This window comes from Ornithodoros turicata, chromosome 2 (assembly GCF_037126465.1).
Source record: "Ornithodoros turicata isolate Travis chromosome 2, ASM3712646v1, whole genome shotgun sequence".
Taxonomy (NCBI): Eukaryota; Metazoa; Arthropoda; class Arachnida; order Ixodida; family Argasidae; genus Ornithodoros; species Ornithodoros turicata.
Genome location: NC_088202.1, coordinates 34,681,263 through 35,666,612, shown reverse-complemented (window position 1 = coordinate 35,666,612; position 985,350 = coordinate 34,681,263). Strand labels below are relative to the sequence as shown.

The following is a 985,350-nucleotide window of genomic DNA, read 5'->3' as shown; positions in this document are numbered from 1 at the left end:
CGACACTATTAAATACTGCGAGAAAGTATTTTTTTTTATTGAAGAGTGAATTGTGATTCGTGATTGGTTTAAAGCAGTCACAAATAGTTTACGAGACACCTAATTAGTCTGATCTAATTAATCAATTATTTAGGCACAGTGAAAAAAATTGTTGCGAATATACGACACTCAACTGCTAACAGCGTTCGGTAGTTTTATTTGCGAGGATCGGTGCGTCATTGATTAGCTCTTAATGCATGTTGGTTTATGACACCGTACGTATGCAGCTACCTGAGCCCCCAATGTTTGTTTGTTGTTTTGTTTCGGGAGTAGCAGAACTAGTCAGGAGACAAGTTCAATTTCTCCCTGGTTTTCTTTTAAATAATCAGTCAATCACCATCAATCAAAACTTACTCTCAAGTTCCGTTGCGTCTTCTTTAGTGATTGTTCTATCCACAACGTCTGGCGCAGGACCACACGTCCTGCAAGAAATCACGGATGAGTTTAGAAAAATTGCCACGGCATCGGAAGGTGCAGCAAGAAGAATGATTCGAATGAAGGACTTGGGTGTGGACGTCTTTGTGTGGAGTGTTTCATTAGCTTGAGGGAGAGTAAATACACCGAGACATAAATTGAGTCAAAAACAGGAAAATCCGGCGATCCGACGAAGGCTGCTTGAATCGACTTGTATACGATGAACCCTCGTTAATGTGACCCCCGATAATCTAGCATACTCGCTTTACGACCATACTCCTGGGGAACAACGCAGTGAAACCTCTGGAAATGCCCCCATTAATATGATAATTCCGCATTATGACCAAAATTTTCGGGAACGACCATGGTCATAATAAGGAGCGTTCATTATATAGAGTCAACACCCCACTTATGAATCTCCGATTTACGGGTACCCTCGTTTCATACCTCCTGGTACATGCTGGGACGAGACATCCCCCTTGTATTTCAACCTCGTTTTGTGACAGCCTCGATGCTCGAACCGTTTGTGAAGAGCATTTGGGGGGAACCAACGGACGAATCCTAAGCATTTTTGTTAACCTTAATTCGTGAAGGGATTAAGTTTCCACATGGAGGTCAACAACGCGGTCGTGCTGGGGGCAGGATTGGTTATAGAACTGCTACATCAATGCTGCTTTTACCAATTCTGAGTCCCTCTATCTGACGGGAAGAGTGATTCACGTGTCTACAATAACATTAATTAGTCAGATGTAGATGTAGATGCAGTCAGCATTCCTCCTCTTTTAGCCTTTGTCACCTAACTAATCCTGTAAATCTCTCATCCTGGATCATCTCATCGCTCATATTTGTAGATAGCTTTTAACTACCGCACTCACTTGTTATCGTCCTCCTCCTCCCTCTCTCATCATCATCTCCCACACACTAACCATAGTTCTGGCGCTCTTTGGTCTTTGCCGCCTTTGTGCCATTAAACACATAATCTCTCTCTCTCTCTCTCCCCTTTATCGCCTCTTTCCCCTACAACAGTTTGATCCGTGAACGTACTATAATAAACCTTTCTGGCTCCGAGTCGTTTGTGTCGTTGAGTCGTTTGTCTATGGATTATTTGGAAAGAAATATTCCTTGCCCTACGCTGGAACATGACGTACCTTTCGCTTGCGTGTCTCTTGCTCTCTGTTGCAACGGGAAGAAAAAAATCATGGTACAGTAAGACTGCGCAAGCTTCCGTGTATTGAAGACAGAATTCATGAAAGGAGATTGAATATATCACGACTTACGCGAGTTGCTGTGGAAGCCCTTCTGCGTCCAGAGCCTCACTGAGACGACGACAACGAAGGCGAGCAGTGCGAAGCCTAAGACGACCGTCAGGAGCACAGCCAACACGGGACTGAAGTTCGACTGCCAGCCTGTTTCTGCAGAAACAGATAGCGTGCACAACGTATGACCTCGAAAGTTAGACATTTTCCGTTTTGACCAGTCCATTTTACTATCCCTATAAACTATTTCTGCTGTTCCTTGTACTAATTATTGAGCCTGCTCCTGTGATCCAACCAGTTCTGACTTCCTTGAGCGATTCAGGTCTAGCGAACAGCCTCTGAACTCCAGTCGTGCAATCTCATTCTTCCAGTGCCCCACTCTCACCCTCAACGCATTAACCTCATGCTTTACTTTTAAAGTCATCTTCTGTGATGTATCTCATCATTCTTTCACCATTTATTAGTCGTCTTTTTTTGTCATCTTTGACCTTAATCTAGCTTATCATTCTTTCATCCTTTGTTAGTCTATCCTTTATTTCCCAATTCATTTTCTTTTCTTCTTATTTATTTCTTGTTTCTTAATTTTCTTTCTTTATTTATTTCTCATTTCTTTCTTTCCGGAATAGCAAGTCGGCGTCCCATTTGGCTGACCTTTCCCGTTTTTTTCCCTTTTCGTCTGATACATATACCCCCCCCCCCTGTTCCTGTTAAAAATTGATTGAAGGGGCTCTGTTTAAAGGACGCTCCTGCGAATAACGTGTTGCTCTTGTCATATACCAGCCTTGAGGTAGTTAATGTGCCTTAAATTATAGAGAAGGACACATACTGGTCCTCGTTGGACTTACATTCATAATATTTACCCAGAATCGCAGTAGACAGCATCATGGGGTCACGTGTATCTTACCTGTACCCTGCCTTAGTATGCTCTCTGCGGCAGCTGGTAACCTGCCAGCAGTTAAGAGCACAGGTGGGCTCCTGCCCTTGGCGTTTGCAGCGTAGACCACCAGCACGAAGTCGGTGCCAGCTGGAAGATCGACTACCTGCAGCGAACAACCATGATGGTGTCCTGTCAGTGAACTTATACTCAAAAGTGTCCTGCTAACATCCTGAAAATACGTTAGATATTTTGGCGCCGGACTCTACAACGACAAATGTGTGCACGCGTAGAACTCAAGGGGCACGCCATAAAAACGCGTCGATCCAGTATATATATCGTAATTGTTTAACACTGAAAATCCTCAGTTTTTACAGTAATGCAGATAGTGGGTGTCTCTTCTTGTTAGTGCGTCCCCAAAATCTGATCTGTTTGCGCATTCATTCGTGTACACTTACAACCTTGCATGGCCGACGAGAAGGACCACCATGCCCCAGTAAACCACCGATGTCCCATGGACGTCCTGAAAAGATCCCGAAGTCCTGATCCGCGAAAAATGTCCCAATGATGTAAATAAGACGTCATTCGAAACGTCCTAGCGTTGTCTAGCCAGGATGTATTTTAATGATATCGCTGGGACTTCGAAATGGCGTCCCGATCGGATGTCGATTTAGAAGTAGAATACAAACATACTTTCGATGCTCATTATATTTTTGTATCCTTATGATAACGTTCAACAGCGTGCAGCAAGAAACTAAAACAGTGACACTAATTTTTATCCGTGTTACCGAAGTGGCAACACACAAAAATTATTCATCTGAATTTACAAAGAAACTCCCGACATGGTCCGAGCTTTGCAGATGTACCAGAGTATCTAGCTTCTGTTTCCTTTTACTGTAGTGCTAATAAAGGTAGTTGGGAAGGCCGAGAAGACCTCGATATCTCTTGCAATATCTCCATGTAGAACGGAACACACACAACTACATCTCCAGATGTGCTTCCCTGCCGGAACGAGAAGACATAACATCATTGAATTGTCGCCACAATTCCAACGAGATCCAAAGACAAATCAGACAGTCAATTCGTTCATTATGTAGCCGTCAGGTACAAGTTCCTCACTGACAGAATCAGGGTTTTTAAAGAGAAGCTATACCTTCGCGACATCATGTTCCACTATGTTGTGTGGCGAAGACCGTACCCACGGAATAAAGAAGCAATTCAATGAATTGGCTTAAGGGATATAAATGCTAAACGCTGATTTCCACTTGATTTAATGTAATCCAACATGTTTTGTACACACTGCACCAGTTCAAAGAATGCGAAACCAATTGAAGGAATTGGCCTAGAGTATCAATAAAACAACAACTTTATTTCTAAGGTTAATAATGAGGAGTTGCGTCGCTAGTGTGGATACCCGAGCCCACTGGCATAAAATGCGATGAAATGTGCCCCTTCACCATAAGGATCGAAGTCCTGACGTGTCTAAAAAGACCAAAAAAGCTCTCATCACAGAGTGTTGATGGGCTGGATTTCACCAGGGGCCAAGCAATTTTCATAGAGATAGAAAGGGTGAAATTCCAACTGACTAAGGATCTGAGAGAGCGCGGTTCGGGAAGGTTGGTAGCATGGACAAATAAGAAGAATGTGCCCAGGTCCCCTACGGCACCGTAGTGACATCATCAGTCAGAATAGATCAGATATGTATAGAGATTCCAACTGAGCACTGCACATGCCACTTGAGGTGGCGGTTGATACCGCGGCGTCTTTTAGCCATCCAGTGATGGTTTAACCCCATCAGAGTGACATCGCGGTGTTTCGCGATGGGTTCCCGTGTCTAATATCTTGGCCTGCAGCGGCGATATCGGGATGCTGTTTCTTGTGACGAATTTCCCTTCCATCCCCCTACGCGTGCACCTTGCGGCTTGTGGGCGGTTGTCCAGATATTTGAAAATTCTAGGCAACCGTCGGTGCTTCTGACACCTTCAAAGTCTTGTAAATCCCGCCCGGACTGTTGGATCGAGACCAAAATTCAGGTCCGAACGGGCCTGGATTAGCTGTGTGATCGCGCAAATCACACAGGAACTGATCTGTAGTGGTTTCGAACTCGTAGGCGGAGACGCGTTAGTAAAATTCGTTTTTCCGAACTTCAGTGCCCTTGTTGGAAAGAAGTTCGCCTCGGACAGGGTTCATACTTGGAGAACCCACTGTTCTCGACGCGGAGCACGTGATAAAATTCACCGCGTCTCTCTAAATTTAGCAGTTCTCGAGTTAGAGGATTCCGCGTTCACACTCCTCCCAATACATGGGACCAGCGGCTTCCCCGCCCCCCCCCCAAAAAAAAAGCCTTCCCGTTGCTGCCACATGGTCATGTTTGCCTTCGTTATGAAGGTCTCAATGTCCTCTTTCCAACAGCGTTTGTCCCGCAGGCGCGCGATGTTCCGTTCTCCCGATATCGGCTTAAGAGCATGACGAGCTGCGAGGCTGGCTAGAGCCACCCTGAAACGCTTCCCACTTTTCGGTGTCGTAAGTCGATTACCCGATGTCCGATTTAGTCGAAATTTTGTGTGCGCGTGCTCTGTTCCCTGCTCTACAACTTTCCAATTGAGACCAGCCGTCGATTTCCAGTGGTTAAGACGTCATTCTCGAAATTCCTGACACCGACCACCGTTCACCGATTTTTGTCCCTGTCTTCAGGCTTGAAGCCCACGGCGGATCCGACTTCCTTTTAATGGGCACACGCACTCGACATGGGAAACGCGTAGAAACTTGCCGCATCTTTCTATCCCTCTCGGTTCTCGAGTTAGAACACCGTGGCAACGGCGGTTCTCTGATACATGGGCCTGGGGCATTTTTTTCGATATCGGGTTCTTGCTGGCGTAGGAAGGTGATTGAGATGTGTTTTTGAAGAGGAAAACGTCCTCTTTCCGATAGCGTTGGTCCCGTCTTCGCGCGACTTTCCGTCCCCTTGCTACATTCCGAGAAGCGCCTGGCGCTGGGGCATGGCCTGGCGGGCAGGTGGCCTTCCTGCCGTTTCTGCGCTGCGGGCGGCGTCCATTTCGCTTGCAAGCTTCATTGCGTTCGCACGCCTTTTTCTGGCTCCCGTTGTCTCGCGTTCCGTCGTTGCTCTGGTGCCCTGGACTGCTGTGAATGTGTTTTTATGCCCTACTAGTGTTGCCTGGGGGTGCTTTTATGTGTGCACCCTGGAAGGTAGGTCCAGAAGCCTTGCGATTTCTTATATTAAAGGTTAGTTCTATGTTTGTACGATTCGTGCAACTTTTGTTTGGTATCATTCCTAGCGTGTGGGTTCTATTACTTTATGCTAGCAGTGTGATTTGTGAGCCCTTTTGATGTGAGTGATGTGAGCCCTTTTGATTCATATTACCCTATGATTTATCTTTCAGCTAAGTGTACTCGTGACCCTACCAGCACTTTTCAAGGTGAAGATGCAACATCGTCAGTGGCCCCGTTACTAACGTCTGATCTATGAATTTCAGATACTTTCGACGTATTCATTGCGGTGATCAACGCGGTTGGGACAGCACACTCACGACGTGGGAAGGTCACAGAAATGTTGAAAGACATCAGGTAAGTTACGCTAAAGTGCGTTTCAGAGCTCTTCAGTGACTTGTGTTTACTGCGAAACAGATTGGGCATACGCTTCACCCGTGCAACTTCGTCATGTGCTCCACGGCTTTACGGCTGTGCCACTGTATGTAAAAAATGCTGAGTGATTTTAATAAAGAATTTGCAGGGAAGTACAATGTGTCGCACCTTGTTGACTCTTTTACAGATGTGTGGAAACGTCGTAGCGGATGAATGTGAATTATGGATCTCCAAGTGGCGTCGCCCGCGTCATTTTCAAGATTTTACCCGTTTTGAAGGTACGTAGTGAATGTGCGAGGCATTCACGTTCCTACTACGTGGTAATCCATTCGTTTCCCGTCTTCGCGGGCAATAGGGCTGTTGATAGGGAGAATGTTAGGCTACTGCAGACCGCAACCATAGGCGCTGTGTCTAAAGGTATGCGTATACGTCGATGCGTACTTCACAGTGACATTTTGCTGTAGCAGTGTTTTTGAAATTACATTTCTTGCAGGTTAAGCTCACATGACGCGGCAGGGAAGGGAGTCCGTGGCGAAAAGTGAATATAGCCGAAGTTGGATAGCGTTAATGTTTGCGCACGAAAGGCAAGCTGGACACATCGCAAATCTCCAGTTGTACGAAACACAGTGCAGCATGGTCGTCGGTTATGCCAGTGCTTCAACATATGTTTCAGCGTCGCCCTTCGGACATTGCGGGCATATACCTTTAAGTTTTTCCCCTTGTGGACCGATGCTGTGTGTGTTCATGGACATCATGTTTTCAAAGACATGTAAGTTCTCAATAATAATGAAAAAAAATGCTGGTCATGTTACGCTGTGATATAATACCTGGTGAGGTAATACGATGCTATGACGCTCAGTTTCATACGAAATAAAGTTTTTGATCTAATGTTGCTTGTTTGTGCCACTGATACGCACTGCTGTGCGGTGTTGATGTAATGTTCAGAGAACGCCAGTAAGCCTGGCTAAGGCACGGGAAGAAGGTCCACTAGAGGTCCGTAAAAGGTCGTCATTGACGTACTATGGACTTCCTTGGGACGTGCGGATGTTATTTTGGCAGTTCTGAGTACGTCCCAAGTATGTCAAAATTATGTTTCAGGATGTCCTCAGGATGTCTTCATCGTCCTGAGGGTAACATCATGTAGACGTCCTTGGGACATCGGTGGTTTACTGGGGCCCTACGTGACATTCCTAACCCTCCTCACAACCCTAACGGTAACGTTCCCAGAGCTCCCAGTATAGTGTTAAGTGCTGTACTCATGCAGGAAGCGGCACACCACTCAAACGGCAGGGCGGCGTCTGAGCTAAAAACTGACACCTTTTCGGTTGCCCGTAGACGCCCAAGGAGTATGAAGGTGAAATGAATGTCTCAGATTTTCAAAAATCACCTTGTTCGAGGTGAAGTCAGTTGCAATATAGCATATGCTGAAGGGCGCTACTTAAGAGGGCACCAGCAAACTCCTAAGGTAATGTCCTAATTAACTTTCAGTAATTAACTTCTTCATTATAAAAGCCCCCAGATGTCCAAAAAAGGTGTCCCAATGAGAACATCTGTTCCTTTCGGTGACCTGATATCGTAGCTGTTTTCAGAACAAAAACACGTTCGGTAGATCGTCCGCAATAAATTCGTTAAACAACACCTTTTTTTCTTCTTTATTTTGTTCATTGCGCATCTTCGGAGACGCGTCTTTCCTTCACCCCAATGTGAGAGGGTGAAGGAGCTCATGCGTTGAAGATGCCGCCACAGTACCGCCTCATGCATCGAAGATGAGCTTTAACTTGCGGCTGTGGCGTCGCTCATGATCTCAGTTGTCTCGCGACGTATACTCCCAATTATAATATTTAACTTGGCGAAAAAACAAAAACACATGTATCGGGTTACGCTATCGGAACTGCCCTTATCTTGTGTTGCATTTTTTGTTAATCTTTTTCCATGACACAAGAGGCGACAGCGTGCTCTTTCACCCTCTCACATTGGGAGCAAAGGAAAGACGGGTCTCTGAAGATGCGCAATGAGCAAAATAAAGGGGGAAAAATTGTGTTTTTTCACGAATTTTTCTTCGGACGATCTACTGAACGGATTTTTGTTCTGAAAATGGGTACGATATCAGGTCACCGATGTGAAAAGACGTTCTCGTCGCGACAAGTTCGTAGCTTGTATTATTAAAAGGTAAATGAAAGATTTTTAGGTAATTCATCGTTTGACGGTCGAGCAACATATGGCCAAGGACGTCCGCCGGCCCAGAGATTATAGAAGTTAAAACAGCATGTCTATAGCCCTTATAGTTTTTTTATGAAAAATGTGTATCGCCTAAAAGAAGACTGTATATCTGTGGCACAAGTATTATTTCTTGTGTGCTGCTGAACGAAGGCGCATTTATTTTACCGTGTTGTCCCTAACAAAATACTCACTTTTTTAAAACGACACATGGTACGTCGCCTTCGTACCAATGAAAAACTTTGCATGTACGGAGAATTTTTACTGCATATTTCGAAGCTTTTCAGTCCATAGGTGCATGCATATTTCGTGTGTTTTTAGTGCGTATTTATCCCGGCACATTATTTTCGCTGCCTTGACCACAGCTTTGCTCTTCATACATTGGTATTCAAGATAAAAAAAATTACTCACCTGAAAAGCAGGGAGAGACCCACTAAGGTTCGCCCTACTTCGACCGCCTCCGCTGTCTTGCAATTCCAACACAAAATGCTGTCTTAATCCACCGTGATGTCCTTCACGGCACAGTATAAAGAAGGAGTCCTCTGTCTGGTTAGAAACGACACAGTCGGAGGGCGACTCCGGTGGTCCAGCGGGCACCAGGACGAACACGCACGACTGCTTCTGGATCCCCACGGAGTTGCGAGCCCAGCAGGCTAATGCACCGTAGTCGGCTTCAGAGCGTGCAACCATCGTGGCAAAAGATCGGACGCCGGCCGACGAGTGTGGTGGAACTTCGGTTGCCGAGCTGTTGAGCCGCCATTCGAAGGCAACGGTTGCTGGGTCAGCGCTCACTTCGCAGCTCACCTGGACGAAAATAATGCGTAGAAATGCACATATTGCTCAAGTAAATACAGTTTATTTTGCAAAGAGCATACACTGAGCAGAAAGAAATAATCAATACATCTCTACATGTACAGGGTTCGCCAAGATAAACTTCGGGGTTTGTAACGGAGATAAAACAAATAAGAACAGTGTCGGAAAGCTAAAGTAGGTGTTAGAGGATGTATTATGCCCCAAAATTTTATGTCGATACTGCCATTTGGCCCGTTCCTCTGCGGATAAATCGTGAAAATTAGAAAACCGCCGCTGCTTAGTCGGCTATACCTGTGTTTCAGCTCCTTTCCGTCAGATGGCGAAACGGTCGAACGCGGCGTTGCAGACGACATCGAAATCTGAACAAGTGGAACTGAATGCAGAATCGTACTCTGCAACGCCGCGTTCGACCGTTTCGCCATCTGACGGAAAGAAGCGGAAACACAGGTATAGCCGTTTAGGTAGCGGCGATTTTTTAATTTTCACGATTTATCCACAGAGAAACGGACAAAGCGGCATTGTCGACATAAAATTTTGGGGCATAATACGTCTTCTAACATGTTGCACATTGGCTTTCCGACACTGTTCTAATTTGTTTTATCTTCGTTACAAACCCCGAAGTTTATCTTGGCGAACCCTGTACATACCACGTAGTATAAGTCTGATCACTCACTGTGTCTAGACAAAGCATATGCCTGACTGTGCCTTGCACTCACCACAGGGAGCTTGGAGCACAGGGAGCTTGCGTTCGTTGGCCACCTCACGTCTTGTATTTTCTCAGAGAAGATGACACATGACACTCCTGTTTTCCATGCAGGTCGCGACATACACCCCCTTCCCACCGTACGTTCGGAATTTTCCTATCCTGTTTCTCTTCAAGTTCCTCCTAAGTTTTTTTTAAATGAAACATCTAATTAATAGTAATCAAAACATCACGGTCATCACTCATACCTGCAAACATTCGCGACGTGCAGTCCGATTGGCGTTTCACAGTTCGTTCTTGCCCCTACGCCGTTTACGTCTTCTTGGAGTCAAAACCCTTCCAGGAAATCGACAATGTGTTGCACAGAAACCACTGTCATCGCATTGTCTTACAAAGCGCACTAAAACACACGCAAATACTGCACAGAAGAGGGGTACACCATCCTTGCGTCGGCAACGGAACGGAAGACAAAACCAACTTGCCGCGAAGCGTCCAACTTTCCAACTGCCACCTGCCAGTCTCGCCTCTCTCCCTCTCCTCTCTCTCTCGGCTCTCGCCGAGCCGCCGTGGCTTCTTCACATTGCATCAGCCTCTGCAATTACCTTTTCTTCTTTTTTTCGTTGTCTTTCTTCTAGTTATTTAGTTTAATTTTTGTTGTTGTTGAGATGTATTTTTTGACATTTCTCTGGTACTTAATATGTTATGATATTCATGCACCTTTAGATGAGAATATGTGCACGAATTCGAGTTACAGGGATATAGCGTCTTCAATTCATCCCGGTGAAGATTCGCGTAGTTCTAGGGGCAGGTGTCAAAATTACAGTGACTCAGTGGTACTGGCTTCAAGGCTTCAAAGTGGGAACTTTACAACTTCACAACACTTCCAATATCAAGTGGGACGGTGCAACACTGGAGCCAGACCCCCCCAAAGGAACCTGGCTTCAAGTGGGTTGGTAGGTTGTGCTCCCAGGATGGACACACAGTGGACCAGGCATCCCACTCTAAATACCACAATGGGACCTGACTTCAAGTGGGATGGCTGGACGGGGCCCAGCGTGGAGGCACACTGGAACCACTCATGTTACCCAAACATCCACAATGGGACCTGACTTCAAGTGGGATGGCAAGCTGGGGCTCAGCCTGGCGGCCCACTGGAACCACTCATGCTACCCAAGGATCCACAATGGGACCTGAGTATGCCACTCTGGAACTGGCTGGGACCGTCCTGAACCCAACTGGAACAACTGTGGTGCCAGTCTGGGACCATCCTAGATTTTTGCCTGGGTACGAGACATGGCCGAGATATTTTACAGTCGTCATACGTCTAAAAGCAGGTCACATGTCGACCACATTTAGACTTGCATCACAAATTTATGCAACCATTTTCACAGGAGCTATAACACAGCGTCGCCTCTGTGCTCTGCGAAAAATTATCAAAGTAGTTTGTTTTTGCTGCTGTCATTACAGAGCGACTACAAACCGTGTGTCTTGCAACAGTGAGGTTCAACGTGATTAAATTCAATTGTTATTTGCACTGACCCCATAAACAACCTAGTCTGAGTAATGTTAAAGATCGTTAGAAGCAGGCAAAAGAAAATACAACAGCACAAGACTGCTGCAATGAGACGAAAATATAAGTGCGAAGTAGCCGTCGGCGCGAGTTTGGAAACTGCGTCCGCAGAGGGCGCCGCTAGCGGCGCAACTTGAGGGCGCAGGCGCAACTGTAAGTGTTCAAACTTGTTCGCCGCCTCCGGTTTGTTTTCAGCTCATGCTGGCTACAGAACTGTTTCAAAGTTTAGAAAGTTTATTTCTTGCCCAGCGTTGCGCGTATGCTTTCTTGCAATCTTGAGGTCAACCAGACAGTTCCGGCATCCTGTCCAGTACAGAGAACGATGGCATTAAGCGTAACAACGAGCGCTGTTGTAGCGTCCCTTTGTTGTCTGGACTTCAGCATGGGTGAGTTTTCTTACTTTCTCGTCCTGCGCTTTCAAGGTTGTGCCTGCTTGTGTCCACAATCACATGGGGTAGAGCTGTGGAGCACAGCTAGCTGAATGGCGTTTCCTTTCTCTGCAGAATGTGGTTGCACATGAGTGACGAACAATATGGAGATGCGGGACAGCACCTGTGTGTGTTCAGATTCAATCGTTTTGGATACGTTGTTGGCGTGAGTGCCTGTTGGTTTCATGTGTTTATTATTTTTATGATTGATTTTAGAGTCATGGAAAGAAGGTGGCGAATACAACGCCTGTCCTTTGAGCCATTTGTCGGCGCTTCAGCTCAGCTAGAGCTACGATCTCATTTTAGGTAGACAAAAACCATTACCTTTTCAGTCCTGACAGTGCAGTTGTTCAATATCCCCTTCTTTGTATGTGCCCGCTAACCTGACGTTGTCTGCTCTCACTACTCTGTGCAGTTGTCACTAATCTGTGCTGTCTGTGTTGAATTATGGGTCCAGTGAACATTTTCCCAGAGGCAACATAGTTAAGATTGCTGCATTTGCTTTCAAAACAGTGCGCACTTTGAGCAGTTCTTTTATTTGATAGCCGCACACATTATGTTAGTGTGTGTACCTCTTGGTTTTATGTCTTTATTATTTTTATAGGTGCTTGCAGACCCATGGATTGGACTTGACGAATACAACGCCTGTCCTGTGAGTCATTTATTGGCACATCAGCTTAGCTTCAGCTACAATCACATTTCAGGTAAACTAAAACCGGAAATATGTTCTAAATGACAAAACATATATGTTTCTCTTCCAGATCCATCTGGGCAGCAATGTTTTTGTGCCCTGCGAGAGATTCTCATGGATCCTGAAGTCAAAGACCGACGCAATGTTCTGCAAAGATATGCCCAAGGCTCTCTGGGATGTGTCAGTGTTGGTGAACAGAAGTGTTACTCGCACAATGTGCCCCTGATACGCCAAAGAAGGTGCCACTGCGGGGGCTGGCCTGAGCCCACATAAGCTCGATGCTATTTCAAGTAAGTGTGAGAACCCAACGAAACTCATTGTAATAAGCACCAACTCATTGCAGAGCAATGCCTTGGACCCCGCAGCACTTTGTCTTCTTGAAAGGGGAAAGGTGAGCAGTTAGGCAGTGGAAAATTTAACCGGCTGCGCATTAATGAGGTTGTGCGGTAACCATGATTCGTCATCATAATGCTGTTACGATGACCTGAGAATCGTTGCCATTGTGCCATATATGCATTTGTGACAGCCATCACAGACAGTGCTAAAACTGGCAAACTGTGCCGTTTTTTCTCTCTCTCTGGCGTTTTCTCTCTTTCTGTCAGTGCCAGAAAAACTAAAATTATGCAGGTGAATAGTACCCTGGGCGTGAAACCAGATGAAGGAGCTTCATTGTCTCCGCGGATAATTTTCTCACATTAAAAAAACAGCGACGATGCAGAAATCAGATTTCATGGAAGCTTTGTCTAACAATAATCCGGCGTATACATCGCGAGACAACTACGATCATGAGTGATGCCACAGTGGTCGGTCTGCGCATAAATTTTGCCTCTTGCATATCACAAGTAGCCTGGACTGTTTCTGTGTATTTTTCGTTTTACAGTTTGAATTTAATTTTGTAACTTTTTAATTGCGATGATTAAAGCAAAGCTGTCAATACAGCTGTTGTACACGATGACATGAGACAGTGAATGCCACTACCTCCAACTCTACCATTTACGAGGCCTTTTTTTTCTGTCGGTTTTGAAGAAATACGCGTGGGGTTCTTAAAGTACCGCATGATATGGCATTCGCCACACAACAAGCGAGCCTGCCGGCAGCGCTGTGTTTCCTCCGCTTTACACATGAATACTGTAGGTCGGCTGCTCTGTCAGCACATAAGGTACCCTTTCGTATTTGTGTTGTTTCATGAATGGCTGGTTCGCTTGTCCTGGGACGAAGCCAGGTGACAGGATACTTTTTTAGTCTGCATTTTTGCAGCCAGAAACAACGGTTTGTAAATGTCAGAAAGTTGGAAGCAGTAGTATAGATTCGAGCCCCACAACGACATCCTTTTTCTAATCTCGTTCTAGGAATTTCTAATCCAGGTCAAGCCAGGTCTAATCCAGGCTCCACCACTTCATGGTGATCCATCCAATTTCTATGTGATTGGCTACCATTAATTGACACAACATCTGCTCACTCGCTCGTAGACACCAAAATGATCTATTCTATTCAATTCTAAGTCGGCTCATAGGCTTCCAAATCGCTCACCTGTCTATTGGTCCGGGGGGGGGGGGGGGGGTCACTTCCATCCATTTCTAAAACCTAGTGATTGGCTTGTTGGCTGCCTGTCATACATGCTCGATAGACTCATTTGTCATTTCCACACTCTAGTTACTCTGTCACACACCTTCAACTGCATATTGCTTCATAATTCCAGCTGCATCATAGACAACCGCTCATTGATCAATCCCATTCATTTCTAGGCCAGCTCACAATTCCTTCCAAATTGTTTATTGGTCCGGTGGGGCATTCTTTTTAGCCTGGGGCGACTCTCGGCAATGGTTGGGACACAAAAACATGGTAAATAGTTTTCAATGTTTATTGAGTACATCATGGCAGTCTCAGATATATTGTAGTTTTTCCTGGGGACACATCCATGCACGCTGTACATCTCCACTAACATCCATAGTGTTCTTCACATAGGTACTATGTGGATCACCCAGGCACTCATCCCTCTCTGTTCATGACCCAGAGGCAAACCACAGGAGAGAACAGCATGTGACAGAAGCATTAAATCTCTTCCTGCACATCTTCTGAAGCAAAAAAGAACATTATGAGCTTCACTATTTATATCACCCACTTAAACGTACCGTACTCGTAGCTTCCATAAGGATAGGAGTCGATGTCATTGCACAGGTATCTCTTGTCGTCGTATGCCATCAGACTTCTTTTGACATTTCTGATGGTGTACATACACTGCTTCTTTCCAACGATTGATACTTGTTCATTCGATACGCTCATGTGATTGAACAAGGTATCGCAGTACGTCTCATGGAGGAGGTGCTTGCGTACAATATTCTTTTTGACCCCTTTAGCTCTTGCAATTTGCCTTCCTCCAGCTAATTTGATGGAGTACATTTTAGCTTTCAAACACTACGGTCCTCAATAGGTACACTACCAGTTTCGCATTTGAATGCCCCAAGCCTTTCACGATTCTTTTCACTGTACAGTGGATGATCCCGATCGAAGGAAGACAAATCTAAGTGGTCGTCGGCAATCGCTCGTACCTGATCTTCGTAGTCTTTGCAGAACAGGCCGAGGATCAGAGAATCCGTGTCAAAGTAACAGGTAATCACCGGACAAGTGAGCTTATTCAGCAAGGTTTCGTAGTAGAATGAGTACATGGTTAATTTACTCAGTTCCAAAATCGTAAACCCAATCTGGAGCGCGAAATCGCATCACACTTTTCTTTTGCGCATTTCGTACATGACACAATCCGGGGACAAAATTTCCATCCTCACACATTCCGCCCGACTCCCTAGGCGACTCGCCGTCTCCTCATCGAAGGCTACTCGAATATCCCGCATGTTAAATTTATTTAAAAGTGTTCTCCCAAAGACTGCATTATTTGAGAGTTTGTAGAAGTTTTTTTCAAATGTCGTGCCCGAGGCAACACGTCTGGCAACATTGTCCTCGATGTAGGGACGCAGGAATGGCGCCTGGCGAAATTTTAGAATTCTGTGAATTTTTGTCACCCTCATGCCTAATCTACAATAGAGTGCGAGCAGCGCGTAATGAACGACGTACTCGACTTTGTCCTTGCACATAAGCAACAGCTTTTTGCGGTTAGCAGGGTGATACATTAATTCTTCGAGAAGCCCTCGCTGTAAATGGCGAGAGCCATTCCTTTGGGACGATTGCCTTGTCAGGAGCCAGGGGAAAGTACCGTGTCAGTGCGTGGATAGATTTTGGATACTCCAAGTCACATACATACACATAGCCAACGTCTGAATCAGTGGGGTGACGCGTAAAATCCACGGAGCTAAAATCCTCGACCCATTCGAAATCACCAACGGGGAGGTGCCTTATCATACTGAATCCGTAAAGATTGTTGCAATCTATCTATGATATGTACACCTCCTCTTTATCGGGATCATAGCCTCTACACAGAGGGTTGTTAGCCCACAAATGTCGCCTGACAGAGCCCGCCTCTAACGCCCGATTCGATGGTTCTGTACATGTCGTCATCGATGACTAACTCCAATTTTGCCTACGTGTAATTTAGAGCTCATAGCCACGAATAGGATGCCAGAGAAACACAATGAAGCAATTCTAATCCACGTGCGCTGTAGCACAGACGTCAGAAGTGCTGCATCACGTCCGCATGTAATAGGGCATCCGTTTTCAAGTACAGTGCATCTCTAAAATTTGAGCACCCAAAATGTTCAAATACGAGCAACGCATACTGGTAGTCTTCCTCACTTATATCCTCCCCCATGAGATTGTTTCGAAAGGAGGATTTTTCTGGCAAGGCCACTTCATCGTACACTGTGAAAAAACTGACATGGCTGTACGGGAATACACGTTTACGAAGTAAAATTTTGTAGTCGTTTTCAAATGCCTGCTTCAAACATTGGAATGCCTCTGCACCACCCATGGATTTGACGGTTTCCACGATCTCCCCCAGCGACGAATTTAGATATTGCATGGTATATCTCTAAACAGGAAGGTGCCAATTTCGAACAAACGAATTTTTTCCATGGGGCTGGCCACAATGAAGGGAGGTCGCTTCCACCCAAGAATGTGAAATTCCCGCAGCAGCCCGGCCAAATCGTAGGACAAATTGTGTACCATGATCGGCAATTTTTCCCTCATCGTGCACGCGACGTTACAGGGGTTACACAATGTCGCGATATAATTTGTCTCGCCCGCACTACAATGCTTTGAATGGTCGTGATGCCGGACACGGGGTAGATCTTCGGTAAACTCCTGTTTACAGTAGGCACAATGGGTAGCAGCTCTGTGCTCAGCGCATTGCAGCGCATTGGTCATCATTCAGCACCATTGCGGCGGGGCAAGCGTTCAGGGCGATCATCTCATCCCGCTTTTCTATCAATGCTCTCACGCACTGCCTCGCAGCATCTTCCCCATGGTGTGTCCTGATGCGCATCACCTTTGAGTCGTGGGTGCGCACAAGCACAGCACAGAAGCTAGAGGTAATGTGACGTTGCATGTCAACACCACTGGGTGCGAGTACGCTCTCCGTGTCTAACGCAACGACGTAGTTCTACTGCTGCATGTTCTGTATTTTAGTAAATTCTGCAAAATTTTCTCCGGGTTCACAAAATTCTAATAGGATTTCGTTCACGTCAGCGCAAAGGCGTCGATGTTTCACCATGCTCTTTTCCTCATTAAAAGAGAGAGTGCAACGTTCGCATACGAAACGCGTGTTCTTTCTCGTCAACAAACGCTCGAGGGACTTAATTCCGAAAAAATGCTCATCTACCTGTAATGAGTGAATTTTCTTTTCGCTTTCCAGTTTTGGGGGTCGTGACACGTGCACTCCCTGGTCGACGTACGCGTACACGTACACAGATACCTTATTTTTCTCTTCGAATTCGTCCAGGTCAGAGAATGATACAGGGAAGCGGCTTGGCCACCAGTAATCTGCTGCATAATTTTCACATTTTTTCCACGAATTCCTTTCCTGTGGATGCAGGAGAGCGAGTGTATTGTATTTAAAACATTCACCCTCCTTGCGTGCTGGTAAATGGATATTCGTTAACACGTTCCTGCGTTTAGCCAAATTTGTGGCAAGTACCCTCTCACATCCAAACTTTTTGGTTTTCACAGTGGGAATACACATTTGAACTTTTTGGACGTCAGTGGATACAAACCCACTACCCTCACGCTGGTAATTTTCAATGTGCCCGGTGGACTCCTGAATCACGTCCATCAAAGTATTTGCGATAGCTCCGTCGCTGTGGACTTCGCGAGCAAGCGCCATAAAATGAGCTATGTGTGCGGTTATATCCTCTCGATTTTCTTTGATCATTAGAACGTGAGAACAAATGCAAAATCTAAAGGGTATTCTTTGCGCTCGCAAAATAGCAATTATATTGTGGACGTGGTTCATTAAATATTGTCGCAAGTCTTCTACTCCATGATAGTGAACAGATGGCAATAGCACAAACGCTTTGACGATACCTCGAAATGTGCTATCAGTTTGAAAGAAAGGCAGGAAGGAAATGTCCACACAGGGATCTGATCGCTCTACATGAGCATGCAATGTGCCAGGTGAAATGTCTGGAGAAGATGGTGAATTCTCTTCCAATGGCTCATCATCACCGATATCATGAGGATCAAAAAAGCAGAACACGCATCTAGGCACTGAAAAAAAAAGAAGAAACACTAAGAAAACGTGCACCACAGAGCATGATGAAAAATACTTACTTTTGAAGCGAGCTCCGCACACTCCCGAAGCGATGCGAAGACTGCTGCCTCTTTACACATCCTCCCCACTTATATAGCGGCGACCTCGCTGCATGCCCCAACATGCACGGGTGCGAGGAGTCGTCATAGCCTAAAAATAACTTGCTCTGCATGTTCAATGTCGCAGCTTGCCCTTGGCTTCACGTAATGCTCCGTCCGCCTACACCATTGCGCACCTGAGTGCAAAGTTCGCTCTTATCACATGTCATTCCGATATGCAAGTTGCTTCCATGAGCAGGCACACAACCATCCCTTTATGTTCACAGTGGCTGTGAACTTTCAATAATATTACTTAAATGAAACAAATTGCAGTGAAATGCAGATTCATCTCAGACAGGAATTTCCACCCTCAGCGTTAAACCCTCAGATACCATCATTTCTACTCGAATAGCAAAATAGTTACAATACAAAATAGTTAGCAAAATAGGTACACAAATTTCCTTAGGTGAGCAGGGAAAAGGCTTAAGACCTCAGGTCACCACACATCGTTACGCGGCTAGCACAACATGACACCAACAAGAAACTAGCAGCGGGAAGAACTGCAACACTGCTAAACATGATGATGTCACAAATCAGAAAAAAAGCACACGCATGCACGCACAGAGCACAACGCATTAAACACACGGAGCGCTCAGGAATAATCGTAGCGTTACCGCACATCGCTACGAAGCTCAACGTCTAACACAAGACGACAGCAACAAGATATTAGCGAAGGGTAAAAATTGCAACACTACTGAACAAGTCCAGACATGCGACATCGCATACAAAACACTGCTCATCGGAGAAAACTAAGCCTGCGGCGGATCATCATAGAGCATACACAACTTCATTTTTCTATTTCGCGTAAACTAAACGCGGTCTGCTTGGAAAACGACGTACAAATTTTCTTAGGGAGCAGAGAAATATGGAAATTTCTACTCCGTGCTCAGATACCAGCATTTCTGCTCAAAAACCTGCAAAATTAAGCACTGCTTACTTCATCGAACACCCAACAAAATCAAACAAACAACCCCACTTCTACTGATAGAACACTATTCAGCTTTTATGCAGGAGGCTTTCTTCTACATAAAAGTAGAGAAAATAAGAAAAGAGCAGCGAAAAATTACACGTACTTTTGCTTGAATAGCTATAACTGCGAAATAAAAAGAAAAATCGAAGCACATGCTAATAAACGGAGAAAAAGGCACTCATTTCTGCTATCAGATAATTATTGCATAATGCTACATACACAGTCGCGTTGTCCCTGTGTAAAGAAAGCACAGGACAAGGGTACACAAATCGAATTGGGAAAATCACTTCTACTCGCGCAGCATAATACGATATACGCTGATTTTTTTTTACGGGCGAAAATTGCAATAAGAAGCCACTGCTATGGAAGTGCAACAACCCTTATTTTTAAACCAACATTTCATGCAATACCACATAAATTTATCACTCGAGTCGCACGAAAAGGCATACACAATGTACTTACTGGTTAAGTGGGGTCACAGTTGCACACACACACACACACACAACACAGACACAACGAGCGACAGTGAAGAATAAGAAATTACACCCACTTCTGCTCGAATAGCAAAGTGTCAAGCATGACAAAGCACATTTTCTATCACCAGAAAATTATTGAACAGAATAATACAATATTCGCAAAAATTAAGCTTGTGTGGCAAACACACAACCTGAGGAACACACCCATTCACATCTGCTTTCTGAATTTGTTATACAGGCGTGAGCGATTCGATAAGAATATAAAGCACGCTGCTTGAAGAAAGCATGTATCATGTGTAGCTCAGTCTACTCTATTGAAAATGCGATAAACCTTATTTTTCAAACAAAAAAATCACAGTCTGCATAATATACGGCAATATCGGCAATATCACTGAAGTCAAACACATTGAACTTACTTGTCAAGTGGGGTCCCAGCTGCACAAACGTGCACGCACACTCACACATTTCTAGTGCCTCACAACAAGCAAAAACACAAGGTCTATTCACAGCCACATCAATTCATATTATTCCTCACGTCAATAATTATCCAACCATCGTCAAAACGGGGAACACGCATATGCCAATGCGAAACAATAGACCTTCCCGCCGGATGTAATACGATATCGCTAGTCGACCGTCCCAAAGCAAAAAAGAAACACAGCATCTCAGGAATGCATGTTGCCTATACATCCAAGAACAGCGTGCAGCAATTATAATACAGAATGGGATTCATTTCTTTGTACTTTTGTTTGCTTGCATATAAATATTTCACAAGAAATATTACAGAGTGTAAAAGCAGAACAGCATTCACTACACCCTGTAGCTCTTATCATTTTTAAACAAACCAGTTTTCATATGTTCATAACCACACTACCATTCACTAAATAGGGGAGTCACTAACGATTCAAATAAGATAAAATATCATTCCATCATCATTGATAGCAAACTTCACGCAAGAATAAGCAACTGCTGCGCGTCGTATTTTTCTGATAAGAAACACCAAATAGACTCAATCTCGCCGTGTTAAACACCAACAGCAACTTTGTATTTATTTTGGTCGTTTCCAGCAGCTCATTACTTTGTGCGAGTCATCAAAAATTAAAAATTTATGATCTGCTGCTGTTAAAGTGATAAAACAGTGCCCTCGAAACGCGCCAACACGTGAGCCGCATCGGGCCCGTTCACGCAGTTAGCACACGCTTGACGCAATGACGCGCGCTCCGTTATCGTTTCCCTGTGCGGGTTTATCACTTTAACAGCAGCAGATCAGAAATTTCTAATTTTTGATGAATATCCATTTACCAGCACGCAAGGAGGGTGAATGTTTTAAATACAATACACTCTCTCTCCTGCATCCACAGGAAAGGAATTCGTGAAAAAAATGTGAAAATTATGCAGCAGATTACTGGTGGCCAATCCGCTTCCCTGTTTCATTCTCTGATCTGGATGAATTTGAAGTCCAAAACGAGATATCCGTGTATGTTTACGCCTATGTCGATCAGGGAGTGCACGTGTCGCGACCCGCAAAACTGGAATTCGAAAAGAAAATGCATCTTTTGGAGGTTGATGAGCATTTTTTTGGAATAAAGTCACTCGAACACTTGTTGACAACAAGAAGTAACCATTTTGTATGCGAATGCTGCACACGCTCTTTCGTGAAGGAAGACAGCATGGCGAAACATCGACGCCTTTGCACGGACGTAAATGAAATCCTGTTGGAATTTTGCGAGCCGGGAAAAAATTTTGCGGAGTTTACTAAAATACAGTAGATGCAGCAGTACAACTACGTCGTTGCGTTGGACACTGAGAGCGTACTTGCACCCAGTGGTGTTGGCATGCAACGTCACATTACCTCTAGCTTCTGTGCTGTGCTTGTGCGTACCCATGATTCAAAGGTGATGCGCATTAGAGCACACCATGGGGAAGATGCGGCAAAGCAGTGTGTGAAGGTGCTCATGGAAATGCGTGATGAAATGATTGCCTTGAACGCCTGCCCCGCTGCAATGGTGCTGAGCGATGAACAACAGGCCAAGCACAGAGCTGCCACCCACTGTGCATATTGTAAACGGGAATTCGCGAAAGACCTACCTCGTGTCCGGCATCATGATCATTCGAAGCATTGTACTGCGGGTGAGACAAATTATATCGCGACACTGTGCAACCCCTGTAACGTCGCGTGCACTACCAGAGAAAAATTGCCGATCATGGTCCACAATTTGTCCTACGATTTGGCCGGGCTGCTGCAGGAATTTCACATTCTTGGGTGGAAGCGACCTCCCTTCATTGTGGCCAGCTCCATGAAAAAAATTTGTTCGTTCGAAATTGGTACCTTCCTCTTCAGAGATACCATGCAGTACCTAAATTCGTCGTTGGGGGAGCTCGTAGAAACCCTCAAATCCATGGGGGGTGCCGTGGCATTCCAATGCTTGAAGCAGGTATTTGGAAAGGACTACGAAATTTTACTTCGTAAAGGTGTATTCCCATACAGCTATGTCAGTTCTTTCGCAGTGTATGATGAATTGACCTTGCCAGAAAAATCCTCCTTTAGAAACGATCTCATAGGGGAGGATATAAGTGAGGAGGACAATGCGCCCTAAATTACACGCAGGCAAAATTGGAATTGATCACCGAAGAGGCCATGTACAGAACCATCGAATCGGGCATTAGAGGCGGGCTCTGTCAGGCGAGCAGGCGTCATTTGCGGGCTAACAACCCTCTGTGTAGTGGCTATGATCCCGATAAAGAGGAGGTGTACATATCATACATAGATTGCAACAATCTTTACGGATTTAGTATGATAAAGCACCTCCTCGTCGGTGATTTCGAATGGGTCGAGGATTTTAGCTCCGTGGATTTTATGCGTCACCCCACGGATTCAGACGTGGAGTACGTGTACGTATGTGACTTGGAGTATCCAAAATCTATCCACACTCTAACGAGGTACTTCCCCCTGGCTCCCGAGAAGGCAGTAGTACTAAGGAATGGCTCTCGCCATTCCAGCGAGGGCTTCTCGAAGAATTAATGTATGAGCCTGCTAACACCAAAAGCTGTTGCTTATGTGCAAGGACAAAGTCGAGTACGTCGTTCATTACGCGGTGCTCGCACTCTATTGTAGATTAGGCATGAGGGTGACAAAAATTCACAGAATTCTAAAATTTCGCCAGGCGCCATTCCTGCGTCCCTACATCGAGGACAATGTTGCCAGACGTGTTGCCTCGGGCACGACATTTGAAAAAAACTTCTACAAACTCTCAAATAATGCAGTCTTTGGGAGAACACTTTTAAATAAATTTAACATGCGGGATATTCGAGTAGCCTTTGATGAGGAGACGCCGAGTCGCCTAGGGAGTCGGGCGGAATGTGTGAGGATGGAAATTTTGTCCCCGGATTGTGTCATGTACGAAATGCGCAAAAGAAAAGTGTGATGCGATTTCGCGCTCCAGATTGGGTTTACGATTTTGGAACTGAGTAAATTAACCATGTACTCATTCTACTACGAAACCTTGCTGAATAAGCTCACTTGTCCGGTGATTACCTGTTACTTTGACACGGATTCTCTGATCCTCGGCCTGTTCTGCAAAGACTACGAAGATCAGGTACGAGCGATTGCCGACGACCACTTAGATTTGTCTTCCTTCGATCGGGATCATCCACTGTACAGTGAAAAGAATCGTGAAAGGCTTGGGGCATTCAAATGCGAAACTGGTAGTGTACCTATTGAGGACGTAGTGTTTGAAAGCTAAAATGTACTCCATCAAATTAGCTGGAGGAAGGCAAATTGCAAGAGCTAAAGGGGTCAAAAAGAATATTGTACGCAAGCACCTCCTCCATGAGACGTACTGCGATACCTTGTTCAATCACATGAGCGTATCGAATGAACAAGTATCAATCGTTGGAAAGAAGCAGTGTATGTACACCATCAGAAATGTCAAAAGAAGTCTGATGGCATACGACGACAAGAGATACCTGTGCAATGACATCGACTCCTATCCTTATGGAAGCTACGAGTACGGTACGTTTAAGTGGGTGATATAAATAGTGAAGCTCATAATGTTCTTTTTTGCTTCAGAAGATGTGCAGGAAGAGATTTAATGCTTCTGTCACATGCTGTTCTCTCCTGTGGTTTGCCTCTGGGTCATGAACAGAGAGGGATGAGTGCCTGGGTGATCCACATAGTACCTATGTGAAGAACACTATGGATGTTAGTGGAGATGTACAGCGTGCATGGATGTGTCCCCAGGAAAAACTACAATATATCTGAGACTGCCATGATGTACTCAATAAACATTGAAAACTATTTACCATATTTTTGTGTCCCAACCATTGCCGAGAGTCGCCCCAGGCTAAAAAGAATGCCCCCCCCGGACCAATAAGCAATTTGGAAGGAATTGTGAGCTGGCCTAGAAATGAATGGGATTTAATCAATGAGCGGTTGTCTATGATGCAGCTGGAATTATGAAGCAATATGCAGTTGAAGGTGTGTGACAGAGTAACTAGAGTGTGGAAATGACAAATGAGTCTATCGAGCATGTATGACAGGCAGCCAACAAGCCAATCACTAGGTTTTAGAAATGGATGGAAGTGACCCCCCCCCCCCCCCGGACCAATAGACAGGTGAGCGATTTGGAAGCCTATGAGCCGACTTAGAATTGAATAGAATAGATCATTTTGGTGTCTACGAGCGAGTGAGCAGATGTTGTGTCAATTAATGGTAGCCAATCACATAGAAATTAGATGGATCACCATGAAGGGGTGGAGCTGTGACCAACCAACCAGAGGACTTAGAAGTGGCTTGACCTGGATTAGAATTGGGTGGTTGATTAGAAATTCCTAGAAATTGATTAGAAAAAAGAGCGATTTGGAAGCCTATGAGCCAACTTAGAATTGAATAGAATAGATAATTTTGGTGTCTATGTACGAGTGAGCAAGTGTGGCAATGAAGAGTAGCCAATCACATAGAAATTGGATGGATCACCATGAAGTGGTGGAGCCTGGATTAGACCAGGCTTGACCTGGATTAGAAATGGGTGGTGGATTAGAAATTCCTAGAACTGGATTAGAAAAAGCATGTCGTCGTGCGTAACGGCGCTATACTACTGGAAGCTACGACATTCGTTGTCTCGTGTCATGATCTACAACTTAACCATTGACATATTGGCACCTTTGCTGAAATAATTGTAATTAAAAAGTTTGAGAATTACTTTCAGTTAGTTAATGAAGTTTCCAGCTAACCATGCACATCCGAGGCGTGCTGATATATCAAATGGTACCTCATGGTCACAGAACTCGCACAGTCGAGGCACGACGGCGTCGGTCTTGATTGCGATTTTTAGCACTACTTTTCCGGTTTTCTATTGAACGACCCTTGTAACATCATTGGATTCTGAAAACCTTCTTGTGACATGTAATATTGCCCATTCTGTGTTCCCAATGACAGATGCATTCAACCGCCATGTGGAGGTCAGGCCCTCGGCAGAAGTGCCACCACAGACACGGGCCAAGCAAGTGAGGAAGTGGCGAACAGCCTTCATCGCCCAAGCCTTCGTAACCTTAGTCCAGTACTAGTCCAGCCAAGCACCACCTTCATAGTTTTACCTGTTTTAATAGCTAATAAACACATACTCTCATTATATTGGCATTCCCTGCATTCATTTGGGGTCATTGTGCTCCAGCTGGGGGTCATTAGCTTATAGGGCCCTGTGAGGAATGAGCTCATAGCATCTATGAGAAAAGCTCACAGGTGTGCTCATACCTAATCCCTATGAGCAAAGCTCATAGCTGCTCATATGGCATCCCTATGAGCGAAGCTCATAGCTGCTCATAGATCAACCCAATGAGCAAAGCTCATAGCTGCTCATACTATAAACACAAATATAATTTTTTGTGAGCAATCTCATATGTGCCATTTTTCAGCAGGGTGCCCCGCCGCAATGGTGCTGAATGAGGAGCAACGGGACCAGCACAGAGCTGCCACCCACTGCGCGTACTGTAAACGGGAGTTCGCGCAAGATCTACCCCGTGTCTGGCATCACGACCATTCCAAGCGTTGTACTGCCGGCAAAACAAATTACATCTCCCAAGAAGACACACGGTCCTCAAACTGTCATCACGTTCTCGTCCGTGATGGGATGAACAGAGGAGGTCCACAGACTGTCATCATAGGACCATCCAGTGATTGTCATTTGTGTACATCCTGCGGTTATCAACCGGAACAGGAGAAGAAAATTATTTTAATGCTGGGTTGTAAATTTCGATGCCTGCTAACAGTAATCAAGTTCCCGGATTATTTATCATTCCTAAATGCTACCAAAGAAGGAATGCTCATGCATAAATTGCAAAACAATTACAGACAAAAAATATAAAATGTAAACAGATACAGAGGTGCAAATACAGATTGTCGGATTTTAAAGGAATCCATCCATGTACTGGGCTTGACGTGCAGTGAAATATAGTTTGCAAGCTTGCTAGACCTTTCAATGCGGTCTTGTTGCATGAGTGTCCGCGAAGGGTCCCTGGCGGGACGTTGCACGGAGCATGTTATTTTGGAAGAGACAAAAATTGATAGTGTTTCACTGCCCAAGCTTCAGTTACGATGCATGCCTCAAACCAAAGCAGTAAGAAACACCGACATTACCTGATAGCGATTTAATACTCCAAGGAATTTCTCACTTCATTGTTGGTTATGTGCAAAATCAAGTAAACGTAGTTACCTCCCTCTTCATTTTGACTGTGATGCGAAGAGGACTCCTGAATTTGCGGAAGGTTGGAAGACAAGCAGCAAGTTGTATCTGTTCTGTCTTGAAAAGCAGCATGTGCCTTTCTAAGTGGAGTTGCTGGTCTTAGTGGCCTAAGGGCCTTTTACGTATCTCTGTTTTTGCTTTTTAAACTGTGTCACTCATTGTTCGTGATGAGGAATACGCTGAACGAATAAAAATAAGAAACCACGAATGAGAAGCTGGTGACCGAGGTTCTAAATATATAAAAAACACACCCGCACTGACTGGGTGCTGCAAATGTGCCCTCACTTCTCAAAATAAATAGTTCACAAGGTATCCGATTGTGCTCCTGAAACCATACCAGCAGTGTCCTTGGGGGATTTGCTGAGGAAGTTCTGAGGATGATACGCGGAGTCTCATTCCCAGACAGAACAAATCGGTCCCACAGATGTCCCACGGACGTCTTAAATTGGATATTAGGACATCCTGCGGAACGGGTCTAGCGGGACAAAAGACGTCCCACGGACACCGTTTTGTCAGCTCCTCGATCATCCCAGTGACTTCCTACGACGGTCCCATTTGAAAATGCGGGATGCGTGACGGACGACGGACGGAAGTACCCTTTCATGTTGGAATTGAAATGATTTGTTTATTTTTAATCACTATATGAATTAAATCACTATAAAGGACAGAAGTGGTTTATTTTTACGTACGATACATATACAAGGCACTTGTGTTGCAATGACGCTTGCACCCCGCAGCAGTACCGCCCATGAGAACATGTGCTACAATATACAGGTGGACAATTGTTGAAAAGTTATGTCCAGTCTCAAGCAGCACACAAAATGAATTTGTCGAATGTCTGTACAGCACACAGAAGTAACGTTATGAATTCAGCCTAACCTAAGCCTTAAACGTTTCAGGGAAATGCATCGCGCAATGACAACACGACAAAGTTGTCGGTGGCGTAAGTCGAGGGGCCTGCCTATGGGTGTCACGGCATGTTCCTGGGCAGATTTTACAAGTAATTGTTAAGATATTTTACCTCGAACACTTGTGGGACCATGATATAAAAACATGCAAATTCTCATTCGGCAGCCCATACGCTACATTTTTACACGAGTTGTAAATCTGATTCGAAAATTGCCGTTTTACAAAAATCATGAGGACAGTCACTCACACAGTTATACTGTTATGCATAGAGGACATAGGATATAGGCACACGAATATTTTACAACCCCGTAACACGCCAAATTAGGGCAAACTCCACAGTATACCGAACAAGTAATCATAACAGGCAATGTTTGAATGGGCCTTTTCTCAGAGCGTGGGAGCTCTCAGACAAGTGACAGAACGACATACAGCAGAACTATATTCCCAGAGCACATATGTCACATATTTTTGCGGTCCCACACACAGAAATATGCATAGAATGTTCAGTAATGAAGTAAATTATAATAAACTGCAAATTCTACCTCAACGTATCCCAAACTGAATCTGTGAAAAGTATAATGTGAGCTGACTCAGAACGAATGGAAAAATCGTAGCACTTCCAAATGCTGAAATCCTGATATTATGCTAGATCATAAACATGCTCTTCAATCCCTTGAATGAGACAAAAACACTTTACGGAAAATTAAATGCTTAATGTATGCTAAACCCTAAGCATCAATTCCCCAACACCCAAAATTACTCGATCGAAAGTGTTTTGTAAATTCGTCAGAAATAAGGATGTTGGTAGGGGGCAAAACAATTGGAGTAGTCAACATGCAAGGCACATGTTCCTCTGTACACACACACCCACAGACAAACGAGCATGTTGTGAAACAGTCTTTTCAATTTGTGCAGCTTGATGCTTCCTTGTAGGGAACTCATTGAATCTTTCGCAACAGGTGTTCTGATGCATCCTATAAACCACGACTTGATTGCTTCTACGTTGCGTTCAACTTTGTGCAGGAATCGTGTCGTCATGCCAGGTAAAGCAACCTAAACATCAAAGGAAAGTTGACAGCGCTTGAGATTGAACATTTATTGTTGGTACATTGAGCTTCAAAGAACATGCATGCTAATCAGATTATCAAATCTGAAGCACATGCACTTATATTCCTCCAAAGTGGTAGATTGGAACATAATAAACTTACTCAGTGTGCCAAAATTTCAGTTTTTCTTGTGTTGCTTCCGATGGGAAGAGTCGTTTGCTTCAACTATGTCGGCGGCGTCACAACTGTACGCAAGGTGAGACGAGACCCAAGATACATCCTTGAAAGAAGATTCACACAAATCACATTAAGAAAACTAAAACACACTTATATTCCTCCAAGGTGAAATGTTAGTATCTAACTTAGTTATACAGCGTTACTCAAATAATGCCACGATGTCTGGTTTTCATGTATGCCTGTTGACGTGAAGAATGAGCAGACGCTGTTTGACATGAGCTCTAAAATCATTCTGCAGTACCCTTAAATCATGCGTCTCAAGAGCCGTGCAGTATGATCTTCCGATAGAAGAAATTCAAGGAAAATCGAAGCAAGTAAAAGATGCACACCAGCATGAAGTTCAGCATAACTGACATTAAAAACAGCAACTGATGGTGTAAGGCAGGCCACTTAAGCAGGCGCTAAGAATAAATTTGACCACCACAAAGCATTACACCAAACTGATCTTACCTTAGCAGTTTCGAGGTATGCCCTTTTCATTGTGGTTGAAGCTTCGCACTGCAGACAGATGACCTGACAAGGGAGAGTCACTCGTGTGGCATGAAATCAGTCAAACGGCGCATGGATGCTAGCGGGAAAACAACTCACCTGAATTATCAGACTGAAAAGCGGATTCCGGAACACATCGGTTCAAAATCGGAACATTCAAAATCAGGCTGTCCAATCAACATTTCCACGGCAGACGCAGAGACCGCTTCACCATCGCACCTCAAACCCATTCAAACAGCACGGGCGGTTGGTCTAGATTTAGCAGAACAAACCAAGCACAAGTTTCGTACCCACGATATTTGCGAATGCGAAACTTGTGCAAAGACACATAGTAATAATATTTATTCGTATTCCAGCATGCCGTATTGCAAAATAAATTAAGAAATGGCAAGAAACTGAATCTAGCCATCTACCTACACAATTTCCATTTCGAAACTACACACAGATTACGCACATGCAACGACCGTTGCGACCACGTGACACAGCGCAGGTGCATCCGTTTCCAGTCCTGGACGGATCATCGCCGGACAGCTTGAGCACAGCCATTTGAATGGGGATCGAGATATTCACATCCGTATGGGACTTCCCTAGGACATTTGCCAAGGATGCGGACATAAATGATCGATTTGGGAATATTATGGGACACGATGTTCTGTCTGGGATTCTAACATTTTTTTGACAAATTGAGGACCATTCGGGGACGTCCTAGGGATACCATTCCTATCCCTGAGTGACATCCCTGGGATAGCCTGGGGAGGTCAGTGTATTCTTGGGGAACGCGATGCTGTGCAACTCCTGTAACGTGTTGTGCACGACGAGAGAAAAACTGCCCATCAAGGTGCACAATCTGGCCTACGATTTGGCCGGACTGCTGCGGAATTTGACCTTCTCAGGTGGAAGCGAGCTCCCTTCATCATGGCCAGTTCCATGGAAAAGATTCGATCGTTCGAAATTGGCACCTTCCTATACAGAGATACCATGCAGTACCTAAATTTGTCGCTGGGAGAGCTCGCGAAAACCGTCAAATCCATGGGGGCCGCAGAGGCATTCCAATGCCTGAAGCAGGTATTTGGACACGACTACGAACTTTTGCTTCATAAAGGTGTATTCCCCGACAAGCCACGTTAGCTCTTTCGCAGTGTACGACGAATTGGCTCTGCCGGCAAAATCTGCATTTCAAAACGATTTGACGGGGGAGGATATAAGCGATGAAGACTATCAGTACGTGCTGCACGTATTTGAACATTTGGATGCTCGAATCTGCGGGATTATAATCCAATGTACCTGAAAACGGATGCCCTATTACATGCTGACGTACTGCAGCACTTCAGACGTCTGTGCTACGACGTGCGCGGATTACAATTGCTTCATTGCGTTTCTCTCGCATCCTATTCGTGGCAATGTGCTCTAAATTACACGCAGGCAAAATTGGAACTGATCATCGACGAGTACATGTACCGCACCATCGAATCGGGTGTTAGAGGCGCGCTCTGTCAGACAAGCAGGTGTCATTTACGGGGTAACAAGCCCCACACCCCACAGATTCGGACGTGGGATACATTTACGTGTGCGACTTGAAGTATCCAAAATCTATCCACGCGTTGACGCGGTACTTCCCCCTGCCTCCCGAGAAGGCGGTCGTCCCGAAGGAATGGCTCTCACCATTCCAGCGAGGGCTCCTCGAAGAGTTAATGTATCAGCCCGCGAACAGCAAAAAGCTGCTGCTCACGTGCAAGGACAAGGTCGAGTACGCCGTTCATTACGCGCTGCTCGCGCTCTATTGTAGATTGGGCATGCTGGTGACGAAAATTTATATAGTTCTAAAATTTCGTCAACCACCATTCCTGCGTCCCTACACCGAGGACAATGTTGCCATACGCGTCGCCTCAAGCACGACGTTCGAGAAAAAATTCTATAAAATCTCAAATTATGCGGTCTTCGGGAGAACGCTACTAAATAAATTTAATAAGTGGGATATTCAAGTAGCCTTCGATGAGGAGACGGCGAGTCGCCTCGGGAGGCGGGCGGAATGTGTGCGAATGGAAATTTTGTCCCCCAATTGCGTCATGTACGAAATGTGCAAACGAAAAGTGCAATGCGATTTCCCCCTGTAGATTGGCTTCACGATTTTAGAACTGTACTCGGTACTACTGTACTTGTTAGTACTGTACTGTACTGTACTGTACTGTACTGTACTGTTAAAGGTCAGCTACGCCGATTTCCCGATGTGTTGAAACGGTTGTGATATGCAGAACGAGCACATCCAACTGCCCCCAAAACGCCCCAGTAAACCACCGATGTCCCATGGACGTCCTGAAAAGATCCCGAAGTCCTGATCCGCGAAAAATGTCCCAATGATGTAAATAAGACGTCATTCGAAACGTCCTAGCGTTGTCTAGCCAGGATGCATTTTAATGATATCGCTGGGACTTCGAAATGGCGTCCCGATCGGATGTTGATTTAGAAGTAGAATACAAACATACTTTCGATGCTCATTATATTTTTGTATCCTTATGATAACGTTCAACAGCGTGCAGCAAGAAACTAAAACAGTGACACTATTTTTTATCCGTGTTACCGAAGTGGCAACACACAAAAATTATTCATCTCAATTTACAAAGAAACTCCCGACATAGTCCGAGCTTAGCAGATGTACCACAGTATCTAGCTTCTGTTTCCTTTTACTGTAGTGCTAATAAAGGTAGTTGGGAAGGCCGAGAAGACCTCGATATCTCTTGCAATATCTCCATGTAGAACGGAACACACACAACTACATCTCCAGATGTGCTTCCCTGCCGGAACGAGAAGACATAACATCATTGAATTGTCGCCACAATTCCAACGAGATCCAAAGACAAATCAGACAGTCAATTCGTTCATTATGTAGCCGTCAGGTACAAGTTCCTCACTGACAGAATCAGGGTTTTTGAAGAGAAGCTATACTTTCGCGACATCATGTTCCACTATGTTGTGTGGCGAAGACCGTACCCACGGAATAAAGAAGCAATTCAATGAATTGGCTTAATGGATATCAATGCTAAACGCTGATCTCCACTTGATTTAATGTAATCCAACATGTTTTGTACACACTGCACCAGTTCAAAGAATGCGAAACCAATTGAAGGAATTTGCCTAGAGTATCAATAAAACAACAACTTTATTTCTAAGGTTAATAATGAGGAGTTACGTCGCTAGTGTGGATACCCGAGCCCACTGGCATAAAATGCGATGAAATGTGCCCCTTCACCATAAGGATCGAAGTCCTGATGTGTCTAAAAAGACCAAAAGAGCTCTCATCACAGAGTGTTGATGGGCTGGATTTCACCAGGGGCCAAGCAATTTTCATAGAGATAGGAAGGGTGAAATTCCAACTGACTAAGGATCTGAGAGAGCGCGGTTCGGGAAGGTTGGTAGCATGGACAAATAAGAAGAATGTGCCCAGGTCCCCTACGGCACCGTAGTGACATCATCGGTCAGAATAGATCAGATATGCATAGAGATTCCAACTGAGCACTGCACATGCCACTGTAGGTGGCGGTTGATACCGCGGCGTCTTTTAGCCATCCAGTGATGGTTTAACCCCATCAGAGTGACATCGCGGTGTTTCGCGATGGGTTCCCGCGTCTAATATCTTGGCCTGCAGCGGCGATATCGGGATGCTGTTTCTTGTGACGAATTTCCCTTCCATCCCCATACGCGTGCACCTTGCGGCTTGTGAGAAATGCTGGCGGTTGTCCAGATATTTGAAAATTCTAGACAACCGTCGGTGCGTCTGACACCTTCAAAGTCTTGTAAATCCCGCCCGGACTGTTGGATCGAGACCAAAATTCAGGTCCGAACGGGCCTGGATTAGCTGTGTGATCGCGCAAATCACACAGGAACTGATCTGTAGTGGTATCGAACTCGTAGGCGGAGACGCGTTAGTAAAATTCGTTTTTCCGAACTTCAGTGCCCTTGTTGGAAAGAAGTTCGCCTCGGACAGGGTTCATACTTGGAGAACCCACTGTTCTCGACGCGGAGCACGTGATAAAATTCACCGCGTCTCTCTAAATTTAGCAGTTCTCGAGTTAGAGGATTCCGCGTTCACACTCCTCCCAATACATGGGACCAGCGGCTCCCCCCCCCCCCCCCCAAAAAAAAAGCCTTCCCGTTGCTGCCACATGGTCACGTTTGCCTTCGTTATGAAGGTCTCAATGTGCTCTTTCCAACAGCGTTTGTCCCGCAGGCGCGCGATGTTCCGTTCTCCCGATATCGGCTTAAGAGCGTGACGAGCTGCGAGGCTGGCTAGAGCCCAGGTCCCCCAAACTCACCTCGGAAAAGCGTGCAACGAAGAAGGCCGCCACTAGATACCCCACTGTTGCCGTTCCGGATCACTTCAGCGCGCTAAGTTTAGCGGCAAAATGTTTTTGTTGTTTCTGCGAATGAGTCTAGTCTTTATATGTGCAAATAAAACGCGTATAACAACTTTCTCTGTCGTGTTTCACTTTTTGGTCCCGTTTTTAAACGTGTTGAGCGATCGGAAGGATCTAGTGCACGGCTGCGTGCATCACATAGCGTACCTGTCGTACCAGGCGCCGCAGGCGCTGCAGTCGTCCATTTCTCCTTCGGTGACTTGGCCTGGCTTGAATTGTGCTTCAACTGGATCTTTAGCGCGCTACAATCCACGCAAGCCAACGTCTGGTAACAATGGGGTATCTAAGGGCGGCCTCCGGCATTGCACGCATCGGGATAGGAACAAATACATGGGAAAATGGCGACCTTGGGGGACCTGCTAGAGCCACCCTGAAACGCTTCCCACTTTTCGGTGTCGTAAGTCGATTACCCGATGTCCGATTTAGTCGAAATTTTGTGTGCGCGTGCTCTGTTCCCTGCTCTACAACTTTCCAATTGAGACCAGCCGTCGATTTCCAGTGGTTAAGACGTCATTCTCGAAATTCCTGACACCGACCACCGTTCACCGATTTTTGTCCCTGTCTTCAGGCTTGAAGCCCACGGCGGATCCGACTTCCTTTTAATGGGCACACGCACTCGACATGGGAAACGCGTAGAAACTTGCCGCATCTTTCTATCCCTCTCGGTTCTCGAGTTAGAACACCGTGGCAACGGCGGTTCTCTGATACATGGGCCTGGGGCATTTTTTTCGATATCGGGTTCTTGCTGGCGTAGGAAGGTGATTGAGATGTGTTTTTGAAGAGGAAAACGTCCTCTTTCCGATAGCGTTGGTCCCGTCTTCGCGCGACTTTCCGTCCCCTTGCTACATTCCGAGAAGCGCCTGGCGCTGGGGCATGGCCTGGCGGGCAGGTGGCCTTCCTGCCGTTTCTGCGCTGCGGGCGGCGTCCATTTCGCTTGCAAGCTTCATTGCGTTCGCACGCCTTTTTCTGGCTCCCGTTGTCTCGCGTTCCGTCGTTGCTCTGGTGCCCTGGACTGCTGTGAATGTGTTTTTATGCCCTACTAGTGTTGCCTGGGGGTGCTTTTATGTGTGCACCCTGGAAGGTAGGTCCAGAAGCCTTGCGATTTCTTATATTAAAGGTTAGTTCTATGTTTGTACGATTCGTGCAACTTTTGTTTGGTATCATTCCTAGCGTGTGGGTTCTATTACTTTATGCTAGCAGTGTGATTTGTGAGCCCTTTTGATGTGAGTGATGTGAGCCCTTTTGATTCATATTACCCTATGATTTATCTTTCAGCTAAGTGTACTCGTGACCCTACCAGCACTTTTCAAGGTGAAGATGCAACATCGTCAGTGGCCCCGTTACTAACGTCTGATCTATGAATTTCAGATACTTTCGACGTATTCATTGCGGTGATCAACGCGGTTGGGACAGCACACTCACGACGTGGGAAGGTCACAGAAATGTTGAAAGACATCAGGTAAGTTACGCTAAAGTGCGTTTCAGAGCTCTTCAGTGACTTGTGTTTACTGCGAAACAGATTGGGCATACGCTTCACCCGTGCAACTTCGTCATGTGCTCCACGGCTTTACGGCTGTGCCACTGTATGTAAAAAATGCTGAGTGATTTTAATAAAGAATTTGCAGGGAAGTACAATGTGTCGCACCTTGTTGACTCTTTTACAGATGTGTGGAAACGTCGTAGCGGATGAATGTGAATTATGGATCTCCAAGTGGCGTCCCCCGCGTCATTTTCAAGATTTTACCCGTTTTGAAGGTACGTGGTGAATGTGCGAGGCATTCACGTTCCTACTACGTGGTTATCCATGCGTTTCCCGTCTTCGCAGGCAATAGGGCTGTTGATAGGGAGAATGCTAGGCTACTGCAGACTGCAACCATAGGCGCTGTGTCTAAAGGTATGCGTATACGTCGATGCGTACTTCACAGTGACATTTTGCTGTAGCAGTGTTTTTGAAATTACATTTCTTGCAGGTTAAGCTCACATGACGCGGCAGGGAAGGGAGTCCGTGGCGAAAAGTGAATATAGCCGAAGTTGGATAGCGTTAATTTTTGCGCACGAAAGGCAAGCTGGACACATCGCAAATCTCCAGTTGTACGAAACACAGTGCAGCATGGTCGTCGGTTATGCCAGTGCTTCAACATATGTTTCGGCGTCGCACTTCGGAGATTGCGGGCGTATACCTAAGTTTTTCCCCTTGTGGACCGATGCTGTGTGTGTTCATGGACATCATGTTTTCAAAGACATGTAAGTTCTCAATAATAATGCGAAAAAAATGCTGGTCATGTTACGCTGTGATATAATACCTGGTGAGGTAATACGATGCTATGACGCTCAGTTTCATACGAAATAAAGTGTTTGATCTAATGTTGCTTGTTTGTGCCACTGATACACACTGCTGTGCGGTGTTGATGTAATGTTCAGAGAACGCCAGTAAGCCTGGCTAAGGCACGTTAAAAAGGTCCACTAGAGGTCCGTAAAAGGTCGTCATTGACGTACTATGGACTTCCTTGGGACGTGCGCGGATGTTATTTTGGCAGTTCTGAGTACGTCCCAAGTATGTCAAAATTATGTTTCAGGATGTCCTCAGGATGTCTTCATCGTCCTGAGGGTAACATCATGTAGACGTCCTTGGGACATCGGTGGTTTACTGGGGCACCTTCGTTTCTCAATTTTGTCTTCCTATTACGAAAATTAATTCATCAAAGAAACCAAAACAAGCCATGGGCGCAGCCATTTTTGTGACGTAGATGGGATAAACCTGCTCCACCTACGTAGATAGAGAATCGTGCGTCCGATTGGATGAAAGCTGAGGCTTTCTCTGACTTCCCTGGCGTCTTCTCCCGTTTGCGAGGAAATGCAGTTATGGCCGCCGGCTACGATGAGCGTTTCGTCCGAGGTAATCCCGAGAACTATTGAACGATGGAAACAACAACCGCGAACTCACCTCAGCATCATTTTCGGCATGAAATTGTGATTCTGTGCTCGAGAACTTCGCAGTTCAACCGTTCAGCGGCCATTAACGTCAACCCGCTTGCTGCTTTTACTACTAGTGCAGGAATGGGAGCGATTGAGCAACAACGTGAGACTTGGTGATCGTTTGAGGATATACCTGCAGAGGACTGGTCTTCAAAGAAAGAAGGCCGTATTTCTGCCCATGCACATCGTGCGATTGCCAGGCTTGTTACACGAGATACATATATTGTGCAGCATCATAGCGCGACTGCAATGAACGACGTAGGAATGTATCGTGACCACTCGAACTGCATTCGTTGAACCATTCGTCGGTTATATGAAAGTGCTCATTAGAGTTGCCCCGCACAAAAAGTGTTGGATGTAGTTTTGTAGTGTGTTGTTTATCTCGTAGAGCGCATCGCGGCATGTAGGTCGAGAGCCCTTCTACGTATTTCTTGCATGTTTACTTGAGTGTGCGCATTGTTCTATACCACACAGGCCATATTTCATTCATAATAGTTTCGCAAATAAACACGTACGGGTCGATCTCATATTGCTTTTAAGTTAGGCATAGTGTCTTCAGATCAGCGTATGTGTATCCTGTTTGCTGGGCCCAACAGATGTTATTAAGGGAGTGCAACATTTCCCACTTCTTGAACCATGCTAACATTGCCAGAATAAGGAACATTACACTGTGCTGTATATTCCACACTCAGTTGTCTCGCGACGTAAACCCCCAATTATTATATTGGGTACTCCACATGTTCAACCAGTCAGCACTTCCCATATCCTATTTTTTTAAACATGTGCTTAAAATTGCACAACTGCCACTCAAGTAACTTTGCGACCAAATTAGTCACTGACAAAAGGCATATGTACTTTATCACAAATTTAATAACCTTGGTGGAAATGGTTGATGGTGTCCTCTGCCTTGTACAGTGCACTTAATAGAAAAATACATAATAGTTCAAATGTTTACCTTTTCCACAAAAGCCCTGTCAAAGCTGAAAGACTTATCAAAATGGGGAAGCGGGCTTGCTTGTCCAGAGAAACACATATGAAACTGCAGTGCTCAACGTAAATAACTGCATGCTCAGCAACTAAGGCTGGTGATGCCGAAGACCTAATATTTCTAGGTTAAAAGGAACAAGGGAGAAAAGACCACTGCGGCGTATTAATGTTGTTTCAAAAGTATAACACCACAAAATTTGTGAGAGTCAGTTGGTGTATTTAGTTATGTTGGTCACCTCCTGCACCAATTTTTAATAAGATTCAAATGCGTTGCTACCAACCAGGACCTAAGCCTGACCTATGATATAATAATAATAGTATCTATCTCTGACCTATATGGACCTTCACCACTAGTTTGGTCTAGGTTTCACACGTGGCTTCTAGTGAAATTCGAAGCTGCTCTGTAGAGCTGACAGGAGACTTGCAGAGTAGATAATTTTTTATTTATATTTTCCAAAGAACATGTAAAAAACAATGTGCTGTACCAACTGTATTCAAAGAAATACAAATATACTTTGTTTTAGCTATGTGCATATTAGCAGATTACAGGTGACCGATGACACACAATGGGCGTCAAGGGTGAGAACACAAGAATACTACCACTGCAGGCACTGTCCTGAAATTCTAAGTCACCATTTGTCAGAAAGCAATGACCACGCACAGCCTAAGGATCATATTGAGCTCCTTCCATTATTCTTTTTATTTATTTATTTATTTATTTATTTATTTATTTAAATACCCTCAGGGCTTGCGCGTTACAGAGGGGAGTGGTAGGTAGAATAAATGGGTTACAGAAGCGAAAACAATCGAACAAACAAAACTGAGTACAAAATATAACAATGATGTCAAAACAACGAAGATGATTACAATGCAATAAAATCACTAATGACACTTTTGAACTGAGCAATGGGCGAGATTGACGTTAGTGAACCGGGGAGGTTGTTCCAGTCGACGGCAGTACGGTAGAAAAATGAGTCAGCGTGAGTCTTGGTTGAACAAGATGGAATGTGGACCTTTTGACGATGGTCAGTGCGGTTTGATATGTACGCGGGCGGAAAAATAAAGCGAGATCGCAAGCTATCGTTATGGTAGTAAATTTTATGGAACAGGCACAGACGGGAAATTTTTCGTCTGGAAGCTAGGTTAGTAAGCTGCAGGTTACGTTTCATGGAGGTTACGCTGGCTGTGCGTTGGTAGTTGCCAAATATGAAGCGGGCAGCCCTGTTCTGAATGGTTTCAATGGCCTGAACAAGGACTGATGAACCTGGATCCCAGACCGAAACAGCATATTCAAGCTTCGGACGGACAATGGATGTGTACAAGGATAACTTCAGATGCTGAGGTGCCTGATGAAAGGTGCGCCTAAGATAACCCAAAGTACGGTTAGCGTTGCTTACAACATACTCGACATGTGCTTTCCAAGACAAATCAGATGAGATGAAGACGCCCAGGTATTTGTAGGAAAGAACCAAATCTAATGTAAAGTTATCAAGAGTGTACGACTGGCAGTGTCCACGGACTCGTGTTATTCTCATGTGTTTACATTTGTTAATATTGAGTTCCATGCTCCAAGTGTGGCACCATGTTAATATGTTATTAAGATCAGACTGAAGAAGCAGGGCATCAGACTCCTGTAAAATTTATTTGTATAGAACACAATCATCGGCGAATAGACAAATAGACGATGACGAAATACACTGCGGCAGGTCGTTAATGTAGATTAGGAAAAGGAGAGGACCAAGCACGGAACCCTGGGGCACACCAGATAGTACGGGAGCTAGACAAGAATCAGCGTCGTTAATGGTTACGTATTGGCTCCTATCAGAAAGGAAGCAATGCAGCCAGGACAGTACGTTAGTATCAATGTTGAGTGCACCGAGTTTATGAAGTAGGAGACGGTGCGATACTTTATCAAATGCCTTCGAGAAGTCAAGGAATATGCAGTCGGTCTGGGACCCTTGGTCAAGAACAAAGCTTAAGTCGTGCACGAATGACACCAGTTGAGTTTCGCAGGAAAATGATTTCCGAAATCCATGTTGACTATGATGAAAGAAAGAGTTGGATTCGAGGAACTGTACCAAGTGGGAATATATGACATGCTCAAGAACTTTGCATGAGATGCTGGTAAGAGATATTGGACGATAATTGGCTGGGGAGTGTTTGTCACCGGATTTGTGAAGGGGAACTACCTTTCCAGTTTTCCAGTCGCTCGGAAGACAACCATCTTCTAATGACTGCTTGTAAATCATAGATAACATTAATGAAGAATAACAAGAAGTATTTTTTAGGAACTTTGAATTAATACCATCTGCACCGGAACTTGATGACAGCCTTAACGACTCGATGACCGTTTTAATCCCGTAGGGATCAATGGCAATGGGTTCCATGACAACGTGATTCGAAGTAGGAATGTGAGGTAGGACGGTTATTGCAGTGTGAGAAAACACACCACAAAAAACATTATTAAACACATCTGCACACTCAAGGGGAGGGATTGGCTCGTCGGATGAGTCGATTAAGGTTATGCAGGAGTTGCGCTGCTGATGGTTATTAACTGTATTCCAGAACTGTTTCAAGTTATTTTTAAGCATGTCTGGCAATGAGACGGAAAAAAAGTGTGCCTTAGCTTCCTTAATGGCGTTTTTGTACTGAGAAGCGGTCTCATGATATCTACTCCATTTGGTGGCGCATTGGGACGCTTTGGCCGCTTTGAAAAGTCGCTTCTTCCTATTACAGAGTCGATTAATATGTCTGGTGTACCACGGAAGCTTTGAGTTGGAATGTATGTATACGAGAGGAATGTGTTTGTTGATGAGTTCTAAAGCTTTGGCTTTGAATAGTGACCAGTTATGCTCAACAGAGCGAGAAGTGAAATCCGTGATAAATGTATCCAGGAAAACACTGAGCTCATTGTTAATATCTGTGAAGTTAGCTCTGTTGTAATTCCTGATGGGCTTCATCCTTGACACGCGCTTTTGTATTGGAATGTTAATAAAGAAGTGAATAACGGAGTGATCACTAATCCCATCTATGCAAGATAAATTAGTGACAAGTTCAGGTGCAGATGTCAGAACAAGGTCAATGATATTTGCACTTGTGGATGTTATTCTTGTCGGGCAGTGTACAAGCTGATAAAGATTGAAATCGTGACACATGTTTACAAATGCATTCAATTGCACAGGCGACTGAGCTGCCTGGGGCACGACATCAAGCCAGTTAATATTCGGGTAATTAAAGTCACCCACTAAGAGCATAGGACATCCGGGAAATCTATTCACGAGGACATTTAACGCATCGTGCAACTCATTGACAAAGGTTGAGGCCGAAGATGGAGGACGATAACACACTCCAAGTAAGATACGTTTGAAATTATGGGTTACAGAAACCCATATCATTTCAAGGTCTGTGGGGAAGCTAATTATCGAGGATACAATCCCTTCAGCAACAGCTATAAGTACGCCCCCACCTGCTCTAAGACCTCTGTCTGCACGATATACATTGTAACGTTTGTGACACAGAAACAATTCATGACTAGACACTTTGGCTGACAGCCATGTTTCAGTTAAAAACACGAAATCAGCATCACATGAATCAATCAAAGAAGAAAGTTCATCGCGATGCTTCAACAACGATCTAGTATTAGTGTAAACAACAGAGATATTGGCATGAGAGGAATGCTATGCAGTGCTTTGCTTAGAGTTAACGCCGTCAGGCAGCAACGGGCACTGGCCTACACGATTACCTTCAACTGGGGGAGGATTATGAGTATTGGAAACAGGCTGACCCGAAGTGGTTGTAAAAGCGTGAAGCTCCTGGATACAATTGTTATGACTATCATAACGATAAGAATGATTGTTCACGAACAATGTATTATACCTAAGCTTAAAAGGTGTTCCCATTGACTTGCCATATTCTATTAACTTTTTCCGTGCAAGTCTTGTGGCCGCACAGAAGTCTTCGGATATTGAAATGTCGGTCGACTTCAGCTTAGCCTTAGCCTGCAGAACCAACTCGCGTGTCTTGTAAGAAGAGAACTTTGCTATGATGGGACGTGATTTAACTGATTTGAACGCACCGATTCTATGCACTCGTTGAAAGGCGTCAATTGTGACGGCAAGGCCGAGCTTTTCAGATAGCACTGCAAGCACCTTCTCTTCTGATTGTATCCATGTTTCCAACGAGCTATCAGGAATCCCGTGGAAGATCAGATTATCACGCCTGGAGCGATCTTCAAGGTCGTCAAGCCGGGACCACAAGCGAATGTTTTGTTTCTGTAGTGTACAGAGTTTGTCTTGGATAGTATGTATAGAGGATGCCGTGTTCTCGACAGCAGTTAGCCTTGAACTCAATTCTGAAATTTGAGACGAGATATCGACCTGCGTTTTCTGTACTGAAGCAACAGCCTCCAGCACATCAGTCTGTGTTTTTTGTACTGACTGTACCGTTGCTAGAAGCTGGGCCTGACCGGATTCCAACGAACCAGATCGTGTGCTAAGGTTTTGTACTAACTCCAAAATCGTGTCAATTTGCTTTGTCTGGTCTTGCCTAGTATTTGGACCTGGGTTAAGTTCAACATTGCCGGACAATATAAGGAGACGTGGCACACAATCATAGACAAGGGCAATCAGGCATACGAGTAGCTGGTAAATAACACTGAGGCACTCGTTGAGCGTACGATACAGAGCATGTGGGCAAGGCAGCTCCAAAAGTAATCTGTTGCTAGTTTTTTTAGCAAGGAATGGGTACACGGTTCTCACCTGTGTGAAGAGCAGAAAATGGTTTAGCGTAACCCACATAACGGAGCTGCAATGCCCACTGCCGTCTTCAGACACTCCCGCGCTTTTAAGAGGAAGGCGGAGGGTAAACAAATCCATTGTTGCCTGAGTCGGCGACGTGGTTCCACCAAATGGGATGCTCAGCGGCGCATACGACGGCGTTGGATGGGTTGGCGTTCCAGTCGTCGATGTGTTCCAAAGGTGTAGCTTGTCGGAGACATCAGGCGTCGACAAAGGAACGAACTGTGTGAAGAGCAGAAAATGGTTTAGCGTAACCCACATAACGGAGCTGCAATGCCCACTGCCGTCTTCAGACACTCCCGCGCTTTTAAGAGGAAGGCGGAGGGTAAACAAATCCATTGTTGCCTGAGTCGGCGACGTGGTTCCACCAAATGGGATGCTCAGCGGCGCATACGACGGCTTTGGATGGGTTGGCGTTCCAGTCGTCGATGTGTTCCAAAGGTGTAGCTTGTCGGAGACATCAGGCGTCCACAAAGGAACGAACTGTGTGAAGAGCAGAAAATGGTTTAGCGTAACCCACATAACGGAGCTGCAATGCCCACTCTTGACTCTTGCCCACTCTTATTGACAGCATGTTGGCTGCCATCCAGTCCATGAAAGTGACCCTTATCGTTGAAAGAACGGTTCAACAGCAAGCGAGCTGGTGATAGTGTCCATGATGGCGAGACCTGAAGAGGAGATACAAGAAGGGACATAAACACGCTATGTTGAGACATTGTGTATGTCCCTTCTTATCCCTCGTCTCGGGGTTTTTCGCTATGGACCTTCATGATGTTTCCTTCGTCAAACTTTACATATTTTTATGTAGAATTGTGAAGGTACAGCCAGGCGCTGTTAGCAAATCATACAGTACTTTTCTTGAATCAAGAATCCATAGAAGGTACACAGTCATCTTCAGCATTGCACACATCTATGGGACATGTTAATCACTTTGGAATGTCACAGACATGCCATGGAGGCCGGACATGATTAGTGCTGCTGAACAGACAACTATTTTTCATAGTTGAGGCATAAAAAGCAGTTTTGTCACCTGCATGTTGAGACAGATGTATCTCTACATACTTTGCCATGACACAAATATATGAAGCAACAAATGTAACCTCTACGTTATTATGGTTATTAGTCAACACTGCCAAGAATGTGGGAACACAGTCTTGTACCACCTACACTCTTCAAAATGACCTTCACACACACACATTGTAGGTCAACGAGACTCCAGAATGATGTCCTCTCCCTCCCCATTAGCTGAAAACATTTTTCTACAACATTGCATAAGGGGAAGTTAGTACAAGAAACGCACACATTCCTTTTTTGAGCAAATCGGTATTCAGAGCGTTACCATACTGTGGTAGGCCTGCAGTGCATTACGCGGTACAGCACACAGTAAAAAAATTCACCGTAGAACATGTCCCCCATTCTAATGACAGTCTTCTCCAGTTTTTCAAACTGCCATTTCCCATAGAGCTTTATGGTATGACACAGTATTTCTTAATCTTTACTGTAGTTTACTGGTTGTAGCAGAAAAAAGACACCACGCAAGCCATAAGTGCTATACGGAAACAGTACATGCTGCTCTCTAGCAGTTGTTCGTGTTTAGACATGGTATGGTGCATGCAGGGTAAATTCCATGTTTAAAATATCCAAACGTGAACAACTGTTAGATTACATGATGTAGAATGCTCTATAGTACAGTAAAACCTCCAAAGTCTGACACCTCCCTACCTCGGACAACTCCCCATGATTTCATTGCGCGGGCAGGCTCCCATTGAAACTACATGGGGACAAAATTCTTTATGTAGGACAACTCCCTATCTTGGAAGTAGGATAGGGTTTTCCCTGCAAAGTCGGACAAAACCCTGGCCAAATTACCTCAATATCGGCCCATCTTTGCACCAAAAAGACCCAAAATCAGCCAGTGGCCTTGACTTTTGCCCCTTTTTTCCCCTATACTGGTCTCAGCATTTTGCTGCTTTAGTTTTTAGAGTCCAAAAACAAGTGCTGTCAGTCTACATTGTAATTCTTTATGTGAACACTTGTCTTCAGTTTGTCTAGAGCCTTTGAACGAGCACTGCACCAAAGCTATGAGAAGTGGGCTGAAGCTTCAGAGACAAGTCCTTGCTGCTCGAAAAGCTGCAGAGGTAATGCCATTGAGTAGAATCTGAACAGAATTGAATATACTAAAATCAGTAATACTTATCAGTAAAGAGTGAGTTGGTAGAGGTACCACTACCAGGCACCACCACCAGGTACCACTAAGGACCTTAAATTGAAGAAGGGGGACATTTCTCACAGCTGTGATCTCTTCCATTTTTTGTTGCCGTCATATTCTGTAACTCGGACACCTCTATAAGTAGGAGACGCTTCGGATGCACCGCGGGTGTCCAACATAGGAAGGTTTCACTGTATTTATGTTCCGTGTCATGTGACCACAAACAATATATGCTTTTGCTCATGCTGCACAGCACAGGCGAATTGAGCTGCATGTGAGGATAAGAACATGAAACCCGGGGCGCGGAGGAAAAGGCATGACTTTACGGTCTCTGTGTCAGTTGTTTCATGTTGTAATTGCGTACCACCTCGCCTGTACCTGAGAATAGGTTTGATGCATTGTACACGCACCATAGACATGCAGTATGTGGTGTGTTGTGATAGTAATGCCACTGCCAATTGAAGAATAATGCTCCAGGTGGATTGTTTCGGTACAATCTTGAACTATGCATACCAAGGGGTAGGGCATCTGCGTGACAGGTTTACCTGGAAGTAAGAATGTAAATGTTAGCTGAAGTCATTGAATAATTAACATTATCAATATACTGCTGCAGATGATACAAACAACAGCACACAAGATGCTCCGATATGTTCTGCAGGAATGTCTCTGTACTCACAATATTAGTACAGCAGCTACAGAAAGGCATAAAACAAGTTTTTGTATACATGATACCACTTGAATGCAACAAAATCTTCTGCTGCACTGCCAGAACACCACGGCGGACAGATTTACCTTACTTCACCTGAGAAAAAGAATGTACTGTTGCACACATGAAACTGCTTGAACTGCCCTTGAGCACTCTGGAAGAACACCTTATTTGTGACCAAAATACAACAGCTGAGCCAACACTGAATTTACAGTATACCTTACTCAAAATACACAAGATGTGCTGCCGTGCATATGATACGATGCTTAAATGTACTCTAAAAGCACTGGCTCCTCAGGCATGGTTGCTCTAAGCTAGCGAGCAACAGCAAGGGTATACGAACACAAGAAGTCGAGCACAAGTGATGGAATGCACTTGAATAATCAGAAACTGAAATGTCTCAGTACCAGGTGTCACTGTTCAGTCAACAAAAACAGATGAACTTTGAAGGGGCGTCTGGTTGGCACTAGTGACAGCCTTCAGCTTGAAACCCAGACGGTGATAGTTGAGACGTGGAGTGCAAGCTTTTCGGTGGTGCCAGAATGCCTGCGAAATCATTTAACAAATAAGGCAATTCCAAATCTCTACTGAGAATACACCCGCTGGGGCGTAATCTCTAAAGGATGAAGCAGTAACTGACACATAGCGTATTTTTCTCTTCTACGTGATGCAATTTGCACCGCATGACTGACTTGTCTAACATTACGCGTCTTACCTTTATCTGCTGCCTAGTTCTGCCCCTGCAATCTCCTGCTGCAGATAAGGTTGGCACAGCATCCGGAACGAGACATCTTCGGCTTCTTGTGAAACAAGTTGCGCATTGCTTCCGTAACATTCGTATGAGCCAGATGAACAGATCAAAGACTGCTTTCGAAGGTGGCACCCAGTCGGAGTTGTAACCGATTGTTGCAGTCAATAGATTTCTCTTTCACCTTTCGGAAAATTGTGGTTTGAAACATTGGAACTGCATGCTGAAGTGTTCTTGCAGACGGGAGCAAAACGCTCACGCATTCTCGGCACGCAGCACAGAACACGAATCACACCAGGAAGTCTGTACTGGCCTAGCAAATGCTTTGCAGTCGAAGGAAGCAAAACTCACGTTCCTCGTGGGTTTAGTAAAGTCCAGAAATATACTGGCTCCCTAATAGCGAACTGTTTATCACTTCCCCAATGTGAATCTGCGCAGCAGATGGCTCGGCAGAAGAAACTGGCCGGCTTGGCGGAAGAAACCAAGCCAAAAGTCATGCCAAGCCGGAGCGCGGGCAGACCACGAATGTGTCGTCGACACAGGGTTTGCGGGCCACAAGGCGGGATGTCAGTGAAACTAAAAATTCACTTTTTCGAAAAACAGCGAGAAGTTTGGGATAACTATTTTGCATACATAATCAGTGTTCCCTTATGAACACATCATGTGAGTACCATTCCATTCTGTAACGCTCGAAAATCGGCGTAGCTGAGCTTTAACCATGTACTCGTTCCACTATGAAACTCTGCTGAGTTAGCTCACTTGTCCGGTGATTACCTGCTACTTTGACACGGATTCCCTGATCCTCGGTCTATTCTGTAAGGACTACGAAGATCAGTTACGTGCGATTGCCGACGAACATTTAGGCTTGTCTTCCTTCAATCGGGATCATCCACTGTACAGCGAGAGGAATCGCGATAGGCTTGGCGTGTTGAAAAGTGAAACGGGTGGTATACCTATAGAGGAAGTAATATGCTTGAAACCCAAAATGTATTAGCCAGGGGAAAAGAGATAGCAAGAGCTAAAGGGGTCAAAAAGAACATTGAGCGCAAACACCTCCTCCATGATACGTACCACGATACCCTATTCAAGCACACTAGCGTATCGCACGAACAGGTGTCAATAGTGGGAAAGAAACAGCACATGTACACCATCAGAAATGTGAAAAAAAGTCTGATGGCGTACGACGACAAACGATATCTCTACAATGACGTGGACTCCTACCCGTACGGAAGCTGCAAATATGGTGAGCTCAAGTGGATGACGTAAATAGCAGGATTTCACCTGGCGTTCTTTCTCCCGCACAGATAATGCAGTGGATGAGAAGGAGTACCGTCATTTGGACTGCGTCACTGGAAAGATGTGGTAACTCGTTCTCTTCACACTGGCGCTGGACGCCGGCAACTGTACCGTGAGCATCACGCGCGAGAAGGGTAAGCACACGTATGCGCACGAATGCGCAGGCGACATCTTGGCCATCAGAGAGTGGCACGTGGTACCTATGCGATCCGGCATTAACCTGGACAGGAACGCTACTGGATCGCTGCGCACATGGCTTCACTCGCTGGACATAAGTGACAGCTACGAAGATATCCAGTGCACGTGGAAGTGCCAACCCACGGAGGACGAAATTTTTCTTAGCTGCTTTCCCGGAGACGTCTACATGATCTGTCACTTTCGCGGAACCACGCCCAGCATCAAAGGAATCAATCTCTCCAAGACTGCCATACTTTTCCTCAAACATGTACTCAATAGACGCTGAAATGTATTTTTTTCTGTCTATCTGAGATAAAGCCGCAGTGGGGACGCTGCTGAGCGCGCCATCTGACGGGCATTCGCGAAGGCTATGTTCAGCGGGCTAATCAGCCAATCAGTGGGCTTAGAACAGGCCAATCGGTAGGCATAGATTGACGACGACCAATTAGAGGGCTTAGAAAGTATGGAGAATGTGGAGACTGAGAGTGATGACCAGGCTTAGAATGGACCAAGCAGCAGAGCCATTTAATTAGCATAAAGGGGTGGAGCTGTGCTCAGCGATCCACATGCACCAATCAGCGTAAAGTGGGCGGAGCCAAGTTATTAGCATAAAGGGGCGGAGCTACGGCCAACCAATCAATGATCACTAGGCTTATCACGGGCCATTCAGTGTGAAGTGGGCAGAGCCAAGCCAACTAATTAGCATAAAGGAGCGGAGCTATGTTAAACCAATCGACGAACAGTAGGCTTAGAATGGGCATGAGAATGGTCATTAGTGTGGGCGTGAAGTGGGCGGAGCTAATGGCGGCCAATCAGATGGCTTAGAATTGGCTTGTGTTGGATTAGAACTGGATTACGGCTTAGAATTTGATTAGAATTGGATTCTCCTGGATTAGAGAAAACTCTTGGCTATAGGACATATAGTTCGGGGTGTCTCATTATATTTTGCGTGAGCACCGTCTTACCACACATGGACGCGCCGGCGATGAGAATGTGAGTGGGGTGCTGGAACTGCATGCGCATCGCGGAATAACTCGAGCAGACTGTGTAGTGAGGTGTGATGCATCTTTATTTTCATCCATAGCTCCTAGCATGATTGATGATCGTCTCCAGGACTTCCTGGCTCAGAATTGGCTTGTGTTAGATTAAAACTGGATTGTGTTGGATTAGAACTGGATTACGCCTTAGAATTGGATTAGAATTGGATTCTCTTGGATTAGAGAAATATCTTGGCTATAAGACATACAATTATACTACTCCTGTTCACTTCCCAGTTGCTCCCAGTCCAACCAACTTGAACTGGTACCGCAAGTGCCCAGCTGCCACCAGCCCAGGTTGAACTGGTACCAGTTTACGTTCCATTTGCCACCAGTTTGGTACCAGTTGACCACCAGTTGGTGCAAACTGGGAATGAGCTGGTACCAGTTGACTTCCCAGCTCATTTTTTTGCCTAGGTACTAACGGTACTTTTTTCATTCCCATTTTTTTCGTTCATTCTCGTGTTTCAGATCTTCCACACCACGATGTTCTCGAACCAGCATAGCGCGCCACAGTAATACTCATTGCCCCCGAAAGCCGGCGAATCTCTTAGTTGAAATGCACAGTTACTGCACAACGGAAAGGTTGGGAGATTCACGTGCTTTCCGGGGCCGTGCTTTCCGACTGCTCAGATTGAGTCACTGTCCAGGCACACACTACAATTACATGTTGCAATTGAATGTATATTTACTTGTGCCTTTTCAACTTTCCAGAAACCTTAAGCTACTGGGACTCAAAATAAAATATTGATCCATCGTAAGAACATCTCAAATACTCTGTTGGACGATTCAAAATGTCCACAATACAGTCAAGCAAGGGACCAATCATACATAAAATATAATCTATTCCATTTCACTCTGTAGTTCCTCAACTGCTCTAATTGCGTTATAGTTACGGTACATATACTTTAGAATATGTGCAATGTTTGACTACAAATAAACTCCATTTTTGCATTGCACTTCCTTGGATCTGTCTTTGTGGTGAACAGTGATCCTGCAAAGGGGCACCGGTTACATACCACTACCAGCGAAGCTGTGTCCCAGCAGGGACAACTCCAAGTGGCATTTCAACCGGTCCCAGCTGAACGATGAGGTTTGAAACCAGTCCCAGTCGAGACTGCGACCAGTTAGGAGCCAGTTGGGCCAACTGGTACCGGTTGAGACTGGGACCGGCCAGAAACCATTTGGGGTCAACTGGTACCAGTTGATCAAACTGGTCCCTGTTTGATAACACAGTTCACCCAGTCCCAGTTGAGACTGGGACCGGCCAGAAACCCGTTGATCAAACTGGTCCCTGTTTGACAACACAGTTCACCCAGTCCCAGTTGCAACCAGACCAGTTCAACTGGGACTGGGTAAACTATGTTATCGAACAGGGACCAGTTCGATCAACTGGTACCTGTTGGCCCAACTGGGACCGCTGCAGATGAGTTTCTGTAGGCATGGTTGTTGTTAATGCTTACTGTTCACATTTACGACGTGCTCAACACCGAATACCTCATAAAACACAAATTCTTGCGTGAAACATATCCTTAGCAAACAATAAGTCCTTTGACGGAAGGAAATACGGCCAGCCCATCGCGTCCGTAGACCACGAAATGCAGAGTAAATCAAAATCGCTTGAAAGCGCGAAGCTGCTTTTAATAATAATAGTAATGGTAATGAAGGACACGAGTTGAAACAAGGTAAAACGGAACATTATACCACCCAGTCTTTTACATTGATAATTCGTGCAAACAAATAGAGCAACAAAGGGGACAGCTTCCAAATATCACAGTCACACTTCACAACAAACTTGCTCTGTTGTCAGATGTCAACACGTAAGTATAATTGCAACGCCATGCAACCACTAGACACGTTCCATTGGTGACGGTGATACAACCAATAGAACGTTGCAGTGAATCCCTAGAGGCCCACGTATCTCGGTGGTGGGTGCTTGTGTTCCTTAACGGCCACCGAGCAGAAGACGATTACATTCGACGAAAAGGTACAGCTCACATGTCATATCTGCCAGCGCAAGTGTAGCAAACGATTCACACACAAAAAGCTGTTCATTACAGCGTGTTATCCGAACGCCTGCAGCGAAGAGAAACGTAATGCTTCGGTCCTCAGACGCGACCAGAGACCTTGTGACCTTTATGGGGTGACCCCCTTTGTTTTGTTTAGTAGACTGTATGTCTTGTTTTGGGATGGGGGAATGTGGGGTGATATGGCTCCGCACTGTTTTGAGCACGGCACATGTTATCGCAAGCGCTCGATAACTGTTTTGCACTCGGCGTTGTAATCCGAGAATTGAGTGTTCATAAGCGTGCCTTATCAGATGATCTAGACGAAATGCTCCAAACTGGTGCAGTTCAAAGGTCTTATATTCCCTGGGCATGCAATGCTACTGTGTTTTCAACGCTTGATTATAGTAGAGGGTTTTTGCAAATCGAAGTTGCCCCGGAGGATGTCCCGAAGACAGCCTTTACCTGTCATAGGGGTTTGAGTTTGTACGGATGCCGTTCGGTCTGTCCCGCCAGTTTCCAACGGCTAATGGATACCGTATGGGGAGATGCGAAGTATAATTTCGCAATGGCGTACATGGATGATGTCGTAGTGTTTTCCAGAATTTTTCAGGAACACTTCCAACACCTGTCAGTTGCCCTTGCAAAGACGCGACAGGCAGAACTGACTGTCACCATGAGTAGAGTGCAGGCGGTAATTTCAGCCTCCCCTCAAGGATCTAGACCAGGATTCCGATTCCTGACCAGCTTCTACCCGCTACAGTCTGCGCTCTCGTAGGCGACGCATGTAGCAGTCACTTTTCCGGTCACTAGCCCCTGGTGCTCCTAATTTTACACAGTATATCCTCTTCACGTGGGAGCTTTGTATTCACGGCAACCCGCATTGTGTATTGCACAAGGCCTTACGACCTCGTCGGCTGGGAGTGCTCTCCTGACTTTGTATGCATTTTTCAATTCTTTTAGAACAGTCTCAACGCCGCAAGATGAGGACCCGAGGAGGGGGCAGCAGCGCCCCAGTACATCGTCGGATTCCAGATCTGCCCGCCAGAGTGTCCGCACTCATTCCGTCGCCACTTGGACGGTAGTAGCTGACCACCGACCCGTCTCATGGCTTTCTCGGTCGAAATGGGCCGCTCAACCTCGACCGCTGAGAGGTGCCCGGTCTGAAGATGTCCCGCTGCCCTTTCGAGCATTAACCCTCGAGGAACGTCATCCAGCAGATCCACCCCTCCCTCTGACGGAGGAAGAGCGCCGGATTGTTTGCCCGGCTTGTGGTGTACCAGAGATACATCGTAGCGCACTCCGGAGAGGTTCACTCTATCGAGAGTAGACTGAAGCAGAAAGAACTCTCATGTCTACAGCGTCCGATGTGGCAACTGGCAACTGCAGTGGACGTATTACGAAGACTCCGGCCAGACCTGTTAAGAGACCAGGGTGTTCTCCCCCGCCAGGTGGATGATGTCGTCTTGAATATACCCGATGACTTCTAAAGAACTTTCATGAACTCTGGCCCCCCTTTGTTTTGTTTAGCAGACTGTATGTCTTGTTTTGGGGTGGGGGAATGTGGGGTGACATGGCTCCGCACTGTTTTGAGCACGTGTTGTGCCGCACGCACATGTTATCGCAAGCGCCCGATAACTGTTTTGCACTCGATACGCTCGAGAGGGCGTGGTAGACATCCTTAAAAGCCAGAGGTGACTGGGGAATGGGCTCTTCTCTGTCGGCGGTGCGGTGAGGGACGGTGACAGATGCATGTCTGGTAGGAAATAAACCTTTGTTCTTTGTTTGTTATTGCATTTTGTTGTTGGTAATTTAAATAATAATGCTGCGAGTGCACGAACTTGTACTTCTTCTGCCATGATGGGAGCGCTTGCCCAATGTTTTTGTATGGAGTCAGAAGCCAGGGCAGGAGCGGGTACGCAGAGTCACCTAAAATGTACCAGCCTTGACACAGGCCATGGAAAAATGCTACGTGAATGGTCTAAAAGTCTTTGCTTGTCGAACAGGGATAAATTTGAACGGAGAGACCTTACCAGCACACTTCCTGGAAGCATCTGCGAAAAAAAAGCTGTTCCTCAGGATTCGAGCGTCATGCGCGGAGCCAGGGAAGCCAACGAACACATCCAAGAATTTCATTTGATGATCGCAGATTCCCTCTAGTACCACTGAATGGTACTTCTTCCGGTTGAAGTACGAGTCAGGTGACTTACGGGGCTTTTTGACTTCAATGTGGGAGCCATCTACGCAGCCGATGACGTTTGGTATCGCAGGACCCTTCGTCACCTTCTCCTGAAACCCTTCTTGAATAAGTGCGCGACGCTCTTCATCGGGCCAAGCAATAACGGTGCTGCTAATATGCTGCAGAAAGTTGAGCACACGAATCACGCTAGTGTGGACTACCGACTCAGTCGTATTAAACTTGTCAGCAATCTTTCAGATGGGGTCCTGAAATCCCAGGTAGGATAATGTCATAAGCATTGCCTTCTCGGCAGGTACCCCCGCGGCCGGCCTCGCTGCGTCTTGGGATAGTACGACGAAGCCTCAAATATTTGTGAGATACGTTGCACGAGGTCGAGTGACAAGCGAAACATCCGCCTGTACTCATAATTCATGTAACGAGGAACCACATTTTCGTAGCATAACGGGATCCTCGTCCGATTGTATCGCGTTACAACGTCGGTCGCTGCTGCAACAACGAACACTTCAGTCTCTTCCGAGTCAAACAACTCGATTGCAATTGCGGAATGATCCACCATATCTAATGGAAGCAACACCACAAGTTACTTCGCCGATTGCGTCAATAGCAGACGACGTAGCAGACGACATCTGCTCTTTTGCATTCTTTTCATGCCACGAGGTGACTGCACCATTCGAGAACCTTTTTTCGTGTCCCCTACTCCATCAGGGAAACGGGGGAAACAGGTCTGTACTGTTCTTATTGAAAAGAATGCAGCTACTGTTCCGCCAAGAAAATGAGCATCGTTGAATAAACAATAAACAAAATTTGGGGCTCTGCTACGCTGCCCGTGCTGGTGCTCCCGCGTCATAGTCAACGTCGGCCACGTGCAGCGGTATGTCATTCCCAGCGGTCGAATTGTTGTTGCTAGTGACGACACACTCGATGAGAGATGGCAGCACTGCGCTGCCCATTCTGAAGCGGCGTACTCCACGGATGACCATACCTGACAAAAACTCCTTTTGCCGAGTCAACGGTTTAACATAGATGAAATCTTTTTGTTGGTTTTGGTTCTTGATATGTTTTTCGAGTGCGTGATCGAGCCAGATTTTCGATTTTGGGCGGCTCTATTTTCTAAGCGAGCGGAATCTCGAAATATAGCTTTTCCAAAACCTTTCGACGACGATATAAAAATTTCTGAGTCTAAAACGCAAAATTTGCTTCGATCAGGCACTAGATCTAAGCATCCTCTTCCATTTAAAAGCAGTTGCACGGAGATCAATCATTTTCGCGGCGCTACGGCAGTTGAAAAATATATGGGGATTCCCATAGAGCGTCGGTGGTGATGCAATGCCTTAAAGGCGTTGTCGTTGTACCGGACAGTCTCTTCTGAGTCACTCCGATAAGGCCTGCTTCACACGACCGTTCGTCGTCCGTGTGCTTCAAAAACAGAACCTAAGGGCATTCGATCCCCATAGGTTCCAATGGGTCAGTTTTGCCTCTGTTAAAAACACGGACGCGAAAAACGTACGTGTGAAACAGGTCTAAGTCGTACCGCTCGACTACGACATGGTGGCGACGGTTGGTGATCGCTAATCGTCCTCACTACTACAATTGCGGACACACAGCGGGACAGCTCGAGGAAGCCCACCACTTTTCTGCAGCTGTATGGTCATGTTCGGCGATAGAACTCCCGAAACAACTTCCACGTCGATGGAATCTTCGCCGAGCTTCAATCCATTCGCAATCAAACTCCCTGACATATTCGATTTCAGACACCCTGACGCTTGGAAACGATGGTTCGTCAGGTGGGAACGCTACCGAGGTATTTACGGATGCACAAACAAGATACTGACACGCAAATTAACACGTTCCTTTATGTGATGGGAAGCAAAGCGGAAGAAGTCCTGATTTCGATGTGGATCACCGATGAAGAAGCGAAAGACTACAGCAAGCTGACCGCGAGCTTCGAACGTCCCTTTGTCCAAATACAGAATGTTATCTACGAGCGCGACCGGTTGAATAAGCGGCACCAAATAGAACATGATGCCGTAGAAGAATTTGTGACCGAACTGCACCGGCTGGTGGAAACCTGTGAGTTTGGCAGCTTGAAGGATGAATTCATCCGAATCCGGCTAGTCGTCGGATTACGAGGCAAGAAGTTGAGCGAAAGACTTCAGCTGGACTCTGGCCTGACTCTAGAAAAAGCAGTGAACACGGCTCGGAATTCGGAGGCCGGCAAGGGACAACGGTCGACCATCCGCGAGGGTTTGGCCCGCGCACTCCTTCTACTGACAGTACGAGACTGGACGCGGCGACGTCTACGCAACACCCTGGTCAACGCGTGAGACGCCATCGCGACGCGCGGAACCACGCAACGCGGGCGGTCACAATGCTCAGGCACAGCACACTCCTTGCCGATGGTGTGGCTCTCTACAAACACATGAGAGGGCACAATCCCCATCCCGCGGCAAGCAATGTAACCGCTGCAAGCAGCTTGGACACTTCGGTGCGGTTTGCCTGTCAGTCAAGACAGACAACCAAGCGAGACAGCCGCGACGCAAATTTTCCAGTCGGTGACAGAGTCAGAATTCAAAGTCAGTTGTAGAGGAAGTTTTCCTTGGCGACCTGCGGGACACATCATCCAGCGACCCCTGGTTCATTACGGCCCAAGTTGATGGAACGAACGTCACGTCACGGACACTGGCGCTGATGTGACAGCTGTACCAAAATCAGCTCTGCCCCATTGCATCCTCACGTCTTTGCAACAGTCTACAAAGGAGCTCTATGGACCCGCAAGGTCCTCTATTGACACCATAGGTCGGTTGGAAATCAACATCACATGAAACGGACAGACAATACGGAAGCAAATATTTGTCATCCGAGGTCTAAGTGACGCCCTTCTGGGTTGACCAGCTATACGGACGCTCAACGTACTGCCACAAATCCTCACGGTAGATGAATGCCCATCAGGCGACCAAGTAGCGTCCAAGTATAAAGATCTCTTCGGACAATTAGGACACATGAAGGCGGTCTATGGAACCAAGCTAATACCTGGTGCTACACAACATGCGGTCAATTATCCGAGACGAGTACCTATTCCGCTCCTACCAAGCATGCAGGCCGAACTAAGACGCATGGAAGATATTGGCGTCATCGAGAAAGTAGGCCACTCCACAGAATGGTGCGCGCCAATGGTCGTGCCGAAAAGAAAGACGGGAAGCTACCCATCCGCGTCGACTACGCGGAGCTCAATAACCAGATCATACATAAGCGACTCATCATGCCGACGGTTGAGGAGAACCTCAGCAGTATTAGATGGGCGAAACTCTTCAGCAAGCCAGACGGAAACGCGGGCTATTGGCAAGCGCCTCTCACAACGGAAAGCTCTGAGCTTGCCACGCTTATCACCCCACTTGGGCGATATCAGTTTCTGCGTCTACCATTCGGAATCTCAACAGCGCCTGAGTTCTTCCATCCTTATTTACGTTCCCGTAGAACCTCAACCGGGAGTTCACCAGCTTCAGCCAGTACTTGCCGAGTTTCAGCCATTCTTAGAACTCCGAGGCAGCGACGAAGGCTTCGAGCAAACAGGGACCGAAGGGCATTTAATGATGTTGTTGATATCTTGTGCAGAATAGGAAGGCTGTAAAGCACAGTCGCCCTCACCAACGCCGCGTGAACTGCGAGCAGGGAACGCTGATCACAGCCCCATCCTGAGCCAGAAAGATGTTGAATTGCAGGGAGCCATCGCTGCACTTTAGTTTCAAGTGCCCGTATTCACCAGTCACACTTAGCCACTGGTTTAGTGGCGTCTGGTTTAAGTTGATCACGTGATATTTCCGGCTCTGAAGCCTTTGACCATAACGCATGCGCATTATTCACATTGTCACGGGATGGTTGAGGGGTTGAGGGGAGGGAGAAATTAGCAGACGACGGAAGGGCCGCGAAGAGGAAGATGCCCGGTGTTTTTTTTTTTTTTTTTTTGCTATGAGGTTGATAAAGAAAAGTTCAGGTGGCGCTGCTACAGGTGGTGTGTGGGTAGCCGGTGGTTAAGCCTGCCTTTGTGTTTGTTCATATGATCGCTAAAACAATGTACAAAGAGCGCGTTTGCCAAGTTATTGAAGAGGCAGGAGTACGTATTCTCGTGGAAGCGATCGTTGTACTTTTGTCAGTGTTCGGTCGTCGATTGTGGTTGCGTATAATAACTGCACCTCCATGGACCATGGCTTGTTTATCGTTTGTTGTGCGGCCTGTGTGGTGAATTGCAACGATCAAGATAGCCTTTCGATTGCTGGGGCATGTCAGCAGCGTGTTTTTACGCTTTCAAGCCTGGTGTCATGAGCGTAGCGTGTGTGCAGGCGCATCATCACGGTAGGCTGCCTGTAAGTAAACAGCAATACCATTGATGCAAGGGTGGCCATATCCTGCATCGGACTCCTACACGCATAACTTTTATATGGTTATGGTTTCAAGAAATTGACGTAGTACTTTACTAGGTGTCTAAATCGGCAACGCATTAAAGCATCGCTTCGCTGGCTGCGTTTGTTCTGGCGCACGACGGAAAACGAGCGGTGCAGTCCTGTTTACATCCGCGTCCTGTGTGTGTCTCTGTTAGCGCTGTTTTCGTTGTGTTACCCAGGGTGCCCCTGCCTGTGAGTTGTGTGGAAGTTGCCAGTGTCGTGACCTCCTGTCCTTCTATCAGTGCGGTGCTATGGTTAATTGTGACGTCCTTTATCTGCGTATCTCTGCATATAACATTCCTGTACAAATCATCAAGCACTGAATTGATTTATTCTGTTCAGCTAACAAAGACTGGCTGTGCTGTGACTGTCACTTGCTGGAACTTAATATAATGGGAATGTACACACTTGGCCTACAGCCATACATTGAGCGCACTTGACATCACAGATGCCATATCTGCAAAAATAAAAGGGCACACTTTAGTATCGTTACAATAGATCCGAGCCATTCAGAATTTGTGGTTTATTGAGACCACCATACACAAAACACAAACAATCTTCTCTTTGCTGTTAAAATGGATAAAATATCTCGTACAGAAGGTCTTATTTTTCTCAATAATGGTGTTTCAAGGGTGGAGCAAACATACAATGGACAAAGGCAAACACATACAACAACAGCTGCAACATCAGCTACAAGCCAATCCGTACTGCGATTTGCATTGCGCTTGCTTGTTCAGAGTCATATATTATTGAGGAAACACTTTTACATACCTGGACAGGGACTTGTGTATTTTTCTGCGCTCATTCTTTATGAGCTCCTCTCTTGACTTCATCCTGGCATTGTAAACAACCTCACTTCCATTATCATGGCACCATTACATGCCAAACAATCACCACCACCAATGCCTAAAAACTCCCCACAGCTTATGCCCTGCTATAATATGCCAGCTGAGACTTTCAATTTAGGCTTTTCGTTCAGGAAGAATTTCTATGGTGATGCAGTTGCAGTTACCACTTCACTTTGACACAGATAGCTGAACTTTGACAGTAAAATCACGCGAGAGGCCCGTGTGACCTCTGCTTCTCCTTTGGCAAGGCTGCTCTGAGAACTGCCACTGTTCAATTGTGCAAATTAAGGTATTGCACGATTACATAGCATCTCTATACAGCGTTCTTGAGAATTTTCTTTTTTAGCTTTTAAGTCACGCTATAGTTCTCTGACTGTTCCCAGTTTTCTACACTGTCCTGTATTGCAGACATCCCGAAATACAGATGGTAAAGCTCTGAAAAATTTGTGCATGTGCCCCATGCATTTGTGCACTGCGTAGTTACGCAGTTATAAACCGCACAACTGTGTGCTGAGAGATTGTGCTATTTCTTGAGAAACAACACCGTGGAATATCAAAGCAAACAGCAACACTGATCATTGTCTGCTAGCTTTCTGTATTGATATATATTGGACAGTAAGTGGAAGGCTGCAATGGAGAAATGAATGCAATGCAAATAAGCTCATATAAAGAAAAGAATGAAACTTGAAATCAGATGCATCTTATCTACAATGTGCTGCAATTACTTTTTAGGAAATACAGGATTGTATATGTTTCTTCCACATTTTCTGTTATCTTTTGAGGCACTTTGGCAGTTGTAACTTTGCAAAAGCCGACATATTCATTCAGCTATATCAGCACAAAGCTATACAACCAGACAGTATATTAGTGAACGTGGAGTACTGCATCATCAAGGACAAAGTCTGGGAGCAGAAATGTGGGACATTGCTTAATATGCAGAAAAATAACATAGATGTTTTTGCATGGCTGACCACCTAACTTCAATAGCCAGTGATGAACATGCGATGTCTTCAGCTGGTGTATTCTGGAAATTAATAGGTGACGTATGGGGAGGGGGGATGTTTTGCAAGTTAACAGCACCCAACAGCAATAACAGTTTCACAGATTTGGGGCAAACACATCTATGTTGGCACACATGAAGGGTATATAGTTATTTCATTACACTTTATTGAACTTTATGTACCCATAAGGGTGCATTACAAAAAAAAATGTGGGAGGGGGCAGGGTTACAAAAAGAAACAGGGGCAGAGGTAGTGCGAAACTCCTCTTTAGAAGAAAGGAAAAATTCTGCATACACAACCACAATATTCCTGAAGCAGTGGTTTCTACACTTACAATTACATGTTTCTCGTGGATTTAAGCAGGGTTAGTCACGTCCCACCACATATCTGTACGACAATTAGTTTTCTTCACGTATTGCATTGAAGAACTGCTTTCCTGAAACGAACTAAATAAGAAGGTGTAACATATGTCACAGGCATTTTGTGCCGGTTATCCAGTAAAACTAGTATGCTTGAGGCGCCACACATTCTCCTGGTGATGATGTGAAGGAAGGAAGCTTCAATCTTTCGAAATGTAAATGAGTGCCGTAGTCTCTTGCATTGTCACAGCATCTAGGCACTCTTTCCTGTGGGCTTTCGAGTGACATATTCATACATATTAGAATCATTTGTAATGATGCTGATAACAACACCCTTAATTACATCAGAATTTTGTGACGCTAGTATGCCCATATTGCGTCCATCCTTCATTCACTGGTGTGCATTTAGGGGTGGAGTGTGAGTCAAGGTAGAGGTGAGCTAGTACGCAATGGGAGTACTACCTGTTCCTATCAGGTAATATACAGGACATGTCAAAATGGAAGAACCGTGGGCACTTAGCACGTACCTGTACTGGTGTAAGGAGAACGAAGTTGCAACATAATTGAAAGTACAGTGAAGTGAAGTGTATATTAGAAGTGGCCATTGGTTTGGTTCATGCAGTATTACTACAATTTCTACTATTCTATACTTATTGCTCGAACTTAGCGAACTTAGCGTAGCTTAGAATTGCTGAACGTTGCAGGAACGTCCCTGTGATGTTATCTACCAGATATTTGGATAAATATGGGACATTGTATGGTTCTTCGTTTAACTGGCTAGTTTGAGTAAATATTGCGTTTATTAATGTTTCCAGAGTCAAATTACACACTTATGCACTAAATGACATTCATGTCTGTGTCTCTTCCTGGCGTCTGTTGCGATTAGATTCGTCACGACGAGATGTACTTCTGAACTGCAAGCATAAAGTTCGGTAGTTTTATACTAATAGCGTCAGGAAATATATGCGATACATACAAGGTGTTCATTTGCATCCGCTACATATTTTTCACAGAGGTACGACAGCAGCATAGACATCGTTTTTGCAATTCAGTTTAACGGCCAGGCGGACATCCTCTCGAAGAAAGCATGTAACTACGGGATGGCTAATTATCTAGAATTAATTGCCTGTCTAGCTAGAAACTTTAGGCAAAAAAAAGTTTGTTAATACATACCTTTCGCATTGGGCAGCACAAACTAAAAAACACAAATAAAACTCCGATGGTGTGAGATATGGTGGGCCATCGAGCACACTTAAAAACTGATGAAAGAGCGGATCCCAATGAATAAAGGTTAATGAACGGACAGGTATTGGTATGTACCTTTTCTCAGGCTGAGCAGTACAAATATGAAACCGGTAAGACAATGTGAGACTGGAGCACGTTTCAAAACTGAAAAAAAGGAGGGGCTATGCATGAATGAAGGTTAACGGATAGACAGATATTGATATGTACCTTTCTTAAGTTGACAGAAGAAAAAAAAAACTAGCGCTGGACCCTGATATATAGCATATGCCTCGAGCACTCTCAAGAACTGGAAATAAAATGGCTACATTAATAAAGAAACTGAATGAACAGGTATCAATACATACCTTTTGCATTCAGCAGCAAAAAAAAAAAAAAAACACAACTAAAACAAACTCTGGTGGCGTGAGACATAGTGGGCCATAGAGCACTCTTACAACTTGGGAGAGATCTGCATTCATGCTGTTGATTGTGCCTGGACCCTTCTAGGAACACTACAAGGATGTTAAGTGTAGTTGACAAAGAAATGAGGTCACGATTTAAACATACCTTGCTCTTTCTGCCCTGTCCCTCGCATGGCGTAGCCACTCTTTTATCTGGTGCTCTACTTCGTACCGTGTAGTTTTGACAAATTTTTTGTGAGAGTGAATGGTACCTGAAATTTTAACAAAATCACAAAGACACACATTATCATAAAATCAAGCCCGAAGGGAAAGCAATACAAACAACAAAAATAACAAGGTGGCAGAACCGGATACATTCCAAACTGATATTTGAACATTTCCTGAAGCCCTTAGCTGGCGAGTAGCAGGAGACAGGAGCAAGACATTATATAATGATGAAACCAAGACATGAAACCAAGTATGCTTACGCAGGATGAGTTTTGGCAGGTTTAGGTCTCGCAAGTGTAATTTACCCTTTCTTCCTTCCCAACTGTACTGGCGTCCCAGTTCATTGCTGAGAACATACGACATTATCCTGCGAACTGCAACTTTTGTGGAGTTTCCCCCGAGCAGTGAAAGCTCCAGGATCTATAAGAATATAATTATTATTATTATTATAGGGCAATGTTGAGCTAATGTACCAGACAAAGGGACCGAACAATTTTTTCTTGTAATTATGCCTAGTGCTCAATGTATTTTAAAGTGAAATAGTCACTCACTAACTGCTTCTCACGGTCTGGTGTTAGCTGCCCTTCAAACGTTTCGAATTCTTCTACAGAGCTGAGCGGGTTCTCTAGCAGCTTGGGAGCCTCAGTGAGGGAGTTTTGAAGAGGCATTAGGCTTGACAAGAGTTCCCCCTGTTGTTGTATCGCAAGGCGAAGTATATTGAAGTTCTTGAGCACCTGGTGCTGAAATTCTAAATACAGAACTAAATCAACTTCATATTACAAACAATGGAAGCCGAAAATGGTGTTCAAACCGAGATGTGGTTATACTTTGTCATCAAAATGCTCGACAGAGAAAAGGTTGTGTGTGTACCGTAGGATGGCATTGGCTGCTGTGCTCTGGGCACTTGCACAAGTGATGCACCTGCTAAAAGAAGAAAGTTATCAGAACCACCCAGATATGAGTTTTTTAAATCCATGGTAGAGTATCGTGCAAGCCATAGCATTACCAGCTGCCGTAGAATCCTGGAGACCTGTCAAAATAAAACTAGATGACTTACAAAGATTGCAAGCTGTATGTCGTCCCCACCTAGTTCAAACTGCCTCTCTTACATACCTTTGTGACTGCCGGTCACGTCCGCAGATACACCTGGTGAAGAAGGATTACAATACAATTAAAAGGTGAATGAATATAACTGAAGATGCACATATGACACAAACACATGAAACTGTAATGGATTTGAAAACTGAGTATCAGCCAGTGCAGAAAAAGTGCTCATCGCACCTTCATCAGACATACTTGATCTGCAAGACTGCACATCATCTATGTGGAGAAAATCAATGTTTGTATTAGTATTTCGCAAACAAAGGACTGCAAGGTATATTCAAACACAGAGACTTATGCAAATATAGATAAAGGGCCCACCTTGCCCGTCAAGCTGCACTGAACGTGTGCTCTCTACCTCGGTACTTATAGCTCGTTGACCTGTGATAGGGACAGGCAGGTATATGCTTGCCATTGAACCGATAGCAGGAAATACCTACTTGAAAACCTTAATGGAGCTGACTCATCAGTGAAAGACGACTGTCTGGATGGACACCTAGAGTCAAGCTGCTTGCCTGCAAAACACAGTGCGTTGTAACTTGTAAGGGTAACATATTTCGACGGCTGCATAGGTACAGTACCTGACTGTCTCTCACGGGAATTTGTGTGACACGGAGAATTAGAACACCCATCTGTGAGAGTTTGCTTTGCTGTAATTTACATAACAGCCGTCATGATTCCAGAGTGTCTGACAACGTGCCTGACCAAGTGCGAGCTGAATTACCTGCAATCTTTCTGCTGTGTGCAGAAGTGTCCAAAGGAACAGCAACAGGCAGCTTTCCTGTGATTTAAACTTGAAATCGCATCATTGGAGTTGGGCACCACAGTAATGAACACGGAAATGACTTACTTAGAAATTAATTTCTCTAAACCATATTGGCCTCGCAGTAACCAATTCTTGTTACAGTACGCACATACCTTTGGCTGCAAAATTCTGTGGGACAGGCGGAAAATCATAGTCGTCATCATCATCACTGTACACCATTCTTGGACGCCTGATTCGCTTGGGGGGCAATCTGCTCTCGTTCAAGTCCGAATGATATTCTGCAGCGGGCAGCATCTTGCGTGCTTCTCCCCAGCTCACTAAATGATATCAAATATGCCTTAAATGTGTATTTATGCACACAGCAAATATTTACTGTGCAAGACCAGCTTACTGAATAGCCCTTTAACTTGAATTTCGATGTCGTCAGAATCTTCACCAGGAGGCAATCCTTTCTTTACTTTCTTATCAACGATGTGAGTGGGCAGGTTTGGCCACTTGCAAGTGTTTCCATGGATCCAAGAAACTGGTACAATCCCCACCTCGTCACGGTCAAGGAAATGAACTATTGCGAACGACATCTATAACAGATGTGAGTATGTAAGGAGATCTTGTTTGAAATGCGGTACAGAACAGGCGCGGAACAATTACAACTTGGCTGGCAGGTTACAGAACCCTAGTATAAATGCACCATTGGCATTGCAACCATTTCTTGCTTGAAGGGCAATACAAGTATTTTTGTCACATTTTCTAGTGGCCATACCCTTAAAACTGGGCTTCGAGACACGACCTGAGTGCCTATTAGAGATGATGAAAACGGTTTGTGAAACAGATCACGCTTTTGTGCCAATTTGTGCCCTATCACACACATCTTCTCGGACTCCCGCATTGTAGCAAAGTTTTTTATATCAATCATGTCACCGTTCACCATACAGAAGCTGTCGGGGCCGCTTGTTGTGAGAGTGAACTGATTTGTCGTGAACTGATCATACTGTGGCAGGGTGCATAATGGATGAAGTGGGCCTCGGTTGTGTGAACTGCTAGGGCCCACTTTCTTGGGCTTCAAGGACGTTTTGATCACAGTCTGCTGATTTTCACTAAATCTGTTGTACAGCTGTGCAAGCGTTGATGATGGCTTTCTGAGTAGCTTTTTGAGGGTCTGCATGTTGTTTTCAAATGCAAATGCACTAAATGAATCAAGAGGACCATGATTCTTCGCATCATCTGCCAGATGTAGGAGACCGTGGACATTATAAGACACCAAATGGTCTCCATACAGCTCAGCAAACATCTGCACAAAATGCGACATCAATGTGGAGGCGTACTCATTCTGGGTGCGGCACAGTTCACGGTTCATGAGGATCGTAGATGCACAGTGTAGTGTTAGAAAGTTCAGATAGTGGGGCTGTTGAAGAATACCCTCAAGGACGACAGGCCCTGTGTACAACAGGAAAAGACGAAACTCTGTCGCCTTCCATCTTTCCACCTCGTCAACTCCTCGTGGTTTCCGGGAAAATTCTCTTGGGATGTTTTTTTGTAGCGCAATGCTTTTAGCTGTTAGAGTATTCCTCTCAGTCGGGCCAAGTCTTACATCTAATGGCCCAGAAACCCAAAGTGAAATTAATTTTTTGACCACACCAAGACAAAGAAGGTGCATATAGTCTCGAGCAGTGTTTCCCAAAGTGTGGTCCGCGGACCCCTGGGGGTCCGCGAGAGTGTCCGTGGGGGTCCGCGACCTTCTCTCACATTTCAGTGAGGATTTTCGTCCCCACAAACACGCGCTCATACATGCTGCCCGATTTCCAAACACCCAGAACTTCAAAAATTGATACAAGCATGCTTCACCGGCTAGCTTCTAATTTCTGATAGAAAAGTCTTGCAATGCACGTTTGTCCGCGTCATACACATACAAACAAGAAGAAGAAACCAGTCCGGAATCGTTTCTGAAGCTGTATCGAAAGCGCGCAGCAGCTGACGAGGTTGCTGGTTATGCACTGGCTAGCATGGGAAATACAGCGCGTCATATCGTTTTGCTTCGAGTTCGAACTGACTGAGAGTGTTCCTGTGTTTAGCGCATTTTATATTTGGCAACCTGCGGACCTCTTGCAGCGATGGTGGCACTACAGTTAATACCTCGCACTGAACGCGGCGTTGGAAGTCAACTTCGCTTCTGTCTAGACAGTCACTTGACCATGTTTATGCTTGCACAAATGTAATTTCCTTCCTTGTTATACCATGTCGCGCATATTAAACGCGGTCTGCAATGCAGTGTCCACAGCGCGTATCCCGGTATATTTGTGTGTGTGTGTGGGGGGGGGGGGGGTCCGTGAATTGGTTCTCATCGCTTCCGGGGGTCCATCACCGCCAAAAGTTTGGGAAACGCTGGTCTAGAGGTGCTGTCGTTATGATGTCAATAGGAAGGTCTGTTAGTATGGATACTCCGCGATGATGATCAGGGTCTTCTTGGTTGCGAAAGCTGTCATCCGTTCTCAACGATGCTGCTTCAGTGGAAAAGTATAACCTATTCACATCGTACTTTCCTTCATCCGTACACTTTGCACAGCCAGAAAAACCGGTGTGGCCTTTCGTGCAGTAAATGTACGAACGTGCGGGGGCGTCACAAATCATGCTGTCAAAGAGGATGTGTATCGTCGAGCCACGTACAGTGATTCCATCAGAAAGCAAGATGACCAGCTCATCGACAAATTTTTGAAGATAGTCGTTCGGACAGGACGGTTTTGAGGTGCCAGCGTAAGCCCCGACAACAAACGGTGGCACATCACACAATTCTTTGATTTTGCATTGGATTGGCCATAATTCCAATTTCGAGCTTTTAGAAAGTGGAAGCCCATCTACATTAAACATCAGAGACACCTGGTCTGGGATGTCAGCTGAAGTTTCAAATATATTTTTGATGCATTCAGCCAAACCAAAGTGGCAGTATTCGCCAGGTGGCATTTCAGTTATGTGTTTTGTGCTGCCTCTTGGGGTTTTTAAAAGGGTGCGTGCGTCACTCGGAAGTTCTCGAAAACAAACATGCTGCCGGAGAATTTTCAGAAGATTTGACACGGAGGTGTGGGGAATGTTGTCGCTGGCGGCCCATGTTCTTAAACTCGCAGACAAATCGCAGCAGCTTAGATTGTCCGTCGGTTCACTACTAGATCCATTAGTGCTGTCTGATAAATCGTCCCGATGAATTATCCCTGTCATCTCGACATTGTCTGTAGTCTGTGAAATTTCCGACACAATTTCTCGGGTTGCTGGTTCTTGCACGTCGTTGCTGTAGCTGCAGCTCGGCACCGGTTCAGAGCTCTCATAACGACGAGAAGTATGCGGCTTTTCACATAAACTTTCAGTTTCCATATGTTCTGGCTCCTCGCGTAGCACTGAAATTGCTCCACGGGCTTCTGCGGAAGCCCTGCGGTGCAGGTACTTTTGCTTGTACTTCGGCATTAGCGTTAGGGTTAACTTACATGTGCACGACCGAAGCCGCGAGCGCTATACGTAACAACAGTCCCAAATAAACGTTTGCAAAGAAACTACAAACCAATATTTACATGTGATCTGTCGTCGCTCATGATGCCGCAGGACAAGAAACACACACACGAGCAAAAACAGCGGGCGAAACCGCCTACGCGTGAAGCACCATGTTGAGCACAAACTCGGATACGGATATGGAATTGGATAGCGCTCGACGGACACCTGGCGGTCTCTTTGTTTCCGCCCAAACACATTAATGAAAATGGGCTGAATAAAATGGGAGTTCTTACCCAGCCCTCAGAAACAAAATATATGAACGTATTTCTTCAAGGAGAAACGGCATTCTTAAAAAAAAAAGCATTTAACGAGAAGGCTGTGACAGGCTAAAACCTTGGACTACATTCTGCCACTTCACGCGATCTCACCTTGTGACCTCTGTTCATTGCTCTGTCCAACATGATTATCAATGAACCGAAATCAAGTCATAACAGGTTTGAACACGTGAAAAATATGTATATTGTCTTATAGAAAAATGTTCTGTTTTGTACGTCTCCCAGAGCTCCCCGGGATGTAACAAACGGGATAAATCTCAATGTCACATTTTGGATATACCTGGGACATCTCCTAGACGTACAGGACGTTCGCGACGTTCGCGACATTTGTGGGACGTCTCCCGGATATTCCTGGTTTACTGGGAGGTGGAAGAAGAGCATTACCAATAACAACAGGTCCCTGTGATATACATATATTTCACGGTACTGGTAATTGTGTTACTGGTTCTCTTTGCATTGGCTCAGACACACCCTACATGTCCGTCCATCACAGTTCCCTTTTTCATGGTCTCTATTTGTTCATTATGTGTAACAGATACCATTTCCGATATTCAATCATTCTTCATGTCCAATGTACAGCAGTAATTTCAACTGTTCAGTGTTGGTACTTCCTGTGAAGTAAGAGTGTCAGCTAGTGGTTCTGCTTTTCATGCTAAACTGTCCAATAGAATTTCGCTCTGTTGCACTATCAATGCATTGGAGTTGTGTCTCCATGCACAATGTAGTAAATATTTCTTTTTTCCATAGCATGTGGCATGGGACAAACATCTGTACTTCACAACTAATAGTTGATATCCTTAATAATAATAATAATCCTTGTGGAAATGCGTAACAAGTTTTATTGATTTAATGCAAAGAAACAACTCACAAGCATGAGGTACAGGCACAGCTGTGCCCATAACAAATAATTTGGAAGAAAAGAGAGAAAGTGTTGGGCATACACAGTGCTGCTCACACAATGAATGGGAACACTGTGTGAATCATGGTCATGGGCTTGTATTGGCAGTAATCGCATCCCAGAAATATGTTGCTTTGATAACGTCTGCAACTACGTCACTTGTGTTTTGTCTCTTGCGGTGGCAGTCTACAAAGCCACATCTACTGTTAGCAGATGATAAATGTGAGCATAAAAGCAAGTAGCTGTCACCTTGAATATTTTCTAATATTACGATACATCATCATTGCAGAAATGTTGGTTGTTGGCGTATTTGCCCTCCCCGTCTGGTGTGGTGTGTTGGAAGCGGTAGAGCACACAGTTTAGCTACACATGTACTTACATGTGCGTCCTTATAAAATTTTGAGACCTTCACTTCTCTGTGGATTTTCTCCTGAACCGGCAAGGTGAAACCTGCTCACAATTTTGCACGCAGCATCTGCACACACCTGACAGTGGTATCGACACCATGACTACATGGGCTGCTTGACACTCTAGTGTTGTGTTTATATGCCCCCGTGAAGGCTCTCATTTGTCCATACAAATTCGTCGACACAAAACACTGCTCACAATATTTCCTTGTGCAGGATATTTCTACCGGTACTTTTATCGAATAACCAAGTGTGATATCCTAAAGACACGCTTTTTTGTCAAAACTTCTCCCAGTCGACATATACAGCAGCACCCTGCATTGAAGCCGATAAGCATAGCCAGATCTCACCAGCACAAAATTGTGCCAAGAAACATGCTCATAGTGATTTCCAAAAAACATTAGTGCTTTCATAATGACAGAACACAATAGTGCTTTCCTATGGGGTTGCATCTTTCTGGGCAAGCAAATCAAGCTTCCAAGGGGATCTAGAGCTTCCTCCATATGGTGCCCTTTCCAGAGTCAGATCTGAAATATTGTACCTTGTTAATGCACTGGGACATCCAACATATAACTCCAGGTACCCTCTCAATGCCACTATTTTGGAATGTCACTCATAGCATTTCAAAGGCGAGCTACGTGCTTGATATTTGTGCCTTTACATGCTGGGTAACATGTACCATACTCCGCTGTATAGCTGTGAGCACATGGAGGTATAACTGCTCCATGGAACCTCCCCTCCCTCTTGTGACCTCCGTTTAGTTTAGAAAACAAACATGATGGATGCATTTTTAACAGGAAACACTTAACGGTAATCTAGGAACACAAAGCTCGTTCACAAGTACCGGCGATCACTGTAGTGTGCAGCAAGTCGTTAAATGTATCAATCAGAACCAGCAACGGCAGCACAGTACGAACTATTGTTAGTGATGTATAACAGAGGCACTAGGGGCTGTATTAAAAGTACCACGCACAATCAGCGTTGTTTTTGTTGCTGAAGGTAACAGCTGTTTGTGCACGACCTCCTGTCAGCTTTGGATCGGAAAGTGCCTTGTGTCTAGTTGCCAATGTTGACATCACTAACTTTGACGATGTTGGTCCTAAATTAGGAGAGCGGATTTCAAAATCTCACTTCATACCGATCGTTAGCTTTCAACTCACTGGTGGGTTTATTACTTCACTTACTTCGCTCACCTGTTCCTCACAACGTTCTTTTTGCTTAATTTGCGCAATTTCGACTTGAAAACTATTGAAAACTTGAAAACAGCGTCCAGCAAAAACTATTTTTGGGTTGTTTCTCGAAAGGCTCATTCACAGCTGCTCCGCGGTAGACCGGCTTTAAACTACCCCCACCCCTAGTTTAAATCAGTCCTATTCAAATACATGGGAGTTAGACAATCGCTAGGCCGCCGGGTTTACGTCGTGTGAACGGCGAACGAAGTGAGACGTTGAGGGCAAATATTGATTGAAGTGCAACAACATTCGCCTTACGAACATTTCTAGTAGCTTTACAAGTCGAAACTTACCTGTATTTCGCCGAAACATTTCCGGCGAAGCGTAGATTAGGCCTATGCGTTGTGCACACAAACTCCATGGAGGCCGCCATGGGCCTCACGGTAGCCGGGTTAGACCAGCGGGGTGGTTGTTCGTGATTGGCGGACGAAGTACTCACGTGATCAACTTAAACAAGACGTCACTAAACCAGTGGCTAAGTGGGACTGGTGAATACGGGCAAAGGTGTTTAATGTGGCGAACCCAGCGTAAGTCCGAGTCGATTACCACACCAAGGAAGCGGTGGAAGCGTACCGGCTCGAGCTTCTTGGCACCAACCCAAAGAGGGAAATTGGTCATAGCTTTGCGCGTGAAAGGGAGCTCGACGCATTTTTCGGGTGAAAAGTCCATCCCAAGGTGCGTGAGGTACGTATGTCCATTATTAGACGCACTTCCTACGTTTGCGTGCTCACATTCCCCGTCACCCGATCCTCAGGAAAATCCGATACCGCCCTGAAAGCGACTTCTATCGAGTGGCGCAGAGGACACGCCAGACTCTCACTGGCTTCATAGCTAAGGACATTATACCGCCGGAAGCCCCCTGGTCTCTGCCGGTACCGCCGACTTTCGTAAGCCTTCCGAACCTTCTGGAAAGAAGAGATCAGTTCCCCCTTCAAGTCATCCGAGCCCATTTCCATGCTCTGGTAGACGAGAATTTTTCTACGTTTACGGCAGCCTATACAGATGGCGCATCCCGCAACAACAAGTCCGCCTCAGCATTCGTCATACCATCCGAAGGCGATCTGCAAGGACGACGCCTTTCACATCCAACCTCCTCAACAGCTGCGGAACTCTATGCCATCTTTTTCTTTCTACAACACATCGCTGATTTTACCCCGCGGGAATGGGCAGTCTTCACAGGCTCCAAATCTGCACTTCAAGCTATTGAAAATTCCGGCATACGAGGGCCATCCGCACCCTAGTCACAGATACGTTAATGGCTTACCACACTGTCTACGCAGCAGGCCACAGGCTAGTTCTCCAGTGGGTTCCAGCCTATTGTGGTGTCGTGGGGAACGAGCAGGCCGACAGCGCCGCAGAAGCAGCACTCTCGTATCGGAAACGGACCAATATTGTTCTGCTGAGAGGAGACCGCCGTTCCATTCTGCGACGCCTCGTGACACCCCTGGCTTCCCGCGAATGGACAACAGACATTCTCCCCCCATCTATGTTGAGCAGAGTTGATCCAACGCTCGCTTTCCGCGTGCCACGAAACACCTCTCGTCAAGATGCTGCATCAATTCACCGAATGCGACTCGATGTGGCCTTTACAGCTCAGAGGCGTTACCGCTTGAGACAAGTTGACTCTCCCCCCTGCTCCCACTGTGTTGCTCTTGAGGATCTGGAGCACATTCTTCTTCATTGGCCCCACTACCAACCTTCCCGAACCGCACTCTCCGAGTCTCTTAGTCAGCTGGACTCTCGCCCCTTCTCCCTATCGAAATTGCTTGGTCCCTTGGTATCGAAATTGCTTGGCCCAATCCAGCGCAGCAACGATCTGCGCTCAAAGCTCTTTTGATATTTCTGGACACCATCGGACTTCGATCGTTATTGTGAAGGGGCTCATTATTTTATTCCCCACCTCCCCACCCGCAATGGGGTAGAGTATCGCCTCTGGCGATGAACCTCCCCACTTTCAATTTTAAAAGTTGTTGTTGTTATCCTTATTCCCGGCAATGACGAAGCTGAGCACGATCGACGCCTGAACGCCGTGCTCAGTAGGTTGAAGAAAGCCGGTGTTACACTCAACCCCAAAAAGTACCAGTTCCGCAAAACGAGCATACCTTTTCTTGGACACATTCTCAACAACTACGGTATATCATCTGACTCAGAGGAAACTGAAGCAGTCAGAAAAATGTTGCCGAACTGCGTCCATTTTTCGGCATGATAAATCACCTGATGAATTTCCTACCTGGCCTAGCGGAAAAGACGAAACCGTTAAGGGACCTTCTCTCGTCAGACGCAGCCTGGATGCGGAGCCCTCAGCAACAGGAAGCTTTCGAAAGCATCAAAGACGGGTTGTCAAGAGCTCCGGTCCTCACATATTACTCGCCGAACGGACCGCCCACGCTGTCAGTCGACGCATCGTCTTATGGCCTAGGGGTGGTGCTCCTTCAAGAAGACTGGGATGGATACCATCGTCCTGTAGCGTACACACCTTGAGCACTAAGCAAGACTTTTTCTTCGTGTTAGCGCCGCGAAGCAACTGTGGCTATGAGCGGCGCACAGGCGTGGACAGATTCAGAGAGGAGAGCAGGAAGGAGTGGGGGACGGGGGGTTAGTATGCGTCCTGGGCCATCTTCAGGGGGAACTGTGCCGACATTCGTCTGGAAAGTCTTCGGAAAACCCAGGGAAAACCTCAGACAGCACAGCCGGTGACAGGAATCGAATCCGTGTCACCTCCCAATCTCAGCGTGGAAAGCGATCATCCTAAACACTATGCCACGGGAGCTGGTCTAAGCAAGACAGAACAGCGTTACCCGCAGGTGCAGAAGGAAGCTCTTGCAAGCAATCTTGGACTACGCTTTCATGTGCAGACTGACCACAAACTTCTAGTCCCAATTTTTTCCACATAGAGGCTCGATGAACTTACTCCTCTCCTGCAGTACCTACGGTTACACGCGCTGGAATACAATTTTTCCATCTCACACGTACCGGAAAAAACGGGTCTTCACAGCTGATGTGCTCTCCAGGAATCCTGTAATGTGAAACGGGGACACGGATGCATACCTCCCATGTGCAATTGAAGAGTACGAGGCTCTCACAATCGACCTCCTACCTGCTTAAGCCAACATGCTAGAACGTATCAGGAAAGCCTCAGCACAGGACAAGGCTCTAACGCTCATCGCCGAGTACTACACGACGCACTGGCCTCCAAATACATTTCGCTCTTCAGAGCGTCGGAAGCTCGCGAGCTCTCCTACTAAGGGGAGGACAACTTGTCATTCCAGCAACCATAAGACACAAGGTGATGGCGAGTCTACACACGGGACATCGCGGCGCCACAAGAAGCCGCGCGAGAGCTAGAGAAGCTGCGTGGTGGCCAGGCATCAGTGAACATCTTCAAGACTTTATCAAACGGTGTCCCACTTGCCAGATGTACAGAAGACCAGGTATAAAGCCCCTGATGCAGACACCCCTCGTGGAGCGGCCGAGGACGGTAGTGTGCATGGACCTCTTCTACGCAAATCGACAGGACTATCTCGTCGTCGTAGATTATTTTTCAAAGTTTTTTTTTAAATCTCGCACCTCAAGGCGACAACAGTCGCGGACACCATTGCAGAATTACGAACAATGTTCGCTCGCTATGGCATGCCGGAAATCGTCCAATTAGACAACGGGCCACAGTTTACTTCGGCTGAATTCAAACGGTTTCTTGCGACGCCTGGCTCTACACAGGTTACTTCAAGCCCATACTACCCCCAAAGCAACGGGCAGGCACAACGGCCGTATAGACAACGAAATCTTTCATAGCCAAGTCACCGGATATTCATATTCGGATATTCAAGTATTACTGGCTCATCGAACAACGATACGAACAGGAACAACGCATCCGCGCGGCGGCCTACAATCAACGACGCAGGGCGACGGACCGACCTCGCCTACAGAACAACGCAGCTGTGCGGATCTTTGCTGGCGCCGCAGCACATGGCAGAGTTTATAGTCAAGGGCCTACACCAAGGTCATACATGGTCCAGGCTCCTTCAGGACTTACCAGAAGAACGACGAACATCTTCAGGAGGGGCGGCGGCAACAAAGACAATGCCTTCGAGTCCCAATGGAAATAAAAAAACTAACAACGTAGTACGTACGCGACTGTACGTACTTACGAACTGTAAAAGCGCCTGAGCGCTACAGTTGCAAACACTTGTAATACTATGCGTTTTAGTTATTCTTACTTGATAGTATTATTTGCTATACTGCAAAGAGTCATTCTGTGAACACATGTAAAAGTACGGGTTCACACAAAAATGGGGGAAGTGTCGTGCAAGGATGATGACGACAAAGAGAGGAGTGTGGGTTTTGGTAGCGCGAACTACATGGCGCGAGCTTGGATTAGCGAGCTTGGCGAGCTACAAGCGAGCTTGGAACATTAAAGGAGCATGAAAGTGACCCCCAAAATATTTTTTTTCCGCTGCGACGTCTTCTCCAACGAATAAGATGAGCTCCGGCGAAAGAACAATGAGCGCAGGTAACTCACAGAGCGCGCGGAAGGCTCTGTTCCGCGCACCTTTCAAAAACACTCTCCACATCCAAAGAGGGCATCGGCGAAGCAGAAGACGTCGTGACGTATCACAGGCTCCGGCACGTGACCAGTGACGGCACAGCTCAAGCATCTGTAAGCGTCGCGTGATCGGAGAAGAAAAAACTAAGAAAAAAAGGCCCTAATGAGTTTCTACGTCACGCGGGGCTCATGTCTCCTGTCCGCGACTGCTTTTTCCGACTGTCTTTTGTATATTTTATTGCGCAGTGACAATACGCAGCAAAGCGAAAATATTTTGCGTGGTGACTCCTTGTGGGCAGCTTCAGCGATGAAGCAGGGTTTCGAGTCATGTTAAATGTCACTTCCATGCTCCTTTAAACGTGTTATCGTTGTACCGGGGAGTCGCTTCTGAGTCACTCCTATGGGTCGTACCGCTCGACCACGACAGAAATAATGAGCCCCTTCACAATAAGGATCGAAGTCATATGATATCCAGAAACGTGAAGAGAGTTTTGAGGGCAGAGCGTTGGCGGGCTGGATGTGGCCAGGGACCAAGCAATTTTGCGAGAGAGGGGGGCAAGAGTCTAGCTCGTGAAGTGATCCGGAGGGTATGCTTCGGTATGGTTGGTAGAGTGGGCAATGGAGAAGAATGTGCTCTAGACATTCTACAGCACCGCACTGACTGCAGTGAAGAGAGTCAACTTGCCTCAAACGGTAACGCCAGTACGCTGTGAAAGCCACACGATCCGCATTCGATGTACTAATCCAAGTGGAAATTGCCGACTGCCAACCATCGGCCAGTGGTCGGTTTTTCGTCGGCAAGCGACTAAGTCGGCCACCGCACCTTGGACCAACGTCGGTCTGATGTCGCTCACTGTGGTGGTTGCTGAACGATGTTGGGCCGAGAATGTTGTGCGACGTTTTGCGCGCGTGCTATTGAGAGTTCGGCATAATAAAGACGGGCCAATGTCAGCCCTACGCTGGGCAAACAAACCCGAAAACAATGCATCTGCTTCTTGAAACAAACAGATAGAAAAAACACTTTGACGGTTGGCAAAAAGTTGGATGACAGTTGGCCAACGACTCTTTCGGCCAGCCAACGTTGGCGCAATGTTGCATAGTGATAGGCAGAGCGAGGATTGGCGAGCCTCCGACTAGGGGGAGATGTACCAAGAAACGATCTCGTTCACCAAGCACTTGCCAAGCACGGCTCGGTTGGCTAGCCAAGCTCTTGCCAAGCTTGGTTCAATCTCGGTATGTTGCCTTGGAGAGAGGGAAACGCGGAATGGTGTAGCACTGCATAAGTTCAACTTTCGATTGGCCAAGTGATTGTCTCAAAGCAAAAGCAGTAAGAAACAGAGACATTACCTTCATGGTGAGGTAATACGACAAGCAATTCCTCATTTCAGTGTTGTTTGTGTACGCGTCAAATTAAACTTAGACACCTCACCCTTCATTTTGACTCACACGTGAGCAGGACTCTCGATTTTGTGCAAGCTCGCGAGACAAACCTATGTATACTATCTGCTGCTCTTCCTCAGGAAAGAAATGCAATTTGTTTTCTTTATTGTGAGCTGTTTGATTCTTGTGATCCCGGGCATATACGAGCTTTTATGATTCTCCCCCTACGCCGTTGCCCTACGCCGCGAGACAATTGAGTATGAATACGAGCGACGCCACAGGACTGCTGTGGCCTAACGTGACACAATGCAGGCTGGTAATGCTTGGCAAGTCATTGACCAGGGTACAGATCCGTATCAAGAAACAAGCTTGTTGGCCGATGCACCAACCAAGGCCGAGTAAGACAACATAGCTATTGACAAACTTGGCCCAACCTTTTTTGCAAGCACGGTCCAACGACTTTTAAGTCGGAAGCACACGTCGGCCCGACATTTTGCCGACGTTGTTTTTCTCCTTGGGAGGCAGCCAAAGCTGCATGGTGCGGCGCGCTGCTTAATAATTGGGCCATGCATTTTTTGGCACGGGACGTGGCTGGCCCATGCACAGGTGTTGTTCCATGGGTCAGTGTAGGGCCCACTTTTACCCAATCGGTAGCCAAGCTTGGTTCCTTATCGGCCAGACATCGGCCCTACATCTGTCAGGTCGGCCCTCTACATTGGCCCGAGCTTGTGCCGGCTAAGTCGGCCCGAGTGAGTCCATTGTCAATCCCCAACCTTGGCCCAAGCTTTTTTTTTGCAAGCTTGGCCCGACAGCTTTTAGGTTGGAAGAACACGTCGGCCCGCATTTTGCCGACGTTGTTTTTCCCGCTGGGAATGCGGCATCTTGACGAGAGATACGTCGAGGCATGTGGAAACCGAGCACTGGATCAACTCTGATCAGCATGGCTGGGGGGAGAATGGCAGCGGTCCATTGGCGGGTAGCCAGAGGAGTCACGAGGTGTCGAAGTACGGACAGACTATCTCCTCTCAGCAGCGCAATACGCGCCATCTCCGAGACGAGAGAGCTGCTTCTGCGGCGCTGTCGGCCTGTTCATTGCCTTCGATACCGCAATGGGCTGGAAACCAGTGGAGAAACAGCCTGTGCCCTGCTACGTAAACAAGTTTATAATCCATTAACACATCCGACCAGCAGTGCGGATGAGCCTCGGATGCCAGGATTTTCAATTGCTGGCAGCGCAGATGTTGAGTCATTGAATACGACCCAATCCCATGGGGTAAAGTGAACGATGTGCTGCAGAAAATAAAGTATGGCATAGAGTTCCGCAGCTGTGGATGAGGTTTGATGCGAAAGGCGACGTCCTTCCACTACGCCTTCGGATGGGATGAAGAATGCCGACGTGGACTTGACGTTTCGAGATGCGCCATCGTTGTATGCTGCGGCAGAGGTAGAAAAATTCGCGCCTGCCAGAGCAATGGGCTAAAAATGGGCTCGAAGGACTTGAAGGGGAACCTGATCTCTGCAATCCTGGAGGTCCGGGAAACGTGCGAAGGTGGGTTACACAGGCAGAGACCAGGGGGCGTTCGGCGGTGTGACGTCCTTAGCTATGAAGCCATTGAGACCCTGGCGTGTCCTCTGCGCTGCGCAATGGAAATAACTTTCAGGACGGTATCGAATTTTCCTGAGGAGTGGGAGACAGGAAACGTGCGCACGCAAACGTACACTCAGAGAAAAATCTATACCTTTAGAGGTATAGATGGCCTGCTCAATAACTTAGCCCTTCTTGGGTATTATTTTATACCCCGCTTACAGGTATAAAAAAATAGTCCTTAACGAAGGGCTATATGCCATACCTTTAGGGGTACAGCTCTATACCCCTCTGACGGCCTGCACGGGTACCATCAAGGAATTAAATCAGACCTAGGCATAGGTATGGGCATATACCTGCAAGGTATATTAAATAGTCCTTGCAGAGGGTGCCTATGAAGAACTTGAGGTATAAAAATATCCCTCTTCTAAGGTACAGGCATATACCACTAAGGGCCAAAAATATACCAGCAGGGTATTAAAACACACCTAGGCATAGGTATAGGCGTATACCTGCAAGGGATATAAGATAGTGGTGCTTCAGGGTGCTCATGAAGAACTCCAGGTATGAAAATACTCCCCTTCTAAGGTACAGGCGTATATTACGAGGGGTCAAAAACACGCCTTCACATAGGTTTACATGAGGTATATATATGTTCAGTTTATATGCCCTCGCAAAGGGGTACACCATTCCTCAAAGTGCAGAAGTTATATCCTCAGGGTTCAGATAAAACACCCTGTGATAAAATGCCCCTGAAGGTATGCATCTGTACCCTATAATTTCCTAACAACGTGCCTTCCGGACACTGGAGAATGACCTGCATAGAAAATCTTAGAAAAAAAATGTATAAATGCAGAAGTGTGTCCCCCAAGTTAACACATGCACTCAATGACAGAGGCATGAAATAAAGCAAACTAAACAACTTTTAGTTTACAGTTCTCCTTTTTATTTACCTTCTGTTCACGTAATGTTTGAAAAAATTAATGTATTCGAGACACCTAAGTCGCGGCTTTGTCTCCTGTAGTCCCACTAGGGCCCTCTCAATAAACGTCATAGTGTTCACCACTTTCTTCGGGTACACAATGTTAAAAATCCAAAATGCAGCAAACAGCGCTGCAAGAGCATGGACGGTCCCCTCGCATGAGCAAACAGGTAGACGATCCACGCAGAGTTGAAGGCCTCCATCTGTCGTTCGGATTATGGGGTGAAGTGGAAGGCTCTCACTCTGCAACAAGGATGAAATAAATAACTTGCAGTAACACCAATACAGTGACACCACAGGAAGATGATGCCAGCAATGTTTTCTATATCGTGATTCCTCTTTAAAATGGTGCGTACCGTTGTAAACAGCCCGTCCATCACCTCCCCACAGCATCCGACGATTTCACTTAGTGCCAGCGATGGTTCGACTGAAAGTGACAGGTTATGTTATGGCATGGTTATTATGGTATGTTAGCCCCTAGTTTCCTGCTGCGGATGCTGGAAATCTCTGCAGAAAGCTGAACAAACAAATCAATTGTTCTGTGTGGATATTCATGACAGCAGCAGGTCTAGGTAGGCTCAGAAGACATAAAAAGTTCGCTTTGAAGGATAACAAACACAAACAGCTGTCTACATTGAATGTAAACACTTGCCTGTGGCAGCAGCAACCAAATGCTGGGGCTCTCCATGCTCTTCGGCTAAAGAGAGAACCCTGTTAAGGCCATCAGTTAGAAGATGGACCAGGTTCCTTTCATAAAGCACCTCGAATTCCAGGAGAAGCTGCAATGGGACGGTCATAGTCAGCACTTGCATAAAGACATGTTCAAGTGCTCGGTCAAAAGATAAAAATTCTAACCGCTGCATCATTCTTCAGAAATGGATATATCTGGAAGGCTTCTTCAACTGTCAAGGTCTTCAAGTGTTCGTGACGTGCCTTCGCAGTGATGGCTAGCCTCTCTTTGTAGATTTCTCCCTCCGAAGGGGATGATGCTACCAGCCACTGCTCGTGCACTCTTCGGCTCTGCTCAGTTTCTCCTGGCGCATCGAGGTGGTCTAGCCTCTGGAAAGGCGAAGGAGTGATATGAATAACTTATGGTGCCATGACACTTGCTGTGATAAATGAATAGCATAGATACAGTGGTTAGTGGCTACCTGCTCAAAGCTCATACCTGCAGCCGAACCACTTTTGCAGCTGGTTCATCGGTGCTCTTTCTTGCTGGCTTTGACTTCTGACGGTGCTTCAGCCTTATGTCCGCTACGCCGTCAATGGTGGGATCCAGCTTTGTTCTTTCATTCTTGAATTTCCGTCGTAGACCCTCCTTCCATGATTGCTAAGAAAATAGACAGCAATAAGATACTTCCTGCATAGTGTGCAAAACACAACATGATTGACGTAAATTGCAATAAATTTACATGTACTGCAGCTACTAAAAGTGCATACCCCTCCGTGCCCAATGGAATCCGTAAGGTGCGGGAACTTCATTAGTAGGAGGTCTACTGCTCTGTCGTAGAGACGTGAGGATGGAAACCTGAGGGAAATATTGAATATGCACTGAATGTACAGTGAACTCAAACTGCACACCTGAACATAAGCAGAGCTCAAATGTACGACAAGCAATGAATAAGCTTTGTTTTAGCATGCCAGTGCAGTGGAGAAAGCTATGACAAATGAGAAGAAATTACAAATATGACACTGCATGATGAGAATCTACAAAATGTCTACCTATAAGAAGCACACACTTGTCCACCTTTCATCGGTTGGGTAAATTTTGACAAAGATGACATACCAAGCAATTTTCACACAAGCCTGGAACAGCTCTGAGACGATAAATCGTCTCAATTTCCCACTGATGGGGATCCCCTTCTCTAGAAACCTTGCCTGGTAACCAAAGGTGGGCAGCACAAATTTCTTGTAGTCGTCACTGTCCTTAAGCGGGGTGTCCGCTGACTCAAGGGCTGGTTGACGCCTACAAAAATTAATGATTGAGCAAACTGACACACACACACAAAAAAAGAACAAAACCTAACATCCAGACCCATATGTCCCAGCGAGGACAGCAATGTGTAAACTTACTGTTCTGGATCTGGTGAAGGTGTGAGACACCCCAAGTCAGTGTGGTTGTCCTCATAAGCTCTCTCAGTTTCCAAAGGGGCCTATAATCCATGTGCGTGCAAATGCTATGAGCTTTCCTTCCTTAGCGAAGTTGCACAAAACCAGAGAGACGAATGAGAAATTTCAATTCACCATGGTACTCTGTGGGTTCCTGACGATTTTGATTTTTGCGGCATTTGGGATGGTGTCTTCGTTTTCCAGGTCGATAAAATCTTGCAAATCCTGGTCAAATATCTGTTAAAAACAAAAAGTGCAGTTAGACAACAACGGCCAATGGCTTGCGTGTTATATTCAGAGGACTTGTGCATGTAGGGCTGTGCAATTTTACAAGGGGGAGTCTATCTGTCCGTAAGCAGTTCACTGATCAGCGTAGCCGTCAAAGATAACTTCCTGATAGCATTATCGCCACATCTGCACGAGCTCCGTGCGCTTTTCAGTGAACTGCTGAATGTACGAAAGCAGGCGCACACCGGCATGGTATTGCCGATGGCAAACTACTGTATGTCAGCCCTCGGGATTGCGATTTTCACATTCTATTTCCAGTGCATTTAACAGTCTTACGGGATAAAGATACCCGGCACTTTCCATGTTGGTCAGACAATGTTAGGTTAACTGGGCGCCAACAATAAATGATAAAATAAACGATAGTAATGCTATCCGGTGACATGGGGAGGCGCAAATTGACCAGCTCAATTCGAAATATTAGTTTTAGGGCATGTGAGATGTGGTAAACATTACGGTTTCCAATGGAAAAAGCGCTCCAACGTTACATGGCGGCTGGACTCACGACGGCTTTACTAAAGTGGGCTGCAAAACTCTTCCCCCGATCAACGCTGGGCTTGCGTCTACTGGGAAAATCTGGGCGCTAGGGCTATGGCTGTAGATCATACATGCCTGCTCCACAAATAGAAGGCCTATACATTAAGATCTGCGGACGCTACAACCGTGCACGAGAGCTTATACGAACTGTTCATTTTATCACCGTGCAGCGCTCCGAAATCTCTGAACAAAGAGAATGCCCATCGAACGTCGATTGCTCTCACCAAATTAAGGCACATCTAGCCACTAAACGTGACAAAAACGAATTGCCAGGAATATGAGAGAAACACAACCACTCGCGGCGATGATCGGAATACCCCTCCAGGTGGACAGTACACCATAGACCTAGTTGGGCTACCTCTCCCACTGTCTTAGTATCGGAAAGGACCCTGAGGAACCGAGCACACTGACTAGTATCGCCGATACATCTAGCTGCACTTCCACTGATCGAAGATAAAAGAGCATAAACGCAGGCTAGCTGGTAGAATAGCGAGCGAAGTTACTACGCGTTTTTTTTTTTCATCAGAAAACATCAATGCTACAAAACTTACCATGAATTTACAGTCATAAATATCAATTTCCTCTTCCACCTTCCTCCTCAAGTCCTGGAATGTTGGGCTCGTCAACTTCACTTTCCTTCTTCCGTCATTGGGCAAAATAACGAGACAAAATATTGGCTGTGATGTTGCGGAAATATTTTCAACCGGGCCGGCCATCACTGCTTCTGTAACTGCGCCTCGAGACGACACACTGAGCTGCTAACCCTTTTATTGAGGTCGAAGAACAGTATCCCAAGCTGTAATTCCCCACGTGGTAGTCCGAAAGGGGGTCAACCGGCAAGAACCGCTCCCGTTTCCAAGAACCAGCCTTAGTCAACCTCCCCTTCTGCCCTATTCACCACACGATACAAAGACAGCCAAGACGTGTCGGCGCCAAGAACGCTGTTCATTGCCCAGCCATGGGTCACTGTTCGTGCTCGTTGCTTTTTGTCTCTAAGTGACCGGATTCCAAACAGCACTTCACCGTGAGGCGGGATCGCTTTCGAGGAAACAATGGACGCCATACTCCTGCACACTTCTGGAATAAACTGCAGAGGCTATGGCTGTCACACACAGTTACTGTTCGTCGTGTCACCAATACAGTTCTTTAGGGATGAAAAAGGCTTCACTGCCTCTTCAAGAATGTTAAATACCGACCGGCAAGCTTTACTGTGGTAGCCTTAAATTCGTTAAAAGCGAACTCAGCAATTTATTCAAGCTTGAAATTCAAAGTACGAAATACCGTAAAGCCGTAGGACCAAAAGATCGTAAAAGTAAGACACTGAGAGGTAATAGGACCGAGTGATCGAAGTACCGAAATTCTAACTGACCCGCAGGACAACTCCGAAACATTTGATAGAAAACCATTTGGCCGAAAGCCATTTGGTTGAAGCGGTGGTTGTAGTTTGATGGAATTATTTCCAGCTTTTATTGGTACGTCTTGCATTCTCTGTGGGCGCTGAGGTTCTGGGTAATGTAATCAATGCAAGCATTAAGCCAGGCGGTTTCGTTATCAACACGCTTTCTTTCGTCAAAACGTGGTCAATGTTAAAATTATAAAGATAAAGCTCTGGGCGACAGGTTTTAGCTTTGCATTCCTTTTGACTAAACGTCTTTGCAACAAAGGGCGTCAGTCAAACGGCATTTGATCAAATGATCTTCGATCAAACGTCTTCGTCGCAGGGGCGTTCGATCAACGCGGGACTTTAAGCTAACTTACTTTCAGCCATAGCGAAAGCCTGTGCAATTTGGGGCGCGGACAGAAGCTCACCTGACCCGCAAAAACCCGACAAAAGCGTGGAGATGCCTGCGAATTTATGTGAATCGAAGTGGAAATAATAAAAATAATACTCGGTACTTGATACTAAATTTCAATCACTTTTTACGTTTATATTAACGCTTTGGGTGTTTCCGACGCGAGATAACTGAGATCAGTTAGGCTGCATTCGTAAATGCTGCAAGGTAATTGCAACAAGCTTGCAACTATATTTTGGGCTAATAAATGTGGGCATTTTCCTTTTTTTTTCGCACATTCGACTGAAGAACCTCTAAACAGACATATAAAAGTAGCCATGTGTCAAGAAATACCTGCCTGTTACGTGAAGGGACCTATAAATCATCCAGCGCCTTGTAACTGGAAAACACTCTAAGAAAAAAAAAAGTAATAAAAAAGAAATGGATAACACTTGTTTCGGTGTAAACCCTTGTCACGGAGATCACTGTTTTAAACAGCAATAGTAATTCTTTGTAAGCGAGGAAAAAAGAAAAAAAGAAGGTCGAGCAGTGTTGCGTGCAGACCTTTTCAATATCGAAACAGATCGAAAACAAAGCTCTGTCACTGCCCTGTCGTACTGCACCTTTCTTCGGCCACTGCCTATAAATAAGCCGCACAGTGCATTCACGCGCTTCGGGATTTTTATCAAATTCTAGGCGCAGTTCCGTGACGAGGAACCACAAAGCTCAGTATCTCCCAACACCCGCTTATTAAAAAGTTAAGTAACGCAATCTAGTTTGCTGGTTTTGCACCACGCGGATACTAACCACTTGCCCTAAAACGTCCACAGCACCAACCATGTACGAAAACTGGACTGTCACTTTTGATATGTCTAATGATAAATGTTCACAAAGAAAAGGACACCCCGGCTCCTTTCTTGTAAACGATACGTAGAATGAGTGTTCCGGATGAAGCAGGACAGATTCGACCGAATAGCGTTCGACCGAACAGCATCTGCGCAATAAACAAAGTGTGAAGCATTTTTACTCCCTGAATGGGGTTGAAATGACACTGTTTCGCGGGCATGAAGGTACGGAAATGAGCTTCATGCCGCCATTCCGAGGAATTGAAAGGAATGGAGTTGGAACAATTTTCCCACCCCTCGTTATCCCCTCGTTATGGAATGAACTGGGATTGGTCAGCCCACTCCCCAGCTCTGGTCTGCACTGTCAAAACACTAAAGTGATGTTAGCAAGTGCCGTCTGGAATCTTCAGACATAGTACAAACTGATTACAATGACCCATGAACAGACTTTCATAAAAAATAAACACTCTACCCGCCACTGAACCCAAAAGTTCTTCCGTCGCCTTTGAAAGCACGAACTGTGATTGCACTGACTTAGAGTATTCTGTCCCAGCACAGAGTGTTGTATTTCGAGTTGAAGCCGACCAATAGAGCGTAATCAACCAAAGTCAACATAAATTGGTCAGTGAATTACTGACAAAAAAGAAAGAAGCTGGGCATAATTCTGGCCAACGTAATTACTGGCCTCGTACCGCCAGCTACAACTGTTCAATTGAAAGCTCCCCTGTAGTCCCCATAGTCATAAAGCTACACAATTAATTGTGGTGGTGGTGATGGTGAAAGGGCTTGCCGTTGTACAATTAATTGTACAATTAATGCACACAGTTGCACAACAAATAAGAATATAAAAAGCCAGGCGGACTTTTGGCCGCTGTGGAAGTCGTCTTCTTTTCTTGGAGATATTTCTTTCGATGGCATTTCTTCCTTCTTTTCGTTTCCCCCCTTTCCGTTTGACTACAAGGGACTGCACACAGCCTTGGAACTTACAATGACCTTGTTTGGGACAACGGGTCGCTGACCGGGGATGGTAAATCCCCGTGGTCATTGTGCGGTTAGCGGAACAGCGTGTAACGGGGCATTCCACGTGGTTTCGGCTTGCCAAGGTCTGTTGTATTCTGTTCATGGCGAGATGGTGTGCCCGAAGGTAGCACTTCTATCAAAGGATCTGACTGGTGACGTCACTATGTTTTTACTTTGACCTGCATCTATGTCTTCCAACGACAACGTAAGTATATCGACAACTGCTTTTTCTTGCGGCCCTGTGATTTAGTGTGCGCTTAGGCACATCTTGGTTAGTAATCTGCGGATTTTACGGTTGGGTTCCGCTGACGCGCGCGTGGGACTGCGCCGTGCATAGCCATTTGCTGTTCGAGCGCACTACGTTGGGCATATGGCATCATTATTTAAAATATTCTGGAACCGGACATATGGCCTCTTCGTTCTTGCGTCCACGTGTACTTTAGCGTTGGAGCTGCCGTGCAGGAACAACGCCCCAAGGGAGTCGCACTATGGCATGCAACTGCTTGGTCGTTACTTCGGTGCCATAATGCGACTGTCAGTGCGAAGAAAATTATATGACGCGGGTAAAAAAAACATTGCGCTGGCGCTCACTTTGTACGGTTTATGAAACTCAATTTGTGTTTGAGGATGCCCCATATTATGTACACGTGTTTCTGCATGTATACCTGACAATACCACTATTTTGTTTCCACAGGTTGCCGTATATGCCTGTACGAAATGTAAATGGAGAGTCACATCTATTAAGTACCTCTTCCGCCATTTTGGCTCCCAGCACATCAGCGAAGAAGGGTGGAATTGCAACCTTGACGCATGTACAGCAAGCTTCAAGTCCTACTGGTTATTCAGCAAACATGCAAGAAGAGACCACAAGCACTTCTTCGATAGTCGCACAGACAGGAGTCCATCACCTGACCAAGGCCAGCAGGAAAGCTCTCCACCAGAAAATGTCACTGGAACAAGCACCAGTTGTGATGTGAACACTGAAGTTGCCGACCAAACCGACAACGACAGTGACCAAGGTGTGTGCAATGCAGTTGATCAGCTGTCGTTTCTTCTCCTTAAATGGAAAGAAGGCCGACAGATCCCGGAATGTACACTGAATGACATATCACAGGACCTGATCGAATACCTCAAGATGTTCAAGAATCGAATTGCTCATATAGATGAGAAGTCGCTGAAGATCATTTCAAGCAGGCACGAGCGCGAAAGCCACTGGAAAAGAAACTTCGGATATGTGGAACCATGTTCTGTGAAGCTTTCACCGATTGCACAAGTATCTGAAGGAGCAAGTTATGAATACATCCCTATCCTTGAGGTAATTCAGTTTCTTTCTGGAACACATGTGGTTGTCTATGAAAGTGATTTCAGAGACGAGCCACACCTCCTAAGAGATATCGGTGATGGACAGTTTTTCAAAGAGCATCCAGTGTTTGGGAGGAATACAGCTGACCCAAAGATTGCAATTCATCTATACTTCGACGAGTTTGAAGTATGCAACCCCATAGGAAGCAGAAGAGGGAAACACAAGATCTTGGCTGGTTATATGACACTTCTGACAAAGTCTGTTCACGAGCGATCAAAGGTGACGGATAAGCATCTGGTACTCCTAGTGAAAAGTAGCGCCGTCCACGATCATGGCCTGAAGGAAGTACTGCAGCCCTTACTGAAAGACCTTGGGAAGTTGGAAGCTGAAGGTGTCCTTGTTAATGGAAGGACTGTCCTGGGATCAGTGGTGTGTGTCACAGGTGATAACCTGTCGGCTCACCAAATTGGCGGATTTCGCCAGTGTTTTTCGAGTGGCTTGATATGCAGATGTTGCATGGCGGACAAGTCGGACATTAATGAGAAGTGGGAAGAAAATGATTTTACACTGCGAACAACATCTGCACATGCTCGTCAGGTACGTCTGATTGAATGCGACACCAGTCTCTCAAGTACATACGGCATCACTTCTTCAAGCTGCATGGCACAGCTGCCTTCTTTTGACGCAACAAAGTCACTGCCACCTGACACCATGCACGACATGCATGAAGGCGTAATCCCTCTTGTGTTGAAACACGTTATTAAGACCTTAATAACTGATGGCTTCTTTACATTGAAACTACTGAACGAGAGATTGCGCTCCTTCCCTTTTCAAGGCAATGAGAAAAAGTCCAAGCCGGCACCCCTCACACGACAAGTGATATTTGGCAAGTACTCGATAAAAGGGTCAGCCTCAGAAGTCGGGTGCCTCTTCCGCATGTTTTCACTTCTTGTTGGTGACCTCATTCCAGACAGCAGCAAAGCATACGAAGTGTACCTTCTGCTTAGAACAATAGTGGACATAGTTGAAGCACCCCAAGTGACGGTTGACGTGCTGCCATTCCTGCAGGTCCACATAAGCGACTTCTACAGCCTATTCAGACAAGTGTTCCCCGATGTGCGCGTTACGCCAAAAATGCATTACATGATACACTATCCTAGGCTTTTTCTTTTGTATGGTCCACTGACGCGTCTCTCATCAATCAGGTTTGAAGCTAAACACCAGTTTTTCAAGCGCCTAGCAAGAAAAACGCAGAACTTCATCAATATCTGTCGCACGCTCAGCATTCGTCATCAAATGCATCAAACATATCACCTTTATGCCTGTAAGGAACACACTACAACCAATGGCTGTGTTCAAGTGGCTGTGGAGAGGTTGCCACAGGAACTCCAGACAGAGCTCGCTGAACGCAACGTGACATGCGCGGACATAAGCACAGTGCAGTCACTGACAGTGTCCAGGCAGACATATAACGTGGGTACTGTTCTTCCTGTGACTGTGTTCGACGATGACCTGCCTGTATTTGCAGAGATTGAAATGATCATTTTGTGTGAGAACAAGCATTATCTGCTGTGCACTTTACTAAGAACTGTGTGCTTTGATGAGCATTTCCACGCCTTTCATGTGGAATACACCGACGATAGTATTTTCCTGGACAACTTCAAATGCAAGGAAGATTTCCCCGACTCGTTGTATTTGCATAAAGTCTGCAACAAAGTATATATCAACCCAGCGCACTGCATGTTCACTGGCAGAGACCGGTCCGTGTGTGATGAACAATGAACTGTATCACAAAGTGTTCTTCTGTGTTTTCGGCGTTTCGGTGGTGTTCTGTACATGCATAAAATAACCCCCCCTCCCTTTGACTTCGTGGCACTAATCAAAGGGTGATGTAAATAAATATGTACTGTCTGACAGTGTCTTAATGCCTAACAGTTACCTCCGAGCGGCTTTGAGGAGACGGTAGGCGAGACCATCACTTTCAATTCTCACCGAAGGGTCCTACTGGAGTGTGAATTACGCAGCAAGTTGTTGAGCAACATGGGGGAGGGGGAGGAACACGGGAGTATGATGTACACGTACACACCTAAAAAAAAGTTCCACGCTAACGTACATCGAAATACACGACCAACAACAACGAGCAACCGCGATCAACAAAATCGGATTGACACCTGCGGGATTTGTGGAACCGACCAGTTGACGCCATCGCTCACGTGGTCAAACGCCCATCTGACCTGAAAAATCGCTTACAGGTTGATCCTGCGTGGCTTTGTCGATGCCGATAAGACATCACATCTGACTTCGCTGGCCGTTGTAGAGTATACTCTTCCGTAGGTAACAGTGGAGACGTGGTGCTTGCTGGGCGACGAATTTTCAGCACAGAGGAAACGAGTTTCAGGAAGGATGACTTCGCTTTGTCATTTCACCCTCTTAATTCGTATTTACTTCAGTAGCAGGTAGCAGTTCAGTATTAAACTGATCTCCTTGGTAACGCGTCGTGTCAAACATTATATTTTGTGCGGAATCTCGGGTCCGAAGCGTACTGTTCGGTGGTTTTCTCTTTTAATTAATTTATATTATTTTGTGTGCGCGCATGAGCTTTTTATCTTCTTCCTTTTTTCACCTTGTGCCTGAGTTGTCGTTGAAGTAAAAAGTCAACCGGCTAAAGTCGCCGACGTGTCCACAAGCGTCCTGAATGCACACAGTATGGTTGACTGACGTTGTAAATTCCGAATAGACAGACTTGTCATGTAAATCACGGATATACACTTCGCAAGTAGAATATACAGAGAACTGCAGAGACAACATTAACATTGACAGCTGGAAAATGAACTTTTAGTTACTTTTAGTAGCCGGAGGTATAAGTAGATAGTTTATACCTTCTCCATACCCTTGTAAGGTATGGAGCTAGATCAAAGGGTATAAAAAAGGTGCATCGGACCCTGACTGTACCTTTTTCATACCCTACTGCTCGGAGAGAGGTATAACTGGGCATGCCGTACCTTTTTAATACCTTCCAAGGGTATAAACCTACTAAGGGAGGTCTAAAAAGGGTATGTTGACCCTTTAGTAGACCTCATTCATACCTTTTTTTCTAACAGTGTAGGAAGTGTCGAGCCGTTTCACGCTCACGAAAGACCTCCACCGGGAGTTCACCAGCTTCAGCTAGGACTTGCCGTGTTTCAGTCATTCTTGGAACTCCAAGGCAGTGACGAAGAGTGCGGAGAAATAGGGTCCGAAGGGTGTTTAACGACGTTGTACAAACCCTGTGCAAGATTGGAAGGCTCTAAAGCACAGTCGCCCTCACCAAAGCCGCGTGAACGGCTCGAAGGGAGCGTTGATTACAGTCCCATCCTAAGCCAGAAAGATGTTGAATTGCGGGAAGCCATCGTTGCACTTTGGTTTCAAGGTGCTTAATGCGGCGCGCTGAGCGCAGGTTGGAGTCCAGGACCACACCAGGGAAGCGATGGGAACGTACAGGCACGAGCTTCTTTGCACCAACTCAAAAAGGGGAATTTCTCATAGCCTTGTGAGTGAAAGGGAGCTCAACGTACTTTTCGGGCGAAGGTCCAACCCAAGTCACGTGACGTACAGATGGACATTATTTAAGGATAGCTGAAAACGGCGCTGAATGGCTGATCGTGGCTTGACTACTGTCCAAAAGGCAACGTCATCGGCATACACAGAGACTGCTACTTTGCGAGGAATTATCGGTTTTAGGCCAGCCGTTACCACATTGAGGAGTGTAGGACTCAGAATGCTTCCTTGGGGCAGGTCTTGATGAACAGGGTGCTTCGGGCTTTGGACGTGGGATGTGCGGACAACGACAGTTCGGTCCGTAAAGAAATCGTAGAGCCAGCTCAACAGTCGACCAGATACTCCAAAAAATCTCAAGGCGGAGGTAGCGGATTAGCGTATTGCCTCTTCGGCGGTTTCCCTCAGAGGATTTAAATGTAGATGTTTGTGCCTAAGATGTTTTTGAAGGATCCTGAAATCCCTGAATCACGTCAGATTCCATTTTGCTGCTGCAGCTCTGAAGCTTGTGGGAAAATGCAGTAAACAAACATATGCCATGTGCTGCCCACAGTACGGGCAAAGTGCTTCTGTGTTTGTGGAACAGTGGTTTATAGCGCCGTTCTCAAGGATTCGTCGGGGTCGTCGACTTTTTGATGAATGTTTCAGTGATTCGATAATTTATTTGCTGATTTCTTGAACTTGGTGTAGCGTAGTATTCTGCGGGGGAGCTACTGAAGGACAAAATTTACATTTACCATCAACGATAACGCCATCAGGAACGCTGGTTCAAGAAACATTTCCCCAAACAAATGCGGGCTGTCGTTAAAAAAGAGGAAAGGTATACATTCAGTAAAATAAAATATTATTTCACATCACTCAGATTCTGGTAATGTTTTCTAGTTGTGGATGCTATATATATATGTATGTCAGGGGGCAAAAAAAAAAAAAAACTCGAATCATCATATGTATGGACATTATTTCAATTATCTACGTACCTCAGTCAGACTGCCTTCAATTCATCTGATCTGTTGTTACAATATATGGGCATACAACTGACATAGCATGAAAGACTACATACTCTCCATTTGGTCACAATATATTCAAACAAACTTAATGTGGTCCATTCGTGCATAGTTTCCGAAAATTGTTACAGAATTCATTTTTATTACCTCTGTATGATGATTTCCAAACAGATTGTACTCGCTGCTTCACACATGTGTGATGGAAAGTAAGAGAATAAGGAATTTCCTTCATGTATGAGAGTCATCCAACAAATAAGCTTCCCTGCTGTGAAAACAAAAAAAAAAAACTAATACATCTATAGCATAACATTGAAGGAATTTATGTTGATTAGAGCTCAAATTTACTCCCTAATATAGTCACCTTATTTAGCTTAACAGTTTTGGTATTGTGATACCAAGTTTTCGATACGTTGTCTGTGCCATGCTATGTCCTGTTTACGAAGTGAAGTATTCACTTTTCATTTCACCTGATCAATTTGTATTTCATGATTACTTGCGAATTGGCGACTGCCAATGGTTACTTTGAGAGGGAGAGGGAACAGTATCTGGGGCAAATTTCCATTGAAGTAGGGAGCATCACCTTGAGCATGAGGAGAACGAAGCATACAGGAAGCTCACGAAAAGGAGGCTCATGTTTGTGAGCCTCCTTCATAGTTCATTCTCCTCATGGTCAAGGTGATGCTTCCTACTTCAACATTACACAAGCAGCTTGTGTACTTATTCTCCCTTTGGCAAATTTACACATGAATTTCTGAACAAATCCCGAGTCTTCCAAGGGCAGTGCAGACAGCGTTGACGTGGTACGCTACACCCTTTCCAATCCTGTGCGTTTTTGTTGAAGCTTACCCAGGATCTCACAGTACATCTTTGCATTTACTGTGGTTGTGCGTGTGAGTAATCTACAAGTTGGATGGGCTCCCCCCGCCACCGCAAGGTGATGCTAATCCACCAAAGTGATGTCGCCAGTAAGTGACTTGACGTCAGAAGCGACCAATAGGCAGGCAGGATTGTGACATCACTCCGCAGTCGACGTGAAGGCCAGGCTGGACAAGGCTACTCCACCCCCTGACTGTCGCTAATACACGAGTTCAGAAAATCCTAGTGCTCTTTGGGCACGCATTGCATCCTGGGCGCTTGCTGAGCGGGGGAACGATGTCTAACACTTTACGTTTCGCTTTCGCTGACCCTGACACGTCGTGGACAATGGACCGGTAGGGGAGAAATCGGAACAGTTTGGAGGTCACCCGTTTCTTTCGTATTAGTAAACACCCACAGCTCAAAGCGACGCTAAGCACTCTGGAATTTTCTGAACTCGTCTATTAGAGAGAACACCGCGATTGTAAGACGGGTATATAAGCTCGCCCCTTTCTGTATGTTTTTGTCTCCTCACCACGCTGTAACAAACACCGTCACCTCGTTCTCCTCCTTCCTGCTCCGATGGCCAAGCTACCACTCAGAGGGTCCTGACCTGGCGTCCGCAACAAGAGTCAGCCACCAAGGCCGGTTCACGGACAACTTGAACAACACAATTATGTGAACTCTGCCATCAAGTAATTCAGTTTCCTGTATATGTTTTGTAACAACTGAACTTCAGTTTTGTAAGCATGAAGGCTAAGCTTAGAACCGCCTCCAGCAACTTCGAGCAGATTCGAAATGCAACCATGGGGGGGACTCAGCCAAAATCACCACAGGTGAAACTATGGGGGCAGACAGGAGGCGCTCTAAGCTATAATAAAAACCACATACGTCGCAGATATCCACGTCACACTGTTCACATTGTAATTTTGTCTATACGGACTGTGATGAAAGTAAGGGAAAGTAAGGATGATTCACCTTCCTCGTTATGGTGTCACTGCTGTCGTAAATGTACTGGACGTGTGTCGTAGTACTTCCAGTGATCACGAAGTCAGAGATGAAATCCTCATTTTTGGCCGTCAAACCTGAAGCACATGTCTGCAAAGAACTGCACGTCGTGATACATTACTTACGCCCACGAGCAAGTACAGGTTGGGACAAAAGTTGACAGAACACGCGCGAGAGGTACTTTTTCTTCGGTGTGACACCCTGGCGGCTGCCGGAAGCGAGTGAGGTCACTGTTTCGGAGGGGTGGAAGGGTGCGCTGTTTGCGACACGCAGTGGCAGTTGCGGTATCTCTGATGTGCCTACGAAGTGGAAGCCACCGCTCTACCGCTGTGTGTCGCTAACAGCGCACCCTTCCACCCCTCCGAAACAGTGAACTCAACCTCTTCCTGCGCGCGCTGGGGTGTCGCACCGAAGAAAAAGTACGCCTCTCGCGTGTTCCGTAAACTTTTCTCCCAGGCTCAACTATCGAGTAAAAACTTGTACCTCTGCAAAACTACTCATAGTAGCGCTCAATGGCTTTATGTCCTGTTGAGTGACGCTATCAGTTTTCTTCATCTGGAAAGTCTGGACGCCCATGGTTAGACTCAGCATGAACGTTGCGTTGGTAGAAAAAGCAGTTGGATTGACAGAGTTAATAACGTCAATCTGCAATCAAGCGGAAGAAAATTAAGGTATACACCACTGTCGTGCCCACGCAATGAAAAAGTGTAGAATAACACAATTATGCACCGTGATCAATTCATCTTCGTCTAGAACATTAAACCATATTTCGTTTGTTAAAATTTGTCGTCATATTTGTTCAAAAATAAAAGCACAAGTCGGTCTATTGCTCTCCTTAAATTCCTACGGCGAACATCTGCAGATGTTGCGCAGGCTTTTGCACCATACTAAGCGCAAAAGCATATCGGATTAGAATAAATATTTCAAGAGGAAGTCATTTAAACACATTGTTATTTATAGCTATTTTCCATTCCAGTCATGTTATGTGGCTACGCGAAGGATTCCGAAAAAGAAAAACAACAACAACATGGCTAATAGTATGTTACTGTCCAGGGAGTCTTGGCTGAAGAGGTGAACAACTAACAACTTTAGTTTGAGAAGGAGGTTCATCGCCAGAGGCTATACTCTACCTCATTGCTGGTGGGGATGTGGGGAATAAAATATGGAGCCCCTTCACAATAACGAACGAAGTCCGATGGTGTCCAGAAATGTCAAAAGAGATTTGAGCGCAGATCGTTGCTGGGCTGGATTGGGCCAGGGACCAAGCAATTTCGATAGGGAGAAGGGGCGAGAGTCCAGCTGACTAAGGGACTCGGAGAGTGCGGTTTAAGGTGTATATTAGTAATACACAGTTGTGACATGCAATAAAGACAGTAAAAAACATTGGCCAGTAAAGTGTTCGGCGAGTGCTTTGGGGAGTTTGTTGGAGGTCTCGGTTTTGTGTCCGGTGGGGCGGTTGTTCATTTGTTGGCCTGTTTCACCAAAGTATTGCATAGAGCAGTCGCCGCATTAAATCGCTGCAGTATATGACATTCGAGCTTGTGCATGTGAATGCGTGATTGACAAAGTGGGTGTAACTGCTCGCAGTGCCTTTCATGGAGTTAGCGTGTTGAACGTGCTTGCATGTTTTGCAGCGCGGGAGGTTGCAGGGGCGTGTTCCACTGTACTAGGCGAATTGCTGATTTTGGCGCTCACCAAGGAGTCTGCTAGGTTTTGTGCGCGTCGGTGTGTCACCTGTATTGGATGAATGAATATATTCCCAAGTGGGTCATTGCTTTGGGGGAAGGGCTCGTGTTTCCGTATAGGAATGGCTTTGATGTTTGGAAGTGCGTTGGAATGTCTTGTGATGAAGCCTATTTGGCTCGATGTTTCGGAATCTCGTTTCGATCGAGTGTGAGTGCCTTGCGACTGAATTCGGAAAAGAAGGGAGTCTGGGTAGTCTCTTTGGGCAAGTGTGCTGCAGAGTTCGTCAAGCTTCTCAGCATAATCTGTGTCGTTTCAACAAACTCTGCACAGTCCTACGCTCTGCCCATTAGCAATTCCAACCTTACAGCGGCGCGGGTGGTGACTCTTAAAGTGAAGTCATTGTGGTTTGTCAGTTGGCTTCTTTGTGCAGGGTTGTAGTGAGGTTGCCGTTGTCTGGTAATATTGTGGACTTGAGTGTTGTGATGTGAACTTTATAGTGTTATGCGCGGTGTTTAGTAGATCTACAACCCTTTGAAATTCATGTTATCGCTGTTCCCATGTTATAAATATATTTGTTTGTTTATTTATTGTATGTACGTCAAAGGATGTATCGAAGGTACAGAGTGGGTTTTAATGCCAGGGCGTTAAGAACTTTCTATAGACCCCATGAAGATATAAGTGTGTGCGGCAGGTGTGCCCATACTTCTACCACGTACTTGAAGGTAGTATTCGCCATTGATCTCGAAGTAGTTCGGTCTAAGGAACAAGTCCATTAGAGCGAGGATGGTTTCCGTGTCTTTTCTGGTGTTTGCTGTAGAAAGGGTATTGCAGAGGGCTGTGATTCCGTCGTTGTGTGGGATGTTAGTATGCAGTGAAGACACATGTAGCGTGGCGAGTATTGTGTCCCTAATAAATGTCCGCGTGTTATTTATATCTGTTATTATTCTGAGGAGGTGTGGTGTCTCTTCTACATGGGATGGCAGTGTTGTCGGAATATGATTTAGATAGTGGTCCAGGAATTTCGAGAGCTTTCTGCTGGTGTGTTGTTATTAGAAACAATAGGCCCGCTGGGGATATCAGCCGTATAGGGCTCGTTGGCGTGTGTACCCTGTGGATCTTGGGAAGTAAATAGAAACGACCTGCGCCAGTGTTTGATGGGTGAGGTATTTCAGGTCAACACGTGTGATGAGCTTTCGTTGGTGGAGGTCCTCTATGGTATGGGTTATAACCTCACTGTACTCCCTTGTTGGGTCGTGGTCCAGTTTGAGGTAGTGTTGCCTATTGCTGAGTTGCCTATCAGCCTCAGAAATATATTTATCTGTGGGCCAGACAACGATACTCCCACCCTTATCTGCGGGCTTAATAATGATATGATCTCTGTCAGCTAGCGTTTTGATGACGTCACGCTGTGTTTTAGTCACGTTGTGGCCACGCGAGCTTTGGGAAATACCGCGGATGATGTCATTGCTTACTTCTTTAATGTACAGGTCTAGTGCGGGATCTCGGCCGTGATTTGGTGTCAAGTTGACGGTAGTCGGAGGTCGTTATTTTCTTGTGTTGTGTCAGCGAAAAACTCTCTATGGAGTAGTCGTCTCGCAAAATCCGCTATGTCCTTGTGTATTTCGTATTCGTTAACAGAATTGAGTGTAGGGCAGAATGTTAGCTCCCTGGGGGGGGGGGGGGGGTTAGTAGTTCGTCGCTGGATAGTGAGCGTGATATATATATAACGGTGCGTTTTCACGAGGTGGCTCAGTGATGGTGCGGAGAGCTGTAATTGTGGTGGTGAATTTTTTATCGGCTTCTGCGTGTGCTGTGTTAGTGAGTCCGGTATTTGTGTCGTTGTCGGAATTAGGATTTCGAAGTTTCGATTGTTCCTTGTTGGCTAGCTCACGGTTGAGCTGTTGGATGTGTAGTTCGAGAGTGTTTGCCTCCGCGTTGGTGAGACTGATATTGTTTATGTGAGCCTGGATCGTAGCGAGTTGCGCGTGGCTCCATTCCATTAATATTTCTAGAAACGTAGAAAAGCTGTGTTGCTAAGGGCTGATCTCCACTCAATTGATTTGTAGCATTTTTCAACAATTCAGATGCCATGACAACCTTTTTTAGAGGTGCAAGTACGAGTGCACCTTTCAGGCTCATGCTGGGTGCTGCATTTTGCATTTCATTTTTGTGTGTTTGTGTCTTTTGTTCTTTTTGCTTTCCTCAAGTACCTTGGTTTACTAGAAGGGTGCAATCTGTTACGCTTGCGGAAAGGCTGTCACACGCGCGGCCTGTCTTGGACTTTCGCGAGATCTTCGAGGGCAGAGAACTAAAAGCGGCATTCCGTATTGCGTGGGCCTAGGCCGTGCCTTTTTTTTTTCCTATGGTTAGCTGGTTTTGAAGGCCTAACTGTCTGCCTATTTTCATGGCTTTTGGTGCCTAAATTTCCGGGCCCTAGTGATTATACCTACACTACCAAAGAGAATTAGTAAAGTGCACCTGCATAAATTCATTTTTGGTTTGCAACAAATAAAATGTCCACATGCAATGCTACCCCGAACGCAGCGGACCATTTTCCTGAGATGTGGCGCCCTCTCGAATGTCGTCTGCTACTGGCTGAAAACAAATGCACGTGAGGAGCGCTGCGGTTTCTGTGTCTTTAGTTCCAGCATACGTGCATTAACTTTTTGAGTATCCATCTTAGGCTTTGAGGCCTATTCCTGCTGCTTCTCCCTGTACAAACTGTAAGTGTCCGTTTGATGTATGCAACATGACCCACGAGCAAACCGTGTCCATGTCATTCCATGCCAGACCAATAAACTGTGCACAACTGTTTTGAAGAAGAGGAAGAAGAAGATGCTTGCGCTTGTTGAGTGCAGTGCAGTCATCCACCACTAAAGCTATTCGTTATCGTTCCCGGGTCCTTTCATACATTTCTGGTGCCGAGAAGCGTAGCCTCACTTATTGACGGAAGCAATCCAGGAACGGGAAAATGGTGTACAGCAGCGTTAACGCAGTAATGACTACGGCTGTTTTCAGCAGTCGTTTCAGCTATGGTTCCATTGTTTTCAGCCAGAAGAGCAGACGACGCGGGATGCGCATGCGCACAGCGATCGCGTGAAAATGGCGGATAGGCCTCTAAGCTGCACCCTAGTAGACGCCATTCGCACCTTGGTTTAACTGAACGAACGTCCCTTGGTGACATCTGCGATTACAATGGCGGTGGTGGTGGTGCTTTCCTTCCCAGCTCGCCGAACGTTCTTGACCTTCCCCCTCGCAAATAATCCGCTTATCTCCATTCGGCCAACTGAGATTCGGCAGATTGGGCTGTGACCAAACGCAACTGGTTTCTTTTCTCAACGACCTTCATTCTGTCTTGGACCGTGGGTCTATAACAGACTGCATATTCATCGATATGTCGAAAGCCTTCGACAAGGTCAACCACTTGCATCTCCTCCACAAGCTAAGCACACTCAACATTGATAGCAATGTCCTGGCCTGGATTCGGGGTTTCCTAACGAACCGCCACCAGTACGTTATCGCTAACAATGCCACATCTAACCACGTTCCTGTTTTATCTGGTGTACCACAAGGGTCTGTACTTGGTCCTTTGCTCTTTCTTATCTACATTAACGACCTTCCTAAATCGTTTTCCTGCTCCGTTCGCCTCTACGCCGATGACTGTGTAATATACCAGGAAATAACTAGCGCCTCTGACTCTCTCTGCCTACAATCCGATCTTCATAAATTATCAAGCTGGTGTTCTACTTGGCACATGGAAATAAATTTAGAAAAATGTAAGCACCTCAGGGTGGCTCGTAGTAACAACACTTGTCCGTCGTACACAATCGATAACATCGAAGTAGAAAGGGTTTCCTCTTACAAATACTTAGGCGTGTATGTAACAACTAACCTGTCATGGGGCCACCACATCGAATACATTACTAATAACGCCACACGCACTTTGGGCTACATTAGACGTAATTTCAGCCTCGCACCAATTAATATAAAACTCACACTTTATCGAACATTAGTACTTCCGAAACTGGAATATGCCGCCTCTGTGTGGGACCCTGGACAATCATCGCTCATTGATCAACTGGAAAGACTGCAAAGCCGTGCTGCTCGTTTTATTCTCGGTAACTATACTCGCACAGCCAGTGTGACCCTGATGAAGTCAACTCTTAATCTATCCCCCTTATCACATCGCCGTCAAACAGCTCGTCTGTGCTTGTTCCACAAAATATATTACCACAATCAAGCTTTAAAACGTTTATTACTTACAAGTCCATCGTACACATCATCGAGAGTGGATCATCGACAAAAGGTCGGCGTCCCCTTTCGCGCTAAGAAAACCTATTTTGACTCATTTGTACCAAAGACATCACAACAATGGAACCATCTTCCTAGTCATATCACCTCCATCACTGACAGCGCACAGTTTAGAAAATCGCTGTTTGATCACTTAAATGTAACATAACCTGCATACCGGGTTTCCAGTAGAGTAGTGGTGATATTTGTTCATTCAGTATTATTGTTAATTCTTTTCTTCTCTTTTTTTTTTCTTTTATTGAACTTGTTTCTGTTCCACTAGTGTTTACCAGCTTTGTATTATCCTGCTCCCCTCTTTAATGCTGTAAAGCCCAGAGGGTACTCAAATAAATAAAATAAATAAATAAATAAATAAATGCAAATTCTTCGTGCTTCAACTACATAATGCTGAATTTGGGACGACGTGAAGGGTATAGCACGCGGCTCGGAAAGACAGCAGTACACAGGCAACGCGTTAATATTTCATCACGTTCTAGAATAGTAGCAGCAGTAATAAATTAGTAAAATGACTTAAAAGTGTTAATTGTTTCAACAGAACATTGGATATACGCAGCACATACTGATCCCTACGCCGTAACCATGTTTACCAGTGTGCGCAAGGTAGCGTATAATGCAATTACGAATGGCCAATGTTTATCTTGTTCCGTGAGTTTCACGAACTCCATACATATAACCACTCTCCTCACGCTTAATGAATAGATTTTTCCAAGTCCGATGACAGATCACTTAGAATTCTCGAAGCCACGGCGTACAAAACTACAGCCATTGCAGGCGTGTCATCTACTCAGTTGCGAACAGTTCCGCCGATGAGTTGCGCCGTAGGTAGAACGTCGAGCTGTCCTCTGGCGAAGTGCACGGGTCCTTATTCCAGCGGTGAAGCACCTGTTTTTAGCTTTTTTAACGGTGTGGAAGTTACTGCCCGGGTGTAGGAAAAAATGGTCCCGCAGGATCCCGCGCGCAAAAATAAAATATAAAAAGGGCAGATCAGCCGACCGAGTGCTGCCATTCGCTCTCACCATTTCTTGAAATTGAGAGATGTAGGTTTTTTTTGTTGTTGTTAATGAATAACAAACTCTGCACGCCATTCAATGAGTAACATGAAAGTGACATCACCCGGTGCACTAGTTCGCTAGCGATACCGTTGCGCTGCATACTAATGTTTTCTAATTTTGGTCACACTTGAGTCTTGCAGTTGTCCTCTGAATGTATTTTTGTCTCGATGTTTACGAACAATGACATCTGTACGCACTTTCACTCATTGTGTCATTTGGCTTTGCAACTCCGCTTCTGCTGGAGATGCGGTTCACCAACATAGAAGAAGAAATGTCCCCGACAAAAATGTCCCCCGGAAAAAATGTCCCCTCGAGAAATATCCACTTGTGGTGCGCGTGGAATTTTTGCGAAATCCCCGGTTGCGATATTGCTAATATTGAAGTCCTCGGGTTCAAAATAAATACTAAAATTCCTAACCACTTACTAAGTGTTTTTACTTGGGAAGCTCGACATACTTTCACTTACGATTTCTCGTAGAGAATACACTGCAATCAGTTGTCCCGTTCGTTGATACAACGTGCACACATGGCTGGGATATTCTTATTTTGTTTCTGTCTTCTTATAATAAGAAGTATATCCTGCGCGACGTCGTACTGACTGATGTGCAATCAGAACGCCAGGATTTTGCGACTGTTGATTTTAGGACTGAGGGAATTAACGTCTCCCTAGTATTTTTCTTCATCAACATCAACATAGGAGCGGGACGTACTTTTTTCTGTACCAGCTCGCGTAGAGTAGCGGTTTGGATTATCGCCTTACACGTCGAGACTGGGAGGTGACACGGGTTCGAATCCTGTCACTAGGTGTGCTCTCTGAGGTTCTCCTTGGGTTTTCCGTCGGACTTACCTGACGAATGTCGCCACACTTAGCCCTGAAGTCGGCCCAGGACGCATACTAACTCCCTGTCACCCTCCCTCCTGCTGTCCTGTGAACGCCTGTACACAACAACAGTTGCTTCGCGGCGCTAACACGGAAAAACATTTTCTCTGCTAATTAGCACAAATGTGAAGTGTCAGAGAAAGTAGTACGTCGTCCAGTTTCAACAAATCAGGAGGGAAGGTTTCATTCGGAATGGCCAGCAGCATGTCTTTTTTCGAAGTGTGCAGATCGACGTGCAGGGTGATGTGTAAAAAGGAAAATAAAATGTGTGTATGGGGGGGAAGCAACAAAATTGACAGGAAAAAATGTATTTCAATATGTCTAGCCGTGTCACATCTCGGGAGCCCCATGACTGTACAGTCCGCTTTGTATAGCAAGACACAACGAAGTAAATTCACCAAAACTGACCCACAGCGACTCCCTAGGCAAAGAAATGCTATGTGTGAGTAGTCATTTTAAAATGGAATTTGGAATTCAATTTAAAATGGAATAACCGTAATAGGATACATATATACAACATATATTGGAATACAAACATGTACGGTATATGTATGCGTAAGTACAGCGCTTACTCGTTTTGTGTCCTCCATGTGCCGGCGTTATATGTGCAGCTTCGAGCCTATTCAAATATATTTGGTTTAATAGAAGCATCAATTCGATTTGGAATTCGAACATTGAATTCCATATTTGATTCGCAAATTGAATAGGATATACAATTACTCACTTCGGTGCTCAAAAACCCAAAGATTCACTCCGTCCTGGTAAGAAGTCAACGTCCGAAGTCGACCAGTCCACGCGTACCAAAAGTGAATTTTCCTCATTTTTTCTGGGGACATTTCTTCCACGGAACATTTTTTCCGGGGGCATTTCTTCCGGGGACATTTTTTCCGGGGACATTTCTTCCTGGACCTGTCCAGAAGGTCCAAATGGTCATATGGCCGAAATGGTCACATGACCCGAGAAAGGCATCGGATTGACCTGTGAGGTCATGGAACCGCAAACAACAGAAGTGTATTTCCCCATTCAACTAGGCCAACCCCAACCCTCCGTCACCTGAAAGAAAGGCTTCGGTTGCCTCAGGGTCCCAAAACTTGCAGTGATAAAAGTACCGTATCTTTCTGTGTATAGGCGCCGTTATACATTAAAAAATTATCTGAAGAAGTCCAGCGCGTCATCTAATATTATCATATGCGCGTCATTATCCTGCGCAGGACTTTTTCAGGGAACTTCTTTTTTAGTTCAGATACCCTTTTCTTCTCTGGCGCGTTCCGCATTTAATGAATATTGCTCATATGAGCAAAGTAAATGTCTTGGTCACTCCTAGTCTTCCCTCCAGGATTTCGGGCCATATGACCATTTGGGCCATATGACTATTTTGGCTTTCTGGGCATTTCGGCCTTCTGGACAACTTACCCTGCCCTGTTCATTTGACCCAAATGCTCAAAAGGCCCAAAATGTTTTCGGGTATTATGAACATTTGGGCGTTCTGATCACTTGGGCCATATGAGATGATACCAGATCCGGAAACGATGATTCCCCTATCCAGAAAAGTGTCAACGTCCTCTCTCAATGGCACTTTCTGGCGTTTGCACTGTTCGGGAAGAAGGTGTCCATTTGTATTGAGTGACAAAAGTCGCCCACTCCCAGAGCATTCTATTCCTTTTGCCCCGGGTGCCCACTGTAAACATCAGTTACAATGCGTATGTCAGTGTTCCATCTGTGGCTAACTTACGGGACGGTTCATGATAACATATTAGGCGGAGAATTTCTATTTCTTTTCACGTCATAAAGGACCTTTTGGCAACGCATTTGATAAATCTGGCTTAATCAAACATTTTAGACATATTCATATTGAATGTTTAATATTATTCGATTGATGAAAATGATTTTAAGTAAGAAACTGGTATGGAATGAACTTGTAGTGTTCTGAGGATTGTATTTGAATCCGTTCTTGATTGTCACACCAAAGGCCGTCATTGTTGTGCCTTATCCGTCATCTTCTATGAGCCCCGTCGACGCAGTACAGTTGATAGATTTTCACGTGAGCATTGTGACCGTGAACACCAAGTGAAGGGTAAAGGACCTCGTGCACGACAAATAGAATGACTTGTATATAGACGAGAGCGACAACAACCAAAGCCTCTGTACATGGCAAGGGTAGAGAGGAGGCTTTCCAATAACACCAAGGAGAGACACCAGTAAGCTTTCTTATTTACGTTGTCCGTAGTGCGCCGCAACAAGTTGTGTGATGTCGTGTATACTATCCACTCGGTGTTCCCTGTTACGCTTCGTTCCCTGTTACTCGGATGCTTCAAATGGAGAACTGTGAGATTCCGGGATGAGGTGCACTGCCATGATTAAGCCGCTGTTGCTAGGCACGAACAAAATAAAATTGGGAGCAGAGTACTCAAATACTTGAAAAGCTCCTACTTAAAGTCTATTTAATAAATGTGCATGACACTTCAGCGTAACTCCCAGGCAATCAATTGAATACTGAGTGCGTGAATAAGAGTCGAAATGCAGGCCAAAAACAGGTGAAGCATGATGAAAAATGAAACCTCGAGGCAGAGGAGCACACAAGCAAACACAATGAATTCTCGGGGACAACTGAGTCTTCTATTCAAGGACAGGGATACATTTTCTGCTGCTCTACGAACAAGAGAGACAGGGGAGAGACGATAACGAAAGATGGAGGTCAGTTCGCTGTCCACTGGCGTTGTGTGCAAGAACTAAAGGCACTTTGAGCGGAGGATGTGTAGTCATTCTCTCACCCTCAAAATAAATTTAAAAAAAAAGCTGAAGAAAGGATGTTGCGCCCGTGGCCACCCACGGCTTAGCCGTGTGTCACTCTCACTTGAAAGGGTAGACGCTACAAATAAAGATTCGTGGATGAGAAGCTCAAGTGTGATGCAAAACACTACCCGGCGTCAACGCGAAATGGACGGACGGTGGACATAAGTCAGAAAACAAGACGTCACTTAAACTCTTGAACGAAAAGTGACTGAAAACTGTGTTGATGCAAATTAGTCTTCGTAACCACTAACTGCTTGTGATGCAGCTCGCACTAACTGCTCGATGGACGTCGTCATCTGTCACACCCTTTTCCCCGGAATGAGGCAGGCGGACTGGTGAAACATGATGAAAAATTGAAACGTCGTGACGAAGGAACACAGGCTGGTCATAAACACAATATGTTTGTGATCGTCTGTGTCTTCCTTCGTCCCAGAATTCCAATTTGTCGTGGTTTTCGGGAAATACCGGAACGTAATTTTTACACATCTTAGAAAGGAGCACACGACAAGCCCGAAGAATTTGCCGCCAATGCAGTTAGGCAGAGGGCTCTGTAACACACAATAAACAGACATGTACATGCACAGAAACAATAACCGACATGTCCACACACAACATTGCCCTTGCGCTGAAATACCTGGTTCCACTCAACAGATATCAATACCATCCGGAATGACCAAAAAGTCTGCTAGGATACACTGCAAAAGGCCCGCCAGCCGCCGAAGTAAAAAAAAAATATATATATATATATATATATTTTATCCGGATGCCCCAACACCTCGGGGCTTCACGAACAACCTCCGAGTTCGGGGAACACCAACACAAATGAAAAAAGAGAGACAGAGCAAGAGATAAAGTTGGCCAAGATACACGACAAAAAAATTCGTCAGCCGCCATATCAGAAAACATCCCCAATAATTTGGCAACACTGGCCACGGGTCACATACAGACAGACAACCTACTTCCGGTGTAGCGAAATCCTCGTTCACAGTTCTAGCCCTGGCTAGCCCCAAGCGCGATGAGCGCACTATTTTTCGCGGCGGACTTAGAGTAGTCGGCTGCCCACCAATCAGGGACGGTGTATTTTAAAAGATTTATTTCGAAGCGTTTATTCTTCAAAGTTTATTTTTCGGAGTTTATTGCGTTTACCGAATAAGTTCATCCGGTCTGTTTGTCGTGCTTCGGACAGGGCGTCTTTTACTAGACTGGGTGGAAAATTACGATTAACGAAGGTCTGCTCTAATTCCGCGAGGTTTTTGTTTAGAACATCGTCGTCCGAGCAGATCCTCCTGTATCGGAGTGCCTGGCTATAAGGAATGGCGAGTTTAGTATGGCGCGGGTGGCAACTGTTAAAGGAAAGGTACTGCTGAGCCTCAGTTGGCTTTCGGTACAGGCCGGTGGAAAAACCCTTCTCGGTTAAGGTTACTTTTACATCTAGGAAATTAACAGTCAAAAAGCGATAAAAACCGGGCTGTTTGGTGGTACATCTAAAAGCGATAAAACCCCGGTGCAGGGGACACAAAGAGACAACACAGACGAAGCACTGACTGACAAACAACTTTAATGGCAGGGACACATCTTAAATACACCAACTGCACACCCGACCCCTAGTGGCAGCCAAGGCCGTCATGCTGTAATCACAAATTATCACAAAGTTATCAAAAAGATATCACGCAAACAAGGCACCAGGTAAACGCCCCCCCGAAACAGGATTCGCGTTAGTTATCAATGGATTGCTGGATTGTATCCGTTACCAACACGGAAGGCACGCTAATGCAACTATCTCCAGCCTGTTTTATCAACAAGGCTTCCTTATAAAGAAGAACACCTAACTTATGACTTTTAAACATCACTTTTGTGTTTTTGAACAGCGGCTCGCACCCGGAACAGGTTCTTAAAGGTGCTGTCACACTGGACCGACACGACACCGACACTGACACGGCGCCGACGCCCACGGAAGACAGACGTTGTCACCATACATTGTATTGCCAAGCACACCTGTCACACTGCGCCGACGGACAGCGGCAGTCGCAAGTCGACAAAATGTCGCTTCAGTGTGACAGATTTCGATAACAAAATCGGCAGGCAGACAGTGTCTGACGACATGTCAACAGCAGTTTGATCGTTGCTCAAAAATGCGATGACCAACATACGACATCCACTGCGCGAAAAGATAATATTTTTTGAAAAATCCATGTTGTGGGTGTTGCGATTATTATTTAAACAATCAGCACTTCTGACGGAGGTGTGTTCGCGAAAACCGTTGTCTTTTGGAAAGCTTTCGCTGCGCGCGTCGTGTTGCCCCTCAGCTGTGGAGTTCACAACAGAAGATGAGAAAACGTTGATATCTACAATGGAGACAAAGCATGAGATTCTCGTAGCATCCCATACTTTTTCGTCGCACGAGCCACTTCCTACTCCACAATGATCGTGGCTTTTTACTAGTTTCATCGTCGTCGTCCGAGTCGAGCGCAAGATAAAACGCCACGGCGCACCATAGCCTGGGCGCACATTCCCATACGCTTCTGCTGTGCAGGACGCCATCTTCGAACAAAGTGGTGGCGGCAGTAGCGATGTTGCTGTCGTTCAGTGTGACAGGTATGTTTGTCAGCGGCGGGTGCCGACAGCGTCCAGCCGTGGCGGCCGGCAGACAGACAGACGCGTCGCCCGTCTTTGGTCTGTGCAGTGTGACAGGTGCAAGGACACCGTGTCTTTCGATGTCGGCATACAAATTTTGTCGGCTGTCGGTCCAGTGTGACAGCACCTTAAGTGTTCCGCCAGCTTACCATACCCCTTTCCTCTCGAAGCTCTATGTTCCATCAGACGTACGTTAACACAGCGTTTAGTTTGACCAATATACTGGCGCCCACAAGACAAGGGAATTGAATAAACAATGCAAACAGTGCAAGTCACAAAAGGATCTACGTGTTTTACATGACAACCCCCAGTGCTTCGTCTGTGTTGTCTCTTTGTGTCCCCTGCACCGGGGTTTTATCGCTTTTAGAATTAACAGTCGTTGCCGAGAAGGAGTGGGTGAACTTCATGGCGGGGTGTACCAGGTTGAAATCGCGAATGAATCCTGTGAGATCTTCTTCGGAGTGTGGCCAAACCATGAATATGTCGTCCAGGAAGCGTTTGTATAGACTAGGTTTTTTGTCGCGCACGGCTAGAAATTTTTCCTCTAGTGCACCCATGAAAATATTTGCGTACGTTGGTGCCATCTTAGTCCCCATAGCTGTGCCATTTATTTGTAGATAGTGGCGGCCGTCAAATTCGAGGTTATTATTTTTGAGGATCAAGTTGAGTAGAGTTGGTAATACAGATGGGTCAAACGCGCGATCGGAGTACTTCAGATACGCCGCCTCCGCTGCTAGCACGCCATCCTCATGTGAGATGTTAGTGTAAAGGGAGCGTCTAGCGTTACAAGCAAGCTTGCATTGGGTGGTTCACATTTGCTAAGTACTTCGAGGAAATGGTTGGTGTCCTTAGTATATCAGGGTAATCGGGGAGGTATATCTTTAAGGAGGTGGTCAACGAAGCTAGAAATTTTCTCCGTGGCGGTGCCGATTGAGGAAACTATAGGTCGCCCTGGGTTTCCTGGTTTATGGATTTTCGGTAGCATGTAGAACCTGCCTGGTTTAGGATTGTGGGGGGGGGGGGGGGGGCTAGAAATTCATATAGGCAGGAGTCGATTATTTCACGCGCTTTTAGGGATTTTAGGGTTTTGATGATTTCGGCAGCTATCTTATTTGTTGGATCACTGTCAAACGGCTCATAGAACGTGTTACAGCCCAGTTGTCGGAAGCCCTCGTTAAGGTAGTCCTGTTTGTTCATCACTACGATTGCCCCTCCCTTGTCTGCCCTTCCGCCGAAACGTAGACTTCCCCAGACCCTTAGTTTAAACGCCAGCTTAATAAATAACTTTCCCCCACTCCATACTTCCGTCTCTGGTGTCTTTTCTCCCCTATATATATATATATATATATATATATTAGAAGCTTAGGAGGGCGGTTGACCACGAGAATGAAATAAGCAGGAAAAATCAGAAGACGACAAAGAGCTTACAGGAAAACACAAAGGGGAGTTTATTAACACATATAGGGATACGGGTCGAGGTTTCGGCAGTCAGCGCTGCCTTCGACGGGACTGGGGTTTGGTGACAAGAACAAGCTTTATATATGGGAGAGGGTTATGTACAAGGGAAAGAGAGCAGCGCATGCGCTTTTGTCATGACTAACACAGGTTTGTGACTAAGTGAAAGGGGAATGACCGGGTCTGTGCAGCAGGACCTTGAGGAAATACCCGTGAGCCTGAAAAAGAGACAAAAGAGCGTACCCAAGCAGCACAATGTACTGAAAGTCGGGTGCAACAGGGGTGGACGGTATGTGTCTTATCAGTGTTCTTTAGTTTCACGAGTTTGTTCAAGGCCTTCCACCTACCCGTCCACCCCTATTGCACTCGACTTTCAGTACATTTTGCTGCTTGGGTATGTATTGTGCTGGATTAGGAATGCAGGTTGCGAATAGTAGAAAGGATTCCTGGATCTTCGTTTATCTGACACTGGAATTTATGAATGAGATAAGATTCGCGCTGTTCCCTGAGCCGCTGGGAAGGAAAGCCTGACTGCAGGATGAAAATAGATATATTTGTGACTGAGTGTCCTGGTTTACTGAAATGGCGCGACACTGGCAGATTAGGTTTCTTCGCGACGTCAGATTTGAGGTTATTGAATCGCGTTCTAAATGACGTAGCTGTCTGTCCGATATATTGGGCGTTGCATTCATTGCATTGAAGAAGATAGACAATATTGGAAGAATTACAGTTAAAGTCGCCATTAATGTTGACTCGATAATTAGAATTGGTACTTTCTGCAGAGTTAGCGGCTTGCATTGATTTACAAATTTGGCATCTACTTGCATTACAAGGGTGGCAACCAATGTTATTTTCAGGAAGTTTGTTAATTTTGGCATTTACTAGTCTGTCTTGGATGTTCCGCGCTCGGCGATAACTTACGCGCGGTGGCTGTGAGAATATTTCCTTCATGCGATCAGATTGTAAAAGAATTGTGTAGTGGCGGTTGAGTACCCGGCTAATGTTAGGAACGCTGCCACTGAATGTGACAGTGAGATTTACTGCAGAATTTCCATTGGCTCGAGGAGATCTTTGGAGCAATTGTTGGCGATCAGTGGATCTTGCTCTCGCTATAGCGTCTTTAACAAGTTTGTCCGGGTATTCACGATCAATGAAGGTTTGTTCTAGTCGTTGGTGATCGTTGTCTAGTTCGGCATCGTTAGTGCATATTCTGCGGAAGCGCAATGCCTGACTATAAGGTATGGCTAACTTAGTATGCCTTGGATGGCAACTTACATTATTGGATGGCAACTTACAGTACTTATCGTTCGGCGATAAGTACTGCTGAGCATCTGTAGGCTTCCGGTATAAGTTGGTTGAGATACCGCCGTTTTGTAACTTGACACCCACATCCAAGAAGGTAACAGTGGAGGCGGAGTAGTGGGAGGTAAATTGAATGTTAGGGTGAATTTGGTTGAACCGGTTCATGAACGTGAGAAGGTCGCTTTCAGAATGAGGCCATATGATAAAATTATCATCTAAAAATCTCTTGTACACAAGTGGTTTCAATACAGAACATTTGAGAAATGTTTCCTCCAGGGATGCCATGAAGATATTTGCATAGTTGGGGGCCATTCTCGTGCCCATAGCTGTCCCGTTAACTTGCAGATAATGCTTGTTATCAAATTCAAAGTTATTGGAGCTCAAAATAAGTGTTAGCAGTTCGGTGAGGACAGTCGGATCATACGGCTGGTCAGGTTGATTTTTGTATGCTGAAACGGCCGCCGCTATACCATCTGCGTGGGGAATATTAGTGTAAAGGGACGTGACGTCTAACGTTGCCAAGAGACAGCTTGAGGGAACGGTTACTTGCGATACAGTTTGAAGGAAATGGTTGGTATCTTTGACGTAGGAAGGTAATTTAGGGGGGATAGATTTAAGAACGTGATCGACGAAGGATGATATATTTTCTGTAGCGGTACCGTTACTGGACACAATTGGTCTTCCGGGATTGCCTGGTTTATGTATCTTAGGGAGCATGTAAAATCGGCCTGGTTTAGGGTCTTTGCACATTTACACAGCCATTGCGCATTGCGTTCATGGTTCAGGGGGAAGGTTGATGTTTTGTGGATTTCTTGACAGCTGTCAAGATAAGGACGACGGCGGTTGTAGGATCGGTAAGATGAGGGTACATACCACAAGTTCGATGTTTCCCCGAGAGCGAATGTGGTCGATGAGTTGCACATAGCGACGGATGGCCATGTCGGGATCGGTGTCCGGCATGTCATTCGTCCCACAGTGCCATCCGTCGCTATGTGCAACTCATCGACCACATTCGCTCTCGGGGAAACATCGAACTTGTGGTATGTACCCTCATCTTACCCAGATCCTACAACCGCCGTCATCCTTATCTTGACAGGCGACGCGAATTCCAGTGCAATACCCGGGCGTTTGCGTTCAACCAACGACTGATGACCCTGTGCCGAAGTGCCCGTGACCTGTATTTCCTGGACCATGGTTTCCACCGACAGCCCCCAACCAGAGTCCTTGCAGCTGACGGCCTCCACCCCAGTTTCGAAGGAGTCACCCCTATCGCCCACCGACTGCGGTCCCTGGTACCCCGGCTGCTCCGTCGCCTACCGACACGTACAGCAAGTACTGGAACGCCGGACCCCGTATGGCCGACACTCCAGGAGGCTGCAGCATGGACACAACGAAGCACACGTGCCGAGAAATCGTCACGATCCAAGCATCAGGATTGACTAGCCGGTGAGTCAGTACCAATTCACTCCCCACAAATTGTCAGCAGTCGCACTGAGGCGTTCTTTAAACTCAGAAAAATTGCGGATAAAGTTGCACGCTACACCTCCCATCGTGACACTTTGGATACTTATCATGGAAACGACAGGATTCCGCGTGGACTAGAAATCCACAAAACATCAACCTTCCCCCTGAACCATGAACGAAATGTGCAATGCCTGTCCATTCTTAACAAAGCATCTTTAGACCTAACTAAAATTCTAATTTCTCGCTGCCAAGATACTATCCAGTCTCTATCCGAAGACGCCGACGCCATTAACAGCACTACCCCGTTGTCACATTCTCATAGGTCAGAGTTAGACAAATTCCTCCAAAAGAAAAACATCCACCTGAAGCTCCGAAAGCAAAAGAAATTATTTAGAGACAAAATCGAGTGCCCTCCAACTCATAATAGTTCCACAGATTCGGCACCCCCTAATCCCGAAGCCCGTAGCAATACTTCACAACTACGTCCACATACCCCGTTAGACAGCAACAGCCAGCTTGCCCCCGACATCCCCACACTAACCAAATGTAGCGTAGTGAACCTTTCTTCTCGTGACCTTACACCCGCGGAAATCTCTCTCCTGGAGAAGGGATTATCGTTTTGTCCCAATAGCAGTAAAATCGATGAATATCAGCTACATCTGGATCTTGACAACTTTGCGCGGCGACTACGCCTTACGGAATACTTCTACGACAAACCGCAATCAAATCTAAATCCCGAACCGAGATAAAAGTCTTCATATGTATATCAAAGCTGTTCAGAAAGATATTCTCAGTACTTATGCAAACTCAACCAATCGGAAATTCCGGCACAATCTTACGAAAGCAGAACAGCAAAGCTTGTCCGCGCTAGAAAGCAACGAAGGTATCATCATCAAACAGGCTGATAAAGGAGGTGCCATAGTCGTAATGGATAAGCAAGCTTATGTGGCGGAAGGACTCCGTCAACTTAATTGTGCAGACTTTTACAAACCTCTCGAATCCGACCCCACCAATGAAATTGCCGCAGATATATGTAAAACACTAAAACGGTTAAAGGCCACTAAGAAAATTGGCGATGCGCTCTACGAATACTTACTTCCTAAAGACCCTAAACCAGGCCGATTTTACATGCTCCCTAAGATACATAAACCAGGCAATCCCGGAAGACCAATTGTGTCCAGTAACGGTACCGCTACAGAAAATATATCGTCCTTCGTCGATCACGTTCTTAAATCTATCCCCCCTAAATTACCTTCCTACGTCAAAGATACCAACCATTTCCTTCAAACTGTATCGCAAGTAGCCGTTCCCTCAAGCTGTCTCTTGGCAACGTTAGACGTCACGTCCCTTTACACTAATATTCCCCACGCAGATGGTATAGCAGCGGCCGTTTCAGCATACAAAAATCAACATGACCAGCCGTATGATCTGACTGTCCTCACCGAACTGCTAACATTTATTTTGAGCTCCAATAACTTTGAATTGATAACAAGCATTATCTGCAAGTTAACGGGACAGCTATGGGCACGAGAATGGCCCCCAACTATGCAAATATCTTCATGGCATCCCTGGAGGAAACATTTCTCAAATGTTCCGTATTGAAACCACTTTTGTACAAGAGATTTTTAGATTATATTTTTACCATATGGCCTCATTCTGAAAGCGACCTTCTCACGTTCATCAACCGGTTCAACCAAATTCACCCTAACATTCAATTTACCTCCCACTACTCCGCCTCCACTGTTACCTTCTTGGATGTGGATGTCAAGTTACAAAACGGCGGTATCTCAACCAACTTATACCGGAAGCCAACAGATGCTCAGCAGTACTTATCGTTCCGCAGTTGCCATCCAAGGCATACTAAGTTAGCCATACCTTATAGTCAGGCATTGCGCTACCGCAGAATATGCACTAACGATGCCGAACTAGACAACCATCTCCAACGACTAGAACAAACCTTCATTGATCGTGAATACCCGGACAAACTTGTTAAAGACGCTATAGCCAGAGCAAGATCCACAGATCGCCAACAATTGCTCCAAAGATCTCCTCGAGCCAATGGAAATTCTGCAGTAAATCTCACTGTCACATTCAGTGGCAGCGTTCCTAACATTAGCCGGGTACTCAACCGCCACTACACAATTCTTTCACAATCTGATCGCATGAAGGAAATATTCTCACAGCCACCGCGCGTAAGTTATTGCCGAGCGCGGAACATCCAAGATAGACTAGTAATGCCAAAATTAACATACTTCCAGAAAATAACATTGGTTGCCACCCTTGTAATGCAAGTAGATGCCAAATTTGTAAATCAATGCAAGCCGCTAACTCTGCAGAAAGTACCAATTCTAATTATCGGGTCAACATTAATGGCGACTTTAACTGTATTGTCTATCTTCTTCAATGCAATGAATGCAACGCCCAATATATCGGACAGACAGCTACGTCATTTAGAACGCGATTCAATAACCACAAATCTGACGTCGCGAAGAAACCTAATCTGCCAGTGTCGCGCCATTTCAGTAAACCTGGACACTCAGTCACCAATATATCTATTTTCATCCTGCAGTCAGGCTTTCCTTCCCAGCGGCTCAGGGAACAGCGCGAATCTTATCTCATTCATAAATTCCAGTGTCAGATAAACGAAGATCCAGGAATCCTTTCTACTATTCGCAACCTGCATTCCTAATCCAGCACAGTACATACGCTCTTTTGTCTCTTTTTCAGGCTCACGGGTATTTCCTCAAGGTCCTGCTGCACAGACCCGGTCATTCCCCTTTCACTTAGTCACAAACCTGTGTTAGTCATGACAAAAGCGCATGCGCTGCTCTCTTTCCCTTGTACATAACCCTCTCCCATATATAAAGCTTGTTCTTGTTACCAAACCCCAGTCCCGTCGAAGGCAGCGCTGACTGCCGAAACGTCGACCCCTATCCTTATATGTGTTAATAAACTCCCCTTTGTGTTTTCCTGTAAGCTCTTTGTCGTCTTCTGATTTTTCCTGCTTATAAGTCCCAAACGTCGCCATACCAGCATTGGACAGCTGTTTCGGCCTTATTGGGCCTTCATCAGCAATGCGGAGGTGGGCGACGTTTGAGCGAGTGGCGTGGAACGTGGAAAGTGGAACGTGATGTCCTATAACATATGTATATATAAACATATGTTGAACGTGCAGCCAAAGAGCGTATGCTATTTTTCTTCATTTAATACTTTACTGGCTTCGCACTGGGCTTTCAGAGGTGAGTCACTCACCCTGACGGGAGGACATCACGTTCCACGTGACCTTCTGACGCCACTCGCTCAAACGTCGCCCACCTCTGCATTGCTGATGAAGGCCCAATAAGGCCGAAACAGCTGTCCAATGGTGGTGTGGCGACTTTTGGGACTTATAAACATATGTTCAACGTGCAGCCAAAGAGCGTATGCTATTTTTCTTCATTATATATATATATATATATATATATTGTAACGTTCCTTCTCGAAGGAACCCAATAGTCCAAACTGTGTCCTCTTCTTTCTTCCTCGTGACCCCACCCTCTCGTCCTCCTCATTGGCACCTTACATATATAAAATGAAAAAAATAGCCGGAGCTCTTTGGCTGCACGTATAGCATATGTTTGTAACTCAAACGTCGCCATACCAGTACTGGACAGCTGTTTCGGCCTTGTTGGGCCTCATTTTTCATTTTATACTTCACTGGCTTTGCACTGGGCTTTCAGTGAGTGAGTTATCTCACCCTGACGGGAGGAATCACGTGTTACGTGACCTTCTGATGCCATCCACTCAAACGCTGCCTGCCTGCGTACTGTTGATGAGGCCCAACAAGGCCGAAACAGCTGTCCAGTACTGGTATGGCGACGTTTGTGTTACGTATATTACGAATTACGTATATTTTCTGTAGTCTTCGATAGATAGTTTGGTCAGAATCAATTATCATCTATCACTCTCGCCACCTCTGGGTTAGTGGGAGCGGACAATTGCTCACCCCGTTCCATTTTACCATGAGGCCACCCTGGCAGTTTCATAATTTATTTTCATCTTTTCCACTGTGTAAAGCAGTGAATAATAAAGCGTTTTCAATCAATTTTCAAGGCAATAGACTGTCAAATAGCAAAGTTATCGCGCGGAAACACCAGCATTTTCTTGTGACGCAATTGTGTGTGACTCAGCGCTACAGTAACAATAAGGAACGACTAATGGGGTAACTAATATAGGAAGAGAATCTTTCTGTCAACTTCGCGCTACACCACACTACCTCAAGCATGCATTTGAGGAAATGGGGTTCCGGAAAAAGTCCCTGGTTGCGTGGGCGGAAATAATGGTCCCACGGGGTTCCGTGCACCGGAAAATACAGGAGCGCCGTTGTGAACAGCTGAGGAAACGTATCATAGCCGGTCATGTCTATCATTCGCCCTCATTATTTGTTGAAATTGAGAGACATTTTTCTAATTAACACAGATGTTAATGAACAGTAAAAGCTCCATGCCATTGAACGAAGGATACAAAGGCATCGTCATCAATCACATTAGACCCCCTAGCTATGGAGTAGCGTTCCACTCCTAGAGTGGAAAACCTCCCCACTTCATCGTCAGAATATATTTGTTGTTGTTTGTTGAAAGGGTACTGTTGTTTGTAATGTTTGTGTGTTCTTGTAGTGCATGAAGATTACAAATCCAGAAGTCAATTCACGGAAGTCCGTTTTAATGAACTCCAGACGAAAATTAATCCCCAGCGTAGGCAACGTGTGATCTAAGCTGCGACATCAGAAGGAAAAACGTGCCCAGCACACTTTATCATCACTCCTTCATGCGTTCCTGGACCATTTTATCCTACACCCTAGTGTGAAAACATTGAGGAGAATGACGACCTCCAGCATGGAAAGCGACGGACGACACGGAACATCTAGGTAAATTGTAGCAAGATAAGATAAGCTGATAAGGAAATTTAAAGATTACGCCCGTTTCATGCCGAATAATTATTTCGCATATAGTGGATACCATGTGTATAGGTATAGGAGAAAATGGTCCAGAAAAAAAATGTTATTGAACTATTCTGGTGACCGTTTCATGCTCGACGCCGTTAGCCATAAAACAATTTATCGTTTCTCTTAGATGTCCGTTTATCATTGTTCACTTATATCCAGAACAAAGGTGATATGTCAAACCACTGACCTATTTTCAATCGTGGCATCTGACGGTTACGGTAAATCCCGATTCAATTCCATTAATGCCCCTGCGAATTAATTTTTATCGGAATGAAGTTCACCAGGGTGCGGACAATCGCTCATCGGACAAGAGCTCACGACATGGTAAGCTTAACGATATCGCTCACACTTTTACCGACTGCGACTCTGTTCTTACTGCCATGGCTTTTTTTTTCTGTGGGGGGGGGGCATATATTCTTCGACAATTTTTTCTTACGTCCATATGCCAGACATCAAATAGGAAGGATGTGTGATATTGTAGCAGAAGTTGTAAACAAAAATGTTTTGCCGTCTATTTACGTCCTCTGCCCGATTATGACCGTTTCCAATAAAGGATAAATAACAAACGGTTCATTCAATCAATTAATGATTAATGTAATCAATTAATCATCATTCAATGAATTAATGCACCACACTTTTTCAGTGAATACACAGCAGTTGGCTTTGCGAACGCCGTCTGTCTGCAAAATGTTTTCCTGTTGGAATTCTCAGCCAAAGCATGTATCAGCTGGTCAATATAATTTTATAGAAATAAGCGCGGCGAACGAAACGTAACACTTTGAGTTTGCGTGCTGGTGTCGAAAAACTCCGACATGGAAAGCTTAGGAAAGCTAAGATAACATCAACCCCAAAAGTCAGTAGCTGCAGTCCACAAAGAGACAATGAAGAAGAATTCGCCTTGGTTGGACCTACCTTTTTTTCCTTTAGCTTAAACCTTGACCGGTTACATCCCATTTCGCCTATTCCCATTTTGCCTAACCCGGATTATCGGATTAAAGAGGTGGGAGGGGTAACAGCCGTTAGGCGAAATGGACTGCCGTGCAATCTCATTAGGCAAAACGGGACTGTCGGCAAGTGGGCGTTACTTACACGCTCCGACCCGATGATGACGTGTGCAAGAAATGAATGTGCTCGTCGGACAACTACCTTACGTCGTCCGAAACAAAGACCCTTTACATTTGCAAATATAAGGTGTAAATATAATGTACAAATATAACAAAAACATTTTACAAACATTTTACATAGTGACTCCTGATGGACAGCATGACGAATGAAACAAGGCTTCGAGCCATGTTCAGTGTCACCTGAGCGATGTTAAATATGGAAACTGGTGTCACTATAGTCGTGTTTAATTTAACTCTTTTTTTTTTCTTTCGTGTTAGCGCCGCGAAGCTATGAGCGACGGCGAGGTGGCTATGAGCGAGATGTTGCTATGTGGAGATGAGAGGTGGTTATGCGCGACGTACAGATGAGAACAGATGGAGAGAGGACAGCAGGAAGGAGTGGGGGGATAGGGGGTTAATATGCGTCTTGGGCAGACTTCACGGGGAACTGTGCCGGTATTCGTCTCGAAAGTCTTCGGAAAACCCAGGGAAAACCTCAGACAGCACAACCGGTGGTAGGATTCGAACCCACCGCCTCCCAGTTAGCGCGACACCACCGAGCGAGACGCCTTAACCCACGTTCAACCTAACTACCGTATTTTCCGGTGTATAACGCGCGCGTTATTCGGTAAAAAGGTGCTCTGAAGAGGGCCTGCGCATTATCTAACGGTGGGAGTTATACACGGAAATATTTTCTGACAGGAATTCCTTTTCTGGTCGGTGTCGTACAAATTCTAGTCTCCTCCAGGGTGTGCTGTGAATTTCTCCCAAATCACTTAGGGTCAATTGAAAAAGCCGGCGTAGGGCGTTGGAATTAATAAAAAGTTGTGATGCTACTTAAGAATGTCATTGAGCAGTCAATAATTCAGAATGGCGAACGGGACATGATGTCGTACCTCGATGCCGTGGGACATCTAATGCATATTGAGTAGAGCTGCAAATTTGGAAGAATTTTGAAGTGCAGAAAACAAAGCTGCCCTTTTAATTAACAAAATGTAAATAAAAACTATGTTTTCACTCTTGCACAGTCTATATTTGTGAACCAACAGATGAGGGAATAAACCCTAGTGTAATATGAATTATCAATACAGGCCTCATGCTTCAGTGAAACCAACAAGGTTGCATGTAAAGTTATATGAAGATTCGAAATTGACTTTTGGCAGCATGCCAGAGGACCGCCTTCTTTCTTACGTAACACGGATTAGTAGGCGAAGTGGGACTGTCTGCAGCATACATTAGGCCAAATGGGAGCCCCTGCAGTTCGAGGTCGGTGAACCTGCTAAGGGATGGCGAGATAATCTGCTAAGAAGCATTAGGCAAAATGGGAATAGGCGAAATGGGAAGACACGAGTTGACCTTGGCAACCCACACAAGACGGGAGATTCCTGCACCTCAATAGTCAAGAAGGTCACACGTGTTTATGGAACTACACAATTCCGTGGAGAAGTAACTCGTAACAGGGGTATTGGTTAGAGCTTTCACTTGCTGAGACCCGGATGTTTGTGTGGCGCCATCTACATGCGACAAAGTCGTGAATCGGAGATGACTCCTCGGTGATATCCCCTCTTAACTAATTCTTCAACCATGCCCAGCACGGATTCCGAAGGACCTTCTCGTGCGAAACACAGTTAATATCATTTGCACACCTCAGTTCTGTCTTTGACAAGAGGATCCCAGACCAACTGTTTATTTCTGATTTCAAAACAGCATTCGATAAAGATTGCATCATCTCATCCTTCACAAATGTAGTGTACTCAACATCGACCATAGTGTATTAATTCATTCTTTCATTTTTTTTTCTAGCTTCATTCTTTTCGATCAGGTCGCAGTCAACACGTAACAGTTAATGGTACACAGTCTAACGCTGCTGCGCCTGTCTTGTCCGGTATGTACCAGGGTTCCGTACTTGGTCCTCTGCTATTCTTAATATATATTAACGACCTCCCACAATGTGTTTCATCATCGAGTATTCGATTATTTGCTAATGACTGTGTTGTTTATAAAAATATATTCTGTGCCACATGCCGTACGCCTTCAGGCAGATGTTACTAACATACTAACATGAAATATGGAATACACATAGAATATGGAACTGAACATTAACAAATGCGCGCATATTAGGACTTCACGAAGCTTCGAATGACATCACTCATACACACTGAGTAATATTACGTCACAACGGATACCACATTATAAATATCTTATCTCGGCTGTCTTTATATAGTTCGACTTATCATGGAAAACACGCGGTGATTACCTATTGAAAGCCAGGGTAGAGTATCGCCCCTGGCGATGAAATTCCCCATCCATCAACTTACAGTAAAATTGTTGTTGTTGCTGTTGAGATCGGCAGAGATGCGGTTTTTGCAATTCAGTTACACGTCGCGGCAGCTGTCAAAGACCTATGTAACTACTAAGTGACTAATGAATTACCTAAAATTAGCTAATGAACACTTTAATTAGGGGCCTTTAAAGTGTGAGACAATCCTCGATTAAAGTAATTCCACCTTCTGAAAACCCTGAAGGGAGAGCGTACCCTGAAATATCAGTTGCCGAATATCGCTGTGCAAACGAGGCGAACGCTATCTATGAAAGCTAAGCTCCAGTTATCTAACCTCGCAGAGTACGCCGAAAAATTTCCCGCCTGTGCCCGTTTGAGCAAGTACACTACCACAACGGTTCGCTGCGAACTGATCTACTCCTTCTCCCATGTACACCTCCCACCGCACTAGTCATCGTCAGAAAGTACAAGTTCCACATTCATCTAGTAAAAAAAAATCATTTTTTCATTCATTGCAAGGTGATCTAATGATTCGAACCGCCTCCCGGTTTCATCACATCAATTTGATGGACTAATTTCGAAGTGCCATTTGTGAGTATGTAACTGAAGTGTGGTTCTCATGGAAGTTGCCAAGACCGTTAGAGTCCGTCATTCATCGCCTGCTACTCAACGTCCTGTTCGGAGCAGCATTCCTTCATAAGATAGGTGTCGTTGGATCGCCGAACTGTTCAACTTGCAGTACTGTGGAGAACACAGGGGTGGCATCCAATGTATTGCTTCGTAGACGAAAGCGTGCTGGGCGAACGCAATGCATCCTGGACAGGTCCTGGTCGCACGTCACAGCAAATGTCAAGGCACACGTGATCTTAAAGATGGCGGCACCCGTGATGGGCGGCCAAACCGTTTATAAACAATGCGGTTGGTGTTTCTGGACGACGTTTTGGATGTTTTTCGATCACGGTAATTATTTTTATCCGATAATCTCGCAGTAAAACGCGCAGTTTTACACATAAAGCCTCGTATTGTTGACAACTTCCAAAGATGTGGTGACGACCGCCCGTTAAGACTTACCGAGCCGATGCGATGTACTTAAACTAAGGTGAAATGGGCTACCATGTTGCGGAAGAAGCACCGCATAGTTTACGCTGGCAAAATACGGTCATCTCCTGGTGTTAGACGGAAAATATGTCGGTAAGCGACAAAACGTCATATAAACAAAGTCACATGACCTCAAAATGACGTTTTCTATGACGTGCGACCAGCACAAGATGGCAGTTATGCCAAAAGCACCCGCTTGAGGATAGTTACAACAATGGCGGGTTAGTGTCATCCTTGTGGTGGAGAACATGGAGCACGGTCTGGTCACGTGCCCACGCTTCGACTCTAGTCGGCGAACAGTGAAGGACGCCCTTGCTGAATTTGGCAACCGATCTTTTAGTGCTGAGAAGCTACTGGGGAGCTGGCCATAGCAGCACCAACAACCTGCGCTGTGTGTCCTGGCAAACTACCTCAAGGACATACGTGTCGAAAAAATCTTTTAAATTATTCAGCGCTTTCACACATCAAGCGTCATGGAACAGCTGGTCGCACCAGGGTGACCTAAGTTTCCTTTTTTTTTCGTTCTTTTTCTATGTTTGTTATTTGTATTCCGATTTGGTAACCCGTTATGACTATTACTGACGTTATTACTATGTTTTATACTATGTATATATAACGCACAAGCCACCCCCTTCTGTAACGCTACTGCACTGAGGGTAAATAAAATTAAATAAAATGTCTCGAGGCGAGCCTATTTTGTGCCGTACATAATGGGCACAAAATAGGCTCCGCCTCTCGTTTTCAACAAATGGGGGGCGAGAACGTTGTCATTCGGGATGATGGTTGGCTAGGAGCGTGCTATGTGGTGAAGTTCATTTTTAAGATTGTGGGTTTGGCACCGGCTGTGCTGTTTCAGGTTTTCCCTCGGTTTTCCGAAGACTTTCCAGACTGATGTTGGCACAGTTCCCCTGAAGTCGGCCCGGGACACATACTAACCCCCCATGTCCCCCACTCCTTCCTGCTCTCCTCTCTCTCCATCTGTCCACATCTGTACGCTACTCATAGTCACAGTTGCTTCGCAGCACTAACACGGAATTTAAAAAAAAACACTGGTTAAGCACACAATCTTGTTGCATGACTAGCCCACTGGTTGTGGAATACATATGGATGCCTCTATCTAGTCTTTTCGGGTGCTTCTAATCACAAGACGTCATTCTCCCTCCTCCACTGACACCAAAAACTTGTTAAATAAGACGTATCAATTCACACAGACTGTTTATTTTGCAACAGGGGTCACCGTTGGATATTATTATCGCAAGGTTGATGAAGTTATTCCCACGCACGAGAGGGAGAAACACATTTGTAGATCAAGAAATTAACATCTTTCATAACCATTACATGCAGTATCGTAGCCAGAAAAATAGTTGGGGGGGGAGGGAGGGTCTATGGGGACTTTACATGGGGTAGGAGGTGTTTCCCTCTCCCAGATGCACTACCAAAGGTACAATTTTGGGGGTGTTGTACCCCCCCCCCCCCCAATCTGGCTATGCCCATGGTTGTATGTCAGTGAAACGTACAAATGTCAGACATGCGCAGTGGAGCCAAAATGTAGCCTGCTTCCGGAGATGCCCCCAAGTTGGAGAATGGAGTATAAAACAATTAAGAAAAACATGGCACTTACCAACATAGTCAATGCTTATAAAATTTATTCCAGAAATTTACACTGTAATTGGCACCGCTCCCAAATTTTGCTCTGTATAGTGACACGATTTGTGAAACGCCAGAACTTTGCTTGAGGCATTACTGATGCACAATTGTGTCGTGTAACATATAGAAAACTTTCACTAATACCTCTCAATTAGTACAGTTCTTCTAATAATTTGAATCACTTGTTTTCTGAAGCACATCATGCAGAAGTTCCAGGATAACAGGATATTGGCCTAGGAGTTTCCAGCATGATCACTGTCGAGCTTGATTTGTGTGCAAGTACAGTTTATTTTAATGTAGGGGCAAACAACACCACTTTCATGCAACACTTTGCTTAAAATTATGCATCATTCCCTAAAACATCTGACTGGGCTTGTTGTTATACATACGCGAATTTAGACAAATACACACGATTAGCACACTATCCGCAATACATCATTTACTTTACATAGCTGCTAGACATCCAATGACAGTTGGTATCTTTACGGATGCTTCACCTCAAACGTGAGATAGGCTCCGAACAACATCATACAGTTTCTGTAAGAGTTATACAATTAATTAGGCGTCCTGGTTATTTTTAGACACACACAAGATTATCAGGATTTCTTTAAACTGTTCTTGATCACACTAAAAGACGATAAGTGTAATGTCAAAAAAGAATGGCAGAATAAATGTGGTGCGTTACCGTTAGGAAGAAAATTGATCAGCCTTTTTTAATGTAGCAACCAGTTAGTGATGACTGGTTCTCAGTGAACCCATGCCAAGACCAAGAAAGATTTTCATGAAAAAAGGCTCCAAGAGATGGATATTTTGGCCACGTTGTGGGAACTTTCCATTATACTTTGTTCCAGACAGTCATTCCCTCTTGTGGGAGAGTCAATATTTTGAGTACTTTCTGTTTATTTACTGTTGATTTCCTTTGAGCGACATACAGGCAATTCATTCATTTGCCCTTGTGATAAGCGTAACACTTCAGTGCCATTTATGTGTAACAGGAGAGACATTCACCGTAAAATTATTCATCGCAGCATTCCATACGTGGCGTGTACCCTGTTTATTGAGGTGTTTTTATTAGAGCCAGAGTATCTCCACCAGTGGTGTAGCCACGTGGGGCCTAGGGTGGGCTAGAGCCCCCCCACCTGCCACGAGTGGCAGTGGAGTGGAGTTTTGCGGTGTGCATGAGTATGTGTGTGTTGTCGCACCCAGGATCAGCGGGGAGAGGGGAGGATGAGGGTAAGTGGGGCGAGTTTTCATATCGAGCCCCCCCCCCCCAACCTTGGAGGTCTGGCTACGCGACTGATCTCCACCCAGGTTATAAGAAGAAAGTGTTGTCAGTAGTAATAGGTCTTGTCCAGGCTACAAGGGGTCCAAACTACAGGATTCCTGCCCCTGAGCCCTGCGCGTATTTTTCCCTGCGCGGCGCCAGTGCGGAGGGTTGTCCGCGCGCTTATCGGTGAGGGGAGGGCTGCGTGCGCGTTTACCCTCTCACATTTTTCAGCCTGGGCCAACTTCTTTCGTCAGTTTTCAATCTGCGCCGACTTTTTTCGCGACTTTTTCCCGTGCGCGGCAGGCGGCGCTCGGGTGGAGGGCTGCTGCGGTGGGTGGAGCGTGGCCGGAGGGTTGTGTGCGTGCTTACCCGTTCAGCCTGGGCCGACTTCTTTCATGATTTTTCAATCTGTGCCGAATTGAATCGCAATTTTTTTCCAGCTACAGCAGGTGTGCAGTAGGCGATTTACATGCAAAGGATAGCCATACACAAAAGTACAAGTGAAAATATATTTATTAATGTCATTAGTGTCAGGAATTAGGTTATGACTCAGTGTGAAGGAGAAAAACTCAGCCAAAAAATCTGATGCAATAGCATTGAAGGGGTATTTTATTAGTGATAATCACGCAAGTTTTCAATTAAGCAGAAGGAGTAGCACATTTTATTCAAAGAAAATATTTTTAATCAATACGATTACAATCAAATTAAAAGTTTTATTATAAAAAGTCTAACATGACCAACCATAGCGGAGTTTTAATTACAATGTTCTGATATGTAGCTTCATGCGCAACAGCTAGTATTCCATTATGACACATTTAATCAAAGAATATATTTTTAATCAATATGATTACAACCAAAATTAAAAGTTTTATTATAAAAAGTCTAATATTCCTATACGTGAGAACCATCAGTGCAATAGCGGGAAGTTCTGACAGATGTATGTGAACAGCAGAGAACCTGGGAGACCATGGGACACGAACACAAGAGGAAATAAAATCTATAACAATACATTGGTTAATCAAAACAACAGAGGAGGAGACTATCATTTTAAATATCATAAAATCATTATCCTGACTTCCACAATATATTTTTCGTTCTAAGACACACCACAAACCTTACTTTGGTTTATGAATTCAATACAGAAAATACATTAAAAAATGAACTTCACTGCGTAGAGCGCTCATAGTCAACAACCAGAACAAAGAACGACACGAACACAAGAGGAAATAAAATCTATACCAATACAAAGAAGATATTCCACTTCACCACATAGCACACTACTTGCCAACAAACAGAATAAAGAATGACAAGAACACAAGAGGAAATAAAATCTATACCACTACAAAGAAGATATTCCACTTCACCACATAGCACGCTCCTAGCCAACAACCAGATCTAATGATATCTACCCTGATTTGTTGAAGACGGGTGCCGATAGATGTATGGAAGACCGCGGAATACGAACGACAAGAACACAGGAGGAAATAAAATCTACACCACTACAAAGAAGTTATTCTTAATCAAAACAACATAGTAATCTATCATTCAAAAATCAGAAGAAAAAATCAAACTCATCAGAAAATTAATATTCCTATATGTGAGAACCATCAGTGCAATAGCGGGAAGTTCTGACAGATGTACGTGAACAGCAGAGAACCTGGAAGACCATGGGACACGAACACAAGAGGAAATAAAATCTATAACAATACATTGGTTAATCAAAACAACAGAGGAGGAGACTATCATTTTAAATATCATAAAATCATCCTCGTGACTTCCCCATACAATTTTCATTCTAAGAGACACTACAAACCTTACTTTGTTTTATGAATTCAACACAGAAAATATATTAAAAAATGAACTTCACTGCGTAGCACGCTCCTAGCCAACAATCAGCTCTAATAATATCTGCACTGATTTGTTGAAGACGGGAGGCGTACACCTGACAATTATGAACATTTTCGAGCGCAATAGGGAAGATTATTCCAACATTACACAATTAATCAATTTCTTATTAAGTAAACAGCATAGACATACGGAAATAATGAGAAAAACGATCAACAGCTAATAGAGAACCAAAACACATCACATAAACAACAGACACATGCAGGAAAATAAATGAAAAATAATCTATCAAAACAATCAACATGCACGGATGAATGGCAGAGAAACACTTTGAACAGCACATGATGAATAATTTAATACAGCACAGAGCTAACGCTGAATAGCAGAGAAACAATCTAAACGGCGCATCTGCCAACGTGTAAACAACAGACAGGAAAATATTACTGAAACAGATAATAGAGAGCCAAAATCCAACACGTAAACAAGAGGTACACAAAGGATAAATAGTTGAAGAACAATCTAACAAAACAAGAAACATGCACGGATGAATAGCAGAGAAACACTCTAAACGGTGCATCTACCAACGGTAAACAACAGACACATGCAGGAAAATAATTGAAAAAGAATCAATCAAAACGATAAACATGCACGAATGAATAGCAGAGAAAGGCTTTGAACGATGCATCTGCCAACATGTAAACAACACACAGGAAAATAATAGCAAACATTACAATTTGAAATAATATATCTTTTGAACTATCATAAAATCAACCTTGCGAGCTAACAATATCCTACTCAGGCACTTACCTTGACAGAGGTATCCAAACAAGCACCACAGCTTTACAATAATTACAACCAGACTCGAGACATGGTGGGGTCACTCTCTCCCTCTATGCAGACCGGTGGGGTCACTCTCTCCATCTATACAGCCCAAAAAGCGGGGAGCCTGTTGTCAATCTGCGAGGTGGAGAAATCCTCTCTCTTTTTCAAATTCTTTCCTCCAAAAAGGAAATATTCTTAGGACCGGTGTACAGAGGCGAAATTTTTCATTGATCGCAAATACACATTGGAATTATTCGATTCTAAAGAACACAATAAGAATTCTATAAGAAAAAAAAATCTAAGAATAGACTTTCTAAGCAAACGAGAAAATATTATCGGTGCAAACAATACTCAACGAGAAACGTTGCATTTAATGTATTTCAGATCAGACACAACTATTAGGCAATCATTATTCTCAACTCACAAAATATCAATCGAGTGAAAGTCAAGTTTATTCAGTGATAGAAACAATACTAATTCAAAAACGAGAAACAAATTTAATTACATCGTTTTATGTTAACTTTGCAATACACGCAGAAGTCGCAAACAACTCATCTGAAATGCAAATTATATTGTTTGCTGCTGCGGAAATCAACGCACACAACATTCCCAACTAGTAGAATATTTTTATTAATATCAATCGAGTGACCACCTGACACAAAGTCAAAAGCAGTAATTAATTTAGGCAAACATTTTTCATAATCACACAGCGCAAATATACATCACAGAAACACGTCTTTTTCATTCAGTTCCCACTAGTGGAAACGAAGTGAGAGAGTTCCCGTACACATTCGGTTAAGGTTACGCCCGCAGGGAGTAGGGGAATCCAAACAATGGTCTCGGTATACAAAGCCATAAAATCGCTCCTACAAGTCAAGTGAGGGAAGGAGGGGCTCTAGCGTTGTCTTGTACATAGAATCACTGAGAGCAAACATTTTTCCTTTACACATCACATCTTTTTTGTAAATTGACTTTCATAATTCTAACGGCAGGTGGAACATTATGAACCAGATAATAAAATTTTCATCAATAAAATTAGCACCAATATGATTTAATTAAATGTCGAGGCGCACTACAAAACAGAACAGACAACTGATATACATTGAAGAGATGGACAGATTTTGTACTCGTTACCATTCGTCATGGGAGGACCTGATAAAAAGTTGCTTCGAAAAGGAGGAGCCGCGAAACGATTCATTTATCGCTGCATTTCAATACGTCCTAGACATGGTCGTATTCGGAGATATGGTGCAAATTATGGAATTCAAGATGCGAGAACTTGTATGCCGAATCTACAATAGTTATAAAAATATTTGCACGTCATCGTCGGAAGGACCACTTGGGCTGATGGTGGAGTTTTTGAGGTTCGCTAACGAAGAGTTGAAATACACTAGACCAAACGTAATTGTAATCATTGCAATGGGCATTGCATTAATCAAGAAAGCAATCAGATCAAATTATCATATACAAGCAGTCTATATCGCACGATTCATTACGGATTTGTTGAAATTACACCTAACGGTTGAAATGGAAAGTACATAAAAACATCTTATCACGTGGTATATTCCACCCTAGAACCTCTACACATTTATTTTATTCTACCAGTCAAGGATGTCAAATGAACAGAAGTTCAATATTGTCGTGCAAGGTCTGATGTATTATCAGCTATTGAAACTCAACAAACATATCAATTGCGGTGGACCACCAGACGATTTTCATCTAATACTCTCTTGTACGCCATTCAAGAATCTTCATACAAAGAAAGGAAGCATCAATAAGAGATTGTGCAAGTTTGTCGCAACAAAGTGCAAGTTGTTGAAGCAATACAAACACGGCGACAGCATATCACCCGCATTAATCAACGCTGGATTCAAGCGCCCAATAATCAGAATAAATTACTTGATGTCTTCGGAATTCATCAAGCAAGACAACAAACACAAACTTCAGAGTTTGGAATAGAATTGTAATTTATCGAAATAAACAAGTGTCTCATTGAAATAATAATTGTATTCTTTGTCATCATTGTAATGTATTCTACACAGCGCAACGAAAGCAGATTTTGATTAGATTGCTAAGGAGACACTACGTACAAGGATCTTCGCATAGAATCAGCGCTGGCAATCAAAGAGATTTTTACACGACCACACTCTATACAACACCGACGCCCGAAGGAAAGAATTGTAGAAGAATCGATAATAGAAATTTAGAGGCATGTTACATCAATATTTGCTTACAAAGAGGATCACTAATATTTTGCGAAAGCTTATTTTACGAATTAAATTGCACAGTGTATATATTTTCTCAAACTATTGGACAGTTGACAATACTATATTGAAAGGAATCTATTATCAAATGATGCGAAGGTGGAGTCTACAATTCTAATCATCATAACATGCGGCACACAATTCCAATAAGATTTTGGGAGAATCGAATCACACAACTGTCATCAGAAATGTTTAATTGCTATACAATGAAGATGAGCACTATGCATAAGATATGTAATTATAATAAGTAAATATTCCTATTGCAAACTTAACCAAAGTGCTCTCAGTGATTCTATGTACAAGACAACGCTAGAGCCCCTCCTTCCCTCACTTGACTTGTAGGAGCGATTTTATGGCTTTGTATACCGAGACCATTGTTTGGATTCCCCTACTCCCTGCGGGCGTAACCTCAACCGAATGTGTACGGGAACTCTCTCACTTCGTTTCCACTAGTGGGAACTGAATGAAAAAGACGTGTTTCTGTGATGTATATTTGCGCTGTGTGATTATGAAAAATGTTTGCCTAAATTAATTACTGCTCTTGACTTTGTTTCAGGTGGTCACTCGATTGATATTAATAAAAATATTCTACTAGTTGGGAATGTTGTGTGCGTTGATTTCCGCTGTAGCAAACAATATAATTTGCATTTCAGATGAGTTGTTTGCGACTTCTGCGTGTATTGCAAAGTTAACATAAAACGATGTAATTAAATTTGTTTCTCGTTTCGAATTAGTATTGTTTCTATCACTGAATAAACTTGACTTTCACTCGATTGATATTTTGTGAGTTGAGAATAATGATTGCCTAATAGTTGTGTCTGATCTGAAATACATTAAATGCAACGTTTCTCGTTGAGTATTGTTTGCACCGATAATATTTTCTCGTTTGCTTAGAAAGTCTATTCTTAGATTTTTTTTTATAGAATTCTTATTGTGTTCTTTAGAATCGAATAATTCCAATGTGTATTTGCGATCAATGAAAAATTTCGCCTCTGTACACCGGTCCTAAGAATATTTCCTTTTTGGAGGAAAGAATTGAAAAAGAGAGAGGATTTCCCCACCTCGCAGATTGACAACAGGCTCCCCGCTTTTTGGGCTGTATAGATGGAGAGAGTGACCCCACCGGTCTGCATAGAGGGAGAGAGTGACCCCAACATGTCTCCAGTCTGGTTGTAATTATTGTAAAGCTGTGGTGCTTGTTTGGATACCTCTGTCAAGGTAAGTGCCTGAGTAGGATATTGTTAGCTCGCAAGGTTGATTTTATGATAGTTCAAAAGATATATTATTTCAAATTGTAATGTTTGCTATTATTTTCCTGTGTGTTGTTTACATGTTGGCAGATGCATCGTTCAAAGCCTTTCTCTGCTATTCATTCGTGCATGTTTATCGTTTTGATTGATTCTTTTTCAATTATTTTCCTGCATGTGTCTGTTGTTTACCGTTGGTAGATGCACCGTTTAGAGTGTTTCTCTGCTATTCATCCGTGCATGTTTCTTGTTTTGTTAGATTGTTCTTCAACTATTTATCCTTTGTGTACCTCTTGTTTACGTGTTGGATTTTGGCTCTCTATTATCTGTTTCAGTAATATTTTCCTGTCTGTTGCTTACACGTTGGCAGATGCGCCGTTTAGATTGTTTCTCTGCTATTCAGCGTTAGCTCTGTGCTGTATTAAATTATTCATCATGTGCTGTTCAAAGTGTTTCTCTGCCATTCATCCGTGCATGTTGATTGTTTTGATAGATTATTTTTCATTTATTTTCCTGCATGTGTCTGTTGTTTATGTGATGTGTTTTGGTTCTTTATTAGCTGTTGATCGTTTTTCTCATTATTTCCGTATGTCTATGCTGTTTACTTAATAAGAAATTGATTAATTGTGTAATGTTGGAATAATCTTCCCTATTGCACTCGAAAATGTTCATAATTGTCAGGTGTACGCCTCCCGTCTTCAACAAATCAGTGCAGATATTATTAGAGCTGATTGTTGGCTAGGAGCGTGCTACGCAGTGAAGTTCATTTTTTAATATATTTTCTGTGTTGAATTCATAAAACAAAGTAAGGTTTGTAGTGTCTCTTAGAATGAAAATTGTATGGGGAAGTCACGAGGATGATTTTATGATATTTAAAATGATAGACTACTTTCTACTGATGAATTTCTTAAAAGTAGAAAAGTTCTTCTTAAAAGTAGAAAAATACACTAAAAAACAGATAGACTACTCCTTCAATGCTATTGCATCAGATTTTTTGGCTGAGTTTTTCTCCTTCACACTGAGTCATAACCTAATTCCTGACACTAATGACTTTAATAAATATATTTTCACTTGTACTTTTGTGTATGGCTATCCTTTGCATGTAAATCGCCTACTGCACACCTGCGGTAGCTGGAAAAAAATTGCGATTCAATTCGGCACTGATTGAAAAATCATGAAAGAAGTCGGCCCAGGCTGAACGGGTAAGCGCGCACACAACCCTCCGGCCACGCTCCACCCACCGCAGCAGCCCTCCACCCGAGCGCCGCCTGCCGCACACGGGAAAAAGTCGCGAAAAATGTCGGCGCAGATTGAAAAATGACGAAAGAAGTTGGCCCAGGCTGAAAAATGTGAGAGGGTAAACGCGCACGCAGCCCTCCCCTCACCGATAAGCGCGCGGACAACCCTCCGCACTGGCGCCGCGCAGGGAAAAATACGCGCAGGGCTCAGGGGCAGGAACCCTGTAGTTTGGACCCCTTGTAGCCTGGACAAGACCTATTACTACTGTTGTCACAGAAAATGTTTGTTTGCGAGCAACGAAAGGTTCTTCTAAAACACCTTTTGGATTGATTGTCACGTCTGAGGTGATCATGAGCAACAAAAAGGTTTAATTGGAGAGGTGATGTTGAGGCTGTTGGCGAGACTTGGGACGAGAGTGGGCAGGTTTAGCTGGTGCTTCACATAGCACAGTATATCAACATATGCGAGGTGACATTATTTCACAATGGTGAAATCCTAGTTCCATCACAGCCTGTCCTGACAGCTCCTGTGCCCGCCCTGAATCGCATATTGCTTTGAAGGTTTTTGTGCACTCATGGTTTTTAATTTGTGTGTGCATTTCGCATTCGAAACAAATTGCATTTTTTGTATATCTAGTTGTGGCTTGCTCAACAGCCCAGTTTGCTAACAAGCAGGTGGGCACTAGCTGCAACTTTAAAAAAGAACAGGGTATATTTGGTCACTCTATATCACGAAAATCTTAAGAAAAAGTACCTTCTATGTTACCGCAGCCAGAGTGTACACCAACCCGGTACGTACTTGTAATAAAGCCCCTTGAATCTCATCGGACTTAGTTTGGTGTTATTAGATGATGTAACAGGCCCTGTGCAACCGGGTGGACTCATGCAAAACTGATAAACAGCATCTTGCCAGTAATTTAGAGCAGATCTCTTAGAGTGACACCACCAGAAAATTTTACGATCGTGCAGCCACTCCATGCACTATAAAATCGGACTGGAATCTAGCACGATTTCCTGTCCTGTAAAAAGGCACGAGCGTTTTGCAAAGCCATCACAGTGCTCTCCGATGTTACCTCCGTGCAAAGCGGTATCGTGTTGTTCTAGAAATGGTGGCGCACATAAGCGATACCCAATGTCATCCTCTAATTACAAACGTCCACAGATTCACAGAGGTGACAGGAAAGGTTCCGAACAAACCGCATCAAGACACTAAAGAATCAGGGATATTCTCTGGATTTGCGTCTCGGGCGGTGGCACTCATATTTGAAGCTTTTCTGACTTTTTTGGCTTTTCTGGCAGACAAGGTGTTGCAAGATTTTTGGGGGTGCTGGGAAAATCCCTGCTAAACACACTCCTCGGAGTCAGCCCCGGACGTACGTGTGGAACGCGAACGGAATCCGAAACAAAAGCAAACGGACAATGTTGCCAACGCCTTTCGGAAAACCGTCGTATATCGCAAACAGTGGCAAACGGAATGATAGATGCTATCAGGGGTGGATTTGGGGTAGGGGGGTGGTCCTGATGTCCAGACTCAGACACAGAAGGACGACACACGTAGGTTCTCAGACACAGCAATAAATTTATTGGTTCATCTCAACTTAAAAGCTAAAAATCTTCGAAGGGGTGCGAGAGCAATAGAAGACGCATCGCTAACTACGTTTCCCCTGGTGGCCATCTCCAAGGATTCCCGAAACAACCTTCGGTGTGCGTAGGGTTCCCACGCAAGCACTGTAGTGTCCTTGGAGCAAGGCTGGCAACATTTACAATCCCGTAAATGATGTACCAGTTCCGAAGACCCGGCCATTCTTTCAACATTTGCTGCATGTTCCCTAATCCGGTCATTGAGGCACTGGCGCGTCTGGCCAACGTACACAAAGCCGCACTCAAGGGGAATAGAATACACAACCTTCTGCTTGCAAGGAACAAAAGGCTTCCTGTGCCTCACGCCACAAGATTCAGATTTAGATCTGAAGGGAGTCGAACGACTTAATTTAAAGGCATTGGAAAAAACAACTTTGATATTATAGTATTTAGCGACAGCAAGAATGTTGTGAGCAACTGCTTGAAAATAGGGAATTACAACTACATTACGAGAATTTCCATCATTCCGTGGTCTACACTGTGAACTTTCAAGCAATTTCATGGCCCTCTTCCCTTGTTTCTTCAGACTCCTCTCCTTCAATTTCTGCCGTTACATAGACGGCAGGACCCCCCGCCCCTCAGAAAAATCCTGGATCCCCCTCTGGATGCTATGATAGTTCCAAGAAAGCTTCCTCTGGTGCTTATACACATGCACACGCAAAAGAACTCTTGTGCAATCATGCTGTGCAACATGCTATCGCATCCGGAAACAACTGATACGGATAATGTTCGTCACCGCTCCACAGTCTGCTTGGTGAAGTTTGTCTTCCGAGAAACAGCTCACGTATGACAGCATGATATTACATAAACTATATATGGTACTGTTTGTGCCACGGTTGTCTGAAATCAGCACCCCGTGGTTTATCCCATCTCAAATCTCGAGATGTTACAACACCATTTACTTCGAGTAAGAAACACGTGCAGCATATGGTCCAGCTTTAAATACAATACTGGAACAACATATTCGAGGGCAATTAAGGAAATATGTGCTGCAGAACTACTGACAGGCGATTTCAGACAACCCTGTCGCGAGCAGTACACATGAACTCATAACTGATGTGAGGATGATTTTCATTTTCTTCTCTCTTCAGTGCAGTCTGTGATTGCTACATTGTCAAAAATATGAACCGAATGCATTGAGTCCTTCTTTACGACTTATTTCTGAAAGCTTGTAGTCCAAATCTCACATCACTCCACACTTAGGAAGTTTGGAATTACAAATTCACAGATATTTAGGTAATTTTTTTACAAGCAAAAGTTTTTTTTTTTCATTTCGCACGAATAAAGCGCGGGTGCTTATTCTGTGTGGGCATATCTCATCTTCAGTCGGATATAATTCGACCTACAAAACACATGTGAGGGTGTACGTTATGTGCCAGAAATATTCCCATTCAAGACGTGGAAAATATATGCACTGCGACCTATCTGTGTTGCGGCTAATACGCGTGCAAGGTGAGAAAGGCAAAGTGAAGGTTAAAAAGCTTTGGATCATATACATTTGCTGAGGTTAGCTAACTTTGGTTAGGTTAGGTCAGGTTGGGTTAGACAGAGTTGGGGTTCTGGCACCTCCAGGTACGCAATCGGTGGTGCCGGCTGCGGACTCTGCCGAGCTCCCTCCCGAGCAAACATGGCGACTGCTAGTTTTGAGCGTCTTCCCCGCGACACCGCGGGGCGGCTGGGGTAATGGTAATGATAGTGGAATGTTACTGTAGTGAACAGATTTATTTTATTTTATTTTTTAAGAACACACCAGACTAGACTGCGGGAGTCCCGGCTCCGATTGGGAATTGTCGGGGAAGTTTTCAAGGTTGTGAATGCTTTGTTGTTACTATCGCATCTGATCGTCGTCGTCGTCGTCTTTGTGATGTATGCGTAGTCATTATTGTTTACACCGCATTTCCCGGCCGCCTGGAACTTCTTCAAATGGCCTCATACGTGTAATTGTACACGGAATCAATTACGACTTTACTTTATTCCCTTCCACCAGCAATGGGGTAGGGTATCGCCCCTGACGATTAAACTCTCCCATAACCATCAACATCAAATAAAGTGGTAGTGTTACCTGAAAGCGCAATGGAAATAACTCGCTTTCGAAGCGGTATAGCGTTGATGACGGGATACGTGAAATGGGCTAATACTAACCCACTTGGGGCGAATGAGTAAAATTTGTTGAAGCTAAGCCTTATGTCTGGATACTTGTTCCTAAATTTTCTGTAGGCTTCGCGGATTGAACAAGTCACGTACCTCTTAGCTTTTGTGAGTTTCTGGCCTCCTCCTTTAACGTGCAATGCATCTCTTGATCTTGGCTCTGAACTGTGCAGTCCAGCACATCCACCGTATAAAAGCTGGTTTGCTCTCGCCAAATCATCTTCCTTCAGAGCACTGCGCTCGTACGGGTCAGGCAATGCCCACACATCTTTTTACCGCGACCAACTTCTGGGACTTCTTAATCATGTACCGGGTTGCCTCAGGAACGATTGATTGGACGTCGCGCTCTGACATCGATGCAGGAAGAAGCGTAAGAATTTAGCACCGCTGTTGCAGTGACTTACTTGCTCGGTAGGCCATCCTAATATTTCCCAACAACACTGGGCACTTGCTATTCGATGTGCCGGGAATGGAAACGTCGAACGCTGCTTCAATCCGTGGACGTGCCTTGACACCTAGAGCTTCCGAAATTCGCAGTTCTTTCTTTTGCCTTGCGACGTTACTAAATCGATTGATTTCATCAATCGCTTCGTCTTCCGTTGAAAGCAGATAATCTTTTGTGCTGGTGGTTGGATGACGTGGACGTTGGAGGGTTTGTTGTGATTCACATAACCTATGGAGTTCACAAAGCAGTTTTGGCACAGCATATCTGATTCCAAGATGTCACCTGCACCTTCGGCACCTAGTACAGGATTCAGGGCGTCAACACCAATCGAGTCACGCACTGGAAGTCCTTAGTACGGCTTTTTCTTCTTGTTGTGCTTGTGCAAATAGTCTGCACAGTAGACAGACGTTTGCTGCTCTGGGCCAGAACTCATTCTCACGCGGAAACGTCAGGACTACAAGGCGAGTCTGAAACAGCCGCGGCAAGAACTTGGACGGTGACAATTTAGGCGCCGTCATTCACATGGATCACCGCTTGGTCCAGTCTTGACCAATTTTGGCGACCGACCGATGTCTGTCAAAACCTCAGTCAAGGCCAGCTTTAGCTTGGTGCCTTTGAACACAAAAGCAGCGGCTCTTGGAAGCCGCCAATGAGCAGTCATCACCAGTTGGTCCAAAAAGGTTGGCCTGTGAGAAAGCTTTAGACATAAGACTTCCCACGGTCTTGAGGAAACACGTACTCTGATGACATGTACCGTTGGTGTCAGCGACTCGGATTAGAGCCATAACCGCGTTTTTAACTTGATTTCACTGAATCGCGTCCTCCCGTGGCGACCGTAACGCCGACCCAGCTGCGGGAGAGTACCGCCTAGGGGCAGCGCGCGTGCACACTGTCACTTTAAAAAATCTTAGCGTCACCGACAAGCAAATACGAATCTCAATTTTTTTTCTGTGTGTTAGGAAAGGGTTTCTGCGCAACATATAAAAAACTCGCGAGCAACTTTTTGATGGCCATTTTTTGCTAGCGCCGGCCGAAATACAGCTAAATCGCGATACCGCCTGTGGGATTATTACAAGCTTCTTCTAGCAGATTAATTCTAGCACAATGAAAATGTATAAACAGGTAGGGCATGCAACGACGAAACGAATGGTGTAGGTTTCGTTACTCTCTGATAAACAGCGTCAGTACAGGAAGGCTCCGAAAAAACGGCGTTTTTCGCGTTTTCTTGAGACTTTGGCATTCTTTTACGAACAAGTTTCAGCTACCAATGGGTAAGAAGAAGAAAGTGTTCTGTCCATGTAGTAGTGAGCAGGTGAAAAAAATTGTGGCTCTTAGAACAGCATAGTTCTCAATTGAGAAGCCCGCAAAGTAACCCGAAACGATTGGGTCACATTCCGACCAGTTTCTTCTCCCACTCTCCCTCGAAAATGGCTGAAGGTTGGGGCTTAAATATAGGCGCATTGTGCATTATTTCCCGTCCCCTGAAATATTATAATATATTTTTTCAAAAAAATTCGAGATGGTCAGGTTCCTTGCTTGGTCGAAATTCGCTGGAATTAGCCGCAAATAAAGTAATATCACACACTGCTGAGCTTGCACAGCTTAACTCTGGCGAACAGGAAACTGTTCTGAAAGCTTCTGTTTCAATCAGTATGAAATCATAACGCTTGCAATCATAGGCTTGCAATAACTTGTTCACTTTGTTGTACTAATGCATCGGTAACCCGACTTTGAGCACAACTTCGTCAAAGCATTTTCGATCAAGGCCTCTTCACTAACTTATGATGACATGCTTTGAATGCTTTGTCTGAGAAGTTCTCTGACAAGCTTTCTATTTGGTTTCCCATACCCTCAGCATAACCCAATCATCAAGGTGATATGCCGAAACCTTAGCTTCACATCAAGAGGGAAACTCTTTCGTGACCACAAACACTACAGCAGAAACACACATGAAACATTGCAAATCTATCAGGCTCCATTTAACATGCCTAGAACTCCCACTCTTCCTTTTGTGTAGTAACGGATAGCGCCAGCTTTCATCTAATCCACAATCGAGATATTTGGCCAGAGGGCTATTTGTCCCGTGTATTTTGTGACAGAATTCCTTCACTGGAGGCTAAGTGCTACTACTTTATCTGTACATTCGGCATGACTAACATGTTTTCTGTATATTATCAGAATGCTAGAGGTCTGCGCACAAGGCAGAGAGTATTCTCAGCTAGCCTGTGGCTTCCAGTTACGATATTACCTGGATTACCGAAACTTGGTTGCATTCACATTTTCTTAGTTCCGCTTATTTTGTAACGAATATCAGGTCTTCCGACGTGACAGAGATTATGGGTCATTGGGTCTACAAATTTGTGGGGGTGTCCTTATCGCTGCCATGCATCTGTTCCTGCCTTCCGACGGTACCACCTCGAAAGTAACCACTAGAGCTCAGATTCCTAGGCAATTGCCATATTTTGTTTGTGCGGTTGTAATAGTGCCTTATCAATACAGGAGCACGAACTGGGTACTGAGGAACCTTCTGTATCGATTTGATAGTGCCTATAAATGCCTATTCCAGCATTAGTGCCTATGTTGGCAAAGATGCCTAAAAACTCCGATTACACATCGAAAAATGCCTTTAACAGCTCTAAGGCGGTGGCGAAACTCCATTGGCCAGGTGAAATTGACATTGGTCACGTCGCATATCCTTTTGAAGCCATCGATCGCTTGAAAGGCGCGAGTATCTCAAAGGTGCTGAAATGTAAAGCTGATAATTGAGAATCTGTTACTCTATACAGTTGCTCGTTCTTTCTCTGCCTTCTAGCATTGTGTGGTTTCGCACGTCGTAATTGTAAAATATAGGCATGTTTTGTAACGGTGTTGTCGGGTGTGGGGTAAATGAGGGGTGTGACGAACGACGGGACGCACAGCACAGGCCCGGTACGATCCCTACAGTTTTGCAGCATGAGGAAGCTGAACTCCTTGCGGGCAGTCAGGGCCAGAGTGGAGTTTCTAGTCCACTATAGCCATAGGTACACGAGCGAAAGTGACACCATGTCTAGTGTAAGCAGACTTGATCCCACATATTTGCCTGCTAGTGCGAGTCTTGTGGTAATGCTGAAAACGAAATGTAGAAGGTGAAGCTTCAAAGCTTCTAGGACTAAGAAATTTGCGCGTTAGACTAAAACCTCCGATGCTCCAAGCCCATCTCGCATAGCCCCAGTACACTGCCCGTGACAAGCCCTTCTGAGAAGTGTCGTTAAACGGGTGGCAATGACTAGAAGCCTTGTGACCACAGTAGGATGGATAAGCTTTGCGTTTTGTGCAGCAAAAATGTTAGAGAAATAGTCACAACTCTCACGAAAGAAGGAAGTCACTGTGCTTTGGTGTGTTTATCCTTTCTCTGTGTTCCAGCCTCAGAACATCAATTTCCACAACTCTCATTTATCATATTGTTCTTGCAGATGTAACTTATTTATTCACGTTGGTTTTGCACCTTCAGAGCTACAGATGAAAAAAATAAATTTATGGTCCCTAAATGTTTTTTTTTTTGCGCCTTTTATAGGTGCCAAAAAACAAGTTTTTTTTCGTGCTTAAAAATCCGGGCTCTAGTAATCACAAGTCTGTTTGCGTCAAAATACCAAGGCTCAACTGGCGAACTAAGGCTCAAGGTCTCCTATCTCCTTGAGTTTCTCCATTACCATAGCCTTGTCCTGTCAAATATATTTAAGAACTGCTCCTCCAACACACTGGATTTGGTAATTCGCAACTTTCATATGAAACACATAATAACCATTTCAATGGTGAAAGAAGGAAGTCACTGAAAAGCTAGCCAGCTGTAGTGGTTGGTTTGTCCCTTCCGATGACGCAGCTTTGGAAGTAGCTGGGGACGCATGTTAGCTTAGCTCAATCGATAAGAGCCCTGGACCGGTAATCCAGAAGATGTGGGTCCGAATCCTACAGGTAGCTAACCTTTTCAGTGACTTCATCATTAATTTCTTAGGCACAGGAGGTTTTGTATGTATTTGCCCTTTCTGTCTGTTCCAGCCTCAGAACATCAATTCCCATCACAACTACTTCAACCGCATTAGTTGAGCCTGACAAATATCACCCACGCTTGATGACTATTTTTCTCCTTACCGCTAATCGACGATATCCAGAGGTCAGAAACGGCTATGAGTACAGTAGGGGCGACTACTTACAGCTGTGCAGATTTTATGCCAACGCTGACTCGTCTTCAGTAACAAATGCTGATGACATTAATATTGCCACAGCTAATCTTACCAGCTTAGTTCTTGATGGCGTCGACAGATTTATTCCAAAATGTAAAGTCAAATTGAGAAGATAACCTTACTGGTACCCTCATGCGCACTTACCCTCATGCGCAGAAAGCTTCATTTTCACTACAAATATGTCACCATGGGCAGTTCCTTCTGGCACAATAAATTTTCAGTTGTTCGTCGTCAGATAAAAAGCTTATATAGACGGGATGATTTCTGTAGAGGGTTCCCTTAATAGAAATCCTACACTCTAAGAAAAAAAGGTTGAAAACGGGTAGAAGCGCAACAGTTCTCCCCGACCTATTTTCTCTCTACCGACTGCAGGTTGAAGTTGTGCTGTTTCTACCCTTTTACTCAACTCTCTCCCCCTAACGGTAGAACCACTGTGGCAATCTTGTCACTATTAGGGTTCAAGTGACTCTTTTTTCTTTTTGTGTGTTTCGTAGCAGGGTCACTAATGGAAGTGTAAATGGAGTCACCCAAGCGACGAGAATAGTTGAGGTTTACTAATCCTGCGCACAAAGGCGTTTGGTCCAGCTTCGAGGTCACTGTTCAAGAGATTAGCCAGAGCGATCAAACACGGAGTGTCTGCGCTTGCGCGGAATCGCTGATTGTGTAAAAGGGGTCAGTATATAGACGAACGCTGGAAGTGACAGACTGTCTGTTTGCACGTGGACATTGCTGCACCGAAGGCCATGCGTGCGGCCTAATGGCTATGCTGAGTCGGGTATTCGCATCTCCGTGGTGGAAGGTGTTATCGGTTCAGCTGCAATGGTATGAACATAAGCAAGGTGGAGTTAGGACAGAATCAGGTGAGTAATTTTGATATTCAAGATTTTTCATCCCGAGCGTCTCATATGCAGTGATCAAATGTGTTTTGCGCATTGCGTGTTCGGGTTGATCGGCATGTCGTCTGACACTTTTTCAGCATCCTATGAAACTGCAACATGAGCAAATGCGTTTGTGTAATACACGCAGGTCACCATGACAACTTTAGCACGGCACCTTATCAGCGCCCGCCGGATGTAATTACAGGATCCACTTCGAAAATGAAGAAACGGAGCCATAACATACGGTGAGCCACTGTTTGATGGGAGAAGGCACTCATCGCTCGAGTCATGGTTTTTTAGATGTGCTCTGTGTTATTTAATTTTTTTTTCTTAACTTTTGTCCACTGCCGGGACAGCCTTCTTCGTTTTGCATGCATATTTCTGAGGGAATCACACATGTAAACATATTTCTGAGGAGTGAAACATGTACCGTCGTTATTATTTGTCGCTTATCTTAAATGCTCTATTAATGCCATTTACATTTCAGTAGAAATCATCCGTCCTGCCACGTGTTCCTCCGGGCAGATATTACACACCGAGCGAATATTTGTGTGTATTTAGAGCGACACAGTAGTGTGAAATGTCAAGCCCTCAGAAGTTATCCCGATGCCCTTGTTATGGTGCATGCATGTGGAATTTATGTGCAAGACAGTCTATGCAAGTGCTGTGCAGTCTGATGGATGAAACAATGGAGTCGTCTGTGTTGTGTCGTGTTTTCTTTCGTGTCTCCGTGCTTAGGCTTCTTCAATATGGATGTACCTTTCGCATTGGTAAGCGCAAGTGTACGATTCCAATTGTGACGTGGTAATAAAATGCTGTGACCAGTAACAGTTGTTTACGTATATATTCTATCTCATCCACACAAATACTATATGTCAAGTTCTTCTCAAAAGGGCAGACGTCCTTCATGAAAGGCGGAGTAAATATTTCCGTACAAGGTCTAAACGCTCCGTCATTACGGGTAGAGATATGCCACCGGTAGGCACAGCACGAATAATAGCAGAGATTCTTACCATTTCGGGTAAAAAATTATCTTCCAATAAGGGAGAACAGTTCTACTCACGGTAGAACTATCTTCCGGGAAGGGTGGAATATTTAGCGCCAATTATGGGCAGATATTTCTCATCCTTGGGGTAGAGGTGTCTCCCATATGGAGAGAAAAGATAGACCCCCCCAGAGGAATAACAGTTAACCATGTAGGGGCAGAATTTTGCCACTAACAGGGTAGAATTCTCTTCACACTCAGGGGTAGACCTGTTCCACCAGTGTGGTAGAAATGAAGGGGTAGAAGTGTTTCTACCCCTCACTTTCTACCCCAAAAGGGTTGAGAATCTGTAACAACACACTTCTACCCCAAAAGGTAGAAAATTACACCTTTTTTTCTTAGAGTGTAAAATGTTCTGGAGATATGTTAAAATCATGTCGCCTGATACCTGTTGTATGTGTCTGTTAGAAGGCAACGCCCCTGTGACTCACTCCATTGAAGTTGTCAATGCATTTGTTAAGCAGTTTGCTGAAGTGGTTTGAACAAAGCAAAACTCCCCTTGCAATTGTGCAAAGTTTACATCCAGCATTCCGACAACTTATTTTACACTGTCACACATTTACATAACTGAGTCAGATGTTTATTTTGCTATAGAAGACCTGAAAGGTAACAGAAGTTGTGACTTCAGTAAGATACCCAACTTCATTGTGAAAGGTCGTGCTTCAGTGTTTGCTCCCATACTAGCAACTATATTTGATACGTCTCTTAGACAATGTGTGTTCCCATCGTTATGGAAAAGAATACATGAATCTGGGTCGCACCAATTCTTCGGCACACTATCGGCTGATATCGCTATTTTCGTTTCTCGAAGTTCTTCGAAAAGATAACATTCATCCACCTTTCGTCGTTTTTTAAATCTTTGCTGTGAGCTACCCAGCATGGCTTTACTTCTGGTAGAGCAGTAGAAACAAACTTGGTCACTTTCCTTAATTATATGGGACAAAGAGTAGCATCGGGCTTACTATTTCTTTTGATTTTTTAGAGGGCTTCAATTCGGCTTGTCACCCATTGTTATTATGTACATTATCACACTATGGTATTAGTAATCGACTTTGCTCATGGTTTGCCTCTTATCTCTCTGACAGATTGAATGTTGTTCGTGTCAACGGTTATTCATGCTCTTACAATGTATCCGCAGGTGTACCACAGGGGTCTTACCTAGGTCCCCTACCTTTTAACACCTTTGTGAATGACCTGCCAACTTGTGTGAAAAATTCAAATGTTCTTCAATAAGCAGATGACCTGAAGCTGTTGAGAGAAATTAGATGATAATTAGAGATTATATATTGCTCCAGGATCATATTACTTCTCTTATTGAAGGGTGCTATAATAACTTACTCATGCTTAATGATGGTAAGACACTATGATTTCATTCACAAGAAAAAATAATTGGATTACCCACAAGTACTATCTTTCGACTTAACAATTGTACGTGTCGATGTTACTTGTGATCTCAGCGTTCATCTTGAACACCCCTTATCTTTTGTTCACCATGTCAACAAAATAACATCTGCAGCGATGAGAAACTTTGGTCTTATTGCCCGCATTTCTAAATTATTCTGGAGTCCTTCTTGCTTCTTACGTCTGTACATCACTTTGGTTGTGCCACATCTAGAATTTGCTTGTACCGCATGGAATTCTTTAGACTTGACAAGACAGCAAGCGATCGAAAAAGTGCAGTAACTTTTCATCAGATTGTTCTATGATAGACAAATTGGCGTTTCAGCTTATTACAACTTTCATCACCTGCTACGAAAATTAGGTTCGCCAACATTATTATCTCGTTGAGCTATTCATGATCTTTTGTTCCTGCACACAGTACATAGTTCATTCCCTCCTTGATTGTACCTATCGGTTATCGTCCCTTTCTTTCCATGTGCCGTCAAAGGTGCTATGTCATTCCCCTATTTTTTACACCGCTACACACAGTGACTATAGTCCATTAACATGCCTAATGCCTAATTTCAATCACCTTTATCATCAGGACGGTGTCAGCATTTTTATGCCCTGTAGCTTATTTTATATAGTGCTGCAAAACCTATTGTTTAGCTGTGTGTTATATGATGTTTCTAATGTTCATTATTTTGTTTTAGGTCATTGTGCACCATTAGGTAGACCTTTATAGGTTGTTAATGGGCACTTTATAAAAATAAACTTGAAACTTAGAATGAGACACAAGAACTGGTTCACCAATGAAATTCGCAACAGCATGGCGCGTGCTAGGTTGATGTCTTTTGGAAGTGAAGATCCAATAACTTAGTAAGCACATAATACATTCTCTTCATCTGGAAAATGAGCAGCATACAAGCTGTGTATGTGTGTCCTCTTTTCTGCATTCCTTCCAGTTTCTGATAAACACCAAGGAGGGGAACCCGAGACAGGGATGAAGAGACGACACAACAAATTCTCAAACACAGCAAAAAACGTTAATGCAACTGTGCCCTATATATCCAAAAACCTCCGTTTTGTGCTGTGTTGGTGGGAATTTGCTGTGTCGTCTCTTCCCATCCCTGTCTCGGGTTCCCCTCCTTGATCACGCACCAGCTTGTCAGCGCTTTGTCTCTTCTATTGATCATCTGATAAACACCCAGTGTGAAAACCTGTTGTTCGTATTGTCTTTCCCAGCCATGATCAGTTCATGAGTTCTGGCTGACAACTTCATGAAATTTGGTGTGAAGAAGTATGAGTTTACATACATGATGATATTATAATTTGGTGTGATGTGAGAACACAAGATGGACACTCATCATTTTGGGTAATGTGCACATGGTGCGCATGAATCCAAGTAAAAGATAACTAATGGTTGTAGTATACATTGATATATTTTTTAGATAATGTTAATACAGCATAAGTGCAGGCAAGCTGGTGGATAAATCCCATACTCAGAGAAGCCTGGGATTGGGCACTAGTAAGAGCGATACACACGAACTGGGAGCTCAAGAGCCCCGTGTGAGTGTCTGCTATTCTTCCTAGTGCCCAAGCTCAGGCTTCTTCAACTTTAAATATGTGCACTTTTGATGACTAGCAAATAGTTGCACATGTTACAGAAGCAATAAGATGGAAACAACGGTCTAGTGGGGGAAGGGATGCCCCAACCGTGTGCTTGTCTCGTGTCTATCATGGTGACCACTGGGGTGATTGGCAAAATGCAGGACAGTGTTGGACTCAGTACTTCTGCCTCAAAACCAGCCTTCTGCATTTTTCTCCTCTTTTGTCTTTTTTTCTGTTTGCATTGATAAATCTCACAAAACCGTGGTTCAGGTTTCTGAGGAAAGCAGTTGGAAACGCAGAATACTTGCATATCTTCCTGGATAATAGAGAGTGGTCCAACTTCAAATGGCATACATTGCCAACTTACACCAGCTTTTGGCCCACCAGCCCTCCCTTATATTGAAACCGGAATTTTACACTAAAATGTGCCTTTTCCCCTTAAAACATAACTCGTTAAAGTATGACGTCTACTATAAAATGAGGCTACCATAAAGCAGCCTGAAACCACCATCAGTTTACACGGGACATTTTTTTCCTCCCATGCCAGCTGGGACATTGTCTTTGGTGCCATTCTTTTCGGGACCCTTTTTCCTGGAGCAAGTTTTTCTCTAACCTAGGTCGTGCAGCACCTAGGGTTTGGGAGCTTGTATGAGTAAAGCATTAAGACCCCGACCAGGCAGGACAGAAGGCCCGTGCCGAATGAGGAGTGAGAGAGGGCACGTAAAATGCTAATGGGGAGTTTTAGTACATCGGCACATTCCTAAGCTTGGATTTGATAGCTTCTGTTATCATATCGTTTTCATTCAAATATTCCCTAATAACCGTGTATGAGGACGGGTGGATTTACGGGGGGGGGATGTCCTGACCCCACCCTCAATTTCTGTTGTTACACAGAGTTTCAATTGACCTTGGTTGTGCAATAGCATGTTGTGCAAGGCAGGACCCCCCCCCCCCCCCCCGAAAAATCCTGGATCCGCTACTGTACGAGGATACTAAGCAACAATGAATAGCACAGCGACGGTGAAGTCAGTCATTTCTGTAGAGCATTCGTCTGCATGTGTATAGCACCTATTCAGTATTGGGGGTGGTGCTTCAAAATGAAAGAAAGAAAACTGGGAAGGATATTTGATACTAACAGATGTAAATGCAGCAAGTGACACACATGAAAGGAAGAACTGTGTGAGCATCCCCTTTATAGAGATGAAGAATGAACAGCTCTTGTTCGTATGTGTTCAGCAAGAATAGACGTTTTTGTCTTCGCAAATTCCTGTCTGTGAGTTACTGATGACACCTTAACAAAGCTGGTATTTTAGAGTGTGTGTGTTCCTTCTTCATTTCATGTGGATGTGTCACTAGATGTGTTTCCATTTGTTACTGTAACATACCAACTACCCTGTTTCAGCACTTCAAGCTATTGGAAAGTAATTACAAGAAGCAGTTCTCCTTGTGAACTAATAAGGACTTCTGATGCCATTCTCAAATTCAAACAACTCAGGGAAAAGAGGTGCCGAAACCAAGAAGTGAACAGATCAGAAGAACCAGGTTCGATTCCTGGCGTCAGCACCTCTTTTCCCTGAGGTGTTTGAATTTGCGAATGGCATAAGAAAGCTTTATTAGTTCACAAGATGAACTGCTTTTTGAAATTACTATCCAATAGCATGAAGTGCTGAAGCAGGGCAGTTGGTATGTCATAGTAACAAACATAAATGCAGCAGGTTTCAATAACTTGTGACAATCAAAGAAACGCTGCAAGTGCTTTAAGATTAGCATTTCCACAATCTTGCTTAGGACCAGAAGAATAGCTATAGGTCTGTAGTTCTGAACTCCTTGTTTAGCACCTTTATGTATATAGGTATGACGCTTACTATTTTTAACTCTGAGCGATACACCGTAGCCTCAAACATTTTGTTGACAAGGTTACCATGGGTTGTGAGAGGAGGCTAAAGGAACTTCCTGACAAATTCAGTTGAGATCGGATCGAAGTGGACGGAACGTGTTTTTTTAGTTCGTTAATTAGCTGCTCAATTTCGTGGGGATCTGTAGGAGCAAGAAAAAAGTGTTAGGTATGTTCTAGTTTGATCATAAGGGTTCGGCTCCGAAAGGCAACTATAGTGGTTCAAACCTGCTATTTCTAACAGTTCGGTCCATGAACGAGCTCAATAACATGAACTTGCCTACATTGGAATGATCCACATTATGTCTACTGCACTACATTTGTTTGTTATACTTAATTTTGTATTATGGACTGAGGCAGGGGATTGCAATGCTTATGACAGATTTTTGGGATGGTTTATGTGGGCACTGTAGTTCTAAGAATGTGCACAAGTAAATCAGGCGTTCTCCTCCTACCACGTATGGTATCATTACTTCCACTGAGAAGTTGAGAACAGGCACTGTACCATTATCTGACACTTTGCATATATTTTAACAGTAAGTGAAAGACGTGCACCCTGCTTTCATAGCAAATAGCAAGCATAACTTCAACCCTTTAAACTTGCGCTAGCATTACTATAACATGTAACCCTCATCTTGCGAAGTAATTGCTCCTGACCGTATTAAATGATGATGCCCTGCTCATGAAACATCAAGTGGCAACCACTGCCACCACCTGCTCAAAATCAGCAAAGCCATCACCTGTGAATGAAGAGAATGTAGAAGGCGGCATAGACTACATATGTCAGTCTGACGAAGTAATCGCTTACAACGACATTCGCCAGTACCACTTTGTTAAAAAACTGATGATGTATATGCCCTTTTGTAACACTATGAATGTTTCTGAGTAGCCACAAAGATTGTGTTCTTCAGATTGCAGTTGTCGGTCTCACTGGAGCATGTGTTACCGGCAAAGTATTCTGTTGAATACCAAGAGAGATGTTTCATAGAACAAATCGATCGCGTGACCTGATGTAATGCAGACATAGTGCAGAAATTCTTGCGATTAAAACTGCACCAGAGTGCTCAGTCCTCTGCATTGAATCTGCGTTTTCCAAACAACAAATGGACCACCTACGTTTAATGTTTTAACATAGCAATTTGTTGCAAGCGCCCACGTCTTGGCACTCGACAACCATGCGTTTTGAAAGCCTCTGCAAAGTGTAAAATGCCTTAGACTTGGGAGTGGTCAAAAAGAAAACAAACAGATGTTGGGGACCACCTGCACTCTGAGCATGCAGGGAATGGCTTATTACATTAATTCCATGCCATTGTGTTTGCGTGTCAGAATGTCTACAGTTTGTGTAACTAAGCAGACCAAGCTGTTAGCGAAGTAAGAATCTATCGCAGGCATCGCTGCTTCTCTAAATACAGGTATCAGATGACAACGGAGGCGCACCGGCCGACGCACGAGAGAGAGAGAACCACAAGACACGAACGAAAGCGGACGCGTGGCCGCACGGAGAGTTTCATCCTATATCTAATACGTAACCTACCAAATAAAGTTCAGTTATCCCGTTACGTATTCACCGTGACTACGGTACTCACAACTGACACCACACAACACACTGCATCAAACTGTGCACAAATCCGATCATGAGACTAAACAAGTGAACGGCATGTGTCTCTTTCTTCTTGAAAATAATGATTCAAAATAAAGATCGCGGTGTGGTAATCCAATTCTCTCTTCAACCGTCACCAGCGCAGGCAGCATAACATGAAACTCCACGTAACATCGGCATTTTCCGAGGCGCTGTTACATACTTCGGGTTTACGCAGCAGCACAGGTACACAATATCACACGATATCCGAATCCGATCGGGCACAGCGATGCCTTCCTTGCTCCTTCCTTCAATGATAATTTATGATGAGATTCATTCAGAACAAGTAAACACCTAAACATTTGGCAATGTGGCCCACGGCTTTATCGGCTTTCTTGCATGATGACAAGCACACTAGAGAAAACACGGTGTACGTGCAGTTGTTTCATGGTACGCAGCATATTTTGGACCGAAAACCAGAAGAAAAAAATGCACCTAAAGTGGCACGTCTGATCAGTCAACACAAAACTCACAAGACATTTGGAACTATTTTCTGCCGCGGGTGTGGCACTGTCACAAGGATCATCCGGGTTGGGCCAAGCCACGACGAATGGAAGTTGAGAACTATTTTTCAGAGTGGACAACGGCACCCCCGTTTGCTGCTATACCACTTGACTACAGCGACCAATCAAATCGGGTGGATTCTGAACAGTTCATTTTTAACGATATATTGTTAACCGTAATTTATTGTTAAAAATGGATAGTTACGCGGTTTATTTTTAATGGTGGATTCTTAAGCGTATATTCTGGGCGTTTTATTTTTAACGGTGGATACCTACGCGATCATTCTTCAGCGTTTATTTTTAACGGTTTCAAATAGGTTATACCCCTTGTAGGGCACGGAATTTCAGAATTTGCCCTAGGCTTCTTTTGTATACCCTCCAAACTTTAATCATAAAATAACTGAGAACAATTTCAAAATTCCGAGCCCCACATGTTACAGATCTTGTAGCCCCCTCTCCAGTAAGACCACTCGCATTAAAGTCTGACCGCTGGTTACAGAGAAAAAAGCTTCAAATATGCGCCATACGGAACGCATGTGGGAAGAGGGAGCTGGCATGACCTCTTAAAGCCGGCATGACCCGCGCGAGCAACTCGCGTACTGATTGTTCCAACGTGCTCCAGCCCTTTGTGCATTTTACATGGCACGAGGAACTACATCGGAGATATTACTACAGACAAACTGAACCATTCCAACTTTATTAAGCCTCGCCGAAATGAGCCGATCAGCGCGTCTTGCCCAAGGCGGTCGCCACTTCTATTAGCCTGTCAAAGGAGCGTGACTTCTTGCAGAAGTTTACTGGGTCGTCAAGTTCAACGTCGAAGATGGCCCAGCCTCGCTTTACTTTTATCGCTTTCTTCCCTATCTCTGCTTTCGCGAGGTTACCCTGGAAAAGAAAGGCGACTGTATAGGCTAGGATTACAAAGCGCGTAATCAGTCGTATTTTTTTTTTTCGAAACATACATCGGCCCATGCACACCAGTGTTGCGGATTTGGCCGCTCAAATCGGATTTAAATCAAATCCGCATTTTTTCTGAAGGTAGTAAATCAAATTCAAATCAAGTCGGGATTTAATTTTGACACGTTAAATCAAATCCTTTTAAATCTGTATTTGTTTTTCCGGACCTAAATCAAATCCACTTTTAAATCCGGATTTATCGAATCTTTTGACAAATCCGGGAGCCAAAATTCGTGCAGTAGCATTACTAGACCTATTACCGTGTCTACAAATTGCTAATACTGCACGTATTCACTAAACAACGCTTAAATAACAGCGTGACGTGGCACAAAGAGCAATAAATTTCGTCTGATTGACGAGGATATAAAGGGCCAACCTATCAATCCGCTGGCCGAAATTTTATTCATATTTTAGGACATTTTTTTTAGTTTAGAAAGACAGTTTCGGTTACGCCTGCTCGGCGTGTACGAGACTATCAGTCACCACGTATCAGCCTGTGTCAGGGGCGGATCCAGACGCTCGGTTTGGGAGGGGGGGCGGTTTCTCTGTGGGAGCGCGTAGGGGGGGAGGGGGAGAGGGAAATTCAATGTATACACTGACGTTTTGAGGGGGCCATTGGGGGGAGCTATTTGACGAGTTGCTTCTACTTACAGGCGTCTGCTCGCTCTACCACAGGAGCTATATAAATGATATCTATACCATTCGATAGAGAATGAGTTACCAGTTCTAATGAATCTACCTTCAATGGAATGCGTGTACTCGCCCATGAACAATAAAAGTTCGAAATCGTACATTTTTTACCGGAAGTGCTGTGTTCGAGAATTTTTTCGTAGCGCCCCTTTAAAGTAGGAGTCACGGGACTTTTTCCGCATGCTGTCTTGAACCCATAGTTTTTATCAGCCAAATTTGAAGGATGTGGTAAAAAAAGAAGCGCGTTGCTATGAGGTCAAATTTGGGAAAAAATTCGAACCAACATTCGCCGCCGCAACCTTCCGCCTCTCCATATCGGAAACGATTCATCAGATGGAGGTCGAAATTGTTGCATTTGTCACCAATCGAGATGCTATCTAACATATTTTTTTAATGGAAATTAAAAATTGACAATTTCCCACCCTTGTCGATTTAAAATGGAACTACCCAAGAGTGGACAGAAGGCGATCGCACTGTGTCACCTCTAGCGTTCGCACGCCCCGTGCGGGCAACGGGCATGCCGAGCGTGCTCCCTCTTAAAGGTTGAAGACGCGTAGCCATTTCCGATCGTTGGGATCATTGAATGTGGATGTTGTTTTTCACGCGCGACCAGCCGCCGTACGATTAGCTGGAAGCTAACGCCGGCCGCGTTTTGGAGGGCATGAGTACTTCCCTCAGAGCTATGCAGTCCCGAGCATTGCCCGAGCCCAGAGCTGCGTCGGCCTGCAGTGTGATAGCATTAGATTCCTCCTCACGAAAAAAAAAAAAAAAAACTCGTCCTCCGTCATTTAATTCCCCGTTTGCTCAGACGGCTCTCCTCGCCGGCGCGTAGCCGACAGCTGGCCACTCCGCCGCGCGGAATTGCGCAATGCCAGTGGGAGAGGGGCGCAAAGGGAAGCCCAACGAAAATACATGTAATGAATGAATGATGGCAGTTGAGTTGAAAGCATCCAGAAAGAAAATAGTAAAACTTTATCGAAAATCAGCCCCACTTTCTGTTGCATTGCCAACACGTAAGTCGTTAAGTACCCTTAAATTTTTGTGTTGCACCAAAATAGTGATACTGATAAAGGTGTACTGAATCGTAGATGACTGGCTCACTCTGGGAGGGGCGGTGCACAACTCCCATCTCCATCATCACGTATCGTGTTGGTGTTGACTCGGGCTTCACGGGGCATGAACAGTGTGGAATTGGTAGGTATGGTACACCTTCCCAAAAGCGGATTTTGGGTTAGGAACCTCCTCGTCATTTAGCACCAGGCGAACACGCCTGAGTGAAGGAATTCCTATCGCGGGCCTAGGCTCAGCTACGCCCCAAAACACACGCCTGCGTCGATTTCTACCATCAGTACTCAAAAGACCACAGGTCATTGGCTACTCAACCTGGGGGTCACAATTAAATGGATCGTTAATAAATCGTGGGAAATGTTACGAATGCTTATACTAAACATGTAGCCCATGGGTCTATTTTAATGCTGACGTTTCGGGGCTTTGTAAAAATTTTCCTCGCGTAGTACAGACTGTTGTAATCACGGAAAAAAACAAAAGGTATGCGAGGAAGAGGGGCACATCTTGCCATGATTGCCTTGCCTTCCCGAAATTACGAAATAATAGGATGTGATATATTTATTATTCGTTTTTACTTTGTTTTGACGTGAATGCGTGTACCTATATGCGTTCAATATGATGGCGAAGACTAAGAGTTTCGCGACATGATTTGGCAAGCTTGAAACGGGTCGTGCTTGAAGACTCAGCTAGAGGTCCACGGGAAAGGTGCCGTCCAATCGGCAGAATAAGGTTAACTGCGTTGAAAGAACTGCACCTGGTGTTCCCTCGGTGCGGTGAGGGGAAGTGATTGGAACAAAACGGCTACTCCTGTCGGGGAGAGGACGCCGCTAGTGTGTGTGCAGATTTCAGACAAGGTCACATCAATTCGCGTAGAATGCGAAACGGCGCCTCGCTCAATTTCATATCCATGCATCTTGTGAGGGAGCTCCACGGAGCGAAATCCACGCGCAAATCCGCTGAAACAGGGGCGATTCAGTCCAAATCATTCGTGGAAAATGCGATTGAATTCAAATCCAGATCATACGTGGAATATGCGATTGAATCCAAATCCAAATCATTAGTGGAAAATGCGATTCAATCCAAGTCCAAATCCTGCCCATATTTTTTTGTGCAAATCAAATCGCAAATCAAATCCGCCAGCCCTCCGGTGGATTTAAATCCGGATTTAAATCAAATCCGTGGATTCAAATCCGCAACACTGATGCACACTGTGTGTGTAGCATGCGATATCGTACCATAAACACGTAATCGCATTACCGTATTTCAAGTATCCTCCCAGAACCGGCTGAGCGTGAAAAGCACTTATGTCACACTTTCTTTCCTCCGACAGAAACTTTGCTCTCAGCTACAATACTGTTAGTGGGGCACTAAACTGGAAAAATGTCTGCCCGCCCCCCTCCCGTATGGAAGATGGCATTACGATGGCATGGCGACTCATTCATTTAGTACGTCAGTGATTTACGTGTGAATGCAGTTTACCGATGTTCCTGTTCTCTCGTCTTCAACAAGGGCGACAATACAGATCGTCCTCTCACAGGACTCCTCAAGAGATCAAAATAAGGGAGGAAAACTAGAATATGGGATTACAAATCGCATATCCGGCCGCACAAGATGCGCAATCCTGGTGCGCCGCAAGAGAGCTTTCATTTTCGCGGGTCAGGCTCCCTTCGGGTACAAGACTAGAACATCACGCCTACTGGTCATTACAGAGCGGTTTATAGAAAGAGTTTAGCCATTAGGAAGAGCCTAACTTGAAACGCGTCATGCGGCGTGACGGCTGAAAGAACTCTCTCGCCGTGCTTTATAGACGACCTGCGCCCCTACGACATTGACTACGTAACGCAGCCGCGGAAACCATGCTGATGGGCATTATGAGCTATGAACTATCAGCCGACGCGTTTTTCCCGCTCCTTGCCCACCACAGCAAAATATAACCTCGGACCAGTACTCTCGTGACGTCACATATTTGTAAACAGAGGGTCGTCCATAGGTGACCGGCACTTTCTCAGTATCAAGTGAAAAGGATTGAGGGCCAGTTGTCACTTGGCGACGTCCGAAGCGGCGTCGTGAGCGGGCGGCGGAAATAGACGCGCATTTCCGGAGTCGGGAGAGGAGAGACGTCGAGTAAAAAAAAAACTGCCATGCCGAACTTCTTTCACGACGTCGGCAAGAGCTGCCGAGAACGACAGCTGGCGACCAATAAGGTGACACAGAAAGGCCACGCCTCCTAATTTTTCGTCTGCTTTAGACGACGGAATGCCACTGTGGTGGGAACATGAAAGTCGTGCGCGCTCACAGGGTGGCGGAAATGCGCCTCTACTTCCGCCGCCTGCTCACGACACCGCGTCGGGCGTCGCCAAGTGAGAATTGGCTCTGACTTTCGTATTTACGCTAGCAGGCGACGCACGCTATGGGTGCTGGAGGTGGATGTGCCTTACTCTAGAAACATCTTTAGAAAGCGGTGAAGCGCGACTGTCAGAACCTGACTAATAGTCTGTATTTTTCTGTATGTGTACATAAACTAATTTACCGACAGTAAGCACGCACGCAATGCATTGAGTATAACGACTGCAACAAGGAAACTTCAACCGTGCGTCACGTGTGTAAGGAGAGATTTTCAGCTGCAGCTGAAAATAGAAACATCTCAAAAATTCCTTTTTGATATTGTTGGTTTCATATTCTTCCATACATTCATATCTAGGAGAAGTACGCAGCATTACCGTGCCAATTCCTGGCATTGTAGTGCTGAAGGGAATAGTCAGCCCTTCACAGCACCGCAACAGCCATCCATGCGGATTCAGATGCGACTGGGAAACCAATTTTAAACACGCAGCGATCACAAAGCACCTTGCCTATATCGGAACCTGTGAGGAGCTTGACTCAGAAGCGAGGACACTGACGTCATTTCCGCACAAAATTATGCGGGGCGTTGTTGACGATGGAAGGAGTGTAGATACGTGCGTAGTTCGTCCATCGAAATTCCTTCGTCCTTGAATTCTTTCAGTTTGGCTACGAAGCCCCTCATATCACAGGCGCCTGTGGGACACAAGCTGGCGATTCCGGTAGATTACATTGAGCAGGACAAAAGCCCGTATCGACCAGCTGGCGGACCGCATCAAAATGTCGCCCATCCGGATGGATTCCGCTTGGATTCAGGATATTTGGGCGGTGCAACGGCGATTCTGTCGTCAAAACATATTCCACCCACAAGGCGGCAAAATATTAGAGAATAACCACACTCTCTGTATAAACGGCTCTTTAGTAGTAGCTAGTTAGATAGTAGCCTCGTTTACATGAACTTGACAGGAACGGGTCGAATTGACTAGCAGGTTCAGTCGAACAGTCGAACCCGATCGGACTCTGTTTACTTGAACTCGCTCCAATCGGAGGCAATCGCAGCGGCGCCTAGCGGGTCGAGCGCCCAGTGTAGTCCGAGCGTATTGAGTCGTGTCAACCTACCACCAGTTGTCGGGTTGACTCGACTCGACGCGACACGGGGTCAACATGACCCGACAGGCATTTACATGAGCGAGTCGAACCCGAAAACCGGAAAACTCTTTTGTCGAGTTCATGTAATCGCGGCTAGTGAGACGCGCACCCTCTTTTCTTTCTTCTTTGCAATTGGATTCTGCGCCGGCCGTCTCGCGTCTCGACCGCTCGTCTTCGCTGGCAGACCATTGTTGGCCGCCAATAAAATGTGCCCCGCTGGCCTGACGTCACGAACAGTAACCGGTATCAGGGGATCGTCGCCACTGGGCTCATTCTTGTAAACTAATGTTCTCAGCAAATTTTCACTTCCCAACAGAAATACTTTATGTGACAGTTCCTGAACGTGGTATATTCGTATGATGCGGCGAAAACAGTTATACAGGGCGCTTTTTATCATTTACAGATTTGTTTATAAAAGAGCCACCAGAGCAGCATAAACGTCGTTTTTGCAGCTGAGTTGTACGACCAGGCGGACACCCTGTCGAAAGTATGTAACTGCAATATCACTAATTACTTAAAATTCACTAATTAACCCTATTTCCTTACCAAAGCAAGATTGCGGGATAGGAGACAATACTCCTCGAAAGCCACTCCGTGTTAAAAAAACAAAAACAAAAAAACTCTGAGATGCCCATGTTCTTTCAAATCCATTGCCGAATTTCGCTACGCAAATGAGCCGAAACCGAAACCGCGGTGACCACTTGGAGCACAGCGCTCATTCCACGTTCGAAGGTCACGTGTTGTGGAGCGATGGAGATGATTGAAGAAAGTGCTGATCTGGCCGCCAGATCAACCACTCTACGATCCAGATACGGTGAAGGTGATGGGCTGCTGAGGCGCGCGATTTTCGTTTCGGCTCATTTGCATAGCGAAATTCCGCGATGGATGTTTCACGGCACGCGCTCGATTCTGGATTTTGAAAAGATAAAATGGCTTTTAATGAGGACTATCTTCCATTCTGCTATCTCGCTTTTTCATGAAGGTCCCTAATTAAACAGCTACTTAAATGAATTTCTTATTTTACTTTACTTATTTACTTACTTATGCTGAAATTAGTACGCACAGTTGTAGTACCTATGTGTGCGTCATTCGCTAGACTCATTCCTTTATGTAAGACTACGTCTGATCTCCCAAGTAATGCCGGAATGCACAACAAAGAGTACACGAAGAGGAGCTCCAGGAGTAAGGAATGTATTTACCATGACCTACTGTTACAGAGTAGGCCTATAGTCTTTTTGTCTTCCCTATTACAGGGTGTTTCGTTTAACTCGAACCCCACCTTAAAACGATCACGGCTCATTGCATCACAACGAAAGCAACTGCATAGTATTACTATTTTTGTTTATTGTTTATTGTCTATTTTGTTTATTGTCTATTGTGTATTTATGAGTATTTTTGTACCGCAATTAATTAATTAGTGGAAATTAATTTTATAACTTTCTAGTTACGAGGATTACAACGAAGGTGTCAGTTGTGAAGTTGTAGGCGCTGCCATCAGAAAACGAATCCAGTGGCTTGCAACGCTCGAGCTCTAACAACTAGTTTTTTCCCGGGTCTGCGCGGCGTCGTGAGCGGGCGGCGGAAGTAGAGGCGCATTTCCGCCGCCCTGTCAGCGCGCACGATTTTCATGTTCCCACCCCAGTGGCATTCCGTCGTCTAAAGCAGACGAAAAATCAGGAGGCGTGGCCTTTCTTTGTCACCTAATTGGTCGCCAGCTGTCGTTCTCGGCAGCTCTCGCCGACGTTGTGAAAGAAGTTCGGCATGGCAGTTTTTTTGGCTCGACGTCTCTCCTCTCCCGACTCCGGAAATGCGCGTCCATTTCCGCCGCCCGCTCACGACGCCGCGTCGGGCGTCGCCAAGTGAGGACTGGCCCTTACCACGTTCAACTGCATCAACAGTTGCATCATTCATCACTCAACTGCATCAACAGTTGCAGCAAGGAGACTTCGAAAACCGGTTGCACTATGCTAACTGGCTTTTGCGCACTGCCGGTCAGAACCCGCAATTTTTGAGTAACGTCATCTGGACGGACGAGGTAAACTTCTCCCGGGACGCGCAGGTGAACCTGCACAACGCTCATTATTGGAGTACCACCAATCCCCATTGGCTTCGCAAGTCCCATCATCAATACAAATGGTCCCTCAACGTCTGGTGCGGCATTTGCGACGGGACCCTCATTGAACCCGTCTTCCTTGATGGGACATTGACCGCGGACAGATACCTAAACGAGGTTCTTCAGGGTCCCGTGAAAGAGTTCTACTCCAACCTCCCAATCGCGCGATATGGCCAGCTGTGGTTTCAGCACGATGGCGCTCCCACACACAGCTCCAGCCCAGCTCGCGCCTATCTCGACCACGCATTTCCTAACCAGTGAGTGGGAAGGTTCGGACCAGTGCCATGGCCTGCCAGGTCCCCATTGTTTCTGTTATGTTGGAATACATGTGCGAAATGCAGGCTCACGTTGTTCTATCTTAAAATAAGTTGTCATTAAAATAAGTTACACCAAAAAGAGGCAATTACTTTTATCTTGCTCTTTTCTGTTTTCCCTGTGCAGCACTTAGGGGAAGCATCATACCCGCTGGCTCTTCGCTGGAATAAAGCATTGCTTGTGCCACAAACCATTTTACAGAGAGTGACTGTAACTGAGTAAATGCGTAACCGTTAAAAGAGCGGCTGAACAAATGCCACCCGCGACAGCTCTTCCTGGTGTTTTCTGGTTTTCTTGCTGTTTTTTTTTCTTTTTGTAAACGCATTGCTACAGGTTCAAGGTGCTTCCGTGCAAAGATAACCTTCCCTGTCGCATACTTCACGGCGAAAGAATGAAAAAAGAGGAAGAAATCAAACAAACAATGAAAAGACAAAGCGCCGCGTTGTCATGGTCAGCGTGCCTCCTGATAGTCTAGCAGATACCCCAAGCAGCAAAATGTACTGAAAGTCGAGTGCAATAGGGGTGGACGGGTAGGTGGAAGGCAGTGAACAGACCCGTGAAACTAAAGAATATGGATAAGACACATACCGTCCACCCCTATTGCACTCGACTTTCAGTACATTTCGCTGCTTGGGACGGCACCATGCAAGGGTCGAATGAATCGCATATCTCCTTGTTCGTCAAGTGGACATGGAAGGGCTCTCTGATGGAGCGCTCTTTTGACGCGACGGAAAGATACACCGTTCAAGTGTCGGAAGTTCGGGCCCATTTCTACAGACTCGGGAAAAAAACGAGTCGTTAGAGCTCGAGTGTTGTAAGCCACTGGATTCGTTTTCTCATGGCTGCGCCTACAACTTCACAATTGACATATTCGTTGTACTCCTCGTAACTAGAAAGTTAATCAAGAAAGAAAATTAAGAAAGAAAGAATTAAGTTAGAAAGAAAATTAATTTACACTAATTAATTAATTACGGTACAAAAATACTCTGAAACACTTTAGGCTACTAGTAATACTATGCAGTTGGTTTCGTTGTGGTGCAATGAGCCGTTATTTTTTTAAGGTGGGGTTCGAGTTAAATGAAACACCCTGTATAGTAGTAGGTCATCATGGTGTTTTAAAGTAGCACAGAAGTCGTTTTTAACACCCTGTTTCTTCCTATAAAACTGTTAAGTACGCCAGTAAGATGCACCAGGCAAAGTAATTCACACCGTGCACAGAGTCATAATTATCGCAGAAATTGAATTTAAAATATGCCGCAAAAAGCGACCGTGCGCAACGGTGGTGAAGAGCAGTACCAGCCTGTGATCTGCCTGGAACCTTGCGCTGACGGTATAAGGAGAACGCTCGCTGATTGGTCTAGAGAAATGTCTGCTACTCGGCTGTTCGGGGTTCTGAAAAAGCCTTTCTCCTGGCTCGGTAATGATTCGGCCCCTCCTATTCCCAATTCTCCGGGAGAACTGGCAAAACTGGTTTAATTGCGGTAAAGGGACAACGCGCTGATCCCCACTGACCGGCGAACCAGAACGAGTTCTCCTTATAATGTCATCGGTGACCTGGCATCATACCTTCTCATTCTCGTTATACCTGGAGTGGCGAGCTAAGGGTGAACGCACGGAGCCATGTTTATGTGAGTTTTTTTTTTCTGGGAAACAAATTGCACACATCAAAACCTTTCGCGCTATTCGGTAAAATGACACACACACTTTCATCAGACATTTTAATCTGAATTTATTTTTGATGGCCCTCTGTACTCCTTTAAACGATGGGGCTAAACGACGTCGCCAGCCCAGTTGGTCCGGCTCCCGCAGGTCAGGATGGCAACACGGCCCTGAAGAGGTACCGCCTTTAAACGCGATTGGCGGAGTGCCCAAAAACGCAGCCAGTTCTTCTTCTTCTTCTTTCTTTCTTTTCTTTTTTTTTTCGGGAGTACCGATGGGTCTCATCATCGGTCAGCTCTGCAGATCGATTTACGAAGTCCTAGAGCGACACGTTCGACATTCGGAACTTCCGCTGCCACCGAATGTTTTGCACGTTCGTGAACGCACTCTCCGTGAATTTCTTCGCAAAATGTTCTTATGAATTATTCGGGAACATCAATGCCACCCTGCGCCTTGACAGTGACATGACAAGCATTAGTGAGAATAGTTGCGATAGGACAATTTAGTTGAACCTTGATGCTTTTGTTTCTTGCAATGTGTCGCGCCCCGATATCCGAGCGTTCACAATCCGAGATCTCAAAATCGAGAATGCCAGCATTCCGAATACCGCTCCACTTGTTATGTAAACATTGCAGCGACTGAAGCCTTACAGTGGTGGGCACCGGCCACCCTTGGAACTATCCTCGTGTTCTGGGGTATATGCGACCACATGTGTTTGTTTTGCCTCCAGTGGGCAGATCACATGACAGTGAATACATTTCCCGGGGAAATCTATTGCAGTGTCCACGCTTATACCTGCGAGATCTGAGAATGACAGTGTTTCAAAACAGGGTATCATTGATATGCACACTCTAGGGAAGATTCGGTTTGTCTGGGTAGAAGCGCTGGAACAACACAGACGGGAGCGACATCGGTTACTTTCTGGTTAGGCCATTTCTGAGATTTTGAACCTGTGGATTCTTAACCGTGGGGTTTTGGAATACAGTTAAAACCGCCCGTTTAACCGTTTGTACACGATACCAAGCACGTGCCAAGCTAAGGCGGCTAAGCGAACCTTGACAAGTGACACCCTCACGAAGAACCATTACCCTGACAGTTTCGTTAGAAACAGTTTTTGGAACGTCCTTCGATAACACAGCGGAAAGGCCTCCCCTGAAAAGATCGTATGTATTTCGTACGTCCGCGGACTGTGAGAGTCTGTACGAAGGATGTTAAAACCACTTGGCATCACAACAGCGTTACAACCAAACCAAACATTACGAAACATGCTTTGCCATCCCAAAAACCCTGTGCCCCTCACTTGCCAATCATGTTTTCTTTTAATTCCGTGTTAGCGCCGCGAAGCAACTGTGGCTATGAGCAGCTTACGGACATGGACACATCGAGAGAGGACAGCAGGAAGGAGTGGGGGACAGGGGGGGGGGGTTAGTATGCGTTCTGGGCTGACTTCAGGGGGAACTGTGCCGACATGCGTCTGGAAAGTCTTCGGAAAACCCAGGGAAAACCTAAGACAGCACAGCCGGTGACAGGATTAGAACCCGTGTCACCTCTCAGTCTCTGCCTGGAAAGCGATCACCCTAACCACTATGCCACGGTAGCTGGTCCAATCATGTGTTGCATACAAGATAGAGTGTGAATATTGTGACGCATGCGACATAGGGAAACAGGAATAAAAAAAGCCACTATAGGATGAAACAGCACAACGCCCAGATCAAGAATCCGCTTGCCGAGAACTGAGCCACCGAGGCATGACCTGTACTATAGCTTCATATGCAAAGATTTGCACGAGTAGTCCGCCGTCTGCCTGCTTTTCTTGTTAGTCGGTGCCGCAATGGACGGCAATTTTTGCATTTGCTTTCGAGCGAGTGCTAGAAAAGAAAAGGCGGCTGCGTAATCAAATATGACAAAGAAAACAGCGTACCAGATCTGTTAAACGAGTTATACAGGGTGTCCCAGAAAACGTTTCATTGAATTATAATAAAAAAACTACGCCACCTAGAATCATGCGGTCAACGGCACTTGTTCTTATTAGGTTTTTGCCACCTTGTAAAGTTAGTGTCATGTACCCCAAGTTTAATTATGCAAATATTTGGGAACTGAACTCAGAAATTTGCCAAGGGAAGGTCACTTTTTTACCCCACCAATATGAAGAGCGTGCCGAATTCACTCAAATTCATGATAATTGGCAGTGATATTCACGAGCTATCCCATCGGAAAAATAGCCGAATATCATGCTTTTCGGAGCACCGGACCATAACGCGCGATGTCTTTCTGAGCGCAATCGCTCGCAGTCCGACGAAAGGAGGTTCTGAAGCCAGCCCACAGAGTGATAGTAGAAAAAGTAACAGTTCCTAAAATTGGGAGAGGGAAAGTATTATCCCAGCGAAAGTCGGACGTGATAAGCCATGCCTGCGTTATCTCTTTCTGCGATGCCGGTGTGGGCTGGGTTTCCAACCTCCTTTCGTCGGACTGACACAGATTGCGCTGAAAAATTCATCGTGCGCTATTCTGTGCGACCTCCGTAGAGCATGATGTTCGGCTATTTTTTCCGATGGGATAGCTCCTGAATATCCCTGTCAATTATCATTAATTTGAGTAAATTAGACACGCTCTTCACATTGGTGGGGTAAAAAAGTGACCTTTACTAGGCAAATTTCCGACTTAAGCTCGCAAAAATTTACATACTTAAACTTACGTCACACGACATTCACATGAGGAGGTGGCGAAAACCCAGTAAGAACAAATACCGTTGACCACATGACTCTAGGTGGTGTAGTTTTTTTATTATAATTCAATGACACGTTTTCTGGGACACCCTGTACACATATACACGAGTGTTGAATTCAAGTAATGTCCCAGTTTCACCAACGCTGGCTAACTTGGAACCGAAGTCAAGGGTTGCTAAACCTTCAAGTTAGCCTTATTTTCTTTTTATAAACGTTAATTTCAGGGAGCGTTCCAGTCTGAGGTGGGGCAAGAGGAGTTCGAGAAGAAGATCTGCACGCACATTACAGTCAGCAAATGTCAAATGGAGGAAGAGCTACATCATGGCGCATTACTTCCCCAATGAAGGTGACTGTAATCTTTATCACTGTCATAATACAGGTAAAAGCGAACGCCTTCAAGCAGGTAACGAAAACAATTTTGGTACCCTGGGCTTGGACATATGTGACCACCAGTGGCACGCTTCTCTTCAAGCAACTTCGCGCAGATTCGAAATGCAGCCATTGGGGAGGGGGGGGGGGGGGGGCTCAGTCAATATCACCACAGTTCAAACTATGGGGGCAGACAGGAGGCGCTCTAAACTATAATGAAGACCACACACCTCGCTGATATCCCCGTCACACTGCAATTTTATCTATACAGACTGGGATAAAAGTAAGGATGATTTACCTTCGTCTTTATGGTTTCACTGCTGTCGTAAATGTACTGGACGTGTGTCGTAGTACTTCCAGTGATCATGAAGTGAGAGTTCGGATCCTCAGTTTTGGCCGTCAAACCTGAAGCACATGTCTGCAAAGAACTGCATGTCGTGATACACTACCTACGCCCACGAGCAAGTACAGGTTGGGACAAAAGTTCACGGAACACGCGAGCGACGTAGTTTTTCTTCGGTGCGATACCCTGGTGGCTGCCGGAAGCGGGTGAGTACACAGTTTCGGAGGGGTGGAAGGGTGCGCTCTTAGCGACACACAGTGCTGTGGCAGAGCAGAGCTGTGGCTTCCACTTCGCAGGCACGCCAAAGCGATACCCTCTTCCGGCGGCCGCTGGGGTGTCGCACCGAAGAAAAAGTACGCCGCTCGCGTGTTCCGTGAACTTTTGTGCCAACCTCAACTATCGAGTAAAAAGTTGTACCTCTGCAAAGGTGCTCATAGTAGCGCTCAATGGCTTTATGTTCAGCTGAGTGACGCCATCAGTTTTCTTCATCTGGAAAGTCTGGACGCCCATGGTTAGACTCAGCATGACTGTTGCGTTGGTAGAAAAAGCAGTTGGACTGAGAGCGCCAATGGCGTTCATCTGTAAGCAAGCGGAAGGAAATTAAGGTATACGCCACTGTCGTACCCACGCAATGAAAAAGTGGAAAATAAGGCAAATATGCACCGTCATGAATTCATCCTCCTCTAGAACCTTAAAACGCTTGCCTCATAAATGTTCCCGTAGCTTTTCTGTGATTTGTGTGATTATTAGGGCCCGAAATTTTAGGCACGTGCCTATAGTTAAATTCTAATAGTCGTCTAAATGCGACATTTTTGGGGGTTGCGTGCCTTTTTATCGAGTCTATTGATTTGTAGCATTTTTGAACAATTTAGATGCCATGACAGCCTTTTTAGAGGTGCAAGTACAAGTGCGCCTTTCAGACTGAGTGCTGCATTTTGCTTTTCATTTCTGCGTGTTTGTGCCTTTTCTTTTTTTTTTTCGTTTGCTTTCCTCAAGCACCGTGGTTTGCTTGAACGGTGTAATCTGGTACGCTTGCGGAAAGGCTGTCACACACGTGGCCTTTCTTGGACTTTCGCGAGATCTTCGAGGGCAGAGAACTAAAAGTTGTATTCGCTATTGCGTGGGCCTAGGCCGCCTCAGCATTCGTGTAGAAGTCAAACCTTCTGCTGTACCGTAGCCTTTTTCCCTGGATAGTGTATTCTGAAGCACCAACAAAGTAAAAGAGCGCACCAAATTTACGCGCCTATTTTTCCATTTTATTGCCTATTTAGCTGGCTTGGGGAGCCTCACTGCCGGCTTATTTTCGTGGCTTTTGGTGCCTAGTAGTGAAGTGCGCCTTCATAAATTTATTTTTGGTTTGCAACAAATAATATGAACCCATGCGATGGTACCTCGAACGCAGCAGAACTGAAGTGCGCACGACAGGCCTCTAAGCTGCACCCTACTAGACGCCCTCCGCACATTGGTTTAAGTGAATGAACGTCACTTGGTGACATCCGCGATCACAATGGTGGTGGTGGTGGTAGTGGTGGTGGTGGTGGTGTGGGGCGGTCCTGTAACTCGTGACGTAACCTGGCGCGGCCGAAGCGCAGTAAGAGTAGGAAACGAATTTTAATTTTGGTGGCCAGTGAGAGCTTATGGCTGCTCGTGGGTTTGCTGAGTGCTGACACCTGCGATGACATCGGGCCGGGGTTATGGCTGCTTTCTACGACCGTTTCTGTGAATTTGATTGCGCAACGTCAATTCTCCCCACAGGGGAAACTTTGTGGGTGGTGCCTCCTGGTAGGTTGACTTGACTAAAGGTGCAGGGATTTGAGGCATGCCACTTCATTGCTCCTCTTAAGCGGCACACAAGCTATCAGTGCTGTGATCATAACTTTCTGCGTAGCCCTAGTACCAACACGTGGAAATAATTGCACTGTGCGCCTTTGTCAGGCAGTGCAAGTATGTTGCCGCAAAGAGGCACGCATAAAATACTTCATCGCGATAGGTGGCTGACATCTGGTAAACGACACCACAGGGCTAACTCGGTTTCACGTCTGAACTGACGAGGGGCGGAGCACCCGTCAAGGAGAGCACACGTGTCCCAGGACGGCGCCCACCACGGAGAGGTGCTTCTGTGACTCCCGTTCACCCATGCTCAATCGCTCCTCGCTCGTCGAAAGCCCAAAGTGATTGTGCTAGGCAAATAACGGAGTAAACCTTGCTCTGTGACTGATTAACTTTGTGAGCATATGAACAGAGTGAGAAGTAGTAAGTGTCGTTCCTCCTCAGCTGAGTCCTTGTAATTCTATACTGTAGTTGCGTTTATGCCAGTGAGGATAGTACAACCGGTAGTATGCCTATTTCTCTCACCGCATTAGATAGGGTCACTAACTACATCAGAATGCGCCCTTCTTAGGGTATCTGAATACATGGATGTACATGCTCACTAGCGTACACCCTGAATCGTGAGAATTTGAGAAACGCATAATGTACGCCAGGATCCTTATGCCCAGTTCGCACTTGATGACGCCCGACGCGACGTCGCTTGCAAGCGGCACAAGTAGACGCGCATACCCCCTCCCTCTAAAAAAAAAAAGCTGAAGGACGATTAACATAATTAATGAGGCGGAAATGCGTTAGCATTAGGCGTATTCTCTTACGTATATATTTTTTGCGTTCACAGCTGACCCACCACCCGGCCATTACGTACTACCCAGCGCTATCCACCTCTATCCACCCATATAACTATCACTAACTGTTACCACCACTACCACTCACTACACAGTCACAACAGTGACGCAAGTCTCCTTCCTCTCGGCGAGTTCATTCGCTGCGGTGCTGGAGAGGGCGGTCTTCCTAGCAGTGCGCATGCGCGGCACGCGGGTATGAGAAGGGAAATGGAGGGGAGAGGTTTTCTCCGACGCTTCACACATATGTCAGACGGTCACGATTTTCGAACTTCGGGGTTCTATTCCTTACGCATTAAAATCCTCTGTTTCGGCGTCATGACGTCGTCGCATAGCCTCGGCTTTCTTTCGGCGACGCTCTTGTGACCGGTCATCTACACCGCTCGTAGAAGGGACCACATCCATTTTAAAAATCTCGCACGCACACAATCATGCAGCTACAGATGTCCGAACGTGCCCAGGAGGGAAAGGCAAACTGGAGAGCGAATTTTTGACACACGCCAACCTCTCCTGCTCTTCCGCGTAACGCCCTTTCCACCCTTTGTACACCGACGGACGACGTCGGGTTGACGTTCACATGACCACTCTAATGCTAACACATTAAAACGTTCGATATGCCGAACTTTGTCCATGGCGTTTTGCGGGGTTCGCGAGACCAATGTTGTCTTGGCCAATGAGGTGACATATCCAAACCACGTGTTCTCGTTTTTCGTCTGTTTGATTTTCGCCGTAGCCGCGACAGCTTTTTCGCATTACGTACTTTGATTCCCTTTTTGAGTTCAACGTGATGAGATGCAGAAGCATCGAGCTGAGGTGGGATGCGTATGTGGAGAATCCACAGAGCACATTAAAATGAGAGCGGACCGAGGAAATATCCTGAAGAATCTCGTCAAGCGCAAGACATAGCGGCAAGCCTTCCGTGGTGAGAACAAGAAAAGCGTGCTCTTCCAACGTCCCTCGACGTCAGCATTCACGTCGCGTCGAGCGTCACCGAGTGAGAACTGGACATTATCGAACAGTTCACTGCCGATTTCTGGTACAGGGAGGACGAGAAGAAAGGACGACCAAGAAAACGATCCGAGCGTCCGCCCATTCATCAAGCTACTATTCCACAGAAAATCTCTGGATCGTAGTCTTCGTTACCATGAAACGTTTCTCGGGTGTGTGTGTGTGTGTGTGGGGGGGGGGGGGGGGCTTTGGGGATTCAAACCCCGCGAAGTCCTACCTTTCGTAGTACATGTGGGAGAGGTAAACGAGAAGGGAAGTCATCCTCACCTATGTACAGTCCCCATAGAACCCTTCCTGAAATATTTTTTTCCGCGTAGGGCACTCAGCAGCGGCTAATCAACTTCATGCAAGCTGAATTTGACTCGTACATATTATCTACGAAATCCTATTGATTGCAAAATGGGCCCTGAGGTCGCATCCAGCTTACTGCGGTGCAGTCTGCGCCCCCACTTACAACTTGTGTAAAGCTCTGATGTTGAGAATCCCAGGTAATTCTTTTCAATACCGGGATATCGGGATTGAGATAAAACAAAGACAGCGCGCCTACACAACATTTGTACAGTAGCTCCAACGTTTCCCTTGTGGGTATTATTTGTGTGTGCGTGGCTCCTCAGAACTCTGTCTCTACATTCCAATCAAAACATTCGTGGAAACTTCGTACTTTCCCTTGTGTTTTGGCATACGGCGAGTACTCGGGGGGAATTTTTTTACGTCCTCAAATAGAAGGAGAAAGTAGTTTTTTGCGCAGTCGTCACGTGTTGCGCCGCGGGATTTATTAATGCGGCAGCATAACCCGCTGGCGGCACTCCATAGAATTTCAGATCGTGCAACTGCGCGACTGTGAGACGAGGAGTGCCTCGGGCACCGGGCGTGTTCGCTATTGGTGGTTACCACGAGATAGCTGCTGGCATTGGAATGCTACGTTATATTACATCTTGCAAGCGCAACTACCAAGACGGGAAGGAGACGTCTTGCTTCGTCGGGGCGTGGACCTGCCGATATGAACAAACGGTCGTTCTCGGACTTTCCCATGCTTATGGCCGTTGTCTACACCTTGGAGCAAATTCTGTTAGGTCTGTCATCATCCTCGCAGTTTCCATGTGAATGCTCCAGATCAATCAGTCAATGGTCGTCAAAATATAATGCAAACAATTTTGGGTGATTTATGCATAATTCACTCAATATGCCTCGCACCGGCCCGATAATCGACTTTGAGTAATTCGGGTCGGTGGATCTTATTTCTTCACGCCACACCCCTTATTCTCAAGTCCTCAAATCCTCCCAAGCATTACATCATAACTCATTGCAGTTGTGCTCCTACATTTGAGTCATATCTGCAAACCATTAAGCGCAATTTAAAATTATCCTCGTATTTTCCTAGCAGTTCAACTATTACTATCGCCCGCGTTCCTCCTCGTTGGATAGTGGGCGAAACCAGGCTTCGGCACACGAAACTGAATCATCGAAGCCTCAAAACCTGGCAAGAGAGAAGGAATGAAGGGCTCTCGCTGCTTAATGTTGAAGGGAAAAGCTGGCTGCCGAAACTGCAGGTGGCATATTTGCGACGTGAATGCTTCGTGTTGGGTTTAGGGAGACGTCTGTGTACGCGTTCCGTACAGACCCCAAAGTTATCACTATTTCGCTACGTCTCCTGCACTAAGCGCACAATCCACATTCGGCACGCAATAAGTAAACCACAGTTGATTCTTCTAATCAGGTCAAGCACTGGTGTGCGCGTATCATCGGTTTGTTTCGCACATCCAGCGCGGATAGCAAACGCTACAGACATTACGCATCATATGCTTACCATGGAAGCGTATACATAGGTTGTGCTTGTCCAAATGCTGGCACCTGATGTTCCGGTCATTGCAGTGACGTTCCAACTACTTATGTGAGTATGAAGCACAATGATGTCGTACCCTTTGCTGAAAGTAGTCGCACACAAACAAAATTAAACACCATTAAAATTTACAAACTTCTTGAATAGTAGACCATCTTTGAATCTACACAGTGCAGTCCAAATGAGCTGTGTATACTACTTTATATGTTCCATCATAAATTTCTGAACAGGCTCCCGCTGAATGGTCAGTCCTTGTGTTCTCTCGTCCGTTGCTTTTTCGCTGTTCCCATTACTCGAATCGTCTGTCCTTAGTCCGTCCACACGTTGTCCGTCACACGTGTCCGGACTGTTTGTAACTCTTTCGCGGCCTTCCACGTTAGTATTGACGTTTGCACCAGTCGTAAGGACTTCTTATACAGATCGAGTGTCTGTTGAATGATTTATATTTTTTTATTAAAAAAAAGCTAGGGGAGCAGCATAGATGCCGTCCGTTATTGCGGTTGAGTTACATGTAGGGTAACCGGTTTTCGAAAAATATTTTTTGCTAAATTCAGGATCCCATGAAGATCCCATTCGGTTGAGTTTGGGTATAAAATTTCTGATGTGATATGATACAGAAAAAATCGGGTTCATGAGGCTTGTTATACATATCACAAATGTAAAAAGAAAACAGCCTTTAAACTACGGAATAACACTGTCTGCGACAGAACAAGGACTGTTTTAAAATGTCTATGGCAATTCGAACGTGCATTGAGTTGAATAGCAATTCAAGTCTGCATGGTGACGAAAACCTGTACATTGATTGAAGCACAAGTTCGCTTAGCGTGACCCTGTTACAAGTCTTACATGAGAAGCGCTTTCGTTTCCGCATCAAAGTGGGACAAATGAGCGTCGTATTTCCGTTACGCTGGGCGATTCAGCGGCAGTTCTGCTTATTTTGGCACCTTGTTCCTTTTTTTTTTTTCGGAACTACCTAAGTTGCTACTAATTGCTCGGCGCCGGGCGTTCTTTCGGCCGCGGGGCGGTACTGCCATCCATACGGCTCTGAGCCATCCTGAACGGGCGCGACACACACGGAACTGTTAGAAACCACGTATGTCGCAGCGGTTTTCGGACGATTTTTCGATGCGCGCTCGCGCTCGGCGTGTGTGTGATCTCAGAAAACCCAGTTTTTTAACACGAGCGCAGACTCTGTGCTGATATCTGGCGACTACTGCTATTCGCGCGCGCGCGTCACTCGCTCAGTCGGCGTCCGATGCGTTTCCGGTGGTTTTCCGCGGGCGTTTCTTCGCCGCGCGTACAAGGCCACGGCGTACACGCAACGTTTTGACACTGGGGAAAGTGCGACCAATGCGTTTCGCCCTCACGGCTGCGGTGTCAACTCCCTCCGTCGGTGATCCCTCCCTCTCTTCCACTATCGCAGTCGTGCGCCGTCGTTCCGCACCGTGTAACAAAGGACCCCGGTTCGGGTTGAAATCCGTTTTACCCGAATCACTACTTCTGCCATTCGGGTGGTAACTTGAGGGAAGAATCGGCTAATACCCGATTCTAATATGCCATGCGGACATGACCAGATGATGACCAGTTACTTTAAATTGATTAATTTGCTCTTTCATTAAGGAATTTCGGGCAAAAGCGAGTGAGCAGGATGAGAAATCATCCTGGTTGAAAGCCATTCTACCTTTTAAAAATCTCAAAAACGAGCGCGCGCCTCGGCAGGGCATGCCCTTTCACAGTCCATTTGTACCTGTTATTTGGAACACAGTCATAATTTTTAAAGAACATTATCTCCTAATTTAGCTATGCAAATGAGATGAAACTGCGCGCCTCAAGCGCGCATGACGTTCGCCGACCAAGGCCTGACTGGGCCGCAAAGCAGCTGACCAGCAGGTCAGCACCTGCCACAAAGCCCTCCATCGCTTCAAAGCACGTGGCTCCTGAGGTGGAAGGAGCGCAGTCCTCCCTGCGCTTCTGATACGCGCGGTTTTGGTTTCATCCGCATTCGGTTTCATTCTGCAGAGCACATTTCGACGGCTGAAATTGCGACGCACGTGCCCGTTCCAGAATTTTTAAGAAATGTAATGGCTTTCAGCGAGGATTCTCTCGTACGTATATCTCGCTTTTGCTCGAAATCTCTTAACTAAAGAGTTGATTAATAAAGTTTAGGTATTTATTCATCTTGTAGCTACGTACTTTCTTCGGGGGGATGGCAACCTGGCCGACAGGCTCAACTAGAAAAACGACATCTATGCTGTTCTTGTAGCGTTTTGTATAAAGAATTTGTAGAGTATGAAAGCAACAACAACTCAGTATAATGTTCTCGTGTGTTGCTGTGAGGGTTAGTGGTCTTTAACCTCCTAGTCCATCGTATGGTATGCTTGATATTATGTCCATTATGTAAAAGCCTGAGTCTGGGCTCACAGAGGGTCGAACAAGCCTTCCGTCTTCGAGGTCTTCCACCAGCTTGCTGCATATACGCCATCTTGTCAGTTGATATTATGTGTTGCTGGTATATGCAGGTTCTTGTTTTTACCTCTGTTATCGTTCTCTTGAGTGTAAGGTTGTTGTACAACCTGTTAGGCTCGAGCTGCTGGAAGGCATCTCAGGAAAAGAATAAAAGGAAAGCTTTTCGTGTTAACACCCGCTCATAATTACGATGCAAGAAATTTTTCATGCCGTACCCTCATAATAAGCAGGTACAATGAATGCACAATTCTAAAAATAGGCCTTTCAATATCCCTCCTCCTTGACGAAGTTGACGAATTTCTCGATGTTACGACTGTCCGCAAGGTAAGTAGAGACAGAGCCCTACGTCAAACTTGCGAAAATTGAAGCTCCGCCTTGTTAAAAAATGTAGCAAATAAACACGAAACCATGCTACAGAGCAAACACTGGAAGCACCGTGGCACAATTTGCCTGTCACGCGGAGGTACACACCAAAGCTAAGACAACTCACACAACTATACTACACCGCTGTATTCTCAAGACACGGGTCTCTACGATAAGCAGAAGAATGTGTTGCTTACGTTCCCAAGCAGCACAATGTACTGAAATTCGAGTGCAATGGGGGTGGCTGGTATGTGTCTTATCAATGTTCTTTAGTTTGTCGGGTCAGTTCAAGGCCTTCCACCTACCCGTCCACCCCCATTGCACTCGACTATCAGCACATTGTCCTGGTTGGGTTATTTCAAGTTCAACCACGTTCGTCACATGTTCGAAATCTCAGCTACTGGATAGATACTCTGCTCGGCACTGATAACTAATCTCCTGTTTTCGTGACCACGCTCCGATAAGCACTCGACTATCGGGAAACAACAATGGACCGGCCTATTACCACTTTGGAGGTTGTCGGGTGCTGTCATGGTATGGCTTGTTGACAACACGCGTAAGAAGAACGGCTCAAACGCAAAGAAAGAAGACTTTTTATCGTTTCTTTTTTTGATTGCGTGTTAGCGCCGCGAAGCAACTGCGGCTATGAGCGGTGTACAGAGGTGGACAGACGGAGATAGGATAGCAGGAAAGAGTGAGGGACAGGGGGAGCGTAGAAATAAATTACGTGGCCATTTGGCAGCTGTCAATTATGTAAAAGACAGACAGGTAACGTTAACATGGGTATATCTCTGTCCTGCTATTGCAGCAGTCTACATCCACACTAAACACATGAGCGTAGAAATAAATTACGTGGCCATTTGGAAGCTGTCAATTATGTAAAAGACAGACAGGTAACGTTAACATGGGTATATCTCTGTCCTGCTATTGCAGCTGTCTACATCCACACTGCACACATGAGCGTAGAAATAAAAATCAACAACAGGCAATACTGCAGGGTGCACATATAAAATTGCATAGACACAGCAGACTGATGGATTAATTACTCCATCCCAATTTTGTCCCTCTCAGGTTTGCCATTATGAAGTACAATTACAGTGTTATGCTGGTACTCTGGCTAACATCACACATGAACCAGAAGAGCACATTTATATCTATATGAGGAAGGCAGCACAGCGGATATCATACATTGAATGGTGAATACAGTGTATATGGTGTGGCAACTACACAAAATTTCATTTGACCACTGATCATATTGCTTGGAGAAGGAGAAGACGTGGCAGAGACAATGCAGGGTCTGCCACAACTCCAGGGACTGCATACACGCGAAAACTGGAACGCCAGCAGCAGTACGATTATGAACAGCATACATATAAGCATAGTGCTTTATTCTTTTTTGCAGATAATCGACAGCTGCCAAATGGCCACATAATTGATTTCTACGCTCATGTGTTCTATGTGGATGTAGACTGCTGCAATAGCAGGACAGAGATATACACATGTTAACGTTACTTGTCTGTCTTTTACATAATCGACAGCTGCCAAATGGCCACATAATCTATTTCTACACTCATGTGTTCAGTGAGGATATAGACGTTACGTTGACATTATATATATTAGTGCATCACGGTGATAGTGTCAATATCATTTACTGTCCTGCTTTAACATTAAACATCAGTGTATGTATGCTTTGTCGCATACTACCTCTGAAGCTGCAATTTTAACTTCAAGTAAACCACAGCAGCCAGTGATGGCCATACAAAGTTTTGTTTTCGCCTGTAGAGCAAGCATCTGATACTGAAGCATGCGTACAATGGTAAGACACTTACAATCAGAAATAGTTAGAACACAAAGTGTATTAACATTTGTAGTCCACATTCTTTATTGTTGTACTCAACTAATCTTTACATCCGCTATATGTGTGCAATTTGCTAATAAATAGTGTATATCCACATATAAACACTGATACCTAGTGTGCAAACACCCACCTCCAACACATCTTTTTTTGGAGCCAGACATTGTGCACTGTGCGGGTATGTTCAGAGGTTCCTATCATGACACCTGAGAATAGTCATCATGACCTATGACTAAAGAGTGCACTATTCGCACAAGCGACCTTGGAGTTCTGGGAGGGCCACGACCCCTTTGCCCCCCTTCTCGGTATACCCATGCCCCTGGCTAACTATACTAGGTAGTCATCAAAAATAAGACTATAAGAATGTGACCTTGTGTACCACTTTTGTGCCACCATGATATGGGTAATAGTGCTTGCAAGATTACATTAGAAATATTTTTTACAGAGAAGTACTACTCCTATCCAAAGGAAACTTTCTGTAAGCCTATGTTCCACTATTTCTGTCATATGCTCTTTACTAAATGACATGTACTTTCATTGCTGTTCTTAATTATGTCAATGGGTGAAGCACCATGCCGACGAAGTGATTTCACAGAATTGTAATGCATGATGTGCTGTTTGCCAATGTTGCGGATTTGGCCGCTCAAATCGGATTTAAATAAAATCCGCATTTTTTCTGAAGGTAGTAAATCAAATCCAAATCAAGCCCGGATTGAAATCAAATCCAAATCAAGCCCGGATTTAATTTTGACACGTTAAATCAAATCCTTTTAAATCGGGATTTGTTTTTCCGGACCTAAATCAAATCCACTTTTAAATCCGGATTTATCGAATCTTTTGACAAATCCGGGAGCCAAAATTCGTGCAGTAGCATTACTACACCTATAACCGTGTCTACAAATTACTAATACTGCACGTGTTCACTAAACAACGCTTAAATAACAGCGTGACGTGGCACAAAGAGCAATAAATTTCGTCTGATTGACGACGATATAAAGGGCCAACCTATCAATCCGCTGGCCGAAATTTTATTCATATTTTAGGACAAATTTTTTAGTTTAGAAAGACAGTTTCGGTTACGCCTGCTCGGCGTGTACGAGACTATCAGTCACCACGTATCAGCCTGTGTCAGGGGCGGATCCAGACGCTCGGTTTGGGAGGGGGGGCGGTTTGTTTGTGGGAGCGCGTAGTGGGGGAGGGGGGAGAGGGAAATTCAATGTATACACTGACGTTTTGGGGGGGCGATTGGGGGGAGCTATTTGGCGAGTTGCTTCTACTTACAGGCGTCTGCTCGCTCTACCACAGGAGCTATATAAATGATATCTATACCATTCGATAGAGAATGAGCTACCAGTTCTAATGAATCTACCTTCAATGGAATGCGTGTACTCGCTCATGAACAATAAAAGTTCGAAATCGTACATTTTTTACCGGAAGTGCTGTGTTCGAGAATTTTTTCGTAGCGCCCCTTTAAAGTAGGAGTCACGGGACTTTTTCCGCATGCTGCACCCATAGTTTTTATCAGCCGAATTTGAAGGATGTGGTAAAAAAAGAAGCGCGTTGCTATGAGGTCAAAGTTGGGAAAAAATTCGAACCAACATTCGCCGCCGCAACCTTCCGCCTCTCCATATCGGAAACGGTTCATCGGATGGAGGTCGAAATTGTTGCATTTGTCATCAATCGAGATGCTATCTAACATATATTTTTTTTATGGAAATTAAAAATTGTCAATTTCCCACCCTTGTCGATTTAAAATGGAACTACCCAAGAGTGGACAGAAGGCGATCGCACTGTGTCACCTCTAGCGTTCGTACGCCCCGTGCGGGCAACGGGCATGCCGAGCGTGCTCCCTCTTAAAGGTTGAAGACGCGTAGCCATTTCCGATCGTTGGGATCATTGAATGTGGATGTTGTATTTCACGCGCGACCAGCCGCCGTACGATTAGCTGGAAGCTAACACCGGCCGCGTTTTGGAGGGCATGAGTACTTCCCTCAGAGCTATGCAGTCCCGAGCATTGCCCGAGCCCAGAGCTGCGTCGGCCTGCAGTGTGATCGCATTAGATTCCGCCTCACGAAAAAAAAAAAAAAAAAACTAGTCCTCCGTCATTTAATTCCCCGTTTGCTCAGACGGCTCTCCTCGCCGGCGCGTAGCAGACAGCTGGCCACTCCGCCGCGCGGAATTGCGCAATGCCAGTGGGAGAGGGGCGCAAAGGGAAGCCCAACGAAAATACATGTAATGAATGAATGATGGCAGTTGAGTTGAAAGCATCCAGAAAGAAAATAGTAAAACTTTATCGAAAATCAGCCCCACATTCTGTTGCATTGCCAACACGTAATTCGTTAAGTACCCTTAAATTTTTGTGTTGCACCAAAATAGAAAAAAGTGATACTGATAAAAGTGTACTGAATCGTAGATGACTGGATCACTCTGGGAGGGGCGGTGCACAACTCCCATCTCCATCATCACGTATCGTGTTGGTGTTGACTCGGGCTTCACGGGGCATGAACAGTGTGGAGTTGGTAGGTATGGTACACCTTCCCAAAAGCGGATTTTTGGTCAGGAACCTCCTCGTCATTTAGCACCAGGCGAACACGCCTGAGTGAAGGAATTCCTATCGCGGGCCTAGGCTCAGCTACGCCCCAAAACACACGCCTGCGTCGATTTCTACCATCAGTACTCAAAAGACCACAGGTCATTGGCTACTTAACCTGGGGGTCACAATTAAATGGATCGTTAATAAATCGTGGGACATGTTACGAATACCTATACTAAACATGTAGCCCATGGGTCTATTTTAATGCTGACGTTTCGGGGCTTTGTAAAAATTTTCCTCGCGTAGTACAGACTGTTGTAATCACGAAAAAAAAAAAAAAAAAAAGGTATGCGAGGAAGAGGGGCACATCTTGCCATGATTGTCCGTGGGAGTAGGAAAGGCTTTCCTTCCCGAAATTACGAAATAATATGATGTGATATATTTATTATTCGTTTTTACTTTGTTTTGACGTGAATGCATGTACCTATATGCGTTCAATATTATGGCGAAGACCAAGAGTTTCGCGACATGATTTGGCAAGCTTGAAACGGGTCGTGCTTGAAGACACAGCTAGAGGTCCACGGGAAAGGTGCCGTCCAATCGGCAGAATAACGTTAACTGCGTTCAAAGAACTGCACCTGGTCTTCCCTCGGTGCGGTGAGGGGAAGTGATTGGAACAAAACGGCTACTCCTGTCGGGGAGAGGACGCCGCTAGTGTGTGTGCAGATTTCAGACAAGGTCACATCAATTCGCGTAGAATGCGAAACGGCGCTTCGCTCAATTTCACATCCATGCATCTTGTGAGGGAGCTCCACGGAGCGAAATCCACGCGCAAATCCGCTGAAACAGGGGCGATTCAATCCAAATCATTCGTGGAATATGCGATTGAATCCAAATCCAAATCATTAGTGGAAAATGCGATTGAATCCAAATCCAAATCATTAGTGGAAAATGCGATTCAATCCAAGTCCAAATCCTGTCCATATTTTTTTGCGCAAATCAAATCGCAAATCAAATCCGCCAGCCCTCCGGTGGATTTAAATCCGGATTGAAATCAAATCCGTGGATTCAAATCCGCAACACTGCTGTTTGCAGGCAGGGCTATTCAAGCTGTTGAAAGTAATGATGATTACGATGGTTTAGCATTTAGTTGTGCAATGACAATGGAAGCCAAATTGTTCACAATGCCAGCTTGCAAATGCACCCTCTTGCAAGTGATGGGAAAGGGTCTTATTCCTGGCACATTGTTTGAGAGGACGCTGTCATATTGGGGATGCTGCCGCTTTCACGCACACTCATTCACCTTGTACTTTACTGATTCTATCATTTACTCATTTACCTATATGGTGTATAGATAGATGTACTTATGCTTTGTTCTCTGCAAAATAGTCATTCTGTGTGCGTAATGTGGAGACAGTACATATGCGTTCCCAAAGCTGGTGAAACAGTTATTGTCATTTCTGTGCATGACTCGTTGTAAATGCTACCAAAAGCTAGCGGCTTGCGGGGTTGTACTTGCGTGCATCAGGGCGGCTGGGTTAAGTCAATAATTGTATGTGTGTGCTATCTGTAACACTGAATGACACCATTAAAGTAGCAAAAATTGCGATCAAGGGACATTGCACGCCAGCCACCTTATGTACAGTGTAATATTATTATTCTGTGTAATAATATATCCTGACAAGAGTGCGGAACAACTCTAACATCTGTTCGTGTCATCTGATAACGTTTTAAGCTGTGCATATTTTTCACAATGCATACGAATACAAAAAAAGTTCATGCTTTGAGAAAGAGGAAAAAAAGAGGGTAATGACGCAATGTTCCGGAGTAATATTACACATAACAAAAGCCAAAATATCAGAAAAAAAAAGAACGCCTCCAACTACACCAAATAAAAGCTACCCCACCTTTGTGGGGTAGCTTTATTTGGGTGTTGTTTTTGCTGTTGTGGGGTGACGATCTAAACCCGACGTCACTAAACCGATGGTTTAAGTCGGTTGGTGAATACGGGTATTTGTCTTCTTAAGGTACAACAAACGCATTTTCATCGTGTGATCCCGCGATGAACAATCCTTAATTGCGTTTTACGAGCATTTTAACTCCGTACATCAGGCCATCAGGCCATGTAACCTTTCTCACGCATCAATGAACTTTCTAGACGTACGTGACTGTCTTTATACACTCTAGTAAGCTGATCACGAATCTATACAAGAAACCCACTGACAAACGCCAGCACCTTCATTTTAACAGCTACCATCCTAAAACTCAGAAAAGGAGAATCCCAAGGAGAAATGGTCAACTCACATGTCTAAAACGCATACACCCTAACCCAAAAGATTTTGAGGCATGCGCTGAAGAAATGCCGGACGATTCTAGAAAACGAAATTACCCTCACAAACTTATACAGGGTGCTTCAGTTAAATCCCCGGGCTAAATAATTCGTGAACCGGTGCACCAATCGAAGAACTTTTTTTCACAAGTATCTGTCCGATACCACCTACAAGCTGCGCACCGTGTGAGTGAGTGGGGGTGCTCATTATTTAAATAAAAATTCAAATGAGTTTTGTGAAAAAACGTAACTTCTAAAGCAGGGCGCTATCAGCATTAAAATGGGTACTACACCTTTTGGGACCTTCAGTGGACACCTTTTAGAGAAAAATCTGCCACCGAAGCGGGTCATTTGTTGCAGTAATTAGTTGGTTTCGGTTTACGTATTTTTGTCGCGGCTGGTCGCGGCGAAGCGCAAAAGGACGTAATTCGTTGGTGTAATACATTGGTGTAACGACGTAATTCATTTTTGGATAAGGGAGTGAAAAAGCGTCCTTTTGCGCTTCACCGCGACCAACCGCGACAAAATATGTAAACCGAAACCAACTCATTACTGCAACAAACGACCGCTTCGGTGGCAGATTTTTCTCTAATAGGTGTCCACTGAAGGTCCCAAAAGATTGATTGATTGATTGATTGATGTGTTTAATGGCACAAAGGCAACAAAGAGGTAGTACCCATTTTAATGCGGACAGTGCCCTGCTTTAGAAGTTTTGTTTTTTTACGAAACTCATTTGAATTTTTATTTAAATAATGAGCGCCTGCCACTCATTCACACGGTGCGCAGCTTGTAGGCGGTATCGGATAGATACTTGTAAAAAAGAAAGTTCTCCGATCCCTTACAAAAATACGTATTTACTTTCAATTGAGAGTCAATTGACCAAAGTCAACCTTGGTCTTCCAAATGTCAATTGACTGTCAATAGAAATGTGATTGACTTTTCACTCACTTCCTATTGATAATTGGCCAGTGTTTTTTAATTGCATGTCAATTGACTTTTATCAATTGACTTTGAGCACTCATCTTATTGACTCTTCTGTGCTCCTGTTGAAATGTTTGGCCAGTGCTTTTTAATTGCATTTCTATTGACTTTTTTTAACTGAACGCACCTTCAGGTATTATGCTCACTCGAGGGTGCTGAATGAAGCACATCAAAAGCAAAATCTGGTTGTACACATTTTTATTTGGCAGCCCAGTTAAACTAGATTTCATAATGAGCTTGTTGTTGAATTCATGACGTGACCCATACGCTGGAGAACCCTTGGGTGTCGCTGACTTTGCACCTGCGCTTTCAGCTGGCACAGCGAACATTGCACAGATATACCCTGAAACAAACATAACAGACATCACTATATGCAATTCTTACCAAGAAGAAGTTAGGCAAAGAAAAACAAACAAAACCAATTTTGCGAGTGGTCAGGGTCGAAAAATTGGCACTGCATGGAGATTGTTCTAAGTTGAAATCAGGTGTGAAGTAGAGACGTGATGTCTACTGCTGCTGGTTTTATATGTTGCCCATCTGAGTGCTGAACTGAACTATGAACTATAACCAACTTCCCCGTTTTATCCCACTGGTGATCTGTAGCACTGCTGCATTTTTAATACGTTTGACCGAAAAGCAACAGTAGAAAATGAGGGATTTGTGGCTCATAATTTCTATGCTTCCGCCACTTTTTCGATGGACGTTTGCTTCGATTGAGCCAGCCGGGTGACAAATTGAACTTTATCTACATACAGTTTCTGCACAACAGAGTGGAAATTAATTCCCACAGCACCCTCACGGGAAAACCACCTCTTATCCTTATAAATGGGGCGGCACCTATCACCGCTCACATGATATGGTATAAAATTGGAGAACACCACATGCATTACCTTGTCTACCTGTGCCACTGCAGGACAACTCTGCATGGAGCTGCAGCACATGCAATCTTGTTCACAACACATAATCTTCTCAGCCGCAGCACCACCCACGTAGCATCTGTAACATTAACAGGAAGATGAAAAGGTATAAGACGCGAAAGACACATTTTTGTCAGCCAAAATAACTGAAGTGAACTCAAAAACAAATGCAAGCAAGCACATGGTAAAGCAGCCCACACTTACAAAACTGTGACCTGTTGATATCTTTGCAGTCAACGTAAAGCACACACATAAAGTAAAGAAAAACAAAAGAAATCGCACTTAACATATAAAACAGTAAAGTTAGTTCATGAATGAAAAGAAGCTGTCACTGCGCAACAGTGGAGTCAATCGGTTAAAAGAACATGTCACAACACTTGACGGTGTCATGGTATATACCCCATAGATAAGACACATACCGCACATTACAAGCCTCCGTAAGCTGTGCGTGGAGTTGCTGAGTTGTTGAACAGCAATCACGCAACAAACAGCGAGAGGAAAAGTATAGCGTACAACGACATCTACGCAACAATTACTTCAGCTGCTACGAAAGAACAAAGTACGCTTAAGAAAGCAACTTAGGAATTACTTACGATCTTTACGGGGTCGACCTCGATCCATGTGCATTGGCACTGTTCCTCTTCTTCGTCACTTGCTTTTCAGTTCTCACGTGTTAATCGCGTACGCGGCCTCATGTACGCACGACAAAACCACGCAAACGGAACGTCGTCGATATGTCGACCTTGACGAAAACCACGATAAACACACCAAACCAAAGATGGACGACGCAACATGACCAAACAAGACCACCTTCCCGCCGCCCGACCGGCTCGCTTTGGGCAACAGTGTTGCCAGACTTCATTTGCTATACGATGCGAGTTGTTGAAAAAAAGAAAAATACATACATTGCTATTTTGACTGTCGCTTCACAATATGATATAATTACATGTGCGATATAATTACATGTACAAGGGGACCGTACGCTGTCAAAGGAAAATAGTTCTTAATTTTAATCTCGTTTTCCTCGCTTTGAAACCTTCGAATGTTCAAAAACGTAACTGGTTTCGGTTTCGTTGTCGCCATGTGCACACTTCATGATTCATTCAGACATATGGTGTCGCATGAAGCATATATGTCTGGCAGAATACACAAGGCGAAAATTTCTTTAATTCAGTGTGTTGTTAGTGTGCCAAATTATTGCTCACATGTTTGCGTTTCATTGGCTCCCGTACGCGTCGCAGTCGTGCGTTGTCATTCTAGGTTAGGCTGTTGGTACTCGCTCATAACATAAACCGCACAAGCAGTGGTTCTCTAATCTAAACCAAACGGTTTTTGTTCTTCACTTCAAATGCCACGAAGGACGAATGGTCGCATTAAATGGAATTCCCGATGTACAATGCTACAGCGCTCTCAAAATTGTGCTGATAAATGCGACACGTGCTCGACTCCTGGAGCTCACCAGCGAATTCAATCGGCAATGTTTTTTCGTCCGGAAGTGGCTATAGCTCTCCCAGTTGTCGGGAGCACGTGGATCTGATAACTGAAACAAAATCCATCCTGTTTATGTGTGCAATGCATTGCACATGTTTAATTCTTTGATGCATGCGAACGAATAAAATCATATGACTATTGCATTGGTACACCACTAAGCAGGTAGACACAAAAATACGAAAGAATCTGTTTCAAATGAAATAGGATCACTTAATTAAAAATGATATATTTAGGAACACCTCAATTGACTGCTTATTGCCCTTTGTCAATAGAAATTCTGTCAAAATATAGCAAGTAACATGGTGTCAATAGGAATTCTGTCAAAATATTATCAATAACATGTCAATTGACTTTAAGCGGCCAATGTCATTTAGAAGTCAACGAAGGTAGAAAGTCAATACGGTCAATATGAAATCAATTAATTGTCAATTAGAAGTCAATTTTCATTTTTGTAAGGGATTGGTGCACCCGTTCGCGAATTTAGCCCGGGGATTTAACTGAAACACCCGGTATATGCTCTCCACGTGCAATCTCTAGATCGGGATAAATTACTTTCACATGAACCGCAGAAGCAACAAAATGCTTTATCCTTTGTTACCACCAATAACAGAGCACTGAGTATAGCGCAGGATCCATCTTATCCCGCCATCTCAACATACTTCAGAGCGACGACAGATTTAAAATAATTTTTCCTGCTTCCCACAATATCACATTCCGTCGATCACGTAACATTCGTAACTTACTAGTTTCATCGCGTCTATCGCGACCTGGATGTTCCCGTCGTGGTACGTAACAAACGCTGCGAAACATGACATTTCATCAATCCATGTACATCTATCTTTAGCACATCAAATTCGTTTATTTTCAAAATCTGACAGCTGTTGCACTGCCACCCTTTGCTACCTTATTAAGCGTAGTAAATGCTGTATTCAATATATTGAGAAAACCTCGAAAACCCCGAGAAGAAAGGGGTGCTGACAATTGCTCACCAAAAACTGCTGAGGCCGGACAATTGCTCACCGCCTCTTTCACCGCAGTTATGTTGTGATTTTATTTCGCGTTTATTGCGCTGATATACGTGACTTTGTTATGCTAGCTGAATTTCTTTTTTAGCTTTTTAAGCTGCTTGAAATAGATCTAGGAAAACCACCAGTGAAGAGGGTGAGGCGAGAGGTCGTCCACTTGCAGGCACGCCTGAAGCGTCTTTGTCGGGACTACCTGCGTCCATCGGGCGTTCCTATAGGATTTTTTCCAAGGGGGGAAGGAAGTTGCTCCAGCTTGGGGGCAAAGGGTACAACCACTCACCTCTTTTCCTGGAGACGGACGCTGCGGACTGTGCGGGTGTTCACAGGTTCATAATATTACGACATCTGAGAGAAATCATGGCCTATGAATAAAGAGTGCACAATTTCCACAAGGACCTTGTCCTCCTCATGCTACGCCCATGCCTGCGTCACCAGTATCTTCCAAGACACAAGCCGTGGGGAGATGCATCTGCTTCTGAAGCCATTACGATGACGAAAATAAACACCATGTGTTTTCAAAAACAGCACGTGTCTTTGGGAGCATAGCTTTCTTTGTCCACGAGGAAGGTCTAGAACTCTTAGCAGGTAAGCAGAACTCGCAAGACGGCAAGGAAGCAGGAGAGCTGGTGACGCCATAATTAAAAACCAGAGACACATAAAGAAGACGTCGTGTTGTGCCCGTGTCGTTTATGTGTCCCTCGGGAGGCGTGTTGTCAGGAAGCGTTCAACCTTAGAGAGCTAAAAAAGAAGTTTAGCTGACATAAAAGAACTCAAGTATATGATCGCCATAAACGAGAAATAAAATCACATCACATAAAAACGCGAATAGAAAAAATAGAATCACATATGAGTGCGGTGAGAGAGAGGGTGAGCAATTTTCAAGCTTCAGCAGTTTTTTGATGAGCACTTGTCCGGTGAGCAACTGTTCGGTGAACAATTGTACGGTGAGCAATTGTCCAGGATCCGAGGGAAAAGCTTTACGGCCATAAATCAGATATTGGTAATAACCATCCTACACCCGTTTCTACGCATTTTAACCTTCCTGGACACGCTTTAAGTACTGGCCTCAAACTTGCATCCTTGAATCCGGTTATAACAGCGACATGAAAACATCAATATCGCGGATCCTTGTTGATCACAAAATTCCAGTCTCTGAAGCCGCACCGTTTGAACACCCACGCAGGCCAACTACAATTATTTAACCTGTACACTATAAAAACAGAACTTCACAGCATAGCACGTTGTGCGCCAACCATTGCCACGAATGATAGGGTTATTGCTTCTGATTCAAAGAGAGAGGAGTACGCCTTTTTTTGTGGTAATTTGTGTAGATACTCTCACAAATATTTTTCTCATAAAAAATAAAATAAAATAATGATAAACACACGCACAAAATTAAAAAAAATTCTTGCATTATTTTCTCCTTCACGTTCTCACAGCCCACTGGTGACCTTTGTGCTCCGCACCTCTGTCCTCATTCCGTCGCCATAACCCCTTTTTATCCTTTATTACTGGAACATCACCTACATGCGTTCTCGCTTGCTGTGTAAATCTCTTGGGCTCGTGTTATGTTGCACTTCTGAGGCCCCTGCTTTTTGTATTGATGTTGTTTTGATTTTTACCTGTATTTATATCTTTTCCATCACCCTGTCACCGTTTCGTACAGAGACTCCCCGTCAACTGTATATATGGAAATACCATCAAAAGGCCGAATATCATAACGCCAAATTGTCACGAGGCCGAAAGCTGAGACGCTGGAAAATCACAAGGCCGAGCAATCAGAAAGGCGAACGTCAAAAGGCCGAAAATCAGAACACGAACAATCAGAAGGCCCAAAATAAAAACGCTAAAGAGACATAAGACCCAGGGCGAGCACCCCAGTGAATGACCTCTGAAGGGGATTGTTCCTTTGATAAGATTATAAAAGGAACAATCCTCTTGTGGGATTGAAGTTTTGTGGCTCTTGTGTTAGAAATCAAATAATTGTAATGCACAGCATTTGGTGCTCGGAAATAGACTGGCTGAGAAAAGAACAACAATAAAGAACAAAAGCAATAACCTATAACATGTTCACTACATAAGGACAGTGCCTCCTGTGTGAATGCCAGTGAATAACATGTAATAAATTGCAGAGCAGATGGTGCTTCTCTACATTTGGTGACCCGAACGTGATTGCCCCCGAGTGCAATAAACACATACAATAACACAGTGTTTCATATGTCTACTTTTCCTTTTTCCTTTCCCGTCAGTGATCCAAAGTACATTATACGTCGGTACGTTATAGTATATAAGTACGTTATACGTCAAAGTACTTCGGAGAAATGATTTATTTCGTGATTAATTCCAAACAAGTCTATCCTGCTAAATTAGTAGAGCTAATTATTTTTTTATCGCAGTTGAAATAACAGTTTTCGTACCTTGGGTTCCTTATTTTTCGGCCTTTCGATAATCTGGTTCTCTGACTTTTCGGCCTTCTGAGAGTTCAGTATTTTGATTTTTCAGCCTTCTGGTTTTCGCCCTTGTGATTGTTCGATGTTTTGATTTCCTTGTTTACCAAGTGCAAATAAGTAAGTGACTCCTACCGTTTAATATCAGGCCTTCATTTTAATACTACTGTAGAACATATACTGATCAGAACTGTGCGCCGTTGATCTGTGACAGATCGAAGTCTTGCATAGGTAACCGCCAATATTTCAGACACGGGGCAGGCGGCTACTCTCGCCTTTGCCTCGATATACAGGATGTAAATTTTTGCCAACTGAACTCGGAAATTTGCCAAGCAAGTGGTACTTTTTTACCCCACGATTGTGAGGTTAAAACATCAGGAGGTGGCAAAATCCTAGTAAGAACAAATGCCGTTGACCCATTTTTCTAGGTGCTGTAGTTTTTTTATTACAATTCAATGGCTTGTTACGCTATATGTGCGAAAGAGGTGAGACAGCATAATTTGAAGCCTTCACCTCGACAACAATGGAGAGTGTACATAAGCGCGGATATTCTCGAGCGCTCGAGTGATTTTTGTGCATGGCAAGTCAGTCTGTATGGGTATGTCTGCGGCTAATCTGGACCGCTTGGAATTCTTCAACCAGCGCCGGGAATTGCACGGCGCTGGACTCGAAACATCTCGAATCTCGAAACAGCATTAAGCTTGTCAGTTCTTAAGAGTGGTACTGCTCATACTACTTGTTGCTATATACCGTCTTACTCTTTAACAGCTTGAATCCAGGAACCGAAGCTCGGTGCCAGGCCGTATTTTCCTCGAATTCCAATGACAACGGAACCATAGTCCGGGTTCTTGCTCTTCTGTACCGCTTTGAATCTCTGCAAGTACAGTGGCAGTATAGTATTGAATGAATGGGAGATGGTGACATGTGGTTGATGTATGAATTGTCTACATTCAAATTGAAATGATGGAGCTATAAAAGAACCAGTCATTGAACAATGTATCTCGTAAACGCGCGTAAAAATACGACGTTAGGTAGTAGTTGGGCTACCACCCTAGGGTTTTTCCGTACGTCTCGCACGGAAGACTGAAACGACAGACATCGGTTGACAAGTGCGCATTTATTTCGCAGATATATTACAATGACCTCTCACAAAGAACAGAACACGTAACAGCTAGCACATCAGAGTTACAATCGAGACACACTACACTCACTTAACTCGGGGCGAGGGCAACTGAAGTAAGTTACGTAAGTCATGCTACTCACAAATGTCAAATCTATTAGAGCACTTCCAAACGTAGTCGGCGGTAACTCAAACCGAACTCTCTGATCATATACTCCAAGAGCGATGTACTCTAATATACATCATGCACCCGTCTACAGATTGTCCCAAATTGTGGCGTGGAGTGCTGTGCCGTAGTGCTGTATAGACGAATCGACTCTAACTTCACATTTCTGGAAAGTCAAACGAGACAGATGCAGTCAGCAAGACGACAAGAGTGAATCAGACTTCTGACAGCGATCTTCAAACACGTGCCGCACACGCTGGGGCTGAGGGGGAGGCCGACGCAGTCTTTTTTTTTTTTGTTGTTGTTGTTGTTGTTGTTGCTTTCAGTCTTTCAGAGACCAGGGATCATGAGGCGGAGGGGTGGAGCCGGGTTGGGTCCTCACCCCCTTCGTCATGTAATTTCTCATTGAGAGTTTGTGTAACGAAAGTGACAGTTTTCGTGCCTGTCGGCTTTCCAGGAAGCCACTCTTCCTCGGCGCAGATTTTAAAGGGACTATGAAACGATTTTTTTCTTCGTTTCGTTTGAAAGAAGACATTTTTCTGAGTCTAGAACCGAAATTTTACTTTCGTCGCGCGAGCGGATTTCTCGGGAGTGAATTTAAACGGAGCGGCGAAGGGACAGGTGGGAGTAAGTCGCCATCTTCCCATGCATTTCTCCCTATTCAGCGCGTCAAACGGCGGTGGCAGCCATCAGACGTCCCACAGTTATTAGCACAGAAATATCTCTCCCCATACCTGGCGCAAAGTATAAAGTGTCTGGGCACACTGTGCCTAAAGTTGGATGATTGTTTGGATCCAAGTGGATTACAAACTCAATCCAAGCCATCCAACTGGCAACTTGTCCAAGCCAAGCCTAAATGATCCCAATGTCAACAGGAAGCACTGCGAAGGCGAAGATAATGCGAAATCGTCGGTTTGTGAATTGAGGAAACGTATTTTTCGAAGTTCTTGATCTACAATATGCTTCACAGTTTTGTGAAATTGGTGATTTGTGGCTTCCGGGCTTCAAGCCTTGTTTACGTCGTCGCGAGTAGTGTTGGCGGTGCTGTGGCCTTTACATTTGCGTGCCATTTACCACTTCTACCATGAACGATGACCTGCGTTCGTTTTTGTGAATTCGTTTCAAGTTTAGCGAAGTGAAGTACGCAGCATATGGATCATCGTGCTAGCTGCATCATGCAGTTAAATTATTAACAGATGCATCAAGTTCTTTGCATCGAATGAACTGCGCATGTTGACGATACTTGGCACAGAGCTCTGTAGGTCGATGTGCGATATCACAATCTGCCGTGATTCAGGCAGAATAGCTATTCGAATGCACGAAGTAGAGGGAAACGTGTAGGTGAATGAGAGAACAACACACAACTTTGTTGCATCAAAGAAAATATGTTTATTAATGCGAGTCACGATTTCATTAGAGAACAGTACAGTAAAATTAAGCTGTTTCACGGGGTAGTCAACAGACATGTAGCTGCTGCTGCCAAGGAGCATGTAAAAGCGTAGTTGTGGATGAGATGCTGTTCTACAGCGCTACGTCTGAGCAAACTGTACTTGCGTCTGTCTTTTTTTTTAAGTATGCTCCCGAAAAAAGGGAAGAAAAATGTGGAGGTACAGTCTTTCAGTTTCCCATCTGTAAATCATTGTGACATCAGGTGCTGCTGATGCATTTGGGTATTATAAGCTTCGTAATTTTTCTCTCTTCTCTGTGCAACTTGACCTCAGGTAAAGGAAGTCAAATATACAGTTGTCACAATTAATGGTCACAAATGCTGAATGTTGTGATATCAAACGTGCCTTGCATAGTTTATTTTTGCACTAAAATAATTTTACATCATACATATGCATTCATATTGCCACTAATTAGTAGATATGATACATGATTGGAGTTCAGACAGAGATCATGTTCAACCAAAATTGGAGCTCAACTGATTAGGGGTAATAATCAGTAGGAGATGAGTTTAACTTGGAAATCTCAGACCGTAAATATAATGTTGTAGGTAAACAGGCTGTTCGACACAGGTACACCTCTATATTAAAAGAATGGATGGTGATCATGAGTGGTCTACTTTATTATGTCGAATACATTTAACACACAGTTTGTGAATGGTCAATATTCCTGCAAAATATTATAATTAATTGAGATTCATAAAGCGAGTCTTATAATTTTACAATAAATAAGGAAATGGGTTTTGTTTAAAAGGGCCCTTTTAAACACTGTTATTAAAATAAAGGAATTCGTGAATTTCATCAATCAAGAGATGATTCTATTTTGTTTCAGTGAAAATACAATTGCATTGACTTTCTCTGTAACAAGCTGTGACTGTATTACACAGGGGCATTCACCACGCCACGCTGCACTGTCAGTGTCGGTACTCCCCATATAAAAGAGATGATCGACTGAGCAGACACGATGTAGAACATGTTGTAGCACATAGCTTCTTGATGTAGACAGTCGTAGTGCCCGCGCACTTTGCTGGAGATTCTTCCTTGGTTTTGGTATAATTGCACAAAATTTAAGCAATAGTTTTGTGGTTAGTACATGAATTTTAGTCATGTAACATGTGCTAGATGAATATATGCCTCACACAAACTATCTGGTCACCCTTTTTTTGCTTTTAAAAATTACATTTATGCAACAATCATGTACTTTTAATTAGCAAAAAGTACGCTGCAAGCAAACTTTCAACTGAATGGCCCAAGTGAAGCCGTTCCTGTGTCATGGCTTCATGGCAAATGCTTGAAGAGGTTTGCATCTGAGACACACTTTGCTGTTGGTTTACTCTTGCATGACCTGCACACAAGCACAAGCAGGATAAAATTAAGAAAATTCACAGAGAAGTACAGAGGCACACTGACACTAAAAGGAATGAAACAGTGTAAGCTCCATCACCTGAACATGTATACTTTGTTGACCTGGTGCCGAAACGCTAGGGCATGCACCAGGCTAAAGTACAGATCGACTGTGTCCACCATAAAAGGAGCATTGCTGAAAATGAGTGGAGCACATGAGGTCGTGTTTGCAGTCAGTGTAGGATTTCACATTCACTTCCTCAAGTCGCTGAACCCATTTCGAATATATCGTTCCGTATGTTGTTGTGGGAGCCTGTGAAGGTGACAAATTTTCATTAACAATGTTACAGAAACGAGAGAAGTAGTGCCCTCTTTATGTTTATGTAGCATAATACACCTTCAAATGTGTCGGAAAAAGCTATGGGATCTCCAGCTGCAGGTGCATGCATCCCCAGAGCCTTCGTGGAGCTGTTAATGGGATGGTGCAGCATCTGCTTGCCGTATTCCCAGAGTGAAAATATCTGAGTGCTTGTATTATCTTGAGGAAAATACAAGGTGCTCCTATACGTGTGTGTACTTGTATCTGAAATGCAATTATTTTCTTAGTAACTTGCACTGCTTCTTTCGGTACCTTTTCTCAGATGGTGAAACAAAGACATGGCAGATGGGATCAAACAAGTATAAGTAACTGGGATAAGGTGGGTGCTAAACGGCATGCTACCTTGCGGCATGTGCCCTCTAGTCAATGCTGTGTTAGTATAATATTTCTGATGTTGAAATTTATAGGTTTGGGTGAATGTTACAAATATAAAGCAATGTTTGTACATATTGTCACTCTGATGTACAAAGCTGCACGGCCAGGGAAAGACAAACTTAATTCACTCAAAAACATAGTGGAAGAATTTCACACACATGAAAGTAGGAAAAGCAGGCTACTTACTTTAGGAAAGATGCTCCTGATCCACCCTCTCTGCACTGAGTGCAGTTCTCTTTTATGCATTTATTGGGCAACAACAATAACAACTTTATTTTAAGATTATGAATGGGGAGTTCGATCCCCAGAGGCCAATGGGGAGTTTCATGTTTATGTAGCTGACTTCCGAAACAGAGCGTCGAAGCTCTCGGATTTCGGCTCCATTTAAAGGCATCGGTAACCACGATATCTTTGAAATCGCCAATAAACTCACTAATTAAAGACACGTTCACGCGTTTTATGACTCGACAGGTTTGACAACCACGGAATAGAAACCGAAATCTAAGTAGGCTCGAGTTAGAAAGCTCAGAGGTGGAGGCCAGTCTAAAACAATACATCGGAACAATAAAACACACAAGGTATGACCCCACTCTAGGTTTAATCGCTTTTTATCACGTTTCACACGTCTTTGTTTGGTACACACAGTGACAAAACGACAAACATGGACCAAAACCATTGTTCAGATTTCCTCCGCCAAAACTAGCGGGCTCCGCCAGTTCTGGCCTGGCAACACGGGGACGCCTAATGGCGGCTTCCGTAGTTTGACGGCAGTTTTGGATGAGCTCCGGTGACCTGCGAAGGGAGGACAGCTGGCGCCGCGCCGTGACGAGCTGCCGAGCGGAGACACAACGGGTAAAGTCCAGTTCTCACATACGACAACGGCGCACGGCAACAGCAACGGTGACGTGCCGTTGCCGCCGCCGTGCGTGTCGCCGTCGGTCCGCCTCGCCGTGCTGCCGTGTTCACGTGATGTCGAACATCACGAGCCGCGGCGAGCAAAGACGGATTTCCACGTGTTCTCCTTGTACGTGTTCTCTCTGTATCCTTAAAATCAGGATGCGACAAATCATACAAATAAGGAAACCTTCTCACAAGTTCAATTAATTTCTCGGCATCAAGCTGAGAAGCCGCCATCTTCATTGGTGCGGGCCGTTCATTGGTTGGATGTGATGTGGGCGGGACCACGGCACGGCAGAAGTTGAGCATGGCTCAACTTCCTTTTGCCGTGAGACGGCGGCCAGAACGGCGCCATTACGGCGTCGGAACGACACAATTTGCCGTGCCGTTCGCCGTTGCCGTGCGCCGTTGTCGTATGTGAGAACTAGGCTTAACTTGACGTGACCACGGCCGGCTCAGCAACACGTCATCGTGACGTGTTGCCGAGCCGAGGAATCCCGCCAGGAGGATGCGCCGTAGGATCCCGCGTATGCGTTCATCGGGAGTGGAAATCTCCATGACAGCAGCTTTCGCGCGATCGGCAGATTTCGGCAGTGGCGGCAGCCACAGCGCGAGCTCGCGGCATTACTTGCCATTGTGCAACACCGGTGACGTAACGGGGAACCGAAGAGCGGTTCGTACAGTTACACCATCGGCAGGGAAATATGCGCGGGAGAGGAGGAACGCGGAAGAGACATTTCCAGCGCGCGCTCCTCGCAGACTGGAGCGATTTCGTCCGGAAAAATTTGTGGCATATTAGTTTCTCTGCGGGAAGAACAGTTTCCATCGAAAAAAAGTATGGGGGTTCGGGAAATTTCACAGTCCCTTTAAAGACGAATTCACGCCAAAAGACATGCTACGGGCGAAGGTGCCATAGCCGCAGCCCAGTCTACAGGGTGTCCCAGAAAACGTGTCATTGAATTATAATAAAAAGACTACACCACCTAGAGTCATGCGGTCAATGGCATTTGCTCTTAGAGGGTTTTTGCCAACTCCTCATGTGAATGTCGTGTAACGTAAGTTTAATTATGTAAATTTTTGCGAGCTTAAGTCAGAAATTTGCCAAGTAAATGTCACTTTTTTACCCCACTAGTGTGAAGAGCTAGTCAAATTTAGTCAAATTAATGGTAATTGACAGGGATATTCAGGAGCTATCCTATCGGGTTCCACCCAGGCAAAAATCTAGAGTGGGACCAGCCCAAAGTGGTTTTTGAGGCTGGTCCCCACTCCCAGGTGGTCCCAGTAGGGAACCACTCTGGGATGGGGACTGCTTGGGACCTGGAACCAGTCAGGAAGTGGGACCACTTGACGGATGGGATTTCAGTGGGACCCGTCTTGGCCCCGATCTGAACCCAGGCAAAAACCTGGAGTGGGACCACTTAGTGACTGGGACCAGTTGAAAGTGGAACCAGCTTCACGATGGTCCCACTTGAAGTGGAACCAGCGGAATTGATCCAGTGGTCCCCTCTGCTAAGTGGTCCGGGATCCGGCCACTTAGCAGCTGGGACCACTGAATACATTAACGAAAATAATGCGTAGAAATGCACATATTACTCAAGTAAATACAGTTTATTTTGCTGAAAGCATACACTGAGCAGAAAGAAATAATCAATACATCTCTTCATGTACATACTACGTAGTATAAGCCTGATCACTCACTGTGTCTAGACAAAGCATATGCCTGACTGTGCCATGCACTCACGGACCACAGGGAGCTTGCGTTCGTTGGCCATCTCACATCTTGTATTTTCTCAGAGAAGATGACACATCACACTCCTGTTTTCCATACAGGTCGCGACATACACCCCCTTCCCACCGTACGTTCGGAATCTTCTTATCCTGTTTCTCTTCAAGTTCCTCTTAAGTTTCTTAAATGAAACATCTAATTAATAGTAATCAAAACATCACGGTCATCACTCATACCTGCAAACATTCGCAACGTGCAGTCCGATTGGCGTTTCACAGTGCGTTCTTGCCCCTACGCCGTTTACGTCTTCTTGGAGTCAAAACTCTTCCAGGAAATCGACAGTGTGTTGCACAGAAACCACTGTCATCGTATTGTCTTAGAAAACGCACTAAAACACACGCAAATACTGCACAGGAGGGAGGTACACCATCCTTGCGACGGCAACGGAAGACAAAACCAACTTGCCGCGACGCGTCCAAGTTCTTCCAACTGCCACCTGCCAGTCTCGCCTCTCGCCCTCTCCTCTCTCTCTCGGCTCTCGCCGAGCCGCCGTGGCTTCTGCACATTGATTGCATCAGCCTCTAAAATTACCTTTTCTTCTTTTTTTCGTTGTCTTTCTTCTAGTTATTTAGTTTAATTTTTGTTGTTGTTGAGATGTATTTTTTGACATTTCTCTGCTACTTAATATGTTATGATATTCATGCACCTTCAGATGAGAATATGTGCACGAATTGGAGTTACAGGGATATATCGTCTTCAATTCATCCCAGCGAAGATTCGCGTAGTTCTAGGGTAGGTGTCAAAATTACAGTGACTCAGTGGTACTGGCTTCAAGGCTTCAAAGTGGTTTCCAATATGAAGTGGGACGGTGCCACACTGGAGCCAGACCCCCCAAAGTTACCTGGCTTCAAGTGGGTTGGTAGGTTGTGCTCTCAGGATGGACACACAGTGGACCAGGCATCCCACTCTAAATACCACAATGGGACCTGACTTCAAGTGGGATGGCTGGACGGGGCCCAGCGTGGAGGCACACTGGAACCACTCATGCTACCCAAGCATCCACAATGGGACCTGACTTCAAGTGGGATGGCAAGCTGGGGCCCAGCCTGGCGGCCCACTGGAACCACTCATGCTACCCAAGGATCCACAATGGGACCTGAGTATGCCACTCTGGAACTGGCTGGGACCGTCCTGAACCCAACTGGAACAACTGTGGTGCCAGTCTGGGACCATCCTAGATTTTTGCCTGGGCAGCTATGGTGGACACCTGCTATATTATGAACGCCGACATCGCCATTCTCCTGCAGGGCTGCCTTGGTCGTGAAATCGGAGGGTTGAAAAATTACGATCGACGAACAAGTACCTCGTGGATGTGTTGTGTTTCTTCGTCTGTGTGTGTTCCAGCCTCAGAACCGTAGAATCGTGAAATCAGAACCTGATTGTGTACTTTCCTGCGTGTGGTTTTCCTTGGGAGCCTACGTTCTGATAAATGCAGGGAACAGGTACTGGACAAACTCTCAAAATGCCTTTCTGCAAATAAGCGGCATATGAATGTGAAACTGTTTGTTTGTAACCATTCTCTCTCGGATGAATAACTTAAGTCAGCAATGGTGCCTTCATTTTTTGTAACCAGCATACGGTAATCTCAAAGTGTAACGAAATAAGATTCTAATTTGAGGAACATCCACATTGATTCGCGCGCCTTCCTAGACAACGGTTTGCCATGCAAAAGCTGCAAGAGATGTATCTAGACATAATATTTCAAGCATTTTGTTTTCACAGGTCTTTGAATACCCTGGAACCTAAGAATGCCATCTTCAGGTCTTAAAAAGAGTGAAATTTTCTCACATATATTTTTGCAGCTTTTTTATTCGCGTGGATATGCAGTGGAAATTCTGGTTATCAGATGTCGGAACTGAAGAAAACCAAGATCAATAAGCAACTGAAATCAGAAATGTGAGAAATGAATGGCACCCTCTGTTGTATTTGTTTGCCTTCTTTTCTCTCTTATGATCTTCACATTCAGAAATCCCCAAGTACGTTTATTAAGAGATCACTCTTTATGCTAAGTACCCACGCCAAGAAGAGATCTAAAATTTATGGTAACAGCTACTTCATTGTATGCAATGGTACCCTTGCACCTATTTTTACAGCTTATAAATATTGTGCTGAAATATGAAATCGCTATAAAACTTGTATCCAGTGCGACATTACATTAAATGTGCTGGTTGCAGTTCCGCAGCGTTGTTTCTCCCTCCTCGCGCTAAATGGTCACGAGCATACTTTTGAAAACTATAGCGGCACATAGGGAAACCGACGTTGCCTTTTCACCGACCTTCTATTTCCAATAATTAAACGCGACCTAATTAGTACATCCACTTGGGTGTAGAACATGTTGTCATCCTTTATAACTGCAAAAATATGATTTCTCCAAGAATAAAAAAAAAATCAGTCCATGGACGCGCTATATGCACCGTGCCTCCTACAAATTAACCAGTGGCTGCTGAAAATATACAGTTATTTGTGTTTTATGTGATGTATGGCCCACATTTTCTTTTTGACCAGGTATGCCAGTGCGAGAGCTCCTACCCCAGACTAGCTAATCCCGCCTCTTTGTCCTCCATGCGGTCACATACATGTTACATTACAAGGAAGCTAGCTGGTACTACCAGATCCAAACAGGTGACTTAACATGAACACAATCAAATAGCAGAGTGAATAACAACCACCTTTATTGACTTATCTTGCTTCGTCGATGGCGACTGAAGGTGGCATATTTCTTTCCTGACATTTTTTTTCATTGACTTGCTCCAGCTAAAAGCAGAAGCCATACATTGAGCAACAGGGCGTAATAAAAGCCTCCACAAGCATGACTTTACCTGTTTGGCATAAATGCTTTGTGCCGTGATAAAGGTAAAGGATCGCAGTACCATTTAGCAGCTAGCTGTAGCTTTTTTTTCAGTTTTCCCCATCAAATATGATTTGAAGAAATAAACATTCAATTCAATTAAATTTAAGAAGTTGGCACCTATAGGGCTATATTGCAGTCTCCTATTGCGTGCAGATGTTCTGACGCCTGCAGAGCTGTAAGCTGTTGTTCCGGGTGAAAGAAAGCTTGAAGACTGCATATGTTGTGGCTCACTGCCAAAGCCATACGGTTGGGGAAGAAATTACTGGACATAAAGCACAGTGAAGCATGCTCCACCCAGGCCATAAGGAGGTACTAATACTATACTAATAATAGTACTAATAATAATAGTAAGAGTGGGCTCTGCGGTTCCGAAATGTGGGTCTCGACTAATGCTTCCCTACTGTTCACGCAGATGCTGAGTACATTGCTGCTATCGCAACAGCCGGCACCCGACCCAATTTCCAGTCAGGTTCTACAGGACATCATCAGTCCCGGAAACAAGTTCGGTGATTTCAACGATGATCCACGTGCCACCCCACACAGTACACCGATTACTGTCGTCGATCTTCGCCGCGGAACGGCAGCACTGAATGCCAACAGATTTCATAAAGGACTCAGCCACCACACAGCGCATAGTGGGCTCTGCGGTTCCGAAATGTGGGTCTCGACTAATGCTTCCCTACTGTTCACGCAGATGCTCAGTACATTGCTGCTATCGCAACAGCCGGCACCCGACCCAATTTCCAGTCAGGTTCTACAGGACATCATCAGTCCCGGAAACAAGTTCGGTGATTTCAACGATGATCCACGTGCCACCCCACACAGTACACCGATTACTGTCGTCGATCTTCGCCGCGGAACGGCAGCACTGAATGCCAACAGATTTCATAAAGGACTCAGCCACCACACAGCGCATAGTGGGCTCTGCGGTTCCGAAATGTGGGTCTCGACTAATGCTTCCCTACTGTTCACGCAGGTGAGAAGGCCACTTTTAGAATCCTCCCGTAAAACAAGTGACAGATGCTTTCTGGAGCTGCAGTGCCCACATTGCCTTCTGTCGCTTATACAGTGCGTGGCTTACATAAGGTGTATCACTGGTCTATCTTCTGTCGAGTGTGTTAACTTGATAGAACAAATGCTAATGTGTTCCGGTGACGTTGAGTCGAATCCTGGCCCTCCTAAGAGGGTCGACAGTGATAACGAGATATTACTGGCACTTCGCAATCTTCAAGAAGGACAGACTATGCTGCTCAATGAACTGAAAAACCTTCAAAGTTCACAGAAAGTAACTGACACCGCCATTAAAACACTGACCGAAAAGGTCACCACTATAGAATCAGAATTAACTTCCCTGAAGCCAATTGTTAACGAGGTTCACAGCCTCCAAAGAACAACTTCTAGTATAAATTCAAGACTTGAAACACTCGTATCTCGCGCAAACGATCTCGAGGACAGGTCTCGTCGGGATAACCTGATATACTACGGATTCGACGATAACGCGGGTGAATCCTGGCGTGATTCTGAACAACTGGTTATAGATGCCTGCTCCACCCACCTGTCAATACAGCTGGAGCCGAACAACATTGAGCGTGCGCATCGCATTGGGAAATTTAACCCATCAAAAAAGCGTCCCATTATCGTGAAGTTCTCCTCCTACAAAACGAAGCAAGAAATCCTCAAACATTGCTCCGGCTTCAGAGAAACAAACGTGTCTGTTTCTGAAGATTTCTCTGCAGCTGTTCGCTCGTCGAGGAAACATCTACTTGCCTTCGCTAGGTCCCAAAACGCCCCCTTCAAACTACGGTATGATAAATTGATTGTCAATGAAAAATGCTACAAGTACGACCCGACATTATCCCAAGTCAAGGAAGTGCAAAGATAACTCTACCCGACAAGCTCCAGGGAACGCACAAAATTATCATTTCTAGTTTCTAACGTCAGGAGCCTTATCCCAAAGCGAGATAGCTTGTGTGATGAAATCATGTCATCTCAATGCAATATCATTGCTTTGTGCGAAACGTGGTTAACCCCGGATGTAACAGATAATGAACTCCTTCCGAATGTTCCCGGCTTTGTATTCTACAGAAACGATCGCATTTCCCGGCGAGGAGGGGGTGTCCTTCTCGCAGTTAGAGACTGTTTGCACTCTCATATCGTGAACATTTCACTTGATCTTGAACTGTTGTGGGTGTGCGTTCAGGGCTGCTTTTCACGTTTATTAATTGGTGTCTGCTATCGGCCACCAAACTTCGTAAATTTTAGTTCCTTCTTGCACAGTGCTCTAGACATGGTCACCCAGCGATACCCCAACGACAAGATTGTGCTGGTTGGCGACTTTAACTACCCGGGTATCGACTGGTCATCCATGAGCTCTTCTTGTCGCGAAGAGCGTGACTTTCTTGACTTATGCTCCACTTTTTGTTTAAGCCAGGTTGTGCATTCTCCAACGAGAATAACCACAACAACTAACAATACTCTGGATCTCATTCTGACGACTGACCCAGAACTTTTCGATTCCGTATTTACATCACCGTGTCCTCTTAGTGACCATCTTACTGTTTGTGCAGATATGCAGTTCGAACACCCTCCACCTAAGAAAAAATGTAAAGTAATTAAGTTGTACAACAAAGCAAACTTTGACGTCATTAACGCTACATTGGCCTCGTGTTTAACGGAATTCACTGAACGATCTATGCACCGAACAGCGGAGGAGAGCTGGTCAGTCTTCAAGGAGCTATTGAATGGCCTGGTGACTGCTCATGTACCATCGATCACTATATCACACAATCCATCAGCACCGTGGTTCAACCTATCAACTAGGCGGTTAATTAACAAGAAGAAGCGTCTTTTCCGCAGAATTCGTCACGACCCGAACCCTGATCGCCTGGCCGCTTACCGCGCATGTGCAAAGCTATGCTCCTTCGCGATTAAGAAAGCGAAAAAGGACTTTTACGCGGACACCTTACCCAGAATGATGACACAAAATCCACGGAAGTTTTGGAACGTGTTAAATCCGGCTACCACTCAAACAATTCAGTTAAGTGACGATGAAGGCAACAGCCTTCCCGAGAATACCATCAGTGAAATATTTAATGAAAGCTTCGCAACTGTGTTTATCTCGAGTAATATCCGTGAAAATCGTCCTGTCCAAGAAATCATCCTACCGCCAATGAACGAAATCTCAATCTCAGCAAACGGGATCGCTAAGATAATTGACGGTCTCAAAATATCTTCGGCTTGTGGATTTGACGGTATAAACGCCAAAGTACTGAAAAGTACAAAAAGGATATCTAGCGAGTTTCTGGCAGTCATTTTTTCGCAATCGCTCTTGTCCAGCATTGTCCCTCTAGACTGGCGCTTGGGGAGAGTTGTGCCAATTTTTAAAGGAGGGGACCGTAGTGAACCATTGAATTACAGACCCATTTCTCTGACAAGTGTTCCTTCCAAAATTCTTGAACACATAATCTATTCAAATCTTTCTTCCTTCTTGGAAGCCCATTCTTTCTTTTATCAACACCAACACGGATTCCGTAAGAAATACTCTTGTGAAACCCAACTTGCCAGCTTCGTTCATGACCTACAAACAGGCCTGGATAATAGGGTGGAGACAGACGCTATCTTCCTCGACCTCAAAAAGGCGTTCGACAAGGTATCTCACACGGGTCTTCTTTATAAGTTATCTCGTTTAAACCTTCCCCCATCTCTCTTAACCTGGATCGAACAGTTCCTATCCTGCCGTAAACAAGCCACGATAGTTAACGGTACCTTATCATCCTTCTGTTCTGTCACGTCGGGTGTCCCTCAGGGCACCGTTCTCGGTCCGTTATTATTCCTCATATACATTAACGACCTCCCCACCAACATCACTTCAAAAATTCGGCTTTTCGCAGACGACTGTGTGGTGTACCGAGCAATATCGAGTATATCAGACCAGGTCATATTACAACGCGATCTTAACTTAATTGGTGAATGGTGCAAAGTCTGGCAAATGGAACTCAGCTTGCCGAAGTGCGTATTTGTTCGTTTCACCCGTTCCGCACAACCTGTAACTGTTACCTACTCTATATCCAATCATTCTCTTTTCCCTTCCACATCATGCAAGTACCTGGGCCTTACCTTTTCATCTAACCTTTCATGGAAGGACCATATCTTAGCCATCTGTAAGAGGGCCAATTGCTCACTTGCTTTCCTTCGACGCAACATAAGACAAGCGCCCTCAAATGTTAAAATAATTGCATATAACACTCTGGTTCGACCTCAGTTGGAGTATGCAGCCTCGATATGGGATCCCCATCAGTCATATTTGGAAACACTTGTTGAGTCAGTCCAGAACCGGTGCGTCCGCTTCATCCTATCGGACTATTCCATTCAATCAAGTGTGTCCTTAATGAAACTTAATCTAGGTCTTCCCTCTTTGACATTAAGGAGGAAGTACCTTCGGATCTGCTTATTCCACAAATTCTTCTACACTACATCCCTGAGTCAGCTATACATCATTCGGGCCCGGTATATTTCTCATCGCACCGATCACAGTCTGAAAGTATCACGTACTATCTCTCGCACCGAGTCCCTCAGACACTCTTTCATACCGCTCGCCGAAACCGAGTGGAACACACTCCCACAGAACATTGTTGACATCGCAGATCCCCTAACCTTCCGCAGGCATTTACTTTCCCATTTGTTTCATTAATAACTCTGTTGTCACATAGACCTCCTTCCCTAGGTCTACTGCGTCCAGTGTACCATCGTTATTGCATTGAATTACTATTGTTATTATTGTTATAATTCTTGTTTCTTCTCCTTTTAAACAAATAGTGTGCAAAGGCTGTTGTTAGTTTTTTTCTTTATCGTCTACCCATGTAATGACCCTTTGTGGTCCCTTGGGTTTTGGAATAATAAATAAAATAAAATAATACTTTGAGCCACCTTCTGTTAATGCAGCAAAAACACCTATTTCCACTGAAAGAAAGGCTGTGGGCTTTTTTCCTGTTGTGGGAGAAGGGCACACGAGATCATAATAAATGGTTCCCAAAAGCTGTTGCGTCGCATTCTGACATGATCTGAGCCAATATGGTCAGCTGATGCAATAAGATCTACAGAAAACACATGCCAGCAGATTTTAAACATGCTATAGGAGAGGGTCTGTCCTTCAAATGATGAGATTTGTTCACTTTCCATATAACTTGACGTATGTGAAAACAATCATAAATGTTGACAAAGCTGTTATGAAGCAGCGACTGCAACTAATCTGTAGAACTGGGCAGAACAGTACACTCTAAAATCGGTACCTTATAACGTACCTTATATCGAGCTGTACCTGGTGAATATCAGGTACATCAGTGCTTTTCCGTAGTTGCTTTAAGAGGTACTGGGCTAGACAAAGGATCTCGCTTCGAATGTATGAGGTACAAGCATATCTATGGGGTACACGGTCAGTTTATGAGGTACCGTGACTTGTACCGTATAAAGCAGTACCTCTTGCGCAAAATCTTATTGTGCTTTTCGCTGCTTTCAGTACTTCTTGCGTTCAAGTAACGCCCCAAAGGGTTCGATGCAGTCAGAAAATCCATGTACATCGCGTGGACTCGGAGATAAAGATTAGCTGTTGATTTACAACTATGATTGTTTCATTCACGGCAGATGATAAAACGTTTCCTGTCAATGTCGTCAGCTAAAGAGCCTCAACCGTGGTAATTTTGTTTAAATTGTCTGCGTTTATTTCACTTTCAAGTATATTACGAACACAAGCTAGACAATGAGCAAGGGAAATGCCGTTCTGTATATGTGATGTTTATTGCTTATTGGGTATTTACATTGATAAAATAGAAAGAGACTGAAGTCTCTCCGTGTGTTCGTGAAGGAGGCAGGTTTTATTTTGGCCGACATGAAAAGTAAAAGAAAAAGAACATTCCGGAACAGATAAGCTGTCGACGAACCGACGAGCCACACCTTGCAGTGGTTTCATGGGGTCAGGCGGATCAGCTTCTTATTTTTTGTTTATCTTGCCTCATATCTAGCGAATCGAACCTTTGATACCCACGGAAGGTTATATATAAGTGCAGCCGCGTCCCCGTGTGAAGGTTATTTGTGATCAGGAAGCCGCCGTCTTCGCACGGTTAAGTTGGCCGGTTAAGGGACATGGAAAGGCCGGGAAGGTGTACCTGCTCATGGTAAGTTGCTCTTTAACGTTGTTCATTTCCGCTACAACTACGTGTATGTCGTTTCCCAAAGCGTGCATGTGTAGGGTAAGCGTAGTGAACGGTAGCTTGCCAGAGTACGTGTGCGATTGTGTTGAGGGTTGTAACAACCTAGAAGCATTCCACGTCAGTGTATTATTTCAGGCTTGTCTAGTGCTGAAGGTTATCGTCCCAGTTGTAGCGCTGAAATATATTTCGATGTAGATACAGTGGCGCGTACACTTGCCTTAACCAGCGGAGCGCGTGTCATCGGGCGCTGATAGGGAGCTAGAAGCGAGGTTGGGATGATCCACTATCCCCTTGAAGGGAGGGTCGGTACGCACAGCGGATGAGTTCGCATTTCGACATCTCCGTGGATCATCCCAACCTCGCTTCCAGCTGCCTATCAGCGCTCCGCTGGTTAAGACAAGTCTGCGCGCCACTGTACCTCCCGTCAGTCAATTAACGAACACTACTTCCCCATGGCGTGGCCACCTCCAATGGATTCTTTTGAATCCAGCGGCTAAGGCGTCCGCTCGTTGGTGGTAACCAAGGTCGTGCTGAAGACTGGGAGGTAGTGGGTTCGAATCCTACCTCCGGCTGTGCTGTCTGGGGTTTCCCCTGGGTTTTCCGAATGCTTTCCAGACGAATGTCGGCACAGCTACCCCTGAAGTCGGCCCAGGACTCATACTAATCCCCCTGTCCCCCACTCCTTCCTGCTGTCCGTCTGTCCACATCTGTACGCCGCTCATAGCCACAGTTGCTTCGCGGCGCTAAGACGCAATAAAAAAACATATTTCGAATCCAGCTCTCCGGGTAAGAAATAAAATTATAATTCTATACTGGAGCGAAATCTGATCGCCTTGATACATTGCTTTGCTGGAAAATCAGGCACCAAGAGTAGCCAGTCGGCAAAACACCCATGGGTCGGAATGATGTTTTCACTTAACGGCGTAGCGATGTAGTTTGTCATGTTAGTAATGTAGTTTGTCAACACTAATTATTCATGCGATCGAAATAAATCAAGCGCAGTGATCGGCTCTGCTGTGCTGTTACTGCTCAAGCCGACAGTGTAGTTTTATTTCTAATATGTAAACTTCATTTCTCAGCTGATACTGGAATTCGACGTCAGATTCCGCAAAAGCTTTGATCATGCAATGGTGGAGATGACCAACATCCTGGCGGCTTTTTCAGCCACGAAGGAAAAGGAAGACGTTCGTCGATGTGGACGTGTTCTTACGTAAAAAAAAGAAAGAAAATCAGTATGACCTGACATCAACTGTATGTGTACTGCTTCCGTTGTTTGACACAATCCTTTTGGAAGGCACAAACACGAACTAATTGCGGCGTTCCTCTCCAGACCGTCCCCGAAGAGGTAGTGTCTCCGGGACCGAAACTCTTTTTCGGGCAGGAGAGTCTTGTGTGGTGTAGTGACGGAGAGGCTGTGCAGCTGGAACCGTCGGGAATGCTTGAGTTTGCGCTGCTCTGCTGCTTCACAGTTTACTACGTAAAAAACGTGACATACCCAGCTGCTTTTGCCCACTTGTTAGGCCTGCTGCATATATATGTTGTGGCCGACAACGAATTCCCGAAGCCGTACAGAAAGCCACGGCTTTCGCAGCTGCTGAAATCGCTGAAGGTCAAATAAAGAGCGGTTCAGTATTTAGATTGCCTTTTGTCTTTGTCCCGCATGTGCTTGCAACACGTTGGTCACCTCCGCGTATGTTACAGATTCACACTTCGGCGAGTGTATATTACCACTACTGATACCAAAGTGTAAACGCACAATACATGATGCGCGTCGTGAATTTTGCTGTGCGTGCGATAAGTCACGTATTGATTATGTCACCATAAACATGTTCCTCTCCGTTGTGTGTGGACTGTATACTTCTTGGACAACTGTACCGTTCTTAGGCAACTGTATTCCTTAGACGGGCGTACCGCTTAGACGGGCGTACCGCTTAGACGGGCGTACCGCTTAGACGGGCGTACCGCTTAGACGGGCGTACCGCTTAGACGGGCGTACCGCTTAGACGGGCGTACCGCTTAGACGGGCGTACCGCTTAGACGGGCGTACCTCTTAGACGGGCGTACCTCTTAGACGGGCGTACCTCTTAGACGGGCGTACCTCTTAGACGGGCGTACCTCTTAGACGGGCGTACCTCTTAGACGGGCGTACCTCTTAGACGGGCGTACCTCTTAGACGGGCGTACCTCTTAGACGGGCGTACCTCTTAGACGGCTGTATCCCTTAGACGATTGTACCCTCTACATTACCTCTACCTACATCTACCTCTACATCCTAATTTCCATAATTCACTAAGATATAATTTTTTGTAATGAAGCCGTTTTTGTTTGTTGCGAGAAAAAGAAAGAGCAGAATTGCTGTCAATCTTTCTTCATGTTCATTTTAGATATGAGATGAATCATTCATATCTGCATGCTTCAAATTATTATCCACAGAGGTGACATTTGCTTGAGTTTGAGAAACAAACAAGCACAAGCAAACGTACCTCTTTTTGCAGTGCGCCGCTTCAGGTTTTCGATTACGGAGACACCTCGCTCACACTATTCTACTTTCCTTATTATCCGTAGGGGTGCCAGAAGTCTTTCACGGCAAGGGGGAGCGAGCACTAACCTAACCCAACCCATCCTAACCTAACCTAACCTGGGGGCTTAATCGTTTCACACGTTCAGCTTAACGGCACGAGACAGCTGAACGAGTCGTTCAGGCTAACGAAACGAGCAACTTTATCGATGCTTTGCTGTGGTCACAATCTGTGCTCCTCGTGAAGCTTCTTTGCGGTTATTGTGCACGTTGCGGGCGCTCACGCGTTGTGATGTCATCGCCTTGAGCGAAGAGCAAGCTGGCAGCGAGGCTGCATTTTCTCCGACCAATAGGACTGTTTCATTTGTTCCGATAGCTCGTATTCTCGTGCTCTCATACATGCTCGTTGCGTTCCAATGTTCGTTTCGCATGCGCTTTCATCGTCTTCTTTTTCTTTCCGTCTCAATATATGGCTCGCTAGTCGTATGAAAATAATAAACAAGTACGTCACTGTAAGGATAATCGTCGGGCAATACGCAAAAAACTTGTAAATCGTTTTCCTGCCCTGACGATGATGTCGGGAGAGAATGGTCTTAAGTATGATACGAGAAGTAGTGTGTGCTTAGTACCAGGGCACATGGGAGTCTTGAGACGAGAAAGGGAAGACGTAGTGGTATCAGAAGTATCAAAAGAAGAAAGAGTAGGAGGCTGCGCGTTCTCCTCAACGTATACACTTATTTCATTAACTTTATGTATTTTTTTCCGTCAAGCATGGAAGTACAACGCGCAGCCTTACTGTCAGGCTTCATAAACAGTAGACTTTAAATACATTCACAGTGCAACGTTTTTGTAGTGAGCTTGAACAGAACGTTAGTGAACTGTATTAATTTCGTGTTAGCAACGCGAAGCAAGAGAATGTTATGGAACTATTTAAGACAATCGACCTCAGGAAATGTACAGAATCCTTTGCTCTTCACGTTCATTACAACATCAACACTATGTCCGCAATGTACTATTAAAGAGAACAATTCGAAAACTGCTATAGGCATCCATTTCGCCTTTGTTGTTCATCACAACACCCATAGCTACCAAGAGTGAAGTACACGGTCGCAAGTCCTCACAAACCGTTCGGAGAGCGTTGCTTGGCGGACGGAAGAACTTTACAAAATCTGTCTCGTCCAGTTGAAAGGCACCCTGACACCATCACGTCCATGGGGCACAGTTAGCCGCTTGTGTGATCGCCCAAGCGAAGAATCCTTACGCAATCTTTGTTTGGCAGCTTCAACGTCAGCGAGTCGTTTAGAAATAACGAAACGAAGAAACTTATCGACGCTCTGCTGTGGCACAATCTCTGCTCCTCGTTCAGCCTCTTCGTTAAGGCTATCGTGCCCGTTACGAGGCCTTGCGTGTTGTGATATCACCGCCCCGAACGAACTACAGCTGCCGGCGAGGCCGCAATGTTTTCGACCAATGAGGTTGTTTAATTTTGTTTGGATAGCTCGCATGGTTTGTCTATGGCTTGTCGTTGCCACTTCTTCGCGTCTTCTTTCTCGTCTTCATCTGCATCTTCTCGAGAATATCTCACACCCCTCAGGTAGCCACTGATGGAAATACGATGAAAGGATGATGTAAATACGATGATGATGGCAGAGCATGTCATTTTGTACACGGTCGTGGAACAATACATGTTCGTTTCTGCAGAAATTCCGCTTCTGCAAATCTCCAAATAAAGATGTTTCACACTCTAACGAGTGGCTAGACCCACTCGTTAGGCAAACGATCTCATTCGATCGGAACTGGACCGAGAGATTACGCCCCTGTCATTTTAACGAATAGAGCGCGTCATACACCACGTGCTCGAGCTCCCGATTGCCTCGCACTTAGATCATGAGCCATGTAGGCGATGAAGTCTGTGAGCACGTGAACACATTCGTTAGGCAGACGACGCCGTCGGTCGTTACGCGTGCAAGAGATTACGCCCTTGTCCCGTTAACGAAAAAAGCGCGTCACGTGAAACATGTCACGTGTTCGTGTTAACGAGAGCTCCGCCCCTCGTTGGCTCGCGAGCGATGGAAGTGATTAAGCACCCTGGAGGAGAGCACTGCGGGATATGGAGTTGGAGATTGAGAAGGGCGGCATGTACAAAAATAGGATCCACTAGCAATGACTCGTCCAAGATGGAAAGCATTGCTGCACGTTAGCTCGGTTCCCAAGTGTTTGTGCGCTGAACTGAACTTGCATTTTTGTAAAAAAAAGTTTTAGGGAGACAGTTTCATTGGTTTTGTCGCATATTGCGTTCACTTCATCTGCTTTCTCTTTTCCCCAATTGGTGTAACCCCCGCTTGGACTATTGCGGCCTCCCTAAAGGTTCATGTGTCCGTTTTGGAAACACTGAGGTATACTAATATTGTTTCATACGTGTCACATTTTAGTGTACTGCAGCCAGCTTCACTGTTTGACTGATAATTTGCACGGTTACTTTAATATTGTTTGAATAGCTTTTATCTGATACTGTTCCATTAAATAGGATAGGAATCCATTATGGTTTAGAATTATTTTTCCTTTACGACGTTCCCACACTAATCTTGGTGAAAAGTTCTGTCTCATTAAATTCCTTTTGAGTTGTATTTCACACTGAATGTGAGAATGAGAAAATGTATGCTTCACATGTTCTCAGCATCCTCTACAGCAACCGCTGTTGGGCTAAAAATCCAGACACTACACACGAAAAAAGAAAGAAAGAAAAAGTAGAACAGACGACGGCAGAAGAACCGATAAGACAACATGATTGGGACTGTGTTATGCTGTAAATTTGTTTTGTGTGTGTCTCGGGTTCTGCATTTTCGTGAACGTGTGCCATGTTGCCGGCACCCTTGCCCCTCTTGTCACAAAAAGAGCTTCAGACCTAAAAATGCAGGTTGTGAGAGGCACATAAACACTGCTTACATTGCTAACCTGTCTGTAACAAGGCATGTGACAGGATTGCTAAATTAAAATTTAATAATATAAAAATGAGGCTGAAATACATAATTCCAATAGAAAGGAGATTAAACTTTGGAATAATAGGTAAATGTAAAGCACTCAAGTGTTGGCATTCTTCTGATGTGTATGATGTACTGCTGTATTTAACCCATGACATGTATGTTGTCAAACATTGTAACTCCTTGCATTCAACATCAATGTGCTATACCTATTCCATCTAAGCGACTCGTCTTTACACAGACACTTAGCACACCATTTTGGCACAAGATTTGATGTCTCTGCTTGTTGGATATATCAAGCAAATATTGTGCCAAAATTGTGTTACCTATATGACATGCTGCATCTGCTGAGATACGTTACGGGAGAGAAAGACTCATGTAGCGATTAAAGGAAGTGCATACGAGTACATATTCTTCGCAGACAAGTTGTTCCAAAGTATAATTATGTTCAGGTTGAATTTGCAAAGCATTAGTCATCTCATAACAAAGTGATGAAAGAAACTAGTGAGAAATGAAAGCCGCAAGCACTGTTTATTTATTTATTTATGATTGCACCTCAAGTGCCCTAGCCGGGCGTTACATGAGGGGGAACAAACTCACACATGAACATAAAAGAACATGCTAAATGTAGATAAGAGCAAGGACTTGCGGTAGTGGCGGCAAGATCAAAAACCAAACACAACAACCAGATCAAAAACCAAAGTATGTAGACAACCTGCTATGAAATAGAACAGCGTCAGAGACTGAGACTGGGTGAGGTCATTCCAAGCTGCAATAGTATGGGGAAAATAAGAATACAAAAAATAAGAAGTGTGACACGTTATGGGCATTACTTTACATGAATGATCACACCTGGCTGAGATATAATGAACAGGGGCAACAAAGGAGGGACGGATAGAAGAGTTGTAATATAATTTATGAAAAAGACAGAGACAAAAGAAAGTTCTACGAAGCGAGAGCAGAGGCAAATGAATTGACGACTACTTAACTACGTCGATGTAATAAAACGAGTGGCAGGGTTTTGGACAGATTCAAGGAGATTCATAAGGCTAGTTTGGTGGGGGTTCCAGATGGCCGAGGCATATTCTAGTTTGGACCTGACTAATGTTTTGTAAGCAAGTAATCTGACATCGGTCGGTGCATGTTTTAGATTGCGTCGAAGATAACCGAGCTTGCGGTTAGCATCATTCACGACATTGTGTATGTGGTCAGCACAGGAGAGGTTAGTTGAAAAATGAAGACCCAGATATTTGTAACAGTAAGAAGAGGGAACGGGAGTGTGTGCAATGTGGTATTGGAACGTTAAGGGTTTTTTAGAGCGAGAAAGAGGAAGATGATGGCACTTTGCAGAGTTCAGGGGAAGAAGCCAGAAGAAGCTGGTCATGGCCATGTTCACAATGGGCAATATGGCGGGCTATGGGCAATGACGCGTTTCACTTTCAGTACCGCAGACCGACTATGCTCAATGAGTCGTTTGCAGTATTTATGATTGATGTAAGCCAAGGCAACTACAGATGAATTTTGCAGAGTATGCAATGATGTCTTTTGCAAACAAGACAGACCTCAATATATTCCCTTGTAAGTTTGATGCTACTAATAATTGAGTTGAGGGTTTCAGGTATTTAGGTGCGCACCTCTCTTCCGATCTTTAGTGGAAATCACACATTAGTTACGTGTCTTCTAAGGCTCTTAAAAAGATTGTCTTCTTGAAGTGCACATGAAAACTACCTTTGGCAGACACTACGCTGCTGGCATATAAACCCTTGTACAAAGTCACTTTGGAACGGTATGGAAATGGTTCAGTTGAAGGCTGTTAGGTTTATCACTAAACAGTATGCTGAGGATCAGCTTAGAGGATCCATACTTTGTCCTCCCAGGATCCTCTTCACTATGCTGTGCACATCTGAATATTGTTCTGCTCAGGTATCAACGTTTTTAAGTACAACTTTTTGCCTTCCACAATTGCCACACAGAATGCTATTGGTGATGGAAACAGGGAACATACTTTGAACAAATCTTCGCGGATTGCTCGCTCCTGCCATAGCCATAATAATGGCTACAGTATGTATAAATAAGTGTGTAAAAGGCTGAACGAACAGGCAACACATATTGTCATGTTGTGGTCTGGGTATGGCGAATGGGCACGAAATAAGTACTGTTTCACAAATTGCGGGTTGAATCATACCCCAGGACAGCTGCAGAAGTTGCACAGGAAACACAGGGAGCTTAAGAAAATGGACAGAACTGCACAGAAGTATGTGGGCTTCATATCCTGCTGCATCAGTAGATCTTTTCCGGTTGGTAACGAAATGACATCATACTATTCAACAGCGCCACCAATTTGGTACAGCTGAGCTACGCTCAAAGCTAGGGGCGGACGAGGGCGCGCCTAAAAGGCACCTTGAGGGTATTACGGTGGTCTCTGAAAGAGCACACGACTTCCGGTCCTACATTTCTTTCAAGGGGAAGCAGCGAATAAGTGCCCATTCGTGGAACCCACCCGTACCGGCAGTCGGCAGCTGCTCTCCTACTGTGCTAAACTTTGTCTTCTGTCACTACAGAACGCATTGGCAATACGTATATTGGAAAGGCAGGCAGCTAGCAACTTCCCCGCAAGGACCACTGATAACGGCACAGATTCACGTTTTTTCTGCACAAGCCTCGGACCGGTTTGCCCAGCATGGTGTTAGAAGCGCCCACCGTCTGGAAGACTGCGGCAGTCGGCAGCTGCTCTCCTACTGTGCTAAACTTTGTCTTCTGTCACTACAGGTACGATATATAGTCAGTATTGCTAATTACATCTTGTTACGCTGCTGGCTGCCAAAATGGACACCAAACTGCCTGATATTTGCATGCAATGTCGTGAAGCGTTTTCTGAAAATGATAGCTTTATTACTTGCATTTCATGCGAAATGAGCTACCATGTTGGAACACAATGCTCGGGAACCCGTGAGTCTGTACTTCGCAGTAAACAATTCAAAGAGAACTGGAAGTGTCGCACGTGCAGACTGAGCTTAGAACGTAGTGGTAAAGTTGCAGAACCCAATGAAACCATGATTACTGTTTCCACAAGTGTACTTGAAGATATAAACCGTAAGCTAACGGATTTGCTACCTATAAAACGGCAGCTATCTGACGTCGAGCATAGTGTCACTGAGCTGTTGGAAATAAAAAAGAAGGTAGATGATCTCCTAAGCATTAAGGACACTGAGCATGAGATTCAGAACGCTGTTGATTTTCTGTCTACACAATACGATAAGGTCCTTCTGGATGTTAAAAACAATGAAAGAAAACTTACCAGAATAGAGAAGGACTCGAAAACCATTGAAGAAAAGGTGTCTAACCAAACGAAAGAGATAGAACAACTAAAGGGCCTCTTGAACAGCGAAGAACAGTATAACAGACTGCTGAATCTTGAAATTCACGGGGTTCCACCAAAACAAAATGAAGATCTGATGACCGTTCTATGCGACCTGGCTGCAACACTAAAAATAAGTCCTCCAACAGAAAATCATGTACAGGCCATACATCGTTTGCCTGGTCGTGGAAACAAAATACCTATCATAATTGTCCGCTTTGTGAATAGAAGGATGAAGGAAAACTGGCTACGTAACAAAACATCCCTAAATGAGGCCAAGAAATATGGTAAAATCCCCCATACCGTGTTCCTGAACGAGAACTTGACCGGAGTAAATAGACATATGTTCTGGAGAGCAAGAGGATTAGCGAGGAAAGAGGCTACAAATATGCATGGGTGAACAATGGTAAAATCCCAATCCGTAAAGGAGATGGCCACCCAGTGTTACATATTGCCTCTGAAAGTGATCTGAGCTCTGTCGCATAAGTGCGATGTATGTGGCACATATATGTACTTCTTTTTCTTTTACCTTCTATGTTTTTAACTCCAGACGAGTTCAGTCGCACGATTAACAAACATGATAAGTTATCGATTTTTCAACTGAACACGCAAAGCGCCAGGTCAAAAAATGACAAGCTACATACCCTTTTTGACAGCCTGGCATGTATCTTCGATGTCATAATGTTAACCGAAACGTGGCATACAGACAGTGCTGAAATGTTCACACCTATTGGATATAAACATTTCTTTGTTAATCGCCTAACACGGCGAGGTGGTGGAGTAGCAGTTTTAATTAAAGATTGTTCGAATGCGAAATAATGAATGACTTTACCTGTAATAATGATATTGAAATACTGGTTATCAAATGTAATCGCGATATTTTCACCGTAGTTTATCGTCCGCCCTCGGGAGATTACCCAACTTTCCTTGGTGTAACAGAGACCCTACTTCAAATGTGTACTGATAATATGTATAATCTATATATGGGTGGTGACTTCAATATTGATATCATGGATAAAAACAAACAAACTTGTGACTTTGTTACATTACTACAATCCTACAATTGTTGCAATCTAGTCACACACCCAACACGGGTAACAGCCAACTCTTCCAGTCTCCTTGACCTCCTCATCACAACCAAATTCCTGATGACATCACCGCTGGAGTCATATGTAGTGACATAAGTGATCACATGCCAACTTTCATGCTTGCCAAACGGATAAATCAAAAACAAAAGATAACGCATTACTACATCACACAAAAGATCGGCGATATTGAACTGTGTAGTTTTCGAGCACAACTGCTAAGCGTTGGCTGGAACTCTGTGTTTGCCTTCCACTTCTGCTGACGAAGCATACGACAACTTTATGTCAATACTTTTGCCGATTTATCATAGTAACTTTCCTACACAGCGCATAAAGCTTTCCTCGCGCGCGCGGAAACCTTGGATTACGCCAGCACTGCTCCACAATGATACGTAGGCAGAACAGGTTATGCAAAAAGTTTGTAAAAACAAGAGATCTTGAATTGTTTCGTCCTACAAATATATCGTAAAGCGTCAGCCGTGCTGTTTAACAGGCCAGGCAGAATATTACCATCATCGATTCTCTAATGCGAACTCAGCTATGGTCTGGAAAGAACTGCGTACGTTATGAATCCTGGAGATAGGATGAGTGATATTGCTTATTAATGGGTTCTGTGAAGAAAAAATTCCAGAGAATTCAACATTTTTTTTTGCAACTTGACACAATCTATGAATTTGACGCCACTACGTTCTCAATATCCATTAGAAAATAACGTTACCGAGTCTTTATTTGTCTCCACCAACGTGCGAAAGCGAAGTATTGTCAACATGTTTTGAATTTGAAAAATAGTAACGCACGCGATTTGACAACGTGCAGCTTAAACCTATAAATTTGTCATTGATATCATTACTCACGCCTTGACGCACATATATATAACTTGGCTTTAAGCACTGGAACGTTCCGAAAATATGCAAATTGCCAAGGTTACCGTTATTCATAAAAAAGGTGACATGAATGTTTTGTCCAAATATAGACCTATCTCGATACTACCCGTCTTGTCTAAGCCCATTAGAACGCATAATTTTCACTAGGGTGACGTCGTTCATGGATAAACACGCATGTATTACAAGTTCACAACACGGATTTCGTAAACACCGATCCACTGAAACAGCTCTATTAACAATAAAGGAAAACCTCTTAAGAAATTTTGAATCCAAATTATACACATTAGGCATCCTTGTGGACTTTTCTATAGCCTTCGACTTGGTAGACCACTCCTTGCTCCTGTACAAGATGCCGCACTACGGTATTCGTGGGCCAGCTCCGTCTGTTCGTTCAAATAAAGGAAAACCGGTCCACAACACGTAAGCTAAGTACAGGAGTCCCACAAGGCAGCATTTCGGGCCAATGCTATTTAATATATACATAAATGACATTGTGACCACTGGCACTAATACTCAATATGTAATATATGCAGACGACACAAGTCTTTTTATTTCGCATCGTAACATTTCTGAGTTAAATATACTTGCTAACGAGTCCATAACTGCACTTTGTACATGGTCAAGAAATAACAGTATGATCATCAACCCCAGTAAAACCAAAGCAGTGTTATTCAGGCCCAAAAACAAAACTTGCCATGCCACCTTAACAATCAGTATGAATAACAATGTTATCAATTTATCCAGGTCTGTAAAAATTCTTGGTGTAACGTTTTCCGACACATTAACATGGAATGATCACGTAATGGAAGTGAGAATTAAAATATCAAAGGCGATCGGTGTCTTGACGAAGAATCGCTCCTACCTCCCTACATCAGTGAAGCTATTGATATATAGTTTCTAGTTATGTCACATCTTAATTATTGTCACCTAGTTTGGGGTAACACAACGTGGACAAATACACAGATGCTACTTCTGCTGCAAAAGAGCTATTCGCGCAGTTGCAAATGTTCCGTATGTGCCCACACAGACAACCTCTTTTCCAAATTCAACATACTAAAAATGTCACAACTTTACCCGTTCATGGTCTGTAAATTTTACCAAAGAGCATTAAAATATAACAATGAATATTTTCTTTCCCTGGCGAACCTAATGAAATGCGCCCATATTTATCCCACTCGTGAAGCCAACAAATGGATAATACCCTCTTATCGCACGTCCTACGGCACACAATCATTAACTGTAACACTTCCTACTATCCTCAATGAACTACAACAAGTCAACATGGTCCTGGAGGCTAACCCCGTGTCACTGAATCAATTAAAAACTTACTTCCTGGCCAAACAATAGATTGAACATATTAACTTATGTATAATGTCGCAAATGTTATGATCCTTATATCTGGGTATGGCATCGTTGTCCCTGCAATGTATTTTTCTTTTTTCATAGTGCATTCTAGTCGAATATCTGTTAGGTATTTTGTGCTGTGCGCATCGTATTGTTTTATTGCATTGTATTTCTTCTTTTTTTTCCTTTCTTTCTTTTCTCTGTACGTAGTGCTCCTCTATGCTTTCCTTGTTTCTGTGCATCCGCAACTCTCCATTGCAACTGCCGCATTGTCACTGGGGTCCTTGGCCTCTGTCAAGCAGCTTTGCTGCTTTTTGCCAGGCCCTCAGTATTCATGTATTTTTTGCATGAGTAAATAAAAAAACATCAGAAAAACATCAGACCTTCTAATTTGTTTTAGTTTCAGTCTGTCTACCAACGTCATCATGACATTTATATTCTGTTGAGCTTCTTACGTGTTGTCCGGGACATGTATGTGGGTAGGTATACATAGACATGCAAAGATTTTTTTTTTTTATTATTAACCTTTTTGTAGTTTGAATCCTTTGAAAAAACATTGCACAGCACCAGAACACAAAGGCTACATTATGACCCAGTTTCACCAACCTTTTCAGTATCTGAACTAAGATGAACGGTCGTTAAACTCTCTGCTTCACTGAAGGAGTTATTATTACTGAAACATTCACCACATCACCGATGGAAAAAGAGAAGTGTGTGTTCAGTTCAAGAATTAGCAACCCTTGATCTTGGTTCAGTCAACCAGAGTTCGTGAAACCGGGCCTGCGGAAGTCACCGAAACATTCATCACATCACCAACCAAAGTTTGTAAAAAGAATTGAGTGCTAGCATGAAATTTTGGCAATTGTGAGTAGCATTTTAACTGCTGCCTATGTAGCTGCGCCATAATTACAACTAATTCAGAAAAAGTACTACAAAGTTTGAAGGTACTCTACTCTATCTTCCTCTGCATGGTACTAAAAACTGTGATAATTCCAAGTGCTCATTGTTTGGCCCAGATTTTGTAACAGATTTATTAGCCATTTGTGTTCCTATTTGTGGTACTGTTGCAAACTAGCCACTTCACCGACATACCAGCATTTCTAGGTTACACAGAACATGTAGTTATAAGAGTGGTTTAAACCACCTAGCAGAAGTTGCAGATGCTGTTCAGTAACGTTATAGGAAATGGAGTTAATCGTTCCAACATCAACTTTATTTTGAGATGGAGAGGGAGTTTCGTCGCCAGGGGCGATACTCTACCCCGTAGCTGCTGGTGGTGTGAGGAAGTATAATGTCCCATGTGGTCCAAAATTCTCAAAAAGCTTGGAGGGCAGGCATTCGTGGGCTCGGATTAGCCATAGGCCAAACAATTTTAGAGAGGGGCAGGAGTCCAGATTATTAAGAGATCTGAAAATGGCAGTTTGGAAAGCTCGGTAGTGTGGGCAATGACGAAGAATATGCTCTGGGTCTTCTACAGCACTACAGTGACAGCATCTGAGGCAGTCAACAATCAAGTTCCTCAGGTGGTAATGCCACTGAGCTGTAAATGCCCCATTGAGTCACAGTCCATGAGTCACAGTGTACCATCTTGGCGAGAAGTGTTTTGTGGCATCCAGAAACTAAGCTCTGGGTCAACATTTCTCATATAGACGGGAGGAAAATGTCAGTTGTCCATTGACAGGAAGACAATTTGTACAATCCATTGATCTGTGGTCAACGAGATCTACTTTCTACATGACCAGTAACAGTCCTTTGCTATCTTTCACTGTGATCTAATTAAACACCTCCCTCCTATGACGGTATTCCCGGCACAGTTTTGCCCTGCTCAACCACTTTTCGCGGCTCTTATCAAACTAACATTAGCGGTTGTTTGTAGGCTGAGGCCGAGGAAAGCAAGAGACGTTAACATGATGTTTACGTGATTACCGTCGTGACGAATGGTTGACACAGCAGCTTTGCGGTACGTTTTATATGTTGCTCATCCTGAACATTTTTCAGAACCCGATTTCCTGTCCAAAACAGCTACGACTGCATTAATGTCACTTCACCCATGAATTCCTTCATGAGTTGCACGCGTGTTAGCACACCAAGTCCTTACACTTCTGAAAAATACTTGACGAAACCGGCAGAAGAAACATACTTTATTAGAGCTTGCAGTGATTATCCTTTCTATGCAGCACATCCGCAACACCATACGAACCATACTGCTCCATTTTCTCAGATAGCCTCGTTCCCAATGGTAGCCGAACGGCCTAACCGCTGAAGCGTTGTTTTCCTATAGTATTTATACGCGTAGTTATTTACGCCTATAACTTAATTAAATTATTGAATAATTGAGAGATACATGTTGAATACGACACAGAATTGCATAAAGACTCGTTACTCTGGAGTGTGATCCTCTTAAACACCAATTTTTTCACGTGAAACCATGCTTGACACTGGACTGCATAGACCCAATGTTATTTATTTTGACCGCGTGAATTTCAAAGGGATGAATTTTGCAGGGTTGATTTCTTAGCGTGGATTTCAAAAGTTTTGTTATTAAGAGTAGTGTTATTAAGAGTAGTTGTTATTAACAGGGTACACCCTCTGCTAGTGAATATAAACACCCTGTATGTAAGTGAACGAGGACTGTCACTTCGTGATCTCGGCGTGCCCGAGCGGGAGGCCAATCGGGTTACTCGTAACCGGTATTGCAGTAGCAGATAGCGCGGTGTGTTGCCATTGTGCAATCAGTTTACAAAACACAAAGCAGCTATCTGCGCAATCTTCTCGCGTCTGCTACTGCATGTAAACACCCTGATGTAAGTGAACGAGGACTGTCACTTCGTAATCTTAGCGTGCCTGATCGGGGGCCCAATCGGGTTATTCGTAGCCGGTATTGCAGTAGCAGACCGCGTGGTGTATTGCCATTGCGCAATCAGTTTACAAAACAGAAAGCAGCCACTGGTGCAATCTTCTCCCATCTGCTACTGCATATAAACACCCTGTATGTAAGCGAACGAGGACTGTCACTTTGTGATCTCCGCGGGCCGAATTGAGTTACTCGTGGCCGGTATTGCAGTAGCAGATCGCGCGGTGTATTGCTATTGCGCAATCAGTTTACAAAAACAGAAAGCAGCCATTGGTGCAATCTTCTCGCGTCTGCTACTGCATGTAAACACCCTGTATGTAAGTCAACGAGGACTGTACTTCGTAATCTTGGCGTGCCCGATCGGGGGCCCAATCGGGTTATTCGTAACCGGTATTGCAGTAGCAGATCGCGTGGTGTATTGCCATTGCGCAATCAGTTACAACAAAGAAAAGCAGCCCATTCGTGCAATCCTCTCCTGTCTGCTAACTCGGCACCCTGTATGTAAGCGAACGAGGACTGCCACTTTGTGATCCTTCGCGGGCCCCAATGGAGTTACTCGTGGCCGGTATTGCCGTAGCAGATCGCGTGTTGCTTTGCTATTGCGCAATCAGTTTACAAAAACAGAAAGCAGCCATTGGTGCAATCTTCTCCGTCTGCTACTGCATATAAACATCCTCTATGTAAGCGAACAAGGACTGTCACTTCGTGATCTTGGAGTGCCTGATCGGGGGCCCAATTGGGTTATTCGTAACCGGTATTGCAGTAGCAGATCGCGTGGTGTATTGCCATTGCGCAATCTGTTTACAAAAACACAAAGCAGCCATTGGTGTATCTTCTCCCGTCTGCTACTGCATATAAAACACCCTATATGTAAGCGAACGAGGACTGTCACTTTGTGATCTTCGCGGGCTCAATGGAGTTACTCGTGGCCGGTATTGCAGTAGCAGAGCGCGTGGTGTATTGCTATTGCGCAATCTGTTTACAAAAACAGAAATCAGCCATTGGTGCAATCATCTGGCGTCTGCTACTGCATACAATCAACCTGTTTGTATGTGACTGAGAGGCCAATCGGGTTACTCGTGAGTCGTGACCGGTTGCAGTGGCAGAACGCCAGCCAGAGCCATCTACTGCTCCCCTCGCAGGCCTCATACGACCTAGATCGGATGACGTCAAGCGAGAAGATTGCGAAGATTCTTTTTTTTTTTTTTTTTTTTTTACTGATTTGGCAATGGCAATATAGAGCAGAATGAAAATGTCTCGGGGTAAACTAGTAGATGAATAAAGCAGAATTTCGGGCCACTTTCTGGCTCCTTTAAAGGAGGTGAGTACTCCTATCTGCAGGTATTGAGTTACGGGTGTAACAGGTGTAATATTGTTCTGCTACGCTTCGTAATTCTATGTACAAGATCTCGTTCAACTCTTCTTCTCCTTCATAACGGTGCAATGTTAATACAAGAACGCACTTTTTCAGATACTGGCACCTAAACGTACTGCCATCCAGGTACCTCTATCGATTGTTACGTCATTTGCAAGAATTGTAGCATCCAATCAGACTCCAACGCGGTGGTACGCATAAGGTCGTTTGCTCCAGGTGTAGACCACTTGCTCACGTTGAAAAATAGTGGCGGACCGACCGACCGCGGAACCGAGCGAGGAAACCATGATCGCATTGGTTGGATACCGACCTATCAGATTCCTCTATACAAAAGGTGTCACGGCCATTTTTTGGCCAGAAATGTTCTGGGAAGACTTCAGGGAAAACTCTGTTACACCCGTTTTACTGCCACAAATCTACGAGGCACCTGGAAAATGCAGAGGACGTGTTCAAAGTATGAAGAATAAGTAGCGCGTACACTCTTAAACCCGTACCTTTTATTGTAACTTTTAGAAACATGTAACTTCTATATAGACGTAGATTTCGAGATTTCTTATAGATTACATCACTGTAACGTATATTTAGAGGTTAAAAGCGACCAAAGTCATGTCTTTACAACACGAATAGAAGTTACATCTCGGAAAAAACAAAAACAGCTTGTTGTAACTTATAAATGTACCCTCTATAGAGGGTACAACTACTTGGTTACAACAAGCTTGGTTACAACAAAGCTGTTTTTGTTTTTCCGATATGTAACTTCTATTCGTGTTGTAAAGACATGACTTTGGTCGCTTTTAACCTCTAAATATACGTTACAGTGGTGTAACCTATAAGAAATCTCGAAATCTACGTCTATAATGAAGTTACATGTTTCTAAAGGTTACAATAAAAGGTACGGGTTTAAGAGTGTACTCCGCACTGTAACTTCTAAGCGAAATCTCCAACGATAATTTCTTTGTTAGTTTCTTATCGTTTGTTTTCCTTCTGTTTTGCAGCATAATGCCGCGTTTCAGCCTCCCATTCGAGACGACAGTTGGGAATCTACGCTGTTATTTTTTATCTGTTTCAGCGTCATCTATACGTCGACTACGTGTTATCAATGCTGTATGAACACCGATTATAAGTTCGCAGTCTGGGATACTGATAGTATGTTTCTTTCTAAAGGGTGGAAAACCATTGTCGATGCCGCAACCACCAAGATTTCCGATTTCGCTGCGTAGCCGAGCATCTGTTTGAATCAGTGGTTTTCCTCGCGTTTATCATAGTATCGTCAGGAACAACGGAAAAGCTAGATGTCTCTAGCAAACCAGGATATTTTCGGTGTTCTCAGGGGAAGGTGTAGTGAGTGCGAAGATTGCAAAGAATATATAACCGAAAACGAACGTCACCACCGCAGCCCTAATTCACACACTTCATACACTGGGTAAGTGTACGTTTTGTGCTAGGTACGTGCGTTATTTTGATAGCAAGAGCTCTTAGCGCATGTTTGTTGTGATTATGGCAAGCGTTTTGCGGTCCTGCATATGAACGCCACTTACGCTTGCTACTTTTCTGCTCTTACTTGGTCGCCAAGTCAATACACCGGCGTGCATTTTGCGAGCTGCGGATATATACATCGAGATATATAATTCGCAGCTTCCTACTTGTTGTATTCTTACGATATTCTAAGACTCAATCGCGGAGTGAACGCCTTCCTGCATTTATGCTGCTTTGTACAGCTCCCCGCAACCTTAACTTCAACGCCGCTTCGCGTGGCGGAGCAGGAGGAGAGACATCCTAGTGGGATTCAGCTGAACTATTGGGAGAGCGCGTTTCGGGCTGTTCCACTCGCGTGTAGGGGTGTTTGGTTGTTGCTCAAACGCCTCGAAGGCAGGCGGGGGTTGCTTTCTGAAGACGCTGTTATCGGGATGGCGATTGTTTGTGTTGCTTGTGTGAGATGTACGCTGGGTGATATTGGTAATATCGGCGATATTCGAGGCATGGCCGCCGTTGACAGATAAGAATGATTATGTGCACCCGAATGGACTAACAATGATGCTGTATCAACTCGAGACGAAATAAATAAAGTAGAAATCATGTCAGCCGTATTAGGTGCGAGTATTCATCTCCGCATTATGACATAGGGCACCGAAACGGCAATTGAAACAGGACAACTTGTGCATTTTCATGTCGCTACACCTGCGAGTGTTCTTGACACAGTACATCCTTGCGTAAAGAGGATCCGCATAGATATAACCTGTAGTCTGCGTAAACTGCTATAACGTTTAACATACGACTTCAGAGAGAAAAGTAACACATTCAGTTCCAAAGGACTTGAAGCTCTTTACCCGGCGACGGCTGAATGCCCCAAACTGCTGGGCAGCATCTCAAGGCATGGGTTAGTTCCGGGGCAGTTCGAATATGTGCAAGGATGTATTGACCGTCAAGAACACTTGCAAATGTTGCGACATGAAAAGGAAAGGCACAAGTTGTCCTGTTTCAACTGCCACCTACTACGGCTGACTTCATTTCATTCTTTTCTGACTCAAATAAATGTGTGATGTGCTTCTATCCTCGTTCCACCTTGTTATCATCAGCAATGGTGTAGAGCATCGCCACTCAAGGAGATGAAATTTCACAATCACAAAATAAAGTTGTTTTATCCTCGTTTATTTCGTCTCGAGTTGATACAGCATCATTGCTGACCCATTCGGAATGCACACAATCATTCTTAGATGTCAACGCGGCCATGCCTCGAATATCGCCGAGATTACCGACATGATCGAGCATATATCTCACATAAGCAACACAAACAATCGCAATCCCGATAACAGCGTCTTCGGAAAGCAACGCCCGCCTGCCTTCGAGGCGTTTGAGCACTAACGGACACCCCTACACGCGAGTGGAACAGTCAGAAACGCGCTCTCCCAATAGTTCAACTGAATCCCACTAGGGTGTTTCTCCTCGTTCTCCGCCACGCGAAGCGGCGTTCAAGTTAAGGTTGCGGGGAGCTGTACCTTGTGCTTTGTACGGATTTGAATGGTTCCGCAAATGTTACTCTCATTGCCCAAACTTTTGTTCCCAGGATCCCACATGCAGGTTCACATACCGTCACAGCGCAATGCAGTACCTCACAAACTCGTCCCAACAGAGCGCCTCCAACGCTGATAACGCAGTAATGTAGTGTCTCCTGCGTTACTGTACACTCATATTCCTCAAGGTTGTGTGCGTTTTATGCAATACTGTATTGCCATTTGCGCTCGCCTCTGCAACACGAATGTGGAATAAATTTTTTTCTGCTGCAATTCTCCATTTCGTTGGGTCTGTTCAGCTTAGCAAACATAGGTCAGTTGATTTGACTCGCTGGCTTCCTCGCAGTTTTATGCATTGCTTCTCACTTAGAAGATAGTTCTTGTTTCCACATACATGGTAAAGCGACCATGGTTTCTCCTCACATCAGAATCGCACTTGTGCGCAATGTGTCACCTCTCGACAGACTTCTGTTTTTGTAATATACATATGTTCAAGATCTCCTTTTCTGCTGGTTCATTTTGGTACCTTGGTGTGTTCTGTAAATGTCTGTCCATATCCCACGCACAGAGTGTTTATTTTTATTCGCATCACACCAGCGCTCATTTGACAGGTGGGTTATGTTAATTTTCGCAAACTAACCCATCCGTAGTTACAAACATTTCCGACATTTCCTGACGCATGTGTTTGTAACTACGGATCGATTAATTAGCAAAAATTCACATAACCCACCTGCCAAATGAGCGCTACTTTGTTGCGAATAAAAATGAACATCCTGTATAAAAAGCCGCACGTTGGCGTAACCTTTACGGGCAGGTGCTGGATTGAAGGCCGTAACCTCTAATTAGTGGGTTTCCTTGTAACTTTTATAAAAGGTACTGCTCAGAGGGTACCTGGTAGCTTCTGAAATAGAGGGTAAAATATTGCGATTTTTTACCCTTTACTAAAGGGTACCGAGCTAAGAGTGTATAAAGTACCGCGAGGTAATATGCACAAACAAGCTCACGTTACTTTAACTACCGTATTAATTCGAGCGGATGTGACGTCTACAAGTATGTTCCCCGACTCGAAGTCGACTGCAAATAATTGATCAGGAGCGATTTTGGCTCAATCAGCAAAGCAGCAAACAGTTTGCCGCGGAACCAAAGGAAGAGCGACAGGAAAATAGAAGGAATCCTGTAAACTGACATGAACCTCGGTTTTCGTGTTTTTTGTTTTTTTTTTTTCAATTTTCAGCGTTCCATACCATAGCCCAGAGCAAACTAGGATTCAGTATCAATTCAAGTACCTGCAATAGGTTGATCACCGATTGGTCAGGTTGGAGGGTGACACTGAGAAGACCATAGTGCTTGATATTGGCGTCGTAGAGTGCCGAGAGCTCAGCGTCGGTGTTGAAAGTTGTTCCACATCGGTGGCATATCTGCATGTTCACAAGAAAGATACTGGGGCATGATTTTCACACGAAAAAAGTGCACGCAGTCCACACGAATGGCATTGCAATGGGTTGTCTTTCTTTGGGATCGGTTCGGGGGCCCTCCTCTAGAGGGAGAGCATAGCTTACGAGAACATGGTCGCGGTATGCGTGACAAAAGTGATCTTTACCACGTATCACTCCACGTCGATTTGTTCCTCGGCGACACCCACGACACCACTCTCGGGCTCTACATTCCTTGAGTGAACGCTACTCTTCAACTTGGCAGAATTATTTGGGAACGTCGTGATACTGTCAGAGCCCTCTACTGGCACCATGCGAGTTGTATGCTAAATGAAAATGATATGCAGCCAATAGAAAGAGATGCTCGATCGCGGCGCATCATGGTTAGCGTTAGGTTAGGTTATCAACATCATCGTATTATCAGCATTAGTGGGTGACAAAAATGTACTGTTATACTTGAAACTCAGTCGTTGGGTGTCCCCATGGTGATGTCATTACAGGTGTGGTAGAAATTGACATTACAAACCCCTGGATATACATTCACACAAATAGTACGTGTGCAACACGCAGTGCGGTCCACAAGATGACTGTCACTCTCGCGAGTCAGGAAAGCTGCTTCCCTCGTCCGCCGCGCTGTGTCACCATATTTTATCTAATAGTGAGGCGTCGCGCCTCCTTATTCGTCGTATCTTTCTGCTGTTGTGTGTTGCGACGCCCGACCCGCGTTTCCACTGGTCGTTCTCGGTAGCGGACGACTCTCGGCAGCCAACAATGAGTCCTCTACTGACATGACGTCATCACCCACGAGTAGTAGTTGGGCGAGAGAGCCGCGGCAGCGCTTATATTTGGAGATCCAATTTTCTCAGGTCATGCACGCTTCCAAAATGAAATATTGTGCGTGACAGTTCAAGATAGTAAGCTCATAACACGCGTTAAAAAAAGAAAAGAAACATGTGCTCAAAATGTCTAACCTGCTACATTAAAACATGCTCAGAAATGATTTTCAGCTCGGGTAGCGGGGTGGTGGTCATCTGGTGAGAACGTTGATTGGGTAGACCGGAAGGAAGCAGGCTTCTGCGACGCAGCGTAGGGTACCCAGTTGCCCCGAACCCCACATTCACAAGCGAGGAAGAAAGGTTCAAAATTTCGCGCTAGCATCGAAAGTACATTTCACTCGATTGATTATGAACACGGTGTTTTATCGTGGTACCGCCTCACACCCACTGGAGGACAATCCCGTGGTCAGCAAATATAAGAGCGGTACACACAACTCTTTCATATCCTAGCTCATGCTCATCAGGCAGGTAATCCCCACGCGTTAGCCGACATCATGGTTATGGAAAAAGTGCCACACAGAGGAGTTCTCGTGATTACTCTGCAAAGCATTGTGTGAGCATGAGCCTGATGACAAAAAGAGGGACGATAAATAGATAGCTTCTCTTGTGTTGGAAACTATCGAGCGTCTTCATTAGTTAATGTCATTTTACCTGAGGAGTTTCGTGGCGCTTGCCGAAGAAGCGAGATAGGAAGAATATTAAGGAGAGGTTCTATACCGTTATCAAGAATGCTTGTTGAGAAAAGATAAATATTATGGTGATACCGAAATCGTTTTGTGCGAGCATAGCACAGATGGCACAGTGTTCATGTTTCATGGTGCCTGGAAGAAGTTCACGGGAGGACGTATGACTCGACAAGGTGAACAGGTGGTAATAAATTGTTTTGGTTTTCTCGAGGAGCAAGATACACAGGGTGTTTCTTTTTATCTGCAAAAACTTTCAGGAAAATGGGAATTGGCTTAGGACGCATTTACTTGTGTCATTGGATTGCTCGACGGGCTGCTACTAGTCAACCGTATTTTTATCTCAAATGGGTGACTAATTAATATAGAAATTTCAATCAACATTGTAATTATTGACTCTAGGAAGCACATTGCAATTGCGATATTACAGCCTAATCCCCACATGATCCTCTAAAACCACTGATGAAGCACAGAAGTAATCACAGCTCGCGCACAGACCTAACTATTTTAGCTCTGCCCTGTGCTACAAAGCGCAAGTGATCGGCAAAAGAGCGACAGTGACGTCGATATCTCAGTCCTGAATTGACGTCACAGAAAAACGTCATATGCGATTCAGGCACTCTCTTATCGCGGTATGTTTCACGATCTTTGCTGTGTTTTTCTTTTTGCTTTCTTTTGTTGGTTCATGTGGTCGCAGTCGCTTGCCGTATCACTCCTTTCATTCTGCTGCACACGGTACGATGATCCCCCTTCAACGGTACAATAATCCCTGATATCTAGTGGTGATGCACAAAGCTCCTTGGCAAGCAAAAACGAAAAACAAAGCCAATCGCGTATGACATTTTTCTGTGACGTTAAGTGAGGGCGGAGATATCGACGTCACTGTCGCTCGTTTGCCGATCACTTCCGCTTTGCAGCAGACGACAGAGCTAAAATAGTTATGTCTGTGGCGCGAGCTGTGATTACTTTTGTGCTTCATCAGTGGTTCGAGCGTATCATGTGGAGATTAGGCTTTAATATCGCAATTCATATGTGGTCCCTAAAGTCAATAATTAGAAGGTTGATTAAAACATCTCTGTTAATTAGTTCCCTAAGTGAGATAAAAGTACGGTTGCCTACCGGCAGCCAGGTCGAGTAATCCAACGACAAAAGTAAAAGCGTGAAATGAAAAACGTTCTTATGAAAATTTGTTACAGATAAAAAGAAACACCCTGTATAGCACGATATGGTGGTGCACCTTTCGTGAATGGTGACGAAACTCCTCATTGATCATCTTACAATAAAGTTGTTACCTTTCATGAACGGAAATTCCAAATCTGGTCTGGCCATATTTCGGGTCGAGGGCCATCTTCTTGAAGAAGTTGAACGGAGTTGTCAAGATGCCCTGAACTCGTTGCGAGGCGTCTTTAAAATTCTGGCAGTAGACATGTGTGAAGAAGATTAAATTACAGGTGTTTGGCGGTGGATATTCGTAGCTGGCCACTGCCTTGCTCAATGTGCACAGGATGGGCGTGTCTGGCAGAGGGGCTTGCGTTGGTGCTGTTGCTGCGATGGAAACAACAGTGCACTCAACATGGCTTACTGGACATGCAGCTTCCGGAGATCTGTACATTGGAATGGATCAGGAAGAGAAAGCGAATTTGTCATTGCGTCAGACGCCCGCATGACATGACTGCATAGTCTTTTTATTTTTACGCGTACAGTCATGGGAGCTTCAGTGGGACGACTGATTGTACGTCTTCATTCAGCATGGTTTGTCCTTGCTTGACGCGAAAACGTAAGCCGCAAAACAGATCTGTGAAGAGTGAAGGCAGGCGTACTGAACAGGAGGCTTGGAGGAGCAGCATTTTGTTACCGCAAAGCCGCTTCCGAGGACGTTATCCACGGGGTCAAGGGGAAGAAGCAAAATGTAACACAGGACACACAGTGGCCCCAATTAATTGGCATTACGTGAGTAAGGTAAGAGGTGCGAGAAGTGCGAATTGACGTCGACCGATACTGTCACGCTTTGAGGACCGCAGAGTCATTAGGATTACGACATCGGTGGTGCGCGCTCCTGGAACGAATTTAGAGTTATTGAGGTATAGAGCCAAGAAAAGTCTAGTATGTTTCAACATTTTGGCATTCATTACGTTCTTGAATGACTGATGCAATAACTGGCCACGTTGCCGTCGATGCGACATCTTCGCGGTCTGCCCCGTACGCCTGGGTGCCATCGCACGTTAAGAGACACTCAGGACTAACCAGCGCGGTGGCGTGACACACTAGACGAGAACCAGCAAGCTGACATAGCGCAGAGGAATTCCCCTATCGGGTCTCGCTTATTATACCACTGGAGTTGTTCCTGGATTCTTCACTGTACGTAGACATGTTCTCAAGCACAGGTGCCAATTTCCAATGATATAAACTGTCAATTTTAACTGTAAGGCAACTCCAGGGTTCCGAATACAATAACATTGTTGCTCTTTCAGTTTAAGTTGCGTGTGAGTTGCATGCCGTGTCGGGAGCTGCTGAGAGTGAAATTTTACTTCTTCGTGTATGTAAATACTACGCATTTACAAAAGAGCTACCAAAGTATGCCATATTTATATTCCTGTCAGTTACCTGGTATTGTAAAGGTGCTGAGAAGTACAACGTGAGGTACTGCAAAGTTAACCTCCGCGCTCAAGGAGGGTTTCACAATGCCCCTAGCGCGCCAGCACGGATGTCGGGAGGGCTATAGCCGCACTGCCATCGCTTGTCGTTATATGAAGCCCACGCCTCTATGACTGCCGGTCATATGCGCCGACATGATGTCGACATACTAAGACCTTTTTTGGGCTACTTGGTTCAGGGCAAGAAGAGCAGAACCACTTCCTTTCTGTATTACTCTCCGCCTGCGCTCTTCTTAACCCCTTTACACAGACACAGAGATGCATTTATTCTCGGCCACTTAGCGTTTTCTATACAATGGACTTTCAACAGGGAACGGTAATGATAACCGAAACAGAAAAGGTGTATTACCGAAATTGGAGATGGTGGCGATAATGGAAGGGGAAACTCATACCACAGTCCTCCATTACCGGAAACAGAAAGGGAACAAAAATTGTGTTTCGGTGTTGGATTCAGGTAATGGTTATTCCTGTCGTGCCATGACATTTGAGTGACTTTTCATTTTATTTTGGTATTTTTTGATGACTCCATCCCTGCAATGCTCTAAATACTACACGAGAGCATGGAAACAAAGCGCATAGTGGATCTCGAGGGTGTTTCGCTTACTTACCTACACGTCCCAGCAAGACATGAACATGAGATTTATACAATGTAGACTCCACGCACTCTACTCCACCATAGCACGAGGACGAAAGTCTGCGATTTTTATTTTTTTTATTTTTGTTTTTATTTCACCGCGGCTATGGCAGTACTGTTTACTAGTGAGAGCGTCCGCCTATGAATATGGCATTGGATGAAGGTCACGCCCATCTTGAGCTGCTGGACTCAAAGTGACTGAAGAAAGAAGACTGACTGAAGAAGGAAGACATGTTCCTACGATGTTTTTTTTAATATTGCATGATGCGCGCATCCCAAAGAAGTAAAATTACCTTTGTAGTGTGTATACGTGACACCGAAGCAGCACTTTAGCAAAACAGGGTGTTGGGCGAGTCGGACGGGCTGTCATCCCGCAGCTCCGTAACAGCGGTTCCTTTACCGGAAACGACATTGAAAGGCTGGAATGGGGAACGGATAGCCGAAACCGAACTGCAGCAGTAACAAAATTGGAAACGGTAACGAAAATAAAATTGGTCAGTTACCCTTCCCTGCTTTCAAATCCATACAGGCACATACAAACCGTTGAATTTAAATCGTTGCGGGACAGCTACTACGCACCTGAAACAAGTAAAAAGTTCACCAACTGAAAGCACTAGCAAATTGTGCACACCTCAAAAGGTTTTACTGGCTAGCTTTCGCGCGCGGTCTGCGCTTCATCTGGTACAGCACATTTAAATTGTGCAGAAATGTATCGTGGACACGACTAAGAGAGGGGGAACAGGGGGAGAGAGTGAGGGGAACATTCTGAACTGGTATCATAGTCAGACCCGCAGACAAAGGGGGAGGAATTTTCTTTGGAATGGGCTCACGGGCATCTCCAAATTATGCAAATTTATTTATTGGTATTTGAGAAACAGCACTTGGAGTCTTTTGGAGTGCATCCCTTGATTTACGAGGTTACCCACGCCCATTAATTTCAAACCCTCTTCAGAAAGCAACACCGACAGAGGGTCGCTCCTACACTCAACCCTCAAAACTAAATGCTCCACGTTAATCTTTTCCACACGTTACTGCAAGTCCCTTAATAACTGCAGGTGAATCTTCAACCATCATATCAACACCCTTCATGCGGATAATAAATTAAGACGTCTTCCCGCAAGTACCTACTGTGGTATTTCGTCGTCAAAGCAACGTCCGCAATTTACTTGTTTCTCCGCACGCACACGAGCTCCTCCCAGGATGTACTTCTTGCGGCAAAACACGTTGCCAACTTGTAAATTCATATTTCCCTGCTCCGTAGTTCACAGTAATGCTAGTAATTTCACATTTAAAATTAGACACTCTTTAAATTGTGACACATACAACATATGTTAAATCACATTTTGCAAAAAATGTCATGTGCAATGTGTAGGGGAATCCTCCAGTTCCATATGTGAGATATTTTACAGCTACAAGGAAGATATAATACACAAGCGGCCAACTCCTGTTTCTACGCATTTTAATTTCGTTGAACATGATTTTAACACAGACCTAAATATAATCATTTTAGAGTCTGGTTTTACAAATGACTTGAAACGCTAGAGCTGAAAACGTTTCTTTATAGCAAAGTTTCACTTGCCTCAACACTTTCAACTCCCCATTGCCTCAATATCTATGTAGGTCCCCTACACCATATAATACAGCATGAGCTATGCTGTGCGCCCTCTGGTCCAACAGCTAGATTAGATTAACCCACTTGTCAGCATCAGCAAATGTGCTTCTGTGAAGTCCTTAGAATCAACCTAACCCCATCTCCCTAGTATAATAAAGGGGTATCACGTGACGCAGACGTGACGGCAGTGCCTGCTCCTGCGCCATGTTGACGTCCAGCTCAGCGTAGACCATGGCGTAGACCCAATTGCCACCAGCCCTGCATGCGCTTGTTTTCGTGTGCACGCCGCAGTTACCCTCGCCACATATGGCTGCAGAATTGTCATATAGCGGTTCATCAGCGTATTTAGCTGGCCTATGTGACGCGGATAAGGGGTTGTGTGGCGTCAATCCGTTGTACTTGACGTACACGAATGTGATGAGAATGTCGATCTTTGACCACGTGTTGACATGTGTGACATCTACGACTTTCTCGTTTTGAGAACAAGTTTTGTGACTCGAGAACAGCTCAAGTCATACAAGCCATTAGGGGATAACAATTATGTAACCAGCGAATGGGTGAAAGAGCCTATATAGCTTGTAAGTAAAATTTACTGGCTTTGCACTGGGCTTTCACTGGTGAGTCTCTCACCCTGACGGGAGGGCATCACTTTCTACGTGACCTTCCCACGCCACCCACTCAAAACGTTGCTCTCCTGCGCACTGCTGAAGAGGCTCAAGAAGGCCGAACAAGCTGCCCAGTGGCCGTATGGTGACGTTTGGCACTTTCAAACACATGTTCTACGTGCAGCAAAACAGCTTGGGCTACGTTCACCCCTGTGTATGTACTTTACTCGCTTTGCACTGGGGCTTCAGTGATGAGTCTGTCACCCTGACGGGAGGACATCACGTTCGACGTGATCTTCTTAGCCACCCCGTCAAACGTTACCCACCTGCGCACTGCTGAAGAGGCCCAAAAACGCCGAAACAGCTGTCCAGTGCCGGTATGGCGACCGAACGTGGAACGTGCAAACACATGTTCTACGTGCAGCCAAAGAGCTTCGGATACTTCCTCCTTTATATGTACTTCACTGGCTTTGCACTGGACTTTCAGTGGTGCGTCCCTCACCATGACGGGAGGATATCACGTTCCAGGTGACCTTCTGACGACACCCACTCAAACGTTCTGGTGTGGGAACGTTTAAGACATGTAAACACATGTTCTACGTGCAGCCAAAGAGGTTCGGCTACTTTCCCTGTATATGCCCTTTACTGGCGCTTTGCACTGGGCTTTCAGTAGCGAGTCACCCTGACGGGAGGATATTACGTTCCCCGTGAACATCTGATGCGACGAGCCGCCACTTCAGAGCAGGCTGACAACACCTTCCTTCTACATCACCCCATCTCACCCACTCAAACGTTGCCCATTGGCGCACTGCTGAAGAGGCCCAAGAAGGTCGAAACAGCTGTCAGTTCTGGTGTGGCAACGTTTGGGATTTGTAAGCACATGTTTTCGTCTACTGCTTCGTCTTCACTGCTTCGTCTATTTTCCCCCATGCATGTGTACTTAACTGGCTTTGCACTGGGCTTTCAGTGGCGGGTCTTTCACCCTGACGGATATCACGTTCCACGTGACTCTCGAACTGAGTCACGTTCACATATACATTGGTATTTTTAACTTCGCATAGGTTTCTTTGCTCATTCGACCCCACGGTATGTATGGTCCTGACACTCATGTAATTGTCATGTTGGCATTTGTCAGCTGCCGGAGAGACTACGGTCTGCTAGGATTGCAGAAGAAGACTTTAGGAACCGGCTATTGATCAAAGTCAAGTAAAGTGTCCGATCTACATAATAAATGTGCTGTCTTTCTACTACAAAGCTATCTTCCCCCAATTTCCTATTTGCGTAAGCGAGATTTCCATGTTGTATCATTTTCATATCCAACAAAAGTATCACGTTACTGTTTTAACAACGGTAACTGACTACACAAAATTGTATTCAGACTACTCGAAAAGTTTATGGTTCGAAAATGCAATGAAGTAATCATAAATAACTCGAAAAATACTTGATTAGTAACGCTACTGATTGTGCCGCGTTATGCCTGGTTCACACCGCAACTTCTCTCCTTAATTGGAGTTACTTGTTTCGGCAACGTGCTTTCAACGAAGGTAGCCACGTTGGAAAAGCTACGGCGACAGCTCAGCAGGCTGCGCTTGCGCGGTTCGCCTTCCCTGCACCAGTCATTAGATAGCTGCATAGCTCGAGGCAGACATGTACAAAATATCACACCAAAGTATTTAAAATAAGATACCAAATACTGAGAGCCGATTGTAATTAAAATACAGCTAAATATACTTGAAAACAAAATTATTTAAAATAAAGGACCAAACACTCCAAAAAGCACTTAAACAACAATACATTCACGATATATTTAAAGGGATATACTTCGCAAGGATTCGAACAAAAATTAGGCGAGCATCATGCCGAACACGAACCACCCCCCGGTACCGAATACAACATTTGCATTCATTTTGCGCGAGCAATTAGTTCGTTAATGATGACAATAGCAAACTGACACCGAAATGTGAAGAGCAGAAAACTCCATACTACGGCGGTTCATCCGGAGGAGGATATCGTGACGTCACCCTGCATTGTCGCCTGCTTCGCAACCTGAATTCCCCTTGCCGGATACCAGATGATGTTAGCAGAGTTATCAGTATGTTGCTTTCAGTGCCCTCTGGCTTCACAAAGGCGAAGCGCTCGCTTCCTAATAAATTAGTTTCAATAAAATCTGCGCAGTTTCGGAACGAGATATTTTGTACACATGTTCCTGACATCACAAAGGTTACGGATATACTACAACCTGTGGGGACCATGGTAGTAACATTGCTTACCGATAGATGGCGCTGGTGTGGCAACCGGTGTAACAGAAGTTACGTTATGGAAAAGAGGGCGTATCTGATACAGAAACATAGAAAAGGACGAAAGCTGCGGGAAGTCGGGAATGTGGCCTTGGGCATGGGCGAGAGCTGTACCTGCAGCACAGGCTGCAGTTGTGCTCTGGATATGTTTTGATGGAAGACGACGAAAGCAGCGCTTCGTGCACCTTCCTGGCCTGGCGGTTCCTGTTATTCTGTGCAGACACTTCATCATCCGACAGAAATTGGTGCTGGACCTCCCAATAGAGGATACGCTTACCACGGATCGTCAGGATTTTTCCCTTTCGCCGTGGCACAGGACAGCAGTTCAGCTAAGCAAGCTGCAGAGACGTCCGCCGAACCGTCCCCGCTCCCGACTGTCTTGGGGTCATTCCATGGTCCTGAGGAGGAGTGCCTTCAGCTTGAACAAGTACTGCGGCAGTTTAACGGTGTCTTCACGGAGAAACCCGGTAAGTCGTCTGTGTTACAGCATAGCATAGACACGGGTAACGCTAGACCCTGGCGTTGTAATCCGAGACCATTGAGTGTGCATAAGCGTGCTTTGTTAGACGCTGATCTTGATGAAATGCTCCAAACCGGTGCAGTTCAAAGGTCCCAGAGCCTTTGGGCATTTCCTGTTGACCTGGCTCCGAAACGTGATGGTACGGCTAGGTTATCTGTCGACTACCGTCGACTTAACGCAGTAACTGTAAGGGACTCTTACCCCTTTCCGTCCATCGAGTCTATTATGTATTCCCTGGGCAACGCTAGTGTTTTCACGCTTGATTGTAGTAGAGGGTTTTTGCAAATTCAAGTTGCCCCGGAGGATGTCACGAAAACAGCCCTTACCTGTCATAGGGGCTTGTTTGAGTTTGTACGGATGCCTTTCGGTCTCTCTCACTCTCCCGCCAGTTTCCAACGGCTAATGGATACCGTATTGGGAGATGCGAAGTATAACTTCGCGATGGCGTACATGGATGATGTCGTAGTGTTTTCCAGAAACTTTCAGGAACACTTGGAACACCTGTCAATCGTCCTTGCAGGGATGAAGTAGGCGGGGCTAACCATGAACCCCCGCAAGGTGCAGCTCGCATCGCCTAGGATCAGCCTTCTCGGCTTCATGGTGGACGGAGGAAATATCAGTCCTAGCGATGTCAAGCTAAAAGCGATCATGGAGTACCCGGTTCCCGGTAACGTAAGGGCCTTGCAGCATTTCTTCGGTATGGTTGGCTTCTACAGACAATTCATTCCTAATTGAACTGAGTTAGCCCAGCCGCTTAACCAGTTGTTGCGCAATGATACACCCTGGCAGTGGGGAGAGGAGCAGGAACGATCATTTCGAGCTCTTTCGCACGCAATCGCTAATACGGCCAGGCTGCATTTGCTTGACCTGAACAAACCATTTGTTGTGCAAACAGATGCTAGCGATTATCGTGTTGGCGCAGTTCTCTTGCAAGAGCATGGCGCTATCTGTCCAGTGGCTTTTGAAAGTCGCACGTTGAATCCGGCAGAACGGAACTACTCCGTCACGGAAAACGAATGCTTGGCGATCATCTTCGCTCTCAGGAAGTTTGATCTTTACCTGGACGGCACCACTTTCACCGTCCCGACTGACCTCCAGGCACTTTCTTGGCTGCAGCGGCTCCATAGCCCGTCTGGACGACTTGCCCGGTAGGCCCTGACGAGGCTACTCCTTCAACGTGTAGTACAGGCGGGGCTCTACGAACGTGGCAGCAGACGCACTTTCCCGTGCACCTCTACCGAAGGGGGGAGAGGAAGGCACTGAGGCGCCTTCTCAACTCCTGGCAGCAGCACAAGTGGCACGAGACGTGTCTTCGTCTTGGGGCATGGTCGTGAGCAGAGAGCGGACGGCCTTTGTCAACGGGTGTCTCAATGGTTAGCTGAGCAGGACTCGGCAGGCACCGGAACGACTGACGGACGGCACGACTCCTATCTGCTGGGCGAGGATGGCATCCAGTTCAGATACATACCCCAGGCGGATGACGATGACGGCTCAACCCCATTCAGAGTCGTGGTGCCACGAAGTTGCGAAAGTGTTTTATACGTTACTTTCATGATTCGGCCTTGGCAGGTCACAGCAGTGGCAGGAAAACTTATGAAAAGTTGTGTCGTGTTGCGACATGGCCAGGAATGAGGCAGGATGTAACTAAGTACGTTCGCACTTGTCCCGTATGCCAGAGAGCAAAACGTCGTGGTGGTTTACCCCCTGGGCGCTTACAGCCTGTTCAGAGCAATAGACCCTGACAGATAGTTGCTTGTGATGTGATGGGGCCATTTCCCCGTAGTCCTAGAGGTAACCAGCATTTGTTTGTGGTTACTGATCACTTCACGAAATGGGTTGAGCTGTTTCCTCTCAGGACACTGACTTCTCAGAGAGTGTGGGAAAAACTACTCGACACCTTTTGCCTGTTCGGGTTTCCCGCACAGCTGATCACCGACAACGCAACCTACTTTACAAGTAAGGTGTTCTCAGATTCTTGCGCTGTCTTAGGCATTCAGCACAAGAAGACTTCCCTCAGGCTAACGTTACCGAACGTGTTAATGGAAACCTGAAAATGATGTTGGTTGCTCTCACTAGCCAGCACCACCGTGATTGGATCTTTGCCCCGCTAAACTGGCGTTCGCTGCACGGACAACAGTAAACAGATCTACAGGCTTCACCCCGGCCTTCCTGAACTTAGGACGAGAGGCACCCTTTCCAGTGGAGAATGCTCTATGCCTCCGGGATGGCAGTACCCAGCCTCCTTATTCAAGTTTTGCTGAGGACCTCCGGAGTCGACTGGACGTTGCAGCTCGGACGGCTCCGAAGAATCTGTACGTCGCACGGTTGGACCAGGTTCGCCAGTACAACCGTGGACGTCGGAACCTCACCTACAGCGTCGGTGACCTCGTCCTTCGACGGACTCACCCACGCGGCTTTGCAGCTTCACTCGCAGATAGGTGGGATGGCCCCTTCGAGGTAAGAGCGTGCTCCTCCGGCCTGACTTACAGGCTTCGTCGCTGTGACACGGGCGAAGAAACTGGGCCAGTACATATCTCGGACCTGACTTACCACCTCCGAGACCCCGAGGGCGAAGAAGCAGACGATCAGCTTCTTCCTCAAAACCTGGACCAGCATTCCGGACCTTCCAGTGGCTACAACTTGCGCCCCCCATACGGCGCACGTAGCCCCTCTATCTGCGTGTCTAGAATATAGAGCTTGCAATTTAGTGTGGTTCTTTTTCGTGTGATTCTCGTTTCCACGGTCTCCCACGATAGTTTTGTGAAGGGCCTTTCAGGCTGTCATGGATAGGAGTTGCCTCCTGGCCCTTTTTCCCTTTTCAGCTTTTTTTTTAGAAATGTCACAAAGGCCGAAAAGATCACGGGTTGGAGCGGCCCTTCGGCCCAAGCTGCCAGCAACAGCAACGTAATCAGAAGTGGGTCCGGACCGGAACCGACGTCGCCACTCCGTAGCAACCTGGACAGTTGTCTCTGAGGGCAGGCCAGTTTCATGGGCGTCCCGGTCCAAGTGGACTTCGCAGCCAAGGCCTCTACGTGGAGCAAACCCAGAGCAGGTGCCCCCGCCCTTTCGCGGACTGACCTTGGAGTCTCGACACGCAACCGATCCTCCGTTGCCTCTTTCCGAAGAAGAGAAGAGACTGTTGGTGCCCGACTTGCTTGGTCCCCGAAGTTAACCGCAGCGCCCATCGACGCGATGCTCTTGATGGGGAGAAAACGGAAGCTGCACGAGCTTCAAAAGCAGCGAACTCTGACGTCGATGTAGCCCTCGCAGTCTAATGACGCCACCGACCAGAACTTTTGCGCGAACACAGGCAAGCTGGCGGACCTGCTGCTCCGGCAGACGACGTAGTGATCGACATGCTGGACCTTCTGTAAACGGACTTCCTGTGAACTGTTTCATTTGTGGAGGGGGGGAAGTGTGGGGACCATGGACACCGCGTCGTCTCTCAAGAGTCTGACGTTTCTAATTGGGCTGTGTGTCTTTGTTGATTCCTTTTGCTTACGGACGCTGCATCCCGTCAGTTGAGGATGCTTCAAAGCCGCAATCATTTTACTTATGGGAAGAACATGTTGTACTGTGAACTCCCGTACTTTGTAGTCCTGATGAGAGTTTAAAATTCACAATGGAGGTCGTATGAGACACACCGTCGCATCATCTCCCCCTCACCTCCGCATACATATAAGCATCGTGGCAGCAATACTTAAAAGCGGTGATCCTAGTACTCAAAGTACCGAGTACTTAAGTACTACTTTAAATCAGGGTGTCGAACCGCAAAAAATACGGGTTCGGTTCGGGTTCGGGTTCGCGTTGTTTTGATTTCGTTCCGGTTCAGTTCCGGTTCGGCCAGGCCAGAAATCGAACCGGTTCGCAAACCGGTTCGCAGCCCCGAACCGGTTCAACGCTTCCGTTATATATGTTCCATAAAACTGCTTTTATCAGGAAATGCGTGGCTAATAGCATACTGCTGTTGTCTGCATTGGCGTCTCTAGCGGTGAGGCAGCCCTTTAGTGAGAGAAATGAGAAATGGATGAACACTTATTGCAACTAGAGTTCACGCTGTTGAAGCGGTGTAGTCCTGCTACTTTGTTCCCAAAATATCTTTTTTCACACGCACAGTGCCAGCAAGATACACTTAAAGGAAGCCTAATAAGATGGACAGCGTAACATAGACGACAGTACTTGCCGGCACACTGCCTTCGCAGCGTGAATCGATCTGAAACCGTACTGAAGCATGTCGAAAATAAGCCTGCAAGCCTTACTCTGTCCGAGCTCACAGCAGTGTACTTGTTAATCCACAACACAACGGCAATGTGTCACGACGACACAACTGTGCTACCAATAAGCAGAACCACATTTACTTTTCAAAGCACGACCAATCAAACAGGCACCGTTCTGCGTACGCTCCTTCTCCAGTTCTCATGTTTCTGACTTGTTTAATTTGTGCTGCTCACGTGTAAAGGGAAATCTTGGGCGCTTATTTGATGACATATTCGTCCTGTAGAGCTATATAACTGGCCTACTCCATTCGTGTTTCATTCGTCCGCGTGGCACCTGGTCTCTGAAGAGTAGAAGCCGCACCGCGTGCGTGGGGCGCTAGCCGCGGCACTCACAAGGACAACTACGCTTCAACATGTTAAAAAGACGCTGAAAGTATACTTACTATACGTCGTCGTCTGACTGCTAGGTGAACATTTCTGAAATTTATGATATAGGCGCGTGATGATGATACCAATGTGTCTTCGTTCGGGGATAGAGAGGAACTCTCATGCTGACTTCTTTTATGTCCGAACCGTTTTGTTGCGAACCGGTTACCGCTATTATTTTTTACGGTTCTGCTCCGGTTCGGGTTCAACAGTGTCATGAAAATTTCGGTTCCGGTTCGGGTTCGGTTCCGGCAAAAATAACGGTTCGGGTACGGTTTTCGGTTCGGGTTCGGGTTCGGTTCGACACCCTGCTTTAAATACATTCCCAGTCGACACACATGGTGCATGGAATACAAATTTAACGTTGAGTATGTTTGTAGATTGTGGAAGGAAATGTTCAAACCTCAGATTTACGTAGGTTACACGTTAAATTTCAACGTGTTCAAAGCGGGAACGTTACCGCTCCGCTGATTATCTGTACAAAAATTACACCACAAGGAATGTGGATCGCACAACGATAGTTTTACATCCGAATTTCGTGTGGGAAATGTACTCATCAAAACAACGTTCATTTCTTGTAGGTGAGTCAACAGCCTATTCGTTTCTACAAGGCATATTCTCTGCTGACAGAGCAACAGCAAAGAGTGGAAAGTTAGCTCTGCGCTAATCCTCTGTACAAAAATTGCACCACAAGGAATATGAATTGCACAACGACAGTTTGACATCCGAATTTTGCGTGGAAAATCTATCCGTCAAAACAACGCTGACTTCTTATAGGTGAGTCAAGAGCATATATGTATGCGTTTATACAATGCATATTCCTTGCTAGCAGAGCCACAGCAAAAAGTGGAACGTCACCTGTAGCTGATTCTCTGTACACAAATTACACCACCATATTCGTTCCTGACAGAGCAACAGCAGAGGGGGAAAGTTTGCGTTACGCTGATTGTTTGTAAAAAAAATTACACCACAAGGAATGTGGATTGCACAACGGTAGTTTTACATCCGAATTTTCGCGTGGCAAATGTACCCATCAAAACAACGTTGATTTCTTATAGTGAGTCAACAGCATTTTTGTATGAGTTCTACAACGCATATTCTTGCTGACAGACTAACAGCAAAGAGTGGAACGATAGGTATACTCTGATCCTTTGTACGTAAATTACACCAGAAGGCATGCGGATTGCACAACGATAGTTTTATGTCCGAATTTCGCGTGGCAAAGTATCCATGAAAACAACGTTGATTTCTTATAGGTAAGTCAACAGCATATTTGTATGCGTTTCTAGAATGCATATTCCTTGCTGACAAAGCAAAAGGACCACAAGGAATGTGGATTCCACAGCGCTAGTTTTATATCCGAATTTCGCGCGGCAAATGTACTCATCAAAAGTATTCATCAAAACAAAGTTGATTTCTTATAGGTGAGTCAACAGCTTATTTCGCATGCGTTTCTATATCGCATATTCCTTGCTGACAGAGCAACAGAAAGAGTCAAACGATAGCTCTACGCTGATTCTTTGTACCAAAATTTACATCATAAGGATGTGGATTGAACAATATAGTTTGACACAAGAATGAATGAATTTCGCGTGGCAATGTACCCATCAATACAACGTTGATTTCTTATAGGTGAGTCAACGGCATATGCGTTCTACAAGGCATATTCCTTGCTGACCGAGCACATCAAAAAGGGAACGTTAGCGCTACTCTGATTCACTGCACAAGAATACACCACAAGGAATGTGGATTGCACAACATACCTTTACATCGGAATTTCGCGTGGCAAGTGTACCCATGAAAACCACGTTGATTTCTTAAAGGTGAGTCAACAGATATTCGTATGCATACAAACGCATATTCCTTGCTGACAGAGGAACAGCAAAGAGGGAACGTGAGCGATCCGCTGATTATTTGTACAAAATTACACCACAAGGAATGTGGATTGCGCAACGATAGTTTTACACCAATTTTGTCCCATGTGTAGTACACGTTTGCTTTACGTCAATAGCATATGGTGTATGTTGTCCCAACGTGAGCCGTGTTCAATATCGTTTTGGAACATTTCGAAGTTTGAAAGAGTGAACGTGGCTCTGTGAACAGTCACAGGATTGCCTGCGTTATTTACGCATTGGTCAAGAGTCGTCGTCATACCTCTGAGTGATCGTGGACATTCTGACGAGGCCAATTTTGTCAAGAAAACCGGAAAATCGCCACAAAAACACCGTAAACTTCACGCAGAAAATGCGCTTGCAATGGACAAAGTTAACGTTCAATGATGGGTTAGAATGCCAAATTAATATCGGAAATGTCGTCCCGAAACCACATTAAACATACATGGGAACATACCAGCGCAGAAGAGCTTGGGTATTTGGCCTGATTTCCTCAGGCTTCGTAGTCAATCGCGATGTCGCTGGCTCAACGTTATTGAGTGTCGTATCTGTCGTCCTGTATTATCGTTCCAATATATATTTAAACGCAACCATTTATCATATTCAGGGACGAGCGAGGAGCATGTCGTAGTGAATGTTGTCGTAGTGAATGTTTGGTATCACCAGAGGTTCTATTCTAATCTGTTGATTTTGATACTGTATGACAGTTTCAATCCATGAGTAGTAAGACGTTTTCCGTCAGTCATATCCTGCACTTGGACTGGTTTCCTCTTGCAATACGTGAGCTATCAACCACAGTTTGATTAATAACTGTATAATGGATGTTCTACTCATGGGGCAGACTGGTGACCCTCGTTTATTAGTTTGAAGTGTTGCCGTCTGCTATTGACTCCTCATCGCAGGTACGAGAGCAGCTGGTTACAACGTTCACTTTGTTACGTTTCGGAAGGGAAAGCTGTACTGCAGTGGCAGCAGGTCCTCGTCGTGACGTCCGTTCTTCCATCTTACTGTCTTTGTTCCGTCCGAGTTGGCAATGCCCGATGTCGACTTCTGCTTTCGCTGATCAACTGACACGTTCTGAAATACGTCAAGGATACGTTGAACAGTTGTTGGCCCTTATCTTGCACTTGTTTTTGAACCTCCTTCGAAAGGCCGTGCACAATCAGAAATGACGCGACGACCCTGGCATCAAGGGTTTAGGAATATGCAGAAGCATCCCCTTTTCATAAGAATCTCCATGAGTGGACCTCCTTGTACTTGAAGAAGATAGCTTTGTCCTAATTTGAACAGGGTTTTCACGAAATGATCGGAGAGAAAGTTCGTCCTCGAGATGTGCCAGGATTCTTGAGATTGAGCGTAGCTTTCTACACACTTTTCTACAACTCCGACGAGAAAAAAACCATGTTCTTTAGTTTTGTCATCATCTTTCACCCAGTGGTTCTTTTCGCATGCGCATTCGTAGAACGTTATCCACGCTACAGGGTAGATGTAGTCCCGCCGAACGGATCCGCTTCACTAGTTCGAACCGTGGTTTACTGGTACCAGCTGCTCCTACGATCCCACTAAAAAACTTTTCGCTGGACATCTAAGAATTGAAGTAAGGTATTCCCAATGTCCGATGTGGCTGTAGTGCTGCTCGTGCATAATTTCGAGGGGTAATTGACAGACATGTTGTAGTCGCATATCGTCATATTGACCTTTATGGAAGCCTTCTTCCGGAGGTTCTCAACAGTGGCGTTACACTATTCGATATGCAGTTAACGATTTCTGTTGTGCTTACGGACGTCGGTAGATCCACCATTTCCTGATCATGTAGGACCTGTGTATCCTGTGGTGTTACTTCGAGTTCCACCCACATATTGATCCTGTCGGCTACGCCAATTGTAAAGTATCTCCATGCAACAAGGGAGACAGACTCAGACAGTCAGTCAGTCATCATCCTCTGTATTTCCTAGCTCTAAAACGGAACCCCAAACCCTTAGCGCCCCCTGTCATCCTCCTCGGGCCCCACAACTGTGTTATGGGTCACACAATTCCGCTTATAGTTTGGAATCCAGGATCCAAGTTTAATGTCCCGCTTTTGTAGTTCTATTGGGCTGCCTGACTCTTGAGCAAGGTGGAGAGGCAAGGGAATTGTTTTTGTAACGCGGGGCAACGCAGGTCAGCATCTGCATGCACAAAGTGCTTAGTGTTCTCTGCAATGTGCTTGGGTAGGTCAGTCAAGGGAATACCTGCAGGAAGGGTGTCAGGGGAACATCTTCAGGGATGGGAGTCGAGGGACACCCTTACAAGGGAGTGGTCTAAATCGGCCATATGTGTGACGCGCGGGACAATTCCCAAGCGAGTTCCATGATCCCTTTTTTCTGAGAGTGTACGCCACCTCCTGGTCGATTGGATCGAAGCCATGACAGCATCATTGCATGTCATACCTGAGCATCTGTATTGTATGGAGGGGCCCGTGCTGTGCTATGATTCTATCGAGTGCGGGAGCTCACTGTCTTCTCGCTCCCCATGCACCCACGTTCTATTTCTACGCATAAGGGATCATAGATAACGCGACCCGCACAAGGTATCCAAGTAGTTACAAATGTAGTCAACTACATCCTAGTAGTTGCAAAGTAGTTCTAACTAGTACAGCTGTGACATAGTTACACTAGCAGTTTGACTACAATTTGACGCAGGTGTTAGAAGTTACAGCACATCTCTGAATTTAATTACTTTTGCGGATACTTTACCCAAAAATACTTGCGTACTTTTCACGCCATAATAAGGAAAGAAGGAGAAGAAAAATTCCACAGTTTCGTTTGCTTAGGACCACGAATTCTCAGTATCGTATCGCTCTCTTCTCATTCCGAGAGGAAACCGAACGAAATCAATGTCATTGATGTACACAGCGGTGACATATACGTCAGAGAACATTGAGTGAAAGCTCGGAAGCCAGCCAGGCGGCCGAAAGGCCGCATCGAAGGCGCTTGGTTTGCTACATCTAATCGCGGCGTGCAAGAGACGCTGCTTGCATAAACTTCAGGCTGGCAGATTCGCCGCCAAAGTTGCCCAAAATTCTCGATGGCAGGTTTTTGGAACTTGTTAGCCAGGATCCTGGTGAGACGAAGTTTACTGTCAGGTTCAAGCAGTGTGCGCCAGCCAAATGTCCTCTATGCAGGGCAGTTCGGAGACACTTCTAACCTTAGATAACACCTAAAGGCAAGTGATCCGTGTTTTCTTGATCACGTAGACTGTTCATTCTGGAAATAAGCAAAGTTACACTTCTGTGTAAACATGGCACTCGCTGTGCACCTAGGAACTGCCTCAATGCGGTTCTACCACCTGAAGCAGCGAGTCTCGCGCCATGTTACTTTGGTACTTGTATACATAATTCGTGGCGTGGAATCTGACGGAGGGCATTGTGATGTTTGGCATGCGCTGTAGCATGTGGTACACATATTTTATAGACCTTGCGTCTTCTTCGGCTCCAATTCCGGCGTCGGGCTGCCTGCAGGTACATACATTCACGTAACTGCATTTTTGCAGAGGCTTCACCCGTTCGCGCACATACACAACGCTTCTGAAAAGGGGCATCATATAGACGGATCGCAACCCAAGTTACAAGATTGTATGCTGTCCTCGAAGAAGTGCAGCAAGGATGACGTAAATGAGCTAATCACATTGTTTGTGTAATCACAAGGGGATACTTCCGTTGTCCATAGTAGACCAGGACTATACTTCAAATAGCTCGTGATCGGTCGCTGCACTTCCGCGAATGTCATGACGGGAGGACACTGTCCTCGAGAATAGAAAACAACACGAAAGGATGATACTGGGCATGAAATTGAGCATTGAGGAGACACCTACGGTCTGTACTATAGCGGATATATTGTCTGCAAGCCAGTAAAAGCTTCCTGGGTGCCACGGTACACTGGCTACCTGAGGAAATGGAAAGGAAGGTCGTGCGCAATTGCATGTCGACACTAAATGGCTCGCACACCGATAGGATATCCGATATGCTGGCCCAGATAAACCACGACTTTTTCGGCGATTAGCACAACATGAAGGTAGTTTACACAGTCCACAGACAACGCATCGAATTTTGTGAAGTATTTTAGAGATGCTCATACGAAGGAGAAGGGAAACGCAATGTTAAGGACTGCAGGATGAAAGTTCTGAAGGTGACTACGATTGAAGACGTACATGGTATTCACGGATAGACTCTGTTCTCTCTTTTCTGGGACAGGACGCGTCGTGGTGCTCCCGCAGCATATTCGTTGTGCGGTGCACACTGAACCTGGTAGCAACCACTGACACCAAGAAATTCCTTCAGACCGACAAAAGTGCATGTAGGAAACTTGATCGATCCGCGATGGGTAAATGTTCCAGGCTTTGGTCGCTATATAACCACAGCGCCCTTGCATCGGACAACATCGAGGAACTCGTGAACCTGTCACTAAAACCACCTGTCGAGACAAGATGGAACTCTACTTTCGATGCTATCTCAAGGCTGTTGGATCCCAGAGTGCGCTCTCAACTGTCTGAGATAATGAGCCGTCTGAAAATACAAAATTTCACAATGTTTGAGATGGAAGTCCCTGAGGAATTCGCATAAGTATCTCTACCTCTTGCTGCTATCATTGATGTACTGCAATGAGAGGTCGAATGCTACTTAGCAAATCTCATGACAGCTGTTCGGCAAGTCCGCATGACAACAAAAGCATTGGTGCCGCAACTGAAACACCCCAAGAATATCGCGAACGTTATACGCTACGACAGTACGTCTCTGCGCATGAGAGAAGAATGTTGCAGGAAGCACGTGACAAAGCGTATATCCACTCAGAAGGCAGCAATAAGGGGTATTCCCATGACGGGCCACAGCACTATGGTGAAAAAGATGAAGCAACGTGGACCTCACGTGCAGTCGTTGTGGTACCTGATTTGAGAACGATCCAATGAGACCGTTCTACGTGTATGAGGGAAAGGGAAAAACTGAGGGACTGCACGAAAGGCTGACCTACCTTGATACGTATTATCGCAGGCCTAGCAAAGAGGTTCAGCAGCTTAATTAACACTGACCACCACACTGGGAATCCTGACACATCGGATGCTGTTGCCTTGAGGACCATATCTTCTCAAACGGCAAAGCAGAACAGACGTTTTCTTTCTTTCTTTCCTTTTTTTTCTTTTTGAGTTGACACACCAACGGTTGTCTCCTGACCCAAAGCAACTATGTGTCTCTCGCTTGCATGCAATACCTACAGGAGCCATCAGGAGATCTCACGCAGTTGAACGTCTTTAGTGAGATTAAACGGCTTTTTTCGGAACATCATCTGCATACTGCCTTCGAGAGTTCCAGTCGAGCATCTCTTCTCCAACGCAACGTTAGTGCAGACGCCACGACGGATTGCCTGAAGGACAAGACTTTCGAAATGATCTTGCTGCAAAAGCATACGCTGGGTTCTTGTGCGGCATGCGCAAGTAACGTGGCCCACATTTACATACGGTGGTCTTTATATAACTTATTGCGTTTCTGTGACAATCTTTAGGGGTTACGCTCTCTGCGGCATTAGGTGACCTTGGGAGTGCTTTAAATATTTTGTCAGTTCTAGTCAGCGGTACATTATTGTGAGTTATCGATCGTTCCGAGTTGTTCTTGCCCGTTATGCATGTTTGTTCGTTGCTGTGTGCTCAGCCTGGTAGGTGCAACTGAAGTGGAGAAAGCCCTCAATTAATATTTGTATTCGTAATCGTACGTCTCCCTTGTGGAGCCTTCATAACAGAAAATGTCGGCTTTACGCGCATTTCCCCTTTGTGCTCCGTCAACACTACGCCACTGAACGCCGCGAACGACGGGAATGCCAGACAACTTGGCTCGTCCATACAGCAATCCGCGATAGCCGGTAAAACCGCTAAGGGCGCCGAAGAATGCGACGCGAGAGTTGAAACTGCTTCTACTTTTGTCGTGAGCGCCGGGAAAGTTGCGAGTGTGGGCCACATAGCGCGCCCCGCGAGCGAGAACGTTGGGAAGGAAGAGCAGCGGCGAGGACAAGAGCAAGAGGCTTGCTACTAAGAGTAGCAAGCCACTTGACTGAGGCTGACAACTCTTGCCCCCTACAAAGAAGAAGAAGACAACAAACGTGGCGGATGCACAGCCTGGTCTACGAAATGATGATCATGGTTCGAATGCAGCGCTAAATGTTGTACGACAGCAAACGCAAGAGGAGCAGAAACGAGGTTATGAAGAACGCATCATAGGAACAGCTGAGAAAGGACGAGGAAATAAGTGTGTCGACTGTGTGGATACATGTGTAGACGACTGCAGTCTGCTGCTCGCAGCGGCGTCGCTTTTCAGGTTGCTGTATAAAGCCCAATAACTACGTGTCTGGCAATTGTGATCTTGATTGTGATCACAACGATATTATACGTATTACACATGCGGAGCTTGAGTACAGTTCGAAGAATGAAAGGGATCAGTTTTTGAAGCAGAGGACGGTAGTGCCAGCGGTGTCGGCATTCCCGGCATTAAAAGCCGTAAAAACGGTGAAGGTGTTCCACGCGTTCGCGGCTTTCGATGATGTAGTGTGGACGTAGCATTACACCGTATATTGTTGTGCTATGTTACCTTGAAATGTCTTTAATGACTGCATCAAAACTTCAGATAGCTGTCAGTTGCTGATAACGGACAGTATCGTCGATAAGCACGACAATGCGTGTAACCACTTACGTGCAATAAAATAGGTTCAATTATAGTTCATTTCGTTTCTTGTGCATCAAGTGCAGCCTACGTGCCTATACCTTAGGGTGTCAATAATTGCGCCACACTGCCCTCAGGAGGCAGGACACAGTAAAATCAGCGTCAGTTTCAAACTCCATTGGGGGGAGCAAGAAATATGTACGTTTACGAAAAATGGAGCTTCTGCTTTTGGCAGGTGGTGTAATGTTCTGAAACGACTGCATATGAAGCCATACCTCACCTAGAGGAACGATTGATACGCAATACAGTAAATATAGCGCGTATTATTTACTTTATCGGTACTTTGAAATACGTTTCCGAGTACTTGGTACGAGTGGTTGGTCGAAACCGGAACTGAACCGGAACCGAAAACCGCAAAAAAAAAAACGTTATTTTTTGCCGAACCGAACCGTAAAGATTTTTTCTCTCCCCTTGAGCGAACCGGAACTGAACAAAAAATATGATACGGTAACCGGTTCGCCAGACGGTAAAAACGCCTATACCTTCCCACTTGACTGCCGGGCACCAGCTGCCTGCATCGCTACGAATCTTGCCGAATTCATAGAGCGGACAAAATGATTAATCAAGAAGTTGTGAATCCATGCACCTCCTGCTGCCTCACCTCCAAAAATTTCACGACATCCCTGCACATTTTCGTGACTCGAGGTGTAAAAAACAAGATGTGCTACACGACAGCCACACTTTCCATTGTTGGCTCGGCGGCTTCCTTCCGTTCAGCGTCGCAGTGTGAAGGCGACGTAAATTTTGATAGTTCACAGTGACATCCACAAGTAACGCGAACCACTAGCGACCATGGGAAAGAAGTTGGAGCATGGAGGAAGGAAACACGGGAGCGCCCTCCCGCCCTCTTTTCAACGGGGAGCAGCGTGCCGGCCTGCGCATGGGACTCTGGGATACTCCTATCTACCACGTGGCCGTTCTCTTCTCTTTTTGTTTAGAAAGTGGCGATTGCCCTTTGCAATGAAGTTCAATGGTATGATGTACACCATTTCCCAGCACTTTTCGGTACAGAAAGGATGATCTGCTGTGAACTGCATGGTTGTTTGTCCCTATGAAGTGTAGAGGCGAGGGAGTAAGTGGGAGGAAGGAGGAGTAAGTCATCGCCGAAACCTGATATTACCTCTCTCACGTGCGGTACACTGACTAGCACAACACACGTAAACCGGTTCGAACCGATTAATATCTGTTCAGAGCGTTATTTTGGCTGCGCTGAACCAGACCCCGAACCGTACCGATAACCTTGAACCGGAACTTGAACCGAACCCCCCAAAATAACGGTTCCGTGCCCTGCTAGGTACTGTGGATGACGATGAAGACGTGCCTATGCTGGCGCGCGCCACTGCGCCTGTCAACCAGTTCTACCGGAACCGTTCTACCGTGAGGCCACGATCATCTGCCCACTGGGACATTCCATCATCGCCGGTCAGGACTCGTGTGGAGGAACTCCATCCCCCTCACATTTGGTGACATAAACAAAGCACACCACGTTCGATGAAATTCGGTCCAGTACCATCCCAAGTTTCCGCAAGACCGCATTCGAAGCCATATCTGAAGGTGAGGTGCACCGTTCTACCGAGGAACAGCTAACCGACGACGTCAATTCACCGCGGCTCACTCAACGTACTTCATCGCAACGCCCAGCCGCCCAACACCATGGTTCGCTTATCAACCTAGCTCACGTCGCCATGGCCTCGCACTCTGCGTTACGTCGGCACTCGCTTCGAGATGGCACTCCTCGGGCTTCCACCAGCGTCACCTTCACGAGCACCATGCTCCCGTACCGGTCGCGGTACACCGGGTGACCGCACTGCCCCATCCGCATTGCAAGAACCCTGCCCGCCTTGCCTTCCCACCACGCTTCGATACAGGTTGCTAGGTTGCTGGCAGCTCATCCAATTGCGATCAACAGGCTCCGGGACCAACGTTCCACCGAGGACCCGCACGGAAGCCACTGAGTTCTACTCTCGGTCTCCCCCTGCTTCACGATGGTCCTCCCCGGCACTCTCCTTAGCGAAAACACTACGAGCTCAGTGCTCACGAACCGGTCGTGGTTCTGTCGCCCCACTCTCTTGATTACTTCGGGCTACCTGCCTGCACTCCGCGTCGGCCTGTCCTTGGAACCCGCCTGGCCTTTGACGTGCCTTTGCTGGCGCGCGCCATTGCGCATGCTAACCAATTCTACCGGTACCGTCCTAGCGTGAGGCCACGACCACCGGCCCACTGGGACATTCCATCATCGCCGGTCAGGACTCGTGTGAGGGAGGGAACCCCATCTCCTCCACAGTACTTTACTTTGAGTACATTTCTACTCAAGTAGTTTTACTGTACTTCAACTAAAAATGATGTGATGTACTTGGCACTTTACTGTGCAGTACAACTATAGATACTTTACCCATTATTGCTTAAAGCAACGCGCTCGGCATAGCACCATCCACGAACTCTTAATTGGGCCTTTTACCAACCTAAAGCGTGGAACCATGAAACTCGATATTTGCAAGCATTACGCCTTGCCCCATCCTACAGTTGCAACACACGCCATTATCCTGCTCTGTTCTCAAGGCTCTCTTCGCCTTTTTGGACGCCACAGGACCTCGATCCTTATTGTAACGGGACCCATTCCCCGCTTCACCTCCAGCAATGGGGTAGAGTATCGCCCCCGGCGATGAAACTCCCCACCCATCATCCTGAAATAAAGTTGTTGTTGTTTTATCCTGCCTTTCTCGCCATCAAAAACCATTAAACTCGCCTGATGATTTGATCCTACATCTTAATATGTCGTCGGGCTAAACAGGGACGCCCGTAGGACAACCTCATTTACCATATGCGGCCATCAGCGACCGAGAGAGAGAGAGAGAGGGGGGGGGCACGTCGTCTTCCGTTTATGCTTGACAAAACACTCCGCGTGGAGGCGGCGAACTGTGGCAATACGCCCCCCACTATCCCAAGTGCATTCCCTCGTAAGCTTTTATTGAAGAACGTCTATAGGAAGCTCATGCATATACGAAAAACGAAATAAACAAGAAGGGAATAATTTATCTTACACTCTTAAAAAAGGGTGCACTTTAACTCCTTTTTTTGCCACATGTATAACACCCTTTTGGAGAGAACAATTACTCTCAAAAAGGGAGTCTCCTCACGCCCACAAGGGAGTAGCATAACACCTTTCTCCCTACTGGAGAGTAATATTACTCTCCGGCAGGGAGGTGTTATGCTACTCCCTTGAGGGAGTGAGGAGACACCCCTAGCTGTTGTCGGTGCTCTCCCGGCAGCGTATTTCGAAACCCTGACCGATACAGAAGAGCGGCGGCGGCGGCAGCAGAAAACTCCGAAAACCCGATGCGTTTGCTGTACGGACGCCGACGCCGACGGTGGCTATTTGTAAATTGTACGCATCGCCCACAGGGCAGGGCGGAGGGTGGTGAAATGTACTGGAGAACAAGGTTAGGTTGGAACACGCACGTAATTTTGAAGTTCTTTACTATGTGTTTGGATTACAAGCAAGGGTGGGTCGAATTTGACTACCCCTTGGTCTGTAGATGAGACGGAACGTTACGAAGTTATAGTTGAAACCAGACAGATATTCGGAGAATGTGTTACGCCATATAAAGCAAGAGGGCAACAACTGTTAATTTGAACGTTCGGAAACTGTCACACAAGGAACAGTATGTCCTGTCGCACTGTTAATGTCAATGTCATTCTTTCCCTGTCTGATTTAGTATGTGCATCGACCCACATTCGAAGCACATCAAAACAGTCTCTTGCGTCAAAACAGTTGTCATTTAGGAGCCTCCACTGATAATTCATATGCTGTGAGTAAACAGCGTGCGTAGAATTGATCCACTGTACTGAACTGTCAATACGATGTGTCATGCTATGTGTTGTTTTAGTGTGTAATGCTAAGGCTGAGACATACACTGAAGGCAGGAACACAAACAGGCTATCTGTATTTCAATGCAAAAGTGAAGACCTTGTTGTACTTACTATATCTCCATACAGATAATAAGTACTTACAAATGTCAGCACACACTAGTAGACAGGTCCCAATAGTATTATACTCTAGGGATTTTTTGTAAATTTTGTTATATTTTGGAACATCAACAACCGCAACAAACTTGCAGGCGAGTCAATCGAACGACAGATGTGGCGTGAGTTGTATTGAAGGAAAATGATATTGTGTCAAATAAAGAATAATGTAATGATTGGATATTTGTAATAAAGAGACAGAAATTGTAATCGAGCAGCATCGCTTTGGGTGAGACTGACTTTGAGGGCTGGCTGTCGCTGCATCGAGCTCTTCTTCGGAGTGGGCATAGAGGACCTAGTCAGGAAACAAGTGTGTGTTGTTCACACTCGAGACATGTATTTCAATCGAAACTGTCAAATTAATTCTGTATGTCTTAAGCTGGGTTGCACTAGTGCAGATTAGACCTCCGTAAACTTGAGAGTGCAGTGCCATGGACTGTGCAGGCAATGGCTCATTTGTATGTGCTCGCTAATTGAATGAAAATTCTAACATTTAAATTTTACTAGTGACACTTTTGGAATGTCTGTTTTACGTATCGGAACCTTCAGTGAAAAATATTTAAAGAAAACTGTGTTGGCAATTGGTGATTTTTTCAAGTTATCGGTTGGTTACAGTTTACACATTTTTTGTACAGAGCAGTGTCCAAAGCTCTCTTACTCAGCTCACTTGACGTATCCATCGCATGTTCATTTGTCTGTCACACAAACAGGGGTGACAAAGGATAAGACAGCGTTCACACAGGCCGACGTTCTGCAGCAACTGCACATTCATGACCGACTCAAATTGGAGGGAATCTGTCACCAAACGAAACCTTCAGAAATTGGTTGTGCATTGGCAAGTCAGCGAGAGGAGCATTGTCACATGACTTATGCCCTCACTTCGAATGGTGATGCAATTTTATTTGTGTCATAGTGCCGTACTACTATTATTAGATTGCATTGGTTACGAATTGTGCAGGTGTAGCTGAAAAATAGTTCTTAAAAGGTCAAAGCCGCAGAAGCATCCCAGTTGGCATTTCTTAAGAGAATGTTGTTCTCTTGGTGAAATAAGATGATGTGAGATTGTTTGTCTGCGGAGCTGCCTAGTTGGTACTTGTGTATACGCAGATGGCACCGCCTCGAAGTTGGTCTGTTGGTCTCTGTGAACACTGCTTAAGGAACAGCCACAAGGCATGCTTTGGAATCCTTCTCTACCTGACTTGTAAACAGCAATGGCTATGATGTCATTCCGCAGGTGAGACAGCACGTTTGCATCATGAGACGACACGAGTGCTGTGCACCAGTTCGGTAGAGAAGACCACCCTACCAGAGAAGACCTACCACAGGCTGACCCACGCAAATCGTGCAAATCCGAGGAGAAAAAATATATATATATATATATATATATATATAGCGGGGGGGGGGGGGGTCCAGCGGGACGATCACAAAAGTTATTGCAGTTACCGCGTCTAACCAGCATAGTTGAATACTTTTGAAACTATGAGCTTTTCGAGCTACTTGAAATCTCGTGAGGCGGCCTCACAGTTCATGACACCCCATATATAAACTCATTATTAAACGTTCAAATATTCTGTATTTTCATCTCTCATCTCGCTGTGTGCGCAAGCATGAGTTTGTGGGCGTACCCAGGATCAGCGGAGGAGGGGGGATTTTTTTTTTTTATGTATCGAGCCCCCTCTACCTTGGAGGTCTGGCTACGCCACTGGAGAAGACGAATGAAAAGCGAAGTGTATCTTCCATGTGACCCTTAATTTCCGCCCCCTATGTGTGAACCACGCGGATGAACACACAACTGACAGCAGCCAAAGAGCACATTTGTACAATGCTTCACGCAAGAAATATGTAAACAGAATCCAACTAATAACTTGAAAAAGTCACTTAGTGTCAATGCAGTTCGTTCTCAGAATATTTTTTGCTGGAGGTACTGGCCCACTTGCACGAAACTTCTGCTAGGATGCTAACCTTGAGGCATTTCCGTGACACAGCTCTGGCAGTGCATTTCGCTTATAGGAAAGTTTATGTCAGTAGCATGTGACACAAGCACTAGCAAGCCTGCGCCAAAGGGAATTCCTCAAGGTTAGGACCCTAGCAGAAGTCTAGTGCAAGCAGGCCCAGGTACTTACCCAAAAGTGTTCAAAGTAAAATTCACAAGTTATGATATTTATTTAATTAGTGAGCATATGCAAATAAGCTACTCACTGCACAACTCATCTTTAGCGATAAGAAAGCTCTCGAATAGCACCAACTGTTTATGAATTCAGTTGTTGTTTATGAACTCAGGCTGCAGCCTCATACTCCCACATTTCATCAGTGTATGAGCAATGTGTCAGTAAATAAAAAAAAACTGAGACTGGGGACCTTCACGAAAGAAGTCCAAAAGAAATGGGACGTGGACAACAAACGGAGTAACAATTAAATGGGGTGTTTACACTTTGGCAGTTTATTCCATGTAGCAGCTGCAGTTTTTGAAATCTAATCTGCAATATTGTAAATTGTGGTAAGCAGACTTCTGGTAGGACTCACAGGATGTGAGGCCATATTTAGGTATGTTTGGTATCAGAGGGGTAGTGATTCTATTAGTAAATATATTGATGACACATAACAGAACCTTCTCATTTAATAGACGCTACCTGTAGTAATCAAAATGCATGTAAATCCTGTAAAAATATGCCTTATGAAAGAATATAAGGTGCCCTGTCTAATGCTTATGTACGAAAAGGGGGGCCATTCCCCCAAAGCCCTGAGATCAAGAGAAAGTCTTCTCCTGCACCCACCTTCCAACACCTGCATACATACAGACATACATTATATCAATGTAAACAAAGGGGTTGTGTTCATAGGCCTGGTGGTTATGATGTTTTCATTGTCATCACGCATGCTTGTGTTTGATCAAAAGTTTACTGCATTGAAAAGACAGAGCTTTTGTTAAAAACCCTACACCACTTGTTTTTCTTTGGTTTGTCTTTCCTTTTCTTTCTTTCCTGGGAATAGGAAGCCGCCATAGCAGAGGCTAACCTTTCCCTACTATTTTTTAATATAATAAACATACCCCCCCCCACACACACACACACCACTATCCCTTGCTTTTACGAAAAGTGTGCTTTGTAGCCTGTATGATGGATGAGACCTGCGCTGGGTATCTGCAACCACGTATAAGACTATGCAGTATAATAATAAAACATAATAGTATATAATTAGTTATATATATTAATATTAGTTTAACAATAATAGTATAATAATAAAACAAATATAACAGAGCATGTGTGGGCTTGATCATTTCACTCAACAAAATGGTTGCTGTGGCTGCAAGACATGAGCTTTATTAAACACAATTGTGTTACAACATTGTGTTTCTTCATCTGTCTTTCAGATAGTATAGCAAAGACAAGTGCTACTGGTCTTAGAAGCAGGAAGCATGACCATAACAAACAAACAATAATGTATTTTTATGTATTTGTCCTTTCTATGTGTTCCAGCCTCAGAACATTAATTCTCTCATGTTCAACAGTTGCCACTTGTGTCGATACCGTCGTATGAATGTGTGTATGAGTGAGCAAAAATGTAAGAGTGAAAGAAGGATGAGTGAGAGAGAGTAGTTGATGTGTCCCTTCAGATGACGCACCCTTGGAAGTCGCTGGGGAGGTGTGTTAGCTTAGCTCAATTGGTAGAGCCCTGGACCGGTAATCCAGAAGATGTGGGTTCGAGTCCTACAGCTCACTAGCCTTTTCAGTGACTTCCATCAATAATGTGGTTGCATGACAATAACTTGACCTACAATCACTGATAGAACAGCATAAATGCAGGCAAGCTGGTGGACAAACTGCATGGCAACAACCCTGAGCAATGGGCAAATGTTGAAGACAACACGAAAAGACTGCATCCTGTCATGTTGTTTTCAGAGTACGCCATTGATGAGGCCTGTTTACCACAAAGCATGACCTACAAGATTTGCAGAACAGTCTGCGTAAACTTCTAAAATACTTTTTTTGCGGTTTCAAAAAATGGTGCAGTACAAAAGCAATTGCCAAAGTTCATCAAGCATCACATTGCTCTGCCCTGAGGGCATAAATAAACAAATCAGAAGGAAGCAGCATAACGAAGCAAAACGAATGGACTGGCCCTGCATGCAACTTTTTCATATGTGCATAATTGCAAGACGTTGTGTAGAACACCAAATTACAGTAGACTCATTAATTCAAACCCCAGGTCATTACATATTTTTGTTCAAATTGTCATAAATTACTCCAAATATATGATGCAGCTCACATTTTTTAGCCTTTCCTCTAAAGAAGCACTATTACGAGTGGGGACACAAGAAAGCAGGCATAAGTTAATAACTGCAGAGATATTCAAAAGAAGCATGTCGATGGTTACTAGCTTAACACGTCAGTCCTCAAAACTAAATGTCTGATGTCAGCTAAAGCCCAACCAGTAAGGGTGCCTTCTTTAGTAGACAGGCATCTGGAGGTGAGCATTATGTTCAAAGGAGGGTGTCTCAAGAGGTGGCGTCAGCAACATGCGGAAGCCATCTTCTGCCAGTAGGAGGGTTTCACAAGGGAATGAAAAATGTTGATTAGGCAAAAATGCCGTTCAGTTAATAAGCTTTTCAATACACTGAAAACTGTGAGCTAAACATGGAGGTGACATGAAGTATGCAAAAGTATGAATTATCGTAGCTCGAGGTAATGAGAGAACACCTACATTAAAATGTAGCAGGTACCAGACAAGTTTTTGTCGGTTGTTTGAGGTCTATCTTATTAACTGCAGTGAACTTGCCTGGGCTATGCTTGTATGGCATTAGCACCATACATCATAAAACGCAATATATTTACCCTTTCTTGTGCAACGATGGCCCGCTTAAAGACACGTCCTGAAGCTCACTAACACAACTGTTACCTGATAGCCATACACATGCCAGTACTGTACATGTTCATCGCATTGCCCTTGGTGGTTTGTTTTTTTTTTGTTTGCCTTTCTTTGCTGGGAATAGCAACCCGCCATGGCGCAAGCTAACCTTTCCCTCCTATTTTTTTTTACATAATAAAGATACCTCCCCCCCCCCCCCTGGTGACCTTTTACGACTAACCAATAGATGTTTTTGTGTTGTTGAGGCTGTGTGTTCCTCGAGTTTCCCCCTACAATCTGACGTTATAGCAGTGAGTGGGACCAGAATTCATCAAAACCATGCTCTTAAGCACAGAAAAATCAACACTTTTCAAAAGAAAATCTCATCGATTTAAAGCTTTCTGGCAGGTGTTTACACAGCCTTTAGGAAAACCAAAAAGTTGTAACTCTAGCGATATGGTGCTACCATAATTGATATGTTGTTTGTGCACAGCAAACTGAAATATTAAAAGGCCATTATTAGCGGCAAAACATGGGGAATACAGTTGTAATGTTTTTGTATTACACGGAATTACGGACTTCACTGATGACGTCCAACTGCAACGACATGCATGAAGCCCAAGCAAGTAATTTATCCTGCAACATGTGGGGGTTTCGTGGAAACGACATTGCTGTGTGACATTGCAAGTATTACTCTAGTGACATGAATAAATAATCCCTTTTGTTTGCTTGTAATGAAAAAAAAAGGAGAAATTGAACTTGTCTCCCGACTTGTTCTGCTGCTCCTAACATAAATTCTCATCCCCCCCCCACTCCCTAAGAATACTGCTCATGTGCTCTGCTCGCAAGTTTGCTATTCACTATGCACATGGTCGCTGTTCAGAAGTCCACTAGTCATACGTTCACTAGCAGTCCACTATTCACAATTATCCCAGGATCATGCACAGAGAATCCTAAAAGGTTGTATCCATCCCACAGCTCTGAACACAAGTGCCTCCAAGGCAGCATCCCTAGTGTTCGGTGCCCAAAGTCCCAATACCTTCACTATATTGAAGGCACTGCTGTCTAGTCGAGCCCTTTTTGTTTCATAACCTGGCAGTGCATGTTACTGTTTTACAGAGCTGCAGTGCCTTTGCATTTGTGAGCAACATGTTGTACTTAAAGCTTAATTTATGTACATACATACGTACAGCATGTGATGGTGTGGGTATGATCAAGATTGGGTCAAGTGGGTGCAAACACTGGCACTGTATTTTTTTTTAGTTAACCCACTCTCCCTTACCTTGATCAGTAAACATGTGAACCTAGACAACTTCCCATTCCCATCTTGGTTTGATAAGTTAACAAGTTTCTAAGTTTGCTAGATACCCCCTTGTAGAAACCATTGTATGACAGCTTTCCTAAATAGTAAAAACAAGAGCAATGTGTCATGTGTTAGTTGCCAAAACAGAGGGCTCCCAGTAATACCCAGCCAGCAGTGGCCCCAGCGAAACATGAAAAGCAAGTTGTAAGCATCTCATGACCATGTCAAATACATCTTGTCACTATTCCTTCCTTGTCCAAATTCACTTAGACATGTTTTTCTGGAGCTACAATTCTAGTTATGACTGGTAATGCTCAATGGTTGTCTCCAATGAACAATTCCGTGGTGAATCTGGTATGTGAATGAGGTATTGCATAAACAGGTGACGGGTGAAACCGATGATCTTTCGTCCTGAAGTGATAACCACTTTTGTCTCTTTGTCCATTACCATCACAGTCATGAGCAGAGATGAGAGTTGACCATGAGACACAGAGACTATCATAGCCATGGGATACAGAGTGAAAAATAAAATCAGATAATATAATTTACACCACAAATGGCGATTTCAATATTCCTCATGGAACGTGCAATTGCTAAGTCACAAAGTTACCAAAGTAATGTCTTGTTGAGCTGCGTAGTAATGAAGTAATCTAAAACAAGTAACGTAACTAATACGTGCGTTCAGTTCGTGCAGTTCAAATGAGAAAACAAACATTTCAGGAATAAATGTGTGATAAAATTGGTCAGTTCTGGTTGGGTGATATCAAGTGAGACACAAGTAGCTATACCTAAATGTTCCAACTCGAAGCATCCCTTCTCTCTCCAGAAAACAAACAATGTGAATGCCATTCCTCATCATAACATGACCAATGCAGTGATACTGACTTCATTATTGTTTTTGCTTTTACTGGTAGCTTTTGTAGAAGTATGCTTTTCATTCATTTTAGTCTTGCTATTTTGGTGCACTTGCCTCTTTAGGTATGCATGTGTATATTATGCATAATGTTTTCTCAAGTTCAGGCCACAGTTCCCTGTTAGCAGTCAGAAAAACTGAATAAAGGACAAAATATAGCAATATAAAAACCTGTGCACATTCTTTGTCATGCTGTGTACATTTATCCACAACATTTAGTAATGAAAGGCAAGTGTAGTCGACTTTTTGCCAACATGTAACCACAAAAGTAAGCTGTATCAACACTATGGTCATAAAAGCTTATAAATATTGGTACAGAAAGATATGTGAAGTGCACTGAAATGCACCATAAATACAGCCTGATTACGTGTTATACCCGATTCCACCCCAGAGTCTGAAGAGTTCGTGTTAAACCAAGTATCGCCCTGAATTCAATCACGTTTCAATCGTGAACTAAACTGGGTGCACATTATTTGGATTTGACGCTCAAGACCACTACATGCAACTTTCTCTGCGAGAGAAAAAAAACAAAAGGAATATAACCTGAAAACGTCAGAGTGACTCTAGTCGGAACCACACACACAGTCTTTGTGCACGCACTACGCACAGACTTCAGTACGGCGCCTTTGCTTTTGCAGATTCACTTCAAACTTCTCTACACGCCGCAAGGACCCATTTTCAGTTTCTGTCCCACTTTTACATTCGAACATTTTCAACTTCCATGCCGTGTATTAATGGCAACGACCACCCAAATAGCAGCACAACATCGCTCACATACACTGAAAACACCGACTCTCTGCGGACTCACGCTTTCAAACACAAGGAGCATAAATGTTGGAAGAACTTGCGCGTTACTTAACGCGTAATCTCAAGGCACGTCAACCAGCAAGCCAAATCTATCTGTTTCTTTTCGCTCAACCCATCTGTCCCAACCCAACACCACAAAACGTAACACCGCCTACAGCCGCCATTATGTCAGCAGCGTCCTGCGCCAACGCGATGCATCGGCATCGGGTTTTCAGGGTTTTCTGCCGCCGCCGCCGCCGCTCTTCTGTATCGGTCAGGGTTTCGAAATACGCCTCCCGGCATAGTACACGTAAAAAAAGCGGAACGAAAATACTACACAATCCCTCAGATTTGCTAAAGGAGCCACTGAAGCAGTTTCTCGCGGGTGAAGTGTGTCGGTTAGTGGTACTTGTATCGCTGACAAAAAGCGGGAAGAACGTCACAGCTGCTCCACTTCGTTTTGTGCTAGTAGGCAGTGTGAGACTCTCCCCGGAGTCTCCCGGCTCGTGCTACCCGCTGGCGCACTGCTGTCATGTCCGAATTTTTTTCCGTGGAACCTGCGGGTTAACCCAGCGCGCGCTCACACTTATGACATAGTGGTCTCATTTTGGTGTCATGCCGATTAGAGTTTGAAAACCAAAATATTTAATAAGCTTGGTTCTGTTAATGATTTTAGGTTTCTTGCTTTTTTCTTCTTACATGTATCAGCAGTGGATATTATGGAGCCCACTGGGATGATATTCAGGAACAAGACTCAATGAGGGCCAATCAGTCACCAATGGTTTCAATATGACACCAATGCCAAGGGTTCCCATTCTACGAATACACGTCAGCCGGTTGATTCACACGGGAAGAGGTGTCTGAGAGCGACACCTATCCGATTCTTTCGGAGGTGCCAATGCACAAAGTTATCTAAATAGCATTCTGCATAAGAAAATATTGCAAGAAACGTTGAAATCGTACGGGGTGGCGTTGGTGGCGGAATCGGTGGCTGACTATCACTGCTGGAGGCACCACCACCGCTAACGTCATAGGGAACGTCAGGTGAACTCTCGTTGCCGCCGTCATCATCGCTGTCACTGGATCCTCCTCCACCTGAAAAACATAACTGTATGATGAAACTGTCATTCAAGCACATTAGTTCAAGGATGTGTTGCCACATGGATTGTTTGATCATTATCATTTTTATGAACGTGGATTACAACAGATGTTGAACTGCAATTCATTTTCTGACCACTACATTACTGGCAACGCTAAACAGCGGAGGACGTCATCGTCTGTTTCGAGTTGGTTCGGCAAACATGCTCTATGTCATCTTGCACCTCATGCTTGGTTCGCTCAGACGTACCCAAGACAGTTCGATCCCGAGCCTATATGGTTCACCCCTGGAAATCGAGCACAGAGCTGACATCGTATATATTAACTCTATCGTCAGCCAGTAAGTGATCGTATACTATTTATCCTCCTCAACTTCATATTATTCGATCCCCCACCTTGTTCGTAACGAAATTTCGCCAGGAGTTGTGTTCATATGAACAGCTCTCGCGTTCATTGATTTAGCAGAATTTCACTACTTAGAAGCCTGTCAGTCAGTTCGGTTAGAGGAACGTCAGTTTTAGCACGTTCCCGTGATAGCTTTCCTGGGGCATCAGCTCCGTCAAAAAGTTGGGCCCTAGGGACAACGGGAGACCGCGTGGTGGCGCCCGTGATCGGAACCCGTTAGAATATTCCGCTCGGGCCAGTCATGGGAGCGGCAGATGCAGTGGTGTTTTTGCGCTTTCAAAACATCTACGAGAAAATATTTGTTGCGACGGGCGCCTGCTATGGTACATCAATATATCGAAAGATCGTTTTCGTTCGACTTTATTTTCGCTGAAGCTGCTGCCGATCACTTCGAGTGGCACAGGACGTATTGTCCGCGAGCTCCTACCTTCCAACCCTCAAACTGAGATTCTAGCACCGTTTATGTGCATAGGACACGGTGGTAAGGTGATCTGTACTTTATTTAGCGGGTACAGGACCTTCTACAGTTAATCGCGGACACTTACTGCGCCCATGACGGCGTAACTGATGCGACGGCCGATCGCAATCACACCGTCTCTTTCACGTGGTACGGGGCGTGGTACCAGATGGCTTACTCTCAATTGTTGCCGCTAAACTGATGAAGACAAAAGTACAGTGTCTAAAAGGATCTCGACTGACTCAGACATGTCACGAAATTTAACCGCGTGTCCTTGTCGTTCATCTCTTGTTTTAGTCATCTCGTGTCGACCTCATTTCTTTTTGGAGACTGAAAGGAACCGCCAGGTAGTCCACATGCTGCCGTGCATCAATCTCGAGCAGCCTTTTTTATCCAGCCATGCTAAACAAGTTTAATAATGGGTACTTTATTTAGCGCGTAAAGGACTTTCTACAGTTAATCGCATACAGTTACATGACCGCTTAGTATTTGAAGCGATCGGTCGATCGCGATTACACTATTATTACACCAGTTAACATCCCTTTGCGAAAAGCCCCAGTTCCTTGTGAAATTTTCTTTAAGATTCTGTCCATAAAAGCATAGAGTTCGTTGTTGGTGTTGACGGCATACGCTTTCTTTTTACCGGGCTGTTTCGCTGGGATCGTAGTCTGACGGAACGGCTTCTAGGTATCGGCGTGCTCAGATACGACGGCAGCCGTCGAATATGCGCGGCACTGTATCTTCTCGAAGCTTTGGCTTTCCACACTTGTGCAGTACTTTATCGCCGTTGATGACGAGTTCGTCATGCCACACGACGTCGCTGTGGTCAAAGTGCTTCTCGCAGACACGTGTGCCAAGAGAGTTAACACTGAACTGCCCACCATCAATGCAAAGAACGGCACGTTTCCACTTCTCACGCTTGTCAGCATACGCAGGAAACGCGAACATGTATATCTTGCCACCTCACGGGTACTCAGAGTGACATTTCGTAACACGGCGTGTTTCTGGCATGCTGCTAGCAAACAGTGATTACGCTACAACAGCCAAAACACGTGTGCTGCAATGAGAGAGAGAGAATGAGAGGAGACGCAAGCGTTTCTCTCCCGCGTTCCGATGACAGCGCCACCACGCGGGCGCTCCTGTCCCTGGGCAAAGCTTCCCCATAGAGTTACGGAGAAGCTGCGTGACCAGGAAGCTCTCAAGGGACCGTGGTTTACGACTCCCCATGCAGCTCCCTTGCTTACCACTCGCACTCCCTTGCCATACCACTCCCTTGGACTTGGACCCCACGGACTTCGATCGTTATTGTGAAGAGGCTCGTTATTTTATTCCCCACATTCCACCAGCAAAGGGGTAGAGCATCGTCTCTGACGATGAACCTTCCCACTCTCCAAAGTCAAAATAAAGTTGTTGTTGCACTCCCTTGATGACGGAAATGATAGCCGATCGCGCTATAGACGATCCTCTGTTTACAAACATGTGACGCAACGAGAAGATCGGTTCGAGGCTATGTTTTGCTGTGGTGGGCAAGAAGGGGGAAAATGCATCGGCTGATAGGCTGATAAGTTGACAGGTACCCACCCAGGCAGCACAATGTACTGAAAGTCGAGTGCAACAGGGGTGGACGGGTAGGTGGAAGGCCTTGAACACACTCGTTAAACTAAAGGACATTGATAAGACACATACCGTTCACCCCTATTGCACTCGACTTTCAGTACATTGTGCTGCTTGGGCACCAGCATGCTTTGCGCAGCGTCGAAACGTAATCGATGACGTAGGGGCGCAGGTAGTCTATAGCAAAGAGTGCTATGCGACACGATAATCACGATATTTCATTACACTTCTGGCGTATCGCATAGATTTGCCGTTGCCGATAAGCAGCTCCAATGTATGTCGCCGCTGTTTTTCACACGTTTTATCTAATAGCGAATTCAGCTGATCGTTTTCGTCAAGAGTAATGGTGTACAGGTGTGGGTTCAGCCTAGAAACGAACGAAGAGGGAACGGAAGAACCAATGAAACGAGAAGCACATTGGATCTACCCAAAATTTCGTTCTTCGGGGGATAGGGGCTGGGTGGGTCGGTGTTGGGCTCCGCAAGCGGGTGTATGTAAATGCTTTGACCAATATTGTGCAATCTCAAAATTTTAGGGGGTCTCCTCCAGATTTTGCCGGGTGTTTTGAGGGTATAGGGGGTCTGGATAAATCACTGCCTACAAGTCCACAAGTGCAACTTTTTGTGCACGAAAACGACCAGCCAAATTCGCTATATTATTGCCAATATTGTCTCGTCCTCTTATCTTGTGCCGTTTCAATGTGGTCCTACTCCGAACTCAGGGTCATGTCTACAATAACAATCGTCATCTCAATGCAGATGACACTTTTCTCTGCCTTTGCCCTAGACCTGCTTTTCCCGTAGACGCAATGTGAAGCTTTCGTCAGCTCCAGAGCGCATCAACAGACGCCAGTAGCACTGTTAGGGGTGATATGATAACAATCTGATAATAATATGATAACAATCAAAATTTCAAGTTTTATTATAAAAGGTCTGAGATGTGACCACCATCATTGCAATAGCGGGATTTTAATTTCAGTTACAGGTACCGATAGGTGTATGTAATTAATTGTGCACAACAGATACCCACCATGGGACACATAGAGGGACGACACGAACACAAGAGGAAATAAAATCTATAACAAAGGACACTAGAGTTAGTTAAAGAAGATAATCTTAACCAATACAATTACAATCAAAATACAAGTCTTATTCTAACAAATCTGAGTCGCGATCAGTATTATTGCAACACATAATTTCCTCATTATCGTGTTTCTTATTAAGTGTTTTAAGGAATTTCGACCACAACATGGAATTTAAGTTGCATATGTTTTGTTCCAACATTACACAGCTCTTAATTAATCAATTTCTCATATAGTGAATAGCATAGATGTAAGGAAATAATGAGAAACAACACGATCAACAGCTGGCATTTATAGAGAGCCAAACCTACGCATCATCCAACACGTAAACAACAGATACATGCAGGAGAATAATAGCGAAACAATCTATCAAAACGAGAAACATTACAAATTTAATACTGTGACTAGCACAGGCTTAACGCTGAAGAACAGAGGAGCACTGTAAGCGGCACGTTCTTGAACACTTAAACAAGACAGGAGAATAATCTATCAATTTAACTACCATAAAATCATCCTCGCGACTTAATCTAATCGAACACTATACAATTTTCATTCTAACAGACACTACAAACCTTATTTTGTTTTATGAATCCAACACAGAAAATAGATATGTTGAAAATGTACTTCACCACAGAGCACGCTCCTAGCCAACAACCATCTCGAATGATATCGTTATCTGCCCTGATTTCTTGAAGACGGGAGGCGTACGACCTGTTTTGTGACACTTATGAACATTTCGAGCACAATAGGGAATCTAAGTTGCATATGTTTTGTTCCAACATTACAAAACTTTTAATTAATCAATTTCTTATTAAGTGTATAGCGTAGACGCAAGGAAATAATGAGAAACAATATAACACGATCAACAGCTAGCATTAATAAAGAGCCAAACCTGCGCATTATCCAACACGTTAACAACAGATACATGCAGGAAAATAATAGCGAAACAATCTATCAAACGAGAACATACAAATTTATAACTTCCAACTGTACCTAGCGCAGACTTAAACGCGGGAGAACAGAGGATGCGGCGGATTCTCCAACACGTAAACAAAAGAGGAAAATAATCTATCATTTGACCATCATGAAATCAGCTTTGTGACTTAATCTAATCGAACACTATACAATTTTCATTTAAACGAACGCTCGAAAACCTTACATTGATGGAGGCATCCAACACACAGAAAATAGGCATTTTACAACGAGAGAGGATCTCGGTTTTCACTCTTTTGCTCAAAGCCGGGAGACTTTATCTCTCGATCTATACGACCAAAGCCAAGCAACTGCACATGCTTTATCACTCTAAGGGTTGGGGATAGATCACTATTCCTTCTCAAACAGGATGCTTTCAGGTCAGATAAGTAGTAGAAAGGTGATATATTTTATGTACAATTACCGCAAATAGACGTTGGCATTATTCGGGAGGGGGGGGGGGGAGCGGGATCACTATCTTTTCACATTCGTTATTTTCCTTGAAAACGGAAGTCTGCTTCAAAGTGTATGACAGGTCGGCTAGTTTGTACAGAGGCGATATTTTTTTATTGAACATGTAGAGAAAGTTTAAATTATTCAATGAAAGAAACAATACTCAATCAAAGACGAGAAACAAATTTAATTACTTCAATTTTTTGTAATATCTTGCAACACAAAATTATATATAGATGAACCACACAGAAACAACATATGTGAAATGCAACTCAGAAATATTAGGCATTCCCAACTCAGAGATTATTTTTACTAATGTCAATCAAGTGAACAATTGAAACAAATGCAAGACAATAGTTATTTCAGGAAGTTATGGGGGGGAGGCTTCTAGCGCTAATATCTTTTTGTAAATGAATTTCCATAATTCTCACGGCAACACTAGCGGGATATTAAAAACGTTCCAAACCAGATAACAACAAATTTTTAAACAATAAAATGAGCATAGATATGCTTTTAATTAAGTGTAGAGGCACACTTGAAAATGGAACAGAAAATTGCTCTACACTGAAGAGGTGGATAGATTTTGTACTCGCTACCATAAGTCATGGGAAGATGTGATAAGAAACTGCTTCGATAAAGAAGAGCGCGCGAAACGATTCCACTATCAATGCATTTCAATACGTCCTAGACATGGTCGCATTCGGAGATATGGTACAAACTACAGAACTGAAGGTGAGAAACCTTGTAGGCTGAATCTACAATAGTTATAGAAATATTTGCACGTCAAAATCGGAAGGGCCACTGGGATTGATGGTCGAGTTTTTTAGGTTGGCTAACGAAGAATTGAAATACACTAGACCATATGTAATTGTATACAATTACATATGGTCTAGTGTATTTCAATTCTAGTGTATAATCATTGGAATGGGCATTGCATTCATCAAGAAAGCAGTGAGATCAAATTATCATATACAAGCTGTCTCCATCGCGCGATTCATTATGGCTTTGTTGTAATTACATATTATACATAAATACGATTGACATGGAAAGTACATAAAAAATCTTGTCACGTGATATATTCCACTACCACGGCTACGCAATTATTTTCTTCTACCAGTTCTTGCAATGATGTCGAATGAGCAGGAGTTCAATATTGTTGTACGAGGTCTAATGTATGATCACTTATTGAAACTCAATAATTACATCAACTGCAGTGGACCACCGGACGACTTTCATCTAATACTCTCTCGTACGCCATTCAAGAATCCTCATACAAAGAAAGGAAACATCAATAAGAGTTCGTCGCAACGAAGTGAAAGTTACTGAAGCGATACAAATACCTGCTGACAACGTATCGATTGCATTAATCAACGCTGATTCAAGCGACCCATAATAAGACATACTATATGATGCATTCCCCAATTCATCAATCAAGACATAAAACAAAACTTCAGAGTTTGAGAATAGGACAATTGTAATTTATCGAAATGAACAAGTGTATAACTGAAACAATAAATGTAATCTTTGTCATCACTATAATGACCATCGCTCAACGAAAACGATTGATTGCCATTGTAATGCTTAGATTGAGAACAATGATTGCTAAGGAAACGAATATTCCACACTATTTGCAATAATCCTCACATGAATCAGCGCTGACAATCGAATAGGTTTTACTCGAGTACACTCTGTACAACTTCATCATCCGAAGGGTAGAACTGCAGGAGAAGGATCGGTCATTGAAATTTAGAGGCATGATACAATCCAATCTACTAATTTTTGCGAAGCTCATCAATATTTTGTCAATTAAATTGCCAGTGTGTATAATTTCTCAAACAGCTGACTATGCTCTCTTATTCATGAGCAACGACAAATGTATAATGAAAGTACGGTCTATAACATATTTTGACCATACGTGTTGAAAGGAACCTTATTATCAAATGCTGCGATGCAAATGGAGGATACAAGCCATAACGCGCAGGTCGAGCCTGCATTTCTAATCACGTAATCCTACTAAACACAGGGCACAACACAAACGCAATCAGATTTTGGAGAAGCGAATCACACAACTGTCATCAGAAATGATGTAACCAATACACAATGAGGATGAGCACTATACATAAGCACAATGGAGAATGTAATCTCAATTTTAGTAAGCAAATATTTCGTTTTTCAAACTTAGCCATTAAAAGCAGCACGGGTCACACATAAATGTAAATCCAATTCACAAAATGTACCTGAGCATAACAGGCACTACAAATGGGACGGGCATACTTTAATTTTGTAGGTTTTTTGCTCATAATGAGGTAAAAAAAACGTGAACTCCACACTAAAGAGAATTTTCTGGTTTAAATTTTCAGAGTTAAAACCTTACACTCTTTCTTACATTTTTTAAAGATATAGATTAAAAAGTTGTCTCTATAGTCACACTTCCTATACAAGATATTTGATTGTGTGAGTGCTAAACTTTATCGATTCACTTCCAGGAGATGTGGAGACCACCACACATCAGATAGTGATTAATTAAAATTTGAACGGGTGTTGCAATCTACGATCTGAGTTGTAGAATGTGTAATTTTACAATATGCAAGCTTTAGCTCGCACACTTTGACAAGTACCCTTTCGCGATGACAGAGAATTTCAATCGAAGGGATTGAAATTTTCTACATACACTGCAACGCAATCCGGATTCTCTATGCCATGGAGATTAATAATTACGAATATTTTTCGAATAAAATTTACTGAAAACTCGAAGAAAGGATCATCTGCGTCGTCGAAGACGTTTCGACAACACGCTGGGGGCGACGTTTTCGCAGACCCCGTTCCCGAAACGGAACGCGATTCTGCGCCGACGGCGTTTAGCGGTACCCGCAGCGAGCGTGTTGCTTTTTCCGGAAACGGGTTCGTGGACGGGGATGATCCTTTCTTCGAGTTTTAAGTAAATTTCATTCGAAAAATATTCGTAATTATTGATCTTCGTGGCATTAGAGAATCCACATTGCGTTGTAGTGTATATAGAAATTTTCAATATCTTCGATTGAAATTCTCTGTCATCGCTTAAGAGTGCTTGTCAAAGTGTGCGAGCTAAAGCTTGCATATTGTGAAATTACACATTCTACAACTCAGATCGTAAATTGCAACACCCGTTCAATTTTAATTAAACACTTACCGATGTGTGGTAGTCTCCACTTCTCCTGGAAGTGAATCGATAAATTTTAGCATTTAAGCCACAATCAAATATCTTGTATAGGATGTGTGACATTATGGACAACTTTTAATGTGTATCTTTAAAAAATGTACGAGTGTACAGGTTCGACTTTTGAACATTTAAACAAGAAAATGATCTTTAGATGTGGATTTTACGTTTTACCTCATTATGAGCTAAAAACCTACAAAATTAAAGTATGCCCTTTCCACTTGTAGTGCCTGTATGCTGATCGTTTTTTTTTTCAGTATGGCTACGGGAAACCTCCGGTACATATTGTGGATTGATCTACGTTTATGTGTGACCCGTGCTGCTTGTATTTGCTAAGTTTGCAAAACGAACATTTGCTTATTATAATAAGATTACATATTGATTGAATTTGTGTGCCGTGTGTTACGAAGATTACGTCATTAGAAATGTAGACTGTACTGCGCGTCATGCTTGTAATATCCTCCATTTGCATCCCAGCATTTGATAATAGAATTCCTTTCAATTATATTTTCAAAGGATGTTATAGACGTACTTTTCAATTATATATTTGTCGTTGTCATGAATAAGAGAGCTAGTCCAGCAGTTTGAGAAATATACACACTGTGCACTTTAATTCACACAATATGATAATATTTCGCAAAAGATTAGTGATCCTCTTCTGTAAACAAAAATTGATGTATCATGTATGATGTATTCTTCTCCAGCAATTTTATCCTTCCGATGTTGAAGTTGTACGAGTGTAGTCGGGTAAAAACCTATTTGATTGTCAGCGCTGGTTCCGTGTGAGGATCCTTGTACATAGTAATATGCGTTACCTTAGCAATCATTGTTCTCAAACTAGCCATGCTAAATACAGTCTGTTTGTTTTCCGTTGCGACGCATTGAATTCATTATATTGACGACAAAGATTGCAGTTATATTTCAGTTATACACTTGTTTATTTCGATAAAGTACAATTGTCCTATTGAGAATGCGTCATCTAGTTGATGTCTTAGTATGGGTAGCTTGAATCCAGCCCGTTGATTAATGCAATCGATACGTTTTCGGCGTATTTGTACTGATGTATTAGTTGTGTCTGTTGATTTGCTTTGTAGGAAATTTTTAAAATATTTCTCGCTTGCTTAGAAAATGACTGCCTGAAATAAATATTGTCTTGTGTTTGTTTCAATTGTTCATTCGATTGACATTAGTAAAAATAATCTCCTGAGTTGCGAATGCCTCATATTTCTGAGTTGCATTTCACATATGTTGTTTCTGTGTGTTTATCAATATAGAACTTTCTGTTGCAAGATATTACAAAAAAATGATGTAACTAAATTTGTTTCTCGTTTTGTCATCTATCTTGTCTCTCTGTCATCCACTTTGAAGGAAGACTTCCGTTTCAAGAAAGACGTGAAAAGATAGCGACGTCGCGAATAATGCCAACAGCTATTTGCGATGATTGTACAATAAAATATATCGCCTTTGTACTACCTTATCTGACTTTGAGAGCATCCTGTTTGCTGAAAGAAGGATGTGATAGTGATGTACCTACAAACCCTTGGAGATAAAGCATGCGCAGTTGTTGGCTTTGGTCTTGCTTGGCTTTGATCGTATAAATAGAGAGATAAAGTCTGCCGGCTTTGAGGAAAAGAGTGAAAACCGAGAGCCCTCTCTCATTGTACCATACCTATTTTCTGTGTGTTGGATGCCTGCATCCAGGTACGGTTTCTAGCGTTCGTTAGAATGACAACTCTATTCGCTGCGAGATCGACCTAATAGGGTGGCGAAACTGTCGCCCTACTAGTGTGGATAACACGTGGGCCGATGTTCGGAATTGGTAGTTCTTTTTCCGTAATTCTAGTAGTATATCACCGGAAGATCACTGGTACGATACTGTCCGGTTCTCCCAATGCTCCACTTACTGCAGTAAACGCTGAATAAACGTATAAAAGCAGACGACGCGTCCACACAATGGTAGTTCAACGTTTCTCCGCAGCGTGCCGACACTGGTCGATCTCGGAGCGAATAGGGTCAATTAGATTAAGTCACGAAGATGTTTTTATAATGGTTCAAATGATAGATAATTTTCCTCTGTTTGTTTACGTGTTGGAGAATGCGCCGGTTAGAGTGTTCCTCTGTTCTTAGAGTTAAGTCTGTGCTAGTCACTGTTGGAAGTTATTAAAATTGTAGTGTTTCTGGTTTTGATAGATTGTTTCGCTATTAATTTCCTGCATGTATCTGTTGTTTATGTGTTGGATTATGTGGTTTCACTCTCTATTAATGCTAGCTGTTGATTGTGTTATGTTGTTTCTCATTATTTCCTTACGTCTATTGCTATCACTAATAAGAAATTGATTGATTAAAAGGTGTGTAATGTTGGAACAAAACATATGCAACTTAGATTTCCTATTGTGCTCGAAATGTTCATAACTGTCACAAAACAGGCGTACCGCCTCCGGCTTCAACAAATCAGGGCAGATAACGCTATTATTCGAGATTGCTGCTGGGCTAGGAGCGTGCTATGCGGTGAAGTTCATTTTTAACCCTATCTATTTGCTGTGTTGGATTCATAAAACAAAGTAAGGGTTTGTAAGTGTCTGTTAGTATGAAAATTGTATAGTGTTTGATTACATTAGTCACGAGGATGATTTTATGATAGTTAAAATGATACATTATTCTCCTCTGTTGTTACGTGTTGGAGAACGTGCCGCTTAGAGTGTTTCTCTGTTCTTCAGCGTTAAGCCTGTGCTAGTCACCGGCTATCTAAATTTGTAATGTTTCTCGTTTTGATAGATTGTTCCGCTATTATTTTCCCCGCGTGTATGTGTTGTTTACGTGTTGGATGATGCAACAGGTTCGGCTCTCTATTAATGCTAGCTGTCATCGTGTTGTTTCTCATATTGCCTTACGTCTATGCAGTCCACTTAATAGGAAATTGATTAATAAAAGTTGGGTTAATGTTGGAACAAAACATATCAAAACCTTAGATTCCATGTAGTGCTTGAAATTCCTTAAAACACTTCATCAGAAACATGATAATGAGGTAACCGCCATCAACTGATGTTGGTGTTTCAAGTTTATTTCGCTTTTGCGGCTCCTTCTTCCTTGTTTTCATGGCTTGTTTCGGTTTCATACCGTTATTGTCCTGGTGACTGTGATATCGGTAAGCACAGGTTTCGCTCACACTGCTGGGAGATACGAGTTGGTTATGACGGTTACGATGGGCTCTATCTTACTACCAGGAAGCTGACTCAGAGATTATCGCCGCTGCTGGCAAGTCAAAGTGTGAGCGGTTTATGAGTGATCGTAGAAAGCGCAGGTATGTGACATCGGATTTGAGTTCATAATTGTGTTTACATTTGTAGAGTGTGCAAATAGAGCCCTATACATGGTGGGCTCCCGAAGTGTTTTTCAGCGTTGTTGGCCGTTACAAATTTGTTCGTGTGGTAATTACTTGTCAGTGGTATTTCAGGACAGAAGGCGATGCGTGTATAAAAGGCAGATGTTGTGCAACGGGCGAGCTGTACACAGAATGTAACGTAAGTTTTCTCTTAGATGTTCGAATTGTCTTTTGCGTTGTTTGTGTTGATTGTTGTTGTCTCTGATTTATTTTCAACGTGTTTTCAGCGTTTAATTTGTAATGTTGTTGTTGACTGGGTCTTTAGTGTTGCAATAATACTGATCGAGACTCAGATGTGTTATAATGAAACTTGTAATTTGATTGTAATTGTATTTATTAAGATTACCTCCTTTAACTTTAAGTGTAGTGTGCATTGTTAAATATTTTATTTCCTCTTGTGTTCGTGTCGTCCCTCTATGTGTCCCCATGGTCTTCCAGGGCTCTGTTGTGCACAATTACATACATCTGCCGGCACTTGTAATTACAATCCCGCTATTGCAATGATGGTGGTCAAGTATAAGAACTTTTTTATAATACAACTTGTAATTTTGATTGTTATCATATTGATTAAGAATGCTTTCTTTGATAAAAGTCAACGTCTGTCTCTCGTTTTGATAGAGCAATGGTTCGCTCTTATTTCCCATAACATGTAGGAGGATACGTCGGTTTGGTTCTCTATTAGTGCTAGATATTGATTGCGTTGTGTTGATTCGAATTATTTCCTTATGTCTGCGCTATTCACGTTATAAAAACTGATTAATTAAATTGGTGTCATGTTGGAATAAGGCATAACTTAGCTTCTCTATTGTGCTACAAATTACTTACATCTATCAGAACTTGTAATTGAAATTAAAACTCCATTGTTGCCATGATGGTGCTCACATATAGGAATATTAGAGTTTATAACAAAACCTGTAATTTTGATTGTAATCGTATTGATTAAGAATATATTCTTTGATGAAATGCGCTATTCCATTTTAATGCTTGTTTATTGAAAAAAATCTGTGCATGATTACGTTTAACAGAAAATATATTGTGTTTGATTCTTTCTGTGTGATACCTCTTCAATGCTATTGTACCATACCTGTAATACGTATATTCTTTATTATGTGTTATGTATTGTATCGTGTTTCTTCTGCTTCAGGTTTTTCGGCTGGGTTTTTTCCCTTCACCTGATTGGCATCACAATTGGCACAATTTTCAGCACTATTTGCATTACAACTGGCAGTATTATAATTGGCTTTAATAAATATATTTCAGGTTGTACTTTGTGTCTATGGCTCTCTTTGCATGTATATGCAAGCTCTAAGCGCGCGAAAAACCCTCCGTAGCCCGCCACGCGCGGTAACAAAATGGGGACTGAAGTCGACCCAGGGGTCAATGAAGGCGTCTACCAGTGATCCCCCCTACCATATGATCCCTAACAGTACTACTGATGCTTTACACTCTCTAAATACACCCGATTCACTCCACATGAGGTTCTGACTATTCAATTGCAGAAGAAAGTTACTTGAATCCGGCAGTATAGGAGGCTGCTTCGAGAGGAGGCTGAAAACTACCGCGCGAAAACTCCTGTCTAGAAAAAATGATTGCTTGATTATTTGCAGTTTTTAACGACGACATCCATTACCCCTGTCAGACGGGCGCACTTACGACCTTAACGGTTACGACCTTAAGTACATACTGCTATTAACTGCTTGCAAGATGGTCAGCAATACGGCCTTCGCGACAAAACTGAGACGCAAGGGCAAGGGAGTTCCCACAAGACAGTTTAGGACGTTCCCTCGACACTGCAAAGACCACGTCACCAAACCAAAGCATGAGCAGTATGGCGCAAATTTCGTTCAATTCGAAATGAAATGCTTTAACGAGGCGTAATGTTCTGTCAACGTGTTTGCGTACAGCGCCTTGAGTTTTTCTGATGCACTTTTGCACTTCCCTTTTTTCGGTCACCTGTGTTTGTAGTGATATCGTCGAACTTCTGCACACGGCACCACTCCGTGTCGTCTACATCCGTTCAACGGCGCATTCAACGATCGCAAATGTGCTTATCGGTGTAGACATCATCGACAAAACGCCTTCACGGATACTGTGTGGCAGACGCCTATAGGTATGAAGGCCGTTTTCCACTTCAATGCCTTAAAGGACGTATGTGTGCCCGCCTGACATATGTATATGAGTGCCGTAAGCCAAAAGCGTCATTCACGGCGCATTTGTGCAACCGTGTGCCCTGAAAATCATATTTGATTGCAGTCCTCTTTACGGGCAGTAGATAGTTTTATTAGGCCGTTTTTGGGTCTCCGATACGAAGACCGGAACGAGCAAAACTTTAGTGGATGCAACGAAATGGATGGCAATAACAGAACTCCTCAACAGCGTAACACTGAAAGGCTTCGCGGGTCGAGATTTGCCATGCGGGAGCACTACGACGACAATTAACCGTACCGCCTGCTTCCATGAAGGAATTGCCTCAGGACGAGAGTCGCCGGTATTTCGAACAAAGACTGTTCCAAATATCGGCGGCTCTCGTCCTGAGGCAGTTCCCTTCATACTTCCTTACCGCTTCGCTGCATTCTACCCGTCTACGCCTGCTTCCATGGTGTGCGTCAACAGCGTCAGTCTCGCGTATCGTGTACAATACTGGGGCGTTGAAGAGTTGTTTACTAAAACTCACAAGTGATCAGTGTAGTCAGTACGGTATGGATCACACCGGTGCGGGATCTCTTTGCGTCACTCCCTTTCCCCAATAATGGAACCCTTCCGTAATGGTTCCATGGTTCCAATAATGGAACGCTTTCCATACCATGCGGTACACAATAAACAGCAGTATTATGCCGCCGTAGAAGAAAAATCGTGCTCGTCTAGAGCTGCTCATGTTGTTTTCGGTGCCATCGCCCCAAGGAGAAAGATTGCAAATGGCGGCACTGGTGCGGCGCGTCACCTCCTTCCGTCGCTTCACATCCTGCGGACCGCTCCCCTCGCACCCCTCTAGTGACATCATTGGTAATGACCAAGGCGTCCTAGCTGAGCTGAGCGATAATTCTGATTACAGAAAGAGTTACGGTGGCTATTTTCTTATATTTCTCCTGAGGGTGGTATTTTGACACACTTCGAAGTATGCCTGCCGCATTTCCGTGTGCAAATTCGATATGTCTTCGTCACCGAACGGCCTCGTGAAGAGAAACTAGGCAGTTGTAGCGTGACTCACCAAAAGCGCCCGTTGCGTATGCATGCCTCCGCCGCCAACCGCCATAAGAGCGATGCCAAGCACCAGTAACACTATCATCTTCTTCTTGTCGTCACCGCTGTAAAAAAACGGAAGTGAAAGATGAGATACTAAACAGCAGTCATGCGCGCCACTTTCGAAACAGAACCACGTAAGAGGCCTGCAAACAATGATACCGTTTTCACGTCAGATTTGAAGCGCCGTGATCTCGCGACCATGCCGTAAAAGAGTACATCCCCCATTTTCAGTGCAAAGAGTAGCATACCAATCGGATTTATGTTTACGTTACGCAGTGTTGTGCAGTTCCGTTTCCAAAGTGGTGGAGATTAGCGAATGTTCCGCATAACTGTGCACCTTACCCTCCTCCTTCTGAAATGGTGATGACATAAGTTTCACTAGACAGCATAAGAGGTGGCGTTGCACAGCTACGACACGGTTCATTGAGGAGTCACATGATGTGCGCACTTCCTTTACCAAACCACTTCTATTGCAAAATAATAATAACAATGAAAATGTCGAACAGAGTGAGTCGTGCAGTATTTTACTCGTTACTGTAACACACTGTTTTTCACGACTAATACACGGAAGAAACCTCAGATTGAAGCCTTCTGACCACTTGCGAATCTCAGAAAGTACAGGGCGGGCGCAGAAAAAGTAGCGCCACATTTTCGCACAAGCGCTTTCCCTGCATACCGTACGAACTTCCGGCGGAGCACGTAGACGCATTTAAGCGATTAAAATCAAGGAACAAATCGCAATAACCAAACTCCGCGCAAAACAAAAAAAGAAAAGATTAAAGCCACGCGAACTTTACTCCGCGTATTTCAGTGGGACATTGCAGTGTAGCACAGTTGCTTCGCCGAAACGGAACGAAATCTGACACACCTAGCGGTAGCTAGAAGTAACAGTGGCGTGACCACCATATTGCTTCTGCATAGGAAATTCGGGATGCACTGCGAGCAAAGCCTGTATAGATAATTTTTTTGTTACTAAGTTTTTTTGGTTGATTTTCATCACATAAATGCGTCGTCGTGCGCCACGGGAAGTTCATACACAGTAAGCAGGGAACGCGGGACGTGAGTAAATGCGGGACCACTTTATCTGCACCCACCCTGTATGTCTTATTTGCGATTGCGCGGTCCGCGCCATGTTACATATTGACATAGAGTGTCATAAGCCGGCGAAACGACATCACTACCGAAGACGCTTCCTGGACATGCTAGGCGCGCGGAACCCGAGATCGCGGGCAATAAAATTCGAGGGACAAGGGTAAAATCCCGGTTTCAGTATCGAAAACTCCATTGTAACGCAAATCCTCGCACGCATGACGCTGCATAACATTCATCACAGATATAATCGAAGAACTTACGAGCCCCAGTGTCTCCGCCGCCCATGCTCCACATTCCTGCAGAATAGAGTTAGCAGTTTCAGACAGATTACGTGGTACATGTAAAGAAAAAAAAATACTGTAAAAATCTTGCTTACCGAAGACCGAGGACATCTCTGACATGCCAGACATCTCAGCTAATGGAAAGTAAACAAAGTTTTATGAAAGCTCATTTTGTAGGCCAGCGGACATGTGATTAGCACCTAGACAAAGCAGCGGATTGGAGGTGTAGAAAAGCGTGAAATATGGCGTACATAGAGTAGGCCCATTTGCGGAGATTCGGAAATCGTACGTTGGCCTACACTACAAAACAAGAACTTTACTTTATAACAAGCTCAGCGCCAGTTTCGATATACGTTAGTTGCATATTTGTATGGTAACTGATGTAGATAACTTGAGTTCCGTATCTCAAAATACTTTTGCGAGTAACTTGGTATATTGCGATTACTCTCAAGGGCCAGTATTTAGTAATCGAATTTAATACTTTTTCAATAACTTATACTCATTTTCCAAGCTACTTTGAAGACCTCTCTGTGCGTGACACGGAGTCCGAGCGAAAGATTCTCTTTTGTCTCGGCAATGCGCTTTGTGCTCTGTACAACATGCTTCAGTGTCCCAGATGTCCCGGACATCCACGTGCCTCTTAGGAAGGGGCAGTGCCGTGTGTTAAAAAGGAGTCTGGCCACTATTGAGGCTCCACGCACTTGTTCAGGTATCTAGAATTCAGGTATCTATCTATCAGGTATCTAGTTCTGGAGAACACCCAACTTGTGGAGCGCCGAGATCCTCAAGGACCGACGGATAACATGTCGCGAACTGGCTCAGAAAGACGGACCTTTCTGTGGACACGTTGACATCATCAATGGACACCTCCAGTTTCGGAAAGCCGGGTCTCATCACCAAGGAGTCCTCCTCCTACAGGACAATGCACGCTGGCATACCGCGCATGTCACGACCGCACCTTACAGGAACTTGGCTGGGAGTTGCTGCCACTCCTCCTTACAGTCCAGACCTCGCCCCTGCGATTTCCATCTCTTCGTGCCACTGAAGGTCGTCCCTTGGGGGCCGCCACTTCAGCTGCGACGACCAGGTCAAGAATGCGGTCCGATCATGGCTGCTACGCACCGGTAAGGATTTCTACGCTGCTGGCATTCAAGCCCTCGTGAAACGCTGGGACAAGTGCGTTAGTGCAGCTGGAGATCACGTTGAAAAATAAAACTAATTTCTCGCCTGTAAGTTCATTTTACTTTGCGAAAAATGAAAAGTCCCGGTTTGACTTGAACGCCCCTCGTACATCACCCTTATTTAGTGTGTGCCACCATTTTGGAGAAACTTGATGGATTTGGATTGAAACGGATATCACTGGTGACAGACCAAAACGACGGATTTTGCGCCCACTTTTATCAACGCCATCAGCACGGCAGGAGGCAACGCTGGCAAGACTCAGAATTACAGAAATGGTTGCTGGCGGAAGTCATTGGGCAGGAGAGCGGTAGAACCACTTCTTCATTTGCAGACGGCTGCCGGTATGCTCTTTTAATTTTATCACGTAATTAGATTGAATCAAAAATGCGAAAAGATGTATGTGTGAATAAAATTCAACGATATAATGCAAAATCTTACGAATCAGGTGCGTCTTTCTTGCATTTTTCTTGGATCGCAGTCTTCACTAGGCCTAACGATAGCGATGAAACATCTCATTTTCGCGTAAATAATGATGCCTGAACGAAACTTGAAGCTGACTTTGCAGGTGCGTACATGAGGACATATACTCACAGTATGAAATTGAAGTATTCTTTCAAAGAATTCTGTCACGACATCTCCGCTTTGCGTTCCAAGCACCATCCTCTATTTTCGAGAAATTTTGGTGTCATGGCGGCCCAATGGAAAACGGCAACCAATGAAATGCGCTCAAGTTTGATTGACAGGCCGAGCCTCTTTCTTGGGATCCTCCTAATGACTAGACTCCCTTTTAATACACGGCACTGGGAAGGGGTAGCGTGCAGAGCCTCGGGTACGGGAGCATGCATGAGGCGGTTGACACAAGGGGAAAGAACCCAGGTTAGCTCGTACATAGTTGAGCGATGGGAAACGTGGAACTTTGCTGTGTTTGAGAATCTACGTTGTGTCTGTCTTTTATTGCCTATGGGAACCGGAGATCTTTCGGTTTCCATCGCTCAACTACGCATTGATGAGGCTTGTTGTCGTGAAGGGTATGCGGATAAACCATGGGGACACCTATCAGGCAAGATAGAAGCCCGAGCCGAGAGTCGCAGCGGGAGAGGGCAAGTGAAGTATTAATATAGTGATTAGGTTAATTAAAGCAAAGACAAGGAGAAAAATGCCAAGATATTGTCGTTTCTGTAGGGCATTCGTTCGCACCTGTAGAGTGCCTGTTCAGTATTCGGGTAATATATAACGAGAAACAAACAAAAGAGAAAATACGGGGGAGCCTACAGGATTATAATTTTGAAAAGCGGGTGTTCCTGCGAGCTAATAAACATTTTTCGTAGTGCCATTCTCAACCTCACCCTCTTCGTATTTCTTTGATACTGATTTCCAATGTGACGTCGTCAAAGTATCTAGACAGTAACAATTTATTTTCGAGAGTATTTAATACTCTGTGTTAAATCCTTTCACTATTGGGTATTTGGTACTCTACTCAGCTATTTTTTCAGTACAAGTCTGATTAATTGCCATAAAGGAATGCGCGCAAAAAAGGAGCACGTATGAGTCAGCGTAAACGTTGGCGTAGCGGATAGTACGTGGTGAAGTCCTGTTTTTAAATGAAAACAAGCGTCTCAACAACTTGGCCAAATATTGGCTGCATATGGGCAACACTGGCCCAATATTAGTCCAGCATTGCACATAACCAGCCAATATCGGGCAGCGATATTGCGCTGCTTCGGCTTAATTATTTGGTTATTGGCTTTGACTTGGATTTGGATTATGGGCTGCTTTTGCGTCAACATTTTATTTTTTAATTCTGTGTTAGTGCCGCGAAGCAATCTATCAAGGCTATCAACGGCGTACAGTCGTGGACAGACGGAGACAGGACAGAATGAAGGAATGGGGGCCAGGTGATTAGTATGTGTCCTGCGGGACATCAGAGGGAGTCGTACGTGTGGTAAGTCTGCCGAAAAATCGAGGGAATACGTCGGACATGACTGCTGAAGCGGGGATGCGAACCCGTGGCATCTCCCAGTCTCGGCACTGAAGGCGACCATCCAAACTACCACGTCACGCATGCTGGTAACATTTTAATGAGAAGAAGCGTAAGGCGAAGAATTTAGTTCTCTCGTGCTTTCCAATGTCTCATTAATCAATCTATCTATTGGGAGGCTCTTTCCTTTGTTGCAACGCTGGAAGGGGTAGCGTCAGGAGCACGCAACAGCCCAATGTCAGCAAAGTACAAGAATAAGGTAGTCAAAGACTGCAGTGCATTGTACATGAGTGCTCGAACGCCGTGGTGCTAACGTTTAGGCAATGCCTACCTCCCAGCTTGTTCCGCCGGACACGTCGTCGCGGCGCGAGTGGTGACGTCGACAAACGAGCGAGTTTTGTGCTTTATGGTTCAACCTCCAGGGGAACAAGGAAACACAAGAAAGAACCGAATGCTAAAAAAGCACTGGCAGGCGAGAAAGGCGCCGTTTGGACATCGTCACCATACTGGATGACATGATGATAAGTTCCCTCGAGAATGCTTCGAAGGGGCTGGAGGTCCCCAATGTCCGCACAGAAGACGTCATCGCGTCATCAAGTTGGAAGTAGGCTTTATACACATTCTGAGATTGCACAGTGCTGGACAAAATTTTACGAAACACGCGAATAGTGTATTTCCTTTCTCTTCGGATCGACACCATAGAAGCTGGCGGAAGCGTTACTTTGTTCTGTGCGCACGTGGCGACCCAACGCGGTAGCTTTGCGCCGTGTATTGGATCCAAACGCAATGCTACCGCGGTAGGTTGCTATGTGCGCACTCTTCCATGCCTCTGAACGAGTCAACTTGCTCGCTTCTGCCCGCGGCTTGGGTGCCGCTACGAAGCGAAAATACGCCGTGCGCGCGTTCCGTAAGGTTTTGTCCAACACTGTACGTACTTACGTGCTTACGTACTTAAACACACAGGTGTTTGGCTGTTTTCTTTCTCTTTTTTTTCTTCCGGCAATTCAGTTACCTGTCCAGCAATCCTTCCCCGATAAGGCTACACGGGCCATGTGAGAAACAGTCCACACTGAGCTGTTCGGAGCTACGGTGGATGTCACGCATCTGACCTACGGCCAGGCAGTTCGCATTTGTCTCGCGTGCAATTGCCGTTTGCAAAAGTGCGCACTTCTGCATTCAATGCACCTTTGGCGATACCAGGGCTAGAAAGATTGGAGAGCATCACGCGTATCCTCTCTAACATGTCACATGACACGTTCCCAGGTTTTAGCAGTGGTTCAACTATGACTATGGCTAGTAACGCCAGTATTAGTGGCTACTGCGGGCGAATTTTGCTGGGCTTGCTTTTTCACTTTCTGCGCAGGGAGCACGTCTCTGGCGTACAGCTGTTGCAAGATCAAGTAAGGTGACAGCCTCGCTGTAGCTTTCTCTTCTGCCAGACGCCTCTAACACGGAAATGATGTATTGCTGCGCTATTCTAAGGAAATTGACGATCGTTGTGCCGCATACATAACGTTGACACAAGAACTATGTCCCTCGCACGGACATCATCTGTCAAGAACTGTGCGCTTCGTGCGAAGCTTGATTACATAGCTCATCCTACTTACTCATGGCTGCTGGCGGTCACTGGGTGGCGGTCACTGTCGGAGAACTAGAAACTCGTCGGCCCTGTATTCCTTCCTCTTCTTCTTCTACTTCTTTGTGGTGGCAATAGGCACCATGGCAATGGGGGTTCGGATGAGATGGAGGGTATTACGGCTCCTTCTTCTTCCTCACAGACGCTGTGGCCGTGATCCTTGGTCAGGATATTGTCAAGAGTTATACGGGACAATGTAGAATGCACCCTAAGACAAAAACTGGTAGTAGTTGCTACTTTCAAGGTAGTAATTTGTTGTCACAACTCTTACTAGCATGTTAGTAATGGAAGGTAGTAATGCCCAGGTAGAAACTGCACTTACTGCTTCTTGGTTACTACCTTTGGACAGAGTGTAGCAAACGCTACTAGTTTGCATTTACTACACATCTAGCAAATAATTGCAACCTTGCGTTTGCTTCAAGGGCAGCAAATTATTACTATTTTAGCTTTGTTAGACGAGTAGCAAGTGTGTGCTATGTCACACTTCCTAGAAGGGTAGGAAATTGGTACTATCACTGTGAACTGAAAAACACCCTTGGTGTAAATGACTTGCCCTATAACTCACATCGCTTTTTACACCGTATGGTGTAAAGGTGTTGTGACAGTTGGTTTCCAGCTTTCCCAGATGAATACGAAAAACTATTCTATTACCCGACATCATCCCATATTCAAGTTTTCAGGTCCATGATGTGAGCAGGTACGGAGAAAAAACGGCCCAAAAAGCGCACATTGGTGACGTCACACAGGAGCAGCGAGGGAAGACGCGCGCCTCCCACACCAAATGGGGGAGAGGGGGTCCGTGAGGTCACACCGTGGATCGTCGTTTTTGGCTGCACCTATTTTCCAAACCAATCTAGCGAGAGGAAAAATTATTTTTTTCACGGTGTTCTCATATCAGTACGATGCATGTTAGACCAGAAAGCGCGGTCAGCCTTATTGCAACGTAAAAACACCATTTTCTACACCAGTGTTCATTGAAGGGGTGTCAAAAGAAGAGACAGGTGTAAACGCATAAAAAACACCCTTTTTGATACATCACTTGGTGTAATAAAGAGTGTAATTTCTCATACACCTTTTTTAGCACTCTTTTTGCGTCCTTTCGTTAACTTTATGGAATTAAAAAAGGTGTATTTGCTTAAAAAACCTTTTTTTAACCCAGAACGGGCGTTTTTGAATTTTACTGTGTACTTTATCGTTAACTAGAAGAGTAGCAAATATTTAGTACCTTATATTTTACTAGAAGCGCAGCAAATGTTTACTACCTCACATTTCCTAGACCAGCACGAAATGCTGCTACTTTGGATTTACTACATCTGCGATTAGGGAGTAGGGGAAAAACTTTAGAATTATGTGCCCGTTGGCAATGCTAGAGAAAGGCACGTATATTACATATAAATACATTGACGATAGACTAGTCAAGGCTATGCTGGACAATGAACAATAAGTATATTACATCACAGTAAATATATTAAAAAAGGTTTATGAATGAGGTTCTCATGTAAAACGTATGTTGAACGAGTCCATGAGGTGCTCACTTTTAGCCAAGTCATAGCACCACACTGTTTGTACAACCAACCATATTTTAGCACCAGTCAGCACACAGAGGGCCTGCGGGGACAGCTTACTCCCGTTGATATAGGTGTGTAGCGCCACCGCCATCTAACGATGGTCACGCTCCTCGAAGACGACTTCTCTCTCGAGCATTCAGTTCTTTTCGGGCAGTGCCGAAGTGGCACCGCGCATTAAACACAGTTTTTCCCTTCCTGTCGGAGTCTCACATCTCCAGTGACCCGGACGGCAAACGCCCTGCTTTTTCTCACCGCTTCGAGTGCCAACGCTTCGCTCCGGCCTGACTACTACTGCTACTGAACTTGGTATTAAAGGAGCAGTCTAGAGGCCCACAACTTTTTTTCTGTTTTTGGTCAGTATGGAATGTTAGGCGGCCGAAAACAGTTTTCCCACAATTACTGCAACCGTAGCTAAATTGGGACGCCTGCAATAGCTCCCCGAACCTCCCGCGCGCGAAACACCCTCCTTCGCCTTCACGATAGGCACGTGATGAGCGCCACCACACACGTCACTATGTGACGCAAGTGGTGAGGACGCTCCTCATTGGACTTGGGATCACATGATCGAGGTGAGCAACATCGCCCAGGCCGGAGCGTCTGCTACCGCTGGGGAGACGCCATGCGTTCTCCGGCTTCGTGATGTCCGAAACGGAGGGTTTGAAGGCTGTCAACGACACAACCACGATTTTTTGGGACCGCAGGCACCACGGGAAGAACGAGTGGTGCAGCCCGAAATTAACTGCGTTTGTACAGCAAAAACCCGTGCTTCTCGACAGTGTGCAGCCTGTCCGACAGTTTTCACCGCGCAGTTGGTTCAGTGGCTAACAGGTGGCGCCACAATGCCGCTTCCACAATACCGCTTCGCAATAGCTTTCTGCTGCTGTGAATTCTGAGATTGCACAGAAGCCACGGATATATTACTCTTGTGATCGTAATCTTATTTTCTCAGGCTGCGCATATGCTTCTTCTTTTAAAGAAAACGTGATATAAATCATATAAATAATAGAAGTCAACAATAAGCAGCTAGCAATGTTCGTAGCAGACGGTTTTTCCTACGAACGAATGAGGGGCTCTCTACCACGAACGTCACACTAGAGTGGGTGTGGTCTGCTGTTGGAGCGCTCCGGCCTGTCACCGCGGCAGCGATTTTCCAAATTAATTGCACCGTGGTGATACAACTTTGGACAGAAATATTTGTGGGAATGCTTTTCACATACTGCTTTACAAGATGACAGCCAGTTTTGGGCCATGTAGATACCACTTTAATGCTCCTTTAACACTCCGATTCAGCACCAACCAGAGCAGGCCAGCCCAGGTCGGCCCCCTTGCCAACCACTTCCTTACCTTCCGTAGAAGGAACTCTGTCCTTGCGTCTACCACGTGATTCGGCTTACGCCCCGGAGCTGTGGTTCGCCCAGGCCGATGCTCAATTTTTCGCCCGAAACATTTCGTCCCAGATTACCAAGTACGGATATGTCCTTGGGGCTTTGCCTGCCGATACCGCGGCGGAGACCCGTGATATTATTCTCCAACCACCCTCGACAAGCCCTACGACACCCTCAAGACAGAATTAATCGCCCGAACAACTATGTCTTCCCAACGTCGCTTGCAGCAGCTTCTCACCAAGAAGAGCTCCGGCGACCAGAAGCCAACCCAACTTCTTCGACGGATGCGAGCTATAGTTAACGGCGCAACTCTAGATTCATCGCTTCTCCAAGAACTGTTTCTGCAACGTCTGCCCGCGGAAGCACGCCGCATCCTTGCTGCGGCAGGCAAGCACTTCCTTAGGCGAACTCGCCAAGCTTGCTGACCGTATACTTGACCACTCGCCGGCGGCATCGGCTACCATCGCCTCCCTTGACCACACGCCTCCTCCTGCGCGACCTGCACCGACCTCTCTGGCATACCTGCTGCAATGGCAGCCATCATTGCAACGATACAGAACATGAACGCCGTCATGGCGAGTCTCACGGCAATGGTGGCTGGCATTTCCACCCACAGCAGGTCCCCCTCTCCCGTCGGTCGCCAAGATAACCGACGGCGCCGTTACTTCAGCCGTCGCAGTTTCCCCTCACCCGGACACTCGCAGGAACAGCCCGTTTTGCTGATATCACTTTAACTTCGGCGGCAGAGCTCAGAAGTGCAAGCCCCCGTGCACCTGGCCGGGAAACGGCCCAATCAGCAAGTGAGGGCGGCAGCAGCTGGTGTTTCGGGAACGCGCCTGTTCTTTATTCCGGACAAGATTAGCAACGCAAGATTTCTAGTCGACACTGGAGCGGACGTCAGTATCGTGCCTCCAGAGTCCCCTCACCGATTACGTCCCGACTCCACTTTCAGCTTGCAGGGGGTCAATTCCTCACCAATACATGCTATGGCCCACGATCGCTCACCTTGAATCCTCGGCCTTCGCAGAACCTTTCAGTGGCTCTTCATCGTTGCCGACGTTCCCCACCCTCTTGGCGCGGATTTTCTGCGGCACGCCAGTGTCGCCTGTGATACTTGTCGACGTGAAGCGCCAGCGGCCGGTCGACACCGTCACCGGTTTGAAGTCCCAAGGCGTCTCAACCACATTGAAAACCTGTCAGTTCGACCTTTCTCCGCCCCTCTACTTCTCCCAATTTCCTAGCCATTCTGGACGAGTTCCCGGAGATCACACGTCCTCCACCTCCGGATGCTCCAGCGCGCCATTCGATTACTCACCACATACTCACCAAAGGTCCGCCAGTTCACGCCCGTCCCCGGGTTCTCCCTCGCGAGCGTATGGCTATCGCACGTCGGGAGTTTGACCACATGCTTGCCCTCGTATCGACCGACCTTCCAGCAGTCCATGGGCATCGGCCTTGCATATGGTCCCGAAGAAGGATCCGGGGGACTGGCGACCTTCCGGCAATTATAGAGCTCTTAACGCCATAACCATCCCCGACCACTACCCGGTGCCGCATATCGAGGAGTTCACCTCCCATCTCCATGGTGCCACTACGTTCTCAAAGGTCGACCTCGTAAAGGCCTATCATCAGATTCCGGTCGAGCCTGCGGACATCCCGAAGACTGCCATTACAACACCTTTCGGCCTCTTCAAGTATGTCCGCATGCCATTGGCCTCTGGAACGCGGCCCAGAGCTTCCAGCGCTTCATCGACTAGGGTTGTTAGAGATTTACCACACTGTTTCGCATACATCGACGACATCCTGGTCGCGAGTTCATCGCCCGAGGAGCACGAACCACATCTGCATCAACTATTCTATCGTCTCCAGGAATTCGTGTGGTCATAAATGCTGCCAAATGCGAGTTCGGCCTGCACAGCATATATTTTCTTGGTCATCACATCAACTCGGAAGGGATCACGCCACTCCGCACGAAGGTCCAAGCTATTGACGATTTTCCGCAGCCACAAACTCATCGCAAACTCCGCCAATTCCTCGGGTTGATCAATTCTATCGAAGATTCCTTCCTGGCTGTGCACGTCTACTTGCCCCACTATTCGACCTCCTTTCTGGCACCAATCGTTCCAGTAAAACACTCGTGTGGACAGCTGAGGCTGAGCAAGCGTTTCATCACGTAAAAAGATGTTGTCCGAAGCTACGCTGCTCGCCCCATCCTATCCCGAACGCACCGACGTACCTCGTGGTTGACGCCTCAAGTGTGGCAGTAGGCGCAGCCCTACATCAAGTCGACGATCAAGGCCAGCCCATTGACTTGTTTCTCTCACAAGCTCAACGGCTGCGGAGAAACGGTACAGCACTTTCGGCCGCGAGCTGCTCGCCGTCTACCTAACCATAGGCACTTCCGCCATTTCCTCGAGGGACGACTCGCGACATCTCACGACATCTCGCTTTCATCAGCGAGTTTACCACCGACGTTCGCCACATTTCTGGCCAATCCAACCAAGTAGCTGATGCGTTGTCGCGTCTCGATATATCGGCGGTCATCTCATCTCCACCTCCAGCCATTGACTATGCTGCCCTTGCTCTGGCACAGGCTGACGATCCGTAACTACAGCAACTCTGCGCGACGCCGAACAACCTAACCATCAAAACGATCCCATTGCCTGTCGGCGCTCAACCCCTCCTCTGTGACACTTCAACGGGAACGCCCTGACCATATGTCCCTCAGGCATTTCGACGCCATGTCTTAGACGCGTTCCACTGCCTCGCCCACCCCGGTATACGTGCTACGCACCGTCTTATCTCCACCCGTTTCCTGTGGCCCAGTATGCAGAGGGACGTACGTCACTGAACCCGCACATGTCTTGCATGCCAGCGAGCCAAAGTGCACCGTCATACGTCGTCGCCCTCCACTGCTTTCCCCGTATCCGAAGCCCGTTTCCGGCACATCGACATCGACCTCGTCGGTTCCCTTCCACCTTCTTCGGGCAACACCTACCTTCTAACATGTGTTGACTGGTTTTCCCGATGACCCGAAGCTTATCCCATCCCCGACATCACCGCCTCTACTGTCTGTGTTGCATTTCTCACCACATGGGTCTCCCGGTTCGGTGCGCCAGCCACTATCATCACTGACCGCGGTGGCCAATTTACTTCCCGCCTTTTCGCCGCGATATGCAGATTCCTGGGAGCACGACACGTCTCACCACTGCATATCATCCCTGCTCTAACGGGCTCGTGGAGAGGCCCCATAGACAGCTCAAGGCAGCCCTGAATACCTCTGAGTTTCCAGAACGTTGGTCCGAGCACTTGCTCCTGGTTCTGCTTGGCATCCGCAGCGCCATCAAAGTCTGTGGTGTTTCCGCAGCAGATTTGCTGTACGGCGGCCCCCTTCGTCTTCCATGTGAATTCTTTGCTCCCGGCGAAAGTCAGCCCCTGCCCGATCCACAAGATTTTGCCACCCGGCTCTCCTCATTTTGTACCACCCTGCGGGCGCTGTCTTACCGATCCTCATCCAATCGTCGCATCTTTGTGCACCCGGACCTGGCAACGACGTCACATGTTTTCGTACGCCAACGCGCCATCGTCAGCCCCTTACAACGGCCCCTACCTTGTCCAAAGTCGCCGTCCGAAGTCCCTCACCCTCCTCATCAACGGGCGCTCCGATGTGGTTTCAACGGATCGCATTAAGCCCGCGTACATGAACATTGTCTCCCTCAGCGCTTTCGGCCCCCGTCTCTTCGGTCCCCTGCCCCGTCACCCCGGTTTCGTCAACAACTCGCAGGGTCCACTGCGACTCGAAACCACCTCCCTCCCTCCACCTTTAGATGGAACAGCACGTCTCAGCAGCGTGTGTGCTCGCTCTTTGTGCTTCCAGAGGGAGGGGTGGGGAGCCTGTAGCGCCACCGCCATCTAACGATGGTCACGCTCATCGAAGACTACTTCTTCTCTCTCGAGCTTTTTCGGGCAGTGCCGAACCCAATGGGAAAAACAAGGTCGGTGTGAAATCGGGCCAATGCATCAGCTGATGTCAAAAGTTGTCGGCCCAACTTCCTCAAAAGTGCTTGGGCCGAGAATGGATTTTGACATTGGCCTCACCCGGCCCAACTTGCTGTTACCAACATTGGGCCACCACACAGTGCCGACCTAGATGACATGGGGCCACAGTGAAGCCAGTCTAGACCCAACAGTGGGTAAAAGTAGGGCTGCTGTTGGCTGAGCACTGGCATAGAGCCAGTTTTACTAATGGGCCAAGCACGGGCCAAGCATGGGCCAAGCACGGGCCATGTGGGAGGCTTTTGCAGAAAACGTTAAACCAGATTGCTATATTTATTTAGCTTACCTTCCATAACTGTAATTAAGTAACTATACTAACAGCCACCCAATTCTAGAGCAGGTAAAGTCAGTGAAAGGACCAGAATGAAAGAAACTGACATATTTATTTCGGCAACACGTGTACATTGAACCTTGCAGATGAACTTATTGAAAACATTTTTACCTGATTTGTCGCTTTGTACTCTTTATACTTGACTAGGCTTGACAAGGTGCAGAACATGAGTAGCAGCACAGCACAGATAATTAATCCGCAGAGTCGTAATCTTGAGCTGGTGCACCTTTGAACGTTCGTCGCTGATTTCTACCACCTTCCCTGTCTTGGGCGCCAACCAGCCACTTCTTTATCACAGCAGTCACATCTCTTAGCGTCGCTGTTCGGTAGTGAGTTTTGAGACAGCCTGCAAATTTTAGAGAAGATTATTTTATTTTACTTGTTCATTTTATGTATCTCCAATTCATTTTCTTCCTTTCTTTTTTTCTCTTACAACACACTGATGTTAGCACATAAATGACTTCACAATCTATAGTATATGCAACTGCTCAAAACTCTGACGACCTTATGAATGATTCTTGACAACTGTGTGAGACAAAAATGTTCAGCAAGCAAAATGCTGCTTCAATAATAGCATATTTGGCTGGTCAGTTTCCTGCTGCAAATCAGAGCAGACAAGAGCAGCCTCGACTACAAGCCCGAGCATAGAGAACTACAGAGAAGTGAAGCACGACATCTCTTTGAAGAGGAGTGATAACTGGGATATCATACAATGCTTTTTTGCTATTCTTGATAACAACTCACATCCTTTGAGCTTCAGTCGAACCATCGAACCACAAGTGGGAACTCCGTGGACAACAAAGAAAATTAGACCTGGTACAGTGATATTGCTAGAAATCCACTATCTAAGTAAGCAACAGGCACTGGTAACCTTGCCTATAATTATCTGGAGCATTGCTCAGCACAGCAACGTCAATGTTATTTTACTGGAACCCTAGAAAATATCTTGACAGCTCTGACAGTAATGCTCATGAGTGTCCTCAGAGATCCAGCTTGCAGGCACATGATCAAATAGTCAAATGCTTGTTGTGGGAGCACTCTAAAGCTATATGAAAAGGTCAGTTGAACATGATGAAGCAGGTCTTACCCTTCGACCCATAACAAATATGCAATCTAAATGTTCATACTCATTATCATCTTGATCACACTTTCCAGCTTCTCAAAGGGCTCTTTGAGTCCACGGGATCCCTTCCACCTGAATGCAAGGGCTGCGCTCTTTGTCATCAGGTGTCGTAGTATGGTACGGACATTGTCTTGGATATCAGTTCCCCCGAATTTTGTGAAGTAGGCGACCTGGAACAATAAAGCAAAGAATCGTCGCTCAAAGTGGTCACAACAAAAATGAAGTACTTACCATCTTTTCAAAATTTCCCTCTTGTAATATGTAGGTGTCTAGCTGGATGACCTCCTCAGCTGTCGTTGCAGGAAGTGATGGGCAGTCATCCGGTATCCTAACCTGGTGCAATGATGTTGTGGAGGACAAGAGTGCCCTCAGATTCTTGACTTCTGTCATCAGACGCATCTGGTTTTCAAAGACCTTCTTCTCAAAACCTGTGAAATGTACAGAATATGACCACAGTCTGAGTACAGTCTTTGTAAATGTGGAACTGACGTCCCCATTAAAACTTCAAAACTTACCCAAAAATCGTGCAGACAGATCAATGACACGTCGTTCCAAAGGAATGGAGACACCTAAATATAAATAAAAACAATTAAATAAATAACATAGGTTAAATTGCATGTTGGACATAAAATATGCGGTTCCTGTAATGGTGACCCTTTAACGCAGGTTTCATAGTCAAAGCACATTTGAACAACCAAAATAACACTAACCGATAGTACAGCCACGCTCTTCAGCACTTACACGACCAGACATGACATGACGATGGATGCCACCTTGCTCACCTAAAATAAAAAATGAAGCAAATCTTGTGCGGAAGCGAATCTTGTGCGGAAGCAATTGTGATATGCATTAACTGCAGGATCACGGTATAGTATGCCTGTATGCCTCGAAACAACACAAGAAACTGGACATTCACTATGTACTGATCTGTATGAGCTTTTTTTGTGACACATAATCTGATTAAGGGCTGCACAAAGTCATATTACTACTAGAAAAAGTCAACTAAAGCGAAAGCATTGGGTCAAAGCCACCCAAATATCCCAAGCAGTTGCTACTTCTAGATTAGCTCACGAGGATTTTTTCCCACAAACTGTTCAGATCCCACACACACAATGCCACTGAATTTATCACTTCGCAGTCAAGTTCTGAAAATACCTTCCAAGCACTGCACGTCACTTCGTGCGGGAAATGTCTTCCTCTGTGAAGCATCCCCAGGAGCCTCTGAAATCAGACGTAGGCTTTAGCACCAGTGTTTATCATCATCTATATGGTTCCCCAATTATGTCTGTGCTCACAGGACCACCAATCTCTGTAAATATAACCTCACTGTTCTGTGATGGGTGGGTCACTCTGCTTCCATGAAGTGCCTGCATCGAGCGCTGCAGTCGTTCCCTTGCAGACACCATTGACCGATCTCTGCTTGTCGGTTTTATCGGCGTGTTTGAGAGCGATATGTCATCGCTGTCGCTGTCTAATATGACCCTCTTGCGAATCCTTCGCCCACGTCTTTCTGCTTCAGAGTCTTAGTTGAGATGTGATGTATCCAGTGCATAGGGTAGACATTCCTGGGCTCGTTCATATGCTTCTGCATGTCAAAGCAAGACAAATGATAGAAAGCAGCAATGGAGAGCTAGAAGAAATGCTAAGAATTCAGTCTTGTGCTTACGGTGTAGTGATGTGTGCTTGAGGAAGCAAAATCAACAGAGTTTATTTATTAGCAATCGCGAGAGCATATTAAAACCTGCAACTTCACATTATGTAACTTTATATTTTCATATACATAAATATTTTCATATACATAAAGTATACATATAAAGTATTCGGGTTGTGTATGACAAGATATATATATAAATATTTTACAGACACGCTACTTACTTTTCGTCGCCACTATCCGTGCGGTATATGCTGTCCATTCATCTCGGTCAAAGGGCACTGCTTTCTTGATCATTTTTGTAATCTCCATCTTTGATACTGACTGTGGCCAGTAGCAGTAGCAGTCATCACCATCTCTTGTTACCCAGTTTTCAGGGACAACATATGTACTCCCTTCTGTTGTGAACTCGGCGATATGATAACTAACAGGAAGAGGTAATTTTGTTCAATATAAGATAGCTAGTTCCTTACAAAGAAATTAGTTGGGTATAGACACTTGCTTGATGCGTTGCTAAAATATGAAAACCACTACTGTATATAAGTAGATAGAAACCAAGATTGCTCGGTGGAACGTCAGCGAGTATAATGAAATCTGAAAACATGGTTCACACACAAAGGTCCTTCTTGCACACGGCAACATTCAAAGCCTACACATCAGAGGAGGTGAATCAGAGGAAAGAAAACCCTCGAGGCCTTAAGTGGCAGCAACATTCCTTTGCAAATGATATCGTTAAAAGGAAACACATCAAGCCCGTTAGTCTTGTGGGACACTCGAAAAATTGACAACAACGATGACTTGCAAGGTTGTGTATAGAAGTCACTCTGAATCATGCATTGGTGGCCTACAATTAGAGTGTCTCTGCCAAGAGAAAGAAAGTTAGAAACAGTGACTATTCGGTTTCCTGTTAGCAGAACGCAGTTGTCTGGACGCTCACTGCTCAATATGCTGTTCTTCCACCTGGCTTTCCTGAACTGCTTCCAGGTTACAAAAGACAAGGCTGGTCCTTTAGCATGCACTGAAGAAAGAACAATGCCAGATGCTACTGTTTCATCTTTGCTTCGGGAAGAATGCTCATAACCACGCTCTCTCTCGCAGAGTCTACCATAAAGCTGTTCCAGGGGCTTGTTCCCAGTTCTGACTAAGCGTTTCAAATCCTTCAAATAATTCTCAAATGGAAATCAGCTGTAATTGTCGAGGCACCCGAACTCCTTGCAATCACGGGACAAGTGAATGAGAGAGTGTATATTGTACACAAGTGACTGTTTTCCATACAAAGACCTGCAGTCTATAACAAATGTCCGAAGCAATGTGTCCGCATAGTCAATGTGTCCCATCATGGAAGGACACGACCAGATAGTGATGGCAACGTGTAAATATAGAAAATGCTTGTACCGGGAGGGATCTAGAACTGAGCACCTATATTCTATATATTTCCAGCACCTGAGGACACTCAGAACTTTGACGCTCTGGCAGCAAGGGAAGTCCTATTGCGCCACCGTGGGGAACTGAAAAGGAATAGACTGATGCATGCCATGCGCTTGTGATGGGCCATCACTGCGCATGTGTCGTGTTTTTGTTTTGTTTTTGACTCATCTAAGATAGCACGCTAATACTGGTGTTCAACTCAAAAAGGAGAGGAGATAAGATAGACGGACGCACAGGGGTCATGCTCCGCACCCCCTCCACCAGACAATGTAATTCATCGTACTCACTCTGCTTCTGAAATCACTGTTCAGACTAGCCGCATGACACTACGACGCAAGCAGAAAGAGCCCACCCCCCCTACTGACTGCGCATGCACTCTCTCTCCTGAAGTGCTATTGCGTCTCCTTGTCTTCATCTCTGTATGCACCTGCTGGACTAAACTCTTTTCTTTGAGCTGGACATGACTATTGTGAAGAAATTTCAACCAGAGTCACTGTGTACAAAGTCGCAATCCTAACTGTTCAGGCATGATAGTTGGCGTTATGTGTGTTTTTATTGTTCTGTAGACTCATGTTATAATTCAAATATTAGAAGGACACGTTGAACTTGGTGCATCCTGTGTACTTATTTATTTTCTCTTTTACAGTGACGCAAGGCAGCTCGTAAAAACTCATCTTTTCAAGGGTGCATTCCTTCTTTTGTCTGTATTTTTGTCGCCCTTCTCTTCTCCCTTTCTGCTTCTTTCTCATGTTGCAATGAACTGCGATAATAAAATCAAAAAATTGTTTTCAAACAGTTAATTATAAACTAAAAAGTACTTAAAGAACGGAAAATATAAATATTTTTAACTATCTTTTAATTATTTTGGAACCAGCGGCATGGCCGAGTGGGCTAAGGCGTCCGCTAGTTGGTGGTAACCAAGGTCGTGCTGAAGACTGGGAGGTGGTGGGTTCGAATCCTACCGCCGGCTCTGCTGTCTGAGGTTTGAGGCTTGTCTGAGGTCCTTGTAGCGATTGTCATGCACAGGAATCAGTTGAAGTAGGTTACCTGTAATGACAAAAATTAGACCAGTGTTCGACCAGAGCGGTGTCAAAATTCGAAAATTCCAGGTGAAGTACAGTACACAATAGAATATAGATATAGAATATAGATGAAGTGCTGCCAATAATTTCCCATTAGTCATATTCTGCCGTATGTTGCAGCCACAATACCAAATATGAACTAAATAGTCAAAGCAAATGCCAAAGCTGGCCTACTGTTGAAAAAGTACTATGTGTGCTCTACACACAACGCCATATTTCTTTAGTTATTTTCGCATTGTTTTCGTTGGGCCTCTTGGGCGCTATCTGTGTAGGACTTCGTGTTGCTGTAAAAAGAAAGTGAGGTTCGCGTGGCAATTTTCGAAGTTCAACTTACTAAAAATAAATTTCCTGCAATTAAAAATTGCCCAAAGCCTTCCTCGATAGTGGCAATGTGTCCAGAACTGGTAATTACCGAAAGTCCGGCAAATGCTCCAGCGCCTACATCGCCAGTTCTAATTTTTTTATCACTTTACATGAAACACCCTGTATATGCACTAGATATTAAAACATAAATGTGTACTGCAGCACACACAAACTACTAGCGTGACCTCCGAAGGTGCATATTAACTGCAGTAAGCCTAATTGGGTGCTCCAACTCTAGCCAAACTTTACCTACTCCTAAAATGAATAATTCAAACATTTATCTAATTGACTAACTCCCGATACCGTACAGCTCCAGTTGTAGGATCCAATGCCAGTAACCTAGGGGCAGTGATGAATGTACCTAAAATAAATAATTTTATCTTTATCTCCAAATAAATATCTGTATTCAGTAAAAACCCTCTATATTAACCTAATGTAAGCATGTTTACGCATAATCTTTGTATGCGCCTTTATGTTCATTATGGCAGAGGTTGCACGATGGCTCAGATAGGTGTATAAATATTCCACATATCTTGGAGACCCACCCACCCCTTCTCAGCAAAATAGACCTACAGCACAAAGAACTGCTACCAACTTCTTGATGACTCCATCTGTCTTCTCTCTTAGCAGTGATGGCAGGAAGCAGAACAAGCACTGACCAGGGCACCTAATGCGATGGGCAAATTACAATGCGACTAAATATGTGACACACCTGTATTATTCAATAAATTGAGATTTTGCAGTGTCATAGCTTCAACACAGAGCCACTGCTTTCTGACCAGCAGACACCTTCATAAATGACCACAGCAGAAGGTGTACCACTGGGGAGAAGCAGGTATTCACATGGTTCTGGTGTACCGAAGAATTATCTGAACTGCAAGAGTAGAAAGGTGATCGATGAGGATTACATATGCATCTAAGTTCTGCAAATCAGGTGCAAGGACAACAGCAACAAAACCATGGCTCCAGCACTCTCCTCGGTGCACTTATGGGTGTTGGCACACGCTTACTAGTGCTTCCATTTCAAAGCGCAAGGAGCTGGAAAAAGACAGATGCTTAACGGTCAGATATGCGATTTTGAAGTGCCGCAGAACTGAGCGATACTCGCGCTGTGTGTTCATTGCCTAACACTGAATATGTGTGCGAAATATCTTGCTCCAACTGTTCGTAGTTTTTTAGAAAACAGTTTTTTAGTTTCCCACGCCCGGCCGTCAGACCGTCGGCAAACCCTGCGCACGGTCGCACCGACGTCACTGCTCTCGGTTTATCTGTCTTTGGCTTGGCATTGACTCTTGGTATGGCCCGCTTGGCTTCTTTCGTTTCGTCCTCTGTGCATCGTACATAAGCGAACCAGCTGTTATGTTAGTGCTAAGCCGGAAACAAAGCGTGTGAATATTTTTTTTGGCACGGCGTCGTTTGGAAAGTGCACTTCCTTGTTCTGACCTTGCCTTTTATGGGCTGAGCGATATGCCACGGCGAAGTTTGTCGAAGATGCGACGGTGCTACGTGCTACGCTGTTAGAACAATTCATCGGAGCATTCAAGTGTTACCTTTTATAAGCTGCCAAAAGACCAAGCAGTGCGAAGCTCTTGGCTGACAGTGGTGCCTGCTAATTTCCACTGCAAGGATTTCGTCAACGAATGTTATCATAGGTTACGCGCGACTCCAGAGGCAATTTGGAATATCGGCACGAAATCGTCCGGATGAAAATCTGAGGTGCCCGCCGGCACAACATTTTGAACGTGCACGGAGGATCAAGGCAAAAACGAGAGCAAAAAAGGTAAGTCGAGGTTCAGATACAAAAAATAGCAAGGCCTAATGAATCGATTGTGCAGCTGTCCTACTGCGCTTACTCTGATAAACCACGATTAAGAACACAATAGTATTGATAATCTAACTTCTGAATTGTCACAGGTGCACGCTGAAGGCGAAATGAAGCATGATCTGGCTTGCATCTGGTGCATGAAGAAATTGCTGGCACGTTAGTTGCAGTCTACCTCCACCAACAGGTACGACAGTGTGATGTTATAATTTGAGTATTCACCTATGTTCAACTTTTCATGTGCACTCGCATGCAGACATCTTGACACACTTTTAAATCTGCCCTCAAAGGTTACAACCTGTGCTTTCAGGGTGGAAAACAAAGGTCGCCATTCCGATTAGCTGCTATCTCCCAGTTCAAGCACTTTTGCTGTCTGGACACTGGTTCCTGTGGATGGGCTGTTACAAGCTTCACTGTCTGATATATAAGGTACGTTACATTAGTTCAGTTAATTTGTCTTTTGCACATTTTCATTACTGTTAGTTGATTACTGTTGGACATACAATCCTTTGACACACAGAGCTGATGTCGCCTCTGATAACGTTTTAGAATTTTCAGTGTCATCAACGTCCATTGATGGAAGGTGCCTTTACTATCTGTGAACCTTTAATTGAAGAACAGCCCAGAATTCATGTTAACATTGTCTACTCTGATTATTTCACTGTCTGTGTTCTGAGAGCTTAGAAAAATCGAAACTATTTATTTGTCACAACTTCACACTGGATGTGGTACTGGCTTGACATGTAAGCTAAAATACCTGGATTCTACAATAATTGTGTTGAACTTGGTGCATTACCGTGGGCAATGCCACATTCACTACATTTTTAGTGGGTCTGGTGCACAAATACTGTGTGCATACTGCATACATACATACTGTTTGATAGGCAAAAATACCTGAGCAGTGCTGTGTAGTCTTTTATACCCAAAGTCCATACTCTTACTGCAAAGTCACAGTACGTAGACCAGCAATGTGCAGGTATGCTGCGATAGAGATTCACAACAGAAAGAAGACTGTTGAGAGCATCGAAATTTTAATCGGACGAGACTTTCGAGCACAAGGCTGCTCTTGTTAATGTCTACATGAAGTTACAAACTCCCAGAATATATAAAACATGTTGTAATGTGAGAGCGAGGGTTGCTACAGACATAAAAATAATTACACAATCATATATAATAAAATAAAAAGGGGGTACAACTCCCCCTCAACTCAACTCGACACTCAATAACTCTACTTATTCTCTACCTTACAACATGTCATATATTCTGGAATTTTGTAACTTGATGTTAGACCTCAAGAAGTACAGCCTTCTGTGCGAAAGTCTTCTGTCTGTTGTGCACAATCATTATTCAGTAAATACGACTATCCATTTCTTGTCATAAATGCTTTTCTTTCTTTTTCTGCAGGAGATGAGCATCCATAAGGACACATGGCAGAAAGGGAGTCTCTTTGAGATGACAAACCCTCATCACCTCATGAGGATACAATGCTTGACGAATGATTCTCAAGCACATCGAAACTTCAACAAATAATTCATGAAAAAGTCAGTCAGTGCTAGCACCAGGAACTGAACGTGAACTATTTGCCTATCTGTTAATGTTGTGGCGTGTGTTGCGTTTTTCTCTTTGTGTGTTCCAGACTCAGAACAGTTAATTTGGATCAGGTCAGGTACGTTTCATTGAGACATGGCAAACATAAAGTGGTGTTTCTCAACACAACTTAATAGTGGCCTTCATGCATTACTTCTACGGCCATTAAGCGTGAATGGCAAGCTGCACATTATGCATGATGTAAAACCCCAAGACTAGGGAACACGAAGGGACAGACACAAACACGTCCCTTTGTGTTCCCTAGTCTCGGGGTTTTACATATGCATCATCTTCACCAGCTCGCTTGCTTCCTAGCCATTTGTTCTGCACATTATGTTCACTCTACTTTTATCGTGTGCTATATAATCTTGTTCAAGTTCTGTCAAACGACGTGTAATGCTATCAAAAAATTCAGTACACTGTTTATGTGGGTTGAATGGTAGCGCATAAATGCAGAAAGGGAACTGTCATGTTATGGAAAGTGTTTACGTACTTGTAGATTTAACTACTAATTTTATTGGTTAGCTTTCGCCGGCATATGATGTCAAGCCATGTTATATTAATTTGGAACATGTCTTCTTAGTAGCCAGAGCAGCTGACACATTGAGAACATAGCCCGTGTGTGTCTGTCTTTTCCACCGCAGCCCTTGGGTTTCCTCCCTGATGCTACACATGTCAGGGATAGGTTTCAGAACCGGTAGTTCCGCCAAGTGTGAATTACTTTTCAGGGGATCATCACGCTGGCAGATGAAACTTATCGTTTAAATTATTTGCAGGACAGGAATTGCGTAGCTTCACACAAATACTACTACTACGACGTAAGAGTGGTTTCAAATCTAGCTTTTTTGTGTTCCTGACATTATCGCACAAGATGTAGTATCCACTATGATCCTTTATATGAGGGGTATGTACAGTGCAATCAACAGATGCTATTTACAAATCTGTGTTTTCTACTGTGTTGAAATGGGTAGTTTGTATCTGAGAGCATATAGGAAACACAGGCAGCCAAGGACAGACTTTGATGCCCTCGAGAAACATGGCAACACATTGCAGGGATTCTGGATGCTGCATAAATTTCCAGAACACACAGCTCAAGGCAGCGGTTAAATAACAAGTGGTTAGAGAAATACAAGACAGTTGCACGTGTAAGCAGTCTGCTGTTGGATTTGCTTCTGTCTGAGATACGTTATCTCAAAGGGAACGCACGGACACACTCCGAATGATACTAGGGCTGCCTGTGAAATAGAATGAGGAGAGAGGAAGATATATAACCCTTTTTCTTGTCTGTTATCTATTGGTTATATTGTCATTTGCTTAGCAGCATATATGTGAATATTCCAGAGTCTGCTTATAAATATATCATTGAGAGCTAGCAGCCGCACCTTAGATTGTCTCATCCTGTCCTTGGCTGCTTATGTTTCACTATGGCCATGTTTGCTATTGCAAAAACAGAAAACAAAAAAAGACAATAGAAAAACACGAAAAGAGCGACCTAAAAACCTGCCTGTTCTAGCGCTCACATGGAGGGCAATGCAATGAGGTAACATGTTTCCATTCATGAACTAGTGCAAGTATACATATCACATTGCAACCGAATATTCAGATTTTTCTTTAAGTACTTTGTTTTTTTAGCTTTGTTTGCACTGTCTATTATTGGAGCTTTATGTGATTCCCCTCTTGAGATACTTTAAGATTGCTGATGCTGTGCAGTTTGTTAATTTTGAAACTGTACTGTTCTGAGGTACAAAAAAGAGAATTGTCATATCTGCATTTTGTACATAGGAATAATTTGTAAGTACTTTCCTTGTTGACATTAATGTTAGCACCAGGTCACAACATTGTTTATTGATGCAAAAATGTAAATAAATAATTTATTTGCTTGCCAAACAATGCACAAATGTCTTCTTTTCTAGTGAGATATCCCTGTTCACCAGACATAAATGTGGAGAAGTTAAAGGAGCACAATGATGGTAGAGTCTAGCGTTGCTTTTTGCCACTTCACATATATTCACTGTTATTCGTGTGCACATGTAGGAATAGGAAGGTAGAGCATGTGCATAAAAAATTTCGTATGGCAGCCACACATAGTGTTCAGAAGATTAATTAGAAGATGTCCAAGCATATATAATTGTGCTTCATGTGCATGAGTATGCTACGGATTGCTTCCATGAAGCCTTTTTATTTAATTTTTATAAATTCTTTTATAAATGTTATTTTTTATTTTATTAAATTCATGTTACATATTGTATACTTATATTTTATTTTCATTATAAGTTAAAAACTCAAGTTACCACGGCCCCGTAAGAGTGCCCTTTGCAAATGTTTGGTAACGTGTCCTCTAAATGTAAAGGCAAATGGCAATCGAGAATGCTGCAGACAAGGTTGCAACTTACATATTGCTTAGCATGTCCTACATACAAAGTGATTTGTACAATAATTCCTGAGCACGAGAATTAATTCCGAGGCTGGCCCAGTGATGTCACCCAGGACGACAAGTCACATAATTGCCTCTAACACTTTTACAACCCCATGGGCTGAGTGTGAATTGAAAGAGCACTCTACAGAAGGATAATGTGCATCTGATTTCTAGTATCTATGCTATGCCCTAACTCTTCAGACACCACATTTCAAAAAACACCATTTCTAAGTGGCAATATGTGCTCTGGTACTGCTTTTGCGTCTGCATAGTGTGCAACCACAAGGGCTTCTGGAGCTTTTGTGTACATGTTTTTGTGCGACGGTGCTCATTACAAACAATATCCAATGTTAGACATAAAACGCAGTAGTTTGTTAGCGGCCACACAAACGCAGCGGACATGGGAGTGTGTATTCAAAGAAAGCTTCTGGAAAAATGCACGGATCCCGCAAAAAGTTTAAAATGTGATTTGTATTTCGTTTTACGTCTCTCGTCGTTACATACCATCGTCGACGCTGTTGCACATTGATAAATCGCACGTAAAACATGTCCCATAGGAGTATGCGGTTTCTCAAATACATAGCACAATTTTTTCCTGCAGGAATAAAACGCTGTCGGCATTTTCTTGCTAACACGGCTGTCGAAACGTCAGTCTCTACAATGGGCAAGTGCTGTAACGGGGCTAACGCAGACGCGACTTGATACAAATTGTACGTGCTCACAAAACACAAACGACGAATTCCAGTCACAACATCGCACAGAGGTTTGTTGCGAATGAGTTCGCAGCTGCTGCACTGTTTACTTATCGCGGACGGTGAACCCGGCTGTCCACCATCTTCAAGCACAAATACGTGAAGCCGCTAGAAGCCGTAGCTGAAATCCACTGACAAGTACGAATGCGCGTACACGTCACAATGCCAGTTCGGTGCATCTACGTCATAAAAAATGGCTGCGCCCAAGTGTGTTTCGGAATGAATTACTATTTTTTTGACATGGACTGTACCGATCTGAGAGTATGAAGGTGCATTTTGGGGAGAGCTGGATGTGGGCTTTCAGAATATCACAACCGTTTCGACTATTTGGGATATCGGCATAGCTGACCTTTAACGCATGAAAGATATAAAACGCAATCTCAGCTGATGCTGTGTTCTGAAGTACAGCTCAGATGAAGCTGTATACTGCGCAGAAATACATGCTTCACACACACACACAAAAAAGAAAAGCTTTCCATAAGAACAAAACCTGCACAACAATCATAACATAACTAGCAACTGCATTATATAAAAATCAGACATTATGTGAAAATTCCGTCTGCGTTGAACTGCACAAATTCCCCAACCAGTCTGCCTTTCACCTGAATAATGGAAAAGCAGACCACAGGCAGACGAGCACATTCGAAAAACGAGGGAGAAAAAACAACTGATTTGTATGCTCAATTACACAGCAACATGCAGGCAGACGCGACACTGTTTGAAGATCTTCTAAGAATGTGCGTTTGTACGATCGACTTTTGCGTGTACCCTTGGACACACACTCTTCCTCAGACAGCACAACTGTCCCTGTATTCATTGTGCAAAGAAGCGCAGAAAACGCATGCAATACAACGAAATCAGAGATCCATTTACCTGTATCAGCAGTTTGTCCGTTACGGTATCAAAAGCTGGAGCCCCGTAAGTGCTGACTTCACGTCATCTGCACGGTGATCGCCTCCCACTGAGATTTTGCTTCGTCGACTACTTGTATTTCACAAACACAGTGACACTCCCCATGCAGCACAATGTACTGAACGTCGAGTGCAATAGGGGTGGACGGTGTGTGTCTTATCAATGTTCTTTAGTTGCACGAGCCTGTTCAAGGCCTTCCACCTACCCGTCCACCCTTATTGCACTCGACTTTCAGTACAGTGTGCTGCTTGGGTCGTTCTATCCTCACGCAAACGTCCCCACGAAAATGATGAACGAGAAGTTACAAAACTACAAAGACCAAGTGCAAGCACCCTCGCTTGTTTCTGCATGTTTCAAATCCGTTTGACGGGATCCAAAATGAGGAGCGGCAAATCCCGGAACAATCATGGTTTATACATGGCACATTATCGGAACAAATTTTTCACCTATGCGTTTTACTGCCATGCGAGCTGCCGTTTCACGCAGTCTCACGTTTTGAGGGCACTGCTAGCGGCTCCCACGGGGTCCACCCAACGTTACTAGATACTGTCAGTTATCAAACTCCGCTGGCGTACACGTCGCCCCTCCGTGGCGCGCCGGCTGAGAGGCACGCGCAACAGTGTTTGCCCGGTTGCAGTGCGTCCTGCTTTGTTTTGAACTGTGTGTGTGGAAATGTGTTGAACCAAATGTGCGAATGTGGTTAAACGGTTAAACATTGTTTCGGATAGGAGAGATCCCGCATTGTTTTGTGAATGGCTGCAGAAGTGGTAATGAGCCTGCTAGAACTGCAGCGACAAAAAGACACTTTTTCAAACCTCCGACTGACCCTGTACGTCTGAAAGAGTGGCAACGGCGATTCCAAGATTGATAAGGTACTTTCGAGCACATGTGTTGTCCTGTAATGTGCATTTGCGAAGGATACATTGTTAAAGATTTTGTGCATCAATGTCGGTGATGACTTGGTTGTCATACCACGCGACAAGTGGGCTTTGAAAGACGGAGCTGTCCCCCGTATCTTTCCTAACTGCCCGAAATACCTGCCGAAGGCCAGCACGGAAACGCAAGGCGCCTGCAGTGCGACAACCCCTTCAGTGCAAGCGGCAAAAGAGGCAGTGTCAAAATGATCAAGAAAATACGTCACCTGACGCTGACAATTACGACGCTTCGAGTTTCGTGGGTTTACAGGGCTGCATCTCTATTTGTTGAACTTTCGGTCATAGAGCAATCAGGTAGACGGGCTACAAGGTCGGTTGGTGGACGTAGTGGACTCATCTGTTGTGGTGTACCACTTGGAGCTGAAGAACACCCTTTGTGTCAAGAAGGCGGTGTTGTTGTTGAAGGACCTTAGCTTTTCTATTTGTGCTGACGGCTGACTAGTGCCACCATGTGTCTACACTATCAACTCGACTGTGGAAATCAAGACTCTTGCAGATCTGAAGTCCTTTCTCTGCTATGTGGAAAAGCTGAAATTGTGCAGGGGGATCTCAGCAAAGCAGTACCCAGATTCACATCGTCATCTGTGGCAACCACTGATGGGAACACATGGCGACGCAATACCTGTACAACATTGACAATGAACACCACCTGCTGTGAATGTAGAACCTCGAACCAAACTCTTCTTGCAAGGTGTGAAGAAACAAGACCAGAAGGGCAGCCAAAAAGAGTAAGCAGAAGTCATTACGCCGAAGAGCCATTCGGGCTACCACGAAAAGAGAGAAGGTGAAGCAAGAGCTGGCTGCCATGAAGAAACAACTTTCTACTGTCAGTGAGGCAAATATAACGAGCGTGCTCAATGTTCTTCCACAAAAGCAACACTCTTGTTCAAGACTGCATTGATGGCTGCAAAAGCTAAATCCGAAAATGGAGACGGTACGACGAGGAATGGATGATGACATGTCTCCTTTTGCAGATATCAAGTCCAAAGGCCTACACTCTGATTTCTGACATGCAGGTGCTGCCGCTTTCAACGAGGGCTCGTCTTTGTCAAATAATCAGTGGCATTCCATGCAAATATGGTTAAAATGAAATTGCACTGAAGAGCATCAAGGAGCATTTCCATGGAAAGAACCATCTGAGGAGATGTGGTGTGCTACTTCTCGACGAGGATTAAGCTTAAGCAGTCTGTTGCCTTCAACAAAGTGTCGTATCAAATGGATGACTTGTTGACTATGGTGACGTCAGTGACACCGCTACAGATAGGCTTGCTGACCACGCACTAGTTCTTATGTTTGTGCCACTTTTTGAGGACTGGGTGCAGCCCATTGCAAGTTTTGCCACGAGAGGAGCAGCTCCTGGGGATGTCCTTTCCAAACTCTTAATAAGTGCAGTGCTGGAACTCCACAAGAACAATGGCCCAGTGCTTGCCATCATCATTGATGGGGCTGGCAACAATCGATCAATGTGGACCAAGCTAGGAATATCCGGAAAGCTGGACTCAGTGTGCCACTACATCGAACACCCGTTAGAGCCTTCACAGAAGATGTACTTCATGTGTGACGTTCCGCAAATCATAAAGTGCATAAGGAATCACCTAAAGAAGTCACTTACGGCATGGTATGACGAAATGATCCATGTGCTCTGAATTTATCACGTAATTTCTGCTTACTTTTCATTACAGGCTGGTGATCATCAGATAAACTTCCAATATTATGAGAGGATAGAGAGGTAGCAAGCGAGCTGGTGGTATAGATCCATAACTTAAAAAAACCCGAGACTAGGGGACAAAAAACGACAAACACAGACAAGGTCTCAAACACAGCTGAAAGTTCACATTGCAACATTGTTAACCCCAGAAACGTTCCACTGTCGTCAAGTACATCGAATATTTTGTCTAAAGGACCAAAATTTTGTTTAAATTTAAGGCCGTCAAAGCTTGATGTTGCCGCGTGCATTTTCAAAGTTTCCTCTCGCTTTGAAATGACCCGAAAGATCATCTGCCTTTTGTAGCAGAGCTATGAGACGGTTGTCCCAATGTGTTGATTCAGGCTTCCCTGCAACGAAACGAGGTACCTTGCCCATAACAACCATTCAAAATGAACTTCGGATGAAAGGATTACATCTATTGCAAACGGACAAATCATCAAAGTTTGCTGTCCTACCTGTGAGCCTTTTGAATCCTAAAAAGACGGATGCGGTTGTGAAATTGCTTAAGCCGTTCCCAGGCAATTTTGCAGAAATCAAAACTGGCGATTTGTTCAATGCTCATGGAAAATGATATGAGTGCTATCTGTAAGGCTATACGTTCGCTTCCCGTTCGAACCCTTTCGGTCAAGTTTTTGTTGAAAGATCACAAAGGTTTGATATGCCTCTGAGAATTGTCGTAAATGAGAACCACACTTGGCAAAAAGTTGTATCTTCTTTCATTAAGAACTGTCTCTCCTCAATTTACGAACCTAGCCCACTTGTCTTGAAAAATTCTGAGAGTCTTCTTGAGGCCCGGCATCTTTTCACGGTAAAAAATGTCACGCATTGTCCCTGGATATTAAGGATCTGTATTATTCTCTCCGAGCTGATACTCTGTTAAACCGTGTAAGAGATTTTTAGAGTGTAACCTGGTGCGTTTCAGTCAAAAAGCGGGTAATTCTGTCTCGGATTTTCTTCGAGTTCTAGAATTGTATCTTAAATCAACTGCTTATAAGTATTGATGGAGAATGTTTACCCCAGAAGACGGGGCTCTGTATTGGTTCTTCTATTGCACCGGTATTGTCAGAAATTACCTGCGTGCTGTTGATACTGCTGTATTGTCATTTATTTCAACTGTTTCCACTGCTCTCTTCTTGTAAGAAGGTTTGTCGATGATTTGTTGCGGTTGTTCAAACGAAGAGTCCATCATTTCTGACTGTGAACGTGTTATCAGGTCTGTCGCTCCCGAACTAGATTTTACTGTTGAGTACCCCATGAATGGAGAGCTACAGTTTTTGGCTGTACGACTTTTGTTCAGCCCTTATCTTTGCTGGAACTATGGCAAAATAGTTCCTAACCTATCCTGTCTGCTAGTAGTTGCCACTCAAAAACTGTCAAGTTTGGAGTCATCGCCGGGTTACTGTCAAATGCTCGTGAAAAAGTCTTGTGTTCACCAGTTACAATCTTCTCTGTGCCACCAACTGTCTCGGTTGAGGGACGCGGGCTACTCCCATTGTAAGATTTTTCATGGTCTAATGACACTTGGAAACAAGCTTTTTTCCGTTTCCCTAAAAGAAAATAATGTTACTGGTCATCGTGTCGTAATTCCGTATCTTCATAAATTTCTCATAACCTGCTTTTGTTGGCGAAGAAATTTGATGTGAACCTTGTATTTAGAAATGATTTTCGTTTAGACTCGTTGACCACCTTTTGAAAAAGTTGAAGCTTCGTGTAAAACCCACAGAACTATGTATGTGAACTGTCGTTCTAATATTGTATATCAGATACCTCTGGAATGTGGTTTTTGTTATATCGGCCAAAGTAAACGCTGCCTAAATGATCGCTTGCGGGAGCATGCCCTCAAAGTAAAAGAATAACGATTGTTCTTCCAATTGGTAAAACACCTACAACTCTGTAGAGGCTGTGCGCCCAGATGGCATGAAACCTTTGTAATGTCCAGGGGAAAGTGACCTCACAAAAGGCTTATGAAGGAAACGCTGTCCATTATCTCTGCTGGAACTGTGTCAGCAAAGCCTTCCTGACCTTCCCGTTGGTTTTGGGGACGTTCTTACGTTACTCCTCACCCTTCATTCTCACCCACTTGAGCCCTTATATGTTTGTGTCTGTTAAGTAAACTTTCAGCTGTGTTTGAGACCTTGTCTGTGTTTGTCGTTTTTGTCCCCTAGTCTCGGGTTTTTAAGTTATGGTTCCAATATTATATCACACTTACGAAACAGAGAAGGATAAGCATATGCGGGTTGTGCCAAAGCTGACAAGAGAGCATGTCGCTCCTGACAATCTTCGTAAAATGAGTGTCAGGCTCGCTACTCAGGTACGGCCTGTGTGTGGAAGGGATATCTTTGTTTTTATGTCTGAGAAGAGATGGTTCTGATTTTACTTTTTTTTTTTCACCAGCTGGTTAGCCATGGGACATCAATTGGCCTCAGGGTGTACAGAGAAGCCGAGGTTCGAGGGATGCAAGATTCTGAACATACAGAAATATTTAAAAGTTGTTAAATGACCTCTTTGATGCATTAAACATCAAACCCCATCAAGAGGAGTCAGACATGAGTCAAGGGAAATACAGGTGTACCACCGTGTCCTTCCTCTGTGCTGCTGTGGTATTTAAAAGCATGTCAACATTTTTCTGTCAATGAGCTTTGTCAGTCATGCTACAATGACCTTTTTCAGGTAATTAAAGATTTCTTGGACTTGCTCAACAAAACAGAACAAAACTCAGTCCAGAAGAACCTGAAGCTTTTTGCGTCAAACAAACCACAGAGTCCTTGCGGGTCACACTCTTATCTACGCTAGACATCATCAAGTACCTACTAGATGAAGGTACCAGCTATGTCTGGACGGCCAAGCTGAATCAAGATACTTTGGAGGTGAGAACATACTGCCATTCGTGTATTACAGTCAATTCACTACATTGCAATGACACTGGAATCTTTTCTAGCGACATTTCGGATTGGTTGCGTTCATTCGGAGGCGACGAGTCACATCCCCACAGTGGTGAACTTCACACAAATATTTCGTTTGCTCAGCTGTACACGCCCATCAAGACAGCTCTACGTGGCAGTGTGCAAGGTGCCCCAAGCAATGTTCTTGTTCACATTCAAGATACACTGAGACAACGAAGGCAACGTGTCGCACACAGCAATCATCTTTGCATCACTTCATTGAAGCTCAATTGTTGGAGATTGTGTCAGATGTCAGCGATTCTTCTGTCCGAGAGACGACGACCATGCATATGCCAAAGGAAACATTGAGGGCAGTGTTGTGCGGGTACATAATCCATAAATTATCGATGGCCAGAAAGCATGTGACGAATGTATTCGGGATATTAGCTGTGCAGTTCCAGTAGTTACATGTGATACATACTCCACAGCTTACAGAAGCTTCAAGGAAGGTTGCTTAAATCATCCACCTGCAAAAATGTTGGATGTAGTGATAATTGTAACCAGCACTGTTTCCGGCACCTCTATGATGAATGTGGCCCTTGTGCAGACCTCTTCTGGAAAGTGTTGACAACCTCGAGCAGCACAATCATTCCGCCTCGGCTGTGTCCAGCAGCATGTCGTCATTTACGTGTGAGATACTCACCTTCTTTTTAATAACCCGCATGCATTTCTATAACGAGAGATGTCAGTGGGACGCCTAGAGAGTAGCGAAAAGGCTGCTGTTGCCACAAAGAAAGTTCGTCTCCTGTAGAGTCTCCGTTAAATCCATGAATTGATCCATGCCATTTGTTATCACGATAGGAAATTGCTCATGTCTCGCAAAGTAAGTACAAATAAGTAAAAAAAAAACCATGTTACTGGACACCACTAGTTCTGTGTTCTTCAGTGACCACCTGATCAGTGGGACGATTTCAGAATCTCTGTTTAGAAAACTCAAAACTAGAGATGGGACAAATCCTGAATTTTCCAAGTACGAATCCAAGGTTCTGTGAGTCCACGATCTTATGAATTTTAAATCATTCTTATGAATTTTGAAAAGCCAGGGGCAACACTTGTACTGAAAAGTGTTTTGAAGCAGAAGTTTATATATTTGTTTAATGAAAACAAATTAAATAATAGTTTGCTTTCAGAAGAGAACATACCCTTATGCTTCTCCTTAAATGAAATATATTTAATGTGCTGTTCATCTACTACAGGGAATACATAAACTCATGAGTCTGAATTCTTTCCATAAAACTGAAGAAATGATCAAAAGCAAAAAAATTAGTTTTAAACATTACTTTTAAACATGAGTTCCTGCCTGAACTCACAGTCTAGAGCAATGTAAGAAAACAAACAAAAAATGTAGCTGAAAATAAATTACTGCAGATTTTTGTTCAAAAAACACCACCATTCTCACTTGCTCTGGATCTAGCTTATGTGTTTTCTTATCACACCTCTATCTATGGCAGATCTATACACCTGATGTGCTGAAGAGCCTTTCTGACATTACTGTCGAGGTGGTGTGATCAGGTACTTTGTCGACAGTTTCCTCAAATCGAACGTTTTTGGCGCCAATCAATTTGTAAGCAATCTGGCTCTCCGCGGACTCTTGAGGCGCCAATATTGAGAAGAAACAAACAAACGCGCTTCGTGGATTCGATTCGCCGTTTTGGCCACTGGGATTCGTATACCTGAACCTCGAATCCCTGCCTAGGATTCGCCGATTGGGTTGACCCATCCTTACTGAAAACTAAACTGCGGGAGGGTGGATGACGCAACACTCGTCCTCGTCTTGTTTTTCGCTCTGTTTAGTACTGAAGCAGTCTTCTTCGTGTGTACAAGGCTCACTGCCGAAATCAACTAAAAAGGTACGCCGAATTAACACAACAGGTAAGACGTGCACAGGTGGGATGGGGGACAGGCGCCCGTCCAGTCTACGTCTCTCCGGTGCTCACCTAACATGTTACGCTGGATTCCCTACCTTCAACCAACTAGCTCGACATCATGTCCCGCTAATTTACATGTCCTCGAGTCAATTTGTCAGACTGTGGAACACGGTTGCCGTGCAATGGAATGGGCTGACACAATGGCGTTATCTGCGCCCAAGCGAACACGCGGCAAAACGGCAGAATTTCGAGCAAACAACGAGCGCAGCGCATCTCTTGAGCGGCAACGGAAGGGGGTCACGTTTCCTCTGGCGATCCAAGCAGAGTTTGGCAACTTACAGTATCTAGTAACGTTGGGTCCACTCTCCTCTCGTTCTCGCACGCAACAGATTCCGCTCGAAGGAGTGCGAGAAGGAAGGGGGAGTCATTGCCAGAGAAGCGGCGACTTGGGGGGTCAGGCGAGGTCTCATCGCGACTCCCCTTTTTTCTTAGAGTGTAGCAACATGCAGTGCTTTTCAATTTTCCTCACAGCTGCAGCCGGGATTGTGAACACATTGCGGAGCTCTCCTGCCTAGAGTCCAGGACCAGGAATTTTCATTTCGTGTGACAAGGTATATTACACCCATTAACATACTGAATCATAACCTGTCCTCAATATGTAGGTATTATACAAGTTCTTAGGTATGGGATTGCAGTTTTGTAATTTAACTATGTGATATGCGTAAGTTCCAGTGTGCTGTTTCTCTGTTGAATAAATTTCTGATAAAACTGGTACACAGTACGTTCGGTGCCATACAGCAATTCGTGACTACCTGTGCACATGGTTGTTATGTAGTCACGTACTGAGAATGCGACTTCGGTCAAACCGTTGCGTCCTTCAAAACCCTGCATACATCACAAGCGCTCCACTTCACGAGGCTGCTTATAAACAGGGTGTTTAATTTTATGCAATACTACAAATGCAGTTTTTGCAGGTGTAAGCAAATATTTTGTGTGAGGTAGTATAGACGTGGAAGCAGATCTTTTGTGTGAGATAACATAGAACTGCCAAACAGCTACTTAATTAAAATGCATTAAATAGATTTACATAACTACATTGATAAATTACATTGGGGCTTTTTAGCTGCACCGAGATCAGCAGAATGTGAGGCAATTCTTGTTCATAGGACCACGTCACGTGCACTATTTATGGTGCGATTTTTCTTTACAATGCCGAAGCAAGGGAAAACTGTAAAGAAGTGCAGGTACTACACTACAAGTTCTTTTTGAGAGCCAAGTGCTTCGACTAAAATTTGCACCTGATTGGTGTAACAGCTGACTGCTGTCCAGATACGTAGAAATGCCGTTGGGAGTTAAACTGCAATCAGCTCGATCAAGCAGTCATTTCAAATTTTGGCAAATTTCATCACAACACAAGACTATTTGATATACGTGGTGGTTATACTTCCATGTTGTGTACGTATTCGACTGAGCCCATTACATTACAAGGGCTGCCTCCCCTTATGCTGTCATGGATTTGCCGAAAACGTTTGAATGAGAAAATATTGATGAATTTTCATTTCACATCTAGTGGTTTGGTATATATATATATATATATATTAAATATATTAAATATATACATTAAATTGCAAGTCTGCTTGGACGTAGAATCCACCTGGAAACACTGCAACAATGCTCTCATCATAGGTTTTAAATGAACCGCTGTACCGAAGGAAAATAATCCTGTTTTTTGCATGTTTTGTATCATCCATGTTTGTGTTTTCATTTTAAAATGCGTGCAGTATGCAGCTCACTTTTTGTATTTTTGTTTCCTATAGCACCAAGAGCGGATGTTTATCCTGTCTAGAAAGTCATGTCTAGACTTGAGCTAATATTTGTGAATATAGGTTGCAATCGTTGTAATTTTTATGTATGTACATGCGCTTTGTCTTTTCAGGACAGACACGTGGAAGATAACCTTTTGCATCAGATACTCAACTGAAGAGGAGTCTCTCCTCGTTGCTCTCAATGGAACCAAAAGTAGTATAAATACAAAGCTTGTTCCTCATATGCCTGTTTTGTGTGCTTGCATGCAACATTTATGGTGCTCAAAGCACACGACACCCCTCGAAAGGAATTCTAAAGAAAAGCGATAGAAACTCTCGCATTAGTAGGTCATTAGAGTTTCTATAGAATTACGGTGGCCAATATTCCGTAAGAACGCAGTAGGGACACGTCGAGATCTTATGAGAATTTCTATAGACGTATTGGATTTTACATTCCAGCGTATTGCATTTTACAATTCTCGACTCTAGACTGACTGTAACCTGCCTGGGCTCACACCTTGCTAGGGCACTTTCTATGTCATTGGCACCTTGGGAGCCATACATCCTGGAGGTCCTGAGCAGCAGTGGTGGTACTGGTAATATGAGAGAGAGAGAGAGAGAGAGAGAGAGATTGAGATTATGGGTTTAATGGCAAAAGGCAACAAAGGCCATAGAGCACCAAAACTACGGTGAGTATGTGAGAGACGATTATGGGAGAGATGATGACGTGAGAGAGAGAGTGTGTGTGGTAGTTAAAAGCTATCTACAGGTATGAGCGATGAGATAGACCAGGATAAGAGAGAGAGGAGGATGACGATCACAAGTGAGTATGGCAGTTAACAGCTATCTACAAGTGTGAGCGATCAGGTGATCCACGATAAGATATTTACATGAGGAGTTCGGTGATATTGGATAAAAGCGGAGCAATACTTAACATCTACATCTGACTAACTAACCCACACATGGTCAAAAATTGGATGACATTATTAAACGTCACAAGAGGAGTGTCACCGAGTAGACGGGCTGGGTGGAGTGGGACATGGTATCTGTAGAATGCGGTGAAATGCTGTTGGCGTTGGTGTTTGAAGTCAAGGCAGGATGCCAGTACGTCCAAGACAGTCAAGCTGTCACCGCAGACAGGGGCGATGGCTATCGCGTTGCTTACTGCAGATTCAGACCTGCTGCATTACAGGAACTTATATGCACACAGCTCAGGAAATTGGCTCTGTAACTCTGTAACAGTAAGGAGGCTCACGCGTGAGGAGGTGGGCTCGTCTGCTCTAGATCATGTGATTGTAGTTTTACCTTGTCCCTGTTACAAAACGAGTAGTCCTCGGAGGGGTGTGCGTAGCACCGGAACTGTTCGTCCTATACAGTAATACGCACAAAAGGAAGACAGCCTGTAAGAGCAGACGAAACACTAAAGCGGCCACGCAGCGAGGAGTAAACAGACACCTTGCCTCTAGACGCACAGTGTCCACAGAGCTCCCAAAATCTGTTTTCTTGAAAGTGACTAGAACGTGTTGGACGTTGTACTGTCCGTTCTTTCCTGTGACTGATATTATTTCCCTCCTATCCTTACGCTCGGCCAGGCACTGAATGCGGTCCCCATCACACGCGGACATGCTGGCAACACTTGCAACAAAACACACAGGCGCTCGTTCGAGGAACACAGGAATAACTGCGTTATGCGTTATCACCGCAAATAAGCTTAGCGCGCACGCCGACGGTGAACCTTGATTGATTCAGCCTGTCATGATGACTCAAGGGGCTAGATTTTGAACTTTTCGCTAAATCGTAACGTTTGCTAAACGCTCGTGCTCCCCGGTTGACGGCCAATGCGCGTGACGGAATGGGCGCGTAAATTTTGAAAAATAGCTATAACGATCGCTATGTGCAGAGCAAGATTGAGCCCAAGATCGCATGAAACATTTTCTATTTCGTTTGATAACGGTCGTTATTATGTGGCACTTTTCGTATTTCTCGCGCTTTCTTTTTTAGTGTATACGTGAGGCGTACGTTCCTCGATCCAATTATTGCGGTGGGTCTTTCTCACTTTTTCCGTTTTTACTTCCGTGTTAGCGCCGCGATGCAACAGTGGCTATGAGCGGCGTACAAATGTTGACAGATGGAGAGAGGAGAGCAGGGAGGGGAGGAGGAGAGCGGGGTTAGTATGCGTCCTGGGCCGACTTCGGGGGAACTGTGCCGACATTAGTCTGGAAAGTCTACGGGAAAACCGAGGGAAAATCCCAGACAGCAAAGCGGGTACGGGGATTCGAACCCGCGTCACCTGGGTGGCCCCGGGTAACCTGACAACAGACGGCGACTATTAATGTCATCTACATCTTCATACAATCATACATAAAATAATCTGGAAGAGAACCTAATATTAATAAGAACATCGAACATTCAATAATGCATACATAGAGAGATGAATGCTGAGTCTGAAAAAAGATAGCTGCCATTAATACCAGACACTGTAACAGGACCATATAACTATATACTCACATTCCGGGGGGGGTGGTGGAACCCACCAATTATCTAAAAGAGAGTTGCAATTGTAGAGGAATACCAAACATTGTAGCAAGACCACATAGCTATACTCACATTCCGATGGTGGTGGTACCCATCGGTTATCTAAAATATAGATGCAATTAATATCAAACAGTTTAACAGGACAGTATACAGGGTGTTTGCTGTAACGTGTCCACAAATTATTTTTTAAGCGAGCGATAAAAGAAAAGCAAGTGGTACTTTTCCGCTACTTGAGTAAGAAACAGGTACTGCTTCATTAGCAGTGATGGACAGTACTTGAAGTACCAAGTACTCAAGTAGTACATTTCTGTGTACTTGTACTTTACTTTAAGTACATTTTAAGTCGTGTACTTTGTACCGTACTTCAAGTACTTTTTTCCGAGTACGTCCATCAACTACTCAACTACCCAAACTTGGACTCCAGACAAAAAATCACAAAAGAGTATATAGAAACCCACCCTACTAAAAGCGCTAAAATGACAACAAGAAAACGAAAACACACAGATAGTGCCAAATTCATCATCTCGCAATAAAGTTGTTGTTGTTGCACACGGATAGCGCTGTCTGTGTGTTTTCGTCTTCGTGCCGTCATTTTAGCGCTTTTAGTGGGATGCAGTACCAAGAGTCCCAGTCTGACATTTTACCAAAAAAGATTTTTGTGCTGTTAAAGAACACATTTGTTGAAGCAAATTTATTGTTGAGATGCTTGAAATGTTGAAAAAGTATCAACGCTTCTATGATTATGTAAAACGAATGGAATGCAAAGACGCACACATTATGACACCGCAACCGGCAGCACAATGATTTGGTCAATTGTCCTTTGAGTTCGCCCAATGCAGGGTTCCATGCTTTTTTATATTGTTTCCTTCATTGGCAATTAATAATCATTTTATATCACAATTTGTGATTGCATTACATGCACTGAACACACTGAAATACACACATGCTTTCATTTTTACATTTTACATGTTTTTAATTGGTCACATGAATTACATTGCTGCAGGTCACAGTCGTATAAAAGTGATGACTTACACTGTGCTTCATCCTTTTTTACTTTCTTTATATTCTTTTTTTAAACATCTTGTATTTCAAAAAGCAGCATGGAATGCCCAGAAATATATAATCTCCGTTGGCTTGTACTTTCCTTTCCCATGAAATTTCCTAGCCTGTTATAGCAGAAGATTAGTACCGGAACACAACACTAGGCGGGTGATCTTGGATTAGTCAGGATATAATACATAATCACAGCACAACTGACTGAGTACCTCTCTACATGTAACTGCAAATTATGTCATCTGATGAAGTTCATATTCACAGGTTAGCACTTAACCTAGAACTTTATGGCTTTAGAGCATTTGTCAAGAATGCTTGATAAAGTTTTGCCCAAAAAGCAAGACACAGATACAGTACTAAACAGTGAAATGCAAAGTGATACAAATTAAATTCGCAATGTACTTGATGAATACGTGAAGTACTTTGCCTAGTACTTTGTACTTTACTTGAAGTACATTTGGAATTGGGTACTTTGTACTGTACTTGAAGTACTAATGACGCCAGATACTTGGTACTTTACTTTAAAGGGTCTCTGACCAGAACCTGGTCAATCTCTTTGTTTGTATGGATAACGAACCTACATGGTGCCTCCAAGTTACAACCGAAACGTTTCGTCTCTGCGGAGCCGCCAACTTTTCCAAACAAGGAGCCGAAAAGCGGTTTCGATTTCTGCTCTCAACTCATGCGATCAGCGCAAAACTCTAGCTATTATGCAGTGGTTGTCCCATGTGTATGACGTCAAACGCCCGCGACGTTTATTGGTGGAAAGTCCACACCGGAAGTTCGGTTGCTTTCCGCAACTTCCGTATTATTTTTCTTTTTTTTTTATAATTAGGTGTTTACGTCGCGAGACAACTGAGATCATGAGCGACGCCAGAGCGGTCGGTCTGTGGATTACTTTTGCCCACCTGAGGGTTCTTTAACGTGCGATGAAAGCTCACCACACGGCACCCCGTATTTAACGTCCCTCGCGGAAGACGGCGTGTCTAAGCAACTTGTACCCTGCCTCCAAGTTGCTGGCGTCCTCGGCCGGATTCGCACCCGCGATCTCGGGATCAGAAGGCGAACATGCTACCGACTGAGCCACCGAGGCCGGTAACTTCCGTATTGCAGGGGGCTTTTTCAATATGGACGTGGGAGCACAGCGGAGTCAACAAGTCAGCTTTTCAGCTACCTTTTAGCAGCTGAGAGGGGCTTACTACGTGCAGCAGTGTTTGGAGGCCTTGTTTTCGAAATGTTGAGCCGCGAATCGACTTCAGCATGAAGAGGTAGTTCCAACGACTGTTAGATCAGCATCCATCATGATGGAGCACATGAACAGTTTGTGTGAATATCGTGCTTGACGGCGCTATGTAAAGGGGCCGGAGTGTGGTACATGCATAACAATGGCGAAAGAAGTCGAGTGCTTATGTTGCAAGGAGCTGCTCTTAAAGTAGCACATTTAGAACTTCAAGGTCAGCACGAACCCAGCGCTCATATTCACAAGTAAGAAGCGTGTCTCATTGCTGGTTGGTTTCAATCATGCTGGTTGGTTTCAATACAGAATAATCGAGGCTTTGCCTTTTCCACAAGCTCTATCATTATGACATTCAATCGTTTCCCTACATCACACCAGCTTACTCCATCTCTCCACGCATTGACCACCATCTCAAGGTATCACGTTTCCGCTGCAGAACGACGGCGTTTTCTAACTCATTCTTTCCCATGACATGCGTTGATTGGAATAACCTCCACATCGATGTCACCTCTCAGCTTCCCACGATTGCTTCCGCAGTTTTTCGTAATAATGTTCATTCTTTACGTCACATATCGGTTATTGCATTAATTCGCACATTTTTCGTTCGTTTGTTCTGATATGTTGTTCTGATATATATGTTCGCTTGTTCAGATATGTTGTTATATGTTACAGACTATGTACTTTTTATTGCCTATTTGCTATTGTATCGATATGCTTTTTCTGTTGCCACCTTTGCCACACTCCCATGTAATGCCCCCTGGGCCTTTGGGATTCATAAATGGAATGAAATGAATTATTCTCAACTTTTCGTTATGGTTCGTCACTTATTCAGAAAGAGTGCAGCTGAATTAATACTCGGCGTCCTACTGGCTTTAGCTTTGTTCAAAGCTTGCGTGTCTCACACAGGAAATAGATACACTACATACCAAAAGTTCGTGAGATGGGTGTTGCACAAACTTGAAAAAAAAAGGAGAGAATCGTTATACCAGTCTGCGCGGTGAACAGGATACGCAAAGCCTTTCACATAGTAACTACCACATGCTTTAAATACCCAAGATACTAGGTGTAAGTACCCCCTACGGGGGTGCCCTTGCAATTTCACCTGTAGACACATGTCGGTAATGATTATAATAATGACACCCCTCCCCAACTTTTTTCAACACCCCTCCATGCTTGGGATTCTGGATAAACCACTGTGTTCATCCCTGGCAGAAAGCACCATCTCATCAGCCTGCTCCGCCTGGTAAGAATTACATTGAGCTCTCAATTCCACCGCCGACACAAATCAAATCCTGTTCTGACACATCCTTTTGTCCACCCATTCAGTCAGTATGTCGTAAGGCTTTGTATGTATTTGTCCCTTCTATGTTGTTCCAGCCTCAGAACATCAGTTCTCTCATGTTCACACACAATACTCGCTAAGCTAGATGTGACATCACTGTATACTAATATCCTACACAACGACGGAATCACAACCCTCTGCCAATACCCTTTCTACAACAAACACCAGAAAAGGTACGGAAACCATCCTCGCTCTAATGGACTTGGTCCTTAAACTAAACTACTTCGAGTTCAATGGGGAATACTACCTACAAGTACACGGTACAAGTATGGACATACCAGTTGCACCCACATACGTAAATGTCTTCATGAGGTTCCTAGAGAACAAACTTCTTAGCGCCCTCGCATTAAAACCCACTATGCACCTTCGATACATTGACGATATACTTATAACATGGGAACACGGGGAAGATGAATTTGAAAAATTTGTAGATCTACTGAACACCGCGCATAGCACTATATCACAACACTCGACTCACTCAATCAACTTTCTCGACACCATAATATCACTAGACAACGGCAACTTCACCACAACCCTGTACAAAAAGCCAACTGACAAACAGCAATACCTTAACTTCAAAAGCCATCACCCGCGTCACTGTAAGGTTGGAATTCCTAATGGGCAGAGTGTAAGACTGTGCAGAATTTGTTCAGACAACATAGATTATGCCGAGAAGCTTGATGAACTCTGCAGCAGCCCAAAGGGACTATCCAGACTCCCTCCTAACCGAATTTCGTCGCAAGGCACTCACACTCGATCGAAACGAGGCACTAGAACACCGAAAAGATCCTGACGCGTGCTAAATAAGCTTCATCACAAGATATTCCAACGCACTTCCAAACATCAAAGTCATTCTACGGAAGCACGAGCCCCTCCTCCAAAGCAGTGACCTACTTAGCAATATATTTTTACTCGTCCAATACAGGTGACATACTGACGCGCAAAAAACCTAGCAGACTCCTTGGTCAATGCCAATATCAGCAAAACGAAAACCCAGTACACTGGAACACGCCCCTGCAACCTCCCGCGCTGCAAAACATGCAAGCACGTTCAACACGCTAGCTACATCAAAAGCACTGCGAGCAATTACACTTGCCCCGTTAACCAACGCATTCACATGTACAAGCTCCAGTGTCATATACTGCATTGAATGCGGCAACTGCTCTATGCAATACATTGGTGAAACCGGCCAACAAATGAACAACCGCGTTACCGGACACAGAACCGACACGTCCAACAAACTCCCCAAAGCAGTCGCCGAACACTTTAACGTTCCTGGTCACAACTTTGATAACATTAAACTGTACATTCTAGAAACCGGGTTCAAATCCACACGTGACAGACGTGATAGGGAGTCTTAAAGTTCAACGCTCTTCACCCGTTCGGTATCAACAAATCAGAAGGCACCCTAGAAACACTTCACAAATAAAATATGCTCAGACCTTTCCCCTTTATCATCTGTTATGTTCTGCACGGCCACTGCTTTTTGCTTCCTTTATTGCACGCCGCAACTTTGTATTGTAGAATAGATATATATTAAAAAATGCTTTGCTAGCTTTGGAGTTTTTCCCCATGTAACCACTAACCTCCATACCTTTCGGAATGCTTGCCAATTCCTGCCTGTTGTCCCGTTTCGTCCCCGTGTACGTGAACCTCTCATTTCTGTAACCAGTTAGGAGCCTAGATCACTTCGTTCACATAATCCCCTCCACACTCTAACAAAGCGGCCATTCACTCCGGCCGGAAAAGCCCATACGGACCCGGGCTGTTGACCCACAATTCGCATGAAACTTTAACACGTCACCTTCATGCACTATTTGTTACCTCCGTTCATGTGACCAAGTGCGTTCTTCATCCCTCCATCCATTGTTTTTGTTACTAAAACTTCGTCCAGTAATGCAAGCTTAATTGTTTGCCGAGTAGTTATGTTCCTAGGGGAAACGAAACGTTAAAACTATTTCGACAAGCGTTCTAAATTTTAAGCGTTTAATCCGTTTAAATACCATGCCAATGATGAGGATGGTGCCCAGAAGAAGAACAGTCTCTGTTCGAAATATTGGCAGCTCCTGTCTTGAGGCTACTCCATTCAAGTATTTTAATGATCGTTATGTGGAAGTAAATCAGACTGTTACGCAGGCTACCCTGTGTGTGACCTCCGGTTCCTGGTCTCAGTCCTCCAGAAGTGCTCACTACACAAGTTGACTATCAAAGACCTCAGTCTTCCTTTTGTGTTCAAAGTGCGCACCCAGTTCGAGTAGGATGTAGACCTTGAGGAACCAAGCTTTGTATCTTGGGCTGCTCAGATAGGAATGTTGTAGTCAAAGATGATGTAACATGAAATGTGGTTCATATAGTTTATTGTGGCACTCAGAAGTAGTATAGATTCGAGCCCCACAACAGCCACTTTTTTCTAATCTAGTTGTAGGAATTTCTAATCCACCACCCATTTCTAATCCAGGTCAAGCCAGGTCTAATCCAGGCTCCACCCCTTCATGGTGATCCATCTAATTCCTATGTGATTGGCTGCCCTTCATTCCCACATTTGCTCACTTGCTCATAGACACCAAAATTATCTATTCTATTCAATTCTAGGTCAGCTCATAGGCTTCCAAATCACTCTTTTTTCTAATCCAGTTCTAGGAATTTCTAATCCACTACCCAATTCTAATCCAGGTCAAGCCACTTCTAAGTCCTCTGGTTGGTTGGTCACAGCTCCATGCCTTCACGCTGATTGACCGATCCAGGCTCCACCCCTTCATGGTGATCAATCTAATTTCTATGTGATTGGCTACCCTTCATTGCCACAACATCTGCTCACTCGCTCGTAGACACAAAAATGATCTATTCTGTGCAATTCTAAGTCTGGTCATAGGCTTCCAAATCGCTCACCTGTCTATTGGTCCGGGGGTGGTCACTTTCATTCATTTCTAAAACCCAGTGATTGGCTAGTGATTGACCTATTGGCTGCCTCTCATACATGCTCGATAGACTCATTTGTCACTTCCACTCTCTAGTTACTCGGTCACATGCTTTCAACTGCATATTGCTTCATAATTTCAACCGCAACATAGACAACCGCTCGTGGGTCAATTCCATTCATTTCTGGGCAAGCTCACAGGCCCCCCAAATTGCATATTCGCTTGGGATGTTTTCTAGTTAAGCCAGGACAATGCTTCGGAACAGTAGAGACATAGAAAAACACGGGAAATAGTTTTCAACATTTATTAAACACATCATGGCATTCTCAGAGAGATTGTAGCTCTCTCTGGGGCACATTTCCGCCCGCATCCATGGCGTTTTTCGCATAGGTACCATGTGGATCACCCAGGCATTCGTCCTTCTCCATCCAGGGCTCAGTCCCAGACCGCACGCGAGAACAGCATGTCACAGAAGTATCAGTTCTCTTCCTGCACATCTTCTGGAGCGAAAAAAGAACATTATGAGCTTCACTATTTATATCATACATTTAAACTTACCATATTCACAGCTTCCGTAAGGGTAGGATTCGAAGTCATTGCAGAGATATCGCTTCTCGTCATATGCCATCAGACTTCTTTTGACGTTTCTGATGGTGTACATGCACTGTTTCTTTCCAACTATTGACACTTGCTCATTCAATACGCTCGTGTGGTTGGATAAGGTATCACAGTATTTCCCATGGAGGAGGTGCTTGCGTACAATATTTTTCTTGCTTTTTCTTGCTCCCTTTAGCTCTTGCAATTTGCTTTTCTCCAGCTAGTTTGATGGAGTACATTTTAGCTTTCAAACATATTACTTCTTCGATAGGTACACTACCAGTTTCGCTTGTGAAAGCCTCAAGTCTCCCATGAGTCTTTAACTGTACAGTGGATGATACCGGTCGAAGGAAGACAAATTTAAGTGGTAGTCGGCGATCGCTCTTAACTGATCTTCATAGTCCTTGCAGAATAGGCCGAGTATAAGAGAATCCGTGTCAAAGTAACAGGTAATCACTGGACAAGTGAGCTTAGTCAAGAGGGTTTCGTAGTAGAAAGAGTACATGGTTAATTTACTCAGTTCCAAAACCGTAAACCCAATCTGGAGAGGGAAATCGCATCGCACTTTTCTTTTGCACATTTCGTACACGACACAATCCGGGGACAAAATTTCCATCCGCACGCATTCCGCACGACTCCCGAGGCGGCTCGCCTTCTCCTCATCGAAGGATACTCGAATGTCCCGCATGTTAAATTTATTTAAAAGCGTTCTTCCGAATACCGCATTATTTCAGAGTTTATAGAAACTTTTTTCGGACCTCGTGCTCGAGGCAACGCGTCTGGCAACATTGTCCTCGATGTAGGGACGCAGGAATGGTGCCTGGCGAAATGTTAGAATTCTGTGAATTTTCGTCACTCTCATACCCAATCTACAATAGAGTGCGAGCAGCGCGTAATGAACGACGTACTCGACCTTGTCCTTGCACGTGAGCAGCAGCTTTTTGCTGCTAGCTGGTTGATACATTTTTTCTTCGAGAAGCCCTCGCTGGAACGGCGAGAGCCAATCCTTCGGGGCGACCGTCTTCTCAGGAGCCAGGGGAAAGTACCGTGTCAGTGCGTTGATAGATTTTGGATACTCCAAGTCACATACATACACGTAGCCAATGTCTGAATCAGTGGGGTGACGCATAAAATCTACGGAGCTAAAATCCTCGACCCATTCGAAATCACCAACTCGGAGGTGCTTTATCATACTGAATCCGTCAAGATTGTTGCAATCTATGTGTGATATGGGTACACCTCCTCTTTATCAGGATCATAGCCGCTACACAGAGGGTTGTTGGCACGTAAATGACGTCTGCTCGCCTGACAGAGTCCGCCTCTAACGCCCGAATCGATGGTTCTGTACATGTCCTCGTTGATGATTAGTTCCAATTTTGCCTGCGTGTAATTTAGAGCACATAGCCACGAATAGGATGCCAGAGAAACACAATAAAGCAATTCCAATCTGTGTGCGCTGTAGCACAGACGGCGGAAGTGCTGCATCACGTCCGCATGTAATAGGGCATCCGTTTTCAGGTACAATGCGTTATAATCCTGTAAACTCGAACACCCAAAATCTTCAAATACATGCAGAGCGTACTGGTAGTCTTCATCACTTATATCTTTCCCAGTTAGATCGTTTCGAAAGGCGGATTTTTCTGGTAGGGCCAATTCATCGTACACTGCGAAAGAACTAATATAGCTGTACGGGAATACACCTTTACGAAGCAAAATTTCGTAGTCGTCTCCAAATACCTGCTTAAGGCATTGGTATGCCTCTGCGCCCCCCATGCATTTGACAGTTTCCACAAGCTCCCCCAGCGACGAATTTAGGTACTTCATGGTATCTCTGGAGAGGAAGGTGCCAATTTTGAATGAACGAATTTTTTCCATGGAGCTGGCTACAATGAAGGGAGGTCGCTTCCACCCGAGAATGTGAAATTTCCGCAGCAGCCTGGCCAAATAGTAGGACAAATTGTGTACCATGATCGGCAATTTTTCCCTCATCGTGCACGCGACGTTACAGGGTTTACACAATGTCGCGATATAATTTGTCTCGACCGCACTACAATGCTTTGAATGGTCGTGATGCCAGACATGGGGTAGATCTTCAGTAAACTCCTGTTTACAGTACGCACAGTGGGTAGCAGCTCTGTGCTCAGCGCATTGCTCATCATTCAGCACCATTGCGGCGGCGCAAGCGTTCAGGGCGATCATCTCATCCCGTATTTCGATCAATGCTCACGCACTGGCTCGCAGCATCTTCCCCATGGTGCGTCTTGATGCGCAACACCCCTTGAGTCGTGGGTACGCACGAGCACGGCACAAAAGCTAGAGGTGATGTGACGCTGCATGCCATCACCACTGGGCGCAAGTACGCTCTCCGAGTCCAGCGCGACAACGTAGTTGTACTGTTGCATGTACTGTATTTTAGTAAATTCTACAAAATTTTCTCCTGGGTTTACAAAATTCTAATAGGATTTTCCTCATTTTCTTTTCCTCATTAAAAGAGCGAGTGCAACGTTCGCATACGAAACGCGTGTTCTTTCTCGTCAACAAACGCTCGAGGGACTTAATTCTGAAAAAATGCTCACCAACCTCCAATAAGTGAATTTTCTTTTCGCTTTCCAGTTTTGGGGGTCGTGACACGTGCACTCCCTGATCGACGTACACGTACACAGATATCCTATTTTTCTCTTCGAACTCGTCCAGATCAGCGAATGAAACAGGGAAGTGAATAGGCCACCAGTACTCTGTTGCATAATTTTCATATTTTTTCCATCGATTCCTTTCCTGTGGGTGCAAGAGGGCGAGCGTATTGTATTTAAAGCACTCGCCCTCATTACACTCTGGTAAAGGGACATTCGTTAGGACATTCCTACGACTAGCCAAATTAGTGGGCAGTACCCCATTGCACCCGAATTTTTTAGTTTTCACAGAGGAAATACACATTTGAACTTTTTGGATGTCAGTGGATACAAACCCAACACCCTCCCGCTAGTAATTTTCAATGCGCCCGGTGGACTCCTGAATCACGTCCACCGAAGTATTTGCGATAGCTCTGTCGCTGTGGACTTAACGAGCAAGCGCCATAAAATGAGCTATGTGTGCGGTTATATCCCCTCGATTTTCTTTCATCGTTAGGACGTCTGAACAAATGCAAAACCTAAAGGGTGTCCTTTGCGCTCGCAAAATAGCAATTATAATGTGGAGGTTCTTCATTAAATATTGTCGCAAGTCCTCTACTCCCTGATCGTGAACAGATGCCAATAGCACAAACGCTTTGACGATACCTCAAAATGCGCTATCAGTTTGAAAGACTCCTGGCCTCCTCACTTGGCCTCCTCAATTCCATTCGTAGGAGGAATAATCTCTACAAGAAGTTAAAAAGATACCCTCATGACAATAACCTTAAGAATCGATACAAGAATTTTTCAAATAATTTAACCACTCTTCTTAGGGTCGCTAAAAGGGAATATTACTTTGGTGAAATTGAAAAATATAAAAGCGACCCCAGGAAAAGTTGGAGGGTCATCAATAATTTTCTAGGCAGAAATAAGGCACATGCTTTCCACCCCGAAATGTCCTCGGGTGAAAATCTTTTAAAAGGTGACAGTGAAATCGCCAACGCTTTCAGTATCCATTTCACTACAACACCCAGTCAGACTTGCGCAACTTCGCCATTTGTACCTCTGAGTAGGCGTCATCATTCTTTCTACTTGCGACCCACGTCCCCTGAGGAGGTAGCAAACGTGATATCAGATCTGCGTAATACCGCTCCTGGTCTTGATGGTATTTGCTCGAGTCACATCAAACTTGTAAAGCACACTCTTGCTCCCGTATTAGCACACATTTTTAACCTCATGTTTAAGACCGGCACTTTCCCTACTCCTTTAAAACTTGCTAGAATTACACCAGTCTACAAAAAAGGCAAGCCCACCCTTATCGATAACTATCGTCCCATTGCCATCCTGCCATTTTTTAGCAAGGTCTTCGAGAAACTTCTTGTGATTCGTCTCAATAATTACATTGAGAAGTTCAATCTGCTCACGCCGAGCCAGTTTGGATTTAGGCGCCACTCGTCCACTGAATATGCTGTACTTGAACTTACTAACAAGATCAGAGGTGCAATCGACTCGGGCCAAGTGACCGCAGCTGTTCTCATCGATTTAAGCAAGGCATTCGACACTATTGACCATACCATTCTTTTGTCTAAATTAAATAGCTATGGCATTTGTGGTCCTGCTTACACACTTATATCTAACTATCTGTCCAATCGCTCGCAGGTGGTTAAAATTAATGATGCGTTGTCTTCACCCGTAACAACTAATAGAGGTGTTCCCCAGGGCTCTATTCTAGGTCCCCTACTGTTTTTACTATATGTTAATGACTTACCTAGCTCCACCATTCACTCACAGTGCATTTTGTACGCTGATGACACCGCCATCTTCTTAGCTGAAAATGACATTAACTCATTGCAGGCTAAACTAAATGAGGACCTTACTAATGTTGTTGACTGGTGCCGCACCAACAAGCTAACTATTAATAATAAAAAAACTGAATTCATTCTCTTCCATAGCCCTCAGAGGAAACTACCGCTACTGCCAACTTTAACGCTAAATGGTAGCTCTCTTTTACCTACTGGCAAGGTAACGTTCCTGGGAGTAACGCTAGATACCCATTTGAAGTTCACATCACACATCTCAAACATATGTCGTCGTGCGGCTTACGGCCTTCATGCGTTATCCAAGGTCAAATATTTTTTTCCACTCCATACACTTGTGTCATTATATTACGCTTTCATACATTCCCATCTCTCTTACTGCATCACATCATGGGGATCCACATATATCTCTCATCTCTCGTCTCTAAACCGCTTACAAAGAAGAGCTATTCGCATCATTACATTCACTCCCACAGTATGCAGCAGTCGCCACCTCTTCATATCACTGCGTATTTTGCCACTCATGCAGCTGTTTCATTTCCGCGTTCTACTGCTTCTGTACAAGCATTTGTCAGGTGTCTTCAACAATCAGTGTCTTGCAGTAGTCGTTCCATCTAGATCACCTCGCTCCGGTAATTTTCTCCTGCCACGCACAACAACCAACTACGGGAAGCAAACATTCACCTTCGTTGCTGCCAAACTATGGAACGCCTTGCCCGATAACCTAAAGTCAGTACGTTCGTTCCATCGTTTTCGGATCATCTTAAGGAACCATTTCATGAATTAGTTACTCATATTCATACACATTCTTTTCATGCATGCTTTTTCAACTATTTGTCTGTTTTCTGCCATGGGTTTTTTCGCCTACGCTGTTCACCTTCATAAACGTCACAATTTTGCTCAATCTCAGTTGTTTTTATTTCTTATATTTATTTAATTTGTTTGTTCTTCTTTTTCTTTTGTGCGTATTGTGCTTTGTCCCATACTGTATTGGATACCTTGTTCTGATGTTGTCGCCACATATGATATGATATTCAGATTGTTTCCGGGAGGCCCCACCTCTAGCTATGCTACGGGGCCCCCACTGTGTACTATGTATTGCAAATATTACTAATAAAATTGAATTGAATTGAATTGAAAAAAAAAAAAGAAAGGTAGGAAGGAAATGTCCAAACAAAAAGATGTGATCGCTCGACGTGAGCATGCAATGTGCCAGGTGAAATGTCTGAAGAAGATGGTGAATTCTCTTCCAATGGCTCATCATCCCCTATATCATGAGGACCAAAAAAGCAGAACACGCATCTAGGCACTGAAAAAAAAGAAGAAACACTAAGAAAACGTGTACCACAGAGCGTGGCTGAAAAATACTTACTTTTGAAGCGAGCTCCGCACACTCCCGAAGCGATGCGAAGACTGCTGCCTCTTTACACATCCTCCCCACTTATATAGCGGCGACCTCGCTGCGTGCCCCAACATGCACGGGTGCGGGGAGTCGTCATACCCTAAAAATAACTTGCTCTGCATGTTCAAGGTCGCAGCTTGCCCTTTTCTTTATGTAACGCTACCTCCGTCTATGTCACTGCCGCACCTGAGCGCAAAGTTCGCTCTCATCACATGTCATTCCAATATGTAAGTTGCTTCCATGAGCAGGCACACAACCATTCCTTTTCTGTTGACAGTGGCTGCGGAATTTCAATAATAGTAATTAAATGAAACAAACCGCAGTGAAATGCAGATATCTCAGACAGGAATTTCTACCCTCAGCGTTAAACCCTCAGATACCAGCATTTCTTCTCGAATAGCAAAATAGCTAGGACTTAAAAAATTAAATACATGCTAACAAACTATCATCAACTGACAAAGACACCCATTCCTGCTATCAGATAATTATTGCATAATGCTACATACAGTTGCATTGTCCCTGCGTAAAGAAGGCACAGGACAGGGATACACAAATTTCCTTAAGTGAGCAGGGAAAAGGCTTAAGACCTAAGGAATAATCGGAGAATCACCGCTTATCGCTATACGCGGCTAGCACAACATGACAGCAACAAGATATTAGCGAAGGGTAAAATTTGCAAGACACTGAACAAGTCCAGACATGCGACATCGCATACAAAGTACTGCTCATCGGGGAAAAGGCCTAAGCCTGCGACAGAAAATTATATAGAGCATGCACAACTCCATTTTTCTATTTCGCGTAAACTAAACGCGATTTGCTCGGAAAACGATGTATAAAGTTTATTAGGGAGCAGAGAAATATACGAATTTCTACTCCGTGCTCAGATACCAGCATTTCTGCTCAAAAACCCATGACTGCAAAATTAAGCACTGCTTACTTCATCAAGTTATCGAACACCCAACAAAATCAAACAAACAAACAACCCCACTTCCACTGATAGAATTCTATTCAGCTTTTACCAGGAGGCTTTCTTCTGCGTAGAAGTAGAAAATAAGAAAAGAGCAGCGAAAATTACACGCACTTTTCCTCGCATAGCTATAAGAGAAAAAAATATAATAACGAGGCACACGCTAATAAACTGTGACAAAGACACCCATTTCTGCTATTAGATAATTATTGCATAATGCTAACTACTCATTTGCATTGTCCCTGCGTGAAGAAAGCACAGGAAAAGGACACACAATTTATCTTAAGCGAGTAGGGAAAGTCACTTCTACTCGGACAGCTTAATACCATAAAGTCTGAATTTTTGCAAAGAAAACAAAGCTTGAACAGCGCCACGAACGTGACAGATACTAACAAACAACAGCAGGACGGACGTCGAACACTCATAAAATACCCCGTCCAAAACAAAGACTTCACCAGGTTCGCGAGGCAATTCCATTAAACACGTTCATCCAATCCAACAGATAGCAATGCAAACGCGTCTACCCTTATTTTTTTAAACCACTATTTCACGCAATAGTACATAAATGTATCACTCGTGTCACACGAAAAGGCAAACAGATAGCACTTACTTGTCAAGTGGGGTCCCAGCGCGTGCATTTTGACATTCTCACACTCACAAACACAAAGTCTGTTTTCACAACCACATAAATCCATATTATTCCTCAGGTCAATAATTATCCTACCATCGTCAAAAGACGGCACAGACATTTATGCGTACGCAAAGGTCTTCGTTCCGGATGTAATAGGATATCGTCACCCGGCCGACGCTAGCCCAAAAACGAAAGGAATGCATAGTAGATGGGTAGAAATCCAGCGAACCGGTAGAGATGTAGGAAGGGAGTTGCCTCAGGACAGAAGCCGCCGATATTTCGAACAGAGACTGTTCTTCTTCTGGGCACCGTCCTCATCATTGGCATGGTATTTAAAGGGTTAGGTGTGACGTGTTTAAAGGTTCATGCGAATTGTGGGTCAACAGCCCGGAGGGAAGAAAGGTCCGTACACGAAGAAAACGGTGACGTGCTTCTGCGCAGCGATCATTATACAGGAGTGAATTCACTTTAATTTTTGCTTTTATTTCCTTGCACCCTTATCATTTTTAAACCAAACCACTTAGCATGTGTTCATAGGTCCTCACTAAATAGGTGAGCCGATAATGACTCACAATAAAATCAAATAAAATAATCATTCCAGCATCGCTGGCTGCAAGCTTGGGTACCCAACAGAGCAGCGCGCTCCTATCAACATGCCTTGGGCTGACCTTACACACCCGAAGCCTTTTTTGAATACATTCTGCTGGCGCTGGAATAAAAGATTTACCGCGAGGGTACTACAATGTCAGCTCTGCTTCTGTTTAAGTGATAAAACAGTGCGCCCGAACCGCGCCCCACGCGAGCCGCGCGCGAGCCCGTTCTCGCGGTTTGGACACGCGACGCGCGCGATTCCCCGAGTGAGCGCACTGTTTTCTTCAGTAGTGTCTTGCAAATGTTACCCTTCGCTAATATCTTGTTGCTGTCATGTTGTGCTAGCCGCGTATAGCGATAAGCGGTGATTCTCCGATTATTCCTGAGCGGTTCGACTTAAACCCTTTCCCTACTCACTTAGAAATTTGTGTATCCCTGTGCTGTGTTCTCTTTACGCAAGGGCAATGCGACTGTGTATGTGGCATTATGCAAGAATTATCAGGTGGCAGAAATGGGTGTCTTTTTCTCAGTTTATTAGCGTGCGCTACGATTTCTTGCAGTTACAGCTAGTGGGGAAGAAATGCTGTGTAATTTTTCGCGGTTCTTTTCTTCTTTCGCTGCTTTTACTCAGAATGAAGGTGAGGGGGAAAAGTCAGCATCCAGGTAGAGCAGGAGAAAGCCGCTCGGCAGAGGAGAGTTCATGAGAATGAAATTTGTTTGTTGTTTGTTATATGTTGTTGAGTGTCAATATTCCCTTTGCTTGATATGTTGATGGAGTAAGCTTCATGCAGTTATAAGTAGTTGTGCAGAAATGGTGGTAAGTGAGCGTGGAGGAGAAATTCCTATAAAGCACGTCTCCTTGTGCATTCCTGAGCTGCAGTCTGAGTGTGCATGCTTTTTTCTTGATTTGTGACGTCATCATGGCATGTATGAACTTGTTTCGCAGTGTTGCAATTTTACCCGCCGCTATTATCTTGTTGTTTTCTTGTGTTAGCCGCGTAGCGATGACCGGTGACTCTCCTATTATTCCTGAGGTCTTAAGCCTTTCCCCTTCTCGCTTAAAGATTTGTGTGCCCTTGTCTTGTGCTTTCTTTGCGACAATGCGGCTGTGTATGTAGCTTTGGGACAATGCGGCTGTGTATGTAGCATTAAGCAAGAATTATCTGATAGCAGAAATGGGTGTCTTTTTCTTAGTTTATTAGCATATGCTTCTGTTTTTGAAGACAAGCAGAAGTGCGCACAATTTTTGCTGCTCTTTCCTCAAATCACTGCTTTTGCGCAGAAGAAAGTCGCATGGTACAGCTGAGAAGTGTGTTTCTCGGCTTGTTTGTTGTCGGTATGTTCGGTATGTTGAAGAAGTATGCTGTTATAGGGGGGGGTATCCGTGCAGAAATGCTTGCATCTGAGCGCAGGATAGGAATTCCTGAAGCATGGCACCCTCAGTGTAAATTAATTATTTTGGATGTGAGTCTGCTTCACTGCATGACAAGGCTGAAAATGGGTAGAGAGAAAAAAATGGAGCGCTTCATTAATAACGATCCAAGTAATAGGGTAATTATAGTTTCCATAGAAAGTAGAATTTTAATAGGCTACTAAAATTATAGTTTTGTGATAGTCCTTCTAAACTGCAATGCAATAATCATTAATATAGTATAGGAATGCCATCATGTTCCCGTAAAGGTGTCTAGTCCTCCTTCGAGCTCGAATAGAACTTTGTCCCCAGGCTTTCACGCTTTTTTGCTCGCAGGTGTCGCCTCAGACAACGAATGTATGAACATAAAAAGGGTCATGTATTACATAAGCCTGGTGATGATGTTGAGTGGTGTCACTTATTATTTTAAAAGAGCAGTAGTAGTTTACTGATGATGTGATTCTAGTGACCATGATGAGCCTTTGTGGGTGAAAATCGTTAACATGCACGGCACTTTTTGTTGAATTTTAAAGTAAGAATGAATATAATTAAGAGTAGGACAAAGGAAATACTCTTGCGATTCAATAAATAATATGAGTCTTTGTCTTTGCCGCTGTCTTCTTCAGACAGGATGCGATGACGTCACGCAGTCTGTACAATGCATTGACCGTTACGAGAAAAAAGTGTAGCAATAGAAAAATGGTGTGTATTGCCCTGGACTGATTTATGATGAGCACTGTTTTTGAATAAGAGTAGTGCGTGTGCTTAGAAATAGTCTTATGCTAGTTTTCTTCTTTGTTCAAGTGTTTCTTTTCGCTTTTCCCCCCTTGTTGTCTGACAAACATGCACTGACATGCCTGGGCCTGTTCTGACATGCTTTCCTTCTACATGTAGTTTTCTTTTTTTAAAGAAACATTCTTGACGATGTCGATAGTGCTGCCCTGAATGGGAATAGTGCTAGAACAATTCTTAATAGTTTTGCGATTCATTTAGTTCAGAGAGTAACCGCTGTTAGATATATTTACACAATGTGTTGTCTAGTTTCGTTTTCGTGTTCGTCTGACGTATGCTCACGTGTTTGTTCACTTTCATCTTGCGCACACTGCGTGTCTCGCGTAACACGCTTTTCCTTTACTTTTTCCCTTTTCCTTCACGAGTAAAGTTGTTCCTTGTTCGACTCTTGCTGTGGCCTCTGTCTACTCATACCTGCGCAGCGCTAACAGGTTATGGGCCCAGGACGCAAGTGAAGACGACAGGCCAGGACGCAAGTGAAGACGACACGTCAGGATGCAAGAGAAGACGACAGTTCAGGACGTAAGTGAAGAGGACCGTCCAGGACGCAAGTGAAGATAGCGACCGAAGCCCGAAGCGACGTTAGCGAAGCCAGACGCCAGGAACACAGAAGTAGTGCCTGGGACGACAAAGCGATTCTGAGCGACGCATACCGAGACGGGGCGACAGTCAAACCAGAGAAGATTCAGCAGTCATGGCTTTCAGCGACGAATTCAAGATCACGAAACTGAATTCAGAGAACTACCATGCGTGGTCGATTAGGACGAAAGCTGCACTCGTACAAAAGAATTGCTGGGAAGCAGTGGATCCTGGATACTCCGGCTCAGAAATGACAGACGAGGAGAGGAAACACAATAACAAGGCCCTCACTTTCCTATTCCTCGTGGTAGAGGACAGTTCCCAGACAACACGAAACTTTATTCGGACGTCGTAAAAATGTCCCAAAGTCCCAGGTCCCAGAAGTTGCGTTCCTGGGACGTGTCCCTTGTACAACGCAGCTCTACTTGTTGTTTTTCTTTGCCAAGGAAGCCCAAGAAATGTTAGTCGGAGTGCGAAGCAGCGCGAGCTCCTCTCCCTCTCGCAAGTTGTTGAGAGAAAGAGGGAAAGAGCAGATGGTCTGATGGTAGTGAGGCCGTGAGGCGTCCGCGCGACAACGGACAACGGATCCCTGATGCCATTTGGTTTGATTGAGTTTCCATCGCATTTCCGAGCAGAATACGAAGCACCGCTGCGGTCGACATCAATCTTCTCTGTGATGTTTACGTTTGTGGTATTACTTCCTGGTGTCTGCTCACGTTATGAGGACGAGTACAGACGTGTGTGTTGCTGAAACTGATCTTTGAAAGTGGCGGGAAGGCAAATTTCCGTTGGCATGTTCTCCATGTTGGCAGTGCGTGTGCCGGCCTATAGCTTGTGAGGTACAGGCGAGAGCAGGATGGCGAGTAAGGTATGTAGCCGATTCCTACATTCGAATTCCTTAAATGTGAAATTATGTACTGTTGTTTGATTAGCAATGATCTGGTCGCTCTAAACAAAATTGTTTGTCCGACTCGGCGCGTGTATGAGCTTGTGTGAGACGGCGCTTGGTTGATAGGACAAGATTCCTGGAATGTGCAACACATAAATTAGGAATGGATTTTGCAAATATTGAGTACGTTTTTGCTTTGTTTCCAGGCTGCTTGACAGAAGGTCAGGGTGCTTCTTCAATGATGCCACCCTTGAAGTTCAGCAAGCGTTCAAGCAAGTTCAGCATGGTTGCACAGTGCAGGTTGCACCACGCACGACAAGTTACTGGGGGAGTGCAACACACAGTGAATCTGAAGGAGGACAGTGATGATTGTTGTATGCATCGGATATTTTTTCGTATTACTTTCTGATGGGGATTTAGTGATGCAATATTTATTGTGTGTGTTTACAGTAGTGATCTGTGATGAAGTAGGCCAATAGCAAGCTACGATGCTTGATGCAACCCTGGTTTTATACTCTGGTAAGTGCAGTGACGTTTCTGGGAGAGGGACGGTTGGGCTATCGCACTCCCCAAAAAACAACAACATTAGTTTATGCATTGCATTTCCATTTCTCCCCTCCCCACTACGCGCTCCGACAAAGGGTCCACCCTCTCTCCTAGCCAATGGTCTGGATCCGCCACTGCCTTAGCTATTGAATTTGTCACTGTTATTATACATGTAAACTCGTTTGGGGAACTAATAAAGGACAAGCGTTGATTATGTCGGAACAAGTGAGCATTTTCTGGTGTTTGATGACCGTAATCTCTTCAACAAGGTTCCTCTCATTCAGCATCGATCAGCACATGTCCTGATCGATGCTGTTTGAAAACCTCTACCATGTTGAACGCTGTAATAACAATAAGGCTAGCACCTCTGCAAAGCTGACGTGCTGTCCAGGGATGCTCGCTTCGAGTGAATGCATAACGTCCCAATAAGGACTCCTAGAAGTCCAGTAGAAATCACAATGGACGTCCCTGTAACATTTAAGCGACATCCATCGGAGTTTCATAAAGACGTGTTTCGGACTTTTATTGAACCAAACTCGCACATCGCTCGGACGTCCTCAACATCCGCAGAGGGACGTCCCAAAGACATTCCTCGGATCATTTTGTGTTATCTGGGTTATCTGGACGACATTGGCACTTGCACAACCGCGAAGGAAGCGTGGGAAATCCTTCGGGAAATTCACACGAAATACGGATTGCTGCACGTCCTACAACTCCTGCGAGATTTTGTGAATGTCCAGAAGAAAGACGATGAACCGATGAAGGAGTACCTGAGCCGCTTGATGGACCTACATCGCAAGTTGACTAACGGTGGATACGGATTCACTGATAAAGAGGTTGCGCTTGTCATGCTGATGGGACTGCCGGAATCTTACGGAGCCCTCATCCTCAAGTTGGAGCAGGACGAAGCCACACTCACCGCTAAGGAAGTAAAGGCAAGACTCTTGGTCGAGGAAAAACGCAAGAAACGTCGAGATGAAGGGCAGACGACGGAGAGTGATGGTACAGCAAGAGCTTTGTTCACCAAACGGGAAGCTGAGAGTCAGTACAAGTCAGTAGGCGACAACATGTCCAACATGTCTGAAGGGAAACCGTCCTCTCGAGGCCGTGGAATGAAGAGTTTTCAAAAAGTAAGATACGATATTGGAAGACGACGTGTGAGATGCTTCGCCTGCGGGAAACTGGGACACATTGCCAAACACTGTGAAGAGGTTGATGACGACGCCACACCGCAGAAATCAACACGATGACGACAAGCGAAAAAGGTGACTCACGCATCATTATCGGTGTCAGATACAAGATCTGGGAGTCATGCTGTTTGGTACATGGACAGCGGAGCTACAGACCATATGACATCAAATAGGACGAAATTCGTGGAGTTCCAGCCATATAAATCTACTGTACACACAGCGAATCAAGACGTAATGAAAGTCCTCGGACTTGGCGAGGTGAAATTCCAACTAAAAGAAGAGTACGGTGGGAATTTCTTAACCCTCAAGGACGTGCTGTACGTACCCGAGCTAGACAGCAACATCCTATCTGTAGGGAAAATTGAGGAACTTAATTTCAAAGTAACATTCCACAATGGAAAAGCAGAAGTGCGACGGAGCAACGGTGAGACCATCTTATCGGCAACAAGGTCGGGAAGATTATACACGGTAGAAGAGTTGTGCTCGTCATCGAGGCTATCGAAACGTGGTTGTACTGCAGATGCATCGTTGTGGCACCATCGACTCGGCCATCTCCACCTGGATGCCGTATACCAGCTCTGTCCAGAAAGCTTCAGGAGCGATGAAGGAAGATGCTCGACGTGTGTGGAAGGCAAGCTCAGGAGAAGTAGTTTTCCGAGCAGTGACGTCACAGTGAGAGCTACAGCGCCGTTAGAACTGATCCATTCAGACGTGGGGAGTGTGACACCAACTTCGAAAGGAGGTTCGAAGTATTTCGTAACTTTTATTGATGATTACTCCAGATACCCCATGAAAAGGAAGAACGAAGTCCTTAAAAAGTTTGATGAGTATAGACGGATGGTGGAAAATCTTCACGGCACTACCATCAAGACCCTTCGAAGCGACAACGGTGGCGAATATGTTGGAGAAGACTTCAAACAATACCTGATGAAATACGGGATAACACGACAGTTAACAGTGCCTGGGACACCGCAACAGAACGGTATAGCTGAGAGATACAACCAAACGCTGATGGACATGACGAGATGTCTGTTGATTGAGTCCGGCCTGACTAAAACACTTTGGGCAGATGCGCTCGATACAGCAGCGCACATACGTAACAAGTGTCCTTCAAAAGCCGTCAACCATCAAGTGCCGGAAACACTATGGCTCAACCGAGAGGCCAAAATAGACTACCTCAGAGTCTATGGATGTCGAGCTTGGGCAGTACAGCGGAGACAACACAGAAAGACGAAGTTGGACCCCTTCTTGGACGGATTCCTCCTTGGATTGGACGAGCTCCTAAAGAACGAAGGCATGACAAGGACAAAAGCAGAACCCTGCGTTTACTTTTGTGAAGACCTCATTATAGGTGTGTATGTGGACGACATACTCATCCTAGCGAAGACGGAGAGGAAAATTGAGGACTTTAAGCAGAAACTGCGAAGTGCATTCGAAGTAAAGGACCTTGGTGAAGCGAGCCACATACTATCTATGAGAATCAGAAGAAATGAAGACGGAAGCCTGATCCTGGACCAAACGAAGTATGCTGAGGAGCTCGTGGAAACCTTTGGCATGAAAGATGCGAGGGGAGCTTCGTCACCACTAGATCCAGGAATGAAGTACAGAAAGCGTGTGATGACGTCGAGGCAGCGAATGCATTGTCTCATCAGTACCGTCAAGCGATTGGAGGGCTACTTTATTTAGCTGGAGGGACGAGACCTGACTTGGCATTCGCAGCGTCATATATGAGTCAGTTTAATGTGAAGCCTACCAAACAGCATTGGAGCGGATTGAAGCACATGCTACGCTATCTCAAACAAACGAAAGACGTCGCGTTGACGTTTTCAAAGACTGGGAAGCAAATTCAAGCCTTCTGCGACGCAGACTGGGCGACTGATTGTGTTGACAGACGTTCTTTCAGTGGCTACGTTTTTACGCTAGCAGGTGCAGCGGTATCCTGGAGTAGCAAAAAGCAGACGTCAACCACACTGTCAACAGTCGAAGCGGAGTATATCGCAATGTGCCACGCAACTAAAGAGGTCTTGTGGTTGCAACATTTTATGAAGGAAGTGGGAGCGAGTGAATTCATCGGTGAGCCACATACCCTCTTCGTTGACAATCAGGGTGCAATTGCGGTTGGAAATAATCAAGTGGTATCCGAACGCAACAAGCATATAGAGTTGCGACACTTCTTTCTCCGTGAGAAGATCGAGACTGGACAATTGAAACTCCAGTACATCAGAACATCGGAAAATTATGCGGACATCATGACCAAGGCTCTGAACGGGAACAAGACACGCCGGCATTGTGAGAGTCTGGGTCTTCATAAACATCAGACTCCGATACCATTGACAAGGGTTTTTGCGACGACACATTGAGGGAGGGTGTTAGATATACACAATGTGTTGTCTAGTTTCGTTTTCGTGTTCGTCTGACGTATGCTCACGTGTTTGTTCACTTTCATCTTGCGCACACTGCGTGTCTCGCGTAACACGCTTTTCCTTTACTTTTTCCCTTTTCCTTCACAAGTAAAGTCGTTCCTTGTTCGACTCTTGCTGTGGCCTCTGTCTACTCATACCTGCGCAGCGCTAACAACCGCGAGGGGGACAGGTATGTAACTTTATTCAGGAGGAACAAAGCGTCATTATTCAGTTAGCAGCCTGGCCCTCGGATCGGATGGACATGTCTTGCTGAACCATTATTTTTTTCCTGTACAGTAAGACTTTGGGAACGAAATGCTTAATTCCTACAATCTCCTCTCATGTATGGTGTTTTTCTGCAATAGTTCCCAGCAGTCGTACGATTTCTCCTGATATGCCCCGACATGCATGCTTTCCTTTGTTGACAGACGCTTTGTATTTTTTTCTTTTTTTGCAAGGAACATTCTTGTCTTGACGATGTCGACAGTGCTGCCCTGAATGGGAATAGCGCTATTCTTAATATATTTATGGTTAAATTAGTCCAGAAATCAACCGCAAGAGGGACAGATGCATGACTTTATAGAGGAGAAAAAGCATTACGATTCAGTTCCGTGCCTGGCTGTCGGATGGAGTAGACACATCGTTCTGCGCTCCTTGTTACTCGTACTCTGTGTTGATTTGTTGAGTGCCTAGTCCTCTTATTAGCCATTGATGGAGTTACGTGTTAGGGTATTTTGTTGTTTTGCAAGTCTCATTTAGTAAGACTTTGGAATTCCTACGATTAGTTTTCATGCATGGTGCTCTTCTGCAATAGTTTCCTATGCAATCGTTATAGAAGAATAAAGGAATTAATCTTGGGATAGTGATTCAATAAAATAGGTCCTCTGTCTAGAGCGTACGCATCCTTGAGCCACGCAGCTGCATGATGACGTCATGCCATGGCTTCATTGCAGATTGACTTTGTCCAGTTGTGTCGACCGTGTGAGAAAAAAAAAAACGGTGTAGCCTTGGGACAATGGGATGACGTCACGACCAATGAGCAACGCAAGAAGAGAGCGCAGGAATGCTCTTCTCTCTTAGCCTCTCGCAGGTGGTCGCCGCAGAGGGCGCTAAGAGCACGCGCATGTGTAGCAGACGCGGCGTTTCGCCTCTGTCAGTTGCTCGCTGGCGGTCGCGGAGAGCAGACGTGCACTAGGTTGCTCCGCAGTCCCCGCGCTCGCTCAGTTTCTGCCTGCCTCTCGGATGGAGCAGTAGCATCGGGCTGCGCTCCTGTTGTGGTGGGTTGATTTGTTGTGTAACTAATTCTTTCGCCAACTTTGTCCCCGCTTTGTTTGCGATTTTCATGCTGGTGCACGTTGGGTGCTGGTTGCTGTTGTCCAGGCATCCCCGCCATTTTCTATCTTCTTCTGCCTTGGGAACGGGAGTAGCGCTGGCGTGATTCTTAATAATTTTGTCATGAGATTAGTTGGCAAAGTAACCGCTACAGGGTGCAGCTGCAGGGCTTTATACGGGAGAAAAAAACCATTACAAGTCAGTTCTCTGCCTGGCTGTCGGATGGAGCAGTCGCATCGTTCTGCGCTCCCCGTGACTGCTGTTGTGGTGGGCTCATTTGTTGTGTAACTAATTCTTTTTATTGTTAGGTATTGATGGTTTGCATATTTACTCATGCTTTCCCAGCCTCTGTATTACGAGTGTTTTTCTCCTCGCATGTCCAGAGCTGTCCTAACCTGCCCAGAATTTCATGATGACGCCACAGCTGACGTCACAAGATGTCCGGAACTTGTGGTCATAGCTGCGATGCTTTGCAACCTGCCTCTGTGCTCTGTCGCCCGGCGATGGGCAGCGACCGTTACGTACCGCTTTCTTCTAGATGGCGTCGTTGATATTAAACTAAACTCCTTCTCTCCACTCTATCTCTATCTATTTTTGCTTTTTTATGACCACGGCTATCCGGAAACGCACAGGGTGGTCTGGACACGAGTTAGATGCTCCCCAATTAGTGTGATGACTCATTGGACGATGCTGATTAATGTGGAGGGTCCCAATTAGCTCTAATTGCTAATTAAACGTGTCCAGGAGCCTTGTAGCGTTTCCGGATAGTCGTGGTCATTCATTACTACCCTCAGATAATATCTTCATAATATGTCTGCAGAGATTGTTTCAAAATAGCATATGTGATGCAGCGTCATACATTATTAGGCTTCTGGGAAAAATCCGATCCACCTCACACAGACAGCAGCCTTTGTAATGGTGTCTGACACATTTTTAGCAACCACTGTTTTAAAATATACATAAAAAATGCTCCTATGAAAGTATCACGAAGTTCTTTACCTCATTTGTTTACTTTAAAAACCCTTGTGAAGGGATTTACATGAAGCGGGGAGGTTTGTGTCCAAAAAAGACATACCAAAATGATGTACACAAAAATACAGAAAATTAGTTCACTGACTTCAAAGAAGTTCATTCGATCTGAAAATGATCATAGCACTTGGAAATAAATGACGATATGTTTTGTTCTGATGCTATGTGGCCAGGAAGGTCGTTCCAATTTGACACCATCAGCTGGTGCGGAGAGTAGAGGAATTTTTTTGTTTGTGTAGGTGGAGCAAGTACTTTGTGCGGGTCATCAAGTCTTGGGAGAAACTTGTGAGGGGATTGACAGTAAGTGGGGTGGGGAGGAGGGTGACCATAATATAACTTATGAAAGAATGCCGGGCTTGATACCTTTCATCTGGTAATCAAAGGAGTAAGAAAGAGCTGGGCTTTAACGGCTGAGACGCTGAAAAAAGGTTGATTATCACGAGCAACAAACCGTGTTCTGTACAAATTCTACTTTGTCGATTAAGAGATGTTGGGATGGGTTCCAGATTGCAGAGGCATATTCCACTTCTTTTGAACATGGCAGTTGGTGGTCTGAGACTGGAACACATAGAAAGGACAAATACATACAAAGCATCAAGTGCCTAAGAAATGAATGATTAAAGAAGGCAGTCACTGGAAAAGTTAGCCAGTAGTAGGACTTGAACCCACATCTTCTGTATTACCGATCCAGGGCTCTTACCAATTCAACTAAGCTAACACGCCTCTCCAGTGACTTCCAAGGGTGGGGATGTACCCTAGGAATAGGTTTATGGGCAGGAGAACATTAGTTACTGTTATTATACAGGCATAGCTCTCTGTCCAGTATGATCACCGAAGAGCACATTTGCAGGAACTCACAGGCACAAAACTTGCATAATAAATATGTAGTAGCCTCATACAGCTATTATATATAATAACTAGGACATGGAACTCCAATAGCAGATGGTCTGGCAGTACAACACAGGTAATCTTGCCATCACTATATATTTCCCAAAATGCTGAAAATAAATCGATAGAATTACTGTAATGAACTGCTGAATATTTCACCTCAGATATATTTTTAGCACTCTGTCTTTCATGTTTCAAAATATACATGCATCAAAGCTGCAGAAGGTTGCGTGTGTAAGTAGAGTCACACATCTCATGTGCAACAGGCAGGTCTAAGTTGTGTTGAGATGTGTCAAGTCCTTACACGTGCTCACCACCTGAAGATTCGTTTGAAGGGAACAAATAACTTTTTGTTAGTAACAACTTCATGCTACATACCACATTTATAAACGAAATTGGTCCCGTACCTGACGGACAACTGTCATGACCATCGCCAGATCTCTTCCTCTCCTGTTTCTTACACTTTCATGAAGTCATCACCCTAAAATTGTAAAAAAAAGCGATATATAATTTTATGAGGATCTCATTTCATAGAAAATTAAATAAGGCTACCAGACACTAAAGGCGTCAGCCTGATGAGGTGCCTAGCACCAATACAGTGTGCTACAGCTGAGATATTACCACTACGAGAATACAGCAAGTAGTATAGAGCCGTTACGTACAACAGCCACTTTTTTCTAATCCAGTTGTAGAAATTTCTAATCCACCACCCATTTCTAATCCAGGTCAGCCGTGTCCGTGTCCAATAAGCTGTGCACGAATGTTTTGATGAAGAGGAAGAAGAAGACTCTTGCGCTTGTTGAGTGCAGTTCAGTCATAGTGCAGTGATCCAGCACTAAAGCTATTCGTTATCGTTCTTGGGTCCTTTCATACCTTTCTGGTGCCGAGCAGCATAGCCTCGCTCATTGATGGAAGCAATCAAGGAACGGGAAAATGGTGTATAGCAGCGTTAACGTAGTAATTGCTACGGCTGTTTTCAGCAATGGTTTCAGCTATGGTTCCATTGTTTTCAACCAGAAGAGCAGACGACGCGGGATGCGCATGCGCACAGCGATCGCGTGAAAATGGCAGATTGAGGATGATATGAATGATGCCGATAGTGGTAAGCTTTGTTTCGCCCCCTCAAGTTCATTTTCTTAAGAATGTTGTCGTTCTCAGTGTTCATGACGAGTCCAGTCTTCTTCTTTGACGATGGTAAAGAAATAGCGAATATGAAAAGTGAGAAGTGCTTAAAGTTCCTCTCTTTGCAGCACCTGAATCACCGTCACCGTGTTGTATGTATTAGTGACATTTCATGGATTTGATGTTAACAGGCGAATTTCATTTCAGACGATTCTCTTGGTGAGAGTGATAACATAAGTATGTACCAGCATATGAGTTTGATTTGATGATATTAAGTGAAACTATCTTTTAGATAATAGGTGGGTACCACCACTGCTGGAAAGTCAGTATAGTTGTACAGGGTGTTTGCTCTAACGTGTCCAGAAATTTTATTTAAAGCGGGCGATAAAAAGAGAAACGAGAGCTACTTTTCAGCTACTTGATTAAGGTACAGGTGCTACTATTGAACAGTCATGGGCAAAGTACCTCAAACTTATACTTAAAGGGTCTCTGAAGGGTCTCTGTTGGAGAGACTTTTCCGCAGAGGCTACCGATAGAATACACAAAAGCAACTTCACATACGAATATGTATCCTCAACACCTCACAGTTTTTGTGAACTCGAATTTTGAACATCACGGTTCACGCCGACGCTGGCACACCTAGCGTCAAACCAAGAAAATGTACGCATATATAGAAAACTCATCTGGTCATCCCATTGGAATGACGTCAATCGCCCATGCAATCAGCGCGCAGAATGCCGTCACGTGATGCCGCAGCACTACAACAACAACTTTCAGCAATAACCAACATTCTTACGCCGATATACTGTTGTCACAATGTGTGAAAATAAAAAGTATGTATATGCTGCGTATGCTGCGTATGTATGTACTGCGATAATCCAATTAGCGACTTCCGTGGAAAGCGGAACTGGCTACGAGGCCACGAGCTACGACGACTTTCGGAATCCGGCGCGCTGTTTCCCAGCGTTAGTGTAGTAGTGTGTGTATTTCCAAGTTTTTCTTTATTTATATCTTTTGGGACAACGACCAATTTATCGAGGTACACAGACTTCATTTGACGTGCCTCGGTTGTGTCGTCAAAGCGCGATTTCTCGGCCACGCATTCAGTTCCGTACAATACTGCGCGTTCAACCACAGTGACAGGTATGGTTGGCAGCGGGTTTCGACAATCGTGTTTGAAGAATGCAGACTATGAGACGGACCCCTCATTTTGTGTACAAAGGACCTCCGCCTACAGCAGTCCGCAGTGCTTTCCTTGAATCTATCTTCCAAGGCTGTTGCATCTGGACGTGACAAGGTTAGTGTCTTCTGTATAATTTATATAGTGTTTACTCTCCTTCTGAGAATTACGTTGTGGCATGCAGATGTTAGGAGAGCATTTACGCAACGAAGAAAATAAGGATTAAAGAAAATTGAAGTTTACGCACTAAATCAAAAGATATACTGTACATTCCGAGTGTTGTTCAGAATGCAGCCATGCCAATGCAGTAACATCCACATTACGTAAAATGAAGCTGTGTATTGCGCATCTAGGTGCAACATTTTAATTGTCACAGCAATGTGCACCAATGTAGTTCATGACTTCCTTGGACAAGATGTAGAACCAAATGTTGGAAATACAAAGGCAGGGATCAGGCACAAGTTTTCTTCTATTTGTTTTCCTTATAATATGCAGGATACTGCCCATAGTAAAGAAGGGCTCTGGATTCTAAACCAACGGTCTTGAAATCCTTAGTTTACCTCAAGCTGTACTATTGTTGTCTAATCTGGGGAAACGCCACAGAGGGGAACTACGAGAAAATTGCAGTGCACAAAAAAAAAAAGCCTGGTGTACGACAACCATGTCTACAGGTTGAATGTGCTGGACCCTCATTGCAAAGAGCTTCACCAGGGGTGCCACTACAATCCATCCATCCATCCAACCCCTCAGCTCCTTCAAGACATGCAAAATACAGTAGACAATGTGTTCACTTGGAAATCAGACACTTACACAAACTTGCCTTGCAAATTCAGGATCTTTTAGCGCCAACCCAAACACTTGCCATTACGGTATGAAACCCATCACTGTACCACCTTACAAGGTCCCACTGCTACGGACCAACTACGGAAATCAGCAGAAACCGTTTCCTTTCCAAACAATTTTTTTCAGCCGATTGAAAATGGCCTTCCTGTGTCCAGTTTCAAAACCACAAACTTGTTGAAGTGTTATTAGAGACAGGCCACTCTGTTATGTATTTGTGTGTGAAAATGTGCACAGGTCGGTGCAATTGTGTATTTTATTTATGTGGTTGTGATTTGCTGTAGTAGTATAGAGCCGTTACGTACAACAGCCACTTTTTTCTAATCCAGTTGTAGAAATTTCTAATCCACCACCCATTTCTAATCCAGGTCAAGCCAGGTCTAATCCAGGCTCCACCCCTTCATGGTGATCCACCCAATTTCTATGTGATTGGCTACCCTTCATTGCCACATCTGCTCACTCGCTCATAAACACCAAAATTATCTATTCTATTCAATTCTAAGTTGGCTCATAGGCTTCCAAATTGCTCTTTTTTCTAATCCAGTTCTAGGAATTTATAATCCACCGCCCATTTCTAATCCAGGTCAAGCCACTTCTAAACCCTCTAGTTGGCTGGTCACAGCTCCACCCCTTCATGGTGATCCATTCAATTTCTGCATGATTGGCTACCATTCATTGCCACAACATCTGCTCACTTGCTCGTAGACACCAAAATGATCTATTCTATTCAATTCTAAGTCGGCTCATAGGTTTCTAAATCGCTCACCTGTCTATTGGTCTGGGGGTGGTCACTTTCATTCATTTCTAAAACCTAGTGATTGACTCAGGATCCTATTGGCTGCCTCCAATACATGTTCGATAGACTCATTGGTCATTCCTACTCACAGGTTATGCGGTCACACGCTTTCAACTGCATATTGCTTCATAATTCCAGCTGCATGATAGACAACCACTCATTGATCAATCCCATTCATTTTTAGGCCAGCTCACAGTTCCCCCAAATTGCTTATTCATCCGGGAGGCCTTCTTTTTTAGCCTGAGTGACTCTCGGCAATGGTTGGGACACAAAAACATGGTAATTAGTTTTCAATGTTTATTGAGTACATCATGGCAGTCTCGGAGATATTGTAGTTCTCCCTGGGGACACATCCATGCACGCTGTACATCTCCGCTCGCATCCATGGCATTTTTCGCATAAGAACCATGTGGATCACCCAGGCACTCGTCCTTCTCTGTCCATGACCCAGAGGCAAACCGTAGGAGAGAACAGTATGTGACAGAAGCATTAATTCTCTTCCTGCACATCTTCTGAAGAGATGAAAGAACATTATGAGCTTCACTTAAACTTACCATATTCGTAGCTTCCATAAGGATAGGAGTCGACGTCATTGCACAGGTATCTCTTGTCGTCGTATGCCATCAGACTTCTTTTGACATTTCTGATGGTGTACATACACTGCTTCTTTCCAACGATCGATACTTGTTCGTTCGATACGCTCGTGTGATTGAACAAGGTATCGTAGTATGTCTCATGGAGGAGGTGCTTGCGTACAATATTCTTTTTGACCCCTTTAGCTCTTGCAATTTGCTTTCCTCCAGCTAATTTGACGGAATACATTTTAGCTTTCAAACATACTACTTCCTCAATAGGTACACTACCAGTTTCGCTTTTGAATGCCCCAAGTCTTCCACGATTCTTTTCACTGTACAGTGGATGATCCCGATCAAAAGAAGACAGATCTAAGTGGTCGTCGGCGATCGCTCGTAACTGATCTTCGTAGTCCTTGCAGAATAGGCCGAGGATCAAAGAATCCGTGTCAAAGTAGCAGGTAATCACCGGACAAGTGAGCTTGCTCAAGAGGGTTTCGTAGTAGAATGAGTACATGGTTAATATACTGAGTTCTAAAATCGTAAACCCAATTTGGAGTGGGAAATCGCATCGCACTTTTCTTTTGCGCATTTCGTACATGACACAATCTGAGGACAAAATTTCCATCCGCACGCATTCTGCCCGACTCCCGAGGCGACTCATCGTCTCCTCATCGAAGGCTACTCGAATATCACGCATGTTAAATTTATTTAAAAGTGTTCTCCCAAAGACTGCATTATTTGAGAGTTTGTAGAAGTTTTTTTCGAAACTCGTACACGAGGCAACGCGTCTGGCAACATTGTCCTCGATGTAGGGACGCAGGAATGGTGCTTGATGAAATTTTAGAATTCGGTGAATTTTCGTCACCCTCATGCCCAATCTACAATAGAGTGCGAGCAACGCGTAATGAACGACGTACTCGACCTTGTCCTTGCACGTGAGCAACAGCTTTTTGCTGTTAGCAGGCTGATACATTAATTCTTCGAGAAGCCCTCGCTGGAATGGCGAGAGCCATTCTTTTGGGACGACTGCCTTCTCGGGAGCCAGGGGGAAGTACCTCGTTAGAGCGTGGATAGATTTTGGATACTCCAAGTCACATACGTACACATACCCCACCTCCGAATCCGTGGGGTGACGCATAAAATCCACGGAGCTAAAATCCTCGACCCATTCGAAATCACCGACAGGGAGGTGCTTTATCATACTAAATCCGTAAAGATTGTTGCAATCTATGTATGATATGTACACCTCCTCTTTATCAGGATCATAGCCGCTACACAGAGGGTTATTGGCACGCAAATGACGCCTGCTCGCCTGACAGAGCCCGCCTCTAACGCCCGATTCGATGGTTCTGTACATGTCCTCATCGGTAATCAATTCCAATTTTGCATTCGTATAATTTAACGCGCATTGCCACGAATAGGATGCCAGAGAAACGCAATGAAGCAATTCCAATCCGCGTGCGCTGTAGCACAGGCGTCGGAAGTGCTGCATTGTCTGCATGTAAGAGGGCATCCATCTTCAGGTACAACGTGTTATAATCCCGTAAACTCGAGCACCCAAAATGTTCAAATACATGCACAGCGTACTGGTAGTCCTCGTCGCTTACATCTTCCCCAGTTAGATCATTTCGAAAAGCGGATTTTTCTGGGAGACTCAACTCGTCGTACACTGCAAAAGAACTAAGGTAACTGTAAGGGAACACACCTTTACGAAGCAAAATTTTGTAGTCGTCTCCAAATACCTGCTTCAAGCATTGGAGCGCCTCTGCACCACCCATGGATTTGACGGTTTCCACAAGCTCCCCAAGTGATGAATTTAGGTACTGCATGGTATCTCTGAAGAGGAAGGTACCAATTTCAAACGAACGGATTTTTTCCATGGAGCTGGCCACAATGAAGGGAGGTCGCTTCCACCCGAGAACGTGAAATTCCCGTAACAGTCCAGCCAAATCATAAGACAAATTGTGGACCATGATCGGCAATTTTTCTCTTGTAGTGCACGCGACGTTACAGGGGTTGCACAGTGTCGTGATATAATTTGTCTCACCCGCAGTACAATGCTTCGAATGATCATGATGCCGGACACGAGGTAGGTCTTTCGCGAATTCCCGTTTACAGTATGCACAGTGGGTGGCAGCTCTGTGCTTGGCTTGTTGTTCGTCGCTCAGCACCATTGCAGCGGGGCAGGCGCTCAAGGCAATCATTTCATACGCATTTCATGAGCGCCTTCACACACTGCTTTGCCGCATCTTCGCCATGGTGTGTTCTAATACGCATCACCTTTGAGTCGTGGGTACGCACGAGCACAGCACAGAAGCTAGAGGTTATGTGATGTTGCATGCCAACACCACTGGGTGCGAGTACGCTCTCAGTGTCCAACGCAACGACGTAGTTGTACTGCTGCATGTACTGTATTTTAGTAAACTCTACAAAATTTTTTCGCGTTTCGCAAAATTCCAACAGGATTTCGTTCACATCCGTGCAAAGGCGTCGATGTTTTGCCATGCTCTCTTCCTTCACGAAAGAGCGTGTACAGCGTTCGCATACGAAATGGTTACTTCTTGTTGTCAACAAGCGTTCGAGGGACTTAATTCCAAAAAAATGCTCATCTACTTCCAACAAGTGAATTTTCTTTTCCCATTCTAGTTTTGGGGGTCGCGACACATGTACTCCCTGATCGACGTACGCGTACACGTAGACGGAAATCTTGTTTTGGTTTTCGAATTCGTCAAGATCAGAGAAGGATACAGGGAAGTGACTAGGCCACCAGTACTCTGTTGCATAATTTTCATATTTTTTCCATCGGTTCCTTTCCTGCGGGTGCAAGAGGGCGAGCGTATTGTATTTAAAGCACTCGCCCTCCTTACGCTCTGGTAAAGGGACATTCGTTAACACGTTTCTGCGTTTAGCCAAATTTGTGGGAAGTACCCCATTGCACCCGAATTTTTTAGTTTTCACAGCGGAAATACACATTTGAATTTTTTGCACGTCAGTGGATACAAACCCACTACCCTCGCGCTGGTAATTTTCAACGCGCCCAGTGGACTCCTGAATCACATCCATCAAAGTATTTACGATAGCTCCATCGCTGTGGACTTCGCGAGCAAGCGCCATAAAATGAGCTATGTGTGCGGTTACATCCCCTCGATTTTCTTTCATCATTAGAACGTCAGAACAAATGCAAAACCTAAAGGGTATTCTTTGCGATCGCAAAATAGCAATTATATTGTGGAGGTGGTTCATTAAATATTGTCGCAAGTCCTCTACTCCCTGATCGTGAACAGATGCCAATAGCACAAACGCTTTGACGATACCTCGAAATGCGCTATCAGTTTGAAAGAAAGGCAGGAAGGAAATGTCCACATAGGGATGTGATCGCTCAACGTGAGCATGCAATGTGCCAGGTGAAATGTCTGGAGAAGATGGTGAATTCTCTTCCAATGGCTCATCATCCCCGATATCATGAGGATCAAAAAAGCAGAACACGCATCTAGGCACTGAAAAAAAAGAAGAAACACTAAGAAAACGTGCACCACAGAGCGTGGATGAAAAATACTTAGTTTTGAAGCGAGCTCCGCACACTCCCGAAGCGATGCGAAGACTGCTGCCTCTTTACACATCCTCCCCACTTATATAGCGGCGACCTCGCTGCATGCCCCAACATGCACGGGCGCGAGGAGTCCTCATAGCCTAAAAATAAACTTGCTCTGCATGTTCAAGGTCGCAGCTTGCCCTTGGCTTCACGTAATGCTCCGTCCGCCTACACCATTGCCGCACCTAAGCGCAAAGTTCGCTCTCATCACATGGCATTCCGATATGCAAGTTGCTTCCATGAGCAGGCACACAACCATCCCTTTTTATTCACAGTGGCTGTGGAATTTCAATAATATTACTTAAATGAAACAAATTGCAGTGAAATGCAGATTCATCTCAGACAGGAATTTCTACCCGCAGCATTAAGCCCTCAGATACCAGCATTTCTGCTCGAATAGCAAACTACCTATGACTTCAAAAATTAAAGCTAACAAACTACTGTCAACTGACAAAACATCCATTTCTCCTATCAGATAATTATTGCATAATTCTACATACAGTCGCATTGTCCCTGCGTAAAGAAACCACAGGACAAGGGTACACAAATTCACTTAAGCGATGAGGGAAAAGGCTTAAGACCACAGGTCACCACACATCGCCACGCGGCTAGCACAACATGACACCAACAACATACTAGAAGCGGGAAGAACTGCAACACTGCTAAACAAGTCCAGACATGCCACGATGACGTCACAAACCAAGAAAAAAGCACACACGCGCGCGCACACAGCAGCTCAGGAATGCACCAGGAGAGGTGCTTTATTGGAATTTCTACTCCTGGCTCAGACACCAATATTTCTGCTCAAATACCCATAACTGCAAGATTAAGTACTGCTTACTTCATTGAGCACCCAACAAAATCAAACAAACAAACGAAAACAAACAAACAAACAAAAACAAACAAACCCACTTTCCGTGATAGAACACTATTCAGCTTTACCAAGTGATTTTCTTCTGCTTTAGCAGTGAAAGAAAAAAAGAGCCATGAAAAATTACACGTACTTTTGCTTGAATAGCTATAACTGCAAAAAAAAAAAAAAAAGAAAGAAACCGAAGCACATGCTAATAAACGGAGAAAAAGGCACTCATGTCTGGTATCTGATAGTGCCACATACACAGACGCATTGTCGCAAAGAAAGCACAGGACAGGGATACACAAATTTCCTTAGGTGAGCAGGGAAAAGGCTTAAGACCTCAGGAATAATAGCAGAGTCACCGGACATCGCTACGCGGCTAACACAAGATAACAACAACAAGATAATAGCGGCAGGTAAAATTGCAACACTGCTAAACAAGCCCCAACATGCCATGATGACGTCACAAACCAGGAAAAAAGCACACACGCGCGCGGTGCCCCCCACGCATATGCCCCCACGGGGAAACGATAACGGAGCGCGCGTCATCGCGTCAAGCGTGTCCTAACTGCGTGAACGGGCCGGGATGCGGCTCACGTGGGGGTACACTGTTTTGTCACTTTAACAGCAGCAGATCAGAAATTTTTAATTTTTGATGACTCGCACAAAGTAATGAGCTGCTGGAAACGACAAAAATAAATACAAAATACAAAAAAATCGTTGCTGTTTGTGTTTAACGCGGCGAGATTTGGTGTTTCTTATAAGAAAAATACGACGCGCAGCACTTGCTTATTCTTGCGTGAAGTTTGCAATCAATGATGATGGAATGATATTTTATCTTATTTGAATCATTAGGGACTCCCCTATTTAGTGAATGGTAGTGTGGTTATGAAAACTGGTTTGTTTAAAAATGATAAGAGCTACAGGGTGTAGCGAATGCTGTTCTCCTTTTACACTCTGTAATATTTCTTGTGAAATATTTATATGCAAGCAAACAAAAGTACAAAGAAATGAACCTCATTCTGTGTTATAATTGCTGCACGCTGTTCTTGGATGTATAGGCAACATGCATTCCTGAGATGCTGTGTTTCTTTTTCTGCTTTGGGACGGTCGACTGGCGATATCGTATTACATCCGGCGCGAAGGCCTATTGTTTCGCATTGGCATATGCTTGTTCCCCGTTTTGATGATGGCTGGATAATTATTGACGTGAGGAATAATATGAATTTATGTGGCTGTGAATAGACCTTGGGTTTTTACTCGTTGTGAGACACTAAAAATGTGTGAGTGTGCGTGCGCATTTGTGCAGCTGGGACCCCACTTGACAAGTAAGTTCAATGTGTTTGACTTCGGTGATATTGCCGATATTGCCGTATATTATGCCGACTGTGATTTTTTTTTTTTTTGAAAAATGAGGTTTATCGTATTTTCAATAGAGTAGACCGCGCTGCACATGATATATGCTTTCTCCAAGCAGCGTGCTTTATATTCTTATCGAATCGCTCACGCCTGTATAACAAATTCAGGAAGCAGATGTGATGTGATGTGATGTGTTATAGCTATTCAAGCAAAAGTACGTGTAATTTTTCATGGCTTTTTTTTCCTTTCACTGCTAAAGCAGAAGAAAATCACTTGGTAAAGCTGAATAGTGTTCTATCACGGAAAGTGGGTTTGTTTGTTTTTTGTTTGTTTGTTTGTTTGTTAGATTTTGTTGGGTGCTCGATGAAGTAAGCAGTGCTTAATCTTGCAGTTATGGGTATTTGAGCAGAAATGTTGGTGTCTGAGCCAGGAGTAGAAATTCCAATAAAGCACCTCTCCTTGTGCATTCCTGAGCTGCTGTGTGCGCGCGCGTGTGTGCTTTTTTCCTGGTTTGTGACGTCATCATGGCATGTTGGGGCTTGTTTAGCAGTGTTGCAATTTTACCCGCTGCTATTATCTTGTTGTTGTTATCGTGTGTTAGCCGCGTAGCGATGTCCGGTGACTCTGCTATTATTCCTGAGGTCTTAAGCCTTTTCCCTGCTCACCTAAGGAAATTTGTGTATCCCTGTCCTGTGCTTTCTTTGCGACAATGCGTCTGTGTATGTGGCACTATCAGATACCAGACATGAGTGCCTTTTTCTCCGTTTATTAGCATGTGCTTCGGTTTCTTTCTTTCTTTTTTTTTTGCAGTTATAGCTATTCAAGCAAAAGTACGTGTAATTTTTCATGGCTCTTTTTTTCTTTCACTGCTAAAGCAGAAGAAATTCACTTGGTAAAGCTGAATAGTGTTCTATCACGGAAAGTGGGTTTGTTTGTTTTTGTTTGTTTGTTTGATTTTGTTGGGTGCTCAATGAAGTAAGCAGTACTTAATCTTGCAGTTATGGGTATTTGAGCAGAAATATTGGTGTCTGAGCCAGGAGTAGAAATTCCAATAAAGCACCTCTCCTTGTGCATTCCTGAGCTGCTGTGTGCGCGCGCGTGTGTGCTTTTTTCTTGGTTTGTGACGTCATCGTGGCATGTCTGGACTTGTTTAGCAGTGTTGCAGTTCTTCCCGCTTCTAGTATGTTGTTGGTGTCATGTTGTGCTAGCCGCGTGGCGATGTGTGGTGACCTGTGGTCTTAAGCCTTTTCCCTCATCGCTTGAGTGAATTTGTGTACCCTTGTCCTGTGGTTTCTTTACGCTGGGACAATGCGACTGTATGTAGAATTATGCAATAATTATCTGATAGGAGAAATGGATGTTTTGTCAGTTGACAGTAGTTTGTTAGCTTTAATTTTTGAAGTCATAGGTAGTTTGCTATTCGGGCAGAAATGCTGGTATCTGAGGGCCTAATGCTGCGGGTAGAAATTCCTGTCTGAGATGAATCTGCATTTCACTACAATTTGTTTCATTTAAGTAATATTATTGATATAAATTCCACAGCCACTGTGAATAAAAAGGGATGGTTGTGTGCCTGCTCATGGAAGCAACTTGCATATCGGAATGACATGTGATGAGAGCGAACTTTGCGCTCAGGTGCGGCAATGGTGTAGGCGGACGGAGCATTACGTGAAGCCAAGGGCAAGCTGCGACCTTGAACATGCAGAGCAAGTTTATTTCTAGGCTATGAGGACTCCTCGCGCCCGTGCATGTTGGGGCATGCAGCGAGGTCGCCGCTATATAAGTGGGGAGGATGTGTAAAGAGGCAGCAGTCTTCGCATCGCTTCGGGAGTGTGCGGAGCTCGCTTCAAAAGTAAGTAATTTTCATCCACGCTCTGTGGTGCACGTTTTCTTAGTGTTTCTTCTTTTTTTTTCAGTGCCTAGATGCGTGTTCTGCTTTTTTGATCCTCATGATATTGGGGATGATGAGCCATTGGAAGAGAATTCAACATCTTCTCCAGACATTTCACCTGGCACATTGCATGCTCACGTTGAGCGATCACATCCCTATGTGGACATTTCCTTCCTGCCTTTCTTTCAAACTGATAGCGCATTTCAAGGTATCGTCAAAGCGTATCGTCAAAGCGAACGCTGTACACGCTCTTTCGTGAAGGAAGAGAGCATGGCGAAACATCGACGCCTTTGCACGGATGTGAACGAAATCCTGTTGGAATTTTGCGAGCCGGGAAAAAAATTTGTAGAGTTTACTAAAATACAGTACATGCAGCAGTACAACTACGTCGTTGCGTTGGACACTGAGAGCGTACTCGCACCCAGTGGTGTTGGCATGCAACATCACATTACCTCTAGCTTCTGTGCTGAGCTCTTGCGTACCCACGACTCAAAGGTGATGCGTATTAGAACACACCATGGGGAAGATGCGGCAAAGCAGTGTGTGAAGGCGCTCATGGAAATGCGTGATGAAATGATTGCCTTGAACGCCTGCCCCGCTGCAATGGTGCTGAGCGACGAACAACAAGCCAAGCACAGAGCTGCCACCCACTGTGCATACTGTAAACGGGAATTCGCGAAAGACCTACCTCGTGTCCGGCATCATGATCATTCGAAGCATTGTACTGCGGGTGAGACAAATTATATCGCGACACTGTGCAACCCCTGTAACGTCGCGTGCACTACCAGAGAAAAATTGCCGATCATGGTCCACAATTTGTCTTATGATTTGGCTGGACTGTTACAGGAATTTCACGTTCTCGGGTGGAAGCGACCTCCCTTCATTGTGGCCAGCTCCATGGAAAAAATCCGTTCGTTTGAAATTGGTACCTTCCTCTTCAGAGATACCATGCAGTACCTAAATTCATCACTTGGGGAGCTTGTGGAAACCGTCAAATCCATGGGGGGTGCAGAGGCGTTCCAATGCTTGAAGCAGGTATTTGGAGACGACTACAAAATTTTGCTTCGTAAAGGTGTGTTCCCTTACAGTTACCTTAGTTCTTTTGCAGTGTACGACGAGTTGAGTCTCCCAGAAAAATCCGCTTTTCGAAATGATCTAACTGGGGAAGATGTAAGCGACGAGGACTACCAGTACGCTGTGCATGTATTTGAACATTTTGGGTGCTCGAGTTTACGGGATTATAACACGTTGTACCTGAAGACGGATGCCCTCTTACATGCAGACATAATGCAGCACTTGTGACGCCTGTGCTACACCGCACGCGGATTGGAATTGCTTCATTGCGTTTCTCTGGCATCCTATTCGTGGCAATGCGCGTTAAATTATACGAATGCAAAATTGGAATTGATTACCGATGAGGAAATGTACAGAACCATCGAATCGGGCGTTAGAGGCGGGCTCTGTCAGGCGAGCAGGCGTCATTTGCGTGCCAATAACCCTCGGTGTAGCGGCTATGATCCTGACAAAGAGGAGGTGTACATATCATACATAGATTGCAACAATCTTTACGGATTTAGTATGATAAAGCACCTCCCTGTCGGTGATTTCGAATGGGTCGAGGATTTTAGCTCCGTGGATTTTATGCGTCACTCCACGGATTCGGAGGTGGGGTATGTGTACATATGTGACTTGGAGTATCCAAAATCTATCCACGCTCTAACGAGGTACTTCCCCCTGGCTCCCTAGAAGGCAGTCGTCCCAAAGGAATGGCTCTCGCCATTCCAGCGAGGGCTTCTCGAAGAATTAATGTATCAGCCTGCTAACAGCAAAAAGCTGTTGCTCACGTACAAGGACAAGGTCGAGTACGTCGTTCATTACGCGTTGCTCGCACTCTATTGTAGATTGGGCATGAGGGTGACGAAATTCACCGAATTCTAAAATTTCGTCAAGCACCATTCCTGCGTCAATACATCGAGGACAATGTTGCCAGACGCGTTGCCTCGTGCACGACTTTCGAAAAAAACTTCTACAAACTCTCAAATAATGCAGTCTTTGGGAGAACACTTTTAAATAAATTTAACATGCGTGATATTCGAGTAGCCTTCGATGAGGAGACGGCGAGTCGCCTCGGGAGTCGGGCAGAATGCGTGGGGATGGAAATTTTGTCCTCAGATTGTGTCATGTACGAAATGCGCAAAAGAAAAGTGCGATGCGATTTCCCACTCCAAATTGGGTTTACGATTTTAGAACTCAGTAAATTAACCATGTACTCATTCTACTACGAAACCCTCTTGAGCAAGCTCACTTGTCCGGTGATTACCTGCTACTTTGACACGGATTCTTTGATCCTCGGCCTATTCTGCAAGGACTACGAAGATCAGTTACGAGCGATCGCCGACGACCACTTAGATCTGTCTTCTTTTGATCGGGATCATCCACTGTACAGTGAAAAGAATCGTGGAAGACTTGGGGCATTCAAAAGCGAAACTGGTAGTGTACCTATTGAGGAAGTAGTATGTTTGAAAGCTAAAATGTATTCCGTCAAATTAGCTGGAGGAAAGCAAATTGCAAGAGCTAAAGGGGTCAAAAAGAATATTGTACGCAAGCACCTCCTCCATGAGACATACTACGAAACCTTGTTCAATCACACGAGCGTATCGAACGAACAAGTATCGATCGTTGGAAAGAAGCAGTGTATGTACACCATCAGAAATGTCAAAAGAAGTCTGATGGCATACGACGACAAGAGATACCTGTGCAATGACGTCGACTCCTATCCTTATGGAAGCTACGAATATGGTAAGTTTAAGTGAAGCTCATAATGTTCTTTCATCTCTTCAGAAGATGTGCAGGAAGAGAATTAATGCTTCTGTCACATACTGTTCTCTCCTACGGTTTGCCTCTGGGTCATGGACAGAGAAGGACGAGTGCCTGGGTGATCCACATGGTTCTTATGCGAAAAATACCATGGATGCGAGCGGAGATGTACAGCGTGCATGGATGTGTCCCCAGGGAGAACTACAATATCTCCGAGACTGCCATGATGTACTCAACAAGCATTGAAAACTAATTACCATGTTTTTGTGTCCCAACCATTGCCGAGAGTCACTCAGGCTAAAAAAGAAGGCCTCCCGGATGAATAAGCAATTTGGGGGAACTGTGAGCTGGCCTAAAAATGAATGGGATTGATCAATGAGTGGTTGTCTATCATGCAGCTGGAATTATGAAGCAATATGCAGTTGAAAGCGTGTGACCACGTAACCTGTGAGTAGGAATGACCAATGAGTCTATCGAACATGTATGGGAGGCAGCCAATAGGATCCTGAGTCAATCACTAGGTTTTAGAAATGAATGAAAGTGACCACCCCCAGACCAATAGACAGGTGAGCGATTTAGAAACCTATGAGCCGACTTAGAATTGAATAGAATAGATCATTTTGGTGTCTACGAGCAAGTGAGCAGATGTTGTGGCAATGAATGGTAGCCAATCATGCAGAAATTGAATGGATCACCATGAAGGGGTGGAGCTGTGACCAGCCAACTAGAGGGTTTAGAAGTGGCTTGACCTGGATTAGAAATGGGCGGTGGATTATAAATTCCTAGAACTGGATTAGAAAAAAGAGCAATTTGGAAGCCTATGAGCCAACTTAGAATTGAATAGAATAGATAATTTTGGTGTTTATGAGCGAGTGAGCAGATGTGGCAATGAAGGGTAGCCAATCACATAGAAATTGGGTGGATCACCATGAAAGGGTGGAGCCTGGATTAGACCTGGCTTGACCTGGATTAGAAATGGGTGGTGGATTAGAAATTTCTACAACTGGATTAGAAAAAAGTGGCTGTTGTACGTAACGGCTCTATACGACTACAGCAAATCACAACCACATAAATAAAATACACAATTGCACCGAGCTGTGCACATTTTCACACACAAATACATAACAGAGTGGCCTGTCTCTAATAACACTTCAACAAGTTTGTGGTTTTGAAACTGGACACAGGAAGGCCATTTTCAATCGGCTGAAAAAAATTGTTTGGAAAGGAAACGGTTTCTGCTGATTTCCGTAGTTGGTCCGTAGCAGTGGAACCTTGTAAGGTGGTACAGTGATGGGTTTCATACCGTAATGGCAAGTGTTTGGGTTGGCGCTAAAAGATCCTGAATTTGCAAGGCAATTTTGTGTAAGTGTCTGATTTCCAAGTGAACACTTTGTCTACTGTATTTTGCATGTCTTGAAGGAGCTGAGGGGTTGGATGGATGGATGGATTGTAGTGGCACCCCTGGTGAAGCTCTTTGCAATGAGGGTCCAGCACATTCAACCTGTAGACATGGTTGTCGTACACCAGGCTTTTTTTTTGTGCACTGCAATTTTCTCGTAGTTCCCCTCTGTGGCGTTTCCCCAGATTAGACAACAATAGTACAACTTGAGGTAAACTAAGGATTTCAACACCGTTGGTTTAGAATCCAGAGCCCTTCTTTACTATGGGCAGTATCCTGCATATTATAAGGAAAACAAATAGAAGAAAACTTGTGCCTGATCCCTGCCTTTGTATTTCCAACATTTGGTTCTACATCTTGTCCAAGGAAGTCATGAACTACATTGGTGCACATTGCTGTGACAATTAAAATGTTGCACCTAGATGCGCAATACACAGCTTCATTTTACGTAATGTGGATGTTACTGCATTGGCATGGCTGCATTCTGAACAACACTCGGAATGTACAGTATATCTTTTGATTTAGTGCGTAAACTTCAATTTTCTTTAATCCTTATTTTCTTCGTTGCATAAATGCTCTCCTAACATCTGCATGCCGCAACGTAATTCTCAGAAGGAGAGTAAACACTATATAAATTATACAGAAGACACTAACCTTGTCACGTCCAGATGCAACAGCCTTGGAAGATAGATTCAAGGAAAGCACTGCGGACTGCTGTAGGCGGAGGTCCTTTGTACACAAAATGAGGGGTCCGTCTCATAGTCTGCATTCTTCAAACACGATTGTCAAAACCCGCTGCCAACCATACCTGTCACTGTGGTTGAACGCGCAGTATCGTACGGAACTGAATGCGTGGCCGAGAAATCTCGCTTTGACGACACAACCGAGGCATGTCAAATGAATCTGTGTACCTCGATAAATTGGTCGTTGTCCCAAAAGATATAAATAAAGAAAAACTTGGAAATACACACACTACTACACTAACGCTGGGAAACAGCGCGCCGGATTCCGAAAGTCGTCGTAGCTCGTGGCCTCGTAGCCACTTCCGCTTTCCACGGAAGTCGCTAATTGGATTATCGCAGTACATACATACGCAGCATATACATACTTTTTATTTTCACACATTGTGACAACAGTATATCGGCGTAAGAATGTTGGTTATTGCTGAAAGTTGTTGTTGTAGTGCTGCGGCATCACGTGACGGCATTCTGCGCGCTGATTGCATGGGCGATTGACGTCATTCCAATGGGATGACCAGATGAGTTTTCTATATATGCGTACGTTTTCTTGGTTTGACGCTAGGTGTGACAGCGTCGGCGTGAACCGCGATGTTCAAAATTCGAGTTCACAAAAACTGCGAGGTGTTGAGGATGCATATTCGTATGTGAAGTTGCTTTTGTGTATTCTATCGGTAGCCTCTGCGGAAAAGTCTCTCCAACAGAGACCCTTCAGAGACCCTTTAAGTATAAGTTTGAGGTACTTTGCCCATGACTGTTCAATAGTAGCACCTGTAGCTGAAAAGTAGCGCTCGTTTCTCTTTTTATCGCCCACTTTAAATAAAATTTCTGGACACGTTAGAGCAAACACCCTGTACAACTATACTCACTTTCCAGCAGTGGTGGTACCCACCTATTATCTAAAAGATAGTTTCACTTAATATCATCAAATCAAACTCATATGCTGGTACATACTTATGTTATCACTCTCACCAAGAGAATCGTCTGAAATGAAATTCGCCTGTTAACATCAAATCCATGAAATGTCACTAATACATACAACACGGTGACGGTGATTCAGGTGCTGCAAAGAGAGGAACTTTAAGAACTTCTCACTTTTCATATTCGCTATTTCTTTACCATCGTCAAAGAAGAAGACTGGACTCGTCATGAACACTGAGAACGACAACATTCTTAAGAAAACGAACTTGAGGGGGCGAAACAAAGCTTACCACTATCGGCATCATTCATATCATCCTCAATCTGCCATTTTCACGCGATCGCTGTGCGCATGCGCATCCCGCGTCGTCTGCTCTTCTGGTTGAAAACAATGGAACCATAGCTGAAACCACTGCTGAAAACAGCCGTAGCAATTACTACGTTAACGCTGCTATACACCATTTTCCCGTTCCTTGATTGCTTCCATCAATGAGTGAGGCTATGCTGCTCGGCACCAGAAACGTATGAAAGGACCCAAGAACGATAACGAATAGCTTTAGTGCTGGATCACTGCACTATGACTGAACCGCACTCAACAAGCGCAAGAGTTTTCTTCTTACTCTTCATCAAAACATTCGTGCACAGCTTATTGGACACGGACACGGTTCGCTCCAGGGTCATGTGCCGGCTGTGCTGTCTGGGGTTTTTCCTGGGTTTTCCTCAGACGCTTTCAGACATATGTCGGCACAGTTCCCTTAGAAGTCGGCCCATGACGCACATTCCCCCAGGGCGTGAGTCGTGACGTTGCCCACATACGTGAGGCCGACAACGGCAAGCCCTATCACCATCACCACCACCACCATCACCACCGTTGCATACAACAAACGGACACTTACACGTTGTACAGGGAGAAGCAGCAGGAATAGGCCTCGAAGCCTAAGATGGATACTCGAAAAGTGAATGCACGAAGTATGCTGGAACGAAAGACACAGAAAACCACAGCGCTCCTCACGTGCATTTGTTTTCAGCCAGTAGCAGACGACATTCGAGAGGGCGCCACATCTCAGGAAAATGGTCCCTCAATTTGAAGAGATGAACTCGAGAAAAGTGTGAAAGACAACTTTCTTAAGAAAACAATCTATAAGGTAAAGAACCACAAAAACTTACCAGTATCATTCGACATCTTGGATTGAAGTCGAGTGGTGCTCTAGGAACCAAATCTTCATCTTTAAAGATGGCACATCCTCATTCCCAGACAACACAGTGACGTCCAGCGGACGTCCAGTGGATATCCATGCGGGAAATGTGGGATATCCCGAGGATGTAAACAACGAGATTTGGCCGAGGCAGACCACCACTTAGGGACGACACAAACATGTAAGCCTTACACGCCCGGAAATCAACGAATGGCTCATTGTACAGGGTCATGGGAAAACGGCGTGCTGGTGTGGTGTAGTGACAGCATATTTGACCGGAAATCAGAAGACCCAGGTTCGATTCCTGGCGTCAGCGCCTCTTTTCCCTGAGTTGTTGCATCCCGAGGATATCCCACCATATCCCGCGGAGGTCCGTGGGACATCCCGGTGACTCCCAAAAGGCGTCCCACGGCAATTCTATGGGTATTCGTGTGGGACGTATCATAGACATGATATGGACCTGTTGGGATATGCGTACTATATGGCGGGTGTTCAGCGTTGGCGTTGAAGCGTGTCGAGACGGTGTCCGGATCGTGGGAAATGAGAAGTTATCACAGAATAGCCACAGTTGCTTAGCGGCGCTAACACGGAATTAAAAAAAATATACATCACACAAGGAGGCTGCTTAATTCACATTGCCATGACTTCTTTATTGGAAGTAAGGTGCAATATGTTACATATACAATATGACTAGAAACAAGTGACTCTGATTTGTCACTAATAAAGCATTCTTACTTCCCTCAAAAGCCAACAATTGTAATGCTAGGACGGGAGCTTGCACAGCTTGCTCAAGTTCACAAAGCCTAACCCAATTACAGAAACGACAAATGCGACGAAGTTCGTAACATGAAACGGAAGTCTCATATACTCACATATTCGCTCTAGTTAAGTATGAAGTCGTTTTCAAAAGAAATATAAAGGTTTTATGTATGCTTGAAAAATATCACATGAATGAGCATAGTAATATCTTACACACAAAAACAACTGGAAACTAACATGGAAAACCTATGAACAACTACTGCATGAAAGAAGCGCACGTGAGTCCTTGCATTACAAATGATGAATTTTCCAAACTGCAGAAGACCAACAAATTGCGAGTTTCAAGCAAAACGTTGTTGGCGAAAAATAAACACTTTGTAACCATATGACATGAACAAGATAATGCAGTCTCAATCATAGCTCGCTGACGCAGAAAGAAAGCGAAAAAGTATACACTGTAAACAGCGGTAGCAAGAACCCAAAAGCCTAACGTTTCTACTTGCATTATAAATGATTACTTCTCTTTAATGAATGACACCAAACTTAAAATCTAAAGCAAAAAGTTCTTTCCAGAAAAGTAAATGCTCTTAAAAATGTGACATGAATAAGTTAATACTGCTTCAACCATTGTAAGTGGCACACAAAACAACTGCAACAAAAAAGAAAAAGTCTCACGTAACTAAACACATTCTAAACAATGACTTTCCATTTAGTGAAGGGCAGCAGGACTAATTGTTCTGAGCAAAATGTTACAAGCAATACAATTGATCTACATGATTATTCCTACAAAAATCAGTCTTTGCCAAAAGGGGAAATACTCTTACTTTCGGTCAACGTGATATTGTATAACACAAAACTGCACGGAATGCTGTAAGGGATAAAAAGACAGCGGTTTCACAGGTATTCACCCTGTGAAACCTATTTTCTTCAAAAATATACCTATTTAAAAATAAAATAAAAATTCACCTATTTTTTCATTCAGACACCGACAGCTGTTCGTGGCCCTGCGATCCGCGAGCATGTGGCCCCTGTCACCAGAAAATTCGACAGTTGTGCTGGGATGAAGCGGATGGCTTCTGCGGCTCATCACGTGCTATATATGTGTATAATAATATCTGCTTTCTCCAAACCGAATAGGTTCCCTTAAGGATTGTATAATATGATAGTCACGCTTTCTGTTGCTCGGCACTATTTATTCTTTATTTATTCTGCAGTGTTCTGTAATAATCGTGTAGATTTACTTGCATTCAAATGTTGCTTCTTGTTTATATGTTTACCGTGTCAATAAATTTGTACATGTGAATTCCTTCGTCTTCTGGATTTTCATTTTCTGCTTCCCGATAATATTAGCAGATGGCCAGGCGAAGCGCTCGGAACAGGGGGGGAGGGAGATAATTCGAGTGAGAGAGTGTGGAGAGGGCACGCAGCGCACATGCGCAGTTCGATCAGCCAGCGCGCGCTTTTTGGCGCCGTTTTCCGGCTACTTTGTCGTGATTCGTTACGGATGATCACGTGGTCAAGGGGGGGCGGTGGTTTTCGTGGCGAAACTGTGGAAGCTACAGCTGCACTCCACTGCTAAAACCTGGTATTATCAAAACCAGTTAACATCTGTACAGAGATTGGAGCTTCCTTCAAATACCCATCAACAGGACATTGCAGGGATTTTGGCCCCATAATGTGATGCCACGTCACAGACCCTATGTGTAGGTGTCATGCAAACAGATGTGCCGCTCGTTATTAACCAGCCAATTACCAGTAATTTTCACTGTGTATCCAACAGACAACAATCAAACACCTAAAGTTGCATTTTTCCGTTTTTTTTAGCTTTTGTTCACACAATAAGCACTAGGTATCACAATCTTTTCCGGGCATACTTCGCGGCGCTCTCGAAATAATGGGGCCGTCATGCTATCACAACTGGCGATGTACACCTCGAAGCAGAGTTAACTGGAACGCCGCATCGACCAGCGGAGCACGAGGGGAGCCACCCTGGCGGCGTCTAGTAGAAATAAAGGGCGAGGGGGTTTTGACATTTCCATTCTAGCCGGAGGGGTGTCCGCTGTGGCGTGCTGAAGAGTGCGCAATCGGGCGGGCGTTATCAACGCTGCGCTCGTTTGTTTTGGGCGACCGTGTCTGAGGGATTGCGAAGAATCAATGATATCCCGATGGCGCGCGGCAGGTTAGCACGTGCGAACCAGTCGTCTCTCACCTCTGCTAAACTTCCAATATTAAAAGTAAGGTCAAGTGATCTAGATGAGGAAAATTTTCAGAAAAATAATTGACGTGGGGGAAAAGCTATGAAACTGCGATTTACGAAAGGTGGGAGAGGCAAATTTGGGGAACGTGCAGTCGAGGTAGGGGCGAGCCTCTGGTGACAAAAATTGAAGTCAGGACAAAGGTCATGGTGAATTTGTCTAGCTCTGATCATCATTCACTACACAAATAATAGAAAACCTTCACGGTGACTCCCTGCACTGTGTGCCAGCATGCACACAAAAACTTTTGTGTGTACTAATTGGCTGTTCTTCCTAGAAACTCCCAGAAACGCGATATGCTACACCATAGCATTGTCTTGTTATTATTTAAAAACCCATAACGATGGTTTCGCGATTACCATCGTTAATTATTTCAAGCCTCTTCGCATCCTCTATTCTGAGCACAGTAAATTTTCCGAAAGAGAGAAGTTGTTATTCATTTCATTCGATCACGCAATGAGCGTTTCGGATGACGCTTGCCCATGCGCCATCCTGTTTCCAGGCGCGTGCCATGACATCGATTCTCCGCATTATCTCAGACACAATCGCCCAAAACAAAACACAAACAGGCGCAGCGTTGATAACGCCAGCTTGATCGGTCACTGTTCGGAACACCACAGCGAACACCCCTCCGACTGGAATGAAAATGTCGAAACGCCCTCTGCCTTTATTTCTGCTAACGGCCGCCAGGGTGGCTCCCCTCTTGCTCCGCCGGTTGAAGCTGCGTTCCAGTTAACTCTGCTTCGAGCTGTACCTTTCGAACTAATTCTTGGCAACTCTAAAATGAACGCGGCACTGAGTGAACGTTCCTGCTACTGATGTCATGGTGAACAGCCAACGCGATGATACTTGTTTTTCATATATAATTCAGCTGTCATACCCTCACCGTTAACGCAAGAAGAAACAGTGTGCACATACGTTGACTTTGCTCAGGCTTAGTGGGAATTATACGCTGTACGATATGCGAACTGCGAGAGACGCTACATCATTAATGAAAATCCCTACAGACCACGCTTCTAAGTCGAGGAATTCTCATATGGCTTATAGATTCCGGCGATTCTTTGACACATCTGACATCTTCCTCTCCCAGAACCTCATATCCTTCCGACTACTACAGAATTGAATAAACAACATATTGTTTTCTGTCTACTATAGTAGACAGCAAATAACTGAAATGGTGACTTATCTGAGGAAACGCGTCCGCTCCGCGCTTCGCGTTCAACAAAAAATGTGTTGGATTGGATTCACCAAGCGGGCCAAGGCCAAGCGGCCAAAGCCGGCTTAGCGCGACGACAAGGCCGCCATACAAACAGGTCGTTCCCAACAACGCCGACATCAATCTGGGCCACTGAACGAGCGCCACTGCCTGCACACGCGGCCAACTGGGGAAACCGCGAAGCTTTGAGGCCTGTGTTGTATATGTTGGCCTAGCTTTAGCGCATGAACAGTAGGAAGGTCGGGGTCGCGCTTTTCTACGACATGGGGGCGCTATGTCACTATGCTATACTGAAATAAACGACAGGGGGAAAAGGAGGGGAAAGCGTGGCGCATAGGTGTAAACGTGTATTAGAATTAATGTGATGTGGTGATATTCCGTTCAATGTGGAATAACCTGTATGAGCATAGATTGCGAAACACAGGTGGGTGAAGCTGCCTTAAATCAGCGTCAAACAGCGGAGGCTGCCATCTTGTGGAACGCAGTTGCCAGACCTGGAAACCCGAAGTTCGCCCGTTACGGCGGCACAAAAAGACGCTGTTGTCTTGTTGTCATATTTGCTTAACCAAACGAACTTATTGAAAAATGATGCAGTAAACAGGTAAAAAATAGTAAGAACTAACCCATGTTGTCTCTGACATTCTTAACGATTGTTGTAACGCTTGCATTGTACCGCATGCACAAGATAGAATGACAGTTTCGGTTTCGTGGTTGCGGGTTTTGGCGTGCTACATATCTATCATATGCAGGCACATCTGGAACTACATGTTGAGCAAAAATCTTTCTGAAATGTTTTTGATATATTTGCAAAGGAGGGGGAGTGTGGAATGTTAAACACTCCGCATTACAATACTGCTAAGGGTGAAACCTAATTGATAAATGCAGACGTCCAAAGATCACGAAATGTGACCACACCTCGATTGCATAATCCTGATGTAAATCCTCCATGGACGAGAGGGGAAGGCATAGTAAAAAACAAAAAAAAACAAAAAAACAGAAGTCATCTACCAAAATGTTACAGATCAATGGCTTGGCTCTTCCTCTTTTCTTCTATCGTGATTACTCAAGCAGCTCAAAGGTACAGTAGTGACGAACTCTCACAGCACACTGGTGAGTAACCTGCCCTCTTCCTGCACCAAAACCAGTAGCCTACACTAAGCATATATTGGTATGATGGTTGACCACAGTGGGAACAGTATACTTCTGCTTATGGAAAGCAGTCTCAATATAGTTTATCCCTCTTTATTGGAGAAAATCTTCTTCACTGCAATGAGCATACATACAGGCAAAGCGCATATGTTGCTTTGCAACCACTTGCACCTGAGCATTTTAAATCTTCGCATAGAGATAACGCTTTGGAAGTGCACAAGTGAGATATTTTACTGAAGGCACAGTGCACGTGATTTCAAAGTTCCTCGGAACGACGAGTCATTGAGGAACAGGTAACGATCATGGCACATGACAGAGCTCAGGCCAGATGTGTTGTACACGTTCACACAAACAAATTTTACTTCAAAACAATAAGTAGTTACGTCCAGCAATGTAATGCCACTATGTGTGCACACATTTTGTGTACGCAATGACGGTGTTCCACATTTCACTTCTATCAAGCATGAAGTGTTTGTGTGGAAAAGGCAACAAGCATATGGGTGGGTGAATATGAATTTTGCAGGAATTAGTAACGTGTAATACAAACCATTTACTTATCTTTTACTGCTGCACAGATTTCTTAATTGTATGCATGCCTCGACTCATGTGAAAGCTAAGCAAACAAATTTTGTTAAGAAATCTATAATCAGTGATCTACAACAAAGTAAACTTCATTTGTGCAGATGCCTTGTGAACGTAATGACTGTTTCACATCTTACGTCTAATATAGTTAAAAACGATAAAACTCCCTGTGCAGGAGGACGAGAACGGAACACAAAAAAGACGAGGACACCACACTGAACTGCCAACCAAGGAATTTTTAGTTTGGGAAACGAAACCTTAAATACATAAGGAGTACTCCTCTCTCCCTTTATTTCCTCTCGTGTTGGACTTTCTGTTTACACCATCATCTCTCGCACACACAACCGTTATCATTAAGTGGTCGACATGAATGCTGATATGTTTCAGGAAAGATAAATACAGGGGTACCAGCGTTTTGATCTCATGCGCCTCTCGAAAGAAGAGGCTAACTTGTTTTTCCCACCTGAACAAAATTTTTGTTTTTTTTGGAATTCTACCTGACATCCCACACATGCCAATAAGTGGTCCCGCAACGCACCGTATCTATTAGAGGTATTAGTTGAACGTTCTTTTAAACGAGTGTTCATGCACCTTTCAATTCAAAACAATTAAAAAACCCTTAGTGCTGTTTCAACCAGCCCAAACACTCGCTCTGTTTATGCACCTTGATGATTGCCCGATATATACCTTATCACACTTTAGTAGTACAGAGTAAAGTATATGAATATGGCATTCTGTAAATTTCTTTCCGTTCTGACCAACCAGGCAGAGTTTTAACCGTTTTTCATGTTATATCTCGTCAATGAGGCTTTCTGTTAATTCGTATGAACCACCAACCAATCTCTTTTTCATGTTACGTCAATATTATTGCATATGTGGAGAACTGAAAGGTTTATGGTATGCGTGAAAATGAATGTCAGCAGATTGGACTGTGGAAAAGGTATTTATGATACAGCTAAGCACACACCGTCCTGAAGCCCCTTTCTTTGAGTGTGGAGGGGGATGAGACAGTTACATAAACAAGTGCATGAAAGCAGTTCCACTTCCAAACCAGACTTTTAAGAGGAAAGTTACATGAAGGTTGAAATTGGTAGTCAACGAACAGGAAGCGGAAAGGGTGGTCTCGGAATTAAAGAAGGTTATTTCCCGGGATCGCGAGGGTTGTGTCTCCGTGTCGGACAAACCCATCAGTCCCTCATCCGTTTACGAACTCATCACTTATTTGTTTCAACGTAAGACGGGAAAGAAACCTTCCTGGTTCCCCAAAGTCTCAAAACTATTGCGCGTGATTTCTCTGCCCAAATCTCGCGAGCCTCAGCACCAGCAGCAAACCTCCATTGTGTGGACGACCTATGGAGGGATATGAGAAACCAGAGTGTGGTTTGGGGGGAGTGAACCACTATAGAAAAGCACGTCACATGAGCAGAAAGAAGGCTCTCGCCATTCTCAAAAAGCTGGACGCCTACACGCTACACCATCCAGTGAGAAGAAAGTTTAATAGGAGATGCATCATCACGCTCAAGATCAACAACATGGGGCAAATGGATCTCGCCGACTTTTCAAAATACAAGAGGTTCAACGGCGGCTGCCAGTACATTCTCGTGGCGATCGATTCCCTCTCCCGCTTTCTGCGCACCCTCCCGCTAAAGACGACGTCCCCCGCCGAAATGAAAAGGGCCATGATAAGACTTTTTCGGGCCTGCACACATCTTTTGCGGCAGAGGAGGGAAATTCTACAACAAGATTGTCAAGGAGTACCTGTCACGGAAGAAGGTCCACATGTATTCCACTTTCTCTCCCGTAATCAAGGCATCGCAGGCGGAACGGGTTATACGCACTTTACGCGACAGAATAGTTCGCTATGTTAGAGTAACCAGAAAATACCACTTCGTTTCCGTGCTTCCAAAGATCGCGTGCGACTACAACAACACCAAACACAGGACTTTGGGCATCAGCCCATCTGAAGTCACACCCGAAAACGAATTGGAGCTCTCCAATAACATAAATGGGAAGCCCGTCGTACCCTCCGTGAAAAGTGGGGGATAAAGTGAAAGTCCTACTATACAGGAAAGGTTTTCATAAGAGCTCGAAAGGGAGTTGGTCACCTCAGATTTTTACCGTCTCCCGCCTGAGAGACACCTCCCCTCCCGCCGTGCACCTGGAAGATTATCGTGGAAAGGAAGTAGACGAAGCTTTCTACCTCTGAGGTTCTCGTCGTAACCCGAGACGCCAATCAGCCTTGGCCAGTAACGAAAGTGCTGAGAAAGAAGAAAGTGAACGGTCAGAGCTTCTCATTGGTTCAATGGTTCGGTTACGACAAAGAACGCGACAGTTGGGTTCCGAGCGGCGACGTGGTCAAGATTGGGAACTGACGTCAGACATCTACGTCCACGTCCTCTGAAACACCAGCATAGGTAAGTTACCTCGAATAAACTCAACGCCTTCACGGTACCTTTCGATAGTCCGCTTCAGCTCTTGAATCGCTATAAAGTCGGTCTGATGGATCACAAGCAACGATTTTTGCGAGGCTGGACGGCTCGCTAGAATTCGAGGATAATGTCTACTCTCTGAAAATGCTGAAAGGGTTGCATGTACCAGAACCTTTTTAACGTGCTGCAGTTCACACCCGTCGAGGGACATGGAGTACGCTACGCGTCTCTCTCGCCGTAGCGCGCCAATTTTCTTTCACGATCAAGACGAAAATCCCTCTATCTTGAAAGTACATCTGCCTCCCGGCTATTATGCAACGCCGCAAGCACTCCTGGATGCGATTAACCAGCGCGTAGGCGAACGCACGCGCTTCAGCTGCGACAGAGCCGAACACAAATGTAAAATTCGGCTTTCCGAGGGCACCACCACCTTAAGACTTTCCGAGTACCTTGCCGTGCTTTTGGGCTTCGAATCACGCATCTTGTTCACGGCGGAGGAACCGCGAGCACCGTCGAGGTACTCCTCGAACCCCCGTTTCACCACATAATCGCCCACATGGATATTGCGGAACCCACATACGTGGGGAGCAGGAAAAAAACGATATTAAAAATACTACCCTTTTGTTACGAGAAAGTCAAGCACGTCGTCACCTACACGTTAGACAACATCCAGTATTTTAACCTGTCTGAATTCGAAATTCCCTCAGTGACGATTGTGCTCGCGGACGAAACGGGAAGACGTTTGCCATTGCAGTCCAAAGGCAGAACCAATTTAACGTTGCATTTCAAATATGTACCATAACTTCCCCCAAATAATTCCCGTGTACACGTGACCCCTACCCCTACCCGCTACGACCGATTTAAAACGAACGGGTTTCTTCTCTGTTTCAACTTGGACGTGGACAAGGGTTCTTCTCCTTCGCATTTGAACGCGTGGCAAAAAAGAAACGTTCGCCTGCAATTACGCTTCGCTAAAGCCCTTCCACACGCGGTCACCGTCCTCTTGAGTTGAAGAAAGCGCGGACAGCACTGGGTGCTCTATCTGGAAAACTACGACGGGTCCGCCGTGTTTTTCGACAGTTACGGACTTCCCCCATCGACGCAAACCTTCAAAAAACTTTACTAGTGGACAAGTATAGCGATAAGTGTATTTAATCGCCTTTTCTGCCTTACTGCAGGCGTTTTTTGTATTTACGTAGCCACGCGCATGTCGAAACGCTAACTCTTGAAAAATTGTGTATCCATGTTTTCCTGTAACCTCTAAAAGAATGACGAAACAATAAAATGTCTCCTCTGAGCGAACTCGCTTCGTAAAATGTTCTGTTTATATTGTCACGACATACACAACACGCTTGCGAGACGATCTTCCAACGTGCTGACCCGACGCTCGTTGCCCGTCACCGTGACGTCGAGGGATGTGCGGAGAAGCTAGTACCGGCGGACGAGGGGTCGGTTGAAACCCGCGTTGATGAGACACGGGTCGACTGCCTCTCCTCGTCTATACTTTTCGAACAGCACGAGCTTGTAATCTACGAAGTGCTTCCTTTTCTTTGCAATCTTCCCACTGAAGGTGAAGAGACGTAAGGGTATCGTCTTGAGAATCGAGAGAAAGTCACCCTCGCAGCTATCGACGTGAATATAATCGTGTAATCGCAGCAAGTCCCGATACATTCACGTTTGATCAAAGGTTGCTAACCTCAGCTCAGGAGTCGTGACTGCGACGAAATGAGAGTACACACAACCTTTTTGTATTTCTCGTGAGAGGTTACACATGAATTAGGCTCCAGCTTTGATTTCGTAGCCGGGAAGACAGCCCAAATGCGGACGAAGGCTCGAGTCTAGCCAATGGCTGGGGTTTCTTGACCAGAGTCCACCGCAACGACAGGTGGCCAGCTGATCGCCGATTTGCAAAAAGAAGGTCTTCTGAGGAGGCTTGAAGGTAAGGACCAGGGATAGATCTCCCGTCAGTAGCCATTCGTAATCTGCACGAAAGGAGCGTGAGAAACACGCGTTTTTAAAACGCAACGCACACGTACAATCTTCTTCAGTCACAGAGTGACACTGATGGTCCATCTTCTCCATCTTTCTTCAATAGTCGAAGTCCTTCACACCGTACGTCGAACGGTACTGTCCGATAGCCAAGAAACGGGCGAATCAATCGGTCCGTCCAGTTCTTTTGCTACGAAAAAAGTGTGTCTGGTTATAGAACGTATTAAAAATAACGAGGAAGCGTACCTTTAGACCAAAATCCGCCGCAGTTGGTGCAGAAGAAGTGGGCGCTGCCAATCTCCCGAAATATGTGCGGGAAAACACCGAATTCACGTGCAGCAAAAGTGTTGTAAACTGGAAACGAAACTCTTCAAACATTTCGACGACGATGACGACATAGGTATTACTTACGAGGATCTACCAAGCTGAGCATGATGGCACGAGAATGACGACCAAACGTTCGCTTTGAACGTTTATAGTAAAACTTTTCCTCTCACTCTCTATGACGTCCTTGAACGTGTTTGAACAGACATGAACCCGAAATACAAAACGAAATGGACATGAACCCCAATACGAAAACGTCATGCTGCACGAATTAGACTAGTAGTTAGTGTATCGTGTCCAGTGTAGGAGGTTCCTGGGTTGGAATCCCACTCTGGGTCTTGTCGTCGTCATATACAAGTCGGCCCAGAACCCACCAGAGTGTTAGCTAGATGTTAGTGTAATGTTTTGCTCAATGTCGATGGTATATCATTGTCATATGCAACATCGCAAAGACAAAGGCGCGAAAGACGGAAGGCGGGGTGAGCAAAGTAGAGGCGACACCGTCGCAATGCGAGGAGAAGGAGAGTGGTGTAGGTGCTATAAAAGGTGCTCTGGTTCTATGACAATTGATCGAAAGGCCATGTGGGGCATTCATCCATCCACGTGAACACACACAGGGACTCACGGAGTCCCTCCGTCACGGAGAGACGATTCCTTCCTTTTTTTGTCACAGATGAGGCATTTGACGGAATGGCAACTAGGTTCTCTGTTCCCCACACGACGACAACGTCGACGATTTGCGACTCTATCTACCGAGCATTGCCCCAGTAATCACGCGCGCCCTCGAAGTATCCCATGCCTTTCAAATTTTGTCTGTGCTCGAAGGTGCTCATGGTTAAGGACGGCGCCGATGGGTTGACTTCTCATCTCCTTCACGTGAACCTGCACTTGAGAGTGGTTCATAACCGCCAAGAAATCGAAGACGCGATAAATGCTGCCGTCGCAGAGTCCTCGCAACGTGTAGAAAACTATGCGAGAAAAGGGTCTAATTTCACCTCAAACGACGTGCAGTGTGTCGACTTAAAACTAATGCGTTTGAAACCGAAGCGAATTGGGTGCACGATCGAGCTTCCAGAAAAAGTTGAAAAGAAAAACGAGGACTCTCACAAACGTCAAACTCCCACCGAATCACGAAAACGAGTGTTTCAAGTATAGTGTGCTGGCATTGTTGCATCCGCTGAGGGGCAAACCAAACGATTATCCCAGATACCGCAAATATATGAATCCTTCGAATCCAGAGACGCGCGTAACGTACTGGCCGCCTTGCTACCCAGTCACTTATGAAGGCATTATCCTGTGGGAAAGAAAAAACAAAATCTTCGTCTACATCTATGTGTTCGACGAGCAGACGAGTTCGATATCTACAGGACGGGTTCCCTGCGCGCTCTATAAAGATAAAGTCCATCTGCTCGAGGTTAGAGAGCATTTCTATGGAATCAGAAAATTTAGCACTTTCATGGGACGAAGTGACTACTTTTATTGCGAGAAATGCACGAGCGGTTATGGGACTAGAGGGGCATTGGAGCAGCACGAACGTCTGTGTTGAGACGTAAACGAAGTAATTCTCGAGATGCCAAAAGCGGGGAGAGCGTCTCCCTCAACAAGATACAGTACATGCATTCCTATCCCTATTTCGCGGTGTTGGACATGCAGAGCGTCTTGGAAAAGGACGCGCTCGTTAAGGACCGTACTGCATCGCTGTAGTGAGAAGTTGAGACGGAAAAATACTAGGCCTATTTGGGACCCACCGCGGCAGAGAAATGCTTGCCCTCGCTCAAGGGATTTAGCGATCAAATCGATAGGTTGAACCGTTGTCCCGCGCCGTTCGTCATGAGTATGGAAGACCACTTTCGACACGAGAGCACAATGCACTGCGAATTTTGTGGAATCGAATTGAACCGACATACGCGAAAGGTGCCACATCACGACCACACTCGCTTCGTTGAGCCCGGTTCTTCGAATTTGTGTCGAAGAACTTGTCGTGTGCGTGCACAACCTGCAACAGGATTTGAGCCGCTTCTCCGTCACATGCACGTTCTAAACCTGGGCGAGCCGCGGATCTTAGCTTCGAGTATAGAAAAGATAAGAGGGTTCAACATTGGCGATCTCCATTTCCGCGATACCACGCAGTTTTTCAACCTCTTCTTGTCTAACCTGGTAGAAACCCTGCTCGCCAACGGCGGCGAGGGCGCGTTTCATTGTACCCGTCAAATGTACGGTGACCGTTTCCGGCGCCTCCTCAGGAAGGGCATTTATCCGTACACGTTCGTCGACAGTTTCGAAGCCTACTATTTGCCCGCACTACAGCCAAAGGAAGCTTTCAAAAGTGACCTGAACGACCAAGAGATCACGGACGAGGACTATCAGTACGCCCTCGACATTTTCGAATTGTTCGAATGTAAGAACCTCGGCGGTTACACGCGTCTCTACGTCACGCTCGACGCCTGTCAGCTCTGCGACGTCGTGCTGTATTTCAGGAAGATTGCGCTAGAGACGGATAGGTTAGATATCCTACGTACCGTGTCCCTCGCTAGCTACGCGTGGGGCAGCGCTCTGAAGCTCACCAACGTCAAACCCGAGCTCATGAGCGATCGCGAGATGTACGAAACGATCGAGAAGGGAATCAGGGGAGGCATTTGTAACAGCTTCCACAGATACTGTCTCGCTAATCACGAGGGGTGCGACGATTACGGTCCTCAGCAAGAAAAGACTTTTATCCAGTACCTCGACGTGAATAATTTGTACCCGTACGTGATGACTTTCCATCTCCCGACAGGTGGTTTTGAGTGTGTCGATTCTTCGAGGTGGAGCGAGATCGATTTTCTCAACATTCCTCACGATTCGGAAGTGGGTTACACGTACGTGGTAGAATTGTCGTATACCGAAGAACTGCACGCGCTCACCAGAGATTTTCCCCTGGCACCCGAACACAGGTGCGTGGACGAGAACTAACTCTTCCCCTACCAGCAACACTTGAAACACGTGTTGGCACTGAACGCCCCTCCCACACAGGAACTCTTGCTGACGTGCTACGACAAAGAACGCTACGTCGTTCATTATGCATTGCTCGCTCTGTATGTGAGGTTGGGCATGAAAATAAAACGTGTTCACAGCATCCTCTTGTTCCACCAAGACAACTTTTTGCGAACCTTCGTGCAGAGAAACGTCGCGTTGAGGAATGCCGCGACCACGAAATTCGAGTGACTTCTCTACAAAACCATGTCAAACAGTACGTTCGGTAAGTCGATACAAAATGTGAGACGTATGAAGAGGTACGCTATACCCCAACGACAAAGAAAGCGCACTCCGAAAAGCTAGCCCCGTCGACAATCAGCATTTTCTCATTCTGAGTGACAAGTGCACCTTGTACTAAATGAAACAGCATCGCATCAAATGTACGCACCCCCTTTACGTGGGCTCTGCCATTCTAGAGATATCCAAAGCCCGAATGTACAGCTTAATCTACGAGTCGCTCTTTTCTCTTTGACGTGCCCAGTGCAATTGATCTATAGCAATACGGACAGCATATTTTTTTCTCTCACGTGTGAAAGCCTGGAAGACCAGCTGATCAAAATTGAGGAAGACTTAGATCTGTCCTCCTATCCAGTGGACCACCCATTTTTCAACGACCAGCACGTGAATCAGATGGGGTACTTCAAAGACGAGACGGGAGGCGGCGTTATTCAGGAAGTCGTAGCTATCCGGGCCAAAATGTACAGCATTCTCTTGGCTGGGACACACAAACAGACCGCGAGAGCAAAAGGAGTTAAGAAAGACGTGGTGAGGAAACATTTATTGCACGAAGTGTAGCGAGATTTTCTGTTCGATGAAAAGACAGTCTCTCAGAAGTAGTGCACCATCCAGAGTATAAAGCAAACCATGTACACCAGTTCGAGACTCAAGAAGAGCTTGGTCCCCTACGACGACAAGCGCTATCTCGTGGATGCCGTGCACTCCTTCCCTTACGGAAGCAGCGAATACGGTAAGCTTTCCTAGTGTTTTGACGCGTATCGGATTACGATAGTGCTCTCTCTCTTTCTGTAACATCGGAAAACCCGGAAGAAAGCCCGAGAGCGTCGTCGTCAGGCATCGAGTGACCGTGGAACAAAGAGCAAGTCCTTCGTGCACGCCCATATAATCGAGAATAAAAGTTCTAGTCGAGATATGCTTCTCTCTCTCTCTTTCTCTCGCAGACAGGACAAGCGCGGGTCATCGTGGCAGTGTGGTAGCGGAATGGGTGTACGAAAAGAATGTCCATTCCGTCATCGTGCTGGTACCGTGACCCGCGCAATGACGACGCTGCGATGAAGATTCCCCATAGCTTTTCTGACACACCTGATCTCCTCATAATATTCTGTTCGTGAGATTAGGCAAGACAGGGAGGGTGCAGGCATCTGTCGACCAACTCTTTTATATGTACTCAATAAAGATGTTTCAGTGAAAGAAAACACACAGTCTCATCATAGTTATTCAAACTGTTTAATGCGTCGATTTTTTTTTAATGTCGATAACCAAACGGGATTTCAATAAGTTGGTGACAAAGTTCACGATGTAGACTGCTTGCAAATGTCGCTGCTTCCGCAGGGCGTACTTAATATGAGTGATGGCACGAGTGAGAAGGTCCACGATGTCTGCAGCGATGTAGTTGAATTAAGCGTTGACCAGGCTCACGAATCCGCTCATCAGTCCCAGGGGTTTGTCCGGAACCATTTTACAGACGTTCTTGTAATGGGCGTAGATCCGACGCACCATTTCCTGCAGCGGCCCCGGCGAGATCTCTCCTATATTGTCAAAGCCTACCATGTCTATCACGTAGCGAAAAGCAGTGATGACGAGCTCGTTGCGGGGACTTTCGCTGTTGAAACATTCCTTCTCCACTTCTTCCCAAGAAGCGTGGGTGCGTGAACAATTTTGTAACAAGTGGTAGCTGAACATCTTCACGTATTGATGACGCGAGCGCAGTGCGCGCTGCCTTTATACAGATAAACGCGCGCAAAGAAACGTGAGCGAAACCAAAACGAAGAAGCCACCCTTTACCGCTAGGAGCGCGCGCGCAGCCGGAGGAGCAGAGAGCCGCAACCGAAACCACCCGCTGGCGGGCGGGCGGCGCAGAGGGCGCTAGGAGCGCGCGCGCGCATGCATAGCTGCGGCGGCGCGGCGCCCCAGTCAGTTGCTCGCTGGGTGTCGCGGAGAGCAGACGTGCGCTCGGTTGCTCCGCAATCCCCGCGCCCGCTCAGTTTCTGCCTGGCTCTCGGATGAAGCAGTCGCACCGTCGCGCGGCGGAAAAGGTGAGTGATTTGCCGCGTTGTTATACCGCGCTCCTTTTCTCGCATGTTTGCCGTGCCCCCGTGTTTAGACTTGTTTAGCGGTGACCAACGAGTGATTTGCCGTTGTTTGACCGGGCTCGTGTTAAGCCTTTCCTCGCCGTACGCTCATGTTTAGACTTGTTTGGCAGTGAGCAAGCCTTTTGTTCGTGTTGACGCATGTTTAGCGGTGTGTGCCCAGTGGTTCCCGCCTTGTGTTATCTGCATAGTGTTGTGACGCTGTGGTTAGGCATAACCGACCGTCCCCCTAAGCCTTTTCCCTGATGTGTACTGGTTTCTCTGTGCTGTTTAGCTGAGTGGTTAGACCTTTCCTCTCGCATGCCTAGACTTGTTTAGCAGTGTTGCCATTTTCACCTGCCGCTAGTATCTTGTTGTTCTCTGTCTTTCTTGCATAGAGCTATGATGGTGGCGCCATCTGGTGTGATACGATGCAACTAAGTGGCCACCTGTCGTCGATCTCTGCAACTGCCCGTCGCCAACTACCAACCATGGCGGGCTCTGGTCACTCGGACGTTTCGGAGCGGTTTCTTGGCCACGGCGTCGTTGCTTTTCGAATAAATTCTTTGACGACATAGACACGAGATAGATGCTCCCCAATTAGTGTAATGACTCCCTGGAGGGTGCTGATTAATGTGGGGGGTCCATATAAGCTCTAATTGCTAATTAAATCGTGCTTAGACGAAGTTGTGAGTTGGTTGCAGTCTGTGTCCAGTCCAAGCTACTTACGTACACAACCGATTGAGTACTAAGGAAAACGCGACCAATAGGAAAAGTGCACATCCTTTCCATCGTATTCCCTTTCAACATCCCCCTCACAGTCGACGATGGAAGAAGTGCTACGCGGTCTCTGAGGATGATGGTATGTATAGAAAGTTTTCCACATTTTTCCCTCTCTCAAAATGCGATTCTTTGTTCAGATTCTGATTCTCTTCTGACGGGGGACCTTCTGCTTGCCAAGCGATTGAAGACACCGCCCAGAACTTTCTCTATACAATATGATGAGCATCTGAGACGCTGTCGTTGTGGGGGATTGTGGTCATCGAATCCAGCTAACTGGCTAGACAATAATATCCGACTACATCTCGGTTGCCTTCCAAGCTCGGATCGATCATGAAGCCCGATGACGATTAAATGGTTGATGTACAATGATTTGATGAAATTAAACTCCTATCTGAACTGCAATGGACCAGAGCACGATTTTCGTCTCATTATGCAAACGCTCCCGTCTCCGATGCGGACGAAACGGGAGTCGGAGGTCGATTAGTCGGAGGCTCCAACGTTTCGTCGCCGTCGAGTGTGACTTGTTGCGGCGGTAACGTCAAGGTCACAATATCTCTCCAACCGTACGAACGCCAGACTCAAGCGACCAATCATTCGCAACTTTTACATCCAACACTTGGAATACATCGCGCGTCGCAAGAGAGACATTGTACATTGAAGAAATAAAATGAGACATTTTTTTTTCTAAACGAGGTATTCCTCTTCAATCATTTTTATTATATTGAGGTCATTGTGTACAAGGTTATTGTCAAACAAAGACACAATGCTTTTGAGTTGGTAATTCTTATAAAGGCGGGAAGCAAAGAAACAAACAAAAAGTCCAAAGTGTGAGCTGTAAATGCCTTGAATGCATTCCTCACAATACTGGTGAACAGGTAGATCGAGCAGCTGTTCTTCAATCGTTGGTAGACCAAAGCCGTCCACATAGATGTACTTGTCACTCCTATCTCTCTTGTACAATAGCCAGTGTTTTCCGAGACCATCATGTGCGTGTGTATTGATAACTATAAACCCTTCTTTTGTTAAACATGGTACCATATCAATTGCGACAGTCCCGCGATACATATGCAAAGTTTCATGGTTCAGAGACAACAATAATTCCAGATCAAACACATTCATACTTAGTCCACTCGAACAACAAGATCACATCTACTGATAAAATCTTGGGTGTTTCACTAATAAGTATAACCGACACTGCAGAAGGTGATGGCTTAGCAAACCTCATGTCGATCCTGCAATTGCCCTTGCGCAATGGATTAAAATAGGGACACTCAAGTTCCAATGCCTGATAAACGAATATTTTTATATTTTTCGTAACTTACATTTTTTTTTCATTCAGCGAATACAAGAATTCATAGTAGCTTGCTCTAGACAGACAGTCATAGGATAGTTGTTTCCTGTATCCATTTACTGATAGTGTTACAAAACTAAATTAAAATGTTCGAAACACTCGACTTGTAATCACCCTGATAAGCCTCGGTGCGAGCTAGATATAGAGTAAGTTGATCAGGAATTCTACCTGGGATTAAGTTTTCAAAGATTGCATCATGAATGCTTGGTGAAAGCGAGCAGATTTTACTTTCTAGTCCCCGCATGATGTAACATGCTGAGGATAGTCTATGGGCTTTGTGGTGTGCAGTAAACTTGAGTTGCGAACTTTGACTATGCGTGCTACAAGTGCCGCGCTGTGAATTTTCAATTGATGCTGATGAGTTTTATTGGTGCCAGTTAGCAATTTAAAGCGATCTGTATTAAGTAGGGCAGTCACTCGAACCCCGACACCACATAACAAAAGCCTCCCTTGGTTTGTGAGGTCTGTGTTAACTTTCATGACAATTTCAAATAGATTCCCGCCACTTGTCCAAGAAATGCGCAACTTGGCATCTCTAGCGAGTGGATCATTTGCTGCATGTTCTGCTGTGTCATATGCATACGTTGCACTATCATCCAAAGTCCTCTGCAGATGAGTATTCGTATGAAGTGGGGTATCAATCATACATCTATAGGAGTGCAGACAGTTACTGCTCACAAGACGTTGATTCATGTCAATAGTTACATATTTACCTGATCGAAAAAATCATCAAGACTCCATGAGAAGTTCTAATGGTCCACTAGAATATTTTGATGGACCATCAAAACAGCTTGTCATCACATTAACAACTCCTAGTGGCTGTTATAGGTCCGACAAATGCTGTCCCAGAGCCCGTCAGGTGGGCCGAATGACCCATCAAAAAGGCGTTATTGTACCGCAGGGCCCCTGATGGCCTAACAAAGGGTATCTAACTGCCCATCAGGTGTGCTTAGTGGTTCCACGGAAGAACCGAATGGTACGTCAACGAGGCTCTGCGGTAGAACATATGATGCCACATTGTAGATCAGGTGCCCCTAACTGGACATCAGAGATATGGAAGAGTATATAATCGCCAAACCACTCCACGCAGGACGCCGTAAAGGACAGAACAGCAAAAGCTAAAACGGAACCTGCGTCGTGTCCTGATCATGTCCTTTAGTGTTTCCTTGTGTCGAAATTTCTAACTGTTATATAAAATGAGCAACGCTGTAGCCGACGTTCTTCCAGCATTCAATATGGCAGCTCGCATTATCCTGACAGGCCGATAGACCTCCGACAGTCAGGCTACTATTTTGTGATGTAGTCTTATTACGACTCGGAATATTCAAGATTCAGTCGTTTGTGATATGTCACCCCCATAAGACTTGCCTAAACTGATCAGCTCTCAGAGACTCAAGCTGCAAATGCCCCAGCGTATAAAGGCGATTGAGTTTCGCGCGACGCTCGCAGCTTATAACAGTTATTAAAAGCGAAAAAAAAAACCCGTGCCGGAAAACAAGCAAAAGGACGACACAACCCACAGCACAGACTGACGAACAAGATGTTTATTGACAGACCTGTTTCTTAAATAACCTAAGCGAGCAAAGCCCTCTTCTGCAAGGTTCCCCTTTTACACCCTCAAGTCTGCCTAGTAACTCTATCTTCTCGAAAGTACAGTACTTATCAAGAGTCCCTCCTGTTATCAACTCCTAAGTCCTGTACTTTCGAAAAGATAAAGGCAGTAGGCATGCTTAAAGGTGCAAAGGGGTAACCTTGCAGAAGAGGGCGTTGCTGGCTCAGGTTATCTTAGAGGCAAGTCCAAGGTAAATTTACCCAGGTAGCGAAGGCGGGGAAAAAAAAACCAAATCTGACCCGGCAACACTGTCATCTCCGTCACTCGAGCGATCCTGGGTGTTGGTTGCACAGGTACGGTCGTAAACAAAAAATATTTACGACGCGCGCATGGGTCTAGTATAAACTAATAGTTTATACATAATTCAAGTATAGGAAAAGCTATATCTGTTGCACAACTAGTACACATATACGAAATCATCTACCACCTGAGTAAGTTTCCGTATCCTGCTCCACTGCGCATGTGTAGCAGTACGCTCGTTTGTCCGTGCATTCCAAGGTAAATTTACCCAGCGAGCGAAAACGAGGAAAAAAAAACAAATCTGACCCGGCAACACTGTCATCTCCGTTATTCGAGCGATCCTGGTTGTTGGTAGCACAGGTACGGTCGTAAACAAAAAATATTTACGACGCGCGCATGGGTCTTGTATAAACTAATAGTTTATTCAAAATTCAAGTATAGGAAAAGCTATCTGTTGCACCACTAGTACACATATACGAAATCATCTACCACCTGAGTACGTTTCCGTATCCTGCTCCAATGCGCATGTGTAGCAGTACGCTGGTTTGTCCGTGCATTCTTTTATCCGTGCCGTGTACCCGTGCATTCTAATGCGGAGTTCGTACACTTTTTGAATTAAACAGGAAGCAACGTTCACATTTCGAAGCTGTAGGCCAAGATTAACACGTGTGAACAGATGAGTGCTATGCATCCCGTGTTGCTGGCCCCGAGAAAAAAAAGGTTTCGTCATGGCAAGACCGACCATGATAGCGTGAGTGTTAGCGAATCAGCTGTGCACCAACGATATCATGTTTGTTGCAACGGACCCATTATGACCACTCGTTGAAGAAATACAAACAGCTAATCACTACGTGTACGTGTAGGTCTAGGTTAGGAATGGACATTAAGCAGAACTTCCTGTTTATTTGTGGTTATCACATACCCTTCGTCAAAACCTGTGATAACTCTATGTATTTCGAACTGATATGTGTCATCAAACCTGATGTGATTTATTCTTCTCTGTTCTCGTCTGGTATTGCTGTTCTGGGTGACTAGTATGGTTCGGTAAGGAAAATGGGAAGGGTATACAACGCAAACGAAGTACGCGAATGCAAACGTGCCATGGCTAATTATGCACTATTTATTATTCATGCTGCTGACGTCACACGTGACGTCATTTATTTACAAAAGTAGTAGTCCGCGCAACGGATGGATAGCGCTGACAGTCTCTATCATGGCGCCATCTGAAGACGCATGGCCCTATGGGAGTTTCGCTACCTGTTTATCTACCTTGGCAAGTCTGTCAATAACAATCTTGTTCGTCAGTCTGCGCTGTGTGTTGTGTCGTTCTTTTGTATGTTTTCCGGCCCGGGGCTTTTATCGCTTGTAAAGTATGAAATACCGAAGATCCAAATTTTTTACCATTTTCTAGGGATGTGCCCACCGAATCCTCGAATCCTAAGCAGGAATTCGAGATTAGTGAATCCGAATCCCATTGCCCAAAACAACAAATCGAATCTTTCGAATCTACCGACCACGTTTTTTCGTTTCTTTTTTAAAATCGGAGCTTCTAAGCCTCATTGGCTGGCAGCCCCCGGGGCTCGCAAAAACCACAACATAAAGCTCCGATATTCAAGGTTTCTTAGTTTCATGGAGGGAATTCAAACTCCCGAGCTTATGTATCTCGTGTAGTCAATGAACAACATGTAAATAAGTTACACTTGGGAAGAAGTATATGTCCAGACAGCACAAGATGTTGCAAATGTGTTGCACATGGGTTTGGGTGCTGCCTCAGCGGCGAAACATCCCACTACATCATCATTACTTATTTGTGTTTGTTGTTGTTGCAAACGTGTTGCATCAATGTTACCTCAACGTTGAAGTGTTGCAGCGATGTTCCATGCCGACATTCGTCGTTGTAGCAATATACTTGTTTCAGTGTTCATGCTATGTCTCAAAGTTTGCGTAAAGTTACCATTGCGATGATGTTACTGACCGATAAAAAGGACAGCCAGGTACTCAGAACACAGGAGTAAAAACCGGCACTGGTGCACTTGAAAAGGGGGGAAAAGGGGAAAACTATACTTAACGTTTCGAGCGGACGCTCTTCATCAGAAAAAAGGGGGAACAGGAAGCTAGTGCCGGAGGATGTTAAACATACTGCATGTTACTGAAGCAATGTTGAATATGTTAGAATATGGTGTTTATATTGTTGATGCAATGTTTTGCCAGCATTGTCAATGCTGTGTTGCAATTGCATTACTTCCAAAACGCTTAATCAGCAACGCAAATTGAACGTTTGTGAAATATCTTTATTTCAATGTTTTTGCCGTATTTCAGAACATGGGTAGAGGTAACAGTGTGACTGTGTTTCCGAAGCAATGTGCGTGTGCTACACTGAAGAAATGTCGCAGTTGCATTGCTGATGTGGTGTTTGGCAATCAGTTTTAATCCAATGTCGCAATAGCATTGCTCCCAAAACAGTGCGTCGGCGACCTAATCTATTTTAAAGGGTGCGTAGAGCTAACAGTGTGATTCTCTTGCGAGAGCAATATTGTACATCATACATTGAGGAAACGTCGCAGTTACAATGTGTAATAGAAATTATTACCCTAGGTAACGCCTGAAACATTGCAGCAAGATCGAAACAAACATATTGCACCTTTTGCATGCATCATTGCTGAGGCACTCGCTCCGAGTGCCCCAGTAACACAACATCTGTACTCCGTACAACCTTGTTATATGTGTAATTCCCACCGTAAACAATGAATGAAATCTTCGGAACTTCCCGTGACGTTCACTCGTCATTTATCAGGTTGTTTTAGACGACCTGTTCAAATGTTGCGGCAACGTTCATGCACAAATGGAATGTTACCACAATGCCTCAAGTTCAATGTTGGTGCAGCAGTTTGAGACGATGCATTTTAGAAACGTTACGATTATGTTGCTCAGGCAATGTTTCACGTGCTGCTGTGAGGGAACATTACAGTTAGTGTGACATATTCTGTAAGAGCACTGCGGACGCACTATCGGAGTTGACTATGAACAAAAGGATCGACACGAGAACAACATAATCTCAAAGAAAATTAATCTGACTGGGAACTTACAATTACAACTTCTTATTAATGAACTTATTCATTAGAATTCATTCTCACGCACATGTGAATGCGCGCTGACCCTCGATATGGCGTTCTTCGATGGCGTCAGTGCGACCACAGCCGACAACCTCGCGTGGCATAGTGGTTAGAATGATCGCCTACCCTGTAAAGACTGGGAGGTAACAGGTGTTCGAATCCTGGCTGTGCTGTCAGCGGTTTCCCGAGGGCTTCCCGGTAGCGAAATTCCGTAACGTAGGCTAGTTTACGCATAGGAGAATGCGCGCACGCCTATTGGTTGGCACCGCGGCAGCACGAAAACCTGCGGCGGCCAGAAACGGATGGAGAGTTGCCATCGCTCCATCGCGGCCAGCATGGCTGCCAGTACTTGTTTACACACTGCAATAGGAAATGAAGTATTGAGACGGGAAGGTGCAAGGAGCAAAGAAAGCGAGAGATGAATAGTGAAAAGTGTGATCTCCTAGTACAGTGTTTCAATTGTGGAAGTTTTGTGGTCAGCCCTCGTTCCGTGCGGGGTTCCGTGTTGTTTGGCGTGTGTGTGTGTGTGTGTGTGTGTGTTTGACATAAGCCGTTGCACAAGTACGGTGGAAGAATTCAGTATTGCTTGGCTGCACCTAAGTGTACATAAACTCGACGGCCACTCAAGATGCACGCAGTAGAAGCCTCAAATTCGTTTTGTTTTCATAATTGCGCTTCTCGCTTGTGGGTACCGTTATTACTGCAGGTTGTGCAACCACATTTCAGCTGTGTTCCATACATTTGCTGAGATAATTTAAGTGTTCTGTTATTCTTGCGTCTGAAAGGGTCTTGTCGCTTAATGAGCATCCTGAAGAGCTTGGATTCACAAAAGATACGACAGTGTCAGGCAGTGGTCTTTTTTACTTTGAAGAAGACAAAAGCAGTGTCAAATAAGATCATATGTACAAATGCGTGACACAAATGACTACCAAACATATCCTTCTGCAATCATTCTACCAGTGCATGCTCTTACGTTACGTCTTAAAGTCGTGGACATATTTCCCAAATGATCCACTTACCGTTCTTCAAGATTTGTAACACAGTACTCTCTCTAAATACATAGATACTATGACAAATGGTTGTTGCTGTGGCACGCGCCTATACTGTCGTCCAGGGGATGGTTTAGGGGTCGACACCCTCAAATCATGCCCTTGGTAGTGCATTTGGGAGAGGAAAACGAAGGGGGTCCTGCTCCCCCATGTAAAGCCCCCTTAGAAGCTGCCCTCCCGAAATATTTTCTGGCTACCATCACGTCAGCAAACTACAATCTATTCGGGAAGGAAGTGGTACCCCATGGTCACGGGCGTACGGAGAGGGAGGCCATGCCCCCCTGGAACTGCAAGATCGCTTGTAAAAATTGTGCACTCTTAGTCACAGGTTGTAATGTTTATTCTCAGATGCCATGATAGGAACCTCTGAACGCCCAATGTCTGTCTCCAGAAAAAGGGGTGTTCGGAGGGTTGCACTCTTGCTCCACTTGGAAAAAACCCTGGTAACGTCAATGCCCATGGTTAATGCCTAATTTCAAAGCGGTCACACCCTATGGACTAATTTGTAGACCACTGGATGTGCTAGACGTTAAATTTATATTTCTACTTCCTTGACACATGTGCCTGTAGAAATTGGCAAGACTCAGTGTGCCGTGTGTGCCTTTGATTGGCAAGTCTCAGTCTACAGCAACAGACTCTTCTGGCACCTAATACAGGCATTTTAATTTAGTTCGGGTGGTTGGAAGTCCTGAGCACTTTATTTTATATTATTATTTTCTAAATAATTGGTGATTATATGGCAAAATAACTTGTTACCCAATTAACCTCTTTTGAAAGTGTTGGAGTATTATTATGAAAGCAACGTTACACACTTCCTCCCACACACGTTTTTCCTATTTAAGCTTGAAACCTCGTTCATTTTACCGAACACGAATAATTGAACCTCTTTATGCAATAAGGGGATAAGTCGAAAGATACCAAACCGAGATAATGGGCCTGATCCGATTGTCCGTCCGTCATCTGCTCAGACTCCCCACATTACCGTGGTATACACCCTTCTCCCTTTCTGACCACGAATGTTCCTCTGTGTTGTTAAAAAAAAAAACACGCTAAACTCCTTTGCTGGAGCGAAACCTGCATTTTCCTGTATCGTCAAAGCAAGGCTACTGAATGGTGTGTCGCTACTCTTCGCATACTAGGTCCCCACTAGCACATGCTTCTTCAGCGCTCGCACCAGAAACCTTCCCGAACCACCCTCTCAGGGTCTCTTAATCAGCCGAACTCTCGCCCCATCACATTGTCAATATTTCTTGGTCCATGGCCACATACAGCACACCAGAGTTCCGCATTCAAAGCATTTCTGACCTTTTTTGGCATCATAGGACTTCAGTACTCACTGTTAGGTGACTCATTATGATATTTTACCACACCACCACAGTCAACGGGTTTGAGTATCACCCCTGGTGATGAAACTCCCCAACCATAATCACCAAATAAACTAGTTGTTGGGTACACACTAGCACAAATTGTACAATACACATTCAGAGTACATGAGGGTACCAGGGCAGTTTTCTTCCTTATATGCACCTATACGCCTATACGTAGTCTCAAGCGTTGGAACATGCATCACCACGACTCCATCATCATGGACAGGAGTGAGACAAGCTCTCTCAAAACCGATGCGCAACGTTTCACACTGCAAACGAATTATGCAGGGTAGAATATATGCGACGGCATTGTGTGAGGTGCAATAAGTGTATAAATCTTCAGCAATAGAATGTTCCAGTATTCATGAATACCGAAAAGTCACAGAAGCAACGTTCCTCCCCATACCGATGTGGGAAACTCGGTAAGATATTCAAGGACTGCAGCCCAGAAGTAAAGTGCTGCCGTTTTAATATGAAGTGCCGCAGCAGCATTGAAAATTGAGCGCACCGCAGCATCATTCTATGGTTACAGATACTGTAGACCTTCACTGAACAAGAGAACAAATTACTTGACTGCAGTAGAACGTGGCCAAAAATTAAGGCAGTATACTTGCAAGACCAAACTATCACGCCAAATCAGCATTGGGTTGTCTTCACAAGCATATGCAAGCTATCTGCCATGCTAGAATGCCTAGAACAATAATGTTATTTGCCATAGCAGCTGTTGCTACACCAGCTAATCCTAAATGCTATCCGCACCCACCGCACTATCTGCACACTCCGTCCGTGACACCTTGTGGTCAATTCAATTTACTTCGATTAATCCTTCCACATTAATGATTTGTGCCACAAACATTGCCAGGAAAATATTTATTGTAAATATTGTCACGTAAAAGGGTTGTAAACAGAAGATATAATTGGGACATGTTCGGATTGGAAGCAGTGTCAGTACGGATCATTTGTGTTGAGGACAAAGCATCTTCAAATTCAACGTATGTTACGAATGCCTTTCTTTCCAACTTGTTATGACGACGCCCAACGATGGCTGGATGACTGCACTAAACGTACATCTACCTCGCGGATTATTAGCACGGTGAAGAGATCTGAACGGTGAGTTCTTTGCACCTTCGGGTAGTTCTGCTGTTTCAATCTGTTCATTGCTTACCCACCTCCTGAAAGCAATACCATAGGGTAGGGGTTTAGGTATGATGCTGATTGATGATATGGGGTCTTGAGGTGCATATAGTCATCTTAGCCCATATTATGCTGGACACTAGTAGATAGAATAATCATGGAACAAGACTACATTGGCAATATGCAATCTTAAATGTGTATAACTTGCTCAACAAGGAGTTCAGGTTCTCATGAGGTATATTTGTTGATGTTATTGCAAGACAGTGCACTCGCACGTTACATAGCTAACATACAACATGCTATTTATTGTTCATTTGTTCCACCTTTGTTGTCAAACCAGGTTGCTTCCTTAGAGGCACGGCTGTGTTCGAGGCCATACGCCTACATGAAAGTAAGCTGGAGATGTAAAACAATGCCCATGAACTGCTTGCAAGTGCAGCTGCTAACCCAACGCAGAGAACAGTGTACCACTGGTATGAACAGTGGTGAAAGGATGCATATGGCGATGACAGAGAGGCCATTCAGAAGCTGAAGGAAAGACTTCTTTATACAGACAAGATGGTAGCCCCTGTCATGCTTATTTTAGTTTATGTTAAGTTATTTTAGTTGTTAACATATTTTTAAACCTAGTATGTAATAATGCTACATATCATGGTTAGCGATGTTGAATAGGAAGCACAGAATGTGTTAAAAATAGTTTGAGGTACACCGACTTGGAAGGGGTACACCGGGTACACCGACATGTTGCTTTTTATCGCGTATACATCCGTTAATTGCACACTGAGGTAGTTCGGATAAAAATATTAGATAAATTTCATTTGGAAGTATGCCCATTGTACAAAGGTTCATCATCTGCAGCAAAAAAAAAAAAAAGAAATATTAAACTTGACCACCCCCCTGCGTCATGCGGCATTGCCTTGCCTGGCTCCTTCACCCCAAGTATGCTGCCAAGCGCACACGGGAGCAGCCCAAACAGATTTACATTGCCTGCAAAAACATTTGGTACAAATTAACTTTCGACGCTTGAGGTATTCACAAGAATGGCCTTCTGCGGCAGCAAAGTACACAAGGAGCACTGGAGACCAGGATGTACTTCAGCAACGATGGGTCTTCACCTATTATATTTAGCTCACTTCAACTGGAGGCGACACCAGCCTGTTGAGCTGGTTCCTCATATCATAATTTTTATTTTTACCAAGGGTTTAGGGGGTACAGGCAAAAAGCTACGCACTGTAGCTTGGCGGGGCCTGACCCTTCATTTACTTCACTTGGACAGTTCGAGGCTTCTCTTATTTTTTTCTTTTGTGGCAGGGGAAAGAGTTAAGTTGTTGTGCTTTCCCTGTTTATTTCACACACATTATTGCCTTGCACCGTAGAGTCTGTGTTAGTAAGCACCGTTTCCGTCATCGCTTAAACTAATTATGGTCATTCAATGGCTCGCCAGTGTCCAATGTCACCTAAGTACATCCGTAGGCCCAGTGGTCCTGTTGAACTGCGCCGCAGAATTAGGCTGTTCTCGTGAGAACATGAAGTTTGAAGGTCAATTTCTACAAGTTGTTTCTGAAGAAGGCAAATCGGGTAGTGGTGCTCCAGTGTGTTTGGAGGAAGCAGCGACGATGCGTTGTGGGCTGAAGCAGCCTTGCGGGGCAACGCCGGATGTGTGTGACGGTGGTCAAGTTCTAAAAGTCTTTCACTGCAAAAACAGTCTTTTTATGAAACGTTGTGGAAAAAATAATCAAGGTATGTACTATGAAATGTAATTGTCTCATATTTTATCAGAACCACCCCCTTGTGCAATTGACGGCTGACTAAGTGTCAAAACGCAATATATGTGAACTTCCATTTTTTTTTCCCCACATACTTTTCCAAATATGCGCGCTTCAAAACATTTATATCATGTTCTGTGCCGCCTAGGCAAGAGTGCTAAACAATTTGAGTGGCTCTGAAAAAAACTGCGGAGTTCCATAAAAATTCAAAGATTTCTTTAATTTTATTTTTGTCAGGGCATAAACTATCGATCAGCCACCGATCACAAAGTGTCGATCAACCTTCAGTACATATGGCACGAAAGTGTTATGCTTTGTCACCACTCAGAAGAGATCTGATTAGAATTTGCAAAAAAAAAAAGAGCTATTTTGTTAGATTTTTTTTTCAACAGGTAGGTCACATGTCCCTTCGCAAATCTTCAAGAAGCGGCCACAACGCAATTTTCTTTTTGTAAGCGGGAGAGCATTGGCTGCATGGGAACAATCAACCACAATTTATTTGAAATAAGTCAGGGACAGTCTAGCGCAACATCTGGGACATGGAATGAACCAGGACATAAAGATAGAATGCAAGCGAGTCAGTACAGCCTTGGAGGAGGCAATATTACCCTAAGTTTGGGATGTGCGGAGACGGAGAAGAGACTTAGAGGGAGACAGGACTCCCGTCTGCATCTGTTGTCCTCCGTCTCTGTACATTGATTCGAGGTAATATTGCCTCCTTTAAGACTTTTGTACCTCCGCCAGTTAATGGTGATCATACTAGTAAATATGTAACACCACTGTCTTCTTAGTTTCTGCATGAAGAGCCTGTTGATGTTTCCGTTGTTTCAACGTGATTTTACTTATTTGTAGGCGCCTCAACCCTTCATGACAGCTGCTGAAAAAGCAGATCTTCATATCATCTGGCCAAAAGTGAGCCAGATACTTTGCCACCTCCATGTGGCTCAGGCAGAGTGGCACTGGCTAAAATCTACGAAGGATGTACGCCCAGAACAGCAGAGGGAGCTGATATCAGCATTCAAAACGATTTGTTGATAAAGTGTGACTACAACCACTTTTGCGTGTAGCAGTGAGCTCGGGCTCATTCCTACACGTCACCGATTATACTAGCTAAGCTGGTCAAAGTTGTACAAAGATGTCTGGGAGCACACAAAAATCACATTTATGACAGGGCTAACAGCTCCCCAGGGCCATTAAAAATTGGACAAATTGCAACCCAATTCGAATGCTGACGTTTGCCATGCTACTCTCTATTTTGTCTGGGTTATTCGTGTAAAGATACCACCCTTTATTTGGTAGTCCTCCGTTCTCAATTTTGTGTTTCGTTTTAACTTCAAATTCACGATGTGCACTACTCAGATACAGATGTGAAGACCTCTATCAGGAAAGGTCTGCCATTAAAGCTAATGGCTGCTCAATCCCACTTTGGTCTATCAATTAGAAACCCATAAATGTTTTAGGAAACTGCAAAAATGCTGTACAGTAAGGACTTGCGTGACTCATTATATGCCTTGATTATTCGTTCATTTCCATTTAAAAATATTCATATTCAATTTGTATTTCATTTCAACTTGAAAATCACTATTCGTGCCACCCTATTTTCGAATTGTGTCAAGGTTTCGCAGCTCAGTCTAAAATCCACAACAGTGCTTCTAGTTGCAGTGGTGCATGCCTGTCCCCTACTCACAGTTGCGGCTGCCATTGCTAATGATGACCTAAGTCTGAAACTAAGTCTGAAACTGCGAAATTGCGGTAAAGCCTCTGCGTTCGACCATTACAATTGAACAGGAGCCAATATGGCAGCATACACGGCAAGAGTGGTGTGCAGCGCGTTTTTGCATATGCACTCTTTTTCCAACAACAAATTCATAGAAACAAGTCCAACTTCCTACTCCTGACAATGAAAACATGGCTAGGAAGCAAGCGAGCTGGTGAAGATGATGCATCCTGTAAAACCCCCGAGACTAGGGAACACGAAGGGATAGACACAACACGAAGTCGAAGTCGAGACTTTGTGTTGTGTCTGTCCCTTCGTGGAACACGAAGGGACAGACACTTCGTGTTCCCATTGCTACTCCTATTTGAGTGGATCGGCAGAGCGACAGGAGCAAAAGAAAAAGTAAACGAAGTAGAGCAATGCTTTTCCAGAAAAAAAAAAGACTCTCGTACAATTATCTTGTACAGTTGCTTTGCCATATACAATTTTTTATGTTACCGTCAAATGCCATTTACAGTGGATGATCCATTTCAGATTGTGTATGCTGACACTGCAGATGGTTTGGAAAAAGCCAAGGGAAGAGTGCCAAGCATTGTTCCAGGATTGCTACAGAGTATGTGTGCAAGCATTCTTGCAAAATGAACATCAGTGGGTGATGCTCTTTCGAAAAAGCATCTTAATGCCAGGCGCAACATGTACAAAATAATGCGCAAAAGTATTTAAAGTGAGATGCTAAATATGCAGCATAAAAAGCATTTAAAATAGAGTACAAAATACTCAAAACTGAAAGTAATTTGAGTAAAGCACTAAATACTCAAGTATTTAAGATACTATTTAAAGTGCCTTAGCATTAGCAGCAAGTGAAACGCTTATTCTGGCTGATGTGGCCGTACAACTGAAAGGAATAAACTTTATCTGCCATACTTAAGCACAATGTGTATTTCCAAGGTCTTTGTGTCAAGTAATGTTTTGTGTGTTTTGGTGAGCTGAAGTAAACTTTGGTGATATATCCTGACCCAAAACTTTGTAACCCTCCTGTATGGCAGCTTGGGTCTGAGGCGTATTTACTGCTTTGGTGACTAAGGAAACAAGTGCTGGGATTATCTTGTACCTAATCCCGTGGGGATTCACCTTGGAATATGAATAGGAACAGTTTTCTGATGAAGGGGTTGGGCTTTTGACGAGCAAGGCGAAGAATGGGACCAGCTTATTGTACAGGAGGAATGACACACGCGCGAATTTCCAAAAACAAAGAATGAAAAACATGGGGAAATTCCAGTGAGCTGAAAATCTGGACAATGCAGGGAAGTTTGCGGGAAACGGCATGTCCAGGAAGGAGCGTTTAGGGTACTGAGTAGCAAATAGTAAAAAAAGTATTTGAAATGCTTTAAAAATACTTGTCAAGAAAAGTATTGCGTAGAGTATCAAAGTACAGAAAAAGTATACTGTATTTTGAGCACGTACGTAAGTCTGCGCTAGGCTGTAACTTTGCTAATGCTGACATGGCAGATAGGTTGGAAAGAGCTAAGCCATGCGCGTGTTCAAGCGTTCTTGCAAAATGAACAGCTGTGGGTGATGCTCTTTCAAAACGCCTTAAAACCATCCTAATGCGAGGCCATAACACCAACAATTTTGTCAATTTTCTGTCATGCCAATCCACGACAGAAAATTTGACAGAAAAATCCAAATACATATTTATTGTACGTTCGGCAGAGGGAGTGTTATGTGAAAGGAATAAGATGGGAAGGATATTGTGGTGAGCTGTGCAAACTCAAACATTCATTCTGCTTGAAATAAGGGTGAGCAGGCAAGCGAGCTGGTGAAGGTTCGACGAAGGCATACCTTGAGCTTGAGAGAACGATAACACACGAAGAAGTAGACAAGACGAGTTTGAGTTTGAGTTTGACCCTCGTCTTGTCTACTTATTCGTGTGTTATCGTTCCCTCAAGCTCAAGGTATGCATTCGTCGATTAATTCTGCAGGAGTCAAAACATTGAAATGCACTTGAATCTTACTATTACAGATACCAAAAGGGGGCAGACTTATGTGAAAACACAGTATGCCACATTAAAGATTCATAGCAGCTTGTGCCTTGTGAAAACTTCGCTGTGCATTGCCACCTATCAATGCAAAACCACAACATTCAGCTTTGTTTGCATGAGCTGCAGGTTCTTGCTCCCAAATAATCTGAAAATGTACACATAGTGTGTACCCGTGCAGTATGAGATAATCATTCGGCTTCAAGATGTGTAACTAGCAGTTTTGAGAAAAGCTGCTAAAAATGTGCAAATTACAGTAAGCTGCATTATCTGATGCAGAAAAGTAAGTTTCAGTTGCTGTACAGTCACTCGCAAAATTACCAAATGGCTCATGGTAACTGGACAAGTACTACAGCTTGCAGTTTCAGGTCACAAGCTCACACAAGAACACACCGCAAAAGAAACAATGCTGCATAGGTTACCACAACTAAAGGCAGCTGTGAATTTTATTATTACAGGCAGATCCCCCTTCAATCAACATGACATACGCATGGTAATTTTTCGTATATCGGCTCTTGGATGCACACAGACGACAGAACTAAACAAGGAACCGTCGAGTACTAGACTCTTCCATCCAGATACAGGGAAGGGACACATCACCACTCCCTTCCGCCCCCTCCCCTTTATTTGGAGGGGGTGCCAAGCTTGAAATATTGCTCGCCAAACCGCACAAATTGACTACAACCTTTCAATCGTCGACTGACGACGCAAGAATAACAGCACACTTAAATTCTACTTCAATTCTCTCGCCAAATGTACGGGACACTGTCGAAATGAAAATAGTAGTTGCCCTTCATGTTTGGCTATACGGAATACTTTGCCCTCGTTCAGAATCCCATCACAGCACCAAGTTCCTGGTGGTTCTACTACCTGCGTCAACAGAGGCCAGAAGCGAGAAGTGCAATTAGGAAAACGCAACGAATTTCAGAATTTCTTGCGTGCTGAGCGGCCGTTGAGTTTACTGACACTTGGGTGCATCTACTGATCGTGCTTGGTCCATACGAACCTAAACACGCACACACCAAACAACACGAAACCCCATACGGAACCAAGGCTGGCCACAGAACTTTCACCACTGCAACACTCCACTACAAGTTCATCTACCACTTTATTTGCTCCTTGCACCTGCCCTTCGCAATAATTCAGTTAGCACTCAGTAAACACACACTGGGCGCCATGTCGACCTCGGTAGCGGCTGCGTCCGTTTCTGGCTCCCGCAGGTTTTCAGGCTGCCGCAGCTCCAACCAATAGCGATGCAGCGCATTCTCCTATGCGAAAACTAGCTTACGTTACGGAATTTCGCTTCCCAGTAGGCGTTCCAGACGAATGTCGGTACCATTGCCCTGAAGTCTGCTCAGGAGCAGGACGATTACTGAATATGTAAGCACACTGCGCTCACTTGCACATATATTTATTTATTTATTCATTTTACCCCAAGGGCCCTTACGGGCATTACATGGGGGGTGGGAAAAACAGTTAGTTACAGTACACAGACAACAGGAAAAGAATTACAGTATACATACAGTTACAATTGAGAAATCAATACAGTATATAAGATATAAATAAAATGCAGAACATTTACATGATGAAAGTGAAGATAAAAATAGAAAGAGGAAAATGAAGACATAATACAAAAGAGTTAGTACACCAATAAACAACCCGAACATACTTAATACATAATAAATAATACATAATAAATTTGCAAGTAATCTAACAGAGAGAAAAAATAAAACAGAAAAAATCAGTTTAGCGGACGTATAATGTTCAAAAATGACTGGTGGTCATGAGTGGTGGCTATGTGTCCTGGGAGATCATTCCAAATAACTATGGTGGAGCAAAAGAATGACTTCGAGAATGCGTTTGTATTACAGTGAACACGTGTGATTTTATTAGTGTGGTCTAGACGGGGGAATATGATACCGGCACGAACGATTGGGGATTGATCTGTGGGTATGGTATGGAAGAATCGATGAAGGAGGGACAACTTTGAAATGGTACGACGATGTGCTAAGGTCGAGAGGTTGAGTTCAGCTTTCAGTGCAGATACTGATGTTGTGGTGCAGTAATTGTTGAATATGAATCGTGTTGCCCGGTTTTGTATGCGTTCAAGATTATCAATGAGGGATGTTTGGGCGGGATCCCATATTGCGGAGGCGTATTCCAGTTTTGGGCGAGTGAGAGTGAGATATGCTAGATGTTTTAAGTGAGGAGGTGTCTGCTTTAATGTTCGACGGATGAAGCCAAGTGAGCGATTAGCGTTCGAGATTATGTAGTCAATGTGTGTATTCCATGACATGTTTACTGAAAGATGAACGCCAAGATATTTGTAAGAATCTGCTCGTGGCAGAATGAAGTTATCGATTGTGTATGAAAATGGGGGAAGGGTGCAGAGTCGTTGACGTGTGAAGGAGACAATGTTACATTTGTTGATGTTCAAGGGCATTTGCCATACTGCGCACCATTCTTCTATTAGCGTTAAGTCATTTTGTAATGTTGAGTGGTCCAAAGCAGAAGCGATTTTACGATAAATGACGCAGTCGTCTGCAAAGAGTCGGACGGTTGATGTTAGACCACTAGGTAAGTCATTGATATAGATGAGGAACATCAGAGGACCGAGAACAGAGCCCTGCGGTATGCCGGATGTTACTGGGATTTCGGGAGAGTGGAAAATGTTACAGGAAACAAAGAGCGACCGTTTTGTAAGAAATGATTCCATCCACCGGAGGACATCATAATCCAGATTTAGAATGGAGAGCTTATACAGAAGTTTGTTATGAGGGACCATGTCGAATGCTTTTCGAAAATCTAAGAATGCAGCGTCCGTTCTATAGTTAGTGTCTGCATGAGAAAGAATATCATGAACAAAACAAGCTAGCTGCGTTTCACAAGAGAAGTTTTTCCTGAATCCATGTTGCAAAGGGTAGAAGAAATTATTATTTTCAAGAAATTTAATGATGTTAGAGTATATAATGTGCTCAAAAATTTTACATGATATGCAGGTAATGGAAATAGGACGATAGTTTTGTGCAAGTTCCGTGTCACCTGACTTGTGTACTGGGATGACCATGGCTGTTTTCCAGTCACTCGGCAGGGTGGAGAGATGAAGAGATTGCCTGAATATGCAACACAGAATTTCACTTGATATTAGTCTAGTGTTGTATAATAACTTGGAGTTAATTCCATCTGGTCCAGGAGACGATGACAGCTTCATGTTTTCTATTACTTTACAAATGCCATGTGAACTAATGTCTATGCGAGACATCGATGCAGTAAAAGGCATTGATAAGTGCGGATGAATGCTTGAGCTGTCAGCACTGAAGACAGATGAGAAGAAGGAAGCAAATTCGGAAGCACTGAGATTATCCGGCAGAACAGTCCCGGAAGAATCCGTTAATATGATGTGATGAGATTTCGGTGGTGACAGAATGTTCCAAAATTTCTTGGTGTTGTTTTGCAACAATTTGGGAAGGTCGTGGCTGTAGAATTTTTGTTTGGCACTTTTGACGGAACGGCTATAATCACGGGTACAATCACGAAACGCGGTCCATGCGTTATCGTCATTAGTTAATTTTGCTCGTCTATAGAGGCGTTTCTTCCTATTGAGAAGCGTCTTAAGACGTTTTGAGAACCATGGGTTGCAGTGAAATGATTTTATTTGTATTTTTGGGATGTGGGTATCAACTAGTTGCATGACACAATCGCGGAACAGACGCCAATTATCATCAACTGTGCGTAATGTGTAGTTTAGGAAGTGGTTTTCATATAAAGACATGAGGCCCTCATTAATTGCTTAGAAGTTAGCTCGATTGCATGCATAAATGGTCTTGACGGCAGAAGTACGTGAGGGAGGTCGAGTTGTGGTTATATCAAAGGTGATGTTTTTATGATCGCTAAGACCATCAGTAATGTGTACAGATGATATATGATCCGGGTGAGATGTCAAGATAAGATCGAGGATGGAGTTAGTCGTTGATGTTATTCGTGTTGGTTGCGAGATTACTTGTGTCAGGTTGAACATTAATGACAAATCAATAAACTGCGCTTCCTGTGAGAACTGTGAAGCAGTGCAGCTACTGGTATTCCAGTTAATAGACGGATAATTAAAATCGCCCATCAAGAAGATGCGATTTGTGCGGTATTGCGAGTTGAGTTCAAGCAAATCCCTGCATAAACTGCCGTGGAAGGTAGTGTCATCTATGTCAGGGGGTCGGTAACAAATTCCAAATATGGTAGACGGGAAGACACGAGATAGCGTTATCCACACTATTTCAAAAGTGTTTTGAGTGTTAGCAAGAACCGGGTACAGATAATCCTTTGCCGCAATGAGGACACCTCCTCCTTTTTTGTGGGATCGGTCTTTGCGGAAAATAGTGTAGCCGGGAAAATGTGCCGAGAGTTCTCCGTTCGATATGGCATCAGTTAACCATGTCTCGGTTAGAGCGAAAATATCAGATGAACTGGCGTGAGCAAAAGCACTCAAATCATCAATCTTTGATAGAATGCTTCGGATGTTAGTATACATCCGAAGTATGTCAGTATACTGATATATGTGAGGATGCCGTAGACTTTGGTGAATTTACAAGTGGACAGTTGGATTCTAGCTATCGCGTACATTCTTTCACACAGTCGGCATTGGCATCATAATAATACGACTTCGACCCAATGAACAGCTTGTCGTGTCGTAACTTAAAGCTCATGTTCTGGCCCTTTCCAAAGTGCATGAGTCGCCGACGTGCTGTACGCGTGGTCGATGAGAAGTCATTGGCGACACTAAGGCCAGATCCGTTTAGTTTTTGTCCCGACGATATAACGCTTTCCTTTAGTTTGAAGGAGCGAAACTTTGCTATAATTGGTCGTTGTCTATCAACAGTAAATTTTCCAATGCGGTGGACTCGATCGAAATCATCCGCGGTACACTGAATGCCTAATTTGTTCACACATATGTCAACTATTTTTGATTCGCTTTCTGTCCAAGATTCAGTAGCAGAATCTGCTATACCATAGAACACAGCGTTATCTCTGCGGGATCTGTCCTCCAGGTCGTTTAGCCGGATATTTATGGTCGACACATGTGCAGCGGTTTGAGCGTTATGTGAACGGAGCTCTTCCACGTCGGACTGAAGTCTTTCAAGGAGATCAAACTGCGTGTCCTTAATCGAAGATATTTCGTCTTCGACAAGGCTTAATTTGTTTGAAAGGACAGATATAGCGTTGTCTGTAGATTGTTGATTTGCCTGTAGTGCTTTTACTTCTGACATCAATGTTGTTACATTCCCATCTAATTTGGTTAGGATATCAAGAGCACGGCTAAGTTGTTCCTCCTGTGATTTTGTCATGGGACCCGGGTTTTGTTCTACATCGCCGGATAACAGAAGCAGTAGAAATAGGTTGTGGATATTGCGTACAGAACTCAGGAAATCTATGATTTGTGGGAAGGGCAGCAGCAGAAGACACACATCATCAGAACTGTAACAAGAAGTGCCTTTGGCACCTACCTGTAAGATAGCAACAAAGCGGTAAGGCAACAGTCTTCGGCTGCTGCCGCCGTTCCCACTGGCGAAGAAGTCCTGAGGTTGCTGTTTTGTAGTTGTCACTGTTGACGTTGTGAACACGTGGCTTGGAAGGTGTTGACGAATTAGCAGTGTAGTTGAAGGAATGCCGGGACTTCTTTGCAAGAAACCAGCATTGTCTCCAGGGGACACAGGGCACTCGCGGAGAAATCCAAGGCAAATAGGCGCGAAACTGGTCGTTGCAGATGCATCGTAGACGGTACGGCTTGAAGATAACAGCAGCTGTAAGATAGCAACAAAGCGGTAAGGCAACATTCTTCGGCTGCTGCCGCCGTTCCCACTGGCGAAGAAGTCCTGAGGTTGCTGTTTTGTAGTTGTCACTGTTGACGATGTGAACACGTGGCTTGGAAGGTGTTGACGAATTAGCAGTGTAGTTGAAGGAATGCCAGGACTTCTTTGCAAGAAACCAGCATTGTCTCCAGGGGAGACAGGGCACTCGCGGAGAAATCCAAGGCAAATAGGCGCGAAACTGTTCGTTGCAGATGCATCGTAGACGGTACTGCTTGAAGGTAACAGCAGCTGTAAGATAGCAACAAAGCGGTAAGGCAACATTCTTCGGCTGCTGCCGCCGTTCCCACATATATCACCAAGACTATAGTGTTGCTCCGGTGCTGCTTTTGTAACGTTGCTACACTGTACAATAACTGGTCATTGGCAATGTTGCATCAACATTGCAATATCACGTTTCTTGAAGTGTTGCTTCTGTAATATTGTTTAATATTGTTGCAAAATAACGAGCAATGTCGCATCAGCATTGCAATGTCATATTTTTCCAACGTTATTTCAATAACATTGATGCAGCATAACGAAAGCGGCCATTCGCAACATAGCATCAATATTGCATGGCAGTATTGGTGCGATGTCACTGGAAGAATTAGTGCTGACTGAGTGGATATGTCTTCTCCCGCAATTTGTTTTTGATTAAACAAAGCTATCACATTCTGCTTCAAAACACTTTTCAGTCGAAGAGTTTTTTCCCTGGCTTTTTAAACTCTTTTCGATTCGAAAGATTCGAAAGATCGAAGGATTCGAAAGATTCGAGATTCGTACGTTTCGTGGATTCGCAGAACCTTCCTTGGATTCGCATTCGAATTCGAGAAATTCTGGATTCGTCCCATCTCTACCATTTTCTATAAAAGGCCACGTGCCATGCGCGAGTACCATAACCATCCATAAAACGACTGGGACCTTAATAGGCGAACATCGCTTTCTGTATATACGCCGAGTGTCGCGTGTTGGCAGTTTTAAAAGTTTTCCTAGTTTTGACGGAATCCTCTGATGGAATGGGGTGTTGCGAGAGGGAAACAAACGAGCGCTTGCACTGCAGAAGAATGATTCTCGATGGATCTACAGACGTTGTGGTAGTCTTGGGTTAGTACCTCAAACCATTCCTTACTTCAGTGTTGCGTGTACGAGTAAATTAAATAAATTTATACACCTCACCCCTTCTGTTTAACCGCAGCAGCAAATAGGGCTATCGGATTCGCCAAACCACAGAAGACAAGCTATAAGTATAGTATATATGCTGTCTGCGTCCACTTGCATCAAAGGATATGGACACTGCTATCCTAAGTGAGGCTGTGGTCCTTCAGTTTTGGAGAGGGTTGATTTTATTTTTTACATTTTCTGTTCGCTTCTTGAGATGCTATGCACGTTGTATATTTTGAAAAGCCTTGGAAACGAAAGAAAGAGTAGAAGGAAGATAAATTAAATTGCGTCATGAGAGGGGTCGGAAAAAAGACAGAAAGAACCAAATTTTGTTTTTAATTTGTTTTAGATTTTGCGGAGCTCTCATCAGGCCATTATACCCGTAGGTCCTAATGGTCCCATCAAACCGCTAAACCGTTAGTCCTATTGGAGAGGTCCGATAGACCTATGGCCTAATGGTTCCATTAGGATTGGCTTCGATGAATTTTTGGATCGGGTACATAAAGCTGCATCCAAGTTATTGGCTGGGAATACAGTGTCCTCAGTGATGCCATCCGCTATTCTGGTAGTTGGTTTACCCCCACCTGACCTCAATATCTTCATAGTTGTAGTACAGTACAGTGATGATAAATCGAGATGCAAGTCCGAGAGATTTGCTATGTTCCATTCGATCGTCAATTCTCGTCCGCTGCTTGTAGAAACAGAATAATAAACTTGCGTCTCGCACGATTCTTTGAAACTTGGGTTGGAGGTATGTTGAATAACTCCCCAACGGGAAAAACAATGTCGGCACAAAGTCGGCCCAATGTACAATGTCAGACTAAAAGTTGTCGGCCCGACCTATGTAAAAGTGGCCGGGGCAAGGTTGGGGTTGACATTGGCCTAACGCGGGCTGACTTAATCTGCTGGAGGTTGGGCCAACGTATATGGCCGACCTAAACGACATAGGGCCAAAATAGTGCCAGCATAAAACCGAGATTAGTTGCAGCTTGGGGTCTCCCTGGCTTCACCCTAGCCAGCAATCTATTTTTATTGATGGGATGATCTACATGTTGCGAAGCTTAGGCGAAAGGCGCACACGGAGCGTGCGGCAGGAAAATCTGCCGGAATGGGGGGTAGAGGTATGTCTCGGGGGGGGGGGGGCGGCCCCTCCCTTGGATCCGCCCCTGGCCCGACGTTGGATGGACGTATTCATACTCAACTGTCTCGTGGCATAGGGTAACGATTTATCATCCTTTGTTTGTTGCTCGTATTTCCCACAACGGACAGTGAGCACGCCGTTTTCAAGCACAGCAATTTCCCACAATGGAACAGCGTTTCAAAATGCGACAAAATAGGGAGAGGGAGAATCATAAAAACTCGCAATATGCCAGAGACCACCAGAATCAAACAGCTCACAAAGAAAAGCAATTGCATTTATCGTATTGCAAACTCTAGGATGGGACAAGCGTAAGCATTTCTTTCCTGAGGAAGAACAGATACAATACTTAGGTTGTCTAGCGAGCTTCCACAAATTCGGGAGTCCTGTTCGCGTGTGAGTCAAAATCAAGGGTGAGGTGTCTAAGTTTAATTCGACGTGTACACAAATAACACTGAAATGAGGAATTGCTGGTCGTATTAGCTCACCGTGAAGATAATGTCTCTGTTTCTTACTGATTTTGGTTCGAGACAATCTCCTGGCCAAACGAAAGTCGAACTTATGAAGTGCTACACCATTCCACGTTTCCCTCTCCCCAAGGTTGATTTGGCGCTCTTTGGCCCAGGCTGCCCTTGCGCCATAAAACCTTCAATTACCCAAAGAACACACGCGGTCCTCAGGAGGTCCCCACAGTGTCATCGTGTCCTCGTCCTTCGAGGTTATCCTCAGGACGTCCTGAGGATAACACTCTCGGACTGTCCTTTAAGAGTCATTCCGGTACGTCCTGTGCCCGTACCTGTGGGTAGCTAGCGGGACGAGAAATATTACTTTGTTTAGTTTACCTGTTCAGACTTTCTAAACACATTTGCTTTCTTCTTGGGCCGATCCTGGGACCTGATTGACATTTTTCTGAAATAAAGGGTGGTCCAGGGTAAAATTCTCTGCATCTAAAAAGGATGACTGTCTATGATAAATGGAGCGCATTACTTGTGGAATGCAGAGAAACGCGCGATTCTGTCACACTGCTTTTGACTTTCAAAGCTCCTACCTGAACGTCTCAAACCAAAAGGAGTAAGAAACATAGACTTTGCATTGGTGTGGACCTAATACTTCAAGGAATTCCTCACTTTGAGTATTCTTTCCTTGCGTCATCGAAAAAAACATGGATAGCTCACCCTTCGTTTTGTATTACAGGCGAGCAGGACTCTCGAATGTACGGAGGATCGCGTTATAAGCAATAAACAGTGTCTGTTTTGGCTTCGGAAGAAAATTCTAGAACCTTTCGGAGTGGGTTTCTCGGACTTCGTGCCCCTGACAAGATTTTTTTTGCGTCTTTTATATTTCTCTCTGCTTTCTCTTTAAACCGCTGCACTGGTTGTCCGTTATGAATTGTACGAGAAACAAACAGCGAGGTTGTATTGCGGAAGTTAATTAAGATGTATGGAAAAAGAGAAGTTATCAGGACTGCGTCTGGTTTCGTATAAATTATACGCAGGAAAATGAGGTACAGGTGGGTGCAGGTGAAGTCGTCCTCACAAGCTCCTGCGAGTGTTCCAGGTTGACACCCTGAGGATGTGCAGGTGACATGACCGGGAGTCCCACTTTAACATGGAGGTAACACTGGGAGGACCAGTTGATAACTTCCTGAGGAAGTCATCGTCGTCCGGGGTTGACATCCTGGGGACGATCACAGGACGTTTGTGTTGTTGGGGAAGCAGCGTGTACGCAGTACTCCGCTCCGTGCTTCGAATAGCAGCGCACTTCCACGGTCGTTATCATAGAGGTGGTGTTCTGCCCGGATCTCCTGTTTGTATCGGATGTAAAGGTGCAGAGCAAGCTTTCCTTTTCCATTCAGAAAGTTCCGCTTTTGCTACTTTTTCTCTCAGTTCCTCCACGGTGTGGGAGGCAGCACTTGGATATATCACAGGGGTAGGCAGGGCATACTTCCAACCAAGTCGTCTTGTTCGTAATGTCCACTTCGTTGAAATAGCGTTAAGGTGCAAGGATTTGTAGACTTCCCGCCATCTCCCCTCTTCCATGTTGCATAGCCGTGTCTCGAAGCAGACTTTGCTTGCGGCTTCCTGGGCCTCAAAGCTTGACCAGCCAATATCCCCCGTGATGGCCTCGTTGGGTGCGGCCCTGTGCACCTTTAGAGCCATTCTGCCCACCTCGCGTTGCTTCCTTTCCAGAAACTCCCGTGTTGTACTTGACAAGCATACCACTGCATTTGCGTAAGTCAGGTCTGGCACCACCACTGATTTCCAAACATCCCGTACTATACTTCTAAGTAGCTACCCAGCAAACCAGAGATGTCCCCTGAACACCCATGTGATATCCTGACTCGGAGGTTTAAACGTCGCAGGGAGTATGCCACAAATCCCATAGACATCATCTCTACGTCCAGGGGACAAAAAAATATTTCCCTGTTGCACATTCCACAAACATCCCACAAACGTACAGTAGACGTCCGTGGGATATTGACAACTTTGAGATCGAGACGCCGCATGGATGTTTATTGGGAGCTTGAAGTTGCTTTTGTCATCTTCAAAGCATATTTTGAAACATTTTGCGAGAGTTGTGGGGGGTGGGGGTGCTGGTGTCGGCACCATTAACGGACCCGTAACTATACCCAATAAACCATTAATATCCATAGGACATCCCTATAAGGGCGCGAACGTCCTGAATATCTGGACAACCATGCGATATCTACTGGATGTCTCAGAACGACATTCGCGTTTCAGTTTTACCCAGTATATAACATGTCCTAAGTACATCTGCAGGATATCGCGCTTTGGATATTTGACTGGAGGAAGCAGCCTGGAGATCCCTGGGATATCCATGGAAGATCCACTGGGCACTGGTTGAACGTCACAGGAACATCGCCAGGATGTCGCCTGGAGATATACGGATAAATGTGAAGTTTATGACACCTTGTGCCGACAGCCACATTTTTGTTGTGCTGAAAGCAAGCAAAAACTTCTGTAAACGCTAAGGGGATATGAGGGAACAGGTAAAATCATTATATATTTTTATCGTTCGCGTGCTTCTAGCCGTGAAAGTATTTATCTCTGCATAACGCTCGCCAAGCAACAGTGGAATTCGATCATTTTTAAAGCTCCACTCAGCAGCTAACGACATTATAGACAATAGCTTGAATTAAAAACACAGTAGTTGACAAGAAGGAATGTCAGAAACGGTACTGGTTATACCATGACTCTGCAGATGCACGGGTTAATTGCCAAGAAGCACCCACTCACCGTTACAAATGTATCACGGCGCAGTACACTTAATGAATGTGCACCAACAACTTGTATTTCAGTATATGCTCTGGCCATTTTGTCAACAGAGACTATTGTGAATGCTCTGGTCTCCCTTTAAATCCGCGTACGCGGTGGAGGGGACAAAAAGGGAGTCTGCTCTTCTTCTTAAGGTGAGAGCACCTTTGTTAACCTGGTCTGCCTTGGTGGACCGTGTGTCGGAGTCTTGCCGAACGCTGGCGGGGCACACTACAGCTCCTGGAATTTTTTTTTTCCTGTTGTTGTTCGAGGCGTTTATTTCAACAAGCACGTACATGATGACAAACATGTAATAATTAACATATACATAATATGTTTGGTAATAATATGTACTTTCCGTTTAAAGCAGCGTGGTGTCGTCATCTCAGATGTGTATTAAACTAAAAGTAAGTAAGCACAAGTAAATGTTAAATTTTAAGTCAGAACTATTTGTGACATCCAATCTGTGTCCAGTTATCCACTAAAATACCTTGCGGGGACATATCTGGGATGACAAAGGAGGGTTAAAATGCATATCTCACGGACGTCCTGTAGATGTAAGTTGGATCCTCACGAATCTCCAGCAGACATCCAAATATCCAGAATGAGATATCACATAGATATTGCCTGGATGTAAATGATTTACTGGGAAGTGGCGCCCATACAGGTACGTACGGGCGGAACATGTAACAATTTCCACTCTCCCGAAATCCCAGTAACATCCGGCATACCGCAAGGCTCTGTTCTCGGACCTCTGCTGTTCCTCATCTATATCAATGACTTACCTAGTTGTCCGATCATCCTTGTTGTCAATCAATGACTTACCTAGTTGTCCGACCATCAACCGTCCGACTCTTTGCAGACGACTGCGTCGTTTATCGTAAAATCGCTTCTCCTAGTCTGGGGAGCGAGGTGCAAGGTTGGTATGCTACGCAGACGCAGACTGGGCAGGTGACATCAGGGACCGTAGATCAACAAGCGGCTACTTCATTAGTCTAAGAGGAAACCCTCTTTCGTGGTCCAGCAGGAAGCAGACGTCCGTGGCGCTTTCATCGACAGAGGCTGAATACGTCTCAGAGGTGCATGCATGCCTTACAGAAAGTGCTGTGGCTGCGACAGTTGCTCACCGACTTCGGCCGCAGCATGGACGAGCCGACCCAGCAAGCCATATATATCCAGAAAACGTCTACAGGATATCCTATTTCGGACGTTGGGATATCCCACGGACTTTGCCACAGAGCCCATCTACATCCCCGATACGTTCTGTGGACTAGCACTTCTTTGTCATTTGTAGATCCTGCGAATATCCCGGGAACGCCTTTTTAGGATATATGGACGTACGTGGGACATCATGCAAGCAGGTCCAAACATGCACTTGCTTTTAGTTGTACATATTTGACATGACAACACCACTCTGATATGTATGTAAATATATATATGTATTTGCATACGTATTATGTACAATGTTAATTTTTACGTGAGTGTGTTGAAATAAATGCCTCGAACATCAACAACAGGTCAAAAATTCAGGGAATGTAGTAAGCCTCGCCAGCGTTCGATCAAACTCTGACGTACGGTCCACCAAGGCTGACCATGCTACCACACGTGCTTCCACCCTAAAAACAAGAGCAGGCTCCGTTTTTGTCCCCTCCACCGCGTACGCGAATTTGAAGGGAGTATTCACAACGGTTTATGCTGACAGAACGCCCAGAGCTTATACTGAAATAAAAGCCGTTGGGGCAAGTTCGTTACGTATTTGGGCCGTGATACACCTGTGACGGTGAGGAGGTGCTTCTTTAGAATTAACCCGCGAATCTGCAGAGACATGGTATAACCAATAACGTTTCTCACATTCCTTCATGCCAGATACTGTGTTTTTAATTCAAACTATTGTCTAAAATGGGATTAGCTGCTGAGTGGGGCTATAAAAGTGATCAAATTCCACTGTTGCATGACGATCGTTACGAATATAGATAAATACTTTCACGGCTAGCAGCACGCGAACGATAGAAATATATAAGAATTTTGCTTGTTCCCCCCATCCAGTTAACGTTTACAGAAGTTTTTGCTTGCTCTAAGCAGAACAAAAATGTGGCTTTCGGAACAAGAGTCATAAACTTCACGTTTATTAGCGTATCTTCAGTCAACGTCCTGGCGACGTTCCTGTGACGTTCAACCAGTGCCCAAAATCTCGTGTACTGGATCTTTCATGGGTATCCAAGGGATCTCCAGGCTTTTCCTCCATTCAAATGTCCAAAGAGCGATATCCTGCAGACGTACCTAGGACATCTGTGATTTACTCGATAAAATAGAAACGCGAATGTCGTTCTGGGACATCCCACAGATATTGCATGGATGTCCAGATATTCAGGACGTTCACGACCTTGTAAGGATGTCCTAGGGATATTAGTGGTTTACTGGGGACGTGTTTGCTCGAAGACAACCAGGGTTGCATCAAGCTGTCGGTTAACGAGGGCATTAGCGCGAGGACGAAGCACATCGACGTTCGTCATCATCATCTGCGCGACCTAGTTCACCACAGAGTCTTCGGCCAAACTATAGTGAGATGGTCACTTACACATGGACATTTTTATGAAGCCACTGTCGCGAGCAAGACTTCAGAACCTCAGGGGCCGTTCAGGCCTGGTTGATGGCTAGTCGTCGAGGGGGGGTGTTGGGGAACAAACGACAACATCATTTTGGTACGTGCGCATCTATGCATGCGCACCCGCCCACGTTTTCTCATTCTCAGTAAGCCTGTTGCACCCACACTGTTCGGCCGTCTGTCATTGCAGATCCAATATAGTCCCATACCATCCCATAGTATTGCATAGAGTAGGCATAGTCACAAAAAGTCAATTTAAGGCTGTAAACAAGGAGATAGTCAAAACAGGTCATAAATCACGCCAGTAGTCCCATACCATCCCATAGTAGTGCATGTAGTAGTCATAGCAGGGGCGCCGGAACAGGGGGAGCAGGGGGAGCGACGGCTCCCCCTCATTTACAGATGAGGTAGCACAGTGTAGAGGACGATACTCTTCCTCTACATGAGCCCCGACCGGCGATGATGGTATGCCACGGAGAGGCGATGACGGTGGCCTATCTCCATGGCCGCGCCGGTGGAACTGAGGCAGGTGCTCCAGGCGCGTGGCCATCTTCGTCGCTGTCCACCGGCCGCTACATCACTCCCCCCCTCAGACGCGGAGCGGCGCTTGCGGTTGAGTGGTTGAAGTTGGCGTCGATACTAAGACGGGAGGAATGGCGACGGCACGTGGACGTGGGAAAGTGAGGCTTGAGAAGTGAGAAAGTACGGCTTGAGTTCGCGGCAGCAGGCGCGGCAGGATAGCGGGCGTGGACATTCGTTGTAGAACGTTGTTGCGGACGGTCGATTTAGTGCGCTGTGCCGTCGTGCTGCTGCGCCAGTGATCAGCTTGCGTCGTGTCAAGTGGAAGCAGGACGATGGGGGCAGCGTGAGACATTTCCACGAGCGACCTCCGGAAAGCGTTGCCGAGCTGACGCATGTGCGGCGTCAGGGCGTAAGAACAGCGACGTACCGATACCGGTAGTGGAGCGTGTCGCTCATTGAACAGTCGCTGGTGATGCCGGGGTGTGCCATCGCGAAGTACGTGGAGGCCTGAAGAAGAGTGCGGGACCACGGCGTACCGCGACCGGTACGGGGCGTTGAAGCCAAAGAGTGCCGGGTCAGAAGAAGTGAGCGTAGCCTCCGATTACGAGCCCCGGCGGAGAGACGTGCTCGGTGACTCACGATAGGTGGGCCCTAGCGCCATCGTCTGCTGTCTTGAGCAGGTGAGCGGATGTTGCTGCCCCATAATAGCCGTCGTTGTGAAATTTGAGATGGTACTGGGCCGAATTATGCCGAACATGGTGTTCATAGTTCGGGTCACCAAATGTAGAGGACGATGGTCCTCCTCTACATGAGTCCTGACCGGCGATGATGGAATGTCCGAGCGGGCAGATGGTCGTGGCCTCACGCTAGGACGGTGCCGGTAGAACTGAGGCAGGTGCTCCAGGCGCGTGGCCATCTTCGTCGCTGTCCACCGGCCGCTACAACGGCTCCCCCAGTCAAAGGGCACTACCACAGGGCGACAAGTTCTTGTGCGAATTTTCGTTTAGTTGCGAGTTACGTTGGAGAAGAGTTGTTGCAACAGGAACTGGTTCAGTTGGCCATGACAGCTTCGGGATCCCCAAAGTTATTGCTTCCAGATGTTTTGTCAGACGCGTTGGAGGGACAGTCCGGGTGTGCGTCCTCCGGGTAGTTCTCGACCCCCTATATGACGGGACCAGGCATGGCATTTTCGGGTCATTCGGACCGTCCACGGTAAGCCGATGCCACGTGTTTTCGCCCAGAATCTTTTGGCCCCCCGACCTGGGAATTGTCTTTGCACCCTGACATTTGGAAAGGAAGTAAATTATTGTTCTTTTTTTGTTTTTTTACGTAAAGCGGTCATAGTGGGGTTTTGTGACAGTGGCGTCGTGACTCTTTCCCGCCCAAGAAAAGAGGGATGTTCCGTGGAGTTTATAAGGAGGTTTTATAAAGGATTGTTGGATGAGCTTGAGAGACTCGTCCCGTGGTTGGTCTGGAAGACGGAAGAATGTAAACGCGAGGGGGATATAGTAGCAGTATTCCCGCCGGGAAGTTTGGGAATAGTGGCGGCGGCAGTAATAGCGGTATGGCCCGACGATCGGTCTGAAGTGTCAACTGCAGGTTGCTGCACCGTGCAGTTAGATTATTTTTGTGACGTGTGCAAGTGTTGTTTGCCATGGTGTGAAGTCGAGGAAAATGCCAGAAGACACCCCGCCGACAAGAAGACGTCTCAGACCTCTTCGAGGAATCTTCGGACTTCCCACCCCTGGCTAAGTGAAGTTGACGACACTGACGTAAAAGTTGTTTAGTTAGGTAGCCTGTGCGGTAATTTTGAGTTTAAGGATTTGTGCACCTTGTTGGGTAGCACGGCGATTGTGATTTTAAGAAGCGGGGATGACTTTTGTGCAATTTGTCGGGTAGCCTGTGTGGCGATTTTGATTGTGAGGAGCAGAGATCCCTTTTGTGCATCTTGTCGAGAAGCCTGTGTGTACCACCCCTGTATGGCCTGCATGAGCCCTCAAAATTAAAGTCCATTTATAGGTGTAAACAAGGAAATAGTCATAGCATGTCATATCATCCCAGGTAGTCCCATATCATCCCATAATAATGGATAGAGTAGTCCTAGTCATAAAAGTCAAATTATAGGCATAAGGAAGGAAACAGTCAAAACAGGTCATAAACCATGCAGTTAGTCCTATACCATCTTATTGTAGTGGGTAGAGCAGTAATTGTCACAAAAAGTCAATTTATAGTTATAACCCCAAGAACACTCGCGATCCTCAGGACGTCCTGAAAGTGTCATCGTGTCCTCGTCCGTGATGGGATGTCCGGAGGAGATCCGGAGAGAGTCATCATGGGATCTTCCAGTGATAGTCACTTGCGTACATCCTGCGGCCGCCAGCCGGAGGACATATATAGGAGAAGTAAATTAGTTTAATATTGCGATGTGCATTTCTATGCCTGCACCCATTAATTAGTGTTTCGGTTTGTTTGTCATAACCAAGTTCAACCAAATCAGCAGTGATCATTTATAAACTACAAAAATACTACGAAGCAAAAATACAAAAAATACAGTGGTACAAATACAAATTGAATGATTTCAACGGATACTGCATGCACTGAGTTCGATGTGCGACAAAATATAGCTTGCTAGACCTCTCATTGTGATATTGTTGCCATGAACATCCGTGCAACGTCCCTGATGGGATGCCGCACGGAGCAGTTCCCTGGAAGATACAGAAAAGTGATGGCATATTACAGCGCGTGCTTGACTTTTGGTGGATGTTTTAAATCATCTAAGTAGGAAACACGGACGTTACCTTGGTTGTATCCTCATCATCCAAGGAATTCGTCACTGGTGCGTTGCTTATACATGAAATTGAATTAAACTTAGGTACCTCACCCTTGGTTTTGACTGCAATGCTAGGAGGACTCTCGCACATGCGGGAGTTTGCACAATATATAGTTTATGTTTTATCTGAGGAAGGAAATGCCACTGTTGGATATTCCTTTCAAAGTTGGCTGTCTTAGTCTTACACTTAGTGGCATGTGGCCTTTTATATTTTTTGCTTTTTATACCACGGCACCCATTGTCCGTCGTCGAAAAACAATCAAAAATGAGAGACGGAAAATGACAAGCTGGTGGCCGAGGTTGGAAACTGCAAGAGACAGAGTGCGTTTCCACTGTAAACGTCGGCACACTTCTAGAAGTGAGAAATGAAAGCAGATTTACTGGAGGATTTTACATGACCCTATTTTTTCATTTCAGGAGAAATTTCATCAGGAGAAATTTTATTTCTCCTGAGAGTATCCCAGTCTTGTCCCCAGGTGTTGTCCCTAGGACCATCTCTGGAGTCTCATTCTAACATTTTCTAACAAATTGAGGATCATGTGGGGATATTCCCATGATGTCACTGCTGTCCCGCTATTGCATTCACAGGATGAGTGAGGGATGTCAGTGTGGTCTTGGGGTCGCGGTCCATCTTGTGCAGACAGGACACGTCCGGTACGACATCCCTAGGACGTCCAGTAAGACATGCTTAGGACGTCCGGTAAGACATCCTTAGGATGTGCAGGTGATATGACCGTCGACCGTTCGACATCGTCCCACTTTAACACGGAGGTAACACTGGGAGGACCAGTTGATAACTTCCTGAGGATGTCATCGTCGTCCGGGGTTGACATTCTGGGGACGATCGCAGGACGTTTCTGTGTTGTTGGGGTACACACACATATATCCTCTCCCCAAGGAAAGATACTGAGATTGGACCAAGCTTGGCAAAAGTTTGGCTGGCAAACCTAGCCGTGCTTGGCAAGTGCTTGGCCAACGAGCTGGTTTTTGGTATAGGTCTGCTCCCTGGCCGACAGCTTGCCAAACCTCGCTCTGCCTAACGTTGGCTGGCCCAAGAGTCGTTGGCCAACTGTCATCCGACTTTTTGACAACCGTCAAAGCGTCTTGTCTTTTTTTTAGTAGCAGCTGCATTGTTTTAGGGTTTGTTTGCAGTGTAGGACCGACATTGGCCCGCCTATATTGTGCAAAACTCTCATTAGCACGCCCGCAAATCGCCGCACAACGTCGCTCGCCAATAACTGTGAGCGACATCATACTGACGTTGGTTCAAGGTGCAGTGGCCGGCTAAGTAGCTTACCGACCAAAAACCGACCACTGGCCGATTGTTGGCAGTCGGCACTTTCCACTTGAGTCACACTGCCCCTTCAAAGCTGGGACTGTATATGTACAACGTTGAACTGCGACATCTTTGCAAATGAAAGGGTACAATGTTTTCCGCGTAGCTTTATTTGTTATCTTACCTGAGCAGAGACTCCCCATTCATGTTTTTTTAATCCCCAGAGCGTGGGAGCTTCCTCATACCTTTTGACATTGTCCTCCCAACCCATTTTCTAACCCAAGCCTACCTGGGTCACCTGTTTTTTTTTTTTTTTCAATTGAATCATTGTCCGACTTCTAACCCTGCTTGGATGTCAAACCTGTTTGCGATTGGAAGCGCTGACGACCTCACTTTCTGCACGTGAAAGGCGACCCATTGTCCGACTTCTAACCCCGCTTGGACGTCGATCCACACCTATAACTCCCACTTACCACCTGTTTTCGGAATGCGACCCCATTGTCCAATTGCTAACCCCAGTTGCTCCTCTTTCCAATGCAAAAACCTTTTCTTTATAAGAAAGCAACATCGGTGCATGAGAAAGTGTTTTCTTTATTTCATGGATCGAGGACCTCAGAGAGGTAATCGAAAGCGTCTCTTCTCTTCCTCTTTTTACTTTGATGTCCAACAAACAACTTTATTTTCAACCTTGGAGAGTGGGGAGTCTTTGATGTCGACTACCGGCAATGTCCTTCAAAATCTGTGTCCCCTTAATTCATTAGAACATCGTTTGTGCATGGAACGTTTTAGAATGCATTACAGATGGAAAGTACATGCAGGCCGACTTCATATTGTTCATTCAGTTGCAGTGGTGCATTCAGAAGAATTGTAAAGTCATTGAGGCTATTGTTTGAACACATATCGATAAAATCATTGTATAGGAGATACATGTAAAGATGAGAATTTGACGACATCTTGGACTGTAACCCAGGAATTAAATGAATTAACATAACCTAGCCATTTTACTTTATAATGCGTGACACCATTTATTTTCTTTCGACTTACTTTGTGTTCGATTGGGTACAGGTCGTTTGCCCTTTTCACCACACGTTGCAATTCGTTGGTGTGGTAAGTTGCATCGTGTTCGACCCCGTCCGCACCAGCTATGTAAAACACTGGTGGATCCGAGTTCTTGTATCGCGTGACCATGTAGACAACTAAGGACCAGTCCCCAATGTACCCCTTCTCAAAAATTGATCCACTCATGAGAACATGTACCTGATCGCCGACTTTAAAAGGTACCGTTTTTTTGTTTGTTTCCATTTTTACTATTAAGTCTACTGAATAGTTCAATATCAATACTTTTATTGACATCGTTCGGGGCCATCTTAATAGTTGAGTGGTATGACGAACTGTAGTCGTCAGTGATCTTTGGGAGAACCACACTGTATTTTTAATGGCCTTTACTGGAAATAACGATAAAGTCTACCTTTAATGGTACTAGTAGATCTAGTAGATCGACGACCATACACTTGAAAGGAGAATGTGAACTGAATAGGCTGATTGAGTGATGTTTACACCATGTCTTTACATGTTTGTTGTAGAATTCCTTTCCACGGTTATTCGGTAATTCGGTGTATTCCAATTCATATATAGCTTCACCTAGCCTTTCTTCATATCTTCACCACGTCTTAATGGGTGTAGCCATGAGCCGTCCTGATAAACAATCTATCATAATAAGTATGAAGGAAAATCCTTTATTTCGTTTCCTGTACTGCAGGAATGAAATCAGGTCTGCTTGATGGAGATCTTCGATATGCAGTGAGATGGTCTCTCTTCTCTTAAATCTACGTTTTCCTTCTTTGTAGAGTGTGTAGACGTCATTTCGCTGTAGTTCTTCGATTGTCCGTTTCATTGGGATGTTTCGTGCTTTGGAGTATCAGGGAACTCCTCCCAGACCAGCATTGGAGTCCCAATGTAACTCATTCTTCTTCTGTGATATATTCATATGATGATGATGAAAGCAACTTTGTTCTTTGGGGTGATTTGTATGTTTGACAGAGTTTCCTCGCTTTCCTCTTCTGACGTATTTTGTGTGGCTGCAGAACTTTGCCACTTTTCGATACCAAGCAGGCTTCTCTTTCTTGTGTCTGGACTGATGCAACATCAATCCTTTTATATTAGAGCCAGCGATTGTTTGGTTGTTATGAATGAGTTCTCCCTTATCATTCCAGGTCAAGCTCCTAGGTAGCACTGAGACTACACATCATACTTTTTCTAATGTTGGCATTAGTAGGAAGAGAACTGTAATTAAATGATTAGAGGTAATGGTGATGTAATGATTAGAGGTGACTCATGTATTGGGTGCTGGCTCTGATTCATTAGCTAGTTCCTGATGATTTTTTATGATGTCGTACAAGGCAGTTACCATTCGTTTCACTTTAATATCGTCGCTTTTATTAGATTCCAGAATTGATTCGATAGGGGTCAATACCTCGACCTTTGTAGCCGTTTTTTAGACACCTACCGTTTTCGCTAGAGTTTGACCTTCGATACCACCGAGCACACTCGGTAATCCTGTGGGCTGGAGAGGGAGCAGAGGCACTTGCCCTCCCCTTTGACGATAGAGGAAGGATTTTATTCATTTTGGTGGCTTGTGCAGTGTTTTATATGCAGTGTCTCGAATGGTGCAAAACTTTGCCGCTTTTCGATACCACACAGGCTTCTCTTTCTGGACAGATGCAACATCAATCCTTTTATATTAGAGCCAGCGATTGGTTGGTTGTATTTGAATGATTTCTCCCTTATCATTCCAGGTCAAGCTCCTAGGTAGCACTGGGACTACACGTTTTACTTTTATATATTGGCATTAGTACAAAGAGAACTGTAATTAAAGGATCGCCCCATTACAGGTCACTCTGTTTGTTTCTTCCTGCACTGATGTATTGGGTGCTGGCTCTGATTCATTAGACGGTTTCTGATGACTTTTTATGATGTAGTACATGGTAGTTAACGTTCGTTTCACTTTAATATCGTAACGTCATTACATTCAATAGCTCGACCTTTGTAGCTGTCTTTTAGACACCTACCGTTTTCGCTAGAGCACGACCTGCGATACCACCGTGCACACTGGGTAATCCTGTGGGCAGCAAAGGGAGCAGAGGCACTAGCCCTGCACTCTGACGATAGAGGAAGGATATTATTCTTTTTGGTGATTTGTGTAATGTTTTATATGCAGTTTATCGAATGGTGCAAAACTTTGCCACTTTTCGATACCAAGCAGGCTTCTCTTTCTTCTGTCTGGACAGATGCAACACCAAATATTTTATATTAGAACTAGCGATTGGTTGGTTGGTTATGAATTATTTCCCCCTTATCATTCCAGGTCAAAATCCTAGGTAGCACTGAGACTAGACGTTTTACTTTTTTATGTTTGCATTAGACGAAGAGAACGGTAACTAAATGATCGCCCCGTTAGAGGTGACTCTGTTTCTTCCTGCACTGATGTATTGGGTGCTGGCTCTGATTCATTCAAGGTGCCGCTAGTGGAAGCCCGAGGAGTGCATTCACGAAGCGTGTCGTGACGTGACGTGAAGTGTGCGACCATGGCAACGTGAGCTGCGTCGATGAGTAAGGTGCATGGGTACAACCACGATGTTGCGCGGCCGGGTGTTGCGATGAGTGGAGCCGCGGTGGATTGACGTCGTCGCCTAGCGGTTTCCTCGGTAGAACGAAGCACCGTACCTTCGGAGATGGCTTCGGAGGTGGGCGTGCAGAAATTTGGGATGGCATTGGGCCGAATTCCACCGAACATGGTGTTCGTTGTTCGGGCCACCAAATGTAGAGAAAGATGGCATTCGTCTACATGAGTTCTGACCGGCGATGATGGAATGTCCAGCGGGCAGATGGTCATGGCCTGACGCTAGGACGGTGCCGGTAGAACTGGCTGGGAAGCGCAGTAGCGCGCGCCAGCACAGGCACGTCTTCATCGTATTCCACGGGCCGCCACAAACGTTTCCAGTAATGCCTGTTCGCAGCTGAAATTGAGACTGCGTCAGAGAATGTAGGCCAATCACTAGAATCATGTCAATCACTAGGTCAATCAAGTCAACTATCAATCAATTATCAATCAAGTCAATCACTAGGTCAATCACTTCGTCCGCCATGCGACGGACATCATCAGTGCCAAACTGAATGAGAGATTACAAAACCGGTCGCTATTTAAGGAGATAGGAGTATTGTTCGGGAAGGGGGCCACGGTTTTTGTTACAAACCGAGGGGTCACCACGTATTTGCCAAGACTCTAGAAGCTTTCTGGGTCCCCATCTTTGTTCTCGAGCCAAGGTCACCGCGTTGTCGAAGTCAAAATAATGCCCCGTGTCCCAACAATGCTCTGTAAGCTCCGTCTTGAACCGTGTGGCGTGCCTCGCGCTCTTTATGTCCCGCGTCTGTTCTTTGAAACGAGTGTTCCGTTTCCTGCCTGTCTCGCCAATGTAGCACGTGTCACAGTCTTGGCATTGTACTTTGTAGATTACTCCAGATTGGTCTTCCGAGGGGATGGGGTCCTTCGGTTTCGATATGGGACTTCGAAGTTTAACATGCGGTTTGAACGTAGTCCTGATATCCAACGGAAGCAAAGCCCGGCGGATAGATTCAGGAACGCGTTTGACATAGGGGATGACACCACATGTCTTGCGGGTGCCGTTCCCGTCCCACGGTCCAGATGCTTGCATGCGCTTGCTAGTGTCCTCGATAAACCTGCGTGGGTAGCCACGTTTGCCCAGATAATCGGCGATCGTCGCGTCCTCAGAAGCCCGTAACTCGGTGCAGAATGATAACTGTTCAGATCGGTGAAATAGAGTTCGTACCACACTCCTTTTGTGCTCTGTGGGGTGGTGTGAGTCAAAACCAAGGAAACTGCCGGTATCATCAGGCTTTCGGTAGACACATGTTTGAATGCCTCCCGAGCTACATCGACGCGCACACACATCCAAGAAAGGAAGCTTGTCATTTTGTTCCATCTCGTAAGTGACATTGATCTATGGCGCAATGCTGTTTAGAACCGAGTGGAACTCATCAACGTGGTCACTGTTGAGAATCACGAACATGTCGTCGACATAGCGGCGATAGAACTTGACCGGGTGGCACAATCGTTCCATGGCAGTTTCTTCAATATGCTCCATGACAAGATTAGCTAAAGTGACTGACACGGGGCTACCCATGGGGCAACCTAAGATTTTGTGGTAAGTCCTGCCGTTGAAGTTGAAGTGCGTCTGATTGAGGCAAAACCTCAATAGGATAACCACCTCTTCAACTGTGAGTGATGTTCGAGCTGGCAGGCTGCTGTCCTGGCGTAGTCGTGCGTCCGCCACCTGTACCGCGAGACCTTTAGGAACGTTGGTGAACAGAGGAGGTGAACAGAGGTGATCAAAGGATACTGTAACCTCATTTTCGTTGACAACTTGCGTCCGGACCAATTCCACAAACTTCTTCAAGTTGCGAGCCATCAGGCAGTTGTTACCGGTGACCGGAGCTATGGGTTCCAACAAGTATTTGGATAGGTTGTATGTCGATGACCCAACGAACGAGACAATAGGGGTCAAGGGGCACCCTGGCTTGTGTAACTTGGGGAGACCGTAGAGCTAGGGGTGGGCTCCGTCCGAGGAGAAAAGGCGACGATATGTAGCATCATCCAAGTGGTCCTTCTTCTTTAAATTACGTAGGTGGTCAACCAACGAGTGTTCCAATTTCGGAGTTGGATCTCGCGGCAAGGCGACGAAACGCGTAGCATCTTCCAGGATCTCCAGGTGTGAGAGAATACTGCAACCAGGCCACAAAAATTATTTGCTTGGAGTGCCATCAACGCTTCAACCAGGAGGGCGTCAAGCATAAAGTCATCCCTCAAGCTCACCGTTGTCGGCCGCTTGTGGATACACCGTACGGCCGAAGGCTGGTCCGGAACTTCGGCATCGACTGTATGAAAGCCCGGGTCCTCGAGAACATGTCCAAACTCAACGATCCCGTCATCGACATAACTTAGCCGAGAAAACGTTGTTGCGGTCCCTTCAACCCGACGAGATGCGCCAGATTTTCAGCGCCGGGAAACAGGCTGAGCTGCTTCAGAGACAGAAACGGACCGATATTCATGACAGGAAGCTGTCCATGCTCCTGCCGAAGAAACCTCTCGTTCGGGACTGCAACAATGTATTCAACTTGTCATCGAAGACACCTTCCGACGGCCATCTGAGTCTGCTCTCGAAGGGCTTAGATTTCGCCCTCGCGCCAAGTTCTGTGCCAATAAGGGAGATCGTAGTGGAAATCGAAGACAAGCTCCGCCACACCAAGGACTTAAATGGCGTCAATCTTGCACGCAGCCGCGTCGCGACCACACTGAAAAACGTGAAACGACTGCCTTTCAATCTGTCTAAACAGGAACAGTCGGCATTGCGTGACCTACGCTTAGATAAATCCATCATCGTACTTCCAGCTGACAAAGGTAAGCGTACAGTTGTATTGGACAGAGAGCACTACGATGCAAAGATGAAGGAGATCCTGGAAGATGCTACGCATTTTGTCCCCTTGCCGCAGAACCCAACTCCGAAATCGGCATACTCGTTGGTTGACCACCTACATAATTTAAAGAAGAAGGACCACCTAGATGATGCTACCTATCGTCGCCTTTTCTCCTCGGACGGAGCCACCCCCAAGCTCTACGGTCTCCCCAAGATACACAAGCCAGGATGCCCCCTGAGGCCTATTGTCTCGTTCGTTGGGTCACCGACATACAAACTATCCAAATACCTAAAGGTCTCGCGGTACAGGTGGCGGAGGCACGACTACGCCAGGTCAGCAGCCTGCCAGCTGGAACATCGCTCACAGTTGAAGAGTTGGTTATTCTTTTGAGGTTTTGCCTCAATCAGACGCACTTCAACTTCAACGGCAGGTCTTACCACCAGATCAAAGGTTGGCCCATGGGTAGCCCTGTGTCAGTCACTTTAGCTAATCTTGTCATGGAGCATATTGCCACCCGGTCAAGTTCTATCGCCGCTACGTCGACACGTTCGTGATTCTCTACAGTGACCACGTTAATGAGTTCCACTCGGTTATAAACAGCATTGCGCCATCGATCAATTTCACTTACGAGATGGATCAAAACGGCAAGCTTCCTTTCTTGGATGTGTGTGCGCGTCGATGTAGCGCGGGATTCATTAAACATGTGTCTACCAAAAGCCTTGTGATACCGTCAGTTTCTTGGTTTTGACTCACACCACCCCACGAAGCACAAACGGAGCGTGGTACGAACGCTATTTCACCGATCTGAACAGTTATTATCCTGCATCGAGTTATGGGCTTCTGAGGACGCGACGATCGTCGATTATCTGGGCAAACGTGGCTACCCACGCAGGTTTATCGAGGGCACTCGCAAGCGTATGCAAGCATCTGGACCGCGGGACGGAAACCGCACCCGCCAGACACGTGTTGGCATCCCCTATGTCAAAGGCGTTTCTGGATCTATCCGCAGGGCTTTGCTTCCGTTGGATATCAGGACTACGTTCAAATGCAAGTTAAACTTCCAAGTCTCATATCGAAACCGAAGGACCCCGTTCCCCCGGAAGACCAGTCTGGAGTAGTCTACAAAGTGCAATGCCAACACTGTGACACGTGCTACATTGGCGAGACGGACAGGAAACGGAACACTCGTTTCAAAGAACATACGCAGGACATAAAGAGCGCGACACAGGCCACACGGTTCAAGACAGAGCTTACCGAGCATTGTTGGGACACGGGGCATTGTTTTGACTTCGACAACGCGGTGACCTTTGCTCGAGAACTAAGATTGGGAACCAGAAAGCTTCGGGTGTACCCTGTTACCCACTCTTAACAATAAAACTTCTGAAATCCACGCTAAGAAATCCAACCCTTTGAAATTCACGCTGTCAAAATAAACCACAATGGGTCTATGCAGCCCAATGTTAAGCATGGTTTTAAGTGAGAAAATCAGTGTTTAAGAGGGTCACACTCCAGAATAACGAGTCTTTATGCAATTCTGTGTCGTATTCAGCATGTATCTCCCAATTATTCATTAATTTAATTTAATTATAGGCGGAAATAACTACGCGTATGAATACTAGGAAAACAACGCTTCAGCGGTTCAGCCACCATTGGGAACGAGGCTATATCTAAGAAAATGGAGTAACGACGGAGCAGTATGGTTCGTATGGTGTTGCGGGATGTGCTGCATAAAAAGGACAATCACTGCAAGCTCTAATAAAGCATATGTTTCTTCTGCCGATTTCGTCAGTTATTTTTCAGACGTGTAACGACTTGGTGTGCTAACGCGCGCGTACAACTCATGAAGGAATTCATGGGAAAAGTGACATTGATGCAGTCGTAGCTGTTTTGGACAGGAAATCGGGTAGTGAAAAATGTCCAGGATGAGCAACATATAAAACGTACCGCAAAACTGCCGTGTCGACCGTTTGTCACGACGGTAATCACGTGAACATCATGTAAACGTCTCTTGCTTTCCTCGGCCTCAGCCTACGAAGAACCAAACATCAAAGCCATTCTAGAGAAGCACCCCTCCTCCAAAGCAGTGACCGACTTAGCAATATATTTACCCATCCCATACCGACGCGCAAAAAAACTTGCAGACTCCTTGGTCAATGCCAAAATCAGCAAAATGAGCACCCCGTACACGGGAACACGACCCTGCAACCTCCCGCGCTGCAAAACATGCAAGCACGTTCAACACGCTAACTCCATCGAAAGCACTGCGAGCAGTTACACCCACCCCGTTAACCACGCATTCACATGCACAAGCTCCAATGTCATATACTGCATTGAATGTGGTGACTGCTCTATGGAATACATCGGTGAAACCGGCCAACAAATGAACAACTGCATTACCGGACACAGAACCGACACGTCCAACAAACTCCCCAAAGCAGTCGCCGAACACTTTAACGTTGCTGGTCACAGTTTTGACAACATTAAACTATATATTCTAGAAACCCGGTTTAGATCCACACGTGACAGACGTGATAGGGACTCTTATCTCCTATACAAGTTCAACGCTCTTCGCCCGTCCGGTATCAACAAATCACAAGGCACCCTAGAAACACTTCACAAATAAAATATGCTTTTCCCTTCTATCCCCATTATCATCTGTTATGTTCTGCATGGCCACTGCTTTCTGCTTTCTTTATTGCATGTCACAACTTTGTATTACTAATATAAAAAAAAACTTTGCTCGTTCTGGAATTTTCCCCACGTAACCACTGACCTCCTTATCTTTCGCTATGCTTGCAAATTCTTGCCTGCTGTCCCGTTTTGTCCACGTGTCCGTGAACCTTCTATTTTTCTGTAACCGGTCTGGAGCCTAGATCACTACGTTCACATAATCCCCTCCACACTCTAACAAAGCGGCCATTCACTCCGGACATAGAAGCCCGTACGGACCCTTTCTTCCCTCGGGGCTGTTGACCCACAATTCGCATGAACCTTTAAACACGTCACACCTTACCCTTTAAATACCATACCACTGATGAGGACGGTGCCCAGAAGAAGAACAGTCTCTGTTCGAAATATCGGCGGCTTCTGTCCTGAGGCAACTCCCTTCCTACATCTCTACCGGTTCGCTCGATTTCTACCCATCTACGCTAATGTTATGTTTGATAAGAGACGCGAAAAGTGGTTCAGCAAGGTAACACTGTACCGGGAACAACGTCACATGAGGGAAGTGTTAATTAAATTAAATAACAGTGAAAGAAAGCAAAGGACTGTTACTGGTCATGTAGACAGCAGATCTCGTTCACCAACACATCAATGAATTGTATAAATAGTCTTCCTGTCAGTAGTATGGGATCAGCTCAAGAAGCCGGCAAGTCACACAGTGGTCTGGACGCTATTAATTAGCAATCAGAGCTAATTGGAACCCCCCACAGTAATTAGGATCATTCAGGGAGTCATTACACTAATTGGGGAGCATCTAAGACATGTCCAGACCACTGTGTGAGTTGCCAGCTACTTGAGCTGATAAAAAATAAAAAATAGGTAGAAAATAAAATAAAAAGATAGAAATAGAGTGGAGAGAAGGAGTTTAGATGAAGATCAACGACGCCATCTTGAAGAAAGCGGTCCGGAACAGCCGCTGACCGTCGCTGGGCGACGGAGCACAGAGGCAGGTTACAAAGCATCGCAGCTATGACCACCAGTTCCGGACATTCTGTGACTCACTGTGACGTCATCATGGCATGTCTGGGCAAGTTAGGACAGCTCTGGACATGCAAGGAGAAAAACACCCATAATACAGAGGCTGGGAAAGCAAGAGTATGCAAACCATCAATAGCTAACAAGAAAATAGAATTAGTTACACAACAAATGATCCCACCACAACAGGAGCGCAGAATGATGCGACTGCTCTATCCGACAGCCAGGCAGAGAACTGACTCATAATGGTTTTTTTCTCCTGTATAAAGCCCCGCAGCTGCACCCCCTAGCGGTTACTTTCTCAACTAATCTCACAACAAAATTATTAAGAATCACACCAGCGCTACTCCCATTCCCAAGGCAGAAGAGTAGAAAATGGCGGGGATGCCCGGACAACAGCAACCAGCACCCGATGTGCACTGGCACGAAAATCGCAAACAAAGCGGGAAGAAAGTTGGCGAAAGCATTAGTTACACAACAAATCAGCTCACCACATCAGGAGCGCAGACCGATGCGACTGCTCTCCGCGACAGCCCGCGAGAAACTGACTGGGACGCCGCTCCGCGGCCGCTACGCATGCGCGCTCCTAGCGCCCTCTGGGGCGAACACAATTCCGAGAGGCTAAGAGAGAAGAGCATTCCTGTGCCCCCTGCTGGCCGTTCTCATTGGTCGTGACGTCATCCTATTGTCTCAGGGCTACCCTGTTCTTTTCCACTAATGCTCCTTTGGGACAACAGCAACCAGCACCCGACGTGCACTGGCACGAAAATCGCAAACAAAGCGGGAAGAAAGTTGGCGAAAGCATTAGTTACACAACAAATCAGCTCACCACAGCAGGAGCGCAGACCGATGCTACTGCTCTCCACGACAGCCAGCGAGAAACTGACTGGGACGCCGCTTCGCGGCCGCTACGCATGCGCGCTCCTAGCGCCCTCTGGGGCGAACACCTCCGAGAGGCTAAGAGAGAAGAGCATTCCTGTGCCCCCTGCTGGCCGTTCTCATTGGTCGTGACGTCATCCTATTGTCTCAGGGCTACCCTGTTCTTTTCCACTAATGCTACTTTGGGACAACAGCAACCAGCACCCGATGTGCACTCGCACGAAAATCGCAAACAAAGCGGGAAGAAAGTTGGCGAAAGCATTAGTTACACAACAAATCAGCTCACCACAGGAGGAGCGCAGACCGATGCGACTGCTCTCCGTGACAGCCCGCGAGAAACTGACTGGGACGCCGCTCCGCATGCACGCTCCTAGCGCCCTCTGGGGCGAACACCTACGAGGGGCTAAGAGAGAAGAGCATTCCTGTGCCCCCTGCTGGCCGTTCTCATTGGTCGTGACGTCATCCTATTGTCTCAGGGCTACCCTGTTCTTTTCCACTAATGCTCCTTTGGGACAACAGCAACCAGCACCCGACGTGCACTGGCACGAAAATCGCAAACAAAGCGGGAAGAAAGTTGGCAAAAGCATTAGTTACACAACAAATCAGCTCACCACAGCAGGAGCGCAGACCGATGCGACTGCTCTCCACGACAGCCAGCGAGAAACTGACTGGGACGCCGCTCCGCGGCCGCTACGCATGCGCGCTCCTAGCGCCCTCTGGGCCGACCACCTCCGAGAGGCTAAGACAGAAGAGCATTCCTGCGCCCCCTGCTGGCCGTTCTCATTGGTCATGACGTCATCCTATTGTCTCAGGGCTACCCTGTTTTTTTCCACTAATACTCCTTTGGGACAACAGCAACCAGCACCCGACGTGCACTGGCACGAAAATCGCAAGCAAAGCGGGAAGAAAGTTGGCGAAAGCATTAGTTACACAACAAATCAGCTCACCACAGCAGGAGCGCAGACCGATGTGACTGCTCTCCACGACAGCCAGCGAGAAACTGACTGGGACGCCGCTTCGCGGCCGCTACGCATGCGCGCTCTTAGCGCCCTCTGGGGCGAACACCTCCGAGAGGCTAAGAGAGAAGAGAATTCCTGTGCCCCCTGCTGGCCGTTCTCATTGGTCGTGACGTCATCCTATTGTCTCTGGGCTACCCTGTTCTTTTCCACTAATGCTACTTTGGGACAACAGCAACCAGCACCCGATGTACACTCGCACGAAAATCGCAAACAAAGCGGGAAGAAAGTTGGCGAAAGCATTAGTTACACAACAAATCAGCTCACCACAGCAGGAGCGCAGACCGATGCGACTGCTCTCCGCGACAGCCCGCGAGAAACTGACTGGGACGCCGCTCCGCGGCCGCTACGCATGCGCGCTCCTAGCGCCCTCTGGGGCGAACACCTCCGAGAGGCTAAGAGAGAAGAGCATTCCTGTGCCCCCTGCTGGTCGTTCTCATTGGTCGTGACGTCATCCTATTGTCTCAGGGCTACCCTGTTCTTTTCCACTAATGCTCCTTTGGGACAACAGCAACCAGCACCCGACGTGCACTGGCACGAAAATCGCAAACAAAGCGGGAAGAAAGTTGGCAAAAGCATTAGTTACACAACAAATCAGCTCACCACAGCAGGAGCGCAGACCGATGCGACTGCTCTCCACGACAGCCAGCGAGAAACTGACTGGGACGCCGCTACGCATGCGCGCTCCTAGCGCCCTCTGGGCCGACCACCTCCGAGAGGCTAAGAGAGAAGAGCATTCCTGCGCCCCCTGCTGTCCGTTCTCATTGGTCATGACGTCATCCTATTGTCTCAGGGCTACCCTGTTTTTTTCCACTAATACTCCTTTGGGACAACAGCAACCAGCACCCGATGTGCACTGGCACGAAAATCGCAAACAAAGCGGGAAGAAAGTTGGCGAAAGCATTAGTTACACAACAAATCAGCTCACCACAGCAGGAGCGCAGACCGATGCGACTGCTCTCCACGACAGCCAGCGAGAAACTGACTGGGACGCCGCTTCGCGGCCGCTACGCATGCGCGCTCCTAGCGCCCTCTGGGGCGAACACCTCCGAGAGGCTAAGAGAGAAGAGCATTCCTGTGCCCCCTGCTGGCCGTTCTCATTGGTCGTGACGTCATCCTATTGTCTCAGGGCTACCCTGTTCTTTTCCACTAATGCTACTTTGGGACAACAGCAACCAGCACCCGATGTGCACTCGCACGAAAATCGCAAACAAAGCGGGAAGAAAGTTGGCGAAAGCATTAGTTACACAACAAATCAGCTCACCACAGCAGGAGCGCAGACCGATGCGACTGCTCTCCGTGACAGCCCGCGAGAAACTGACTGGGACGCCGCTCCGCGGCCGCTACGCATGCGCGCTCCTAGCGCCCTCTGGGGCGAACACCTCCGAGGGGCTAAGAGAGAAGAGCATTCCTGTGCCCCCTGCTGGCCGTTCTCATTGGTCGTGACGTCATCCTATTGTCTCAGGGCTACCCTGTTCTTTTCCACTAATGCTCCTTTGGGACAACAGCAACCAGCACCCGACGTGCACTGGCACGAAAATCGCAAACAAAGCGGGAAGAAAGTTGGCAAAAGCATTAGTTACACAACAAATCAGCTCACCACAGCAGGAGCGCAGACCGATGCGACTGCTCTCCACGACAGCCAGCGAGAAACTGACTGGGACGCCGCTTCGCGGCCGCTACGCATGCGCGCTCTTAGCGCCCTCTGGGGCGAACACCCCCGAGAGGCTAAGAGAGAAGAGAATTCCTGTGCCCCCTGCTGGCCGTTCTCATTGGTCGTGACGTCATCCTATTGTCTCAGGGCTACCCTGTTCTTTTCCACTAATGCTCCTTTGGGACAACAGCAACCAGCACCCGACGTGCACTGGCACGAAAATCGCAAACAAAGCGGGAAGAAAGTTGGCGAAAGCATTAGTTACACAACGAATCAGCTCACCACAGCAGGAGCGCAGACCGATGCGACTGCTCTCAGCGACAGCCCGCGAGAAACTGACTGGGACGCTGCTCCGCGGCCGCTATGCATGCGCGCTCCTAGCGCCCTCTGGGGCGAACACCTCCGAGAGGCTAAGAGAGAAGAGCATCCTTGCGCCCCCTGCAGGCCGTTCTCATTGGTCGTGACGTCACCCTATTATCTCACGGCTACACTGTTTTTTTTCCACTAATGCTCCTCTAGACAAGGTCAACCTGAAACAATAGTGACAATAGTGAATAGTGACAGATAGTTTAATGACCGTTCATCATTGTTGAGATGCTGAAAAGGTTGGTGAATATAGGTCATAATGTAGCTTTTGTGTTCTGGTGCTGTGCAATGGTTTTTCAAGGGATTCAAACTACAAAAAAGGTTAATAAAATTTTTTTATTGGTATACCTACCTACATACATGTCCCGGACAGCACGTAAGAAACTCAAGAGAATATAAATGTCATCATGACGTTGGTAGACTGACTGATACCGAAACAAATCGGAAGGGGAGGGCTGGGTTCCACGAATGGCCACTTGTTCGCTGCCTTCTCTTGAAAGAAAAGTAGGACAGAAAGTCGCGTGCTCTTTCAGAGACCACCGTAATCCCCTCAAGACCGTGCCTTTTAGACGCGAACTCGTCCCCCCTAGCTTTGAGCGTAGCTCAACTGTACCAGATTGGTGGCTCTGTTAAACAGTGTGATGTCATTTGTTTTTATGATGAATGAACAGTATGATGCCATTTGTACCGTTTCCAAGGCACTTTGTACAAGGGTTTTGTATGCCAGCAGTGTACTGTCTGCGAAAGGTAGTTTTCGTGTCCACTTCAAGAAGACAATTTTTTAAGAGGCTTAGACGATGCGTAACTAATGTGTGATTTCCACTAAATATCAGAAGAGAGGTGCACACCTAAATACCTGAAATCCTCAACTCAATTAATTCTAGGATCAAAATTACATGGGAATATATTGAGGTTTGTCTTGTTCACAAAAGATATCATTGCACAATCTGCAAAGTTCATCGGTAGTTGCCATGGCTTACATCAATCATAAACACTGCAAAACACCCATTGAGCATAGACGGTCCGCGGTACTGAAAGTGAAACGCGTCATTGCCCATTGTGAACATGGTCATGCAACAGTGCTTGCGGCTTTGCATTTCTCACTAGTTTCTCGCATCACTTTGTTATGAGATGCGTGTTAGCGCCGCGAAGCAACTGTGGCTATGAGCGGCGTACAGATGTGGACAGACGGAGAGAGGACAGCAGGAAGGAGTGGGGGACAGGGGGATTAGTGTGCGTCCTGGGCCGACTTCAGGGGGAACTGTGCCGACATTCGTCTGGAAAGTCTTCGGGAAACCCAGGGAAAACCTCAGACAGCACAGCCGGTGGTAGGATTCGAACCCACCACCTCCCAGTCTACAGCACGACCTTGGTTACCACCAACGAGCGGACGGCTTAGCCCACTCGGCCATGCCGCTGGTGTTATGAGATGACTAGTGACTTGCCTATTCAACTCGAACACAATTATACTTTAGAACAACTTGTTTGCAAAGCATATGTACTCGTATGCACTTCCTTTAATCGCTTCAGGAGTATTTCTGCCGTAACATATCTCAGCAGATGCAGCATGTCATGTTGGGAACACAATTTTGGCACAGTATTTGCTTGATATTTTCAACAAGCAGAGATATCAAATCTCTGTGCCAAAATGGTGTGCCACGTGCCCGTGTAAAGACGAGTCGCTTAGATGGAATAGGTATTGCACCTTGATGTTGAATGCAAGAAGTTAATGTTTGACAACATATATGTCATGGGTTAAATAGAGCAGTAGATCATACACATCAGAAGAATGCCAACACTTCAGTGCTTTACCTTTACCTGTTATTTCAATGTTTACTCTCCCTTCTATTGCAATTATGTATTTCAGAATAATTTTTTATTATTGAATTTTAATTTGGCAATCCTTTCACATGTCTTGTGATAGACAGGTTAGCAATGTAAGCAGTGTTTATGTCTTTCTCACAACCTGCATCTTTATGCAAAAATACTCCAAAAGCCAGGAGACGGCATAACTAGACAAAAAAGTAGAGAACTGCGACTTAACATAACAAAATAACAAGGTTTACTCTGACGTTTCGTCCGTCATGCGACGGACATCATCAGTGCCAAACTGAATGAGAGATTGCACAACCGGTCGCTATTTAAGGAGATGGGAGTATCGTTCGGGGAGGGGCAACGGTTTTTGTTACGAATCGAGGAGTCACCGCGTATGTGCCAAGACTCTAGATGCTTCCTGTGTCCCCATCTTTGTTCTCTCGTGTTATGTTAAGAGGACATATCATATAGGTCTCAACTCAAAAATGAACTTTTTTCTGCGATAGATGGCGCCACACGCGCGGGTCTTCTTACTCCTCCGATTTTGTAAGAAGTCCATCGCGTCTGATTGGAGGACACGACAAGCCCACGTGACAGGCGGAGACCTATGAGCTGGGTTGTGTTTCCTTTATTTTTAGATTTCCTCCTTTCCCCGATTTGCTTTTGCGCGGTGGATTTGGTTGTCTCGCGTTTGCTGTTTGGTGTGTACGTTTTACTGGCATTTCTGGAACATGCCATGTGACTGTCGCGTACCGCCGTTACCACCTCGATTTCTCGTGGATGAAGATTGCTCTGATCGGTAGCAGCGGTCTAAAGCTTTTCACCCGATACGCAGAGACTGTCCGTGGAGGTGTCTATTCGTGATGTGGTGATCGTAGTTTTCAGTTTTCGTTGTGTCACAGGATCACGTGTCCCTGAGAGTATCGGGGGACTCCAGTTGAGCTGAATAGCGATTTTTGTCAGAGGCAACGGCATCCAGAAATTTCATAATTCCATGATAAAGCAACCTGTCTTCCAGTCTGTTCAGGCTGACGTGTTGAATTGTTTGTCTGAATATTCGATATTTCGGACGCGACTGTTTATCATAGTGTAGTTTGCAACAATTGCGGACTATCCGATTCAAAAATAAAAGAAAGTGTTTATTTCCGCGGCAATCGAACTACAATTTCATTTTCACCGTCAGAGATTGCAGGCGAATTTCCGTCCTTTCCGCGGTGCATATACAGTTCATAAAAGGAAGCTTTTGACCACTCGATAAATAATTTGTTGTTTTTAGTGTTTAAACATATGATCCTCCCACTACAGCGGAGGATTCTTAGGAATACATGCAGAATGCTCATGACAAATAAATCCGGGTTTGGGTAGCGTGCCGCAAAATCTAGTGGCAAACGTCCCCACCCTCACGGTCATCGCAATATATTTGGTTTGGCTGGTCCATAAGGCCCTAAACCAATGTGCAAAACACCGCAAGCGCATTTGATTTTATTTATATTTTTGCATGCGGTGGGTTTTTTGTGTGGGCCCCGTCACAGAACATCCGCGTCTGCACGAGCGGGCTGCCAAAGGCTTGGTCGTCGCGTCGACCTCAGCGAGCAGACGACCAGACAGCCGTGGAGAGGAGGACTGCGCAACGGCGCCAACTGCGTCTCACGCACGGCACAGACGCACGCATGGTTCTCCGTTCTCCCTTGCAGCTTCTTCGGAGATTTACTTGTTTAGCGTTCAGCTGACTTTGCAGTTCGCCGCACCACGCATTGTGATCCCAGAGAAACGTAAACGATGAAAGGCGCGTTGGTTGGCAGTAGCCAGCTAAAGTTTATGACGTGCGACAGGTTGTTCGTGGACGCTGACGTGGAAATCGTCACTTTTAGCTATCCCGGAGCTACAGCGGCCCGTCTGAGAGAAAAAATCCATCGACTGCACCTAGCAGTAGACTGCATCGTCATGTATATCGGTGGCAATGATATCCAGGATGGGAAGAGTGCCGCAGCTGTTTTGCGGGAAGTCTCAGTAAGTACAGATTGCAACGATTTCAATCTCTGTGCTGCTAAAACCCATTTCCTCTGACACGCCAGGGGAGATTCATTTCCATGAATTGTCTTCTTTCACAGGATACCGTTGAGGTGGCGAAAGGCTACGCGGAGCATATATTCCTGTATAAGCTGATGCCACAGACAAGGCGGCCTGAACTTTCTGGCACAATTCAGGGATATAGCGCGATGCTGCGCACGATTCCAGCTGTCCGTGCCGGTGACACTACGGTGTTGATCATTGACGTGAGTAGTCGCTTCTCGAACGCTAACTCTGGAACTTCCTGGTGGTCATGGCAGGTATTTTATACACTATGCTCGTTAGTTTTGGAAAAACAGTGCGACAAAAAGTAACTGGGGCTACCTTTGTGGTGCTTGAATTACAAACAGGTGCTGGTCTTGATGCGGTACCTGTTTGTAATTGAAGTATCACAAAAGCTGGTTTCCAGTTGCTTTTTATCGCGCAATTTTTCCGAAAATAAAATGCGTACGAAGTACTGGCACATGCCTACCAGGAATTCCGGTTTATTTGTATTGCTGTCTTTGTGAAGTGCTGTTTGCAAAATATTCCGTATTTATGTTCAAATATCTTTTCCAGCATTCCGGGATGCTTCCGGATTTCCGGGATGCTTTCACGGGATGGCTATCACATTTCGAGGGGACGGGGGTTATCGTGCCTAGCAGGCATCCTCCGCACAGCCCTCTTGAAACGCTATGGACCATGGCTGAAAGCACCGGGTCCGCGTCGTGACATCGTACTCAAGCCAATGGAGTCGTGTGAAGAATGTCGAGCTAAGGCCCGCCCCACGAGTGCATCCAGGGGCGGATTACTGGCCACTTGTCGGTGCGTAGCGCAGCGTCGTCTCCATAGTTGCGCGTGCTGCACGTGACCCGCTTCGTCGTGAGAAGGAAGAAGTGACCTTACTCGCATCCTGCCACTATGGTGAGCTAGAAGGACTGGTGTGTTGAACGGCGGTTGCAAACGGGTCGTGCCGACGGGCCTGCCGACAGGTGGCTACGAAGGGCTCGGCTCGCTCTCGCTGCGCGCGCCCTCGTGGTCACGTGGCCCTATGTGCAAAGAGCAACGCGGAGAACCCCAGAGTACCTGCGATAGGCGAAATTGAAGCAGTACGCCGCAAATTCGAGGAAAACAAAGATGTGCGCGTGCTGGTGCGTCACGCTCATAAACTCGATAAGTGTTTGAAATTGTCGAGGAACTAACACCTACACCAACTCGTGTCACCCACTTACAGAAAGTGAAGAATGCTAGCATAATCAGAAATTTACGTTTCTATGAACAGAAGGTGTCTGTTCAAAATCTATGAACAGAAGGTGTCTGAGTTGAGAGAAAAAAATACAGAAAATACTCATTTAATAATGCCTTTGTGAATAAGGAATGTGGCACAGAGAAGAGAGGTGGTAGAAGCTGTAGAACTGTAGGAACAGAGGAACTGTAGAAATGTAAACGGAACGCTGCTTGATCTTGCATTGCCGTGGTTGTCCGACTTCAAAGACAAATATGTGGATACAGTTTTATCGCGAAACCATCGGGGGAAGGCGTAACACTGAATCGATACGAACCAGTAACAACAGCCGGTGATCTTGCCTTATTTAGTGACTCTAATCTTGTCTGATGCCATCAACATTCCCGAAATGATGCAGTACATCGCGCCAAAAATGTAAAAGGAGCATCAATGAGACTCCTTGAAAAGGAATTGCAAGGATGAGTACGACAATTAGTAAATTCTACACAGGGCCGGTTCTAAAGGTGTGCGGGGCCTGGGGCAAAGGCACATCGCAGGGCCTGTTTCACACGATTAAGTGCAGACTTTATATTTAAAAACTAAGTAACCCCTGGTTGAAGGCTTCGTGCGCGGGGTCTATGCAAGCGCTGGGCTTAAGGCGGTCGCCTTACTCCCCGTTAGGACACTCGTTAGGACACTTTACATCTCTACCTGCAATTCAGCAGCTTGTTCTTCCATACCTTAATTCGGCACACTCAAATATTCCACATTTGTCTCTAGAAAAACGCTTCATATGTCCGCGTTATCACGTATTGTGGCCTGTGACGAATGTCGCTGCTTTCTTTTCCTTTTTCTTTCTTATTGATAAAGAAAAGCTTTCCGTTGTTTCATGATGTATCCTTGATCGCTCTCTCCGTTTCGAGCGATCGAGGGCAAAGGACTTATACCACTTCTCCGCTCGTCCGCGGTCGGACACGATGTGAAAGGGGACTGCTCACAAAAACAAACAAACAAAAAGGCTGGGCAACGACTCAGGGCACGGGACTGTTCGGAGTTGACAAGAATCCGAACCGCGCTTGACGTAAACACGGCTGGGAGGCCCTAACCCTGCACCTTGTGTTGTTCGAGCCACACCAGCTCATTTTAAGTGCTCTAAGTTAGGAACCACAGAAGGTTTCCAAAAACTGTGCTAAAAGATGTGTGAAAATTTAATATCCACAATGCGTCTATGTCGACTTGCGCTACCTATACCGTGGTGTCCCGGTCACGGTGATACCGTAGTGGACCCCTTCCAGGAGACGGAATCCTGTCATGCTTGTGCCTGAATGCTGTTCCTCGTATGAATAGAGATCTTGAACGCAAGGAAAATATGCAGCCAGGTTATAATTAAGCGATATAGTCACGGGACTGTGTGCTTTACATTTCCAAATGCGTCCTCCAAGTACCCATACCATACAATCAGGATCGCCCTCGCCATTTACAACCGCCAAATATTTTGTGACACTCGCAGTGTAGCTTAGACGTGTGGAAGCAGCGCTGACTGCACCACTATACTCTGAGACCGCTAAGACACCCAACGAAACGCATCGAAACAACAACTTTATTTTTAAGATGAGGAATGGAGAGTGTTACAAGATATTGAAAGCTGCCATGATGCGTTTGTATATTCATCATGTTATGTTGCAAACATCATGCAGAAAGCGTCAGACAGCGTAAGCAAACGAAAACGAAGTTGAACAGCACGAGAGCTCGCGGCTCGTGACGCCGCGATAGGCCATCCACCGACGCTGTTTGGTTTCTTAGTCAGCACGGTGCAAGGTTCCGCGTTTCACGGGAAGGCACGTGACTCGAAGCAGAAGAGCATCTCGGAGCACCACAAAAATCGTTCCGCAAGGCGCGCAGCGAGCGTCAGCGCATCCATGTAAACAATCTTACGTCACCGGGTGCCATTTCCGCGACCAAGCGCTCCCATGCATTGGATAGGCCGGTAAGCACACCAGTCCTTCTAGCTCACCATACTGCCACCATCGCCGGGTGTGTGGCGTTCGTAGCCATTGGGCGAGGAGGTCAGCCGACGCAAAACGCTGCGATGTTCGTCGTTGAAAATGGCGCTTGTGTACGGGTTTCTAGAAGACCAAGTAGCCACTTCAGTGCCGTCAACGAGGACATTTCGTGCTCACAAGGATGTCTTCACGTCGTTGTCGGAAGAGCAGTTTGTTCCCTTCTTCCGACTGCCCAAAGCCTCGTGTATACACATACAGGATGTATATGGAAACATTGACATGACATCGAGTGTTCCCCATATAGGGAATGTTATATACCCGCATTAGCTGAGTTCGTGTGTATGTAACCCACCATTGTGAAATTAACTCCGTCTTGCACAAGCATGACATTTCTTTATTTATGAAATATTTGGACACAGCAGTAAAAAAAGACTAGCAATACTAGCGCTATTCATTTGTATGCCTTTTCTGCAGAAGCTTGTGCGCAAAATATTGTGATATTGGAGCTGTTTTGTCGATTCCTTTAGCAACAATATCCTGATACTTACTGTACGTGCTACTAGCCATGCCGGATATGTCCAGAGCACCTAGGAGCTCGAGAAGGCCTGAGAAACCAGAACCTATAGACACGATACCGTTGACTGCTGAGGAATTGACGTCCATGCGTTGTTGAACAAGTTGATCAACTGGTGCCTCTGTTGTGACTACATCTTTCCTCAGACATATCCTGCACTTCAAACTGAAAGAGCTACACAGACCTCGCCGATATGTTCTGATACAATTTCCATGTCAGCCAGGCCGCAACCAAACGGACTATGTACCAACAAACTTTGCAAAGACGAGAAGAAGTGATCAATCTCCACTATACGCCGACCATTCACACTGCTTGTGCGCTGACTCTGTGTCTGGTGAACATTGCAAGTATCGAAAGATGGAGATCGACTGGGTGTAACAGCGGCAGTGGTTGGAACGGGACTTGCTCTGGAACCGGCAAGCTCGTCACAACCTGAACTGCAGGGGACTACATTATCTACCCCAGCTGAATCAGCAAATGACGAATTTGGAGGACGAATTTCGCTTGTGCTCGAAGCGAAACAAGCATTCCGACCGGCATCACTTATAGTTTGAGGAACAACACTACCACCAAAGGTTGAGCCTACAAGGGTATCTGCGCGATGTGGAGTCGTCGAAGTGCAACGATCACTCGGAACAGCACGGCTGGAGCATCCTGAATTACCAAAATCTCTCAAATCCGCAGGTTCTGTCACGTGCCTGCCTCTACCACGTAAATTCGCAAAGTCCTTCTTCTTACGTTTCCGTTGTCCGTAGACGTGACTTCGAGCCATAATGGGTAAATACTATGAACACGCAGAAAACACACAATGACAGCGAGCAAATGAACAGGACAAGAAAGTGAAAAAAAAACGCGTAACTTAGCCACGAATTGGTCACTTCAGGACGAACCGAAACCACGGACGCCATCAGCTGCTGCGCAATACGCGGAGGTTTACAAGCGGAGTACGTTCGGGCGCTGCGAGCGGACGGCGCCACCTTCCGGAATCAGTGGTAAACGCGCCTTGGATGCATGCCTGTACTCACTTTTAATTCTTTTTCGGAAAAACAGAATGCTAAGAACACACAAAAGACGGGTCATTTGAATCCTGAAACATGTCCCCGGTTAACCTCAGAAGCGGATTGTTTTTATTTGCTTTCATTTATTTATGTGGATTTTTTGAAGCTGTGGCGACAAAATTCGTTTCTTTTTCTTTTTAAAAAAAATTACAACGCTAGAGCGAATATTCCCAGAGTTAAGAGATCTTGACGTCACCTTTCCAATGAAAGTTTCCGCATTCCGATCTGTCTCATAGTTCGGCGACAAAACCTATGTGAAGTTCACATAGAAAACAGAGGGGTTCCCACCTTCAAGGGTCCGTAAAAAAAATTACAACGCTAGAGCGATATTTCAGTTCCCAGAGTTAAGAGTTCTTGACGTCACTTTTCCAATGAAAGTTTCCGCATTCCGATCTGTCTCATAGTTCGGCGACAAAACCTATGCGAAGTTCACATAGAAAACAGGGGGTGGTATGTCCTCTTAAGTTGGAGTTCTCTACTTTTTTGTCCACATTTTTATGTCTGAGGCTGTTTTTGTGACAAGAGGGCAAGGGTGCCGACAACATTGCACATGTTCACCAAAACGCAGAACCAGAGAGACACACGCACAAAAAAAATTACAGCATAACACGGTCCCAATCATTTTGTCGTGTCCTTTTTGCCGTGTCGTCGGTTCTACATTTGTTACTTTTTTTCGTGTGTAGTTTCTAGATTTTAAGCCCAAGAGCACCTGCTGTAGAGGATGCTGAGAACATGCGAAGCCCAATACATTTCCTCGTTCTCACATTATGCTGTAAGCAGTGTGAAATACAACTCAAAAGGAGTTTAATGAGAGACAACTTGTCACCACGATTAGTGTGGAAACATCACAAAGGAAAAATAATTCTAAACCATAATGGATTCCTATCCTATTTAATGGTACAGTATCAGATAAAAGTTATTCAAATAATATTAAAGAAGTAACCGTGCAAATTATCCGTCAAACAGTGAAGCTGGCTGCAGTACACTACAATGTGTCACATGTAACAATATCAGTGTTCCCAAAACTGACACATAAACCTTAGGGAGGCCACAATAGTCAAAGCGGGGGTTACACCACTTGGCGAAAAGAGAAAGCAGATGAAGTGAACGCAATATGCGACAAAACCAAGGAAACTATCTCGCTACAACTGCAATATATTGAAGTTGTTTTAAAAAAAAATAGAAGTTCAGTTCAGCGCACAAACACTCGGGAACCGAGCTAACGTGCATTCCGTCAGGTCCGTCGCATTATTCCTCACTGTATCATGACGAGACACCCGAGCCTACAGCATACGTCACTTGCGCACAGTAGTATACCACTTATATTATTCTATTTGTGTCAGGAAGGACACATGCACAGACAAGGAAAGATATCAGCTGTCGCGCACACAGCCATCCCGAAGGCTATGCCCATCTTGCTTGATGCACCCACGAATCCACAGGAAGACCGGCAAGGCTTTCCCACTCGGATTAAGTACCTGTACTTTGAACTGATAACAGTTTGGTGTGTACTCCAGAAAACGAGAACAGCTGATTTCCGATTTCATGGGCGCGGCCATGCGAGCCGACAAGGACAGTTCAACAGAGGAGCAATTTTAGGTGAACGCGAATGTGGCGCTTGTGATGGGCGCAACAATTTGCATTTCAAACGGCGTAAAACACCAAAAAGTGAACAACGAAAGTTGCTCATTTGTCATTATTTGGGCGTGTAATCCACATCAGGGTTCAGAAAGGCTGCTAAATGCCGATGCCCGGCACAAGGAAAACGTGTTTGCAATGGTTTTCGTCCGGTTGCGGTTCCAGCGAATATACCTTTTGTGCTGCTTCCTTCCTCTCTTTTGTTTCTCTTTTTTCTTTATCGTTTTTTACTTTTGTCGGTTCGTTCCGGAGCCGTAGCTGGGAAAGCTGCTCCTGTTTAGTTTCGGTATAAACCGGAATGTGGGGGCAGGGGGAACAGTCCACCGCTCCTCGAGTTTTCACGGTGGCTCTTCCCCTCCCCCCCTCCCCGAACTTTCGCTCTGAGCTGGACCTGAGGACCCCACAACCACATCTTTCGTCCGCATGTCTCATCCTAGACAGATTTCATTTCAGCTCTTTTACTGCAGAATGAAAATGAACACCAGTTTAAAAAGTAGTACGTAGAAGACGAGTAAAACACGAAATTCACCCGATTGGGTATTATCTGCGTGATACTGTATCTGCATACCTAGTACACGGAGAGCAGTGACGTGCCTTGGAGCTGCCTTGTACATGTTAGTGGAAAGCGCAGATAGATAGAAAACGCAGATTTGCTCTCCAGCAACGGACACTGCCTTGTTTTTGGTCAACGCAGGGAAGCCTTCAGTGGAAACTCTTATCCTGCAGCGAGGAGTTTGCTGGTACGCTTGATGAATCGTGAAGCTTATCTGGCTGTTTTTGCCTCAACCATGGCTAGAATAAACGACAGAGCGTATAGTGCAGCAATAAACACCATTTACCGAAGAAATCAATGCACTTTTGACGATAATATGAATTTTTTAAAAATGAGGAAACACGCCATCGCAGGCTCACTTCTATAAATTTGTCTTACCGCCTTTAGTGAAACCATCAACTAGCATTTCAGTTTCTTCCGCTCTAGTGCGAGTTTTTTCGCCTCAAGGTAATCATAACGCGAGATGGCCTTCCCCATCTGCATTATAACGTCCACCGTCATCAGATCACTTGGACGAGTCATTGCTAGGGGATCCTATTTTTGTACATGCCGCACTTCTCAATCTCTAACTCCATGTCCCGCAGTGCTCTCCTTCAGGTTAGGTTAGGGCTCGCTCCTGCTTGCTGTGAAGGACTTCCGACGCCCTTACGAATAAGGGAAGTAGAATAGTGCGAGCGAGGTATCTCCGTAATGGAAAACCTCAAACGGTGCACTACAAACAAATGTCACCGCTGTAGATAATAATTTGAAGCATGCAGATATGAAGGATTCATCTCATACCTAAAATGAACATGAAGGAAGATTGCCAGCAACCCTGCTCTTTCTGTTTCTCGAAAGAAAGAAAAACAGCTTCATAAAAAACAATTACATCTTAGTGAACTATGGAAATTAGAATGTCAAAATACCTTGCAGATAAGGTTTTCCTCCACTCGCATACCGTAAATGCGAAACTAATGTACAGGTAGTCCTAGTTGTTTTATTTTAAAAATTCTGCATTAAAAAGTGCTATGACCACGAAGTATGCCTTTGTGGCAGGTTCCCGTCTATTTTGTATGTGGTTGCGTTTCAGCTTGGACAAATTTTTATAAAAAAGCCACGAGAGCACGTCATTTTCACAGTTGAGTTCTACGGTCAGGCTCGCCTGACGGGCGGGGCATGCCCCGCCGCAATGGTGCTGAATGATGAGCAACGGGACCAGCACAGAGCTGCCACCCACTGCGCGTACTGTAAACAGGAGTTCGCGCAAGATCTACCCCGTGTCTGGCATCACGACCATTCTAAGCGTTGTACTGCCGGCAAAACAAATTACATCTCCCAAGAACACACGCGGTCCTCAAACTGTCATCACGTTCTCGTCTGTGATGGGATGAACGGAGGAGGTCCACAGACTGTCATCATAGGACCATCCAGTGATTGTCATTTGTGTACATCCTGCGGTCATCAACCGGAACAGGAGAAGAAAATTATTTTAATGCTGGATTGTAAATGTCGATGCCTGCTAACAGTAATCAAGTTCCCGGATTATTTATCATTCCTAAATGCTACCAAAGAAGGAGTGCTCATGCATAAATTGCAGAACAATTACAGACAAAAAATATAAAATGTAAACAGATACAGAGGTGCAAATACAGATTGTCGGATTTTAAAGGAATCCATCCATGTACTGGGCTTGGCGTGCAGTGAAATATAGTTTGCAAGCTTGCTAGACCTTTCAATGCGGTCTTGTTGCATGAGTGTCCGCGAAGGGTCCCTGGCGGGACGTTGCACGGAGCATGTTATTTTCGAAGAGACAAAAAATGATAGTGTTTTACTGCCCAAGCTTCAGTTACGATGCATGCCTCAAACCAAAGCAGTAAGAAACACCGACATTACCTTGATAGCGATTTAATACTCCAAGGAATTTCTCACTTCTTTGTTGGTTACGTGCAAAATCACGTAAACGTAGTTACCTCCCTCTTCATTTTGACTGTGATGCGAAGAGGACTCCTGAATTTGCGGAAGGTTGGAAGACAAGCAGCAAGTTGTATCTGTTCTGTCTTGGAAAGCAGCATGTGCCTTTCTAAGTGGACTTGCTGGTCTTAGTGGCCTAAGGGCCTTATACGTATCTCTGTTTTTGCTTTTTAAACTGTGTTACTCATTGTTCGTGATGAGGAATACGCTGAACGAAGAAAAGTAAGAAACCACGAATGAGAAGCTGGTGACCAAGGTTGTAAATATATAAAAAACACACACGCACTGACTGGGTGCTGCAAATGTGCCCTCACTTCTCAAAATAAATAATTCACAAGGTATTCCATTGTGCTCCTGAAACCATACCAGCAGTGTCCTTGGGGGATTTGCTGAGGAAGTTCTGAGGATGACACGCAGAGTCTCATTCTAACACTTTTTTGACAAATTGAGGACCATTCGGGGACGTCCTAGGGATACCATTCCTATCCCTGAGTGACATCCCTCGGATAGCCTGGGGAGGTCAGTGTATTCTTGGGGATCGCGATGCTGTGCAACTCCTGTAACGTGGCGTGCACGACGAGAGAAAAACTGCCAATCATGGTGCACAATCTGGCCTACGATTTGGCCGGACTGCTGCGGAATTTCACCTTCTCAGGTGGAAGGGAGCACCCTTCATCATGGCCAGTTCCATGGAAAAGATTCGATCGTTCGAAATTGGCACCTTCCTATACAGAGATACCATGCAGTACCTAAATTCGTCGCTGGAAGAGCTCGCGAAAACCATCAAATCCATGGGGGCCGCAGAGGCATTCCAATGCCTGAAGCAGGTATTTCGACACGACTACGAACTTTTGCTTCGTAAAGGTGTATTCCCCGAGAAGCCACGTTAGCTCTTTCGCAGTGTACGACGAATTGGCTCTGCCGGCAAAATCTGCATTTCAAAACGATTTGACGGGGGAGGATATAAGCGATGAAGACAGTACGCGCTGCACGTATTTGAACATTTGGATGCTCGAATCTGCGGGATTATAATGCAATGTACGTGAAAACGGATGCCCTATTACATGCTGACGTACTGCAGCACTTCCGACGTCTGTCCTACGACGTGCCCGGATTAGAATTGCTTCATTGCGTTTCTCTCGCATCCTATTCGTGGCAATGTGCTCTAAATTACACACAGCCAAAATTGGAACTGATCATCGACGAGTACATGTACCGCACCATCGAATCGGGTGTTAGACGCGCGCTCTGTCAGACAAGCAGGTGTCATTTACGGGGTAACAAGCCTCTGTGCAGTGGCTACGATCTCGATAAAGATTAGGTGTACACACGTACATAGATTGCAACAATCTTTACGGATTCAGTATGATAAAGCACCTCCCCGTCGGCGATTTCGAATGGGTCAAGGATTACAGCTCCGTGGATTTTATGCGTCACCCCACAGATTCGGACGTGGGATACGTTTACGTGTGCGACTTGGAGTATCCAAAATCTATCCACGCGTTGACGCGGTACTTCCCCCTGCCTCCCGAGAAGGCGGTCGTCCCGAAGGAATGGCTCTCACCATTCCAGCGAGGGCTCCTCGAAGAGTTAATGTATCAGCCCGCGAACAGCAAAAAGCTGCTGCTCATGTGCAAGGACAAGGTCGAGTACGCCGTTCATTACGCGCTGCTCGCGCTCTAGTGTAGATTGGGCATGCTGGTGACGAAAATTCATATAGGTCTAAAATTTCGTCAACCACCATTCCTGCGTCCCTACACCGAGGACAATGTTGCCATACGCGTCGCCTCGAGCACGACGTTCGAGAAAAATTTCTATACAATCTCAAATTATGCGGTCTTCGGGAGAACGCTACTAAATAAATTTAATAAGTGGGATATTCAAGTAGCCTTCGATGAGAAGACGGCGAGTCGCCTCGGGAGTCGGGCGGAATGTGTGCGAATGGAAATTTTGTCCCCCAATTGCGTCATGTACGAAATGTGCAAACGAAAAGTGCAATGTGGTTTCCCCCTGTAGATTGGCTTCACGATTTTAGAACTGTACTCGGTACTACTGTACTTGTTAGTACTGTACTGTACTGTACTGTACTGTACTGTTAAAGGTCAGCTACGCCGATTTCCCGATGTGTTGAAACGGTTGTGATATTCAGAACGAGCACATCCAACTGCCCCCGAAACGCACTTTCGTTTCTCAATTTTGTCTTCCTATTACGAAAATTAATTCATCAAAGAAACCAAAACAAGCCATGGGCGCAGCCATTTTTGTGACGTAGATGGGATAAACCTGCTCCACCTACGTAGATAGAGAATCGTGCGTCGATTGGATGAAAGCTGAGGCTTTCTCTGACTTCCCTGGCGTCTTCTCCCGTTTGCGAGGAAATCCAGTTATGGCCGCCGGCTACGATGAGCGTTTCGTCCGAGGTCATCCCGAGAACTATTGAACGATGGAAACAACAACCGCGAACTCACCTCAACATCATTTTCGGCGTGAAATTGTGATTATGTGCTCGAGAACTTCGCACTTCAACCGTTCAGCTGCAATTCACGTCAACCCGTTTGCTGCTTTTACTACAAGTGCAGGATTGGGAGCGATTGAGCAACAACGTGAGACGTGGTGATTGTTTGAGCATATACCTGCAGGGGACTGGTCTTCAAAGAAAGAAGGCCGTATTTCTGCCCATGCACATCGTGCGATTGCCGGGCTTGTTACACGAGATACATATATTGTGCAGCATCATAGCGCGACTGCAATGAACGACGTAGGAATGACCACTCGAACTGCATTCGTTGAACCATTCGTCGGCTATATGAAAGTGCTCATTAGAGTTGCCCCGCACAAAAAGTGTTGGATGTAGTTTTGTAGTGTGTTGTTTATCTCGTAGAGCGCATCGCGGCATGTAGGTCGAGAGCCCTTATACGTATTTTTTGCATGTTTACTTGAGTGTGCGCATTGTTCTATACCACACGGGCCATATTTCATTCATAATAGTTTCGCAAATAAACACCTACGGGTCGATCGCATATTGCTTTTGAGTTAGGCATAGTGTCTTCAGATCAGGGTATGTGTATCCTGTTTGCTGGGCCCAACAGATGTTATTAAGGGTAGTGCAACATTTCCCACTTCTTGAACCATGCTAACATTGCCAGAATAAGGAACATTACACTGTGCTGTGTGTTCCACACTCAGTTGTCTCGCGACGTAAACCCCAATTATTATATTGGGTACTCCACATGTTCAACCAGTCAGCACTTCCCATATCCTATTTTTTTAAAACGTGTGCTTAAAATTGCACAACTGCCACTCAAGTAACTTTGCGACCAAATTAGTCAGTGACAAAAGGTATAAGTACTTTATCACAAATTTAATAACCTTGGTGGAAATGCTTGATGGTGTCCTCTGCCTTGTACGGTGCACTTCATAGCAAAATACACAATAGTCCAAATGTTAACCTTGTCCACAAATGCCCTGTCAAAGCTGAAAGACTCTTATCAAAATGGGGAGCCTTGCTTGTCCAGAGAAACAAATATGAAACTGCAGTGCTCAACGTAAATAACTGCATGCTCAGCAACTAAGGCTGGTGATGCCGAAGACCTAATATTTCTAGATTAAAAGGAACAAAGGAGAAAAGACCACTGCAGCGTATTAATGTTGTTTCAAAAGTATAACACCACAAAATTTGTGAGAGTCAGTTGGTGTATTTAGTTATATTGGTCACCTCCTGCACCAATTTTTAATAAGATTCAAATGCGTTGCTACTAACCAGGACCTAAGCCTGACCTATGATATAATAATAATAGTATCCCGCTATGACCTATATGGACCTTCACCACTAGTTTGGTCTAGGTTTCACACGTGGCTTCTAGTGAAATTCGAAGCTGCTCTGTAGAGCTGACAGGCGACTTGCAGAGTAGAGAATTTTTTATTTATATTTTCCAAAGCACTTGTAAAAACAATGTGCTGTGCCAACTGTATTCAAAGAAATACAAATATACTTTGTTTTAGCTATGTGCATATTAGCAGATTACAGGTGACCGATGACACACAATAGGCGTCAAGGATGAGAACACAAGAATACTACCACTGCAGGCACTGTCCTGAAAGTTCTAAGTCACAATTTTTCAGAAAGCAATGACCACGCACAGCCTAAGGATCATATTGAGCTACTTCCATTATTCTTTTTATTGACAGCATGTTGGCTGCCATCCAGTCCATGAAAGTGACCCTTATCGTTGAAAGAACGGTTCAACAGCAAGCGAGCTGGTGAATGTGTCCATGATGGCGAGACCTGAAGAGGAGATACAAGAAGGGACATAAACACGCTATGTTGAGACATTGTGTATGTCCCTTCCTATCCATCGTCTCAGGGTTTTTCGCTATGGACCTTCATGATGTTTCCTTCGGCAAACTTTGCATATTTTTATGTAGAATTGTGAAGGTACAGCCAGGCGCTGTTAGCAAATCACACAGTACTTTTCTTGAATCAAGAATCCATAGAAGGTACACAGTCATCTTCAGCATTGCACACATCTATGGGACATGTTAATCACTTTGGAATGTCACAGACATGTCATGGAGGCCGGCACATGATTAGTGCTGGTGAACAGACAACTATTTGTCATAGTTGAGGCATAAAAAGCAGTTTTGTCACCTGCATGTTGAGACAGATGTATCTCTACATACTTTGCCATGACACAAATATATGAAGCAACAAATGTAACCTCTACGTTATTATGGTTATTAGTCAACACTGCCAAGAATGTGCGAACACAGTCTTGTACCACCTACACTCTTCAAAATGACCTTCACACACGACACATTGTAGGTCAACGAGACTCCAGAATGATGTCCTCTCCCTCCCCATTAGCTGAAAACATTTTTCTACAACATTGCATAAGGGGAAGTTAGTACAAGAAACGCACACATTCCTTTTTTGAGCAAATCAGTATCCAGAGCGTTACCATACTGTGGTAGGCCTGCAGTGCATTACGTGGTACAGCACACAGTAAAAAATTTCACCGTAGAACATGTCCCCCATTCTAATGACAGTCTTCTCCAGGTTTTCAAACTGCCATTTCCCATAGAGCTTTATGGTATGGCTTTACTGTAGCTTACTGGTTGTAGCACAAAAAAGACACCACTGTTTCCGATCACAGGACGCAAGCCATAAGTGCTATACGGAAACAGTACATGCTGCTCTCTAGCAGTTGTTCGTGTTTGGACATGGTATGGTGCATGCAGGGTAAATTCCAAGGTTAAAATATCCAAACGTGAACAACTGTTAGATTACATGATGTAGAATGCTCTATAGTACAGTAAAACCTCCAAAGTCGGACACCTCCCTACCTCGGACAACTCCCCATGATTTCATTGCACGGGCAGGCTCCCATTGAAACTGTATGGGGACGAAATTCTCTATGTCGGACACCTCCCTATCTTGGAAGTAGGATAGGGTTTTCCCTGCAAAGTCGGACAAAACCCTGGCCAAATTAGCTCAATATCGGCCCATCTTTGCACCAAAAAGGCCGAAAATGAGCCAGTGGCCTTGACTTTTGCCCCTTTTTTCGCCTATATTGGTCTCAGCATTTTGCTGCTTTAGTTTTTAGAGTCCAAAAACAAGTGCTGTCAGTCTACATTGTAATTCTTTATGTGAGCACTTGTCTTCAGTTTGTCTAGAGCCTTTGAACGAGCACTGCACCAAAGCTATGAGAAGTGGGCTGAAGCTTCAGAGACAAGTCCTTGCTGCTCGAAAAGCTGCAGAGGTAATGCCATTGAGTAGAATCTGAACAGAATTGAATATACTAAAATCAGTAATAATTATCAGTAAAGAGTGAGTGGGTAGAGGTACCACTACCAGGCACCACCACCAGGTACCACTAAGGACCTTAGGAAATTGAAGAAGGGGGACATTTCTCACAGCTGTGATCTCTTCCATTTTTTGTTGCCTTCATATTCTGTAACTCGGACACCTGTATAAGTAGGAGACGCTTCGGCTGCACCGCGGGTGTCCAACATAGGAAGGTTTCACTGTATTTATGTTCCGTGTCATGTGACCACAAACATTATATGCTTTTGCTCATGCTGCACAGCACGGGCGAATTGAGCTGCATGTGACGATAATAACATGAAACCCGAGGCGCGGAAGAAAAGGCATGACTTTACGGTCTCTGTGTCAGTTGTTTCATGTTGTAATTGCGTACCACCTGGCCTGTACCTGCTGACAATAGGTTTGATGCATTGTACACGCACCATAGACATGCAGTACGTGGTGTGTTGTGATAGTAATGCCACTGCCAATTGAAGAATAAAGCTCCAGGTGGATTGTTTCGGTACAATCTATACCAAGGGGTAGGGCATCTGCGTGACCGGTTTACCTGGAAGTAAGAATGTAAATGTTAGCTGAAGTCATTGAATAATTAACATTATCAATATACTGCTGCAGATGATACAAACAATAGCACACAAGATGCTCCGATATGTTCTGCAGGAATGTCTCTGTACTCACAATATTAGTACAGCAGCTACAGAAAGGCATAAAACAAGTTTTTTTATACATGATACCACTTGAATGCAACAAAAGCTTCTGCTGCACTGGCAGAACACCACGGCGGACAGATTTACCTTACTTCACCTGACAAAAAGTATGTACTGTTGCACACATGAAACTGCTTGAACTGCCCTTGAGCACTCTGGAAGAACACCTTATTTGTGACCAAAATACAACAGCTGAGCCAACGTTGAATTTACAGTATACCTTACTCAAAATACACAAGATGTGCTGCCGTGCATATGATACGATGATACTGCTGAAATGTACTCTGAAAGCGCTGGCTCCTCAGGCATGGTTGTTCTAAGCTAGCGAGCAACAGCAAGGGTATACGAACACAAGAAGTCGAGCACAAGTGATGGAATGAACTTGATTACTCAGAAAATGAAATGTCTCAGTACCAGGTGTCACTGTTCAGTCAACAAAAACAGATGAAATTTGAAGGGGCGTCTGATTGGCACTAGTGACAGCCCTCAGCTTGAAACCCAGACGGTGATAGTTGAGACGTGGAGTGCAAGCTTTTCGGTGGTGCCAGAATGCCTGCGAAATCATTTAACAAATAAGGCAATTCCAAATCTCTACTGAGAATACACCCGCTGGGGCGTAATCTCTAAAGGATGAAGCAGTAACTGACACATAGCGTATTTTTGTCTTCTACGTGATGCAATTTGCATCACGTTGTGACTGACTTCTCTAACATTACGCGTCTTACCTTTATCTGCTGCCTAGTCCTGCCCCTGCAATCTCCTGCTGCAGGTAAGGTTGGCACAGCATCCCGAACGAGACATCTTCGGCTTCTTGTGAAACAAGTTGCGCATTGCTTCCGTAACATTCGTATGAGCCAGATGAACAGATCAAATCGCTGCTTTCGAAGGTGGCACCCAGTCGGAGTTGTAACCGATTGTTGCAGTCAATAGTTTTCTCTTTCGCCTTTCGGAAAATTGTGGTTTGAAATATTGGAACTGCATGCTGAAGTGTTCTTGCAGACGGGAGCAAAACGCTCACGCATTCTCGGCACGCAGCACAGAACACGAATCACACCAGGAAGTCTGTACTGGCCTAGCAAATGCTTTGCAGTCGAAGGAAGCAAAACTCACGTTCCTCGTGGGTTTAGTGAAGTCCAGAAATATACTGGCTCCCTAATAGCGAACTGTTTATCACTTCCCCAATGTGAATCTGCGCAGCAGATGGCTCGGCAGAAGAAACTGGCCGGCTTGGCGGAAGAAACCAAGCCAAAAGTCATGCCAAGCCGGAGCGCGGGCAGACCACGAATGTGTCGTCGACACAGGGTTTGCGGGCCACAAGACGGGATGTCAGTGAAACTAAAAATTCACTTTTTCGGGAAACCGCGAGTAGTTTGGGATAACTATTTTGCATACATAATCAGTGTTCCCGTATGAACACATCATGTGAGTACCATTCCATTCTGTAACGCTCGAAAATCGGCGTAGCTGAGCTTTAACCATGTACTCGTTCCACTATGAAACTCTGCTGAGTAAGCTCACTTGTCCGGTGATTACCTGCTACTTTGACACGGATTCCTTGATCCTCGGTCTATTCTGTAAGGACTACGAACATCAGTTACGTGCGATCGCCGAGGAACATTTAGGCTTGTCTTCCTTCAATCGGGATCACCCACTGTACAGCGAGAGGAATCGGGATAGGCTTGGCGTGTTGAAAAGTGAAACGGGTAGTATACCTATAGAGGAAGTAATATGCTTGAAACCCAAAATGTATTCCATCAAATTAGCCAGGGGAAAAGAGATAGCAAGAGCTAAAGGGGTCAAAAAGAACATTGAGCGCAAACACCTCCTCCATGATACGTACCACGATACCCTATTCAAGCACACTAGCGTATCGCACGAACAGGTGTCAATAGTGGGAAAGAAACAGCACACGTACACCATCAGAAATGTGAAAAAAAGTCTGATGACGTACGACGACAAACGATATCTCTACAATGACTTGGACTCCTACCCGTACGGAAGCTGCAAATATGGTGAGCTCAAGTGGATGACGTAGATAGCAGGATTTCACCTGGCGTTCTTTCTCCCGCACAGATAATGCAGTGAATGAGAAGGAGTAGCGTCATTTGGACTGCGTCACTGGAAAGATGTGGTAACTTGTTCTCTTCACACTGGCGCTTGACGCCGGCAACTGAACGGTGAGCATCACGCGCGAGAAGGGTAAGCACACGTACGCGCACGAATGCGCAGGCGACATCTTGGCCATCAGAGAGTGGCACGTGGTACCTATGCGATCCGGCATTAACCTGGACAGGAACGCTACTGGATCGCTGCGCACATGGCTTCACTCGCTCGACATGAGTGACAGCTACGAAGATATCCAGTGCATGTGGAAGTGCCAACCCACGGAGGACGAAATTTTTCGTAGCCGCTTTCCCGGAGACGTCTACATGATCTGTCACTTTCGCGGAACCACGCCCAGCATCAAAGGAATCAATCTCTCCAAGACTGCCACACTTTTCCTCAAACATGTACTCAATAGATGCTGAAATGTATTTTTTTTCCTGTCTATCTGAGATAAAGCCGCAGTGGGGACACTGCTGAGCGCGCTATCTGACGGGCGTTCACGAAGGCTATGTTCAGCGGGCTTAATCAGCCAATCAGTGGGCTTAGAACAGGCCAATCGGTAGGCATAGATTGAGGACGGCCAATTAGAGGGCTTAGAAAGTCTGGAGAATGTGGAGAGTGAGAGTGATGACCAGGCTTAGAACGGACCAATCAGCGGAGCGAGTTAATTAGCATAAAGGGGTGGAGCTGTGCTCAGCCATCCGCATGCACCAATCAGCGTAAAATGGGCGGAGCCAAGTAATTAGCATAAAGGGGTGGAGCTACGGCCAACCAATCAATGATAACTAGGCTTATCACAGGCCATTCAGTGTGAAGTGGGCAGAGCCAAGCCAACTAATTAGCATAAAGGAGCGGAGCTATGTTAAACCAATCGACGATCAGTAGGCTTAGAATGGGCATGAGAATGGGCATTAGTGTGGGCGTGCTAATGGCGGCCAATCAGATGGCTTAGAATTGGCTTGTGTTGGATTAGAACTGGATTACGGCTTAGAATTTGATTAGAATTGGATTCTCTTGGATTCGAGAAAACTCTTGGCTATAGGACATATAATTCGGGGTGTCTCATTATATTTTGCGTGAGCACCGTCTTGCCACACATGGACGTGCCGGCGATGAGAATGTGAGTGGGGTGCTGGAACTGCATGCGCATCGCGGAATAACTCGAGCAGACTGTGTAGTGATGTGTGATGCATCTTTATTTTCATCCATAGCTCTTAGCGTGATTGATGATCGTCTCCAGGACTTCCTGGCTCAGAATTGGCTTGTGTTGGATTAGAACTGGATTACGTCTTAGAATTGCATTAGAATTGGATTCTCTTGGATTAGAGAAAAATCTTGGCTATAAGACATACAATTATACTACTCCTGTTCACTTCCCAGTTGCTCCCAGTCCAACTTGAAGTGGTACCGCCAAGTGCCCAGCTGCCACCAGCCCAGGTTGAACTGATACCAGTTTACCTTCCAGTTGCCACCAGTTTGGTACCAGTTGGTTCCAGTTGACCAGCAGTTGGTGCAAACTGGGAATGAGCTGGTACCAGTTGACTTCCCAGCTCGTTTTTTTCGCCTAGGTACTAACGGTACCAGCAACTTTTTTCATTCCCATATTTTTCGTTCATTCTCGTGTTCTAGATCTTTCACACCACGATGTTCTCGAACCAGCATAGCGCGCCAGAGTAATACTCATTGCCCCCGAAAGCCGGCGAATCTCTTAGTTGAAATGCACAGTTACTGCACAATGGAAAGGTTGGGAGATTCACGTGCTTTCCGGGGCCGTGCTTTCCGACTGCTCAGATTGAGTCACTGTCCAGGCACACACTACAATTACATGTTGCAATTGAATGTATATTTACTTGTGCCTTTTCAACTTTCCAGAAACCTTAAGCTACTGGGACTCAAAGGAAAATATTGATCCATCGTAAGAACATCTCAAATACTCTGTTGGACGATTCAAAATGTCCACAATACAGTCAAGCAAGGGACCAATCATACATAAAATATAATCTATTCCATTTCACTCTGTAGTTCCTTAACTGCTCTAATTGCGTTATAGTTACGCTACATATACTTTAGAATATGTGCAATGTTTGACTACAGATAAACTGCATTTTTGCATTGCACTTCCTTGGATCTGTCTTTGTGGTGAACAGTGATCCTGCAAAGGGGCACCGGTTACATACCACTACCAGCGAAACTGTGTCCCAGCAGGGACAACTTCAAGTGACATTTCAACCGGTCCCAGCTGAACGATGAGGTTTGCAACCAGTTCCAGTCGAGACTGCGACCAGTTAGGAGTCAGTTGGGCCAACTGGTACCAGTTGAGACTGGGACCGGCCAGAAACCATTTGGGGTCAACTGGTACCAGTTGATCAAACTGGTCCCTGTTTGATAACACAGTTCACCCAGTCCCAGTTGAGACTGGGACCGGCCAGAAACCGGTTGATCAAACTGGTCCCTGTTCGATAACACAGTTCACCCAGTCCCAGCTGCAACCAGACCCTGGGACTGGGTAAACTATGTTATCGAATAGGGACCAGTACGATCAACTGGTACCTGTTGGCCCAACTGGGACCGCTGCAGGTGAGTTTCTGTAGGCATGGTTGTTGTTAATGCTAACTGTTCACATTTACGACGTGCTCAACACCGAATACCTCATAAAACACAAATTCTTAAGTGAAACATATCCTTAGCAAACAATAAGTCCTTTGACGGAAGGAAATACGGCCAGCCCATCGCGTCTGTAGACAACGAAATGCAGAGTAAATCAAAATCGCTTGAAAGCGGGAAGCTGCTTTTAATAATTATAGTAATGGTAATGAAGGACACGGGGGAGTTGAAACAAGGTAAAACATGATGATGATGATGATGATTAAGGTTTTTTTGGCGCATTAGCGACGAGGGCCATAGTGCGCCAAGACAATGGTATGGATGGTTAGCAGTTTAAAAGGATTATTTCAATTTAAAAAAATATTAGTAAAATAAAATAAAAACAATATATATGAGCTTAGATGTGCTTTAAATACCCAGTGTCTCTTAAAAACTTGTATATATGGCTAAAATCGACTAGAGGTTCATCACCGAGCAGAAGAGCAGGGTGAAGAGGGACCTTGTATCTGTAAAAGAATGGAAAGTGTAGGTGGCGATGATGTTCTAAAAGTGGGCATGTTATGAGTATATGTAAGACAGACAGGTCTGTTCCACAATGAGGGCACTGAGGCGTGTCGTCCCTTCGTAGCAAATGCCCATGCGTTAGAAAACTGTGCCCAAGCCTCAAACGGCTCGATAAAACTTCATGGTGGCGGTTTTCAAAATCTTGTGTAGGTTTGCATAGGCGAGGTTTTACTGTATGCAGTTTGTTTGTTATCTGCTTATCCCAAAAAGCTTGCCAATCCGTGTGGATGGCTTTCTTCAGTTGCTGCAGCAAGTCGTTAAGTGGAATTTCAAAAGGAGTTATATCGTTGCCTAAAGCAGCAGAGGCAGCGCGGTCTACTTTCTCATTGCCGGAAATTCCGACATGGCTGGGTACCCAGCACAGTCTCAGCTGGAACCCTTTTTCTTGTATAATACTGGCCAGGAATTGTGCGCGTCTTGCCAGGAGGTTTTTATGTGATTGAATACTGCAGATGGCACGTAACGAACTCAAAGAGTCTGTGTAGATTACTGCGTGTGTCATGTGTGTTTGTAAAACATGGTTCAGTGCTATGATAATACCATAGAGTTCTGCAGTAAAAATTGAAAATACATTGTTTAGGCAATGTGCCTTTGTGCACGAGCCACATACCATAGCACATGACACTCCTGTGGAAGTCTTTGAAGCGTCAGTATATATCTCGGTGTGGTCTCCAAAGCTCTCCTTGAGAATCAGAAATTCCTGCTGGATTTCTGTGGTGGGTGTTTCCCTTTTATTAAACTTTGCAAGTGAAACGTCATATGCAACTGGTGGTTGCCAGGGGGGAGTCAACTTACTGGCAACCAAGGAAGGTGAGTTGTAACTGAAAAAGCCATAACATTCGACGTCTCGTTGTACACGAATGCTGAAAGGTGGCACAGCTCTGGGTTTATTAAGAAACAGTTGTTTGAAGTTGCTCTGTGTCACTGAAGGAAACGAAGGATGCTGAGGGTGGCCTCTTATTCTCAAACCATAGGACAAGGTAATATACGATCTTCGCCTCTCTAACGACCACTCATTTGCCTCTGCGTACAGACTGTAAACAGGGGTGGTTCGGAAAGCCCCCAGCGCCAGTCGCAAACCAAGGTGGTGTACTGTGTCGAGGGCCTTTAGCGTGGACAGTCGTGCTGACCCATAAGCAGGGCATCCGTAATCCATTTTAGAGCGGACTACAGACCGGTAAATGCGAAGGAGTGTTTCCCGATCAGCACCCCACGACCTGTGGGATATGACCTTGAGTATATTTGTGGACTTTAAGCATTTGTTTTTCAAGTTCCTGATGTGTGCCCCAAAAGTAAGCTTTCTGTCAAACACAACACCGAGGAACTTCTGTTCAGTGCATACGGGCAGGTTTTGACCATTGATGCATAGTATCGGGTCTGGGTACAGACCCCTTCTCCTTGAAAATGGAACACAAACAGTTTTCTCGGGTGAGAAACTAAATCCGTTTTGACATGCCCATTTAACCAATTTGTTAATTGTAAGTTGGAGCTGCCTTTCGCATGTACTCAAGTTTGTTGACGAATAAGAAATCTGGACGTCATCAACATATAAGCAATAGGAAATAGACGGGGGAATTGCAGCAGCTATTGAATTCATTTTTATAATAAAGAGAGTAACACTAAGCACACAGCCTTGGGGAACTCCATTTTCCTGGATGAAAGGACGTGAAAGAGTTGTCCCCAGTCGGACCCTAAACGTCCTTCCCTGGAGGAAATTCATCAGGCAACGTAGGAGTCGCCCTCGAATGCCAAGCGCATAGAGATCCCTGATAATACCGTAGCGCCAGGTGGTATCATACGCTTTTTGGAGGTCAAAAAACACTGACACACAGTGATGCCGTCTCACAAATGCCTCACGAATTGTGGATTCTAGTCTAACTAGATGGTCCAACGTTGAACGTGCAGGTCTGAAACCACACTGGTAGTTATTAAAGTAGTTATTGTCCTCTAGATAGTAGATCAGCCGGTTATTGACCATTCTTTCGAATGTTTTACCGAGGCAGCTAGTTAATGCAACAGGTCGGTAACTTGTTGGACTGGACGCATCTTTCCCGGGCTTTAAAAAAGGAATGACTGTGGCTACTTTCCATGCTGATGGCATCTGTCCCTTGTCCCAGACGGTGTTGAAGAACTTCAGTAGATGCTCTTTGGAATCATCGGACAAATGACTAAGCATTGGATATGCAATGCGGTCTGGTCCAGGAGCGCTGACTTTTACTGAAGCCAGCACTCGTTGGAGTTCCACCATGGTAAAAGGCTGGTTGTACTGGTAGTTGTCACCACCCGTAATTGGAATTGTTTGCCTTTCGGCTTGCTCCTTAATACGCAGGAAGTTTCTATCATAATGTGAGGAGCTCGATACGTCAGAGAAATGTTGACCAAGGACGTTAGCCTGCTCTTCTAGGCTCTGACACGGGATGCCATTAACCTGAAGCAGGGGAATGGAAAAACTAGTGTAATCACCCTTAATTTTTCGAAGTCTATCCCACACAACCTTTGACGGTGTTGTGCGCGTTAACGAAGAGACAAAGTTACGCCACGACGTCCGTTTTGCTTGTTTTCTGGTCCATTTTGCCCTGGCTCGTGCCCTCTTGAATGTCAGGAGGTTTTCAGGAGTGGGGTATCTGCGGAAGATACCCCATGCTCTGTTTTGTTGCTTTCGTGTCTGTGTGCATTCATCCGTCCACCAAGGTTTGGGACGCTTGGGGAGCCGGCCAGATGTCTGCGGGACAGACTGTTCAGCGGCATTTATGATGGCCGTTGTGACAAACTCGTTTGCCTCTTCAATAGACATGTGTTCAAAATATGAAGAAACAAGCTTTGCCTCGTTCTGGAAAAAGCTCCAGTCAGCCTCTTGAAGTTTCCACCTTCGCGGTCGCGTCGAGATGGAATTTGTAGGACCACGAAATTTCAAAACTACCGGGAAGTGGTCACTTCCACGAGGATTCTGGTCCACGGTCCAGTCCAGACAATGGAAGAGGGAAGGACTGCACAGTGAAATGTCCAAGCAAGAAAAACTTTGTGTTGAGGAGTTGACGTATGTAGGCAGCCCAGTGTTCAAAATGCAAAGGGACCTTGAAAGAAGAACTCTCTCCAACATTTTTCCTCGCGTATCCAGTCTTGCGCTGCCCCATAAAGGATTGTGGGCATTCAGGTCGCCCAGAATCATGAATGGCTGTGGGAGTTGATTACACAAGTTTTCAAAATCTCTTTGTTCTATTAATTCTGATGGGGGAAGGTACAGTGAACATATAGTGAAAACCCTATCGAGGCACACTTGAACAGCAACTGCTTCCAACCCTGTAACAAGTGGGATTTGTTTTACAGACACAGATTGCGGAAGGACTATAGCCACACCTCCAGATGCACGTGTGGTATTTGTACGGTCCTTCCTAAAAATAGTATGTCTGCGGAAGGGATTGAAACTTTGTTCCTGAAGGTAGGTTTCCTGTAAACAGAAGCAAGCTGCAGTGTATTTTTCAAAGAGATCGTGTACATCATCTACGTTAGTGTAGAGGCCTCGACAGTTCCACTGAAGGATTACCTGTCCCATAATGAAAGTAGTGATGAATAAGAACAAAGAGAGACTGTACATTATGTAGGAGGTGTAACCCTTGGGGGGGGCTGCTTGTGTTTCCCTAGGGACGTACTGCCCCTGCCTCGGCCTCCTTTTTTCGTTCTTTGTTCCTTCCATGGGGAAGGATTGGGGGGAAGGCTTGACGATGATTTCTGCGACATGCAGTCATCATCGTCAACATCCATCGTGTGTGTGGCAGCCTGGGATGAGCCCCCTGTCAGCCCGTCCCAAACTGACAGCTCGCCATCAACCTCCGTAGAGGTTGTGGCCGCTACTTCCCGGCTGCCCACCTGAGCAGCTGGTGCCAGCGGAAGCAAGCTCTCCGCAGGCTTTTCTTGTGTGGGGGGAGTGTGGGGTGGAGACCCAGAAGTCTGCGTCTCCACAGATTTCCGCAGTGGTGCCACTCCCCGGCGCACCACTTCGGAGAACGTGCCTTTTTTGGCAAATTCTACCTGTGTTTTTGCGTCTTTATACGAGATATTCTGCGTCACTTTTACTTTGAGTACTTCCTTCTCTTCCTGCCAACGGGGGCAGGACCTGGAGTAGACAGGGTGGCTCCCTTTGCAGTTCGAACAGCGGACTTCGTTTGCACAGGATTCTGCAGAGTGGTCCATGCCAGCACATTTTGGACAGATCGCCTGTCCTCGACAGACCTGCGACCCATGTCCAAAACGCTGGCACTTGAAACAGCGTCGCGGATTCGGGATATATGGACGTACATGGCAATTAAGATACCCTGCTTTGATGGTCTGAGGAAGCCTGTGCAATTGAAAGGAAAGGACAATGTGTTTCGTCGGGATGTCTTTACCATCCCGACGCATCACAATTCTCCTTGCTGTCACAACGCCTTGGTCTTTAAGTCCTTCCTCGATCTCAGTGTCTGAGCAGTCAAGGAGTTGAGACTCTGAGATGACGCCCTTCACGATGTTAAGTGTTCGGTGTCTGGTCACAGTGACTGATATATCAGAAATTTTATTAAGTGAAAGGAGAGCGGAACTTTGTTGCCTTGTGGTCACTTCAATTTGTAGATCTCCTGTGGTCAGCTTTCGAGCATTATAAGATTTCCCTATTGTCTTTTCTAACTCTCTTGCAATCGTGAATGGTGATACCTTAGCCATAGGTTTGGTCTCATCTTCCGAGTGGACTATGAGGAACTTCGCAAACCAAGGTTCAGGAGTCAAGTCGAGGATTTGCATAGCTGGTGCATCGGTGCAGCGCCTCTTTTGGCGCTGATCATGTTTTTTTGTACGAGAAGAATCCATAAAAGAGAAGACTGATTCAGTGCAGGAGGTGTGTCGCCCACCATCGAGCCCAACGAGGGAACGTGTCCCACACGCTAACACTTGCCTCTGCACTATACCCAAGTGCAGCTTCTGGAGAGTGAAAGACTGCCCAAGGTTGACCCTTGCCGCCAAGGATGGTGAAAAGAGGAAAAGGAGAGAAAGAAGGAGACCAAGCAAGAGAAAGTAATGAAAAGGGAGATGGCGACTAACTGAATAATCCTGGCCGGGCCTTCCAGGACCACCCGACTATGGGAAGCAGGGGCCAAAGCGGTGTGTTGCTTTCCCAGAGGGGCCCCGAAGGGTCCAAAACAACCTCAGGGTCCACTCAACCACCAGGATCCCCCTTTCCCCAGACACGGGAAAGCCACGCACAGCTATACGTGGGGGTCTCCCTCCTGCGGCGACCCAACCGTTGGTGCAGGAGGGGGCTACTGCGGCTGCTGCCGGGCGATGGGGGCGCCAAGTTCCCGACGCCGGGCAAGGTAAAACAGAACATTATACCACCCAGTCTTTTACATTGATAATTCGTGCAAACAAATCCAGCAACAAAGGGGGACAGCTTCCAAATATCACAGTCACACTTCACAACGCACTTGCTCTGTTGTCATATGTCAACACGTAAGTATAATTGCAACGCCAGGCAACCACTAGACACGTTCCATTGGTGACGGCGATACAACCAATAGAACGTTGCAGTGCATCCCTAGAGGCCCACGTATCTCGGAGGTGGGTGCTTGTGTTCCTTAACGGCCACCGGCCGGCCGTACAGCTCACATGTCATATCTGCCAGCGCAAGTGTAGCAAACGATTCACACACAAAAAGCTGTTCATTATAGCGTGTTATCCGAACGCCTGCAGCGAAGAGAAACGTAATGCTTCGGTCCTCAGACGCGACCAGAGACCTTGTGACCTTTGTGGGGTGACCCCCTTTGTTTTGTTTAGTAGACTATATGTCTTGTTTTGGGATGGGGGAATGTGGGTGATATGGCTCCGCAATGTTTTGAGCACGGCACATGTTATCGCAAGCGCTCGGTAACTGTTTTGCACTCGGCGTTGTAATCCGAGACCATTGAGTGTTCATAAGCGTGCCTTATCAGATGCTCTAGACGAAATGCTCCAAACTGGTGCAGTTCAAAGGTCTTATATTCCCTGGGCAATGCTACTGTGTTTTCAACGCTTGATTGTAGTAGAGGGTTTTTGCAAATCGAAGTTGCCCCGGAGGATGTCCCGAAGACAGCCTTTACCTGTCATAGGGGTTTGAGTTTGTACGGATGCCGTTCGGTCTGTCCCGCCAGTTTCCAACGGCTAATGGATACCATATGGGGAGATGCGAAGTATAATTTCGCAATGGCGTACATGGATGATGTCGTAGTGTTTTCCTAAATTTTTCAGGAACACTTCCAACACCTGTCAGTTGCCCTTGCAAGGACGCGACAGGCAGAACTGACTGTCACCATGAGTAGAGTGCAGGCAGTAATTTCAGCCTCCCCTCAAGGATCTAGACCAGGATTCCGATTCCTGACCAGCTTCTACCGGCTACAGTCTGCGCTCTCGTAGGCGACGCATGTAGCAGTCACTTTTCCGGTCACTAGCCCCTGGTGCTCCTAATTTGACATAGTATATCCTCTTCACGTGGGAGCTTTGTATTCACGGCAACCCGCATTGTGTATTGCACAAGGCCTTACGACCTCGTCGGCTGGGAGTGTTCTCCTGACTGTGTATGCATTTTTCAATTCTTTTAGAACAGTCTCAACGCCGCAAGATGAGGACCCGAGGAGGGGGCAGCAGCGCCCCAGTACATCGTCGGATTCCAGATCTGCCCGCCAGAGTGTCCGCACTCATTCCGTCGCCACTTGGACGGTAGTAGCTGACCACCGACCCGTCTCATGGCTTTCTCGGTCGAAATGGGCCGCTCAACCTCGACCGCTGAGAGGTGCCCGGTCTGAAGATGTCCCGCTGCCCTTTCGAGCATTAACCCTCGAGGAACGTCATCCAGCAGATCCACCCCTCCCTCTGACAGAGGAAGAGCGCCGGATTGTTTGCCCGGCTTGTGGTGTACCAGAGATACATCGTAGCGCACACCGGAGAGGTTCACTCCATCGAGAGAAGACTGAAGCAGAAAGAACTCTCAGGTCTACAGCCTCCGATGTGGCAACTGGCAACTGCAGTGGACGTATTACGAAGACTCCGGCCAGACCTGTTAATAGACCAGGGTGTTCTCCCCCGCCAAATGGATGACGTCGTCCTGAATATGCCCGATGACTTCTAAAGAACTTTCATGAACTCTGGCCCCCCTTTGTTTTGTTTAGTAGACTGTATGTCTTGTTTTGGGGTGGGGGAATGTGGGGTGACATGGCTCCGCACTGTTTTGAGCACGTGTTGTGCGCACGCACATGTTATCGCAAGCGCCCGATAACTGTTTTGCACTCGATACGCTCGAGAGGGCGTGGTAGACATCCTTAAAAGCCAGAGGTGACTGGGGAATGGGCTCTTCTCTGTCGGCGGTGCGGTGAGGGACGGTGACAGATGCATGTCTGGTAGGAAATAAACCTTTGTTCTTTGTTTGTTATTGCAGTTTGTTGTGCTGCTTTCCTCGCCTGGAGCGGACGGGCGGACAGTTGGAATGAGAGATTCCCACACATTGTAGGTACGACTGGCAGGCGCAGCACCAGCATAGCCCAACACGGGTCACATAACAAGGGCCAGCATCACAGCCCGCATAGTTGCTCGATCAACAGGAAAATGCGCGCGGGACAGGAGGAATGCGGAAGATTGGATTGGATTGGATTGAGGTTTTACTGGCGCATGAGCAACTAAGGCTATAATGCGCCAATACTCTGAGACATGATCTAATTTAAAACTGATATAAACGTAAACAAAGTATATGAATTCAGATATCTCTAAGGTATACAGTGTCCCTAAAAAAACTTGTTAACACTGCTAAAACGGACAAGCTACTCATCGCCCAACAAAAGGGCTGGGTGAAGAGGGATTCTATACCGGTAGAACTCAGAAAAATGAGTTTGGCGATGATGTTCCTGGAGGGGACAGCTGATGAGAATGTGAAGGACAGACAGCTGCTCAGCACAGTGCACACACTGAGGTGGGTCCTTCTGGAGGATTAAAAAACCATGTGTGAGAAATGTGTGGCCGATACGCAACCGAGACATGACTACTTCATAAAGCTTATCTTTAAAAGTCCTGCAGGCTTGCCTACATTACACTTGATCAAGTGTAATTTATTGTTTGTCTGTGTGTCCCAGTCATGTTGCCATTTTAAATTAATTGCACTACGCAAGAATGCGGAAGAGAAACATGATGCGCGCTTCTCACAGAGTGGGGCGATTTCGCCCGGAAAAAAATTCTGGCATATTAGTTGCTTGGCGGGAAGAAACGTTTTGTCAAAAAGAAAATTATGGGGGTTCGGGAAAATTCATAGTCCCTTTAATGATAAGCTTGTCCTCTTTTTTAAAATTGGTGTATTTGAACGTGTACACCGAATAGGCGCTTTCAAGTCAACTAAACCGCGCCTCATAGTGGCTAAATTTTCAACATATAAAAACGTAAACTTGCAAGCCAAAAGCATGTCAAATCCTAGGGTCTTCACTGTTTCTGGGCACTTTTGGCAGACGACGAGGTTCGCACGGAAAAAAATAATACAATACGGCAAATCAACTGGTGCGCCTTTTATACTAAGGTACAATAAACTATCTGTCAACGACACTTGGTACCACTAACACAATAGAGACGACTCTACATGTGAGACACGCATGGTGACGGCGGAAGCGAAAGAGATCCCGATTGAGGTCTTATGTCAGAAAGAACCTATCTGGCATCAATGCGCCTGTTGGCCCACCGTCGCCATCATCCTCTGGTCAGAAAGATCTAGAAGCGAAGAAACAGCAAAATCTCCGTATGTGCACGTGAAGTGCATGAACACCTCCCTCGTTTCACAGCGCAGGATTTAGTTTCCTCCTTACCTCTGTGGACATTCCCAGCATGGGCAATCTCGACCTCTGTCCCCGGGATCAGGAACAAGAAAAAAGGAGTCCCGGTTTCTGTTTTGGGGCAACCTCCGACGGGCATTTTCTATGGTGCGCGATTTGATGCTTACCCGTGGTATCGCTGGGAAGAGGACGGCAAGACCTGGGGTCCAGTATTTTAAAATTTGTCCAAGGCTTCTTGGGGATACCCTCCGAACTTTGATCATAAAATAACTGAGAACAATTTCAAAATTCTGAGCCCTCTTGTCGTCCCCTTTCCAATAATGCCACTCGCATTCAAATCTGACCGCTGGTTACGGAGAAGAAAAAAACTTCAAATATGCGCCAAAGAGAATGTATGTTTGTACATTTTATACCCTTGTCACATGCGCAGTCTTAACCGCGGTTAAGGCAACCGCTGATTCGCGAGTGTCACACGGCTGTCGTAACCACCGTTAGAGCAACAACGCAAGCCCTGGTACGCATATGGGAGGATAATCCGACAACCTTGAGTTCAAATAGGCGGAACGCGCCCATTTACGCCGCGATGGCAGATCAACTGAATGCAACGTTGCCGACCGGTGCGGCTGAAGATTGATAATCTAAACAAAACGTACCTTTAAGTACTGTTTTCATACTTCGACGATGAGCGGAGATTGTGATACCATTGCTGAGCGGCGAAAAGCAAAAAGACCACGTAACCCGCTTCCCTCGTCGTTTTCCCTTTCATTGGTGTGTGTCGTATCTCCTCGCCGTATTTTTGCCTCGCTGTGGGCGGGCAACGTCACGACTAACGGAGGGGGTCCATATGCGTCCTGAGCCGACTTCTGAAGGAACTGTACCGATATTATGCGTCTTTGTCATAGTCAACGTCTGAGGGAAACCCAGGAAAAACTCCAGAGAGCACAGCCGGCACTGGGATTTGAACTCAGTATCTCTCAGTCCTTGGCACGAGAACTTCGTAATCGCCACTGAGATGTTCCTTTTCACCGCTCAGAAACTGCTTACCAACTTGTTCATTTATCACTTACTGATATGTCAGCTGCTATGCACAAGTACTAAGACGGTTTAGGATAAATTAGCATCCCACATCTCATCACAGCGCTGGAAACGGCAGGTGAAGCATGGCTTTAAAAATAGGGCCCTGTACAATTTACTACATGCAAGATGCAGTACGTAGATGTGGAAATGTAGTCAGTTTTGCCATGTAAAGTAGTATGGCTGATATCCGTGTGGAGTTCTGCGTAGAATTTGACAATGGCCAACAGTAGCTGTGCTTATTTAACTCAATGCACACTCATTTGCACTGCATTGTCCACGACAGCAAAAGAAAGGTACAAGGTGCAGAGCATGTATAGCTTTTCATTACGAACAATTGTATTACGGGTAATTATGATCAATTACGCGCTGTTTATTTCGGAACTAGTTGTTTCAAATGCTTGCATCGCATAATTTGCGTATTATTGTTACAGAAAGCTGCGACGGACACAACAACGGGTTCTGCTGGGGCAAAATAGCCCTTCTACTGGTGCCCAGTGGGGGGGGGGGAGACATACCTCTACCCCCATTCCGGCAGATTTTCCTGCCGCACGCTCTGTTTTCCCGCCAATCCCGCGTGCGCCTTTCGCTCCAAGATTGCGCGAAGGGCATGACATATACTCGCCGATGAACACTTCATTGCCTAAAAAGGAGCGAAGACGCAGCTGGTGCGAGGAGGAATCACATTCGCCTCCTCTCAACGCGCGGAACGCGCCGGACACTGCACACTGTGCAGTGTCCGGCGCGTTCCGCTTCGTTGGCTTCGTATACTTCTTGACTTCGTTAACTCTCCTTCGAACGTACTCCTTCCAATTCTCACTCTTACCGTGTAGCCAATACAGTACGATTGTCGAGTCAGTCCAGAAGAAAACTTGTTTGATGCCTGGGAATGCGTCCATCAACATTTTTGAAATTTTCACAGCTACAACAGCGGCTTGGAGTTCCAACCTTGGAAGCGTCTGCTTCTTGACTGGTGCTACCCTGGCCTTTGCCAGCACTATGTTTGAAGAAGCAGAGTCCGATGTTTTAATAACCAGGTACGCAACGGCGCCATACGCGTTGCAACTTGCGTCACAGAAAACATGCAACGATACATTCGTCGTCCACATGCCGTAGTACCTGTTGATCTTGATCTCGGTAAGGTACTGTAAGTCTTCATACCACCTTTCCCAACTCTCCTGTAGGTCCGCCGGAATAGGTTGATCCCAAGTGAGACTTTGTTGCCACATTTTTTGCATGTAGATCCTTGCAGCGATCGTATACGGTGACATCAAACCTAGCGGGTCGTATATGCTTTGAGCCGTCTGCAACACCTTCCTCTTCGTCCATACAGCAGGCCTTCCACCTTGAAGAAGGTTGGTAGCATTGTAAAAGAGGGAGTCCTGTTCCGTATCCCACTTCATTCCCAGAACCTTTATCACGCGGGAATCTCCAGCGAAGGGTGAGACTTCCTCCGGGTCCTGCAGGTACAAAGCGTTCAGCCGTGCTGAGTTGGAGGCCCATTTTCGCATGTTCATGCTTCCCTTCTGCATTATATTCTTCACCTCGTTGTACACGTTGATAGCGGCTTCCTCGCAGTCAGCACCAGATATAAAATCATCGACATACGTACAATCGTTCAATAGTCTTGTTGTTTTTGTTGAATTGGATCGTGGAGTCCAAACAGATGCAGTCTTTCTTGATTTAAAAAAAAGCATTTGATTCTGTGTCACATTCAGGTCTTGTACACGCTGTCTTTATCCACTGTGCAGTGCACAGTGGATAAAGACAGCGATTTGACGTTTGGGGGGTCAGCGGCTGCCTGGAGTCTACAACGCTAAGGCGTCCTCACTCAGCTTCACAAAGAGACAGCACGTTACGAAAATGGTAGGACAGATTTTTCTGCTGTTTAGACATACGTATAGAGGAAGACAAATAGATACTGGTGTAGGATTACCGGGCGTTATGTACAGGGTTGGATGTGGGTGTTATGTACTGGTGTGAAATGAAAGCGCAGCAGCTCGCATGCTTACATGGCGACCCCCTCCCCCCTCCGTCTTCTCTCTCTTTTTTTTTAGTGCCCCCCCCCCCCGAGGATCTTCCCTGGATCCGCCCCTGCTGGTGCCTACATAGCTTTCTCGGGTCGCTGGTTGTCAATGGTGATGGACTGATGGAAGAGCATGTAGAGGTGAGTTGCAAACCTTTGTAAAGATGGTTAAAATACACAATATTTCAGCGTAAATATGAACTGACTTATTCAGAGCTTGAACTGTAGCCCACTGTTGTTAGCGTGGTGTCTTGGCACCACTTTACAGTTCAGCAACATTAGGTTAAACAGAGCTGCGATAGCATTCCTTCGTAACACCGGTACACATTAAATCCGGCACCCGATATGTACCGCATGAAAGAGGACCCGCACCTGGGCCAAGCAGTACACATGAGATGCAGTCCTCAACCAGCAGGTACAGTTCGTGACCACTGCGAAATTCAAACGGTACAAGGGCTAGGAGACCCATCCGTACCGGCTAGGTACCTTTTAAGCGCGATCTATAGCATGATGCACCTCATGTATACCACCTCATGTATAGCACCTCATGTGTACCGCGTGTTTCAGGCGCATGAGTACGAACGCCGTCTCACGATATCAATGCGCTGCAAAAATATTTCGCGTGATTCCGAATACCAGTCAATAAATTCCCTTATGCAGCAGTGCCGTAATGGATGAGCACTATCATTCTGTCAAAGAAGTGCAATAACTAGAACCCTATCCCTGAGGGATCGCACATTTGGGAAGAATGCGTTTCTTGCAACCGCTGCAAATCAGTTTGTTTTGAAACGTCGTGGAGCGAGGACGAGTCTGCTCGGTCTTCGAAGAAACTCGTTCGACGCTTTCAAGATTGGAGTCATTTAAGGTGCGTATTATATCTCCGAAGTAATTATTCGTCTGCACGACGCATTTTCGTTTATCTTCGCTCTGATTCTCAGTGGTCCTGATCACCGGCAGGCTGGACACAACGACTGAGGGACGGAGACAACGAACTTTGTGCTTCATGCACGAACGTTGATGCGTGAATTAGAGGAGCCTAGATTGCACTTTACATCTGGATTACACAAGCGAGTAGGCGTGTTTTTCAGGCAAGCTATTTCGGTTGTTGGATTTTATTTTCTCCTAGGTTACGTCCAGGCGATGTCGTAAATGGGTGACTCAGTCGTCCACTGTGGTTGGTGTTACGTTCTACGGAAGAAACGGAAGTTGGGGAAGGACAGCAATCCAAAGGTGTGGAAGAGATAAAGAAGCGTGACCACAGAGCAGCTGCAATGGTGAAAGAGAGATGCAGTGGTCATCGTTCATCCATATACGTTGTGCCCCGTGTGTTCGGCGTTTGTGCATCATGACAATGCACGCTCGCGATGGACAAGCATCACCCCTGAAATGGATATAATTTTCGAACAAAGGTATTTGTTTGTTATATTTATCGTGCAGCGTTGCTTCCTTGGAGGAGGGGAACCACCCCGACGGGTAGGCCTAAATCGCTGCGCGCCATCCGTTACATGTAATGCATGTGAGGGCGCATGTACCTCTTAATTTTAAGAGGTACGTTTTTTTAAAGAACGTACCTCTTGGCCAAGCGGTACTTAACTGTTACATATGCGTTACCTGATTTAGAGTGTACAGCAAGGGCCTACTTCGTAATGCCTTTTTATTTAGTTATACATTAGCAGCCTTGAACTAAGCCATTGCAGTACTGCCGCCAAAAAACCGCCCAGTCATTGTGAAATTGGTTTCAACTAAGGTTAAAGTTAATATACTCTCAAAGAGCAGTGCCTTTCGTGAAACTGGTGTTTCTGTTAGTCAAGATTATTCGTTAGCTACAGGGCGCGCTAGAAGTAAGCTTGTTGACCACGGGCGAACTCTTGGTCACCCTTTCAAACTCCGCTTTAACAAGCTGTACGCCGCTGGAAAGTGTTTTGTCTTTGATCATTGTGCCAATTGCGTACAGGAAGTACCAATATAGCAAATTGAGAGCAATGTCACGCAAACACGTCCGCCGTCGCCACCACCCCGACAACAGTTATCTGTTATTCTTGCTAACGTGCGAAGTATACTGAATAAACAAGATATCGTTTCAAGTGTTATAGATGATTGCTCATGTGATGTCCTACTTCTTGCGGAAACGTGGTTGACCTCCGCTATTTGTAACAATGAAATCACTTGCTTGCATCCAAACTTTGATGTCTATCGTTGCGATCGTGCAAGTCGTCGTGGTGGCGGCGTCCTTATCGGCGTAAGGCAGGGCGTCCAGTGTTCACCAGTTCATGTCGAGTCTCCTTTAGAAATGTTATGGGTTAAACTAAAGCTCGCATATGTTGACTTACTTTTAGGCGTTTTTTACAGGCCACCAGACTCTGTTGGTTTTGTACCTTTGTTCACTGATGCACTGTTGACACTTATCACACGACATCCTAATGCTAAGATGTGTATCACGGGAGATTTCAATTATCCGGGTATCAACTGGAACATCCCTACTGGGTCTTCGCGTGAGGAATTTGATTTCGCCGATGTTTGTTCTACTCTTGGTTAACACAACTAATTTCTGAACCTACACGTACTTCGTCCTCAAGTGCATCAATTCTCGACTTGATACTTGTTAATGACCCTTCTATCACTGGACCAATATCATTCCCATTGCATATTAGTGACCACAAAGCTATTCATCTGCCGCTTCGCTTAGGCGCTCCTATTAGACAAGCCGCTTGTAAAACAATAAGGCTCTATGACAGGGCTGACTTTGTGGCAATAAACCACGAGCTACTTTCTTACTTTCCATCATTCATGGTCGGTGGTGGTGAACGTTCTGTTGAGGAAAATTGGATCCTCTTTCGAAATAAACTTAATGAGCTGATTGACAGACACGTCCCATCAGTTGTAAAACCATCTACGTGCGCTCGTTGGTATTCAAATGACCTAAGGAAGCTCCGCAATAAGAAAAAGCGCCTCTACCGGCAAGCCAGACGAACTTCTACTGAGTCCGCGTACTCAAAATATCACGAGTGTTCGACCGAGTACATAAGGGCTATTCGCCATGCAAAGCGCAAGTTTTATTCCACGGAGCTTACCTCTATGTTATCTAATAACCCTCGCAAATTTTGGAAAATTATTAATCCACCGACGCGAGATCCCATCCGCTTGACTAACCCCGACGGATCAGCAATGTGTGACGCCGACTGCGCGACTGTCTTTAACGAAGCTTTTGTCAGTGTGTTTACGCATGACGACCGTCAAAGTTTCCCCCGTGCTCTCACATCCACCGGCGCTTTCACTCCTATGCACAAAATTGTGGTCTCCCAGCCCGGGATACTTCAGGTAATTGAGAACATGAAATTATCGCACTCTTGTGGACTTGATTCCATCAACTCTAAGGTACTTAAAAATTCCAAAGAACCCTCGTCCATGTTCGTGACCTTCATCTTCACGCAATCACTTGAACAGGGGCACGTGCCCCACGACTGGCGACAGGGCAGGGTCGTCCCCTTTTTCAAAGGCGGCGATACGGCATCTCCACTCAATTATCGTCCCATTTCCCTAACTAGTATTCCGTGCAAAATTATCGAACACGTAATTTACTCAGCTATCTCGTCTCACCTCGAAGGCAACAATTTCTTTTTTGCTCAACAACATGCTTTTCGGAAGGGCTTTTCATGCGAAACCCAGCTCTCCCTATTCACCTTTCATATCCTCTCCAATATGGATCGTGGAGTCCAAACAGATGCAGTCTTTCTTGATTTTAAAAAAAGCATTTGATTCTGTGTCACATTCAGGTCTTGTACACAAACTTTCGCTCCTTAACCTACATTCCGACGTCTTTAACTGGATCGTGAGTTACCTTTCTAACAGAGCTCAAACAGCCATTGTAAACAAGTCCTCTTCGGCCTTCCTCCCTGTTTCTTCGGGTGTACCCCAAGGTTCTGTTCTTGGTCCTCTTCTATTTCTTATATTTATAAATGACCTCCCGCACTCCATCTCATCCTGCATCAGGCTCTTCGCCGATGACTGCGTATTATACCGTGCTATTAAATCCCGTTCAGATCAAATAACCCTTCAGCAAGACCTTGCGTCAATTTCCAACTGGTGTTCCTTTTGGCGTCTTCCCTTAAATGCTTCCAAGTGCTGCCATGTTTCATTTTCTCGCTCTAGGTCCCCCCTCACCTATCAATACCACATTGACGAGTCGGTTGTCAAAACTTCTGATAACTACAGGTATTTAGGGCTTCATTTCGCATCAAATCTTTCCTGGTCAGATCACGTTCATACCATTGTAAGGGATGCAAATCGTAAACTTGGCTTCATACGTCGTAACCTTAGGCCTGCTCCCCCGGACGTCAAACGTCTTGCTTACCTAACCCTAATTAGGCCCAAATTAGAGTATGCCTGCAGCATATGGGATCCCTACCAATCAACTCTTACGGATCTTCTCGAGTCCATTCAAAATCGTGCAGCCCGTTTTATTTTGTCCAACTACTCATATCCGTCTAGTATTACCTTGTTAAAGTCATCCATCGATCTTCCCCCTCTTGCACTCCGTAGAAGATACTTTTGTTTGTGTCTCTTTCACAAGTTTTACATCAATCAAGCCATCCGACCCTCTTTCATTGCACCAGCACACTACGTCTCCGCCCGGACTGATCACACATGCAAAGTTGAGCATATCCATTGTCGTTCATCCCAGTTTCTCAATTCCTTCTTTCCACATGCTATTGACATTTGGAATGACCTTCCCCAATCAATTGCCACCATATCTGATGTTTCTGCATTTCGCAGACAGTTGTGTTCCTTTTTTGAATTATAAAGTGTGTCTCATTTACTTGTATTATTTTGTTTGTGTGTTACTCAACGTATGTAACCTCGCGTACTAGTTATATTAATATATTCATTATGTGATAGTGATTGTTGTATTATTAGTTCACACCCCCCTCATGTAACGCCCCTCGCGGGCATTTGAGGTATTCGCATAAATAAATAAATAAAAAGGATAAGCAACTTCTGAGTCCACTCAAATCACTCACAAGCCTCTGGAAGAAGCTTACCTTGTACCAGTTTAATACATATTGGAAAATTTCACGGCAACTGTAATAAAACGCAGCGTACGTCTCAATTGCTAGTCCTGTTACCAGAACTGTTCTTTATCCTGAGCGTATTTACTTACATAAGCGTAAATTTACTCATAGTCACCTGCATGCATTGTGTAATCATAAGCAAACTTCTTATCTGTATCTCATATTTCTCTCGTCTGCAGGAGCCAGTGCCTGAAGTCACGGAAATGCCAGAAGTCGCTGAGGTTGTAGCTTCCTGGGATGAATCAATTGAAAGTCCCTTTTCGGGGAGCTACGAAACCTCGTCCACGCCTGACAGTGCCTGCCATGCGAGTTTAGGGAGCACCGACGACGGTCGCAAGAGCTCTGCTGGGATATCAACGCTGGTAACGTAGGTGTTGGCGCGCAAAATGCAGCCACCACCCGCAGCAGTACTCCACGGGGCCGAAAGCGTCCAGGAACGACTCTGGTGCAGCAGCTGCTTTCGTTGCACAAGGAAGAAGCTGATCGAGCTGCGAAAGCTACAAAAAGGAGCCAGAAATTTCAGAAGGAATTGCCGAGACTACACGAAGAATCGAACGACATGCAGGGTAGCATGATCCGCATTATGGAGAAATTCTTAGATTCGAGTTTGATATTCACATTATTTATTTCAACACAACTTTGTTCAAAGTGGGCACTACAGAGTACAATAAGATACAAATAGAGAATGCAATTAAATTCACGATTCAGATGTCCGATCAGCTTCCAGCAAGGTACATGGCAATCGCATTCCTCACTGCCACCCCTGATGGTTCCTACCGATTATTCGAGCACAATAGCTGAGGACGCCCTTGCTCTTCACGCTGTGCCAGCTGAATCCAGTTGGCGTCACAGTGGTCACAGAGTTGCTCGCACATATTGTGAAGAACAGAGCACGCCCGGATTATGCAGTTCATGTTGTCAATGTCGCACTCGGGACCCTTATGCAAAATACTAAACCGTGCCTTGAGGCGACCAAACGCGTTCTCAACCATGCGCCTGGCACTTGAGAGGCGATAGTTAAATAGATGCGAAGGAGAACCAGTTGGACCTGGTTGTGGAAATAGTGTCATCAGTTTACACTGTAGTGGGAATGCTTGGTCGGCAAGGATAACTGGACCTACTCGAACCCCTTCAATTGACTACCTCTCTTTTGAACAAGTCGCTGGCCAGAAGATGTGGCAGTTGTGACCGTAGGAACACTACAGCATCATGGCTGTTTCCAGGTGTCCCAACATTTGTGTATATTAAGTTATAGGGGTGGTCTAGAACATCCAGCAGGACGGTGCTATACCAGTTCTTATAGTTAAAGTAATCTGAAGCCTGATCCTTTGGTGGGCAGACTTCTATATGAGAGCCATCGAGGGCACCCACACCTTGTGGAAAACCAGCGACTGCACACAACTGTCGTAAATGCTCTGCCAACTCGTGTGCTTTGGGAGACTTTACGTATCGTGGTTCCAGGCGCTGCAAAACAATCTTGCACAACTCTGGAAAAATGCCGTTGACGGATGATCGCCCAATGCCAAAGAGGTTGGTCACAGTCCTGTCCTCTGCCCAACATGCGAGCCGGTACAATGCACTGGCGACGCATTTGTGTCCTGCCGCCTCATTGGTTCACAAACAGCTACGATGTAGTTAAAAGTGATGCGGTTAATTCTGAAGTGTTCCTTAAACTTGTTGTCAGGAAGAAAAGACAGTGTGGTTTCGTACCATGACGGTGCCCGCGGAAATGACCACAGGTGTCTGTAGCAGGAACGAAGCTGCGCTGCCGCTATCATGAGACGTTGGCAGCATCTCCTGGCACATTGTTGTTGTGCCTCGAGCTCTCGGATTTTGCGAAGCATCAGCTGCCGCATGTGCTTCCTTCTAAGTGCTGCTTCGTACGTTAACAACGTCACCAAAAACTCAGCCTCATCGTCGTTGTCAGTGAGAGCCGGCGCGGGCTTGCTGAGAGCCATCACAGTTTTCGCTACTGCGGCGTTCTGTATGAAGGTGTCGTCACGGTCTAGAGAAAAGTCGATGAAATTGTGTTCCGGCAAAGCACAGCCTCGAGGAAAAGATCATACAAGTAGAAAACAAACCCAGCAAGCGCGAGAAATAAGCTGCCCGTGACCAGTGTTGTGAACTTGCTTTGCGTTGCCACCATGGACCGAAGTGTAACCACGTTTCACTGACACCGAAATACTCACTTTGCACTTATCTTGCAGCGTGGCATATTGTTATCTTACTTGTTCAACATTATTACGTTCTCTTTTTGGTGACATTTGGTAAAATCTGAAAAATTTCCCCCGCTAGGGCGACAACCACGTGATTAGTCCGAGCGACCCGACCGGATCGTGATCCACGCTTGTGGCAGCAGCAAACAGTGTTCGTTCCTAACCGCGGTTAATTCTTACCACGATTAGGTATAACCTCGGTTAAGAGTGCCCGTGCGACAAGGGTATGACACAGCACTAGAAAGTATGTCGGAGATATCACTACAGACAAAATGAACAATTCCCACTTTATTGGGTCTCGCTAGAATGAGCCGATCAGCGCATCTTGCCCAAGGCGGTCACCACTTCGATTAGCCTGTCGAAGGAGCGTGACTTCTTACAAACGTTCGCTGGGTCGTCAAGTTCAACGTCGAAGATGGCCCAGCCTCGCTTTACTTTTATCCCCATCTGCGTTATCGCTTCTTTCACTTTGTTACCCTGGAAAAGAACGACGACTGTAGGCTAGGATTCCAAAGTTCGTAATCCGTCGTATTTTTTGCAAAACATACATCGGGCCATGCACATAGTGTGTGTACCATACTATACCGTACCGTAAGCAAGTAATCGTCGTACAATATCCTCCGAGAACCGGCCGAGTGTGAAAGCACTCGCGTCACACTTTCTTCGCTCAGACAGAAACTTTCTCACAGCTAGAATACTGTTAGTGGGGGCAGTAAACTCGAAACAATTACCATCCCTGTATGGAAGACTGCATTACTGTGAGAGCAGTACAAAGCCAATGCGATTCTTTCATTAAGTGCGTCCGTGATTTACGTGTGAAAGCAATTTACGATGTCCCTCTCCTCTCCTCCTCAACAAGGGCGGCAATGCGGATCGGACTCTCATAGGACTCCTCAAACGATCAAAATTCCCACACCCGGCAGCACCAAACGCAGGATCCTGGTGCGGCTGCCAGTCTAGAACGTCACGTCTATTGGCCAGTAGAGAACCGTTCAGAGAGAGAGAGAGTTTGACCATTACGAGGAGTCTAAAATTATCAAATTTACTCTTTAATTACGAAATTTCGTGAAATACCGCGATAGCGGGATGGGAGAGAATCTTCCTTGAAAGCCACTTATGTTAAAAAGCCACGAGAACCGCATGTGCGTTGAAATATCCATTGCCGCATTTCGCAATGCAAATCAGGCGAAACCGCGGTAACCGGGAGCACTCATTCCAGATTAGAAGGTCACGTGCTTTGGAGCGATGCACATGATTGGAGAAAGTGCTGATCTGCCCGCCAAATCAGCCACTCCACGGTACAGATACGGCGAAGGCGATGGGCTTCTGAGGCGCGCGATTTTCGTTTGGGCTCATTTGCATAGGGAAATTCCGTGATGAATGTTTCACGGCACGCGCTCGTTTCTGGATTTTGAAAAGATAAAATGGCTTTTGAACGAGGATTATCTTCCATTCTATTATATCGGTTTTTCAAGAAGGTCCCTAAGTAAACAGCTATTTAAATGAACTTGAGTTAATTACTTATCTTGCAGTTACACCCACTGGGGCACACTCTTGCACTGCAAAAGCGTCATCCATGCAGCGCTTGTAGTCTTTTTGATAAAAAAATTCTGTAAACGATAAAATAAGCGCATACATATGTTCGAATTGGCTTTACTGGTTTTTATGTCACGTTACATTATGTCACGTTTATATCACATTTATATCACATTTCCTTGGTCACTGTATTCCGACAACATCATACTGAAATTAGTACGCACAGTTGTGGTATGTGTGTGCCATTCGCTCAACTCCTTCCTTTCTGTAGGACTACGTCTGTTCTCCAAAGTAATGTCGGAATGCACAACAATGAGTACATGAAAAGGAGCTCCAGGAGTAATCGATATATTTACCATGACATTCTACTATAGAGTAGGTCTATAAGCTTTTTGTCTTCTCTATATTGTAGTAGGTCATGGTATTTTAAACGATGGGGCCAACCGACGTCGCCCGAAGGTCAGTATTGGAAGACGGCCCTGAAGAGGTACCTCGCCTAAACGCAATTGTCAGACTGCCTAAATATGTAGCCAACATTTCCAGGCGCACCTGATAACTCCCGATACCAGATATACCAGATTTTCTCTGCAGGTCGATTTACAAAGTCGCACCAACACGTTCGACATTTGGAACTTCCGCTGCCGTCGAATGTTTTGCACATTCATGAATGTACTCTGCGTGAATTTCTTAGCGAAATGTTCTCCTGAATTATTTGCGAATATCCAAGCAGTCCCGCACCATCACGGTGACATGACAAGCATTACTGAGAACAGTTGCGATGGGACAATTTAGGTGAACAATAATGTTTTCTTTCTTGTTTTTTTTTTTTTTTCTTAATGTCGCGTGTTGTAGTAAGCGAGTATATCCCACGCTTTCCGAGTTCTCAAAATCGAGAATGCCAACATCCCGAATACCGCTCCCTGTGCTATGCCAACATTGCAGTGACTGAAGCGTCATATCGGTGGGGACCGGCCACCCTTTGATGTATTCGCGTGTTCTGGCGTACGAGTATATACGACCATGTGTGTTTGTTTTGCCGCCACTGGGCAGATCTCGTGACAATGACGTAGTTCTCGGGGAACTTTATTGCAATACCAAAGCTTATATGTGCGAGGTCTGAGAATGACAGTGTTTCAAAATACAATATCAATGAGCCACGTACTAGCTTCGCGTGTGTTCGATATGCACACTCTAACGAAGGTTCGGCTTGGCTGGGCACACGCCCTGGAGCAACACAAAGTGACGTCGGCTAGTTTGTGGTTAGGTGATCTCTGAAATTTTGCACCTATGGATTCTTAACCGTGGGATTTTGGGATATGGTTAGAACCGCCCAGTTAACCTATTAGACGCCATAGCAAGCACGTGTCAAGCTAAGATGGCTGAACGTACTTTGACAGGTGACATCTTCAAGAAGAACCATTACCCTGACAGTTTCGTTATCAACACAGGCTTTAGAATGTCTTCAGATAGCACAGAGGAAAGACCTCCCCGTGAAAAGATCGTATCAATTTTGTACCTCTGCGGACTGTAAGAGTCTGTACGAAGGATTATAAACTACTTGCCATCACTACACGTTCAAACCAAAACATTAGGCAACATGCTTTGCCATCCCAAAACTATGTGCCCCACATGTGCCAATCATGTGTTATATACAAGATACAGTGTGAATATTGTGTTGCGTATGCTACGTAGAGGAAACATGAAGAAAGAAAGCCAGTGGGATGAAAGAGCACAAAGCCGAGATCACGAATCTGCAGAGAATTGTCTCACCGAAGTGGTCGAGCATGTGCAAAAAACAGGACGTTCCTTCGATTTCGATAATGTGAAGGCCTCGGTACGTGAACACGGGAGTCAGAAAATTTCTGGAGTGATGGAACATTCACGGCGATAACAATGCCTCTAACAGCCACAAGAGGCCTCTACCGGAATGACAGAAGGGTTTAAAAGGATTTCCTTTCTCATGAACAGTCTTCATTACATTTTTCAAGCTGATGAGGACGCCCGCATAGGCGTCGAAGCGTCCTTTTTGTTGTCGTTAATTTTTTTTTTATTGGGGAAGCCGGTGTAACAAAGTGATCAAGAAGCTTATGCTAGGAAAAAGTACACATAATTGACTGGCAGTCAAATGTAGCTTTGCGCTACACCGGACACAGAGAACTCACCCCTTACGAACAAGTACGACGGCAGCTTTTCTTGATCTGCCATCAATCATTTTAACTATGTAACTGGTCGTTGTGAGGCATTGGTTGCGTTTGTTCTGTGTAATTGCCTTATCCACTACAACGTTATGATGACAGCTTAGAGACCTTGCACAGTACGCAAATCGCACACGTTCGAAGTCATCATAGGAGAACATGACCTCTGGCAAGGTGAACCAGACAGGAGTCTGTCACATGGAGGCGACACTGAACTTCACCCGGGCTGGGAACTCAAGAACTGACAGTCATCTGCCTACCGAAACGGCGACGGCCCACTTGCGTCACAGCACAAAACGGACTTCCAGCGGTTCCCTGCATTGGTCGTTGCGTCCCACGGAATAGTAATGATAGTATCCTCGTGCACAATTGTCAATCGCCTATATTCCACAGTTAGTGACGAGCCACCGGGCCTTAGGAGCGGATACACTTGACGTACAAGTAGCTCAGGTACCTGTAGAATGCCCCACGACGTGTCAGTATAGTTGCGCACCCGAGAGAGGCCGCATCGGCACTACGTCAGGGACCGCAGATGTACTGCTGTTGATGTAGAGACTAGTCCCAAATGAGGCTTCTGTGTTTGACAATGCCTCGTGCCGTTGACCTGAGCTAACTATTCGAATTTTATCAAGAATATGGACATGAAAAAGACATACACAGAAGAGCTACTGAAGGTAACCATTATGAGTATTTTCATGTGCTCTTACGGCCTCACGACATCGTCAGCAAACGTTTTGACGCACATATTGACTATTTCTAAACGTTATTGAAAGTTCAAATACTAGGCAAGAGGCGCAAAAATAACGAAGCGTGGAATTTTAGTTGTATTTAACAATCTCAGAGTACGAAAGACCAGGATGTGGAGGGATCAAGTAGAGAAGTCTAGACTTTGCTTGGCGCTTGGGAATGTACTAAACCAACAGTAAGGGATCACGCAATGGACTTACTAGAAATATCTGGTTCTCACATCGACAGCAAATTCCGCAACACTCATGAAGTCTACTAAGAGACCTTCATCCAAGTTCATCCCTTCTTTCTTCATGTTTCCTCTACGTAGCATACGCAACACAATATTCACACTCTATCTTGTATATAACACATGATTGGCACATGTGGGGCACAGAGTCTTGGGATGGCGAAGCATGTTGCGTAATGTTTGCTCCGATGGAACTCATGTAGAGGAACAACACCTCCTCTACAGACTCACTAAACCCCTGATCTCTGCTGTCTCCGGAATTACATAAGTACACCTGTACACATCGTATGTACCTTTCGGTGCCGTACTCTGACCCAATTTGAACTATGGACTACGCTATAGCCAAATCATGCGCGCTGTCACTGTGTGTGATCGTGTGGCTGGAAGCATACTATAGACGTGTTCAACGAAAATAAATCCAGTCCATCAACAACATACGCAGTTGGAGAAAAGGAGACGCAACAACGTGACAAAAGAAATATTGTAGCGCCGCCACCCATCGTAGTGTCATGTGGCCATCTGCGTCCAGCCATGCTATCTGCGGCTGAGTAATATTCTGACAGCATATGGACTACATTTCTTTTCCTTTTTATGTTGAACACGACTATAGATTTCACAAGTACTTCCACACGCCTTTATTACTGCTCATCTTACACCCTTTGTTTCAGTCTGCGGAATAGGAAAGGGTGTTTTTATAAGAATACACCTGTTTTGAGCGAATAAAAGTGCAAAATGATTTACTGTGTAGAGACGAGCAAAGCTCGCAAAGCTGGTGGAAACCGTGTCTGACGTGAACGGCAGTTGCGGCTCATAGAAACTACCTAGACGTGTGCGGTTTTCTTTTGCTATAGAGGGAACCATGCTCAACCCAGCGTCGCAGTTTCCAGTTCTCATGCTGTAATCGGTGCTGGTATACACAGGCCAGAAAATTTCGCAACTTTCCTGCTATTTCGCAATTTTTTTGTGTGTGGAAAATCAAGCCATTAAATTTTAATGAATATTTTTTCGTTACAAGGTCTCATGCAATGCTTCAACAGGAAAAATCGCAAGACACATAACTTTCGTAGTCATTGCAGGAAAAATAGGGGAAGTAAGCGCTTTTTCAAAAATTCGCTAGAAGAGCGTAAAACACACAATAAAGAGGTCGGAAGAGACGTCTGAAACCAATGCAGTTTTAGAGAACGAGCCTTCCTCTACAACATATTAAAAAATCTCGAAAAATATGTTCGTATACAAGAGAGGTTTTCCCTTTAGCACAGAGTACTAAGTTGAAGAGGACCCACGTTGCATGTATCCGGTAAAGTGCTGTATTTGTTTCTTGGGCCACTGTTTCAATTCGTTTTATTTCCAATTTTTCTTGGTCTGGTTGGGTTGCAATGGCCAAGCAATATGCTGTGGCATAGACTTCAGCAAGGTTACCACAGTCTTTTCTTTTGTAGAATAACGCGCGTATTGCAATCCTGGGTGGTTAAGTTTATGGCATTATTTCCGGTGTGCATAGTGCCGGTGACGGAGACTGGGGATTAGCAGTGATAGTCAGGTCTAAGTAATAATTTTTGTCGTGTGAGCTAAATCCCTGTCCGGATGAGCTTTCTGACATTCGCGCCCTACCCGTACAATCCGCGTTTCCCACTGCACGCAGCGATAGTTCAGTTTCTGGGCTCCATATATCTAGCCAATTTTCCAAGAAATAAACGTTATTTCCCGTCAGCACGAAACACCACAGATAAAAGACTCACACAAACAGCTGTCCCCGAACTTATTCACACGGGCGACTTCCTCTCTCTTGTTCTGACTGTGAAAACCTCGGAGTGACATAGCTTTTGTAGCGGGGACAGGTCCTGAGCGTCCACGGTGCCGCCAAAAGATGCATGACAGCATGCACAGGTTTAGCTGCCACGAAAGAATACACGGTACCAAGCAGAGCAACACATTTTGCAACAAACGGAATAGGTAGCGTTTAATGCAAGTGGAACGTAAGACCGGCGCCAAACGCGCACCTCGACTCGAGAGGCCAGAGATATCTCTCCCAGACTCTGTGTTTGGTTTCCTAGTGCGAAGAAAACTGATGGCGCAATCTCGCGGTTTATCCGCAGATCACAACAAGCGTCCCCATTTGATTCCAACCCACAAGTTTCTTGCGGATATCAGCTTCCATCAGGGGATTGTGCAGGGCTTTAGCTGTGAGCCGCACTGGAACCTAGTAGAACATGGATGAAGGACCACCACCACCACAGGATTCCGTCGCTTCCAGTACTTCTGCCATGTAAATGACGTTTTTGTATATTCGTCTCTTCCTCTAACGTTATAATATCTTAGACTTTTCGTGGTTAATACTTTTGTTGAATTGTTCAGCCTTTAAATGTGACAAAATAAACTTTGCTTAATATTCATACTGGTGAATCGGAACTCCGCAACGCTCAACTGGATCCATGTTCCTTCATATTGAAAACGGACCAGAAAAAAGTGAATTAAAACAGAAGCCTAAGAAACAAAGCCAGACCACCCCACCGAATACGTGCAACGTGGGTCACTTGGCCGTAATACCCTCTACTACACACACACAAAATCTCTTTTATACGAAAAATCGGGATTTGTTAATATGTTGTAGAGGAAGATGATGATGATTCGGGGTTTTATGGCGCACGGACAACTAAGGTCATAGTGCGCCAAATCTATGGTGAAATTGTGACTAGTTAAAATTGTGCATGAAGAGTGCATTGTTATAATTATATATGAGGTAAAGTAAAAGCATATTTACAAATGCATAAAACAGCTGTATAAAATTATAGAAGACTGACCATGCCGGTGCCTTTTAAGAAATTAAGAACTCTGTTAAAAGGGACGATAGCCTCATCACCGAGCAGCAGTCCTGGGTGAAGAGGTAAAAACTGTCTATAAAACTCTCTGAAATGGTGCTGACGATGAGGTTCATGGTATGAACAGGTGATGAGTATATGCAGGACGGAGAGAAGCTCACCACAGTGCGTACACTGAGGAGGTTCCTCTCGATAAAACAAAAATGCATGGGTCAAGAATGTATGACCAATGCGTAATCTTGTTCGTATAACGCATGACAACCGGTTTTCTGGGAATGTTCCATTGAGAGATTTTTTGAGTGCACATCTGATATCTTCCTGAGGTATTTCAAACAGAGTAATATCTTTTGCAGTAGCAGCTCTAGCAGACTGGTCTACCAAATCATTCCCCGGTATGCCTGTATGGCTGGGCACCCAGCAGAGAATTACAGAGTAGCCCTTCTTCTGTGCTGCACGGATTAATAATTGTGCACGTTGAACAAGAAAATTCTTTTGTGGGTGCCTGCTACAAATGGCACTGATGAAACTCAAGGAATCTGTATATATTACCGAAGACTTTATGCAACCACGAAGAATGTACTGGAGTGCCAAGACAATGGCATAAAGCTCTGCAGTAAAGATAGATGCTGCGTTGTTAATACGATGTGACTTTGTGCATGTACCAGAAATCATGGCACAAGTCACTCCTGCACTGGAGCTTGACCCATCTGTGTAAATTTCGGTGTGACTTCCAAAGCTTTCTCTCAAGTGTTCGAATTCTTGTTGTAGTACTCGTGCAGAAGGTTTCTGTTTACTGTATTTTGTCAAAGTGGTATCAGACTTTGGAAGTGGTTCCCAAGGTGGCACCCTCTTACCACACTCTACAACTTGGGAATTAAAAGAAGAAAATTCGTGATGCTCAATATCCCTCTCAATTCGCATTGAGAAAGGAGGGACGACCGAAGGCCTATTAATAAACATCTGTTTGAACCGTGTTTTTGTAACGCAGGTTAAAACTGGTTGGTTTGGATAGCTTCTTATTCTTAGGGCATATGATGCCCCAAGGTAAAATCGCCGTCTGTTCAAGGAGCATTCATGTCATTCAACATATAGACTTTCGACCGGCGAGGTTCGGAATGCTCCGAGCACGAGCCTAAGCCCCTGGTGGTGGACAGGGTCTAAAATTTTCAATACAGACGGACGGGCGGAGCCATATACGACACATCCGTAATCTATCTTTGAATGAATGCAAGAGGTATACACACGTCGCAAAGTTTCCTGGTCCGCACCCCATGACTTGTGTGCGAGAATTTTCACTAAATTCATTGACTTTATACACTTAACCTTCAAGTTTTGGATATGGGACTTGAAGGTGAGTTTAGAGCCGAATATGACGCCAAGAAATTTCCTCTCTAATTTCACAGAGATATCCTGCCCATTAAGTTTGAGTGTGGGTGGTGCAAATGCTCCTCTCATTCTCACAAAGTGGACACACACTGCTTTCTCTGTGGAGAATTTAAACCCGTTTGGTGAAGACCATTTGGCCATTTTATTTATACACAGCTGCATCTGTCGTTCACATCTTGACAAGCTTGCCGAACTACAGGATATTTGGATGTCATCCACATATAAAGAATATGATATGGAAGATGGAATGACACTGGCTATAGAGTTAATTTTGACCAAGAATAATGTGACACTGAGAACGGACCCCTGCGGGACACCATTCTCCTACACAAATGTGCGGGATAAAGTAGTTCCTAGTTGGACTCTACATGTTCTTTGCTGAAGGAAATCAGCGATGCATTTCAAAAGACGACCCCTTATACCCAAGGAATACAGGTCCTGCAAGATACCGTATCGCCATGCGGTATCATATGATTTTTCCATGTCAAAGGAAACGGACAAACAGTGCTGCCTCCTGACAAAAGCTTCACGGATAGTTGTTTCTAGACGAATGAGGTGATTCAGTGTGGAACACCCCATTCGAAAACCGCATTGGAATTGAGATATACAGTTATTTGTTTCTAGGAGATGAATCAGTCGGCTGTTCACGATTCTCTCAAATGTCTTACCTATGCAGCTTGTAAGAGCAATAGGGCGGTAACTGCCTGGACTTGAAGCTTCCTTCCCTGGTTCAGGAGGGATATTACAGTGGCAATTTTCCATGCAGATGGAAGTCTGCTCTGTATCCGAACATGGTTGAAAAAGTCAAGTAAACATTTTTTTGATGAGTCAGACATGTGGTCAAGCATGGAATATGTAACTCGGTCTGGGCCTGGAGCAGTTGCTTTGGCAGATAATAAAGAGCGTGAAAGTTCTACCATGGTGAATGGTTGGTTATACGCGAAACCATCACCATCACGTAACGAAATTTTTTGTTTTTCAGCTCTTTGTTTAGTCTTAAGAAATTCACTTGTATAGTGTGAAGAGCTTGAAATGTTTTCAAAGTGTTCACCAAGGACATTAGCCTGTTCCTCTAGGCTTTGGCATACCTGGCCATTGACTTCTAGAAGAGGAAACGACTGGCTGAGATGCTCCCCACGGATTTTGCGGAGCCTGTCCCATACCACTTTGGATGGGGTATTAGAGGAGAGAAGACACAAAGTTGTGCCAAGAGGACCGCTTTGCTTGTTTTCGCGTCCATCTGGCCTTTGCTCGTGCCTTTTTAAAAAGTAAAAGAGTTTGTGTTGTGGGGTACCTCCGAAAAGTGCCCCACGCCCGGTTTTGAAGTTTGCGAGTTTCCTGGCATTCACTATTCCACCAAGGCTTCGGTCGCTTTGGGAGATTACCAGAAATTTGGGGAATGGACGCAGTTTCTGCATCCAGAATAATGTTGGTGATGAGGTTGTTAGCTTCCTCTATTGTCACCACATCAAAGGAGATTAGTGAGAGGTCACATTTTTCCATACATTTATTTCAATCTGCATCTTGCAATTTCAACCTGGGTGGTCGTGTTGTTAGTCTGTTCACAGACTGCAGATGCTTTAAAAGGGCAGGGAAGTGCTCACTCCCATAAGGGTTCTCATCCACAGTCCATTGCAGGTCCTGAAACAGAGATGGACTGCAAAAGGAGAGGTCTAATGCAGAGAAAGATTGAGTGGTTGTATGAACATATGTTGGTAAGCAGGTATTCATGAGACAGCTAGACGATGACACCAAAAATTTTTCGAGCATTTTTCCGCGACTGTCGGTTCTACTACTGCCCCAGAGGGCATTGTGGGCGTTAAAATCACCCAAAAGGATAAGAGGGGATGGAGGCTGCCTGTACAAGTATTATATGTCCTTTTGTGAAATGGGTTGCGATGGTGGGAGATAGACTGAACAGATGGTAACAATTCTGTCAAGACACACCTGCACAGCTGCAGCTTCAAAGTCCGTGACTAGATTAACTTCTTTGTCTGGAAGGGTTTGCCGTGTAATGATTGCTGCTCCGCCAGATGCACGGGTTGTGTCATCTCGATCTTTGCGGAAAATATTATACCTACGGAATGGATTTTGTACACGTGTGTTCAAGTAAGCTTCTTGCACACAAAAGCATACTGCGTTGTGCTTCTCAAAAAGATCATGGACGGCGTCTAAATTAGAGAGTAGACCGTGACAATTCCACTGAAGGATTGTGTGGCCCATCATGATTGCGGAAAGAAAAAGAAAGAGGGTGTACAACGCTTTGTTCTGCCGACCGGCAAAAAGGATTGCCATTACTGTACGGCTGCTAGGTCTTACTCCTCTGGGGAGGAGTAATCCTTGGCTTCCGTGCTTTTCTTCTGGCCTCCGCCAAATCCTTCCCCGATATCTCGGGGAGTGAACCACTCCTCGAGAGGTTTCCTCTTGAGGGTGTCAGAAATGGTGAGCTCGTGCTCCCCAAGCAGAGCTCCGAGCTCGAATCATCCTCACACTCCATCGAGCGCAACTCCATGGAGGGTGATGGCAAAGGTAGGACTGCTGTCGCAGTCACTACCGTGTTTTCATCATGGGGCTTGGTTTTCACCTCGTCTTCACTTGTTGTTTGTTGTGCTCTAGGTGGAGTGTCTGTCTGTGTGTGTACTGTTTCTTTGGTTTCTCTTGAAGTACAGTGGAAAAATATTTTTGAGTGAAGGATGGGGATACCTTTTTCCTTGCTTCAGGATAGCTGATATTTTCTGTAACCTTGATACGCAAAATCTCCTTTTCCAAACGTCCACTTAGCGCAAGACCTGGAGTAAGAGGGGTGATCACTGGAGCAGTTTACACAGCAATGAGGCCCTCTACACTCTTTCGTGTCATGGCCCTGCTGACCACAACGAGCACAGCACGGCGTCCCACGGGAAACATCGGCAGCATGCCCGAAGCGGTTGCACTTGAAACAACGAAGAGGGTTCGGGATGTACGGACGGACCTCTGCAGACAGGTATCCAACTTTTAGTTTATCGGGCAGCGAAGGACGATCAAAGGTAAGGACTACGTTTCTGATGGTAATATATTCATTATTTTTCCGTATCTTAAGTTTCCTGACATCAATTACTGCCTGTTCGTTTAGGTTAGCAAGAATCTCTTCTACCGGGACGTCAATTAATTCAGTGACTGCTACCACCCCACGGCATATGTTCGGAGTTTTATACAAGGATGCAGATATCGGGACCCCAAGCATCTCCCTGGTGGTCAGGATCCTTTGGCAGTCTTTTTCTGATGTACATTTGATGAGAATGTCACCAGATCGTAGCTTCTTGATTTCGCTTATGTGTTTTGATAGCGAAGACACTGCCTTCTCGATAAAGAAGGGAGACATTTTTCCAAGTGGCACATTTTTTCCTTCCTCTGAAGAGTCGGAAGACAAGACAATGTATTTTGACAAGAAGAACTGTTCATTCAGTTTTAAGGCTTCGGTCCGGGGACGTTTCCCGCCCCCGATCGTAGATGAAGAGAAATGTTTTACCATGCAGGTTTGATTACTAGGCATTCCACAATGTCACCCACACTTCATGCCTATGCATGTGGGAAGGTCCTGGAGTTTTAAGGAAACCCGTCGGCGGGAGCTTGACCAAGGCCCCGACCGCCACCGTTCAAGGTTTCTATCCCTTCACCTTTCAGCCCCTCGGCACGGTAGGTAACACCTTGGGACTGGGGGCTGGGGTCCGTGGTGGCGCCACTCACAAAACATCAGCCGAAGCCGGTGCCCCCTGCGGGGTGTAGAGGAAGACTCGTTCTATCGAACTGGATTGGTTTTAGACGTCTCTTCCGACCTCTTCATTGCGTGTTTTACGCTCGGTTGTAGCAAATTTTCGAAGAAACGTATACTTCCCCTATTTTCTCTGCAATGACTATGAAAGTTACGTGCCTTGAGATTTTTCCTGTTGAAGTATTCAATGAGACCTTAGAAGGAAAAACATTCTTTAAAATTTAACTGTTTGATTTTCCCACAAAAAAATCACGAAATAGGATGAAAATTGTGAAATTTAGGGCCTGTCTATACCAGAACCTATTACAAGGTGACAACCGGGATTTGCGGCACTGTGTAGAGCATGATCTCATCTATACGCAAAAGATAACCACACACTTTTAGGTGCTTTCAGTGAGCCGCAGCTGCCGTTCACGCCAGGCACGGCCAGCTTTGCGAGCTTTGCTGGTCTCTACACAGTAAATAATTTTACACCTTTATTCGCTAAAACAAGTGTATTCTTATAAAAACACCCTTTCCTATCCCGCAGACTGAAACGAAGGGTGTAAGATGAGCATTAATAAAGGTGTGATATCGACGTACACGACATTTTATGGAATGTCGACCATTAAGGGTGTAAAGTGAGGAGTTGAAAGAGGTGTTTATGTCCAATACACCTTTTTTACATCCCATTTGAATGGCGAATATTATATTAAAATTGTGTTTTAATTCGTGAAAGTAAAATTATGCTGGTTTCGCAGCTCCGCTCAGCAAGTAATCACACTATAGACGATAACCTGAGTTGAAAATGCAGTACTTGACAGGGAATGATGTTAGGAATTTCGCTGGTTTCATTGACTCTTGCAGGCGTCCGTGTTAATTGCAAAAACGCATTCCCGTCACCGTTACAAACGTTTTCCGCCTCATTACACTTAATGAACGTGCCCCAACAAACTGTATTTCAGTATATGATCCATTTAATACGCCAATATATCTTGCCGCGGGTGCCCCACGTCTCTTCGGTAGTCACGCTGATCCCACAGTGTTATCAAGCTAACGACCCGTGTACTGTGACGCGTTGCACTCCGGTTTAGCTTGTACGTTGCAACCACGACTGGAACTCTCCTGTGTTCAGGGTGGTGCTTGCCATAGCATGCCGCAGAAGGAGCTTGTAATACACGAGCTATCTGATAGGGAGTATTTGCCAGAAACAATTCCATCCTAAAAGGTGTTTTCAACAGAACACTCCCTTTTAACGATGTTTTTGTTTACATAGATTGAGAAGCCCGTCAAAAAGAACTCGTTACAAGTTAAGATATCGTGCGAAAAATGTAACTAATTTAATAACGCAGTTCTTCAGTCTGAAATGTAACTCGCAGTTACTTAAAAAAAGAACGAGTTACTTCCAAGTTACTTCGGACACAAAATAGCATTACTGAGGTGGAGCGCGCGTGAGCAGTTGAGTTAGACCTTGAGTTGCCTGCGGAGGAGTGCAACATAGAGTTTTAGTGACTGTACTGCAACACGCTGAGATCGTTTTCGTTTATGTCCAACAATAGACCTCTCCGTGTTTGTAAACAAACGAGTAGACAGCGCCACAAATTTGGTAGGATTGAACTACGCTCGAAGCTAGAGATGAACAAGGTCGCGCCCGAAAGCCGCGGTAATGAGGCGATGACGATATGGTCCCTTAAAGGGACGCGACCCTCGGTCCTGCTTTCCTTTGAGTGGGAGGCAGCGAACAAGTGCCCGTTCGTGGAACCCGCCCTATCCTTAAAATTTGTTTCGGTTTCAGACTGTCTACCAATGTCATGATGACGGTTCTCTGGTAGAGGTCTATTCGAACGCTTTGGATCTCACTCCTTGTGGGCGCACACAATGGTCCATTTCAATGGCAGCGGTTCTTATTTGCTGAATAAAATACTGTCATTGATTGAATATCACGATTTATGGCAAAAAATGCCGTGAAGGAACCGGAGAGAAAGCAAGAAAATATGTGGACATAAGTGGAAAGCGAGTTAAAAGTAACTTGGAACTTAACTTAAGTTATTTTGGCAGAGTTACCTGAAAAAGGAACGAGTTCCTCTGAAAGTTACCACGGCGAAAAAGTACCGAGTTAAGTTACAAGTTACCAAAAAAAAGGAACTTAATTACAGTAACGAGTTACGTCGAACTCTGGTTTTTAAACGCCCATTATAAGAGCGTTTTATGATGAATACGCCTGATTAAAGAGTGTTTTAGGAAACACCCTTCACTCAGGTGTAAAGGCAACACCAAAAAAGTGTGCGCCATAGGACACGAAAAAAAAAACGTGTAAAATAGTTTACTCTATTGCACTCGGCACATTGAGATCTGGGAAGTAACGTTTCGTAATATGTCGTTTTGCACTATTCAGGACTGTTAATATATTTTCGTAAAAATTCGCGATAGCATTGTGGGGGCCGAGCATGTCCACTGGATCATTTCGCGTGGAACCGCCCTATGGCAGTTAGCATATCGAGTATTACAAGCAGTGCTTTTCATTAATCAACTGAATGCCTTTCGAAGCTAATGTCGTGTTGTGAGGTGGTAGCCAGAAGAGGTTGGCCCATTTTCTGGTTTAAAACTGTTTATAGATGTTGGTGTAGCTGTAGCGTTAATCAGTCCACGTAAACGCACTTTTCCGAGAATGTCGCGTACCTTCCGAGCAGTGGTGCAAATAAATCTATACGAACGCAGCTTGACTTTGAACGAAAAGCAGTCTCGTTACTAAACAGGCACATCCTATTTCCAGCACGTCCATCCAACAAAGGTGGCCGTATCTGACGCAGCCGTGCCTTTCCAGAGCAATTATTCAGTCTTGCCACAGAGGCTCTCACACGGAAAAGCTCTAAAATAACTGATGCTCATTCGACTATCAGCTATTGTTGCAATAGAATTCCACGCCGGACCAAATAAAGCATAGGTCAATATAATTTTGACATGTTTATCCTGGCTCTGTAATACCATGGTAACGTGACCCGTTACTGTCATGTGACGAGGACGCCTTCCTTGTGGTATTTTGGTAACGGGTAACAACGTATTTAGTTCGCCTTTTCTTTTGTAACCGTGTATCCACACGAGTCAGTTTTCTGCCGGCTGACGCTCAGGCGGCAGGGAACGTCACCGCCCTCTGGTGCCACGTGAACGGCGCTGTTCGCCGCGTCACCACTTTCTGGCCTCGGGTGCGCAGTCGGAGGCAGCCGGACATAACGGTATTTAGTTCCTTCTCTTTCGGTAACGTGTGCAAGTCTGGCCAATATGTCTGCGATATGCAGTGCTGAAACGCACTGTACAGATAAATAACCTTGCCGGTTGTGGAACAGTTCGGCTGTCTCTCTACCTGGTGACTGTATGGGTGCATGCGTATAAGCAATTGCACTTATGATACCTCGAGACCGAGCATCATCGTGCTTCTCTCCTCCAAAGAGAGAGGTTGAGACAACCTAGGAAGGTTGTCTGTGTTCTGTCCTTTTAGTGATTTTATGTATGGCTTTATCTATCGCTTTTATTTATGAGTACCAAAAGTCCCAGATGAATGCTTTAAGTACTTTACTCTTCACCGGTCGTTGGAAATTGGTATTGGTCGTTGGTATTTAAATACATTGTAATTAAAATACAATTTAAAATATAAATACATGTATTTATATTTTGGATTTCAATACATACTCGAAAAATGTATTTACAATTATGTTTAAATACCAATTGCCGGGTATTAATTCTTGTAAATATTTTACAAATACTTCTAAGTACAGTATATACTGACCCATATCTTAAAGTCGCCTTGCATTTGACCTTTCAGGAAAAAGGGCGAGTTTCGGGCGCAGTTATGCCGTGTTTGCGCTAGCATACGTATGCGACAAACCATTTTAGATAACGAGTGTCTCACTGTTGTTACGGACAACGGTCACGACTACCCAATTACCTTGTTGTACGGAGCATCTTCGTCAAATTTAATACCAGCATTTGTACATCGGCACCTATTGAGGTGCTGTTCTCCTTTACGAATCTGAATGTACGGCCTAACAAAAGATGTCTAAAAGATGTAGTCTTCGAGAAACTTCTAATATTAAAATCGCCATGATAATCTAACAAAAAAATGCTATTGTTCGTTGCTGATTTGTTGTTACGATCATCGTTATTTCTGATTCCAGATGACATTTTCCTCACAGTATTTATGGTAGTAGTTACGGTATTTAAATACTGTATTTATATTTTGTATTTAAATACTCATATTGAAAAGTACTTATGAAGAGTATTTAAATACCCGTTTCAGCAAAGTATTTTGTATTTATATTTAAATACTCAACAAATGTATTTATGCCCATTCCTGCCAGCAGCCGAGTAGCTGTGACCAACCTATCCGCAAATATTAACTGATAATTGGTCTGTCTACGAGATAACTATCGTTGTGACGACGCCCACCTGAGGGTTCTTTAACGTTGGCGGAAATCGTAACACAATGCACACCGTTTTTAACGGCCCTCGCAGAAAGTGGGCGTGTGCCTTGCAGTAACTTCCACCAAGTCGCTGGCGTCGTCAGCGGGGTTCGAACCCGCGACACTGGAATCAGAAGACGAACACGCTACCAACTGAGCCACCGAGGCCTGACCTGTACTATAGAGTTATAACACGCGAAACTTTGCACGAGTAGGCCTCCGTCTGCCTGCTTTCCTTCTTAATCGGTGCCGCTATGGACGGCAATTTTTGTATTTGCTTTTGTGTAAGCGCTAAAAAAGAAATGGCGATTGTGTAAACAAATGTGATAAAGAAAACAGCGTACCAGATCTGCTAAACGAACAACAACAACTTTATTACAAGGTGATGACTGGGGAGTTTCATCGCCAGGGGCGATATTCTAGCCCATTGTTGGTGGTGATGCGGGGGATGAAGTTGTCTTGCAAGGATGACGACGACGAAGAGATGAGTGTGTGTTTTGGCAGCGCGAGCTACAGAGTGCGTGCTTGCTTGCATAGAGTTAATGTAGGAAGACTCTAGAGAACGTACTTGGCGCGCCGTCAAGTCCTATCCCCGAGCGTGACCGCCCGGGCGCAGCCATCCGTTGGTCAAGGACAGTGTTAGTGGACGAATTTCAGCCCCCTAACTACAGCGAAGCTGCTCCGTTTGTTGCCAACCCTGTGCAGTCACGTGGGATGACAAACGGGGAAACGACCCGATGGGGGCAACGGCGTCCACCGCAGGAAGCGAGTTCAACCGTGTAATTGCGTTGAGTACGCACGAATCTTCGGGATACGTGCAGAATTGAGTAGTACTATCGGAATCACAAGGTAAACGTTGCCATATCAAACGTGAATCATATCTCATCTATGAGATTACCTGCGACACCGCCAACCCTTTGGCTTCCACCGACACGGATGAAGATGTTTACCGCCTATGACGTGACGTTGAAGTGGCCTTTGTATGATTTGCGGGCGAAATCAATAAATCGTTACCCATCGTAACAAATGTAGGCATGCATTTCGGAAGGCAACAACATTCCAAAGATGAATGCACGCAGTAAACCGCCATTTTCATGCTGCTCTGCGAACCAACGGGAACCGGAAATGGCAAAAACGAAACCACCCGCCATTCCATGCTGTCTGTCGAGTTTCGTGATAATAAAGTGACGAACGAACGGCAGCACACAAGCAAGTGGTGTACTGGGAAAATATCCACTGCTTATTTGTTTAACGAATACATATGAGATATGTATATAGTACGCCAAATTTAGATATCAAGTGATGGATTTAGGAAAACGAGCACGTCAAGTTTAGCGGAATGAAGCATCCAACGGAAGGCAACACCTTCCATGACCAACGGATGGCAGCTCCCGCGTGGTCACGCTTTTTTGAGCGAGTCCGACCCCCCTGCTTGCTTGCAACGGAACATAGCCGACATAGCCGGCATCATAGCCGGCACTTCGTCGTCTACAGTTGAGGGATGGCGCAGCGAGCGAAATGCGAGTCACCGCTTCACAACATTTTGGCGCTTGCTTGGAAATGCAGTACCGCTGATGTAACGTCTTCTTTTTGTGTTATTTTTGTTTTCTCTTGGCGCGCGACGGGTCAAGCGAAATATTGTGCAAACATATGACCCCTCATGCTCACCCATGCCAAGTCCAATACTGTAAACACGCATATCGCGCTCAGCCAGACGGAACAATTAGTGGCGCGGCTTTTGAATGCGCACAGGCTGTCCAGCTGTCTCCTGAACTACTTCGTTGATCTGTTGCTGTTCCGTACTGTGTTGTTGTCGGGCGAAGGGTTAGTCACCAGTCGTTTCGTGTGATTTCTGCAATGCTTGCGCATATAATAAACGAAATCTCTCGTAACGTCCATATGATCTTGTCTGATGCTTGGTGGAACCTCAGCATCAGCCACACCCTTTAGTGTGCACATTTTGCACTGCAGTGTTAGTTCACTGCGCAGTCCTTTTCCGCGTTCAGAAACGACTTCCATGTCCGCAAGTGCACAACTGAATGGGTGATAGATTCCGCGCTCCTAACCACGTCATGGGACGAGGGTATACCCAGTGCGGTTCAAATAACTATTGTAAAGTTGTCCCATGAAACAACAGACCCCCCTTCCCGTTGACATCCTACTGGATCAGTGCTAAAAGCGCTGCTAGGTTTCCGGCATCCAGTGTAAATGAAAATATTTCACTGTATAGCCTATCCAGCGCCACTATTTTTTTTTTTTTTTTGACAAGCATGATCCTTCCACATTTCTGTGGCTGCGACTGGGAATTCCAAGACAAATAATGGCGAATTCGGGTGGTCATTTCGGAGCAACTTTTTTGCCAGATCTCGAGCAGTCATGTTCGCTTGGTCAAAATGAAGCAAATCTTGCATGTTCGCGTGGCGCTTTCCGAGCGCTCGGAATTTGCTAGCTAGCACTTTTTTTGCCCGGTCTCAAAACGATCGAGCAGCAGAATGCTCAACTGTATCCGGTGTCGTCACATCCGCACTGCAACGGTGGCGAGTGCCCTCACTGGCCCGCATGTTGAAATCACGTGGTTTAGCAGACGACAGAACGCGAAGACTTGCGACCGCGACGCCCCTAGCGTGATCCAAGTACCTAAAACCGCTAGATTCCTAGCAATCATGTTCGGGTGGCAACGGTCACGTGATCACGGTCACGGTGGCTCGGTCGCCGACCTAGCAATTTCCGAGTGCTCGGCCGTTTTGCTACGAAATGACCACCCGAATTCGCTATAAGTTTCATCTACTGTTCCGCCGAGAAAATGAGCATCGTTGAATAAACAATAAGCAAAATTTGGGGCTCTGCTACGCTGCCCGTGCTCGTGCTCCCGCGTCACGGTCAACGTCGGCCTCGTCGTCTTCCGGCCACGTGCAGCGGTATGTCATTTCCAGCGGTCGAATTGTTGTTGCTTGTGACGACACACTCGATGAGAGATGGTAGCACTGCGCTGCCCATTCTGAAGCGGCGTACTCCACGGACGACCATACCTGACAAAAACTCTTGTGCCGAGTCAACGGCTTTTTGTTGGTTTTGGTTCTTGATATGTTTTTCGAGTGCGTGATCGAGCCAGATTTTCGATTTTGGGCGGCTCTATTTTGTAAGCGAGCGGAATCTCGAAATATAGCTTTTCCCAAACCTTTCGACGACGATATAAAAATTTCTGAGTCTAAAACGCAAAATTTGCTTCGATAAGGCACTAGATCTATGCATCCTCTTCCATTTAAAAGCAGTTGCACGGAGATCAACCATTTTCGCGGCGCTACGGCAGTTGAAAAATGTATGGGGATTCCCATAGAGCGTCGGTGGTGATGCACCGCCTTAAAGGCGTTCTCGTTGTACCGGACATTCGCTTCTGAGTCACTCCGATAAGGCCTGCTTCACACGACCGTTCGTCGTCCGTGTGCTTCAAAAACAGAACCTAAGGGCATTCGATCCCCATAGGTTCCAATGGGTCAGTTTTGCCTCCGTTAAAAACACGGACGCGTAAAACGTGCGTGTGAAACAGGTCAAAGTCGTGCCGCTCGACTACGACATGGTGGCGACGGTTGGTGATCGCTAATCATCCTCACTACTACAATTGCGGACACACAGCGGGACAGCTCGAGGAAGCCCACCACTTTTCTGCAGCTGTATGGTCATGTTCGGCGATAGAACTCCCGAAACAGCTTCCACGTCGATGGAATCTTCGCCGAGCTTCAATCCATTCGCAATCAAACTCCCTGACATGTTCGATTTCAGACACCCTGACGCTTGGAAACAATGGTTCATCAGGTGGGAACGCTACCGAGGTATTTACGGATGCACAAGCAAGATACTGACACGTAAATTAACACGTTCCTTTATGTGATGGGAAGCAAAGCGGAAGAATTTGATGTGATGCGGTGATTTCGATGTGGATCACCGATGAAGAAGCGAAAGACTACAGCAAGCTGACCGCGAGCTTCGAACATCCCTTTGTCCAAATGCAGAATGTTATCTACGAGCGCGACCGGTTGAATCAGCGGCACCAAATAGAACATGATGCCGTAGAAGAATCTGTGACCGAACTGCACCGGTTGGCGGAAACCTGTGAGTTTGGCAGCTTGAAGGATGAATTCATCCGAAACCGGCTAGTCGTCGGATTACGAGGCAAGAAGTTGAGCGAAAGACTTCAGCTGGACGCTGGCCTGACTCTCGAAAAAGCAGTGAACACGGCTCGGAATTCGGAGGACGGCAAGGGACAACGGTCGACCATCCGCGAGGGTTTGGGCCCGCGCACTCCTTCTACTGACAGTACGGGACTGGACGCGGTGACGTCTACCACGCAACACGGGCGGTCACAATGCTCAGACACAGCACACTCCTTGCCGATGGTGTAGCTCTCTACAAACACATGAGAGGGCATAATCCCCATCCCACGGCAAGCAATGTAACCGCTGCAAGGAGCTTGGACACTTCGGTGCAGTTTGCCTGTCAGTCAAGACAGACAACCAAGCGAGACAGCCGCGACGCAAATTTTCCACTCGGTGACAGAGTCAGAATTCAAAGTCAGTTGTAGAGGAAGTTTTCCTTGGCGACCTGCGGGACACATCATCCAGCGACCCCTGGTTCATTACGGCCCAAGTCGATGGAACGAACGTCACGTCACGGACACTGGCGCTGATGTGACAGCTGTACCAAAATCAGCTCTGCCCCATTGCATCCTCACGTCTTTGCAACAGTCTACAAAGGAGCTCTATGGACCCGCAAGGTCCTCTATTGACACCATAGGTCAGTTGGAAATCAATGTTAATGGCTTACCACACTGTCTACGCAGAAGGCCACAGGCTAGTTCTCCAGATTCAGATTCAGATTTTTTATTTATGCACAATAAACAATGTATAGACAAAATACCAACTGGATTACGAGGTCAAAGCCTGTAAATGCAATCCATCTAACACAACAGAAAAGTGAAAATAATACACAGTACAGCCTTAAGTGGGTTTCAGCCTATTGTGGTGTCGTGGGGAACGAGCAGGCCGACAGCGTCGCAGAAGCAGCACTCTTGCATCGGAAACGGACCAGTATTGTTCTGCTGAGAGGAGACCGCCGTTCCATTCTGCGACGCCTCGTGACCCCCCTGGCTTCCCGCGAATGAACAACAGACATTATCCCCCATCTATGTTGAGCAGAGTTGATCCAACGCTCGCTTTCCGCATGCCACGAAACACCTCTCGTCAAGATGCTGCATCAATTCACCGAATGCGACTCGATGTGGCCTTTACAGCTCAGTAGCGTTACCGCTTGAGACAAGTTGACTCTCCCACCTGCTCCCACTGTGTTGCTCTTGAGGATCTGGAGCACATTCTTCTTCATTGGCCCCACTACCAACCTTCCCGAACCGCACTCTCCGAGTCTCTTAGTCAGCTGGACTCTCGCCCCTTCTCCCTATCGAAATTGCTTGGTCCCTGGCCCAATCCAGCCCAGCAACGATCTGCGCTCAAAGCTTTTTCGACATTTCTGGACACCATCGGACTTCGATCGTTATTGTGAAGGGGCTCATTATTTTATTCCCCACCTCCCCACCCGCAATGGGGTAGAGTATCGCCTCTGGCGATGAACCTCCCCACTTTCAATTTTAAAAGTTGTTGTTATCCTTATTTACGGCAATGACGAAGCCGAGCACGATGGACGCCTGAACGCCGTGCTCAGTAGGTTGAAGAAAGCCGGTGTTACACTCAACCCCAAAAAGTACCAGTTCCGCAAAACGAGCATACCTTTTCTTGGACACATTCTCAACAACTACGGTATATCATCTGACCCAGAGGAAACTGAAGCAGTCAGAAAAATGTTGCCGAACTGCGTCCATTTTTCGGCTTGATAAATCACCTGATGAATTTCCTACCTGGCCTAGCGGAAAAGACGAAACCGTTAAGGGACCTTCTCTCGTCAGACGCAGCCTGGATGCGGAGCCCTCAGCAACAGGAAGCTTTCGAAAGCATCAAAGACGAGTTGTCAAGAGCTCCGGTCCTCACATATTACTCGCCCAACGGACCGCCCACGCTGTCAGTCGACGCATCGTCTTATGGCCTAGGGGTGGTGCTCCTTCAAGAAGACTGGGATGGATACCATCGTCCTTGAGCACTAAGCAAGACTTTTTCTTCGTGTTAGCGCCGCGAAGCAACTGTGGCTATGAGCGGCGCACAGGCGTGGACAGATTCAGAGAGGAGAGCAGGAAGGAGTGGGGGACAGGGGGTTAGTATGCGTCCTGGGCCGTCTTCAGGGGGAACTGTGCCGACATTCGTCTGGAAAGTCTTCGGAAAACCCAGGGAAAACCTCAGGCAGCACAGCCGGTGACAGGAATCGAACCCGTGTCACCTCCCAGTCTCAACGTGGAAAGCGATCCTCCTAAACACTATGCCACGGGAGCTGGTCTAAGCAAGACTGAACAGCGTTACGCGCAGGTGCAGAAGGAAGCTCTTGCAAGCAATCTTGGACTACGCTTTCATGTGCAGACTGACCACAAACTTCTAGTCCCAATTTTTTCCACATAGAGGCTCGATGAACTTACTCCTCTCCTGCAGTGCCCACGGTTACACGCGCTGGAATACAATTTTTCCATCTCACACGTACCGGAAAAAACGGGTCTTCACAGCTGATGTGCTCTCCAGGGATCCTGTAATGTGCAACGGGGACACGGATGCATACCTCCCATGTGCAATTGAAGAGTACGAGGCTCTCACAATCGACCTCCTACCTGCTTAAACCAACATGCTAGAACGTATCAGGAAAGCCTCAGCACAGGACAAGGCTCTAACGCTCATCGCCGAGTACTACACGACGCACTGACCTCCAAATACACTTCGCTCTTCAGAGTGTCGGAAGCTCGCGAGCTCTCCTACTAAGGGGAGGACAACTTGTCATTCCACCAACCATAAGACACAAGGTGATGGCGAGTCTACACACGGGACATCAAGGCGCCACAAGAAGCCGCGCGAGAGCTAGAGAAGCTGCGTGGTGGCCAGGCATCAGTGAACATCTACAAGACTTTATCAAACGGTGTCCCACTTGCTAGATGCACAGAAGACCAGGTACAAAGCCCCTGATGCAGACACCCCTCCTGGAGCGGCCGAGGACGGTAGTGTGCATGGACCTCTTCTACGCAAATCGACAGGACTATCTCGTGGTCGTAGATTATTTTTCAAAGTTTTTTTTTTAAATCTCACACCTCAAGGCGACAACAGTCGCGCACACCATTGCAGAATTACGAACAATGTTCGCTCGCTATGGCATGCCGGAAATCGTCCAATTAGACAACGGGCCACAGTTTACTTCGGCAGAATTCAAACGGTTTCTTGCGACGCGTGGCTCTACACAGGTTACTTCAAGCCCATACTACCCCCAGAGCAACGGGCAGGCACAACGGCCGTATAGACAACGAAATCTTTCATAGCCAAGTCACCGGATAATCATATTCGGATATTCATATTCGGATATTCAAGTATTACTGGCTCATCGAACAACGATACGAACAGGAACAACGCATCCGCGCGGCGGCCTACAATCAACGACGCAGGGCGACGGACCGACCTCGCCTACAGAACAACGCAGCTGTGCGGATCTTTGCTGGCGCCGCAGCACATGGCAGAGTTTATAGTCAAGGGCCTACACCAAGGTCATACATGGTCCAGGCTCCTTCAGGACTTACCAGAAGAACGACGAACATCTTCAGGAGGGGCGGCGGCAACAAAGACAATGCCTTCGAGTCCCAATGGGACTAAAGAAACGAACAACGTAGTACGTACGCGTTACGGACGAACTCTAAAAGCGCCTGAGCGCTACGGTTGCAAACACTTGTAATACTATGCGATTTAGTTACTCTTACTTGATAGTATTATTTGCTATACTGCAAAGAGTCATTCTGTGAACACATGTAAATGTACGGGTTCACACAAAAATGGGGGAAGTGTCGTGCAAGGATGATGACGGCAAAGAGAGGAGTGTGGGTTTTGGTAGCGCGAGCTACATGGCGCGAGCTTGGATTAGCGAGCTACAAGCGAGCTTGGGACATTAAAGGAGCATGAAAGTGACCCCCAAAATAATTTTTTTCCGCTGCGACGTCTTCTGCAACGAATAAGATGAGCTCCGGCGAAAGAACGATGAGCGCATGTAACCCACAGAAGGCGCGGAAGGCTCTGTACCGCGCACCTTTCAAAACCACTCTCCACATCCAAAGAGGGCATCGGCGAAGCAGAAGACGTCGTGACGTATCACAGGCTTCGGCACGTGACCAGTGACGTCCAACGGCACAGCTCAAGCATGTGTAAGCGTCGCGTGATCGGAGAAGAAAAAACAAAGAAAAAAGGCCCTAATGAGTTTCTACGTCACGCGGGGCTCATGTCTCTTGTCCGCGACTGCTTTTTCCGACTGTCTTTTTTATATTTTATTGCGCAGTGACAATACGCCGCGAAGCGAAAATATTTTGCGTGCTGACTCCTTGTGGACAGCTTCAGAGATGAAGCAGGGTTTCGAGTCATGTTAAATGTCACTTCCATGCTCCTTTAAACGTGTTATCGTTGTACCGGGGAGTCGCTTCTGAGTCACTCCTATGGGTCGTACCGCTCGACCACGACAGAAATAATGAGCCCCTTCACAATAAGGATCGAAGTCATGTGGTATCCGGAAACGTGAAGAGAGTTTTGAGGGCAGAGCGTTGGCGGGCTGGATGTGGCCAGGGACCAAGCAATTTTGTGAGAGAGAGGGGCAAGAGTCTAGCTCGTTAAGTGACCCGGAGAGTATGCTTCGGTAAGGTTGGTAAAGTGGGCAATGGAGAAGAATGTGCTCTAGACATTCTACTGCACCGCAGTGACTGCAGTGAAGAGAGTCAACTTGCCTCAAACGGTAACGCCAGTACGCTGTGAAAGCCACACGGTGCGCATTCGATGTACTAATCCAAGTGGAAATTGCCGACTGCCAACCATCGGCCAGTGGTCGGTTTTTCGTCGGCAAGCGACTATGTCGGGTACCGAACCTTGGACCAACGTCGGTCTGATGTCGCTCACTGTGGTGGTTGCTGAACGATGTTGGGCCGAGAATGTTGTGCGTCGTGTTGCGGGCGTGCTATTGAGAGTTCGGCATAATAAAGACGGGCCAATGTCGGCCCTACGCTGGGCAAACAAACCCGAAAACAATGCATCTGCTTCTTGAAACAAAAAGATAGAACAGACACTTTGAGGGTTGGAAAAAAGTTGGATGACAGTTGGCCAGCGACTCTTTCGGCCACCCAACGTTGGCGCAATGTTGCATAGTGATAGGCAGAGCGAGGATTGGCGAGCCTTCGACTAGGGGGAGATGTACCAAGAAACGAGCTCGTTCACCTAGCACTTGCCAAGCACGGCTCGGTTGGCTAGCCAAGCTCTTGCCAAGCTTGGTTCAATCTCGGTATGTTGCCTTGGAGAGAGGGAAACGCGGAATGGTGTAGCACTGCATAAGTTCAACTTTCGATTGGCCAAGTGATTGTCTCAAAGCAAAAGCAGTAAGAAACAGAGACATTATCTTCATGGTGAGCTAATACGACAAGCAATTCCTCATTTCAGTGTTGTTTGTGTACGCGTCAAACTAAACTTAGACACCTCACCCTTCATTTTGACTCACACGTGAGCAGGACTCGCGAGACAAACCTATGTATAGTATCTGCTGCTCTTCCTCAGGAAAGAAATGCAATTTGTTTACTTTATTGTGAGCTGTTTGATTCTTGTGATCTCGGGCATATACGAGCTTTTATGATTCTCCCCATACGCCGTTGCCCTACGCCGCGAGACAATTGAGTATGAATACGAGCGACGCCACATGACTGCTGTGGCCTAACTTGGCACAACGCAGGCTGGTAATGCTTGGCAAGTCATTGGCCAGGGTACAGATCCGTATCAAGAAACAAGCTTGTTGGCCGATGCACTAACCAAGGCCGAGTAGGACAACATAGCTATTGCCAAACTTGGCCCAACCTTTTTTGCAAGCACGGCCCAACGACAACGTCGGCCCGACATTTTGCCGACGTTATTTTTCTCCTTGGGGGGCAGCCAAAGCTGGATGGTGCGGCGCGCTGCTTAATAGTTGGGCCGTGCATTTTTTGGACATGGGACGTGGCTGGCCCATGCACAGGTGTTGTTCCATGGGTCAGTGTAGGGCCCACTGTTACCCAATCGGTAGCCAAGCTTGGTTCCTTATCGGCCAGACATCGGCCCTACATCTGTCAGGTCGGCCCTCTACATTGGCCCGAGCTTGTGCCGGCTAAATCGGCCCGAGTGAGTCCATTGTCAATCCCCAACCTTGGCCCAAGCTTTTTTTTGGAAGCTTGGCCCGACAGCTTTTAGGTTGGAAGTAGACGTCGGCCCGCATTTTGCCGACGTTGTTTTTCCCGCTGGGAATGCGGCATCTTGACGAGAGATACGTTGAGGCATGTGGAAACCGAGCACTGGATCAACTCTGATCAGCATGGCTTGGGGGAGAATGGCAGCGGTCAATTGGCGGGTAGCCAGAGGAGTAACGAGGTGTCGAAGTACTGACAGACTATCTCCTCTCAGCAGCGCAACATGCGCCGTCTCCGAGACGAGAGAGCTGCTTCTGCGGCGCTGTCGGCCTGTTCATTGCCTTCGATACCGCAATGGGCTGGAAACCAGTGGAGAAAAAGCGTGTGCCCTGCTACGTAAACAAGTTTATAATCCATTAACACATCCAACCAGCAGTGCGGATGAGCCTCGGATGCCAGGATTTTCAATTGCTGGCAGCGCAGATGTTGAGTCAGTGAATACGACCCAATCCCATGGGGTAAAGTGAACGATGTGCTGCAGAAAATAAAGTATGGCATAGAGTTCCGCAGCTGTGGATGAGGTTTGATGCGAAAGGCGACGTCCTTCCACTACGCCTTCGGATGGGATGAAGAATGCCGACGTGGACTTGACGTTTCGAGATGCGCCATCGTTGTATGCTGCGGCAGGGGTAGAAAAATTCGCGCCTGCCAGAGCATAAAAATGGGCTCGAAGGACTTGAAGGGGAACCTGATCTCTACGACCCTGGAGGTCCGGGAAACGTGCGAAGGTGGGTTACACAGGCATGGACCAGGGGGGAGTTCGGCGGTGTGACGTCCTTAGCTATGAAGCCAGTGAGACCCTGGCGTGTCCTCTGCGCTGCACAATGGAAATAACTTTCAGGACGGTATCGAATTTTCCTGAGGAGTGGGAGACGGGGAATGTGCGCACGCAAACGTAGGAAGTGTCGAGCCGTTTCACGCTCACGAAGGACCTCCACCGGGGCTTCACCAGCTTCAGCTAGGACTTGCCGTGTTTCAGTCATTCTTGGAACTCCAAGGCAGTGACGAAGGCTGCGGAGAAACAGGTTCCGAAGGGTGTTTAACGACGTTGTAGAAACCCTGTGCAAGATTGGATGGCTCTAAAGCACAGTCGCCCTCACCAAAGCCGCGTGAGAGGCTAGAAGGGAGCGTTGATCACAGTCCCATCCTAAGCCAGAAAGATGTTGAATTGCAGGAAGCCATCGCTGCACTTTGGTTTCAAGGTGCTTAATGCGGCGCGCTGAGCGCAGGTTGGAGTCCACGACCAGACCAGGGAAGCGATGGGAACGTACAGGCACGAGCTTCTTTGCACCAACTCAAAGAGGGGAATTTCTCATAGCCTTGTGAGTGAAAGGGAGCTCAACGTACTTTTCGGGCGAAGGTCCAACCCAAGTCACGTGAGGTACAGATGGACATTATTTAAGGATAGCTGAAAATGGCGCTGAATGGCTGATCGTGACTTGACTACTGTCCAAAAGGCAACGTCATCGGCATAGACAGAGAATGCTACTTTGCGAGGAATTATCGGTTTTAGGCCTACCGTTACCACATTGAGGAGTGTAGGACTCAGAATGCTTCCTTGGGGCACGTCTTGATGAACAGGGTGCTTCGGGCTTTGGACGTGGGATGTGCGGACAACGACAGTTCGGTCCGTAAAGAAATCGTAGAGCCAGCTGAACAGTCGACCAGATACTCAAAAAAATCTCAAGGTGGACGTAGCGGATTAGCGTATTGCCTGTTCGGCGGTTTCGCTGAGAGGATTTAAATGTAGATGTTTGTGCCTCAGATGTTTTTGAAGGATCCTGAAATCCCTGAATCACGTCAGATTCCATTTTGCTGCTGCAGCTCTGAAGCTTGTGGGAAAATGCAGTAAACAAACATATGCCATGTGCTGCTCACAGTACGGGCAAAGTGCTTCTGTGTTTGTGGAACAGTGGTTTATAGCGCCGTTCTCAAGGATTCGTCGGGGTCGTCGACTTTTTGATGAATGTTTCAGTGATTCGATAATTTATTTGCTGATTTCTTTAACTTGGTGTAGCGTAGTATTCTGCGGGGGAGCTACTCAGGACAAAATTTACATTTATCGTCAACGATAATGCCATCAGGAACGCTAGTTCAAGAAACATTTCAAATGCGGGCTGTCGTTAAAAAAGAGGAAAGGTATACATTCAGTAAAATAAAATATTATTTCACATCACTCAGATTCTGGTAATGTTTTCTAGTTGTGGATGCTATATATATATATGTATGTCAATGAGCAAAAAAAAAAACCTCGAATCATATGTATGGACATTATTTCAATTATCTGCGTACCTCAGTCAGACTGCCTTCAATTCATCTGATCTTTTGTTACAATATATGGGCATACAACTGACATAGCATGAAAGACTACATACTCTGCATTTGGTCACAATATATTCAAGCAAACTTAATGTGGTCCATTCGTGCATAGTTTCTGAAAATTGTTACAGAATTCATTTTTATTACCCCTGTATGATGATTTCCAAACAGATTGTACTCGCTGCTTCACACATGTGTGATGGAAAGTAAGAGAATAAGGAATTTCCTTCATGTATGAAAGTCATCCAACAAATAAGCTTCCCTGCTGTGAAAAAAAAAACTAATCAACCTTTGTTGATTCATTTATGTTGATTAGAGCTCAAATTTACTCCCTAATATAGTCACCTTATTTAGCTTAACACTTTTGGTACTGTGATACCAAGTTTTCGATACGTTGTCTGTGCCATGCTATGTCCTGTTTACGAAGTGAGGTATTCACTTTTCATTTCACCTGATCAATTTGTGTTTCATGGTCACTTGCGAATTGGCGACTGCCAAGGGTCACTTTGAGACGAAGAGGGAACAGTATCTGGGGCAAATTCCCATTGAAGTAGGGAGCATCACCTTGAGCATGAGGGGAACGAAGCATACAGGAAGCTCACGAAAAGGAGGCTCATGTTAGTGAGCCTCCTTCATAGTTCATTCTCCTCATGCTCAAGGTGATGCTTCCTACTTGAACATTACACAAGCAGCTTGTGTACTTATTCTCCCTTTGGCAAATTTACACATGAATTTCTGAACAAATCCCGAGTCTTCCATGGGCAGTGCAGACAGCGTTGACGTGGTACGTTACACCCTTTCCAATCCTGTGCGTTTTTGTTGAAGCTTACCCAGGATCTCACAGTACATATTTGCATTTACTGTGGTTGTGCGTGTGAGTAATCTACAAGTTGGATGGGCTCCCCTCGCCACCGCAAGGTGATGCTAATCCACCAAAGTGATGTCGCCAGTAAGTGACTTGACGTCAGAAGCGACCAATAGGCAGGCCGGACGGTGACATCACTCCGCAGTCGACGTGAAGGCCAGGCTGGACAAGGCTACTCCACCCCCTGACTGTCGCTAATAGACGAGTTCAGAAAATCCTAGTGCTCTTTGGGCACGCATTGCATCATGGGCGCTTGCTGAGCGGGGGAACGATGAATAACACTTTACGTTTCGCTTTCGCTGACCCTGACACGTCGTGGACAATGGACCGGTAGGGGAGAAATCGGAACCGTTTGGAGGTCACCCGTTTCTTTCGTATTAGTAAACACCCACAGCTCAAAGCGACGCTAAGCACTCTGGAATTTTCTGAACTCGTCTATTAGAGAGAACACCGCGATTGTAAGACGGGTATATAAGCTCGCCCCTTTCTGTATGTTTTTGTCTTCTCACCACGCTGTAACAAACACCGTCACCTCGTTCTCCTCATTCCTGCTCCGATGGCCAAGCTACCACTCAGAGGGTCCTGACCTGTCGTCCGCAACAAGAGTCAGCCACCAAGGCCGGTTCACGGACAACTTGAACAACACAATTATGTGAACTCTGCCATCAAGTAATTCAGTTTCCTGTATATGTTTTGTAACAACTGAACTTCAGTTTTGTAAGCATGAAGGCTAAGCTTAGAACCGCCTCCAGCAACTTCGAGCAGATTCGAAATGCAACCATGGGGGAGACTCAGCCAAAATCACCACTGGTGAAACTATGGGGGCAGACAGGAGGCGCTCTAAGCTGTAATAAAAACCACGTACGTCGCAGTTATCCACGTCACACTGTTCACATTGTAATTTTGTCTATACGGACTGTGATGAAAGTAAGGGAAAGTAAGGATGATTTACCTTCGTCTTTATGGTGTCACTGCTGTCGTAAATGTACTGGACGTGTGTCGTAGTACTTCCAGTGATCATGAAGTGAGAGATGAGATCCTCAGTTTTGGCCGTCAAACCTGAAGCACATGTCTGCAAAGAACTGCACGTCGTGATACACTACTTACGCCCACGAGCAAGTACAGGTTGGGACAAAAGTTGACAGAACACGCGCGAGAGGTACTTTTTCTTCGGTGTGACACCCTGGCGGCTGCCGGAAGCGAGCGAGTTCACTGTTTCGGAGGGGTGGAAGGGTGCGCTGTTTGCGACACGCAGTGGCAGTTGCGGTATCTCTGATGTGCCTACGAAGTGGAAGCCACCGCTCTACCGCTGTGTGTCGCTAACAGCGCACCCTTCCACCCCTCCGAAACAGTGAACTCAACCTCTTCCTGCGCGCGCTGGGGTGTCGCACCGAAGAAAAAGTACGCCTCTCGCGTGTTCCGTAAAGTTTTCTGCCAGCCTCAACTATCGAGTAAAAACTTGTACCTCTGCAAAACTACTCATAGTAGCGCTCAATGGCTTTATGGTCAGTTGAGTGACGCTATCAGTTTTCTTCATCTGGAAAGTCTGGACGCCCATGGTTAGACTCAGCATGAACGTTGCGTTGGTAGAAAAAGCAGTTGGATTGACAGAGACAATAACATCAATCTGCAATCAAGTGGAAGAAAATTAAGGTATACACCACTGTCGTGCCCACGCAATGAAAAGGTGTAGAATAACACAATTATGCACCGTGATCAATTCATCTTCGTCTAGAACACTAAACCATATTTCGTTTGTTAAAATTTGTCGTCATATTTGTTCAAAAATAAAAGCACAAGTCGGTGTATTGCTCTCCTTAAATTCCTGCGGCGAACATCTGCAGATGTTGCGCCGGCTTTTGCACCATACTAAGCGCAAAAGCATATCGGATTAGAATAAATATTTCAAGAGGAAGTCGTTTAAACACATTGTTATTTATAGCTATTTTCCATTCCAGTCATGTTATGTGGCTACGCGAAGGATTCCGAAAAAGAAAAACAACAACAACATGACTAATAGGATGTTGCTCCCAGGGAGTCTTGGCTGAAGAGGTGAACAACTAACAGCAACTTTATTTTGGGAAGGAGAGTGGGGAGGTTCATCGCCAGAGGCGATGCTCTACCTCATTGCTGGTGGGGATGTGGGGAATAAAATATGGAGCCCCTTCACAATAACGAACGAAGTCCGATGGTGTCCAGAAATGTCAAAAGAGATTTGAGCGCAGATCGTTGCTGGGCTGGATTGGGCCAGGGACCAAGCAATTTCGATAGGGAGAAGGGGCGAGAGTCCAGCTGACTAAGGGACTCGGAGAGTGCGGTTTAAGGTGTATATTAGTAATACACAGTTGTGGCATGCAATAAAGACAGTAAAAAACATTGGCCAGTAAAGTGTTCGGCGACTGCTTTGGCGAGTTTGTTGGAGGTCTCGGTTTTGTGTCCGGTGGGGCGGTTGTTCATTTGTTGGCCTGTTTCACCAAAGTATTGCATAGAGCAGTCGCCGCATTAAATGCAGTATATGACATTCGAGCTTGTGCATGTGAATGCGTGATTGACAAAGTGGGTGTAACTGCTCGCAGTGCCTTTCATGGAGTTAGCGTGTTGAACGTGCTTGCATGTTTTGCAGCGCGGGAGGTTGCAGGGGCGTGTTGCACTGTACTAGGTGAATTGCTGATTTTGGCGCTCACCAAGGAGTCTGCTAGGTTTTGTGCGCGTCGGTGTGTCACCTGTATTGGATGAATGAATATATTCCCAAGTGGGTCATTGCTTTGGGGGAAGGACTCGTGTTTCCGTATAGGAATGGCTTTGATGTTTGGAAGTGCGTTGGAATGTCTTGTGATGAAGCCTATTGGGCTCGATGTTTCGGAACCTCGTTTCGATCGAGTGTGAGTGCCTTGCGACTGAATTCGTAAAAGAAGGGAGTCTGAGTAGTCTCTTTGGGCAAGAGTGCTGCAGAGTTCAAGCTTCCCAGCATAATCTGTGTCGTTTCAACAAACTCTGCACAGTCCTACGCTCTGCCCATTAGGAATTCCAACCTTACAGCGGCGCGGGTGGTGACTCTTAAAGTGAAGTCATTGTTGTTTGTCAGTTGGCTTCTTTGTGCAGGGTTGTAGTGAGGTTGCCGTTGTCTGGTAATATTGTGGTGTCGAGAAAGTTGAATGAGTGACTTGAGTGTTGTGATGTGAACTTTATAGTGTTATGCGCGGTGTTTAGTAGATCCACAACCCTTTGAAATTCATGTTCTCGCTGTTCCCATATTATAAATATATTTGTTTATTTATTTATTGTATGTACGTCAAAGGATGTATCGAAGGTACAGAGTGGGTTTTAATGCTAGGGCGTTAAGAACTTTCTAGAGACCCCATGAAGATATAAGTGTGCCACAGGTGTGCCCATACTTGTACCGCGTACTTGAAGGTAGTATTCGCCATTGATCTCGAAGTAGTTCGGTCTAAGGACCAAGTCCATTAGAGCGAGGATGGTTTACGTGTCTTTTCGGGTGTTTGCTGTAGAAGGGGTATTGCAGAGGGCTGTGATTCCGTCGTTGTGTGGGATGTTAGTATGCAGTGATGTCACATGTAGCGTGGCGAGTATTGTGTCCCTAATAAATGTACGCGTGTTATTTATATCTGTTATTATTCTGAGGAGGTGTGGTGTGTCTTCTACATGGGATGGCAGTGTTGTCGGAATATGATTTAAATAGTGGTCCAGGAATTTCGAGAGCTTTCTGTTGGTGTGTTATTAGAAACAATAGGCCCGCTGGGGATATCAGCCGTATAGGGCTCGTTGGCGTGTGTACCCTGTGGATCTTGGGAAGTAAATAGAAACTACCTGCGCCAGTGTTTGATGGGGTCAGGTATTTCAGGTCAACAAGTGTGATGAGCTTTCGTTGGTGGAGGTCCTCTATGGTATGGGTTATAACCTCAGTGTACTCCCTTGTTGGGTCGTGGTCCAGTTTAAGGTAGTGTTGCCTATTGCTGAGTTGCCTATCAGCCTCAGAAATATATTTATCAGTGGGCCAGACAACGATACTCCCACCCTTATCTGCGGGCTTAATAATGATATCATCTCTGTCAGCTAGCGTTTTGATGACGTCACGCTGTGTTTTAGTCACGTTGTGGCCACGCGAGCTTTGGGAAATACCGCGGATGATGTCATTGCTTACTTCTTTTCTTTAATGTACAGGTCTAGTGCTGCGGGATCTTGGCCGTGATTTGGTGTCAAGTTGACGGTAGTCGGAGGTCGTTATTTTCTTGTGTTGTGTCAGCGAAAAACTCTCTATGGAGTAGTCGTCTCGCAAAATCCGCTATATCCTTGTGGATTTCGTATTCGTTAACAGAATTGAGTGTAGGGCAGAATGTTAGCTCCCTGGGGGGGGGGGGGTTAGTAGTTCGTCGCTGGATAGTCAGCGTGATATATATATATAACGGTGCGTTTTCACGAGGTGGCTCAGTGATGGTGCGGAGAGCTGTAATTGTGGTGCTGAATTTTTTATCGGCTTCTGTGTGCTGTGTTAGTGAGTCCGGTATTTGTGTCGTTGTCGGAATTAGGATTTCGAAGTTTCGATTGTTCCTTGTTGTCTAGCTCACGGTTGAGCTGTTGGATGTGTAGTTCGAGAGTGTTTGCCTCCGCGTTGGTGAGACTGATATTGTTTATGTGACCCTCGATCGTAGCGAGTTGCGCGTGGCTCTATTCCTTTAATATTTCTAGAAACGTAGAAAAGCTGTGTTGCTAAGGGCTGATGTCCGCTCAATTGATTTGTAGCATTTTTCAACAATTCAGATGCCATGACAACCTTTTTTAGAGGTGCAAGTACGAATGCACCTTTCAGGCTCATGCTGGGTGCTGCATTTTGCATTTCATTTTTGTGTGTTTGTGTCTTTTGTTCTTTTTGCTTTCCTCAAGTACCTTGGTTTACTAGAAGGGTGTAATCTGTTACGCTTGCGGAAAGGCTGTCACACACGTGGCCTTTCTTGGACTTTCGCGAGATCTTCGAGGGCAGAGAAGTAAAAGAAGCATTCAATATTGCGTTGACAAGGCCGTGCCTTTTTTTTTCCTATGGTTAGCTGGTTTTGAAGGCCTAACTGTCTGGCTTTTGGTGTAAATTTCCGGGCCCTAGTGATTATACCTACACTACAAAAGAGAAGTAGTGCACCTGCATAAATTCATTTTTGGTTTGCAACAAATAAAATGTCTACATGCAATGCTACCCCGAACGCAGCTGAACTGAAGTGCGCACAATGGACCATTTTCCTGAGATGTGGCGCCCTCTCGAATGTCGTCTGCTACTGGCTGAAAACAAATGCACGCGAGGAGCGCTGCGGTTTCAGTGTCTTTCGTTCCAGCATACGTGCATTCACTTTTTGAGTATCCATCTTAGGCTTTGAGGCCTATTCCTGCTGCTTCTCCCTGTACAAACTGTAAGTGTCCGTTTGATGTATGCAACATGACCCACGAGCAAACCGTGTCCATGTCATTCCATGCCAGACCAATGAACTGTGCACAACTGTTTTGAAGAAGAGGAAGAAGAAGATTCTTGCGCTTGTCGAGTGCAGTGCAGTCATCCACCACTAAAGCTATTCGTTATCGTTCCCGGGTCCTTTCATACATTTCTGGTGCCGAGAAGCGTAGCCTCACTCATTGACGGAAGCAATCCAGGAACGGGAAAATGGTGTATAGCAGCGTTAACGCAGTAATGGCTACGGCTGTTTTCAGCAGTCGTTTCAGCTATGGTTCCATTGTTTTCAGCCAGAAGAGCAGACGACGCGGGATGCGCATGCGCACAGCGATCGCGTGAAAATGGCGGATAGGCCTCTAAGCTGCACCCTAGTAGACGCCATTTGCACCTTGGTTTAAGTGAACGAACGTCCCTTGGTGACATGGCGGTGGTGGTGGTGTGAGGCGGTTATGTAACTCGTGACGTAGAGTGGCGCGGCCGAAGCCCAATAAGAGTAGGAAAGGAATTTTAACTTTGGTGGCCAATGAGAGCTTACTTCTGCTCGTGGGTTTGCTGAGTGCTGACATCGGGCCGGGGCGATGGCTGCTTTTTACGACCGTTTCTGTGAATTTGATTGCACAACGTCAATTCTCCCCACAGGGGAAACTTTGTGGGCGGTGTCTCCTGGTAGGTTGGCTTGACTAATGATGCGGGAATTTGAGGCATACCACTTTATTGCTCCTATAAAGCGGTATACAAGCTATTAGTGCGAGGATCATAACTTTCTGCGTAACCTTAGTACCCACGTGTGGAAATAATTGCGCTGTCTGCCTTTGTCAGGCAGTACAAGTACGTTGCCGCAAAGAGGCACGGATAAAATAGTTCCTCGGGATACACCCGGTATGAGATTCCCTCGTACACCCTGAATCGGGAGAATTTGAGAAATGCATAATGTACGCCAGGACCCTTATTCCCAGTTCCCACTTGATGACGGCCGACGCGACATCGCTTGCAAGCCGCAGAAGTAGACGTGCATACCCGCCGTTCTGGGAGTAGAGACGCCGATCCCCCCAAAAATTGATGGACGATTAACGTAATTAATGCGGCGGAAATGCGTTAGTATTAGGCGCAGTCTCTTAGGTTAATATATATATTTTTGTGTTGACAGCTGACCTATCACCCTCCCGTTACCTACTACGCAGCACTATCCACCTCTATCCAGCCATAACTTTCACTAAGTATTACTAACTGTTACCACGACAACCACTACTCACTACACAGCCGCAACAGTGGCGCAAGTCTTCTTCCTCACGGCGAGTTCATTCGCTGCGGTGCTGGAGAGGGCGGTCTTTCTACCAGTGCGCATGTGCGGCACGTGGGTATAGGAAAGAGCACGGAGGAAGGAAACACAGAAGCGGCCTTTTCGAACACATTTCTGTAGGACCCCTCTGGGCGGTCGCTCGTGTCAAAACCGCCTTTACTTCCTGTCCACGACATGATCCTCCCTAAAGTTTCGGTTTAGCAAAGCTGTGTTGCTCGTCTGCTTTCCGTGCTTTTATGCCGTTCCAAAGCCATTTACTCCTAAAATGTGAGCACAATTGCTGAAACAACGTCGTGTTAACGGGTTCTTACCACGGCTGCGGCTATCGTTCAACGGAAAGCAGCTCCCTGTCACGGGAATAACGCTTCACTCGTAAGTACGTACTTGATCGATTGTTTCGTGCCCCTGTGTGTGAGAGAGTCATCCTGAACGTTCGTTTGTGAGCTGGCGCTGTGCTACAGCTGCAAGTTTTGATTTCCTCCACTGTTGCACAAGTTTGATTAATACGACATTCTTTATCACTTCACCAACAAACACACAGAACGTAGCCTTGTCGTCGCACAAACGTCGCTGAATGATGTTTCTAGTCCTCCGTGCTTGTCCTGCTGACCGTGACTGGCCTTGTAATAGAACTCAAGAATATACCTCTGAACACACACAAATAAAACTGCACGCGCGCGTTCAACTCAACGAGGATATCACTGACAACCACGACTCGCGTCCTCTGCTTTGGCAGCTTTCATGCGCATGCTTTTGGGGTCAAGTGAGCGGTCACGTGGTAGACAGGAGCATCCCAGAATGCAATGCGCAGGCTGGCACGCTCGTCCCAATAAAAAAAAAAAACTTGGAAGCGCCGCTTCTGTGTTTCATGTATGGGAGAAGGAATGGAGAAGAGAGGTTTCCAACTTGGGGGTTCGCATAAAAATTCCTCTGTTTCGGTTTCACGACGTCGCCGGCATTCGTCGTCCCCGTCGCATAGCCTCGGCATTCTTTCGGCGACGCTCTTGTGACCGATCATCTACACCGCTCGTAGAAGGGGCCACATCCATTTTAAAAATCACGCACGCACACACTCACGCAGCTATACATGTCCGAAAGTGCCCAGGAGGAAACGCCAACTACAGAGCGAATTTTGGCCTCACGCCGCCAACCTCTCAAGCTCCTCCGCGTGACGCCCTTTCCACTCCCCTATTCACCAACCGACGACGCCGGATTTTGTACGCTTGGCAACTCTAATTGAAGCGCATTAAAACGCCCGACATGCCGAACTTTGTCCACGGAGTTTTGCGGCGTTCGCGACAGCTCGTGAAACCGATGTTGTCTTGGCCAATGAGGTGACATATCCAATCTACGTCCTCTCGCTTTTTGTCTGCTTGATTTTCGCCGTTGTCGCGGCAGCTTTTTCGCATCACGTACTTTGATTCCCTTTTGAGTTCAACGTGATCAGATGCAGAAGCATCCAACTGAGGGGGAATGCGCGCTCAGTAGGTGAAGAATCCACGGAACACAATAAAATGAGAGCCGACCGAGGAAATATCCCGAAGAGTCTCGTCAAGCGCAAGACATAGCAGCAAGCCTTCCGTGGTGAGAACACGAAAAACGTGCTCTCTTCCGACGTCCCTCGACGTCAGCATTCACGCCGTGACGTTGCGTCGAGCATCACCGAGTGAGAACTGGCCATTATCGAACAGTTCACTGCCGATTTCTTGTAGAACGAGGGCGAGAAAGGACGACCAAGAAAACCATCCGAGCGTCCGCCCATCCATCAAGCTAGTATTCCACAGAAAATCTCTGCATCGTGTTCTTCGTAACAATGAAACGTTTCTCGAGCGCCAGCAAGCACACGCCTTGGCATTGTGGGAGAAAAGAATACGAGTGCCGTCTCAGTTTTCGGAGATTAGATCATATTGAGACACCACCCAACTATGCATGTAGCTGAAATACTCTTTATTGAGCAGATGGTCACTTGCTTTTCCGGATGCGGCACGGCGCTGACTGAGATATGCATCTTGCATGTCACCCCGTAGTCCACAACCCAGCGTTATGTGAACTTCGCTTTCTCGGAATGCTTGTGTGACCTCTACATTAGGGCTAAAGCGGCGGAAGATGAACGTGACCTTGGGATTTACGATGAAAAGCACTGCAACAGGGGCAGTGTCGTAGCCAGTCGGGGGACCTGTTCGGATTCGAACCCCGACATACAGTCGGGTAGTCAACTTGATGCAAGCTCAATTTGAGTGGTAGATATTATCTACGAAATCCTATTGATTACAAAATGGGCTCTGACGTCGCATCCAGCCTGCTGCGGGACAGCCTGCACCCCCACTTACAACTGGTGTAAAGCTCTGATGTTAAGAATCCCAGGTAATCCTTTTCTATCCCGGGATTTCGGGATTGAGATAAAACCGAGACAGCGCGCCTACACAACATTTGTACACTAGCTCCAACGTTTCCCTTGTGGGTATTATTTGTGTGTGCATGACTCCTCCGCGCTGTCTGAGTAGTAAGTACTGACAATGTTTATCCGCGGCACAACTGGTCTAAACACGATTAAATTAGCAAAGAGCTATTTGGGGAGCATCTAACAACTCGTGTCCAGCCCAGCGGTGTGTTTCCAGATACTCGTGGTCAAAAGAAAGACAAAAAAAGAGACATAAGTAGAGTAGAGAGAAACAATTCATTCGAAAATCAACAATGCCACATCGAAGAAACCGCTCCGGAACACTCGAATGACCAGTGACCGCCAATGCGGATTGTTGACGGCCGGTACCCACAGAACCGGTATCTGCAGCCTAAAGTGAACATCCATTGAACGCCTCCTGGATGCGTTAGTTGGGATGTTCCAATGAGTATACAGCTTCAGACGTCCCACATATACCACTCTGTGGACACCGTGCGCACCCCATCCGCGCTGTGTCCACAAAGAGCCGTTTGAGCGCCCATTTTCGCTCTTCCCATTCTTCTCTCCCATTCTGTCGTCTGACTGCGTCGCCACCAAAGGAGAAATCTGCGCAGATGGCTTGTTTTTTTTGCAACATGCAGAAGAGAGAGTCACGTGATGCCATAGCCCATTGTGTGGATGATTTCAAACACCGCCAGAGAGGCTGGGGAAACATTGAGGCGTCTGCAATGGCTTGGAGTAATACGGTAATTTTTAACACGAACAGCACCAGTACAGCTTGAATTTTCTGAGGAGTTAGGTGCATGTGCCTTGTAGGCAACGGATTCTCCATCGGGGGCTACTATCCATAGCCCATTGTGTGGATGATTTCAAACACCGCCAGAGAGGCTGGGGAAACATTGAGGCATCTGCAATGGCTTGGAGTAATACGGTAATTTTGAACACGAACAGCACCAGTACAGCTTGAATTTTCTGAAGAGTTAGGTGCATGTGCCTTGTAGGCAACGGATTCTCCATCTTGGGCTACTATCTATGACCGAAGCACAGGTAAACGGCCGTGTTTCCTTTGTTTGTTAGCGCTCGTGTTTTAGACTCCTTTGTTCTTCAAGTCACTTTACCCCACTGGCTAGTGAAAAAAAAATGGAATCGATCCTAGCTGAGCTTGTAATATAGGCATATTAGCACATGTGTGCAACAGTTATTTTGTGGTCCACTCACTGTTCTTGATGTTCTTTCAGGCATAAACGGCTATACCGCTCACCATCGGCCATTCATTGCTGTGTATATCTCAGCGTCTCCCAGAGAGTGTGAGATGTCTTCTCTATTAGCAGTTTTCGAATTATTTACTGTCTTATGCGTTACAGGTAAGAATGCTAGGTAAACGGGAAGTATTGCCAAAGGCTGGTATGCGTATGTGCCATACAGGCAGAGACCGATGATGCCTGTATTATGTCTGTCGTTTTTATTTATTTATCTATTGTCAGTGCCCACCAACAGCTGAAGCCTACACGGAGGTGCACTCTAATTGATACAAAACACCAATACAGTAAATAATACAGACAAAACAAAAAGCGCTAAGCAACATTAGACACACAAACGAGAATAGACAGCAGTTCTCAAAACCTTCAAATCAGAAAAAAATATCAACATCATTATTTTGGACGTCATTGTAAAAACACTGCATTCGAACAATCGGAAAGGATATATAAGGGAAACCAGGATACAATATAGAAGGAAACCTAGTTAGCCTTGGAGGGGCGCAAAAGCAAACCTCAGACAAAAGTGCGGGAGCATCCATTGTTCCATGAACAAGCTTGTGAAAAAATATCATATCACGCAGCTGTCGTCTATTACATAGGGGCATCATGCTCAGCTTAGATAGAATATTGTTATAGCTGAAGTACCACATCCGACTCACAAATCTGTCGTAAACAATTGTAACAAGTCTCTTTTGTATAGTTTCCAAATGGTCCGACGATAATTTCGATAAGCTGTTCCAAACTACAGCAGAAAACACCAGTTTGCTTCTGATAGTGAATGCATATTCTTGAATCCCTTAGAGATACGAGAAATAAACCCCAGAGATCTCATACTGGCAGAGTACACATACGAAACATGGTGATTGAACTTCAATGCACTATTGAAAAAGACAAAGGGATCACGGATAACCTCCACTCTCTCTATAGACAAATGATCAAGAACTTAAGTAAATTGTGCTATTCGGGTCTTCTTCCGTGTGAATGATACAATTTTAGTCTTCGACACGTTCAGACACAACGCGTTAACTTTACACCAGTTCTTAATTTCTACTGCATCCTCTTGTAGCAATAAACAATCCTCCATAGTTGAGACGGAACGAAATATTTTGACATCGTTCATTATCAGTGTGCCTCGGCGGCAGAACTTAACCAGTGAGTTCCAGAGGCCGGAAGACACAGAAAGGAATAATATAAAGCGACCAGTAGCCATTCAGAAGGCGTGAAGGAGCGTGAGGATACAGTTGCGTCGGTTCCATGCAAGATGCCAACTAATTATACGGCGAGTAACGTGGATGTTTTTTTTCCTTGTGTACATAACGTGACGGTATTGTGATCATCTGTATGAAAGGGAATGATCTAGATATGGCACCTCGTCACGTTCTTTCATTATTTGTACTACGTATGTGCCTGCACGCATGTACGAATGCACATGTCAATAAAGTCCACATAGAAATCAAGTATTTTGGGTGCACACTTGCGTCCTTGTGTTCATCTTATGATTAAAATTACGATATTTCCGTAGGCGAGCGACGCCTATGGGGCCGGAATAGAGATTCTCCACAGGTCCCTCGAAAATCCGCATCTGCGGTCCTACGACGTCCATTTCGCATAATTTTCTCTTGATGAGCACGGTACTACGGGCGTAGTTAAAACGTAGCCGGGAGCAAAAGTGTATGTCTAAGACTGCGGGGAAAAGGCATAACTGCTACTCCTAAACATGCGCCAGCACGGAGAAAACACTACACATCGGGGACAAGGCTCAAGGCGATCGACTAGGCCTAACCACCTCCGTCACCTCACAACGCTACGAAATTCAACAGCTGAGACAATATGACAACCACAAAATGCTAGGCGCACAACACTGAACATGCGTCAACACGGAGAACAGGCTTAGGACGCTACGCGTGTGGAAGCACAGGGGTGGCACTCAATGTATTGCTCCGGAGAAGAAAGCGTGCTGGGCGAACGCAATGCATCCTGGACAGGTCCTGGTCGCACGTCACAGTAAACGTCAAGGCGCACGTGACCTTAAAGATGGCGGCGCCCGGGATCGGCGCCCAAACCGTTTGTAAACAATGCGGTTGTTGTTTCTACGCGACGTTTTGGATGCCTTTTGATCACGGTGATTATTTTTATCCGATAATCTCGCAGTAAAATGCGCAGTTTTCCACATAAGGCCTCGTACTGTTGACGACTTCCAATGATGTGATGACGACCGCCCGTTGCTGTAGAGCAACGATCATGCTGTCCCGAAGCAGTCAATCAAAAAGCGATGGTGTATGACAAATCAACTTTATTTGTCCTCGGGAACTGCCTCGAAAAAGCTACAGTAGATATCTTTTTACGTCTTGTAACAGGCTTCTCTGGAGCTTTAGGTGCTTCGACATCCAAGGGCCGTTCAAAAGCCAATGCTGAGCTATGTGGGTCCTTGTTGCCGATGGCTGCGGGAGAACTAAAACAAAACAAAAAATATATTGATGATCCGTAACTCTGCACACAAATCACTGCTATGATAGGCAATCTATCTTGATCTCGTATTTCAACACCAAGACATTTGTCACGAATCTTCGTAGATCACAGTGAATGAACGGCTGCGACGCGCATGAGGGGCAACTAGCATAACCGCACATAATTTGATTAACGGCATATCAGAAACGTACAAGTTACGGCAATGCACTGCACAATGAAACGCCGCTAACGTACCGAGTGACTCGTAAATATTGCACGTAATACACTTAACCTGATAAACCTGCATTACTTCCTTCAGTCACAAAAAAAAGTAATCAAACTTGTCTTACCGTTCACCTGCAGTACGTCGGAAAGAGTGCAGACCTCCTCTCTGAGGATTTCTGCTTCCTTTGGAGGTGCAGGGATTCCATGTCATGTTCGTCTTCCCGCTGTTGTGATGATGAGGTGGATGTGCTATTCCGTTCTCACATTAACAGCTCACCACAATCTAAATCTAAAGCATTCAAAACCCTCAAACTACCCCGTAGCCTCTGCGTGCACAACGGTTGCAGTCCAACGGAACACGCGTGGCCGGACAAACGCGATGTCTCCTCTGTCGTCGTTCTTTCTCCTCCGTTCGACTGCTTCCGTTGAGCGGTTCGCGCGTTCGGATGCTCGCTCCTCAGTCAAATGACTCTCGCCCAATCAGCGCGAAGGAAACTGACGCCAGTTTTTTAGACCAATGAGCATCCAAATATTTATACATATAATGCGCAGCCAATGAGAGATCTTCCGAGCTGGCACGCCGGTGGCGAGAATATTTTCGAGGCGGTGCGTTTCGCTTTAGAGTCGGCGGCTGGCGCCTCTCCCGTGGCCGCTAGGCATGCACGCGCGCTCCTAGCTCCCTCTGCGCCGCCGCCGCGCCCGGCCGCGAATTTCCGAAACGTAGGCTATTTCGCGCATGGAATCCCCGACTCTGCGCGACGGGCGTTGATTGGCTGGCGCGCCCGGACGGCCAAAACCTGAAGTAGCCGAAACTGAGAGTTCATTTGTCGGCAGGCGATGCATTCATTCTGCATGGTGCGGCGGCGTATAGTCAATCGCTGGTGTGATGGTACCAGAAAGTCGAAAAATATATTTTTAAGTTAAGTTATATATATATATATATATATATATATATATAAGATATATTTAAGTTAAGTTAAGCTCGTGTCTCGCCTATGTGTGGGCTACGTTTGCGTATGTTCCAAGGATTCACTTCAATCGCAGCAGAACTCAACCACAGCCTGCTTCGCTACGCTGTCAATGACCGACCTAAAATTGTATGTTTGTCTCCACCAGTCTCCGCACGCTGTGTTGCAAATTCTGTGGCTTATTCTACCATGTGGATTCACTTTACTGGACGCACGTGCTGTCGATCCATGCTGGAGAAAAATTCAAGAAATTGGGACACTTTACGACAAGACGTCACACAATTGCTTTTTGTGCAGTTAGCAATTCTTACCAGTGGCTTCCCTTGTTCACTTTGTAATTACAATCACTGCGTGTCTCTCAACTGCCATGCAATTCTCCAAAGTAAGGAAGAAATAAAAGAACGAAGGCTAACATTTCTCGATGCCAGTTATATTTCCGTGCATTTCCGGCATGTGATTGTGTATATGTTTGCGTTTCATGTCGCATAATCAATCAATCTCCTCCAAGACTACGCCACAGTTGCCATCTGTCAAATGTCAACATACGGAAAACATTTGGTGTGGCATAGGCCATGCGAGACAGAGGAGTCAATTGTTGCAAAAATAGAAGATTAAACAGAACACTTCTACAAAGATGTCAGGGCGCTTGTATTGATATGAAAGAGGTTAACTCTTGGCGCTGCCAAACCACCTAACAGAAAGACAATATCCCAAGCAGCGCAATGTACTGAAAGTCGAGTGTAATGGGGGTGGACGGGTAGGTGGAAGGCCTTGAACATATCTGTGAAGACACATACCGTCCACCCCCATTGCACTCGACTTTCAGTACATTGTGCTGCTTGGGATGTCACGCTTTAGCTTTGTAACATACAATTTTGAAGAATTTAACATGTTCAATGTGTTGTGATAAATTATGGAGAACGACCAATGTAGCAATCTTAGTATATTCTCCCAAAATGTTGCTGCACGCGTTCAATTCTGTCAGTACTTGACTTCAAAATAGTATTCCAGGAGACAGACGTGAATTCCAACTTTGCACGCACAACGGAATGATAGAGATGATTTTTGAAGTCTGCAATTATGAATAATATTACACCAGGAATACTACAGTAACTGGCAATAAGCCTGTAGCTTACATGACAATCAAATTTCAGGATTCATATACACACCCAGATCCCTTACACTGTCCACTTTTTTTGGCAGCATGTTGATTCGCAGCATATTGATACTCAACAAAAGGTGACACATTGCGAGTTAGTCATTTGTACTGCTTTTTCAACATTAACGCATAACTTCTTAGCATTACACCATTCAAGTACACTGTTGATGTCGTCGCGTAAATGGACACAATCTGAAATTGTCTCGACTTGACAGAAGAGCCGAAAATCATCCACATACAAGATTTTACAGTGATGGATAGCAAAACAAAAATCATTTATGAAGAAATGTCCAACAGAAGGTGTCCAAGGATCAAGCCCCTTTGCCCCACCCCAGACATAGATAGGTAAGAAGGTAGGTATATGATATATACGAACTGAATCCAAAGGGAGAGAATTTGTACAACATGCAATGGTCAACACAATCGAATGACTCTGAGAGATCAATGTATACTGTGCCAACCTGAGCACATTGCTGAATTGAGAGTAGGTCCAAGGGAGTTTACAAATTTACTGAACTGGGACTATCTTTCCCTTACAGAAAAAGAATAAATGACAATTAGCACTGACCCAAAGACCTTAGACCTTAGCAAAAGGCAATAAAGCAGATCTCTAGTCTGTGTAGGTCTGTAGTTGCGAATGACGGAGACATTTCCTGTCATGCAGACAGGAACAATAACGGCCGCTTTCCACAAATTAGGAAAAGTACACGTAGCCAAACAAAGATTCATTATAGTGGTTAATATAGGTACAACTACTAGAGCACTACCTTTGATGATAAAACCAGGAATATTTTGAAAAACTTTCAGAAATACAACATAGTGACAATGTATCACTATGGATTCAGAAACGTGAGCCTGTTTTCAATAGAAAAGGATTACTTCTCCGTATTGAGGAGAAATAGCGACAAATAATTTACTGACCTTAAAGGTGTCTGACACGATTTACCTGTTAGTATCGGCAATAGCAAGTAAGTTAGATGTGCAACTAGTGCATTCCTTAATATATAGCAAAAAACTTTAGGGTCACTCTTCAAGTGGGATTCAACATGATTTCGATATGCAGTTTTGTCACTTATACAAGAGTGCTGCCTCGGCACACGCATCACTAAAATTTAGCACACCAGTGACGACATAGACTTGACCTGTGTTTCTGTTGTTAATGTGGTTTCTTTCTAAGCTTCTGCTCCAGTTCCAAGAGAAAACCAGTGTGGGTAGTGTGCAAGGGAGTGACAACGTTTATAATGCTATAACATGGGTTCCATGGGTTAGCAAAACTCAAAGACGAGCGACCGCGATGCCCAAAGCACGATACAAGCGACTAACACCGCTACATTTCTGGCACTCATGTTAGGGTGGCAGCAGTCATGTGATCCAGTGCTTGCGCAGACCTAGCAATTTCCTAGCTCAATGCTGTGTTACCAGGTGATGACTGCAAATATGTCATTAGTACGTATACCACTACTGGGAGCCTGTTAGGCAACCACATGTAGCACACCCAATCAACACATAACATTCTGAGTCACACATGTTGTCACTGGTTCCGGTAGGCACGGCAATTAGTGTCAGCATTACTAAAACTCACTATTATGGCTTTGCATTTTCTTGTATACTGTACAGTGGATTACTACTGTGGTTTCTGCAAGCTGTTTGTCAGAAAGGCAAATCTGTAATACTACCATGTAGAGTTCTTCAAACAGAGCCGTAGAGACGACTCTGTCTTCGAATACTACAATTCCTTCACCTGATCCTTGCTACTGTCCTTTGTGGTATTTGTTAAGTTTGTATCTGCATGTCAGCTACACAGGGTTGTGAACTGCGACAGGATTACATCAAAAACTTTGCAATATTCGAGAAGAAAATACATCAACAACACTGTGCGATATCTCCAGTCATGATAGACCCACGCTAACATGAACAACAAAATATTCAAAACAGGATTACGCCACAACAACATAAAACCATACTTCAAGTTTTACGCAGCAGATAGGCAAGGACAGAAGAAACCAGATAGGAAGACTGCGTACTCACAACTAAAGAAAATTTTCTCTACCTGAGTCATCATGAAACCAGGCTTGGAAGGAAACCTACTGGGAAGACATTATTTGATCCGAAATTTGATACCCTTATGTACCTTTGTTATATGTACAGCAGAATGAATGAGACCGTGCTGCATTATCCCGTTGATTATTATCAATCAACGGGAAAGAACAAGAGTGATGCTGCTTCACCTGTAGGGATCAATACTTTATTTTACACCGCATACTATACAATACAGGCTCTCTTCTGATTATGCACTCCAATTGACATGAATGCTGACATGTTTGTTGCTCTCACCACCCACCTCCAGTTCCATATTTGATGGTATCAACAAAAAAAAAAAACATTTGATACTTACACATAATCACAACATAGTAACGTCAGCACCACATATCAGTGATTCTCAACGTTTCTCAAACCTTGAGTTAGTGTCCAGCAAAGTAGATATTGAACAAGAGTCGCAGCATGTACACCAAGTAATTGCAACCATGTTGCTGCTATTTAAGGCTTGCCAGGGGACTCATGAAAATAGTTACGTTGCTAGTTCTGCTATGCCCAGTTCTCCAAGTCCGTTGTTGCTCGAGAATGAATTCATTCAAGCCATGTTCATTTTCATGGGTTGCCTCAAAGAGCATAAGTCGCTGACACCATAGACAGGGTGTCTCAGTTAAATCCTCGGGCTAAATAATTCACGAACCGGTGCACCAATCGAAGAATTTTCTGTTTTACAAGTATCTGCCCGATGCCGCCTACAACGTCCGCACCGTGTGAATGAGTGGGATGCGCTCATTATTTAAATAAAAATTCGAATGAGGTTCGTGGAAAAACATAAGTTCTAAAGCAGGACACCGTCGGCATTAAAATGGGTACATACCCTTTCGGGACCTTCAGTGGACACCTTTTAGAGAAAATCTGCCACCAAAGCGCGTCATTTGTTGCAGTAATTAATTGGTTTCGGTTTACATATTTTTGTCGCCGCTGGTCGCGGAGAAGCGCAAAAGCACGAAACTCATTTTAATTTTTATTTAAATAATGAGCGCCTCCCACTCATTCACACGGTGCGGAGGTTGTAGGCGGTATCGGACAGATACTTGTAAAAAAGAAAGTTCTTCGATTGGTGCACCGGTTCGTGAATTATTTAGCCCGGGGATTTGACTGAAACACCCTGTATAATTGAAGTGCCATATTTGATATTCTGAAGGCTATGTACTAAACGGAGACTAGGTAATAAAAAAAAAGAGAGAGAGAAATTAATGTATAATGATGTGCTAGCATATCATCCTCAGCGGCTTCCTTGGCATTGGTGCGTTCACACAGCTGTGGAGGATTTTCGTAACGGGGGATACCGCAATCGGGTAGGACATCACAAATGTTGTATACTACCATCCATGTTTTCATGCCTTTTCAGAAGGTATTGTGCCGTCCGGCCAAGTTCCCCAAGGAGAGGGGTATTTGGAGGTGCTGGGAAAATCCCTGGCAAGCCGCCTCTGTGCTATTCTATGTGTATGATGCACATCGTGTTTTCAAAACACTATATTTTCTCGAAACGTAAATGCGCAGCACACACCATCTCACGTCTTCAGCATCCAGCCATCGGAAGCCCTGATGCCAACGCATGAGTACAAGCTAGAAATACAACAGCAACACATTGCGATAGGTACTAGTTATGAGTACACGAAGAGGTAATACACAATTCAATGGCATCAGTACTTTCAAAAGGTCTTGCCTGATTGAGCGAACTCAAATCATGATGAACTACACCAACCAAACGAAGCCATGGTCACGGCCGCCATATCTGTCTCACACAAAAATACTCAAAAGCATTAGCGACCTCTTTTGGTAAATTTATTTTGAGAAACTATTAAAGAATTGACGTATACATTACTTCTTTTGTAAAAAAAATAGTTTTCATGATAGGGATTCTCTAACACTGCCAGTGCTTTACAATGGTGAGGTCACGTGCACGTACGCATTGATGACGCAGTCGTGTTTCGCGCGCTTTAAGTGGAGAATCCGAAAGCAAGAGCATCTGTGCAGACAGACGCCGAATTTCCTTTCCTTCAAAGTTTGCGATTTTTGGAATTGACAAGTGCGGACAACACGACCTATTTGGCGACACGTTCAAGGTACTCGTTCTCCGTAGCAATGTCAGCAGCGGGACGCTTGATTTGCGTAGAGGATGAGGCGTCTTCAACGAAAGAAACGAAAGTATTTCGTGCCAATCTGCTGAACGCTGATGATGTTCAGAAGTGGCTCGAAGACTACGGCAGACAAACGTCGACCTCCTGGATTGTGAGCACCGTTAAGAGCAAATGTAAAACGTAAGTGCTTTTGTCATTCTTGAACTGAAAGTGAGAAAAGTAAAAAATGTGAGCGCCTATCTCGCGGCAACACGTGGGTTGGTAAAAGGTCCAGCACAGTGCGCATTGCACATTTCTAATGAGGGAGTGAGTTTTCTCACATTTCTAATGAGTTTTTGTGGTTTGTGTTGTATGTGTTTCGACCATCGTGTTTGTGTGTTCCTGTCCGTTAAGGCGATGTAGCGCCGCGATCAACAACAACTTTAGGAGATGATGAGATGGGGAGCTCCATGTAACCCCGAAATATATAAAAAGGTTGCGATTTTTAACGATTGGATTTTGAAATTATCGAAAAGTGTGGATATCGTGACAATATCGTGATATCTAATAAAACTATGTTGCATAGATGCGAACTCGCGCGAACTGACTCGCGCGCGGCTCCAGCTCGACACATGATTCAGGGACCCCCGAACTGTTTATCTGTGTATATATCCATATCGAATATCATGTACGCCCTCAAAAGAGTAGCACAGCAGTCAAGCAATAGAGAAGCTCCAGAGCGGTACGTTTTGAGTATCGCGCCTGAGGCTCCCGTCCAGATGTGGATGCAACACCGTCTAACCGCAAAGGGGACCAGGCCATAAACTGAAGCACAGAGAACAACAAAACATATATGAAGCTTCGATCGATTCCTGAGTACGCTACGGAAAGAAACACGCGTTCTCCCTTTATTCGAGCGAGACAACAAAAATTGTTCTTCCAAATTCACTACGGATTTTGAAAAAGACGACGGCACTGAGCGAACGAAAAGTGGTTGACATTAATTAAGGGCCAGGGCTGAACATCGTTTTCAGTTATTTATTTGACAGGTGTCAGTTATACATTGTTGGCCATGCCAGCAAGATAAGCCCCCTCCCTCTTTTTTTCCATAAAGATAACGATAGCAAAAAAGAAAGAAGAAGTATTATGAGACATATACACATACAAAAAGAGGGAGCAGGGCTGCGTGACTGCATGTTGCTGAAACAGAGCGCATGAGCCTGTTTGGCGAAGAACACAGGGTGTGTTTGCTCATGCTAGCGATTTCTTCTTTTGCATTGTTCCTTTTGTTGCTTTCTACTTACCTATACTGTGTCTTTTCCATTCACCAGCATGGCATTCCATAAATATTGGAACTGTCAGCACCATCATAAAGGGAAGCAGCTGTCATCCTTCCGCAACACTGACTGTGGAGTGAAGATCAACACAAAGATAAAAAATCGCTTTCCTTCGCTGGGAGACTCCATTGCCTGCAGTGATTTGGGTCTCTGGAAAGCATAATCACAGCACACAAAGTGCAGATGCACTTCGTCTCCTGCGAAGCACATCAGACGTAAAAGAGACGTTTTTTTGGTTAGCAGTCGTTCTGTTATTCTGCTCATTTGCATGTTTGTGAAGATTTCACCACAGTATATATACCACCATATATTATATACCATACCACCAATATATACCACCAATATATATTACCATAACTCTATCCTGGTTCTTTCAGCACATTGCCAGAAGCTGCATTTATTAAGTCCCACACAGTAATTGAATGTACAAGAAGTTCTAAGATACCAAGTAATGAAAAACCAAGTGGTAAATAAATTTGGAACTACTAATGGGCAGAGTTTGAGGTAACTCGTTACTGTAACTAAGTTCCTTTTTTGGTAACTTGTAACTTAACTCGGTACTTTCGCGCCGTGGTAACTTTCAGAGGAACTCGTTTCTTTTTCAGGTAACTTTGCCAGAGTAACTTAAGTTGAGTTCCAAGTTACTTTTAACTCGCTTTTCACTCGCGTCCACATATTTTCTTGCTTTCTCTCCGGTTCCTTCGTGCCATTTTTTGCCATAAAACGTGATATTCAATCAATGACAGTATTTTATTCAGGAAGTAAGAACCGCTGCCACTGAAATGAAGCTGAACCATTGTGCGCCCACAGGGAGTAAGATGCAAAGCGTTCGAATGGACCTCTACTAGAGAAACGTCATCATGACATTGGTAGACAGACTGAAACCGAAACAAATCGGAAGAAGAGGGATGGGTTCCACGAACGGGCACTTTTTCACTGCCTCCCACTGAAAGAGAAGTAGAACCGAGGGTCGCGTCCCTTTAAAGGACCATATCGTAATCCCTTCAAGACCGTGGCTTTCAGGCGCGACCTGGTTCACCTCTAGCTTCGAGTGTAGTTCAATTCTATCAAATTTTGGCGCTGTCGAACACTATGAGGTCATTTCCTTACAAACAGGGAGAGGTCTATTGTTGGACATAAACGGAAACGATCTAAGTGTGTTCCACTCCTCCGCAGGCAACTCAGGGTCTAACTCAACTGCTAAAAAGCGAAAAAAAAACCGGGCTGTTTGGTGGTACATTCTAAAAGCGCGGTGGTACATTCAACTGCTCGCACGCGCTGCACCTGCGCAAAGCTATTTTGTGTCCGAAGTAACTTGGAAGTAACTCGTTCCTTTTTTAAGTAACTCAGTAACTGCGAGTTACATTTCAGGCTGAAGAACTTCATTATTAACTTAGTTACATTTTGCACACGGTAACTTGTAACGAGTTATTTTTGACGGGTAACTTCTCAATCTCTGCTAATTGGGGCCTCTACGTAGAGTCCTAGTTGCATAGACCAGTGTTCTCTTGCAGTACATCATTGATTTATTTTAGTGTGATGTTTTGTAGATGCTGCTATTATAACATTTGATACTTGTTTGTTGGCATTCATTTACTTCAATTTTTGTTCCAATCAGGTTACTTCGTTGGAGGCATGGGTGTGGCAGAGGCAAGACGGCTTCATGAAGCCAATCTTTAAGTGGAAGATAATTGGCAAATGCAGCTGTCAACCCTACACAGAGGACAGTTTACAGTTGGTACGAGCAGTGGAGGACGGAAGCATACGGTGACGACAGGAAGCCGATTCAGAAACTTATAGAGAAGGTTCCTCTCTACGAAAAAGAAGGTAACCTTCACTTTATGAACATAGACATGTTTTGGGCTGTCACTAATGCTATTCATAAATCATACCTGGAATGCACATAACTGTTAGATATCTGCTATTCTCGTCAAAAGTAATCGAGCTCACTTTACGATTACTTTACATCACGAACTGTTGGGCAGAGCTACCAGAACACGCTCCGCCCATAGGCTCCCCTTATTTATCCCTAGCCGGTATCACTAGCCCTCGTTAGAGTGTACTGTCGTCAACCGGTGTCTCTCGCGCTTGAACAGTAGGAAGGTCACGCTTTCCTACGACGTGGGGGCGCCATGTGCTATACTAAAATAAACGACAGGAAGAAAAGGTGGGAAAAGCGTGGCGCATAGGCAGAGCCGTAGCGAGGGGGTGCGAGAGGGGCAGCTGCCCCGGGCGCCCTCGCCTGAGAGAGCGCCGAACAGCAGGACTTGGAAGGTACGTTGCGGATAAGACAAAGCGGGGATTAAGAAAATTTGAATTTACGATCTCGGCAGCGCAAACAGGCGTTTCATTTCCTTGTTTATAGGGCTTCTGACGGCAGTGGGAGAGGGGTGGGGCGCTTTAGATTTACCCTTCCCTGGGCGCGAACTTGTCTCGCTACGGCGCTGCGCATAGGTGTAAACGTGTATTATAGTTAATGTGATGTGGTGATATTCAGTTCACTGTGGCATAACCTTCATGTGCATGGATTGCAAAACATTGCGCATTTCGCCACGTTGTTGGCAGTCACGCCACGTTGGGAGTCAAGTGGCGCCATGCTGTAGGCTATATGCACTCTACGCGCACATATTGCACGTCGGCACGAATTTCTCTTTCACGATAGAACCTACCCAGGCAAAAATCTAGAGTGGGATCAGTCCAAAGTGGTTTTTGAGACATATCTCATGCTGGTCCCCACTCCCAGGGGGTCCCAATAGGGAACCACTCTGAGATGAGGACTGCTTGGGATCTGGAACCAGTCAGGAAGTGGGACCACTTGACGGATGGGATTTCAGTGGGACCCGTCTAGGCCCCGATCCCTTCCGCTTCTGGCGAGAACACTTGGAAAGGGCGGCCTCGCTGTGATATGGGCACTCCGATAAAGCACGAAGACTGCAGGATCAAGGGCTCAACTATTGGTTGAGGACACGTGGCATTCACCTCTGTTCTTCACGTCTTCTTCGCGTAACGACCAAAGACAGGCGAGACACAAAGTAATCAAGCTCGATTACTTTTGACGAGAGTAGCTCCCTTGGTTACATAATGACGCACCTCGCAACACACTACAGCTGTTCATGTTCCTATCTTCGTCCAGTCTCTCTCTTCTCCTACTTCTGTTTTGTCTCCCCTGCTTCACATTCTACTCTTGCTACTATAGTAGTAGCTCACTACACATTTGGTATTCAGTACCTGTAATGTGAAATTCATTAAAGGGATTGTGAGAGTTTACAATGCTGTGTCGGCCACAAAAGTTGCTGCAGGGAGGGCACTAAGGAAAAAATTGCCCTATGCATTGTCGTTTTTACGAGATAAATGCACCTATCAGGAAACCTGTGAGCCCATCTCTGACGTCTCTCACATTATCCCATCCGTTCTCGGAAGCATGTTCTTCACATAAAATCAATCACTGGCAGGGGATGACAGCTCCTCAGGTGAAAAATGTTTGCAGTTACAAGTGGTTTATGAAGCAATTTTTACTTGAAACCACTTTGTATGTGAACGCTTTAAAGTGGAAGCTGTTTCATAAACCATTTGGAATGGTGGACATTTTTCACCTGGGTGTGGTATAAAAGCAGAGCAAGTTTCGGAATGTGCTTCTCCTAATTATCCCTGCGTCTTTTGCCCCTCATCCAGTAACCTTGGCATGTGAGTTCCTGCATTGATGTGCGTCATATACATTTATCCAGCATAATCCTCGGCAATGTGTTGCAACCCCTTCAACATGCATGATTATTATAGCTTTCAGTATTTATCCATTTATCCTACAAGATTCGGGGTTGTATCACGGCCTTGAGAAGGCAGCTCCTTTCAGCAGTAATATGAACACCCAACACTAAATGCCCAAAATCACATGTTTATATACAGAGGAGAGTTAGGAAATCCAATATGAACAGAGAAAAAAATTTACAAAAATGGTTGCACTTTTTCACACCAAGAAGATAGCCAGAAGATAGCAGCCAAGAAGATAGTACCAAGCCGCAAACACCTGATTATTTTTTCATTTAATAGGCACGCATAGTTGTTTAATTGTTATGCTGTCATGTGACATTGCAGCACACCTCAGCAAAGGAAAAAGTAGGCTTCTTTTCAATTTTTTGAGGAATACAGCTCAGAGGTTGAGGGTTTGAATTCTATCAGGCTCTAGCTCCCATCTCCAAGTACGTGGGAAAAAGACATTTGGGTGACGTTTTTCGTCTGTCTCTGAAAGACAATGAAAGCAGGAAATGCTAGTGTTAAAATTTTATTGTACACCATAATCAGTCACTTGTTTAATTTACGTTCATTCAAATAGTCTTTAATAATACTGTGCGTCATTGATTTTGCCCCGTTTTACTCAGCAGAGGGTACCCCTGTTGCCGTTTCTGTGTCCGAAGTATTCCACTGCAGTGCAGATGTGGCTTCACTCCCTCGAGGATCTGAACAAATAATAAGGGGACGGTATATCTTCGCCATTTCAGGCATCAACATTCATGTGACCAGCATTGCAGCAGATGATGTTGGGAAGAATACTGCGAGCTGGGCAGTTATCATTGTAACCCCTATCATGAAGCGGACGCAAACACTGAAAGCAGCACAAGGAGTCATATTTGTGGACTCCACGTCGTCCTGCGACGCGACGCATAGCAGTGTCACAGTGCTTCTTGTCGCTACCAATGCTGGCGCCATCCCAATTGCGGTTCTCATCCATAATTCGCGGAGCACGCAAGGCTATTCCATGTCATTCAACCTCTTGAAAAAGCACTATGGAAAGTGCTTTGGTGGTCATGAGGTCAGATTATTATCAGTGACATATTGGGCCTGTTAATGTTTTGTTATCAGAATTAGTTCTACTGCTGTGAAAGCATTCTACAGGAAACTCCAGTTTTTTGCAGTGTAGAGGTGTTGTACAGTAGACTGTAATTATCTAATTCATTATATATCACCCCTACGTTGACAAAAATGTAAATTTTTTGTTTGTCGTATCTCGGGGTGTCAAAACACAGCCCCTCCTTTTTCCCTTTTGACCTACCTACTCCTGTGTTCTTGATCCTCACTAAGATATCCACTGAATAACCTCCCCCCCACACACACAAACCCACGCATATAGCAGTTCTATGCAGGGGAGTACACACCTGGTCTCCAATCAATGCTGTCAAAAAGAATTCACGGTTAACTTTCTCACTCTTGATTTGATCTCACTCTTTCATTTTCATTTCAATTGTCATCGGAACTGAGTCTTACACCCAAAAAGGGACCTACAGTAAAGCTAAATGTGAAATTCCATCAAACATTCTTCATTTCACACTTCTTTTTGCTACACTTGAAACAAGGAAGATGTTGTATCCACAGTCTCAGAGAAATGTATACTGCATTGACAGATGCCTCACGCCTTCATGACCGACAACTCGGCTTCAGAAAAGGCTGCCCTCCACATCGTATGGCCAGAAGCAACCCAGCTCCTCTGCCATTTCCATGTTGCTCAGGCAGAGTGGAGCTGGCTAACATCTGCTCGAAACAACGGCAGCCCAGGGCAGTGCAGACAACTCATGTTAGCATTTCAGAAGGTTTGTTACCACCCTGTAATTCTAACATGGCCATATGATGCTGGTACGGTATCACATGAAGTCAGTATTCAGTTACAGTTTGCAAACTTGCAGTCATCTTCACTAAGCTTGTGTCGACAAGAAGTATAGTGTATTCACGATTCGTAGACCATATACAGTGAAGTGGCAGAAGTGCATGCGACTAGTATAAATATATGTCCTATAGCCAAGAGTTTTCTCTAATCCAATTCCAATCCAATTCGAATCCAATTCGAATCCAATTCTAAGCCATAATCCAGTTCTAATCCAAAACAATCCAGTTCTAATCCAACACAAGCCAAATCCAAAGCCATCTGATTGGCCGCCATTAGCTCCGCCCACTTCACGTTGATTGGTCCATGCTAAGCCTACTGAGCTTTGATTGGCTGACCGTAGCTCCGCTCCTTTATGCTAATTAGTTGGCTTGGCTCCGCCAAGTTCACGCTGAATGGCCCGTGCTAAGCCTACTGGTAATTGATTGGTTGACTGTAGCTCCGCCCCTTTATGCTAATTACTCGGCTGTGCCCACTTCACGCTGATTGGTGCATGCGTATCGCTGAGCACAGCTCCGTCCCTTTATGCTAATTAACTGGCTCCGCTGATTGGTCCATTCGAAGCCTACTGATCACTCTCCACATTTTCCAGGCTTTCTAAGCCCTCTGATTGGCCGTCCCCAATTTAAGCCTACCGATCGGCCTGTTCTAAGCCCACTGATTGGCTGACTAAGCCCGCTGAACATAGCCTTCGTTAGCGTCCGCCAGATGGCGCGCTCGGCAGCGACCCTGCTGCGGCTTTATCTCTGACAGACAGGGAAAAAATACATTTCAACGTTTATTGAGTACATGTTTGAGAAAAAGCATGGCGGTCTTGGAGAGATTGATTCCTTTGATGCTGGGCGTGGTTCCGCGGAAGTGACGGAGCATCTAGACGTCTCCGGGACAGCGGGTGAGAAAAATTTTGTCCTCCGTGAGCTGCCACTTCCGCGTGCACTGGATATCTTCGTAGCTGTCGCTCACGTCCAGCGAGTGAAGGCACGTACGCAGCGATCCAGTAGCGTTCCTGTCCAGGTTAATGCCGAACCGCATAGGTACCACGTGCCACTCTCTGATGGCCAAGATGTTGCCGGGGCATTCGTGCGCGTACGTGTGCTTATCCTTCTTCAGCTTGATGCTCGCCGTACAGTTGCCGGCGTCCAGCGCCAGCGCGCACGAGACGAGCGAGAAGAGAACGAGGTACCACATCCTTCCAGTGACGCAGTCCAAATGACGCTACTCCTTCTCATCCACTGCATTATCTGTGCGGCGGGTGAAATCCCACTATCTATGTCATCCACTCGAGCTTACCATGTTCGCAGCTTCCGTACGGGTAGGAGTCCACGCCATTGTAGAGGTATCGTTTGTCGTCGTACGCCATCAGACTTCTTTTCACACTTCTGATAGTGTACATGCACTGTTTCTTTCCCACTATTGACACCTGTTCGTGCGATACACTAGCGTGCTTGAATAGGGTATCGCGGTACGTATCATGGAGGAGGTATTTGCGCACAATGTTCTTTTTGACCCCTTTAGCTCTTGCTATCTGTTTTCCTCCGGCTAATTTGATGGAATACATTTTGGCTTTCAAGCATATTACTTCCTCGATGGGTAAGCTACCCGTTTTACTTTTGAACGCGCCAAGCCTACCGCGATTCCTCTCGCTGTACAGCGGATGATCCCGATCGAAGGAAGACAAGTCGAAATGTTCGTCGGCGATCGCTCGTAACTGATCTTCGTAGTCCGTACCGAACAGGCCGAGGATCAGAGAGTCCGTGTCAAAGTAGCAGGTAATCACTGGACAAGTCAGCTTACTCAACAGGGTTTCATAGTAGAATGAGTACATGGTTAACTTACTCAGTTCTCAAATCGTGAAGCCAATCTGCAGGGGGAAATCGCATCGCACTTTTCTTTTGCGCATTTCGTACATGACACAATCGGGGGGGAAAATTTCCATTCGTACACATTCCGCCGGACTCCCAAGGTGACTCGCTGTCTCCTCATCGAAGGCTACTGGAATATCCCGAATATCCCGTGCTCGAGGGGACGCGTCTGGCAACATTGTCCTCGATGTAGGGACGCAGGAATGGTGCCTGACAAAATTTTAGAATTCTGGGAATTTTTGTCACCCTCATGCCCAGTCTACAATAGAGCGCGAGCAGCGCGGAATGAACAACGTACTCGACCTTGTCCTTGCACGTGAGCAGCAGCTTTTTGCTGTTCGCATTAACTCTTATCTCTTATCTATTAACTCTGCATACATTAACTCTTCGAGGAGCACTCGCTGGAATGGTGAGAGCCATTCCTTCGGGACGACCGCCTTCTCGGGAGCCAGGGGGAAGTACCGCGTCAGCGCGTGGATAGATTTTGGATACTCCAAATCGCACACGTAAACGTATCCCACGTTCGAATCTGTGGGATGACGCATAAAATCCACGGAGCTAAAATCCTAGAGGTGACGTGATGCTGCATGCCAACGTGACGACAAAGTTATACTGCTGCTTGTACTGTATTTTAGTAAATTCTACAAAGTTTTTGCCAGTTTTGCAAAATTCCGATATGATTTCGTTTACGTCCGCGCACAGGCGACGATGTTTCGCCATGCTCTCTGCCTTCAGGAAAGAGCGCGTGCAACGCTCGCAGACGAAACGCTTGTCTTTCCTAATCAGTAACCGCTCAAGGGACTTGATTCCAAAAAAATGCTGGTCTATAGCCAATAAGTGAATTTTCCTTTCATACTCGAGTTTTGGGGGTCGCGACACGTGCACTCCCTGATCGACGTACTCGTATACGTACACGAATATCATGTTTTTGTCTTCGAATTCGTCCAGGTCAGAGTAGGAAACAGGGAAGCGACTAGGCCACCGGTACTCCGCGGCGTAATTTTCATATTTTTTTGACCATGTATTCCAACTCTGTGGATGCAGGAGGGCAAGCGTGTTGTATTTAAAACACTCACCCTCCTTACGTGCCGGTAAATGAATATTTGTTAGCACGTTCCTGCGTTTAGCCAAATGATCGGGAAGCGCCCCATTGCATCCCAATTTTTACGTTTTCACCACGGAAATACATATTTGATGATTTTGAACGTCGGTGGACACGAACCCGCTCCCTGCCCGCTGATAATTTTCTACGCACCCTGTGGACTCCTGAATCACGTCCATTAGGGTATTCGCGATGGCTCCGTCACTGTGGACTTCGCGAGCAAACGCCATAAAGTGGGCAATGTGCCCGATTATCTCCCCCCCGAGTTTCCTTCACCATTAAAACATCGGAGCAAATGCAAAACCTAAAGGGTATTCGTTGCGCTCTCAATATAGCGACCATATCGTGAAAGTGATTCATTAAATATTGTCGCAAATCCTCTACTCCCTGATCGTGAACAGATGCCAATAGCACGTACCTTTTAACGAATCCTCTAAATGCACTGTCAGTCTGGAAGAAGGGCAGGAAGGATATATCCACGTCGGGGTGCGATCTCATCACATGAGCACACAATGTACAGTGCACACGGTGCGCCGTCCCGAGAATCGTCTTCCTATTCATCCTCTATATTGTGAGGGTCAAAAGAGCAGTATACACACCTAGGCACTGAAAGTAAAAGGAGCCGTAAGAAATGTGCAACAAGTGAGGTGAATAACTTACTTTTGAAGCGAGTTGAAGCAGACTGTTCCCCCCTGAGACGCTCTCATGGCTTATAAACCAGCAGCCATGCTGCATGTCAGAACACGTTGGGGCCATCTGTTTTATATCAAAGCTTGCATACTCCCATGCTTTGGTGGTCGTAAATCATGTGTTCCGAGAAATAAGGTCACGGAGCTTCATCGGCCATCCTGCATGTCAGAACACGTTGGGGCCATCTTTTTTTATATCAAAACTTGTGTACTCCCGTGCTTTGGTGGTCGTAAATCAGGTGTTCCGAGAAATGAGGTCACGGAGATTCATCGGCCACTCTGCACGTCAGAACACGTTGGGGCCATCTGTATTATATCAAAGCTCGGGTACTCCCATGCTTTGGTAGTCGTAAATCATGTGTTCCGAGAAATGAGGTCAAGGGCCCTCCGCAGCCGCGGTGCACGTGTCAACACGTTGGAGCCATGTGTTTTATATCAAAGCTCGCATATTCCCATGCTTTGGTGGTCGTAAATCATGTGTTTCGAGAAATGAGGTCACGGAGGAGAAATGAGGTCACGGAGCTTCATCGGCCATCCCAACACGTTGGGGCCATCTGTTTTATATCAAAGCTCGCGTACTGCCATGCTTTGGAGGTCGTAAATCACGTTTGTCAAGAATGAGGTCATAGAGCCTCGGCCGCCGCGCTGCATGTCTCAACAAGTTGGGCCATCTGTTTTATATCAGCAAGCTTTCTGTAACCAAAAACAAAGGGTTCGCTTATGCACTTTGGTTTCCAAGAAGTTCCAAATGTCCTTCGCAGCTAACATGCGCGCTCACCGTATATCACGGGCTGTTCCTATGTTATTGTGTAAACAAAATCGCCGGTCTATCCAGCGCGGGCAGACGGTCTTCTCGAGCTTATACACCACGGAAGAGTGCCGAAGTGTAATCGTTGTACTGCAGGAGTCTCTCGATATCTTGCTCGAACATTGCTAATCCAGTGAGACGTTCCTGTTCTTATCGATGGACATGATTCTCACACTCTCGGACAGTATCGATACGGTCGTGGGTTCGGCTAAGGTACGTCGGAACTTGAGTTTCAGACGAACGTTTCCACGCCTGATCGGTGACAGGTGGACGGAGGATTGATCGGTATCCAGGTCGTAGTACAGTAGAAACTTGTTTCCAACATAGTGGTCGTATTCGTAGATGTGCTTCTCACACAGCTGCTCCAAGAGGTTGAAGTAGTTTCGGTGGTTCAGGTTATTGTTGAAGTCGAACGTGTCTATTCGCTGCGTCCCGTTCACAGTGGGCCTCGCCGACTCAATGTCGCAGTTCACAAATCGGTACAGGTCCAGACTGAATGCTCCCTGGTAGGCTAGGGTGGGCGCGAATGCGACCACCACCTAGGACAGTGTCTTCTCTGGAAATAAATTTTCCAAGCATGCATCCATGTTGCCAACTGGTAGCGAACGAATACGTGATTCACTTCCGGCCAGTGTGTAGAGAGCCTTGCGCTGCTCTAATTCCGTTTCGTGCCCGAGGAATAGGCTGGGAGACACGGTGATTTTCTTTATGTACAAGGCGGCACTCATGATTTCCACTTTATGCGTGTGCTGCTCCTGATCGGTTTTCATAATGCGGAATTCGTCGGAGCCTTGATAAAAAACAAGCCTAATTTCCACTCCCTATATCAGTAGCTGAGGCTGCAGGAAAATGTCCGAGTTGATCTTGGAAACCAGGTCGATGGTCTTGCCACCCCGTGTGAGGTTGTGGCGTTCGGTCGGTCCACGGCCGCGATTGACGCGCTTCTTCTTGCGTGTACAGACCCGCTTTATGCACGGTATTTTGCTCCGTGGTGCTGGCGTGAAGCAAAATATCCAGGTAGCTTCTATAGCTCTACAAATCATTATTCGTAATCATGGTCTGATTCAAGAAGACGGCTACGTTCTTGAAAAGCGAGCTGGCGAACGTGTTGACGGGGAAGACCTCGTCGTAGGTCGTCCGATCGCCAGCGTGTGTTTCCGGTAGCGAACCATCGTCACGTACGATGCGGACTTTCGTCACTAGGTACGCAGAGTTCAAATCTAGATAGTGATGCCCCAAATTTGAAAGCTGGAACTCTATGACGGAGGATATGTCAGCGACCGGGTAGAATACCTCATATTCCCCCTTCAGTATATGCCACTGCGTTCCCCGCACGAAAAATAACTGTGTTTCCGACTTATCCAACAGAGGAGTGTCGGGATGTATGACGTTAATCGTGTCCATCTCGCAACTAAATTGTGTCCGCGCAACCGGCGTGATTTATGCTGTCGAAGACGTCAGGTTTTCTCCTCTTTCTTCGCCCGGCCTCTCCGAGGTCGCGGAGAATTTCGTGGCCCGTATCTTTCGCGATCTTTTAAGCGCACTTCGGAAAGAGGCTCCCTCCGACAGATTTTTGGCCACGCGCTTAGCGGCCGCAACAGTCTTTTTTAAGTAGGGCGATACGCGTTTAAAGAGTGGAATAGCGAAACGGCCGAGCTGAGAAAATAAATTGCCTTCCCTCAGGTACAGGTGCGACCTGTATACCGGCGGAACGCCAAATCCGTAGATTGGTACCGCTTTAGTGTACATGCTTAAAGTGCAGCATCAGCGTCGATCTACCGCGATTTTGTAGCGGTAGCTTGGGACCCGTGTCGTCGCGTCTAGAGACGGTGATTGAGGAAATTTCGCGCTGCACTAACTTAAAATACTGAACGGGAAGAAAGCTGAAACTGAGTTGTTCTTTCGTTCTATCGTATACGAATGGAATTAATTTCAGTATCGGATGCCGCCCGTTTCCCACTACGGAGGGCGTGACGAGATCCGTGTATATCATAATACATGGGAAGATCTATGGTCACTTCGCCGACACCCTATCGTTTTCGGTAAATACGGTTTTCTCGCCGAAACCCAGTAGGTACACAAAGTAATCAGATAATGTAAGCGACACGTTTTCCCGCAAGCTCAGCGAACACTTCCTCGCCCATACGTGAGGGAAGCCTCCTCGTCGTAGCCTTCCTCGTACGTGAGGGAAGCCTCTGGCTGCAGACGCTCATGGATGGCGCTCACGAGAGCTTCGGGTGTTTCGTAGTAATTTGGTGGAAGTGAAATGCGCCGACTTTCCGTCTCTCAAGTGTTTATGTGGATGCAGTAAGTCTTCACTATGGGGTTACACGTGATGCGCTTTCGGGATCCCTCAACGTGGATGTGCTTCACCTGAATGAGGTCCAGGAACTCGGTCGACACGTTGAAATTCGCCTGGAGAGAGAGCAAGTAAGTGTTGTCTTTGTATTCCACCCTTGATTCTGTGTCGTTCATCGCTCTGAAGAATTCGTTGAATGTGTCGGTAACTAGCGATCGGGGTTCCAAAATTAGATCATTATTGATCACTATCACCCGGCGAACTCGCATCATAACGACTCTTTCCTCCGCGAGCGGTAACATGTTTGGGACGGCGCGTACTCTGCCACCCTCCGGGTGATCTCCATCGATGCCGACGATTTCAAAGGCGAGATGCAACGATCTGTCGATTAATTTCACGAACGCCCGCGCGACGTTAGCTTAAACACGCAGTGATCGTCCTCATAAATCCATTCTATCCCATATTCGGGGAATATTTTATTCAATAGTGTGTCCGTATCTTCGAACGTGGACTGTTTTGTTTGCCACTTCTCCGTTTATAGCGTTATCAGGTTATCCGGTGCTTGGTTCACGTTCAGGAAGCTGTTGGGAATGGAAAATCCCTCTAGCCCGACGACGTACGAATCATCCAGGTGTAGCAGCTTATCTAACGCGATCGTGAAGTCATTCAGCGTGTTGGACGGGTGCAGGTCTATGCTGGCGTTCAAGAGTAGATACATGTAAAATTCATTTTCTGACATCGCTGGCGGGCACCCAAGAATCGTGATCTTTGGCGTATCCGAACCAACGAACCAAGTAGTGCAATACCCTGTTAATTTTCTTCTTTCTAATCACCGCGGATATGAGTCGCTTATCGTACGAGGAAAGATGGTGGACGGGCTGCAGCTCCTGCTCGTAGAATGATCCCAGTATTCCTTTTCCCGTCGAATCTTTCTTGTACACTACGGGTGAATCGGTCTTTCTCGTTCGCGACACTTCGAACACTTCGGCCGTCCACCTTTGATCGTAGCCTTTGGCGAACATGCCGCGATCTAACGCGAGCCTCACTTGGGGCCCTATCCTGGTCAAAGTAATCTACCTCGATTACTTGAAATTTCTTCTGTCATTGGTGCACAATCGAAAAAGGCATCACTATTAAAAGTGGTTGACATCTTCTATCAACCAATCGCCCCAGGTGTTATCTTGGAAAGCGACCCGCCTTATCGTTGTTTCCTCCTGAGAATCCGAAGACCACACCTATGATTTGCCTGCCCTGCCTTGTTGCTTCGGTTCTTAGGTGTCGGAAACAGAAAACTCTACCTGCTTAAAACTGAATTTCGTGGAAAATGCGTGGAAAAGCACGCTCGTAATTTCCTTTTTTGCTGTTTGTCATTTTTCTTGACGTACAGGTGTGCAAGACGGCAATGTTTGTGTGACACCGTGATTGTACTTTGCATTTATAATTCGGTATGTACCCGTGAGATGGCGCTGATGGCAGGCAACCAAACGATAAAAGCGCGAAGGATCATCGCAAAGGGTCGAACAGACAGTCAGTCAGTGTGGCGCGAGCCGTAAACGCGTTTATGAGAAATCGGTTCGTGCTTTAAATCTTGAGCTTTATTTATGAGCTTCACTTCTATTTTTCTATGTGTTCGTGTGCTCGATATGCGAAATGATAATTCGCATTTCAATATGCTTCTTTTGCTCGTGAGCTGTGGGGGTGGCAATGATACCGCAAATGAGCATTGATAGTTTTACTCAAGAAACAGTGAACTTTGATCGATGAGTTTTTTGTGTGCACACCGCTACGTTACAATAACATTGATTGTACGACGTACGGCTCGGACGACGCTTCGAAAAGCCCGGCGCTTTCACGCATGCGATGCCGCGATCGGCGCAGAGAAACGGTATTACGCGGTGCTTTTTTCTCATTATTAAACACAAACGAAGAAAGACATGAATTTTTTGTTGTGACGAGCACATACAGACTATATACAACACAATAAACGGAAATGCACATGCGGACCCATCACGAAACCCATCGCCGCTCAAAGTAATCGACCCTCTTTCGCTAGATTACTTTTTAGCTTTGAAACTAATATTTTACGTCATTGTTACGTCAAAATGACGTAGGGTCACGGTCCGAGATTAGGCCCGAGAGGCTGCGAAGGAAAACTAGGTATAAATTTCAATTGAAACGGGCGGGATTTAAGGGCGGAGTATTTCGTGGCAGCTCCGCCCTACAGCTTGTGACGTAAAGTAATCGAGGTCGATTACTTTTGACGAGGATAGGGCCCTTGGTCCCCTGCTTTATACTTCCTCTCGCGCGGGGTCGTCTTACGATTCAATCTGTTGAACAGAGCTACTTCATTTCCGGCGTTCACCTTTTTCGGCTTTTCGCCCGTGACGGAGTGTACCTAGTCGTTATAGTCGGCCACTATCTACGGCAGCGCGTTTAAATAATTAAACTTCCCCGTACTAGTGAAATTTCAGGCTATTCTTTCTCTGATTATTCTCTGCACGCGTTCACAGGAGGTCGCCTTCGTTCCGCTTTGCGTGCTATAGTGATTTAGTAGCGACTGAAAGTACTGACGAACGTGGGAACCCCATAATTCGCTTCCGCAATCGGTGAGGAGATTCTTCGGAATTCCATCACGGAAAACTCGTTGCAAAGCTTTCTTTCCGTCTTGCGGGCGCTCTGTGCGAATGGGGACCATGTACAGGTACCTCGATAGCGTATCTATGACCGTTAACATGTACCTGAAGCCCTTGTTAAATTTCTGATATTTACGCATATCCAGAAGGTTTGCCTGATATAAATCCCTCACGTGAGTTGCGATGATGGAGCGCCGCTTAAATTTTTTCTTCACTGGCTTGTGAAGGGTTTAGGCATCTTCTTTTTTCAGCTGTTCGATGGCTTCTGCGCGCGTGAGCTTGTGATAACGTCAGTAACGATCAACTCCACCTAACCCTTTCTCCTTGATCTTTCTATAGGGCCCCATATTTGCTCCAGCGAGCAATGCAGTGCATTTTCAGAGTGCTTATAATTTTCGATACTTTTTGTACCAACTGGGTTTCTTGATGAGCGCGTTACGACGTGCTAAGTAGCTCACAAGGGCCACAATGTTTGAGCGATTGATTCGCTTCCCTCTATACAGGGTGTCTCAGAAAACGTGTCTCAGAAAAGTTTAATTATGTAAATTTTTGGGAGCTTAAGTCGGAAATTTGCCTAGTAAAGGTCACTTTTTTACCCCACCAATCTGAAGAGCGTATCTAATGTAGTCAAATTAATGATAATTGACAGGGATATTCAGGAGCTATCCCATAGAAAAAAATAGCCGAACATCATGCTCTTCGGAGGTCGCACAGAATAGCGCACGATGAATTTTTCAGGGCAATCTTTGTCAGTCCAAGGAAAGGAGGTTGGAAACCCAGCTCTCCCCAACATCGCAGAAATAAAACAGGAACGGCTTATCACGTCCGACTTTCGCTGGGATAAAGCTTTCCCTCTCTCAATTTTCGGAACTGTTACTTTTTCTACTATCACTCTGTGGGTTGGCTTCGGAACCTCCTTTCCTCGCACTGAGAGCGACTGTGCTCAAAAAGTCATCGCGCGCCATGATCCGGTGCTCCGAAAAGCACGATATTCGGCTATTTTTTCCAATGGGATAGCTCGTGAGTATCACCGTGAATTATCATGAATTTGAGTGAATTCGGCACGCTCTTCATATTGGTGGGATAAAAAAGTGACCTTTACTTGGCAAATTTCCGACTTGAGCTCGCAAAAATTTACATAATTAAACTTACGTTACACGACATTCACATGAGGAGGTGGCAAAAACCCAGTAGGAACAAATGCCATTGACCGCATGACTGTAGGTGCTGTAGTTTTTATTATAATTCAATGACACGTTTTCTGGAACACCCTGTATATAGTACATTATCCACCTGCCAGGTGAAAACTTTCTTCAGTTCTTTTAGCAGAGATTTCGCGCGTGCTTTATCAACGCCGGAGGGTAGAAGATTAAAATCGAATTGATTGGGCTCGAGTTCGGGAGCTGAATGGACAGGTTCCAGAGGAGGAGGGGGAGGAGGATGATAGTGAGCGCGCTTGAGTAAGTAACAGAGGGCTTCCAGTATTTTGCCCACTTTTACATCGTCCGAATCGTTAGATTTCAGAACTTCACCTATTTCTATTCTATGAGCCATGACCGATGGCTTTGGATATCGCTCGCCCGGCGACTCCAGCCACGAGACTTGATAGCCCTGAGAGGAGCAGTGGATATATGGGAATGAGACCACCTCGTTGTTGCCTAATATATTCTTCAACTGCCGGGGGCACTTATGAAGTGACTTGTAAGCGAGGAAGCGGAGGATTTTTATGTGTTTCTTCAAGTTTTTTTGAAGTTTCGTCGAAAGTGGGATATTTCCACGTAGAATGTTCAGACAGATTTCCGAAATGATTCGAATGTCGTCGCAGCTGATCTCTTTAAGTAACTCTGCGTGGTCCGTCGGTTTGCTGGTGGCCAATACTTTGAGGATCGTGAGATGTCTTCTAAGATCGGCCATCATTTCGCGGGCGTGAACAGGAACTGCCGGTCGTGCGGTAAAATACACGTTCGCAGGCTACGAGAGGAAGGTGTTTGCGAAGATCCACAACTAAATAACCGTGCGCCTTCTCCATCGCCTGGTTATATACGTCGAGAAAGTAGGGGAGCCCCTGCTTCCTGAATACTTGAGGTTCGAAGGTCGATCTGTTGTACGGACCGAGCGTTCCGGAACAATATGATATAACTGGCGTTCAGTGATATCGTTCGAAAAGCGGCGTTGTGATAGAACAAGGCTTGTGTGGTCAGGATCACGGACGCATTTTTATGGTGGCTACCACGCCAGACAGCGACTCTACCTCCAACAGAACCTCCTTTTCCATGATTTGATCGTCAATAACTATGAGAGTGGGATATTGCTCATCCCAAACTGCGGGTATCCTGTTCATAAACACCACGCCGTCCACAAGTCCACCGTCTCAGCCTTCAGGCCTCCACGAAGGCAACACGACATGCTGTGATAACGACGAGTGCGGTCCCACGGCTGGCCACAGCGAACAAGAGCCCTCCACTTCAGGGCTTGCTGAGGCTTCCAGCAAGGTGAGCCCAAGGCTTCTATGAAGGTCCGCTTATCAACATATTGCTATTTGGAAAAAAAAGAAAAGCAAACCACTAGGTAGTGCTAGTTGCTAGGGCATGTTAGAATAGAGTTATTTCACGTCTTGGCACGTTAGAAATGTGCACGTTAGAAATGGGGTGCACAAATTTAGCACTGAACATGGTCAGCAGTGGATCTGAGCATTATCAGTCTATATCAGCGTAATCAGCGTAAATTTGTCTCGTAGGCTATGTTTATATCAGCATCTAGTGATTCCAGTATTCTGATAACTCAAACGAAATCTCTTGTCCCCTGAAATTTGAATTAAATAGAGCAAAACAGCTGTCTGAGCAACACGTGGCAACAGTTGTGCAGTGGCTTGTCCAATTTGGTCTACCAGCAGCTGCAAGTGGGTGAAAAGTCATTGCAAATTGTAACAGTCCACTTTCTCTTCCAGGCTGGGAGCACGAGCATCCGTGACCTGATCACGGAGCTTGAGCGAGGAGACATGCTTGTTGGGCACAATGAAGCCTACTCGAGGTGCCTCAGAAAGGATGTCCTCTGCCTGCGAAAAGCGAAGACCGGAAGCCACTTCGTCGGTGCTATGTTATCCATTAGTGCAGCGCTTGGAAGTGCAACCAGGCGAAGTGGCTACATCAGAGTCCAGTCGACAGGCATTTCTAGACGGCGTGAGGGACTCACGAGAGGAGCAAAGAGGGTTCCAGCTGGGCGCCCTCCAAACCAATGTAGCGCCAAACGAGGAAGAAAACGTATGCACAGCCTGTCTGTGAATGTACAGCAGAATGTATTCCATGCAAAATCCCACGGACAAGGGCATTAAGTTAAGTTAAGCCATTAAGTTCTACTGGGGCAATCAACAAGTAATATTAAAATTACAATGTTTCACACTCTATTTTGAAACCGGAATCCAATGACTTTTTAAAGGACTACAGAGGGCCATCCAAAAAAATTTCAGATTAAGACATCTGATGAAAGTGTGAGTCATTCTATCGAATAGTGCGAAAGGTTTGGATGTGCGCAATTTGTTTCCCAGAAAAAAAACTTGCATAAGCATGGCTCCGCGCATTCACCCTTAACTCGACACTCTAGGTATAACGAGGATGAGAAGGCATGATGCCACGCCACAGATGACGTTATAAGGAGAACTTGTTCTGCTGCGCTGGTCAGTGGGGGTCAGGGCCTTGTCCAGTTTTGCCAGTTCTCCCGGAGAATTGGGGATAGAAGGAGCGGCCGAATCATTACCGAGCCGGGAGCAGTGCTTTTTCAGAACCCTGAACAGCCGAGTAGCAGACTACATTTCTGCAGACCAATCAGCGAGCGTTCTCCTTACAGCATCAACACGAGGTTCCAGGCAGATCACAGGCTGGTACTGCCCTTCACCATCGTTTTTGTGGTGTAAATTTCTGCGATAATTATGACTCTGTGGTGTGAATTACTTCACATGGTGCATCTTACTTCCTTACTTAACTGTTTTAAAGGAAGAAAACAGGGTGTTAAAAATGACTTCTGTCCTACTTGAATGAACCTTTTAAAGCTTGTCTTGAAGGCAAACATGCAATCACACAGCATAAAAAAAAATTGCTAAAACATTGGTTTCCCTATTTGTTGAGCATCCTGCCACTCCCTAACTTCACCAGGCAAAAGCTGAGCAAGGCTTCCAGCAACGTACAAGCTTCTAGCCCATAAAAATTTCTTCCACTCTTGTCAAATATGGAACCCCTATCAGTTGTACCCACCTAATACAGTAGAATATGTTCAGAATTAAGCTGCACAATTCATAGTTTCTGCTTATAGTCCCAAAACCAGCGTCTATCCATTGAAGGCTCACCGGTCACTCGAAAATCTTGCTGACCAACACATGATTAACCTGAGAGAACTGATGTTCTGAGGCTCACTTTCATCTTTCATGATTAACCGTTTGTGTTCCTTCCATACATTGTATTTCTACATTCATAGACAAAAAAATTATATTGTAAAATGCTAAGTTACGTATGGTGTGGGGATCATTGTTTTAAAGTCGAACGAATCTTTGCCCAAAGTAGCCATTACAAGTTTTCCCCACTGTTGTCTTGTATCCACGACTGGAATGCTCTGCATCAGGCAATAGTATGTGAAGTTGACCACATAGATTCCAAGTTCAGTGCGAAGCTTCTCTACATCACCTCTTGTCACATTAATAGGTCTACATTTCTGTTAACAAGTCCAGTGCTAGTGTGTTCATTCATTGACTATATTTGCTTCGTTTTATTCCTCGTGTAATTTGCTCTCCGGTTCCTCTGAGGTAATGAAGTGAATGAAAAAAATAAATAAAAATATGACAGTTACACATGCCTCATGGGAAGAGGTGTGTGTCACTAGCCTGAGTGTCCAACAGCCCATTCTATGTAGTTGTAATATTTCATCTTATTTATTCATCAAATGCTGTACTGCAAGCAGTGCACTGAATGAGGAGTTTTTGGTGAAGGCGAACAGGAGAGGATGGGAAACACAATGTTCAAAAGAAATGACAGAAATGCGAAGACAAAAAGTCACAAAAGTCAAGTTTTGCTGGGGTTCTGTCTGCCCCTGATGGGGTGCGGATGTGTGGTTCGTCACTGGTGAATGGTGTTCGACCATGCAGGTGGATTTTGTGATGAGCGGATTTACAATGAGAGAATGCTGTGAACGTGAAAAATGATGAGTGTCTTTTTCACTCTGTTCAAGTGTGTGTTTTCCTCTGTTGCCCAGCAGTCGTGCGATTTGTCCTGACGTATTCTGACATGCCCCGATATGCATGCTTTCCTTTGTTGACGCTTTGTATTTTTTTCTTTTTTGACAAGGAACATTGTTGTCTTGACGATAGTGCTGCCCGGAATGGAAATAGTGCTATTCTTAATAATTTCGCGATTAAATTATTTCAGAAATCAACCGCAAGAGGGATAGATGCATGACTTTATAGAGGAGAAAAAGCATTACGACTCAGTTCCGTGCCTGGCTGTCGGACGGAGTAGACGCATCGTTCTGCGCTCCTTGTTACCCGTACTCTGTGTTGATTTGTTGGGTGCCTAGTCCTCTTATTAGTCGTTGATGGAGTTACGTGTTAAGATATTTTGTTCTTTTGCAATACTTTGGAATTCCTACGATCAGCTTGCATGCATGGTTCTCTTCTGCAATAGTTTCCAATTCAATCGTTACAGAAGAATAAAGGAAATAACCTTGGGATAGTGATTCAATAAATAATAGGTCCCCTGTCTAGAGCGCACGCGTCCTTGAGCCACGCAGGTGCATGATGACGTCATGCAATGGCTTCATTGTAGATTGACCTTGTCCAAAGGAGCATTAGTGGAAAAAAAACAGTGTAGCCCTGAGACAATAGGATGACGTCACGACCAATGAGAACGGCCAGCAGGGGGCGCAGGAATGCTCTTCTCTCTTAGCCTCTCGGAGGTGGTCGCCCCAGGGGGCGCTAGGAGCGCGCATGCGTAGCGGCCGCGGAGCGGCGTCCCAGGCAGTTTCTCGCTGGCTGTCGCAGAGAGCAGTCACATCGGTCTGCGCTCCTGCTGTGGTGAGCTGATTTGTTGTGTAAGTAATGCTTTCGCCAACTTTGTTCCCGCTTTGTTTGCGATTTTCGTGCCAGTGCACGTCGGGTGCTGGTTGCTGTTGTCCGGGCATCCCCGCCATTTTCTATCTTCTTCTGCCTTGGGAACGGGAGTAGCGCTGGCGTGATTCTTAATAATTTTGTTGTGAGATTAGTTGAGAAAGTAACCGCTAGGGGGTGCAGCTGTGGCGCTTTATACAGGAGAAAAAAAACATTACGAGTCAGTTCTCTGCCTGGCTGTCGGATAGAGCAGTCGCATCGTTCTGCACTCCTGTTGTGGTGGGATCATTTGTTGTGTAACTAATTCTATTTTCTTGTTAGCTATTGATGGTTTGCATACTCTTGCTTTCCCAGCCTCTGTATTATGAGTGTTTTTCTCCTTGTATGTCCAGTGCTGCCCAGAGCTGTCCTAACTTGCCCAGACATGCCATGATGACATCACAGCTGATGTCACATGATGTCCGGAACTGGTGGTCATAGCTGCGATGCTTTGCAACCTGCCTCTGTGCTCCGTCGCCCAGCGACGGTCACCGGCCGTTCCGGACCGCTTTCTTCAAGATGGCGTCGTTGATCTTCAACTAAACTCCTTCTCTCCACTCTATCTCTATCTATTTTTTTTTCTTTTTTATGGACTCTCGTAGTGCACAACGCTCAGCTGGTCTGGACACGAGTTAGACGATCCCCAATTAGTGTGGTGACTCCCTGGAGGGTGCTGATTAATGTGGGGGTCCCAATTAGCTCTAATTGCTAATTAAATCGTGTTCAGGATAGTTGAGCGTTTTGCACTATGAGAGTCCAGTACTTACTACTAACGCCAACGTATACAATCACATGCCGAAATGCACGGAAAAATCACTGGCAGTACAAGGCAAAGGTTAGCCTTCGTTCTTTCATTACTTCCTTACTTTGGAGAATTGCATGTCAGTTGAGAGACTCGCAATGATTATAATTGCAAAATGAACATCGGAAAGGCACTGGTGAGAAGTGCGAAACCGCAAGGAGCGACTGCGTGACGTCTTGCAGTCGCAAAGTGTGCCGCTTTTTTCTCTCTCTTCGGCATAGATCTACAGCATGTGCGTTCAATATAGTGAATCCACATGGTAGAATAAACTACAGCATTTCCAACACAATACGGAGTCTCGCAAAGACAAATATAAAACTTTTAGGTCTGTCTCTGACAGCGTAACAAAGGCTGTGGTTCAGTTCAGCTGCGGTTCAAGTGAAGCTCTGGAACATACGCAAACGTAGCTCACACATAGACGCGACACCAGTTCACTTAAAAATGCCTTTTTCGACTTTCTGGTACCATCACACCAGCGACTGACTATATACGCCGCCGCAGCGTGCAGAATGCGTGCTGCCGCTGCCGCCGCCGAAGCACCCAAACCTTTCGGCTGCTTCAGGTTTTGCCCATACGGGCGCCCCAGCCAATCAACGCCCGGCGCGCAGAGCAGGGGGATTCCCCTGCGCGAAATAGCCTACGTTTCGGAAATTCGCCGCCCGGCCTCCCCGCATCCAGCGGTCACCTCCTTGCCGGCGCTCCCCGTTTCGGTTTCGCTCTCTCCTTCCACTGCGCGCGAACACACACCTAGCGGCAACGGGTTGCTTCTCTGTTTCGGTTTCGCTCTCGTTTCTTTGCGTGCGTTTATTTGAAAACACTGTATGAAGCGAAAAACACTCGTGTCATCATTCTGAGCGATACGTGGAAAATGTCATGTGTGGTTTATTCTACTGCGTTTCTCGCCGACGGGAAAAGACAAAAAACGAAGAACTTCGCGAATTTATTCCCGGCATCGTGGAGGAATCCGTCCAAGTCCACAGCCTGGAATGGTTGCAAGCAGATCAATAAATGTGTCAGGACAAGATGAAGACGCTCGACCGCATCTTAGCGGCGGACAGACTGACAAAAAAGAAGTCCAACATTAGCCTGGGTAATCTGTACTGGGAACGCATTTCAGATCTAGACGCCGCCGCCGTGTAAATAAAAGAGATGCATTTCTCTATGAGTCTCAGTCTCCTCGCGCAACGTGTACACACGCAGCATGTTTTCCTCCGAACCTTTTCATTTCCGCCATCCTTTTTGCTGTGTTTTAAGCGGGCCCTCCATGTGCGGTAAATCTACGTCTGTTGCGAAGGTGCTGAGGAACCTGAACGACGTCGTAGACAAACCTCTGTCAGAAACATTATACGTGCAGAAATATGCTTCGCCGAGCATGCAGGACGAATTTGGGGACTCTGTAAAATTTACCAAGGAACTACCACAAGAGTGGGACACGTCGCGCACTGCGCTCATCGTCGTCGACGATCACATGACCGACGCCAATTCTTTGAATGAGGTTACCAATCTTTTCATTCAGAGTTCTCACCACGCCAACGCGTCGATCTTCTTACTGGTTCAAAACGTGTTTTTCAAGGAGTAGCTATTTTAGAACTATATCCTACAACGCCAGTTACGCCGTCCTGTGGCGCACCGTGCACAGCGTCCACCAGATGGAACATTTCGGGCAACAGCTATTTGGCAGAAAAAGATTGGAGCATTTTCTGGACATATATAAACAAGCGATGTCGTCGCCCCACGCTTATTTACTCCTGGATCTTCACAACTATACGCACGAGGTTCACAGGTTGCGTAGCAATATCTTTCCGGGAGAACGTCAATATATCTACGCTTTGAAATTAATCTACGCTCTGAAATGAATCTCCGCCATCACCTCACATTACTCAAAGTGCTCTCTACTCTACCCCTCCGCGCCGTCGCGACGTCTTGAGACGTTCTTCTTCGTCCGACATGAAACACCTCTCCGCAATTTGTCTCAATGTATTGAACGGAAAGGTGGCGCTGGCTCCAGACACGTTCGCACGTTTGAAGAAGAACAAACGCTTCTTACATCGGCTTGCCTATACAAAAAGATTCACAATAATCTGCAACGTTTGAAGCGCTATCTGTCTCGGCAGCAAGGGCAGGGCGTTCTTTTGTCGGTGGTCCCTCTCCTGCTTTCCGCCGTGTTGAACCTTTTCTCCAATGGCCAAGGGAATTGAAGTGATCGGCTCTATCGGAAACATTCTTTCCTCGAAGGAGAGTGACGACGTCAAAGTGGTGGACGACGTCACGTCAAAGAGGTGGACGAAGAGGAAGCAGAAATGGTCATCTCGGAAGTAAAGAAGGTTATTTCCTGGGATCACGAGGGTTGTGCCTCGGCGCCTGCAAGCCCACCAGGCACTCCTCCGTTTACGAACTCGTGAATTATGTGTTGCAACGTAAGACGGGAAAGAAACCTTCCTGGTTCCCCAAAGTCTTGAAGCTATTGCACTTGATTCCTCTGCCCAAATCTCGTGAGCCTCAGCAGCAGCAGCAGCAAGCCTCAATTGTGCGGACGACTTATGGAGGGATATGGAGTAACAAGAGGGTGGTTTGGGGGGAGTGGACCGCTATAGAAAAGTGCATCACTTGAGGAAAAAGAAAGCTCTCGCCATTCTCAGAAAGCTGGACGCTTACATGCTACACCATCCGGTGAGAGGAAAGTTTAACAGGAGACACATCGTCGCGCTCAGGATCAACCACGTGTGGCAAATGGATCTCGTCGACTTTTCAAAATACAAGAGGTTCAACGGTGGCTACCGCTACATTCTTGTGGCGATCGATGCCTCCCATTTTCTGCCGTTCTGTTTCTCTCTCGCTATATACGAAACGCCCCGCCGAAATAAAATTGCCATGATAACACTTTTTCGGGGAGGTGACGTGCCTACACGCATCTTTTGCGACACAGGAGGGGAACTCTACAACAAGACTGTCAAGGAGTACCTGGCACAAAAGAAGGTCCACATGTGTTCCACCTTCTCTCTCGTAATTGAGGCATCACAGGTAAAGATGAGTGTGGTGCGGTTGTGGGTACGAATTTTCAAATCCTGCTTTAGAAAAAGCTGTTTTACAGGCAGAACGAGTCATAAGGATGTTGCGCGACAGAATATTTCGTTATTTTAGAGGAACCAGAAAATACCAGTTCGTTTCCACGGTTCCGAAGATCGTGCGCGACTACAACAACACCAAACACAGGACGTTGGGCATCAGTCCGTCAGAACTCACGCCCGAAAACGAATTGGAACTGTTCAATAAAATAAATGCGTAGCCCGTCGTACCCTCCGTGAAAAAAAGGCTCAAAAGTGAGGGATAAAGTGACGGTCCTACTACACAGAAAAGCTTTTCAAAAGAGCTCGGAAGGGAGTTAGTCGCCTCAGATTTTCACCGTCTCCCGCCTGAGAGACACCTCCCCTCCCGTCGTGCGTCTGGAAGATTACCAGGGTGAGGAAGTGGACGGATCTTTCTACCCGAAGGAAGTATTCGTAGTAACCCGAGATGCCAATCAGCCTTGGCCAGTAACGAAAGCGCTGAGAAAGAAGTGAATGGCCAAAGCTTCTCCTTGGTTCGCTTGTTCGGTTACGACAAAGAACACGACAGTTGGGTTGCGAGGAGTGACGTGGTCAAGAGTGGGAAATGACATCAGACATCTACGTCCACCTGCTCTCGAACGCCAGCATGGATAGGTTTCCGTCGAATAAACTCAACGCCTTCACGGTAGCTTTCGACAGCCTGCTTCAGCTCTCGAATCGCTATAAAGTCGGTCTGATGGATCTCAGCATAAGCAACGATTTTTTAAATATCGGATACGAAATGCAAGATGCGAAAATCGAGGTTTCTTTCGATGACACGGTCGAAGCCGGGATAACTTTTCGCGTCACCTCGGATCTCGAGAGGGATTTAGGAAAAGCCCTTTCGGAATTTAACATTTCTTTTGTATACAATAAATCGTGGTACGACTTCGTCCTACCCGTAGACGTGAAGGCCATGGAATTGGACCCTCAGCTGGCAGAGGCGCTCGATGGGTCGCTGGCATCGCGCGAACCAGGTCATGCGGTGAAGCCTTCCAAATTGAGCGAACACGAAGCCACCTCCGTCTTATTGGAGCATGACGCATCCGTCAGTTTCGACGACGTTATTTTGAGTTCGGAAACCACGTCCCTCCGTAACACACTCAACAAGTATTTCCAGTCGCACAAGTTGAACGCCTCACTAGAATTCGCGGATAACGTCTACACTGTTAAAACACCGAAAGAGATGCTCGTACCGGAACCCTTTGTAAAGCTGCTACAATTCACACCCGTCGAGGGAAATGGCGCGCCAATTTTCTTTCACGATCAACACGAAAATCCCTCGATCCTTGCAAGTACATCTGCCTCCCGGCCATTATGCTACAGCCCAAGCACTTGTGGATGTGATAGACCAGCGCGTAGGCAAACGCGCGCGCTTCAGCTTCGACCAAACCGAACAGGAATGTAAAATTCGGCTTTCCGAAGGCAACACCACCTTAAAGGGACTCTGACCAGAAGTTCAACAAATCTTTCGTTTGCATCTATTACGAAGGTATAATATGCCTCCAAGCCACACGCGAAATATTTTGGCTGTGCGCGGCGGCATAGTTTGCCAAACGGGGAGCTGAAAACCACCTTGGCTTTTCCTCCTCAACTCACGCAATTGGCGCTGAAATCTAGCCTCTTTGTAGTGGTTATCCGCCAATTTCCGTGTGCGTGACGAAAACATGAGGTTCATGTTTCATTGGGTGCCCGAACCGGAAGTTCTGTTGTTAGGTTGTGAGAGCGGCGGCATTCGGAAAGCGATCTTCAATATGGACGCCGAAGCGAGAAATGTGGAGACTTCGAAACTTCGACTTTTTTCTGACCTTTCTGCGATCGAGAAGGAAGTTCTGTGTGCTGAACAGTTCGGAAGCCTCGCTTTCGAAACGTCGCCGATACCGTAAATGCGAGCCCAAGTCAATTAAGCTGTACGAACATCGGTCACAGATGAAGCAATCAGTCGCCTGTCTTCGACAGACAGCGATGCGCTTTCTAACGCACACTGTGATCGAACATGTAAACGCGGTCTCTGAAATTTCGTGTCCTCATATTTAATGCGTACTTGCTGTTTAAGGTGCCGGTGCGGCTGGTGTGTCATAATGCCGAAGGAGATCGAATGCTTGTGATGCAAGGAGCTCGAAAGCACAGCCGAATGAGAGCAATATGATTGCGTTACATCCCACGCAGATTTCAAACTTCTATGCCTCAATACGACTGTCCTGAAGGTGACATATATTGAATTCCGTGGCCAGCGCGAACCTATGAGCGACCATATTCACAAGTAATGTCACATTTGGCCCTGTCGAACGATGTTAAAATTTGGTCACTCAAAATTGGTTTGGTCCTGCATTAAAGTCGCTAAAGCGTATAAGCGTATTCATATTTTGTACATATTTTCCCCATCCATGATCATTTATCATTCATTGCCTCTCATTTGTTAATAGCCGCATTTTGTATCGTCCTGTATCGTTGATCTTGTGTGTGTGTTGTGCTTGTTGTATAGTACCCACGTGAACTTCATTCAGTAAATCTCTCCCACACAAAAACTCCAGTACAGGGCACACCACATAAAAGACGACACAATACAGAACTGTCAACTGGAGAAAAGCAATATAGGCAACTGTGTAATTGTCAGTGTGCTGTGTCTTAAGTCACCTTTTTATGTCTTGCCTCTGTGCTTAGGTTTTTAGCGTAGGCTTTTAGCGATATTCAGTGTTCTTACTTTCGATTCACTGAAAAGTAAAAAAAAAGTTAGCTTCTAAAAGAATAGAGCATGTGTAGATACAGGGCGTGTGCAGATAAATTGCAGTCGCTCTCAAGTACACGAGGAAATGCCACGACACACACCCTGTACTGTGACCAGCTACCTTTTTGCCTAAATTATATTTTATGTACATCTGTGTAGACGATACGGATATACTGCGTTTTTACCACAAGCCTGGGAAAAACAAGAACATGGTAATCCCAGCCTGTGCAGCGAACAGTGTCAGGCGAGCCTTGCACATAGAAACTGCCACAGGCTAGAAGTACCCAACATCCTAACTGGAGGTACCTCTTCGCACAGATCGTCTATCGCATTTAAACTAATTCAGCATCTGTATTTAGGATTACTTATAGCTCTCAGGATGATGCATGGTCCATGTTGTGTTGAAACACAACACTAGTCCTTTTTCATGAGTCTTGCGGAACGATAGGTGAGCACTCCTTTCTTGACATTGTGTACCGTTGTTACACTGAACAATTTCTTGAGCAAGACTGATGAACAAATGAAAAGCAGAGTCTGTCTTTCAACTATGCATGTTCCTTTTAACTTCTGTATTTGTTAAGTGACACATGTTGTTGTCCCCCCTCATGTAATGCCCGCAAGGGCCTTTGAAATATATTCATGAATAAATAAATATCAAAACCAGACAAAGATGTAACATCTATTGTAATACCTATTCTCTCTTTGTGTGAATGATATATAAACATTCTCAGAAGGTATGTTGTCACACTTTGCCTTATTGTGCCTAAAGCCTAATTCCACCCCTTACATCATCTCCAAAGCTGTACAAGGCTAAAGTAATCAGGTAGTAGATAAAAAAGGGGAAGGAGGAAATTAAAAGCTGACACATCTAAATTCAAGGAAACCCTGATGATTTCTCGGGGCTACTCATGTCTTGGATGAGATCCCCATAGAAAACAGCTTTTCTGAGCCTCAGTTATTGATTCCCTTGATTGCCCTGACTGTGAGGCAATACTCATCGGCTTGGTGGCAAGTGGGCTTGTGCCTGATAGTGCGGTTTGGAATAAAGGGAGCAAGGAACATCTATCTGGCGGTCTTAAGAAGAATATCAACATAACCTGTCAAGGCATAGCATTTCATATTGCTTTCAGTAAGTACGACACTGATCATAGAAGTTGTGACCATTCATGTTGGGAAAGCATACTGGAGTTACCTCTGGCAGTGCATCCAGAACTGGGAGTCAGGTTCATAGAGAGCACCTTATGAGGGGAACAGCGACAGTGCCCAGTGAAGAAACGCCAGGAATTTTGTGCAGGTTTAGGGGGTCACGCCTTTTAACAGTTTTGATGGAAAGCAGGGTGTTGTGTAACACTGACCTCTGGTGTATGAGTACTTGTTATCTACAATCAGGTACCCATGTTCTAGTAATCTGGAAAAGCTTTAGCTCTCTTGTCAGAAATTGCTAATGAATCTGAGTGTCTTCTGTAGAAACAGGTTGCAACTGTCTTTCTATCCACCCTTCTTAGTTGCCCTCGCAAAAGCAAATACGTAATACTGCAGACAATATCTAATGCTAGTACACTAATTGCTTTGAGTGTTCTAAGGCTCTTGAAATGGAGCTACCTCGTGCATACGCTGTGCTATGTCTGCAAGAACATAAATCAGATTGCCTTTACTTTCGAAATTGGCCCTTCAGTGCTCCATCTGACTGCAACAATGGTATCCCCTAAACAATAGGCAATAAGAATGATTTCTACAATGTAATGGGCTTTGTAAAACAACAACTTTATTTGAAAATATATTCCAAATGCCGGGTGACGACCTCATAATGTAGCAGCCTTTACTGCAAGCACCGCTTAACACAACGATTAAAAACAGAGAGTAAACGTTTTGCAGCCTATCCGGGTGGCATCAACAGTACAACAAGGGCCAAAGACGAGCACATCAGCCTACTTATCTAAGAGGGCACCATACACATCCGATAGGGGACCACGGTTTGTATTACAGGCTGATGCATCACGTCTGATAAACCAGGGTTCTAACCACTTTCTAGGGCCACATCGCTAGTCATGTGCAAAGGTTACCGCACCATCACAATCAAAATTAAATACATGTCCCTTAGGCCAACAATCGTAGACTAATTCGGTCCTGGTTTGAGTAGCATTAGAAGCCTTGACAACGTCCCTTGTGTGCTCTTTTAGTCTTGTCCCATGTTTATCTGTCTCGCCAATGTAGGTTGCATCACAGTCTATGCACTTAACTTTATATGCACAGTCTTAACGTATGATGGGTACAGTGCCCATCAAATGGCGTATGAAACACCTTGGTTGAGAGGAATGCACACCACTGATTTGACTCCTTCGATGTTGTTTTTGACTGTTCACCGTTGTAGCGATGATGCGACCCGGATAGTCGACGAAACGTTCACTCTCTTTGTTCTCAATTGTTGTGTTAAGTCGGTGTTTTCAGTAAAGGATTCTACATTATGAACTTTGTTTGAATGATGATTAGTGGTGAGCGTCATACCCTGGGCCACTACTCTAACAGTTGCTTGGCGTGATGTGGTAAACTGGGGTAATGAGCCATGTAAACAATTTACTTGGAAATATATTTCTTTATCTGTCATAGGCTGAAGAACCGTGTGGTGTTACATAACGGAGGGGCGTGTAATTATTCAAGACCGATCACCTAAAGGCATTGCTTCACACTAGATTAAAATGTGATGCAAATGTAACGTGACAAATGCTGCATGGTGGCAATATGATAGGTTCTGCTCACGAATTATTGGCACGGTTGCGGTTAGTCAAGAAACTGCATTTCCAGTTAATGGTAGCAGGATCAAATTTTAATGAGGCTAGTTTGGCAAACAAGCAAGCATAAAGCACAGTGTCAAAATCCCTCACAAAATAAAAAATACTGCATCTACGTGAACCCAGAAATCAAGACAGTTTAAAATGCTGTGACTGAATTATGTTAGTTTTGTCTAAATACCCTTTTCTAAAGCCATGCTGGAATTTCAAAACAGAAATTGATAGACTCAACATGGTTAACAACGTGCTGGCATATGATGTGCACCACCACTTTACAAGGAACCCTAAAAAGTGGAGCTGGTTCGTAGATAGAAAGAGCATAGTTGACCCCTCTTCTGAAGACAGAAATTAGCTTGTGACCTATGCCCACGACTCAGACATATACGAAGCACCTTTCACACAGATTAACGCATCTTCGTTCCAGCACTTCCACCTTCAAATGTTCATCGCTGTTGAGTAGTCTGTCATTCTTGTAACACAGATCTTAATTGAAATGCAGGTGCATAAGGGATGGTCTGAAAGAAAAGCGTTTGGTTTTAGTCCTCTTAATGTTTCCGAAAACAAACTCCACAGTGACTATTCTTCTGAAATGAGCAACTCCGGAACGAAAGCAAAAACTGTCTCTGGCCACATCATTGTATCAAACTGAAACATGACACTTCAATTAAATAATGGCAGTTCAAGATGATGATGCTCATTCAATTTTAATGGCGCATAAGCAAGTCAGGCTATAGCACGCCAAAACCATGGGAAAATTGTGACTATTAAAAATCAGACGGTTATACTAAAATAATATTATATTAAAAATAAGCAGTAGAAGAAAAGGCAGAAACAATTGTTGGCATTGTGTGGCTGGTGTCGATTTTTCCACACTAGGTGTTCAATAAGAACGTACGCTAGATATGCTATAGGATCAAAAGTACAGCGATATACAGACTCAATATGTGGTGGCGATATGTGAAACCTATATAACACATACTTACATTTCAAACTTCCTTGAAAAAGGCAGTTCAGGTCTGTCGGATTTGTCAGACTCGATAAAAAGCCAGTAAGCACAGTGTGGAATGACTGATTCATCTTTCGAAAGCAGAGGTGCAGCCCCCACGACCTTTCGTCATATCAATGCTTCAGAGCGGCATAGCCTAGTCAGGAGCCATCAGATGTGTCACAAAGTATAACTGGGTTCATGAAGCGGAGGGTTCTGTGGGATACGTAAGAAAGCAAACGTGTTACAGAACAGCTATGAGAATGATCGGATGCACTTGCATGGTTTTGAGTGCGTAGACTTAGAACTGTAAAATAAATGTGCTAACCTTGTTGAAACTGCTTTTCCGTCAGAACCACACGAGAGCACACTTGGTTTCTTTAGATGAAGGTTTAACTTCAGCATTTGCAGTACATCATCAGGTCCCGATGCTCCTTTGATACGTAGCAGACAGAATTTCGCTGAGGCGTCTGACTGCCGTAGCGGTTCGTTGCTAAGCAGCAGATCAAGAACAGTACGCCGCAATGATAGGTGAAACGTTCACAATATGGCGAACAACTCCAACACCAAATACAATGACCCAAAAAAGGCAGGATAAGCCGGGAATCACACAAGTTCGCAAGCTCGTCATATGGCAGCCATTACAGCTGACCGGATACGGAACCATATGGAACGCAAGACAATAGAACGCAGATTGAAACGGCAATCGTAGAACCTACTGCATGTGTCAAATGCCGGGTCTGGTTTGCTTTTTGAGACTCTGTAACAAAAACATATTAACATATAAATGCCATTTCATAAAGGGAATTGACAGCGTAATGTGTGACCATGTGACGCGTTTGAGCCAATGGTGGGTGTTGCCAGTGGCCCTCATGTTGACGTCATTTTGATGGTGGACCGGGGTGAATATTCTATATAAACGTATGTTTTCTCGGTTTGACGCGAGGCGTGCTGCACTCGGATGAAGTCGAATGTTTAAAATTCGAGTTTAGACAAACCGTGGGGTTTTAATGCGTGAATTTTCGGATGGAGAGTCCTTGTTGGGTGCTCTATCGACTGCAAGTACGAAAGAGCTCCCACAACTTCTGGTCAGAGTCCGTTTCCGAGTACCTGGCTGTGCTTTTGGGCTTCGAATCGCGTACCGTGTTCCCGGAGAAGGATGCCATGAGCTCCGTCGAGGTACTCCTGGAACCCCAGTTTCATAACATAATCGTCTACACGGATATCGTGAAACCCACATACGTGGAGAATGGGGAATAGCAGATATTAAAAATACTACCGTTTATTACGAGAAAGACAAGCACGTCGTCACCTACACGTTAGATAACATCCAGTATTTTAACATGTCTCAATTCGAAATTCCCTCAGTGACGATTGTTCTCGCGGACGCAACAGGAAAACGTTTACCGTTGTGGTCCAAAGGTAGAACCAATTTAATGTTGCATTCCATATATGTACCGTAATTCCCACAAAATAATTCCCGTGTACACGGGACCCCTTTTCCAACGAGGGGTCGGTGTGTTGAGCAACATATCCAAGTTTATCGTTCCCATCTGGCAACAAATAAAACCGATTGTCAAGACTAGGCCAACATACAGGGTGTCCCAGCTAAGTGTATACAGAGTATTTAAAAGTATATACAGTCAAACCTCGCTTTACGAACACCCTTCGTTTCTCAGAAAATCGTTCGTAAATCGAGGTATTCGTAAATCGAGGTCCGAGGAGTACAGTGCACAAATAGCTCACAAAAACACGGGAAATTTATTTGAATAAGTTTTATTTTTGAAAATACTGCGTAATTGTGCTTTGCACCATACTTTCTGCAGGGTCTATCCTGTGTAGAAGAGATGACAGAAGTATGACAGTTGACTCATCCACCCGGTCCTCAAAGTACCGTATCGCGCGCGGATGAGACTGTTTCCAACGGCAAATGTCACGTAGCGACGTTGGGACATTGTATGTTTGACCTTGGCAGCATGTACTGAGGAACTTTCATTATCCTCCGGTCCATTGGCCTGTCCTCTGTACGTTCATAACGCCCGTTCGTATATCGAGGTCAGAATGGATTGGCTACTTTGGGTCCGTTCGCTAATAATCCGTTCATAGTTCGGATATCGAGGGTTCGTAAAACGAGGTCAAAATACACGGAAAAAGTTTGGTTCCCTGTGGAGCCGTTCGTGAGTTGAGGGAATTCGTATATCGAGGGTTCATAAAACGAGGTCCGACTGTATAACACTTTTTCCAAGATGAAATCAAGTGCAATATAGGATATGCTGAAGGCACTCCCTAGAAGGGCATTAGCAAAGTCCAAAGGCAATGTCTTAATTAACTTTCATTAATTAACTTGTTAATTATAAAAGCTACAAAGGTGTCCCAATGAGAACATCTGTTCCTTTCTGTCACCTGATATCGTAGCCGTTTTCAGAACAGAAATCCGTTCCAGAGATCGCCCCAAAAAATTAGTAAAGGAATGCCATTGTTCCCTTTATTTTGTTCATTGCGTATTTCCTTCATCCCCAACGTGAGAGGGGGAAGGAGCACAGTGCCGCCTCATGCGTCGAAGATGAGCTTTAACTTGCAGAAATAAAACAAAAACAAACATATCGGGTGACTCTATCGGAACTGGTCTTATCTTGGGTTGCATGTTCTGTTTCCTTCTAATCTTTTTTCAGGACGGGAGAAGCGATAGTTTGCTCTTTCTCTCTCTCACATTGGGGATGAAGGAAAGACGCGTCTTCTAAGAAGCGCCAATGAACAAAATAAAGAAAAAATGGCGTTCCTTCACGAATTTTTTTGCGGGCGATCTATCGAACGGATTTTTCTTCTGGAAACAGCTACGATATCAGGTGACCGAAAGGAACAGATGTTCTCATTGGGACAACTTTGTAGCTTCTATAATTAACAAGTTAATTGAGACGATGAAAGAAAGTGTTTGTGTTATGGTTTGTTCCAGCCTCAGAACATCAGTTTCTCTCTTAATTAAGACATTGCCTTTGGACTTTGCTAATGCACTCCTAGGAAGTGCCCTTCAGCATATGCTATATTGCAATTGATTTCATCTTGGAAAAAGTGTGATATATATTTTTAAAAAATCTGTATACACTTAGCTGGAACACCCTGTATATAATACAGGCCTCAAAGCTCCCCAGTTGGCCGCGTGTGCCAGCAGTGGCGCTCGTTCCGTGGCCCAGATTGATCTCGGCGTTGTTGGGAACGACATATTTGTATGGCGGCCTGCGCCAAGTTTCGGATTTCCCGCCGCATCTCTCGTTTCTCTGATTTCGGGAAGGATGGATGTTACATGACCGTGAGGTATGCGCGTGTGCGTATCGCTGTATATAATTCTCGCTTGTATTTAATATATATGTATTTTGATGATTTTGATGAATGAATCATCGCGTACTGATGGGGTAATAGCCTGCACGTAGACGTGCCTTCTCAGTGGGGAAGAAAAATTGCCACCAACTTTATTGAAGTAATTTTGAGCCATTTCATTGAATTTATATTATTCTTATACTGTGACAGAACAGGAGGACAAATTATACGTAAATAATATTGCGAAGAATATGAACTGTGGGAGTTCCGACTGCCAAAAGCGGGCATCAGCAGTTTAATTGGCACTACTGAGCAAAACGTAGAAAAGTACTCATTTGTCCCTCTAAAACAAAGCTATACTAACAGTGGTTATTTGCAAATATGGACGACAGATACAGTCATATTTCTGACCTATTGACATGGAGTAGCAGGTACTGCTTGCGACACGGTTGTCTGGAATCTGAATATCAGAAGCCTTTTCCCCGATGTGTAGTGTTTTCTCCGTGCTGTCGCATGTTTAGCAGTAGCGGTAAGGCCTTTTCCCCGCGCTCTGGCATACTTAGACTTGATGAGCAGTGTTGCAATTTTACCTGCCGCTAGTATTCTGTTATTCTTTCTCGCATAGAACTATGACAGTGGCGCCACCTGGCGTGATGCCTTGCAACTAGGTGGCCACCTGTCGTCGATCTCTGCAATACCAGCCGCCAACAAGCAACATGGCGGTCGCTGGTCACTCGGGTGTTCCGGAGCAGTTTCTTCTACGCAGCATCGTCGATTTTCGAATAAATTGTTTCTTTCCACTCTATTTCTATCTATTTTTTTCTTTTTATGACTACGAGTATCCGGAAACACACAGCTGGTCTGGACACGAGTTAGATGCTCCCCAATTAGTGTGGTCACTCTCTGGAGGGTGCTGATTACTGTGGGGGTCCTAATTAACTCTACTTGCTAATTTATTCGTGTTTAGACCAGGGTATCCAATGTGACTCCCTCCTTTCTCCCACATACAGCTCAGCGTGCGGAGGGTCGCTTGAGACCCCACTGGCAGCACTCCATAGAGTCCCACATCATGCGACTGTGAGACGAGGAGTGCCTCGGGCACTGGGCGACTTCGCTAGGTGAGGTTACCACGAGACAGCTGCGGGTGTTGGAATGCTATGCGAAGATATTACAAAAGCCGGGCGTCATAACTAGAAGAACAAAAATTGTCACCGACTTAGCGCAACGGGAAATCATAGTTTATTTAGACGCTTCCTCTCCTATGCGGGAGACATCATCAGTGCAAGGCTAGGGACGGGAATGAGGAGCACCAAAACCAGTCTTGCTATTTAAGGGTTTACCGAGACCAGAGTACAGTCCAGGAAGTGTGCCACGGTTGGCATTACATGTTGTTGGCTCCGTTTCTATGTGCCACGACTCGAGGAATTTTCTCGGTCCCCACCGCTGTTCTCACGGCAAGGTGACAGCGCCCTTGTAGTCGAACACGTGTCCCGTTGTCCAGCAGTGGCCCACGAGCTCAGTCGTTGACCTAGTTGCGTTGGTCGCTTTTTCAACATCTCGTCTGTGTTCCTTAATGCAGGTGTCCCGTTTCGTGCCAGTCTCACCTACGTACGTGGCATCACATTCCAAACTTAGCCTATAGACGACACTGCTTTCGCTTCCAGATGGGGTAGGATTTTTGGGCCTTGAGCTGATGTGTCGAAGTTTCATGTGGGGTTTGAAACAAGTCCTTATCCCCAAGGGCAGTAGAGTGCGCCGAATACGCTGTAAAACCTTCCACACATAATGGGACTATCTCAATTATCTCCGTCAATGGGGTTTCGGAGCATATTCGGCGCACTCTACTGCCCTTGGAGGTAACCCGGCATGAAACTTCGACACCTCATTTCAAGGCCCAAAGATCCCACCCCTCCTGGAAGCGAAAGCGATGTCGTCTATAGGCTAAGTTGTTTGGAATGTGATGTCATGTACGTAGGCGAGACAGGCAGGAAACGGGACACCCGCATTAAAGAACACAGATGCGACGTTGAAAAGGCGACCAACGCAACTAGTTCAAAGACTGAGCTCCTGGACCACTGCTGGACAACAGGACACGTCGTCGACTACAAGGGCACCGTCACCTTGGCACGCGAACAGCGGTGGGGACCGAGAAAATTCCTCGAATCCTGGCACATACAAAAGGAGCCAACAGCATGTAATGCCAACCGTAGCCCACTTCCTGGACTGTACTGTGGTCTCGGTAAACCCTTAAATAGCAAGACTGGTTTTGGCGCTCCGCATTCCCATCCCTAGCCTTGCACTGATGATGTCTCCTGCATAGGAGACGAAACGTCTAAATAAATTGTTATTTCCTGTTGCGTTAAGTCGGTGACAATTGTTATTCTCCAGTTGGAATACTACGTTACATTACATCTTGCAAGCGTGACTACCAAGAGGGGAAGGCGATGTCTTCCTTCGCCGTGGCGCGTACATGTCGACGTGAACAAACAGTCGTCCACGAACTTTCTCATGTTCATGGCCGTTGTCTACGTGTTGGAGTAAACTCTCATGTGAATGCTTTAGATCAGTCAATCAATGGCCATCAAAAATATAATGTAAATATTTAGGGTGATTTATGCATAATTCACTCAATATGCCTGAGTGAGTATTGATATGAGTATTTTTGCATGCCTGACACCGGCGCGACAGTCGACAGTAGGTAATTCGGGTAGCTGGATCTGATTTCTTCAGGCCAAGCCCCACAGCTGGTTATCCTCTCAAGCATTACATCATAACTCATTGCAGTCGAACTCCTACTTTTGAGGCATGTTTGCAAACCATTAAACCATGCAATTTAATATTCTGTTCATATTTTCCTAGCAGTTCAACTATTGCTATCGCCCGCGTTTCTCCTGGTTGGGATAGCAGGAAGACAGCTATTATTTATTTATTTATTCTTAATTGTGGGTGAAACCAGGCTTCGGCACACGAAACTGAATCATAAGTAAACCACCGTTGCTTCTTCTTGTCAGGTCCAGCACTCGCGTGCGCGTATCATCGGTTTGTTTCGCACATCCAGCACGGATAGCAAACGCTGCAGACATTACGCATCACAAACATATACTTACCATGGAAGCGTATGCATGGGTTGTGCTTGTCCAACTGCTGGCACCTGATGTTCCGGTCATTCCGGTGACGTTCCAACTGCTTATGTGAGTATGAAGGACAATGATGTCGTACCCTTTGCTGAAAGCAGTCACGCATAAAAAATAAACACGATTAAAAATTACAAACTTCTAGAATAGTAGACCATCTTCGAATCTACACAGTGCAGTTCAAACGAGCTGTGTATGCTACTTCATACGCTCTGGCATAAATTTCTGAACAGAGTCCCGCTGAATGGTCAGTCCTTGTCTTCTCGCGTCCGTTGCTGTTTCGCTCTTCCCGTTACTCGAATCGTCATCTGTCGTTACTCCATCCACGCGCTGTGTTTGTGCTTTCTCCATCATTCCGTGTGCGAACTGTTTGTAAGTCTTTTGCGGCCCTGCACATTGATATTGACATCTGCACCAGTTGTAAGGACTCCTTATACAGATCGAGTGTCTTTTGTATTTTTTATAGATTTTTCAAAATAAAAAGGCTAGGAGAGCAGCATAGATACTACCCATTATTTCGGTTGTGTTATATGTAGGCTCCGAGGTTTTCGGGAAACATTTTTCTGCCAAATTCAGAGGTGGGCGGAGGGAAGTTGGATAATAAACATCAGCATCCAAGTCGGCTGAATTCGGGGTAAAATTTCTGGTATATCATACAGATAAAAATCGGGCTTATCACCAAGCGGCACGCCAATATCGGTCCAACATTGGACGGACGTGGGCTGCCATGATTACCAATATTTGTCCAACGTGGTCTGCTAATATGGGGAGTGCAACCAGCCTCCATATTGGATCAACATGGGTTGCCTATATTGGCAAGCCCATTTTGTCCATAATACGCCAATATCTCCATGATAACGTCAACGTTGAGCCCGCATCATAATAAAGCATTATCCGGTATAATATCCACCCCTCATATTACTTCCAAAGTATATGTAAAAAGGTAACGAAGCTCTCATAAGGCCCTGCGTCTTCAAATCTACGCCATCTTTTTGACAGTTAGCCGTTGTGCGGACAACTACAATTGTGACGCCACCCATGACATCCGTTGACGTCACAGCCGACATCAGTTCACGTGTCACACACTTGCGTTACCGTTTCCCTTCCTTCCCCCTTTCTTTACTTTCCCACTCACCCCACACGCGCTTCGTTTTCCTACTTCCATCGCGACATCGAATAGTTGTTTGAAGGCCGATGAATTGCCTATTTGATCATGGAAGTAGCCCAGAAGAAGAAGAGAGCAATGAAATACAAGACAGAGAACACTTCATGTAAGAGTGCACTGGTAACAAGTTTAATCACAAATCACTCACAGTAACATATGACAACTCCTGCGAACATTTAGAGGTTTATGTATACTAGCCTGACGTTTACAGATTCCGCATTCAGTAAGTACAAGACATTTTGTGGTGTACTTATGATCGCATAGGGGTCCTGCTCAAGTTTAGATTACAAGAAAGCTTTCAAAGCAGCTAGTCCAGTCCACCATCACACATCACTGGAACACAAGGTCTACAATCTGTGGGAGTGCACTATGCAATATATACAACTGGCATGACATGGTACCACAGGCAATAACTCTCAATATACAATCTGTATGGCACCTGTAACTTTCGCATTCAGATCACAAGTGAACGCAGGACGCAACAATGCCGCACTCGAAAGGGCATAGAGGGTTACTTCTTCTGGCACATCTGACATAATGCTGTGTGGATTGCTTCACTATTTTATAAAGTGTTGAGTAATTCAAGGTAGCAATTCTCAGACACTGAGGGAGGGCAAATAGCAGCAAGTGTGTGTGGCCCCTTGTACACGGTATATGCACATGGCAGTCGACCTGAGACATTCAAAACAACACAATGCAACGCACAAAATGCATAGTAAGCCAAGCCACACTATATTACTCAGAAAAACAGTCCGTACTACGAATATGTTTCTAAGCTCCCCAGAAGCATTTTCGTGCTCTTCACGTGCATCGAGCAAAATTATGATTCAGGTTAAACAAATATGTACAAACAGCAGTCCAACAATTACAACCTCAGCCTTGCAACTTGTCCTGCTGCCCTCAGATGCACTGCAGTGAATATTGGGCTTTGCTCTCTGCAGTTTATTTTCTATCTGCCGATCCAAAAAACTCTTGCCATTTTTGGTGGACCGGTTTATTCAAGGCTGACCGAAGATCCTGATACGGCATTTCGAAGGGAGTAACGTCAGCAGAAAGGGCTGTGCAGTAGCAGCCCGATCTTCCCTCTTGTTACCAGGTATACCAGTGTGGCTTGGCACCCAACAGAACTTCAAACGAAAACCTCTGGTGAGCACCACGCTAGCCAAATATTGTGCTCGTTGTACCAGGTGCTTTTTCTTTGCTGTTTGTGTACATTGCATACGACCTGGAGAGTGGAAAGAGAGTCTGCGTATATGATAGAGGATTTTATGCGAGTTTGTAACATGAAATTTAAAGCTAAGATGACTGCATAAACATCTGCTGTAAATATTGATGCCACATTGTTCAACCGATGACAGCGTGTACTGCAGTACTGGACTTTGAGCCGTCTGTATATATTTCGATGTGTTCCGGAATGATTTGTTTCATGTCTTCAAATTCCTGCTGCAGTACCTGCATAGGGGTTTCATACTTGTCGTACTTTAATAGTGAGCAATTGTACTCTGGTGGAGACTGCGACGGTGGAATCCCCTAAGGGGATTCCACGACAAAACAATTATATGGAGTAAAGCCGTATTGTTCAGCATCTCTTGCAAGTCGCATGCTGAATGGAGCTATGACAGTGGGTCTACTGATAAAGAGGGGTTCAAAACATGCACGCCTTTCTAGAGACCATTCTTTAGCTTCGCCATAAAGGCTTTCAACCAGAGAGGTTCTGAAACCACCTGATCTCAACCGTAGCCCTTGATGGTGTATCGGGTTTAGAATTTTCAATACAGACTGACGAGCTGTACCATACACAATGCTGTCATAATAGAGTTTTGAGCGGGTTGTTGAAGTGTATTCCCTGTGCAGCATTTTCCTGTCTGCACCCCAAGACCTGTGTGCCAATATTTTTAGTAGATTTGGAGATTTTGTACACTTAACCTTCAAGCTTTTTAGGTGAGGCAGAAATATGAGCTTTTTGTCGAATATGACCCAGAGAAAGTTGTGTTCCTACTGAACCGGAAAATCGTGGCCATCGAGGCTGGGTGGTGGAAACCCTCCCCTAACTCTCGAGAATGGGACACAGATTGTCTTCTCTGGAGAAAATTTAAACCCGTTCTCGGAAGACCATTTCACTAGGTTATTTATTGCAAGCTGTATTTGTCGCTCACATATTCGGTTTGCGGAGCTACGTACTAGATAACTGTATATTGTCCACATTCAGATATTTAGGAACGGTTGGACACAGAATTGATCTTTACCAGAAATAGTGACACACTCAAAACAGACCCATGTGGCACACTATTTTCTTGCACAAATGGACATGACAGAGTTGTTCGTAGTTGAACTCCAATTGTTCCGTGTTAGAGGAAATTTGCAATACATCTAAGGAGACGACCTTGTATTCCGAAGGTCTAGCAGTATACCATGTACTGGTATCGTAGGCTTTTTCTAGATAAAAAAAATACAGGCAGACAATGGTGTCTCCGCACAAATGCCTCATGCATGGTCGTCTCTAGACGGATCAGGTGACCCATCGTCGAACGCCTGGACTGAAAATGACGTTCCAACTGAGTTAGACATTTGTTTTCCTCCAGGAAGAGGACCAGCCGGTTATTAACCGTTCGCTCGAACGTCTTGCCAAAGCAGCTCGTAAGAGCGATGGGCCTATAACTGCTTGGATTTGAAGCATCCTTTCCGGGGTTCAAGAATGGAATAACTGTAGCCATTTTCCACATGGATGGAAGTGTACCCTCTACCCACACCTGATTAAAAAATCTAAGCAAGATTTTTTTCACTCCTCTGACATGTGACTTAGCATAGAATTTGTCACCCGTTCTGGGCCTGGAACAGTTGCTTTTACAGCCGATAACGCTCTCAAAAGCTCTATGAAAGTAAAGGGTTCGTTATATGTATGCCCATCACCACTACTAACAGGAATGTTTTTGTTTCTCAGACCTCTTTTTAACTTTGAGAGACTGTTTACTATAGTGGGAATAAGCTTGAAATGCTTTCGAAGTGCTTCCCCAGGTGCATTAGCCTGTTCTTCCAGGCTTTCAGATACTTGACCATTTACTTCTAATAGAGGGACAGAGTGACCAATATGTTCCCCTCTGATTTTTCGAAGTTTATCCCAAACTGCTACCAAGAGGATCGTTTAGCTTGCTTACATGTCCACCTGGCCTTCTCTCTTGCCTTTTTAAAGAATAAAATATTTTGTGATGTAGGGTACCGTCGAAACCGACTCCACGCATGATTTTGAAGTTTGCGGATTTCCTCGCATTCACTGTCCACCAGGGCTTAGGTCGCTTTGGCAGTTTACCAGATGTTTGTGGTATGAATTTTTGGGCTGCCTCAAGAATTATGTTGGTGTCAAGGTCATTAGTTCCGTCGATTGTCATCGTGTACAAAGAAATCAGTGATAAATCACGTTTTTCTGAAAATTGCTTCCAATCGGTGTGTTCGAGTTTCCACTTGGGAGGACGTGTCGATAGGGTACTGATGACGCAGTTGTATGTCAGCACCACTGGGAAGTGGTCACTCCCCAGTGGGTTTTCCTCTACGGTTCATTCCATATCTTGCACCAGTGATGGACTGCAAAAAGAGAGATCTAAGTCTGAGAAGGATTGAGTAGATGAACGCGTGTACACGGGTCTTCCAGTATAATAATTTAACATATCGAAGACGTCAACAGAAGTCTATCACTTTTTCCTCTTGTGTCTGTTCTTGCACTGCCCCAACCCCAAAAACACGCTGACATCCCTGACTCATCCTGAGGATGTCACTGTGAGACAGAAATGACATCCTGGAAATACCCCCACATGATCGTCAATTTGTTAAAAAAGTGTTGGAATGAGACTCCACAGATGATCCTAGCGAGAACATGTGGGGACGAAAATGGGATAGTCTCAGGAGCACTATAGCATCATCTTCTGCACGTAGTTATAGTGAATCTTCTTTCATTTCTCCCTTTTAGAAGTGAGCAGACGTTTACAGTGGAAACCAACTCTTTTTTTAAGTTTTTCAACCTCGGCCATCAGCTTGTCATTTTCCGTTTCCCCTCTTCGATTGTTTTCCATGAGGAAGAATGGGTGCCGCGGTATAAAATATAAAAATATAAAAGGTCCTGTGCTACTAAGCCTAAGGCAGCCCTTTGAAAGAAATATGCGGCTATGGCATTTCCTTTCGCAGATAAAACATATACTATATATTGCTTGTCTTGCGAACTGCCGCATGTGTGAGAGTCCTCCTAGCATCTCGGCGAAAAACGAAGGGTGAGGTACCTAAGTTTAATTCAATTGTATGTATAAGCAGCGCTGCAGTGACGAATTCCTTGGAGTATTAGGTTACAACCAAGTTAACGTCGGTGTTTCCTACTTTGTTTATTTAAAACATCCATCGAAAGTCAGGCACATCTTCCATGGAAATGCTCCGTGTGACATCCCGTCATGGACCTTGCCCGGATGTTCATGGCAACAAAGATCACAATGAAAGATCTACGAAACATATTTTATCGAACACTGAACCCAGTGCATGGAGTAGCCATTGAAATAATTCAATTTGTATTTGTACCCCTGTATTTTTTGTATTTTCTCTTTGTAGTATTTTTGTATCATCACTGCTGGTTTGGTTGAATTTGGTTATGACAAACAAATCGGGACACTAATTAATGGGTGCAGGCATTGAAATGCACAACGCAGTATTAAACTAATTTACTTCTCCTATATATGTCCTCCGGCTGACGGCCGCAGGAGGTACACAAATGAATATCACTGGAAGATCCCATGATGACACTCTCTGGATCTCCTCCGGACATCCCATCACGGACGAGCACGCGATGACACTTTGAGGATGTCCTGAGGATCACGAGTGTTCTTGGGGAAAGGTTATGGACATTAAAGTCACCTGCAAGAATAAAGCATTTGGAAGCTGGGTGCAAAAATATTCTGTCTTTTTGTGTGTAGGTTTCTGATGGTGGGAGGTAAACTGAGCAGATGGTGACGATTTTGTCTACACACATCTGCACAGCCACAGCCTCCAAGTTTGTAGTCAGGTGAATTTCTTCCGTTGGAAAAGAACCTCGTGTTACAATCGCTAAGCCTCGAGATGATCAGGATGTGTCTGATCGATCTTTTCGAAAAATGTTATGCGCAGTGGATTTGGTGTGTTTGTGCTTAAATAATCATCACCTTTCTACCAGCTGTTTTCTCTACGCGGATGACACCAACATATTCATAGAATCTGATAATCTTTCATCTCTATTCTCTAAAGCAAACAGTGTCCTTGACAGGTATCGCTACTGGCTACTGTGTAACAGATTAGTTATTAACCTGGAGAAGACATCATATATCGTCTTTCACCCTCCTCAGAAGCGTCTTGACGTTAGTGACAAACAACTTCACTTCGGGAACTATGCTCTTACACGTGTTGCTTCAGTGCGCTTTTTAGGTGTAATTCTACATGAACATCTAAACTGGCAGCCACATATCACTTCGGTCCGTAACAAAATATCTGGGGGGCTCTACGCGCTTTCAAAACTACGGCACTTAGTTCCGACCTCAATGCTCCTGAACGTTTACTATGCGCTGGTGCACTCGCATATAAACTACGGCCTCGAGGTATATGGCCTGACGTACACTTCTCATCTTCGTCCCTTACTCGTAGCCCAGACGCGAGCCCTGAGAATTATGCTTTCTTTGAACCCCCGGGACCATGTGTCATTTGCGTTTCCTCTACTCTCTGTGCTTAACATCTTCGACCTCCTGAAATATAAGATGTCACTATTGATGCATACTTTTTTCTATGGGACAGCCGACCGATTCGAACTGCAGCTGCACATTCCTCACACATCTTACTCCCTTAGGAGTCTACAACTTTCTCTCTACAGCCCCACCTTCCGCACTAACCTTGGATTCTTCTCTGTTTCTGCTTTTGGCACTCGTCTGTGGAACGAGCTTCCTATTGCCATACGATCCATCGATAAGTATGCAGCGTTCAAACACTCTTGCCGAGCCTATTTTCGAGGCAGTTATGTTGATCCTTGTGTTTAAAAATGTATAATCATGCATAGGTTATGTACATATCCGTTACCTTTTGCAGTTTCTGTGTCTTCTCTTTTTTTTTCTTTTTTCTTCTTTTCCTTCGAGGTATGTTATCTAATAGGTTATGTATGCATTTTGTTTTCTCTGCTTTTCTTTTGCTTCTTTCTTTTGCTTTGCTCTTGTTTTCTCTGCATTTGTGTAAAATTATGCACGTGGGTATAAGGACCGTTTTACAGGGTTCGCCCTCACGGTCCTCTTGTACTTTGTAATCGTACATTGCACTAATAAAGGAATCTTGAATCTTGAATCTTGAATAAGTTTCTTGAATTCAGAAACATGCTGCACCGTACTTGCCAAAAAGATCGTTCACGTCATCAAGGTTCGAAATTAGCCCACGGCAGTTTCACTGAAGGATCTTTCCGCCCTTAATTATGGCAGCACCAAGGAGAAAGAAATGCATACAGCAAACTTCTGCCGTTCAGGAACATTATACAGCATTATATATTTGTTTGGGGCTGCTCAGAGAAGCACTTATTTCTTCTTTGGGCCTGTTATTGGCTGCTTCGGAACTTTTCTCCGAACACCAGCCAATTCTTTTGGCGATATATCGGCGAGAGAAATATTGCTCCCTCAAAGGTTGCCTTCGAGTTTTCTTTGACGCTTGGGGCTCGCGCTCGTGACCGAGCCTTGCGAGCTCATGTCGTCATCACAATCCATGGAGCTAAGCTCCAAGGTTAGTGATGACGATGGTGGCGCCTGTGAAGAAGACGCCACGAAAAGGTTTGAGAAACTGCAGCTACTGCTGCAGGAGAAGCTGACGTCTGAGAAAGAGCTAAGTGTTCGATACATGTTTGTGTTTAGCATGAGACCATTCGTGGGTTTTTTATGACACAGTTGCAAAAGGTTTCGGAAAAGGTAAAGGAGAAGCCTTCTCCCTGTCTTATGGGAAGCTCAGCCTTTTTGTTACTTTAATGTTCATTACTTCTTTCTCGAATTTCCACCTCGGGCAAGACCTAGAGTATGAAGGGTGGTCACCTGTGCAATTGAAGTAGTGATCAGGCCCTTCGCACTGTTTAGAGTCATGGCCCTGCTTGTTCGAGCCGGCGCAGCACGCAGACCCTCTACATGTATCTAAAGGGTATCCATAGCCGTTGCACTTAAACCACCTGAGAGGGTTGGGAATATATGGCCGCACTTCCGCAGTCAGATACCCCACCTTCAGTCTTTCAGGTACAGTTGGACTGTTTCTTGGACTGGACCCTTCTCCTTTCATCCCCTCGGCACGGTACAGATAACACCTTGGGACCGGGGGCTGGGGTCAGTATTGGCGCCACTCATCAAATACCAGCCGAAGACAGTGCTCCCTGCGGGGAGTTTCATCACGGACGGGCCTGCTGGGCACTGTGATGATGGCATGTTGTCTGCTGTGTTCCCCAATGCTTCTGCTTTATGCTATATGGTGTCAACATACGTCTGTACAACAATGCATGCATCTGTTTTACTCCTTTTAAGTTCATGCTGATATAATGACAGCGACACAGAAAATACTGCTCGTTTCTATGTTTTTGTTGGCCCCATACATACCAGCACTGTATGAAGGGCACTTAAGTGTCGGGACAGCATCCCACCTGAGCCTTCCTATGTGTAAAAGTGCAGTCTGTGCCAAGGGTTGTGCATAGAACAAGGCGTGGTGCCAAGAAAACAGAACAGCTCAACAGCTTCACGTCACAAAAATCCAGCCATGCTAGCACCTGTAAAATTGTTCCCATTATAAGTAGATGTTACACAAAAATGTAGATATTATATTACGCGAGAACTGGCCGGTATCCCAAACATGCATCATACTGTGACACAACAAGTCCCAGAGCTCACTGCAACACCATGCTCAAATGTACAACCACCAAATGCACTCAGAAGCAAGCACGAAAGCATGCCCAAAATCAGGCCTAGGAGCAACATAGCTGGAGCATGCCAAATAGCTCCAGAACCCATCCAAATATGGGAAGAAGAAGAAATCATGCGACAAGCTCGTGCCTCTATGTGAGGTGCAGTGGTGTTCAAATTCGGTCGCCCAATATGAGAAACAGGAAGGCACGTGTTTAATATTTTGAGTGCTTACCAGCTCATTTGATGTTGACCAATGCGGACAGATGTTCGCGCAGCAACAGCGCTGAAAATCATAGAATACCATTTATGCACCAGCAAACACACCCATGTAGGTGTCACATGCAGTTACTTGACAGTTTTTCTCTTTGTTTGTTTTTCGCTCTATAGGCATCACATCATATCCAAAGCTAACCGCTTGAAGTATGCGTAAATGAGAATAACCGCGGACACATGCATATACACGTATGGCTACGTAGAGACAGCGCAGACACGGGATAAAAGGAGAAACAAGCGCACACGCAGCGCTCTATGTGTGCACTTGTTTCTCCTTTGTGTCCCGTCCTTGCGCTGTTTCTACGTAGTTATGTACCAACTTGCCCAAATATCCGCCTTAACACGTATAGTGCTTCTCGAAACAACAATGGTGCTTCAGGTGCTCACCTCGCAGGATCCTGAAGAAAACGGTAGAAAGTTGTGCCGCTTGTGCGGTGCCGTGAATGACTGTCTTCTCTGCTGTTCAGTAAGCACGCCTATGTGTGCATCTGGATGTGGCTCACGCCTTTACCCAGGTCTGCATAGGGAATATTCTGACTATGTTCACGTTCAGCCTACCTCCAAGTCCCCAAATGTGTAACTCGAGTGTTCTCTTTCGATATGGCAATATAGCAATAAAAACACGAGAGAAAAATGTACAGCAGTCCGTGCGCAAAAACGGAGAAACTTGAGGAACTGTACATACGCGGCCCCCGGACAATAGCAGGTTGCGGAAACTCGTTTACTCTGTCGGACTTCCATGTATGTATACAGCAGGCAAAGAGGTAGTTTCTCCTATATTGAATAACCGAGTAAGGGGGGTGATTAGAACACACCTAGTTTATCTCATCGATGTAAAAAAAAGCTCTTTACCTTTGTATTTGCCTCGCAACACTCAGGTTCGCTCGCGTATCAAAATACCGGCGTTGGAATGACTAATCATTTGTGTCTAATCATTTTCTTCACGAAGCTCTCCTGTGACACGTAACCACGCATTACTATACTCATATTAAGCCAGCCTCGATGGCTTAGTCGCTAGCGTGTTCGCCTTCTGATCCCGAGATCGCGGGTTGGAACCCGGCCGAGGACGCCAGCAACTTGGTGACAGGGTGCAAGCTGCTTAGACACGCCGTCTTCCGCGAGCCGTCTTCCGCGAGGGAGGTTAAATACGGGGTGCCGTGTGATGAGCTTTCATCGCACGTTAAAGAACCCTCAGGAGAGCAAAAGCAATCCACAGACCGACCTCTGTGGCATCGCTCATGATCTCAGTTGTCTCACGACGTAAACCCCCAATTATTACTAATCATATTAAATTTGACCAGGTATTTTGCAACAAACGATAACTCACACATTCGGCGTCTGCTCTTGTCGTGTAGTCTATCGAGCAGCGGTCAAACTACTCGTCTATTTCGCGTGGGATCTTCGATATAGTGGTGGTGAACGAGGAGCAAAATGACACTATAGTTTCGAAATTGACTAGAACTGATGCGACCGTCCCTTTAGACTGAGGGAATAGACGTATGATGGAATGATATTAAACGGTAGGTAAACACACGGTAAACAAGACTTTCGTGCACGAGAATGCACTTCACGTTTCAAAAATGTGAACAACGTACAGGCACATATACAGTTGACGGGGGAGTTTTAGCACGAGCGGGAGACAGGGTGATGGAAAGGAAAGAAATACAGGTAAAACTCAAAAGAACAAAAATACAAAACGTACGGGTATCAGAAGCGCAACATAACAAATCGAGCCTGGGGGTCGACACAGGAAGCGAGAACGCATGTATGTGACATTCCAGGAATTAAGGGGGGAAAAGGGGTTATGGGGATGGAATGACGACACAGGTGCGGAGTACAAACGTGACCAGTGGGCCTTGAGAACGCGAAGGAGAAAATACGAGAAGAAAAATTGATAGTCGGTTTAATGTTATGCGTGTGTTTATCATTAGTTAATTTTACTTTTTATTTCACGCGAAAATGATATTGTAAGAGTATCAGCGGGTTATATAATGGTAGTGGGCCTGCGTAGGTGCTCAAACCGTGAGGCTTCAGAGATTGGAATTTTGCGATTACAAAGGATTCGCGATTTTACGCTTCATGTAGGTGATATAACCCGATCGTTACTTAAACCAGAGCTGAAATCAGCGCTTTATCCAAAGGACTGAGCTTTGTCCCCACTCCTCATGGTGTTGATGAATTTGAAATTCCAAATGATCTCCAAAATTTAGGCAGACGAATGCACCCGCAAATATTTTTTTCACGGCAGTGCACGCACTGAGGTAACGCCATTTAAGAAGCCTCCCGTCTGGACCCCCGACCCATCAAAGACTAGCCCTATGATCGACAATTACATCAAAGTAGTATCCAATGACACTAATTGCATGCTTAACAATATTGATAACCGGGGATCATTTAATTTGGAAGAAAGGATAGCAGTACGGAATCTTAAATCTCGTCGTGATATCAGGCCCGCTGATAAAGGCGGGGAAATTGTCTTGATGAATACTTCAGGCTATATAAGCAACGCAAATGAGCACCTCAGTGATGCTAGGTTTTTGCAAGCCTCTTGACTCTGACCCCAGTCCACTATTTTGTCCAACAATTCACCAAAAGATCAGTGCGCTGATCTCTTGCAATTATATTTCACGTAACATTACGGGCTTCATTAGACCCAAAAATGCTACTCCAGGCTCATTCTACCTATTGATTGAAGTGCCACTACGGACTCAATCTTGTGTCTTCAGAATCCTACCAAGGTTATGTTACTGAAATCTTCTTGTCTCACTTTACATTCCGGCACTATATTTTGGCTCTACGTGACGCGAAAGCTAGAGAAAATTATGTTTTATTTTTGAGAACTGTGACATCATGTTAGGCTCCGGGGGGCTCACTTTTTACACTCTGTTAGCGGAGGACTACCTGACATATCATCCGACCGCCGCAACCTTCGTGAAAACACAAAGGAGGGAGAAGACATCTCTCCCATTTCCCCCTCTTTCGATCAGCCTCACATGACTTCTCCACCACGTGACCCTCCACGGACATCGGCGTCGTTGCTACAAGAGCAGTGCTCTTTCCAGAACATGACATCATTGTAACTTGTCGGCTTATGATTCCGTCACACGCTGGTTGCGTCATTGAAACTTGTGGAGGCTCAGCAGATCTTCAAAAATTGACAGAAATGCAGAGCGTTCGTAAACAGGATTGAAATTTCACAGGATTTGAAAAAAATTGAAGTATATAATCCTTCAGGCATATTCTTTTCATGAACTAAATAAAATAAACACTGTTTGCTGTGTCCGGAGTGGCACTTCAAGGTACACAAGGAAAACAACCCCGGCAGGCCTATAATATCAGGAAAACACACCTACCGAAAATCTTTCTCCACTTTTAGGTTTTCATTAAACACATTCCTCCGCTTCTCCCCTCTTACGTCAAAGACACCAATGACTTTCTCCTCAGCGTCAGTTCTATTAATACCCAGAACAGAGACTTGAGCAACGTCATCTTGGCTAATATGGATGTTACATCCCTTTATACAAGCATACCACGTGATGAATGTCTCGTAGCGATGAACGTTTTCATTGAATCTCTCCCGTATGAAGTTCTCCAGACATACGTTGCCCTGTCGCTTCTTGAGCTGGTGTTCATTTATAACAACTTGATATTTAACGAAAAATATTTTGTCCAAATTCAAGGCGCAGCAATGGGATCACGCGTGTCTCCCAACTATGCGAATCTTTTCATGGGGCAATTCGAAGAAAAAGCATTAGCCCCCATCCTTCCCGATGAGGCCTTTATACCCGTATTCACCAACCGACTTAAACCATCGGTTTAGTGACGTCGGGTTTAAATCGATCACGTGTGACCTTCGCTCGCCAATCCTGGCACAAAGCCCAGTGCGCCGAAGGCCGCTGTCGTGAAGCCCATGGCGACCTCCATGTACGGCGCATGCGCATTTTGCTAGAGTCTGCCAGAGGCGACGATGGCCGGTAGGACTAATCTCCGGTTCACGGAGAATTTTTCATCAAATCCTGGGTAAGTTCTGATTGATATAGCTATTAGGAACTCTCAGTAAGCGGATTTTTTTCACAATGGCACCAGTGTTTGCCTCGAATATTCCATTTCGATGACAGGCTCATGCAACTTATACCCTAGTTACACTAGCTTTCTCAACCACGGTTGAGTCGACTGCAGTCGAATGGCTCAACCACTGATCTCGATTGTAAAAGGCTGGATCGCGGATAGGGAGCGCGAGCGTGAAGAAACCGGCCGCCATCTTACTGTACCCACAACAGTCGCCGCAGCGATCATGGCAACTTCTTGCAATTACGGTCGTACCAACCGTACTGGCAAGGTTACAGGGCCTAAATTTATACAGGTGAGTCACTCTTCATCAAGGAATAAATAGGCGTCCATTCTGTATATTTAGTTGCCCATTATGAAGTGTTTTTTTGCCCAAAACGAGCACTGGATGCAGGTTGCTTGATCGCTCTTCCGACGTTCAATCGAGCACACTTGCATTTTACCCGGCGGCAAATACAGTTTGAGTGCATAATATGCTTGAAAGAACACGTTACACTACACAGGTAGTGTTGTCATTAATATATGTGCGAGCACTCGAGCGCTTTTTTGCATGCATTGCTAGCATGGTACACCGTGTTCTCTGCGGAAGCAAGTGCCACATTCATTTCTTTGAATTACCTTCGCGCACAAGTTCGGTATTACGTCATAATGAGATTGTCACCTTTTTTCATGTATTGGTATTGTTTTGTGCCTTGGTTTGATTTGTGACAAAGAATCCTACGTAACGGTGGTGTGGCGCGACTTGAATAACGCCTTTGTGTCTGAGCTGTATCGTCAGCTTGTTACGATAGTAATAATTTGTAGCGTGTCGCGCTATTTGTAGCAGTTTTTAAGGCAAAAGTGGTTTCTCAATACAGGTTTCGTCATGAGGGCTACCCAGTGAATAATCTGTGCAGGATGATACGGCTGGGTGTACAGGTAAGTATCACGTTCCTCATCCACTGGTTTCTACTTTACAGGAAGGAACAACCTCAGTGCACGCACTGTGGTTAGCCTCTCTCAGTTTTGCATATTTTCTTACATGTTCACATCAGAAACACACCTTACACTTTAGGCTCCTTCACCCAGCAATATAATAATTAGAGATTATAATTCTTTTTAGAAGAGTTCCCCATATTCTTTTTGGAATAGTTTTTAATCTTTTGAATTTTTAGAAGATACAGGGATTGTAAACCATGTTTTAAACTGATGTTTTAACATTTGTCCAATGCATTTATTAAACAACATATTCATTTTTAACTGGTTACACCCAAACCAATGTTCAGATGTATTATTTCCTTTGTTGTCGATGCACCATAAAAATTGGAATAATCATCATCAATGCAGGTTACTTCCCGGCTGCCTCGACATACTCAAGAAATGGGTGCAGAACCTGCGTAATGCCCACAAACTTTGACTACCACAGCACCTCCAGAAAGTAAAGGCATATGTGTCACATGGGATTTTTAAAGGCATTCACAGTATATAATACCTTGTATGAACTGTTGTAGAGCCTCTACAGTACACTCTCAGAAATTAAAACTTGTCAGGGAACTGTGATAATTGTTTCAGTTAATAGGCATGTACATATACGCTATAAGAAGAAAATTATTTATTGAAAATGCACTTCTCTGGCTACTCATGTTGTTTACATCTACTGTTGATCACATTCATTTATCACATATTATATTCTTATATATTATTATTATATTATCACATATTCGATCACACTAAATTTAAAATTCAGCATATATGAGAAAATATCAGGAGGGAAATTGCTATGCATTGCTCATTCCAACCTAAAATTGAGTGCTACAAATTTAGAGAGCGTACCAGACCATTGTCATTCCTAAAATATATATTGCCATTGTAGCAAGGTCACAAAACAATAAATGTAGTCTTTTGCGACCTCCCTGCACGTTCATTGTATCCTGAAACGCATAAGTGCAAGAAATAAATCTTGAACTTGAATAAACTCGATGTTGTATAAACTTGACATAAAATATTGAATAATTTCAATTCCATTTCAATTTTGTTAGTGGTATTTGCAATACATAGTACACAGTGGGGGCCCCGTAGCATAGCTAGAGGTGGGGCCTCCCGGAAACAATCTGAATATCATGTATGTGGCGACAACATCAGAACAAGGTATCCAATATAACGATGTACTGTCACAGTATGGGACAAAGCACAATACGAACAAAAGTAAAAGAACAAACAAATTAAATAAATATAAGAAATAAAAACAACTGAGATTGAGCAAAAATGTGACATTTATGAAGGTGAACAGCGTAGGCGAAAAAGCCCATGGGTGAAAGAAGACAAATAGTTGAAAAAGCGTGCATGAAAAGAATGTGTATGAATATGAGTAACTAATTCATGAAATGGTTCCGTAAGATGATCCGAAAACGTTGGAACGAACGTACTGACTTTAGGTTATCGGGCAGGGCGTTCCATAGTTTGGCAGCAACGAAGGTGAATGTTTGCTTCCCGTAGTTGGTTGTTGTGCGTGGCAGGAGAAAATTACAAGGTGATCTAGATGGAACGACTACTGCAAGACACTGATTGTTGAAGACACCTGACAAATGCTTGTACAGAAGCAGTAGAACGCGGAAATGAAACAGCTGCATGAGTGGCAAAATACGCAGTGATATGAAGAGGTGGCGACTGCTGCATACTGTGGGAGTGAATGTAATGATGCGAATAGCTCTTCTTTGTAAGCGGTTTAGAGATGAGAGATATATGTGGATCCCCATGATGTGATGCAGTAAGAGAGGTGGGGAATGTATGAAAGCGTAATATAATGACACAAGTGTATGGAGTGGAAAAAAATATTTGACCTTGGATAACGCATGAAGGCCATAAGCCGCACGCTGACATATGTTTGAGATGTGTGCTGTGAACTTGAAATGGGTATCTAACGTTACTCCCAGGAACGTTACCTTGCCAGTAGGTAAAAGAGAGCTACCATTTAGCGTTAAAGTTGGCAGCAGCGGTAGTTTCCTCTGAGGGCTATGGAAGAGAATGAATTCAGTTTTTTTATTATTAATAGTTAGTTTGTTGGTGCGGAATATAATGAATGATATAAAATATTGAATAAACTAGAACTCGTATATTCTCTTTACTCATCATCAGTGATCTTCATTACAAAAGCATATCGTGTTAGACTTCTTTGTTTGCGTTTCACACACTGGGTACACGAGGGCCAAAATGACAAAATCACAACTGTTTCAAGCTCCAAATAGTCCTGTTGCAATTTGAAGACCATACGTGGAGCTGCATTTTTTGGAACATGCTCCACATAACAAGCATGACAAAGTCAGCACTGGATAGCCCATCCCCAAGCAGCTTTTCTCACACTGCAGTTGTATTCAACAAAAGCATGTGAGTGCTGGAGAAGGACATTCAGTTTGGCACAACCGCGCCTGCAAATAATCAGAACAAATAAAGGAAGAAGCAAACAAACATAGAAGGGCTGTACTTCAAAAAGAGATAAGTCCTGTGTCTCAAGGAGGTGTTACCACTTTCTAAGTAACTTAGTAATTGATTAAGCTTACATCACTACCTGATTAACTGTCCTAACGAGTGTGATCTAATTGCGTGAAGTAATTATTTGGGCTGCTTCGGTGTGTCCATATTTGCGAGGCAAAGCACCGCTGTCGTTTACTAAAAGACTCTTTCTAAGGCGATGCTTGACATAAATCATACTAAACGCATAAACGGCTAAAACAACGGCTGTGACTCTACAGAACGATCTCTTTCTGCCATGCGAGTATATCCATGAGTATATCTTTTCCCGGGCAGTTCTTTATGGAACAATTTTTGTCCAGAACGCAGTACGGGATATTATATACATGGTTGTTGTTAATCTCACGTCGTTTCTTATTGAAATATTGGCTGGGAAACGTGCTGTAGTACAATCCCCAGCGCTGCACTGCAGTGACGGTCTAGTTTCGGAATGCAAAACATAACGTAATTAAGAATCGAACGGCAGGACACCTGTGAAACACCGTTAGGATACATCAGTATACTGGCACCTTACAAAATTGTGTGATGACAAACAACGATCAATGCTAGCAGCGCAATAAATACTCACAATCTCTGTTGCCTCCCATTGTTTTCTATGGGCACACACAGCACTTTAGGGCCCACCAACATGGCGGCCCGAAGGCACGCCTCTCCCCCACGAGCCCCTCTCCCATGCGCGATCCAGCCTTTATACATAGAGATCAGTGGGCTCAACCACGGTTGAGTGAACTGAGCAACGAAATAAGTTACACGGGCTTCTGTGAGCTCAGTTGAGAGTAGCGCTAGCAGCGTCGCCTGATGAGCAAACAGAGAAACCCCAAAACACAACAATTTTAAGTATTACGTCGTCAGAAAAAGATAACGCTTTGGACGCTTTCCAGAGGCGTATAATGCCCCAAGAATGTGTGTTACTGTGTATTGGAAGGATTTCGTACGCAGCTCGACATTTTTACTACTGTTACGCATTTCCAAATTTACATTTCAGCCGAATCGCGAAATATGTTCACAACAGTAATTCGCACGAACGCTTCTGCTGTACTTCTGCTCTTTCGTGCGTCGCCGTGCATTTTTCTTATCCGCGTTATTTAGTCTTTTATTTTGTTGTACATGTCATTGTCCTCATTGAGTTCTACATATTTCGTGTAAATATTTCTTGTGCTGCCGTGTCTGTACTGTGCGTGTACGCTCTGTTGGACAAGCGATGTGTTTGAGCAAACTGAAGAACGACGTGGTGCGAGAGAGGGTCAGGAATGTTTTTCTGTACCTCCCCTATTTCCAGTCTCGACTGAGGAAAACAGAGTGTGAGCCGGATGCTGTGCGCGCGCGATAGATAAGCGACGAAAGCGGAAACCAGCACGGCAACAGGTGAAAATTCTGACAGCAACAGCCCTGCGATTGTGCACAAGGGCGAAGCAACTGCGCAGCTATCAACAGCCAGCGTCTTGGTCGGAAACCACACTGCCCAACCTCGCTGACGAGTTCTTTAAACCCAAACGGGACTATCGCGTCACCTGTGCAACGTTCAGCTACGTGGTGGGCGTTTGCCAGAGCATAGCTAGGCGAGACACGGACATGAGGCAGGCTGTGCCTTTGCAAAGAGTGGCAGGTGCCCTTTATCGCCTATTGGCATCTGCAGAACAGCCTTTTTGGTGTCAGCAGGCATTTTGTGAATCATGTGTACTGGGAGTTTTTACTTAGTGATTGTACAAACTACAATCCCAGTTTGTGAAGCTCACAACACAAGCAGAGCCACCTACGTCGGTTTGACGGAGTAACAGGACTCTCTCAAGATTCCGGACATATGCTACATTGAGATGTGCTCTCAAAGAACAAAGGCTCAGACTATTACAACTACAAGGGCTGGTACATAGAGACAATGCAAGTGTTCATCGTGGGTCTAGTCATCCTATGTGACCAAGCGTTTCCTTTGCAGCCGTATATGATGAAGCTATACTCTGACGGCAATTTAATGCATGACTGTCAGATGCAAGACACGTGGTTGAAGATGCCTTTGGGAGAGTGAAAGCACAACTCTGCATCCTTCTAAAGGGGATTGAATGCGACATCAATAACTGTGACATGATAATCATGATAGAGGTTGCATTCTACATAACATGTGCAAAGGCATGAATGACAGTGCAGGACTGAATGCAGGACTACCGCCATCATGTCAGGGAAATGTCACAACATTCGACACCAGTTTCCACTGAAGGTGGGGCATGTGTGCAGGATGCCATCGCATTGCACATTTATGGAGCAACGCCTTCATTAAATCGACATCTAGCGCATCACCCCCACACCAAAAAGGGCCTCGAAAAGACCAACACAATTGTCTCCACCAAAGGACATCGCAGCATTAAACAAACCCTGCTTAAACGCTAAGCATTTGCTTGTGAAGTAAATTATTAAAATGCTCATAAACCAGTTAGATTGATTAGCATAGCAGAAACAAATGTCCACATTATCAAATACAAAAAAAAATGAAGAAAGCAACAGCAATGACATTTTACAGGCTATGTTTGTTTGAACTCCTATTTCATTTACTGGACACATCCATCAGGTGGACCCTGTTTGTTTTTGTTTGTTTGTTTTGCATGTTTTTTCTTCTTTTCTTGAGGTTGGTTTTTCTACTGTTTTCTATTCACGAGTTCTACAGTAGCTGACCCGAACACCTCCATATTTTTTAAAATCTCAGTCAATCAAACAACGTTTTACAACACTATGACAGCATATTTATTGCGGGCAAGTACATTTCTCTAAAGTAGATAATTTTACTGTCATGTTTCCTTATATGTAGATTTTATAACTACGGTAATATGCCTATGTTTTTGTGTGTTTTTTTTTCACGCAGTGACCCTTAAGTAACAAAAGCCGAGAATCACCTGCATAATACATTACACATATACATTTAATGAGGGTTTGCAAGGACAATGCACTGTTATAAAGCTAAAAAACAAACTACGTATGCAAGATTTCGCTGTTATGAAAAAAAGAAAATTATTGTGGTGGCGATGATAGGAAAATAAGTCTGCATCGAATGAAACATTTCTTTGAAGGAGGAAACATTTCCTTGAGTTTGAGGAACACACAATATGAACTGAAGGAAACGTTAGCTCTTTCCACAGTACACCATCTCGCTTGCACCATTTTAATTTGCTTATCGAAGCATTTCTTGTTGCATTCGATTAACTCCTTCCTGCAGCCTCAGTACATTTCTTAGAAGCCTTCGTTCCTTTTTTCAGCTTTTGTAGCTCTCATTTCCACAGCTTTTTAGAGCTCTAGGACCTGCATCATCACTGTCTCGTTTTTGGGCTACTTTCTCTGTGAGGTCTGTGCAGGTTCCGAACTTGTCTGTTGTTGCTGAGTTGTTTGTTCTTCAGGCTCGGATGCTGCAACAATGGTTTCCATCTGGCTGTTCGTGTACAATTAGAACCTTGAAGATACACAAGAATGTGTGAAGCATGCAGTGAGACGACATATTACTGAGGAAGATGCCTCGATGTTTCTTCTGCAGTTTTTGTTTTTTTTGTTTTGTTACTCCTTCGAAGTTTATCGGAACTACTTCCAACACAGCATGCTAATAGTGCATCACATACGCATACACAGGGGATAAATAGCATGCATAACAAATGACATACAATACACACAAGCTACTGTTATTGTCTTTTCTTGTTGCACATAAATCTCCTGACTATGGGTCCCCATCCGCTAGTTGCCTTGCTATACTTAGTAGTAATATGCATATGATTACATGCAGCATTGCCAGCACTGGCACTGATTTCCAGCTTAGTAAATGCTCATCCATATTTACCATTTTAGTGACTTCAAAATTGTTGCGCTTTCATTTTTTTACCACTTAATAATGCCTTTACAAACTATTACATGTTTTAAGCACATGCTTGGTTCAAAAGAGTTCAGAACAAGCAGTGATATACTAACTGCAACACATATTCCAGCGGAGAGGACGTACACACCCCATTTCCATATCCACACATCATATCAGCACACAGATTCAGATTGCAGCTGTGGTTATGCTCACCAATCATGACATCACTGTTTCTGAAGTAGTCGTTTTGTAGCAGTGCGAGACCGTGCAGTGTGGCTGTAGTTTTCATAGGTGAAGCTGGAAATTCAAGTACGACATGTCATCAGTTGTACCAAATAGTATGAAACATCGAAAAAGACACCAAACAGCATGTACATCATACGCGCTCGCAGGAATGCGACGAAAACGCCACTGATCGCACGGAATCATCTACCAGCATGTTGTGGTAGCTGGATAAAATCGGCGTAAGTAGCTATGACATACACAACAAAGCAAGCAGAAACAAGAAATGAACTAACTGAGTTTCCTACCTGTATTCCATCGTCAGGTTTTCTATTTTAACCCGCACTTGCTTCCCGAAGAAAACCGCTGTAGCTGTCTCGACGCGGTCGTAATCGGCGGAGTTTCTGTTCTGGCCTCTTTGGTCCCCGATACGGCTACACTGTCTTCCCAGAGGTTTATCAAGTGCATCGTCATGGCATCTGACCAAACGAAGTGTGTTTTACTGCACGGCAGCTCACTTATTGCTTCCGATGACACTACAGTAGCTGAAGTGGAGTCCGCCATCTTGCTTTTCAGTTGACCCGACCGTGGTTGAGGAGCTCGGTCGAAACTCAACCGTGGTTGTGCAGTCAACCACGGTTGGCGCTGCAGTGTAACACTCTCAACCACGGTTGAGTTCAACCGTGGTTGAGAGCGCTAGTGTAACTAGGGTATTAGACCGACCTAAACCCGCTGGTTTAAGTCCCATGCATTTGAATGGGACGAATTTGAACTAGGGGAGGGGGTAGTTTAACGTCGGTTTATTTACGTTGCAGCTGTGAGCGTATGTTGTGAAAAGGCATGAGACAAACCTAGTAGAGTAGTTGCGGTCGGTATTGTTGCACCGATTTGAAGTCGAACTGGTAAAAGGAAGCAAAATTAGCGTTGTAATTGCATCGTGAGTCAAGTAAACGGGAATAACGTGTGGCGAAGCACACGAAAAATGCGGCGCTCGTTATTGTGAACTCAAACGTACAGAAAACATTGTTGAAGGGAATGACATCGACATGTACTATATGATAAAATCCGTATACCAATCCAAGGCAGGGAGATGTTTTTGGTGGCGGGACATCATAGTGCATCTTCGAATACGGTGTAGGTCATGACAGCGCTTATTATGAATATCGTTTTCTGTAATACACACGGCAAGTGCACCCGTCATTGCACAGCAAGAGCAATAACACGTTAAATTGTCGTTGCTAGCGCAGAAATACGGAAAAGCGGAGAAATGGGCTCTCACACAATATGGGAGGATATCAACCTGCGTCGCTTATGATCATTGTTGTATCACTACGAACCAGTTATAAATTATAAATTGACATCAACCAGCACGGTGTGTTCTCTTGGCAGTCAGTATCATTTCCAGAGTTGCGTTAACGGTACAATGAAACCGATCATAAAGCGCATTTGCCTCTTCGGCTCCTCATTTATCATCATAAAATAAAGTTGCTACCTCTTCTTCCGTGACAGAAATAGTGTATATTATTGAGGCATGGAGATAATGCATGCTGTTGCAGTCACACGGAACACTGAAATCTGAGCAGGTTACATGTTCCAATATTATGGAAATACCACAACAGAAGTACAGGAGGTCCCTATTTTTCTGGAAGCATATGCAAGCACTTAACAAGGTTGAAATATGTCTCTTTACTGTTTTTAGCACACCCAACTAGAAGAGGTCAAAAATGCCAATGACCACAGCGTCTACAGGTGTGTGTTACTACCAGTGATGGCCACTAACTACTTCTACAGTAGTTTAACTATAACTACTAACTACTTTGCGATTGAGTAGTTTAACTAGTAGTTCAACTACTTTTCAGGGGAGTAGTTAAAACTACTTCTTTAACTACTGCAATGTAGTTTAACTACATCTAGAACTACTTAACATTGTCCATCAACACCAATCCCTTGTAGTGTTCTTGGACACCTAAATATGGATCACAAGCAATGATAAACTTTGGCTCAAGCCATTGCTACGATCGTCAAACACAAAGCTTGCGGCGAAATTCTTTTTGTGCCTACGCGATACACTAAATTGCAGAATTATTTCACAGCAAATGAGGCTTCACTAGACAAGCATTATTTATTTATTTATTCACATACCCCAAAGGCCATACCCTGGGGGACACCAGTTGATACGTGACAAAAGGACGAGGAATGGTTGTTCACGAAAGTGGACTGGAGGCGGTCAGTTAAGAACATATTAATCCAGCAGAGAACATGTGCATCAATGCCTAGTTGTGAGAGTTTAACCATTAATCTAGCGTGCGGTGCAGAATCAAAGGCTTTAGCAAAGTCCAGGAACACGGCATCTGTTTGAGTAGAACTGTCCATATTTGAGTGGAGGCCGTGGATAAAACCAGCTATATAGTTGTGAGAAATTTTACGGAAGCCATGCTGGCAGGGGGAAAAGTAAGCATTTGACTCTAGGAAGTTGACTACCTACGAATATATAACGTGTTCCATGATTTTGCAGGGGACGCGGGTAATGGAGATTGGTCTATAGCTCAACGGTGAATGAGTGACACCACTTTTATGCACTGGTATTATCATTCCCCGACGCCAGTCTTCTGGCAGAACTGAACTATTAAGTAGGAAGGGAGTTGCCTCAGGAGAGAAGCCGCCGATATTTCGAACAGAGACTGTTCTTTTTCTGGGCACCGTCCTCATCATTGGCATGGTATATAAAGGGTTAGGTGTGACGTGTTCAAAGGTTCATGCGAATTGTCCCTTTAAATCATGCCAATGATGACGACGGTGCCCAGAAGAAGAACAGTCTCTGTTCGAAATATCGGCGGCTTCTGTCCTGAGGCAACTCCCTTCCTACATCTCTACCGGTTCGCTGGATTTCTACCCATCTATGAACTATTAAGTGATTGTTGGAATATTGCAGCAAGAAATCTGCTCGAATGAGCCTTTGTGTTTTTAAGAATTTTGCTGTTTATTCCATCGAAACCAGCAGAGGAGGAAACCTTGATGGAAGAGATAATCTTTTCAATGCCAGCAAGAGATATCGCTATCGGTGACATGCTATTGAAGATGGATGTGGGAGGCGCGGCAGGGGGAGTTGTGTCTTCGTTGGTGAACACGCTTGCAAATGCGTTATTGAAGATAAGAGAACATTGGTTATCTCTAACAAAATTACCATCACGATCTTTCAGTTGGATGTTTACCGATGGAGATTTTGGGTTTATAACTTTGTAGAATGCTTTGGGGTTGTGCTTCAAGAGGTTAACGAGGCCCTCGCTATAGAACCTGCGTTTTGAAGAAGTCACCAATGAGATGTATTTCCGGGCGCACTCTTGATATTAGCAGTGATGATGCAGACTTACAGCGCTTAGCAAGCCTGTACAGACGTTTCTTTTTACGGGCGAGCAGTTTGATTTCATGATTGTACCATGGGTCATGACAATGTGTCTTGATGATAATGGAGGGTATATAGGCTTCAATAAGTGCATTAATCTTGGATTTGTATAAATGCCAGTTTTCCTCAACTGTCCGTATTTCAAAATTAGCTAGAAAGTTAGCCAAGTAATTGGATAATTCAGAATTTATTTGGTCGTAGTTACCCTTATCGATCTTATGCGTTTGCACGAGGAACGACGGGGCACGCTGGGGACAGGTATTGTAAAGTGTAGTACTTTGTGATCACTCAAGGCGCATGGAGAAAATACAGAACCTACTATATCTGGGTGGTTAGTGAGGATTAGGTCTAGGATGTTTGATGAGGTGGGAGTTACACAGGTGGGTTCATGAACCACCTGATGAAGGTCAAACACATGACACAAATCAATGAAAGAACGTTCTTCACTGCCAGAGGCTGAGGTGGATCTCCAATTAATTGAGGGGTAGTTGAAATCACCAAGAATAATAACCTTTGAATTTGGGAATTTGTGAAATATATGATGTAGTGATTTGTGTAATTCTGGGATGAATGCATTGCTTGAGGGAGGTCGATAGCATGCACCAACTATTAATCTACACGTCACGCAGTCAATCAATACCCACGTTACTTCGATAGGAAGTGTACAATGAACAGCATATGATTTAAAACAGTTTTTAACGGCGAGTCAAACACCACCTTCTCGTCTATTTACGCGATCACAGCGATAGAAGGTAAAGCCAGGACACTCTGGTAACAGCTCACTGTCTCTTATATCTGGCGATAACCAAGTTTCAGTAAGTGCAACAGGGTCACATTCACAGGATTGCAACAAACTACACAAATCCTTACGCTTTGGAATCAAACTGCGGACGTTACAAAAAAACAACAGATAAAGCATGTGCGGTAGTACAGTGGTGGGATACAGAACAGATCAGCTATGGTGTACGTTCAACAACCTGTTTTAAACATTGTTTTAAAGCAACCTGTTTTAAAGCATTAAAAGTGAAGATTTAGTACACAATTTAGCACGACACAATTGCTCTGCACCTCCGTTCTCATCGAACAAGTAGCTCAAGGTAAAAGTCGGAAGCACAATCGTGCCGTAAAGGTTACGGCAAAATCGGAAGTAGTACTTAAAATAGTAGTTTAACAAGTAGTTGCCACTACATTTCTGCAAGTAGTTGATAACTACTTTTTAACTACAATCAGGTAGTTTAACTAGTAGTTTAACTACATGTAGTTAACTACTGGCCATCACTGGTTACTACCATGATATTATAACATATTCAAGTAGACAGCTGGGCCCTGTTGTTTTCAAAGTCATCGACCTTGATTACTTGTGTCTTTGCCTATCATTGGTCTTTGCGGGAAGAAGGTGTGACGGGCGAGTTATTCAATTGAGGTCGATTACTCTGACGAGAATAGGGCCCCAATCTATCCACCATCTGGTACTTAGCTATATTCATTTGTAGGTATCCTTCTGCAAAAGTCACTACGTCACTGATACTGCTAAAGGAAACTGGAAACATATTCATTACCTCGGGGTGCAACAGCTGCTAAGACAGACCCATGACGAATTACAGGCAGTTTTCCTGCATTGTGTAAGCAGTCATTCTGGAATTATTTTATTGCTTTCCAGTTATCTTATGGACACATCTCACCACAACAACTTTGTATTTGTGAACTCTTTTGCTTTCAGTGAATAAAAGTTGTTGCACAATTCCGCAAGAATCGCCTCTCTCATACAAGCATGTACTTCAGATATACGGGTGGTATATATGGGTACTTCTTGAGACAGAAGTTTACGGAACACGGCACTAGCTTATGTCTTCTTTGAAGCAGCGTCATGCTAGCTATTAGAAAGAGATTGAATAAGAAATGAGTGCCCGGCTATTCTATCCATCTCATAGTACGTGTGTCCGCTCGTGTTTACAGCTAGGTTGTCACCCCAATGGAGAAATGTGACACCCAGGTGTTGCGTAAACTTTTGTCCTAAGCTGTACATATGTTTGTCCTGCTATAGCAGTAGTCTACATCCACACTGAACACATGAGCGTAGAAAGAAATTACGGTGCCATTTGGCAGCTGTCGATTATGTAAAAGACAGACAGGTAACGTTAACATGGGTATATCCCTGTCCTGCTATTGCAGCTGACTACATCCACACTGCATACATGAGCGTAGAAATAAAACTCTACAACAAGTAATACTGCACAATACTGCAGAGTGCACATATAAAATTGCCTAGACACAGCAGACTGGTGGATTAATTACTCCATCCAAATTTTGTCCCTCTCAGGTTTGTCATTATGAAGTACAATTACAGTGTTATGCTGGTACTCTGGCTAACATCACACATGAACCAGAAGAGCACATTCATATGTATATGAGGAAGGCAGCACAGCAGATATCATACATTGAATGAAACAAAAACACAGTGTATGGTGTGGCAACTACACACAATTTCATTTGACCACTGATCATATTGCTAGGAGGAGAGAGACAATGCAGGGTCTGCCACAACTCCAGGGACTGCGTACACATGAAAACTGGAACGCCAGCAGCAGTATGATTGTGAACAACATACCCTACAAATGGAAATCCTACAAAAGCAGTTGGAGAATGAAAGAAAAATCGCCCGCCACCTTGAACTGTTACACACGTACGAACTGGAAGCAGCCAAACAAAAGGCTAGATATTGGAAAGAGAAGGCCAAACTAGTATCTCACGACGACTGCACCTAGGAACCTAGCAGCTGCACAGTGCATTGTGCATCTAAGTCTGATTTATTTTTGTTGTACTGTAAACTGTCTTTGTATTTTCTTGCCACAGATAACATTGTGCATCCATACATATTTAGCCAGTGAATATGTGTGCATATATGCTTGGTGCCTTATTCTTTTTTACGCATTGTTGACACCTGCCACATGGCCATGTAATTTATTTCTAGGCGCGTGTTCAGTGTGGATAATGTATCTGTGTACAAATGTAAGCGTCTGTACCCCATGCTTTATTCTTTGACGTATTGCAAGATGTTTGTCTATTTTCCTACCACTGACAACACCATCATTCATACTTAGTTAGATACAGTCAATGTGTGTGTATACATATAAGCATAGTGCTTTGTTCTCTTTTGAAGATAATCGACAGCTGCCAAATGGCCACATAATTTATTTCTACGCTCATGTGTTCAGTGTGGATGTAGACTGCTGCAATAGCAGGACAGAGATATACCCATGTTAACGTTACTTGTCCGTCTTTTACATAATCGACAGCTGCCAAATGGCCACATAATTTATTTCTACGCTCATGTGTTCAGTGTGGATGTAGACTGCTGCAATAGCAGGACAGAGATATACCCATGTTAACGTTACTTGTCTGTCTTTTACATAATCGACAGCTGCCAAATGGCCACATAATTTATTTCTACGCTCATGTGTTCAGTGTGGATGTAGACTGCTGCAATAGCAGGACAGAGATATACCCATGTTAACGTTACTTGTCTGTCTTTTACATAATCGACAGCTGCCAAATGGCCACATAATTTATTTCTACGCTCATGTGTTCAGTGTGGATGTAGACTGCTGCAATAGCAGGACAGAGATATACCCATGTTAACGTTACTTGTCCGTCTTTTACATAATTGACAGCTGCCAAATGGCCACAAAATTTATTTCTACGCTCATGTGTTCAGTGTGGATGTAGACTGCTGCAATAGCAGGACAGAGATATACCCATGTTAACGTTACTTGTCTGTCTTTTACATAATCGACAGCTGCCAAATGGCCACATAATTTATTTCTACGCTCATGTGTTCAGTGTGGATGTAGACTGCTGCAATAGCAGGACAGAGATATACCCATGTTAACGTTACTTGTCTGTCTTTTACATAATGGACAGCTGCCGAATGGCCACATAATCTATTTCTACGCTCATGTGTTCAGTGAGGATATAGACGTTACGTTGACGTTATATATATTAGTGCATCACGGTGATAGTGTCAATATCATTTACTGACCTGCTTTAACATTAAACATCAGTGTATGTATGCTTTGTTACATACTACCTCTGAAGCTGCAACGTGGAAGGTGAAGCTCACCTAATTTTAACCTCAAGTAAACCACAGCAGCCAATGATGGCCATACAAAGTTTTGTTTTCGCCTGTAGAGCAACCATCTGATACTGAGGCATGCGTACAATGGTAAGACACACTTAGAATCAGAAATAGTTAGAATCACAAAGTGTATTAACATTTGTTGTCCACATTCTTTATTGTTGTACTCAACTAATCTTTACATGCGCTACATGTGTGCAATTTGCTAATAAATAGTGTATATCCACATATAAACACTGATACCTAGTGTGCAAACACCCACCCCCACCACATCTTTTTTTGGAGCCAGACATTGTGCACTGTGCGGGTGTTCAGAGGTTCCTTTCATGACACCTGAGAATAGTCATCATGACCTATGACTAAAGAGTGCACTATTCGCACAAGCGACCTTGGAGTTCTGGGAGCGCCACGACCCCTTTGCCCCCCCTCTCGGTATGCCCATGCCCTTGGCTAACTATACTAGGTAGTCATCAAAAATAAGACTATAAGAATGTGACTTTGTGTACCACTTTTGTGCCACCATGATATGGGTAATAGTGCTTGCAAGATTACATCATAAATATTTTTTTTACAGAGAACTACTCCTATCCAAAGGAAACTTTCTGTAAGCCTATGTTCCACTATTTCTGTCATATGCTCTTCTTTCTTCTAAATGACATGTACTTTCACTGCTGTTATGTCACTGGGTGAAGGACCATGCCGACGAAGTGATTTCACAAAATTGTAATGCATGATGTGCTGTTTGCAGCAGGAATATTAAAGGCAGGGCTATTCAAGCTGTTGAAAGTAATGATGATTACGATGGTTTAGCATTTAGTTCTGCAATGACAACGGAAGCCAAATTGTTCACAATGCCAGCTTGCAAATGCACCCGCTTGCAAGTGATGGGAAAAGATCTTATTCCTGGCACATTGTTTGAGAGGACGCTGTCATATGGGGGATGCTGCCGCTTTCATGCCACCCATTCACCTTGTACTTTACTGATTCTGTCATTTACTCATTTACCTATATGGTGTATAGATAGATGTACTTATGCTTTGTTTTCTGCAAAATAGACATTCTGTGTACGTAATGTGGAGACAGCACATATGGGTTTCCAAAGCTGGTGAAACAGTTCTTGTCATTTCTGTGCATGACTCGTTGTAAATGCTACCAAAAGCTATGGTCCCATTACCTATGGGACTTCTTTGTGTACAAAGTCACCCAAACTTTGTACCCCTCAACGAGTAAATAAAGAAAAAAAAAGCTAGCGGCTTGCGAGGGTCTACTTGTGTGCATCAGGGCGGCTGGTTTAAGTCAATAATTGTATATGTGTGCTAGCTGTAACACTGAATGAACACCATTGAAGTAGCAAAAATTACGATCAAGGGACACTGCGCGCCAGCCACCATATGTACAGTGTAATAATATTATTCTGTGTAATAATATATCCTGACAAGATTGCAGAACTCTAACATCTGTTCGTGTTATCTGATAACGTTTTAAGCTGTGCATATTTTTCACAATGCATACGAATACAAAAAAATCCATGCTTTGAGAAAGAGGGAAAAAAGAGGGTTATGTCGCAATGTTCCGGAGTAATATTACACATAACAAAAACCAAAGTATCAGCAAAAAAAAAAAAGAACGCCTCCAACTACACCAAATAAAAGCTACCCCACCTTTGGTAAGAAACAACTCGCTGAACAATAGAATGTTAGTTGAAGAAGTTCTGCCAAAATCTCAATTTTATTTTTCTTCTAAATCAGTCACTTATTCAACATTTCTTTAAGTCTCCCTGAAGAGAACATTTGACAAAGTCGTTCTTTTTATCATCTTATCACTTATATTTTCTGTTCACTTGTTTACATATAATGCAGGCCAAACGATTTTCTTATGCAGGAGAGAGTGTGCATTAATGAGTCAGAATTTCAGAAGCAAATATAACCATGACCACACGATACAATGAAAAACACACATAAGAAGAAAGGTATGGTTACAGATAAAATAGCAAACCCAGTAGGCGGGCTGGTAGACTAGATCCATGATGAAAAAAGTATGAGCTTGTGCACAACACTTATCATCCAGATACATGAACTGCATGGTTGTTGCGCCAAAGCTCAGGCTCATACCTAACATGCACGAGGTCACACGGACCTCGTGTATGTTAGGTCTTGCTTGTTGAGCGTTACTGTGCTCCAGCTCAGGATTTGATTTTCATAGAAAGGTACCCCAAAAGTAAACTTAAACGAATAGACCTTAGAGCTCCTATTCGCCACATATTATTATACTGAGATTGCTCTATAACGTACTGTGATAAGTCTTTCCCATATTTTACATGCCTATGTGTAAGTCCTGTACTTGGCAACCTACTGTAACAGGCCATAACACCATATAGGCGTAAATATGAAATCCGTCCCAGCAAACCAGATACATCCAGCAAATGTCCGTAAGATATCCTGCCCGGGACATTTGGATATCCAGTGGAGTTCGCCACAGGTCCGTTTTACATCCATGCGATATCCCAGCGACTAGCATTTCTGCCATGTTTGTAGATCCACTGAAAGTCCCTGCGACGTCTGTCACGGATATTTGGATATATAAGGGAGATAACGAATATTGTACATATCTTGCTTTTAAAAATTTTGTGCATCACATATTTGGTGTTCGTAGAGTGCGTAGAGAACACTGCAACTGTGCACCAGCAAATAATATTTGTGTGTTTTAACCCATTTGATACTATTGTTCCCATTTGGGGAACAAGATATTACCTTAGCCTAACAGGATTCATCACAGTACAGCAACACTGTGGGACCTGCTAGCATAAGAGCCGAACCCCGCCCGCCTTACTTGGACCACTTGGGAAAACCCGCAGTAACCTCTATTTGCGAGCTGCATGGAACATATAGTGAAATACAAATCGTTACACACACGTTCGTTAGGGGTAGCGTGGCGTAAACCATTTGTAACGGTGATGAGGATGTATCTTCGCAATTCCTGTGTTTCTGCATCAACTCACAGTATACCCAACAACATTTCCAACATCCCTTCCTATCAACTACTGTGTTTTTAATTCAGGTTACCGCCTCTATAAGGACAAACAAATCTTTCCTGGATCTCCCATAGATATCCCTAGGATATGCAGGCTGCCTGTCATGGGACATTCAAACATCCAGAGCGCGATATCCTTCCAACGTACCAGGGACATCTGTTGTCTACTGCAGTAAGCCCAACATGCATTGAAATTGTGCGTTATCCCATAGATATCCTACAGATGTCGAGATATTCAGGACGTTCGCGACCTTGTAGGGATGTTCCAGGGATATTAATGGTTTGCTGGGGTCGGAACGACTAGCATGGTATTACTGATGAAAGTATATGTAAGGCTTGCGTTAAAAGATATTTGGTGCCTGTAGTTAAGGAGAACCTACTTTGTATTTAAGTTAACCTAGTCTGAATAAATTATTTATTCTAATTCGTTTCATTCTGGATTCTGATTTATTGCAAGGGCAAGGTTTTACGAGCATTTTAACTCCGTACATCAGGCCATCAAGTGTACGTGTAACCTTTTTCACGCATCAATGAACTTTCTAGACGTGACTGTCTTTATACAGTCTAGTAAGCTGGTCACGAATCTATACAAGAAACTCACTGACAAACGCCAGCACCTTCATTTTAACCGCTACCATCCTAAAACTCAGAAAAGGAGAATCCCCTTTGGTCAACTCACATGTCTAAAACGCATACGCACTAACCCAAAAGATTTTGAGGCATGCGCTGAAGAAATGCCGGACGATTCTAGAAAACAAAATTACCCTCAGAAACTTATATATGCTCTCCACGTGCAATCTCTAGATCGGGATAAATTACTTTCACATGAACCGCAGAAGCAACAAAATGCTTTATCCTTTGTTACCACCAATGACAGAGCACTGAGTAGCGCGGGATCCATCTTAACCCGCCATCTCAACATACTTCAGAGCGACGACAGATTTAAAATAATTTTTCCTGCTTCCTACAATATCACATTCCGTCGATCACGTAACATTCGTAACTTACTAGTTTCATCGCGTCTATCGCGACCAGATCCTGGATGTTCCCGTCGTGGTACTCGTAACAAACACTGCGAAACATGACATTTCATCAATCCATGTACATCTATCTTTAGCACATCAAATTCTTAGCACATCAAATTCGTTTACTGTCAAAATCTGACAGCTGTTGCACTGCCACTCTTTGCTACCTTATTATGAGTACTAAATGCTGTATTCAATATATTGAGTAAACCTCGAACACCTAGAGAAGAAAGGGGTGCGGACAATTACTCACCGCCTCTTTCACCGCAGTTATGTTGCGATTTTATTTCGCGTTTATGGCGCTGATATATACGTGACTTTGTTATGCTAGCTGAATTTCTTTTCTAGCTTTTTAAGCTGCTTGAAATAGATCTAGGAAACCCACCAGTGAAGAGGGTGAGGCGAGAGGTCGTCCACTTGCAGGCACACCTGAAGCGTCTTTATCGGGGCTACCTGCGTCCATCGGGCGTTCCTATAGGATTTTTTTCCAATGGGGGAAGGAAGTTGCTCCAGCTTGGGGGCAAAGCGTGCAACCACTCACCTCTTTTCCTGGAGACGGACGCTGCGGACTGTGCGGGTGTTCACAGGTTCATAATATTACGACATCTGAGAGAAATCATGGCCTATGAATAAAGTGTGCACAATTTCCACAAGGACCTTGTCCTCCTCATGCTACGCCCATGCCTGCGTCACCAGTATCTTCCAAGACACAAGCCGTGGGGAGATGCATCTGCTTCTGAAGCCATTACGATGATGAAAATAAACACCATGTGTTTTCAAAAGCAGCACGTGTCTTTGGGAGCATAGCTTTCTTTGTCCACGAGAAAGGTCTAGAACTCTCAGCAGGTAAGCAGAACTCGCAAGACGGCAAGGAAGCAGGCGAGCTGGTGATGCCATAATTAAAACCCAGAGACACATAAAGAAGACGTCGTGTTTTGCGCGTGTCGTTTATGTGTCCCTCGGGAAGCATGTTGTCAGGAAGCGTTCAACCTTAGAGAGCTAAAAAAGAATCGCTAACAGCTCACATAAAAGAACTCAAGTCTATGATCGCCATAAACGCGAAATAAAATCACATCACATAAAAACGCGGAATAAAACCACATATGAGTGCGGTGAGAAAGAGGGTGAGCAATTTTCAAGCTTCAGCAGTTTTTTGATGTAGAACACTGCACGGGCCTAATTTTCAGGCCCGTGCCCGGCCCAGGCCCGGCTGCTACGGCCCGTACCCGGCCCGGGCCCGACGTCTTCTATATATTTCCAGCCCGGGCCCGGCCCGAGCCCGACTCCACCGGCCCGGGCCCAGCCCGTACTCGACTATTTCCATGCTCAGGCCCGGTCCAAGCCCGCCTCTGCTCTATTTGTTGTCGAAGTTCGGAGGCGTTTTTAGATTTACTGAAGAGCACAACGCAGCAAGGAAAAGGACGCAGCTAATTGGTGGAGAGTCAGGAGGTACACTCGAACGCAGCAGCGGCTGTGTTTCTCTGCCGGCAAGCCGCTGTGTGCTTGGTGGTTGCTTGCTTGGGAACGCAGCGCCCAGCGGCGCGTGGGCGAATGTACATTGCGGTTCGAGGGAGACTCAGCGCCGCTCTATTGCACATGCTCCGGTGTTAGTTCTTGAACTCTCACGCGAACGAAATATATGTCAGAACACCTCACCTAGCCGACCCTCTTGCCGGACTCTCATATAAAAACAAAGTATGTCAGAACACTTGACGTCACTGACCCTCGTGCCAGGCCCTCACGAGAACGAAATATGTCCCAGCACGTAACCTAACTGACGCTCGTGCAGGACCCCACACCAATCGTCCCCAAATGTGTGTGAGTGCACGCGTGAAATCCAGACCCATTCACGAAATAAGCATGATCACATGTAAAAAAGTGATAGTTCTCAGATGAGAATATCTGATATCCCATACCAATGGGGAAAAAAAGTAACGTGAAAATTCAGCTGTCCAGTCTCGTGAAGTGAACTATGTTTGTGTACATGCCCGACCATGTCAGGCGTTGTCAAGCCCGTACCCGCCGTGCCCGACCCGGGCCCGGTGGCTGAAGCCCGAGCCCGGCCCAGGCCCGCATAAAAAACGCCAAGCCCGGCCAGGCCCACGGGCCGGGCAGGGCTCGGGCTTTCGGGTAAGCCCGGGCCCGTGCAGTGCTCTATTTTGATGTACATTTGTCCGGTGAGAAACTGTTCGGTGAACAATTGTACGATGAGCAATTGTCCAGGATCCCAGGGGAAAGTCTTTACGGCCATAAATAAGATATTGGTAATAACCATCCTACACCCGTTTCTACACATTTTAACCTTCCTGGACACGCTGGACTGGCCTCAAACTTGCATCCTTGAATCCGGTTATAACAGTGACATGAAAGCATCAATATCGCGGATCCTTGTTGATCACAAAATTCCAGTCTCTGAAGCCGCACGGTTTGAACACCCACGCAGGCCCACTACAATTATTTAACCTGTACACTCTAAAAACAGAACTTCACCGCATAGCACGCTGTGCGCCAACCATTGCCACGAATGATAGGGTTATTGCTTCTGATTCAAAGAGAGAGGGGGCGTACGCCTTTTTTTTTTTTGTGGTAATTTGTGTAGATACACCCACAAATATTTTTCGCATAAAAAATAAACGAAAATAATGATAAACACACGCACAAAATTAAAAAGGTTCATTATTTTCTCCTTCACGTTCTCACGGCCCACTGGTGACCTTTGTGCTCCGCACCTCTGTCCTCATTCCGTCGCCATAACCCCTTTTTATCCTTTATTCCTGGAACATCACCTACATGCGTTCTCGCTTGCTGTGTAAATCTCTTGGGCTCGCGTTATGTTGCACTTCTGATGCCCCTGCATTTTGTATTGATGTTGTTTGGATTTTTACCTGTATTTGTATCTTTTCCATCACCCTGTTACCGTTTCGTACAGAGACTCCCCGTCAACTATATATATGGAAATCCCATCAAAATGCCGAATATCATAACGCCAAATTGTCAGGAAGCCGAAAGCTGAAAGGCTGAAAAATCATAAGGCCGAGCAATCAGATAGGCGAAAGTCAAAAGGCCGAAAATCAGAACACGAACAATCAGAAGGCCCAAAATAAAAACGCTAAAGAGACATAAGAACCAGGTCGAGCACCCCAGTGAATGACCTCTGAAGGGGATTGTTCCTTTCATAAGATTATAAAAGGAACAATCCTTTTGTGGGATTGAAGTTTTGTGGCTCTTGTATGCTCTGACATCAAATAATTGGAATGCATAGCATTTGGTGCTCGGAAATAGACTGGCTGAGAAAAGAACAACAATAAAGAACAAAAGCAATAACCTATAACATGTTCACTACAAAAGGACAGTGCCTCCTGGGCAGACTTGTACGTAACGGGTAACGGGTAATTGCGTTACTAGTAATCAATTACTTTTTTGAGTAATTCAATTACAATTTTCAGTAATCAATTACCAAGTAATCGATTACTTGGAAACTAAAGAATCCACATTGTTCGGGACGACGCACACACACATATATATGGGATGATTCACCGCCGCGAGAAGATAAAACCAACTGCCCTCTGCAAGTTCGGTGCAAGGCAGCTGTCTTATCTCTAGGACAACAATTACTTACCCGAGTTGCCACAGTGTTCCGCACGTGTAGTGTATATTTGAGTCCACTGTCCTCTCCCCATTCATGTGCACTATCTATCCGTAACCCGGCCCGTATGCAGTAAGTTGGACTCTAGGTTGTACCGTGAACCTGATGAGTCATTTGTGGGAGTTCCAGTTGGGACTCTTTTCACAGAACTCTCAAAACTCTCAACCTCTCGACACATTTTTCACAGCTTCGCAGCAGTTTCAACGCTTCGTTTTTGCTCAGTTTCCTTCCCTTTTTTTTGTGGATATCTTTTTTTCTATATCTTTTTTCTATCTTTTTTTTATATCGTTTTCTCAGATATCGAAAGTAATTGGCAAAGTAACGCGTTACTTTTCAAGGCGTTACTTCATTACTTTTTCCGGCAAGTAATTTGTAACGGTAAAAAATTACTGTTTCATACAAGGTAACGGTAACGGTAATCAATTACTTTTTTTTAGTAACGTGTACAAGTCTGCTCCTGGGTGAATGCCACTGAATAGCATGTAATGAATTGCAGAGCAGATGGTGTTTCTCTACATTTGGTGACCCGAACGTGATTGCCCCCGAGTGCAATAAACACATAAAATAACACAGTGTTTCATATGTCTACTTTTCCTTTTTCCTTTTTGGTTTTCCCGTCAGTGATCCAAAGTACATTATACGTCAGTACGTTATAGAATATAAGTACGTTATACGTCAAAGTACTTCGGAGAAATTATTTATTTCGTGATTAATTCCAAACAAGTCTATCCTGCTAAATTAGTAGAGGTAATTATTTTTTATCGCAGTTGAAATAACAGTTTTCGTATCTTGGGTTCCTTATATTTCGGCCTTTCGATAATCTGGTTCTCTGACTTTTCGGCCTTCTGAGAGTTCAGTATTTTGATTTTTTCGCCTTCTGGTTTTCGCCCTTGTCATTGTTCGATGTTTTGATTTCCTTGTTTACCAAGTGCAAATTATTAAGTTATTCCTACCGTTTAATATCAGGCCTTAATTTTAATACTACTGTAGAACATATACTGATCAGAACTGTGCCCCGTTGATCTGTGACAAATCGAAGTCTTGGATAGGTAACCGCCAATATTTCAGACAGGGGGCAGGCGGCTACTCTTGCCTTTGCCTGGATATACAGGATGTAAATTTTTGCGAACTGAACTCGGAAATTTGCCAAGGAAGTGGTACTTTTTTACCCCACGATTGTGAGGTTAAAACATCAGGAGGTGGCAAAATCCTAGTAAGAACAAATGCCGTTGACCCATTTTTCTAGGTGCTGTAGTTTTTTTATTACAATTCAATGGCTTGTTACGCTATATGTGCGAAAGAGGTGAGACAGCATAATTTGAAGCCTTCACCTCGACAACAATGGAGAGCGTACATAAGCGCGGATATTCTCGAGCGCTCGAGTGATTTTTGTACAAGGCAAGTCAGTCTGTATGGGTATGTCTGTGGCTAATCTGGACCGCTTGGGACTCTTCAACCAGCGAAGGGGAATTGCACGGCGCTGGACTCGTTCTGGACATGCTGGATACACAAATTGTGGTCCAATCTCGAAGCAGCATTAAGCTTGTCAGTTCTTAAGAGTGGGACTGCTCATACTACTTGTTGCTATATACCGTCTTACTCTTTAACAGCTTGAATCCAGGAACCGAAGCTTGGTGCCAGGCCGTATTTTCCTCGAATTCCAATGACGACGGAACCATACTCCGGGTTCTTGCTCTTCTGTACCGCTTTGAATCTCTGCAAGTACAGTGGCAGTGTAGTATTTAATGAACGGGAGATGGTGACATGTGGTTGATGTATGAATTGTCTACATTCAAATTGAAATGACGGAGCTATAAAAGAACCAGTCATTGAACAATGTATCTCGTAAAAGCGCGTAAAGATACAAGGTTAGGTAGTACTTGGGCTACCACCCTAAGGTTTTTCCGTACGTCTCGCACGGGAGACGGAAAGGACAGACATCGGTTGACAAGTGCGCATTTATTTCACAGATACATTACGATGACCTCTCACAAAGAACAGAACACGTAACAGCTAGCACATCAGAGTTACAATCGCATCTGTGAACGAGACGCACTACTCTCACTTAACTCGGGGCGATGGCAACTGAATTAAGTTACGTAAGTCATGCTACTCACAAATGTCAAATCTATTAGAGCACTTCCAAACGTAGTCGGCGGTAACTCAAACCGAACTCCCTGATCATATACGCCAAGAGCGATGTACTCATGCACCTATCTACAGACTGTCCCAAATTGTGGCGTGGAGTGCTGTGCCGTAGTGCTGTATAGACGAATCGACTCTAACTTCACATTTCTGGAAACTCAAACGAGACAGGAATCCACAGACCGACCGCTGTGGCGTCGCTCATGCTCTCAGTTGTTTCGCGGCGTAAAACCTCAATTTTTATTTTTATTACTATTAGCAAATGATACAGATGCACTCAGCAAGACGACAAGAGTGAATCAGAATTTTGACAGCGATCTTCAAACACGTGCCGCACACGCTGGGGCTGAGAGGAAGGCCGACGCAGTCTTTTTTTTTTTTTTTTGTTGTTGTTGTTGTTGCTGCTGCTTTCAGTCTTTCAGAGACCAGGGATCATGAGGCCGGGTTGGGTCCTCACCCCCTTCGTCATGTAATCTCTCATTGAGAGTTTGAGTGAGGAAAGTGACAGTTTTCGTGCCTCTCGGCTTTCCAGGAAGCCACTCCTCCTCGGTGCAGATTTTAAAGACGAATTCACGTCAAAAGACATGCTACGGGCGAAGGTGCCATAGCCGCAACCCAGTCTACATGTACAAACAGATGATTCGTGTTTCGTTAAAAGTGTAAAGTGAGATGTTGAAAACGGTGTTTACGTCTGATACTCCCATAGTACACGACATTTTAATCTGAAATATGACGTTGAAAATTATATTTTAATCGGGGATACGTGAACAAATTATAAAGTATCAGTTAATTACAGCAGGCGCTCTGATGTAGCGTCAATGTGACAGATTTGACGATTTCAACATAGCTGAAACCGATGTGCAGTAAACTGCAAATGAGACATGCGTCGTATATATGCACTGAGACTGCGTGAAACTTTTTAAGGCGAACACACATCTGCACGTACCAAACTTAGAATGAATTGGTACACGCTACATTCTTTTATGCATAATATGTGACCTTTTAAGGACATTTTAAAAAACATCATGGAGGACGGTATACAAAATATTGATGTTGAAAATATTAATAGGCAGGAGAATGTGCTGTCATGCCAAACTGCCCAACATGATTCACTGGAATAGTTTGTGCACTGCTCCGGGAAAAATATTAAGCAAAATGGCAACTGTTCCAGCAAATAATGAACAAGCCAATCAATGATGAAGTCTGCCATGATGCCTCACTCTCCTGCCTATCAACTTGGCAGTATCAACTAGGCTTATACAATATACTCAAGTTACTGAGCAGCGTGCAAAAAATAGCTGAGTAGAATACTAAATACTCAACCTTGAAAAGTATTTAAGACACAGTATTAAATACTTTTAAAAATAACTCGTTACTTTGAAGATACTTTGATGTCACAGTTGGAATTCGCTATCAAAAGAATACGAAGAGCGTGAAGCTGAAAACTATAGTTCCGAAAAGCTTTATTAGCTCGCAGGAACAACTGCTTTCTGAAGTTACTAACCGAATGCGTGTCCGGTTTTTTTTAAAACACATATTACGCCCAATACGGAACAAGCGCTCTACAGATGCGAAAGAATGCTCTACAGAAACGACAAAATTTACTGTCATGTTTCTCCTTATCTTTCCTTCAACCCTCATCAAGAGCTAATTTTTTACGTGCCCTTGGCCCTACAGCTTGCGGTACGAGTCTTCCATCCGGCCTGAGAGGGGTCTCAATAAAGATTTTTCGGGAACGGGTTGAGCACACCCGGTACAATCAGTTGGGAGAGACCGATCATGCGCCATCCTGTCTTCCGCACCACGGTGGCTACGCGTACGCGCACTTCAGGCGCATTTTAGTGGACAATGCCATCTATCGTGCGCGGGTGAAATGTTCCTTTCTCTTGCAAGCAGCTCATCAAGGCTGACGGCCTTGAGCTCATCTTGACATCCTCGGGACGCTCTGGTCGGCAATACATGTATTATCGCACAACAATCATAGCTCATATGCATCATGCTCATAACCTACAAATGTTCGAAACTTCCAAACGCCCATATGCACCGAAAACAAAAAGTTGGTGGTTTGAAGCGTTTGGTGGAAATGAGCAGGAGGGGAGAAGCCGCTCATAAGCATCAAACGTCCAGAACATCTGAATGCTATATGCATCGAAAGGCGGGTGACCACAACGGCCGAGTCTTCATCTCCCGCGTTTGGAAAAAAGGTCACAGGGCGAGAAAGGTCCAGTGGATGGCGACTACCAAGGGCGCTTAATGTGTGAGTTTGGAAGTTTACGAAGTTTGAATTTGGCTGAATGCGCCAGTTTGAATGGGGTTATCGTGAGTCAACCTTCGACGTTGGTTTGGCCGTGGCTTTTAGTGAAAATCGAAGTGCAGTTGACAAGAGACTTTCAGAGTGGAAAAAATGTTTAGCTATATTTTCCAGGGAACACAGATTAAAAGAAAAACAGGAACAATGCACTATACCAACTATATTCAAACAAATACGAATATAGTTTGTTGTAGCCATGTGCCTGGTAGCACATTACAGGTGACGAACAACCAGTGGCAGACTCAAGGGGGTGAGAGGGGACGGTTGGGCTATCGCCCCTCCCAAAACGTCAGTTTATATATTGAATTTCCTTTCCTTCTCCTCTATAGATCCGCCACTGCCAACCGCACCCAGTGGACACCCAGGGTGAGAACACAAGCATACTGCCACTGCAGCCACTGTCCTGAAATTGTGAATTTCCATTTTTCAGAAAGCAATGACCAAACGCAGCCTAGAAATCCTATTCCATTCCATTCGTCTCTTTCTTCAGAGCATGTTGGCTGCAGTCCAGTTCATGAAAGTGATCTTTATCAATGAAAGGATGGTTACATAGCAAGCAAGCTGGTGATAAGTATACATGATAAGGAAACCCCAAGACGAGGGACAGCAAGGGACATACACACACAACGTTGGGACATTGTGCATGCCCCTTCCTATCTCTCGTCTCGGGGTTTCCGCTATTAACCTTTATTATGTTTTCTTCCTGAAACTTTGTCAATATGTAGAATTGTGAAGGCACAGCCAGGCACCACGCTGTTTACAAATCAGAGTACTTTTCTTTGCAACAACCAGCTCTAGATGGTTCATACTCTTCTTCACCATTGCAGGTACCTATGGTGCAGGTTAATCACTTTGGTATGTGATAGACATGCCGTGGAGGCTGGCACTCGGTTAGTGCTGTTCAAGAGGCAGACAACAATATGTCATTTTCATTGGAACCCATATTTTTAGACACATACAAACAAGAAGAAGAAACGCTGTTTTTGGCACCTGTCCATGTTGAGACAGGTATACCTCCAGACATTTTGCCTTGCCACAAATATATCTTACAATAAATATAGTCTACTTTATTGTGGTTATTAGTGGACGCTGCTGAGAATGTGGGAATAGTCTTTTATACCACCCATACTCTTCAAAATGATGCACAACACAATACAGGCTAACCAGAGTCCTGAATGGTATCCTCTCCATCCCCATTGACTTGAAAACATTTTTGCACGACTTTGCATAAGATGAAGTTAGTGCAAGAAAGGCATACACTCCCTTTTTGAGCTAATCAGTATTCGGAGCATTGGCATTGAGTTGTGGTGGGTCAGCAGTGCGTTTGGTGTTGAGGCCAATACTATAAAAACATTTCCCCGTTATAATGACGCTCTCCCACAGTCTGCCATTTGTCATAATGATTTATGGTATGATACTTTATTTCTAATTGAGTACCGTACTCTATTCGTTGTGGCAATAACAGATACCATACACAGCAAAACTACTTCATCTCGTTTAATAGTTGTCCGAAAATGAACAACTATTAGATTACATTATGTAGTATTGCTGTATAGCATTTATGGCCCATGTCCTGGGATCGAAAACAATAGTATCTGTTTTCACCCATGCTGTCCAGCAGTGGCAAAATGAGTTGCATATGAAAATAACAACATGAAACCCGAGACACGGGGGAAAAAAGGAAACCCCATATACTGCTGCAGGTCGTACCAACAACAGTACACAACATATTCTGCACTTGAATGCACCAGAATCCCAGCCTCTGCAGGAACAACGACACATTTGTGACCAAAACACAACAGCCGACAGCTTTATTTTACTTAAACCTGAGAAAAAATATAATCTTGCACACATGATGCTGCTTGAATGTAATCCTTGAAGCCTGTGGAAGAAGAATAGGTCATTTGTGAACAAAAAACATAAGCTTAGGATTTAGATTTCCATAACACAAAACTGAGAAAAAGAATGTGCTGGTGCACACATGACGCTGCTTGAATGTAATGTAATATCCTGGCAGAACACCTTAATTGTGGCCAAAATACAACAGCTGAACCAAGAGATAAATTTATATTCATTAACACACAAAATGTACTGCCATATACACTTGCAATGGAAAGCAATGGAGTAAGGACACTTCATTTGATAAACACAAACACTTCAGGCATGGTTGGCTGCAATAAGATATAACAAGCAACAGTAAATGTCTTATGGAACATTCTTCTACCCGAACGGGGAACTACTAGTGACCCAGAAGCCAACCAGACTGTCTCGAACAGCTTTCGAAGCAAAAGTGACAATCGCATGCCGGCCTCGCGCCTACCCGATCGTTCTCTTTTATTACAACTCGTTTTCCTCTTCAACACACACACAAAATCCAACAATCCGCCCCGCAATGAGCAACAGATGCCCATCATCAGTCAATCAACTCGAGAGGAAATACAGCCTGAACTGGCCGCCGCAGTTCGAAGCCATTCGGTAACATTACCTTGCAAGATCGGACCGTGCCATCTCGCACAGGAAACGTCTCAGTTATTCTGCACACTTTCCACATGTGCCTTGGCACCTTGTCGTCATGAATCAGCACGATGTCGTCAACTATCAAGTGATGACAGTCCGCATGTCGTGCTCGATGCGCTGATGCTAACTCTAGAAGATATTCTCTCCTCCACCTATTCCAAAATCATTCAGTCACTGCGACCTGATACTTCCACCGTCGCTTCAGTTCCTCTGGTGTGGATGACATATTCTTGGCCGAGTTCAGTGAAGGAAGACTTGTCAGCTTTTATCCGATTAAAAAGTGGGATGGTGTCAACGGCTGTGGCAATCCAGCATCACTGAACGTGAAGGTCAGGGGTCGCGAATTGACTAATGCTTCAAATTCCCTGAGTACTGTTGTCAGTCCTTCGAAATGGAGGCTACTCCGTCCAAGCACCTTCCGCAGCGTTGTTTTCACCGTTCTTACCAGCCGCTCCCAGAAGCCGCCCCACCGCAGGCGGCTCTCTCAGCAATGTATTTCCATTGTATCTTGTGGTTAGCGAAGTAGTCTTGAACGATTTCGCTTTTCACCATTTTGACCATGAGCTTTAGGTCCTTCGCGGCTCGCTTAAAGGTCGTCGCATTATTGGAATAAAGCGTCGTCGGAGTTCCTCTTCTAGGAACGAAGCGTCTCAACGCCCACAGGAAAGCATCCGTCGACATGCTGGTGACAAGCTCAAGATGTACCGCGCGTGTTACGGCACATGTGAACAACGCTATATAGCACTTTTGATCACGTCGTCTCTCTTGGTACAAAAGCGGTCCGGCGAAGTCAACGCCAGTCACCCCAAATGGCTTGCATTTGGTAACCCTGTCAGCCGGTAAAGGCGCACTGGTGCAGATGCTGGCTTGCACGCTTGCTTTCGACCGGCTAAACATCTCCTGATAATCTTCTTTACCGCTTGACGTCCTCTGATTATCCAAAATCGTTCCCGTAACTGTCCTAGCGTGTCGCAAATTCCGCCGTGAAGCAGCCGGAGATGTTCCTTCTCGATTAACAAAGAAGTGAAAGGATGGTCGGCCGGTAGAAGCAAGGGATGCTTGTTTGACTCCCCAGACTCGCTAAATTGCAGACGTCCTCCGACCCGAAGTACGTTGTCGTCATCTAGACACGGACTGAAATCGCGAATGGCAGATTTTCCGTCCAACGGCTGGGATGCCCGCAGGTTGTTGATTTATTCTCCAAAAACTTCTCGTTGAACAGCTTTTATCCAGTGCTTCTCAGCATCGTCGATTTCAAACGCGGTCAGTGGTCCAGTTTGGCTCTGTGAAGGTCTTTTGGCGTTATTTTTAAAGCGCTTGACCCAAGCAGTCACACGAACCATCCGGATGAAGGAACTGTAACGGTTAATGTCGAGGACTGGCACCAACTCCGATTCAGCGGTTATATGAAGCGCCGCTGAAGCTTTCTTTTCTTCTGCCTCTACTTCTCTCACTACTTGTGTCGAGTTTGTCGTCGGCCAGCTGTGCTTAGGACTGCACAACCACTGAGATCCGTTCCACCAGGTACGGTTACCCGCCAGCGTTGATGGGAACATACCTCGCGTCAACAGGTCCGCCGGGTTTTCTCTTCCTGGGCAATAGCGCCAGTTCTCGGGGCTAGACAATCACCTCAATGCACCTCAATCACGCGATTTGACACGAACTGCTTCCATTTTTCCGCACTGCTCTTAATCCACTGAAGTGCAACTGTCGAGTCCGTCCAGTAGTAGCTCTCGATTCCTTGAAGGTCCGTCGCCTCCTTTACGAAATGAGCTAGCCGTGCTCCGATTAGCGTTGACATCAATTCTAACCTCGGCAACGAAAGTTTCTTGAGCGGTGCTACTCTCGCTTTAGAGATCACCAACGAACAACGTGGCTCCTCGCCAGGCTTGCTGCAAATCAAATAAATAACTGCGCCGTATGCCTTCGGGCTTGCGTCGCAAAATGTGTGTAATGATTTCTTGACGCAGGCGAGCTTCACATCTTCTGCAAACTTTCTGGGAACAGACACGTGACGAATGTCCGGAAGCTGACTGCACCATTTGTCCCACCCTTTATAAAGGTCCTCCGGGATCCGGTCGTCCCACTCGATCCCAAGTCGCCACAATCCTTGAAAGAGTATTTTCACAGTTGTCGTCATCGGCGTCAGAAACCCGAAAAGGTCAAATATGCGTGCCACCGCTTGCAAGACGAATCGCTTGTTGTCTCTTCGACTGTGTAAGAAATCGAGGAGCGACTCCATGTCAAATAGGAACTCGTCCTTCCCTGGGTTCCATGCCACACCGAGCACTTTTTGCGGTGGCGTGCTTGACGTTTGTGCATGTATCTCCCCTTCAGCCTCCTCCGTCATCAACTCTTGGACATCTTTTACATTCGACGTCCACTTCCGAAGTCGCATTTTCGCAGTACTCATGATTTCCGATGCCTCTCTGCATGTACGTTTTGCTTCTTCGACATCATCTGCGCCCGTCACCAGGTCGTCCACATAAAAGTTCTCGCTAAGCATTCTGGCAGTGACAGGATACTGATCCATCATTCTCTTCAGGTGGTACCGGATTGTTGCCGCCAATAGAAAGGGGCTGGAAGTGGCTCCAAAGGGCACCCTCGTCATCCTCCAGGTGACCATCTTTGGCAGTTCTTTACCAGGTTGGGGAAGACTCTCGTACCAGATGAAACGAAGTGCGTTTCTGTCCTTTGTTGAAAGGAACACCTACAAGAACGCCTTCTCTATGTTAGCTAGAATTGCAATGTTATACAATCGAAAGCGCAGAAGCAACGTCGTGAGATCCGGATTCAAGTTTGGGCCGGCTTATAGTGTGTCATTGAGCGAAAGCTGGTCCTCAGATCTGGATGAAGCGTCAAAGACTATTCTAAGCTTTGTCGTTATCCTGTCGTTCCGTATCATTGCTAGGTGAGGCATGTAGAAAACCGGTTCAGATACGGTTTCACTCTCTGTTAGAACCTCGGCAAATCGTTTCTTCAAATACTCCCGAATGCCTGTGTCATATTCCTGGAGTAGACTCTGGTTCTTCATAAGACGGGCTGTGAGGCAGCGCAGTCTACTGAGTGCCATATCCTTGTTGTCTGCAAGTTTGTCAGCGTTTTGCTTCCACGGAAGGCGGACTTCATACCTCCCATTCTCGTATTTTACGGAATCTCCTAATCGTTGCATTACTTCGCCTTTGTCGCACAGCTCTGTCTTTGGGTCGGTCATACCATGTGTTCGAGCTCCCAGAATGGCCTCATCCTTTGGGATAGCTCCTCGTTGTTTTCGGTAACGAACACCCTCATGATGCCAACGATTGATGAACAAATTGCCGTTGAGGTTGTTGACGACACGGCAGGCCCTTGCAATGTCCACCCGAAAATTGTCTCCATTGCAACAAGCTTGTCGTCGTACCGTCGTACATTGCCGGTAACCACCTCCCAATAATAGTCACACCCAATAAGGAATCCTATTCCATTCTCGCATCGAGACCCCAATGGCGTTGTGTCTGCAATCTGCATGTCCTTGTTCCTCAGATGCCTGTTGATTATGTCTGGTGGAGCCTGCATCAAATCAGAGCAGATCTGTTGTACTTCCAGTGCTTCCACACGTATCTGCCTTCGGTCATATTGGCTCCTTAGCCACAGCTCTACTCTCTGACATTTGCTATGACCCTTGGATGTTGCATCCCCGAAGGTGAAGATGCTCAAATCTTCCTCATCGAGTACTCTCAAACGTAACTTTTCAGAAATGTCACGACGTATGAACGCTCGCTGGCTTCCGCCGTCTAGCATCATCCGAACAAGAAGACGGGTCTGTTCACCTTCTGCCCACGCCTGTGCTGTCTGTAGAATAATTCGTTGTGGAGCGCACCGCGCGTGGTCCTTTACTTTCAGCGAAGACTGTAACGTTGCTTCTGCTGATGTCTGGTCTCTATCTTCTTTCTGTCTTGCCTCGCACATGGATGACGCATGCTTCCCGCTGCACTTTGAACATTTGATCCATCTCATGCTTCTGCAGAATCGTGACGTGTGGTTACGCATGGTGCAACGGAAACATCGATTTTCCTTCTTCAATAAACCCTTGCGCTCGGAGACGGGCATTGATGAATTGCAATCCGCAGATGCGTAGTCTTCCGTGGAACAGAAGATGCATTTGTGTTCATCAAGACGGCCGGGGTGAGCGCCTGATGCAAGTACTGAGGCTGAAGGAGGCGGAGGATATCGGTTTCCACTCCGGCGCTCTGGACGAGGGCTATGCCGCTGTCCTCTTTCACGAGTCTCCACTTCCGCGTCGGCGTTCTCCGAGGTTGTAAAGTGCTTGCGGATGAATTCCAAGTTTAACTCCGATGGGACAGCTCTTCTGAGTACGCTAAGGAGAAGGACACCGTAGGTTTTCGAGCTAACTCCCAAGGCTTCGAGACTTCGTACGCCGGTTTGAACCTCATCCAACATTGCTCGTAACTTCTGTACGTTGGTTACGTCATGAACATGATTTATGTGCAGAAGACGAGACATATGGTCGTCAATAATAAGATAATTGCTTCCAAATCTTTCCTTCAAGATGTCTGTTGCAATGGGATAATTCTCTTCAGTCATCTGGAGCCCCTCGATAGCCGATGCCGCTTTGCCCGTAATGTAACTCTTGAGGTACTTGAACTTGTCAATGCGCGAGAGTCCAGTATTCTGGCCTATCGTCGAAACGAACTGATTCCAGAAGGACTGCCTAGATCGAATATCGCCGCTGAACTTCGGAATCTCCAGCTTTGGAAGCTTCACTGTGGTAGGAGTCCTTCCAATGGGAGCCGACGGTGCCACTGAAGATGGCACTACGGTAATCTGTCTCATCGCTCCTGTGGTCGCTGTCCTGCGGTTCACTCTAGTCCTTGTTACGGCAATCCGCTCCTGATACGTTGCTGAACCTTCCACCTCGGCGTCCAGGTCACCGATGCTGATGAGGCTTTCGATTTCCAAGTCCAACTTCTGTAGTTCTTTCTCTTTGAGCTTCAAGACTTCCACCTTTTCCTCAAACACACCGACTGGCGTTGTCTCCGTGGTCAACATCACATCAAGTTCATTCATTACTTTCCTCGCAGCTCTACGTATCACGGCTCTCTGTTTCTTCAGTCGATCACTAGCTGAATCTGAACAGTCCTCTCTCGAAGCTTCAGGGTCCATGTTGAAGGGCGAGAATAAATCCCGGGTTTCGCACAAAAAATTCTCTTATGGAATATTCTTCTACCCGAACGGGGAACTACTAGTGACCCAGAAGCCAACCAGACTGTCTCGAACAGCTTTCGAAGCAAAAGTGACAATCGCATGCAGGCCTCGCGCCTACCCGATCGTTCTCTTTTAAACTCGTTTTCCTCTTCAACGCACACACAAAATCCAACAAAGGGTATACAAATAAAAGAAGTGGAACACAAGTGATGCAACCCACCTGATTCATTGGAAAATGAAAAGTCTTAGTGCCGCCTGCAGGTGTCACTAAAAAGTGAAAGTTGGGACGTGGACAGCAAATTTTCTGGTTGGTGCCAGGACGCCTGCGCACTAATTTAACAAATAAGCTACATTCCAAATCGGTACTGAAAACAAAACCAACCCGCTGGGGTCGAACGTCTGACGCATAACTTCTTTTCAATTTGGTGACATTCGTACCGCACGACTTATGATTTATCAAAGGAACGTTACACGACTTACTTCCATCAGCTGTCTGCCGCGCGCTGCCGCCGCGATTGTATCTCATTATGGCCCAAGTCTCATTACGAGCAAAAGTCTCATGACTGCCAATAATTCTTTAATCGCCTAGTGTGCCATTACAGCCAAAATCTCAATATGGCCGAAGATGTCTCATCACACCCAAAAGTCGAAATGCGTATTGTAACCTGCATTGACATGCAATATTGCAGGCAGGTATGGACACACATTCAGCAGGGTGTAAGCCATGAAGTGTGCCCTTAGGGCCCTTATATACCCGTATTATGAGACAAACACTGCAGCATATTGTGTAATGTGTACACCCACAAGCTAGTGCTGATGTTGCTGTGAAGCACGCTACTATGTGGAGTTAGCTACTTGTGAAGAGCTAGATGAATATTGGCAATGTGGTGACGTTTTTTGGAGTCAAGGCATCATGCAGTCACTGGCCAAGAAACACCACCTACCTCAGTCAACGATAATTTATTTATCTTATCGCCATAATGGCAATTACTTGCAAATGACTATAAAGCTATTTGTGGTTTTATAAAATTAAATTACTTCTTCCTAGCCATCGTATTTCGCTACAAAAGGCCTTATGCAGTGGCAATGCTACACACGTCAACAGCAACCCACTTTCGTCAAGCGCGAAATAACTTGGCAAGTGATTGTCATTATGGCGGCAAAAGCGCGCTGTCTGGCCCATCCAATCACACGACTTTAGTGTTTACGAGTTTAGTAGAAAACGAGAAGCCATACCAAACCCTCGCTCACGGCTTTTCCTTATCTTGTGGCTTCCAGGCCACCAAGGCAAGCGGATGAACATGAATTTCAACGCAGGATAGTTTTGCCAAAGAGCGCATTCCTGCAGTGCTCCGTGGAAGAAATTGTTACCCGAAACCAGTTAATTACTCAAAAAAATCGCTAAAAGTCGAAGCTATGTTCTTACTGGTTTGGCACTGTCCCAGAGTGACCATTGCTACGGCACAGGTACCAAAGCACGGCGAATTAAAACAAAAAAGTCAGGATGTTTAATTAATGAGCGCGTGCAAATGAGAAACTGAACAGCCAGTTTCTGGCTGTTCATAAAGGATGCTGGCGCATAAAGCATGCTGACCGAGAAAAAAAAGTTTCCCGATAGGTAGCGCCGTTTTCGAATTGTTCAATCGGGGGATTTTCGTGAAACACCCTGTATATGTCCATGACGCGAGTAATTTGCACTGGCTAAAAGGAGGTCACGTGGGAAAGCATGACGCTTGCGAAATGGGCAGCAATGAGAATGGCGAAACCAGGGTTGTTTGGCTTTAATCCACATGGATTTTATCCGGTGGATTTTTTGGATTTTATAGACACAATTTAATTCGGATTTTTTATAGATTTTGTCCAGAGACGGTGTGAAAGACAATCTTAGTTCAACGTTACACGGAAAACTCCTCCTTTATTTTATTGTAGAATTGACTGTTTGCAAAAGCCCAGGTACGCGCAAGATTAACTTCTTTTTTTAACTTTGTAACTTAACTTTTTGAACTTTTCAGATTTAACTTTTTTCACGTTTTCTTCTGCTTCTGCCCATTCAGGGGGAGGCTTTCTTCTGCTTCCTGGAGGCATTGTAATTGAACTACGACAGCTAATCCGGGCGTGTAGTTTCTACACCATTCACCCACGCGTGCATGAAACTCTACCTTTCGGAAAACATGGAAACTCATTCAATGTACTGGGACAGGCAGTTTCATAAACCGAAACTACTGAAGGACACTCGAAATCAAGAGGAACAGCAAAACCCATTTGCGTTTAATCTCTGTGTCACCCCCCATTTCTAGGCGTGTCTATATTCTCCAAAAATATCCGGGTTTTGTTAAAAAAAAAACACTGGACAAGATCTTTTTAAAAATATTCGGAATTTTTTCAACCCTGGCCGAAACGCAACTTGTGGATAGTGCATTGCATTCAATGGTAGCTGCCAGAAAATCGAAGCAATCTTCTGAGACACTGGATTACAGGTATGTTGGCATCTCTTTTCATTCCTACACATCATTTCACATTACACTGAACGTGAATACATGGGCATGGTATCTCGCGATGCTGATGCATTTGCATGGGGAAGTGTGCATGGTTTTAAACTTTATTTATGAGCGCGTAATTGGGATATCGGCACCTCTCGCGTTATGGCTTACATGTGACCAGTCAAGTGCTGTACCCCTACTAGCGCTTCCTACAAACGACAAATCCAAACATGTGGGAAGGTATAGCAGTCCGTTTTTGATTACTCGTATATAACGAGAAAATGTATCGTTTTCAGATTGCTGCCGTGTTCCATGTGCCCGCAATTGACGTGCGTGTATGATTAAACCAACGACGTCGCCGCGCACAGCGGAAGTGCTTTGCGCAGACACCTTTCAGCATGAAGCCTGCAGGTAACTTCTGCTGCTTACCCTTCCGTTATACTGATTCTGAATCTACACACTGAGTAATTTCGAATGCCCAGGATGACACATGCTTACAACATTGTGACGTCCGTGCAGTGGCATAACCACTAACGCAGTGCCCCCCAAAATGGACGAGGGGGCTCCTCCACCCCATGTAAAGGCCTCATAAATATTTCCTCCTGAAATATTTTTCTGGCTATGCCACTGTATCATTATGACATAATTGTCATTGTTGCCCATAATTTCTTGAACATGTCTTGAATATATGAAAAAATGCCTGGTTGCCAGCAGATGCCTTATGGTCATAATCAAACAAGAGCATATGTCGTTTCGTACAGCACCTTATGTACTCTTTTTTTAAAATATTAGGTGGAGGTAAATTGTAGAAGGCAGCTACTGGGGAAAAGATCATGGTCATAGGTCATGTGGCTCCTGGTACAGTGCTGGACAAAAGTTTACGAACACGTCCTTGTGCATTTCTTCACACAGAGACACGCTACTAGCGAATGGCACCGTACGAACTTGCACACAGGTGACTGGGTTACCTAGGCACATGTCTGTAAGTCCGTTCGCTCCCATTCGCTGCTAGTGTGGCACTCTGAGTAAGGAATGCGCAGGAGCGTGTTCCAGCGTTTTGTTCAGCACTGTACATGCCCCTGTGGAGTAACCTTTTCAGAACACACAAAACAGTTTGCGCACAGAACCAGGGGAACAGAACAGTAGGATGTTGCTCGAATACCGTGAGAAAATGGTACAAATATCGTATGACACAATATGGGGATAAACAAAAAACGAGGGATGCATGAAAGACCCTCGCAGTATTGTGTGCGTGAACTAGAGCACTGCACGGGTCTAATTTTCAGGCCCGTGCCCGGCCCAGGCCCCGCTGCTACGGCCCGCACCCGGTCCGGCCCGACGTCTTCTACAGATTTCCCCCCAGCCCGTACCCGACTGTTTTCATGCTCAGGCCCGGTCCCAGCCCGCTTCTGGTCTATGTGTTCTCGAGACACGGAGCCCAGGCAGCACAAACCCTCGGGAAAAGAATGGGAACGCAATGGGAGCTCCGGCTCCTGAACGGGCGATAGTGCCCGACTGGTTCCCAGCGGTGTGGGAACTGAGGAGGTAGAACATACGAGAAGATAAGGTAGTCCCCCGACCGTGCCCTGATCATTTCCCGCTCTGGTCTCCTTTTGGTCATGTAAACAATAATATAGGATCGCTCCCCGATGCTGCTCTGATCATTTCCCGGTCTGGACTGACCTTGGTCATGTGACCAAAATATAAGATCGCTCCCCGATGCTGATCTGATCACTTCACGATAATCAGTCACATGACCGGGGTGCAGCAACGGATTTCTCTTCCCAGACAGTCAGGCGCCGAGTGATGCAATCACGTAACCGACAGTTTCGAATCTGGCCAATGATGTTCCTCGATCATCCAGCCGTGTTTGCACTGTCGGAGTCCCCGTCGCTCTCGCTGCGAGAAACGAATGTATCCGGCCGTGCTCCCGAAACTTTTTAGGAATTCCAACATTTTTAAGCGATTCATCGAGTGGTAAGTGCTATATCTTTTTGTGGTATTCCTCGCATTGATAAATGTTACTCATAGATGCTTTTCAACATGAGTGACACCGTTCTAGAAGGCTTCTCTCGAAACTTAGCATCGCATAGTTCCGATTTCAGTGATCCATTGTGGTTTATGCCTTGCTTTTAGGATAATGGACTCCGTTTTGGTGAAAATATGGTTCAGTAAAGTGTGGAATCGTATGTATTGTGTATTTGACATCAAATGAAATGTACCCATTTCTCAGGATGACTGCGTGCTGCAGCTGTGCTTTTCATCTCCTGCGTGCGTACAAAACTGGAATGCTGGAGGACTTCAGCTCAAGATTGGTTTTTGGAGTCAGTCTAAATAAAAAGAAAAGAAAAAAAGGAACCTCCGAAGCGAATAAATTATTCCGCTTTAATCCGTTTGCGCAATGTGATCGACGCATGATATGTCAATTTCTTTGAAACTGAGAGTGGATGAAAGCTATCCTGATCTTTCATTCAGAATGTCATGCTGGACCACTACCAGAGCGTGCTTAAAGGAATCAATGCCTTGATGAAGGTATCACCGAAGTGCCCACCACCAGCTCTCTGCCTCAGAGACAGTGATGATGGGCAAGATTTTTCTAGCGGATCTTGTCATGTCATGCTGAAAACTGGCTGAAAAAAGTTTGGCTATTTGGTCTGTATTCAATGACGTGTGCATCATGTGGTGTGGTGTACTTTTCTCAGTGGAACCCTGACCTCGAGCTATCTTCCGCTTTCAGAATCCACCCCGTACTTCGGTTACAACACTATGACCTATCGCGCTGTGATGATTGCTTGAAAGGAATACAGTCTGGTATGCTGTGTTGTTTTTCGTTTAAAAGAACTTCAGGTATCCATAATAAGAGGCCTTCCTAGCAAGAAAGCCATAAGAAAAGGCATCTTCTTGATACATTAATATTTCTCCTAAAGACAAGGGTACGAGTCACACTACATGTGCCATACTGCACTCTCAGAAAAAAGGGTGGACCTTTTAGGAGGTAATAGCTGTCGCATATGTTGTGCCTAAAAGGTTGCAAAGTTCTACCTGCTACCTCACTCTCTGCCACGAATAATAGGGTTACCGCTTCTGATTCGGTGAGAGAGGGGGGCGTACACCTTTTTGTTGTAATTTGGATGGATGATAATTTTTTTACCAGCTTTTTACACCCCTTATCATGTTGGCTTAGGTGGTAACTAAGGAAGTTACCACCTTCTCACGCCTTTTTCCTTAGATTGTGGTTCCCAAATTGTCTGTATGTTGTCCTCGTATTAGCAAAGGTGCGCGAATATTTCTTCTATTTTCTTAAAAGAAGGTATAGAACGATCATGCCACATGTAGTACGGATTCTCAAGTTGTTCATGTGTTCCATGTTGTTGGGCGTAACTCGTTACCAGTAACTCGATACCGTAACTAGGCTACTCTGCTTAGCTATTTTCAGTAACTTTTTGCATAGCTCTTTGCTTTTGGGCTCCAGTAACTTCTTGAAGAGCTCGCTCCTTTCCCTTTTTTTTTTTTTTGTTTCGGGGCGTGGGGGGGTTAAGTTCGTCAAAGTAACTTGAAGAATGTTCAAAGTTCCTTTTGTTCAATCCTGGTCTACAAACATCGCAGGCTGAGTCCTCCCCCCATGACTTGAGATGAAAGATGGCACGTGCATGGCGCGACTAACTCCGGTTACACGGTGAATGTTACAAATTATGTTTTAGCCGAGCATTAGGAAGCTCAGGTATCGCGCATCTTAACGATTAGAAGTGTATTGATAATGATAGAGGGCACTGAGTAGCTGGATTAAAGCTTTGCACAGTTCTACAATATGTATGTTGGGGACAACTCGTAGAGCATAAACTTGCTTTGTGCTCCTTTTTCATGTGCCTTATTACGAGATTAAAATCATCAAATCCCTTCCTAAAGAGGCCCGTAAATGTAGGCTTCTTTTGTCGTAGCAGATATTGATATCATTTTTGTATATCAAGACTATTTTGAAACGTCTTGAATCGCCCATTGTGACAGCAAGGTCTGAATTAACCATATAGACAGGTCAAGAGCTGAAAAGTATATATATTGAGTAGCAAATAACTTGAGGTAACCTGTTACATTTCTAAAGTAGCTTAACTTCACGTCAATTTGCATTACGTTTTATTACGTGTAACTGCGTTTGAAATTTAGTTACCGGACGGTTTCACGTCAGTTCAGGCAGGGAGGTCCCATCGACCTCCTGGGTCTTCAGTATTTTTGATATTTATAAGCTTATCGTATATTATGATCAACATTTTTGCCGAATAGCTTTCGTGCAAAAAAATTTAGAAAATCTGGCCCTGAATTCTGATGTTTCAGTTTTGCCGTGTTTGCACGCGTATACCTCCCGAGTGTTAAGATATACTGTTTTATTATGCCTATGTGTGTTATAAAAAATGGCGAACATGCCCTCTCGCGCACTTTTGTCCTGATTTCAACGCCTGATATCTCTGGCTATAGATGTCCCTGATCGCAATACTTGGTATCAGCTCACTCATCTTTTAATGCTCTTTCATCTGATATATCTATCCTGCATATACTTCCTAGCGGCATGTGCTTAAATATGCAAATGTTTAGGCATATTTCGAAATAAACGTGGATTTTGCGCGTGGATTTCTCAAAAAGGTCCCACTTAATTTCGTATATATTTTCCCAGGATATGGCCCGATGTTAGGCCTTTCACCTAACGCAAAAACTTCTTCTCCAAAGGCGTATACTACTGATTAGCGCGTTAAAACGCGGCCCCACTGCATACGAACGTGTCGGAGATATCGACAGCCAGAGCAAGAAGCGTCGAAGTTTGAACAAAAGTGCGCGACAGAGCATGTTCGCCGCTTTTTATACGATACAGTGCTCCACCTGTGCGCCTAAATTTGCGCTCGGAGTGCTGGCAGGTAGGTATACTAAAGCACAGAAAAAAAATGCGCTACGATATCTTGTAGGACTCAGGATGTATACACGTGCAAACACGGCAAAATTGCAACAATCGAATTCAGGGCTGGATTTCTCGATTTTTTGCACGGAAAGTATTCGAATGATTAATTCTACCAATGTTGATCATCATCTGCGATGAGCGTCTAAATATATATGAAAACTCATGAAAATTCAGAAGGTCCATAGGACGTCCCTGAGCTAACGTGGAACCGGCCTACAATTATGTTCTGGCCAGGGATGGGCAGTATTTAAATAGATTGTAATTAAAATATTATTTAAAATATAGATACATGTATTTATATTTTATTTAAATACAGACGCGAAAAATGTATTTATAATTATATTTAAATAACAATTTTCCGGTATTTATTCTTGTAAATACTTTATAAATATTCCTAAATACAGTATATACTGCTTCATATCTTAAAGTCGCTTTGCATTTGACCTTTCGGCAAGAAGGGCGAATTTGGGGCGCAGTTATGCCGTGTTTGCGTCAGCATGCGCATGCGACAAACCATTTTAGATGGCAAGTTCTTCACTGTTGTTGCGGACAACGGTCGCGACTACCCGACTACCTTGTTGTACGGATCATCTTTGTCAAATTTAATTCAAGCATTTGTTCATCGGCACCTGTGGAGATGCTGTTCGCCTTTACGAATCTGATTGTACGGCCGAACAGAAGATGCCTAAGACATGCAGTCTTCGAGAAACTTCTAATATTAAAATCGCCATGATAATCTAACAAATAAATGCTATTGTTCGTTGCTGATCTGTTGTTATGATCATCGTTATTTCTGTAATTCCAAAGGATATTTTCCTCACAGTATTTATGGTAGTAGTTACGGTATTTAAATACTGTATTTGTATTTTGTATTTAAATACTCGTGTTGAAAAGTATTTATGAAGAGTATTTAAATACCCCTTTCAACAAGGTATTTTGTATTTATATTTAAATACTCAAAAAATGTATTTATGCCCATCCCTGGTTCTGGCTAACCTTTTCAGTGGCTTCCATCTTTCAACAGTTAGAACTTAACTGGTAACGAGTTCCAGCTTCTATCTCTGTTCCATATAACCTGTGTTAAGTGAATATCTGTGAAGTAAATAGTACATATGCGGGACTGGTGGTTATATACTTTCAATGTAACTCTCTTTCTTCCATTGCTGGTGAAGTGATGCATTAAAGAACCCATGTATTTTGTGACTATGATGCAATAAAGAGTTTTCTTCAATGACATATTGATTTTGTTTTTAAAAATCGCGCAAATTAACTCTTGTTTGGGGGGTAGGAGGTACCCGCAAGTGTGCATTGGCTGCACCTCGGGAAATCGTTGGGGTACGATACAGGCTGCCGATAACGGACCATTAACATCCCCGTGTTGCAAACCGTATGCCGGACCATGGTCGGGAGCCGACCCGGTCGGGTCGGTCGCCGCCGGCGCACCGACGTTGGGCCGTCGCGCTGTGCTGCCTGGGAGGTGTACTTAGATTTATTAATGAGCACAGCGCAGCGAGGAAAAGGACGCAGCTAATTGGTGGAGAGTGAGGAGGTTCACTCGAACGGAGCGGCGATGTTTCTCTGCCGGCAAGCCGCTCTGTGCTTTGTGCTTGCTTGCTTGGGAAGGCAGCGCCCGGCGGCGCGTGGGCGATATGCATGTGCCTTGCGGTTCAAGAGAGACTCATCTCCGCTCTATTGCGCATGCACCGGTGTTAGTTCCCCTTTCTCGAACTCTCACACGAACGAAATATGTCAGAACACCTAACCTAACTGACCCTCGTGCGGACTCTCAGCGCGCCTGCCACACCAATCGCCCCCCAATCTGTGTGAGTGCACGTGTGAAATCCAGACCGATTACACGAAATAAGCGTGATCAGATATAAAAAAGTGATAGTTCTCAGACGAGAATACCATGATATCCCATACCCAATGGAAAAAAAAAGTGACATGAAAATTCAGGTGTCCAGTCTCGTGAAATGTGTTCGCGTACATGCCCGACCATGGCAGGCGTTTTCAAGCCCGTGCCCGGCCCTGGTCCTGTGGCTGAAACCTGAGCCCGGCCATGGCCCGCATAAGAAATGCAAAGCCCTGCCCGACCCGGTCCGCGGGCCGAGCCTGGGCTCGGGCTTTCTGGTAAGCCCGGGCCTGTGAAGTGCTCTAGCGTGAACCACTCCAAAGAGTGAAAGACTCCGAATTGCTCTTGGTCCGAGTTGCGCGCTGCTTCCGTAACACTTAGGGGCGAAATCAGCGGTGCAATCGCTGCTTTCGTAGGTGGAACATTGGAACTGCACACTGAATTGTTCTTTCAGGCGGGGGCGAAGGACTCACGCATTCTGGCACGCGGCACGGAACATGAAACGCACCGGGAACCCATCAGACATCTGGTAATCAGTTTTCAAAACTGATTGCGCAGTGGCAATACACCACACTGTAAAGTATAAATCGGGTTACTCCTGACTGGTATTGCAGTAGCAGATCACACGCTGTATTGCCATTGCCCAATCAGTTTACAAAAACAGAAAGCAGCTATCTGCGCAATCATCTCGCGTTTGCTACTGCGTATAAGCACCCTGTATGTAAGTGAACGAGGACACTTCGTGATCTTGGCGTGCAAGATCGGGGGGCCAATCGGGTTACTCGTAACCGGTATTGCAGTAGCAGATCGTGGGGTGTATTGTCATTGCGCAATCAGTTTACAAAAAGAGAAAGCAGCTACCGGCGCAATCTCCTCGGTTCTGCTAGTGAATATATACACCCTGTATGGAAGTGAACGAGGAATGTCACTTCGTGATCTTGGCGTGCAGGATCCGGGGGCCAATCGGGTTAATCGTAACCGATATTGCAGTAGCAGATCGTGCGGTGTATTGTCATTTCGCAATCAGTTTACAAAAACCGAAAGCAGCTACACTCTTAAAAATGAACTTCACCACATAGCACGCTCCTAGCCAACCATCACCCCGAATGACAACGTTCTCGCTCTAGATTTGTTGAAAACGGGAGGAGGAGCCTATTTTGTGCCGTGCATAATGGGCACAAAATAGGCTCCTCCTCCCGTTTTCAACAACGTTGTCATTCGGGATGACGATTGGCTAGGAGCGTGCTATGTGGTGAAGTTCATTTCTAAGAGTGTACCGGCGCAATCTTTTCGGTTCTGCTAGTGAATATAAACACCCTGTATGCAAGTGAACGAGGAATGTCACTTCGTGATCTTGGCGTGCCCTATCGGAGGGGGGGGGGGGGGCAATAGAGTTACCCGTAACCGGTATTGCAGTAGCAGGTCGCGCGGTGTATTGCCATTGCGCAATCAATTTACAAAAACAGAAAGCAGCTACCGGCACTATCTTCTCGCGTCTGCTAGTGACTATAAACAACCTGTATGCAAGTGAACGGGGACTGTCACTTCGTGATCTCGGCGTGCCCGATCGGGGAGCCAATCCGGTTACTCGTAACCGGTATTGCAGTAGCTGATCGCGCTGTGTATTGTCATTGCGCAATCAGTTTACAGAAACAAAGCGGCTACCGGCGCAATCTTGTCGCGTCTGCTAGGGGATCACTCTGGTTTATACTTCGCAAAATAGACTTCCTGAATAAACTCCTCAAAATAAATCACGAAAAATCCACGTTGTAAAGATAAAGCCTTAAAAATCAACTTGTGCGATACAGACGCTTCAGATTCAAACCTTCAAAATAAATCGTCTCTGATTGGTCCCCAAGCACGACAGCCTCAGACCAGCGAAGGCTTTTGGCCACCGCGTCTGAAAAATAGTTCACCGCAGGGTGTGGCTCTTTGCGGTGGGCTGGGAACGAGAGTATCCAGTCTGGACGGATCGCTTGCTGTAGGCCATCAGGATTCTGTTGACACTGCAGTTAGTGCTTTGCTCTGCTGCTCGCCTGTCAAATTTGAGTATGTCGAACTCTGAATTCGTGTTGTAAGTCACCAAGTCAGTTGCCGGTGTTGGTTCCAGCTACGGTGGACACCTGCTATATTATGATCGCGGACATCGCCATTCTCCTGCAGGGCTGCCTTGGTCGTGAAATCGGAGGGTTGAAAAATTACGATCAACGAGGAAGTACCTCGTGGATGTGTTGTGTTTGTTCGTCTGTGTGTGTTCCAGCCTCAGAACCGTAGAATCCTGAAATCAGAACCTGACTGTGTACTTTCCTGCGTGTGGTTTTCCTTGGGAGCCTACGTTCTGATAAATGTAGGGATCAGGTACTGGATAAACTCTCAAAATGCCTTTGTGCAAATAAGCTGCATATGAATGTGAAACTGTTTGTTTGTTTGTAACTACTTTCCCTCGGATGAATAACTTAAGTCAGCAATGGTGCTTTTCATTTTTTGTAACCAGCATACGGTAATCTCAAAGTGTAACGAAATAAGATTCTAATTTCAGGAACATCCACATTGATTCGGGCACCTTTGCGAACCAGAAGGATGATATACAGCCTTGCACTTCTTCATAGGTTATACTACGCCACTGACCTCCCCCATCCCATCTACTGCCCACGGGCTCACAGACTTTTCCCCAGGCTTGATCATTCTCATAAAATTTTTGACCCTCCGGTGCGTACTAACAAGTTCCTGTGCTCCCCTCATCAATTCATGGTTGCCACCTGGAACAACCTACCATCTCACATCGTCTTGGAAAGAGACTTGCCTTCCTTTATAGCACTGTGTTTTGAACATTTTTCTTAGTGCTCATGCCGCGCTTGCACTGTGTTGTATGTTTACTCCCCCCTTTATGTAATACCCTCATCGAGGGTCCTTAAAGTAAATAAATGAAAATAAATGAATCTTGTTTGGTCGATGGCGACCGAAGGTGGCATATTTCTTTCCTCACATTTTTTTTTTACTGGCTTGTTCCAGCTAAAAGCAGAAGCCCCCCCCCCCCCATACATTGAGCAAAAGGGCGTAATAAAAGCCTCCACAAGCATGACTTTGCCTGTTTGGCATAAATGCCTTGTGCCGTGATAAAGGTAAAGGATCGCAGTACCATTTAGCAGCTAGCTGTAGCTTTTTTTTTTTTCAGGTTTCCCCATCAAATATGATTTGAAGAAATAAATATTCAATTCAATTTAAGAAGTTGGCACCTATAGGGCTAGATTGCAGTCCCCTATTGCGTGCAGATGTTCTGATGCCTGCAGAGCTGTAAGCTGTTGTTCCGGATGAAAGAAAGCTTGAAGACTGCATATGTTGTTGCTCACTGCCAAAGACATACGGTTGGAGAAGAAATTACTGGACATAAAGCACAGTGAAGCAGGCTCCACCCGGGCCACAAGGAGGTACTAATACTTTGAGCCACCTCCAGTTAATGCAGCAAAAACACCTATTTCCACTGAGAGACAGGCTGTGGGCTTTTTTTCCTGTTGTGGGAGAAGGGCACACGAGATCATAATAAATGCTTCCCAAAAGCTGTTACGTCGCATTTTGACATGATCTGAGCCAATATGGTCAGCTGATGCAATAAGATCTACAGAAAACAGATGCCAGTAGATTTTAAACATGCTATAGGAGAGGGTCTGTCCTTCAAATGATGAGATTTGTTCACTTTCCAGATGACTTGACGTATGTGAAAACCATCATAAATGTTGACAAAGCTGTTATGATGCAGCGACTGCAACAAATCTGTGGAACTGGGCAAAACAGCAGAATGCAAAATTTGTTAAAAGTGTGCTATAGCGTTATACAGATGTGATATGAATGAGTTGATAAAACATTTTTCTTGCGTAAGAACAAATACACCTGTAGATTCTCAAAATGGAAAAGCAGAGTCGATTTTCGCAGGAGACAGCCACAAAGGCATCTTTTTTTTTTTTCTTCCTAGACGATCTGAACTGACGAACAAGCTGCAGCACATTATAGTGACAATTTTTTTTAAAAGAAAAATAAACCTATAGGTTTTCAGTATGTTATAGGAGAGGACTGGTTATACAAATAAGGGAAGATTTCTTTTAGACGATCTATATGGGAATATACTATCTGAAAAAAAGTGTATTTTTTTGCAAGTGCTTGATATTCTCAAACGCTTGGTTAAGCAATCAATATAGATCAGCTTGATATTTTTATGTGAAGCTAATCCCCATGGAGCAGTTTACAAGCATAAATATTCTGAGGCTCCTTTAAGAATGCTGATTTGCCAGAAATTTATCGTAAACTTGACCCAAAATGTGCTCCGTTCTTGAGTTTTCACCACGTCACAAGATTTATTCTCGTTCTACATGCCCTTTGGGATGGCAGACTCATGCTTCCCTTCTAACACCAGGCAAGGAAAGCGCACAAATGATGTATATGTAGATGTCAGAAGGAAGCTCGTAAGGGACAACTTTTTTCATATTTCGGCAGAGTTAATTGCGCCCCCATTCTTCAAGAAAAGAAAATGATAAGAAAAAAAAAACACGTTTACATTCTTTATATAGATCATCCAAAAAATTCACACAATTTTTTTTCAGTGATATTTAAGAGAGTCAAGCTACACCTCTTTGTGGTTTTGGCTGGGATGGCCCATAGATGAAGGAAAAAGGTATTTTAATATGCCTCACTATGCCTCACTCAGTTTACTACTTTTCATAGCTTACGCATCGATGGGTGTTCAATGCATGGGAGAATGGCCGTCATCACATTAACAAGTTTCAACTGTATACCAAGTAATAACAAGCATGTGCTTAGTTTTTCTGCAATCAAGATGTGAATGACATCGTTGAGTTGCAGGATTCAGTGAAAAATCGTAACTGCCAGTGACGGAACATGTGATGTCAATGTCTTTCTCCCCACCCGATGTTATTCCATGAGCAGTTAGCATCAGAATAAATGAGCTTGCATCGATGCACTTATGAAGGGTAATTTCATGTGTGCGCATAAACATACTACAGTGCTAATTTAAAATGTAGTTCGGGCCACTCGAGCACGCGCATATTCAGTATGCCATGTGTACTAGCGAGGCATTTTCTGGCATAAACATTAAATGAGTGAAGATCCCCCCCAAAAAATGTAAGCATTGTTGACGTGCATTTAACAACCTGCATTTTTATTACTGAGAGGCTCCCTTCGTAGCAAGAGGGGAAGGGTGCTGGCAATGTGGCACGTGTTCATAAAATGTAGAACCAGAGACACAGAAAAAAATTGACAGCATATCATGATCTCAATCATGTCATGGTGTCCATGTTTCTCTGTTTCCTGTTGTACATTTTTCAATGTTTTTGTGTTGTTGCTGGATTTTGTTGCTAGAACATGCACGGCATACATTCCCTCATTCTCCGCATTCCTCATTCGAATAACGCTGAAGTAGTAACCGTGCGAAGACACAATTCTAAAGTGAAGCTGGCTTCATTACACTAAAATATGTCACATGTAACAATATATAGTATACCTCAGTCTTTCCCAAACCGTGTGTCAGGAACCCCATTGAGGCCGCGATAGCCCAAACGGGGACCAAGAAAAAGCAGATGAAGTGAGCGCAATATGCGACAAAACCAAGGAAACCATCTTGCTACAACTGCAATATATTGAAGTTGTTTAACAAAAATGCAAGTTCAGTTCAGCGCACAATCAGTCGGGAACCAAGGTAACTCGCAGCAATGCTTTCAATCACGTGTGTCGCAGTATTCCTCACTGTATCATGACGAGACCCGGCTGGACCTACATCAGACGTCGCTTGCCCGCAGTGGTATAACACTGATATTACTGTATATGTGTCATGGCAGAGTTCAAGCTTCCTAAACAAGAGCGCGCACACACATGCACAGACGCAGAAAGACATCCGCTGACGCACACACAGCCATCCCGAAAGGTATGCCCATCTTCGTTGATGCACCCACGAATCCACAGGAAGACTGCCGAAGCTCTTCAACTTGCATTAAGTACCTGTACCTTGAACTGCAAACAGTTTGGTGCACGCCCCACAAAACGAGAACAGCTGATTGCTGATTTCATGGACGGGGCCATGCTAGCCGAGAAGGACAGTTCACCGTTGAACAGAGGGACAATTTTAGCTGAGATCGAAGGTGTTGCTAGTCTTAGGTCCAAAAATTTCCAGAGTGAACCAACCTCGATCAGCTCAGATAGCTCAACACTTTTTATTCTTTTTCTTTTTATTATTATGTATTATTATTTTTGTTTCATTTCGAATTCTAATTCCAATTCCAGCTCAACGCTCAACCGCTCAGTGCGCAAACACTAGTGCAACGTAGAGTCAATAACTAGCTGGTATAAAAACAGCGGTTCAATTTCACAGCATGTAGCAAAGGAACGGGGAACTCTTGCTTCCCTAAGGAGAAGATTACTTGAAGTATATTTGTGTTCTTAGTACTGCAAGTACTGCCCAGCACCTGCACTCAGCGTTGACTATATCATTGAACGTGCTAGAACGATGTGAGAGCTGCTGAGCTTTCAGCCTGAGAATATTTTTGGCGCCAGCATATCTCGACGTTTACGTGCTGCAGAATCAGACCTGAAAACACTTTTCAAAAGTTTATATATTGTATCACGGCAGCCTTCTGATGCATGGGCGCTGTCACGCGGGGTAACTTCAGCAAGTAGACATTTCCGTTGCAACACTGTCACCACATTATGATTCCTTTACCTCTCTCTACGTTCCAGACACATACCGTTTCTGAGTCAAGACAACGTAGTTGCGAGAGCAGTTGACATACAGCAGTATATATAGATACCGTACCGTGAAGACCACCACCCCAAATGTGGTTGCCACGGTTTCGGATTTGGCCCATTTGCATGTCAGAATTCAGGGATGGATATTTTAATACACGTGCGTGTTTCAAAATTTTTAAACGTAGTGTGGCTTTTAACTAGGAGGCTTTAACTTGGAGGAGAGCGCTGCGGGGCATGGAGTTAGAGATTGAGAAGTGCGGCATATACAAAAAATAGGATCCACTAGCAATGACCCGTCCAAGTGATCTGATGACGGTAGACGTTGTAATGGAGATGGGGAAGGCCATCTCGCGTTCTTGATTACCTTGAGGCGAAAAAACTCGCACTAGAGCAGCACATGTAGGTATCTGGCTTTTGTTCTAGACGTCCTAATTAAAGAGTTAATTAATGAATTTAGGTAGTTATAGTCATCCTTACTCATCATATTGGAAAAGATATGCGCCAGGCCGTAGAACTCAACTGTGAAAATGACGTGTTCTCGTGGCTTTTTAATGAAAATTTGTCCAAGCTGAAACACACACACACAAGCAGGAACGTGCCACAAAGGCATACTTCGTGGTCGTAGCCCTTTCTAATACAGAATTCTTGTAATGAAACAACTAGAACCACCTGTACATTAGTTTCGCATTTACGCGTATGCCAGTGAATGAAAGCCTTATCTGCAAGGCATTTTGACATTCTAATTTCCATAATTCACTAAGATATATTTTTTTTTGTAATGAAGCCATTTTTCTTTCTTGCGAGAAAAAGAAAGCGCAGAATTGCTGGCAATCTTTCTTCATGTTCATTTTAGATATGAGATGAGTCATTCATATCTTCATGCTTCAAATTATTATCCACAGAGGTGACATTTGCTTGAGTTTGAGAAACAAACAATCACAAGCAAACGTACCTCTTTTTGCAGTGCACCGCTTCAGGTTTTCGATTACGGAGACACCTCGCTCACTCTATTCTACTTTCCTTATTATCCGTAGGGGTGTCGGAAGTCCTTCACGGCAAGGGGGAGCGAGCACTAACCTAACCTAACCTAACCTAACCAAACCCAACCCAACCCATCTTAACCTAACGTAACCTAACCTGGGGGCTTAATCGTTTCAAACGTTCAGCTTAACGGCACGAGACAGCTGAACGAGTCGTTCAGGCTAACGAAACGAGCAACTTTATCGATGCTTTGCTGTGCTCACAATCTGTGCTCCTCGTGAAGCTTCTTCTTTGCGGTTATTGTGCACGTTGAGAGCGCTCACACGTTGTGATGTCACCGCCCTGAGCGAAGAGCAGGCTGGCAGCGAGGCTGCATTTTCTCCGACCAATAGGACTGTTTCATTTGTTCCGATGGCTCCCGAGTGCCTCGCGCTTCGTTAGATCATGAGCCATATAGGCGATGAAATCTGTGAGCACGTGAACACATTCGTTAGGCAAACGACGCCGTCGGTCATTACGCGAGCAAGAGATTACGCCTGTGTCCCGTTAACGAAAAAAGCGCGTCACGTGAAACGTGTTCGTGTTAACGAAAGCTCCGCCCCTCGTTGGCTCGCGAGCGATGGAAGTGATTAAGCCCCCTGAAGGAGAGCACTGCGACTGCCGGACATGGAGTTGGAGATTGAGAAGTGCGGCATATACAAAAATAGGATCTACTAGCAATGACTCGTCCAAGATCGAAAGCATTGCTGCACGTTAGCTCGGTTCCCGAGTGTTTGCGCGCTGAACTGAACTTGCATTTTTGTAAAAAAAAAAAGTTGTAGCGATGTAGTTTCCTTGGTTTTGGCGCATATTGCGTTCACTTCATCTGCTTTCTCTTTTCCCCAAGTGGTGTAATCCCGCTTGGACTATTGCGGGCTCCCTAAAGGTTCACGTGTCAGTTTTGGAAACACTGAGGTATGCTAATATTGTTACATACGTGGCACATTGTAGTGTACTGCAGCCAGCTTCACTGTTTGACTGATAATTTGCACGGTTACTACTTTAAAATTATTTGAATAGCTTTTATCTGATACTGTACCATTAAATAGGATAGGAATCTATTATGGTTTAGGATTATTTTCCTTTACGATGTTCCCACACTAATCTTGGTGACAAGTTCTTTCTCATTAAATTCCTTTTGAGTTGTATTTCACACTGAATGTGAGAATGAGAAAATGTATGCTTCACATGTTCTCAGCATCCTCTACAGCAACTGCTGTTGGGCTAAAAATCCAGAAAGTACACACGAAAAAAAAAAAAGTAGAACAGACGACGCAGAAGAACCGACACGACAACATGATTGGGACTGTGTTATGCTGTAAATTTGTTTTGTGTGTGTCTCTGGTTCTGCATTTTCGTGAACGTGTGCCATGTTGCCGGCACCCTTGCCCTCTTGTCACAAAAGAGCCTCAGACATAAAAATGCAGGTTGTGAGAGGCACATAAACACTGCTTACATTGCTAACCTGTCTATCAGACGACATGTGAAAGGATTGCTAAATTAAAATTTAGTAATACAAAAATGAGGCTGAAATACATAATTCCAACAGAAGGGAGAGTAAAGATTGGAATAATAGGTAAATGTAAAGCACTGAAGTGTTGGCATTCTTCTCATGTGTATGATGTACTGCTCTATTTAACCCATGACATATATGTTGTCAAACATTGTAACTCCTTGCATTCAACATCAATATGCCATACCTATTTCATTTAAGCGACTCGTCTTTACACAGACACTTGGCACACCATTTTGGCACAAAGATTTGATGTCTCTGCATGTTGGATATACCAAGCAAATATTGTGCCAAAATTGTGTTACCTATATGAAATGCTGCATCTGCTGAAATATGTTACGGGAGAGAAAGACTCTTGGAGCGATTAAAGGAAGTGCATACGAGTACATATTCTTTGCAGACAAGTTCTTCCAAAGTATAATTATGTTCAGGTTGAAATTGCAAAGCATTAGTCATCTCATAACAAAGTGATGAAAGAAATTAGTGAGAAATGAAAGCCGCAAGCACTGTTTATTTATTTATTGATGAGTGTACCTCAAGTGCCCTCGCCGGGCGTTACATGAGGGGGAACAAACTCACACATGAACATAAAAGAACATGCTAAATGTAGATAAGAGCAAGGACTTGCGGTAGTGGCGGCAAGATCAAAAACCAAACACAACAACCAGATCAAAAACCAAAGTATGTAGACAACCTGCTATGAAATAGAACAGCGTCAGAGACTGAGACTGGGGGAGGTCATTCCAAGCTGCAATAGTATGGGAAAAATACGAATACAAAAAATAAGAAGTGCGACACGTTATGGGCATTACTTTACATGAATGATCACACCTGGCTGAGATATAATCAGCTGGGGCAACAAAGGAGGGACCGATAGAAGAGTTGTAATAGAATTTATGAAAAAGACAAAGACAAAAGAAAGTTCTACGAAGCGAGAGCGGAGGCAAATGAATTGACGACTACTTAACTACGTCGATGTAATAAAACAAGTTGCACGGTTTTGGACAGATTCAATGAGATTCATAAGGCTAGTTTGTGGGGGTTCCAGATGGCCGAGGCATATTCTAGTTAGGGTCTGACTAATGTTTTGTAAGCAAGTAACCGGACATCGGTCGGTGCCTGTTTTAGATTGCGTCGAAAATAACCGAGCTTGCGGTTAGCATCATTCACGAAATTGTGTATGTGGTCAGCCGAGGAGAGGTTAGCTGAAAAATGAAGACCCAGATATTTCTAACAGTAAGAAGAGGGAACGGGAGTGTGTCCAATGTGGTATTGGAACGTTAAGGGTTTTCTAGAGCTAGAAAGAGGAAGATAATGGCACTTTGCAGAGTTCAGGGGAAGAAGCCAGGGCAGAAGCCAGAAGAAGTCGGTCAACTGTTGCATGGCCATGTTTACAATGGGCAATGACGCGTTTCACTTTCCGTACCGCAGACCGACTATGCTCAATGAGTCGTTTCCAGTGTTAATGTTTGATGTAAGCCAAGGCAACTACAGATGAATTTTGCAGAGTATGCAATGATGTCTTTTGCGAACAAGACAGACCTCAATATATTCCCTTGTAAGTTTGATCCTACTAATAATTGAGTCGAGGGTTTCAGGTATTTAGGCGCGCACCTCTCTTCCTATCTTTAGTGGAAATCACACATTAGTTACGTGTCTTCTAAGGCTCTTAAAAAGATTGTCTTCTTAAAGTGCACATGAAAATTACCTTTGGCAGACACTACGCTGCTGGCATATAAACCCTTGTACGAAGTCACTTTGGAACGGTTTGGAAATGGTTCAGTTGAAGGCTCAAGGTTTATCACTAAATAGTATGCTGAGGATCAGCTTAGAGGATCCATGCTTTGTCCTCTCAGGATCCTCTTGACTATAGGCTGTGCACATCTGAATATTGTGCGTTCTGTTCAGGTATCCACGTTTTTAAGTACAGGTTTTTGCCTTCTACAATTGCCACACAGAATGATATTGGTGATAGAAACAGGGAACATACTTTGAACAGACCTTCGCGGATTGCTCGCTCCTGCATAGGCCATAATAATGGCTGCAGTATGTATAACTAAGTTCGTAAAAGGCTCAACAAACAGGCAACACATATTGTCATATTGTGGTTTGGGTATGGTGAATGGGCACGAAATAAGTACTGTTTTACAAATTGTGGGTCGAATCATACCCCAAGACAGCTGCAGAAGTAGCACAGGAAACAGAGAGCTTAAGAAAATGGACAGAACTGCACAGATGTATGGGGGCTTCATATCCTGCTGCATCAGTAGACCTCTTCCGGTTTGTAACGAAATGATATCATACTATTCAACAGCGCCACCAATTTGGTAGAGGTGAGCTACGCTCAAAGCTAGGGGCGGGCAAGGGCGCGCCTAAAAGGCACCTTGAGGGTATTACGGTGGCCTCTGAAAGGGCACACGACTTTCGGTCCTACATTTCTTGCAAGAGGAGGCAGCGAACAAGTGCCCATTCGTGGAACCGAGCTGTCCCCTTCTAATTTGTTTCAGTTTCAGTCTGTCTACCAAGGTCATGATGACATTTATATTCTGTTGAGCTTCTTACGTGTTGTCCGGAACATGTATGTGGGTAGGTATCCATAGTTATGCCAATATTTTTTATTATTAACCTTTTTGTAGTTTGAATCCTTTGAAAAACATTGCACAGCACCAGACCAGTTTCACCAACCTTTTCAGTATCTGAACTAAGATGAACGGTCATTAAGCTCTCTGCTTCACTGAAGGAGTTATTATTACTGAAACATTCACCACATCACCGATGGAAAATGAGAAGTGTGTGTTCGGTTCAAGAATCGGCAACCCCTGATCTTGGTTCAGTTAACCAGAGTTGGTGAAACAGGGCCTACGGAAGTCACCGAAACATTCATCACACCACCAACCAAAGTTTGTAAAAAGAATTGAGTGCCAGCATGAAGTTTTGGCAATTTTGAGTAGCATTTTAACTGCTGCCTATGTAGCTGCGTCATAATTACAACTAATTCAGAAAAAGTACTACAAAATTTGAAGGTACTCTACTCTATCTTCCTCTGCATGGTGCTAAAAATTGTGATAATTCCAAGTGCTCATCCTCTTGGCCCAGGTTTTGTAGCAGATTTATTAGCCATGTGTGTTCCTATTTGTGGTACTGTGGCAAACTAGCCACTTCACCGACATACCAGCATTTCTAGGTTACACAGAACATGTAGTGGTTTAAACCACCTTGCAGAAGTTGCAGATGCTGTTCAGTAACGTTATAAGAAATGGAGTTAATCGTTCCAACATCAACTTTATTTTGAGATGGAGAGGGAGTTTCGTCGCCAAGGGCGATACTCTGCCCCGTAGCTGCGGGTGGTGTGAGGAAGAAAATAATGTCCCATGGGGTCCAAAATTCTCAAAAGAGCTTTGAGGGCAGGCATTCGTTGGCTCGGATTAGCCATAGGCCAAGCAATTTTAGAGAGAGGGGCAGGAGTCCATGTTATTAAGAGATCCGAAAATGGCAGTTTGGAAAGCTCGGTACTGTGGGCAATGACGAAGAATGTGCTCTGGGTCTTCTACAGCACTGCAGTGACAGCATCTGAGGCAGTCAACTTTCCTCAGGTGGTAATGCCACTGAGCTGTAAATGCCCCATTGAGTCACAGTTCATTTCATGAGTCACAGTGTACCATCTTGGTGAGAAGTGTTTTGTGGCATCCAGAAACCAAGCTCTGGGTCAACATTTCTTACTATAGACGGGAGGAAAATGTCAGTTGTCCATTGACAGGAAGACAATTTGTACAATCCATTGATCTGTTGGTCAACGAGGTCTGCTTTCTACATGACCAGTAACAGTCCTTTGCTACCTTTCATCCCTTTGATACCTACCTTTGATCTAATTAAACACCTCCCTCCTATGACGGTATTCCCGGCCCAGTTTTACCTTGCTCAACGACTTTTCGCGGCTCTTATCAAACATAACATTAGCGGTTCTTTGTAGGCTGAGGCCGAGGAAAGCAAGAGACGTTTACATATGTTTACGTGACTACCGTCGCGACGAATGGTTGACAACACAGCAGCTTTGCGGTACGTTTTATATGTTGCTCATCCTGGACATTTTTCACGACCTGATTTCCTGTCCAAAACAGCTACGACTGCATCAATGTCACTTCACCCATGAATTCCTTCACGAGTTGCACGCGTGTTAGCACACCAGGTCGTTACACTTCTGAAAAATACCTGACGAAATCGACAGAAGAAACATATTTTATTAGAGCTTGCAGTGATTATCCTTTTTATGCAGCACATTCGCAACACCATACGAACATACTGCTCCATCGTTAGTCCATTTTCTCAGATAGCCTCGTTCCCAATGGTAGCCGAACGGCCCAACCGCTGAAGCGTTGTTTTCTTAGTATTCATACGCGTAGTTATTTACGCCTATAACTTAATTAAATTAATGAATACTTGAGAGATACATGCTGAATACGACACAGGATTGCATAAAGACTCGTTTCTCACCTGAAACCATGCTTGACACTGGACTGCATAGACCCAATGTGATTTATTTTGACAGCGTGAATTTCAGAGGGATGAATTTTGAAGGGTTGATTTCTTAGCGTGGATTTCAAAAGTTTTGTTATTAATTGTGGGTAACAGGGTACACCCTCTGCCAGTGAATATAAACACCCTGTATGTAAGTGAACGAGGACTGTCACTTCGTGATCTTCGCGGGCCCAATGGGGTTACTCGTGGCCGGTATTGCAGTAGCAAATCGCGTCGTGTATTGCTATTGCGCGATCAGTTTACAAAAACAGAAAGCAGCCATTGGTGCAATCTTTTCCCGCCTGCTACTGCATATAAACACCCTGTATGTAAGCGAACGAGGACTGTCACTTCGTAATCTTGGCGTGCCCGATCGGGGCCCAATCGGGTTATTCGTAACCGGTATTGCAGTAGCAGATCGCGTGGTGTATTGCCATTGCGGAATGAGTTTACAAAAACAGAAAGCAGCAATTGGTGCAATCTTCTCCCGTCAGCTACTGCATATAAACACCCTGTATGTCAGCGAACGAGGACTGTCACTTTGTGATTTTGGCGTGTCCAATCGGGTTATTCGTAACCGGTATTGCAGTAGCAGATCGCGTGGTGTATTGCCATTGCGCAATCAGTTTACGAAAACAGAAAGCAGCTATTCGTGCAATCTTCTCCCGTCTGCTACTGCACCCTGTATGTAAACGAACGAGGACTGTCACTTTGTGATCTTCGCGGGCCCAATGGAGTTACTCGTGGCCGGTATTGCAGTAGCAAATCGCGTGGTGTATTGTTATTGCGCAATCAGTTTACAAAACAGAAAGCAGCCACTGGTGCAATCTTCTCCAGTCTGCTACTGCACCCTGTATGTAAACGAACGAGACTGTCACTTTGTGATCTTCGCGGGCCCAATGGAGTTACTCGTGGCCGGTATTGCAGTAGCAAATCGCGTGGTGTATTGCTATTGCGCAATCAGTTTACAAAACAGAAAGCAGCCACTGGTGCAATCTTCTCCAGTCTGCTACTGCACCCTGTATGTAAACGAACGAGAACTGTCACTTTGTGATCTTCGCGGGCCCAATGGAGTTACTCGTGGCCGGTATTGCAGTAGCTAATCGCGTGGTGTATTGCTATTGCGCAATCAGTTTACAAAACAGAAAGCAGCCACTGGTGCAATATTCTCCCGTCTGCTACTGCACCCTGTATGTAAACGAACGAGGACTGTCACTTTGTGATCTTCGCGGGCCCAATGGGGTTACTCGTGGCCGGTATTGCAGTAGCAAATCGCGTGGTGTATTGCTATTGCGCAATCAGTTTACAAAAACAGAAAGCAGCCAGTGGTGCAATCTTTTCCCGTCTGCTACTGCATATAAACACCCTGTATGTAAGCGAACGAGGACTGCCACTTCGTAATCTTGGCGTGCCCGATCGGGGGCCCAATCGAGTTATTCGTAACCGGTATTGCAGTAGCAGATCGCGTGGTGTATTGCCATTGCGCAATCAGTTTACGAAAACAGAAAGCAGCTATTGGTGCAATCTTCTCCCGTCTGCTACTGCATATAAACACCCTGTATGTCAGCGAACGAGGACTGTCACTTTGTGATTTTGGCGTGTCCAATCGGGTTATTCGTAACCGGTATTGCAGTAGCAGATCGCGTGGTGTATTGCCATTGCGCAATCAGTTTACGAAAACAGAAAGCAGCTATTCGTGCAATCTTCTCCCGTCTGCTACTGCACCCTGTATGTAAACGAACGAGGACTGTCACTTTGTGATCTTCGCGGGCCCAATGGAGTTACTCGTGGCCGGTATTGCAGTAGCAAATCGCGTGGTGTATTGTTATTGCGCAATCAGTTTACAAAACAGAAAGCAGCCACTGGTGCAATCTTCTCCAGTCTGCTACTGCACCCTGTATGTAAACGAACGAGACTGTCACTTTGTGATCTTCGCGGGCCCAATGGAGTTACTCGTGGCCGGTATTGCAGTAGCAAATCGCGTGGTGTATTGCTATTGCGCAATCAGTTTACAAAACAGAAAGCAGCCACTGGTGCAATCTTCTCCAGTCTGCTACTGCACCCTGTATGTAAACGAACGAGAACTGTCACTTTGTGATCTTCGCGGGCCCAATGGAGTTACTCGTGGCCGGTATTGCAGTAGCTCATCGCGTGGTGTATTGCTATTGCGCAATCAGTTTACAAAACAGAAAGCAGCCACTGGTGCAATATTCTCCCGTCTGCTACTGCACCCTGTATGTAAACGAACGAGGACTGTCACTTTGTGATCTTCGCGGGCCCAATGGGGTTACTCGTGACCGGTATTGCAGTAGCAAATCGCGTGGTGTATTGCTATTGCGCAATCAGTTTACAAAAACAGAAAGCAGCCAGTGGTGCAATCTTTTCCCGTCTGCTACTGCATATAAACACCCTGTATGTAAGCGAACGAGGACTGCCACTTCGTAATCTTGGCGTGCCCGATCGTGGGCCCAATCGAGTTATTCGTAACCGGTATTGCAGTAGCAGATCGCGTGGTGTATTGCCATTGCGCAATCAGTTTACGAAAACAGAAAGCAGCTATTCGTGCAATCTTCTCCCGTCTGCTACTGCACCCTGTATGCAAACGAACGAGGACTGTCACTTTGTGATCTTCGCGGGCCCAATGGAGTTACTCGTGGCCGGTATTGCAGTAGCAAATCGCGTGGTGTATTGCTATTGCGCAATCAGTTTACAAAACAGAAAGCAGCCACTGGTGCAATCTTCTCCAGTCTGCTACTGCATATAAACACCCTGTATGTAAGCGAACGAGGACTGTCACTTTGTGATCTTCGCGGGCCCAATGGGGTTACTCGTGGCCGGTATTGCAGTAGCAAATCGCGTGGTGTATTGCTATTGCGCAATCAGTTTACAAAAAACAGAAATCAGCTACCTGCGCAATCTTCTCCCGTCTGGTACTGCATATAAATACCCTGTATGTAAGTGAACGAGGACTGTCACTTCGTGATCTTCGGGGGCCCAATGGCGTTACTCGTGACCAGAGGTGGGCAAAACTCCTCACGGTCTTTGCCCTCACCTCGATTTTCCTGGACGGAGCTTTGTCCTCACCTCACCTCACCTCAACTACTTTTTGTTCCCTCACCTCACCTAAAAAAATTCAGAGAATTTTCCTCGCCTGCCCTCACCTCAAATAATTTTTCAGAAAATTTTCCTCGCCTCACCTCACCTCAAAACATTATCAGAAAAATTTCATCACCTCACCTCACCTCAGCCATTCCTGAAAAAAATCTTTCCTCACCTCACCTCACCTCAAAACCTTTTCAGAGAATTTCCCTCACCTCACCTCAGCCTTGCATAAAATTTTTTCCCTCACCTCACCTCACCTCAAATTCTGTGAGGTGAGGGGGTTCAAGGCGCTCTCACCTCACTTGCAGTTAGGAGGGTGCCCCTCCCTGCTCAAGGTCGACGCTTCTCACTTTTTTAAATGACGAAAGTACGCAGCGTAAAGCAAGTATCGAGACTAAAGCATCAGGTCCCGACTCTCTGCTTCAGCGGTAGATTGTGACTGTAGGTGTTTGTGGCGCAAGTGCAACAGAGGCCAGAAAGCGCCACGACTGCGGTGAGTACCTGATGAACGGCGATGATAGCTAAAATTATTTACGGATCATGTCCTACGCATTATTTATTTTATTTACGTAAATACCTCAAAGAGCCCTTAGGGCGATACAAGAGGGGGGATACGTACAATATATGCAACATTAGTACATGAAACAGCACAAACACTGCACAAAATGGTTAAGGTAATAACAAAATTCACACACATACAAGAGATGAGATAATGCTTTCTCACTAAATGTTTAGATATGATGCCAAGTTTCTACGGAAAGTTTGATGGTTAGGCGAGGTGACTAAGGACTGAGGAAGGTCATTCCAATCGGCAATTGTATGTGGAAAAAAAGAATACAAAAAGTGGGAAGTGTGACAAGTGATTGGTTCAAGCTTACATGGGTGGTCTAATCGGCCTGAGATATAAGGTGCGGCTGTGATGAAAGATGGTCGTATAGATGGGCTCGAATAAAATTTGTGAAAAAGGGAAAGACGGAAGAACCTTCTGCGAGTTACGAAAAGGCAGAAGGCCCACAGAAGAGAAGAGAAGTGATGAGATGCTAGAAGGATAGGAATAGTCAGAAAGGATGAAACGAGTGGCGCGGTTTTGAACTGACTCAAGAAGGCAGATGAGGTTAGCATGGTGCGGATCCCAGACGCTTGACGCATATTCAAGCCTGGGCCTAACTAGTGTTAGGTAGGCCAAGCGCCTGACATTGGAGGGTGCGCAACGAAGGTTACGGCGTATGTAGCAGAGTTTCTGATTGGCATCACGCACAACACTACGGATGTGATCCGACCAGGAGAGATTTGAGGAGAGACGGAGTCCTAAGTATTTATACGAAGACGACTGTGGTATAGGAGAATGGTCAACGTGGTACTGGTAAGGGAGCGGTGACCTGGAGCGAGAAAACTGAACCTAGGAACATTTAGAAGAATTGAGAGAAAGAAGCCATGTGGAGCACCATGAGAAAATTGAATTTAGGTCTTGCTGAAGGCATAATTGGTCAGAAGAGGATGTTACGAAAGAGGATGTTACGAAAGCCTGACACAGGCTGCGGGATTTTCCTGATTTTGATTTTTGATTTTGAGATTTCCTGACACAGGACGATGGATTATATCATGGCCGCTCGCCATCAGCTAGTGGGATGGCAGGTACATTGCTAATTGTCTCGTTCACCGCCTTCGCATGGCATCCGATAGGTTGAGCGCTACAGTGGTGGTCGAATCGAAGCGCAGCTTTGTGAATCATAATCGTATGAGTGTCACGTCATCAGTGCACCCAATGTCGTGCCCATATTGCCCCCTACTTTTTGTGGGATGTGCAGCCAGAGTCTAGACCCATCGTAAGGACTCAGGACCAGCCAATAAGCAGCGATTATTGATAGTGAAGTGCAACGACTCGCGTCGTTCGGTTTACAACAGCCACTGAAAAAACAAATAAAGTAAAGAAGACAGCCCTAACAACTACCTTTTGCCAACTTGCCTCATATCACCTAAAAATTTTCGGACAAATTTTCCCTTTTCTTCTCTCGACACACGAAAAAAAGTCCTCACCTCACATGAAAAAGGAATCCTCACCTCAGAAAATTTTAACAAAATTTCCCTCACCTCACCTCACTTCAAAAAATTTTCAGAAAATGTATCTCATCCCACCTCACCTCAGCCTTTCTGGAGAAAAAATTTCCTCACCTCACCTCAAAAAGTTTTTCAGAAAATTTTCCTCACCTCACCTCAAAATTATTTCAGAAAATTTTCCTCTCCTCACCTCACCTCAGTCTTTCCCAAGGAAAATTTCCCTCACCTCACCTCACCTCAGCGTCTTCTAGGAAGATTTTTCCTCACCTCACCTCAACCATTGCTCCAAAAGATGCTCCTCACCTCACCTCACCTCAAATTCCGTGAGTTGAGGGTGAGGGAGCCTCTTCCTCACAAGCCCTCGCGAGGGTGCCCACCTCTGCTCGTGACCGGTATTGCAGTAGCAGATCGAGTAGTGTATTGCCATTGCGCAATCAGTTTACAAAACAGAAAGCAGCCATTTTTGCAATCATCTGGCGTCTGCTACTGCATATAATCAGCCTGTTTATAAGTGACTGGGAGGCCAATCGGGTTACTCGTGAGTCGTGACCGGTTGCAGTGGCAGAACGCCAGCCAGAGCCATCTACTGCTCCCCTCGCAGGCCTCATACGACCTAGATCGGATGACGTTAAGCGAGAAGATTGCGCCTATACCTGCATTCTGTTCTTTTTCTTTTCTTTTTACTGATTTGGCAATGGCAATACACAGCACAATGAAAATGTCTCCGGGTAAACTAGTAGATGAATAAAGCAGAATTTCGAGCCACTTTCTGGCTCCTCTAAAGGAGGTGAGAACTCTGCAGGTATTGAGTTACGGGTGTAACCGGTGTAATAATGTTCTGCTACGCTTCGTAATTCTGTGTACAAGATCTTGTTCAACTCTTCTTCTCCTTCATAACGGTTGCAGTGTTAAAGGGGCTATCGCATCCGGGAAAGTATGTATGATACCGATAGGATAATGTTCGTCATCGTTTCAAAGTCAACTTTGCCAAATTTCTCTTCCGAAAACAGCTTACATATTAAGTAAACGAGTTTTAAAGGTCTGCAGCCAACACGATGATGACGTAAGCCAGGCACACGAATGGGAGCGCAGCGCAGGCAATTGTCCCCGAGATCGTCTGCTTGGCGTTCGCATCGCACTATACTATACTGAGTGAAAAGTCCTCGGTAAATACGCAGACTTTCGCTTACCAGTGTGAGTGCAGACGTAACCATGTTACTTGAAACACGACGTTACGCTCCTGACTGTTCGAACACGTTCGACACTAATCAGAAACAACATTCCGCGAGCCGGTAACAGAGAAGACGCCGTGCCCTAGCATTCCGCCTCGCTCGCCCGCCTGTCGGTCGGTTGCCAAGGCTACCAAGGTCCCTCCGGCCGCTCCGTGATTGGTATTCTCCATGTCAAAGGGCGCGCAGTGATTGGCCTCGTCCGTGTGACGTTTCCAGAAAGGGAATCCCGGAATGCGTCGTCTGCTCTTGCGAAGTTTTATATCAAACTACACAGGAACAACGCTGCCAATTCGCGTCGGGTTTTCGGCATTATTATCAGTGATGAACGCGGAGTAAAACAGCACTGCAGTTTCAGAATCGACCGGGACGGATGCGATAGTCCCTTTAATACAAGAACGCACTTTTTCAGATACGGGCGCCCAAACGTACTGCCATCCAGGTACTTCTATCAGTTGTTACGTCATTTGCAGTATTGTATCATCGAATCAGACTCGAACGCGGTGGTACGCATAAGGTCGTTTGCTCCAAGTCGGCCCAGGACGCATACTAACCCCCCTGTCCCCCACTCCTTCCTGCTGGCCTCTCTTCCTCTGTCCACGTTTATACGCCGCTCATAGCCAAAGTTGCTTCGCGGCGCTAACACGAAATAAAAAAAACAGGTCGTAGACCAGTGTAGAAGGAACGAGAACAAGTGACGAACTTACGCGAGTTGGAAGGATATTACCTAAAATGTTGGACAGAAAATGTGGGACCGTGCAATATACTTCTGCGCGTTATTCTTTTGACAGGTCTCGTTTTGTACGATGTGGTGCTATTCACTTTCTTTCTGCACATTTTTCTGCGACAAAGCCTAAAATATGGAGACAAGAAGAAATGCGTGCTCACGTTGAAAAATAGTGGCGGACCGACCGACCGCGCAACCGAGCCGAGGAAACCATGATCGCATTGGTTGGATACGGACCTATCAGATTCCTCTATACAAAATGTGTCACGGCCAATTTTTGGCCAGAAATGTTCTGGGAAGACTTCAGGGAAAACTCAGGGTTTACTGCCACAAATCTATGAGGCACTGGAAAATGCAGAGGACTTGTTCAAAGTATGAAGAATAAGTAGCGCGTATAAAGTACCGCGAGGTAATATGCACAAACAAGCTCACGTTACTTTAACTACCGTAATAATTAGAGCGTATGTGACGTCTACAAGTATGTTCCCCGACTCGAAGTCGACTGCAAATAATTGATCAGGAGATCGATCGATTTTGGCTCAACCAGCAAAGCAGCAAACAGTTTGCCGCGGAACCAAAGGAAGAGCGACAGGAAAATAGAAGGAATCCTGTAAACTGACATGAACCTCGGTTTTCGTGTGTCTTTTTTTTTTTTTTTTTTCAATTTTCAGCGTTCCATACCATAGCCCAGAGCAAACTAGGATTCAGTATGAATTCAAGTACCTGCAATAGGTTGATCACCGATTGGTCAGGTTGGAGGGTGACACTGAGAAGACCATAGTGCTTGATATTGGCGTCGTAGAGTGCCGAGAGCTCAGCGTCGGTGTTGAAAGTTGTTCCACACTCGGTGGCATATCTGCATGTTCACAAGAAAGAAACTGGAGCATGATTTTCACACGAAAAAAGTGCACGCAGTCCACACGAATGCCATCGCTATGGGTTGTCTTTCTTTGGGATCGGTTCGGGGGCCTCCTCTAGAGGGAGAGCATAGCTTATGAGAACATGGTCGCGGTATGCGTGACTAAAGTGATCTTTACCACGTATCACTCCTACGTCGATTTGTTCCTTGGTGACACCCACAACACCACCTTTCTCGGGCTCTCCATTCCTTGAGTGAACGCTACTCTTCAACTTGGCAGAATTATTGTGGCACGTCGTGATACTGTCAGAGCCCTCTACTGGCACCATGCGAGTTGTATGCTAAATGAAAATGATACGCAGCCAATAGAAAGAGATGCTCGATCGCGGCGCATCATGGTTAGCGTTAGGTTAGGTTAGGTTATCATCATCAGCGTATTATCAGCATTAGTGGGTGACAAAAATGTACTGTTATACTTGAAACTCAGTCGTTGGGTGTCCTCATGGTGATGTCATTACAGGTGTGGTAGAAATTGACATTACAAACCCCTGGATATACATTCACACAAATAGTACGTGTGCAACACGCAGTGCTGGTCCACAAGATGACTGTCACTCTCGCGAGTCAGGAAAGCTGCTTCCCTCGTCCCTTATGAAAAATAAAGGCTAGGTTCTATAGAAGTTATATAGAAAACTGTGGATAGGGTGGTTTAAAAGTCCATTGGAGGTATATACAACTTTTATCTACTTTTAATGTAGTTCCTTTCAATAAATGGCCCCCACTTCGTATAGAAAGTGGATGGAGAAAATTGACAGAAATTGTAAACAGGGTAGTTGCAATACCTAAAGGAATTATATACAGCCTCTATCTAATCCTGATCCATTTCTAATGTATATTTGGAGACCAGTTTCTATAGAAACTAGACAGGACAATAGACAACACGTCGTAAGCAATATGAAGAGTCTCGTCTCATTTAGATACAGCTTAGACCTTCGATAACTTGTTGCTACGCATGCTTTGCACATAGCCGATGCATGTATCTCAATAACCAGGAATGTTGTACTTATTTCACCACTACACCAGAAAAATGCTTTCCTAATCCAAATCACTAAAAAAAAAAAAAGAAGAAGAAGAAGACGAATAAACAGACACAAACATACGAGGGAAATACTTGCACACGCTCAAACCTGTGACGTGTTTGCAAAGAAACAGATACTAATACAACATGCAACGAAATGGCTTGGCCATATGGGGAGCCGTCTGCGCTTGACATGCGACCGCAGGGGTGAGGACGGCACGCATAGATTGTTATTTTGGGAGCAAATAACAGCCACAAAAAATATTTCATCAGACTGGTTCATATATTACTGCATTGAAGACTGTGTTTCTTATTTAAATTACTCTGGAACTAAACCAACAGAATCTCTACAACAAAATAATGTGGTGCTGCACGTTGCGGGTGTGTGGAGCGCCGTATACTACAATTACTTGCCACGATCTATGCCTTACACATGGTTCAAACGTGGCAAATACAGTTGAAATAGGTACAAAACTGCTACTTCAGAACTGGTTTACCCATTTTGTACACACGCACCTTTTCCTTTGACAGTGTAGAAGCAGCATTGTATCAAGCGCAATATTAAAAAGCAACCAATAAATGTTCGCGTTGCCTGAAGTGACAAGTCACAATATTGCTATTGACATTTATATCATGTTCACACATTCACCAATAATATGCATCACTTGTTATTCAAATGCGTAGAAAAAAAAAACTAGTACAACATGTCGATAAATAGGAATTTCCGTGCCAAGCATAATCTCTTTACAGACTGTATAAAAAGTCTATACATTCTAGTTCCTGAATACTATATAGAAAGTGTATACAGTTTACCAGTAAAAAACCTATACAGATTCTGTCTATTTCCCATGCACAAAGTTGACAGAAAGTGTATAGAGTTTACAAGTTAAACCCTATACGGATTCTGTCTACTTCCCATGTACAACGTTCACACTGCCACGATAGATAATCTATAGGTCCTGCATATAAACTGGAAAATCAATTGCATCAGTGTTTGTATATACGCTCCTCTTTCTTTATTCGCACTGCCGGTGCCTATACTCAGTATTAATGCGCTCTACAATGGGTGAAAACTGCATATCTGTTACAATGACGACATTACTGTTCATTTGAGTACATTATTTCGTTGCACAAAATATTTAAAAAGTACACAGATCATTGTCATCATCAGCCTTATTCCATAAACAATAGTAACAATTCATAAGAGTTAATCGCAGTTAAAAATTCTGTTACTTAATTGATAAAATAGTGGATATAGCTAATAATGATTAATAAATAGTATAATTCTGCTCACTACAATTAATAGTTATGCTGTTTAATTATTAGTTGAGTAATTAACAATATTATACCACATGCATGAAGTCATACTGCACCGTGGCCCAAAATCCAGACTTATTGATGAACTCGCTTATATGTATACAGAAGAGATTGAGAATGGAAAGAATTATGTTTGCGATGTTTGTATAGAAAATCTATAGAATATGACAGATAGAGTACCTATCCACTCTCAATGAACTTTCTATCTAGTGTCTTGGAACTGGATAGAGGAGATAGATTATCCATTGGAATTGTATAGAAAATGGAAAATCATTTTCATAAGGGGTCCGCCGCTCTGTGTCGCCATATATTTTATCTAATAGTGAGGCGTCGCGCCTCCTTATTCGTCGTATCTTTCTGCTGTTGTGTGTTGCGACGCCCGTCCCGCGTTTCCACTGGTCGTTCTCGGTAGCCGGACGACTCTCGGCAGCCAACTACCAGTCCTCTACTGACATGACGTCATGACGCACGAGTAGTAGTTGGGCGAGAGAGCCGCGGCAGCGCTTATATTTGGAGATCCAATTTTCTCAGGTCATGCACGCTTCCGAAATGAAATATTGTGCGTGACAGTTCAAGATAGTAAGCTCATAATACGAGGTAAAAAACGAAGAAGAAACATGTGCTCAAAATGTCTAACCTGCTACATTAAAACATGCTCAGAAACGATTTTCAGCTCGGGTAGACGGGTGGTGGTCATCTGGTGAGAACGTTGATTGGGTAGACCGGAAGGAAGGAGGCTTCTGCGACGCAGCGTAGGGTACCCAGTTGCCCCGAACCCCACATTCACGAGCGAGGAAGAACGGTTTAAAATTTCGCGCTAGCATCGAAAGTACATTTCACTCGGTTGACTATGAACACGGTGTTTTATCGTGGTACCGCGCCACACCCACTGGAGGACAATCCCGTGATCAGCAAATAAAAGAGCGGTACACACAACTCTTTCATATCCTAGCTCATGCTCATCAGGCAGGTAATCCCCACGCGTTAGCCGACATCATGGTTATGGAAAAAGTGCCACCCAGAGGAGTTCTCGAGATTACTCTGGAAAGCATTGTCTGAGCATGAGCCTGATGACAAAAAGAGGGACGATAAATAGAGAGCTTCTCTTGTGTTGGAAACTATCGAGCGTCTTCATTAGTTAATGTCATTTTACCTGAGGAGTTTCGTGGCGGTTGCCGAAGGAGCGAGATAGGAAGAACATTAAGGAGAGGTTCTATACCGTTATCAATAATGCTTGTTGAGAAAAGTGATGATTTTAACAGGTAAAATTTAAATTATCTTATAAATATTATGGTGATACCGAAATCGTTTTGTGCGCGCATATCACAGATGGCACAGTGTCCATATTTCATGGTGCCTGGAAGAAGTTCACGGGAGGACGTATGATTCGACAAGGTGAACAGGTGGTAATAAATTTCGTTTGGTTTTCTAGAGGAGCAAGATACACAGGGTGTTTCTTTTTACCTGCAAAAACTTTCTGGAAAATGGGAATTGGCTTAGGACGCATTTACTTGTGTCATTAGATTACTCGACGGGCTGCTACTAGGTAACCGTATTTTTATCTCAAATGGGTGACTAATTAATATAGAAATTTCAATCAACATTGTAATTATTGACTCGAGGGAGCACATTGCAACTGCGATATTACAGCCCAATCCCCATATGATCCGCTCAAACCACTGATGAAGCACAGAATCGCAGCTCGCGCCACAGACCTAACTATGTTAGCTCTGCCGTCTGCTGCAAAGCGCAAGTGATCGGCAAAAGAGCGACAGTGACGTCGATATCTCAGTCCTGACTTACGTACAATCTCAGGCTTTAATATCGCAATTCATATGTGGTCCCTAAAGTCAATAATTCGAAGGTTGATTAAAATATCTGTTAATTAGTAAATGAGATAAAAGTACGGTTGCCTACTGGCAGCCCAGTCGAGTAATCCAACGGCAAAAGTAAAAGCGTGAAATGAAAAACGTTCTTATGAAAATTTGTTACAGATAAAAAGAAACACCCTGTATAGCACGATATGGCGGTGCACCTTTCGTGAATGGTGACGAAACTCCAAAGTTGTTACCTTTCATGAACGGAAATTCCAAATCTGGTCTGGCCATATTTCGGGTCGAGGGCCATCTTCTTGAAGAAGTTGAACGGAGTTGTCAAGATGCCCTGAACACGTGGCGAGGCGTCTTTAAAATTCTCGCAGTAGACATGTGTGATGAAGATTAAATTACAGGTGTTTGGCGGTGGATATTGGTAGCTGGCCACTGCCCTGCTCAATGTGCACAGGATGGGCGTGTCTGGCAGAGGGGCCTGGGTTGTTGTTGTTGTTGTTGTTGCTGCAATGGAAACGACAGTGCACTCAACATATGGCTTACTGGACATGCAGCTTCCGCAGATCTGTACATTGGAATGGATCAGGAAGAGAAAGCGAGTTTGTCATTGCGTAAGACACCCGCATGACGTGACTGCATAGTGTTTTTATTTTTACGCGTACAGCTATGGGGGCTTCAGTGGGACGACTGATTGTACGTTCTCATTCAGCATGGTTTGTCGTTGCTTGACGCGAAAAGGTAAGCCGCAAAACAGATCTGTGAAGAGTGAAGGCAGGCGTAGTGAACGGGATGCTTGGAGGAGCAGCACTTTGTTACCGCAAAGCCGCTTCCAAGGACGTTATCCACGGGGTCAAGGGGAAGAAGCAAAATGTAACACAGGACACACAGGGGCCCCAATTAATTGGCATTACGTGAGTAAGGTAAGAGGTGCGAGGAGTGCGAATTGACGTCGACCGATACTGTGACGCTTTGAGGACCGCAGAGTCATTGGGATTACGACATCGGTGGTGAGCGCTCCTGGAACGAATTTAGAGTTATTGAGGCATTATGGAGCCAAGAACACTCTAGTATGTTTCAACATTTTGGCATTCATTACGTTCTTGAATGACTGACGCAATAAGTGGCCACGTTGCCGTCGATGCGACATCTTCACGGTCTGCCCCGTTCGCCTGGGTGCCATCACACGTTAAGGGACACTCAGGACTAACCAGCGCGGTGGCGTCACACACTAGAGGAGAACCAGCAAGCTGACATCGCGCAGAGGAATTCCCCTATCGGGTCTCGCTTATTATACCACTGGAACTGGAGTTGTTCCTCTACGTAGACATGTTCTCAAGTACAGTTGTCAATTTCCAGTGATATAAACTGTCAATTTTAACTGTAAGGCAACTCCAGGGTTCCGAATACAATAACATTGTTGCTCTTTCAGTTTAAGTTGCCTGCGAGTTGCATGCCGTGTCGGGAGCTGCTGAGAGTGAAATTTTACTTCTTCGTGTATGTAAATACTACGCATTTACAAAAGAGCTACCAAAGTATGCCATATTTATATTGCTGTCAGTTTCCCGGTATTGTAAAGGTGCTGAGATGTACAACGTGAGGTACTGCAAAGTTAACCCCCGCGCTCAAGGAGGGTTTCACAATTCCCCTAGCGCGCCAAGATGGATGTCGGGAAGGCTATAGTCGCACTGCCATCGCTTGTCGTTATATGAAGCCCACGCCTCTATGACTGCCGGTCATATGCGCCGACATCATGTCGACATAATAAGACCTTTTTGGGCTACTTGGTTCAGGGTAAGAAGAGCAAACCCACTTCCTTTCTGTATTACTCTCCGCCTGCGCTCTTCTTAACCCCTTTACACAGACACAGAGGTGCATTTATTCTCGGCCACTTAACGTTTTCTATACAATGGACTTTCAACAGGGAACGGTAATGATATTGGAAACAGAAACGGTGTATTACCGAAATTGGCGATGGTAGCGATAATGGAAGGGGAAACTCATACCACAGTCCTCCTAATGGAAGGGGAAACTCATACCACAGTCCTCCATTACCGAAAACAGAAAGGGAAACGAAAATTGTCTTTCGGTGTTGGATTCGGGTAATGGTTATTCCTGTTGTGCGATGACATTTGAGTGACTTTTCATTTTATTTTGGTATTTTTTGATGACTCCATCCCCTGCAATGCTCGAAATACTACACGAGAGCATGGAAACAAAGCGCATAATGGATCTCGAGGGTGTTTCGCTTGCTTACCTACACGTCCCAGCAAGATATGAACACATGAGACTTATACAACGTAGACCCCACGCACTCTACTCCACCACAGCACGAGGACGAAAGACTGCGATTTTTTTTTTACTTTTGTTTTTATTTCACCGCGGCTATGGCAGTACTGTTTACTAGTGAGAGCGTCCGCCTATGAATATGGCATTGGATGAAGGTCACGCCCATCTTGAGTTGCTGGACTCAAAGTGACTGAAGAAGGAAGACATGTTCCTACAATTTTTTTTTTAATATTGCATGATGTGCGCATCCCAAAGACGTAAAATTACTTTTGTAGTGTGTATACGTGACACCGAAGCAGCACTTCAGGAAAACAGGGTGTTGGGAGAGTCGGACGGGCTGTCATCCCGCAGCTCCGTAACAGCGGTTCTTTTACCGGAAACGACATTGAAAGGCTGGAATGGGGAACGGATAGCCGAAACCGAAATGCAGTAGTAACAAAATTGGAAACGGTAACGAAAATAAAATTGGTCCGTTACCCTTTCCTGCTTTCAAATCTATACAGGCACATACAAACCGAGGGATTAACGTGCCGCCACGAATTTAAATTGTTGCGGTACAGCTACTACGCAGCTGAAACACCACCAACTGAAGTTCACCAACTGAAAGCACCAGCTAGCTTTTACTGGCTAGCTTTCGCGCGCGGTCTGCGCTTCCTTTGGTACAGCACACTTAAAATGTGCAGAAATGTATAATGGACACGACTAAGAGAGGGGTGAGAGAGGGAGGGGAACATAAAATAGACATACTATTCTGAACTGGTATCATAGTCAGACTCCGCAGACAAAGGGGGAGGAATCTTCTTTGGAATGGGCTCACGGGCATCTCCAAATTATGCAAATTTATTTATTGGTATTTGAGAACACAGCACATGGAGTCTTTTGGAGTGCATCCCTTGATTTACGAGGTTACCCACGCCCATTAATTTCAAACCCTCTTCAGAAAGCAACACAGACAGAGGGTCCTCATACACTCAGCCCCCAAAACTAAATGCTCCACGTTAATCTTTTCCACACGTTACTGCAAGTCCCTTAATAACTGCAGGTGAATCTTCAACCATCATATCAACACCCTTCATGCGGATAATAAATTAAGACGTCTTCCCGCAAGGATAATACCTACCGTGGTGTTTCGTCGTCAAAGCAACGTCCGCAATTTACTTGTTTTTCCGTACGCACACGAGGTTGTCCCAGGCTGTACTTCTTGCGGCAAAACACGTTGCCAAACTTGCAAATTCATATTTCCCTGTTCCGTAGTTGACAGTAATGCTAGTAATTTCACATTTAAAAGTAGACACTCTTTAAATTGTGACACATACAACATATGTTAAATCACATTTTGCAAGAAACGCCATGTGCAATATATAGGGGAATCCTCCTGTTCCATATGTGAGATATTTTACGGCTACAAGGAAGATATAATACACAAGCGGCCAACTCCTGTTTCCTTCAACATGATTTTAACACAGACCTAAATATAATCATTTTAGAGTCTGGTTTTACAAGTGACTTGAAACGCTAGAACTGAAAATGTTTCTTTATCGCAAAGTTTCACTTTCTAACTCCCCATTGCCTCAATATCTATGCAGGTCCGCTACACCATATAATGCAGCATGTGCTATGCTGTGCGCCTTCTGGTCCAACAGCTAGATTAGATTAACCCACTTGTCAGCATCAGCAAATGTGCTTCTGTGAAGTCCTTAGAATCAACATAACCCCCATCTCCCTAGTATAATAAAGGGGTATCACGTGACGCAGACGTGACGGCAGTGCCTGCTCCTGCGCCATGTTGACGTGTGAAAGAGCCTATATAGCTTGTAAGTAAACTTTACTGGCTTTGTACTGGGCTTTCAGTGGTGAGTCTTTCACCCTGACAGGAGGGCATGACTTTCTACGTGACCTTCTCACGCCACCCACTCAAACGTTGCTCTCCTGCGCACTGCTGAAGAGGCTCAAGAAGGCCGAACAAGCTGTCCAGTGGCCGTATGGTGACGTTTGGCACTTTCAAACACATGTTATACGTGCTGCAAAACAGCTTGGGCTACTTTCACCCCTCTATATGTACTTTACTCGCGTTGCGCTGGGGGTTCAGTGGTGAGTCTGTCACCCTGACGGGAGGACATCACGTTCGACGTGATCTTTTTAGCCACCCCCTCAAACGTTACCCACCTGCGCACTGCTGAAGAGGCCCAAAAAGGCCGAAACAGCTGTCCAGTGCCGGTATGGCGACGTTTGGAACGTGCAAACACATGTTCTACGTGCAGCCAAAGAGCTTCGGATACTTCCTCCTTTATATGTACTTCACTGGCTTTGCACTGGACTTTCACTGGTGAGTCTCTCACCATGATGGGAGGATATCACGTTCCACGTGAGCTTCTGACGACACCCACTCAAACGTTCTGGTGTGGGAACGTTTGAGACATGTAAACACATGTTCTACGTGCAGTCAAAGTGGTTCGGCTACTTTCCCTGTATATGCACTTTACTGGCGGTTTGCACTGGGCTTTCAGTAGTGAGTCGCCCTGGCGGGAGGATATGACGTTCCCCGTGACCTTCTGACGCAACGAGCCGCTACTTCAGAGCAGGCTGACAACACCTTCCGCCTACATCACCCCATCCCACCCACTCAAACATTGCCCATTGGCGCACTGCTGAAGAGGCTCAAGAAGGTCGAAACAGCTGTCCAGTTCTGGTGTGGCAACGTTTGGGATTTGTAAGCACATGTTTTCGTCTACTGCTTCGTCTGCACTGCTTCGTCTATTTTCTACCATGCATGTATACTTAACTGGCTTTGCACTGGGCTTTCAGTGGCGGGTCTTTCACCCTGACGGATATCACGTTCCACGTGACCTCGAACTGAGTCACGTTCACATATACAGCGGTATTTTGAACTTCGCATATGTTTCTTTGCTCATTCGACTCCACAGTATGTATGGTCCTGACACACATGTAATTGTCATGTTGGCATGTGTCAGGTGCCGGAGAGTCTACGGTCTGCTAGGGTGGCAGAAGAAGACTTTACGAACCGGCTATTGATCAAAGTCAAGTAAAGTGCCCGATCTACATAATAAATGTGCTGTCTTTTTACTACAAAGCTGTCTTCCCCCAATTTGCTATTTGCGTAAACGAGATTTCTATGTTGTATCATTTTTATATCCAACAAAAGTATCACGTTACTGTTTTGACAACGATAACTGACTACACAAAATTGAATTCCGACTACTCGAAAAGTTTATGGTTCAAAAATGCAATGAAGTAATCATAAATAACTCGAAAAGTAATTGATTACAGTAACGCTACTGATTGTGCCGCGTTATGCCTGGTTCACACCGCATCTTCTCTCCTTAATTGGAGTTACTTGTTTCGGCAACGTGCTTTCAACGAAGGTAGCCACGTTGGAAAAGCTACGGCGACAACTCAGCAGTGCTGCGCTTGCGTGGTTCGCCTTCCCTGCACCAGTCATTGGTTAGCTGCATAGCTCGAGGCAGACATGTACAAAATATCGCACCAAAGTATTTCAAATAAGATACTAAATACTGAGAGCCGATTATAATTAAAATACAGCTAAATATACTTGAAAACAAAATTATATAAAATACAGGACCAAACACCCCAAAAAGCACTTAAGATACATTTAAAGGGATATACTTCGCAAGGATTCGAAGAAACATTAGGCGATCATCATGCCGAACACGAACCCCCCCCCCCCCCCCCAGTACCGAATACAACATTTGCATTCATTTTGCGCGAACAATTAGTTCGTTAATGATGACAATAGCAAACTGAAACCGAAATGTGAAGAACAGAAAAAAGAGCTCCATACTACGGCGGTTCATCCAGAGGAGGATACCGTGACGTTACCCTGCATTGTCGTCTGCTTCGCAACCTGAATTCCCCTTGCCGGATACCAGATGATGTTAGCAGAGTTAGCAGTGTGTTGTTTTCAGTGCCCTCTGGCTTCACAGAGGCGAAGCGTTCGCTTCGTAACAAATTAGGCTGCGTTCCAATACCTCGCGCCCGCGAAGCCGCCTGGCTAGGCAGCTGAGTAGACGCCTTTGCTTGTCACTATTGGAACAAGGTTTGCCTAGTCGAGGCGCCTGTGGCGCCATCTCGTTGCTCACGCAAGAAATGCGTACGGCGCAAGCGCAGCAGAACTCTAGTGCGCTAAGTTTGTAGGACATCGTGCATAAACTGTCACCTTCATGTGTTCAACTAAACATGTGTTGCAACTCTCTACTCGGTTTTAAAAAACATACCACTATGTGCAACTTTACATTTAAAGCCAGCAGAAACAGCGGGCACGCTGGTACCGTCATCGCGCGTCTTCATCCCGGCTGTCAAATGGTCAGGCGTATAACTAGACTGCATCGATGCGCACTAGGCGGGAGCCGACTGAATAGCGGACTTGGCGAGATATGGAACGAGACTTAACATGGCGGCACTTCCGGTTAGACCGCTAGGCAGTCGACTAACCGGGGTATTGGAACGCAGCCTTAGTTTCAATGAAATCTTCGCAGTTTCGGAACGACATATTTTGTACACATGTTCCTGACATCACAAAGGTTAGGGATATACTACAACCTGTGGGGACCATGGTAGTAACATCGCTTACCAATAGATGGCGCTGGGGTGCCAACCGGTGAAACGGAAGTTACGTTGTGGAAAAGAGGGGCGTATCTAATACAGAAACATTGAAAAGGACGAAAGCTGCGGGAAGTCGGGAATGTGGCCTTGGGCATGGGCGGAGCTGTACCTATTGTATTGTAGCGGGAGCGTTGCTGGTGTTGGTTGCGGGGGGTTTGTCAACCGAGCTAGGTAAATAAACATGTTTCTTGTTTTCACTCATTGTGGTTGCTGTGTCTTCCCGGCGGGAACGGCGGACGGGCTGACGCCCCGCGGTTGTGGAAACACGGGTTTCCACAACTGGGGCCTAACGTTAGGGGTCACGGCTCATACGCCCGGCCGTTGGGACGACGCAGAGCCGCTGCGTTAGAGAATCTAACTTTTCGATAGCGGAACGGGATACCGTGGAACCGTTTTGGTGAGTGTTTTTCGTCGCTTTATTTTTGCGGTTGTTTTTGTTGGGTTTAGTTTTTCAGCTCCTGCCCGTTAGCACCAGCCATGGAGGAGATGAACCGTACACCGTCCCAAGGTACGTCAACTACGGTACCTGGAGTGCCGCAGTTGGACTCCGCTATAACGACAGAACTCTTGTCACGCATGACGAACTTATGTTCGTTGGTGGCACAACGCCTTGATGCCGGGTCGGTTTCGACGCCGCAGGCACAAGCGCCCCTGCGACTGAATTTACCGGTTCCTAACTTCTCGGGGTACGCTGATAAAAATTCGGTCGCAGACTTCTTGGATGACCTTACCGCCTACCAGACGGGTATGGGAATTTCGGATGAAGTTCTAATCCAGCGCATCCTGCAGGTTGCTTTGGTTGGAGACGCCGCCCGCTGGCTTCGATTGCAATCGGAGTTTACATGTCGAGCAATTCGGGACAAAACGTAAAGCAGGCTTCACCTGATACCGCTACCTTAGAAGCCATGTATTAGGAATAGAAAATAGCGTGCAGCACGCTCCGTTGTTGCCGCTTTGCATTCGTTCTCTAGTGGGACGTTGCCTGTGTCATAGCGAAACATTTAGTGCAAGTTTCATTGACGAATATTGGGTTCTTCGGGGTTCCATTTTGGTTCCAAATTTCCAACCTGTAACGGAGGCTTCACGAGATACACTGAAGCTTTGGTTGAGGCCCTCAACCAGGTGAGTTAACGCAAATATACCACGCATTTTGCAAGAAACGCGTGAGTTGAATGCTCTGTACGGCATCTCAAACACCCTACAAGACAGATAAGTTCGCAGAATTTGTTGCGCATGCAAAAATAAAACAAATCCCATGCTGTCACGAGACTCTTGCTTCGATGCACGAAGCTTGGGATGAGGTCTGAGGTCAGTGGCGTGCCAGGCAAGGAATATCATTGTATAAGCGATGGTAAACTAGTACAGAGGCCGATATCAGAGCACTCAGTTGACTCCTTTCGTCTCGTAAAGCAGGCAACCTCTACCTATCGCCGAGGGATGCGCGCATTGAAAATCGAAGGGCGCGTGTTGTGCGTTGTTTTTCTTATGGCAATGCCTCTAAATGCTGATTTGTGGGTGAACATTGTCAGGTTCTTTTAAGGTTCCAAAGTTTTCCGCTCGGTTTGTTTGGGAGCCCCATTTGATGGGGGGGGGGGGGGTTCCTCTGCACACTTCCGCATAAACTTCGCGTGGTCCAAATGCCGCTTGCATGAATTGGAAATACGGAACAGGTCCAGCTCCTCCTATAACCCGAAGTCCTGAATAGGCTGTAAAAAGGACAACGAAAATCAGGTGAGAAGATGTTGATAGTCAAAGGGTACTGGTAACATCCCAGCAACAAACATCTGTTTCCAAAGTCCCGAACGTACAGAATCATCCTCGCCTAGCTCCTTTAATCTTCTTTATGCCATCTCTCTTCAAGCACCCATCATTGCGTGTGGATGACTTTGGTTGCGCTACACTGATACGCGCCTTTCGGATCGTTTTTTTTCCTCTGGTTGGTAACAGGTGTTACCCAACATTTATTTATGTATAATTTGTCATCCATTGTCCATCCTACCGTCTCATCCCTACAAGCCTGACATCATGCTGTTGCACAAAAAAGAAAAAAAGAAAGGAGGAAAGCTTTGCAGGCATAGTATGTGCGCAATTGGTAGAAGCGGAAGACCAGCTGTCCAGCACCGGACCAGACTCCGTAAAAGTCAAGCACAACTCCATTTGTTGGGTATACGGTCAGTGTAGTGCAGCGCACATTTCAAGCAATTTTCGTTGAAACATTTATTTGCATAAGGGTGACATCAGGCGCTGTTACAGCACCCTGCTGTGTGTGATCAAGAAGCTCCAAGTGCGTATACAACATGTTGTGATAGATGTGAAAGGTGTCATCTTTAGTTCACCAGTAAAATATCAATGAGAAAACATACAACGCCCTCGTACAGTTATCACATTATCGCTACTTCAGAGACACGTAAGAGGGAAGCAACGCTTCTTCTGACACTTCCAAATCACACAATATCTTCTTTTTTTTATCTTCACATTTATCTAACCGCAGTTGAATCACACGGGTCTCAAGCAATGTAAGCTATGTGAGCACCTGCTGTACAACACCTGCGGTCTGTGCATCGTGATAATATCATGTAAAGGTTTATTTTAACCTCTCTACGAAGAGCGGCCGGAACTTCAGAGATACATATTACATGATAAGCCAATCGCACTGCTTCTTTGAAACGGGTGACATCACATTGCCAAGCTTGGATTTGATAACTTCCTTTATCGTATCGTTTTCGTAGAATTCTTCCGATGTACTACAACACACGATAATAGAGTTTCAGAGCATCGTATGCTATCGCCTTTGCGTACGTAAGGGATAGCGTGGTGGTCCTGCGCAATGCGCGAAGCTCTCTATGTTTTTGCACGCGCGCAGAGCGCAGAGCCACCAACGCTTTAGTCCATCGTACGCTATCTCCTTTGCGTTTGTAAAAGGTCTTTTACGTACGCGACGTATGCACTAAAGCTCACTACTAGAGAGTTTTAGTGCATAAGTGCAAGTAGTGCATAAAACATAAAGAGAGGTACAGAAGATACGCAGTCAGAGACAAGGGACGACAGACACGCAACAACTGCTTACTAATAACTGGATTAATCTGATGCAACAGTAAACAAGGGGAACACAAGGGGAAGTGACAGAAAAAAACTGACTTGTTAGTCAATATATTCTGTTTGGTGGTCTAACAGCGCTAGTCGCACATGTAGCTGATCAATTGACCACCGAACAGTAAGATAATGACTAACAAGCCAGTTTTTCCTGTCACTTCCCCTTGTGTTTTCCTTATTTTCTGTTGCATTTATTTCTATCAGTTGTTGGCTAGCAACTGTTGCGTGAAGTCTGCCAACCCTTGGGTCCCTATTCCGAGGTGCCTCGCTCGCGCAATCGAGTCGTTTGCAAGCGACGGCACGTGGTGTGTGATGTCATCGAACGACAGCGCCGAGAATTTGGTATTCCTGTGCTTCCAGACGACTCGGAGAACAAGGAGCAGTCAAAACAGGGACAACGACACAAGAAGACACACAAACAGAGGCTCCACTATCAATACTGTAAGCAACCTATGGAGGATCATCAGCAGTACCTGCCGAGGAAAACCAGCTTCTTCAAGGCGGTTCAACTGTAGCACACCGCTTTCAGACATGGTATGCACACAACATTTCTGGAGGGCCTTCCTAACACAGGTCAATCCTATCCCATTATTTACTACTTTTGAATGGTTCGACCCAAAGGGTAACATATGTTTTCTGGACCTTTGTTTCTACTGCCAACATATATGTTCTGAACCTTCAGAAATACATAGGTCAAGAAACTGGAGCTTGCCACCTACAGGTTTCTCACGTGTAAATTCCAAACCCTGTCCAAGAGAGTAAAACACATTAAGAACTCCATTCTCTTCCAACTCACTATAAAAAAAACAGAAGAAAATCATCTACAAATCTAAAAACCTTCTTTACACCTAAATTCTGCAAAGATTCATAATGCTAACATCAAATTGCCCGAAAAAAATATCTGACAGAAGCGGAGCAATGCTGGAACCAATACACACCCCAGATTTCTGAGTATACATCTGCTCGCCAAAAGAGACCCTTAACGACTTTAGATACAGCATGAGTAACTCTACAAAGTCATCAGCACTAACGCCACACTCATTTTGAAAGCCGACAACACCACTCTGTTCAATGCAAAGCTTTACACAGTACTTCAAACCTTCAGTAGCAAGGGAGTAATATAAGTGCTTTACATCAACCGACATAAATTTGAAAGCGACCCTTCATTTGCCTTAAAAATTTCACAACTTCCATGGAGTCACGTACTCTAAACGGATCCACAATCTGCAAACTACGTAGGCCTTTCTGAATGTACGCACCTAGCTCCTTCTGCCAGGTTCTTCTTTCAGAGACTATAGGTCTGAACGGGACAAGAGGCTTATGAATCTTAGCAGTGAAAAACACCTGCAAAACATCCTTCTTTACTTTCCCAATTATTTTTGCTAGAGAAAACAACGTTAGGACCTTCCAGACGAGCCGCGCGTGAACGATCCTGTCGTTTGACCGATGCGCACGCTTGTTCAGCGGGGAGAGCTCAGCAGAAGGGAACGTGAAAAAGAGCAACTTTCAACACGAACCACCAGAAGACGACCGCCGCCTCGTTCCGACCCTCATAAGCTAGCAATGTGTGTAATGTGTTTTTTTTTATTATTATTATTGCTACATTCTATAGCGGCTTCCCGCTCTAGCAAATTTTTCCACGGCTGACAGTGAATACATACAGTAAAAAGCAGTCGGAGGTGCGAAAGGCAAAGGCAAAGGAACCACTGACAACTTTACATTCCGTTGAGCAGCTACAACATGTAGTTCCGGACCACCGACGGTGTCGGTAGGCGAAGCGATCGAGGCGGCGGGAACGATACATGCCACTTTTGGTATTTCGGTTTACGTCTTACGATCGCGCGCTTGGGTTATTTACCATCGTTCAGCCCGTCGACGTGTTCAACGTCACTGTCACGCGCATCCCAGAAGACGACGACAAAGCGATTGCACGAGCGCATCCGCAAATATCACTTTGTGCATTTGAGATAAAAGCAAACATCGGCAATAAAACGACGCAAAAAAAAGCAAAAAAACAAGCTGCGCTTCTTTTTTTTTTTCGTATAATTTCCTCTATCTGCGAGGGATTCACCGGTACGCGCTTCACGTCCCACCTCGGAGCAGTTTCACCTTGTGCTCGACTATGTGGGGGAGCACCGTAATCTGTTTACGGGTGGGCTGTCCGCTGGCTCCACATCGCAAGACAGAAATAGGGAGTGGTGCGAGCTGGCTACACGTTTGAACGCCAGCGGTGGTGCCGTGAAACCCGTTGAGAGGTGGAGAAAGGTGCGTAAATTAGTATCAGATACGAAACACCACAAAAATCTCAAATTCGCGGCAGCAGTGACGACTGCAATATCCCAATCCTCGGCCCGTGGGACACCGCTCCAGGGCAGCCTTACGTCATGTAGTTGGCTCTTTTGAGGCGACAGGCCTAAAGAACTCATTATGACCCCAGCAGTGCTCTCGGACATTACCACCATCAAGATCACGTTCATCATCGCCATCGCCGCTCCGATCATTCCCGTCGTCTCTCATCGTCATCACTCATCATTGTCACCACTCATATTAGACCCCCTAGCTATGGGTAGCGTTCCACTCCTAGAGTGGAAAACCTCCCCCCTTCATCATCAGAATATATATGTTGTTGTTGTTGTAATATCCCACTGCTTGATTGAAGTTGTGTTCAATGGGAACTTTGAGACGTGGACCGACTGGAAAAGCGCCACCAAAGCCAAGGCAGCTCGCATCTCACACCACACGCGGGGGACGGGAGGAGGTCCTCCCTCCGAAAGAATCTATTTCTGAGCTGGATGAGCGGCTCGCCTCTGTGATAGGGCAAGTGGCGACGACCGGGATGCTGGACACTCGGGATACGGGCACTGCCGGCCTCGGAGTCCGTCCGCATCAACGGTCATTTATATGGTATCGCCCGAGGCCGCTTCTGCCTCACAGAGCGCTGAAGGCAGGTCGACATGTACATAGGTTCCGACCGCGTTGGCCTCGATAGCAGCCACGCGAAGTAACTTGCAGCCATCTCCGTTGAATACTCTCGGCTAATCGACAGGCCAAATGACTGGGTCGCTCAGCCGATGGCGTCGTTCACAAGCGACACGTTTAGAAGGCAAGGAAATACCAAATGCTCGGTGCCGTCGTTACGTGACATCACGCATCACGTGCCATCGGATGCAAACAACTCGCTAGCTCGTGCGGTGCACCTCGCGATTCAAGCACGCCGCGCCGTCGGAATATGAAAAATTGCATGTGTCGTTCCCGCAATGTCGATCGAGAGCGAGCGATCCTCGCCTACCGACAGTGTCGGTCACGCGCAATCGGTAGCTCGGAATAGGGCCAACTTGTCTCTGGCTGCGTATCTTATGTATCGAATATGTACCAACTACTCCATGAACGCGTTAATAGAGAGAGCTTCGCACAGTGCGCAGAACGATCATGCTATCACTTACGTACGCAAAGGCGATAGCGTACTTTGCACTAAAGCTCGCTGTTTGAAACTCCGGTAAATAGGTTACTCTTAACATTGGCGATTGAATGAATGATAGCGAAAAGTTAAGCTGCAAAATGAAAAAAGAGAGAGAGAGATTTTTTTTACAGCCGGAGTGTTGGCTGATTCGATTACAAACAGCTCCAGAAGTATACAGGGCGTCCCAGAAAACGTGTCATTGGATTCTAATAATTAAAAAAAAAAAACTACGCCACCTAGAATCATGCGGTCAATGGCATTTCTTCTTACTAGGTTTTTGCCACCTCCTGGTATGAATGTCATGTATCGTAAGTTTAATTATGTAAATATTTGCGAATTGAACTCTGAAATTTGCCAAGTAAAGATCACTTTTTACCCCACCAACATGAAGAGCGTGTCAAATTCACTCAAACTGATGATAATTTACATTGATATTCAGGAGCAGCTATCTCATCGGAAAAAATAGCCGATCTTCATGCTTTCCGGAGCACCGACCATAACGCGCAACGACTTTTTGAACGCAATCACGGCGTCTCGCTCGTGGGTGTCATGCTGACTGGGAGGTGGTGGGTTCGAATCCTACCACCGGCTGTGCTGTCTCAGGTTTCCCCTGGGTTTCCGAAGACTTTCCAGACGAATGTCGGCACAGTTCCCCCTGAAGTCGGCCCAGGACGCATACTAACACGCATTTTCTCCTGAAAAATAATTCTATCAACAACCAGTTCTCAGATCTGACCAATATGATAGTGGTAACCATGGACGTTAACTCATTGTATACGAACATCCCCCCCCCCCCCGAGGAGGGCCTGAACACAGTGGAATCCTTTCTCCTTTCTTTTCCCTCCGACATCCTCCACACTTCTGCGGTCATCCCACTACTTGAATTGGTCCTAAAGTATAATAACTTTGAGTTAATGGCAGACATTTTGTCCAAGTACATGGCGTACACTCCTTCCTGCTGTTGTCCTCTCTCCATCTGTCCACATCTACACGCCGCTCATAGGCACAGTTGCTTCGCGGCGGTAACACGAAAGTAAAAAAAAAAACGCAATCACCCTCTGTCCGACGAAAGGAGGTTCCAAACCCAGCCCACAGAGTGATAGTAGAAAAAGTGATAGTTCCTGAAATTGGGAGAGGGAAAGCATGATCCCAGCGGAAGCCGGACGCGATAAGCCATGCCTGTGTTATCTCTTTCTGCGATGTGGGTTTGAGCTGGGTTTCCAACCTCCTTTCGTCGGACTGCGAACGATTGCGCTGAAAAATTCGTAGCGCGCTATCCTCTCTGAGCTCAGTAGAGCATGATGTACGGCTATTTTTTCTGATGAGGTAGCTCCTGAATATCCCTGTCAATTATTATGAATCTGAGAATATTACACACGCACCTCACACTTGTGGTGTAGAAAAGTGACCTTTACTTGGCAAATTTCCGAATTCACTTCGCAAAAACTTACATAATGAAACTTACGTTACATGACGTTCACATCAGGAGGTGACAAAAACCTAGTTAGAACAAATGCCGTTGATCGCATGATTCTAGGTGGTGTAAGTTTTTAATTTACAATTCAATTACACGTTTTCTGGGGATCCCAGTATGTCTTCCGCATAACACCAACAGCAATTTACCTGCCGAAGCGTGATGTAGAGTACAATTATGACTTTTCGTTTTTATTTCTTTTTTACGTGCGGGTCATCTGGAGCCCCACAATATTCAGGCGCCTCAGTCTACAATTTGGGTTGATTTGGTAGGAAAAACACTGAAATTTCCATTGCGCAGGAAATGGAAATTTCAGTGCGACTCCAAAGCCGACCTTGAAGCTGTCTCATCATTCTTGGAAAGAGGCCGTACGGCGTCAACAGTACGGGACATTCTGTTAGCGTATCGCAAGTGCACAGACATCGGTCACGACGTCATTCTTCAGTATATACCTGGCCATATTGGCATAAGTGGTAACAAGAAGGTGGACGAAATGGCGAATATCGCACACCTGTCATCGACAGAACATCTAGTCACGTTTTCTAACCAGGACATCAAATCTCTCCTAAAATCTATGACTGATGACATCCGCAGGACAAAATGGCACCAAGCCGACAGTGGTCCGTCACTGCTGCGCACGCTAGACTCAGAGCTGAATTTTACTATACCTTCAAGAACGCCCAGACACATAGAAACTCTCCTGCATCGTCTACGCCTGAATGTGCCCTATGGTCGCCAGTTTTTTCATAAAGTCGGCAAGGTGTACTCGCCCATCTATTTACTGTGTGGGGCAGTGGGAAACCCTGAACATATCATCGTGTATTTTCCAAAACATGCCGCACAAAGAGGCATCTTGAGGCGGACCCTTGGCCATCTCGACAACAGGGACCTCAGCATTGAGAAAGCCTTAGGCGTATTGAACGCTAAGCACAGGGACGCGGCCTTCAATGATCTTGTCAATTTCATTGTGAAAACTGGACTAGAAACCCTATACTAGACGGTGCGTGACATTACTATGATCCTTGAGTGAACGGCGCGCTCTGTCCTGTGTGGTCGCGGTCGTGACGCTCGCCCCGGTGAACTGTTGCGGGTGTTCTGTGGTTCGATCGTACCGTTTATTTTCTTTCGGGGGGGGGGGGAGGGGTTGCCAGAATACGCTTGCGCAAATTCAACCTCCCCTTGTTATTTTAATCAACCAACAACAACAACACTGAAATTTCAGTACGCAAAGGAAGCTAAGACAGAAAAGCACGAAAAGATTAAACAGGAAATGTAGCTGGGGCTGCGTTGTTGCGATGTACGATGTAATGTTGCGATGTACGTTGAGGAACAGCCCTTGGGCTGTTGCTCAACCTACATCCGTGTGCACTTCAGCGTGCGTCATGGAGTTCACGGAAATGTGGTTGCTTCAACCTGAAGACACAGAGACAGAGAAGACAACCAGAACACACACACACACACACACACACACACAAGAAGATATTGTGCGATTCGGGGGCATCAGAGGCATCGTTGCTTCCCTCTTACGTGTCTCTGAAGTACCGACCAGCGATAACTGTGCGAGGGCATTGTTTGTTTTCTCATCGATATTGTACTGGACACGGTTCCATCACAACACGTGGTATAGACTCGTGAAGCTCCATCGCATACAGGAGGGTGCTGTAAAAGCGTCTCGATGTCACCTTAATGTGAGGAGATGTTTAAACGAAAATTGTTGGAACTGTGCGCTGCACTACGGTGACCGTATATACCCAACAAATGGAGTTGTGCTTGACTTTTACAGATCCAACTCTGCTGCTGGACAGTTTGTCCTCCGCTTGATGTACTGCTTGGAACAAAAGTTTACGCAACACCATGGTGTCGTACTCCTCAATTCGAGCGACAGGTCCGCATCAAACAGGAGCTGACACACACACTGACATGGATAGAATCTAGCCGGTCACTCGTTTCTTATTCGATCTCTCCCTGATAGTTAACAGCGGGCCGCTTCGACGAAGAAATACGTCAGCGCCGTGTTCCGTAAACGGTTACCAAAAGCTGCAGCAGAGTGTCCGGCTTGACAAAGAGTGACGTGATGATGGACATTGGATGACGAAGGACACATAAACAATTGTTTGATTTTTTGTTAATTCCGTGTTAGCGCCGCGAAGCAACTGTGGCTATGAGCGGCGTACACACATGGCAGATGGAGAGAGGACAGCAGGAAGTAGCGGGGGTTTGTTCAGCTTCAGACCTGAGTCAGCTTCAGAGGGAACTGTGCCGACATTCGTATGGAAACTCTGCCGGAAAACCCAGGGACAACCTGAGACATTACAGCCGGTAACGGGATTTGAACCCGCGGAAATCCCAGCCCCTATGTCACGGTAGTTGGCACATAAATAAATGTTGGTTAATACACGTTACCAACCAAAGAGAGGAAAAACGACCCGAAACGCGCGTATATTAAGCAAGTAGCGCAAACAAAAAGTCATCCATACGCAAATATGGCTGCGTAAATCAGTTGTTTCAAGGACGAATCATAAAGGAGAAAGGTGGCGAAGCCGGCTCTGTACTTTGGGGACTTTGGAAACAGATGTTCGTAGCTGGGAGGTTACCATTAACGTTTGAATATCGAGCATTATTTGCGCATTAGCATTATTAGCGGTATGTGGAGCACGCGAAGTTGATGCGTTAGTGTGCAGAGGAACCACCCACATTGGGGCTCCCAAGTGGAGCTCCCTCAACCTGCCCTGCTGAAAAGTTTGGAACCTCAAAGGAACATGACAATATTCACCCATAAATCTACGTTTAAAAGCATCGCCATAACACAAGCAACAAACAACACGCGCTCTTCGATTTTCAATGCGCACATCCCGCGGCGGTAGATGGATGATGCCTACTTTACGAGGCGAAAGGAATCAACTTCGTGCTCTAATATCGGCCTCTGTGATAGTTTACCATCGCTAATATCTCGATATTCCTTGCCTGCGCGCCACTGACCTCACACCTCATCCCAAGCTTCGCGCATCGAAGCAAGAGTCTCGTGACAGCGAGGGATTTGTTTTATTTTGCATGCACGACAAATTCTGCGAACCTATCTGTCTGGTAGGGTGTTTGAGATGCCGTACAGAGCATTGAACTCACGCGTTTCTTGCAAAATGCGTGGTGTATTTGCGTTAACTCACCTGGTTGAGGGCCTCAACCAAAGATTCAGTGAATCTCGTGAAGCCTCCTTTACAGGTCGGAAATTTGGAATCAAAATGGAACCTCGGAGAACCCAATATTCGTTAACGTCACAGGCAACGTCCAACCAGAGAACGAATGCAAAGCGGCAACAACGAGCGTGCTGCACGCGATTTTCAATTTCTAATACATGGCTTCTATGGTGGCAGTATCAGATGAAGCCTGCTTTACGTTTTATCCCGAATTGCTGGGCATGTAAGCGACTTCCAGAAGCGGTTCAAAAACGAATTTCTCCCCCCGGATTACGAATACCGTGTACTAGAGGAACTGCATAAGCGTACTGAACATCCTGAGGAAAGCTTATCTGAATTCGTTCGGGCATTGCAAGATCTGTACAGCAGAGCGGATCCCACTGCTACGGAAGAGCAGCGCATCGCACGGGCTATCCGTCAGTACCACCCGCGCTTCCGGCCCCATTTAAGAGCCCATCGTTTGACTACCCTTGAGGCTTTGGCCCGGGAGGCTTGTTCAATACAAGGCGACCTCCTGGCAGAGCTCGAATACCGGCCCCCTCCGCCCCGGAGCTAGCGTGGGAACCGCGCTGCGCGTGGTCCGGAGGAGCCGCCTCGGTCGAACGCCTGCATGCAACAGGTTTGGGTGACAACCCCCGTAATTCGTACAATGCGGAGTCATCCCACAGAGCTGTAGATCCCTTCCTGTATGACGAGAGGACGATCCCCGCAGGAACGAGTCCCGACAGGCCCGTCCTGCCCTGAAGACGCGATCAACCTGGCCTTTCAGCTAGCGAAACCACACTGCAGCGGGAGCGGCATCATCCTGCGCCCCCGCAGCGACGAGCACCCGACGGCTGTTGGAACAACGACAACTTTATTTTGAGACTGAAGAGGAAGAGTAGGGAGGTTCATCATGACGGCTTCATCATTGATGGCTGTTGGAACTGCGGCCGCCCTGACCATTTTCGTCAGCTTGAACAAGTACTGCGGTAGTTTGACGGTGTCTTCACGGAGAAACCCGGTAAGTCGTTTGTGTTACAGCATAGCATAGACACGGGTATCGCTACCCCCTGGCGTTGTAATCCGAGACCATTGAGTGTGCATAAGCGTGCTTTGTTAGACGCTGCTCTTGATGAAATGCTTCAAACCGGTGCAGTTCAAAGGTCTCAGAGCCCTTGGCCATTTCCTGTTGTCCTGGCTGCGAAACGTGATGGTACGGCTAGGTTATGTGTCGGCTACCGTCGACTTAACGCAGTAACTGTAAGGGACTCTTACCCCTTTCCGTCCATCGAGTCTATAATGTATTCCCTGGGCAACGCTACAGTGTTTTCACGCTTGATTGTAGTAGAGGGCTTTTGCAAATCCAAGTTGCCCCGGAGGATGTCCCGAAAACAGCCTTTAACTTTCATAGGGGATTGTTTGAGTTTGTACGGATGCCTTTCGGTCTCTCTAACTCCCCCGCCAGTTTCCAACGGCTAATAGATACCGCATTGGGAGATGCGAAGTATAACTTCCCGATGGCGCACATGGATGATGTCTTAGTGTTTTCCAGAAACTTTCAGGAACACTTGGAACACCTGTCAATCGTCCTTGCAGGGATGAAGTAGGCGGGGCTAACCATCAACCCCCGCAAGGTGCAGCTCGCATCGCCTAGGATCAGCCTTCTCGGCTTCATGGTGGACGGAGGAACCATCAGTCCTAGCGATGACAAGCTAAAGGCGATCATGGAGTATCCGGTTCCCGGTAACGTAAAGGCCTTGCAGCGTTTCTTGGGTATGGTTGGTTTCTACAGACAATTCATTCCTAATTGTGCTGAGTTAGCCCAGCCGCTTAACCAGTTGTTGCGCAATGATACACCCTGACAGTGGGGAGAGGAGCAGGAACGATCATTTCGAGCTCTTTCGCACGCAATCGCTAATACGGCCAGACTACATTTGCCTGACCTGAACAAACCGTTTGTTGTGCAAACAGATGCTAGCGATTATCGTGTTGGCGCAGTTCTCTTGCACGAGCATGACGCTATTCTCTGTCCAGTGGCTTTTGAAAGTCGCACGCTGAATCCGGCAGAACGGAATTACTCCGTCACGGAAAAGGAATGCGGTCGGAGAAGCGTGAGGGGGACGAAAGGCCGTGGGCGACCTTCAGACATGTCACAGGCAACGGATGTTGAAGCGCCTGGACACTAACGCACTACTCCACTAACAAAACACGAAGTTTCGCCGACCACATCACTGTTGCCCGTGCACGGCTGTCTATAGAATGGAGGCGTGATTAGTGAAACACAAGCGTCTTTGGCATCAAGAACGCATGTGTCTGAATTGCGTGTCATACGACAACGGCTTCCGCACTGGATCCGTACTGCAATGGAGAGAAGTTGCAGTGTGAACCAGGCATGATCCCTTTCGTCCGGCAATAGCAGATGTTGGTTTCCCCGATTAGTAACGTAAGCGCTCCGTCGTCTCCTACCTCAGGGGCAAATTGCTGCTGGCTGTCGCAATCGCGTTTGGGTAGGGTATCATGTTCCTCTTCCTAGGAAACAAAACAGCCGCTAGAAAAGGATGGTCGCTGTATATTTAAATGCACAAATAGCATAGCAAAGGATTATCGTTTATCCCACGTTCAGTAGAGCCCCAGAAACGTGATTCGTGTACGGGATTTTTGCAACGAAATTTTCGTGAGCGGTGATTTAGAAACCTCTGAAACTACATAAAGTCATGAACAATGCGACTACTTGTAGAGGACATGTGGTGTTTGTAACTTTTACACAATCAAGCAATGACCACTCAACAAACCCGGAGATGTGCCGAGGATTTTCCATTACTACTGTAGTGTTCGGCAGATTTGATTGTTCGAGAGGCATGCTACTGGTTATTGCTCTCTTACAATATTTGTTAGGACCCGTTGCAGATTTTTTGCGGAAATTATTATCTAAATTCTCTGCACCCAAATATCCATCTAAATATTCTTCATTTCACAGAATGGAAGACGCAGGAAATTCATTAATGAATGTTTTGATACGTTTGGTCAGTGCAGCGGAAGGAAAACGGAAGCTATGCGAGATGTTTGCTCCAATTGGCACATTTCTTCTGTCCGTTTAGTTACCTAATGCTTGCGTCTTGCCATGCAGAACGAATATTTTTTATTTTTTTATTCTTCCGCTGGGGGGTATAAGTGTGGCACCCCGGGACTTTGCAGTGAAAGTAATTATGTTATCTAAACTTTTAAACACCTAGAGCTTAACAACCACATTCTTCTAAGATTTGTGAAAATGCGCGTCATTCAAGGCACTTTGTACATGAGATCACCTCTGCACGCAACACATGCGCTACAATACGCAACCGCTCCTGATACGTTGTACACAGTTAATAGATGTAAGAGGGTATAGTAGACTATTCGCTGCCTTGGTGAGACATCATAAAGTTGTTCCGCCCATATATCATGCGTTGTATGGCTGTAATACATGCGTGACGCATACGCAATGCTCAACGTTCGCCGCCCTGCAGAAGTTTGCCCCAGTAGCGCCTCCTCCTTTCACCTTTCCTCTTGGCCTGCGAAACCGAAATCACCTATACCCGCTAACGATGGATTCACAAATCGATATTATAAATACGCAGAAGAACGTGAAAGAGGCAAAGGCATACCAAATGCCTTACCACATGAATGACCGCGCGTTTAGCTCACTTTGCAGCGTTTGATTGTAATCACTAAGGTCCGGCGGATATTTAGGCGTTTTTCTATCAATCCATAAAAGTGCCTAAACGCGTCATTTTCCAGTTTGCCGGCCTTTTTCTTTATCTCATGCAATAAGTGCCTTGTTTAACATTACCAGGCCCTTTTAGTCCACCCCTTCACGCTTATAACGTATGTCTACCCACAAAAATGAGGAAAGATTGTACAAACGATGCTGCGTTTTTGTGGCACAGGCTCTACACTACTCATGCAGCAGGGTTTGAGTTTTTACCTTCGACGACAACGGTAGAGCCATATTACGTCGAAGCGGGTAGTGTGCCAAATTAAGTCCGTAGTAGGTGATACCAGGTGCGTAGTGACACAGTTTATTTTATTTTTATTCACGACAGTAGGTTGCTTTCATTCCAATATGTGCTGGCACTTTAGTTTTGTTTGGTACTTTGGTACTCGGACAGAAGAAAGTATCAAAATACGTCGGCTTTCCTGGCGTTTCGAAACCTTCAAGGGTGGCTGGGATACTCAAAACATGATTTGTTATAGCATACTTTCCGGATAGTGAGCGGCTAAGATACCAGTAAGAAAGGCAGGCTACCTACAACGCTACGCGAGCACTCAGGAAACTGCATATGCCACTAACTCCCGCCAGATGCGGGACCAACCGACACACGAGCAAACTCGCCTTTCCCACAACACTCGAATCGCAAAATTAAGAAAAAATAAGCAAACCCGCTATTATGTGGTATTGCGGAAAGAGGGGAGATATTATACATTTTGACCACCATAGGACTTCGATCCTTATTGTGAAGCGGCTCATTCCCCACGTCACCACCAGCAATGTGGTAGAGTACCGCCCCTGGCGATGAGACTCCCCATTCATCACCTTAAAATAAAGTTATTTGAACAAGAGATGCATCGTGTCCTTTGTACCTCACACAGCTGGTGAAAGGACAGCACGGAGAAAGAAAAGCAGAGAAAAACAAAAGACACCTCCGGTGCAAGAGAGGTAAAAACGGGTTGGTTCGCAATTCCACGGCAAGAGAACGTGAGTGAGCGAAACAGAACATGATAATTTTCTTCACCGGATAAGGCCAACGAGGACAGCGCAGGCGAGAAGGTCCGCTGACCCCACTTCTTGACAGCGTCAGAGGAGTGGAAAATGCAACGAAAACTGGGGTACCCGAAAATAATCATTAGTAGTAGGTACTGGACTCTCATGGTGCACAACGCCCAACTGGCCTGAACACGATTTAATTAGCAATTAGAGCTAATTGGGACCCCCCACATTAATCAGCACCCTCCAGGGAGCCACCACACTAATTGGGGAAAGTCTAACTCGTGTCCAGACCAGCTGAGCGTTGTGCACCATGAGAGTCCATAAAAAATAAAAATAATAGGCAGAAAATAAAATAAAGAGATAGAAATAGAGTGGAGAGAAACAATTTATTCGAAAATCAACGATGCCGCGGCGAAGAAGCCGCTCCGCAACACCCGAGTGACCAGCGCCCGCCATGTTGGTAGTTTGCACCCAGCAGTTGCAGAGATCGACGACAGGTGGCCACTTAGTTGCAAGGCATCACACCAGATGGCGCCACCATCATAGCTCTAGACGAGAAAGACAGAACAAGATACTAGCGGCAGGTAAAAATGACAGCACTGCCAAGCAAGTCTAGGCATGCGAGAGAAAAGGTCTAACCGCTACTGCTAAACAGAAAACAGTACACATCGGGGAAAAAGGCTTACGGGGACGATTGCTTAGGCCTAACCACAACACTACGCAGCTAACACAAGGCGGGAACCACACATCGCTAAACATGCGAGAAAAGGCTTAACACGAGCGCGGTCACCGGTAAACACGGCAAACATACGAGGAAAGAGGCTTACGGGGACGATCGCTTAGGCCTAACCCCAACACTACGCAGCTAACACAAGGCGGGAACCACACATCGCTACACATGCGAGAAAAGGCTTAACACGAGCGCGGTCACCGCTAAACACGGCAAACATACGAGGAAAGGAGCGCGCTTGGGCATAACCTCAACACTACGCAGCTAACACAAGGCGGGAACCACACATCGCTAAACATGCGTCAACAGGCTTGGACACCGCAAAACAAGTCTAAACATGCGAGAAAAGGCTTAACACGAGCGCGGTCACCGCTAAACACGGCAAACATACGAGAAAAGGAGCGCGTCAAATCACTCACTCACCTTTTCCCCCGCGGCAACTTCCAGGCAGAAACTGAGCGAGCGCGGAGAACACACACGTCTGCTCTCTACGAGAGGCAGCCAGAAACTGAGCGAGCGCGCGGAGCGCACGTCCGTCTTCCGCGACGGTCCGAGAGAAACAGAGGCGACGCGCAGCGGCCGCTATGGATGCGCGCGCGCCCTCTGCTCCACCCGTCCGCGCATGCGCGCGCGCTCCTAGCGCCCCCTGCGCCGGCCGCGGGTGTTTTCGGTTTCGGCTCTCTGCTGCGCGCGCGCTCCTAGCGGCGACGGGTGGCTTTTCAGTTTCGCTTTCATTCTCCGTTCTTTGCGCGCGCGCGTTTATCTCTATAAAGGCAGCGCGCACCGCGCTCGCGTCATCATTCTGACCGATACGTGGAAAACGCCATGTGTGGTTTATTCTCCTGCGTTTCTCGTCGTCGCAAGGAAAAGACAAAAAACGAAGAACTTCGCGAATTTATACGCGGCATCGTGGAGGAAGCCTTTCAAGTCCACCGTCTGGAATGGTTGCAAGCACGTCAAGAAATGTGTCAGGACAAGATGAAGACGCTCGACCGCATCTTAGCGGCGGACAGACTGGCGAAAAAGAAGTCCAACTTTAGCCTGGACAATCTGTATTGGGAACGCAGTTCCGATGTAGAGGACGACGACGACGAGGATGTGTAAATAAAAAGCGATGCATTTCTCTTCGAGTCTCAGTCTCTTCTTTCTCTTCGTGCAACGTGTACGCACGCAACATGTCTTCCCCCGAACCTTTTCGTTTCCGTCATCCCTTTCGCTGTATCTTAAGCGGCCCCTCCATGTGCGGCAAATCTACGTTCGTTGCTAACGTGTTGAGGAACCTGAACGACGTGGTGGACAAGCCCCCGTCACAAATATTCTACGTGCAGAAATATGCTTTGCCGAGCATGCAGGACGAATTCGGGGACTCCGTAAAATTTACCAAGGAGCTACCGCGAGAGTGGGACACGTCGCGCGCTACGCTGATCGTCGTCGACGATCACATGACCGACGCCGGTTCCTTGAAGGAGGTGACCGATCTTTTCATTCGGGGTTCTCACCACGCCAACGCGTCGATCTTCTTACTCGTTCAAAACATCTTTTTCGACAGTAGCCATTTTAGAACAATATCCTACAACGCCAGTTACGTCGTCCTGTGGCGCACCGTGCGCAGCGTGCACCAGATGGAACATTTCGGCCAACAGCTATTTGGCAGAAAAAGATTGGAGTATTTTCTGGACGCATATAAACAAGCAATGTCGTCGCCCCACGCATATTTACTCGTGGATCTTCACAACTATACGCACGAGGATCACAGGTTGCGTAGCAATATCTTTCCGGGAGAACGTCAATATATCTACGCTCCGAAATGAATCTCCGCCCTCACCTCACTTTACTCAAAGTACTCTCCACTCTACCCCCTCCACGCCGCCGCGACGTCTTGAGACGTTCGTCCTCGTCCGACATGAAACACCTCTCCGAAATTTGCCTCAATGTATTGAACGGAAAGGTGGCTCTAGCTCCAGATACGTTCGCGCGTTTGAAGAAGCACAAACGCTTTTTACGACGGCTCGCCTACAAAAAGATTCACAAGAATCCGCAACGTTTGAAGCGCTATCTGTCTCAGCAGCGAGGACAGGGCGTTCTTTCGTCGGTGGTTCCTCTCCTGCTTTCCGCCGTGTTGAACCTTTTCGCCAATGGCCAAGAGAATTGAAGTGACCACCTCCATCGGAAACATTCTTTCCTCGAAAGAGAGTGACGACGTCAAAGTGAAACTCATACTGCAAGCACTGTATCGCATACTCAAGCAGTACGGATTTGACCCCTACGACAATAAAAACAAGGCGTCCGACGCTACAAATGACTTTGACTATTCGCTCCTCTCTCCAGAGGTGGACGAAGAGGAAGCGGAAAGGGTCGTCTCGGAATTAAAGAAGGTTCTTTCCTGGGATCGCGAGGGTTGTGTCTCCGTGTCGGGCAAGCCCATCAGACACTCCTCCGTTTACGAACTCGTCAATTATTTGTTGCAACGTAAGATGGGAAAGAAACCTTCCTGGTTCCCCAAAGTCTCGAAACTATTGCGTCTGATTTCTTTACCCAAATCTCGCGAGGCTCAACAGCAGCAGCAGCAGCAGCAGCAGGCCTCCATTGCGTGGACGACTTATGGAGGGATATGAGAAACCAGAGGGTGGTTTGGGGGGTGTGGAACGCTATAGAAAAGCGCATCACTTGAGCAAAAAGAAGGCTCTTGCCATTCTCAGAAAGCTGGATGCCTACACGCTTCACCATCCGGTCAGAAGAAAGTTTAATAGGAGACGCATCATCGCACTCAAGATCAACGACGTGTGGCAAATGGACCTCGCCGATTTTTCAAAATACAAGAGATTCAACGGTGGCTACCGCTACATTCTCGTGGCAATCGATTCCCTCTCCCGCTTTCTGCGCACCCTCCCGCTAAAGACGAAGCGCCCCGCCGAAATGAAAAGGGCCATGATAAGACTTTTTCGGGGAGGTAACGTACCTACACGCATCTTTTGCGACAGAGGCGGGGAATTCTACAACAAGACCGTCAAGGAGTATCTCTCACGAAAGAAGGTACAGATGTATTCTACCTTCTCTCCAGTAATCAAAGCGTCGCAGGCAGAGCGCGTCATACGCACTTTACGCGACAGAATATTCCGTTATTTTAGAGTAACGGGAAAATACCACTTCGTTTCCGCGCTTCCCAAGATCGTGCGCGACTACAACACCACCAAACACAGGACTTTGGGCATCAGCCCGTCCGAAGTCACGCCCGAAAACGAATTGGAGCTGTTCAATAAGATAAATGGGAAGCCCGTCGTACCCTCCGTGAAAAAGAAGCTCAAACTGGGGGATAAAGTGAGGGTCCTACTTCACAGAAAAGGTTTTCATAAGAGCTCGGAAGGGAGTTGGTCGCCTCAGATTTTCACCGTCTCCCGCCTGAGAGACACCTCTCCTCCCGTCGTGCACCTGGAAGATTACCGGGGTAAGGAAGTGGACGGATCTTTCTACCCGGAGGAGGTACTCGTCGTAACCCGAGACGCCAATCAGCCTTGGCCAGTAACGAAAGTGCTGAGGAAGAAGCAGGTGAACGGTCAGAGCTTCTCCTTGGTTCGCTGGTTCGGTTACGACAAAGAACACGACAGTTGGGTGCCGAGCAGCGACGTGGTCAAGATTGGGAAATGATGTCAGACATCTACGTCCACCTGCTCTCGAACGCCAGCATGGATAAGTTTCCCTCGAATAAACTCAACGCCTTCACGGTAGCTTTCGATAGTCCGCTTCAGCTCTCGAATAGGTATAAAGTCGGTCTGATGGATCTCAGCATAAGTAACGATTTTTTAAATATCGGGTACGAAAGGCAAGATGCGAAAATCGAGGTTTCTTTCGATAACACGCTGGAAGCCGGCAGAACTTTTCGTGTCACCTCGGATCTCGAGAGGGATTTGGGAAAAGCCCTTTCGGAATTCGACGTTTCTTTCGCGTACAATAAATCGCGATACGACTTCGTCTTACCCGTGGACGTGAAAGCCGTGGAATTGGACCCTCGGCTCGCACAGGCGCTCGACGCCTCGCTAGCGTCCCGCGAAGCAGGTCGTGCGGTGAAACCCCCCAAATTGAGCGAACGCGAAGCCACCTCCATCTTATTGGAGCACGCCGCACCCGTCGCTTTCGGCGACGTCACTCTGAATTCCGAAACCACGTCCCTACGGAACACACTCAACAAGTATTTCCAGACGCACAAGCTGGACGCCTCGCTAGAATTCGCGGATAACGTGTACTCTCTGAAAACACCGAAAGGGTTGCACGTACCGGAACCCTTTGTCAAGCTGCTACATCTCACACCCGTCGAGGGACACGAAGAAACGCTACGCGTCTCTCTCCCCGTAGCGCGTCAATTTTCTTTCACGATCAAGACGAAAATTCCTCGATCTTTGCAAGTACATCTGCCTCCCGGCTATTATGCGACGCCGCAAGCACTTCTAAATGCGATTAATCAGCGCGTAGGCGAACGCGCGCGCTTCAGCTTCGACGGAACCGAACAGAAATGTAAAATTCGGCTTTCCGAGGGCACCTCCACCCTAAGACTTTCCGAGTACCTGGCCGTGCTTTTCGGCTTCGAATCGCGTACCGTGTTCACGGGGGATGAGGATGCTACGAGCTCCGTCGAGGTACTCCTGGAACCCGCGTTTCACAACATAATCGTGTACACGGATATCGTGGAACCCACGTACGTGGGGAGCGGGAAAAAACCTATATTAAAAATACTACCCTTTTATTACGAGAAAGACAAGCACGTCGTCACCTACACGTTAGATAACATCCAGTATTTTAACCTGTCTCAATTCGAAATTCCTTCAGTGACGATCGTTCTCGCGGACGAAACGGGAAGACGTTTGCCGTTGCGGTCCAAAGGCAGAACCAATCTAACGTTGCATTTCAAATATGTACCGTAATTCCCCCAAAATAATTCCCGTGTACACGGGACCCCTTTTCCAACGAGGGGGCGGTGTGTTGAGCAACATATCCAAGTTTATGGTTCCCATCTGGCAGCAAATAAAACCGATCGCCAAGAGAACGTTGAAGCGCTTGGCGCGGAATTTGGCCGATGGCGAAGGAATATCGCGCGCAGTAAAAAAGACGGCCATAGCAACGGGGAGAGACGTGCTGGATTCCATGGAGGGCTCTGGAAGCAACAACAATGGGAAGAAACGCCGCAAACGACAACAAAAGGCGCCGACACACGACGCACCTGCAGATATCTTTGGTACGCCGTGAAGGTCACACATCCGCTGCGCGCGCTCCGTCATGACGTCAACGAAAGGAAAAATACAGACGCCAATCTGTCTAACGAGTGACGTGATGATATTCGAACCCCCTTCCATTCAATACGGCGTGGAAGATACTTCGTACCAACTATTTTATCCGGTCAACGGGGTAAATAATTCCGTGATCGAGTTTTGTATTCAAAATTTGCAAAGGGCACACTTGGATCTCTACGGCAGTTTCGTGTCTTTGACCGTGCGCATTGTTCGCGACGACGGGGAAGAAATGGACGAGAAAGATGTCGTTTTCCCAATAAACCACCTGTTGAGCGGCATGTTTAAGACTGTCACCGTTTATGCGAACAACAAACTCGTCAGTTCCAACGAGTTGTACGCCTACAGGAGTATTTTGGACGTCGTGCTTCATTCCACGCCCATGGCTCAAGAAACAGTGCACGCGGCTGGACTCTATGTCGAGGACGACGAACATTTAAAGGACGACTACGACGTCTTGTCTCGCGGTCCGAAACAACGTTACGAAGCGACGAAGGGTGGAAAATACTTTAACCTGGTCGGACAGATCAATACCGACCTGTTTCAACAGCCGCGCCTGATGGTACCTGCCGTCGAAATTCGCGTCGTTTTCCTGTTAAACAACGACGAATTTAAACTCGTATCGGTCCCCAAAGACAAGAAAACGTATAATTACGAGGTGGACATTAAAGAAATGACGTTACACTTGAAAAAGGTGACGCTGGCACCTTCCCTATTTTGGAATACGAGCGGCGGCTTCAGACCACGCCGGCCATCTACGTGTTACGCGGATTGGAAACCAAGGTGCGGAGCTTGAGTGCCGGGAGCTTGGACGCTCACTTTGAAAACGTTTACCCAGAAAGGGTACCTTCCAAATTATGCGTCGCCCTGCTCGCCACGTCCGACTTTCTCGGCGACATCCAATCGAACCCCTACAAATTCCGTCATTACGACCTGTCTCATTCGATGCTCTCCGTGGACGGCCAGCAAGTGCGAGCCGAGTACGACTTTCAGAACGACCTCGTCAAAATTCCCTACTTTAACTTCTTGCAAGAACTGGGAGAGAAACATTTCAAGTATAGCTACGAGCGATTTAAAACGAACGGGTTCCTTCTCTACTTCAACTTGGACGTGGACAAGTGTTCTTCTCCTTCGCATTTGAACGAGTGGCGAAAAGGAAACGTTCGCCTGCAATTACGCTTCGCTAAAGCCCTTCCACACGCGGTCACCGTCCTCTTGATTTCCGAGTGTCCCAAGCTCATGTACGTCGACAAGGACCGTACGGTCACCTTCCCATAAGAAAAGATGTACGAGAGCGACATCTTGGAACTCGTGTCCCTGAACCCCCTCTCTTCCTCCATGCTGAGAGGCATTTGCGCTTCCGACGAAGCCTTCGTTTTACGCAAGCCCGGCTATTTAATCATCAATACCGAAGAGCGAAGAAGGCGCGGGCAGCACTGGGTGCTCTACCTGAAAAACTACGACGGGTCTGCCGTGTTTTTCGACAGCTACGGACTTCCCCCCATCGAAGCAAACCTTCGAAAGACTTTACCTGTAGTGGACGAGTATAACGACAAGTGTATTCAATCGCCTTTTTCGCCTTACTGCGGGCTTTTTTGTATCTACGTAGCCACGCGCATGTCGAAACGCTACAGCTTGAAAAGTTGTGTATCCATGTTTTCCTGTAACCTCGAAGAGAATGACGAAACAATAAAACGTCTCCTCGTGAGCGAACTCGTTTCGTAAAAAATAGTATATTTATTCACGACATACACAAGACCCTTGCGAGACGATCTTCCAACGTGCTGACCCGACGCTCACCGCCGGTCTGCACCGTGACGTCGAGGGATGTGTGGAGAAGCCAGTAGCGACGGACGATAGGTCGGTTGAAACCCGCGTTGATGAGACACGGGTCGACTGTCTCTCCTCGTCTATACTTTTCCAACAGCTCGAGCTTGTAATCTACGAAACGCTATATTTTCTTTGCAATCTTCCCACTGACGGTGAACAGACGTAAGGGTATCGTCTTGAGAATCGAGCGAAAGTCTCCCTCGCAGCTATCGCCGTGAATATAATCGCGTAATCGCAGCAAGTCCCGATACATTCGCGTTTGCACAAAGGTGGCAAACCTCTGCTCGGGCGTCATCATGACTGAGACGGAATGAGAGTAGACAACCTTTTTTTTTATTTCTCGTTACACATGAATTAGGCTCCAGCTTTGGTTTCGTAGCCGGGAAGGCAGCCCAAATACGGACGAAGGCTCGAGTCTAACCAATGGCTGGGGTTTCTCGACCAGAGTCCACCGCAGCGACAGGTAGTCAGTTGATCGCCGATTCGCAAAAAGAAGGTCTTTGGAGGAGGCTTGAAGGTTAGAACCAGGGGTAGATCTCCCGTCAGTAGCCATTCGTAATCTGCAACGAAAGGAGTGTGAGAAACGCGTGTTTTTTTTTTTTAACTCAAACACACACACGTACAATCTTCTTCAGTCACAGAGTGACACTGATGGTCCATCTTCTCCATCTTCCTTCAATAGTCGAAGTCCTTCGCAACGTACGTCGAACGGTACCGTCCGACAGCCGAGAAACGGGCGAATCAATCGGTCCGTCCAATGCTTTTGCTCTGGAAAAAAATGTGAACGATTATAGAACGTATTAAAAAAATAGCGAGGAAGCGTACCTTTGGACCACAATCCACCGCAATTGGTGCAGAAGAAGCGGGCCCTGCCAATCTCCCGAAATATGTGAGGCGGGAAAACACCGACTTCACGCGCAGCAAAAGTGTTGTACACTGGAAACGAAACTCTTCAAACATTTCGGCGATGATGACGTCATGGGTATATTACTTACGAGGATCTACCAAGCTGATCATAATGGAATGACGATCGAACGTTCGCTTCGACATTTATAGTAAAGCTTTGCCTCTCACTCTCTATGACGTCATTGAACGTGTTTGGGCATGTTAAGACGTGTTTGAACATGTTTGAACATGTTCGGACACGGGCGGCGAAGTCGCCCCTGGACACACTCGTTCCTCTCTCTTCCTCTTTATGACGTCATTGAACGTGTCTGAACATGTTTGGACGTGTTTAGACACAGGCGACGAAGTCGTCCCTGGACACACTACTTCCTCTCTCTCTCTCTATGACGTCATTGAACGTGTTTGAACATGTTTGAACGTGTTTGAACATGTTGTGACGTGTGTAGACACGAACCCCGCAATACGAAAAACGTCACGCAGTACGAATTAGATTGGTGGTTAGTGTGTCGCGCCCAGTGTAGAAGGATCCTGGGTTCGAATCCCACTCTGGGACGGTTACACAGGATGTGACAGCGGGTCGTCTCTCTCTCTCTCTCTCTCCGTCTTTGTAGTCCTTGGACGTGTCTGGTCTCGAACCCCCTGTGTCTCCCCTCCTCCTCCTCCTCCTCGCACGATATTGGAGGAACAAAGGGCGGCATCTTGTCACAGAAGCAAAGTGGCGGATTTACGTAATCGATGGATATGACGTGAATGGGGTTAGTGCGAGCGTGAGAACCCTGTACTATAAGATGGTCATCCCCTGTACCCCCCTTGTCCACTATTCTCGAATCAAGAGTCCCGAGAAAATGCTGCATACGTTCCAGACGATTTTGGACCTTCTGGTCCACATTCGTCCGCCGTTTGGTAAGTTTTTCTTTATCTCTTCTTGTTTAGAAATAGTTATTTTCTAATACCTAACGTTCCTCTGTAGGTTTCACTGTGACACACATTGTGCAGCTATTTTTCCAGCTGATCCCCGGTGCGGGGGGAGATGTGCCCCGCTTGGATATGGAGACGTTTTTGCAAGCGTTCGCCATCGTAGACGAAGAAGACATTGAGACGGCCACCACAGAAGTGCTCATGGCGTGCTACGGCAGGGAGTGGCGAGAAATCGCTGTGCAGCGGGGACTAGAGGGGGAGCTCTTTTTCAGAGTGCCCCGAAGCTTAGAGGAGCATACTTTACCGCTAGAAGGTACTGCTCCTTTAAGCTTCGGGGAAGCGGAGCACCTCCTCTACTCCCTGGTGCACCAGTGGAACAGAGCGAGTGCAGCGGGTTGGAGAGAACTCGCTGAACGCTGGATGGCGAGTCAAATACCGTGAGTGTTTTTCGATTGTGGTTTTTGTTCGTAGAATCCTTATTCTGGTTCTTTATTACTAGATTGGATCCCTGGGTTCTTATAGAAGACCATGAAGCACCCATGTAAACACGCCAGCCAATAAACGCATATCGTCTTTCGCATCACGCGACTTTCTCTCTCTCTCTCTGCCCCAATACAATAGGAGAATAGGAAACCACAGATCCTGCGTATAAAAGCGAGCGTGGGATAGACCGCAGTTAAAGATGATGATGTCGACGATGTCACCACCACCACCACAACGTTCGGTCTGCTTGCGCAGGAGGTAAGTGCATTTGTATGTGTTTAGATCGATGTTTGATTAATGCCTCCTTTTCTCTATTTGCTAGGTACACACAGGAGAATTATTTCAAATTGGGGGGAGGGACTTCATGCCTAACATGAGGTCCGATTAGGCTCCGCGAAGTTCAAAATTAGGGGGAGAATCGCCCGCATTATTCAAAATTGGGGAAGGACGTGAATTCATGGCGAATATGAATTCTGATTAGGTTTAATGGGGAATTGTGGGGCGTCCCCCGCCCCAGTCAAAATTGGGAATGGGTAAGAGAATTTATGTCCAATATGAATTCTGATTAGGCGTAATGGGGAACATTTGGGGGGTACATTTTAATCTGGCCTTATTCAAAATTGAACTCCTTCTTTCATTTTTCGTTAGATTATTCCAAAACGGGGGGGAGAATTCGTGCATAACACGAATTTCATTAGAGACCATGTTGATTATACAAAATTAAGGAGTTCTTAAAGGGAGAATTATTTCAAATTGGGGTTAAATTAAAACCTTCTTTCATTTTTCGTTTGGTTGACATCGTCGACATCCTATGCGTTATTGCAAAGGCGTCGAATAAGACATGGCGCGGTGTCCAAAGTACAGACGCCATCAGCGCAATGACAGGGGGAGGAGACGGTTGATCGAAAATCCACGAGGGGCATTCATCCACGACGAGAGTCGTTTCGTGGAGCAAAATGTAAGTCGAGTGGTTCTGCTGTGAGAGGGGCATTCATCCTCGACGCGAGGCATTTCGTGGAGCAAAATGTAAGTTGACCGTCTCTGCTGTGAGAGTGTATTCTATGTATGACATTGTTTTTTCAGGAACCGCTGTCGTCGCATATCATGCAGCACAGGAAAAGCCGTCCAGCAACCTCCCCGTTAGGCCCAACTGCCTTCCTGTATAGCAGTACGACCCCTCCTTGTACAGCATTGGGCAAGGAAGACCGTGAGCGCCTTTGTGAATCGAGTGGCCGTGGAAGAAAGAGCAGGCATCTATCGACCAAGTCCTTTGTATGTATTCAATAAAGATGTTTCAGTGAAAGAACACACAGAGTCTCGTCAAAGTTATTCGGACTGTTTAATGCGTTGCATGTCAATAACCAATCGGTATTTCAATAAATCAGTGACAAAGTTGACGATGTAGACTGCTTGCAAATGTCGCTGCTTCCGCAGGGCGTGCTTAATATGAGCGATGGCACGAGCGAGAAGGTCCACGATGTCTGCAGCGATGTAGTTGAATTCTGCGTTGGCCAAGCTCACAAATTCGCTCATCAGTCCCAGGGGTCCGTCAGGAACCGTTATGCAGACGTTCTTGTAACGGGCGTAAATTCGACGCACCATCTCCTGCAGCGGCCCCGGCGAGATCTCTCCTATATTGCCAAAGCCTACCATGTCTATCACGTAGCGAAAAGCAGTGATGACGAGCTCGTTGCGGGGACTTTCGCCGTTGAAACATTCCTTCTCCACTTCTTCCCAAGAAGCGTGGGTGCGGGAACAATTTTGTAAAGAGTGGTAGCTGAACATCTTCACGTAGTGATGACGCGAGCGCGGTGCGCGCTGCCTTTATACAGATGAACGCGCGCGCGCAAAGAACGGAGAATGAAAGCGAAACTGAAAAGCCACCCGTCGCCGCTAGGAGCGCGCGCGCAGCAGAGAGCTGAAACCGAAAACACCCGCGGCCGGCGCAGGGGGCGCTAGGAGCGCGCGCGCATGCGCGGACGGGTGGAGCAGAGGGCGCGCGCGCATCCATAGCGGCCGCTGCGCGTCGCCTCTCTCAGTTTCTCTCGGACCGTCGCGGAAGACGGACGTGCGCTCCGCGCGCTCGCTCAGTTTCTGGCTGCCTCTCGTAGAGAGCAGACGTGTGTGTTCTCCGCGCTCGCTCAGTTTCTGCCTGGAAGTTGCCGCGGGGGAAAAGGTGAGTGAGTGATTTGACGCGCTCCTTTTCTCGTATGTTTGCCGTGTTTAGCGGTGACCGCGCTCGTGTTAAGCCTTTTCTCGCATGTTTAGACTTGTTTTGCGGTGTCCAAGCCTGTTGACGCATGTTTAGCGATGTGTGGTTCCCGCCTTGTGTTAGCTGCGTAGTGTTGAGGTTATGCCCAAGTGCGCTCCTTTCCTCGTATGTTTGCCGTGTTTAGCGGTGACCGCGCTCGTGTTAAGCCTTTTCTCGCATGTGTAGCGATGTGTGGTTCCCGCCTTGTGTTAGCTGCGTAGTGTTGGGGTTAGGCCTAAGCGATCGTCCCCGTAAGCCTCTTTCCTCGTATGTTTGCCGTGTTTAGCGGTGACCGCGCTCGTGTTAAGCCTTTTCTCGCATGTTTAGCGATGTGTGGTTCCCGCCTTGTGTTAGCTGCGTAGTGTTGTGGTTAGGCCTAAGCGATCGTCCCCGTAAGCCTTTTTCCCCGATGTGTACTGTTTTCTGTTTAGCAGTAGCGGTTAGACCTTTTCTCTCGCATGCCTAGACTTGCTTGGCAGTGCTGTCATTTTTACCTGCCGCTAGTATCTTGTTCTGTCTTTCTCGTCTAGAGCTATGATGGTGGCGCCATCTGGTGTGATGCCTTGCAACTAAGTGGCCACCTGTCGTCGATCTCTGCAACTGCTGGGTGCAAACTACCAACATGGCGGGCGCTGGTCACTCGGGTGTTGCGGAGCGGCTTCTTCGCCGCGGCATCGTTGATTTTCGAATAAATTGTTTCTCTCCACTCTATTTCTATCTCTTTATTTTATTTTCTGCCTATTATTTTTATTTTTTATGGACTCTCATGGTGCACAACGCTCAGCTGGTCTGGACACGAGTTAGACTTTCCCCAATTAGTGTGGTGGCTCCCTGGAGGGTGCTGATTAATGTGGGGGGTCCCAATTAGCTCTAGTTGCTAATTAAATCGTGTTCAGGACAGTTGGGCGTTGTGCACCATGAGAGTCCAGTACCTACTACTATCATTAACAATAAAAAAGCGCTTAAAGAATACAAGGTTAAAAATAAATGTCAAAAATAAACTGCTTAATATCTGCGCTTTGAGATCAACTGCTTAAAAATCCACCATTAAAAATAAACTGTTTCAAAAACCTCCCATCATCTAGCTAGGAGGGGGATTTGTTGTATTCTGCGTCGGGTTATATGATGTTAGTTTGGGTTAGTGTAGGCTAGATTGGCCTTGGGAGGTTTGCGTTAGTCCCTTGCTTGCAGGTCGCCATGCTTTGGGCGGTGCGGGCATAAGAGTGAGAGCTGGTTTCACCTCACTTTTTAAAGGTCATTATTCTTTAATTATCCTCCTTGTTGAAGAAAACCATAGAGCCATCTGTATGAGCAATCACATGGAGCTCATATATGTGTTTATTGTATGAGCAATCATATGAGCTTCTATATGAGCATGTATGAGCTATATGAGCGCCCTCATACAGCGTATGAGCTATATAAGCACTGTCATGCAGCCTATGAGTCATATGAGCATTCTCATACTGCGTATTCATGTACATGAATGCACATGAACCGTCTGAGCAAACGTGCTACATGCGTGCTTAAGCTAAAATCGCTTACAAAATATCGGTTTATTCAGGTACTGGTGCGACGTAGATCCCTCAGAAAGCTTGCCAAATGGTTTTTGATGAGCTTTTTCCGTTTATGTATACAGGCACCTTGTATGTCGATGCTTTACCTTCTTCTGCAAATTTGACGAACGTATCTGTTGAAAAAGAAAGAACAAAATTAGAACTGCGCTAAATTTATTCGCCTAAAAGTATTCCAATTCCCACAACTTATACAACCGTATGGGTTCATGCTGAAATGGACATATTAGGGCCTCTTCCTCATCCCAACGCATAGATCACACCTTCAAAGCATTAAGTTGCATTTAGTTAGTCAGAATAATGCACGAGGTCGTTTTGCCGATTAAAATTGAACGTAACCGTCCTCTAATACTGGTACTTCCAACGAACGCGGTTCTGAAACATCTGAGTATGTTGAAACATGAAACAGTATGTGTATGAAACATCTGAGTATGTTTGCGCAGTGCTTGCAAAACTGAGTGCATATACTTGTTCGCTGGCCAGTACAGTAACAGGTTAGTGACACAGTGTTTGTGGCTTTCTTCACTTTGGGACATCCAAATACACACTTTTTTTGGAGGATGCTAACGTGGGATTTCGGTGCGCCCTGAAGCACATAGGCACAAAATTTTGGTACAAGAATTTAGTGCACGACTTTATTTTAAACACTCTATACACACATGTAAAGGCCATCAGCGAACGCTTTCCGCAAAGAGTCACAAAAAGCATGAATATGGTAGTTGCAGACAGCTAACCCGACAGATATAATGAACGATAACGGAAAAACGGGACTACACGTACCTGTAGTGCGCACACGCCTCCCACGGCTTCCGTAGGTTGATTCCAAGGTACATACAAAACACCTTCAGTGATCACTGAAACGGCACAAAGACACTGTCACAGCATGGAGATGGCGATGAAAATATGAGTCCCACGCAGAGCGGAGCAAAGTCTCCAGACGGCTCCGAGAAACAGGGTAGAATCACTGAGATGGCACTCGCAACGGCTTGGATGAGAACCCAGAAGCCAAATCGAAAGTTCGAGGATACGGGACGGGAAACATACACCTAAAATTTGAACAGAATCGGACGAAGGGAATGGAGTTACGGCTGTTACGGCCCGCCGACAGTGACAAGCGTCTCTTGAAAAGCCATCACCAGACGCTGTGGCGCCAGCACTCCTAGGTGAATAACTGGTTAACTAAACGGTCCGCGCTCATATCTTCCTCATACTGTTCAAAATGCAGCTCATACTGCGCACTCATACTGCCCATAACGTCGCTTATACTGCTCATTGCTTTTCTCATATTGCTTATATCTGCGCACATAGCGCGTCGTTGGCCTTGCCGTGCGGCTTATAACATTGTTCATACTGCCCATAACATTCATCATACTGCTCATTGTTTTACACATAGAGAGTTCTATGATTTTTTTCAACAGGTTTCGAAATCCGCTAGGAAGCTTCCTAGCGGAACTATGGTGTCATTTTATTCCTCGTGGACCACTGAGCACGATATCGAAAATCCTACGCGAAATAGTGTCATAGTTTGACTGTTATTGGATGGAATATACATGCCGGAAGACCTTCTCTCGACATAGACCTTGTAAACATACGCGTCGTGTCCTAAAGGCACTCCAGCGAACCAGGCTCGGTGCGCGTCACAACATATCCAGATATCCACTTGTATAGCACAAAGGACCAAAACCGGTCCGGAGTGGGACCGACGGGCTCGCGCCAGGTGCGCGAAGCTGTAGTAGAAATCTATTGTAGCTGAAAACTCACGTGACTTCCGGAGCTGGACTAATGACTGTGGACTAGCCACTTTTTTTTTTTATTATGTCGCGAATGACGTGTCATCCGTTTCTCTCTCACTACTTTCCTCCTTTCTGCTCTGCTTCCCGTCCTCTTTTATTGCTCCTTTTTTTTCCTTCCATAGACCTGTAACGCTCGAGTTTTCCAGGCCGATAGCAGCGCCATATCGCACCCAAGCGGTCATACGTTCCATTACGCGGTCGTGAACACGCGACAGTACTGCGTAGTTGGATGCAAGAACCGTACAGGACAAAGGCCTGACCGTCAGCGGCCTGTTGTCTTCTACCGCTTCCCCGGGAGGCCATGGGAAAAACAAAAGCGGGAAAGATGGATAGCTGCATTCCGACGGCAGAAGTGAGCACTTCTTTGATTGTTTATTTACCCTAAGGTCACAAGGAATTACATTGGGGAGCGGGTGAAAAGAACCAAGAAGCTATACATTGGTAATACGAATGGCTCCAGCCAAGCGCTCTCTTTGGAACAAGGGAGCTTTGAAAATGGTATTGCTGTGGCTGTAGGAGGACTTGTGAAATAGTGAAGGCTACACCTTTTGCGGCGCATAGATAGCAGAGGTAGAACGATATTGCAGAGGCAACATCTTGTAACTGCCTGCTGCATGTGTGCACAAGCTGAGTGGTGTCATTGACTTGTACCGCTTTTTGGGTAGTGGTTGGACCTTATTTTGCGGTGTTGTCGTCAGTGGTAGCCGTTTCTTAAAGATGACAAGTGGCACATTTGTGTATGCTTAGTGAAATTCGTTTGTAGTTAGTGGCACTGATTCACGAATGGAACAGCATTTTGCGTTGTGTTTAAAGAACGCATGTAACTTACCCAATTTCAAAAGTCTCAGAGGGCCATGCAGTGAATACATGTATTGTAAACAAAGAAGTGTAAAGGCATCTTGCTTTAAATTTGACAGTGCAGATGGGTCCACGAGGATGCCGACCTCAACAACGCGCATCTGCAGCGACCACATTGTGGACAACTGCAAAAGTAACGTCGAAAGCCACCCGTCCTATGTGCCTTCCATCTTCCCTGCAGTCTATCGAAAGCCATCCCCTTGCGCTGAGCGGTACAAGAGGTATGGCGACTGAAAGTACACGCTGGACGGTATCATACAACGTAACTTTGATGCCTTCAAAGGTGGCAGAAGCGATCAGCGTTGGCTGCTGAAGTTGCTGGAAACAGCACTGCTGATGGAGGTGCAGACACAGCTCATCCGGACGACGAACAAATGCTTGAGCCAGTGCCACCACTCGAGCTGTTTGATACGCCAGGTGTCTCGGCACTTTCCAGCTTGGCAGAGGTAGCAACAGAAGCATTACATGTACCGTGCTACCTGGACCAGGTGGGCATATACGTTGACAACTTATGTATGCCTGCATATTTTAGGTAGTGACTTCATTACTTTAGTTGAAATTCCTGTCCGTCGCTTCACTTCCATCAGTCTTTTCAGCAAACACAAACAGAGGAACGAGCAGCAGATGGAGACCTGAAGATCATACTGTCTGCTACTGATGGTCATTATGGAGCAACACAGGTGACCCACATTGTGGCGCCCAAGGTGTCTCAAAAGGTGAGCATGGTGATGCATAAATTGACAAAGGAAGGCCCTGTACATAGAAAGACAAATGTGTGGTACTTATTGGGGACGTTAGCTCAGTAGCACCATGAAAAGTAGTTCCAATTTGTGCCATTGGATGTTTCAAAAAGCCCATGAAGGTTACAGATAAGGGCTAATTCCATGTTCATGTACCTTTCCTAGGTGGCAAGCACGGAAAGTACGTGGTTGCGACAGTGCAGCTTTTTGGGCTTTGTGTCGCTGGAGAGCAACGAGCAGGCACTACACGACCTATGCGCCGTCACACCATCCTTCTCAACATGATGCCGAGCAGCGATGCCGCTTGAGTGATATGACAAGAGCTGACAGGCTGACTCTATTCCTGATGAAGTTGAAACTAGGCATAAGGTTCACAGCGCTTGCATCGTTATTCGGTGTGTCAAAAACAACGGCTTCCAGGGTGTTTAAGAGCACACTCGATATTCTTGGTACCACACTGCATGACCACGCGAGCACCACGGCGACCACCACGGCGAGCAATAAGAGACACGATGCCAGAGGTCTTCAAAGAGCACCATCCAAAGTGTACGTTCATCATTGATTGCACGGAAATCAAAACTGAAGCGCCTTCCGACCTCGAACAACAACATTTGCTGTACTCTCATTACAAGGGCACATACATTGGAATTACACCGAATGGGATGGTAGCTTTCCTTTTTAAAGCATATGGGGGCCGACGTACGGACTGTTTTATAACCCGTGACTCTGGATTTTTGGACCTTATTCTGCCAGGTGATGATGTCCTAAGTGACAAAGGCTTCCAAAGCATTGTAACTAGCGTAGAAGGCCGTGGAGCTGTCATTGTAATGCCCACTTTTTCACATGGACGTCAAGTTTCTGGGGTTGAGATGGAGAGCACGTATCGAGTTGCCCAGGTACGCATCCATTTTGAGAGAGCTATCCAACGGCTTAAAATTTTCAATGTTCTAAACAGCAGAGTCCCGCTTAGCCTTATTCCGTACATGTAAACAATTGTGAGAGTATGTGGAGCACTCGTGAACCTGCAACCACCCATCATAAGCTCAAATACAAGCACAGACTGATTGAACTTACTGAAAAATTTTATTTGCATGTCAAGTATTGCACTTTGCCACTATGTTTAATACACAACACATGGGTTGTTGTAAATAGAATAAATGGATCAGATAGATGGTGCATGAGCATGACTAGATTGAAAGAATGCGAGTGTGAACTATGTTACCAGTTGCACTTTGTAACTAAGTTTAGTATTAAATATAGAGTAAATCATAAACAGGATAAATGAGCACAAGAGAAGGTACATTAGCATGCAGCTAGGTATAAATAGTGTGTATGACCAGCCTGCAGTAACAGAAAGTGCACAGGTATATACAGTCTTGCCTCGTTGATACACTGTACAAGTGGTTTTATTCGCATGGAAAACATTTTCACGTTTTGAAGGGCAGGGTGCGTTCGCGGACGATTAAATTCGCGAGAAAGGGGCTAAAGCAGTTCTTTGTACTTGGCGAATTGACGGATTCACTGGAATTTAAATTCACGAGCTGCTCGGGAGACGCGAAAAAACCACTTATACGGCATTGGATCATTTTTCTGGGGCAAAAAAAATGCTCCCTGGCATTACCTGACTCGATATTATGAACGATTCACTTTATGGACAATTTTTTGGAAGGAGGAAAGTGTACATATCGAGGTAAGACTTACATAAATGAGCGGTAATGTCGATGGTGGTTCCAGATGGTAGCAGGTGGTCTTTGTAAACTGCACATTGTCAAATGTTATAACATGTGCGAACAACCTTACTAGGTGACAAGTGATGATTAGCTGAATATGATTGTCTGGGGAGCAAAGATTTTCGTGTTGGTCAACATTCCAGGCACTGCTGGACTTTGGTGAATTAGAAATGCAAGTTTTTATCAAGCTCATTATGATTTCCAGGATCGAAAGTTCTCCTGAGGCTGGGAAACACGTAAAGGGACGAACACAGAGAAAGCCTCAAAGACACTGCCATCTTTCCTGTTCATTCTGATTTCGACCCATTATGAAGTGACTAAGTAAAAATGGAAACGTATCTGTGCAGAGAGGGCATTTTAAAAATCCAGTGAAGGCACCCCTGAACTCCTCTTTTAGTCAATCTGTTCCAAATTATAGCACATGCTTGACCCAAACATTCTGAACATGACTGCGTGACTATTGTAGAGTATGCTGCATAAGTGAAATTACCAAAGTCAGATAAACCTCTCTAAGGCTTCTCTATACGAACGCATCGCAAGAGACTGACCAGAGGGCTTCACAAGGAGAGCAATAAGTCGCTATCTTTGTGGCACTTGAGTTACAAACAGGTTCTACACCAAAACTCCCCGAGTTGTAGTGTACAGGGTTGTCCCTTATACCCAGCATACTTTGCCAAAAAACAATTGCGTTATTAGGGTCATACTGTGTGTATCGAAGATCCTTGCTCGGGGTGGGGGTGAAACCACCAGTGCATTTATCATTTCTTTGGTGCTGTTAGTTGTGTTCTAAAAGACATGGTAGCAGGTATGTAAAATAAAATTGTTCCAACTTTGGAATGACATCTGCAAGGTAGTGGTCATCCCTCTGAACCTCCACAGTCACCATTTGTGCAGAGCTGTACACACAAAATATTGCTCTTGCTAAGTTAAGTACATACAATTGTACCTGCACCTGAGTGTAATAAGTGTGTTGTACTTTGAGAGAAAGTTGGTCGCCAATACTAGGTACGGGACGAAAGATTTCCTTGCACTGAGGTCAACGACGGGCAGGCCTTGGCGTGTGAAGGGACATTTTATTTCGACGACCACTGTCTCATCTTGCGCAGTCATGATTCCAACTGGGCTGCAGCACAGCCATGGCTGCTGAGGCAGCACGAGCAGCCCAGTCTGGGGATGGGCAAAACTGGATAAGATGAAATTTATGCATAGCTCAAACACACCATGATTTCCCTGGTATATTTACTCTGTTGTAAAATACATTCAATAACCCAAATTACTGCTTAACCCAAACAAGCATTGGTAGGAACTGAGGGTTTCAGTTATTGAGAGTTAACCGTAACCGCACTAAAAGCATAACTCACCTCAATCACCTTTGTTTCGAAAAGGGACTCGAGCGCAGCTCTGGCGTGGGGCTCATTAAGTATACCTAAGAAGGAAGAATGAAGTTTATGTGCTTCAATAGAATTTCAATGCATGACTGTAAGTGCTTGTAATACTGGAACAGGAATGCTACAACAGCAAGAACGAGAGAAGAGACCATATTATGTGACTTGAGTTGAAAACGGTTTGCTAGACACCATCTGCTGAGCGAGAGCCTCTGGGTTCCTCCGCCTTCTCCAAACGTTGTGAGCCTTTGTACTTGTTATTCGCACTTTGCGTTCCATGTGCCACCTGAAGATTTTTTTTTTTTTTCAAATTTTGGAGAATCAACAAAGGCACAGCAGTTTTTGAATTTGCCACTGGCTATAATTATCTCAAACAATTTGGCTGAGAAATACGATTGTTAGTAGCTGAACACTCACTTCTCATTTGTCGACTGCCCTTTTGTCTCAATGGCCAAACTTACGGAGCTCTCCTTGAGCTCTACCTTTGACGTAAGAAACGCTGTCGCCTCAGGACTTAAGTTCAGAAACAAAGCTTGTGCCACGAAGCTGCTGCCACCTGGCACGTTGACTGGCTGCTCACAGTGATGAGGACCCTAGCAGCTTGGACCATGCGCAGAGAAATTTCAAATTCATCCTTCTCTTCTTTCTTTATGACAGCTTCGATCAGCTCTTCGAGACCTTCCTGACAGTCCCAATGCACTGTGCATTTCCTTGTTGACGCTAACATTTGCGTCAGAGAGGTGAATAGGTCAGGGTACTTCGAGAGCACTTCCTCAGGTGATGTCCTGGCCAATGTGTTTGGACATGTGTCTGGCGATTCTAGTAAAAGCCGACGGAGATAAAGGAAATTAAGTCTAAATGCGAATTCAGCACACTCTGCAGCAGCATACCTCGAAAAAGTGTCTTCACGCCAACTGTCATGTCCCTGTTGGGCTTCCCAGATGGTTTCCCCCAACTCTGTGGCTTCCCTGTGCATGTTGGCTCTTCCTCCCGGTTAATGTAGGAGCACAGTGCTGCAACGTGCTTACACTTCCTGGCGATCCCGGCCTTACAAGTGCAGTTAGCCGTTTTCACGGTCCGAGGGCACTTCGTGATCTGAAAACGTCACCGGGAAGGTAATCGCACCGTTTTACAGGGTATAGCATAACAAAATACCAGTTATGCCACTACTACAGTTTCCGACACTAACGCCGCTATCTTTCAAAGTACTGCGTCATGAACGCAACAGTTGGACGTCCTGCACTCACCTGCAGTGAAATGTCGTAGACAACGCTGTCGTTGACCTGACTCACACATTTCGCCTTAACGCGAACATCATCCCCGTCGGCGACCTCTTCCACGCAGAACACATGCTTGATGAGTAAGCGGCCCTTCTCAAGGTTAGATCCCCTGAAGAAATCTTCGAGGGACAACACTTTTTCAAAACGGTAATAGATACGCAACATCGCCGCTCTCAAATGATGTACACTGCAGAGTTTGGACACGTGTGTTTCAACTGATTTCAATAAGCCCGCGCTTGCTTTGCTTTACGACCGAGCGTTGCACAATTCTCCCGCGAAGGGCTCTGCAGGTACAAAACAAGCGCGCCACCTGGCCCAGAGGAACAGGCCTATTCACTGTTTTTGTGGTTCGCGTTTGTCGGAATGCAGTGGGAGTTACAGGAATACGACGAAGTCTTTTATTGTGCGATATACGGTTATGCAAGCAAGAATTACAGAGCATGACTGCGGTAACGAAAACAACATGACATTAATATTGCTCCAGAATTTGCCTGAAGAAGTCTGATAATGTCGGACTGCCTCTGGCAAGGACTGCTACTGGGGACTGGAGCTCAGTGGCTGCAAGATAAACATTAGTATCAGATATACTGCTATGCATGTGAAAGTTGCAATGTAAATAGAAAGAATAAAGGTGCTATTGAACGCGAAAAATAAGAACGGTGGTAGGATTGTAAGAAGCTGGCAGCCATGAGGTGTCATGAGCGACCTTAGTACAAAAAATACCTTTTATTGCGCTACTTCACAATGATATATTCAGGCCGAATAGCTGACAAACGTGGCTTTGGTGCTACGTACAGAACAGCTATTAAGTCAACGTTGGACGAAACTTGTAGAGCGAAATCAATGAGAATCAGACTTACAGTAGCGTCATACCTTTATACGGTACGACGTAAGCGGGTGTTAAATCATAACATTTAGATGATATTGTTTCACGAGCAGAAATATAGTCTATCATCGTATCTGCGAAGCTACGATGTCTGTCTCGGTCACAGCGTATTCCGGTCCCGATTTATGGTAACTGTTAAGCAACTTATTCACAATACACGAAGTGAATGCGGTGTTGTCAGGCAACAAGCAATGACAAATGACTTACCTGTCGGCTGTCGTTGACCGGGTATCGGGTACGAGGCGTTCGGACTCTCGAATCGTTTCTACACCAAGAAGCAGAGCAGAAATGTTGCGCAGGCATCTTGCCCTGGCAGCTGTGACTGCTCGAGGACACTCACATGATACAGCTTGCGTTTTTAAACAGGAAAAATCAGAACTCAAACTCCAACCCAACCGCTACACAACACTAGCGAAACCGACGCCGGAGACTCCGTGGACGCCGGTTCCAACCTGCTCAGCCGCCGCGCTGTCGCCTGTTTGAGCGCTCGCAAACAAATTTGAAAACGGCCAATCATCGCTCAGAAAACGAATTCATCCTCATGGGAACCAATCAGTAATCACTCGCCACCGGATGTCTCGATGACGTTCAGTTTATGACGTTTTCCGACGTCCCATGACGTGAAGCGCATGAAGCGCCTCACTTTATCCCGCAAAGGAACTGGCGAGTTTCGGGCCCTTGCTCGCGCCGTTCGTGTTGTCTTCGGTCCCCCCTTTTGCAGGTCCCATACTGCACCATCCAGTGAAGACAGAGGTAAATTGTTGTAACAAGGACCGGACAGGTTGGTACATACTGCTGACAGTTGCGACGCAATAAACAAAAGACGAGGCATACGATGTCGCACACTTTCAACCACTTTACTATGAATCAAAGAAACATGAAGATACCCTACACCCGTCTATACTACCCCCTACCCCTACCCTTATACCTACACCCCTACAAACGATATGCTGGGGAGACAGGCAGGTGTATAAATCAAAGATTGCAAGAACATGGAAATAAGGTTAGGTCCAAAGGTAGACAGAGTTCGAGGCCACCCAGGTAATTTACCGATCTCATGATACACGTATCAGGCAGGTCGTTGAAAGCTGGAACATAAAGAAAGAAAAAGATAAATGTGTGACCTCCCCTACCGCGATGTTAACCAAAAAGAAAAAAAGAAGACCTGATAAATAAAGGCACGTGGTTTGGATGAAAGAGGGGGGAGAGGAGGCAACCTGGGGGTGTAGTCTTGTTCCGGTATCTTCATGTTGCTTTGATTCATAGTAAAGTAGTTGACAGTGTGCGACATCGTCTGTCTCGTCTTTTGTTTATTGCGTCGCAACTGTCAGCAAGACGGAGGTAACCCTGTCCGGCGCCTCAAGGTCATGCGCATAGGCGGTTGTGACAAAAGGTCAATTCCCTACACCACCGGCCGCAGAGAGCACGGCCTCGAGAAAAGGGACGTCGTGACTGTGCGCGCATCCACCACACCAAAGCAACTATGTGTCTCTCGCTTGCATGCAATACCTACAGGAGCCATCAGGAGATCTCACGCAGTTGAACGTCTTTAGTGAGATTAAACGGCGTTTTCGGAACATCATCTGCATACTGCCTTCGAGAGCTCTCGAGCACCTCTTCTCCAAAGCAACGTTAGTGCAGACGCCACGACGGATTCGCCTCAAGGACAAGACTTTCGAAATGATCTTGCTGCAAAAAGCAAACGCTGGGTTCTTGTGTGGCATGCGCAAGTAAACGTGCCCCACATTTACATACCGGTGGTCTTTATATAACGATATTGCGTTTCTGTGATAACTTTTGAGGTTACGCTCTCTACGGCATTAGGTGGACCGTTGGGAGTGCTTTAAATATTTTCAGTTCTAGTCAGCCGGTACATTATTGTGAGTTATCGATCGTTCCCGAGTTCTTCTTGTCCGTTATACATGTTTGTTCGTTGCTGTGTGCTCAGCGTGGTAGGTGCAACTGAAGTGGAGAAGCCCTTCAATTAATCTTTCCGTATGTCTCCCTTGTGGAGCCTTCATAACAGAAAATGTCGGCTTTACGCGCATTTCTCCTTTGTGCTCCGTCAGCACTACGCCACTGAACGCCGCGAACGACGGGAATGCCAGACAACTTGGCACGTCCATACAGCAATCCGCGATAGCCGGGAAAACTGCTAAGGGCGCCGAAGAACGCGACGCGAGAGTTGAAACTGCTTCTACTTTTGTCGTGAGCGCCGGGAAAGTTGCGAGTGTGGGCCAAACACCGCGCCCCGCGAGCGAGAACGTTGGGAAGGAAGAGCAGCGGCGAGGACAGCAAACGTGGCGGATGCGCAGCCTGGTCTACGAAATTATAATCATGGTTCGAATGCAGCGCTAATGTTGTACGACAGCAAACGCAAGAGGAGCAGAAACGTGGATATGAAGAACGCATCATAGCAACAGCTAAGAAAGGACGAGGAAGTAAGTGTCGACTGTGTGGAGACATGTGCAGACGATTGCAGTCTGCTGCTCGCAGCGGCGTCGCTTTTCAGGTTGCTGTATAAAGCACAATAAGTACGTGTCTGGCAATTGTGATCTTGATTTATCACAACGATATTATATGTACTACACATGCGGAGCTTGAGTACAGTTCGAAGAATGAAAGGGGTCAGTTTCTGAAGCAGAGGACAGTAGTGCCGGCCGTGCCGGCATTACCGGCATTAAAAGCGTAAAAACGGTGAAGGTGTTCCACGCGTTCGCGGCTTTCGATGATGTAGTGTGGACGTAGCATTACACCGTATATTGTTGTGCTGCGTTACTTTGAAATGTCTTTAATGACTGCATCAAAACTTCAGATAGCTGTCAGTTGCAGATAACGGACAGTATCGTCGATAAGCACGACAATGTGTGTAACCACTTACGGGCAATAAAATAGGTTCAATTATAGTTCATTTCGTTTCTTGTGCATAAAGTGCAGCCTCCGTGCCTATATCTTAGGGTGTCAATAATTGCGCCACACTGCCCTCAGGAGGCAGGACACAGTAAAATCAGCGTCAGTTTCAAACTCCATTGGGGGACGCAAGAAAGAAGCACGGCTACGAAAAATGGAGCTTGTGTTTTTGGCAGCTTGTGTAATGTTCTGAAACGCCTGCATATGAAGCCATACCTCACCTAGAGGAACAATTGATACACAATACAGTAAATATATGGTGTATTATTTACTTGATCGGTACTTTGAAATACTTTTCCGAGTACTTGGTACCAGGGGTCGAAACCGGAACTGAACCGGAACCGAAAACTGCAAAAAGACGTTATTTTTTGCCGAACCAAATCGTAAAGATTTTTTCTCTCCCCTTGAGCGAACCGGAACTGAACCAAAAAATATGATACGGTAACCGGTTTGCCAGACGGTAAAAACGCCTATACCTTCCCACTTGACTGCCGGGCACCAGCTGCCTGCATCGCTCCGAATCTTGCCGAATTCATACAGCGGACAAATTGATTAATAATGAAGTGGTGAATCCATGCACCTCCTGCAGCCTCACCTCCAAAAATTTCACGACATCCCTGTACATTTTCGTGACTCGAGGTGTAAAAAAAGATGTGCTACACGACAGCTACACTTTCCATTGTTGACTCGGCTGCTTCCTTCCATTCAGCGTCGTAGTGTGAAGGCGACGTAAATTTTAATAGTTCACAGTGACATCCAAAAGTAACGCGAACCTCTAGCGACCATGGAACGAGGTTGGAGCATGAAGGAAGAAACACGGGGGCGCCCTCTCGCCCTCTTTTCAACGGGGAGCAGCGTGCCCGCCTGCGCATAGGACTCTGGGATACTCCTATCTACCACGTGACCGCTTTCTTCTCTTTTTCTTTAGAAAGTGGTGAAGTTCAATGGTATGATGTACGCCATTTCCCAGCACTTTTCGGTACAGTAAAGGATGATCTGCTGTGAACTGCATGGTTGTTTGTCCCTATGAAGTGTAGAGGCGAGGGAGTAAGTGGGAGGAAGGAGGAGTAAGTCATCGCCGAAACCTGATATTACCTCTTTCACATGCGGTACACTGACTAGCACAACACACGTAAACCGGTTCGAACCGGTTAATATCTGTTCAGACCGTTATTTTGGTTGCGCTAACCCGACCCCGAACCGTACCAATAACCTTGAACCGGAACTTGAACCGAACCCCAAAAAATAACGGTTCCGTGCCCTGCTTGGTACTGTGGCGACCCGTGGACGACGATGAAGACGTGCCTATGCTGGCGCGCGCCACTGCGCCTGCCAACCAGTTCTACTGGCGCCGTCCTACCGTGAGGCCACGATCATCTGTCCTCTGGGACATTTCATCATCGCCAGTCAGAACTCGTGTGGTGGAACTCCATCTCCCCCACATTTGGTGACATGAACCAAGCACACCATGTTCGGTGAAATTCGGCCCAGTACCATCCCAAGTTTCCGCAAGACCGCATTCGAAGCCATATCTGAAGGTCAGGTGCACCGTTCTACCGAGGAACAGCTAACCGACGACGTCAATTCACCGCGGCTCACTCAACGTACTTCATCGCAACGCCCAGCCGCTCAACACCATGGCTCGCTTATCAACCTAGCTCACGTCGCCATGGTCTCGCACTCTGCGTTACGTCGCCACGCGCTTCGAGATGGCACTCCTCGGGCTTCCACAAGCGGCACCTTCACGAGCAACATGCTCCCGTACCGGTCGCTGTACACCGGTGGTGACCGCACTGACCCCATCCGCATTGCAAGAACCCTACCTGCCTTGCCTTCCCACCACGCTTCGATACAGGTTGCTAGGTTGCTGGCAGCTCATCAAGAGGCTCCGGAACCAACGTTCCACCGGGAACCCGCACGGAGGCCACTGATCTACTCTCGGTCTCCCCCTGCTTCACGATGGTCCTCCCCGGCACTCTCCTTTGCGAAAACACTTTCGAGCTCACTGCTCACGAACCGGTCGTGGTTCTGTCGCCCCACTCTCTTGATTACTTCGGCCTACCTGCCTGCACTCCGCGTCGGCCTGTCCTTGGAACCCGCCTGGCCTCTGACGTGCATCTGCTGGCGCGCGCCATTGCGCATGCCAACCAATTCTACCGGCACCGTCCTAGCGTGAGGCCACAACCACCTGCCCGCTGGGACATTCCATCATCGCCGGTCAGGACTCGTGTGGGGGAACCCCATCTCCTCCAGAGTACTTTACTTTGAGTACATTTCTACTTAAAGCTCAGCTACGCCGATTTTCGAGTGTTACAGAATGGAATGGTACTGACACGATGTGTTCATAAGGGAACACTGATTATGTGTGCAAAATAGTTATCCCAAACTCTTCGCGATTTTTCGAAAAAGTGAATTTTTAGTTTCACTGACATTCGTCTTGTGGCACGCAAACCCTGTGTCGACGACACATTCGTGGTCTGCCCGTGCTCCGGCTTGGCATGATTTTTGGCTTGGTTTCTTCCGCCAAGCCGGCCAGTTTCTTCTGCCGAGCCGTCTGCTGCGCAGATTGACATTGGGGAAGTGATAAACAGTTCGCTATTAGGGAGCAAGTATATTTCTGGACTTCACTGAACCCACGAGGAACGTGAGTTTTGCTTCCTTCGACTGCAAGCATTTGCTAGGCCAGTACAGACTTCCTGGTGTGTTTTGTGTTCTGTGCTGCGTGCCGAGAATGCGTGAGCGTTTTGCTCCCGTCTGCAAGAACTCTTCCACACTTCAGCATGCTGTTCCAATGTTTCAAACCACAACTTTCCGAAAAGGCGAAAGAAAAAGCTATTGACTGCAACAATCGGTTACAACTACGACTGGGTGCGACCTTCGAAAGCAGCGATTTGATCTGTTCATTTGGCTCATACGAATGTCACGGAAGCAATGCGCGACTTGTCTCACAAGAAGCCGAAGATGTCTCGTCCGGGATGCTGTGCCAACCTTATCTGTAGCAGGATATTGCAGGGGCAGGATTAGGCAGCAGATAAAGGTAAGACGCGTAATGTTAGACAAGTCAGTCATGCGGTGCAAATGCCATCACATAGAGAAGAAAAATACGCTATCTGTCAGTTACTGCTTCATCCTTTAGAGATTAGGCCCCAGCGGGTGTATTCTCAGTACAGATTTGGAATTGCCTTATTTGTTAAATGATTTCGCAGGCATTCTGGCACCTCCGGAAAGCTTGCACTCCACGTCTCAACTACCACCGTCGGGGTTTCAAGCTGAAGGCTGTCACCAGTGCCAACCAGACGCCCCTTCAAAGTTCATCTGTTTTTGTTGACGGAACAGTGACGCCTGGCACTGAGACATTTCAGTTTTTGATGAATCAAGTGCATTGCATCACTTGTGCTCGACTTCTTTTATTCGTATACCCTTGCTGTTGCTCGCTAGCTTAGAGCAACCATGCTTGAGGTGTTTGTATTCTTACTCCAGCGCTTTCAGAGTACATTTAAGCAGTATTATCGTATCATATGCACGGCAGCACATCTTGTGTATTTTGAGTAAGGTATAAATTAGAATGTTGGCTCAGCTGTTGTATTTTGGTCACAAATAAGGTGTTCTTCCGGAGCGCTCAAGGGCAGTTCAAGCAGTTTCATGTGTGCAACAGCACATACCTTTTCCCAGTTTTGAGTAAGGTAAATCGAAATCTTCCAGTGGATGTGTTTCGGTCATAAATTATGTTTTTCGGGACGTTTCAGGATTACATTCAAACAGCATCATGTGTGCAACAGTACATTCTTTTTCTCAGGTGAAGTAAGGTAAATCTGTCCGCTGTTGTGTTCTGGCAATGCAGCAGAAGCTTGTGTTGCATTCAAGTGGTACCATATGTATACAAAAAGTTGTTTTCTGCCTTTCTGTAGCTGCTGTACTAATATTGTGAGTACAGAGACATTCCTGCAGAACATATCGGGGCATCCTGTGTGCTATTGTTGGTATGATCTGCAGCAGTATATTGATAATGTTAATTATTCAATGACTTCAGCTAACATTTACATTCTTACTTCCAGGTAAACCTGTGACGGAGATGCCCTACCCTTTGGTATGCTTAGTTCCGAAGATTGTACCGAAACAATTCACCTGGAGCATTATTTTTCAATTGGCAGTGGCATTACTATCACAACACACCAGACACAGCATGTCTAAGGTGCGTGTACAATGCATCAAACCTATTCTCAGGTACAGGCGAACTGGTACGCAGTTACAACATGAAACAGTTGACACAGAGATCGTAAAGCCGTGCCTTTTCCTCCGCGCCTCGGGTTTCTTGTTGTTATCCTCACATGCAGCTCATTTCGCTGGGCATGTGCCGGGCAGCATGAGCAAAAGCACATATTGTTTTTGGTCACATGACACAGGACATAGATACAGTGAAACCTTCCTATGTTGGACACTCACGGTGCAGCCGAAGTGTGTCCTACTTATACAGGTGTCTGAGTTACAGAATATGAGGGAAACAAAAAATGGAAAAGATGACAGCTGTGTTGCCAGAAATGTCCCCCTTCTTCAATTTATGGTCCTTAGTGGTACCAGGTGGTAGTGGTACCTCTACCCACTCTTCACTGATAATTATTACTTATTTTAGTAGATTCAATTCCGTTCAGATTCCACTCAATGGCATTACCTGTGGAGCTTTTCAAGCAGCTAGGACTTGTCTCTGAAGCGTCAGACAGCTTTTCATTGCTTTGGTGCAGTGTGCGTTCAAAGCCTCTAGACAAACCGAAGACAAGTGCTTACACAAAGAATTACAATGTAGACTGACAGCACTTGTTTTTGGACTCTAAAAACTTAAGCAACAAAATGCTGAGACCAGTACACGGGAAAAAAGGGGCGAAAGTCAAGGTCACTGGCTCGTTTTGGGTCATTTTGGTGCAAAGATGGGCCGATATTGAGGTAATCTGGCCAGGGTTCTGTCCGACTTAGCCGGGAAAACCCTGTCCTACTTCCGAGATAGGGAGGTGTCCGACATAGAGAATTTCGTCCCCATGTAGTTTCAATGGGAGCCTGCCCGTGCAATGAAATCTTGTCCGACATGGGGAGTTGTCCGAGGTAGGGAGGTGTCTGACTTTGGAGGTTTTACTGCACTATACAGCATTCTACATGATGTAATCTAGCAGTTGTTCACGTTTGGATATTTTAAACATGGAATTTGCGCTGCATGCACCATACCACGTCCAAACACGAACAACTGCTAGACAGCAGCATGTACTGTTGCCGTATAGCATTTATGGCTTGCGTCCTGTGATCGGAACAGCGGTATCTTTTTCTGCCACAACCGGTAAACTACAGTAAAGATTTAGAAATACTGTGTCATACCATAAAGTACTGTGGGAAATGGCAGTTTGAAAAACTGGAGAGGACTGTCATTAGAACGGGGGACATGTGCTACGGTGAAACTTTTTACAGTGTGTGCTGAGCCACGTAATGCACTGCAGGCCCACCACAGTATGGTAACGCTCTGAATACTGATTTGCTCAAAAAAGGAATGTGTGCGTTTCTTGTACTAACTTCCCCTTATGCAAAGTAGTAGAAAAATGTTTTCAGCCAATGAGGAGGAGGACATCATTCTAGAGGGACATCATTCTGGAGTCTCGTTGACCTACAATGTGTGTCGTGTGTGAAGGTAATTTTGAAGAGTGTAGGTGGTACAGGACTGTGTTCCCACATTCTTGGCAGTGTTGACTAATAACCATAATAAAGTAGAGAGTACATGTGTTGCTTCATATATTTTTGTCATGGAAAAGCATGTAGAGATACATCTGTCTCAACATGCAGGTGCCAAAACTGCTTTTTGTGCCTAAAATATGACAAATAGTTGTCTGTTCAACACCACTAATCATGTGCCGGCCTCCATGACATGTCTGTGACATTCCGAAGTGATTAATATGTCCCATAGATGTGTGCAATGCTGAAGATGATTGTGTACCTTCTATGGGTTCTTGTTTCAAGAAAAGTCCTGTGTGATTTGCTAACAGCGCCTGGCTGTACCTTCACAATTCTACATAAAAATATGTCAAGTTTCCGGAAGGAAACATCATGAAGGTCCATAGCGAAAAACCCTGAGACGAGGGATAGGAAGCGACATACACAATGTCTCAACATAGTGTGTGTATGTCCCTTCCTGTACCTCCTCTTCAGGTCTCACCATCATGGACACTATCACCAGCTCGCTTACTGTTGAACCGTTCTTTCAACGATAAAGGTCACTTTCATGAACTGTATGGCAGCCAACATGCTGTCAATAAAAAGAATAATGGAAAGAGCTCAATATGATCCTTAGGCTGTGCATGGTCATTGCTTCCTGACAAATGGTGACTTAGAATTTCAGGACAGTGCCTGCAGTGGTAGTGTGTTCTCTTGTGTTCTCACCCTTCATGCCCATTGTGTGTCATCGGTCACCTGTAATCTGGTAACATGCACATAGCTAAAACAAAGTGTATTTATATTTCTTTGAATACAGTTGGTACAGCACATTGTTTTTTACATGTTCGGAAATATAAATAAATTCGCTACTCTCCAAGTCTCCTGTCAGCTCTACAGAGCAGCTTCAAATTTCACTAGAAGCCACATGTGAAACCTAGACCAAACTAGTGTTGAAGGTCCATATAGGTCCATAGATAGATACTATTATTATTATTAGATCATAGGTCAGGATTAGGTCCTGGTTGGTAGCAACGCAATTGAACCTTATTAAAAATTGGTGCAGGAGGTGACCAACATATAACTAAATACACCAACTGACTCTAACAAATTTTGTGGTGTTATACTTTTGAAACAACATTAATACGCCGCAGTGGTCTTTTCTCCTTTGTTCCTTTTAACCTAGAAATATTAGGTCTTCGGCATCACCAGCCTTAGTTGCTGAACATGCAGTTATTTACGTTGAGCGCTGCAGTTTCATATTTGTTTCTCTAGACAAGCAAGCCCGGGCTTCCCCATTTTGATAAGGGTATTTCAGCTTTGACAGGGCATTTGTGGACAAAGAAAACATTTGGACTCTGTGTATTTTGCTACGAAGTGCACCGTACAAGGCAGAGGACAGCATCAACCATTTCCGCCAAGGTTATTAACTTTGTGATAAAGTACATATACCTTTTGTCACTGACACTTCGTGGCAAAGTTACTTGAGTGGCAGTTGTGCAATTTAAACAGATGTTCAAAAAAAAATTCGGGTATGGGAAGTGCTGCCTGGTTGAACATGTGGAGTACACAATATAATAAATGGGGGGTTTACGTCGCGAGACAACCGAGTGTGGAATACACAGCGCAGTGTAATGTTCCTTATTCTGGCAATGTTAGCATGGTTCAAGAAGTGGGAAATGTTGCATTACCCTTAATAACATCTGTTCGGCCCAGCAAACAGGATATATATACCCTGATTTGAAGACACTATGCCTAACTCAAAAGCACTATGAGATCGACCCGTACGTGTTTCGGAAGAAGTGCAAGGGCGCAGGCGAGCTGGTACATGATAATACGAAGGGAACCCAGAGACAGGGGAAAGAAAACACAAAACACACACGATCTCAGATCGTGTGTGATTCGTGTTTTCTTTCCCATGTCTCTGGGTTCCCTTCCTATTATCCGTACGTGTTTATTTGCAAAACTATTATGAATGAAATATGGCCTGTGTGGTATAGAGCAATGCTCACTCAAGTAAACATGCAAAAAATACCTTTAAGGGCCCTCGATCTACATGCCGCGATGCGCTTTACGAGATAAACAACACACTACAAAACTACATCCAACACTTTTTGTGCTGGGCAACTCTAATGACCACTTTCAAATAACCGACGAATGGTTGAACGAATGCAGTTCGAATAGTCACGATACATTCCTACGTCGTTCATTGCGGTCATGCTATGATGCTGCACAATATATGTATCTCGTGTAACAAGCCTGGCAAATCGCACGATGTGCACACGGGCAGAAATACGGTCTTCTTTCTTTGAAGACCTGTCCTCTGCAGCAATATGCTCAAACACCATCAAGTCTCACGTTGTTGCTCAATCGCTCCCATTTCTGCACTTGCAGTAAAAGCAGCAAACGGGTCGACGTGAATGCAGCTGAACGGTTGAACTGCGAAGTTCTCGAGCACATAATCACAATTTCACGTCGAAAATGTTGTTGAGGTGAGTTCGCAGTTGTTTCCATCGTTCAATAGTTCTCGGATTACCTCGGACGAAACGCTCATCGTAGACGGCCGCCATAAATGGATTTCCTCGCAAACGGGAGAAGCCGCCACGGAAGTCTGAGAAAGCCTCAGCTTTCATCCAATCAGAAGCACGATTCCCTATCTACGTAGATGGAGCAGGTTTATCCCATCTACGTCACAAAAATGGCTGCGCCCATGGGTTGTTTTGGTTTCTTTATTATTTAATTTTCGTAATAGGAAGACAACATTGACAAACATAGGCGTAGCTGACCTTTAAGTAGTTTGTACTGTACTTCAACTAAAAATGATGTGATGTACTTGGCACTTTACTCCAAGTACAATTATAGATACTTTACCCATTATTGCTTAAAAGCAACGCGCTCGGCACAACACCATTCACGAACTCTTAATTGGGCCTTTTACCAACCTAAAGCGTGGAACCATGAAACTCGATGTGGGCAAGCATTACGTCTTGCCCCATCCTACAGTTGGCAACACACGCCATTATCCTGCTCTGTTCTCAAGGCTCTCTTCGCCTTTTTGGACGCCACAGGACTTCGATCCTTATTGTAACGGGACCCATTCCTTCATTCCCCGCTTCACCTCCAGTAATGGGGTAGAGTATCGCCCCCGGCGATGAAACTCCCCACCCATCATCCTGAAATAAAGTTGTTGTTTTATCCTGCCTTTCTCGCCATCAAAAACCATTAACTCACCTGATGATTCGATCTTACATCTATATACATCTTAATATGTCGTAGGGCTAAACAGGGACGCCAGTAGAACAACCTCATTTACCATATTCGGCCATCAGCGACCGGGGAGAGGGGGGTGCACGTCGTCTTCCCGTTTATGCATGACAAAACACTCCGCGTGGAGGCTGCGAACTGTGACAATACGCCGCCCACTATCCCATGTGCATTCCCTCGTAAACTTTTATTGAAGAGCGTCTATAGGTAGCTCATACATACGAAAAACGAAATAAACAAGAAGGGAATAATTTATCTTACACTCTTTAAAAAATGTGCACTTTAACTCCTTTTTTGCCACATATATAACACCCTTTTGGAGAGTACAATTACTCTCATAAAGGGAGTCTCCTCACTCCCTCAAGGGAGCAGCATAACACCTTTCTCCCTACTGGAGAGTAATATTACTCTCCGGACTCTCCCGACATAGTACACGTAAAAAAGCAGAACGAAAATACGACACAATCCCTCAGATTTGCTAAAAGAGTCACCGAAGCAGTTTCTCGCGGGTGAAGTTTGTTCGGGTGATGTTTGTTCGGTTAGTGGGTACTTGTACCGCTGACAAAAAGCGGGAAGACGTCACAGCTGCTCCACTTCGTTTTGTTCTAGTAGGCAGTGTGAAAACTCTCCCCGGAGTCTCCCGCTCGTGCTACCCGTGGGCGCAGTGCTGGCATGTCCGAATTTTTTTCCGTGCGAACCTGCGGGTTAACCCAGCGCTTGCTCACACTTATGACATAGTGGTCTCATTTTGGTGTCATGCCGATTAGAGATTGAAAACCAAAATATTTAATAAGCTTGGTTCTGTTAATGAGTTTAGGTTTCTTGCTTTTTCCTTCTTACATGTATCAGCAGTGGATATTATGGAGCCCACTGGGTTGATATTCAGGAACAGGACTCAATGAGGGCCAATCAGTCACCAATGGTTTCAATATGACACCAATGCCAAGGGTTCCCATTCTACGAATACACGTCAGTCGGTTGGTTCACACGGGAAGAGGGGTCTGAGAGCGACACCTATCCGATTCTTTCGGGGGTGCCAATGCACAAAGTTATCTAAATAGCATTCTGCATAAGAAAATATTGCAAGGAACGCTGAAATCGTACGGGGTGGCGGTGGCCTTGGTGTTGGTGCCGGAATCGGTGGCTGACTATCACTGCTGGAGGCACCACCGCCGCTAACGTCATAGGGATAGTCAGGTGTACTATCGCCGCCGTCATCATCGCTGTCCTTGGATCCTCCTGCACTTGAAAAACGTAACTGTATGATGAAACTGTCATTCACGCACACATTAGTTCAAGGATGCGTTGCCACATGGATTGTTTGATCATTATCATTTTTATGAACGTGGATTACAACAGATATCGAACTGCAATTCATTTTCTGACCACTACATTACTAGCAACGCTAAACAGCGGAGGACGTCATCGTCTGTTTCGCGTTGGTTCGGCAAACATGCTCTACGTCATCTTGCACCTCATGCTTGGTTCGCTCAGACGTACCCAAGAAAGTTCGATCCCGAGCCTATATGTTCCACCCCTGGAAATCAAGCACAGACCTGACATCGTACATATTAACTCTATCGTCAGCCAGTAAGTGATCGTATACTATTTATCCTCCTCAACTTCATATTATTCGATCCCCCACCTTGTTCGCAACGAAATTTCGCCAGGAGCTGTGTTCATATGAACAGCTCTAGTGTTCATTGATTTAGCATAGTTTCACTACTTTGAAGCCTGTCAGTGAGTTCGGTTACAGGAACGTCAGTTTTAGCACGGCCCCTTGATGGCTTTCTGGTCATTCAGCTCCGTCAAAAAGTTGGCCTAGGGACAACGGGAGCCACGTGGTGGCGCCGCGATCTGAACCCTGTAGAATCTCCCACTCGGGCCAGTCATGGAAGCGGCAGATGCAGTGGCGTTTTTGCGCTTTTCCAAACATTCTACGAGAAAATTATTTGTTGCGGTGGCTTCCTGCTATGGAGCATCAACTATAATCGAATAATCGTTTTCTGTTCGGCTTTATTTTATGCTGAAAGCTGCTGCCGATCACTTGGCACGGATGTATTGTCGCGAGTCTCCTACCTTCAAACCCTCAACTGGAGACATCCCGCACTTGCTCCTCTACTGCACTCGCTACCACCAACATCGTCTTCTCCTACGGTCGCGCATCGCTCGCCTGCCGATTTCGGACTTATCTCTAGCTTCGCTGCTCGGCCCCACACAATATAGTCAGGTGACAAAGGCACTTGCTCAGTTTCTGCGGTCCTGTGGCCTTCTGGGTGAACCACTGATCTCGATTGTAAAAGGCTGGATCGCGGATAGGGAGCGCGATCGTGCGTCAACCGGCCGCCATCTTACTGTACCCAAAACAGTCGCCGCAGCGATCATGACAACTTCTTGCAATTACGGTCGTACCAAAAGTACCGGCAATGATACCGGGCCGAAATTTCTACAGGTGAGTCATTCTTTATCAAGGTATAAATAGGCGTCCATTCTGTACATTTATTTGACAATTATGAAGTGTTTTTTTTTTGCCCAAAACCAGCACTGGGTGCAAGTTGTTTGATCGCTCTTCCGAAGTTCAATCGAACCCACTTGCATTTTACCCGCCGGCAAATACAGTTTGAGTGCATAACATGCTGGAGATAACATGTTACACTACACTGATAGTGGTGTCATCAATATGTGCGAGCACTCGAGTGCTTTTCTGCATGCATTGCTAGCACGGTACCAAGTGTTCTCTACGGAAGCAAGTGCACAGTCATTTCTTTGAACCACCTTCGCGTATAAGTTCAGTATTACGTCATAATAAGACCAAGATAGTCACCCTTTTTCTTGTATTGGTATTATTTTGTGCCTTGGTTTGATTTGTGACAAAGAATCCTACGTAACGGTGGTGTGGTGTGACTTGGATACCGCCTTTGTGTCTCAGCTATGTTGTCAGCTTGTTGCGATAATAATAATTTGTATCTTGTCGTGTTATTTGCAGCAGTGTGGTCCCTCAATACAGGTTTCCTCACGGGGGCTACCCGGAGGATCGTCTGTGTCATCGAGCATCACCTGTGTCATCGTCTGATGCGATCGAGCTTACAGATAAGTATCATGTTCCTCATTCACGGGTTCCTACTGTACGAGGAGGAACCACCCCAGTGCACGCACTGTGGTGATCCTCTCTCAATTTTGTACATTCTCTTTACATGTTCACATCATGGAACACATCACTTCAAAGAGCTTTATATACACCTTAGACCCCTTCAGCCAGCATTGTGTCTTAGTGATGAAGCTATAATTTCTTTTACAACAGCGTTTAAACGTTGAAATTTTTAAAAGATATCAAGATTGTAAACCCTGTTTTAAACATTTATGCGATGCTTTTACTAAACAACATATTTATTTTTAACTAGTTGCAACCTAACAAATGTTCTCTCCTTCACAGCTGCCTCGACATACGCAAGAAATGGGTGCAAAACCTGAGCAGTGCCCACAAACTTCGATCACCGCAGCACCTCCAAAAAGTAAAAGCATATGTGTCACATGAGATTTTTAAAGGTATTCATAGCAGTGATGGCCAGTAGTTAACTACATGTAGTTAAACTACCTGATTGTAGTTAAAAAGTAGTTATCAACTACTTGCAGAAATGTAGTGTGCAACTACTAGTTAAACTACTATTTCGAGTAGTTGGCTACAGTAGTTAGGTTACTGCAGGCGCCAACTACTTCCGATTTTGCCGCAAGCTTTACGGCATGGCTGTGCTTCCGATTTTTACCTTGAGCTACTTGTTTGATGAGAATGGAGGTGCAGAGCAATTGTGCCGTGCATGTGTACTAAATTTTCACTTTTATCACTGCTTGTGATTCATATTTAGGGGTCTTAGAAAGTTATAGAATGGGATTGATGTTGATGGACAACATTAAGTAGTTATAGATGTAGTTAAACTACACTGCAGTAGTTAAAGAAGTAGTTTTAACTACCCTGCCTGAAAAGTAGTTGAACTACTAGTTAAACTACTCCATTGCAAAGTAGTTAGTAGTTATAGTAGAAGTACTTAGTGGCCATCACTGATTCATAGTATATAATACCTTGTATTAACTGTTGTAGATCTAACCCACCTCTACAGTGTACACCCTCAGGAATTAAAACTCGTTGCGGAACTGTGGTCATTGTTTCAGTTACTGGGCATGTACATATATGCTATAAGAAGAAAATTATTTCTTGAGAATGCACTACTGTTGATCAAACTCATGCAGCTGTAGGTTTACCTTCGGCCTCTTGGAACTCTCTGTAGTTGCCTTAGCTGCAGGAGGAGTGTCCTCCAGCATGTAAACTACTTGCAAAAATATTGACGTATTTAAGGTTATGACACAGATTGAAGGGTTTCAATTCAGGAAATTTGCAGTGGCAGGGCCTGCCAGAGTGAAACCTACTGAATATTTATGGTGTCGAAGGGGCGGTTCCTTCAGGACAGGAATATCTTGGATGGGAGCGAAAAGCTTGAAATTAACAAAGTGTTGTTTGCACACATGAACACATAGGCAGCAAAACAAAAAATTAAAATTCAGCATGTATGAAAATTGGGTGCAACAAATTTACATAGTGTACCTGTACGTTGTCATTTCTGTGATATATATTGTCATTGCAGGGAGGTCACAAAACAATAAATGTATTGTTTTGTCACTTCCCTGCGCATTCATTGTATCTTGAAATGCGTATATGCCAGAATAAATGTTGAACTTGAAAAATGTATATTTTCTTTATTCATAGAGCATAACATCACTTATCTTTACAAAAGCATATCGTGTTAATCTTTGTCACTCAGAATGCACAACCAAGAAAGCCATCTTCCACTAAACATCACGTTTGACAAGATTCAGTTGGTATCATTTCATACACAGGGAACACCAGGACTCCAGTTTCAAGCTCCAAATCGTCATGTTGCAGTTGGGAAACCGTACATGTGTAGTGCAAGAGAGCCCTCGCACATGAAAATGTAAGATGGGAGTCACTGTTAATGCAAAGTGACTCCTATGAGAGAGACTGACGCTGAAGAAAAGTGTGCAAACTGCGGAAAGTGCCATAGAGGGTTTTCAGAAATCGTGCCTGGTTTCACAGCAGTGCTACCACATTCCCTTTTAGATGACGATGATAATGATTGGAGTTTCAGATGTGCAGCTGCATTTTTTGCAACGTGCTCCACATAACTAGCATGACAAAGTCAGCAGTGGATGGCAGGCCCCCATTCTTACGCAGCTTTGTTCACGCTGCAGTTCTATTTAGCAAAATCATGTGAGTACGCGAGAAGGACATTCAATTTCACCTGCAAATAATCAGAAAAAATGAAGGAAGAAGAAAAAAGAAGTGCTGTACTTCAAAAGGATATAAGTTTTGTGTCTCAAGGAGGTGTTACCACTTTCTAAATAACTTTATTAAGTTTACATCAACACCTAGATTAACTGGCCTAAGCGTAATCTAATTGCGTGCAGTAATTGTTTGGGATGCTTCGGTGTGTTCATATTTGCGAGGCATTACATCGAAGACACCACTGTCGTTCACTAAAAGACCCTTTCTTGCTTGATATCAATCAAATTAAACGCATACGCCTGTTTGAAACAACGGCTGTGATTGTACGGGGCGATTTCTTTCTACCATGCGGGTATCCCTTCTGGGACCGTTCTTTGTGGAACAATTTTTGTCCAGAACGCAGCACGGGATATTATATACATGGTTGTTGTTAACCTCACATCGTTTCTTATTGAAATATTGGCTGGGAAACGTGCTGTAGTACAATTCCCAGCGCTGCACTGCAGTGACGGTCTAGTTTCGGAATGCAAAACATAACGTTATTAAGAATCGAAATGCAGGGCACCTGCGAAACACTGTTAGGATACATCAGTATACTGGCACCTTACAAAATCGCGTGACGACAAACAATGATCAACGCCTGTAGCGCAATAAATACTCACAATCTCTGTTGCCTCCCATTGTTTCCAATGGGCACACGCAGCGTTTTAGGGCCCACCAACATGGCGGCCCGAATGCGTGCCTCTCTCCCACGAGCCCCTCTCCCATACGCGATCCAGCCTTTATACATAGAGATCAGTGGGGTGAACTGTGACCAGTTTTGCGTTTGTTTTCCTCTTTGTTCTTTTGTTTTTCTTTTTGTTTATCCTTTTGTTTATTTGTTTTCCTATGTTTGTTTGTTTCCCCTTTTTCTTTGTTTTTCTTTTTGTTTGCCTTTATTTTTTTTTCCTTCCTGGGAATAGCAAGCCGCCATAGCGGTAGCTAACCTTTCCCTCTTAATTTTTTTTTATATAATAAACAGATTCCCCCCAACCCTCAACTGGAGATTCTAGCGCCGTTTATGTGCATAGGTGATCTGTACTTTATTTAGCGGGTACAGGACCTTCTACAGTTAATCGCGGACACTTACTGCGCCCATGACGGCGTAACTGACAATCGCAATCACACCAGTCTCTTTCACGTGGTACGGGGAGTGGTACCAGATGACTTACTCTCAATTGTTGCCGCGAAGCTGATGAAGACAAAAGTACAGTGTCTAAAAGGATCTCTACTGACTCAGACATGTCACGAAATTTAACCGCGTGTCCTTGTCGCGCATCTCTTGTTTTAGTCATCTCGTGTCGACCTCATTTCTTTTTGGAGACTGAAAGGAACCGTCAGGTAGTCCACATGCTCCCGTGCATCAATCTCGAGCAGCCTTTTTTATCCAGCCATGCTAAACAACTTTAATAATGCGTACTTTATTTAGCGCGTAAAGGACTTTCTACAGTTAATCGCAGACAGTTACATGACCGCTTAGTATTTGAAGCGATCGGTCGATCGCGATTACACTATTATTACACCAGTTAACATCCGTTCGCGAAAAGCCCCAGTTCCTCGTGAAATTTTCTTTAAGATTCTGTCCATAAAAAGCACAGAGTTCGTTATTGGTGTTGACGGCATACGCTTTGTTTTTACGGGGCTGTTTCGCTGGGATCGTTGTCTGACGGAACAGCTTCTAGGTATCGGCGTGCTCAGATACGACGGCAGCCGTCGAATATGGGCGGCCCTGTATCTTCTCGAAGCTTCGGCTTTCCACACTTGTGCAGCACTTTATCGCCGTTGATGACGAGTTCGTCGTGCCACATGACGTCGCTGTGGTCAAAGTGCTTCTCGCAGACACGTGTGTGAAGAGAGTTAACACTGAACTGCCCACCATCAATGCAAAGAACGGCACGTTTCCACTTCTCACTCTTGTCAGCATAAGCAGGAAACGCGAACATGTATATCTTGCCACCTCACGGGTACCCAGAGTGACATTTCGTAACACGGCGTGTTTCTGGCATGCTACTAGCACACAGTGATTACGCGACAACAGCCGAAACACGTGTGCTGCAATGGGAGACGCAGGCGTTTCTCTCCCGCGTTCTGATGGCAGCGCCACCACGCGGGCGCTCCTGTCCCTGGGCAAAGGTTCCCCACAGAGTTACGGAGAAGCTGTGTGACCAAGAAGCTACCAAGGGACCGTGTTTTTGACTCCCCATGCAGCTCCCTTGCTTACCACTCGCACTCCTTTGCCATACCACTCCCTTGGACTTGGACCCCACGGACTTCGATCATTATTGTGAAGAGGCTCCCCAAGCAGCACGCCAATATTGGTCCAATATTGGTCCCATATGGGCTGCCAAGATTGGTCCAATATGGGCTGCCAATATTGGACCAATATGGGGAGCGCAACCAGGCTCCATATTGGACCAATATGGGCTGCCCATATTGGCAAGCCCATTTTGCGCCAATATTGCCAATATTTCTGTGATAACACCAACGGGGAGTCCGTGTAATAATAAAGCATTATGCTGTATAATATTCACCACTGATATTACTTTTTTCTGATTTTTGCTTTTTTATTTCTGCAGATCTAATTGATCCACGTTCCATCACTGAAAAAAATAACAAAAAAAGGAAAAAAAACACGGCATTGCCCAAACAAACAAAAAAAAAAAACGAAGAACAGGTGCTACGCCCGCCTTGCTGCTCCGAGAATACAAAGCAGCGAAACACTTTCGTGGCGGTGACGGACACACGCCAGAACAATTTACACTGCTTGCAGCAACTTGAAATCACCTAACTTTACAGAATAGCCATCCCTTCCTATCAAACATTGTGTTTTTTACTTGACCTGCCGCAATTTCGTTATCATTACAGCACCCAGCGACATTTTAGCCCTATGAAACGTCCGTTCGGGCTGTCGCGCATGCGCATTAGTTGTAGGACGCGTGATTACGCTCAAACAACTCGCTTGCTCTCAGTCGGCTCGACTGATTGGCATTGGCATCGCGAAGGAAGATGGCGGCGACTTTCAAGACGTGGAATCACGGAGGAGAAGTAAGGAGAACGAACTCGGCTGGAAAATGACGTCCAAATTCCTCGAGTCCTTTTCGGCCGCGGCGCGGCGCTCGCGTTCCCTCCGGTACTAACTCCGCGAAATCTGCCGCCGGTCAATGCGTTGTTGTGTGTTGGAATGCTCTATGAGGAAGCGCTCAAAAGGAGTGTTTGATAAATAAACATGTACATGGTGTCTTAAATAATGGCATATACTTTTTTCTGGTCGGCTACATTCCTTTTTGTATATTTTGTGCTGCCTCCTTTTTGGTGTCATAAGGAGAAGCTAGCCCACCGGACCCAAATGTTGTGCTGTAAAGCCACTTTTCAGGGTATGGAGCAGTATGGAGGGAAGCTTTCTATCCGAAAGTCGCCGGACGCGCGCTTTGTTGGTGTTGCAGAAACTGTCATAAAAAAGGTTCTGCCCGTTCCGTGGCAAGCAAGATACGTTTGTTTCGTATGTGTGTACAAGGAAGGGGGCAGGACGCATTGCTGCAGGAATGTGGCGGGGTTCCGGATCGATGGCTGATCGAGGAAGCTATCCATGAAGCATTAAAAGAAAAACGCCAGAGTTACGCTGGCATTCGTGTGGTGCACACCCGTCTACTTGTACCTGCATAGCTGCGGAGTCCATAAATGACAGATAGTAAAAAATAAAACGCTTTCTGGTTTGTCCACTTTGTGCGTCAAAGTGTTATCATAGCTTCCACGAATTTATGTATAAATAAACGCAAATTATGTTGTGAAACAGAAGGTTGTTTGTATGTTGGTTTGTTAGCTCTCCTGAGGGCGGTCGCCAGATTTGTTCTTTCTGTGCGCTAATTATTAAAAGCGAAAAAAAGAGACACCAGCTGATATTCTCGACCTGAAGCAACAGAGTCGCAAGGTCCATAAAGCACTTCCTGTAGGATGCACGGCCATCATCCCGTAATAAAGTTGTTGTTGTTTCCTATTGGATGGGGGAAGGGGGGGGGACTCATTTAGGCTGGGAATCCACTGACGCCGCTGGGTCCGAGAAGGGAGAGTTCGCCGTTTACTTTCAGTTCGCACGTTCCGGCTTTCTTGTTGACGCGCTGTGTATATACGCTTTCAAAACACGCTGGCTGAGGTATGACCAGCCACTGCTTCATACCTGGCTGTAGGACGGGGTACCCCAGTACCAAGAAGGAAACAAGGAGAAAGGGGTGAAAAACCCGCACCTTTTCGGGGCGCCAAAGGTAAGGGACATTCTCATTCCCGCTGCGCCATATCGCGAAATTTCGGGAAATGCTAACGCTATTGGTTCATAAAATATTCTGGTATCCTTAGCAAAAATGTACACCACACTGGAAGTGTTAAAAAAATAAGTTTATTTTCCATTTGTCAAATAGAGTATGCCTCACTTTAGAAGCTTCATGTACCATGCATATGCCATGAACCTCAGCACTTTCCAATACTAAGGTCTACCCTTTTAAGATTCCAGGCAGCACAGCAATTTTGGGGGGATGGTAGAGGTCCTCTCACACCTGAATAAAAGCAAAACAGAAGGAAGCATGACACCAGTGACCCATGCTGCTGTAGGAATTTCATGCACTATGTAGTCCTCTACTGGTAGCAATGTAGAAATTAAGAATGAATGTCATGAAATTAATAGACCAGCTTTTGTGTAGAAACTATACTTCATCTCCATGTTCAGTATGCAAAAAATAGCATAATTCAAACTAAACAACCTTAACAGTAGTACCAGGAAAAGTTTGATCACGTAACTGAAGGTGCCATATTTTGAAAGTATAGTGTTAATGGTAAGCAAGAATGCTCACTCCTAATTGCTACATTTTCCTTGAAGGACCCAGAGATCCTACAAGAATGGCAGAGGAAGGTCCCAAGGCAAGATAAGGCTTTCATAGAGAAAGACAAAGTGTGTGAGCTGCATTTTCAAGACGATGATATCGAGCGTTACTACACCATCACCCTAAAGGATGGAACTACAAATAAGATAGAAAGGACAAGACCGGTCTTAAAAGAGAAAGCTGTTCCATGTATCTTTCCTGGGCTTCCAACATATCTAACCAGCACTAGAAGGAAAAGAAAGGCACCTACTGAAAGAAGTGAACCAATGAAACGACAACGCACAGAGCAATGCACAGACCAATCCACAGACCAATGCGCAGACAAACCCACAGAGCAACCTCAAGAAGCAATGCCTAGCTGCTCACATTATGACGCTGACCTCCATCACATGGAAGGCACTTCAGAAGTCCTGCTACATGATGACATCACTGGAAAAGTTCTGATGAATGAGCTGCTGGGAGACATACAATCTATCAAAATGCCTAGCTCCCAGTGGGCTGTTTCAATTGATGAAGAAAAGCACTTTGTTGCCTTTGTATACGTCGACAGCAAATACGATGTTATGAAGAAAGTTGTCATAACAGACAAGCCTGAAATGATAATATTCATCAGGGAAAAAGTTATAAACCCATCGCTGCTTCCCTTTGTTACACCAAAGTCAACCACTGACGTCATGCTCGCACTGCAGCACATTAATAAAGTTCTTCCGTGCCCAGGAGTTTACAACAGTGAAAGGTACAGAAATCCCACTGCAGCAAATTAAAGCAACGTACCATAACAGCATTAACCAGAACATTGTCCTGTTACAGGTGTTCAGAGCAGTGTTGTGGTTACATAGTGGTAGAGGGCACCAAAGGACCAGGCCAGAAAATTCAAAGGTGTGTCTTCTGTCGCCAAGAAGGGAAGAGGAGTTTGGACAGGGCACGTCAGAAGAGGCATCAGACCGTAGTGGGCGAAAGGCCTGCATGGCGCACTAAACGAAATGTCCTCAGGAGCAACCGTTATTTCAAGAGAATGGTAACAAAGTGAACTTCATACAGCCATTTAGCAGTTGCATTGTCTGACATTGAGAAATCTCCTGCATGTGCTACTAACTCTGTGATGGGCAGTACCTGAAGTACGTGGAATTTAAGTTGCACTTAAAGTACCTTTAAGAGTACTTTTACTTTATGTGAAGTACGTCGACTATATAATATACTTTCTATTTTACTTGAAGTGCCTTTTGCACTTCATGAGTTGCATGAAATTACTTGACGTACCCTTTCATGAAACTCGCCATAGCTCACCCATTGCGGCCATTACCACATTTGATATGCTACCATTCCTTGTGTACCAGAAACAATCGCTATGCTGTAATTCTAGTCCTGGACTCTGTGTGCTGTCTTGTTTGAGTGGTCTTTCAGATATTACTGAAATGACTACTCAAACAAGACGGCAAATAGAGTCCGGCACTTAGTCTTTGTCGTACAGTCAGAAGACTTTGACTAATTTTGGACAATAATTTCCACACCAATTTCCACAACAAATTCTATTTTCTAGAGTAAGTAAGTAGAAATTTAAGTGTGTGTGTGGGCACGAGTTTCATGAGATATAGCATTGTGTTTATTTTTATGAGTGCATGAAATAGCCATGAAGAGCAACAATGCATGTAACAAGAAATGTCACATTCTACTACCAGGTGCTTGACAAGACTTCAATACATTTCTCTGTATGTTCTACTTTATTTCAAGTATTTAGTGCTGAAGGACTCTGTAGTCTATTTTAAGTACACATTTGTACAAGCAGTACTTTACATCAAGTACTTTTTTGGTACTATGCATATCACTTTACTAACTCCTGCAAAGAAACTGAACTGTGCAATCTTTCTGCTTTGTTTTCTTCAGGCACTAAGGCTCAAGCAAGACGTAAATAAAATCAAACAACAGTGCGCTACAGTGAAAGAACGGGCTATTGAGGAGGCTATCTGTGACCTCCCGGCTGTGCAGAGGCAAGCTGTGAAGCAATGTTTCAATGCCGCAAGCAAGAAAGGCCCCAAAGGACGCCGCTATACGATGGAGTGGATTTATGAGTGTCTTTTGATGAGGATCAAGAGTCCAAAGCTGTACAAGCACTTAAGGGAGCGTCAAATTCTTCCCCTGCCATGTACAGACACCATGAATGCATACATCAGGAAGCTGAAACCAGTATATGGATTCCAAGAAAGCATTTTTAGATGCATTAAAGTCAAGGCTGAGAGCATGGCTGCACAAGAGACTCATGGTATGATTTATTGGACACTGATGTACTACCATCCATATTATGGTACATTTACTATTTTGGGAGCATGTAGACAATTGCATTACCAAATGTGGAGCTAGGACACCATATTATATTGACTAACTACCATACAGCTTGTACAGATGAAACGATAAGAGCATATTGCCCACAGTGAAACATACTGTAAGAACACCAAGAAAGGTCATGGAGCGACACACACGGAACAGGCATTTAATACACCAGTTTTGCGTGTGTCTTTCCATGTCTTTGCTAATAATTTGCCCAGTATGTTTCATCGTACAGCTCGCATCATAAAGCAGGGAACATTCGTGATAAGATTGTTAAAAGCTGAAAGTCTTTTTAGACTTTCCTTACTGATCCACTAACTAACGACTATAGGATTCATATGTGCATTATTTTCATGGTAACTAGAACACTAACATCCCTGATCAATACGTACAAAATTTCAGGGGTTCTGCTCGTTGATGAGATGAAGCTCACAGAAGCTGTTTCTCTCGACAAATCAACGCTCAAGCTCCATGGTTTTACAAACTTGGGGAAGTACACCCCACAGAAGCAGAAGGCCCAGAAAGGAGATCATGCACTTGTATTGATGTTCCAGCCTTTCAGAGGAAAATGGGTACAGGCTCTGGCTTGCTTTCTGAGCAAAGGAAGTGCCCCAGGAAACGTGCTACACAAGCTCATCCTGGAATGCATAATGCTCTTGGAGAGAAGTGGGCTCAAAGTAGATGCTGTGACCACAGATGGTGCATCCTGGAATAGGAATATGTGGACTTACTTTGGCATCAACACAGAGGAGGTCAGCTGCATCCATCCAGTGACTTTTCCAGGAGGCTTTGGTTTACTTCAGACTTCCCACACCTAATCAAATGCCTCAGAAACAGCACACTGACAAAAAGAGAACTGGTGGTACGTCTGCTTTCTCGTGATGGTAAAGCACTTGTGAATCAAGCAATTATCCTGTATTGCAGACACCACATGGAACTGTGAGCATCAAGCACTGGCAAGCAGTAGTTGCAATGGACCAACCACAGGCCCTCACTTTGAAAGCGTGTCCTAAGCTGACACAAGACCACATAAGCCCACGGCCATTTCAGAAGATGAACGTTGCAATGGCATTTCAGGTGAATTTCTGCATAACATAGTAGTAATGTTACAGTTAATTGTAGTACAATGCAAGGACCCAGTTAGATTATATTATTTAGCTGCAGTAGCAAGACATGCATGTTCAGCAGAGGTAAAAAGAATGAAAAAGGAGAGTAGAAATGTTTGATACTTTGACTTTGATTAGACTTTGTGGACCAATGACAGCAAATATACATTTATTACATGTGCATTTTCTTTTTTCAAGTTCTTTGGCAACAGTGTAGCAAAGGCTATGCAGCTCTACATGTCTCAACATCCAGACTTAGAGGACTCCCAACCATCTATTACCTTCATTGAGCAAGTGAACATGCTTGTAGATATAATGAACTCAAGGACACCATCACAGGCTCTGAGCAATAGTCCACAGCAGCGCAGGGTGAGAACAAATACTTAAAGGAGCATGTAAGGGACTTGGAACATATGTATTTTTACTGCGTCATATGAGCATACTATCTTCAGGAAGCATCATGCAAAATATTTCATTTGGGAAGTGTGAAATTACTGAGGAAACTGCTTTGCAAGAGAGAGCGCAGCGGCGACAACCTGGTACAGTGACTCCCTAGATCTCGTGACATCAAATGGTAGAGCATTTCTCATTGGCCACCAAGCATCATCTGCTAGCTCACGCGACCAGTCGAGACGCGGAACAGGTGGCAATACAAAAATAAAGAAAGAAAAAGACTGAGACCTCAGTATTGGTGAGGCGCATGACTGTTCAGACTGGCAGCCGAGGCTGGCTTTCTGTTCGGTGACAAAATTTCTTGCGCTCCAGTGACAAAATTTCCTGCACTTATGTGATCACTTCCAGCTTTTGTGTGAATGTGTGTCCCGGGGCTAGTTTCCTAGTTTCTGGTTCACCTGACATTCTCGAGCCTTTCCATGCACCTTTAAAATACTGTTTCTTCATGGTAGGAATTTCACAAATAAGCCAGTAATGTGGTCCAGCAATAGCTGAGAAAAAGCAGTCATACTGTACTGTGCAGGAGTTAAGTAGTCTAAATATGGAACAAAATGGGGACCCATGCAATTTGTACAAAACATAGCATTGTTCTATTTCGTGTTGTACTTTAGACTCTTTGTAACTTTTCTCATGAAGATTGTTCAGTGTACAGAAGTTCTGTTACGTCAGCTACAGAGTTACTGAGTTCACGTTGGCTATGGTAGACCGCAATGATGAAGTTGCTTTATACAATGAAACAGTAAGGCCATTCGTTTTGCCACACCTCCTCAATTAGTTGAAGGAGTGCAACCCTCCCACATTTTTTTTCGTCATAGACCTTGCATGCATTTGAGAACTGGTGGAGCAGGGATGCAGTACTTTTGTTTCAAAAAGAATGGCCTACTGAGTGCAAAAAAGGCTTCTAAATGTCCAATTTCTTTTTCACCCTATGGTGTAATAGGTACTTGAGGATTTTCTCAGTTTCCTCGATCAGTGGGAACAAATTTCGAAACAGCGGGCCGGGCGAGAGGCGGAAGACAACTACATGACCAGGCAGACGTCAGATGGCTTAAAAGTAACAATCAAGGCAACCTTGGAAATTACGGAGTACCTTACTTCAGAATGCGGGTTCAAGTACATCATGACGGCACGACTGAACCAGGACGCATTGGAGGTATGTGGCTTTTTTTTTCTTTTTCCAAGTGCTTATGCTGATACGTTCCTGCAACTGCAATTTTTGTAGCGTTTCTTCGGCATGATGCGGAACTGCTGCGGTCAAAATCAGCACCCTGACTCCGCACTTTTTGTGCAAATGTTTCGCCTGCTCAGTGCTTATTCACTGATTAAGCCACCACGGGGCAGCAACATCACAGGGGGAGAAATCCTTCAGGCATTGGTTGACTTCGAAAGCACTCAAGAACAGGAGCCTAGTGGTTCTACAAACCTTGATCAACGGTTGGGTGCTATTAGCTACCATGTCCCTGACAGTCAAGAACCAAGCCAGGGCACTTCGAGGGAGCACAGCTATAATGTAGCAGACACAAACCCAGATGTGTTAGCCTATGTAGCAGGGTTTGTAGCAAGAAAAATCCTGGCGTTGGTGAGCTGTGATGAGTGCAGCAGAGGTCTTACTGCAACAGAAAATGAGAAGATTGATGAGAAATATAAACTAATAGCTATAAAGAACAGGGGAAGACTTACCTTTCCATCTCCCCAATTGTTGAATTTACTATTGTGCTTAGGAGAAATTATTATGACCAGACTGAGCAGCAAAATGCATGAAGATTTACTCTTCTCTATTGTTGAGGACTTGGAATGTGCTGCAGTCCCAGCTGTTGGATGTACAGAGCACAGTCGAGATCTAACCAGGTCTGTGATCTCTTATTATTCCGTGATGAGAATGCATGTTGCATGCAAAATGGAAAACAAACGGCACGGAGAGAAAGCAAGAAAAACAAAGCAGTTGCAAAAGCAAGCAAAACTGCAATAAGGTCGCTACAAGTGTATAAGTGCTTTTTAGTGAGAACTCAAATTTGCAGTGCCTTGAAATCTTGAATTTTGCTGTAACTGTATATGCATAGTGCACATATGTGATACGTCTTCCTTCTTATGTATATACCTTCCAATGATAACTAATTTAATCTTGCTGTAACTGTATATGCATAGTGCACATGTGATACATCTTCCTTGTTATGTATATACCTTCCAATGATAACTAATTTAATCTTGCTGTAACTGTATATGCATAGTGCACATGTGATACGTCTTCCTTCTTATGTATATACCTTCCAATGATAACTAATTTAATCTTGCTGTAACTGTATATGCATAGTGCACATGTGATACATCTTCCTTGTTATGTATATACCTTCCAATGATAACTAATTTAATCTTGCTGTAACTGTATATGCATAGTGCACATGTGATACGTCTTCCTTCTTATGTATATACCTTCCAATGATAACTAATTTAATCTTGCTGTAACTGTATATGCATAGTGCACATGCGATACATCTTCCTTGTTATGTATATACCTTCCAATGATAACTAATTTTCATTTTCAAAGAACGTTCCCTTGTGTTCCTTCGTTGCATTCTTCATCCCAGAGAGATGTTATGAATACACGACATTTACACATATCTGCATGTACAGACGTAATTCAATCATGTTGTACGAACCTGTAAAACAAAACGTCTTGTGGCTCTTTGGTATTATTTAATTCCGGTATGGTGGCACGTGAAATATAACTCTATCCTAGTGCACATCTATCACAATCCCGACAAAAAGAATTGTCCTCGCTCGTCTTCCCCAAGCTTGTCGCGCACAAAATGACTGATAATCTGCAGAAACGAGCGCGACCGAGCTCTCGTGTAACAGCGGCAATACAAACGTGGATTAGTCACCTCAATGACTGCGAATTGTTTGTGGGAAGCACGCACTGCATCCATCGATGTGCACCTCGCAGTAATAACTTTCATCCTAGACGATGTGAAGCAACACCATTCTGCCTCTGATGCCTTGTCCCATGTTTATGTCACACAAAAACCGTACTCCTGGGACCACTGACCAAAACATCCGAGCCGAACCGCCACGCCAAGCTACCGTGTTGTCAAACACGGAGTCTCCTGCACAGCAGCTTCTCCACATAAGGCAAGAAAAGAAAAGCATCTCGATTTGCACCATCACGAATTGTAGGCGAAAAACTTTCACGAAGGTCGTTCCTTGATATACGACAGTCATGTTTGTTAATCAAAATATTTTTTTCTGCGTGCACTGGGCACACCAGTACATCTGAAATAGCGCATTACAAGAGCGTCAATTCAGAGGAGCAAGTACCTGACGGAACGCGAGCGCCGCGGCGCGGTCACAAAAGACTCGAGGAATTGGGACCATGCTTTCTCAACGGCGGCGCGGCAGAGATCGTTCTCCTTACTTCTCCTCAGTGCGTGGAATGTTGAGGTGTCAAATTCTAGCGAACTTTACGTTGGGAATGCCAAGTACGTTGACTGTTTCGAACAATGTGTATCATCTGCGGGAAGTTGTTGAATGTAACCATGTAGTGAATTGGGTATTTCACGCGCTTCAACGTTCAATCTTGCCGTGCTGCTTGGGCATTTGTGCAACACGGCTACGTACCCTGTTCAGTCAATATGGGGTGTACGCGTGCAATATGGGGCCAATATTCCCAAGATTTTCCCAATATTGGCACAAAGTGGCAATATGGGGCCCATATTGCCAGGATTTTCCCCATATTGGCTGAAACTGGGCAATATGGGGCCCATATTGCCCATTTTCAGCCAATATGGGGAAAATCTTGGCGAAACGGGTCCCATATTGGACCCGTATCGCCAATGACCAGCCAATATGGGTCCAATATTGTGTGCTGCTTGGGTCGTTATTTTATTCCCCACATTCCTACCAGCAATGGGGTAGAGCACCGTCTCTGGCGATGAAGCTTCCCACTCTCCAAAGTCAAAATAAAGTTGTTGTTGTTGCACTCCCTTGATGACGGAAATGATAGCCGATCGCGCTATAGACGATCCTCTGTTTACAAACATGTGACGCAACGAGAAGATCGGTTCGAGGCTATGTTTTTCTGTGATGGGCAAGAAGGGGGAAAATGCATCGGCTGATAGGATGATAAGTTGACGGGTACCCACCCAGGCAGCACAATGTACTGAAAGTCGAGTGCAACAGGGGTGGACGGGTAGGTGGAACGCCTTGAACACACTCGTGAAACTAAAGGACATTGATAAGACACATACCGTTCACCCCTATTGCACTCGACTTTCAGTACATTGTGCTGCTTGGCCACCAGCATGCTTTGCGCAGCGTCGAAACGTAATCGATGACGTAGGGGCGCAGGTAGTCTATAGCAAAGAGTGTCATGCGACACGATAATCACGATATTTCATTACACTTCTGGCGTATCGCATAGATTTGCCGTTGCCGATAAGCAGCTCCAATGTATGTCGCCGCTGTTTTTCACACGTTTTATCTAATAGCGAATTCAGCTGATCGTTTTCGTCAAAAGTAATGGTGTACAGGTGTGGGTTCAGCCTAGAAACTAACGAAGAGGGAACGGAAGGACCAATGAAACGAGACGCACATTGGATCTACCCAAAATTTCGTTCTTCGGGGGAGGGGGGCTGGGTGGGTCGGTGTTGGGCTCCGCAAGCGGGTGTATTTACATGCTTTTGACCAATATTGTGCAATCTCAAAATTTTAGGGGGCCTCCTCCAGATTTTGCCGGGTGTTTTGAGGGTATAGGGGGTCTGGATAAATCACTGCCTACAGGTCCACAAGTGCAACTTTTTCTGCACGAAAACGACCTGCCAAATTCGCTATATTATTGCCAATATTGTCTCGTCCTCTTATCTTGTGCCGTTTCAATGTGGTCCTACCCCGAACTCAGGGTCATGTCTACAATAACAATCATCATCTCAATGCAGGTGACACTTTTCTCTGCCTTTGTCCTAGACCTGCTTTTCGCGTAGACGCAATGTGAAGCTTTCGTCAGCTCCAGAGCGCATCAACAGACGCCAGTAGCACTGTTAGGGGTGATATGATAACAATCTGATAATAATATGATAACAATCAAAATTTCAAGTTTTATTATAAAAGGTCTGAGATGTGACCACCATCATTGCAATAGCCGGATTTAATTTCAGTTACAGGTACCGATAGGTGTATGTAATTAATTGTGCACAACAGATACCCACCATGGGACACATAGAGGGACGACACGAACACAAGAGGAAATAAAATCTATAACAAAGGACACTACCCTTAGTTAAAGAAGATAATCTTAACCAATACAATTACAATCAAAATACAAGTCTTATTATATCAAATCTGATCACTATTATTGCAACACATAATTTCCTCGTTATCTTATTAAGTGTTTTAAGGAATTTCGACCACAACATGCAATCTAAGCTGCATATGTTTTGTTCCAACATTGCACAGCTCTTAATTAATCAAGTTCTTATTAAGTGAATATCATAGACGTAAGGAAATAATGAGAAACAACACGATCAACAGCTGGCATTTATAGAGAGCCAAACCTGCGCATCATCCAACACGTTAACAACCGATACATGCAGGAAAATAATAGCGAAACAATCTATCAAAACGAGAAACATTACAAGTTTAATAACTTCCAACTGTGACTAGCACAGACTTAACGCTGAAGAACAGAGGAAGGGACGCATTCTCCAACACGTAAACAACAGAGTAAAATAATCTATCATTTGAACCATCATGAAATCAGCTTTGTGACTTAATCTAATCGAACAATATACAATTTACATTCTAACGAACGCTCGAAACCTTTACATTGATGGAGGCATCCAACACACACAAAATAGGCATGTTACAATGAGAGAGGATCTCGGTTTTCACTCTTTGGCTCAAAGCCGGGAGACTTTATCCCTCTATCTAAACGACCAAAGCCAAGCAACTACACGTGCTTTATCACTCCAAGGGTTGGGGATACATCACTATTCCTTCTCAAACAGGATGCTCTCAAGGTCAGATAAGGTAGTACAAAGGTGATATATTTTCAGTACAATTATCGCAAATAGATGTTGGCATTATTCGCGGGCGGGTTGGGGGGTGGGAGTGGGATAACTATCTTTTCACATTCGTTCTTTGAAACGGAAGTCTTCCTTCAAAGTGGATGACAAGCCGGCTAAGTTTGTACAGAGGCGATATTTTTTTTATTGAACATGTAGAGAAAGTCCAAATTACTCAATGATAGAAACGATACTCAATCAAAGACGAGAGACAAATTTAATTACATCATTTTTTTTTAATATCTTGCAACACAAAGTTATATATAGATGAACCACACAGAAACAACATACAGGGTGTCCCAGAAAACGTGTCATTGAATTATAATAAAAAAACTACCCCACCTAGAATCATGCGGTCAACAGCATTTGTTCTTATTACATTTTTGCCATCTCCCAATGTGAATGTCATGCACTCCAAGTTTAATTATGGAAATATTTGCGAACTGCACTGGGAAATTTGCCAATTAAATGTCACTTTTTTACCCCACCAATATGAAGAGCGTGCCGAATTCACTCAAATTCATGATAATTCACAGTGATATTCACGAGCTATCCCATCGGAAAAAATAGCGGAATATCATGCTTTTCGGAGCACCGGACTATAGCGCGCGATAACTTTTTGAGCGTAATCGCTCTCAGTGTGACGAAAGGAGGTTCCGAAGCCAGCCCACAGAGCGATAGTAGAAAAAGTAACAGTTCCTAAAATTGGGAGAGGAAAAGCATTATCCCAACGAAAGTCGGACGTGATAAGCCGTTCCTGTTTTATCCCTTTCTGCGATGTCGGAGAGGGCTGGGTTTCCAACCTCCTTTCGTCGGACTGACAAAGATTGCGCTGAAAAATTCATCGTGCGCTATTCTGTGCAACCTCCGTAGAGCATGATGTTCGGCTATTTTTTCCGATGGGATAGCTCCTGAATATCCCTGTCAATTATCATTAATTTGACTAAATTAGACACGCTCTTCACATTGGTGGGGTAAAAAGTGCCTTTACTAGGCAAATTTCCGACTTAGGCTAAAAATATTTACATAATTAAACTTACGTTACACGACATTCACACGAGGAGGTGGCAAAAGCCCAGTAAGAATAAACGCCATTGACCGCATGACTCTAGGTGGTGTAGTTTTTTTATTATAATTCAATGACACGTTTTCTGGGACACCCTGTATGTGAAATGCAACTCGAAATATTAGGCATTCCCAACTCAGAGGTTATTTTTACTAATGCCAATCAAGTGAACAATTGAAACAAATGCAAGACAATAGTTATTTCAGGAAGTCACTTACTAAGGAAGCGAGAAATATTTAAAAGTTTCCTACAAAGGAAATCAACAGACACCACTAATACATCATGCATACATGATTCCCAACTCATAGAATATCAACCGAGTGAGTGTCTGAAACAAAGTCAAAACAATAATTAATTCAGACAAATCATTTCTAAGCAAGCAGCGTCAACACACCACAGAATCTCTACAGAAACTTGTCTTTTTCAATGAATAAACAGGATCAACTAGTGTTATGAAAGACGACGACCCCAACACCAAGTTATGGGGGGGGGGGGGGGGGGGAGGCCTCTAGCGCGGTCTTGGACATAGAATCATTGAAGGCACACGTTTTTTCTTACACATAACATGTTTTTGTAAGTCAATTTCCATAATTCTCACGGCAACACTAGCGGGATATTAATAACGTTCCAAACCCGATAACATAAAAAATTTTTAAACAATAAAATGAGCATAGATATGCTTTTAATTAAGTGTATAGGCACACTTGAAAATGGAACAGAAAATTGCTCAGTGCTGAACAGTGTGCCATGGCACACCTTGACAAGCACTCTTAAGCGATGACAGAGAATTTCAATCGAAGATATTGAAAATTTCTATATACACTACAAACACAATGTGGATTCTCTATACCACGGATATTAATAATTACGAATATTTTTCGAATGAAATTTACTTAAAACTCGAAGAAAGGATCATCCCCGTCCACGAAACCCGTTTCTGGAGAAAGCAACACGCTCGCGTGCAGTACCGCGTTAACGCGTCGGGCGCAGAATCGCGTTCGGTTTCGGGAACGGAGTCTGCGAAATGTCGCCCACAGCGTGTTGTCGAAACGTCTTCGACGACGCAGATGATCCTTTGTTCGAGTTTTCAGTAAATTTCATTCGAAAAATATTCGTAATTATTAATCTCCATGGCATAGAGAATCCGGATTGCGTTGCAGTGTATATAGAAAATTTCAATCTCTTCGATTGAAATTCTCTGTCATCGCGAAAGGGTGCTTGTCAAAGTGTCCGAGCTAAAGACTGAAAAGAAAGAACTCAGATCGTAGATTGCAACACCCGTTCAATTTCAATTAAACACTTAGTGATGTGTGATGGTCTCCACATCTCCTGGAAGTGAATCGATAAAGTTTAGCATTTAAGCCACAATCAAATATCTTGTATATCACTCTAAAAAATATCACTCCTTTTTGGGTGTAATTTGACGATACCCTAACTGACTCCCTTTTTGGTGTATATATACACCCTCTGGCAAAACTACACCCCCCAGAAAGGGTGTTGTCTGAACACCTCTTTTGGTGTAATCTAGCGGTACCCTAACTGACTCCCTTTTTGGTGTATGTCTACACCCCCAGGCAAGACAACACCCTTCAGTAAGAGTGTGATGCCGAGGGCAACAGAAACACAACGGTTAAAATAACAGGCATATTCTTTATTTCGATTACCTATAATACACTGCATGCACTGCAATAAGAATTACATAGTCACCGCACACTCTTAAATTTAAAACACCCTTTACGGTGTAATCCGGGTGTAACTGGGGTGTAAACTAATTTTTACTCCCAAATTACACCAGCTCGAAGAAACATCCTGGGATGAGGGGTGTTAAATGGGTGTAATAATAAAGTAACACCTTATTTACAACGTCCACTGAGCTCGGGTGTAAAAGAGGCGTAAAATGGGTGTAGCGGGCATAGAGCTTTTACATGAACTGTATTTCTTTTGAAAGCACAATGATATGCTTCATGTTACCTACAGATGCATACACTAGGGCACATCAGTAGAAATGTTGAGTCTACACTGTAAATCCTGTGGCGAACATGTGCCGGTTAAATAAGTTCCCTCAGAAAGTACAGCCGGTACACAGCCGTAACCGTCTGGGAAGCAGCCGTAACAGCTATCAAATAGCAAGCTCAACGATCCCTATCGCCAAATATGTGTGCCCCGCTGAATAATATGTGTGCCTCCTGAGCCGTATATTCGTGTGCTTGTTGAATAATCCGTGTGCCGGCTGAATATGTGTGCCTTCGCTGGAGCGTACTACGTTGTTGCGCGCTCCGCCCGTGAGGAGTGACGTGGCACCGCGTATTCTACCGCAGTGCATTCGTCGCTGCGTTCGTGCCTGTTATGTGCGCTGCAACCTCGCCTTTGAAAGGACGACAACCTTGCTTTTTAATTACAAGTTTAATGTTTGCTTAAGGTAAGTCAACCTGGCTGTGATGCAACGTACGACGCCTGCGTTTTAGTTTAACAATCGTTCTGTTGCAGACGATGGACACATTGCAAATGGCGGCAGGAGTGGATCGGCTACATCGGTGAAGCGTTACAAGCGAGGCTAATTGTATTCTTTCGTTATAGGTGAACGTGGGACTGTATCGACTGCAAGGACGTGAGTTACAAAAAGCTGTAATATTCTAGCATTAACGTTTGAACAATACCAGCGTGATGTTCACTTCGGTTTCTTTACAGGTAGTGTCCTGTCTCAATGGTCACACATATGCGTGCAAAACTGCAACTGCTTCTCACATCGAAGAGGGGTCTGGTGCCACATGCTCGGACAATTATTCGTCGGCCATTTCGTTTGAGGAACTGTCGTGTTCGTCACTAAGGATGATCTTGGTTGAGCTTTGCAGTGCCAGCCTGGTGCATCGGAGGGGTTGTGCCCATGCAACGTGTGCTCCATATGTGTGTGTTGGGATTAGTGAACCGTGTATGCTTTCCATTCGGCCAACGATGATGTACTGGATGAAATTTAAAGGTATGTGCACGCCAATAAAATTTGGTGTTTCAAGTTCAATGTCCTTGGTGCATTTTTTCCCCTATTTTCTTCTTCTTCTTTTTCTTTTTCTTTTTTTGCGAAGCCTGGAGATCATTTTCTTTAGAGAACTCGAGAGGCATAATGTGTCTCGCGTATTAGGTGGTACAAGTATTCCTTCATTACGTCCGGTACACTGTGGCTCCTGGCGTCAGCAGCGATGTCGTACCAGTTGTTGCAGGGGGCACAGGGCACCTACAGCTTTCGCAGGCTTCCTCTTGAGGTCATCTGGTGCACTTTTTGAGAAATGTGCCAGTTGATCAGGCGGCATCTATCCGTCAATGGGTTTAGAATGTACATTGTACCTATTTGAGACGTACTTGTCTGAAGTTTGAGTTTCGGGCTTTCACAGCATTCTGCAGCCTCTGTGAAGAGTCGTTGCAAGTAGTAAGCAGCAGGCAGGTCGGGAAAAATCTGCTGTGCCTGTTTATTACTCACTACCTGCAGCATGCCGCAGAAAGCAACGAAACCATGAAACCCAAATGACAGACAGTATGTCGCCAGCAGTACATGTCCAGCTCAATATGACTTTTTTTCAGAGCATTCAAGAAAACCTGTGAAGCGAAAAAGCCGCTGCTCCTTGAGGGCACCTTAAGCTTTGGCACACTTTGCATTACTGGCGTCAGGAGTTTTAAAGCAGTGTTGCCCAGCAGGACTTTACATCATTCTTGCTGAATGTTTCTTTTAAGACCCCAGAACTAAGGGAGACCGAGCTTTGTTATGCAATGCACAAAGCAGGTGCTTTGTATCTGGCAAGCAAGAGTTTCATGCCATATATAGCTTCGGTGGTAATTACGGTTCCAGTGTTGATATGTGGTGTTTGTCTGGCTTGGCCTCATTAGCAATACAAAGGATTGTAACTGCGGTAGCAATTGGACCTCAAGCACTATGAAATAAAGAACCGTTATACTTAACCTACGTCTAGACTTTTCTTTTAAGGTGCATTTCCCAAATGCTGCAGTGGCTGTGCATTTGGTGCTCGTGGAAATTTCTTGTGTCCACAGTAATTAGCAGAGAGGCACTCCCCTGAATTATGTATGAGTAATTCAACTCCTCATTTATTGGACTGCGTACATGTGGATAGATTCATAGTTTCTGGCTGCTGGCATTTGTGAGAACTATAGCATCTATCTCTCAAGTAGCACGTGTATTACTTGACAGATAAACAACACCTTTTTGAAGGGTGTAATATTACCAGGGGTGCTAAATTACACCCTAAAGGGAGTGAGTTATAGCACTTTTGGATTACACCCTAAAGGGTGTCTTTGAAGTAGCAAATTACACCCTTTTTTGAGGTTGTAGCCGGTGGAAAAGGGTGTGATATTACACCCTAAAGGGAGTGAGTTATCGCACTTTGGGATTACACCCTTATTACACCCTAAAGGGTGTAAAAAAATTAAGAGAGCTAAAGCTTGCATATTGTGAAATTACACATCCTACAACTCGGATCGTAAATTGCAACACCCGTTCAAATTTTAATTAAACACTTAACGATGTGTGGTAGTTTCCACAATCGATAAATTTTAGCATTTAAGCCACAATCAAATATCCTGTATAGGTTGTGTGACAATATGGACAACTTTTTAATCTGCATCTTTAAAAAATGTACGAGTGTACAGGTTAGACTTTGAACATTTAAACAAGAAAATGATCTTTCGCGTGGATTTTACGTTTTACCTCATTATGAGCTAAAAACCTATAAAATATGCCCTTTCCAGTTGTAGTGCCTGTATGCTGACCGTTTTTTCAGTATGGCTACGGGAAACCTTCGGTACATATTGTGGATTGGATCTACGTTTATGTGTGACCCGTGCTGCTTATATTTGCTAAGTTTGCAAAAGTAATATTTGCTTAATATAATTAAGATTACATATCTGACTGAATTTGTGTGCCGTGTGTTACGAGAATTACGTGATTAGAATGTAGACTGTACCTGCGCGTCATGCTTGTAATATCCTCCATTTGCATCGCAGCATTTGATAATAGATTCCTTTCAACATATATTTTCAAAGGATGTCATAGACGTACTTTCGACTATAGATTTGTCGTTGCTCATGAATAAGAGAGCTAGTCCAGCTGTTTGAGAAATATACACACTGTGCAACTTAATTCACACAATATGATAAGATTTCGCAAAAGATTAGTGATCCTCTTCTGTAAACAAAAATTTATGTATCATGTATGATGTAATCTTCTCCAGCAATTCTATCCTTCGGATGTTGAAGTTGTACAGTGTGTAGTCGGGTAAAACCTATTTGATTGTCAGCGCTGGTTCCGTGTGAGGATCCTTGTACATAGTGTGGAATATTCGTTACCTTAGCAATCATTGTTCTCAAACTAGCCATGCTAAATACAATCTCTCTTCGTTGCAATGCATTGAATTTATTATAGTGATTTCAGTTATACACTTCTTTATTTCGATAAAGTGCAATTGTCCTATTCCAAACTCTGATGTTTTCGTTTGCTGTGTTGATTGATGAATTGAGAATGCATCATCTAGTGATGTCTTATTATGGGTAGCTCGAATCCAGCGTTGATTAATGCAATCGATACGTTTTCGGCGTATTTGTATCGCTTCAGTAGTGTATAGATTAACTCTGCAGCCAGGAAATGACGTCAAACAGGAAATGACGTCATCAAGGACGTATGACGTCACTCCAGGCCGCAGCCGCTCCGCCCACATATCAGTGAGGTCAGTGGATAAGATAGTTAATCAGTGACGTCACATAGTTAATCTTAGTGATATGATATCAATGATAAGATTAAGTAACAATAATGACGTCATGGTGAAACACACTAGGAATCGAACTTGGGTCCTTTAGGTTGTCAGACGAGCAGCTTAAGCCACTGGGCCACGGGCTCTACATGTTTACTTACGTCGCTAATCAGAATAGAATTGTGTGGGGTGGAGAGGTTGTTTGATTTCTTTTACGCCAGGTGGCGTCATGGGGAGTTGAGTTCGTTCATCTAGAGATGGCAGCACTTCCAGCAAATTTACCGCCGTTCAACAGATGGCGCTACTCGCGCCCCCCTTCGCGCCCGCAGATTTTTGTGTCATGTTCAACAGCTTACAGCATATTTTAAATTTGCCCGCCTTTTCTGACATTTTAAACAGATGGCGAATTCACTTTTGCCTCAACAGATGAAGCTATGATGAATTAAAAAAATTCCCGCCATTAGTCCATTAGACTCCTCACGATGATTTCGTTCAAAAAAAAAATTACGAAGCACTTCTACGTCAGTTTACTGTCAAACGGCTAGAGTGATGTATTTCTTAGTAACACAAGGAGCAAGTTTAGAATGAAACTCGCTCACTCAGTGCAATTAGATCGAAAGTGGCAGGTTGCTCTGACTGAGATGAATATTCCATTTGCAATTAACAATAACACGAGGAGAGCCCCTCCTCGATACTGTAAGCATGAGAGAGCAAGCAAAATGTGGGAGAAAACATTGTAAATTTTTCTCCATCCCTAACGAAACAGTAAAAAATAACGAGTATAAAAAAAAAGAAATTCATTCGCTTTTTCATGACTTATTTTTATTATAACAGTTAGATCACAGTTATCTTTCAAGTCTATAGTCATTTCAAAAGAATGAGCAAAGCATAGTGCTACTCTAGTTTACAAAACAGTTGAGCTTCGTTGACATTTGGATTTTCATACTCTAATTCACTGTGTTATGCAAAGTAAGTAACGGACATATTGTAAGACAATTACACACATGTCTCGCTGTAGGGATAAATATTCCTTCTATTGACGTTACATGACACAGTCAACCTAACACAGCATCGAATCGACATTTAAATTAAGTCGATCCACATACAGTGTGAGGACGACGATGAGGCAGTGTTGATTTTGTGTTGGTGATATCCAAAGCGAACAGAAAGTCCAACAGATCACTGGTCTCTTTGCGGAGATTTTCCGACAAAAGGAGGTCATCACACTCAAGTCTTGACTGATGAAGTTGTAGGACAACTTTCCCGTTGCATGAGAGAGTCTTAGAAAGGCTGTCTCGCTCCGATGAGGAGCAAAGTCGCTCTACACATGATGCCGACGAGCCGCTGAAGTTTCTACAGTGAGCCAGACGGTATGGGGAAGTGACGGAGACAATCATGAACCGTTCGTACTGCATTTCCGTGAATGCTACAATGAACTCGGATGCTATGAACATTGAGCAAAGCTCAGTCTCACCAGAGAGGGGCTCGCAGTGACGGCGAAAACATAAGAATTTGACAGGCAGGCCACATGACTGCCCCCCTCTCTGGATTCGACGCTGTGCTAGGAGTTCTGTTGAATGTTTCAGCCATCTTTATGTCAAGGTTTTCTTTCCCATCCTTTTATTGACAACTTCCACGTGACAACAGCGTGCCTTGTAGACGTCATAGACACTAATCACCTCTTTCCGCAAACTCATCGCTAGCCTAATCTCACTTCGTTCCGCTTGACAACTTTTGCGCATTCGACATCGTGTTACATCTTTTCCTTCCACGTGATCGCTCCATGCATATGGCTTCGTGTTACATCGTTGCAGTCAACATCCTCGTTACTCACGGTCCGCAAACTCTTCGTTAACCTTTTTTTCTTTTTTCCTTTGCAAAGTAGAGCGTGGGTAGCACTTTCGAAATCTGCTTTCGCAAAGGAAGAGATCCAGCGTCGTCTGCTTTTCATCACTTTTCCGAAGAGAGGCGAGCATGGAATGATAGCGACACATGTTAAGAACTAAAACAAAAAAAAAACAAGTTGAAACGAAATAGTAATGTCTTCAAAGAGTGCTTGATTATTATGTACATATTTCTACTCACTTAAAAACAAAATAAAATAAACTAGTGATTCTCCGATTAAATCTTTTTATTGAGATACTTTAACAACAATATAACAGCCCTCTTCGAGAGCGTAATTCCATATCCAGAATGATGTTGGCCATGTGTTCGACCGAGTGTGTATACATTTTGTGGGCAGCGGTGAACTTTTAGCTCCCGATCCTCACACAAACAACATACTTCTACACATTCCTGATCGTAAAAGCTATGACTGACATTCACCAATCTTAAGCACACCTGTAGCTGTTGTGTTTCATTGTGTGTGAGAGTAACTCCATAGCGTGTTGGAAGACCAGTCTTGTCCCAAAGTCGTAACGCCAGCAGTGATGCATTAGGAGGACACGTATGGGCATAAGCGTATTCTTCCAGCTCAACTTCTTTGCTACAGTTACCTTGTCAAAGTGAAGATGATGACTTCGTTAACTCAAAAGTTACTATGACGAGAAAGAATATGTGACACAGAAGACAAAATAGAAAACACACCCTATCCATTTCGCTCTTTTATGATGAAGTGAGAAAGTCTTAGTATTGAGGATGAATTTATTTCTTATTGACGATACATTTTTCTTATTCACAAACAAGTCGATTTTTCAAAAGGTCCAGAGTAAATAAAGTTATGTTCTTGGCAGTTGAATGGAATCCATGCTTTATGGCAGTGTCGATAAAACACAGACTCTTTGTAGCAAGTTGCATGGCATCGAAACGAGTCGAATAGTCAAATAGCTCACTCATTTGCTGTGACCATTCGGTTAGTAAAACGAAGGATGAACTTGTTAAAAACGAATCGTCTGTATGAAGCATGGAATACATTTCCTTTGCAGTTTCCCAAATGACTTGATTTGGAGGATTATTCGGTAGAGCTCGAAACAGCACAATGCTCGTCACAATTTGAAAAGCTTCCGCTAATGGTGTCCTCTTGACCGTTGTTAACCCACAATTTGATAGCTGCTTCCAAGAGGTATGTTTCTCATTACATGGCAGATGGAGTTGAAATATGTGGGACCTCCTATTCCATTTACCGCATTCATCTTCTCCTTTTTCCGATTGCTCTGTTTCGTCGTCTGTGGACCATGAATCGCCAGGCTGGGTTTCAACGTCGGACCATGCTGTACTGGTCATTTTTTTTTTCAACCGAGGTAATTTTCTGCTATCCACTTCTTGTCCGCAGTTCCACTGAATCTAACTAAATACTGGAGCTTTCCATTTCTAACTCGTCTTTTTAAAATCTTTTCAACTTTCGGTACTTCTCTCACTCTTACCATTTCACTCTCGTAGAAACTACCAATGATATCTTCATTCTTAAGGTCACGCAGTAGGTATGTATTAGGATAACCTATTTTGATTGCTCTCACCGAAAAAATCTCTTTTGTAAACGACTGTAAATATCTCTTTGTTAACTGGTGTCTATATTTGGCAATTCTAACGAGATTACCAAGATTGTAACGTGGTTTCTTTGGGGCTTCAGTTGGGGTGGGGTAAAGTCTTTCTCGGAAAATGTGCTCGTTTTCTTTCGTGACATCCACAGGTCTCGCAGAAAGAGTCCTGTGCACTCGATTGTTGTACGCTTTGATTACTTGAGGTAGAATCTTCACATAACGTTTTTGACCCTGATAGGTAAAGATACGGTAAAGTGTAGACACAATACTTCGCTGACATCTCTCTACGATCGCACATTTATAAATAGACATAGAATGATATAACGTTATGCCTTTTCTTTTCAAGAACTCTCGCACTACCTTGTTCGTAAACTCTGTCCCTCGATCACTATGTATCAGCCGTGGAGTACCGATCCTCTTAAATGCAACTTTAAATGCTCGAAGAATCTCAGGAGATTTTTTATTGCGAATGGGTGCAACAGCGAGGAGCCGGGAAAAAGCATCTATACAGAAGAACAAATAGCGAAAACCATCATTTTGCCCTTTTAGAGACTGCATGTCCTTTAGGTCGATTTGGAACATTTCCTGCTTTCAGAGTGCAATTATTTTCCGAAAGGTCTTGGGTCGCTTGTACTTGTTATGTAAGCTGTAAACATCACTTGTCTCCAGATATTTAGCAACTCTGCCCTTCTTTTCACCGATGGCTTGAGCGAGTCTCTGCACTCCACCAAAACTGCCGGCATGTTCTGGGTCGTAATAGGCGGCCATTAGTGCTTTCTTCTGCTGCGAACTCGAAGAGCGTCAAGGGATAGATAGGCATTTATTGTAGCTGACACGTCTCCTCTCATCCAGGAAGGTTGTCTGTTGTGAAGTTCATACTTCAGCAATTCGACAATGGACGAGTGTGGCACTACCTTCCCGTGACATATAACTCTTCCGTACTCGTCGTAAGCTAGAACAGTTGTTATCAGTTTGAGTATTGCTAATACCTTTTTATGATGCCTTGGAGGGAAGTGCGACAATATGGTTTCATCTTGAAAATAGTCTTTCTGTTCCTCCTGCACAGGCTTCAATATGGGCTCCATGTTAGGTTTCGGCGGGCACGCTTTGCAGCACGTGTGATTGCTGGCGAGGCACCTTCAGGTGTGCTTGCTTCACTTGTAACAGGCGATGCTCGACTGCTCGATGCTCCCGTTACTCTGTGTTTTTTTAAACGATTTGGATGCACAATAAGTGTTGGTAGATTCAGTTTGACCAATAGCGGCAAGATGCGATCGAAGTAAGGAGGAGTTGGAACATTTCTCGCTCTTGAGACAAGATAATAAACGAGATCGATTATATTACTATTCTCCAACGTTTGACCGTCAACGATTACTTCGAAAGTTTGCGCATTCCAGGAGATTGTTGGTTGTAGAAGTTGCAGAAGTTGGTTTGCTCTGACCTTATAACCACTACTCATAAAATCAACAATTGTGTCACTTTTCTCCCCCTCCTCGGTCTGTGTTCCTTCTTCTCGCGATCCAGGAAGTGTTTCGCTTGTATGTTGTTTTGCAGCTCTACTTGAATGTAGCAAAGAGTGAAGATACTGAATTATCTCTTTTCCCTTGATGTCATCCGGTTCATCTTTCTTCAATATATTTGGGATGTGATCTTCTCGGTAAGGTACAAGTTCGTATTTCTGCATCGATTATACTCCGATTGCTTTTGCAATCGCTCTTCCACCCAATGAGGAGATGAGACCCAACAAAGGTGGTAATAGAAACTGCAGAAAACCACCTGATTGTTGCAAGACCTTTTTAGCTTTCTTGACCCCCGTTGCGTCTCGTTTTGCCAAAATGCGAATTGATGCTGCGTAAGGTTTTAATTGCTTTCTTACTCTCGGAGTTACTGTGACGTTTCCTTCACAAAGGTTCATACAAATTTCTCTGACCGTATTCAACTGATCCTTTGTAGCATGCCCCAAAAGATAATAACGTTGCTCGGGTGACGTAGTTTCTGCGAGCAAGTTAAGAAAATGAATATTCTTCTTTACACGTTTCATGTTTTATATACTATTTGGCGATGATCGTCGGGAAATATGTTCGTCCACACTCGGTAGTGGTCTGAACAATTTTGAGACAAGTCAATTACGATGTATGAATACGGTTTCTTACAAGCATCCTTATATATGCTTGTCAATAAGTCGCTTTTGTTCCGTCCAAACAATTGTCGTGAAAGTATTTGTAATTGATCCACAGTTCGAGCAGAACGACATAGAATTAGAGCACTGCTATTGAACTGAATACATCTATACAGAGGATCATTAACAAATAAATATTGAGTAATGAAGATGGCCGAACAGTTGAGATGGTGGCATCCAGCTACATAGAAGTTACAGATTTCTTTTAGCCTTTTCTTGTCAGCCAAGCAATCGTCAAATATGATTAAAGAATTTCTAACATCCTCCAGGTTAGTGGGAATATCTTGACTGAAAGTTACCTCGGGAAAATCGTCAAAAATAGGTTGCTTGTACAAGTATATGTATAGTATACGATCGAAAGGTTTATCGAAGACAGTGGCTCTATGCTTGATCAAACGTGTAACGAGTGTCGTCTTTCCACTTTGACTTTGTCCAGATATAGTCATTGAGACAGGAGTGATAAACCTATAAGGTCTAACCTCAGTCATCTCTTCCAAGTAAATGAAGACTGGTATAAATAGCACATTACATAAGACTTTTACTCTTTTTTTTCTTCAAGCATGTGTGTTTTTTTATGAAAACGATAAATGGCAAACAACACTTAACCTTTATGCACTCCTTTAGTTTGTCAATGTTGGATATGGGAGCTGAGAAACTCATATCTGTATATCTTGTGCAGCAAGTCAGTGTAGAATTCTCAAGTTCTAGCACTTTCAGTTTGTGCAAACACGCAATATGAGTCTGTGACTGTATCTTTTTTTTTCGGAACAAGTCTGTAGCATCTGTAGCAAAAGCATCTGTATCGTGGACCTAATTGTGTCACTGTCTTTATGGAGCTACTGCACAGACTCCATGACGACATTTTGGAATGGATACGTACAATTGCCCCTCTAGAAATGACAGCAGAAAACGAGCAGCAGCATGCCACAGCAAGTCACTGCAACGTTTGCCAGGAATCTTTTGCAAAGAAGCAAAAAGTTCGTGACCATGACCATGTAAGTGGAAAATTTCGACAAACTTTGTGTAACACCTGTAACTTAAAACAGAGAGTGCCTCCTAAGATTCCAATCATTGCACACAATGCCAACTATGACTTGAGTTTTCTTTTGTCTCACTTGCATTTGCTTAAGAAAGTAGACATAAAGGTGATTGCCAGTAGCTCCCAAAAATTCAAGGCTATAGACGTTGGCTCTTATCGATTCCTAGATAGTTTAAACTTCCTGAATGCAAGTCTCGAAACGTTAGTGAAAAATCTACGTGAGAAAGGTGAAGACAACTTTCGTTGTCTTCGTCAATTTTTTCCAAACGAAGAACACTTTCAACTACCGTATTTTCACGCGTATTAGCCGCGGCTTATGCGCGATTTATTTTTTTCGCGGACGCTCTGCGGCTTATGCGTGGGTGCGGCTTATCTGGTGACTATTTTCCCCTGGTACTTTCCCCATACCCCGGGTTAAACGAAAGGGCCGACAGTGCCTCATGTTTTTCGGAACAGGACCGCCCTGCCAGTGCACGAACAATACCGAACAGGGGCGGGTCCACTCCATATTCGAGTGGACTAACCCGTCAATCCACGAAAAACACGCAACAAGGGCACAATCCGGTCTTAGTAGAACACTAGAACTGACCTCCTTTGTTATACATCATGCCGACACCGGAATGTGGACAGGGTTTATGGCTTTCCCTACGGTCTCCTTTGTCGGCAGACCCACAGGAAGAGCTCAATACACCTGACATCGGGATAAAACGTGGTCAGCTAAGCGTCAGTTCTCATTTGACGAGAGCAGCAGCATTCGTGGACACGGGCACGGCAGTTAGAGGTGAGGCATGGCTCCAACGCTGAGGCACAGCCACGACAGCGGCTTCAAACTAAAAGTCGTCGACTTCGTGGACAAGTACGGGAACAGGACAGCTGGCAGGGAGTACGGCGCTGACGAACGTTGAGCGTCTCTGTTCATTTTGTATGTGCATCACTGGTTTAGCTCACAAAGCAGTCGCGTCGTATTACCCGCGGCTTATCTGCGAGTGCGGCTTATCTGCAAAAACATTTTCAACATGTATCTAAAAACGAGTCCTGCGGCTTATCTGCGGTGCGGCTAATACGCGTGAAAATACGGTAGTTGTTCGCAAAGGAGTGTTTTGTTACAATTTTGTCACCACTTTTGAAGCCTACAATGAGCTTTCTCTACCTCCTCGGGATCAATTCTTCAACACTTTGAATGGGACAGAAGTAAGTGAAGAAGATTATTGTCATGCACAGAGGGTCTTTGAAAAATTTCAACGCCGTAATCTGGGAGAGTATTCAGACCTATATTTACTCACAGACGCACTGCTTTTAGCAGACGTGTTTCAGGTCTTTCGTAAGTGGACACTTGACTTTCACAAGATTGAACCTTTTCACTTTGTGTCTCTGCCCGGACTAAGCATGTCTTGCGCCCTAAAAATGAGTAAGGTAGAGCTAGAGTTGATTCACGACCCTGACGCATACCTGCTGATTGAAAATGGCATACGAGGAGGTATTACACAGTGTTCGCTGAGGAAAGCGACTGCAAATGTACCAGGAACAGAGCAGTTTGACCCCAAAAGCCCAAGTAGCTTGATCCACTACATAGACGTTAATGGGCTTTACGGTTCAGTAATGAGAGAACCACTACCTTACGGAGGTTTCGAGTGGCTCACAGAGGATGAAATCACGAACTTGGATATAACACACCTCCCAGATGACACACCTATGGGTTACTTCCTCGAGGTAGATCTAGCATATGACAAAGAAATCCACCAACGTCACAGAGATCTGCCAGTTGCCCCCGAGAAAATGTCAGTTCCCTATGATCTGCTGTCAGAGTATCAAAAGGAATTGATGAAGAAGTTTCACCTTCCTGAGAAAGCTACCGATGCAAAATTACTGTTGACATTATTCGACAAAGACAGATATTTTCTACACTATCGCAATCTGCAGTTGTATATGCATTTGGGCTTGCGTCTCACCAAAGTTCACAGGGTTCTAAAGTTCAATCAAAAGCCCTTTCTCCGATCCTATGTGGACTTCAATCACGATCTTCGAAAACCAGCTACGAATGCCTTCGAAAGCTCCCAAGCTAAGATTGCAATTAATAGCGTGTACGGACGTTCGTGTATGCAGGTTAGAAAGTTTGTAAACTGTCGTCTCACAGTAACCGACGAACAAGTGCTCAGACTCCTACGCAAACCAAACCTAAAGGAGTTCCGACCGCTGAGCTCTCATGTTATCCTCTTCCAATTCTCTCAATCTGTGCTCCGCATGAGACAGCCACTGTACCTAGGATTCGCGATACTGGAACTGTCCAAGCTGAAGATGTTTGATTTTTACCATAGCCACCTTCTTCGTGTAGCTCCAGATACTAGACTGTTGTATATGGACACAGATTCCTTCATCATAAAGTTGAGTGAAGAGAAAGCGCTTCTCGAACTAGCTGACAAGCATCTGGATAACTCTAGCTATGACCCCGATCATCCGTTATATTCGGCGAAAAATAAGATGGTACTGGGAATGTTTAAAAACGAGATGCCTCGTGATCACATTCTCGGTTTCTGTTGTCTGAAACCAAAACTGTACGCTCTCGAACTGAGTAGCAAAAAGCAGTACAACCGTGCGAAAGGTGTGAAACATTCTGAAGCACAGAAGCTTCTTTATTCCCTGTACACCGACGCTCTTGAGTATGGCAGAATACACTCTATTAAACAGAACCTGATCGTACACAAAGACAACGTAAACAAAAGTGTCTCAGTGACAAAGATTGCTCTCAACCCTTTGGATACAAAGCGTTACATTTGTGCAGATGGAATTGAAACGTTCCCTTTTGGTTTTCACACCTAATCATATGTATGCATCGGACAAGTGTAAACAAAGATGGAAGCATCAGGATGGTAAATGATGGAAAAGCCAATTACCATCAATATAGATGTTACCCTTTCTTTATTCGTGTTTTTTTTTCTAACAAGTGTTTAACACTAAAGGAGTGTTGATTGTACATATCTTCATTTGACTTATTCAGTGCACCTTTTTTCCTAAGTTTTTTTATGTGAATGAGAGAGTTGTCACTTCCTTAAATAATGAAACTTTTTCAAAGTGTTTGCAAAAAAAGTGGAGTATGTACTTTGCAAAACAGCTTGTTTCAGTTCTCTTGTTTTCAAAGTGATGATGAAATTGTGACTGTATAATACTTTTCGCCATTTTTGTGAGCTGTCTGATGTAATGTATCCTACTTTCTTGCTAAGATGACTAAATAAAGGCTCTTTTCTTTTCAAAAACAAATTTATTCACTTTTAGAGTACACTACAACATGACATATTATCTGTTTTTCGTGGTATCTGTTTACGCACAAGTATTGCTATCAACCTATCATTGAGTTTAAAGTTGGTGTGTGAGAACCTCCGAGTACACTCTTCAAGTAGAAACCCACAGCAGAGAAGACTACCTACATAGAGACAATAAAGTCCACATGTGGCTGAGCCGTATCCCTGAAGTCGTTTCCTGTTGTAGTGAAATGAAGATGCTGGGTGTATGAATTTGTAGAACTCCTTGTATAGTGGTCGCATTCCGTAGCTATCGAAATAAGAAATGCTCCTATCGTTAGAGATATGGAATAAAGTCCAGTGTTCTCCCGGGGAAGATCTTGGAGCTGTATTCACCACATAAAGACCCGGTCCAGCTTTTTGCAATGCAATTTCATCGCGAGCGAAAGTTCCACGAAAGCATGTCCTTGTGCAATGGTTCCGAGCAAAAGCTGCATAAAATTCCCATTTTTCCATTTTGATTCGTTTATACGAATTTAACGCGTCTGTCTTTGTTTATTTCCAGAACACGAGGTGTCTCGGAAACAAAGAGCACCGTGACAGCTTCTGTAAGGTTAGCAGCAAATGTCAATGTGAGACGAACATTAGCTTGAAGCACTGGACTTAGTGACTGCAGTTCCACATCCGGTGTGAGGTGATAATAAAGCATAAATGTCTCTTTTGCATATGCAGCCGGAGCTAGAGGTATATCCTTGCTCTTAAGTTTGTGAAGCAAATTCATGTATCCCTTTGCATAGATGTCTCGTTGAAAGTCGAAGTCGTCGGTGTAGTGTTGACCGCCAACGTCGAGCACTGCTCTTTTGAGTTTAAAATTTTCAAGCTTAAAAGGGTTCCGTTCTCTATGACCCTGATATGCTTCACTCTTGACCATCAATACGGTCAACTTAGAAGGAACTCGTTCACTATAGAGATCATCAAATATCACCTGAGATTGGTTTGGAGCGATTGTCCTATACTTAATCTCTAAACCTCGAAGAAGGTATGTGGCGGGTGTCGTTTGAAGTCTTCTTTCAATGCCAACGAGTACGCTTGGAGAAACCTGCACACGTTGGAGGTAGAGCACAATTCGAGAAAACTCTATTGTATGCTTTTCAGTCTCGCTGGCACCAGAGAGGAGCCTAAATTCGTCAGTGCATTGTCTTAGCACCACTCGTATAATCGGTGTTATTAAGGACAAATTTCTCTTGCTGACAGATGTCGCTAAAGATAGGAGAATAAAGATCACAGAGAGTTGATCCTTTGGTGCGTTTATAGCGTGCGAAAAGTCCTTTTGCTTCGTTGGGGACAGCAAAATTTTCAGATTCTCCCACTGGATCTGGTTCGTAAAGCATTGCAGACAGGGTGTGAGTTTGAGTAACATTGTTTGCATTTGTAACAATGTTCAAGTAAGAACGATAGGCATAATGTTCGAAATTAGATACCAGAGTCGAATTAAGATAAATGTGGACATGATGAAAGAGAGAAGATGCAAATGCTTGTACAGGAATAACGTTGTCAGTTGTCACTGTACTGCCAGTTGTAGTCAATGCTGCGTCTCCATTTTTACGCACAACTCTACATTGAATGTGTAAGAAACTCGACTGGAGATCAAAGAAGCCGCCACCGAGACCTGGAACATTATATTCAATCACACCGCTCGAGGTAGGTGCAGAAATGGGGAAAAACTCCACATATTCTGACTTCTCCAGAGAAAAGTTTGTCGGTGAACAGAAAACAGGTCCAACTGATTCGTTGTGCAGAAGCAAGAATTTTTATGTATTAAGGCGATGGTAGACATCTTTTTTTCCTCAGGTGAAAAAGTCAACCTTTCTTCGTTTCTTTGTTGGTTTTACTGATCGATCAATTCTGTTGCCCTTGCTTTTATTACGTTTCCTACCCTTCCCTCTGAGTCTATGCAGCAACTCGTCACGAGTTGAATGGATGGTGCGACCAACTCCTTTCTTTAGTGCCTCTCCAAACGTTGCTCCCTGTTTCACTTCCTCCGCTATGTGACGTCCTGTGTCAAGAAGTTTCCGACCTACATAGGGCGCTACCTGTTTAGTCAGTATAGGTATAAACTGCTGCACCAACTCAGAAAAAAAGCCAGATCCAACTTGATAAAGAGGAGCTGAGTAATGTGGCAATGGTTGATCTCGTTTACCGCTGCCGAAATGCAATATACAACAGGGTGTCTGAGTTATATGCATTTTCGAAAATGTAATGTTACTCCCACACGACCAGAACCAGCAATGAAGGGAATCAAATCACCTATCTCGTTTGCCAGTTCGATTTGAATGCTAGTCAGCTCCTTGACAGTCACATATTTATAGTACAGATTTGTGAAAGAGTAGGACATAACCTCATTCCGACTCTGCAGTCTAAATGGGAGAAGTCGAAGAAGGGGTGCGGTTATATCACCTACAGCTTCACTTTCGATGATATCGCTGTAAACGAAAATGTAATTTTGCGCTGGGGGAAGAGGCAGACATCACGCTGAGCAACTGTGAAACTGGAGAAGGTTGTTCGTTTTCCAAATCCAAGCATCAGAGCTAAATATGGGTGAAATGTAACGTAACCCTCATTGCGACGTTCCAGTTGACAAACTCCATTATAGGGATTGTAAAATATCAGACGAGCATCTTCTGGTAGGTGTAAGTTTGCTCGATATGCGTGATTTATCGCATCGGCGAGGTCCTTCCCTGACTCATAATACCCTTCTGGAACTTCGTATTTGGTTGTACGTGAACGATACGTGATTAGGGTGACTTTCTCTTCAGTGTCCACCTGATATTTCAATACTTTTACTGGCTGCCCTTCATCCAATTCCGAAGAACCGATAATCTTTTCAGGAAGGCCAAGCTTAGCAGAGAGAGTTGAACTTAATTCCAGACCAGTATTTAGTGGAAGTTCTATTTCATAATGACCACTGACTCGTATTATTTTGGCTTGGTTTTTGAAGTTTTTCGTTAGAAGTTGACGAAAAGGTACAATAATGTTTTCTCCCGCAAGAAACTTAACTTGCTGTGTCGTGGTTACGCCACCGAAGAGGCTAGTCTCCGATATACCATTAACGATATCTGTGACATTATTAATTGCAAATGGGATATTCACCTCCGCCAGAGCAACCTCCCACTTTCCATCTAATTGCACTGGCTGAGCTAGTTTAACTCTGAACTTGCTCATTGTGTTACTAGGAAATACATCACTCGAGGCGTTTGACAGTAAGTTGACATAGAACTGGCTCGCCATTGTTTTTCTGTTTCTAAAATGAAAACAACATGATCGTGAGGAGTTCTTTTAAACCAAGAGCGAAGTCAAATGGGCGCGAAATTTAAAATTTGGAGGCGCAGGTAGCGCCATCTGTTGAACGGCGGTAAATTTGCTGGAAGTGCTGCCATCTCTAGATGAACGAACTCAACTCCCCATGACGCCACCTGGCGTAAAAGAAATCAAACAACCTCTCCACCCCACACAATTCTATTCTGATTAGCGACGCAAGTAAACATGTAGAGCCCGTGGCCCAGTGGCTTAAGCTGCTCGTCTGACAACCTAAAGGACCCAAGTTCGATTCCTAGTGTGTTTCACCATGACGTCATTATTGTTACTTAATCTTATCATTGATATCATATCACTAAGATTAACTATGTGATGTCACTGATTAACTATCTTATCCACTGAACTCACTGATATGAGGGCGGAGCGGCTGCGGCCTGGAGTGACGTCATACGTCCTTGATGACGTCATTTCCTGTTTGACGTCATTTCCTGGCTGCAGAGTTAATCTATACACTACTCGCTTCAGTAGCTTGCACTTCGTTGCGCCGAATTTGCACAATCTCTTATTGATAGAATGGAGAGGGTGCAGGCAAGCTGGTATAGACTAATGGTAGGGGACCGAGAGACACGGAACAAGAAGGACGGACGACAAATTCTCAGATAATTTGCCGTCCGTCTTTCTTGTTCCAGGTGGGTCATTCCACAAGAACCGTCCCAAAATCGTGGCCCGACCCCTACGGACTTTTTTTTTCACTACTTCGTATCATTGAATTATGAATGTCAGAAAAATATTTCAGCCAAATTCCACGCGGCCTTCACGTGAGGCGCCAAAGTCTACGGGAGGGCCAAGAAGTGTGGTGCGTTTAATGCCTTCTCCGCAGGGAACGGCTCAAGCTATTTGAGATTTGCCACTTCCAGACTGATAAGGAAGCACTGCCCCTTAGTTCTAAGTGAAAAAATTCGGATGACAACGTGTATTTGCCACAAGCTATAACTGTTGCGTTTTTGTCGCATGTTTGGCATTTTTTCCCGTTCACTGGAAGCACGCACAAGTATGAAATTTGGTGTCCTGATAGATGTGGACACGGTTAATATGTAGAACAAATTTCATTCCTTCAGTTAAAGGAGAAGGCTGCGAAATATGGCGGGCAATATGCAAATTTTCGAAAATTGTCAATATTTGAAGGAATAGAAGGTGAAGTTGCCATCGTGATACCGACATGCCGTTAATGCTAAAATGAAGCTCCCAAATCTCCAGGGTTCTTTTTCGTTTTTTTTTTGCAATAATTTTCCAAATCTCTGTCCCAGATGCAAGCGGGCGCACACTTGTAGGACTTGAAACGCTACCGGTATTTGTTTATTTGTCCGAGACGCGCTGATTTTGATATTGTCTGACTATGTGGGTAGAAATTCTTAACGGGACACGAAAATTGCCTCCCCGCAATAAAGCAGCAAAATGGTAATAAAATCAGGTACGCTTTTGCGCTGCCTCTCTCTCTCTCTAAGAATAAGCACGCAAACTGTGACGGATTCAAAGTAATCTTGGTATAATATGGGACACAGAACACACACAGTGTTATGTAACACACAAAATGCACAGAAAACATTGACATTTGCATATACACAGTTAATGGTCAACCAGCACGTGTGATATAGTCTTTCCTGACATACTAAGGTGCGCTCGCTTGAACTTGGCGTAGTTGTGAAGTGTGAAGTTTTTCTTCGGTGGATGCTCATATCACACGTACGTTCACTGTGAAGTTCTCGTGTTCAAGGAATGGCTCGAGCCATTTCATAGCGATCCTGAAACGCAGCCTGCTCCGCCGATACATCTCCAAAGGACACCCATATGGGCAATATGTTCTGAAGGCTTCCTTCAGCCCAAAGGAATAAACCCCGTGGATTTAATATCTGACGATCAAAAGGCCTCTGCAGACTCGCCTTTGCCGCCAGCCGCTTAACAGTTCCACCAATCCCATCGCATGCACCTTTCCCGTGGTACGTACCAAAAAAGTTCCATGTTGCCGATATTCCAAAATCCTCTTCATGAAAGCAAAGGTTAACAAAATTCTTTTTGTTCTTGTATTGAGAAGCAGCGCCGTCCGAGAAATAGTGCAACTTTTTTTATGTGTGCGTGAGCGGGTAGGAAATGCTGGAGGAACTTCTTTTGTTACAAGTGTACAGAAGCGTTGTCGTGAGTCAGGGATTCGGAAATAATAACGTAAGACAAATCCTGCAGGGTTGGGTCAGATTGGCAGCGAAAATACACCACTATGGGATGGACAGTTGCCTGGGAAGTATTCCAGTAGAACGACTGTGGTGAATTTTGTGCCAGAAAGGAGTGGTGTTCTGAATAATCGAGTTGAACAATAGCTTCACGTTCGGGAAGGTCAGCCTTAAGCTGTCGCAAGTAAGCCGACTGCGACAAGCTGACGAAGTGATGTCTCTTTAGTGAATTTAGTTCAAGAATCAGCTTCTCGGAAAATTCCTCTATGGGAAGAAGTACTGTTTGAAGTGATGCTCTGTCGCCAGGTACCCACTGCTGAAATGTGATGGTGTCCTGAAACTCATCAGCATGGCCGAGCTTATCAGTCAGTTTGGCGCGTAGGGGTTCCAACCCCGGGCACTGGGTGCATCGTCCTAGCATGCACTCTTCCTTGTCAATGGCACAGATCATTACCCGGAAAAGGTCTTTGTAGTTTTCCTCGATTCCCGCAGCATGAAGCATCAGCTTCACGTTTTGATGATAAGAGCACACACAGACTGAATGCGTTCCTGGGTCTCCAGCAAGCACACACCAGGGAGGCCTGAAGGATGCAAATGTTGAAAATGCAGCTTCTAGAGTTGGGTTGTTTGCCTTCCATATGAGAAAGGCTTCCTTCAAGTCCGTAAGCATGAGCCTCTTCTGATGACCCTTGAGAACATCCTTTTGTTCTGGCATGCAGTAGGATATGAAGTCATCTTGGTAAAACTTCTAAATTGATTCCTTGGTCACAAGAGACACCGGAGCCTTTCCTCTCGCTGAAGATGGCTCGTTCAGGACGCCCATCGTGTTTTTAATTTCTCGTGCTCGGCGAACAAGACGTTCCGAAGCTCAAAAAAACTGCAGTGTTTGTTGTCTCGACCACGACGATGGGGCCAACGTTAGAATGATGACCTTTTTTTATTGGCTCTGTTCAGCCGAATATTTCTTCCTCAGCTCCTGAAGCAGGGATTCATAATCTTCCGCGGTTATAGGACATGACTCTCCTGAACTGGATGCCATCGGTATGCCCAACGAGTTTTCCAGGGCTTTCCTGTCTTTGCACTTTATCCTACGGAGCTTCTCCTGTGCATACTTCTGTCTCTGGGGTAGAGCTCTTTTCCGTCTCAACGGAATTTCACCAAGAAGTTCCAGTGACTCGTTGAACGACTGCTTGTGTGTCCTGATCTGCGATCGCCAGGTCACGACCTGGGCTGGACATTGGCTCCGTCTCACTAGAAGCATCAGACTGGTGCTTCATGCACAGCATGTAACATTTGGGGCACAATCTGTCCCCAGGAACTAGCCCAAGCCTTGCGGTGTTCTCTGCTAGAGTTGACGATATTATTTTAGTTCCGTGCGCTCTCTTCCTGTGCTGTCTAAGGGGATCGACGCAACACATGGATGTCATCTTTAAGGTATATTTTCGCACCAAGAGCGCATGGTGGTTCTTGCAACGGCAGTGATTCAGGGGGGGGGGATATAGGTTTATTGCAAAACAAAACAAAAAAGAACAGGAAAGAGGCGCGCTTTCCTCGGGCAGAAATAAGGTACTGGTCCTCTTCACTTAGTTCAGTGAACTTTGTTGGAGGGGAAGTGCACTCATCGCTGCATCCATTGAGACCAAATGAACAAATTGGACTGTCACTCACATTCACTGAAGGCTAGTTCCATCTCAAATCGAACAATCCGGTACACTTTATGTCTCGAATGAACGGGAAAAAAATATATGTTGAAGCCATCGGTGAGTTAGGAGAAATAAACGCTTTCCGAATTCTCTGCGCTGCGCGGTTCGGGAAATAGGAGAGGAGGAAAAAACTGCCTCTCATAAGGCGACGTCGTCGCGAGCGGGTTTGAGCGTTCGCTACAAGGCCATTTCTTCTCGCATTATAGTAATTTCTTGATCTGGCTTTAGACCACTTAGGGCACAATAGGATCCTTCGTTGGCAGTGCTGTACCGGTTTTTATCTGTCTACAAAAAAATATCAAAGTTGACTCAAAGTGCCGAAAAACACCATATTCACTGCAGCTTTGCGGACGATGTACAAAACGGATAAGACTGAGCTTTATGCCGTTTAATTTGTCATTCATAGGGCTATCGAATGATGTATAATTTGTTGCTCCACTCTGTAAGGAACGTAAGAGATACCGCTTTTAGTAGCACCATACCACCGAAAAATGACGAACTTCGGAAGCCTTTATCTAAAAAACCCCACCAAAAACTTGCCTCGAAAATTGTATATGTTGTAGGTAGTTCCTTAGACTATGCACAGAAGCAAAATCAAAATTCGGACTTGATCGGTAGGCGCACTGTGAATTTTTTGCCAGCCCTATACGCGGAGCGCATTCAAGCGGAGGCACCGTGTCCCGCGTGTTGCAAAATCGAATTTTCCAAAGGGACTTTGCACTTCTGTCTTCATATAAAAAGTAATTGCTGTCATTTGAAACCATTCTGAGGTTTCAAGGTTTCCTTTTCAAGGTTCTGAGCGTTTGCGTTCATAACAATGGTGTAATCGCTGAATCTAGATTGTGGAGCAACCAGATGTGCTCGCATTTTTTGCGGGATGTCACACATACATTGCAAGTGCTGGGAGCCCGGGAAGAACAGAATGATTTTACATCTTTGTAAGAGGCATATCTGTTCAGGGTTATTCTAAACAAGCATATTTACTGTACGCATTATGGCAGGAGGGACGCAGTGAATGCCAGTATTCTTTGAAACATTTCTTTCCTACGGCCCATGACCTCGGACGGGGGAAATTGCACCCAGGAAAATGTTGTGTAGTGCCATACGCACACACTCAAGGCTAATTCATGGTGCCTTTTGTGAACCTTGCCGAAACAGCCCGACTGGCGCCGCTGTCCGACATGTTATTCGGTTCAACATGCTGCGACCATGGGAAGGTCCTGATCGCATTTACTCAATGAAGACACCTTGCGCAAAGTTTCGCCTACACACAGAAGACGCTTCACTCACTTCTCGACTACAGAAGTGCATGGAGTGCCCTTATACAGAGTGTGCGACGGCATCTGCATTACTGTAGTGTGTCGTCCTGGTATGTCACCTACCTCAATGGCCACTTCCTTGTACTTCTCTGATCGTGTGGATTTCGCCGCTGACTACCGCATCATAAACAAGAAAAAAGAGCTATAGACAAAATATTTTCGCTTTGCTTCGGAGATCGGCGTAGCTGCCATAAGGACTGTGGTTCCACCAGATCAAGCCGAAGGCGTAACAGAAATGGGCCAGCTATGCAGAAGCTGCTTCAAGTACTCCACAGCAAAGGTGGCTGAATCACAACACGCAGCAATGTTGCCCACATTTGAAAGAAAATCTGACAAGAACCTGCCATCAAAAGTAACATTAAGGAAATGGCTTCCACAACGGCCTAAAGCAGTTCATGACACGAGCACTCTCATCCACCCGGAATGCTCTGCATAACTTACGTTAACCCCCCCCCCCCCCCCCCCTCTCCCTTCTTACCTTCGTCACCTTGTCTTCTTCGCTGTCTAGTTCTTGCTATTCTGTGTACTGTAAATATGCTTCGATATGATCACCGTGGACAAATATACCTCTTATAAAGACGCAAAAGTATTCTAAAGCATTCTGTTCTTCACGGGCTCCTAGCACTTGCGATGCATGTGTGTCATCCCGCAAAAAAATGTGAGCACATATGGTTGCTCCACAATCTATATTCAGCGATTACAACACTATTATGAACGCAAGCGCTTAGAACGGTTTCAAATGATAGCAATTACTTTTTATGTGAAGACAGAAGTTGAAAGCCCATTTGAAAAATTCGATTTTTCAACACGCGGGACACGGTGCCACGGATTGAATGCGCTCCGTGTATAGGGCTGGCAAAAAAATCACAGTGCGCCTACCGATAAGGTCCGACTTTTGATTTTTCTTCTGTGCATAGTCTAAGGAATTACCTACAACATATAAAATTTTCGAGGCAAGTTTTTGGTGGGGTTTTTTAGATAAAGGCTTCCGAAATTCGTCATTTTTCGGTGGTATGGTGCTACTTAAAGAGGTATCGCTTATGTTCCTGGCAGAGTAGAGCAACAAATTATACATCATTCGATAGCCAGATGAATGACAAATTAAACGGCATGAAGCTCAATCTTATCCGTTTTGTATATCGTCCGCAAAGTTGCAGTGAATATGGTGCTTTTCGGCACTTTGAGTCAACTTTGATATTTTTTTGTAGGCAAACAAAAACGGACACGGCACTGCCAACGCAGGATCCTATTGTGCCCTAAGTGGTCTAAAGCCTGATCAAGAAATTTCTATAATGCGACAAGAAATAGCCTTGTAGCGAACGCTCAAACCCGCGCGCGACGACATCATATTATGAGAGGCAGTTTTTTCCTCCTCTCCTACTTTCCGAACCGCGCAGCGCAGAGAATTCGGAAAGCGTTTATTTCTCCTAACTCACCGATGGCTTCAACATATATTTTTTTCCCGTTCATTCGAGACATCAAGTGTACCGGATTGTTCGATTTGAGATGGAACTAGCCTGAAGTAGATGGATGCTCCATGGCCACCTTCACAACACAGTGCCCCGGAAGGGGGCACATGCACATAGAAATTTCGACGAGTTGAAGTCAATGTCGTTTATGTCAGCCGAGTTACTGAGGCTGACTCCATGGACGAAGACAGTGGTGACTGACATGCAGCGAAACTTGTTTCCTTTCACATATGATGACCCTACCGCAGTGTCTAACCTATAGCGACAAGCCTCCCGTGGCGGCGTCAAGCGCAAACCTGGCAGCCAGTAATCAACTGAGTATAGACTGATGTAGCCATGATAATTTTTACTACACCCTGCATTGAACCGGAACACCCACAGAGACATCCACCCGAGACGTCACCAGCAAAGCGCCTAATTGAATTACCCCTTCCCAGCTTTATTACAGGAAGACAATTTCCCAGTCACGGTAAGAATTTCTACCCACACGCTCAGACAATCTCAAAATCTGCGTGTTTCGGACAAAAAAACAACAAAAAACAAGCGCCGGTAGCGTTTCAAGCTGAAGAGGGTGGGCGCGCGGAGAGTGCGGCCGCTTGCATCTGGGACCGATTTGAAAAATTGTTTAAAAAATAAAAGAAAGTAACCTGGAGATTTTCATATATTTTGAAGTGGACAGGCTGAGCTTCATTTTAGCGTTGACGGCATGTCTGTATCACGATGGCAATTTCACCTTTTATTCCTTCCAATATTGGCAATTTTCGAAAATTTGCATCTTTCCCGCCATATTTGGCGGTCTTCTCCTTTAACTGAAGGATTGAAATTTTTTGTACATGTTAACCATGTTCACAACTATTAGGACACCAAATTTCATACTTGTGCGTGCTTCCAGTGAACGGGGAAAAATGCCAAACTTGCGACAAAAACGCAACAGTTATAGCCCGTGGCGCGCCTTAAATACACGCTGTCATCCAAATTTTTTCGCTTAGAACTAAGGGACAGTGCTTCCTGATCAGTCTGAAAGTGGCAAATGTTAAATAGCTTCGGCCGTTCCCTGCGGAGAAGCCATTAAACGCACCCTACTTTTTGGGCCTCCCGCATATTTTGGCGCCGCCTCGCGTGAAAGCCGCGTGGAATACGGCTGAAATATTTTTCTGACATTCATAATTCAATGATACGAAGTAGTAAAAAAAAATGTCAAAGTCCGTGGGGTCGGGCCATGATTTTGGTCCCCTGTCAGGACCCTTATTGATGTTTCCTTTCCTTGTATCAATATTCTTGAGTGGCGTACAAGATACTATTAGATGAAAATCATCCGGAGGTCCACCGCAGTTGATATGTTCGTTGAGTTTCAATAAGTGATGATACATTAGACCTTGTACAACAATATTGAACTTCTGCTCATTCGACATCAGTGCAAGAACTGGTAGAAGAAAATAACTGTGTAGCCGCGCTAGTGGGTCTTATACACATGATAAGATTTTTTTATGTACTTTCCATGTCAATAGTGAGATGCATGTCAATCAGTGAGATGCAATTTCAACAAATCCATAATGAATCGTGCGATATAGACCTCTTGTATATGATAATTTGATCTCGCTGCTTTCTTGATTAATGCAGTGCCCATTGCAATTATTTCAATTACATCTGGTCTAGTGTATTTCAATTCTTCGTTAGCAGACGTCAAAAACTCCACCATCAATCCCAGTGGCCCTTCAGATGTTGACGTCGTACAAATATTTTAATATATATTGTAGACTAGACATACAAATGCTTGCACCTTCAATTCTGTAGTTTGTATCATATCTCCGAGTACCACTATGTCTAGGACGCATTCAAATGCAGTGATAATGGAATCGTTTTGCGGCTCTCCTTTTTTGAAGCAGTTTTTTTATCTTTAGAAGAAGTTTACATCTTCCTATGACTTATGGTAAAGAGTACAAAATCTGTCCATTTCTTCAGTGTAGAGCAATTGTGTGCTCTGTTTTCAAGTGTGCCTTTACACTTAATGAAAAGCATGTCTGTGCTCATTTCATTGTTTAAAAATTTGTTACGCTATCTGGTTTAAAATGTTATTAATATCCCGCTCGTGTGGCCGTAAGATTAACAAAAACTAATTTACAAAAAGATGTGATGTGTAAGAAAAAATGTGTGCTTTCAATGCTTCTATGTAAAAGACCGCGCTAGAATCCCCTAACTTGATGTTGGTGTTGATGTCGTCGGCTTTCATCACTCAGTTACTCGTTTGAATTCACTAGTTGATCCTGTTTATTCATTGAAAAAGACAAGTTTCTGTACAGGTTTTGTGGTGTATTCACGCTGCTTGCTTAAAAATGATTTGTCTGAATTAATTATTGTTTTGACTTTGTTTCAGATACTCACTCGATTGAAATTCTATGACTTGGGAATTATGTATGCATGATGTATTAGTTGTGTCTGTTGATTTCCTTTCTAGGAAATTTCTAAATATTTCTCGCTTGCTTAGAAAATGACTGCCTGAAATAATTATTGTCTTGTATTTGTTTCAATTGTTCACTCGATTGACATTAAAAATAATCTGAGTTGGGATTGCCTCATATTTCTGAGTTGCATTTCACATATGTTGTTTCTGTGTGGTTTATCTATATAGAACTTTCTGTTGCAAGATATTACAAAAATTTATGTAATTAAATTTGTTTCTCGTTTTTGATTGGGTATTGTTTCTATCATTGAATAGTTGTCGCTGCGCCACAAAACTCCCAATCATCACCATCTATCATTGAATAATTTGGACTTGAATATCGCCTCTGTACAAACTTAGCCGACTTGTCATCCAGTTTGAAAGAAGACTTCCGTTTCAAGGAAAGAACGTGAAAAGATAGTGAACCTCGCGAATAATGCCAACACCTATTTGCGATGATTGTACAATAAAATATATCGCCTTTGTACTATCTTATCTGACCTTGAGAGCATCCTGTTTGCTGAAAGAAGGAATAGTGATATTCCTACAACCCTTGGAGTGATAAAGCATGCGCAGTTGGCTTTGGTCTTGCTTGGCTTTGGTCGTATAGATAGAGAGATAAAGTCTGCCGGCTTTGAGGAAAAGAGTGAAAACCGAGAGCATCTTTCATTGTACCATACCTATTTTTTTGTGTGTTGGATGCCTTCATCCAGGTACGGTTTCTAGCGTTCGTTAGAATGAAAACTCTCTAGCGTTGAATTAGATTAAGTCACGAAGATGATTTTATGATGGTTCAGATGATAGATTATTTTCCTCTGTTGTTTACGTGTTGCAGAACATTTACGTGTGCTCGAAATGTTCATAACTGTCACAAAACAGGCGTGCGCCTCCCGCCTTCAACAAATCAGGACAGATAACGATATTATTCGAGATGGCTGTTGGGTAGGAGCGTTCATTTTTAACATATCTATTTTCTGTGTTGGATTCATAAAACAAAGTAAGGTTTGTAGCGTCTGTTAGAATGAAAATTGTATAGTGTTTGATTACATTAAGTCACGAGGATGATTTTATGATAGTTAAAATGATACATTATTCTCCTCTGTTGTTTACGTGTTGGAGAACGTGCCGCTTTCTCTGTTCTTTAGCGTTAAGCCTGTGCTAGTCACAGTATTAAATTTGTAATGTTTCTCGTTTTGATAGATTGTTCCGCTATTATTTTCCTGCATGTATCTGTTGTTTACGTGTTGGATGATGCACAGGTCCGGCTCTCTATTAATGCTAGCTGTTGATCGTGTTGTTTCTCATTATTGCCTTACGTCTATGCAGTTCACTTAATAAGAAATTGATTGATTAAAAGTTGTGTAATGTTGGAACAAAACATATCAAACTTAGATTCCATGTTGTGTTTGAAATTCCTTAGATCACTTCATCAGATACATCATAATGAGGAAATCACCCTGTCAGCACACATGGCTGACAGAATGTAAAATCCACGTTGAATACCATTGAACAATGTGAAACGTGAATTGTGAACATGAATTTCACGCACATTTTACGTAAAATTTCAACATGCGAATTGTAATGCAGTAATTCAACGCTGATTGAACACTCATATACCAGCAGTGGAATGGAGCACGTTATGACAGCATTGATACTTACGCTGGAATTTAACGTAACCGAAAACGTGGAACGAACAACCTTGTTTCTGCGCAAGTTTTACTTCAGGATTTCACATGCAAAGTGTACACGCAGAAATCACCCTGATTTATCATACGTAAAGCAACTGCATTATCCAATCCAATCCAATCCCATCCACGATCCAATTGAAGTTAGTTCCTTTCAAAGCGAGGATCGGGGAAGCCGCACCAGACGCCATTCTCCTCAGATCGTAACCGCCATCAACTGATGTTGGCGTTTCAAGTTTATTTCGCTTTTGCGGCTCCTTCTTCCTTGTTTCGTGGCTTGTTTTGGTTTCCAACCGGGTTGTGCTGGTGACTGTGACATGGGGAAGCACAGGTTTCGCTCGCACTGCTGGGGTATACGAGTTGGTTATGACGGTTACGATAGGCTCTCTTTACTACCAGGAAGCTGATTCAGAGATTATCGCCGGTGCTGGCAAGTCCAGTGTGTGCGGTTTATGAGTGATTCTTGGAAAGCGCAGGTATGTGCACGTCGGATTTGAGTTCATAATTGTGTTTACATTTGCAAATAGAGCCACTATTACATGGTGGGCTCCCGAATTGTTTTTCAGCGTTGTTGGCCGTTTCACATTTGTTCGTGTGGTAAATATTGTCAGTGGTATTTCAGGACAGAGGGCGATGCGTCAATGAAAGGCAGATGTTGAGGAAAGGGCGAGCTTGTACACATATGTAACGTAAGTTTTCTCTTAGCTGTTCGAATCTTTTGCGTTGTTTGTGTTCACTTTTATATAGGCGTAATCGCAAAGAAAGAAGACAACCTGGATGCCGAAACGTGGCTTCCCGCGAGGTTCTAGTGCCTTTCAACAATTACAACGGTCAGTTAACTGTCCTTATTGTTCACGAGAGAGTATGGAAAAATGTATTAGTGCTAATAAAATGTAAGGAGAATAAAACTTTACGGCAAGCATATTCTTGTGTCATTATTTATGACTATTATGAGGGCATTATGCTTATTTGTGAAATAAAAGCATCGAGATATCACATGTATTCAATAATAATTAAAAATGTGGTTGCCTTGAATTTGAAGTTTCATCGCATATTAATTATACGTTGTCAGTTTGCTGTTAATTATTCCACTTTTTCAACCTTGGTATATGTTAAATTAACGCGTAAACTACGTTTCAGTTACGTGGAATATGCGTTCTGGTCGCTGTTAATTTAACCCGTTTCTGGCTGTGACATTAGCCAGGTTGAATCAACGTTAGTTGTCAACGTTGATCCTGCATTCACATGATTGATTTATTTTCAACGTGTTTTCAGCGTTTAATTTACAATGTTGTGTTGACTGGGTATTAGTGTTGCAATAATACTGATCGCGACTCAGACTTGTTATAATTAAACTTTTAATTTGATTGTAATTGTATTGATTAGGATTACCTCCTTTAACTAAGTGTAGTGTGCATTGTTAAATATTTTATTTCCTCTTCTGTCCGTGTCGTCCCTCTATGTGTCCCATGGTCTTCCACGGTCTCTGTTGTGCACAATTACATACATCTATCGGCACTTGTAATTACAATCCCGCTATTGCAATGATGGTGGTGACGCCTCAGACGTTTTATAATACAACTTGTAATTTTGATTGTTATCATATTGACTAAGAATGTTTTCTTTGATTAAAAGTCACGTCTGTCTCTCGTTTTGATAGAGCAATGGTTCGCTATTATTTCCCATACATGTAGGAGCATACGTTGGTTTGGTTCTCTATTAGTGCTAGCTATTGATTGCGTTGTGTTGATTCGAATTATTTCCTTATGTCCGCGCTATTCACTTCATAAGAAACTGATTAATTAAATTGGCGTCATGTTGGAATCAGGCATATTATACTTAGCATCTCTATTGTGCTCCAAATTACTTACATCTATCAGAACTTGTAATTCAAATTAAAACTCCATTGTTCAATGATGGTGCTCACATATAGCAATATTAGACTTTTATAACAAAACCTGAAATTTTGATTGTAACCGTATTGTTTAAGAATATATTTTTTGATGAAATGTGCTATTCCATTTTAACGTTGGTTTATTGAAAACTTGTGTGTATGATTACCGTTGACAAAAAATATTGTTTGATTCTTTCTGTGTGATACCTCTTCAATGCTATTGTACCATACCTGTAATAAGTATATTCTTTATTATGTGTTTTGTATTGTATTGTGTTTCTTCTGCTTCAGGTTTTTCGGCTGGGTTTTTCCCGTTCACCCCTGATTGGCATCACAATTGGCACAATTCCCAGCACTATTGGCATTACAACTGGCAATATAATTGGCTTTAATAAATATATTTCACGTTGTACTTTCTGTGTATGGCTCCTCTTTGCATGTATATGCATGTTGTAAACGCGCGAACAACCCTCCGTAGCTTGCCGCGCGCGGTAAAAAAATCGCGACTGAAGTCGGCCCAGGGGTCAATAAAGGCGTGTACCAGTGATCCCCCCTACCATAGGGCCCCTAACTAGTAACCAGTACTACTGACGCCTTTACACTCTCTAAATGCACTCGATTCACTCCACATGAGGTTCTGACGATTCAATTGCAGAAGAAAGTTACTTGAATCCGGCAGTATAGGAGGCTGCTTGGAGAGGAGGCTGAAAACAACCGCGCGGAAACTCCTGTCTAAAAAAAAATCGCTTGATTATTTGCCGTTTTTAACGACGACATCCATTACCTCTGTCGGACGGGGCGCACTTACGGCCTTAACGGTTACGACCTTAAGTACATACTACTATTAACTGCTTGCAAGATGGTCAGCAATACGGCCTTCGCGACAAAACTGAGACGTAAGGGCAACGGAGTTCCCAGAAGACAGTTTAAGACGTTCCCACGACACTGCATAGGCCACGTCACCAAACCAAAGCATGAGCAGCATAGCGCAAATTTCGTTCAATTCGAAATAAAATGCTTTTACGAGACGTAAAAGTAAATGTTTTTAAGTAAAAGATGTAAAAGTCTCGTAAAATGCTTTTACGAGACGTGTTCTGTCAACGTGTTTGAGTTCAGCGCCTCGAGTTTTTCTGATGCACTTTTGCACTTCGCTTCTTTTCGGTCACCTGTGTTTGTAGTGATGTCCTCGAACTTCTGCACACGGCACCACTCCGTGTCGTCTATATCCACTCAACGGTGCATTCAACGATCGGAAATGTGCTTATCGGTGTAGATATCATCGACAAAACGCCTTCACGGATACTGTGTGGCAGACGCCTATAGGTATAAAGGCCGTTTTCCACTTCAATGCCTTAAAGGATGTATGTGTGCCCGCCTGACAGAGGTATAAGAGTGGCGTAAGCGAAAAAGCGTCATTCACGGCGCATTTGTGCAACCGAAGTGCGCAATTGGACAATGCCCTGAAAATCATATTTCATTGCAGTCCTCTTTACGGGCAGTAGATAGTTTTATTAGACCGTTTTTGGATCTCTGATACGATGACCGGCACACGAGCAAAACTTTCGTGGATGCAACGAAATTGATGGCAATAACAGGACTCCTCAACAGCGTAACACTGAAAGGCTTCGCAGTTCGAGATTTGCCATGCGGGAGCACTACGACGACAATTAACCGTACCGCCTGCTTCCATGAAGGGAATTGCCTCAGGACGAGAGTCGCAGGTATTTCGAACAAAGTCTGTTCCAAATATCGGCGGCTGTCGTCTTGAGGCAGTTCCCTTCATACTTCGTTACCGCTTCGCTGGATTCTACCCGTCTACGCCTGCTTCCATGGTGTGCGTCAACAGCGTCAGTCTCGCGTATCGTAATATCGTTTCGGATTATCGTATCGTGTACAATACTGGGGCGTCGCAGAGTTGTTTACTAAAACTCACAAGTGATCAGTGGCGTCAGTACGGTATGTGTCACACCGGTGCGGGTTCTCCTTGAGTCACTCCCTTTCCCCAATAATGGAACCCTTCCGTGATGGTTCCATGGTTCCAATAATGGAACGCTTTCCATACCAGGCGGTACACAATAAACAGCAGTATCATGCCGCACGTAGAAGAAAACGTGCTCGTCTAGCGCAAGTGGCGGCCCTGGTGCGGCGCGTCACCTCCTTCCGTTGCTTCACACCCTGCGGACACACACACCCCTCGCACCCCTCTAGTGACATCATTGGTAATGACCAAGGCGTCCTTGCTGAGCTGAGCGATAATTCTGATTACAGAAAGAGTTACGATGGCTATTTTCTTATATTTCTCCTGAGGATGGTATTTTTAACACACTTCGAAGCATGCCTGCCGCATTTCCGTTTGCAAATTCGATATGTCTTCGTCATCGAACGGCCTCGTCAAGAGAAACTGGGCAGTTGTAGCGTGACTCACCAAAAGCGTCCATCGCGTATGCAATGCCTATGATGCCAATCGCCAAAAGAGCGATGGCACAGACCAGTATCACTATCATCTTCTTCCTCTGTTCATCGCTGTAGAAAAACAGAGGTGAAAGATGAGATACTAAATAGAAGTCATGCGCACCACTTTCGAAACAGAACCACATAAGAGGCCTGCAAAGAATGATACCGTTTTCACGTCAGATTTGAAGCGCCGTAAAAGAGTACGTACCCCATTTTCAGTGCAAAGAGTAGCATACCAATCGGATTTATGTTTACGTTACGCAGTGTTGTGCAGTTCCGTTTCCAAAGTGATGGAGATTAGCGAATGTTCCGCATAACTGTGCACCTTACCCTCCTCCTTCTGAAAAGGTGATGACATAAGTTTCACTATACAGCATAACAGGTGCGTTGCAGAGCTACGACACGGTTCATTGAGGAGCCACATGATGTGCGCACTTCCTTTACCAAACCACTTCTATTGCAAAATAATAATAATAATGAAAATGTCGAACAGAGTGAATCGTGCAGTATTTTACTCGTTACTGTAACACACTGTTTTTGACGACTAATACACGGAAGACACCTCAGATTGAAGGCATCTGACCACTTGCGAATCTCAGAAAGTACAGGGCGGGCGCAGAAAAAGTAGCGCCACATTTTCGCACAAGCTCTTTCCCTGCATACTGTACGAACTTCCGGCGGAGCACGAAGACGCATTTAAGCGATTAAAATCAAGGAAAAAATATCAATAACCAAACTCCGCGCAAACCAAAAAAAGAAAAGATTAAAGCCACGCGAACTTTCCTCCGCGTATTTCAGTGGGACATTGCAGTGTAGCACAGTTGCTTTTTCAGGTATCTAGCCTCTCACAGGTCGAAATACGGTTGTCTATTGTTACATCCATCCGGTAGTTATACGAGGGGCGTTCAAGTCAAACCGGGACTTTCTGTCTCCTGAGTGTACAAATGGCTCGCGCTACTTCTTTTTCATCATTTTCACACGCGACAGGCCTCCGCGTTCACCACGTAGTGGTCCAAAGTTTGTGCAAAACAGAAGACACGTGCTAGACAAGATGGCCGACAACGAGGTGAGCGCGCACACCGAACAGCGAATTGTCATGAAGTTTCTCGTGAATGAAGGCGTAGAGTCATCTGAAATTCACAGAAGACTTCAGGCCCAGTATGGCCACGATACACTTAGCCGCAGCAAAGCGTTTGAGTGGTGGAAACGGTTCAGAGACGACCGTACATCAGTGCAGGACGATCCCGGCCGCGGCTGATCAATGCCCAGTGTCAGAGTTCCTGAGAACACCCAACTTGTGGAGCGCCTGATCCTCAAGGACCGACGGATAACATGTCGCGAACTGGCTCGAAAGACGGACCTTTCTGTGGAACGTTGAACATCATCATGGACACCTCCAGTTTCGGAAAGCCGGGTCTCATCACCAAAGGAGTCCTCCTCCTACAGGACAATGCACGCTGGCATACCGCGCATGTCACGACACGCACCTTACAGGAACTTGGCTGGGAGTTGCTGCCACATCCTCCTTACAGTCCAGACCTCGCCCCCAGCGATTTCCATCTCTTCGTGCCACTGAAGGTCGTCTCTTGGGGGCTGCCACTTCAGCTGCGACGACCAGGTCAAGAATGCGGTCCGATCATGGCTGCTACGCACCGGTAAGGATTTCTACGCTGCTGGCATTCAAGCCCTCGTGAAACGCTGGGACAAGTGCGTTAGTGCAGCTGGAGATCACGTTGAAAAATAAACTAAATTCTCGCCTGTAAGTTCATTTTACCTTTGCGAAAAATGAAAAGTCCCGGTTTGACTTGAACGCCCCTCGTACATCACCCTTATTTAGTGTGTGCCACCATTTTGGAGAAAATTGATGGATTTGGATTGAAACGGATATCACTGGTGACAGACCAAAACGACGGATTTTGCGCCCACTTTTATCAACGCCATCAGCACGGCAGGAGGCAACGCTGGCAACACTCAGAATTACAGAAATGGTTGCTGGCGGAAGTCATTGGGCAGGAGAGCGGTAGAACCACTTCTTCATTTGCAGACGGCTGCCGGTATGCTCTTTTAATTTTATCACGTAATTAGATTGAATCAAAAATGCGAAAAGATGTATGTGTCAATAAAATTCAACGATATAATGCAAAATCTTACGAATCAGGTGCGTCTTTCTTGCATTTTCTTGGGGATCGCAGTCTTCACTAGGCCTAACGTTAGCGATGAAACATCTCATTTTCGCGTAAATAATGATGCCGGAACGAAACTTGAAGCTGACTTTGCAGGTGCGTACATGAGGACATATACTCACAGTATGAAATTAAAGTATTCTTTCAAAGAATTCTGTCACGACATCTCCGCTTTGCGTTCCAAGCACCATCCTCTATTTTCGAGAAATTTTGGTGTCATGGCGGCCCAATGGAAAACGGCAACCAATGAAATGCGCTCAAGTTTGATTGACAGGCCGAGCCTCTTTCTTGGGATCCTCCTAATGACTAGACTCCCTTTTAATACACGGCACTGGGAAGGGGTAGCGTGCAGAGCCTCGGGTACGGGAGCATGCATGAGGCGGTTGACACAAGGGGAAAGAACCCAGGTTAGCTCGTACATAGTTGAGCGATGGGAAACGTGGAACTTTGCTGTGTTTGAGAATCTACGTTGTGTCTGTCCTTTTATTGCCTATGGGAACCGGGAGATCTTTCGGTTTCCATCGCTCAACTACGCATTGATGAGGCTTGTTGTCGTGAAGGGTATGCGGATAAACCATGGGGACACCTATCAGGCAAGATAGAAGCCCCGAGCCGAGAGTCGCAGCGGGAGAGGGCAAGTGAAGTATTAATATTGTGATTAGGTTAAAGGGATAGTCGCATCCGGAAGCCTGTTCAGGAACTGTTATGGTCATGTTCCCTGTCCTTCATGATGTACGCCGGCAAATTTTCTCGGCACAAATCCACTTGGTTCACTCAGAAACGATTTTTAAATGTTCGCGCTTCCGGCGCGCACGGCAATCCCCGCAAGGCGCCGACACTGGATGACGTCACGCGGATAAACCAGCCATAAGGAGGCGCTCCTTTTCGCCGAGTTCGGTGTGTGTCTGAGCGTGCGTCTGACCTTTTTGAACGTCGATGGTATCATTGTCATATGCGACATTGCAAAGAAAAAAGGCGTGAAAACGGAAGGCAGGTGGTCAAAGTACAGACGACGCCGTCGCAATGCGAGGAGGAGGAGAGCGGTGTAGCGACTATAAATGGTGCGCTGGTTCTACGTCGATTGATCGAAAGCCCATGAGGGGCATCCATCCACGACGTGAGTCATTTCGTGGAGCAAAATGTAAGTTGACCGGCTCTGCTGTGAGGGTGTATTCTATGTATGGCATTGTTTTTCAGGAACCAATAGGCGCTGTCACTGCATGACACTGAACACAAACACATAGACTCATCCCACCCTCTCATCATCATCAATCTCAAGCCTTCCTTAAAGGGATAGTCGCATCCGGAAGCGTGCTCCGGAACTATTATGGTCACGTTCCCTATCGTTCATAATGTACGCCGGCAAATTTTCTCCGCACAAATCCACTTGGTTGACTCAAACGATTTTTAAATGTTCGCGCTTCCGGCGCGCACGGCAATCCCCGCAAGGCGCCGACACTGGATGACGTCACCCGGATAAACCAACCATCAGGAGGCGCTCCTTCCCGCCGCAGATTCTGTGTGTGTCTGAGCGTGCGTCAGACCCTTTTTCTTGTTGTCTTGTCGCATTTGCTTTGAAGTACTTTGAACCACAGCGTCTGCCCTAGGATTTCACGCCGTTGACGTGCGATGTCATAGCCAGGAAACCGGTGCTACGTGCCCGGGTGCACAAAGACTTATAACGCGAATCCCGAGCTTACATTTCACCGACCTCGCAATGGCGAGACGAAACGAAAGTGGGAGGCAGCGATCGCCAGCCACTACTGTGGTGTGGCCCAAGGACTAAATGTTTCACGCGTCTGTTCCTGTCATTTCGCCGACGACGCCTATTTTGATGACGATGTATTGCAAGTTCGGCTCAGGCTACGGCAGAAACGAAAGCGTCTGAAGATTGACGCCGTGCCTACCATATTCAATCGGGAACAAGGGCAGGAACCAGTAACGGAGGTAAGTGACAATCCTGCGTGGTCACAGCTACGCTGCGATGAAAAATATCAGTTGTCACAGTAAACATCATCGTGAACACCTGGCCTCGCCGCCGATTGTAACGTCACAGTCACACCGGCTACTAATGTACACAAACTATTACAATGATTGCAGCATCGTGACGCAATAGTACGCGTACTCTCGAAAAAATAAAGCGACTGGTGTATTGCTGCTGTGCTAATGGTCGCCTGTATTCTTAGAGCTATGAGTAACGTAACACGCCCACATGACAGCGTTATTCTAATGTTATTGCAGCTAGTGGATGTTTCTACAGTTCATAGTGTAAGCCTGATGGCAGCATTCAGGGATGTGAAAACATCGCAATCTGTGTTTGGCTACGTCCGAGACACAGCACGTTGCATCAGTATTCTACTGCAGCCTTGTTGCTAATTTCTGGCTCTATTTCAGGCGGTAGCAAGCACGTCAACGGGATGAACTGGATTTGGTATGTTTTGTCAAGGCACGAAAAAATTGCAATTCTTTTTGCACGTCCCACAAAATAATGGTTATGTACGAGCCCTGAAAATTGTCGAGTTCTGTGAAAGGAATCTTGTGTGATGTGGCTGCCAGTGTTTATAACGTAATGTGGACAGGAAAATAACTGTGCCAGTGGAACAAGGACCGCAAAGGGGAAGATTTATTTGCATAGCCATTTTTATGTTTGTTATTGTACCCGCTAGGCCCTCAACGTATTCTTTTGAGTGTTAACACTCAAGGCCATATTTCAGATGTGGAGGTCATGGCTGAAGCAAGTGCTGGGGACCCACTTCCCACTTCACGGCGCATCTCACAAGGGGTTTATCCAGAAGGCTGTATGTAAACACCAGCTCCCGTGGCATAGTGGTTAGGATGATCGCTTTCCACGCCGAGACTGGGAGGTGACACGGGTTCGAATCCTGTCACCGGCTGTGCTGTCTTGAGGTTTTCCCTGGGTTTTCCGAAGACTTTCCAGACGAATGTCGGCACAGTCGGCACCCCCCGTTCCCCACTCCTTCCTGCTGTCCTCTCTCCATCTGTCCACGTCTGTACGCCGCTCATAGTCACAGTTGCTTCGCGGCGCTAACACGGAATTTAAAAAAAATGTATGTGAACATCTATCACTGCAGTTCTCTGTGCCGTAACGGGGATGCCACTAGGAGATTGGTGCGCATCTTTTCTCCTGTTTTTGCACCAGAGAGAAACACAACATGCTTAATACTTCTTTTTTTTATTGGGGCATGTGGGAGAGTAAACAGGGAAAATATGGCACAAAGAAAAATTGGTATTTTTGACAGCTGCATACATATCTTCTCCCTGTTGCCCATGTCTTGCAGCCATTATACTGGATGGACTACTACTGGAACCTCTGGTGCCGTACCAAACAGTCAGCCAGTACGGGTTTCTCTATACCTTAGTTCCAGTTGATCGTGAGGAAACCGTAAAGGAGGATGTGAGGCACATGGGAACACAAACAGCTGTTCATTTGTGTACATTAGGTACTGAGAAAGAACACTTATTGTATAATGGTTTAAACGTGTATTTGTACACAGGCACTCAGACAGAGTTTGTTGCGTCGAGCACAACTGTGCAGACTGAGCTTAGCTTTCCGCCACAAACTTCCTTGGCACTGGCTGAAGGTGTCCCAGGGGACATGAGAGGCAGCGAAACTGCATCGCAGTCTACATACCAATATCTCGATACTGGTGTGCAAAGGGCCTCAACTCCAGAGCCAGGTACAGCGCCAGATGTAGTGCCAGAACTCGATACCACGTTTGGATCGACAAGGTACGTGGCTCTGATGTGCGGTTTTACAGACACCTGTAGTACCGTAGGTACCTTTAGCGTCCTGCATACAGAGGGTTTAGACAGAGTAATGGAAGCAAGTGGAAATTCATTGCGTTATATTTATTGCTGAAGAAATGAAAGGTTAATTGCCTTGCGGTCACAGTCCGTAATCGTTAGGTCTCTTACAGAAGGCCATTTCATTACTTCAGGCAGAAGATGAGACAAAGAATTTTCAGTCGTTTATGTAGTGAACTCCCTTTAAGTTAAAAATCGATAAATTGCAGGACTTTTTTTACATGCAGCATCCCCGACCCACATGATGCTACACTTCATAGGTCGGACATGGTGGAAAGTTCTGACGATGAAGAGTGAGTTGAATATTCTTAGTGCTGTGATAATGGAAAGAGTTGCATTGCAAACTCTGCCTTCTACAGTGATGAACTCAGCGGCCCTCCAGGGTCCCATCATTCAAGACCCTATATACACCAACTGTGAGTCCGTGGCCATGGGCAAAGAGACAACACCTCATATGTGCATGTCTCCTCCTTTTAGGGAGGAAGGTGAACGCCTCTTTCTTGTTGCCGAGTCTAGTCTGCGAGAGCTCCTGTCGGAATTCTTGTGCTGTGGTGTCAGTGAGCTTACCACCACGATAAAGACAAGAGGGACATGGGTACAAGCTACGACAACGTGCAGCTGCGGCAGGAAGCGAATCTGGTCTAATCAACCCTGGGTCGGAAGCAGACCTTTTGGCAACGCGCTGCTGTGTACGTCCATACTGTTTTCTGGAATGAACGTGGCAAAGGCTCTGCGCATGTTTGAAATGTTGAGGGTGCCAGCACTGTCCAAGTCTCAGTATTACAGGACCCAGAAGGAGTACCTCATTGTTGCTGTCAGTTATGTAAGTATATGCCATCTGCATGAAACAGCCAGTACGAACTCAGCACTACTGCACATAAATGGCAATATTGTACTGCCCATATTTTGCCCTCTTGATGAGGAGCCACAAGAATGAAAGAACTTGGTTATCGAGTCCCCTTCTAATGGACAGTATACTGCTTTTTCCGCAATAATTCAAGGTTTATCAGAATAGACAGAAGGAACTCATTGAGCAGCTGCAGTCACGTCCCCTAACCATTGCCGGTGATGGGAGATGTGATTCTCCTGGACACACTGTCCTCTATGGAACCTACACCCTGCTCGAGACCACTGCCAACCGCATAATACACTTTGAATTGGTCAAGGTACTGTCTTCAGTTTTTGCTTTGCTCCTAACTGTTTCAGAGGAACTTTGGAGAAGGCTAACATCTGCCACATGCTTGCTGGCTTGCTTATGTTTTCGTACAGGCAACTGAGGTATCGAGCAGTAATGCCATGGAGAAGCACGGGTTCCAGAAGTGCCTGGCATTCCTTGAATGAAATGATATGGTCGTAGACACCCTTATTACAGACAGACACACTGGAATCAAGGCGATGATGAGGGACTGCTGCCCCCAGATAAAACATTGCTTTGATGTGTGGCACGTCGTCAAAGGTGCCTATACCAATTAACTGCATACTGTTATGGTTTTCCTGGGGATAATGACAACGAAATTGATGTTCCCAGGGGTAAAGAAGAAGCTATTGGCACTTGGCCGCTCAGCAAGTCATCAAGTGGTGAACTTGTGGGTTGATAGCCTCGTTCGCCATGCCTACTGGTGCCCAAAGACGAGTGGAGGAGACGGCGACCTATGTCTTGCAAAGTGGATGTCGGCCCTCAACCACATTGTGGACGTCCATGAGCATGATGATCCTGTCTACCCAGTTTGCTACCATGGTGCGACCTCGGAACCCCGTGAGTGGTTGAAGGGAGGTAAGCATTTCACATTGGCATCCACGTCTTTTGGAGAAAATTCTTCTTTTTTTTTCTCTCTACGTGAATACGTCTTTGCTGTCAATATGAGGGGGCAAACTGGCCATCTTGCAACATGATTTTGTCGACTTGACTACTGGACAGATGTCAACTGGAAAAGTTTCATTCGATAAAACAATGCTCATTCAATAAAACAATGGAGTTCTATGAACGACACTGGTTGTTCTTGCATGTCATGGAATGGAGAGGGGGCTCAACTGAAGTGGGTCCCAAAACTGTCTAAGTTCTGTTTTGCTCACGGGTTACATTTCAGTCAAGTGGATATTATATCGTGTAGAATAAGCTGCAGCGGAGAACCGCAATTAAAACCGGAGCACGGAACACAGAGAAAAACACACGTGAGCAAGTGTCGTCTGTGTGTTCTTGTCCGTGTTCCGTGCTCCGGTTTTAATTCAGTCATGTACCAACAGGCCCATTCTGCCATTTCGAGGAGAACAGCAAGTTGTGCACGTATGGATGAGTGCAGAAAAGTTATTCGGGATTGAAGTTGGAAAAGCCTAGCTACAAAGGCGAAAGAATAGAATGAGAGCAAGCAGAAATCAGGTCGAAGTATAGTAAACTGTAGTGGTGGGCAGAAATGTTGGCTTCACCGTTTGAGAAACGAATCTCAGCTTGAGAGACCAGTGGGGGCGCATGGGAATGGCAGAAGCGTAAAAAAGTAACACAGTAATAATCTCGTGCAGTTCCAGTATGACCAGAAGATCACAAAGGGGAACAATACGTGTTACTATGCTCATGAATGCATCTCGTGGGGAGACGTTTGCATTGATGCCCACGACTGGCATGCGAGCGTTGGTCATTGGCAATGCACTCATAACATCCTTAAATAACATGATTCTCGTAACCATATATGGAACGTACATGTTCATGTACGTATTCATGTCAAACTCACGGTTGTGGCTCTGCTTCTTTGCTTCTTTTTTGGAGACAGTGAAACTTAGAGGAAGGTCACAGACATTATTGCAGCACCTGCCCTGCTCAAGGACATCCCTCAGCTGTCCTCCCAAGACCAAACGTACGGTCTGGAAGCCTTCCACAGAGTCATGCTGCACTTTACGCCAAGGACATTTTTCGTTCCATGATGAGGGAATGCTAGCCAGGTATTTGCATGCATGGCGGGCCTTTCGAAGGAACGTTGTAACATCATTATTCATGTTGTAGGACACAACTGGGCGTACTTCACTATAACGAAAATGCCGACCGTGCACAATTGGAAAAAGAGGGGTCCAAGCAGTACCTCCTGAAGCCTTCAAAGGTTAAGAAGGCATGGCTTGTGGTAGCTGTGAAGGAAGATGCAACGTACGGTATGTACCTGGCAGTGGTGCGCTGAACATGAGTGTACCTACGGTCATGAGCACAGGATGTCCATCTTTTTGCTGTAGATGAAAAACTTCACAGAGTGATAAAAGGGGTGTGCATGGTGCTTTTCTCGTGCCTGTGATAAAAAAAAAAGAAAACAGCTGGTGCTTGTTCTGTATCACCTGTTTCTATCAAAACTACCACAAAAACGGTGTTTTTTTTTTCCATTGCTCTGTTCGTGAACTGTTCATTCCCCATTAAAAACAGAAATAGAAACTTTATACGGCGATTGGCCTGTGAGATCATGTTGCAATTATCTCCTTCAACAGAATATGCGACGGCACTTACAGCAGAGGTGCTGCGTCGCATCAAAGAGAAACACAAGGAACCACCAGCAGTGGAAGCTCGCCCAGCATGGTCAGCCTCTTATGGTGAAAGGCCAACCTTGGAAGAGGCTATGGAACGTTTTCAATCAAGGTGTGTGCATGCCCCAATTTTGTCTTAAAAGGTGGCATATGATTAGACTCTGAAGTTTTAGGGTTTCACCTTATTCTTCCCCTGAATCGAGGTTTGCTTGTTTAGGGTTAAACCTGGCTACTGCGCACAAAGCTCCAACTCAGTTAGGCGCCTGAAGGAAGGGATATGCTAATTTTTCACAAAATATGCTCTGGCCTGAGCTCGACCTCTACGTCCAATTTCTAACACGCCAGATAAACCGTGTGGTGAATGTTACTTCTACACTACGGCTGAATTTCCCCCTGAATTCAGTCTAATTATAATTTTTCCACCCGAGTTTGCATGAATTTTTTACATGAGGTTATTGCCTTGATTTTTACCCCCCCCCCCCCGAATTTGAAAAATAATAATAAAGAGGAGAATAATCTGAAAGAATGCAACCTGAAATCTTCAGGGCCTTCATACACCGTGTCCTAAGATAAGTTGACCAGGGGTTAAAAAAAGCCAGGGGCCCCAGGCGAATGAACCCAACGATGCACTGTTGCCTGTTGTGAGGGCCATCCAATTATTTTTTTTCGTGCCAGCCAATTAATTAATTAAGGCTAATGAATTCGCTATTTTTTAATTACGGGTCTTGGCTCGGAGGTGTCAATGACAGAGTTGTAGATTGTCTAGGTATAAAGGCAACTGAAATAGTTACAGGTCACTACACCTTCGTTTCCTTTTTTCCCTGGGTTCAAAAGTTGGTTTCGGAAGTTGCACCGACGCGCGTCGATTACGGCGCACTCTGAAGGGCGTGCTGTGAAAGAGCAGAATTGTCTCCTCCTCGTTCATAGAACGCATCCTTGCACGATAAGAACCTTAATCCGTCATCAGTCCGATTGAAATTTCCAGCCACAGTTCAAGTAAAAGTTGAACCTCGATATGGACCCAGGAAGACCTGGAAGGCAACCCCAAGCATCGTTCAGGCTGGGAAAATTTGTGCCCATATCGAACAAACAATAAAAATATGATGGAAAAACTAGCAAAAATCTGCAGGCGCTTCATACGGGCTCTGTTTCCTCCCTGTCTGCGCTGCCTGAAACATAATAGAGAATATTTGGGGGGGGGGGGGGGATGTGATTCAGTTATCACTCTAGAAGGGCCGCTCGTCCTTTCCACGTCGATTAATAATACGTGCACAGCACCAAGATAACCTGGGCGTCATTCATCTCTAGTGCGCTTGAGGGTACTGCATTCGTAGGGTATGGCTGTCAAATCTGAGTATCCCCGTTTGCTCAGCTTGGCTTTTGAGTTCCAACTTTTGTACCCGGGAAAAGAGGAAACCAGGAGCCATAGCGGCCTGGAACCACTTCATTCGCCTTTGTATCTTGATAGTCTACAACTCTCTCATTAACACCTCAAAGATAGAACCAGTAATTAAAATATAGCGACTTAATTACCCTTAATTGGATGGAACAAAAATCATACCCTTGAATGATCCACACAACAGGCAACAGCGCACCATTGGTTGCATTCGCCTAGAGCCCCCCCCCCCCCCTCCGTTTTTTTTTAACCCCTGGTATGCTGTATGTGGTATGCCTTGGAGGAGCGTTGCACAACACTTTGAAATTTGATTTTCTTATTTCAGGTTCCGGAAGTAAATGTGGCTCCCTAATGGCAATAAAACTTGACAGCCGACCAGGATGCACCAGTCTTGTCTCCAGCAACAAAAACGGCCCTTTTCAGGGCCACCCAACTTTTGCCACAAGAGGCTTTGCCTGCGTGGAGATGACTCTTTCAGAGGAACATTATAGAATGATAGCCTTATTGATTTTTTACACACCGAGAACATGAAATAATATCGGTTCTTTCCTTTCTTTCAGGAACAGTCACCTGCAACACCAGGGAGCGTAACCACAGTGTGTGCCTACAAAATGTATCCTAACAAGGAATAAATGTCTACATGCTACTATAGCTTTTTGAGATTTTTTATTGCAGTTGAAATTGAGAGGGAAAATGTGCTTTGTCAATGAGCTGCAGCTGCTTTTGTTATCCCCTGATTCCAGGAAGAGGAAAACAAAGGACAGACTTGCATAGCGTATTAGTACACCAGATATGGATCTGCCAACATGAACCCTCCTAACACACCTGTGGCAGCGTACCTATAACCACCCAGACTTCACATCACATTAATGTAGAACCACAGCACAACATAATAAACCTATGTAGATGGGTAGAAATCCAGCGAACCGGTAGAATGTAGGAAGGGAGTTGCCTCAGGACAGAAGCCGCGATATTTCGAACAGAGACTGTTCTTCTTCTGGGCACCGTCCTCATCATTGGCATGGTATTTAAAGGGTTAGGTGTGACGTGTTTAAAGGTTCATGCGAATTGTCGGTCAACAGCCCGGAGGGAAGAAAGGGTCCGTACGGGTTTTTACGGCCGGAGTGAATGGCCGCTTTGTTAGAGTGTGCAGGGGATTATGTGAACGGAGTCATCTAGGCTCCTGACCGGTTACAGAAAAATGGGGGTTCACGAACACGTGGACGAAATAGAACAATAGGCAAGAATTGGCAATCGTAGCCAAAGATAAGGAGGTTAGTGGTTACGTGGGGAAAATTCCAGAACGAGCAAAGGGTTTTTTCTGTTCTTTTTTTTAGTATTTGTAATACAAAATTGTGGCATGCAATAAAGAAAGCAGAAGGCAGTGGCCATGCAGAACAAAACTGATGATAATGGAGATAGAAGGGAAAAGCATATTTTATTTGTGAAGTGATTCCAGGGTGCCTTGTGATTTGTTGATACCGGACGGGTGAAGAGCGTTGAACTTGTATATGAGATAAGACTTCCTATCACGTCTGTCACGTGTGGATCTAAACCCGGTTTCTAGAATATATAGTTTAATGTTGTCAAAATTGTGACCAGGAACCTTAAAGTGTTCGGCGACTGCTTTGGGGAGTTTGTTGGACGTGTCGGTTCTGTGTCCGGTAAGGCGGTTGTTCATTTGTTGGCCGGTTTCACCAATGTATTGCATAGAGCAGTCGCCGCATTGAATGCAGTATATGACATTGGAGCTTGTGCATGTGAATGCGTGGTTAACGGCGTGGGTGTAATTGCTCGCAGTGCTTTTGATGGAGTTAGCGTGTTGAACGTGCTTGCATGTTTTGCAGCGCGGGAGGTTGCAGGGTCGTGTTCCCGTATACGGGGCGCTCGTTTCGCTGATTTTGGCATTGACCAAGGAGTCTGATAGGTTTTTTGCGCGTCGGTATGTCACCTGTATGGGATGGGTGAATATATTGCTAAGTCGGTCACTGCTTTGGAGGAGGGGCTCTTGCTTCTGTAGAATGGCGTTGATGTTTGGAAGTGCGTTAGAATATCTTGTGATGAAGCTTATTTGGCACGCGTCAGGATTTTTTCGGTTTTCCAGAACCTGGTTTCGATCGAGTGTGAGTGCCTTGCGACGGAATTCGGTTAGGAGGGAGTCTGGATAGTCCCTTTGGGCAAGTGTACTGCAGAGTTCGTCAAGCTTCTCAGCGTAATCTGTGTCGTTTGAACAAATTCTGCGTAGTCTTACACTCTGCCCATTAGGAATTCCAACCTTACAGTGACGCGGGTGGTGACTCTTTAAGTGAAGGTATTGTTGTTTGTCAGTTGGCTTTTTGTATAGTGTTGTGGTGAGGTTGCCGTTGTCCAGTGATATTGTGGTGTCGAGGAAGTTAATGAAGTGAGTTGACTGTTGTGATGTGAACTTTATGTTGCTATGCGCGGTGTTCAGTAGATCTACGAACTTTTGAAATTCATGTTCACCGTGTTCCCATATTATCAGTATATCCTCGATGTATCGAAGGTACACAGTGGGTTTTAATGAGAGGGCGCTGAGAACTTTGTTTTCTAAGAACCCCATGAAGATATTTGCGTATGTGGGTGCAACAGGTGTGCCCATACTTGTACCGTGTACTTGTAGGTAGTATTCCCCATTGAACTCGAAGTAGTTCAGTTTAAGGACTAAGTCCATTAGAGCGAGTATGGTTTCCGTGTCTTTTCTGGTGTTTGTTGTAGAAAGGGTATTGCAGAGGGCTGTGATTCCGTCGTTGTGTGGGATGTTAGTATACAGTGATGTCACATTCAGCGTGGCTAGTATTGTGTCCCTACCAAATGTACGAGTGTTGTTTATATCTCTGATTATTCTGAGGAGGTGGGGTGTGTCTTGTACATGCGATGGCAGTGTTGTCAGAATATGGTTTAAATAGTGGTCCAGGAATTTCGGGAGTCTTTCTGTTGGTGTGTTGTTATTAGATACAATTGGCCTGCCGGGGATGTCAGCCGTATAGAGCTCGTTGGCGTGTACCTTGTGGATTTTGGGCAGTAAATAGAAACGACCTGCGCCTGTGTTTGATGGGGTGATATATCTGAGGTCATCACGTGTGATGAGCTTTCGTTCGTGGAGGTCCTGTATGGTATGGGTTATTAGCGCCGTGTACTCCTTTGTTGGGTCATGGTCCAGTTTGAGGTAGTGTTGCGTATTGTTGAGTTGCCTATGAGCTTCAGAAATATATTTATCTGTGGGCCAGATGACGATACTCCCACCCTTATCTGCGGGCTTGATAATGATATCATCCCTGTCAGCTAGCGCTTTGATGACGTCACGCTGTGTTTTAGTGAGGTTGTGACCACGCGAGCTTTGGGAAATACCGCGAAGGATGTCGTTGCTTACTTGTTTAATGTACAGGTCTTATGCGGGTTCTCGGCCGTGATTTGGTGTCCAGGTTGATGGTAGTCGGAGGTCGTTGTTGTTTTCTTGTGTTGTATGAGCGAAGAATTCTCTAAGGCGTAGCCGTCTCGCAAAGTCTGATATGTCTTTGTGGATTTCGTATTCGTTAACAGAATTGAGTGTAGGGCAGAATGTTAACCCCCTAGAGAGGACTTGTAGTTCGTCGCTGGTTAGTGAGCGTGATATATCTATTACGGTGCTTGCGTCAGCGTTTTCTCGGGGTGGCTCAGCGATGTTGAGGAGAGTTGTGGTTGTGGTGCTGGAAATTATTTGTTCGGCTGCTGCGTGTGTCGTGTTAGTGGGTCCGGTATCCGTGTCGTTGTTGGAATTAGGTTTTCCGAGTTTTGAGTGTTCCTTGTTAGCTAGCTCGCGGTTGAGTTGTTGAATGTGTAGTTCGAGAGTGTTTGCCTCCGCGTCGATGAGACTGATATTGTTCATATGGGCCTGGATCGTAGCCTGTTTCTTTAATATCTCTAGAAACGTACGGGCTGTGTTGTTAAGGGTTGATGCCCACTCTAGCCCTAGTTCAGGTGTCAGTTTTCCTAATGCAGGAACTGTTTTAGGGGTGAGGCCTTTAGGTACTGTGTTGTGAGCCAGGTGGTGGGTGTAGATCCGTAGATGATGTAGGTATCGGCTACGTTTCTCCATGAGTTTTCGCATTCGTTGAAAGTTCGTTGACTGCATGGTAGGCTGGTGATTAGGTAGTCAACGGTGTTTTCTGCGTGATGTGCGCGTGCGTCGTTCGTTCGTCGTTCGTGCGTTGTTCGTACGTCGTTCGTTCTACTTCGAGTCCAATGGCGAATACTACCTACAAGTACACGGTACAAGTATGGGCACACCTGTTGCACCCACATACGCAAATATCTTCATGGGGTTCTTAGAAAACAAAGTTCTCAGCGCCCTCTCATTAAAACCCACTGTGTACCTTCGATACATCGAGGATATACTGATAATATGGGAACACGGTGAACATGAATTTCAAAAGTTCGTAGATCTACTGAACACCGCGCATAGCAACATAAAGTTCACATCACAACAGTCAACTCACTTCATTAACTTCCTCGACACCACAATATCACTGGACAACGGCAACCTCACCACAACACTATACAAAAAGCCAACTGACAAACAACAATACCTTCACTTCAAGAGTCACCACCCGCGCCACTGTAAGGTTGGAATTCATAATGGGCAGAGTGTAAGACTACGCAGAATTTGTTCAAACGACACAGATTACGCTGAGAAGCTTGACGAACTCTGCAGTACACTTGCCCAAAGGGACTATCCAGACTCCCTCCTAACCGAATTCCGTCGCAAGGCACTCACACTCGATCGAAACCAGGTTCTGGAAAACCGAAAAAATCCTGACGCGTGCCAAATAAGCTTCATCACAAGATATCCTAACGCACTTCCAAACATCAAAGCCATTCTACAGAAGCACGAGCCCCTCCTCCAAAGCAGTGACCGACTTAGCAATATATTCACCCATCCCATACAGGTGACATACCGACGCGCAAAAAACCTATCAGACTCCTTAGTCAATGCCAAAATCAGCGAAACGAGCGCCCCGTATACGGGAACACGACCCTGCAACCTCCCGCGCTGCAAAACATGCAAGCACGTTCAACACGCTAACTCCATCAAAAGCACTGCCAGCAATTACACCCACGCCGTTAACCACGCATTCACATGCACAAGCTCCAATGTCATATACTGCATTCAATGCGGCGACTGCTCTATGCAATACATTGGTGAAACCGGCCAACAAATGAACAACCGCCTTACCGGACACAGAACCGACACGTCCAACAAACTCCCCAAAGCAGTCGCCGAACACTTTAAGGTTCCTGGTCACAATTTTGACAACATTAAACTATATATTCTAGAAACCGGGTTTAGATCCACACGTGACAGACGTGATAGGGAGTCTTATCTCAACGCTCTTCACCCGTCCGGTATCAACAAATCACAAGGCACCCTGGAAACACTTCACAAATAAAATATGCTTTTCCCTTCTATCTCCATTATCATCAGTTATGTTCTGCATGGCCACTGCCTTCTGCTTTCTTTATTGCATGCCACAATTTTGTATTACAAATACTAAAAAAAAGAACAAAAAAAACCCTTTGCTCGTTCTGGAATTTTCTCCACGTAACCACTAACCTCCTTATCTTTTGCTACGATTGCCAATTCTTGCCTATTGTCCTATTTCGTCCACGTGTTCGTGAACCCCCATTTTTCAGTAACCGGTCAGGAGCCTAGATGACTTCGTTCACATAATCCCCTGCACACTCTAACAGAGCGGCCATTCACTCCGGCCGTAAAAACCCGTACGGACCCTTTCTTCCCTCCGGGCTGTTGACCCACAATTCGCATGAACTTTTAAACACGTCACACCTAACCCTTTAAATACCATGCCAATGATGAGGACGGTGCCCAGAAGAAGAACAGTCTCTGTTCGAAATATCGGCGGCTTCTGTCCTGAGGCAACTCCCTTCCTATAATAAACCTATGCTATTTCGTTACTCCCACTCTGTCATACTCCACTGTACATAAATCGTTACAATTATAGGGTCATTCTTTATTCCCGTCACTAGACCGCAAATTACACAGAGCAACTACACAGAGTTCAAAATATTCCCACCTCGGCACTAACTTAGTGCTGTACAGTCTGGATGTGATGCCAGAGCTAATACCGCCACGTGTAGTAGTTTTTGCTGTACAGACGGACAGACAGTCTATTGACTGCAACTGGAGATACACAGTGACACGATAAAACATCCCGCACACTGCAATGACGAAAAAACGAAAATTGCTGCAAGACGAAAGTTTTGCTGACATAGGCACACTTCGTGTAAGTAAGCCCTTGGTCATCCCCCTTGCCTCCCATCAGAGGTTTTGGAGGATACCATAGGTGTGTGGTGTACGGATAAACCTATCCGTACACCACACATCTATAGTATCCTCGGAAACCTCTGATGGGAGGCAAGGGGGATGACCAAGGGCTCATTTACACAAACTGTGCCTATCTCAGCAAAATTTTCGCCTTGCCACTACATGTCTCCAGTTCCAGCCATCAGTATGCACCACCTTGTCTCTCTTGTCAAGACAGCCTGGTTTCGATGGTCCTAACGCTGATAGCCTTGATAGGACGTAGATGGGAACTGCCTCCTGATGGATCGGACAACGCAACCAGGAACTTGTCGTCTGTTCCTTGGACCAAGGTATCCCCAGACCCATCTTGTGAATGACGAGTATGCCGTGAACCTCAGGCAGCTGGAAAAGACAACTCCACATGACATTTCTTTTTGTTTAGCAATCTTGTGGGCATTTGCATACCTGCCAAATCTCCCGCAGTGTTGGGAAGACAATGGCCAGAACAGAAGAACAGACACTCTCCCGCATTTTGGATGTGGAAGGTTGTCAGGTGTGCAACATAGTACAACAGAAAAATGGTCCGCCTCCTTCAGGATGAACCCGATTCCAACTGCTAACTCCCTCCCAAACCAGCTTCCCTCCAATTTTGGCAAAATCGAATTTCTCCTAAAATATATGACTCTTACATTATTGACTAACATGCTCCCCCCCCCCCATTCATTGGCACCTCAAATGCTTCTGTTTTCAGACTTGTAAGACTATCCTTCAGAATTCCCACTGGATATCTGTCAATCAGGGTTTTGTGTTGCCAATCAGGCCATGGCTAACTGGCATAATTGAGAGCATGTCGAGACCAGCTGAGGCGACTGTTTTGCTTCACTTTTCCTAATGGAATTGTTGGACCAGGATTCTCTGGATCGTTCCACGGCTGTCGGCCACGCTTATGATTTATGGGGGACAAATTTGTGTAGGCCAAAAAGCTGCTGAGAATAGCCGCCCTTTTGTATACAACCCCTGTCCACTTTAGGTGCGACAATTTGCATAACCAACAACACCCGAGTTTACCCTTCCGAATCTTGATGGGAGGTGATTTAAACCGAAAAAATCATTACGGTCGTAATCATAGCAAATGGAAGAGCACTGCAGCAGGCTTACCTGTGGTCCTGGGGATTGAGTCGCCTAAAATGTTGATCATAGCGACAGAATTGAGGCGCGTACACCACTAGAAGCTCCCTACGGAGGCAGATGTTCCTGAGTAATGGGTGTTGTGTTATGCACTGCACGGCGGCACTGTTGCACATTTCTACCACCCTGGCAACAGAATGGCAACACAGGCGCTCGTCGGGCTCCTGTGGGTCGCAGACTCCACACAGACACCTGCCGACAACAATTTCAACATTCTAAACTCTTTCGCACATCCGACGGCAACAATGCAAAGAGATACGTCACCTAAAAATGTCATCCCGCGGGTTAGCCGCAGCCACACCTCGTGGATGGTCGGCGGGTTCCAGAGGCATTGGGTCCGTAGAGTATGGGTCATCATCCAGCATTAACTCGTCGCCGCTACCGCTAACATGTTCGTCAGAATCTCCCCCAGACAGAGAAACATCACTCTCGTTTTCCGACTCCATGTTTGCTCCCTTCGCCTTCGCTTCGCGATCGCCAAACAGGCGCGCGGCTCGCATTTGCCCAGGGCGCGCGCTGATTGGCCTTATCCGTGTGACGTTTGCCCCCACTTTTAGAGAGCGAGGGCGCAAGTATTCCGGTTTCTTTTTCATCGTGCGCGAAAAGTAAGCCGCGCATCGAAATGGTATTTTCTGGCCCACTTCAGTGGACGGCAAGGAATTAGAATTCGCATTACTTTCGAAATTGACCTCGGAGAATGCGACTGTCCCTTTAAAGCAACGACAAGGAGAAAAATGACAAGAAATTGTCGTTTCTGTAGAGCATTCGTTAGCACCTGTAGAGTGCCTGTTCAGTATTCGGGTAATATTTAACGAGAAACAAACAAAAGAGCAAATACGGGGGAGCCTACAGGATAGTAATTTTGAAAAGCGGGTGTTCCTGCGAGCTAATAACATTTTTCGTAGTGCCATTCTCACCCTCTTCGTATTTCTTTGGTACCGATTTCGAATGTGACGTCGTCAAAGTATCTAGACAGTAACAATTTATTTTCAAGAGTATTTAATACTCTGTCTTAAATCCTTTCACTATTGGGTATTTGGTACTCTACTCAGCTATTTTTTCAGTACAAGTCTGATTAATTGCCATAAAGGAATGCGCGCAAAAAAGGAGCACGTATGAGTCAGCGTAAACGTTGGCGTAGCGGATAGTACGTGGTGAAGTCCTGTTTTTAAATGAAAACAACAAGCACCTCAACAACTTGGCCAAATATTGGCTGCATATCGGCAAGACTGGCCCAATATTAGTCCAGCATTGCACATAACCAGCCAATATTGGGCAGCGATATTGCGCTGCTTCGGCTTAATTATTTGGTTATTGGCTTTGACTTGGATTTGGATTATGGGCTGCTTTTGCGTCAACATTTTATTTTTTTATTCTGTGTTAGTGCCGCGAAGCAACCGTGGCTATCAACGGCGTACAGTCGTGGACAGACGGAGACAGGACAGAATGAAGGAATGGGGGCCAGGTGATTAGTATGTGTCCTGCGGGACGTCAGAGGGAGTCGTACGTGTGGTAAGTCTGCCGAAAAATCCAGGGAATACGTCGACATGACGGCTGAAGCGGGGATGCGAACCCGTGGCATCTCCCAGTCTCGGCACTGAAGGCGACCATCCAAACTACTACGTCACGCATGCTGGTAACATTTTAATGAGAAGAAGCGTAAAGCGAAGAATTTAGTTCTCTCGTGCCTTCCAATGTCTCATTAATCAATCTATCTATTGGGAGGCTCTTTCCTTTGGTGCAACGTTCGAAGGGGTAGCGTCAGGAACATGCAACAGCGCAATGTCAGCAAAGTACAAGAATAACGGAGTCAAAGACTGCAGTGCATTGTACATGAGTGCTCGAACGCCGTCGTGCTAACGTTTGAGCAATGCCTACCTCCCAGCTTGTTCCGCCCGACACGTCGTCGCGGCGCGAGTGGTTACGTCGACAAACGAGCGAGTTTTGTGCTTTATGGTTCAATCTCCAGGAGAACAAGGAAACACAAGAAAGAACCAAATGCTAAAAAAACACTGGCAGGCGAGAAAGGCGCGGTTTGGACATCGTCACCATACTGGATGACAGGACGTAAGTTCCCTCGAGAATGCTTCGAAGGGGCTGGAGGTCCCCAATGTCCGCCCAGAAGACGTCATCGCGTCATCAAGTGGGAAGTAGGCTTTATATACATTCTGAGATTGCACAGTGCTGCACAAAATTTTACGAAACACGCGAATAGTGTATTTCCTTTCTCTTCGGATCGACACCAAGGAAGCAGACGGAAGCGTCACTTTGTTCTGTGCGCACGTGGCGACCCAACGCGGTAGCTTTGCGCCGTCTATTGGATTCAAACGCAATGCTACCGCGGTAGGTTGCTATGTGCGCACTCTTCCATCCCTCTGAACGAGTCAACTTGCCCGCTTCTGCCTGCGGCTTGGGTGCCGCTACGAAGCGAATATACGCCGTTCGCGCGTTCCGTAAAGTTTTGTCCAACACTGTACAGCTTACGTACTTAAGCACACAGCTGTTTGGCTGTTTCCTTTCTTTTTTTTTCTTCCGGCAATTCAGTTACCTGTCCAGCAATCCTTCCCCGATAAGGCTGCACGGGCCATGTGAGAAACAGTCGACACTGAGCTGTTCGGAGCTACGGTGGACGTCACGCATCTGACCTACGGCCAGGCAGTTCGCATTTGTCTCGCGTGCAATTGCCGTTTGCAAAAGTGCGCACTTCTGCTTTCAATGCACCTTTGGCGATACCAGGGCTAGAAAGATTGGAGAGCATCACGCGTATCCTCTCTAACATGTCACATGACACGTTCCCAGGTTTGAGCAGTGGTTCAACTATGACTATGGCTGGTAACGCCAGTATTAGTGGCTACTGATGGCGAATTTTGCTGGGCTTGCTTTTTCACTTTCTGCGCAGGGAGCACGTCTCTGGCGTACACCTGTTGCAAGATCAAGTAAGGTGACAGCCTCGCTGTAGCTTCTCTTCTGCCAGACGCCTCTAACACGGAAATGATGTATTGCTGCGCTATTCTAAGGAAGTTGACGATCGTTGTGCCGCATACATAACGTTGACACAAGAACTATCTCCCTCGCATGGACATCATCTCTCAAGAACTGTGCGCTTCGTGCGAAGCTTGGTTACATAGCTCATCCTACTTACTCATGGCTGTTGTTATGTACGGGTGGCGGTCACTGTCGAAGAACTAGAAACGTCGGCCCTGTATTCCTTCCTCTTCTTCTTCTACTTCTTTGTGGTGGCAATAGGCATCATGACAATGGGGGTACGGATGAGATGGAGGGTATTACGGCTCCTTCTTCTTCCTCACACACGCTGTGGCCGTGATCCTTGGTCAGGATATTGTCAAGAGTTATACGGGACAATGTAGAATGCACCCTAAGACAAAAACTAGTAGTAGTTGCTACTTTCAAGGTAGTAATTTGTTGTCACAACTCTTACTAGCATGTTAGTAATGGAAGGTAGTATTTGCCCAGGTGGAAACTGCACTTACTGCTTCTTGGTTACTACCTTTGAAGAGAGTGTAGCAAACGCTACTAGTTTGCATTTACTACACATCTAGCAGATAATTGTAACCTTGCGTTTGTTTCAAGAGCAGCAAATTATTACTATTTTATCTTTGTTAGACGAGTAGCAAGTGTGTGCTATGTCACACTTCCCAGAAGGGTAGGAAATTGCTGTATCACTGTAAACTGAAAAACACCCTTGGGCGTAAATGACTTGTCCTATAACTCACACCGCTTTTTACACCGTATGGTCTGGAACACCTTTTTTAGAGGGTGTATTCTGTGTAAAACACCCTTTGAAAGGGTGCTTTTTCTTGAAAATTACTTTTTGCACCCTTTTAGGAGGCTGTTTGACAATCTTACACCCTTTCGAAAGTGTGTAATAAAATGCCAAGAAGCATTCCCGCACCCGGCAGCCCCTGGGTTGCGTGCCAGCTGTCAGCCCTATAAATGGGAAATGAGCCCACGTTCTCACAGCACCGTCACCAGCTAGCTAGTTAGCTTAGAACTAGCTTTGTCGGCTTGGTTCCACACAGCAAATCCTCATTAAAGGTGTTGTGACAGTTGGTTTCCAGCTTTCCCAGAGGAATGCGAAAAACTCTTCTATCACCCGACATCATCCCATATTCAAGTTTTCAGGTCCATGACGTGAGCAGGTACGGAGAAAAACGGCCCCGAAGAAGCGACTTTGGTGACGTCACACAGGAGCAGCGAGGGAAGACGCGCGCCTCCCATACCAAATGGGGGAGAGGAGTCCGTGAGGTCACACCGTGGGTCGTCGTTTTTGGCTGCACCTATTTTCCAAACCAATCTAGCGAGAGCAAAATTTATTTTTTCGCGGTGTTCTCATAATCAGTACGATGCATGTTAGACCAGAAAGCGCAGTCAGCCTTATTGCTATGTAAAAACACCATTTTCTACACCAGTGTTCATTGAAGGGTGTCAAAACAGGGTGCAAGGGACAGGTGTAAACGCATAAAAACAGCCTTTTTGATACAGCACTTGGTGTAATAAAGAGTGTATTTTCTCATACACCTTTTTAGCACTCTTTTTGCGGCCTTTCGTTAACTTTATGGAATTAAAAAAGGTGTATTTGCTTAAAAACACATTTTTTACCCAGAAAGGGCGTTTTTGAATTTACTGTGTACTTTACTGTTACTAGAGGAGTAGCAAATATTTAGTACCTTATATTTACTAGAAGCGCAGCAAATGTTTACTACCTTACATTTCCTAGACCAGCACGAAATGCTGCTACTTTGGATTTACTACATCTGGGAGTAGTAATTAGGGAGTAGGGGAGAAACGTTAGAATTATGTGCCCGCTGGCAATGCTAGAGAAAGGCACGTATATTATATGTAAATACATTGACGATAGACTAGTCAAGGCTATGCTGGACACTGAACAATAAGTATATTACATCACTTTAAATACATTAAAAAATGTTTATGAATGAGGTTCTCATGTAAAACTTATGTTGAACGAGTCCATGAGGTGCTCACTTTTAGCCAAGTCATAGCACCACACTGTTTGTACAACCAACCATATTTTAGCACCAGTCAGCACACAGAGGGCCTGCGGGGACAGCTTACTCTCGTTGATATAGGTGTGTAGCGCCACCGCCATCTAACGATGGTCACGCTCCTCGAAGACGACTTCTTCTCTCTCAAGCATTCAGTTCTTTTCTTGCAGTGCTGAAGTGACACCGCGCATTAAACACAGTTTTCCCTTTTCTGTCGAAGTCTAGTGTGGACTCGTTTTACTCCGGCTTCCACATCTCTAATGACCCGGATGGCAAACGCCCTGCTTTTTCTCGCCGCTTCGGATGCCAACGCTTCGCTCCGGCCTGACTACTTCTGCTACTGAACTTGGTATGAACACTCCGATTCAGCACCAACCAGAGCGGGCCAGCCCAGGTCGGGCCCCCTTGCCCACCACTTCCTTACATTCCGTAGAAGGAACTCTGTCCCTGCGTCTACCACCTGATTCGGCTTACGCCCCGAAGCTATGGTTCACCCAGGCCGATGCTCAATTTTCCGCCCGAAACATTTCGTCCCAGATTACCAAGTACGGATATGTCCTTGGGGCTTTGCCTGCCGATACCGCGGCGGAGACCCGTGATATTATTCTCCAACCACCCCTCGACAAGCCCTACGACACCCTCAAAACCGAATTAATCGCCCGAACAACGATGTCTTCCCAACGTCGCTTGCAGCAGCTTCTCACCAACGAAGAGCTCGGCGACCAGAAGCCAACCCAGCTTCTTCGACGGATGCGAGCTATAGTTAACGGCGCAACTCTAGATTCATCGCTTCTCCAATAACTGCAACGTCTGCCCGCGGAAGCACGCCGCATCCTTGCCGCGGCAGGCAGCACTTGCTTAGACGACCTTGCCAAGCTTGCTGACCGTATACTTGACCACTCGCCGGCGGCATCGGCTACCATCGCCTCCCTTGACCACACGCCTCCTCCTGCGCGTCCTGACACCGACCTCTCTGGCATACCTGCTGCAATGGCAGCCATCATTTCAACGATACAGAACATGAACGCCGTCGTAGCGAGTCTCACGGCAATGGTGGCTGGCATTTCCACCCGCAGCAGGTCCCCCATCTCCCGTCGGTCGCTAAGGTTACCGACGGCGCCGTTACTTCAGCCGTCCCAGTTTCCCCTCACACGGACACTCGCAGGACAGCCCGTTTCGCTGATATCACTTTAACTTCGGTGGCAGAGCTCAGAAGTACAAGCCCCGTGCACCCAGCCGGGAAACGGCCCAATCAGCAAGTAAGGGCGGCAGCAGCTGGTGTTTCGGGAACGCGCCTGTTCTTTATTCCGGACAAGATTAGCAACGCAAGATTTCTAGCCGACACTGGAGCGGACGTCAGTATCGTGCCTCCAGAGTCCCCTCACCGATTACGTCCCGACTCCACTTTCAGCTTGCAGGCGGTCAATTCCTCACCAATTACATGCTATGGCCCACGATCGCTCACCTTGAATCTCGGCCTTCGCAGAACCTTTCAGTGGCTCTTCATCGTTGCCGACGTTCCCTCTTCTTGGCGCGGATTTTCTGCGGCGCTCCAGTGTCGCCGTGATACTTGTCGACGTGAAGCGCCAGCGGCTCGTTGACACCGTCACCGGTTGAAGGTCCAATGCGTCTCAACCATATTGAAAACCGTCAGTTCGACCTTTTTCCGCCCCTCTACTTCTCCCAATTTCCTAGCTATTCTGGACGAGTTCCCGGAGATCACACGTCCTCCACCTCCGGATGCTCCAGCGCACCATTCGATTACTCACCACATACTCACCAAAGGCCCGCCAGTTCACGCCCGTCCCCGTCGTCTCCCTCCCGAGCGTATGGCTATTGCACGCCGGGAGTTTGACCACATGCTTCGCCCTCGGTATCGACCGACCTTCCAGCAGTCCATGGGCATCGGCCTTGCATATGGTCGCGAAGAAGGATCCGGGGAACTGGCGACCTTCCGGCAATTATAGAGCTCTTAATGCCATAACCATCTCCGACTACTACCCGGTGCCGCATATCCAGGAGTTCACCACCCATCTCCATGGTGCCACTACGTTCTCAAAGGTCGACCTCGTAAAGGCCTATAATCAGATTCCGGTCGAGCCTGCGGACATCCCGAAGACTGCCATTACAACACCTTTCGGCCTCTTCGAGTATGTCCGCATTCCATTTGGCCTCTTGAACGCAGCCCAGAGCTTCCAGCGCTTCATCGACCAGGTTGTTAGAGATTGACCACACTGTTTCGCATAGATCGACGACATCCTGGTCGCGAGTTCATCGCCCGAGGAGCACGAATCACATCTGCATCAACTGTTCTATCGTCTCCAGGAATTCGGTGTGGTCATAAATGCTGCCAAATGCGAGTTCGGCGTGCACATCATAGATTTTCTTGCTCATCACATCAACTCGGAAGGGATCACGCCACTCCGCACGAAGGTCCAAGCTATTGACGATTTTCCCCAGCCGCAAACTCATCGCAAGCTCCGCCAGTTCCTCGGGTTGGTCAATTTCTATCGAAGATTCCTTCTCGGCTGTGCACGTCTACTTGCCCCACTTTTCGACCTCCTTTCTGGCACCAATCGTTCCAGTAAAACACTCGTGTGGACAGCTGAGGCTGAGCAAGCGTTTCAGCAGGTAAAAAGATGTTGTCCGAAGCTAGGCTGCTCGCCCATCCTATCCCGAACGCACCGACGTGCCTCGTGGTGGACGCCTCAAGTATGGCAGTGTGCAGCAGCTTGTTTCTCTCACAAGCTCACGGCTGCGGAGAAACGGTACAGCAGTTTCGGCCGCGAGCTGCTCGCCGTCTACCTAACCATAAGGCACAGTAGTATTGGATAAACACAACTTAACGAGCAACATGACACCTTCCTCCTCTCTCACCCCCCCTGTTACCCCCAATTTTGCAATTTCCACCCCCACCCAATTTTTTTAAAAAATGTTTTTTTCGATTTTTTCACTTAAAATCGCTCATACACGCATAAGAATGCGACAATAGAGCGTAGAATATAATTTTCAATTAATAAATTCAATTACTATTCATTCCAACGAGAGAGAGAGAGAGGAGGAAAATATCAAATTATCGTTAAGTTGTGTTATTCTATACTGAGACACACGAAAAGAAGCGCACATACGCATAAATGCACCTTCTAAACTCATTTAATAATTCAAGTCATTACTATACACATTCAATTCATTAATGTGTCAGTCCAGGTTCGGTAACAGCATCAGCCCATGGGCGCCGCCATTTGCAAAGCGTCACACCAGGCAGGTCGGAAAGCATCACGTCAGGTAGCAGCACCGCTGTCATCATGGGGACTTCCGTGGAATGCAGAAAGAAACAAAACAAAAAAAGTGCTAACGAGGGGAAAACACGCGCGAAAACAGGCACACACACACAAAATTTTCACCATCGCGAATATGTGCGGGCATGCACCGACGAGAATAGCAACAAGGGTCATTGACAGAATGGCGTACAAGGGAATTGCGAACATGTTTGGGCATGCACGGACAAGAATAACAACAACAACAGGGGGAAGACTTTCTACTAATCGCAACAAGGTAAATCGCCAAACATACACTACTCCAATACACGCTGTCAAGTAATCGCAGTTAGGGGGTAGGTAAACGCGACAACAGAAGAAGTATTGAAACGACAACTCACCGGCACCGAAGTATTTCCACACACATCACTCAGTCAAAAACAGTCGCTCGTCACGAAATTCGTGGCGAGGAGAGCACCAACAACATGACCGCCACTCAGAGATCCACCCGAAGCAATGAAGCGTCCGTTGATTTCTCCGCCAGGGCATCAGGAGCTCTGCACTGTCATTGGTCGTGACGTCATCCGTTCCAAAGGTCGTCCAGAGAGGAGAGCTTCGCAAATCCCCCTCTGTTATTCATTAAATATAGTAACCAATTATGACGTCACTGTTTATGGAAATCTTGCATTAAAGCGAAATCCAGACGGGTGCGCACCTACACCACAACCGTTGCCCTAGCTTCCCCTGCGAGAATGAAGCACTGGTCTACCAGACACCGCGCTGTTTGACGTCATCATTTCCTCCCATTGTCCTAGGCTGCTCCTGTGAGCACCCAACCACCGCCCAAACGGTCAACGTTTCAAAGTTCGCTCTTGCTATCAGGAGTGAAGAATGCGCGCCAGACAAGAGTGCTTCATGCTTCCTGGTATTAATTGAATTTACATCGCCATATTATTTTCTTTACTGCGCTATTACTGATTTTTCATTCTTACATTAAAGATTACAAAAACTACTACTACTACAAAAAAAATGCTCTTGCTCCTGTTATTGAAGGTCATTTGAAATTACTCTAATTTTTAACAGTCATGAATTATATTCACTCATTAAAGGAAACACCATCCATGCGCAAAGGCTGAGAAAAAAAAAACAACTGAGCCTTGCAATTAAGCGCTATTTCCTCGAAGACTTACTAAATGACTAAATAAACATATCAAAAAGCGCTTTTTCTACTTTCAATCATTGTGAACCATATCAACATTTTTTGTACAACAATTCAAGAAACTAATCATCGCTCTCTTCATGGACGCTGTTGCTTCTGTCTAAAATAACTGCCCCTATTGAAGCGATGATATGAGCGATTCGATAAGAACAAAGCACACCGCTTTATGAAAGCCTAACAGCTATGTAGTTTTAATACGGCCCTCGCTGCGATAACAGCGTGCAAGGCTCATAAAATCGGTGCGAATCCTTGTAAATTAGCGTGCCCAAAACAAGCACTTCACCTTGCCCGCAAGTCATTCCACAAAGGACTCTATTAAAAAACGCGCGCGATAAACCTCATTTTTTAAACTAATATTTCGCGCAATCGTACATAACTTCTTCACTCGACCGACAGGAATAGGCATACACAAAGAACTCACTTGCCAAGTGGGGTCCCCGCATAAAGTACGCCCGCACACAACAACAACAATAAATGATGACGATTAGATTGGGTGTGGTGGGGTGCTGTGGTGGGTTGAGGCACGCACACAGACACACATACAGACTCACATTTTTCATTACACACAACGAGCGTCGCGAGTCTTCACAGTCACAGAAATCCATATTATTTCTCTAAGTCAATAATTATTCATCGCAAAACACTGCCCATATATACTATGTATGCAGCCATGAAACAATAGAGCTTCGGTTCGGATGTAATAGGATTCACCGTCTGCCGACCGACGCGTACGAGAGAGAGAGAGAAAAAAAGAAAGGAAAACACGAGTGAAAGCAGGCCAGGAATGCGCGTTTGCTATGGCTATGCGTACAGAAAAAAAGAAAGAAACGGTGCCCTCATGCTCATATGCAGCATCTCTAATACATCTCCCTGTTATTATTACTATTTTCAACAACATCAACACCATAATACAGATGGGCTACACGAAATTCTGATTATTTCCTTTTACTTGTATTCGCTTCCACTAAAATAATTTGAAGGAATAATATACAGTGGAACAGGAAAATGAGAACAGAAGTTCAGCATACGCTACACGCTGGTTCACCTAACAAGCTCGAAACCTTTCTGACTATATCCTGCAGGTACTGGAATAAAGATTTATCGCAAAGATAATCATCTGCTGCACGTCGTATTTTTTAAAATAAGAAATGGTAAAAACACTCGCTCTCAGCGTGTTAAACGCTATATGTAGCAAATAATAACAACAATATCAGGGCATTTTTGTTCTTTATTTCGTTATTTCCAAGAGCTCATTACTTTGTGCGAGCCATAGAAAAATTAAAAATTTCTGCTTTGCTGCCGTTAAAGTAGCACGAAAACGCACTCGAATAGCAAAGTGCATATTGTCAAGCATAACAAATGCACACGCTAACGACAACAATAACTACTAACAAACACAACCCTTCATTTCTACTGTCTGAATTCGCGGTAGAAGCGTATAAGGGCTTTCACAAGAACAAGCACAGTGCTTGAAGAAAGTCTATAACAAATGTAGCTCAACGCCGCCCTTCCCACAATCACCGTGTTGAAGGCTGTCTTTTCTTTCTGATTTTGCTTTAAAAACGTAGCTTAAACAGTTTTTCGCACATAACATTTCTGCTTGCTACGTGACGCGTCCTATCATGTAATAAAGCAGGGAAAGAATTACTAAATTTAGCACACAAAAAAATGTTTTGCGATACCGATTCGCAATTCGCTTTCATGAGCAGGCACATCCCTTCCCTTGTTTGTCCACAACTTTACAGCGCGCATGAAATTTAAACACGATTTCTTAAAATGCAACAAATTACTGCAGAATCGTCTCACGGGGGCTGGAATTTCTACCATCTGCGTTAAGCGCTCAGATACCCGCATTTTTGCACAAATAGCAAAATAGCTATGTCTGCAAAAAGTAAGCACCTTCAACAAGTTCATAGTTCCTGTCATGCCTTATCGAGCAATGTGCATGCCGACAGGCATGACAAAACACAGAACAAACACACCCATTTCTGCTGACAGAACTGAGCCGTACAATGAGGCACGGAGCAACCCGGGCAAAACACGGGCTCACACATTCAGTGAGCAGTGACTACTCCTTGATCAGCATAATACCACATACTGTGAATTTTACCCCAAAAACTCAGCTTGAACACAGCTACGGGCATGACAAATGCACGTGCTAAACAAAAAACTGACAAACACACGCTTGCACTGATACTGTCTGAACTCGCGTCAAGTGAGTGCCAGCATAAGAACAAGCACTCCGGTTCTTGCTGTTGTTGCTGCTCTTAACTAACAAATGTAGTTTGATGCAGCCCTCGCTGTGATGACCGCGTGGAAGGCTCATAAAATCGATTCGAATCCTGGTAAAATAGCGCGTCCACAACAAGCACTTCACCTTGTTTTGCAGGGCACCCTGTACCCATCTCTTTTCAGAAAACGCGATAAACTTTATTTTTTATCAATATTTCGCGCTACAGTACTTTTCTTTCACACGAAAAGGCGTACACAATGCGGAGATTACTTACTTACTTTTCAAGTGACTTCCTAGCTTCACAAATACACACGCCCACACATATTTTTCATACACACAACGAGCGTCGCCTATTCAAACTCCCAAAAGTGTCTTCCCAGCCACATTATTCCTCAGGTTATATCCAATAATTATCCAACGACAAAATACGCAACACACATATGCGCCAGTGGTACAAAGGACAGCGCGTCTTCGCACCGGATGTAATAGGAACTTCCACGCAGACGACACCAGCTAAAAACAAATAAAGCAGCTCAGAAATGAACATTGCCATTGCGTACAGAAAGACATCGAGCTCCATGCAGTAATAAAAAAAGATGAATAACACAGAATTGGAATTCGTTGCCTCTTGCTTTATTCACTTACACCAAAATATTTTGAAACAATACTACAGAAGTGAGTCAAGCAATTGAGCAAAGATGGATCTGGATGGATCTGGATTCGCTATACACACAGCACCTCTAAGCCATTTTTAAACCAAACGAGAATGCATGTATTCATTAGTATGCTATAATAATCGTAACAAAAAAGAAAAAAAAGAAAGGAATGCATGTTCGCTATACATCCATGAGAAAACGGTGCCGAGCTTTTGCGCAGCAGTTATGATACAGAAGGGTTATGTTTGCTTTTATTTCGTTGCACCCATATATTTTGCAAGAATACTATAGAGTGGAACGGGTAAATGCGATCATCATTCGCTACACACTGTAGCTGCAATCATTTTTAAACCAAACCAGTTGACATGTGTTCATCAGCATACGACCTTTCACTAGATAGATAAGTTGCTAATGACACTCACAAAATTGCCATACCAACATCATTGACTGCAAGCTTCAGTGCCCAACAGAGCAAGGCGCGATCATCAGCATGCCTTGGACTCACTTCGCACACATACGATACCTTTCTTAATATATCCTACTGCCACCGGAATCAAATGTTTATATGTTTATCGCAAGGATAATCATCTGCCTCGTGTCGTATTTTTTATTTTTTAAGAGACGCCAAAAGAGCCTCACTCTCGTCGTGTTAAACAGTACGTAGGGACTGATAGAATCGAGGGCAGGGTAATTTTTCTTTATTTATTTTATTTTTCTTTAGAGTTTATTACTTTGTACGAGTCATCTAAATTTAACATGTCTGCTTTGCCGCTGTTAAAGTGATGAAACAGTGCGCCTGAACCGCGTCCCCACGCGAGCCGCATGCGGGCCCATTCTCGCGGTTTGAACACGCTGACTCAATCGCGCGCGCGGTCCGTTACCGATTCCCCGTGCGAGCCCACTGTTTCATCACTTTAACAGCGGCAAAGCAGACATGTTAAATTTAGATGACTCGTACAAAGTAATAAACTCTAAAGAAAAATAAAATAAATAAAGAAAAATTACCCTGCCCTCGATTGTATCAGTCCCTACGTACTGTTTAACACGACGAGAGTGAGGCTCTTTTGGCGTCTCTTAAAAAATACGACACGAGGCAGATGATTATCCTTGCGATAAACATATAAACATTTGATTCCGGTGGCAGTAGGATATATTAAGAAAGGTATCGTATGTGTGCGAAGTGAGTCCAAGGCATGCTGATGGGCGCGCATTGCTCTGTTGGGCACTGAAGCTTGCAGTCAATGATGTTGGTATGGCAATTTTGTCAGTGTCATTAGCAACTTATCTATCTAGTGAAAGGTCGTATGCTGATGAACACATGTCAACTGGTTTGGTTTAAAAATGATGACAGCTACAGTGTGTAGCGAATGATGATCGCATTTACCCGTTCCACTCTATAGTATTCTTGCAAAATATATGGGTGCAACGAAATAAAAGCAAACATAACCCTTCTGTATCATAACTGGTGCGCAAAAGCTCGGCACCGTTTTCTCATGGATGTATAGCGAACATGCATTCCTTTCTTTTTTTTTCTTTTTTGTTACGATTATTATAGCATACTAATGAATACATGCATTTTCGTTTGGTTTAAAAATGGCTGAGAGGTGCTGTGTGTATAGCGAATCCAGATCCATCCAGATCCATCTTTGCTCAATTGCTTGACTCACTTCTGTAGTATTGTTTCAAAATATTTTGGTGTAAGTGAATAAAGCAAGAGGCAACGAATTCCAATTCTGTGTTATTCATCTTTTTTTATTACTGCATGTATATGCATACTGTGTACTTGTTTATTTCTCTTTACCAGTGACGCCAAAGGCAGCTCGTAAACACTTCATCTTTTCAAGGTGCATTTCTTCTTTTCTCTGTATTTTTGTCGCCCTTCGCTTCTCCCTTTCTGCTTCTTTCTCATGTTGCCTCTTTGCCTTTCGTTCCTCAATTTCTTCAATCGTGTCAACAACCAGCTCCTGTGGCATAGTGGTTTGAGTGTCCGCTTTCCACGCCGAGACTGGGAGGTGATACGAGATCGAACCCTGTCACCGGCGTGCTGTCCGACGTTTTCCGAAGACTTTCCAGACAAATGTCGGCACGGTTCCCCCTGAAGTCGTGCCAGAACGCATACTAACCCCCCTGCCCCCCACTCGTTCCTGCTGTCCACTCTCCATCTGTCCATGTCTGTACGCCGCTCATAGCCACAGTTGCTTCGCGGCGCTAACACGGAATTAAAAAAATCGTGTCAAAAAACATCTTCATGTCGTGCATCCGTGATCTACTTAGTCAGTAATGTAATTTATGCCATAACGCGTGATGCAAAGTGTAAACTTACCAAGCTCGGAACTGTGCGTGCTGTTAACTAGCTCCAAGAGGCGATGCACAGCTGGAGCAACGGCGTTTCCATGCTTTCCCAAGTGCACGGGGCGATACGGTACTTTCAAAAACGCCGGCGGATCGACGTCCGTGCGAAGCGTGCACTTTCTCGAAACCGGATGTGAGCTATGGCTTCTTTCAGCTACGGTTCGCTCCGGGTCAATTTCCACTGGCGGATTCTGGGTTCGCCTATTTGCGCCCACCGCACCGGATTTCTTTGCTCTCCCGCGGATTCTGCGTGCTGGCTCCAGATCGACAAGTGATATTTGCCATCAGTGTGCTCTTGTTTATAGGATTGCGATCAATACCAAAAACCCAATACACGTCGAGTAGGATCTAAGAAAAATATTCCCGGAACAGCACCGCAAGCTATACTGCCCCGACAACCGTTTTATGGGCCGCGCATTCAAAGACACGGCCCACGGGGGGCGGACCGCGTTATCCACGGGCCCTTCTCCAAAATATGAAGGACCAGCTCACTTTCGCCTCCCTCCACCGCGTACGCGTAGTTGAAGGGAGACCAGAGCATATTCTAGTAGGAGCGCTGTTCCTACAACAAGATCTGTAGCCTTCAGTTCATTGCTTTCGAAAACGACTTTGGCTATTTTGACGTCGTGCATCTTTCCGCGTTTGTAGAAGCAGCGTTGTATGTGCACCCTAACAAGAAATGTAGAAAGGAAGTGTGAAATAATTGCAGAGTTCCAGAGTGCAAAACGTTCAGTTGATCAGTGGTCATGCCCTCACAACACCTACAGGCTAATATTCTGATGATAACTACCGATGAGGACAAAGCAACGGATACACTTACAGATCGCTTTAGGAAATGAGCACTTTCTTTCATCAGCAACGGCAGGAGACGCAAAACGCCCACAGCAAAGCAATCTCAAATTAAACAAGAATGGAAACTACAGGTGTCATACTCACTGTGGCAGCAGAAAAACAGAAAAAAAAAGCTTGTGCTTCCATCCAGAACTGCAAGATATTCCTCTAGTTCCCTTAATGTTTCCTTGGTACAACGTTTCACTTGAGCCAGAGCAAAGCAGTTGTCTTCCAACTCGTTTATGGCTTGAAGAAGTTCCTTGTCCATGGTAATACCTGTCATCATGAGTAATCCCTGGTGGATGCAAACAGGAGTGAGTACTAGACCTTATATGACATTTCTCACATTCACAGCGACAGAATAAGGCATTATGTGCCCCGTGTCCTCAAGGGCCAATGCTCGAGAGTGATACAGTATGTGTGGTAGGTCCTTCTGTCGTAAATTCTTCTCTTCCACTAGACTCTTCTCTGCCGTAAGTTCTTCCTCACTCCACATGTCTACATGAGGGCATCTGAGATCTCCTTCATATCAGGCACAACCTTATGCATCTCCTTCTTTATGGTGTTTCCGTAGTCATCAAACGATACGTCGCCTTCAAACACTTCACCTATTTGTGTGATCTGATCCGTAGCCAATGAATTACATGTAGCATCATCCTTGCTAAGAAAACACAGAAAACAGCAATGAATTCGGTACTAACAGGACGATGAAGCCCCTTCTTTGTAATGCGTTCAACAGCGGCCTGCCTTTTTGGAACCATATTTCCTCCGCGCGTTTGGTGCGGATTCCACACCAGTTTCTTTCCTTCTCGGGTATTCAAACACGTACTTGATACGCATCTTCCACGAATTCTGAAGCGAGATGAGAAGACTCGGGGCATAAAGAGGCTGAGAGAAAACGTTCTTTCAACATAAGATAAGCGCGTTCAGCTGTGCTATGAAGGCACAGACATCCGTAGCCTGTGCCAATGCTGTAGCGAAGCTGTGGACACTTCCTGAGCAGTGCTTGTACAGCATCAGTGTAAATGCGTCCTGTGCATCTGCACAAAGTAAGAAGGGCATGAACAGCATACAGTTACAATGAAACTTTTTATGTGATGTGTTTCTTCCGTTCGTGTAATTCACTTGTATAGACACTCATGGTATATATCCGCTACAAAAATGCCAAACGAGTACCTATAGAGAGCCAAATGTATTTTATTGAGTCTATAGAAACTCAATAGAAAATCAGTTCCTAATGAGTTTCCTCCATAGAAAGTCAAAAGAATTTCTTATGATTTTCCTAATTGTATTTCTAATGAGCAATATCAAAAGATTATCCATTGACTTCCAATTCAAATGCAAAGGTCATGCCTTTCGTCGCTTATACATAGTCTGGCTATGACTCCATACTTGTCGATTACGCTATTTCTTTGCGTTCCCATGACTAGATATATGCGTGTGAAAACTAACGTTCCTACCGAGGAAAATTTCGATAAACACAGAGAGACAGATAAAGTCTGACAACTTAGGTTTTTGTGAGCGCTTCTACTTTTTTTCTTTCTCTGTCGTCATAATTTTGAGCAATAAACAATTGGATTCATGTAGCCAAATGTGCCGTCCACAAGACAACACTTGCTGGGCAGTTTATATACTGTCAGAATGGGTTGCACATCATGCCTGCGATTAGCAAGCGTCATTGACACAATCAAAAGTTGAAAGACAAGGTCAATGTGCACCGCTTAGGGAAAGGAAAGGGGGAAAGGAACGCTCTTCTTGTTGTGCATGACAATGCACTGCAATGAACTGCGATAATAAAATTGTTTTCAAACAGTTAATTAGAAACTAAAGCGTACTTAAAGACTCGTTATCGGAACTGAAAATATAAATATTTTTAACTGTATTTTAATTATTTTGGAGAGATACGAAAGCCGTCCCGATCGGACGGCTCCACATGCGTGGCTGAATCAGTCCTCTCGGCGCCATCTTTGGTTTGGTCAGGCTTCTATAGCTCCCCGCATTCGCGGCAGTAGACAAATAAAACCGTCATAGTCACGTGGTGTTACATCGTCAGGCATCATGACGGATGCCCATTGGCCCAAGGAGGTTGCGCGCCCCGGGATTGGTTGACAAAGTTTCGAAATATCTGACAGCTCACTTTTCGCTGGCAGTCCAGGCAGTCTGCCAGGCGGGCAGCTCCAAGCAAGGTCGCTGCGTCTCCGCGGCTCGCCGATGTCAGTTGACGGTTGACCACAACGACCAAAGATGAAGTGTATTCGCGGGTTTGTTCGTTAGTTATAGTGACTCTGGCCATGTACTGATCTCCGACAAAGTATCAACCTACGGACATTCTAGCAGGGTCGGAACTGGAATGCTTGGTGAGCTGACGCCTAAGGAACACTTTCGAGCGCTGTCGCATTTTCAAATACAGTGATTTAGAAGAGAGTGTTCGTAACAACAAAACCACTTCCTGTGACTGTGTGACCTTCGGTGCATCGCCAGCGTGAGAAGAAGATGCTCATCTGTGAAACGCACGCGCTCGTGGACTTCGCTCGCCTTCAGAAGTAGGCTGTGTGTGAGCTTTGCATGTTCGAACTTGGTTTGGTTGCAGTATATTCAACGAACGAAACGTCCTGTACGAACGGTGAATATATTAGTCAAACATTTGAGTCTGTACGTTGCATCAATAAATATATATTTAGCCTATCAAAAATGTCTTAGTTATTTTGGAATAACGGGCGCCAGGTATGAAATCCAGTAGAAGTCAATGGTAGGCAGGGCCGACCGAAAGGCGAGCCAAACGGAGAGGTTGCTGATTGGCTGGCTGTTAGACATCACGACGCATTTTCATTGATCGTATGTCCAGTGTTGCCTGAATTATCTCAAACTATGGGCTCTATGGGGAGCTGTGGGCGCCTGGTTTGTTGAGCTCGGTGGGGTCGCAGTTTGCACGTGAGAAAACTGTTCTTCGCAGCGTGCCGTTTCGCAGAATGTGTTGTACGAGATGGGATTGCTAAGCAGCAGTGGGATATTTTCCTGGTAAGGGCTAGAGCGGAACCCAGAGTAGGTGCAAGTCTTCTCACAGAATCGAAAAAATCAAGATGGCATCGAAAGCCAGCGCTGCCATGCCCTCGTAGCGCGCTGGAGAGAAGAAGAACCTGTGATTGCGGACCAAATTTCGGTGAGCTTATGTATGTGTGAATGAATTTCGTGTCTTGTCGACACCGGTATGGTCGCTCTAATAAAAATAATCTCTCTTCCCAGCGTTACAATGTTGAAGACCACGCATACGTTGGGGGAGCTGGGGCAAGCCGTAACACGCTAGCAATCAGTAACTGGAAATCTGGCAATCCGTAGGCTGGAAAAGAAGAGGACACAAGTTGCAGTGTAGGCCGCGACTTTCCGTTGGTGTGTGCGAGTGTGTGCCTATTTTGACATCAACGAAGGAACCTCTCAGACACTTTTTCTGAGAACACGACAAGGCGCACAGCACATCAGCTGGCCAGGTGAGTGTGAAATTTTAGGGTTTAACGAGGTATGGTTTATTAATCAGCAGGTGTCGACTCATAATGGGCACAGAGTCTAACTTGCTCCTTAATCGCATGCTTTCAAACTCGTGCAATGAGATCTGCCTTTTAACTCTGCAACCTTACACGTTTTTCTCTCTGTAACAGATCTGTTGTTTTCTTGCCTGGACGTGCGGCGTGTGTGCACAAAAGGGGAAAACCAGGAGCTGAAGTGTCAGGTGGACACCTCGCAGAACATAATCAGTATGCGTTGTGGATGCAGCATACAACCGTACACTCTAAAAAATAAGGGAGTCAGGGTGACTCCCTTTGGGGGAGTCAAACCCTGCCACATATATAACCCCCCTCCTGGAGTCACTATGACTCCATCAAGGCAGGGGGGTCATTTGATGCCATCAAGGGGAGTCATTTGACTCCCACTTTCATGGATCTGTTTTGACTCCTACCGGCATCAAATGACCCCATAGGGGGAGTCACTTGATTCCCCTGGGAGTGGGGGGACCTTCCACCCCCACACAAAAAATGCGCCAAAACGAAGCACCGTTGCAATAAATTCTGTTTTCCTGCAGTACTCGCTAACTGCACCAGTTCCTGGCCAGAACGTACAAATATAAATTTAGGAAGGAGTTGCCTCAGGACAGAAGCAACTCAGGCTTCTGTCCTGAGGCAACTCCTTCCTACATTCTACCGGTTCGCTGGATTTCTACCCATCTAAATATAAATTTAGTTTGGTCTCTTACACCAAGGTGTACTGGCAGTTCGAACATACAGCAGAAATACATAATTTGTTGCAAATGGTATTCATCACTTTTTACAAGCTACTGAATGGTTCCAGGCTCTAGGCTTAACATAAGAGATTTTTATATCTTTGACAATTAGCACTCCTTTGATACAAGATAGCAGCAACAGGCTAAGTGACTAAGTTACACATGCTTTGCTCTTTAAATTGGAACACCTGAACAGCCTGCTCAACTTTGACGTTGTTCACAGCCCTGCACAACTCTGATGATCCACATCGATTAAGAACTAGCACTTGCTGAGCGTAGTGGCTATTGACTGTCCAGTACACCTTGAAACCAGTTTCATCCAGTTAGAGTGAACAGCTGAATTATTTAATTTTTGACCAGGACGAATGTTTTGTTCTTGTTCTTTTTTATTTGTGGTGAGACCAAATGTCATCTATACGGTTGTGCCTTCAAATAGTACCTGTGGATTTCCGAACTGAGAGAGAACGAGTTCTCATTACCTGAGAGAAGAATTCGGATGTGATTCGATATGAAAAGTTGCCTAAAAAATGCGCCAAATAGAATGCAAAAAGGTTTCTGGCAACAGCAGAAACATCTTGCTGATGTGCAGGCTGGTGATTCTGCCACAGAATTCAAGTAACAGTTGCATACTTTCCGTTGATGCTGCCATTGTTACTGTATAAGAAGTCTGCTAGTAACAGTTACACACTGTCTTTAAAATCTTTTCGTATCCTGTTTCATACATTCGATTAACATTTTACTGCTATTCCAGATTAATTCCCAATTTGCCCCCTATAACAAGAACATGTGCTGTGCCCTTGCAATCTCACAGGCGTTTGTCACTCAGCTGTAGCACGCAAAAACTGAATAAGGGTGGGCTTTCCAAGGCAACCCCCTCTACAATGGGGTAATTCCATTTTAAATCGACCAAGGTCCGCCAATGACATTTTTTGATTTCAATGAAAAAAATATCTGTTGTAAATGACCTTAAGTGAAGACGAAAGCAGGTTCCCGGGGCTTCCTACGATCAACCAGTCCACAGATGGAGAGCGGGTAAGGTGGCGCCGTTTTCGCGGCGTAATTTTTTCTCGCGACTTTGCAGCCTTACTGATGTCACTTCATTTAGGTCACAGCTCTTATAGCGAGCACACGTAAAGTCTGGGCACTCTAGTGTACCTGTACACAGTGAAAACGGTGTCATTTTAAAGGGACGCTGAAGAAAAAATGCCAAAGTCAGCAGATATGGCAAAAATTGCACGTTTTCTAGCACTCATAGTTCCTCAACGGCAAGTCATATATCCATAACTGAAGGATGCTTTGAATGTGCAATCTTTCCTCTATCGTTCAATATATAGAAATCCATTCTAACTCGTTTTGTTGCTGAAAGAGATGTCAGTCAAGTTAGGTGAGAGCAGAAAATTGCCGATGTTTGGTATGGCATGCGTCAGCCCCTGCAATACTTATTCCAATAATTTTGCGGTTACTGAAAGGCCAACGTATCCCCTAAGACCAGCTGCAAAAATATGTTGCACTATTTTAGTAGGGTGAACGCAGTGATTTTTTCTCTGTGCCCAGGTCTCGCCGTTACGGCCTTCACTCCGACCACACTTTCGAGTTGCACCCCATCGTGCATTTCACATTTCACAGGGCCTTCAGTCTCTCTGATGTTGCATTGATTCCCGCCGATGACACTTAGTTGTGGACACGTCCACGTCGGCATTCTTATTTACGTGCAACCCTTTTATGTGTCGCTGCGAGACCAACTGATAGCGTCTGTCTATTATACCACAGTGAATGAGAGTGGAGCACTGACTGACGTTATGTAGCTGAGTATAGCAACAACTTTTGAAACAGTGTTGTCAATGCTGCACAAGGTGCGAATTTCTTAATTAAATTTAAATTTGGGAAGCGCTGCGAGTGGATGACTGCTGGAGGTGCTGTCTTTACTACAGCCGCAAAAAGAAGTAACACACTACATAGGTATGATGCCTTTCTGCGATGGAAATTATCGTCACATCTATTTGTGACATATATTAATAAAAAAGAGTGAACGACGCGTTCTCACGACAAGGGTTCGCCTTGTCTGGCGTGGCGCAACGTTCCTCTTTATTGACCAAATCTTGTCTGAGAGACCAAATAATGAAGGGGCTCAGGGGATGCATATGCTACCTATGCAATGTAGCCGGACGGTTTTCTGTTACTTCTTTTTGCAGCTGTAATAAAGACGGCACCTCCAGCAATGAGCCACTTGGTAGCACTTCCCAGTACATATCTTGTTTAAAGCACACCCTGTGCAACAAAACTGCTGCAAAAGTTGTTGTTATACCCGGCTACATATCGCGAGTCAGTATTCCGCTCTCAGTTGCTGCGGCATAATAGGCAGACGCCATCTGTTGTTCTCGGAACGGCATATAAAAGGGTTGCACGTAAACAAGAATGCCGACGTGGACATGTCCACAACTAAGTGTCATCGGCGGGAGATCGAAGGGCCTGTGAAATGGGAAACGTGCCATGGCTTGCCACTCGAAAGTGGAGCCTGAGTGAAGGCCGCATCGGCGAGATCTGGGCACAGAAAAAAATTCGCTGCGTTCACCCTACTAAAATAGTGTAACATTTTTTTGCAGCTGGATATAGGGGGTACGTTGGCCTTTCAGTAACCGCAAAATCATTTACAATGGGAATAAGTATTGCAGGGGCTGAGGTATGCCATACCAAACATTAGCAATTTTCTGCTCTCACCTAACTTTACTGACATCTCCTTTGGCAACAAAACATGTTAGAATGGTTTTCTATATATTGAACAATACAGGAAAAATTGAGCATTAAAACCGTACTTCATTTATGAATATGTGACTTCCCGTCGAGGAGCAACGAGCGCTAGAAAACGTGAAATTTTTGTCATATCTGCTGACTTTGGCATTTTTTTCTTCAGCGTCCCTTTAAAGTGACACCGTTTCCACTCCGTACAGGTACACTAGAGTGCCCATACTTTACATGTGCTAGCTATGAGGGCTGTGATGCGAATGAAGTGGCATCAGTAAGGCTGCAAAGTCGCGAGAAAAAATTACGTCGCGAAGACGGCGCCACCTTATCCCTTCTCCATCTGTGGACTGGTTGATCATAGGAAGCTCCAGGAACCTCTTTTCGACTTCACGTAAGGTCATTTACAACATATATTTTTTTCAGTGAAATCAAAAAATGTCATCGGCCGACCTTGGTCGATTTAAAATGGAATTACCCAATGGAAATCAATGAAGCGCAGCAACTAGTTATGGCAACTAGTAGTACTTAATCGATGTACATTATGAAATTTGTGCACAGCGTTAATCTGTATATGCTCCAAACAGTGATTCCACGTTAACGTAACAGTTAATTAGTTAAGCTCTAGGACTGTACACAACGTTAACGGTAACGAAGGTAGCATTCCGGATGCCCGACCATGAACCCTTCGGTCAAAACAGTGAATGATGCAGAAGCTTGCAGGTCATCTGTTGTGTGATGGATGATGGTAGGATACACATGGGCCTCTCTCGGCTTCTGCAAGTAAAGTATTTTAAGAGTGAAATTATGAAGAGTGCCAGGAAAACAGTGCCCCATTATCAGATAATAATATAATTTAATAAGTTCTATCTCTTCCACAGGAAGTCCATTTGATAATTTAGGGATTAAAATTGAGTTGGTATGTGCTTTTGGTATTTGAACGAAACAAGGTAAAAGGATGATGTTTCTCATCAGTACTGTAGTGATGTGATTGACCCAAGCCATTTTTGAGAACCTACTGCAGGACAAAAAAACTTTTCAAGCAAAAAAATTGTGCTTTTGAGCAGATATGCTAATCGTCACGTACACACTATGTACTCTATTTTTAATAAAGTACATAAGAGGGACTTTCAAAAGAGGGACGTACATGTGGTCATCGAACTGGAAGCCCATTTCCTTGTACCGATTGTCATGTACAGGAATCAGTTGAACTAGGTTACTTGTAATGAGAAAAAATACACCAGTGTTCGACCAGAGCGGTGTCAAAATTCGAAAATTCCAGGTGAAGTACAGTACACAATAGAATATAGATATAGAATATAGATGAAGTGCTGCCAATAATTTCTCATTAGTCATTTTCTGCCGCCACAATACCAAATATAAACGAAATAGTCAAAGAAAATGCCAAAGCTGGCTTACTGTTGAAAAAGTACTATGTGTGCGCTACACACAACGCCATCTTCTTTAGTTATTTTCGCATAGTTTTCGTTGGGCCTCTTGGGCGCTGTGCGTGTAGGACTTCGTATTGCTGTTAAAAGAAAGTGAGGTTCGCGTGGCAATTTTCGAAGTTCCTGAAATTAAAAATTGTCCAAAGCCTTCCTCGATGGTGGCAAATGTGTCCAAAACTGGTAATTACCGAAAGTCCCGCAAATGCTCCAGCGCCTATATCGCCAGTTCCAATTCTTTTATCACTTTACATGAAACACCCTGTATATGCACTAGATATTAAAACATAAATGTGTACTGTAGCACAAACAAACTACTAGCGTGACCTCCGAAGGTGCATATTAACTGCAGTGAGCCTAATTGGGTACTCCAACTCTAGCCAAACTTTACCTATTCCTAAAATGAATAATTCAAACATTTATCTAATTGACTAACTCCGATATCGTACAGCTCCAGCTGTAGGGTACAATGCCAGTAACCTAGGGGCAGTGATAGAATGTACCGAAAATAAATAATTTTATCTTTATCTCCAAATAAATATCTGTATTCAATAAAAACCCTCTATATTAACCTAATGTATGCATGTTTACGCATAATCTTTGTATGCGCCTTTATGTTCAATATGGCAGAGGTTGCACGATGGCTCAGATAGGTGTATAAATATTCCACATATACTGGAGACCCACCAACCCCTTCTCAGCAAGATAGACCTACAGCACAAAGAACTGCTTACCAACTTCTTGATGACTCCATCTGTCTTCTCTCTTAGCACTGATGGCAGGAAGCAGAACATAGCACTGACCAGGGCACCTAATGCGATGGGCAAATTACAATCAGGGTGTCCAACGGAACCCGAACCCGAACCGAAAACCGTACCCGAACCGTTAATTTTGCCGGAACCGTACCCGAACCCGAACCGAAATTTTCATGACACTGTTGAACCCGAACCGGAGCAGAACCGTAAAAAATAATAGCGGTAACCGGTTCGCAACAAAACGGTTCGGACATAAAAGAAGTCAGCATAAGAGTTCCTTTCAATCCCAGAACGAAGACACATTGGTATCATCATCACGCGTCCACATCATGAATTTCGGAAATTTTCACCTAGCAGACAAACGAGGACATATAGTAAGTATACTCTCAGCGTCTTTTTTACACGCTGAGGCGCAGTTGTCCTTGTGAGCGCCGTGTCTTGCGCCCCACGCACGCGCTGCGGCGTCTACTCTTCAGAGACGACGCGCTGCGGACGAATGAAACAGGAACGGAGTAGGCCGGTTATGTAGCTCAATAGGACGAACATGTGATTAAGTAAGCTCCCAACATTTCCCTTTACACGTGAGCAGTAAAAATTAAACAAGTTAGAAACATGAGAAGTGGAGAAGTAGCGTACGCAGAACAGTGCCTGTTTGGTTGGTCGTGGTTTGAAAAGTAAATGCAATTCTGCTTATTGGTAGTGCAGTTGTGTCGTTGCCTTTGCCTTTGTCTTGCCTTTGCCTTTGTGTTGTGGACTAACTAGTACACTGCTGTGAGCTCGGACAGAGTAAGGCTGGCAGGCTTATTTTCGACATGCTTCAGTACGGTTTCAGATCGATTCACGCTGCGAATGCAGTCTGCCGGCAAGTACCGTCGTCTATGTAACGCTGTCCATCTTATTAAGCTTCCTTTAAGTGTATCTTGCTGGCACTGTGCGTGTGAAAAAAAGAGATTTTAGGAACAGAAAGTAGCAGGTCTACGACGCTTCATCCATTTCTCCTTTCTCTCGCTAAAGTGAGTACCTGACCGCTAAAAACGTCAATGCAGACAACAGCGGAACGCTATTAGCCACGCATTTCCTGATAAAATCAGTTTTATGGAACATATAAAATAGAAGCGTTGAACCGGTTCGTGAACCGGTTCGAGGTTGCGAACCGGTTTGCGAACCGGTTCGATTTTTGGCATGGCGGAACCGGAACTGAACCGGAACGAAATCAAAGCAACGCGAACCCGTACCCGAACCGAACCCGTATTGTTTGCGGTTCGACTCCCTGATTACAATGGCGACTAAATATGTGACACACCTGTATTATTCAATAAATTGAGATTTTGCAGTGTCATACCTTCACCACAGAGCCACTGCTTTCTGACCAGCAGGCACCTTCGTAACTGACCACAGCAGAAGGTGTACCACTGGGGAGAAGCAGGTATTCACATGGTTCTGGTGTACCGAAGAATTATCTGAACTGCTAGAGTAGAAAGGTGATGAGGTGAGCATTACATATCCATCTAAGTTCTGCAAATCAGGCGCCAAGGACAACAGCAACAAAACCGTGTATGGGTGTTGGCACACGCTTACTGTGCTTCCATTTCAAAGGCAAGGAGCTGGAAAAAGACAGATGCTTAATGCATGAAGGTATAAAACGCAATCTCAGCTGATGCGGTGTTGTGAAGTACAGCTCAGATCAAGCTGTATACTGCGCAGATATACATGCTTCGTACACACACACACACACAAAAAGAAAACCTTTCCATAAGAACAAAACGTGCACCAAATCATCATAACGTATCTAGCAACTGCATTTTCCGTCCTGCGTGGAATTGCGCAAATTCCCCAACCAGTCTGCCTTTCACCTGAATAATGGAAAGGCAGACCACAGGCAGACAAGCACATTCGAAAAACGGGGTGAGAAAAAGCAACTGATTTGTATACTCAATTACACAGCAACATGCAGGCAGACGCGACACTGTTTCAAGATCTTCTAAGCATGTGCGTTTGTACGATCGACTTTTGCGTGTACCCTTGGACACACGCTCTTCCTCACACAGCACAACTGTCCCTGTATTCATTGTGCAAAGAAGCGCAGAAAACGCATGCAATACAACGAAATCAGAGATCCATTTACCTGTATCAGGAGTTTGTCCGTTACGGTATCGAAAGCTGGAGCTCCGTCAGAAGGTAATTCAGAAGGTTCTTCAGGTCATCTGCACGGTTATCGCCTCCCACTGAGATTTTGCTTCGTCGACGGCTTGTATTTCACAAACACAGTGACACTCGTGCTATCCTCACGCAAACGTCCCGCGAAAATGATGAACGAAAAGTTACAAAACTAGAAAGACCAAGTGCAAGCACCCTCGCGCGTTTCTGCGTGTTTCAAATCCGTTGACGGGATCCAAAATGTGGAACGGCAAATCCCGGAGCCTCAAATATGAGTTTTTGTTTTTTTTAAATATTCATTTATTCACATTGAGCACAATACAATGTGGGTCGGCTCTGTGCAAAAAGCTGCATATGCAAGCTTGACACGGCACAGGGCCCCCTTGTGGACAGTGACAGTCATAAATATATAGAAAAATGGCTCTTAAGTATACATAATTCTCTACATACTTCGTACAATCAAATTCTGAGTATAACACAGCCCAGACAACCATATATGTCTTTAGGACATCCTCTGGACATTCACCTCTGGACATATGGATGTCCTGAGGACACCCACAAAACTCCTCAGGACGTCCTGTAGACGTCTGCTGGACGGTCAAAGGTGCATCCATGGACGTCCCCTGTTGGTCCACAAGACGTCATATATGACATTTGTAGGACTGAACCAGGATGTTGCTACCAACGCTATATGGGACCTATATTTCGTGTATTTCATTAATGCTCCTGCACCTATGCGTGCAGAGGCAGCATCCCAAACTGCTATAATCTACTGCAACGTACTGTTCCCTGACAGTTTCTGGTGCTTGCATGTGTAGCAATACAAATCGAAAGAGAGTTTAAATATATATTGAAAAACAATTTATTGAGCAGTTTGCAAGGTACGCAGCAAATCACAGTGGAGCAACATTTATGAAACGTTTGTCGTCATATATATAGGATGTTGCACGAGAGAGTCACCCTTCATTATTTTTAAAAAAAATTTACGTGAGATAAAAATTGGAAACCTATTGCACAACACTTATGAAGCTTTTTGCCACCCAAACAGGAGGTTTGCATCAGTGTACCTCAATAATTAGAGTAATTATCTTGAACTCAATATTTTGTCACGGAAAGGTTTTTCAGGCGGTTGTTGGGTGTTTTTGGGTGCCAAATTTTTGTAGAAACGTTTGCGAAACATCCTGTATTTGTGACTGAAATGGTGTGTTGTGGCTATGGGTCTTCTAACTAATGCAAAAAGGTTACCTTTTCTTGGCAATTTTTTTTAGTTCCATTGCGCTAATCACATTAATTAACGAGGGACACCCATAGAAAACCACTGTTTGGGAGCAAAAACCTTCGCGAGTGTAATGCAGAATGTTTTCAATTTTTATCTCTCGTTGTTTTCTTGCAACAATTGATGGTCACTCTCTCGTGCAACATCCTCTGTACACATACCGTACTTGAACTATTCATATCGACACATAATTTATCACAGCCACTCTTGGTGCTTTTAGCAAAACAATAATTGCAGCTACTTTCTTATGACTGAGGAGGGAGTTGTATGCCTAGACTCAAAGAAATAGGGTACAGGTATAGGGACTGTGCGACAAACTGGTGGCGCCGCGATGCGGCCTCCGGAGAAAGTACCTTGCGTGATAGCCGCCGGGTAGCCAGCTTTGTTTATATGTGAAGTGCGGGTATCTTTTTTTGCCACAGCATCGCTAACTGTGCCAGCACCTAAAAGAACTCTTCATTAGGGACCAGATGCTTCATTTCTCGTGATTTCTACGCTTCCAATACCACCGAGGTCACTAGACTCGCAGCGAATAGCGTTTGTGACGCGCGTTCGGCCATTGCATGAGGTGTGCACAACATGAGCGAATATATTCTATTTCTTTTGTTCTAGTTTCAATCAAACTGAATGAGGACCTGCAAAATGATCAATGATTTACAGTTGCCACTTTCGTGACGGTGAAACGCCGCTGGATACTGTATCACCGCCAAATGCACCGACCAAACGGCAACCTATTTCGTGATAATGGTTGAGGTGTTTCATCGCCAGTGCCCAGAGCCGATATTGCTCCCGGTATGACGAGTCTCACAGTGAGAACAGAAGTTCTACGTTGTCCAAAAGGTTTAGTATTTACTCACAGACCATTTCACAGCTGTCGTCCCGCAAGCTTACGGCGGTAGCCGAGGTAAAAACTCATATACTTTCTTCTTTGAGGATCTCCTTAGAGTTATTGTATCTGAAGATACTGGAAAAACTGCAGTACAAGTTCAGGCAATAAGTTGTGACCCCACGTGTTTATTTGTATGGATAAAACCGACGCACGATGTAAATTTCAGTGACGAAGCTATCTGTGTGCAAAGACGACGAAAGGAATACATGACTCAGTCAAAAACATGATATTACAAATGGCTGGAGTCAGAGGAATACACGTATATAGCCTTCGCTAGCAAGCCATTTTGTGAGGAGTCAAATAACCATCCTCTCGACGTATCACTTACAGGTGTTTTGACCGGGCGGACGCGAGTGGCTGTTCTCCTTCTGTACTGTTAGATGCATTATAAATGCGGTGGTTGCTTCTGTGCAGTTTGTCTCCATTCTCTTCGTTCGTGTCCCAGAAAGGTTCCACATTATTTGCACTTCAAAAATTAGCCCTTCTAATTACGGAGGTCGCCACGCAAGCTACGGTTCCACTTGAGAATGCATAGAACGGGCGGCGTGGTATCACGTCGGATACGTCCAAGACCCCCACTGGCGGCGCTGTCGCGACGGAGCAACGCGCCCCCTGTAGGTGTCGCACGGTCCCAATATCACAGTTACACACTGCCAACACTTCATGTGAAACAATATCCCCGGCACACCTTGCATAGCTGTCTTGCCCGTTGCATATCGAATGCTAGAAACAAAGTATGTACGTGCTAACCAACAGCATTACATTTTTTCGAAAATGGTACAGGTCCTGACAGAAGTGTACGAAATAAGCGAGCTGCGCATTTTTTTCTCCGCCAAGACACCCGAGAGGCAGACGGAAGCAGGTGAGTTTGAGCGCGGTCATTGTTTGAGAGGCGCAGATGAGCGGGCTGCAAGCTACATACTGCGGTAGTTTCGGTATTGCTTCTCACTATAGTGCCTGCGAAGTGAATTCGAAACCACTGCAGTGTTCTGCAACACCACGTCACTGAAAGTTTGTGAAGACTGGGAGCTCCCAGGTATTACTGGGGACATAAAAAGAAGTCATAGTGAAAACACGATAGTGTGTTTCCCAAATTAAAAAGCGAAGAAGCATTACATATGTTCTAAACACATTAATCGTTAGGGAACATAGCTGAGATCATATTAAATATCTGACGTGACCAGATGACAGCTTACATACACAGTATTTCAGTCACACGTTGATGGAGAGCACTGCAGTGAAATCCAATGGGCGTCGTGGGCACGTTCAAGAGAAGCAATACCGAAATTACTGTAGCGAGTTCCTCGCAGCGCACTCATCCCCGCATGTCTCAGCAAAGAACTCTACCGCTCCCGAAGACCGCTTGGGTGCCGCACGAGAGAAAAAGTATGCAGCTCACGTGTTCCGTTAACTTTTGTCGTGAACTGTAGAACACAGCAAATAGTAGGCATAAGTTAAGCTAAAAGAGCTACACCCTGTAAATGTGACAGAAGTTCGCAAGTTCAGAAGATGTCACATACGTAACAACACACCAAATAAAAAAAAAAACAGTAGAAAGGAGCACAGGGCTGACACTCTTATTCATTTTGTGTTTGGTACCTTTTGGTAGTCTTATTTCCTCCTAGGCACACTTGTGCAGCTTTTGACAAAGTTTTTTTTGTTTGCTTAAAAACGGTCTTTACCTGATAGCCCGCTCCTAGACAACCACCATCCCGGATGACAAAGTTCTCGCCCCTGATTTGTTGAAAACCGGAGGCGCTGCCTTTTTTGTACTCATTATGAAATTCATAAGTGGTACAAAAAAGGCGTACGCCTCCCTTGTTCAACATCGCACGGGCGTGAACGATGTCATTCGAGATGCTGGCATTGGTAGGAGTATGCTTTACATCACTTACATCATTACTTACTTCATTACATCGCTCATGAACGAACCATGTACAACCGTGCTCGGTTCTCTTCTGTGTTGGAAATCACGTTGAGTACTTTTTGTTTCAAACTGTTCAGCACTCTCTGACGTTGAACAATAAGTTTCCACAACCTCCCCTGCGACGGATGATTGGAGAACTACTGAGGACTCACAATTATCATCACGTCCACTGAGCATGTTTACTATAAAGACCTCATCTTGATTCCGGGATCAAGACGCACGACAGCGCACAACACTCGTGTTGATCGCGTTGCGTACTCAGAGCGTTAGCCGAAATCGTAGAGTTTTTTCTGCAGCCCGACGGTCCTTCATGCACACATATTTTTACCCTTAACTTTCGGCGTCACTGCACATATTATAGGCTCACCTTGAAACTTAAAACTGCACAACGGAATGCGAACGTTTGCAGTGGCGAGCGGATGCTGATGATGATGACGTGCGTTATTGTCGATGCTCATGGCGCTTTCTGCTTTTGCGCGGCGGTGCAAGTTAATGCAGCAGACGACGCTCAGCAGTGAACGGCGGGGGACGTTTCTTTGATTTTGATCCCAGGGAATCTAGCTCGCATACGGTTGGTACTGTCGTAGTTCTATGCAAGTTATTTTATGGAGCTATTGAGTAAATGAAACTGGTGTAATATTACTCGCAGGATGCCAATCAAAATATAGCTGCTAAGATCCCGCAACAAAATCTTGCGCTATGTTATTTTACGCATGTAGTTGTTGGTTGCGACCAGAGTGCACCACACCTTCGTTGTTATGAAAGCTGTTAGCCTAATTGGCTGTATCACAACACGTCTGATATTATACACCCACAGGACGTCCAAGGGACGTCCAGCTCGCAACGTCAGCACTGGATAAATCCAGGATATTTATGGATATTTTGGGACATCCAGGGGATATCCAGTGGACATCCATCATGGACCTGGACGTTATGACCAAACTGGGATGTCCTGGGGACATTGATGGTTGTCTGGGAGGGACACTAATGGGTGAAGCAAAGCAAGTACATACATGGGAAAAACTTATGCATAATATACGTTATTATTTATTATCAGTTACTAAACATAAGTCTCTGGATTTCTCGTGTGGTATCGCTAGAGACTATGTTGCATCGATTTAACAACGTAGGCGCTTGTACAGATATTTTTTGGTCGCCATATTTCGTTCTAGTTCGAGGGACTGCCCAGTCGTCTCTATGACGCACCACGACATTTGATGCTGACTGATGTAGTTTAAATAAGTCAAGAAAGTAAGTATTATTTGTTCGTAATGCATTCCTGTATGCAATCAGGTAGCGATATCGATAAACCATCTGAACAGGAACGATATTATACTTAACAAAAGGTGGTTGCACCGACTCCAAAGGTAACGATCTGTGTATAGCTCTTATGGCTTTCTTTTGCAACAAGTATAAAGAGTTCAAATGTGTGTGTGCTGCCGTGCCCCAGACTAGGCAACAGTAGTTTAGATATGTGTGAAATAAGGCATTGTAGATGGTTAGTTTAATTTTGGCAGGTAAGATGTATCGGTTTCGATTCAAGATGCCCGCAACTTTGGACACTTTACTAACTATATATTCTATATGTCCATCCCATAGCAAATTATTTTGTAGATGAATACGAAGTATCTTCTGGCTTTTAACCAGCTCAATCGTATCAGTTCCTATTTTCAAATCTGAGTTAACAGTAATACGCTTATTTTTAGGTATGAAGATCATTGCTTTAGTTTTCTGTGTATTAATTTTCAGACAATTGTTCCTGGTCCATGCATGAATACCATCTAAATCCTTGTTTGCCAATGTGATGACATTTTGTGCATTAGTCCCTGAACAGAGTTAGGGAGCTGCATTATGCGTGTATGTGCATGTTTTCACTTTTTCGTTTTACATTTTAGTTGTCTAAGCGGTGCACAATCATTTTTTATACATGGCACATTATCAGAGCAAATTTTTCACCTATGCGTTTTACTCATGGTGGAAGGAAACACAAGGAGCGGCCCCGCGAGCTGTAGTTGTGTCACGGTTCAGATGGCAGTATTACGTTGAACGCGTGCTTGCACTTTATTTTTGTGTGTTCGAATGTTTACTCTTCTATTAGAATTTACTGTTATTATTATTACATTACTGTTTCTCTGTTGAAGAAATCTCTGATAAAACTGGTACACAGTACGTTCGGTGCCATACAGTAATTCGTGACTACCTGTGCACATGGTAGTTATGTACTAAGGTCACGTACTGAGAATGTGACTTCGGTCAAACCGTTGCGTCCTTCAAAACCCTGCATACATCACAAGCGCTCCACTTCACGAGGCTGCTTATAAACAGGGTGTTTAATTTTGTGCAATACTACAAATGCAGTTTTTGCAGATGTAAGCAAATACTTTGTGTGAGGTAGTATAGACGTGGAAGCAAATCTTTTGTGTGAGATAGCATAGAACTGCCAGACAGCTACTTAATTAAAATGCATTAATTATATTTACATAACTACATTGATAAATTCAATTGGGGCTTTTTAGCTGTACCGAGATCAGCAGAATGTGAGGCAATTCTTGTTCATAGGACCACGTCACATGCATTATTTATGGTTCGATTTTTCTTTTACAATGCCGAAAGCAAGGGAAAACTGTGGAAGAAGTGCAGGTACTACACTACCAGTTCTTTTTGAGAGCCAAGTGCTTCGACTAAAATTTGCACCTGATTGGTGTAACAGCTGACTGCTGTCCAGATACGTAGAAATGCCGTTGGGAGTTAAACTGCAATCAGCTCGATCAAGCAGTCATTTCAAATTTTGGCAAATTTCGTCACAACACAAGACTATTTGATATATGTGGTGGTTGTACTTCCATCTTGCGTACGTGTTCGACTGAGCCCAAGTACATTACATTACAAGGGCTGCCTCCCTTTATGCTGTCATGGATTTGCCGAAAAAGTTTGAATGAGAAAATATTGATGAATTTTCATTTCACATCTAGTGGTTTGGTATATATATATATATATATATATATAAAGAGGGGGGAAAAGCCATTAAAAAAATAGGTAAATGTTGCTAGACGTGTTTGAAATTCAAACTTACAGTTAAGATGGCTTCTATGGCTGCACGTAGAGAAACAGATACTCATTGAACGATGCGACAGCACAAGAGGACACGTGTTTCGCCGTGTTTGCGGCTCGTCGGCCCTGGGTAGCTGCGCATCGTTCGGGATTGGCAAACCAGGGGTCACTCAGCGAGCGATATGCACCTGGGAGGGTGACCGAGCACTCCTCAATGCCACAGTGCAAGCCAGTGAATTATAAAGAGGGGGGAAAAGCCATTAAAAAAATAGGTAAATGATGCTAGACGTGTTTGAAATTCAAACTTACAGTTAAGATGGCTTCTATGGCTGCACGTAGAGAAACAGATACTCATTGAACGATGCGACAGCACCAGAGGACACGTGTTTCGCCGTGTTTGCGGCTCGTCGGCCCTGGGTAGCTGCGCATCGTTCGGGATTGGCAAACCAGGGGTCACTCAGCGAGCGATATGCACCTGGGAGGGTGACCGAGCACTCCTCAATGCCACAGTGCAAGCCAGTGAATTATAAAGAGGGGGGAAAAGCCATTAAAAAAATAGGTAAATGATGCTAGACGTGTTTGAAATTCAAACTTACAGTTAAGATGGCTTCTATGGCTGCACGTAGAGAAACAGATACTCATTGAACGATGCGACAGCACCAGAGGACACGTGTTTCGCCGTGTTTGCGGCTCGTCGGCCCTGGGTAGCTGCGCATCGTTCGGGATTGGCAAACCAGGGGTCACTCAGCGAGCGATATGCACCTGGGAGGGTGACCGAGCACTCCTCAATGCCACAGTGCAAGCCAGTGAATTATAAAGAGGGGGGAAAAGCCATTAAAAAAATAGGTAAATGATGCTAGACGTGTTTGAAATTCAAACTTACAGTTAAGATGGCTTCTATGGCTGCACGTAGAGAAACAGATACTCATTGAACGATGCGACAGCACCAGAGGACACGTGTTTCGCCGTGTTTGCGGCTCGTCGGCCCTGGGTAGCTGCGCATCGTTCGGGATTGGCAAACCAGGGGTCACTCAGCGAGCGATATGCACCTGGGAGGGTGACCGAGCACTCCTCAATGCCACAGTGCAAGCCAGTGAATTATAAAGAGGGGGGAAAAGCCATTAAAAAAATAGGTAAATGATGCTAGACGTGTTTGAAATTCAAACTTACAGTTAAGATGGCTTCTATGGCTGCACGTAGAGAAACAGATACTCATTGAACGATGCGACAGCACCAGAGGACACGTGTTTCGCCGTGTTTGCGGCTCGTCGGCCCTGGGTAGCTGCGCATCGTTCGGGATTGGCAAACCAGGGGTCACTCAGCGAGCGATATGCACCTGGGAGGGTGACCGAGCACTCCTCAATGCCACAGTGCAAGCCAGTGAATTATAAAGAGGGGGGAAAAGCCATTAAAAAAATAGGTAAATGATGCTAGACGTGTTTGAAATTCAAACTTACAGTTAAGATGGCTTCCCATGATGGTTAAGATGGTTTGCCAATCCCGAACGATGCGCAGCTACCCAGGGCCGACGAGCCGCAAACACGGCGAAACACGTGTCCTCTGGTGCTGTCGCATCGTTCAATGAGTATCTGTTTCTCTACGTGCAGCCATAGAAGCCATCTTAACTGTAAGTTTGAATTTCAAACACGTCTAGCATCATTTACCTATTTTTTTAATGGCTTTTCCCCCCTCTTTATAATTCACTGGCTTGCACTGTGGCATTGAGGAGTGCTCGGTCACCCTCCCAGGTGCATATCGCTCGCTGAGTGACCCCTGGTTTGCCAATCCCGAACGATGCGCAGCTACCCAGGGCCGACGAGCCGCAAACACGGCGAAACACGTGTCCTCTGGTGCTGTCGCATCGTTCAATGAGTATATATATATATATATATATATATATATATATCATTAAATAGCAAGTCTGCTTGGACGTAGAACCCACCTGCAAACACTGCAACAATGCTCTCATCATAGGTTTTAAATGAACCGCTGTACCGAAGGAAAATAATCCTGTTTTTTGCATGTTTTGTATCATCCATGTTTGTGTTTTCATTTTAAAATGCGTGTAGTATGCAGCTCACTTTTTGTATTTTTGTTTCCTATAGCACCAAGAGCGGATGTTTATCATGTCTAGAAAGTCATGTCTAGACTTGAGCTAATATTTGCGAATATAGGTTGCAATCGTTGTAATTTTTATGTATGTACATGCGCTTTGTCTTTTCAGGACAGATACGTGGAAGATACCCTTTCGCATCAGATGCTCAACTGAAGAGGAGCCTCTCCTCGTTGCTCTCAATGGAACCAAAAGTACTATAAATAAGAAGCTTGTTCCTCATATGCCTGTTTTGTGTGCTTGCATGCAACATTTATGATGCATAAAGCACACAACACTCCTCTAAAGGAATTCTAAAGAAAAGCGATAGAAACTCTCTCATTAGTAGCTCATTAGAGTTTCTATAGAATTACGGTGGCCAATATTCCGTAAGGACTCAGTAGGGACACATCAAGATATCATGAGAATTTTTCTAGACTCTCTATAGAGAATTTAATGTATCTCTAGAGTCAATACAATAGAGTTTCTTTAGAAAATCATTTCACATTTTTGCGAGTCCAGCGTATTGCATTTTACAATTCTCGAATCTAGACTGACTGGCCTCACAGCTTGCTAGGGCACTTTCTATGTCATTGTCACCTTGGGACCCATATATCCTGGACGTCCTGAGCAGCAGTGGTGGTGCTGGTAATATGACAGAGGCGATGGTTATCGCGTTGCTTACTGCAGATCCGGACCTGCTGCATTACAGGAACTTATGTGCACACAGCTCAGGAAATTGACTCTGTGTAACAGTAAGGAGGCTCACGCGTGAGGAGGTGGGATCGTCTGCTCTAGATCATGTGATTGTAGTTTTACCTTGTCCCTGTTACAAAACGAGTAGTCACCGGAGGGGTGTGCGTAGCACCGGAACTGTTCGTCCTATACAGTAATACGCACAAAAGGAAGACAGCCTGTAAGAGCAGACGAAACACTAGAGCGGCCACGCAGCGAGGAGTAAACAGACACCTTACCTCTAGACGCAAAGTCTCCACAGAGCCCCCAAAATCTATTTTCTTGAAAGTGACCAGAACGTGTTGGACGTTGTACTGTCCGTTCTTTCCTGTGACTGATATTATTTCCCTCCTATCCTTACGCTCGGTCAGGCACTGAATGCGGTCCCCATCACACGTGGACATGCTGGCAACATTTGCAACAAGACACACAGGCGCTCGTTCGAGGAACACAGGAATAACTGCGTTATGCGTTATCACCGCAGATAAGCTTAGCGCGCACGCCGACGGTGAACCTTGATTGGTTCAGCCTGTCATGATGACTTTAGGGGCTAGATTTTGAACTTTTCGCTATCCCGTAACGTTTGCTAAACGATCGTGCTCCCCGGTTGACGACCAATGCGCGTAACGGAATGAGCGCGCAAATTTTGAAAAATAGCTATAACGATCTCTATGTGCAGAACAAGATTGAGCCCAAGGTCGCATGAAACATTTTCTATTTCGTTTGATAACGCTCGTTATTATGTGGCACTTTTCGTATTTCTCGCGCTTTCTTTTTTAGTGTATACGTGAGGCGTACGTTCCTCGATCCAATTATTGCGGTGGGTCTTTCTCACTTTTTCCGTTTTTACTTCCGTGTTAGCGCCGCGAGGCAACTGTGGCTATGAGCGGCGTACAAATGTTGACAGATGGAGAGAGGACAGCAGGGAGGGGAGGAGGAGAGCGGGGTTAGTATGCGTCCTGGGCCGACTTCGCGGGAACTGTACCGACATTAGTCTGGAAAGTCTACCGGAAAACCGAGGGAAAATCCCAGACAGCAAAGCCGGTACGGGGATTCGAACCCGCGTCACCTGGGTGGCCCCGGGTAACCTGACAACAGACGGCGACTATAAATATCATCTACATCTTCATACAATCATACATAAAATAATCTGGAAGAGAACCTAATATTAATAAGAACATCGAACATTCAATAATGCATACATAGAGAGATGAATGCTGAGTCTGAAAAAAAGATAGCTGCCGTTAATATCAGACACTGTAACAGGACCATATAACTATACTCACATTCCGGGGGTGGAGGTGGAACCCACCAATTATCTAAAAGAGAGTTGCAATGAATACCAAACACTGTAGCAAGACCACATAGCTATACTCACATTCCGATGGTGGTGGTACCCATCGGTTATCTAAAATATAGATGCAATTAATATCAAACAGTGTAACAGGACAGTATACAGGGTGTTTGCTGTAACGTGTCCACAAATTACATTTAAAGCGAGCGATAAAAGAAAAACAAGTGGTACTTTTCCGCTACTTGAGTAAGAAACAGGTACTGCTTCACTAGCAGTGATGGACAGTACTCAAGTAGTACATTTCTGTGTACTTGTACTTTACTTTAAGTACATTTTAAATCGTGTACTTTGTACCGTACTTAAAGTACTTTTTTCCGAGCACGTCCATCAAGTACTCAAGTACCCAAACTTGGACTCCAGACAAAAAATCACAAAAGAGTATATAGAAGATGCAGCCTACTAAAAGCGCTAAAATGACAACAAGAAAACGAAAACACACAGATAGCGCAAAATTCATCATCTCGCAATAAAGTTGTTGTTGTTGCACACGGATAGCGCTATTTGTGTGTTTTCGTCTTCGTGCCGTCATTTTAGCGCTTTTAGTGGGATGCAGTACCAAGAGTCCCAGTCTGACATTTTACCCAAAAGATTTTTGTGCTAAAGATTTTTGTACAAAAGAACACATTTGTTGAAGCAAATTTATTGTTGAGATGCTCGAAATGTTGAAAAAGTATCAACGCTTCTATGATTATGTAAAACAAATGGAATGCAAAGACGCACACACTATGACACCGCAACCGGCAGCACAATGATTTGGTCAATTGTCATTTGAGTTCGCCCAATGCAGGGTTCTATGCTTTTTTATATTGTTTCCTTCATTCGCAATTAATAATCATTTTATATCACAATTCGTGATTGCAATACATGCACTGAACACACTGAAAGACACACATGCTTTCATTTTCACATTTTACATGTTTTTAATTGGTCACATGAATTACATTGCTGCAGATCACAGTCGTATAAAAATGATGACTTACATTGTCCTTCATCCTTTTTTACTTTCTTTATATTCTTTTTTAAACAACTTGTATTTCAAAAAGCAGCATGGAATGCCCGGAAATATATAATCTCCGTTGGCTTGTACTTTGCTTTCCCATGAAATTTCCTAGCCTGTTATAGCACAAGATTAGTACCGGAACACAACACCAGGCGGGTGATCTTGGATTAGTCAGGTTATAATCACAGAACAGCTGACTGAGTACCTCTCTACATGTAACTGCATTTGTCAAGAATGCTTGATAAAGTTTTGCCAAAAAAGCAAGACACAGATACAGTGCTAAACAGTGAAATGCAAAGTGATACAAATTAAATTCGCAATGTACTTGATGAATACGTGAAGTACTTTGCCTAGTACTTTGTACTTTACTTGAAGTACATTTGGAATTGGGTACTTTGTACTGTACTTGAAGTACTAATGACGCCAGATACTTGGTACTTTACTTTAAAGGGTCTCTGACCAGAACCTGGTCAATGTCTTTTTTTGTATGGATAACGAACCTAGATGGTGCCTCCAAGTTACAACTGAAACATTTCGTCTCTGCGGAGCCGCCAACTATTCCAAATAAGGAGCCTAAAAGCGTGCGATCAGCGCAAAACTCTAGCTATTAAGCAGTGCTTTTCCCATGTGTATGACGTCAAACGCCCGCGACGTTTATTGGTGGAAAGTCCACACCGGAAGTTCGGGTGCTTTCCGCAACTTCCGTATTGCAGGGGACTTTTTCAATATGGACGTGGGAGCACAGCGGAGTCAACAAGTCAGCTTTCCAGCTACCTTTTAGCAGCTGAGAGGGACTTCCTACGTGCAGCAGTGTTTCGAGGCCTTGTTTTTGAAATGTTGAGCCGCGAATCGACTTCAGCATGAAGAGGAAGTTCCAACGACAGACTGTTAGATCAGCATCCATCATGATGGAGCACATGAACTGTTCGTGTGAATATCGTGCTTGACGGCGCCATGTAAAGGAGCCGGAGTGTGGTACATGCATAACAATGGTGAAAGAAGTCGAGTGCTTATGTTGCAAGGAGCTGTTCTTAAAGTAGCACATTTAGAATTTCGAGGGCAGCACGAACCCAGCGCTCATATTCACAAGTAAGAAGCGTGTCTCATTCAAAATCATGCTGGTTGGTTTCAATACAGAATAATCGAGGCTTTGCCTTTTCCACAAGCTCTATCATTCTGACATTCATTGGTTTCCATACATCACACCAGCTCACTCCATCTCTCCACGCATTGACCACCATCTCAAGGTATCACGTTTCCGCTGCAGAACGACTGCGTTTTCTAACTCAATCTTTTCCCAAGACATGCGTTGATTGGGATAACCTTCCTCCCGATCGCTTCCTCAGTTCATTGTCCACATTTGTTTCGTAATAATGTTCATTCTTTACGTCGCATATCGGTTACTGCATTAATTCGCACATTTTTCGTTCGTTTGTTCTAATATGTTGTTCTAATATATATGTTCGCTTGTTCAGATATGTTCTGATATGTTACAGACTATGTACTTTTTATTGCCCATTTGCTATTGTATTGATATGCTTTTTCCGTTGCCACCTTTGCCACTCTCCCATGTAATGCCCCCTGGGCCTTTGGGATTCATAAATGAAATGAAATGAATTATTCTGAACTTTTCGTCATTGTTCGTCACTTATTCAGAAAGAGTGCAGCTGAATTTTTACTCGGCGTCCTACTAGCTTTAGCTTTGTTCAAAGCTTGCGTGTCTCATACAGGAAATAGATACACTATATACCAACAGTTCATGAGATGGGTGTTGCACAAACTTGAAAAAAAAAAGAGAGAATCGTTATACCAGTCTGCGCGGTGAACAGGATACGCTTAGCCTTTCACATAGTAACCACTACATGCTTTAAATACCCAATATACTAGGTGTAAGTACCCCCAACAGGGGGTGCCCTTGCAATTTGAGCTGTAGACACATGTCGGTAATGATTATCATAATGACACCTCTCCCCCCAACTTTTTTCAACACCAATCCGTGCTTGGGATTCTGGATAAACCACTGTGCTCATCCCTGGCAGAAAGCACCATCTCATCAGCCTGCTCCGCCTGGTAAGAATTACATTGGGCTCTCAATTCCACCGCCGACACAAATCCAATCCTGTTCTGAAACACCCTTTTGTACACCCATTCAGTCAGTATGTCGTAAATGTTGTTCGAACTCTGTCTGATAGTACCCAAATAGTATTGTTTAAGCACCTCAAGTATTTTAATGTAGACGGGTAGAAATACCACAAGACACACCACACCTCCTCAGAATAATCAGATATAAACAACAGGCGTACGTTTGGTAGGGACACAATATTCGCCAAGCTAGATGTGACATCACTGTATACTAATATCCTACACAACGACGGAATCACAGCCCTCTGCCAATACCGTTTCTACAACAAACACCAGAAAAGATACGGATACCATCCTCGCTCTAATGGACTTGGTCCTTAAACTAAACTACTTCGAGTTCAATGGGGAATACTACCTACAAGTACACGGTACAAGTATGGACACACCAGTTGCACCCACATACGTAAATATCTTCATGAGGTTCCTAGAGAACAAACTTCTTAGCGCCCTCGCACTAAAACCCACTATGTACCTTCGATACATTGATGATATACTTATAACATGGGAACACGGGGAACATGAATTTGAAAAATTTGTAGATCTACTGGACACCACGCATAGCACTATTTCACAACACTCAACTCCCTCAATGAACTTTCTCGACACCACAATATCACTAGACAACGGCAACCTCACCACAACCCTGTACAAAAAGCCAACTGACAAACAACAATACTAGTAAGACTGTGTAGACTGTGCAGAATTTGTTCAGACAACACATATTATGCCGAGAAGCTTGAGGAACTCTGCAGCACACTTGCCCAAAGGGACTATCCAGACTCCCTCCTAACCGAATTTCGTCGCAAGGCACTCACACTCGATCGAAACGAGGCTCCAGAACACCGAAAAGATCCTGACGCGTGCCAAATAAGCTTCACCACAAGATATTCCAACGCACTTCCAAACATCAAAGTCATTCTACAGAAGCACGAGCCCCTCCTCCATAGCAGTGACGTACTTAGCAATATATTCACTCATCCAATACAGGTGACATACTGACGCGCAAAAAGCCTTGCAGACTCTTTGGTCAATGCCAAAATCAGCAAAACGAACACCCAGTACACTGGAACACGCCCCTGCAACCTCCCGCGCTGTAAAACATGCAAGCACGTTCAACACGCTAACTCCATCAAAAGCACTGCGAGCAATTACACCCACCCTGTTAACCACGCTTTCACATGTACAAGCTCCAATGTCATATACTGCATTGAATGCGGCAACTGCTCTATGCAATACATTGGTGAAACCGGCCAACAAATGAACAACCACCTTACCGGACACAGAACCGACACGTTCAACAAATTCTCCAAAGCAGTCGCTAAACACTTTAACGTTCCTGGTCACAACTTTGATAACATTAAACTGTATATTCTAGAAACCGGGTTCAAATCCACACGTGACAAACGTGATAGGGAGTCTTAAAGTTCAACGCTCTTCACCCGTTCGGTATCAATAAATCACAAGGCACCCTACAAATACTTCACAAATTAAATTTGCTCAGACCTTTCCCTTCTATCCCCTTTATCATCTGTTATGTTCTGCATGGCCACTGCTTTTTGCTTCCTTTATTGCATGCCACAACTTTGTATTGTAGAATATATAGCTTAAAAAAATGCTTTGCTCGCTCTGGAATTTTTCCCCGTGTAACCACTAACCCCCATACCTTTCGAAATGCTTGCAATTCCTGCCTGTTGTCCCGTTTCGTCCCCGTGTACGTGCACCTCCCATTTCTGTAACCGGTCTGGAGCCTAGATCACTTCGTTCACATAATCCCCTCCACATTTTAACAAAGCGGCCTTCACTACGGCCGTAGAAGCCCATACGGACCCGGGCTGTTGACCCACAATTCGCATGAAACTTGAACACGTCACACTTAACCCTTTAAATACCATGCCAATTATGAGGACGGTGCCCAGAAGAAAAACAGTCTCTGTTCGAAATATCGGCAGCTTCTGTCTTGAGGCTACTCCCTTCAAGTATTTTAATGATCGTTATGTGGAAGTAAATCAGACTGTTACGCAGGTTATACCCTGTGAGTGACTTCCGGTTCCTGCTCTCAGTCCTCCAGAAGCGCTCACTACACAAGTTGACTATCGAAAACCTCAATCTTCCTTTTGTGTTCAAAGTGCGCACCCAGTCCGAGTAGGATGTAGACCTTGAGGAACCAAGCTTTGTATCTTGGGCTGCTCAAATAGGAATGCTGTAGTCAAAGATGATGTAACTTGAAATGTGGTTCATATAGTTTATTGTGGCAATCAGATGATATATTCATAATATGTCTGCAGAGATTGTTTCAAAATAACATATGTGATGCAGCGTCGTACATTATTGGGCTTCTGGGAAAAATTCGATTCACCTGATACAGACAGCAGCCGTTGTCATGGTGTTTGACACATTTTTAGCAGCCACTGTTTTAAAATATACATTAAAATGCGCCTATGAAAGTATCACGAAGTTCTTTACTTCATTTGTTTACTTTAAAAACCCTTGTGAAGGGATTTACATAAAGGGGGAGGTTTGTGTCCAAAAAAACACATATCAAAATGATGTACACAAAAATACACAAAATTCGTGCACTCACCTTAAGGAAGTTCATTCGACCTGAAAATGATCATAGCACTTGGAAATAAATGGCGATATATTTTGTTCTGATGCTATTTGGGCAGGAAGGTCATTTCAATTTGACACCATCAGCTGGTGCGGAGAGTAGATATTTTTTTTTGTGTGTGTATTTGGAGCAAGTACTTTGTGCGGGTCATCAAGTCTTGGAAGTAACTTATGAGGGGATTGACAGTAGGTGGGGTGGGGAGGAGGGTGACCATAATATACCTTATGAAAGAATGCCGGGCTTGATACCTTTCATCTGGTAATCAAAGGAGTAAGAAAGAGTTGGGCTTTAATGGCTGAGACGCTGGAAAAAGGTTGATAATCACGAGCAACAAACCGTGTTCTGTACAAATTCTACTTTGTCGATTAAGAGATGTTGGGATGGGTTCCAGATTGCAGAGGCATATCCCAGTTCTTTTGAACATGGCAGTTGGTGGTCTGAGACTGGAACACATAGAAAGGACAAATACATGCAAAGCTACAAGTTTTTTTAATCCGTGTTAGCGACGCGAAGCAACTGTGGCTATGAGCGGCGTACAGACGTGGACAGATATTGAGGGAGGACAGCAGGAAGGAGTGGGGGACAGAGGGGTTAGTATGCGTCCTGGGCCGACTTCAGGGGGAACTGTGCCGAAATTCGTCTAGAAAGTCTTCGGAAAACCCAGGGAAAACCTCAAACAGCACAGCCGGTGACAGGATTCGAACCCGTGTCACCTCCCAGTCTCGGCGTGGAAAGCGATCACCCTAACCACGGGAAAAGCCACGGGAAAGAACCCACATCTTCTGTATTACCGATCCAGGGCTCTTAGTAAGTCAACTAAGCTAACACACCTCTCCAGTGACTTCCAAGGGTGCGGATGTACCCTAGGAGTAGGTTTATGGGCAGGAGAACATTAGTTAATGTTATTATACAGGCATAGCTCTCTGTCCAGTATGATCACCGAAGAGCACATTTGCAGGAACTCACTGGCACAAAACTTGCATAATAAATATGTAATAGCCTCAAACAGCTATTACATATAATAACTAGGACATGGAACTCCAATAGCAGATGGTCTGGCAGTACAACACAGGTAATCTTGCCATCACTATATATTTCCAAAAATGCTGAAAATAAATCGATAGAATTACTGGAATGAACTGCTCAATTTTTCACCTCAGATATATTTTTAGCGCAATGTCTTTCGTGTTTCAAAATATACATGCATCGAACCTGCAGAAGCTTGTGTGTGTAAGTAGAGTCACATATCTCATGTGAAACAGGCAGGTCGAAGTTCTGTTGAGATATGTCAAGTCCTTACGCGTGCTCACCACCTGTAGATTCCTTTAAAGGGAACAAAAAACTTTTTGTTAGTAAGAACTTCATGCTACATACCACATTTATAAAAGAAATGGGTCCCGTACCTGACGGACAACTGTCATGACCATTGCCAGATCTCCTCCTCTCCTGTTTCTTTCACTCTGATAAAGTCATCACCCTAAAATTGTTTAAAAAAGGCGATATATAATTTTATGAGGATCTCATTTCATAGAAAATTAAATAAGGCTACCAGGCACGAAAGAAGTCAGCCTGATGAGGTGCCTAGCACCAATACAGTGTGCGATAACTGAGATATTACCACTACGAGCATACAGCAAATCACAACCACATAAATAAAATACAGAATTACACCGAGCTGTGCACATTTTCACACACAAATACATAACAGAGTGGCCTGTCTCTAATAAGGCTTCAATAAGTTTGTGTAACTCTGTTTTGAAACTGGACACAGGAAGGACATTTCCAATCAGCTGAAAATTGTTCGGAAAAGGAACGGTTTCGCTGATTTCCGTTGTTGGTCCGTAGCAGTGGAACCTCGTAAGGTGGTACAGTGATGGATTTCATACCGTAATGGCAAGTGTTTGGGTTGGCGCTAAAAGATCCTGAATTTGCAAGGCAATTTTGTGTAAGTGTCTGATTTCCAAGTGAACACTTTGTCTACTGTATTTTGCATGTCTTAGAGGAGCTGAGGGGCTGGATGGATGGATGGATGGATTGTAGTGGCACCCCCGGTGGGCCTCTCTGCAATGAGGGTTGAGCACATTGCACCTGTAACCTGTAGACATGGTTGTCGTACACCAGGCTTTCTTTCTTTTCTTTTTTTGCACTGCAATTTTCTCGTAGTTCCTCTCTGTGGCGTTTCCCCAGATTAGACAACAATAGTACAGCTTGAGGTAAACTAAGGATTTCAACTGCGTTGGTTTAGAATCCAGAGCCCTTCTTTACTATGGGCAGAATCCTGCATATTATAAGGAAAACTTGTGCCTGATCCCTGCCTTTGTATTTCCAACATTTGGTTCCACATCTTGTCCAAGGAACTCATGAACTACATTGGTGCACATTGCTGTGACAATTAAAATGTTACACCTAGATGTGGAATACACAGCTTCATTTTACGTAATGTGGATGTTACTTACTGCGTTGGCATGGCTGCATTCTGAACAACACTCGGAATGTACAGTATGTCTTTTGATTTAGTGCATAAACTTCAATTTTCTTTAATCCTTATTTACTTTGTTGCGTAAATGCACTCCTAACATCTGCATGCCACAACGTAATTCTCACAAGGAGAGTAAACACTGTATAAATTATACAGAAGACATTAACCTCGTCACGTCCAGATGCAACAGTCTTGGAAGATAGATTCAAGGAAAGCACTGCGGACTGCTCTAGGCGGAGGTACTTTGAACACAAAATGAGGGGTCCGTCTCATAGTCTGCATTCTTCAAACACGATTGTCAAAATCCGCTGCCAACCATACCTGCCGCTGCGGTTGAACGCGCAGTATCGTACGGAACTGAATGCCCGGCCGAGAAATCTCGCTTTGACGACACAACCGAGGCATGTCAAATGAAGTCTGTGTACCTCAATATATCGGTCGTTGTCCCAAAAGATATAAATAAAGATAAACTAAAGAAATAAATATATAAACAAAGATATAAATAAAGAAAACTTGGAAAAACACACACTACACTAACGCTGTGAAACAGCGCGCCGGATCCCGAAAGTCGTCGTAGCGCGTATCCTCGTAGCCGGTCCCTGTTTCCACGGAAGTCACTAATTCGATTATCGCAGTTATAAAACAGGTCGCAGATTGATTTCGAAGTATATACATACTTTTTATTTTCACACATTATGACAACAGTATATCGGCGTAAAAATGTTGGTTCTTGCTGAAAGTTGTTGTTGTAGTGCTCGATCACGTGACGGCATTCTGCGCGCTGATTGCATGGGCGGTTGAAGTCATCCCAATGGGATGACCAGATGAGTTTTCTATATATGCGTACGTTTTCTTGGTTTGACGCTAGGTGTGCCAGCGTCGACGTGAACCGCGATGTTCAAAATTCGAGTTCACAAAAACTGCGATGTGTTGAGGCATGCATTTTCGTATGTGAAGTTGCTTTTGTGTATTCTATCGGTAGCCGCTGCGGAAAAGTCTTTCCAGCTTCTGGTCAGGAACCCTTTAAGTATAAGTTTGAGGTACTTTGCCCATCATTGTTCACAAGTAGCACCTGTATCTTAGTCAAGTAGCATAAACTACCGCTCGTTTCTCTTTTATCGCCCGTTTTAAATAAAATTTCTGGACACGTTAGAGCAAACACCCTGTATAACTATACTCAATTTCCAGCAGTGGTGGTACCCACCGATTATCTAAAAGATAGTTTCACTTAATATCAAATCAAAATCATATGCTGGTACATACTTATGTTATCACTCGCACCAACAGAGTCGTCTGAAATGAAATCCGCAGGTTAACATCAAATCCACGAAATGTCATTAATACATACAACTCGGTGATGGTGATTCAGGTGCTGCAAAGAGAGGAACTTTAAGCACTTCTCACTTTTCATATTCGCTTTTCTTTACCATCGTCAGTAGTAATAGTATGTTGGGAGAGAAACTGGATGAGAGTAGCTTCTATGGGTGTCTGGTTCAAACCCCACAGCGCATGGGACACCGTCGCGTATTTTTCCCTCCGCGCGGCAGGCGGCGCACGGGTGGAGGCCCTTACCGGTGGGCGGAGCGTGGCCGGAGGGCTGCGTGCGCGCTTACCCGCTCACATTTTTCAGCCTGGGCCGACTTCTTTCATCATTTCTCAATCTGTGCCGACTTCAACCGCAACTTTTTTTCCCAGCTACAATAGGTGTGTGGTGGGCGGTTTACATGCAAAGGATAGCCATACACAAAAGTACAAGTGAAAATATATTTATTAAAGTCATTAGTGTCAGGAATTATGTTATGACTCTGTGCGGTGGAGAAAAACTTAGCCAAAAATCTGATGCAATAGCATTGAAGGAGTATCACAATTTTTTATTAGTGATAATCACGCAAGTTTTCAATTAAGCAGAAGGAGTAGCACATTTTAATCAAATAATATATTTTTAATCAATACGATTAGAATCAAAATTAAAAAGTCTAGCATGAGCATCCTAGCGGAGTTTTAATTACAACGTTCTGTCAGATGTACGTAACTTCATGCACAACAGCTAATATTCCATTATGCCACATTTAATCAAAGAAGATATTTTTAACCAATATGATTACAATCAAAATTAAAAGTTTTATTATAAAAAGTCTAACATTATTATCCATGACCACGATAGTGGAGCTTTAATTCCAAGTGTCGATAGATGAATGTAGTTAATTGTGGTCATCAGAGAACCTGGAAGACCATGGGACACGAATGACACGACACAAGAGGAAATAAAATCTATAATACTACATTTAAGCAAAGAAGCTATTGTTAATCAAAACAACAGAGGAGGAGAATAATCTATCATTTTAACTATCATAAAATCATCCTCGTGACTTAATCTAATCGAACCCCATACAATTTTCATTCTAAGAGACACTACAAACCTTACTTTGTTTTATGAATCCAACACAGAAAATATATTAAAAAATGAACTTCACCGCATAGCACGCTCCTACCCAAAAACCACCTCTAATAATATCTGCCCTGATTTGTTGAAGACAAGAGGCGTACACCTCTTTTGTGACAGTTATGAACATTTTCGAGCGCAATAGGGAAGATTAGTTGATTATTCCAACATTACACAATTAATCAATTTCTTATTAAGTAAACAGCATAGACATACAGAAATAATGAGAAACGAAACGATCATCAGCTAATAGAGAAAAAAAACCCATCACGTAAACGAGAGGTACACAAAGGATTAATAATTGAAAAAAGAATCTATCAAAACGATAAACATGCACGGATGAATAGCAGAGAAACACTCTAAACGGCGCATCTGCCAACGTGTAACCAACAGACACATGCAGGAAAATAACTGAAAAACAATCTATCAAAACGAGAAACATGCACGGATGAATAGCAGAGAAACACTCTAAACGGCGCATCTAGCCAACGTGTAAACAACAGAGACATGCAGGAAAATTATTGAAAACGAGTCAATCAAAACGATAAACATGGACGAACGAATAGCAGAGAAACAATTTGAACGGCACACCATCCACGCGTAAACGACAGGAAAATATTATTGAAATACAATCAACAGCTAATAGAGAGCCAAAGTCCAACACGCAAACAAGAGGTACAAAAATAATAATTGAAAAACAATCTAAAACGATAAATATGCAGGGATGAATAGCAGAGAAACGCTTTGAACGATGCATCTGACAACATGTAAACAACACACAGGAAGATAATAGCAAAACAGACTATCAAACATTACAAATTGAAATGGAAATAATATATCATTTGAACTATCATAAAATCATCCTTGCGACCTAACAATATACACTTTTCATCCTACTCAGGCACTATAAACATTGTCTTGACAGAGGTATCCAAACACGCAGTACAGCTATGCTTTACACAGTACAACCAGACTCAAGACCGGTGGGGTCACTCTCTCCCTCTATACACCCCAAAAGCAAAGAAACCACATATGCTTTGTCAATCTATGGAGTGGGGAAACCCTCTCTCATTTTCACATTCTTTCCTCCAAAAGGAAATATTCTTAGGACTGGTGTACTGAGACAAAACTTTTCATTGATCGCAAATAGACATTGGAATTATTCGATTCTCAAGAACACAATAAGCATTCTATCAAGAAATAATAGAATGCAAAAAATCTAAGAATAGACTTTTATGTCAGTGCAAGCTGGTTTTAGAGAAACATTATCTCAGCAAATGAGAAATATTATCGGCGCAAACAATACTCAACCAAAACGAGAAACGCTGGATTTTAATGTATTTCAGATCTGACACAACTATTATGCATACTTTACTCTCAACTCACAAAATATCAATCAAGTGAATATCTAAAGCAAAAAGGGAAAGTCAAATTTATTCAGTGATAGAAGCAATACTCATTCGAAAACGAGAATCAAATTTAATTACATCGTTTTATAATAACTTTGAAATAGTAACTTCTACACGCAGAAGCCACAAACAACTCATCTGAAATGCAAATTAATGTGTTTGCTACAACGAAAATCAACGCACACAGCTTAAAAATACTTTCCCAATTAGTAGAATATTTTTATTAATATCAATTGAGCAATCATCTGAAGCAAACTCAAAGCAATAATTAATTTAGGGAAACACTTTCTGACCACGCGCGCAAATACATCACAGAAACACGTCTTTTTCATTCAGGACCCACTAGGGGATTCGAAGTGAGAGGAGGAATCCGCTAGCCATAAAGTTCCCATACACTTTCGTTAAGGTTACGCCCGCAGGGAGTAGGGGAATTCTACAATGGTTTTGCTACACAATGTGTAGTTGAAAACCATAAACTCGCTCCTGCAAGTCAAGTTAGTGAAGGGAGGTTGCTAGCGTGGTCTTGTACGTAGAATTATAGAAAGCACACGTTTTTCTTACTCACCACATCTTTTTTGTAAATTGACTTTCATAATTCTCACGACAGGTGGAACATTCTAAGCGCGAAACATAATAAATTTTTAAATAAAATTAGCACCGATATGAGTTAATTAAGTGTCGAGGCACACTACAAAACAGAACAGACAATTGCTATACATTGAAGAGATGGATGGATTTTGTACTCGTTAGCATAGGTCATGGGAGGACCTGATAAAAAGCTGCTTCGAAAAGGAGGAACCTCGAAACGATTCAATTATCGCTGAATTTCGATACGTCCTAGACATGGTCGTATTCGGAGGTATGGTGCAAATTATGGAATTCAAGATGCGAGAACTTGTATGCCGAATCTACAATAGTTATAAAAATGTTTGCACGTCAACATCAGAAGGACCACTGGGATTGATAGTGGAGTTTTTGAGGTTTGCTAACGAAGAATTGAAATACACTAGACCAAACGTAATTGTAATCATTGCAATGGGCATTGCATTAATCAAGAAAGCAATCAGATCAAATTATCATATACAAGCAGTCTATATCGCACGATTCATTACGGATTTGTTGAAATTACACCTAACGGTTGAAATGGAAAGTACATAAAAAATCTTATCAAGTGATATATTCCACCCAGAGCCTCTACACATTTATTTTATTCTACCAGTCAATGATGTCGAATGAACAGAAGTTCAATATTGTTGTGCAAGATCTGATGTATCATCACTTATTGAAACTCAACAAACATATCAATTGCGGTGGACCACTGGACGATTTTCATCTAATACTATCTAGTACGCCATTCAAGAATATTGACACAAAGAAAGGAAACATCAATAAGAGACTGTGTAACTTCATCGCGACAAAGTGCAAGTTGTTGGAGCAATACAAACACGGCAACAACATATCACCAGCATTAATCAACGCTGGTTTCAATCGCCCAATAATCAGAATAAACTACTTGATGTCTTCGGAATTCATCAATCAAGACAACAAACGAAAAGTTCAGAGTTTGGAATAGAACTGTAATTCATCGAAATAAACAAGTGTATAATTGAAATAATTATTGCATTCTTTGTCATCATTGTAATGTATTCTACACATCGCAACGAAAACAGCTTATGATTAGATTGAAGATTGCTAAGGAGACGTTTATTCCACACTATGTACAAGGATCTTCGCATGGAATCAGCGCTGGCAATCAAAGAGATTTTACAGGACCAAACTCTATACAACACCGACACCCGAAGGAAAAAATTGTAGAAGAATCGCTAATAGAAATTTAGAGCCATCTTACATCAATCTTTGTTTACCAAAGAGGATCTAATATTTTGCGAAAGCTTATTTTATGAATTAAATTGCACAGTGTATATATTTTGTCAAACGATTGGACAGTTGACAACACTATATTGAAAGGAATCTATTATCAAATGATATGCAGTCTACAATTCTAATCATCATAACATGCGGCACATAGTTCCAATAAGATTTTGGGAGAATCGAATTACACAACTGTCATCAGAAATGTTTAACCAATGAAGATGAGCACTATGCATAAGATACGTAATTATAATAACTAAATATTCCTTTTGCAAACTTAACCAAAGCAGCACACATAAACGTAGCTCCAATTCACAGAATGTACCCGAGGTTTTTTTCATTAGCCATACTGAAAAACTATGAGTCTATTCATTATGTCACGGCATATGAGGCACTACAAATGGGAAGGACATACTTTAATTTTAGAATATTTTAGCTCATAATGAAACAAAACGCAAACTACACCACCAAACATTCTTGTTTAAATTTTCAAAGTCAAAAGTGTACACTCTTAAAATTTTTTAAGATATAGATTAAAAAGCTGTCTATATAGTCACATATTGTATACAAGACATTTGTTTGTACATTAATTGCTAAAATTTATCAGATGACATTCCGGAGCAGTGGTGACTACAGTAAGTGTTTAATTAAAATTTGAACTGCTGCCGCAAGTTACGAACTGAGTTGTAGAAAGTGTAATTCATTCACAGCTTTAGATGGCTCACTTTGATACACGAAGGTTTAAAGAACTCTTTCACGATGACAGTGAATTTAATCGAGTGTATTGATATTTTCTATATACTCTATAACGTAATGTGAATTCTCCATGACGTGGATAGTAGAAGTTACGAATATTTTTCGAAAGAAATTTACTTAAAACTCGAAGAAATGGTCATCCGCATCGTCGAATGCATTTTGGCAACACGCAGGGCAGTGTTTCCCGGACACCCTTCCGAAACCGAACGCGATTCGGCGCCCGACGCGTTAACGCGGCACCCCACGCGAGCGTGTTGCTTTCTTCTGGAAACGGGTTCGACGACGCGGATGACCGTTTCTTCGAGTTTTAAGTAAATTTCGTTCGAAAAATATTCGTAACTTTTACTATCCACATCATTTGATAATAGATTCCTTTCAATATAGTATTGTCAACTGTCCAATCGTTTGAGAAAATATATACACTGTGCAATTTAGTTCATAAAATAGGCTTTCGCAAAATATTAGTGATCCTCTTTTTTAAACAAAGATTGATGTAACATGCCTCTAAATTTCTATTAGCGATTCTTCTACAATTCTTTCCTTCGGGTGTCGGTGTTGTATAGAGTTTGGTCGTGTAAAATCTCTTTGATTGCCAGCGCTGATTCCATGCGAAGATCCTTGTACATAGTGTGGAATAAACGTCTCCTTAGCAATCTTCAATCTAATCATAAGCTGTTTTCGTTGCGATGTGTAGAATACATTACAATGATGACAAAGAATACAATTATTATTTCAATTATACACTTGTTCATTTCGATAAATTGCAGTTCTATTCCAAACTCTGAAATTTTCGTTTGTTGTCTTGATTGATGAATTCCGAAGACATCAAGTAGTTTATTCTGATTATTGGGCAATTGAAACCAGCGTTGATTAATGCAGGTGATATGTTGTCGCCGTGTTTGTATTGTTCCAACAACTTGCACTTTGTCGCGATGAACTTGCACAGTCTCTTATTGATGTTTCCTTTCTTTGTGTGAAGATTCTTGAATGGCATACAAGATAGTATTAGATGAAAATCGTCCAGTGGTCCACCGCAATTGATATGTTTGTTGAGTTTCAATAAGTGATGATACATCAGACCTTGCACAACAATATTGAACTTCTGTTCATTCGACATCATTGACTGGTAGAATAAAATAAATGTGTAGAGGCTCTAGGTGGAATATATCACTTGATAAGATTTTGACGTACTTTCCATTTCAACCGTGAGGTGTAATTTCAACAAATCCGTAATAAATCGTGCGAAATAGACTGCTTGTATATGATGATTTGATCTGATTGCTTTCTTAATTAATGCAATGCCCATTGCAATGATTACAATTACGTTTGGTCTAGTGTATTTCAATTCTTCGTTAGCAAACCTCAAAAACTCCACTATCAATCCCAGTGGTCCTTCCGATGTTGACGCGCAAATATTTTTATAACTATTGTAGATTCGGCATACAAGTTCTCGCATCTTGAATTCCATAATTTGCACCATATCTCCAAATACGACCATGTCTAGGACGTATCGAAATGCAGCGATAATTGAATCGTTTCGAGGCTTCTCCTTTTCGAAGCAGCTTTCTATCAGGTCCTCCCATGAGCTATGGTAACGAGTACAAAATCCATCCATCTCTTCAATGTATAGCAATTGTCTGTTCTGTTTTGTAGTGTGCCTCGACACTTAATTAAATCATATCGGTGCCAATTTTATTTATTAAAAATTTATTATGTTTCGCGCTTAGAATGTTCCAGCTGTCGTGAGAATTATGAAAGTCAATTTACAAAAAAGATGTGGTGAGTAAGAAAAACGTGTGCTTTCTATGATTCTACGTACAAGACCACGCTAGCAACCTCTCTTCCCTAACTTGACTTGCAGGAGCGAGTTTATGGTTTTCAACTAGACATTGTGTACCAAGACCATTGTAGAATTCCTCTACTCCCTGCGGGCGTAACCTTAACGAAAGTGTATGGGAACTTTATGGCTAGCGGATTCCCCCTCTCACTTCGAATCCCCTAGTGGGTCCTGAATGAAAAAGACGTGTTTCTGTGATGTATTTGCGCGCGTGGTCAGAAAGTGTTTCCCTAAATTAATTATTGCTTTGAGTTTGCTGCAGATGATTGCTCGATTGATATTAATAAAAATATTCTACTAATTGGGAAAGTATTTTTAAGTTGTGTGCGTTGATTTTCGTTGTAGCAAACACATCAATTTGCATTTCAGATGAGTTGTTTGCGGCTTCTGCGTGTAGAAGTTACTATTTCAAAGTTATCATAAAACGATGTAATTAAATTTGATTCTCGTTTTCGAATGAGTATTGTTTCTATCATTGAATAAATTTGACTTTCCCTTTTTGCTTTAGATATTCACTCGATTGATATTTTGTGAGTTGAGAATAAAGTATGCATAATAGTTGTGTCAGATCTGAAATACATTACATCCAGCGTTTCTCGTTTTGGTTGAGTATTGTTTGCGCCGATAATATTTCTCATTCGCTGAGATAATGTTTCTCTAAAACCAGCTTGCACTGACATAAAAGTCTATTCTTAGATTTTTCGCGTGCTATTGTTTCTTGATAGAATTCTTATTGTGTTCTTGAGAATCGAATAATTCCAATGTCTATTTGCGATCAATAAAAAGTTTCGTTTCTGTACACCAGTCCTAAGAATATTTCCTTTTGGAGGAAAGAATGTGAAAAAGAGAGAGGGTTTCCCCACTCCCTACATTGACAAAGCATATGTGGTTTCTTTGCTTTTGGGGTGTATAGAGGGAGAGAATGACCCCACCGGTCTCAAGTCTGGTTGTACTGTGTAAAGCATAGCTGTACTGCGTGTTTGGAGACCTCTGTCAAGGTAATGTTTATAGTGCCTGAATAGGATGAAAATTGTATATTGTTAGGTCGCAAGGATGATTTTATGATAGTTCAAAAGATATATTATTAGATATAGATTATTTCCATTTCAATTTGTAATGTTTGACAGTTTGTTTCGCTATTATTTTCCTGTGTGTTGTTTACATGTTGTCAGATGCATCGTTCAAAGCGTTTCTCTGCTATTCATCCGTACATGTTTATCGTTTTAGATTGTTTTTCAATTATATTTTTTGTGTACCTCTTGTTTGCGTGTTGGATTTTGGCTCTCTATTAGCTGTTGATTGTATTTCAATAATATTTTCCTGTCTGTTGTTTACGCGTGGATGGTGTGCCGTTCAAATTGTTTCTCTGCTATTCATTCGTGCATGTTTATCATTTTGATAGATTCTTTTTCAATTATTTTCCTGCATGTGTCTGTTGTTTACACGTTGGCTAGATGCGCCGTTTAGAGTGTTTCTCTGCTATTGATCCATGCATGTTTCTCGTTTTGATAGATTGTTTTTTCAATTATTTTCTTTTGTGTACCTCTTGTTTGCTTTGGTGCATTTCGTTGGTTCTCTATTAGTTGTTGATTGTATTTGTCATTATTTTATTGCATCTATCTATTGTTTACGTGTGGGTGGTGTTCCGTTCAAAGTGTTTCTCTGCTATTCATTCGTGCATGTTTCTCATTTTGGTAGATTCTTTTTTCAATTATTTTCCTGCATGTTGTTTACACGTTGGCTAGATGCGCCGTTTAGAGTGTTTCTTTGCTATTAATCCGTGCATGTTTCTCGTTTTGATAGATTGCTTTTCAATTATTTTCCTGCATGTGTCTGTTGATTACACGTTGGCAGATGCGCCGTTTAGAGTGTTTCTCTGCTATTCATTCCTGCATGTTTGCATGTTTCTCGTTTTGATAGATTGTTCTTCAAGTATTTATCCTTTGTGTAGCTCTTGTTTACATGTTGGACTTTGGCTCTCTATTAGCTGTTGATCTTGTTTCAATCATATTTTCCTGTCTGTTGTTTACACGTTGACAGATGCGCCGTTTAGAGTGTTTCTCTGCTATTCATCCGTGCATGTTTATCGTTTTGATAGATTCTTTTCTCAATTATTAATCCTTTGTGTACCTCTCGTTTACGTGATGGGTTTTGGTTCTCTATTAGCTGATGATCGTTTTGTTTCTCATTATTTCTGTATGTCTATGCTGTTTACTTAATAAGAAATTGATTAATTGTGTAATGTTGGAATAATCAACTAATCTTCCCTATTGCGCTCGAAAATGTTCATAACTGTCACAAAAGAGGTGTACGCCTCTTGTCTTCAACAAATCAGGGCAGATATTATTAGAGGTGGTTTTTGGGTAGGAGCGTGCTATGCGGTGAAGTTCATTTTTTAATATATTTTCTGTGTTGGATTCATAAAACAAAGTAAGGTTTGTAGTGTCTCTTAGAATGAAAATTGTATGGGGTTCGATTAGATTAAGTCACGAGGATGATTTTATGATAGTTAAAATGATAGATTATTCTCCTCCTCTGTTGTTTTGATTAACAATAGCTTCTTTGCTTAAATGTAGTATTATAGATTTTATTTCCTCTTGTGTCGTGTCATTCGTGTCCCATGGTCTTCCAGGTTCTCTGATGACCACAATTAACTACATTCATCTATCGACACTTGGAATTAAAGCTCCACTATGGTGGTCACGGATAATAATGTTAGACTTTTTATAATAAAACTTTTAATTTTGATTGTAATCATATTGGTTAAAAATATTTTCTTTGATTAAATGTGTCATAATGGAAAATCATGAAGTTACGTACATCTGTCCGAACTTTGTAATTAAAACTCCATTAGGGTGCTCATGTTAGACTTTTTATAATAAAACTTTTAATTTTGATTGTAATCGTATTGATTAAAAATATATTATTTGATTAAAATGTGCTACTCCTTCTGCTTAATTGAAAACTTGCGTGATTATCACTAATAAAAAATGGTGATACCCCTTCAATGCTATTGCATCAGATTTTTGGCTAAGTTTTTCTCCATCACACAGAGTCATAACATAATTCCTGACACTAATGACTTTAATAAATATATTTTCACTTGTACTTTTGTGTATGGCTATCCTTTGCATGTAAACCGCCCACCACACACCTATTGTAGCCGGAAAAAAATTGCGATTCAAGTCGGCACAGGTTGAAAAATGATGAAAGAAGTCGGCCCAGGCGGAAAAATGTGAGCGGGTAAGCGCGCACGCAGCCCTCCGGCCACGCTCCGCCCACCGGTAAGAGCCTCCACCCGAGCGCCGTCTGCCGCGCGCAGGGAAAAATACGCGACGGGGTCCCATGCGCTGTGGGGTTTGAACCAGACACCCATAGAACGTACTCTCATCCGGTTTCTCTCCCAACATAATATTACTACTATCGTCAAAGAAGAAGACTGGACTCGTCATGAACACTGAGAAAGAGAAAATTCTTAAGAAAACGAACTTGACGGGGCGAAACACCAATGCTTACCACTATCGGCATCATTCATATCATCCTCAATTTGAAGAGACGAACTCGAGAAAAGTGTGAAAGACAAGTTTCTTTAGAAAACAATCGTTAAGGTAAAGAACCACAAAAAATTACCACTATCATTCGACATGTTGGATTGAAGTCGAGTGGTGCTCTAGGAACCAAATCCTCATTTTTAAAGATAACACATCCTCATTCCCAGACAACACAGTGACGTCCAGCGGACGTCCAGTAGATATTCATGCGGGAAATGTGGGATATCCAGAGGATATCCCACCATATCCCGCTGAGGTCCGTGGGCTATCCCGGTGACTTCCAAAAGATGTCCCACGGCAATTCTATGGATATTCGTGTGAGACGTATCATGGACATCATATGGACCTGTCTGGATATGCGTACTATATGGCGGGTGTTCAGCGTTGGCGTTGAAGCGTGTCGAGACGGTGTCCGGATCGTGGGAAATGAGAAGTTATCACAGAATAGCCACAGTTGCTTAGCGGCGCTAACACGGAATAAAAAAAATATACATCACACAAGGAGGCTGCTTAATTCACATTGCCATGACTTCTTTATTGGAAGTAAGGTGCAATATGTTACATATACAATATGACTAGAAACAAGTGACTCTGATTTGTCACTAATAAAGCATTCTTACTTCCCTCAAAAGCCAACAATTGTAATGCTAGGACGGGAGCTTGCACAGCTTGCTCAAGTTCACGAAGCCTAACCTAATTACAGAAACGACAAATGCGACGAAGTTCGTAACATAAAACGGAAGTCTCATATACTCACATATTCGCTCTAGTTAAGTATGAAGTCGTTTTCAAAAGAAATATAAAGGTTGTATGTATGCTTCAAAAATATCACGTGAATGAGCATAGTAATATCTTACACACAAAAATAACTGGAAACTAGCATGGAAAACCTATGAACAACTACCGCATGAAAGAAGTGCACGTGAGTCCTTGCATTACAAATGATGATTTTCCAAACTGCAGAAGACCAGCAAATTGCGAGTTTCAAGCAAAACGTTGTTGGCGCAAAATAAACACTTTGTAAACATATGACATGAACAAGATAATGCAGTCTCAATCATAGTTCGCTGACGCAGAAAAAAAGCAAAAAAAGTATACACTGTAAACAGCGGTAGCAAGAACCCAAAAGCCTAACGTTTCTACCTAAATTGTAAATGGTTACTTCTCTTTAATGAATAACACCAAAATAAATGCCTAAAGCAAAAAGTTTTTTGCGGAAAAGTAAATGCTTTTAAAAATGTGACATGAATAAGTTAATACTGCTTCAACCATTGTAGGTGGCACACAAAACAACTGCAGCAAAAAAGAAAAAGAAGCCTCACGTAACTAAACACATTTTAAACAATGACTTTGCATTTAGTGAAGGGCAGCAGGACTAATTGTTCTGAGAAAAAGGTTACAAGCAATACAGTTGATGTACATTATTATTCCTACAAAAATTAGTCTTTGCGAAAACGGGAAATACTCTTACTTTCGGTCAAGGTGATATTGTAAACTGCACGGAATGCTGAAAGGGATAAAAAGAAAACGGTTTCACAGGTATTAACCCTGCTCCTACTTGGTAGCAGTGGCGTAGCCAGACCGCCAAGGTAGGGGGGCTCGATACGAAAAACTTGCCCCCCCCCCGCTGATCCTGGGTGAGACAACACACAATACTTGTGCACACCTCAAAATGCGGTAATTGATTTGGGCGTTCACAATACGATTAGACAGTGATGTCCAATGAGGCGGTGTCACGAGATCGGAAGGATTTTGATACTACTTACATTGAAAGTACCGATTAGATAGACGCCATGAACTGTAAGAACTTTCGCGAACGTCACACTGTCACCTCCCCCTCCCCATATATTATTTTCTCCTCGGATTTGCGCGATTTGCGTAGGTCCGTCGTGGCAGGTAGGGGGGGGGGGGCTCGAGCCCCCCCTAGCCCCCCCGTGGCTACGCCACTGCTAGGTAGAGCGGCCGGCTTCAAAGGCGACCGCAAAGCGTTGTAGCTCCACAACCTAGCAGCAAGATCAAGTGCTCCTTTATCACCTCTCAGAAAGTAACGATAAAATGGAGAGCAGGTTATAGGTAAGTATGATGAAAAAATGCGGATAGGAACACTAAAACGTACAAGCACACATATACAGCGTTCAACTTCAACCGACATGTGTTACTGAGTCCACGTCTCTTCTAATCTTTTCAAAAGATGACTTCACGGGGAAGCAGGATTAGTGAGTGGCTGCTAGCATTATTCACAGCCAAATCAACACAAAAGGACGTAATGGTCTGCCTTCCGCATCCAGTCGTGGAAGGAGTCATTCAGTCATTCTGTATTGATATCGCTGGGAATAACATTAGCCACTATATACTTCTAAGCCTGCTTTCCAGTGAAGTCATATTTTCAGGGAGCTCGGGAGAGACATTGGCTACGTAACGCATCTTGGTTGTAGCTGAAAGTTGGATTTGCGTGCTTGTCCGTCTTCCAAGTGCCTACACTGTAAACTTTTTCACACCTTTAAAGGTGTGCGCTATGCACATTCAACCTGGTTGCGTAACATTGCATCTCCATGATGATATTTTACAAAATTTGGAAAGCATTACTAAAGATCAAGTGTCAGTGCAAATCTTGCTTTCATTATGTCTTGCATATCGTAGGTACGAGCTAATGCATATATGCATCGCTATCGATAATCGAGCACGCGCGAGTGTCTACAGTACTGTTGAACAATGTTGATATGTTGCAAGACTGAATTTTTGGAGGACAGACAACACTCGAGTAAAGAAAATTTGTGGGAAACCGTGCTCCATTATGATGTTACGAAAAATTACACCTAAAAAGGCGTGCGCCATGCACGTTATTACACCTTTAAAGGTGTGAAAAGATTTAGAGTGTAGTCTCCAGTGGCTAGTCTTCCACTCCACATTCTTCCATCATGTTCACCCCGTTGAGCATTTTGTAGTTATACAAAATCAGCATGACTGATGCAAATGCATCAACGTAGTAAGGCATTGTAAAGGCATCCCACGTTTGTACAGTCTGCAGGAACATGTCGCCAAACAGGAAAACTGAACATGGCTGCCACTTTTGCCCTTACTCTGTCCTTCCGCTCTTGCAACTTATTTAGATGCCCTGTCGTAACGCTCCATGACATGCCTCAGCCAATATTTTATGTGGTGCTCCACTTCGTTGCGTGTTGAATTCTTAAGTGGCTGGTTGGAGGTCACGATGCCTACTTACAGAGATGCTAGAAACAGGACAAATCACTAGGGCTGACTTCAAACCAAGCAGGGTTCCATCTTGTGCAATTTAATCCGATTACAGTCAAATTTGCTAGAAAAATCTAACATGATACTTATCCCCGAATTTGCTGAAAAATATAAGTAGGGCCTTACTTTTGGGAGTTATATCTTTTAATCAAATTCGGGGGTGGGGGGTAAATATACCGGTGTATGGTGTTGCACAGCACCTGACTGAACCCAGATTAGGTTCAATGGGGTTGAATGGGGTGTGATCTTTCAACTGTGAACTTTCAGTTTAGTCGGCATGACATTTTTATTTTGGCACACTTCATAACCATTTTATTTCTTTACAACAAAAGGTTTTCTTTCTCTGGTTTTCTTCGATGCTGGGGAATTGAGAACCACCTGGTCCGCAGTTTTGGGAAAAACATTGGGTGACTTGGTTGGTGCTCATTTGGTTCAGAAGGAGGGGGTAAACGTTGAGCATAATAGAGTATAACCTTAGAAAGCCAGCGCCTACATACAACCCAGTAAGGTCAGGCCCTACACATCATACAAACAGCATTCTATTACTGTTACTCATACATACTTTTACGTATTCTGATGAAGCATTGGGAGTACTCAGTACTTCACAGCAACATTACTACAACATAGTTTATTGCACTTTTACTCAATTCTCTCTAGAATATTTAAAACAAATGTTATGGAGCTTTGGGAAGAAAAACTCGCCGAATATCGCGTTACTGTACAAAAGGTCACATAGTTTCAGTTTTCGTTTTCCGCCCAGCGAACTGAAGGACGTTGCTTCCTTCAAATACCCATCAACCGGGCATTACAGTGATTTTGGCCGCATAATGCGATGCCACGTCACAGACCCTATGTGTAGGTGTCATGCAAACAGATGTGCCGCTCGTTATTAACCAGCCAATTGCCAGTAATTTTCACTGTGTATCCAACAGACAACAATCAAACACCTAAAGCCACATTTTTCCGTTTTTTTAGCTTTTGTTCACACAATAAGCACTAGGTATCACAATTTTTTCCTGGCATACTTCGCGGCGCTCTCGAAATAATGGGGCCGTAATGCTATCACAACTGGCGACGTACCTTTCGAGCTAATTCTTGGCAACTCTAAAATGAACGCGGCACTGAGTGAACGTTCCTAATACGGATGTCATGGTGAACAGCCAACGCGATGATACACTGCAACCAAATGTTTTTCATACTAATAATTCAGCTGTCATACCCTCACCGTTAACCCAAGAAGAAACACTGTGCACATACGTTGACTTTGCTCAGGCTTAGTGGGAATTATACGCTGTACGATATGCGAACTAAGAGAGACGCTACATCATTAATGAAAATCCCTACAAACCGCGCTTCTAAATCGAGGAATTCTCATATGGCTTACCGATTCCGCCGATTCTTTGACACATCTGACATCTTCCTCTCCGAGAACCTCGTATCCTTCCGAATACTACAGAATTGAATAAACAACATATCAATAGACAGAAAATAACTAAAATGGTGACATATCTGAGAAAACGCGTCCGCTCCACGCTTCGCGTTCAACAAAAAATGTGTTAGATTGGATTCACGAAGCGGGCCAAGGCCAAGCGGCCAAAGCCGGCTAAGCGTGACGACAAGGCCACCATACAAACAGGTCGTTCCCAACAACGCCGACATCAATCTCGGCCACGGAACGAGCGCCACTGCCTGCACACGCGGCCAACTGGGGAAACCGCGAAGCTTTGAGGTCTGTATTGTATATGTTGGCCTAGCTTTAGCGCATGAACAGTAGGATGGTCGGGGTCGCGCTTTTCTACGACATGAGGGCGCTATGTCACTATGCTATACTGAAATAAACGACAGGGGGAAAAGGAGGGGAAAGCGTGGCGCATAGATGTAAACGTGTATTAGAATTAATGTGATGTGGTGATATTCCGTTCAATGTGGAATAACCTTTATGTGCATAGATTCTATCTTGTGCGCATTGTAGCGCATGCACAAGATAGAATGACAGTTTCGGTTTCGTGGTTGGGGGTTTTGGCGTGCTACATATCTATCATATGCATAGGCACATCTGGAACTACATGTAGAGCGAAAATCTTTCTGAAATGTTTTTCATATATTTGCAAAGGAGGGGGAGTGTGGAACGTTAAACACTCCGCATTACAATACTGCTAAGGGTGAAACCTAATTGATAATGCAGACGTCCAAAGATCACGAAATGTGACCACACCTCGATTGCAGAATCCTGATGTAAATCCTCCATGGACGAGAGGGGAAGGCATAGCAAAAAAAAAAAAAAGACTATCAAAATGTAACACATCATTGACTTGACGCTTCCTCTTTTCCTCTATCGTGATTATTCAAGCAGCTCATTTCTAGGGTACAGCAGGACGAACTCTCACAGCACACTGGTGAGTAGCCTGCCCTCTTCCTGCATCAAAACCAGTAGCCTACATTGAACGTGTATTGGTATGATGGTTGACCACAGTGGGAACAGTATACTTCTGCTTATGGAAAGCAGTCTCAATATAGTTTATCCCTCCTTATTGGAGAAAATCTTCATTGCGATGGGCATACATACAGGCAAAGCGCATATGATTTCACGCACGTGATTTCAAAGTTCCTCGGAATGACGAGTCATTCAGGCACAGGGAACGATCATGGCACATGACAGAGCTCAGGCCAGATGTGTTGTACACGTTCACACATAAACAAATTTTACTTCAAAACGATAAGTAGTCACGTCCAGCAAAGTAATGCGACTATGTGTGCACACAAATTTTGTTAGGAAATCTATAATCAGTGATCTACAACAAAGTGAACTTCATTTGTGCATATGCCTTGTGAACGTAATGAATGTTTCACATCTTAAGTTATAGTTAAAAACGATAAAACCCCCTGTGCAGGAAAAGACGAGAACGGAACACAAAAAAGACGTGGACACCACACTGAACTGCCAACCAAGGAATTTTTAGTTTGGGAAATGAAACCTTAAATACATAAGAACCCTCCTCTCTCCCTTTATTTCCTCTCGTGTTGGACTTTCTGTTTACACCACCATCTCTCGCACACGCAACCGTTATCATTAAGTGGTCGACATGAATGCTGATATGTTTTGGGAAAGATAAATACAGGGGTACCAGCGTTTTGGTCTCATGGGCCTCTCGAAAGAGAAGGCTACCTTGTTGTTTCCACCTGAACAATTTTTTTTTTTGAATTCTACCTGACATCCCACACATGCCAATAAGTGGTCCCGCAATGCATCATATCTATTAGAGGTATTAGTTGAATGTTGTTTTAACCGGGTGTTCATGAACCTTTCAATTAAAAAGAATTAAAAAACCCTTACTGCTGTTTCAATCAGCCCAAACACTCGCTCTGTTTATGCACCTCGATGATTGCCCGATATATACCTTATCACACTTTAGTGGTATAGAGTAAACTATATGAATATGGCATTCTGCAAATTTATTTCCGTGCTGACCAACCAGGCCAAGTTTTAACCGTTTTTCATGTTGTATCTCGTCAATGAGGCTTTCTGTTAATTCATATGTGAACCACCAACCAATCTCTTTTTCATGTTACGTCAATATGCTTGCATATGTGGAGAACTGAAAGGTTTATGCCACGCGTGAATATGAATGTCAGCAGATTAGACGGTGGAAAAGGTATTTTATGATAGAGATGATACATACCGTCCTTAGGCCCCTTTCTTTGAGTGTGGAAGGGGATGACGTGAACGAGACGGTTACAAAAACAGGTGCATGAAAGCGGTTCCACTTCCAAACCAGACTTTTAAGAGAAAAGTTACATGGAGGTTGAAATTGATTCATGGAGTACTTGCGAGGGATTCGAAGTGATTATGCAACTTGCCTTATCAAATACAACAGATTACCAAATATATATCTGCGAATAAATCCAGTCTACCACTATGATACACTGTGTGTTATTATTCCACAACTCAGTCGCAAAAATATTTGTATTTACGAGTAGCCTTTGAAACAATTACCACTGGGAAACCTTCGCAACATAGCTTTCAGGGTCGTTGCAGGAGAAAATTGGCGAAAAGGAAGGAGAGAAAATTCGGCGTTGGTTTCTGAAGACGCCGTTATCGGGATGGCGATTGTTTGTGTTGCTTATGTGAGATGGCATGCTAAATGATATCGGTAATATCGGCGATATTCGAGGCATGGCCGCGTTGGCAGCTAAGAATGATCGTGTGCACCCTAATGGACTAGCAATGATGCTGCATCAAATTGAGACGAAATAAATCAGGATAAAACAACTTTATTTTGTGATTGGAAAGTCTTATCACATTGTGTGGCGATGCTGTACACCATTGCTGATGGTAGTAGTATGGAGCTAATTGGGACACCCCACATTAATCAGCACCCTCCAGGGTGTCACCACACTAATTGGGGAGCATCTAAATCGTGTCCAGACCAAACTGTGAGCCGCAACCTGTGTTCATAAAACAGAAAAAAATAGATAGAAATAGAGTGGAGAGAAACAATTTATTTGAAAATCAACGATGTCGTGGCCAAGATACCGCTCCGAAACGCCCGAGTGACCAGCGACCGCCATGTTGCTTGTTGGCACCCGGCAGTTGCAGAGATCGACGACAGGTGGTCACCTGGTTGCAAGGCATCACACCAGATGATGCCACCATCATAGCTCTATGCAAGAAAGACAGAGAACTAGAAGATACTAGCGGCAGGTAAAAATGGCAACACTGCTAAACAAGTCTAGGCATGCCAGAGCTTGTGGAAAAGGTCTAACTGCTACTGCTGAACAGCACAGAGAAAACAGTACACATCGGAGAAAAGGTTTAGGGGCGACCGGTTAGGCCTAACCACAGCGTCACAACATTACGCACCTAACACAAGGCGGGAACCGCAAAACGCTAGGCACACAATGCTAAACATGTGACAACACGTACAAAAGGCTACTACGGCTCACCAGTAAACAAGTCTAAACATGCGCGTACGGGGCACGGCAAACATGCGAGAAAAGGCTTAACACAAGCGTGGTCAAACAACGTGCAAACATCAGCACATCACTCACCTTTTACTCCGTGCCGCCGGTGCGACCGATCCCCACGGCAGCCAGGCACAAACTGAGCCGCCGCGCGGACTGCGGCGCTACCAAGCGCACGTCTGCACTCCACAAGATCCAGCGAGCAAGTGACTGGGGCGCTACGCATGCGCGCGCGTCAGCGCCCTCTGCGCCGCCCACCCGCAAGGCCGTCATGGAAGGGTCATCTCCTCACAGGCGGTGTCGGTGTCGTTCTCTGCTCCTTCCACTGCGCGAGCGCGCTCCTAGATGTAACGGGTGGCTTCTCCGTTTCGATTTCGCTTTCGTATCTTTGCACGTGTTTATTTGTATAAAGGCGGCGCGCACTGCGCTCGCATCATCATTCTGACCAATACGTGGAAAACACCACGTGTGGTTTATTCTCCTGCGTTTCTCGCAGGCGGGGAGAGGCAACGAACGAAGAACTTCGTGAATTTATTCGCGACATCGTGGAGGAAGCCTTTCAAGTCCACCTCCTGGAATGGTTGCAAGCACGTCAAGAAATGTGTCAGGACAAGATGAAGACGCTCGACCGCATCTTAGCGGCAGACAGACTGACGAAAAAGAAGTCCAACTTTAGCCTGTATTAGGAACGCAGTTCCGATCTAGAGGACGACGATGACGTGTAAATAAAAGCAATGCATTTGACTACGAGTCTCAAGGCCAGTTCTCACATATAGCGCTTTGCTACATAGCACTAGAAAATTGCGCTATATTTTCCTCCTCGCATTGTTACGAACCGCTATAAAACCGCTCTTGTCGAAGGAGAGCCCCGGTCAACTTTTCTAGCGCTATATTGAGCGGTGAGTCTGCGTTAACCAATCGTGAGCTTCTTTCAGCCGTGACGTCGCGGAAGCTGGGGTTTATTTTGCTTCCGATCACTCGAAGCAGCAAGGCGGGAATGCGACGACGACGACGACGAGAAAATGGCCACGAGTTTCATCTGTCAATGCATGGGTGTTTGGTTACTATAGTCTGGTATCGCGATCACAGCATCGAAAGTGTCATCCCCCTTGATGCTGCGGATACCCGACGCCGACTAAGCAATCACGGCAGCACCGGTGCATCACGTCGCAAAGAGATATCCCGTGACCCCAGCAGGATAGCGCTATGTGCTCGGTTGTATGTGAGAACGGCAAACTGAAAAACAGCGCTAAGTTTCGAGCGCTATTTTCTGGCCCTATAGAGCGAAGCGCTATATGTGGGAACTCTCCTTCAGTCTCTTCTTTTTCTTCGTGCTGCATGTACGCACGCAACATGTCTTCCCCTGAACCTTTCGTTTCCGTCATCCTTTTCGCTGTATTTTAAGCGGCCCCTCCATGCAAATCTACGTTCGTTGCGCACGTGTTGAGAAACCTGAAAGACGTGGTGGACAAGCCTCCGTTACACATATATTATACGAAAGAAATATGCTTCGCCGACCATACAGGACGAATTTGGGGACTCCGTACAATTTACCAAGGAGCTACCGCGAGAGTGAGAAGCGTCGCGCGCTTCGCTCATCGTCGTGGACGATCACATGACCCACGCCGGTTCCTTGAAGGAGGTGACCGATCTTTTGATTCAAGGTTCTCACCACACCAACACGTCGATCTTCTTACTCGTTCAAAACATCTTTTTCGACAGTAGCCATTTTAGAACTATATTCTACAACGCCAGTTACGTCATCCTGTGGCGCACCGTGCGCAGCGTGCACCAGATGGAACATTTTGTGCAACAGCTATTTGGCAGAGAAAGACTGGGGAATTTTCTGGATGCATATAAAGAAGCGATGTCGTCGCCCCATGCTTATTTACTCGTGGATCTTCACAACTATACCCATGAGGATCACAGGATGCGTAGTAATATCTTTCCGGGAGAACGTTAATATATCTACGCTCCGAAATGAATCTCCGCCCTCACCTCACTTTACTCAAAGTACTCTCCACTCTACCCCCTCTGCGTCGTTGTGACGTTCTTCTTTGTCCGACATGAAACACCTCTCCGAAATTTGCCTCAATGTGTTGAACGGAAAGGTTGCTCTAGCTCCAGGCACGTTCGCGCATTTGAAGAAGCACAAACGCTTCTTACGTCGGCTCGCCTACAAAAGGATTCACAAGAATCCGCAACGTTTGAAGCGCTATCTGTCACAGCAGCGAGGGCAGGGCGTTCTTTCTTCGCTGGTTCCTCTCCTGCTTTCCGTCATGTTGAACCTCTTCGCCAGTGGCCAAGCGAATTGAAGTGACCACGCTCCATCGGGAACATTCTTTCCTCGAAGAAGAGAGACGACGTCAAAGTGAAACTCGTACTGCAAGCACTGTATTGCATACCCAAGCAGTACGAATTCGACAATAAAAACAAGGTGTCTGATGCTACAAATGACTTTGACTATTCACTCCTCTCTCCAGAGGTGGACGAACAGGAAGCAGAAAGGGTCGTCTCAGAGTTGCCGCAACACGTAGGAAACTACGCGAGAGAAGGGTCTAATTTCACCTCCAACGTCATCCAGTGTGTCGACTAAAGGAACACGACTAATGCGTTTGAAACCGAAGCGGATTGGGTGCACGATTGAGCTTCGAGAAATGTTGAAAAGAAAAACAAGGACTCTCACAAACGTCAAACTCCCACCGAATCACGGAAATGAGTGTTTCAAGTATAGCGTGCTTGCACTCTTGCATCCGTTGAGGGGCAAACCAAATGATTATGCCAGATACCGCAAATATATGAATCCTTCGAATCCGGAGACACGCGTAACGTAATGGCCGCCCTGCTTCCCAGTCACTTACGAAGATATTATCCTGTGGGAGATAAAAAACAAAATCTTCGTCTACATCTACGTGTTCGACGAGCAGACGAGTTCGATATCTACAGGACGGGTTCCCTGCACGCTCTATAAAGATAAAGTCCATCTGCTCGAGGTTAGAGAGCATTTCTATGGAATCAGAAAATTTAGCACTTTCATGGAATGAAGTGACTACTATTATTGCGAGAAATGCACGAGCGGTTATGGGACTAGAGGGGCATTGGAGCAGCATGAACGTCTGTATCGAGACGTAAATGAAGTGATTCTCGAAATGTGTATATGTTCTGCAAGTATCTACGTTGTGCAGCACAGGACAAGAGTGCTCAAATATTAGCACTTTACTTACCATTTTGATAAACATCGTTAAAATATGTCTTCAATATGTATATTATATATGTATATATACATACAGATATGCAGTGTAGCCCCTCTGCATATAACAGTTAATGTATGGTTACAAGTGTCCAGGAAAACTGTTAATAAAGACATGCATTTAGAACTGATGGTTGTCGTGTACTTAATCACATTTATTATATATTTATTAAACTGCAGAAAAAAATGTACAGGTAAAGGGTGCTGTAATTATGACATACAGGACTAGCATGTAATATAAACAGGGACCCTGTAAAATTTACATTAACCTGTTCTACGTCCAAAACAGAAAACCTGTTGCTCTAACAGATCAGACTGGTTATATCAGCAGGGCCTGTAAATTCATTTAAACTGGTACATGTAAATTTTTACAGGAGTCCTGAACTATTTTTTTCCAGCACTTTCCTCTTAAAACAACAGAGAAATTTTTCTCAGTGCAAAAGCGGGGGAGAGCGTCTCCTTCAACAAGATACAGTACATGCATCCCTATACCTATTTCGCGGTGTTGGACATGGAGAGCGTCTTGGAAAAGGACGTGCTCGTTAAGGATCGTACTGCATCGCTGTAGTGAGAAGTTGCGACGGAAAAATACTAGGCCTAGATGGCTATTTGGGACCCAACGCGGCAGAGAAATGCTTGCTCTTGCTCAAGTGATTTAGCGATCAAATCGATAGGTTGAACCGTTGTCCCGCGCCGTTGGTCATGAGTATGGAAGACCACTTTCGACACGAGAGCGCAATGCACTGCGAATTATGTGGAATCGAATTTAACCGCCATACGCGAAAGGTGTCACATCACGACCAAACTCGCTTCGTAGAGCCCGGTTCTTCGAATTTGTGTCGAAGAACTCGTCGTGTGCGTGCACAACTCGCAACACGATTTGAGCTTCCTTCTCCGCCTCATGCACGTTCTAAAGCTGGGCGAGCCGCGGATCTTAGCTTTGAGTACGAAAAGATAAGAGGTTCAACATTGGCGATCTCTATTTCCTCGATACCACGCAGTTTTTCAACCTCTCCTTGTCGAACCGGGTAGAAACCCTCCTCGCCAGCGGCGGCGAGAGCGCGTTTCATTGTACCCGTCAAATGTATGGCGACCGTTTCCTGCGCCTCCTCAGGAAGGGCATTTATCCGTACACCTTCGTCGACAATTTCGAAGCATACAATTTGCCCGCACTACCGCCAAAGGAAGCTTTCAAAAGTGACCTGAACGACCAAGAGATCACGGACGAGGACTATCAGTACGCCTAGGGCGAGGACTATCGGACAAGGACTATCGTTTTCGAATTGTTCGAATGTAAGAACCTCGGCGGTTACATGCGTCTCTACGTCATACTCGATGCCTGTCAGCTCTGCGACGTCATGCTGTATTTCAGGAAGATTGCGCTAGACGGATAGGTTAGATATCCTACGCACCGTGTCCCTCGCCAGCTACGCGTGGGGCAGCGCTCTGAAGCTCACCAACATCAAACTCGATGATGATGATTAGGATTTTTAATGGCCCAAAGGCAACTTTGGCCACAGAGCGCCACGACAATGGTATGAATCAAAGCTAGCTAAAAATAATCGACTTCATTTAAAGTCAAAAGAGGAAAGATAAAAAGCAGTGAAAATATTTGCATCTTCACTGGTCGTTCAGGTAACCTATGTCTCTTAAAAAGTTGTACACATGGTTAAAATTGATCAGAGGCTTGTCCCCCAGCAAAAGCGCTGGGTGAAGAGGAATCCTATACTTGTAAAGCAGTGAGAAGTGTTGTTGACGATGGTGTTCGTGATGAGTGCAACCTATGAGTATATGCACAACGGACAAGGCTGTCCCGCAATGCTCGCACTGTGGTATCTCCTCGCCTCGGAGAAGATACCCGTGTGTTAAGAAGGTGTGTCCAGCTCTAAGACGGCTGAATAGAACTTCATTTAATCGATTTTTTAAGTGTTGGACATACTGTTTTATCCGTGGTTTGATAGTGTGCAATTTGTTCAGAGTTTGCGTGTCCCAAGAGCTTTGCCATTCCTTGTTGATAACATGTCTGAGGTCTCTTAAGAGATCACTGAGAGGAACCTCAAATGCCGTAATGTCAGTATCCTGAGCAGCAGCGGCAGCACGATCCGCGCTCTCATTTCCCTTTATGCCTACATGGCTGGGCACCCAACAAATGCACAAACTGTGGCCCTTTCCTTGTATAAGACTCGCAAGATACTGTGCTCGTCTTACCAGCAGGTTTTTGTGCATGTGGAGACCACATATGGCACGAACTGCACTAAGAGAATCTCAGTATATAACCAATGATGATGTGTGTATTTGCAAGATATGGTTGAGCGCAACAATGATACCATAAACCTCAGCACTAAAAATTGACAAAATATTGCTTCAATGGTGTGGCTTAGTGTATACACCAGATACCACGGCACATGATACTCCTGTATTCGTTTTCGAAGCATCACTGTATATCTCCACATGGTCGCTAAAGTTTTGCTTGAGGGCTTCAAATTCTTGTTGTATTTGCAAGGCTGGGCATTTCCGTTTGTCAAATTTCAGAAGAGTTGTATCATGTTGTATAGGTGGATACCAAGGAGATACCAGCGTACTGCACAACAAGGGCGGTAGATTATAGCTTGTAAAATTGTAACGTTCTACATCCTGCTGGACACGAATACTAAATGGAGCCAGAGCATTTGGCTTCTTAATAAAGGGGTTATTATTAAGGCAGTTATTAACCTCAAGATAGTAGATTAGTTAGTTGTTAACTATCCTCTCGAAAGTTTTACCCAGGCAGATTGTCAGTGCAATAGGTCGGTAACTGGTTGGGTTTGAAGCATCCTTCCCAGGCTTCAGGAAGCGGATGACCATTGCTACATTCCATGTTGATGGCATCTGGCCCTTTTCCCAGACATTATTAAAAAAACTTCAGCAAACATTCTTTAGATTTGCTTGACAGGTGAGTGAGCATAGAATATGCAATGCGGTCTAGCCCCGGGCACTGACCTTTACTGAAGACAGTGCTCTCAGGAGCTCTACCATGGTAAAGGGCTTGTTATATAGAATGTTCTCACCACCTGTGACTGGAATGGCTTGTTTATCAGCTTGTTGCTTTGTAGAGAGGAAATCCTTGTTGTAATGAGAAGAACTCGTTATGTTGTGAAAATGCTGACCCAGTAGGTCAGCCTGCTCGCCCAAGTTCTGACATGGGGCCCCATTTACCTGAAGTAAGGGGATAGAAAAGCCTGTATAGTCTCCTTTAATTTTCCGAAGTCTATCCCAAACCACCTTTGATGGAGTGTTGTGTGTTAACGAAGAGATAAAACTGCACCACAAAGAGCGCTTGGCCTGCTTTCTCGTCCATTTGGCTTTCGCCCATGTTCTTTTAAAAGCAAGGAGGTTCTCAGGAGTGGGGTATCTGCGAAAGATACCCCAAGCTCTGTTCTGTTCTTTGCGTGTTTTCCCACAATCGTTTCTCTACCAAGGTTTGGGACGCTTGGGGAGACGGCCAGATATTTGTGGTACGGATTTCAAAGTAGCATTTATTATTGTATTCGTGATAACATTATTTGCTTCTTCAATGCTAGTGTCCTCAAAAGATAATGACACAAGGTTGGCTTCTTTCTGAAACAAGTTCCAGTCAGCCTCAGAAAGTTTCCATCGTGGAGGTCGTGACCTTAGAGAATTTGTTAGACCACGAAATTTTATAATTATAGGAAAATGGTCATTACCACGAGGGTTTTGCTCAACTGTCCACTCCAGACGTGAAAAAAGTGTAGGACTGCCAGTGGCGTAGCCACGGGGGGCTAAGGGGGGCTCGAGCCCCCCTACCTGCCACGGACCGACCCACACAAATCGTGCAAATCCGAGAACATAATATATGTGTGTGTGGGGGGGGGGACCAGTGTGACGATCGCGAAAGTTCTTGCAGTTCATGGCTTCTATCTAAGAAGCACTCTTGAATGGTTTTCAAAGTATGAGCTTTTCAAAATACTTCCAATCTCGTGACGCCACCTCATTGGTCATGACAGCCTATACATTTAATCGTACTGTGAACGTCTAAATAAACTATTTTCGTTCCTTTCTTTAATCCTCAGTTTGCAGTGTGCACAAGTATGTGTGTGTTGTCGACACAGGATCAGGGGGGGCGAGTTTTCGTATCGAGCCCCCCCTACCTTGGAGGTCTGGCTACGCCACTGAGGACTGCACAGCGAAAGGTCTAAAGAAGAGAAACTTTGCGTTGAAGAATTTATGTATGTTGGTAACCCTGAATTTAGGAGACATATTGGCCTTGAGAGAAGAACCCTCTCCAACATTTTCGCTCGTCTATCTAGTTTTGAGCTGCCCCACAAGGGATTGTGAGCGTTAAAGTCTCCTGAGATGATATAGGGCTGAGGAAGCTGATCGCATAGGTTTTCAAGTCCTCTTTGTTCTATTAATGATGATGGTGGCAAGTATAATGAGCATACTGTCAAGACAGTGTCAAGGCTGACCTGAACGGCAACTGCCTCCAAGTCTGTGAGAAGCGGAATATGTCTTCCGGGTATGGTCTGCGGGAGGACCACAGCCACTCTGCCAGATGCACGAGTCCCAGTTGTACAGTCCTTCCTAAAAGTATTATGTCTGCAGAAAGGATTGTGGTTTTCTTCGTGTAGGTATGTTTCTTGTAAGCAGAAACAGACGGCCCTGTATTTTCCAAACAGGTCATGTATATCATCTATGTTAGTGTGGAGGCCTCAGCAGTTCCACTCGAGGAATACTTGCCCCATAATGAAAGTGTGAATTAAGAGGAACAAAAGGAGTCAGGACCGTGAATAGACTGGGTGATTGCCACTGCAGTTTGCACATTTAATCTTATTCTGACAGGTTTCTGCTGTATGATTTTGGTCTGTATCGGCGCACTTTGGGCAGGTAGTGCGTCCCCGGCAGACATGCGATCCGTGCCCAAAACGTTGGCACTTAAAGCAACGGCATGGGTTAGGAATGTAAGGTCGCACGGGGCAGTTGATATATCTTGCTTTGATGTCTGTCGGAAGTTTGTGTAGCTGGAAGGAAAGAACGATATGTTTGGTCAGGATTTCTTTGCCATCTCGGCGCTTTACAATCCGCTGGGCTTTTACTACACCCTGATCTTTCAGGCCTTCCTCGACCTCAGAGTTAGAACAGTCGAGAAGTTCATGTTGTGATATTACGCCCTTTATGATGTTGAGTGTCCTATGTTTGAAAATCGTAACTGACACATCGCTGATTCATTTGATGGAGAGTAGTGTGGAGCTTTGCAGTTTCGTTTGTAGTTGGATTTGTATGTCTCCTGTCGGCAGTTCCTTTGCTGTGTAGGATTTCCCAACGACTTTCTCAAGCTCCCTTGCAATGACAAACGGTGATATTTTGGTCAAAGGCTTCGTATTGTCTTCTCTTGATATTAAGAAACTTGGCAAACCAAGGTTCTGGAGCGAAGTCTAGTATTTTGGTTGGCTGTGCATCGGTGCAGTGCCGCTTGCGGCGCCGATCTTGATGTTTATAATTCTCAGAATCCATAAAAGGGAAGTACTCTTTCAGTGTAGCAGGCGTGTCACCCACCATCGAGCCCAACAAGGGGGCACGCCCCGCGCGCCAACAGTTACCTCTACACTATTCCCGAGTGCAGCTTCTGGAGAGCGAAAAGACTGCCCTAGTTTGACCCTTGCCGCCTAGGAAGGTGAAAAGGAGGAAAGATAGAAGGAGAGAAAAAGAAAAAAAAAGTGACGAAAAGCGAGATGGCGACAAGCTCAATAGTCCTGGCCGAGCCTCCCAGGACTACCCATCTATGGGAAGCAGGGGCCAAAGCGGTGTGTTGCTTTACCGGAGGGGCACCGAAGGGTCCTAAACAACCTCCGGGTCCACTCAACCGCCAGAATCCCCCTTTCCCGAGACATGGGAAAGCCAGGCACAGCTATACGTGGGGGTCACCCTCCTGCGGCGACCCAACCGTAAGTGCAGGAGGGGCTACTGTGGCTGCTGCGGGCGATGGGGGCACCAAGTTCCCTACTAGCTACAAATGCTAGCTGGGCTTACAAATCTTGGCTGGGTTTACACAAACAGATTGCGAGAGCGAAAGGAGTTAAGAGAGACGTGGTTAGGAATCATTATTGCACGAAGTGTACCGAGATTCTCTGTTCAGTGAAAGGGCAGTCTCTCAGAAGCAGTGCACCATCCAGAGTATAAAGCAAACAATGTACACCATTTCGAGACTCAAGAAGAGCTTGGTCCCCTACGACGACAAGCGCTGTCTCGTGGATGCGTACACTCCTTCCCTTACGGAAGCTGCGAATACGGTAAGCTTTCCTAGTGTTTTGACGTGTATGGGACTATCATAGTACTCTCTCTTTGTGCAGCATCGGAAAACCCGGACGAGGGTCCAAGAGCGTAGTCGTCATCAGGCATCGAGTAACCGTGAAACAAAGAGCAAGTCCTTCGAGCACGCGCATATAATCGAGAATAAAAGTTCTAGTCGAGATATGCTTCTCTCTCTCTCTCATTCGTTCTCTCACAGATAGGAAAAGCACGGGTCATCGTGGCAGTGTGGTAGCGAAATGGATGTATGAAAAGAATGACCATTCCATCATCGTGCTGGTACCGTGACCCACGCAATGACGACGCTGCAATGAAGGTTCCGCATACGTTTTTCTGGCACGCCTGATCTCCTCGTCATGTTCTGTTCATGAGATCAGGCAAGACAGGGAGGGTGCAGGCATCTATCAAGCAACTCTTTTGTATGTATTCAATGAAGATGTTTCAGTTAAAAAAGCACAGAGCCTTCTCAAAGTTATTCGGACTGTTTAATGCACTGCATTTCGATAACCAAATGGTATTTCAATAAATCGGTGACAAAGTTCATGATGTAGCCTCCTTGCAAATGTTGCTGCTTCCGCAGGGCGTACTTAATATGAGCGATGGCACGAGCGAGAAGGTCCACGATGTCTGCAGCAATGTAGTTGAATTCTGCGTTGGCCAAGCTCACAAATTCGCTCATCAGTCCCAGGGGTCCGTCTGGAACCGTTATACAGACGTTGTTGTAATGGGCGTCGATCCGACGCACCATCTCCTGCAGCGGCCCCGGCGAGATCTCTCCTATATTGCCAAAGCCTACCATGTCTTCCCAAGAAGCATGGGTGCAGGAACAATTTTGTAACAAGTGGTAGCTGAACATCTTCACGTATTGATGACGCGAGCGCAGTGCGCGCTGCCTTTACGCTACACGCGCAAAGAAACGAGAGGGAAACCAAAATGAAGAAGCCACCCATTACTGCTAAGAGCGCGCGCACAGCGGAAGGAGCAGAGAGCCGAAACCACCCACGCGCGGGCAGGCGACGCAGAGGGCGCTAGGAGCGCGCGCGCGCATGCGTAGCTGCCGCAGCGCGGCGCCCCAGTCAGTTGCTCGCTGTCTGTCGCTGAGAGCAGATGTGCGCCTTTCGACTAAGTGGCCACCTGTCGTCGATCTCTGAAACTGCCCGTCGCCAACTACCAACATGGCGGGCGCTGGTCACTCGGACGTTTCGGAGCGGTTGCTTAGCCACGGCGTCGTTGCTTTTCGAAGAAATTGTTTCTCTCCACTCTGTTTCTATCTATTTTTCTTCTTTTTTTTCATTTTTATGGACACAGGTTGCCGCCAACTGACAGCTTGGTCTGGACAAAAGATAGATGCTCCCCAATTAGTGTAATGACTTCCTGGAGGGCGCTGATTAATGTGAAGGGTCCAAGTTCGCTGTAATTGCTAATTAAATCGTGTTTAGACGAAGTTGTGTGTTGGTGGCAGTCTGTGTCCAGTCCATACTACTTACATATACAATCTATTGAATACTAAGGAAAACGCGACCAAGAGGAAAAGTGCACATCCTTTCCATCGTGTTCCTTTTCAACATCCTCCTCACAGTCGACGATGGAAGCGCAGAAGTGCTACGCGGTCTCAGAGGATGATTCTATGTATCGAAAGTTTTCCCCATTTTTCCCTCTCTAAAAATGCGATTCTTTGTTCAGATTCTGATTCTCTTCTGACGGGGGACCTTCTTCTTGCCAAGCGATTGAAGACACCGCCCAGAACTTTCTCTATACAATATAATGAGCATCTGAGACGCTGTCGTTGTGGGGGACTGTGGTCATCGAACCCAGCTCACTGGCTAGACAATAACATCCGAGTACATCTCGGTTGCCGTCCAAGCTCGGATCAACCATGAAGCCCGATGACGATAAAATGGTTGATGTACAATGATTTGATGAAATTAAACTCCTATCTGAACTGCAATGGACCAGAGCACGATTTTCGTCTCATTATGAAAACGCTCCCGTCTCTGATGCGGACGAAACGATGGTCGGAGGTCGGTTAGTCGGAGGCTCCAACGTTTAGTCCAACGCGATAGTCCCGCGATACATATTCAAAGTTTCATGGTTCAGAGACAACAATAATTCCAGATCAAACACATTCATACTTAGTCCACTCGAACAACAAGATCACATCTACTGATAAAATCTTGGGTGTTTCACTAATAAGTATAACCGACACTGCAGAAGGTGATGGCTTAGCAAACCTCATTTCGATCCTGCAATTGCCCTTGCGCAATGGATTAAAGTAGGGACACTCAAGTTCCAATGCATGATAAACGAATATTTTTATATTTTTCATAACTTATATTTTTTTTCATTCAGCTGATACAAGAATTCATAGTAGCTTGCTCTAGACAGACAGTCATAGGATAGTTGTTTCCTGTATCTATTTACTGATAGTGTTACAAAACTAAATTAAAATGTTCGAAACACTCGACCTGTAATAGCCCTGATAAGCCTCGGTGCGAGCTAGACATAGAGTAAATCAGGAATTCTATGTGGGATTAAGTTTTCGAAGATTGCATCATGAAGGCTGGGTGAAAGCGAGCAGACTTTGCTTTCTAGTCCCCGCATGATGTAACATGCTCAGGATAATCTATGGGCTTTCTGGTGTGCAATAAACTTGAGTTGCTAACTTTGACTATGCGTGCTACAAGTGCCGCGCTGTGCATTTTCAATTGATGCTGATGAGTTTTATTGGTGCCAGCTAGCAATTTAAAGCTATCTGTATTATGTAGGGCAGTCACTCGAACCCCGACACCACGTAACAAAAGCCTCCCTTGGTTTGTGAGGTCTGTGTTAACTTTCATAACAATTTCAAATAGATTCCCGCCACTTGTCCAAGAAATGCGCAACTTGTCATCTCTAGCGAGTGGATCATTTGCTGCATGTTCTGCTGTGTCATATGCATACGTTGCACAATCATCCAAAGTCTTCTGCAGATGAGTATTCGTATGAAGTAGCGTATCAATCATACATCGATAGGAGTGAAAACAGTTACTGCTCACAAGACATTGATTCAAGTCAATAGTTGCATATTTACTCGATCAAAAATCCATCCAGACTCCATCAGAAGTTCTAATGGACCATTAGAATATTTTGATGGACCATCAAAAAAGCTTATCGGCACATTAACAACTCCTACTGGTCCAACAGGGCTGTTATAGGTCCGACAAATGCTGTCCCAGAGCCCGTCAGGTGGGCCGAATGACCCCACAAAAAGGCCTTATTGTACCACAGAGCCCCAAATGGTCTAACAAAGGGTATCTAACCGCCCATCAGGTGTGCTTAGTGGTTCCACGGAAGAACCGAATGGTACGTCAACGAGGCTCTGCGGTCGAACATATGATGCCACTTTGTAGATCAGGTGCCCCTAACTGGACATCAGAGATATGGAAGAGCATAGAATCGCCAAACCACTCCATGCAGGATGCCGTAAAGGACAGAACAGCAAAAGCTAAAACGGAACCTGCGTCGTGTCCTGATCATGTCCTTTAGTGTTTCCTTGTGTCGAAATTTCTAACTGTTATATATGAGCAACGCTATATCCGACGTTCTTCCGGCATTCAATATGGGAGCTCGCATTATCCTGACACGCCGATAGAGGATAGTCAGGCTACAATTTTTTGATGTAGTGTTATTACGACTTGGAATATTCAAGATTCAGTCGTTTGTGATATGTCACCCCCATAAAACTTGCCTAAACTGATCAGCTCTCAGAGACTCAAGCTGCAAATGCCCCAGCGTATAAAGGCGATGAGCATCGCGCGACGCTCTTTGCTTATAACAGCTATTACAAGCGGAAAAAAACCGTGCCGGAAAACAAGCAAAAGGACGACACAACCCACAGCACAGACTGACGAACAAGATGTTTATTGACAGACCTGTTTCTTAAATAACCTAAGACAGCAAAGCCCTCTTCTGCAAGGTTCCCCTTTTACACCCTCAAGTCTGAGCACTAACTCTATATTCTCGAAAGCACAGTACTTATCAAGAGTCCCTCCTGTTATGAACTCCTAAGTCCTGTACTTTCGAAAAGATGAAGGCAGTAGGCATGCTTGAAGGTGCAAAAGGGTAACCTTGCAGAAGAGGGCGTTGCTGGCTCAGGTTATCTTACAGGCAAGTCCAAGGTAAATTTACCCAGGTAGCGAAGTCGAGGAAAAAAAACAAATCTGACCCGGCATAACAGTCATCTCCGTGACTCGAGCGATCCTGGGTGTTGGTAGCACAGGTACGGTCGTAAACAAAAAATATTTACGACGTGCGCATGGGTCTTGTACAAACTAATAGTTTATTCATAATTCAAGTATAGGAAAAGCTCTCTGTTGCCCAACTAGTACATATATACGAAATCATCTACCACCTGAGTAAGTTTCCGTATCCTGCTCCACTGCGCATGTGTAGCAGTACGCTCGTTTGTCCGTGTATTCTTTTATCCGTGTCGTGTACCCGTGCATTGTAATGCGGAGTTCGTACACTTTTTGGATTAATCAGGGAACGACGTTCACATTTCGAAGCTGTAGGCCAAGATTAACACGTGTGAACAGATGGGAGCTATGCATCCCTTGTTGCTGGCCCCGAGAAAAAAAGGGTTTCGTCATGGCAAGACCGGCTATGATAGCGTGAGTGTTAGCGAATCAGCTATGCACCAACGATGCCATCTTTTTTGCAACGGACCCATTATGACCACTCGTTGAAGAGATACAAACAGCCAATCACTACGTGTACGTGTAGGTCTAGGTTAGGAATGGACCCCAAGCAGCAAAATGCACTGAAAGTCGAGTGCAATAGGGGTGGACGGGTAGGTGAATGGCCTTGAACAGATTCATGAAACTACAGAACATTGATAAGGCACATACCGTCCACCCCTATTGCACTCGACTTTCAGTACATTGTGCTGCTTGGGACATTAAGCGGAACTTCCTGTTTATTTGTGGTTATCACAAACCCTTCATCAAAACATCTGATAACTCTATGTATTTCGAACTGATATGTGTCATCAAACCTGTTGTGATTTATTCTTCTCTGTTCTCGTCTGGTATTGCTGTCCTGGGTGACTAGTATGGTTCGGTAAGGAAAATGGGAAGGGTATATAACGCAAACGAAGTACGCGAATGAAAACGTGCCATGGCTAATTCTGCACTACTTATTATTCATGCTGGTGACGTCATATGTGACGTCATTTATTTACAAAAGTAGTAGTCCGCGCAACCGATGGATGGCGTGACAGCCTCTATCATGGCGCCATCTGAAGAGAAGACGCATGGCCCTATGGGAGTTTCGTTACCTGTTTACCTTTGCAAGTCTGTCAATAACAATCTTGTTCGTCAGTCTGTGCTGTGTGTTGTGTCGTCCTTTTGTATGTTTTCCGGCACCGGGGCTTTTATCGCTTGTGAAGTATGAAATACTGAAGATCCAATTTTTTTTCCGAATCCCGTTGCCAAAAAAAAAAAAAAAAAAACGAATCGAATCTTTCCAATCCACCGACCACGTTTGTTCGTTTCTTTTTAAGAGGGGATATCACCGAGGAGCCATCTCCGATTCACGACTTTGTCGCATGTAGATGGCGCCACACAAACATCCGGGTCTCTGGTGCTCTCGCACCAGACTCTCGCAAACTCTGGTGCTGTCGCATCGTTCAATGAGTATCTGTTTCTCTACGTGCAGCCATAGAAGCCATGTAAATCTGTAAGTTTGAATTACAAACACATCTAGTATCATTTATTTGTTCCTTTGATGGCTTTTCCCCCTGCGTTATAATTCACTGGCTTGCACTGTGGCATTGAGGAGTGCTCAGTCACCCTCCCAGGTGTATATCGCTCGCTGAGTGACCCCTGGTTTGCCAATTCGGAACGATGCGCAGCTACCCAGGGCCGACGAGCCGCAAACACGGCGAAACACGTGTCCTCTGGTGCTGTCCCATCGTTCAATGAGTATCTGTTTCTCTACGTGCAGCCATAGAAGCCATGTTAATCTGTAAGTTTGAATTACAAACACATCTAGTATCATTTATTTGTTCCTTTGATGGCTTTTCCCCCTGCATTATAATTCACTGGCTTGCACTGTGGCATTGAGGAGTGCTCAGTCACCCTCCCAGGTGTATATCGCTCGCTGAGTGACCCCTGGTTTGCCAATTCGGAATGATGCGCAGCTACCCAGGGCCGACGAGCCGCAAACACGGCGAAACACGTGTCCTCTGGTGCTGTCGCATCGTTCAATGAGTATCTGTTTCTCTACGTGCAGCCATAGAAGCCATGTTAATCTGTAAGTTTGAATTACAAACACATCTAGTATCATTTATTTGTTCCTTTGATGGCTTTTCCCCCTGCATTATATATATATATATATATATAGCGTGCATGCGTAGGGATCCCAGACTGCCGATGCATGCTCTAACCAAGGTTGATCTAAGGTTTTATATGGCTGTTAATTTAATATCATTATTTTGTACCATGGCCAAATTTTCTTCTTAGCATCGACATACATCGAGTGGCTTTCGCGCACAAATGGCTATCCCATTTCAGATCGTTCCCTTTAAATTTGTCGCCAGCAATGAAAAGGGTGCCCAGAAGAAGCACAGATTATCGGCTGCTCCCTACCTGAGGCCATTTTCTTCAATATGTGTCCTACAGGTTAGACGAAAAGGAAAAAAAAAAACGGGGGAAAGGTCAGCCAAACGAGTCGTCGGCTTGCTATTCCAGAAATAATTAAATAAATAAATAAAGAAAATTAAAAAATAAGAAATAAATAAAAAGGAAAGAAAAAGAATTAAAGAAAGCACTAGGGTGTAGGATAAAATGGTTCGGGAACGCATGAAGGAGTGATGATAAAGTGTGCTGGGCACGTTTTTCCTTCTGACGTCGCAGCTTAGATCAAACGTTGCCTACGCTGCGGATTAATTTTTGTCTGGGATTCATTAAAACTGACTTTTCTATGAATTGATTTCGTCTTTGTAATCTTCATGCGCTGCAAGAACACACAAACATTACAAACAACAGTGCCCTTTCAACAAACAATAAGAAATATATTCTGATGATGAAGTGGGGAGGTTTTCCACTCTAGGAGTGGAACGCTACCCCATAGCTAGGGGGTATAATATGATTGGTGACGATGCCTTTATATTCTTCGTTCAGTGGCATGCAGTTTTTACTGTTCATTAACATCAGTGTTAATTAGAAAAATGTCTCCCAATTTCAACAAATAATGAGGACGAATTATAGGCATAACCGGCTATGGTCCGTTTCCTCAGCTGTTCACAACGGTGCTTCCGCAGTTTTCGGTGCACGGAACCCCGCGGGACCAATATTTCAGCCCACCCAACCAGGGACAACTTTTTCCGGAACCCTCTTCCGAAATGGAGAACTTTTTCTGAAAAACTTCTTCCGAAATGGAGGAGAGGTCTCAATAACGGATCCAGAACATTTGCTCACCGCCCGGAAGTTCAAGGGGGACAAATGCTCACCAAGTTTTTTTACGTGCCTATTGTTTTCGCAAGTTATGTGTCGTTTTGGTGGCACAGTATAAAATGTTTGTTACAGGAGAACATGCTCTTGTGGCTGGGGGGATGACTGGCTGTGATAATGCTGGATTAAAATAATAAGGCCTGTGGTCGTTTCCTGAAAACTTTATGCCCCGAGTTTCGTTCTTTTTCTTTTCCTTTACTTGTCTTCCCCCTTTCTCCTTTTTTTGTTTTGAAATAGCAAGCGGCCCTCCGTCTGGTTGACCTTTCCTTTCTTTTTCGTAATAAACGTATCCCCCCCTCACAAAGGGAAGACTGAGGCTGGCTTTTTAGCAGCTGTCGGACGACGTATTCGCTTCTCAAAAGTTCAAAAATGAAAAAATATTTAAAACGCTTTAGTATTCACTGCTTCACCCAGTGGACAAGATGAAAATAAATTATGAAACTGTCAGGGTGGGCTCATGGTAAAATTGAGCAGAGTGAGCAAATGTGTTTTGAGCAATTGTCTGCTCCCCTCAATAACCCAGTCAACCACATCTGTCCTACGGATGTCCGGTTATTATCCCAGAACAAACTGCCTGAATCGATGTCCTATAGATCTCCGTAGGATACCCTTAAAGGATATCTAATGTCCCAAAATTATACAATGAACTACGGACGTCGGATGGACAGAGGACGTCGTGTGGGCATCCGTGTCAGTAGACTTCGCGGTGAAATTCGATTAGAATTAGTGCTGCGACTTCGATAAGCATTAATCTAGTGTACCTGGCTCGCAAGCTGGCTTCATTGGTGCTTGTGATCCCAAAATGCAGTTCATTACCGCGACACATTTTTGACTGGGGTTGGAGATCATGCACGAAATCGAGAGCAGCTCACGGCTGGCAACAGTGGGCAGGCGGCAGTGGCGGTTGGTTTTGACCAGTTTGCCCGTCGATGAGTGTGTCAGCTACACAAGTTGGTACTTGTGCACGCTTCAGTTAAAGTATCGCTGAAGCAGCAACGTGTACGACAGGTAAGCTATGCAAAAACAGAACAGCGAGCAGACGCAGCTCATATTCGTCTTTCACAACAGGTCAGGCAGCAGGGAGCCGGCCGCCATATTGCTGTCTCCAAGTTATCACAACAGCTGAGAACATCAGCTACGGATATGTCAAGCAACAAACGGTGTTCGCTCAAGCGGTAACATCGGTGACCGAGGTGGGTACTAGGTACACCTATTCTGTCAGAGTGCCATATATTTCGGATAGCGAAGTGTTTTCAGGTAGTATTTCTGATTTGAATGCAGGTCGTACGCCTGGTTCAGAGGTGCATTTTGCGTTGTGACAAATGTATCTGTGTAGGTCTAGACCGACGCATGGAATTAACTGACGGTGACAAAATAAAGCTATGCTCAGTGTTGTCAAAGCTATAGCTAGGATGCTCCAGAAAAATCTGAAACCTGTTCTTTTGCAGTGAAGAAGTGGAAGCTGACTTACACGCGAACTACATTCCTCCAGACTAAGGGACTGTAGCACTCGCAAATGTGCCGCTTTGAAGTTTCTTATTGTGTAATAACGTTCTTTGTTCTGTATATGCTGTCTTTACTGTGTAACCACCACAAGTAAGTAAAATAGAGAAATAAAATAAAATCATATACTACCTGTAGAACCCAATAAAAACCTGCCACAGCGTCCACAGGATAACTACAGAACAGCCCCCTGCATGCCTCAAATTATCCAAAATGTGTCCTCTGTTCGTCGGCCAGGATGTCCTGTAGACCGGTTCGGGCGGTAACATTGAACAAACTATGTTAGTACAATTTCCATCCGTGGGAAGTTTCCCGACGTCCTGCGGACGTCTGGTTATCCGAGGTCGTTACTCCATGGGACATCCTAAGGTTGTATATGGCTGACTGGGAACATAACCCAGAGGTGGCGAGAGTGATAATTAATTCTGACCAAACTATCTATCGACAACCATGGGTGATAAATGGATAGAGAGCCTTCACTTGAAGAGATTAACCCATTAATTTTTATTAGCTTCTCAGTTGTGAGCTTTGTGCAACTGACTCACCGGTAGCTTTTCGCTGCCTTATTTGCCGAAAACAAGCTGTCCGACTTTGTTTCGTCGCTCTGTCTACTCTTTTCACTATAACATATGAAGCTGATCTATCACACCCCCAGTGATAGCATTGAAAGTGGTATTTGCTTTATAAATACCTGGAGAACTTTGACCTGCATATTATGGGAAAGATAATGGATTGGGTTTCAGATAGCCATTTAACTGACTTTAATAAATAGGGCTATAACGATACTGTACACGGAGCACATTACAACAAAATTACACACAGAACATAGAGCTTCGCTTATCAATTGAAGACGCAGAACACAGAATACGCAACCAGCGCAACTGGAACGGCTCATACAACAGCATAAATAACTAAATAATTATCCGGGCCGTTATGACTAGACGCCGTTTGTTCTATATGGGAGGCCGCAAGACAATGGGGATGTTGTGCTTATCTCACTAGTATTTATTATCATCATTATTTTGGCGGGTGCCGAATTTTCAGTTGTTCAGCTCATCATCACCACTCGTCCCTGCGCCAAACATATCTTTCAACGCTTCCAGATGTTCGGAACAAACACTCACACAGGAACCAAGCGAATCGACGGGACAGTCCGAACTCCAAGGACGAGCCCAATACCGAGAATAGCATGCTGAGTCATTACATGCCCACTTGTGCCCGCTTCTCAAAGGCCGGCGCGGTAAGCCACACAGCAGGAAAAAGAATAGCCCCGATGCAGTGGAGCTTAGCGCCCTTCCCCTTTTTTTCCTGGGAAAGGGAAACTCGGATAGTATGCTGAAATAAGGGTCACACTTGGCGGATAAATACCTTCTGGACGTAAAGCCCGCGTCGTGGCAGCACCGAGCGGCAGAAAACGTTGTCCCGAGGAAGCGCTGTACATACCCTCAGGTATTTTCATTTATCTCTTGAACGGCTGACTTTACACGCGAGATAGTGGTACCAAAACGTTCAGGACACATTTTAGAAGAAAATGGATTGAGCAAATGTCGCCTAGGATGATTTCTTTTTCTGCTATTCGCTTCAGAAGTCCAAGGTCAATTTTTGGCTATTTTCCACACGTTCTACAACGTCTCAACGAAAAATACAAGCGAAAATTGAAAATTTGAAAAATCCATTTTCTCATAATTGTTAAAAGCTATCAAATAAGACCGATATTGTGAAGATCGGACGAGTATTTATTGAGAAAAATGGAAAAGTTTGCCCCGTAGAAAATACATCGGGCCACGACGGGTGATATCCCCTCTTAAAATCGGAGCCTCTAAGCCTCATTGACTGGCAGCCCCCAGGGCTCGCAAAAACCACAACATAAAGCTCCGATATTCAAGGTTTCTTAGTTTCATGGAGGGAATTCAAGCTCCTGAGCTTATGTATCACGTGTAGTCAATGAACAACATGTTAAATAAGTTACACTTGGGAAGAAGTATATATGCCCAGACAGCACAAGATGTTGCAAGTAGTAGTATAGATTCGAGCCCTACAACAGCCACTTTTTTCTAATCCAGTTCTAGGAATTTCTAATCCACCACCCATTTCTAATCCAGGTCAAGCCAGGTCTAATCCAGACTCCCCCCTTCATGGTGATCCATCTAATTTCTATGTGATTGCCTGCCCTTCACTGCCACATTTGCTCACTCGCTCATAGACACGAAAATTATCTATTCTATTCAATTCTAAGTGAGCTCATAGGCTTCCAAATCGCTCTTTTCTCTAATCCAGTTCTAGGAATTTCTAATCCACCACCCATTTCTAATCCAGGTCAAGCCACTTCTAAGTCCTCTGGTTGGTTGGTCACAGCTCCACCCCTTCATGGTGATCCATCTAATTTCTATGTGATTGGCTACCCTTCATTGCCACAACATCTGCTCACTCGCTCGTAGACACCAAAATGATCTATTCTATCCAATTCTAAGTCGGCTCATAGGCTTCCAAATCGCTCACCTGTCCGGGGGTGGTCACTTCCATTCATTTCTAAAACCTAGTGATTGGCTAGTGATTGGCCTATTGGCTGCCTCTCATACATGCTCGATAGACTCATTTGTCATTTCCACTCTCTAGTTACTCGGTCACACACTTTCAACTGCATATTGCTTCATAGTTCCAGCTGCATCATAGACAACCACTCACTGATCAATCCCATTCATTTCTAGGCCAGCTCACAGTTCCCCTCCAAATTGCTTATTGGTCCGGGGGGCCTTCTTTTTTAGCCTGGGCGACTCTCGGCAATGGTTGGGACACAAAAACATGGTAAATAGTTTTCAATGTTTATTTAGTACATCATGGCAGTCTCGGAGATATTGTAGTTCTCCCTGGGGCACCTCCATGCACGCCGTACATCTCCGCTAACATCCATAGTGTTCTTCACATAGGTACTATGTGGATCGCCCAGGCATTCGTCCTTCTCCGTCCACGGCTCAGTCCCAAACCGCACGAGAGAACAGCATGTTACAGAAGTATCAGTTCTCTTCCTGCACATCTTCTGGAGCGAAAAAAGAACATTATGAACTTCACTATTTACATCATCCATTTAAACTTACCATATTCACAGCTTCCATAAGGATAGGATTCGATGTCATTGCAGAGGTATCGCTTGTCGTCATATCCCATCAGACTTCTTTTGACGTTTCTGATGGTGCACATGCACTGTCTCTTTCCTACTATTGACACTTGCTCATTCGATACGCTCGTGTGGTTGAATAATGTATCACAGTATTTCTCATGGAGGAGGTGCTTGTGTACAATATTCTTTTTGACCCCTTTAGCTCTTGCAATTTGCTTTCCTCCAGCTAATTTGATGAAATACATTTTAGCTTTCAAACATACTACTTCCTCAATAGGTACACTACCAGTTTCGCTTTTGAAAGCCCCAAGTCTCCCATGATTCTTTTCACTGTACAGTGGATGATCCCGGTCGAAGGAAGACAAATCTAAGTGGTCGTCGGCGATCGCTCGTAACTGATCTTCGTAGTCCTTGCAGAATAGGCCGAGGATCAGAGAATCCGTGTCAAAGTCACAGGTAATCACTGGACAAGTGAGCTTACTCAAGAGGGTTTCATAGTAGAATGAGTACATGGTTAATTTACTGAGTTCTAAAATCGTAAACCCAATCTGGAGCGGGAAATCGCATCGCACTTTTCTTTTGCGCATTTCGTACATGACACAATCAGGGGACAAAATTTCCATCGGCACGCATTCCGCCCGACTCCCGAGGCGACTCGCCGTCTCCTCATCTAAGGCTACTCGAATGTCCCGCATGTTAAATTTATTTAAAAGCGTTCTTCCGAATACCGCATTATTTGAGACTTTATAGAAATGTTTTTCGAATGTCGTGCCCGAGGCAACGCGTCTGGCAACATTGTCCTCGATGTAGGGACGCAGGAATGGTACCTGGTGAAATTTTAGAATTCGGTGAATTTTCGTCACCCTCATGCCCAATCTACAATGGAGCGCGAGCAACGCGTAATGAACGACGTACTCGACCTTGTCCTTGCACGTGAGCAACAGCTTTTTGCTGTTAGCTGGCTGATATATTAATTCTTCGAGAAGCCCTCGCTGGAATAGCGAGAGCCATTCCTCCGGGACTACTGCCTTCTCGGGAGCCAGGGGGAAGTACCTCATTAGAGCGTGGATAGATTTTGGATACTCCAAGTCACATATGTACACATACCCCACATCCGAATCTAAGGGGTGATGCATAAAATCCACTGAGCTAAAATCCTCGACCCATTCGAAATCACCAATGGGGAGGTGCTTTATCATACTGAATCCGTAAAGATTGCTGCAATCTATGTATGATATGTACACCTCCTCTTTATCGGGATCATAGCCACTCCACAGAGGGCTGTTAGCCCGTAAATGACGCCTGCTCGCCTGACAGAGCCCGCCTCTGACGCCCGATTCGATGGTTCTGTACATGTCCTCGTCGATGATTAACTCCAATTTTGCCTGCGTATAATTTAGAGTACATTGCCACGAATAGGATGCCAGAGAAACACAATGAAGCAATTCCAATCCGCGTGCGCTGTAGCACAGACGTCGGAAGTGCTGCATCACGTCCGCATGTAATAGGGCATCCGTTTTCAAGTACAGTGCATTATAATCTCTCAAATTTGAGCATCCAAAATGTTCAAATACGACCAACGCATACTGGTAGTCCTCCTCACTTATATCCTCCCCCGTGAGATCGTTTCGAAAGGAGGATTTTTCTGGCAAGGCCAATTCATCGAACACTGCGAAAGAACTGACATGGCTGTACGGGAATACACCTTTACGAAGTAAAATTTCGTAGTCGTTTCCAAATGCCTGCTTCAAACACTGGAATGCCTCTGCACCCCCCATAGATTTGACGGTTTCCACGAGCTCCCCCAGCGACGAATTTAGATATTGCATGGTATCTCTAAACAGGAACGTGCCAATTTCGAATGAACGAATTTTTTCCATGGAGCTGGCCACAATGAAGGGAGGTCGCTTCCACCCAAGAATGTGAAATTCCCGCAATAGCCCGGCCAAATCGTAGGACAAATTGTGTACCATGATCGGCAATTTTTCCCTCGTCGTGCACGCGACGTTACAGGGGTTACACAATGCCGCGATATAATTTGTCTCGCCCGCACTACAATGCTTTGAATGGTCGTGGTGCCGGACACGGGGTAGATCTTTGGTAAACTCCTGTTTACAGTACGCAGAGTGGGTAGCAGCTCTGTGCTCAGCACATTGCTCATCATTCAGCACCATTGCGGCGGGGCAAGCGTTCAGGGCGATCATCTCATCCCGCTTTTCCATCAATGCTCTCACGCACTGCCTCGCAGCATCTTCCCCATGGTGCGTCCTGATGCGCATCACCTTTGAGTCGTGAGTGCGCACAAGCACAGCACAGAAGCTAGAGGTAATGTGACGTTGCATGCCAACATCACTGGGTGCGAGTACGCTCTCCGTGTCCAACGCAACGACGTAGTTGTACTGCTGCATGTACTGTATTTTAGTAAATTCTACAAAATTTTCTCCGGGTTCACAAAATTCTAATAGGATTTCGTTCACGTCCGCGCAAAGGCGTCGATGTTTCGCCATGCTCTTTTCCTCATTAACAGAGCGAGTGCAACGTTCGCATACGAAACGCGTGTTCTTTCTCGTCAACAAACGCTCAAGGGACTTAATTCCGAAAAAATGCTCATCAACCTCCAATAAGTGAATTTTCTTTTCGCTTTCCAGTTTTGGGGGTCGTGACACGTGCACTCCCTGATCGACGTACGCGTACACGTGCACAGATATCCTATTTTTCTCTTCGAACTCGTCCAGATCAGCGAATGAAACAGGGAAGTGAGTAGACCACCAGTACTCTGTTGCATAATTTTCATATTTTTTCCATCGGCTCCTTTCCTGTGGGTGCAAGAGGGCGAGCGTATTGTATTTAAAGCACTCGCCCTCCTTACGCTCTGGTAAAGGGACATTCGTTAGGACATTCCTACGACTAGCCAAATTAGTGGGAAGTACCCCACTGCATCCAAACTTTTTAGTTTTCACAGCGGAAATACACGTTTGAACTTTCTGGACGTCAGTGGATACAAACCCACTACCCTCGCGCTGGTAATTTTCAATGCGCCCGGTGGACTCCTGAATCACGTCCATCAAAGTATTTGCGATAGCTCCGTCGCTGTGGACTTCACGAGCAAGCGCCATAAAATGAGCTATGTGTGCGGTTATATCCCATCGATTTTCTTTCATCATTAGAACGTCAGAACAAATGCAAAACCTAAAGGGTATCCTTTGCGCTCGCAAAATAGCAATTATATTATGGAGGTGGTTAATTAAATATTGTCGCATGTCCTCTACTCCCTGATCGTGAACAGATGCCAATAGCACAAACGCTTTGACGGTACCTCGAAATGCGCTATCAGTTTGAAAGAAAGGCAGGAAGGAAATGTCCACATAGGGATGTGATCGCTCGACGTGAGCATGTAATGTGCCAGGTGAAATGTCTGAAGAAGATGGTGAATTCTCTTCCAATGGCTCATCATCCCCTATATCATGAGGATCAAAAAAGCAGAACACGCATCTAGACACTGAAAAAAAGAAGAAACGTGCACCACAGAGCGTGGATGAAAAATACTTACTCTTGAAGCGAGCTCCTCACACTCCCGAAGCGATGTGAAGACTGCTGCCTCTTTACACATCCTCCCCATTTATATAGCAGCGACCTCCCTGCATGCCCCAACATGCAGGGATGCGGGGAGTCGTCATAGTCTAAAAATAACTTGCTCTGCATGTTCAAGGTCGCAGCTTGCCCTTGGCTTCACGTAATGCTCCCTCCGCCTACACCATTGCCGCACCTGAGCGCAAAGTTCGCTCTCATCACATGTCATTCCGATATGCAAGTTGCTTTCATGAGCAGGCACACAACCATCCCTTTTTGTTCACAGTGGCTGTGGAATTTCAATTATATTACTTAAATGAAACAAATTGCAGTGAAATGCAGATTCATCTGAGACAGGAATTTCTACCCTCAGCGTTAAACCCTCAGATACCAGCATTTCTACTCGAATAGCAAAATAGCTATGACTTCAAAAATTAAACACATGCTAACAAACCACCATCAACTGACAAAACACCCATTTCTGCTATCAAATAATTATTGCATAATGCTACATACAGTCGCATTGTCCATGCGTAAAGAAACCACAGGACAAGGGTACACAAATTCACTTAAACGATCAGGGAAAAGGCTTAAAACCTCAGGAATAATCGCACAGTCACCACACATCGCTACGCGGCTAACAAAAGATAACAACAAGATACTAGCGGCGGGTAAAATTGTAACACTGCTAAACAAGCCCCAACATGCCAGATGACGTCACAAACCAGGAAAAAAGCACACGCGCGCGCACACAGCAGCTCAGGAATGCACAAGGAGAGGTGCTTTATTTTAATCTCTACTCCAGGCTCGGACATCAACATTTCTGCTCAAATACCCATAACTGCAAGATTAAGCACTGCTTACTTCATCAATATATCGAGCACCCAACAAAATCTAACAAACAAACAAACAAAAACAAACCCACTTTCCGTGATAGAACACTATTCAGCTTTACCAAGTGATTTTCTTCTGCTTTAGCAGTCAAAGAAGAAAAGAGCCATGAAAAATTACACGTACAGGGTCGGACACACATAAGCGTATCGCGGGAGCGCATGACCTGCAAGTATGCCAGCGCCGCGCAACGGATGCTCCTGGGTTTGAGACCTCGCCCCTAGCGAACATTCGCCACCTCTCGGTTGGGTCCGTCATTGCTCTCGTGGCGCCGGCGGGCGGGGAGACCCACCTGCTGTTGCTATTCAGTCTCTGCTGACGATGTTTTGATGAGTGCGTGGCGCGGTGTAATCTTTTGCGACATCACCGTCTTATCGGGATCAAGAAGGAAAGTGAAACAGACGGATGTGATGTCTGATGACATACGATGCATCCTTTGCAAACGAACAGATAACTATACATTACAATAAATCCAAGTATGCCAGGTCATGCGCCTGTTTCACTTTTCTTCTCGATTCCGATAAGACATAGATTACGTCGCGCCACGCACTGATCAAAACATCGTCAGCAGAGATTGAATAGCAACAGCAGGTGGGTCGCCCCGCCCGCCGGCGCCACGAGAGCAATGACGGACCCAACCGAGAGGTGGCGAATGTTCGCTAGGCGCGATGTCTCAAACCTAGGAGCATCCGTTGCGCGGCGCTGGCATACTTGCAGGTCATGCGCTCCCGCGATACGCTTATGTGTGTCCGACCCTGTACTTTTGCCTGAATAGCTATGACTGCAAAAAAAAAAAAAAAAACGAGGCACATGCTAATAAACGGGGAAAAAGGCACTCATTTCTGCTATCAGATTATTATTGCATAATGCTACATACACAGTCGCGTTGTCCCTGTGTAAAGAAAGCACAGGACAAGGGTACACAAATCGAATTGGGAAAATCACTTCTACTCAAGCAGCATAATACGATATACGCTGATTCTTTTTACGGGCGAAAATTGCAATAAGAAGCCCCACTGCTATGCAAGTGCAACAACCCTTATTTTTAAACCAACATTTCATGCAATACCACATAAATTTATCACTCGAGTCACACGAAAAGGCATACACTATGTACTTACTGGTTAAGTGGGGTCACAGTTGCACACACACACACACAACACAGACACAACGAGCGACAGTGAAAAATAAGAAATTACACGCACTTCTGCTCGAATAGCAAAGTGTCAAGCATGACAAAACACATTTTCTACGACCAGAAAATTATTAAACAGAATAATACAATATTCGCAAAAATTAAGCTTGTGTGGCAAACACACAACCTGAGGAACACACCCATTCACATCTGCTTTCTGAATTTGTTATACAGGCGTGAGCGATTCGATAAGAATACAAAGCACGCTGCTTGGAGAAAGCATATATCATGTGTAACGCAGTCTACTCTATTGAAAATGCGATAAACCTTATTTTTCAAACAAAAAAATCACAGTCGGCATAATATACGGCAATATCGGCAATATCACTGAAGTCAAACACATTCAACTTACTTGTCAAGTGGGGTCCCAGCTGCACAAACGCGCACGCACACTCACACATTTTTAGTGCCTCACAACGAGCAAAAACCCAAGGTCTATTCACAGCCACATAAATTCATATTATTCCTCACGTCAATAATTATCCAACCATCGTCAAAACGGGGAACACGCATATGCCAATGCGAAACAATAGGCCTTCCCGCCGGATGTAATACGATATCGCCAGTCGACCGTCACAAAGCAAAAAAGAAACACAGCATCTCAGGAATGCATGTTGCCTATACATCCAAGAACAGCGTGCAGCAGCTGATAAAACAGTGTGCCCCCCACGTGAGCCGCATTGGGCCCGTTCACGCAGTTAGGACACGCTTGACGCAATGACGCGCGCTCCGTTATCGTTTCCCCGTGCACTGTTTTATCAGCAGATCAGAAATTTTTAATTGTTGATGACTCGCACAAAGTAATGAGCTGCTGGAAAGGACAAAAATAAATACAAAATACAAAAAAATCGTTGCTGTTGGTGTTTAACAGGGCGAGATTGAGTCCATTTGGTGTTTCTTATAAGAAAAATACGACGCGCAGCAGTTGCTTATTCTTGCGTGAAGTTTGCAATCAATGATGATGGAATGATATTTTATCTTATTTGAATCATTAGTGACTCCCCTATTTAGTAAATGGTAGTGTGGTTATGAACATATGAAAACTGGTTTGTTTAAAAATGATAAGAGCTACAGGGTGTAGCGAATGCTGTTCTCCTTTTTCACTCTCTAATATTTCTTGTGAAATATTTATATGCAAGCAAACAAAAGTACAAGGAAATGAATCTCATTCTGTGTTATAATTGCTGCACGCTGTTCTTGGATGTATAGGCAACATGCATTCCTGAGATGCTGTGTTTCTTTTTTGCTTTGGGACGGTCGACTGGCGATATCGTATTACATCCGGCGGGAAGGCCTATTGTTTCGCATTGGCATATGCGTGTTCCCCGTTTTGACGATGGTTGGATAATTATTGACGTGAGGAATAATTTGAATTTATGTGGCTGTGAATAGACCTTGGGTTTTTGCTCGTTGTGAGGCACTAAAAATGTGTGAGTGTGCGTGCGCGTTTGTGCAGCTGGGACCCCACTTGACAATTAAGTTCAATGTGTTTGACTTCAGTGATATTGCCGATATTGCCGTATATTATGCCGGCTGTGATTTTTTTGTTTGAAAAATAAGGTTTATCGCATTTTCAATAGAGTAGACTGCGTTACACATGATATATGATTTCTCCAAGCAGCGTGCTTTGTATTCTTATCGAATCGCACACGCCTGTATAACAAATTCAGAAAGCAGATGTGAATGGGTGTGTTCCTCAGGTTGTGTGTTTGCCACACAAGCTTAATTTTTGCGAATATTGTATTATTCTGTTTAATAATTTTCTGGTCGTAGAAAATGTGTTTTGTCATGCTTGACACTTTGCTATTCGAGCAGAAGTGCGTGTAATTTCTTATTTTTCACTGTCGCTCGTTGTGTCTGTGTTGTGCGTGTGTGTGTGTGTGTGCAACTGTGACCCCACTTAACCAGTAAGTACATTGTGTATGCCTTTTCGTGTGACTTGAGTGATAAATTTATGTGGTATTGCATGAAATGTTGGTTTAAAAATAAGGGTTGTTGCACTTGCATAGCAGTGGCTTCTTATTGCAATTTTCGCCCGTAAAAAAATCAGCGTATATCGTATTATGCTGCGTGAGTAGAAGTGATTTTCCCAATTCGATTTGTGTACCCTTGTCCCGTGCTTTCTTTACACAGGGACAACGCGACTGTGTATGTAGCATTATGCAATAATAATCTGATAGCAGAAATGAGTGCCTTTTTCCCTGTTTATTAGCATGTGCCTCGGTTTTTTTTTTTTTTTTTTTGCAGTTATAGCTATTCAGGCAAAAGTACGTGTAATTTTTCATGGCTCTTTTCTTCTTTGACTGCTAAAGCAGAAGAAAATCACTTGGTAAAGCTGAATAGTGTTCTATCACGGAAAGTGGGTTTGTTTGTTTTTGTTTGTTTGTTTGTTAGATTTTGTTGGGTGCTCGATATATTGATGAAGTAAGCAGTGCTTAATCTTGCAGTTATGGGTATTTGAGCAGAAATGTTGGTGTCTGAGCCTGGAGTAGAGATTGCAATAAAGCACCTCTCCTTGTGCATTCCTGAGCTGCTGTGTGCGCGCGCGTGTGCTTTTTTCCTGGTTTGTGACGTCATCATGGCATGTTGGGGCTTGTTTAGCAGTGTTACAATTTTACCCGCCGCTAGTATCTTGTTGTTATCTTTTGTTAGCCACGTAGCGATGTGTGGTGACTCTGCGATTATTCCTGAGGTCTTAAGCCTTTTCCTTCATCGTTTAAGTGAATTTGTGTACCCTTCTCCTGTGGTTTCTTTACGCAGGGACAATGCGACTGTATGTAGCATTATGCAATAATTATCTGATAGCAGAAATGGGTGTTTTGTCAGTTGATGGCAGTTTGTTAGCATGTGTTTAATTTTTGAAGTCATAGCTATTTTGCTATTCGAGTAGAAATGCTGGTATCTGAGGGTTTAACGCTGAGGCTAGAAATTCCTGTCTGAGATGAATCTGCATTTCACTGCAATTTGTTTCATTTAAGTAATATTATTGAAATTCCACAGCCACTGTGAACAAAAAGGGATGGTTGTGTGCCTGCTCATGAAAGCAACTTGCATATCGGAATGACATGTGATGAAAGCGAACTTTGCGCTCAGGTGCGGCAATGGTGTAGGCGGACGGACCATTACGTGAAGCCAAGGGCAAGCCGACCTTGAACATGCAGAGCAGGTTATTTTTAGGCTATGGCGACTCCCGCACCCGTGCAAGTTGGGGCATGCAGGGAGGTCGTTGCTATATAAATGGGGAGGATGTGTAAAGAGGCAGCAGTCTTCGCATCGCTTCGGGAGTGTGCTGAGCTCGCTTCAAGAGTAAGTATTTTTCATCCACGCTCTGTGGTGCACGTTTTCTTAGTGTTTCTTCTTTTTTTCAGTGCCTAGATGCGTGTTCTGCTTTTTTGATCCTCATGATATAGGGGATGATGAGCCATTGGAAGAGAATTCACCATCTTCTCCAGACATTTCACCTGGCACATTACATGCTCATGTCGAGCGATCACATCCCTATGTGGACATTTCCTTCCTGCCATTCTTTCAAACTGATAGCGCATTTCGAGGTACCGTCAAAGCGTTTATGCTATTGGCATCTGTTCACGATCAGGGAGTAGAGGACTTGCGACAATATTTAATGAACCACCTCCATAATATAATTGCTATTTTGCGAGCGCAAAGGGTACCCTTTAGGTTTTGCATTTGTTCTGACGTTCTAATGATGAAAGAAAATCGAGGGGATATAACCGCACACATAGCTCATTTTATGGCGCTTGCTCGTGAAGTCCACAGCGACGGAGCTATCGCAAATACTTTGATGGACGTGATTCAGGAGTCCACCGGGCGCATTGAAAATTACCAGCGCGAGGGTAGTGGGTTTGTATCCACTGACGTCCAGAAAGTTCAAATGTGTATTTCTGCTGTGAAAACTAAAAAGTTTGGATGCAATGGGGTACTTCCCACTAATTTGGCTAGTCGTAGGAATGTCCTAACGAATGTCCCTTTATCAGAGCGTAAGGAGGGCGAGTGCTTTAAATACAATACGCTCGCCCTCTTGCACCCACAGGAAAGGAACCTATGGAAAAAATATGAAAATTATGCAACAGAGTACTGGTGGCCTACTCACTTCCCTGTTTCATTCGCTGATCTGGACGAGTTCGAAGAGAAAAATAGGATTTCTGTGTACGTGTACGCGTATGTCGATCAGGGAGTGCACGTGTCACGACCCCCAAAACTGGAAAGCGAAAAGAAAATTCACTTATTCGAGGTTGATGAGCATTTTTTCGGAATGAAGTCCCTCGAGCGTTTCTTGACGAGAAAGAACACGCGTTTCGTATGCGAACGTTGCACTCGCTCTTTTAATGAGGAAAAGAGCATGGCGAAACATCGACGCCTTTGCGCGGACGTGAACGAAATCCTATTAGAATTTTGTGAACCCAGAGAAAATTTTGTAGAATTTACTAAAATACAGTACATGCAGCAGTACAACTACGGTGTTGCGTTGGACACGGAGAGCGTACTCGCACCCAGTGGTGTTGGCATGCAACGTCAGATTACCTCTAGCTTCTGTGCTGTGCTTGTGCGCACCCACGACTCAAAGGTGATGCGCATCAGGACGCACCATGGGGAAGATGCTGTGAGGCAGTGCGTGAGAGCATTGATGGAAATGCGGGATGAGACGATCGCCCTGAACGCTTGCCCCGCCGCAATGGTGCTGAATGATGAGCAATGCGCTGAGCACAGAGCTGCTACCCATTGTGCCTACTGTAAACAGGAGTTTACCGAAGATCTACCCCGTGTCCGGCATCACGACCATTCAAAGCATTTTAGTGCGGGCGAGAAAAATTATATCGCGACATTGTGTAACCCCTGTAACGTCGCGTGCACGACGAGGGAAAAATTGCCGATCATGGTACACAATTTGTCCTACGATTTGGCCGGGCTGCTGCGGGAATTTCACATTCTTGGGTGGAAGCGACCTCCCTTCATTGTGGCCAGCTCCATGAAAAAAATTCGTTCATTCGAAATTGGCACCTTCCTGTTTAGAGATACCATGCAATATCTAAATTCGTCGCTGGGGGAGCTCGTGGAAACCGTCAAATCCATAGGGGGTGCAGAAGCGTTCCAAATTTGAAGCAGGCATTTGGAAAGGACTACGAAATTTTACTTCGTAAAGGTGTTTTCCCGTACAGCCATGTCAGTTCTTTTGCTGTGTACGATGAATTGGCCTTGCCAGAAAAATCCTCCTTTCGAAACGATCTCACAGGGGAGGAAATAAGTGAGGAGGACTACCAGTATGCGTTGCTCGTATTTGAACATTTTGAATGCTCAAATTTGAGAGATTATAATGCACTGTACTTGAAAACAGATGCCATATTACATGCAGACATGATGCAGCACTTCCGACGTCTGTGCTACAGCGCACGCGGATTGGAATTGCTTCATTGTGTTTCTCTGGCATCCTATTTGTGGCAATGCGCTCTAAATTATACGCAGGCAAAATTGGAGTTAATCATCGACGAGGGCATGTACAGCACCATCGAATTGGGCGTTAGAGGCGGGCTCTGTCAGGCGAGCAGGCGTCATTTACGGGCTAACAACCCTCTGTGTAGTGGCTATGATCCCGATAAAGAGGAGGTGTACATATCATACATAGATTGCAACAATCTTTACGGATTCAGTATGATAAAGCACCTCTCCGTTGGTGATTTCGAATGGGTCGAGGATTTTAGCTCCGTGGATTTTATGCGTCACCCCTTAGATTCGCATGTGGGGTATGTGTACGTATGTGACTTGGAGTATCCAAAATCTATCCACGCTCTAACGAGGTACTTCCCCCTGGCTCCCGAGAAGGCAGTAGTCCCGGAGGATTCGCTCTCGCTATTCCGGGCTTCTCGAAGAATTAATGTATCAGCCAGCTAACAGCAAAAAGCTGTTGCTCACGTGCAAGGACAAGGTCGAGTACGTCGTTCATTACGCGTTGCTCGCACTCTATTGTAGATTGGGCATGAGGGTGACGAAAATTCACCGAATTCTAAAATTTCACCAGGCACCATTCCTGCGTCCCTACATCGAGGACAATGTTGCCAGACGCGTTGCTTCGGGCACGACATTCGAAAAAAATTTCTTTAAAACTCTCAAATAATGCAGTATTCGGAAGAACGGTTTTAAATAAATTTAACATGCGGGACATTCGAGTAGCCTTCGATGAGGAGACTGCAAGTCGCCTCGGGAGTCGGGCGGAATGCGTGCGGATGGAAATTGTGTCCCCTGATTGTGTCATGTACGAAATGCGCAAAAGAAAAGTGCGATGCGATTTCCCGCTCCAGATTGGGTTTACGATTTTAGAACTCAGTAAATTAACCATGTACTCATTCTACTACGAAACGCTCTTGAGTAAGCTTACTTGTCCAGTGATTACCTGTTACTTTGACACGGATTCTCTTATCCTCGGCCTATTCTGCAAGGACTACGAAGATCAGTTATGAGCGATCGCCGACGACCACTTAGATTTGTCTTCCTTCGACCGGGATCATCCACTGTACAATGATAAGAATCATGGGAGATTTGGGGCTTTCAAAAGCGAAACTGGTAGTGTAGAGTACCTATGGAGGAAGTAGTACGTTTGAAAGCTAAAATGTATTCCATCAAATTAGCTGGAGGAAAGCAAATTGCAAGAGGTAAAGGGGTCAAAAAGAATATTGTACGCAAGCACCTCCTCCATGAGAAATACTGTGATACCTTATTCAACCACACGAGCGTATCGAATGAGCAAGTGTCAATAGTTGGAAAGAAACAGTGCATGTACACCATCAGAAACGTCAAAAGAAGTCTGATGGCGATACCTCGCGATACCTAAGCGATACCTCTGCAATGACATCGAATCCTATCCTTATGGAAGCTTTGAATATGGTAAGTTTAAATGGATGATGTAAATAGTGAAGCTCATAATGTTCTTTTTTCGCTCCAGGAGATGTGCAGGAAGAGAACTGATACTTCTGTAACATGCTGTTCTCTCGCGCGGTTTGGGACTGAGCCGTGGACGGAGAAGGACGAATGCCTGGGTGATCCACATAGTACCTATGTGAAGAACACTATGGATGTTAGCGGAGATGTACGGCGTGCATGGAGGTGCCGCAGGGAGAACTACAATATCTCCGAGACTGCCATGATGTACTCAATAAACATTGAAAACTATTTACCATGTTTTTGTGTCCCAACCATTGCCGAGAGTCGCCCAGGCTAAAAAAGAAGGCCTTCCGGACCAATAAGCAATTTGGGGGGAACTGTGAGCTGGCCTAGAAATGAATGGGATTGATCAGTGAGTGGTTGTCTATGATGCAGCTGGAACTATGAAGCAATATGCAGTTGAAAGTGTGTGACCGAGTAACTAGAGAGTGGAAATGACAAATGAGTCTATCGAGCATGTATGAGAGGCAGCCAATAGGCCAGCCAATCACTAGGTTTTAGAAATGAATGGAAGTGACCACCCCCGGACAGGTGAGCGATTTGGAAGCCTATGAGCCGACTTAGAATTGGATAGAATAGATCATTTTGGTGTCTACGAGCGAGTGAGCAGATGTTGTGGCAATGAAGGGTAGCCAATCACATAGAAATTAGATGGATCACCATGGAGGGGTGGAGCTGTGACCAACCAACCAGAGGACTTAGAAGTGGCTTGACCTGGATTAGAAATGGGTGGTGGATTAGAAATTCCTAGAACTGGATTAGAGAAAAGAGCGATTTGGAAGCCTATGAGCTCACTTAGAATTGAATAGAATAGATAATTTTGGTGTCTATGAGCGAGTGAGCAAATGTGGCAGTGAAGGGCAGGCAATCACATAGAAATTAGATGGATCACCATGAAGGGGGGAGTCTGGATTAGACCTGGCTTGACCTGGATTGGAAATGGGTGGTGGATTAGAAATTCCTAGAACTGGATTAGAAAAAAGTGGCTGTTGTGGGGCTCGGATCTATACTACTGCAAATGTGTTGCACATGGGTTTAGGTGCTGCCTCAGCGGCGAAACATCCCACTACATCATCATTACTTATTTGTGTTTGTTGTTGTTGCAAACGTGTTGCATCAATGTTACCTCAACGTTGCAGCAGCGATGTTTCATGCTGACATTCGTCGTTGTAGCAATATACTTGTTTCAGTGTTCATGCTATGTCTCAAAGTTGCGTAAAGTTACCATTGCGATGATGTTACTGACCGATAAAAAGGACAGCCAGGTACTCAAAACACAGGAGTAAAAACCGGGACTGGTGTACTTGAAAAGGGGGAAACTATACTTAACGTTTCGAGCGGACGCTCTTCATCAGAGGAAGGGGGGAACAGGAAGCTAGTGCCCGAGGATGTTAAACATACTGCATGTTACTGAAGCAATGTTGAATATGTTAGAATGTGGCGTTTATGTTGTTGATGCAATGTTTTCCCGTACGAAAATTCCGGAATCAAATTGGAATCCGGTCCTGATCCCGGATGCTTGATCCGGTTTGATTCCTAAATTGGGCAGGATCACTGATCAGCATATGATAAAATTTTGATAAAGCTTTATTCAAAATGTTATCAAGTCCCGATCAAAATTGTACCGCCTCCTGACTAACCTTTGATCAAAGCATGATTCAGATCACTGATCAGGAACTGATCGGCTCCCAATAAAATTTTGGCACAGATTCATTCAAAATTTGATCACATCTGGATTAGATGTGTCGTAACCCAGATCAAACTTGTATTGTCCCCTGAATAGCTTTCGATCAAAACGTGACCTATTCCTGATCATTCCGTGTACAGATCCGAGCCGATACCGAGCCGATGACTCAGTTCGTTTAAACCCCAGCCTCAACCCCAAGGTCATCCGTATGCCCAACGTGCGTTTCAAAAGAAGTAACAAATGTGTGAGTATATGATATGCATTTATTGAAAACCAGCAGTAAATTCATTTACATTTGTCGGAAACAGCTTCATTCACCATTTCTCTCTAAGCTCACGGAGCCACGTGCCCGTCGTCTTCACAAGGTGTGGCAATCCTTCCCAGACGTACGCTAGAAATCTCGCAATGTGACACTAATATGGTTGACCCAGTGCTGAGCTCAGTGACCTGCATGGACGCATGGAAACATTTTGTAGACCAAAATTTTCGTGGCACAATGAATGTGCACATGAATATGCCCGAATCTGACACGATGAATTGAAAATCCAGTTACAAATAACAGGTACGTACCTCTTCCTGGGGGCCGGCATACTTGAGTTGTCGTTTGTCAGTCGAGAGGTTGCACCCACCCGAATATGATGCGTGTCGGACCGCCACTGCCAACGAGGTGGCCGCCATATTCTGGAGGTCTGCATTCAACCCAGGCAATTTTTGTAGCTTCCGCACCAGTCTCCTGGCATTGCTCAGCAGACGATCTAGTTGTGTGAGCACGTTTTGTACAGAAGAAACACAGGTAGAAATAAATAAAATAAGAGTACTTGTGAGGGCAGAAAGGAAAAATCGCGGCGCATATTCACCTCTATATGTTTCGATTTCAACAACATTTTTCTTACTGTGCTGACTTGCTCACGGAGTGCCGTAACTTGGTCGATCAACTTAATTTCTCCCAGCATCTAACGGGCCTGGTGGGGTTACGTAGGTTGCCTTATCGCACCTTCGCTGTTGAAAAAAAAGGGGGGATGAACTTCGAGCATGATTTTCGCTTACAGTTCCAGATAATATATGTCTGCGAGCACAGCAATTTCCTTGGCAAAGTACAGTGATCTAAACAGCTAACGCAACACCATATACCAAAGCTAATGTAAACAACAAACCTGTGACGCATGACCAGGAGGAATCCAAATATCATGCTGAATCGCGCCAAAGCTTGACGTCCTCTTCACGTGGAGCCGGGAGCAGAATGGAAAATCTCGGGCGGGGTGACACGAAAGTTTTCCAGGTCACCGCGGAGGATAGACGATAGAGAATTTGCTGGCCAATGGTCGCCCTTCTGTCCGTCATTGTTCACGTTTTGCTAGTGTGACTGAACTTTCTTTTTGGAAAAGCTGTGCTTCTTGAGTAAATGGCTCCAAATGCGATTTCATATGACTTAGGATTGTCGATGTCTGATGCGACATAACGGTGTGACACAGTGTTTTATTATTATAATTGCTAAGCCGAGTAATGTAGAAATGTTTCCGAAGTCGGAACGTCACGGAGGCATTTACGTGAATCACACGCGGCGGAATCACCGAAAATACTCAAACATAGCAGTGCGGGAATATTAATTGATTAACAAATATGTATGAATTAACAAAATGTTCCTGTCGCAGGCTACCAAACGCGCTGTGGGAAACACAAGAAAGAGGTAGAGTGCAGAAACAATACGACGTACAAATTCTAAAATGCGTACTGAAATATGTGCAGCTTCGAGAAAAGTGAAAGCGCGCACAACATAAAGGTTGTTTAATTTCGTGCCCCTGGTTTCCGACAAATCGGGCACAAGGCGTGGTGTTCAGATTTCACAGTATGTGCTGAGTGCACCGTGCAGTTGGAAAAAGGCAAAATTTCAAAGCAAAGTCCGTCTGTAGTGCATTGTTTTCGTTTACTCAAATCTGGTTTACAAAACTTCATTCAAAACAGGGAGCACATACAATGGGTTCCACGAGAGGATGCCATTAAATTTCTAAAAATAGTTTTTACTTAAGAAAATTATCTAGCTACTTGGAATACACTCATACAAACTTTTGCCACTCATTGGGGGGCCGTTTGCATTCGTGTCACACGTTAATTAGGCTAATTTTGTTAATTGAAGTCGTAAACTAGCCCTGCAAAGAAAGCATTTTTCTGCATTAATCTGGAAACGCATCGCACTAGCACACAAATGCACTCAAAATCGCGCGTTTTTTCACAAGGTTTCTACAGAAATTTGACAGTCGCAAATTCGCTATTGGATGAAGCGCGATCGCTGGTATTTACGTTTGCCGAATTGGTGGCTCCGTTCAAATACCCTTCCTCCTGTTCGAAAACAAAAGAAACCACGCCACAATCGCATGTATACCCTTGTCAAAGTGTCTGTCCTCAGCCATTGACAATGACGGCGACAAGACCCTCGATCGGAATAAAACGTGTCGCTCTTTCCATTTTGTCTAGATAAAGGGGGAGTCGAGAGTTCCGCAACCACAAATTTCACCGACCATACTTCACAAAGCGAAGTATCTTTGACTGTCAAATTTCTGTACCAATCTTGCGAAAAACCCATTGAGTTTAACTGGGATATTGTGCTGTGGCGACAGGCTTCCAAATCCATGCAGAAAAATGCTACCTTTCCTTGTCTAAATCGCGAGTTCAATTAACAAAGTTAGCGTAGTTAACGCATGACACCAACTCAAACAACCTCATTCTGAGGCAAAAGTCTTTATGAACGTATTTCTAGTACTATTTTTGCTTTTATTTTTTGGATCGGCGCCACCAAAAAACCGAACGGTTAAATGCAGTTAATTCCCGGTGTTGTGTAACAACCACAGAAACCAATAGTGGCGGGCTACGAAGTTCGAGCCCACGCAATCATTATATTTTAAAATGGATAAAATACCCCAGTGCGAAGGTAAAACAATGGGACGAGACAAACACAGACAAAGGGACGACGCACAGCACTGACTGCAACCAAAAGAATTTATTTCCGTCACCATCTCCTTTTTATACCAATACCTTCTCTCCACACTAACTACAGCATCACGTGAGAATACATTCTACGCAAGAAAACATTCTATCTTATCAGTCAAGGTTACTGATGGTACACTTATGCACGAATTCCCCAATTTCTTTATCGTTAAAGCTTCCAAGTATAGTAACGCCCCTTGTTTCTTGTTTTTTACTAGGGGCGTTACTATACTTGGAAGCTTTAACGATAAAGAAATTGGGGAATTCGTGCATAAGTGTACCATCAGTAACCTTGACTGATAAGATAGAATGTTTTCTTGCGTAGAATGTATTCTCACGTGATGCTGTAGTTAGTGTGGAGAGAAGGTATTGGTATAAAAAGGAGATGGTGACGGAAATAAATTCTTTTGGTTGCAGTCAGTGCTGTGCGTCGTCCCTTTGTCTGTGTTTGTCTCGTCCCATTGTTTTACCTTCGCACTGGGGTATTTTATCCATTTTAAAAGATGTCATACCAACCCGCCCAGATTTTAACCTTATTTCAATCATTATAGACCCAACATTAGAAAAGTTTCGCTCTCTCCGTACAGAACCCCTTTAATGAGTTTTAAACGGAAAAAAACGGCCCAAGCCACAACCCGGGTCCGGTAGGCCTGGTATTAACCCAACCCACATCGACCAATGCCAAGTTCGCGTTTAGTCCGCGAACTAAACCTGACTAGCTTGTACTGGCCTGATCAAAACCTGGGTGTTCCCGAATCCGGGACATTCTGGTTTTTGTTCAGACAGGATAAAGGCAGATCCAGCCCGGAACCAACTGGAAGAGACCTGAACGACCCAGGATTCCTCTTGATCCGGCCTGATTAAAACCAGATCCGGGCTGATCAAGTTTGATCCGGAATTTTCGCACTGGTTGCCAGCAATGTCAATGCTGTGTTGCAATTGCATTGCTTCCAAAACGCTTAACCAGCAACGTAAATTCAACGTTTGTGAACTATCTTTATTTCAATGTTTTTGCCGTATTTCAGAACATGGGTAGAGGTAACAGTGTAACTTTGTTTCCGAAGCAATGTGCGTCTGCTACACTGAAGAGATGTCGCAGTTGGGCGATTCCACGCGAAACGATCCAACGGACCTGCTCGGCACTCAGAAAATCATCACGGATTTTTACGAATGTTTTTTTGGCAGTTCCTCATAGTGCGATTCGACATACCACGAAACGTTTCTTCCCAGATCTCAATGTGGCGGGTGCTAGACACACGCGAAGGTCGCAGCGATGGCGAAAACCGTGCCTCGCGTGAACGGCAGCCGCGGCTCATAGAAAGCAGCTAGAAGTGTGCGGGTTTCTTTTGCGTATAGAGGAAGCCATGATCTACACAGTGTCCAAATCCCGGTTGTCACACTATAATAGGTGCTGGTGTACACAGGTGTGAAGTTTCGCAATTTTCCTCCTATTTCGCGATTTTTTTGTGGAAAATCAAACGATTAAATGTTAATGAATATTTTTTGTTCGAAGGTCTTATCGAATACTTCAACAGGAAAAATCGCAAGACACGTAACTTTCGTATTTAATGCAGGAAAAATAGAGGAAGTATGCGCTTTTTGCAAAATTCGCTACAATCAAGCGTAAAATACGCAATGAAGAGGTCAGAATAGACGTCTGAAACCAATGCGGATTTATAGAACGAGCTTTCCTGCACAACATATAAAAAATCTCGAGGATGTTTTTCCGTATACAAGAGAATTTTTTTTTTGTAGCAGAATGTATTACAGGCATAGTAGCATACATTGCGTATATTCGGTGATGTATTCTACCCTTGTTTCTTGGGCTCCTGTTTTAATTCTGTTTGTTTTTCTTTTTTTTTCTGGTCTGGTCGGGTTTCGATGTGCAAGGAATATCCTGTGGCACAGATTTTGGGAAGGTTACCAGTCTTTCCTTCTGTAAGATATCGCACGTATTGCAATTCTGAGTGGTTAAGTTTATGGCTTTGTTTACGGTGTGCACGGTGCCGGCGACGGAGATTGGGAATTAGCAGTGATGGCCAGGTCTAAGCAATAATGTTTGTCGTGTGAGCCTCACTGAAACCTAGTACAACATGGACGAAGGACCACCACCATGAGATTCCGTCGCTTCCAGTAGTTCTGCCAAGTAAGTGGCGCTTTTGTATGTTCGTCTTTTCCTGCAGCGTTGTAGTTTTTTAGACGTTATGTTGTAATTTTTTTCTGAATTTTTCAGCACTAAAGGGAACTTTGATTAATTGAACATGTATTTACGCGCCTAATATTCATACTGGTTACTTGGAACTCCACGGCGCTCACCTGGAGCCGTGTTCCTTTGGTCCGGATGGTTGTCACAAGCATACTCTGACGAAAAAGACAGCGCTCACCAACTTCTGTGATATGGGCTACAAGGAGCAAAGGCTACTATGTCTGCGATCAAAACGAAGCCAAGAGAAAATTACGAACGTATGTGCACACCACTACTATCTCTACGTATTGAAATACTCGTCTGTTTTGGCGTCTAAAAACTGCTGCGACCCTTTTGGCACTCACAAAAAGAGCTCAAGAGGAACTAAAAGGGTGAGCTTACGCATCGTGGAAGCGAATCCTTCTCTGGTGCCAGGTGACCTGCTCTGCCCGGGATGCTACATCCGCTGCTCGCCGACAACAGGTGAACAGAAAGATTTAACTCCGGAGGAAACAGGGTCACATAAGGAACAGAGAATCAGATCAGGGTCACATAAGAACAGAGAATCAGATGTGTTGGAGGCGGTAAACGAATCACTTACATTGATTGGAGAGACGCCCGTGAAAAGAAAGTTTTCAAAGAAAGACCGCCAAGCCTACGTGAGGAGGAAACTTGCGAAGATCAGGACGTCGTATCAACGAAAGCTTCAAAAAACCTTGAACGTGGCGTGCGAAGATACACAGAATAGCGACGCCCTTTCGAAAGAATACATTGATCTGCCTGCTGAACTAAAAAAAAAAAAAAAAATCCACGATGAAAAGTCTCGTCGCAAGAAGACGTCGTTACTGACATTGTCTCCTCTGTCGTGGAGCCACCGCAAGGTAGCAAAATTTTTCGGCACATCCATTCGGCACAAACCATGGTGCGAAATGCAAGAAGGCTTCGACAAAAACACGGAGTCCTTGCTGAACCCGAGCGCCGAGCAGGCCGCGGCATTTCCTCCGACGTTGTATCTTCCATTCGAGATTTCTATCAGGATGACAGAATTTCGCATAATCTGCCAGGAAAAAAAGACGTGAAGGACGGACACCAGAAGAGGCTCATGCTTCTGAACCTGCAGGAAGCGCATACACTGTGGAAAGAGGAGCATCCGGACATGAAGGCAGGATTTTCTGTCTTTGCTTCATTGCGTCCGTCGTGGTGCGTCATAGCGGGAGGTCCAGGTACCCATGCGGTGTGTGTGTGCACCTACCATCAAAATGTTAAGCTCATGCTCCATGATGTTGGATTAAAAGATGATTACAAAACACTCCTCGAAAGCACTGTTTGCGGGATCGACAATGCAAACTGCATGAATGGCAAGTGCAAGCAGTGTCCGGGAATGAAGGAACTGCGAAATGTTCTAATGAGCACAGAAGTGCTTCAGTTTCAGTCAGATGACCTGATTTCGTTCAAACAGTGGGTTAGCGGGAAACGCGTCACCCTTGCTACAATATCGCTACCAGCGGAAGACTTCACCCATCGTTTCGTCAGTGAGATGGAGTGTTTGAGGCCGCACCACTTCGTTTTCAGGCAGCAAGGGCAATTCCTTCGTGACCTGAAGCGACGTTTACCATCCACAGAAGCATGGAAGAAGTCATGGACTTCGCAGAAAATTATTCTTTCGTGGTTCAAAACTCTCCCCAATCATTTTATTGGGAGGAGAGTCAAGCAACCATCCATCCCATGGCGCTCTATTACAACTGCGCAGAAGAAGACGTCGAACTTTGTCACAAGGCCTTCGTCGTGATTACTGACTGCCTTGTCCACGACAATGCCGCTGTACATATGTTTCAAAAACTGCTGGCTAACTACGTCAAGGAAAATCACCCCCGTGTTACCAAGATCCATTACTTCAGCGACGGTGCGGCGTCCATAAAAACAAGAAGAACTTCGCGAATCTCTGTTGCCACTTCCAAGATTTCTGCCTTGAGGCCACGTGGAACTTTTTTGCCACTTCGCATGGAAAGGGGCCGTGCGATGGCGTCGGGGGTACAGTTAAGCGCCTTGCATCCAAAGCAAGTCTACAGCGACCATATGAAGGACAAATTCTGACGCCAAAGGACTTATTCACCTGGGTGCACGGCAACATGCAATCTGTGCACGCGTCCTGGGTACAAAAAGCAGACATCAGTGCTGAGCGAGAGGAGCTAGCGCAGCGTTACAGCCAAGCTATCGCTGTATCCGGAACAAGGACGTACCACAGCTTTATACCCGTGAGCGGGTTCGAAGTGTTGGCCGCACAGACATCTTTTGGCCACGGCACGAAGCGATTTCGTGTCCTCAAGGAATAGTTGTACAGCCACTGTGCGCGTTAGAAAACGCTGGATAAGTCTTTACCAGTGCTGCACCTGCAGTGTACCTCCTGTAAACTGACTCTAACTAAAAAAAAAAATTCTCTTGTATACGAAAAAACACCCTCGAGATTTTTGTATATGTTGTACAAGAAAGCTCGATCTATAAAACCACATTGGTTTAACACTTCTCTTCTGACCTCTTCATTGCGTATTTTACGCTTGATTGTAGCGAATTTTGCAAAATGCGCATAATTTCCCTATTTTTTCTGCAATAAATACGAAAGTTACGTCTCTTGCGATTTTTCCTGTTGAAGTATTCTATGAGACCTTTGAACAAAAAATATTCATTAAAATTTAATTGTCTGATTTTCCACAAAAAAATCGCGAAATAAGAGGAAAATTGCGAAACTTCAGACCTGTGTACACCAGCACCTATTATAGCGTCACAACCGGGATTTGGATTACTGTGTAGACCATGGCTTCCTCTATACGCAAAAGAAAACCGCACACTTCTAGCTGCTTTCTATGAGCCGCAGCTGCCGTTCACGCGAGGCACGGTTTTCGCCATCGCTGCGACCTTCGCGTGTGTCTAGCACCCGCCACATTGAGATCTGGGAAGAAACGTTTCGTGGTATCTCGAATCGCACTATTAGGAACTGCCAAAAAAATATTCGTAAAAATCCGTGATGATTTTCTGAGGGCCGAGCAGGTCAGTTGGATCGTTTGGCGTGGAATCGCCCAGTTGCATTGCTGATGTGGTGTTTGGCAATCAGTTTTAATCCAATGTTGCAATAGCATTGTTCCCAAAACAGTGCGTCGGCGGCTTAATCTATTTTAAAGGATGCGTAGAGCTAACAGTGTGATTCTCTTGCGAGAGCAATATTGCACATGATGCATTGAGGAAACGTCGCAGTTACAATGTGTAATAGAAATTATTACCATAGGTAACGCCTGAAACATTGCAGCAAGATCGAAACAACCATATTGCTGCAATGTTGCACCTTTTGCATGCCCACCGTTAACAATGAATGAAATCTTCGGAACTTCCCGTGACGTTCATTTGTCATTTATCAGGTTGTTTTAGACGACGTGTTCAAATGTTGCGGCAACGTTCATGCACAAATGGAATGTTACCACAATGCCTCGAGTTCAATGTTGGTGCAGCAGTTTGAGACGATGCATTTTAGAAACGTTACGATTATGTTGCTCGGGCAATGTTTCGCGTGCTGCAGTGAGGGAACATTACAGTTAGTGTGACATATTCTGAAAGAGCACTGCGGACGCACTATGGGAGTTGACTATCAAAAGGACCTACACGAGCACAACATAATCTCAAAGAAAATTAATCTGACCGGGAACTTACAATTACAACTTCTTATTAATGAACTTATTAAATACAATCCATTCTCACGCATACGTGAATGCGCGCTGACCCGCGATATGGTGTTCCATGGCGTCAGTGCGACCACAGCCCACAACCTCGCGTGGCATAGTGGTTAGAATGATCGCCTACTGTGTAAAGACTAGGAGGTAACAGGTGTTCGAATCCTGGCTGTGCTGTCAGCGGTTTCCCGAGGGTTTCCCGGTAGCGAAATTCCGTAACGTAGGCTAGTTTACGCATAGGAGAATGCGCGCACGGCTATTGGTTGGCACAGCGGCAGCATGAAAACCTGCGGCGGCCAGAAACGGATGGAGAGTTGCCATCGCTCCATCGCGGCCAGCATGGCTGCCAGTACTTGTTTACACAGTGCAATAGGAACTGAAGTATTGATAAGGGAAGGTGCAAGGAGCAAAGAAAGCGAGAGATGAATAGTGAAAAGTGTGATCTCCTAGTACAGTGTTGCAATTCTGAAAGTTTTGTGGTCAGCCCTCGTTCCGTGCGGGGTTCCGTGTTGTTTGGCGTGTGTGTGTGTTTGAGATAAGCCGTTGCACAAGTACGGTGGAAGAATTCAGTATTGCTTGGCTGCACCTAAGTGTACATAAACTCGACAGCCACTCAAGATGCACGCAGTAGAAGCCTCAAATTCGTTTTGTTTTCAAAATTGCGCTTCTCGCATGTGGCTACCGTTAGTACCGCACGTTGTGCAACCACATTTCAGCTGTGTTCCATACATTTGCTGAGATATTCTTGCGTCTGAAAGGGTCTTGTCGCTTCATGAGCATCTGGAAGAGCTTGGATTCACAAAAGATATGACAGTGTCAGGCTGTGGTCTTTTTTCCTTTGAAGAAGACAAAAGCATTGCCAAATAAGGTCACATGTACAAATGCGTGACATAAATGACTATTCAAACATATCCTTCTGCAATCATTCTACCAGTGCATGCTCTTACGTTACGTCTTAAAGTCGCGGACATATTTCCCAAATGATCCACTTACCGTTCTTCAAGCTGTGTAACACAGTACTCTCTCTAAATACATATATACTATGACAAATGGTTGCTGCTGTGGCACGCACCTATACTGTCGTCCAGGGGATGGTTTAGGGTCGACCCCCCTCAAATCATGCCCTTAGTAGTGCATTTGGGAGAGGAAAACGAAGGGGGATCCTCCTCCCATATGTAAAGTCCCCATAGAAACTGCCCTCCCGAAATATTTTCTGGCCACCATCAGTCACAATCTCCTCACAATCTCCTCGGGAAGGAAGTGGTACCCCATGGTTATGGGCGTACCGAAAGGGGGGAGGGGGGGCATGGCCGCCCTGGAACAGCAAGATTGCATGTAAAAATGGTGCACTTTTTAGTCATAGGTTGTAATGTTTATTGTCAGATGCCATGATAGGAACCTCTGAACGCCAATGTCTGTCTCCAGAAAAAGGGGTGTTCGGGGGGTTGCACTCTTGCTCCACTTGGAAAAAACCCTGGTAACGTCAATGCCCAATGCCTAACATCAAAGCGGTCACACCCTATGGACTAATTTGTAGACCACTGGATGTGCTAGACGTTAAATTTATATTTCTACTTCCTTGACACATGTGCCTGTAGAAATTGGCAAGACTCAGCCTACAGGAAGAGACTCTGCTGGCAATTAATACAGGCATTTTAATTTAGTTCTGGTGGTTGGAAGTCCTGAGCACTTTATTTTATATTATTATTTTTAAATAATTGGTGATTATATGGCAAAATAACTTGTTACCCAATTAACCTTTTTTGAAAGTGTTGGAGTATTATTATGAAAGCAACATTACACACTTCCTCCCACACACGATTTTTCCTATTTAAGCTTGAAACCTCGTTCATTTTACTGAACATGAATAATTGAACCTCTTTATGCAACAAGGGGATAAGTCGAAATATACCAAACCGAGATAATGGGCCTGATCCGATTGTCCGTCCGTCATCTGCTCACACTCCCCACATTACCGTGGTATACACCCTTCTCCCTTTCTGACCACGAATGCTCCTCTGTTGTTAAAAAAAAACAAGCTAAACTCCTTTGCTGGAGCGAAACCTGCATTTTCCTGTATCATCCAAGCAAAGCTACTGAATGGTGTGTCGCTGCTCTTCGCATACTAGGTCCACACTAGCACATGCTTCTTCAGCGCTCGCACCAGAAACCTTCCCGAACCACCCTTTCAGGGTCTCTTAATCAGCCGAACTCTCGCCCCATCACATTGTCAATATTTCTTGGTCCATGGCCACATACAGCGCACCAAAGTTATGCATTCAAAGCATTTCTGACCTTTTTTGGCATCATACGACTTCAGTACTCACTGTTAGGTGACTCATTATGATATTTTACCACACTACCACAGTCAACAGGTTTGAGTATCACCCCTGGTGATGAAACTCCCCAATCATAATCACCAAATAAACTAGTTGTTGGGTACACACTAGCACAAATTGCACAATACACATTCAGAGTACATGAGGGGTACCAGGGCAGTTTTCTTCCTTATATGCACCTATACGTAGTCTCAAGCGTTGGAACATGCATCACCACGACTCCATCATCATGGACAGGAGTGAGACAGGCTCTATCAAAAACCATGCGAAACATTTCACACTGCAAACGAATTATGCAGGGTAGAATATATGCGACGGCATTGTGTGAGGTGCAATAAGTGTAGGAATCTACAGCAATAGAATGTTCCAGTATTCATGAACATCGAAAAGTCACAAAAGCTCCGTTCCACCTCATACCGATGTGGGAAACTCGGTAAGATATCCAAGGACTGCAGCCCAGAAGTGAAGTGCTGCCGTTTTAATATGAAGTGCCGCAGTAGCATTGAAAATTGAGCGCACCGCAGCATCGTTCTATGGTTACAGATACTGTAGACCTTCACTGAACAAGAGAACATATTACTTGACTGCAGTAGAACATGGCCAAAAATTAAGGCAGTATACTTGCAAGACCAAACTATCACGCCAAATCAGCATTGCGTCGTCTTGACAAGCATTTGCAAGCTATCCGCCGTGCTAGAATGCCTAGAGCAATAATGTGAATTGCCATAACAGCTGTTGCTACACCAGCTAATCCTAAATGCTATCTGCACCCACCGCACTATCTGCACACTGCGTTCGTGACACCTTGTGGTCAATTTAATTTACTTTGATTAATTCTTCCACATTAATGATTTGTGCCACAAACATTGCCACGAAAATATTGTGAATATTGTCACGTAAAAGTGTTCAAAACAGAAGATATAATTGGGAGATGTTCCCTTTGGAAGCAGTGTCAGTACGGATCATTGAGTTGAGGACAAAGCATCTTCAAATTCAACGTATGTTACGAATGTCCTTCTTTCCAACTTGTTATGACGACGCTCAACGATGGCTGGATGACTGCACTAAACGTACATCTACCTCGCGGATTATTAGCACGGTGAAGAGATCTGAACGGTGAGTTGTTTGCACTTTCAGGTAGTTCTGCTGTTTCAATCTGTTCATTGCTTACCCACCTCCTGAAAGCAATACCATAGGGTAGGGGTTTAAGTATGATGGTGATTGATGATTAGGGGTCTTGATGTGCATATAGTCATTTTAGCCCATATTATGCTGGACACTAGTAGAAAAGTTAAGATAGAAAAATCATGGAACAAGACTAGATTGGCAATATGCAATCTTAAATGTGTATAACTTGATCAACAAGGAGTTCAGGTTCTCATGAGGTATATTTGTTGATCTTATTGCAAGACAGTGCACTCTCGTGTTACATAGCTAACATACAACATGCTATTTGTTGTTCATTTGTTCCATCTTTGTTGTCACAACCAGGTTGCTTCCTTGGAGACATGGCTGTGTTTGAGACCATACGTCTACCTGAAACTAAGCTGGAGATGTAAAACAATGCCCACGAACTGCTTGGAAGTGCAGCTGCTAACCCAACGCAGAGAACAGTGTACCACTGGTATGAACAGTGGTGAAAGGATGCATATGGCGATGACAGATAGGTCATTCAGAAGCAGGAGGAAAAGACTTCTTTATACAGACAAGATGGTAGCCCCTGGCATGCTTATTTTAGTTTATGTTAAGTTATTTTAGTGGCTAACATATTTTTAAACCTAGTATGTAATAATGCTACATATCATGGTTAGCGATGTTGAATAGGAAGCACAGAATGTGTTAAAATAGTTTGAGGTACACCGACTTGGAAGGGGTACACCGACATGTTGCTTTTTATCGCATATTCATCCGTTAATTGCACACTGAGGTAGTTCTGATAAAAATATGAGATAAATTTCATTTGGACGTATGCCCATTGTACAAGGGTTCATCACCTGCAGCAAAAAAAAATAAAAGAAAGAAATATTGAACTTGACCATCCCCGCACTCGTGCGGCATTGCCTTGCCTGGCTCCTTCACCCCAAGTATGCTGCCAAGCGCACACGGGAGCAGCCCAAACAGATTTACGTTGCAAACATTTGGTACAAATTAACTTTCCACGCTTGAGGCATTCACAAGAATGGCCTTCTGCGGCAGCACAGTACACAAGGAGCACTGGAGACCAGGATGTACTTCAGCAACGATGGGTCTTCACCTATTATATCTACCTCACTTCAACTGGAGGCGACACCAGCCTGCTGAGCTGGCTCCTCATATCATAATTTTTATTTTTACCAAGGGTTTAGGGTGGTACAGGCAAAAAGCTACGACACTGTAGCTTGGCGAGGCCTGACCCCTCAATTACTTCACTTGGACAGTTCGAAGCTCCTGTTATTTTTCTTTTGTGGTAGCGGAAAGAGTTAAGTTGCTCTGCTTTCCCTGTTTATTTCACACACATTATTGCCTTGCACCGTAGAGTCTGTGTTAGTAAGCATCGTTTGCGTCAGCGCTTAAACTGATTATGGTCATTCAATGGCTCGCCAGTGTCCAATGTCACCTAAGTACATCCGTAGGCCCAGTGCTCCTGTTGAACTGCGCCGCAGAATTAAGCTGTTCTCGTGAGAACCTGAAGTTTGAAGGTCAATTTCTACAAGTTGTTTCTGAAGAAGGCAAATCGGGTAGTGGTGCTCCAGTGTGTTTGGAGGAAGCAGCGACGATGCGTTGTGGGCTGAAGCAGCCTTGCGGGGCAACGCCGGATGTGTGTGACGGTGGTCAAGTTCTAAAATTATTTCAGTGCAACAGCAGTCTTTTTATGAAACGTTGCGGAAAAAATAATCAAGGTGAAATGCGATTGTCTCATATTTTATCAGAACCACCTCCTTGTGCAATTGACGGCTGACTAAGTGTCAAAAAGCGATATATCTGAACTTCCAATTTTTTCCCCCAGATACTTTTCCAAATATGCGCACCTTAACATATTTCTATCATGTTCTGTGCCTCCTAGGCAAGAGTGCTAAACAGTTTGAGTGGCTCTGAAAAAACTGCGGAGTTCCATAAAAATTCCAAGAATTTTTTTTAATTTTATTTTTGTCAGAGCATAAACTATCGATCAGCCACCGATCACAAAGTGTCGATCAACCTTCAGTACATATGGCACGAAAGTGTTATGCTTTGTCATCACTCAGAAGAGATCTGGTTAGAATTTGCAAAAAAAAGCTATTTTGTTAGAAATTTTTTTTTTCAACAGGTAGGTCACATGTCCCTTCGCAAATCTCAAGAAGCGGCCACAGAGCAATTTTCTTTTTGTAAGCGGGAGAGCATTGGCTGCATGGGAACAATCAACCACAATTTATTTGAAAGAAGTCAGGGACAGTCTAGCGCAACATCTGGGACACGGAATGAACCACGACATAAAGATAGAATGCAAGCGAGTGAGTGTAGCCTTGGAGGAGGCAATATTACCCTAAGTTTGGGATGTGCGGAGACGGAGAAGAGACTTAGAAAGAGACAGGACTCCCGTCTGCATCTGTTGTCCTCCGTCTCTCTGTACATTGATTCGAGGTAATATTGCCTCCCTTAAGACTTTTGTACCTCCGCCAGCTAATGGTGATCACACTAGTAAATATGTAATACCACTATCTTCTTAGTTTCTGCATGAAGAGCCTGTTTATTTCTCCGTTGTTTCGACGTGATTTTACTTATTTGTAGGCGACTCAACCCTTCATGACAGCTGCTGAAAAAGCAGATCTTCATAGCATCTGGCCAAAAGTGAGCCAGCTACTTTGCCACCTCCATGTGGCTCAGGCAGAGTGGCACTGGGTAAAATCTACGAAGAATGTCCGTCCAGAACAGCGGAGGGAGCTGATCTCAGCATTTCAAACGATTTGTTGATAAAGTGTGACTAGAACCATGTTTGTGTGTAGTAGTGAGCTCGGGCTCATTCCTACGCGTCACCGATTATACTAGCTAAGCTGGTCAATGTTGTACAAAGATGTCTGGGAGCACACAAAAATCAGATTGATGACAGGGCTAACAGCCCCCCAGGGCTTTTAAAAATTGGACAAATTGCATCCCAATTCGAATGCTGACGTTTCCCATGCTACTCTCTATTTTGTCTGGGTTATTCGTGCAAAGATACCACCCTCTATTTGGTAGTCCTCCGTTCTCAACTTTGAGTTTCGTTTTAACTTCAAATTCACTATCTGCACTACCCAGATACGGATGTGAAGACCTCTATCAGGAAAGGTCTACCATTAAAGCTAATGGCTGCTCAATCCCACTGTGGTCTGTCAATTAGAAAAACCATAAATGTTGTAGGAAACTGCGTGACTCATTTTATGCCTTGATTATTCCTTCATTTCGATTTTAAAATATTCATATTGAATTTGTATTTGATTTCAACTTGAAAATCTCTATTCGTGCCACTTTATTTTCTAATTGTGTCAAGGTTGCGCAGCTCAGTCTAAGACCCACAACAGTGCTTCTAGTTGCAGTGGTGCGTGCCTGTCCCCTACTCACTACTCCTGCGGCTGCCATTGCTAATGATGACCTAAAAAACTGGCATGGTTTCAAAAAGGATGTTGCGATACGCTTGTCTGAAACTGCGAAATTGTGGTAAAGCCTCTGCGTTCCACCATTGCAATTGAACAGGAGCCAATATCGCAGCATACACGGCAAGAGTGGTGTATAGTGCGTGTTTTCATATGCCCCTTTTTTTTTCAACAACAAATTCATAGAAACAAGTCCAACTTCCTACTCCTGACAATGATAACATGGCTAGGAAGCAAGCGAACTGGTGAACATGATGCATACTGTAAAACCCCCGAGACTAGGGAACACGAAGGGACAGACACAACACGAAATCGAAGTCGAGACTTTGTGTTGTGTCTGTCCCTTCGTGTTCCCTAGTCTTGGGGTTTTACATTATGCATTGCTACTCCTATTTGAGTGGATTAGCAGAGCGCCAGGAGCAAAATAAAAAGTAAACAAAGTAGAGCAATGCTTTTCCAGAAAAGGAAAAAAAAATAGAGACTCTCGTACAATTATCTTGTGCAGTTGCTTTGCCATAAAGAATTTTTTTATGTTACCGTCAAATGCCATTTACAGTGGATGATCCATTTCAGATTGTGTATGCTGACACTGGGCAGATGGTTTGGAAAAAGCGAAGGAAGAGTGCCAAGCATTGTTCCAGCACTGCTACAGAGTATGTGAGCAAGCATTCTTGCAAAATGAACAGCAGTGGGTGATGCTCTTACGAAAAAGCATCTCAATGCGAGGTGCAACATGTACAAAATAATGCGCAAAAGTATTTAAAGTGAGATGCTAAATATGCAGCATAAAAAGCATTTAAAATAGAGTACAAAATACTCAAAACTGAAAGTAATTTGAGTAATGCACTAAGTACCCCAGTATTTAAGATACTATTTAAAGTACTTTAGCATTAGCAGCAAGTGATACGCCTATTCTGGCTGATGTGGCCGTACAACTGAAAGGAATAAACTTCATCTGCCATACTTAAGCACAATATGTATTTCCAAGGTCTTTGTGTCAAGTAATGTTTTGTGTATTTTGGTGAGCTCAAGTAAACTTTGGTGATATATTCTGACCCAAAACTTTGTAACCCTCCTGTACGGCAGCTTGGGTCTTTCAACTTCTGAGGCGTGTTTATTGCTTTGGTGACTAAGGAAATAAATGCTGGGATTATCTTGTACCTAATCCCGTGGGGATTCACCTTGGAATATGAATAGGAACAGTTTTCTGATGAAGGGGTTGGGCTTTTGACGAGCAAGGCGAAGCATGGGACCAGCTTATTGTACAGGAGGAAGGACACATCGCGAATTTCCAAAACCAAACAATGAAAAACATGGGGAAATTCCAGTGAGCTGAAAATCTGGACAATGCGGGGAAGTTTGCGGGAAACGGCATGTCGAGGAAGGATCGTTTAGGGTACTGAGTAGCAAATAGTGAAAAGAGTATTTTAAATGCTTTAAAATATTTGTCAAGAAAAGTATTGCGTAGAGTATCAAAATACAAAATAAAAAGTATACTGAGTACGTACGTAAGTCTGCGCTAGGCTGTAACACCAACAACTTTGCTGATGCTGACATGGCAGATAGGTTGGAAAGAGCGAAGCCATGCGCGTGTGCAAGCATTCTTGCAAAATGAACAGCAGTGGGTGATGCTCTTTCAAAAAAGTCTTAAAACCATCCTAATGCGAGGCCATAACACCAACAATTTTGTCAATTTTCTGTCATGCCAGTCCACGACAGAAAATTTACTACACTAAGACAGGCCACTGTGTTCTTTCCAAATACATATTTATTGTACTTTCAGCAGAGGGAGTGTTATGTGAAACGAATAAGATGGCGTGGATATTGTGTTGAGCTGAGCAAACTGAAACATTCATTCTGCAGCCGTCAAAACATTGAACTGCACGTTAATCTTACTATTGCAGATGCAAAAGGGGGCTGACTTATGTGAAAACACAGCATGCCACATTAAAGATTCATTGCAGCTTCTGCCCTGTGAAAACTCTGCTGTGCATTGCCACCTATCAATGCAAAACCACAACATTCAGCTTTGTTTGCATGAGCTGCAGGTTCTTGCTTCCAAATCATCTGAAAATGTACACATGGTGTGTACCCGTGCAGTATGTGATAATCATTCGACACATCATTCGATGTGTAACTAGCAGTTTTGAGAAAAGCTGCTAAAAAATATACAAATTACAGTAAGCTGCATTATCTGATGCAGAAAAGTAAGTTTCAGTTGCTGTACAGTCACCCGCAAAATTACCAAATGGCCCACGGTAACTGGACAAGTGCTACAACTTTTCAGGTCACAAGCTCACACAAGAAAGAGACTATGAGAGGTTACCACAACTAAAGGCATCTGTAAATTTTATTATTACAGGCAGATCCCTCGGCTCGGTATATCGGCTCTTGGATGCACACAGACGACAGAACAAAAAAATCGTCGAGTACTAGACTCTTCCATCCAGATACAGGGAAGGCACACATCACCACTCCCTTCCGTCCCCTCCCCTTTATTTGGAGGGGGGTGCGAAGCTTGGAATATTGCTCGCGAAACCGCTCAAATTGACTGCATCCTTTCAATCGTCGACTGAGGACGCAAGAATAACAGCACACTTAAATTCTACCTCAATTCTCTCGCCAAATTTACGGGACACAATCGAAATGAAAATAGTAGTTGCCCTTCATGTTTGGCTATACGGAATACTTTGCCCTCATTCAGAATCCCATCACAGCAACACGTTCCTGGTGGTTCTACTACCTGCGTCAACAGAGGCCAGAAGGGAGAAGTGCAATTAAGAAAACGCAATGAATTTATGAATTTCTTGCGTGCTTAGTGGCCGTTGAGTTTACTGACACTTGGGTGCATCTACTGATGGTACTTGGTCCATGCGAGCTTAAACCGCACACCAAACAACACGAAACGCCAAACGGAGCCAAGGCTGGCCCCATAACTTTCACCACTGCAACACTGCACTACGAGTTCATCTACCACTTTATTTGCTCCTTGCACCTGCCCTTCGCAATAATTCAGTTCGCACTCAGCAAACACACACTGGGTGTCATGTTGACCGCGGTAGCGGCTGCGTCCGTTTCTGGCTCCCGCAGGTTTTCAGGCTGCCGCAGCGCCAATCAACAGCGATGCAGCGCATTCTCCTATGCGTAAAGTAGCCTACGTTATGGAATTTCGCTTCCCGGTAGGCTTTCCAGACGAAGGTCGGTACAATTCCCCTGAAGTCTGCTCAGGAGCAGGACGATTACAGAATATGTAAGCACCGTGCTCACTTGCACATATATCACCAAGACTATAGTGTTCCTCCGGTGTTGCTTTTGTAACGTTGCTACACTGTAAAATAACTGGTCCTTGGCACACATTTTTTGAAGTGTTGCTTCTGTAATATTGTTGCAAAATAACGAGCAATGTCACATCAGCATTGCAATGTCATATTTTTCCAACGTTATTTCAATAACATTTATGCAGCATAACGAAAGCGGCCATTAGCAACATAACATCAATATTGCATGGCAGTATTTGTGCGATGTCACTGGAAGAATTAGTGCTGACTGGGTGGATATGTCTTCTCCCGAAATTTGTTTTTTATTAAACAAAGCTATCACATCCTGCTTCAAAACACTTTTCAGTCGAAGAGTTTTTTTTCCCTGGCTTTTTAAACTCTTTTTGAAAAAAGATTCGAAAGATTCGAGATTCGTACGTTTCGTGGATTCGCAGAACCTTCCTTGGATTCCGGTTCGAATTCGAGAAATTCTGGATTCGTCCCATCTCTGCCATTTTCTATAAAAGGCCACGTGCCATGCGCGAGTACCATAAGCATCCATAAAACGACTGGGAGCTTCATAGGCGAACGTCGCCGCCTGTATATCCGCCGAGTGTCGCTTGTCGGCAGTTTCAAAAGTTTTCCTAGTTTTGACGGAATCCTCTGATGGAATGGGGTGTTGCGAGAGGGAAACAAACGCGTGCTTGCACTGCAGAAGAATGATTCTCGATGGATCTACAGACGTTGTGGTAGTCTTGGGTTAGTACCTCAAGCCATGCCTCTCTTCAGTGTTGCGTGTGTGAGTAAATTAAATAAATTTAGACACCTCACCCCTTCTGTTTAACCGCAGCACCAAATAGGGCTATCGGATTCGCCAAATCACAGAAGACAAGCTATAAGTATAGTATATATGCTGTCTGCGTCCACTTGCATCAACTGATATAGACACTGCCATCCTAAGTGAGGCTGTGGTCCTTCAGTTTTGGAGAGGGTTGATTTTATTTTTTACATTTTCTGTTCGCTTCTTGAGATGCTATGCACGTTGTATATTTCGAAAAGCCTTGGAAAGGAAAAAAAAGAATAGAAGGAAGATAAATTAAATTGCGTCATGAGAGGAGTCGGAAAAAGACAGAAAGAACCAAATTTTGTTTTTAATTTGTTTTTGATTTTGTGGAGCCCCACCAGGCCATTATACCCTTAGGTCCTAATGGACCCATCAAACCGCTAAACCGTTAGTCCTATTGGAGATGTCCGATAGGCCTATTGGCTGAATGGTTCCATTAGGATTGGCTTTGATGAATTTTTCGATCAGGTACATAAAGCTGCATCCAAGTTATTGGCTGGAAATACAGTGTCCCCAGTGATGCCGTCCTCTATTCTGGTAGTTGGTTTACCCCCATCTGACCTCAATATCTTCATAGTTGTAGTACAGTATAGTGATGATAAACTGGGATACAAGTCCGAGAGATTTGCTATGTTCCATTCTATCGTCAATTCTCGTCCGCTACTTGTAGAAACAGGATAATAAACTTGCGTCTCGCACGATTCTTTGAAACTTGGGTTGGAGGTATGTTGAATCACTCACACTGCCCCTTCAAAGCTGGGACTGTATATGTACAACGTTGAACTGCGACATGTAAAGGGTACAATGTTTTCCTCGTAGCTCTATTTGTTAGTATCTTACCTTAGCAAAGACTCCCTATTCGTGTTTTTTTAATCCCCAGAGCGTGGGAGCTCCGTCATACCTTTTGACATTGTCCTCCCAACCCATTTTCTAACCCAACCTTACTTGGGTCACCTGTTTTTAGGAATTGAATCGTTGTCCGACTTCTAACCCTGCTTGGATGTCAAACCTGTTTGCGATTGGAAGCGCTGACGACCTCACTTTCTGCACGTGAGAGGCGACCCATTGTCCGACTTCTAACCCCGCTTGGACGTCGATCCACACCTATAACTCCCACTGACCACCTGTTTTCGGAATGCGACCCCATTGTCCAATTGCTAACCCCAGTTGCTCCTCTTTCCAATGCAAAAACCTTTTCTTTATAAGAAAGCAACATCAGTAAATGAGAAAGTGTTTTCTTTATTTCATGGATACAGGACCCCAGAGGGTTAATCGAAAACGTCTCTTCTCTTCCTTTTTTTACTTTGATGTCCACTACCGGCAATCTCCTTCAAAATATGTGTACCCCTAATTCATTTGAGCTTGCTCTCAGTGCCTGCTTCATGTTTTGCCCTTCAGATAACTTTTTCGCCAAATTTTAGACTGCGCTCATAGCAGTCCAAGCTATGCAGGGCTTTGCACGATGCAAAAGTGGCAATGCTAGCTTATGCAACGAACTAAAGAAGCCATTCCCAGTTTGAAACTGTGGCCCTTCGTATGGTACAAGATCACCAAGTCCCGATTCATAGTGGATCTCTGGGACTTCTTTAAGATACATTTTTCAAGGGTAGAACTAGAGCTGTACGACCTGGTCCTCAAAAATGAAGCGGACGACCTGTCTCATCATACAACTTAATCAAAACTGAGGTGATCTCGTTCTGTAACAGCTTGAAATATTGCACGTTACGGAAGCTGTAATGAATCTTGGGATCATCTTTATGTAAATATGGGACGAGTTTCAAAATGGGAATTTTTTTGCACCTATATGGGATGATTCGATAATGTCGCAATAAATCATGAAATTATGAAACAATGGTTTAAGAGTGAGTGGTGTGGTTCCTGTTTTGCCCTTTGTAATAGATTGAATAGGTGCAAAACCCAACATGTTACTGAAATATTCAGAAAGATTTGTAGTTACCCCATCAGCGGGACTGAAAGTAAGCAGTCGTGTATCTTCATTGTATCTGGGTATAGCATTGCCACCTAGCACGTCTCTGATAGCTTGTAGAAACGAAGACGGTGTCTCGTAATAATTTGGTGGAACTTGGACTTCATCTGATGCAAGTATTACATTTTCTATAACAACACCAAAACTCAATGCAAATGCATCTTCAATGTATTGCGTTGCATTTTCTATCAATTTACTGGTGTTTAATTTCAGGAGTCTCTTCAGTTGTTCCGGGATAACAAAGAGACGTGGGACCAATAACGTATAGATATTGTTTTGGAATAGCATCTTTGCATCGATTTCGTATCTTATAAAGAAGCAGTTTAGTGTGACGCTGATAAAGCGGCCTGGCGTGAATATGACTGGACCATATTGTGTAATGTTAGTCACCTCTTCCTTTAAAAGCATCCTCGAGATGGCTTCCTCTCGCAGGTACGTGTTCTGACGCGACACTTTAGCACCTACAACTTGCAAGCCTTCTTTAGTGGACACACAAATGGCTTGTAGCAGCTCTTCGTGAAAAAAAACTTAATACACTGACTTATTTGAGGTAGTTGAGATGTCTATTTTCCATCAACATAACCAAATGTGGCATTGAATTTTTTAAAAGAAATCCTGCAGCGCATATTCCAATGTCGATACCACAACTACTTCCTTGCGCAGCTGAATAATGCCTCTGGAAGTAAGCTGATAGTAACATCGTTTGTGCATGGAACGTTGTAGAATGCATTACAGATGGAAAGTTCATGCAGGCCGACTTCATATTGTTCATTCAATTGCAGTGGTGCATTCAGAGCAATTGTAAAGTCATTGAGGCTATTGTTTGAACACATTTCGATACAATCGTTGTATAGAAGATACATGTAAAAATGAGAATTTCACGACATCTTGGATGGGAACCCAAGAATTAAATGAATCATCATAACCTAGCCATTTCACTTTATAATGCGTGACATCATTTATTTTCTTTCGACTTACTTTGTGTTCGATTGGGTACAGGTCGTTTGCCCTTTTCACTACACGTTGCAATTCGTTGGTGTAGTAAGTTGCATCGTGTTCGACCCTGTCCGCACCAGCTATGTAAAACACTGGTGGATCCGAGTTCTTGTATCGCGTGACCATGTAGACAACTAAGAACCAGTGCCCAATGTACCCCTTCTCAAAATTGATCCACTCATGAGAACATGTACCTGATCACCGTCTTTAAAAGGTATCGTTTTTTTATTTGTTTCCATTTTTACTATTAAGTGTACTGAATAGTTGAATCTCATTATTTTTATTGACATCGTTAGGGCCCATCTTAATCGTTGAGTGGTATGACGAATTGTAGTCGTCAGTGATCTTTCGGAGAACCACAATGTACTTTTAATGGCCTTTACTGGCAAAATAACGATAAAGTCTACCTTTAATGGTACTAGTAGATCTCTTGACGACCACACACTTGAAAGGAGAATGTGAACTGAATAGGCTGATTGAGTGATGTTTACACCATGTCTTCGCATGTTTGTTGTAGGATTCCTTTCCAAGGTTATTCGGTGATTCGGTGTATTCCAATTCATATATAGCTTCACCTAGCCTTTCTTCACATCTTCACCACGTCTTAATGGGTGTAGCCATGAGCCGTCCTGATAAACAATGTATCATAATAAGTATGAAGGAAAATCCTTTATTTTGTTTCCTGTACTGCAGGAATGAAATCAGGTCTGCTTGATGGAGATCTTCGATATGCAGTGAGATCGTCTTTCTTCTCTTAAATCTACGTTTTCCTTCTTTGTAAAGTGTGTAGACGTCATCTCGCTGTAGTTCTTCGATTGTCTATTTCATTCGGATGTTTCGTGCTTTGCAGTATCAGGCAACCCCTCCCAGACCAGCGTTCGAGTCCCAACATAACTCATTCTTCTCTGTGATATATTCATCTGATGATAATGAAAGCAACTTTGTTCTTTGGGGTGATTTGTATGTTTGACAGAGTATACGTTTCCTCGCTTTCCTCTTCTGACGTATTTTGTGTGGCTGCAGAGCTTTGCCACTTTTCGATACCAAGCAGGCTTCTCTTTCTTGTGTCTGGACAGATCCAACATCAATTATTTTATATTACAGCCAGCGATTGTTTGGTTGTTATGAATGAGTTCTCATCATTCCAGGTCAAGCTCCTAGGTAGCACTGAGACTACACGTCATACTTTTTTAATGTTGGCATTAGTAGGAAGAGAACTGTAATTAAATGATTAGAGGCAATGGTGATGTAATTATTAGAGGTGACTCTTTTTTTTTCTTCCTGCACTCATGTATTGGGTGCTGGCTCTGATTCATTAGCCGGTTCCTGATGATTTTTTATGATGTTGTACAAGGCAGTTACCATTCGTTTCATTTTAGTATCGTCGCTTTCATTCCGCAGACCCAACAAAAACTGCACAATATCGCAACAGAAATAGTCGACAAAAATGAGTGAAAATAAGGATTCAGCCCTGCTTGCATGATTTTCTCAAACGAATGTGTGCGAAATGTATGCTTCGAGGAGGAAGTGTCCCTACCTTCGTTTGTTTTGCCTTGTCACCACCGTCAAGGTCAGAGCAGGGGAAATAATAATAAAGCAAGAGGTGGGAACCCTTCCTCCTCTACCCACATCTTCCGTACGCTCTTCTTAGTGGAAATCGAGCAGGCGGGGCTAAAATGGAATATTTACCAATTTTCTTAGACTATTTCTTTTGCAATACTGTGCAGTTTTTGTTGGGTATGTGGTTATCCATGGAGGACTTCACATTTCTGCAAAAAAAGTGAGGTTCCCTTAGCAATTTTCAAAGTTCGATTGAAAAATAAGTTGCATAATTAAAAATTGTCCAAAGCCTTCCTAAATGCAGGCAAACGTTTCCAGAAGGTAATTGCCAAAAGTCCCACAATCCTCCGGCGAGTACATCGCAAGCTGGACTTTATCATTTTAGGTGAAACACCCTGTATAGTGGCTAACGTTACTCGCAGCCATCCCAATACAGAATAGCCCGTTCCATGACATGATGCAGAAGGGAGGCCATTACGCTCTTCCATGTTGATGTGGTGGTGAATATTGTTAGCCACCACTCACTAATCCTGATTCCAAGTGAGGTAATCTTTTCAAAGAGCTTCCCAGTAAACCACGAACGTCTAATGGACATCTAGAGGATGGTACACCATGGATATTTTGGATATCTAGTAGACATCCGGCTGTGTCCAGCTAACGTGGAATGGATGTACTACGGATCGTCGGAAGCTCATCCATAACTGTATAGATGGATATCTTCTGGATGTAACAGCTGAACATTTGCACATCCAATGGAGGTGCTTGTGAGGCATTGCGACGACTAATATACGTCCCATCGATGTTCATACCGGATTAACATACGACAATATATAGACCAGATTGCAAATCTACTTTTTCAGCTATTTTGTGTGCATGAACAGCGCAAATGCCGTACCCCACCCTACACGGCTTGGGCATTTCTCAGTAGCCTCTATTGGCGTACTGGATGGAACATATACTAAAATACCAATAGTTGCGGGATGTTTGTTAAGTGTAGTGGGGCCGAAAACGTTTGTAACGGTGACGAGGATGTGTTTCTGCAATTGATTCGTACGTCTGCAATGAGTCAAACTGCCCGCTAACATTTCTGATATTCCTTGCTAACAAGTAATGTGTTTGAAATTCAGGCTATTGTCTATGATGAGGGTACCTACTGAGTGGAGCTGTCAAACTGACAGGTTTCCTGTGTTGGTGGAAGAGTGCTACGTAGATACTTTGCAGAGCAAATGAAAAAGCTTGCTTTTACTTGTTCTCCAACTTCTCACGTTCTCGCAATATAGATTCGCTTTCTTCTAGCACTATACGTAAAAATTACTATTGAATTGATAGTTGAAACAACGTTTCGTAAACGTACGTCTATATTATCGTATGTTGATCCGGTACGAACATCGGTTGGACGTATATTAGACGTCGCAATGCCTCACAAGCACGTCCACCGGATGTGACAAATGTCCAGCTGTTACATCCAGAGGATATCCATTTATGCAGTTATGGATGAGCTTCCGACGATCCATAGTACATCCATTCCACGTTAGCTGGACATATCCGGATGTCTACTAGACATTCTAAATGTCTTAGATGTTTGGATCTTTCTGGTATGTCTAATAGACTTTTGTGGTTTACTGGGTTGGGAGAGGCATAGGCTAACACATGTCAGTTAAAGTTGAATGGCGTATGTGTGTGCTTGTCCGCTATAGTGTTCCTGTTAGCATGCCTTCATCATGCTTAACTATAACCAACACTCGGTTGTATACTTAGTTTTTAAGATATGGTAAGAGAACATCGCTCTGGTTTTTCGTCACCTTGCTGCTACGTTGTGGAGCTACCATGCTTTTCAGTCGCCTTTGAACCTCAAGTAAAACTTCACGGCCATTCTTACATGTAACAGCAGTGTGAATACCTGGAAAACTGTTCTCTTTTTATCGTAACTGTTCTCCTTCGCTTTTTATAGTAAAATTATTTCCCGTTTGGCAAACACTAATTTTTGTTGGAATAATAATCTACCCCAAATTTTGCTTCTACCCTTTTGCTTTGAACACAGTTATAGTGCTCTTCACTAAAGGAACAGTCATGTTTCAGATCTATTTACTCATGTGAAACTTCTGGTTTTTTGCTGCAACTGTTTTTGTGTGCCAGCTCACTGTGGTTGAAATAGCATCACCTAGTTCATGCCATATTTTTCCAAACTTTTACTTTTCTGCAAACGACTGTTTGCTTCAACCATTTAATTTTGGTGCCCTTTGTTAAAGGGGAAGTAATCATTTATAATGCATGTTGCAACATTGGGCTTTTGTCTTCTTGCTTGCTATTTACTTTAGTTTTTTTTTTCTACATCAGCTGCCCTATTGGAAAAACCCATATCGAATAAATACCGGTCCCATATATATGGCATTATTGAACATTGGGTTATGGGTTATATGGACATACGAGTTATATAGACCATACGGGGCCTTCATGTGGCCCGTATGACCAATACGAGAATCTCCATATCCAACAATCCCGTATAAACGCCCCATACAATTCTCATGTGACCCATATACCCACATGATTGTGTGAGCCACAACGGAATTATGAGACCGCTTATACGGGGTGCAGAGAGCATAAGGTTATGTACCACGTTGAAGAAGCCGCTGGTCGGGTAACGGTCGTATGACGATACGGAGTGAAGGTTATACAGGGTGCATCCAGTGACACATAGTGGGGAACCAAAATCCACCTACACACAAAGCACCAAAGGGGAGGATACATTGTGAAAGCAGTACAGATCTTAGAAAAATGTAGGTATGATAAGTTGAATATCTTACGCGAACATAGTGGCAAAAGAACCAGGAAACTTTTCTCTGTTATCCAGTTTATTTGGCTTGTTACATTCAAGGGTACGGTTGTAAAAGCTTGCACTGCCATGAAGCAGACATTGGAGTTGCATGGGTGAAGTGCACACCCTACCTGTTTTGCAGGAAACACAACTCAGTAAAGATCTTTGCAATGACCTGTAGCTTAACTTACTTTGTCTTTTAAGATCTCAGCGACGTGTGTTCATTTCCTACGTCGGCAGTACGACAGCCCATTTGTCTTGTGCACAGAAACAAATCTGTCAAAAGCGTCTGAAATTCAAAGATTCCCCGTTTGTAACAGGCCAATGAAGCATCAGATGTGACAATTTCACCCGATGTTAAGTGACGATATCAGTTAACGACTACGGCAACAACCACACTGAGTTCAGCATAAGGTAACAGGACTCAAGAGGGTAGCAACCACACTGAGTGCATAAAGTAATAGGAACCCACATGCTAGGAATGTTACCAAGCAAACCGTGCATGAATCATGGCACAGCAGCCTCTCAACTAACCTTCCATTCACGAAATCCAACGGCTTCTGGTCGTATCTTCCAAGGCGTACAAACAGAGAAACATGTCCAGGCATCACTAGCAAGGCACAAACACACAGTCAGAACAGTCCGAGACACCAATGCCACGCCGAAACACCCAGAACAGGAACGACGACATCACACGACCCCTCACCTCCGGTACTCCAACGTCGACTGAGAGTGAGAGCAGTGGCGGATGCAGAGTGTGGCGTTGGGGGCGCCACAGTCGCGGCGCTCTTCGTGCTATATCAAGAGAACGGAAATCGGCGCGAGCACGACAACAATGCTATCGGAAAGAGGACATTTTCCCCGTCAAAACGAGACCTCATTCACCTTCCTACGCCAAGAAACACCCAATATCGAAAAGAATGCCTCGCGCCCCATGTATAAGGAAGCCGCCGTTACCACGGGATCCTAACTAGAGAACGGGGAGAGATAAAAAGGTGTCGCAAGTTCCTACACCTTCCCGGCTTTGAGTACGTGTGCCCATCAGAGGGAGGTTCTGATCTGCCGTGGGGTTCGAACCCAAACACTGAGACAAATGTCGTCGAATGGGGGTCGGCGTCAGGAATTTTCGGAATGACGCCCTAACAGCTGGAAATTGACGGGTGGCCCGAATAGGAAACTTGTAGTGCAGGGTACGGAGCATGCACACACAGAATTTCGGGTTAATTGGGCTTTAGGTAAGTTACTTACTGCACTGAACAGCGGGAAGCGTTTCGGGGCGTCGTCACCCAGACACGTTGGCGTCGAAAAACTACAAAGCCAATATCTTATCTTGGAGAACGAAACTTTGCGGGCCTATAGGACAAACTCGATTGAAAAGAGCGCGTCGAGACCTTCAAAACTATGTTACACACGACTATGTAGCTGCAACTGGGGCGGTTTAAGGAAAATGCGGCCGCCCGTCACATGTATTGTGCGGAGTGCAAACACGGACACCGGTAACTGGAGAACCGTTAAAGTTCCAGAGCTGCGGTCAATTTTGTCACGTTTGTTACGTCATGTAGAGTAGGTTACAAAAAATGAACATCGTCGGACGCGAGCTTCCTTCCGAAAAAGGACCCCAAAGTTTTCAAAAAGAGCGTCGCAAACGAGTCTTCACCCACAATTTCCGAAACCCCTAAAGACCGGACCGCGGTGTGATTTGGCCGATCATAGAACTATTCGAGACCTATTTGGACGCAAATTTTGGCGTGAATCCGGCAAACGCCGCGGCAGTGACGGCGCTCCGAATGTGTCGTATATGTGCTGATGGAAGCCAAAAATTTCCACATTTGTCGGCTGCCGTTAGGATTTCTCAGAAACTTCGGGCGTGTTCGTGAAGGGGGAGGAATGTGGAATCTGTCACAACAAATAGCGTCTTGATAGGACCATTTTAGGCTTCTATATTAGACGCACAACCCCATCAAGCGACACCACCGTCACTCGATAGAGACTCACTACTGCCATGAACCACAAGGGTCCCCAAGAGTCTTGAGCAGGCTACCCGTGTACTTCAGATAAATACATGAAGAATCGATACTTTGAGTACCGGATAAGGTTAGAAAGCAGGACAAATCTATGTTAGTGTATAACTAATTGTATTCTCAGCAAAAAGTGGCATCATCCAACCTGACCTAACCTAGTCATGTGTGTCAACTCGCGTGTCGTTCGGAGCGTGTATCCTATTTCTGCATCATTTCCGTCCGTCCATTACTATTTAGTCCCTAACACAGGAACGTAGCAGTGAGTTTATTTATCTGCACGTTCCTCCAGGGCAGTGACACACATTTGGTTGGCACAATCCATTTTTATAAGGCAAGTGTGTGATGCAATTAAGTGGCCCATTTCAAAAACTAGTTTGGCATAATTGTAATCATAACTATGTGGCAGAATCAACGTTTCGAATTATGTGTCATGTGTGATTCCTGTCCCCCATATTATCCTAATGTGCATCATACCGCCCCATATGTGTACTACTGCTGTCACATACGAAGTCGTATGGAACCCATATTGCTGCCACATCACTTCATACGGGTGAAAGATATGTGATATACGGTCCCATATCACTTCATACGAGGCCCACATAAGTATCATATTGACTCCATATGACTCCGTACGGTACCCATAAGAATGCCATATTGCCTACATATGACTTCATAGGCGGCCCATATGTATTAATATAGGACCCATACGAATCTGTACGGGAACAATACAAACTGATATAAGAACCATATGAGTCTCATACGGGATTTTTCAATAGGGTGTCCATGATTGAGATTGCACTAGCTTGTTCAGTTCACGTTTACAAAGCATTTTTAACCAACAACTCTTTCTTTTAAACTTTCCATTCAATGTTGTTCCACAGTTTGGGATACTCATCATTTCTAACGCAATCACGTGTAGTTCTTTCATGCAGCAGTTGTTCATGGGGTTTATAGTTTTCGATGTTTTTTTTTTCAGTTGTTTTAAGTGTAAAATGCTCATGATGCACTAGATACTATGCTCATTGATGTGATATTTTGCAAACCTATATAAAGCATAACGCGACTTCATACTTAACTAGAGCGAATATGCCAATACGTAAGGATTCTGGTTTTAGGTTATGTACTTCAGAATGCAATTGCCATTTGTGTAAGTGGGTTAAATGGCTTGGTGAATTGGCAAGCTGTGCAAGCACCCGTCCTCACATTACAAGTTTTCACTTTAAGTAAGGATGCGTTACTCGTGCGTCTAGTCATATTGTATATGTTGCATACTACATCTGTTATTTGCAATAAAGAAGTGTCATTACAATTTGAATTAAGCAACCGTCTTGCGTCCTAATGTCTCATTTCCCACAATGAGGAAACCATCTCGGCATGCTTCAATGCCAACATATTGGACGTTGCTGAACACCTACGAAATAGTACGCATATCCCGACAGGTCCATAACATGTCCGTGACACGTCCCACACGAAGTCTATAGGATTGCCGTGGGACGTCTTCTGGTAGTCACCGGGATGTGCCATGGATCTCCGCGGGACATGGTGGGATATCCTCTGGATATTCACGTCTCTGGACGTCACTGTGTTGTCTGGGTACAGACTTACAAGACAGTTTAGTTCACTTTAAAGTAGCGGAGCCAGAAAATTCACAAACTGACTGCCATTCATGTAACGGTCGTAGGTGTCTGACTTGCAAACTATATAATGCAAACGGCTCAATCAATTAAGAGCACAATCTCCAACTTTTCCGACAAAATCAACGCATATCTAGATTGCAACTCCTCTTACGCTGTCTACTTATTTCATTGTAATGCCTGCCAAGCACAGTACGTCTTTAACCACCACTTCACCACCACCAGGTTCACTAACTACCGATCAGACGTGACAAAGAAACCAAATCTTTCAGTTTCGCGCCCTTTCAGCCAATAGGGCCATTGAATTAGCAGAGTTTCCATTTTTTCTTCTTCAATCCAACTTTCCTTCCGCTCGATCCTGAGAACAACGGCAGTCTTACCTTATGTACAAATTCCAGTCCGACATTAACGAAGACCCTGGTGTATTTTCAACAATAAGAACTTTAACTGCTTAGATAAGGTACGTTTTCTTTTTCATTTTACATTTTCTTTTTCTTTTCAGAGGGACGCATAACACCCTTCCGACCCCAAGGACGATCACCTCACGCCTGGACTTGACAACAACATTCCCGAGCTTGACCTACTGACGACTGCCTTGTGGCGCGAGCTGCGATTGTGGCGTCATCCTACGAATATACAAAAGCTTCAGCACATCCTTCCAATCTCTCAGGCCGAAAGGGGAGCTTCAGCCACAAGGTTGACCATACCCCTGGATGCATTCCTAATAGTTTAAATTGTAATATGTCACCCATTTGTGCTTCCCCTGCCTTCGTTGTTTGCCTTTCATTCCTTCATAATTGTAGGTCGAGAGAGTGCCACTGTTGAAACGTCGACCCATTGCCCATTTTGCTTTTTAATCTCTCCCTACGTAATAAACTAGTGTTTGTAACTTCCCTAAAATCTGTTTCCGCGTATTTTGCCGCAAATTATATATGTATATATATATATATAGTATATATAGAAGTAGACGAGAAAAGAGTCAGATAGCTACGAAATAATATAAAGGGACGAATGAGCGAATCTGAGACGGAGATGAAGGGGAAATTATCTATATTGTTAAGGCAAATAAGTAAAAATATTGCATAGAAAAACGATCGACGTTTCGCTGGATGCTCCGCCTTCTTCAGGACTGGACAGGGTCGTCAGTTCCAGTATGTTTAAAAATTCTCTTCTCAGTGGCGACGGTGGGGTTTCAGCGCACCAAGTGGCGTTTGTTGTCGTGTTCGGTCCGGAAATTTTCCTGGAAAATTCGCAGGGCTTATCTTTGAATTGTTGTGACCTGCAAAAACATTTCACCAAGTTAACTGTGTCAAGTGTCAAGCCACCAAGTGTCACCAAGTGTCAAGCTCGGGAATGTTGTGTCAAGTCCAGGCGTGAGGTGATCGCCCTTGGGGTCGGAAGGGTGTTATGCGTCCCTCTGAAATAAAGAAGAAAATGAAGCAGTACCTTATCTAAGCAATTAAAGTTCTTATTGTTGAAAATACACCAGGGACTTCCTTAATGGCGGACTGGAATTTGTACATGAGGTAAGACTGCCGTTGTTCTCAGGATCGAGCGGAAGCAAAGCTGGATTGAAGAAAAATGGAAACTCTGCTAATTCAATGGCCCTATTGGCTGAAAGGGCGCGAAACTGAAAGAGTTGGTTTCTTTGTCACGTCTGATCGGTGGTTAGTGAACCTGGTGGTGGGGAAGTGGTGGTTAAAGAGATACTGTGCTTGGCAGGCATTACAATGAATTAAATAGACAGCGTAAGGGGAGTTGCAATCTAGATATGCGTTGATTTGGTCGGAAAAGTTGGAGATTGTGCTCTTAACTGATTGAGCCGTTTGCATTAGTTTGCAAATCAGACACTTACGACGGTTACATGAATGGCAGCCAGTTTGTAAATTTTCTGGTTCCGCTACTTTAAAGTGAACTAAACCATCTTGTAAGTTGCGCGCACGTCTGTATGTGACACGTGGTGGGTCAGGGAAAATTTCCTCAGTGGACTGGAGTAGGATGTCATGATGGCGATTTAGTATATGGTTGATATCTGGGATGTAACCAGCGAATGTTACGGTTAGGTTTATAGTATTATCTGTTTAGTTTTTTTTTTTTTTCGTATGTGGAATAAGCTTTGGCGATCGACCTTCTGAGCCTTGTTTAGGACGCCTTGGACTAGGTTGGCGGGAAATCGATGATCTACAAATGTTTGTTTTAGTTCGTTAAGATTCCTCACCACATCGTCCTCGCTTGAGCAGATATTCCTGTATCGTACAACCTAGCTGTAGGGACAGCCAATTTTGTGTGTAGTAGAATCCGTGGGCTTACGTTAAACGTCGGTAGTTAAAACACCATCTGTTTTCATCAGTTATCTTGCACATCCAGGAGGCCAACAGTAATCTCTGAGTAGGAATGGGTGAACTTTAGATAGGGACGGGACATGTGGCAATCGCGTACAAATTGTAGCAGGTCGTTTTGTCAGTGTGCCCAGATCATAAATATCTCATCAACCCAGTAAACCAGGTATGTCCTGCAGACATACAGAAGATGGTTCAGCTGGGACGTTCAGTATGTCCAGTGGATATCCAGATATATCCAGATTACGTTGAAAAGACGCACTATAGATGATCGAATGCTTGTCCAGATCACGTTGCTGGGACGTTGCAGAGATACTCCAGCTGGATGCTTCTCCCCTCTAATTGACATATATCCAAAGCACATATGAATGTCCATCGGACGTTCTATATGACCACCGCTGCTGTACACTGTACATGCCCTGCATTATGATACAGGAAATATTTTTCATTTCGCCTGAGCAGCAGCACAAATTTCACAATGTTTCACTCTCTTGGTCGAATTGAGGTAATAGTAATTCAACACAGCACAGTTTTGAGTTGCAATCCCTTTAATACACTAAAGAACAAATACTTCCAACACAAATCTCACTGAAATTGCTTGTAACGCTGTACACACAACTTTGTACTTTGGTACTTTCAGTATCACATGGTATCACATGTGTTAAAATTTACAATCGCAACACAGTTCTCTGAAGTCGCATGAGCAGTTCCGCAGCCTATATTATCTTTGCTGTGCTCGAAAGTTATATAAAGCTAATATTGGTATGATACAGCGTGCACGCGGAGCACAGCATGTCAATAATGATGACAGTGCTTATGGGCTTCACCGGACATCGTCACATGCTACAAAACTATCCCAGCAAACCATTAATATTCCTGCGATATCCCTGCATTGTCGCGAACATCCTGAATATCTGAACATCCATGAGATATGCAGAGGATATACCAGAGCGACATTTGCGTTGTGATTTTGCCCTTTAAACAGAAGATGTCCCAGCTACGTCTACGGAGTATCGCGCTCTGGATATTTGGATTCGGCATATATAAAGCAGTTTGCAAGTCCCGTTTGCAGTGTTTGAAGAGTATCCAAGAGACCAAGATGCGAGCACCCATTGAACGTCTCAGAGACGTCACCACGATGCAGTCTAGAGACATACAGATGTGTGGGACGTTTATGAAATATTGTTCTGTCAAGTTAGTCGTAATGTTTCGATAGTACTGGGAGCAAGCAAACTGTGAGCGTGAGATATAGAGTGAACAAATAAGAACGTGCGCGTGCTGCTGTCTGTATTCACGTAGCGTTCTTCAAGCGACAGAGTGAACGTATTTGCGTTACAGCTCTACCGAGCAGGTAATCACATTCGAGAAGATAACTTCAATTAAAAACACCGTACTTGACAGCTAAGGATGTTAGCAATGTTATTCGGTATACTTTGACCCGATGCAGGTACACAGGAATTGCAAAAACGCATCAACCTTCGTCACCGGTACAAATGTTTTATGCCCCACTAAACTTAACGAACGTGCCGCCAGAAAATGTGTATTTCAGTATATGCTCCATACAGTTCTCTAATAGAGACTGCTCTGAGATCCCAAGGGCTCTCCTCCGCCGCCTCAGTGCTCATATCAGGCGGCCTGGTGGGGTACTCCATTTATATACTGGTTACACAGTGATGCTGCCCTGCAATAGATTTTGCAATTTATCTTGTACTGCCGCATACCGCAAAACTAGTAATAACATTGAATGACAAATAATGCGCCTCGATATGTCTCATAGTAAGTGAATATACACACGTAACATGAAAAACGGTTAGGAGCAACTAAGATTTATTTGAACAAGAACTTTCGTGCAAGAGACTGCACTTCAAGTGCGAGACAAGTATATATACCAGGAGAACAGATACAATAAAACAGGTTTCCAGAACTAAGTAAACAACCAGACAGTAATACAATGCATCACGTGAGCAACCGTTACATAAAAATCAGGAAAGAGAAAGTGTACGGGTAAATGAGACATTCGGAGAATTGTGGTTCAAAAGATTTGGTGGTGAAAAAACGGGGGCACAGGTGGATGTCTAGCCGCGTACGAGGAGAACACAGCTTTTATTGAACTGCGTGGGAAGGTCCGGGTGACCTTATGGGCTGAATGGAAAATGGAGCTAAGAATGCTAAGAACAGAAGGTGAATGAAGTTGCTTAGCTGGATGATGGGTTGAACAACTGCAGAGGACCGCCATGAACGTTTAGTCCCCGTGGTTTTAATGAAGAAAATTTAGAAATGAAGAAGGACTCGCGATTTTTGCGTTTGCAGTCGGTGGTGTAGCCAGATTCCAGAATTGCAATAGACAGGTGTGTATCCATGTCGTGCCCGGGAAGATTAAAATGTATAGCAACGGGAGTGGGGCGATTATTTACAATGTCGGATTTATGACCGTAAAACCTCTGACGCATGGTGTTGGAGGTTTCACCAATGTACTGAACATTGCATTTCATACATGTTATTAGATAACAAATGTTAAAGAAGTTACAGTGCAAAGATTGTTTAATTTGAAAGGTGTAGTTGTTTATGGTACTGGAGACCAAGGTGCAGGTAGAAATAAGATTACAAATTTGACAGCGTGTGCCATTGCAGGGACCCGAACCAGGTGTTGTAGTACGGCGCAAACGCGAAGAAGTAAGGATATTCCGGATATTCCTTGACCTGCGGAATGTGACAATGGGGGCAGAAGGAAATAGTTCTTTCAATTTTTCATCACTGTGTAGAATGTTAAGATGGCGCTGAAAAATAGTTTTCGTGTTACGAAGGGCTTTGTTGTAGGTGGTCACGAAAGTAATATTTCTGTGTTCCTCATTAGGTTGGCTGGAAAGAAGTGCCTCTCTGTCCAGCGAGCATGATTTGGTGAAAGCATTTTCAATTAGATTGCTGGGATAGTTACGCTTCCTGAAATCAGCAGACATTTCGTGAGAGCGTCTATGGAAATCGCCGGTATTGGAACATATGCGCTTGAGTCGTGTGAATTGCCCAAAAGGAATATTTCTTTTCTGGACATTGGGGTGATAACTATTAAAAAGAAGATACTGGCGTCTATCGGTTGGTTTCTTATAAAGGTCGGTGACTAGTTTTCCAGACCGAATGGAGACAGTGACATCAAGAAAATTGATTGAAACATTGGAATAGTTGCAGGTGAATTGGATAGTGCTATGCAAGGAGTTGAAGTGTTCAAAGAAAGACAACAAGGAAGAGTTGTCACCTGGCCACACAACAAAAATGTCGTCGATGTATCTCAGGAAAATGAGCGATTTCCACAGACGCGCTCACGAAATGTCTGCTGATTTCAGGAAGCGTAACTATCCCAGCAATCTAATTGAAAATGCTTTCACCAAATCATGCTCGCTGGACAGAGAGGCACTTCTTTCCAGCCAACCTAACGAGGAACACAGAAATATTACTTTCGTGACCACCTACAACAAAGCCCTTCGTAACACGAAAACTATTTTTCAGCGCCATCTTAACATTCTACACAGTGATAAAAAATTGAAAGAACTATTTCCTTCTGCCCCCATTGCCACATTCCGCAGGTCAAGGAATATCCGGAATATCCTTACTTCTTCGCGTTTGCGCCGTACTACAACACCTGGTTCGGGTCCCTGCAATGACACACGCTGCCAAATTTGTAATCTTATTTCTACCTGCACCTTGGTCTCCAGTACCATAAACAACTACACCTTTCAAATTAAACAATCTTTGCACTGTAACTCCTTTAACATTTGTTATCTAATAACATGTATGAAATGCAATGTTCAGTACATTGGTGAAACCTCCAACACCATGCGTCAGAGATTTTACGGTCATAAATCCGACATTGTAAATAATCGCACCGCTCCCGTTGCTATACATTTTAATCTTCCCGGGCACGACATGGATACACACCTGTCTATTGCAATTCTGGAATTTGGCTACACCACTGATTGCAAACGCAAAAATCGCGAATCCTTCTTCATTTCTAAATTTTCTTCTTTAAAACCACGGCGACTAAACGTTCATGGCGGTCCTCTGCAGTTGTTCAACCCATCATCCAGCTAAGCTACTTCATTCACCTTCTGTTCTTAGCATTCTTAGCTCCATTTTCCCTTCAGCCCATAAGGTCACCCGGACCTTCCCACGCAGTTCAACAAACGCTGTGCTCTCCTCGTACGCGGCTAGACATCCACCTGTGCCCCCGTTTTTTCACCACCAAATCTTTTGAACCACAATTCTCCGAATGTCTCATTTACCCGTACACTTTCTCTTTCCTGATTCTTATATGACGGTTGCTCACGTGATGCATTGTATTACTGTCTGGTTGTTTACTTACTTCTGGAAACCTGTTTTATTGTATCTGTTCTCCTGGTATATATACTTGTGTCGCACTTAGTTGTGTAACGTGAAGAAGTGCAGTCTCCTGCACGAAAGTTCTTGTTCAAATAAATCTTTGTTGCTCCTAACCGTTTTTCATGTTACGTGTGTGATTCCCTCTTTGCGGGCTCCTTGACAGTGTTTCTCTTTTTTTTTCCCCTTTTCGACGTAAGTGAATATACACTAAAATGCTAGGGTGCTAATATATCCAGCACCTATCCAGATATCCGTGAAATTCGTTAAATAGACCACCATGGGACCAAAGAAAAGTGTAAAAGTGCTACTCCTGTGGATACCCACCGAACGTAACTTGGGTCCACACGAGCTCCACTGGATATCCAAATATCCATGGCGATATATCTTGTGGACATTTGTGGGACATTGGTGGTTTGCTGGGATGCCACGAACATAGGCCAATACCAAATGTACGCACTTGTTCTGTTAAACGGTGCCGGAGTTCCAAGCACAAAACCAAAGAAAAGAACAAAGATGCACGGAGCGCCAGCGCAGGCAAAGGAACACAGGGGTGACACAAACCCGCCAGTGTTGTAACTACCCTCAAGCGGATGCTTTTGGCAAAACTGCCATCTTGTCCTGGTCGCACGTCATAGAAAACGTCATTTTGAGGTCATGTGACTTCGTTTACAGCTCGTTTTGCAGCTTACCGACATATTCCCGTCGTCATAACGCCAAGAGATGAACGTATTTTGCCAGCATAAACTATGTGGTGCTTCTTCCGCAGCACGGTAGCCCACTTCTCCTTGGTTTAAGTACATCGCATCGGCTCAGTGAGCTTTACCGCACGGTCGTCATCACATCGTCAACACTACGAGGCCTTATGTGCAAAACTGCGCGTTTTAGCGCGATATTATCGGATAAAAATAATTACCGTCACCGAAATACATCCAAACTATCGCACAGAAACAACAACCGCACTCTTTACAAACGGTATGGCCGCCGATCACGGCCGCATCCATCTTTAAAGGTCAGCTATGCCGATCTCACAAATAGTCGAAACGGTTGTGATATTCTGAACGCCCACATCCAGCTCTCTCCAAAATGCATCTTCGTTCTCCCAGTTCAGTACAGTACCATGTCAGAAAAATAGATAATTTATTCCGAAACACAGATGGGCGCACCCATTTTTATGACGTAGATGCACCCGAACGGGCATTGTGACGTGTACGCGCCTTCGTACTTGTGAGTGGATTCCAGGTACTGTGAGAAGGATTTCAGACCCGTCGTTCCCATCCTCATCGTCATCATAATAAAGGCTCGTTTTTCGAACCGCAACAATTTGGTGGAGGTGCGGTCGATTTGCTTCCTCCTGAGCCAGTAAATCTGGAACTTCGAAGGCGACTATGTGTCGTCATGCCAACTGTGCCAACAACGCAAGTCTACCGCCACATCCTTTGGTCACCTACATCCTCTGCCACCCCCACTCCATCCCTTCGAACGAGTCGGAGTTGACCTCTTCGGCCCCCTCCCCCTGTCCACTTCTGGAAACCGCTGGGTTGTAACGGCAATTGATCATTCCACCAGATACGTCGTTGCTTCCGCCCTGCCTTCCGCAACAGCTGCTGATATTGCGCAGTTTTTTATTCAACGTATCCTCCTCCAGCACGGCGCTCCCAGAGTCCTGTTGAGCGACAGAGGCAGCCAGTTTGTGGCTGAGATTGTCAAGGGGGTCCTCTCCAGCAGCTGCTGCTTCACCCACCACTTTACGTCTCCTTAGCATCCACAAACAAACGGACTCGTGGAACGTTTCAACCACACCCTCGCCGACATGCTGTCTTTCTATACCTCGCCTCGTCAAGACAACTGGGATGACCTCCTTCCATACCTCATTTACGCGTACAACACTGCCACACAATCGACAACTCGCTTCAGCCCCTTCTTCCTACTTTACGGCCGTGATCCAGTCCATACTATTGATACCTTGTTCCCCTACGTGCCTGATATCTCCAACCCTGTACTTGCAAGCGCCACCTGCCGTGCAGAAGAACGCCGACAGATTGCCCACTGCCGAACCTTCGACACGCAAGCGTCAGCCAAACAGCGTTACGACGCGTTCCACGCTAACGTTTTTTATAGTCCTGCGGACCTCGTTTGGCTTTGGGTTCCTCTGCGGAAGCCTGGCCTTTCGTCAAAATTCCTCTACCACTACGTTGGCCCCTACACGATACTCCGAGCGCTCAATGATGTAGCGTACCTCATCCAACCACTGGACGATCCCGTTGACCGGCGCCGTCGGTCCACTGAGTCTGCGCACGTCTCACGCCTCAAATCATACATCGCACGACCTCTCGACACTTCTCGCCCGCCACAAGAAGATCACCCGGAGGGCTCCTCTCCGGAAGGGGGGCAGTTGTGAGAAGGATTTCAGACCCGTCGTTCCCATCCTCATCGTCATCATAATAAAGGCTCGTTTTTCGAACCGCAACAGTACGGCTTTTCGTGGCGTCACGTATCTGTGCTTGAACATGGCGGACAGCCCGGTTCCACTGGTTTCGCGATAAGTAAACAGTGCAGCAACTGCGAACTCATTCGTGAATCAACCTGTGTGAGATGTTGTGACTGGAATTCGTCGTTTGTGTTTTCTGAGCACGTACAATTTGTATCAAGTGGCTTCTGCGTTAGCCCCTTTACAGCACTTGCTCATTGTAGAGACTGACGTTTCGACAGCCGTTTTAGCAAGAAATGTCGACAGCGTTTTGTTTGCAGGAAAAAATCGTGCTATGTATTTGAGAAACCGTATACTGCTATGGGACAAGTGTTACGTACGATTTATCAATGTGCAACACCGTCGATGATGGTATGGAACGACGAGCGACGTAAAACGAAATACAAGACACGTTTTCAACTTTTTGTGGGATTCTGTGCATTTTTCAGAAGCTTTCTTTGTATCACACACTCCCACGTCACGCTGCGTTGTGTGGCACGCAATAAACTCCTGCATTTCATGTGTAACATCTGGATTTTGTTTGTAATGACTACCGTAGCACAAAAACATGCAGACGAAAGCTCCAGAACCCATGTGGTTGCGCACTATGCAGACGCAAAGCAAGTACCAGAGCACATATTGCCACTTAGAAATGGTGTTTTTAGAAATGTGGGGTCTGAATAGTTAGGGCATAGCATAGATCCTAGAAATCAAATTAGTGGGTGCACCTTATCCTTCTGTAGAGTGCTGTTTCAATTTATAACTCAGCCCATGGTTGGTGTAAAAGTGTTAGAGGAAATTATGTGACTTGCCGTCCTGGGTGACATCACTGGCCAGCCTCGGAATTAATTCCGTACCCAGGAATTATTGCACAAATCACTTTGTATTTATTATTTATGATGTAGGACATGATAAGCAAGATGTAAGTTGCAACCCTGTCTTCCGCATTACAGCAACCTTTACAGTTACAGACACGTTACCAAACCATTCGCAAAAGGCAGTCTTACAGGGGCCGTGTAACTTGAGTTTTGAATTTATATAATTTATAAAAAATAAATAAAAATGCTCCCCCATTGGACATGAAGCACAATTATATATGCTTGGACATCTATTATCTATCTAACCTTCTGAACCATATGTGTGGCTGCATACGAAATTATTTTTTATTCGCATGCTCTACCTTCCTAGTCCAACATGTGCACATGAATAACAGCGAATATATGTGAAGTGGCAAAAAGCAATGCTAGACTCTACAATCATTGTGCCCCTTTAACTTTTCCACAGTTATGTCTGGTGAACAGGGAATGTCCCACTAGAAAAGACGTCATTTGTGCATTATTTGGCAAGCAAATAAATATCAATCAACAATGTTGTGACCTGGTGAAAATACTAATGCCAACAAGGAAAGTACTTACCAATTATTCCTATGTACTCAAATGCAGATATGACAATTCCCTTTTTCTACCTCAGCACAGTGCAGTTTCAAAATTAACACACTGCACAGGAAAATCACGTAATGCTCCAATAATAGCCTGGACAATCAAAGGTCCAAAAGACAAAGCAGTTCAAGAAAAATCTGAATAATCGGTTGTCATTGTGACATGTACTACTAGATACAGTTCATGAATGGAACATGTTACCTCATTGCATTGCCTCCATGTGAGCACCTTTTTCTATGGTCTTTTTTTTTTTTTTTGCAATAGCAAATATGGCCATAGTGAAATACAAGCAGCCAAGGACAGGATGGGACATCTACAATGCGACTCCTTGCTCTCAACTGATATATTTATTAGCAGACTCTGGAATATACACATATGTGCTGCTAAGCAAATGACAATTTAACCAACAGAATAGTAGACAAGAAAAAGGGTTATATATCTTCCCCCTCTCCTCATTCTATTTAACAGGCTGTCCTAGTATCATTCTGAGTGTGCCCGTGCGTCCCCTTTGACATAACCTACATCGGACAGAAGCATATCCAACAGTGGACTGTCTACCCATGCAACTGTCTTCTATTTTCTCTAACCACTTGTTGTTTAAACGCTGCCTTGAGCTTTGTGTTCTGGAAATTTATGCAGCATCCAGAGTACCTGCAATGTGTTACCATGTTTCTCGAGGGCATCAAACGTCTGTCCTTGGCTGCCTGTGTTTCACTGTGGCTCTCAGATACAAACTACCCCACACTATAAACTTTTTCACACCTTTAAAGGTGTGCGCTATGCACATTCAATCTGGTTGCCTAACATTGCATCTCCAGTATGATATTTTACAAAATTCGGAAAGTATTACTAAAGATCAAGTGTCAGTGCAAATCTTGCTTTCATTATGTCTTTGATATCTTAGGTACGAGCTAATGCATATATGCATCGCTATCGATAATCGAGCACGCGCAAGTGTCTACAATACTGTTGAACAATGTTGAGATGTTGCAAGACTAAATTTTTGGAGGACAGACAACACTCGAGTAACTAAAAATTTGTGCGAAACCGTGCTCCATTATGATGTTACCAAAATTACACCTAAAAAGGCGTGCGCCATGCACGCTATTACACCTTTAAAGGTGTGAAAAGATTTAGAGTGCATTTCAACACAGTAGGAAACACAGATTTGTAAATATCATATCTGTTGATTGCACTGTACATACCCCCCATATAAAGGATCATAGTGGATACTACATCTTGTGCGATAATGTCAGTAACACAAAAAATATAGATTTGAAACCACTCTTACGTCGTAGTAGTAGTATTTGTGTAATGCTACACATTTCCTGTCCTGCAAATAGTATAAGTCATGTGTTTCATCTGCCAGCATGATGATCCCCTGAAAAGCAATTCTCACTTGGCTGGAACTACTGAAACCTATCCCTGACATGAGTGGCCATCAGGGAGGAAAACCAAGGGCTGCGGTGGAACACACACGTGCTAAGTTCTCACTGCGTATCACCTGCTCTGGCTACTAAGAAGAACATGTTCCAAGTTAATATAACATGGCTTGACACGATACGCATGCGAAAGCAAATAAATAAAAATTAGTAGTTAAATGTACAATACATGAACACTTGCCATAACATGACAGTTTCCTTCCTGCATTCCTGCACTACTATTGAATTTTTATAGCATTACACGCTCGTTTGACAGAACTTGAACAAGATTACATGGCACACGATAAAAGTAGAGTGAACATAATGTGCAGCTTTCCATTTACGCTTCATGGCCGCAGCAGTAATGCATGAACGCCACTGCTAAGTTGTGTTTAGAAACACCACTTTCTGTTTGCCATGTCTAAATTAAACGTACCTGACCTGAACCAAAGTAACCGTTCTGAGTCTGGAACACACAAAGAGAAAAACGCAACACACGCCACAACATTAACAGATAGGCAAATGCGCTGTGGCGAGCTCCACCTTGGGACAAAGTCAACAGGTAATTCACCAAAAGTCAAGTGTGCCTGAAATGTAACATCTTTGACAGGTAGCAGGACGGTCCACGTTCAATTCCTGGTGCTAGCACTGACTGGCTTTTTCATGAATTATTTGTTGAAGTTTCCATGTGCTTGCGAACATGAACCATTCTCCAACCACTGTATCCTCATGAGGTGATGAGGGCTTGTCATCCCAAAGAGACTCCTATTCTTGCATGTGTCCTTACGACACCACTGCTGCTGGTTGCTCACCACTGCAGAAAAAAAAGATTTAATGACAAGAAATGGATAGTCACGTGTACTTTATAATGATTGTGCACAACAGAAGGCTGTACTTCTTGAGGCCTAACATCAAGAAATTCCAGAACGACTTACAAAATTCCAGAATATATGAGACATGTTGTAAGGCAGAGACCACGTAGAGTGAGGGTTGGCACAAATATACAAATCAAAATACAAACGTAGTATAATAAAATAAAAGAGGGTACGACGCCATCAGTTTAAATCAGACAAGGGCTGAGTTGTGTAGCATGAATGACCATTCATGTATTATGCTACCACGGCGGCCAGATAAGTATTTGGCACAAAAGGCATTCACGGGCGACACATTCAGGGAAACAGTGCAACAGTGTCTTGTTAACTCATACATTGCCGGCTTGGAACTCATGGAGTTGTACCCCCTCCCCCTCTTTATTTTATTATATATGGTTGTATATTTATTTTTATGCCTGTACCAACCCTACCCTAGCTCTCTACCTTACAACATGCTTTATCTATTCTGGGATTTTGTAACTTTATGTTAGGCATTAGCAAGAGCAGCCTTGTGCACGAAAGTCTCGTCTCCTTAAAATTTAGATGCTCTCAACAGTCTTCTTTCTGTTGTGAATCTCTATCCTGCATACCTGCACATTGCTGTTCTACGCACTGTGACTTTGCAGTAAGATTATGAACTTTGGATAAAAAGACTACACAGCACTGCTCAGGTATTTTTGCTTATCGAACAGCATGTATGCAGTATGCCCATAGTATTTGTGCACTGGACCCACTAAAATGTAATGAATGTGGCATTGTGCACAGTAATGCACCAAGTTCAACACAAGTATTGTAGAATCCAGGTATTTTAACTTACATGTCAATCCAGTACCACATCCAATGTGAAGTTGTGACAAATAAATAGTTCCCCTTTTTCTTAGCTCTCAGAACACACACAGTGAATTAATAAGAGTAGACAATGTTAACATGAATTCTTGGCTATTCTTCAATCGAAGATTCACAGATAGTAAAGGCACCTTCCTTAATGGACGTTGATGACAGTGAAAATTCTAAAACTTTATCAGAGACGACATCAGCGTCTGCGTGTCAGAAAGGATTGTGTCCAGCACAGTAATCCAGCTAACAGTAACAGAAATGTGCAAAAGACGAATTAACTGAACTAATGTAACCTACCTTCTATATCAGACAATGAAACTTTTACCGCCCCATCCACAGGAACCAGTGTCCAGACAGCAAAAGTGCTTGAACTGAGAGATAGCAGCTAATCGGAATGGCGACCTTTGTTTTCCACCCTGAAAGCACAGGTTGTAACGTTGAGGGCAGATTTAATAGTGGTGTCAAGATGTCGGTGTGACAGCGCACAGGTGAATACTCAAATTATATTATCACATTGTCATACCTGTTGGTGGCAAGTAGACTGCAACTAATGCTTCAGCAATTTCTTCATGCACCAGATGCAAGCCAGATCCTGCTTCGTTTCTGGTTTCAGCGTGCACCTGTGGTAATTCAGAAGTTAGATTATCAATACTATTGTGTTGTTAATCGTGGTTATATCAGAGCAAGCGCAGTAGGACAGCTGCACAATCGATTCATCGACTTACCTTCTGCTCTCGTTTTTTGCCTTGATACTCCGTGGCACGTTCAAAATTTGTGTGTCGAGCACCTCAGATTTTCATCAAACGATTTCGTGCCGAGATTCCAAATTGCCTCTAGAGTCGCGCGTAACCTGTGATAACATTCGTGGACGAAATCCTTGGAGTGGAACTTAGCAGGCACCGCTGTCGCTGTCAGCCAAGAGCTTCGCACTACTTGGTCTTTTGGCAGCTTATAATAGGTAACACTTGAATGCTCCGATGAATTGTTCTAACAGCGTAGCACCGGCGCATTTTCAACAACTTGGCCGTGGCATATCACGTATCATATCGCTCAAGCCCATAAAAGGGAAGGTCAGAAAAAGAAGTGCACTTTCCACACGACGCCGTGCCAAAAAAATATTCACATGATTTGTTTCCGGCTTAGCAATAACATAACAGCTGTTCGCTTATGTACGATGCGCGGTGGACGAAACAAAGGAAGCAAAGCGGCCAAGCCAAAGACAGATAAACCGAGAGCAGTGACGTCGGTGCGCAGGGTTTGCCGACGGTCTGACGGGCGGGCGTGGGAACTAAAAAAATGTTTTCTAAAAAGCTACGAACAGTTGGACCAATATATTTCGCACACATATTCAGTGTTCGCTAATGAACACACAGCGCGAGTATCGCTCGATTCTGCGGCACTTGAAAATAGGCATATCTGACCATTAAAGTCACGTGTGCCTTTGCGTTTGCTGTGACTTGCGGTCAGGACCTGTCCATGATGCATTGCGTTCGCCCAGCACGCTTTCTTCTACTGATCAATACATTGGATGCCATCCCTGTGCAAAGGCAATGGCGGGCGATGATACCGATGACAATGAGTATATCACGTTTGCCACTACCAATTGCAGGTGGGTCAAGCTGCCGTAAAATCAGCGTCAAACAGCGGAGGCTGCCATCTTGTGGAACGCAGTTGCCAGACCCGGAAACCCGAAGTTTGCCAGTTACGGCGGCAAAAAACGCCGCAGTCTCTTTGTCATATTTGCTTAAACAAACGAATTTCTTGAAAAATGATGCAGTAAACATGTAAAAGGTAGTAATAACTAACCTATGTTGCCTTGGACATTTTTAGCGATTGTTCTAACGCTCACATTGTAACGCATGCACAAGCTAGAATGATAGTTTCGGTTTCGTGGTTGCGGGCTTTGGCGTGCTACGTATCTAGCACATGCAGGCACATCTTGAACTACATGTTGAGCCAAAGTCTGTCTGAATTTTTTTTATATGTTTGTAAAGGAAGGGGAGGATGGAACGTTCAACACACCGCATTACAATACTGCTAAGGTTGATAAATGCAGACGTCCAAAGATCACGAAATGTGACCACACCTCGATGGCATAATCCTGATGTGAAGCCTCCATGGACCAGAGGAGAAGGCATAGCAAAAAAAGGAAAACAAGACATCTACCAAAATGTTACATATCAATGACTTGATACTTTCTCTTTTCCTCTATCGTGATTACTCAAGCAGCTCAGTTCTAAGATACAGCAGTGACGAACTCTCATCCTCTTCCTGCACCAAAACGAGTAGTCTACACTAAGCGTATATTAGTATGATGGTTGACCACAGTGGGAACAGCATACTTTTGCTTATGGAAAGCAGTCTCCATATAGCTTATCCAGACACAGACAGCTTATCAGACACAGGTAACGATCATGGTACATGACAGAGCTCATGCCAGATATGTTGTACATGTCCATACATAAACAAATTTTACTTCAAGGCAATAAGTAGTTACGTCCAGCACAGTAATGCCACTATGTGTGCACACATTTTGTGTACGCAATGACGGTGTTCCACATTTCACTTCTATCAAGTAGGAATTGTTTGTGTGGAAAAAGCAACATATGGGTGGGTGAATATGAATTTCGCAGATATTAGTAACGTGTAATACAAACCATTTACTTATGTTTTACAGCTGCACAGATTTCTTAATTGTATGAATGCCTCAACTCATGTGAAAGCGAAGCAAACAAATTTTGTTAAGAAATATGTAATCAGTGGTCTACAACAAAGTAAACTTCATTTGTGTATATGCTTTGTGAACGTAATCACTGTTTCACATCTTACGTCTAATATAGTTAAAATCGATAAAACCCCCTGCGCAGGAAAAGACGAGAACGGAACACAAAAAAGATGAGGACACCACACTGAACTGCCAACCAAAGAACTTTTATTTTGTGAAACAAAGCCTTAAACACATGAGACCTCCTCTCCCCCTCTATTCCTTCTCATGTTAGACTTCCTGTTTACGTCACAAAGACAAATACAGGGGTTACTTACGCAGTTACTACCTGCTTTTTTTTATCTCATGTGCCTCTCGAAAGAGAAGGCTACTTCGTTTTTTACACCTGAACAAAATTTTTGTGTTTTGGAATTCTGCCTGGCATCCCACACATAATGTAAAAACCCCCGAGGCTAGGGAGCACGAAGGGACAGACAAAAACACGATGTCTTTTCACACAAGTCACACACGTCAAACACGAAGTCAAGTCAAACGAACACAAGTCAAACACGAAGTCACGTTTGTGTCTGTCCCTTCGTGTTCTCTAATCTCGGGGTTTTTACGTTATGCATCATCTTCACCAGCTCGCTTGCTTCCTAGCCATTTTTTCATTGTCACATCCACATGTCAATAAGTGGTCCCCCAATGCACCGTATCTTTTAGAGGTATTAGTTGAATGTTCTTTTAAACGAGTGTTCATGCACCTTTCAATTAAAAGCAATTGAAAAAACCCCAGTGCTTTATCAACCAGCCAAAACACTCGCTCTGTTTATGCACCTTGATGATTCCCCGATATACACCTTATCACACTTTCGTGGTATAGAGTAAAATATATGAATATGGCATTCTGCAACTTTCTTCCCGTGATCACCAACCAGGCCAAGTTTTAACCGTGTTTCATATTATATCTAGTCAATCATGCTTTCTGTTAATTCATTTGAATCACCAATCAATTCTTTTTTCATGTTACGTCAATATGCTTGCATATGTGGAGAACTGAAAGGTATATGCTACATGTGAATATGAATGTCATCAGATTGGACGGTGGGAAAGGTCATTTACGATACAGCTAAACACACACCGTCCTTAAGCCCCTTTCTTTGAGTGTGGAAGGGGATGACGTGAACGATATGGTTGCAAAATGAGGTGCATGAAAGCTGTTCCGCTTCCAAACCAGACTTTTAAGAGAAAAGTTACATGGTGGTTAAAATTGATTCATGGAGTACTTGCGTGGGATTCGAAGTGGTTATGCAACTTGCCATATCAAATACAACCGATTACCAAATATATATTTGCGAATAAATCCAGTCTACCATTATCGTACACTGTGTGTTATCATTCCACAACTCAATCGCAAAAATATTTGTAGTTACGAATAGAGTTTGAAACAATTTCCATTGGCAAACCTCCGCAACATAGCTTTGAGGGTCGTTGCAGAAGAAAATTGTTTCACAAAGCACTTGTGACAGAAAACATCCTTCACTTGCGAAAGCGAAAACGAAGCTGCCTACTTCAAGTATTGCCGTTCATTGGCAATCGCAAAACGTAATCTGCACACTAACGAAGAAGTGTTTTAGCCAACATACGCAGGACGACGGGCATGAATGTACAAATGTAGTCACTTCTTCGCACAATGTCGTCGTAGAGAGATGCGTCGTAGAGTTACGCTGGGCACCTTCTACATCATCCAAAGCAGCTTCAGCTGGCTGGCTGGCGAGCATCACAATATTTAACGAACATCACAGTCCACAGACACAACTGCACAGAACGCACAGGATCGTACGTCCGCAGTGATTGGAAATACCTTGAACACATCCACACACCCATTGAGGAGCGACGGCAGCCATAACTCACGCTGGATTGGATACGGATTTAAGTGGCTATTTTGAGAAATAGCATGCTCGGTGCACATTGTTTGCAGATAATTTCTACTTTGGTACAAATCTAGGTGGCAGATTTTGCGATGTTGGCAACAACTGTCCCATAAGATGGCGATCCCCGTTGTTTTACGCGGGGAATGGGCCGAAATACATGGCGACTTTGACCCACCTAACCAATTGTGCTAATATTTTCACAACACGTTGAGGATTGCTGAAAAAGCTGCAAAAGCGGAATTTTTACATTCCAAAGTTCCCGCCGTGGCTCCAATTAACTCACTTGTCACCGAACACAAAATAGCAGAAGATGGAAAAAACTACTGATCAGTAATGGAAACCGAAATTGCATGTAGACCCAGGCGTGGCGTTTAGAATAAAAATGAAGGTGATCGAAGAAACAGAAGAAGGGCATTAACAGAACAGAGAGATCAATTCGTCACACAGAGACTTTATTTGGCTGTACCTTGCGGTAAATGGCAGCCCAGAGACCTTTCGGCCATAATCCAAGACGAATGCAGACCGCGCGTTACTAAATGTGCTTTCGCCTTTCACCATATGAGACGCAGGCTCCTTTTTTGGCCCCTCCACCGCGTACGCGGATTTCAAGAGATACCCGAACGAGCATATACTGAAATACAAATTGTTGGAGTACGTTCATCAAGTGTAGCGTGGCGTATGACGTTTGCAACGGTGACAACGTCTTTGCAGTTAGCTTGTGAGTCTGCAAACAACGTCAGGCGCAAACGACCATACCTGTGAACGTTCCTGACACCCCATACTGGCAAGCTACCGTGTATAATGTGATTACTTGGTAAATAAGTTAAACCCAAAAAATTCCCTTTTGCTTACGTCATGCCACTAAGGGTCACGTGTCCTAGATGTCTCCGAAAAATAACGCGCGCTTGCTCCTTTCTTTTTACATCTATCAGATGTCCCAGGTATATACAAAGTAAGATATTTTTGAAAGTCACATTGTGGACGTACAGGTAACGTCGCATAGACGTGACGGACATATGCGACGTGTGCAACCTTTGTGGGACGTACCTGGGATATTTCTGGTTTACTGGGTTTATTTTGGGAGTTAAGCAAGAACTACAACGACGACCGATTAAAAGCAAATTGTTTATTATTACGGTTTTTGTCTTCTTTTAATTGCGACGATGGCTTTCTCATTCACCTTCTCAGCGCCAAACATCTTGTTTACAACACATGTGTACAACATATATCGAACGTTCAATGCATATAGGAATGGATGCATACTAGACGTCTCAAATCAGGGTGCAGTGTACGTTCCTTAGACGTCCAACTTTTCTAACGTACTAGCTGTACGTACGATGGATATCGATGAGATGTTGCTTTTGAATGTAGACGTTTGGATTTTCCTGGTACGTCCGGTAGACGTTTGTGATTTACTGGGAAGATAGTGTTTGTAAAGAGAGGGCTTTAGTTCGTGTTCGTTCATGGACTTTTCTTCTAAAGCTCCTATGCATATATTTGCACAATTAGGTGCCATTCTGGTGCCCATAGCCGTGCGATCGATTTGTAAGGCATTTCGTTGCAAACAAAGAAAGCGCGATTCATAACACGAAGCTAAAGAAGCTGGCCAGAGACCAGATAGACCCTGACCTGCTACCTAAATGTAATGTGGAGCGCCAAAGTATTAGTAACGCAGGTACGCCTTCGCTAAATCGACAAAGCGAAACGCACAATCACCCAGACGCTAATTCGCCCGTTCGCACCAACAGCGGAGTAGCCGCAACCTGCAATGTTGCCAGTTTGTCATCGCGCACACTTACGGATCCGGAACTCTCGCTCCTTAACCGCGGTCTCTCTTCCTACCCAATAATAATACTGCAAACGAAAATCAACTGCATCTCGACTTAGATGACTTCGGAAGGAGAATGCGTCTGAAATATTTTTCCGTGAAAAGCCAGGTCATGACCCTCATCCCCTTAAGCTATGTTCTCATTTTACACCGGAACCTAACCGCCAGAAAGCCTTGGATATGTATATAAAGGCCGTACAAAATGACATCATTGCCGCGCACAATACTTCTTACCGCAAAACGGAACCAAATCTTACAAATGCTGAGCAGCGCAGCCTTTCTAACCTGAAAGCCTCTAAAGACGTAGTCATAAAAAGAGCAGATAAAAGCGGTGCAATTGTTGTAATGGATAAACAGGAATATATCGATGAGGGACTCCGACAATTAGCATGTGCTACATTCTACAAGGCTCTTGACGCCGATCCCACAGACGAAATTGTCATGGACATCACTAAAAATCTTGAATTCTTTAAATCCTCAAAAAGACAGATACGACACTGTACGAACTCCTTCTCCTGCGAAATCCGACTCCGGCCAGGTTCTATATGCTCACAAGGATTCATAAACCAGGAAGCCCTGGACACCTAATCGTTTCATGCAATGGAACTGCAACCGAAAATAGTATTAGCTTTGTAGACTATCTACTTAAAGGAGCAGTCTAAAGGCACACAACTTTGTTTCTGTGTGGAATGCTAGGCGTCTGAAAACAGTTTTCCCACAATTAGTTAAACCGTAGCCAAATCAGCGCGCCTGCCATAGCCTTTCGAACCTCCCGTGCGCGAAACACCCTCCTTCGCCTTCACGATAGACACGTCGTGAGCGCCGCCACATGCTTCACTATGTGACGTGAGTGGTAGAGACGCTCCGCAATGGACACATGATCCAGGTGAGCAACACTGCGCAGACAGGCCGGAGCGTCTGCTACCGCTTCTGAGACTCTATGTGTTCTCTGGCTGCGTGATGTCCGAAACGGATTCGAAGGCTGTCAACGACACGACCTCGACTTTTTGGGACCACTGACACCACCGAAAGAACGACTCGTGCAGCACAGTCTAACTGTGTGTTGTACACCGATAGCCCAGATCTTCCCCACAGTGCGCAGTCTGGCTAACCGTTTTCACCGGACAGTTGCTTCAGTGCCTAACAGGTGGCGCACCAATAGCGTCGTCATGGCTTGCTTTCTGCTATTGTGAGTTTTATGAGCAGCGAGAGCGTCCTGTGCCTTTTCCCGGTGTGGTGCTGGTACTATGCACTGTGCTGCCGGTTTTGGAAGGTCTTCAGAGATGCCATTGGGACGTGGCAATTGGTGGGGACGTGCGTGTACGGGCGGCAGCTTGACTGATATCTCCAGCCCCCGTAAAAGCGGGTTACCGAACCAAGTTGCTGTGTTGCCGTCGCCTTTGCGTCACTTCCGTTCCCCTGGTGGCGGCGGGGCTGCGCAGCGCCAGCAGACGGGAGGGATGGCGATCCGACAGATGGGTCAAAGTCGCCATCTTGCCATGTGTTTCGACCCATTCCCCGCGTAAAACAACGGGAATCGCCATCTTGTGGGACGGTTGTTGCCAACAACGCAAAATCTGCCACCCGCATTTGTACCGAAGTACAAATTATCTGCAAACAATATGCACCGAGCATGCTATTCCTCAAAATAGCCACTTCAATCCGTATCCAATCCATCGTGAGTTATGGCTGCCGTCGCTCCTCAATGGGTGTGTGGATGTGTTCACGGTATTTCCAATCGCTGCGAACGTACGATCCTGTGCGTTCTGTTCAGTTGTGTCTGTAATCTTCATTAAATATTGTGATGCTCGGCAGCCAGCCGAGGCTGCTTTGGATGATGTAGAAGAAGGTGCCCAGCGTAATTCTACGACGACATTGTGTGAAGAAGTGACTACATTTGTACGTTTATACCCGTCGCCTTGCGCATGTTGGCTACAGCACTTCTTCGTTAGTGCGCAGATTATGTTTTGGGATTGCCAATGAACGACAGTGCTTGAAGTAGGCATCTTCGTTTTCGCTTTTGCAAGTGAAGAATGTTTTCTATCACAAGTGCTTCATGAAACAATTTTCTGCTGCAACGACCCTGAAAGCTATGTTGCGAAGGTTTACCAGTGGAAGTTGTTTCAAACGCTATTCGTAACTGCAAATATTTTTGCGACTGAGTTGTGGAATAATAACACACACTGTATGATAGTGGTAGACTGGATGCTGTGTGTTCAGCTCTATCATAAAATACCTTTTCCATCGTCCAATCTGCTGACATTCATATTCACACGTACCATAAACCTTTCAGTTCTCCACATATGCAAGCATATTGACGTAACATGAAGAAGGGATTGGTTGGTGGTTCATATGAATTAACAGAAAGCCTGATTGACTAGATATAACACGAAAAATGGTTAAAAGTTGGCCTGGTTGGTGACGACGGGAACAATTTTGCAGAAATCCATATTCGTGTAGTTTCCTCTATGCAACTCAAAATGTGATAAGGTATATATCGGGTAATCATCAAGGTGCCTAAATACTCGTTTAAAAGAACATTCAACTAATACCTCTAATAGAGATGAGAGTGCGTTGGGTGACCCTTTCTGAGGGGTGTAGTTTTGCCAGAGGGTGTATATATACACCAAAAAGGGAGTCAGTTAGGGTATCGTCAAATTACACCCAAAAAGGAGTTATATTTTTTAGAGTGTAGCGCTGGCCCGTCGACGCATTTGGAGCTAGCAGACGACGCGCGGTTATTGGATCGCCATCTCTACCGTCTGGTGGCGCTGCCCAGCCCCGCCGGTACGAGGGGAACGAAAGTGACGAGAGGGCGAGGGTAGCACAGCAACTTGGTTCGGTAACCCGCTTTTACGGGGGCTGGAGATATCACACAAGTGTGTCGCAAGCTGTACCACAAAAACTCTCGGCGGTGATTGATAATCGCTCTCGCTGAAGTATAGGCTGCATATTCGAAGATTTGTATCCTGCTTTGTATCCTGGCGTTGAATTAAACCAATCGTCTTGCTCCTTCCTGACTAATTCGACGGAACCTTGTGCAAGCGACAGTCTGGCTTTGCCTTTTTTATTTACACAACCCTGAACCCCGCGCTGGTGGCTGAATACGGCCACACACTTAACTGATGTAGGTAGGTACACGAGAGATCAAACATAGTTTGCTATGAATGGGAATTAGCGAATATGTCCGAGAGGCGCCCTACATCAAACACATCGGAAGTAATCGCGTTTTGAACGGCGCACTGGCACGTACGTCGTTCCCCAGTTGTATAAGAGCAACGAAAGATTGCACAGAAGCCACAAATATTACTCCTGTGATCGCAATCTTATTTTGTCGGGCTGCATATATGCCATAGTAGATATTATGCAGCAAAAAGACAGGGACACATATAGAGGAAGGCACAACACGATGACTGCAAACTCACAACTGAAGATTGATTCACAGAGCAGAACAGGCGTGAAAGGTTAGGAAGGGGGAGAAGAATAGGTTTAAGGGGAAAACCAGATCGCTCGGTTTTGCGTGTCAGCAGTGACCTAAATACTCCAATTCGGGGACTGTCAGTACAATGGACGGACAGCTTATGCAGTGTTCCGTTCCAAGCTCGGTAATGAGAGAGGCTTCTATAATTTCCCGAGTCGTCTTGTCTTTTGCCCTTGCTACAACTGAAGTATGTTGGAAGAGGGAATGGCATCCGCAATTCCGGCAATGTAGTGCAAGATGGCCCGATGGGGTTACGTTGGACACCAACGTCTTGTGCTCATTGAGTCTGGTATTCAGGCACCTCCCCGTTTGCACGACGTATTTCCTACCGCACGACATAGGAATCGAGGAAACGACCTGTTCCTCAAATTCTACAGCCTGGAACCTATGTTTGAACTTGCAATCAACTGGTCCCCGTGGTTCCCACTCTCATCAGAAACACCGCAAGAGCTGCCCCGGTAGAGGAACAAGAGCCGTGCATAGCTGATGCCGTAAAAGCCTCTACACGAGTATCCCTGCCCAAACAAACGACCAAGCCGCTCAACAAGGTAGTGAAGTTCTGCCGTGCAACCGACACAATGATTTTGGCGGCCGACAAGGAAGGTGGGTTTGCCATCGTCCCGTCTGGCATCTACGAAGAGAAAAGCGAGCAGGCCTTGTCGAAACATTTCCGTCCCGCTACTCAATAAGAAGCGAAAGCAGCCCATATGCTGGTTCTACGCATCTGTGAAGATAACGATTTCAACTCCCTGAGCCGCTCTATCAAAAGCAGTGCAAACAAATTCCTGGATGTGTTTTACATGGTCAAGACCCACAAGGAAAATATTTCTTTCAGAACCAGAGCATCTGAGAAACACACATGGCAAAATAATGTGTTTACCTTTCTACTCTCTAAGTTGAAGCAACTAATAGTGTCCGACCCGTTTGTCATAAAGAACTCCTCTGATGTGATTGACTTTCTTCGAAAGGACGACCCGTGCAAATACCAAATGATCTCGATAGATGTACAGGACCTTTTCTATTCCATACCTCAGGTTCCACTTCTAAGCGCCGTTCAAGACCTCATCGAAAACCAGGGTTTAACTCAATTCCAGAATGCAGCGGGTATGAGCGCTCCGTCATTCATTGAGCTTCTACGAGCTTATCTTAGCTCCAGTGTAATCGCAGATAGAAAAACAGCTATATCTGCAGGAGACGGGCACGCCAATAGGATCCAAAGTGTCGCCTGCCCTGTGTGACATTTCTTTTCGGTGCAGTTGACATTCGCATTCAACAAACCCTCAGCGCGGGTTCCTGCAAGTTCAGGATATTCCGCCATGTTGACGATTTTTTTGTTTTGTTTTTTCCAAGACTGTGACCCGGGTAAGGAGACTACAGTGGATAGCCTGATACAGGTTTTTCGAGAGTGCTCCCACGGACGAACTCCCGCTTGAACTCCCGCTTGAACTCCCTCAGAACGGATCATTACAATTCCTCGACCTGAACATCAGAAGCTACCCAAGGCTCGTGTGCTGGCTCTACAGTCCAAGATCCAAGAAAGGGGGTCTTGCAGTACCGTTCTGCCCACACCAAGATCGTGAAAAGAGGCTTAGCCTTGGCTACCTTAGAAATGTCCCTCGTCCGATCCTGTGAGCACTTCGTACAAATCAGTTTCCAATCACGAATTGACAAATTGCAGGAAGCGGGATATTCCACTGGGCTTATCCTAGACGTTGCCGAAAAACTGCTGCGGAAGTTGAGAGGCAACAACAAGAACACACGCGAAAGATTACCAGGGAGACCTGTTTCGGTCCCATACATACACAGTCTTTCGCACAACCTCAAAAAAGTAGAGGGGAGACACGGAGTCTCAGTAGCCATCTCAGCACCGATCAAACTGCAACGCGCGTGTCGGCGGGTAAATAAACCACGGCAACCAGTTGATAGCAAGTTCAAACATAGGTTCCAGGCTGTAGAATGTGAGGAATAGGTCGTTTACTCGATTCCTATGTCGTGCGGTAGGAAATACGTCGGGCAAACGGGGAGGTGCCTGAATACCAGACTCAATGAGCACAAGACGTTGGTGTCCAACATAACGCCATCGGGACATCTTGCACTACATTGCCGGGATTGCGGATGCCATTCCCTCTTCCAACATACTTCAGTTGTAGCAAGGGCAAAAGACAAGACGACTCGGGAAAATATAGACGCCTCCCTCATTACCGAGCTTGGAACGGAACAATGCATAAGCTGTCCGTCCATTGCCCAGACAGTCCCCGAATTGGGGTATTTGGGTCACTGCGGACGCTGACCCGCAAAACCGAGCGACCCGGTTTTCCCCTTAAACCTATTCTCCTCCCCCTTCCCAACCTTTCACGCCTGTTCTGCTCTGTGAATAAATCTTCAGTTGCGAGTTTGCAGTCATCGTGTTGTGCCTTCCTTTATATATGTCCCTGTCTTTTTGCTGTGTAATATCTACTGTGCAGTGGCGTAGCGACAGGGGGGCTAATGGGCTCGAGCCCCCCCTACCTGCCACCGACCGACCCACACAAATCGTGCAAATCCGAGGAGAACATAATATATGAGGGGGGGGGGGACCAGCGTGACGATCGCGAAAGTTCTTGCAGTTCATGGCGTCTATCTAAGGCACTATTGAATGGTTTTCAAAGTACGAGAATACTTCAAATCTCGTGGCACCACCTCATTGGTCATGACACCCTATTGTAACCGTATTGTGAATGTCCAAATAAACTATATTGCTTCTTTCTTTCTTTTTTCATCCACCGTTTGCAGTGTGCAAAGCATGTGTGTGTTGTCGCACACAGGATCAGCGGGGAGGGGGGGGGGAGTGAGTTTCGTATCGAGCCCCCTCTACCTTGGAGGTCTGGCTACGCCACTGCTACTGTGTCACGTTACCAACTACCCCAACTATCAACAGTGCTGCATATATGCTTTGTTGTTTTCAATAAACGTGATATAAATCACATGACGAATAGCAGTCAACAAGAAATAGCTCGCAACGTTCTAACCAGACGGTCTGTTTCTGCCAACGAATGCGAGGAATCTCTCTCCACCACAAACGCCACACTACATTTTGGGAATCAATTGCACCGCGGTGACACAACTTTGGACAGAAATATTTCGTGGGAATGCTTTTCACATACTGCTTTACAAGATGACAGCAGTTTTTGGCCATGTTCGATACCAGTTTAATGCTCCTTTAAGGCTATATGCCCACAGCTGCCGCCGTACATCAAACACTAATTATTACAAAGCCAATGTACGCAGTCTCATTCATGCCATTCAGTTACATTAGACGTCTCCTCCCTCTATACTAATATCCCACCCAAAGACGGCATTTCCGCAGCACAGACGGCATTTTCAAAATATTGGGAAACCGCATATGATTCACGTGTACTGTCCACGCTACTAAAATTGATTCTGAAGAACGACAGCTTCGCATTCAACTGCAAACAGCACGTACAAATCAACGGCACGGCTATGGGCACCAACATGGGACCTAATTGTGCAAATTTATCTATGGGAGCTTTAGAAAAGGTCTCGAACGAACGCGAACTGAAGCACTCTCTTTACAACTGCTATTTTATGACATATTTATGATATGGCCACACCCCGAAAACCACCTGCTAGAATTTATACGCGATTTCAACCTGTCCCGTCCCTCTAAAGAGTTCACCCGTTCCTACTCTGAAATTACTATTAACTTCCTGAATGTTGAACTTAAAATAACTGATGGTATTTTAACTGCTGATCTTTATCGTAAGCCTACGATTCCCAGCAGTACTACGTCCTGTAGTACTATTCCCAGCAGCGTCTTGGACTATGTTGTCGGGAAAATTATGGACTGCAAATGTTTGTTTCAGTTGGTTCCCAGCACGGTGTAAGATAATACTATAGAGGTGAAGTCAGGCGCACGCGCGGACCTGCTGGATTCGGTTCCAGCCGCCTCGCTGTTTCTTCTTGCGCTCAGCAGGTGGCGCTGACCATGCGGGGCATGATATGGGAAGCAGTGTTGCGGATTTGGCCGCTCAAATCGGATTTAAATCAAACCCGCATTTTTTTCTGAAGGTAGTAAATCAAATCCAAATCAAGTCCGGATTTAATTTTGACACGTTAAATCAAATCCTTTTAAATCCGTGTTTGTTTTTCCGGTCTTAAATCAAATCCGCTTTCAAATCCGCATATATCGAATCTTTTGACAAGTCCGGGAGCCAAAATTCGTGCAGTAGCATTACTAGGTTACCTATAATCGTGTCTACAAATTACTAATACTGCACGTATTCACTAAACAACGCTTAAATAACAGCGTGACGTGGCACAAAGAGCAATAAATTTCGTCTGATTGACGAGGATATAAAGGGCCAACCTATCAATCCGCTGGCCGAAATTGTATTCATATTTTAGCACATAATTTTTTGAGTTTAGAAAGACATTTTCGGTTACGCCTGCTCGGTGTGTACCAGACTATCAGTCACCACGTATCAGCCTGTGTCAGAGGCTGATCCAGACGCTTGTTTTCTTGTTTTTTTTTTCTTGGGGGGAGGGGTTTCTTTGTCGGAGCGCGTAGTAGAAGAGGGGGAAAGGGAAATTCAATGTATAAACTGACGTTTTGGGGGGGGGGGGCGATTGGGGGGAGCAATTTGGCGAGTTGCTTCTACTTACAGCCGTTTGCTCACTCTACCACAGGAGCTATATAAATGATATCTATACCATTCGATAGAGAATGAGTGAGCGGTTCTAATGAATCTACCTTCAAGAGAATGCGTGTACCCGCTCATGAACAGTAAAAGTTCGAAATCGTACATTTTTGTTCGGAAGTGCTGTGTTCGGGAATTTTTTCGTAGCGCCCCTTTAAAGTAGGAGTCACGGGGCTTCTTCCGCGTGTTGTCTTGAACCCATAGTTTTTATCAGCGAAATTTGAAGGATGTGGTAAAACAAGAAGCGCGTTGCTATGAGGTCAAAGTTGGGAAAAAATTCGAACCAACATTCGCCGGCGCAACCTTCCGCCTCTCAATATCAGAAACGGTTCATCGGATGGAGCTCGAAATTGTTGCATTTGTCATCAATCGAGATGCTATGTAACATATATTTTTTCATGCAAATTAAAAATTGTTAATTTCCCACCCTTGTCGATTTAAAATGGGACTACCACACTGGACCACTACCAGTGGACAGACACACTGTGTCACCTGTACCGTTCGCACGCTCCGTGTGGGCAACGAGCGTGCTCCCTCTTAAAGGTTGAAGACGCGCAGCCATTTCGGATCGTTGGGATCGTTGAATGTGGATGTTGTATTTCATGCGCGACCAGCCGCCGTACGAGTAGCTGGAAGCTAACACCGGCCGCGTTTTGGAGGGCATGAGTACTTCCCCCAGAGCTAGGCAGTCCCGAGCATTGCCCGAGCCCAGAGCTGCGCCGGCCTGCAGTGTGATAGCATTAGATTCCTCCTCACGAAAAAAAACTCGTCCTCTGTTATTTAATGCCCTGTTGGCTGAGACGGCTCTCCCCGCCGGCGCGTAGCCGACAACTGGCCACTCCCCCGCGCGGAATTGCGCAATGGCAGTGGAAGAGGGGCGCAAAGGGAGCCCAACGAAGATACATGTAATGAATGAATGATGGCAGTTGAGTTTAAGGCATCCAGAAAGAAAATAGTAAAAGTTTATCGAAAATCAGCCGCACTTTCTGTTGCATTGCCAACACGTACTTCGTTAAGTGCCCCTAAATTTTTGTGTTACACCAAAATAGAAAAAGTGATACTGATAAAAGTGTATTGTATCGTAGATGGCTGGCTCACTCTGGGAAAGGGGGGGTGCACCACCCCCATCTCCATCATCACGTATCGTGTTGGTGTTGACTCGGACTTCGCGGGGAATGAACAGTGTGGAGTTGGTAGGTATGGTACACCTTCCCAAAAGTGGATTTTGGGTCAGGAACCTCCTCGTCATTTAGCACCGGGCGAACACGCCTGAGTGAAGGAATTCCTATCGCGGGCCTAGGCTCAGCTACGCCCAAAAACACACGCTTGCGTCGATTTCTACCATCAGTACTCAAAAGACCACAGGTCGTTGGTTACTATACCCTGGGTGTCACCATTAAATGGATCGTTAATAAATCTTGGGACATGTTACGAATACTTATACTAAACATGTAGCCCATGGGTCTATTTTAATGCTGACGTTTCGGGGCTTTGTAAAAAGTTTCCTCGCGCAGTACAGACTGTTGTAATCAAGGAAAAAAAAAAGGGTATGCGAGGAAGAGTGGCACATCTTGCCATGATTGTTCGTGGGAGTAGGAAAGGCTTGCCTTCCCGAAATCACGAAATGATAGGATGTGATATATTTATTGTTCGTTTTTACTTTGTTTTGACGTGAATGCGTGTACCTATATGCGTTCAATATGATGGCGAAGACCAAGAATTTCGCGACATGATTTGGCAAGCTTGAAACGGGTCGTGTTTGAAGACTCAGCTAGAGGTCCACGGGAAAGGTGCCGTCCAATCGACAAAATAACGTTAACTGCGTTCAAAGAACTGCACCTGGTGTAATCTCGGTGCGGTGAGGGGAAGTGATTGGAACAAAACGGCTACTCCTGTCGCTCTGGAGAGAGGACACCGCTAGTGCGTGTGCAGATTTCAGACAAGGTCACATCAATTCGAGTAGAATGCGAAACGGCGCTTCGCTCAATTTCAGATCCATGCATCTTGTGAGGGAGCTTGGCGAAATCCACGCGCAAATCCGCTGAAAAAGGGGCGATTCAATCCAAATCCAAATCATTAATAGAAAATGCGATTGAATCCAAATCCAAATCATTCGTGGAAAATGCGATTGAACCCAAATCCAAATCATACCTGTAATATGCGATCGAATCCAAATCCAAATCATTAGTGGAAAATGTGATTCAATTCAAATCCGAATCCTGTCTATATTGTTTTGCGCAAATCAAATCCGCCAGCCCTCCGGTGGATTTAAATCAAATCCGTTGATTTGTAGAAGAGGTGTTGTTCCTCTACATGAGTCCCGACCGGCGATGGTATGCCACGGAGAGGCGATGACGGTGGCCTATCTCCATGGCCGCGTTGGTGGAACAGAGAAACGGGTGTTCCAGGCGCGGGGCCATCCTCGTCGCTGTTCAGCGGCCGCTACAGGGGTACCCCTACCGTCAGATGCGTTGTGGACGCATTGCAAGAGCTCGAGTCCAGGTAACGCGCAAGGAACCCTACTGAAAAAAGGCCATGTGGCATGTGGGTTTGTATCAGATCTTTTATGTCCCATATGAATTTATATAGGACTGGAATGAGATCCTACTTGTCATCATATATCATAATGTCATCATATCATATCATGTCATCATAATATCATGTCAACAAGGAATGATATAGGGTACTATCTGTTTGTAAAAGTTCTGATATGGCCAACATCAAATGGGACAGAGGATCTGATATATCCCATTTGGCATCAAAAAAGAATCATATAGTGTCCCATTTGACTTGTAAAAGTTCATACAAGAGCACCGGAAGCACCGTATATGTCCCATTTTAGGTTGTACAAGACATCTTGTACAACATCTTAAGGAGGACTTAGTGACCAACGACATGTGACATGCTTTTTATTTATTTATTTAGGCATTTATAAGAGTGCTATCGATACTCGTTTAAAATATATTGGGAGATTGCGTGTTGTCATGAGCCGCAAGATAGGAATGGGATACGCCAAATGTCTGGACGGTAGCTTTCGTGCTACGCTCTGGGAATAGACGGTGTAGACTTCACCACGGTTACATCAATCGAACTGATGCTTTACGTACAACTTTGGGAACATTTAATTAAGTGATGTTTTTAGGTGCGTTTATGACATACAAAAAAGAAAAACTGATGCGACTTTGGCCATCAGACTATTCCACTCAACGCAACACTTAGAGCAAAGCAACCAAGCGTGGGCGAAGCAACAATTTGCGTGTCGTCATGAGCCTGAAGATAGGAATGCGATACGTCAAATGTCTGGACGGTTCCACACGTTCCACAACTTGTGAGGCAACATCATGTGCTGCTGTGATCAACTTTGTCAGATATCCGTTTCCTGATTCGAAGACATAGGCTGAATTTGCCCAGAGAGGCCCCTGCTGCTTTGTGGCTTTTGGGAGGTGCATCAGTATGTGCACATTGAAGGTCATGGCGGAATCACCATAAAGTGCTGCCATCTGTGAAACGTACTTTCTCAGAAGCTTTTCTGCAGATGTCAGAAAAAATGAAGGATAATTTGCTGCAGTGTCCAAAACATATGGCTTGAAAAATTGAGCATGCAAATGATGACTGATAAAATCTTTGCAGAACCACAAAAGGTTTAATTACCTGCACGATGTAGAAGTGCTTTAGTAAGATAGCACGACAGCAAAATGTATATTGCTTCCACAATGTTCCGAAAGTGAGCCCAGTACACATGGGGTATAATCCCACGCAAGCAAAGCAGGCTATAAAAAGCAGTCACATACGCCACTCACTCGCCTTCCAAAATTTTGTCCTTGAGCGAACGAGGAAGGCGGGTGACACAATCTGGTGGCTTAATGCTTAGGAGACGGCGGTCAACCTGGGACTGCACAGTGGGGCAACCTAAAAGGAGAAAGAACTAAAACGGTAAAGACAGGTTGCTCCTGAAAGAGATACTAGACATGAAGATCATTTTTTTTTTACATTAGCTTACCTACATAGAACCGTTCCTCAGAGTTGGAACTGTTGAGCCAACACTCTGTTGTTTGCCTGGTGACGCCCAGAAGCACAGCATGCATATACTCGACGCTGGAACTCCACACAAGGTCAAAGTGGTGCAGATTCATTAATGGTGACGGCCCTTTGATACCATTGACTATACAATCACATTCAAGAGCCAGACGCATGTCTACAGCATCCAGTTCTGCTGTCCGTTCCTCCTGCGTTTCACTGTATGGATAGCGGATAGTACCTGTGAGTGCAAGGTACAAATGTAATGACATTCATCGTAGTTCTCTATGCGATAATAACAAACACGAAGTCATCAAAATGTCAAGCAGATTTAAATTAGTCCTTAACGTGCAGTTATTGTTAAATAAATGTCCTTTTGACACTTCCACAAGATACAAATGTGTCAGAACACTTGCCGCCGTCATGATCGCCCGGAGCGAAGCACCATGGACACCCACAATATCCATTGAACAACACGGTGTTCTGAACCGCACCACGTGCTGGACTGTCTACACAGCAGCAGGTAGCATACACATTCGATTTTATAGTCTGTTGATTGTGTGTCCACTCAACTGTCATAGAACTTAATTCTTCAACAAATTTTGACAAGAACAGTGTCATGTTAGGATGATGTGGCCCAAACCACAACCCTGCCACAACTGGGTTTTTGAAGCGCACGTGTCCAGGAAGTTCGTTCAACATGAATTGAACTGGCCAAATAGAACTTCTTGATGACTTGAAGACAGGGCTGCCATCGGTGTTGAATGTGAGAGTTAGGTCATTCCACAGGATTTTATCATCACGTCGGAGCTTTCGCTGATGCTCAGCATTTGTAATGTCGGTGATGGCATCCCCAGACTGCCCGTCTTTCCTAATCTTCTCAAGACTCGCATACAGTTCATCAACCCACAGCCGAATGAGGTTCAAAATTTGGCTCCGAAAATCCAGGATTGTGAAGAAGCACCCCTCAGCTCTGACTGTCGATAACTTGTGCTGCTTCTGGCATGCTTGGGTTCTACACGAGATGACAGAGTCTCCCGGCGGAAACTTCAGTTCTGTTGCGCAGAACTTGCAGTAGAAAAAGTGCTTGGAGATTTTCCCAACTTTAGCTTTCCACAGCTTCCTGAAACACAGACTGAAAAGGTGCTTGCTTCCTGGAAGCACACTTTCTGACGGACCGTAAAGCAAATTGACAATACGGAGAAGATCATCCAAAGCCGTCCAACATAGATGGTGCGCTACAGCAAAGGTCATTATCATCGTCACAGCTTCGGCAACTGTAGTGCTAGAAGACGGCAGTGTTATGCGCTGGAACTCTTCTAAATGCCCAGAAAGCAAGATTGCCTCCTCTCGGCAAGGTGCGGCATTCAAGTCAATGCAGTCATCGGCCCCATCATCGCTATCAGACAAGTAGATATCATCGAGAACATCACCCATGCTGAACCGATCATTTTCAACGTATCCAGTCTGTGACGCGCTCTCGTCCTCATCTTGCGATAGTCATGCTTTCCATTTCCTTTCTTTCAGTGCTTTCCATTTCCGTCGCACATCCTGCATCCGACGGTGGCGGTAAACCTGGTTCCAACACTACCGCTTCTAACAAGGTAGGCGCCGAAAATGAGACAGTTTCTATCATTTGGCTTGAACTTGTACTGGCGACGGGAGAATCACAGGTGCTTTGCTCTTGACTAGCACGATCTCTTCGCAAGCGTGTAGACTTTGGCACGACGAACAGCTGACCCTTGTTCAAATAGGTTTTTCGTTTTTTGACGGGCATTGCTTCTTCGTAAGCACAGCCTGTCAAGGGGACAGACAACAATCAATTTGCCAAACAACACCGAACACTGGAGGTTGGACTGACTGAATTAATATAAACAAATGGTTGCTTTGTTGTGTGGCTATGCCGCTATGCCAGTTCGCAGGCGTTTCGCCTTCGGCAAGCGGCGTCAGTTTCGTAGCGCTGCAAATTGTGCGCAACATGTCGTTGGTAAACTCGATAGGCATGAAAGAACTGATGTACTGGGGCTGGAACAACATAGAAAGGACAAATACATACAAAGCCTCAGTTTGCCCAAGAAATTAACAATGAAAGGTGAAAGTCACTGAAAAGGTTAGCCAGCTGTAGGAGTCGAACCCACATCTTCTGGATTACCGGTCCAGGGTCCAATTGAGCTAAGCTAACACGCCTTCTCAGCGACTTCCAGGGTGCGTCATCTGCAGGGACAAACCAGCCACTCTCTTTCTCACTCATCCTCCTTTCACTCTTACATTTTTGCTCACTCATACACACATTCATACGACGGGATCGACGCAGGCGGCAACTGTTGAACATGAAAGAACTGATGTACTCTACAGTACATCAGTTCTTGTGAGTAGTATAGTTTAATACGGCATAATAACGGTGCCTGTATAAGAACCATAGGGCATAAGAACCGTACTGTATAACGACATCCTTTTTCTAATCCAAGATGGCCGATTCTAATCCTATTCTAAGCCAACACAATCCATTTGTAATCCATCACAAGCCAATCCAAAGCCATCTGATTGGCCGCCATTAGCCCCGCCCACTTCACGTTGATTGGTCCGCGCCAAGCCCCACTGATCTTTGATTAGCTGACCGTAGCTCCACTCCTTTATGCTAATTAGTTGGCTTGGCTCCGCCCAGTTCACGCTGAATGGCCCGTGCAGGCCCACTGATCATTGATTGGTTGACTGCTGCTCCGCCCCTTTATGCTAATTACTCGGCTCTGCCCACTTCACGCTGATTGGTGCATGTGTATCGCTGAGCACAGCTCCGCCCCTTTATGCTAATTAACCGGCTCCGCTGATTGGTCCATTCCAAGCCTACTGATCACTCTCCACATTTTGCAGACTTCGTAAGCCCTCTGATTGGCCGTCCCCAATTTAAGCCCACCGATTGGCCCGTTCTAAGCCCACTGACTAAGCCCGCTGAACATAGCCTTCATTAGCGCCCGCCAGATGGCAGCGGCCCCGCTGCGGCTTTATCTCAGATGTTCAAACTTACCCATCTCTTCATGCCGATTGGCCCGCGCTAAGCACACCATAATGGCTAGCGGGTCCCAATTAGCCTACTGAACATAGCCTTCACCAGCGCCCGCAGGCTCGCAGCGACCCCGCTGTGGCTTTATCTCAGATGTCCAAACTTACCTCGTGGCACAACTGGCTTCACCCACTTCATGCTGATTGGTCCATTCTAAGCCTGCTGACTTCTAAGCCGGTCCGCGCTAAGCCTGCTGAGCACTCTCCCAGCACTCTGATTGGTTGTCCCCAGTCTAAGCCTACCAATTGGCCCTCGTTCCACTGGCAATAGAGGGCGCAACTCTTTACTGGCTCCAACCACTTCATGCTGATTGGCCCATTCTAAGCCTACTGACTTTTAAGCTGAACCACGCTAAGCCTGCTGATTGGGCCTTCACACCGAAGCCTACCGATGGCTTGCCCCTGATTGGTCCATGCTAAGCCTACTGAACAGTGGTTGGCTAGCCTGAATTTGCCGGCAGCCGCTTCAGACAAGACACACGACAAGTGTTGATTTCAACCTTTATTTGGTACAACAGCCTCCTGGTCCAGCCGTGGGTTGGTACAGCTGCATCAGAGAGATTGTTAGTCCCTTGCGCTCATTGGTCACTCAGATCCCTCGGTCGATGCCATCTGGCTCATCTCACTGCAAGTGGTCATTGGCCCATCTGACTATAGGCCTCTCATTGGTCACTTATGTGTAGAGCGCCCTAACAGGCTCGAATTGGTCACTTCCACGCCTCGCTAGACCCGACTGCTACTCCCTCTAATCTCTAGATGAGATAATATAAAATTAAAGGTGCGATATTGGAACTTTTGCCATAAGATAGGTTTAGCCATGGGGGCTGATAGGCTCCAACTGCTCCATGCCTCCATCCGCGGCTGCTCACTGGTTCACAATGAAAGTTTTTCACATGCTCTCCCCTACACATACAAGAGATGGCGCCGCTTGTGATTACCCTCTTTGCAAAGATGGACAGCTGCCATTGCATTGGTGACTCATTTCTATCCAACTGGTTCATACTTCTAGAGAGCCAGCGTTAGAAGGCTGAACAGCTTACATGCCGCCGCCTCCCGCTATTCACATAGACACAGTTGGAAATGGGGGAAAAAATAACATTTCAGGGTACACGTCTCAAAACACACCCTACACGAGTAAAGTTGGCTTCACCTGGTTGCATGCGTGCGTTAGGTCAAGTCCACCCCTGAGAACAACCTTAGGATCGTTTAGGATGTGTGTGCTTTGCAGTTCAACCTAAAAATTGTTTCAATCAAGCAGAATGGCAAATGATGCAATGGAACGCGTTAATTCTTGAGAACGAATTTTGTGACAGAACCACAAAAAAAAAACATTTCAATGTGTATTAAACAAAGTGCAAAAAAACTCATCGTGACGCTAATCAGGGAAGCCAGCACGCATTCGAAATAAGCAGGAAGAAGCACATGATCGAGAAAACATCGATAGTTGATGCTGTGCAGAGAAGCTGATTTGAGAGAAAAACTATTTGAATGATCAATAGACCTTATAGAGCTTGGGTCCGTTTTTATTTTAGACAGCGCGCATTCAACACACGAAATTAAATAAATCGAGCAGAATGACAATAGCATAGTGGCGCTATGTGGTGAAGCTCATGACGCACTGACGCTCCAACGCTTATTAAACAATGCTCGTACGCACGTACTCAAGCTTAAAAAAACAAGACTCAACCCAAGCTGAGTATGAAGAAACACAATTTCACATTGCTCCCCTCAGAATATTCTGTTCAAACATAGCCAGCACACGCGACACAGCTCGTACGCAGAGCACACCTGGAAGCACCCTTAGAAATATAAGTTCAGGGCACAACGTCGCACTATGAACGAGTTCATCTCGGGAAAAAATGCGCTCACCTTTGCAGACGGGCACATAGATTCACGAGCACCATGCAGCCATATCTGAAACATGCGGCGGCTGGACAGCTCACGCGACTTTAGCCAGCCAGTGTTTACACACATTCCAGTTTTAGACTGTGCACTTCAACATAAGATACTAATTAAATCAAGCACAAAGTACAGTGATGCTATGTCGTGACTGACGCTCCAATGCTTATTAATCAAATTGCTCGGTGCTATGCACGCGCGTACTCAACTCAAGCTCAGTATGAAGAAACACAATTTCAGATTGCTCTCTCCCCGAACATCCCGTGCAGTCGCACCTCCGAGTTCCTTCTCTATACTGGAAGCACCAATATTAAGATCGTCGCACTATGAACATCTCATCGAAAAAAAAATGGATTACCTCATCACACCGCACGTAGATTCTTGTCGCGCGACGCGCTACAGCAGGGTAGGGAAACACGGGCGCGTGGACAGCTCACACGATTTCAGCCTGCCCGCGCACACCTCACAACATGCCCCGGCACACCATTATGTCGCGCACCTTCCAGGCACCCACATGTGGACCACCATGAAGATGAGCCGGTGTTGGAGCCATCTGTTTTATATCAAAAACACACTTCCACCCGTCATGGCCAAACTGAGTACTCTGCGGCGGACCCTAGCGGAAAAAATGTTGCGTCAAGGTGATGTAAATAGGCTTTCTCCGAGAAACTGGGTCACCTCATAAATCATGTTTTCCTAGGCCCCGCGTATTAAAACCAAAAAGTAAGCAGTGATCACACCACGCTATGCGAAGAAAAAAAATATCCCTATGAGCCCACGTCACCACCTGCTCATTGCCGAAACAAGCTTTCTCTAACCAAGAACAAAGGGTTCGCTTATGCAGTTTCCAAGAAGTTCCAAATGTCCTTCGCAGCTAACGGGCGCGCATCACGGGCCGTTCCTGCGTGATTGTGTAAACAAAATCGCACCACCCTTCAAGGGCGCATTTGAGTTCCGTCCGTCGGTCGACTCTGGGTCAAGCGCGCAACGAGGAAGATGAGGAAAGTTCTCATTTTCTGTCCATTCGGTGTGCGTAGAAACTGAGAAGTCGTCTGTTTTCGAAAACCTGGATAAACCCAGTGATGGGAGCATTGTTCCGGAGAACGAACGTGTTGAACTTACGCAAGGTCGACACGGGGAGGCGAACTCCTGATGGAAGGCGATAAACGCGTTTTAAGCGATTCACAGATGAAGAGTTGCAAGAAATGCGTGAATTACCGGATCTGAAACTAGAGAAGAGGCTCACGGATGGATTGGCCGAAATCATCTTTACTCACACGAAGTGATGCATCCCACCGAGACCAGCGAAAGTGCGCGCGTCTCATATGTAATCATCAGTAAAATAAAAGTATTTCCCGTTTTTAGGGGGGGGGGATTCTGTGTTGTGTGATGGAGAAGCTATATAGATAGGTGACAAGGAGAAGGATTATATAGCACGTACTCATCGACTAAGCGAGTATAGTTTGTGGAGAGCGCCACGCTATTTTAAAGCCATTTTATATCATATCCCAAACGTTCTGCGCGATCAACAGCATTATGGTAAGAAGAAAACCGTTTCACGCATCACGGTGCGTGCGCGTTTCAGCGTGCTCAAACAAGTTCTGGCTATTAGTAAAAGTAGTAGTTTTGGGTTCCCAGGCGGGTTCTGCATGGTGTTTCCAGCGCATCAGGCGATATTCTACAACAACGTAAATTGTTCTGCGCGATCAAACAAGTCCCGCTCCCCTTTATACAAATGACGCGCGTGCCATATCATAACCTGTTTCAGCGTGCTCAAACAAGTTCCGGCTTTTGTGGTGAGACGTGGGACTCGTATGATGGTGCAGATTTGTAAGAAACACTGAAGAGATTGAAGGGATGATCCTCCCACGCGAGAAAAGTGATGAGCAGCGACTTGACTACCGCGAAAGTGTGAAGCCCCAGTGTGTCGTGTGAGATGGATCAGTTCGTATGCAAACGCATGCTGGCAGATTTACAATGCCTACACAACATTTTAAATGGACACAGAGAAGAGAGTGATTTTAGTGACATTTTGAGAGCTATTCCCGTGCAGAGTACTCATAAAATAGGACAGTTTGTGAGATACAAGTTGGAACTGTTGGAGCGATATAGAAACGGAGAACCCATCAACGAGACAATCATAAATGCCGGGTTTTCCATCCCCGTGGTGTGTGACTACTGGAAAAAGAACCACATGAGCTTGGACATTAGCGTCGTCTAGGGAAAGGAACGTGTTGTCTCCACTTTAGAAGACGTCCTCGCTAAAGTGTTGTGAATATACCGTGTTTACCACAAACAATTTTTTTATAATCTTTATTGTTTGTGACATGAAGTTCGCACGAAATAAATGCGGGAATGAAGCAACCACTATAGTTTTATGATATAAAACAAATCCACCTCGCGAACTAGGCAGGGGTATTGCCACCCATTGAGTAGATATCTAGTGACAGTGCGAAATCTTCATTGTTTACGCACATTGAGATCATCCATAGAACTTTTTTTGCAAATAAACGTTTATTTGCCTGTACTGTTTCACTCAATCCTTGGAAATATAAACCGACCGCTCACTTGGTAAATCGTACAACAACATTGATTCCACCGATAGACAAGCATGCGTAGCAGAAGGAGAGCTTGAAGGATATCTACAGGTACAATGTCTTCGTAGCTCGACCTCCTTAGGACTTCATCGAGATTACGTGATATTTTGAATAGACATGAGACTCGACTTTGTTTTCGCTCGATTACGTAGTACATGCGTAAGATCTTGTCCACGGCGCTGTCTATCCTGTCATCTGCGCTGAATCTTTTGTTGATGAAAGCTTTATATATTCCTTCTGGCAGTTCCTGCTCAGGCATCCATTGGAAGAAGGTTTTTACAACATCGAGGACCAGGCGTCCTACAGAAAATGTGATTTTCTTCAGTTCTTCTTGTCAGTTCTGTGAAGAGAGGGCAAGAAATCGCTTTACCCCTTCTGCTATCAAACACTGTGTCGATGTGCTATCGCGTATGGCGTGCGGTGGAAACTCGAATTGCACAGCGTGTTGCGTATTTACACATATAGAGGGAGAGCATTTTCGCACATCAGGCTTCGAAAGTACCTTATTCCCCATACTTTGTTTTAGGGTTACTCCATGTGTGGTTATAAAGATACGCGATGTCAAACGCCCGCGTGGCAGTTTCAAAAAATGCGTCGAATGAGGTAGGCTGGACGTTCGAAAGCGTCTGTTCATGCATTCAAAAATCTTTTGTGCGGACGAAAGAGCTTTATTTTACGTGAGGATTACACAGCAGTTTCACTCGATCTTTGGGGGACAGCCATCCGGTTCGTACATGATACGACAGCATTCATTCCAGTGGTAAACTAAGACGTGCAGCAGATGGAGAGCTTGAAGAATACCTATGCCCGCGATGTCTCTGTAGCCGTATCTGTTTAGGACTTCGCCGAGATCGCGTGATATCATGCATAGGTTCGCATCTTCTTTTTCTAGCTCAATTTCGTGGTATACTCGTAGGATCTCGTCCACAGCATCGTCTACCCTATCGATGGTGGTTAATCTTTTCCCGATGAAAGCTTCATAGAGCCCCCGCGGTACTGCACCTTCCGGAATCGAACCGAAAAACGCCGTCAAAACATCGAGGACCGTTCGCCCTACTGAAAATAGTGCTTTTGATTACACAGCGAGGATAAAATCGCAATACCTTTTCTAATTCGGCTGTCGATTTCCATAGTGCGTGCCTTGAATCTGTTCAGTGTTTCTTACAAATCTGCACCATCATACGAGTCCCACGTCTCACCACAAAAGCCAGAACTTGTTTGAGCACGCTGAAACAGGTTATGATATGGCACGCGCGCCATTTGTATAAAGGGGAGCGGTACTCGTTTGATCGCGCAGAACAATTTACTTTGGTGTAGAATATCGCCTGATGCGCTGGAAACACCATGCAGAACCCGCCTGGGAACCCAAAACTACTTCTTTTACTAATAGCCAGAACTTGTTTGAGCACGCTGAAACGCGCACGCACCGTGATGCGTGAACGGTTTTCTTCTTTCCATAATGCTGTTTGATCGCGCAGAACGTTTGGGATATGATATAAAATGGCTTTAAAATAGCGTGGCGCTCTCCACAAACTATACTCGCTTAGTCGATGAGTACGTGCTATATAATTGTTGGGGAACAAACGACAACGACATCATTTCTGGTACGTGCGCATCTATGCATGCGCACCCGCCCACGTTTTCTCATTCTCAGTAAACCTGTTGCACCCGCACTGTTCGGCCGTCTGTCATTGCAGATCCAATAGGTTATGGGCCCAGAGTCACGGAACTGACATCTGCGCTGCACAGGAAGAAAGCTGCTACAGGGTCAACCGCTGGAACTAGGTTCGTCTCTACACAGTGCTCGAATTGGTTTCGGGACAGCGAGGAGATGGAAGAAGCAAGCAAGTTTTCGGTCGCGAAGCTGACGGACGGTAATTACCAGGCGTGGAAATTCAGGATGAAGATGCTGCTAATAAGGGAGGAAACTTGGACTTTCGTAGAAGATGAAGCCCCGGAGAGACCAGCATTTGCCTGGATTGCCGGTGACCGGAAGGCGCAGAGCACCATTTGCTTAAGCATTGACGACAGTCAAATAATACACGTCTGCAAATGCTCGTCGTCCAAGATGATGTGGGAGGAACTTCGCAAGGTACATGAGAGGGCTAACCTGAGCAATAAGTTGTACCTTTTGAGGAGGTTGTACCAATCGAAGATGGACAGGGACGAGGACATGCAGGGCTACATACGGCGTGTTCTGGAATTGGTGGAGCGCTTGCGCGGCATTGGAGAAGAGACTACCGACTTCCAGGTTGCTGCTCTTCTGCTTAGTGGGCTTCCTGACAGTTATGAAGCTCTGGTGACCGCTCTTGATGCTCGTTCGGACGGAGATCTCACGCTAGATTACGTCAGAGGGAAGCTGGTCGATGAATATAACAGGAAGCAAGGGTCTGCTGCCACTACGGGCGACTCAGAATCAGCGCTGAGATCCAAGGCCCAGAACAGCGCGAAGAGTTTAGCCACGGCAGCCGCGACGGAATGCTTCTGGTGCAAAAAGGTCGGCCACTTCAAACGAGATTGTCCGGACTGGAAAGCACAACGGAAAGGCTCTCGCAGAACACGTACTAAGCAGCGGGCGCGGACAGCCGTATCAAGCAGGTCATCCTCTCCCCATATGGCTTTTGCTACCAGTTGTTCTCCTGGAGACTGGTACATTGACTCCGGCGCCACAATCCATATGTGCAAGGACAGGCAATTTTTTACGAAGAGCTACGTGGAGAAGACTGAAACCATTACCGTCGCAAATGGGCAACATGTCTCTTCGGAGGGCGTTGGGAATGGCATTCTTTATTGCAAAGTTGGCGAGTCAGAATTCCATAAAGTCCGAGTGGAAAATGTTCTCTACGTTCCGGAACTCGAGAGCAACCTTCTTTCAGTCAAGAGGCTCGCACAGCAGGGTAATGTAGTGACGTTCCAAGCAGACCGATGCGTCGTGACCAAGAATCGGGACGTGATCGCGACTGGTGAGATCCGCAACGACCTTTACACGCTTTTGACGGCAGGTGCGGGTGCTGCGCACATAACGCAAGTTACCAGTCACCATGACTGCATTCACGTGTGGCACCATCGCCTAGGGCACCGCCATTCAGCAGCTGTAGAGAGGTTGCACAGGGAAGGCTTAGCGGACGGCATCGCTGTGAAGCAGTGCAACGAGCTACTTAAATGCACCAGTTGTTTGAAGGGCAAGATGAAACGTGCTTCCTTCCCTTCACACGCGTCTTCAAGGGCGGAACATCTTTTGGCCTTGGTGCACACGGACGTCTGTGGTCCAATGCCAGTAGTAACACCAAGCAAGAACAGGTACTTCATTACATTCACAGATGACTTTTAAAGTACACGGTCCTTTACCTACTGAAGTCCAAGGATGAGGTTCCTGCGAGGGTGGAAGAATATTTGGCTTTGGTTTCCAACAAGTTCGGCAGGCATCCGAAGACACTGCGTTCTGATAATGGGACAGAATATACTGCTGGGAAAATTCGAGAAATTCTTCGAAAAACTGCCATCGTACTCCAGACGACGGTCCCATACAGCCCAGAACAAAACGGTGTGTCAGAAAGAAAGAATCGCACCCTTTGCGAGAGCGCTCGGAGCATGCTGTTTTAGAGATATCGGCTATTTAAATGTCCTATAGTGTGAATGACTTTCTCTTTTACTGTAGTTTACATCTCAAATCCTGAGATAATTCGGTTTTAATTGAACGGTTAGTTTTACCTTTCCACACACATCACAGTTTTGGCGCATTATAGTCTAGTTGCTCATGCGCCATAAAAACTGCAATCATCATCATCATCATCATTACATAATCCTGGCGATGATGTTGAGTGGTCTCACTTATTATAATTTTAAAGAGCAGTGGTAGTTTACTGGTGTTGTGATTCTAATGACAATGATGAGCCTTTGGGGTGAAAATCGCTAAGATCAAGATTCATGCACGGTGCTTTTTTGGTTGAATTTTATTGTAAAAGTGAACGTCATGAGGAGTCGGACAAAGGAAATAACCTTGTGATTCAATAAATAATAGGAGTGTTTGTCTTTGTCGCTGTCTTCTTCAGACAGGATGTGATGACGTCATGCAGTCTGTAGCAATGCATTGACCGTTACTGGAAAAAAACTGTAGCAATAGAAAAATGGTGTGTATTGTCTTGGACGGATTTATGATAAGCACTGTTTTTGAATAAGAGGAGTGTGTGTGCTTGGAAATAGTTTGATGATGGTTTTCTGCTTTGTTCAAGTGTTTCTTTTCACTTTTTCCCCCTTGTTGTTTGACAAACATGCACTGACATGCCCAGACCTGCTCTGACATGCTTTCCTTCTTCATGTAGTTTTTTTTCTTTTCAAAAAGAAACATTCTTGACGATGTCTATAGTGCTGCCTTGAATGAGAGTAGAGCTAGAACGATTCTTAATAATTTTGCGATTCATTTAGTTCAGAGAGTAACCGCAAGGGGGACAGATGTGGGACATTATTCAGGAGGAACAAAGCGTCATTATTCAGTTAGCTGCCTGGCTCTCGGACGGGATGACATGTCTTGCTGAACCATTATTTTGTTTTTTCCTGTACTCATAAGTCTCATTTAGTAAGACTTTGGGAATGAAAAGCTTAATTCCTACAATCACCTCTCATGTATGGTGTTTTTCTGCAGTAGCTCCCTATGCAATCATTATAGTTGAATAAAGGACATAATCTTGAGATAGGGATTCAATAAATAACAGGTCCCCTGTCTAGAGCGTATGGGTCCTTGAGCCACGCAGCTGCATGAAGACATCATACCGCGACTCTATTGTTTCAGGTGGACCTTTTCCAGAGGCGATGGGTTGGACATTAGTGGGAAAAAACAGTGTAGCCCCGAGACAATAGGATAACGTCACGACCAATGAGCAAAGCCTGCAGGGGGCGCAAGGATTCACTTCTCTCTTGGACACTGGCGGGTGTGGAGACATTAATTCTGTTCCTAGCAATTGCGTTGGCTGTTAGTGGAAGAGCGTAGCTTCAGTGTGGTTCCGTCTGCTTCTGATGGGGTGCGGATGTGTGGTTCGTCACTGGTGAATGGTGTCCGACGATGCAGGTGGATTTTGTAACGAGGGGATTTACAATAGCGAATGTAGTGTACGTGTCTGATGATGGTGAGTGTCTTTTCACTCTGTTCAAGTGTCTCTGTGTTTGCTTTCCTCCGTTGCCCAGCAGTCGTGCGATTTGTCCTCGTGTAATAGCGCTCCTGACATGCCACGACATGCATGCTTTCCTCTGTTGACGCATCTAGCTTTGTATTTTTCCTTTTGACAAGGAACATTCTTGTCTTGACGATGGCGCTAGTGCTGCTCTGAATGGGAATAGTAGAAGAGAACAGAATACAGGTATGCGAGTCATAAGAGCATTGCCTGCATAATTTATTCAACTAACAAGGTTACCCCACTTAAATTGACTAGATCCAATAGAGATTATGTTGAAATTAAAGGACACACTTTCTCTGCATCTTGCAGTACAGGTAAAATTCACTGTGTGGGTCGCATAATAAGATGTGCCACTATACGATATACTCTCAATACCTCAGAAATGCTTGAGAGCAAAGCATAACCATCTGGACGCAAAATAGGCCTCTACCAAAGTGTTGCCCGGAAAGTACACCAAAAATACGACAATGTATACTTTGAATAAGGCTTGAGATTTAAGATAAAACACTTGCATGTGCACGTAAAAAGCCATACACACAAACGGTGTGCACAGGTAAACCTAGTTGGCATTTGCACACGTAACCCGTCTGCTTAAGTGACGAACTTCCAGTGGCACACGATGGTGTATTTATGCATGCGAAAGCTACAAAAAATCCTGGAAGCCATACTTGACATTAAAAAATAAGCACTTCAAAAACATCTTCCATGAATTAGAATAGGGCAACATGGCGGTCTCAGGTGAGTTGTATGCTAGTACCACTACACTCTTAAAAATGAACTTCACCACATAGCACGCTCCTAGCCAACCATCACCCCGAATGACAACGTTCTCGCTCTAGATTTGTTGAAAACGGGAGGAGGAGCCTATTTTGTTCCATTATGCACGGCACAAAATAGGCTCCTCCTCCCGTTTTCAACAAATCAGGGGCGAGAACGTTGTCATTCGGGATGATGGTTGGCTAGGAGCGTGCTATGTGGTGAAGTTCATTTCTAAGAGTGTAGGGGCACTGCTGATGAGCATCCATGTGGGACATCATTTCGGTTTCTGCACCGGTAGCCCCCGTAGCGGTACCTGAATACAACTCTCCTGAGGCCGCCATGTTGCCCCTATTCTAATGCATGGAAGCCAGGGTTTCCGCACTGTTTATTTTTTTACGCCGGCTATGGCTTCCAGGATTTTTTGTAGGTTTCGCACGCATAGATACGCCATCGTGCGCCACCGGAAGTTCTTTGGGCAAATGGAGAACGAGCTACATGTGCAAACATCAGTTAGGCATACCTGCACACACCCTGTCTAATAACTAGGAATGGTGGCTGACTGCAATGTATAGAAGCACACTTGCTTTCTCGAGCAGATACGAAAGTACTATAATTCTACATTGTCTAGATATGGCAGTGGACTAGAAATTCACATGAGCTTTTCAGACTAAAATGTTGATAAAAAATATAGTGTTAAAGTATACTGTAATGCAACACTGGTTTCTATTAAAAACAGTACAAAGACGTTACACAACAAAAAACGTAATGTTCGTGTTCAAAGTGACACTTCATGGATGTGTCTCATGGATGTTACTCATGGATGAGAAGCACCAATATGTGGGAGCAAAAAAAGGGCACAACTCGATATATCACAGAAAAGAGGTGCATGAAAATAGAGGGATTACCAGTACAGGTATTGTACTGCCAATATGACACAAACGCTCGCACTGTGTCCAACTAAGCCGCACTGAGTGTTGAATGGGGAAAAAGGGAGATAAATGCGAGTAGGGTAGAAAACTTAGGACAACCTGTGTTTCCTTTTGCACATAGTTCTCCACCTACGCATATATGGCAAACATTGTTCAGTTTTGTTGGTACACAGTGCATGTGGTCCCTCATCAAACCTGTTACAGCAAAATTACCATTGTTGGCACACACTGATCAAGTATGACACTTCTTACATTTTAGCCCAAGTTACAGAGAAATTTCTAAGTGTTACAGAATTGTAGTCGAGTTATGAGAGATGCCTCATGCACCCTGTGCATATGCATTCTAGAGCAATGCGGAGAGCATGAGACATATTTTGTGACTACCCTATACCCTACCATTACCCTATAAAAGCCCACCCGCGCTGGCATGCCGTGCTAGGCAGTTACTGAATGTTGTGGCACATTGTGTTGTCTATGGATAAAGCTCATAAGGACATTCAATAATGGTAAATTTCGAAGTGACTGAGCCCAGCAATGCGAAGTTAAACGCAAAACCTGCGATTCCCGTAGTCAAAACAACCAAGATGGCGGTGTTGCAAAGCGCAGCTCACACGCCGCTCCCCAGATGGCGACGTGTCGATTTGGCAGACAGATACGTCTCCGATTTACATTATTTCACTACCTTTCACTATAAGCAGACGATATCCCTTTTGGTTGTCATCTGCTAAGTATCTCGGCAATTACCTTCCGCACTTTGCTTATTTCGGGAGCAAAATGCAATGCTTGCACGAAAGCTAATGAAAACTGCAATTCCACCCAGTTGGCGGTACATGCGGCACGCCGTCGTCTGGGGAGCGGCATGTCAACTGATCTTCGCAAAACCGACATCTTGATTGTGTTGAGTACAGGAATTGCACGTTTTCCGTGATAACTTCGCGCTGCAAAGCTCGTTCACTTTGAAATTTACCATGATTGAACGTCCTTATGAGCTTAACAAGTAGACGACACAATGTGCCACCTGCATTGAGTAATTAGCGAGCACGGCATGCCGGCGCGAGTGGACTTTTATAGGGTAAGGCCCTGTAGTTTAGCTAGCTGATTAGGATTCACCAATCAAGGTGTTAATTAGCGCTTTTCTGGAAAAGTTACAACAGAAGGACTGCGCACTACCCATGTTTAAAAATACCTTGTCTCAAAAGCATGAAAGCAAGCATACACAATGTTGCCGTCGCAGAAATTACGCTGAAATAAGCTGACACTAAGGCAAACTGCACATACTGCGAGCAACAACAACAGCCGCCATCTGTTAATTACGCTCTATGACACAGGTGACATGTTAAACAGCACACACCCTAATGTTGTCTGGATAGCACAGTACTCGCCGCTGTCAGCTTCGCGGGGTGACAGCTTCGAAAGACCCTGCCACTTGTGTATGTTCATCTGACAGTGGCTGCAACCCTTCCTGCACTCAATACGTGAGTTTCACCTTGGTTTCTGCGTCACTTCAGAATAATTTGCGAAGCGGCCGACTCAGTGTATAAGCCTGTGTCAAAATTAAAAACAAGATGTCATTGAACGAGGGTTCCCTCAAATTCTCCTATGCAAGCTTTTCTGGAAAAGCATTGATTAGGGAGTTAATTAGTGAACCTGAATTAGTTAGCCAAATTGCAGTCACAAAATATGTCACACACGTTGTCCACCAGGCAATAGAATGTACAGGCAAAAATTGCATGCAGGTAACCTTCATAGTTAGTCATAACCTTCCATGAATTTTGTAACACTTAAAGACGTACAGGACTGCACAGGCATTCATTACTAATAATGAAGCGTGATGCAAATATATGTAACATAAACCAGAAATGTCAGAGTCCTTGTGTGTGGCACACGTCAAACCTGAGATGCTGATGGCTTTTCCTTGTTAGCGGCCTTTCTGTCTATGCGTTCTTTGGCGTGTCGAAGCCATGATTTTATGTGACACTCGATCTCCGAATCTGTCGTATTCTTGAGTAGCCGATTTGACTTGATGCACCCTGAAGAAATACATTTGGAGGCAATAAGTGACACATTAGCGCACAGGATCGACAACTAAACATGCTTCATTTACTGAAGTTCTTGCGAGGTACACACAGAACAAAATGGCAGCTTTAGAGTGAGATGGGCCATTGGAAAAAAGGACACTTTGCTCGACTTTAATTTCTACAGGATCACAATGCTCACTAAAACTCCCAGCAAAACTTTGGATAAATGCCTACTAATCTGCAAGGTTTGGAGTTGGCTAAACTCACGCCTTCTAGAAGAACCCTGTAGATATTATTATTACTGCAACACTTTGAAAAAGAAGAAAACCGCCATGTCCGAGATGGTTTAAATCTAGATCAAATGCATCTGTGTTTTTTTATATATATTTCTGCCTGATGTGCCTTGAAACGTAGAGATGTGAGATACTCACGGAAGACGGCATCACAGCAGAGGAGATCACAAAACTTTATCTCCCCCTTTCCACCTAAAAGGAGTGGCTACATCATCAGTCATTAGTGCACGCAGGAGTCTCAGTGTAGCATCCTTGGTGTTCGTTCCCCCATACTGTTGCAGCATGGCCAGCTATAGTAAAAGTAGTAGTTGTGTAGAAGTAGAGTGAACAGCAGTTTGTGGAAGACGAGACTGTGCTTTAATTTTCAAAATAGGGTTGCGGGATAAAATTTCACAAGTTCTTGATGATTCAATGAATGCCTTGGCCACACATCATGTTATCCTGTAATCGTGTAATACGCACACAAAATGTTTCGCTAATTGAACAGAACACTATGTTACACAACAGGCCACAACATTTTACAATTTCAGAAGAAATGTGTCTGGACATTCTCGATCCAGACGAATCTAAAAATTTGCACATGCGTTACGTGTCAAAGTGTGCTTGTGGAAATAGAGATCTGTGCAAGCATTTACTGTGCCTGATCGAATTGCAGTACAGTAACACATGTTTTTCTCATAAATTGATTTACGAATTACGGGTTATATATGTATGAGTGTGGGAATCCCAATATTTGAAGCGGAATCGAATCGAATAATAGAAAGCAATGCCCAATACTGAATGGAGTATTGAATATCCATACACATTTTAGATGACAGTGTTTCCGGCTTTTCAGCTCAGTCTACACTTACTGAGTAATTATCGCATTTTCTCGAATCTAGACGACTAATCTAATTAGTTGGGGCGAACGTTCACACCAAGGGGAGTTGCAAATTAATTTTTAAATGTTAAATGTAAGTTAATCTGTGTATTGAATAACAGTGTCCCAAACACATTCCAATGTAACAGTTGTCCATCTCAGATTTTAACCGAGGTGATTCCAGAACGTCATCATCGAAGTCAGCACAATCATTATCAGCTAACCAACTTTTTCATTTCCTTCTCATCCTTAAGAGAGCGATCGAATGCCAGAAACTGATCTAGTTCTTCATATGGCTCCAGAGCATTGTACTCGTCTAGGGCAGCCTGCACAGTTTGACGCTCCAGGGCAGATGTGACAGTGTTCAATGGACTATTTCCGACAACGCGTCCGAGTCCGCCATCTTTGGGTGGAAAACATCGCCATGGACCCACCTGCGGGCGACTGTCATGTTCATTGTGGGGAGATAATCGGTTTCAAGGTTACGCGGACGTTTGAGGTCTGGTAATGAGTACAATGCGCTTTCACTCTTTCCGCATTCTTCTTCCAATCGTCTCTTGCTACTTTCCCACGCAACGTACGTGCCAGTTCGTAAAGCGTCACCATTATTGGGGGGAAAGACAGGACGTTCGACATTCCGCCGCCAGGGGCGACGCGAATATGGAAAAGGTCCATTGAGATGTCTGGTCCTCTTGGGCGATTTTTATCGCATGCAATAGCCGGAGAACCTCGTTTTCAAATCCTGCAATAATGTGGTTAACACATTACTGTTACTGAGCTGTACATAACTGACTTTAACGCAGCTCTGGCAGGCACAGCAGAGGGAGAGCTACCCTGGTTAACGAAGAGGCTGAACCAAAACATAGGAGGCAGATAAAAGAAGGAAGTCACAGAAAAGGTTAGCCGACTGTAGGACTCGAACCCACACCTTCTCTAGTCCTACAGCTGGCTAACCTTTTCAGGGACTTCTTTCATCGTTCTTAGGCACTCGAGGCTGTGAGTGTTTGTCCCTTATTCGGTTCCGGCCTCGAAACATTCATTTCCATCATCGGAAGCAGGTGTTTGGACATTCTCATTCCAGGTGAAGGCATAGCAGTTAGAAATTCAGAACTGTTAAGGTTCTGAAAGAGGGAAGCTGTCTTCAGCTCGATACCGCCTACGACTCTCTACAATGTCTGGTAGCATAGGTTCTACAGAATTGTCAAACCCGAAGTAAGAAAACAAGCCCTGTATTGATGGCACCAACTGAAGGAGCTATCACTCTTTCATCAGCATTGCGCAGTTACTACTGGGCATCCCTTCAACTGGGATGGGAATGCCCAAACACGGTGCCCCGGCTAGAGCCAACTTAAATTCAACTATGCTTGCTGTCGTACCTGTCTGCAATGTAGTACCACGAGCAGTGGAAGTGCTGTAGCTATGCTGGTCCAGTGCCCTGGGCTGCAACCTGTGGTGCGACTTCCGCATTTCTTCTGAATATTTCCCAGTGCCGCTGTGTTAAGCGAATAACAACAATACAATCTGCACGGCCATACCTCTGTGGACCATAGGCGCGATGTTACTGACCGGACAAAAGCGCCTTGCATTACTAGTCTCACATGTTGGAGATTGGTATCCCGAGAAGGGGGCACCATATACAACACGGCTGTCACGAGCTGGAGTAGAGAACAGAATAAATGGATCTATTTTTTTTGTAAAGTTACATTTTGGTGCAGGGTTTACATTACAATGCATATCAACAGTGGTATCCCTGCTGTACAGTTGGCTCTGCGGTCCAATAGAGTTGTTTTCGCCGACATATCCTACACAGATTCAGTTATATTGCTCTGATGTGCTGTTCACATATGAATAAAATAGCGTCAGCAACAAGTGCACACAGGCTCTTGTACACTACAGTCCCGACAGTGTTATGCATGTAGTGCTGGCAGCACAACTGTCCTACCTCTGCCTTCTCCAAGAAAGGGACTCCACGGTGATGATGCAGCGCCTTGTTGAAAGCCACCTGCGTGCTGGCCGAGACGCTGGGACGACGCATGTTCTTGAAGTACTAAACCGTGCCTTGCATAGTTGCCGGAAGCTTGATATCCTAAAACATGCCCGCCCAGGGGTTTAACTGACACCAGCACCATCCACAACTGCAACATGCCAGCTATAAAATGTGCCAGTGCAATTGGAATTCTGTTTAGCCTGTAAAGCAGGAGTACTTGGCAATATAGCCCTTGAATGGACCCTGAGCAGGGTGACATAATATAGATCAGAACAATCTTAATAGTTTTTTTATACCAGATTTAAATGGCTAATGTCCCTGAACTGAATTCGTCTTTCATATTCCCAAAGCAAGGACATGTTTCTTTTTTTTTCTTTCACGTGCTTCCGCCTCCCAAATCATGGCTTCATACTAGTGACACAGCCCGCAAAATTATTAGCAATACACGCAACATTCGAACACTATAGTACAGATTAGCACACTCAATGAATAATGCCCAAGAGGGCACACATCGTTACACTGACTAACTGTGCAAGCACTTTGTGTCACACTGACCTCCACAAAGAAGAGCTATGGGGCAAGCTACCTTTTCCGCTAATCGCTTAATCTAACTACGCACAGATTACGTTCATCGTAACGACGTAGTAACTAGTAGTAACGGCATCCGCGAACAGGACGCACTCAAGAACACGGAACACTAGCAGTAGCAACTGGAAGTGACACTTCCACGCTAGGAATACCACATTTCCATGTATAATAACAACGAAACTGTGCGCCACACCTCTTTGATAAATAACATTGCCCTGGCACTCTAGTAGCAAAAAACAAAAGTAATCGAGGTGTACTCGCGCGTAAGCGAACATACTTTTCAGTGCTTGCATTCGCTTATAAACAAAGTATCAGCAACAGCAAATACTCGGAAAGTCTAGTACGAACACGATTACCAGTCTGAAAGCACAGAACGTAAAAGCAAGAGCTCCCTCGTTCCCTTCAGATGCCCATAAGCGAACACAATCCTTTGCAAGTTGCGTTCATTGTTCGTTGCAAGTGGCTGCAACAACAGAATGTAACTCGTACTTCGTGACTCACCCATTGTTGAAAAGCTATCCGCATAGTTCTTCACAGACGATCAGCACGACTCCCACATCTCTGTGTACACATGCACTCACACGCTTGTCACATAAAGCACGAAATTTCCCGATGCACACACAGAGACAAGAGACAACGCCACAACGCGTTCGACAGAGCTGAAGGCGGGAAAGCAAATGGGCCTGGATTGGATTGGCTGCTCAACAGACAGCTGGCCGCGAGATTCAGCGCGTCGAGTGGCGAGTGCATGGGCGAGTTGCTGGCTGCTGTGTTGCACAGCGGTTGCGTGGGCTTGGTGGGATGTGGTTGCGGCGTAGCATTCGCGTCATTCGGGAATGTTCGGGAAGCGTTATTGGGGTATTATTATCAGTGCGCGGGGAAAACTTTACATGATGATAAATGGACTTTTCTAAGCGTACTTCAAGGCTGTGTGCGCCTTCAAAAAAGGTTATATGCTGGCATAAGTCGACGGACCAAGTGTTCGCAGAAAACGTTTCCACAAAAACTTGCGTGCTTCCCGACTAAAAATTCCATAAACACATGATGGATAAGCAAAGACGTGCACGTACAAGCTAGTTCGCTGCTTTAATCCCAAACAAGACTTGATTGGGATATTCGAAATGTCATCCCGGTGAAATATCACCAGGACATCCAGAAAAAGTTTCAAAAGGACATTTCCCTTTCCCGGACATTCCGGGACCGCAGGGACATCCCGAGGTTTTTGTGTGTTGTCTGGGCATACATAGTGTCCGCCTTGCATAAGTCCAACACGTCGAGCTTTTCGTTCTTCGGAACAGTGCTCATTTTCTGAATGTCCCCATCACCAGGTTTCTTTATTTTATCCAGCTTCTCGAAAATAGATGACATATCTCGCTTACTTCTCAGTGCAAGTTCCTACGCACGCTGAATGAACTGAATGAGGACAACTGTTACCTAACTTTCCTCATCTTGAAGGCAATAGTGAGACATACCTTTCTCGTTGCGTGCTTCACCCGGAGTCGACCGACGGAAGTAGCTTCACGGAGCTCAAATGAGATGTATATATCGGAACTGTTATATAAAGCACCCCTGGAGGGGCGCAAGGGTGGTGCGATTTTGTTTACACAATAACATAGGAACAGCCCGTAATATATGGAGAGCGCACACGTTAGCTGCGAAGGATAACCCCATTTGGAACTCCTTGGAAACCAAAGTGCATAAGCAAACCCTTTGTTTTTGGTTACAGACCGCTTGTTTTGGCATGTGGAATTGAGAGGGCTATGACAGGCAGTCCGCTTTGACGTGGGCTCATAGAGATTTTATTTCCTTCAGATAGACTTGTCTTATCAGGCAGAACAGTTTACTTTTTTCATACGTCGGCCCAGGACGCATACTAATCCCCCTGTCTGTCCACATCTGTACGCCGCTCATAGCCACAGTTGCTTCGCGGCGCTAACACGCAATCAAAAAAAAACTTTTTTCATACGAACGGCCTCGGGGCTCGCAGCGAGATTGCTGAAGCTAGATGACCTAATTTCTCGGAAAACATGATTTACAAACTGCGAGCTCTGATATAAAACAGATGGCCCAACGTATTGACACATGCAGCGTGGCGGCTGAGGCTCCATGACCTCATTTCTTGACAAACATGATTTGCCGCCTCCAAAGCATGGAGTACGCGAACTTTGATATAAAACAGATGGCCCAACGTATTGACACATGCAGCGTGGCGGCTGAGGCTCCATGACCTCATTTCTTGACAAACATGATTTGCCGCCTCCAAAGCATGGGAGTACGCGAACTTTGATATAACAGATGGCCCCGACGTGTGGGGGCGTGCAGCGTGGCTGCTGAGGCTCCATGTCCTCATTTCTGGGAACACAATTTACGACCTCCAAACTATGGCAGTACGCGAGTTTTGATAGAAAACAAATGGCCCCAACTTGTTGAGACATGCAACATGGTTACTGAAGCTCCATGACCTTTTTCTCAGAAAACGTGATTTACGACCTCCAAAGCATGGGAGTACGCGAATTTTGATATAAAACAGATGGCCCCATCGTGTTAGTAGTATAGTTTAATACGGCTTAATAACGGTGTCTGCATAAGAACCGTGCGCTATAATGACATCCTTTTTCTAATCCAAGATGGCCGATTCTAAGCCAACACAATCCAGCTCTAAGCCAACATAATCCACTTGTAATCCACGCACAAGCCAAATCCAAAGCCATCTGATTTGTTGCCATTAGCTCCGCCCACTTCACGTTGATTGGCCACCGCGTCCCCCCCACTGATTGGTTGACCGTAGTTCCGCTCCTTCACGCTAATTAGTTGGCTTGGCTCCGCCCACTAAGCCTACTGAGCGTTGATTGGCTGACCATAGCTCCACCCCTTTATGCTAATTACTTGGTTCAGCCCCCCACTTCACGTTGATTGGCCGCCTCGCTAAACCTACTGATCGCGTTGATTGGTTCACCATAGCTCCGCCCCTTTTATGTTAATTACTTGACTCCACCCCCCTGCTTCACGCTGATTGGTGCACGCCCCCGCTGTTATGCTAATTAACCGGCTCCGCCGATTGGTCCTACTGTCCAGGCGCGGCCCCGGCGGCCACGCTGCGGCTTTGTCTCAGATGTTCGAACTTACCCATGCCGACTGGCCCGAGCTAGCGGGTGGCCCGCTGAACATAGCCTTCACCGGCGCCCGCCAGATGGTGCGCGGATCGCCCGGCGGTGGCTTCAGATGGTTCTAACCCAATGTCTCTATCTCATACGTCCAAACTTACCTCGTGCCGCCAGATGGCGCGACTCAGGTGCATCAACTCCGCGCTGTTCCGCTTCGAGGCGTCACACGAGCGAGAGAACTTCGTCGAGATGTGCTGCCACATATTGCGCTCCCGTATCACCGCAAACAAGTTGCGGGAAATCATACGCGAAATCTTGGACGAGTACCTGTCGGCTTACAGGGAGCAATCACTGCGTGAGCTTCAGGAACTATGTCAGGAAGAAATAAGAGTCCTGGAGACGATCATCAATCGCTCTAGGAGCTATGGATGAAAATAAAGATGCATCACACCTCGCTACACAGTCTGCTCAAGTTACTCTATGATGCGCATGCAGTTCCAGCACCCCGCTCGAATTCTCATCTCCGGCGCGTCCATGTGTGGCAAGACGGTGCTCACGCAGAATATAATGAGACACCCCGAGTTATTTAGCATTCCACCGCAGAAGATACTCTACGTACGAATGTATGCAGCCAGCTGGGAAAAGGATTTCGACGGTGTGGAGTTTATGGACCGGATACCCGCAGATTGGGATGAGCGATATCCCACTCTCATAGTTATTGACGATCAAATCACGAAAAAGGGGGTTCTATCGGAGGTAGAGTCGTTGTTTGTACGTGGTAGCCACCATAAGAGTGCGTCCGTGATCCTGATCACACAAGCCTTGTTCTATCACAACGCCGCTTTTCGAACGATATCGCTGAACGCCAGTTATATCGTATTGTTCCGGAATGCGCGGTCCGTACAACAGATCGAAACCTTCGGACGTCAGGTATTCGGGAAACAGGGGCTCTCCTATTTTCTCGACGCATATAACCAGGCGACGGAGAAGGCGCACGGTTATTTAGTTGTGGATCTGCATGCGCAAACACCTCCCTCTCGTAGCCTGCGAACGGGTATTTTACCGCACGACCGGCAGTTCCTGTTTACGCCCGCGAAATGACGGCCGATCTTAGAAGACATCTCACGCTCCTCAAGGTATTGGCCGCCAGCAAACCGGCGCAGAGTTACTTAAAGAGCTCAGCTGCGATGACATTCGAATCCTTTCGGAAATCTGTCTGAACATTCTACGTGGAAATATCCCACTTTCGACGGAACTTCATAAAAACCTGAAGAAACACAAAAAAATCCTCCGCTTCCTCGCCTACAAGTCACTTCATAAGTGCCCCCGGCAGTTGAAGAAATATATTAGGGGACAACGAGGTGGTCTCATTCCCATACTTCCACTGCTCCTCTCAGGGCTATCAAGTCTCGTGGCGGGAGTCGCCGGGCGAGCGATATCCAAAGCCATCAGTCATGGCTCATAGAATAGAAATAGGTGAAGTTCTAAAATCTAACGATTCGGGCGATGTAAAAGTGGGCAAAATACTGGAAGCCCTCTATTACCAGCTGAAGCGCACTCACTATCATCCTCCTCTGGAACCTGTCCATTCGGAGCCTGAACCAGAACCCAATCCATTCGCCTGCCCTCCATCCTGCCCTCCGGCGTTGATAAAGCACGCGCGAAATCTGTGCTAAAAGAATTGAAGAAAGTTTTCACTTGGCGGGCGGATAATGTGTTAGTATATAGAGGGAAGCGAATGAATCGCTCAAACATTGTGGCTCTCGTGAGCTACTTAGCACGTCGTAGCACGCTCATCAAGAAACCCAGTTGGTACAAAAAAGTATCGAAAATTATAAGTGCTCTGAAAATACACCGCATTGCTCGCTGGAGCAAATAAGGGGCCCTATAGAAAGATCGAGGAGAAAGGGTTAGGTGGGGTGGATCGGTACCGACGTTATCACAAGGTCACACGTGCAGAAGCCGTGGAACAGCTGAAAAACGAAGATGCTTACACCCTTCACAAGCCAGTGAAGAAAAAATTTAAGCGACGCTCCATCATCGCAACTCACGTGCGGGATTTATATCAGGCAGACCTTCTGGATATGCGTAAATATCAGAAATTTAACAAGGGCTTCAGGTACATCTTAACAGTCATAGATACGCTATCGAGGTACCTGTACATGGTCCCCATTCGCACAAAGCGCCCGCTAGACGCAAAGAAAGCCTTCCAACGAGTTTTCCGTCACGGAATTCCGAAGAATTTGCTCACGGATCGCGGGAGCGAATTTTGGGGTTACCCCGTTCGTCAGTACTTTCAGTCGCTACTAAATCACTATAGCACGCAAAGCGGAATGAAAGCGGCCTCCTGTGAACGCGTGCAGAGAACAATTAGAGAAAGAATAGCAAGGCATTTCACTAGTACGGGGAAATTTAATTATGTCAACGCGCTGCTCAAGATAGTGGCCGACTATAACGACTCAGTACACTCCGTCACGGGCGAATAGCCGAAAAATGTGAACGCCGGAAATGAAGTAGCTCTGTTCAACAGATTGAATCGTAAGACGACCCCGCGCGAGAGCAAGTATAAAGCGGGGGACCAGGTGAGGCTCGCGTTAGATCGCGGCGTGTTCGCCAAAGGCTACGATCAAAGGTGGACGGCCGAAGTGTTCGAGGTGTCGCGAACGAGAAAGACCGATCCGCCCGTAGTGTACGTGAAAGACTCGACGGGAAAAGAAATACTGGGATCATTCTACGAGCAGGAGCTGCAGCCAGTCCACCATCTTTCCTCGTACGATAAGCGACTCATATCCGCGGTGATTAGAAAGAAGCTTTCGAGCTTTCGAATTTGGGGCACCACTATCTCGATTTGAACTCCGTGTACATAGTGACGACAGTCCGCATCGTACGTGACGATGGTTCGCTACCAGAAACACAGGCTGGCGATCGGACGACCTACGACGAGGTCTACCCTGTCAACGCGTTCGCCAGCTCGCTTTTCAACAAGAACGTAGCCGTCTTCTTGAATCAGACCATGATTACGAATAATGATTTGTATAGCTATAGAAGCTACCTGGATATTTTGCTTCACGCCAGCACCATGGAGCAAAATACCGTGCATAAAGCGGGTCTGTACACGCACGAAGAAGCGCGTCAATCGGAAAACAACATTCGAGCTCGTGAACCGACCGAACGATACAACCTCACACGTGGCGGCAAGACCATCGACCTGGTTTCCAAGATCAACTCGGACATTTTCCTGCAGCCTAAGCTACTCATATCGGGAGTGGAAATTAGGCTTGTTTTTTATCAAGGCTCCGACGCGTTCCGCATTATGAAGACCGATCAGGAGCAGCACATGCATAAAGTGGAAATCATGAGTGCCACCTTGTACATAAAGAAAATCACCGTGTCTCCCAGCCTATTCCTCGGGCACGAAACGGAATTGCAGCAGCGCAAGGCTCTCTACACACTGGCCGGAAGTGAATCGCGTATTCGGTGGCTACCAGTTGGCAACCTGGATGCATGCCTGGAAGATTTATTTCCAGAGAAGATACCGTCTAAGGTGGTGGTCGCATTCGTGCCCACTCTAGCCTACCAGGGAGCATTCAATCGTGACCCGTACCGATTTGTGAACTGCGACATTGAGTCGGCGACGCTCACCGTGAACGGGACGCAGCAAATAGACGCGTTCGACTTCAACAATAACCTGAACCACCGAAGCTACTTCAACCTCCTGGAGCAGCTGTGTGAGAAGCACGTCTCCTACGAATATGACCACTACGTTGGAAACAAGTTCCTACTGTACTACGACCTGGATCCCGATCAATCCTCCGTCCACCTGTCACCGATCAGGCGTGGAAACGTTCGTCTGCAACTCAAGTTGGTCGCGCCTTGGCCGAACCCACGACCGTATTGATACTGTCCGAGAGTGTGCGAATTATGTCTATCGATAAGAACAGGAACGTCACACTGGATTAGCGATGTTCGAGCAAGGTATCGAGACACTCCTAAAGTACAACGATTACACTTCGGCACTCTTTCGCGGTGTATACGCTCGTCTGCCCGCGCTCGATAGACCGGGTATAATGGTGGTGAACACCGATCGACGACAGCAAGCTGGGGAGCACTGGATTCTGTACGCGAAAATGAAGGATGACCTCATCTACTTTGATTCCTTCGGATTGCCACCCATCGAACCCGAGTTGAAACGCCTCACCGTCGACGAATATAATGATGTCTGTATTCAAAGCCTGTATTCTCCAATGTGTGGTGTGTACTGTTGTATCGTGGCGACATTGTTGGCGAAAGGGAAATGACTGAAGAGCATTGTATCCCTGTTTTCCGATCATCTCGCCGCTAACGACCTAAAATCAATAAAGCTGCTAGAAAAGTTGTTTGTCGCTTAAAAAAGCCTGGTGTCCTTTATTCTCCCAGCACGCGAACGCGTAGAACACTGTTTTTATCGTCGTGTTTTATTAACTTTTTGTTTACAAGGCGCGTCGCTGGCCTCGACCAGCGACGGCGAAAAGTTGCTGGTGGTCGTTCGTTTGCGGCGTGACAGACAGCAACCCGCGCCCGCGACCCCTTCCGCACTGCTCTTCAAAATAGCTAGGTGGAGGCGGTTGTGGTTCACTATAGGGAGGTAGTAATGGGGCCTCCTGGCCTCCCACCACGAGAACGCGGATATGCGACCCTTCCGGCAAACGGTGACCACAGGTTGGGCATTGCATCTGAAATATGCGCGCAAGTCTATAGCTATTGGAGTGAAAATAAGTTGGTACTCACGGTTGCTCTTTCGATGGTGAGACTGCGGCGGGTAACGCGAACCACCCCCACCGAGTATAAAGATTTACATTTTCGCGAAGGGAGTTTTCTTTTTTTCGGATAAAGCGCGTCGTTTGACTTAGCGTGAACCCCTCCTCAACAGACAACTACGATTTATAGGCATTGGCTGGAAACGTTTATTAAGCGGTAGATGATAGCGCGAAAGAAAAAAAAAAAAAAACATACATGGCTTAGAAGCGGGGCTCCTCATATGCGGCGTGAGCTCAGCTGTTGGCTGTGATGGCACTCGGTAGAACAAAGAGGAAGGCGTAGAAGCGATGTTATGACCGGTCTATAGTCCAGCTATGGTTGAGCAGAGAAGAAGGTAGCGCGTGCACCTGATGGCTCAGCTGTCGGGCAGTGTTGGTGGCATTAGCGGCGAGAGCGCATTCAAATCAATGCATATGTATTCCGGCTTCGGCGAGGGCTGCAGTGGTGGTGGTGGTGGTGATGTTGCATCCTGTACCTTAGGTCCGATGACCAAAACGCGGAAGTGCGATCCTTCTGGTAACGGCCGAGAGCAGGTTGGACAGTTCATCTGAAACACGGAAAAAAAGCTATACCCATTGAATGACGTGTAATCTATTCGGTACTTACGATTTCAGTCTGGGATGGTTGCAATCGGGTGAGCAGTGGATGAGGTCCGGGCTCACGAGATCGTTTTTGTAGGCAACCCCTCCTTTCCACTTTCGCGCAATCTTGTTTCGTCTGAATGCGCCAACTTGTTTTGAGCACGCTGAATGCACAAAGTTCGCGATGGTTGTTTATGTGGTGCCATGATATAAAAATGTGGATCGTGTGCCGGCCTCCTAGGTTTTGAAACCGAAATCTGTTTACACCGTCTTGACAACATTTTCTGCGACTGAGCTCGCCACAGAGTTTGGTCGTGAAGTGCGTTTTGATATTGGACAGGTGGCCCCATGGCGACCCAGTTCCTCGGAGAAACCTTGAAATATTTTTTTTTCCGCTTGGGTCCGATGCGTGCGCGCGCGCGCGCGAAGGACATTTGGAACTTCTTGGAAACTGCATAAGCGAACCCTTTCTTTTTGGTGCTTGTTTCGGCAATGAGCGGGTGGGCTCATAGGGATATTTTCCTTCGGATAGACTTGTCTCATCAAGCACAACAGTTTACTTTTGGTTTTAATACGCGTGGCCTCGGAAAACATGATTTACGAGGTGACCCAGTTTCTCGCCTATTTACATCACCTTGACTGCAACATTTTTTTTTTCGCTAGAGCCCGCCACGATGGGTGGAAGTGCGTTTTTGATATTAAACAGACGGCACCGTCGTGTTGGGGCTTGTCTCAAGGTGACCCAATTTCTCGGAGAAGACCTATTTACATTACCCTGACGCAACTTCCCCGAGAATAAAACAAAGCTCACCGTTCTATAGTATAAACTCATTTTGACCATGAAGCGCATTTTGATATAAAACAGGCGGCCCCAACGTGTTGGAACATGCAACCAACTCAAGGTGACCCAATTTCTCGGAGAAGACCTATTTACATTACCTTGACGCAACATTTTCTTCGACGGTGATGAAACAAAGCTCACCATTGCGACTGCGCGCGTTCTGATATTAAACAGATAGCCCCAACGCGGCCTCATCCTCGAGGTGCCACATGATTTACGACCGCGTGGAAACAAGCGAGCCTCGACGTGTTGGCGCATGTAGCGTGGATGCTGGTTTATAAGCCGCGCGATCGCCTCAGGGGGGAACAGTCTGCTTTCACTCGCTTCACAAGTAAGTTATTCCCTTTACTTGTTGCACGTTTCTTACGGATCCGTTTATTTTCAGTGCCTCGGTGTGTGTTCTGCTTTTTTGATCCTCACGATATCGAGGATGAATCGGACGACGATTCTCGGGCGGCACACCTCCTACACTGTCTGCTCACGTGATGCGATCGCACCCCGACGTGGATACATCCTTCCTGCCCTTCTTCCAGACTGACACCGCATTTAGAGGTATCGTCAAAAGATTCACGCTATTGGCATCTGTTCACGATCAGGGAGTAGAGGATTTGCGACAATATTTAATGAGTCACTTTCACGATATGCTCGCCATATTGAGAGCGCAAAGAATACCCTTTAGGTTTTGCATTTGTTCCGATGTTTTAATGGTGAAGGAAACTCGGGGGGAGATAACCGCGCACATAGCTCACTTTATGGCGTTTGCTCGCGAAGTCCACAGCGACGGAGCCGTCGCGAATACCCTGATGGACGTGATTCAGGAGTCCACGGGGCGCGTCGAAAATTATCAGCGGGAAGGGAGTGGGTTCGTATCCACCGACGTCCAAAACGTTCAAATATGTATTTCCGCGGTGAAAACTTGAAAACACAGTGAAAATTCGGATGCAAAGGGGCACTTCCCGATCATTTGGCTACACGCAGGAACGTGCTGACGAATATTCATTTACCAGCACATAAGGAGGGTGAGGGTTTTAAATACAATACGCTCGCCCTCCTGCACCCACAGGAAAGGAATTCGTGGAAAAAGTGTGAAAACTATGCCGCGGAGTACTGGTGGCCCAGCCGCTTCCCCGTTTCCTACTCTGATCTGGACGAATTCGAAGACAAAAACAAGCTATCCGTGTACGTATACGAGTACGTCGATCAGGGAGTGCACGTGTCGCGATCCCCAAAGCTCGAGTATGAAAAGATAATTCACTTACTAGCTGTAGATGAACATTTTTTCGGAATCAAGTCCCTCGAGCGGTTACTGATGAGACAACAGGCGTTTCATATGCGAGCGTTGCACGCGCTCTTTTCTGAAGGAAGAGAGCATGGCGAAACATTATCGCCTGTGCGCGGACGTAAACGAAATTATATTGGAATTTGGCGAACCGGGCAAAAACTTTGTAGAATTTACTAAAATACAGTACAAGCAGCAGTATAACTACGTCGTCGCGTTGGACACGGAGAGCGTACTCACGCCCAGTGGTGTTGGCATGCAGCGTCACGTCACCTCGAGCTTCTGTGCCGTGCTCGTGCGCACCCACGACTCGAAGGTGATGCGCATCAGGATGCACCACGGTGAAGATTCCGCGAGGCAGTGCGTCAGAGCTTTGATGGAAATGCGGGACGAGATTATCGCCCTGAACGCCTGGCCCGCGAAAATGGTGCTGAATGATGAGCAACGAGCGCGGCACAGAGGCGCCACCCACTGCGCGTACTGCGGGCGGGAGTTCGCGCAAGATCTACCCCGTGTCCGGCACCACGACCATTCCAAGCGTTGTACTGCCGGCGAGACAAATTACATCGCAACGCTGTGCAACCCCTGTAACTTGGCGTGCACGACGCGGTAAAAACTGCCCATCATGGTGCACAATCTGGCCTACGATTTCGCCGGACTGTTGCGGGAATTTCACCTTCTCGAGTGGAAGCGAGCTCCCTTCATCGTGGCCAGTTCCATGGAAAAAATCCGATCGTTCGAAATTGGCACCTTCCTATTCAGAGATACCATGCAGTACCTAAATTCGTCGCTAGGAGAGCTCGTGGAAACCGTCAAATCCATGGGGGGCGCAGAGGCGTTCCAATGTCTGAAGCAGGTATTTGGAGACGACTACGAAATTTTGCTTCGTAAAGGTGTATTCCCGTACAGCCACGTTAGCTCGTTCGCGGTCTACGACGAATTGGCTCAGCCGGTAAAATCCACCTTCCGAAACGATCTGACGTGGGAGGATATAAGCGACGAAGACGATCAGTACGCGCTGCAAGTATTTGAACGTTTTGGATGCTCGAATCTGAGGGATTATAATGCATTGTACCTGAAAACGGATGCCCTGTTACATGCTGACGTAATACAGCACTTCCGGCGCCTGTGCTACGACTCGCGTGGATTGGAATTGCTTCATTGCGTTTCGCTGGCATCCTATTCATGGCAATGCGCTCTAAATTACACGCGGGCAAAATTGGAGCTGATCATCGACGAGGACATGTACCGGACCATCGAATCGGGTGTTAGAGGCGGACTCTGTCAGGCGAGCAGGCGTCATTTACGGGCTAACAACCCGCTGTGCAGTGGCTATGATCCCGATAAAGAGGAGGTGTACATATCGTACATAGATTGCAACAATCTTTACGGCTTCAGTATGATAAAGCACCTCCAAGTCGGCGATTTCGAATGGGTCGCGGATTTTAGCTCCGTGGATTTTATGCATCACCCCACGGATTCAGACGTGGGATACGTGTACGTGTGCGACTTGGAGTATCCAAAATCTATCCAAGCGCTGACGCGGTACTTCCCCCTGGCTCCCGAGAAGGCGGTCGTCCCGAAGGAATGGCTCTCACCATTTCAGCGGGGGCTCCTCGAAGAGTTAATGTATCAGCTGGCGAACAGCAAAAAGCTGCTGCTCACGTGCAAGGACAAGGTCGAGTACGTCGTTCATTACGCGCTGCTCGCGCTCTATTGTAGATTGGGCATGCGGGTGACGAAAATTCACCGAATTCTAAAATTTCGTCAGGCACCATTCCTGCGCCCCTACATCGAGGACAATGTTGCCAGACGCGTCGCCTCGAGCACGACGTTCGAGAAAAATTTCTATAAAATCTCAAATAATGCGGTCTTCGGGCGTACGTTGCTAAATAAATTTAATATGCGAGACATTCGAGTAGCCTTCGATGAGGAGACGGCGAGTCGCCTCGGGAGTCAGGCGGAATGCGTGCGAATGGAAATTTTGTCCCCCGATTGTGTCATGTACGAAATGCGCAAGAGAAAAGTGCGATGCGATTTCCCCCTGCAGATTGGCTTCACGATTTTAGAACTGAGTAAGTTAACCATGTACTCGTTCTACTATGAAACCCTGTTGAGTAAGCTCACTTGTCCGGTGATTACCTGCTACTTTGACACGGATTCTCTGATCCTCGGCCTATTCTGCAAGGACTACGAAGATCAGTTACGTGCGATCGCCGACGACCATTTAGACTTGTCTTCCTTCGATCGTGATCATCCATGTACAACGAGAGGAATCGCGGTAGACTTGGCGCGTTCAAAAGTGACACGGGTAGCGTACCCATTGAGGAAGTAGTATGCTTGAAAGCTAAAATGTATTCCATCAAATTAGCCGGGGGAAACAGATTGCAAGAGCTAAAGGGGTCAAAAAGAACATTGTGCGCATACACCTCCTCCATGATACGTACCGCGATACCCTATTCATGCACGCCAGCGTATCGCACGAACAGGTGTCAATAGTGGGAAAGAAACAGTGCATGTACACCATCAGAAATGTGAAAAGAAGAAGCTGCGAATATGGTAAGTTCGAGTGGATGACGTAGATAGAGGGATTTCACCTGGCGTTCTGTCCCCCCGCCGCACAGATAATGCAGTGGATGAGAAGGAGTAGCGTCATTTGGACTGCGTCACTGGAAGGATGTGACACCTCGTTCTCTTCTCGCTCGTCTCGTGCGCGCTGGCGCTGGACGCCGGCAACTGTACGGCGAGCATCAAGCTGGAGAAGGATAAGCACACGTACGCGCACGAATGCCCCGGCGACATCTTGGCCATCAGAGAGTGGCACGTGGTACCTATGCGGTCTGGCATTAACCTGGACAGGAACGCTACTGGATCGTTGCGTACGGGCCTTCACTCGCTTGACGTGAGCGACAGCTACGAAGATATCCAGTGCACGCGGAAGTGCCAACTCACGGAGGACGAAATTTTTCTCAGCAGCTGTCCCGGAGACGTCTACATGATCCATCACTTCCGTGGAACCATGCCCAGCATCAAGGGAATCAACCTCTCCAAGACTGCCATGCTTTTCCTCAAACATGTACTCAATAAACGTTGAAAGGTATTTTTTTCCCTCTCTGTTCGATCTCATAGAGCTATCTGAGATAGGTTAGAACCATCTGAAGCCACCGCCGGGCGATCCGCGCACCATCTGGCGGGCGCCGGTGAAGGCTATGTTCAGCGGGCCACCCGCTAGCTCGGGCCAATCGGCATGGGTAAGTTCGAACATCTGAGATAAAGCCGCAGCGTGGCCGCTGCCGCCGGGGCCGCGCCTGGACAGTAGGACCAATCAGCGGAGCTGGTAATTAGCATAACGGCGGGGGCGTGCACCAATCAGCGTGAAGCAGGGGGGTGGAGTCAAGTAATTAACATAAAAGGGGCGGAGCTATGGTGAACCAATCAACGCGATCAGTAGGTTTAGCGAGGTGGCCAATCAACGTGAAGTGGGGGGCTGAACCAAGTAATTAGCATAAAGGGGTGGAGCTACGGTCAGCCAATCAACGCTCAGTAGGTTTAGCATGGGCCAATCGGCGTGAAGTGGGCGGAGCCAAGCCAACTAATTAGCGTGAAGGAGCGGAACTACGGTCAACCAATCAGGGGGGGGCGCGGTGGCCAATCAACGTGAAGTGGGCGGAGCTAATGGCGACCAATCAGATGGCTTTGGATTTGGCTTGTGCGTGGATTACAAGTGGATTGTGTTGGCTTAAAACTGGATTGTGTTGGCTTAGAATCGGCCATCTTGGATTAGAAAAAGGATGTCGTTACAGCGCACGGTTCTTATGCCGCATGGTTCTTATACAGGCACCGTTATTAAGCCGTATTAAACTATACTACTCGTGTTGGAGCATGCACCCTGGTTGCTGAAGCTGCATGACCTCATTTCATGAAGAACATGACTTACGACCTCAAAGCATGGGAGTACGCGAGTTTTGATATAAAACAGATGGCTCCAACGTGTTCTGAGTTGCTGGTCAATAAGCCGCGAGAGCGCCTCAGGGGGAACAGTCTGCTTCAACTCCCTTCAAAAGTAAGTTATTCGCCTCACTTGTTGGACGTTTCTTATGGCTCCTTTTACTTTGAGTGCCTAGGTGTGTATTCTGCTCTTTTGACCCTCAAGATATCGAGGATGAATCGGAAGACGATTCTCGGGATGGCGGTCCTCCTACACTGTGCGCTCATGTGATGCGATCACACCTCGACGTGGATATATCCTTCCTGCCCTTCCTCCAGACTAACAGTTCATTTAGAGGTATCGTCAAAAGGTTCGTGCTATTGGCATCTGTTTACGATCAGGGAGTAGAGGATTTGCGACAATATTTAATGATTCACTTTCACGATATGGTCACTATATTGGGAGCGCAAAGAATACCCTTTAGGGTTTGCATTTGTTCTGATGTTTTAATGATGAAGGAAATTCGCGGGAGATAATTGCGCACATCGCCCACTTTATGGCGTTTCCTCGCGAAGTCCACAGCGACAGAGCCATCGCGAATAGCCTAATGGACGTGATTCAGGATTCCACAGGGCGCGTCGAAAATTATCAGCGGGAAGGGAATGGGTTCGCGTCCACCGACGTCCAAAACGTTCAAATGTGCATTTCCGCGGTGAAAACTAAAAAAATCAGATGCAATGGGGTACTTCCCGCTCATTTGGCTAAATGCAGGAACCCGCTAACGAATATTCATTTACGAGCACGTAAGGAGGGTGAGTGTTTTAAATACAATACGCTCGCCCTCCTGCATCCACAGGGTTGGAATATATGGTAAAAAAATATGAAAATTATGCGTCAGAGTATTGGTGGCCTAGTCGCTTTCCTGTTTCTTACTCTGACCTGGACGAATTCGAAGACAAAAACAAGATATCCGTGTACGTGTATTAGCACATCGATCAGGGAGTGCACGTGTCGCGAGCCCCAAAACTCAAGTATGAAAAGAAAATTCACTTATTGCTCTAGATGAACATTTTTTTCTGAATCAAGTCACTCGAGCGGTTACTGATTAGGAAAGGCAAGCGTTTCGTATGCGAGCGTTGCACGCGCTCTTTCCTGAAGGAAGAGAGCATGGCGAAACATAGTCGCCTGTGCGTGGACGTAAACGAAATCATATTGGAATTAATTTTGCGAACCGGGCAAAAATTTTGTAGAATTTACTAAAATACAGTACATGCAGCACTACAACTACGTCATCGCGTTGGACACGGAGAGCATACTCGCGCCCAGTGGTATTCGCATGCAGCGTCACGTCACCTTTAGCTTCTGTGCCGTGCTCAGGCGCACCCACGACTCAGAGGTGATGCACATCAGGACGCACCATGCTGAAGATTCCGTGAGGCAGTGCGTGAAATCTCTGATGGAAATACGGGACGAGAGGATCGCCCTGAACGCCTGCATTGCTGAAAAATGTCATAAGCTCTCATATATATATGAGAAATTATGAGCACTGTGAGAAAAGGAATGAGCACTCTGAGCACGGCTATGGGCGCTGTGAGCAGCGTTACGAGCACTGTGAGCAAGCCAATGAGCAAGAGGAAAAGGGGAGCGTGGGGGTAAGTGCACAGCAGTGAGCATTACGAGCAGTTATGAGCAAACGGATGAGCGCTGTGAGATGTGCAATGAGCGGAACGTGAAATCACATTGACCGTGTGAGCTGCGTGAGCAGGGTGAAAATGAATCATCCCAGGTAACACATGGTTCGCCAGTGTACGTCTAAAAATGGGCTAACTTGAGACTTTACGTATACGGATAAATTTAGACGGCTAGAAGCCGTCCATAACGCTATACATTATTTAGACGTCTAAAAAGGGTGGTCCAAGGTAAAGATAAATGGTAGCGAAGCTTACATTGGCCGTGGTGGCCAATGTAAGCGGGCGGTCATGATAAAGACTGTCAGCGCATTCCATCCGTTGCGGGGCAAACTACAAATTCAGTCATAATGACGTCACCTTGTACGTCACCATTACGTATAGCGCGGGCCGTGCGCTCGCGCTGCGCGTTCCTTCCGTCGCGATGTCGAGCCGCGAAATATCACAATTTCTGTTGAAAGCAAATCCAAGAGGAAAAACACATAAACAATTTGTAAACACGGAAGAATGAACACTAGCGACATGCGTGGCAACAAAGGACACAGGAGACCAGGTGGGGGCTCTCTTTCTTTTATCACAGGTAAATTCGCGATGCTGTTGTAAAGAGTATAAATATCCACATGAGACAATTGATGTCCTGAGGCTGGAACACAGTGACTTTTCAGTGATTTCCATCTTTCATCATAAATACCCACGACAGAATAATGTGCAAAATAACCAGTATGACAGTCCATGTACTGAATAAGCACGAAAGGATAATGTACAAATTCCAGCAAACACAGGTGGGGCCCAGGACCTTAATGTCCAATGCATACTACTATAGCTGTCCTCATGCACATCTGGAACTTTCCACATATCTCTCGTACAAAGAAGGTGGAAGTGAACATATTTGAACTTGAGAGAACTGATGTTCTGAGTCTGGAACAGTTCCGCTGGGTTCGAGTCCTACAGCTGGCTAACGTTTTCAGTGACTTCCATCTTTCATCACATTTGCACCTGAAGATCATATTATATGATATTTGCATACTGTGTGGTTTTATGTCTGCCCACAGTTTATTGTAACGAATGCTATGGGGGTATTAGAAGGCACAAGTCTATTAGCTCAGTTTGGAAGTCTGTGATACTTTATCTTGCAATACAGCCACAATAATATCAGCTTCCAGCAATGACAACCTTGTTCAGTGTGTACACACCCTGCTGATGAATACGTCTACTTTGATTACAACACAATTTTTGTATTAAAGGCATGTCACAGCATCGACAATGTTCTGTGCTTCTGCTATTTTGTGCACATTTTGCCATGTGGCGTAAATTTTCAAGCTGCACGAAGTGCTTAGCTCTGCACATTACTGCACCTACATACTGGCAGCTGTGCACACAACTACTGAACACAGTGCAGGATTCAAAATAAATTACGTGCTAGGGATCTATGTACACTGGTATACACTTAATACGTATCAAGGAATAGGCAAACTGCTGAAGATTCAAAATAGAAAATGTATGCCAAATCGTATGCTACACAGGAATGAAAGAATTACAAGAGATCATGTGTAATCTAGGTTTCAACTGAAAACACTGGATAGACAACAGAACCATGCATATCCTTTCGCATGGACAGAAACCTTCTGGTTACATCACAACAACGTGCAGAGATTACAAACTTAGTCTCGCTCCTGCTGCAGTGCCTTCTGACGTAACGTACGACTTCGTACTTCCTCATTTCTTTGCCGTGCAAACCAGAACAGTCGTACCCTCAGAAAAAAGCGAAATACATCATCATACACCGATGAAGAACACAAACTCAATGTCATTGGCACAAGTGTGTCTAACACTTCACACAGCCTTGGACCTGACCTCTTGGGAGGTGAGGAATGTCTTGACGTTGGCTTTGAAGGCTTCCACACACGCACCCACAAACGTCGCAAAGGCAGGAAGAGGAACCGACACCTCCAAAGTCAGTACTGTCCACATTCTTGACATTCTAATAAAGCAATAGCTGGCTATTGTCCTGAAATGTGGCATCCCTCCGAGGAATGTCCCATGTTAGACTTGGTGGTTTGAAATTGAAAAGACGACGACGAAGAAGAAAACGGCTATGAACAGTCACAAAGTGCGCAGACAACGTACGGCAAACTGGTAGCTAAGAACATGGAGAGGGACAGGAACCGGAAGCGTACTCGGCTCTGTCTATAATCTTACGTATTACTGGCAGACCGCGCGAATTGCTATAATAAAAACATGCATATTGCATTAGTACACACATTGTTCGCGCCTCCGATTAAATTATTTTTGTTTACTTTCATAGTTTGCCCCTCAACAACCACGCTCGTATGTCTATCATGAAGGGCGCAGGGTTGCTAACACAGATTTCGTATTTTTTCCCTCCTTCGCTACCATTTATATGTACCTTGGGTGGTCTACGAGACATGGCCGAGATATTTCGCAGTAGATGTCTACCGTTATCCGTCTAAAAGCAGGTCACATGTCGACCACATTGAGACTTGCATCACAAATTTATGCAACCATTTTGACAGGAGCTATAACACAGCGTCGCCTCTGTGCTCTGCGAAAAATTATCAAAGTAGTTTGTTTTTGCTGCTGTCATGACAGAGCGACTACAAACCGTGTGTCTTGCAACGGTGAGGTTCCACGTGATTAAATTCAATTTTTATTTGCACTGACCCCATGAACAACCTAGTCTGAGTAATGTTAAAGATCGTTAGAAGCAGGCAAAAGTAAATACAACAGCACAAGAGTGCTGCAATGAGACGAAAATATAAGTGCGAAGTAGCCGTCGGCGCGAGTTTGGAAACGGCGTCGGCAGAGGGCGCCGCTAGCGGCGCAGCTTCAGGGCGCAGCCAGGCGCAACCGTCAGAGTTCAAACTTGTTCGCCCGCCTCTGGTCTGTTTTCAGCTCACGCTGGCTACAGAACTGTTTCGAAGTTTAGTAAGTGTATTTCTTGCCCAGCGTCGCGCGTATGTTATCTTGCAATCTTGAGGTCAACGAGACAGTTCCGGCATCCTGTCTGTAGTGAAGTACTGTAATCGGCGCAACTGAAAGAGGCGGTCTGGCAACAGGGCGTCTAAAAAAGAGGGAGAGGAGAAAAAGAACATGGCGGAGGCGGCCATGCTACAGAAACGTGCTACGAAGAAAATCCATGTAATCCGCGTAATTGTAATGCTTTATTGAGTTACTAAATAAACAGAAGGTAATGTCCAAAGAAGCCACCACAACTGGCGACGAGGATTTCACACCCAGGGCAAGAGAAGACAGCACAATGCAGTCATTTGTCACACCCATCGCTGTATTCGACCCACATGGTCTCATCCATTGCCCGAAGATGGGAGAAGTGGTTGAATCGCCTAGAAAGCTTCATTGTGCCGTCGAACATCAAAGACAAGAAACAGCAAAAAGCAATGCTACTGCACTTCGCGGGAGAGCAAGTTTTCGACATTTACGAGGCGCTTGGTGGCACCGCCGAAGACGACTTTGAGAAGACAAAGAAACTCCTCACAGATCACTTCAAGCCTAAGAAGAACATAGTCTTCGAGCAACATGTCTTTCGGCAAGCGGTACAACAGCAAGGAGAAACTACCTCTGAGTACTTCGTTCGACTCAAGAAGCTAGCATCAACCTGTGAGTTCGCGAACGAGGACCAAGCGTTGCTGGCGCAAATGATAGAAGGCATCACGTCCACTAAGTTGAGAAGACAAGCGCTAAGAGACCCCAGTATCACCCTAGAAAAATTATTGGGCAAAAGAACTTGGGCAAGCACACGAGCAAGCAGAACTGCAAGCCGACAAGATGGAAGGAACTCCAGAAAACACACAAAAAGTAAACGCGGTGAAAGGAAAGCACTACAAACTCAAAAAGAAACAACCCAGTGGCAACAAAAGTGGAAAAAAATGTTGGGGATGCGGAGGCACATGGCCCCACAAGGATGGAAAAACGTCTTGTCCAGCGTGGGAAGTAACATGTACAAACTGTCAGAAATTACATCACTTCGCGAAACACTGCCGAAACAACACTGGAAAGGGGAAGCCATCCGTGAAAACAATAACGTCAAAAGAACAAGAAGACAGCTCCGATGACAACTCGATATACAATGTAAGGACAGCGAACAAAACCTTACCAAAGGTCAGAGTCAACATTGTACCTGTGAGCACGCAAGCACTCATTGACACTGGCTCGTCGGTGAACCTTGTGGACGCCGAGACCTTCCAAAAGATCCAGTTAAAAAGCGACCTGGAACTTACTACAACCAGCACACAGTACTTTGCCTATGGGAGCCACGCCAACTTGCCCATCATAGGAAAATTCAAAACAGAGATTCACGTTGGAGACAAGAGACAGCCGGCAGAAGTGGCAGTGGTGAACAAAGTGGCTGAAAACATCATTGGTTATGAGACTGCAGATGTTTTAGGTATCATAAAAATAACCCTCAACATAAATGCAGAGCAGACACTAGACCCACAAGAAGAATTCCCTCAACTATTTCAAGGGATGGGAAAGCTCAAAGATCTGCAAGTTCATCTGCATGTAGACCCCTCGGTTACACCAGTTGCCCAACACAGAAGGATACCGCTTCACATTAGAAAAGCTGTGGAGGAGAAACTGAAAGAACTAGAAGACGGTGACATCATCGAGAAAGTGTCTGGGCCAACACCTTGGATGTCCCCCCTAGTAATTGTGCCTAAGCCAGGGAAGGAGGAGATAAGACTGTGTTTGGACATGCGTGAACCAAACAAGGCCATCAAACGTGAACGACATGTAATGCCCACAATAGATGACATCATCTGCACCGTGAGCGGAGCAAAGATGTTCTCCAAACTTGACTTGAGAGATGGGCATCACCAGCTGGAACTAGCAGAGGATTCCCGACACATAACCACATTTTCTGCCCACTGTGGAATATACCGTTACAAGCGGTTAAATTTTGGCATATCCTCTGCCGCTGAGGTTTTCCAAGAAGTGATCCGGCAAGTCATCAATGGTGTAGAGGGAGTTATAAACGCAAGTGACGATATTATTGTGTCAGGAAAGACAATAGAGGAACATAATCAACGACTCCATCTAGTGCTCCAGCGACTGTCAAAAGCAGGACTAGTGCTAAATGCCAAGAAATGTGTGTTCAGAAGGACCTCCCTGAAATTCTTTGGACTGCTCTTTACATCAGAAGGCATAAAACCAGATCCAGAAAAGGTGAAATCAATATGCAGACTTTCTCAGCCAAACGATGTGCGTGAGATCCGAAGCTTCTTGGGAATGGTAACATACTGTGCCCGATTCCTCCCAAGGTTAGCACAAGTAGTGGAGCCACTGCGACAACTCACCAAAAAAGGGGTGGAATTTGCGTGGACAGCAAGACACAGCGATGCTTTCAATGAAGCTAAAAAGCTGATGTCCGAAGAACGAAAGCTAGCCTACTTTGACCCCTCACACAAGACAGAGCTCACTGTGGATGCAGGACCGAAAGGAGTGGGAGCTATTTTGAGTCAAGTAACAAGAAAAAACAAATCTCGGGTGATTGCCTACCACAGTAGACCACTCTCTCCAGTCGAACAAAGATATTCACAAATAGAGAGAGAGCTTCTAGCCATCCTGTCAGCCATCACACACTTTCATCTGTATCTGTATGGTCCTCCGTTCTCAGTACAGACAGACCATAAACCACTTGTGAGTATCCTTCAAAACTCAAGGTGCATGGTATCAGCTAGAATGGAAAGAATGCTGCTGAAGCTACAACAATACACATTCCAAGTGCGACACATTGTAGGGTCAAGCAACCCTGCTGACTTCTTATCACGAAACGTGGTGGAAGACAATGAACTGAAAGAAACTGCAGTGGAGGAGTATGTCAACCACATAGCCCAGCAAGCATGTCCAAAAGCTCTAACTCTGGAACTGATAGAAGAAGCAACAAAGAACGATGCAATCCTGAGCAAACTGTCAGAAGTATTACAGACCAAACCTTGCAGTAACAGCTCATGGACACAAGAAATAAGTCCATTCAAGGCCATCGCAAATGAACTCTCAGTGACAGCGAAAGGAGCTATACTCCGAGGAAATCGACTGGTCATCCCTGAATCCCTGCAGAAAAAAGTAATTCAACTAGCCCATCGAGGACACATGGGGATTCGCAAAACAAAGCAGCTTCTCCGTGAGAAGGTGTGGTTTAAAGGAATCGATAGAGCAGTAGAAAATGCTGTGAAGACCTGCATACCCTGCCAAGCCGTCGTGCAAGAAAACATACGTACACCTATAATAATGACTAAACTGCCTGAAGGACCGTGGCAAAATCTTGCGTTAGATTTTGCAGGACCATTTCCCGATGGACAGTACCTGTTAGTGCTCGTCGATGAATACTCAAGATTTCCTGTAATACGGACTCTAAAGTCTTTGGACACTGACAGAGTAACCAAAGCTCTACGAGACATTTTTACGCTTTTCGGTATGCCTGTCAAGGTGAAAATAGATAACGGACCCCCCTTCTCAGGATACAAATTCAAATACTTCATGGCAGACTTGGGGATCCACCACCACTTAATTACTCCCTTGTGGCCGGAGGCAAATGGGGAAGTGGAGAGACTCATGCGTACCATAAACAAGACTGCCCGAGCAGCCAACACTGACGGAAGAGATTGGAAAATCGAACTCGAGCACTTCCTACTTAACTACCGTGCGACTACGCACTCAACGACGGGAAAGTCACCCGGTGAACTACACTTTGGAAGGAGGATGCGCACCTGCATTCCAGAAGTCAGAACACCAGTTTGCGATGCTGAAGTAAGACGGAAGGACGAAGAAATGAAACAAAAGTGCAAGACAGATGCAGAAAAGAGGAAAACAATTAGACCACTTGAATTACAAGAAGGGGACAAAGTGCTAGTCAAAGAAAAGAAGAAGAACAAACTATCGCCTGCTTACAACCCAAACCCGTAAACTGTGGAAAAGGTCGAAGGGACCAAAATAACCGTCCGCAGAAATGATCACAAAATAGTGAGGAATGCTTCATACCTCAAGAAACTGAAAGTGAGCATGCCAAAAGATAAGGACAGATTGACGTCGACGTATGAAGCAACACCCATGAATGGAAAGCTTGAGCCGTCAACAAAACAAGTGGGTTTCAGTATACCCATACTACCAACAGACCAGGAACCCATAGAGGAAGAAACGAGAGACTGTTGTAGTTCTGAGCCTCAACAGGAACAAGAACAACAAATGGACCGCGTCGATGTAAACGAAAGAAACCACCACTCCAAGGAACAAACAAGGAGTAGATACCCTAAAAGATCGACACGCGGCGTCAAGCCGTTCCGACTCGCAGATTTTGAAGTGGGGGAGGAATGTAGTGAAGTACTGTAATCGGCGCAACTGAAAGAAGCGGTCTGGCAACAGGGCGTCTAAAAAAGAGGGAGAGGAGAAAAAGAACATGGCGGAGGCGGCCATGCTACAGGAACGTGCTACGAAGAAAATCCATGTAATCCGCGTAATTGTAATGCTTTATTGAGTTACTAACTAAACAGAAGGTAATGTCCAAAGAAGTCACCACACTGTCCAGTGCAGTGAATGATTGCATTAAACGTAACAACGAGCTCTGTTGTAGCGTCCCTTTGTTGTCTGGACTTCAGCAGGGGTGAGTTTTCTTACTTTCTTGTCCTGCGCTTTCAAGGTTGTGCCTGCTTGTGTTCACAATCGCATGTGGTAGAGCTGTAGAGCACAGCTAGCTGAATGGCGTTTTCTTTCTCTGCAGAATGTGGTTGCGTATGAGTGACGAACAATATGGAGATGTGGGACAGCACCTGTGTGTGTGTGTGTTCAGATTCAATCGTTTGGATACGTTGTTGGCGCAAGCGCCTGTTGGTTTCATGTGTTTATTATTTTTATAATTGCTTTTAGAGTCATGGAAAGAAGGTGACGAATACAACGCCTGTCCTTTGAGCCATTTGTCGGCGCTTCAGCTCAGCTAGAGCTACGATCTCATTGTAGGTAGACAAAAACCATTACCTTTTCAGATCTGGCAGTGCTGTTGTTCAATATCCCCTTTTTTGTATATGCCCGCTAACCTGACGCTGTCTGCTCACAACATAGCTAAGGCACCATAGCTAAGATTGTTGCATTTGCTTTTAAAGCAGTGCGCACTTTGAGCAGTTCTTTCATTTGACAGCCGCACACATTATGTTGGTGCGTGTACCTCTTGGTTTCATGTCTTTATTATTTTTATAGGTGCTTGCAGACTCATGGATTGGACTTGACGAATACAACGCCTGTCCTGTGAGTCATTTATTGGCACATCAGCTTAGCTTCAGCTACAATCACATTTCAGGTAAACGAAAACCGGAAATATGTTCTAAATGACAAATTATACATTTTTCTCTTCCAGATCCATCTGGGCAGCAACGTTTTTGTGCCCTGTGAAAGATTCTCATGGATTATGGACACAATGTTCTGCAAAGATATGGCCAAGCCTCTCTGGGATGTGTCAGCGTTGGTGAACAGAAGTGTTACCCGCACAATGTGCCCCGATACGCCAAAGAACGTGCCACTGCGAAGCCTGGCCTCAGCCCTGATAAGCTCCATGCTATTTCAAGTAAGTGTGAGAACTCAACGAAACTCATTGTAGTAAGCACCAACTCATTGCAGAGCCTTGGACCCCGCAGCACTTTGTCTTCTTGGAAGGGAAAAGCTGAGCCGTTAGGCAGTGACAAATTTAAGCGGCTGCGCATTAATGAGGTTGTGCGGTAACCATGATTCGTCATCATAATGCTGTCACGATGACCCGGGAATCGTTGACTTTGTGCCAAATATGCATTTGTGACAGCCATCGCAGACAGTGCTAAAACTGGCAAACTGTGCCATTTTCTCTCTCTCTCCGCAGCACTTTGTCTTCTTGGAAGGGAAAAGCTGAGCCGTTAGGCAGTGACAAATTTAAGCGGCTGCGCATTAATGAGGTTGTGCGGTAACCATGATTCGTCATCATAATGCTGTCACGATGACCCGGGAATCGTTGACTTTGTGCCAAATATGCATTTGTGACAGCCATCGCAGACAGTGCTAAAACTGGCAAACTGTGCCATTTTCTCTCTCTCTCTCTCTCTCTGGCGTTTTCTCTCTTTCTGTCAGTGCAGAAAAACTAAAATTATGCAGGTGAATAGTCCCCTGGACGTGAAATCAGATGAAGGAGCTTTGTTGTCTCCCATTAAAGATACAGTGACCATGCAGAAATGACGTTTCATTGAAGCTTTGTCTAATAATAATTCGGGGTATACATCGCGAGACAACTACGATCATGAGTGATGCCACAGTGGTCAATCTGCGCATAAATTTTGCCCCTTGCATCTCATAAGTAGCCTGGACTGTTTTTGTATTTTTAATTTTACAGCTTGAATTTAATTTTGTAACTTTTTAGTTGCGATGATTAAAGCAAAGCTGTCAATACAGCTGTTGTACACGATGACATGAGACAGTGAATGCCACTACCCCCAACTCTAACATTTACGAGGCCTTTTTTTTCTGTCGGGTTTGAAGAAATACGCGTGGAGTTCTGAAAGCACCGCATGATATGGCATTCGCCACACAACAAGCGAGCCTGCCAGCAGCGCTGTCTTTCCTCCGCTTTGCACATGAATACCGTAGGTCGGCAGCACATAAGGTACCCTTTCCTATTTGTGTTGTTTCATGAATGGCTGGTTCACTTGTCGTGGGACGAAGCCAGGTTTTCGATCTGCATTTTCGCAACCAGAAACAACGGTTTGTAAATATCAGAAAGTTGGAACCTACGAGATTCGTTGTCTTGTGTCATGATATACAACTTCACCATTGACACATTGACAGCTTTGCTGAAATTCTTGTAATTAAAAAGTTAGAGAATTAATTTCTGTTGGTTAATGAAGTTTCCAGCTAACCATGCACATCCGAGGCGTGCTGACAGATCAAATGGTAGCTCATAGTCACAGAACGCGCACGGTCGAGGCACGACGGCGTCGGCCTCGACCGTGTTGCGATTTTTAGCACTACTTTTCCGGTTTTTTATTGAACGACCCTTGTAACTTCATTGGATTCTAAAAACATTCTTGTGACATGAAATATTGCTCATTTTGTGTTCCCAATGACAGATGCATTGAACCGCTGTGTGGAGGTCGCCGCCAGAAGTGCCGCCACAGACACGGGCCAAGCAAGTGAGGAAGTGGCGAACAGCCTTCATCGCCCAAGCCTTCGTCACCTTAGTCCAGTACTAGTCCAGCCAAGCACCGCCTTCAGAGTTTTGCCTGTTTTAATAGCTAATAAACACACCCTCTCAAATGCTGCTGTGTGTGGGTGCTGCAAATGTGCCCTCACTTCTCAAAATAAATAATTCACAAGGTATCCGGTTGTGCTCCTGAAACCGTACCAGCAGTGTCCTTGGGGGGATTTGCTGGGGAAGTTCTGAGGATGATACGCGGAGTCTCATTCTAACACTTTTCTGACAAATTGAGGACCATTTGAGGACGTCCAACGGATATCATTCCTATCCCTGAGTGACATCCTTGGGATAGCCTGGGAAGGTCAGTGTGTTCTCGGAGATCGCGATGCTGTGCAACCCCCGTAACGTGGCGTGCACGACGAGAGAAAAACTGCCATTCACGATGCACAATCTGGCCTGCGATTTGGCCGGACTGCTGCGGGAATTTCACCTTCTCAGGTGGAAGCGAGCTCCCTTCATCGTGGCCAGTTCCATGGAAAAAATTCGATCGTTCGAAATTGACACCTTCCTATTCAGAGATACCATGCAGTACCTAAATTCGTCGCTGGGAGAGCTCGTGGAAACTGTCAAATCCATGGGGGCCACAGAGGTATTCCAATGCCTGAAGCAGGTATTTGGAGACGACTACGAACTCTTGCTTCGTAAAGGTGTATTCCACGTCATGCCACGTTAGTTCTTTCGCAGTGTACGACGAATTGGCTCTGCAGGCAAAATCCGCATTCCAAAACGATCTGACAGGGGAGGATATAAGCGACGAAGACTATCAGTACGCGCTGCACGTATTTGGACATTTTGGATGCTCGAATCTGCGGGATTATAATGCATTGTACTTGAAAACGGTGCCCTATCACATGCTGACGTAAGGCAGCACTTCCAACATCTGTGCTACGACGCGCGCGGATTGGAATTGCTTCATTGCGTTTCTCTGGCATCCTATTGGTGGCAATGCGCTCTAAATTACACGCACGCAAAATTGGAACTGATCATCGACGAGGACATATACTGCACCATCATATCGGGTGTTAGAGGCGCGCTCTGTCAGACGAGCAGGTGTCATTTTTCTTTTAGGGGGTAACAAGCCCCTGTGCAGTGGCTGCGATCCCGATAAAGATTAGGTGGACCATATCGTACATAGATTGCAACAATCTTTACGGATTCAGTATGATAAAGCACCTCCCTGTCGGCGATTTCGAATGGGTCAAGGATTTTATGCGTCATCCCACAGACTCGGACTTGGGATACGTTTACGTGTGCGACTTGGAGTATCCAAAACCTATCCACATGCTGACACGGTACTTCCCCCTGGCTCCCGAGAAGGCGGTCGCCCCGAAGGAATGGATCTCACCATTCCAGTGAGGGCTTCTCAAAGAGTTAATGTATCACCCGCGAACAGCAAAAAGCTGCTGCTCACGTGCAAAGACAAGGTCGAGTACGTCGTTCATTACGCGCTGCCTGCGCTCTATTGTAGATTGGTCATGAGGGTGACGAAAATTCACATTATTCTAAAATTTCGTCAGGCACCATTCCTGCGTCCCTACATCAAGGACAACGTTGCCAGACGCGTCGCCTTGAGCACTACGTTCGAGAAAAATTTCTATAAAATCTCAAATAATGCGGTCTTCGGGAGTACGCTACTAAATAAATTTAATAAGCGGGATATTAAAGTAGCCTTCGATGAGGAGATGGCGAGTCGCCTCGGGAGTCGGGCGGAATGTGTGCGAATGGAAATTCTGTCCCCCGGCTGCGTCATGTACAAAATGTGCAAACAAAAACTGTGATGCGATTTCCCCCTGCAGAATGGCTTCACGATTTCAGAACTCAGTAAGTTAATCATGTACTCGTTCCACTATCAAACCCTGCTGAGTAAGCTCACTTGTCCGGGGATTACCTGCTACTTTGACACGGGTTCTCTGATCCTCGGCCTATTCTGTAAGGACTACGAAGATCAGTTACGTGCGCTCACCGACGAACATTTAGACTTGTTTTCCTTCGATCGGGATCATCCACTGTACAGCGAGAGGAATCGTGGTAGGATTGGCACGTTCAAAAGTGAAATGGGTAGCATACCCATAGAGGAAGTAATATGCATGAAACCCAAAATGTATTCCATCAAATTAGCCGGGGTAAAAGAGATAGCAAGAGCTAAAGGGGTCAAAAAGAACATTGAGCGCAAACACCTCCTCCATGATAGTACTACGATACCCTATTCGAGCGCACTAGCGTATCGCACGAACAGGTATCAATAGTGGGAAAGAAACAGTGCATGCACACCCTTAGAAATGTGAAAAGAACTCTGATGGCGTACGACGACAAACGATATCTCTACAATGACGTGGACGGACGTGGAATCCTACCCGTACGGAAGTTGCGAATATGGTAAGCTCAAGTGGAAGACGTAGATAGCTGGATTTCACCTGGCGTTCTTTCCCCCGCACAGCTAATGCTGTGGATGAGAAGGAGTAGCATCATTTGGACTGCATCACTGGAAGGATGTGGTAACTCGTTCTCTTCACACTGGCGCTGGACGCCGGCAACTGTACGGCGAGCCTCAAGGGCGAGAAGGATAAGCAAACGTACGTGCACGAATGCCCGGGCGATATCTTGGCCATCAGACAGCAGCACGTGGTACCTATGCGATCCGACATTAACCTAGACAGGAACGCTACTGGACTGCTGCGCGCGTGCCTTCACTCGCTCGACGTGAGCGACAGCTACGAAGATATCCAGTGCGCGTGGAAGTGTCAACCCACGGAGGACGAAGTTTTTCTTAGCCGCTGTCCCGGAGACGTCTACATGATCCATCACTTCCGCGGAACCACGCCCACCGTCAAAGGAATCAATCTCTCCAAGACTGCCATACTTTTCCTCAAACATGTACTCAATAAATGCTGAAATGTATTTTTTTCCTTTCTATCTGAGATAAAGCCGCAGCGGGGCCGCTGCCGAGCGTGCCATCGGACGGGCGCTAACGAAGGCTATGTACAGTGGGCTTAATCAGCTAATCAGTGGGCTTACATTGGGGATCACCAATGGGGATTGGGGACGGCGTCTGAGGGGGGGGGGTGTAGCGGCCAGTGGACAACGACAAGGATGGACACGCACCTAGAGCACCCGCTTCTCAGTTCCACCGGCGCGGCCATGGAGATAAGGCCACTGTCATCGCCTCTCCGTGGCATACCATCATCGCCGGTCGGGACTCATGTAGAGGGACACCACCTCTTCTACAAAGCAATCGATGATCAGTAGGCTTAGCATAGGCCAATCAACGTGAAGTGGGCGGAGCTAATGGCGGACAATTAGATGGCTTAGAATTGGCTTGTGTTGGATTAGAACTGGATTATACCTTAGAATTGGATTCTCTTGGATTAGAGAAAACTCTTGGCTATAGGACACATAATTCGGGGTGTCTCATTATATTCTGCTTGAGCACACTCTTGCCACACATGGACACACTGGAGATGAGAATGCGAGTGGGGTGCTGGAACTGCATGCACATCGCGGAATAACTCAAGCAGGCTGTGTATCGAGGTGTGATGCATCTTTATTTTCATCCATAGCCCCTAGCGCGATTGATGATCGTCTCCAGGACTCTTATTTCTTCTTGACATAGTTCCTGAAGCTCGTGCAGTGATTCGTCCCTATAAGCCGATAGGTACTCGTCCAAGATTCTGAGTATGATGACCCGCAACTTGTTTGCAGTGAAACGGGAGCGCGATATGTGGCAACATATCTTGACGAATTCTCTCGCTTGTGTGACGCCTCGAAGTGGAACCACGTGGAGTTGATGCACCTGAGTTGTGCCATCTGGTGGCACGAGGTAACTTTGGACATATGAGATAAAGCCGGAGCAGGGCTGCTGCCGAGCGCGCCGTCTGACGGGCGCTAATGAAGGCTATGTTCAGCGGGCTTAATCAGACAATCAGTGGGCTTAGAACAGGCTAATCGGTAGGCTTAGATTGGGGACGGCCAATCAGAGGGCTTAGAAAGTCTGGAAAATGTGGAGAGTGATCAGTAGGCTTAGTATGGACCAATCAGCGGAGCGGTTAATTAGCTTAAGGGGTGGAGCCGTGCTCAACGATCCGCATGCACCAATCAGCGTGCAGTGGGTGCAGCGAAGTAACTAGCATAAAGCGGCCGAGGTATGGTCAACCAATGAATGATCAGTAGGCTTAGCACGGGCCACTCAGCATGAAGTAGGCAGTGCCAAGCCAACTAATTAGCATAAAGGAGCGGACCTTCGGTCAACTAATCAACGATCAGTAGGCTTAGCATGGGCCAATCAACGTGAACTGGGCGGAGCTAATGGCGGCCAATCAGATGGCTCAGAATTAGATTGTGTTGGATTAGACCTGAATTATGTCTTAGAATTGGATTAGAATTGGAGTCTCTTGGATTAGAGAAAACTCTTGGCTATAAGACATATAATCATACTACTCCTGTTCACTTCACAGTTGCTCAGAGTCCAACTTGAACTGGTACCACCAAGTACCCAGTTGCCACCAGCCCAGCTTGAACTGGTACCATGTTACATTCCAGTTGCCACCACTTTGGTACCAGCTGGTTCCAGTTGACCACCAGTTGGTGCGAACTGGGAATGAGCTGGTACCACGTGACTTCCCAGCTCATTTTTTCCCCTAGGTACTAACGGTACCAGCAACTTTCTTCATTCCCGTTTTTTTCGTAAATTCTCGTGTTTTAGATCTTTCACTTCCCAATGTTCTCGAAGCAGCATAGCGCGCCAGAGTAATACTCATTGCCCTCGAAAGCCACAGTTGAAATGCACAGTTATTGCACAATGGAAATGTTGGGAGATTCACGTGCTTTCCGGGGCCGTGCTTCCGACTGCGTGCTTTCCGACTGC

General features: G+C 45.0%; 5 protein-coding genes and 11 long non-coding RNA genes across 16 annotated transcripts; 4 read left to right on the top strand and 12 right to left on the bottom strand.

The window, feature by feature from the left end:
- Positions 1-62,332: 62,332 nt before the first annotated feature.
- LOC135383351 (uncharacterized) lies at positions 62,333-62,803 on the bottom strand. Its single transcript, XR_010419827.1, has 4 exons — positions 62,741-62,803; positions 62,600-62,638; positions 62,432-62,464; positions 62,333-62,348 (listed from the first exon to the last, which is right to left on the bottom strand). It is a non-coding gene; the product is annotated as an uncharacterized LOC135383351 (long non-coding RNA).
- A 287-nt stretch (positions 62,804-63,090) lies between these two features.
- LOC135384521 (uncharacterized) lies at positions 63,091-66,819 on the bottom strand. Its single transcript, XM_064613719.1, has 4 exons — positions 66,740-66,819; positions 63,577-63,763; positions 63,338-63,502; positions 63,091-63,200 (listed from the first exon to the last, which is right to left on the bottom strand). The coding sequence occupies exons 1-4, from the start codon at positions 66,758-66,760 to the stop codon at positions 63,091-63,093; spliced, it is 483 nt and encodes a 160-aa protein (XP_064469789.1). The 5' UTR covers positions 66,761-66,819.
- A 17,957-nt stretch (positions 66,820-84,776) lies between these two features.
- Positions 84,777-89,309, top strand: LOC135384520 (uncharacterized). Its single transcript, XM_064613718.1, has 3 exons — positions 84,777-84,794; positions 85,284-87,583; positions 88,994-89,309. Exons 1-3 carry the CDS (start codon positions 84,777-84,779, stop codon positions 89,307-89,309), a joined length of 2,634 nt encoding a protein of 877 aa, XP_064469788.1.
- A 58,438-nt stretch (positions 89,310-147,747) lies between these two features.
- Positions 147,748-271,093, bottom strand: LOC135383350 (uncharacterized). Its single transcript, XM_064612844.1, has 7 exons — positions 270,992-271,093; positions 256,089-256,220; positions 183,485-183,600; positions 166,287-166,404; positions 161,217-161,378; positions 160,755-160,874; positions 147,748-147,955 (listed from the first exon to the last, which is right to left on the bottom strand). The coding sequence occupies exons 1-7, from the start codon at positions 271,067-271,069 to the stop codon at positions 147,794-147,796; spliced, it is 888 nt and encodes a 295-aa protein (XP_064468914.1). The 5' UTR covers positions 271,070-271,093; the 3' UTR covers positions 147,748-147,793.
- On the bottom strand, positions 177,030-178,583 carry LOC135383349 (uncharacterized). Its single transcript, XR_010419826.1, has 2 exons — positions 177,737-178,583; positions 177,030-177,189 (listed from the first exon to the last, which is right to left on the bottom strand). It is a non-coding gene; the product is annotated as an uncharacterized LOC135383349 (long non-coding RNA).
- A 107-nt stretch (positions 271,094-271,200) lies between the features above and the next one.
- On the bottom strand, positions 271,201-770,467 carry LOC135383348 (uncharacterized). Its single transcript, XR_010419825.1, has 4 exons — positions 769,872-770,467; positions 272,495-272,533; positions 272,379-272,414; positions 271,201-271,378 (listed from the first exon to the last, which is right to left on the bottom strand). It is a non-coding gene; the product is annotated as an uncharacterized LOC135383348 (long non-coding RNA).
- On the bottom strand, positions 284,761-286,062 carry LOC135383346 (uncharacterized). Its single transcript, XR_010419824.1, has 3 exons — positions 285,890-286,062; positions 285,623-285,828; positions 284,761-284,881 (listed from the first exon to the last, which is right to left on the bottom strand). It is a non-coding gene; the product is annotated as an uncharacterized LOC135383346 (long non-coding RNA).
- LOC135383345 (uncharacterized) lies at positions 286,380-287,174 on the bottom strand. The gene is made up of 3 exons (XR_010419823.1): positions 286,986-287,174; positions 286,814-286,879; positions 286,380-286,440 (listed from the first exon to the last, which is right to left on the bottom strand). It is a non-coding gene; the product is annotated as an uncharacterized LOC135383345 (long non-coding RNA).
- Positions 464,045-749,645, bottom strand: LOC135383347 (uncharacterized). The gene is made up of 9 exons (XM_064612843.1): positions 749,553-749,645; positions 695,287-695,421; positions 637,052-637,313; positions 632,450-632,582; positions 590,958-591,073; positions 553,118-553,235; positions 495,889-496,050; positions 495,376-495,495; positions 464,045-464,248 (listed from the first exon to the last, which is right to left on the bottom strand). The coding sequence occupies exons 1-9, from the start codon at positions 749,629-749,631 to the stop codon at positions 464,087-464,089; spliced, it is 1,287 nt and encodes a 428-aa protein (XP_064468913.1). The 5' UTR covers positions 749,632-749,645; the 3' UTR covers positions 464,045-464,086.
- Positions 660,051-660,963, bottom strand: LOC135383344 (uncharacterized). Its single transcript, XR_010419822.1, has 2 exons — positions 660,837-660,963; positions 660,051-660,231 (listed from the first exon to the last, which is right to left on the bottom strand). It is a non-coding gene; the product is annotated as an uncharacterized LOC135383344 (long non-coding RNA).
- Positions 670,340-671,137, top strand: LOC135383343 (uncharacterized). Its single transcript, XR_010419821.1, has 2 exons — positions 670,340-670,855; positions 670,913-671,137. It is a non-coding gene; the product is annotated as an uncharacterized LOC135383343 (long non-coding RNA).
- On the top strand, positions 671,892-672,791 carry LOC135383342 (uncharacterized). The gene is made up of 2 exons (XR_010419820.1): positions 671,892-672,005; positions 672,611-672,791. It is a non-coding gene; the product is annotated as an uncharacterized LOC135383342 (long non-coding RNA).
- On the bottom strand, positions 767,002-768,880 carry LOC135383341 (uncharacterized). Its single transcript, XR_010419819.1, has 3 exons — positions 768,258-768,880; positions 767,964-768,185; positions 767,002-767,207 (listed from the first exon to the last, which is right to left on the bottom strand). It is a non-coding gene; the product is annotated as an uncharacterized LOC135383341 (long non-coding RNA).
- Positions 770,468-897,817: 127,350 nt separating the features above from the next.
- LOC135383340 (uncharacterized) lies at positions 897,818-898,477 on the bottom strand. The gene is made up of 3 exons (XR_010419818.1): positions 898,341-898,477; positions 897,998-898,095; positions 897,818-897,937 (listed from the first exon to the last, which is right to left on the bottom strand). It is a non-coding gene; the product is annotated as an uncharacterized LOC135383340 (long non-coding RNA).
- Positions 898,478-950,793: 52,316 nt separating this feature from the next.
- LOC135383339 (uncharacterized) lies at positions 950,794-953,130 on the bottom strand. Its single transcript, XR_010419817.1, has 3 exons — positions 952,989-953,130; positions 952,830-952,925; positions 950,794-950,884 (listed from the first exon to the last, which is right to left on the bottom strand). It is a non-coding gene; the product is annotated as an uncharacterized LOC135383339 (long non-coding RNA).
- A 20,433-nt stretch (positions 953,131-973,563) lies between these two features.
- Positions 973,564-977,188, top strand: LOC135384519 (uncharacterized protein K02A2.6-like). The gene is made up of 2 exons (XM_064613716.1): positions 973,564-974,013; positions 974,384-977,188. Exons 1-2 carry the CDS (start codon positions 973,564-973,566, stop codon positions 977,186-977,188), a joined length of 3,255 nt encoding a protein of 1,084 aa, XP_064469786.1.
- Positions 977,189-985,350: the final 8,162 nt, after the last annotated feature.

Bases quoted from the DNA above. Each gene is read 5' to 3' on its own strand.
- LOC135383350 (XM_064612844.1), bottom strand. From the start codon at position 271,069: ATGATAGTGTTACTGGTGCTTGGCATCGCTCTTATGGCGGTTGGCGGC. The intron at 161,379-166,286 runs GTAAGCATATGA...GCTTGCTTACAG, and splicing joins CCTATGTATACGCTTCCATG to ATGAACGCCATTGGCGCTCT. The intron at 160,875-161,216 runs GTACAACTTTTT...AGTTCTTTGCAG, and splicing joins CTATGAGCACCTTTGCAGAG to ACATGTGCTTCAGGTTTGAC.
- LOC135384521 (XM_064613719.1), bottom strand. From the start codon at position 66,760: ATGAGCGACGACAGATCACAT. The intron at 63,764-66,739 runs GTAAATATTGGT...CATCTGTTATAG, and splicing joins TGAGCGACGACAGATCACAT to ATGTCGTTCGCAATAGTTCA. The intron at 63,201-63,337 runs GTATGTGCGTAC...TTTAAATCACAG, and splicing joins ACAGAATTTTGCAGCCAAAG to GAAAGCTGCCTGTTGCTGTT.
- LOC135384520 (XM_064613718.1), top strand. The intron at 87,584-88,993 runs GTATTTGCATAA...TTTTTCTAACAG, and splicing joins GAAGATTTCCCCGACTCGTT to TGTAGGAAGTGTCGAGCCGT.
- LOC135383347 (XM_064612843.1), bottom strand. From the start codon at position 749,631: ATGATAGTGATACTGGTCTGTGCCATCGCTCTTTTGGCGATTGGCATC. The intron at 637,314-695,286 runs GTACGATTTCAG...TTTCCATTGCAG, and splicing joins ACCAAGGCCACCGCCACCCC to CAACAACAACAACAACAACA. The intron at 553,236-590,957 runs GTAAGACGGTAT...GACTGCTTTCAG, and splicing joins TGGATTCAAGCTGTTAAAGA to CAAAGGGTACGACATCATTG.
- LOC135384519 (XM_064613716.1), top strand. From the start codon at position 973,564: ATGGTCTCATCCATTGCCCGAAGATGGGAGAAGTGGTTGAATCGCCTA. The intron at 974,014-974,383 runs GCAAGCACACGA...ACCTTACCAAAG, and splicing joins TATTGGGCAAAAGAACTTGG to GTCAGAGTCAACATTGTACC.